The sequence below is a fragment of the Bos grunniens genome, chromosome 9 (assembly GCF_055505025.1).
Source record: "Bos grunniens cultivar Pamir isolate PY7600 chromosome 9, Bosgru_T2T1.0, whole genome shotgun sequence".
NCBI classification, from domain to species: domain Eukaryota; kingdom Metazoa; phylum Chordata; class Mammalia; order Artiodactyla; family Bovidae; genus Bos; species Bos grunniens.
The window spans coordinates 55,014,927-56,166,459 of NC_141173.1; the positions used below are offsets into that span (position 1 = coordinate 55,014,927).

Below are 1,151,533 nucleotides of genomic sequence, written 5' to 3' on the forward strand. Positions count from 1 at the left end.
CAACTTGGTTACACATGCAATCACTTTAAAAATACCTACACCTGAATCTCATACTTACTTGTTTTTAATTGTCCATGAAGTAAAATTTTAAAAATAGTTCCAGTTGGTTCACATGTGAAACCAATGTTCCTAAATGATTGGGTAACTTTCCATGGTTGCCATATGACTATATATATATGTATGAATGTGTGTGTGATCAGTTGTGCCCAACTCATGTGACCCCATGCTCATCAGGCTCCTCTGCCCAGGTTCGAACCTGAGTCTCCTGCATTGGCAGGCAGATTCCTGACCACTAGCACCACCTGGGAAGCCTGACATATAATTGATAATCTGTAATAAATTGGGAAATCATGGTTTCATGGCTCTGGTTGACTCTAGTCTTCACCTATGAATCAATTGGTTTCTGTGGATGGACACCTTGAGTTTTTTACTATTCAAATTACCACCTTTACAACACTTTATCTGAAGTTTCTACTTTGAAGTTACAGAGATGTGGAAATGGTTAATTTAGAGATAAAGCATTATCAGTTAAAAATATTTAAAAAGAATAAGTATTCCAGTACTGTGAATTTCTAAACTACATTCTTGTTTAGTATAAAAGCCTCCAGTTCAATTTATCATAAAGGATTTAGAAGTATGTAATAGAATTCATAGTTTCAAAAGTTTTAGTTGTATGTTATCCTTAACTAATCACTTTCTAGATTAGTTTTGTTATGGACTGGATTGTATCCTTGCCAAATTCACATACTGACATCTTAAAAACCCAGTACCTTAGAACATAACTCTATTTGGAGGTAGACCCTTTTTCTTAACTTAATTGGCTATGTGGAGTCTCATTTGCAGCTCCCGGGGTCTTTCTTGTATGAGTTCTTTTGTTGTGTCACACGGGCTCCAGAACGCGCAGGCTCAGTAGTTACTGCGCAGGTTTAGTTGCTCTGCATCTTGTGGGATCTTAGTTCCCCAGCTAGGGATGGAACTTGAGTTTTCTGCATTATAAAGTGATTTCTTTACCACTGGACATCAGGGAAGGTCCTGAAGTGAGGTTGCTAGGGTGGGCCCTGATCTAGCATGAGTGATCTTCTTATAAGAAGAGATAAGGACAGAGATGCACAAAAAGAAGACCAGGTGAGGGTACGGGGAGAAGATGATTAGCTACAAGCCAAGGAGAAAAACCTCAGAAAAAACCGACCTGCTGACACCTTGATCTCAGACTTCTAAGGGTAAGTATTTTGAGAACACACATTCTTGTTTAAGACATCTAGTCTGTGGTATTTTGTTATGGAAGCCCTAGGAAACTAAGAGTCCTTTTCAACATCCAGCTGATCAGCAGGACCACCTGTAGCTACAGGAAAAATTTAAAAATGATGTGCATACCAATTAACTTAGAGGGGGAAAAATGTAGGGTGAGTGAACATAGATTTTTTTTTTTCTTTTTTTTTTTTTAGTAAGGTCTCCATGTGATTTTTTTGGTCATTGAGGACAGGTTTATATTTAACTAAATTCTTTCAATAACAATCTGCTGCAAAGCTGCTTAGTAAGACTAACTTGAAACCTGATAAACAAGTCATAAATTTTTTACAATCTACCCAGGTTCTATTTGTTATTTTGACAAGTATGTTCCTTAAATTATTTAGTATTTGTTCCTTGTGAGATATAAAACAAAAGTAAATGGGTTTAAATTTTTGTTATCTGTTATTAAAATTCCTTCTTGTGTGGCTTATGCAGAAAGATGTTATTTATTCTATTGTAATATTTCCCTTAAGATTCAGATCTCAATATGTTCTTGTTTTCTCTATGTGATATCATAGCCCCATAGAAAATATAAATGCCAAGATTTTAAGCCATTTCATGAGTATTTTGAGGATTAATTATTAAATTACAGCTTCCAGAATTCTTTGGTTTTACTTCTTCAGAGAGAATATGCTTTATCACAGGTAAAGAAAGGGAAAAAAATTTCTGAAACTGGAAAGAATACAAATAAGAAAACTGCAGGAAATAACCATTGAAGAAACTGTTCAGAAATGCCACTTGAAATTTAGTTCTTTCCAGACTCTTTCCAAACAAGTTCTGTTGCTTACTAAGCTAAAAATAGTTACCACATAATAATTACCTGCACATGGGGATTTTCCAGGACCTGACCTCTATAATTTGGGATAAAAATCACCTGGAGACCTCTGGTTGCCTCTGATAATCAGTTCTGACACAAAGTCAGAATTTAAGATTAAAAAAGTAAATGCTAGAATACATGGTCTGTACTCAAATCCTAGCTTTTCTCTTTCTTGGCTTTGTAACCTTGGGTAATTTTTTTTTTTAATCTCTGTTTGACTTATTTTACCACAGAGACTTTTTGTATGTGTGTGTCCATTTATTTAAGGCAGTTGTTAACAATGTTAATTTATATCAGAAATCATCTATTACAATTATGTACAAATCCTTACATCCTTCTCTATCTTCCTTTATACTTCAGTAGTTGATGAATATTTTTCTTTTCTGTCTTATTTCTCTCTTCTCAGTGTCTTTCACACTGGTAATTTATGTTCCATTTGTTGCTATTCTGTATCAACCACACAGCAGTATGGTTCTATCTTAGTCTTCATGAGAAATTACTTCACTGGTAATATCTTGAAAAGAAGCTCTTGCTATTGTCAATCACACTTATCTTACTTGTCATCCCCAACATCACCTTACAAGGAAAAGATAACTCTGAGATGATTGGTTGTTAAGGTAAAAGAGGAAAATTGAAGATGGTAGTGTCAAAATATCTCAATAAATCAGAGCAAAAAGTCTCCACTTATTACAGAAACTTCCTCTTTACCAACTTTACCCGCTCAGGAAGTTCACCCTAATAAGCCTTTGGTTTTTTCCATTAGGTCATCACCTGATTCATCATCTTATGAAGCAGGGACACTAAAACCCTACCCTAGACCAACACCAATGTCAGCTGCTTAATTGCTGTAAATCATAATCTCTCTTAGTTTTTAGCTCCTTTGACTATCTTGTTATTCCTATTTGCTTCCGAACTTTAATATTCCTGACTTTCAATTATCCTTTTTAAAATCTGTAATATGCTTAACACTTGAGTATCTTACATGTGGAACATAATGTTATATAATCATTTGCTTTGCACACAGCTGTTGCAGTTACGTCTTTTATTTCTCAGTTGTTTGTGTACTCATGAGGAAGATACTGTATTTTTTTATATATCATTAAAAGTCTTTTAGGAATATTAAAACCATTAGTTGAAAGACACTAGAGAGCAGAGCATCCCTGTAGTGTTCATAAAACAACTGACCCTTGAATAATGTGGGGGTTAGGGGGCACCACTGTCCCTTCAGCAGAAAGTCCTCACATAACTTGACAGCCCTCCACATAAGCAGTTCCTCCATGAATGTGGTTTCAATTCTGTGGATTCAATCAACCACAGATCATGTAGTACTGTAACAGTACCTATTTAATGAAAAAAGTCTCTGTGTAAGTTGATCTGAACTGTTCAACCCCTGTTGTTCAAGGATCCATTCTAATTGAACAGGCAAAAAAACACATACTTTTACAATTAACAATTTTGGGAGGTTTCCACCTTAAATGATCAAAATCAACATTTGAAATAATGGAGCAATATGATATTGGGACATGTCATTTTGTACCACCTGATTTGATCCAGAATGAAGCATACAGCATCACCTACATAGTATTACTGGAAAGAAATGTATGAATTTCATCAAGGAGATAGGTGTAATTCTCAATTTACAGGAAATGTATGAGCTAGAGGAAATCATTAAATGATGCCACAAGGAAACATTCAACCAAGTGCAGAGTGTGTGACATTTTATAAAAATACTGACCTAAACTTAAAAAATCCAGTATCATGGGAGAAAATAAGGTAGGAGGATTGTCCTACACTAAGACTACAGACACATATTTAAAAGTAAGGCATAAATTTAGGCTACTTTATGATTTTGCAAGTAATAAGTATTTAAGAAGAATTGGAAAAATCTGATTATAATCTGGATGATATATTATATTAAGAAATTGTTAATTTTATTTGAAGTGTGTGTTATTATTACAATATACATAAATGTCCTTATTCTAAGGATCTGTCCTCTAAAGGATTTAGGAATAAAGCATCATGTTGTCTGTAACTTACTTTGTTTATGAAATATTATTTTTATTTTTGTGTTTATATATAAAATAAGGAGAGAATGCATATTTGAAATTGGAGAAATGTATAGTTTTGTGAAAAGGCAGTTGCAGCTGTAAAGATGGTACAGTTTTTTATTTCAATCAATCTTTATTCATTAAACACTTATAAGAGTCAGACAGATTCCAGCATTCAAAATATAGTCAGCTATTGTACACTGTTAGTGGTAATGTAAATTGGTGCACCACTGTGGGAAAACAGTATGATGGTTTGTTGAAAAACTAAAAACAGAATTCCAATATAACCCAGCAATTCCGTTTCTGGGTTTTCATCTGAAAGAAAAAAAAATAAAACCTAAAAACACTAAAATGAAAAGGTGCGTGCACCCAAATAGTCATAGCAGCATTATTTACAATTGCCAAGATATTGAATAAACCCTAAGTGTCCATCAACAAATGAATGGATAAAGAAAATGTGGTACATGCATACACAATGGAATATTACTCAGCCATAAAAAGGAGCAATATTTTGCCATTTACAGCAAGATATATGGACTTGGAGGGTATTGTGCTTATGGAGTAAGTCAGACAGAAAAAAACAAATAGAGTATGATTTCACTTGTACATGGAATGTGAAAAATACAGCAAACTCATGGATATAACAATAAAGAAGCAGACTCACAGATATAGAGAACACATTAGTGGTTATTACCAGTGAGGGGTATGCAGTACAGGAATGGAGACGTGGAAGGCCCAGACGACTGGTTGTGAGATAGGATCATGGAGGTATTGTCAATACGGGGAATCTAACCAAAATTTTCTAATAGCTGCAAGTGGAAAGCAATTTTTAAAATTGTATAAAAATATTTTTGAAAGTTTTTGCAATAAATTTTTTTAAGTTTGGTTAAATCCATGAAAACTGCATTAAAACAAATTACATCTCAGAGGAATAAAGAAAGTAATAAAATATACATCTATAAAATAATACAGATTTCAAAGGAATACAAGATTATTTACCTTTAAGATGCAAATTTAAGGAAATATTTCTATAGCAAGTAAGATTAATCTAAACACAGGAAAAATTAAAAGTCTTTCAAGGTCACTAGAAATTCTATTTAAATAATAAAGAATATTTGATAATTAAGCAACTCCTAGAAGTGCTTCCTGTTTAGATATTGTTTTAGGCAGCCAGTACACTCTATAGTTTTAGTACAGCATAAAATTTATGGTTTTGTTAAAGTGAAAAGAGGTGACATAAGAGCAGTAACTTGTAGTCAAAGGGATCTAGGCCATTTAACTTTTACTAGTGGCAATTCCTTTCATTTTTATAGTGCTTTAGTTTTTTTCAAAAGGGCTTTGCTCTGCATTGTCTCAATTTTTGTTTCACAATACTCCTGTGGGTTAAAGTTGTGAATATCATGATTCTCTATACTATGCAAAGGGTTTCCCAGATGGCGCTAGTGGTAAACAACCTGCCTGCCAATGCAGGAGATATAAGTTTGATCCCTGGCTCAGGAAGATTCCCTGAAGGAGGGCCTGGCAATCTACTCCAACATTCTTGCCTGGAGAATCCCATTGACAGAGGAGCCTGGCAGGTTACAGTGCATAGGGTCACAAAGAGTCAGACAAGACTGAAGCTACTTAGCACATAGGCACATACCAGCAAAAATCAAACAACTGAGAGATCTTTAGGTTGTGCCTTGCAGAAATACTAACTTCCTTTATGTAATGGGAATACTAAGAATAGTGACTATCACACGGTAGATAATCAATAGATTTATAAATAAATGAATCAATAGGAAAATGAATAAGTAAATTCTTGAACATTTGAGTTAGTTGGGGAAAAATGTAGGAACTCTGTTCCACAAATCTCTCCACTTGTCTGCCCTTAAGTAGTGGTTTATTTTCTATGTAGGTCAAGAGTGTTTTATGAATGAGTGAAATATTTCTGCTCTGGAAAGACAAGTGGCCATGTAATTGTTTTTATTTAATTGTACATAGAAGGAAAGATTCAAATTTAAGTAAAAATTTCCCAACAATGCTTTCAGACCATAGGCCAGTAGTCTAAAATAGTGCTGAAATATTTTAAAATTTAAATTGAGTAGTGACATTATCTAAAGACTAAAGAAGAAGTAAAAACTGGTAAGCTTCTGTTTATGCAAGAAATCCTTCCAGTGTAATCACCTTAGAAAATTTCTTATTTCATCAAAAGACACCTTTACATTTTAATGCAATGGTTATATTTATTTTTGAATGGGGCTCAGAATTAATTTTAATTCTTTGCTATTTAATGGCTCATTTCCCAGCTTGCTTATAAAAATATAGTTTTTAGGTAGGTGCAAATGCAAAAGTATTGTTATAGAATCTTTCATGAATCACATCACTAAATGAAAGACACATTGAAGGATTATTGCTGTGTTTTTTTAATGGTCTGTCCCATTAACAACCCACTAAAATTTTATGGCACCTTGAATTCTGTTATCCTCACAAATTTGTTTTCAAGAAATATAGCTACATTATTTTCAACTCAGTTATTCTGGTACCTCAGAAAAAACTAAGAAGTTCTCTTCTTCTTTTAATTTGCTTATATCCACAATATAAAGCAACTGTAAATTTATGAAAAGATTTTTAATTAAAGGAAGAAATGAAGCATATATAGTGGAAGGTTCATAAATGTCCTATATACCCCCAGCCTCACACATCATAGTCTCCATCATAATCAACATCACCCACCAGGGTGATACATATATTTGTCTACTTCAACACATTGTTATTACCCAAAACCCATAGGCTTTGGATTTTGGAAACATAGCCTAGTATTTGCCATTATGGTACCATGCAGAATAGTTTCACTGCCCTAAAAAATTCCTCTGTGCTCTACCTATTTATCATTCTCACTCCCCTAACCCACAGCAATAACTAAACTTTATGCTATCTTCATAGTTTTTATTTTTTCAGAATACCATATAGTTGGAATCATACAGTATGTACCCTTTTCAGACTGGTGTCTTTCAGACAATAATATGTATTGAAGATGCCTCCTTAGCAATCAATAATATTCAATTGTCTGGATGTATCACAGTTTGTCCATTCACCTATTGAAGGACATCTTGGTTGCTTCTAAGTTTTGGCAGTTGTAAGTAAAGCTGGAGTGAAGTCGCTCAGTCGTGTCTGACTCCTTGTGACCCCATGGACTACAAGGCTTCTCTGTCCATGGAATTTTCCAGGTAAGAGTACTGCAGTGGGTTGTCGTTTCCTTCTCCAGTGGATCTTCGCTACCCAGAGATCGAACCCGGGTCTCCCGCATTGTGGGCAGACGTTTCACCGTCTGAGCCACCAGGGAAGCCAAGTAAACGTGCTGTAATCATATATGTTCACATTTTTGTGTGGATGTAAGTATTCAGGCATGTGTATTGAGTTGCTCAGTTGTGTTCGACTCTTTGTGATCCCATAGACTGTAGCAGGTCAAGTACCTCTGTCCATGGGATTTTCCAGGCAAGAAGCTGGAGTTACTTGCCATTTCCCTCTCTAGGGGGTCTTCCCGATCCAGGGATCGAACCCATATCTACTGAATTGGCACGTGGATTCTTTACCACTGAGCCATCTAGGAAGCCCGTAATTTTTCAACTCATGGGTAAATACCAAGGAACAAATTACAAGATCGTATGATCAGAGTAAATTTAGTTTTGTAAGAAAGAGTCAAGCTGTCTTTCAAAGTGGCTGTATTGTTTTGCTTCCCTGGTGGCTCAGATGGTAAAGCTTCTGCCCGCGATGCGAGAGACCCGGGTTCGATTCCTGGGTCAGGAAGATCCCTTGGCGAAGGAAATGGCAATCCACTCCAGCATTCTTGCCTGGAAAATCCCATGGACGGAGGAGCCTGGTGGGCTGCCATCTCTTGGGTCGCACAAAGTCGGACACGACTGAAGCGACTTAGCAGCAGCAGCAGCAATGAATAGGTGTTCCTGTTACTTCACATCCTTGCTATTAATAGCATCTGGGGTTGTTTTGGCTATTGAACATTCTAATAAGCATGTGGTAGTAACTCATTGTTCTAATTTGCATTTCCCTGGTGATATGTGATGTGGAGCATCTTTTCCTATGCCTATTTGACATTTATCTTCTTTCATGAGGTATCTCCTAAGGTCTTTGGTCCATTTCTCAATTGGTTGGTTGTTTACTTATTAATGACTTTTAAGAGTTCGTTGTATATTTTGGATAAAAATACTTTCAAACACTACTTTCAAAACAATACTTTTCAAATGATTCTTCTGCAAGCATTTTCTTCCAGTCTCTGGTTTGTCTTTTTATCCCCTTGACAGTGTCTTTCCCAAAGCAGAAAATTTCATTTTTATAACATCCAGCTTATCAATTCTTCCTTTCATGGATTATGCCCTTGGTGTTCTATCTAGAAAGTCATCACAATACCCAAGATCATCTAGATTTTCTCCTATATTATCTTATAGGAATTTTACACTCTTGCAATTTATGTTTAGGTCTGTGATTCATTTTAAGTTAATTTGTGTGAAAGGGGTAGGGTCTGTATCTGGGTTCACTTTTTTACATATCAATATCCATTTCTCTAGCATCATTTATTAAAAACACTGTCTTTGGTCCATTGTACCGCCTTTCCTCCTTTATTGAAGATCAATTGACTGTATCTATGTGGATCTATTTCTGGACTCTCTATTCTATTCCTTTAATATATTTTCTGTTCTTTCTTCAACACAACTATGTCTTGATTATTGTAGCCTTATAGTAAGATTTAAAATTGGGGATTATAAATCCTCCAACTTTGCTCTTCAATATTCTGTTGGCTATTCTGAGTCTCTTGCCTGTCCATATGAATTTTAGAATCAGTTTGTTGTTATCTATGAAATAATATTAGGATTTTGATTGTGATTGCATTGAATATATAGAGCAAGTTGTAAAGAACTAACATATTGGCAATTTTGAGCCTTCCTATGCTTTGACATGAAATATCTCTGCATTTGTTTTGTCCTTTTTTGTATTTTGTTCATTGGAGTTTTCTAGCTTTCTTCTTATAGACTATGTACACATTTTAAATTCATATCTATTTCATTTTACTGAATAAAGTATAATCAGTATTGATTTTGAATTCACTTATTTATTTCTTATGCATAGAAAAGCAATTGACTTTTGTATATTAACCTTGTATCTTGCAACCTTGCTATAATCACTTAGTTTCAGGAATTTTTGTCAATTCTTTTCAGATTTTTTACATAGGTAACCATGTCATCTGTGAACAAAACCAGTTTTATTTCTTTTTAATTTGTATATCTTTCATATACTTTTCTTGTCCTGTTCATTAGCTAGCACTTCTGGTACAAGTTTACAAGCATTTGTGACAGGATTTTTTTTTTTTTTCCCCTGATGTTAGCAGGAAGGCTTTGAATTTCTCATTATTAAATATGATGCTAGCTGTAGGATTTTTGTTATTCTTTATTAATTTGATGAGGTTCCTATTTATTCCTAGTTTACTGAGTGTCTTTATGATGAATGGGTATTGGATTTTATCAAATGGGTTTTTTGCATTTATTAATGTGATTATTGATTTTTTCTCTTTTGTTTGTTGATGTGATGAATTACATTGATTGATTTTCAAATATTGAACTAGTCTTTTATACCTTGAATAAACCTCTTTTTGGCCATAGTATATAATTTTTTCACACTGTCAGATTTGATTTGCTGACATTTTGTTGATAACTTTTGCATCTATGTTAATGAAAGATAGCGGTCTGTAGTTTTCTTGTCATATTTTTATGTGCTTTGGTTTTAGGCCAATACTGGGCTCAGAGTTAGGAAGTATTCCATTTGCTTCTCTATTCTAAAAGAGACTATAAACAATTCATATAATTTCTTCCTTAAATATTTAGTAGAATTCACCAGTGAACACTTATGGCCTGCTGTTTTCTGTTGTATTCATTAATGATTCAATTTCTTTCATATATATAAGCCTATGCAGATTTTCTATTTCATTTTGTGTAATTTGGGGAAGACTGTATCTCTCAGGGACTTGATCTTTTTCATATACATTATCAAATTTGTGGGAACAAGGTTGTTAATCATATTTTTTAAATAAAATTTTAATGTTCAAGGGATCTGCTGTGATAATCTCATTTTATTTCTGATCTTAGCAATTTATGCCCTTTCTCTTTTTTTTTTTTTCCCTTAGTTAGCTTAGCTGGAGTCTTATTATTAGTTTTGCTAATCTTTTCAAAGAAACAGCTTTTGCATTCACTAATTTTCTCTATTGATTTCTGCTCTAATTCTTGTTTTTTTCTTTTGTTTACCTTGAATTTGTTCTTTATATATATATATATATATATTTTCCTAAGGTGGACACTTAGATGATTGATTTTAAGTCTGTTTTCTAATATACCCATTCAATGCTATAAATTCCCCTCAAAGTGCTTCCTTTTCTGCATCCCATAAATTTTAGGCTGTGCTTTCATTTCCATTGAGTTCAAAATATATTTTAACTTAAGATTTCTTCTTTGAGTATTATTTAGAATGTGTTTAATCTACAAATATTTTAGACTTTTCAGCTTTCTGTTATTGATTTCTAGTTTAATTCCATTGTTGTATATGAAAGCACATGTCATAAGAATTCTCATCAAACATTTGCTTGTTTGATGGTGCAGAATGTGGTGTATTTTGGGGAGTACTCTATTGCACTGTTGTTGGATGAAGTAGTTTATAGATATCTATTATATCCCATTGATTGATGCTATTATTGAGTCAACTATGTGCTTACTGCTTTTCTGTCAGCTGAATCTCTCAATTTCTGATAGAGGAGTGTTAAAATCCCCAGCTGCAATAGTGGATTCATTTCTTTCTTTTTGTGGTCTTTCCACTTATTGTTTCACACAGTGTATGCTGTGTTCAGCACACCACACATTGAGAATTGTCGTGTCTTCTATGAAGGTTGACTCCTTTATTATTATGTAATATCCTTCATTAGTCCTGATAACTTTCCTTGCTCCAAAGTTGACTCCTTTGGAAATTAATATAGCTGCTCATGTGTTCTTTGATTAGTATTAGCGTGGTATATCTCAATCTATTTACTTTTAATCTATATTACATTTAGACCATTAACATTTAACCTAATTGTGGATATAATTTGTATTGATATATACTATATTTGTTGCTGTTTTCTACTTGCTGGTCTTGTTCTTTGTTCCAATTTTCATATTCCAATCGTTTCCTGCATTTTGTGTTTTTAATTGAGCATTTTATATGATTCCATTCTATTTTTTTGCAGCATATCAGTTACATTTCACTTAAAATGTGTTTTAGTTACTGCTGTGGAGATTGCAATATACCTTTACAACTAATACAAGTAGACTTTCAAATAGCACTATATCACTTCATGGATAGTACCTTATTATTACAAAATAATTCTGATTCCTCCTTCTAACATGTTTATTTTGCTGTTATTAATTTTACTTGTCTGTAAGTATATATATATATGTGTGTGTGTGTGTGTGTGTGTGTATGTATATTTAAATACACATTACTCTTTTATTTTGAAGAAAGTATTCTGTTAGATCAAATAGAATAAGAAAAATAAATTTTTACCTTCACTTATTTCTTCTTTGATGCTCTTACTTCCTGCATCTTATCTATGTTGTTTTCCTCCTCTCTAAAAATCTTCAAGCATTTATTGCAAGACAGGTCTACTGGCAATACATTTTCTCAATTTTTATTTTCCTTAGGTTATCTTTCACTTTTGAAAGATAATTTTATAGGGTGCAGAATTCTAGTTTTTTCTCTCTCTGCACTTTAAACATTTCAGTACACTCATTTTTTTTTTTTTTTTGGCATGGATTCTGAGAAGTTACAAATATTTCTTAACTTTTTTCTTGCATATGTAAGGTTTTTTTTTTTTTTTTGGCTTCTTTCAGGACCTTTTCAGTATCTTTTATTTCCTTTAGTCTGAAAATGATATGCCCAAGTTTAATATTTTCGCATTTATCCAGCATGGTGTTCTCTTGGCTGCCTGGATTTGTAGTTTGGTGTCTGACATTAGTTTGGGAAACTTCTCAGTCTTTTGGATGGAGCTGTGTGCTTAGTCATTCAGTATTGTCTGACCCTTTGTGATCCCATGAGCTGTAACCCTCCAGGCTCCTCGTTTCATAGGATTTTCCCAGCAAAAATACTAGAGTGGGTTGCCGTTTCCTTCTCCAGGGGATCTTCCTGACCCAGGGATCAAACCCACATCTCCTGCATTGGCAGGTGGATTCTTTACCACTGAGCCGCCTGGGAATGCCAGGGGGCTTTACACTTTGTCGTAATTTTTTCTTGATATCTGTACATGAAGAATTGGGTAAAAGAAACCGCTGTAAATAGACCTTAGTAATGTGGCGGTATGCTGTGGGGGCAGACAGCGTTCTATAATCCTGTGTTTAGGTGTGCCTCTGCACTGTGAACTTCACAGGTACTTCTCAGTACCCCCTTTAAAATGGGCTGGAGTTGTGTGTTTTTGCTCTTTTTCATGGAAGCTGGAGGAGACTGGTATTTCTCATTTTCTTTTCTCCATGCAGGAGCCAAGAGCCAACTGGAGTTGGCTATTTCCCTTTCCCAGGTTCAGTTCAGTTCAGTTGCTCAGTCGTGTCCGACTCTTTGCGACCCCATGAATCGCAGCACGACAGGCCTCCCTGTCCATCACCAACTCCCGGAGTTCACTCAGACTCACGTCCATCGAGTCAGTGATGCCATCCGGGTTACTTAGGCTCTAAAAACATCCCACCTGGTTAGGCTCTAGTTAATGAGTTTCCACTGAGAGCAGATCTTATTAAGAATCATGGATTGCTCTACTGTATTTCAAAATGGCTGTTTTCTCTCTTCATGTGGAAAGCACAGGGTAGTTTTCTCTGGGATTCACTGTGAGAAACTAGTTAAGCTCCTGGGGTGAAGTTCACAAAATGTGGGGACCTCCCTGTGAGTTGTTCACCCTGAACATTTTACTTCTCAGGCTTTCCACCCTGAGCCTCCAACAATTCTTCAGCTAGAATTAAGATTTTCTTACCCCACACTATTTTCCATGGAGGTTTCAGCTCATGGTTTTCTGTTCTGGTAAGTTGTGATTTCCTTTTTTCTTTTTTAAAAAGTCTTTGTTTATCTGTTTGTCTTCACTGGGTCTTAGTTGTGGCACATGGCATCTTCAGTCTTCCATGCAGCATGCAGGCTCCTTAGTTGCCTGCAATACATAGGTAAGAAAGTTTCCCCAGAGTACTGAAGTGAGTATACCAATCAGTATCTATCTGAAGGAATGAGAACTAGAAATTGACTGTGGAGGGAAAATATATGTAAACAAAAATGGGACAACCTAAGGGGAAGGGATTATACAGACCTGACCCAATAAGAAGAAGAGAGAGGGAGTGGGGAATCTTTTGTTGTGCTAAAATTTTGGACTAAGGTAAAAACAAATCCACACATGCACATGTAATGTAGGTTTCAAACTAATAAAATAGAGAAAACTTAATCTCCACAGTTACTTATGATTTTTTTCACAATTCCCAGGGCAAACAGGCAGTTGTGAATACAGCTCACATCATATAAGAAATTAAACCATTGGGATGGGATTGGAGAGCATTGACCTCTAAACATAATCAGTATTTGTGATTTCAATTCAGTTATAACACTACATGGATCACTATAAAAATTTGTATAAAGCTGGGAAATCTATTCCCAGGAGTTTCATATATAGTTACTATAATAACTACCTTGAGCCTAAAGGATTAAAGTAATTCAAAGTATATTAATCCCTCCTGAGCCATGCAAAGCTTTGTTTGGTTTACCCCAGAATCACCAGAGCTTTCTTGAGCTTTCAGAATGTTCATTGGTAGTTGAATTTAGTTAGTTCCTCATCTTTTTTCTTTTGGGGGGCATCCAAGATTTTATAAAACATTGAAATTAAAAGATTACCATCATATTTACTATTTATTCTATAATTCTAAAATATTATTATTTTAAAAGCTTAGCAATTCTGTTAGAAATAATTCTCCTTCTCCCACTTCTATGTCTCCCCCAAACACGGTGTGTACCACCATAGCTTCAAAATAAAAGAAATGAAGCAAAACAGAAATAAATCTCTTAACAAGTATAATAATATGCAAAATAAATCATTTTATAAACATCAGAGCTGCATGTTCTTAACTCAGATGTAAATTTTTTTTAATGAAACCTGATAGTCTTGGTACAAAAGATTTGATTAGAGAGTAATTCAAAATGGAAAATATTGATAAAATGACTTTTAAAATACATGTCTCTACATCAAAAACAAGAATATATTTGGTTTAGTACTTGAAATTCTGTAATTTTTGCTTTTTGAGCCCATGGCTATGTTCTTACACATTAAACTTTCCAGAAAAATAAAAGATCACGCTTATTGGCAATTTCTAATTCCTCTTGAACTGTTGTGTTGTATGAAAACTATCATACATCTCTGCTCATACCCTGAAGAAAAAGAATATTATTGATATATCAAGCTGTTAGAAACCTTTAACTGTGGCCCTCAGGATATAAAGTTTTAATGAAATGTCAGAAAATGATATGTTAACAAAATATTTTAATAGGTGTTTTTTTGGGGGGGATATCTTTTTTTTTTTTTTTTAACTGTTTGGGTTTGATAAGGTCAACAGGTCAGAAGATAACTGCCATTGAATAGATAGTTTGTACTCTTAGATTCAAGAGAGGCAGAACACATCACATCATGAGGGGCTACACTAGGAATCACCTGTGGTCAACTGAAGGATGGACCATTAGCAAGAGCCTATATTGTGGTTTCCAAGGGAAAGCAGGCAAGACAGGGCAAGCAGGCTTAGAACTGGCTAAGTTTGAATAATTTTAGTGGCTTTAAAAAGTAGAGTCTGTCCATGGTTGCTTAGTACCTGGCCCTGGGTTAATTAAGGTAGGTGGATATTGGTCCAGGATATAGGAGTCCAATAGGCAAGGTAGTGGTGGGTATAGACTAAATAGGCTGCTCAAGAAAGTGGCTTGAGCAGACTCTTGCCAGGGATTCAATACTGGGTCAAACAGTATTATAAAAGTGAAAGTCACTCAGTAATGTCCAACTCTTTGTGACCCCATGGTCTATACAGTCCATGGAATTCTCTAGGCCAGAATACTGGAGTGGGTAGCCTTTCCCTTCTCCAGGGGATCTTCCCAACCCAGGGTTTGAGCCCAGGTCATCTGCATTGGAAGTGGATTCTTTACCAGGTGAGCCACAAAAAGTGTTACAATTGTTTCCTCGATGTCTTAACACTAGTTTGAACTTGATTTTTTGGGTATTTGAGTGGCCTGAATAGTAGGAGACACCTTAAAAGAGTAGGACATAGTTGGCCTAAACAGCATAGAAAACATTATGAGAGAAAAAGGAAGAAAAACAAATAGAAGTATAAGGGGTCCTTATAGGCTGCTCATAACTTTAGTTTCTCATTAGGTGACATTAGCCAAGAAAATATCTGAAATTTCTATGGTATCTGGTAGTATCTCTATGGTATTATAGTGTGATAAAAGTATTGAAGCTATGCCCCATAGAGTTAAAAAACATATTTTGAAACCAAACCCCAAAGAGTGAACAAAAACTGATGACTAATAGAAATCCTTGAGCTTGTCTTATAGTTTGTTAAAACCCCCTTCAGCTTGGCCTATCTTCACTGAGCAAGCTCACCTTAATTATTTTGTTGCAAATTGCATACCCTCCAAGCTTCACGTAACCTAAACAGTACGGTGTTTGTCACAGTTGTTTCCCAGGAACTTGAATCAACTGTGTCTAGTTCAAGCTTGAGCAGGCTGAGGCTGGCTGGGACCACCAACATTAAAACTGGACCTATGCAGATAATCATGGTGGTGTGATCACTGACCTAGAGCCAGACATCCTGGAATGTGAAGTTAAGTGGGCCTTAGAAAGCATCACTACGAACAAAGCTAGTAGAGGTGATGGAATTCCAGTTGACTATTTCAAATCCTGAAAGATGATTCTGTGAAAGTACTTCCCTCAATATGCCAGCAAATTTGGAAAACTCAGCAGTGGCCACAGGACTGGAAAAGGTCAGTTTTCATTCTAATCCCAAAGAAAGGCAATGTCAAAGAATGCTCAAACTACCACACAATTGCACTCATCTCACATGCGAGTAAAAAGTAATTTTCAAAATTCTCCAAGCTAGGCTTCAGCAATACGTGAACCGTTGAAATTCCTGATGTTCAATCTGGTTTTAGAAAAGGCAGAGGAACCAGAGACCAAATTCCCAACATCCGCTGGATCATCAAAAAAGCAAGAGAGTTCCAGAAAAATATCTATTTCTGCTTTATTGATTATGCCAAAGCCTTTGACTGTGTGGATCACAATAAACTGTGGAAAATTCTTAAGATGTGGGAATACCAGACCACCTGACCTGCCTCTTGAGAAATCTGTATGCACGTCAGGAAGCAACAGTTAGAACTGGATATGGAACAACAGACTGGTTCCAAATAGGAAAAGGAGTACGTCAAGGCTGTATATTGTCACCCTGCTTATTAAACTTATATGTAGAGTACATCATGAGAAACGCTGGACTGGAAGAAACACAAGCTGGAATCAAGATTGCTGGGAGAAATATCAATAAGCTCAGATATGCAGATGACACCACCCTTATGGCAGAAAGTGAAGAGGAACTCAAAAGCCTCTTGATGAAAGTGAAAGAGGAGAGTGAAAAAGTTGGCTTAAAGCTCAACATTCAGAAAACAAGGATCATGGTATCTGGTCCCATCACTTCATATGAAATAGATGGGGAAACAGTGTCAGACTTTATTCTTTGGGGCTCCAAAATCACTGCAGATGGTGACTGCAGCCATGAAATTAAAAGACACTTACTCCTTGGAAGGAAAGTTATGACTATCCTAGATAGCATATTCAAAAGCAGAGACATTACTTTGCCAAAAAAGGTACGTGTAGTCAAGGCTATGGTTTTTCCAGTGGTCATGTATGGATGTGAGAGTTGGACTGTGAAGAAGGCTGAACGTCGAAGAATTGATGCTTTTGAGCTGTGCTGTTGGAGAATACTCTTGAGAGTCCCTTGGACTGCAAGGAGATCCAACCAGTCCATTCTGAAGGAGATCAGCCCTGGGATTTCTTTGGAAGGAATGATGTTGAAGCTGAAACTCCAGTACTTTGGCCACCTCATGTGAAGAGTTGACTCATTGGAAAAGACTCTGATGCTGGGAGGGATTGGGGGCAGGAGGAGAAGGGGATGACAGAGGATGAGATGGCTGGATGGCATCACTGACTTGATGGACGTGAGCCTGAGTGAACTCCGGGAGTTGGTGATGGACAGGGAGGCTTGGCGTGCTGCGATTCATGGGGTTGCAAAGAGTCGGACATGACTGAGTGACTGAACTGAACTGAACTGATGCAGATTCCAATAAATAAACTTTTGACATTAGAGGGCTCCAAACTGTACCCTCAGATCATGCTAAACCCCACCATCTTAGAACACACATCCCATACAGAACCAGTGTAACTGAGACTTCACAGAATACTGATTACTTCACCTTTTGTCTGCCTCCAATTGTCTTTCCCCACGCCTAAGACCACCTACTTCTGTATCCCATAAATAGCTCAAGCCCCTCACCTTCAGGGAGAAAGATCTAAGACTGGCTTTCCCATCTCCTTGCTTAGCTGCCTTGTGAATAAACCCTTTCTTTGCTGCAGATCTTGGTGTCTCTGTTTTGTTTTGCTGCTGCTGCTGCTGCTAAGTGGCTTCAGTCGTGTCTGACTCTGTGCGACCCCATAGACAGCAGCCCACTAGGCTCCTCTGTCTCTGGGATTCTCCAGGCAAGAACACTGGAGTGGGTTGCCATTTCCTTCTCCAATGCATGAAAGTGAAAAGTGAAAGTGAAGTCACTCAGTCGGGTCTGACTCTTAGCGACCCCATGGACCACAGCCTACCAGGCTCCTCTGACCATGGGATTTTCCAGGCAAGAGTACTGGAGTGGGTTCTCCTTGGCTTGCTGCACATCAAGCAAATGAACCTGGTTCAGTAATAGTGTGCCTTAGGTATTTTTTGATGATATTTTGGTGTATCCCCGTATGAAAACAGTGACCGACTTTATTTTTTTGGTCTCCAAAATCACTGCAGATGGTGACTGCAGCCATGAAATTAAAAGACACTTGTTCCTTGGAAGAAGAGCTATGACCAAACTAGACAGAATATTAAAAAGCAGAGACATTATTTTACCAAAAAATGTCCATCTAGTCAAAGCTAGGGTTTTTCCAGTAGTCATGTATGGATGTGAGAGTTGGACTCTAGAGAAAGCTGAGTGCCGAAGAATTGATGCTTTTGATCTGTGGTGTTGGAGAATACTTGAACTGCAAGAAGATCCAACCAGTCCATCCTAAAGTAGATCAGTCCTGAGTGTTCATTGGAAGAACTGATGGTGAAGCTGAAACGCCAATACTTAGGAAACTTGATGCAAAGAACCGACTCATTTGAAAAGACCCTGATGCTGGGAAAGATTGAAGGCTGGAGGAGAAGGGGACGACAGAGGATGAGATGGTTGGATGGCATCACTGAGTCAATGGACATGAGTTTGAGTAAACTCTGGGAGTTGGTGATGGACAGGGAGGCCTTGCATGCTGCAGTCCATGGGGTTGCAAAGAGTCGGACACGACTGAGCGACTGAACTGAACTGGTGTATCCTTCAGGGCAAGGTGGCAGGCACAGCAGCTATGTTTGTTAAAGGGTATGAACTGATAGATCAGTCAAGTGTACTCCCTTAGGTAGGGGTACATGAGATGGCAAGGAATATACTAGAAACATGGATTAAATGGACAGAAAACCCCCCAAATATAATAGAAGCTCTAATAACAAACTGCCCCCTGGTAGCTCAAACCATAAAGAAACTTCTGGCAATGCAGGAGATCTGGGTTCAATCCCTGGGTCGGGAAAATCCCCTAGAGAAGAGCATGGCAATCCACTCCATTATTCCTGCCTGAAGAATTCCATGGACAGAGGAGCCTGGCAGGCTACAGTCTGTGGAATCATAAAGAGTCGGACAGGACCGAGCAACTAACATTTTAAATTTCTTTCTAGTAAAAAAGGAAGAATAGAAATAAATGTTCATGTCCAGTTTATCAGCCTCTTTGGAGAGGTAGCCTCTGGTAGCTAGAGGCTAGAGGTAGCCTCTAACCATCTCATCCAACCATCTCATCTGGGTATCTGTGTTACAGAGATTTAGACTCTGGGCAAGTCGTTGCAGGGAACAATGTCATCTCCAGTGGTAAACTCCTGAGCCTGGTGATATTGTTTAGGATGAGGGACTGAGGATCCTATTAAGAGGATATCCACCAAAGTTGAAGTATGTCTGGTGTTTTTGACTCTGACTTATAGGCAGTCCATAACATGTATGTTAATACATTTTTAGGTGTAATATTGTTTTACTTATTAAAAGACCAAAACATTTTTAATGTAGCAGGTAATTAGATTAGAAATTGACAAAGTTGTTGATAAACATTTCCCAAAGTGAGATTTAAAAGAAAATTTTAATGAATTGTAGACTGAATAAAAGTTTGGTTTTTGGTAGGAATTTTTTAGCCTTAGTCTTTGCCAGTTGGGGTGCCAAACGTAGACTTTTAAGAAATATAATATCATGTAGAAGATACAAAAATATTGTGAAGATACAAAAAATATTGATGAATTATTAATAAGACTTTGTTTAGAATCGTGTACCTAGATTTGCTCCCTTTAGGTACCCAAAGTGATAGAATGTATAGTTTGGGACTTCAGTGAGGTTTGCCATGTTGATGAGGGTGGGTTTAAATATCTTTATTCATGAAACTGTGATGCAAAAATTTCAGACAAAAATCAAATACATGATAGAAGGTGTGCTATGTGCTGTGCTTAGTTGCAGCCATTCTGACTCTTTGCAACCCCATGGACTGTAGCCCACCAGATAGAATGGTAGATAATTCATAATACTTAGAAAAACTTAAAGCAAAATAAAATATTACAGAGAGCCCTTAAGTTGGAAAAAGCTTGATGGATGTTAATATTTACCTATGGCAATCTATAAGAAGAACCAGGTAGATAGAAGATAGGTATCTTTTTATTTTTTATTGTTGTTGTGGTTTTGTTTTTATCTGATTAAAACTAAGCTTGTGCAGGGATGTAGCAGACAGAGTTCAGATACATAGAGTGAGAGACCAGCTTTATGTTCTAGATTGCTCAGATTTCCTGTATAGCTGCTCAGAACAAAAAGAGTTTGAATCACTAATGCATCAAAGGGAGGATGAAGAAAACTATTCAGAAAGCTACTGACACTCAGGCACACATCCAGCTTGCAAATGTGAGCTTGCAGACTATTCATTGAGTGCCTGCTGGACACTTACTTACCATATGCCTAGACCTACTTTTTTAAATGGAAGTATAGTTGAATTATAGTATTATGTTAATTTCAGGTGTACAATAAAATGATTCAGAAGTATATGCATATATATTTCAAACTATTATCCATTATAGGTTATTATGAGATATTGAATAGTTCCCTGTGCTATACATAAATCCTTATTGCTTATTTATTTTATGTATAGTAGTTTATATCTGTTAATTCCTAATTTATCCATCCTCCTTCTAATGGTTACTCCTTGGTAACCATTAGTTTGTTTTCTGTGTTAATGGATTTTCTGTTTTATACACAGATTCACTTGTATTAGTTTTTAGATTCCATGTGCAAGTGAAATCATATGGTATTTGTCTTTCTCTGACATACTGTGGTGTTGGAGAAGACTCTTGAGAGTCCCTTGGACTGCAAGGAGATCCAACCAGTCCATTCTGAAGGAAATCAGTCCTGGGTGTTCTTTGGAAGGAACGATGCTAAAACTGAAACTCCAGTACTTTGGCCACCTCATGCGAAGAGTTGACTCATTGGAAAAGACTCTGATGCTGGGAGGGATTGGGGGCAGGAGGAGAAGGGGACGACAGAGGATGAGATGGCTTGATGGCATCACTGACTCGATGAACGTGAGTTTGAGTGAACTCTGGGAGTTGGTGATGGACAGGGAGGCCTGGCGTGCTGCAATTCATGGGGTTGCAAAGAGTTGGACACAACTGAGCGACTGAACTGACATACTTGACCATGTATAATATTCTCTGGGTTCATCTATGTGCTGCAGATGGCAGTGTTTCATTTTTTATGTCTAAGTAATATTTGATTATGTTTATATATACCACATCTTAAGTTGGTCATCTGTTGATGGGCACTTGGGTTGTTTATATGGCTTAGCTATTATAAATAGCATTGCTATGATCATTGGAGGTGCATGAATCTTTTTGAATTAGAGTTTTAATCATTTCTGGATATATGCCCAGAAGTGGGATTGTTGGATCATCTGGTAGTACTATTTTTATTTTTTTAAGGAACCTCCATACTGTTTTCCATAGTTGCTACACCAAATTTCATTCTTACGAACAGTGTGGATTCCCTTTTCTCTCCAGTATTTATCTCTTGACTTTTTTGGTGATGGCCATTCTGATCAGTGTGAGGTGATACCTCATTGTGGTTATTATTTGTTTTTCTCTAGTAATTAGTGATGTGGAACATCTTTTGGCCATCTGCATGTCTTATTTTGGAGAAGAAAATGGCAACTCACTCCAGTATTCTTGCCTGGAGAATTCCATGGTCAGAGGAGCCTGATGGGCTACAGTCCTTGCCGTCACAAAGAATTGGAGTTGACTGAGTGACTAACACACACATTATGTCTTCTTTGGAGAAATGTCTAATTTGGGTCTTCCTCTCATTTTTGATTACATTGTTTGTGTTTTCAATATTGAGTTATATGAGTTGCCACATATTTTGGAAATTAACCCCATCTCAGTTGCATTATTTGTAAATATTTTCGATAATTCTATAGGTCTTTTCATTTTGTTGATGGTTTCTTTTGCTGTGCAAAAGCTTTTAAGTTTGATTAGATTCCTTTGTTTATTTTTGCTTCATTTTCTATTGCCTTGGGAGACTGATCTAAGAAAATATTGCTATAATTTGTGTCCAAGAATGTTTTGCCTGTGTTTTCTTCTGTGCGTTTTATGGTGTCATGTCTTATATTTATATCTATAAGTCATTTTGAGTTTATTTTTGTGTATGGTGTGAAGAAGTGCTCTAATTTCATTGGCTTATATATAGCTATCTGGGTTTGCTAACACCAGTTTTTTTTTTTTCTTTTTAATTATTATTATTTTTCTTATTTTATGAGTTCAGCTATTTTGCTTTTTTAAGAGACTGTTTTTCTACACTGTATATTCTTGCCTCCTTTGTCATAGATTAATTGATTATAGGTGTCTGGGTTTATTTCTGGGCTCTCTATTCTGTTTATTGACCTATATGTCCTGTGTCAATACCACACTATTTTGATGACTATAGCTTTGTAGTATTTGTCTGAAGTCTTAAAGGTTTATGCCTCAAGTTTTGTTCTTTTTCTTTGGAATTGCTTCAGCAATTCTGGATCTTTTGTGGTTTCATATAAATTTTAGTATAATTTGTTCTAGTTCTGTGAAAAATGTTATGGATATTTGATAGGGATTACATTAAATCCGTATATTACTTTGGGTAGTATGGCCATTTGAACAATATTAATTGTTTCAACTCAAGAGCATGGGCTATCTTTCTATTTCTTTGAGCCATCTTCAGTTTCATCAATGTTTTACAGTTTTCAACATATAGGTCTTTCACCTCCCTGGTTAAGTTTATTCCTAGGTATTTTTTAAATGCAATTTAAATGGACTTTTTTTTTTGCTTTATCTTTCTGATATTTCATTTCGTTTTCAGTGTAAAGAAATACAAAAATTTTTGTATATTTATCTTGTATTCTTTTACCTTGCTGGCTTCATTTGTTCAAATAGCTTTGGTGTGGAGACTAAAGGATTCTCTTTAGAGATTATCGTGTCATCTACAAGTAGTTTCGTCTCTTCCTTCTGATTTGGATACCTTTTATTTCTTTTTCTTGCTGCATTGCTCTGGCTAGGACTTCAAATAGTATATTGAATAGAAATGATGACAGTGAGCATACTCATCTTCTTCCTAGTGGAAAGGCTTTTGTCTTTTCACTGTTAAATATGATGCTACTTGCGGGCTAGTAATAAGTGGCTTTTATTATGTTGAAATAATTTTCCTTCTATACCCACTTTGCCTAGAGTTTTTAACCAATAATTGATGTTGAATTTTATAAAATGCTTTTTATGCAACCATTGAGATGATTATGTGATTTTTATCTTGTCTTTTGTTGTGATGTATCATAATGATTGAATTGCATATGTTGATCCAGTATGACAAACTTGGAATGAATCCAACTTGACCGTGGCATATGATCCTCCTTATGTATTTTTGAATTTGGCTTCCTAATATCTTGTTGAGGATTTTTGCATCTGTATTCATGAAAGCTATTGGTCTATAATTTTCCTTTTCAGACCCACTTTTAATAATGATCTTCCACTTGAACATATTATTATCACTTAGATCCCAAGATATTGAAAATAATGTTTTATCGTAAGCCTAAACTTACCTTGAAAATAGCTACTAGGCCTAATCCAGGCTCTCTCACTTAGAGATCCTGGGTTGCTTTCCTTCTTTTCTAGCTATTTATCATCTGTGCAAATGCAAAATACAAATCAGACCAGATAGACTTAAATGATGAAATATTATTCCTTAAAGGAAACCTGAAAACATTTACATTGACTTCTTTATTTTATAACTCAAGTTACAGGCCAACTCAACTCACTCTTGGAAGTATAGGACTCTGACTTAAGTCATACCACTTGACAGTGGGGACCAAGCAGAGATTAGAACTTAATTCTCTGGATCCTAATCTACCCTTTCTTTTCTTAATCCAAATTCTTTTAACCAGTCTCCCCGGGCTATAGTGGCTAGGTATCCACTGCATGATTCCGCTTGTGCATGCACTCCTGTAAAGAAAACAATATTTTGTTTCAGATCTGAAAAGCTGTTCAAATGAGATAAATAAAAGAGAGTTAGTGAATTTACCTAAATGCAGCTGAATATAATAGAAAATGAAAAACCAATTCATAATCACAGACGTGGTTTGTAAGTTACGAAAGAAATTACCCTGAGCCTTCACTGTACCTTCAGTGTGCCCATGGGAGAAGTATTGTACTATACTGACTGCTGTGCCGTGCTCACTTCAGTAGTGTCTGACTCTGTGATCCCGTGGACCATTGTATGCCAGGCCCCTCTGCGCATGGGACTTTTCCCAGAAAGAATACTAGAGCAGGTTGTTATGCCCTCCTCTGGAGATCTTCCAGACTCAGGGGTCAAACCCATGTGTATTGCAGGAGGATTCTTTACAGCTGAGCTGCCAAGGAACCCCACAATACTGACTGAACACATATTTTACAATGGGTACTATTCAGTCTATAAAACTAATCATTATCTTCACATACCAACAATTTGTCTCATCCCCCTAAATTAATTACAGGTGCAGATTAAGCTGTTAACCTTGTCAGGTCCCTGCTGCTGCTGCTGCTGCTGCTAAGTCGCTTCAGTCATGTCTGACTCTGTGCGACCCCATAGACGACAGCCCACCAGGCTCCCCCGATCCTGGGATTCTCCAGGCAAGAACACTGGAGTGGGTTGCCATTTCCTTCTCCAATGCAAGAAAGTGAAAAGTGAAAGTGAAGTCGCTTAGTCGTGTCCGACTCTTCGCGACCCCATGGATTGCAGCCCACCAGGCTCCTCCGTCCATGGGATTTTCTAGGCAAGAGTACTGGAGTGGGGTGCCATCGCCTCCATGTCAGGTCCCTGCAGAGCACAAATTTTGTGAACTACGTTTTTATGGAAGAATATCAAGATACAGATAAACTTAGATCTAGACTGAATTTTGTTTATTAATAAATGAGAAACATTCCAAGATCATCTCTGAGAGTGACAGATTCCATTAACCCTAAGAAGGAACTTATTTTCTCTAATTAACTCTTAAGCATGCATAAGCTTCCACTTGAACTGTAGTAACCCAATCTAAAGTCTTTAGTTCTTCTTAAGCATAAGCTTTGGGCATTAGGATCATTAATAAAATTTATCTTCCTTTTCACAAATACCAACAAATTAGAGTAAAATGAGAATAATAGTAATACTTCAATTTTCCAGTTTTTACTAAAAGCCTATATGTGAAGTAAAATTCTTATTATTCTTTGGGTAAGCCAGTCTCTGCATGTAGCCTGCCATCTGCTCACCCACTTAAATCTCGACTTTATTTAGGCAGAAATGCTTTTAAGCAAAGTCTACCTGAAAATATCTGAGTATATACATAGGCATAAAGTTTATGAATTCAGCATGCAGCCCAGGTGTGCACATTGTAAGAAGTTGTTCTTGAATTTCTTAAAATCTATTTTCCAACTGCTCCTTAAGTATTGTAGGTCTTATCATTCTTGGCCAGATGCTAATTTTCCAGATCAGTGGACCTGAGGTCAATACCGGAAATACAAGTAGACCTAGTCTTCAATTTATTTTTTATTATTTCTGATAGGATTTCTCTAAGAATGTCAAATATTACATTAAATGTTTCACTTTTTGTAGCAGTTAGCATGTGCTTAAGCCCTTTCCTATATTCAGAGCCTCTTTAAAACTTGCAAAACTGGTGAGAAGGAATACAGGTTAAAAAAGTTTTTAGCTCACTCTTTGTTTGAATTAAACATTAACATTGAAAGTTGAAGGCATAGTACCAACTTTATTTATATCAGATATTTAAAAAGTTGCTGATGAGTCAAATGAAAGAAAAATTGAAAGTTAATCTTCTCAAAGAAATTTAATGTGGAAAAGATATACATTTCAAAGTTTGTGTCTACTTCTACATATTGAACATTGGAAGGTATGATTTTTAATGAATATTTTTACTGAATATAACTTTTATTAAGATTAAAGTAGATAGCAGACAGCAAAGTTAGTAGGAAAACACATAAAATTTAGGAGCCCTGGCAGATTCATGAGTGCAGATGTGTATAATTTTCTAAAGAAAGATTTCACTCAAAGAAGAGCTTAAGTATGACCTTCAGAAAGCATCATATCCAGTTCCTCCATTTGAAAAGCCATAGGGACTCAGACTGAGGGAAACTACACCCTGAATGATGTGAAGATAAAGCAGACTTGATAGATTCATTGTTTTCAACATAAATACTCCATGGCTTTGAAATTGGGAATTCTTCTGAACTTTACTCATTCATTTGGTATCTAATTGAGATAAATTTAAGAACTATAAGTTTGTTTTTGTACATAATACCCTCTATGCTGCTGCTGCTGCTGCTAAGTCGCTTCAGTCATGTCCAACTCTGTGTGACCCCATATACGGCAGCCCACCAAGCTCCCCCATCCCTGGGATTCTCCAGGCAAGAACACTGGAGTGGGTTGCTATTTCCTTCTCCAATACCCTCTGTAAAACATGTTTAGAATGATTTTTATTTGGTCTCACTTGGTGAAGATGCACATGCATACAGATATACACAAATTTTAAAGAGAAGACAACTTTTTGTTATGCAGAAAATATAATAAATTCTTATACCCTACTTAATAGAATGTGGGCATCATCCTAAGTTTTTTTTAAATTGTCTAACTCATTAATGATTATGAAAATCAGTTTGGAGATATATAGTGAGTTCTTATCTTTCAAGAATCATACACATATGACATATATATTTAAAGTTTCCTTTTTATATATTTACATATGCTAGAATAATTACTTATATAAGAAGCCAGGGAAGGACCTGGGAGAATAAGAACCATGGACTACTAACTTTTAAAGTAACAAGTCATAGGCATTTACTTCAGTCTTACAAACAGTGACATTTCTGTTAGAGTTATGATGTATGTTTTAAAAAATGTTGAAAAGCATTCCTCTTCAATACCATTTGCAACTTCCAAGCTTTCCACAACATAGAAACATCAGCCCTGTCTTAGACTTGAATCATCAGCAGGCTTCACTCCTCATATTGTTCTTCCTGATTTGAAAATATCTCCTTGAGTCCCATTAGCTTTATCCTTTAGAGAAAGCCTTACTATGAAGCCATTTTACAGACATTTGGAGAAGGCAATGGCCACCCACTCCAGTACTCTTGCCTGGAAAATCCCATGGACAGAGGAGCCTGGTGGGCTGCAGTCCATGGGGTCGCTAAGAGTTGGACACGACTGAGTGACTTCACTTTCACTTTTCACTTTCTTGCATTGGAGAAGGAAATGGCAACCCACTCCAGTGTTCTTGCCTGGAGAATCCCAGGGACGGGGGAGCCTGGTGGGCTGCCGTCTATGGGGTCTCATAGAGTCAGGCACGACTGATGCGACTTAGCAGCAGCAGCAGCAGCCACTTAACTCAAGAATGACTATCATCAGAATGAATACAAATAACAAATGTTGGCAAGGATGTGGAGAAAGTGAACCCTTGTACACTACTGGTGGGAGTGTAAGTTGGTGCAGCCACTATGGAAAAGAGTGTGGATGTTTCTTGAAAAATTAAAAATAGAACTATCATATGACATAGCAATTCTACTCCTGAGAATATATCTAAAAAAAAAAAACAAAAACAAAAAACAAAAACCCAAAACACTAATTTGAAAAGGTACATGCTCCAATGTTCACAGTAGCATTATTTCCCATTGCCAAGACACAAAGCTACCTAAGTGTAGGTAGCTTTATCAACAGATAAATGGATAAAGCATCTGTGGCAGAGGAAGAAAAATATTGCATTATATCACTTATATGTAGAATCTAAAAATACAGCAAACTGGTGAATGTAACAAAAAAGAAACAGACTCAAGGCATAGAGAACAAACCACCAGTGGGAAGAGGGAAGGAAGGAGGAACAAGATAAAGGTAGGGGATTAATAATTAAAAACTATTATGTATAAAATAAGCTATAAGGATACATTATACAACATGAAATGTGAAGTGAAATGAAAGTCACTCAGTCATGTCCAACTGTCTAGTATTTTAAAATAACTATCAAGATCAAAGGGCTTTGCTGTTGGCTCAGACAGTAAAGAATCTGTCAGCAATGTGGGATACCCAGGTTCATTCGCTGGGTTGGGAAGATCCTTGGCAAAAGGAATAGCTACCCACTCCAGTATTCTTGTCTGGAGGGTTCCATGGACAGAGGAGCCTGGCAGGCTACAGTCCATGGGGCTGCAAAGAGGTGGACACAACTGAACAACTAACACACACACACAGAGGGATCAAACCCTGGTAAAGCAGATTTTTACCATCTGAACTGCAAGGGAAGTCCTTTTTTCACTTTCATCTATTCACACATCTCTTTGAAAAGTACTAGTAGGTCAGTAAATTCTGATTCACGTCTTGTATAAATCAAAGATTAGAGTTTGAAGATGATGTATTACATAAGATACCTGGTAGTGCTTAGGATTCAAAGGATTATTTTATATATATATATATATATATATATATATACATACATACATATATCTCCAGTTGCTAACAGAAGTAAAATGCTTAGAGTCAATTCAAGTTATGAACCTCTTCAAACTATCATAGACCCTGAGTTTATATATTTTGTGATTTCCTTTGGGTGGTTGATCTTTTCTAATGAAGTGAAGTCTACAATGAAACATCTACATTTTAAATCCAGACAAGAGTTTAAAGCACTATCTGACAATAAGCCAAGTGAAGATTTTATTCTTTTTGCATGACATATCATATAATCCACATACTTGACAATGTCTCCATCTATTACATTTATTAAAAAATGAATCATTTAATCATGAGTAAAAGTGACTGCTTACACTGCTATTATATTATCACTTCCTAATTTTATTATTTATAAGCCATTGACCACATTATCTTTTCAAGCATGAATTGTGTTCATTGACGTTCCTTTTCATTATTTCTCTTAATAAATTTGTGTACACATTAAAGCAAAATCTTTTGGAAAAAGTGAAATGTTTATATTTGAGAATGAATAGCAATGGCAATAATTTATTCCCAGATTTTATTTCCTTTTGCAATAATGTTTACCATTATTTATTGGAATTCATCTGTAAAATTACAATGAATACCAGAAAAAGAACCTTACAGATTTTTGGTATTGAAGTGTAAATAAACTGTTATATAAGGTTTAAGATGACAATGGAGAAACTTAAGGTCATCTAGAAATTACTTTCTGGAATTATCCAGAATGATTAGGTATGGTGTCACAACTTCATTGACATTATCCTCCTCTTTTCTTGGGTTAAAGAAGAGTTTCTCTGCAATGTGATATCCAATATTTATGGACTTAAAACATATACACGCACTCACACATCACTCAATAGACTTAATAACTTCCCAACTTCATGTTTCAAGATATTCCCAAATATACTGAATTCTTTTTAATTAACTGCATAATGATCATAGCCCTTTCAAATTCTAGATTTGAACTTCAAAGTAATTGTAGGCATAAACAAAATGATGAGAGTACTAGAAATATATACTGTTTCTTCAAATGGTGAAAGCTGGAATAGTTTAATTTGAAGAAAAAAAGTGCTGTGATATGAAGAACTGAACAACTGAAGCAGGGGAAAGGAATGCACCCATGGTGATGCCACTGGATGAAGAGACAGTTCTCATTTTAAGATTATGCTCATTTGCCAAACACAATAATGAGGCCTTAGAACCCTGAGCTTTCTGTGTACTCACCTGGAGGTCTGGCAATGTACATAACAAAGTGATATGGAGAAATGACTAATCCCATAATGTTTTGCTTTCCATACTATATTTGCCAATATGAATATTTTAGAGCCCACAACACCATTCTGTTGTTCCACAAGATAGTAGCTTAAAGTCTGGAGACAGAAACCAGAGGGCTGATAAATTATCTCAATGGTTACATCAAAATGACTCTTCACTTTACCCAAAATAGTCTAGGAATTTATTACTTTTAAAAATATCTTGATACTAACATAAAGATTACACTTTGATCTTATTTTGCCTCCCTCAAGTTGTGTGATGTATGATATTTTTAAAAAGTTGCTGATTCACTGAAGACTAAACAAGTGGAATGAATTATAGATAAGGTAGGTAATTTTTTAAACTAAAAGGCCCAAGACAAATAGTTCAGACATATTAAATGTACAGATTTTTTTAGGGTCTCTTAGACTTTCTTGTCTCCTTCTTTAACTCTCACATTAATGAAGCATATTTTTACTTTCTCTTCTAGTAAATAAATAAAATCTAAGAGTTAATTACATCCTGCTGATTGAAACAACAGACAGCTGAAAAATCCCCAACAACACGGAGATTAAACAACATACTTTTAAATAGTACATGGGTCAAAGAAATCTCAAGTTAAAATATATTTTGAAATCAAAGAAAATAAAAACATAAAATCAAAAATTCTGGAATTCAGCAAAAGTCAGGCTTAGAAGAAAATTTATAGCATTGAATGTGTGACCTAGCAAACTAACTGTATAAACTTCTACATTAGGAAACTAGAAAAACAAGATCAAATTAATCCAAGGTAAACAGAAGAAAATATCAATCAGAGCAGAAATCAATACAATTGAAAACAGGAAATCAATAGAGAAAATCAATGAAGCCAAAAAGCTGGTTCTTTAAAAAGAGCAACAAATTCAGTGAGCTAAGAAAAAAAGAGGACACAAATTACTATTAGAAATAAAAAGAGGGTTATCAGGGTAGATCCCATAAATATTAAAGGAAAACTGAACAATTCTATGCCCATGAATTTGATGAAATGGACTGATCCCTTGATTGACAATATGCCAAAATTTACACAAGAAGAAATGGACAATCTGAATAGGCTGATAACTAATAAAGAACTTGAATCAATAATTAATATTCAAAACAGCACCAGGCATACAGGGATTCACAACAATTCTACCAAACTTTTAACGAATATATTATATAATTCTCTATAATGTCTTCAAATAGAGAGAAGCAGAGAGAATACTTTCTAATTTTATGAGCCCAGTATTACCCTTTAGGATGGACTGGTTGGATCTCCTCGTAGTCCAAGGGACTCTCAAGAGTCTTGTCCAACACCACAGCTCAAAAGCATCAATTCTTCGGTGTTCAGCTTTCTTTATAGTTCAACTCCCACATCCATACATGACTCCTGGAAAAACCTTAGCGTTGACTAGACAGACCTTTGCTGGCAAAGTAATGTCTCTGCTTTTCAATATGCTATCTTAGTTGGTCATAACTTTTCTTCCAAGGAACAGGTGTCTTTCAATTTCATGGCTGTAGTCACTATCTGCAGTGATTTGGGAGCCCCCCAAAATAAAGTCAGCCACTATTTCCACTGTTTCCCCATCTATTTGCCATGAAGTGATGGCACCAGATGCCATGATCTTAATTTTATTAATGTTGAGTTTTAAGCCAACTTTTTCATTCTCCTCTTTCACCTTCATCAAGAGGCTATTTAGTTCTTGCTTTCTGTCATAAGGGTGGTGTCATCTGCATATCTGAGGTTATTGATGTTTCTCCCAGCAATCTTGATTCCTGCTTGTGCTTCTTCCAGCCTGGCATTTTGCATGATGTCCTCTGCATATAAGTTAAATAAGTAGGCTGACAGTATACAGCCTTGACGTACTCCTTTCCCTATTTGGAACCAATCTGTTATTCCATGTCCAGTTCTAACTTGCTTCCTGACCTGCATACAGATTTCTCAAGAGGTAGGTCAGGTGTTCTGGTAATTCCCATCCCAAGAATTTTCCAGAGTTTGTTGTGGTCCACACAGTCAAAGGCTTTGGCATAGTCAATAAAGTAGATGTTTTTCTGGAACTCTCTTGCTTTGTTGATAATCCAGCGGTTGTCGGCAATTTGATCTCTGGTTCCCCTGCCTTTTCTAAATCCAGCTTGAATATCTGGAAGTTCACGGTTCACATACTGTTGAAGCCTGGCTTGGAGAATTTTCAGCATTACTTTATTAGTGTGTGAGATGAGTGCAATTGTGCAGTAGCTTGAGCATTCTTTGGCATTGCCTTTCTTTGGGATTGGAATGAAAACTGACCTTTTCCAGTCCTGTGACTACTGCTGAGTTTTCCAAATTTTCTGGCATATTGAGTGCAGCACTTTCACAGAATCATCTTTTAGGACTTGAAATAGCTCAACTGGAATTCCATCACCTCCACTAGCTTTGTTCATAGTGATGATTCCTAAAGCCATACCATACATTATTTAAACAACATGCTACTAAGAAAATGTTAATTGTGATTAAAAAAAAAAATCCTCTTGTACTTACATTTCAATGTGTTATTTCTGATTTTTTAATGTTAAATCCTAAAATTGGGTTTAAAAAAAAACAAGAATTATTTGAGGATTTTGAATACATATTACAGTTCAGTCCATGAAAGCCTTACCATGTTGCATATTTAGCTGTACAACATTAGTATGAGACTGCCTGGTCACCATGCCAGTGGTTCACAACCTGGCAGCTCATTAGCATTGTCTGGGTGACTGTACAAAAGCAAAAAGTTGATAGTTTAACTCATGACCTGAAAATCAAGGGCTGGAATTAATTGGGAAGTGTTCCTTTCTCTTATTTTTTCTGAGTTTGTGTAGCTTTGGTATCATTTCTTCCTTCAGAGTTTGGTAAAATTCACTAGTGAAACTATCTGATCCTGGTGTTTTCTTAGTTGAAAGTTTTAACTAAAATTTTCAGTTTCTTAATACATATAGAACTGTTTAGATTTCTGATTATCCTTTCTTGAGATTTGATGATTTGTGTCTTTCAAGAAATTAGTCCATTTTACTGAAGTTGCTGAGTATATGGCATCACCTGTTTACAATATTTCCATGTTATGTTTTTGATATCTACAAGTCTGTACTGATACTCTATTAATTTCTAATATACATTTTAAAATTAATGTCATTTATATTTTTTCTTGATGAAAGTGAAAGTGAAGTAGCTCAGTCATGTCCAACTCTTTGCGACCCCATGGACTGTAGCCTACCAGGCTCCTCTGTCCATGGGATTTTCCAGGCAATATTACTGGAGTGGATTGCCATTTCCTTCTCCAGGGGATCTTCCCAACCCAGGGATCAAACCCGGGTCTCCCACATTGTAGACAGACGCTTACCATCTGAGCCACCAGGGAAGTCCTTTTTCTTGATAAGTCTGCTTAATTTCCTCTACTTGTTCCGTGGTTATTACTCTATTTCTGTGTGGTTTTTATTCTACTTTCTAGGCTAACAATTTATCAGTTGATTTATATCTTCTGTTTCCATGTTATTCTCTGATGAGTCTATTATTTTTATCATTTGTTTTTGTCTTTTTAAAAATGTCTAGTTGGTCTTTTATATTTAATTTTTCCTCTAAAGAACCTACTTGTTAATTCATTATTTCTAAATGTTTTCCTTATTCACAAATATATGATTTTACTTTCTTTTTCTCTCCGAGTTTCTCTCTTTATTAAGTCTACCCCAGACAGGGAAGGGAGACAAACCATGGTTACTGTGATGCCCTCTACCCTTGCCCCAGGACATAAGGAATCTCTTTTGTCTTTTCCCTACCTCTTCCCCGGCCCAATAAGTAAAAGCAGACAAGGAAATACAGGGTAACAGAGGTATGCTTTTCTTTGTTAATTATTTTGTTACCAAACCAAATTTGGTCAGTTCATCCAGTGGACAACAAAGCCAAATTACTGACATCAGGCTGTGGTGAAGGAAAGTATAGAGTTTATTGAAGGCACTCAGTGTCAGGACAGACAAGGTGAATGGGGCCAGTGTTGGTCAGTGTTCCATGCGAGCTTGAAAATTTTGTGTATTCTGTGGCTGTTGGGTGAAGTAATCTACAGATGTTTATATCCTGCTGATTGATGGTATTGTTGAGTTCAACTCTGTCCTTTCTGGATTTTTTTCCCTGCTGAATCTCTCCATTTTTCATAGAAGAGTGATAAAGTCCCAATTATAAAGTGGGTTCATTTATTTCTCCTTGGAGTTCTACCAGTCTTTGCTTCATAGAATTTGACACTCTTTTGTATACAAAAAGTGCATACACAATGAGAATGGTTATGTCTTCTAGGAGAACTGACCCCTTTATCATTGTGCAATGCCCCTCCTTATCCCTGATATTTTCTTATTCTGAAGGGTGCGTGATCCAGAATCCAATATATCTAGCTACCCTCACATTTTTAAAAAATCTGTTATACCTTTCTTCATCCTATTACCTTTAATCTACAAGTGTTCTTGATATTTAAAGTATAGGGAATACATAGTTGTGTCTTACTTTTTGATCCATTCTGGCATCTGTCTTTTGGGCTATTTATTATTGATATTCAAAGTGATTATTAATATATTAATTAATAATATATTTAACATATATTTGTGCTATTAATTACATAATATATTTGCAATGTACATTACAACTAATGCAAGTATACTTTAAAATAACCTGTACCACTTCAAAGTTAGTGCAAGTACCTTACAATAACAGATCAGATCAGATCAGTCGCTCAGTTGTGTCCAACTCTTTGCAACCCCACGAATCACAGCACGCCAGGCCTCCCTGTCCATCACCAACTCCTGGAGTTCACTCAGACTCATGTCCATCGAGTCGCTGATGCCATCCAGCCATCTCATCCTCTGTCGTCCCCTTCTCCTCTTGCCCCCAATCCCTCCCAGCATCAGAGTCTTTTCCAATGAGTCAACTCTTCACATGAGGTGGCCAAAGTACTGGAGTTTCAGCTTGAGCATCATTCCTTCCAAAGAAATCCCAGGGCTGATCTCCTTCAGGATGGACTGGTTGGATCTCCTTGCAGTCCAAGGGACTCTCAAGAGTCTTCTCCAACACCACAATTCAAAAGCATCAATTCTTCAGCGCTCAGCCTTCTTCACAGTCCAACTCTCACATCCATACATGACCACAGGAAAAACCATAGCCTTGACTAGACGAACTTTTGTTGGCAAAGTAATGTCTCTGCTTTTGAATATGCTATCTAGGTTGGTCATAATTTGCCTTCCAAGGAATAAGCGTCTTTTAATTTCATGGCTGCAGTCACCATCTGCACTGATTTTGGAGCCCAGAAAAATAAAGTCTGACACTGTTTCCACTGTTTCCCCATCTATTTCCCATGAAGTGATGGGACCAGATACCATGATCTTCGTTTTCTGAATGTTGAGCTTTAAGCCAACTTTTTCACTCTCCACTTTCACTTTCATCAAGAGGCTTTTTAGTTCCTCTTCACTTTCTGCCATAAGGGTGGTGTAAATGATCTTAATTCCTCCAATTTGCCCCTTGTACATTGATGTTCTTCATGTTTCTTATTCACATTAATTTTTGTTATTTTTATTTTGAATAAATTGTTATATGTTATGTGTACAATCTAGAAAAATTAAGATTTTTATTTTATCTTCACTTATTCCTTCTCTGTACCCACTCCAGTATTTGTGGGCTTCTCTGGTGTCTCAGACAGTAAAGAATCCACCTGCAATGTGGGAGGCCTGGGTTGGGAAGATCCCCTGGAGAAGGAAATGGCAACCCACTCCATTATTCTTGCCTGGAGAATCCCCATGGATGGAGGAGAATGGTGGACTACAGTCCATGGAGTCGCAAAGTGTTGGACACAACTGAGCGATTAAGTACAGCACAACATCCCTTCTCTGATACTCTTCTTTTATCTAGGTCCAAGTTTCATACCTATGTAATTTCCTCCTTACTAAAGAACTTCTTTCAACATCTCTTGCAAGGCAGTCTACTAGTAACAAATTCCCTTAATTTGTGGTTGTTTTTTTTTTTGGCAAACTTTATCTTTCATTTCTGCAAGATATTTTTGCAAGGCACAGAATTCTAAGGTGGTGGGGTATTTTTTGCTCTTTACAGCATTGGACCCTGCTTCTATCACCAGTCACATCCACAACTGGGTATCGTTTTTGCTTTGGCTCCATCCCTTCATTCTTTCTGGAGTTATTTCTCCACTGATCTCCAGTAGCATATTGGGCACCTACTGACCTGGGGAGTTCCTCTTTCAGTATCCTATCATTTTGCCTTTTCATACTGTTCATGGGGTTCTCAAGGCAAGAACACTGAAGTGGTTTGCCATTCCCTTCTCCAGTGGACCACATTCTGTCAGACCTGTCCACCATGACCCGACCATCTTGGGTGGCCCCATGGGCATGGCTTAGTTTCATTGAGTTAGACAAGGCTGTGGTCCTAGTGTGATTAGATTGACTAGTTTCCTGTAAATATGGTTTCAGTGTGCCTGCCTTCTGATGTCCTCTTGCAACACCTACGGTCTTACTTGGGTTTCTCTTACATTGGACGTGGGGTATCTCTTCAAAGCTGCTCCAGTAAAGCACAGCCACTGCTCCTTTCCTTGGTCAAGGGGTATCTCCTCACCGCTGCCCCTCCTGACCTGGAATGTAGAAGAGCTCTTCTAGGTCCTCCTGTATTGGAAGTGGTCAAACAGGAGATGGCAAGAGTGAACATCAACATTCTAGGAATCAGCGAACTAAAATGGACTGGAATGGGTGAATTTAACTCAGATGACCATTATATCTACTACTGTGGGCAGGAATCCCTTAGAAGAAGTGAAGTAGCCATCATGTCAACAAAAAAGTCCGAAATGCAGTACGTGGATGCAATCTCAAAAACGACAGAATGATTTCTGTTCGTTTCCAAAGCAAACCATTCAATATCACAGTAATCCAAGTCTATGCCCCAACCAGTAATGCTGAAGAAGCTGAAGTTTAATGGTTCTATGAAGACCTACAATACCTTTTAAACTAACACCCAAAAAGGATGTCCTTTTCAATATAGGGGCTGCTGCTAAGTAACTTCAGTCGTGACCAACTCTTTGCGACCCCATAGACGGCAGCCCACCAAGCTTCCCCGTCCCTGGGATTCTCCAGGCAAGAACACTGGAGTGGGTTGCCATTTCCTTCTCCAGTGCTTGAAAGTGAAAAGTGAAAGTGAAGTCACTCAGTCGTGTCTGACTCTAGCGACCCCATGGACTGCAACCTACCAGGCTTCTTCATCCATGGGATTTTCCAGGCAAAAGTACTGGAGTGGGGTGCCATTGCCTTCTCTGCATAATACAGGACTGGAATGCAAAAGTAGGAAGTCAAGAAACACCTGGATTAACAGGCAAATATGGCCTTGGAATACAGAAAGAAGCAGGGCAAAGACTAATAGAGTTTTGCCAAGACAATACACTGGTCATAGAAAACACCATCTTCCAACAACACAAGAAGAAGACTCTACACATGAACATCACCAGATGGTCAACACCAAATCAGATTGATTATAATCTTTGCAGCCAAAGATGGAGAAGATCTATATAGTCAACAAAAACAAGACCAGGAGCTGACTGTGGCTCAGATCATGAACTCCTTATTGCCAAACTGAGACTTAAATTGAAGAAAGTAGGGAAAACCACTAGACCATTCAGGTATGACCTAAATCAAATCCCTTATGATTATACAGTGGAAATGAGAAATAGATTTAAGGGACTAGATCTGATAGACAGAGTGCCTGATGTGCTATGGACAGAGGTTTGTGACATTGTACAGGAGACAGGGATCAAGACCATCCCCGTGGAAAAGAAATGCAAAAAAGCAAAATGGCTGTCTGGGGAGGCCTTACAAATAGCTGTGAAAAGAAGAGAAGTGAAAAGCAAAGGAGAAAGGGTAAGATATAAGCATCTGAATGCTGAGTTCCAAAGAATAGCAAGAAGAGATAAGAAAGCCTTCCTCAGTGACCAGTGCAAAGAAATAGAGGAAAACAACAGAATGGGAAAGACTAGAGATCTCTTTAAGAAAATTAGAGATACCAAGGGAACATTTCATGCAAAGATGGGCTCAATAGAGGACAGAAATGGTATGCACCTAACAGAAAGAGAAGATATTAAGAAGAGGTGGCAAGAAACACAGAAGAACTGTACAAAATGGAACTTCATGACCAAGATAATCACGATGATGTGATCACTCACCTAGAGCCAGATATCCTGGAATGTGAAGTCAAGTGGGCCTTAGAAAGCATCACTACGAACAAAGCTAGTTGAGGTGATGGAATTTCAGTTGAGCTATTTCATATCCTAAAAGATGATGCTGTGAAAGTGCTGCACTCAATATGCCAGCAAATTTGGAAGACTCAGCAGTGGCCACAGGACTGGAAAAGGTCAGTTTTCATTTCAATCCCAAAGAAAGGCAATGCCAAGGAATGTTCAAACTACCACAAAATTGCACTCATCTCACACGCTAGTAAAGTAACTCAAAATTCTCCAAGCCAGGCTTCAGCAATACGTGAACCATGAACTTCCAGATGTTCAAGCTGGTTTTAGAAAAGGCAGAGGAACCAGAGATCAAATTGCCAACATCTGCTGGATCATCGAAAAAGCAAGAGAGTTCCAGAAAATCATCTACTTCTGCTTTATTGGCTGTACCAAAGCCTTTGACTGTGTGGATCACAATAAACTGTGGAAAATTCTGAAAGAGACGGAAATGCCAGACCACCTGATCTGCTTCTTGAGAAATTTGTATGCATGTCAGGAAGCAACAGTTAGAACTGGACATGAAACAACAGACTGGTTCCAAATAGGAAAAGGAGTACGTAAAGGCTGTATATTGTCACCCTGCTTATTTAACTTCTATGCAGAGTACATCATGAGAAACGCTGGGCTGGAAGAAGCACAGGCTGGAATCAAGATTGCCGGGAGAAATATCAATAACCTCAGATATGCAGAGGACACCACCCTTATGGCAGAAAGTGAAGAGGAACTCAAAAGCCTCTTGATGAAAGTGAAAGTGGAGAGTGAAAAAGTTGGCTTCAAGCTCAACATTCAGAAAACGAAGATCATGGCATCCGGTCCCACCACTTCATGGGAAATAGATGGGGAAACAGTGGAAACAGTGTCAGACTTTATTTTTTTGGGCTCCAAAATCACTGCAGATGGTGACTGCAGCCATGAAATAAAGTAAGCCATGCTTACTCCTTGGAAGGAAAGTTATGACTAACCTAGATAGCATATTCAAAAGCAGAGACATTACTTTGCCAACAAAGGTCCGTCTAGTCAAGGCTATGGTTTCTCCTGTGGTCATGTATGGATGTGAGAGTTGGACTGTGAAGAAGGCTGAGCACTGAAGAATTGATGCTTTTGAACTGTGGGTTGGAGAAGACTCTTGAGAGTCCCTTGGACTGCAAGGAAATCCAACCAGTCCATTCTGAAGGAGATCAGCCCTGGGATTTCTTTGGAAGGAATGATGCTAAAGCTGAAACTCCAGTACTTTGGCCACCTCATGTGAAGAGTTGACTCTTTGGAAAAGACTCTGATGCTGGGAGGGATTGGGGGCAGGAGGAGAAGGGGACGACAGAGAATGAGATGGCTGGATGGCATCACTGACTCGATGGACATGAGTCTGAGTGAACTCCAGGAGTTGGTGATGGACAGGGAGGCCTGGCGTGCTGTGATTCATGGGGTCGCAAAGAGTCGGACACTACTGAGGGACTGGACTGAACTGAACTGAACCGGGGCATTTTTCCCCAACATTTTCAATATTTTCTCCATGGTAATCATCTTTGCATGTTTTCTAAGGAGAGGTGAGATATAATTATTTCTGTGGAAGTATCCATCTCTCAAGCTTCTTTCCTTTCAGGATTTTTTTCCTTTGTCCTTTATTTTTCTGTAATTTAAATATAACATGTTTAGGTGAAGTTTTTTGGCATTTACCTTGCTTTTGCTCTCAAAGCTTACTGAATGTGTGGTTTGGTGTTTGGGATAATTATCAGTCATTACTGTTTCAAATATTGTTTCTAATCCTTTCTCTCTTGTTTTTCTTTCTATTATTTCTATTGTTCATATGTCACATATTCTGTAGTTGTCCCACAGCTCTTGGATATTTTGTTTTTTATTCCCCTGAGGCTTTTTGCCATTTGCTTTTTGCAGTTTAGGAGATTACTAGTTAGATATCCTCAAGTTCAGAAATTCTTTCCTTAGCTGTGTCCTGTATGCCAATCAGCTCATCAAAGGTATTCTTTCTGTTACAGAGTTTTCGATTTTAAGCATTTCTTTCTGGGTTCTTCTTACAAGTTTCATCTCTAATCTTATATCACCCATGTGTTCATACATGCTGTCTACTTTTTCCATTGGATCCCTGAACCTACTTATCCTAGTTGTTTTAAATTCCTGATCTGATAATTCCAACATCATTGCCATTTTAAGGGTCTGGTTCTGATGCATTCTCTGTCTCATGCATGTTTTATCTTTTATCTATGTTTTTGTCTTTGAATATGTCTTGGTTTTGTTTTTGGTAGTTGGACAAGATATACTGGATAAAAGAAACTTCTGCAAGTAGGCTTGGAGTACTGTAGAGGTGAGTTGTGGAGGAGAGAAAGCTGTAGGTTAGTGCTATGGTTAGATCTGTTTTTCAGTCTGCCCATGCCTCTGGACTGTGACCTGCACGCAGTGCTTCTCATCCTCAGCCTCCCTTAGGAGGGACAGAATAGCTAAAGTGAACTGGCATTGGGTCTTTTTGTCTCTCCAAGGAGAAAATTAGAGCCAGCAGTGCTGCATATTTCTTTTTCCCCAGATTAATTAGGCTCTAATAATCCCCAGCAGTTTAGAATCTGGTTAACTAGTTTCCTCTGAGTGCAGGCCTTATTAAGAAAACAACATGCATTGGTGCATTTTAAAATGGCTCCTCTTCCTTTTTGCCTGCCTGAAGCCCAAGTGGAATTTTCTCTGGTATTCACTGTGAAGATGTGGTCAGGTTCCTGGAGGTAAATCTCACCAAATTGTGAAGGCTCCTCTCTGACTAGGTTTTTTGGAGGTTTTAACTCTCAAATTTGCCCACAGTGGGCTTCTAGAAATGCATCAATAATAGTTCAGGCTTTCCTATTTCAACTAGTTGTTTCGGAAGTTTCAGCTTATGGTTTTCTGCTCAGGTATGTTGTAATTCAGAGAAGGCAGTGGCAACCCACTCCAGCACTCTTGCCTGGAAAATCCTATGGATGAAGGAGCCTGGTGGGCTGCAGTCCATGGGGTTGTTAGGAGTCGGACACGACTGAGCGCTTCACTTTCACTTTTCACTTTCATGCATTGGAGAAGGAAATGGCAACCCACTCCAGTGTTCTTGCCTGGAGAATCCCAGGGACGGGGGAGCCTGGTGGGCTGCCATCTATGGGGTCGCACAGAGTCGGACACGACTGAAGCGACTTAGCTGCAACAGTAGCGTGTTGTAATTCTCTGTATTTACCTGTGAATAGCTCCAATTTGGGAACAATAATTTGTCCTTTGGTGCCACCACTACCCCTGAGGGATCTTAGAAGAGTTGTTGCTGTTTTTGGTTATTCAGTGTTTTTTTTTTTTTTTCTCCCCATTGTTAGGATGGAGTGCTAGCTTCTAAGCTTCTAACAGGCTGAACAAGAAACTGGAAGTCTTGTTCATAATTTCTGTTTCAGTGACCCCTTGCCAGTTACAGATTCAGCAATTTAGAAATTTAAGAACCATTTTTTTCCTTAGATTTCTGAAGTGTGTTTTCCCATGTATTTTTCCTTTTTTTGTACCAGAGCTATGTAAGCTTTTAAGTGGAACTATAGTTAATTTACAATATTAGTTTCAGGTGTGCAGCAAAGGTATTCAGTATTTTTACAGATTATACACCATTAAAAATTATTACAAGGTAATGACTACAATCCCCTGTGCTATACAATATATCCTTGTTTATTATTTGGTTTACACATAGTTTGAATCTCCTAATCCCATATTTCTAATTTACTCCTCCCAGATTTTCTATCACCTTGGTAATCATAAGTTTGTTTCCTGTATCTGTGAATCTCCATTTTGCATATACACTGATTTGATTATTTTTAGCTTCCATATGTAAGTGATATTCTACAGTGTTTGTTTTTCAGTGTCTGAGTTATTTTACTAAGCATAATATTCCTAAGGTCTATCCATGTTGCTGCAAATGCAGGAATTTCCAGGACCCTGTTTTAATAAACTGCCCTCCCCTGCCCTCCCTATCCACTCCAGTGTTCTTGCCTGGAGAATCCCAGGGACAGGGGAGCCTGGTGGGCTGCCACCTATGGGGTCCCACAGAGTCGGACACGACTGAAGCGACTTAGCAGCAGCAGCAGCAGCCCTCCCTAACCCTCTTCCTTGCTTTACTTTTTCTATAGCATTTGCCACATTTCAATATACTGTAGGATTTAACTACTCATTTTGTTTGTCATCTATCTTCCATGAGTTAAAAAACTCAAAAGTATCCTTAGCAGGTACTCTTGAACCATTCTTATGACCCTGCTTTAAACTGGTAGTCATTAACATTCACACACTCTCTAAAAGATATGCATTGTTTATTCCCCTTTTCCATTTTGTGTTATGGATGTCATATCTTATATCATCATACTTATCTCTTCATTATTTATTGTAGTTATACTTGCTTTTATACTATTTTGTCTTTTAATCTACCTTCCAGCTTATTTATCTCTAACCTTTACTATAGATTTTCCTTTTCAAGTGGAATTTTTCCTTTTCTATATATTCTATTTTCCATTTAGAGAAGACCCTACAGCATTTATCTTAGGGTAGGTATAATGTTGATAAATTCCTGTATATTTTGCTTGTCTAGAAGTTCTTTATCTCTTCTTATATACTAAACAATAATCTTGCTACCTAGAATATGCTAAGTGGAGGTTTTTCCCTTTCAGCACTATTCCCTTCTGGTGTGTACTTTCTGCAGAAATAACAGCTAATAGTCTTAATGGTAACTCCTTTTTATATGATTCTTTGTATTTCTCTAGGTGCCTTTGGAATTATCTCTTTAATTTCTGTTATTTTTAATTTTTATATTACTTTATGTGGATCTTTGGGAGGTTCACCTTATTATGATCTTCTGTGATTCCTATGAAAGTGAAAGTCACTCAGCCATGTCCCACTCTTTGCGACCCCATGGACTGTATAGTTCATGGAATTCTCCAGGCCAGAATACTGGAGTAGGTAGCCTTTCCCTTCTCCAGGGGATCTTCCCAACTCAGGGATAATATCCAGGTCTCCTGCATTGCAGGTGGAGTCTTTACCAACTGAGCTGTCAGGGAAGCCAATCTATTTCCTCCTTCAAGTGTGGGGCATTTCCAGCTATAATTTCTTCATATTTGATTTCACATTTTCCACTTTTTGATTCCTTGTTCTCTTGCACTTCTGTAGCACTTATAATGCAAATGTTGGAATGTTTCGTCCTAGCCATCTCTTAAGTTGCTTTCATTTTTTAAATCGCTTTTCTTTCTGTCATCCTGATTGGGTGATTCCATTATTCTATCATCTAGATGACATATGTGTTCTTCTACATCACTTAGTGTCCTTTTCATTTCTTCTAGTGTGTGTGCATTGTTGTTTAAATTTCAGTTATTGAATTATTAATTTTTGACTGGGTCTTTTCTATATTTTCTAGTTCATTGTTAAAATGTTAAGTATTTAGATTATTTTCCCTAAATTAATTAACAGTCTATTACCAATGTTTTTAATTCTTTATCATGTAAGTGTTTTGTTTAAATTAGGTTTCATTATTTTGTCAGGGGTTTTCTCTTGCTCTTTCAACTGGATGTAGTTCTTCTGCCTTAAGATTTTAACTTTCTCTTCCTCTATGAATTTAGGTAAAACATTTACCTATTGTGCTTTTGAAGGTGTACACTATTGTGGGAGTGTCCCAATGGAAACTGCATGTGCCCAAGGCTTTTGCTGGAATGGCTGGATGTGAAGTGGATGCCAGTCACATCTTTCCTCAGGTTGTGCTGGCAGTTGCCACCTTGGTAGCACACTGGGCTGGAGATGGAGGAGTTGGCACCATGATAGAGGTGGAACTTCCTCTCTTCTCAGTGGCCATCACTGCCCTGTGATGCTTAGAGTCTGATTCCAATTTGCTGGAGCAGAAGCCCTGAGGTTCAGGCTGCAGCTGACTTTGTTCTCTTCTCTGTGTGTTTTTCCTCTACCTGCACCATGTTCTTTGCCCCAGAGGAGGGGCATGATTAAATAAGTGGGGCTTGTGCATATGTAGAGGTCCAGTGCACTGCCTGTGTGGATATCTTCATCTCCACTCAGATGTCTCCACGGTTGAGTCTTGTCTCTGGTCTTGGCCACCCCAGACTGTCTGTGAAGTGGACTGAGTGGAGCCAGAGCATTTGCTTGGTCTGGGCTGGGGCACATGGTGAGATGCTCTTAGGACACCTGGCATTCACCAGAGCAGACTTTTCTCCACTCGGCCTTGGGGCCAAGTCGCCTTTGTCTCTCATGGTTCTTCACTGACCTCAGCCTCTCCTGCTTTCCCTCTGTGTTAAACTGCCCTGCAGGGGAGTATGAGGGCCATGTTTTTTCTCTGCAAGTATTCAGGGTGGGCTGTATCAGAGTTGCTACCATCAGAAATCTGGGCTGTTTCTGGGACACCACTTGAGTAAGTGCCAAGAATTGCTGTCACCACCCGACCTGGGCTTCTCCTGGGACTGGGACCCCTCTGTGGGCTGAGGTCAGCTTTTTTCCCTGGCTCTGTTCGATCCAGATCCAGTGATTTACTGTGATGTGGAGTGAATGGGGCTGGAGCATTCACTCATCTTGGGCTGGGGCATGCAGCAAGAGTGTCCTGGGAAGCCCTGTAGCTGCCTTGCCTTGGGGGCAGCTTGTGTGTGTGTGTATATGTGTGTGTGTATACTTCTCATGACCAGTGTTCTGTCTTTTTTGGCCTTTCTATTTGTTTTTGAGGTCCTCCAACCAGCCAACGGTGCTTGTCTCTTCCTCACAAGACCCCAGTACAGGGACTCCTAGCCCATGCCTTGATTAGCTCACTGCCCAGGATGGGTGCCACCCCTGCAAACTCCCTTTTCATCTAATCCCCTGCCAGTCTCACAGGTCAGAACTGGATCTCTTTTCCTCTCTTCCTAACCAATTAAATGTATATCTTATAGCCTTGGTTGTACAGGAGTCCTTCAGCTAGTTTCCAGTGAGAATATTTCCACGTGTATATGCATTTTTTACATTTTCATGAAGGGATGTGAGCTCCAGGTCCTCGTACTCTGCCATCTTGATGTCTTTCTCTCCACTTATTCTGTTCTGTTCCTAAGCATCTGTTTCATATTTTATTTTTCTGTCTTCCTGGTCTCTCTCTGTCTTTTGAAAATTTTTCATTTACTTTCCTTTTCTCAATATTCAGAAATACCTCCCAAATATCCTCTCAAAATAATGATTTTCTTCATGAAATTTTAATCCCATAGTTTGTTTTATGCCTTCAGTTATATGCTTTCTGACTTTAAAAATAATAGGTTATTTTTCTTCTCAGCTGTAATTTTTCTCACCTTTCCTCTTGTTTTGCACTATGTTCCTTTTCCCCTTCAGATTGTAAATCCTCTGGTGTCTAGCAATTATTTCCATTTTATACATTAAATCTCCTAAAGTATGTTCTTTATTTTTTATTGGTTATTTTTTTCACCCATTGCAGAATATTTACATAGCATCCATATTATTTTTTTATTTGTGTTTGAATGAATGCAAAATATTCAAGACTCATACTTTCCCCTTTACTCCATCTGAAAACTAAGTGAAGTTTTTCCCCTACATTTTTACATCTCTGTTTGACTGGGTACTTCTACTAGAATCTTTTTAAAAATTATTTTGTTTACTCAACCTCTGAAGAGGTATTGTTGAAATAAATTAGCATCAGACATGCAGAAAGATTAAGGGAGAGGAGAAAAGAGACAAGGAGTCTTAATAGATTAACACAACTGCAGAAGTGTGTTTTTTGAATGAATTTATTGAGCCTGCTTTCTCTTCCAAGAAAATAATATTGCTGTGCCCAATACCTTTCATGGGATATCTGTCAAAAGTTGGCAGAATACACATTTCTTATTTAGGTAGGGAATCATATTATTTTAGGGAAATTCATGTATCCTCTTTGAACCAACCACACAGTGATACAGTATGACAGAGTGATTTTTGCTGGATTTGCTGTATGTATGCTGAAATATCTAACTGCTATTGAGTATACATAAAATGATATGTATACCTAACCATCCTTCTAAGGCTGGCTTTTTTCTAAATTCCACAAATTTTGATAAATTATATTTTTGTTTTCATTGACTTCAAAATATAATTTAACTTCTTTTGAGTTTTTTTTTTTTTTCTTTGACCCAGGTATTATATAAAAGTGTTTTGTTTAATCTCCATGTATTGGGGATTTTTCTGCTGTTATTGATTTCTAGTTTAATTCTGTTTTTGAATGAGAGCAGATGTATCAAAGTAATTCTTTTAAATTTATGTTTTTATGTCCCAGAATAGGGTCTACCTTGGTCAGTGTTCCATGTGAGCTTAAAAATGACATGTATTCTACTCTTGCTGGATGAAGTAATCTATAGATGTCAATTCTATCCTGTTGATTGATGGTGTTGTTGAGTTCAAACCTGTACTTTCTGGTTTTCTGCCTGCTGGAACTCCCCATTTTTGATGGCAGTGATGAAGTCCCATATCTAAACGGGGTTCATTTCTCCTTGGAATTCTATTAGATTTTGCCTCGTAAATTTGACACTGTCCTGTTAGGTGCATAAGCGATGAGAATTGTTGTGTCTTATAGGAGAATTGACCCCTTTATCATAGAATATTCCCCTCTTTATTCTTGCCACTTTCTTACTCTGAATTGTGCTCTGTGCAAAGACTAATATAGCTACCCTCACATTTTTTTGAAAGCCTGTTACAAATTTCTTCATCCTTATACTTTGACTTTGAAACATGTAAAATATCATGTAAGAAACGAGTTGCCAGTCCAGGTTCAATGCACTATACTGGATGCTTGGGGCTAGTGCACTGGGACGACCCAGAGGGATGGTATGGGGAGGGAGGAGGGAGGAGGGTTCAGGATGGGGAACACATGTATACCTGTGGCAGATTCATTTCGATATTTGGCAAAACTAATACAATTATGTAAAGTTTAAAAATAAAATAAAATTAAAAAAAATTCTAAATGTAAAAAAACAAAAAATAATAAAAAATAAGGAACATATAGTTGTCTCTCATTTTTGATCCATTCTGACATCTCTCTTTTAATTAAAGCATTTAGACTATTGATATTCAAAGTGATTATTGATATAGTTGCGTTAATATCTACCATGTGTGTTAGTACTTTCTATCTCTTGCTTTTGATCTTTCTTCCTACTTTTATCTTCCACTCTTTCTGACTTTTGTGGTTTTAATTGAGCACATTATTATTCCATTTTCCCTGCTCTCATTATTTCAATTTTATTTATTTTTCCACTTTTTTACATGACCGTCCTAGAGTTTGCAATGTACACCTACATCTAGTCCAAGTATACTTTCAAATAACATTATACCCCTTCACTGGTGGAGGGAATACCTTACAATAACAAAATGATCCTCTATTTAGTCCCTTGTATCACTGTTATTTATATTGTTTATTCATATGTATTATTGCTTTTACTATTTTTAATAAACTGTTATGTGTTAGCATAGTCCATAAAAATTAAAAATTTTCTTTTACCTTCAGTTATCCATTTTGTGGTACTCCTTCTTTGTGTAGACCCAAGTTTTATACCTACCTAAATTTCTCCTTGCTAAAAGGACTTCTTTTAAGATCTCTTGCAAGGCAGTCAACTAATAACAAATTCCCTCAATTTTTGTTTGGGAAAGGCTTTACCTTTCACTTCTGAAAGATAATTTTGCAAGGTAACAGAATTCTGGTGTGGCGGGTTTTTTCCTCAGTAATTTCTGTATTTTACTCCACTATTGTCTTCTTTGCATGTTGTTCTAAAGAGAAATCAGTTATAATTGCTATAATTATCTCTATGATAATGGTAAGTACTTCCTTCCCAGCTATTTTCCTTTAGGGATTTTTTTCATTTTTCTGTTTTCTACAATTTGAAAATAATGTGTCTAGGTGAGGGTTTTTTTTCGCATTTATCTTGCTTGTTGTCTCCAAGCTTCCTGGATATGTGGTTTGGTGTTTGGAGTAATTATCAGTCATTATTGTTTCAAATATTGCTTGCACCCCTTTCTCTCTTGCTTTACCTTCTGGTATTCCTATCATATGTCACATCTTTGCAGTTTTCCCACAGCTCCCTGGTAGCTCAGATGGTAAAGAATCTGCCTGCAATGCAGGACACTGGGGTTTGATCCCTGGTTTGGGAAGATCCTCAGAAGGAGAAAATGGCTACCCATTCCAGTATTCTTGCCTGGAGAATCCCCATGGACAGAGGAGCCTGGAAGGTTACATTTCATGGGATCCCAAAGAGTTGGACATGACTGAGAAACTATCACTTAATCCATGCAGCTCTTGGATATTTTTTCTTTTTTTTCTCATAGTTTAATTGATGTTTGCCTTTTGCACTTTGGGAGATTACTATTTAGATATCCTCAAGCTCAGATATTCTTTCCCCAGCTGCATCCAGCCTACTAATAATTAGCTTGTCAAAGGTATTCTTCATTTCTCTTATAGTGCTTTCAATTGCTAGTGTTGTTGTTTTTTTTTTTTTTTTTGCGGGGAGAGTCTCGCTCAGAATTTTCATCTCTATTCTTATATCACCCATCTGCTTATGCATGCTATCTTCTTCAGTCATTAGAACTCTATGGTAGTTATCCTCAGTTCAGTTCAGTTCAGTTCAGTCGCTCAGTTGTGTCTGACTCTTTGCGACCCCATGGACTGCAGCACGCCAGGCCTCCCTGTCCATCACCAATTCCCGGAGATTACCCAAACTCATGTCCATTGAGTCAGCGATGCCATCCAACCATCTCATCCTCTGTCGTCCCCTTCTCCTCCTGCCTTCAGTCTTTCCCAGAATCAGGGTCCTTTCAAATGAGTCAGCTCTTTGCCTCAGGTGGCCAAAGTATTGGCATTTCAGCTTCAACATCAGTCCTTCCAATGAACATTCAGGACTGATTTCCTTTAGGATGGACTGGTTGGATCTCCTTGCAGTCCAAGGGACTCTCAAGACTCCAATACTACAGCTCAAAAGCATCAATTATTTGGCACTCAGCTTTCTTTAGAGTCCAACTCTCACATCCACACATGACTACTGGAAAAACCATAGCCTTGACTAGATAGACCTTTGATGGCAAAGTAATGTCTCTGCTTTTTAATATGCTGTCTAGGTTGGTCATAACTTTCCTTCCAAGGAGCAAGCGTCTTTTAACTTGATGGCTGAAATCACCATCTGCAGTGATTTTGGAGCCCCCCCAAAATAAAGTCTGACACTGTTTCCACTGTTTCCCCACCTATTTCCCATGAAGTGATGGGGCCAGATGCCATGATCCTCGTTTTCTGAATGTTGAGCTTTAAGCCAACTTTTTCACTCTCTTCTTTTACTTTCATCAAGAGTCTTTTTAGTTCTTCTTCACTTTCTGCCATAAGGGTGGTGTCATTGCATATCTGAGGTCATTGATATTTCTCTAAGCAATCCAGCAATAGTTATCCTAGCTGTTTTATATTCTTGGTCTGATAATTCCAGCATCCTTGCCATTTTGGGTACTGATGCATGGTACTGATCCATGCATCATGTCTGATGCATGTTTTGTCTTTAATCTTTGTTTTGCCTCTGAATATGTCTTGTTTTTGTTTGGTAGCTGAATACAATGTACTGGATAAAAGAAACATCTGTAAGTAGGCTTGGAATATAGTAGTGGTAAGTTATGGAGGGAGAGGAAGCTCTAAGACAGTGTTATATTTAGATCTCAGTATTTCAGTCTGCCTATGCCTTTGGACTGTGAGCTGCACAGTGCTTCTCATCCTCACCCTCTTTTAGGTGAGACAGAATACCTAAAGTGGGCATTGAGTATTTTCTTCTCTTCAAGTAAAAAGAAAAATACAGACAGCAGGTTTCATGTTTCTATTTTCCCAGGTCAATTAGACTCTTAATAAAACTTAGCAACTTAGACTCTGGTTAACTAGTTTCCCCTGAGGGCAGGCCTTGTTAAGAACACATGCTCTGGTGCATTTTAAAATGGCTTCAATTTCTATTTCCCTTCTGGAAGGCTGAGTGGGGTCTTTTCTGGTATTTACTGAGAACACTCACTCAAGATCCTGGAGTAATTCTGACCAAATTGTGGAAGCTCCTCTCTGACTGTGTTTCCTAGAGTATTTAATGCAAAAGGTTGTCCACAGTGGACTTCCAGTAATGCAACAATGTCAATTCAGGCTTTACTATTGCATGGCTAGTTCTTATGGAAGTTTCAGCTTGTGGTTTTCTACTCTGGTAAGTTCTGAAGTGAAGTGAAAGTTATTCAGTCGTGTCTGACTCTTTGTGACCCCAAGAATTCTCCAGGCCAGAATACTGGAGTGGGTAGCCTTTCCTTTCTCCAGGGAATCTTCCCAACCCAGGGATCAAACCCTGGTCTCCTACATTGCAGGAGGGTTCTTTACCAGCTGAGCCACCAGAGAATCCCTGGTAAGCTGTAATTCTCTGTATTTACTTGTTAATATCTGCAGTGTGAGAGCACATGCTTTCTCCAGTATTCCTGCTCCCAGCCCTCCTTTCAGAGATCTAAGTTTTGCTTTTACAGGTTGTTCATCATTTTGATTGTTGTTAGGATGGAGTGGCAGCTTCTAAGAGGCTGAAAAGCAAAGTGGATGTCCTGTTTTAACTTTTTCATAAGAATCCCTGCCTTAGTGAGCTCTTGCCAGTTAGAGATTCAGGATTTAGTCATCTTTTTTTCTTCGATTTTTGAAATGTGTTTTTTCCACTTAATCTTTTTTTTTAGTATCAAAGAATTTTTTTTTTCTGTTGAGGTACAGTTAATTTAAATATTATATTAGTTTCAGGTGTTTAGCATACTGATTTTTATATTTTTACAGATTACACTTCATTAAAAATTATTATAAGGTAATGACTATAATTCCCTGTGCTGTACAATATAACCTTGCTGATCATCTGTTGTATACATAGTACTTTGTATCTCTTAATTCCTCCATACCCCTAGTTTGTACTCCACCACTTCCCTTCCCTTTGGTAACACTAATTTTGTTTCTTATATATTTGAGTCTGTTTTTGTATATACACTCATCTGTATTACTTTTTAGGTTACACATATAAGTGATGTTCTACAGTATTTGTCTTTCTCTGTCTGGCTTATTTCACTAAGCATAATATTCCCTAGGTCTATCCATGTTGCTGCAAATGCAGAAATTTCCAGGCCCTTGTTTTAATAAATTGTCATCCCCTGCCCTCCCAACCTGCTTCCCTATTTTATTTTTCCTATAGTATTTGTCACATCTCAGTATGCTGTTGGACAAGGCAATGGCAACCCATTCCAGTACTCTTGCCTGAAAAATCCCATGGACGGAGGAGCCTGGTAGGCTACAGTCCATGGGGTCGCGAAGAGTCAGACACAACTGAGCGACTTCACTTCCAGTTTTCACTTTCATGCATTGGAGAAGGAAATGGCAACCACTCCAGTATTCTTGCCTGGAGAATCCCAGGGACAGAGGAGCCTGGTGGGCTGCCTTCTATCAGGTCGCACAGAGTCGGACATGACTAATGCGATTTAGCAGCAGCAGCAATGTGCTGTAGGATTTAACTATGCATTTTGTTTGTTATCTGTCTTTCCTGAGTTAAAAAGTAAACATGCTGAGCACGTATTTCTTTGGTTGAACCAGCCTGTGACCCTTTTTTAAAACTAGTAGTCATTTATGTTCAAACACATTCTAAAAGATCTGTTTTTTTTTTAAACTCCCATTCCTCACGGTTTGTGTTTTGGTTACACCTTCCTACTTATCCCTCAACTGTTTGTTGTAGTTATAGTTGATTTTTACATTACTTTGTCTTTTAATCTACCTACTGGCTTATTTAAGTGATCTTTAATCTTTATACAGATTTGCCTTTCCTAGTGGTATTTTTCATTTTTTATATATTTATATAAAATACATGTATAAATGTATATAAAGAATTTATACAAAATATTAAAATATATTTTATATATTTTGTACATTTCTTTTTTCTTTTCCATTTGGAGAGGATCCTACAATATTTCTCTGAGGGTATGTTTAATATTGATTAATTCTTTAGTTTTTTCTTGTCTGTGAGGTTCTTTATCTCTCCTCTATACTAAAAAATAATCTTTCTGGAAAGAGAATTCTAGGTGCAGGTTTTCCACTTTCAGCCTTCTGAGTATATCATGGTATTCCCTTCTTCTTCAGAAGTTTTACAGAAATATCAGGTGATAATCTTATGATAATTCCTTTGTATATTACTCTTTGTATTTCTCACTACTTTTAGAATTATATCTTTTTTTTCTTTCAATTTTGATACATCTTGATGTGAATTTTTTTGTGTGTGTGGAGGGAGGAGTTCATCTAAATCTCAGGTTGCCTTGACCTGCAGCAGCTGAAGCAGTGCTTAAGTTCTCATTCAGAGACTGAGGTAGGGTCTTGGCAGTGAGAGCTGAATCCTAGCCACTAGACCAGTGATCAGTGACAAGGCCCTAATCCTTTGGCTTTGCAGAAAAATTTCCCACCAAGATGGAAGGTAGTCAAACGAATAAAGTGTTCATTAGCAGGAAAAAAAGGAAAAAAAAGATGACAGTGCTTATGAATAGACACAAGGGTGGGCTCTGAGAGAGAGCTGCACCCTGTGTGGTAGCCTGAATCACTTTTATGGGGCATTTATTCCAGGTTTCCTTTGGCCAGTCATCTTGCTTTACCTGGTTCTGAATCTGTATTTGGTAAATCTCAGTGTCCTCCCATGTTTGAGCATGCATTCTTAGCCAAGATGGATTCTAGCAAAAAGGCCTATGGTATGTTGATATCATTTACTATGAGGTGACACTCCCTCCCTTTTGACCTCCAAGGAGCCTGTATGCACATGTGGCGGAGAGGAGCTACCCCACATCTGAGGTCAGGGGCAGAAGCCAGGAGGACCCCCATGCCTGAAGGGCGGCAACCAAGAGGAGTTACCCCACGTCCGATGTCAGGGGCAGCGGCTGAGAGTGCCAGGCTGCGACGGCGCAGGAATGGCTGAGAGGAGATACTCCGCATTTGAGGTTGGGGGGGGCAGCCGAGAGGAGCTACCCCACATCTGAGGTCGGGGGGGCAGCCGAGAGGAGCTACCCCGCATCCGAGGTCAGGGGCAATGGCCGGGAGGAGCAACCCCACATCCAAGGAGCCATGGCTGCGTGGGTGCAGGAGGGCCTAGAGGAGCTATCCCATGTTGAAGGTCTGGAAGGGTGATAGTGAGGAGATACCCCTCGTCCAAGGTGTAAGGAGCAGCAGCTGCGCTTTGCTGGAATAGACGTGAAGAGATACCCCATGCCCAAGGTAAGAGAAACCCAAGTAAGACGGTAGGTGTTGCAAGAGGGCATCAGAGGGCAGACACACTGAAACCATACTGACAGAAAACTAGTCAATCTAATCACACTAGGACCACAGCCTTGTCTAACTCAATGAAACTAAGCCATGCCCCTGGGGCAACCCAAGATGGTGGGTCATGGTGGAGAGATCTGACAGAATGTGGTCCACTGGAGAAGGGAATGGCAAACCACTTCAGTGTTCTTGCCTTGAGAACCCCATGAACAGTATGAAAAGGCAAAATGATAGGATACTGAAAGAGGAACTCCCCAGGTCAGTAGGTGCCCAATATGCTACTGGAGATCAGTGGAGAAATAACTCCAGAAAGAATGAAGGGATGGAGCCAAAGCAAAAACAATCCCCAGCTGTGGATGTGACTGGTGATAGAAGCAAGGTCCGATGCTGTAAAGAGCAATATTGCATAGGAACCTGGAATGTCAGGTCCATGAATCAAGGCAAATTGGAAGTGGTCAAACAAGAGATGGCAAGAGTGAATGTCAACATTCTAGGAATCAGAGAACTCAAATGGACTGGAATGGGTGCATTTAACTCAGATTACCATTTTATGTACTACTGCGGGCAGGAATCCCTTAGAAGAAATGGAGTAGCCATCATGGCCAACAAAAGAGTCCAAAATGCAGTACTTGGATGCAGTCTCAAAAATGACAGAATGATCTCTGTTTGTTTCCAAGGCAAACCATTCAATATCCCATTAATCCAAGTCTATGCCCCAAACATTAATGCTGAAGAAGCTGAAGTTGAATGGTTCTATGAAGACCTACAAAATCTTTTAGAACTAACAACCAAAAAAGATGTCCTTTTTATTATAGGGGACTGGAATGCAAAAGTAGGAAGTCAAGAAACACCTGGGGTAACAGGCAAATTTGGCCTTGGAATGAAGCAGGGCAAAGACTAATAGAGTTTTGCCAAGAAAATGCACTGATCATAACAAACACCCTCTTCCAACAACACAAGAGAAGACTCTACACATGGACATCACCAGATGGTCAACACTGAAATCAGATTGATTATATTCTTTGCAGCCAAAGATGGAGAAGCTCTATACAGTCAGCAAAAACAAGACCAGAAGCTGACTGTGGCTCAGATCATGAACTCCTTATTGCCAAATTTAGACTTCAGTTGAAGAAAGTAGGGAAAACCACTAGACCATACAGTTATGACCTAAATCAAATCCCTTATGATTATACAGTGGAAGTGAGAAATAGATTTAAGGACCTAGATATGATAGATAGGGTGCCTGATGAACTATGGACTGAGGTTCATGACATTGTACAGGAGACAGGGATCAAGACCATCCCCGTGGAAAAGAAATGCAAAAAAGCAAAATGGCTGTCTGGGGAGGCCTTACAAATAGCTGTGAAAAGAAGAGAAGTGAAAAGCAAAGGATATAAGCATCTGAATGCTGAGTTCCAAAGAATAGCAAGAAGAAATAAGAAAGCCTTCCTCAGTGATCAGTGCAAAGAAATAGAGGAAAACAATAGAATAGGAAAGACTAGAGATCTCTTCAAGAAAATTAGAGATACCAAGGGAACATTTCATGCAAAGATGGGCTCCATAAAGGACAGAAATGGTATGGACCTAACAGAAGCAGAAGATATTAAGAAGAGATGGCAAGAATACACAGAAGAACTGTACAAAAAAGATCTTCACGACCCAGATAATCACGATGGTGTGATCACTGACCTAGAGCCAGACATCCTGGAATGTGAAGTCAAGTGGGCCGTAGAAAGCATCACTATGAACAAAGCTAGTGGAGGTGATGGAATTCCAGTTGAGTTCTTTCAAATCCTGAAAGATGATGCTGTGAAAGTGTTGCACTCAATATGCCAGCAAATTTGGAACACTCAGCAGTGGCCACAGGACTGCAAAAGGTCAGTTTTCATTCCAATCCCAAAGAAAGGCAATGCCAAAGAATGCTCAAACTACCGCACAATTGCACTCATCTCACACGCTAGTAAGGTAATGCTCAAAATTCTCCAAGCCAGGCTTCAGCAATATGTGAACCATGAACTTCTGATGTTCAAGCTGGTTTTAGGAAAGGCAGAGGAACCAGAGATCAAATTGCCAACATCCGCTGGATCCTAGAAAAAGAAAGAGAGTTCCAGAAAAACATCTATTTCTGCTTTATTGACTATGCCAAAGCCTTTGACTGTGTGGATCACAATAAACTTTGGAAAATTCTGAAAGAGATGGGAATACCAGACCACCTGATCTGCCTCTTGAGAAATTTGTATGCAGGTCAGAAAGCAACAGTAGGAACTGGACATGGAACAGCAGACTGGTTCCAAATAGGAAAAGGAGTACGTCAAGGCTATATACTGACACCCTGCTTATTTAACTTATATGCAGAGTACATCATGAGAAATACTGGACTGGAAGAAACACAAGCTGGAATCAAGATTGCTGGGAGAAATATCAATCACCTCAGATATGCAGATGACACCACCCTAATGGCAGAAAGTGAAGAGGAACTCAAAAGCCTCTTGATGAAAGTGGAAATGGAGAGTGAAAAAGTTGGCTTCAAGCTTAACATTCAGAAAACGAAGATCATGACATCTGGTCCCATCACTTCATGGGAAATAGATGGGGAAACAGTGGAAACAGCGTCAGACTTTATGTTTTTGGGCTCCAAAATCACTGCAGATGGTGACTGCAGCCATGAAATTAAAAGATGCTTACTCCTTGGAAGGAAAGTTATGACTAACCTAGATAGCATATTCAAAAGCAGAGACATTACTTTGCCAACAAATGTTCGTCTAGTCAAGGGTATGGTTTTTCCTGTGGTCATGTATGGATGTGAGAGTTGGACTGTGAAAAAGGCTGGGTACTGAAGAATTGATGGTTTTGAACTGTGGTGTTGGAGAAGACTCTTGAGAGTCCCTTGGACTGCAAGGGGATCCAACCAGTCCATTCTGAAGGAGATCAGCCCTGGGATTTCTTTGGAAGGAATGATGCTAAAGCTGAAACTCCAGTACTTTGGCCACCTCACGCAAAGAATTGACTCATTGGAAAAGACTCTGCTGCTGGGAGGGATTGGGGGCAGGAGGAGAAGGGGACGACAGAGGATGAGATGGTTGGATGGCATCACTGACTCAATGGACGTGAGTCTGAGTGAACTCTGGGAGTTGGTGATGGACAGGGAGGCCTGGCAAGCTGCGATTCATGGGGTTTCACAGAGTCGGACACAACTGAGTGAACTGAACTGATACAGTTGAAAGGTTTTCTTGATTTTGAGAATGAAAAATATGTGGGTTCTGCGTTTTATCTGGGCAGGGCTCAACTCATCTCTCCTGCTATATTGGAGTATCTGTCCACAGCAGAGAATCAGCTGTTCACTCTGAGGTCCATCTAGCTCCTGATTCAATCTTATTTTGAACTTCTATGATTCCTTTACCAAGATATATTTCCTTCTTCAGGTGTGGAACATTTTCAACTATAATTTCTTCAAATACATTTCTGATCCCCTTCTTTCTCTCTTCCCTTCTGGAACACTTATTAAGTAAATGTTAGAATGGTTAATGTTATCCTAGCCATCTCTTAAGTTGCTTCATGTTTTTAATTGTTTTTTTTTTTTTTTTCCTGCTTCTGCTGATTGGGTGATTTCCATTATTGTATCTTCCAGATCACACATTGCATTCTTCTGTGTCACTTAGTGTGCTGTTCATTTGTTCTAGTGTATGTGTATTTTTGTTTTTAAAATTTCAGGTATTGAATTATTTATTTTTTATTGGGACTTTTTATATTTTCTAGTTCCTTGTTAAAACATTAAGTATTCTCTTCCTCTATGAATTTAGGTAAAAGAGTTACCTATTGTGCTCTTCAAGGTGTGCTTTAATGTGGGAGTGTCTCAGTGCAAACCACATATGCCCAATTCCTTTGATGGGATGGCTGGATTTGAGGTGATTGCCAGTCATGTCTTTCCTCAGGTTGTGCTGACAGTTGTCATATTGATTGGGCATTGGACTGGAGATGGAGGAGCTAGCACCATGATTGAGGTGGAACTTCCTCTCTACTCAGTGGCCATCACTGCCCTGTCATGCATAGCGTCTGACCCCAATTTGCTGGAGCAGAAACCCTGAAAACAGGCTGGAGATGGCTCTGTTCCCTTTATGTGTGGGTTTTCCCTCTCCTCACAACAGGTTCTTTGCCTTAGAGGGAAGGTGTGCTTAAGCAAATGGGGCCTGTGCACATACAGAGGTCCAGTGTGCTGCCTGTGTAGGCATCTTCAGCTTCACTGAGACATAGCCCATGGTTGAGTCTTGTCTCTGGTCCTGGACACCCCAGGCTGACTATGATGTGGACTGAGTGGAGCCAGATCATTTGCTTGGTCTGGGCTGGGGTACATGGTGAGGTGCTCAGGACACCTGGCATTCAGTAGAGCAGACCTTTTCCAGTCTACCTCAGGGCCAAGGCACCTTTGTCTCTCATAGCTCATCTGTGACCCCAGCCTCTGTGGCTCTCACTCTGTGTGAAACTGCCCTGTGGGGGAGTGTGAGACCCAGGTGATTTCTCTGCAAGTATCCAGGGTGGGCTGTGATAGAGCTTCTGCCATCAGAAATCTGGGCTGTTTCTGGGACAACACTTGAGTAAGTGCCAAGAATTGCTGTCACTGTTCTCCCTGGGCTGCCCCTGGGACTGGGTCCCTTCTGTGTCCCTAGGTCGACTCTTTTCCCTGCCCTGTTTGACCCAGGCCCAGTGATTTACTGTGATGTGGGGTGAGTGGGGTTGGACCATTCACTCATCTTGGGCTGGACCATGCAGCAAAAGGGTCCTGGGAAGCCTTGTTGCTGCTACACTTGACCTTTCTCTGCCTTGCCTTGGGGGCAGCTCGTGTCTGTGTGTTCTTCTGTGAACAGAGTTCAGTGTTTCTTAGATTTTCTGTCTGTTCCGGAGGCCCTGGGTGCTTCTCTCCTCCACATAGGACCCTTGGCTCACTCCCTTAGGGTGGGTTTTTATGAAGCCCTATGATCTCCTTTTACCTTTGTGTCTCCTCCAAGATGCACAATTCCTAACTAAGCATCTTTTCTTCATTTTCTAACTAATACTTCTGTATCTTTCTTACAGTCTTCACTGTACAGGAGTCCTTCTGCTAGATTCAAGAATTGTTCCACATATAGATGTATTTTGATATTTTCTTGAAGGGATGTGAGCTCCATGTCCTCCTAGTTGGCAATCTTGATCTCCTCCTCTCCACTTATTCTCTTCTTTTCTGAGGTATGTGTGTTTTAATCTTCCTGTTGCCTTCCTTGAGTCTCTCAGTTTCTTGAACAATTCATTTTCCTTTTTTTAATATTCAGAAATAGCCTCTCAAATATTTCATCAAAATGATTTATTTTTGAAATTTTAATTTCATTGTTTTGTTTGTTTCTAATAGCTTCAATTATATGGCTTCTGACTTTAACAAATAATGTCAGCTCATTTTTCATCTCAGATATAATTTTACCTCATCTTTTCTCTTTTTTGTTCTGTTTAATTTTCCTTCATATTTTAAACCACCTGGTACCCAACAACTGTTTCTATTTTATATAGTAAATCTTCTTTTATTTTATTTTTTAACTTTACAATATTGTATTGGTTTTACCATATATCAAAATGAATCTGCCACAGGTATACATGTGTTCCCCATCCTGAATCCTCCTCCCTCCTCACACCATCTCTCTGGGTTGTCCCAGTGCACCAGCCCCAAACATCCAGTATCATGCATCAAACCTGGACTGGCAACTCATTTCATATATGATATTATACATGTTTCAATGCCATTCTCCCAAATCATCCCACCCTCTCCCTCTCCCACAGAGTCCAAAAGACTGTTCTATACATCAGTGTCTCTTTTGATGTCTCGTATACAGGGTTATTGTTACCATCTTTCTAAATTCCATATATATGCATTAGTATACTGTATTGGTGTTTTTCTTTCTGGCTTCACTCTGTATAATAGGCTCCAGTTTCATCCACCTCATTAGAACTGATTCAAATGTATTCTTTTTAATGGCTGAGTAATACTCCATTGTGTATATGTACCACAGCTTTCTTATCCATTCATCTGCTGATGGACATCTATGTTGCTTCCATGTCCTGGCTATTATAAACAGTGATGCGATGAACATTGGGGTACACATGTCTCTTTCAATTCTGGTTTTCTCAGTGTGTATGCCCAGCAGTGGGATTTCTGGGTCATATGGCAGTTCTATTTCCAGTTTTTAAAGGAATCTCCACACTGTTCTCCAAAGTGGCTGTACTAGTTTGCATTCCCACCAACAGTGTAAGAGGGTTCCCTTTTCTCCACACCCTCTCCAGCATTTGTTGCTTGTAGACTTCTGGATCACAGCCATTCTGACTGGCATGAAATGGTACCTCATAGTGGTTTTGATTTGCATTTCTCTGATAATGAGTGATGTTGAACCAAAGAACTAAATAGACATTTCTCCAAAGAAGACATACAGATGGCTAACACCACAGTAAATCTTCTAAAGTGTGTTCCTTATTTATCTCTTATGGTTTTCTTCTTATATGTTACAGAATATTTACATTAACATCCATATTTTTTTTTCTATTTGTGTTTGAATGGATGTTCTCCACCTAAAAATAAGTGGATTTTCCCTTTCCTTTTTGTACCTCCCTTTGATTGGGCACTTCTATCAGAATATTTTTTTAAATTATTTTTAATACTAAACCTAGAAGAGATATTGTTGATGTGATTTAGCATCAAATATATCCAGAAAGATTAAAATAAAAGAGAAAGAGCTGAAACTAGAAGAAGTCTTAATAGGCTAATACCTGTAAGAATGTGCTTTTTGAATGAATTTATTGAGCATACTTTCTTTTCAAAGAAAATAATTTTTCTGTGCTCAATACCTTTCATGTGACATCTGAATGAAAAATTGGCAGAATACACCTTTCTCACTTAGGCAGAGAATCATTTTATTTTAAGGAAGTTCTTTTATCCTTGAGCCAGCCACACAGCAATAAGTTGTGTCAGAGATTGATTTTTGCTGGATTTGCTGTGTGTATGCTGAAATATGTAATTACTATTGGTTTCATAGTACAAGTAGCTTAAAGCAGTCATCTCTTTTATAGAAAGCTTTCATATCTTCTCTCATTTCTCTAAATTTAGGTACAGTTATTCTCCTATCCTTGAAAATGTTCTCCACATTGGAAATGACTCATGATTCTTCGGAAATCTACACAAACACTGATGTATCCAAGTGGTGAGTTTTTCCAAATTTACTCGAATACTATTTGCTGAAGATGCCAAATGGCATTTCTAAATCATTGAGCCCACTTAATCTCATATTGTGGTCCCTTGTAAACTTTGATAAGAGGATGTTGCAATTTACTGCATTTATTTCTTTTAAAAATGAAACTTTCTTTAGAATAGAGCTGTGATTTAATTATAGATGACTATAAAATCCATTTCCTTTGTAATATTCTAGCAGTTATAGTATTTGTTTGCTATCACGTGATATTTGGTTTAACATCCGACAGTGTAAAATAGTCAGGGTTCAGTTTCAGAGAAGGTAGACTCTTACATTGTAGAAAGCATCACATTTAACTGGGAACCATTTTTAAGTGTATACTTCAGTATGTTAAGTATAGTTACATCGTTGTGCAACAGATCTCTAGAGCTTTCTCTTCTTGAAAAAGTGAAATTCTGTACCCACTAGAGACTAATTCTCCCTTCCCCTCCCACTGCCCCTTCACAATTACTTTTCTATTTTGTTTTTATAATTTTGATCAATCAGATATACTTTCTATGAGTAGAATCATATAATGTTTGTTTTTTTGTGACTGACGTACCTTGCTCAGCATATTGACCTTGAGGTGTATCCATGTTTTAACATTGACAAGATTTCATTTTAAGACTATGTAATTTTCCACTATATGTATATGTTACATTTTATTTATTCATATGTTGATGGATATTTGGGTAGCTTTTACCTTTTGGCTCTTATGATTGATGCTGCAATGAATAGGAGAGTTCACATATCTCTTTGAGATACTGCTTTGATCTGTTAGATATACACCCAGAAGTAAAATTGCCAGATCATATGGCAGTTCTATTTTTAATTTTTTGAGGAACATCTGTATGATTTTGCATAAGGGCTACACCATTATATTTCCACCAACAATCCACAAGATTCCAATTCCTCTACATCCTTGTGAGTACTCATTTCCTATTCTTTTGATAGTGGCCAACCTAATAGATTCACAATGCTATTTCATTGTGATTTTGATTTGCATTTCTCTTATTATTAGTGATGTTGAGCACCTTTTCCTATTCTTGTTGGCCATTCATATATCTTCTTTCTAAAATTGTCTATGTGCATCATTTGTCCATTTTTTAAAACAAAATTATCTGGTTTGTTTTGTTTAGTGGGAGTTTCTTATATTTTGGATGAATAGGATATTTAGATATTTTAAGCACAGGAAGATATGTTGCAGTGTATTTAATGGCTTTAAAAGTCATTGGTTACGCTTAAGAAATGTATTTTAGGTTAAGATTTCAAAAGGACTTCAGTGAAGAACAGAGTCACAATGGGAAGTAATATTCTTTGACTAAGAAAATTAGAAAGCTGTCACTGCATATCCCAGCTCTAGAGTCATGCTGTGCCATATAACCAAATAAGGAGGCCACAGCAAGATGGGAAAATTTAGTCAAAAAGCCATTCTCAGAAAATCCTCATGATCAGGGAGGCACTGTTACAACTGCAGCTTCCAAAACACCTGTAAAAATCACTAGGAAATTGAATACCCTACACAACTCTTATAATTAATACTCACGGATCAAGCGACCACACTTTAATATTTTTGTTAGTGCTGCAAAAGAAAACCAGACACCCTGTGATGGTCTTTGCAAGTAGAAATGGGGGGAAAAAAAAAGCATAAGTAGGCTCTACATAACATTAATCATGCTAATGTCATGACAATGTATCTGATTGGCAGAGCCAAAATCTTATACAGAACTGTATTGCAAGAGTTTGTAGAAAAATGCAGAATTGTAGCCTCTGAAATATGAAACCATTCCATAAATATATTAAGATGGCTATTGGGCTCCAATCCATCATATCTACCTCTAATTAAAGTAATGGAATTTACTTCTCTTTGTTTTCCTCTTATTATGCTAAGAGTGAAAGAGGTTGGGTTTAGAAGTTTTCATTTATTAAAATCATCCTGGTATGATTTTCCTAAAATTCAAGTCTGATTATGTCATTCTTTTGCTTAGACCATGACATGTTAGTACAAAATATTAATTATTTATTATAATTATGTTCATTTGTTCTTTTTTGATACTTCAGAAAGATGTACTCACTTACTGGCTTGCATATTGGCTCTTTTGGCAGTGAAAGAAGGTTGACCTTTGTGACTATATTCTAAATTAGATTAGCATGTGTGTATGCCAACTGTAGGCAACTCTACTTTTATTTATGAGCCATGATAAAGTTAATCCCAGTCACAGGTGTTATTCTGGATAATGGATGAGAATAAACTGATAGAAATGAGAATTATTTGTAATATATAAGAAAGAAGAAATGAAAGTTAGAAGTCAGCTGGCTTCTAAGAATATTGAACTGTCCAATAAAATTAAAGCTGCTATATACATGAAGAGGTAGGATAGCTTTTTAATTGTCCAAAAATCAAATATGCAAAACCTGTTTTAGTCTGTATTTAATATGTAGACATTTGTTAGAAAAATGATCTTTTTCAGAAGGAAATATAATGGAATTTATATGTTTCTTATAAGTCAAAATGTTATACATTATTGAAAATGTCATTCCATCTTAATCCTAAAATTACTACTCTATTTTGTCCCAAGTAATTTACAATCAAATTTAAAGACAGAAATATTAATGGAATAAGTTTAGGAACCAAGTTTTCATTTTCAATAAAATGACAATTTCTAAGGAATTATAATCCTTGAATAGAACTGTTAGAGATAATTTCTTCTAAAATAGCTCATGATAGGAATATTGAGATTATTACATTTTGATTATAAAGCTGATATGGGATGCTATTATAGATTAAAATCTAAGAGAAAAAGTTTTCAAGAGGAATTTTGGTATGTTCCAATGTCCTTAGGAATTATAAAAATATATCCACAGAAGAAGCATATCACAATTTTTGTCTTACAGAACTATGGGATTTTCATCAACCCCCAGTTATCAGTGAAAGTTATTCATTCGCTGATTCAAATATATTTACTTAATGCCTACTGTGTTTCAGGCATATAGCTAAGAGGTCATAAAAAGGAATAGAGAAAAAAATCTTTCCAGTGATGCTTGTATTCTAGTACAGATAGACAATAAACAAAATAAATAAGCATGATAAAGTAATAAATCAGGTATTAACAAGTGCCATGGAGAAAAATGAAGCAACAAATAAGGAGATGAAAGTCTTATGAAATTGAAAACTGGATCAAGACCCAAAGTTGGTGAAATATAGCATTATTTATAGGAAGAGTACTCAAGGTAAAATCAGGGTTTTGTGCAAAATCTTTAGGTCAAAGCTTGCCCAGAATGTTTGAGGAATAGTAAAGGAGGTCACTGTGTTTGGAGGAAATAATGGGGAGATGTGATTGGAGAGAAAAGGAAAAATAAAATCAGTAGAGCCTCATAGGCTATCATAATGATTTGGTTATTCTTTTAAGTCATTGGACGGCTTAAAGAAAAAAAAGTAATTGGTCAAGGAGATTATAAGGAATAAATATGGAGCAGAGGGACAAATTTAGAGATGGCTAAAATAATCTAAGCAAGAAATTTTTATGGCTTGTGGATTATGGTACCAGAGCATGGAGGTGAAAAGAAGTAAAGGAATGATAAAAGCCATATTTTAAAAATATTCACTAGGGGAAAAGAATTAATGCACTTGATTTTAGCTAGAGGTGTAGATATTTTGTCTCTAGTAAAAAAAAGAGATGGAATGTATATTATTAAGTGATACAGAGACTTACTGATGTTCTATTTCTAGAATTTTTTTCTCAGTTTGTAGCAGACTCACCAACTATGAGGGAGTAAAGTGAACGTATCTGGCAAATACAGCATGATTGCCATGGAACTCTATAGACTGTGTACTTTACATTGATAGTAATGTGCATAAAGTGTAAACAGCATGATGGTATATAAATTTCTGGCCATATTTAGTTACTCATGTATAGGATCAGAGGAGACAGAGTTAGATTTAACTAGGGTTTTTAACTAGGCTTAGGATTTTGCTAAAATGAATACAAAATATAAAGGTGATGAGATTTAAAAATATATGGAAAGGAGTAATTTTATTGATGGGATATAGAATCAAAACTAAGGTTGAAAATGATGATGTAAGTACAGTGAGGCATGGTAGAATGGTAGTCAGATTCATAGACTATAGGTTCTAGTGGGTATGAAGGAATTAATGGAGTTGCAGTACTAAAGGGGTGAATTAAAGTAACTAGAGAGTGGTATGGAGAAGGCAATGGCACCCCACTCCAGTGCTCTTGCCTGAAAAATCCCATGGACAGAGGAGCCTGGAAGGCTGCAGTCCATGGGGTCGCTGAGGGTCAGACACGACTGAGCGACTTCACTTTCACTTTTCACTTTCATGCATTGGAGAAGGAAATGGCAACCCACTCCAGTGTTCTTGCCTGGAGAATCCCAGGGATGGGGGAGCCTGGTGGGCTGCTGTCTATGGGGTCGCACAGAGTCGGACACGACTGAAGCGACTTAGCGGCAGCAGCAGCAGCAGCAGAGAGTGGTATGCATGAAACTGAGATTAGGAAGAAGTTGTATTTGTTTATAATGACAGGATCCAGTGCCTGAATATAGAAGTGAAAGATTGATAAAGGGTGGAAGAAAAGTTCGTAGAAAGAGAATCAGAGAAACCTACAGAATAGGTAATAGAAGGATCGTATTTACAGATAATGAAATGACTAGAAATATAAGAAAAGTGTTGAAAGAAATGGCAGTATAGAGTAACTTAAATCTTCAAAGCATAGACATCATCTATGTGCCCAATGACTGCAATTTTTCAATTGCCTGTGATTCAAAGGTAAATGATTTTAGGGATAGAATTGGGAAAATGCCTGAAAGAATAAAGGAGAGAAAGAGAACTCCAAAAATGGCACTGGAAGTGTCAGGGAGAAAAGAATTGCCACTGAGGAGCCCTCTAGGTAAGCTGTCGTTCCACATACTTTTGTGAAGATGGGCATATCTATAGGGATTGGCTACCTCTACACTAATGACTTTGTTGAAAATAATTCTGTGCAATGTCTCCTCTGCCTGTGTGGTTAAAGGAATGGGCTGGGCAGGATTGTATACTGGTGAAATTTTAACATTCAGGATATAATTCACATTCTTCAAATTAACTCTATAAATTTTGAACCACCTGGTTATTATCTAAAATTAAACACGTGGAGAATTATATTAAAGGTCCCTCCTTAGAAATGGCTTTCCTCAGTGTGCTAAGACTATAATATAACTTAATTAGAGAGCTTTGCTACCATCAGCAACTTTGTGTGTTGGAAACCAGCTATTTTAAATTACAAATTTTCTCATTAGCCATTGAATAGTCCTAGAGATAAGAAAGCTTGCATTGCTACATATTTCTCCCAAGCTGTCTTTGGAGATGGGATTGTTGTTCTCTTGGGTGAATTTTAGACTTCAGCTCTGCTAATTACCAAGAAAGGGGAATATTACATATGAGCAATCAATTTTCATAGAAGAAATACATAAGTTAAAGGAGATTAGAGGTCATAAGAATGTCTGTTCATAAGTGCTTTATAATTTTTATACACTTTTAAAATCTTACATTTGTAGTAAGATGGTCTTTGCTATGCTTAGAGTAAGTTACCCTAACCATCTTTTTCTTAGTTATTTTTTATGTAGCAGGAGCAGAAAAATACTCTTTTTTGAGGGGTAACATAGCAAAAATAAGAATTCACCCCATCAAAAACAAATTGATGAAACTCCTCAGTTGCATTGCTTATGTAATTTTATTTTTCCACAAGAGAAAGGTCTTAGTATTTTTATCACCTTGTTAGTTGCTCAGTTGTGTCCAACTCTTTGCGATCCCATGAGTATAGCCTGCCCACCTCCTCTGTCCATGGAATTCTCCAGGCAAGAATACTAGAGTGGGTTCCCATTTCCTTTTGCAGGGGAATCTTCCCAACCCAGGAACTGAACCTAGGTCTCCCAAATTGCAGGCAGATTCTTTACCATCTGAGCCATAGGGAAGTCCATTTCATCACCTTAGTTACCATAATATTTTTTCTAAAGACTTGTATTTCATAATCAAGAAAGATGCTAAAGGTTTTTGAGGGCTTAGAATTTAAATTTCTGGAGCTACATTAAAATTACCTTTACAATCCCATATATTCATTTTGATGAGTAAATATATTTTCAAGTATGCCTCTTCAAGTATTCAGTTCAATTCATACCTCAGTTGTGTTCTGACTCTTTGCGACCCCATGAACGGCAGCATGCCAGGCCTCCCTGTCCATTACCAACTCCCAGAGCCTACCCAAACTCACATCTATTGAGTCAGTGATGCCATCCAACCATCTCATCCTCTGTCCCCTTCTCCTCCTGCCCTCAATCTTTCCCAGCATCAGAGTCTTTTCAAATGAGTCAGCTCTTTGCATCAAGTGGCCAAAGTATTGGCGTTTCAGCTTCAACATCAGTCCTTCCAATGAACACCCAGGACTTATCTCCTTTAGGATGGACTGGTTGGATCTCCTTGCAGTCCAAGGGACTCTCAAAAGTCTTCTCCAACACCACAGTTCAAAAGCATCAATTCTTCGGCGCTCAGCTTTCTTCACAGTCCAACTCTCACATCCATACATGACCACTGGAAAAACCATAGCCTTGACTAGATGGACCTTTGTTGACAAAGTAATGTCTCTGATTTTTAATATGCTGTCTAGGTTGGTCATAACTTTGCTTCCAAGGAGTAAGCGTCTTTTAATTTCATGGCTGCAGTCATCATCTGCAGTGATTTTGGAGCCCCCCAAAATAAAGTCAGCCACTGTTTCCACTCTTTCCCCATCTATTTGCCATGAAGTAATGGGACCCATGCCATGATCTTAGTTTTCTAAATGTTGAGCTTTTAAGCCAATTTTTTCACTCTCCTCTTTCACTTTCATCAAGAGGCTCTTTAGTTCTTCAAGTATTAATGTGTGCTAAAAAGTACAACAAAGTCTTGAAAATAACACTACAAATATATGCAACTTCTCATCAAAAGCAGCAATTAAGTGTCATGAAGGTCCATTTCATCCCTTTATTTGTTTAGAGGTAAAAATAAGAGGAGTAAAATGCACAGTCTGTAGCAGTTCAAACTCCAGATATTCAATTACCTGGTGGCAGCTGATCATTAGATTAGATACATCCTAGCACATCACAGAGGGGGAAAAGGTTCCTCTAGAGACAAAGGTGCTTTAAAGCAATTTCACTTCTCATTATGTTTCCTGTAAGATTTTATTTGTGTCTGATTTAAAATAGGATATAATCTAGAGAGAGAAAGAAATCAAAAGATTAACATCATCTTATTATCTTGTATGAAATGGGCCTGGGCTCAGGCTTGTATGATGAAAACTATAGAAATTCTCTTTTATTTAAAATGAGGGGATTGTCACTGAATAGAAAATATGAGCAGACATATTAGTTTCGTGTTCTGGCATAGCATAAGTTAATGTCTATGATTAAAATGTTTAGCTTTCTTGTTATACACCTAAATAACATTTTTTGTGTTTTTTTTCATTCCTGGATTGTGACCTTTGTAAAATTTTTATTAAGTGAAATATTAGGGCCTGCAATAAATATTAGTCAAATTTAATTGAATTATGAAAAAAAATGTATCTTTTACTTATTTCATCCTCAGCATTAGAAAGCAGTAAACTTGTAAAAGCATTTTTCACACACAAACTAATTCAGGTTGTGTCCTGTTGACTTAGTTTTAGACGTTGTAAATTTGAAAAACATATATTCTGACCTTTTATGTGCTAATTACTTTATGTGGAATTTATGTTGGAAAGTGTTAGGAAATAAGATTTAGGATACTCTTGCATGTGCTATTGATGTTTATAATTTTGAGTGGAAAGGGGTCTTACTACCCTGAAGCTGTTCAAAAACTAGAAAAAATAGACAAAATTTGTGGTACTCAAAAATATGCATCTTGATTCTTATTTTCCATTTTTCCCTTAACATAGTTGGTGGGAAAGTATTTTTCTCTTTCTCTTGAAAACAATCTCTGTCTTTGATTTTAAAGTTCTAAAAATAGCTTTTAGATAGTAAATTGTTCTGTAGTCATATAAATTAATAGAATCTTAATTAAGAAATTAGAAAAGACAATCCTTTATACTAATCAAGTTGTTTGAAATAGCAAGTTTTTCAGTGCATTGAAAATATCTTCAGAATGTCAGTGGCTGCCAGGGAAAGTGTTTATTTCTTACTCTGAGATCTGAGAACCCAGCTCCCCTGGGTTCATCTAGTTTAAGCTGTATATGAGGCTTCAGTTTAGTTTATACTTTTCTCATTTGTCTTCATCATGCTTCAACCAGCTACTACTCAGGGTATTTGCTCCTCATGGTAAATAGCAGAAGTACAAGAGATCAAAACAAATCCTGCAAGATTTGAAACCTCTGCTTTTATTATACTCATTAAAATTCCATTGGCCATGGAAACTCACATGGCCAAGCTTAACATCAATGAGGTGAGAAATTATCTCTCGCAGAGAGGTAGGTGAAGAGACAATGGCATAGAGGGAACAAAGAAGTGTTGGAAGACAGTGTAATCTACCACAGTGTCAAGTGTGATTAAATAGCAGTTCCTCTCCCATCCTCCAGAAAAACCATAGTAAACTGTCAATTAGCAGTGGGATGGCCATTATGGTCATTCAATTCTAATATTTCTCCCACTCAACTCCATCCCTCTCTAATAAACAAACTAACTGATTCATAGCTAGAGAATAGAGAGATGTTATGGGAAGGTGAACTGTAAAGAAAAGAAATCAATTAAATTTCTTGGGCTTCCCAGATGACTCGGATGGTAATACAGGAAACCTGGGTTTGATCCTTGGGTTGGAAAATGCCCTGGAGAAGACGAAAGGGAAGTGACTTCTTGCTCTGTATGACTGGCTGATATTTAAATAGAGGCAATATTGTGGGATCTGTCCTTGGTGCTGAACAGATTCTCCTGATGGCACTTTTCAGGTGCAACATTCAGAACATAAGCAATACTTTTCTCTCAGTCGATGGCTTCACTATTCCTTTCTGTTGTGTGTATGTGTAGTTCACTCCTCATAGTCTCTAGAGTCTTGGCACACTTTTTAAACATTTCTCTTTAGTAGGACTTAAAAGAGCTCTAGGCCCACTCTCCTATATTGCTTATTTCTGTTTCAAGGAAGCACTCATGCATATTTTGATATATCAGTGAAAAGTAGTCCAGTTATTCCCTAGAAGCACTCAGTTACCTGTTTCTTCCCTGGTTAAGCAGCTCTCTAAGCAACTTCTTTCACTTGCTTTCCATTTTTTCCCAAACTGAGAAGGACATACTCCAAAATTTTCATTAAAGGCCTTAGAAAATTTGCCTGTCTATAATTGGTGTGAAAGAAGTATTTTCACTCTCCCATCCTTTTCCACAAGATGAAGGGGGTGGGAATTATGGAGGGTAGCAATTTTCTTTCAAAAAGCCAAATGAAAAATAACTTATTTTTATTTTGTAGCATATTTTAATTGAAATATGGTTGGCATATAATATTATGTTAGTTTCAAGTGTACCACATAATGATTTGACATTTGCATATGAAATGATCACCACACTAAGTCTTGTAACCATCTGACCCATATAAAGTTACCAAGTTCCTTATGCTGTATATTATATCCTCATGACATTAATTACACAACCACAGGTTTACATCTCTTAATCCCCTTCACCTACTTCACTCATCCCCTACCCCCTCCCTTCTGGCAACCACTCATTTGCTCTCTATATTTATGAGTCTGTTTTCATTGTATTTTGTTTGGTTGGTTTTTGAGACTGCATGTAAAAGTGAGATCATGTGGTATTTGTCTTTCTCGTTTGACTTATTCAACTTTACATAGTTGCTCTAGGTCCATTCATGTTATTGCAAAAGGCAAGATTTCATTTTTGAAGGCTAATATTCCATTATATATATGCATATATATATATATATATATATATATATATATATATATATAAAATATCCTTTTTATGCATTCATCTATTAATAGACACTTAGGTTGCTTCTATATGTTGGCTATTGTAAATAATATGTCAATGTGTACATAGGGTGCACATATTTTTTTCAAATTAGTGTTTTTGCTTTGAGTAATTACACATGAGTAAAATTGTTGAATCAAAGGGCAATTTTATTTTTAATTTTTTGAGAAACCTCTCTACTATTTTCCATAATGGCTGCACCAATTTACAGTCCCACCTACAGCACACAAGGGTTTCTTTTCTCCACATCTCTCTTGTTGAATTTTTGATAGCCATTCTGAAAGATGTGAGTTGATATCTTATTATGGTTTTGTTTGCATTTCTCTGATGATTAGTTATGTTGAGCATTTTTTTCATGTGCCTTTTGGCCATTTGTATGTCTTCTTTGGAAAAAATGTCTATTCAGTTCCTATGCTTTTTTAAAAATGAGGCTGTTGGAGTTTTTGATGCTGTGCAAGTTCTATGTATATTTTGGATATTGACTTTTTATTAGGTTTATCAGAAATATCTTCATCCTTTTTATAGGTGGACTTTTCATTTATTGATAGCTTCCTTTCTTTGCAAAAGCTCTTTAATTTAATGTAATCTCATTTGTTTCTTTTTGCTTTTGTTTCCCTTGCCTGAAAAGATATAGCTGAAGAATTTAGAAAAGACCAGTGTCAAAGGGCGTACTGACTATGTTCTTTTCTGGGAGTTCTGTAGATTCAAATTTTATATTTAAATATTTAATCCATGTTGAATTAATTTTTATATGATATGAGAAAGTAGTCCAATTTGATTTTATTTCATGTAGCTGTCCAGTTTTCCCAATACCATTTATTAAAGAGGTTGTTTTTTCCCATGATTAACTCTTACCTCTTTTGTTGCAGTTTAATTGACTATATAAATGCATGGGTTTATTTCTGAACTCTCTATTCTGTTGATCTATGTGTTTTTTGTGCCAGTACCATGCTATTTTGATTATTGTATCTTTATTATATTAATAATATTAATTTTCCCACTCTAATTAACATATATATATTTGTTATCTTCAGTGTTCTTTGTCACTGTCTTATAGTTTCCAAATACAGGTGTTTTACCTCCTAAGTTAGAGTTTTTTCCCCTAGATATTTTATTATTTTTGATATGATTATAAATGAGATTGTTTTCTTAATTTTCTTTCCTGATAGTTTTTTGTTAATGTGCAGAAACCCAACAGATTTCTATATGTTGATATTGTATCCTGAAGTATTAGTGAATTTATTTCTTAGTTCTAATAGTTTTTGATGGTATTATATAGTATCATGTCATCTGCAAATATTGACAGTGTTACTTCTTCCTTTCAAATTTAGGTTTCTTTTATTCCTTTCCCCTGTTTTATTTCTGCAGCTAGAACTTTCAATACTATGTTGAACAAGTGGCACAAGTGCACATTCTTGTCTTGTTTCTAATCTTAGAAACAAAGCTTTTGACTTTTCAGTGTTGATTATGATATTGGCTGAGTCGGTCATGTTTAGCATTTATTATATTGAGGTATATTTCCTCCATACCCACTTTGTTGAGAATTAACATAAATATGTTGAATTTGTGCAAAGCTTTTCCTGCATCTGTTGAGATGGTATTATAATTTTTATTCTTCAATTTATTAATGAGATTTGGCATATTAGCTAATATGCAGATATTGAAATATCCCTGCATCACTGGGATAAGTCCCACTTGACCATGGTATATGATATTTTAATAAACTGTTGAATTATTTGCTAATATTTTATTGAGGATTTCCATCTATGTTCTCAGTGATACTGACCTTTAATTTTCTTTGTCTTTGGTTTTTGATATCAAGGTGATGTTGGCCTCATAATTTGATCTCAGAAGTGTTCCATCTTCTTCAACTTTTTGTAGAAGGATAAGTGTTAAATCTATGTTAAATGTTCAGTAGAATTCACTTATGAAGCTATCTGCCCCTAGACTTTTTAATTGTTGACGGCTTCTTTTTAAAATTACTGATTCAATTTTATTACTTGTAATTGGTCTGTTCATATTTTATATTTCTTCCTGATTTTTTTGTTGTCCAATATTTTGTCATATAATTGTTGGTAGTAATTGCTTATGATCCTTTGTATTTCTGTGGTGTCAGATCCTCTTCTAGTTCTGATTTTATGTTTAGGCTCCCTCTTTTTCCTGATGAGTCTGTCTAAGGATTTGCCAGTTTTGTTTATCTTTTCAAAGAATCAGCTCTTCCTTTTATTGATCTTTTGGTCTGTATTTTATTTATTTACTTTAAAATTTTTGGTCTGATCTTTATTTTTTTCTTTCCTTCTACAATCTTCAGATTTTTTCTTCTTCTAGTTTGGATCTAAGTTTGCTATTTATTTTAGATTTTTCTTATTTCCTGAGGTGGTCTTTTATCATTATAAACTATCCTCTTAGAATATATATCTGCATCTATAATAAATAAATCTGCATCTAATTATTTCTGTTTGTTTCTCCACCCAACATAGGTAAATTCTAGACTTTGTGGTTTTAATCCAAACAATGCAATAACATGAATGTTTTTGCAAAATCTAACCATGAATCTAACTTCCCTATACTATATTATGACCTTTAAGAGACTTAAAGATCCTGTGAAAGCTTAAAAATTCTTTCAGAAATTTAAGCAGTTCCATTTCTACTATAAAGCTTTTTGATTGAATATTTATTTTTTCTCTAGCCCCCTTTTAAATATGTTAATTGTTAGTAGGTAAATGGTTAAAAGCATTTATAAAAAAGAATGCAAAGATTATGAAATAAATAGTAAAATGTTTAATCTCACAATTTAAAAATGCAAATAAAGATAAAATAGACTTTTTGTCAAATAATATTAAATTTTTTTATATATCAGTTCAGTTCAGTTCAGCCACTCAGTCGTATCCAACTCTTTGTGACCCCATGAATCGCAGCACACCAGGCCTCCCTGTCCATCACCAACTTCCGGAGTTCACTCAAACTCATGTCCATTGAGTCGGTGATGCCATCCAGCCATCCGATCCTCTGTTGTCCCCTTTTCCTCCTGCCCCCAATCCCTCCCAGCATCAGAGTCCTTTCCAATGAGTCAACTCTTTGCATGAGGTGGCCAAAGTACTGGAGTTTCAGCTTTAGCATCATTCCTTCCAAAGGATACCCAGGGCTGATCTCCTTCAGAATGGACTGGTTGGATCTCCTTGCAGTCCAAGTGACTCTCAAGAGTCTTCACCAGCACCAGCAAAATAAATGGTCAGATATTATTGAGAGAAACTATTACACAATTGCTCCTTCCTTGTATAACTGACTCTTTTCTTTCTTATTTGCATGCCTAATGGCTAAAAACACTATGATTTCAATCTGGTGGTTTATATAGTATTTTTACCTCACCATGACACTTTGGCCTACATCAAACTTGAAAATTCTTATTAAGGCTATGAGAGAGTCAATTCCTAGGCAGGTTGATAAGTCCACAGACCCTAAGGAGGAAAAAGGGATCTGGGACTCTGGAGAAGATGTTGTCCGGAGTTTTCAAGAAGGAGAAAATGATAAATGTTTTTTCTTTAAGCCCAGAGCTGATGATTGCACAACAAAACAACTCATCACATGAAAAGATGCTCAACATCACTCGTTTTCAGAGAAATGCAAATTAAAACCACAACAAGGTATCATCTCACGCTGGTCAGAAGGCTGCTATCAAAAAGTCTACAAAGAATAAATGCTGGAGATGGTGCAGAGAAAAGGGCTAACCCTCTTACACTGTTGGTGGAAATGCAAAGTAGTATAGCTACTTTGGAGAACAATGTGGAGATTCCTTAAAAAACTGGAATCTTTTAAGAGATTCCATACCACCAGGAATCCAACTGCTAGGCATAAACATTGAGGAAACCAGAATTGAAAGAGACACGTGTACCCCAGTGTTCATTGCAGCACTGTTTATAATAGCTAGGACATGGAAGCAACCTAGATGTCCATCAGCAGATGAGTGGATAAGAAAGCTGTAGTGCATATACACAATGGAATATTGCTGCTAAGTCACTTCAGTCGTGTCCGACTCTGTGTGACCCCATAGACGGCAGCACACAAGGCTCCCCCGTCCCTGGGATTCTCCAGGCAAGAACACTGGAGTGGGTTGCCGTTTCCTTCTCCAATGCAGGAAAGTGAAAAGTGAGAGTGAAGTCGCTCAGTTGTGTCCGACTCTTAGCGACCCCATGGACTTCAGCCCACCAGGCTCCTCCGTCCATGGGATTTTCCAGGCAAGAGTACTGGAGTGGGTTGCCATTGCCTTCTCCCAATGGAATATTACTCAGTCATTAAAAAGTCATAAAAAAGAATTTGAATCAGTTCTAATGAGGTGGATGAAACTGGAGCCTATTATACAGATGAAGTAAGCCAGAAAGAAAAACACCAATACAGTATACTAATGCACTTATATGGAATTTAGAAAGATAGTAATGATAACCTTATATGAGAGACAGCAAAAGAGACACAGATGTATAGAACAGTCTTTCGGACTCTGTGGGAGAAGGCGAGGGTGGGATGATTTGAGAGAATAGCATTGAAACATGTATATTATCATATGTGAAATAGATCACCAGTCAAGGTTTGATGCATGAGACAGGGTGCTCAGGGCTGGTGTACTGGATGACCCTGAAGGATGAAATGGGGAGGGAGTGGGAGGGGGTTCAGGATGGGGAACACATGTACACCCACGGCTGATTCATGTCAATGTATGGCAAAAACCACTACAATATTGTAAAGTAATTAGCCTCCAATTAAAATAAATAAATAAATTAAAAAATAAAAAAATTCATCTTGCTCAAGGATATGTTTTTCCTTAAACTCTGTACCCATGATTATATAACAACAATATATCCTGTTGGAGGACTTGTTTCTCCTTCATGAGAACCTTCTGACTAATGCTGTCATGTTAAAATGTATATTTTGGGAGTGGGTTTGGTAAGACCTTTCTATTGTTAGTTCTAATCCCATTATCTTAAAATGTAAATTGTAGGAGTGGGTTTGGTAAGACCTTTACAATCTTGAACTTCCCTGGCGGCTCAGACAGTAAAGTGTCTGTCTACAATGCAGGAAACCTGGGTTTGAGCCCTGGGTTGGGAAGATCCTTTGGAGAAGGAAATAGCAATCCACTCCAGTACTATTGCCTGGAAAATCCCATGGACAGAGGAATTGGTAGGCTACAGTCTATGGGGTCACAAAGAGTCAGATATGACTGAGTGACTTCACTTTCACTTTACAATCTTGAGATATTCTTTTGATTTACTGTAATAACCAATTGAAAAAGTATATAGCTCCCCAGCTAAGACTAGCAAGGGGGGCACTCTCCATCCCCCTTCTGATGTCTATGTCAGAAGCTTTCTCCGTCCCTTTTTCACTTTAATAAAATTCTGCTACACAAAAGCTCTTGAGTGATCAAGCCTGGTCCCTGGTCCGAAAGCTAAATCTTCTTCAGAGATCATGAATCCAACCCCATTCACTGTAAGCTATCAGCTAGCCCAGCTACATCTACATGTATTTTATAAAAGGCAAAACAACAACCAATCAGCAAACCAACAACAATAACAATAAAAACAAAAAAAACTCCCTTTTCATTTGCAGTTTTTCCATTAACCATATGATACTCTTAAGTAACTGGACTCAGAAACGTGTTTATAGTTACTGAGAAAGAATAAGATCGTAGCTTGTGTATAGAAGGGTTTGGCATGAGGTGAAATAAGATAGACTTACCTGATATCTTACTGGAAAAAAATGTGGCCCTAGTCATAACTGTTGTAATGACTGTTGTGTCCCAAGTCATGACTGCTGGTAATGTAGGGGTCCACTCTTCCTTCTGGCTTCTTTTAATTTTCCCCTCAGATTTAGCTTGTCTTTCAGCCTCCCATTGATACTGCATTATTTTTCTAATAAATTCTTTTTTTTTTTAATGGCAGCCAGAGTCAGCTCTGTGCTTTCATAGGGATATTGCGCAAGATTTGCAGATGATCAAACTGAAACTCAGAAAATCATGTGATATTAGTCATACAGTTAAAAAAGTAGTAAAGTTAGAAAACTGGGATTCCAGTCTCAAACTGAAACCATATATCTCAGATTTGGACTTGAACCCATTGGCTGGGATTCAGACCCAGTCAAAACCCTGCTTGGGACTTAAACCCATATGGCTGGGGCTCAAACTCAGCCAAAACCCTGCTTGAGACTTGAACCAACGTGTCTGGGACTCAAATCCAGCCAAAATCCATAGTACCTGGTTTCAGGATCTAATGAAGATCAGGTTCTTGATGTCTCATCGTTGAAAGAGTTCAGTGAGAGACAAAGTAATAGGTAAGAAGTGGATTTATTCAGATACAGAGAGAAGCACACCCCACAGAGCCTGGGGCATCACAGAGGATGAACATGGCTGTGAAATGTGGCATGGTTAGTTTTTATAGGCTGGGCAAGTTCATATGTTAATGAGTGGGAGGATTATTCCAACTATATTTGGGAAGGGGGCAGAGATTTCCAGGATTTGGGCCACTGCTCACTCCTTGGTCTTTTAACAGTGCCTTGGAACTGTCATGGCACCTCTGGGTGTGTTATTTCATTTGCTGATTGAAGATCAAGGTCTAGTCTTGTCTGCCATCTTGGTCCCATTTGATTCTAATTGGTTTATATTGTGTCCTTTGGCTATGTCATGGAGTGGTGCGCTGGAGCCAGCAGTGGCCGCGCGGTGCTGGAGCGGCCGTGAGGAGACACCCTATGTCCAATGTTAGGAGCAACGGCTATGCTTCGCTGGAGTGGCCATGAGGAGATACACCAAGTCCAAGGTCAGAGAACCCAGTGAGATGGTAGGCGCTGGAGCAGTGGCTGCACAGTGCTGGAGCGGCTGTGGGGAAATACCCCACAGATCAGATCAGATCAGTCGTTCAGTCGTGTCTGACTCTTTGTGACCCCATGAATCGCAGCATGCCAGGCCTCCCTGTCCATCACCAACTCCCGGAGTTTACCCAAACTCATGCCCATCGAGTCAGTGATGCCATCCAGCCATCTCATCCTCTGTCGTCCCCTTGTCCTCCTGCCCCCAATCCCTCCCAGCATCAGAGTCTTTTCCAATGAGTCAACTCTTCGTATGAGGTGGCCAAAGTACTGGAGTTTCAGCTTCAGCACCATTCCTTCCAAAGAAATCCCAGGGCTGATCTTCAGAATGGACTGGTTGGATCTCCTTGCAGGACAAGGGACTCTCAGGAGTCTTCTCCAGCACCACAGTTCAAAAGCATCAATTCTTTGGCGCTCAGCCTTCTTCATAGTCCAACTCTCACATCCATACATGACCACAGGAAAAACCATAGTCTTAACTAGACGGACCTTTGTTGGCAAAGTAATGTCTCTGGTTTTCAATATGCTATCTAGGTTGATCATAACTTTCCTTCCAAGGAGTAAGCATCTTTTAATTTTATGGCTGCAGTCACCATCTGCAGTGATTTTGGAGCCCAGAAAAATAAAGTCTGACACTGTTTCCACTGTTTCCCCATCTATTTCCCATGAAGTGATGGGACCAGATACCATGATCTTAGTTTTCTGGATGTTGAGCTTTAAGCCAACTTTTTCACTCTCCACTGCCCTAGAAAAATGGAAGGAGGAGCGAATTCACGTTTAGAACCAAACTCCATTCCCGCAAAGATGCTCAGAGGGCTCAAACAATTCTATGCACCAGAACCCAGAGACCCCACAGAGACTGAGACAGAACTGTGTTTGAGCATCTCCTGTGGAGGTATGGGTCAGCAGTGGACTGCCAAAGTGACAGGAAGCAGTGCAGCTGACTTGGGTATGCGATAAGCTCTCTTGGGGCAGGTTGCCATTAACCCCACCATAGAGCTGCCAGAACTTACACCGGACTGGGAAATAGACTCTTGGAAGGCACGAAGAGAAACTTGTGTGCACCAGGATACTGGAGAAAGGAACAATGACCCCATAAGAGACTGACCCAGACTTGCCTGGGAGTGACCAGGAGTCACCAGCAGAGGTGTGGGTTGGTGGTGGCCTGATGCAGGGTTGGGGGCATTGAGTGTAGTGCCCCAACTACATGCATTGGATTTTTTTGAAGGAGGTCACCATTATCTTCATTACCTCCGCCATAGTTTGGCCCCAGGTAAATAGCAGGGAGGAATCAAAGCTCCACCTGTCAACAGAAAATTGGATTAAAGACTTACTGAGCACACTCCCCACCCCCACCCCATCAGAAAAAGGCCCAGTTTCACCCTCAGTCAGTCTCTCCAATCAGGAAGCTTCCATAAGCCTCTTACCCTTCTCCATCAGAGGGCAGACAGACTGAAAACCACAATCACAGAAAGCTAACCAATCTGATCACAAAGACCACAGCTTTGTCTAATTCAACAAAACTATGAGCCATGCCATGTATGGCCACCTAAGATGGATGGGCCGTGTTGGAGAGTTCTGACAAAATGTGGTCAACTGGAGGAGGGAATAGCAAACTACTTCGGTATTCTTGCCTTGAGAACCCCATGAACAGTATGAAAAGGCAAAAACATGAAACACTGAAAGATGAACTCCACAGGTCAGTAGGTGCCAAATATGCTACTGGAGATCAGTGGAGAAATAACTCCAGAAAGAATGAAGAGGCTGAGGCAAAGCAAAAACAACACGCAGTTTTGGATGTGACTGTTGATGGAAGCAAGGTCCAATGCTGTAAACAGCAATATTGCATAGGAACCTAGAATGTTAGGTCCATTAATCAAGGCAAATTGGAAGTGGTCAAAAAGGAGATGGCAAGAGTGAACATTGACATTTTAGGAATCAGCAAACTGAAATGGACTGGCATGGGTGAATTTAACTCAGATGACCATTATAGCTACTATTTTGGACAAGAATTCCTTAGAAGAAATGGAGTAGCCAATATAGTTGACAAAAGTCAAAAATGCAGTACTTGGGTGCAATCTCAACAAACAACAGAATGACCTCTGTTCGTTTTCAAAGCAAACCACTCAATATCACAGTAATTCATGTCTATGCCCTGAGCAGTAATGCTAAAGAAGCTGAAGTTGAACATTTCTATGAAGACTTACAGGATCTTCTAGAACTAACACCCCCAAAAAAAGACAGACTAACACCCAAAAAAAAAGGACGTTTTCATTATAGAGGACTGGAACGCAAAAGTAAGAAGTCAAGAAATACCTGGAGTAACAGGCAAATTTGGAATACAGAATAAAGCAGGGCAAAGCCTAATAGAGTTTTGCCAGGAAATGCACCAATCATAGCAAACACCCTCTTCAAAAAACACAAGAGAAGACTCTCTTCATATGGACATCACTAGATGGTCAAAACCAAAATCAGATTGATTATATTTTTTGCAGCCAAAAATGCAGAAGCTCTATACAGTCAGCAAAAACAAGACTGGGAGCTGACTGTGGCTCAGATCATGAACTCCTTATTGCCATTCAGACTTAAACAGAAGAAAGTATTGAAAACCACTAGACCATTCAGTTCAGTTCAGTTCAGTCAACTCAGTCATGTCCAACTCTGCAACCCCATGAATCGCAGCATGCCAGGCCTCCCTGTCAATCACCAACTCCCAGAGTTCACTCAAACTCACATCCATCGAGTCAGTGATGCCATCCAGCCATCTCATCCTGTGTCGTCCCCTTCTCCTCCTGCCCCCAATCCCTCCCAGCATCAGAGTCTTTTCCAATGAGTCAGCTCTTCACAAGAGGTGGCCAAAGTACTGGAGTCTCAGCTTTAGCATCATTCCTTCCAAAGAACACCCAGGGCTGATCTCCTTTAGAATGGACTGGTTAGATCTCCTTGCAGTCCAAGGGACTCTCAAGAGTCTTCTCCAACACCACAGTTCAAAAGCATAAATTCTTTGGCGCTCAGCCTTCTTCACAGTCCAACTCTCACATCCATACATGACCACAGGAAAAACCATACCCTTGACTAGACAGACCTTTGCTGGCAAAGTAATGTCTCTCATTTTCAATATGCTATCTAGGTTTCTGGTATGACCTAAATCAAAGCCCTTACGATTATACAGTGGAAGTGAGAAATAGATTCAAGGGATTAGATCTAATAGAGTGCCTGATGAACTATGGACAGAGGTTCATAACATTGCGTGGGAGACAGGAATCAAGACTATCCCCAAGAATAAGAAATGTAAAAAGCCAAAATGGCTGTCTGAGGAGGCCTTACAAATAGCTGTGAAAAGAAGATAAGTGAAAAGCAAAGGAGAAAAGGAAAGATATACCCATTTGAATGCAGAGTTCCAAAGAATAGCAAGGAGAGATAAGAAAGCCTTCCTCAGTGATCAATGCAAAGAAATAGAGGAGAACAATAGAAAGGGAAAGATTAGAGATCTCTTTAAGAAAATTAGAGGGAATTTTTCATTTAAAGATGGGCTCAATAAAGGACAGAAATGGTATGGACCTAACAGAAGCAGAAGATATTAAGAAAAGGTAGAGAGAATATACAGAACTATACAAAAAAGATCTTCACAACCCAGATGATCACGATGGTGTGATCACTCACCTAGAATCAGACATCCTGGAATGTGAAGTCAAGTGAGCCTTAGGAAGCATCACTACGAACAAAGCTAGTGGAGCTGACGGAATTCCACTTGAGGTATTTCAAATCCTAAAAGATGATGCTGTGAAAGTGCTGCACACAATATGCCAGCAAATTTGGAAAACTCAGCAGTGGCCACAGCACTGGAAAATGTCCGTTTTTATTCCAATTCCCAAAAAAGAAAATGCCAAAGAATGTTCAGACTACCACACAATTGCATGCATCTCACATGCTAGCAAAATAATACTCAAAATTCTCCAAGCCAGGCTCCAACAGTATGTGAACTGTGAATCTCCAAATGTTCAAATTGGTTTTAGTAAAGGCAGAGGAACCAGAGATCAAATTCCCAGCATCCACTTGATCATCAAAAAAGCAAGAGAGTTCCAGAAAAACATCTACTTTGTTGACTATGCCAAAGCCTTTGACTCTGTGGACCCCAAGAAACTGTGGAAAATTCTGAAAGAGATGGGAATACCAGACCACCTGACCTACCTCTTGAGAAATCTGTATGCAGGTCAGGTAGCAACATTTAGAACTGGATATGGAACAACAGACTGGGTCCAAATTTGGAAAGGAGTTCGTCAAGGCTGTGTATTATCACTCTGCTTATTTAACTTATATGCAGAGTACATCATGAGAAACTCTGGGCCAGATGATGCACAGGCTAGAATCAAGATTGCCGGGAGATATATCAGTAACCTCAGATATGCAGATGACACTACCTTTATGACAGAAAGGGAAGAATCACTAAAAAGCCTCTTGATAAAAGTGAAAGACGACAGCGAAAAAGTTGGTTTCCAGCTCAACATTCAGAAAACTAAGATCATGGCATCCAATCCCATCACTTCATGGCAAATAGATGGGGAAACACTGGAAATAGTGACAGACTTTATTTTCTTGTGCTCCCAAATCACTGCTGATGGTGACCACAGCCAGGAAATTAAAAGACACTTGCTGCTTGGAAGAAAAGTTATGACCAAACTAGGCAGCATTTTAAAAAGAAGAGACATTATTTTGCCAACCGAGGTTTGTCTAGTGAAGGCTATGATTTTTCCAGTAGTCATGTATGGATGTGAGAGTTGAACTATAAAGAAAGCTGAGCACTGAAGAATTGATGCTTTTGAACTGTGGTGTTGGAGAAGAATCTTGAGAGTCCCTTGGACTGCAAGGAGATCCAACCAGTCCATCCTAAAGGAGATCAGTCCTGGGTATTCATTGGAAGGACTGATGTTGATGCTGAAACTCCAATACTTTGTCCACCTGATGTGAAGAACTGACTCATTTGAGAAGACCCCGATGCTTGTAAGACTGAAGGTGGGAGGAGAAGGGGACAACAGGGGATGAGATGGTTGGATGGCATCACCGACTCAATGGACATGAGTTTGGGTGGACTCCTGGAGTTGGTGATGGACTGAGAGGCCTGGCATGCTGCAGTCCATGGGGTCGCAAAGAGTTGGACATGACTGAGCAATTAAACCGAACAGAACTGAGCTATGTCACTCTTTCAAAAGCTGTGCCCTGCTCCTTTCCACCCGTTACAAAGGCACTTTCTACTTTTGATAAAGATTGAATCCTCAACCATACAATAGAGTTGAACTCTTAGGTGAAGTATTTTCTGCTTCTAAGACTATATGATTTTCTCAATGTATATATACTTAATAGGCAAAACTCAGTTTAAATAAACTTATATGCAGAGTACATCATGAGAAACGCTGGACTGGAAGAAACACAAACTGGAATCAAGATTGCCGGGAGAAATATCAATAACCTCAGATATGCAGATGACACCACCCTTATGGCAGAAAGTGAAGAGGAACTCAAAAGCCTTTTGATGAAAGTGAAAGTAGAGAGTGAAAAAGTTGGCTTAAAGCTCAACATTCAGAAAACAAAGATCATGGCATCTGGTCCCACCACTTCATGGGAAATAGATGGGGAAACAGTGGAAACAGTGTCAGACTTTATTTTTTTGGGGCTCCAAAATCACTGCAGATGGTGACTGAAGCCATGAAATTAAAAGATGCTTACTCCTTGGAAGGAAAGTTATGACCAACCTAGATAGCATATTCCAAAGCAGAGACATTACTTTGCCAACAAAGGTGCGTCTAGTCAAGGCTATGGTTTTTCCTGTGGTCATGTATGGATGTGAGAGTTGGACTGTGAAGAAGGCTGAGCGCCGAAGAATTGATGCTTTTGAACTGTGGTGTTGGAGAAGACTCTTGAGAGTCCCTTGGACTGCAAGGAAATCCAACAAGTCCATTCTAAAGATCAGCCCTGGGATTTCTTTGAAAGGAATGATGCTCAAGCTGAAACTCCAGTACTTTGGCCACCTCATGCGAAGAGTTGACTCATTGGAAAAGACTCTGATGCTGGGAGGGATTGGGGGCAAGAGGAGAAGGGGACGACAGAGGATGAGATGGCTGGATGGCATCACTGACTCGATGGACGTGAGTCTGAGTGAACTCCGGGAGTTGGTGATGGACAGGGAGGCCTGGCGTGCTGCAATTCATGGGGTTGCAAAGAGTAGGACACGACTGAGTGACTGATCTGATCTGATGGTTATATAATAATCTTTAATTTTTCAGGTATTTATTTTAAATTAGTGATAAGCTCAACAAATTTTTAATATACGTCTATAAATCTCTGTTTCTATATTTATATGTAATACTTGTGTATTTTCCTGCAAAACATGTTTTAGTTACATTATTTAAAAACATTTTTTTCGGTTTGATTTTTTCTTTTCCAACCTAATCAAAACTTCATTTTCATACTTTGAGAAGTAGTTCATGTGTTATTTAATTGCATTGCAGAACATTATTCACCATCACATGATATAATCTATGGAGTGATTTTATGAGGCCAGCTCTCTGCTTGGTTGCCATATAATGAAAAATGCTTTTTTACTCTTGAATTTTCAAGTCACATCTTCTCTCTGCACAATAATTCCTGCATATATTAAAAAGAAACACTCACACCTACAAAGTAGCATAGGTTAGGGTGCTTTGAATGCATGATTGAATTGAAGATGCTGTGCTCTAAGTAATGTTCTGTATACATTGATATTAAGATTTGAGTTTTGGAGTAATTTGCAAACTCAGCGCAACTCAGTATCCTAGTATTGATTTTGCAAATGTTTCTGATAAAAACTGGTGGGATATATGAAGAATGCTTTCTTGGTAAAGTTCTATATACCTTCTTACATATAAAAAGAAAATAGTTTTAAAAGAAACAAGCAAATCATTTGAGGCAAAGTGATTTTTTTTGAGTTTCAGTTCAGTCACTCACTCGTGTCTGACTCTTTGCAATCCCATGGATTGCAACAGGCCAGGCCTACCTATCCATCACCAACTCTGAGAGCCTACTCAGACTCATGTCCATCGAGTCAGTGATGCCATCCATCTATGTCATCCTCTATCATCCCCTTCTCCTGCCTTCAATCTTTCCCAGCATGCGGGTCTTTTCCTAAGAGTCGGTTCTTTGCATCAGGTGGCCAAAGTATTGGAGTTTCAGCTTCAGCATCAATACTTCCAGTGAATATTCTGGACTGATTTCCTTTAGGAGGGACTGGTTGGATCTCCTTGCAGTCCAAGGGACTCTCAAGAGTCTTTTCCAACACCAGAGTTCAAAAGCATCAATTCTTCTGCACTCAGCTTTCTTTAGAGTCCAACTCTCCCGTCCATACATGACTGCTGGAAAAACCATAGCTTTGAATAGAAGGACCTTTGTTGGCAAAGTAGTCTCTGCTTTTTAATATGCTGTCTAGGTTGGCCATAGCTTTTCTTCCAAGGAGCAAGCGTCTTTTAATTTCATGGCTGCAGTCACCATCTGCAGTGATTTTGGAGCCCCCAAAATAAAGTCTCTCACTGTTTCCATTGTTTCCCCACCCTTTTTTTTTTTTTTTTTTTTGCCATTAAGTGATGGGACTGGATGCCATGATCTTAGTTTTCTGAATGTTGAGTTTTAAGCCAACATTTTCACTCTCCTCCTTCACTTTCATCAAGAGGCTCTTTAGTTCTTCTTCACTTTCTGCCATAAGGGTGGTGTCTTCTGTGTATCTGAGGTTATTTATATTTCCACAGCAGTCTTGATTCTAGCTTGTGCTTCTTCCAGTGTGGCATTTCGCATGATGTACTTTGCATATAAGTTAAATAAGCAGGGTGACAATATACAACCCTGACTGTATATATCCTCCTTTCCCAATTTAGAATCGACTGTTGTTCCATGTGCAGTTCTAACTGTTGCTTTCTGACCTGCATACAGATTTCTCAGGCAGGTCAGGTGGCCTGGTATTCGCATCTCTTGAAGAATTTTCCACAGTTTGTTGGGGTACACATAGTCAAAGGCTTTCACACAGTCAATAAAGCAGAAGTAGATGTTTTTCTAGAACTCTCTTGCTTTTTTGATGATCCAGCAGATGTTGGCAACTTGATGTCTGGTTCCTCTGCCTTTTCTAAATCCAGCTTGAACACCTGGAAGTTCACAGTTCATGTACTGTTGAAGCCGGGCTTGGAGAATTTAGAGCATTATTTGGTCAGTGTGTGAGATGAGTGGAACTGTGTGGTAGTCTGAACATTCTTTGGCATTGTCTTTCTTTGGGATTGGAATGAAAACTGACCTTTTCCAGTCCTGTGGCCACTGCTGAGTTTTCCAAATTTGCTGGCATATTGAGTGCAGTACTTTCACAGCATCATCTTTCAGGATTTGAAATAGCTCAACTGGAATTCCATCACCTCCACTAACTTTGTTCGTAGTGATGCTTTCTAAGGCCCACTTGACTTCACATTCCAGGATATCTGGCTCTAGGTTTGTGATCACACCATCGTGGTTATCTGTGTCATGAAGATCTTTTTTATATAATTTTTCTGTGTATTCTTGCCATGTCTTCTTAATATCTTCTGCTTCTGTTAGGTCCATACCATTTCTTTTATTGCACTCATCTTTGCATGAAAAATCCCCTTGGTATTTCTAATTTTCTTGAAGAGATCTCTAGTTTCCAATTTTGTTTTCCTCTATTTCTTTGCATTGATCACTGAGGAAGGCTCTCGTATATCTCCTTGCTATTCTTTGGAAAGCTGCATTCAAATAGGAATATCTTTTCTTTTCTCTTTTGCCTTTAGCTTCTCTTCTTTTCTCAGCTATTTGTAAGGTCTCCTCAGACAACCATTTCACCTTTTTGTACTTCTTTTTCTTGGGGATGGTCTTGATTACTGCCTGCTCTACGACATCATGAACCTCCATCCATAGTTCTTCAGGCACTCTGTCTATCAGATATAATCCCTTGAATCTACTTGTCACTTCCATTGTATGATCATAAGGGATTTGATTTAGGTCATACCTGAATGGTCTAGTGGTTTTCCCTACTTTCTTCAATTTAAGTCTGAATTTGACAATAAGGAGTTAATTTTCTAGTAGGAAATTATATAGTTCAGTAAACAACATATTTTGCAAAGCTCTTGAAAATGATAGTTTGGTTTAAGGATGTTGAAATGGTAATGTACATTGCCCTAAAAAAGCAATGGAATTCAAGGATTTCACATCCTAATGTGCTGAATTAATAAGTAGAAGGGTATAAAATTTGTTAGAGTATAAAATTTGTTATATTGCTTAAGGTTGAGTTTGACTGCACTATCATCCCATTGTTGGTAAGGTTTTACTTTTTTGCATTGGAATCACGGTACCAAATTATTATATCTTTTGTGTTAGATCAAATATCCTCATGTTTGAATATTCACAATTCAGTTTATATATTTGTGGAAGTAGAGATCACAGAGAAAGACAACTAAGTTCTGTCCATTGGCAGTCTGATGAATAAACACATGCACATACACATGTGTGCACATATCACAGACTCCAAATTCAAATAAAGACCTATACACGACTCCATTGTATTTCTTTTAAAAATCACATGAAACGAAGAAATAAAGCAGACAGTTGTATATACACACATATATATACATATATACTGATTATTAGTATATGTATATACTGATGATGGGACTAGATCTGATAGACAGAGTACCTGATGAACTATTGACGGAGGTTCGTGACATTGTACAGGAGACAGGAATTAAGACCATCCCTAGGAAAAATAAATGCCAAAAAAGCAAAATGGCTGTCTGAGGAGGCCTTACAAATAGCTGTGAAGAGAAGAGAAGTGAAAAGCAAAGGAGAAAAGGAAAGATATACCCATTTGAATGCAGAGTTCCTAAGAATAGCAAGGAGAGATAAGAAAGCCTTCCTTAGCGATCAATGTAAAGAAATAGAGGAGAACAATAGAAAGGGAAAGACTAGAGATCTCTTCAAGAAAATTAGAGATATCAAGGGAACATTTCATTTAAAGATGGGCTCAATAAAGGACAGAAATGGTATGGACCTAATAGAAGCAGAAGTTATTAAGAAAATGTGGCAAGAATACACAGAAAAACTATATTAAAAAGATCTTCATAACCCAGATAATCATGATGGTGTGATCACTCATACTCACCTAGAGCCAGACATCCTGGAATGTGAAGTCAAGTGGGCCTTAGGAAGCATCACTACAAACAAAGCTAGTAGAGGTGATGGAATTTCAGTTGAGCTCTTTCAAATCCTGAAAGATGATGCTGTGAAAGTGTTGCACTCAATATGCCAGCAAATTTGGAACACTCAGCAGTGGCCACAGGACTGGAAAGGTCAGTTTTCATTCCAATCCCAAAGAAAGGCAATGCCAAAGGATGTTCAAACTACTGCACAATTGCACTCATCTCACACGCTAGTAAAAGTAATGCTCTAAATTCTCCAAGCCCGGCTTCAACAGTACATGAACTGTGAACATCAAGACGTTCAAGCTGGTTTTAGAAAAGGCAGAGGAACCAGAGATCCTAAATTGCCAACATCTGTTGGATCATCAAAAAAGAAAGAGAGTTCCAGAAAAACATCTATTTCTGCTTTATTGACTATGCCAAAGCCTTTGACTGTGTGGCTTACAATAAACTGTGGAAAATTCCTCAAAAGATGGGAAAACCAGACCACGTGACCTGCCTCTTGAGAAACCTGTATGCAGGTCAGGAAACAACAGTTAGAACTGGACATGGAGCAACAGACTGGTTCCAAATAGGAAAAGCAGTATGTCAAGGCTGTATTTTGTCACCCTGCTTTTTTAACTTCTATGCAGAGTACATCATGAGTAAACACTGGGTGGAGGAAGCACAAGCTGGATCAAGATTGCTGGGAGAAATATCAGTAACCTCAGATATGCAGATGACACCACCCTTATGGCAGAAAGTGAGGAAGAGTTAAAAGCCTCTTGATGAAAGTAAAAGAGGAGAGTGAAAAAGTTGGCTTAAAGCTCAACACTCAGAAAATGAATATCATGGCATCTGGTCCCATCACTTCATGGCAAGTAGATTGGGAAACAGTGTCAGACTTTATTTTTGGGGGCTCCAAAATTACTGCAGATGGTGCTTGTAGCCATGAAATTAAAAGATGCTTACTCCTTGGAAGGAAAGATATGACCAAACTAGATAGCATATTAAAAGGCAGAGACAATACTTTGCTATCAAAGGTCTGTCTAGTCAAGGCTATTGTTTTTCCAGTAGTCATGTATGGATGTGAGAGTTGGACTGTGAAGAAGGCTGAGCGCCGAAGAATTGATGCTTTTGAACTGTGGTGTTGGAGAAGACTCTTGAGAGTCTCTTGGACTGTAAGGAGATCCAATCAGTCCATCTTAAAGGAAATCAGTCCTGGGTGTTCATTGGCAGGACTGATGTTGAAGCTGAAACTCCAATACTTTGGCTACCTAATGCAAAGAGCTGACTCATTTGAAAAGTGCCTGATGTTGGGAAAGATTGAGGGCAGGAGGAGAAGGGGACGACAGAGGATGAAACGGTTGGATGGCATCACCTACTCAATGGATATGGATTTAGGTGTACTCCGGCAGTTGGTGATGGTTAGGGAGGCCTGGCGTGCCCCGGTTCATGGGGTCATGAAGAGTTGGACACAGCTGAGCGACTGAACTGACTGATACTGATGAAATTAACACTTGAGATAAATAAGGACGTCCATCAAATATCAGACTTAATGCATCATTCAGAAACCAAAAGAGGAACTGAATGAAGAATGAGCTTTAAACAGACATTCCAGGTACCCAGTGATAAAATACCATATGCTAAATGTTGTGTTAAGTTTTCATAAGTAATGTCTGGTAGTTGCATTAAACTGATATTACCAGGTAGCCAGTGCTAAAATACCATATGTTAAATGATGTGTTAAATTTTCATAATTAGTGCCTAGTATTACTACGAACAAAGCTAGTGGAGTTGATGGAATTCCAGTGGAGCTATTTCAAATCCTGAAAGATGATGCTATGAAAGTGCTGTACTCAATATGCCAGCAAATTTGAAAAACTCAGCAGTGGCCACAGGACTGCAAAAGGTCAGTTTTCATTTCAATCCCAAAGAAAGGCAATGCCAAAGAATGCTCAAACTACCACACAATTGCACTCATCTCACACACTAGTAAAGTAATGCTTAAAATTCTCCAAGCCAGGCTTTAGCAATATGTGAACCATGAACTTCCAATGTTCAATCTGGTTTTAGAAAAGGCAGAGGAACCAGAAACCAAATTGCCAACATCTGCTGGAAAATCGAAAAAGCAAGAGAGTTCCAGAAAAACAGCTATTTCTGCTTTATTGATTATGCCAAAGCCTTTGACTGTGTGGATCACAATAAACTGTGGAAAATTCTGAAAGTGATGGGAATACCAGACCACCTGATCTGCCTCTTGAGAAATTTGTATGCAGGTCAGGAAGCAACAGTTAAAACTGGACATGGAACAACAGACTGGTTCCAAATAGGAAAAGGAGTACGTCAAGGCTGTATATTGTCACCCTGCTTATTTAACCTCTATGCAGAGTACATCATGAGAAATGCTGGACCGGAAGAAGCACAAGCTGCAATCAAGATTGCCGGGAGAAATATCAATCACCTCAGATATGCAGATGACACCACCCTTATGGCAGAAAGTGAAGAGGAACTAAAAAGCCTTTTGATGAAAGTGAAAGTGGAGAGTGAAAAAGTTGGCTTAAAGCTCAACATTCAGAAAACAAAGATCATGGCATCTGGTCCCATCACTTAATGGGAAATAGATGGGGAAACAGTGGAAACAGTGTCAGACTTTATTTTTGGGGGCTCCAAAATCACTGCAGATGGTGACTGAAGCCATGAAATTAAAAGACGCTTACTCCTTGGAAGAAAAGTTATGACCAACCTAGATTTCATATTCAAAAGCAGAGACATTACTTTGCCAACAAAGGTGCGTCTAGTCAAGGCTATGGTTTTTCCAGTGGTTATGTATGGATGTGAGAGTTGGACTGTGAAGAAGGCTGAGCGCCGAAGAATTGATGCTTTTGAACTGTGCTGTTGGAGAAAACTCTTGAGAGTCCTTTGGACTGCAAGGAGATCCAACCAGTCCATTCTGAAGGAGATCAGCCCTGGGATTTCTTTGGAAGGAATGATGCTGAAGCTGAAACTCCAGTACTTTGGCCACCTCATGCGAAGAGTTGACTTATTGGAAAAGACTTTGATGCTGGGAGGGATTGGGGGCAGGAGGAGAAGGGGACGACAGAGAATGAGATAGCTGGATGGCATCACTGACTTGATGGATGTGAGTCTGGGTGAACTCCAGGAGTTGGTGATGGACAGGGAGGCCTGGCGTGCTGTGATTCATGGGGTCTCAAAGAGTCGGACATGACTGAGCGACTGAACTAAACTGAGTTGCAGATTAGGGTGACTATGGGATCTAGAGTAATATAGATTGAAACTTGTTCTTCAACTGCAGACCACTAGCCATGTCATTGTTGAAAAGTCACGTAACTTGTATGAACCTCAGATTCCTCTTCTGGAAAATGTGATAAAGTAAGTGGATGATGTCTTAAATCCTTTTACTCCTAAATTGTAATAATTATTCTATACCTAGGTTGTGTACTGTTATCTCCTATCCCTAGAATACAATTTCTCATGTTCATTGTTGGATCTTATTGATTCTTAAGTAGGCATGTGCTTGGGCATGTTCATTACAACTGTATTCATTTTAAGGAATAATTGAAAAGAAATTAAATAGCCATAAAAGAGCTAAATTTTGTTTAAAACACTCTGGAATTTTATTCATATATTAAACTGAAAACTGTAAATAAAAATTTTAAAAGTTTATGGGTATTAAAAAGTAAGAGAAAGAATTGAATGTATATCCTAATTGCAACTGTACAAATAGTATCAATATAAAAAGAGATTAGAAGGAAAAGGAGCTAAATATTTAATTTTTTTTCTTTTCTAAAAATCTGTTTTTAATCAAAGAATAATTTTTTTTCAATATTGTGTTGGTTTCTGCCATATATCAACCTGAGTCAGCTAAAGGTATACATATGTCCCTCCCTGTTAAACCTCCCTCCCACCTCCAACCCATCCCACCCCTCTAGGTTGTCACAGAGCTTAATATTTTGAAGTACTAGAATTATAGGCCATTTTTACATTTATGTAGATATTCATGAATATGATTCAACATTGCTTTTGCAATAATGCTGGTGATGATAGTTTTAAAATATTATTCATATTTTAAGACCAAGCTTAAATGCCTCTGTCAGAATAAAAATGAATTTCCCTCCACTATTTATATTGCACAGTTTTATACCATTTATTAGTTTAAACTTCAATACATTATATATGTATTGAAGGATATTATATACGTATACACATATACACATTGTATATGTATATCCTTAATAGACTGTAAACTCTTTGAGGGAACAAATGTATTGTCAATCTCTATATTTCTCCATAATATATAACTCTGTGCCTTATCAACATTACATGCTCAGTAAGTTTGTTTAATTCAGTTAGACTGTACATCATAGAATAAAGCAGAGCTGAAATTAATCTACTCAATATATACGTTTATTGAGAGTCAGGTTCTTTCTGAACTGAGGATACCGCAGTAAAAATATAAATGAAATTTATGCAAAACTGTATAAAACACAGTGTTTCACTCGGTTATATTGGAAGGCTTTGTAGCTGTATAGGAGTAAAGAACAGAGAGATAGTACATAAGGTTTGAAGAGACAAGCAAGGTACACAGGTGTTTGAGCATACAGGCTTTTGTGGTACTTGGTAAGGAGTCTGGGTTCTTATTATAAGTAACATGGGAGGCCACTGGAAGATTTTGAGCAAGGAGGTGACAGGCACTTATGGGATTTTTTAAAAGTTAATTTGTTTGCTGCTTTGAGCTATGCTTAAAGGAGACATTTGGAAAAAGAAAAGACAGTTAAGGTTACGAAGAGTTTTAACTGAAGTTGGTGGCAAAAATTTTGATGGCAAGTATATCAGAGATGGTAGGATAAGTCAGGTCTCTTAAAATTTTAGGTTGTATACGTTGCTTATCTTGGTTACCCATATCCAGTTAAGGTATGTCATATCCAGTTAAGGTACTAAACTAGACTGTCAATTGTGTCTGTTTATTAAACTAATTTTGACAGTTACTAGATTTACGCTACATGCTTATATAAAAGAAATCTTAATATGTCCAGTTGGCTTGTTTCTTCCACTTTTTAATTTCTTTTCCAGGTAAGACATATATTTACCACTTTTAATTTTGTATTTACTAGTTCTTAGGGTAACCATATACATAGTACATTAATGGGTTCAGTTTGCAAAAGAGAACCTGAATCAAAGAAAATAATTCACTAAATAATTCAAAAAGAGAAGGCAGAGAGAAGTGAAATGAAATGAATAAACACTTATTTTCCATCTACAATAAGATAGTTATATATTTACCATCTCATTTAATCTCCACAGAAAACCTATGAGGTAGTAATTACTTTCCTCAGTTCATAGATGAAAAATAGTAGTTTGGCTGATATTTTCAATAATGATCAGCTATCATATTTTACACTCAGCTTAATTTTTCAGAGCTACTGCCATCAGAGCTACTTATTACAAATTCTTCACCAAAATTTGGAGTTATTTTTTAAAAAATTTTATAGCTTAAGATTCAGTCTTTTGCCCCTTTTACAAACAAAATTCATCTTCTTGGTGAGGATATAGGTAGTGATTCTTCGGGTTCCTATGAAAGTGTAGGGTGCAAATATTTCAGTATCCAAGCCCAAACTATTCCACATTACAGAAGTAAATCAGGAATGCAAATCATCACTTATGTTTTTATGCATGTTTGTGTGGTTTGTGTGTAAATGTGCATAGAAAAGTATATTCGATTATATCCTACATTACCTATTGAAATTTTAAACCTTAGTTTAGTTGATGATTTAGTTTATTTTAGTGGTTGCATTCTGAGTCACCATAAATGTAAAAATTGATATATGGAATTTGCTTCTCAGCTGTTTTGTTTGATTCATCATAAATTACACGTGATGGCTATTAGCAAACCTGTTTGTTAATAAAGTTTACGAACAGTGAATATTTGGAGGCTTTCAGATTAGATGTCCTCTTTGAATCCATAAGGATTGAATAACATGTAGGAGTTCATGTTCAGGTTTATTTATTCCAAAATGTATTTGGAAGTACACAGGTTAGAGAAAATCTATTTATTAAATATACCTTAATTCTCCATTTCCCAGCTGTATTGACTAGTTTTTTCTCTCAGGCTTTTTGTCATTGATTATTTCCTAAAACTTAGGTACTGTTAATATGTTTCTAATTTTCCAATTTTCCAACATCCACAGAATCAAATTAGAAGACCCATAAAAACTCTCTAAGCTATAATTGAACATTTGGAATTCATGAAATGAAATTTTGATGTCTCAATAAATCTAGTGTACATGCAGGCTGCCTTTTAATGATTTTTGAAGTGAATCTGTATAGTTCACATGATACAATATTGTTAATAGGGCAACAGAGTTTCCAGACAAACAGACTATCAAATCAAATATTATCTTGTGTTTGTCCTCTATGTAGAACGTTCATGTAGGAATAATAAAATACTATTCTCATTAAAATGTTATCAATTTACTTATAATCAAACAAATATTTCCTTCTTTAAAAGATTGAATGCCCCAGAAATATGTAAAATGACAATTTTTCAATAATATGTGGACTTTTAATTCCATTTTACGTGAAGGGTCTAATATATTTTTCCCTTGGAGTTGTTGATGAAAATGATATTTGTGTGATTATGTTTGAGGTAACAATTACTATAATATCTCACATGGGAAAACCTGGCCAGTGAGGCCCATAAATTACAAAGTTAAAGTCAGTCATGTCTGACTCTCTGCGACCCTTTGGACTATACAGTCCATGGACTTCTCCAGGTCAGAATACTGGAGTGGGTAGCCTTTCCCTTCTGGGGATCTTCCCAACACAGGGATCAAACCCATGTCTCCCACATTGCAGGTGGGTTCTTTACCAGCAAAACCACAAGGGAAGCCCATGAATTACAAAACCAGTCTTAATAAGATGCACCAAGAATTTTACTGACTAAAATCATTGGCTCAATGATCTTTTATACCTGCTAACAAAAATTCCATAATATTCCAAGGAAGTTTTTAATGGAAGACAAATAAAGCACTTCAGTTCAGTTCAGTTGCTCAGTCGTGTCCAACTCTCTGCAACCCCATTAATCGCAGCACGCCAGGCCTCCCTGTCCATCACCAACTCCCAGAGTTTACCCAAACTCATGCCCATCGAGTCAGTGATGCCATCCAGCCATCTCATCCTCTGTTGATCCCTTCTCCTCCTGCCCCCAATCCCTCCCAGCATCAGAGTCTTTTCCAATGAGTCAACTCTTCTCATGAGATGGCCAAAGAACTGGAGTTTCAGCTTTAGTATCATTGCTTCCAAAGAAATCCCAGGGCTGATCTCCTTCAGAATGGACTAGATGGATCTTCTTGCATTCCAAGGGACTCTCAAGAGTTTTCTCCAACACCACAGTTCAAAAGCATCAATTCTTTGGCACTCAGCTTTCTTCACAGTCCAACTCTCACATCCATACATGACCACAGGAAAAACCATAGCCTTGACTAGACGAACATTTGTTGGCAAAGTAATGTCTCTGCTTTTGAATATGCTATCTAGGTTGGTCATAACTTTTCTTCCAAGGAGTAAGCGTCTTTTAATTTCATGGCTTCAGTCACCATCTGCAGTGATTTTGGAGCCCCAAAACATAAAGTCTGACACTGTTTCCACTGTTTCCCCGTCTATTTCCCATGAAGTGATGGGACCAGATGCCATGATCTTCGTTTTCTGAATGTTGAGTTTTAAGCCAACTTTTTCACTCTCCACTTTCACTTTCATCAAAAGGCTTTTTAGTTCCTCTTCACTTTCTGCCATAAGGGTGGTGTCATCTGCATATCTGAGGTTATTGGTATTTCTCCTGGTAATCTTGATTCCAGCTTGTGCTTCTTAAGATAACCTATATCTTATTATTGTATATCTGAAACTTAATCTTTAGGTTGATTCAAGGATGAACTGCCATGGAATCACCAGGAGATGTGGTAGAAAAGCAGAATCTCAGGCCCCCATCCCAGACACACTGAATTAGAATTTTCATATTTATGAGTTCCCAAGTGATTCAAATGTATATTAAAGATGGAGAAACATTTTTTCTAATGCATTATTTCTCATTATCTTCCTACTAACTCTGAAAAATATATCCATTGGTTACCTTTGTCCAAAACATATTAAACATATGTCCCTTTTTGATATCTGCTTCACAGTGATTAGGAACAGAGCCTGTCATATTTTTGGTGTCGTGCAATGTCCTAGCTACCACGCACTTTGTTCCCTATAATGATTTTTGAGGCCCTTCTGAAAATTTTGCCTGGAAAAATGAAAAATACCCCTATCTGAATACTTTTTCTTCTTAGGGAAAAAGTACGTTATCACCTTTCAAGACTGAGCTCAGGTTCAACAATTATATTTGCTGAATGCTTCACTTGAGTGACAGAAATTAAATATAACACTAGAAATAGGTTGTCATTATCATCCCCATTTTTCAGGTCAGTAAACAGATTCAGTAATGTGACCACAGTCAGACAAAGAGTAAACAATGAACTGGAATTTCAACTCAGACCGAGAGAAGTTAATCTTTGTCATAATGTCATGATACACTAGAAATCCATGCTTAAAAATGGCCTTTATGGTTCTGAAAGCACAGGTCAGTTCAGTTCAATTGCTCAGTTGTGTCTGACTCTTTGCGACCCCATAGAGTATATGCCCAGTAGTGGGATTGCTGCATCATAGTAGAGTTATTTCTAGATTTTAAGGAACCTCCATAGTGTTCTGAATATTCATTAGAAGGACTGATGCTGAAGGTGAAGACCCAATACTTTGGTCATCTGATGTGAAGTGCAGGCTTATTAGAAAAGATGCTGATGCTGGGAAAGATTGAAGGCAGTAGTAGAAGGGGATGACAGAGGATGAGATAGTTGGATGGCATCATCGACTCAGTGGGTGTAAGTTTGAGCAAGCTCTGGGAAAGAGTGAAGGACAGGGAAACCTGGTGTTCTGAAGTCCATGGGGTCACAAAGAGTCAAACATGACTGAATGGCTGAACAAAACTGTTCTCCATAGTGGCTGTATCAATTTATATTCCCATCAACAATGCGGAAGGGTTTTCTTTTCTCCACATCCTCTCCAGCATTTATTTGTTTGTAAATATTTTGATGATGGCCATTCTGACTGATATGAGGTGATACCTCATTGTAGTTTTGATTTGCATTTCTCTAACAGAAGTGAAAAACAAAGGAGAAAATGAAAGATACATCCATCTGAATGCAGAGTTCCAAAGAAGAGCAAGGAGAGAAAAGAAAACATTCCTCAATGATCAGTGCAAAGAAATAGAGGAAAACAATAGAATGGGAAAGACTAGAGATCTCTTCAAGAAAATTAGAGATACCAAGGAAACATTTCATGCAAAGATGGGCTCGATAAAGGACAGAAATGATATGGACCTAACAGAAGCAGAAGATATTAAGAGGTGGCAAGAATACACAGAAGAACTGTACAAAAGAGATATTCATGACCCAGATGATCATGATGGTGTGATCAATCACCTAGAACCAGACATCCTGGAATGTGAAGTCAAGTGGGCCTTAGGACACATCACTATGAACAAAGCTAGTGTAGGTGATAGAATTCCAGTTGAGCTCTTTCAAATCCTGAAAGACGATACTGTGAAAGTGCTGCACTCAATATGCCAGCAAATTTGGAAAACTCAGCAGTGGCCACAGGACTGGAAAAGGTCAGTTTTCATTCCAATCCCAAAGAAAGGCAATGCCAAAGAATGCTCAAACTACTGCACAATTGCACGCATCTCACATGCTAGTAAAAGTAATGCTCTAAATTCTCCAAGCCCGGCTTCAACAGTACATGAACTGTGAACTTCCAGATGTTCAAGCTGGATTTACAAAAGGCAGAGGAACCAGAGATCAAATTGCCAACATTCACTGGATCATCGACAAAGCAAGAGAGTTCCATAGAAACATCTATTTCTGCTTTATTGACTATACCAAAGCCTTTGACTATGTGGATCACAACAAACTGTGGAAAATTCTGAAAGAGATGGGAATACCAGACCACCTGACCTGCCTCTTGAGATATCTATATGCAGTCAGGAAGCCACAGTTAGAACTGGATATGGAACAACAGACTGGTTTCAAACAGGAAAACGAATACATCAAGGCTGTATATTGCCACCCTGCTTATTTAACTTATATGCAGAGTAAGAGTACATCAGGAGAAATGCTGGGGTGGATGAAGCACAAGCAGGAATCAAGATTGCCAGGAGAAATATCTATAACCTCAGATATGCAGATGATACCACCCTTCTGGCAGAAAGCAAAGAAGAACCAAAGAGCCTCTTGATGAAAGTGAAAGAGGAGAGTGGAAAAGTTGGCTTAAAGCTCAACATTCAGAAAACAAAGATCATGGCATCTAGTTCCATCACTTCATGGGTAATAGTTTGGGAAATAGTGGCAGACTTTATTTTTTGGGCTCCAAAATCACTGCAGATGGTGACTGCAGCCATGAAGTTAAAAGACGCTTACTCCTTGGAAGGAAAGTTACCACCAACCTAGACAGCATATTAAAAAGAAGAGACATTACTTTGACAGCAAAGGTCCGTTTAGTCAAGGCTATGGTTTTTCCAGTAGTCATGTATGGATGGGAGAGTTGGACTGTAAAGAAAGCTGAGTGCCAAAGAATTGATGCTTTTGAACTGTGTTGTTGGAGAAGACTCTTGAGAGTTCCTTGGACTGCAAGGAGATCCAACCAGCCCATCCTAAAGATCAGTCCTGAGTGTTCATTGGAAGGACTGATGTTGAAGCTTAAACTCCAATAATTTTGCCACCTGATGCGAAGAGCTGACTCATTGGAAAAGACCCAGATAATGGGAAAGACTGAAGGCAAGAAGAGAAGGAGACAACAGAGGATGAGATGGTTGGAAGACATCACCAACTCAATGGACATCGGTTTGGGTGAACTCTGAGAGTTGGTGATGGACAGGGAGGGCTGGCATGCTGCAGTCCATGGGGTTGCAAAGAGTCGGACATGACTGAGCAACTGAGCTGAACTGAATAATGAGAAATGTTGAACATCTTTTCATGTGTTTATTGGTCATCTGTATGTCTTTTTTGGAGAAAAGTCTGTTTAGGTCTTCTCCTCCTTTTTTGATTGGGTTGTTTGTTCTGATACTAAGCTATATGAGCTGCTTATATATTTTGGAGATTAAACTTTTGTCTGTTGCTTCATTTACAATAACTGTGTCCCATTCTGAGGGTTGTCTTTTTATCTTATTGTATCTTATTTTTTTTCTTTCCTGTGCAAAGGCTTTTAAGTTTAATTACATCCCATTTGTTTAGTTTTATTTTTGTTTCCATTATTGTAGGAGGTGGGTCAGAGGGTAACTTGCTGTGATTTATGTCAGAGTCTATTAAATATGTTTTGCTCTAAGAGCTCTATAGTTTCTGGCCTTACATTTAAGTCTTTAATCCATTTTGAGTTCATTTTTGTGTATGGTGTTAGGAAATGTTATAATTTCATTCTTTTGAACATACATAGTTGTCCAGTTTTCCCAGTACCACATATTGACAATCTGTCTTTCTCCATTGTATATTCTTGCCTCTTTTGTCAAAGATAAGGTGCCCATAGGTGTATGGGTTTGTGTCTGGGCTTTCTATCTTGTTCCATTGTTCTATATTTCTTTTTTGTGCCAGCACCATATTGTCTTGATGACTGTAGATGGGTAGTATAGTCTAAAGTCAGGAAGGATGATTCCTCCAGTTCCATCTTTCTTTTTCAAGATTGCTTTGGCTGCTCAAGGTCTTTTGTATTTCCATAAAAATTGTAAAAATTTTGTTCTAGTTCTGTGAAAAATGCCACTGGTAATTTGATAGCCATAGCTATAGATTCTATGAACCTATAGATTGCTTTGGGTAGTATAGTCATTTTGACTATATTGATTCTTCCAGCCCAAGAACATGGGATATCGCTCCATCTGTTTGTGTCATCTTTGATTTCTTTCATCAGTGTCTTATAGCTTTCTGAATGCAGATCTTTTGTCTTTTTAAGTAGATTTATTCCTAAGTATTTTATTCTTTTTGTTGCAATGGTGAATGAGAATGTTTCCTTAATTTCTCTTCCTGTTTTTTTCATTGTTAGTGTATAGGAATACAAGAGGTTTCTGTGTATTAATTTTATATCCTGTGACTTTACTAAATTCATTGATTAGCTCTAATGATTTTCTGGTGACATTTTTAGGGTTTTCTGTGTATAGTATCATGTCATCTGTAAAACATGAGAGTTTTACTTCTTTTCCAATCTGGATTCCTTTTATTTCTTTTTCTTCTCTGATTGCTGTGCCTAGGAATTCCAAAAACTCATAGTGGGCACCCTTGTCTTTTTCCTGATCTTAGAGGAAATGCTTTCAGTTTTTCACCGTTGATAATGTTTGCTGTGGGTTTATCATAAATGGCCTTTATTATGTTGAATTAGGTTCCCATACAATTTCACTTTTCACTTTCATGCATTGGAGAAGGAAATGGCAACCCACTCCAGCGTTCTTGCCTGGAGAATCCCAGGGACGGGGGAGGCTGGTGGGCTGCCATCTATGAGGTTGCACAGACTTGGACACAACTGAAGTGACTTAGAAGCAGCAGCAGCATGCTGATTTTATGTAGAGTTTTTATCATAAATGGATGTTGAATTTTGTCAAAAGATTTCTCTGCTTCTACTTCCCAACATGTTGCTTTCAGACTCCTAGTTCCAGAACTGTAAAACAATAAATTTCTGTTTTAAGTAATTCAGTGTTTGATACTTTGTTACAGCAGCCTTAGGAAACCAATACAGCCCTTTTAACTACAGCCTAGAAAATCTGTTTCTATTTTTTCTAATAATGTGTTATTAAATGTAAACCCTACAATAAAGTGCAATTTATGAAAATTCTCTTAGAATTTAGTATCTAAGAAAAAAGGATAATTCCCTTTCTTAAAAATGAGAATTTTTAAAAGGTGGAAATGGTGAATCAGAGCAACAGTGTAAATTTTGTAATTAACATTTTTGCTTCTGAGTATGCTAATGTGTACGTTCTGTGAAATATTAAAGAGAAAAATATAAATTCATTCAGTGTATTGCTAGCACATCAAATTTCACTGCATAATAAACACTGTCAAAATACTTTTCATTTATCAAGTAAAACCCAGTGATTACAGAATCCATCATTTGAAAAACAGCATAAGCAAGAATAAGGAAATAAAGGAACCAGTCACGGAAGTCATTTTAAATTGTTGTCCTTCAAAACTGCATGTCCTTTTCAAAACATTGCTCTTGTTTCTGAGAAACTAATTACAAACAGTATCAAAGGACATCTAACTGCAAGTTCCACGCTTCCTACCAGAATGTTGCTGGTATAATTTGGGACATCAGATAGTGGGGAAGAAAATATTTGCTTGCACGAGTGGTATAGTTCTTTATTATAGCCAAAGATAAGAATGAAATTGTGTGCTTGGTCGTATCTGACTCTTTGCAACCCCATGGACTGTAGCCTGCCAGGCTCCTCTGTCCACTGGCTTTTTCAGGTAAGGATGTTGGAATGGGTTGCCATTTCTTCCTTCAGGGAATCTTCCTGACCTAGAGATTGAACCTGCATCTCCTAGATTGTCAGGTGGATTCTTTACCACTGAGCCACCTGGGAAGATCAATAACAAAATTACAGGATAAGTAATTTCTAATGAACGTGTTGCATGCAGTGTGCAAGGGGCCACATTACTTATACGATTATATACAAATACACCTCTTTGTTTTCTTTCACTCTTAAGCACATGCATCTTAAGATAATGAGGTAGATCAATATTGCCATATTTCTTTAAACAGTTAAGAGTCATAACTTTTGGTAATTAAAACAATTTAGTGATAACACCATTATATCAATTACTCAGAAATTATAGATAACAACTTTCTCATAACAAGAAAATTTCATATTAATAAATTATATAATCAAAAGTTAAATTATTTATGGAAACATTACAAAATAAAAGTGAATATGTCATCTTACATTTAAAATTATAATCTTAATATTCTGGGTTACATGTCAATATTTTGAACAGGTTTTACAAAAAACTTTAAAAGATAAATGTATTATTCATTCAGTTCCAAGTTCTGAAGGTAGATTTTATATTATCACACTTTATTGATATATGAAGTTCAATGTTACTTGTTTTAAACATTTCTTTTTAAAATTTATTTCAAAAATATGACTATATTTTTCTAAAATGGCATCTATTTTTAAGGCCCATGCAATCATTTCAAGTTTTTCTCTAAAATATCTGTAGACAGAATAAAGAACACAACAACAACTACAAAAATGCATATTACTGAAAACTAAGACCACCAGTTAACCATACATCTTATTGAAAATATTCCTCCACTCATATGTCAATGATGCCACATTAAAAGAATAAAACAAGAAAAAAACTACCTACTTCAGTTTACATAATTTAGCTCCCAGTCATGAAATGGCTATAACCTGTTAAAAATACATTCTCTCCTTTAAAAGTTGGAAAATCCTAAAGTTAGTCATATTCTAAAAGTCTTCCAATGATGATTAACTAAGGGAATATGTTTAGGGAACAGGAAAAACCAAAGACATTAAAAGAATAATATACGGGTGATTAAAATTTTTTCTAACAGTATGTGAACATCAGCACTTTTTCTGGCATCTGTCTTTTCTCTTTCAAATATTTTATACAAAATAATTCACAATGCAAACATGGGGGAAAGTGACATTATATGTTAAAAGTTAATCAGATCAGATCAGTTGCTCAGTCGTGTCTGACTCTTTGCAACCCCATGAATCACAGCATGCCAGGCCTCCCTGTCCATCACCAACTCCCGGAGTTCACTGAGACTCACGTCCATCGAGTCAGTGATGCCATCCAGCCATCTCATTCTCTGTCATCCCCTTCTCCTGCCCCCAATCCCTCCCAGCATCAGAGTCTTTTCCAATGAGTCAACTCTTAGCATGAGGTGGCCAAAGTACTGGAGTTTCAGCTTTAGCATCATTCCTTCCAAAGAAATCTCAGGGCTGATCTCCTTCAGAATGGACTGGTTGGATCTCCTTGCAGTCCAAGGGACTCTCAAGAGTCTTCTCCAACACCACAGTTCAAAAGCATAAATTCTTTGGCGCTCAGCCTTCTTCACAGTCCAACTCTCACATCCATACATGACCACAGGAAAAACCATAGCCTTGACTAGACAAACCTTTGTTGGCAAAGTAATGTCTCTGCTTTGGAATATGCTATATAGGTTGGTCATAACTTTCCTTCCAAGGAGTAAGCGTCTTTTAATTTCATGGCTGCAGTCACCATCTGTAGTGATTTTGGAGCCCCGAAAAATAGTCTGACACTGTTTCCACTGTTTCCCCATCTATTTCCCATGAAGTGGTGGGACCAGATGTCATGATCTTCGTTTTCTGAATGTTGAGCTTTAAGCCAACTTTTTCACTCTCCACTTTCACTTTCATCAAGAGGCTTTTGAGTTCCTCTTCACTTTCTGCCATGAGGGTGGTGTCATCTGCATATCTGAGGTTATTGATATTTCTCCCAGCAATCTTGATTCCAGTTTGTGTTTCTTCCAGTCCAGCGTTTCTCATGATGTACTCTGCATGTAAGTTAAATAAACAGGGTGACAATATACAGCCTTGATGAACTCTTTTTCCTATTTGGAACCAGTCTGTTGTTCCATGTCCAGTTTTAACTGTTGCTCCCTGACCTGCATACAAATTTCTCAAGAGGCAGATCAAGTGGTCTGGTATTCCCATCTCTTTCAGAATTGTCCACAGTTTATTGTGATCCACACAGTCAAAGGCTTTGGCATAGTCAATAAAGCAGAAATAGATGTTTTTTTCTGGAACTCTCTTGCTTTTTCTATGATCCAGTGGATGTTGGCAATTTGATCTCTGGTTCCTCTGCCTTTTCTAAAACCAACTTGAACATCAGGAAGTTCACGGTTCACATATTGCTGAAGCCTGGCTTGGAGAATTTTGAGCATTACTTTACTAGAAAAATATAATTAAAATTCAGAATTAAGTAGAAAAATTTATCTGCCTAGGAGAGAAAATTTATCTTATTTTTGAACAAAATTGTCTATATTTTAGGTATTCAACATGGTTGTTTCATATACACATGGTGAAATGGTTACTACAATCAAGATAATTAACATCTCCTTAGGAAGTTTCCATTTTGGTTGTGAGATGCATGCACCTGAAATCTACTCTTAGCATATTGAGACCATTGATAAAGATCGTTCTATTCTGTATTACTATGAGTTTAATTTTTTCTTCTTTTTTTTTAAGATTCCACATATTAGTGATATTATGCAGTATTTGCCTTCCTCTTTATGGCTTATTTCTCTTGCACAGTGTCCTTTGGGTTTATCAGTGTTGCAAGTGGCAGGATTTCATGGCAGAATATTATTTATGGAAGAATAATATTTTACTGTTTACATATGTGTACATATATATCACATTTAATTATCATATTTTCTTTATCCATTCATTGGCCAGTTGACACTTGAGTTGTTTCCATAATGTGGCTATGGAAGATAGACTGCAGTGAACGTGAGAGTGCTAATATCTTTTCAAGGTATGGTTTTATTTCATCTGGATAAATACAAAGAAGTAGAGTTGCTGAATCATATAGCAACCCTATTTTTAATTTATTGAGGAACTTACATATGTTTTTCATAGTGGCTATAAACTGTGGAAAATTCTTCAAGAGATGGGAATACCAGACCACCTGACCTGCCTCTTGAGAAACTTATATGCAGGTCAGGAAGCAAGAGTTAGAACTGGACATGGAACAACAGACTGTCTCCAAATAGGAAAAGGAGTACGTCAAGGCTGTATATTGTCACCATGCTTATTTAACTTATATGCAGAGTACATCATGAGAAACGCTGGGCTGGCAGAAGCACAAGCTGGAATCAAGATTTCCAGGAGAAATATCAATAATCTCAGATATGCAGATGACATCACCCTTATGGCAGAAAGGGAAGAGGAACTAAAGAGCCTCTTGATGAAAGTGAAAGTGGAGAGTGAAAAAGTTGGCTTAAAGCTCAACATTCAGAAAACGAAGATCATGGCATCTGGTCCCATCACTTCATGGGAAATAGATGGGGAAACAGTGGAAACAGTGTCAGACTTTATTTTTGGGGGCTCCAAAATCACTGCAGATGGTGACTGCAGCCATGAAATTAAAAGACGCTTACTCCTTGGAAGAAAAGTTATGACCAACCTAGATAGCATATTGAAAACCAGAGACATTACTTTGCCAACAAAGATTCGTCTAGTCAAGGCTATGGCTTTTCCAGTGATGTATGGATGTAAGAGTTGGACTGTGAGGACAGCTGAGCACTGAAAAATTGATGATTTTGAACTGTGGTGTTGGAGAAGACTCTTGAGAGTCCCTTGGTCAGCAAGGAGATCCAATCAGTTCATTCTAAAGGAGATCAGTCCTGGGTGTTCTTTGAAAGGAATAATGCTAAAGCTGAAACTCTAGTACTCTGGCCACCTCATGCAAAGAGTTGACTCATTGGAAAAGACTCTGATGCTGGGAGGGATTGGGGGCAGGAGGAGAAGGGGATGACAGAGGATGAGATGGCTGGATGGCATCACCGTACTCAATGCACATGAGTTTGGGTGAACTCCGGGAGTTGGTGATGGACAGGGAGGCCTGGCGTGCTGCGATTCATGGGGTCGCAAAGAGTCAGACACGACTGAGCAACTGAACTGAAGATTCCATTAAAATTTTACAGTGTTTTATTCTATTTCTGTGAAAATACCATTGGAATTTTGATAAGGATTGCATTGAATCTGTATATGGCTTTGGGAAATTGGTCATTTTAATAATATTAGTACAATCCATGAGCACAGAATATCTTTCCATTTATTTGTATCTTCTTCCATTTCTTTCATTAATGTTTTATAGCTTTCAGTACATAAGTAGTAGGTCTTTCACTTTTTGGTTAAATTTATTTCTAGGTATTTTATTATTTTTGATGCAATTATAAATGAGATTGTTTTCTTCATTTGTCTTTCTGATAGCATAGAAATACATCTAATTTTTGTGTATTGATTTTGTAACCTGCAACTTTATGGAATATACTTATTAGTACTAAAAGTCTATTGATGGAGTCTTTAGGGTTCTCTTTTTTTAACATTATGTCATCAGCAAGTTGTGACAGTTTCACTTCTTCCTTTCCAATTTGGATGCCTTTTTATTTGTTTTTCTTGCTTGTATCATCTGGCAAGAACTGTAAACAATATGAATACTAACATAGAATACCAGGTTGAATAAAAGTTGTAAGAGTGGGCATCCTTGTCTTCTTGTGATCTTAGAGTAAAATTTTTCAAGTTTTCAATATTGAATATGATGTTAGTTCTAGGCTTGTCACATATAGCCTTTCTTATGTTGAGGTACATTCCCTCTATGCCCACTTTATTGACGGTCTTTAATCATAGATGGATATTGAATTTTGTCAACTGCTTTCGTTTGCATCTATTGAGATGATTACATAATTTTTATCCTTTTAAAGTAATGTATCACATTGATTCATTTCCAGATGTTGAATGATCCTTGAATCCTTGGAATAAATCCCTCTTGATTGTGATATATAAACATTTTAATGTACTGTAAAATTCAACTTGCTGATACTTTGTTGAGGTTTTCTGTATCTATGTTCAATTGGTCTGTCATTTTCTTGTCTTCATATCTGGATCTGGTTTTGGTATCAGGTTCATACTGGCCTTGTAATGTGAGTTCAGAAGTTTTCTATGTTTTGGAAAAGTTTGAGAAGCACTGATGTTAATTTTTTAATTCTCAGTGGAGTTCACCAATGAAGTCATCTGGTCCTGGACTTTGGTTTGTTGGAGGTTTTGGATTGCTTATTCAATCTTATTAACAGTAATCTATCTGTTCAGATTTAGTATTTCTTCATAACTCAATCTGAAGGTTGTGTGTTTCTATGATCCATCCATTTATCCAAGTTGTCCAATTTTTTGGTGCTCAGTTATTCATAGCAGTTTTTTATAGTGGTTCTCCATATTTCTGTGGTATCAGTTGTGACATCTTCTCTTTTACTTCTAATTTTATGAGTACTCTTTCATTTTTTTCCTCATGAGTCTAGCTAAAGTTTGTCAAATTTATTTATCAGGAGCCAGGTCTTAGTTTCACTGATCTTTTCTAATACCTTAAGTTTCTATCTCATTTACTTCTGCTCTTATCTTTGTTATTTCCTTCCTTGTATTAGTTTTGAGTTTCATTTTTCCTTCTTTTTTCTCTCTCTTTTTTTTTTTTTTTTTGAGGTATAAAGTTTTTATTTTAGAATTTTCTGAGTTCCTGTGGTAGGCCTTTTTTTGCTATGAACTTCCCTCTTAGAATAGTTTTTGCTGCATCCCATAAATTTTGCTATATTATATCTCCATTTTCATTTGTCTTACTGTGTGTTTTTATATTTTCCTTTGATTACTCCTGTGACAAATTGATATTAAATAACATGCTGTTTAATCTCCACCTATTTATTACTTTTCAAGTTTTCCTCATGTAATTAATTTCTAGTTTCATACCATCGTGGTTGGAAATGATACTTGATATGATTTCAATCCACTTAAATTTGTTGACTTGTTTTGTGGCATAACACATGAACATAACAAGAACATAACGCATATGATCTATCTTGAAAAATGCTCCATGTGTGCTGGAGGAGAATGTGTATTTGGTTGCTCTGGGATGGAATGTTCTACAAATATGTGGTAAGTCCATCTGGTCTGATATGTCATTGCAGGTCAATATTTCCTTATTGACTTTCTATCTGAATGATCTATCCATCATTGTAAGTAGGATGTGAAATTCCACTACTATTATTTTATTGCTTTTTCTTCCTTCAGAATTGTTAATATTTGCTTTTTTAAATAGGTGCTCCTACTTTGGGTGTGTAAATATTTACAAATGTTATATCTTCTTGTTAGATTGACCCCTTCACCATTATGTAATGCTCTTGTTTGTCTCTTAATAAAGTCTTTGTTTCAAAGTCCATTCTGTTTGATATAAGTAGCACTAGTCTAGATTTCTTTTGGTTTATATTGACATGGAATATCTTTTTTGATTCTTTCAATTTCAGTCCAGGTGAGTCCTTAATTCTAAAGTGAGTCTCTTGTAGATAGCATATATATTGGTCATGTTTATTTTTGTTCTCTATTTTCATCCACGCAGCCACTCTGTTTCTTTTGATTGGAGAATTTTATCCATTTTCATTTAAAGCAATCACTAATAGGAATATACTTATTGCCATTTTATTAATTGTTTTCTGCCTCTTTTTTGTAGTTGGTCTTTTTTTCCTTTGTTTTTCTCTTGCTCTCTTCCTTTGTGTCTGATAACTTTACTAATGTGCTTGTATTACTTTTTCCTGTTTTTCTGTTTACTGTGAGACTTTCCCTTGTGATTACCATGAGGCTTACATATAACCATTTATATATGTGCCAGTATATTTTAAGTTAATAACAAATTAAATTTGATACCATTTAAAGCCCAGCATCATTACTGCCTCTGTGTTTTATATTCTTGATCCCATAATTTACATCTTTTATTAGCTCAGCTGGTAAAGAATCTGCCTGCCATGTGGGAGACTGTATTCTATTCCTGCATCGAGAAGATCCCCTAGAGAAGGGATAGGGTAACAGCGCCAGTATTCTTGGGCTTCTCTGTTGGCTCAGATGGTAAAGAATCCACCTGCAATGTGGGAGACCTGGATTTGATCCCGTGTTGGGAAGATCCCCTGCAGGAGGACATGGCAACCCTCTCCAGTATTTTTGCCTGGAGAATCCCCATGGACAGAGGAGCCTGGTGGGTTACAATCCATGGGTCACAAGAGTCAAACACGACTGAGCAACTAAGCACAGCACACATTTAACACATTATTGTAGCTATGGTTATTAAATATTTGCCTTTTAACTTTTATATCAGAGCTAAAAGCGATTTACAAAGCACCAACCTAGATAGCATATTCAAAAGCAGAGACATTACTTTGCCAACAAAGGTTCGTCCAGTCAAGGCTATGGTTTTCCCTGTGGTCATGTATGGATGTGAGAGTTGGACTGTGAAGAAGGCTGAGCGCCGAAGAATTGATGCTCTTGAACTGTGGTGTTGGAGAAGACTCTTGAGAGTCCCTTGGACTGCAAGGAGATCCAACCAGTCCATTCTAAAGGAGATCAGCCCTGGGATTTCTTTGGAAGGAATGATGCTAAAGCTGAAACTCCAGTACTTTGGCCACCTCATGCGAAGAGTTGACTCATTGGAAACGACTGATGCTGAGAGGGATTGGGGGCAAGAGGAGAAGGGGACAGTAGAGGATGAGATGGCTGGATGGCATCACTGACTCAATGGACGTGAGTCTCAGTGAACTCCGGGAGTTGGTGATGGACAGGGAGGCCTGGTGTGCTGCGATTCATGGGGTCACAAAGAGTCAGACACAACTGAGCGACTGATCTGATCTGATCTGATTAGAATATTCTGAATTTGTCTGTATTCTTAGCTTTATAGTGAATTTTATACTTTCATAGGCTTTCATATTGTTAGCCTTCTTTCATTTTAACTTGAAGAAGTCCTTTTAGCACTTTTTGTAAGGCAAGACTAGCAGTGATAAAGTCCCAAATCTTTCTCACTCTCTCTTTCTGGTTTGAGAAAATCTTTATCTCGCCATCATTTCTGAAGGACAATTTTTCTGGGTTAGGGTTAGTATCCTTGGTTGGAAGTTTTGTTACTGTTCTTTGAATATATCATTCAATTTTCTCCTGGTTTTCCAGGTTTTTGCTGAGAATCATGCCAATAGTTGCACTTGTATATGAGAATTTATTTTCTCTTACTGCTTTTAAAATTTTATCTTTGATTAGACCATTTTATTACAATGTGTTGTAGAAATCTTTTTGAGTTAAAACATTTTGGAAACATCTGAGCTCCATGAACTTGATTGTGTAAATATCCCCCTCAACTTATGAAGTTCTCCTTCATTATTTCCTTAAATACATTTTCTACCCCCTTTCCCCCCCTCTTCTTCTGGAACTTCAATAATACATAATTGTGTCTCTTAATGGTATCTCATAGTTCATATAGGCTTTTCTCTCATTCTGTGGGTTATCTTTTCATTTTGTTGATGCTTTCCTTGGTTGAAAAGAAGTTTTATTTTTAATTTGGTGTAGTTTTGCTTTGTTTATTTTTGGTTTTGTTGTCTTTGTTTTTTGTGCCAAATCCAGAGAAACCGTTGAGAAGACTGATGTCCAGAAGCTTACTATCTGAGATTTTTTTTAGGAGTTTTACAGTTTCAAATCTTTTTTTTTTTTTTTTTTTTCAAATCTTAAATATAAGACTTAGTACTAAATACATGTTAGTTTAATACATGTCAATTTTTGTCTGTATTAGTTGATTTCAGTTTCATTCTAGATATTCAGTTTTTCCAACATCATTTATTAGAAAAATTTCTCCTTTCCCTATCATATATTATTGGCTCCTTTCTTTATACATAAACATTATTAGACCTGGCTCTCTTTAACCAAAGAAAAAAATCTATACTAAATGTTAATACCTGGTTACGTTATAGAACTAGTACAGAAATCCCCAGGGTGTATATGAATGCAGATTTACTCATTAAGGAAAAGTACTTTACATTCTAAGATCTCATGGTGATTTTTTTTCTTTTTTTTTTGTAATTCACAAGTCCTCTGGTTTGGTATACTGTATAGTTATTTTATTTTTTTTATTTTTTTTTTTTTTCTCAGAAAATGCACAACATGTCTAAGGATTTAAGGGTTCTTTGCAACAATTCCATGCCCTATTCCTCCCACACTGGGTCCTCAAGCTGAAAGTACAAGTTCGGGAAATGGTACCCATAGAGTTTCTCCTCTCTTATTTTCATTTTTTTTTTTTTTTTATGTCTATCACAGGGCTACCATTAGGATTAAATAAGACAAAGTATGTGAAATTGCCCTGCATATCACCTGCTCAATATGGGATTTCAGTGGTGATTTTTTTTTTTTTTTTATTGCCGTACCTCATTTTACTGTGCTTTGCTTTAGTGAGCTTTATAGATACATGTTGTTTTTTTTTTTTTCCTTGTTAATTTTCTGTTTAGTTGATCTATCCATAAGTGTGAGTGGGGTATTAAAGTCTCTCACTATTATTGTGTTATTGTTAATTTCTCCTTTCATACTTGTTAGGATTTGTCTTACATACTGCGGTGCTCCCATGTTGGGTGGATATATATTTATAATTGTTATATCTTCTACTTGGATTGATCCTTTGATCATTATGTAGTGACCTTCTTTGTCTCTTTTCACAGCCTTTGTTTTAAAGTCTAATTTATCTGATACGAGTATTGTGACTCCTGCTTTCTTTTGGTCCCAATTTGCATGGAAAATCTTTTTCCAGCCCTTCACTTTCAGTCTGTATGTGTCCCCTGTTTTGAGGTGGGTCTCTTGTAGACAACATATGTAGGGGTCTTGTTTTTGTATCCATTCAGCCAGTCTTTGTCTTTTGGTTGGGGCATTCAACCCATTTACGTTTAAGGTAATTACTAATAAGTATGATCCCGTTGCCATTTACTTTATTGTTCTGGATTCGAGTTTATACACCATTTTTGTGTTTCCTGTCTAGAGAATATCCTTTAGTATTTGTTGGAGAGCTGGTTTGGTGGTGCAAAATTCTCTCAGCTTTTGCTTGTCTGAAAAGCTTTTGATTTCTCCTTCATACTTGAATGAAATCCTTGCTGGGTACAATAATCTGGGCTGTAGGTTATTTTCTTTCATCATTTTAAGTATGTCTTGCCATTCCCTCCTGGCTTGAAGAGTTTCTATTGAAAGATCAGCTGTTATCCTTATGGGAATTCCCTTGTGTGTTATTTGTTGTTTTTCCCTTGCTGCTTTTAATATTTGTTCTTTGTGTTTGATCTTTGTTAATTTGATTAATATGTGTCTTGGGGTGTTTCTCCTTGGGTTTATCCTGTTTGGGACTCTCTGGGTTTCTTGGACTTGGGTGATTATTTCCTTCCCCATTTTAGGGAAGTTTTCAACTATTATCTCCTCAAGTATTTTCTCATGGTCTTTCTTTTTGTCTTCTTCTTCTGGAACCCCTATGATTCGAATGTTGTAGCGTTTAATATTGTCCTGGAGGTCTCTGAGATTGTCCTCATTTCTTTTAATTCGTTTTTCTTTTATCCTCTCTGATTCATTTATTTCTACCATTCTATCTTCTAATTCACTAATCCTATCTTCTGCCTCTGTTATTCTACTATTTGTTGGCTCCAGAGTGTTTTTAATTTCATTTATTGCATTATTCATTATATATTGACTCTTTTTTATTTCTTCTAGGTCCTTGTTAAACTTTTCTTGCATCTTCTCAATCCTTGTCTCCAGGCTATTTATCTGTGATTCCATTTTAATTTCAAGATTTTGGATCAATTTCACTATCATTATTTGGAATTCTTTATCAGGTAGATTCCCTATCTCTTCCTCTTTTGTTTGGTTTGGTGGGCATTTATCCTGTTCCTTTATCTGCTGGGTATTCCTCTGTCTCTTCATCTTGTTTAAATTGCTGAGTTTGGGAGTCCTTTCTGTATTCTGGCAGTTTGTGGAGTTCTCTTTATTGTGGCGTTTCCTCGCTGTGTGTGTGTATGTAGAGGTGGCTTGTCAAGGTTTCCTGGTTAGGGAAGCTTGTGTCGGTGTTCTGGTGGGTGGAGCTGTATTTCTTCTCTTTGTTCAGTCGCGCTATGGGGAGGGAGGGAGGGATGCTGCAAACAAATGACACTGGCGTGCGCTCGCAGTGCCTCAGCCACACTGGGTCTGCCCCTGCTCACGGCGCGTGTAGCCTCCCTGCCCACACTGCTCAGGCTCTAGGTTGTTCCGCCGGGAACAATCCGAGGCTGGCCCTGGGTTGCATGCACCTCCCAGGTCCAAGCCGCTCAGGTTCAGGCACTCAGGTAGTCCTCAGAGGCACAGACTCAGTTGGGGCTGCGTTTTGTGCTCTTCCCAGGTCCGAGCAGCTCAGGTGATGAGGTGTTTGGCGAGCGCCAATGCTGCAACTTATCGCCTCCCCGCCACTTGGTTATCTGGGTGTAAAACCGGCGCACCTTCTCAGGCAGATGTTAACCGTCCAGACCCCCAATAAGTTTTAGTTAGCAAAGAAGCCAGTTTTATAGATAATGTCTCTCTGGGGCTGCGATTGCCCACTTCCGGCTCTGGCTGCCTGTCACCGGAGGGGGAAGGTTTGCAGCCGGCTACCTCTGTTTAGTCCTTTGTTCCGTGCGCGGGCTGGCGGTGTCTTAGGTTAGGGCTGGCTTTTCGCATGGTAGATATCCCACAGTCTGGTTTGCTAGCCCAAATTATTTCGCTCAGATAGTGCTCAAGGTATTCAGGCCAGATTCTTACTCTCAGCGATGCAGCCCGCGCTGCGCCTCCCTGCCCAACCCCCGCTTGCTAATGGCGGATGCAGGCGTCTGCGCTGCTTCTCCGCTGGAGGAGTTACCGTAGGGCTCGCAATCTGCGAGTTTTAATTGTTTATTTATTTTTTCTCCCTGTTATGTTGTCCTCTGTGCTTCCAAAGCTCGGCACGGATTCGGCAGTGAGAAAGTTTCCTGGTGTTTGGAAACTTCTCTCTTTTTAAGACTCCCTTCCCGGGACGGAACTCCGTCCCTCCCTCTTTTGTCTCTTTTATTGTCTTTAATATTTTTTCCTACCTCCTTTCGAGGAGTTGGGTTGCTTTTCTGGGTGCCTGATGTCCTCTGCCGGCATTCAGAAGTTGTTTTGTGGAATTTACTCGACGTTTAAATGCTCTTTTGATGAATTTGTGGGGGAGAAAGTGTTTTCCCCATCCTACTCCTCCGCCATCTTGGCGCCTTCCCCTGTATAGTTATTTTAATGTTTCAATTATCTTGTATAGTAGGGTCTAGAAATTATGGTCTTCTAATATCAATTTTCTTTTATATACTCCATGTAGTGATAAGCTAAAGAGGAGTTTTCCATTTATATGTACCCATTGGAAATATTCTTTTATTCCATTTGTTATAATTAAAAAAAAAAAACTTTTAATTGGCATAAACCTAGTGCTAAATGTCAGGAGTAAGTCAGCTGTGGGAACCAATCTCATCGGCACATTGCAATTAGGATTTCCCAGTAAGTCTGTTAGGATAACTTTCATATGGCTGCATGTCATTTTATGTGTTCTTCATTTTTAATTATACTATAAATAAGTTGCTTCCAATTATCTTTAAGCACTTGCTGAGAGAAAACACCGAGATTATTCATTTTTTAAAAATACTTTATTGAAAAAAATTTTTTGCTTGATATTTCATAGGAGTTTGATTACTGGTCTTTACCTGGATAATATATTATATTTGAAAGTCTTTCAGGGAGTTATGCTGTTATATCTTATTGCTGGTTTATCCAGGGTCCAGGAAAGATGAGTACAGTTGTTTGTAATTTTTGGTGCTTCAAACTTGACAAGTGCTTTCTTTACAATAGGAGATAATTTATCTACAATATTAATTGGAAAAAAAACCATAAAATTCATATTTAAAATATAATCTAAGTTATACTTTGTAATTTATTCAGACTTAAATTGAAGAAAGTAGGGAAAACCACTAGACCATTCAGGTATGACCTAAATCAAATCCCTTATGATTATACAGTGGAAGTGAGAAATAGATTTAAGGACCTAGATATGATAGACAGGGTGCCTGATAAACTATGGACTGAGGTTCGTGACATTGTACAGGAGACAGGGATCAAGACCATCCCCGTAGAAAAGAAATGCAAAAAAGCAAAATGGCTGTCTGGGGAGGCCTTACAAACAGCTGTGAAAAGAAGGGAAGCAAAAACCAAAGGAGAAAAGGAAAGATATGAGCATCTGAATGCAGAGTTCCAAAGAATAGCAAGAAGAGATAAGAAAGCCTTCCTCGGCGATCAATGCTAAGAAATAGAGGAAAACAATAGAATGGGAAAGACTAGAGATCTCTTCAAGAAAATTAGAGATACCAAGGGAACATTTCATGCAAAGATGGGCTCAATAAAGGACAGAAATGGAATGGACCTAACAGAAGCAGAAGATATTAAGAAGAGATGGCAAGAATACACAGAAGAACTGTACAAAAAGGATCTTCACGACCCAGATAATCACGATGGTGTGATCACTCACCTAGAGCCAGACATCCTGGAATGTGAAGTCAAGTGGGCCTTAGAAAGCATCACTATGAACAAAGCTAGTGGAAGTGATGGAATTCCAGTTGAGCTCTTTCAAATCCTGAAAGATGATGCTGTGAAAGTGCTGCACTCAATATGCCAGCAACTTTGGAAAACTCAGCAGTGGCCACAGGACTGGAAAAGGTCAGTTTTCATTTCAATCCCAAAGAAAGGCAATGCCAAAGAATGCTCAAACTACTGCACAATTGCACTCATCCCACACGCTAGTAAAGTAATGCTCAAAATTCTCCAAGCCAGGCTTCAGCAATATGTGAACCGTGAACTTCCCGATGTTCAAGCTGGTTTTAGAAAAGGCAGAGGAACCAGAGATCAAATTGCCAACATCTGCTGGATCATGGAAAAGCAAGAGAGTTCCAGAAAAACATCTATTTCTGCTTTATTGACTATGCCAAAGCCTTTGACTGTGTGGATCACAATGAACTGTGGAAAATTCTTCAAGAGATGGGAATACCAGACCACCTGATCTGCCTCTTGAGAAATCTGTATGCAGGTCAGGAAGCAACAGTTAGAACTGGACATGAAACAACAGACTGGTTCCAAATAGGAAAAGGAGTACATCAAGGCTGCATATTGTCACCCTGTTTATTTAACTTATATGCAGAGTACATCATGAGAAACACTGGACTGGAAGAAACACAAGCTGGAATCAAGATTGATGGGAGCAACATCAATCACCTCAGATATGCAGATGACACCACCCTTATGGCAGAAAGGGGAACTAAAAAGCCTCTTGATGAAAGTGAAAGTGGAGAGGGAAAAAGTTGGCTTAAAGCTCAACATTCAGAAAATGAAGATCATGGCATCTGGTCCCATCACTTCATGGGAAATAGATGGGGAAACAGTGGAAACAGTGTCAGACTTTATTTTTCTGGGCTCCAAAATCATTGCAGATGGTGACTGCAGCCATGAAATTAAAAGACGCTTACTCCTTGGAAGGAAAGTTATGACCAACCTAGATTTCATATTCAAAAGCAGGGATATTACTTTGCCAACAAAGGTTCATCTAGTCAAGGCTATGGTTTCCCTGTGGTCATGTATGGATGTGAGAGTTGGACTGTGAAGAAGGCTGAGCGCCAAAGAATTGATGATTTTGAACTGTGGTGTTGGAGAAGACTCTTGAGAGTCCCTTGGACTGCAAGGAGACCCAACCAGTCCATCGTAAAGGAGACCAGCCCTGAGTGTTCATTGGAAGGACTGATGCTGAGGCTGAAACTCCAGTACTTTGGCCACCTAATGTGAAGAACTAATTCATCTGAAAAAACCCTAGTGTTAGGAAAGACTGAAGGCGGGAGGAGAAGGGGATGACAGAGGATGAAATGGTTTGATGGCATCACTGACTCAATGAGCATGAGTTTGAGTAAACTCCAGGAGTTGGTGATGGACAGGGACGCCTGGCATGCTTCAGTCCACGGTGTTGCAAAGAGTTGGACGTGACTGAGCAACTGAACTGAACTGATACTTTGTAAAGATCTATGAGAGAGATAAGCTTATGCATTATTTTTATTCTTTTCTGCTTTTGTATCTTGAAAATTTTATATTACTATTAAAATTGCATTTTATATTTATACATGTTCTACATTATGTAGTATATGTACCGTGAAATATGCTTAGTAATTCTAGATAGTTTCTCCCTTAAAGTTGTGGGAAATAGTCTTAAATTTTAATTAACAGGTTTTACATGAAAGGTTATGTGTATGAGATAGCCTAAGATCACTGCATAAACCAGAACTGTTATAGGCTAGACAATAAAAATTGTCATCCTCTTGGTATTTAAATACACACCCCTACATTCAAGTGTAATGTTCAAAGTACAGAACAGACCCTGGCTGTTGGGCTGCTGCAGGATGTGAGAACAGCCCTGCCCTCTGATCTTCTATGAATTTCCATTTCTTTTTTTACTCAGGGGACACCTGGTGGAAGGTCCTAAGAAATGTTCCACTTGCCTAGAATAGCAGAAATGCTTTTTATTGGGTTGGCTAAAAAGTCCATTTGGATTTTTCGTAAGATAATATGGAAAAACCCGAACAGACTTTTTGACCAACCTAATATCTCATTCTTTCTTCCACTAGACAGGATAACATCTCCTAGGATCCTTCACCTTCATGTGAAGTAAAGAGCATGTTCCTTAGTTTGTTCAAGACAGGGAACAGAGCTAGATACTCTATGCATAAGAGTGGTTGACCTTTTGGCATTTTAAACCTATAAATGGCAAACAGCTGTAACTCATCATGAGCAGTTCTTCAGCAGAGTTGTGCAGATACTCCAGTGCTCAGGAAGAGCCTCTAACCATGACAAGAGATTTCTTGGGGCTTCTTGGGGGAAATGCCACCTAAGCCTAGTCTTAAAGATGAGCTGGATTGAATCAGGAAATGAAGTGAGAGTTAAGAGCATGGCAGGAGGTGGTAGTTAAGGCAAGTACAAAGTCACAAAGTTGAAAACATCAGTGGAATGGTATGGTTTGTGAACAAGATGTTCAGTAAGAAAGAGCATAGAAGGAAATGAAAGGAGCTTTATGTGAGTATAACTAGAAAGATACATAGGGTAGAGATCATGAAAGATTTTATAATAAGTTGGAGTTTATCTAAAAAGAAATTGGAAGCATTTGGAAGCAGGAAAACAAGCAATCACATTTATATTTTAGGAAGAGCATGCTGGTTGCAGTGCTAAAGCTGGATTGGAGGGAGAAAAGCTGGAGGCACAAGGACACTTCAGGAGGCTGTAGGAGCAATTGTAGTAAGAGATATCAAGTGATAGAAAGGTTTTTCTGGGTAAAATTTGTCTTCCTCAAGTGATTTGAAGACAGAACTGACGAACCTTGATATGTAGTGGTAGGTGAAGGTGAAGGAGCAAAGATGACTTTTAAATTTCAGGCCCAGGTAACCACATGGAAACTAAATATTGTCAGTCTGAATCATAGCTGTTTCCAAGGCCAAATAACAGAGAGAACACGGGTTTATTGGGGCATTCAAAATATGCTACTGTGTATGTGAGGACTATTGGCCAACCACTGTGTTTATCTCAATGCAAATCAGGTATCTCATAGAAGTGATCAAACCCCTGTGTTCACTCCCTAAAGACTTCTGTATGTAGCTGTTGAAATAATTCCTTGAAAGATCAAGGTCAGGTTACTTCTCCACATCTCAACAGAGTGTTCGATACACAGATAAGAGTAACTGAATGCAAGTGAAAAATAAGTATTTTTTTGTGTTTAACAACTTATCCAAGACTTCACAGTTTTTTCTTTCCCACTGAAAACCACAGAAGGCTTTCAAGACAGAGATTATGAAAAGAAAATATCTTATACTTGCCTCTGAAAATGGGGAAAAAAACATGAAAGACCAAAAAAGAGAATGCAGTAATTTTCAGTTGTGTTTCAAAGGGCTTTATTTGTTGTGTTTTGATTATATTTTGTCTTGTTTTACTTTGCTTTTTCACCTAAGCATCTTGATGTGCTGTCAGATCTCAAAATCACAAACACTAGTAAGACTCCATGGTTTAGTATTACAGTAAGGCAAACATCCCTTCAGCACACACATACACTCTCAACATATTTTTTAACCTTCCAGAAAGAAATAATTTCACCCATCCTATCTTCCCTGATAACTTTTTCTTACTTTTGACAACATAGGATATTCTTATGGGAGAGAAGATATTGTAGAGACTTTACAAAACTATTTATATATATTGGGAGCTATAAGAATATATGATACAATGATAATTGTACAGCAAAATAAAAGCCACAGCTAATTAGGCCCAATGAATTTCCAGTGATCTTCTTTTTCCTTAGAAAGTTCTTCTCAAGATAATCCAATTAAATAACACTATGAGAAACGCTGGGCTGGAAGAAACACAAGCTGAAATGAAGATTGCCGGGAGGAATATCAATAACCTCAGATATGCAGATGACACCACCCATATGGCAGAAAGTGAAGAGGAACTAAAAAGCCTCTTGATGAAAGTGAAAGAGGAGAGTGAAAAAGTTGGCTTAAAGCTCAACATTCAGAAAACGAAGATCATGGCATCTGGTCCCATCACTTCATGGGAAATAGATGGGGAAACAGTGGAAACAGTGTCAGACTTTATTTTTTTGCACTCCAAAATCACTGCAGATGGTGATTGCAGCCATGAAATTAAAGGACACTTATTCCTTGGAAGCAAAGTTATGACCAACCTAGACAGCATATTCCAAAGCAGAGACATTACTTTGCCAACAAAGGTCCATCTAGTCAAGGCTATGGTTTTTCCAGTGATCATGTATGGATGTGAGAGTTGGACTGTGGAGACAGCTGAGCACTGAAGAATTGATGCTTTGAACTGTGGTGTTTGGAGAAGACTCTTGAGAGTCCCTTGGACTGCAAGGAGATCCAATCAGTCCTAGGTGTTCATTGGAGGGACTAATGCTGAAGCTGAAACTCCAATACTTTGGCCACCTCACGTGAAGAGTTGACTCATTGGAAAAGACCCTTATGCTGGGAGGGATTGGGGGCAGGAGGAGAAGGGGATGACAGAGGATGAGATGGTTGGATGGCATCACCGACTCAATGGACATGAGTTTGAGTGAACTCTGGGAGTTGGTGATGGACAGGGAGGCCTGGCGTGCTGTGATTCATGGGGTTGCAAGGAGTCGGACACTACTGAATGCCTGAACTGAACTGATGAAGACTTTGCTGCAGCGTTTCAGATTACTTCTGAGGCAAAGAACAGCAGTTCATAAATGGTGCAGTCCAAGCACAGTTCTTGACCTCAATATATGGATCAACAGTGCACAAAAATCAGATCTGATTTTATCATGTTTCTGAGGGGTCTCTTTTCCTCTCTGTCTAAAACCCTCAATTATGATTCCTCTGATGGGTCAATCTGCTTTTGTGACTGATGCTGGATTCTAGTTTTAAATTGTGTTTGATTATATTCAGTAATTAGTATTTAATTTTTTTTTTTTTTTTAGTATAAGGGATATGCTATTTTTTAGGAATACTGCCTATAGCTATGTAACAGAACTCTTGTCTGCTGGCAAATGCTTTTCCTAGTTTATAAAGTAAAATCAGAATTCAAACACATTATATGATAATGCTATATAATAACTGATCAAAACCAGTAATCAATCATACAAACAAAATTGTACAACCTAATCAAATATTGTCTTCTTGCAAGATCTGTTTAGTCTTAACTTTTAGTGTAGTTCTTTTTCTTGGTACACTCATGTTAATCAAAGTTCATACTACTCAAAAGGAATTATCCAAAGAGACCATGTTAAGATGTCCCTTGAGGTCTTACCTTGAAAACTGTGTAGAATCAAAATGCTTCACTCAAACTTTTGATTCAGTATACTTTTTTCCTTAGAAAAAAAAGAAATCATTACATACTAGTAATTTTATCAGAGTGAAGTGAATTGATCACTGTAAGGATTTAAATTATCCTTATTTAAATTACTTTAATCATAATCATCATTTTAAGAAATTGTTTAGATGCTTGACTTTGTATAATTCATATTGATTCAAAAAATAAAATTAATAGCTCTAATATTATGGTATTGTGTTTTTAAGTTCAATTTCTATTTGTTCATTGCTTTATATAGGAAAGTGATTGAATTTTGTATATTAACTTTGTATCTTCCAACCTTTCTATAATCTCTTACTTAAACAAAAGCAGTTTTATTTTGTCTTCCAAGTTTGTACACCTTATTTTATTTTCTTATTGCATTAGCTAAACTGGCATTAAAATATTGAAGGAGATAGTGAAAGGGAAGATTTTTAGCTTTGTACTTAATCTTAGTGGTAAGGCTTACAGATGTTCACCTGTATGTATAAGGTTGGCTGTAGGTTTTTTGTAGATATTTTTAATCTAGTTGAAGTTCCAGTATATTCCAAATTAACAATTTTTAACATGAGTGAATTTTGGACTTTGTCAATGGCTTTTTGCATTCTATTGATATAATCATGAGATTTTTCTTTTTAAGCCTGTTGATGTGACAGATTATGTTAATTTCTGAGTGTTTAACAAACCTTGCATACCTGGAATAAATCTCATTTTGTTATGGTGTATAATTCTTTTTTACCTGTTGAACTTGATTTCCTAACGTTTTGTTAATTCTTACATCTGTGCTCATAAGTGTTACTTATCTATAGTGCTTTGGTAATGTCTTCCTCTGGTTTGGGTATTAGCATGACAGTGACCTTATAAAGGACTTCCTAGGTAGACAAAGAGTCTACCTGAAATGCAGGAGACGCAGTAGATGAGGGTTCGATCCTCGGGTCAGGAAGATCCCGTGAAGGAGGGCATGGCAAGCATTCCAGTATTCTTGACTGGAGAATCCCATGGACAGAGGGACCTGGTGGGCTACAGTCCACAGGGTCACAAAGAGTCGGACATGACTGAAGTGACTGAGCATGTACACAAGCTTTTACAAACAGAGTTTAGAAGTATTGCCTCTGCTTCTATCTTCCAAAAGAGACTGGAATTTATTTTTTATTTTTAACTGATGTGTAGTTAACTTACTATATCCTTATAATTTCAAGTAAATAGCAAAGTGATTCAGATATATATGTATATATGTATATTTCAGATTAGTTTACATTATAGTTATTATAGGATATTGAACATAATTTCCTGTGTTGTATAGTAAATCCTTGTTGACTATCTGTTTTATATATAATAGAGTTTATCTGTTAATCCTATACTCCTATTTATCTCTCCCCCACTTTCCCCTTTGCTAACCATAAGTTTTTATGTCCATGAGTCTGTTTCTCTTTTTGTAAATAAATTAATTTGTATTATTTTTTAGATTCCACATATAAGTAATATCATACATTTATCTTTCTCTGCCTTACTTCACTTAGTATGATATTCTCTAGGTCCAAATGGCAATATTTCATTTTTTTGTAGCTGAGTAATATTCCCTTGTGTGTGCATCTGTATGTCTGTTTACATACCACACATTTGTAAACCAATTGTCTGTTGATGGCCATTTGGGTAGCTTCCATGTTTTGGGTATTGTAAATATTGCTGCAGTGACTAATGGGGTTCTTCTATCTTTTTGAGTTATATTTTTTATGTTTTCTGAATATATATCCAAGAGTGGGATTGCTGGATTGTGTGATAGCTCTATATTTAGTTTTTTAAGGGACCTCCATAGTGGCTGCACCAATTTACACTCTTACTAACATGTTGGAGGTTTCCCTTTTCTCCTCACCCTCTCCAGGATTTATTGTTTGCATACTTTATGGTGATGGCTATTCTGGCTGGTGTGAGGTGATACTGCATTTTTATTTTATTTGCATTTCTCTAATAATTAGTCATGATGAGCATCATTTCATGTTCTTTTTGGCTGTCTGTCTTTGGAGAAATGTTTACTTAGGTCTTCTGCCCATTTTTTTATTTTATTTTTTTTTTTTTGACATTGAGTTGCATAAGTTGCTTGCATATTTTGGAAGTTACCCTTTGTCAGTTACATCATTCATAAATATTTTCTCCCAGTCTGTAGGTTCATTTGTTCATGGTTTCCTTCACAAAATCTTTTAAGCTTGATAAGGTCTCACTTATTTTTGCTTTAATTTCTTTTGCCTTGGGAGACTGACTAAAGATAATATTGTTACAATTTATGATTAAAAGGTGCTTACCCCTTGGAAGAAAAGTTATAACCAACCTAGATAGCATATTGAAAAGCAGAGACATTACTTTGCCAACAAAAGTTCGTCTAGTCAAGGCTATGGTTTTTCCAGTGGTCATGTATGGATGTGAGAGTTGGACTGTGAAGAAAGCTGAGCACTGAAGAATTAATGCTTTTGAACTGTGGTGTTGGAGAAGACTCTTGAGAGTCCCTTGGACTGCAAGGAGATCCAACCAGTCCATTCTGAAGGAGATCAGCCCTGGGATTTCTTTGGAAGGAATGATGCTAAAGCTGAGACTCCAGTACTTTGGCTACCTCATGAGAAGAGTTGACTCATTGGAAAAGACTCTGATGCTGGGAGGGATTGGGGGCATGAGGAGAAGGGGATGACAGAGGATGAGATGGCTGGATGGCATCACTGACTTGATAGACGTGAGTCTGAGTGAACTCCTGCGGGGAGCTGCCCGTGAGAACGGGGTCCTTTGTCCGAAGGACACAGCTCTGGGAGCTCCTCAGTCCTTGAGGGTTTGCTTGCAAACATAGCTCTCTGTCCCGCCACCCCAGAGATTAGGCGCTTATTTACTGCAGGCACCTGGAGTTCTGTGCAAACTTCTCACGCACAGAGAAATGTTATCTGGTGTAAGAAATAATAACAGGGAGCCATTCCCATGCTCTCAAGATTTCTTGTGACTGTTTGTAAGATGTATAGGCCAACCAAGAAAAAATGTCAACTGTCTTGTCTTTCTCACGCTTTTCTGTATAAATATAAGATGCTGAATAAAGTTGGTGTCAGACTGCATCCCTTCATGGAGACGTGTCTGAACCTCTCGACCCCATCTTTGTTGTAGTCTCTTGCTTTAGTTTCTTTCTCAGCCCCGCCATGCACGTTCTCGGGACCTGATCGACTTTGCCGGCTGGCACAAGCAGGTGGAGCCCGAACCAGGGACTCGAGAATTGGAGCACGACGACGGCCGCTGCCCGCCAAGATTGAGGTAAGTAAAGAGGAATTCCTAATTAATTAAAGTAAAGGGCAGGGAGGGTGATTGTCGAGAGTAATAAATCATGGGACAAGGCAATAGCCGCCAGTTATTTGTACATATGTTGAAAACTATGTTAAAAGGTAGGGGAATTCATGTAAATAAGTTACAGCTAGAAAAGTTTTTACTTTTTATAGAAGAAGTTTGTCCTTAGTTTCCAGAGAACTCCAGGAGTTGGTGATGGACAGGGAGGCCTGGCGTGCTGCGATTCATGGGGTCGCAAGGAGTCGGACACGACTGAGTGACTGAACTGAACGGAACTGACTGATGTCTGAGAATATTTTGTTCATGTTCTCTTTTAGGAGTTTTATGGTGTCATATCTTATATTTAGGTCTTTAAACTATTTGGGGTTTATTTTTGTATATGGCATGAGAGAGTATTCTAATTTCTTTGATTTACATAAGCCTGTCCAGCTTTCCCAGCATTACTTACTGAAAGTGTATCTTTTCTCCATGGTATATTCCTGCCTGACTGTCCATAGGTGTGTAGGTTTATTTGGGGGCTCTCTATCTGTTTCATTGATCCATATGTCTATTTTTGTGCCAATACCACACTCTTTTGATTAATGTAGCTTTGTAGTATTATTTGAAGTCTGGGAGGTTTATGCCTCCAGCTTTGTTATTTTTCCTCAGGATTGCTTGGCAATTCTGAATCCTGATCAAGGTCCATCCTGGTGAATATTCCATGTGAGATTGAGAAGAGTATATATTTGGATGATGTTGAATGAAGTAGTTATAGATATAAGTTATAGCCAGTTTATTAATGGTGTTGGTGAGTTCAGTGATAGCCTTCCTGACTTGCTCCCTGTAGGACATGTCCATTTCTGATCAATGAATGTTGAAAACTCCACATATAATTGTGGATTCATCTGTTTATCTTTCTAATTCTATTAGTTTTGCCTCACATAGTTTGATCTATTTTTGGTCAGGTGCATACATGTTAAGTATTGTAATATCTTCTTTAAAAATGGACCCCTTTATCTTTTTTTTATTTATTTATTTTAATTGGAGGCTAATTACTTTATAATATTGTATTGTTTTTCCCATGCTGCTGCTGCTGCTGCTGCTAAGTCGCTTCAGTCGTGTCCAACTCTGTGCGACCCCATAGACGGCAGCCCACCAGGCTCCCCCGTCCCTGGGATTCTCCAGGCAAGAACCCTGGAGTGGGTTGCCATGTCCTTCTCCAGTGCATGAAAGTGGGAAGTGAAAGTGAAGTCGCTCAGTCGTGTCCGACTCTTTGCGACCCCATGGACTGCAGCCCACTAGGCTCCTCCATCCTTGGGATTTTCCAGGCAAAAGTACTGGAGTAGGGTGCCATCGCCTTCTCCTATACGTCAACATGAATCCACCACGGGTGTACACGTGTTCCCCATCTGAACACCCCTCCCACCTCCCTCCCCGTACCATCCCTCTGGGTCATCCTAGTGCACCAGCCCCAAGCATCCTGTATCCTGCATCGAACCTGGACTGGCGATTTGTTTATTATATGATATTATACATGTTTCAATGCCATTCTCCCAAATCATCCCACCCTACCCTCTCCCACAGAGTCCAAAAGACTGTTCTATACATCTGTGTCTCTTTTGCTGTCTTGCATACAGGGTTATCGTTACCATCTTTCTAAATTTCATATATATGCGTTAGTATACTGTATTGGTGTTTTTCTTTCTGGCTTACTTCATTCTGTATAATAGGCTCCAGTTTCATCCACCTCATTAGAACTGATTCAAATGTATTATTTTTATCTTTAGGCAGTGCCCTCTATTCCTGCTACTGTCTGCTCTGTCCCAAATTATTATATCTAACACTACTTTTCTTGGATTAGTATTAGCAAAGTATTCTTTTCTACATACATTTACTTTAAATCTTTTTGTGTTTATGATTAGTTTTTTGCAGACATACTGTATTTGGGTTTTTTTTTTTTTTAATCCACTCATAAAATTTTTGTCTTTTGATAGATACATTTAGGTCATTGACATTCAAAGTGATTATTGATATAGTTAGATTAATATCTACCACATGTTATACTCATTGTGGCCTTTGTTCTTTTTTCCTAATTTTGTCTTCTCCTTTTTTCTACATTTTGTGATTTTAATTGAACATTTATAAAACTCCATTTCTCTCCTGTCTTAGCATATCAGTTATACTTTTTTTTTTTTTACTTTTTAAATGATTACACCAGATTTGCAATATACATTTATAGCCAACCTGAGTCTTCTTTCAAATAACACTATACCTCTCACAGGTAGTGTGAGTTCCTTATAAATAATCCTAACTCCTTCTTCCAGTCCCTTTTATCATTGCTATAATTTATTTCACTTATGTGTAAGCATGAATTAAAGTATGTGTATGTAGAAATCGAAACACATTATAATTATTCTTAACAAACTGCTATCTGGTCAATTAAAATGAGAAAAATAAAAGTTTTAATTTTATCTTTACTTATCCCTTCTTTAATGCTCTTTCTTACTTCATGTAGATCTGAGTTTTTGACCTATATTATTTTCCTTTGCTCTAAAGAAATAGCTTTGATATTTCTTGCAAGGTAGATCTACAGACACATTTCCTCATTTTGGAGGGTGGGGTGGGGGGAGCTGAGAAAGTCTTTATTTCTCCTTCACTTTTGAGGGATAATTTTAGTAGACATAAATTCTAGATTGGTAGAGTTTTTTTCCTCTCAATACTTTAAATATTTCACTCCATGCTCTTCTTGCTTGTGTACTTTCTTAGGAGAAATTGACTGAAATTCTTATATTTATGTCTCTATCAGTAAGATATTTTTAATCTCTGAGTTTTCCTATTTTTTCTTTATCTTTGATTTTCTGTAGTTTGGAAATGATAAGCTTAGGTGTAGCATTTTAGACATTTATCCTGGTTGGTATTCTTTCACCATCCTGGATCTATAGACATTAATTTGGGGAAATTTTCAGTCATTATTGTTTCAGCTATTCTTCTCTTACTTTTTCTTCTCTTTCCTTTTTATTCTTATTATGTATATGTTACACCTTTTGCCGTTATTCCACAGTCTTTGGATATTCTGTTTTTTTCCTCTATTTTTCAGTTTTTGGAGATTTTATTGGTATATCTTATAGTTCAGGGATCCATTTGCTATGGCTGGTCTACTAATAAATTCATTAAAGGTATTTTCATTTCTGTTAAATTGTTTTATTGCTAGCATTTTTTTTTTTGGATATTTCCTAGGATTTCCATCTCTCTGTTTTAATTTGCCATTTATTCTTGCCTGCTGTCTACTTTATCCATTAGTGCCCTTAGCATTTTAGACATAGGTGTTTTAAATTATGATCTTATTATTCCAACATCACTGCTATGTCTGGTTCTGATGTGTACTCTGCCTCCTCAAAGTTTTTTTTTTTTTTCCTTTTGATATGCTTTGCAATTCTTCTGTCATAGACAGGCATGATGTACTGAGTAAAATGACCTGTAAACAGGCCTTTTGTAATGTAGTGGTGAGGTGTAGGAAGATGGGAAATATTCTGTAGTCTAATGATTAGTTCTCAGTCTTATAGTGAGCCTGTGCCTCTGGACTATGAACTTAACAAGTGTTTCTCAGGCTTTTTCTTCCCTCCCAGTCTTAGGTGGAACAGGATGCTAGAGCTATCTGGAGTTGGGTATTACCTTTGTACATGTGTATGTGTGTGCGCACACACGTGCATGCACACACATGTGCTCAGTCAAGTCTGATTCTTTGTGAACCCCATGGACTATAGCCCACCAGGGTCTTCTGTCCATGGGATTTTCCAGGCAGCAATACTGGAGTGGTTGCCATTTCCTTTTCCAAGGGATCTTCTGGACCCAGGGATCAAACCTGCATCTCTTGCATCGGCAGGCAGATTCTTTACCACTGCACCACCTGGGAAGCCCCAGATATTACCTTTGTTGCTGTTCAGTCGCCCAGTCATGTTTAACTCTTTATGACCCAATGGACTGCAGCACGCCAGGCCTCCCTGTCTCTCACCATCTCCTGAAGTTTGCCAAAGTTCATGTCCATTGCATCAATGATGCCATCCAGCCATCTCATCCTCTGACACTGTCTTCTCCTTTTCACCTCAGTCTTTCCCTGCATCAGGGTCCAATGAGTTGTTTTTCCAATGAGTTGGCTGTTCACATCAGATGACCAAAATATTGGAGCATCAGCATCAGTCCTTCCAATGAGTTTTCAGGGTTGATTTTTGTAAAGATTGATTGCTTTGATCTCCTTGCTGTCCAAGGGACTTTCAGGAGTTTCCTGTAATACCACAGTTTGAAGGCATCAATTCTTTGGCACTCTACCTTCTTTACAGTCCAGATCTCACAGCCATACATGACCACTGGGAAGACCATAGGCTAACTATACAAACCTTTGTTGGCAGAGTAATGTCTATGCTTTTCCACACACTGTCCAGGTTTGTCACCATTTTCTTGCCAAGAAGCAATCGCCAATTTCATGGCTGAAGTCACCATCCACAGTGATTTTAGATTAGAGCCCAAGAAAAGGAAATCTGTCACTACTTCCACATTTCCCCTGCCATGAAGTAATGGGACCAGATGCCATGATCTTAGTGGTTTTTTTTTTTTTTTTTTAATATTTAGTTTTAAGCTGGCTCTTTCACTCTCTTCCACCCTCATCAAGAGGCTGTTTAGTTCCTCTTCACTTTCTGCCATTAGACTGGTATCATACATATCTGAGGTTGTTGATGATTCTCCCGCCTATCTTGATTCCAGTTTGTAATTCATCCAGCTCAGCATTTCACATGATGTGCTCAGAGTATAGGTTAAACAAACAGGATGAGAGCAGACAGCCCTCTCATACTCCATTCTCAATCCTGAACCAATCAGTTGTTCCATACAGGGTTCTAACTGTTGCTTCTTGACCAGCACATAGGTTTCTCAGGAGACAGGTAAGGTGATCTAATATTCCCATCTATTTAAGAATTTTCTGCAGTGTGTTATGATCCACACAGTCAAAGGCTTTAGTGTAGTCAATGAAACAGAGGTAGATATTTTTCTGGAAATACCTTGCTTTCTGTATGATCCAGCAAATGTTGGCAATTTGATTTCTTGTCCCTCTTCCTTTTCTAAACCCAGCTTGGGCATCTGGAAGTTCTTGGTTCACATAATGCTGAAGACTAGCATACAAGATTTTAAGCATGACGTGACTAGCATGGGAGATGAGTGCAGTTGTCCAATGGTTTGATCATTCTTTAGTGATACCCTTCTTGGGAATTGGGATGAGGATTGGTCTTTTTTGAGTCCTGTGGTCACTTCTGGGTCTTTCAGATTTACTGACATGTTAAGTGCAACACCTTGATGGCATCATCCTTTAGGGTTTTGAATACTCTACTGGAACTCCATTACAACCATTAGCTCTATTAACAGCAGTGCTTCCTAAGGCCCACTTGACTTCACACTCCAGAATGTCTGGCTCTGGGTGACTGACCACACCATCACAGTTATCTGGTTCATTAATATCTTTTTTGTACAGTTCTTCTATGTATTCTTTCCATCTATTCTTGATCTCTTCAGCATCTACTAGGTCTCTACTGTTTCTGTCCTTTATTGTGTCCATCTTTGGGCAAAATGTTCCTTTGATATCTCCAATTTTCCTGAAGAGATCTCTAGTCTTTCGCCTTCTGTTTTTTTCCTCTAGTTTTATGCATTGTTCATTGAAGAAGGCCTTCTTGTGTTTCCTTGCTATTCTTTGGAACTCTGCACTTAGTTGGATATACCTTTCCCTTTCTCCCTTGCTTGTGGCTTCTCTTCTTTCTTCAGCTATATGTAAAGCCTCAGATAACAACTTTGCCTTCTTGCTTTTCTTTTTCTTGGGGATGTTTTTATTCACTGCCTCCTGTACAATATTGTGGACCTCTGTCCATAGCTCTTCAGGCATACTGTTTATTAGATCTAGTCCCTTGAATCTATTTATTACCTCCCCTGCATATTCATAGGGGATTTAGGTTGTACCTGGCTGGTCTAGTGGTTGTCCCTGCTTTCTTTAGTTTAAGCCTGAATTTTGCTATGAGAAGCTGATGATCTGAGCCACAGTCAACTCCAGGTCTTGTTTTTGCTGACTCTGTACAGCTTCTTCATTTTTAACTACAAAGAATGCAATCAATTTGATTTTAGTATTGACCATTTGGTGATGTCCATGTGTAAAGTCATCTCTTGTGTTATTGAAAGAGGGTACTTGCTATGACCAGTGCATTCTCTTGGCAGAATTCAGTTAGCCTTTGCTCTGTTTCATTTTGTTCTCCAAGACCAAACTTGTCTGTTACTCCAGGTATCTCTTGACTTCCTACTTTGGCATTCCAATCGCCAATGATGAATAGAGCATCTTTTTTGGTGTTAGTTCTAGGTCTTCATAGAACTGATCAACTTCAGCTTCTTTGGCATTAGTGGTAGGGACATATATTTGAATTACTGTGACGTCGAATGGTTCACCTTGGAAATGAACCATGATCATTCTGTCATTTTTGAGGCTGCATCCAAGTACTGCATTTCAGACTCTTTTGTTGACTATGAGGGTTACTCCATTTCTTCTATGGGATTCTTGCCCACAGTAGTAGATATAATGGCAATCTGAATTAAATTCACCCATTCTTATCCATTTGAGTTCACTGATTGCTAAGATGTTGATGTTTATTGTTACCATCGCCTGCTTGACCATGTCCATTTTACCTTGATTCATGGACCTAATATTCCAGGTTCCTATGCAATACTGTTCTTTACATCATCAGATTCTACTTTCATCACCAGACACATACACAACTGAGCATCACTTCTGCTTTGGCCCAGCCATATCATTCTTTCTGGGGCTATTATTTCTGTTCTTCCCCAGTAGCATATTGAACACCTTCTGACCTGGGGGATTCATTTTTCAGTGTCGTATTTTTTTGTCCTTTTATACACTTCACGAGGTTCTCATGGCAAGTATACAAGGATGGTTTGCCATTTCCTCCTCCAGTGGATCACATTTTGTCAGAACCCTCTGCTATGATCCATCCTTCTTGGGTGGCTCTACATGACATGGCTCATAGCTTTATTGAGTTATGCAAGCCCCTTCACCACAACAAGGTAGTGATCTGTGAAGGGATTACCTCTACCTCAGGTTAATTTGCTTCTGATAAGACCCCAGCAGGTTAGGCTCTAGTTATCTCCTTTCCTCTGAGTGCAGGTCTTGTTAAGAAAAAGAGTATGCTGGTATGTTTCAAAATAGTCCTTTTTCCACTGCCTTTGCTGGAAACATGAGTAGATTTTTGTCCAATATTTTCCAGAAATCAGGTTGGGCTCCTGAAAATAAATCTCACTCAGAATTGTTGTGGTTCCACTTAAAGTGAGTTTACTGGGAACTTTTGGTTCTCAGAGTGGTCCTCACTGAGCCTTCAGCAATTTGTCAATTACAGCTCAGAGTTTCCTACCTGGCACTGTTTTCCACAGTGGTCTCAGCTCTGGTAAACTGTGATTCCCCAGATTTGTCTATCTCTTAAATTTGGAGGTTGCAGTGTGCCCTGGATCTTCCCTTTTCTAATGGATCCAAGAAAAGCTGTTGATTTTTTAATCTGTTCAGTTTTTCACCTATTGTTCAGATAGACTGGAAGCTTCCAAGCTTCTTATATGCAGAACTAGAAACTAGAAGTCTCCTGAACATTTATTTTAATGTTTGCTGGCCATTTGCAGTTCTACTTTTACAAATAGTTATTTATGAATAGAATACCTTTATTTTTCTTATTTATATGTAAGAGTTTTTGAGAATTCTGGGTATCAATGATTTTATAGCTACATTAAGAACATTTTCACCAATATGCTGTTAATTTTTGACCATTATTTTTACCATAGAAATGTGTTTAATTTTTTATGCTTTAAACTTTATCAGTATCTATATATATTTTCTGACTCTGGAACATTTCTCCTTTGAATTTTAATACATTTTTTAATTCATGCTCTACTTTTAGAAACATAAATAGAAAAAATATCTGTAATAAGTGTGATGGTTGGGTTATTTAAGTGCTTTTCTATTTAACTTTTGAAACTTTTCCTTCTCTGACATCCTTTTTGCCCAACTCTGTCCTGCCTGGAGAAAATTAGGACTTTTTTACAGAAGAAATCAAAGCACAATAGGACACTATTCACTTGAAACTCTGAGGAGCCTAGGATCAATGATCTGGCAACACACATATTAAAGTAACATTGGTGGTACTGCACCAGCAGAAAAAAACAATTGTGTCTTATTTCTCCAGAGGAACACTTTTGTTTCCTTTATTACAGAAGTAAAAACAAGTGAAAGGCTTGCTAGAATCTCTTAACGTAGTACAAGGAGCAATCAGAGGAGACTGCTCTGACCAAGATCAGTGTTTGCCACATGCAAATCTCTGATTAACAAATCTTTAGGTAGATTAGGCTCATCAAAGACTCTCTCTAGGACTGTTTCTAGATCTGAGAGTAGAACAAAGATTAATGGGCACGGCAAGTGCATATAAAGACAAAAGACCTAGAATTTACCTCACAATCAGCAGATACCAGCCAATGCCCAGCTCATGACTGGCATGAGGTCAGGGGCCTTGTCCTCACAAATGCAAAGCCCACCCCTGACTAGGATAAGTGGAGAAGTTACCTAAAAGTTTATCTGAAGGATGGTTTAATAGTATGATTGCTGCTGCTGCTGCTAAGTCACTTCAGTCATGTCTGACTCTGTGCGACCCCAGACACGGCAGCCCACCAGGCTCCCCCGTCCCTGGGATTCTCAAGGCAAGAACACTGGAGTGGGTTGCCATTGCCTTTTCCAATGCATGAAAGTGAAAAGTGAAAGTGAAGTCCTTCAGTCGTGTCCGACTCTTAGCGACCCCATGGACTGCAGCCTACCAGGCTCCTTCATCCATGGGATTTTCCAGACAAAAGTACTGGAGTGGGGTGCCATTGCCTTCTCTAAATAGTATGATTAGTTCAGGTTTTAAACTGGATAAGAGATACACTTAATTTTTAAAAAACCAATCAGTAGGTGGTTTCTAATGAAAGAGACCAGAGCAACCAATGAAAAATAAAGGGGATAGAAATATTACTTTCCTTGTATCTAAGTTATAGAAAGGTAGCTTGTAATCAGCTGAACTCATTATAAAGCTCAAATTATTAGAAGGTCATGAAACTGCATAAAGAAGTTTTGAGAAAAAGACCTTGGCCTGCTGAAGGCCAAAATCACCATGAGCTATGAGGGAGGAAAAAAAAAAAAATTCTGTGTATTCCTTTCCATACAGAATGCATTTATTTTAAAGGGAATTTTCTTTTACATTAATATTTCTCTGTAACTTCAGTCTTCCAATAACAAAAATGGATTCAATTTATGAGTAGAAAATATAAAACAGATATATTTTAACACATAGGATCTAAGTTGTATGCAACTATTTTGTATCTAGGTAAGAATCATTACAATTTGAAGTGATTCTGATATTGCTCTCATTTATCTATTTGTTTTGCTCTCATCCTTAAATTTCAAAAAAGTCAGTATTTAATTTTCATCACTGGACCATAAAAAACAGAATGACTGGAATCCAGAAAAAAAGCCTATGAGTAGATGACCTATAATCTTTGGTTCATCTTGCTAAGTCCCTTCAGTTGTGTCCGACTCTGTGTGACCCCATAGACGGCAGCCCACCAGGCTCCCCCGTCCCTGGGATTCTCAAGGCAAGAACACGGGAGGGGGTTGCCATTTCCTTCTCCGATGCATGAAAGTGAAAAGTGAAAGTGAAGTCCTTCAGTCGTGTCCGACTCTTAGCGACCCCATGGACTGCAGCCTACCAGGCTCCTCCACCCATGGGATTTTCCAGGCAAGAGTACTGGAGTGGGGTGCCATTGCCTTCTGCTTGATATACATCTTACAATTCCATAAAGAAAAAGTCGTGCCTGTGAAATTGGAAAAAGCATATTAAGTAATATGGGTCAAGAGTTTGTCATTAAATATTTATTGAATAATGCAAATAGTCTCATCAGTTGTTTTAGGGATATACTTCCGATCATTTTTGCAGCATATGTCATCATTCCTGACCATTTGAAGTGACTCACAGAGTGAGATTCTTTGATTTCTGCCAACACAAGCCTCATACTGGGACTCAAAGCACATAAGAGCAATAATGTGAGGGTTTAACTTACTCCAAATTGTTCCAAGATTATTTTTATGACTAGGAGTAATAGCTTCACCTTTTTATTCAATTTAATGGTAGTAATTTTATATCGTTTGCTTCATGCTAGGAAGTCCTAAAAAATAGCATTGTCTTGCAGTCCTGAATAGCTTGTTAGGACCCAAAGGGCAGTAGCTGAATTTACCAACATGGGCAATGATACAACCTCCACAGAGATTTATTGACTGAAATGATGATTTACCAGCCCTCTCATATAAACGATTCTCTCAACAGCTAGGACAGAAGTTTCAAAGGTCCATAGCTAACATTTTAAGCTGCCAAACTGTAACATAACATTTTGATTTTGTCAGACTTGTTCCTTTAATTGTACCTTTTACTATTAAAGTAATGGTAGTAAAAATGAAAAAAAAAATTAAAAATAAAAAGGCCCTATATAAATGAATAATCTTTTTTCAAATATGGTAGAATTGAAATAAACTCAAATTTCATGATCTATACTTGCTCAATTCAAATATTAGAACTAAATTTTCTGCCCTTAATTTGTTTCCATAACCTACTGTATTGTATTTATATGAGGAAATATTGGATTTTCTTCTTTAGCTGTTCTGAGGCTTGAATTCAGTAGATTGTTTTCATCTCAAGCTTATCTAATTTAGGCAGTATAGTGACAATAATTCTGAATTACTTCTCTAGGAAGGTAAAGTAGTATTCAATTTAAAAGTAATAAAAGGCAAACTATTTATATATTTAGGCATAAGTAGATACTTAAGTAGTCAATGAAGTATTATTCAGCATAACTAGTCTCAAGAAATTACAATTTTTGCACAATATGCATGCTAGTCACACACACATTTGATCAGCCATCAAAATGTTCATTTATTAACTAACTTACATTCTTTAAAAAAACCAATGCTAATGACTGTATATCAAAGTATAGTTCCCTACTCTTAAATGCAAAATTAACCACTTTATTTTAGATTTTGAAATTTTAGATTGGTTAATTATATTGTTTCCATTACCACTAAAAGATAATTAGCACTTTGTTTTCCCCACAAACTATCATTATTAAAAGTCAACATAACTTTATTATATACAGAGGGAATTTACAGACAGCTTTACATAGATTGGAACTTCCCAGGTGGCACAGTGGTAAAGAATCTGCCTGCCAATGCAGGAGACAAAAAAGAGTCAGATTTGATGCCCTGGAATAGGAAATGGCAACCCGTTCCAGGATTCTTGCCTGGAAAAATCCATGGACAAAGGAGACTGGTGCTACAGTCCATGGGGTCACAAAGAGTCGGACATGACTGAACGCACACATTTAACTTTATTATATTATTAAAAATGACAGAAAGTATAAACTAATGGATAACAGTTCTTTAAAAAGATACAATTTTAATTTTATTGTAATGTGATAAAGTTCTTTTGGTTTTGCTGTTTTTAAGAAGCTAAGAACAATGCTTTTATTGAGAGAATAGTTTTTGTTTTGAGAACTATTTTGATAAGCCTCTTATAGGGGAGGGAGGAAAGAAGACCCTGAGAAGCAAGGGAGGACATACATTAGCTTAAAGCAAGAAACAAAAGAGATGTAGGACTTCCCTTCACAAGAGAAAAATAGGGGTTTGGGGAAACTAAAGAGAAAGAAGAGAAAGCAATGAAGCAAGATGGTGAAAAGCTGGAACCCTGTGTAAGTTCCCATCTTTCAAAAACTTTATGTGAAGTTTTGAATATGCATATGTGCATGTAAATATAGCTTATTTGATAGGACTTGAGAAGGACCAAAGGTCTGGACAGCATAAGCCCTGTGGAGGAAAGCCATGCGACTAACTGATCCCTAAACTAAGCTAACTCTGTTTAGTTCTGTGCAGGATCTCCAAATCAGATGGAGCTAAAATCTCATTGACTTTACACACACATAAACACATACACAACAACAGAGAGAGAGGTGCAGGCAGGCAAACATACACAAAAGAGTCTTTCTTAAAATGCCTTTTTATATGTAGGATTCCTGCTTGAGAAAAAAAATCCTGCATTCTTATTGTCAGTTAGGGAAATAACATTACAAACTAGTAGAACCAAAGACCATGTAATAACTTATTGTTATATTTCATGTTTTTATCATGTCAACCAGGGCAAACAACTCGGAGAAGGCAATGGCACCCCACTCCAGTACTCTTGCTTGGAAAAAACCCCATGGATGGAGGAGCCTGGTAGGCCACAGTCCACGGGGTCGCTAAAAGTCGGACACAACTGAGCGACTTCACTTTCACTTTTTACTTTCATGCATTGGAGAAGGAAATGGCAACCCACTCCCATGTTCTTGCCTGGAGAATCCCAGGGACGGGGGAGCCTGGTGGGCTGATGTCTATGGGGTCACACAGAGTCGGACATGACTGAAGTGACTTAGCAGCAGTAGCAGTATGGCAAACAAATTTGAATATGCATATTATATATATATATATGTATATAGTATTGATTATATGTGTACAGTAAAAGTCAAAAATTTAGATAATCTATAAACTTTTCATTCTATAGATAGATTTTTTTGTTGAAGAAATTCCTAGACTGTTGTCTATTTCCAAAACTCTCCGGATCCTTTCTTGCAGATATGCGTACAAGTAATGCAAACTCTCTTTAATCTTTATATAAGCACATCATAGTTAGGAGCATGAATTTTTTGATCTCTATAAAATGTCATTCTATTGATCCTAAACCCAGGTAGAAATAATTTTGTATTTGGAGAACCCCCAAGATGTCCCTTTTACCTTAGCTATTTTCTATTGAGGCTAAGTTAAAAGAAAACATGAAAGATTTCTTTGATTTTTATTTTTTAGCAAGAATTCATAAGAAATGTGCAGAGGTCTTTTTAATTCCTTCACTCCTCTCAAATAAGTATTCCCAATACACTGAAAGGCAAAAATCATAAGTTCAAAATAAACAGCTTTTTATGATTAAAAAAAAAAAATCCAAAGCTACTTACTGAATTTTCTCAATTTTAAGTGCCTTGAAGTCTTGAAGAACTACATCTGACTGGAATCCATTCTCCATCTCCTATTTCTCCCAACCCTACCTTCAATTCTTTCCCTATTCACTACTCTGCAGACACTAAACATACATGAGTATATATTCAGCATGTAGGGCAGCCTTATATTACAGACAAAAGAAAAATATACATTAACTCAACGGGAAAAAAACCGCTTTGTACTTTCATGTATTCTTCTGTTCTTCCAATGGATGATAATTGCCTATCTGTACCAAGCACTGTGCTAAATATTGGAGACAAAATAAAGGAAAAGAAAGGAATAATCATAAATAAATGATACAATGGGAATGCACCAGAAGTGAGGAGAGCAAAGCATCTGAGTGTGTGGAGAGAATGAAGGAGCCACAGTAAGGGTTTCTTAGAGAAAATGACTTTTAAATCAGCTACATAAAGAGAAGAGTAGGAAGGGAAACAGAGGAAGATCAGAAGTCCAGAGAGAATATGGCCTATTCAACAAATTTTAAAGTTGTCAACATGATTGGAACATGAAACAAAGGGAGGCAGTGAAGAGTCAGGAGAAAGGCTGGAGAAGCAGTCAAGGGTCAGAACTGGCAGGTGTGATTTTCATCCTAATGGTGACTTAGAAAAAAAACACTCAGGACTTACATGAGAATCATTATAATAAAATATGCTTTAAAACTATGATGACTTCTTTGTGAAGAATAGGTGAGGGGAGGTAGTGCTGGGCAACAACAAAAGCAGAGCTGTTGCAGCAATTCAGATAAGAGCTGATGGTGGCTCCTCTGAGTTTGTGATTGAAGTGAGAGAAGGGAAAATGGCCATAGAATAGAGTGGGTAAGAAAGAGTGAGTTTCTGTATGGAGGTATCAGGGGAAAATGGGGTTAAGGAAAGCTGCCAGAAGTTTGGTGAGGATAACCATGATGTTGGTTTTATTCTTTGAAAGTAAACACAAAGGTGGTAATAAAGAAGGTTGTATGTGGGGGGAGGGGGTAAGGCAATAGGTTCAATTTTGGGTATGTGGATTAGAGAATCCAGCAAGATACTTGGGTAGAAATGTTGAAAAGGTAGTTGGACATTTGGAATAAGTTTTGGAAAATGGTAGGAGTAGGTCTGGAGAAGGCGATGGCACCCCACTCTTGTCTGGAAAATCCCATGGACAAAGGAGCCTGGTAGGCTGCAGACCATGGGGTCGAGAAGAGTCAGACACGACTGACCAACTTCACTGTTACTTTTCACTTTCATGCATTGGAGAAGGAAATAGCAACCCACTCCAGTGTTCTTGCCTGGAGAATCCCAGGAACGGGGGAGCCTGGTTGGCTGCCGTCTATGGTGTCACACAGAGTTGGACACGACTAAAGTGACTTAGCAGCAGCAGCAGGAGTAGGTCATTAGTACATGAGGGATAATTGAATATTTGACGGTAGACAAAACCACTTTGACAAATGTAGAAGAAAACCTAGTACAGAAACACTAACCTTCAAGGATATGTGCAGCAGTGGAAGAAAAGAATAGTGTGGTATGGTGTCACAGGGCCAAAGTAAGAGAGTGCTTTCTGAAGAAAAGAAGTTAAACAAGATTTAGTAATGAGAAGGTCACTAATGCCTAATAAAATGTTTGTAACTCTAATAAGGAAATGCTCATCAACAGAGATAGTGTGAGTTGAGAAACAGCAAGAATGAGAAAAGTAACATCATCAATAGTTAAGATTTATAAAAATAGACTCACCTCCTAAGAAGTATCAGCAATACCCAAAGCATCAGTAGGCAGAGAAAAGTATAAAATGAAGTGTTTACAGAGATCTTTCAATAACTGGCAAGTAACACAGTTAGGGAGGGCCTTTGAGTACCTAGTTTGCAGTGACATTTATGGTTGTTAGTGCTTTTGGTGGCCTTACTTTCTCCCATTTGTTTGCTTTCAGGGTCTAGACAGTTCGAAACTCAGAAAGAGATTGGGCATGATGAGTAAAATAGCATGGTGGAGTATTCCAAGGTTTATCTTAGAACTACCTGTTAGGAATTCATACTAGGACAACCTCCTACCTAAGTGAAGTGAAAAGCAATCGCAAATAAAATATGAGATGAGATGCAAATCTCAACTAGGCACAGAATTTCACATTGCAGAGGTTTTTTTTGGGGGTATCATATTCCACTAGCAGAGACAAAGGTCAGGAGGCTTGAATGTCAATAAAAATGTTATCAACGTATATCAGAGATGGATAAGAGGCATAAGTGCAGTTTAAAATTCTGATACTACATTCATCACAGAGAATGCCTCCATTTACAATAAGGGTCCCCCAGAAAAATAGGAAAGCATCCAAGGCCATTTTGGAGTAATTAAGTACAGCAGTATATCCCCTATGAATATTCACTTTAGTGGGTGTAGCAGCTGAATAAGGAGCTTTTTTTTTTTTTTTTAATATGTAGGGACTGTAGATAGAGGGGATCTTCTAAATATGCAATTATTCACACCATGCAACTTATATTAACTCATACCATAAAAGGCATTCCCATCTTTCTTTGTCTGACTGCTCCTGTTTGATCATTTTATATAGACCCCAACTTGAAGCTGACTCTTAATTCTTATCTAGTATTCCTGTATCCACAGGGTGAACTGTATTTAATTTTCTTTGGATAGTTTTTATTCTTTTGGTTGACAATTACTCTATATCATATTATACTACTTCAAATTTTTGGAGAAAAATTTAACTAGGGACACAGCAATCAAAGCTCTTGCTTTAATTTTTAAAAACATATAAGGAGTATTATTTTAGGAACAGCAAAATAGTTACAAAAATTTAAATCTGTTTCTCCTGGTGATATGAATTTTTCAACTTCAGCTGTCATAAACAGGATGTTCTGGAAGCTACCTTTTTGAGTTGTTATGTTTTTGAAATGGTTGCAGAGCTTTCAAAGCTTCCTCTAGGCAACTGTAAAACTCTGAAACACACGGTAAGATGATTTCGCCAGAAGGGAGAGGAATTTGTAACAGCTATTTTTAGCACTGGACCCTCAGCACCATGGACAGCACACTCAAGTGTACTAGGACAACCCAAGCTGGAAGGACCTTGGTTGGAATGCCACTAATAGCCCCTTCAGGACCTGACCCTTCTAGGAATGTGACATTCTTTAGCAAAAATGAAAAAGAAACAAAACTTGGTTTATCAACAGCACTATGTTATTACTAGCATCTCAGGTCTCATCTCCCTTCTTGCTTAGCTTTTATATGACAGTACCCATCAAAATCTGAGAAGAACTAATAGTCACAAATGCAAGTCAGATTTAGAGGATGAGATCTGTTCTGGGTCATTCCCACTGTGCCACCTCAGATGAGCTTTTCTGTACTCTACGTAAGTTCAAGGTCAGTGGTTTAGAAGATGATTGCAGAAGAACAAAGAAATACAGGAACATGGAAAATTTTTGCTAATACTTTAAGAAGTATTAAAGCTTTTGGATATGATAGAAAAGGGACTGGACTCAGGGTCAGTATGCTTAGTAACTAAGAGCATTCTCTTAGTGTAGTCTTTGTGTAGTCTTTAGAAAGTCATCTTATCTCCCAGAGTTGATTCCTTCATGAGTAAAAATAAAAGGTCTAGATTAAATGATGACAGTATTATATAGTTTTCAAAAGGATTTTTTCCATATATGCTATGATTCCATATGCACATAATTTTAGTGTATTGTTTGTAGTATATTTGTTAGATTCTATTCTCCCTCAAGTGAGAGATTGCAGAGAAGGAAAAAAATATTCATGTTAAGACAAAAACTGAGATGACAAGCAATTATACAACTGTAGCAATTAATTACACTAAAATTTAAAAGCTTGTACTCTGCATATTTTAAGCCATTAGACTGAAAAACAATCTGTCATCTATCTGCATCCACCCTATCATTTAAATATTGCAATATCTTTAGCATTTATCACATATTCTGAGACCCAAATTTTAATACCCCCCCCAAAAAAAAACCCACTAAGAAATCTTTAGCGTTCTTCAAGCAGAGGGAGACAGTAGTGTCTGGTATACTCACGGAGGGAAATGTGAGCATCCATTTAGGACTCATTTCTTTCCAGAGGTTCCTGGTTCAAACTGGTCCCTGAAAAGGGAAAAACAAAACAAAACAGTGAAGGAGTTGTGATTGTAAATGACCCTCAGGGTATAAAAGGAATGGGAATGGAAGAGATGTGTCTTTGGAATGAGATGTTCTAGACAAAATTTGGGACAAAGAGGCTTTTAAGGAGTGAAAACAGGCTTTGGTCAAGCCCCAAGCATTAGTGACTGTGATGTAGCAACAGCAAAGAAAGAGTTCCAGTTTCTATGCCTAAATTTTATGCTTTTGCACTTTTGTTCTCAACTCTAATAGCAAAGAAAAAACAGATGTGTTTCTTTAAACCCAGACTTACTGAATCAGATTAGTCATAAATGCCCTAACAAAATCTCTTCAAAAAATTGAAAATGTTATCAAAGATGTGGAGAAACTAGAGTTAATAGTGTTACTAGCAGCTACTCCAACAAAAATCTGAGAAATGTTAGGTATGAATTGAGAGGGGAAAACAAAAAGAAACTCAAGAAACAGAAATCTGGAGGAATTGTGATTGTGCTGGCTTCCCTACCTGGGTTTTTTACTTATGTGTGTGTGCTAAGTCACTTAAGTCATGTCTGACTCTGTGCAGCCCTATGGACTGTAGCCTGCCAGGCTCCTCTGTCCATGGGATTCTCCAGGCAAGAATACTGGAATGGGTTGCCATCCCCTCCTCCAGGGAACCTTCCCAATCCAGGGATCAAGCCCATGTCTCTTATGTCTCCTGCATTGGCAGGTGGGTTCTATACTGCCAGCACCACCTGAGAAGCCCTTTTCCTTATAAATTTTGCTTGTATTTTTGAGACTCTTAAAGAGAAGATTTTCATATAGAAAACGAATAAAAATCCAGTTTTGGGATAAATATATTCAAGTGAGAAGAGAGCAGAAACTATTCAAGCAAGCTGAATAAAGATACTAAAAATCTCAGGAATGTGAAAGAGGTTTGGTACTAGAGATGACCCTTGGGAGATGGTTAAGATTCTGTCAGGAAATTTGAAAGATGGACCATAGTGGTAAAATCAGGTAAGGCCATTTCATAAAGGGATGTTACCATGTTAAGGGGTGTAGACTTAATTTGAGGGTCATGAGGAGAAAGGTAAATGTTTTAAAAGAGTAATTAAATTTGAGATAACTGGTATCAGCATAGATGCTGAGTTGGAGTGGTGAAAAGCCAAAAGGAATGGGGAAGAGCCAGAAGGGAGGAACTAGAGAACTACTGCAATAATCCAGCCTAGAGATGGAGGAAGGAGACATAATATAGTAGTGATAGTAAAGGGCGGGGGTGGGGGAGGAAACTGGAGAGGTATATGAAAGGTTAACAATCAGACTTAGTAAAAGATTGAGTGTAGGGTTGTTAAACTACTGGGAGCAGCTTTCAACATAGGAGCTTGGAGAACCAACTGAATGACAATTTTATCAACTGGATTAGGAAATGCAAGAACTAAGTCATTTGCAATTTAGCCAGTCTGGGTAAGCCTGTGTGATATCCAGGTGGAAATTCTCCTCTTGTAAGTTTGGAACCCAGGAAATAACAAAAAATTGAAATTTACAATAGATCATCTATAGATATCTAATACTACAAATGCTCTACCATTGTACACCCATGTCGCCTTCCTCCAATTCCTTCGGCACTTGAAATTAATAAAAACCCTTTGAGATCAGGCTTTTTTTTGTTGTTGTTGTTGAATGTTTTTTTTGTTGTTGTTGTTGTTGAATTTTTTTTTTCTAATTTTATTTTATTTTTAATCTGTGCAATTATGCTGGAAAAGGGACTGTAGACAGACAGTCTGTCAAAACATCAGCTCAAACCTAAGAGGATGCATTGTATATTAAAAAAAGAAAACATGCAATCTCTCCATAGTTTGTTTTAGTAATCAAATGTGTTAATGTTATCTCAGGTCCCACTACATCTTATGGAAAATACTTACAGTTTTTCCAAAATCCTTAAACAGTTTTCTGTAAAATACATCCACTTTAAATTATATTAGGCATTTTTTTTTAATGCACACAATTGACATAATTTAAGGACCACCATGGATCCTTTCACACTTTCATTTAAAAAAACAAAATGTCTTCCATTAAGAAGATGTGAGTTCAACACAATAATTTGATATCCTATTCATTTGCTGTAAATAGTACCTTATTTGTATTTAACTTTGTATGTTGTACACCAAAATAACACGTACAAGACCCTCTTCTGATTTTGTAAAATCATAAATCCATTTTACACACATTGATAAAAAATTCAAACAAGGCTAACAGTGCTCATATGTACCTTAAATCATTTCTTAAAATAAATGCAAATTTATTTTACTTATTTTATCTAGTGGCTCAGATGGTAAAGTATCTTCCTACAATGCAGGAGACCTAGGTTCCATCCCTGGGTGGGGAAGATCCCCTGGAGAAGGGAATGGCAACCCACTCCAGTATTCTTGCCTGGAGTATTCCATGGACAGAGGAGCCTGACAGGCTCTAGCACGTAGGGTCGCAAAGAGTCGGACATGAATGAGCGACTTTCACTACTGACTTGGTTAATGAACATTAATGAAATAAAATTTAAATATCATTTAATCATCTTTTTTATCCCAGCTAAGAATCCTCAGAAGAAACCACCAAAATCCTTTGGTGAAATACTTAGGTTTAACTAATAATTTTTTTTTTTCTTTTTTTGAGTCTTCTCTTTTCCTTACTTGCTCCCCTCCAATATCCATCAGCAAAGTCAACAAAAACATATTCTAAATCCATCCCCTTTTCCCTCTAATCTCTAAATGTGCCCTAGTCCAGCTAACAATCATCTCTTACCTGGGACCTTGAATTGTTTCTCTTTCACTCTTGCCCACACCTTAAATAGATCCTCCCTTTAAAATAATCTTTTAAAATAGAATATGTCATTTATCTACTTAAAACCTTCAAAAGCACAAGTAAAATGAAAGCTAAACATGTTACACTATTTAGGTCCTATGTAATCCTGTGCCTGTCTGTCTCCAACCAAATTTAATCTATGTGCTCCAGCCATTTTGGGCTGATTCTGATTCTGCAAACACACCAGGGTCCTGGCACCGGCTCTTCTTTCTATTTCCAACACTGTTTCCTTCATATTTGCTTAGCTGGCCTTTTCTGTTCCAGATCTCCCCGTAGAAATAGAAAAGCCTTTTTATCACCTAGCTTAAGCAATGCCTCATGACTCTACCTCGTCAGAATATTTTAATTCTCTTCACAGCACTCGTATTTGATCACTCAGAGAGTTCTCTTGTTTGTTTGTTTATTGTCCATCTTCCAATATGTAATAGTAAAGTCCAGGAATATTCTGTGCATGGAAGAGATTATTACAGTGATGGAGAGCACAGGTATTGGCATCAAATAGCTGAGGTTTGAAGCTTTGATTGTAACTGCTATCCTCTGGAAAGTTCTTAACACTTTGCCTCAGTTCCTCACATGTAAGATAGGACTAACATTAGTGTACACTTCATAAAGCTCTTGTGAATATCAAATAAGCTAACCAGGTATTGGTGTATTTTAAGGATCTGAGAAAAGCCATCCACTGTTTACCTCTGGATGTCAACACCTGGAACAATACTCAGTACAAGTGGAAACTTAATAAATACTTTTTTTTTTTTTTTTAAAGAAGCAGAGGAAAGAAGAACAATGTACCTCTATTTATTAATATATTGAAGTGATTCATTCTCTTTTAGAAAAGATTTGTTATTTCCTTTTTTCAGTTCTAAGGTATAGGCATATACCCAAATGGGAATTTATTTTTCACTTTGTACTCCAACTCCTCATGGATGTAAATTACTTTGGAGCTTGAATGGTCTCTCTTATAAAATGGAACTAATAATCCCTGACCTTTAGCACGCCGTAGAAATGTAAGGCAAAAGAGAACTGAAAAACAGCAATAATGTACTGGCTGTTTGTTAATTTAGCTGCCTTCTCTGTGTAACCCCACAGCTGCAATACAAGGCAGTTTCAATTGTAAACTGGAAAGAATATAAATTACGGCTAATTGAAAGTGCCAGGGAGACCCGAAAGATGACAAAATGCAATTACCCAAATTGGATGTGGGCCAGGCCAGGACTGGTATGTCTGCTCTTAGAAATAATGTGAAGTTTTATGTGGTAAGAATAGCTTGTTAAAATATGGCTGGTAGAAACAGCTGGTACCTCAGTTTCCCCCAGGCTCCTCACAGCCCTATGTTTCCAGGACCAAGTGCCCCTGTTTATGGATGGGGGCACTATGGAAGTTTATGGATGCTTCTTTTTCACAAATGACCACATATTTGCATAGATCTGACTTTATATCACTTAAAACCCAACAGTGCTCCTGGTTTCCTGGTCTGGGATATCTGATGCCCTTTGGGGATAATTTATCTCAGAAACCTCAGGCTATTAATTTGGTTTCAGGTTGGAAACTGCTGCTTCCCCGTTCTTGAGGATAGAATAAAACATAATCTGGTCCTCCCCTTTAGACAACAAAACAGAATTTAATATAATATTTTTCTTTTATGTATCTTGGGCTTTAATTCCATGGCATATAAAGAATACTTGTAAGATTTTTTTTTTTTACAAATATTTTGTTTATTTTAATGACACTGGTACAGACAATGTCCATTTAAAACCCATATCCCAGGCCAAAAAGTACAAATAAAGTCAAAAAGAGCAGCTTTCTGTTGTATACACTTCTGCATGAATAACTTTAACCGCTAATGAAAATTAGATCTTTTCTAGGATCTTCTGACAAGATTTTTCATCTTAAAATGGTTTCTCTTCAGTGAAGCCATCTTTGGAGTTAGTCATTATTCTCAACATCTCTGTCATTTTGACTCCAACTGGATATTCCTCTTCTTTTGGTCCAGACCCTCAGATTTTAAAAGTAGCTTCAAATTAAGGAAAGGTCATTTTTCCACAATTCTGTTTTCCAAAAAAGTTCCATTCTCCAGGAATGAAGCAATCACATGCTAGAACTTCAGAGCCAATTGGAAAGTCATAAGGAACACGAGTATTAGTTGATCTTATTTATCACAAGCCTGCAAATGCACAGTCCTAGAAAAGGCGGCCTCTCTATGCACATATGTAATTTTAAAAAGGAAAGAGTGATATAAAGGGGGCTGAGGTTTGGTCACCAAAAATCAGCATAATTAAAGGAAACAGTAATGAATAATGGGCACTAGAATTCAAATTACCAGATGTTTTAAAGAGATAGGGTGGCAGTTTTCGATTCTGTTTTGAACACCACATTACAAAAGAACTATTAAAAAAAAAAAAAAAGGATTAAAGGGAAAGAAAAAAAATAAAAAGAGTATCTAAACCGTTGAACGACCCCCTGTTTATTCCTGATAAACTTCAATCACATCTTCCTCCGTTCCCAGTTCTTTTGGAGTGTGATTTATCGGCAATTCTCTGACCTTCAAAGAGAAACCTGAGTGAAATCATGGGAACTCCCTGTCTTTGACGGTATGATTGAGTTTCTTGAGATGCGTCGTCATTTTCATTTTGAAGTGAATCTCACTGCTATCCTGTTCGTTGACTTTAATATATTCTCCTTCCTCCTTATCCCCGAAGTCTTCGATCGAAGGTTTTGCTTCCTGGTAAGACATGATGAAGGTGGCTTCCCCCCGGGTCTCTGCACACCAGCGGCCTCAGGAAGGTAGAACCTTGCTCCGGGGTTTACAAATCCCTCTCTACGCGACAGCACAACACTGTGGCTAAAGGGACTTCCCCTACGCCTTCTACTTGTAAGATTTATCTATTAAATTTTTATTAGGTTTGCTTTTAATCTGAGATGTATATATATGCTGCTGCTGCTAAGTCGCTTCAGTCATGCCCGACTCTGTGCTACTCCATAGACGGCAGCCCACCAGGCTCCCCTGTCCCCGGGATTCTCCAGGCAAGAACACCCGAGTGGGTTGCCATTTCCTTCTCCAATGCATGAAAGTGAAAAGTGAAAGTGGAGTCGCCCAGTGTGTCTGACTCTTCGTGACCCCATGGAGTACAGCGTACCAGGCTCCTCCGTCCATGGGATTCTAAGTTCATTAATATATTTCAAGGTGTAAGAAAAGTAGGTTTCTTCCTAATACCTATCTGCCTTGTGGTAGTTTCATTATTCCCACTTAACACAAGGGTAAACCTGGAGCTAGGTTAAAAACCTTCCACACAATCCCTCAGCTCCTCCCTGACTAAAGTAGAGATTCCAGCTCAGGCCCAGGTGATCACAGAGCCTCTACTTTTCCGTCAACACCCTTCTGTTTTTGAAGAAACTAGATGCAAAAATGTAGAGAAGACAAATAAGCTGGATCCCCACTATCTATGACCTTAAAGAGTTTAAGACCTGGTCATGGAAAATGTAGTATAAACATACTTAAGTAGAGACATTCCCCCTACTGGTCCCAGCCTTTTCCTAGAGCCCAAGTTGTCTTTATTACTGCAATTCAGTCATATCTGACAGGGTCTGTGTCCTGGTTGAAAAAGGGAAAAAAGTGAAAGTGTTAGTTGCTCAGTCGTGTCCAGCTCACTGTGACTCCATGGAATTCTCCAGGCAAGCCATTCCCTTCTCCAGGGGATCTTCCCAACCCAAGGATCAAACCCCAGGTCTCCTGCATTATACACAGATTCTTTACCATCTGAGCCACCTGTGAGACCAAAGGACACCCATGGGCTTGAGGGGCCAAGTGGTCAGAAAAGTTATTACAAATGATAACCTCCAGGAGGCAGAGTTGATATCAGCGTCTCCTACTACAGACATAACCTCTTGCATCTCCATGTAAGAAGAATACATTCCATGCTGCTTGACATGTACCAAATATTACATGTTTGCTGAGGGACTGATTTAATCCTGCATTAAAAGCATCTTGCACTGACCCTGAAGCAAGGCCTCATTAACTGTTGTTAGTGTGATAGCTAAAAGTAGTCATACTGGGGCACCTAGGTTCCAATTTCTGCTTCACCTCTTATTAACTGGGCAACTTTAGACAAATCAATAATCTCTCTGTATCTCAGACTTCTTACCTATAAAATAGAGATCTAAGATTCCCCACTATAAGAGTTAAATGAATTGTTGTTCAATCACTAGGTCATGTCCAGCTTTTTGCGACCCCATGAACTACAGCAAGCCAGACTTCCCTGTCCTTCATTATCTCCCTGAGTTTGCTCAAACTCATGTCCACTGAGTCAGTGATTCCCATTTCCATCTCATCCTCTGTCACCCTCTTCTCCTCTTGCTCTCAATCTTTCCCAGCATCAGGGTCTTTTCCAGTGAGTTGACTCTTCGCATCATGTGGCCAAAGTATTGGAGCTTCAGCTTCAGCATCAGTCCTTCCAGTGAATATTCAGGACTGATTTCCCTTAGGATTGACTGTTTGATCTCCTTTATGTCCAAGGGACTCTCAAGAGTCTTCTCCAGCACCACAGTTTGAAAGCATCAATTCTTTGGTGCTCAGCCTTCTTTATGGTCCAGCTCTCCCATCCATACATGACTACTGGAAAAGCTTTGATTAGATGGACCTTTGTCGGCAAAGTGATATCTCTGCTTTTTAATACACTATATAGGTTTGTCATAGTTATTCTTCCACAGAGCAAGTGTCTTTTAATTTTGTGGCTGCGCAAAATGCATTAATATCTGTGCAATGCATAGAATTCTCCAATTTTGATTGAATGAGCTTAAATATTCCCTTATCATGGTCACAAACTTCTGTTCCTTGCTGGGGATTGAAATGTATTTAGTTTGCCCTGCCCAGTGTATAGAATGAAAACTGAATTCGAATGTATTCATAAGGGGCACACACTCTTCATTTTCACACAGCCCTTACTATTGTGTTTCTATACATTCTGCACTCTACAATTCTGTATCGTCTGTCACACCTCCAGTACTTTGTCCTAAGACAGTGGTAAAATGGTTAGGGAGGACAAAGACAAGGACTTTAATCCATTAGGATGCCACAGAGATTTGATTCAACACTTCTTAGATGCAATTGTTCAAACAACTGTAAATCCATGTCAAAATATATCATCTAGGCTATATCTTTATATACACAAATTAATTCTTTAATTCTTTCCTTACAATAGTCTTTGTGGAATATATCTTCCAATGCTATGTAACATTCACACAACAGTCAGAGGTTATATACCAAATGTTAATTGTGTTTTGTTTTTTTTTTTTTGCTGTAAAGAAATTTTCAACTTTTTATTTATAGAAAGGTATTCTTCTGTTTTGGAAACATGAAAATTTAAAAATACATAGCTTTTCATGTGAATAAATATTTTATTTTTATTACTAGTGGCTAAAAATATGTATCATGTGTCTCATTTTAATTAGACTCCTACTAAAGAACATTTTAATTTGTTCCAATTTCATTATTATTTTAAACAATATTAAAAACACATCTGTAAATAAAGCTTATGTCCATCTTAGGTCATATTCTTAGGATAAATTCATAAAATTTTATTGCTAGGGTAAATACTTTGCAGGTTTTTGTGGCTTTCCACACATACTATGAAATTTCCATGCAGAAAAATTTTACAAATTTATACTCTTTTTATACAAGAGTGTGTGAGACAGTTCATGATTAGGGCTTTCTCCCACAAAGATACTGGCTCTTTTTCCAGTTTGAAAACAGGGCATTTTAATGTAGCTTTAATTTGAATTTCTTTGAGTAATAGCAAGGTTGAGTATGTCTACAACTTTTCATTGGTTATTTGTAATTTTTCTGTTGTAAATTTCCCATCTATATCTTAATCTAATTTTTCATTTTAAATTGAATGTTCTTACTTTCTGATTAATCTACCAGAATAGATACTTAAAAAACAGTATTTTCTCTAAAAACCCTTTGCAAAGTGTTTCCTGGTAGGTTATTTACTTTGTAATCTTGCTAATTATTTTTCTTGCCTATAGAATAAAATCAGTAAAATGCTTTCTTTATATTTTCATCTGACTAGGTCATTTACAAAGTCTTCATCTTGATATTTAATGACTATTCATTTGTTCTCTTCTACATTTGTTCTTTTCTATTTTCTTAATTTGTACATGTAGATTTAAATCTATGGTCCTAAAAATTATTATGTGAAAATATATAGGATTTTTTAGGTTTTATTTTACTTGTACTGCTATAGGAAATAAAGCCCACTGGCCCAAACTCAAATAATGGACTTGGAGACACAAGGTACAGAGAGAAGCAAGGCTTTAATGATGGTCTTGCAAGATCAGGTGTCTGCGGGCAGGCACACCTAGGACAGTTACAGCAAATTTTTATTCCTGGTGCACAAATCCCTCCCCAGTTCCTCACTGGCTGAGTTCTATGGGGTTACAATCTTTCTGGAAGTCACCTAAGTCTCACAAGGTATTCTTTCTTCTCCCTTCCCATCCTAAGTCCACATTTCTAAACAAGGCCTTTAGTTTATCTCTTTCCAAACATCCTGTTAACTTGGGGGTCTCTCCAGGTGTAAGCTGTTAGGCAAATCTAGTTTGCCAGTAATTTTCCAAGACAAAACTAGCTAGCTCTGAGTGGAAAATAATTTGTTAATAATTTCCACCCGCGGCCAGCTCCTTTGCCTTGTAAATGAACCATTTCAAGTTCCATTTCTTACACTGCCTACATAAAAATGAACTCTACCTTTTGTGTATTCTGGAAGAGTACAGGACTAGCTTTGTGTAGCTGTGGGGGTTGACTTTTTTTTTTTTTCTGCCATCACTATTGATCTCCTTGGGGTTCTCTACATTTTGAATCTGCTTCCTAATTTATATTTTCCTAGAAAAACATTTCTTTGAAAAATTTAAATATATTTACATAATATTAAACATGTTTTTCTCAGTTTTTAAATCTTCTCTGCCATCTCTGAGTATCCTTTTTTCAAATTTAATGCATTGTAATTTTTACTTCTATTTTGCCAGAGATTTGTCAACATCATCTTTTTCTGAAAATCAGCTTTGGGATTCACTTATCAATTTTATATAGTTTTTCCAATCTTATTTATTCTTGATTATATAACACTAAGTCTTAATTTCCTATTTTTAAGATTAATTTACTGTTTTCTTTGTCATTTTATAGTATAATATAATAATAATAGTATAATAAAAGCTAAAATTTCCCAAAGTTATTTTATATGGATTATGTTTTTTTCTCTTTGTCTTTCCTGATTTTTCTTGTTTATTCAAGGTATTTAATAAATTTTTATCAGTCTCTGTCTCTATTGAATTTTTAAGTCGGATAGTTTTGCATTAATTTACCATTGGAGTTTCTTCTATGAAAATATTTTAAATGTTAAATTTTGTTTTAAAATGATTTAAAACAGTAAATTTTATCTCTTTCTCTTTTTTTCAATTGGTTTTGGGAGTTTTTATCAGACTTTCTAAGCTTGAATTTTTTATTTGTAATGAGACACAACTTCTTTCACATGGAGAAAGAAAGAAACATTTCTTTCTTTCTATTCTTGGGTTCCAGCTTTTTCAGGATCACAATTGTGTCCTTTCTACTACTGGGTTGATCAACAGAATTCTGAGAGTCAATGAATGTATTCTTTCTAGTTCACATAGTGTTTTTGACACTTAAAATTTAAAAGCTTGTGAAATGCCATTAATATTATAATGCCTTTCTGTAGCCTCACTTATAAACAACAACATACCTGTGAATAATAATATGGAACCACCTAATTTCCTCAAAATCCCGGTGGATTGTGCTTTCCCTGCACATGGTCTATTTTTCTACTTGGATGTATGTAAAGTTCTTTCTTTTATCTATCCATTTAAAAAATTATCCTCAGGTCTCTAATAGCAAGTGTTTCCATTAATTGAGTTTATATAGAAATTTGAATCTTTCTGTTAGGTAGTTAGAATAGGAAAAAGGAGTCCAGAATGGTGGTAGCTAAAAGACAAGGAAGGGAAAAGCTCACGAAAATAGAACAAAGGAAGATCCAAGGATCAGACTGAGGACCTCAGGTAGAACAAACAGCACTCCTGGCTAGCCCAATTTACACAGGGCAGGCCCAGGGGGAGAAAAACAAAAACATAAAAAAAGAGGAGCCAAAGGGCAGGGGCGCGCTCTCTCTCTCTGTCTCTCTCTCTCTCACTGTCTCACTCTCTTTCTCATTCTCTCTCTCTCTCCTCTTCACGTCTTTTGGGTCAGCATGCCCTCATGCCTCGCCCAGAGAATGTATTTTCCTTTATTTTCTAAATAAAACTGAGCTGTAACATGGAGCTATAGCACTGATCTGTGTGAGAGCTGTGACATGGTCTGTCCGAGGGCTGTAGCACTGGTCCATCACTTCAGATTTTTGTTGTAACGAGACAGAACCAAGGAAATTACACACTTCCCCAAAATCTATGGTGTGTGACTCAGATTTAAACTGGCTGAAACAACCTTGGTGCAGGACCTGCAAGGAGGAGACCAAGCGCACCAGAACCCAACTCAGTGAAATATCCTGCAGTGGAAGCAAAATGGGAAGAAAACTCAGTGCAGGGGAAGTGACAAGAAGCTCAGTGTGCTGGAAACTAGGACAGCAAATAACAAACTCAGCAGAAAGCTCATGTGGCTCAATCTCACACTCCAGAAGATCTCTGGTTAAGGTAGGAGGTCCTTGCTCCTATGGCTGGAAGAACATATGCCTAGCAAAATCTTAATTCCTTTACAATCTCTGTTTCTAATTTCCTCGAACCCCCCATGAACAGGCGAGTGGCAGTGGGTGCAATTGAAGGACTCTGGCAGGGCCTACTCCTTAGTACGTCCCCAAATCTCCACTATCTGCTGGGCCTCAGTAGCTGTTACCCAAGCCGGTGGGGGTTCTTCTGTCCTTAATCTTCTTTGTGCCAGGGATCAGGCCAATGAAAACTGTGAGCACAGGTCAGGTATTTAGCAGATTTTCCAGCAGGTTATGTAGTGGATTCCACTTATTGCAAAAATTCAGAGACACGGCGATAGGTAAGAGGTGGATTTGTTCGGATTCAAAGAGAAGCACACTTCGCAGGGTATGAGCCATTGCAGAGGGCAAGAGGTCATAGAATGTGGTGTGGCTAGGTTTTGTGAGCTGGGTGAATTCATATGCTAATGAGTGAGAGGATCATCCCAATCATTGGGGAACCACCCACTCCTTGGAACTGTCCTGCCACCTCTGGATGTGTCATTTAGCTTAGGGATTGGGAATCAAGGTTTAGTTGAATTTAGCTTGTCATCTTGGACCCAACTGATTTTAATTGGTTTATGTTAAGCCCTTGTGCTATGTCATTCTTTCAAAAGCCATGCTCTGCCACCTTCCCTCCTGCTTCATGTTCTTTTCCTGAGCCCCTATCTGGGACCACAATGTTGCCTCTACAATCTTCTGGAGGGACAACCAGAAAATAGCTGGCCCTTGGAAGGGAAATGCTGTATCATATTCAATCCCTCTAGATATTCAGGCCTCCATCTTCCATGTTTCCTACAACATGTGCAACATCAGCATCTCTCAGTGAACCCGCTAGGGCAGGAGACAGGTACACAATGCCCACTAGAAGTCCTTCTGTTGGCATCCCTTCAAAGGCAATTGGGCTTCCAGGGTTAATGTTTGCCACTTTAGGAGTTAGCCCTGCAGGCCATTTGGGCCCAAACCCTTAACACCCTTCTCCTAAAGTTACAAATATACCTCAGGATAAAATCTCCACTCTACTTTTATACAACATCTAGTCTGTTGCCTCTTACCAATTTGTTCTTAAGCTAATTACTAACTCCTACAACTCAGACCCTGCCCCCTTGCAGGCAACATTGCTCCATCCCATCTATTATTAAAATATTAAATGTCCCTAACAGGGCCAGATAATGCACTCCTTTGTCATTACTTCTGTTATTACCTAAAGTGGGTTTATGACAATGAAATGTTTACATCCTAAGCTGCTTTTATGGAGGACTAGGGAAGGAAATTAGTGACTTACAATTCCTTAGAGCAGTAAGAGGATAAGGCTGATAAGGCTTGTGACCTTTTCACCAGGTTCCCAGTCAGAGCACAGGCTTGGATTGCTTTACATCATGATATCTCTTCCCATCTGTAGTGAAAAAACTGGCAATGAGTTTAAATTACAACTCCTTAATCCTATCCAGCACTGGTCATGCTAAAGACTGAAGACACCCAAATCCAGCCCAGGGGTCCCAGGAGGTAGACCTGCCTCAACCTGCCTAGGGATCTGGTTGCTGGGAGATTGTCATGCCTCAACCTGCTCAGGTATCTGCCAGTCTGGGGGTGGGGGGTCCCAGGAGGTCAACCTTCCTTGACCTGCCTAGGAATCTGGTCCTCAAAAAGTCCTCACGCCTCAACCTGCTAAGGGATCCTTCAGTCCAGGAGTCCCAGGAGGTTGACATGTCTCGACCTGCCCAGGGACCCAATTCTTGGGAAGCTCACATACCTCAACCTGCCTGGGGATTCAATCTCAAGGAGGCTGTCATGCCTCAGCTTGCCTGGGGATCTTCACCCTGACCCAGGGATGCCTGGGTCTCAGGTTGCAACAGTTTGGGGTAGGATAAGTTTCAAAAAGACTCACCCCCTAAGGAAGTCCACCCATGGTAATAGAAGGAAGCCTATCACTTGTGGGACTGTGCCCAGTCTCAGCAATAACTCAGGAGCCCAAAAAGAACCCCACTGCTTTTCTGGAAAAGCTAAAAGAGGCCCTCCAAAAGTTTACCAATCTGGACTTAGAGTCTTATGAGGGACGGGTAATTTTAAAGGACAAATTCCTGTCCCAATATGCATCAGACATCAGGATAAAGTTACAACAGCTATAGCAGCAGGACTCTGTTGCCTCTATAGATGAGATGGTCCAGACAGCCACCAACACCTTTTATAACAGAGAATAAGAGAAGGGGGCCAAGGCCCAGGAAAGGGAGACAAGGAAAGAGATAAGGCATGCCCAGATACTGGCCGCCCTCCAGGGAAGCCCTATGGCAAACCCTGAGTCCTTGAAGGACAAGGCACCAGGCAAATGCCTAATCTGTAGACAGGCAGGGCACTGGGCCAAAGAGTGTCCAAACCCTGACAAGTCTCCTAAAATGGCTTGCTACAAATGCCATCAGTTGGGACATTAGGCAGCTTTCTGCCCTCAGGACCCAAGAACCTCAAGGTCAATTACCAAGCCTTCCCTCATGATGGTTCAACAGCACTGAAGTGGCCCACTCCAGCCAGCTCACCTGTCACAGATAACCATCATGGGGCTGGAGCTAAGGGTGCAACTGGATGTGGCAGGTAGGTCCGAGAATTTCTTGGTTGACACAGGGGCTACCTACTCTGTCCTGACCTCCTACTCCGGAGCCTTCTCCCAAACCTGTACCATTTTTGGTACTACAGGAAAAACAATTACAAAGAGATTCACTTGAGCACTTTGTTGCTGGGATGGACAAATATTTTCCCACCAGTTTCTAGTGGTCCCTGACTGTCCTCCTCCCTTATTGGGAAGAAATCTCTCCCTGCCTTCAAAACCTTGCAGCTATTGCAATCTTGATAGAAGATGCTTTAAAATTCTCTTTTGGGGGCAAAGTAACTATTTTTACCAGCCTCCAAATGAAACAACTACTAAATGGAAAAATCCATTTATGGCCTGATCAAAGAATCCTCAGATATCAAGTACTGCTGATGGAAAATCCAGGCCTCACAATATCCCCTTGTGAGAGTCTTAACCCAGCCACCCTCCTGCCTACCACTGAGGGCTCTCTCCCCTTTCAACCTTGCCTAGAAACCTTGGACCCCTGGACAAAACCCCAAGAGGGATTGTCAGAAGATTCTTTGACCAATCCTGAGGAAATCTGGTACACTGATGGAAGCACTTGGTCTTGGATGGAAAAAGAAAAGCCAGATATGCAATAGTCTCCAATCTGAGACCATAGAGACTAAACCTTTGTCACCAGGTACTTCAACCCAATTAGCTGAGCTCATAGCCCTGACTTGAGCTTTAAGAGCTGGGAAAAGGAAAAAAAAGTAGTCATTTATACTGACATATGCCTTTCTTGTGCTACATGCACATGCTGCTATTTGGAAAGAAAGAGGCCGCTTGACCACCCGAGGGTCCTCAATCAAATATGGTGATCAAATCCTTAGACTCTTGGAGGCAGTCCATCTGCCCACTGAGGTTTCAGTCTCCCACTGTAAAGGACATCAAAAAGGGAGCATGGAAGTGACAAAAGGGAACCAAGGAGCTGATCAGGCAGCTAAGAGAGCAGCATTACAGAACAATGACCTAATAGGAGTTGCCACCTTAGTTCCACAGGCTAATTTGCCAGAAACTCCTTCATATACTGAAGGTGAGGCCCTTAAGCTAAGAGTGAGGGCTTTCAAGAAGATCACATGGGGTGGTTCCAAAAGAAAGGACTCCTTTTTCTGCCTGGGAACCTCCAACGGAAGTTGGTTAACTCCTTACATGCCACCACTCATTTTGGGGAAAAGGCCCTCCAAAGATTACTAGAAAGGTCCTTCAGAGGAACAGGCCTCCAAATGACCATAAGGCAAGTGGTCTCCTCTTGTCCCACTTGCCAATTAAACAGCCCCCAATGAGCTCGAAGACCCCAGATGGCCCAGCCTGTCCAACGACGTGGGACCTACCCAGGACTGTAACACGCCAGACTTCCCTGTCCATCACTGACTCCCGGAGCTTGCTCAAATGCATGTGCATTGAGTGGGTGATGCCACCCAACCATCTTATCCTCTGTTGTCCCCTTCTCCTTCTGCCTTCAATCTTCCCTGAATCAGGGTCTTTTCTAATGAGTCAGTTCTTAACATAAGGTAGCCAAAGTATTAGAGTTTCAGCTTCAGCATCAGCTTCAGCATCAGTCCTACCAATGAATATTCAGGATTGATCTCCTTTAGAAATGACTGGTTTGATGTCCTTTCAGTCCAAGGGACTCTCAAGAGTCTTCTCCAACACCATAGTTCAAAAACATCAATTCTTCAGCACTCAGCTTTCTTTATAGTCCAACTCTCACATCCATACATGACTTTTGGAAAAACCATAGCTTTGATTAGATGGACCTTTGTCAGCATCGTAATATCTCCACTTTTTCATATGCTGTCTAGGTTGATCATAGCTTCTCTTTCAAGGAGCAATCATCTTTTAATTTCATAGCCTAGTCACCACCTGCAGTGATTTTGGAGACCAAGAAAATAAAGTCTCTCATTGTTTGCATTGTTTCCCCATCTATTTGCCATGAGGTGATGGGACCAGATGCCATAATCTTCATTTTTTGAATGTTGAATTTTATACCAGCCTTTTCACTCTCCTCCTTCACTTTCATCAAGAGGCTCTTTATTTCCTCTTCACTTTCTGCCTTAAGGGTGGTGTCATCTGCAAATCTGAGGTTATTGATATTTCTCCAGGCAATCTGGATTCTAGCTTGTACTTCATCCAGCCTGATATTTCACATAATGTATTCTGGATGTAAGTTAAATAAGTAGGGTAACAATATACAGCCATGATGCACTCCTTTCCCGATTTGGAACCAGTCTGTTGTTCCATGTCCAGTTCTAACTGCTGCTTCTTGACCTGCATACAGATTTCTCAGAAGGCAGGTAAGGTGGTTGGATAGTCCCATCTCTTGAAGAATTTTCCACAGTTGGTATCTACACAGTCAAAGGCCTTGTTGTAATTATTAAAGTAGAAGTAGATGTTTTTCTGGAATTATCTTGCTTTTTCTCTGATCCAATGCATGTTGGAAATTTGATTTCTTGTTCCTCTGCCTTTTCTAAATCCAGATTGAATATCTGGAAGTTCACAGTTCACGTACTGCTAGAGCCTGGGTTGGAGAATTTTGAGCATTACTTTATTAGCATGTGAAAAGAGTACAATTGTGTGGTAGTTTGAGCATTCTTTGGAAGTGCCTTTCTTTGGGATTGGAATGAAAACTGACCTTTTCCAGTCCTGTGGCCACTGCTGAGTTTTCCAAATTTGCTGGCATATTGAGTGCAGCACTTTCACAGCATCATCTTTTAGGATTTGACAGAGCTCAAGTGGAATTCCATCACCTCCACTAGCTCTGCTGGTAGTGATTCTTCCTAAGGCCACATGACTTCATATTCCAGGATATCTGGCTCTAGGCGGATAATCACACCATCGTGGTTATCTGGGTCATGAAGATCTTTTTTTGTACAGTTCCTCTGTGTATTCTTGCCACCTCCTCTTAATATCTTTTGCATCTGTTAGGTCCATACACTTTCTGTCCTTTATTGTACACATCTTTGCATGAAAGTTCCCTTGGTATCTCTAATTTTCTTGAAGAGATCTCTAGTCTTTCTCATTCCATTGTTTTCCTCTATTTCTTTGCATTGATCACTAAGGAAGGCTTTCTTTTCTCTCCTTGTATTCAAATGGGTATATTTTTCCTTTTCTCCTTTGCTTTAGCTTCTCTTCTTTTCTCAGCTATTTGTACAGCTTCCTCAAACAACCATTTTGCCTTTTGCATTGCTTTTTCTTGGGGATGGTCTTGATCACTGCCTTCTGTACAATGTCATGAACCTGTTTATAGTTGTTCAGGTACTCTGTCTATCAGATCTTTATCCCTTGAAACTGTTTGTCACTTCCACTGTATAACCATAAAGGATTTGCTTTAGGTAATACCTGAATGGTCTATTTGTTTTCCTTATTTTCTTCAATTTAAGTCAGAATTTGGCAATAAGGAGTTCATGATCTGAGCCATGGTCAGCTCCTGGTCTTGTTTTTCCTGACTGTATAGAGCTTCTGTATCTTTGGCTGTAAAGAATATAATGAATCTGATTTGGTTATTGACCACATGATGTCCATGTGTAGAGTCTTCTCTTGTGTTGTTGGAAGAGAGTGTTTGCTATGACCAGTGCATTCTCTCAGTAAAACTCTGTTTGCCCTTGACATTCTTCATTTTGTACTCCAAAGCAAAATTTGCCTGTTACTCCAGGTTCTCTCTTGACTTCCTACTTTAAATGTTGGCTATATTCAGTACATATACAAGATATCATTATAGTTTATTTATTTTATTTATAGTATTTTGTATTTCTTAATCCTCTGTGGCTACCTTGCCCTTCTACCTTCCCTCTCTCTACTGGTAATCACTAGTTTGCTCTCTATGGTACATGTACTTAGATTTTCTTACAGTCATTTGTTTGTTTAATTCTTTAGATTCCATATTAAAGTGATAATGTATAGTATATTGTCTTTCCCTTGTGACTTATTTCACTAGGCATAAATACCCTCCAGGTCCATCCATGTTGTAAAAGTTTACTCTTTTTTACGGCTGAGTGATATCCGATTATGTGTGTGAGTTATTACACACACATCAGAGCTTCTTTATTCATTCATCTGTTGAGGGACACTTAGGTTGCTTCCATATCTTAGCTCTTATAAATAAAGCAGCTGTGAACATTGATGTGCGTATATCTTTTTTTTATATTTTATTATTATTATTTACTTTACAATATTGTATTGGTTTTGCCATACATCAACATGCATTAGTGTTCTTTGACCATGTATTCAGCAGTAGAATTACTGGATGATATAGTAGTTCCATTTTTAGTTTTTTGAGGATTCTCCATACTGTTTTTCCATAGTAATTGCACCAATTTTCATTCCTACCAATAGTGTACTAGGATTTCCTTTTCTGTATATTCTTGCCAATATTTTTTATTTGTGGCCTTTTTGATTCCCATTCTGACAAGTGTGATATGATGTTATTATGGTTTTGATTTGCATTTTTGCAGTGATTAGCAAAAGCAATATTGAGCATCTTTCATGTGCCTGTAGATGATCTATCTTCTCTGGAAAAACATCTATTCAAATCTTCTGCCCATTTTATGACAGGGTTTTCTTTTTCTATTTAATTGTATGAACTATTTCTATATTTTGGGTAATAACTCCTTATTGAATATAGTGTTTGTCAATATTTCTCCCATTTGCTAGATTGTTTCTTCATTTTTTCAGTGGTTTCCTTTGCTATACAAAAGCTTTTAAATTTAATTAGGTCCCACTTGTTTATTTTTGCTTTTGTATCCTTTGCCTTAGGAGACAGAGTCAAAAAATATTGCTATGACTTTTGTCAAAGAGTGTTTTGCCTGTGTTTTCTTCTAGGAGTTTTATGGTTTGGGGGCTAATGTTGGCCTTTACTCCATTTTGAATTCACTTTTATACATGATATAATAAAATATTCTAATTTAATTATTTTACATGTAGCTGGCACCTGGTCCCATCCCTTCATGGCAAATAGATGGGGAAACAATGAAAACAGTGACAAAACTATTTTGGGAGGCTCCAAAATCACTGCAGATGGTGACTGTAGCTATGAAATCAAAAGATGCTTGCTCCTTGGAAGAAAAGTTATGACCAACATAGACAGCATATTAAAAAGCAGAGACATTACTTTGCCAACAAAGGTCTGTCTAGTCAAAGCTTTGGTTTTTCCAGTGGTCATGTATGGATGTGAGAGTTGGACTATAAGGAAAGCCGAGCACTGAAGAATGGATGCTTTTGAACTGTGTTGTTGGAGAAGACTCTTGAGAGTCCCGTGGACTGCAAGGAGCTCCAACCAGTCCATCCTAAAGGAAATCAGTCCTGAATATTCATTGGAAGGACTGATGCTGAACCTGAAACTCTAATACTTTGGCCACCTGATGCAAAGAACTGACTCATTGGAAAAGACCCTGATGCTGGGAAAGATTGAAAGTGGGAGGAGAAGGGGACAATAGAGGATGAGATGGTTGGATGGCATCACCAACTCAATAGACATGAGTTTGAGTAAGCTCTGGGAGTTGGTGATGGACAGGGAAGCCTGGCATGCTGCAGTCCATGGGGTCACAAAGAGTTGGACATGACTGAGCGACTGAACTGAACATTCTAGTTTTCCCAGCACCATTTATTGAAGAGACCATCTTTTCTTTATTGTCTATTCTTACCTCTGTTGTTGAAGATAAATTGATGATAAGAGTGTGGGTTTATATCTGAACTCTCTATTCTGCTCCAGTGATCTACGTGTCTGTTTTTTGTGCCAGTACCATTCTACTTTGATTAATGTAGCTTTGTAGCATACATACATACAACCCTGAAAACAGGGAGTGTGATACCTACAGCTTTGTTCTTCTTCTATTTTTTTTTTTTTTTTGTTAATTTGCTTTGGATATTCAGGGTTTTTGTGTGTTCCCATATAAATTTTAGGATTACTAAAATTAGTAGTTCTGTGAAAAATGTCATGGATGTTTTAACAGGAATTGCAATGAGTCTATAGATTGTTATGGGTAATATGGATACTTTAATAATATTAATTCTTCCATCTCATGATAACTGGATATCTTTCTAGCTCTTTGTCATCTTCACTTTCCCTCATCAGTGTTTTATAGTTTTCAGAGTATATATCTTTCACCTCCTTGGTTAATTTTATTCCTACATACTTTATTCTTTTTGATGTGATTTTTAGATGGAGCTGTTATCTTTGTCTTTCTGATATTTCAGTATTAATGTATAAGAAAATCAACATATTTCTACACATTAATCTTGTATCCATCAACTTTACTGAATTCATTAGTTTCAATAGTGTTTTGGTGGAAACTTTAGGGCTCTTTCTATATAATAACTTGACATCTGAAAATGGTGACAGTTTTATTCTTTCAGTTTGGATGCTTTTATATCCTTTCCTTATCTGATCACTGTGGGTCTGACTGCCAAGAAAGTGAAAGAAAGTGAAGTCGCTCAGTCGTGTCTGATTCTGCTACTCTATGAACTGTAGGCTGGCAGGCTCGTCTATTTGGGATTTTCTAGGCAAGAATACGGAGAAGGCAATGGCACCCCACTCCAGTACTCTTGCCTGGAAAATCCCATGGATGGAGGACCTGGTAGGCTGCAGTCCATGGGGTCACTAAGAGTCAGACACGACTGAGGGATTTCACTTTAACTTTTCACTTTCATGCATTGGAGAAGGAAATGGCAACCCACTCCAGTGTTCTTGCCTGGAGAACCCCAGGGATGGCCGTCTATGGGGTCGCACAGAGTCGGACACAACTGAAGCGACTTAGCAGTAGCAGTAGCAGGCAAGAATACTGGAGTAGGTTGCCTTTTCCTTCTCCAGGGTATCTTCCCAACCCAGGGAGTGAGCCTGGCTCTCCCGCATTGCAGGCTGACCCCTTACCATTTGAGCCGCCAGGCCAAGACTATATTAAATAGAAATAATGAGAGTAGGCATTTTTGCTTTTCCCCTCATTTTAGAGGAGAAACTTTCAGCTTTTCATCACTGAGTATGATGTTAATTATGGGTTTTTCATAAATTGTCTTTATTGGATTGTGATATGTTCTCTCTATACCAGCTTTGATGAGAACTTTTCTTGTCACAAATGAATGTTGAATTTTATCTGAAAACAGAGACATTACTTGCCAACAGAGGTCTGTCTAGTCAAGGCTATATAAGGTTTTTCCAGTAGTCATGTATGGATGTGAGAGTTGGACTGTGAAGAAAGCTGAGTGCTGAAGAATTGATGCTTTTGAACTGTGATGTTGGAGAAGACTCTTGAGAGTCCCTTGGACTGCAAGGAGATCCAATCAGTCCATTCTACAGGAGATAGGTCCTGGGTGTTCTTTGGAAGGAATGATGCTAAAGCTGAAACTCCAGTACTTTGGCCACCTCATGCGAAGAGTTGACTCATTGGAAAAGACTCTGATGCTGGGAGGGATTGGGGGCAGGAAGAGAAGGAGACGACAGAGGATGAGATGGCTAGATGGCATCACTGATTCGATGGACGTGAGTCTGAGTGAACTCCGGGTGTTGGTGATGGACAGGGAGGCCTGGTGTGCTGCGATTCATGGGGTCGCAAAGAGTCAGACATGACTGAGCGACTGAACTGAACTGAACTGAACTGATGGTTTATCTTTCCTTTTGTTTGTATAGTGATTGATTTGTGAATACTAAACCATCCTTGAATCCCTGGAATAGATCTTACTCAATAACGGTGTATGATCCTTTTTATATATTGTTGAATTCAATTGCTAATATTTTGGTGCATCTATATTTATCAGAGATATTGGCAGTAATTTTTTTTTTTTGGTAATGGTTTTGTCTGGTTTTGCTATCAGAGTAATGGTAGGTTCATAAGATGAACTGGTGAGTGTTTGTTCTGTTCTTTTCAATTTTTTGGAATAGTTTGAGAAGTATAGATATTATAAAAAATATTTTTTAATTGGAGGAAAATTGCTTTACAGTCTTGGGTTTGTTCTGCCATAGAACAACAAGAATAAACCATAATTATACTTATATCGCCTCCTTGAGCCTCCCCACATCTCACCTCTCTATGTCATCACAGAGCACCAGAGTGGGCTCCCCGTATTATATAGCAATTTCTCACCAGCTTTCTATTTTACACATGATAGTGTATGTATGTTGATGGTAATAGGACTTGTATATTTTTGGAATACTCCTGTTAATTTGTCTTGTCCTGGACTTTTATTTGCTGGGAGTTTTTAAATTACTAATTCAAGTGATTTATTTGTTTAGATTGTCTACTTCTTCCAGATTCATCTTGAAAGATTGTATATTTCTAAAAACTTATCTGTTTATTCTAGATTGTCTAATTTATTGAAATAAAACTCTTTGAAGTATTCTCTTATGATATTTTGTATCTCTGTGATATTAGTTGCTATTCTCCTCTTTCTTTTCTTATTTTATTTGGGTTCTCTTTTTCTTGATGCATCTCACTACAGGCTTATCAATTTTGTTTATCTTTTCAGAAAACAGCTCTTGCTTTCTTTGATCTTTTCTAGTTTTGATATGTATTTTAATTATTTCCTTACTGATATTTATTATTTTCTTTTACCTTTTGCTGACTTTGGGCATTGTTTGTTATTCTTTTCCTTCCTAATTCCTTTAGATAGTGGGTTAGGGTTGTTTGAGATTTTTGTTTTTTGTTTCTTGTTTCCTGAGGTAGTCCTGTATCACCGTGAACTTCCCTCTTAGAACTGCTTTTGCCTCATTACACAAATTTTAGAAGTTGTGTTTTCATTTTCATTTCTCTTGAGGTAAGTTCTAATTTCCTCTTTGATTTATCCATTGACCTATTTGTTTTTTAATAGCATGTTGTTTAATCTCCATGGTTTGTGTTTTTCCAATTTTTCTTCTTGTAATTGATTTCTAATTTCAACATTTGTATTTTTTTTTTAATTGCTTTCTACAATTTCTGTTCTCTTAAATTTACTGAAACATGTTTAGGGGCATGGAATGTGATCTATCCTGGAGATTGATATACCTGTGTACTTGAAAAGAATGAGTTTATGTTTCTTGTAGCCCAGTCATTCATCCCACTGTTTTTCAAACCAGCTAAGAGGACTTGTCTCCCCAGTGTTGAACCCTAGGCCTGGGGCCTCCAATAAGTGGTTTGGAATGCTCACTTCTATTAGAGGATCTCTGGGCCTGTGTAATCTCCCACTTCTTCTGTGCCTCTCCTAGGTCCTGACCCGCTTGTTTCTATTTCCTTAACAATTGACTCCATGTGGATCTTTCTTACATCCTTGGTTGTATAAGAGTGTGCTGTCTGCAGTTTATTTCAGTGAGAATTGTTCCACATGTAGATGTATTTTAGATGTATTCATGGGATAGGTGAGCTCTCTGTCCTTGTATTTTTTCATCTTTATTTCTTCCATCACTTTAACTTTTAATGCGTTTTGGACCGATCATTTTTAATTTTTTCTTGTTGTTGTTCAGTGGGTCACTCATGTCTCACTCTTTGCCACCCCATGAATGGAGCATGCCAGGCTTCCCTATCCTTCACTACGTCCAGAGTTTGCTCAAACTCTGTCCACTGAGTCGAGGATGCCCTCCAATCATCTCATCCTCTGTTGCCCCCTTCTCCTCTTGCTTTCAATCTTTCCCAGCAGCAGGGTCTTTTCCAATGAGTTGGTTCTTTGCATCAGGTGGCCAAAGTGTTGAACCTTCAGTTTCAGACCAATCCTTCCAATGAATATTCAGGGTTGATTTACTTTAGGATTGACAAATTTTATCTCCTTGCAGTCCAAGGGACTTTCCAAAGTCTTCTCCAGCACCACAGTTTGAAAGCATTAATTCTTTGGCTATCAGCCTTCTTTATGGTCCAACCTTTACATACATACATGACTACTGGAAAAACCATAACTTTGAATATATGGACCTCTGGCGGCAAAGTAATATCTCTGCTTTTTAATATGCTATCTAGGTTTATTACAGCTTTTCTTTCAAGGAGCAAGAGTCTTTTAATTTTGTGGCTGGAGTCACCGTCCACAGTGATTTTGGAACCCAAGAAAATGAAATCTGTCACTGTTTCCACTTTTTCCCCATCTACTTGCCATAAAGTGATGGGACTAGATGCTATGATCTTAGTTTTTTGAATGCTGAGTTTTAAGCCAGCTTTTTCACTTTCCTTTTTCATCTTTATCAGGAGGCTCTTTAGTTCATCTTCACTTTCTGCTATTAAAGTGGTATCTGTATATCTAAGGTTGCTGATATTTCTCCCAGCAATCTTGATTCCAGCTTGTGAGTCATCTAGCTCAGGATTTTTCAGGATGTACTATGCATATAAGTTAAATAAGCAAGGTGACAATATTCAGCCTTGATGTACTCCTTTCCCAATTTTGAGCCAGTGTGTTGTTCCATGTCTGGTTCTAACTGTTGCTTCTTGTCCTGCATACAGGTTTCTCAGGAAGCAGGTAAGGTGATCTGGTATTCCCATCTCTTTAAGAATTTTCCACAGTTTGTTGTGATCCACACAGTCAAAGGCTTTAGCATAGTCAGTGAAGCAGAAGTGGATGATTTTTTGGAATTCCTTTGCTTTCTCTGTGATCCAGTGGATGTTGGCAATTTTATCTCTGGTTCTTCTGGCTTCTAAATCCAGCTTGTACATCTAAAAGGTCTAGGTTCATGTAACATTAAAGCCTGTCTTGAAGGATTTTGAGCATAATCTTGCTAGCATGTGAAATAAATGTAGTTGTACGGTAATTTGAACATTCTTTGGCATTGCCTTTCTTTGGGATTGGAAAACTGACCTCTTCCAGTCCTGTGGCCACTGCTGACTTTTCCAAATTTTTTCATTTCTTCTTATCCCTTTACAAATAACTTTAGAAGGCTGTGCATTGTATTCTACTGAAATAATGTGGTTTTGTGTAGACAAGGAGACATGAACGTAAATTCTAATTGTGTTTCATTCATTGATTTGGGCAATTTTCTTAAATGCTTTTCTTTATTACTGATTATGAAAAAGTTATGTATCACACAAAATCTGTATAAGGATTTAAAGAACATGATATATAAATATAAAACATTTAGCAGAATGTTTGCCATATATATGTATGTATATATACATATATAATAAATAATTGTTAATTTCATTAAGTTACAGTATTTTGTTTTCAGATGGTCATTATTATTGAGGTTAAGAGTGATTGTAAGTTGTGTCTCTGGGAAGCAGGCTCTGAACTGGAGTTAGGAGTGTAAGATTTTTATCAAGGAGGACAAAAGCCTTCAGGCTGCAATCCAGATCTGCTTTCAAAGAAAAGAGAGAGTCTCAGACTGAGATAGTGATCTGCCAAATTTCTATCTGGCCAAGGGGGCTTTGGCTCAAAATAACCCACTATAGGAGACTCAGAATGGGCAAAAATGCCAAACCTAGTACCTCTTGCACATTCTTCATGCAGGAATCAGCAAAAAGTCCAGGAAGAATGTAGTGTTTGTTTACAGATTCAGGCATTGTAGTTAGACACTGCCAGCCAACTGCACTTTTTGCAGCCAGATAGCAAACTCTTGAAGAGGGATCCCAACAGTACCTCTCATGTTGCCCTGTAGGGGTGTGGAGCAAGATTGCCTGTGTGCATTCAAATCTGACCACCCACCCCCATCCCTTATTCATTGGTAGATTGTAAGGAAGGGGCCTAACCTCTTTATCTTTGGCTTCCTTATCTGTAAAATGAGAAAAATAACAGTAGCTACTATAGCAGTGTTGTGCAGGTTAAATTAAATAATGCACATAAAGTACTTAGAATAATATCTGAAACAGAGCAGAGACTCAAAATATTTACCATTATTATTGGCATATTCTTACATATTTTGCCTCTTCCTTGGTTATTTTCTTGCCTATATACCCTCTTCTTGCATCTTTTGTATACAGTCTTTTCTAAAAAAAAAAACATATTTTGCTGTGATCCTAAAACTGCTCTAAAAAATAGTCTTAAAAAAAAAAAAACACTTTATGGATCCTTATCATTGCTTACATGCTTTTTCTCACACTTATTCCCCACTCTTGTTCAGTGCAAATAATTGCATTTATTAATATTTCATTCAATAATCACATTTAGTATAGGTAAGATGAGAGTCTACATGAGAATTTTCATGCCAAAACCTTGCAGAGTCAATGAATTTGTTCCACAGTATGAACAAAATAAGCTTCTCTGAGGGCAACTCATAAGCACTCTGTGCTGTATCCTTCCCAGATAAAAGGAAGTTATTTTATATCCATCAAAGTGGAAATAAGGTTTAGGTTAGTGGACCAGAAAAATATTACCTGTTTTGACATAAATACAATGGAACAATTCCAAGGAAATCCAATTTTGAACAGCACTGCATTCAAGGATTAGAAAGTTTCAGAAGATTTGGGAGCTCTGAATGCTTTTTGTTGTTTGAGGTGCTCTCTTGAGATTAGAGGAGCATTAATATGACAAGCCAGCCTTATCCTTGTGCTCTTTCCATTTCCTAAAAAATGTAATCATTTATATTCAGTCTCACCCATGCCAAGAATCTGAAGGTTTTTAGATGCATCATCCTTTGAAGAAGATACTCTAGAGCAATCCCAAGGCCACCACTAGAATTTACATGGAAAAATAGAAACCATGCACTACTAAACTATGATTGTAGAGAGAAATTGGATTGTTTCGACCAACTTGACAGTCGTGATTTTTCTTTTTAAAATTTCATATATTTTTCATCATGTGATAATGACAGCATGACTCTTAGAGAAGATATTGAATCTGAGTCCTTTTGTCATCATACTCCAATTATCTTCCTTCAAACATTGTCCTTTCAGTCATTTATTTGTTCAGTAAATATATACTGAGCAACTACTCTGTGGTTGCTTTATTTCTAGGTACAGTGGTATAGAAGTGAAGAATTGAAAGAACATTCATTCTGCAGCTTAAAATTCTCCATTATCATTAGAATAGAATTCTTATATTGCCTACAAGGCCAAATCAGTACTTGAGCCGTTGCCTGTGTCTATGAGCTAAGTCATCTAAGATCCTCAAATCTTATGGTTTCTTCTCTTTTTTCAGATTGCATCTCAAAGGGTAACCTCACAGAGAATTCTCTGGCCTAACATAGCTTGCAGCTCCACTCTCCAGTTGCTATCACTTAATACTGTTAATATTTTTAATCGAAAATAATCATTATTGGAAATTATCTTATTTGTTTTTAACCATTGATTGATTTTTTTTCACAGTGTTCATGGCTTTCCTGGTTTTAGGACTCCATTTGACAGTCACCTACTATCCATTTATGCCTTGTCTCCAGGATCCCATGATCACTTTTTACTTAGTGCTGAGTACTCTCTGAGTTGCAATGTTTGGTTTAGACTGCTACCAGCACTGACATGCAGGCTATGTGAGGATGAGAACTACAGTTTCATATTCACAGTTGTAGGTCCTGGAGCAATGCACAATACACAGTGCTTTCTCAAAAAAAAAATTTATTCAGCAAATTAATGACAGTTTAAAACTTTGTGTAATATTTACCACTTAGTTACTATGTGCTATTTCAACTGTTTCACACAAAAAGGGGAAAAAGACATAAATAAGCTTAATTTCCCTTCTCCCTTTTCAAAAGTCTTGCATTCCTTCTATAAAATGGTTCAGTTCAGTTCAGTTTAGTCGCTCAGTCATGTCCGACTCTTTGCGACCCCATGAATCCCAGCACGCCAGGCCTCCCTGTCTATCACCAACTCCCGGAGTTCACTCAGACTCACGTCCATCGAGTCAGTGATGCCATCCAGCCATCTCATCCTCTGTCATCCCCTTCTCCTCTTGTCCCCAATCCCTCCCAGCATCAGAGTCTTTTCCAATGAGTCAACTCTTCGCATGAGGTGGCCAAAGTACTAGAGTTTCAGCTTTAGCATCATTCCTTCCAAAGAAATCCCAGGGCTGATCTCCTTCAGAATGGACTGGTCGGATCTCCTTGGAGTCCAAGGGACTCTCAAGAGTCTTCTCCAACACCACGGTTCAAAAGCATCAATTCTTTGGTGCTCAGCCTTCTTCACAGTCCAACTCTCACATCCATACATGACCACTGGAAAAACCACAGCCTTGAATAGACAGACCTTTGTTGGCAAAGTAATGTCTCTGCTTTTGAATATGCTATCTAGGTTGGCCAAACTTTCCTTCCAAGGAGTAAGCGTCTTTTAATTTCATGGCTGCGGTCACCATCTGCAGTGATTTTGGAGCCCCTAAAAATAAAGTCTGACACTGTTTCCACTGTTTCCCATCTATTTCCCATGAAGTAATGGGACCAAGATGCCATGATCTTCGTTTTCTGAATGTTGAGCTTTAAGTCAACTTTTTCACTCTCCTCTTTCACTTTCATCAAGAGGCTTTTTAGTTCCTCTTCACTTTCTGCCATAAGGGGGGTGTCATCTGCATATCTGAGGTTATTGATATTTCTCCCGGCAATCTTGATTCTAGCTTGTGCTTCTTCCAGCCCAGCGTTTCTCATGATGTACTCTGTGTATAAGTTAAATAAGCAGGGTGACAATATACAGCCTTGATGAACTCCTATTCCTATTTGGAACCAGTCTGTTGTTCCATGTCCAGTTCTAACTGTTCCTTCCTGATATGCATATAGGTTTCTCAAGAGGCAGGTCAGATGGCCTGGTGTTCCCATCTCTTTCAGAATTTTCCACAGTTTATTGTGATCCACACAGTCAAAGACTTTACATAGTCAATAAATCAGAAATAGATGTTTTTCTGGAACTCTCTTGCTTTTTCAATGATCCAGCAAATGTTGGCAATTTGATCTCTGGTTCCTCTGCCTTTTCTAAAACCAGTGTGAATATCTGGAAGTTCACGGTTCACGTATTGCTGAAGCCTGGCTTGGAGAAATGTTGAGCATTACTTTACTAGTTTGTGAGATGAGTGCAATTGTGAGGTAGTTTGAACATTCTTTGGCATTGCCTTTCTTTGGGATTGGAATGAAAACTGACCTTTTCCAGTCCTGTGGCCACTGTTGAGTTTTCCAAATTTGCTGGCATATTGAGTATAGCACTTTCACATCATCATGTTTCAGGATTTGAAAGAGCTCCACTGGAATTCCATCAGCTCCACTAGCTTTGTTTATAGGGATGCTTTCTAAGGCCCACTTGACTTCACATTCCAGGATGTCTGGCTCTAGGTGACTGATCACACCATCATGATTATCTTGGTCGTGAAGATCTTTTTTGTACAGTTCTTCTGTGTATTCCTGCGACCTCGTCTTAATGTCTTCTGCTTCTGTTAGGTCCATACCATTTCTGTACTTTATAGAGCCCATCTTTGCATAAAATGTTCCCTTGCTGCTGCTGCTGCTGCTGCTATGTCGCTTCAGTCGTGTCCGACTCTGTAGGACCCCATAGATGGCAGCCCACCAGGCTCCCCCATCCCAGGGATTCTCTAGGCAAGAACACTGGAGTGGGTTGCCATTTCCTTCTCCAATGCATGAAAATGGAAAGTGAAAGTGAAGTGGCTCAGTTGTGTCTGACTCCTAGAGACCCCATGGACTGCAGCCCACCAGGCTCTTCCATTCATGGGATTTTCCAGGCAAGAGTACTGGAGTGGGGTGCCATTGCCTTCTCTGAAGTGTTCCCTTATTATCTCTAATTTTCTTGAAGAGATCTCTAGTCTTTCCCATTCTGTTGTTTTCCTCTATTTCTTTGCATTGATCTCTGAGGAAGGCTTTCTTATCTCTTCTTGCTATTCTTTGGAACTCTGCATTCAGATGCTTATATCTTTTCTTTTCTCCTTTGCTTTTCGCTTCTCTTCTTTTCACAGCTATTTGTAAAGCATCCTCAGACAGCCATTTTGCTTTTTTGCATTTCTTTTCCATGGGGATGGTCTTGATCCCTGTCTCCTGTACAATGTCATGAACCTCATTCCATAGATCATCAGGCACTCTATCTATCAGATCTAGTCCCTTAAATCTATTTCTCACTTCCACTGTATAATCATAAGGGATTTGATTTAGGTCATACCTGAATGGTCTAGTGGTTTTCCCTACTTTCTTCAATTTAAGTCTGAATTTGGCAATAAGGAGTTCATGATCTGAGCCACAGTCAGCTCCCAGTTTGTTTTTGTTGACTGTATAGATCTTCTCCATCTTTGACTGCAAAGAATATAATCAATCTGATTTCGGTGTTGACCATCTGGTGATATCCATGTGTAGAGTCTTCTCTTGTGTTGTTGGAAGAGGGTGCTTGCTATGACCAGTGCATTCTCTTGGCAAAACTCTATTAGTCTTTGCCCTGCTTCATTCCATATTCCAAGGCCAAATTTTCCTGTTACTCCAGGTGTTTCTTGACTTTCTACTTTTGCATTCCAGTCCCCTATAATGAAAAGGACATCTTTTTTGGGTGTTAGTTCTAAAAGGTCTGTAGGTCTTCATAGAACCGTTCAACTTCAGCTTCTTCAGCGTTACTGGTCAGGGCATAGACTTGGATTACTGTGATATTGAATGGTTTGCCTTGGAAATGAACAGACGATCATTCATTCATCTGATAAAATGGTTAGAACCATTTATTTTTGCAGCCACTTGTGATTTGTGGTGTTGGAGAAGACTCTTGAGAGTCCCTTGGACTGCAAGGAGATCCAACCAGTCCATTCTGAAGGAAATCAGCCCTGGGATTTCTTTGGAAGGAATGATGCTCAAGCTGAAACTCCAGTACTTTGGCCACCTCATGCGAAGAGTTGACTCATTGGAAAAGACTCTGATACTGGGAGGGATTGGGAGCAAGAGGAGAAGGGGACGACAGAGGATGAGATGGCTGGATGGCATCACTGACTCAATGAACGTGAGTCTGAGTGAACTCTGGGAGTTGGTGATGGACAGGGAGGCCTGGTGTGCTGCAATTCATGGGGTCGCAAAGAGTCGGACACGACTGAGTGACTGATCTGATCTGATCTGTGATTTCTATGATATTGAATGTTCTCATTAGCAGTCTATTGAAAGGAAGCAGGAAGAACTAAGAAAGTTTGGGGGTATTTTCATTTGAACCTTATATTTTAGGTCACATCATTCTCTTAAATAGTTGTAAACAAAACTTCTGATACTTCATAGGAAGTACTCATTTACACGTATGAAAGAGAAGATGGGTAAAGTCTTATGTACTAATTTTTAAATTATTATTTGTTTGTTTGACTTATTGCTATAACTGTTTTAATATATAAATGTGTGTTCAGTTAGCAAAGAGTGAATTAAATTTCTTCCAACAATAACAACATTGCTGGAATTTCTTCAACGTTGGTTATACCTCTTCAATATAGTAACACCCAATTATTTATTACATTTTCAAAGAAATGGTATATGTTTGTTACTTATTTTTCCATAATAGATAGTTCTTCTTTTTTCAGATAGACTTATGAAGTAGATATTAGATTAGAAAAGCAGAATATTTGAAGACCTAGTTATATGCAGAGATGAAAACATACATCTATTTGATTATGGTTATTTTCATCAGAATTTTGTTTCAAATAGAATTTGAATTCTCAAATACTTACAAGAAAACAAAACAAAATTGATTGTCATTTAATGTAGCTACACCCTGTGCCAGTGGAGTAACTTCATCATATATCATTTGAATTAGACAGAAAAAAAGCACTATTACTTGACTCATTACCTTGACACTGTACAAAACTAATAATAATAGTCATTATTATCAGCCTTTATATTTAAATATCATTCTTCCATGTGTGGCTAATATATATATCAGTAAGAACATCAGAAATTATATTAAATCATTAAACTGAGCAAAGTACTAAGTAAACATGTTACATTTTCTAATAATAGTAGATCTATGATCATGTTTTTAAGCAATATTAAACTAATTCATCATATAAGGACAGCTTTGTTTCAGAATGTCACTTTATACAGCATATTCTTTATTTTAAAATATGATCAAGAGTATAATAATTTTTATGTTCCAGAAAGGATATGAATTGCCTTTTTTTTTTTTTTTAACTGAAGCAGTCCAGGTAATTTGAATAGAAATTAATGCAAGAGAGGAAAATCAGCACCATTCAGTGGAAATTTCCATGTACCACAGTCTGTGGTGGTCTTTTTAGCAATCTAAGGTAAAATGAGCAGTTTTTTTCCCCCCCAAATGTTCTTTTAGTATTAGCCTTTGATAACACATGAGAAGATGTATTTCCGTGACTGGCAGCCAGACTTGCCTTGTTATTCACAGTGGTTGCACCTTGCATAGATTTATACACTGAGGTTTTTACACACTGACGTTTAGCAGAGTGTTGACCGCATTCCTCCAGTGCATAAAGTGATGTGCAAACCACATGCCAATCGGTTATATTCAATGCCTCAACTTGGACATTGCTGCTTTTAAACAAAGATGACGTCAGGAGCATGCTGGAAAAAGGATGAAGTGTAGCCTAGAAGAGGAAAAAGGAAATACAGGATGGATAAGGCTGTAGAATGCTGAGATAAGCAAAAGTAAAACAGTAGTACAAAGGCTAGATTATAAGTCCTAAAACAAATTCAATCTCATTTTCTTATTCTATTTTCTATTTCCTGACACATTTATTGTCATACTCAATCCATAATGTTTTCTAGATATTTTATTTTCTCAATCTTTTTAAACTAGTATTAAGGATTAGTTCTAGGAAGAGCCTTTTTGGGTTCCTGACTTCACGTGAGCTAAGACTTTCCTTTAAGACTGCAAATAATGACCTCTGGCTTGTCATGTATTGACGATTTTATATTAGTCACAAATTGAGGAAATATTAAATTAGGGACAGGTGAGGGTATATGATAAATAGATAACAAATCCATTCTCCCCACATGTGAATGAAGCAAGTTGTCATGAGGGCAGGGAGGATGTAGACCTGGTGAGGGAATTTCCCTCCCACAGTATACTCTGTGAGATACATTTGTTTTATAAACCCTCCAAAGGTGGTAGATCACCTTGGAAGAAAACAAGCAATAGTAGCCACACTGTAACCATAATGCTTTCCCTATCTCACCTTGGTATACTGAAGACAGTCTCTCTCTCTCTATAAAACTTGGGCATTTGCCCTATGGTAATCTCAGTTCAGCTGATATGTCAACTTATGGTCTGGAAATGCAAGTATATCTGATGAGTGAAGCGTGGCCCTTTATTATAGTAGTGTGAAGAATGAAAATTGATTTTGGATTATGTGGTTTCTCCCTTCTACAATTTTATGCCCTAGATTTTAATGTAATTTTTGATAAGTAAGTATACTTAGGTCAGATCATGGAAGTAGTAAGTGATGAAGTCAGAATTTGCATCAATAGCTTGACTCCCAAATTTCCTGTTATCCTGTGTCTTCTCATTAGAAGGAAATACTTAATCTTTTGAGGACATGAACATCTTCAAGTAATAAGATTGCTCTTTATAGAGTAATGTGCTTTTTATTCATGAAAAGATGCCATGCAATGTAGAAGATTCACACATTTTAGGAATGAATATTTGATTCAAAATGAGACTTTCTCCTGAGAAGGCAAAATGGAGGCTTTATTTTTCTTCTTTCTGCAGGCCAAGAAAATTGTTTTAAATGGTGTTGTATTCAAAAAAGAAGAGGCAGATAAATAAGGTTGATTTTAAGGGACTAAACAGTATTATAAACTCAAGGTCAGCAACAACAGAACAACAAGAGCAATCATTGTGCTCTTTTGTGATTAGATTGTTTAATATACCTCCTCTTTCAGAGACCTGCATTTTAAAATAATCATCTTCTATTCAGTTAGCATGGTAATATTTTATTTTTCCACTTGTGTTACTGATATTTTAATATTTATTTTTTCTATTTTTCCTTTAGTAACTGTAACCTCAAAGGAATCATTTAAGTATGGATATATCTGGACAATACAATGTACATGATTTAGAAAATTTTAAATACCTTATTTAAGGCACATGTCACCATGATTTTCATATCAACCACATCCTCTTGTTAAGATAGTACTAATCCAGGTTTATGTGTCTGGGGAACTCAATATTCTGATTCTGTGGACATAATCTTAGATTCAAAATCTTAGATACTTTCTCATTCCCTGGTGGCTCAGAGGTTAAAGTGTCTGCCTAAAATATAGGAGACCTGGGTTTGATCCCTGGGTCAGGAAGATGCCCTGAAGGAAATGGCAACACACTCCAGTATTCTTGCCTGGAGAATCCCGTGGATGAAGGAGCCTGGTAGGCTGCAATCCATGGGGTCGCAAAGAGTCAGACACCACTGAGTGACTTCACTTTCACTTGAATTCCATAATGTAATTATTGAAACAATTAGGAGAACAGCACAATGAGCAAACTTTCAAAACATAAAATGCTATGAGTTTGTAAAGTCCACTATGTCATTGACTAAATTTCAGAAGCTATCAAATAAATTTAGACCAGATCATTTTGATCTAGATTGTTTCTCCCACAGAGAAATACAAGAGGTTTCTCTTCTGCCAGTGGGTAGCTTTTAAAAATATATAAAAATTCCCTTTTTGTAGATAGATCACCCCCTTCCCATCTTACAATCATTGAACTGTCACATTAGTGACAGCATGCACACTTTCTCTTGGAAACATAGCAAAAGTTATAACATTTTCCCCCAGCATAGTCTGATAATGACAGAGAAGTCAGGAAATTTGGAAACCTTGTAAGGATCAATGAGAAATGAACATGAAATTACTTTGCAAATTATAAATTTCTGTTTACATATAAATATCACCATTCTTCTTCTTTTCATTATCATTGCTACCACTACAACTATTATTACTACCACCACCACAGTTAATATTTGGATTTTATAAAGTCCAAAGTGATCTAAAATGTCCTTTTGTCCATGAAAGGATTAGTAGCATGGTTTGATAATAGGCCTTGTATATTAGAGATAAGTACCTGGATTCTGACCCTACGTTGAACATCTGTGAGAAAGTGAAAGTTAGTCACACAGAGGAAGTTCCACTGAGTTGTAATGAAACTCACATGTGATGAGATTTTGTGAGGCTATGCAAAGAACAATGACTAGAACAGGACAGCTTCCAGGAAATGTTCACTGAAAAATTACCAGATGAAACTTTTCTAAGGATGAAATATAGAGCAATCTTATTGAACACCCATGATATTCAGTAGAGAACTTACTGTATAGTAGTTAGCATTTAAAAGGATTAGCATTAAAGAATCCGCCTGCAATGCAGGAGACACAGGATACACAGGTTCGATCCCTGGGTTGGGAAGATCCCCTGGAGAAGAAAATGGCAACCCACTCCAATATCCTTGCCTGGAAAGCCCCATGGACAGAGAGGCTTGTCCAAAGCAGGCTACAGTCCAGGGAGTCACAAAGACTTAGTTGGACACAGCTAAGCACACAGGCAAGGCAGTTAGCATTTAAGCAACATAAGCCACATCCATCCCTGCTTAAGACCCTGTCTTATTCCTGTTTTTTCTGAAGTTGGATGTGGATAGGGACAAACTTTTCTAAAATTCAAGGGTGGGGGCCGTCACCCTTCTCTTATATGAGGAAAAAGAGAAGAGAATACCCTTACACACACACACACACACACACACACACACAAAGGGAAAGGAACACATTTTATAAAAGCAAAAGTTCTGAATCACTTTCATACTCACCTACAAAAGCTCCTACCCTTCAGCACCATAGTCTATTAATGTTCTCAACTGTGACCCCCATCAGTGCTTCTTTTTCTTGGAAGTAGAATATGGAGGACTTGAATTCAGCTAGAGAGATCAAAGTTTTCCATTAATAACCGTGACCCAAGCTCCACTGATGCCACATGGAAAAGGAAAGAAATGAACTGAGAGATAATGCAGAGGAATAAATAAAGATTGGAGAGAGTCAAAGAATAAAAAGAAGGAAAAGGGTGACATCATTCATATGACATGGGTATAATAGGAATACAAAAAGTATGCAATAATTTGAACATGTTGAGAGAAGTCTAATTTTGGTTTTGCTGAATCTAAGTGCTCGTATAGCACTGAGGTAGGGCTATGCAGCTGATCACAGTAAAAAGAGACATATGCTTAATATGAGCTGTTGGAATTAAATAGATTTTAAAGTGATCTGCTTGGAGGTGCCTTTAGATACCTTAGGAAGTAATTAGTGAAGAGGTCAACATAAAGGAAATAGAAAGTTTAGGATAAAATTTGAAGGCAAGTCTGACATTCAGATGCATAAAATGGATGAAGGGTCAGCAAAAACAGAAAGTGGTAAGAGAAAAGTGAGATTTCTAGGGTTCAGTGGGTTTTGTAGCTTGCTGGGTTATGTGATATTGTGATTTATAATAAGAAATATATATATTTGATTTTTTCACCCATTCCTGGCACAGAGCTCCAAAAACTCTTGGAATTTCCTAAGTGGTGATAGAGATAAAAGTATCTTTTGGTACATTAATGAGGTGACTTTTGGAATACACCTAAGGGTAGGGGTTGGTTGCCAGAAAAACTAACCAAGTGGTTAGAGGGTTGGACATTTCTATTCCACCTTCTGACCTGGAGACTGGCTGGGGGTTGGGGTGCTGCTGGAGACTGAATTTAATCATCAGTGGTCAATGATTTAATCAATATTGTCTATGTAATGCTAAGGCACTTTGGTCTTGTCCAGCTCTTTGCAACACTATGGACTGTAGCCTACCAGGCTCCTCTGTCCACGGGATTCTCTAGATAAGAATACTAGAGTGGGCTGCCTTGTTCTCCTCCAGAGGATCTTCCAGACCCAGGGATCAAACTCACATCTCTTATGTCTCCTGAACTGGCAAGCAGGTTCTTTAACACTAGCGTTACCTGGGAAGCCATCTTCCATAAAAACCCAAAAAAAGAGCGATTTTGGAGAACTTCCTGGTTGGTCAACACATGGAGATTCAGACAGTGGTGCCCTCAGGGTCTGAAGCTTCATGCCCTTTCCCTGTACCCTGCTCTAAGCATATCTCTCATCTGGCTATTGTGAGTTATCAGTTCAGTTCAGTTGCTCAGTCATGTCTTGACTCTTTGCAATTCCATGGACCACAGCACACCAGGCTTCCCTGTCCATCACCAACTCCCGGAGTTTACCCAAACTCATGTCCATTGAGTCGGTGACGCCATCCAGCCATCTCATCCTCTGTTGTCCCCTTCTCCTCCTGCCCCCAATCCCTCCCAGCATCAGGGTCTTTTCCAATGAGTCAACTCTTCACATGAGGTGGCCAAAGTACTGGAGTTTCAGCTTTAGCATCATTCCTTCCAATGAACACCCAGGACTGATCTCCTTTAGGATGGACTGGTTGGATCTTCTTGCAGTCCAAGGGACTCTCAAGAGTCTTCTCCAACAACATAGTTCAAAAGCATCAATTCTTTGGTGCTCAGTTTTCTTCACAGTCCAACTCTCATATCCATACATGACCATTGGAAAAACCATAGCCTTGACTAGATGGACCTTTGTTGGCAAAGTAATGTCTCTGCTTTTCAATATGCTATCTAGGTTGGTCATAACTTTCCTTCCAAGGAATAAGTGTCTTTTAATTTCATGGATGCAATCATCATCTGCAGTGATTTTGGAGCCCCCCAAAATAAAGTCATCCACTGTTTCCCCATCTATTTCTCATGAAGTGATGGGACCAGATGCCATGATCTTTATTGTGAGTTATATCCTTTCCTAATAAACTGATGACCTACTGAGTAAAATGTTTCTCTGAGCTCTTGAGTCACTCTAACAAATTAATCAAACACTAGGATGAGGTCCTGGAAATCTGGACCAGAAATAACAACCTGGATTTGCATTTGGCATCTGAAGTGAGATGGGAGGCAGTCTTATAGGACTGAGCCTTTACCCTGAGAATATGATGCTATTTCTGGGTAGAGAGTGTCAGAATTGAGTTGAGTAGCATGCCCTGCTTGTGTCAGAGAATTGTTGGTGGTGTGCGGAGACACTTCCATGTTGCAATTTGGGTGCAGAACTCTTAGAAATGCCATAACAAAATATTTAGGCTGGGTGGCTTAAACAGCAGAAATTTTTTTTCTCACTATTCTTGAAGCTGGAAGTCCAAGATCAAGATGTCAGTAGGTCTGGATTCATCTGAGGCTTCTCTCCTTGATTTAAAGGCAGGTGGCTGCCTTTTTACTGTGTCCCTTGGAGTCTTTTCTCTGTGCACAGGGATCTCTGGGGTTCCTTTGTGTTCTCATATCTTCTTCTTATAAGGACATTAGATTATATTAGGACCACCCTAGTAGCCTCATTTTAACAGAATCACCTTTTTAAAGGTACCTATGTCCAAGTACAGTCATATTTTGAGGTACTTGAAGTTTAGAGCTCAACTTATGAATTTCAAGGGGACATAATTTGATCCATAATGGCAGGAGACAAAGAAAAGCATTTAAAGCAAAGCATAATGAAGCATATCTACCACTAATTTTGGAGAGATCAAGGAGAAAGGGATTTTAAAACATAAGCTATGGAATTCATGAACAAAATGGTTTATTAGTGTGACAAAGATACCAGACTGAATGTGAAGGTTATAGATGTGAAGGGAAATGAAGACATGTATATGGTCATTTGAGAGTATTACCAGACTGAAAGGACATGTTTTTTTCTTTTTGAATACAAAGGTCAGAGTGCTCTGAGTGGAAGAAGCTGACATGCAAAGACAGATATGGCTGATGGAAAGGGCATTTTAAGGAAAAAGCTTAGGAAGTAAAGGGACTTAAATTGCAGGATTTTTTTAAAGTGTGGGAAGGAGAAATTGAATAAGTTCATGACAGCTGGTCAGTTTTCATTCCAATCCCAAAGAAAGGCAATGCCAAAGAATGTTCAAAATACCACACAATTGCACTTATTTCACATGCTAACAAGATAATGCTCAAAATCCTTCAAGCTAGGCTTCAACAGTGTGTGAACTGAGAACCTCCAGATGTACAAGCTGGATGTAGAAAAGGCAGAGGAACTGAGGTCAAATTGCCAACATTTGTTGGATCAAAGAGAAAGCAAGGGAATTCCAGAAAAATATGTACTTCTGCTTCATTGGCTATGAGAAAGCCTTTGACTGTATGGATCACAACAAATTGTGGAAAATTCTTAAACAGATGGAAATAACAGAGCACCTTACCTGCCTCCTGAGAAACCTGTATGCAGGACAAAAAAACAAGAGTTAGAACCAGACATGGAACAATGAACTAATTCAAAATTGGGAAAGAAGTATTTTAAGGTTGTATATGTCATCCTGCTTATTTAACTTCCATGCAGAGTAGGTCATGTGAAATGCTGGGCTGGATGAATCACAAGCTAGAATCAAGACTGCTGGGAGGAATATCAGCAACCTCAGATATGCAGATGATACCACTTTAATGACAGAAAGCGAAGAGGAACTAAAGAGCCTCTTGATGAAAGTGAAAGAGGAGAGTGAAGATGGCTTAAAACTCAACATTCAAAAACCTAAGATCGTGGCATCTGGTCCCATCAGTTCAGTTCAGCTCAGTTTAGTTGCTCAGTCATGTCTGACTCTTTGCAACCCCATGAATCACAGCATGCCAGACCTCCCTGTCCATCACCAACTCCAGGAGTCCACCCAAACCCATGTCCATTGAGTCAGTGATGCCATCCAACTCATCCGGTCCCGTCATTTCATGGCAAGTAGATGGGGACAAAGTGGAAGTGGTGACAGATTTCATTTTATTGGGTTCCAAAATCACTGTGGACAGTGACTGCAGCCACAAAATTCAGAGATGCTCCTTGGAAGAAAAGCTATGACAAACCTAGACAGCGTATTAAAGAGCAGAGGCATCATTTTGCCAACAAAGGTCCGTTTAGTCAAAGCTATGGTTTTTCCAGTAGTCACATATAGATGTGAGAGCTGGACCATAAAGAAGGCTGAATGCCAAAGAGTTGATACTTTCAAACTGTGGTGCTGGAGAAGACACTTGAGAGTCCCTTGTACAGCAAGGAGTTCATACTAGTCAGTCCTAAAGGAAATCAACCTTGAATATTCATTGGAAGGACTGATGCTTAAGCTCCAATACTTTTGCCACCTGATGCAAAGAGTGGACTCAATGGAAAAGACCCTGATGCTGGGAAAGATTGAGGGCAGGAGGAGGAGGGGGCAACAGAAGATGAAATGGTTAGATGGCATCACTGATTCAATGCACATGAATTTGAACAAACTCAAGGAGGTAATGAAGGACAGGGCAGCATGGCGTGCTGCAGTCCACTGGGTTGCAAAGATCTGGACATGACTTAAAAACTGAACAACAAAAAGTGGATCTCAGCATTCATAGTAAAGTAGGCTACTAGGTCATTTTCAAAAACTGAAAAGTGTTTGCTCTTCTGTGACAGGTTTCTTTCACTTATCAACTTGTACAAGGCATCTAAAATGGTCAAACACAGAAACCAGTAGAATGCTATAGTCAGTGCCTGGGGAGAGAGGGAAATGGAGTTTCAGCTTTTCGAGATAATTATGTTCTAGAAATCTGCTGTACAACAATGACCCATTAGTTACAACAGTGTATTATACACTTAAAAATTTGTAAAGAGGGTAGTTCTGGTGTTAAATATTCTTACACACAAAAATAAGCGGTGCACGTCCAGCTGTTTGTGTGTGTTTGTGTGCTCAGTCACGTCTGACTCTTTACAACCATGTGGACTATGCCCACCAGGCTGCTCTGTCCATGGGAGTTTCCAGGCAAGAATACTGGAGAATGTTGCCATTTCCTCCTTCCAGGGGATCTTCCTGACCCCAGGGATCAAACCCACATCTCTTGCATCTCCTGCATTGGCAGGCAGATTCTTTACCACTCACTACTCCACCTGGGAAACTTAGTGGTAAAGCAAATGAATGAGAAGAGGAGTAATGGGAGGAACAGAAAAGAAGTTAAAAGTAACACTGATGTGGAGACGGTCTAATAGGAGGGAATGAATGAGAGTTTGAAAACAGGAAAATGTATTCAGAGCCATGTTTGGTGGAATGCTGGAGAAATAATAAGGATATAATGTTCTTATGCATCAGAAGAAACAATGTTAATAACATTATGAATTTCACGGATTTGGTAAATAAAGGAAAGTAGATTAATTTTACTGAAAAGTTAGGGAAAGAGGAACTAATATCAAGCAGCTGACATTCATAGACGTAATCACCTGTTTGTTTGTTTTTTCCCGTCTCTCTAATGGCCCTGCTCATATAATAAACCATATTAGGAGCTAACGGGTTATTTTATACCAATACCTCATCTTTGCATGATCTGAGTGGTTTTCCGTATAAACTTTTGATGTAAATTTTAATAAGCTGAACACACATAGCCTTAGGAAAGTTAATTTATTTCTAAGAAATTCTTTAATAGCTATTACAAAAACTAAGAAAAAAACAGACCTTAAAAAAAAGATTAAGGCTGATTTATCTGCCTCAGAAAATGCAAGCTAACTGAAAATACAAAATGCCTTAATGCATGGAAATTGTTGTCATAAAAGTGAATTATCTCAGTGGCTATGCATTCAGAGAGTTGTAAATAATGCTATTCACTCATAACACATTTTAAACTGGAAAAAAATTATAGACATCTCCCACTAAGAGAGATAGCCTCTTTGTTACTATAATATAGACACGCTAAATGACAGAAAATCACAACACAGTAAGTCTAAAAGCTCACGAGGTCATGTCTACATTATGCTAGTAATAGGATATAGGTTAAAAATTTATATTGTACCCATGCTGCCTATTCTCATTCTATTATACAATAATGTAACTAAAACAGATAAATAGATTTTTATCTGCAGTTACCTGGAATTAGAAAAATTTGATACATAATCACACTCACAAAGAGATAAATTCAACAGAAACACACATTCACTTCCAGTGTGGTTCAGAAGCATAAAGAAAAAGTGTCAACCCCGTTTCCTCTCTCTCTGATCTGTTTTCCCTCAGAGACTACTTCCACTAGGCAGCTGAAAGAAAAACTAAATTTAACTAATCCAGTAATCTTAGCTCAAGTTAATCACGTTAAACCACTCTTTAAGTAATTCATCTCTTTGGAATACAAATATTTCTTTTCCGATTTTTATCTCTTCCCTTTTGAGAGATGGCAGCATGACTTATGCAATCTCGTGTCAAGACACTCAGGCCGGGACCCACATGGAGTCCTTTGTGTCCTCCAGGATCTTGCCTGGGAGGGCCTTGGACTGGTCATCTCTGTGGTCTGGTAAGGTGTGACCACGTTTCACCCTGTGTGTGCCAGGCACTGGGAACTACTGCTGGAGACTGGCTACAGATATTTGGGCTGGGTCTTCAAGTATATAGCTCCAATAGCTCCATCATGAACCTGCAGATTTTATAGATCATCTACTGTTCCTCTGATCACATCTGCCTCCCCTCACAGGGGATTCAGAGACTCCCAGAGCCTCAGACAAGTAAAGACCTACAGAAACATGTTTACCTCTTCAAGTCTATCAATCTCCCTACCTCTGGCCATTGCCACTGAGCCACGTTTACACCACATTGGACCCAGAGAATTTTCCCAGGGGTTTGTGGCCTCCATGACACAGTTCTCATGGAATGATGCCACTTACCACACTGTTTCCAAACTCTAGCCTACAAGTATGAATGTTTCTCAAACTCTTAACTTCAAGTTTTGGTGCTGAGTGGGAAGACAAGGTAGGTACTTTAACCCTGAAACTACTTCATCTTACCTACCTCAGGGAACTAAGACATACGACCTAATCATCATAGGCAGATGGAATGTCTTCTGTACCATATGAAAGGAAATCTGTAGCAGGAGTCTCAGATTTATTTCTTCGCGTACTAAAAAAATTAAGAAAACTGCTGCTGCTGCTAAGTTGCTTCAGTCTTGTCTGACTCTGTGCGACCCCATAGACGGCAGCCCACCAGGCTCCCCCATCCCTGGGATTCTCCAGGCAAGAACACTGGAGTGGGTTGCCATTTCCTTCTCCAAGAAAACTGGTGTTTGTCTAAAAAAGCTTAGATATCTAGATAATTGTTTTTCATCAAAATACTATTTAAACATCATAAACTGAGTACAGCTGTTACTTCATTCCCTTTGCATCCCTGCTGTATTGACTGTTAATCTTCACATACAAACTCAAAGGGTTACTTCTAACAGACTAGCAAGATAATCGTGAACTCATTACAGAAAAAGAAAAAAAAAAGGTGCCTTAAAACATTTCAAAATATTAGTTTCATTACACTGAATAATAAAATTGTAGAATTAGAGTGTTGATTTGAACTTGTAATCTGTTATTTACCAGTTTCTTTTGGACTTTTCACTAACTCCATTTGAATTAAGAAAATCAAGCAAGCAAGGTTCACATCTGTCATTTTCTATTGTCTATGCACTGCTTGGGCTAAATCTAGAATTGAGTCTCTATGTAATGAGTTGTTCTTGAGAACAAGATGGATGATACACTAACAGTACAATGAAAAAACAAAATGTTAATACTCAGTTTTTTAATGTGCAGAAAGATTCTGTTAACACCAGTGTATTAATTATCTACATTTATTTCATGCTGTTCTTACAGAAATCTAGTCTCCGTTAGTCTCTCATGTGTCTATATCTTCTTTATCCATCACCTTCACACTAAATTTGGCCTTTATAACCTATATTGGTCATGCATATTTTTCAGTCTTTCAGTATCATTTCTGTATTAATTATCAACAACTTTATCACTTTACCATATGTTATTTGTCAGAAGGTTATTAAGTCCACCCCACAGTTAAGTGGGGGAGAGAGTAAGCTCTGCCTCTTGACAGGAAGAATATCATGTAGTTTGTGGATACAGCACTTTCCTACAGGGAACAACTTTTTCCTCATAATAATGCACATGACTATTATAGTGCTGTCCTGAACCCAGAGGTTAGTGTGTGATCAAACCAAGCCAATGACTTTTATTCACCAGACAGTGGTGGTCAATTCCAGAGTTAACTACTGAAGATCTCTTACCCTTCAACCCAAGAGATATATTCACTTGTATCTGTCATAATCCCCTTATAGGTACACTCTGTGCTCTCCTGAATCTTTGTTTGTTCTCCAGATTTCTCTGCCTGAAATATATGTCTAAATAATTTGCCCATCTTATCACATCTTCTTAATCTTTGTGTATAAGATCCTAATACCTCTTTGAGTTCTAGCTCAGAGCCTGAAAAAAAGTGAAAGTGTTAAGTTGCTCAGTCATGTCTGACTCTTCGGGACCCCCATGGACTCAGCCAGGCTCCTCTGTCCATGGAATTCTCCAGCCAAGAATACAGGATTGGGTAGCCATTCTCTTCTCCAGGGGATCTTCCTGACCCAGGGTTCAAACCTGGGTCTCCTGCATTGCAAGCTGATTCTTTACAATCTGAGCCACAAGGGAAGCTCAAAACCTACCTCATGTTAAAGTTTTCTGTATTAAGAATATCTTGCCCAATTTTCCCATCCTCTTATAATCTCTTAGCATAGCTTTTAATGCAGCCATTTCCTTAGCAATCAGCTTCACACAGGTACAACCTGATAGCACCTTCCCTTAGCTGTAACAGTTATCTTTTACTTTCTGTCCCAAGCTTCTCTGACACAAGATATCTATGGGAACCAATCTGGCCACTTACTCATGTGCAACCGGGAAGTATTAGTGAGTTAATGTCCCAGTGGGCAACTATGGATCAGTGGAGAGAACATAGCTGTTATTAAGTTCTGATCTTTTTTTGTCCCTCAGACAGGTAGTTCTGGAACACAACCTTCATGGCTCTACAAATGGTCCAGGTAGACTTTAGCCAAGTTTTCTGCAGTGGTGACTAATTCAAGAATGTACTCTGGAGTTGGCTTTTCCTCCTTAACCATTTCGATCTGCCTTCTCTGCCACTCCTCTTGCCTGGGATTATTTCTGAAAATAAACTACCTGCCTATTTGTAACAGTTTCAGCCTCTGTTTCAAGAAGATACCTTGAGTACAACATTCTCCCTGACAACTGATGGAAAACAATCACGTCTTTCCTCTTTATCAGAGGAGGCCTTTTATGTTGCTCTTATTATGCCTTCTTGTACTCATCTGTGACTTCCCTGGTAGCTCAGACGGTAAAAGCATCTGCCTACAATAGAACCTGGGTTCTATCCCTGGGTTGGAAAGATCCCCTGGAGAAGGAAATGGCAACCCACTCCAGTACTCTTGCCTGGAAAATCCCATGGACGGAGGAGCCTGATAGGCTACAGTCCATGGGGTCACAAAGAGTCAGACACGACTGAGTGACTTCACTGTACTCATCTGTAAGATTCTTTAAATTGGAAACTATGTGCAATTCATCTTCATAGTCATGATGCTTACCCCAGGGTTTTCCACATCATAGGTTTTCAATCATTTCTTGAACAAAGACATAACTTTTAAATTCCTTAAAAGTAGATGACATAGCGGAATACATATGCATGTTGTCTGCAAAACCATCTAAGTATCTTCTTTGTGAAATGTGCACCATAAACATTTGGTCAATGATTCAAATCAAATTCAGATTATTTAAAATTAAACTCTGAAAGACTCTGGCAATCTCAGTTTTTAGAGGCATCTCTTCTGGAAGATTACAGCCATAGATTTATGGAGAACTTTCAGGAATTTTATGGACTTAAGAAGCTCAAAGCACCTTGCGTGTATCAACTGAAGCTGTGCCTATATGACATCAGGAAAAAATAAATTAGCAAATAATCAGATTAATATAAAAGTGAAAAATACTATGTTAAAATAGAAACCAGTCCCATATTTCCCCTTGACTTTATAATATTCTGCACTACTGAGGGAGACTTGCTCACAAGACGTCTACTTGTATTGGTTGGTCATGTCCCAGAACTACAAAGTTAACAGTTTTCATTTTAATGAGTCATAAGGCATAACTATTTTCCATGTTCCCATTTGACTTTCTTAAAACTTATTTCCCACACATAGCAACTAAAATATTTCCAAATGTACATCAAAACGTGCTATCACTCTGCTTAAAGCAAAGGATGTTAGAACAAACCCACCTCCTTACCTTGAACTATACAGGCCTGCGTTGCCTATCCCACTTCATACCATACTCAGTCTTGGTTACTGGGCTAGTCATAAGTCCTCTGTTCTCTAATATTCCTACTATTTCTCATTTGGGGGTCTCCACCTCCTATCCGTAGTGCTCTTCTATCCTTTTGCTTGTCTGAGTCTTTATCATCCTTCAGTTTTAGCTCAGTGTTACCTCCTTAAGATAATTCTTCCCTGACAACCACAACCAAAGAAACCAGACTTAACCACTTTCTTCACAGCACCTTTTACATGTTGATATTAAATTATATATTGATTTGTTTATTATCAGTTTTCCTTGTCTGTCTCTGCCCCCAAGGTCCATGAGAGCTGGGACCTTGTCTTTTGCATGCATTGTTATATCTCTAGTGATCTGCCCATAATAGGTGGTCTTCAATAAAGCTCTGTTGAATAAATGAATGAGAAGCAGTCTAGCATGGTAGAAAATCATGGGGCTTTGGAGACAGACTGGTTTTGAAAATCAGACTTACTGCCCACTGGCTATCTACCATGGGCAACTTACTTGACCTCACTGTGCCTCAATAAAATGCAAATGATAGAAGGACCAATCTCATAACATTTATAAAGATTAAATGCTTGGAATGCAGTCCAACATAATAAGCACTCAATAAGCATTAGCTATTATTGATAGCTTATGGTGAAGGATGTCGGATTCTTGATCTCCAAAGAAGATTTAGTTTCAGGACCAGGGACCAGGCTTGATCATTCAAGAGCTTTTGTGCAGCAGAGTTTTATCAAAGTAAGAAAAGGGACAGAGAAAGCTTCTGACATAGACATCAGAAGGGGGACTGAGAATGCCCCCACTCACTAGTCTTATCAAGGGCTTATATACTTTTATCAGACCCACTCCCACAACATACTTCTTAAGACAGCAAGATTAGTCAAAAAACCTTCTTGTTAAGGAGAAACATGTCCTTGAACAAGATACATTGTTATATTGACTAAAACAAAGCAATGTAGAAAATGTTTTTTTCTCCTTGAAAGCCCCAGCCCCAGACCCTTTTCTTCTCCTTGGGAGCCCTGGACTTCTTATCAACCTATCTAGGAATTGACTCTCTCATTATCAGGCAGGATGATTCTTTAAACTGGAAAAAGAACAACATAGTTGTATTTAATAAGATGAGAGCTGTCTGAATCTCCACCACTCATTTTAAAGTTAGGGACTCTAGTATTTGGAAAGGAGAGGGGAGGAGAAAAGAGTCATGGTATTCTTTGCTCTCTTATGCAGAAAGAGGAATTTTAATACTTCTCCCTCAATTTGGTCCCTGAAAAAACTAACCATGTTCATGTGGTCTTAGCAAAGGCTAAGTCTAGGAAGCAGTGATTAATCTTCATGGAACAAGGTATGGTAATGATGTGAAAGATTCTCAGAAAGAAAGGACAATTTTAAATACTATAATTGCCTAAGATTAACTCATAAAATGATTGGGTAGCTTTTCAAAAGAGATTTTTACAGATGAAAAAAACAATTTTAAACCAGAAGCAGTGGATAAGCTAAATTTAAAGTTGTTTTTTTTTTCCCCCCAGTCTTTCCAAATTTGGGTTAGACAGCAAGATGAAATTAGTACTAGAAATGACAGATTATATGGATCTGAGTTATAGTGCATACATTTTGAAATTCCAGACACACACATACATACTCATTTAGAATGAATGAATAGCTTTAAAAAAAAAATACTGTGAAGAAATTCACCAAGTTATGCCATGTCTGACATCAAGGGTGTGGCCCTCAAACTTGAGTGGACAAAAGAATCACATGGTGATATTACACAGGTATAGGTATGGAGTCTTTAAAGCCAAAGAGTCTGATTCAGTAGGATTGAGTGGGTCTGGAAAAAAATCTGCTGTTTAAAATCCTGTTGGATGACTAATTATGTGACAAGCTATATGAGGACTAAATTTAAATAAAATTCTGTCCTAAAGATTTGTCAAACCAATGGTTATAACAAATCAAAAATGAGCTTTCAGAGGGCCATTCTATAGGAGAGTTTAAGATGCCTAGATTTTAGACTATATGGAAAGATGGGAGTAAATAGTTGAAAATACATTGAAAACCTAATAAGCTACATTTGTTGTATTATTAATCAGAAAAGTTAAGATGTTTTAGAGAGTGCAGACTCTGTATAGTTAAAAAGTTTAGGGAAAAGCAATCTTATGAATAAGCCAACATTTCATATATTTTGTTCTTCCATTCCCCCTAATTAATTTATTTCTAAATAGCTTAAATTATATCTGAAGTCAAATAACAGGCTGTGCCAGCTGCTGACAAGAACCTTAATTTTATACCTATAAATGCACATAATCAAGGGGATATAAGGCTATAGGAGCCTTAAGTGACTTGAGCCAATTTGACTTTAAAAAAAAAAAATCTTCCATTCTGAGACTCCATCAGAAAGTTAAGTTCAGTTCCAAGCACAACAATCTATGTTTTAGAGCTCAGGATTGTACTTGCCCTTTGGGGAGGGTCTGTATTACCTGAGGATGGGGGTCTGGGGAGGATGAGGGGGCTTTGGTGGTCCTGATAGTGATCTGGGAGCTGGACGTACAAAAGTTTAAATACATTGAGGTATATACTTAGGATGTGTACTTTTTAAAATGACTATTAAAAATTTAGAACAGCTTTAGATTTACAGAAAGATTGTTAAGGTCATACAGAGATTTTTCACATACTTCACACCCGGTTTCCCCTGTTATTAACCTTTTACATTTGCCGTGGTTTATTCAGATTTTTCTTAGATTTTCCTTATTGCCCTTTTTCTGTTCCACGAGTCCATCCAGGATTCCACATTGTATTTAGATGTCCTGTCTCCTTAGCTGTAAAAAATTTTCAGAGTTTTCTTAGTTTTGATAACCTTGACAATTTTAAAGAATACAGGTCACGTATTTTGCAGAATGCCCATCAATTAGAATTTGTCTGATATGTTCTCCCAATTAGACTGGGTCATGGGTTTTGGGGAGGAAATGCCATCATCACATCATATCAAAAGTACATACCATCAGTATGATTTGTCACTAGATTTTGACCTTTATCACCTGCCTAAGACAGTGATTGTGGATTTCTCCTCTGTTAAGTCTTCTTTTTTTCTCTCCCTTTCTATACTGTGCTGTATGAAAGAAAGTTACTATGTACAGCCCACACTTAGTGAGTGGGAAGATATTCACTACCTATTTGAGGTTGAAATACCTGCTTAAATTATTTGGAATTCTTCTACACAGGAGATTTGTCCACGTTCCTCTGTTTATTCTATCATTTATTTATATCAGTAAGAACTCATAAGTGTTTATATCAGACTTTGAAATAAGCCCAGTGTTACTTTATGGATTGTGCTGCTCAAATTGGTCTAACTTTGGCCATTGGGAGCTTCCATTTTAGTTGGCTTTTTAGTTGGCATTTTAGTTGGCTTCCAGGTCTTTTGACAAACTCTCACATTATGTCTTATTTTGTTTCTGTTGCATTTGTTTATTTGTTTGTTTGTTTTGGTAGGCATTTCCTTTGTTTCTGGCACTACAAAATGCTCCAGTCTCATATATTTTCTGCCCTTGGCCTAGAATCAGACATCCTGTTAAGCAGCAGCTGGTTCTTTGTATGGGACAGTAGTAAAACCAAGGTCTGAGCAATGTGATTATGACTACTAGGATGTTGTTGATTGAAGGCTTCTTAGCTGACAGAGCAAGAAAATATATATGTGTGTATACTAACACCATGTATGTGCACATATCTATAAATGCTTCTGTATGTCAACACCAATATCTATTTTAAACTGAATAAAAATTAACACAGATGTCTCAAACTCAAATACATTACTCCATGGATTCTTCTAGTGTCTTCCCCTTGCTTATCTGTAATTTCCCACTCCAACAATGAGAAATCTGGTTCTCACTGTATGCCATTCATTAATTTAATTGTTCAATTCCAGTGCATAGTTGATCCTCCATATCCATGAATTCAAAATATTTCTCACACAAAAACATTGACAAAATTACTCCAGAAAGCTTCAAAAAAACTTGAAATTGCCATGTGCCAGCAAATATTTACATAGCATTTACATTGTATTTTACACTATTTCTGCTTTATTGACTATGCCAAAGCCTTTGACTGTGTGGATCACAATAAACTGTGGAAAATTCTTCAAGAGATGGGAATACCAGACCACCTGATCTGCCTCTTGAGAAATTTGTATGCAGGTCAGGAAGCAACAGTTAGAACTGGACATGGAACAACAGACTGGTTCCAAATAGGAAAAGGAGTTCATCAAGGCTGTATATTGTCACCCTGTTTATTTAACTTATATGCAGAGTACATCATGAGAAACGCTGGACTGGAAGAAACACAAGCTGGAATCAAGATTGCCGGGAGAAATATCAATAACCTCAGATATGCAGATGACACCACCCTTATGGCAGAAAGTGAAGAGGAACTAAAAAGCCTCTTGATGAAAGTGAAAGTGCTCAACATTCAGAAAATGAAAATCATGGCATCCGGTCCCACCACTTCATGGGAAATAGATGGGGAAACAGTGGAAACAATGTCAGACTTTATTTTTCTGGGCTCCAAAATCACTACAGATGGTGACTGCAGCCATGAAATTAAAAGACGCTTACCCCTTGGAAGGAAAGTTATGACCAACCTAGATTGCATATTCAAAAGCAGAGACATTACTTTGCCAACAAAGGTTCGTCTAGTCAAGGCTATGGTTTTTCCTGTGGTCATGTATGGATGTGAGAGTTGGACTATGAAGAAGGCTGAGCACTGAAGAATTGATGTTTTGAACTGTGGTGTTGGAGAAGACTCTTGAGAGTCCCTTGGACTGCAAGGAGATCCAACCAGTCCATTCTGAAGGAGATCAGCCCTGGGATTTCTTTGGAAGGAATGATGCTAAAGCTGAAACTCCAGTACTCTGGCCACCTCATGCGAAGAGTTGATTCATTGGAAAAGACCCTGATGCTGGGAGGGATTGGGGGCAGGAGGAGAAGGGGACGACAGAGGATGAGATGGCTGGATGGCATCACTGACTCGATGGACGTGAGTCTCGGTGAACTCCAAGAGTTGGTGATGGACAGGGAGGCCTGGCGTGCTGCGATTCATGAGATCGCAAAGAGTGGGACACGACTGAGCGACTGATCTGATCTGATCTTACACTATTTATTGGGTTGGCCAAAAAGTCTGTTAGAACAAACTTTTTGGCCAGTCTAGTACATTGAGTTACATTGTATTAGATTTTGCAAGTAATCTAGAGGTGATTTAAAGCATATGGGAAAATACACATAGGTTATATGCAAATGATATGCCATTTTATGTATGGAACTTCAGCACTCACAGATTTTGGTATCCGTAGTGGATCTTGGAATCAGTACCCCCATGGATACAGAGGGACTAAAAAGCATTATGAGGATAACCAGTTCTTCTATGAAACAATTTTATCAACTAGGGGACAGTGCTTATATGCAATTCCTTTTGCCTTAGTCATACAGATTCCCCCCATTTCCAGAATTATTTCAGTCAGAACCTATCACTCTATCCCCTTCAGTGAGGTTGTTTCATACATTTAGATCATTTTGGCCACACTCAGCATTCTATCCTGAGTGTGGATATTTAAAAGATTTTTTAATCTTTTAAATGATTTTTTTTTAATTGCACACATAAAGGTTTATTCTCTGCTGTTAAGTTCTGTGGGTTCTGACAAATACCTATTTTCACCTGTCCCCCATTATAGTATCATACTGAAAAGTTTTACCTTCTCAATATTCCCATTCCCTGTATATCAAAGATTCAACCTTCCCCTGCCTCCACTGAATCACCCCTCTCCAAGCCACTGATCTGCTTATTATCTCTATAGTTTTGCCCTTTCCAGAGTGTCATATAATGGGAGACATACACACACACATACACACATGCACACATATAGAAAGAAAGGAAATACATATGTAGAATTTTCAGACTGACTTTTCTTTAGCAATATGCATTTGTGATACATTCATGTGTTTGTGTGACAAGATCATTTCATTTTAAATTGCTGAATAAAATTCCATTTTATGGATGTAAAACATCTTTGTGTGTGTGTGTGTGTCTGTATATGTTAATCACACAGGCACACACGACTATAGCCCACCAGGCTCCTCTGTCTATGGGATTCTTCAGGCAAGAGTACTGGAGTGGGTTGCCACTTCCCACTCCCGGGGAATCTTCCCAACCCAGGGATCGAGCCCAGGTCTCCTGCATTGCAAGCACGTTATCTATCCTTTTACCTAGTGAAGGCCATCTCGGCTACTTCTAGTCTTTGGTAATTGGAATAAATCTGCTAAAAAATTTGTGTGGCTTTTTTTTTTTCCACAGACATGTCTTTAAGGCATTTGGGTGAAATCTAAGAACTTGATGGATAAATCATATGTTAAGATTATGTTCAGCTTTGTAAGAAACTGCCAAACTGTTTTCCAAAGTAGCTGTATCATTTGCATTCCCCCCAGTGATGAATAACTGTTCTTATTGTTTTATGTCCTCACTAGCTTTTATAAATGTCACTGTTTCTATTTTATTGATTTTAATGTGTGTATAGTGGTATCCCATTGTAATTTTAATTTCCATTTCCCTACGGCCACCTCATGAGAAGAGTTGACTCATTGGAAAAGACTGATGCTGGGAGGGATTGGGGGCAGGAGGAGAAAGGGACGACAGAGGATGAGATGGCTGGATGGCATCACTGACTCGATGGACATGAGTCTCAGTGAACTCCAGGAGTTGGTGATGGACAGGGAGGCCTGGCGTGCTGCGATTCATGGGGTCGCAAAGAGTTGGACACGACTGAGCGACTGATCTGATCTGATCTGAATGACATATTAAAAAGCAGAGACATTACTTTGCCCGGAAAGGTCCATGTGGTTTTTCCAGTAGTCAGGTATGGATGTGGGAGTTGGACTATAAGGAAAGCTGAGCACCGAAGAATTGATGCTTTTGAACTGTGGTATTGGAGAAGACTCTTGAGAATCCCTTGGACTGCAAGGAGATTCAACCAGTCCATCCTAAAGGAAATGAATCCTGAATATTCATTGCAAGGACTGCTGAAGCTCCAATACCTTGCCCACCTGATGCAAAGAGCAGACTCATTCGAAAAGACCCTGATGCCAGGCAAGATTGAAGGCAGGAGGAGAAAGGAATGACAGAGGATGAGATGGTTGGAAGGCATCACTGACTCAATGGACCTGAGTTTGAGCAAGCTCTGGGAGATGGTGAAGGACAGGGAAACCTGGTGTGCTACAAGCCATGGGGTTACAAAGAGTCAGACAGGACTGAATGACTGAACAATGACATATGATATTAAGCATATTTTCATATGCTTATTTGCTATCACTGTATCTTCTTTGATGAGATATTCAGCTCTGTGCCCATTATTTACTGATTTAACTTATTTTTGTGTTTTAACAGTTCTCTGTGTGTTTTGGATATGTCCTTTATCATATATGTGTTTTGCAAATGTTTTCTTGCAGCCTGTGTCTTCCCTATCATTTTCTTAACAGTACTTTTTTTCCAAAAAGGTTTTTAATTGTATTAAAAACCAAGTTACCAATTTTTTTTCTTTTAGAGGTTGTCTTTTGTGAGACTATAGCATGGAGAGGAAAGGCAGAAGGTGGGGGTAGATTGTGCATGGCGTACTCTCTAATCCTTAAGTGCCATAATGTTTGAGGCTCAATCCTGTAACTGGGTTTTATGCTAAAGGAAAGACAAAATGACTTGATTATATAAAATTACTTTGTTCCTGTGCAAGTCTTCAACAATTGTTACTAGGAGGTCAGATTGATAGACAACTCCTTGAAAACCATAGCACAGTTATCAGAAATGCAGGCAGGTGGGCATGGCTGACAGTTTAAAAACTAGATTCATTATACAGCTAATTCTAAGGTTGAAGTACTCTCCTTTGGGTTGGAATTCAGTTTTTGTTAATTAAAAACCCATTTATCTAAATTGTATTAGGTTTCCTTAAACATAAAACGTGAACACCTGCAAGTGATATTGACATTCTAAAACCCAGGCTGCAAAGGAATTGGTGTTATTTTTCATTGTCAAAAATGTCCTTGATCCAGATCTCTCTATGAAGAAAATAGTACATAACAGAGTAAAAAATAAAGCCCACCATTGATGTCTGAACATAGGGTACTTTTTAGAAGCAATGAAATATCACTGTATTAGTAATTCCTTCTCGTAAATTATTTTACAGTAGATATTTGGAAGCTGTAAAATACTGTGATAAATGAAATCTCCCAGAATACATGGGCTTGTATCCCAGCTCCAAAGCTAATGGGATAGTGATCTTGCACAAGTTATTTAATCTCAGTTTCTTAACCAATATGTAATCATAGTAGGCCCAATGTTAACTATGCTCACAAGGAAATACCCAGCTGGTTTAATCTAGCGCTGTTTTGGCCAGAAGTGAGGTTCTTCCTTCAGCCCTATTTCTATCAGGATGCTCAGATTTCTTACCATCTCTTTAAGGGCTCGGGGGTGGCTTATAAATGTCAGAATAGTGGAAGAGTAGGTTGGTGGGGAATTCATGACCCACTGCAGTTCCATCTCAGAGATCTCTCCAAACTATCCAGTCTTTTCTTTAGGTTTTAGATATTATATAATTTCTTCCTCTCATTTAGACTGTAGCTGATTTACAAGGCTGTATAAGTTTCAGGTGTATAGCAAAGTAATTCAGTTATACATATATATACATACATTCTCTTTCAGATTCTTTCCCCATACAGGGTTATAACAGAATATTGAAAAGAGTTCCTGGTACTATACAGTACATCCGTATTGATTATATATTTTATATATAGTAGTGTGTACATGTTAATCCCAAACTCCTAACTTTCCCTCCCCTCTACCACGTTTCTGTTTAGGGCACCATAAGTTTGTTTTTGAAGTCTGGGAGTCTGTTTCTATTTTGTAAATAAGTTCATTTGTATCATATTTTTAGATGCCACATATAAAAATAAAGTGATAGCATATGATATTTGTCTTTCTCTGACTTCACTTCGTATGATCATCTTGAAGTCCATCCATTTTGTTGCAAGTGACATTATTTCATTATTTTTTATCGCTGAGTAATATTCCATTGCATATATGTACCATATCTTCTTTATCCATTTTTTTGTTGCTGTTGGACATTTAAGTTGCTTCCATGTCTTGGCTATAGTAAGTAGTGCTGCAGTGAACACTGAGGTCCATGTATATTTTCAAATTATGGTTTTCTCCAGATACATGCCTAGTAGTAGAACTATTGGATCATATGGTAATTCTAGTTTTAGGTTTTTAAGGAACCTTCATACTGTTCTCTGTAGTACCATGCATCAGTTAACATTTCCACTAATAGAGTAAGAGAGTTCTCTTCTCCACACTCTCTCCAGCATTCATTGAAGATTTTTTGATGGTGGCCATTCTGATTGGTGTGAAAGGGTACCTCACTGTAGTTTTGATTTTTACTTCTCTAGTAATTAACAGTGTTGATCATCTTTGCATGTGCTTTTTGACCATCTGTATGTCTTTGTAGAAATATCTATTTAGATCTTCTGCCCATTTTTTGATTGAGTTTGTTTTTGATAATGAATTGCATGAGCTGTTTATATATTTTGGAGCTTAAGCCTTTGTAAGTTCTTTTATTTCCAAATATTTTCTCCCATTCTGTGGATTGTCTTTTTGTTTTGTTTATGGTTTCTTTTGCTGTGCAAGAGCTTTTAAGTTTAATTAGGTCTCATTTGTTTGTTTCTGTTTTTATTTTCATTTTTCTAGGAGGTGAATCCAAAAAGATATTGCTGTGATTTATGCCAAAGAGTGTTCTGCCTATGGTTTCCTCTAAGAGTTTTATAGTATCTGGTCTTACATTTATGTCTGTAATCCATTTTTAGTTTATTTTGTATATGGTTTTAGAGAACGTTCTAATTTCATTCTTCAACCTGTAGCTGTCCAGTTTTCCCAGCACCACTTATTGAAGAGATTGTCTTTTCTTCATTGTATATTCTTGCCTCTTTGCACAGAGTAATTGATCATAGGTGTTTGAATTAATTTCTGGGCTTTCTATCCTATCCATTCATCTGAATTTCTGTTTTTGTGCCAATAGTATACTATTTTGGCTACTGTAGCTTTGTAGTGTGAAGTCAGGGAGCCTGATTCCTCCAACTCCATTTTTCTTTTTCAGGATTGTTTTGTCTTTTGTGTTTCCATACAAATTTTAATAAAGCTTATCTCTGAAAGAAAATCATTTTCCCTCTTAGGTTGGCTCTTTCTTTCAGTATTTCTTTTTTCTTTAGTATAAAATGGATAGAAAGGAAACAGCCCCTGGATTAAAAATGTGAGAATAGAAGAGAGAGAATTAAAGAATTAACTGGATTAATTCATACTTCAGGATATAGTTCCTTGATACATGTAATACCAAGGTCCATTAATATAGAAACAGACTTAGGTTACTGTCCAAATCATAATCACCACTATTATGATGAATGACTTAGTTCAAGCTTCTGCAACAAAATACCAATGACCGAGTAGCTTATAAATAACAGAAATTTATTTCTATAGTTCTGAACTGGAAGTTGGAGATGAAAGTACCTCCATTGTTGGGTGAGGGCTCTCTTTTAGGTCACAGACTTGTCATGTGTCCTCATGTGGCAGAGTGTCAAAGAGCTCTCTGGAAACTCTTATGAAAACACCGTGTCCTTCAAGAGGCCTCCACCTGCATCACCCAAGCACTTGCTAAGAACCTCACTTCCTAATGCCCACATTTTGGGGCATTAGGTTTTCAACAGTTTGTGGGGTAGGGGGAACACAAACATGCAGACCTTTTAAATGATCCAGAAATTTCCCCTAATTTGGAGTTTAGGAAAGATTACAAATAAAAATTTCTGACTAGAGAGACAAGAAAAAAATCAAAGAGAAAGCCATTCTGACCACTTGAAATAGCAACAAATTATAATAGAGACTGAAAGGAAGAGTGAACCAAGGGATAAAGACAAGGAATCACAATTTTCCTGAATGCTTTCTTTGGCTGGCTCATATTTCATTCTCAATAGCAGCACTTGACCTCAGATCCAGGAAAGACAAAATCAGTCCTGCTCAGAAGCCTATATATTTTTGGCAAGGTCCAACAGAAATTGCTTAATGAACAACATGATTAGGTAACACACACCTCTCTTGCATCAATCGTGACTCTGGGTATTGGTCTGTTCAGAACATCAGGGCTCCAGAAGGGCCCAGGACAAGGGCTACTGCAGGAACCAGGCTAGCTGACTTCTAACTTATTTCCTTTTTTATTCAGCAGAAAACAAACTTAATAAATAGGCAGGGAACTCTCACATTTATTAACCAGAAAAATAATGTAGTTAAGATATTGATTCCAACCTAAGGATTTAATCAATTTGAGAAATCACTATTTTTTAAGCCATACTTAAGTTAGTTTTATATATTATATCCACAAGTTAGAGTTCAGTTCAGTTCAGTCACTCAGTCATGTCTGACTCTTTGCGACCCCATAAACCACAGCACTCCAGGCCTCCCTGTCCATCACCAACTCCTGGAGTCTACCCAAACCCATGTCCATCGAGTCGGTGATGCCATCCAACCATCTCATCCTCTGTCATCCCCTTCTCCTCCTGCCCTCAATCTTTCCCAGCATCAGGGTCTTTTCAAATGAGTCAGCTCTTCTCATCAGGTGGCCAAAGTATTGGAGTTTCAGTTTCAACATCAGTCCCTCCAATGAACAACCAGGACTGATTTCTTTTAGGATGGACTGGTTGGATCTCCTTGCAGTCCAAGGGACTCTCAAGAGTCTTCCCCAACACCACAGTTCAAAAGCATCAATACTTTGGCACTCAGCCTTCTTTATAGTCCAACTCCCACATCCATACATGACCACTGGAAAAACCATAGCCTTGATTAGACGGACTTTTGTTGGCAAAGTAATGTCTCTGCTTTTGAATATGCTATCTAGGTTGGTCATAACTTTCCTTCCAAGGAGTAAGCATCTTTTAATTTCATGGCTGCGGTCACCATCTGCAGTGATTTTGGAGCCCCCCAAAATAAAGTCAGACACTGTGTCCACTGTTTCCCCATCTATTTCCCATGAAGTGATGGGACTGGATGCCATGATCTTCATTTTCTGAATGTTGAGCCTTAAGCCAACTTTTTCACTCTTCTCTTTCACTTTCATCAAGAGGCTTTTGAGTTCCTCTTCACTTTCTGCCATAAGGGTGGTGTCATCTGCATATCTGAGGTTATTGATATTTCTCCTGGAAATCTTGATTCCAACTTGTGGTTCTTCCAGCCCAGTGTTTCTCATGATATACTATCCATAGAAGTTAAATAAACAGGGTGACAATATACAGCCTTGACGAACTCCTTTTCCTATTTGGAACCAGTCTGTTGTTCCATGTCCAGTTCTAACTGTTGATTCCTGACCTGCATACAGATTTCTCAAGAGGCAGGTCAGGTGGTCTGGTATTCCCATCTCTTTCAAAGTTTATTAAAATAAATCATCAAGTCCACTCCTTTCCTTTATTTCTTTGAACTTCTATGATATTTTCTGAAGCTACTCTGAGACTACAATAACATAATTTTTATTTGTTTTTCACTAAACATGCAGATTTTTCACTGAACCTTAGCTTGATTTTTAACATAATAGTCTATTTGCATATGTTCTGTGTCATGCTGCTGTTCTCTTTGCTATAATGTTAGCACTTCATTATGAAATCCTATATTTTAGGTTTTATAGCATACCAGTAAATATTCCCTGAAGCTAATACTAACCTCAATTATTTATATTTCCTTTTTATATATAGATATATAATTGTGTATGTGAGTCTGTATTTGTCTGTGTGTGTTTCCTAAGTTTGGAAATAGTAAAAAGTTCAGAAAGTGTTATATTTTGGTTTAGTTTTCATATCTTACTCTCAGTTTGAAATTTACTTCAGTTTTACAATGACTGAAGTTAATAAAACATCATTAACACTTGTTTTATCATTGCTACCAGTAGTTTGTGTTATGTATATCTGAAGATACATTTTCTACATCGAAAGCTTTCATGTTAAATCATCTCTACTATCTTCTGATTTCTGTGAGTTCTGAATAATGCAACTATTTCTGAGTGGATTTCTTGCAATCCAAATTGACCTTACTAGAACTATGCTCAGGGCTAACACCAGCATAGACTCAACCAGTTTTACTAAATTTAAGAACTCAAGGAGAACATCAAAGCACTGACATCATTTACTTTCCAAGACATAAAACATGTCTAGTTTCTCTTCTAAATTCAACTTTACTAACTTTGAAGAAAATATTCTAAAAAAGCAATTGTGACAATATGGATTGGTTGTCAAGAGACCCAAGTTCTACCTGGCAGTCTGACAGGTAGAAGTCTCTTAGATTTTTTGGTATTTGGTTCATAGTACAAGAGTTTTGATGAGATCATTTATAGGGTCTTCTTTTAAAATTCTGAGATTCTAAGAACTGAAATTTCAATGTCAAAAGACCCATGTCCATATCCCAAATCTACTCTCACAAACTATCAATTGGCTATTAACCGCCTTCAAGTTAGGCTTTTCATCTGTGAAGCAAAAGAGAGTATCTGATCTCCATAGGCTTTCCCTGGTTTAACATTTTCCCTGATATAAATCTAACATAGGTGACTAGATTCATGTGTTCAGTTCAGTTCAGTTCAGTTCAGTTGCTCAGTCGTGTCCGAATCTTTGTGACCCCATGAATCGCAGCATGCCAGCCCTCCCTGTCCATCACCATCTCCCGGAGTTCACTCAGACTGACATCCATCGAGTCAGTGGTGCCATCCAGCCATCTCATCCTGTGTTGTCCCCTCCTCCTCCTGCCCCCAATCCCTCCCAGCATCAGAGTCTTTTCCAGTGAGTCAACTCTTCGCATGAGGTGGCCAAAGTACTGGAGTATCAGCTTTAGCATCATTCCTTCCAAAGAAATCCCAGGGCTGATCTCCTTCAGAATGGACTGGTTGGATCTCCTTGCAGTCCAAGGGACTCTCAAGCGTCTTCTCCAACAGCACAGTTCAAAAGCATCAATTCTTCGGCACTCAGCTTTCTTCACAGTCCAACTCTCACATCCATATATGACCACTGGAAAAACCATAGCCTTGACTAGATGAACCTTTGTTGGCAAAGTAATGTCTCTGCTTTTGAATATGCTATCTAGGTTGGTCATAACTTTCCTTCCAAGGAGTAAGCGTCTTTTAATTTCATGGCTGCAGTCACCATCTTCAATGATTCATGTGTAGTAGCACCAAAATAAATAATAAAACTTCATGTTGAATACACACATTAAGTTCTGCTCCTTCCTAAAATCCCATTACATGACACCAAATAATGTTCATAAGGTAGAATGTTACAAAACAATGAAAATGGGCAACAAGATTTGGAAGCTGGAAAGCAGAGGCTTAAAGAAGAATTGATTGACTCAGTGTGCCCGAGAAAACTGAACCCAAAGTCAACAGTGGGAAAAGCAGAGGGACAACTGTATTTATATCATGGATGCTTCAAAGGGCTCCAGAATTTCATAGTTGACTCTGGAAATGGAGTGAAAATAGGGCTACACAAGGCTGACTGAAAATCCCTTTAAGGTACTGGTACAGACCTCCACATACCAGTTGGAGTTGTGAAAGTTGCTCAGTTGTGTCCAACTCTTTGTGACCGGGCCAGAATACTGGAGTGGGTAGCCTTTCCCTTCTCCAGGGGATCTTGCCAACCTAGGGATCGAACCTCAGTCTCCAGCATAGCAGGCAGATTCCTTACCAGCTAAGCCACAAGGGAAGCCCAAGAATACTGGAGTGGATAGCCTATCCCTTCTCCAGCAGATCTTCCTGACACAGGAATTGAACCAGGGTCTCCTGCATTGCAGGTGGATTCTTTGCCACCCGAGCTGCCACATACCTTCAGTTCAGTTCAGTTCAGTTCATTCAGTCGTATCCAACTCTTTGCAATCCCATGAATTGCAGCTCTCCAGGCCTCCATGTCCATCACTAATTTCCGGAGTTCACACAAACTCATGTCCATCGAGTCAATGATGCGATCCAGCCATCTCATCCTCTGTTGTCTCCTTCTCCTCCTGCCCCCAATCCCTCCCAGCATCAGAGTCTTTTCCAATGAATCAACTCTTCGCATGAGGTGGCCAAAGTACTGGAGTTTCAGCTTTAGCATCAGTCCTTCCAAAGAACACCCAGGACCTATCTCCTTTAGAATGGACTGGTTGGATCTCCTTGCAGTCCAAGGGACTCTCAAGAGTCTTCTCCAACACCACAGTTCAAAAGCATCAATTCTTCGGCACTCACCTTTCTTCACGGTCCAACTCTCACATTCATACATGACCACTGGAAAAACCATAGCCTTGACTAGACGGACCTTTTTTGACAAAGTAATGTCTCTGCTTTTGAATATGCTATCTAGGTTGGTCATAAATTTCCTTCCAAGGAGTAAGCGTCTTTTAATTTCATGGCTGCAGTCACCATCTGCAGTGAATTTGGAGCCCCCCAAAATAAAGTCTGACACTGTTTCCACTGTTTTCCCATCTATTTGCCATGAAGTGATGGGACCGGATGCCATGATCTTTGTTTTCTGAATGTTGAGCTTTAAGCCAACGTTTTCACTCTCCTCTTTCACTTTCATTAAGAGGCTCTTTAGTTCTTCTCACTTTCTGCCATAAGGGTGGTGTCATCTGCGTATCTGAGTTTATTGATATTTCTCCCAGCAATCTTGATTCCAGCTTGTGCTCCTTCCAGCCCAGCGTTTCTCATGATGTACTCTGCATATAAGTTAAATAAGCAGGGTGACAATATACAGCCTTGACGAACTCCTTTTCCTATTTGGAACCAGTCTGTTATTCCATGTCCAGTGCCACATACCTTACTACTCTGCAAACAGGCAGTGGCTCTTCCTCTATCCAGTGATTGAAGCTCAAGTTTTTGGATTGGGTCTAACTAATGGTTTCTGGGCTAGGGGGCAGCAGACCAAGATTAAAGTGGGGATCCATACAGAAAAGAGGGAGGAAGTGAAAGTGTATGTACTGATTGTTGAGTCCTTGAACTTTTTCACACTTGGCCCCTAGAATGCTAGCAGCCAGGCAGGTGATTGAAAGAGTCTTCTCCAATAAGCCTGGATCATAGGAAAAATCTAATGATACTGACAGGAAGTTTCTCAATAAATAGTTCAGATGAATATTTCACATTAAAATGGCACTCAATAAATCCTACCCAGATGTTCTGATCTGGTCTTTATCATTTACTCTGAAATATAAGTAGACAGCCAAAGGTAATCTAACATTTGAGGAATGCATTTAATATGAAAGAGATGGCTAAAACTGAACAAAAAACTGGGTGAAAACATATCTTGGAGGAAACAGAGGCTAGACAATGAAGGGGAGGAAAAAAAAACCTTCAAAATACTTTTTCATGCTCAACTTCTAAAAATATTAAATATTAAAAAAATAAAACCAATTTTAAATAAAACAAGTTAGCAAAGAATGAACAAAAAGATTTGGAAAGATGAGGAGGAAGAACAGGGATGGAAGAATGTGAAGGAGAAAGGAGAGGAAGAGGAGACCACTCTCTGGGTAATGGATGTAGTGAACTGAACCAAATTTCAATCAGCCAATGCCTAGAAAGAAAACTTTCTGTGCTAACTGAGCAGTTCATTTATTTTTTCTTCAACCTGAAGAAATCAAACAAACAATATAACAAAGAAGGTAAATTTTAGGTTCAAGGAATATTCACAGAAACTTCTAAAGTAAGAATTGATAATGAACTTTTATGTAAAGACTTGTTTTGCTCATGGTTATTTGGGTTCATGTCCTCAATTTGTTAATAGAATTCTGGCTACAGTGAAACGAACATGCTGAATTCTTTTTTTTTTTTTTTCTTTTTTTCATTGTCTGTTTTGGAACTGATCCAGCAGAAAGCCCCAAACAATCCTTTCATATACCTAGAGGTCTTCTAGGGGACCTGTAGGGATAATAATAAAGGCTAGAGTTATACCTATATTGGGAAAAACACTGGATTACCCCTTGTCTTTTCTAGAATTCTGTGATAAAGGGCATGTTGGATGTGTAAAGTGGAAGGATCATGGCAAATCTGTCTGATACAACAGTAGAGTCATCAGATGGAGAAACAGACCCACTCTGTGGTCTGGGACCCCATTGAGGAGCTTCTGGTTGTGCTCTGGAAAGGAAATACAGGTGTACACATATCCATGTGTTTGATCTTCTTCCCTGGAGCATTATCATCCAGCAGAAAGAAACCAGAGCCTGCTCAGTGTGTGACATCCTCAGGTCCAATTGCCCACTTTTCTCTCAGCTTTGCAGTACCCAGTTTCCTTATTTTAACACAGTGCTGTCCAGACTCAGGAGCTCCCACCTCAAGGAGGAACCTGTACTTTGTGAAGTAGATTTGAGAGCCCGTCAAGGAGGCAGAACGTAACTCTTCTGATAATATTTTGTGGAAAAGGAAATCAATATGCTTCCTGTGTTTGTTCCTCGGGTGCTGATTTTTGATGCATAGGCAGCAGGGTAGTTTTTCTTTCACCAGACACCAATTTTTAATTGATGGGGTTTTACCTTGTAACTTTTATGTATGGAAATACTATTTAATTGTATAGTCATCCCTAGTATCTCTTTTTTGTATCTCAGTATCTCAATATTGTTCCAATAATGTGTACCTACTTCACAGAGGTGGAAGAGATTGTCACACTTCAGTGGAAGATCGTTCATAAGCTGAAAGTGCCAGTTTGAGAAAGCTGACATTTGAGAAGCCATCCTGTGTTTCCATGGAAACGGCTTGCAGTTTTAAGAAAAACTCAGGTTTTAATCTCAAATGCAAGAAGCACAGAACTATACATTCAAAATGAAGAAGAGGAGTGCAAGAAATGCTAATCTGAAGGCACAAAGTGTTTTCTGCAAATTTTAAACTTTATACAGAAGTTATATTTGTTGTATGTATACAGTTTACCAACAGTGTGTCCAGATTTGATTTTGTCAGCAGTCCAGGCACATTGTAAGTGAAGCATTTTTAGTAAGAGACTCTCATCTTCATTTTTAGGGGGAATTTGGGAATGCCATTTAAGAGGAAAAGTATAATGAAGGGACAATTTTGTGATTATGTACAATGGGGTTATGGAACCTTGCATTGACTCATCTCTGTGGAAGCATAACGCTATTCTTAGGCACCAAATGACAAATTGGTTGTGTGTTAAACTTATAAGGATGGGCAAGAGTGTGAGAAGTGTGTTCAACAAATGAAGTATCAGAATAAGTAAGTAGAACTCTTTTGTAATATTTATAATGAAAAATGGAAGAGGAAATGGCAACCCACTCCAGTCTTGCCTAGAGAATCCTGTGGACAGAGGAGCCTGGTGGGCTGCTGTCCATAGGGTCGCACAGAGTTGGACACTACTGAAGTGACTTCACATAATGAAAAAGAAATGGGGAAAAAAGGAAAAAGCTTTGTGACAATTTCAAAAACATTCATGGGTATGTTTGCACATACAAAGAATAAGTTGGAAGGAAGTAAGAAACATTGCCAGCCAGGACAAAGAAAAGGTTTTTACAAAGTTTTGAAAAATCTTTTTGACATTTTCTCTATCTGCTAAAGATCAAAGCTAACTAGAGGATTACTGATTAGGTAATGAATCTTACAAAATGCTCTAACCAATTATTTTTCCTTAGTGAAACTCTTGGAGCAGAAAAGGATCGATTGATGAGAATTTCTTAAAAGCTTGGGTAAATGCTGCTATGTTATTTTAAATGAATCATGGTGGTCAGGAACAAGGAGAATGCAGACAAAACTCCTTATTTCCCAGAAGAAAAAAATAAACCTATCAGAAATGTGATAAGATCATCTTTACATTAAATAGCTACAAATAAATTGTAGCACGTAGGTGATGGATCTATTGCATAACAGCAAACATTTTAATGGAAATCTGCCTTTCTATAACTCAACAAATGGTGATATTTTGATACTTTCATTTTCATGATTTGCTGCTGTGCTCATGCTTCACCTACCCTCATGAACTTGTCTGTGTCGTGAAACAGCAATTCGTAAAACAAGGATCCACTAGGAAAGGGAACTTACATACCAGAAAGGAGGCCAGACTCTAAATTTAGCTGTAGAACATTGTCTTTTAGTAAAAGAGCCTTGAAGATGAATACACGGAGTACAGGGAGAAGAAAGTGATATGGCTGCTAGTTTCATAGTATACCTGATACCCGGAGAAATGATTTTGAAACTTTGTAGACAGAGATGTTATATAAGCTGTGGGTAGCAGTGAGCCTTGCAGATATCTTGGGGAGCATCATTCTGGGAAGGGGAAACGATAAGGGCAAAGGGAAGAGGAGGCATGTACCTGAGGCATGTACCTGCACAGAGTACTCCAGAGATAGCCAGAGGTCTGTGTAACTGGGGTGGAGGGAACAGGGGAAGAATGAAGGAAGAATGGTCAGGCCAGAAGCAAAGGGCTAGATCATGCAGGCTTACATGCCTATGTATATACTTTGGATTTTATTCCCAGTGCTGAAAGGAGTCACCAGATGGTTTTAAGAAGGAAGATATAGTAATATAATTGAACATATTATAAAGGGACATTCAGCTACAAAAGGGTGGATAAACTTTAAGTTTCTGAAAATAAAAACTACATGGGAATGTACAGCCAGGGAAGAAAAGGTGGTGGCTTGAACCAAAATGACTTAGGTAATAGAATGAGAAAGGTTCATATTGAGAACACTTTTTGAAGATAGAATTGACAGATTATCAGCAAAGGAATTGGTGTGGGGTGGGAAATAAAGAGAAGAATCAAGATTGATTCCAGGATTGTGGCAAGAGAAAGAGAGAGTATTCTGGTGTCACTTTCTGTAAATATTTACGGGATTCAAGAAATTTAGAGTTCAGCTTTTAAAAAGTTAAGTTCTAAAAGTTACCTGTTAGAAATCCAAACGCAGATTAGATATATGAGCTTAGAGTTCACATGATGGAGAAGGCAATGGCACCCCATTCCAGTACTCTTGCCTGGAATATCCCATGGATGGAGGAGCCTGGTAGGCTGCAGTCCATGGGGTCGCTAAGAGTCAGACACGACTGAGCAACTTCACTTTCACTTTTCACTTTCATGCATCGGAGAAGGAAATGGCAAACCACTCCAGTATTCTTGCCTGGAGAATCCCAGGGATGGGGGAGCCTGGTGGGCTGCCGTCTATGGGGTTGCACAGAGTCGGACATGACTGAAGCAACTTAGCAGCAGCAGCAGCAGCCGAGTTCACATGAAAAGTCAGGGCTATAGATATATTTTGGGAAATGACATGCATATCCATGAGACTTACTAAAGCCATAAAACTAGAAAAGACTGCCTAGGAAGGGAATATGAATAGAGAAGAGAAGATACGCAAGAACAAAGCCCAGAGCACTGACTTTTAGTCGTTAAGAAAGGCAGAAGGATATAGCAAGGTAGTGAAAAGGAGCAGTCAGTGTTTGAAAGAAAACCGAAGTGGAGGATGTCACCAAAACTAGAAGACGGTGCTCCAAGGACTAGAAGTAATCAACTGTGTCACTGCTGAGAATTTGAATAAGATGGAGACTGGGAATTACCTTTTCAATTGTCAATTTGGAGGTTATTAAGGACCCAAATAAGGGCACTTTATAGTTGACTGATAGGAAAGAAAGATGAATTGAATCAAAGGAGAATAGGGGAAGTAGATAAGAAAATATAAATAACTCTTCTGAAACATTTGGTCTATCAGGGAATGAGGGTCTGTAACTGGTGAGAGATGAATTCCATGGAAATTTTTGTTATCATTTTATGATGGGGATATTATACATGCTTCTATGAACATAAGAACTATCCAATAGAAAGGAAAAATGATGGCAAGGGAAAAATAATTACAGGAGCAGAGTCTTTGAAATGGAGAAAGGCAACTGAATCAAATGCACAGTTCAAAAGATGGTTTTAGGAGTATGGAAAGTTAATTCATTTTAACAGAAGAAAAAGTTGAATCATCGAGAAAAAAATGTAGGTAGATTGGAATACTTGATAATGGAGGTAGAAATTCTTTTCTGATGACCCCTATTTCCCCAGTGAGCTCCTGAAGGCACAGACAAGGAATTGGGGTTTTAAGTGTCAATTTGTGGCTCAGCTGGCAAAGAATCTGCCTGCAATGTGGGAAACATGGGTTGATTCCTGGGCTGGGAAGAGCCCCCGGAGAAGGGAAAGGCTACCCACTCCAGTATTCTGGCCTGGAGAATTCCATGGACTATATGGTCCATGAGGTTGCAAAGAGTTGGACATGACTAAGCAACTTTTGCTTTCACTAGGAGAAGGCAATGGCAACCCACTCCAGTACTCTCACCTGGAAAATCTCATGGACGGAGGAGCCTGGTAGGCTGCAGTCCATGGGGTCGCACAGAGTCGGACATGACCAAGCAACTTCACTTTCACTTTTCCTTTCATGCATTGGAGAAGGAAATGACAACCCACTCCAGTGTTCTTGCCTGGAGAATCCCAGGGACGGGGGAGCCTGGTAGGCTGCCATCTATGGGGTCGCACAGAGTCGGACATGAATGAAGTGACTTAGCAGCAGCAGCAGCAGCAGTTGCTTAATGCTGGGAAACATCATCATAATTTAGCAGCTTTAAACAATGAATATTTATCATCTTCCAATTTCTGTGGGTCAGGAGTTTAAGCATGGTTAATATGATTCTCTGAAAGGCTGCAATCAACGTGGCAGCCAAAACTATGTTCTGTTCTTATGACTTGACAGGGGAAGGATTCTTTTCCAAACTCCTGTTATTGTTGGCAGAATTCAGACTTTTTAAAGACCAATGGATTCAGAGCCTTCATTTCTTGCTGCCTGGTAACATGCCTGGCTTTGCCATATATTCCAAATGAAGCCAGCAAGGGGACTTCCCTGGTAGTTCAGTGATTAAGAGTTCACCTCCTAGTGCAGGGGGACACTGGTTTGGTACCTCATCCAGGAAGATTCTTCATGCTTAGTGGCCCATGTGCCACACCTCCTGAGCCTGAGATCTAGAGCCTGTGGTCTGCAACAAGCGAAGTCACTGCAATGAAAAGCCCACACGCTGCAACTAGAGAGTAGCCCCTGCTCCTTCCAACTGGAGAAAGCCCACGTGTAGCAACAAAGACTGAGCAAAGCCAAAAATATATAAATAAATAAAATCACAGAATGGGATAAAATTTTAACAAACAGAAAAACCAGCAAGGGAGAGAGTCTTCTAGAAAAACAGACCATACAATCTTATATATCATATTCCCAGATGTGATATTTAGTCACTATGTAGAATCAAGTCACAGGCCACATCCACACTCAGGGGGAACAGATTATAGCACAACTTGAGTACCGTGAGGTTAGGAAAACTTAAGTTGTCTTAGAGTCTGTCAACTACGAGAAAGAAGGGGAGCTTGAATAAGAAGAGTTAGTGCCATATGAATTGAGAAAGGCTAATGGGGTTTGGACTTACTATCAGAAGGGCTAACACAAACAGGAATATAGCACACAATGTTTTTCATAATGCTAGTATCTTACGGAGAGATAGATGATTAAATTGAAATGTAAACCCTTTTTGGATCTGGTTTAAAATAAGGTGGGGGTGATTAGAGCTTGGAAAGTCATGGTCATAGTGAAAGTAAGCCAAGCTCTGTCACCCTCCTCATAATTAAGTTGAGAGGGAGAATTAAAGGAGCTAGTGGAAGGTGTTCTTTCCAGCCACAGTTAGCTTACAGTATGTCATTATAGTACAAGTATGCAAGCTCTAGAGTTTTCTAGGTCTGGGTTTAAATCCTGGTCCTATCCCTCGTGAGCTTTGCAACCCTAATTAGGTTACTATCACTTACTTTAACTAATAACACATAATTCCAGGAGGTAAGTGCTACAATTACTTGCATTTTATAGATAAGGAAACTAAAAGTGGAACTAAAATTAGCTCCTTTACCCTACAAGAATGTTCTGAAGGTTTATGAAACAATAAAGTTAAAGCAAAACCATAGACACTCAGAAAATATTAGCCAGAAATATCATCCTCATCTAATCAAAAATATATTTAGGGAGTAATGCAATTTCAACTATTCTTATTTAGAGCTTGTAATTCATGAAAATATGTTGTGGACTATTCATAGTCCATAAAGTTCTAAGCATATTATAAAATGTAAAATATGAGAATTATTGTGGTGTTTAGATTTAAGAATTGAAAAGAGAATTTTATTTTTCTCCTACTTTTAATTCTTCTATTAATTTCTTTTTAAATTAATTTTATTGGATTATTGTTGCTTTAAAATGTTTTGTTAGTTTCTTCTGTACAGCAAAATGAATCCCCCACACATGTGCATACATATATCCCATCCCTCTTGGACTTTCTTCCCATTCAGGTCACCACTGTGCATTCAGATGAGTTCCCTGTGCTATACAGTATATTCTCCTTAGTTATCTATTTTATACATAGTATCAATACTGTATATGTATCAATACCAATCTCCCAGTTGTTCCCCCTTTCCCTTTTGGTATTCATACATTTGTTCTCTACATCTGTGTCTCTATTTGTGCTTTGCTAATAAGATCATCTATACCATTTTTTCGGAGAAGGCAATGGCACCCAACTCCAGTACTCTTGCCTGGAAAATCCCATGGACAGAGGAGCCTGGTGGCCTGCAGTCCATGGGGTCTCGAAGAGTCAGACACGACTGAGCGACTTCACTTTCAGGCATTGGAGAAGGAAATGGCAACCCACTCCAGTGTTCTTGCCTGGAGAATCCCAGGGACGGGGGAGCCTGGTGGGCTGCTGTCTCTGGGGTCGCACAGAGTTGGACACGACTGAGGCGACTTAGCAGCAGCAGTAGCAGCATACCATTTTTTTCTAGATTCCACAACTGTGTTAATATATGATACACATACACACACATGATATTTGTTTTTCTCTTTCTTCATTCTGTATGGCACTCTTTAAATCCATCCACATGTCTACTGATGACTCAGTTTTGTTCCTTTTAATGGCTGAATAATATTCCATTGTATATATGCACTAAAACGTCTTTATACATTCCTCTGTTGATGGACATTTAGGTTGCTTCCTTGTACAGCATTATTGTACATAGTGCTGCAATGAACATTGGGGTGCATGTATCTTTTTGAATTATGGTTTTCTCCAGGTATATGCCCAGTAGTGGAACTTCTGGGTCATATGATAGTTCTATTTTTAGTTTTTTAAGGACCCTCAATACTGTTGCCCATTCTGGATGTATCAATTTACATTCCCAAAAATAGTGCATTAGGGTTCCCCTTTCTCCACACCCTCTCCAGCATTTATTGTTTGTAGATTTTTTGATGTTGGCCATTCTGACTGGTATGAGGTAATACCTCACTGTAGTTTTTTTTTTTTTTTTTTGAATTATATTTTAATTTTAATTTTTTTTATTTTATTTTATTTTTAAACTTTACAATATTGTATTAGTTTTGCCAAATATCGAAATGAATCCACCACAGGTATACATGTGTTCCCCATCCTGAACCCTCCTCCCTCCTCCCTCCCCATACCATCCCTCTGGGTCATCCCAGTGCACCAGCCCCAACATCCAGTATCGTGCATCGAACCTGGACTGGCGACTTGTTTCATACATGATATTATACATGTTTCAGTGCCATTCTCCCAAATCATCCCACCCTCTCCCTCTCCCACAGAGTCTTATGGACTCCCACAGAGTCCATAAGACTGTTCTATACATCAGTGTCTCGTACACAGGGTTATTGTTACCATCTTTCTAAATTCCATATATATGCGTTAGTATACTGTATTGGTGTTTTTCTTTCTGGCTTACTTCACTCTGTATAATAGGCTCCAGTTTCATCCACCTCATTAGAACTGATTCAAATGTATTCTTTTTAATGGCTGAGTAACACTCCATTGTGTATATGTACCACCGCTTTCTTATCCATTCATCTGCTGATGGGCATCTAGGTTGCTTCCATGTCCTGGCTATTATAAACAGTGCTGTGATGAACATTGGGGTACACGTGTTTCTTTCCCTTCTGGTTTCCTCAGTGTGTATGCCCAGCAGTGGGATTGCTGGATCATAAGGCAGTTCTATTTCCAGTTTTTTAAGGAATCTCCACACTGTTCTCCATAGTGGCTATACTAGTTTGCATTCCCACCAACAGTGTAGGAGGGTTCCCTTTTCTCCACACCCTCTCCAGCATTTATTGCTTGTAGACTTTTGGATCACAGCCATTCTGACTGGCGTGAAATGGTACCTCATAGTGGTTTTGATTTGCATTTCTCTGATAATGAGTGATGTTGAACATCTTCTCATGTGTTTGTTAGCCATCTGTATGTCTCCTCTGGAGAAATGTCTATTTAGTTCTTTGGCCCATTTTTTTGATTGGGTCATTTATTTTTCTGGAGTTGCTTGTATATTTTTGAGATTAGTTGTTTGTCAGTTGCTTCATTTGCTATTATTTTCTCCCATTCTGAAGGCTGCCTTTTCACCTTGCTAATAGTTTCCTTAGTTGTGCAGAAGCTTTTAAGTTTAATTAAGTCCCATTTGTTTATTTTTGCTTTTATTTTCAATATTCTGGGAGGTGGGTCATAGAGGATCCTGCTGTGATGTATGTCGGAGAGTGTTTTGCCTATGTTCTCCTCTAGGAGTTTTATAGTTTCTGGTCTTACATTGAGATCTTTAATCCATTTTGAGTTTATTTTTGTGTATGGTGTTAGAAAGTGGTCTAGTTTCATTCTTTTACAAGTGGTTGACCAGTTTTCCCAGCACCACTTGTTAAAGAGATTGTCTTTAATCCATTGTATATTCTTGCCTCCTTTGTCAAAGATAAGGTGTCCATATGTGCGTGGATTTATCTCTGGGCTTTCTATTTTGTTTCATTGATCTATATTTCTGTTTTTGTGCCAGTACTATACTGTCTTGATAACTGTGGCTTTGTAGTAGAGCCTGAATTCAGGTAGGTTGATTCCTCCAGTTCCATTCTTCTTTCTCAAGATAGCTTTGGCTATTCGAGGTTTTTTGTATTTCCATACAAATTGTGAAATTATTTGTTCTAGCTCTAGAATACCGTTGGTAGCTTGATAGGGATTGCATTGAATCTATAAATTGCTTTGGGTAGTATACTCATTTTCACTATATTGATTCTTCCAATCCATGAACATGGTATATTTCTCCATCTATTAGTGTCCTCTTTGATTTCTTTCACCAGTGTTCTATAGTTTTCTATATATAGGTCTTTAGTTTCTTTAGGTAGATATATTCCTAAGTATTTTATTCTTTCCATTGCAATGGTGAATGGAATTGTTTCCTTAATTTCTCTTTCTGTTTTCTCATTATTAGTGTATAGGAATGCAAGGGATTTCTGTGTGTTGATTTTATATCCTGCAACTTTACTATAATCATTGATTAGTTCTAGTAATTTTCAGGTGGAGTCTTTAGGGTTTTCTATGTAGAGGACCATGTCATCTGCAAACAGTGAGAGTTTTACTTCTTTTCCAACTTGGATTCCTTTTATTTCTTTTTCTGCTCTGATTGCTGTGGCCAAAACTTCCAAAACTATGTTGAATAGTAATGGTGAAAGTGGGCACCCTTGTCTTGTTCCTGACTTTAGAGGAAATGCTTTTAATTTTTCACCATTGAGGATGATGTTTGCTGTGGGTTTTTCATATATAGCTTTTATTATGTTGAGGTATGTTCCTTCTATTCCTGCTTTCTGGAGAGTTTTTATCATAAATGGAAGTTGAATTTTGTCAAAGGCTTTCTCTGCATCTATTGAGATAATCATATGGTTTTTATTTTTCAATTTGTTAATATGGTGTATTGCATTGATTGATTTGCGGATATTGGAAGAATCCTTGCATCCCTGGGATAAAGCCCACTTGGTCATGGTGTATGATCTTTTTAATGTGTTGTTGGATTCTGATTGCTAGAATTTTGTTAAGGATTTTTGCATCTATGTTCATCAGTGATATTGGCCTGTAGTTTTCTTTTTTTGTGGGATCTTTGTCAGGTTTTGGTATTAGGGTGATGGTGGCCTCATAGAATGAGTTTGGAAGTTTACCTTCCTCTGCAATTTTCTGGAAGAGTTTGAGCAGGATAGGTGTTAGCTCTTTTCTAAATTTTTGGTAGAATTCAGCTGTGAAGCTGTCTGGACCTGGGCTTTTGTTTGCTGGAAGATTTTTTATTACAGTTTCAATTTCCGTGCTTGTGATGGGTCTGTTAAGATTTTCTGTTTCTTCCTGGTCAAGTTTTGGAAAGTTGTACTTTTCTAAGAATTTGTCCATTTCTTCCACGTTGTCCATTTTATTGGCATATAATTGTTGTAGTCTTTTATGATCCTTTGTATTTCTGTGTTGTCTGTTGTGATCTCTCCGTTTTCATTTCTAATTTTATGGATTTGATTTTTCTCCCTTTGTTTCTTGATGAGTCTGGCTAATGGTTTGTCAATTTTATTTATCCTTTCAAAGAACCAGCTTTTGGCTTTGTTGATTTTTGCTATGGTCTCTTTTGTTTCTTTTGCATTTATTTCTGCCCTAATTTTTAAGATTTCTTTCCTTCTACTAACCCTGGGGTTCTTCATTTCTTCCTTTTCTAGTTGCTTTAGGTGTAGAGTTCGGTTATTTATTTGACTTTTTTCTTGTTTCTTGAGGTATGCCTGTACTGCTGTGAACTTTCCCCTTAGGACTGCTTTTACAGTGTCCCACAGGTTTTGGTTTGTTGTGTTTTCATTTTCATTAGTTTCTATGCAAATTTTGATTTCTTTTTTGATTTCATCTGTGATTTGTTGGTTATTCAGCAGCATGTTGTTCAGCCTCCATATGTTGGAATTTTTAATAGTTTTTCTCCAGTAATTGAGCTCTAATCTTACTGCATTGTGGTCAGAAAAGATATTTGGAATGATTTCTATTTTTTTGAATTTACCAAGGCTAGATTTATGGCCCAGGATGTGATCTATCCTGGAGAAGGTTCCATGTGCGCTTGAGAAAAAGGTGAAATTCATTGTTTTGGGATGAAATGTCCTATAGATATTAATTAGGTCTAACTGGTCTATTGTATCGTTTAAAGTTTGTGTTTCCTTTTTAATTTTCTGTTTAGTTGATCTATCCATAGGTGTGAGTGGGGTATTAAAGTCTCCCAATATTATTGTGTTATTTTTAATTTCTCCTTTCATACTTGTTAGCATTTGTCTTGCATATTGTGGTGCTCCCGTGTTGGGTGCATATATATTTATAATTGTTATATCTTCTTCTTGGATTGATCCTTTGATCATTATGTAGTGACCATCTTTTTCTCTTTTCACAGCCTTTGTTTTAAAGTCTATTTTATCTGATATGAGTATTGCTACTCCTGCTTTCTTTTGGTCCCTATTTGCATGGAAAATCTTTTTCCAGCCCTTCACTTTCAGTCTGTATGTGTCCCCTGTTTTGAGGTGGGTCTCTTATAGACAACATATGTAGGAGTCTTGTTTTTGTATCCATTCAGCCAGTCTTTGTCTTTTGGTTGGGGCATTCAACCCATTTATGTTTAAGATAATTACTGATAAGTATGATCCCATTGCCATTTACTTTATTGTTTGGGGTTCGAATTTATACACTGTTTTTGTGTTTCCTGTCTAGAGAATATCCTTTAGTATTTGTTGGAGAGCTGGTTTGGTGGTGCTGAATTCTCTCAGCTTTTGCTTGTCTGAAAAGCTTTTGATTTCTCCTTCATATTTGAATGAGATCCTTGCTACAATAATCTGGGCTGTGGGTTATTTTCTTTCATCACTTTAAGTATGTCTTGCCATTCCCTCGTGGCTTGAAGAGTTTCTATTGAAAGATCAGTTGTTATCCTTATGGAAATTCCCTTGTGTTTTATTTGTTGTTTTTCCCTTGCTGCTTTTAATATTTGTTCTTTGTATTTGATCTTTGTTAATTTGATTAATATGTGTCTTGGGGTGTTTTGCCTTGGGTTTATCCTGTTTGGGACTCTCTGGGTTTCTTGGACTTGAGTGATTATTTCCTTCCCCATTTTAGGGAAGTTTTCAACTATTATCTCCTCAAGTATTTTCTCATGGTCTTTTTTTTTGTCTTCTTCTTCTTCTGGGACCCCTATGATTTGAATGTTGTAGCGTTTAATATTGTCCTGGAGGTCTCTGAGATTGTCCTCATTTCTTTTAATTCGTTTTTCTTTTATCCTCTCTGATTCATTCATTTCTACCATTCTATCTTCTAATTCACTAATCCTATCTTCTGCCTCTGTTATTCTACTATATGTTGCCTCCAGAGTGTTTTTAATTTCATTTATTGCATTATTCATTATATATTGACTCTTTTTTATTTCTTCTAGGTCCTTGTTAAACCTTTCTTGCATCTTCTCAATCCTTGTCTCCAAGCTATTTATCTGTGATTCCATTTTGATTTCAAGATTTTGGATCAATTTCACTATCATTATTTGGAATTCTTTATCAGGTAGATTCCCTATCTCTTCCTCTTTTGTTTGGTTTGGTGGGCATTTATCCTGTTCCTTTATCTGCTGGGTATTCCTCCGTCTCTTCATCTTGTTTAAATTGCTGAGTTTGGGGTGTCCTTTCTGTATTCTGGCAGTTTTCAGAGTTCTCTTTATTGTGGTGTTTTCTCTGTGTGTGTGGGTTTGTACAGGTGGCTTGTCAAGGTTTCCTGGTTAGGGAAGCTTGTGTCGGTGTTCTGGTGGGTGGAGCTGGAGTGCAATGAAGTGTCCAGTAATTAGTTATGAGATGTGTATGGTTTTGGGGTGACTTTGGGTAGCCTGTATCTTGGAGCTCAGGGCTGTGTTCCTTTGTTGTTGGAGAATTTGCTTGGTATGTCTTGCCCTGGAACTTGTTGGCCCTTGTGTGGTGCTTGGTTTCAGTGTAGGTATGGAGGCGTTTGATGAGCTCCTGTCAATTAATGTTCCTTGGAGTCAGGACTTCCCTGGAGTCAGGGTTTGGACTTAAGCCTCCTGCTTCCAGTTATCAGTCTTATTTTTACAGTAGTTTCAAAACTTCTCCTTCTATACAGCACCATTGATAAAACATCTACTTTAAAGATGAAAAGTTTCTCCACCGTGAGGGTCACCCAGAGAGGTTCACAGCATTACATGGAGAAGAGAAGTGGGAGGAGGGAGTTAGAGGTGACCCGAATGAGATGAGGTGGAATCGATAGAGGAGAGAGTGGGCTAGCCAGTAATCACTTCCTTATGTGCACTCCACAACTGGACTGCTCAGAGATGTTCATGGAGTTATACAGAGAAGAGAAGAAGGAGGAAGGAGACAGAGGTGGCCAGGAGGATAAAAGGGGGGAATGAAAAGGAGGGAGACAGATCTATCCAGTAATCAGTTCCCTAAGTGTTCTCCACCATCTGGAACACACAGAAATTCACAGAGGTGGGTAGAGTAGAGAGGGGTTAGGGAGGAGACACAGGCGACCTGGTGGAGAAAAAGGAGAGTCCAAAGGGAGAGAAAGCAGTCAAGCCAGTAATCTCGTTCCCTAGTGAAAAATGGGTACTGAAGATTGGGTTCTTAAAGATACAAAATTGGTAACAAATACATAAAAGCAGAAATTAAAAATCTAGAGTAGAGTTTGGAATTTCAAAAATACGATGTTAAAGAAAAGAAGAAGGAAAAGAAAGAGAGAAAAAATGAACAAACAAAAACAAACAAGGTGGAGAAAATTATAAAGAAAATACAGGTACAAAATTGATAACTAATACCAAAAAGCAAAAGTTAAAAATCTAGAGTAGAGTTTGGAATTTCAAAAATACAATGTTAAAAAAAAAGAAGAAGAATAAGAAAGAGAGGGAGAAAAAAAAAAAAAAAAACCAAAAACAAACAAAGTTGCAAAAATTATAAAGAAAATACAGGTACAAAATTGATAACAAATACCAAAAAACATAAATTAAAAATCTAGAGTAGAGTTTGGAATTTCAGATATACAATGTTAAAGAAAAAAAAAAAAAAGGTCAAAAAATTATAAAAAATGTATATATGAAGTTTGCTTTAAAAAAATAGGTGTTTGTTTTTTTTTTGCAAAGTAATAGGTTATAAAAGTGAAAATTAAAGGAATAATAGAAGACTTAAATTTTTTTAAAAAAATTAAAAGAAAAAAAAAGAAAGAATGATCGTAAAAATAGTAAAAATATATCTAGGACTTTCTCTGGTTTTGTTGTGAGTATTGTGGGTTCAGTTCATTTTTGGCTAGTTCCTTGGTCCGACTTATATTTCTCAAGATCTATAGGCCCCTTCCTATGTAGTCGGTACTAACCAACTAACTAAACTACAGGGTTTAAATCTATTGCCTGTAGCTTCCAAGGCGGTTCCCTCTGTTATAGCTTCTTCTGTTTGCTGGTCTCTTCAGTGTGTGGTTTCCGCCCTGACACAAAGGGGATGGTGGAAGACACTTTTATTTATTTATTTATTTTTGGCTCACTTGTTCAGTTGCGCTGTGGGGAGGGAGGGAGGGATGCTGCAAACAAATAACACTGGCGTGTCCTCACAGTGCCTCAGCCACACTGGGTCTGCCCCAGCTCACGGCGCATGTAGCCTCCCTGCCCACACTGCTTAGGCTCTAGGTTGCTCTGCCGGGAACCGTCCGTGCCCGGCCCTGGGCTGCCTGCATCTCCCAGGTCCAGGCCGCTCAGGTTCAGGCACTTGGGTAGTCCTCAGAGGCGCAGACTCGGTTGGGCCTGCGTTTTGTGCCCTTCCCAGGTCCGAACAGCTCAGGTGATGAGGTGTTTGGCGAGCACCAATGCTGCGACTTATCGCCTCCCCGCCACTGGGTTATCTAGGTGTACAACCGGCGCACCTTCTCAGGCAGATGTTGACTGTCCAGACCCCCAAGAAGTTTTAGTTAGCAAAGAAGCCTGCTTACAGTTTTATAGATAATGTCTCTCTGGGGCTGCGATTGCCCCCTTCCGGCTCTGGCTGCCTGTCACCAGAAGGGGATGGTCTGCAGCCGGCTATCTCTGTTCAGTCCTTTGTTCTGTGCGCGGGCCTGGCGGTGTCTTAGGTTAGGGCTGGCTTTTCGCGTGGTAGATATCCCACAGTCTGGTTTGCTAGCCCAAATTATTTCGCTCAGATAGCGCTCATGGTATTCAGGCCAGAACCTTACCCTAAGCGATGCAGCCCGCGCCGCACCTCCCTGCCCAGCCCCCGCTTGCCAATGGCGTGTGCAGGCGTCTGCGCTGCTTCTCCGCTGGGGGAGTTACCGTAGGACTCACAATCTGCGGGTTTTAATTGTTTATTTATTTTTCCTCCCTGTTATGTTGCCCTCTGTGCTTCCAAGGCTCGGCACAGATTCGGCAGTGAGAAGGTTTCCTGGTGTTTGGAAACTTCTCTCTTTTTAAGACTCCCTTCCTGGGACAGAACTCCATCCCTCCCTCTTTTGTCTCTTATATTATTTCCTACCTCCTTTCGAAGACTTGGGTTGCTTTTCTGGGTGCCTGATGTCCTCTGCCGGCATTCAGAAGTTGTTTTGTGGAATTTACTCGGCATTTAAATGTTCTTTTGATGAATTTGTGGGGGAGAAAGTGTTCTCCCCGTCCTACTCCTCCGCCATCTTAGCTCCTCCTCCTCACTGTAGTTTTTATTCACATTTCTCTAATAACTAGTGATGTTGAGTACCATTTCATGTGTTTGTTGACCATCTGTATGTCTTTGGAGAAATGTCTATTTAGGTCTTCCACTGTTTTTATTTTTTTGTTGTTTGTTTTTGATTGGGTTTGTTATCTTGATATTGAGCTACTTGTATATTTTGGATATTAATCCTTTGTCAGTTTCTTTGCAGATATTTTCTCCCATTCCAATGGTTGTCTTTTTGTGTTGTCTATGGTTTTATTTGCTGTGCAAGAGCTTTTAAGTTTAAGTAGGCCCCATTTGTTTTTATTTTCATTACACTAGGAGATGGGTCAAGAAAGATCTTGCTCAAATTTATGTCAAAGAGTGTTCTGCCTATATTTTCTTCTAAGAATTTTATAGTGTCTGGCCTTAAATTCAGGCTTAATCCTTGTGTTTGTGTGTGTGTGTTTAGCAGAGTTTTATTAAAGTATGAAAAGGGACAGAGAACGCTTCTGACATAGACATCAGAAGGAGGGCGGAGAGTGCCCCCAGGCTTAATCCATTTTGATTTTATTTTTGTGCATGGTGTTATGGAGTGTTAAAAAGGATATGTCATCCTGCTTTTTTTAAAATTGAAGCATAGTTGATTTACAATGTTGTATTAATTTCTGCTGTACATCAAAGTGATTTAGTTATACATACATACATAAATATGCATAAGTATTCTTTTTTATATTTTTTCAATTATGGTTTACATAGGATATTGAATATAGTCCCCTTGTTGTTTATCAACTCTATATGTAATAGTTTGTATCTGTTTACCCCAAACTCTCAATCCATCCCTCCTCTGCCTCCTTCTCCAGGAACCACAACTCTGTTCTATATGTCTGTGAGTCTGTTTCTGTTTTGTAGACAGATTCATTTGTATTATTTTTTTAGATTCCACATATGAATGATATCATATAATATTTGTCTTCCTCTTTCTGATTTCAGTTAGTTTGACAATCTCTTGGTCCATGCATGATGCTGTAAATGGCATTATTTTGTTCCTTTTATGACTAATATTTCATTGTATGTATGTACCACATCTTCTTTATCCATTCATCTGTCAGTTCAGTTCAGTTCAGTCGCTCAGTCGTTCATCTGTCAGTGGACAGTAATGTTGCTTCTATGTCTTGGCTATTGTGAATAGTGCCACTATGAACTCTATTTCATTTTTTTTTGAATTATAGTTTTGTCCAGATATATGTCCAGGAGTGGTATTGCTGGATCATATGGCAACTCTAGTTTTAGTTTTTTGAGGAACCTCCATACTGCTTTCCACAGTGCCTGTACCAACTTACATTCCCAGCATCAGTGTAGGAGGGTTCCCTTTTATGTATACTCTCTCCAGGATTTTTATTTGTAGACATTTTAATGATGGCCATTCTGACCAGTAGGAGGTAGTACCTCATTGTAGTTCTGATGGCGTCTACTCTGGATCCTGATAGTTCTGCCTATAAAAAAATCTGATCTGTAGAAATGTCATTTGCAACACTAAGCTTTTTTTTTTTTTAAAGAAAGGAAAAGAGGGAAACTAGGAAGAGAGGAAGGGAAAAGAAGGGGCAAAAGTATAAAGCAAGGAAGAAATAAAGAGAAAGAAAGTCAAATATAAAAAGATAAAATTTTTAAAGTTTGAAAATACATTTAAGTTTATTTCCAAAGTGCTTATTATTTTTTTAAAGTGTTAGTGTCACTAATGAATTGTTAGCTCACTTGAAGCTAGTTAGGTAAAATACGTTTCTCATATTCAGAGTAGAAAATATTTTATTTCCTAGAGCACAGTAATTATCATTAAGAAGGCAGGATGCTTCTAAATGGTGAATAAAAACACATTTTCTGGAGTTCTTGGAAATCTGTGCACAATAAAGAAGAATTATTTCAGCTTATGAATGCTTGGATTTATGCCTACAAAAGTTAAAAATTCAAAAAGACTGAAGTGTTGCAGGGTATCATTAAAGAAAATAGGTATTTTCTCAGCTATTGTAATAATATATGATGCCATAATGCTAAGAAACAAAAGAACACTGTCGATTAATGAGAGATATCTTAATTAGAGAAAAGTTTTGGGAGTTTCATTAATGATAAAGAGATGACTGAAATCAGTCTACATGGCATTATAATCATGTCTGCAGAAAAGCAGATATTGTTTAAATAAAATGAATATTTTATAAGGGCTATTTAGGAGAGAAAAACTTTAAGAAGCTATAGCACATAGGAAAAAAAAAACTATATCAATCGGTATTAGATTTTACTAGATTCTGTGAGCAAATAAATCTGAATCTCTCTCAAAACTGTCAGCTCTTATAAGACCATAAGACATCCTCAGAAATACTTACTTTTCTCCATAGAAATTAAAATTGTTGTAAAACACCCTACTACTACTCAGACATAAGGCATTTGAAAATATCACACTACTGAGTCTCAGTTTATTTTCCTTTGCTTGACTAAATTGCATTCATGGAGAGAACGCCTGCAAACCCATAAAAGCAGTTGTCATGAGTACTATCTGATTCCGTGGTTCAGCCACAGTAGGGGGAATCCTTGATTTTCATAAGAAACTGTACAAAATTGTATGTTTTGTTGTGCAGTTGCTCAGTCATGTCTGACTCTTTGTGACCCCAAAGACTGCAGTGCATTAGGCTTGCCTGTCCTTCACCATCTCCTGGAGCATGCTCAAGCTCCTGTCCTTTGAGTCAGTGATACCATCCAACCATTTCATCTTCTGTTATCCCCTTCTTCTTCCTTCTATATTTCCCAGCATCAGGGTCTTTTCCAATGAATCAGCTCTTCGCATCAGGTGGCCAAAGAACTGGGGCTTCAGCTTCAGCATCAGTCCTTCCAGTGAATATTCAGGATTGATTTCCTTTAGGATTGACTAGTTTAATCTCCTTGCAATCCAAGGGAGTCTCAAGAGTCTTCTCCAAAACTATAGTTCAAGCATCAGTTCTTTGGTGCTCAGCCTTCTTTATGACCCAACTCTCATATCCATACACGACTACTCGAAAAACATAGCTTTGACTACAGGGACCTCTGTCAGCAGGTAATGTCTCTGCTTTTGAATATGCTGTCTAGGTTTGTCACAGCTTTTCTTCTAAGGAGTAAGCATCTTTTAATTTCATGGCTGCGGTCACCACCCACGGTGATTTTGGAGCTTAAGAAAATAGAGTCTGTCATGGTTTCCATTGTTTCTCCATCTATATGCCATGAAGTGATGGGATGAGATGCCAAGATCTTAAGTTTTTTGAATGTTGAGTTTTAAGCCAGCTTTTTCAGTCTCCTCTTTCACCTTCAAAAAGAGGCTTTTTAGTTCCTCTTTACTTTCTGCCATTGAGAGTGGTGTCATCTGCATATCTGAGGATATTGTATGTACTCAGCAATAATAGTTCCATTCAGGCATTAGCAGCTCATAGATAGTAGACTTACAGTCTTATACAACTTTATAATTATTTTTCTCAAGCCACATTTCTGTTTTACCCATTGGTCTCTAGTAGTTTGTTCATCTTAATTAAACCAAAGTTCGATGATTTCAGGCCCCAAATTGTACCCCTTTATAAGGAAACCTGGGCTTCCCAGGTGGCACTAGTAAAGAACCCGCCTGCCAAGCCAGGAGACATAAGAGACAGGGATTCAATCTCTGGGCCCGGAAGATCCCCTGGAGAAGGAAATGGTAACCTACTTCCAGTGTTCCTGCCTGGAGAATCTCATGGATGGAGGAACCTGGAGGGCTACAGTCCATGGGATCACAAAAAGTCAGAAACAACTGAAGTGGCTTAGCACACAGGCATAAGGAAATCCATCCACAATGAATAAACTGTGTATTAGTTTGAATTCTCAGAACACATGGCAAAAATTTCAAGACCTATGTACCATTAAACTTGTTTTCCTGAAAAAAAAAAAAAAAAAGCATACTGTGGAATTCAGCTGATGTAAACTTGGGCAAGGTATTGCTTTCTACCTCAAAACTGGTGAAAATACTAGAATCTGTTTCATAATGTATGTAATGTACTTAAAATAGTGCTTGGCACATAGTGAGAACTCTGTTTGCCTGTATGTTGAGCCCTTAGACTTTAAGACTTCAGTGACTCCTCTGTGAATGCTTCTGTAACCCTTCAGAAGGGATTGAACTTTCTCTTCCTAATGCCTTCTTCATGCGTACATGTGTGCTAAGTCATTTTAGTCCTGTCCGACTCTTTGCTACCCTATGGACTGTAGCCAATCAGGCTCCTCTGTCCATAGGATTCTCCAGGGAAGAGTACTGAATGGGTTGCCATGTCCTCCTCCAGGGGATCTTCCCAAATCAGGGATCAAACCTGGGCCTCATATGTCTCCTGCACTGGCAGGTGGGTTCTTTACCACTAGTACCACCTGGGAAGCCCATGCCTTCTTCATATCAACCTCTATTTTGAGACTTATGTGACTATATGCAGTTATATTAATCAGGACTCTTTCTGTTCCATGAAATAAACCTAACTAAAATTAACTTGATAAAGAAGATTTACTGGCTAATGGAGTGGAGCCAAAAGGCAGGCATGGTTCAGGGTAGAATTTGAGGGTTCAAAACACACTATCAAGTCTTTATTTCTTTACCTGTTTCTTCTGTTTTCTTCAATGTGTTGCCTTTTTACTCAGACAGAAACTTTCCATGTCAGACAAAATGTATCTATGAAATGTTCCCCGCCTGTATTACTAGAGCTCAACTGAGCTTGGTTCACATGCCTAGCCCTGGAGCTATCACTTAGCAAAGGGAGGAAACTCATTTGCCAGTTGATATCATATGTCCAACTCCAAAATATAGAGATTAATAATCCTATGAGGAATATACAGAGTGGTTCTTCAAATATAAAGGACAGAATTTTTATCAGTGGGGTTGAGGGACACTAGGCAATCAGAGACAACTGATAACTTGTGAAGAAATGATTCTTTCCTTTTAAGTTTGTGAACTCCTTGGACATGGACATATCACATTAATTTCATTCCTCATCATATAAAAGTAAGCACTCTGTGTATGTTAAATGGAAATAGCGGGGTGTAATCTAAAGCAAAATAGAACAGTCAAAAGAGGCTTCATTGGGAAGATAATATTTGAGCAAAGATGTCAAGAAGGTGAGGAATCACCATGGTATATGTATCAAAGCCAGGAACTAAAGTAGGTTGCTTCTGACTTCATTCAGATTTCAGCAGTTGTTTCCTTAATGGCTTTTACTGTTCCAGGATCCATCCTAGATACCATTTGCATTTCATATCTATGTTGTCTTAGTCTTCCCTGGTCTATGACAGTTTCTCAGCCTTCCTTTGTTTCATGATCTTGACAGTTTTGTGGAGTTCTGGTTATTTTTCAGAATGCCCCTCAATTAGAGTGAAGTCTGTTATGGTTTCTCATGACTAGACTGGGGTTATATATTTGGAAAGAATAATACAGAGGGAGCATGCTTTTGGAAGTTGGAAGAAAACAGATCCTGTTTGGTGATGGGAACGATTCACTGGAGAGGGTAGACTTAATGATGTAGAAGTGAAAGGGGACGATTGCCAGAGGAATGTCTGAGCAAACAAGAGCAAATTTTAGAAGATTACTCATAGTTAAAAGCAGGGTTGACAGAGTTTCTGAGCACAGATGATACAAGTAAGACTGTGGTATTGGAAGATTGGCCTTATTTTCCTTTCATCAGGTATTAGTTTTCTATTGCTCTGTAACAAATTATCACAAATTTAGCAGTTTGAGACAACATATATTTTATTATCTCAGTTCCCATGAGTTAGGATACCTGGCATAGCTTAACCTGCTTCTCTGCCTAGGGTCTCACCTACTGTAATTTAGGTGTCAACTGGCACTGAAGACTCATGTAAAGTTCAGAGCCCTCTTCCCCACTCCTGTGGTCTTTGGGGAATTTAATTTCCTTGAAGCTCTAGACTCATGGTGGTTTGCTTCTTTAGGCCAGCAAGAGAATATCTCTGTCTTCTGTCTTTAACCTCTGGACTTTCTTTTAAAGGTTTCAAGTGATTAGGTAGGTCCACCAAGGATTATCTACTTTTCGATTAACTTAAAGTCAACTATTAGCAATCTCAAATTATCATCCTCAAAAGCTCTTCACCTTGGCCATTTAATAATTACAGGAATGATAACCCATTAACGTTGCCTTCTTCTTTTAGATGTAAATTATACATCTTACCCATATGCAAGGGAAGGTGATTCTATAAGGGCATGGCTCACTGGAATCATCTTCAATAGCTTCTACTTTCTTAGGTAAGCAAGAAGCAAGATCACACATTGTTTGGATGGAGGAGAAAGTAGTGGAGGTTTGAGGAATGGAAAAGAGGATGAAATGTATCTAAGAATGTGTGTACTCTGACTCTAAACAATCTATTCAAGATGTGCAGGGCTTCTCCAGCATGTAGTTTTCTAGTGTAACTACTTATCCAACCTAATCCTCATACTGTAGCCAGCTACTAAATATTCCAAAAGATATTTGCGGGGCTTTGTCACAAATAGTAAGAATTAATTTTACTGTCCCTAAGATTTAGTGATCTAGGAGGAATTATGATTAATGGGGAAATGAGGTTAATAGTCAACTCATGGTCTTCTAAATCTTAATACTGATTGATATGCATGTCAACATTTACTTTAAAAAATTTTGTGGTCCATGCTGTTTTAATAGCTGTGTTAAATTTAGCAAAATGTTTGGTGGAAGGAACACAGGGATTATGCAAATAACCAGATACTATGACTCTCTCAAGCATTATACTGTTAAAGTAAATGACAGATTAAAAGTCTATTTAACTAGGACACTTCTAGAATTTCTCCCACTAATATGTTAAATCAATACAATAGCCTTACTTTTATGGAAGGAGTGGAGTTTTTGTGTATTGCTTCTGTTTGCTTTATAGAACTTCCCTAAAATTGACTTTGTATAAAAAGCTCATTAAAAATAATAACATATGAAATAGAGCTACAGTTTTATTTTTAATATCTTAGTTAATGAATAAAATGAAATTACATATGTCAATATTATTTGGTTACAACAATCAAATATGGGATGAATTTACAATCTTCTTACAAGAAGCCCAAGAGGAATAGAAAAACAATAGGTAATGTTCAACACAAACCTTGTGTGAATACCATGTTTTGTATATGCAGAGCTTCATATGAATCTTTCTTCAGTTCAACAGACATCTAATTCACACCTACTCTATGTCAAGCACCGGGACTATAATGGTGGAAAAGATACTCACTAATTAAGGCCAGTTTTAAAAGCTCCAAGGGAATGCTGCATTTCATTAAACTTAGTGTTGAATCAATGACTGTATTTTTTTAACTTCTATTTTATTATGTTCTGTTTTCTGTATTATATATTCTTAAAAGAATTGAAACCAAAGATATTTTCTACCCTCAAGGTGCTTATGGTAAGAGATACACATGTATGAAACTTCTTTCCAAACAAAGTAGTAGAAGTTAAGACTAGAAGTGTACTCTGAGTGCCTAGCCTGGTGCATGTCAGAAAAAGGTTGGGTGTAGGGAAATAATACCACTAAAACTGAATGACAGAGTTTGTTCAGCTCTGTCTCTACTCAACTGTGCGACATTGGCAACTTCGGTACATATATTTTCTTAATTATGAAATGAAAGCCAACTAAGAATGTTGGATGAATTGCTGTTGTTGTTTAGTCACTCAGTCGTGTCCAGCTCTTTGCAGCAAACAAGGCTTTCCTGTCCTTCCCCATCTCCTGGAGTTTCCTCCAACTCATGTCCACTGAGTCAGTGATGCCATCCAACCATCTTGTCCTCTCAGCCCCTTCTCCTCCTGCCTTTAATCATTCCCAGCAGCAGGGTCTTTCCTAAAGAGTCGGCTCTTCACAGCAGGTGGTCAAAGTATTGGAGCTTCAGCATCAGTCCTTCCAATGAATATTAGGATTCATTTCTTTTAGGATTGACTGGTTTGATCTCCTTGTAGTCCAAGGGACTCTTAAGGGTCTTCTCCAACACCACAATTCAAAAGCATTAATTCTTTGGTGCTCAGACTTTCTTATGGTCGAACTCTCACATCCATACATGACTACAGGAAAAACCATAGCTTTGACTATACACATCTTTGTTGGCAAAGTTATCTCTCTGCTTTTTAATATGCTCTTCAATTTTTTCATAGCTTTTCTTCCAAGGAGCAAGCATCTTTTAATTTCATATCTGCAGTCATTGTCCACAGTGATTTTGGAATCCAGGAAAATAGAGTCTGTCACCATTCCCATTTTCTCCCCATCTATCTGCCATGAAGTGATAGGACCGGCTGCCATGATCTTAGTTTTTTAATGTTGTTTTAAGCCAGCTTTTTCATTCTTCTCTTTCACCTTCATCACAAGGCCCTTTAGTTCCTCTTCCCTTTCTGCCGTAAGGGTAGTGTTATCAGCATATCAGAGGTTATTAATATTTCTCACAGTAATCTTGCTTCCAGCTTGTGCTTCATCCAGCCTGGAATTTCGCATGATGTACTCTGCATATAAGTTAAATAAAGGTGACAATATACAGCCTTGGTGCACTCCTTTCCCAATTTTGAACCAGTCTGTTGTTCCATGTCCCTTTCTAATGGCTGCTTTGTGACCTGCATACAGATTTCTCAGGAGGCAGGTAAGGTAGTCTGGTATTCCCATCTCTTAAAGAATTTTCCACAGTTTGTTCTGATCCACACATTCAAAGGCTTTAGCATTGTCAATGAAGCAAATGTTTTTTCTGGAATTCTCTTGCTTTTTCAATGATCCAACAGACATTGGCAATTTGATCTCTGGTTCCCTCTGCCTTTTCTAAACCCAGCTTGAACATCTGGAAGTTCATAGTTCACATACTGTTGAAGCCTGGCTTGGAGAAGTTTGAGTATTACTTTGCTAGCATGTGAAATGAGTGTAACTGTGTAGTAGTCTGAACATTCTTTGGCATTGTCCTTCATTTGCGATTGGAATGAAAACTGACCTTTTCCAGTTCTGTAGCTACTGCTGCATTTTCCAAATTTGTTGGCATATTGAGTGCAGCACTTTCACAGCATCATCATGAAGGATTTGAAATAGATCATCTGGAATTCGACTACCTCCACTAGCTTTGTTTGTAGTGATGATTCCAAAAGCCCACTTGACTTCACATTCCAGGATGTCTGGCTCTAGGTGAGTGATCACTCCGTTGTGATTATCTGGGTCATGAAGATCTTTTCTGTATAGTTCTTCTGTGTACTTTTGCCACCTCTTCTTAGTATCTCCTGCTTCTGTTAGGTCCATACTCTTTCTGTCCTTTATTTTGCCCATCTTTGCATGCAATGTTCTCTTGGTATCTCTAATTTTCCTGAAGAGATCTCTAGTCTTTCCCATCCTATTGTTTCCCTCTATTTCTTTGCATTGTTCACTGAGGAAAGCTTTTTTATGTCTCCTTTCTATGCTTTGGAACTCTGCATTCAGATGGGTATATCTGTCCTTTTCTCCTTTGCCTCTCGCTTCTCTTTACTCAGCTATTTGTAAGGCCTCCTCACACAATCATTTTGCCTTTTTGCATTTCTTTTTCTTAGGGATGGTTTTGATCACTGCCTCCTGTACAATGTCATGAACGTCCGTCCACAGTTTTCAGGCATTCTATCAGGTCTAACCCCTTGAATCTATTTGTCACTTCTACTATACAATTTGTATAATTGTAAGGGATTTGATTAGGTCATACCTCAAGGTTCTAGTGGGGTTTTTTCCTACTTTCTTCAATTTACATCTGAATTTGGCAATAAGGAGTTTATTATCTGAGCCACAGTCAGTTCCCGGTCTTGTTTTTGCTGACTGTATAGAGCTTCTCCATCTTCAGCTGCAAAGAATATATTCAGTCTGATTTCTGTATTGGCCATCTTGTGATTTCCATGTGTAGAGTAGTCTCTTGTGCTGTTGGAAGAAGGTGTTTGGTATGGCCAAGTTTCTCCTGGCAAAATTATGTTAGCCTTTGTCCTGCCTCATTTTGTACTCTAAAGCCAAACTTGCCTGTTACTCCAGGTATTTCTTGACTTCCTACTTTTGCATTCCAGTCCCCTATAATGAAAAGGACTTCTTTTCTGGGTGTTAGTTCTAGAAGGTCTTATAGGTCTTCATTGAATTGGTCAACTTTAGCTTCTTAAGCATTAGTGGTTGAGACATACACTAGGATTACTGTGATATTGAATGGTTTCCCTTGAAAATGAACAGAGATCAGTCTGTCATTTTTGAGATTGCACCCAAGTACTTCATTTTGGACTCTTTTGTTGACTATGAGGGCTACTGCATTTCTTCTAAGGGATTCTTGCCCACAGTAGTAGATATAATGGTCATCTGAATTAAATGGACCATTCTGGTCCATTTCAGTTCACTGATTCCTAGAATGTTGATGTTCACTCTTGCCATCTCCTTTTTGACCACTTCCAATTTGCCTTGATTCATGGACCTAACTTTCTAGGTTCCTATGCAATATTGCTCCTTATATCCTCGGAGTTTACTTTCACCACCAGACACATCCACAACTGGGCATTATTTCCACTTTAAATCAGCCGCTTCATTCCTTCTGGAGTTATTTCTTCATCCTTCTCCAGTTACATATTGGGCACCTACCGACCTGGGGAATTAATCTTTTAGTGTCATATCTTTCAGTGTTGCTGGAATAACATGGACAGAACTTAACACAGTTGTTCATACACATTAGATATTTGTTAGAAATATTTATTTCCTTTCTTCCTTTGCTTTTCTTTTCCATTCTCATCCTCTTTCCAGTAGAAGTCAAGAGAGTCAATATCTCCATTCAAGATACCTGGAGTAACAGGCAAATTTGGCCTTTGAGTACAAAATGGAAGCATGGCAAAGGCTAACAGAATTTTGCTAAGAGAACGCACTGGTCATAGCACACATCCTCTTCCAACAAAACAACAGAAGACTCTACACATGGGCATCACCAGATGGTCAATACCAAAATGAGATTGATTATATTCTCTGCAGCCAATGATGGAGAAGCTCTATACAGTCAGCAAAAGCAAGACCAGGAGCTGACTGTGGCTCAGACCATGAACTTCTTACTGCCAAACTCTGACTTAAATTGAAGGAAGTAGGGAAAACCACTATTCAGGTATGACATCAAATCCCTTATGATTATATGGTAGAAGTGACAAATAGATTCAAGGGATTAGATCTGACAGACAGACAGCCTGAAGAACTATGGACGGAGGTTTGTGACCTTGTACACGAGGCACTGATCAAGATAATCCACAAGAAAAAGAAATGCAAAAAGGCAAAATGGTTGTCTGAGGAGGCCTTACAAATAGCTGAGAAAAGAACAGAAGCTAAGGCAAAGGCAAAGGAGAAAGGATAGATATACCCATTTGAATGCAGAGTTCCAAAGAAAAGTAAGGAGAGATAAGAAAGCCTTCCTCAGTGATCAATGCAAAGAAAAAGAGGGAAACAATAGAATAATTTGAAAGACTAGAGATCTTTTCAAGAAAATTAGAGATACTAAGGGAACATTTCATGCAAAGATGGGCACAATAAAGGACAGAAATGGTATGGACCTAACAGAAGCAGAAGATATTAAGAAGACCTGGCAAGAATACACAGAAGAACTATACAAAAAAGATCTTCATGACTCAGATAACCACGATGGTGTGATTACCCACCTAGAGCCAGATATCCTGGAATACCTAAGTGGGCCTTAGGAAGCATCACTGCGAACAAAGCTAGTGTAGGTGATGGAATTCCAGTTGAGCTATTTCAAATCCTAAAAGATGATGCTGTGAAAGTGCTGCACTCAATATGCCAGCAAGTTTGGAAAACTCAGCAGTGGCCACAGGACTGGAAAAGGCCAGTTTTCATTTCAATCCCAAAGAAAGGCAATGCCAAAGAATGTTCAGTCCTCCACACAATTGCACTCATTTCACATGCTAGCAAAGTAATACTCAAAATTCTCCAAGCCAGGCTTCAACAGTACATGAACTGTTAATTTCTAGATATTCAAGCTGGATTTAGAAAAGGCAGAGGAACTAGAGATCAAATTGCCAACATCCATTGGATATTCGAGAAAGCAAGAGAGTTCCAGAAAAACATCTACTTCTGCTTTATTGGCTATGCCAAGCCTTTGACTATATGAGTCAGAAGAAACTGTGGAAAATTCTTGAAGAGATGGGAATACAAGACCACCTGACCTGCCTCTTGAGAAATCTGTATGCAGGTTAGAAGCAACAGTTAGAACTGGACATGGAACAACAGACTGGTTCAAAATTGGGAAAGGAGTATGTCAAGGCTGTTTATTATCACACTGCTCATTTGACTTATATGCAGAGTACACCATGCAAAATGCTAGGCTGGATGAAGCATGACCTGGAGTCAAGATTGCTGGGAGAAATATCAATAACCTCTGATATGCAGATGACACCACCCTTATGGCAGAAAGAGAAGAAGAATTGAAGAGCCTGATTATGAAAGTGAAAGAGGAGAGTGAAAAAGTTGGCTAAAACTCAACATTCAAAAAACTAAGATTATGGCATCTAGTCCCATCACTTTATGGCAAACAGATGGGGAAACAATGGAAACAGTGACAGACTTTACTATATTGGGCTCCCAAATCATTGCAGATGGTGACTTCAGCCATAAAATTAAGACACGTGCTCCTTGGAAGAAAAACTATGACCAACCTAGACAGCATATTAAAAAGGAGAGACATTACTTTGCTAACAAAGGTCCATCTAGTCAAAGCTATAGTTTTTCCAGTAGTCATGTATGGATGTGAGAGTTGGACTGTAAAGACAGCTGAGTGCTGAAGAATTGATGCTTTTCAAATGTGGTGTTGTGAAGCCTCTTGAGAGTCCCTTCTACTACAAGGAAATCCAACCAGTCCATCCTAAAGGAAATCAGTCCTGAATATTCATTGGAAGGACTGATGCTGAAACTCCAATACTTTGGCCACCTGATGCAAAGAACTGACTCCTTGGAAAAGACCCTGAAACTGGGAAAGGTTAAAGGCAGGTGGAGGAGGGTATTACAGAGGATAAGATGGTTGGATGGCATCTCTGACTCAATAGACATGAGTTTTAGTAAGCTCTGGGAGCTGGTGAAGGACAGGGAAGCCTGGCATGCTGCAGTCCATGGGGTCGCGAAGAGTCGGACGACTGAGCAACTGAACTGAATTGAACTTCCAGTAGGAGTAAACTAAATGAGGAACAACAGAAAAGTTATCACTTAAAAACAAAAAACAAAGGCCCCCATTCTTCATGCGGTTATAACATAACAAGTTTTGTTTGGCTATCCCTCTGAAAGATAATATTATTGTAGCAGAAATTCTGAGGAAAAAAAAGAACTAGAAGATAAACTCTTTATATAGGCATGGAACAGTAATGGGACATCTTGTATACCTTGTGAAAAAGCTTGTGCTTTATTGTGTAGACAGGAAATTGGGAATCACTAAATAATTTGAAGCAAGAAAATGGCCTAGACTTTGACTTTGGAGGTTGATTTGAATTAGACGATACTGCAGCTTTATACACTAGTTGAGAGGATATAATAGGTCAGGTGAAAAATGATGAGGTCCTGGGTATGACAAGAAACAGTACACATGGAGAATAGCATAAACACTTATGAGATATCCACAGAAAAAAAGGAAGTAGTACTTAATGTTTGATGGGACTTAAGGCACAAGAGTGTGTGAGAAGGCAAAGAATGACCCCGGGTTTCTGGTGGTATGGCATGAATGACAGTGTGGTAAACTGAGAGAATGAGAAGGTAAGTTGAGAAATTCCACTATTAGTGGAAGTGGAATTGTTGGTTATGTGGTAAAGATGTGATTAACTTAATAAGAAATTGCCAAATGGTTATTAAAGTAGGTGAAATATTTTTTATTACTACCAGAAAATTATGAGAACTTTAGCATTGTCAGTCATGTCAATTTTAGCCATTGTGTCAGTGTGTAGTAATACCACATTTTGGGTTTTCTAAAATTTTAATATATCAGATAGTTTATCTGTTTTTGTGTATGTTGGTAGAGATGTATAGCTGTAGTTTTGGCAGATGTTGAGACTCAGTCACTATCCAGTTAGGATACAGAATAGTTCCCACTCCTAAAGCTTGGTGACCGCTAATTTAATCTGTTGGTAGATTTGTCTTTTCCAGAATATCATATAAATAGAATCATAAAATACATAATCCATGGAGGCTGACTTCTTCTACTTAATGCATTTGAGATTCATCCATGTGGTTGTATGTATCAGTGCATTGTTATTTATTATTGCCAAGCAGTACTATATGAATATACCAGTTTACTTTTCCTCTGACCCACTGAAAGACATTTGGGTTGTTCCTATTTTGAGTATAAAAATGACAGTAATGGCCAACATTTGTTGAACATTACCATGTTTCAGGACTGTTTAAGGCACTTTATTTGTACTAACATATTTAATATTCACAATGGTAATTGAAAGGAAAAGATTAGAGTAATAAAATATAGAGAAGACAAAATTTTAAAGTTGGTATAATTTTATAGAATTCTTCCCCCCATGGTAATTTTATTTCTTGATTATAATAGAAATGAAGACTTTTTCTTTTTCTCTTGATGCTGTTGATAACATTAACATAAGAATAATTTTAGTGCTGATTAGCAATCTTAGCCATCATCTAAACCAATCCTTTCATTATAAAGATATGGAAACTGGGCAGATCAGATTTTAGTAAACATTTTGGTTTATTTTTTGTTAAAGAATGATGAGCCATGGTTAATATACTACTGATTCAACAAGTGGAAATCTTTTTCTATATAAAATTCTGAGCTATATAATTTCACTTTCCCTTCTGGAACTAATGTATATTTGACTCAGTTCCTCTCATTTTGATTATGAGAAATATCCATTCTGTCATGGATATAGCTGATCAGACATAAGGAATAAGAAAATGTAAACTGCATCACTTAAAATATAATGCTTTATAAGTTAAAAACTTATGTTTAAGTTTTAACTTATAAGTTTAATAACTTAAAAACTTATCATAAAAGAAAGCTAGCACCAGTACACTCTCTGACAGAAAGTGAAGAAATATTTAATTAATGGATACTCAAAAATAAATTACATGAAGCACTGTTTGAGGCCCATCCACTCCTTGGGATGGATATAGATGGATGGAGACATAACTGCTATCAGTAAATGGTGCATGGCATGATACTGTAATCACATACTATAAAGATATTTGTAAAAAAGTCTTATGAAACTTGATCTTCATGCATTTTAGGGAAGGTGCTGATAAATACATCATATAGTAATAGTATCCTCTTTATGAGAATCCTCAGGAGAAATTCCTCTAATAGCAAAGCACCTATACTTTTCTCTTGAGAAATTAATTTCTGTCTTATACTAGAGACATTTTCACAATGTGTAGATAATTACATGTCCTTTTACCTACTGGCCACTTGAAAGCTTAAATTTGTGACCACCAGTATAGCAGTGTATTTACATTATTTAGTTTTCATTTAATGCTGGGTTCAATATTTTTATTCTTGCTCTCTTCTTGGGAATATATTGCTACATGTTATATATTCCAGCAAATCACTAATATCCTTTTGGAAACAAAGCAGGTAGGAAAGGCAGATGATTTGAGACTAAAGAAAGTTGAATGGCAGGTAGGTAGGCAGGGGCAGACAGGCAGCAAAAGGACAGAAAATAGGCTTCACAAGTGGTGGTGGTGCTGGTGGTGCTGTAGTCGCTCGGTCATGTCCAACTCTTTGCAACCTTGTGGACTGTGGCCCACCAGGCCCCTTTATCCATGGGATTCTCCAGGCAAGAATACTGGAGTGGGTTTCCATGCCCTCCTCCAGGGGATCTTCCTGACCCAAGGATCCAACCTGTGTCTCCGGCCTTAGCAGGGAGATTCTTTACTGCTGAGTCACCTGAGAAGTGGAGACTAGAATTACACTCAATTACCTGTTTTTTTTTTTTTCCCTACCTTCTTGCCAGGCATCAACAATGGATCCGTATCTAAATAGCAATAGAATAAAAGCATTCCAAGTCTCTCTCAGTGAATACTAATTCAAATCAGCTATTCAGAAGTCAAACTAGGAGGAATAATAGAGATGACTGGCTGAGAGATATGTACCTAACTCACTTTTTGATGCTTTAATTTTTGATAGGACCTAGGGAAAGCTAACACATAATCAGAGCCACAAGGACTCAGTTTCACTGACTTGTGTTTTGCTGTTATATACTTGGAATCTATTGTGTAATAATCATCACAATAACTAGTCTTATGGAATTCCCTTGAGTGTTATAAAATGTTGAGGACGTTTTTCATGATACAATTTTACCTTCTTTACATCAGAAGTCACAAATTAGTGACCAATGAACTGGTCCAACCAGAAAATATTTTTAAAATATTTTGCAGTATTTGCCAACAGGTATAATTAGAAAAATCCTCAAATACACAGACATACACCCTCATTTTAGGGACACAGAGCTACAGAGGGGGCAACACAGACAGGAGCTGTTAGCATCTACTCCTATTGGGTTACAATTGTCCACAGCTGCAGGTACTCCATGGGGTATAAATCTCATGCATTTACTTACATTACCTAGTAGTTTCCAGTAGGTTTCTGCAGTTTTGGTCCTAGGTATAATGCCTGTTTGAGAAATGTATTTTAAAATGTATTGACAAGGCAAAGTCTGTCTTCAGAGGGGAGGGGATGCTTCTTTTCTGGCAACAAGAGCCATATAACATCTTGCATTCACTGCTTAGAAGCTCTCTCACTACCAAATGTGTAGCCAACCATATACACTAGTATCATATACATATTCCTTTTAAAATTTCATCATTGATTATATATTAATTTTGTAACTATTTCTTAGAAAAAATATGTCAAATCCTTTCTGCAGAGTCAGTGTGCACATATTCTTATAAGAGGAAACATTAAATAAATTTTAGTTGAGGATGACTCAAGTAAAAAAAATGAAATGACAAAATACTATGTTAATGGAATATTTTATTTGCAAATTAAATTAAGCCTTAAGCTACAAACACATAATACTCATATGAAGAAAAATAAAATTTGAGTTCAACTACTGTTCATATAATGACTGTCACTACATATTGTTCTTACATGATATCTGAAAAACCAAGAACACAGTTTTCACGAATGTACTTTAAAAAAATATAACAACACAGCAAATTTTCAAGGAAGAATTTAGTAATCAGATTTGCAGTTGACTTTTACATGATGTCAGACTGGACTGCTCTATCATAATACTAATAGCTTAATAGTCTGTCATATGGATAATATGGGTGATTAAAAAACGTTATTATAGAATGGTGGTCAAGAAATATAAATTTAGTGTGTATAAACTGAAGAAGTATGGCAGCTACTCTTAAGTGACTCTGTTCGAACATAAATTTCTAAAATGTATTGCATGTATTACAACTGAATTTCCTTTAAAGTATTTTCTCTTTTGGATTTGATATTTTCAAGATCAGGATAAAGGTCACTTTAGATACTATCATCAAATTAACATGGTGATATATAGTGTTTTCAAAATGGCTTCTGTAAAACTGACTCAAAAAGACTTTTCTCCATGGACATAATCCCTTAATTAATACATTTAGTTTAAATGCTGTTAAGTAGCTGAAGACTGCCACTTTGTGTTGTTTATGATTGTTCAGATTTTTAACCTATTCTTTTAAAAAGTCAAAAACACAAAAGCATGATGACACAATCATAAACTATAAATGAACTGTATATAGAATTATTGCTACTGTGGTACATCATTAGTTTGTATAGTGAAATAATTATTTCAATGGGCTAGACTCTAAAAGGCATTTTAACTTCATGGTTACATTTATGGTTATATAAATTCAATATGTAAGCTACCTTAAATGAAGTTTAGAACAGACAATATAAAAAGTGCTACAAGTTTTGAGCTTATAAATTTTAGATCTGCAACTACTTGCCTATTAGGTCTTAAATTATTCTGCCTTTTGATTCATAAATAGTGATTATAACAACAGCAAAATCTAGTCACATTGAAAACCGTTCTTCCCTTCACTGATAGTTGGAATATAACAGCACTACCACTAAGTTCTTTGATTTGACTAAGGAGGAATTAAGTAAGCCAAAGTAGTACTTGAATTTTCCAGGATAGTAATCTTACATTAAACATACAGTAACATTTAGCCTTTATGTGGACATATAACAATCAGTATACAATTTAAAGTACATTAATATTTGTAAAAATGACTGAAATTTTGCTGGTAGTAAAAAAAAATATTGCTTCTACACTAGGGCACATAAGTGTCCACCCTTAATTCAAAATTTAGGTAAAAACTTTTAAGGACTGCTTCCACATGTAAGCACTGTAGAGTTTATAAGCAGTCATTATGTTTAAATTTCATAACTCTGGTCAGTTTCAAAAAAGGTTTGGTTATGGCTCAATCAGTAAAGAATCCACCTGCAATGTGGGAGACCTGGGTTGGGAAGTTCCCTTGAAGGAGGGCATGGCAACCCACTCCAGTATTCTTGCCTGGAGAATCCCTATGGACAGAGGAGCCTGGTGGGCTGCAGTCCATAGGGTTGTAAAGAGTCCAACATGACTGAGTGACTAAGTACAGCACAGCACAGGAACTTAGTAGGTTCTCTAGTGGTTTGTTACTTTGATGTTTTCAAGTGAAACTGAAATTGTTAGTCACTCAGGCTCCTCTGTCCCTGGAATTCTCCAGAAAAGAATATTGGAACGGGTTGCCATTTCCTTCTCCAGGGGATCCTCCCAACCCAGGGATGAAACCTGTATCTCCTGCATTACAGGCAGACTTTTTACCAACTGAGCTGGTTCAGGAAAGATCAATTTCCTAAAGGATGTCAGAGGAATACGATTATGCTCAAAGAATAAAAAATAGGAAATTTTTAAATTTGGGAAATGGTTTCTTATTTTTCTGTATATAACACAAATTCACAGATTTTAAAAGTATGTACAGTTAAAAGATGTGTTCTTTTTAAATGCTATATAGAGTGCAGACTGAATACTACTTTTTAACTGTTAATCAGAAAGTAAATATTTCATAAATAATTTTTTATATCTAAGATAAAATTTATTCTGTGCATGCTCTTATAAGATGAAAGTTAACTATTTTATATAACAAAATAGTCATTTTTAAATTGTACTCTTAAAACAAAAAAATTAATATAGAACTGAGATCAACATTAATAACAGTAGTTTTTTATAATATCAGTCCTTAAAAAGAGAGTAGTAAAAGAAAGATTTGGTTTCTATACAGTCAAAAACATTAGCCTGATTAAACCTTAAAATAATAATAATTCATTTTAATCCATGCATTATATATATTACACTACTTCTCCCTTTAAACGGTTCCTTTAGTTTATTGAATTAAATAAAAGCAAATAATTTTTGTGATTATACAATCTAAACTTGTTATGAGTTAAATGGTAACGAATACCTGAGGAAGATTTTGAAGCATTCTTCCCTAAGAATAACAAAATTATTAGAGATAATTCTTTCAAATAACTTTTTTTAAAAAAGAAAATAAACATATTCAAAGAATTATAAATTAGTAAACTATCTTTAGAGCTGATTCCAAACATTCTTCCCTTGAGAATTAACTTTCTGCAATGAAGACAGAATCTATTTTATCTTAATTTGAAATCTGACAGTGGCTGGTTGGGGTAGTGTGTGTTGGGAACCACAACAAAGCTCAGAGGTGAGTCTGTGATCCTAGATGATCTATAATGAGAGAAGGAGACAAATGGTGGTGTCCGTGCTGAGGATTTCTGACCTTGTTTTTTATACTTTCTCTTAACCTCAGAACTATTTCATAAAATTGTCTATTATGGGTTCAAGCATATAACATAAACAAAGACAAAAATTCCTGTGTGGTAGATATCTAACTAAACTTTAATAAAATATAGTAAGTAATAAAAATTATTAGGTATGACATATTTAGAGTTTATCCCTAATAAAACATATAGTGGCAAACTGACTATAATAAAAACAAAAAAAATCCACTGGTTATATCAGTATGAGTGTTCCTATGAATATGGTTATAATACAATAGTGAATTATTCTTGTAATCTCTTCTAGAAAGTGAATTTACTAATTACCATTGTACTAATTTCCCATGGTCTGAATATTCTGAGATATGGCAAATTCTCAAGTTATAAATCAATTTAACATTAATCATGCCTCTTTTCAAAGACATAATAGTTTGCTTTGAAAGCACTGCTTAAAAATAACTCAGTAGACAATGACATTTATGACAAATTCCACTATTTGTTTCTGAATGAATGTCCTTATATTCTGACTATATGTATTCTATATTGCTGACATTTAATAAATATCTAAAAAATATTCATGTAAGAGCATATAGATTAGTTTTTTTCTATAGTTCTAGTTACAAATATTAACTAAAATAACAGAGTGTCTTTTATTCTCTAGTTTTTAAAGAGATTCATTTTTTACAGATGATCAATTTGTCACACTATGACAACAGACCACAAGTCTTTATCCTGTTAGGTAACATAAAAGTATAATGTTTTTAGATGGGGATATTATTATATACAATAATTTAAAGTCTTTTAAATAAAACATTTCCATTATTAAATGTTACATCTAATAAAAAGTCAAACATAGGAATGAAATTTTATTTCCATAACCTTAAAATCTGAAATGCTAAGTAAATTTTCTCTATTAGTTTTGGTAAAAATAGCTTAAAAACTTAAAAGGTGGCAATTCAATGTTAGTATCAACTTTTTCTTAACAATTCATCTGTAATTAAATTTAAAATCATGAATAATAAAACAAGTTAAAGATTGACAAGATACCCTAAAAATAGTATTTTAGGCATTGTATTTCCAGAATAATTGTAAATTGGCTATGTTTTTTCAATAACTGAGAAGCAATTCTTAACTTTTATGAAAAGCCTTTATGAAAAGATTTTCCTTCTGAAGTCTGGAATTCATCACTACAAAGTAGAAACATCAGACATGCAAAATACCTAGCAAGCTCTAGGAAACCAGAAATCTGCATATGATGATATATATTGTGTTACAGAAAGCAGGCCTTCATCTCAGTAAGGCTTAAGGCATATTTTCTTCTGAAGAATTATTGGAACGTTTTCCAGAGTCTGAATGCTAATAGGACAAAGCTGATTAGATCATTAAAAAATGAACCATGTGTATTATCTTTTACATCTTTGTTCTTCAACAGACATATCAAATATATACACAGTTCTATTTCTTTGGGCGCAGAATACCAGTAGGATTAATTGTGTGCTAACTACTCTCTGAAATGCAAGCAATTGCCTATTGTGAAATAGAAACAGCTATCAAAGCAAGATTTCAATTCCAGTCACAGTTTCAGCAAATTTATGCCATAAGGAATATTATTTGCACAACTTTTCTCTCAGTGTAACACTGTGAAAGGTGGCAATGATATTACGATCCTTAACAATGTACAAATTATTTTTATTAGAGATAATGGTAACAGTACATATTGATTTTGACAGTTTTCTTCCCATAACCCAAAACAAAAGGAATGTATTGAAATTAGGTAATTTCTGTAATTATTAAACTTAAGTCAATCCATTAAGAAACAGGTTGTGTGCTAAGTTCCTGGTGACCCAATGCATAAATTGCTCTTTCCTTTCTGTATTTTTCAGACCACTTGCGAGTTAGCTCTAGATAAAGACTTGGTTTATGAGGCCGGTAATCCAGGTACACGATATTACTGGTTCTTTTGGGAACAGCACTTTCAATCTGAGTTCCTTCATGCCACTCATTAAAAGAGGTGATGGAAATTATACTGGGGTGGGCTTGGAGTGCAGCACTCAGAGCAGTCTCATAATATTTCCCGTTGATTCGGTTACGAGTGTTATGAGAGTTCCATGGTCGGATGCTGGTATCTATGTACCCTGGGCCCACACTTGGGATGAACATTAGGTCGAACTGATCACAAAAATATTTTATCTTAGCCCAGTTTTCATAGGATGAGCCATAAGTAAAGCCATTTGTGGCAAAGTATGTGTAAATTCCATCAAAACCACCTCGAAGAATTCTGTATCTATGCTTTTTATCTACTAGAAGTGCAATAAACAATGCATCATAAGGAGAGTTGCGAATGCTCTGAGACCCTGAGCTGGTTAAAAGATTGGCCCATTTTTGAGATGCTGTGATATAGGAATCATAGACATAAAACATTGGAAGAGCACTGCCGTTCTTAGTCTTGTACCTATAAAAGGCAGGATGATTTCCATACCTAGAATATAAACATATATGAAAATAAAATGAAAATTCATGCCTTATTTCCCATAGCCAGTTATTTATGTACTGAAAATGAAGGTAATCAGTACAGTTTAAGTGTATTGTTCACCTTCTTTGTGGAATTAGCTACGTAAGTGTAATCATTAAAAACACATTTTTAATTTTACACATTGGGAAATGAGATACTGGATACATTAAGACATTAACAAACAAGAAAGTACTTACTTATATTGAGGTTTAAAAATTATGACTAACACAATAAAAAATCCATTTTTCTACATGAAAATACTGCTTTTGTGTCTGTGTGTGTTCTAAATGATACATGTCCCAGCTGTTGCTGACATGTTTCTTTATAAGAGTATGGCATCTGTCACAGACTATTATCAGTAAACCCTTAAACAAAATGAAACTGTACTAATAAATTCTTTCCTTGTAAACATACTGAAACATAAATGAAAATATTAGATATGAATCTACCATATCTAATACCAATTCATATTTCATATTCTGAACATTTTTTTTTAAAGACAACTTTATATTCATAAAATTTACAGAATAATTTTGTAAATTATTTTTACAAACATGTTACAAACAATTTTGTAAGAATGTAAAATGTTAGATGACAAACATCATAGTCTAATATACACATAAGAGTAAAAACAGCAACTTATAATTATTCACAGAGAAATCAAATTATAAGAAAATTCAGAAAAGTTCCTCAAAATGCTTGTAATATTCATTACAAAAATAAATTGATATTAATGTCGTACTATGTCATTCAAATCTCTCAAATATAATTTAAATACACTTATAACAGCAATTATAGGAGAGAAGAAACTCACTTGTCTATAATGTACTTGACATTTTGGTACATGGTTTTATCATCTCGATTCTTATATGGTTCAATATGAAAAGTGACCTAAAACAAAAAATATTGATAGAGAAAAAATTATGATTAACAATGAAAATGAAATAATAAACTGACTTAATAAACTGACTTACCTTAACCTTATTGAAGTTGACTTATATAGCTGAGTAACAATGTGTTAATTATTGTTGTACAGTAAAGTGACTCAGTTATACACATATACATTCTTTTTTATATTCATATTCTTTTCCATGGTGTATCATGGGACATTGAATATAGTTCTTTGTGCTATGCAGTAGGAGCTTGTTTGTTTATCCATTCTCTATATAAAAGCTTACATATACTAACCCAACTTTCCATTCCATTCCTCCCCACCCTACAGCACCCAACAGTCTGCTCTCCATGTCTGTGATTCTGCTCCATAGATGGGCTCATTTGTGTCATGTTTTAGATTCCACATATAAGTGACAGCATGTGGTATTTGTCTCTTTCTTACTTCATGTTGTATGCTAATCTCTAGGTCTATCCAGGTTGCTGCAGATGGCATCATTTCATTCCTTTTTAATGGCTGAGTGGTATCCCATTGTGTATATGTACCACATCTTCTTTATCCATTCATCTATTGATAAGACATTTAGGTTGCTTCCATGTCTTGGCTATTGGGAACAGTGCTGCTATGAACACAGGGGTGCAAGTATCTTTTTGAATTATAGTTTTGTCTGGATATAAACCCAGGAGTAGAATTGCTAGATAATATAATTATAGTCAGTTTTCTGAGGAACCTCTGTAGTGTTTTCCACAGTGGCTGCACCAAGTTACATTCCCATCAAGAGTGTAGCAGGGTTCCTTTTCTCCACACCTTCTCCAGCATTTGCTATTTATAGACTTTTTGATGTTGGTCATTCTGACTTGTGTGAGGTGGCATCTCATTATAGTTTTCATTTATATTTCTCTAATAATTAGTAGGTTGAGCATCTTTTCATTCGGCTACGGCCATCTGTATTTCTTCTTTGGAGAAATGTCTAATTTAGGCCTTCTGCCCATTTTTGGATTGGGTTGCTTGTTTTTCTGTTACTGAATTGTATGAGCTGTTTATGTATTTTGGAAATTATACCCTTGTTGGTTGCATCATTTGCAAACACGTTCTTCCATTCTTTAGGTTTCCTTTGTTATGCAAAAGCTTATAATCTGATTAGGTCTCATTGTTTGTTTTCATTTCTATTGCCTTGAGAGACTGGCCCAAGAAAATACTGGTACAATTTACATCAGATAATGTTTTCCCTATGTTCTCTTCTAGGAGTTTTATGGTATCATGTCTTCAGTCTTTCAGCCATTTTGAGTTTATTTTTGTGTACGGTGTGAGGCTGTATTCTAACTTCATTGATTTTGCAGCTTTACAACTTTACCAGTAACACTTGCTGAAGAGATTTTTCTTTGAATTATCCTTAGTTTCCTTTATTAATGTTTTACAGTTTTCAGGGTATAAGTCTTTCTTGGCAAGGTAAGATGCATACTTACTGAACACAGAGGTTGCTAGAGAATTCTAACAAACAGTAATAATGTTTACTAAGTGCTTTCTCTTTTAAATAATGCTCTAAATATTTTATACTTTTTACCTTCAGTTAATTCTCACAAGTCTATAAGGTAGTTACTATTAGTATCTCCATATGAAGCAAAGATAAGGCAGTTCAATGAGTTGTCACCTAGCCAGCTGGAGGCAATATAAGCAATCTGAATTCAAAGGGCAAATGTTTGATCACTGTGCAGTGGTTCATCCTATATACTTATTCCTTTTAAAGAATAAGAATATATTCTATATTCAGATATATCTTTCTTTAAAAAAAGGCAAAACAAAGTATGATCTAGAAAAACCTGGATTCTTTTTTCATGCGTGAACATTAAGTTTACATTTAAATGCTGCTGCTGCTAAGTCGCTTCAGTGGTGTCTGACTCTGTGCGACCCCATAGACAGCAGCCCACCAGGCACCCCTGTCCCTGGGATTCTCCAGGCAAGAACACTGGAGTGGGTTGCCATTTCCTTCTCCAATGCATGAAAGTGAAAAGTGCAAGTGAAGTCGCTCAGTCGGGTCTGACCCTCAGTGACCCCATGGACTTCAGCCCACCAGGCTCCTCCATCCATGGGATTTTCCAGGCAAGCGTACTGGAGTGCGGTGCCATTGCCTTCTCCAACATTTAAATGCAATCAATAGCAAATGTCTTTAAATGACAGATTCTCCTATACAATTAAAATAGCATTTTACAAAATAATACACATTTAATATGTACTATTCAAATAATTTATAACAAAATTACTTAAAAATCAAAAACATACTATACTGAACAATAATTTTCAGAATACTCATTATTAAATACTCGTTATTGATGTGGTTTATACATCACTACCATGATGATAGAAAGCAGAAACCAAAAATACTTTTAAAGCACTGTGCACAGAAAATTCAATTTTTCTAACCAAAAAAAGGTTATATATAAATCAATAAAAACTAATTTTGGCTACCAAAACCATTCTGTAGGTCATTTATTACTAGCGGAATAGACTGTCATTTAAAGGAAAGATCATGTGTACTATCTACTTAAGATTTGCAAAACAACTATGAGAATTTTCATATTTATTACTAATTTTACTGACTTACCATTAAAAATCTTTATGGGAATCTGATAAACTTATTGATAATATTTTAATTTTAGAGTGGTTCCTATGAAGCATGTATGGAATTAGAGACTTATGTGCTACTGCAATATAAAATGTCTTTGTTTTCAATTACCTTAATTAAAGTGAAATGTATTTTGCATTAATCAGTGCTACTAGTTCTCACAGAATTAATTTTAAAGTCAGACAACATTCCGGAGAAGGCAATGGCACCCCACTCCAGTACGCCTAGAAAATCCCATGGACGGAGGAGCCTGGTAGGCTGCAGTCCATGGGGTCGCTGAGTCAGAAACGACTAAGTGACTTCACTTTCACTTTTCACTTTCATGCATTGGAGAAGGAAATGGCAACCCACTCCCGTGTTCTTGCCTGGAGAATCCCAGGGACGGCGGAGCCTGGTGGGCTGCCGTCTATGGGGTCACACAGAGTCAGACACAACTAAAGCGACAGCAGCAGCAGCAGACAACATTCAGTGTAACTCATTTCCTACTTTTAATAAAATTTCAGTAATATTATACAAAGAAAGGTTTTAGTAGTAACAAAATATATTCATTTCTGCAGTATACTCTAAGTACTGCTAGGGCAGACTTTGCAGTAGCTCTGATATTTGCTTTTTAACTTCAATTGAAAGAAAATTGACAAGGATATTTGTATTTTCATACTCTTACATAATGTAACCTTGGATAATCTCCCTTTAGATGCAACACTTTCTAAGGAAGTTTCATTTTATATATAAAGGATACCATATTTAAACAAATATCCTACATTAAAATGAATCTGCTTGTAAAGTTGCAAAGTATAAATGGCTTTCTTTCTATAAAATGCAGATCAATACATTTATAGTAATTCAAAAATCTATTATTGATATATAACACTCATATTATCCTTCATATTTCTAACTCATTAATGGTCATTATATTTCTTTATAGGTTTAATTAATAATGTGATGTATCACCATTTCACTATTCTGTTTGGAAAAAAATCTATTAGACTAATACTACCATTTTAAATATGACAGAATCCTATATATATAGATACACAATATATATATATATAAAATCAGATCTTTGTAATATCTTTAGAAGGGGAAGTAAGAGTCATATAGATGCTTCCTCATTTCATGCTTCCAATTTTAACCATGCACCCAAAGTGAACCTCTTAAGTTAAAACCTGATGATCCTGGAGAGTGGGATTAGAAACGTGATGGCATAAAATGTTCCTATTATTTATTCCCTTTTAAATCAACATATGAGATATTCATGCATGAGCAAAAGTGCCTCTGTGGTGTTTTAGGACCTAGTGTCTTACGCCAAGGAACCCAGGAGTTGTCTCACCCACTGTGAAGATGATAAGAGACAAACTTCTATTTGAGCTGGGAAACAGAGGAGTCAGCCAAACTGCCTAGACTTTTGTTCCTGTCAGGCAAAAACTGGGTCAGTGAAGACCCAGGCAGGTACTCACATATGAGACAGAACCTGCCGAAGTCTAATCCTCCCAAAGAGAGACTTCAGCACATAACTGGAGACCAAAAGTAAGTAAATAAGTAAACAGATAAATGCTAGTTTGGTGGCAGTAGACAAACTTTCTAAGCATCCAGTTCTGCCCAAGGAAACACTGAGAGGGGAAAAGAAAGCTGGTAAGTAAGTGCCTGGCTAAGTGCCTTTCCAGCTGGACTGGAAAGTGGCTGAAAAAATCCATTCTCTCCACCAGTACCTAGAGTACTAAGATATGAAAATTATAACTAGGGGAAGGGAGGATATTAGGAAAGATGCAAATAAGAACTTCACTTGGTGGGAAAGGGATTGTTCTTAGCAGAAGTCCACCTAGGAGCCACCGGGATTACCCTATTGGATCTGCAGGCACCCCCAATGTACCCAGTGCTAAACTCACACTTTACTGCCACTCTATGTTGGCTCCATGTATGGGTTCCCAGTGCCACTGCCAAGAGAAAGCTCCAGTAGAGTGAGGGCGTGCTCAGAATCTACGAACTGGAGGTATAGAAACTTTTTAAAAAGCAAAAGAGAGGGCAGAAGTGTTTAAAAATTCACTCAAAAGAGGAAACAAAGAAGACTAGAGCAGATACAAATTCACGAAAACAAAGTAAAAACTCTAATATCAACACTACAATAACATACCATCTGCTGAAGGCAACAAGAAAAGAGTGAAGGAGGTATCTACTAATTCATATGCAAAAACAAAAGTGCAAATCTAAAACACATAAGAAATATCAAGGAAACATTGCATCACAGAAAAATTATCTATTTCTAGTGGTCAAACTCAGAGGCACAGAATACTGCGAACTATCTGATAGAGTTGAAAACAGATGTTAATCAACAGGTTATAAGAAAACTCAAGACAATTCAATAAAATCATGAATAAAATATATGAATAAAACAATTCTTTATTAGAGAGACTGAAGTTTTCAAAAGAATCAAACAAAAATTCTAGAACTAGATAGCATGCAGTACAGAGAATATTTAGCAGGGCAGAGAACATGAAGATAGAATGACTGACTTGGAGGAAAATTTTGAAATCACATAAAGGAGAAGAGAGAACTGAAAGAGAAAAAAGAGAAAAGATCAAAGAAAGCCTACATGATCTACAGATATGTATCCATATATCCTGAAAAATGTCAGGATAAATGGGATTCCAGACACAGAAGGCAGGGTCAGGGAGTTAAAGAAATAATAGATGAGAACTTCAAAAATCTGAGGAAAGACTTGGATATACAAGTCCACAAAGCTAGTAGATTATTCTATTCAGCTCAGTCATGTCTGACTCTTTGCGACCCCATGAATAGCAGCACGCCAGGCCTCCCTGTCCATCACCAACTCCCGGAGTTCACTCAGACTCACGTCCATCGAGTCAGTGATGCCATCCAGCCATCTCATCCTCTGTTGTCCCCTTCTCCTCCTGCCCCCAATCCCTCCCAGCATCAGAGTCTTTTCCAATGAGTCAACTCTTCACATGAGGTGGCCGAAGTACTGGAGTTTCAGCTTTAGCATCATTCCTTCCAAAGAAATCCCAGGGCTGATCTCCTTCAGAATGGACTGGTTGGATCTCCTTGCAGTCCAAGGGACTCTCAAGAGTCTTCTCCAACACCACAGTTCAAAAGCATCAATTATTATCTCCACACAAAAAGACAGTCTCCAAGATATTAAAAGATAAGCAGTAAAAAAAAAAAAGCATGAACCCTACAGTGCACTGCCATTAGGCTATCAGAAGATTTATCTGTAGAAACTCTAGGCCTCAGGGCAGTGGAATGACATATTTGAAGAACTGAAAGATAAAAATGGCCAACCAAGAATACTTTATCGAGCAAAGTTATTCTTCAGCTAGAAAAGATAAGTAAAGGCCCTTCCAGAATAAACAAAATTTGAGGGAGTTCACCACCACTGAATCTGCCTTGCAAGAAATGCTGAAAGGAGTTCTTCAAGCTAAAAAATAACAAAAAATTACACAGTACTCTGGTAAAGATGAGAAATACACAATTAGACTTAAAAAATTGTAACTCTGTAGTAGGATGGTGTGTTAACATACTATTGTCTGGGAATGTATTAAAGGCCATAGGCATTAGTTTCTGTAGAAATCCCCCAGTCAATAATGTGTTAACTGATTCCCAGGTGGCTCCAGTGGTTAAGAACCCGCCTGCCAATGCTGGAGATGCAAGAGATACAAGTTCAATTCCTGGGTTGGGAAGATCCCTGGAGAAGGAAATGGCAACCCATTCCAGTATTCCTCCCTGGGAAATCCCATGAACAGAGTATTCTGGCAGCCTACAGTCCATGGGGTTAAGAGTTGGACTTAACTGAGATGCCACACAATCACTCAACTATAGTCTAAAGGTTAAATGAAAGTAGGAAAAATAACTACTATAAGTTGTTAATAAATATACAATAAAAGAGGTAAAACTTCTCTGGTGGCTCAGATGGTAAAGCGTCTGCCTACAATGTGGGAGACCTGGTTCAATGTGGTCCACTGGAGAGGGGAATGGCAAACCACTTCAGTATTCTTGCCTGGAGAACCCCATGAACAGTATGAAAATGCAAAATGATAGGATACTGAAAGAGGAACTTCCCAGGTTGGTAGGTGCCCAATATGCTACTGGAGATCAGTGGAGAAATAACTCCAGAAAGAATGATGGGATAGAGCCAAAGCAAAAACTATACCCAGCTGTGGATGTGACTGGTCATAGAAGCAAGGTCCAATGCTATAAAGAGCAATATTGCATAGGAACCTGGAATGTTAGGTCCACGAATCAAGGCAAATTGGAAGTGGTCAAACAGGAGATGGCAAGAGTGAATGTCGACATTCTAGGAATCAGCGAACTAAAATGGACTGAAATGGGTGAGTTTAACTCAGATGACCATTATATCTACTACTGCGGGCAGGAATCCCTTGGAAGAAGTAGAGTAGACATCATGGTCAACAAAAGAGTCCGAAATGCAGTACTTGGATGCAATCTCAAAAACAACAGAATGATCTCTGTTCAAAGGCAAACCATTCAATATCACAGTAATCCAAGTCTATGCCCCAACCAGTAAAGCTGAAGTTGAACGGTTCTATGAAGACCTACAAGACCCTTTAGAACTAACACCCAAAACAGATGTCCTTTTCATTATAGGGGACTGGAATGAAAAAGTAGGAGTCAAGAAACACCTGGAGTAACAGGCAAATTTGGCCTTGGAATATGGAATGAAGCAGAGCAAAGGCTTAATAGAATTTTGCCAAGAGAATGCACTGGTCATAGCAAACACCCTCTTCCAACAATGCAAGAGAAGACTCTACACATGGACATCACCAGATGGTCAACACTGAAATCAGACTGATTATATTCTTTGCAGCCAAAGATGGAAAAGCTCTATACAGTCAGCAAAAACAAGACCAGGAGCTGACTGTGGCTCAGATCATGAACTCCTTATTGCCAAAATCAGACTTAAATTAAAGACAGTAGGGAAAACCACTAGACCATTAAAGTATGACTTAAATCAAATCCCATATGACTATACAGTAGAAGTGAGAAATAGATTTAAGGGACTAGATCTGATAGGCAGAGTGCCTGATGAACTATGGATTGAGATTCGTCACACTGTACAGGAGACAGGGATCAAGGCCATCCCCATGGAAAAGAAATGCAAAAAAGCAAAATGGCGGTCTCAGGAGGACTTACAAATAGCTGTGAAAAGAAGGGAAGCAAAAAGCAAAGGAGAAAAGGAAAGATATAAGCATCTGAATGCAGAGTTCCAAAGAATAGCAAGAAGAGAGAAAGTCTTCCACAGTGATCACTACAAAAAATAGAGGAAAAAGACAGAATGGAAATGACTAGAGATCTCTTCAAGAAAATTAGAGATACCGAGGCAACATTTCATGCAAAGATGGACTCGATAAAGGACAGAAATGGTATGGACCTAACAGAAGCAGAAGATATTAAGAAGAGGTGGCAAGAATACACAGAAGAACTGTACAAAAAAGATCTTCATGACCCAGATAATCACGATGGTGTGATCACTGACCTAGAGCCAGACATCCTGGAATGTGAAGTCAAGTGGGCCTTAGAAAGCATCACTACGAACAAAGCTAGTAGAGGTGATGGAATTCCAGTTGAGCTATTCCAAATTCTGAAAGATGATGCTGTGAAAGTGCTGTACTCAATATGCCAGCAAATTTGGAAAACTCAGCAGTGGCCACAGGACTGGAAAAGGTCAGTTTTCATTCCAATCCCAAAGAAAGGCAATGCCAAAGAATGCTCAAACTACTGCACAATTGCACTCATCTCACATGCTAGTAAAGTAATGCTCAAAATTCTCCAAGCCAGGCTTCAGCAATATGTGAACTGTGAACTTCTAGATGTTCAAGCTGGTTTTAGAAAAGGCAGAAGAACCAGAGGTCAAATTGCCAACATCTGCTGGATCATCAAAAAAGCAAGAGAGTTCCAGGGAAACATCGACTTCTGCTTTATTGACTATGCCAAAGCCTTTGACTGTGTGGATCACAATAAACTGTGGAAAATTCTGAAAGAGATGGGAATACCAGACCACCTGACCTGCCTCTTGAGAAACCTATATGCAGGTCAGGAAGCAACAGTTAGAACTGGACAAGGCACAACAGACTGGTTCCAAATAGGAGAAGAAGTACGTCAAGGCTGTATATTTTCACCCTGCTTATTTAACTTATATGCAGAGTACATCATGAGAAACGCTGGGCTGGAAGAAGCACAAGCTGAAATCAAGACTGCCGGGAGAAATATGAATAACCTCAGGTATGCAGATGACACCATCCTTATGGCAGAAAGTGAAGAGGAACTAAAAAGCCTCCCGATGAAAGTGAAAGAGGAAAGTGAAAAAGTTGGCTTAAGGCTCAACATTCAGAAAACAAAGATCATGGCATCCAGTCCCATCACTTCATGGGAAATAGATGGGGAAACAGTGGAAACAGTGTCAGACTTTATTTTTTGGGGCTCCAAAATCACTGCAGATCGTGACTGCAGCCATGAAATTAAAAGACACTTACTCCTTGGAAGGAAAGTTATGACCAACCTAGATAGCATATTGAAAAGCAGAGACATTATTTTGCCAACAAAGGTCCGTCTAGTCAAGGCTGTGGTTTTTCCAGTGGTCATGTATGGATGTGAGAGTTGGACTGTGAAGAAAGCTGAGCGCCAAAGAATTGATGCTTTTGAACTGTGGTGTTGGAGAAGACTCTTGAGAGTCCCTTGGACTGCAAGGAGATCCAACCAGTCCATCCTAAAGGAGATCAGTCCTGGGTATTCATTAGAAGGACTGATGCTGAAGCTGAAATTCCAATAGTTTGGCCACCTCATGCGAAGAGTTGACTCATTGGAAAAGACTCTGATGCTGGGAGGGATTAGGGGCAGGAGGAGAAGGCGACAACAGAGGATGAGATGGCTGGATGGCATCAGTGACTCGATGGACATGAGTCTAAGTAAACTCCGGGAGTTGGTGATGGACAGGGAGGCCTGGCATGCTGCAATTCACGTGGTTGCAAAGAGTTGGACATGATGGAGCTACTCAACTAAACTGAAAACAGGTATATTGTAACATCAGTATACAAAAGGGAGGAGCAAAATATTGGATAACTTACAAGGTTATAGATAAGTTTCTATAAACCTAAAATGCACTGTTATATCTAAGAGATGTTTTATATAACCTCCCTTGATAACCACAAAGCAAAAATTTAGAGTATATCGACAAGAGGAGGATAAAAGAGCTTATCACCATGAAAAATAACCAATTTACAAATGTAGGCAGAAAGAGATAAGAGAAAAAGAAATAATGACAATACAAAACCAGAATGCAATCATTAAGACTATATATAATAATTACTCTGAATGTAAATATATTGAATTCACCAGTCAAAAGGTACATAGTGACTGGATGGATAAAGAAATACGACCAAACTGTGTGGTGTGTTATCAAGAGACTCAGTTAAGCTTTAAGGATGCACAGAGACTCAAAGTGGAGGGATGAAAAAGACACTACATGCAGGTGAAACTATAGTGGAATATCAATTTCAGAATGTAAATTAAACAGGACTGAAAAATGACCAAGTAGAAGTTGTTTATGGAAAAGTTTCCATGTGCTGTTACAATTGGGATGTTTTATTTTAAAATTATTTTTTGTGTTTCTTCTGGTTATTTTCCTTCATATCAACATATCTTTACAATTCATTGTACTTATGATTATTGTTAACTTTCTCATTTACAAAATTCAGATAATTTCAGTGATCAAATATTTTTGTTTCTTTACAGTTTTACTGTATAATATTATTGAAATAACTATATCTCTGTTCTGTTAGGAAAAATAAAATGGTTCTGCTTCAAGAGGGTGATGAAGGAGATTCTGACTTACCTCCCTCCACAGACAAACCAAATCTACAGCTTCCTCTAGAAAGAACCTGCTGGAGTGACCTCATCACATGTGGTAAATGAGAGGGAAATCAAACCAAAGCAGGTAGGAAAGGCTGAGACAGAATCTCGTCATAAACCCCATCCCCAGTAGTGATATACAATCCAGAGGGAACTCAAAACCCAGAGCTTCTCCCTGAGGAATAAACAGTTTGTATCCCACATCTGGCATACCAATTTCTAAGACCAGCACATGAAAGATGAGTCCCCAAGATATCGGCTTTGACTATCCAAAGGGATGTAGCTCTTAAAGGGCTTGTGTGCAGTCTCATTCAGTCCAGGGACCAGTGCAAAAGCATCCCTATTGAAAAGTCCCCAGATTTTATGTAAAAGAAACCCATTTTCTAATTTTAAAAGCAATGGTCTGAGAGGCAAAGGCCTGCTGGGATATTCTATGTGGAAAGAGGCAGGAGGTCTCTGTCCACCCTCTGCTTACTAAAGCCAGCAGGTGCCATCCTTGAGCTCCACCCGCCTCACTCCAGGTAGTGCGTGGCATTACTGGGGTCTCCCTCTGTCATGCTCCAGAGCACAGTATTTCCAAGAGAGGAGCTTCTACATGCCCTGTGACCTAGATTTTGCAGGTGCCATGAAGGAACACCTGTTGATCACCTGGATCTGGAGGCCAGGGGAGCTTACATTGTGGTCCTATAAGATTGAATATATTCATACTTTTTAAAACCTGCTGCCTGAGGGTCTGACTTTCAATCAGCCACAGTCAACAGAAGGCTTTCAGGTAGCACCTAAAGGATACTGGTCTTGGCATACCTTTAACTATTCAGTTCAGTTCGGTTCAGTCACTCAGTGACTCTTTGTGACCCCATGAATCGCAGCACACCAGGCCTCCATGTCCATCACCAACTCCCAGAGTCCACCCAAACTCATGTGCATCGAATCGGTGATGCCATCCAGCCATCTCATCCTCTGTCGTCTCCTTCTCCTCCTGCCCCCAATCCCTTCCAGCATAAGGGTCTTTTCCAATGAGTCAACTCTTTGCATGAGGTGGCCAAACTATTGGAGTTTCAGCCCCAGCATCAGTCCTTCCAGTGAACACCCAGGACTGATCTCCTTTAGGATGGACTGGTTGGATCTCCTTGCGGTCCAAGGGACTCATAAGAGTCTTCTCCAGCACCCCAGTTCAAAAGCATCAATTCTTCGGTGCTCAGCTTTTTTCACAGTCCAACTTTCACATCCATACATGACCACTGGAAAAATCATAGCCTTGACTAGATAGACCTTTGTTGGCAAAGTAATATCTCTACTTTTTAATATGCTATCTAGGTTGGTCATAACTTTTCTTCCAAGGAGTAAGCGTCTTTTAATTTCATGGCTGCAATCACCATCTGCAGTGATTTTGGAGCCCCAAAAAATAAAGTCTGACACTGTTTCCACTGTTTCCCCATCTATTTCCCATGAAGTGATGGGACCAGATGCCATGATCTTAGTTTTCTGCATGTTGAACTTTAAGCCAACTTTTTCGCTCTCCTCTTTCACTTTCATCAACTATTAGGAGCTATTAAAAACAAAATAGGCTGCTTAAACAACCACAAAGGTTTGAGACAGTTAGGGAAGTATTAAATGATACGATTCATCTTATATACAAGGTCAGTGCTTCAAGACAGAGAAAGGTGAGTGTGTTATTAAATGCACAGAAACTAATACAGAGAGTCAAGCAAAATGAAGAACTGTATTTGGAGGAATATGCTCCAAATGAAAGAACATTAAGATAAAACCTCAGAAAAATAAAACAAACTTTAAAGAGCCCGAGATAAGTAAGTAACCTGATAAGAGCTGAAAGTAATGGTAATAAAAATGCTAACCAAATTCAAGGGGAGAAGAAAGGTTGAACACAGTGAAAATGCAACAAAGAGAAAATATTAGAGGTCACAGCGCTGAAGAATATAATAGCTGTACTGATAAACACACTAGAGAGGTTCAACAGCAGACTAGAAGCAGAAAAAAAGGGCAAGAGGCTCTTACCCAATCTGAGCAGCACAAAGCATGACAAACAGAGAAGACAAATTAAGGGACTTCTGGGACACTTACCATGTGAATGCTTACTTGATGTTATCCTATAAAGAGTGGAAAGAGAGAAAGGCACAGAAAACTTATTGGGAGAGGGGGTAACTGAAAAAACCCCTAATCCAAGGAAGAAAATACATCCAGGTCAAAGAAGCCCAAGAATGCCAAATACAATGAGCCCAAAGAAAACCACACCAGGACATATTATAATTAAAAGGTCAAGAATCCACGCACATACAGTCAAGTAATCTATAACAAAGGAGCCAAAAACATACAATGGGTAAAGGACAGTCTTCAATAAACGGTATTATAAAATAGTGTTAGAAATACTGTGCTCTGGGTCATGACAGAGGGAGACCCCAGTGATGCCGCCCACTTCCTGGAGTGAGGTAGGTGTGGAGCGCAAGGATGGCACCTGCCCTGCTGGTTTTAGTACGTAGAGGGTGAACAGAGACCTCCTGGCTCTTTCCCCACAGAATATCCTAGCAGGCCTTTGCCTCTCAGACCAATGCTTTTAAAATTAGCAAATGGGTTTCTTTTATGTAAAATCTGGGTGCTTTTCAAAGGGCTGGACAGAATACACAAGAATGAAACTACATCACTCAAACACAACTAAGAAAACAAAAGACAAAAAAAATCAGAAGTGAAAGAGAATAAATTATAACTGACAGTACAGAAATACATGTGAAAAGAGACTACCAGGAATAATTATAAGCCAGAAAAATCAGATAACCTAGAAGAAGTGTACACTTTCCTAGAATCATTCCAAGACTGAACCAGGAAATGACCATAATATTTAAGGAGACTGAGTTCATGAACTGGAAGAGTTAATACTGTTAAAATGTCAGTACTGCCCCAAACTAATTACAGATTCAACACAAATTGCATCAGAATACAATGTCATTTTTCACAAAAATAGAAAAAATAATCCTCAGACTTGTATAGAACCACAAAAGACCCTGAATAGCCAATCTTGAGACAAAAGAACAAAGTCAAAAAGGGATTAATCTCCAAAATACACAAACAGCTCATGCAACTCAATATAAAAAAACCCAACTGAAATAATGGGTAGAAGATTTAAACAGATGTATCTCCAAGAAGGCATACAGATGGCCAAAACACACATGAAAAGATGTTCAACATTGCTAACTGAGAGAAATGCAAGCCAAAACTACAATGAAGTATCACATCACATTGCTTAGAATGGCCATCATCAAAAAATCTATACAAAATAAATTCTGGAGAGGGTGTAGGGGAAAAAGAACCCTCCTACACTATTGAGGGGAAAGTAAATTGGTACGGCCACTACAGAGCACAGTATGGAGGTTCCCTAAAAAATTAAAAACAGAGCTACCATATGACCCAGTAATCCCACTTTTAGACATATACTGTAGGAAAATCATCATTTGAAAAGACACATGCACCCCAATGTTCACTGCAGCTCTGCTAACAATAGTCAGGATATGCAAGCCACCTAAATGTCCATCAACAGAGGAATGGATAAAGATGTGGTGCATATTAATATATACAATGGTATATTACTCGACCATAAAAAACAAAACAAAGCAAAATAATGCCATTTGCAGCAACATGGATGGACCAAGAGATTGTCATACTGAGTGTAGTAAGTCAGACATATTAATAGACAAATATATGATGTCATTTATATGTGTAATCTGAAAAAAAAGTACAGGAGAACTTATTTACAAAACAGAATCACAGATGTAGAAAGCTAACATGGTTACATGGTATATGAGGGGGAGGGATAAATTGGGAGACTAAGAATCAGACACGACTGAGCGACTTCACTTTCACTTTTCACTTTCATGCACTGGAGAAGGAAATGGCAACCCACTCCAGTGTCCTTGCCTGGAGAATCCCAGGGACGGGGGAGCCTGGTGGGCTGCCATCTATGGGGTCGCACAGAGTCGGACATGGCTGAAATGACTTAGCAGCAGCAGCAGCAGCAGGATTGGCATACACAAACTACTATATATAAAACAGAAAGGTGGTAAGAACCTACTCTTGAGCACAGGGAACTCTCATTTAATACTCTGTAATGACCTATATGGGAAAAGAACCTAAAAAAAGAGTGGACATGTGTACACCTGAAACTAACACAGCAGTATAAATCAACTATACTCCAATGAAAATTTAAGAGTTATCAATGAAAAAATGAATAAATAAAATGTGTGCACACACACACCATGAAAATATATTCAGTCATGAGAAAAAAGGAAACGCTGTCATTTGTTTACAACGTGGATGAACATTAATATCATGATATGAGACAGACCCAACAATGAAAGACAAGTATTTTATGTATCTCTTATAGTGGAATCCAAAATAAAATGAACTTGAAAACTCAGAGAGGAATGGTGGTTACCAGAGGCTGGGAGGTGGGGGAATGAAATAGATGGTGTTTAAGAATATATTTGGGCTTCCCTGATAGCTCAGTTGGTAAAGAATTCACCTGCAATGCAGGAGACCCTGGTTCAATTCCTGGGTTGGGAAGATCTGCTGGAGAAGGGATAGGCTACCCACTCTAGTATTCTTGGGATTCCCTTGTGGCTCAGCTGGTATAAAGAATCTGCCTGCAATGCAGGAGACCTGGGTTCAATCCCTGGGTTGGGAAGATCCCCTGGAGAAGCGAAAGGCTACCCCACTCCAGTATTCTGGCCTAGAGAATTACCTGGACTGTACAGTACATGGGGTCACAAAGAGTCGGAGACAAATGAGCAACTTTCACTTTTCACTTTCACTAAGAATATATACTTGCAGCCAGTAGATAATTAAGTTATGGAGATCTAATCTAACCATAATTATAAACAACAAAACTGTATTACAGCAAACTTGCTAAGAAACTAGATCTTAACTGTTATCATGAGAAGAAATGATAATTGTGTGTCATGATAGAGAGGTATTAGCTATCAATGACAGTGATATTACAATAGAAATAAATGTTATAATTTTAAACTTACACAATTTTATGTCAATTATACCTCAGTAAAATTAAAAAAAAAAAAAAAGCAAAAATCTGATATGCTTTTCTGCTTCTCAAAGTCCTCTAAACCTGCTTCACTCCTGCACACCCTCCATCCCCCAATGCAGTTAGAACGAGGCAGATCTTCCTACTCTTACGTGCTGCCATCGTACTCCTCCTCCAATTACTTGTGTTTGTCTCTGACCACCAAGAGATTCCAAGGTCTCAAGTACAAGGAGAATACCTTTCTTAGTACTACCAGCATCTCCAACAGTACCTGCCACATAGCAGACCCTGAATGATTTCCATGAAACAGACAACCATCAAATTAAATTCTAGGTATGCCATTTACATACCCCATTTAGGTAACATTCATCAAGTTTTCACCATAAATTCACTTTATTATATAAAGAGCAATAAGGTAAAAAAAAAAAAAAAAACAAGGTCATAAACAGTAAAATGTTTTCCAAATGAAACTGAAAAATCTTTTAGAAAAGAACCATAGATGTAATACTCATAATTTTAAGTTTCACATGGTCAAAAATCTGCAGAAGCCTGAGTAGCAGACATTATGATGACTCTCGAGCAATAGGTCAAATAAATAATGGATGGTGATAAGTCAATAGTGTAAGAAATATGATTTATATATAAAGTAGAAAAAACTTGCTCTTTTAAAATATGATTTTATTTAAAAAAAAACTTGCTCTTTTAAAATAAATTTATTTAAATGCGAGAACATCACCAGTGGCTGAGTTAGTTCTTTCCCCTATAATTCTGATTTTCTTTTACCTAGTTGGATAATTTAATTCAGTCAGGTTTAAGGTAATGATGTTTTATAGTAATAACAACCCACAATCTGAGTGTCTTCAAAGACAAATATTTGTTTACTACACATAGGTCTATGCACTGGCTATGCTGGTTTTGTTCCAGACTATGGATCAAGTTCAGTTTTGCTCCATGTCTGTCATTCTGGGTCCCAGACAGAAGGAGCATGTGGGGCATGCTGCTCGCATGGAAGAGGAACACAACCATGGAAACACATACTACTACTGCTCAGACATGGTATACATGACTTTTTTAACATCTCATTAGTCAAAGCAAGCCATCAGGCCAAGCCCAACATCAATGGGATGAGAGGTATATTTGCTCTTCCCATAGAAAAGAAGGAAAACAGGAATAGTTGTTGAAAATCTATCAAAACTATCTATTGTGCTTCATCAAAAGATTATTTCACTGCTGCGTTATTAATGATACAGTGGTAAATACCCAGCTGTGAAATTTATAGTCTCTGCAAAACCAGACTACTCAATGACAGTTAAAACTGCTATAATACTTGTTCTAGTGAATATGCAGGCAAGTATATAAAAGAGCAGATCTCTAAATCTTTTTGAAAAATCATGATTTACATTTCAGTATTGAGCGACTTTCACTTTTACTCAATTACTCTTCCAAAAGAAATTAGTGTACATTTGCAAAATATAATGTAGAATAACATTTTTATTATTGTCAAACATTTTCATTTTTCTTATGACTTAAAAGGCACTCACTAAATGACTTCCAGTTGAAGTTAATAAATCAAAATTGCAATCACAACGTATTTAGAGATGAATATTAAAGCATTATGTAATCAAAACTACTGAGCTATGACAAAAGCTTAACTGTGAGGCTAATTCCTTAAAAACTCTCTATTCCTAAACAAACAAAGAATGAAAATAAAAACATTTTCATCTCAAAAAATAGAGTAAAACAAACTCAAGCAAAGAATGAGAAGCACATTAATCAAGAATGAAGTAGATGATATAATCATTAGAATATTTTAAAAGTAAAATCATTGATAAATTGAAGGGTCATTTTGGGGGGAAAAGGGTGAAGTAAATCTATACTAATCAAATTGGGGGAAAGGGCAGATTATTTCCTTAAAGATTAGCAGGCAAAAAGTGTTAATAATGAACCCATTTATTTTACATTTAAGGTTTCAGGTGTGAACAGTTATGTGAATTTAGATCCAAGTTTATCAGCACAGAACTCATAATACTATTATACAAATTCTTCTATTTGTATCATATTGCCTTAGAAGTTTCAGTTATTCTAGTAAATTATTATCATTAATTAAACATTAACTTTCCCTCCTATTTGGAAGCAAAGCTTTTCACTCTTTACAGAAACAAAATTTTACTACAAACAAAATTTTCATCAAATTATAAAAAATGTTGATGGTGAACATCAACACAACAGAAATCACACAAAAGTATAATAAATAAAACCATCTTATCACTTCATCCTGTCATTCTACAAATGAAGCAGATAAGCCAAAAAGATGAAGTAAGTAATTGAAGATTCCAGAGTACTCAGCTGGGACAAGAACTCCAGTCTCGTGATTCCTAGTCTATTTTTTGGTACTGGATAGAGTTCATCACCAGACACAAGGCCAAGAAATGTTTCTAAAATTTTTGCAAATTATTACCCTGACTGGTTCCACATTTTTCTGATCATGACATACACAATCTGAAGCACAGAGAAATTAAGTATGCTGGTGACCACACCTCTTGGCCACATTCTCCTTCTGCACAGAGGCTTTAAATAGAACTAGTCAGCTATCTCAGAGAAGGCGATGGCACCCTACTCCAGTACTCTTGCCAGCTATCTTCATGCATCAGAACATTTCACTTTACCTTTAAGAATGTCCTGAAAGTACTAAAATTGCCAGCTCTCTTGAATTGTGGCGGCTTCTTACTTCCCATCTCCCAGGATAACAGTAGAGCCTGGACAAAAAAAATGGCCTTTGGATCTGTTTTATGGAAAATAAATCATGTTTGTCCAGAATCGACGGACTTCCCTGTAGCTCAAATGGTAAAGAATCTGCCTGCAATGTTGGAGATCCAGGTTCAGTCCCTGAGTTGGGAAGATCCTCTGGAGAAGGGAATGGCAATCCACTCCAGTAATCTTGCCTGAAGAATCCCATGGACAGAGGAGCCTGGCAGACTACAGTCCACGGGATCGCAAAGAGTTGGACACGACTGAGCGACTAACACTACACCACTAACCATCCAGACTCAGACCTGATGTCCGTTTACTCACAGATTTCAAGCACCAATAAGAGCTCACTGAAAGAAACTGAGGACATGGCATATGACAGCTCTTGCCAGTCAGCTAATTTAAGAGATGCTTCCTTACCTTCAGGATTATAAAGTAGGAGCCTTCATTGACAGGAATAAAAAATTCTTGCCTATTTAGCTATTTCTCTTTCTCTAGAGTTCCACTTATATTCCCCAGTAGCTACCGAGTCTTTAAGCTGCAAAAAGAATATTAAGACTAATTTTCCACATTTTAATTTGGACATTAATATTTCAACTGGGATCCATATTATCTCTTAAAAGAACTTACTCAATTATTGTATTGTACTGTATTGGACAAATCAGCCTATGTTCCATTTAGCTATATAAACTGCAAGAAGTTTTTAAGAGTGAGAACAACCTCAGGGCACATAAGTCTCTGGTTAAAAGATATTCCAATTCATGTTTTCAGTAAGACTTGCAAACACACTGCATTGAAAAAGAATAAACTTGAACAAAGAACAATTTGAGAAGTAGAATTATTAGACGTGTAAATTAATGCCCAAGGACACAAAACAGCAGGGTAGATAATTCAAAACACTAAACCAGTATCATGAAGTTAAGATCATTAATAAACATTCCTTTTACACCTCACTCTCAATGATTCTTGAATTACGTTAGATTCTCATATAAAATGACTCTATTATTTTCACTGATCTCTGTGTGTATACTGATGCTAATGCCATACTCTTAATTTCTGTCATTTTAAAACACACTTTAGTATCTGGGAAGACAAGTTTTAAATGTTTAATAAATACTTTCCTAACATTTATAAACTTTGGAATAGCCTGCCAAATTCTTCATTTAAAATCTCACTGAAACTTTTATCTGGGATTGCATTTAATTTATAAATTATATTGAAAATGAAATACAAATGTTAGAGAGAATGGTTACTTTTGAATCTTTCCATAAAATTCATGTTTTCCCATTTATGTAAATCTTTCATTTCCTTCAATAAAATGCTAACAAATCTTTGTGCATCTACTGCTAATGTTATTCTCAATGTAGTTTTTCCCATATTTTCTCTTGTAATATATGAATCCTATTGACTTGCATATTTCTTTGGTTCTAGTTACCTTACTAGACTCATTAAATCTAGTATATTCACAGGTATTGTAAATATTTTCCATGTACAAAAATAAAAATTTTACTTAGAAAACATTTTTATACTTAGGTTAAACCACTTTGTTCAGACTTTCTATTATAATATTAAGTGACATTGACTATCGAGGGCATTCTTGACTGATTGTGGTTTACTGAGCATTAATGTTTATCCATTAAGTATGGTGTTTGATATAGGTTACTAAAGAATATCCTTTATCAAGTTAAAGAATGTTGGTTATTAATTCTATCAGTAAAGAGTTTTAATTCCCTCAAAAGTTTAATATCAAGATAATCATGTCTCCTTTAAATAATCAATAAAACTTGATTTACCTAACATGTGCCAGTAACTGTTTCCCATGTATTACCCTATGTAAGGTATTAATAGATTTTGTTACTTTTTCCATTGAGAAATGGGGAAACTGAAGCAAAGCTAGTAAGTGGTTGAACTAGGACTGAATGCAGGCGGTTTGGATTAAGATTTCATACTCCTGAATCCACTCATAGCTTCTTGTTAATAAACACTTCTAAGTTTTCTTTGGAAATTTTGCATATATTTTCATTAATGAGGTCACTCTATAAATTTCTTGTGCTATCCTTGTTTATTTTTTGAATCAGAATTGTGTTATCATTATAGATTAAATTTGCAAGTCTTCCTTGGTAACCAGTCTCCAACATGGCCACCGATGATCCCCAACTCCTGATATTTCAAAACCTGTGCATTTGCCTTGCACACTGTATGAGGACAGGTTTATCAGCAGAAAAACCAATAAAATAGGGCATACGTGACAATCACTTCCTCAATTAGATCACAAAACACTGCACCTTCTACATGGAACTCTCTCAAGCCACCATTATGGGAGAAGCCAGCAACCATAAGGAGACATAGGGAGTCTTGTGGAGAGGCTGTCCACAAACTATGTCTCATATACTGAAAAATTGTAAATCAACTACACTTTAATTTAAAAAAAAAAAAAAAAAGACTGAGTCTCATTTCCAACAGCTAAAAGAAACTAAGGTATATCAACTACCACATAAGAAAACTTGGAAATAGATCCTCTAGCTTCAGATAACTATACTACCAGCCAACAGCTTGATTACAACCTTCTAAGAAATCCTGAACCAGACTCACCAGGCTAAACCACTTCCGGATTTCTGATCTTTAAAAACTGCGAGATACAAAGTCTTTGTTATTTTAAACTGCCGAGTTTTGAGGTAATTTGTTATAAAGCAGTAGATAATGAGAAAACCTTCCACAGTATTTCACTACAACAAGCATCAACTGGTTCTGAAAGGTTGAACAGAACTGCTAGATAAGATCTGGTATTTGAGGAAGACGTACATTCAATAAAAGTTTTCCAGGATACAAGTCAATTTAGATTTTTTTAAACTTCTCTCTGCAAAAAAATAAACTTTGTGTTTTCCAAGAATACTATTCATTTTTTATATATTTTAAATATGGAAGTGTTGGTCACTTAGTCGTGTCCGACTCTTAAGACCCCAGGGACGTAGCCCACCAGGCTCCTTTGTCCATGGAATTGTCCAGGCAAGGACACTGGAATGGGTTGCTGTTTCCTTCTCCAGGTGATCTTCCCAACCCAGGGATCGAACCTGGGTCTCCTGCATTGCAGGCAGATTCTTTACCATCTGAGCCAGCAGGGGAGCCCATATTTTAAATGTGGCAATATACAATCTTAAATGCACTTCTATCTCTATAGGTCTAGTATTCCCTTTCAAGTTTTGATATTATGTTTTGTCTATTTTTCCTTTTTTTTCTAATCTTGCTAGTGGTTTATTTTATTCTTCCCCAGAGTGGAAAAATAATTTATCAAGGCTACCGATTTTGAAGGTCTTGTATTTATTTAATTAATGGCTTATGTCATCCTTATTAATCCCTCCTTGTAATTTTCATTTATTTCATCATCCATGTCCCACATTGGTATTGATAATCTTAGTGCTGTCTATTTTTATATCATCCTAAATTTTCACTTCTGATCTTTACTTTAAAAGAAGTGTTATTTTCAGTTATAATGTTATAATTAAAATTTTAGACAATTTTATACTAAAAAGTTGAAAAAAATGTTTGAGGGCTTCCTTGGTGGCTCAGACAGTAAAGAATCTGCCTGCAATGCAGAGACCCCAGTTCAATCCCTGCATCAGAAAGATCCCCTGGAGAAGGAAATGGCAACCCACTCCAGTATATTCTTGCCTGGGAAATCCCACAGACAGAGGAGCCTGGCAGGCTACAGTCCATGGGATCAAAGAGTCCAACACAACTTAGCAACTAAATGATTAATGAAATGTTTATTTTGGCATTACTTTTAATGTTCAGTTGAACTGAATATGGACAGAGAATGCAGCCTGTATGGTTATGTTTTTTTGTGAATTTATTAAGATTAATGTTGCTAACTACTACATAACCAATTTTTGAAAAGCATCCTTGGATTTTAAAAATAATTTCTATTCTCTTGCTATTCATTGTAAAAATTTCCTTTGTAGTGCTATTCAAAATCCTTTTAATCATTACTTCTATTTGCTTCCATGATTCATTAATTTCTGAAATAAATGAAATTTTCCCACAGTTGTAACACATCTTACTATATGGGTAGAATATACTTGATCTTATAACTGCCTTCAGACTTTCACCTGCATTTTTTAGGTACATGAGTGTATGAGTGTGTCTGTGTGTGTGTGTACATACATGTATGTATGTGCATACAAGGTTTAAATTAAAATCCAATTTTGACAGATTTTTAGACAGTAGTTTGTTTTCTATCTTAGAAATATTTAAACTCATATGGTTAACAAAATTTATTTTTAGTAAATCTTTGACATCCAAGACACTTAGATATGTAAATCTCACTAGATGGTTTAGTCACTCAGTCGTGTCCAACTCTTGTGACCCCATTGACTGTAGCCTGCCAGGCTCCTCTGTCCATCGGATTCTCTAGGCAAGAATATTGGGAGTGGGTTGTCATTTCATTAGCTTTATAAAAGAACACTGCAATTCTCTCTTTTCTGCCATAATGAAAATAGAACATATACAGAAAAATTTTAATAGAATGGAACATTAGCAAATTATACTCTAGATGAGGTTTGGAACTCAGAAATTTTTCATGAGAAAATATATTATTATAAAAGATTCTAAGTCATTATTTTCACATCAAGTTTTAATTAAAATGACTACTACAAAAATTGCAATTACTCTCCTCATATCCCAAAGAATAATCCATGAATATTTTATTATCAAATTGTCAATAATTTGATAATAAAATACCTTTAGAAGTTCTAGTTCTTGATAGCAATGTAGGGGGATTCATAACTTACCTCCTACCAGGGACACACCAAATCTACAACTATACAAGGAACAATTTTCTCTGAAAGAAATCCAAAAACTAGCTGAGTGACTCCTACATACTAGTGAAAAAAATAAAAAGACTGATACTGAAATGGGTAGGAGAGGCTGAGTCACAATCTAACTATAAACTCCACTCCTGGTATGGAGACCCACAAATAGGAGGAAAACACACAACTCTTGAGCTTCTTTTTGAGGAGCAAACAATTTGAACTCTATATCTGGTACCCCAGCTTTTCAGACCTGCACCTGAGCAACAAACACCTAAAACATTTCACTCTGATAGTTAACAAGGCTCGTGTCCATGATACACACGAGGCTATAGCGAACTCAGAAAAATTACATAGACAGTTCATGAGGATTCGCTATGCCAACACCCAAGGCCCAGCAAAAAGACAGACGATTAAAATTGCCTAGTCTTTCTGTAAAAGAGACTTAGACACTTATATTAAAGCTTCAGTTTAAGTGGCAGGCATCTAATTTAGGGCATACCTAGAAGCTTATTGAATACTCTCCAAAGACCAAAAAGGCTGGCAAGAGCCACGCTGGTGTCCTCTTCCATCTCACTCCAGGTCACCAGTATCTCCCAGAAAGAAACTTGTGCACATGTCTGGTGGCCTGGTTTTTGCTGCGGCAGCTAAGGAGGTACTACCTTGATCATCTGGCTCTGGCTGTCACAGTGGTTAGCATTTGTCAGCCCCGGAGGACTGAAACAAGTGGAGAAAGAGAACATAAGCAGCAACAACTCAGTGGACAAAGCAGAGAGGTAACAGACAGGCATCCAGTCTTTCTGTGAAAGAGGACTATTGTCCTATTTTCATAGATTTGGCCTGAGGGGAGGGCATCAAATTAAACACAAGTCTAGGGCCAGCTGCAATCTTGGGAACGAACTGGACATCAACTTCACAAAGACCCCGTGCCCAGCCCCAGGTCACTGGTAACCTCTGAGAAAGGAGCTTCTGCCCATATTTGGTGCACCAACTTTTGTGGTTGCTGTCCAGAAGAAATAACCCTTGATGCCTGGCTCTAGTGGCTGGTGGGTCTTGAGTTCATGGATCTATTTGGATGACACAAAGGAAGAAATGGTTCTTAACTATCATGCAGGACTCTGTACACAGAGAGCAGAGTGAAAGGTCCATCTCCCAGATGTCCATGGAAAGAGGTGTCTATGTATAACTTAAAAGCTGCTGCCCAAAGTCTGGCCTGAAAGTTTCAACCAAGATGAATTTAAGAAGACCCACACTAATATATAATACAAATAAATTGTCAAAAGTTAAAGGACAGACAGACTCTTTGAAGAAGCAAGAGAAAAACCTCTTATATAAAAGGGAACCCCTATAAGACTATTAGCATATTTTCTAGTTGAAAAAATATAGAAGGGCATGGTATTTTAAAGCTCTGAAAAAAATTAAACAGCCAAAAAAGAATACTCTGCATAACAAAGTTATCACTCAGAGTTGAAAGAGATTTAAAAAGTTGTCCAGAAAAATAAAACGTAAGAGTAATGACCAATAGTCCAGTCCTACAAGAAATGTTAAAGGGACTTTTGAAGATGAAACAAAAGGAAAAAATATAAACATATAAACCTCACTGGTAAAAATTAAAATATAGTAAAATTAGAAAAAGCTAATGTAAACAAGATTAATCACTTCTATAAAGTGCTAGCATGAAGGTTAAAAGACAAACAGTAAAAATAATTATAAGCACAGTAATTGTCAGTGAATAAGCAAGGTAAGATGATGTAAATGAAGACTTCAAAAATATAAAATATGAGTAAGTAAAAACATAGAGCTTTAGACTGTTACCAAAGTTAATTTGTTGTCAACTTAAAATAGACTATTATAAATATAAATTGTTTTATGTAGGCCTTATGGTAACTATAGAGCAAAACCTAGAGTAGGGACACAAAAGATAAAGAATATAGAATTTAAGAATGCCACGACAGAAAATCATCAAATCACAAGAGTAGCAAGAAAAGTAGAAAGAAAAAAAAAAAGAAATTATAAAACAGCTATAAAATTATTAACAAAATGGCAAGAACTCCATACCTATCAATAATAAAAAGTCATCTTTATCTTACCCACAAGATTCTCACAAATGTACAAACATGTGTGTACAAACACACACAGACTGAAAACAAAGGGATGGAAAAATATACCCCACACTCTTGGAAACCAAGAGAAAGCTGTAGTGGCAACACTTATAAGAGACAAAGTAGAACATAAAACAAAGACTATAATAAGAGACAGAGGAGAAAGAGGTCATTACATAGTGATAAAGGGATCAATATAATAAGAGGATAGAACATTTGTAAATATGTTAGCACCTAACATAGGAGCATCTAAATATAAATACAAATATTAACAGACCTAAAGAGTAAAACAGCCATACAATAATAACAGAGGACTTTAATACTCCACAGACATCACAAATAGATATATTTCTAGAAATACAACCTTCCAAGACTGAATCATTAAGAAACAGAAAAATTTGAACAGACTGGTAGGTAACTTGAAAGGAAATAATCAGTAATCAAAAATCTCCAACAAACAAAACCCAGCATCAGACAGCTTAACTGGTGAACTCTACCAAATATTCAAAGAAGAATTAATACTAATCCTATCAAATTCTTCCAAAAATTTGAAGAGAAGGGAATACCTCCAAACTCATTATATGGGACAAGCAATATGCTGATACTAAAAGCAGTCAGGACACCACAATAAAAGATAATTAAAAGCCAATAACCCTGATGAACAGAGATGCAAAAATTCTCAACAAATATTAATAAGCTGAATTCAACATACAACAAAAGTATCATACATTGTGATCAAGTGGGATTTATTTCCAGGATGCAAGGATGAATTGACACCCTCAAATCAATGTGATACACATTCACAAAATTAACCATATAATTCATATGAGCATCTCAAAAAAAGCAGAAAAAAAGCATTCAACAAAATTCAACACCCATTCATGATACAAACTCTCAACAAAGTGAGTATAGAGAAAAAGTACTTCAACAAAATAATGGCTGCATATCACAATACTGCAGCTAAAATCAGACTCAAGGGAGAAAAGCCGAACGTTTTTTTCTCCATGATCAGCAACAACTCGGGGATACCTACTCTCACCACTTTTATTCAATACAGCACTGGAATTCATAGCCAGAGCAATAATGTAACAACACAACAAATGAAAGGCATCAAATTCAGAAAAGAAGGAGAAAAATAGAAACTGTGTTGTCTCTATTTACAGACAACAGTACGTTGTCTCTATTTACAGACAACAACATGTGACATCCTGAAAACTCTTAAGACTTCATTGAAAAACTTTAAACGAACAAATTCAGTAAACTTGCAGGATATAAAAATCAATATACAAAAATCTCTTACATTTCACTAAGAATGAATGAAGAAAGATAAATTCATGAAACAATTCCACTTATCACTGCATCAGAAGGAATAAGCTACCTAGAAATAAGCTTAACAGAGGAGGTGAATGATCTGTACCCTGAAAACTATATGTCAATGACAGACATTAAAAAAACACAAGTAGATGTTAAGATATCCCACACTCGTGGATTGGAAGAGTTAATATTATTAAAATATCCATATTACCAAAAGCAATTTATAGATTCAATGAGATACTAAAGGCATTTTTCACAGAAATAGAACAAACAATTCTAAAATTTGTATGCAACCACAAAAGACCCTACTGCTACTGCTGCTGCTAAGTCACTTCAGTCGTGTTTGACTCTGTGCGACCCCAAAGACGGCAGCCCACCAGGCCCCGCCGTCCCTGGGATTCTCCAGGCAAGAACACTGGAGTGGGTTGCCATTTCCTCCTCCAATGCATGAATGTGAAAAGTGAAAGTGAAGTCGCTCAGTCGTGTCCAACTCCTAGCGACCCCATGGACTGCAGCCTACCAGGCTCCTCCATCCATGGGATTTTCCAGGCAAGAGTACTGGGGTGGGGTGCCATCTAAAGCCAAAGCAATCTTGAGAAAAAGGAATGATGTTGGAGGCACCATACTTCATTTCAAACTATATTACAGAACTATAGTAATCAGAATAGTTTGGTATTGTCATAAAAATACATAGATCAATGGAATAGAATGCAGAGCCCAGAAATAAATCCAGGCACCTGTGGTCAACTAATTTGCAACAAAGGAGCTAAGAATATACAATAGGGAAAGGACAGTCTCTTCAATAAATAGCATTGGAAAAACTGAACAGCCACATGCAAAAGAATGAAACAGAACCACCTTACACTATACACAAAAAATATCTAAAAATGGACTAAAGTCTTAAGCATAACATCTGAAAACATAAAATTTTTAGAAGAAAACAAAGGTGGTAAGCTCCCTGAAACTGGTGTTGGCTGTGACTTTTTTGGATTTGACACCAAAACCAAAAACAACAAAAGTGAAAATAAACAAATGACACTACATCAAACTACAGAGCTTCTGTACAGCAAAGGAAGCCACTAACAAATGAAAAGGTAATATAATAAATAGGAGAACATACCTGCAAACTGTGTATCTGAAAAAATGTTAATATCCAAAATATATAAATGAGTCCTATTAACATATTAGCAAAAAACAAACAAACGCTTTGAAAAACGTGCATCACTTCTGAATAGACATTCTCCCTAGAAACATATACAGAGAGCCAACAGGTACTTGAAAAGGTGCTCAACGTCACTAATCATCAGGGAAATGCCAATCAAAACCACACTGAGATAGTGCCTTATACCTGTATGAATAGCTATTATCAAACATTAAGAAATAAGAACTGTTAGTGACCATGAGAAGAAAAGGGAACACTTGTTCACTTTGGTGGGAATATAAATTGATGAAGCCACTATGAAAATAGTATGGAGCTTCTTGAAATAATTAAAAATAGAAATATGCTATCCTGCAATTCTCCTTCTGGGTACTTATCCAAAGGAAGCAAAAGCACTAACTTGAAAATACATCTGCATCATTATTTATAATACCCAGGAAATGGAAGTGCTTATGCTGGAAGCATCCATAATGATGAATAACAAAAAATGGTGTGTGTATACACACACATACACACAAATATTATATTATTCAGTCAAAAACAAACAAACAAACAAACCAGGAAATGTTGCCACTAGTGACAACATGAATTAACCCTGAGGGTGTTATGCTAAGTGAAATAAGTCTGTCAGAGAAAGACAAAAACCATATGATCTCGCTTATATACAGAATCAAAAACAAAACAGCAATCACACACACACACACACACACGTGCACACAAAACATAAAACAACCAACTCATAGATACAGAGAACAGGTTTGTGACTGCTTGAGACAGGGGGTGGGTAAAGTGTGTGAAGATAGTTAAAAGGCATAAACTTCCAGTTATAAAACAAGTAAGCTTCCAGGATGTAAAGTACAGCTTCATAACTATAGTTAATAATACTGCATGGTATATTTAAAACTTGCTAAAAGAATACAACTTAAAAATCCTCATCATAGCAAACAGACAAAAAAAAAAAAAAACAGCACTATGTGTGGGGATAAAAGTTAACTAGACTAATTGTGACAATTATTTCACAATATATACATATATCAAATCATTATGCTGAACACCTTAAACTAATCTAATATTATATCTCAATAAAATAAATTAAATACCTTCAGATTATATTTATGAGCTTTATCCAAAATAGTTGGCACCAAGTTATCAGTAGGTTCTCCATTCTCATCATTCAAATCAGGTGGGTACCAAGATAGGGCTAGTACACCTAATAGAAACGACCAAAAAGAAAATAAAAATAAACATAGGAACAGAAAAGACTACAGGTATTGTTAAAAGAAAAAAAAAAAGGCAGACAAGGACAGTATTAACATTAAAAAGAAACATATTCAAATAATGTTATTTTGTTACTTTACTTAGATATCACTTTTAGTTATTCGATTACTTGGTATACTCAATACTTTAACCTTTTTCTCAGGCATTAGTATCTTTTAATTAACAGATTTTAGTTTTTAAAATAAGTTTTAGATTTACTGAAAAGCTGTACAGAAAATAAGAGTTTCTGCATTCTCCTCTCCTACTCACCATCCTCCCATGCCATACAGTTTTTCCATTAATATTAATATCTTACATCAGTGTGGTAAATTTGTTACGACTGTGATGAACCAATGTAGATATATCATTTTTAACTAAAGTCCACAGGGTTTACATTAGGGTTCCCTCTTTGTATTGCACAGTTCTATGGCTTTTGACAAATGTATAGTGTCATGAACCCACTATTTATTACAGTATCACACAAGGATAGTTTTACTGCCTTCAAAACCCATTGCACTCCACTTAATAACTCCTCTTTCTTCTTTTCAATCCCCCAGAAAATAACTGATCTCTTTACTGTCTCTATATATTTTGTCTTTTTCAGAATGTTATATAGATAGAATCATAAAGTAATATTTTCAGACGGGCTTCTTATACTGTGAAATGTGCACTGAAGTTTCATTCATATCTTTTTATGACTTGACAGCTCATTCTTTTTATTGCTAAGTAACATTTCAGTCTATCAATATGCTGTAGTTTATCCATTTACCTGTTGAAGACATCTATGTTTCTTAAAAGTTTTGGCAATTATAACAATAAACCTGCTATAAACATATAAGTGCAAATTTTTGTGTGGATCAGTATCACTTAACAAAAGACTCAGTGATTTTAAAATTACAGTTTATCCCTATAATACCTACTTGCTTTTGAACTAATAAACTACAAAAGGAAAGTTTTAAAAACAATAAGCTTGCAAAGAAATTACTAACTAGAGGAAGAAATCTTTGAAATCAACTAATTCAAAGCCTCATTTAAAGCAAGAGGCCACTAAAAGTATGGTGAAAGTGAAAGTGTTAGTAGCTCAGTCACGTCTGAGTCTTTGCCACCACATGGAGTGTAGCCCACCAGGCTCCTCTGTCCATGGAATTTTCCAGCAAAAATACTGGAGTGCGTAGCCATCCCTTTTTCTAGGGGATGTTCAGGGATTGAACTCAGGTCTCCCACATTGTGGGTAGATTCTTTAGTTTGAGCCACCTCTAAATCATTTAACAGACTCTTTATGACAAGAAGAAAAATACAATGTTATCAAAAGACAAGCATGTGGAAATGAAAATAGAAAACAATAAAGGCAAAGTTAGAAACCAGCAGAGAACTAAATTTAAGACTTAAACCTTGTGTTACCTATGTCATGTAAAAACAGAAGGGCTTCCCCAGTGGCTCACTGATAAAGAATCTGCCTGCCAATGCATGAGGCATGGGTTCAATCCCTCAGTCAGGAATATCCCCTGGTGAAGTAAATGGTAACCCACTCCAGTATTCTTGCCTGGGAAATCCTGTGGACAAGGAGCCTGGCAGGCTATAGTTCATAGGGTCACAAAAAGAGGTGGATACAACTTACCAACCAACCAAACAAAGCAAATACAAGAAAACCAATACAAACAGAGCAGTTCCACCTACAGAAACAAAACAGAACTCGGAGGTTAAGTTAACAGAAAAAAAGGTATCTGTCCCCTATACAATTTTATTTTATGAAAAATATAAAAACAGCAACAAGAACACTGAGGCAGAAAAAAAATTATAATACATGGGGCTCCAAGGGAGCTTTTAGTTAGCCATGAAAGCAGTCATTAAAAAAAAAAAAAAAAACTGATGAGGAAACTCTGGAGACAACTGATCAAACATTTAAGATGCCAACGTTCCCAGCTTTATAAAAAGTACATCAATTTCTTGCAATGTGATTGTAAACTTCATATAAATTGATTGCAAAGTATCACCAATGAAAAGCAACAATACAAATTTTCTCAACATGGGACCTATCGAAAAACCCTGGAAAAAAAAAATGGAGAAAGAACATGAGAAAAGAATATAAAGTAGAAACATACAAAAGAAAGTTTATGCCACAGAGTTCAGAAAATTATGAACATGGCATGTTTCCATGAAATTAAAAGCAAAACAAGATTCCTATTTCTAATAGTAGATTAGGATACTCAGACCAAAATTCCCAACAAAAACAAATTATTAAATAAAAATGGGAACAAAAAACTTCCAAAAGTCAAAGAGCTGAAGACAGTAAAGAACTACCTACCTGTCTAGAATGAAGTGAAAATGTGAAGTCCGAGAGGTAACTGAGCAAGGAAGTCAGTCTGCCCTAAGCATAACTGGCAGAAGTAAACCAGCCCTCAAAGTCAGTAGATGAAATCCCAGGTGGACAATGCATGGGAAGTCCTCTAACCCCACAGAGAATGTAAAGTAGCTAGTATTTCCTACTGTATTGGCAAACACAGATATAGCATATTTTCATTATCACAGAAATTTCTATTGTACAGCATTGCTAATACACTGATTCTACAAACAACTTACCAACTGGTTCTTGTCCAGTGATTTTTCTTCCTCTTTATCCTTGCTGAAGATATACTCTAAGGCTTAGGAAAAATGTTCCTTGTTCTTCCTTATCCTATCATTGTGTTTCAGCTGTTTTACTGTATCAATTATCACTTCTACATGTTGAATTATATCCCCATATTGTGCTCCATAATCCAATTTATCTTTGTACAGTGTATTTTGGGCTGTGTTACTCATGAGCTTTGAATAAGTAATGGCCTGGGAACCAAGCCAATGATGGTCCTACTTCGGGAGGGGAACTGGTCCATTTAAAATGTTAATGAATCCTTCAGAGTAACCTGAAAGGTTTCTCTAAAATATGTCGACCAAGTATCATTTATACATAAAATCTATTAGAGCATATTTCTACCATTCCAATTGCTAAGTGAAAAAGGATACTCTTTAAGGTCCATTCTTGGAACATTAGTATATTAAATGCAGATCACTTCATATAATGATCACGTCCTCCCTCCACATCACTTATCACAAGACCTTCAATATAAGTGAAACCCAACAATAATATTTTTGTTAAGCTAAGTGATTCTAAACAGGGTAATACTTAAGAATACAGGTAGGAAACAGAGAGACCCAGAAAATTCAGTCCAATTTTGTCATCTGATAGATGTTTATCTTTAGGTAAGTTAGCCTACTTAAGTCTTCACATTTGTAAATGGGAATAAATTTAGTTCATAACCTAAAAGTCTGTTTTAAAAATCATACATGAGAGAATGCATTATGCAGAGTGGGACTTCTTCCAAAAAGTAATTTAAAAAATTTATAAAAAGAATTATTAAATAAAATATCTAAGACAGTAAAATGGTAAGTAAATTTGTTTTTGTTTACCTCAACAGAGCTTGTGATAGTTTCTCTTATATATGGGGAACACAGTGCTTCTTTCAAACATCTCAAACATTCTTTCAAACATCTCAAACATTCTTTCAAATTAAAGATTTCATAGAAAGAAAGGCAAAATGGAAATGCCATTTCCATACATAAACACTACTACACAGGATGACAATTTCAAAAAAAAAAAAAAATAAGACATTACAAAAGCAAGAAAAATAATGCACAAAGCATTCAATAGAGAAAGACTGGCTCAGATCTGAAACAGATGCTGATATCATTAAACAAGGAATTTAAAATTATTATTATGATTCAATGTTAAAAGATCTAATAGGAAAATAGTCAACATGTAAGGTCAGGTGGGAAATACTAGCAGAGATGAAAATTAAAAGAAGTAAATAGAAATGCTGGGGGAAAAAAAACAAAACAAGCAAAAAAATCACTAAAGGTAATAATAAAAAATGCCTTCAAAAGATTTATGAACGTCAGAGCTGAGGAAAGGGTCATGTAATTGGGCAAGTCACAAGAAATTACCAAAAAAATGATTGGGGCAAAAATACAAAACAAATGCATCCAATACCTCTGGGATAAATTTCAAAGCTCTAATATACATATTTTTAACCTTATGATTTGAGACTGGAGAAGGGAATGACAGACAAACCACTTCAGTATTCTTGCCTTGAGAATTCTGTGAACAGTGTGAAAAGGCAAAAAGATATGACAACAGAAGATAAGCCCCCGAAGTCCGTAGGTGTCCAATATGCTACTTCAGAAGAGCAGAGAAATAGCTCCAGAAGAATGAAGAGGCTGGGCTGAAGTGGAAAAGACGCTAAGTTGTGGATGAGTCTGGTGGTGAAAGCAGAGTCCGATGCTGTTAATAACAATATTGCATAGGAACCCAGATTGTGAGGTACATGAATCAAAGTAAATTGGATGTTGTTAAGCAGGAGATGGAAAGAGTGAACACTGACATCTTAGTAATCAGTGAACTAAAATGGACGTGAATGGGTGAATTTAATTCAGATGACCATTATATTTATTATTGTGGGCAAGAAACCCTTAGAAGAATAGAGTAGTCCTCAGAGTCAACAAGAGAGTCCGAAATGCAGTACTTGGGTGTAATCTCAAAAACAACAAAAAGATCTCAGTTCATTTCCAAGGCAAACCATACAACATCACAGTAATCCAAGTCTATGCCACAACCACTAATGCTGAAGAAGTTGAAGTCACATGTTTCTAAGAAGACCTACAAGACTGTCTAGAATTAACACCAAAAAAGATGTCCCTTTCATATTAGGGACTGGAATGCAAACGTAGGAAATCAAGAGATGCTTAGAGTAACAGGTAAGTTGGATTTGGAGTACAAAATGAAGGAGGGCAAAAGCTAACAAGAGTTTTGCTAAGAGAACACACTGGTCATGGCAAACACCCTCTTCCAACAACAGAATGATTCTACACGTGGACAGCACCGGATGGTCAACAATGAAATCAGACTGATTTTAATCTTTGCAGCCAAAGACAGAGAAGCTCTATACAGTCAGAAAAAAAAGACCTGGAGCTGACCGTAGCTCAGATTATGAGCTACAAATTGAAAAACTCAGACTTAAATTGAAGAAAGTACGGAAAACTACTAGGCTTTTCAGATATGATCTAAATCAAACCCCTTATGATTATACAGGATAAGTGACAAACAGAATCAAGGGATTAGATCTGAGAGACAGAGTGCCTGAAGAACTGTGGACAGAGGTTCATAACATTGTACAGGAAGCGGTGACCAAAACCATCCCCAAGAAAAAGAAAGGCAAAAAGGCAGAATGGTTGTCTGAGGAGGCCTTACAAAGAGCTGAGAAAAGAAGAGAAGGGAAAGGCAAAGAAGAAAGGTACATATATACACAAATGAATGCAGGGTTCCAGAGAATAGCAAGTAGAGATAAGAAAGCCTTCTTAAGTGAACAATGCAAAGAAATAGAGGAAACAGTAGAATGGGAAAGACTAGAGGCTTCTTCAAGAAAATCAGAGATACCAAGAGAACATTTCATGCAAACACAGGACTGATAAATGACAGAAATGGCAAGGACCTAACAGAAGCAGAAGAGACTAAGATGAAGTGGCAAGAATACACAGAACTCTACAAAAAAGCTCTTAATGACCTGGATAACCACGATGGTGTAATCACTCATATAAAGTCAGATCCTGGAATATGAATCATGTGGGCCTTAGAATATACTACTAGGACCATAGCTAGTGGAGGTGACGGAATTAAAGCTCAACTATTTCAAATCCTAAAAGAGAATGCTGTTAAAATGCTTTATTCAATATGCCAGCAAATATGGAAGACTCAGCAGTGGTCACAGGACTGGAAAAAGTCATTTTTCATTCTAATCCCAATTCTAATGCCAAAGAATGTTCAAACTACCAAACGACTGCCCTCATTTCACATGCTAGCAAGGTACTGCTCAAAATTCTTCAAGCTAGGCTTCAACAGTACATGAACCAAGAACGTCCAGATATAAAAGGTGGATTTAGAAAAGGCAGAGGAACCAGAGATCAAATGGTCAACACTTGCTGGATCATAGAATAAGCAAGCAATTAAAAAAAAAAATCTACTTCAGGTTCATTGACTACATTAAACACTTTAACTGTGTGGATCAGAACAAACTGTGGAAAATTCTTAAAAAGAGAGAGGAATACCAGAGCATTTTACCAGCCTCCTGAGAAACCTGTATTCAGGACAAGAAGCAACAGTAAGAACTGGACATGGAACAATGGACTGGTTTAAAATTGGGAGAGAAATACATCAAGGCTGAATACTGTCACCCTGCTTATTCAACTTATATCATGTGAAATGCTGGGCTGGATGACTGTAAAGTTGGAATCAAGATTGAGAGGAGAAATACCAATAACCTCAGATATGCAAATGATACCACTCTAATGGCAGAAAGTGAAGAGGAACCAAAGGGCCTCCTGATGAGGGGTAAAAAAAGAGAGTGAAAAAGCTGGCGTAAAACTCAACATTCAAAACACAAAGATCACTGCATCCTCCAGTCCCATCACTTCATGGCAAATAGATGGGGAAATTAATAGATTTTTGTCTTCTTGGGCTGCAAAATCATTGTGGATGGTGACGGCAGCCACGAAATTAAAAGATTCCTCCTCCTTGGAAGAAAACCTATGACAAACCTAGAGAGCATATTAAAAAAAAGCAGAGACATCACTTTGACAACAAAGGTCCGTATGGTCAAAGCTAATTTTTTTTTTTCCAGTAGTAATGTACAGATGCGAGAGTTGGACCATAAAGAAGGTTGAGCACCGAAGAATTAATGCTTTCAATATGGTGCTGGATAAGACTCTTGAGAGTCCCTCGGACACAAGGAAATCAAGCAGTCAATCCTAAATGAAATCTACGCTGAATATTCATTGGAAGAACTGATGCTGAAGCTCCAATACTTTGGCTACCTGATGCAAAGAGCTGTCGAACTGGGAAAGATTCTGATGCTGGGAAAGATTGAGGGCAAGAGGAAAAGGGGGAGACAAAAGATGAAATGCTTGGATGCCATTGTCAACTCAATGGACATGAGTTTGAGCAAGCTCTGGCAGATAGCGAAGGACAGGGAAGATGGCGTGCTCTAGTTCATGTGGTTGCAAAGAATCGACATGCTTTAGTGACTGAGTAACAACAACAAAGCAAATAGCAAGCACTAAATGTAATCATAAAAAGTTTAGTTAACCCAAAGGAATACAGAATAAGAGAAATAAAAAATGGAAGAAATATAAAGACTGAGAAGACAGTAGATTTCAATCAGCCCAACAACATAAATAAACCATATTATGAGAAAAGAAGTGAAAGGCAAAGGAGAAAAGGAAAGATATATCCACCTAAATGCAGAGTTTCAAAGAATTACAAGGAGAGATAAGAAAGCCTTTGTCAGTGATCAATGCAAAGAAAAAGAAGAAAACAATAGAGTGTGAAAGACTAGAGATCTCTTCAAGAAAATTAGAGATACCAAGGGAATACTTCATGCAAAGATGGGCAAAATAAAGGACAGAAATGGTATGGACCTAACAGAAGCAGAAGATAGTAAGATGAGGTGGCAAGAATACACAGAAGAACTATACAAAAAAGATCTTCATGACACAGATAATCATGATGGTGTGATCACTCACCTAGAGCCACAAAGCCTGGAGTGCGAAGTCAAGTGGGCCTTAGGAAGCAACACCACAAACAAAGTTAGTGGAGGTGATGGAATTACAGCTGAGTTATTTCAAACTATTGTACAATTGCATTCATCTTACATGCTAGCAAAGTAATGCTCAAAATTCTCCAAGAGAGGCTTCAATAGTATGTGAACTGAGAACTAGATTTAGAAACGGCAGAGGAAACAGAATAAATTCCCAATATCCATTGGATCATAGAAAAAGCAAGAGAATTTCAGAAAAACATCTACTTCTGCTTCATTGATTACAATAAAGCCTTTGACTGTATGGATCACAACAAACTGCGAAAAACTCTTAGAGAGATGGGAATACCAGACCACCTTCCTTGCTTCCTGAGAAATCTGTATGCAGGTCAAGAAGCAAGAGTGAGAATCAGACATAGAACAAAACACTGGTTCAAAACTGGGAAAGGAGTATGTCAAGGCTGTATACTGTCACCCTGCTTATTTAACTTATATGCAGAATACATCATGAGAAATACCAGATGGATAAAGTACAACCTGGAATCATGATTGCCAGAAGAAACAGCAATAACTCACATATGCAGATGACACCACCCTTATGGCAGAAACCGAAGAAGAACTAAAGAGCATCGTGATGAAGATGAAAGAGGAGAGTAAAAAAGCTGGCTTCTAATTCAACTTTCAGAAAGTGAAGATCATGGCATCTGGTCCCATCACTTCATAGCAAATAAATGGGGAAACAATAATAGACTTTATTTTCTTGGGCTCCAAAATCACTGCAGATGGTGACTGCAGCTATGAAATTAAAAGACACTTGCTCTTTGGAAGAAAAGCTATTACCAACCTAGACAGTGTATTAAAAGGCAGAGTCATTACTTTGGGAAAAAAGGTCATATAGTCAAAGCTATGGTTTTCCCAGTACTCATGCATGGATGTGAGAGTTGGACCATAAAGAAGGCTGAATGCCAAAGAATTGATGCTTTTGAACTGTGGTGTTGGAGAAGACTCTTGAGAGTCCTTTGGACTGAAAAGTGATCAAACCAGTCAGTCCTAAAGGAAATCAGTCCTGAACATTCATTGGAAGGTCTGATGCTGAAGATGAAGCTCCAATGCTTTGGCCACCTGATATGAAGAGCTGACTCATCAGAATAGACCCTGTTGTGGGGAAAAATTGAAGGCAGGAGGAGAAGGGGATGACAGAGGTCGAGATGGTTGGATGGCATCACCAACTTAATGAATATGAGTTAGAGCAGGCTCTGGGAGTTGGTGAAGTACAGGGAAGTCTGGCATGCTGCAGTCGATTGGGGTTGCAAAGAATCAGACATGACTGAGTGACTGAACAGAACTGAACCATATGCTGTGTCCAGGAAAGCCACTTTAAGTATAAAGACAAAGATAAGTTAAAAGCTAAAGAATGATAAAAGATACAGGAGACAAAAGTTAATCAAAGAGAGGAGCAGTTGTAATAACAATGTGAAATAATGGACTTCAAAACAAAGAATATTACCAGCATAAAGATGGATTATTTTATAACAGTATAGGTCTCAATTATCCCCAATGATATAACAGTCCTAAATGATTATGTACTTAAAAAAGACCTCAAAATATATGAAGCAAAATCTGACAAATCTGAAAGGAGGAATAGATGAATCCACAATTTTTTTCTGAAGACTTGAAAACTGCTTTATCAGTAATTGATAAAAGAAACAGAAAATAGAAAAGGATAAGAAGATCTGAACAATACCGTCAAGAACGTGAACTGACATTTATAAGATAGTCCATTCAACAGCAGCAGAACATACATTCTTTTACCAAGGAATCAATGAAACCAAAAGTTGGGTCACTGAATGAGTCAACAATAATAATCACACTCTACAAACACTGACCAGAAAAGAAGATCAGAAATGGATTATCAAAAGTAGATGTGTGAGGCTTTAAAAGCATTAGAAAGAAATAATACATACAATTCTATGTCCAAGAACTAAAAATTTCAATGAAATAGACCAGTTCTTTAAAAAATAGAAGTATATAAAGTCACTGTAGAATAAATAATATGAACAGTCCTGTGTCTATTAATGAAATTCATTTTGTAGTTAAAAAAAATAATGAACCTACCAGCCCAAAAGGATTTCACAGGTGAATTCTATCAAGTAAGAAAGAAAAAAAACCAGTTCTATGAAATCTCTTCCAGAATATGAAAGAAGGAAGACTTCCTAACTAATTTCATGAGGTCATAAACTAATCTAATAACAAAAGACAAAACACATCAAAAAAGGAAAACCACAGACCAATGTCTCCAATATTTCATATGAAAAAGGATGCAAAACACTTTAAAAAGATTGTAGGAGACAGGAAGAATAAAAGAAAAGCAGGCTTCAGCAAGGACCACAAAAGAAATTTATAATTATTGATAAACTGGATGCTATAAGGCATGAGACTCTTGGAACAAGTCCAGAGGGAACAGTTCATAATCTTGAAAACAAGATATGATCCTGAGGTCGGAAAACCGACCCCAGACTGTTTCTCAACTGGCGTCTCAGAGTCACATGTTTTACGTATCTGGTGGAAAATCTATAGATAAGAGTATTAGTCTTAGTTACTGATTTGTTATTGATGACTGTTTCCTAATTACTCAATGGTTAATGATTATTTTGTTCTTTGGCCCTGAAGGCCACATGAGTTATAGTTTAACTTCCCGCTTGTTATTTCATTCCCTGCTGAAAGTATAATCAAGCTGGCTTGGATTCAGTTTCAACACCTTCACCGTGGAACAGTGTTGGTCCCCTGATCCTCGCTTTTCTCTGAATTCTTGTGTCTCGTTTCTCATTCTCTCGCTGGTTCGCACTTTCAGAAACCCTGCTTGTTGAGCTGGTCTCGACAAAAGATGAGCAAATAGGATTTAGTAATATACAAATAGGATAACAAATCATCACCAAATAGGGTTTATTCTAGGAATAAAGAATGAGATTCAACATTTAAAAACTAATCCATATAAGTAACTATGTTAAAAGTAAAGATTAAACTGCCAAAGGATTAAAGAAAAAAAAAATTAAAGGGGAAACTGGAAAACACTTAAGAGATGAATAAAACAAAAATATGATATAACAAAACTTATGTGGCCAAAGTGATACTAAAGGGTAAACTAATAGCTGTAAATGCTTACATCTATAAAACAATGAAAATCTCAAACAAGTTAACTTTACAAACTTAAGGAACTAGAAAAAGATCAAAATAATTCAAAAGCTAGAAGAGGAAAAAGATAATAAAAGCTTAGATAACATATATATGAAACAGAAAATAGAAAAATAATGGAGAAAATCAATGAAACCAAACTTCGGTTTTCAGAAGAGGTCATAAAATTAACAAACCTTAGCTGGATGAACTAAAAGGAAAAGAGAGATGGTGGAAATTACTAAAATCAAAGACGACAGTGAGAGTATTACTACTGATTCTACAGGAGCAAAATGATTTTTATAAAGTACCAGGAACAATTTTATACCAGCAAATTTGATAGCCTAGATAAAATGGGCAAATTCCTAGAAGCTCAAAACCTACCCAGACTGAATTATGAAGAAATAAACAATTTGAATAGACATCACTATTCAGGAAATTGAATCAACAAACATCTCCTGACAAAGGAAGAAAAAGCCCTAAACGAGATGGCTTCACATGGGTGAATTCTACTAAATATTTAAAGAAGAAATGAAACAATCATTGTCAAACTGTTCCAAAAGCCAAAGAGGAGAAAACATTTTTGATCTCATTCTATGATATCTGTATTACCTTAATAGCAAAGCAAGACCAAAACACAAGAAAACTATAAACTACTATCCCTTATGAGCATTGATGCAACTCTTCAATAGAATGTTAGCGAGTTGAATTTGGCAGCACACTAAAAGGATTACACAACATGACTAGGTATGGTTTATCCCTGGAGTGCTAGGATGATGCAACACATGGAAACTGATCAATGCAATATGCTGCCTTAACAGAATGAAGGGAAAAATAAACGGTCATCTCAAATGATGCAAAAAAAGCAACCGGCAAAATTCAACACTTTTTCATGAAAACGCTCAAATGCTAGGCATAGAAAAAATAAAACAAAACTACCATAAGAGAAATTTTATATGAAATAGCCACATTGAACAGCATACTCAATACCAAAAGTCTAAAAGCTTTTCCTCAAAGATTAAGAACAAGGCAAGGAGGTCTACCTTCACCACTTCAATGTCACACAATACTAGAAGTTCTAGACAGCAATTAGGAAACAGAAAGAAGTAAAAGGCATTCATATTGGAAAGAAAGCAAAATTATCTCTGTTTACAGATGATATGATCTTATATGTAGAAAACTCTAAAGATTCCACTACACAAAACAAATATTAGAACAAGCGAATCACTGAAAGATGAACTCCCCAGGTCAGTAGGTGCCCAATGTGCTCCTGGAAATCAGTAGAGAAATAGCCCCAGGAAGAATGAAGAGATGGAGCCAAAGCAAAAACAACACCTAGTTGTGGATGTAACTGGTGGTGGAAGTAAAGTCTGATGCTGTAAAGAGCAATACTGCATAGGAACCCGGAAGGTTAGGCCCATGAATCAAGGTAACCTGGAAGTGGTCAAAAGGAGATGGCAAGAGTGAACATTGACATTTTAGGAATCAGCAAACTAAAATGGACTGGGATGGGTGAATTTAACCCAGACGACCATTATATCTACTACTGTGAGCAAGAATCCCTTAGAAGAAAGGGAGTAGCCAACATAGTCAACAAAAGAGTCTGAAATGCAGTACTTGGATTCAATCTCAAAAATGACAGAATGATCTCTGTTCGTTTCCAAGGCAAACCATTCAATATCACAGTAATCCATGTCTATGCCCCGACCAGTACCAATGAAAAAGCACAAGTTGAACAGGTCTATGAAGACCTATAAGACCTTCTAGAACTAATATCCAAAAAAGATGTCCTTTTCATTATAGGGGACTGGAATGCAAAAGCAGGAAGTCAAAAAATACCTGGAGTAACAGGCAAACTTGACCTTGAATACAGAATGAAGCAGGACAAAGGCTAATAGAGTTATGCCAAGAGAACGCACGGGTAATAGCAAACACCCTCGTCCAAAAACACAAGAGACGACTCTACACATGAACATCACTAGATGGTAAATACTGAAATCATATTGATTTACTCTTTGCAGTCAAAGATGGAGAAGCTCTTGTACAGTGAGAAAAAACAAGACCACAAGCTGACTGTGGCTCAGATCATGAACTCCTTATTGCCAAATTCAGACTAAATTGAGGAAGGTAGGGAAAACCACTAGACCATTCAGGTATGACCCAAATCAAATCCCTTATGACTATACAGTACAAGTGACAAATAGATGCAAGGGATTAGAGCTGACAGACAGTGCCTGAAGTACTATGGATGGATGTTTGTGACATTGTACAGGAGGCAGTGATCAAGACCATCTCGAAGAAAAAGAAATGCTAAAAGGCAAAATGGTTGTCTGAGGAGGCCTTACAAATAGCTATGAAAAGAAGAGAAGTGAAAGTCAAAGGAGCAAAGAAAAGATACACTCATTTGAATGCAGAGTTTCAAAGAATAGCAAGGAGAGATAAGAAAGCCTTTCTCAGTGATCAACACAAAAAAATAGAGGAAAACAATAGAATGGGAAAGACTAGATCAGTTCAATAAAATTAGAAATACCAAGGGAACATTTCATGCAAAGATGGGCACAATAAAGGACAGAAAAGGTGTGGACCTAACAGAAGCAGAAGCTATTAAGAGGTGGAGGCAAGAGTACACAGAAGAAATATACACAAAATATCTTCATGACCCAGATAACCATGATGTTATGATCACTCACCTAGAGCCACATTCCATCCTGGAATGCAAAGTCAAGTGGGCCTTAGGAAGCATTGCTACAATCAAAGCTATTGGAGGTGATGGAATTCCAGTTGAGCTATTTCCAATCCTAAAAGATGATGCTCTGAAAGTGCTGCACTCAGTATGTCTGCAAATTTGGAAAACTCAGCAGTGGCCACAGGACTGGAAAAGGTCAGTTTTCATTCCAATCCCAAAGAAAGTCAATGGCAAAGAATGCTCAAAAACCACACAATTGCACTCATCTCAAATGCTAGCAAAGCAATGCTCAAAATTCTCCATGCCAGGCTTCAATAGTATGTGGACCATGAACTTCCAGATGTTCAAGCTGTATTTAGAAAAAGCAGAGGAACCAGAGATCAAATTGACAACATCCACTGGATCATCGGAAAAGCAAGAGAGTTACAAAAAAACATCTACTTCTACTTTGTAGACTATGCCAAAGCCTTTGACTGTGTGGATCACAACAAACAGTGGAAAATTCTGAAAGAGATGGGAATACCAGACCACCTGACCTGCCTCCTGAGAAATCTGTACGCAGGTCAAGAAGCAACAGTTAGAACTGGACATGGAACAACAGATTGGTTTCAAATCGGAAAAAGGAGTATGTCAAGGCTGTATACTGTCACCCTGTTTATTTAATTCATATGCAGAGTATGTCGTGAAAAACCCTGGGCTGGATGAAGCACAACCTGGAATCAAGATTGCCAGGAGAAATATTAATAACCTTATATGCAGATGACACCACACTTATGTCAGAAAACAAAGAAGAACTAAAGAGCCTCTTGTGAAAGTGATAGAGAGTGAAAAAGTTGGCTTAAAACTCAATATTCAGAAAACTAAGACCATGGCATCCGGTCCCATCACTTCATGGCAAATAGATGAGGAAACAGTGGAAACAGTGTCAGACTTTATTGTTGGGGGCTCCCAAATCACTGCAGATGGTGATTGTAGCCATTAAATTAAAAAGATGCTTGCTCCTTGGAAGAAAAGTTATGATCAACCTAGAGAGCATATTAAAAAGCTAGACATAAACTTTGCCAACAAAGGTCTGTCTTGTCAAAGCTATATGGTTTTTCTGGTAGTCATATGGATGTGAGATTTGGACTATAAAGAAAGCTGAGTGCCGAAAAATTGATGCTTTTGAACTGTGGTGTTGCAGAAGACTCTTGAGAGTCCCTTGGACTGCAACGAGATCCAACCAGTCCATCAAAAAGGAAATCAGTCCTGAAAATTCATTGGAAGAACTGATGCTGAAGATGAAACTCCAGAACTTTTGCCCTCTGATGCAAAGAACTGACTCATTTGAAAAGACTCTGATGCTGGGAAAGATTGAAGGCAGGAGGAGAAGGGGACGACAGAGGATGAGATAGCTGGGTGGCATCACGGACTCGATGGACGTTGAGTTTGAGTGAACTCCAGGAGTTGGTGATGGACAGGGAACCCTGGCGTGCTGCAGTCCATGGGGTTGCAAAGAGTTGGACTGAGTGACTGAACTGAACTGAATTAATCAAAATTGCAGAATACAAAGTTAACACACAGGAATTAGTTTCATTTCTATACAAGCAATCTGAAAATTAAATTACAAAAACAATTCCAACATAACATGCAAAAGAAAAAAATACTTCAGATGTAACTTAACCAAGGAGGTGAAAGACCTGTGCAATGAAAGCTATGAAACATGGCCAGAAGAAATTAAAATACAAAAAATGCAAGCACATCCCATATTCATGGACTTAAAGAATTAATTTTGCTAAAATGCCACACCTATTCAAAGTGATGCATAGATTCAATGTGATCCCTACCAAACTCTCAATGACTTTTTACATAAACAGAAAAATGCATTTGAAATTCATATGGAAATGCATTTGAAATTCATATGGAATTTCATGTGATCCTAAAAGCCAAAATAGTCTTGAAAAAGAGCAAAATTAGAGGATTTATACTTCCTGACTTCAAAACTTATTACAAAGCAATATTAATCATCCTCATGTGGTACTGGGATAAACACAAACATGTAGACTAATGGAATAGAATAAAGACCAGAAATATACCCTAGCATATACATTCAAGTATTTTTGGACAAAAATGCCAACATCATTCAATGGGGCAAGGACAGTCTTTTTAATAAAAGCTGTTGGGAAAACTAGACTTTCACATGCAAAATAATTAAGGTGAACCCTAACACCATACACAAAAATTAACTCAAAATGGACCACAGATCTAAATTTAAGACCTAAAGCAATAAAACTCTTAGTAGAAAACAGAGTGTAAAAGTTTTATGACATTGTATTTGGTAATGACAATTTGGATGTGACAGCAAAAACACAGGCATCAGAAATATAAACAAACAGGACTTACTGAAATTTTTAAAAATGTGTACATCAAAAGATACTATCAAATGAGTAAAAATGCAGCTCACAGAATGGGAGAAAACACGTGTAAATCACATATCTGACAAGGGATTAAAACATCCAGGGTATAGAGAAAACTCTTAAAACTCAATAGTTACAAAAATAAACTACCAGACATAAAAGAAAAAAAGAGCAAAGGACTTAAATAAAAAATTGTCCAAAGAAAATATATAATGGCCAATGAGCACATGAACAGATATTCAACATCACTAGGGAACATATTAAATCATTAGGGAAAAACAAATCAAAAGTATAATGGGATACTACCTCACACCCATAAGGCAAGCTTTTAACAAATAACAAAACAACAACAACAACAAAACAGAAAACAATTGCTGGCAAGGACATGGTAAGATTGGAATCTTTGTGCATTGTTGGTAGGTATGTAAAAAAGTAGAGTTGCTGTGGAACATAGTAGGGTGGGTTCCTGAAACAATTAAAAATAGAATTAGTACCTAGTCTAGTAATTTCACTTCTGAGTATACAACTAAAAAACTGAAGGCAGGTTATTAAAGAGATATTTATGTCCTTACACTTATGTTCATAGTAGCATTATTCACATACCTAAAATGTGAGAGCAACTAAAGTGTCCATCCATAAACAGATGCATATATAAGCAAAATGTGGTATCTACATATAATTCAATGTCATTCAATCTTTAAAAAGAATGAAATTCTGCAATATGTTACAACATATGGATGAATGAATCCACTGGATGAATCCACTGAAATAAACCAGTCACAGACAGATAAATTCAGTATGAATTATTTAAATACTGTATGAATTATTTGTATCAAAAATAATAGAGAAAGTATAATGATTGCTGCCAAATGTGGGGTGGGGAGAATAGGGAATTATTATTTAATGGGTAAAGTTTCTATTATGAAGATGCATGGGGGTGATGATTTACAACATTATGTATGTATTAATATTTAATATCACTGAATTTCACATTTAAATATGCTTACAATGGTAAATTTTATGTTATATGTATTTTACCATAATAAAAAGAATTTGAAAATTAAAAAAAAATTACAGATCAATGGATACAGAAAAAAAGCATTTGATAAAACTCAACATGATAAAACGCTCACGACTAGTAATACACATGAACTTCCTTGACTTGACAAATGACATTTATAAAAACTCTACAGCTCATATAATACTTAAAGAAGAAAGACTTCTTTTCCTCTAAGATCAAAAACAAGTCAGGTATATCCTCTTCTCCTACCAGTTATATCCACATAACATCAGAAGTCCAAACCAGTGTGAAGAGAAAAAGAAACAGAAGTGTGCAGATTAGAAAGGAAGACATAAATATGTCTTTATTTTCATTTGATTGTCCATAAAAAAATCCATAAAAAATGCTCCTAGAATCAATAAGCTGAGTTTATTAAAATCACAAGACATAAGATATAGATATATAGTATTCCTATATACTTCTGATGGGCAAAAAATAAAAATTTAAGAAATAGTTTATTTACAATAACAAACCTCCCCAAAATACTTAAAACAAAAATATGTACAGGACCTGTATGTGGTTAATAATAAAAACCTAAAGTAAGTTAAAAAAAAATAAAGCCCTGTATAAATGGAAAGATACACCATGCTTATGCAATAGAATATTCAACTTGTTATTGTTCAGTAGTGGTATTATATTATTTTAAAAATGTCAACTTTACCCAAATTTATCTATATTCAAGGCAATCCCACTCTAAATTCCACCAGGATATTTTAAAGATATGGAATAGTTGATATAGATAAGCAAAGAAATTAAATAGCAAAAGAAACTTTCAGAGAACAAAAAGGAATAATATCACTTGCTTTCAGGAAGCGAAAGCAATCAAAACAGGATGGTATTGATGAAAGGAATAGACATATAAATTAATAGATTAGGAAAGAATCCTGAAATAAACCCAAACAAATAAGTATAGGCACTGGACATCTGATAAAAGTGAAAGAACACATAAATTGAGATGCTACCGTTTTCTTAATAAATAAAGTGAGAAACTTCCATACTACATTCTTATCATAAAGAGAGCCATGCCCATTTTCCAGAGATGAAAGCCCTAACAGTCAACACAAGAGACCAAAATGCAGTACTTGGGTGCAATCTCAAAAACGACACAATAATCTCTGTTTGTTTCCAAGGCAAACCACTGAATAGCAGAGTAACTCAAGTCTATGCACCAACCACTAATGCTGAAGAAGCTGAAGTTGAAATGTTCTATGAAGACCTACAGACCTTCCACAGCAAACACCAAAAAAGATGTTCTTTTCATCATGGGGGACTGAAATGCTAAAGTAAGAAGTCAAGAGATACCTGGAGTTAAGAGGCAAGTTTGGCCTTGGAGTACAAAATGAATCAGGGCAAAGGCTAATAGAGTATTGTCATGAGAACAAAGGGGTCATAGCAAACACCCTCTTCCAGCAACACAAGAGAAGACTCTACACATGAACATCACCAGATAGAAATAACGAAATCAGATTGATAACATTCTTTGCAGTCGAAGATGGAGAAGCTCTATACAGTTAGCAAAATCAAAACTAGGAGCTGACTGTGGCTCAGATCATGAATTCCTTATTGCCAAATTCAGACTAAATTGAAGAAAGTAGGGAAAACCACTAGGCCATTAGGTATAGGCTAAATCAAATTCGTGTCAATTATACTGTGGAAGTGATAAACAGATTCAAGGGATAAGAGCTGATACTGAGTCTGAAGAACTACAGATGGTGGTTCATGACACTGTACAGGAGGCAGTGACCAGGAGTATCCCCAAGAAAAAGAAATGCAAAAAGGCAAAATGGCTGTTTGAGGAGTCCTTACAAATAGCTGACCAGAGAAGCTAAAGGCAAAGGAGAAAAGGAGAGATATATGATCAGAATGCAGACTTTCAAAGAATAGCAAGGAGAGATAAGAAAGCCTTCCTTAGTAATCAATGCAGAGAAATAGATGAAAATAATAGAATGGGAAAGACTAGAGATATTTCAAGAAAATTAGAGATAGCAAAGGAATATTTCATGCAAAGATAGTCACAATAAAAGACAGAAACAGTAGGGACCAAATAGAAGCAGAAGACATTAAGAAGAGGTGGCAAGAATACACAGAAGAACTATACAAAAAACATCTGATGCAGATAACCACGATGGGTGTGATCATTTACCTAGAGCCAGACATCCTAGAGTACGAAGTCAAGTGGGCCATAGGAAACATCATAACAAACAATGCTAATGGGGGTGATGGAATTCCAGTTGAGTTATTCCAAATCCTAAAAGATGATGCTGTGAAAGGGCTACACTCAATATGCAAGCAAATATGGAAACTCAGCAGTGGCCACAGGACTGGAAAATGTCAATTTCATTCCAATCCCAAAGAAGGGCAATGCCAAAGAATTTTCAAACTATCACACAATTGCACACATTTGACATGCTAGCAAAGTAATGCTTAAAATGCTCCAAGCCAAGCTTCAACAGCACCTTAAATGAGAACTTCCAGATGTTTAAGCTGGATTTAGAAAAGGCAGAGGAACCAGAAATCAAATTGCCAACATCCACTGGATCATAGAAAAAGAGTGTTCCAGAAAAACATCTACTTCTGCTTCACTGACTACACTAAAGCCTTTGACTGTATGGATCACAACAAACTGTGGAAAATTCTTAAAAGAAATGGGAATACCAGACCACCTTACCTGCCCTCTGAGAAACCAGTATGCAGGTTAAGAAGCAACAGTTAGAACCAGACATGGAACAACAGAATGGTTCCAAATTGGGAAAGGAGTACATCAAGGCTGTATACAGTCACCCTGCTTATTTAACTTCTATGCAGAGTACATCATGCAAGATGTCAGGCTGGAAAGCACAAGCTGGAATAAAGATTGAAGGGAGAAATATCAATAACCTCAGATACGCAGATGACACCACCCTTATGGCAGAAAGTGAAGAGGAACTAAAGAGCCTCTTTATGATGGTGCAAGAGGATAGTGAAAAAGCTGGCTTAAAAGTCAACATTCAAAAAACTAAGATCATGGCAAACAGTCATATCACTTCATGGTAAACAGATGGGAAAACAATGGAAACAGTGACAGACTTTATTTTATTTTGCTTCAAAATCATGACAGATGGTGACTGCAGCCACGATATTAAAAATGTTTGTTCCTTGGATGGAAAGCTATGACAAACCTAAGTGTTAGTTGCTCAGTCGTGTCTGACTCTGTGCTACTCCATGGGCTATAGCCTGCCAGGCTCCTTTGCCCATGGGATTCTCCAGGCAAGAATACTGTAATGAGTTGCCATTCCCTTCTCCAGGGATCTTCCCAACCCAGGGATCGAACCTGGGTCTCTTACACTGGTAGGCAGATTCTTTACCATCTGAGCTACTAGGGAAGCCCATGACAAACCTAGACAGTGTATTAAAAGGCAGCGTCATTACTTTGTGACAAAAGTCCATATAGTCAAAGCTATGGTTTTCCCAGTACTCATGCCATGGATGTGAGAATTGGACCATAAAGAAGGCTGAATGCTGAAGATTTCATGCTTTTGAACTGTGGTGTTGGAGAAGACTCTTGTGAATCCCTTGGACTGAAAGAAAATCAAACCAGTCAATCCTAAAGGAAATCAACCCTGAATGTTCACTTGGAAGGACTGATGCTGAAGCTCCAATACTTTGGCCACCTGATGGGAAGAGCTAACTCATTAGAAAAGACACCGTTGCTGGAAAAGACTGGAAGAAGGGGACGACAGAGGACGAGATGGCAGGATGGCATCACTGACTCAATGGACATAAGTTTGAGCAAGCGCCAGCAGGCGGCGAAGGAAATGGATGCCTGGCATGCTTCAGTCCCTGGTGTCGCAGAGTCAGACATGAGTAAGCAACTGAACAACAACTCTGAACCTACAAAAGATAATATGCTTTCAAGAAAAAAATGGCAAGGCAATTGGAAAAACAAGGAAAATGCTGGCACACTCCCAAGAGGAAGCTATCAATAGAACTAAACTCAGGTATCTATAGCAATATGAAACTATCATCAACCTACATTTAAATATGAACTTTAAAAAATACAAACAGAGTTATTCTAAAAGGAAATTTTATGACATTATGTTAGATCCTAATGGGTTCATTCAAACTTCAAAAATCTAATTTGTCTTACTAAAGGAGAGGCCCCAGCAAGATGGTAGGAGGTGCAAAACTGCATTTAGAATCAAACCCCATACCTGCCAGAGATGCTTGGAGAGCTCAAACGAAACTTCATGCACAACAGGACCCAGGAGAAAGGAGCAGTGACCCCACAAGAGACTAATGCAGACCTGCCTATGAGTGTCCAGGAGTCTCCAGTGGAGGTGTGGGTCAGCAGTGGCATGCTTCAGGGTCGGGAACACTGAGTGCAGCAGTGTGTGCACGAGACCTTTGGAAGGAGGTCACCGTTATCTTCACCACCTCCACCACAGTTTGGTCTCAGGTCAAACAACAGGGACGGAACATAGCCAACAGAAAATTGTATTAAAGATTTACTGAACTTGTCCCCGCCCATCAGAACAAGACCCAGTTTCCCTCAAAGTCAGTCTCTTCAGGAAGCTTCCATAAGCCTCTTCTCCTTATCCTTCAGCGGGCAGACAGAAGGAAAACCACAATCACAGAAAACTAATCAAACTGATCACAAGGACCACAGCCTCGTCTAATTCAATGAAACTATGTTCCGTGTAGGGCCACACAAGACAAACAGGTCACGGTGGAGAGTTCTGACAAAACGTGGTCCACTGGACAAGGGAACTGCAAAACACTTCAGTATTCTTGCCTTGAGAATCCCGTGAACAGTATGAAATGGCAAAAGATAAGACACTGAAAGATGAACTCCCCAGGACAGTAGGTACCCAATATGCTACTTGAGAAGAGTGGAGAAATAACTCCACAAAGAATGAAGAGGTGGAGCCAAAGGGAAAACAATGCCTAGTTGTGGATGTGACTGGTGATGGAAGTAAAGTCCAATGCAGTAAAGAACATTATTACATAGGACCTGGAATGTTAGGCCCATGAACCAAGGTAAACTGGAAGTGGTCAAACAGGAGATGACAAGAGTGAATATCAACATCTTAGGAATCAGTGAACTAAAACAGACTGGAATGGGTGAATTTAATTCAGATAACCATTATATCTACTAATGTAGGCAAGAATTTCTTAGAAAAGATGGAGTAGCCCTCATAGTCAACAAAAGAGTCCTAAATGCATTACTCAGTTGCAATCTCAAAAACAATACAATGATATCTGTTCATTTCCAAGGCAACCATTCAATATCACAGTAATTCAGTCTATGCACCAACCACTAATGCTGAAGAAGCTAAGGTTGAACGGTTCTATGAAGACCTATAAGAGTTTCTAGAACTAACACCCAAAAAAGATGTCCTTTTCATTATAGGGGACTGGAATGCAAAAGTAGGAAGTCAAGAGATACCTGGAGTAAAAGGCAAATTTGGCCTTGTAATACAAAATGAAGCAAGGCAAAGGCTAATAGAGTTTTGCCAAGAGAACGCACTGGTCATAGCAAACACCCTCTTCCAACAACACAAGAGATAACTCTACACATGAACAGCACCAGATGGTCGATATCAAAATCAGATTGATTATATTCTTTGCAGCCGAAGATGGAGAAGCTCTTGTACAGTGAGAAAAAACAAGACCACAAGCTGACTGTGGTTCAGATCATGAACTCCTTATTGCCAAATTCAGACTTAAACTGAAGAAAGTAGGGAAAACCACTAGACCATTCAGGTATGACCTAAATCAAATCTCTTACGACTATACAGTACAAATGACAAATAGATTCAAGGGATTAGAACTGATAGAGTGCCTGAAGAACTATGGACAGAGGCTCGTGACATTGTACAGGAGGCAGTGTCAAGACCATCTCCAACAAAAAGAAATGTAAAAAGGTAAAATGGTTGTCTGAGGAGGGCTTATAAATAGCTATGAAAAGAAGAGAAGCAAAAGTCAAAAGAGCAAAGAAAAGATATACACATTTGAATGGAGAGTTTCAAAGAATAGCAAGGAGAGATAGGAAAGCGTTCCCTCGGTGATCAGTGCAAAGAAATAGAGAAAAACAATAGAATGGGAAAGACTAGATCTTCAAGAATCAGAGATACCAAGGGAACATTTTACACAAAGATGGGTACAATTAAGGACAGAAATGGTAGGGACCTAACAGAAGCAGAATATAATAATAAGAAGAGGTGGCAAGAATACACAGAAGAACTATACAAAAAAGATCTTCATGACCCAGATAACCATGATGGTGTGATAACTCACCTAGAGCCAGACATCCTGGAATGCAAAATCAAGTGGGCCTTGGGAAGCATCACCACGATCAAAGCTGGTGGAGGTGATGGAATTCAGTTGAGCTATTTCAAATATTTCAAATCCTAAAAGATGATGGTGTGAAAGTGCTGCACTCAATATGCCAGCAAATTTGGAAAACTCAGCAGTGGCCACAGGACTGGAAGAGGTCAGTTTTCATTCCAATCCCAAAGAAAGGCAATGCCAAACAATGTTCAAGCTACTGCACAATTGCACTCATCTCACAGGCTAGCAAAGCAATGCTCAAAATTATGAAATTAAAAGAAGCTTAAGAAACTATGACCAACCTAGATAGCATATTAAAAAACAGAGACATTACTTTGCTGACAAAGGTCCATATAGTCAAAGCTATGGTTTTTCCAGTAGTCATGTATGGATGTGAGAGTTGGACTACAGAGAAAGCTGAGCATGGAAGAATTGATGCTTTTGAACTGTGGTATTGGAGAAGACTCTTGAGAGTCTCTTGGATTGCAAGGAGATAAAACCAGTCAATCCTAAAGGAGATCAGTCCTGAATATTCATTGGAAGGACTGATGCTGAAGCTAAAACTCCAATACTTTGGCCAGCCAGATGCAAAGAACTGACTCATTGGAAAAGACCCTGATGCTGGGAAAGATTGAAGGCAGAAGGAGACAAGGACAACAAGAGATGAAATGGTTGGATGGCATCACTGACTCAATGGACATGAGTTTGAGCATGCTGTGGGAGTTGGTGAAGCCAGGCCTGCTGCAGTCCATGGGGTCACAAAGAGTTGGATATGCCTGTGTGACTGAACTGAACTGTCTTACTATAAGTTCTGTTTCTTCTACTTTTATGTACAAATTTTAAAAGCAGGAGTTTCAGAAATACAAAGTGTTGCCTTATAAAAACTGATAATTTTCAGCTTTGTTTCCATCTAGTGCTTTTCAAGTACCAATAAAGAAAACAAAAGGAAACCCAGGAGATGTGACTTACTCATCTTGAATCCAGCACAAGGCTGGGACATGGTAGAAACTTAATAAATAAACAGTGTTAAACGGATTGAAAGGGAAGATAATTTTAAAGATATAGAGTAAATTATGTTTTGCTGAAGTGTATTAGTTTTCTATTACTGCTGTAATGAATTAACACAAATTTAATGGCTTAAAACAATGAAAATTTATAACCTACAGTTTTATAGGTCAGAATTTGACATGGGTCTACTAGGCTAACATCAAGAGGGTTCAGTGGACTACATTCCTTTCTAGAGGTTTCAAGAAAGAGCTGTTTCCTTGCTGTCGTTAGCTTACAGAAGACACCACATTGTTTGGCTGTTGACTTTTCTAACCCCATTTTCAAAGACAGGCCCCACAAACTAAGTCCTTTTTAGATCACTCATCTCCAGCTTAGATCACTTATCTCTTATTTAGATCACTTATCTCTCTTTTCCCTCTTCTACTTTTAGGGATTCCAGTGATTATGTTAGTCCTATTTCAAGGTCAACTGATTAGCAACACTAATTATACATCTGTAACCTTAATTCCTTTTGACTTGTAAGACAACATATTCAAAGATTCCAGAGATTAGAATGTGTACATCTTGGGGTACATCATGTGTACATGAATACCCCTCTATGTTTTTTTGAGCATTTTATAGAAAATTAAAAAGTGGAAAGTACTTGCCTATGGTACTTTGAAGACTTGAAAAGGATATATATCTATCAGTGGCTACTTCTATCTGATACCTGATTATAATGGTTAGAGTTTAAATATTGCATTAATACTTCATTCTAATTTCATCATTCTCGGGGAAAAAAAAAAAGGTTAGACCACTAATATTTAAAACACATAACACTTTAATTGTAAAACAAATAATTAACGAGCTTGTACTGGGTGATACAAAAGTATAATTATTTCACACAGCAATTTCAATAAAAGGAAAAACAAGGCCATTTATATCAAAGGAAAAATATGAATTTTAAACAAGCACATTCATATAGCAATTTAAATAGCCTTCACTGACTATCTTCTTCAATTCAAAAAATGCCAGTGTCAGCAGGAAAAGTCCATGGACCAAAATAGTGTTCTATGTTCACAATTTTTATAACAAGTCCAGTTATTCTTTGTCTAATAATGATAAGTATAATAGGAAGTGATATCAGCAACATGGTGCCATTAAGATGGTCAGCGAATGAGACATCCTTATATTACTTTTGTGGTTATTTTGGGATCTAGTACCTTACTCCAAGGGACCTGTGAGGAATCTCTTCCAATAATATGGCAAGTAAGAAACAGACAAACAGGGCTACCAAACCAGTGTGTGCTCAGGCACACAGCCATGGCCAACTCTTTGCAACTCCATGGACTGAAGCCCACCAGACTCCTCTGTTCATGGGATTTTCCAGGCACGAATACTGGAGTGGGTTGCTATTTCCTCCTCCAGGGCATCTTCCCAACACAGGGATTGAACCCAAATCTCCTGCATTGCAGGCGGATTCTTTACTAGGCCAGTAAATCTGCCTAGACTTCCACTGGCTGCTATCAGGCAAAAACTGACAGAATGCTGTCCCTGGCAGGCAATTAAGCATGAAAGAAAACTTGCATAAGTCCAGCTTTCACCAAAGGATCTGAATTTGGTCAGATAGTATGAAGTATGAAAAACTTCCTGGTGCTGCAAACACTGAACAAGGCTGATTTATCCAGTGGAGGCAACTCCTCCCTCACGGGATAAAGAAAGCAGCTGGGCAGGATATGGCTGGAGAAATCCATTTCTCTTCACCTGGAGTACTAAGGTGGGAGCTTCACAACTCAGGAAAGAGGGGATGATGGCAAAGAGGAGGAAACGGACACCACTGGGCAGAAAGTCTACCCATGAGCCTACTGGAAATCACCCACTGATGTGGCTCACCGGGCCTACTGGCACCCTCAATGCACCTCAACGCTACAGCCCATACCTCCCCCCTCAATGTACCTCAACGCTACAGCCCACACCTCCTCCCACTTTGCCATGGGCTCCTTGTGCTTGCTCCTGTGTAAGCCTCCAGAAAAGCATTCTGGCAAACAGGAAGTCCACTAAGAAAACAAACCACCACAATCAACGCATGAGTGAGAAACCACAAAAACGTTGATCTACAGTGGCCACTTTCTGCATAACAAGAGGTTTCCAAAAGCCAGCCTGGGAAAATGTTAAAAGCTGAGTAGGCATTTATGCTTAAAAATTTTCCCCAAAGGGTAAGAAATATACTGGAGCAGATACAGCCTTACAGGGCAAAAAACCTCAAATATCAACATTATAAAGATACAATGGCATATGTGAAAGGCACAAGCAGAGTTAAGGAGGCATCAACTACTTCAAATGTGACAGCATCAACATATATCCACAAGAACAACAACAACAAAAATCAAGGAAATACAGCATCACAAAAAGAAAAGAGTATTGATATTTTCCAACAAGAAAGCTAGAACATGCCAAATATACAATCTAATAAATAATTCAAATTAGTTGTTCTAAAGGAACTCAACAAATTACAAGAAAACTTAGAAAGACATATCAATGAATTCAAGAATAAAAAGATGAACAAATGATTCTTTATTAAAGAGAAGAAAGTTATTAAAATTGTTATAAAGAACCAAATGAAATTCAGTGAATGACCTGAAGTATGCAGTGCAACAAGGCTGCCCATATGGAAGGAAAAAAAATGTAACTTAGAGGGTAGGAATTTTAAAATGATAGAAGAAAAGAGGGAATTTAAACTAAAAGAGAAGAAACTCTACGTGATCAATGGAAATCCATCAAAAAGACAAATATCAGAATAATCAGGATTCCAGACAGAGAAGGGGGAGGGCAGGGAGTTAAAGAAATGATAGGTGAAAATTTCCAAAATCTGAGGAAAAACTTGGACATGTAAGTTTACAAAGCTAATAGATCATCCTGCTATCTCAAAGCAAAAAGACACCCTCTAAGACTTTAAAGGAAGGCAGGGGGGAAAAAAAGAGAAAGCAATGGAAGCTACAATGGACTGCCATTAGGATTTCTCTGCAGACACCCTTCAGGCCAGGGGACAGTGGAAAGACATGTTTGAAGAGTTCAAAGATAAAAATGCCCAGCAAAGAAGGGTTTATCTAGCAAAGTTGTGCTTCCCTGGTGGCTCAGATGGTAAAGAATCTGCCTGCAATGCAGGAGACTTGGGTTTGATCTGTGGGTCAGAAAGATTCTTCTGGAGAAGGGAATGGCTACCTGCTCCCAGAGAATTCCTTGGACAGAGGAGCCTGGTGGGCTACATTCCACAGGGTCTCAAAGAGTCAAACACGACTGAATGACTAATTTCTCTGCAGAAACTCTTCAGGCCAAGGGGACAGTGGAATGACATATTTGAAGAGGTGAAAGATAAAAGTTCCCAACCATGAATGGTTTATCTAGCAAAGTTACCCTTCAGATACAAAGAAGTAAAGACTTCCAGACAAACAACATCTAAGGGAGTTCACCACCACTACATCAGCCTTGTACTTAATGCTAAAAGGAGTTCAAGCTAAAATGAAAACAAGCTAATCAGTCACATGAAAGCACACAAAACTGCACAGTACACTGGGAAAGAAGAGAAACGTGTGGTTAGATTTAGAAAACTAACTGTGTAGTAGGGTGGTGTGTTAACCACTCAACAAGAGTACAAAGTCTAAATGAAAGAGGAGGGAAAGTATACTATAAGTTATTCATAAAGATACAACAAAAAGAGGTAAACTGTGACATCAGTAATATAAAGGGAGGAGCAAAATGGTAGACACTTTATTGTTGCTCAGTCTCTAAGCTGTGTTTGTCTCTTTGTGATCCCACGGAATGCAGCATGTGAGGTTCCTCTGTCTTCCACCATCTCCTGGAGTTTGCTCAAATTCATGTCCATTGAGTTGGTAATACTATCTAACCATCTCATCCTCTGCACACTAAGGAAAACCTTTACAAGTTAAAAAGAAATTGCTATTAGCCTAAACTGGACTGTTTTATTTGTAAGATGTTATAACTAACCCTTTGGTAAAAATAAAACAAAAATCAAGAGCAGATCAATAAAAGACAAAAAAGGAGGAGAAAGAGCATACCATCATGGAAAATAACCTTTACAAATGCAGGCAGAAAAGATAATAATGGAAATACAAAACCAACACACAATAAGGTAGCATTAATAAATGCTTTTAATTTAATGCCATTAATAAGAGAAGCTAAAGGCAAAGGAGAAAAGGAAAGCTATACCCATTTGAATGCAGAGTTCCAAAGAATAGCAGGAGAGATAAGAAAGCCTTCCTCAGTGATCAATGCAAAGAAATAGAGGACAACAGAATGGGAAAGACTGGAGGTATCTTCAAGAAAATTAGAGATACCAAGAGAACATTTCATGCAAAGATAGGCACAATAAACAACAGAAATGGAATGGACCTAACAGAAGCAGAAGACATTAAGAGGTGGCAAGAATACACACAAGAACTATACAAAAAAAAACATCTTAATGACCCAGATAACCACGACCAGTGTGATCACTGACCTAGAGCCAGACATCCTGAAATATGAAGTCAAGTGGGCCACAGGAGAAACGACGAACAAAGCTAGTGGAGGTGATGGAATCTGAGTTGAGCTCTTTCAAATCCTAAAAGATGATGGTGTGAAAGTGCTGCACTCAATATGCCAGCAAATTTGGAAAACGCAGCAGTGGCCACAGGACTGGAAAAGGTCAGTTTTCATTCCAATCCCAAAGAAGGCAATGCCAAAGAATGTTCAAAGTACCACACAATTGTATCCATCTCACACGCTAGCAAAGTAATGCTTTAAATTCTCCAAGCTAGGCTTCAACAGTATGTGAACTGAGAACTTCCAGATGTTCAAGCTGTATTTAGAAAAGACAGAGGAACCAGAGATCAAACTGACAACATCTACTGGATCATTGAAAAAGCAAGAGAGTTCCATAAAAACATCTACTTCTGCTTTATTGACTACATCAAAGCCTTTGACTGTGTGGATCACAACAAACTGTGGAAAATTTTTAAAGAGATGGGAATACCAGACCACCTTAGCTGCCTCCTGAGCTATCTGTATGCAGGTCAAGAAGCAACAGTTAGAATTGGACACGGAACAACAGACTGGTTCCAAATCGGGTAAGGAGTACGTCAAGGCTGTACATTGCTACCCTGCTTATTTAACTTATATGCAGAGTACATCATGCAAAATGCCGGGCTGGATGAAGCACAAGCTGAAATCATGATTGCCAGGAGAAATATCAATAATCTCAGATACACAGATGACACCACCCATATGGCAGAAAGTGAAAAGAAACTAAAGAGCCTCTTGATGAAAATGAAAGAGGAGAGTGAAAAAGCTGACTTAAAACTCAACATCTTGTCTCATTTGCTTTTTCAGTGGGGTAGCACATCCCATATTTTAGAACAAGTAGGGGTGCCTTGCTTAAATAAAAATAGCATTTAATGTATAATTGTGTGAAAGGTTTATGGGTAAAGCTGTATTTCTGTCACATTGTGGCAGTATCTTCTGCTTTAATATTAAACAGCTTGTTATTTAAATACTGGATCAAAACGGCTGGCTTCAAATTGTAGTCATTAATAAACTAACTTATGTGCACCTGTGTACGAGAATCAAAGTTCTTTATAGTTTCTTTGCCTTGTTCCCCTTCTCAGGGTGACAACTGTCACGTGGTTACCAGGAGATGCAATTCTAGTTCTTAAAGTTGAATTAGCCCAGATTTCTGAGAGGTGGTATCTGAAAGAGAGATTATGCCGTCTCTCACTTAAAACATAACCATCTTTGAATACCAGCTAAGATGAAATCGCTGTACTGTAAGTAGTCAATAAATGAAGACTTATTTCAGGCTGAAAAAAAAAAAAACTCAAAAACTAAGATCATGGCATCAGATCCCATTACTTAATAGTAAATAGAGGAGGAAACAATGGAAACAGTGACAGACTTTATTTCGTGGGCTCCAAATTCACTGCAGATGGTGACAGCAGCCATGAAATTAAAAGACACTTGCTCCTTGGAAGAAAAGCTATGACCAATCTAGACAGCATACTGAAGAGACATTATTCGCTGACAAAAGTCCATCAAGTCAAAGCTATGTTTTTCCAGTAATCATGTATGGATGTGAGAGTTGGACCATAAAGAAAGCTGAGCGTTGAAGAAACTGTGCCGTCAGAGAAGACTCTTTGAGAGTCTCTTGGACTGCAAGGTGATCAAACCATTCAATCCTAAAGGAAATCAGTCCTGAATACTCATTGGAAGGACTAATGCTAAAGCTGAAGCTCCAATACTTTGGCCACTTGATGAGAAGAACTGACTCATTGGAAAGACCCTGATGCTGGAAAAAACGGAAGGCAGGAGGAGGAGGGGACAACATAGGATGAGATGGTAGGATGGCATCACTGACTTGATGGACATGAGTTTGAGCGTGCTCTAGGATTTTGTGATGGACAGGGAAGCCTGACATGCTGCAGTCCATGGGGTCGCAAAGAGTCGGACACAACTGAGTGAGTGAACTGAGTAAATCCTTAAGTATTAATAACTACTCTAAACAAAAGTGGATTGAATTCAGCAATCAAAAGGCACATGAGGGCCTGGAAGGATGAAAAACAATAGCCAACTCTATGGTTCCAACAAGAAAGCTTTAAGGATCCCCATAAACTCGAAGTGAAAGGATGAAAAGGCATTCCATTCAGGTGGGAACCAAAAGGAAGCCATGGCAGCTATACTTCTAACAATCAAAAGAGTTGGAAAATCTACAGATACATGAAAAATAAACAAGAAACTCCTGAGCAACCAATGGGTAAAAGAAGAAATCAAAATAGGAACCAAAGATTACCTTAAAACAAATGAAAATAAAATCCCTTTCTCCTAAACCTATCAATTCAGTTACTCAGTTATGTCCAACTCTTTGTAATCCCATGCACTCCAGCCCTCCCTGTTCATCACCAACCCCTGGAACCACCTCAAACTCATGTCCATTGTGTCGGGGATGCTATCCAACCATCTCACCCTCTGTCGTCCCCTTCTCCTCATGCTTTCAATCTTTCCAAGCATCAGAGTCTTTTCCAATGAGTCAGTTCTTCACATCAGGTGGCCAAAGTATTGGAGTTTCAGCTTCAGCATCAGTCCTTCCAATGAATATTCAGGACTAATTTCCTTTAGAATTGACTAGTTGGATCTCCTTGCAGTCCAAGGGTCTTCTCCAACAGCACAGTTCAAAATCATCAATTCTTCAGCGCTCAGCTTTCTTTATAGTCCAACTCTCACATCCATACATGACCACTGGAAAAGTCATAGCTTTGACTAGACGGACTTTTGTTGGCAAAATAATATCTCTGCTTTTTAATATACTGCCTAGGTTGGTCATAACTTTTCTTCCAAGAAGCAAGCATCTTTTAATTTCATGGCTGCAGTCACCATCTGCAGTGATTTTGGAGCTCCCAAATAAAGTCTCTCACTGTTTCCACTGTTTCGCTATCCATTTTCCAGGAAGTGATGGGACCAGATGCCATGATCTTAGTTTTCTGAATGTTGAGTTTTAAGCCAACTTTTTCACTCTCCTCTTTCACTTTGCTATGGGATGCTCCAAAAGCCATTCTGAAAGGGATATTTGTAGTCATAAAATGAAGATGTTAAGAAATGGGGAAACTTACAAAGAAACAATCTGGCTTTATACCTTGAGGAGCTAATACATGACAAGAGGATCAAGAACATCCTTTGGCGCTGGGAAAATTGGATAGCCATACACAGAAAAGAAAGTTGGGTCTATCCTATACTACTCACAAAAAGCACCTTGAAAGAGATCAAAGACTTAAAATATAAGACAGACCTGATATAAAACTCCCTGAAGTAAACACAGGAAAGAAGATCTTTGACACTGGTCTTCCCACTGATATTTTGCATATGACACCAAAAGCACAAATAACAAAAGAAAAAAATCTTAAAGTAGGACGATATCAATCTTAAAAGCTTCTACAGAGCAAAAGCAACAATAACACAATTAAAAGATACATACTGAATAGGAGATATTATTTTGCATATCATATAATAAATAAGGGGTTAATAGCCATCATTTACAAAAATTCATATAACTCAGTAACAAAAGGACTCCTGCCTGGAAATCTCATGGATGGAGGAGCCTGGTAGGCTGCAGTCCATGGGGTCGCGAAGAGTCGGACACAACTGAGCGACTTCACTTTCATTTTTCACTTTCATGCACTGGAGAAGGAAATGGCAACCCACTCCAGTGTTCTTGCCTGGAGAATTCCAGGGACAGCAGAGCCTGGTGGGCTGCTGTCTACGGGGTTGCACAGAGTTGGACAGAGTCGGACACAACTGAGGTGACTTAGCACCAGCAGCAGCAGCAACAGTAACAAAAACCAGGCCATCCAGCCATCTCATCCTCTGTTGTCCCCTTCTCCTCCTGCCCCCAATCCCTCCCAGCATCAGAGTCTTTTCCAATGAATCAACTCTTCACATGAGGTGGCCAAAGTACTGGAGTTTCAGCTTTAGCATCATTCCTTCCAAAGAAATCCCAGGGCTGATCTCCTTTAGAATGGACTGGTTGGATCTCCTTGCAGTCCAAGGGACTCCCAAGAGTCTTCTCCAACACCAGAGTTCAAAAACATCAATTCTTTGGTGCTCAGCTTTCTTCACAGTCCAACTCTCACAATCATACATGACCACAGGAAAAACCATAGCCCTGAATAGACGCACCTTTGTTGGCAAAGTAATGTCTCTGCTTTTCAATATGCTATCTAGGTTGGTCATAACTTTTCTTCCTAGAAGTAAGCGTCTTTTAATTTCATGGCTGCAGTCGCCATCTGCAGTGATTTTGGAGCCCAAAAAATAAAGTCTGACACTGTTTCCACTGTTTCCCCATGTATTTGCCATGAAGTGATGGGACCAGATGCCATGATCTTAGTTTTCTGAATGTTGAGTTTTAAGCCAACTTTTTCACTCTCCTCTTTGACCTTCATCAAGAGGCTTTTTAGTTCCTCTTCACTTTCTGCCATAAGGGTGGTGTCATCTGCATATCTGAGATTACTGATATTTCTCTCAGCAATCTTGATTCCAGCTTGTGCTTCTTCCAGTCCAGCATTTCTCATGATGTACTACTCTGCATATAAGTTAAATAAGCAGGGTGACAATATACAGCCTTGACGTACTCCTTTTCCTATTTGGAACCAGTCTATTGTTCCATGTCCAGTTCTAACTGTTGCTTCCTGACCTGCATACAAATTTCTCAAGAGGCAGATCAGGTGGTCTGGTATTCCCATCTCTTGAAGAATTTTCCACAGTTTATTGTGATCCACACAGTCAAAGGCTTGGGCATAGTCAATAAAGCAGAAATAGATGTTTTTCTGGAACCCTCTTGCTTTTTCGATGATCCAGCAGATGTTGGCAATTTGACCTCTGGTTCCTCTGCCTTTTCTAAAACCAGCTAGAACATCAGGAAGTTCACGGTTCACATATTGCTGAAGCCAGGCTTGGAGAATTTTGAGCATTACTTTACTAGCGTGTGAGATGAGTGCAATTGTGCGGCAGTTTGAGCATTCTTTGGCATTGCCTTTCTTTGGGATTGGAATGAAAACTGACCTTTTCCAGTCCTGTGGCCACTGCTGAGTTTTCCAAATTTGCTGGCATATTGAGTGCTGCACTTTCACAGCATCATCTTTCAGCATTTGAAATAGCTCAACTGGAATTTCATCACCTCTACTAGCTTTGTTCGTAGTTATGCTTCCTAAGGCCCACTTGACTTCACATTCCAGGATGTCTGGCTATAGGTCAGTGACCATCGTGATTATCTTGGTCATGAAGATCTTTTATGTACAGTTCTTCTGTGTATCTTCTATGTACATATCTTCTTAGTATCTTCTGCTTATGGTTAGGTCAATACCATTTCTGTCCTTTATCAAGCCCATCTTTGCATGAAATGTTCTCTTGGTATCTCTAATTTTCTTGAAGAGATCTCTAGTCTTTCCCATTCTGTGTTTTTCTCTATTTCTTTGCATTGATTGCTGAGGAAGGCTTTCTTATCTCTTCTTGCTATTCTTTGGATCTCTGCATTCAGATGCTTATATCTTTTCTTTTCTCCTTTGCTTTTCGCTTCTCTTCTTTTCACAGCTATTTGTAAGGCATCCTCAGACAGCCATTTTGCTTTTTTGCATTTCTTTCAATGGGGATGTTCTTGATCCCTGTCTCCTGTACAATGTCACGAACCCCCGTTCATAGTTCATCAGGCACTCTATCTATCAGATCTAGTCCCTTAAATCTATTTCTCACTTCCACTGTATAATCATAAGGGATTTGATTTAGCCCATACCTGAATGGTCTAGTGGTTTTCCCTACTTTCTTCAATTTCAGTCTGAATTTGGCAATTAGGAGTTCATGATCTGAGCCACAGTCAGCTCCTGGTCTTGTTTTTGTTGACTGTATAGAGCTTCTCCATCTTTGGCTGCAAAGAATATAATCAATCTGATTTTGGTGTTGACCATCTGGTGATATCCATGTGTAGAGTCTTCTCTTGTGTTGTTGGAAGAGGGTGTTTGCTATGACCAGTGCATTCTATTGGCAAAACTCTATTAGTCTTTGCCCTGCTTCATTCCGTATTCCAAGGCCAAAGTTGCCTGGTACTCCAGGTGTTTCTTGACTTCCTACTTTTGCATTCCAGTCTCCTATAGTGAAAAGGACATCTTTTTTCGGTGTTAGTTCTAAAAGGTCTTGTAGGTCTTCATAGAACTCTTCAATTTCAGCTTCTTCAGCGTTATTGGTTGGGGCATAGACTTGGATTACTGTGATATTGAATGTTTTGCCTTGGAAACGAACAGAGATCATTCTGTCGTTTTTGAGATTGCATCCAAGTACTGCATTTCAAACTCTTTTGTTGACCATGATGGCTACTCCATTTCTTCTGAGGGATTCCTGCCTGCAGTAGTAGATATAATGGTCATCTGAGTAAAATTCACCCATTCCAGTCCATTTTAGTTTGCTGATTCCTAGAATGTCGATGTTCATTCTTGCCATCTCTTGTTTGACCACTTCCAATTTGCCTTGATTCATGGACCTGACATTCCAGGTTCCTATGCAATATTGCTCTTTACAGCATTGGACCTTGCTTCTATCACCAGTCACGTCCACAACTGGGTATTGTTTTTGCTTTGGCTCCATCCCTTCATTCTTTCTGGAGTTATTTCTCCACTGATCTCCAGTAGCATACTGGGTACCTACTGACTTGGGGAGTTCCTCTTTCAGTATCCTATCATTTTGCCTTTTCATGGGGTTCTCAAGGCAAGAATACTGAAGTGGTTTGCCATTCCCTTCTCCAGTGGACCACATTCTGTCAGACCTCTCCACCGTGACCCGCCCGTTTTGGGTGGCCCCACAGGCATGGCTTAGTTTCAATGAGTTAGACAAGGCTGTGGTCCTAGTGTGATTAGATTGACTAGTTTTCTTTGAGTATGGTTTCAGTGTGTCTGCCCTCTGATGCCCTCTTGCAACACCTACCATCTTACTTGGGTTTCTCTTACCTTGGACATGGATACACACAAATAATTAATGATTCTATTTTTATTTAATAGTAAAACATTTACAACAACTACTCTATATGATACATAGTTTCCTTGAATGTAGGGAGAGCTGAATAGCAGACAAAAATTTGGGGGCTATAGAATATTTTACTTCATAATTGGGGCGATATCTACACAAATGTATAACATAAAGTGAGAGAATTCATTGTATCTTATGTCAATCATAATTTAATAAAATTCACAGAGTATTAAATTAGAAATCAATAAAAATAATACACCCAGAAATTTTAGTGTTAACATGTTATAACAACAGTTTAATCTAGAGTTTGTAAGTTTAAAATTATAAACTTATAACGCGAGACTAATTAATAATTTCTGACCCCATGGACTATAGTCCGCCAGGCTCCTCTGTCCATGGGATTTTCCTAGCAAGAATACTGGTGTGGGTTGCCATTTCCTTCTCAGGGTATCTTTCCAACCCAGGGATCAAACCCCTGTCTCCTGCATTGCAGGCAAAATGTTTGCCACTGAGCCAGCAGGTAAGGTCAATTAGTAATTAATGTTCTACAAAAATTTACTTATATATGCACATACATATCTAAAATACTTACCAATTGAAGCTGAGTACATTTGTTTCATGTGAGTTTCAATGACAGAAGGATCCCGAGAGCTGTAACTTCCCAACTCAGGATAAAACCTGGAGCCAATGTCATCAGGGGGGTTGTGCTTCCCTTTAGGATATTTCTTGGTTATCTGAGGGTCCCAGTGTGAGAGAACTGGATGGTTCCAATGTATATATTTACCATCAAATTGTGGATTTCCATACCAACTGTAATAAAATACATGTAAGTAATAATTCAGAGGTGGCGGTTCTTCTGGATGAGGTTCAGAGGCTACGGAAGCTTTCACAATGATTTCCTCAGATTTTAAGTTCTTGATGTTTGTTTCACTGCTGATTTTGTCACTCTTTTGGGAATCAAAAACTTTCGTCAAATGAGTTTGTTGCCGGATTTCTGGAAGAAGGTCAAGTCCAAAAGGATCTCCAAAAGCTGCTTTATTTGGTCTCAGCATTTTTAAACCCATCATCAGAGAGAAAATAAATAGAATAAAAAGTGACAAAATGAAGCAAGTCCTTCTTCGAAATTTTGCCATGATGTCATCCTTTAAACTCCAAAATGGTAAATGTTTAGCTGTAATGTATTGAAAAAACTATTAGTAAGTGGTATTAATAATATTTTCCAATATATTCAAAAGGAAAACTAAAATTCATAAAGTTTGTTACACTGAAAAATTTTAAAGAGTATTATGATGTTAATTATATAATCAAATATTAATAGCTATAGACAGAGTCTATACATAATTAGACTGAATAGCAGTATTTATTTGGAAATATCACAATTACATTTTTGTCAGATAAAGATTTTAAGCATGTTTTTTAAAAAGTAAATATACTCTTCATCCTTTAGACAGATTTTACATATACTGATATAGAAAAGAAACATTCCACTCAGAGACTAAAATTTTCTAAATATAAAATAAAAACTTCAGATATAAAAAGGAAATATTTAGGAATATATAAAAAGCCTAGTCATTCAACAAACTTATTATTTGACTGCCTCAATTATAATCACCTTTTTTTCCCCACCCCATTTCACCAACTCAAGTGTTATACTCAATTTTGATCTTGTCTCTCATCTCGCATTATGGAATAAATTACACACATCAGAATTTTATGTCCCATGTGTTCCTTAAACATTTTAAAAATGTTCCTCCTTTTGTCTCTCTATGGTTCAGTCTGAATATCTTCTTCTGAACTATCTTCAATTTCCTGACTCTTCAGTGGCAACTAATTTCAGTTATAAATTTAGTCTTAAAATTTTCATTTAATTCTTCTCAAAGATAGCAGTTTTCTGCTAAAATTTCCTATTCCTTGAATTTTGTAATACCATTTATTTAAAGTCTACCTCTAATAACCTGAATTTGAATCTTAGGATTCTGTTTCTACTGCCTGTTGGGTTTTTCCTCTTAATATCCAGACAGTAACTATTTTTTTATAGGCTAAATTATTATTTTTACTAAATGCTATACATAGAATATGAAAAGTTTCAGAGATAATGTGAGGCTCTACATGACATCTTCCTTCAAAGAAAGCTTATTTTTATTTCTTGAAGACTTTTAGGGTAGAGGAAGATTATCTTAGTATAATCACATTGGAAGGGCTGGTGCTGAAACTGAAGCTCCAATACTTTGGACACGTGATGCAAACAGCTAACTCATTCGAAAAGACTATGATGCTGGCAAAGACTGAGGTCAAGAGAAGGGGGCAACAGAGGATGAGACGGTTGGATGGCACCACTAACTCAAAGAGACATGAGTTTGAGCAAACTGAGGGAGATAGTGAAGAACAGGGAAGCCTAGTGTGCTATAGTTCATGGGGTCACAAAAAGTTGGACACAACTTAGTGACTGAACAACAGCAATCACAGATGGAAATCTTCAAAACTGGGTTTGCTGCTGCTGCTGCTGCTGCTAAGTCGCTTCAGTCGTGTCGGACTCCATGTGACCCCATAGACGGCAGCCCACCAGGCTCCTCTGTCCATGGGATTTTCCAGGCAAGAACACGGGTGTGGGTTGCCATTTCCTCCTTCAACGCATGAAAGTGAAAAGTGAAAGTGAAGTCGCTCAGTCGTGTCCAACTCTTAGCGACCCCATGGACTGCAGCCTACCAGGCTCCTCCGTCCATGGGATTTTTCAGGCAAGAGTACTGGAGTGGGGTGCCATTGCCTTCTCCAAAACTGGGTTTAAGCCCTTGCAAATATTTGGTGTATTTCTGATTCATCTTTACTCCATTATACTTACAGGTTCTGAAATCAGAGTCACAAGTATTTACCAAGATTCTTCCTCTAGGATGGGCTTTAGAAGGGCCCTGAATTCCAATTTTGGTCCCCAAAGAGCCATGAAACTACCGAAAGCTCTGTTCATTTTCTCAGCTGCCATTTTTGCCTTATATTCCCAGCTTCTCTGATGCTACTTTGAAGCAGAGGTTTTAAATAATGCCCCTATTTCCCACCTTAATCTCTCAAAGAATAATGTAAGTTGTAGGGTTCAGAATCATTCAAATATTCATATAATCCCACCTGAATTCGCTTATATCTTTAGTGTAATAAAAGACTCAAAATTCAGATGCAATAAATAAAAAACAATTAACTACATAAATTTTTAAATATATATATCAAAAAACACTACAAAATAAAGTGAACAGACAACTGACAATCTTAATGAAAATATTTGAAAGATCTTCTGTATCATTCAATATTAGAAAAATGTAAATTAAAACCACACAAATGTAACATTTCTTATCTATGAGGTTGGCAAAAAATAAAAAGCATGAAACTACATCCTGTTGGCAAGAACACTGAGAAAATAATCACTCTTATGCGTTGATAGTGAATGAAATCTGTACAACCTTTTTTGGAATCTGGCAGTATATAACAAAATTACACATCCATTTTCCTTTGATTCAAGAATCCTACTTCACAGAATTTACCTTGAAAATCCACAACCAATAGGTAAGTACATAAGTTAATATGCAGCATTGTTTGTAAAATACTGAGTATTCAGAAAAAATGAGGAAGAGCTCTGAGATGAAAGAAAGTGATTCTGTGGCTATACTGCTAAGTGAAAAAAGCAAAATGACAATAAGAAAAAATAGATTTTCCCAAGTGAGCAAAAGAAACAGAAAAACAAGAATCTAATAAGGTTGATTATCTATAGAGGGTAAAAAGAAACTGAAAAATATGGGGTGATTAAAACAGGGTAGAAGTGTGGATAATGGAAGTAACTGAGTATAACTTTTTATATAGGTTTGTCATTTTAAGTTATGTTACATTTCACATACTCAAAACAAACAAAATATATTAAAGGTTAAATTCCAGTTAATAAGTAAATTTTTTTATGCTATGATGAAGGTTAGCAATTCTTAAAATATTTAATGTGCATTGTAAAAATAAGCAATATAAGCCAGAAAATGGGGCTCAGGTTGTTTACTGACAAAAAAAAAAAAAAGAAAAAAGTGTTACAAACACAGAAAGTAGGAGGCTAAAATGAAACTTGTGTTGTCAGACTGCAATTGGCAGTATCAATATGGATGCATGGCTTTTAAAAGATAAACAAATTCATGTGTAGGGGTGGGTAAATGGGTGTGTACACATACAAATACATGCACATTATTTCCTAGTTCTGTCCACTGAGAGTCTAGAACCGAAGAAATCCTTGCAGCAATAAACCCATCTGATGCCAAGATTTTGAATTTTATATACCCTTCTCTACTTAATAGAACCAGGTTGATTTCAAGAATGTGGCTAAGAAAGTACAAGATGAGCTTGGAACAACTTGTAAAGGAAAATCAGCCTGAAATGAAAACCAGTATGGCCTGAAAATCAGGAATTATTCAAAAAACGTAGAGATATGTTCATAGGACACAGTAAAGAGGCAACTACTGACTAAATCTGGGATGCTTTCAACATCAAAATTATGAGTAAGAATAATAAATTACAGACATAAAATAAGACTTTATGAATCTATACTGATATTTTTAAAATGTGAAAATAAATGGAATAAAAAAGACATAATCAAATACCAATTCATAAATTTAGATGGAATAATGGAATCAGACTATCACCACTTGGCTACTACTGTATTAAGCAAGAATCATTAACGGATATTAATGAGGGGTTCAAAGAAATAGGGTTTATGAGAAACAGGATATCTACATATTGGCAGAGTATCCCTCCCCCCAAAAATATACCAAATTAACTACAAAGGGAGATATATACAGCCACTTAACAGTGCAGATGCAGAACCTAGCAGACATCACCTCACACAAGTGATCAAAATTAACTTTACCAGCTGATTTGAATAAATAGATTAACATGAGTCTATAGAGTGAATGCCCTAAGAAAAACATACAATCATTGCTGCAGTATTTCTGTCAACATTAATCTGGATCTAATTATGAAGAAACGGCAGACAATATATTAAGATACTCTCATACACATATAGGAGAAGGCAATGGCACCCCACTCCAGTGCTCTTGTTTGGAAAATACCATGGACAGAGGAGCCTGGAAGGCTGCAGTCCTTGGGGTCGCTGAGGGTCGGACACGACTGAGCGACTTCACTTTCACTTTTCACTTTTATGCATTGGAGAAGGAAATGACAACCCACTCCAGTGTTCTTGCCTGGAGAATCCCAGGGACGGAGGAGCCTGGTGGGCTGCCGTCTATAGGGTGGCACAGAGTTGGACACGACTGAAGTGACTTAGCAGTAGCAGTAGCAGCATACACACGTATGTATACATATATGCATATGTACACATATTACATACAATGTGTATGTAAAATTATATACAATGTAATATATGAGTGTGTGTGTCTGTGTCACAATAAAGCAAATGTTTACAGCAAAATATTACCATTTGGTGAATCTACAGGAAAAATATACAGAGATTTTCAAGTTGTTTATTTTTTGAAACTTTTAAGTCTAAAATCATTTAAGAACAGGTAAGAAAGGAAAACAGCTATCACCAGCAAACTGCAGGACTCCAGGGATTTAACATTCCTTTGTATGGAATGTGACAGTCTGACCTGCCTCTATGATTTGTTGTCCTAAAATTTCAAAGTTGACAAGACAAAAACAAATCCTTCCCTTTACTTAAAGAAACTGAGAATTACTGACAAGTCATTAAGTAGGAAAAAAAATATGGATTTAATAGGAGCTCAACTATATTAAGGAGACAGAGAGGAAAGAAGTACACTTAAACAAGCATAATGACTACCTGTGGGTAATCATTTACTTACTGATATTTTCTTATGTTGTCTTCTAAAGTTGGAACATAATATTTCGTAAGGAAGAAATATTTATATGGAATAGGTATTTTAATAGGCTCCTTCCTTTACCTATAAATCTATTTCTCTTTTCCTTTCATATTATTTCCAATAAGTCTAATCTACCTAAATAAAGACAGGTCTCCTGTGCTTAAAATTTGGACTCTGTGGTTCAAATTCTAGCTGGGCTTTTTTTAGCCATTTCACCTATATAAGTGACTTGAAAATTTCCCTTCCTTTCTCATCTTTACAATGAGTTATTACCTCACTCAAAGGATTTTTATGAGGATGAAATAAGTTAATATTAAAAAATCCTTGGAATCATTTCTGGCTTTGTTATTAAAGATAGGTGTCTGGCAAGCAATCAGTTAACACACAGTTTACTCTCTCTAAATACCTACTCTCCATATGGCTAATTTCTGGACTGCTACACTAATCCATCAAGACAAAGCTAAACTGTTGCCTCTTCTTGATACTTCTCCCAATGATTCCAAACTGAAAAATACTCACTTTCTCATATAGTCTATTATGACACTATTATCTACTTTTTAAATTGGCATTTATCTATTGCACCATGCTATTTAATGCATTATACATCCTACTAGATTGTTCCATAAGATCCAAAAATGGAGTCCTTATCTTTACACTATAGTAGAACCCAATATATCTTATATTTAGTCAATGACCATTAAATGTTCAACTTTAAAAATTTAATTTCTGGCCCTTTTGTTTTTGACATTGGTATCTATTGAGGCAGTATGTGTACAAACAGGTTCTGCAGACTATACATATAGTTGACATGCCCAGTCCATACTGAACATATTATATAGGAAGAATCATAGCTAAATAGATAGATCCAATAATTTTTAAAATCCATTTTATTAAAAATTATTGTGTCCAAATTAGCAAAACAATGAAACTTGAGATGCCTAACAGGGTCTAATGATCTTTAGTAGAAAAACTGTGGTGGGACTACTTAATTGGTTTCAACACAAAAAAGTTCCAGAAGTCACCTCAGAGGAAAAAAGTTCCAAGTTAATTACAGATGTATAGATTTCCAAAGGAGTAACCTACTCAATACTCAGGGTATTGGATAAGAGAAAAATCTAGTGTCTTCAAAGGGCACATGATAAAATAACACACAGAAGTAATACATTTGTTCTTTTGAAACTCTACGGCTTCTACTTTTGCTTCTTGTGATTTGGAGGTCTTTCAATCTTTGAAATGATGACTTTAACTTGTAGGTCTAGCGAGATATAAGAGATCCAGAATCAGTATGATACTATGATTTCAAAAAGGATTACCTCCCATCCTGCTATGCAGAAAGCCCCCAAAAACCTCATTTTTAAATTTTTATTATTATGTTATACAGACTTCTGATTGCTTTCTTTTTCTAGCTGTTTTCCTAACATTATTTTCTAAGAAACCACTGAAGAGAAATATAACTAATTCTAGTTTTTGACTGTGGTGTTGGAGAAGACTCTTGAGAGTTCCTTAGACTGCAAGGAGATCAAAGCAGTCAATTTTAAAGGAAATCAGCCCTGAATATTAATTGGAAGGACTGATGCTGAAGCTCCAATACTTTGGCGACCTGATGCAAAGAACGGACTCATTGGAAAAAACCCTGATGCTGGGACAGATTGAAGACAGGAGGAGAAGGGGACGACAGAGGATGAGATTGTTGAATGGTATCACCGACTCGATGGACATGAGCTTGAGCAAGCTCAGGGGATGGTGATGTACAGTGAAGCCTGGCGTGCTGCAGTCCATGGGGTCGCAAAGAGTCAGACACGAATGAGCAACTGAACTGAACTAAATTGCCAATAGAGCAGTTGCCAACTTTTTCCCAGTACCTGGGCTAACAAATCGGAGAAGGTGATGGCACCCCACTCCAGGACTCTTGCCTGAAAAATCCCATGGACGGAGGAGCCTGGTAGGCTGCAGTCCATAGGGTCACTAGGAGTCGGACACAACTGAGCAACTTCACTTTCACTTTTCACTTTCATGCATTGGAGAAGGATATGGCAACCCACTCCAGTGTTCTTGCCTGGAGAATCCCAGGGATGGCAGAGCCTGGTGGGCTGCCGTCTATGGGGTCGCATAGAGTCGGACACGACTGAAGCAACTTAGCAGCAGCAGCAACAGGGCTAACAAATGGCCAAGTAACCTGTGGTTAAGCAGTGAGCAAAGAGCAGAGAAATACAGTTCTAGAACTCAAGCTCCTCCTGTTATCACACCTTCCTACATTTTAGACAAAGCAAGCTTAGAGAATATACCACCATAAATTTTGTGACAGATGAAACCTGCTGACATGTGATTATGTTTTTGCTTAAAGTCGATTATCTGTTATTTCCTACTCATAAACTGTAGTCCAAATTAAATCTGAAGAAAGTTTATTTTCTTACATACTCAATACTCATCGTGTGACTGACAGCAACAGCTCTGGTAATGTTTTATGCATAGAACCTAGAAATCTGCAAGATTCCCTACACAACACTATTTTTTTAAGGTTTACATATAGTTCAATATGAATGGAGCAACATACTGTCATGAAAATGATGTGCAATCGTGTGACTTAATATTACCAATATCTAGATTTTATTTTGTATTTTTCTTTCAACTATTGTCTAAATTTGGTTGTTGTTGTTTAGTTGCTAAACATGTCTGACTCTTTGCGACTCCATGAATTGTATGTAGCCCACTCCTCTGTCCATGGGATTTCCCAAGCAAGAATCCTAGAGTGAGTTGCCATTCCCTTCTCCACGGGATCTTCCCAACCCAGGGATCAAACCAGGATCTCTTGCACTGCAGGTGGATTCTTTACCACTGAGACACCCAGGAAGCTCCTGTCTTAATACTTTAACATAACCAACTCATTCCAGGCTTACGTGCCTTTTTCTGAAGTCATATAATTAACATTATCTTCCCTTGTTTTATTTTTTTAAAGTACTTCCACATTTGTCCTTAACTCATATCTGCAGGGTCTCTAACTGTTGAAACAGAAACCAACAATCCTAACTGCCTAAATTTTCATTGGTTCCTCTGGAAAACAGGAAAAGATACTATTCCAGCAGAGTTGCATCCTTCAATTTAGCAAACGGTAACAGGCTAATATGACAGTCCCAAACGTGGAACAGGTGAATGGAAATCGCATCTATGCGTTGGCCTCTCCACCCTCGCTCTCCTCTCCCTACGCCTCGGCGTCCGGAGACCGGAGCCTGCCACTTTCCTGCAGCCCAAGCCAGGTAGGCCTCGACCTTCCCACTTGCCCCTGAGGCACAAGGCCGAGTTTGGGGACAAAAGGATAAGGCGCTGAAAGGCTTTTCATTTACTCCTAAAATTCCCAACTTCCTGGGGAGGGAAAAATACCGAGGCGACAAGAGGTTCCGCTGCAAAACAGTGGCGGAGACGAGGCCGACAGGCCCGGGATAAAGTAGAATAGAAGACAACAAAACTAACCCTAACAAAATTAGGTATAAGAGCAACGGAGTGGGGTTCCCGAGTTCCTGAGGCTCGCAGCGAGACGCAGCCCGCCGCGGCCGGCGCAGGGTGTTGGGGCGCAGGGTCAAAGGCCATCTGCAGGCGAGCAGATTGGCTGGCGGGTAAGAGCGCAGGCGCTGAGGGTGGCCCCAGTGCCGGCCACGACTGAGCCAGCTGGGCCCAGAAATCTCCAGCTACTCACCAGGGTCCGGGAATCCAGACACCAGAAGAGGATCAGCCAGCGGAGACGTTGAAGCTGAGAGCAGAGGTAGCCCGCTGCTGCCCGGCAGTGAGCCTGAGCAGCCCCGCCTCCCGAAGGGCGCGCGCACAGTGTACTGGAAGACCCTAGGGGCGGGGCCAGAGTGGGGTGGGGCTCGCTGAGTGGGCGGGGCTCTGGTTTTCCGGCACAGGTCCCTCTGGAGTGTAAGGGACGGAAAGGGGTGTAGATGCATGCAGGGAGAGATTTTTCAGAGTTGAGTTAAAGCTGGACTCCCCCCGCCCCCTTTCCCCAACTAGAGAAACCCATTCCTTAGAAACTGGTGTTCTAAGGTTCTGCTGGAAAGCTTTGAAAGTGAAAGTGAAAGCCGTTCAGTGGTGTCCGTCTCTTTGTGAATTCTCCAGGCCAGAATACTGGAGTGGGTAGCTTTTCCTTTCTCCAGGGGATCTTCCCAACCCAGGGATTGAACCCTGGGTTGCAGGCGGATTCTTTACCAGCTGAGCCTCAAGGGAAGCAGAGGTATCCAAAAGTTCCTTTTAACTGGATTACATTGGCAGTTTTCAAACATTGTAAATTAGAGAACATCTTGCCCTCCAAAAAATAGATATAGATCTCTCTCTCTATATATGAAACTTTACTTGGAAGCTAAAAGACAGAAATGACACTTATTATTTGCAAACAGATTGCGTAAAATCACGTATTGGAATACTTTTAGAAATAATTGAGAACAATGAGGCAGCTGTGAAGAAAAAGAACTTTTGAAATAGCGGTTACAGCTGAAGGTTTTCACCTTACATCAGAAACCAAGAGAATTCTCTCTTTTGTTTGGTTACCTAGTAGCAAGAAAATCCTCACTGACAGTCTAGAAGTTGCTGATAGAAACATTTTGTAAGAGTTCTTCTTTAAATCTCACTGGATTTTCTAAACAAATGTTAATTGTGAAATATATATATATATATGTGAATGTATCCCATATGTGCACATTTTAAAGGATAATAGTAAAAAAGAATACCCAGGTACTCACTACAGACCGGAAGATCCAGAAAAGTGCCAGCATTTTTGAAGACTTCTAAGAGGCCTCTTTAAAACTTTTTCCATCCCAGCCAGAAATAATTATTACTCTGAATTTTATATTACTCATTTACTTGCTCTTTTTGAAAATATTTATGTATGTAATTCCCTAAAAATATAGCTATCCTGGTATTGTATTTTGATCTAATAAGTTTACACTTATTTTTCCCTCTTTTTTTCACTGCACATTCAGTTTTTGAGGTTCATCTACACATAAATCCATTTCACATGAACTGGACTGTCACATCATTATTTGTAACACCCACACTATTGTTGATTACTATTGTAATCAACCTACACTGATTGTTATATTCAGATGGTGGTAGCATCTGATTGATCTTTTAATTTGTATTTTCTGTCTTGCTAATATGGTTGTGCATCTTTATATGTTTAGTGGCTATTTGGGTTTCTGTGAAATGCCTGTTCTCTATTTTGGCTCATTTTTTGGTTGACTTGTTTTTTAAAATTAATTTGCAGATAATCTTTCTATGTTTTTAAATTTTAATTACTCCTTTTTTGTCAGATGTATGTGTTACAAATAGTGTTTCTTAGTTTGCAGGTTGTCTTTTAATTTTTTATGGTGTCTTTTGATGACTAAATGCTATATATTTTATGGTACTGCTAGCTGAATTGAACAACTTTTTAGGTTATATTTTGTGCTCTCTACTTTCTTGTTTACAAGAGTCTTAACAATCAGAGTCTATAGCTACAGTCTTTTATTTTCTTCTAAATTTAATTGTGAAATATTTTAGACAAACACAGAAAAATACAGATAAAATAATGAACTCCCATGCACCCTATACAAACATTTTCCAAGTCCCGCTTCCATATGATTCTTCTCTAAAATTACCTTGGCTATTCTTGGCTCTTTGCTTTTTCATATAAAGATTAAGATGAATCACCCAAGACCCAAAAATTCTGCTTGAATTTAATTGGAATGGAATTGGCCGAGGCCTACTGAGGTCTATGTATATAACGACTGGATTGTGCCACCAGACTCCCAGAGTTCCTAGAAAGACTAGTGAGTATTAGTTCTGCCTGGTGTTTCCCATCCTTGTTCACATTTTGCCAAACAGATAAAAAGAATATTTTCACAAAGCTTTGAGGCAAACGGCCTTCTTGCGGTGAACATGATGGATCTGTGGCTCTGAATATCCCAGACTCTACAGGGTAAATCCTAGAGTTAAGGAGACTGATATTTTGGCACACACATTGATGGCACCCTAGACGAGAAGCTCTTCCGTAACTGATTAATTTCACTTCACCAAAGGACACCACTATATAAAAAATCTCAGGAAACTGGGGCTCCAACAGTTATGCTGGCAGAAGACCACAGTGTATGCCACTGTGGCTTGTGGATAGATTGGGAAACCATCCATTAGTAACATCCATCTATGAGGGAGGACGAGGTTTGCACAGTCTCCTTATCAGTACTCTTTGTAAGTAAACCCCTGTGAATCTTCCATGTACTACTGTTATTTCCCAGCTCTGCATCATGTAATTTTGTTTTATAATATAGTGCATGCCTTTATTTTCTCTTGAAGTAGTGGGGGAATTGGAAAATGGTGAGACATCAGTATCATTTTGGTCATGAGAGATACATTTTGTCTTCTTCCTTTTCTGATTGGCTAGTGAGTTTATACCACTTGATGCTTTAAACTCCCTATTCTATTCAATTACAGTTTCAAGAGGGCTATTAGAATTGTAGCAATAGAATTTTAATCCAAGCCTGGGTATCTCAGGAAGAAGTTGATACGTGCCTCAGGGCAGCTGGGTCAAGAGGTAAGTAGCAGGGCAGCGTTGATGGCACCAGCCTTTCTACTGTCATATGTGGAATCTCACTTCCTTATTTTTTGTACTGTATTATTTTACATAAACTATTAAATTTATGATTAACCATAACTAGCAAATAGGTATGTATTCATAAAATAGAGAATGTAGCCCTTAAGATCCACACTCTTTTACTTTCATTCTTCTAGTATTATTTGATATAGGAAATTTTACTTAATTTCTATTTCTGTCAATTTTTAAAAGTAATAAATGGATTACAATAATTTGCCCGAGAGAGAGAGAGAGAGATCAAAATGGTCAAATTAAAAATTGAAAGGAAGACTTCCCTGGTGGTTCAGTGGTTAAGAATCTGCCTGCCAATGTAGAGGATGCAGGTTCAATCCCTGGTCTGGGAAGATCCCACATGCTGTGGGGCCACTAATCCCATGTGCCACAACTACTGAAGCCCATGTGCCCTAGAGCCCATGCTCTACAACAAGAGAAGCCACCACAGGGAGAAGCCTACGCACTGCAACTAGAGATTAGTCCCCACTTGTCGCAACCAGAGAAAGACTGCACACAGCAATGAAGACCTAGCACAGCCAAACAGTCACTCCAGTCAGAACGGCTGCAATCCGAAAGTCTACAGGCAATAAATGCTGGAGAGGGTGTGGAGAAAAGGGAACCCTCTTACACTGTTGATGGGAATGCAAACTAGTACAGCCACTATGGAGAACAGTGTGGAGATTCCTTAAAAAAATAGAACTAGAACTTCCATATGACCCAGCAATCCCACTGCTGGGCATACACACCAAGGAAACCAGAATTGAAAGAGACACGTGTACCCCAATGTTCATTGCAGCACTGTTTATAATAGCCAGGACATGGAAGCAACCTAGATGTCCATCAGCAGATGAATGGATAAGAAAGCTGTGGTACATATACACAATGGATTATTACTCAACCATTAAAAAGAATACATTTGAATCAGTTCTAATGAGGTAGATGAAACTGGAGCCTATTATACAGAGTGAAGTAAGCCAGAAAGAAAACACCAGTACAGTATACTAACACATATATATGGAATTTAGAAAGATGGTAATGATAACCCTATATGCGAGACAGCAAAAGAGACACAGATGTATAGAACAGTGTTTTGGACTCTGAGGGAGAGGGCAAGGGTGGGATGATATGGGAGAATGGTACTGAAACATGTAAATGATCATATGTGAAACAAATCGCCAGTCCAGGTTTAATGCATGAGACAGGGTGCTTGGGGCTGGTGCACTGGGATGACCCAGAGGGATGGGATGGGGAGGGAGGTGGGAGGGGGGTTCAGGATGGGGAACACATGTACACCCATGGCGATTCATGTCAATGTATGGTAAAACCAATAAAATATTGTAAAGTAAAAAAATAAATAAAACTGAAAAAAAAATTGAATAGAAAAAAAAATTTTTAATGAAAGAAATTTGTGCCTTGAAATTCACTACTCCTCTGGAAAAGACTAGTGTCTCCTTGACTACATAGATTTTGCCATTTTATCTTTAAGTGTCCAGAGCCAACAGAATTGTTGCCATATAACAAGAATTCAACAAACAATTTTTGGGAGTGATAAAAGAGTGAACAATTAGGAGATCACTTAGTCATTATTGGGCTCCCCAGGTGGTGCTAGTTGTAAAGAATCCACCTACCAAGCAAGAGACATGGGTTCAAGACATGGGATTGGGAAGATCCCCTGGAGTAGGAAATGGCAACCTACTCCAGTATTCTTGCCTGGGAAATCCCATGGACAGAGGAGCCTGGCAGGCTATAGTCCATGGCCAAGAAAGAGTTAGACACGATGGAGCGCACACGTGCATACACACACACACGTCATTATTATTTAACCCTACTTCCCGATATGTACTATTTGTCTAGTCCCCAAACTGTCCTTATTATCTGTCTCCTGAAGACAGTTGTTGTTCTTCAGTATCTGCAGAGGATTGATTAGTTCCAGAACCACCCCCCCATACCAAAATCTTAGTATAAGCTCAAGAACCTTATATAAAATGGTGTATTTGCATATAACCCAGGAACAGCCTCCCTTATACTTTAAATCACACCTAGTTTGTTTATAATACCTAACTCAATGTAAAAGCTATGTAAATAGTTGTGAATACAATTTAAGTGCTCTGTAAATAGTTGCCAGAGTGTGGCATATTCAAGTTTTGTTTTCTGGAACTGTCAGTAATTTTAATTTTTTTAAATGTGGAACCTGTGGATAGAGAAGACCAGTTATATTTCAAGTCTGTTTTTCCCCTCCAGTCTTGGAAGTTTTATTAGAATCTCCTAGATTAAATCATGCCATTTTATTGCCATTTACTTGAGATGTCTTTTTGGTTCATTTTCACATCCTCTCCATTCCCACTGGACTTCTCTGGTGGCTCAGTGTTAAAGAATCCTTCGGTCAGTGCAGGAGATGCAAGAGACCCAAGTTCAACCCCTAGGACAGGAAGATCCTCTGGAGTAGGAAATGGCAACCCACTCCAGTATTACTACCTGGGAAATTCCATGGACAGAGGGGCCTGGTGGTATACAGTCCATGGGGTTGCAAAGAGTCAGATACAACTGAGCATGCATGCATGCCACTGCCATTAGTCACAGTTACTTTTTGCAGAGAATAGAAGCTGAATCTTTCAGCTAAACACAGATAGACTTTATATGAAAAGCTATACAGTACTGCATGAAGGTAAAGGCTAGTATCAGTACTTAGGCAATGGCAATGGACAGGAACCCAGAGGGGCTGGGCATTGGGAGCACAGCCTCATACCACAGTACAGCTTAAGGCACTGATAATTTCAGGATGTACTGAACCCTTAAAGTCGTTGATACCACAGTGAATAATTTCTCAATTCTGCCTGTATTATTTCTCTCATTTCTTCAAGATTTAAATTTTGGATGGGAATAATCTGCTTAGCTAAGCCTAGGTTATATGTGTGTATCTCCTTAGCTTCCCCACGTCATGGTATTAGAAGGTGGGGCCTTTGGGAAGTTATAAGGTCATGAGAGCAGAGCCCTCATGAATGGGATTAGAGCCCTTATTAAAGAGGCTTCAGAGAGATCCCTTGCCCCTTTCTGCCATGGGAGGATAAAATGATAATTTTACAACCCAGAAGAGAATCATCACCTGACCACACTGGCACCCTAATCTTGGATATCCAGCTACCTCCAGAACTATGAGAAATAAATTATATTTATATTCCATCTTGTCTACAGTATTTGGTTATAGCATCCCTGAGCAAATTAAGACACTAACTAAACACGTTAAATCCCTTGACAAAAGCACTTTTCATTCTCTGATTCAAGCACTATCCTGGGTCCTGGTAGCCCTGACTGATGGAGATAGAAGAGAGTTCCAGTGTCGTAACTTCCCATATAGAGGTGGCAGATTGTTCACCCCTGGGTATCAGGTGATGCTAGATGTGAATGCACCAATGCTGGGTATGGACCAGCTCTTCTGAGGGAGACCCTGTTCCTTTCACAGGAATGGTGGGAGCTGAGACAGATACATGCCTTTAGTTGAAAGCTGGGCCAGCCTGGAGATGGAGCACTTCCTGAGTGAAACTACTCTATAGGTTGATCCAGAACCTCTTGGTGTTTTGAGGGGAAGAAGTTTCACATATTGTAATAGTGTGTTAGCTTTATATCCTAATCAGCCAAACTCCCAATGTTACACCATGAAATCTAGGTTTTATAGAGTCATTTCCTAAGGCATTCATGTTTGGGTTTCTTCCTTTTTAGAATGCCTTAGGTTCCTTAACCAAATTGACCCAACTTGTCTTCTTCCACAACACCACCCTCTCCTTACATAAAACAGGAGCGGTTTATAAAGTCACTGAAAGGTGGGGTTGGCGGGGCTGGGAAGGCTTGCCATTTCGTAAGATAGATGAGCCCACTCATTCTCTATTTATACATGAGAGTCCGCAAATAATTCTTCTCAACAGTATCTGCTGCAAGGTGATTTTTCTATGCCTGCTTATTCTAAGAAGTACCTGGCAATTTCTGTTGTTAAAAGAGAAAAGGACACAACATGCATTTACTCTCTGATAAAACATTTTTCTGTTAGAGAGCTCAATTAAAAAGTAGGTCGGTGCCTTGTATAATACATCTTGTCTACCTCCCACTGTATTAAGCTCCATCTCTGCAGGTGCAGAGATGTCTGACTCACAGCAGTGTCTCCTACATCCAACATATAGTAAGTGCTTTTTGGAAGATGAATTGATTGGTTGGTTGGTTTGTTGCTCAGTTGTCTCCAACTCTTTGTAACCCATGGACTGTAGCCTGCCTGATTCCTCTGTCCATGGGATAATCCCAACAGAAATACTGGAGTGGGTTGCCATTTCCTTCTCCAGGGGGATCTTCCCAACCCAGGAATCAAATCCACATCTCCTGCAAGTCTCTTGCATTGCAGGCAGATTCTTTACTATTGAGCCACCAGGGAAGGCCAAGAAAGTCTACTACATCAAATGTGTTCTCACAAAATCATAGGTGGCCCTCTAACATATCACATTAGAATACATGTGAGAATCAAAGAATGAATCAGTTCAGTTAGGTTCAGTCGCTCAGTCGTGTCCAACTCTTTGCAACCTCATTACCCGCAGGAAAGAGCTGCTTTCTAGAATATACAAAACCACTCAGTTCAGTTCAGTTCAGTCACTCAGTTGTGTCTGACTCTTTGTGACCCCATGAATCGCAGCACACCAGGCCTGCCTATCCATCACCAACTCCCAGAATTCACTTAAACTCATGTCCATCGAGTCAGTGATGCCATCCAACCATCTCATCCTCTGTCGTCCCCTTCTCCTCCTGCCCTCAATCTTTCCCAGCATCAGGGTCTATTCCAATGAGTCAGCTCTTCTCATCAGGTGGCCGAAGTATTGGAGTTTCAGCTTCAACGTCAGTCCTTCCAATGAACACCCAGGACTGATCTCCTTTAGGATGGACTGGTTAGATCTCCTTGCAGTCCAAGGGACTCTCAAGAGTCTTCTCCAACCACAATATTTATATTACACTTAATATACATATATGTGTGTGTATGTGTGTGTGTGTAGCTCAGTTGGTAAAGAATCTCCCTGCGGTGTGTGTGTGTGTGTGTGTGTGTGTGTGTGTGTAGCTCAGTTGGTAAAGAATCTCCCTGGGGTGCAGAAGACCTGGGTTAGATCCCTGGGTCAGGAAGATCCCCTGGAGAAGGACATGGCAAACTCCAGTATCCTTGCCTGGAAAATCTCATGGACAGAGGAACCTGGCAGGCTACCGTCCATGAGATTGCAAAGAGTTGGGCACGACTGAGTGACTAACACATATGTATGTATACCTTTGTGTGTATGTACATTGTTGTTTAGTCACTAAGTCATGTCACACAAATATATACACAGAACCACAGGGATGAGGAAAGAGAAAAATAGAGAACAATATTGATGATAATAAAAAATAAGTATGTGTGCATATAGAACAATTTTCTGGAATACACATACCAAGCACTTTTTACGGAGAACGCAATGGCATCCCACTCCAGAACTCTTGCCTGGAAAATCCCATGGATGGAGGAGCCTGGTGGGCTGTAGTCCATGGGGTCAATAAGAGTGGGACATGACTGACTTCACTTTCACTTTTCACTTTCATGCATTGGAGAAGGAAATGGCAACGCACTCCAGTGCTCTTGTCTGGAGAATCCCAGGGACGGGGGAGCCTGGTGGGCTGCTCTCTATGGGGTCGCACAGCGTCAGACATGACTGAAGCGACTTAGCAGCAGCTGCACGTTTTAACAGTAGTTATTTCTGGGAATTGGAGTTTTAGTTTTTATGTGTACTCTTAAGAATGGTTTGCATTTTTACAATAAGCACACATTAATTTTGCACTTAAAAAGTAAAAGAATAGCAAAGTGATGAATGATGCTCAAGATACTTAATCAAAATCACCAGAGTTATCTCCTAATATAAACATCCAGGGAAAGAAATGGTCTCTGAATAAAATATATGTTTCTTGAATTATTCATGAAAATCAATTGGCAGATACTTTCCCACAGGTGCTTTATGCTATGAATTGAGGAAATTAATCTTTAAACTACTAATTGGCTGAATTGTTACATAACTAAATAGACCAGCCATTTTTAGCATAGAATAATCATATTGGTATCACTATAATAATAATTCTAATAACACTATTATGCCACAGTGATAGTAACAGTGTAAATAATAAACTGTTTATATCTTAACGGGGTATATGCTACCATTTTAAAGCATTTTTAAAAGCGTTCATTTTGTAAATTCTCAAAACCATTCTACAATATTAATAGGCAAAACAGATAATATTATCATCCCTTTTTGGAAGAAATAATATTCAGAAGACTTAGGAGTTGCCCAAGGTCCAAAAGTTCAAAATTATACAGAAACAAAATAAGTACTTAAATGTTCTGTTTAAGGAACTATGTACAATTTAAAAATAAGTATGACTTCTGTTCTAATGAAGTTAACACATAGAAATGGAGAGAAGACATGTATGTGGGTGGTCATACTCAAGGCTGAAAGCTGTGAAAATCACAAAAAGGGTACCTATGAAGCCTTATAAGAGTTTAGAGAAAAGTTGATTGCTTGAGTATGAAATTATTGGTCAAATAAGCAGAATTTGAACTAGGCTTTAAATAATAACTATGGTATGATTTTACCTATACAGGAGCCGAATTTGAGGTGCAGGACTTTGAGAACAGGATTGAACAACAGTGGCCCTCTTAGTATCAACGACAAGGACAAGCCTGAGAGAAGCAACAATCATTGTGCAATTAGAATTAATATCAGAAAACAAATGAAAGAAACAGATCCAAAATGAAGACAAGTTTTCAATTCTGGATACATAGAATAGTAGACTTCCCTGGTGGCTCAGAGGGTAAAGTGTCTGCCTACAATGTGGGAGGTCTGGGTTTGATCCCTGGGTTAGATCCCCTGGAGAAGGAAATGGCAACCCACTCCAGTACTCTTGCCTGGAAAATCCCATGAACGGAGAAGCCTGATAGGCTACAGTCCATGGGGTCACAAAGAGTCAGACACGACTAAGCGACTTCACTTTCACTTTTCAGTTTTAGCAGTATTCATTAGAAAAGACCCTGATGCTGGGAAAGACTGAAGGCAGGAGGAGAAGGGGACAACAGAGGATGAGATGGTCGGATGGCATCACCGACTACCAACTAGATGGACATGAGTTTAAGCAAGCTCCAGGAGTTGGTGATGGACAGGGAAGCCTGGCATGCTGCAGCTCATGGGGTCTCAAATAGTTGGACACCACTAAGTGAACTGAACTGAACTAGCAGTAGTCATAAGAAACATTTCCTTCGGATGGTTATTGCTTGTAATACTTTTCAGAAATTGCTTTTCTCAAGTTTTCCAGAGGCTTCCTTGCACTAAATACAATAAACACACATCAGTCTCTACCATAATTAAGGTCTTGGTTGTAATCAGCTCTATAGTTGGTTTCATCTATATTGAACAATTTCTTCCTTTGACTTCCTTGACTCTACACTCTGTGGTTTTACATAAACCAATCCATGCAAAGTGCTTACTGCACTCAATGCTCAGTGAACATACACACTCAAAATATATTAGCTTAGTCCTGATTCTTCCTGTTATTTTTTTGATGACTTACCTTCCCCATCTTCTTTGCAGGCTTCCATTTCTTGGTTGAAGAATCTGGAGCCTCTCTCTTTTCATGTGGTGTACTCACTGTTGGCAATCTTCATTTAGTTTCATGCTTTGAATAACCTTTCATGCCCTAAGGCTCACTAAGGCAAAGTTTCCAGTTTAAATTTTTCTCTTAAACTCCAGACCCATTCACTTTCTACTGATTATTTATGCTTATACTTAAAGAAACTCAAGTGCAACATGTTTAAGATTGAACTCAAATTTTTCCTTTCTAAACCTGCTGTTCTTCTGTTCCACTTCTCAGTAGAAGGCTGTAGTATAACAAAAATACATATTTGGTCTTTGTTCCCCATTCCTGACACCCAGCTCCTAAAATCCTTGAAATTTCCTGACTGATAAGGGTTATAGAAACAACTTTTATTCTAATGAGGTAACTGATGAAACCTCCATAAAATCCCCTCAACCACAGAGTTCAGAGAGTTACTGGGCTGGTGAACATGCCAAGGTGTTAAGAGGGTGGTACACCTGGAGAGGGCACGGAAGCTATGTGTCCCTTCCCATATGCCTTGCCTTATGCATTTCTTTCATTGGCTAAGCCTGAGTTTTATCCTCTATAATAAAGCAGTAATAGTGAGTACAGTGTGTTCCTGATCCTCATGAGTTATTCTAGGAAATTATTGAGACTAGAAAATGGAGGTTGTGCATACTGTGGAAACGCCGACTCTCTAGCTTAGTGAGACAGAAGTGAAGATAACATGGTAACTCAGTACTTGCAACTGGCATCTGAAGTGATGGAAAACTTGAGGACTGAGCCTTTAGGTCTGTGGAGTCTGCTGCTACCTCCAGGGTAGTCAGTATCAGAATTTAACTGAATTGTAGGACATCCAGTTGGTCAGAAGAAAACACACACACACAGATATCCTTATACATCCTATTACTCAAGATATAAATCATTGAATTTTCTCCCTCTAAAGCCCCAATTAATGAAATCACCATGACCTTCAAAATATATTTTAACATCCTTAGCTTTTCTCCATTTCTAATGTCATTGCTTCAATCAAAGATTTCATCATCTCTCATTTCATTCTAATTGTTATTTCCCCTGTCTTTGGCCTTTCAGTGTGAATGTAACCTTCACAGTGCAGTCAAAATGATATTTGTAACTTCAAATTTGATCAAATTATCCTTCTTTTTAATCCTCCAATGTTTCCTCTGTCCTTTTGAATAAAGTACAAATTCTTTAACATGACTTAAAGAGCACTTATGGATTTGGCTCCTGATTCCTTTTCCGGTGTGAAAACTCACTATTTCATACGCCTAAGAAGCATCCAGATATAATGAAGATCCCCTGGAGAAGGAAATGGCAATCCACTCCAGTACTCTTGCATGGAAAATTCCATGGACAGAGGAGCCTGGTAGGCTACAGTCCATGGGGTCACAAAGAGTCAGATACAACTGAGTGATTTCACTTTCTTTCTATTTTCTAGACATGCTTGTGTGCCATGATTTTTTTTTTTTTTTTACTGTTATACTCACTGTCTTCCTTACCTTCTCTCTTTTACATGGATAAAATATTACTCGAGCTTTAGCACTTAACTTAGATGTTACTTCCTTTAAGAAGCTTTTGCTGACACCCAAGTCAGGATTAGGTGCTCCCTTTGTTCTTTCATTCTATCCCAATATCATCTTGACTTGGTACTTCTCATGCCATCCCATAATGCTAACTTGTATGCTGCGTGCATGTCTCTTGATTCTGTGAAAATCTCCTCAGAGGACTGAACTTGTCATCTATCTTCACTAATATATATCCAGCAACAAGACTTGATACAAAGGAAGTATTCAATAAATACAATAATGAATAAAGGTATAAATGAACAGATGAATGAGCATACAGAGAGATAGATATGGAAAGGCAATGGATATGGAAAAATATGGAGTTTTGAACATGTTGCTTTGACTTAAAAGCATCATCATAATATCCAAAGCAGGAGTAAACACTCATCTGAATGGTGGAACCAGAGCCTATGGGAAAAGCAAAAGTAAGTAGATCTGGGTATATGTGGGTGGATGGGTGGGTGCGTGTGTGCACACGTGTGTCACGCGTGCTCAGTCATGTTGGGTTCTTTGTGACCCCGTGGACTATAGCTCACCAGGCTCCTCTGTCCATGTGATTTCCTAGGCAAGAATACTGGAATGGGTTGCCATTTCCTTCTCCAGGGGATCTTCATTATATCTGGATGCTTCTTAGGGATATGAAATAGTGAGTTTTCACACCGGAAAAGGAATCAGGAGCCAAATCCATAAGGGCTCTTTAAGTCATGTTAAAGAATTTGTACTTTATTCAAAAGGACAGAGGAAACATTGGAGTGATTGAACTGGAATCTCTTGAATCTCCTTCATTGGCAGGCAGAGTCTTTACCACTGAGCCACCTGGGAAGCCTAAGATCTGGGATTTATCCATAAAGTAGAGATGGGAAACTGGATGAAATTATATATAGGAAATATAGAAAAAAAGATGAGAGCTAAAAATGAAACAGAACCCACTAGTACATTAAAAAAATAATACACCACAACACATTTAGATTCATTTTCACAGTGGAATAATAGTTTGACATTAGGGAATTAATTAAAATAGTATGCCCTATCAATTAGTCAAATGAGATAAATATAAAAGTGTCTGTCTTACACTGTCAAAAATTTAAATGGACTTGAAGTAAAAAAAAAAAAAAGACAAAATGATAATCAAAATACTAATTTCAAATCCTATAAAAATCTCTGTACTCTAGGTTTCAAGGATTTGGGCTGAAGATGTGTGCTATAATTCATGCCTTACTCCCTACCACAGGTCAATAACCAGACTACTGACTCAACACAGTTAAGAACTCAAGAACTTAAGTTCCTGTGTTAAGGAACTCAAAACAGTTCCTTAACACAGGAAAGTACCCTAAGGGACAGTTTGTCATACTTCTCTAATCTGTCTGACTAATAGCAAGGAGTTTCAATAGAAAAGGGATGTGTAAAGTCCGAATACAAAGGTACATCCAAATTGCTTAGACCAGAGTCCATAAATGAAGGCCTATAGATAAAAAGGTACAAGTGCAGGCAAAACATACATGCATGCAACAAAGAGAAAGCCAGCAGGGAGGTTTTTGTTCGTTTGTTTCTTTTCAGTCTCTTTAAAATTTTTACCAGTGTGGCAAGTTCACAACAAAATGAAAGAGTAATCTATATTAAACACTTTTGTAATAGGTAGTTGATACTGTACTGGATGAAGTAATTTAAAAAATAAAATTCCCTAGACTTTGGTGGTCTGAAAGTATAGTTCTCGATTCTCTCTTTAGGCAGCTAAACAAATGAGTAGGTGAATAGGTAATAAAATCTTACACCCTGCCAATCTGTTAAACTGAAGTTCTAAGTGAATGATCAAATGGGGCCCACTGAAGAGAAAACTTGAGAATTCAACCAAATTCTTCTAGCAGAAAAGTCACTCATCTGCAAATTGTAAATGACATTCTGACAAGTACTTGAAGCTATCCTTTTCTTATGAATTCAACTGGCAGCCAGATACAAGAACCTGATACAGTCCATGGTGGACTCTCCCTTTGGCACAGAATGCAAAAAGGTGAAAAACAGACCTCTAGAAGAAAGGACATGATGACCACGAACATGATTAACATGCAAAATAGCCTGCATGTTTTTTTTTTTCCTTCGAAAAGATCAAATCTAAAAGAATAGACTTAAAAATATGTGGGGCCCATAAGAAAAAAAAATATGTTAATGAAATACATGAATAAACACAAATATGGAGGTTTACATCTTGTTTTCATGTGTGAAACGTTAATGTTTGAAGACACTGATGTGTAAAGAAGACAGCTAGTGGAAGCACAGGGAGCTCAGCTCAGTGCTCCATGATGACCTAAGGTTGGGATGAGGGGTGGGAGGGAGGTTCATGAGGCAGGGAGTATATGTACACATATAGCTGATTCACAATGCTGTACAGCAGAAAGTAACACAACATTGTAAAGTAATTATACTCCAATTAAAAATAAACAATAAAAAGGCATTCATTTATGCAGTTGGATCAACATATTCACTGCTTTTGCAATCAAAATCTGAAAGATTCCATTACCAACTTGATGAAACAAAAAATACAGGTTAGAAAATTAACAAGAAAATAAACGAATATTATTGAAAGTAGAGGAATAAAAGGAATCATAGAGCTACAGTAATTAAAATAGTGTGGCTTGGGGGAAAAACAAGTTAGATCAATGGAACTGAATAGAAAATCTAGAAATTTGTTCCTATATTTTTATTGGCATGTGAAAAAAATGTAGCATTTCTAATCATTGGGGAAAATATAGATTGCAAGATAAATGATATCAGGTCTACTGAATAACTAGTTTGGTGAAAAGAAAATACAGTTAAATTCTGACCTGAAGTAAAAAAAGACATATAACAAGATTAAATATTTACATGCAATTTAAGTATAAAGAAAAAATCATATACATATAAGAAAAATTAGATAATGCTTCCATAATTTAGGCATGAGACTCTAAATTTTTTACAAATAACTGAAAAGATACACTGGTCATAGCAAACACCCTCTTCCAACAACACAAGAAAAGACTTTACACATGGACATCACCAGATGCTCAATACTGAAATCAGGTTGAATATATTCCTTGCAGCCAACTATGGAGAAGCTCTCTACAGTCAGCAAAAACAAGAACAGGAGCTGACTGTGGCTCAGGTAATGAACTTCTTACTGTCAAATTCAAACTTAAATTGAAGAAATAAGGGAAAACCACTAGACCATTCAGGTATGACCTAAATGAAATCCCTTAGGATTATATAGTAGAAAGGACAAATAGATTTAAGGGATTCGATCTAATGCACAGAGTGCCTGAAGAACTGTATGCAGAGGGTCGTGACATTGTACAGGAGGCAGTGATCAAGACCATCCCCAAGAAAAAGAAATGCAAAAGGCAAAATGGTTTTCTGAGGAGGCCTTGCAAATAGTTGAGAAAGGAAGAGAAGCAAGAGGCAAAGGAGAAAAGAAAAGATATACCCAAGTGAATGCAGAGTTACAAAGAATAGCAAGGAGAAATAAGAAAGCCTTCTTCAGTGATCAATACAAAGAAATAGAGGAAACCAACAGAATGGGAAAGATTAGAGACCTCTTAAGAAAATTAGAGATACCAAGGGAACATTTCATGCAAAGATGGGCTCAATAAAGGACAGAAATGGTATGGATCTAACAGAAGCAGGAGATAGTAATAAGAGCTGGCAAGAATACACAGAAGAACTATACAAAAAAGATCTTCATAACTCAGATAACCATGATGGTGTGATCACTCCCCTAGAGCCAGACATCCTGGAATGTGAAGTCAAGTGGGCCTTAGGAAGCATCACTATGAACAAAGCTAGTGGAGGTGATGGAATTCCAGTTGAGCTATTTCAAGTCCTAAAAGACGATGCTGTGAAAGTCCCACACTCAGTATGCCAGCAAATTTGGAAAACTCAGCAGTGGCCACAGGACTGGAAAAGGTCAGTTTTCATTCCAATCCCAGAGAAAGGCAATGCCAAAGAATGCTCAAACTATTGCACAATTGCACTCATCTCACATGCTAGCAAAGCAATGCTCAAAATTCTCCAAGCCAGGCTTCAGCAGTACCTGAACCATGAACTTCCAGATGTTCAAGCTGGATTTAGAAAAGGCAGAGGAACCAGATACCAAATTGCTAACATCCTTTGTATCATTGAAAAACCAAGAGAGTTCCAGAAAAACATCTACTTCTGCTTTATTGACTATGTCAAAGCCTTTGACTGTGTGGATCACAACAAACTGTGGAAAATTCTTCAAGAAATGGGAATACAAGACCACCTTATCTACCTCCTAAGAAATCTGTATGTAGGTCAATAAACAACAGTTAGAACCAGACATGGGACAACAGACTGGTTCCCAATTGGTAACGGAGTACGTCAAGGCTATATATTGTCACCCTGCTTATTTAATTTATATGTATAGTACATCATGTGAAATTATGGGCTGGATGAAGTACAAACTGGAATCAAGATTGCCAGGAGAAATATCAATAACCTCAGATATGCAGATGACACCACCCTTATGGCAGAAAGTGAAGAACTAAAGAGCCTCTTGATAAAAATGAAATAAGAGAGTGAACAAGTTGGCTTAAAACTGAACATTCAAAAAACTAAGATCATAGCATCTGGTCCCATCACTGCATGGCAAATAGATGGGGGGAAAATGGAAACAGTGACAGACTTTATCTTTTTGGGCTCCAAAATCACTGCAGATAGTGACTGCAGCCATGAAATTAAAGACCCTTGCTCCTCGAAAAAAAGTTATGACCAACCTAGGCAGCATATTAAAAAGCAGAGACATCACTTTGCCAACAAAGGCCCGTCTATCAAAGTTATGGTTTTTCCAGTAGTCATGTATGGATGTGAGAATTGGATCATAAATAAAGCTGAGCAAACTGATGCTTTTGAACGTGGTGTTAGAGAAGACTCTTGAGAGTCCCTTGGACTTCAAGGAGATCAAATTAGTCATTCCTAAAGGAAGTCAGTCCTGAATATTCATTGGAAGGACTCATGCTGAAACTCCAACACTTTGGCCACCTGAGGCAAAGAACTGACTTGTTGGAAAATACTCTGATATGGGGAATGATTGAAAGCAGGTGGAGAAGGTGACAACAGAGGATGAAGTGGTTGGATGGCATCACTAATTCCACGGACACGAGTTTCAGCAAGCTCCAGGAGTTGGTAATGGACAGGCAAGCCTGCATGCTGCACTCCATGGGGTTGCAAAGAGTGGGACACCACTGACTGACTGAACTGAACTGAAAATATACACTAGAATTTTAAAAACTTGGTAAAAACCATGGTCAAATAGCAGTCAGAAACAGAAATCTAACTGAAAGGGCTAACATACATTTAAAAAGCCCAGGCCAGAACCGGACTCATGAGTCTGAAACTTTCAATGTCACAGTGTGTCCCAAGCTTATAAAGGCCTCATGCTTGATATGATATTTTTCTGTCACAGGCTTGAAATTCTTAATATTTTTTTCAACAAAGTCCTTGCACTTTCATTTTGCATCAGGTTCTGCACATTATGTACCCAGTTTCAATTAATCTTCACATACAGTCAACAAAATACAATTCAAACTCAAGAGTTCAAAAATTGTTTTCAGATTGAAAAAGATAAAATAACTTTATAGACTATTATATCCATAGTATAGATAAAGCAGCATTCACCTACATTTTTTTCAAACATTTGTGAACATTTTAAAGTATATGCCACTCTTTAAAATAATACCTTGGTCCAATTTTTCCTCCAGAATTAGACCTACAGAAGTTAACTGGACCCATATGTAAAAATAAGGATATTTATCATAGTACTGTTTATAATAGCAAAAACCATCAGCAAATCTAAATGTCCATAACATTATTGATTATATATGGAAAGATATATTTACATAATTGCATGTTATATTTTAATTGAAATATTAGATATATTGTATATATATGTAATGGAGAAGGCAATGGCACCCCCACTCTAGTGCTTTTGCCTAGAAAATCCCATGGACGGAGGAGCCTGGTAGGCTGCAGTCCATGAGGTCGCTAGAGTCGGACACGACTGAGCGACATCACTTTGACTTTTCACTTTCATGCATTGGAGAAGGAAATGGCAACCCACTCCAGTGTTCTTGCCTGGAGAATCCCAGGGACAGGAAGCCTGGTGGGCTGCCGTCTATGGGGTCGCACAGAGTCGGACACGACTGAAGCGACTTAGCAGCAGCATATACATATAAACACATCCATATCATATATAAAGATACAGAATAATATGGAAAGATAACCATGAGTCTTTGCTAAGTGAAAAACAGGCTATACAATAACAGAGTGAAATGCTACGGGTAGCTATAGAATATTTTTTACATATATGTTATTAAGTCAGAAAAGAAAATCAAAAAGATATTTTTCTCTGGATTACAGAAAATTTTAAATTTGTTGCTACATCTTTTATTTTTTTAACAATGAGCTCATCGCTCAGTCGCTCAGGCGTGTCAGACTCTTTGCGACCCCATGGACTGTAGCCTACGTCTCCTCCGTACATGAGATTTTCCAGGCAAGAGTGCTGGAGTGGGTTGCCATTTCCTTCTCCAGAGAATCTTCCCAACTCAGGGATCGAGACCAGGTCTCCCACATTGCAGGCAGAGGCTTTACCGTCTAAGCCACCAGGGACATTAATGAGCTCACAGTTCTATTAAAATCAAGAAAAAGCATTTTATTTTAAATTAATATGATTTAGGGCATTTAATTGTGCCTGGCATCACTAAACATTTAAATATATAATTGCAAAAATAATTCTAATTTGGTATAAAACAAGGAAAATGACATAGAACATTTTGAAAGAAAAAATAGGCAAAATTAAAAATTATAGTAAGTTTTAAACATTATAGTAAATTGTTTCAATCATGTGATGTATAAATTAAAAATTAGAAGGGTAAGCTCAACCTATACTGATTTCCTCATCTTGAAGTAAATAAATACACACTGCCTTAGTTTTGACATAGATAATTAAATTAAAGAAATATAGATTAAATTTTGTTTTTGCAAATCATAAAGGTAGAATTTATAAGGATTTTTAGAAGTATGAAAAATTGTACTGAGATCATGTACGGACATGATTTTTAGATAGAATATAAGGTTATATGTCTTGACCTGGAGTAAAGAATAGTATTTAATGTGAAAAATAATAATTGACTTAGATTCAAATTTAATTTAAAAGAGAAGAAATTATATCATACTTAATGAACTGCAGGAAAATTAGATATTTCATCTAGACAGAAAACTAGATGTGTAACTGAATCCAGATGATATATTACAGTCATTGAATTAATTCTCTATGTTGATTAAAGACATAATCTCCAACAAATTGCTTCCTGATAGTCCTTTAAGTTGCTTTGCTTGAAAGGAGTTTAAAATGGAGAAAAATAGAGACATCTAAAGTAAATTCTGGACCACCTGCAGTTTGACTCTTAGAAGTCTGATGAGTAAAGATATTTTAGTCAAGTGTTTGACGTAAAGTCGTTTTTCTATCACCATTTTTGATAGGAAAGGGGATTCTTACAGGTAATCCAGCATAATATGTCCATGAAACTGTAGCAGAATACCACTTTTATCTGTATAAAACTGTGTTTTGAGCTATTAAAACAATGTTAAAGAAAATTAATGGACATTTACTTTTCTTGCCAAATTCATTTACAGTTTATTAAATCATGCTTTCATTCTTTGAAAATATTTGAACCTGTACTGTCAAAGTGGTAGAATAAAAAATTTATATACAAATTCAAAAATTGAACCCATAGTGTCTGTATTCATTAAGTTGATAGTTGAATAAAAGAATTTAAGCTGTTTAAAAAGTTAATTGAAAAATTCATATGAGTTCTCAAAAGTAATACTAATTTAATGAATGCTAATTTGTAGAAACCAATATTTCTTTTAAATAAGGCTGACCCTGTACAGCAGCAACTAGCTTCAGTGACAAAATTTGGTGACCTTAAGCCAAAGAATGCTTGTGCTAACTTCAGATAATAGAGGATTAGATGAAAAACAACAGAAGTAGCTGATGGTTTTTTAGTCAGCATGGACCATCTGCATAAGGAGGACCAGCTGTGACCTTTTAGTGAAAGTGTTCATTCAGATATTCAGGCCCTGGTTCAGGATGACCAAATTCAAATTTATGAGGTAAAACCCAGGAATTACATCTTTGTAATCATCTTTACATCTTTACATCTGCATCTTTGCCAAAACCTTTCCAACACCTTCAAGAAGTCTCAAAACCAGTACTATAGGATGAGAAACAAGAATCTATAGTAGGGGAAAGGGAAAAGCACAGGGAGCTAAACACAGGTCACTAGCTGATTCTCTGAGAGCAGCTGACATCACACATCTCATACCTGTGATGCATAACTCCACAGATTCTTTGGAAATTGCATTAGAAAGATAGATATCAGGAGAGTTATTCAGACTTATTTAGATGTCTCAGAATAAGTTGAGAGAGGATGGTGAAGGAACCTGCTTTATCAGCAGTTTTGCAGACAAAATTTAGGAATGAAAATTAAGAAATGTACTCATCTTCTTACTTGCTATATGAATTTTGGTAAAATATGTTTTTATATCTATTTCAGTATCATGTATAAAGAATAAAAATGTTTACATTCTCCCAACTACAGATAAAATTTTTTATGAAAATTAAGTATTTTAAGAAGCTTTGGTTATGTTTACAGAACTGACTTAACTAGGCCCACTATTTATTAAATCAACTGTTTCCTTTCACTAAACTATATCCCACCCCCAATACTCGCCCCCTCTCTCTTTTTTTTCCCCCTATATACAAAGAAAATCCTGATAGACTTCCTTGTGGACTAATATTTTAACACAATACCTAGCATTGTCACCAAGCATCATGCTCATGCTTAGTCGTTCAGTCCTGTCTGACTCTTTTCGACTCCTTGGACTGTAGCCTGGAGGCTCCTCTGTCCGTGAGATTCTCCAGGCAAGAATACCGGAGGGGGTTGCCACTCCCTTCTCAAGGCGGGTCTTCCTGACTCAGGGATCAAATGCGGGTCTGCTGCATTGCAGACAGGTTCTTTATCATCTGAGTCACCAGGGAAGCCCCATCACTAAGTATATAATTTATTAATAAGAAACAGTTAATGTTATTGGTAAATTGCTAACATTTCATTTACATTTCACATTCATCTATTTTTCTTCATTCATTGACCAAATATTTTGAGTCTCTACTTGTACAGGATACTGCTAGGGCTAGTCTGGAACTGATGAACCAAATAGCACCATGAAGTTTAGAGGATAATGGCAGAAACAAATATCAGACAAGCGTGGAAACTAAGAACTTTTCTAAAAGCCAGAAATGCTACTAACAAAATGTACAGGGTGCTCTCAGAGAATATAACAGTAATCCATCAGAAAGTTCGGTCCTATATGAAGAGATACTGGTGCCTAAAGGATAGATTTACTACTATTTGTCCACAAGAGTGAAGGTGAAAGGGTTCTGAACACACAGAGCTATAAATTACACTTCCACAATCCAGAAGGCAGTCCAGTATGGCTGGAACTTAATGAATGAGAGAGAAAGAGTAACTGGAAAAGAAGTTGAAGCTGAAGGTATTAGTCAAAGAAAAGGCTCAGAAGGCTTAAGTGAAAACAATGAGGAGGACCCTGAAGGCTTTGAAACAGGGGGTGATTGTATCCTCTTTGCTCTCTATGCAGAAGAGATGGGGGAAGAGATAATAGTTAACTTGGGGAGCACCTTAGAGGCTATTTTATTCTAGGTAAATATAATGGTGACTTCATCCTGGGTCTTCTAACGGAATTAGAAATGTATTTAGGGATGGACTAGCTATGGACTTGGCTGGAAGGAGAGGGAAGGGATAAGAATGTGTTGTTTTTGTGGCACATTCTCATTTTTTAATATGACCAGTATGGCCCAGGAAATAGAGTTTGGATAATCCTAGAGAAATCCTGACCTTGACCCAGGTATAATGAAAATTTTGAAACAGAGCTTGTTTCCAGGAGTCAGGAAGAGTGCATTTTGGGAAATAGATTATAATGTTGAAAAGAAATCATAATAGATGGCAACTTTAAAGCTGTGGTGTCAGAGGAAGCCTACTGAGAGGACCAGGTTTAGAAATTCCACCCAGAAGGCAGAGAGGCAGACAGGCAGCAGCTGAATGTCCTCCTCAGACCAGGCAGCAGACCTTGAACAGGGCAAGATTACAGCCCCTCCCATTGTTTCAGGAGATAAGTAAACCCAGAGGGTTTAAAATACTGGGTAAGTAACCAAGAGAGGGATTTGAGGCCTCAGGGGAAAACACAGTGCCCAGTTGCTGTAACTCATATGTGAGAATGAAACAAAGGCAAATTTTTCAAAACTATAGCATGACAAGCGGCACAGGTGACGGTTACTGTCAGAAGCTTTGGCTAGAAGTCATTAGAATAGGCTTGTTCTGAAAACTGCAGTGTTGTGGGTGGGGGTTGGGAGACACCAGTTGTAGGGAAATGGGAAACAAGCTGATAGGGACCTATAGGTAAAAAAAATGTTTCATTTTAAATCACTGGGTGATGATAGTGTTATGCAAATTATTGGAGTAAATGCTACAGAAGCCCAAAATGTTGTAAAGATTTGTGCTGTGCATTTAAAGTAATGAGCATAAGCATCAGAATGAATTCTGTTAGCAATGCTTGATGAAGTCTTCCCAAATTCCAAGTATGATATCCATAAAAATATTAATATATTCATAACCCCCAAATCAAGACAACCAGTTTTATCTTTACAAATTACACTTTTCTTTGAACTTAAAAAGGAAGCATAAGTAATGAGTGATACTTTGCCTTTGGAAGGAAGCAGTCTCCAGAGAAACAGAACCAATAGGTTAGATAGACATAGATACATAGACTGATTGTAGGAAATGTCTCATGAGATTATAAAGGTCAAGAAAACTCACAATCAGCCATCTTACAAGGCCAGGATCCAGAAAAATAAGTGGTGTAATTCAGTCTAAATGTGAAGACCCAAGACTCAAGGGAAGTTGGTGATGTAAGTCCCACTCCAAGAGTAAGAGAAGATGAAATGAGATGCGCCAGCTCAAGCACTGAGGTAGAAAAGAAGGGGCAAATTCCTCACTACTCTTTTATGTCCTATTCGGGTCTTCTGTGTATTGGATGATGCCAACTATGGGGAGGTTTATCTACTCTACTGAGTTCACAGATTCAGATGCAAATCACATCTGGAAACAACCTCCCAAACACACCCAGAAATAAATCGGCATCTCATGATCCAGGCAGGTTGACACATATAATCAACTATCGCAACAGATAACTAATGTGTAAGCCTAAATGTCATTAGCCTTAGCTTCTGGGTCTCAGTGCCCAATGTCTGCACCAGCCACAACACTAAACTACTTTTCCTGTAACATGAAGGAAAGAGCTGCTTTTTAGAATATACAAAACCACTCAGTTCAATTCAGTTCAGTCACTCAGTTGTGTCCGACTTTGTGACCCCATGAATCGCAGCATACCAGGCCTCCCTGTCCATCACCAACTCCCGGAGTTTACTCAAACTCATGTCCATTGAGTCGGTGATGCCATCCAACGATCTCATCCTCTGTTGTCCCCTTCTCCTGTCCCCTGTCCCTCCCAGCACCAGGGTCTTTTCCAATGAGTCAACTCTTCCCATAAGGTGGCCAAAGTATTGGAGTTTCAGCTTTAGCATCAGTCCTTCCAATGAAAACCCAGGACTGATCTCCTTTAGAATGGACTTGTTGGATTTCCTTGCAGTCCAAGGGACTCTCAAGAGTCTTCTCCAACACCACAGTTCAAAAGCATCAATTCATTGGCGTTAACTTTTCTTCACAGTCCAACTCCCACATCCATACATGACCACTGGAAAAACCATAGCCTTGACTAGACGGACCTTTGTTGGCAAAGTAATGTCTCTGCTTTTGAATATGCTATCTAGGTTGGTCATAACTTTCCTTCCAAGGAGTAAGCGTCTTTTAATTTCATGGCTGCAGTCACCATCTGCAGTGATTTTGAAGCCAAAAAAAATAAAGTTTGACACTGTTTCAACTGTTTTCCCATCTATTTGCCATGAAGTGATGGGACCAGATGCCATGATCTTAGTTGTCTGAATGTTGGGCTTTAAGCCAACTTTTTCACTCTCCTCTTTCACTTTCATCAAGAGGCTTTTGTGTTCCTCTTTACTTTCTGCCATAAGGGTGGTCTCATCTGCATATCTGAGGTTATTGATATTTCTCCCAGCAATTTTGATTCCAGCTTGTGCTTCTTCCAGCCCAGCGTTTCTCATGATGTACTCTGCATATAAGTTAAATAAGCAGGGTGACAATATACAGCCTTGACGTACTCCTTTTCCTATTTGGAACCAGTCTGTTGTTCCATGTCCAGTTCTAACTGTTGCTTCCTGACCTGCATATACGTTTCTCAAGAGGTAGGTCAGGTGGTCTGGTATTCCCATCTCTTTCATAATTTTCCACAGTTTATTGTGATCCACACAATAAAAGGCTTTGGCATAGTCAATAAAGCAGAAGTAGATGTTTTTCTGGCACTCTCTTGCTTTTTCCATGATCTAGCAGATGGCAATTTGATCTCTGGTTCCTCTGCCTTTTCTAAAACCAGCCTGAACATCTGGAAGTTCACAGTTCACATACTGCTGAAGCCTGGCTTGGAGAATTTTGAGCATTACTTTACTAGCGTGTGAGATGAGTGCAATTGTGCGGTAGTTTGAGCATTCTTTGGCATTGCCTTTCTCTGGGATTGGAATGAAAACTGACCTTTTCCAGCCCTGTGGCCACTGCTGAGTTTTCCAAACTTACTGGCATATTGAGTGCAGCACTTTCACAGCATCATCTTTCAGCATTTGAAATAGCTCAACTGGAATTCCATCACCTCCACTAGCTTTGTTCGTAGTAATGCTTCCTAAGGCCCACTTGATTTCACATTCCAGGATGTCTGGCTCTAGGTGAGTGATCACGCCATCATAATTATCTGAGTCATGAAGATCTTTTTTGTATAATTCTTCTGTGTATTCTTGCCACCTCTTCTTAATATCTTCTGCTTCTGTTAGGTCCATACCATTTCTGTCCATTATCGAGCCCATCTTTGCATGAAATGTTCCCTTGGTATCTCTAATTTTTTTGAAGAGATCCCTAGTCTTTCCCATTCTGTTGTTTTCCTCTATTTTTTGCATTGATCACTGAAGAAGGCTTTCTTATCTCTCCTTGCTATTCTTTGGAACTCTGCATCCAGATGTGTATATCTTTTCTTTTCTCCTTTGCTTTTCACTTCTCTTCTTTTCACAGCTATTTGTAAGTCCTCCTGAGACAGCCATTTTGCTTTTTTGCATCTGTTTTCCATGGGATGGTCTTGATCCCTGTCTCCTATACAATGTCATGAACCTCTATCCATAGTTCATCAGGCACTCTGTCTATCAGATATAGACCCTTAAATCTATTTCTAACTTCCACTGTATAGTCATAAGGGATTTGATTTAGGTCATACCTGAATGGTCTAGTGGTTTTCCCTACTGTCTTCAATTTAAGTCTGAATTTGGCAATAAGGGGTTCATGATCTGAACCAATCAGCTCCTGGTCTTGTTTTTGCTGACTGGTTTCAGTGTTGACCATCTGGTGATGTCCATATGTAGAGTCTTCTCTTGCATTGTCAGAAGAGGGTGTTTGCTATGACCAGTTCTTTCTCTTAGCAAAACCCCATTAGCCTTTGCTGTGCTTCATTCTGTACTCCAAGGCCAAATTTGTCTGTCACTCCAGGTGTTTCTTGACTTCTCACTTTTGCATTCCAGTCCCCAAGAAGGTCTTGTATGTCTTCATAGAACCGTTCGACTTCAACTTCTTCGGCATTACTGGTCAGGGCATAGACTTGGATTACTGTGCTGTTGAATGGTTTGCCTTGGAAACAGAGATCATTCTGTCATTTTTGAGATTGCATCCAAGTACTGCATCTCAGACTCTTTTGTTGACTATAATGGCTAATCCATTTCTTCTAAGGGATTCTTGCCCACAGTAGTAGATATAATGGTCATCTGAGTTAAATTCACCCATTCCAGTCCATTTTAGTTTGCTGATTCCTAAAATTTCGACATTCACTCTTGCCATTTCCTGTTTGACCACTTCCAGTTTGCCTTGATTGATGGACCTAACATTCCAGGTTCCTATGCAATATTGCTCTTTATAGCATCAGACCTTGCTTCCATCACCAGTCGTTGTTTTTGCTTTGTTTCCATCTCTTCATTCTTTCTGGAGTTATTCTCTACTTATCTCCAGTAGCATATTGGGCACCTGCCTACCTGGGGTGTTCATCTTTCAGTGTCCTGTCTTTCTGCCTTTGCATACTGTTCATGGGGTTCTCAAGGCAAGAATACTGAAGTAGTTTGCCATTCCTTTCTCCAGTGGACCACATTTTGTCAGAAGTCAACACCAAGACCTGTCCAAATGATAAAAAAAAGATAAGGAAAAAACCTGCCAAAGATATATTGTATAAAGGCAAACAAAAGAAAGTGGATAATATTAAAATCAGCTATACTAGATTTTAAGGCAAATAAATCATCACAGAATCAGAAGAAATTGACTGTCATTTTATATTGGAAAATGATACATTCACCATGAAGATATTAGAGGCATAAACCTTTATATGAGAAATAACTACAAAATGTTTGAACTAAAAACTGTGCAATAAAGCTTTACAAGGAAAAATTGGAAAATTATAATGCAGCTTTGGAGATACATCTTCCAAGTTTTAAAGAACCATGTAGAAAACATGGTAAAAATATAAAGGCTACATAATACTTTCATTTATAATTTATTTAAATGACAGACCAAGTATGTTCTAAATAGGTGGTATGTATATTTCCTTCCCAAAGCTAATGGATCAGAGAAGTTACAACTGACACCACAGAAATAGGAAGGATGATAAGAGGCTATTACAAACAATTATATGCCAATAAAATGGACAACATAGAAGAAAGGGGAAAATTCTTAGAAAGGGTCAATCTTCTAAGACTGAACTAAGAAGTCATAGAAAATATGAACAAAGCAATCACAGATACTAAAACTGCAACTCTGATTAAAAAACCTCCAACAAATAAAACTAATGGATCATTTACTGGACAAATAACAGGCCACAAAACAGTTAAATTACAGAAAAGCTGAAATTGTGAATGTTATGATATTAGATCGTGATACCAAAATAGTCATTAATACCAAATGCTGAAAATTATTTGGAAATAATGCATGGCTCATTTACATGGATCAAGGGGGATTATTGATTGTTTACAAGATAATATCAATGAAAATATGTTACTAAATATTTGATAGAAGCTCTACGTCCATAAACTCTTTGGCTCAAAATCATAGGATGGGGATTATTGATTGTTTACAAGGCATTATCAATGAGAATATGTTACTAAATATTTGATAGAAGCTCTATGTCCATAAAGATGGGATGTACTAATAACTAATACTCAGTTACAACTCCCCGGTGACTCAGACAGTAAAGAATCTGCTTGCAGTGAAGGAGACCCAGGTTCAATCCCTCGGTCAGGAAGATCCCCTGGAGAAGAGAATGGCAACCCACTCCAGTATTCTTGCCTGAAGAATCCTCATGGACAGAGCAGCCTGGCTGGCTACAGTCCACAATACTTTCACTTCATAGTAGAAAAAATTAATACTCATTCTGCAGCCAAACTGTTATTTTAAAAATGCTTTAAATACAAAAAAATAAGAAAAGGAAGAAAATAAACCAAAAAACTGAATAAAAATATATCAATCATTCCTAATATATTTTAATTACTTAATGTATTATTTAATAATTTAGTATATTAAACAAGTCACCTACTTGTTTTAAAATCCAGGTTTCATTATTTAGTTATGGTTAGGCAAAAAGAAAAGGAGATGATTACCATGAAAAAGATAGCTTATTACTCTCAGTTCCCAAGAGGAGGCACATAGCATAATATACAGGGCCATGTCAGGAAGCACAGGGATGGTCTGAAAGCAGAGGTTACAGGAAAAAAAAACCTGGGCAAGAGCCTTTATTTCCATATCCGTGTGAAGGGATAGGCATGGCTGGGAAAGCAGGTTTAGGATTGGCTAGTTTGAATAATGTCAGAGGCCTTGGGGCTGTCTCAAACTGTCTCTAGCTCTGGGATGAGTAGGGAAAGAAGATAGTATCTCAATCTGGAATGATTAGGGAAGGGAGGTAATGGCCCTGAGAGAGAGAGGAGGGGGTGAAGTGTGAGAGCTCCGAGAGACTGGTTGGTTTGCATACAAAAGTGTGCTCCTGAGCTAATCACTTAACACCCCTAAGAACTGGCTTGCACATGCAAAGGGTAATCTCTCCAGAGTCAGCAAGACTCCAAGACATCAAAGCATTGGAACTCACAGAAAATAAAGAGGCATGATCAATACACTGCTGATCCCAACAGTTGGTCAAAAGCAGGCTTCCACAGACATGGCAGATGCCATGATGCACTACTGCATTTCTACTCAGAAACAAATGACTTACCCAGCTGATGGAAATGCTGCCAGCAGACACCTCGAACCTAAAGAGTATTCTCACCTGTATCACTTTCTCTAGGCTGACCTACATCTAATGACTAATCTGTGCTCTGCTGCTGCTGCTGCCACTGCCAAGTCGCTTCAGTTGTGTCTGACTTTGTGTGACCCCATAGATGGCAGTCCACCAGGCTTCCCCGTCCCTGGGATTCTCCAGGCAAGAACACTGGAGTGGGTTGCCATTTCCTTCCCCGATGCATGAAAGTGAAAGTGAAGTCGCTGGCACAGGGTTTTTTAACCTTCAGCTTCCCTGGTGGCTCAGATGGTAAAGAATCCACCTGCAATGCAGGAGACCTGGGTTCTATTCATAGATTGGGAAGAGCCCCTCAAGAGGGAAATGGCTACAAACTTCAGTACTCTTGCTTGGAGAATCCCATAGACAGTGGAGCCTGGTGGGCTTATAGTCCATGGGGTCACAAAGAGTAGGACATGACTGAGCAACTAATACACATGTATTATTGACATTTTGGACAGGACAATTCTTTATCGTGGAGTTCTGTTCTATGCATTGCAGGATGTTTAGCAGCATACCTGTTCTTTACCCATTAGTCACCAGTGGTACTCATCTTCAGTCACAGTGATCAAAAAATGTCCAGACACTGCTCAGTGTCCAGACGTGGGGGGCCAGGAGGGGATGAATTTTTTTTTTCTGGCTAAGAACTACTGAACTAAGAATATAAAAGCTCACCCACTCATCCTAATGACTCTAAATGAGTTTCATAGAAACTCTGTGAGTTTCATAGAAAGCTGACAACTCTGGTCAAGCTACTTATTCCTCAGGGGTTAATTCATCCATTTCCAAGCATTTGTGGGCATGTATATACAGACAGCTTTTAGATTCATGTTTCTAGCCCAGATTTCTTGCCTAAACAACAACTTTGTATATATGTAGAGAGAGAGAGTAATGGCAGCCCACTCCAGTACTCCTGCCTGGAGAATCCCATGGACGGAGGAGCCTGGTGGGCTGCAGTCCATGGGGTCGCCAGGAGTTGGACACGACTGAGCGACTTTACTTTCACTCTTCACTCTCATGCTTTGGAGAAGGAAATGGCAACCCACTCCAGTGTTCTTGCCTGGAGAATCCAAGGGACAGAGGAGCCTGGTGGGCTGCTGTCTATGGGGTCACACAGGGTCGGACACGATTGAAGTGACTTAGCAGCAGCAGCAGCAGAGAGAGAGCTATTGTGAATAAAGGGTTACCATCAGTTCTGAATATCAAGCCTCTTTCAGAAAAATCTTCAATTCTCATAGTTACTGTTTCCTTGGAAACAGTAGAGTTAAGATAAATGAGGAATATTTTGTCTGCCTCATTTGTTATCTGGGTTATACACATCTGCCTCGGGTTGCGGGGGGCAGTGGAGGAGACCTGAGTTAACAAAAAGCCTATGTGATGACTGTGATCTAAAACTTGGTGGGAATAGAGGCTGAGAAACCTCTATGTATCAAGGATGTACTCTTACACACCCTCCACATGTACCTTGGCTCTCATCTGTGGCAGCCATCCTGTCCATGTGGCTGAGGCTGCGAATGAAACCTCTTCTTTTGTATACCTGAGTAGCTGCTTAAATGAGATGAAAATGAGATAGAGATGCTGAACTTACTGCATGTTCTGCGTTATGCCCTTGTATAATGCCAAGTAAGCATACAGGGAAGCCACCAGGGCTTCCCTGGTGGCTCAGATGGTAAAGCTTCTGCCTGCAATGCAGGAGACCCAAGTTCGATTCCTGGATTGGGATGGTCCCCTGGAGAAGGAAATGGCAATCCACTCCAGCACTCTTGCCTGGAAAATCCCATGGACGGAGGAACCTGATAGGCTACAGTCCATGGGGTCGCAAAGAGTCGGACACGACTGAGTGAATTCACTTTCACTTTCACTTTCAAGCATACAGTACTATGTTAAATCCTCTCTGTGCCTCTTAAGTCTGCTTGCCAACTCATACCCACAACTACAACTGTGGTGCTAGAGAATGGTGTTAGAAATAGGTTTGGCTTTTGGATCCTTGAGTCAAAATATAGTGATGCAAGAAACAGAAGGGATTCTGCTGAGAATTTGATGCCAGGGTAGCTGCATTACATAGATTTCTCTCTTGGATTACTGGTAAACAAAAGTCAAAGAGAGGCAAAGTGGGACAGGTTGGGAGAGAGGCAGCTAAAGAATTAAGAAAAGGGTAAATTAGATATACTTATTATTAGGTGGCAGTTAGGACAAGGGATAAAAAAAGAAGAAATTTAAGGTGTTCTTTCAAAGGATTTACTAGCTCACTAACAATAGGTGTAAAGAGGAAAATCTGCTCCATATCAGGGCAGCTGCTTTCCTTAGTAAATTCCTTGAGATATGCTCCCTTTAACCCATCCTGGATGAATTTAAGTCCAGTGATGCTGTTAGGGAACAATAACAAAAGTTGTTGATTCAGGCTGCTAAATGTACCCTGTGACTAAGGCAGTAGAAATCATAGAGGATTAACATGAAGGCTAGGACATTTTGCCCTATCCCAGTGGAAATTCCAAAGCCATGTGCTTTGGTTAAAGCAGAATATCCTAGAGTTGGTAAAAACTTTTTGAAATAAGTGTAATAAGTACAGTAAGTATATAATGTACTATACATCTCCAGGGAGCAAGAGGACAACACTAAGAGGTCAAAAAAGGAAGCTAAGGAGAGATGGAGATGTTTTGATAGGAGGCGCCATGGTCCGAGTAAGACTCCTGAAAGAAACGTGATAAAGGAAGAGCTACCCAGTAGTGCCATTCCCTTTGCTTGAATCTATAAATGGAAAGGATATGATACATGAACAAAGGTCTCGCCCTTACTGGTCTGTAGCTGAATGTTGGAGACACCTGCCCATTGTCAGGTTTGGATCAGCTTAATGGCAGTCCTTATAATTCCCCTAAACATTTTTTTTAGCAAAGACTAAACTGTACCACCTTCTAGGAAGGCAACAGGAAGTCTTGGTCCTGATTAAAGAAGTCTTGGGATCTAGTGTCCATCTTCGTCTTGTCTGGCCTGTAAGAAAACCCAGAAATAAAACAACTCTGCCTAAAGTTTCTATGTTCCAGAGAGGGTAAAAATTATCAGGAAGTTAAGCAGGCCAGTGTTGATGGCATTTGGTCATAGACTCAGAATCTCCCCAGTATATGAATCACTGTGTGTATCCACACTACAGAGATTGCATTACATATACTTTACCATCTTCCTTTAAGGTAACTCACTTTCTGCAGGATTCAGTTACTGCCCTATCTATTGATTCATGAAGTTGATAATATACTTTACTTCTCAGAAAGGAAGTTGAGACAGGAGGAGGGGTAATTTAAAAACTATAGTCGAGATGAGACTAGCTGAGGATCCCTGAATAATTTGGCTAAGCCTCAGGGCCCAGCTCTGTCAGCCATTTTTTTAGAAATGATCTGGGCTAGGACTACCAGAGGCATTTCACAAACAGTGAAGAGCAAATTGCTATCCTTTCTGGGTCTTTATTAGTAAGAGATAGACACAAAGCCTCAAAGGGCTGTTTGAATTCTGGAGGACACATATGGCATATTTGGGAATCCTGTTGGCCCTGATCTACAAAGAGACTAGTGAAAGAAATGGGCTTGAATGTGGTCCAGAGCAGAGGGTAGCCCAAGTTGCCCATCTTGGATTTATAATCTTGACATAACAGCCAGGAATTTTAGATAAGGCCACTACTAAAACTCACATGGATGTGTCCCTGGCAAAAGCCTTAGAATGCTACTTGAAGGTGATTGCTAGATTTCCAGACCAATATACTCCCTGATATTGTGTCTAAAAAGAGCTCATGTGAGAGTCAGGTATTAGCACACCATTTGGTCTTGTAGAAACGGCCCTCATACCTGAGCAGCATCAGATGATACTGAGGTTTGCTACTACTACTACTACTAAGTCGTTTCAGTCGTGTCCAACTCTGTGCGACCCCGTGGACTGCAGCCTACCAGGCTTCTCCATCCATGGGATTCTCCAGGCAAGAACACTGGAGTGGGTTGCCATTTCCTTCTCCAATGCCTGAAAGTGGAAAGTGAAAGTGAAGTCGCTCAGTCGTGTCCGACTCTTAGGGACCCCATGGACTGCAGCCTACCAGGCTCCTCCATCCATGGGATTTTCCGGGCAACAGTACTGGAGTGGGGTCCCATTGCCTTCTCCCACTGAGGTTTGAGTTACCTCTAAAGTCATGGATTGTATTACAAAGAGATCTCAACAGGAAGGAGCTGCACAAGTTTCCTGATAAAATACAAATAGTGCATTTAGGAACATGTTAGAGAGATTAGCTCTAAGGGAGCCATAATATCTAAGAGTAAGTAGCATCTCTGCCTCTACAGTGGAGCTTCTGAAGATTTTACCCACTCTTAGTGTCATAGGGTCTGAAACCTACTGAGGCATAACACCTGCTGAATTCATTGGTGGGAGTTCTACTGAATGGTGGAACTTGGTATAGAAGGCCACTGCTACCTGAGAGTCATTTGTTAAAGTCCTAGATATAGGGTAAGTATACACAGTGGGCTGAATTGAGAGTAGCATATGTGACACAGCAGGAAAAACTGGGTTCTTGGCCTCAGGGAAATATTTGACTATAGAGATGCATACAGAGCCCAGGGCTGTATCGCATAAATGTGCAGGCAAATGGTTCCTGGATGAATACATACATAAGAGAAGCTTGGTGTGAAAGGGTGTATTTGTGGATAACCCTACAGAAGCACCTAGGAAGAACTGCATTTGTGGATGTGCACCAAGAGAACCTGTTTGTGGCACTGGAAAGCCAAGGCAGGTGCCCTGGTCTGCCCCTGGGGGAAAATATTTGGATATATGAGATGAGCTGGCACAGTAGTGCTCAAGCAGTGCCATAGTGGATGAAACAATGGCATATTTCAGTGTCATTCAGTGTCACTAGTATGGTGACAGACTGTCCTCAATGCTATCAAGAGGAAAAAAAAGAGTCTAAAAATGGCACTGGGAGAATTCCACGGGATCAAGGGCATCAATGACAAATTACATAGAACACTGCTCACGGTTCTTAGGGTATTTCATTGGGTCTTTTCTGGAATAGACAAGTGTTTGGGGTCCTATGTTCATATTTCATAGGGAATACATTCACCATAGCCTGTTTATCAAAACGGGACAAAAATCACAATGTATAATGGACATGGATTCCTATCAGTTACACAGGAGTGGCTTAATTGAAAATTAGAATTGGCAATTAAAACATTTGGATTTGAATGACAGTGTGTGCAAATGTTTGGAAGGATAAGAAAGTCTGGCTCAGTGAGTATGTGCTTCATTGGAATATGAAAACCCTTTAGGGAAGGTTTCTATGTGATAGGAGTAAATGGGTGGGAAATGAAGCTGTAGCACTAATCTTTATCTTTCACACCTCACAAAATTTTCCTTTCTTTTGAGTTATCTGATCTAGTGGTTTGGGCTTCCCAAGTGGTGTTAGTGGTACCGAACTTGCATGCTAATGTAGGAGATGTAAGAGACATAGGCTCTATCCCTGGGTCAGGAAGATCCCCTGGAGGAGGGCATGGCAATCCACTCCAGTATTCTTGCCTGGAGAATCCCATGGATAGGGGAGCCTGGCGGGCTACAGTCCACAGGGTCACACAGAGTCAGACATGGCCATGATCTAGTGGTGTAGACCAGGATTGCGTTTACTCTTCCAGTTGAATGGAGCATTACTCCTTAAGATACTGTATTCCTTTCAATTTAATTGTATTTATTCCTAAGGCAATCCTGATTAGATGGTCACTTTGCCTAATGTGAATAAGCTAAGACTCACCTTAAATGTAGCTTTATTGCCCAGTGGTAGAGACTGACCTGTTACCTTTTATCTCTGCGGACCTACCATCTACTTCCAGGAATGGGGAAAGAAGGACCTAATGAGGCTCTGTTGCTACCTGGAGGGAAGAAAAAGCCACTTGGGACATTCTGCCCAGCAACAACTCTGGGAAGGGGCTGTATTTTCACCCAGAAGGGCTCTCTACTGTGTTTGATGGCTATTGTGTTTAAAGAGCAATGCTGGGGTGTTTTAGAGCCCACACCAGCTATTGAAATGCTAAGGGCCACCTAAATTATAGTAGGGTACTGCGGGAATGCACACTCTTTATCATTTCCTTATTGCATGTGTGCCATGAATTTGAAAGGAGGAAGCATTTCATGCTGTACAGTTAGTGGATATGGAGCAGATAAAAGAACAACACTGTGTTCTCTTTACAGGGTAAATGAGTTGTACTCTACATTAATATGTGGGAACCAGTGTCAATAAAAACCTGTTCCTTCACAGATGAGAATGATTGGGCCTCCAGGCCAGAAGGAATCCTGAATTTATTGAGTGCTCTAGTGACCATCCCTGTCACTGAAAATATATAGTCTATGGGCAAGAGATGATTCTGCTGGGAAGGACTGGGAAGTTACACTGCAATACAAACAAATGTTTAGTGTGCTAAGTATTATTGTACTATCTTATCGACTGCCATTTGGTGTAATATTAACAAGTGGTTTGTGTGCTAAGCATTGCTTTAGTGTCTCATCTACTGCTATATGGCATAATAAAGTATTTTATAGGCTTACATACGGAAATTAAAGAAAATGAAATGGATACTAATGATGACCCCCAGGATGAAAAGATATTTTGAGAAACCAATTTAAAACCCCCAATTGACATTACCCCTTAGGAAACTGTCCTGACAAAATGGTAAGTTTGGCTTTAGAGAAATAAAACACACATATAAATGTCTCTAATAATTTTTGAAAGATGCAAGTACTAGTGAATGAGAGGGCAACATGCAACTGATTAAAGTGTCTAAAGATTTAGGAAGCACATTGCTCAAATTAACATATTTTAGGGAAATGTTACCTGCACTTTATTGGATAGCACAAATCTTGATGGTTATAGCTGTGCTAGCTTGCTTTTTCCTGCATGTAAAACATTAGATGTGTCAGTCAGAAAAAATATCACAGAACACTTAAGGAATATATTTTGTGAAAATATTGATTTGAGGTCATAGGGTTGAAGCTGAGAGAAAGAAATTAATGTCAGCTGATCTGAGGCAGCCTCTCAGAGAACAATCTCAGTTTTCCACAGCACTCTTTCCTTGGAAGGAGTGGAGCTGAGAAAAATGAGAAATGGTATTTCTGTTTGTTTTGTGAAGTCAGCTCTGGGGTGGGAGAACTACATGCTGATGAGCAGGTTTGGGATTGAAGAATGAAACGGTATAAAGAATTGATAGAAGATATAGCTTGTAGCTTCTATGTGACAAGGTGACCCCTATATACATTGGCTCTCATTAGTTGGACCCAAAAATCCTTGTGGTGAGATAAACAAAAATACCTATGCACATGTCATTGCTGAGAGAGAAGAAGATAAGCTGAAGACATTACAGCCCTGTGTTTTCCTGGCCTGTATCCTGTCATAAAGCTAAATAAACATGAAACCTATTGATATTTTCAGGAAAACATCCAGAGTCTTTAGTGAGATGTCCATTCATTATATAATCCTGCTTCATCCTTTCTTATAATTCTCATTCCTAATCTGTGTATACTTACTAACCATAGATAGATATTTCAAAATACTTGTATTTTTGAGAAATAATTTTCTCTTATCCCTGAATATTTGCCATATTTCTCCCTTTGCAATTACCCACTTGCTCTATGAACCTCACCCCACCCCTACTCATCTCAGTCTTGAAGGACATCTTTGTTATAAAAACAGTGACAAATATCCAGTCCATGTCCTCTGCTGTGCTTAGTCGCTCAGTCATGTCTGACTCTTTGCGACCCCATGGACTGTAGCCCACCAGGCTCCTCTGGCCATGGGGATTCTCCAGGCAAGAATACTGGAGTGGGTTGCCATGCCCTCCTCCAGGGGATCTTCCCAACCAAGGGATTGAACCCAGATCTCTCACATTGCAGGCAGCTTCTTTACCATCTGAGGCACTAGGGCAGCCCAAGAAGACTGGAGTGGGTAGTCTATCCCTTCCCCCGGGGATTTCCTGACCCAGGAATCTAACCAGGGTCTCCTGCATTGCAGATGAATTCTTTACCAACTGAGCTACGAGGTAAGCCCTATTCAGGCCATATCATGACATGAATGAATTACATCCCAGGACACTCTTTTTCTCTCTAATCTTATTATATGGTCATCATGTAATCTTCTAATTATTTTTTATTTTTCAAATCTTTGTCCTGAGCACCCTGATGCAATAAAGGAAGAACCCAGGCTCAGCTCAGTTCAGTTGCTCAGTCGTGTCCAACTCTGTGACCCCATGGACTGTAGCACACCAGACCTCCCCTGTCCATTGCCAGCTCCCAGAGTTTACTCAGACTCATGTCCATTGACTTGGTGATGCCATCCAGACATCTTTAGAATTCTGGTGACCTGGCTAGTATATCTGTGTCTATGTATTAATAGTAATATTCCAAGTTAACATAAGTGTTTCATGCTGCTGCTGCTGGTAAGTTGCTTTAGTCGTGTGCAACTCTGTGTGACCCCATATATGGCAGCCCACCAGGCTCCACCGTCCCTGGGATTCTCCAGGCAAGAACCCTGGAGTGGGTTACCATTTCCTTCTCCAATGCATGAAAGTGAAAAGTGAAAGAGCAGTCACTCAGTCGCGTCAGACTCTGCGTGACCCCATGGATTGCAGCCTACCAGGCTCCTCCATCCACGGGATTCTCCAGGCAAGAGTGCTTTAGTAATATTCCAACACCAGAGGACCTTATAAATATGAAAGAACTGAGATAGTCAAGTTTTTTTTTTTTTAATCCATTAACCTAAGGACTAGGCAAGTGACACCAAAGTATTACAACAAATGAGGCCACCTGTCTAAGGCAATCTCCCTCTAACTGCACTCGTCCAGCTTGTTTTTATTAATGTATCTTTCCATAGTCACAATAATATTTTCTCTAAAAACAAGATCAACAATATTTTATCTAATAAACCTAGGTCAAAGAGCTTTGTAAATTGGTATATATAACTTGATGTTAAAATACATAATTACTCAAGGGAATGAGAAAGGTAAGTCACCAGATGAGGAGAAAACATATGCCACAGACATCCGATAAAGGACCAAAGGTCCTTTGAAGGACATCTTGATTGCTTCCAAATTTTGGCAATTACTAATAAAGTGGCTATAAAATCCTTCCTTTTTTTGTGGTTATACACTTTCAACCCCTTTAGGTAAATACCAAGGAGCAGAATTGATGGGTTGTATGGTTTGAATATGTTTAGTTTCATGAAGGTCCAAAATATGCAACGATCTCTAAAACTCAAGAATGAAAAAACAAATGGCAATATTTAAAAAATGGGCTCAGAGATCAGGGGTCATTTGAGATACTATCTCCTGGGCTTGAAGTTCTAAAAATTCCTACCATATAAAATATAACTCTCAACAACAACAAAAAAACAAAAGGCCCAAGGACCTTAACAGACACCTCATCAAAGAAGATATACAGATGGCTAACAAGCATATGAAAAGATGATCCATGTCATATCATCAGAGAAATATAAATTAAAATAATGAGATACCACTACACATCGATTAGAATGGTGGTCAAAGTCCAGAACACTGATGACACTAAATTTTGCTGAGGACGTGGAGCAACAAGAATTCCCACACATTTTTGGGATTTCAAAGTGGTACAACCAATTTGAAAGATAGTTTTTTTTTTTTAATGAAACTGAACATATTCATGGGAAATAGATGGGGAAACAGTGGAAACAGTGTCAGACTTTATTTTGGGGGGCTCCAAAATCACTGCAGATGGTGATTGCAGCCATGAAATTAAAAGACGCTTACTCCTTGGAAGGAAAGTTATGAGCAACCTAGATAGCATATTCAAAAGCAGAGACATTACTTTGCCAACAAAGGTTTGTCTAGTCAAGGCTATGGTTTTTCCAGTGGTCATGTATGGATGTGAGAGTTGGACTGTGAAGAAGGCTGAGCACCAAAGAATTGATGCTTTTGAACTGTGGTGTTGGAGAAGACTCCTGAGAGTCCCTTGAACTGCAAGGAGATCCAACCAGTCCATTCTAAAAGAGATCAGCCCTGGGATTTCTTTGGAAGGACTGATGCTAAAGCTGAAACTCCAGTACTTTGGCCACCTCATGTGAAGAGTTGACTCATTGGAAAAGACTCTGATGCTGAGAGGGATTGGGGGCAGGAGGAGAAGGGGACACCAGAGGATGAGATGGCCGGATGGCATCACCGACTTGATGGATGTGAGTCTGAGTGAACTCCAGGAGTTGGTGATGGACAGGGAGGCCTGGTGTGCTGCGATTCATGGGGTCGCAAAGAGTCGGACACGACTGAGTGACTGAACTGAACTGAACTGAACATATTCAAACCATACCACCCATCAATCCTGCTCCTTGGTATTTAGCCAAAGGGGTTGAAAACGTATGACCACAAAAAAAGGAAGGATTTTTATAGCCACTTTATTAGTAATTGCCAAAATTTAGAGGCAACCAAGATATCCTTCAATGTGAAAGCGAAAGTGTTAGTCGCTCAGTGGTGTCCAGCTCTTTGTGATCACGTGGACTGTAACCCACCAGCCTCCTCTGTGCAGGGGTTCTCAGGCAAGAATACTGAAGTGAGTTGCCATTTCCTTCTCCAGGGTATCTTCCCAACCCAGGGATCAAACCCTGGTCTCCTGCATTGCAGGCAGATTCTTTACTGTTTGAGCCACCAGGGAAGCCCTATTCAATAGGTGAATGAATAAATGAATCATGATATACCCAGACAATAAAGCATCATTCAGAACTTAAAAAAAAACTGTGTTATCAGTCAAGAAAAGACATGGGTAAACCTTAAACATATATTATTAAGTGAAAGAAAGCCCATTTGAGAAAACTACATACTGCATGACTCCAACTATATGACAGTCTGAAAAAGGCAAAATCATGGAAATAAGCCAGGGCCTAGGGGGAGGGAAGGATGAAGAGGATGACAGAAAATTTTCAGAGTTGTGAAAATATATATGATACTAATGGGGAATACACATCATGTTTGTCTAAACTTATAGAATGTTCAACACCAAGAGCGAACTCTCAGGTAAACTATGAACTTTGGATAATTAGAACAGGTCAGTGTGGGGTCATCAATTATAACAAATGTACCACTTTTGTGGGGGATGTTGATAATGAAGGAATATATGCATAGGCGAAGGCAGGGGTATGTGGTAAAATTGTACCTTCCCCTCAATTATTCCGTGAGCCTACAGCTAAATATTCTTTACAAATAATCAAACACAAACTTTAATTACTGTTCTCACATGAAAGAGTTATAGTGTAGTTGTTAAATCTACAGACTGTGGAGTCACAAAGCCTAAGTGTGTATCTTAGATCCACCTTCATACCTGTGTGACCTGCACACTCGGATGTGTTTCAGTTTCCTCATGTGTAAATTGGGGATTAGAATGAGGCACCTTCATCACAGAATCGGTGTAGGAATTAAGTAAAATAATGCACATTAAATGTTAAAATGTGCCTGAATCATGGAATGCACCCAATAAATAGTAGCCGTAACATATTTTGAACTCTCTCTTAATATAGGCTTCAGGTTACTAAGGGCATAAAATGATCTTATAAAACAATGTTTTCATCAGGAAGTGAAGATTCAGTGCATGGGAAACTAGGAATTGTGCTTAGAAATGAAAACATTTTATGAATCATATGTACTAAGGAAATACTTCTGGTACTGGCTTCCATTAGGCTGATCAGTCAAGGTCACTGGTTCTTAATTAGTAGAATATTAGCTTTCCTTGCAAAGTAAGTTAAATGTGTAGTATGCTGTCAACCGAGCATTTTAAATATATCGTATTTACTGGGACACGCAAACAAGAATGTTGCTCTGTGTCAGACTAATGCTTTGTCTAATACTGTAAATGACTTTATTCAAATATCTATAAGACAATGAAGTACAAATCTAAAAAGAAACATAAAGAGGAAATGCTACTAAAAGAACAGCTAAGCAATAGTTAATATAATAATTACAAGAGTGTTGCTGGACTTCCCTTGTGGAGCATTGAATAGGAGTCTGCCTGCCAATGCAGGGGACACAGGTTTCATCCTTGGTTCAGGAAGATTCCATATGTGGAGCAACTAAGCCCATGTGCCACAACTACTGAATTCTGTGTGCCTAGAGCCTATGCTCCGCAACAAGAGAAGCAGCAAAATGCATCACAAGAGAGGCTCCTGCAACGCAATGAAGAGTAGCCTCTGCTCGCTGCGACTAGGGAGAGCCCACGCACAAAGCAATGAAGACCCAGTGCAGCCAAAAAAAAAAGAAAGAAAAAAATGTTGCCAAAGACTACTAGCAGTTGAAAGGAACAAGGAAGCTAAGAGCCACTTGCCTAAGTAATAGCAGTCACTTCTTTATAGATCTTCATTCACTGGACATCTCACTGTCTCTTTCTTGTCTACTTAGAATAATATTAAAATTGTTTCTACATCTCCAAAATGGCAATCCTCTAGTGTTTGCTTGCCAGTGTTATCAGAACAATATTTCCAAAGCCCGTTTGTCCATTTGGTCCCCCTTCTTCAAACTCTTCTGGCTTTTTCTGTTTCTTATAAAATAAAACGAAAAGTCAGTTCAGTTCAGTCGCTAAGTCATGTCCAACTCTTTGTGACCCCATGAATTGCAGCACGCCAGGCCTCCCTGTCCATCACCATCTTCTGGGGTTCACTCAGACTCACGTCCATCAAGTCGGTGATGCCATGCAGCCATCTCATCCTCTGTCGTCCCCTTCTCCTCCTGCCCCCAATCCCTCCCAGCATCAGAGTCTTTTCCAATGAGTCAACTCCGCATGAGGTGGCCAAAATACTGGAGTTTCAGCTTTAGCATCGTTCCTTCCAAAGAAATCCCAGGGCTGATCTCCTTCAGAATGGACTTGTTGGATCTCCTTGCAGTTCAAGGGACTCTCAAGAGTCTTCTCCAACACCACAGTTCAAAAGCATCGATTCTTTGGCGCTCAGCTTTCTTCATAGTCCAACTGTCACATCCATACATGACTACTGGAAAAACCATAGCCTTGACTAGATGGACCTTTGTTGGCAAAGTAATATCTCTGCTTTCAAATATGCTATCTAGGTTGGTCATAACTTTCCTTCCTAGGAGTAAGCGTCTTTTAATTTCATGGCTGCAATCACCATCTGTAGTGATTTTGGATCCCCCCAAAATAAAGTCTGACACTGTTTCCACTGTTTCCCCATCTATTTGCCATGAAGTGATGGGACCAGATGCCATGATCTTAGTTTTCTGAATGTTGAGCTTCAAGCCAACTTTTTCACTCTCCTCTTTCACTTTCATCAACAGGCGTTTTAGTTCCACTTCACTTTTTGCCATAAGGGTGTGGCTAGTGCCTAAACTTTCTTGGCTCTTGTAACCTGTCACATTGTAGTTATTTTCTTCAAAGCACCCTTCAGGTGAAATAAATATCCAACAGGAAAATTTATTAAATAGTTAATTCTGACAACTTAATAGTGGTAATCTCTATGGTATGGCGCAGATATTTCAGCGTTTCCTCCTGAAATTTAAAGTGTCCCATAGCACTCCTAGGAGTTTTCTGTGCTATGCTGGGGTGCATTGGAGTACAGTGTGGGTACTGTGATACAGTGACATAGTTTTTTCCTTCATCATTTAATTCTATTTGCTTAACTTAAAAACTGTCTCCCTCCTTCTGAGTCTCCATCCCACTCACGGAATCTATGCTTCCACATTCATTTCTCAGATATGCTGGAGAATTTAATATATATGCAGTTTTTCTCATTCTGATTCCCTCATACACATTACTTTTCCTGTCACTGTCTACATGAAGAATATCTACTTCATCATCAAGGTTCACCTCTAACACTACCTCTTTTTTTAATATTCATTGCCCAGGTAGAGTTGACTTCTATTGATGTTTACAATTCACATTATACAGACTTTCATCATAGCAGGTATAATAGTTTAACTCTTTCTTTACCGCTTTTACTTTCCTTTAGACTATAGGCCCTGTGATCAAGAGGTAGAACCACATCTAAAAGCTCAAGGCTGCATCCCCAGGATGACCTTAATTTTTCTTAAAGTGCCTGCCTGAGACAAGTCAAGGCTAGCAACATAATTTAACTGTTTCAGCCAACATCTGAAAATATGGCCCCTATGTCCCAGTTTCTGTGGAAAGTTAGGAGCCTAACTTTCAATAAATGTCAGTTAGCAAACCCAGGTAGTTTCACATGGGCTGATCTATTCTTAATTTTTCACTTACGTAGCTCTACTGTGTTTATGTTCAACCTCTTCCCTATTTCTCCATTCTTCCTGTAGGATACCCAGTCATTTCCACACAAAGAGAAGCTGAGTTCAGTTCCTTTTGTACTCTTTTCTCTATTTAAACAGTTATTACTCATTAAGATCTGTCATTACTTTTAAGTGAAAGTAGCTAGCTTTTTAAAACTTATGACACCATGAAGAATTTTTAAGAATCATTTATAATTAATGCATTTAGTATTTCAAGGATAACCTGCTAGAAAGATGATAAACTGCATTCTCTTTTCAGTAAGTACTGATCTTATTTAAAACATGAATTTTCATAACAAAATGCATATCCTAGACAAAAAGTTCATCTTTTCTTAAGCTGAAATTTTATAGCTTACCAAGCAAATCTTGTAAATGTGGGAGAGGTTTTGTTCAATATTCAGTTGATCTCTTGTATATTTTAAAACATTTATAGGTTGCATAAGTTATCAATGTATTAAATATATATGCCACAAATTAATTAGTAAGTATTAGTTTCTTAATGTGGTTAAAGACCCTGACTTTCCAAATACAAAATTAGATGCTTTTTAAGATATACATTTTGACAGTGTATTGCACAAAAAAGGAAATGTCTTGGCTATGTCCCTGTGTAGTGCTTGCCTCATATAGATATGGTCAAGAAATGAGACTATCTACATTTGCTTCCAGTGTTATATATATTCTACTAAGGAATAATATAACGGGCTTCCCAGGTGTCTTAGTTGTAAAGAATTTGCCTACAGTGTAGGAGAGGCAGGTTCAATCCCTGGGTCAACAGGTTCCCTTGGAGAAGGAAATGGCAACCCAGTCCAGTCTTCTTGCCTGGGAAAGCTTATGGACAGAGGAGCCTGGTGGGCTACAGTTCATGGGGTCACTAAGAGTGGGACATGACTTAGCAACTGAAGAACAACATCAACAGCAAGGTGTAATAGCTCCTTCTTTCTCCATAGGAATACTGACTTTTCTCAATGATCTACCCCCCACACACACACACCAATTTTACAAGTAATTCAACTGCCATTTAAACAGTTTTGGTTTTTTTTTGGTTAAGATTCTCAAGAGAGTCTTTGCTTCCTAAAGCTATAGACTTTTATAACTGACACTGAATGATAAACAATTCAGCACCTATTTAATAGCAATAGAGTACTTTCATTTTGTGTGCTTTGAAAAGATTCTTTTTTTCAGTAATGCTAAAAGCACCCTTGTGAAGGAGAGATATTTTCCAATATTATGTCTAATTGACAAATGGAAAAACTTTGGCCTAGAGGTTCAATTAAGGTCACAAAAGTCACTGTGGAATTCCCAAACTGATGACTTCAGGCCCTTGCTCTAAACATTCAATTGTACAGCATATAATTACATGTGTTTGGAGGGAAAAAGAGATAGGGGACAACACAGCTCTTTTACCCTTGTAAAAAACTGTTATATTTTCTATTCTAGTCTTTCTTTCCAGCAGTTCCATAGACACTAAGTGGAGGTGACTTGAATGTGGTGGCAGTCTTCTGTGTGCTAGTCAGTTACATATTTTTCAGTAGTATCTTGTCAGATCTAGTTAAAGGCTATGGAAAATGGCTATTTTTATCTCCATTTTACAAGAAAGAACTAAGTCATTCACATAAGGTCACACAGCTCTTAAATGTCAGATTTGGGTCACAAGTAGCCTGATCTTCAAAGTCATGAATCTCTTACCTGAAGACCCTTTTGTGAAAATACTCCCTTCTAAATATAAGAATTGAAAAGTGTAAAAAGTTTTCTGATATACTTAATTTTGAGAAACATTGCATATCATTACCTAAAATTACACAGCTATAGAGTATTACATATAGAATTATTTTTAAACAATAAATTTAATTAGGACACTTAATCTAACCCACATTATAGTTGACCAAGACAGCTGCAATGTTCCCCTCAGTTTCATTTAGATTTAGATAGGTTTCTAACTGAATGCATGTCCTTGACTTCCTTTCCCTTAGAATAGTGACTTTAGAAAACTTGGAATTGTAAACTTTCTCCCCTTTTAGAAATGTATATTAAATCTTCTCCCAGACTCTTGCCTGTTTTATAACACAGAGACTTCTTTCTCAAGGACCTAGGAGCCATTCCTTTGAAATGTAATCATCAAGGAAGACAGAACCCCTATCTCCCAGTCTCTATAAGAAGGGAGGAGCCTGACATCCATGAACACTAATTAGCAAGCACAAATAGCCTAATCAGCCCCCAACCACTAAATATTTGCAAACTTAACAATAATTCATAAAGCTAATCAATGAATATAGTGAAATTGCAGGATATAAAATTAATACACAGAAATCCCTTGCATTCCTATATATTAACAATGAAAAATCAGAAAGAGAAATTAAAGAAACAATTCCATTCACCATTGCAACAAAAAGAATAAAATACCTAGGAATTAACCTACCTAAAGAGACAAAAGACATGTATGCAGAAAACTATAAGACACTGATGAAAGAAATCAAAGATGACACAAACAGATATAGACATATACCATATTTTTGGATTGGAAGATTGAATATTGTGAAAATGACTACAATACCAAAAGCAATCTATAGATTCAGTGGAATCCCTATCAACAATGGTATTTTTCATAGAATTAGAACAAAAAATTCTTCTGTACAAATTTCACAATCTGTATGGAAACACAAAAGATCCTGACTAGCCAAAGCAATCTTAAGAGAGAAAAATGGGGCTGAAGGAATCAACCTTCCTGACTTCAGACCACGCTACAAAGCTACAGTTGCCTAGACAATATGGTACTGGCACACAAACAGAAATACAGACCAATGGGACAAGATAGAAAGGTACACCCATGTACCTATGGGTGCCTTATTTTGACAAAAGAGGCAAGAATATACAGTGGAGAAAAAACGGTATCTTTTAAAAGATGTTACATGGACAGCTACATGTAAGAGAATGAAATTCGAATATTTCCAAACACTATACACAAAAATGAACTCAAAATTGATTAAAGACTTAAATGTAAGGCAAGAAACTATAAAGCTCTTAAAGTAAAACATAGGTAATAAATTCTTTGACATAAATCACAGCAAGATCCACTCTGACTCACCTGCTAGAGTAATGGAAATAAAAACAAAAATAAACAAATGGGACCTAATTAACTTAACACCTTTTGCACAGCAAAAGAAACAACAAGATTGAAAGACAACCCTCAGAATGGGAGAAAGTAATTGTGGACAGAAACAACTGACAAAGGATTAGTCTCCAAAAATATAAAAGCAGCTCATACAGCTCAATTCAGAAAAACAAACAGCCCAATTAAAAAATGGGCAGAAGACTCAAACAGACATTTCTCTAAAGAAGACATACAGATGTACCAAAAAACACATGAAAAGATGCTCACCATCACTAATTATTAGAGAAATGTAAATAAAAATACAATGAAGCATCACCTCACACCATCAGAATGACCATCATAAAAAATCTCAAAGTAATAAATGCTGGAGAGGATGTGGAGCAAAGGGAACCTACCTATACTGTTGGTGGGACTGTAAACTGATACAGCCATTAACAGTATAGAAATTCCTAAAAAACAAAAAAAAAGAAATAAGTCATATGATCCAGCAATCCCACTACTGGGTATAATACCCTGAGGAAAAAATTCTAAATACACAATTCTAAAAGACACATGAGTCCAGTGTTCATTGCATCACTATTTACAATAGCCAGGACATGGAATCAACCTAAATGCCCATCAACAGAGGAATGCATAGAAAAGTCATGGTATATATAGACATATGCTACGGAATATTACTCAGCCATTAAAAGAACCAGAAAAATTTGAGTCAGTTTTCATGAGATAGATGAACCTGGAGCCTGTTATACAGAGTGAAGTAAGACAGAGAAAAGCAGAATCGTATATTAATGCATATGTATGAAATCTAGGAAAATGGTATTGATAAACCTATCTGCAGGGAAGGAATGGAGATGCAGGTGTAGAGAATGGACTCGTGGACACAGTGAGGGAAGGGGAGAGTGGGATGAATTGAGAAAGCAGCATCAACATATATACACTATCATGTGTAAAGTAGATAGCTGGTGGGAAGTTGCTATATAAAACAGGGAGCTGAGCCTGGTGCTCTGGGATGACCTAGAGGGGTGGAATTGGGGAAACAGAGGGAGGTTCAAGACAGAAGGGGTATATATGTATAATTATGGATAATTTGCATTGTTGTATGGCAGAAACCAGCACAACATTGTAAAGCAATTCTCTTTCAATTAAAATAAAATTTTTAAAAATCAATAAAAAGAATAACTCAATGTACTCAACATATCCTGTTCATTAATTCCCATCTAACAACCTTTGTTCTCCAATACTCCTACGAGCCCACTCAGAACTCAAAAACTCTCCAAGTCCTTTATTTCAAGGCAAAACTGGCTATCCAAACTTGTTATGTGCTTTCTGTCCTATTGCTGTCAATGTATCAGAATAAAATCAGTTTCTGTTTTAATTTCTTGTTTGGTGTCATTTTATTTTCTTTAATTGAATACTTCCAATTCTATGCAATTTTGAGAAATCTGTGTGTTAATGAAAGCTCATATTAAGTAACATAAAATCATAATTTGCTTTTTTATGCCTATTAAGCATTTGTAAACATCTATCTATTTCCATGAAAATGGAATTCAAAATGTTTGAATAAAATATTTCTTAAGAAAGATTGTTCATATTTCTCTAGTATTAATTTCAAACCCTGAGTAGATGATGATTTCCCAGTTTAGAGTTATTTAAAATTAAACTGAAATGTCTTAAAAATATACTTACAAAATATGTATTAAAGGAATGATCTTAAGGCCTTAACCTATATACCTTTTCTTTCTTTTTATTCTTTCTTTACCTTCCTTCCCCTGCTTCTCTTTCTTCCTTTTAAATAACTTTATCTTCTCTAGACTCTACTGCCAACAACAATTACATTTTGTGGTACTAGGGGTTAGGATTGCAACATATGGATTTTAGAGCCTATAACCCCCTCGATTCCCTAAACTCTTTCTGTCTAGCTGACTACCCTCTGCCTGGATTGCAGTTCTTGTTCTTGAAAAATGCTACCTCAAGGCTTTTGATGTTTCTCCTCTTGTTTGGAATGCTATTCTCCCACAGTCAGCTAACTTAACACTTTTATTTCATTCAGAAATGTCTTCTTTGACATCCGAAGTGAAGCAACCTTCACCTAAACACAAACTCTTTCATTACACATAATTTCGAGTTTTCTTCACAGCACTTATACTACCTGATTCCCTGTTGTATATGTGTTGGATTACTTATTTATCCACCTTGCTTCACTTCATCATCTTAGAATGTAAGATTCATGATGCTCTACTGGTCATGTTTACTGCTAGCATGCCTTGTATTTATTAGGTGCTATACTAATCAAAGTTCCCCAGAGAAACAGAATCAATAGGAGAGATAGAGTTAGAGTATATGTAGATTTATTATGAGGGATTGGCTTATACAGTTATGGAAGGCTGAGATTACATGGGCTGAGCAAACCCATAATCTACCATCTGCAAACTGGAGGCCCAGGAAAACTGGAGGTGTATCCCAGTCCAACTTGAAAATCTAAGAATAAAAAGCTAACAGTATAAGTCTCAGTCTGAGTCTGAAAGCACAGAAACCATGAATATTGACATCTGAGGGCATAAGAAAATGGTTGTCCCAATTCAATCAAAGACAAAAAATTCACCCATCCTTCTCTTTTTGTTCAACAGAGGCTCTCAACAAATTGGTGATGCCAAATCTCATTGGTGACACTGAACTTTCTTCCTTAGTCTACTTATTCAAATACTGATCTCTTCCAGAAATACCTTCACAGAAATACCCAGATATAACATTTTACCAGCTGTCTGGGCATCACTTAACCCAGTTGATGCATAAAATTAACTATCACAGGTAGTTGTATATTTTGCTGAAAGAATGGATTTCTTCTGAGTGTGCATGAAATTCTGAGTAGCGCTGAAGACTACTTAAGAATGTAGACACAGAAAGAAAGGGTGAGTCCTGGATAGAGTGGATCTAGAATGCTCATCTTAATAAGCTGAATTTTTCATCATTTGAAGATCCATGAAATAGACTGATCATGACTCCTTAAGATTTATGAAGCCCAAAGTTTTCTTGATGCTTTTGAACTGTGGTGTTGGAGAAGACTCTCGAGAGTCCCTTGGTTTGCAAGGAGATAAAACCAGTCAATCCTAAAGGAAATCAGTCCTGACTATTCATTGGAAGGACTGATGCTGAAGCTGAAACTCTAATACTTTGGCCACCTGATGTGAAGAACTGGCTCATTGGAAAAGACCATGATTCTGGGAAAGATTAAAGGTGGGAGGAGAAGGGGATGACAGAGGATAAGATGGTTGGATGGCATCACTGACTCAATGGACATGAGTTTGAGTAAACTCTGGGAGCTGGTGATGGACAGGGAGGCCTGGCATGCTGCAGTCCATGGGGTCGCAAAGAGTTGGACATAACTGAGCAACTGGACTGAACTGAACTGAAAGTTTTGTTTGGTGAGAACTCTCATTATTAAGACAGCTAGCTGTATATTCTCCTGACTCTAAAATCATTTTACTATCAGCAAAGCAGTCATCTCTGTTAATTTTAAAACTCTAGGTCAGATCACAAATAATTATATATATGTTTTAGCAAAGATTCAGAATATGTCTAAGAAAAGAGAGTTACATCATAAAATCTTTGGAAAATATACATTCGTATATTAGTTTTGCCCTATGATTGATTTGATCTTGAAAGTTGTAAAGTGCAGCTAAGTTTGGGAGCCAAGTTATTAATAAAGACTGACTTACTTTTGACAAAGAGTTGATTGATTGATTTAATTACTATTAAATCCAGAATTTTATGTAGTAATTTCATAAAATTTAGGATATGCAGTGACAGATTTAGAGAAGTCAAATTGTCCCTTAAGCAAAATACTTATCTTAGTTCAGCATATTTTCTGCCTACTCTGTCTATTAAGTGGATTTGAACACTCAGAGTCTCAAAAAACTATAGACTATGCTTAACATATTTAAATCATGAAATAAACTTTAAAGTGTGGTACATTCTAAAATATATTTCATGATTTAATAATATGAATCATAGTCTATTTGAACTGTGGTGTTGGAGAAGACTCTTGGGCATCCCTTGGACTGCAAGGAGATCAAACCAATCAGTCCTAAAGGAAATCAACCCTGAATATTTATTGGAAAGATTGATGCTGAAGCTGAAGCTCCAGTAATTTGGCCACCTGATGTGAAGGGCCACCTGATGTGAAGGGCCACCTTGATGCTGGGAAAGATTGAAGGCAGGAAGAGAGGGGGGCAACAGAGAATGAGATGGTTGGATAGCATCACTGACTCAATGGACATGAGTTTGAGCAAGCTCTAGGAGATGGTGAAGGACTGGAAAGAAGCCTGGCATGCTACAGTCCATGAGGTCTTAAAAAGTTGGACACAACTGACCAGCTGAACAACAAACAACAGATAAGTGGTATTTCTCTCAGTAAAAGAACATAATTGTTACTTGATAAGATTATTAATACACAGATTAAAAAATAGGATAAACAATATAACAGATGAAGGATAATGACATAATGACTTCTTTGTTAGGGCAGCTCTTTCTAAGTATGCTGAGGATGGAATGGACATGTTATACAGGAAATGAGATAACTGAGAGTATGAGATTTTTTTGAAGCATTTTATTTTTTTTTCATGTTGTAGAAATATATTTATTTATCTGATGAAATAGACATACAAATGCCTGTGATAAATTTATAACAACCTCATTCTTAAAATGAATTTGACAATCTTTATAAAAAGCCCACAAATACCCATACCCTTTACATAATAAGTGTTCTTCCAGGAATCTTAATGAAATAACCTAACTGTGGCAGATATTTGGAAGTAAACATATTAATCACAGTGCTATTTATAATAATAATAATAATAATAGCTAGTCTGTATTGAGTGTTTAATATGGGCAAGATCTTATTATAAAATATTCATATATTTGTGGTAAAGACAGTTAATGCTCATCAACTATTTCAAGTGCCTCCCAATGTTTTTTAGCATTCACACCACTTAAGTTGAAACCTCATGACTATTTTGGTCTGAATCAGTTCTAATGAGGTGGATGAAACTGGAGCCTATTATACAGAGTGAAGTAAGCCAGAAAGAAAAACACCAATACAGTGTCAGATCAGATCCGATCAGTCGCTCAGTCGTGTCCGACTCTTTGCGACCCCATGAATTGCAGCACGCCAGGCCTCCCTGTCCATCACCAACTCCCGGAGTTCACTCAAATTCACGTCCATCAAGTCAGTGATACCATCCAGCCATCTCATCCTCTGTTGTCCCCTTCTCCTCTTGCCCCCAATCCCTCCCAGCATCAGAGTCTTTTCCAATGAGTCAACTCTTCACATGAGGTGGCCAAAGTACTGGAGTTTCAGCTTTAGCATCATTCCTTCCAAAGAAATCCCAGGGCTGATCTCCTTCAGAATGGACTGGTTGGATCTCCTTGCAGTCCAAGGGACTCTCAAGAGTCTTCTCCAACACCACAGTTCAAAAGCATCAATTCTCCGGAGCTCAGCCTTCTTCACAGTCCAACTCTCACATCCATACATGACCACTGGAAAAACCATAGCCTTGACTAGACGGACCTTTGTTGGCAAAGTAATGTCTCTGCTTTTGAATATGCTACCTAGGTTGGTCATAACTTTCCTTCCAAGGAGTAAGTGCCTTTTAATTTCATGGCTGCAGTCACCATCTGTAGTGATTTTGAAGCCCAGAAAAATAAAGTCTGACACTGTTTCCACTGTTTCCCCATCTATTTCCCATGAAGTGATGGGACCAATACAGTATACTAACGCATATATATGGAATTTAGAAAGATGAAGCATTTTAGATATATGATATCAGAGAAAATTTATCTAAGAAGTATGATGCTACAAGTTGATTACAAATTATAAAAGATCCTCATTAAAAGCTATTTTTTAAAATTTTATTTTATTTTTAAACTTTACAATATTGTATTAGTTTTGCCAAATATTGAAATGAATCCGCCACAGGTATACCCGCGTTCCCCATCCTGAACCCTCCACCCTCCTCCCTCCCTTCCCCTCCCTCTGGGTCATCCCAGTGCACCAGCCCCAAGCATCCAGTACTGTGCATTGAACCTGGACTGGCAACTCGCTTCATACATGATATTATACATGTTTCAATGCTATCTTCCCAAATCTCCCCACCCTCTCCCTCTCCCACAGAGTCTGTAAGACTCATCTATACATCGGTGTCTCTTTTGCTGTCTCGTACACAGGGTTATTGTTTCCATCTTTCTAAATTCCATATATATGCATTAGTATACTGTATTGGTGTTTGTCCTTCTGGCTTACTTCACTCTGTATAATAGGCTCCAGTTTCATCCACCTCATTAGAACTGATTCAAATGTATTCTTTTTAATGGCTGAGTAATACTCCATTGTGTATATGTACCACAGCTTTCTTATCCATTCATCTGCTGATGGACATCTAGGTTGTTTCCATGTCCTGGCTATTATAAACAGTGCTGCGATGAACATTGGGGTACACGTGTCTCCTTCCCTTCTGGTTTCCTCAGTGTGTATGCCCAGCAGTGGGATTGCTGGATCATAAGGCAGTTCTATTTCCAGTTTTTTAAGGAATCTCCACACTGTTCTCCATAGTGGCTGTACTAGTTTGCATTCCCACCAACAGTGTAAGAGAGTTCCCTTTTCTCCACATCCTCTCCAGCATTTATTGCTTGTAGACTTTTGGATCGCAGCCATTCTGACTGGCGTGAAATGGTACCTCATAGTGGTTTTGATTTGCATTTCTCTGATAATGAGTGATGTTGAGCATCTTTTCATGTGTTTGTTAGCCATCTGTATGTCTTCTTTGGAGAAATGTCTATTTAGTTCTTTGGCCCATTTTTTGATTGGGTCATTTATTTTTCTAGAGTTGAGCTGTAGGAGTTGCTTGTATATTTTTGAGATTAGTTGTTTGTCAGTTGCTTCATTTGCTATTATTTTCTCCCATTCTGAAGGCTGCCTTTTCACCTTGCTAATAGTTTCCTTTGATGTGCAGAAGCTTTTAAGTTTAATTAGGTCCCATTTGTTTATTTTTGCTTTTATTTCCAATATTCTGGGAGGTGGGTCATAGAGGATCCTGCTGTGATGTATGTCAGAGAGTGTTTTGCCTATGTTCTCCTCTAGGAGTTTTATAGTTTCTGGTCTTACATTTAGATCTTTAATCCATTTTGAGTTTATTTTTGTGTATGGTGTTAGAAAGTGTTCTAGTTTCATTCTTTTACAAGTGGTTGACCAGTTTTCCCAGCACCACTTGTTAAATAGATTGTCTTTAATCCATTGTACATTCTTGCCTCCTTTGTCAAAGATAAGGTGTCCATAGGTGCGTGGATTTATCTCTGGGCTTTCTATGTTGTTCCATTGATCAATATTTCTGTCTTTGTGCCAGTACCATACTGTCTTGATAACTGTGGCTTTGTAACAGAGCCTGAAGTCAGGTAGGTTGATTCCTCCAGTTCCATTCTTCTTTCTCAAGATCGCTTTGGCTATTCGAGGTTTTTTGTATTTCCATACAAATTGTGAAATTATTTGTTCTAGCTCTGTGAAGAATACTGTTGGTAGCTTGATAGGGATTGCATTGAATCTATAAATTGCTTTGGGTAGTATACTCATTTTCACTATATTGATTCTTCCAATCCATGAACATGGTATATTTCTCCATCTATTAGTGTCCTCTTTGATTTCTTTCACCAGTGTTTTATAGTTTTCTATACATAGGTCTTTAGTTTCTTCAGGTAGATATATTCCTAAGTATTTTATCTTTCTGTTGCAATGGTGAATGGAATTGTTTCCTTAATTTCTCTTTCAGTTTTCTCATTATTAGTGTATAGGAATGCAAGGGATTTTTGTGTGTTGATTTTATATCCTGCAACTTTACTATAATCATTGATTAGTTCTAGTAATTTTCTGGTGGAGTCTTTAGGGTTTTCTATGTAAAGGATCATGTCATCTGCAAACAGTGAGAATTTTACTTCTTCTTTTCCAATTTGGATTCCTTTTATTTCTTTTTCTGCTCTGATTGCTGTGGCCAAAACTTCCAAAACTATGTTGAATAGTAATGGTGAAAGTGGGCACCCTTGTCTTCTTCCTGACTTTAGAGGAAATGCTTTCAATTTTTCACCATTGAGGATAATGTTTGTTGTAGGTTTGTCATATATAGCTTTTATTATGTTGAGGTATGTTCCTTCTATTCCTGCTTTCTGGAGAGTTCTTATCATAAATGGATGTTGAATTTTGTCAAAGGCTTTCTCTGCATCTATTGAGATAATCATATGGTTTTTGTTTTTCAATTTGTTAATGTGGTGTATAACATTGATTTGCGGATATTGAAGAATCCTTGCATCCCTGGGATAAAGCCCACTTGGTCATGGTGTATGATCTTTTTAATGTGTTGTTGGATTCTGATTGCTAGAATTTTGTTAAGGATTTTTGCATCTATGTTCATCAGTGATATTGGCCTGTAGTTTTCTTTTTTTTGTGGGATCTTTGTCAGGTTTTGGTATTAGGGTGATGGTGGCCTCAGAGAATGAGTTTGGAAGTTTACCTTCCTCTGCAATTTTCTGGAAGAGTTTGAGCAGGATAGGTGTTAGCTCTTCTCTAAATTTTTGGTAGAATTCAGCTGTGAAGCCGTCTGGACCTGGGCTTTTGTTTGCTGGAAGATTTTTGATTACAGTTTCAATTTCGTTGCTTGTGATGGGTCTGTTAAGATTTTCTATTTCTTCCTGGTCCAGTTTTGGAAAGTTGTACTTTTCTAAGAATTTGTCCATTTCTTCCACGTTGTCCATTTTATTGGCATATAATTGTTGATAGTAGTCTCTTATGATCCTTTGTATTTCTGTGTTGTCTGTTGTGATCTCTCCATTTTCATTTCTAATTTTATTGATTTGATTTTTCTCCCTTTGTTTCTTGATGAGTCTGGCTAATGGTTTGTCAATTTTATTTATCCTTTCAAAGAACCAGCTTTTGGCTTTGTTGATTTTTGCTATGGTCTCTTTTGTTTCTTTTGCATTTATTTCTGCCCTAATTTTTAAGATTTCTTTCCTTCTACTAACCCTGGGGTTCATTTCTTCCTTTTCTAGTTGCTTTAGGTGTAGAGTTAGGTTATTTATTTGACTTTTTTCTTGTTTCTTGAGGTATGCCTGTATTGCTATGAACTTTCCCCTTAGGACTGCTTTTAAAGTGTCCCACAGGTTTTGAGTTGTTGTGTTTTCATTTTCATTAGTTTCTATGTAAATTTTGATTTCTTTTTTGATTTCTTCTGTGATTTGTTGGTTATTCAGCAGGGTGTTGTTCATCCTCTATATGTTGGAATTTTTAATAGTTTTTCTCCTGTAATTGAGATCTAATCTTACTGCATTGTGGTCAGAAAAGATGCTTGGAATGATTTCTATTTTTTTGAATTTACCAAAGCTAGATTTATGGCCCAGGATGTGATCTATCCTGGAGAAGGTTCCATGTGCGCTTGAGAAAAAGGTGAAATTCACTGTTTTGGGATGAAATGTCCTATAGATATCAATTAGGTCTAACTGGTCTATTGTATCGTTTAACGTTTGTGTTTCCTTGTTAATTTTCTGTTTAGTTGATCTATACATAGGTGTGAGTGGGTATTAAAGTCTCCCACTATTATTGTGTTATTGTTAATTTCTCCTTTCATACTTGTTAGCATTTGTCTTACATATTGCGGCGCTCCTGTGTTGGGTGCATATATATTTATAATTGTTATATCTTCTTCTTGGATTGATCCTTTGATCATTATGTAGTGACCATCTTTTTCTCTTTTCACAGCCTTTGTTTTAAAGTCTATTTTATCTGATATAAGTATTGCTACTCCTGCTTTCTTTTGGTCCCTATTTGCATGAAAAATCTTTTTCCAGCCCTTCACTTTCAGTCTGTATGTGTCCCCAGTTTTGAGGTGGTCTCTTGTAGACAACATATGTAGGGGTCTTGTTTTTGTATCCATTCAGCCAGTCTTTGTCTTTTGGTTGGGGCATTCAACGCATTTACATTTAAGGTAATTACTGATAAGTATGATCCCATTGCCATTTACTTTATTGTTTTGGGTTCGAGTTTATACACTGTTTTTGTGTTTTCTGACTAGAGAAAATCCTTTAGTATTTGTTGGAGAGTTGGTTTGGTGGTGCTGAATTCTCTCAGCTTTTGCTTGTCTGAGAAGCTTTTGGTTTCTCCATATTTGAATGAGACCCTTGCTGGGTACAATAACCTGGGCTGTAGGTTATTTTCTTTCATCACTTTAAGTATGTCTTGCCATTCCCTCCGGGCTTGAAGAGTTTCTATTGAAAGATCAGTTGTTATCCTTATGGGAATTCCCTTGTGTGTTATTTGTTGTTTTTCCCTTGCTGCTTTTAATATTTGTTCTTTGTGTTTGATCTTTGTTAATTTGATTAATATGTGTCTTGTGGTGTTTCGCATTGGGTTTATCCTGTTTGGGACTCTCTGGGTTTCTTGGACTTGGGTGATTATTTCCTTCCCCATTTTAGGGAAGTTTTCAACTATTATCTCCTCAAGTATTTTCTCATGGTCTTTCTTTTTGTCTTCTTCTTCTGGGATCCCTATGATTCAAATGATGTAGCGTTTAATATCATCCTGGAGGTCTCTGAGATTGTCCTCATTTCTTTTAATTTGTTTTTCTTTTATCCTCTCTGATTCATTCATTTCTACCATTCTATCTTCTAATTCACTAATCCTATCTTCTGCCTCTGTTATTCTACTATTTGTTGCCTCCAGAGTGTTTTTAATTTCATTTATTGCATTATTCATTTTATATTGACTCTCTTTTATTTCTTCTAGGTCCTTGTTAAACCTTTCTTGCATCTTCTCAATCTTTGTCTCCAAGCTATTTATCTGTGATTCCATTTTGATTTCAAAATTTTGGATCAATTTCACTATCATTATTCGGAATTCTTTATCAGGTAGATTCCCTATCTCTTCCTCTTTTGTTTGGTTTGGTGGGCATTTATCCTGTTCCTTTATCTGCTGGGTATTCCTCTGTCTCTTCATCTTGTTTAAATTGCTGAGTTTGGGGTGTCCTTTCTGTATTCTGGCAGTTTGTGGAGTTCTATTTATCGTGGCGTTTCCTCGCTCTGTGTGGGTTTGTACAGGTGGCTTGTCAAGGTTTCTTGGTTAGGGAAGCTTGTGTCGGTGTTCTGGTGAGTGGAGCTGTATTTCTTCTCTCTGGAGTGCAATAAAATGTCCAGTAATGAGTTATGGGATGTCTATGGTTTTGGGGTGACTTTGGGCTGCCTGTATCTTGGAGCTCAGGGCTGTGTTCCTTGCTGCTGGAGAATTTGCTTGGTATGTCTTGCCCTGAAACTTGTTTCGCCCAGAGAGGTTTACAGCGTTATGTGGAGAAGAGAAGAGTGAGGAGAGAGTTAGAGGTGACCCAAATGAGATGAGGTGGAATCAATAGAGGAGAGAGTGGGCTATTCAGTAATCTCTTCCTTATGTGCACTCCACAACTGGACCGCTCAGAGTTGTTCAAAGAGTTATACAGAGAAGAGAAGAAGGAAGAAGGTGGTAGAGGTGGCCAGGAGGATAAATGGGGGGAATGAAAAGGAGGGAGACAGATCCAGCCAGTAATCAGTTCCCTAAGTGTTCCCCACCGTCTGGAACACACAGAAATTCACAGAGTTGGGTAGAGTAGAGAGGGGTTAAGGAGGAGACACAGGCGACCTAGTGGAGAAAAAGGAGAGTCCAAAGGGAGAGAGAGCAGTTAAGCCATTAATCTCGCTCCCTCGTGAAAAATGGGTACTGAAGATTGGGTTCTTAAGGTACAAAATTGGTAACAAATACATAAAAACAAAAATTTAAAATCTAGAGTAGAATTTGGAATTCCAAAAATATGATGTTAAAGAAAAGAAGAAGGAAAAGAAAGAGAGAAAAAATGAACAAACCAAAACAAACAAGGTCGCAAAAATTATAAAGAAAATATAGGTACAAAATTGATAACTAATACCAAAAAGCAAAAGTTAAAAATCTAGAGTAGAGTTTGGAATTTCGAAAATACAATGTTAAAAAAAAAAAAAAAGAAGAAGAAGAAAAAGAAAGAGAGAGAAAAAAAAAAACAAACAAGAACAAACAAGTCGCATAAAATATTAAAAAAAAGAATACAGGTACAAAATTGATAACAAATACCAAAAAGCATAAATTAAAAATCTAGAATAGCGTTTGGAATTTCAGATATACAATGTTATTTAAAAGAAGAAGAGAAAGAAACAGAGAAAAAGAAAAAGAAAAAAGAAAAAAGGGTCCCAGAAATTATATAAAAACAAAAACAAAAAAAAGCTATAGGTACAAAATTGATAACAAATACTAAAAAGCTAAAATTAGAAAACTAGAGTAGAGTTTGGAATTTCAAAAATACAATGTTAAAGAAAAGAAGGAAAAAGAAAAAAAAAGGTCAAAAATTATTTAAAAAATTATATATATATGAAGTTTGCTTTAAAAAAATAGGGTCTTTTTTTTTTTTTGCAAAGTAATCGGTTATAAAAGTGGAAATTAAAGGAATAATAGAGGACTTAAATTTTTTTTTTTTTTTTATGGGCTCACTTGTTCAGTCTCACTGAGGGGACGTAGGGAGGGATGCTGCAAACAAATAACACTGGCGTGTGCTCGCAGTGCCTCAGCCACACTGGGTCTGCCCCCTGTTCACAGCGCGTGTAGCCTCTCTGCCCACACTGCTCAGGCTCTAGGTTGCTCCGCCGTGAACCATCCGTGGCTAGCCCTGGGCTGCCTGTACTTTCCAGGTCCAAGCCGCTCAGGTTCAGGCACTCGGGTAGTCCTCAGAGGCGCAAACTCTCGGTTGGGCCTGCGTTTTGTGCCCTTCCCAGATCCGAGCAGCTCAGGTGATGAGGTGTTTTGCGCGCACAATTGCTGCGATTTATCGCCTCCCCGCCGCTCGGTTATCTAGTTGCGCACCGGCACACCTTCTCAGGCAGATGTTGACCGTCCAGACCCCCAAGAAGTTTTAGTTAGCAAAGAAGCCTGCTTACAGTTTCATAGATAATGTCTCTCTGGGGCTGCGACTGTCCCCTTCCGGCTCTGGCTGCCTATCTCCGGAGGGGGATGGTCTGCCGCCGGCTATCTCTGTTCAGTTCTTTGTTCCGTGCGCGGGCCTGGCGGTGTCATAGGTTAGGGCTGGCTTTTCGCGTGGTAGATATCCCACAGTCTGGTTTGCTAGCCCAAATTATTTCGCTCAGATAGTGCTCGGGGTATTCAGCCCAGATCCTTGCGATGCAGCCCGCACCGCGCCTCCCTGCCCAGCCCCCGCTTGCTAATGGCGTATGCAGGCGTCTGCGCTGCTTCTCCGCTGGGGGAGTTACCGTAGGGCTCGCAATGTGTGGGTTTTAATTATTTATTTTTCCTCCCTGTTATGTTGCCCTCTGTGCTTCCAAGGCTCGGCACAGATTCGGCAGTGAGAAGGTTTCCTGGTGTTTGGAAACTTCTCTCTTTTTAAGACTCCCTTCCCAGGACGGAACTCCGTCCCTCCCTCTTTTGTCCCTTTTTTTGTCTTTTATATTTTTCCCTACCTCCTTTTGAAGACTTGGGTTGTTTTTCTGGGTGCCTGATGTCCTCTGCCGGCATTCAGAAGTTGTTTTGTGGAATTTACTCGGCGTTTAAATGTTCTTTTGATGAATTTGTGGGGGAGAAAGTGTTCTCCCCGTCCTACTCCTCCGCCATCTTAGCTCCTCTCTAAAAACTATTTTTAAAGTATCTCATGTCTTAGTTATAATAAAGCTACTTTAGTATGGTCAGAAGACAAAGTTTTATTTTAAAATTGCCTATATATACCCACAAAAATGCTTTTTGGTTTCAAATAAAAGATAAAGTTGGACAAAAGTGTTTAGGATCAGTCAGAACAGATGCCTCACTGGTGGATAATTTTAGAGTTAGCTTCTCAATAAACAAGTTAGTGAGTAAAATAAGTAGTTTTAATGCTGTTGTGCCTTTGTTTCCAAAGTTGAGATTTTTCTGTTTACATAACTTCCAGAATGAGTCTCAAGATTCAGTGTTCTCATCATGTTTTCTTTTCAAAGAACTTTTTTCAGATAAAATTTAGAGATGGTATAATCTACCTATTTATAGTATACAACTTAATGGATTTTAGTATATTCACAGATCCTTGCAACCATAACCATAGTCAATTTTGAACAGTTTCATCATCTTAAAAAGGAAGCCTGACAGATTTTAATGTGTTTCAATGGTTTTAATTTGTCTTAATTGATGTTTATTAATAACTTATAGCTCAACAGTCAGAAAACGAAGACCCGGCATCCAGTCCCATCACTTCATGGCAAATAGATGGGGAAACAGTGGAAATAGTGGCTGACTTTATTTTTTGGGGTTCCAAAATCACTGCAGATGGTTATTGCAGCCATGAAATTAAAAGATGCTTACTCCTTGGAAGGAAAGTTATGACCAACCTAGATAGCCTATTAAAAAGCAGAGACATTACTTTGTCAACAAGGGTCCATCTAGTCAAGGCTACGGTTTTCCCAGTGGTCATGTATGGATGTGAGAGTTGGAGTATAAAGAAAGCTGAGTGCTGAAGAATTGATGCTTTTGAACTGTGGTGTTGGAGAAGACTCTTGAGAGTCCCTTGGACTGCAAGGAGATTCAACCAGTCCATCCTAAAGGAGATCAGTTCTGGGTGTTAATTGAAAGGACTGATTCTGAAGCTGAAACTCCACAACTTTGGCCACCTGATGTGAAGAGCTGACTCATTTGAAAAGACCCTGATGCTGGGAAAGATTAAGGGCAGGAGGAGAAGGGGACGAAAGAGGATGAGATGGTTAGATGGCATCACGGACTCAATGGACACGGGTTTGAGTAGTCTCCGGGAGATGGTGATGGGCAGGGAGGCCTGGTGTGCTGCAGTTCATGAGGTCGCAAAAAGTTGGAGACCACCAAGCGGCTGAACTGAACTGAATACCTTATTTAATAATTCACTAATATAATGATTTATTTAATAATTTTAATGTACAGAAAGGATATATGAGCCTTTCTCCTGCAACTGTCCTTAAAGACGGATGAAGGAGGAATCTTTGTGGCTTGATACATCCCCTATTCCAGTGACTTACTTCCTCCTCAGTCTGAGACAAAGTGGACTTATAATTCAGGCAAAAAAGAAAAGGACATAGCTAACTTTAGGTCATCAGTACAAGATGACAGTGTGATTGCCAATTAATGAGTCTGAATTCATGAGCAATTTGAGAATCAGTCTATTCACATTCATTCCAGAACACATTGTTCTTTACATCTATTGAAATATAAAATGTCTTACATCTTCTTTCCTGGAGGGGACTAAGTTGTGGTACAATTTCATATATCTTTATGCAAAAAAAATATTGTTATTCTCATTATAGTACACTGACATCCTTAGTGAAATTCAAATATTTTCTATCTCAAGAAATTATCAAAATTGTTGATATGTCAGGATCAGGAAAACATATGTCTTCCTTTATCTAACTGATATACAGATATGAATATATTTTACCTTTTCTTTCACAACTACATGAACACACACACACATAAGATACATATAAACAAAATACATACAAACATATATACAGAAAGTAGTGCAAGTTAATGTTTCATTTGGAATGTTTTTTCAGCTCTTTCCATAATCAAGATTATATTGAGGAATTATTTAAAGTAATTATTTTATGTGTATTAAAGTTACTAATAAAAGCTTAAATTTTTTATTGCTTTCTTCAGATAGTTTTGTAAACATAACACAAAAGTCCCCAAAACAGAAAAATATTATTTTGTCATCAAAGTAACATTTCTGTTCTACCTGTTACTTCTTCCTTTTCCAACTCCTTATCATCTCTTTTTCCAATAGAAAATTAATTATCTCTGGTGGCTCAGATGGCAAAAGGATCTGCCTACAATGCAGGAGACCTGGGTTGGATCCATGGGTCAGGAAGATTCCCGGAGAAGGGAATGGCTACTCACTCCAGTATTTTTGCCTGGAGAATTTCATGGACAGTTGATCCTGGAAGGTTACAGTTCATGGGGTTGCATAGTCAGACATGACTTAGTGACTAACACACAGTCCATGGACTTAGTTACTCTTCATATATATCATCTTTTAATGCCCTAATGATAAGTTTTTGAGAAAATGTCTCTCTTGGGATCTTATAGTGTATATTAGCATTTAATGTTTGAGAAGGCTTAGGGTGAAGATTTCCATTTAAAAGAATCTGTTAAATATTCTTGGCCATAGAACCCTTTGTTCAAATAACATTAATTAACATACTATAGAATACATTTTGGGAAGAGATTAAATGACTCTTTTCTTATTGATGACTTCTGTTTTATTTGGGGAATGAATAGACTTGGGAGTGCAACTTTTTCATACTTCGTGTTATATTTTTAAGCTAGATTTCTTAAAATTGAAACGATGCATAGAAATAAATCATAGGCATTTTAAAATAATCTGTTTAGGAGTTGTTCAATTGCTTCCAAAAGGGTTCTACTGGTTACAACATACCTGAGTATGTTTCTTTCCTTGAACATTTTTATGGAGTCATATTTTACATTTGCAATATAATAAGAATAAAGAGCATTTTACTTGATTTTCCTTTATTTTATGAAATGTTTAAGTTTAGAAAGCTGTCTGAAATGTTTGAAATAACCATATGTTCATATCATCTATTAATCCTAACACATATATTTTCATATATTTTTATTCAATTGGAAAACAATTGTAATATCTGTTTAAGTTTTAGTTAATTTGGCCTAACAAATATTTACACAGTCATCCCTTCAAATCTGTAGAATACAGATTGCAGGACTCCTGAAGATACCAAAATCCAAGGATGCTCAAGTTCCTTATACAAAATGGCATAGTATTTGCATATAACCTACACATATCCTCCCTTATACTTTAAATTATCTCTAGGTTACTTATATTATCTAATACATTACAAACACTATTAAATATTTGCTGGCACAAGGCAGATTCAACTTTTCCTTTTGAAACTTCCTGGATTTTTTCCCAAATATTTTTGGTCTGTGGTTGGTTAATTTCGAAGAGACCAGGCCCATGGATATGGAAGCCCAATTGTACTTAGTGTGCAACATTAAATTATGCTACTCCCTTTTTTGATTTCTGGTAAATTTTAAAGTCATTGTCAAGGTGAAGAATGATTCAGCTAATAATTCTATTGATGTTAGCAGTCTTTCTTTGGTTTCAAGGAGCAAAACCAATCTGAGCTATTTAAAGAAAAAACAGAAATTTCATAGGAAAATAAAGATACGTTTTTTAATGGTTCAGTAGAATATCTCTCACAATTCAGAGTTTTAGACAACCAAAACACAGGAAAGTTGTTGATAGTCAACCTCAAGATATTCACACTTGCCATTCTGAAAGCAAGTCAAAGCTTTAATGAGATTTTGTCTCAACGACTTGGTGGCTTGTAACTGATTTCAAATTTGAAATTCCCAGAACAGATACTCTGATCAGCCCAGCTCTAGAACAATGTGATACTAATATTGTAGATATAATGTGAATAACACATATTTGATCGTAACTTGTTGGGATTCCCATGAAGACTCCTGGCCCTAGACAAGTTAAAGGATCAGGTCTCAGGTCATCAGGAAAAGTTGAAAGAAGAGATGTGCCAACTATCGCAGTACCACCTTGTGGCTGGAGTCCCATCCTCATTGTTTCATTTCCCATCCCTGCACACTCTGCACTTACCATCAGAAGTTGGCCCCTGCTCAATCTTCAGATCAGATCTGCATTTCCCTCAAGAGAGGATATATTTATATATGGATGTGGATATATGTGTGTGTATGTGTATGTGTGTGTGTGTGTGTGTGTGTATGCTCAAGATGGTTATATCAGAGTTAGGAGCTGATTTTGAACTAGTTTAACTAGTTTTGTCTGAGATCTGATAATATTAGGGAGTCAATTTTTTCAAATGTGTATTGAATATATTTAAAAAAGTCTCTATAGAGAAAATACTCCATATACTTGGTATATGACAATTTGGTTATGTCCTCGGTATTATCTGACTGCTTAATCTTCCAAGGACAATGAGTTTTATGTTAAACCTATTACTACAACTCTGTTTCTAAAAAGAATAGACCCTAGACCAAAACCCATCTGCAGATGTATTTTGTTAGGTACACCTAACTTTTATTGTGGTAAAATACCACACAGAAACATACATTTCACTACTTAAATAATTTTAAATTATACTATTCACTGTATTAAGATACATTTACACTGTTGTGCAACCATCATCACTACCATCTCTATTTTTTTTTATTATCCCACATGGAAAGTCTAACCCATTAAGCAATAATTCCTGATTATACCCATCACAGCCCCTGAAGACCACCATTTACTTTTCTGTCTCTATGAATTTAACTACTCTAGATACCTCATGTAAGCAGAATCACTCCTTTTTAAGACTGAGTAATATTCCAGTGTAAATATGTGTGTGTGTGTGTGTGCGTGTGTGTGTGCGTGCTCAATTGCAGTTGTGTGCAATTCTCTGCAACTCCATGGACTGTAGCCCACACCAAGTTCTATGTCCATGGGATTTCCCAGGTAAGAATACTGGCACTGGTTGCCATTTCCTACTCTAGGAGATCTTCACAATTCAGGGATTGAACTCACATCTCTTGCTCTGGCAGGCAGGTTCTTTAGCACTGAGCCACCTGGAAAGCCTTTGTGTATGTGTGTGTGTGTGTATATATATACATATATATATATATATGTAAAACCTTTGTTATTTTCTATATTTTTTCATAAGAGCTGTCTGAGTGAATCTGAAGTTGTATTTAATTGTGACTTTGATATGCATTCTCACATAATGTTTTCAAACGTTTAAAAAAGTAGCCAATATTGAAAAGTCTAAAGATTTTACATGCAAACCTAGAATTTTAGCTTCTTTTGAAAAACTAGAGAGTGTGATAATAAACAATTCAATCTAGCAGCTATGAGCCAGAGCTGAGACGTGATAGCTATCTACCTTTGGATCGGGTATATACTTTCCTATACCAAATAGATCATTTTCCCCCAGGCCACCCTACATGATCCACTCACATTTTCATAGCTCCAATAAATAGTAAGTTTGCCTTCCTTGTCATCAAGTCATTCTAGACAATATACACTTTATCTGGATTTAGTCCATAAATATTCTGATGTTCAACTGTCATGGGGTTGAGAGGACAATAGTTGATTGTGGGCATAAAGATAGCTTTAGTAGCTTGAGTGAAATTACTCTATTTCAGCTGTTATGACCATATTAGGTCTATAAACATGGAGTTTGTGGCCAGCTTTTAATTCAGAATGTGTCCTAAATAGAAATTACCTCTACAAGTGTTGCTGCTTTGAGTGTTTTAGAAATCTAATTAAATTCAAGACAGATTTGGAAATTGCCTTAAGGTACTTATGCAAGCAGTATTTGTAAAAACAAGAAAAAGCAAATTGCTATTTTAATGGGAAAAACATTCAGCCATAACGATCATTTTTCTAATTTTTGACTGTAACAGGGCTTCTTTGACTGGGGTCTACTCACAGCTACTACAACCTATAGCCCGAATCAGCACCGTTACTCTTCTTATGGTATCTGTTTGAACCCATTGCAACATTTCCTTTTAATAAGGAACGAAGAAAGATCATGACTGCAGTAATATGATACATTCTGTTTCCCTACATGGCCAGGTTTTGAGCCCGAATTGAAGTAGAAGTTCATGGGGTTCTCAAGGCAAGAATACTGAAGTGGTGTGCCATTCCCTTCTCCAAACTCTGGAAAATTCTTAAAGAGATGATAATACCATACCATCTGATCTGCCTCTTGAGAAATCTGTATGCAGGTCAAGAAGCAACAGTTAGAACTGAACATGGAAAAGCAGACTGGTTCCAAATAGGGAAAGGAGTACGTCAAGGCTGTATATTATCACCCTGCTTATTTAACTTATACACAGAGTACATCATGAGAAATGCTGGGCTGGATGAAGCACAAGCTGGAATCAAGTTTGCCAGGAGAAATATCAATAACCTCAGATATGGAGATGACATCACCCTTATGATAGAAAGTAAAGAAGAACTAAAGAGCCTCTTGATGAAAGTGAAAGAGGAGAGTGAAAAAGTTGGCTTAAAACTCAACATTCAGAAAACTAAGATCATGGCATCTGGTCCCATCACTTCATGGCAAATAGATGGGGAAAAAATGGTAACAGTGACAAACTTTATTTTCTTGGGCTCCAAAATCACTGCAGATGGCGACTGCAGACATGAAATTAAAAGATGCTTGCTCCTTGTAAGAAAAGTCAGGACCAACCTGATGCTGCTGCTAAGTCACTTCAGTCCAACTCTGTGTGACCCCATAGACGCAGCCCACCAGGCTCCCCCACAGGACCAACCTAGACAGCATATCAAAAAGCAGAGACATTACTTTGCCAACACAAGTCCATCTAGTCAAAGCTATGGTTTTTCCAGTAGTCATGTATGGATGTGAGAGTTGGACTATAAAGAAAGCTGAGTGCCAAAAAATTGTTGATGCTTTTGAACTATGGTGTTGGAGAAGACTCTTGAGAGTCCCTTGGTGTACAAGGAGATCCAACCAGTCCATCCTAAAGGAAATCAGTCCTGAATATTCATTGGAAGGACTGATGCTGAAGCTGAAACTCCAATACTTTGGCTACCTGATGCGAAGAACTGACTCATTGGAAAAGACACTGATGCTGGGAAAGATTGAAGGCAGGAGGAGAAGGGGACGACATAGGATGAGAGATTTGAATGGCATCACTGACTCAATGGAGATGAGTTTGAATAAATTCCGGGAGTTGGTGATGGACAGGGAGGCCTGGTGTGCTGCAGTCCATGGGGTCGCAAAGACTTGGACACAACTGAGCGACTCATTTGAACTGAAGAAGAAGTTAAAGGAAGAAACATGTAGAACAATTTTAGGCAAAATCAGAATGGCATGGGAACAGGGAAACCAAGTATGGTTTAGAATTGAGAAGGAGAATGATAGTTTTGTTTTTCTGCATAGAACACAGCACGCAGCTGGAGGATTGAAAACTTTGGCAACATTCAGTGATAGCAAGCTTTGCATAAAAACTGTTGATTTCCAGATGGCACCAACAATATGGATGCTTCTCTGTGCAGTTTAGCAGGAAAAGGAATTGGACAAGCAGAATGAGCAGCAGAGGAACATTCTTGAGCAAAGGCTGTGCCCTGAATGTAACTGAAAGCCTGATGTATTAACACATTGTGTGAGAAAGCTACCTGGGAAGGGCCAGAAATAAATATGGACACTTTGAGGGGTTCTAGTTTTAAAAATGTAGATTCCTGGGAATTCTTATCATTATGATTCAGCTAAGACTAGAAACCCTGCAAATTTACCATATAGATTTGAATTATTGGCTTATTCACTTGTTTCAGTTAAAATGCCCTCTACTGCTTGTAACAGGCAAAACCATTTTTAAAATGGCTTGAAGTGTGAGAAGGATAGTCTTTTGGTTGGTAGCTCAGATGGTAAAGAATTTGCTTGCAATGAGGGAGACCTGGGTTTGATCTCTGGATTGGAAAGATCCCCTGGAGGAGGGCATGGTAACCCACTCCAGTATTCTTGCCTGGAGAATTCCATGAACAGAGGAGCCTGGCAGGGTACAGTTCAAGGGGTTCACAAAGAGTCGGACATAACTGAGAGACTAAACACAGCACAGAACAGTCTAGAGGAAGTGGTATTCAGGTGTGGTGGTTTACATTTCTGCAGTCTTCTTGGCTCTGCTCTTTACCAAAGGGTGGCTATTCTCAGGCTATATTAGGGAATTTTCAGCCATTATAGATGCCATATTCATATATCAGTCCAGAGAGAAAAATAAAGGGAACTATTCCCAGAATTTCTCGTAGACTTTGCTTGCAAATTATTGGCCAGAATTTGGTAAAAATGTCCAATTGTAAGAATATAGTGGTTAAGAAAATGAGATATCAATGATTAGCTTTGATTTATGAGAAAAATCTCCCAAGGTTAGGAATGGAGATCACTTTCCCCTTAGTGACATGAGGGTAGAGACTGAATTTAAACAGAAAAGGGAATTCAAAGGTGGGAGAGAAAAGATTAAATAGATTATGAGGACAATCAAGAGCATCTATCTTTGAAACATTCAAGTTGATGGCTGAAGCAGTGAAGACTCTGGTGTCCCATAGCAAACCTGTATTTGATCTCAAGGCAAGTTAGTCTAGTTTTCTGAACTATGAGCCACACCCAAAGGAAAGATGAAACCATAGAGACAATCTATAATTTCCTGAATGAACAAGTATACAGAGTTAGCTTCCACAAGAAAACTTACATTAACAATCTCATCTCCAGACCAGGGAGGAGCGATGCAAGAAACACTAGCAAGAATGAAAGAAGAAAGTAAAAGTTTTTCAAAGCTCAAAGGAGACTCATTAAAGCTGAAGATTAAGTTAAAAAATGTTTTTTATGATTCAATATTATGTTTTTCCTATGCCTTTCCCATTTCACCTCCCCCATTACTTCTATATGTTAATATTTTGGGGGATATATTTGTTTTTATAAGCTCTATTTCACTCACTCACTTACTCAGTCACGTCTGACTTTTTGTGACCCGATTTACTATGGCTCTTCAGGCTCCTCTGTTCATATAGAATACTGGAGTGGGTTGCCATTCCCTGTTAAGAAATATGCTGATGATATATATGCTAAAGTACATAAAAGGGAAAATGTATGAATGGGAGGAGAGTTGGTGAGGAAAAAAATAATTATATGACTTTGTTGGAACAGATTAACAATTTCTACAATTATGCCATGGAATACTACTCTAAATATTGGATTGGGTCAAGTGGAGAATCAAATAACTGTCACTACCTTCATCCTTTATTTTTTCACCTTAGTGCCAATCAACTAATCATTCATATATATATGAATCTAATATATAATAATCTATTTAAAATTAATAATAATTAGTGACTTAGCAGCAGCACTAATACTCAATTAAAACATATTATATATCACCTAGCTTTTCTTTGTATGATTTCCAGCATGTCAAATTCAATATAAATTCATATTTAATGATTTTCAATGTCATTTAGAGGGAACATCACTTTTATGAAATTTGCCTTATACATATGTACATGTGTTATACATTTATGCTGATTTTTATGTGTTCAGTTATTTAGAGAGTAGGTCTATATTCATTAATGAGATAACTAAAGAAGAGTAAGTGTATCTGTAATTTGAAACAATTGGTTTGCATATATGCAAATATCAATAGAACTGAGAACACATATAAGATGATTTTTTAAAAACTATCTTTTCCAGTTTGTTTCAACAAATATTTGGAATATCCACGGAGTAATGCAGTTTAAATAGTAAATGCTTTCAGAGGAAATAGATTTTGAGACCAGTATTGAAAGAACATGTTAGGTCAAGACTTAGGGTAAAAGAGTTGTAAAGAGGAGGCCTCCAAAGCTAGAAAATGTGTTGCAATTATATGAGGGCAAAGAAACAAGTGATGTTTACTGTCAGGAGTACTGCTAGAGTATGTGTTTGTTGCATCATAAAAATTGTGGCCCTTGAGATGATGAGAAAGGGTACATCAAAGAAACATTGCATTGAATGCCACAGAATCCTAGGGCCCAAAGTGGCCACTTACCTCATTTGCTTGACAATAACAGAGGCCTGGTGTGCTGCGATTCATGGTGTCACAAAGAGTCGGACACGACTGAGCGACTGAACTGAACTGAACAGTTGTTTGAGGGGATGCATAATACAATTTTAAATTAATTCTCCAACCAGTCAGTCCTAAAGGAAATCAGTCCTGAATATTCATTGGAAGAACTGATGCTGAAGCTGAAACTCCAATACTTTGGCCACATGATGGGAAGAACTGATTCATTGGAAAAGACCCTGATGCTGGGAAAGATTGAAGGCAGGAGGAGAAGGAAACAATAGATGATGAGGTGGTTGGATGGCATCACTGACTCGGACTGAGATGGCTCCAGGAGTTGGTGATGGACAGGGAGGCCTGGTGTGCTGCCGTCCCTGGTGTCACAAGGAGTCGGACACGACTGAGCGACTGAAGTGAACTGATAGAGAATCTGAAAAAAGTAATGTGTCTGTGCTAATTGATAATGCTTGGATAAAAGCACAGAACATAAATTTTACAGTTAACTCAAGATACTGTGGCTAATGCCTTAATTCTAAGGAGGCTTGATTGCACTCTATTGGAGTTCTTGAAAAACGCTTTCTGCAAATTATTCAAAATATATAATTTAGAAATTTCAATTTACTAGGCTTTATTGATTTCTAAGCTTCTTAATTTAAATCAGTGGCACATATTTTTATAGCTTTATATTAACCATATTTCTCATTAATTATTGACCCATGTAATTTCTTGCTAACACGTTAAACTCATTTGAAATCTTGAAGGTACATTCAACTAAATCTTCATTCTGACAAGCTGTAATTTCATCTGACAATGATATTTTAAAAGTTACCTGAAAATAAACTAATTACATTTTCCTCAAGAAAATTTAAATGATCATTAGTTTGTACACTTGATTTTTTTTTTTCTCATCATCCATAATTATTCTGTCAAGGTGGTAAATACACACCTACAATTCTTTCTGTGTATAATGAGTCACTAAATTGCAATAGTTGAATTTGTAATTTGAATTCCAAGTGACAAAACTCTTATTAGAAATATTTGCAGAACTTGCATGTTATGTAAAAGTTCTTTAAGTTTAAAATGTGCTTAGCCTGAAATATATGAGCATTATGAGATGTTTTACATAGAGATGCAAGTGGCCTATAAATGCCTTCACATCTTCCATGATAATGTGGTTGCTGCTATAAAAATGGGAAATCACACTGTAACAAATATATCCAATTTGTAGTTCTCTGCCTTTAACACTGGTAACATATTGAATGTGCATAAGGCTTCCTTGCTCATTTGATAAAAACATCACCATATCTAGGTCACAAACTGCTCAATTCAAATGTGTGTCCTAGTATTTTACAGTAAATTTGTTTCTCAGACCTCAGAGGCATAGAAAAGAGTAGAAAACTGCTGAGTTTTTTACTTCTAATCAATTTTACATATTAAAACCCATTAATTATTATTTTGACAGGAGGAAATTTTTTCCTGCTAAGAGATACTTAAGTGAGAAGAGTCAGTTCTTTATGACCTTGATGAAGAAAGGCCAGATACCTTGTTATGCGTGTCTGACAATGTTTTAAATTTAGGATACCCAAAACAAACTCAGAACCATTCCACTTAAATTAGCTCCCAGTTTAGAACTGGTATTTTTATTTTTGTTAGCAGTAGCATCAATGTCCAGTTATTTATATATTACAAAAAGAGGTGAAGTAGTTTGAACAAGGATGGTACCTGCAGAGCTGAAAAGAAATACTCTGAATTTGAAAATATACAAAGACACACATGCACACTTTAATTTCAGTAAAATTTGACTTGCTTAGTATAAATTTCTAAGAGTTTTAACCTACACGTACAACTCAGTCAATTCAGTCGCTCAATTGTGTCCAATTCTTTGCAACTCCACGGACTGCAGCACTCCAGGCTTTCCTGTCCATCACCAACTCCTGGAGTTTGTTGAAACTCATGTCCATCAAGTTGGTGATGCCTTCCAAATATCTCATCCTCTGTCATCCCCTTCTCCTGCCTTCAATAGTTCCCAACATCAGGGTATTTTCCAATGTGTCAGTTCTTCGCATCATGTGGCTGAAGTATTGGAGTTTCAGCTTCAGCATCAGTCCTTCCAATGAATAGTCAGGACTGATATCCTTTAGGGTTAACTGGTTGGATCTCCTTGCTATCCAAGGGACTCTCAAGAGTCTTCTCTAACACCACAGTTCAAAAGCATCAATTCTACAGTACAGCTTACTTTATGGTCCAACTCTCACATCCTTACACGACTGCTGGAAAAACCATACCTTTGACTAGACAGAACTTTTTTGGCAAAGTAATGTCTCTGCTTTTAAATGTACTGTCTCCCATCCAAGTACTAACCAGGCCCGACCCTGCTCAGCTTCCAAGATCAGACAAGATTGGGCGCATTCAGGGTGGTATGGCCATAGATATATTGTAAAGTAATTAGCCTCCAATTAAAAGAAATAAATTTATATTAAAAAAAGAAAAAGAGATATTGAAAAAATAAATAAAGAAATATACTGTCTAGGTTGGTCATAAGTTTTCTTCCAAGGAGCAAGCGTATCCTAATTTCATGGCTACAGTCACCATCTGCAGTGATTTTGGAGCCCAAGAAAATAGTCTGTCACTGTTTGCATTGTTTCCCCATCTATTTGCCATGAAGTGATAAGCCAGCTTTTTCACTCTCCTCTTTCACTTTCATGAGGAGTCTCTTTACTTCCTCTTTGCTTTCTGCCATTAGAGTGGAATAATATGCACATCTGAGGTTATTGATATCTCTCCTGGCAATCTTGATTTCAGCTTGTGCTTCATCCAGCCTGGCATTTCATGTGATGTACTCTACATATAAGCTAAATTAAGCAGGTTGACAACATACAGCCTTGATGTTCTTTTTTCCCAATGTGGAACTAGTCCACTGTTCTGAGTCTGATTCTAATTGTTGCTTCTTGAGCTGCATACAGGTTTCTCAGGAGGCAGGTAAGGTGGTCTGGCATTCCCAGGGACAATATACAGTCTTGATGTACTCCTTTGCCAATCTAGAAGTGAGAATAAGGAAAAATGGAAGCTGAAGCCATGATGAGAACTGCCTTCACAGTTTCCTAGCTATAGGAAACTTTTGGGGGAAGTGTGAAGTGCTGACTGATAAAGATACACAATGTGAGAGTTGTAAATTCAGTTTTATTTCAAGGCTTTCTGAGAACTACAGCCCAGGAGAAAGCCTCTTGGATAGCTGTGAGGAACTACTTTGAAGAGGTAGCAAGGACGGTCAGTAAACTATAATGATTTTGGTTAAGGAGTTATGTTTGATAAAGCACACAGAATGATAGAAGATTGCTGCTAGTCATGAAGAGTGGGTATCTCTATTAATCATCTTAGCACTTTCCTAGGTAGAAGAAGATGCAAGAAATTGGATTCATAAAGTTTTATCTTAAAAATGTCTATCTGAAGGCCTGTTGTGCCAGTTTTTCCCAGAACACAGAGTGCCTCATTTCTGATCTCCACTCTGAAGTCCTCTCAGGTTCAGACAGTACAATGGCTAATGAATAATCCTTGTAGAGGATGGAAAGTTGTCATTCTTATAGCATATGGAATAGAAATGTGGTATCAAAGGTTATGAATCAGTATCTCTCTGTCTCCATTTGCAATGGTTCTTCCTTGCTCAGCCAGGGAACTTCAAGGTATTAACTGTTTTGAATATAAAAGAGAAATGATTTACTGATTCTAACTGGTCAGTATTCCTCTTGGTATTATTTTTTTACTTCTCTCTGCTTATGGATTTTTTGTTTGCTTCACAAGGAATGTTAATGTTTTCTGACGAGATCTTTCGTTCTGTTCCCTTGGGAATTGTCAAAACTCTTTTTTTCTCCTTTTCTTTCCTTGCTGTGCTTAGTCACTCAGTTGTGTCTGACTTTTTGCGACCCCATGGGACTTTAGCCCTCCAGGCTCCTCTGTCTGTGGGGATACTCCAGTCAATAATACTGGAGTGGGTAGCCTATCCCTTCTCCAGGGGAATCTGCCCAACCCAGAAATCAAACTGGTGTCTCCTGCATTGCAGGAGGATTCTTTACCAGCTGAGCTACCAAGGAAACCCTTTAGTCTCTCAAGTCAAATTATATGCTTGACTGTCTCCTGCCTGGGACTTTCCAATGTGTTACTGATTTGTAAATCAAAAGACAGTAGTTAATCAGGAACACAACTTTAAATGAGATTTGAGTCTTAAGGAAATTATGTAGTTTTTTTTTTTTTTTTGGTCTTTGTTTTTTACTAACAATAAAAGGAATTTATTTTTCAATTTTATGCCTTGAAATATATCTGAGTTTTGTAAACTTTTAAAACATTTCTCATCAATGTGTGTTAGTTGCTCAGTCATGTCTGACCCTTTGCGACCCATAGACTGTCCATGGGATTTTCTCCTCTGTCCATGGGATTTTCTAGGCAAGAATACTGGAGTGGGGGGCCATTTCCTCCTCCAGGGAGTCTTCCCAACCCAGGGATCGAACCCAGGTCTCCTGGGTCTCCTGTATTGCAAGCAGATTCTTTACTGCTGAGCCATCGGGGAAGCCACAGATATTATACCTTAGTAAAGCTTTAAAAAATAGTTTAATTTAAAGATCTCTATGCCCCAGTCTTTTTAGCAGAGAGGTATGGCAACCATTTACTCCACCATCTCTCCTTACACTCTGGGGGATGGGGTGGTAGTCAATCTTTCATCAGTGGCAAGAAATATGGTGAGTAATAGAGAACATTTCTGATCAATAGGAAGATGCTTTGATATGTGTTTTTATATTAGTGCTTTGGGGAGGCCTATGCTTTAGTCTTGAACTTTGGAAATTCATTAAAAAAATTCTGAAAATTATATTTTACTCTCAACAAATTAAAATGTTTATCTTAGGGAAATGTTGAATAGTATATCATTGTAAATTCTAATATATTAACTTTATTTCATATATTTGAATATCCTTAAAACTAAGTATTATTATACTTGAGAAATAACAGAAATCTTAAAATTTTCCTGTCATTTGAGAAAAAAAAATGTATGCCATCTGTGATAGTCATGTAATTCAACACAATTTACACTGATTTTAAAATAATTCCACATTTAAGAATTATATCTGAATGTAAATGTAAATTAGTCATATTCAAACATTAAACCTGATATGATATAAATTAATTGTAGTAGGATAATTTCTGTGCTAATTCACTGAAAATGCTAATGCAAATTAGTTAAAAGGTATTTTCCTGATAAAGTAAAAATCCAAGATAGGGTAATCTCAAGGGTTGGTATGAGCATATTTTAAATATTCCCTCAAGAGTTGAGGTTTCTTCCAAACCCACTTGGCCAGCATTAACTTTACTTTGGCCAGTTTTCCAATGGTTACAAACTTTGTTGACATCTCCATGAAAAAGGTAGAGACTTTTTCCAAACATGTAAAATAATACTTCTCTTTACTCTGATTGGTCAGTTTAGAGAGTAGGCTGTCTGCCCAAACCTGGGCCAGATGCAATCACTGGAGATAGAATTGGATTTAATATCAAGATAACAAAGCATCAGTCTCATTAATTGTCTAATTTTTAGTAAGGCACATACAGGCCCTAGGTATGTATTCATAGCCTCATGTTTTCTTTTTTGAAAATTTTGCAAAATAAAATATTTTAATCCAAATTAGTTAAGACTGCTGCATCTGAACTTTGACTTTCTGTGTCACACTACCTTTATTTCTAATAGTGTTCAAGTTCTGAATATTTGGAGGATCCTGCTAAGGAGAATTCGACTGGGAGTTTGGGGCTTCCCTGGTGGGTCAGATGATAAAGAATCTGCCTGTAATGCAGGAGACTCAGGTCCAATTCCTGGGTGATGAAGACCCCTTGGAGAAGGAAATGGCTACCCACTCCAGTATTCTTGCCTGGAGAATTCCATGGAAAGAGGAGCCTGGTGGGCTACAGTCCATGGGGTCCCAAAGAGTTGTACATGACTGAGCAACTAATACTCACTTTTATGTAGATTAGGATTAGTGGCATTTATTCATGTGATTTATAGTCTGCTTTAAACTTAGTGGGTATAGTTAACACTTTGCTACCCTTCCAATTTACTGTCCCTTGTACTTAGGCTGAAGTGCAATATGAATATATTTTAAGATATCTGGCATGGGAAGGGCATGGATGATGGTGGGAAAAATTTTTTAATGTAGAAAATAAAAAATAATCTGTGAAATATTCTCTCAACACTAGAAGAGTAAAATTGTTAGCTCAGGATACAGCTCTCATCTATAACTTGTTAAAGTGGAAGATTATTCTTGTCTATAATATATTTTGTATTATAGAATAAATAAGTCTTAATAAATCATATTTTTTCCTTTTTGGTTGAAATTACACAAAACAGATGGAGAAGGAAATGGCAACCCACTCCAGTATTCTTGCTTAGAGAATCCTGTGGACAGAGGAGCTTGGTAGGCTGCTGTCCTTAGGGTCGCATAGAGTCGGACACAAATGAAGTGACTTTGCATGCATGCATGCATCAGAGAAGGAAATGGCAACCCACTCCAGTATTCTTGCCTGGAGAATCCCAGGTACAGAGGAGCCTGGTAGGCTGCCATCTATGGGGTCGCATGGAGTCGGACACGACTGAAGCGACTTAGCAGCAGCAGCACACAAACAGAATTTATCAGAATTTCTTAATTTGTAGGGCACATACCAGAAGCAAAACTAAAAACAGAAAGTGGTTATCAATAGTAAAATCAACATTTTTTTATTTTAACTTTTCATATTCTGAATGAAAGATTGAAGTATATTTTTATTCTCTCTATAGAAAACACTACAGAATTATTTCATACAAATGCTGATGAAGGGCTAAAGATTTTGAAAATGAAGAAATATGTAGAGATGAATCAAGCAGTTCATTAAAATTATATTTTTCTGCTTTAATTTTAGTCAGCTTTTAATTTTTAAAAACCTGTTAATTTTCTTATTTTTAATAAATATTTAATCATTCATATTTTTATATTTATAATCTGTATTGTTTTTCTTACAGACAGCTTACAAATTTAACAGTTTTTAGAACATACAATATCTTGATCCTTTTGACCAAAGGAATGCTATAGAAACAAATCTAGATTGAACTTTGGAGTAAAAAATAGGCTTGATTACTGGAAATGATTTGAGGTGTTCTAGGATAGTTAAGATAGAGGTTGGGTGGATCACCAAGATGTTCCAAATCAGGATAAATGATCCAATGTTGGTTAATATAAAAGTTAATTTGTAGTTCAAGAAAATATTGCTAAGTACTGAAAAGAATCTGTATACAGTTCTTTTTTCCTCCATATAAATATACTAGAAGTATGAATTTATAAATAAAGAGAAGTTAACTAAATATTTAGTCATCTAAATATTTTACTTTAGAAGGAATGAATATGAATATTAAGATAGTTGATAGAGGTATCTTTTCTGTATCAGTCTCATCTCAACATAAAATACATGGCCCACAGAAAAGAGGTTAGTTTTGATGTGCTTATTGACATAGATAAAAGAGTAGGTGTAGGACGATAACAAGGGCTACTGCAATAAAGTGGCTTCAACAGCAGATGAACTGGTACCACTCCTAGATCTAAGGGGACAAAGGGATGTAATTGGAACCCAGAGGGGGATCATAGGGTACCATCTGCTACCTAGAGAGCCTTTTGATTCAGGGAGTAGCCAGTTTGAACTCATTTAGAAAGGCGAAGCCAGGACAATAATACATTTACCTTACTTTTTTCTATTCCTTTAAATTATTGCTAGATTTCTCCACTGGCTAAACTCAAATGGAAGAGAAGTGTGGATATGATTTATATAAGTCAATCTCCTGGGTTAGAAGGTAGGATAGATAATAGATATGAAGGAGCAAAATGATACTAGATACTGAAGAATAAATTATGTCAGAGCAATGTCAATATAACTTAAATTTGTGTGTCCTAAAAAGCTATAATTCAAAAGAAACATGCACTGCTATATACATAGCAGGACTATTCACAACAGCCAAGACATAGAAATAACCTAAATTTCCATTGACAGACGAACTGATAAAGAAGATGTGAAATAATGTCACTGTAGCAACATTATCATACTAAGTGAGATAAGTCAGAAAGAGAAAGACAAATACCATACAATATCACTTATATGTGGAATATAAAATATGACACAGGTGAACTTATGTATGAAGCGGACTCACAGAGGTAGAGAAGAGACTTGTGGCTGCCAAGGGGGAGGGGTAAGGGAAGAGATGCATTGGGAGTGTGGTATTAGCAGAAGTAAACTATTATATAGAGAATGGGCCTCCTGGTGGCTCAGTAGGTAAAGAATCTGCCTGCAATGCAGGAGACTCCCTGCAATGCAGGAGACCTGAGTTCGATCATTGGGTTGGGAAGATCCCCTGGAGAAGGAAATGGCAACCCAATCCAGGATTCTTGCCTAGAAAATTCCATAGACAGAGGAGTCTGGTGGGCTACAATCCATGGGGTTGTAAGAGTCGGACACAACTAAACGACTAAAGCCACCGTATATAGAATGGACACTGTATAGCACAGGGAACTATATTCAATATTCTGTGAGAAACTAAAATGGAATATTAATATCAAAAAAGAATATTATATATGTATAAATGAATCACTTTGATGTACAGCAGTAATTAACATTGTAAATCAACTATAGGTCAATAAAATAAAGTTTAAAACATAAAACATATAAATTCTATTTTGTGGCCTATGAAATAGAATATCCACAGCTTATGTCAATAAACATATATATACTGTTACTGAAAGAATTATAAGTAAGGTCATTCATTCCTAAGAATTCGTATTATTACTCAGATTTCTCTCCTCTTCACAGTTTGTGACATAATTTTTTTTTCCCATTGATGCTTCCAATCTTATGAATATATCTGAAGAACCTACACAGTTCAATTCACAGTTGTACTCATAACAAAATAATAAATAGAAGAAAATTATTTTTGAAGAGAAAAAGACAGCTCTGTTATTTCTTATAGCCATTCCCTGCTCAGCTTTTAGAAGACACCATGAAAAGGTATACTGAAACTTCAATATATTAACTTATTATAAAGAATTTATAATAAAATTATTCTATTCATTGGTGTTACAAAACATAAAACTTTTCTGGGGAAATTATCATCTGTTTATTTGATTTTCTCAAAATGATAAGCTCACTTTTGATCCAAAGGTGAAATATCCTTCCTCCCAGAAAGAGAAATTTCCACTGAGATTAAAATCATTTTATCCAGTTATTAAGAGGTGGTAAATTGTATGATAATTGAGATTCAGTTTAACTCTAAGTTTTCTTATATATAACATATAATGTGTATATAATATATAACATATATACATAACATGTGCTGTGTGCTTAGTTGCTTAGTCATGTCCAACTCTTGAGAACCCATAGACTATAACCAGCCAGGCTCCTCCATCCATCGGGTTCTCCAAGCAAGAATACTGGAGTGTGTTGCCATTTCCTTCTCCAGGGGATCTTTCTGACCCAGTAATCAAACCTGGGTCTCCTGCATTGCAGGCAGATTCTCTACCGACTGAGCTATGAGGGAATATCTCATATATATCATAGTCATATATCTTTGAGATTAAGACGGACCACTTTCTGTGTTCCTTTATTCATATTCACTGGAAAACAAGCTTTCTCAAAAGAAATAAAGGTAATATTGCCATTGTGTTTACTATTACTGTATTGTTTTTGCATATAGCTTTTTCCTCCATATTATTTCAGTGGGGTTAAATTGTTTTAATGATATTTTCATCTTTAGGTTTGAAAAAACTCTAGCAAATAAAGTAAGCCAGTATCAAAATTTTCTTTCCCTAGCTTTGCCATGGAAGAAAAAAAAAAAGATATAAAAGCTAAATTCAGGTCCATGTAAGGAAAGATGCTTGAACTAACTATGGACTAACAAAAAGAAGCTCCTTAAAGAAAAAGAAAAGTTCTCTAACTTTGTGCTACAGTGGAGTCTGGGATCACATGGTCCCTTGTTTTTTGAGATTTCTAGCAGCTTTGCCATTGTTAAATTAAAGGAGACACTGCTCGTAATTCTTCCTGTTGTTTGTCATGTTAGTTGCTCAGTTGTGTCTGACTCTGTGACTGCATGGACTGCAGCCTGCCAGGCTCCTCTGTCCATGAAACTCTTCAGGCAAGAATATTGGAGTGGATAGCACTCAGTTTCTATTCTCCATTTCTTCATTCCTCTCTACTTTAACAAATATTTCCTGAGCACTGACCTAGGAATGGCTCTGGTGATATGATTATAAATAAGGTCTGAATGATGGTTTTCCTCAAAGAGTTTCTAAGTAAAATTAATAAATTATGAAAATTAAAATGTTCATTTTTATGTATTTTGTAGATGAGGAAACTGAGATCCAAGAAGTGAAATACATTGCTAAAAGTCACAAATCTAGGGTGTAATTTCAGCCATCCCAAATCTAAGATCTGTGCTCTTAATCATGTAGTGTATTGCCTCTCAGAGGAGAAACAGGAGTGATTCTGATGACAATCAAAATTTCAAATTATGATATAGATGGAGAATTTTTAGATTATTATAACTGAGAGTAACATATGAAATTAAGCCTGATGAATAATTAAAACTCTAATTTGCCTTCTGTGTCAATATCATTCAACTGGAAACTGCCATTGTATTTTTTAATTGTATTTTTTGTTACACCAAGCTTTTAGTCATCTTTAGAAATGTAGGTCTTCTTATTATTATCAACTGAATTTTGAGTAAAGTTGACTCCAATCTTTGAAGTACTCAGGCAGCTTGAGTAGCAACACAAATATAATCATCTGATAAATGATTTTCTGGAATCTATTTATAGAATCAGTTCAGAGCTGTGCACATTATAATTTTGAAATGTTTTCATTCCTGGAAAATGATAATTTTATTTTGGATATTTATACATGCAATATTTTGTGATTGGATAGTTCCCCTTGTAAATGTACTGCTTCCATCATGCCAATATTTATCACAAATAAACATGCCTATCATTTTGGCAGTTCTCATTATTCAATATTTCTTATGACTATTGCTATTGATTTCATTATGGAATAGAATTCTATTTTATATAATTTTTGGAATGTATTCAGAAAGTTGTTCAAAATGTAAATAAAATGCAAAAATCCCTTTGTTTCATTTACTTTAGCAATGTACATTCACTGAGACCTTTGTGTGTGTGTGTGTGTATTCCAGTATATGCTTTTGAGGTAATTAGAGCAAGAAAATTTTTTGCAGGCATAAGTAGAAGCTTGACTTTATTATTCACAAATTTCATTTTCAAAGCTTCCATATTGCCCTGTCTAGAGTCAATGATTGATCTCATATTCATTTTTGGCATCTAGCACTACAGCTATAAGATTGATTCTCCTTTTCTGCTTAAGAGGATTTCTTCTTTTCTGATTCATATTAGCTCTTCTCTCCTATTCTCCACCAATTAGTTTTTGTATCAGAAAGTTTCAGATATATAAATTACTTCTGGTATAATGAATTATTTACCACTATATTTTGGGTGGTAGCTTTGCACTTTAACTCAGAGCTCTTGGAAAGAGAAGTATTTTAATCTATAACAACAAATGTCTAAATGTGTTATGTTAGCTAATATAAAAAGTTTGGCACACAAATTTTGGCTACAGGTGTTTCTAGGATGAAAGTGAAAGTTGCTCAGTGTGTCCGACTCTTTGCGACCCCAACCCCATGGTCTATACAGTCCATGGAATTCTCCAGGCCAGAATACTGGAGTGGGTAGCCTTTCCTTTCTCCAGGGGATCTTCCCAACCAGGGATCGAACCCAAGTCTCCTGCATTGCAGGTGGATTCTTTCCCAGCTGAGCCACAAGGGAAGCCTATTTCTATGGTATCTTCTAATATAATTATTTATAGTTATATGACATTCATTATCCCTGAATGAGGATATCATACAATCAAGAGGTGAGAATTATGTCAAGCAAGATTAGAGCAAGGTTGAGGCAAGTGAGGTGCTTGACTTGGGCATAATATTTAAAGAGATACCAAAATACACAATAATAGTGATAAAATATTTTAATGTAATATTTATAAAATAATATCAATATAAGAATATCCATAATGAATAAAATATCTAAATTTCAAATAAGGATAGGATCAACATTACTGAAATTTTTCTTTTGCCTCAGGCTGCACATGGCACTGCTGCAATAAAAGAAGTTACAAGATAGAAGTTCAGAGTTCATAGCAATATAGACTGTCCTCAAGAAAGAAGAAAACTACCAAACAGACCGCCTAGTCTACCATCTAAAGGAGTTAGAAAAAGAAGAAAAAACAAAGCCAAAAGTCAGCAGAAGGAAGGAAATAATAAAGACCAGAAATAAATAAAATACAGAAAAAAACAATAGAAAATAGCAACAAAATCGAGAGCCAGTTTTTTAAAGGATATACAAAACTGATAAGTCTTTAGCCAGGCTCATTGAGATAAAAAGAAAGAGGACCCACATAAGCAAAATAACAAATGAAAGAGGAGAACTTACAACCAGTATCACAGATATATATATATATATATATATATATATATATATATATATACACACATATACATATCATACTAAAATACCATGATACCATGAACTCATACTAGAACAGTAATATGCCAACAAATTGTATAACCCAGAAGAAATGGATAAATTCCTAGAAACATGTAGCCTTTTAAGACTGAATCAGGAACAAGTAGGTAAACTGAACAGATGGATCCAAGTACTGAAATTGCATCAGTTATTAAAAAGAAAAAAAAAAACTCACATCAAAAAAAGTTCATGACCTGATGTCTTCAGATGGGAATTCTACCAAGCATAAAAAGAGATAATGTCTATCCTTTGCAAACTATTCAAAAAAAATAATAAAATAAAATAGGAAGTAATACTCTCAAATTCATTCTGTAAGGATGCCATTATCCCTGATATCAGAACTAGACAAATATGATACAAAAAGGAAAAACAACAGGCCAATATCTCTGACTAATATAGATGTAAAAATCTTCAAAAATTATTAGCAAATCATATTAAACAATATATTACGTGATTTTTTTAAAAAATCACAATCAAGTGGGATTTATCCCAGGGATGCAAGGATGGTTCAACATCTGCAAATCAATAAATGTGATACATTAACAAAAGGACAGATAAAAATCACAGGGTCATTTTAATAAACACAGAAAAATCACTTGAAAATGTCAAACATTCATTCACAATAAAAATTGTGATGAAAGTTGTTATAGAGGGAATATATCAAAACATAATAAAGGTCATATATGACACACCCACAGCTAACATCATACTCAATAGTGAAATGCTAAGAGATTTTCCTTTAAAATCAGGAACAAGACAATGATGTCTACTTTTGCTATTTCTATTTAAGATCAGTTCAGTTCAGTTCAGTAGCTCAGTCATGTCCGACTCTGCGACCCCATGAATCACAGCATGCCAGGCCTCCCTGTCCATCACCAACTCCCGGAGTTCACTCAGACTCACGTATTCATAGTTATAACTATAGCAATGAGACAAGCAAAAGAAATAAAAGTCATCCAAATTAGAAGGGAAGAAATAAGATTGCCTCTATTTTCATATGACATGAAATAGTATGTAGATATTATACATATTATACATTATACAAAAGTCATTCATTTGTGTCCAACTTTTTGCAACTCCGTGGACTATATAGTCCATGGAATTCTCTAGGCAAGAATACTGGAGTGGGTAGCCATTCCCTTCTCCAGGGGATCTTCACAATCCAGGGATCAAACCCAGGGTCTCCTGTATTGCAGGTGGATTATTTACCAGCTGAGAAACAAGGGAAGCCCAAGAATACTGGGGTGGGTAGCCTATCCTTTCTCCAGCAGATCTTCCTGACCCAGGAATTGTATTGGGGTCTCCTGCATTGCAGGAGGATTCTTTACCAACTGAGCTATCAGGGAAGCCTCCTCTCCTGGGTATATATCCAAAGAAAATAAAAACACTAATTCAAAAAGATACATGCAATCCAATGTTCATGGCAGCATTATTTACAATAGCTAAGACAGAATTAACCTAAGGTGCCCATCAACAGGCAAATGGAAAAAGATATGTTATATACATACATTGTATATACAATATATGGTGGAATATTACTCAGCCATAAAAGAGTGACATTTTGCCATTTGTAACAAAGTGAATGGACCTGGAGGGTATTATGTTTAGTGAAATAAGTCAGACAGAGAAAGACAAGTACTCTATGTGATCACTTAAACGTAGAGTCAAAAAATAAAACAAATGGATACATATAACAAAACTGAAACAGAGCCACAGATATAGAGAACAAACTAGTAGTTACCAAGGGGAAGTGGTATGAGGGAAAGGGTAGGATAAAAAGGAGATTAAGAGCTACAAACTGCTGCTGCTAAGTCACTTGAGTCATGTCTGACTCTGTGCAGCCCACCAGGCTCCCCCGTCCCTGGGATTATCAGGCAAGAACACTGGAGTGAGTTGCCATTTCCTTCTCCAATGCATGCAAGTGAAAAGTGAAAATGAAAAGTGAAAGTGAAGTCGCTCAGTCGTTTGACTCTTCGTGACTCCATGGACTGCAGCCTACCAGGCTCCTCCATCCATGGGATTTTCCAGGCAAGAGTACTGGAGTGGTGTGCCATTGCCTTCTCCGAAATATTGTATAGCACTACTACTACTGCTAAGTCACTTCAGTCGTGTCCGACTCTGTGCGACTCCATAGATGTCAGCCCACCAGGTTCCCCGTCCCTGGGGTTCTCCAGGCAAGAACACACAGGGAATATAGCAATTATTTCTTAATAACTTTATTTTTTTATTTTAATTGGAGGTTAATTACTTTACAATATTGTAGTCGTTTTTGCCATACATTGACATGAATCAGCCATGGGTGTACATGTGTTCCCCATCCTGACCCTCCCTCCCCATCCCATCCCTCAGGGTCATCCCAGTGCACCAGCCCTGAGCACCCTGTCTCATGCATCGAACCTGGACTGACGACCTATTTCACATATGATAATATACATCAGTTCATTTCAGTTCAGTCGCTCAGTTGTATCCGACTCTTTGCGACCCCATGAATCCTCCGCACGCCAGGCCTCCCTGTCCATTACCAACTCCTGGAGTTCGCGCCATCGAGTCAGTGATGCCATCCACCCATCTCATCCTCTGTCGTCCCCTCTCCTCCTGCCCCCAATCCCTCCCAGCATCAGAGTCTTTTCCAATGAGTCAATTTTTCACATGCAGTGGCCAAAGTACTGGAGTTTCAGCTTTAGCATCAGTCCCTCCAAAGAAATCCCAGGGCTGATCTCCTTCAGAATGGACTGGTTGGATCTCCTTGTAGTCCAAGGGACTCTCAAGAGTCTTCTCCAACACCACAGTTCAAAAGCATCAATTCTTCAGCACTCAGCTTTCCTCACAGTCCAACTCTCACATCCATACATGACCACTGGAAAAACCATAGCCTTGACTAGACAGACCTTTGTTGGCAAAGTAATGTCTCTGCTTTTGAATATGCTATCTAGGTTGGTCATAACTTTCCTTCCAAGGAGTAAGCATCTTTTAATTTCCTGGCTGCAGTCACCATCTGCAGTGATTTTGGAGCCCCCCAAAATACAGTTACTGTTTCCACTGTTTCCCCGTCTATTTCCCATGATAATATACAGTGTTTCAGTGCTATTCTCTCAAATCATCCCACCCTTGCCTTCTCCCACAGAGTCCAAAAGTCTGTTCTTTACATCTGTGTCTCTTTTGCTATCTCACATATAAGGTCATCGTTCCCATCTTTCTAAATTCTGTATATATGTGTTAATATACTGTATTGGTGCTTTTCCTTCTGACTTCACTCTGTATAATAGGCTCCAGTTTCATCCACCTCATTAGAACTGATTCAAATGCATTCCTTTTAATAGCTGAGTAATATTCCATTGTGTATATGTATCACAACTTTCTTATCCATTCATCTGCCAATGGACGTCTAGGTTGCTTCCACGTCCTGGCTATTGTAAACAGTGCTGTGATGAACATTGGGGTACATGTGTCTTTTTCAATTCTGGTTTCCTTGGTGTGTATGCCCAGCAATGGGTTTGCTGGGTTGTATGGCAGTTCTATTTCCAGTTTTTAAGGAATCTCCACACTGTTCTCCATAGTGGCTGTACTAGTTTGCATTCCCACCAACAATGTAAGAAGGTTCCCTTTTCTCCACACCCTCTCCAGCATTTATTGTTTGTAGACTTTTGGATAGCGGCTATTCTGACTGGCATGAGATGGTACCTCATTGTGGTTTTGATTTGCATTTCTCTGATAGTGAGTGATGCTAAGCATCTTTTCATGTGTTTGTTAGCCATCTGTATGTCTTCTTTGGAGAAACGTCTGTTTAGTTCTTTGGTCCATTTTTTGATTAGTTCCCTTATTTTTCTGGAATTGAGCTTCAGGAGTTGTTTGTATATTTTTGAGATTAGTTGTTTGTCAGTTGCTTCATTTGCTATTATTTTCTCCCATTCTGAAGGCTGTCTTTTCATCTTGCTTATAGTTTCCTTGTTGTGCAAAAGCTTTTAAGTTTAATTAGGTCCCATTTGTTTATTTTTGCTTTTATTTCCATATTTCTTAATAGCTTTAAATTCAGTATAATCTATAAAAATATTTAATCAGGTCACTACATAATGATCAAAGGATCAATCCAAGAAGAAGATATAACAATTATAAATATATATGCACCCAACACGGGAGCACCGCAGTATGTAAGACAAATGCTAACAAGTATGAAAGGAGAAATTAACAATAACACAATAATAGTGGGAGACTTTAATACCCCACTCACACCTATGGATAGATCAACTAAACAGAAAATTAACAAGGAAACACAAACTTTAAACGATACAATAGACCAGTTAGACCTAATTGATATCTATAGGATATTTCATCCCAAAACAATGAATTTCACCTTTTTCTCAAGCGCACATGGAACCTTCTCCAGGATAGATCACATCCTGGGCCATAAAGCTAGCCTTGGTAAATTCAGAAAAATAGAAATCATTCCAAGCATCTTTTCTGACCACAATGCAGTAAGATTAGATCTCAATTACAGGAGAAAAACTATTAAAAATTCCAATATATGGAGGCTGAACAACACGCTGCTGAATAACCAACAAATCACAGAAGAAATCAAAAAAGAAATCAAAATTTGCATAGAAATGAATGAAAATGAAAACACAACAACCCAAAACCTGTGGGACACCGTAAAAGCAGTCCTAAGGGGGAAGTTCATAGCAATACAGGCACACCTCAAGAAACAAGAAAAAAGTCAAATAAATAACCTAACTCTACACCTAAAGCAACTAGAAAAGGAAGAAATGAAGAACCCCAGGGTTAGTAGAAGGAAAGAAATCTTAAAAATTAGAGCAGAAATAAATGCAAAAGAAACAAAAGAGACCATAGCAAAAATCAACAAAGCCAAAAGCTGGTTCTTTGAAAGGATAAATAAAATTGACAAACCATTAGCCAGACTCATCAAGAAACAAAGGGAGAAAAATCAAATCAATAAAATTAGAAACGAAAATGGAGAGATCACAACAGACAACACAGAAATACAAAGGATCATAAGAGACTATTATCAACAATTATATGCCAATAAAATGGACAATGAGGAAGAAATGGACAAATTCTTAGAAAAGTACAACTTTCCAAAACTCGACCAGGAAGAAATAGAAAACCTTAACAGACCCATCACAAGCAACGAAATTGAAACTGTAATCAAAAACCTTCCAGCAAACAAAAGCCCAGGTCCAGACGGCTTCACAGCTGAATTCTACCAAAAATTTAGAGAAGAGCTAACACCTATCCTGCTCAAACTCTTTCAGAAAATTGCAGAGGAAGGTAAACTTCCAAACTCATTCTATGAGGCCACCATCACCCTAATACCAAAACCTGACAAAGATGCCACAAAAAAAGAAAACTACAGGCCAATATCACTGATGAACATAGATGCAAAAATCCTAAACAAAATTCTAGCAATCAGAATCCAACAACACATTAAAAAGATCATACACCATGACCAAGTGGGCTTTATCCCAGGGATGCAAGGATTCTTCAATATCCGCAAATCAATCAATGTAATACACCACATTAACAAATTGAAAAACAAAAACCATATGATTATCTCAATAGATGCAGAGAAAGCCTTTGACAAAATTCAACACCCATTTATGATAAAAACTCTCCAGAAAGCAGGAATAGAAGGAACATACCTCAACATAATAAAAGCTATATATGACAAACCCACAGCAAATATTATCCTCAATGGTGAAAAATTGAAAACATTTCCTCTAAAGTCAGGAACAAGACAAGGGTGCCCACTTTCACCATTACTATTCAACATAGTTTTGGAAGTTTTGGCCACAGCAATCAGAGCAGAAAAAGAAATAAAAGGAATCCAAATTGGAAAAGAAGAAGTAAAACTCTCACTGTTTGCAGATGACATGATCCTCTACATAGAAAACCCTAAAGACTCCACCAGAAAATTACTAGAACTAATCAATGATTATAGTAAAGTTGCAGGATATAAAATCAACACACAGAAATCCCTTGCATTCCTATACACTAATAATGAGAAAACAGAAAGAGAAATTAAGGAAACAATTCCATTCACCATTGCAACGAAAAGAATAAAATACTTAGGAATATATCTACCTAAAGAAACTAAAGACCTATATATAGAAAACTATAAAACACTGGTGAAAGAAATCAAAGAGGACACTAATAGATGGAGAAATATACCATGTTCATGGATTGGAAGAATCAATATAGTGAAAATGAGTATACTACCCAAAGCAATTTATAGATTCAATGCAATCCCTATCAAGCTACCAACAGTATTCTTCACAGAGCTAGAACAAATAATTTCACAATTTGTATGGAAATACAAAAAACCTCGAATAGCCAAAGCGATCTTGAGAAAGAAAAATGGAACTGGAGGAATCAACCTACCTGACTTCAGGCTCTACTACAAAGCCACAGTTATCAAGACAGTATGGTACTGGCACAAAGACAGAAATATAGATCAATGGAACAAAATAGAAAGCCCAGAGATAAATCCACGCACATATGGACAGCTTATCTTTGACAAAGGAGGCAAGAATATACAGTGGATTAAAGACAATCTCTTTAACAAGTGGTGCTGGGAAATCTGGTCAACCACTTGTAAAAGAATGAAACTAGAACACTTTCTAACACCATATACAAAAATAAACTCAAAATGGATTAAAGATCTCAACGTAAGACCAGAAACTATAAAACTCCTAGAGGAGAACATAGGCAAAACACTCTCTGACATACATCACAGCAGGATCCTCTATGACCCACCTCCCAGAATATTGGAAATAAAAGCAAAAATAAACAAATGGGACCTAATTAAACTTAAAAGCTTCTGCACATCAAAGGAAACTATTAGCAAGGTGAAAAGACAGCCTTCAGAATGGGAGAAAATAATAGCAAATGAAGCAACCGACAAACAACTAATCTCAAAAATATACAAGCAACTCCTACAGCTCAACCCCAGAAAAATAAATGACCCAATCAAAAAATGGGCCAAAGATCTAAATAGACATTTCTCCAAAGAAGACATACAGATGGCTAACAAACACATGAAAAGATGCTCAACATCACTCCTTATCAGAGAAATGCAAATCAAAACCACTATGAGGTACCATTTCACGCCAGTCAGAATGGCTGCGATCCAAAAGTCTACAAATAATAAATGCTGGAGAGGGTGTGGAGAAAAGGGAACCCTCTTACACTGTTGGTGGGAATGCAAACTAGTACAGCCACTATGGAGAACAGTGTGGAGATTCCTTAAAAAACTGGAAATAGAACTGCCTTATGATCCAGCAATCCCACTGCTTGGCATACACACTGAGGAAACCAGAAGGGAAAGAGACACGTGTACCCCAATGTTCATCGCAGCACTGTTTATAATAGCCAGGACATGGAAGCAACCTAGATGTCCATCAGCAGATGAATGGATAAGAAAGCTGTGGTACATATACACAATGGAGTATTACTCAGCCATTAAAAAGAATACATTTGAATCAGTTCTAATGAGGTGGATGAAACTGGAGCCTATTATACAGAGTGAAGTAAGCCAGAAGGAAAAACATAAATACAGTATACTAACGCATATATATGGAATTTAGAAAGATGGTAACGATAACCCTGTATACGAGACAGCAAAAGAGACACTGATGTATAGAACAGTCTTATGGACTCTGTGGGAGAGGGAGAGGGTGGGAAGATTTGGGAGAATGGCATTGAAACATGTGAAATGTCATGTATGAAACGAGATGCCAGTCCAGGTTCAGTGCACGATGCTGGATGCTTGGGGCTGGTGCGCTGGGACGGCCCAGGGGGATGGTATGGGGAGGGGGGAGGGAGGAGGGTTCAGGATGGGGAGCACGTGTATACCCGAAATTTTTTTTGATTTTAAAAATTAAAAAAAAAAATAAAAAATAAAGTTCAACAGGAATAAGAAACAAAAAATAAATAAATAAATTAAAAAAAAATATTTAATCAGTGTTGTATACCTGAAGCTAACATAATGTTGTAAATCAATTGTATTTTATTTTCAAAAATGAGCATTGTGGTTCAAATCTAAATGTTACATTAAGCATTTACTTAATCGTACCACACTGAAAAGGAACCAGCCAATTAAACTCCTACCAGTACTGTGTAGGAGGGTTATCAGAAGACAGTGCTTTTCTGGAAGGAGAAGGCTAATGGAAATGTGTGACAAGTGCGACAAGTACTGAAATGGGATGAAGGAAGCAAGTGTGAGAATCCTCTGGAAGATCCCAGAAGATAGGAACTGGATTCAGAGTAAAAAGAGAGGCTGGAGGTAGAAGATACAGGACAACTTCAGCTGTTTTCCAACTCAACAATGCTCATCATACTCCGTACAGGCACAGACCAAAAGTAGCCAGACATTTATTCTAAGACCTAAAACCCAGGGGCACTTTTCCAAAAAAGGTAATTCTAGTATACATGATTTTACTTCTAAATTTTGTTTTATGGGAGCCTAAAGTTTTATGAACACTTCTGCTCAGCAATACTGAGTTATACTCTAATTAAATCTGCTCATATAGACAGACCTTCTAGTAGTTAAGGCCTGGATTCTGAGGCCAGAGTGTCTGAAGTTCAATGGGGCTTATAAAAGTAATAGTACATTTAAAGTTCTAAAAAGTTCTCATTAAGTGCTCGATTTAATCAGTTGCTGATATTATTATAAATTTAGGGAAGATGTCTGAAGGAGATTAGCCTTATTTGTATAATCATAGAGGAAGCATAGTAGCTTTTTAGATCAGAGATCATCAGGCTTTTTCTGTAAAGAGTCACATAGAAAATATTTTTGGCTTTGTGGGCAATAAGGTCTTTGTTGTAATTACTCAACTCTGTTGATGGCTGAAAAGAAGCCGTAGGAAATACAGAAATAAAAGAGTGTGGTTTTTGTCTGAATATATCTTTATTAAAGAAACAGACAATGGGCCAGGCCAGATTTGGCTTTGGGTTGTAGTTTGATGATACCTATTGTAGAATGAAGGATTTGGTTTTAAAATATAAGAGTAAAACAAAGGATCACTAGACCAGGAGATGTGGAGGACATTGTGAAGAACTTCCTAGATACTCCTCCTTCAAGCAAGGATCTCTGGTCTCAGATGCTGGGAGGTTTGTGGTCACTGGACTTTAGCTGCCAGCCTCTCCTGTGATTGTCCCAATTGCAGAGTGTCTCACCTAGGGTCACATCCTTTTCTGGAGTGGTCCTCATCCCGTAACTGACAGATGTGATTGTCTCTATGTCTGACTATCTCCACCTATCTGGGGATATTCTAAATGAGTTCCAGAGCTGTTCCTTGGGCAGTGGAGACTGTCTTTTAAGCCTGCACTACAGATCAGCTTTTTTCTCTGTGCAACCTTGCTTTTTTTCCCTCTCTTCTGCTAGTGCTGATCCCCAAAGCACTCTTTAATGTGGTGTACTTTGTACACTAAACTCTATCTCATGGTTTGTTTTTCCCAGAAACTAGGGTATGATGAAAACAGTTATTTTGAAAGAAAGACCAAGATAAACCCACAGACAATTTGACATTGCAGGAAAAAGAGAGAATTAAGAAAATAGAAGGAAAAGTAAAAGAAATTATAAAATAAAGCAATGTACATAGATTTAAGAAGATACCACAGCCATAAAATTATGAGATCCAAAAATAAATTGAATAAACTTTATAAAGAACATGAAAGAATTGAACATAAAACATCTGAGGATATAGGGAAAGTCAGAGGGGACCTGTTCAAACAAGAATAATACTTTTTCAATGGCAGCTTTGAAAAAAGAGAAAACGGAGGGCACTAAATACTAAAGAAATATTAATGTACATAAAATGAGTTTCCAAACTACATTGTGGAAGACATTTAATTTTCAATAACAGCTTAACTTTCATTCTAAGCTTCATTTTGTGGAAAAACTTAATGGAGTATGAAATAGAAGATTTTTGTGGTTTCAGTTAGCATTTCCTGATTACTGATGAGATTGAGCCCCTTGTCATATGGTTATTGGCAATTTAGAAATCTTCTCTTGTAAATTGTCAGTTCAAGATTCCTACCATTTTTTTTCAGTGTATTTGTGTCACCTGTCTTTTTACTGATTTATATATAACATATATCTTGTATATAACTCCTCTGTTGATTGTGTGAATTAAAAATGGTTTATTTCATTCTGTGATTTACATTTTCATTATTTAGTAGCTTATTTTGATGAACAACCCAATTTATCAATCATTTTCTTAATTGTTAGTGCTTTTTTTGTGTGTAATATTTAAGAAATCTTGCCTTAGCTCTGAGTCTCAAAAATATCATTATATTTTCTTTTAGAAGCTTTATTGTCTCATCTAGAATTGATTTTTTATAGTCTCATCTAGAATTGATTTCATATATGGCTTAAAAGATTATATAGATATGTAAATGACCCAAAGCTGTTTATTTATGACTGTTTATTCTCCTATTGTTCTCTAGTGCCACTTTTGTAACAAGTGTTCACACACGTTAGTTTCTTTCTGGACTCTATTATGTGCAATTAGAATACTTACCTATAGAGTCTATATTATACTGCTTATGTTCCTTAAATTTCTGTATTTTCTCAAAGATTTTCTTGGCCTTTTGAGTAAGTCTGTAAATTTGCAGATATCTGCACACACATCTACACAAAACTACAAGAATTTTTACTGGTTTTTAAAAATCTATATAGGTCACTTTTAATTTATATAGGTCACTTAAAATATTATCATCTTTACAGTTTTAAGACTTCAATTTATAACTATGGTACATCCTTCCATTTATCAAATTTCTCTTGCTAACATTTTTGCATGTTTTTTTCTACAGAGATATTTGACTTGACACTAATGAAAATTTTACATTCTAATTTCTATTGTTACTATATTGAACTATATTTTATTTTTTATATTAAACATATAAAAAGTGACCTTGCTAAATCTGCAATTGTATTCTTTGTACTTTTATGTATTTCTCTGTAGAAAATTATGACATTTATAACTAATTTTAATATTTTTTTCTTTCTTTACTGTCCTTATACCTTTCCATCCTTATCTTATGCTCAAAGTGATCCTCAGAAGAATATTGAACAGAAGGAGCGATAAAGATCATCTTTATCTCATTCTTCATTTCAGAGTAAACTGTTCAATATTTCACCACTTCATCACCTATCAAGATGTTAGCTGATTTCTAATTTTTTTAATTCTCTCTCTAGACACTCTTTATTTGATTAAGAGTTTTTTTTTTAATTTCATAGTTTATTTTCAAATGGCTTCTTTGCATTCATTGAGATTATATTTTCCCAGTATTCTTTCCATTCTTTCTCTATATTGAAATGCACTAATTTTTAAGTAATAAATGCCCTTGATTATTTAAACTAAATCTTATGCATTTATGCTGTATTATCTTTGAATTTACTGGTGATTTACTTTGCTTTTTTTGTTTTTAAGAATTTTTCTACTATATCTAGGAAAGGGTTATGTTATTTTCATTTAATCTCATTTCCTCTTAGGATTTTGTATTTTGTGATGTTTGGGACTTGATTTCTATTCTGTTGCTCCTATAAATGAGGTAGCAACATTTGCAAAGACATAAGAAGTAACAGTGGTGAAGATTGAGGGGGTGGCTGACTTTAGGACAACATAGTAGGCCTGCTGATCTCTGAAGCCTCATATAAAATTGTGGTCATGACTCTGGAAGGTGAACAGTTAGAGTAATTGTGAGTCTTCTCCAGCCACTGTCAGATGCTCAGTTGCAGCATAATATAGATGGATTTGGATGTGATTGTACAAAAGAAAGAAAAACCATAGGTTGAGAACAGGAGGAAACAGTGTCCTGAGAGGAGGCTTTTGCAATAAAAAAGAGGTTACAAAATAGTCTGTTATAAAGGTAGATAATATGAAAATGTCATAAACACATGCTATACTTTTACCCATAGACACACAACATATAACAAATTAAAAGGAAAAAGAAAAATTAAATCCAACACAAAACCAAAAAGCAAAAGACCTACTTAGGAAAATCATGTTCTACATATGGAGAAAATTAAGGTGTTTCATCATTTCAAGCAGTTGGTGGCATGTTACAAATGGGACTTGCAATGATCTTGATGCTAAGAACATGCCTTTTAGAGTATCCCGGTGTCAGGATATTGGAATACTAACACATTATCTAGCTTTATAACAATCAATAGCTACATAATTTTACTAATATACTGTTGTTCATAGGTTTTCAGCTTTAAGGATTGAAACAGAAGACTTCATGATTTCGTATTTAGATGTACATATTATCTTTAAAGAAATTGATCATCAAAGTTCAAGGTGGAAGGGAGGATGAAAGGACTGAGTCAAGATAATAAAGATCTTTCATCAGTAAATAGAAATGTATTGTTGAGTGTTAAAAAGGTAATTGACAATGTAAATAGATTTATTGTCTGATGTAATATAGCTGGCCTGTACTGGATTGCTAGAGCTAATTGCTAAATTTTCAGGATTTCTTTAAGTCAGTTCTCTGATAACTTGAAATTAACCATGGTGGAAGTATTTGCAAAATAGTCTCATCATGTAAATCAGCAAAGGCTATAAATAGGGGCTTTCTTTTCTCCTTAGTGAAAACATTGTTAAAATTTTACCTGCACATCCCTGGTATAACCATGGGACAATTGTAAAGGTAGAGACACTTCACTTAGATTTTTTAAGTAAGATGAATGTCTCACTTTCAGCTCTTATGAGCAAGGAATTATATATTATTGAAATGGATAAAGCAGGAAATAAAGCCTTAAGCCTTTAGAAAACAGAAAAAGAAATAATTTTTAAAAGAAATTGATTCAGGAAAATGTAATTGGGATTAGGGAATATTGGGATGGGAGATGAATTTTTTGTGAAGACATTTTCTGCTTTTTATGATTGCTAACCATGTCACATTGGAATCTCTTTTAATAAGTCTAAATATGTTAACTATGTAATAAAATATAATAGACTTATGAATTAAACTTAAAGCTATTTTTCCTAGAGATGAAGCATTCCATGCCTCTGATTTTATTTTCCCATTACTACTGCTGGTCATCATTTAGACATAAAAATTGAGAAATGTATGTAATATGAAATATAACTGTAAATATTATCTACCCTCATTGTTACCTAAATCATTTAAATAGTCTTAGTGCTTTTAATTCACTCAATAGCCACTTATCAGGCATAAGCATGATGTTCCTGACATTCTTTGGGGGATTCTGATCTCTGTTTCCTGTGGAATTCTCATTTGTCTTCCTAAATGGGGAAGATGGCCTGTGGTTGAAGTGCAGCTTCCTTGAGGTAAGCAGAACAAAACACATACAGCAAAGGAATCACCACCTTTCTGCAGATATGTTTCTGTAGGTAGAGAAACAGATCTTGAAGTTCCAACTGAAATTCAGTTTAGAATGGTATGAGAACTGGATTGTATTTTCTTTCTGTCCAGCCTGAATTATTATTTTTATCGCTTCCTTCACAAATTACCTGGCCTTCCTCCTCCTCCCCATTTTAATTTTTATTGCTATGCAACTGTAAAAACTGATTTTTATAGGGCATGTTTCAGGAAGAAATTCATTTGCATGTTTTCTCATTTTCAGGTTGATTTCCATTCAAGTTTCAATATGAACTTGAGAACACAGCAGAATTTCAGAGATAAACTCTAGATGGATAAAGAAAAATAATTGGTTTAGATATGAGTCACAGCATGTCAAAATCATATAAAAGGGGAAAACATTTTTGGAGTATCCTTTACAGTTATAAAAATTGTAATGTGCAATAGATTTTCTTTATGAATGTATATGACTTAGAAGAAATGTTGGTACTTGAAAAAGCAATAATTGTATGGAATATTTTGAAGGGGACTTAAAACTTTACCTTTTGGGGAAAGAAAAAACCTCTGTTTTTAAATATACATTATTAAAAACTTCAAAATTACCTATTTGTTTCCCAAAAGAGAAATAAAAGTGTTTTAACTTACTTTTCAAATCTGTGTCACAAGAAAATAATTTCAAATCTGTGTTCACAGAAGACAGAAAACTGTCACATTCAGGAGAAAAATTAGGTTTTATATTTGGTTGTCAAAATAGATCAGTGGCAACTGTGAGGCAAGATTAAATTTTATCTTTCCTTGGTGTACAATAGTATAGCTAAAATTTACAGGCTACGACTATTGTGGAGGTATAACCTATTAAGTTTTAGAGTTTAAAATATGACTGTTTAAATGAACAAAAATATTAAAGATAGGAGTGTTTTTAATCATAATTTAATCACTTTCCTTCAATTTAGATGTAATAAAATTGACATAAACACAATTGCAATTAGTTCTGTACTTACTTCTGAACAGATTAGTTCTGTACTCTGGTATTATAGAAACAGAGGAGAGAAGCAGCTATCTCAAGCTAAGACGTTTTGAGGAAAAAAGTCTCAAATGTGCCAGCTGTGGTAGTAATCCAGGTAAAGAACAAAGGAAATATATACCATAGAGAAGAAAACATCCATTAATAGTTATTTAGAGGGGAGAGTCTGTACCACTTATGTAACATATTACAAAAATCCAAAAGACAACTGGCTTTGACAATAAAGCCATAATTTATCTCACTCAACAGAATGTTAAAAAATACACAGTGGCAGCCTTTTGTACTATGAATTAGTTTCTGGTTCTGTTCTTTAACCTGTTTTCATAGTCTGTTGTATGTTTTCTTAGTGTGTGTGTGTGTTTGTACTTTCTTTTTTAACTGACAAGATGGCTACTAATAGCAGCTGAAAATATATTTCTATGTTGAAGTCTAATAAGAACAGAAAAATACTTTTACAAAGTATTGCAATGAAAATGGGAGAAGGCAATGGCACCCCACTCCAGTACTCTTGCCTGGGAAATTCCATGGATGGAGGAGCCTGGTAGGCTACAGTCCATGGGGTCGCTAAGAGTCGGACACGACTGAGCAACTTCGCTTTCATTTTTCACTTTTATGCATTGGAGAAGGAAATGACAACCCACTCCAGTGTCCTTGCCTGGAGAATCCCAAGGACAGAGGAGCCTGGTGGGCTTCCGTCTATGGGGTCGCACAGAGTCGGACACAACTGATGCGACTTAGCAGCAGCAGCAATGTAAATCCTTCAGACTGATTGGACTGTCCAAACCAGGATGCATTATAGTTGCTAGGGGAATTTTATGAGTTAATTGGGTTTAGTTTTATATTCCTTGGTATTGGCAAGTGGTACTTTGGCCGCCTCATGTGAAGAGTTGACTCATTGGAAAAGACTCTGATGCTGGGAGGGATTGGGGGCAAGAGGAGAAGGGGACGACAGAGGATGAGATGGCTGGATGGCATTACTGACTCATTGGACGTGAGTCTCAGTGAACTCCAGGAGTTGGTGATGGACAGGGAAGCCTGGCGTGCTGCGATTCATGGGGTCACAAAGAGTCGGACATGACTGAGCGACTGATCTGATCTGATCTGGGATTATCATAACTGACCAAGACAAGTAAGTGTCCACTTGAATCTAGGAAGAGGATTAGCTTCCCATGGATTAGTGAAATGTAATGGAAAATATTGGATGCCTTGGTACTGCAGGTACTATAGGAAGTTTCTGCACTTACATATTGCTCTCCCCACCCCCCCTCTTCCCCACATTGTTTTGTTCTTATATCACTAATTATGAGATTTTATTTATTACTTAAATTTTCTTGTTTTCTATCTTTATGCAATGAAATCTATAATCCATAAAGTTTTTTTTAAATCAGTTTTATAATGAATAAATGGCTAGTAGATAGTCAATAAATATAACTTGACTAAATGAAAGAATAAATACAAGTGGAAGAGCCAAATAAAGGGTTGCTTTCATAACATGTGTGATTGGGTAGATTTGGTGACATCCAAAGACTGAGGACCTAAAAGAAGCAGAAGATATTAAGAAGATGTGACAAGAATACACAGAAGAACTATACAAAAAAGATCTTCATGACCCAGATAACCATGATGGTGTGATCACGCATCTAGAGCCCAACATCCTGGAATGCAAAGTCAAGTTGGCCTTAGGAAGCATCACTACGAACAAAGCTAGTGGAGGTGATGGAATTCCAGTTGAGCTATTTCAAATGCTGACAGATGATGCTGTGAAAGTGCTGCCCTCAATATGCCAGCAAATTTGGAAAACTCAGCAGTGGCCACAGGACTGGAAAAGGTCAGTTTTCATTCCAATCCCAAAGAAAGAAAATGCCAAAGAATGTTCAAACTACTGCACAATTGCACTCATCTCACACGCTAGTAAAGTAATGCTCAAAATTCTCCAAGTCAAGCTTCAGCAATATGTGAACTGTGAACTTCCTGATGTTCAAGCTGGTTTTAGCAAAGGCAGAGGAACCAGAGATCAAATTGCCTTTGACTTGGTGGATCACAACAAACTCTGGAAAATTCTTCAAGAGATGGGAATACCAGACCACCTGACCTGCTTCCTGAGAAATCTGTATGCAGGTCAGGAAGCAACAGTTAGAACTGGGCATGGAAGAACAGACTGTTTCCAATTGGGAAAGGAGTACATCAAGGCTATATATTGTCACCCTACTTATTTAACTTATATGCAGAGTACATCATGCAAAATGCTGACCTAGATGGAGCACAAACTGAAATCAAAATTGATGGGAGAAATATCAATAACTCAGATACATGATGACACCACCCTTATCACAGAAAGCAAAGAAGACCTAAAGAGCCTCTTGATGAAAGTGAAAGAGGAGAGTGAAAAAGTTGGCTTAAAACTCAATGTTCAGAAAACTAAAAGTGAGAGTGGGAAGAAGGTGTGAGAACAATCATATTTCCACATGTGAAAGAATGAAGTTGGATCACTTCCTCACACCATTAAAAAAATGAACTCAAAATGGACTGATGGCCTAAAGAGCTAAAACCGTGCATACATGTGTGTTAAGTTGTTTCCGTCGTGTCCAACTCTTTGTGACCCTATGGACTGTAGCCCCCCAGGCTCCTCTGTCCATGGGATTCTCCAGGCAAGAATACTGGAGTGGGTTGCCAAAACCATAAAACTCAAAATCCTCCACCAGCTATTCTAAGGTTCTATGAACTGATTCATCGAGACAAAAGGATTAACCTTGTTTTATTATTATTTTTTTTAATCTTTAATATGTCAATAGGATTTCCAGTATCACCAAACCATTTTAGACTTTTGTTCCTTCCCTCCCCACACACTGGACTTAATGAAAGAGTGCTTTCTATTTTTAACAATACATTGAGGTCACTGAGTAAAATTTTCCAGTTCCTATCTGTTTCAGCTAAGACCATAAAGAAGGTTCCACCATAACAACCCTCTGGAGTTAGGAAAACTACCATAGACCTAGAGCTTCGGTGGGTCATTAACTTCCAACTGGTCTTTATTTCTTGTGATGAAATGATGTGCCTTTACTTGCCTAATCCCTTCATGATGTGTATCAGTGTTATTCAATGTCTTCTAATTTAGCCATTTTTAATAAATATGTCTGTAAACATTGAAAAAAAGAAAACTAAACTAAGATCATGGCATCTGGTCCCATCACATCATGGCAAATAGATGGGGAAACAATGCAAACAGTGACAAATTTTATCTTTTGGGGGGGCTCCAAAATCATTGCAGATGATGACTGCAGCCATGAAATTAAAAGATGCTAGCTCCTTGAAAGAAAAGCTATGACCAACCTAGACAGCGTATTAAAAAGCAGAGATATTACTTTGTCAACAAGGTATGTCTAGTCAAAGGTATGGATTTTCCAGTAGTCATGTATGGATGTGAGTGGGCTCTAAAGAAAGCTGAGGACCGAAGAACTGATGCTTTTGAACTGTGGTGTTGGTGAAGACTCTTGAGAGTCCCTTCAACTGCAAGAAGATCCAACCAGTCCATCCTAAAGGAAATCAGTCCTGAATATTCATTGGAAGGACTGATGCTGAAGTTGAAACTCCAATACTTTGGCCACATGATGGGAAAACCAACTCATTGGAAATGACCTTGATGCTGGGAAAGATTGAAGGCGGGAGGAGAAGGGGACAACAGAGGATGAGATGGTTGGATGGCATCACCAACGTGATGGACATGAGTTTCAGTAGGCTCTGGGAGTTGATGATGGACAGGGAAGCTTGGCATGCTGTAGTCCATGGGGTCGCAAAAAGTCACACACGACTAAGTGAAAAAGATCTTCATGACCCAGATAATCACAGTGGTGTGATCACTCACCTTCATCCTGGGAGGTGAAGTCAAGTGGGCCTTAGGAAGCATCACTACAAATAAAGCTAGTGGAGGTGATGGAATTCCAGTTGAGCTATTTCAAATCCTGAAAGATGATGCTGTGAAAGTGCTGCCCTCAATATGCCAGCAAATTTGGAAAACTCAGCAGTGGCCACAGGACTGGAAAAGTTCAGTTTTCACTCCAATGCCAAAGAAAGGCAATGCCAAAGAATGCTCAAACTACTGCACAGTTGCACTCATCTCACATGCTAGTAAAGTAATGCTCAAAATTCTCCAAGCCAGGCTTCAACATTACATGAACCATGAACTTGCAGATGTTCAAGCTGGATTTAGAAAAGGCAGAGGAACCAGAGATCAAATTGTCAACATCTGCTGGATCATCAAAAAGCCAAGAGAGTTCCTAAAACACATCCATTTCTGCTTTATTGATTATGCCAAAGCTTTGTCTGTGTGGATCACAATAACCTGTGGAAAATTCTTAAAGAGGTGGGAATACCAGACCATCTGACCTGCCTCTTGAGAAAGCTGTATGCAGGTCAGGAAGCAACATTTGGAACAACAGACTGGTTCCAAATAGGAAAGGGAGTATGTCAAGGCTGTATATTGTCACCCTGCTTATTTAACTTCTATGCAGAGTACATCATGAGAAACGCTGTGCTGAAGGAAGCACAAGCTGGAATCAAGATTGCTGGGAGAAATATCAATAACCTCAAATATGCAGATGACACTACCCTTATGGCAGAAAGTGAAGAAGAATTAAAGAGCCTCTTGATGAATTGAACGAAGAGAGCGAAAAAGTTGACCTAAAGCTCAACGTTCAGAAAAGTAAGATTGTGGCATCCGGTCCCATCACTTCATGGGAAATAGATGGGGAAACAGTGGAAACAGTGACTGACTTTATTTTTCTGGGCTTGGAAAATCACTGCAGATGGTGATTGCAGCTATGAAATTAAAAGATGCTTACTCCTTGGAAGGAAAGTTATGACCTACCTAGACAGCATATTAAAAAGCAGAGACATTAGTTTGCCAGCAAAGGTCCGTCTAGTCAAGGCTATGGTTTTTCCAGTGGTCATGTATGGATGTGAGAGTTGGACTATAAAGAAATGAGTGCCAAAGAATTGATGCTTTTGAACTGTGGTGTTGAAGAAGACTATTGAGAGTCCCTTGGACTGCAAGGAGATCCAACCAGTCCATCCTAAAGGAGATCAGTCCTGGGTGTTCATTGGAAGGACTGATGTTGAAATGAAACTCCAATACTTTGGCCACCTGATGAGAAGAGCTGACTCTTTGGAAAAGTCCCTGATGCTTAGAAAGATTGAGGGCAGGAGAAGAAGGGGACAACAGAGGATAAGATGGTTGGATGGCATTACCGACTCAATGGACAGGGGTTTGGGTTGATTCCAGGAGTTGGTGATCAACAGGGGGGCCTGGTGTGCTGTGGTTCATGGGGTCACAAAGAGTCGGACATGACTGAACGACTCAACTGAACTGAACTGAACTGAAGTGAAAGACTTAGGAATTAGGTTAATACCATCAAGGATATATTTGCCAAGAGTTAACAACTGTTCCTGGGAAATTGAAATGATTAGACACCCTAGTATCAATACGTCTGGGAGAAATATGCCCAAAGAATCAATGGGCTACTTGGCTGCAGAATTTAAAAGAAAGACCAGGACTCTCTCCATATATTTGGTGAGACATAAACGTTTATGTTATGTGATTTTAAGAGGATAATGAGTTTTCCCCTGTTTATGTGAAGGAGACAGTTCTTTCTGTCTAACTTCCAGAGTGCAGACTTAAAGGCTTGTTATACATTTTGCTTTGTAGGTGAACTGTGAGCTTAAGATGAATGCTCTGAGAGTTCCATTGGTCTGCCTTGGTCCTTGCTTTAAGAATAACAGTTAAATGCAGTGTTTGAAGTTTCTACCCTCCCAAGATCAGATAACTAAGAAATATTCCAGGCAGAAGCCTCATTATAAAAATGAATAAAAGGAGTATCACAGGACATTAACAGTTATCAAGCAAATTTTCTTTTTCTGGAGAGGTCAGCACACCTGTCAAGACTCTAAGCTTCCCTTGCTTCAAAACTGACAAGGAACCACATGAAAAGTGGTTTTCTTTACTCTGTTTGCAGTCAAGCTGGTTGTAGTTGATTCCCTGGATTGGAAGCTACATTTCAGATTTGCAAATAATGATAGCATTTAATACTAGAGTTTGAGATATTGGGATTTATGAAATACTAATAGTGACACTGAAAGCCCAAAGGATGTATGGATTCCAATTATAAAACATCATCTGGAATTCTGTTGGAAAGCATAAGTGTTGAAAAGTACTCATATGTTTTTGAAAACTTATCCTTTTCTATCTTAAGCTTTTCTGAAAGTTACCTGATATGTCTTGTGTATGTTCTATAAAATCCTGTTAGATGTTGCACCTTTTTAAAATATATCAGATTTGGCCTTTCTCCAGATACATATTTTTTTCTTCCAGTTTTAAACTAGAGATTTTCACAGACAATATGAGATTTAGGAGAACAACTTGAAAATCTCAATGGAATTTTTCTCCTGAGAAACAGAGAGAAAAGGGATTGAAGAAGACTAGGCTATGATCATTGGGGGCATTTTCGTCTATATCTCTCTGCAGAGAAGCTGTTTTTTTAATTTTCTTTTTCTTTCCAATCCTTGCTGTTTAATTTAGCAGCCACTAGCTACAGGTGCGGAGAAGACAATGGCACCCCACTCCAGTACTCATACCTGGAAAATCCCATGGACGGAGGAGGCTGGTAGGCTGCAGTCCACAGGGTCACGAGGAGTCGGACACGACTGAGCGACTTCACTTTCACTTTTCACTTTCATACATTGGAGAAGGAAATGGCAGCCCACCCCAGTGTTCTTGCCTGGAGAATCCCAGGGACGGGGTGGGCCTTGTGGGCTGCCCTCTCTGGGGTCGCACAGGGTCGGACACGACTGAAGCGACTTAGCAGCAGCAGCAGCTACAGGTGACTACTGAGCACCAGCAGTGCAGCTAATTAAAATGGAAATGGGCTCTGAATATAAATTACACCTTGGGTTTTGAAGACTTAGTATAAAACAAATAATATATGAGTATTTTTGTTTACTAATCATTTGGTTTAATAAATTAAAAATTAATTAGTGTAATATATTTATTACTTACTGAATTAGACAAATATTGTAATATTTATTAAATCTGACTAAATCTTGAGATAATATTTTGCATTGATTGTGTTACAACAGAATATTAAAATGATTTCACAAGTTTTTTCCTGCCTATTTAATATGCCTAGTAGAATTTTTTAAATAAGATATGATTTACATTTGGGGCTCACATATAATTTCTATTAGACAATATTGTTCTATACTTTACTTCTTAATCTCTCTCATTTCAACTACAAATGCAAAATGAGAGAATACATTGTGTGAGAGTGTGTGTGTGAGTGAATGAGCGTGTGTGTTGGCATGGTTGGAATTATTAACAAGTTAGTAATCTTGTTTTTCCTCTCATCCTAAATGTCTGATCATCATGAAATACTTTTGCATTGTTATACACATAAAATGAATATTAAATAGGGGACATTAAGGAGCGGAGTAGCTATTTTATCTCTAAATAGAGAAAATGTTTTGTAGAAGAATAGAATCAATCTTGGAACATTTCCCCCTAACCTTTATACAGTGCTCTCTTAAGAAGAGAGAGCAATTTAAAGCATACATTGCAGATGTTACAAGTATTAGTTTAATGATAGCTTTCAAATATTGATACCATTATCACATAAAATCTTCTGAACTCCAAGATAATGTGGAAATTTCCATAAAATATATTTTATAGTGTTTAAGTTTTAGTAATGTGCTACTTGCTGAATTTTGCATGCAATTCTAAATTAGAAAATATAAAGACTGTCTTCATTTTTATAATAATAAATCTTTACATCATTCCTTCCAACAAAGGAATCATCTGAAATGCTTATCAAGGGCTTATTCGTGCCTACTACATTAAAAAGTTGAATTCTCACAACAAAATTATAAATTGCTTATTATACTTTTTTTTTCACAGACAAAGCAACAGATACATAGAGAGGTTGACTAACAGATACAAAGAGTCGAAGAGTAGATTGGGAATTCAGACCTGGAAGTGTAGTACTAAAGTCTCTACCTTATCATCATGATATATTGTCTCTCCTAGCAAAGACATTTTTATAATATTTCATATCTAAACTTTCTGACAATCTATTTTGACAAAGGATTTATTTTTATTATGTCTCAGAATAATAAAATCTCAGACTAATAAAATTATCAGAAACAGATAAAACATCAGATCAGATCAGTCGCTCAGTCGTGTCCAACTCTGTGCGACCCCATGAATCGCAGCACGCCAGGCCTCCCTGTCCATCACCAACTCCCGGAGTTCACTCAAACTCACGTCCATCGAGTCAGGGATGCCATACAGCCATCTCATCATCTGTCGTCCCCTTCTCCTCCTGCCCCCAATCCCTCCCAACATCAGAGTCTTTTCCAATGAGTCAACTCTTCACATGAGGTGGCCAAAGTACTGGAGTTTCAGCTTTAGCATCATTCCTTCCAAAGAAATCCCAGGGCTGATCTCCTTCAGAATGGACTGGTTGGATCTCCTTGCAGTCCAAGGGACTCTCAAGAGTCTTCTCCACTACCACAGTTCAAAAGCATCAATTCTCCGGAGCTCAGCCTTCTTCACAGTCCAACTCTCACATCCATACATGACCACTGGAAAAACCATAGCCTTGACTAGACGGACCTTTGTTGGCAAAGTAATGTCTCTGCTTTTGAATATGCTATCTAGGTTGGTCGTAAGTTTCCTTCCATGGAGTAAGCGTCTTTAATTTCATGGCTGCAGTCACCATCTGCAGTGATTTTGGAGCCCAGAAAAATAAAGTCTGACACTGTTTCCACTGTTTCCCCATCTATTTGCCATGAAGTGGTGGGACCGGATGCCATGATCTTCGTTTTCTGAATGTTGAACTTTAAGCCAACTTTTTCACTCTCCGCTTTCACTTTCATCAAGAGGCTTTTGAGTTCCTCTTCACTTTCTGCTATAAGGGTGATGTCATCTGCATATCGGAGGTTATTGATATTTCTCCCGGCCATCTTGATACCAGCTTGTGTTTCTTCCAGTCCAGCGTTTCTCATGATGTACTCTGCATATAAGTTAAATAAGCAGGGTGACAATATACAGCCTTGACAAACTCCTTTTCCTATTTGGAACCAGTCTGTAGTTCCATGTCCAGTTCTAACTGTTGCTTCCTGACCTGCATACAGATTTCTCAAGAGGTAGATCAGGTGTTCTGGTATTCCCATCTCTTTCAGAATTTTCCACAGTTTATTGTGATGCACACAGTCAAAGGCTTTGCCATAGTCAATAAAGCAGAAATAGATGTTTTTCTGGAACTCGCTTGCTTTTTCCATGATCCAGCGGATGTTGGCAATTTGATCTCTGGTTCCTCTGCCTTTTCTTTTTTTTTAAATTTTATTTTTAAACTTTACAATATTGTATTGGTTCTGCCATATATCAAAATGAATCTGCCACAGGCATACATGTGTTCCCCATCCTGAACTCTCCTCCCTCCTGCCTCCCCATACCATCCCTCTGGGTCGTCCCAGTGCACCAGCCCCAAGCATCCAGTATCGTGCATCGAACCTGGACTGGCGACTCATTTCATATATGATATTATACATATTTCAATGCCATTCTCCTCTGCCTTTTCTAAAACCAGCTTGAACATCAGGAAGTTCACGGTTCACATATTGCTCAAGCCTGGCTTGGAGAATTTTGAGCATTACTTTACTAGCATGTGAGATGAGTGCAACTGTGCAGTAGTTTGAGCATTCTTTGGCATTGCCTTTCTTTGGGATTGAATGAAAACTGACCTTTTGCAGTCTTGTGGCCACTGCTGAGTTTTCCAAATTTGCTGGCATATTGAGTGCTGCACTTTCACAGCATCATCTTTCAGGATTTGGAATAGCTCAACTGGAATTCTATCACCTACACTAGCTTTGTTCGTAGTGATGCTTTCTAAGGCCCACTTGACTTCACATTCCAGGATGTCTGGCTCTAGGTCAGTGATCACACCATCGTGATTATCTGGGTCGTGAAGATCTTTTTTGTACAGTTCTTCTGTGTATTCTGCCACCTCTTCTTAATATCTTCTGTTTCTTTTAGGTCCATACCATTTCTGTTCTTTATCGAGCTCATCTTTGCATGTAATGTTCCTTTGATATCTCTGATTTTCTTGAAGAGATCCCTAGTCTTTCCCATTCTGTTGTTTTCCTCTATTTCTTTGCATTGATCGCTGAAGAAGGCTTTCTTATCTCTTCTTGCTATTATATAGCTCATTATAAATAATGAGTTTAAACTTTATAAATACATTTTTTAACAAAGTAAAACAGGATAATATGTACTGAGCAACTGCTCTTGTGCCAGAGACAGTGATAAGAACTTTACATTATCTTGTTAAATCTCATGGGGGTCCCTATTTTAAGGATGAGGAAATTGACAGCTCCATAGGCTGAAAACATAAGCCCTGATTGTGCCTGAGGCCCAAATCCTGCTCTTTACTACACAGAACTGGAGACGAATTGCAAGATAAAACTTTGGATGCTTAGAGACCACCAAACAGACAGTGATTATGTGAAGTTAAAGTATAGCACTTGCTGCAAAATTTAACATGAAGTAAAGAAAGGACAAACCACTGGGTGTAACAATAGAGAATGAGGTAGGAAAAATGAGTGAAAATGTGCAAATAGAAGATAAGCTACTTAAAAAAAAAATAGGTTCTTTCATTTAATCACATAAGTGGGACAAAAAAAGAGTTCCAAGAGGTAATAGAGGGTAAAGATATAGGAATATAGGTAAATTTCTTATATACTATAGTATACATTCCTTTGAAGTTATTCATTATAGAGTATCTCTATGATAATTATATTTATGATCTTTATACTACTTTGAGATGTTCATATTTATTTTAACTAGATCACCCTCAGTGCAGTATTGAATAGAAACTGCTTTTGATTCTTTGAGATATGTGCTCTGGGGCACTAAGACAGATTTTTCAGAACAAACAGGAATTATTATGCTTTTGTTACTATTTGCTATTTTCCTATGGGTTTCACTTAAAGGCTAATTGAACCAAACTATCTGTAAGGTACTTATTCTAAAAAGAGATTCAGTCCAATTGGTAATTAGTGAGACAGGGATTTTGGTATTTAGTAGAGTAGGTAGTAAAGATATTTGTAGATTGTATATAGGTTATAAAACCACAAGATCAGATCTCTTCACTTCACTCTTTTTGCCTGTGGTCTTTAGGACATTGTAAGTGAACTAACTGCTCTCTGTAGCATTGGGCGTGAACTCAGATTGTCAAGCAGTGGGCACCAGGCACGTGCAGCTATGTATACTTGAAGGTTAATAATGTCAGAGAAAGAAAACAAATGTTACTTATGAGGACTTTGCTGGGTTTAGATGATATCCTCAAAACAGCTGTAAAATAGGTATTATTATTAATGCCTTTTCACATTTTGGAAACTGTATAAGGCATGGGGAAGTTAAATAACTTAAATATCACACAGAAAATAATTAATGGGATTGGGCTTCAAACTCAAGTCTTCATTTCAAAATTCAGTAGATGCAAATCAGCAGTTCCCCGAGGGAGTACAGTTTAGTTGAAGACCTGAACATTCTCATCCATATATTCTCCAGTCTTCTAGAAAACCCTTGTTTCAAGTTTATGGCCAATTCTGTACTTGACATGTAGTGGATTTAAAGCTACTGGTTTGAGGCCTCATTTTTAAAAACACCATTATCACACACACACACACAAACAAATAAGGTTCATTTTGACTTTGTCTCTGAATGACTAACTAATGAAATTATCAGATACATCGAAGATGAATAGCAGAGTGGCAGATATGGGCCACATAACCCAGTGTTTTCTACCATATTTTCTGAAAACACTGCCCTGCCTGTATACTTACAGCAACAGTATCAGGAGGAGAGCTTCTCCAACTCTGCTCGTATTTTTTCCAACAGAATTTTATGATAGCATCACACTCTTCCATTTTATCTTCCTGCTCACTCTATCCCTGGGGCTTGGGAAGGAGTGACAAATAAGTGGTGAATTTGAGAAGAGTGATCTGTGCTTGTTTTGGCACTGTTTTCCTTTCCTCTAAGGAAGCCAGTCAGCCTGCAGACAGAATTCTCCCTCTTATTCTCCCTAGAAGGCTGGCCCCCTGCATGAGCCAACCCTGCTGTGACTGGAGGTACATGATTATCCGTTTTTGGTCTCAGGTACCAGATGCATTTCAACCTCATATGAAGCTCTGTCTTCCAAACTAAACTTGTTCAGCAATAAAGGTGATGTTTCAGCCCTGTATTATGCTACTTTTTCTTTTTCTCTCTTGGTTCAAATTGAAAGGGTAATACAGGTGGTCTTTCTTTTATCTCTCAGAGCCCCCAACATTTGGTTTTATTTTCTGAGAAAACTAAGAAATGAAAGAGGCAGTGGAATTTATAGGCTTAGCACGTGGAGAGGTTTTGTTGTGCGTGACTTTGGACTTCCCTGTGGGAACAGCAAACTGAATTTGGCAGACTGTCGATACTGATCATAGGCTAGGTTTGATTTTACAGTTGTGAGGTTTAAGATGGACACTGACATTTAATCTTGGCAGCTGATTGTGCTTATATTGACTCTGTCCACAGCCCATGGCTATTTCTCTGGGGACCTCCACCTTCATAAAACAAGTAAAGGATTCCTCTTATTCCTTGGCAGCAAAAGTTGAGGGATATACAATCTGTCTAATCTAAAGATAGGGTAAGGCTGAGAGACCTGAACAAGATTTCCCACCTGGCTGTGCCTCAGGTTGCAGCCTGAGAGGCAACATAAGAACTGTTTACCTTAGCTTAGCTTAGTAAGACCCTTAGCTTACTAAAGCTAAAAGAAAGGGGAAATATTTTAGGATAAACGAAAGGGGTTTTTTAATAAGTTCCTTGGACAGGTTTATGAGTGAGGGATTTAAATGGCCAGAAGCTGTGTTCCTGTTCACTACACAGCAGTGAGGCTCTAGCTTTATTTTGTTAGTGTTAAGCTTAGCATGACTTTGTAACATCAAGAGCCCCAATTTGTTCTGCATTAAAGTCCAGGAGGAAAACTTTGGAAAGACCACTTTTGAATTCAACAGAATAGTTTGTGTGGTGGTACAAGAATCATCTGCTTCCTGGGGGAACATGACTGAGAAATTTTTAAAATTCAATATGGAGTTAAAGACAATGATCTACAGAGCACACAGCAGGCTCTTTAGCTTTCACAGTCCATAAAGACAGAGATTTCAGAAGCATCAGTAGTAGCTTCTACCTTCCATTCAGAAATCTGTTCAGTGTGATTTTGCAGTAAGATAAGGAGAAAGTTAGACCCAGGAGGCATACATCTTAGGTTAAACATTTCCTTAACAAGAGACAATCACAGATACTTCTGTGGGGTACATACTAAATATGCTTTTTGTTCCCACAAGGGATTTCAGAGCCTAATAAGAACAATCTACAATGCAGAATAACAATAATGATCCCATAGTTTATAGGAAGTGATTTGAATATACTGGACTGAACATGTATTTGTGTCTTATTTCTGCTGTCACAAATTACCAAACCTTTAGTGGCTTAAAGCAACACAAATTTATAATCTTATAGTTTTGGAGTTCACAAGTCTGAGTCTGGTGGGCTAAAATTGAGGTGTTGGTACACCTGCATTCCATATGGAAGCCCTAGGACAGAATCTGTGTCTTTGCCTTTTTCAGATTCTAGAAGCTGCCTGCATTTTCTGGCTCATGGACCCTTCCTTCATCTTCAGATTGTGCATCAGTCCAGTCTGTGCTTCCATCATCACTTCTCGTTCCTATTAGGAACCTCCTGATCATAAGGTTCAGAGGAACCTCTTGCTCATAAGGAAGTTTCTATTAGGAACCTTCCTCTCACAAGGACTCTTTGTGATTACTTTGGGTCTACTTGGATGATTAAGGATAATCTCCCCATCTCAAGACTTTTAATAAAATCTATAAAGTCCCTTTGCCATGTAAGTAATAAGCTTATAGGTCCAGAGATTAGGACCTAGTATGTGTTTATCTTTGGGATCTTTGTTTATCCTACCACAAGAACAAAAGTTTTCTCAAATAAAACTTTGTGACTAGTACGCCATGCTTTGTTTTGCTGCTTAGATGCTAAGCCATGTCCAACTCTCTGTGACTCCATGGACTGTAACTTGCTAGGCTCCTCTGTTCTTGGGATTTCCCAGGCAAGAATACTGGAATGGTTGCTATTTCCATGCTTACAATGCTACTATTGGAGGGGAGATAAATGTCTTTATGCATTTGGTGATTAGAGTATTAATTGCCATTTAATCTGATTGAAGGGACTCTGAGATATTAGTGAATGTAGCTGAACATTACTTGGAATGGAAATAGAGTTAGAAAATATTTTTCAGTTCTGACTAAAGACTAGTCTTGGATTTAATGTGCTATTCTGAGTCATTTCTGAAGTGTGGAGGTTAATAGAAAAATAAAGCTGAAATCCCAGGTGGCTCAGTGGTAAAGAACCTGACGGGCAATACAGGAGACATAAGAGATGTGGGTTCAATCCCTAGGTTGGGAAGATCCCCTGGAGGAGAGCATAGCAACTCATTCCAGTATTCTTGCCTGGAAAGTCCCTTGGGCAGAGGAACTTGGTGGGCTACAGTCCATGGGGTAGCAAAGAGTCAGACACCACTTACCAACTGAGCATTGCAGATAAACAGGAAATGTGGAGAGAGGAATTTCCCCAAGGAAACAGTGACCCATGGATGATGTAACATGGGTTCCTTCTCCTATGGGAAGGAGGGAATCTACACAAGAGGGCTATGTAGACAAAAAATGATGTAGAGTAAGGATTCATCCAATAGGTCAACAGAACTAAAAGCTGGGGGATATTAAGAAAATTTTCTTCCCCAGTTCTATTTCCTCCTTGTTAAGATAGTCCAGTTTTTATTACACATGGTCTTTCTCCTCCCATTGACTCAATCCTCCTCCTCTGGAATGGAACAGTGGGATGATTTACCTGGTTGGTATATTTTGGAAGAATAACTTAACTGGGAGTTTGGTTCAACTTCAGTCTTCTAAACTCTTTGGAAGCCCACTTGCTCACAGAGAGCTGTGGTCTTCATTTTGTCCTAGCCCGTTCTCTTCACATGTGAGAAACCTGTTTTTCTCCAACACTATTGTAATTTGGTAAATATGTCTTAATAATTCTAGGATTCAGTTAGCGTACCCATTTGTCTTATTTCTCAATTTATAAAACATCCAGTAGGAATGGAGGATGTTATTTATTTGGTCATCTTAGAGATCACAGAAACAATGAGTACAGAGATTTAGTTCAGCATTTCCATGTAGCATTTGTGTTTTAGCAAATAATTTTCTGAAATGTTGCTTTATATTCAATTTAAAAAATTGAGTTAAAAAAAGTTAAACAAGAGTTTATTTAACTATTTCATTCAACCTACAATAGGAATTCCCAAAGTCTTTGATATGGTAATATGTACTGTGATTCTCTGAAGCACAAGGAGATTTTGAAATGTATTTGTTTCTTGAATAGATCATTGTTTTGTTTTTCCATAGATTATTTTTGCTCCTTTGGTGTTTAAAAACTTAAATGCTATATTTGAAAACTTGACTATTGGGTTAAACAATGCTTTTGAAATGTATTTGACTTTATTTATATTTGAATGGAGTTTCTTCAATGACCTTGGAAGTCATACCATCTTTCAGTTCCATAACCCGAAGAATTTTTAACTATAGGTATACAGAATAACTAAAATAACTAATGAAGACTGTCATTATGAAAAAATACAGAGCTATATTTTCTACATTATTGAAAATAATAAAAAACAGTTTAAAAACTGTGTATTAAATTCATAAAATATGATGAAAACTTGGTTAATAAACTACCCAGTACATTTAATCTCACACGTCACAAAACTCCAAATGAGAAAATGCACACTACATTTAACCTCATAAGCTGAAAAACTTCAAATGACTTTCTGTGCTTTGGCAATGACACGAGAAAAAAATGCTTTGTTGTGCATTTGCTAACTGTGGGGTTTCTTTTTGTTTCATAATGAAGATAGTTGATGTCACCTTTTCTCCTTTGCTTTTTGGATTTCATAATGTATCAACTCAAGAAGTTAGAAAAGCAAATCTTGGATGAACTTAAAGAAGACAGTATCAATAAAATAAGATAACCATATAAATTAATATGACACAAAAAATATCAAAAAGAAAAGAGCATCAAATAGACAAGATTATCATAACAATACCTGATTGTTTGAGAGGTTGATGAACACATTTAATTCAATATTAATTAAGAGAAAAGAGAAGTGACAAAAAAAGTAGTAAAGATAATTTTAAAACATAATACTATATGAAAAATAGAACTAAAAATGACAAGTGATTACAATAACAACTTTGCATCTATAATTAAGCTTGAGAGATCAGAAGGAAAGATGTTTCCTTGAGAATGTCATTTTAAAATATTGTTTTAAAAGAAATTTTTAAATGCCAAAGGCATTCCTAGTTAAAATTTCCCTACCCTAAATTCCAAACAATTTTTAGTAGCAAGCTCATATCAAGAGAGATACACGTCCTAACATTTATAAGTTCTCTACACAATAAAAGCAGAAATTTCATGAACTCATTTACTGGATGTAATATAATTTTAAAACAAAAAAGAGATTAAACTGTGAAAGGAAAATTATAGAAAATATCACTCAATTTAAGTATAAAATCCCATAAGCACATTGACAAAAGAAATTAAAAAATATTTCAAAAAGAAAAAGATACATGACTAGATTTACTTGTAAGCAATAAAAAATCCATTAATATAAATCTCAACATTAAAGGAGAAAAATCATATAATCAATTTGGCCACAGTGATTTGATAGTTGCAAAGAGCAGTTGAGCTACTCAGATTTCACTTGGGACTGATGAAATCGAAAGCAAAACCTTTGTTAACTAGGATGTAAGGCTTAAGATCCTTAACTTATCAAAATAAATCAACTGCTACATATCCCCCACCATTCTTTATTTCTATTTCTATAGTTCTTAATGGAAGCAGCTGATATTCAAAGCAAATTATTTCATTTTTTAACATGGTAGCAATTCCTGTTAATGATATTTTATTTTTCAGCAATGTACTGGAGGTGGTCAGTTGAATAAATCAAGAGAAATAAATCCATGACTGAATAAAGCTCAAAAATTATATAATTAAAGAAGATATAAAAAAAAAATCTCAAAAAATTTGATAGATGAAAGATCCATACTTTTTTTTCTTTTGAAAGATCCATACTTAAAAACTGTATTCTATTTCTTAAATTGGGAATAAGTTGTAGAATATGAAGTTTTTTAAAAGGCAAAATTAATAATAGCAAAAAAATTATTATCTAGAAATAATTTTTATAAAACTATATAAAACTTTAGGTGGCAAAAGTCTATGTTTATGCACACAATATGATTAACCAGTTTTTTTTTTACTTTTCACTCAGTAATAAATGATATTCTTTATAGGTGCTTATATATGCAACCAAAATCCAAAAAAAAAAATCATTCTGATATCTGATATGATATATATAAAGTGCAGAACAGTGGTTATTTCTAGAGGAAAAGCACACAGGCTAGAGGTAGAGCTTAAGGTGACAATGTAAATTTTAAAGAACTTTTTAAACAGATATGGGTTTATTTTTAAGAAAACTTTTTAAAAGAGATATTTTGAAGAGCTCTATACTTCCTTCTGTCACCAGGAACAAAGGGTGGAAGACCTAAATAAACATTTCTGCAAAGAAGACATACAGATGGCCAAGAGGCACATAGGAAGATGCTCAACATCACTAATTATTAGAAAAATACAAGCTGTAACACATCACATTAGTCAGAATGGCCATCATTGAAAAAATCTACAAAAAATAGATACTGGAGAGGGTATAGAGAAAAGGGAACTCTCTTACCCTGTGAGTGAGAATGTAAATTCATACAACCATTTTGGAGAACAGTATAGAGTTTCCTTAAAAATGTAAAAGTAGAACTACTATATGATGCAGCAATCCCACCCTGGGAATATTAGGAGAAAATCATAATTCAAAAAGATCCATGCACCACAATGTTCATTGCATCACTATTTACAATAGCCAGGATATAGAAGCAACCTAAAAGCACATCAACAGAAGAATGAATAAAAAGATGTGGTACATAGACCCAATAGAGTATTATTCAGCCATAAAAAAAGAATGAAACTACTTGCAGCCATGGATGGATCTAAAGAGAAAAATAAAACTATTATACAGTAAAAAAATAAATAAATAAATAAAGACTGTTATACAGAGTGAAAGAAGTCAGAAAGAGAAAATTAAATATTGTATATTAATGCATATATGTGGAATCTAGAAAAAGAGTACAGATGAACCTATTTACAAAGTGGAAATACAGACACAGACATAGAGATCAAATATATGGACACCAAGATGGGTGGGGGGCGGCATGGGATAAACTGGGAGATTGGGATTGACATATATACACTACTATGTATAAAACAGATACCTGATGAAAACCTACTGCATAGCACAAGGGGGAGAAAAAAAGAAGGTGCAATCTGTTTGTAGGCCATATATTAAATTAACCTTAAAAAATACATTCCAATACACATTGTAGCTGTTTATTTGCTAAGTCATGTCAGACTCTTTTATGAGTCCATGGACTATAGCCCACCAGGCTCCTTTGACCATGGGATTTTCCAGGCAAGAATACTGGAGAGGGTTGCCATTTCCTTTTCCAGGGGATCTTCCTGACCCCAAACCCACATCTCCTGAAAGCATCTCCTGCTTTGCAGGCAAATTGTTTACTGCTGAGATACCAGGGAAGACTCTCCAATATACATTGTAGTAAGTCAGTTCAGTCATGTCCTACTCTTTGCAACCACATTGACTGTAGCCTGCCAGACTCCTCTGTTAATGGGATTTTCCAACCAAGAATACTGGAATAGATTGTCATGACCTTCACCAGTATACATTGTTCTGTGCTTAGTCACATAGTTGTATTGATTCTTTGAGATCCCATGCTCTGTAGCCCACCAGGCTCCTCTGTCATGGGGCTTCTCCAGGCAAGAATACTGGAGTGGTTTGCCATGACGTCCTCCAGGGGATTTCCCAACCCAGGGACTGAACCCAGGGTCTCACAAATTGCAGGTAATTCTTCACCATCTGAGTCACCAGGGAGTGTGCAGACATACTGTTTGATTTCCCCTCATATGAGAGACCTCCAACGTCAAATTCATAGAGTCAGAAAGTACACTGATTTTTGCCTGGGGCCTCAGGGTGGAGGTGGGGAAGGGAAATGGGGAGTTATTGTTTAACAGGGACAGAGTTTCAGTCAAGGAAGGTGAAGAATTTGGGAGAAGGAAGTTGGTGAGAGTTGCACAACAATATGGATGTACTTAGTGCCATGAACTGTAAAGTTAAATATGGTTAAAATATATGATTTATATTATGTGAATTTACCACAATAAAATATTTAAAAATTTTTTTCTAATATCTTCTGTAAAACATTAGTTTATCACATGAAGTATGCCACATAATGCTTTTCTTGGACTAATTTATTTCCCAGAAAATTAAGTGATTGAACTCTACAATCTCTTTAAGTTTTCTTTTTTAGCTAAGATTGATTGAACTGAAATTTGCAATTGTAAATCTTAAATTAGCTAACTTGTTTAATTTGTGGTCAATTCATTGACCTTGATGTTCCTAGAATAATATTTGGATCAATAGTGATGGCAAACTTTGATTTTGAAAGAGTCCTTTCTCTTATAAATAGGTTTTATAAAGTTTATTTTAAATATTTTACAATAAAGCCACATATAACAACCTCAAGTTAACCATTAATGGTTGATAACCGTTTACTGATACCTCAGTCCATGTTACTTACATGTGCCTCATTATGGGAGAAATGTACATTTCCTATGGGACATGATCTCAATTAAATTCTCACATGAACTGCATGAAATTTCTTCTCTTTTAACAGTTAAGGAATGATTAGCTTTATAAAGGGTAAGTAACTTTCTCAAATATGCTTGGGTGGATTTTTTTTTAAAGGGCTCATAAACTGTAGCAAGAAGTTAAACCCAGATTGTGCTGTGCTGGGCTTAGTCGCTCAGATATGTCTGACTCTCTGCAATCCCATTGAATGTAGTCCACCAGGCTCCTCTGTCTGTGGGGATTCTCCAAGCAAAAATACTAGAGTGGGTTGCCATGCCCTCTTCCAGGTGGTCTTCCCAACCCAGGGATTGAATCCACATCTCCCATATTGTAGTCAGGTTTTTTTACCGTCTGAGCCACCAGGGAATCCCAGATTATCTGACTCTAAATTCCGGGCTGGTTCCACTACATCTTACTAATCATGAAAATACACCAATGGTTGATAATGGTGTCTTAGGTTGGATGTTGACCTACTTTGGAGGGTCTCGTGAAGAACAAAGTATATTTCAACATATCCTGGGAAGTTGCCATAGTTTTTGTGTTTTTGCTTGTTTGTTTTACCTTTATCTCCTCCTCAGTGTCTTTGATCCATCACATGCTTCAGGAGAGATGATTCAGCAGTAAATTTCTGATGGACTGCTTGAGCTGATACCCTGACCCGTTAAGGTTGGAAGCACTGCTGCACACTGCAGTTATAAGTATTGCAATGCTCCCTCTCCCTGACATGATCTTCTTTTAGTTTGAATACAGTCCTAGATTTGCTCTATTTTTCACTTTTCCTTTCTTTCTCAGACATGTTGTATAACAGAGGTTCTTCTTGATGATGAATAGTAATAGAATACACATTTTGGTAACTGACTATTCCGAAAAATATGCCTAAAATTCAACTACTTGCTGTGATACTTTAAACATCTCAAAATTGTTAAGATTAGGAGGTCACTGTAGGTTCAATATTGTTTTTAAAAGGTTAATGTTCTGAAAAGTTTTGGTTTGGTTTTCGCTGTTAGTTTGATTTTTAGCATCAGAATCATCATAGGTTTGATTGCTATAACTTCCCATTTAAGATTATGGACTTGGCATTATCAAAATTAAGGTCTTATTTTCATAAGACTTTATATTAATGAAATCTTATATAAAACATTTCTCTCCAAATTTTATATACTAGACATTAAATATTAAGAAATTCTCAAAGCAAATAAAAATAATCAAGACCAAGAGTAAACCACTTTAAACTCTGCTATCTTCTCAATGTTTGGAGGATTTAGGAGGGGAGCGCAGCTACTCGTACACCCCTGACTGAAGACCAAAGGATTCCAGAAAAACATCCACCTCTGTCTCATCAACTATGCTAAAGCCTTTGACTGTGTGGACCATAAAAATCTGTGGAAAATTCTTAAAGAGATGGGAACACCAGACCATCTTACTATCTCCTGAGAAACCTGTATGTGGGTCAAGAAGCAACAGTTAGAACCCTATAGAGAATAACTGATTGGTTCAGGATTGAGAAAGAATTATGACAGGGCTGTCTGCTGTCACAATGTTTATTTAATCTGTACTCTGAGCACATCATGAGAAATCCTGGGCTGGATGAGTTATAAGATGGAATCAGGATAGGTGGGAGAAACATCAACAACCTCAGATACACAAATAATGCCACTCTAATGGCTGAAAGTGAAGAGGAACTAAAGAGCCTCTTGATAAGGGTGAAGGAGGAGAGTGAAAGAACCAGCTTAAAACTAAGATCATGGAATCTAGCTCCATTACTTCATAGCAAATAGAAGGGGGAAATGTGGAAGTAGTGACAGATTTCCTCTTCTTGGGCTCTAAAATCACTGTGAATGTTGACTGCAGCTGCAAAATCAGAAGACAATTGCTTCTTAGCAGGAAATTTATAACAAATTTGTGTGTTGAAAAGTGGAGACATTACTCTGCAGACAAAGGTCTGTAGAGTCAAGGCTAATGTCTTCCCAGTGATCATGTCCAATTGTGAGAGCTGTACCATAAAGAAGGCAGAGCACAAAGAATTGATGCCTTTGAACTGTGGTGTTGGAGAAGACTACTGAGAGTTATTTGGACAGCAATGAGATCAAGCCAGTTAGTCTTAAGGGAAATCAACCCTGAATACTCACTGGAAAGACTGATGCTAAAGCTGAAGCTCCAGATTTTGGCCACCTGATACGAACAGCCTACTCATTGGAAAAGTCCCTGATGCTGGGGAAGATTGTGGTCATAAGGAGAAGAGGGTATCAGAGAATAATGCTGGATGGCATCACCAGTGCTATGGACATGAACTTGGGCAAACTTTGGGAGATGTGAGGGACAGAGAGGACTGGCATGCTGCAGTCCACGGGGTCCCATAGAGTGGGACATGAATGTGCAATGGGACAACAACAATCTTCTCTATAATTTTAAAATATTGTCAGTCATGTTGATTGAAATATGCTTTGAGAGAAACAATGATATCACTATGCTCTTACCCTTTTTTAACTAGTCCTTCTTATTACACTTTATTTTTTTACAGAAGAAAGAGTAATATTGAATGTAAGCTCAGGTGGGTTATTTTCCTTTCTGACCTTTTTTAAAGCAAAATCACTGTTGTCCTAAAAAAGAGTAAAGAGAAACTGAAATTGAATTAATAAACTGTATTTACTTTAATTTTCCACATGGTAGACTGGGATAACATAAGCAAGAAATCATATTCAATGGAAGTAATGGGAATCTCTTATTGTGAACTTTCTATGTGAATAGCACTTTCTTTTAATCTCAAGTAATCTTCTTAGCAAACTCAGTCTTCACACTTCAGTATTACTGTCATTACCATTTTCCAGGAAATGATCAAACTGTTGCTTGCCCAAGGTCAGGTAGCTAGTAAATGTGCAGTGAAGATGTAGACCCAGCCATCTTGATCTATAGTGCCCATACTTGCAATTAAGCTAAAATGCCATGGTGGGTTTCAGAATTTGTTAACTTTACTTATCGTTTTGTACATATTATGAATCCTATTTTACAGTTGTAGGACATGTGAAACAATCATAAGTCACAGAGTCATGATACCTGCATGAAACTTAGATTAGAAGGTAATTAGGGAGATACTTGATCATTTGCTATTTTGATCTAAACATAAAAATAATTAATGCTATGATTTGGGTAACATCTAACAGTACAAATGAAATTATTATTAAATCAGCATGCGTGTGGTTTAGAGACAGAACTAATAGAGAAAACCATATTATTATTTGCATTCTTCTAATGGCACCCCACTCTGGTACTCTTGCCTGGAAAATCCCATGGATGGAGGAGCCTGGTAGGCTGCAGTCCATGGGGTCACTAAGAGTCAAGACACGCTGAGCAACTTCACTTTCACTTTTCACTTTCATGCATTGGAGAAGGAAATGGCAACCCACTCCCGTGTTCTTGCCTAGAGAATCCCAGGGACGGGGGAGCCTGGTTGGCTGCCGTCTATGGGGTCGCACAGAGTCGGACACGACTGAAGTGACTTAGCAGCAACCAGCATATGCCAGCAAAGTTGGAAAACTCAGCAGTGGCCACAGGACTAGAAAAGGTCAGTTTTCATTCCAATCCCAAAGAAAGGCAATGCCAAAGAATGCTCAAACTATCACACAATTGCACTCAGACATGACTGAAGCGACTTAGCAGCAGCAGCAGCATACGCTAGTAAAGTAATGCTCAAAATTCTCCAGGCCAGGCTTCAGCAATACGTGAACCGTGAACTTCCAGATGTTCAACCTGGTTTTAGAAAAGGCAGAGGAACCAGAGATCAAATTGACAACAACCGCTGGATCATCGAAAAAGCAAGAGAGTTCCAGGAAAACATCTATTTCTGCTTTATTGACTATGGCAAAGCCTTTGACTGTGTGCATCAAATAAACTGTGGAAAATTCTGAAAGAGATGGGAATACCAGACCACCTGACCTGCCTCTTGAGAAAGCTGTATGCAGGTCAGGAAGCAATAGTTAGAACTGGATATGGAACAACAGACTGGTTCCAAATAGAAAAAGGAGTATGTCAAGGCTGTATATTGTCACCCTGCTTATTTAACTTATATGCAGAGTACATCATGAGAAACGCTGGGCTGGAAGAAACACAAGCTGCAATCAAGATTGCCGGGAGAAATATCAATAACCTCCAATAGGCAGATGACGCCACCCTTATGGCAGAAAGTGAAGAGGAACTCAAAAGCCTCTTGATGAAAGTAAAAGAAGAGAGTGAAAAAGTTGGCTTAAAGCTCAACATTCAGAAAATGAAGATCATGGCATCTGGTCCCATCATTTCATGGGAAATAGACGGGGAAACAGTGGAAACAGTGTCAGACTTTTTTGGAGGGTTGGGGGCGGCTCCAAAATAACTTCAGATGTTGACTGCAGCCATGAAATTAAAAGATGCTTACTTCTTGGAAAGAAAGTTATGACCAACCTAGATAGCATATTAAAAAGCAGAGACATTAGTTTGCCAACAAAGGTCTGTCTAGTCAAGGCTATGGTTTTTCCAGTGGTCATATATGGATGTGAGAGTTGGTCTGTGAAGAAAGCTGAGCACCAAAGAATTGATGCTTTTGAACTGTGGTGTTAGAGAAAACTCCTGAGAGTCCCTTGGACTGCAAGGATATCCAACCAGTCCATTCTAAAGTAGATCAGTCCTGGGTATTCATTGGAAGGACTGATGTTAAAGCTGAAACTCCAATCTTTGGCCATCTTATGCAAAGAGTTGACTCATTGGAAAAGACTCTGATGCTGGGAGGGATTGGGAGCAAGAGGAAAAGGGGACGACAGAGGATGAGATGGCTGGATGGCATTACCAACTCAATGGACGTGAGTTTGAGTGAACTCCGGGAGTTGGTAATGGACAGGGAGGCCTGGCATGCTGCGATTCATGGGGTCGCAGAGCCGGACACGACTTAGCGACTGAACTGAACCAGCATATTTTTTCATATTTAATCTTATTAATATCTTTTATTTTATTAGTGTTATTAAAACATGGTTCCAAAAGCTGACGTTTTCACAAAAATTATCCTAGTTTTCAAAAAAACAATTTCTTTTTAGTACAGAAGGAAGATATAAGTGATCTGTTGTGATTTCTCCTCACCTGACAGCTGTGGGTTAACCTTCATTTCGGACCCAGAGAAATGGTAGATAAGAGTCAAAAATGTAGATATAATCACCCAGGCATTTAAAGGGTTAGGTTGTCTTATTATACACATAGCCCTTTTTTTTTTTTTTTTTAAAAAAAAAACAACTATGAAAGGGATGGTAATTTACATTTCAAAATGAAGGAAAATAGGGGTCATGGATCTTTTCAAAGGAAAGAAAAGCCTGGAACAGGAAGATGGCTATTTTTTACCTTCAAGTTTCTAAATTATTCTTTAAGGTGAGGAAGTTGAAAATCTTAGTTCTAGTTAGGGTGCTGACCAAGCAGGCTGGTGTCAGCTCAGATCCTGAGGTATTCAGGAGTGGAATGAGTGCAAAATAATGTGTATGGGGTAGAAACAGGAATGGAGTAAGGAGCTGGGCAGAACTGAATGAAGAGGTCTCAGCTCAATAGTGCATTTTGTCTATGTGGGATGTAGTGCTTTGAATTAACAAAAAAAATCACAGTACACAGGAAGCTATACTGGTAAATGGGGTGTGAAGAAATTAATGATTTCTAAGTAATCAAGTAAAAATAAATGCAAAATGGCAATATAAGTGTTAAAATGAAATTCCAGACTTTAGACAGATTTTTAAAAAGTATTCACTGAATTCTTGGGTTCATTCATCCATGTATCTATGCAAGTATATACCCATCCATCCATTTAACAAAAATTCTTTGTGAGTTGGTAGGATGCTGGGATTCTGCATGAATAAAATAATACAGTCCCTGTCATCACTAATTTTACATTCTTTGGAGGAATAAATTAAACAATTAACTTCATGTAACTAAATAGTTATAACTGAAATATATACTATAAATGCCACAGACAGGATGCTGTGACAATTAGCAGTGAAATAACCTGCAGTGTGGGAAATGAGTGAATAGCTCTTTGAGCAAGTGTCACTTAACCTGAAAGAGAAGGAGGAAGTGATCAGTAAACGGGACGCAGGAAGTGAGCTTCCATGTAAACTACCTGATTACTTGCAGAAGATAGAGGTCATTTTGACTGAACTAGCAACAGAGGGAGTTGAGTGACAGAAAATTATTTTGAAAGGATAAGCAGTAATCAATCATTCAGGGAATTTTAAGGACAATTTTTGCAGTTATTGAACTTTGTAAGCCAGAAAAATATTTTAGTTTGAAGACATATCCCCAATCTACATGAGAAAATATGGCATTGGTATGCAGGAAAATATTCAAAATGCCCAGCTATAATAAATAGTCTGGATAAATTAATGAATATCGAGATAGGAAAAAATCCTGAAAACTTTTAGATAGAAAAAGAGTTCCCCTCTGCTTAGTTTGGGGACAACCAAATTGGCTTAGAGCTTTCACCCAGCAACATTCAATGCAAGAAGATGAAGTAGTGAAAGGTTGTTGTTGAATCACGTGAATACACCAGGATTCTTGGCCCCCAGAGGAGAAGAATTCAATCCGGGGCCAGAGACGAGGCTTGATCGCTCAGAGCTTTTGTGTAATAAAGTTTTATTAAAGTATAAAGGATATAGAGAAAGCTTCTGAAATAGGCATCAGAAGGGGGCAGAAAGAGTACCTGCTTGCTAGTGTTAACAATGAAGTTATATACTCTCCAGTGAATCCAAAGAATGTCTGGAGGTTGTAAAGACCTCACCAGACCTACTCCCATAATTTACATTTTAAGATAAGAGAAGGTTTAATCCAGAGACTGTCCTTAGGCAAGATACATTATTGTTATATAATCCTAAGGAAGGTGGAGAAAGAAAAAGTTTGTCCTTTCTTCCTCCTTGAGAATTCCAGACCCCTCTCTCCTTGGGAACCCCTAGACTCCTTATCAACCTGCCTAGGAACTGACTTTCTCAGTAGTAATGTGCCAATAGTTTCAGATCATAGGAGGTATGAGCAAGGAATATTAATTCAACCTCAAAGTGACTCAAGGATAAAGATGAAGTGGACATTTACAAACACCAAGGTGGTTAAGGAATATAGAATCCATGAGCACCTCTTAAAAAAAAATACACTGGATAAGGAAATGTACTCAATTAAGTACCTCAGATAAGCAAACCAGAGAGCTGTAATTGTAAAGCCAAGTATCAAAAATAGTCAGCCCTTTCTAAGTGTCTACTGTATGGAAGGTATGTCCTAAGTGATTTTTCGGTGGTTCCTCATTTGTTCCTTACGCAGTCTCACAAGATAATTTATGCCATTACTTGCTTTCATGAATAGGGTAACTGAGACTGAGGGAGGTTAGGACATTTCCCCAAGGTCAGGACTGAGCCAGTGTGAGACACCATCAAGAGATGAAAGAGTGAGAAGAGAGTGGGATCCGATCTCAAATTAAACCATGAAATTGTATTTTGAATATGAAATTAATTTTTAAAAAATAACAACATTGAAACCTACAATGACCTTCCAAAATAGACAATTTTTGATATATTTAAAGTTTAACTGCAGGTAGTTGAATTTGAGAAGGTATATTTTTCTGAAAAGTCAGTTATAGAATTGATTACCTTGGCTCCATCCTTGTCAAATAATTGAGCATAGCTTTGCCTCTCTATAAAGACCTTTAGGTGACCTCTTCATATTGTCATCTGGTCCATGTTTCAATAAGCATAACTTGTCCTTTCAGGTTTAGGGATGATGAGATCTTCAATGTTACTAGCCTTAAAGGTTCTGCACTATCTCTTTTTGGTTTACTTGAACCTGTATATGCTTTGCAAATAGCCCTTTTATTCAACTCATCAAATTATCCAGTTTGTTTGTTCTATCTCTTTCCTACCCTAATCATTCCTGAACAATCCTCTAATAAAATACTTAATTATATTTTAGGAAAGATTATGCCACCATGTCAAATGATTATACCTTATTTTGCCAAGTACATACCAAGCACATTAATGCTTAATAGTGAGGTGCTTAATTAGTTAGGTACTTATGGACTGTCTGTGGAACATTGAGGTTTTTAATTAAGATGTTAAAATAATATGTGATTATATTTAGAGTTTATCATATTATTTCTGTGTTCCTGGATGAAAAATGATGACTCTTTCAAAAGGCATGTCGGAAAGCCCATTCTTAAAAAATTAGCATAATTAATCACTGTGACATCATTGCATAAAGTCTGATTTCCATAAAGATCTAAAGTAAAAATAGAGAGTCTTTAAGAAAGAGATGTTCTTTCTCACCCAATAATACTGAAAGATACTACAGCTGACCCTTGAACAATGTGGTGGTTAGGGATGCCAACTCTCAATGCAGTCAAAAATCCCAGTACAGCTTTACTGTTGGCCCTCCATATCAGCAACTCCTGCATCCATGGAGTCAACCAACCACAGAGTGAAGAACTATAGTACATGTTTAGTGAAGAAAATCTGTGTATAAGGGGACCTGTGTAGTTCAGACCTGTGTTGTTCAAGGTCGCCTGTTATAACAGTGATGCTTTTAGCAGATTTATCTTCACCTCTGATCCTGGAAGACCAACTATAACTCTGTGATGGACAACTCCTCATTGTGGAAAAACCAAGTGCTCCTCTACGCACTGAATGAATTTGACATGTTCATTTAGAGATAGTTTAGTCCCAAACTATTATTCTTTGATATGCTGAAAAATAGGATGTCAGAGTTTTCTAGTCCCTTAGATTATTATTCTTTCCCATCACTTTATGGACAGGATCCCAATGAGAATGTGTACTGCTCTAGAGTTGTTACAAATGGTAAGTTTGAAAATTTTGTACATTTGCATTGTAGGTAGCTGCTAAGCCACACTGAGAGATGGTTTCTTAAAGAGAAAGCCCCTTATTTCTAAAAGTTATGTTGACATAACTGTGTGGCATTCCTGACAAATGGAAACCAGGATGCCACTTTCAGCTCTGGCCCCAGAACCTCCAGTGTGATCCCATAGTCTCCCCCCCACCCGCCCCTTTTTTCCTTCACTTGGTGTCTATTAGCCAAATATAAAGAATGCAGTAAAGAACATACAAGACCTAGGGAATGGAGGAGTCACTCGATTAAAGGGTCCTCTGTCACTGAAGGGATACATGAAGGGAAGTCACTTAGGCCAATAAGTTATAGGTCATTTGGTTACTTTTGCTACTACCTAGGGGGTTGCTCAGAGTCGGACAGGACTGAGCAACTTCACTTTCACTTTTCACCTTCATGCATCGAAGAAGGAAATGGCAACCCACTCCAGTGTTCTTGCCTGGAGAATCCCAGGGACGGTGGAACCTGGTGGGCTGCCATCTATGGGGTCGCACAAAGTTGGACATGACTGAAGTGACTTAGCAGTAGCAGCAGCAGTGAGTAGAAAAGATGTAATCATTATATGATCATCTTTGTGATAGGAAGAATTTTTCTTAAATTTATCTATCTTAGTTATAAAGCTCACAAGTGTATGCATGAGAACCTGTTATTGGGAGTGGGAAATATTTAGTTTAATCTCAGTGGATTTCTTTTCAAGTTTAAATATCTTTATTGCCAATGTTTTAAAAATTTTTACCCGAGAATCTATGGTTAAGTATAAATTTATATATCAGATCAGATCAGATCAGTTGCTCAGTCGTGTCCAACTCTTTGCAACCCCATGAATTGCAGCACACCAGGCCTTCCTGTCCATCACCAACTCCCGGAGTTCACCCAGACCCGTGTCCATTGAGTCAGTGATGCCATCCAGCCATCTCATTCTCTGTCGTCCCCTTCTCCTCTTGCCCCCAATCCCTCCCAGAATCAGTCAAATAAAGAAAAAACATATATACTTTTATCATAAAGAAAAATTACTAACACTGTTGTTTTTTTGCATACATGGCAGACACTAAAAAGATGATATAACATCATTTAATTTTCATCTATCTCTCTCTCTCTCTAGTCACTGTTATCAAAAGCTGCATGTCAATTGACTATGTACCAAGGCCATGTTGGTTACACCTAGACTATGTTGGTATTTCCAGAACTTTTAATTCATGTTTAGTTTATTAGCTTCAATGAAGCCCCTTATATTTCTTTGATCAGTTGCATGAATAACTCTTAAACCAATCACTAACATGAAGAATAAGAAGTTATTGTAGTTATTGGAATGAAGTTACTGTAGTTATTGGAATGAGCTAAAAAATTGTTTCTAGGAGGCGTCTATACATAATTTCCCCTCATTCTCTCAAAATCTATTTGTTTAATTATATAGATATAAAAGCTGAGACTCAGAAGTAGTAAGCAACATGCCTAAACCACCAAGCTTATCAATGACAAAGTAAAAAACAAAATCTCCCAAGCCCTAGCTTTTAATTTAGTGTTCTTGTCTACTTCAAGATCTATCCACAGGGACAGCCTGTGACTTGATACTGTGCTGTTCTATGGTAGGTGCTTAATAAGTACTGATTAATTGTTATGATGAATGTTGTCAACCCTGATTTTTATGACATGCAGTTTAACATATTTTTCTGTTAAAATATGTCCAGTGAGAGCCATATCCTAGGGATACAAATTAATATGGGAGAAAAATGCTTCTCTCTGCAGTTGTAAATACCAAAATTTAATTTCTCTAAATTAAATTTTAGAGAAATTTAAAATTTAATTTCTCTAAGCCATATTTTTTATTGCTCACAGTTTCACATAACAGATTAGAAAGACAAGACCAGACAGACAACCTACACAGGAATTTGGGCCAAGACAGGATGAGATCTGCCCATGGGAAGTGATCTTTTGTGTAGATCTCTGCTTCATTATAGAAGTTTAAATCTGAGTCAAAACTAACTACTACCAGTAGCTGATGTTAGGGAAATGGCTGGGAAGATGACAATTCAAATCATCCTCTACCACTATTGGGTATTCGTATAGCATTTTTTTATTTTTATTTTTTTAATTAGAGAGGAATGAGGAAAGTTTCATGGAAGGAAAGAAACTATTACATAATTCCAGCTATGGCTGGGCATTTTCATATTGGTTGCTGTGGAATATTTTAGTAATTTAAGAAATTAGCATAAGCTACAGTCTTATAATGTAAGAAAAAATGATTAATCAGAATTTCTGAACAGTGACATTTCAAAAATTATTCAGTTAGGATGAAGGCCTCTTACTTGTCAATTCTTAGTTATCTTGCTCATGCATTTTGATGGATGTTTGAAGTTCTAATGGCTGCTGTGGTAATTATGAAACTCCATGAATTCTATTAGAGATTCTCTGGTTAAGGGCTGAGACCTGTTTTGTGCCATCAGAGGTGACACTGTGCAAGGGGAAAGTGGAATGCTGAATTATCAATAGTAAAGAAACCAGGCTGAAAATTCTGAGCATTCAGTTATGCCCTGGAAATGCCAAACCTTTGGATTATGGACCCTGTCCTGAAGTAAGTGTCACCACCAAAAACTAAGTTCCAAATCAAAATGAACTCTTCTCAGCAAAGAATAAAACCTAATCTCACAAAACCTGAAAGGCACCTGACGGAAGTCTGTGTGTTTTGAAGGTAAGACTGTATATAACCAGACACCCCAGTGCATGTTGTCTGCAATGTTGAACCTACACCCCAAAATGCAATGCCCCACCAGGAGGCTAGAAACAAAGGAATCAACCCTAAGAATACAATTTTCTGTATTCAGAACCACAAAGAAAAAGAGAAAAAGTGAGTACAGCCAAGAAAAAAAATAGATTGTATAGTGAGAACAAATTGTGCATTTTATACCCTACCTCTCATTAGGAATCATGGTGGCTGGGAGACAGAACAGCATCTTTAAGTTAGTACAAGAGAAGGAAACATGAAACAAGAATAATTCTACATCCATCCAAAAAAATGAATTAAAAATTTAAAAAAAATGGTGAAATAAAGACACTTTCAAACAAAAGTCTGCTGTTGCCTGTTTTGTTTTTGCTTTAAGCACCTTGTATTCTCTAAGGTCTTTAAGTATTTTAGGCTGTCGCTTTTCTTTTTTACAAATTTTTCTATTTTTATTTTCAATCTGCAAAACTTCTTTGCATTTAGATCAATTGAATTTATTTATCTATCTATCTATCTATCTATATTTAATAAATTTTAAGATGGCCTCCTCAGAAGCAGAGCCTGAGATGAGGATTCAGATGCAGATGGTTTATGTATCAGCACCAACTGGTACAGGAGTAGGAGAGTAGGCTGAGGAAGGGAAGGATTTTCCTAAAGAAATCTATATCACATGGACAATAATAATAAGGAATATCATTACCAAATAAGTTGAAGAAGGCAATCAAAATTGACAGGAGAGTTTTATTTTAAAGTAGAGATCTCTTAAATTCAGAGCATTCAAGACATGTAAATAATATTTTAGTCACACAAAGATGAAAATATCATTCTAGCTTTGAGAAATCATTGCCCCATCAAAATTCTTTAAAAAGGGAAACAAACAAATATTCATTTAAGAATAATCTTCACCAAATATAGTCAACATTCAAATTTTTTCATGCTAAAAATTTTTAACCAAGTTACTTCATCCTTGAATATGAAAAGAAATGTTTATATAAAACTTGCAATTACTTCCAGTATATAGTTTCAGAAATGTTCATTACTTAAATTTATAACTTGTACTTTAACAGTGATGCAGTGTCATTAGCCATTCAAAATTAAATGGGCTACTTTCATGTTTAATTATAATTAAATATAAAATTCAAATAAAATAAAATGGGATATATTCTCTAAAATGCTCAGAGTTTCTTAAACTTTTGTACCATTGACATCTTTGCATAGGTTAGGCAAATGAACCTTATACCAGATAAATCACTTAATGTATAGAATAGAATACATAGGATTACCAAGTAAAATCATGCTACTAAAATATCATTAAGTATTAGCACATAGTTGTTTTAGGGATGATCTAATGTGTCTAATCTGAAGAATCTAGAAAATATACCTTTTATTATGATGATTATTATCACATGTATCTCAACATACATGAAAGTATATGTTTTGATGTTTCCTATGTATGAATAATATTTTTTCTGGTTACATAAGTATTAAGCTCACTGTAAAATAAACTGGAAAAATACAGAAACATTTAAAGGGAACTAAATGATCAATAATCTCAATATGCAGAGCTGGGTCTTACCCATTTTTTACATATATAATTCCAGAATTTTTGTATATAATCATACTTAAAATTGGGATAATACTAGATGCATTCTTTATAAGTTTATTTTTTCTTAATAATATATTGTATAATACTCATCTCATTTAATGATCACTTGGTATTTTATCTTTGGATAATAAACTATAATTGATATGCTGCTGAATTTTTAGGTTTTCTAATTTTTCCATGAGAAACAGTCTGTAATGAATATCTTTAGAGATACTATATAATCACATTAAATCTTTTTAGCTTATTTTTTAATACAAATAAATTTCTTTTAAAAAACTATACAACATTTTTAATAATTGTCTGCTTTAAGGTTCTCACAACTGTTTAAATATCTATTTGTACATTTTAGTACTAGAATCATGTTACTTACCTTGTTGCTTATCTGTGATAAATGTTAATATTTGGGGAAAAAGAAGCCCTCATCATGTCTATTTCTAAATGCACTTCATTGCCTTGTTGAGTTACAGCTTAATAAACTATCTAAAACTAGTTTTTTAAAGTTTCACAGTGATTTTAGTTGGGATGGTCAACACATAAATGCATCAATTATTTTCATTTCACTTCTTGACATCTTAATTTACATTTGTCAGTAAAGTTTAATGTTAAAGTTTCTCATTATGTTAATTCATCAAAAGTTGACATTTATTGCTATCATCAAAGAGCCTCGTGTTAAGTTTTATCTGATTTATGTTGAAATATTGGAAAACTCTTGATTGAATTTTTAATAGTTTATTGGTTGATTCTTTCGGGTTTGTCATGTCATCTGTTAATATTAATGATGTTTCTTTCCAAGTCTTGGCTAACACACAAAGAACAATGTTAACTAAATCAAGAGATTCTGTTGCCCTATTCTTGGCTTAAATGGACACATATTACATTTCAGCTATCTTCATACTGCCTTTGATTTACTATAGGATTTTGACAGGTTTTCGTCATGTTAGCAGATTCTGTAATATTAAATAGCTTTGCATTTCTGGAGGAAATGCTACATTTGCTCAGTGTACTTATTATATTGCTGAATTCTACTTACTAATGTTTTACTGAATTACTTTTTAATCTTTGAGATTTGTCTGTACATTTTTTATTCATGTTCTTTTTGTCTTTAGTATCAGGTATGTTTTGGCTTCAGAAAAGTTTTTCAACATGGACTTGGGGGTTATTTATTTGTTAAGAAATTTTACACACATTAAAATGCATGAGAAATACAGTGGACCATGTGTTATGTTGAGACTCATCAAAAAGACAGATGTATAGGAATTGGAATAGGTCAGCGGTGGCAGGAGTAGGAACTAATTCAGGTTCAGTCCTGGGATTGAGATGGAGCGGAAATGGCAGTTTATGTGATTATCACGTACAGAGGCTTTAGATGAATAGAAGACAACAATAAAAAGTCAGAAAAGCGTGGAGAACTTCTACTGAATTATGTAACCTCAGAAGTGGATTGAAGAGTACCAGTTACTCAGAAAATTCTCAAAATGAGTAACAAATAAGAAGTTTTGACCACTTGGAACTAAAAAACAAGTGCATTTTACTGAAGTATGCAGGCATGCGTTCTAAGTTGTCTCAGTTGTGTCCAACATTTTGGGATCCTATGGAAGTATAACTGACATAAAAAAGCTGTATACAAGTTAGTAAGTTTGGGATAAGTATATACATGTAAAACTATCACTGATTTTATGCCACAAACTTATCCATTATCTCCAAGTTTCCAACAATCCTCTTTCCCTTCCACCCTCCCTCCCTTCCTTCCTCCTTTCATTATATATTGCAGTAAATTATATACATACTTATATTTTGTGGTAAGAATGTTTAACATAAGATTACCTCAGCAAATTTTCATGTATATAATACAATGTTATTTATTATAATATTTATTCATTTATTGATCTTGTGTAACTGAAGCTAATACATTCCCATCTCTCCATCCCCTCAGCCCTTAGCAAAGAGCATCATACTCTCCACTTCTAAGAGTTTGACATTCATTTTAGATTTCTCATGTAAGTGATAGCATATAGTATTTGTCCTTCTGTGTCTGGCTTATTTTACATTGCATAACGCTTTCCAGATTTGTCCATGTTGTTGCAAACTTTCTTGTTTTTTAAGGTTGAAAAATATCCCTTTGTGTGTATATACCACTTTTTCTTTTTCCATCATCCTTTGATGGACATTTGGGTTGCTACCATGCCTTGAGTACTATGAATAATGCGGCAATAGACGTGGGTGTGCAGTCTTGAAGTCTCTTCAAGATCCTGATTTCAATTCCTTTGCTTATGCGTATTTATATACTCAGAAGTAGGATTGCTGGATCATCTGATAGTTTTATTTTTAATTTTTTGAGGAACCAAAGATGATAAATGTTGGTGAGAACATGGAGAAAAAGGATCCCTCATACGCTGCTGGTGAGAATGTAAATTGGTGCAGCCACTATAGAGAACAGTGTTTGACCAGTAAGCTCTCTCTCTCTCCATCCTTTTTTCCTTTTCTCTCTCTCCCTCCCAACCCCTTCCTCTTTCTCTGGCTTTCTTTCTCTAATAGAGAAAATTATACTTACACAATTATTGTTAAGTACCCTTAAAATTGTCATATATATTTTATACGGTATTAATTATTATATGGAATAAACTTTTCTCTAAAAATTCCTTCCTGAACTTGGGCTTTTTGATACATATCTTAAAGACACGGCAAAGAGCTTTTGCAATGGCACCCCACTCCAATACTCTTGCCTGGAAAATCCCATGGAAGGGGGAGCCTGGTAGGCTGCAGTCCATGGAGTCACTAGGAGTTAGACACGACTGAGCGACTTCACTTTCACTTTTCACTTTCATGCATTGGAGAAGGAAATGGCAACCCACTCCCGTGTTCTTGCCTGGAGAATCCCAGGGACAGGGGAGCCTGGTGGGCTGCCGTCTATGGGGTCACACGGAGTCGGACACGACTGAAGCGACTTAGCAGCAGCAGCAGCAGCAGCAAAGAGCTTTTGAAAACACTAGATTCAATGACATTCTAAAGTTAAGCTTATTCTTTTATAATAGGTGATATTTTTATTCATAAAATATTTTCATCCAAGAAAGAACTGATGACACGTTGTAGCAAAAACCAAATATACTTTAAGAAAGTTTTAAGCACCATGCATTTCAAGCCTCTTTTTTCCTTCCAATTATTTGGTAATAATATTGACTTAGGATTTTCTACAATTTTTGAAAATTACTGTCTAAATTTATTTATTCATCAAAAGTGACAGGCATTCTTTAAACCTGGTGTAAGATATTTTAAGCTTTATGCTTTAAAAATTTCTTCATTTGGGAAAAAGACAAAACATATTTACAATTAGAAATGTATCTTTTCTTCTGCTATAATTTTTAAAGTCCAGTTATGAGGAAAATATGTTGCTTTAGCTATTTAAATGTAAGCTGGTTATACCTACCTGTCTGTTACACCTAGCAAACCAAGATGACCATCTTATAGAGCAATCTATTGTCACTTGCACTGTATGTCGTAAACTGTTTCATTTTCCTGGAGATTGCTGCCTCACTGTGGACAGATTAGGAATTACTAAAGTTTAATGAGGGACTTAGCAGCAGCAGCAGTGGCAGCTTTGGCAAACATGGTTCATCAAACTTTATATACAAATATTTCTCATGTAAAATATGAAGAAATATATACCCACTTTAAAAGAAAAATATGGTATCTTCTCTTGGGAGAGCTACTTCATTATAACTAGCAAATAGGCCTTTTCTGATTTACAATATCTTATGAATTTTGCTTCACAAGATGTCTCTAAGACATATCAAGATAGAATAATGGAAAGAAGCAATTTACATAATCATAATCTCTTCTCCAAAAATTTAGTACATTTAATCTCAACTACTGCAAATTCAGGATGTTGTCTACTGTGATCATGAACTTATCTTCATGTTCAATATTGTTTTTTATATTAAACCTTGATTGTTTCTAAGGTTGCTGTTATTGAACCTAAATAGTGAAGATGATGAATTAAATTACATTATCATGGCTTATTTCTTCAGAATGACTCCACAATAAAAGTTGACACTAGTAATGGAAACGGTGCTGGTAATTCAATCAATGACAATAAGGTCATTATCTATTTCCATTTTTACTTAAGTACTTCTGTACTTTCATTCATAGCATTGAAATAATTCTCTTCAAATTATAAAGGCAAATTGCAGTAGGCTAAATCACTTTCTTTTGAACAGTAAAACTATGTTATAGAATCATGGGTTTAAATACTATTCTCAACAACCCTTGTTACAGATATGAAAATTCTCCTCATTCTTATGTTCTTTTTACTATTCAATAGATTTATAGGTCACAGAGTTTTTATTTGAAATATTCACTTATTATCCAGAGATTCATTGTTTGGAAGGATAGTGATTTGGGAAATAATGAAGTAGCTCCTATGATTTTTATGGTTAAGTATTTTAAATATGCCTATATATAATATATTTGGAGAAGGAAATGGCAACCCACTGGTATTCTTGCCTGGAGAATCCCATGGACAGAGGAACCTGGTGGGCTACACCACCAGGTTAGCAAAGAGTCGGACATGACTGAACAACCTCACATATATATTAGTAAAATATCACTTAGTAGTGATTTCTTGAGTTTGTGATACTTTGTAAACAAAAAGAGAAATTCAATTTGATCTAGTTTTGACCCATGGCTGGAATAATTGTGTAAGCTGGGGATCAAGGGAGCGTTGAGTATTACGATATAAGACAAGCATGGAGAATGCTGGACTAAGCGTGCCTGGAGTTAGGGGCCTCATGATCAGGTGACTTTCTTGTCCCTTTTCGCTGCTACTTTCAATATATATATTTCATTCTACTTCAGCATGGAGCCTCTTGCTCTGTGGGGCAGAATATATCTCACTATGATCTCTTGAATTCAGCACTTAATTTTAGCCAAGAAAAGAAACGGTCACAAATTCAATTCTAAAAACCTTGGGGAAAGACTCTCAAGGTTAAGTTCTAACCTAGGCCATAACTCAGAGACCAGGTGACCCTGTGCTAATGTGGTTATGTCCACAGAACTCATCATGAATAGTGCCCAGAAGAAAAGAGTTGATGGGGAGCAAACTGATAGATATTTACCCTGCCAGAATTAGATATCACTATTCATTGAGAAAAGGGACATTAACTCTTTTAATTAAGTTTCTTACAGGCCAGTATCAGCAGGGATCCTTTCCTTGAACAGTTTTAGGTCTCTTAATAGGAATGTGCTAATTTTTTTGATTGTTCAAAGTCCAGAGCCTCTCCATAATATCTCTGAGTTCCTGGTAGCTTATGCACTCCTGCTTCTAGGGTTTTCTTATCCAAACACTCTTGTCAGTCTGCACAGAAAGCCCAGATTCTTCACTTTTGACAGGAAGGATGGGATCAGTTTGCACAAAGCTGTGTGTGTGGTGGAGGTGGTAGGGTGTGGGGACAGAGTTTTATAAAGATTTAAAGTTCAGGTGGAAGGAAAAATTCAAACTGCTGAGTACGAGCTCACTGTCCCTATGTCAGCACCTGTAACTATCTCCTCTCTCACCCCTCAATCAGTTCTGAGGAAACCCTCTTCTGTTCCCATGTGGAGCATTCTTCTATGTAACAAACCTCCCCCTAACCAACACTTAGCCTCTCATTTTCTACCAAAGCTCATTTATTTATTTTCTCAAAGCTCATTTCTTTTTCCAAAAGGGGTTTCTAATCACTAAAGTGTTCTTACCATCTCATTTCACTATAGCCATTTACTTTAACGGCTTCTAATGTGCTGTGTTAGTAATCTGTTCCAAGCTGAAATTTCCAATACATTTGACCAGAAAAAGAATATGCACATACACACATAACACATATGTTTATATGTAAATGCACATACTCACACACACACATAAAACATATTACATTTTAAAATATGTGTGTATATAAATATGTATGTGTGTATGTATTATATACATACATATGTCTAATATGGTCTACTATGAATAAGGATCTGAGAGCTTATATAGTTATAAAGGTAGTGGAGGTGAGTGTAATGGAGCTTTAGCAGATCATACTGTTAGTTATCAAGGAGTGAATCAATAATTTTACCAATAGCAATAATATATGGCACTTACATAACCACTGTTATTAGCTAGGCACTGTTCTGAGTGCTTCATGAACAACAATTATCCTAATTACTATGACCTCCTTTTAAGTGGTTATTTTTATTATTTCTCTTTCAGAGATGGGGAGATTGAAAACCAGAGAACTTAAATGATTTGTTCTAGTCACACAGTTCATAATTGGGATTTAAACCCAGGCAATCTGACTCTGACTCTGTTTTTAAAGAAACATTAGCATCAGTATAAGAAGATGTAGAACAGTGCTTATCACTGGCATCTTTAGGGAGAGGATAAGGACAGGTGACCCAGTAGGGCTGCTCACTCAAGTGCAGATGCCACCTGGGGAAACTGGACTGCATTTCTTAGGGTGGTGATCTTGGTGAAGAAGGTCACATGGCAGGAGCTGTGTTTGGGGAAGAAGCATGCTGGATAGATGAAAATGATGAAGGACTGAGCAGTGGAATATGTGCTTCCCCCACAGTCTTCAGTGCTTCATCAAAAGTATGAAAGACACATCCCTAGAACAGTAATTAGTAATTTGTGGAAAATATCAATATGGTTAACACAATGACCAGTGTGGGACCAAAAAACAGAACACACTTGAATTAGGTATAGGGACAAAGGAAACCTTGCTGAAATAAATTTAGGAACTCTCAGAAATTTTAGATGTTCAAATATATATGAAGCATAATTTGGAATATATATCATTAAGAAGGGCAATGTATTTGATGTATGTGTTAAAATTTGATAATGTGGATCTAGATGCCATGCCAGAATATCTTATGAAGCAGTTTGTACATCAAGTCTAGAAGGGACAAGTAAACACACAACTGAATTACTGTGGTGCCTAACTAGAAAGACTTCATGAAGGATCAGAAGAGCCCTTGAATTCATGCTGTTAGTGAAACTAATTGGAATGAGGGAGGAAGAATAGACAATGTATAGCTGGATCTCTTTCCATTTGGGAGGCTGGATTTGCCCTGAGTACTACTTAGCATTAGAAATGAAATCTTGATAAGTAAGGATCCAAAGTGTGAACCTAATCAGATCACTCTTTTTGGTCAGAGCTCTCCCTTTTATATACACCATGGCTTTTAAGAAACACACTGTTTTGCCTCTGCTTGGTGAGACTTGACATATGTGATTACCTGGAAGATCCCAGTAATAGCTTGTTACACAGCTTGTTACATAAATTGTGGCACAATTTATGAAGTATTATGGAATTCACAGGAAGAATATGTATTGACCAAAAGTCAAAGAAAACTTTATAAAAGAAAGGGTGTTTCACTTGAGTTTTTAAAAAAATGGATGTGATGTCAATAGACAGAGATGCGAGAGTTTTTCCATTAAAGGAAACAACCAGAAATAAAATGGCAATCCCACTCACATCAAAAAGAATAAAATACCTAGGAATAAATGTACCTAAGGAGGCAAAAGACCTGTACTTAAAAAATTATGAGGTGGTGATGAAACAAATCAAAGATGACATAAACAGATGGGGAGATAAACCATGTTCTTGGATTGGAAGAATCAATATTGTCAAAATGACTATACTACTCAAAGCAATCTACAGATTCAGTTCAATCTTTATCAAATTACCAATCACGTTTTTCACAGAATTAGCACAAAAAAAATTTTGTATGGAATCACAAAGGACCCTGAATAGCCAAAGCCATCTTGAGAAACAAAAACAGAGCTTTAGGAATCAGACTCTCAGATTTCAGATAATATAGTCATCAAAACAAAATGGTAATGTAAAAAAACAGAAATATAGACCAATGGAATAGGATAGAAAGTCCAGAGATACCCATGGACCTATGGTCACCTAATCCATGATAAAGGAGGCAAGAATATACAATGGAGAAAAGACAGTCTCTTCAATAAGTGGTGCTAGGAAAACTGGACAGCTGTATGTAAACAAATGAAATCAGAACACTCTCTAATACAATACACAAAAATAAACTAAAAATGGATTAAAGACTTAAGTGTAAGGCCAGAACTATAAAGCTTAGAGGAAAACATAGGCACTACACTTTTTAACATAAATCATGGCAAGATCCTCTTTGACCCACCTACTAGACTAATGGGAAAAATAAGTAAACAAATGGGACCTAATTAAACTTAAAAGCTTTTGCACAGCAAAGGAAACAATAAACAACATAAAAAGACCATACTCAATGGAAGAAAATAATTGTAAAAGAAGCAACTGATAAAACGCTAGTCTCCAAAATATACAAACAGCTCTTGCAGCTCAATATTAAAAAACAAAACAAAACAACCCAGTGAAAAAATAGACAGAAGACCTAAATAGATATCTCTCTAAAGAAGACATACAAATATCAGAAATCACATAAAAAGTTGCTTAATGTCACTAGTTATTAGAGAAATGCAATTTAAAACTACAATGAAGTATGACCTCATGCTGCTCAGAATGTGCGTGCATGCTGTCATTTCAGTCATGTCTGACTCTTCGTGACCCTATAGAGCATACACAGCCCACTAGGCTTTTCTGTCTATGGGATTCTCCAGGCAAGAATACTGGAGTGGGTTGCCATACCCTTCTCTAAGGTACCTTCCTGACCTGGGGATCAAATCCATGTCTCATGTCTCCTGCACTGGCAGGCTGTTTCTTTACTGTTGCTTAGAATGCTGCTACTGCTAAGTCGCTTCAGTCGTGTCTGACTCTGTGCGACCCCAGAGACAACAGCCCACCAGGCTCACCCATCCTTGGGGTTGCTTAGAATGGCCACCATCAAAAAGTCTACAAAAAGTAAATGCTAGGGAGGATATGGAGAAAAGGGAAACCTCCTCCACTATTGGTGGGAATGTAATCTGATGTAGCCATTATGGAGAATAGTATGGAGATTCCTTAAAAAAAAAAACAAAACCTAGAAATAAATCTACCATATAACCCAACAGTCCCACTACTGGGCATATATCCAAAGAAAACCATAATTTGAAGAGATTCATGCACCCCAATGTCACTGAAGCACTATTTACAATAGCCAAGACATAGAAGCATACTAACTGTCCATCAGCAAAAGAACAGATAAAGAAGTTGTACACACACATACATACAGACACATATATACACGATGGAATACTACTCAGACATAAAAAGAATGGAATAATGTCATTTGCCACAATATGAATGGACCTAGAGGTTATCATATTAAGTGAACTAAGTCAGACAGAGACAAATATCATGATATCACTTACATATGGAATCTGAAAAATGGTACAAATGAAGTTATTTACAAAACAGAATGAGAATTACAGATGTAGAAAACAAACATGGTTAACAAAGGCAAGGGGAGAGGGGTAATTTAGGACATTGGGATTAACATATGCACCTAACATATACACACTGCTACATATATATAATAGATCACTAATAAGGACCTACTGTATAGCAGGCAACTCTACTCAAATCTCTGTAATAACCTATATAGGAAGATCATCTAGAAAAGAATGGATATATGTGTTAATATATTCATTTTGCTGTATATCTGAAACTAACACAGCACTGCAAATCAACTATGCTCCAGTTAAAAAAAGAAGAAAGGAAAATGGGGGAGATATGGGAAACAGTGAAGTGTTAAATTTAGCTAGAACATGGGCTACAAGTTAGGAAGGATGTGATGACTGATCCAGAGGAAAAGATGTCCAGGTGACATTAAAGAGAATTTAAATAGTATCAGGATATTAAACAATGTTGATTTCTTACTAATTATGTATGAAGTAGTAACTAAATATTCTGAACTGGGGATGACTCTATTGCATTGAAATAGATTATTTCAAATTCAGCTTGCTCCTAAAGTGGTTTTTTAAGTGATGGAAATAACAGTTATAAAATATTTTAAGAACTTGTAGAATGGCTTAAGAATCAGCTGAGTAAGTGTATGTTTTAAATTTTCTTATTTGGTTGAATAAAAGACAGATTTTTTTTTCTATTAGAGCAGAAAGCTATGTGGCATCAAAAAGGCCACATATGGACACAGAAACCTGATGGGCTATAGTCCATGGAGTTGCAAAGAATCAGACATGACTCAGTACATAGCACACATAATATATATAAGCTAAATATAACAATATTTTTATAATAATCACATTTATCCTCTTTTAATTAACATTTTTACTTGGTAATTATTAAATCCTATATATTGTGATCATTAATTCTGTGTTTTGAAAATTATATATGTTTTCCTCTGGAGTTTATACTTTACAATTCATATTGCCAGCAATCCTACAATTTCTCTCAGAAGAACAAAGGAACTATTACATATTGACACATATAATAGCATAGATGTATCAGTCTGCTTATTAAATTTTGCTTATTAATTTTGGTATAATTTTTATTATCTCATACATATAGCATAAGATACCTAAGTAGTAAGATACCTAGTTTATTGTAACATAAATTATCTGAGTACCTATACTTGGAAATACATGAAGTATATAACTCAATGAATTTTTTCCAAAGAGAATACAGTTGTGTAACCACCACTCAGATCAAGATGTAGAAATTACTGAAACCCTAGTTCCTCCTTGTCCTTTCTCTTAGTCATTAGCCTTTCTTATCCCACAAGTATAACCATTATTCTTACTTTACTGTCATGGATTGTTTGTTTTTTTTTTTTCTTTTTGTTTTGAACTGTATATATATGGAGAATCAGATAGAATTTAACTTTTGTTTGATATCTCATTCAACACAAAACCCTGTAAGTTTCACCCGAGTTGTTGCATGTAGCACTAGTTCATTTTGTTTCTTTTTTGTTCTTTCTTTTTTCCTGTATGTTATGACACTGTTGGTGGGACAAACTGGGAGATTAGGAGTGACATATATACAGAACAATGTGTAAAACAGCTAGCTGATGGGAACCTTCTATATAGCACAGAGGCTCATCTCAGTATTCTATGATTACCTAGAGGGGTTGGATGGGAAGGGAGTGTGAGGAAGGTCCAAGGGGGAGAAGACATATGTATACATGAAGCTGATTCATTTCACTGTACAGCAGAAAATAACACTGCATAGCAATTAGACTCCAATAAAAAAGAAAACCAAAAGAATAATATATACTAATGTCTACTTAGTTATGATATTTTTGTCTTAAATAATGTTGCCAAATTTTTATTTTTATGCTTAAAGTTGCTAAGAGCAGTCTTGTTTGTGTCACTTCATGTATAGATGTACTCATTTGTGTTTAGTATATCAGGGAATGGAATTATTGCAACATAGGGTATGCATATATTCAGCCTTAGTTTAACTTGAATCTTTTTATCTACCCTGTCCAGGAGTCTATAGCAGATGCATCTGTCATCATTCTGGTAGAAAAAGAAAATGGCTCTTTTGCTGTTGCTCTGGCAACATCACTGGTACTGCTGTATTTAGTAATTACTTTAAGGACACTACAGAAATTTTGTATGTAAATATGGAAGTAGAGCCAGCAAAGTATAAGAATTCAATTAATGTTGTATATAAAGAAAGTAAGATATTTGGAAATTAACTCAGACTATGCAAACCCTCAAATCATCATAAAATTCTTCTTAAAAACTGAATCAAAAGGTAAAATGTTCTAGTGGAATGAGTGCTGCTCAGAGGGACTAGCTGGATTCCTAGATTTGCCACTTAGCGTCAAGAACTCCAGAGAGTCTGAGATTTTATCTTATTTGCATGATAACAATTTTGCCTGCCCAAGCAAGCTTCATGGATGCTGGTAGGAGTCAATGACAAAGGACAGTTTACTATTTACAATAATAGGATTGCCAGAGTATAGTCATTCCTAGGCATCCGTGGGGAACTGGTCCCAGGACCCCGTGGATACCAAAATCTGTGGATGCTCAAGTTCCTTATATAAGAGGGCATGTTTGCATATAGCCTATGCATACTCTCCCATTTATTTAAATAATCTTTAGATTAACTATAATACCTAATACAATGTAAATGTTATGTAAATAATCATCAGTGAGTGGCAAATTCAAGTTTGCTTTTTGGGGGCTTTCTGGAATTTTTTTCCAAATACTTTTGATTCATGGTTGGTTGAATCATCAGATGTGGAACCTGGGGATATGGAAGGCTGATTGTGTAAGCATATTTGGATTAATTTCTTCAAGCTTTGATCCCCAGAACGTGACATGAAGAGGGCAAGATGACACCTGCACTCACAGTTGGTGTCATTTCTCTGAGTTTAAGGAACCCGTCTTTCATAAACAGTAATAAACACATCTGTTCTCAGCTGCAAGGGGACACAATCTATCTTTTCTTTCACAGCTGTGAGAAAACCTGCTTTTTGCTTTAGAGGGAGACACTATATCTTCAAAGACTGTTACCTATACAAATGTCTTAGAAAAGATGATTTGGAAAAAGTATTATCCAGTGCTTTACTCACAAGATAGGCAAAAATTCAAGAGACATAGGGAGAATTATTTTCCAATAATAATGACTATTTTTACACCATCCCAGCTTCTGACAAATGTTCCCACACACACACACATTAGTCTGTCAGCTACTCTGATTCATCTTACTGGCAGGAATTGTGACAATGTGTTAAATTTATTTTCTATTCCTTTTACTTAAGGCTATAATCAATAGGCAGCTCAGTGGTAAAGAATCTGCCTGCCAGTGCAGGAACCGCAGTTTGATCCCTGGGTCGGGAAGATCCCCTGGAGAAGGAGACAGTAACCCACTCCACTCTTGCCAGGATAATCCCATGGAGAGAGAAGCCTGGCAGGCTACAGTGCATAGGGTCACAAAGAGTGACTGAGCTCACATGCAGAATCAATAGGATATCAAGCATCAGAATGAAGTCAGCTTATAGAAATTTTGTCCCCAGGATCCTTGAACCAATTCGCTATAAACCAAGCTGGCCTAGAGTGGCCATTAGGAGAAAGAAATAATCATTATGCTCAGAAATAGTCAAGGTAGAATCCCAAAGTTTCATATTAGATCTATATAACCCCCCATCCCTTCTGTCTTAATAACTACTCAGCTGGCATCCAAGACAAGATAATCTGTTTTTGTGAAAAATCACATTTAATGATCAACTACCTTCCTAATGGTTGTGGACCAAGAAGCGATAAGAAAGATAGAGTCAGAACTATACTGTGTCTACTTTGAGGAAGCTGTCCCAAAGCTCAACAATACTAGAGCCCTGTGATACTAGGGACCATGGAAGGTCCACCGAATTCCTTGATTATCATTCCATTGTTGAATGGAGTTTACAATAAAAGGACATATTTGTTGATTCTTCAGAAGGTTGTAAAAGTTGAAAACAACACAGATAGTTTTAAAGACCACAGTGGTATGGCCAGAGTCAATTGTTCCCATTGGAACAGGAGCAATGTAACTTAAGGAAATGTCAACAGTGGCTTGGGTATCACTTGATCTCCCTGTGGGCCAGGAGGTGGTCAAAGGTCCAATGCATGACATTTCCTAGAGTATGGGTGATGCAGCATGTTTAGCCAGACTCTCTCATCACTAGACAAATGGGTAAGTGTTGGCAGTATGCTGCTGCTACTGCTGCTAAGTCGCTTCAGTCGTGTCCGACTCTGTGCGACCCCACAGACAGCGGCCCACCAGGCTTCCCCGTCCCTGGGGTTCTCCAGGCAAGAACACTGGAGTGGGTTGCCATTTCCTTCTCCAAGGCATGAAGGTGAAAAGTGAAAGTGAAGTCGCTCAGTTGTGTCCAACTCTTAGCCTACCAGGCTCCTCTGTCCATGGGATTTTCCAGGCAAGAGTACTGGAGTGGGGTGCCATTGTTGGCAGTATAAAATTGCATAAAAGAAAGGAAGGATGAGTTAATGTGAGCTAGATAGGTTAGAGAATGCTACAAGTGAAAAATGAAGTTGCTGAGTCATGTCTGACTCTTTGCCACCCCATGGACTATAGCCTACCAGGCTTCTCCATCCATGGGATTTTCCAGGCAAATGAAAAGTATTGTGATCTGTGAGGAGAGTAGATTGTCTATAGGAAAGCTGCTGCCATAACACTGGCCTAACTTTTGTACCCATGGGTCAGGGAGAAAATAATAGTTGATTCAGATATGAATTTAGGGAAGATTGTGGAACATATATTTAATAAATATTAAATAAAATTTCTTTATAAAATTTATTTTAGGTATGACAGTAATTATTAGAGATTTAATATTTGCACCTCCTTCCATTAAATAATTTTGCTCTAGGAAGTGATTTGCTGTTTCCCAGCACCGACCACCACACCCTTACCTCTAAATGGGGACTTGTGATTAGTTTCAGTCAATGTAAGGTAATGGGTACTGATGTGTGTTATTTTCAGACCATCAAGAAATGTGTAAGAAGTGAGTATGCTTGTATGCATTTCTCATAATTTCTTTCCATATCTATTAGTCAAACTGAGTATCTCAAAGCCCAAGAAAAAGGCAGAGACACAAGATGGAAATCTGAGTCCCTGAAGGATCATATGAAAGGACAGTGTCATAAAGAAATAAGTACTACTGGCTTAAGTCAAATGAGATTTTGGAGTTTATCTTTACTGCATTTAGTTAATACATCACTATATTTGTCTCAACTTACCAGACAATTACATTTTAAACATAATATAATTAGAGCACAATATCTTTATTCTTCTTTAGAAAGAGAAGAAGCAAAATTTAACTTAACGTGACTCAATATACAGAATTTCTTTTAATATTCCATTCTCTGAAAATCAATATTCTAAAACAATAGAAATAACTTTTTAGAAATAAATTTATGTAGAGAAGTAAAAACTCCACAAACAAACCAAAACAATAATAAACCATATAGCCTAAGATCACCAAATACCAGCATGAGAATCTAAAGAATGGTGTGCTGGGACTTCTCTGGCTGTTCAGTGGTTAAGACTTTGCCTTCCAATGCAGGGTTGAGGGTTCAATTCCTCATCGGGCAGCTAAGATTCCACATGCCTCATGGCCAAAAAAACAAAGCATAAAACAGAAGCACATGGTCCACATCAAAAAAAAAACAAAAAAACAAAAAACAAAAAGATGGGGTGTTGAAACTGTATAGGTAGACAATTCAGGCGAACTTAGTAAAACATGTTTATTTCAAACTCTACTGCAAGATGATTTAGGAAGACTTCTCTTTTTATAGCTTCATTTTAGGCAGTGTCCAGCGTCTTTTAGCAGACCATTTAGCTGCTTCAGTAGATTTTACTGCTTCTTTCTAAATTTGTCAAGTTGTCCTTTGCCTATAGCTTCAACTAGAATGAATGGCAAGAAAATTGCCTCCAGTTGTGATTGCTCTGTTTCCTTATGACACCCCGAGTCCTCAGTGCTAAGGCTTTTCCCAAGTGCTGTATCAAAACTCAGATTCAAAGATTGCTCTGTTTTGTTGTTATTTGATGGTATATCACCCTTGAGCTCATCATTTCAGGCAGTTTATCCCTTCTTATATTGTCCTTATTTCCTATACTCTCAGTGCTTTATTTATATTACTAGCAAATAGAAGTGATTTCAAAATGCAGGAGTGCTTTATTTATTCCCTTTCTCTTTTTGCCACTTAACTAGTGATATGTACAACTTTTTAGTATCTGAAAAGACTTGAGTATCTTTACCTTAAACTGGCACATTAGATGGAGACTTGTAAATTTAAAATCTGCAATGTTTTCTTCAATGTGGGAATGTAATATGTGTTTAAGACTAGATTTATGTTTTCATTAGGTACTAAAAATTAAATACTTTACAAGTGAGTGCATAAGTGTGAAAAGAAGGCTAAAAAATATGTGACTCTTTATAGGCATCTTGTAAATACTAACCACTTAATGATTAAGAAAAACAATCTAGGCTTTGCTACACCAAATTAATCTTATGGGATCTAATAAAAAAAAAAAAACTGTTGAAAGACACTGTGATCTAATAAAAAACTGTTGAAAGACCCTGTATCTTTGCTACACATCTTCTTAAATTTTAAACACATGTAGGATTTTACATTTTATTGCTTTATCTGTGTGTATATTATGCCCCTTTTAACAATGATATTAAGAAACTTTTAAAAAAGACCTTTTAACAAACTTAACTAAATGGAGGTCCAAAGGGAAATGAAGATCAAAGAAAAGAAGAAAGTATTCTAACTAGGCTAACTTGAAAGTTACAAAGATGAGAGAATAAGTCATGTCTGGACACGACTGAAGCGACTTAGCAGCAGCAGTAGCAGGGCATCTACAAAGCTAAGCCAAACTCCAGCTTTTTATACCAGAAGCACCAGTCTAAGAATTAGCTCAGATTCAAGTACCCATTCTGCAGGATGGCAAGTTTGGGCAAATTATATTACTTCCTCAAGCCTCAGTTTCCTCACATGGAAAATAATGGGTTACACTAGGTCACTTTTTGAGTGTCTTTTATGTAGAAAACTGGTCACTATGTTTACTAACAGAAACTCATAACTTTCTTGGAAATGAATTCATGAGAATGCTCGATTAGAAATTCGCTAGTGTTTGTTTTCCTAGCTGTTATGCTAATATCCTTATGATTCCTGCCTCACCCAAACTACCTTCAAAATGTACCAATAAATCTCAGAATATTGAAAGTTATTATGAAAAGGAGTTTTTACTGAATTCTTTTCTATGAATATAGCTTATTTGAGTAAACTTATAAAAAACAGATTTGTTTGAATTGGCAGTGGAGGCAATGAGAAATAACTCTACATCTGGTTTAAGTGAAAACACCAAGATTCTTGTGTACACTGAAGGAAATCTCATTTAATTAGTTCTTCTCCGTCAAAAATAGAGGAACCTTTGAAGCATGACATTTATTTTCCATTGTGCTAACTTTGTAGCACAGTACTCCTTGAACAAAAAAAGTTCACTTTTTAAATACATTTCTTAGTTCTTTGGCCCATTTTTTGATTGGGTCGTTTATTTTTCTGGAGTTGAGCTGTAGGAGTTGCTTGTATATTTTTGAGATTAGTTGTTTGTCGGTTGCTTCATTTGCTATTATTTTCTCCCATTCTGAAGGCTGTCTTTTCACCTTGCTAATAGTTTCCTTTGATGTGCAGAAGCTTTTAAGGTTAATTAGGTCCCATTTGTTTATTTTTGCTTTTATTTCCAATATTCTGGGAGGTGGGTCATAGAGGATCCTGCTGTGATGTATGTCGGAGAGTGTTTTGCCTATGTTCTCCTCTAGGAGTTTTATAGTTTCTGGTCTTATGTTTAGATCTTTAATCCATTTTGAGTTTATTTTTGTGTGTGGTGTTAGAAAGTGGTCCAGTTTCATTCTTTTACAAGTGGTTGCCCAGATTTCCCAGCACCACTTGTTAAAGAGGTTGTCTTTAATCCATTGTATATTCTTGCCTCCTTTGTCAAAGATAAGGTGTCCATATGTGCGTGGATTTATCTCTGGGCTTTCTATTTTATTCCATTGATCAATATTTCTGTCTTTGTGCCAGTACCATACTGTCTTGATAACTGTGGCTTTGTAGTAGAGCCTGAAGTCAGGTAGGTTGATTCCTCCAGTTCCATTCTTCTTTCTCAAGATCGCTTTGGCTATTCGAGGTTTTTTGTATTTCCATACAAATTGTGAAATTATTTGTTCTAGCTCTGTGAAGAATACTGTTGGTAGCTAAATAGACATTTCTCCAAAGAAGACATACAGATGGCTAGCAAACACATGAAAAGATGCTCAACATCACTCATTATCAGAGAAATGCAAATCAAAACCACTATGAGGTACCATTTCACACCAGTCAGAATGGCTGCGATCCAAAAGTCTACAAATAATAAATGCTGGAGAGGGTGTGGAGAAAAGGGAACCCTCTTACACTGTTGGTGGGAATGCAACCTAGTGCAGCCACTATGGAGAACAGTGTGGAGATTCCTTAAAAAACTGGAAATAGAACTGCCTTATGATCCAGCAATCCCACTGCTGGGCATGCACACTGAGGAAACCAGAAGGGAGGGAGACACATGTACCCCAATGTTCATCGCAGCACTGTTTATAATAGCCAGGACATGGAAGCAACCTAGATGTCCATCAGCAGATGAATGGATAAGAAAGCTGTGGTACATATACACAATGGAGTATTACTCAGCCATTAAAAAGAATACATTTGAATCAGTTCTAATGAGGTGGATGAAACTGGAGCCTATTATACAGAGTGAAGTGAGCCAGAAGGAAAAACATAAATACAGTATACTAACGCATATATATGGAATTTAGAAAGATGGTAACAATAACTCTGTATACGAGACAGCAAAAGAGACACTGATGTATAGAACAGTCTTATGGACTCTGTGGGAGAGGGAGAGGGTGGGAAGATTTGGGAGAATGGCATTGAAACGTGTAAAATATCATGTAGGAAACGAGTTGCCAGTCCAGGTTCGATGCACGATGCTGGATGCTTGGGGCTGGTGCACTGGACGGCCCAGAGGGATGGTATGGGGAGGGAGGAGGGAGGAGGGTTCGGGATGGGGAACACATGTATACCTGTGGCGGATCCATTATGATATTTGGCAAAACTAATACAATTATGTAAAGTTTAAAAAAATAAAATAAAAAAAAATAAATAAATACATTTCTTAAAGTATGGATAAAATGCTTTTCAGACACCTTAGAAACTGTTTTTACCTACAAATTATACCAAATACAAATGATACCAGACTTATAAACAGGCTTTTCTTAAAGTACACCTTAAATAGAAACAAAGTAATTGTTTCCACATTCCTAGATATTTCATCAAAATTCTCTTTTACCTCAAATTTTTAAAAAAAGTTACTTTGATAAATTTTGAGTTTTGACCTTTATGAATATCTAGTCTATGAAGAAAGCTGAGTGCCAAAGAATTGATGCTTTTGAACTGTGGTATTGGAGAAGACTCTTGAGAGTCCCTTGGACTGCAAGGAGATCCAACCAGTCCATTCTGAAGGAGATCAGTCCTGGGTGTTCTTTGGAAGGACTGATGCTAAAGCTGAAACTCCAGTACTTTGGCCACCTCATGTGCGGTGTTGACTCATTGGAAAAGACTCTGATGCTGGGAGGGATTGGGGGCAGGAGGAGAAGGGGATGACAGAGGATGAGATGGCTGGATGGACGTGAGTTTGAGTAAACTCCAGGAGTTGGTGATGGACAGGGAGGCCTGGCGTGCTGCAATTCATGGGGTCGCAAAGAGTCGGACACGACTGAGCGACTGAACTGAACTGAACTGAGTCTATGTTTTCTTTTGTTAAACCATTTTAATAGTGCTGTTAGAATAATGAGAAGAATGATTTCTGTTAAGCATTGGGAGTAACCATGTGAAGCATTTATCTTTCTTGGAAATTAATAATACTCTGACTCCTTTTTTCCCATGATTTTTTTCACTGTGTATTCATTTTTTCCTCATCAAGTTATACTGATTTTCTCCTTTCCCCATGAATGATAGATTTCTCAATTTCTCTCTGAATTCTCCTCTTGATTATTAACTCCTTAGAAATTAGGTTCAAAATCTAATTCCTTGTGTCTAAAAGCAACTTGCTAGTAATATAAAGTCAAGATACTAAGACTTACTAAATTGTATACTCATTTATTCTCTTTAGTGTTTGCATCTCTTGAGAACTATAAATCACTATTTTATCATGCAGTTTGACTGTAAGACAAGACTAAAACACCTCTACTGCTTCACATACAGAGGAAAGATTCAGAACTCCCAGAATTTAAGGTGAAAGGGTGTTCTTTCAGTATCGCATTAATTGCGGGCCTCAAGAAGCATGATTTACAACTGCTGCTCTTCTGGCTTTTAAATTATGGGATACTGTAATTTTCACTTTGTCTCTCTCAACTTAGTTTGAGATTATTTAGTGAATCTTCTAATGTGTAGTGAATATATGAATTTTGACTTAACATTTTCCAATTAATAGACTTTAAGATGTGAGCACTGAAATTCAAAGATGAATTATGCATACTTATATTGAGACTAAAGCAGACATAACGTATATTCCCCAATGCACTGACAGCTTCATTGGTTATCTTGTACCTATGCATTTATGTTACTTAAATAGCATACTATTTATGCTATTTAAATATATATTTAATCGTCTTTTGAAATAGCAGTTTGCATCTAACAGATATTTAATTGTGTAAAATAGTTACTATGTTCTCTAAGGACCTGTGAGACAAGGGTTGGTTGCAATAGTGTCTCAAGTGCCTCTGATCATAATAATGTAGAGAAATTTGCAAAAAGAGTTAGCACTTGTGGTCTTTCTGGGCATGAAGAGAAAATGGTTTGGCAATTTTGATTCATTTTCCTGCAGATTAGAGTATTAAGAGCAAGGCAGATGGATGTAATTGAATTTTAAGGGGAAATGTTTTCCTTTATACACATATATACACCTAAATCTAATATCTAAATAAGCACCCATTCTCATATTGCCCTAATAATCTCTAATATATGTGTACTGATGTATAAACATATGTATATGCAGATATATGCATTTGTACATATATGTATATATGTACGCAATTCATATTGTCTATGTAATTGTATCACTTAGCTTTGTTCTAGTTGTAACTTGTAGACTACAGAAAACAAGCAGTTGGTGGCAGCATTTTTTTTCAGGTTCAGACATAGTTCTGAATTGTGCAAAATTTGTATCAGTTGATTCCCCTTTGCTGGTCTGCAGTGTTTTGTTTTCTTTTGGTATTTCCTTTTAAAATATCTGAGACTGACACTTTAAAATACTATCACAGGAGAAAGTAGATTATCACACTTGCTTCCAATGAGTCACAGAGAGAGATTTATGTTATTAAATCAAAACATAAAGACTAAGATTCTAATGACTGGATTTCAAACATTAGGAAGAAAGTAAAGGGTGAATTCACCAGCCTTCTCAAAACCTACAGTGCCTATAGTTGCTGAGTATCTCCATCTACTTATGAGTCTTACTCAAAGGAGAACAGAAGCATCAAGAAAGTCAATTAATGTTTAAAAATAGCCACACTCTAAAATATTTGGGGTAGAAGGTACCTTATATGTTATGAAATTAAAAAAAAAAGATGTGAATTTGATAGAATTACTTTAGCAAAACAATCCATATTTCCTCTCACTATCTGTTGTGTTCCTGAGTCTAACATTTGAAATCTGAGCATGAACAGGCAAAGTTTGTGATATGGAGAGCATTATCAGTCCACATAAACTTTACTAGGTTTACCTACCATACTTTAAAATGCAATCTCAGACTCAGAATTTCTAGATTCACTGCAGTTTTTTGATAATGTAGGCAATACATTCATCTCCTAAAGTCTGAAAAAAGCTTGATTATCATTAAGGTCATCTGTTTTAGACTCTATTCTAATGGTATTGCATGGTGAATAGCAGTGTCGTGTTATATGAAATGCTTTTGAATATTAAGATGTCTGAGTAACTCTAAGAGGGAACTGCCAAAATATACAAGAATTAGTTTCATTTACACACAGTAAATTCTCAGTGCAAATTATTAAGCATAGATTGCAATTTGGTATTAGGCCATGAATTAGTAATTACTTAACATTTTGGAAAATCACTGTATCTGGATTGCTGTGCTAAAAATACTATAATTGAACTAAATAAAAACAACTTTGTGCATGTGTGTGTGTTTATGTTTGTGTGTTGTGTGTATGTGTAAGTTGTATGTGTATGTGATAAGTTCTTAATTCCTTGGGAAACTTAAATTATTTTAAGAAAACACGTGGTATGTATTTGTTATTATTATACTAGGCTTACTACTTTCAGGGGGCCTAGAGAAGATACATTATTTTTTCCTATTTGTATTTTCCTATTTTAGGCAAGCACCTAAAATTTGCCTAGTAGTCATGTTAACAAATTAATCACCTTTCCCATTTGTATATTTGTCAAATTTCAAAAGTATCTTCTTACTTCCAGTAGAGAGGCAGTTTGTTTCAATTCAACCAGGGACCACATAATCCTTATTCCCCAAAAGGCACTTGGTTGCTTTCTGACCAAGAAAAAATAACATTTAAAATTTAAAAAATGAGTAAGTATCAAGTAACTAAGTCTCTTACATGTATCATTTTGCTTTTGACAAATAACTTCCCCTTGACTTCTGTGAAATAAGTGCTTCATGCCTAAAGCTATAAAATCAAAAGTGATGTTACTGACAAGCCTTTCTCCTTTCACAATCTAACCAAGCAAAGCTAAAACATAATAACAATTCCTGGATTTTGCTATCAAGTTGTAAAAGAAGAAAACAAGAAATGCCATGTATCTTTATCTCTGCCCCATGAATAAGATTTCTTTAAATCAGAATGTGAGAAGGAAAAACCTATAGAGACCCTACTTTTCATTTGCAGGTGATTATTTTCCTCACACACTTAATATTTTTATTTATTTTCTTGAGAACAGGTACAGCATTGGAGGCATTCATATTTCTTACCGCAATTAAAAAACAAACAAACAAAAAAAAACCCTATTTTCTCTTATTGACCAGGACAGTCTTCATCCATTTTATAAACTGGCAGGATCAGCCCTGCTCAGCTCAATTCTGGAGGGAGGCTCTCATTTGAACATTGCAGTAGGAACACAGAAAGGACATTTCCTTGTGTAACAGGGTGAAAGAGAATTAGTCACAGCAGGAAAGCAAGAGGGATTCAATGAAGATGCTGTGGTTCTCTTGAAGCATAATCTGAGGTGATAGCATGAACTAGGAAGCAGGTGCAATTCCTGCTACTGTCTACAATGCATGAATGCGATTGATGCAAATTTACTTTTTGTTCATAGTATCAGTTATTAAAGACACTGACTTAACTACATACACCATTGTTTCCTCTCATAAGCATTTAAAATAGTGCATTTTAAAAACTCTCACTTTTGAAACAGATTTTTAACATTACTAGATTAAGTCTACTTAACATTTAGATCGTGGACTCAATAATGTGATGGTTATTTTCTGTCTCCCTGGGAGATATATCCACATTTTTTCATACAATTTTTCGAGAATTTACTGAATCCATGCAGTATACGGACTTCAGGTTACAGACTGGTGTCTGAAATTACAAAATATGAACTTTAAGCATCAGGCAGTTAAGCTTAAGAAACTCTAATCTTGTGTAGAGTAGAAACAAAACATTTTAATAAGCCAGCGTTTTCAAAGTATGTTCTGCAGATAAATAGTTTTTCTGAATATTAAAATATTTTACACTGAACATATCTCTTGGGCTTCCCTTATGGCTCAGTAGGTAAAGAATTTGCCTGCAATGCAGGAGACACACCAGACATGGGGTAAATCCCTGGGTCAGAAAGATGCCCTGGAGAAGGAAATGGCGATCCACTCCAGTATTCTTGCCTGGGAAGTCCTATGGACAGAGGAGTCTGGGGGGCTACAGTCCATGAAGTTACAAAGAATTGCATGGGACTGAGCACATGGCACTATCTATATCCAAAATAAGCTTTTAAGAAATTCTGAGTTAAACAAAACTTAACAATTATATACAACTCTCTCTTGAACAGGGATTTCTCAAAGTTTTTAATACTCTAATCTATACTTTGATTCTCCAAGAAGGGACATAAACTGAGAGAGTTAGCAGAATATATTTGCACGTTGAACTTTTTTCTTTCATGGAGTGTTTCACTGGAATGATGTTTCCTCTGAATCTCAAGAATTTGGGAAACATTGCAATAATCTTTTCCAAATTATTCCACAAATAGTCACTTTAGAGATGTAACTATTTTGGACAGCTCTTTTAAGTTGAATCACATTGGTTCAAGCATATTAAGGCATCTTAAAGTTCTCATAAATGAGTTTCATTGATAATTCAAATTTTAACTGGCACTGACATGCAACTTGATCAGTAGGGTATTTCTCTTATAACTCTGATCACATTGTATTTAGGAACACAAGAACCTAAAATATATGAATGTGAGGCACTTTTGAATACATTCAATAAGTAAATCCATTTAATAAGTGAAATTGGAAATTGATTTCTTAAGAAACAGATCCAATATTATGTTTAGTCTTTTGAGTGGAAAATCCCCTTATTCAGAGGATTCAGAACCAAATTCCAATCACATTCTGATTCTGACACTGAACTTAATAAAAAGCTAACTATTAACATTATTTGTGTCATAATTAGAGTCAATTCTACTTGTTTGGTTTTACTGGAGTTTCATGAACACAGAAAGACATCTAAAAATGCATCACCACTAATTCTATTCAGCATCTAAAACATCAATTGTATATATATAATTGGATCAAGACAAGTGTGTTACACTATAAGCTGATTCAACAATAAATGGACTGAGCCAATTTTGCTTAAGTATATGAGCTTCTTACATGACTTTATTTTTCTGGGCTCCAAAATCACTGCAGATGGTGATTGCAGCCCATGAATTTAAAAGACGCTTACTCCTTGGAAGGAAAGTTATGGCCAACCTAGACAGCATATTGAAAAGCAGAGACATTACTTTGTCAACAAAGGTCCATCTAGTCAAGGCTATGGTTTTTCTAGCGGTCACGTATGGATGTGAGAGTTGGACTATAAAGAAAGCTGAGTGCCAAAGAATTGATGCTTTTGAACTGCGGTGTTGGAGAAGACTCTTGAGAGTTCGTTGGACTACAAGGAGATCCAACCAGTCCATCCTAAAAGAGATTAGTCCTGGGTGTTCATTGGAAGAAGTGATGTTGAAGCTGAAACTCTGATACTAAGGCCACCTGATGAGAAAAGCTGACTCATTTGAAAAGACCGTGGTGCTGGGAAAGATTGAGGGCAGGAGGAGAAGGGGACGACAGAGGATGAGATGGTTGGATGGTATCACTGATCCAATGAAAATGGGTTTGGTGGACTCTGGGAGTTGGTGATGGACAGGGAGGCCTGGCATGCTGCAGTTCATGGGGTCACAAAGAGTTGGACACAACTGAGTGACTGAACTGAACTGTACTGGACATGGAATAAGTTGTTCATGAAATAAGCAACTTAATTTATGACATTTAAATTCACCACTTCAATGACCTGATGATTGGAATGACAATTCTAAAGTATATAAACTATCTTCATTTAACAGCTAACCAGGAAAGCTTAAGCTGGAGAATATGTAAGTATTAAGAAATCTTTGAATACAACTTGCTCTTTCTCAGAGAAAGACAAATACCATATGATATCACTTAGATGTGGAATCTAAAATGCGAAACAAATGAACATATCCATGAAACAGAAACAGACTCACAGACATAGAGACAAACTCGTGGTTGCCAGGGGGTTGGAGGGTGGGAGAGGGATGGATTGGGAGTTTGAGATTAGTGGATGTAACAAAGAGAATGGATAAACAACAAGGTCCTACTGTATGGCACAGGGCACTGTATTCAATATCCTGTGATAAACCATAATTAAAAAGAATATGACAAAGAATGAAAATATATATATATATAATAATAATCACTTTTCTATACAGTAGAAATTAACACAATATTGTAAATCAAATATACTTCATTTTTTTTTAAGCTGCTTTTTCTCCATCCTGGTCTCTACTTCTGCCTCTGTCCCTGCTTTTATCTCTGCCACATCTGCTTCCACATCCATATCTACAGCTACATGTGTATCAGCATATAGTAGCCCTCTCTCTCAGTCAAGATCTTGGGAAATACAGTTATTTTCCTTTTAAAGAGTTTTGTCTTTTTGCAAATAACTCATTCATACTTATAAAACACATTTGTAAACAGAAATTATTTCTAAAGTTTAACTTAAAAATGTGATTTTAATATCTTTGTTTCCTTATTTCCCAAGAGATTATATTCCATCACAGATTAGGTACAAATATATTCTATCAGGATTCATAATTAGAAATGAAATTGCTCCAGAATAGTTTTGTCTGAGGTGAATCATCTTACCTTTAGTTATGTGCTTGAACGGATGTAGCCTAATTATCAACTCTCAGCTGAAAATGAGTACCCTAAGCTCCTGCTGCTATGGAGCTGCATTTTATTTGTTTTATTTTTTCTAATCAATGAGGCAAGTGTAGCATAAATCTGCGAGACATAAAACTGAGACTGGAGATTCAACACTTTCTATGGCTAAATTAAGCAGAATGTCATAAAAGCAAACACATTGCTGTCTGCAAAGTTAAGGGAGCAGAGTTTATTAAAAAACCCAATATTCTGGTCAAGGGAGAGTCACTGTATCATGCTAGTATAAAATTATACATTTCCAAGGAATTAGAATGCCATGAAAATGACAACTCTAAATATATAACAACAAAAGCTTCTCTTTGATTAATAAATTGAATTCTCTGGGTTTTAGAGTCATTATTAATAACTGCAATCATGATAAGAATAAATACAGAGGTGTTAATAGGCATTCTAATATATTGCAAGAAAAATTAAGGTTCAATATGCTTATTTACAAACCAATACTCTGAAAAACAGTTAACTCACTTAAGATTCATATTCCAGTATTTAAAGCTTTTCAGAATCTATGAGTTGGCTGGGAAAATATGCATGAATGTTCTCGGTTTCTACTCTCTTTCTTTAATTGGCTGATATGGGAAAGATAAATAAGGATTTATCTGCATTTGTTTGGATTGCTGTACATGGGGTTATGTCATATATTCTCTCAAAGCTTGAGGTTCTAAAATTCTAGATTTGTGAAACTGAATAAGAACTGTGCACTAAGTATTCAGAGAAAAAGGAGTATTGAGCCTAGAAATTGTGATATTTATTCATGTTTTTTCCCTCCTTGCAAGAGTCACCATGGAGTGCTTTGAGTGGGGACAACAGGAAGTCTGCCTAATCCAGCATTGTGGACTGAATTTTTCTTGTAAATGCACTTTATCTACACCAGATAACCACTTAATTTCAGTAATGCTCTGAATTGACTTAATTTGGATAACAAAAGCAAGTATTTAGACAATGGTGTAGAGTTTCAGTAATACCAGTTTAATGCTTTCATAGAGCAGAAATCAAACATTAATTTTAGCTGTCTCATTTAATATGTGCTTTTCTTTATTTTTGTATGAATTATTGTAGATCCTCTCTAATAAATTTTCTTTCAGCAAGTTATCGATTAGATTTGTAACCTTTCAGGAACTGGGCTCTTATTTTAACATAATATATCTCACCTGAGCTATTTATTAATGTCATCACTGATCATCTGTAAAGTCTTCCATGGAGAATTTACTTTTATGCTAGATGTGTTGATAATTTATAGGAAAGAAAATCTATAGTATAATTATGAAACAACATGGGTGACCTATTTTTTCTCTATTGATTCCAGCTAAATGTATCATTGGTTGGTTGGTTAAACTTCAAGGTGGCTCTGTATCTGTTTCCATTGAAAATATGATAAAGAATTACCAGCATGAAATAATAAGAGAAAAACACTTCTGAATATATTTTATCCTAGAGGTTGATTTAAGCTTTGGGGTGGAATGGGGATGCTCTAATTACCTCTGTCAAGCAGAGGTAAGCTAGACTTCTGAGGATAACTTTCTTAAAACATTCATTTAGTTTTATAAACTGAACACAATTCCTAATTAAAGAGAGTAATGTTAACATAATTAAAACATAGGTTAAAAGAAAGGTGGCCATGTGTATCCATTCTTTTAATTAAAATGTATAGTGCTAGGAAGTAGGAAAGTCTCAATCACTAGAGCCCTTCATTATTCTCTGAATATTTTTAGACTGGCAGAGCCTAAGATTGCAAGAACCATTTTAAGTCAAAACTCTTTTCTTAGTTTGGATTGTAAATAAACTGGAATGAACTGGAAGCATCATGCTGCTTCAATTCAAATTACATATTTATTTAGTACCTATAATGTGGAACAACAAATTGCTAGGTGGAAATGTGGAAAGTGAAAATGAAAGTTGCTCAGTCGTATCCAACTCTTTGCGACCCCATCGACTATACAGTCCATAGAATTCTCCAGGCCAGAATACTGGAGTTGGTAGCCTTTCCCTTCTCCAGGGGATCTTCCCAACCCAGGGATCAAACCCAGGTCTTCCACATTGCAGGCAGATTCTTTACCAGCTGAGACAAAAGGGAAGCCCAGGTGATAGGAAAAATTTTCTTAAATTGACCCTTTTTCCTGTTGGTGAAAATTATGTATATGGATCTTTATGCCATTTTATTTTGGCTATAAAAAATAGCAACTAAAAAATTAACAGAACTGAAGCATTGGTTATAGTTGGTAAATGAGACATTTAAATGAGAGCCATTTCAGAGAACCCTGGGGGGACAGATTGAGCTGGTGGCTAAACTAGGAATGATTCTTTCCCTCAGGGTGTTCTAATTAATTGACTGTGAACTAAAATAATGTGAACAGGAAATGGAAAATGAATGGTAGGGTGTATAGGAAATGAGTAGCTCTGAAATAGGAAGACACTGTCTAGAAACTCTATTAAAGGAATACAGAGCACTTAGTCTTCTGATTGGCTTACATAGCCCTTAGTACAGGAAGAATGAAAGCCTTAGGTATAAAAATGCCAGGATCCACTAAAGGCTAACAGTGTGTGACAACTAATGTAAAGGACCTAAAGAAACAAACAAAAGAAAAAGTGCACAGAAGAAAAGTATGACTTATAGAGTTTAAAGCCAACTGTCTTCCCAACAGTGTGATGGAGACTGTAGTAGATTCATAGGAGGAGGACTGAAACAGAGTAGCCTCAGATCACAGGACATTCTTCTCAATAAGAGGTGGGCAGAGGGAGGGGGTCATGGACCCCAGGGACTAGTAGAGAGGCCATGAAGAGACATGAGTGAGACATCTGAATATTCAGGGCAAAGCACCCTGCAGTGTAGGAATAAATTCAATAGACAGAATATTTTCTATTTAAGAAGATGAGGTAACAAACAAGATAGAAGTCAAGCCCTAAGAAAAGATTGAGAAATTGCTACTGGAAAGGGCTGATGCTCAGGTCAGATTTATTTATTTTTTTATTTTTTTATCAGGTCAGATTTAGAAATGAAAATATCTTCTCAGTTAAAGTACAAGCCATCTGATTGTTTTCCTGCTTCCTGTAATGAGCCTTCTGGATGTGAGCTGGTGAGGAAATCAGGTATTCTAGATTAAAAATTAGATCAACAAGAACTTGATAAGACTTCCAGATATACTGTAAATTCCCGACTTCCTTATTTTTGCGGGTCTCCATTTCTTCAGATTGAGGATATTCAAAATACTAAAACCAAAAAGATGGAGATGATTTGGTAGCTGGGAAGGACACTTATATGCTCTTCCCCAAAGTCAGTCCATGGAGGAGAGGTATATCCCAAAACTGCAAAGAAATAAATGTAAAATGGAAAGAGAAGTAGGCTGACTGCTTCAGAGTCAATATGATGAGAAAGAGGATTTTACAGGATACAAGCTTGCAACTCTCTGGTACTTAGTCTCAGACTGACATTAGTAGAAAATGTGCCCTGTGGTGGTCATTTGTCATTTACCACTGTTTCTCCAGATAGCCTGCCCATTTGAGGGGACTTCTAGGGCAGCTGAGGAGAAGGCAATGGCACCCCACTCCAGTACTCTTGCCTGGAAAATCCCATGGACGGAGGAGCCTGGTAGGCTGCAGACCATGGGGTTGCGAGGAGTCGGACACGACTGAGCGATTTCACTTTCACTTTTCCCTTTCATGCATTGGAGAAGGAAATGGCAACCCACTCCAGTGTTCTTGCCTGGAGAATCCCAGGGACGGGGAAGCCTGGTAGGCTGCAGTCCATGGGGTCACGAAGAGTCAGACACGACTGAGCGAATTCACTTTCACTTTTCACCTTCATGCATTGGAGAAGGAAATGACAACCCACTCTAGTGTTCTTGCCTGGAGAATCCCAGGGACAGGGGAGCCTGGTGGGCCACTGTCTATGGGGTCGCACAGAGTCGGACACGACTGAAGCTACTTAGCAGCAGCAGCAGCAGCAGCAGCAGCTAGGGCAGCTGAAAAGTAAGCCCCTGACTGACTCCCACAGCTGCTGGGAGCCAGAGCTTGGGCATAAGCTAAAATGCGTGATACTCCTATCGAGGGCTCTAAGTAAGGGACAAGTGATGCAAAGATGCATGACAGAGCTTAGAGTTCATTCTAGTGAGAGCAGCAGAAGTGGCATCTGGTGCAGTTGATGCTGGGAAGTGGTGTGTTCAGGTCTGGTACCTGCCACTGTGCAAATGTCAGCAGGGGCAGCAAGGCGACCTGCGCCATGTTCCTTTTGGATCCTAGTCCCTTTAGCTGTAGCTCTTGCTCTCTACACAACTTAAGCTCTTTCCAGTTTTCTGTTTCGGTTTTTATCCTTTGTGCTGATTCTGTGGAATAATGCAATCTTTCTAATAACTTCATTTCACCTAATATTAACTAGCATGGAGTTTCTTATTTGAAACTGTAAATCCTGACTGATAATTAGTTAATCCTGACCATTTTATCAAAGAAGTTATTTGGAGAAATGTCTATTTAGTTCTTTGGCCCATTTTTCGATTGGGTCATTTATTTTTCTGGAATTGAGCTGCAGGAGTTGCCAAAGAAGACATACAGATGGCTAACAAACACATGAAAAGATGCTCAACATCACTCATTATCAGAGAAATGCAAATCAAAACCACTATGAGGTACCATTTCACGCCAATCAGAATGGCTGCGATCCAAAAGTCTACAAGCAATAAATGCTGGAGAGGGTGTGGAGAAAAGGGAACCCTCTTACACTGTTGGTGGGAATGCAAACTAGTACAGCCACTATGGAGAACAGTGTGGAGATTCCTTAAAAAACTGGAAATAGAACTGCCATACAACCCAGCAATCCCACTGCTGGGCATACACACTGAGGAAACCAGAAGGAAAGAGACACGTGTATCCCAGTGTTCATCGCAGCACTGTTTATAATAGCCAGGACATGGAAGCAACCTAGATGTCCATCAGCAGATGAGTGGATAAGACAGCTGTGGTACCTATACACAATGGAGTATTAATCAGCCATTAAAAGAATACATTTGAATCAGTTCTAATTAGGTGGATGAACTGGAGCCTATTATACAGAGTGAAGTAAGCCAGAAAGAAAAAGACCAATACAGTATACTAACGCATATATATGGAATTTAGAAAGATGGTAGCAATAACCCTGTATACGAGACAGCAAAAGAGACACAGATGTATAGAACAGTCTTTTGGACTCTGTGGGAGAGGGAGGGGGGATGATTTGGGAGAATGGCATTAAAACATGTATAATATCATATAAGAAACGAATTGCCAGTCCAGGTTTGATGCAGGATACAGGAAGCTTGGGGCTGGTGCACTGGGATGACCCAGAGGGATGGTATGGGGAGGGAAGTGGGAGGGGAGTTCAGAATGGGGAACACATGTATACCCGTGGCTGATGCATGTTGATGTATGGCAAAACTAATACAATATTGTAAAGTATAAAAATAATAATAATAATAAAATTAAAATAAATAAAATTTTTAAAAAGTTGTTGTTTGTTGCCATAGTAGTGGAGGGAAGACTCACCTCAAGAAGAAAACTATAGAAGTGTTGAGTTATGTATTAGAAATTGGAGATGTCTCAATGTGGATATGGGTCTGGTGTGAGCTTCAGGCTTCAAATCCTATTTTCACCATTTAGTTGCCATTTGCAAATTAACCTCTTTAGACTTCTTTCTTTATGAGATAATAATACCTACCTTGCATAATCATTAAGAGGATTAATGGAATATAGGTACTGGAACACTGAAACTAGTTATTACTTAATATTTATTAAGGACTTCCCTGGTGGCTCAGATGGTAAAGCGTCTGTCTACGATATGGGAGACCTGGGTTTGATCCCTGGGTCGGGAAGATTCCCTGGAGAAGGAAATGGCAACCCACTCCAGTACTCTTGCCTGGAAAATCCTATGGAAGGAGGAGCTTGGTGCATGCTACTGTCCATGGGGTCGCAAAGAGTTGGGCACGACTGAGAGACTTCATTTTCACTAATATTAATAATTATTGTCCTTTATTATTTGAAACTGTTTCATATCTTGTTACTGAATTATAATCATGCCCATGATATGTATCAGCGCTGATTGTGGCACTGCAGATAGAGTGAACATGAGAACTCAAGACCTTCATGGAACTTACATCGTAATAAGAGCAGAGGATTTCCATACTTAGAGAAGATGAGTGGGGCAGACTCTGGAAGGTATCCGGGATGAGCAAGGAAGCATGGAACCTTCAAGGCCATTTCATATTTAGGGAATGCAAGGGTCCTGTGTGGCTTCTCCCTCATACAGGTTTTTGGGAGACACAGAAAACTATAATGAGGCAAAGAAACTTAGGAATCTGGCTGAAGATCACTGATGCATAAACATGTGGAAATCTTCCCCTCCCGCTGCTGAGAGGCCCCTGACACCACACAACTTCTTATCTTCCTTCAGAAATTCTGAGGTACATCCTCCTCAGACAGGGAACAGGTGAGGTAATTTTATGATTAAAGAGTAGAAAGAAAAGTGTGAAGAAAGATTAAAAGTCTCAAATTGGAAGCTGAATTCCATGGATTTGAGATGAACAGGAGCAAAGAGGAAGCAGTAGTACTATGAGTGTGGTGCTGGTGTATGCCCATACAGTACTGAGAATCTTACGCAACAAAGGCCCGTATTAGATGTGTAGAGTTGAATCAGTATAAATGTAATAGCAACCATTTGATGTAATTTGCAGTAATGTGCTTTTGGTCAGTAAAATTCGGAAAGAAGGGTTGGGGGTGTCTCCTGGTGATTCTTTCTGCTGCTTGACCCAATCTGGGAAGTTTTACTCAGGGTTTGAGAGAAGTAGCTCTCATGGGAAAACCTGGACATGCTCTGACCCTTGTTTTCTTCTTTAACCATCAATCCATCTTTGCCTGCCAAATAGACCAATAGACCATATTCAGGAAAGAGTTTTTGAGTTGTGTTTTTGTCCTGCCACATTTGAATTATTCTGAAATTACTTTTGGCTGAACAGATTATTTCTGTAGACCACCTGAAAGGCTACTCCAGGTTAAACACAAGGGCTGAGTCCTGAACAAGGTTGTGAAGTGAAGGGAGAGCCTGGTGAAGGAATATGAAATTCATTCTGTAAGAGTTCACTGAGTAAGGTGATACAAGCATGAGATTTGGGATTAGATAAATTTGTGTTCAAATATATTTCTAGCTACAGGATTGCATAAACTGCTTAGAGTCTCTACAAAATAAACACTCAGTTAGGATTAGGATCAAGTGGAATAACATATATGGAGTACACTGTAGCCGAAGAATTGATGCTTTTGAACTGTAGTTTGGAGAAGACTCTTGAGAGTCCCTTGGACTGCGAGGAGTCCAACCAGTAAGTCCTAAAGGAAATCAGTCCTGGATATTCATTGGAAGGATTGATGCTGAAGCTGAAACTCCAATACTTTGGCTACCTGATGCAAAGAACTGACTCATTGGAAAAGACCCCTATTCTAGGAAAGATTGAAAGCAGGAGGAGAAGGGAATAACAAAGGATGAGATTGTTGGACAGCATCACCAAATCAATGGACATGAATTTGAGCAAGCTCTGGGAGTTGGTGATGGCCAGGGAAGCTTGGCGTGCTACAGCCCATGGGGATGCGAAGAGTTGGACATGACTGAGCAAATCAACTGAACTGAATGGAGTATGCTGTAATATCTGGCATCCAGGTGTAGTATTTATTGAGATTGGAATGTGGATCTAGAAGTGAGGAAGAAGAATTCAGAACTACAGATAAATACTTGAAGAAATGATGGTTAAATCTATGAACTAACACAGGGATCAGCCAACAGCAATAGTTCATCTCTTGTTTTTATAAATAAAATTTTGTTGGAACACAGTGACCCCCATTCCTTTAAGTATTGTTAAGGCTCTAAAATGACAGAGTTGAGTAGTGGTGACAAAGTCCATATGGCTCAGAAAATCTATAATATTCATTATTTGACCCTTTACATAAAAGGTGTTTTTTACCTCTGGACTGGAGAATAGATTGACTGAATAAGAAAACATGAAGAGAACACTGAAGAGTCCTGAGCCTGTGCATAAGGATATTATGCGTTCATTTTGAAGACATCACTATTACTACCACATTTATAGGGAGAATATAAAAGAGTCAACAAAATAGTCTATTAAAAGGATAGTAGAGATAGTGTATTAAAAAGTAAAGACATCATCTTGCCAACAAAGGTTCGTATGGTCAAAGCTATGGTCTTTTCAGTAGTCATGTATGGATATGAGAGTTAGATCATAAAGAAGGCTGAGCACTGAATTGTGGTGCTTTAGAAGACTCTTGAGAGTCCCTTGGACAGCAAGAAAATCAAACCAGTCAATCCTAAAGGAAATCAACTCTAAATACTCAATGGAAGGACTGATGGTGAAGCTCTAATACTTTGGCCACCTTATGCAAACAGCTGATTCATTGGAAGAGACCTTGATGCTAGGAAGAGTTAAAGCAGGAGGAGAAGAGAGAGACAGTTGGATAGTATCACTGATTCAATGGATATGAACTTGGGCAAACTCCAGGAGATAAGGGACAGGGAGGCCTGGCATGCTGATTCCATAGGGTCACAAAGAGTTGGACATGATTTGTGACTGAACATCAACAACAACAAGAGATAGATGAAAATGTATCCTTTTATCAAGCCTTGTTCCTTTCATATCAAGGAAATACAAGTGGGGCAGGATGCTTTTAGCATTGGCCTTTCTAAGGAAGCTGAATGTTCTCTAGGTATAGGAAGAAATTCACGTAGGCAAAATTCCCGAGATTTCCTGAAACTGAGGCTATAGCTAAATCAGTAAAGGTTTTATTTGTCAAATATCTATTTTCTTAATAAAAATATATATAAAGGGATAGGTGATACATAGTTTAACACTGTGGTATGTATCTTAAGCATCATTTACAAAGTGAAATGACAAACATCATTTTGGGTGATAATGTTTTCAATCTACTTCTTTATTTTACCCAGTTTAAACTGGGATTCAGCTTAATCATATCTCCAACCTGGAAGACAGAAGCTTAAACTGTGAAATAAAATTTGCAAAATTTCAAGCCATTGAACTAACTGTTCTACACATGGATGATGGATGGTCCCTCAATGACTCTATATCTAATACTGTCCTTATAACATTCCAACTAAATTAATGTGTTTGTTCTCCAGGGGACACTTTTGATGTTGGCATTTTGCCTTCAGGAGCCCACAGATTTAATGCTTGTGAACCAACTTTAGATCTCATTGGCATATCCTGACTGAGAATGTTGTCCCTGAATAATGCTTATTTATTTGGACATCTGCTCCTACACAATAGTTACTATCATTTAAGAAAATTACCAGAGCATACTTAATAAAAATTATTTTAGAGTCTAAGTGCCACATAGGAAAGTCAGTTTAAAAAAACAAAATTGCTATATGTTTGGTGATTTTTTTACTCAGTTTGTTTCATTTCCATTTCATATTTAGTTTTTAACTGTTTTCATTTGAAAGACTTTTATTTGAAAGTCTATTGTATTTGAAAGGAAACAAGTTAATAATACTTTATACCTTTTATTGATATGGAAAATGTTGACATGACTTGAACAAGTGATTTTTTAAAATTTTCCTAAAATCTTTTGATCATAAAATCTTTAAATCATTTTCCCTAAATATTCAAGTATTATGCTTTTATATATGGGTTTCCTTGGTGGCTCAGTGATAAAGAACACACCTGCCCATACAGGAGACATAGGCTTGATCCCTGGGTTGAGAAGGTCCACTCACTCCAGTATTCTTGCCTGGGAAATCCAATGGACAGGGAAGCCTGATGGGCTATAGTCCATGGGGTCACAAGGAGTTGGACACGACTTAGTGACTGAACATACACACACCCATGCTTTTATCTATCCATTTGGATTTGTTCAACATGAATGTTTGTTTTGGTTTTTGACTACTTGCTTAAGACCACAGATGAAAGTGAAAAAATATTATGTGTCTCTGAGAGATTTATAAGAATAAGTAAATGAAGATTTTCCATGCAGTGCATTCTTGATTTTTTTTGAAGTCCACAGTAGATGAGTTTTCAGATGAAATTCTAGTTGAAGTTATAAAAGATATGAAAATAAAAAAACTCAATAAATCTTGTTTAAGTAGTCCAGGAAGAACATTCATCATGCCGTTCACACTCTCTAATCATCACATTCAGAATCCTTAAGCAATAATGTGAACTAACCATCTTTATTTGATTAAACAAAGATTACCTATTAACATGTCAAGACCAACTAAATGAAGTCACATTCTCCAAAATGACTCTGTCCTAGTAATGAGTTGTATGGATTCTAAACAAAATTGATTCTGTTACATTTATAGGGAGAATTGCTACCAATTTGAATACAAAGTGGAAACACTGGCCTCATTTCACATCTTAAACAGTGGGGAAAGCAGAATATATGAAAATATTTAAAAAACAAACAGATAGTTTCAAAAATTTATAAAGCCTCTAGTTTCATAGGACACTTGCTCAGTAGTCCTCCTGCTGTTCTTCCTTTATTTATTAAAAATGGCCACAACTCTTGAATATGAAGTGCCCGAACACATAGTTGGTAAGCTAAATACACCATTTTGTGTAGTAGCAACATGATAGGAATATATTTCAGACCTGATATAAGTAGTTTAGTTTATCCTATTTTTATTTGCCTATGTACACCAGCTTCTGAAGCTTAGATTTCTCTAAGGAGAGCATGAAGTGAAAAATTTAATTTAAAAGTATAAGCTGTGAGCAGTTGAGGTTTAATTCAGGAATTTATAGACTCACCACTGGCAATAAGCTCTGAAAAGTACATCTAATATAGTGCATTATGGCAGCATCATTCAATGTACTGTAGTTAAGGGCTTGTCAGCATTTCTATTTTAAACTCCTATTTTCTGGTGTTTATGATTTGACCATTAAGAATTGCTGGGGCTTGAAAAAACAGTTTGTGAAGATTGAGTTCGGCAGCAAATTGTATCATTTTTTTTGACCAGTAGAATGAACAGCAAAGTGGTATAAAAGAGTCAAATCAGGTCAACCAATTTAGGACTTCACCTTGTAAAAAGGAGAAGAAGGAGAAATCTCCAGCTTAGGTTCTGATGTGTATTGTAAACTAGGTGCTTCAAATATGTAGTCAGAAATGAGATAATTTAACAAGAAAATGACTTTGAGATTAAGAGGAAAACAAATTGAAAATGAAGAAAATCATTTTTTTTTCAGCCTTGTTATTATATATGACACACACTTAACAAGGTATCATTTAACAGGAGAATGCTATCATGTGAAATACAGTGTTAAGCTTTTGGAAAATGGGTTATACAAAAATGACATATTAATATCTGACATATCTAGGAATATCCTTTGTGGTGTTTGTATATAAGCTACCATCACAGTTTACATGCCCCCTGAGAGTGCTGACTCTGAACTTACGTAATTCCAGCATTAAACCAGAGAAAAACAGAGACAAAAACCTTTGTATGCCTTTACTTTCATGACTAGAGCAACAAGAGAGAAAAGTTATGTGGTGGGAGCAGAAGTGAGAGCCAACAACTAGATATCACAGTATAGAAAGAGAAAAGCAATCCCCCAGCAATGTAACTGTACAGTTCATGATTCCCATAATAGACTGTTCTTATCTGATTGTAGTCAGTTGGATTAACTTTCCCCCTTTTATGGAAAGTGCCAGGACATCAACTCCTTAAATATGCAGTGTATATTCAAAAACTGTCATTCTATGATCAAGCAGGACCCTATGGAGCCTTTCTGGAATAGATACCACCCCCATCTCTCCACTCGCCACTCCCACCCTCAGCTACCATATCCTTCGCCTGCCTCTTGTCTGTAGAAAAACTTTAGTCTCCCAGGCTTCTCCAAGCTTCAAAGAATAAATTTAATCAGAGAAATGAGAAAGGAAAACTGTCAAGTAAGACAAAAATAGTAATAAAATAGTAATAATACTTTAACCATTAAACTAAGTCAGGACCTTGAGATCCTCCTCAAAGACTGTAGATAATATTCCTAGCTGTATCTTTTGAGCTACTTTGCAGATACTAAAGCCCTAACTAGGTGGGAAAATTTAACTCTATGCTGCCCACAAGTAAGTAGACCCTAAGACCAGTTAAATTCAGAAGGCTGATGATTCTGACTCCCGATTATCTCACTACCAAGTAATCAGGAGAATGTCCATAGCTTGATCACAAACCCCACAATCCCCCTCCCTCACTGTGCCTTTAAAAAGCTGTCCCTGAAAGCCTTTGGGGGAGTTCAGGCCTTTTAAACAGTACCTACCTGGACTTGGGCACTCTGTAATAAGTGCTGTACTTTCCTTCACAAAACCCACTGTCAATAGATTGACTTTACTAAGCATGGGCAAGTGGACCCATGGTTTGGTAACAATTTCACTTCCCTTGGGGCTCAGATGGTAAGGAGTCTGCCTGCAATTTGGGAGACCTGTGTTTGATCCCTGGGTTGGGACGATCCCCTGGAGAAGGATATGGCAATCCATTCCAGTATTCTTGCCTGGGAAATCCCATGGATAGAGGAGCCTGGCAGGCTCCGGTCCATGGGGTCACAAAAAGTCAGACACAACTGAGCGATTTCACTTTCTTTCTTTTCACTTCATGTCATTAGTTAATTGATTCAGATTGAGCCTCAAGATTGAACTGAGTCAACTAGAATCACCTTCCCAAGGGCTTAGAATTAGGAAGAAAGCAGTCAGCATGGAGAAAAGAGAGGAATGAAGCAGACATACAGAAAGATCTAAAGCTAATAGAACAGAATCCTAATAGGTTCTTGGTTCTGGTTTGTTCCTGTGGTCCAGCTGCATATGTGCTCCTAAATTCTCTTGATGCTACAGTTACTATTAAATTAATCCTCTTCTTGTGTTAAACTTCTTAGCACCTATTATTAATACTTAAAATAGCATCCTAATGCACAAGTTAACAAAACCATATCAATATGGTAGCAGTTATTATTCCCATTCATACAATTGTAAGGCTTGATTCATTTCTCTGACTTCTCATATATTAAGCTTTTCTACTAGAGATCAAATTAATGAACCGTTCTTGATATTAAAATCTCACTCAAATAGACTCTAGATTTACTGAAGCCTATTTTTATTACAAAATTTCTCATTTTCCTCCTCTGATTTCTGATTCAGTTCAGTTCATTTCAGTCGCTCAGTCATGTCCGACTCTTTGTGACCCCATGAATCGCAGCACGCCAGGCCTCCCTGTCCATCACCATCTTCCGGAGTTCACTCAGACTCACGTCCATCGAGTCAGTGATGCCATCCAGCCATCTCATCCTCTGTCATCCCCTTCTCCTCCTGCCCTCAATCCCTCCCAGCATCAGAGTCTTTTCCAATGCGTCAACTCTTCGCATGAGGTGGCCAAAGTACTGGAGTTTCAGCTTTAGCATCATTCCTTCCAAAGAAATCCCAGGGCTGATCTCCTTCAGAATGGACTGGTTGGATCTCCTTGCAGTCCAAGGGACTCTCAAGAGTCTTCTCCAACACCACAGTTCAAAAGCATCAATTCTTTGGCGATCAGCCTTCTTCACAGTCCAACTGTCATATCCATACATGACCACTGGAAAAACCATAGCCTTGACTAGACAGACCTTTGTTGGCAAAGTAATGTCTCTGCTTTTGAATATGCTATCTAGGTTGGTCATAACTTTCCTTCCAAGGAGTAAGCATCTTTTAATTTCATGGCTGCAGTCAACATCTGCAGTGATTTTGGAGCCCCCCAAAAATAAAGTCTGACACTGTTTCCACTGTTCCATCTATTTCCCATGAAGTGATGGGACCAGATTCCATAATCTTAATTTTCTGAATGTTGAGCTTTAAGCCAACTTTTTCACTCTCCTCTTTCACTTTCATCAAGAGGCTTCTTAGTTCCTCTTCACTTTCTGCCATAAGGGTGGTGTCATCTGCATATCTGAGGTTATTGATATTTCTCCCGGCAATCTTGATTCCAGCTTGTGTTTCTTCCAGTCCAGCATTTCTCATGATGTACTCTGCATATAAGTTAAATAAGCAGGGTGACAATATACAGCCTTGACGAACTCCTTTTCCTATTTGGAACCGGTCTGTTGTTTCATGTCCAATTCTAACTGTTGCTTCCTGACCTGCATACAGCTTTCTCAAGAGGGAGGCCAGGTGGTCTGGTATTCCCATCTCTTTCATAATTTTCCACAGTTTATTGTGATCCACACAGTCAAAGGCTTTGGCATAGTCAATAAAGAAGAAATAGATGTTTTTCTGGAACTCTCTTGCTTTTCCCATGATCCAGTGGATGTTGGCAATTTGATTTCTGGTTCCTGATTACTATGTTATTTTTTCCTCTAAGATCTGAACCCTAGAGACTTATTATTTACCTAAGATATAAAAGCTCCAGATGATCCAAGTCCTTGGTTTTGGATTGTTTTCGTGATAAAAGACTAAAGTTAATACCAAAATAATAAACACTTCAAGTAAGATTAAATTATAAGGTATTTTTTTTTTCAAACTCAGGTGAACAATAGGTCTTATTTCTAAGAAAATGAGATCTAGTTACCTTTTTAGGGCCCCCTCTTTGGTAGTCCCTCAAAGCTCTAGTGTTTTTGAATGAGGTTGCAAAGTGACTACAATTCCACCCTTTTTACAACACATTATACCATCTCAAGAAAAACAGAGAATCTTTCCCAGTGGCTCCTCTCAAATGCATGAGATTTCTTTTAATACATTTCTCCTTACTAGATCAGGTGACCCTATGGGTGAAAGGGAATGAGATGGGCAAAGTTGGCATATACCAGTAAAGGCCCACTCTTCAGTTTTGTCAAGAGAATGCACTAGTCATAGCAAACATGGTTTTTCCAGGAGTCATGTATGGATGTGAGAATTGGACTATAAAGAAAGCTGAGCACTGAAGAACTGATGCTTTTGAACCATGGTGTTGGAGAAGATGCTTGAGAGTCTCTTGGACTGCAAGAAGATCCAACCAGTCAATCCTAAAGGAAATCAGTCCTAAATATTCATTGGAAGGACTGATGGTGTAGCTGAAACTCCAATACTTTTGCCACCTGATGCGAAGAACTGACTTATTGGAAAAGACCCTGATGCTGGGAAAGATTGAAAGTGGGAGGAGAAGGGGACAGCGAACCTTTCCTGATTTGGAACCAGTCTGTTGTTCCATGTACAGTTCTAACTGTTGCTTCTTGACCTTCATACAGATTTCTCAGGAGGCAGATCAGGTGGTCTGGTATTCTCATCTATAAGAACTTTCCACAGTTTGTTGTCATCCACATGGTCAAAGGCTTTGGTGTAGTCAGTGAAAGAATCATATAGTCAAAAACAGAAATAGACGTTTTTCTGAAACTGTGTCACTTTTTTTATGATCCAGTGGATGTTGGCAATTTGATCTCTGGTTTCTCTGCCTTTTCTAAATCCAGCTTGAACATCTGCAAGTTCATGGTTCACATACTATTGAAGCCTGGCTTGGAGAATTTTGAACATTGCTTTGCTAGAGTATGAGATGACTGCAATTGTGCAATAGTTTGAGCATTCTTTGGCATTGTCTTTCTTTGCGATTGGAATGAAAACTGACCTTTTCCAGTCCTGTGGCCACTGCTGAGTTTTCCAAATTTGCTGGCATCTTGAGTGCATCACTTTCATAGCATCATCTTTTAGGATATGAAATACCTCAATTGGAATTCCATTGCCTCCACTAGCTTTGTTTGTAGTGATGCTTCCTAAGGCCCAGTTAACTTCACATTCCAGGATGTCTGACTCTAGGTGAGTGATCACACCATCATGATTATCTGGGTCATGAAGATCTTTTTTGTATAGTTCTTCTGTGTATTCTTGCCACCTCTTCTTAATATCTTCTGCTTCTGTTAGGTCCATACCATTTCTGTCCTTTATTGTGCCCATCTTTGCATGAAATATTCCCTTGGTATCTCTAATTTTCTTGAAGAGATCTCTAGTCTTTCCCATTCTATTATTTTCCTCTATTTCTTTGCACTAATCATTGAGGAAGGCTTTCTTATCTCTCCTTGCTATTCTTTGGAAATCTGCATTGAAATGGGTATATCTTACCTTTTCTCTTGGCCTTTAGCTTGTCCTCTTTTCTCAGCGATTTGTAAGGCCTCCTCAGACAGCATTTTGCTTTTCTTTTTCTTGGGGATGGTCTTTATCACTGCCTCTTGTACAATGTCATGAACCTCCATCCATAGTTCTTCAGGCACTCTATCAGATCTAATCCTTTGAATCTATTTGTCACTTCCACAGTATAATTGTATGGAATTTGATTTAGGTCATATCTGAATGGTCTAGTGGTTTTCCCCACTTTCTTCAATTTAAGTCTGAATTTGGTAATAAGGAGCTCATGATCTGAGCCACAGTCAACTACCAGTCTTGTTTTTGTTGACTGTATAGAGCCTCACCATCTTTGGCTGCAAAGAATATAATCAATCTGATTTTGGTATAGACCATATGGTGATGTCCATGTGTAGAGTCTTCTCTTGTGTTTTTGGAAGAGGTGGTTTAATATGACCAGTGCATTCTCTTCACAAAATTCTGTTAGCAAAACTCTGTCCACTCTTAAAGTCAGAGAAAAGGAGAATCCCACCCAAAATGCCCTTCTGATAATGGGAGAGAGAGAACTTCTCAGATAATAACCATAATATGACTGGTGATATAAGGAGGGAAATGATACTGGGAAGACAATCAGAATATACCTGTAGTACCACATATCTGCCTCCTTTCCCAAAAGTGAGATTGTAGATTAGATGGTATGAAATCTCCATTTGTGTGAGAATAAGAATGAATGGGGCACAGAAGAAGAAAGATGCAGTGTATGGGAGCTCCAGTGGCAACACAGGTGCTATTTATACAGGCAGATAATGGTCAAGACAGTGCAGAACCCTATAATCAAGGCAGGAGGGGCACACAACTGGTAAAGCAGAACACAGCAGCAGCAATAAATCTGGAAGAAAGTGAGCATCCCAAATCTGGATCTGAGCTCAGATCATATCAGGGGTACCTCAGGGTATGAAAAAAAATTGCCAAAAGAGGAGAGACTCTGAAAAGCCTTTGTTAATATATAGACTATTATAATTTACTAATAGAGAAAAGCACTATTACATACTTAAGAATGCAAGTTAAATTATACCAGATGAGTGGTGTCTTTACTCAGCTCTTCATTGACTCATTTCCCAAGTTTTTATTGTGAAATAATTTACTGTTTACCTGTCTCATTAATAGGGACAGTGGGGATGCTGAGCAAACTCTTAAGAAATTAGTAACAGGAGTTATGCATGGAGAGCTGGCCAAAGTGTTCTAGAGAGAGGGAGTAATTTTGTACACATTATGACATAAAAAAGAAAAAAAAAAACAGGTCAATCATCTTCCTATTTCTCTTGCCAGGGACAGAAAAAAACAAAACAAAACTGTGCATTCAGAGCATTTTAGAAAATAAATAGATATGATCTTCCTGAGCTGGGTCTGAGAATTCATAAATATTCCACAAAGATCCTTAAGGCATCTGTGAACTACTCCTAAATGGTATCCAAAAAATGTATTTGCATAAAGGAATCTTTATCTAAACAAAAACTTTAACTCATTGATCATGTCTGCAAAGGGATTTATGACACAAAAAGAAGTTTACAATAATAGAAAACATCAAAAGAGCAGAGAATCTCTTATAGGTTTACCAGAGAAAAACAAGAGAGGATGATTAGAGATTCTAAAGAAGCCCTCTGTATCTAAAGGCCCTCCTGGAAGTTACTAGTGTGACTCACTAAGTGGTCTCCACTGTAGCTCCTTAGATGTTATCTCTTTCTTCATACTCTTTAAAAGCTTCAATTCTGCCCTTAGAACACAGCTTTCTGTAAACTGCCTGCAGGCTCCTCATCTAATTCCACAGATTGTATTATCTCTTTGGGGCTAGATTCTCCAGTGTTTTTTTGATAGAGAGAGAAAATTACCAACATCTTTTCTTGGTTGACTTTAATTGCCATTGTAGTTCATTTTGCTCGGTCATGAAATGGAGATGGCTCCAATGTGCTGCACCGATGAGTGACTTGTTTCCCATGCAAATCTCCCAGGAGCCCTGACCAGACCAGCTACCTCTCCCCGCTGAACTCCGTGCACTGTCCTCACAATACCTCCTATGATATCTATATCTCCTTGTTTGCCCTGCAGTGTAGTCTTGGCATTTCATTTTTTCTGTCCTCTGGAGACATGATGGACTCACATTTCAGTGGGAGCTGGGAATTTAAGAGTGAGGTCCTGATTCTCTTTCCATCTGGCAGTTTCCCATCAGACCAACTGATTCCAGTTTTCTTTTCTTCTGTACTATGTGTGACACAGAAAATTTAGCAACTCTGCTGTCTAAGCAGACATCCCAGTAGGGAGTAAGATTCTCTGCCCTTCCCTCTTGAAGAAAATTCCAGTATCTATGATCATTTTTTCTTCAAGTCATATTCCAATCTCTCTTTGAATAGAAAGGGACTATTCTTCTCCTGCTCCTCATCGCTTAAAAAGAAACTAGTCTTTGTCCACGAACAATGGTCCGCTCACAGGGATAGAGTGGAATTGGGTGGACCTCAATTCTGGCATCTCTCAGTAGGCCCAGTGGCAGTTGCTGGGTTCAATTGCTGGTGACTCCTTTAGAGTGTGGAAAGCTTTGCTACTTTCAGTCTACTCTTCAACCTACCTTGTCTTCTCCAGTTCTCACAGCTGGACCCACTGTTTATCTTACCTGCAGATTTGGCCTCAGTCAAATTTGCTAGACAATTCAGAAGGAGAAACAAAATAGCACCTTCAGGCATGATGGAGTGGAGCATTTAATAACTAAGTCTTTCTATCATTTTGAAAGTAGATATAAATCCTTACTGTAGACCCATGTGCCTTCATTTCTGAGATGCAGATGCTTCCTGCTTGTGATAAATAAGGCTCTAAAGCAGTGGAGAAATGAAATATGATGATGGCCATATAGTACCTTGTGACATATGGGCTACAAAATCCTTATGAGCTGAGAGTGAGGGGTAGTTGGGTAGGGAACATATTACTGTGCCAAAGGATGGGAGACAAGATAGAAAACATTGAGTCTCTACTTAGCTGGCACAGTGACTTGGATGAACCACAGATCCCACAGGTCCTGGTCTATTTTCCTACTTACCTGAGGAGATTGCAAGATTTCAGGAAGCAAGCATCCTATTCAGCAACTACTTTGAGTGTAACCACCAGGTTTGTAAAACTTATGCTACTGGGTTTTTGCTTTATCCTTTCAGATATTGAAACCTTGGCTTACTCTCCGTAGTCACTCCCTGAGAGGTGATGATTTGATGGGAAATTACAGACTGCAGTTTGTAAAATAGCTTCTAAAATAGCTGTCCAGTTAATCTGTACATGACCATATTTTAAATTCTAGTGGAAAACTACCATATAGTATCTGTTCTCTATGGTCTACTCCCCATTTATCATTTCTATTGTAAGATAAATCACTTTATCACTTGGTAAATAGCAGAACTTGCAACCCATACTCAAGGCTAAAAATGATGCAGGCTCACTTTTCCCACTGTCCCTCTGAAGCCAGAGCACAATCACCCAAACTTGGCTTGGCTACTCCAATGCACCTGTTCTGAACTTTGATGGAGAAAAGCAAGGTGGTGGTGAATGATGGTGATGGTGGTGGGTGGTGGGTGAAGTTAGTGGAAAAACTGAATCCCCAGGTCTAACAATTTCAGATTTTCCAATGGGCTTGAAATGTCTGGAGGCAATACTGGTGGGTGACCAGACATGCTCAGCATCACCCAGTCTTGAGGAGCAGTAACATCTTGTCCTCACCAGGTGAGGTACATTTTTGGTACATTTTTTTCAGTGGGCTTGGCCCCTGTTCAGTCTCCCTGGCTCCAGACCAATTTCTGAACCTGGTTCTCCAGCCTTCCAGGTGATTCTGAGAACTATCCAAAATCCTGTTCTGCTTAAATCAGTCAAAGACAATTTCTGACACTTGTAACTAAGAAGATAAATTGAAATTGTTCTCTACTTAGCTTAAGAGGAAAATCATATTCTGGCTGGTGGGTGAATTTATGCTATCAACTCATACAGTTGACTTCATCTTTCAGTGATTTTCATATTTGGAGCTCTATTCTTCTAGCCTGTTTTGTTGGGGAGAAACTAAACTCAAGAAATGAGAGGAATAGAAGAAATAAAATCAATATGGTGAGATTTATTAGCTGGATACTTCTTTTAAGGAAATATTTTTAAAATATGATTATACTTATGGAGATGAAGGATGTATTTTTTGTGGAGATAATCTCATAGGTATATGCACATGTCAAATGTACTCAAGTGGTATGTTTAATATGTGCAACCTATTATATGCCAATCATACATAAATAAAGCTGTTAATATTTTATAGCATGCAAATACTTATTTACTAGTATAATTAAAGACTCATGTTTCTACATTTTTGTACTATGTAAATCACCCAAATAAAATTCTTACAAGAGTCTGAAAAGCATACCAGATAATTGAAAGTTGTTAAGTGATAATTGTGACAACATTTTTAATTGCTCAAACATATCACTTGGAGTATTAAAGAGTCTTTTCGATGAAGCAATTTTTTCTGAGAAAGAAAAAAACAGACCTTGCCGGAAGGGGCTCTTCCTGGCACTTAGAGCTGGGCTGTGATGTTTTCTTATTTAACATTAACAATTTCACAAAGAAGGTCATCATATTACCATGCTGGATCATGGTAAACACATGATCAATGTGCAACACACACACACACACACACACAACTCATATACCATCCAAATCATAAAAATGATGGAAGATCTCTAAGTAATGGCGAATATGAATAACTTTTGCCTCTTTTCCAGTCACAGTAAAAGCCTATTTCTTTTCTTCTCCACTCCTTCCTGACAGTATCCATTCCAGATCAAAGCCCCATTACTACCTGAACCCTCTCCCAAAGCACCTTACATGAATCCCAATACTATACCAAGTCCTACTAACACGTTTTTACTGAAATACCCCACAGCTCCCATTGTGTTTTTTCTCTGTCATTGTGAAGAGTCAATGCATACAAATTTGTTCAATTACAGGTATGTTTCTTGTGGTCTTTGGTTCAAGGTCATTAGCAGTTCTAATGTAAATTGTGCTTAGTATTAAAGTACACATTAGCTCAAAAGCATTTATCATTAATGTTTACTTTCTAGGGACTTTTTTTTCTGCAAAGGTATTATTTCTAATGAATAATATTCTTCATAAAATTTTCTCAAAATTAGAAAACTTAATGTTATAAAAATAAGTAATCATTTTTTGTTGGTCCATTAGAAATTAAGATTTAAGAAATTCCCACATTTTTCAAAGGGTTTCTTGTAATAGGCACATTTATCTTGGCTGCCTTCTTGTTTCCCTATTAATTTCAGAACCATAAAAGGCAATTATGCTTGTCAAGAGCCACCTGCTATCCTGTTGCTTGAATGGCATATTGCTGTTTAGATTTAACTTTAAGTGTAATTTTCAAGTTGCAAAGAAAATCCAGACTATTTTTCTTTTCTATCTAGAACTTGCCAGATGAATCTTTAGGTCTAAAGAGAATATTATTTACAGAAAAGATAAGCTCTTATTTCTATCATAGGGAATCCAAGGAAAAGAACTCTGCCAGCCTAACAAAACTGAATTTGCTAAAGATAACAATGATGTTACTATCATTTTTAGATCCTTCTGGCCCAGAATGCAAAAATATAGCAATTATTTTCTTTGATAATCTTTAAAAACAAATATTCAGGTGGGAATATATATTTTCCATTGAAGGTAAATTTTAAGCTGAAGAACTGTGCTTTCATCAGTCATCTTGCCAGCAGCTATCAGCTTTGTATGAATCCTAATAAATTTTACAGGACTACAGAGTGGAAAGATTTTAACTGAAAGCAAGAAGATGGGGGTGTTGCTAGTCATCCCTCAAATAGAGTGACTTATGATGCTCAACAGGAAAAAGGACAGACCTTAGGTTATGGTTCAAAAGGAGTAAAGAGCATAATAAAGATCTGAATAATAATCCGAATTTATATTCAGGTGGCTGCCATTATTATATCAGAGTCATGAGGTCTACAGATTGATTTTCTTGGGGATGATTTTCACTCCTTTTGAACCATAACCTGAGGAATGAGTTAATAAAGGAGAAAAGATAAATAAAAATGCAAGCAATTTAATGTTTATTTTCCTTTCCACAGATATTCTTCAAGAATAGTGCCTACCACAAAGTAAAGGGTCAATAAATAGTTCTTGAATGATTAACAAATGTTAAAAAAATAAATGGTTTATCTGATTTATACTCTCATTTTTTTATATTAAATGACATTTACTGGTTAAGTATAAACAGGCATGTGATATTTAAGTAACATGTAAATACTACATTGAAAAATAAAGTTCCTAGGAACCCTTCTATCCTCCCAAAAAAAGAATAGAGAGAGAGCCTTAGAATGAAGTATATCAGTTTTGCCATCTGTAAGTCAATTGGTAACTACAATAGGACCAGGCTTCTCTGGTGTCTCAGAAGGTAAAGAATCTGCCTATATGCAGGAGACTCATGTTTGATCCTTGAGTTGGGAGGATGCCTTGGAGAAGAGAATAGCTACCCACTCCAGTATTCTTGCCTGGAGAATTTCATGGACAGAGGAACCTTGTGGACTACAGTCCATAATAGGACTAGAGGACTTTATTGTTAGCTCTGTGTTTCTCTTTATATCCTTGAAAAGGAATATATTATTTTAGGTATGTACTGATTTTTTTAAAAATACAAGTAATTTGTTTGTGTAAAAAGTCCCTTTAAATCTTTTAGATCTTTTCTTGAGAGTACTGCTACACTGGGTGATTGAATCAATTCTAGTGAGTCACTTTCATTTTATTTTTATCCATATCTTTTGAGAAAGAGACCTCTAGTCATCACCATAAAGACTGCTAGTAAAAAGAAAAAATGTATTTTGTATTGATGAAATCATCATGAAATTTATACGGAATAATATTTTGAGCAATTATAGTTAATCAACGTAATCAGGATCAGTTTGTGTAGTCTGCTTCTAGTAAGAGAAGCTAGTAGTAATTGATTTTAAAGACTCTTGACAGTAATACATAACCAATGATCTTATCTAATTTATTCTGAAACATCTATCATTTATTAATTTGGGGGTACAGATACATTTCACTCAGAGTTTCATCAAAAACAGGTTCATTTGTGGACTGTTCAAAGCCGCTTAGGATATTATTTCATTGTTCATTGTGTTCATGTTGCTTCAGTTAATCAAAAATAATGATTATGATAAATCATACTCAATTATTTTTAAACTACTACAGCTTAATCACAGACTTTTTTTGTCTGTCTTCTCTCTCTTGTACCTTTTAGATTGACCTACAACTTGACCACTTTCTCAATTTACTAGTCTTATCTCAAGATTAAAAAGGGCAAAAACAACAGCAAGGACAGCAAAAATTTTCTGTACTTGGTGAAAACTTAGGCACTCCATCTTTTCCAATATATTAGGCACCTGAATATATGTAATACTCTGAACAAATTTATACTATGAACAAAAATGTGTTGGTGTGCCAGACTGTTTTCCTCTTATACTTCTGATGCAGTTCTTCTGATGTATCAACATTTCTGTTAAATTTCTGTTATATTTCATAGCCTTACCATGAATAACAAAAATTAACTTTTTTTACCTCTTGCAAAATTCCTCAAATAAAAGTTTATGCATTATTTTTAAAGAATGACTAGCCTATTCATGTAGCTTATGGAAGACTGACATATCTTTTATTTATACTTTTTATGTTTCAGTGAGTAATTATTAAACTATTATAAAAGATATATGATCAAACTGTTACAATAAGAGAATCTATTCATATGTATCCAAAATGGCTAATTTCACTTACAAAAATGGAAAAAAAATCTAAAAAGAGTAACAATGCTGGGTAGCATACTAATTATATCAGTAATCATCATATTGATATTGATGTTTAGTTGCTTAGTTGTGTCCAACTCTTTGAGACCCCATGCATGGTAGCCCACCAGGCTTCTCTGTCCATGGGGATTCTCCAGGCAAGAATACTGGAGTGGGTTGCCATGCCCTCCTCCGGGGGATCTTCCCAACCCAGGGATCAAACCCAGGTCTCCCACATTGCAGGTGGATTCTTTACCATCTGAGCCACCAGGGAAGCCCAAAGAAAGTCACTCAGTCATGTCCAACTCTTTGTGATCTCATGGACTATACAGTCCACAGAATTCTCCAGGCCAGAATACTGGAGTGGGTAGCCATTCCCTTCTCCAGGGGATCTTCCCAACCTATGATTATCATGAAATTATCATGAAAATACAAATTTAATTCCTTAAAAAAAAAAACTATTATCAGGTATTTTATCAATGAATAGGCAGAAGTGGTCATCAGTTCAGTTCAGTTCAGTCGCTCAGTCATGTCTGACTGTTTGTGACCCCATGAATCGCAGCATGCCAGGCCTCCCTATCCATCACCAACTCCCGGAGTTTACCCAAACTCATGTACATCAACTTGGTGATGCCATCCAGCCATCTCATCCTCTGTCGTCCCTTTATCCTCCTGCCCCCAATCCCTCCCAGCATCAGGGTCTTTTCCAATGAGTCAACTCTTCACATGAGGTGGCCAAAGTATTGGAGTTTCGGCCTCAGCATCAGTCCTTCCAATGAACACCCAGGACTGGTCTAGACAATGTTAAATTTGGGGAAATAGAAGCCTGAGTCATTCTGTTTAGTTCAGCACTGGGGTTAAGCCTCGTTTGGGGTAGGGATGAACCCCAGCACAGTTTTTCTCTGGTACCTACATTTGAGAATCCTCAGGTCAGATGAAAAAAGCAGGATTTTCTAGGAAATCATTAAATGTCTTATGCGTCCATGTGTGCTCAGTTGTGTCCGACTCTGTAACCCCATGGATTGTAGCCTGCCAGGCTCATCTGTCCACGGGATTTTCCAGGCAAAAATACTGGAGTGGGTTGCCATGCCCTCCTCCAAGGGATCTTCCCAATTCAGAGATCAAACTTGTGTCTCCTGCATTGGCAGCCATGTATTCTTTACTACTGAGTCACCTTAAATGTCACAAAATACTTAAATTGTAAGATACATTTAAATGTTTCTTAAACTGTTTGGGAATAATTATGGTAATTGAATATTTGTTTTAAAACATAATTTTCTATAGAAGCCCACTTGAGTTCTGGACACCCCCTCAAACAGATAAATTTCACACACATCACAGAGCAAGAGGAATTTGTAATGTTTACCAGTTCTGAGAAACATTTCTTTAAAATTGGTCTTTGAAATTTAACATTACAACTAAACAAGAGTTTGGCCAGGTTTGCATTAAACCTGGCCAAACTACATTAATCATGACTGTAAATAATTATTGTCAATCATATGTCCTTCATAGAGTAATAAAAGGGCCAAGAGCACCTCCTTCCCTTGAAATGACATCTGATTAAAGACAAAACAGTTGGCATTTATTTATTTATTTCCATGCTGAGGCTAGAGAAGGAAGTCATCACTAACATTTGACAAGTAATAAATACAACTGTTTTGTTATAGAAATATAAGGTTATTTTAGTAAGGTTTTAGCTTATGAAGAAAAGACCAAATTTTATAAAAGCTTCAAGAAAATTGTGATTTTATATAAAGTATTGTAATATTATCTATAGTAGAGAATGTAATTAAGAAGAATACCACTTGGGTTAGATTCTAGACCACATTTTGACCTGGTGTATTTGCCTCATTTCTTGTTTGAAAACAAGTGATTCCTGTGCTTGGGCTAGAGAAGGAAGTCATTACTAACATTTGGCAAGTAATAAATAGAAGAGGTTGTGGGTGCCTGCTGTCAAATTAAGAGGGAACATTATAATGTATAGAATTTAATCACAGTAGGAAGGAAAGCAAGAAGGATAAGCCTGCGTATCCAAAATAGAGATGAGGGATAAAAAGGAGGGCAAAGAAATGTTAAGTACGATATATGGACTGGAAGTTTGGAATAGAATATTGGAAACAAGATCAAAATGCTTTTCTCATTGGACTAAAATTTGACCATTCCCTCAAGTTAGCAATCCTATATTACATAAAAAATTGGCTGAAACACATTTCTCTTACTATCACAATAGTACACATTCAAGATTTGATGAAGCACTTGGTTATTTCAAAAGATTATAAAACTCAAATACCTAACTTCACAGTAAAATATAGCTGCTATCAATGAAAAGCTATCCCCCTGGTGAATCAGTTTTATGTATTTGTTTAGAACCTAATCTCATGAATAGAAAGAGTTTTATCTGAAATTTCTTTTATTTGTGAGTTAGCAGTCTTTCTTGAGCAACTGTGGAAGCTTATGGCCAATATTTTCATGAAGTCTAGTGGCTAAAGTGATCTCCAAGGCACATGAATGTAGACTAGAGGCATTGCATTTAGAGTATAGTCTTGCTTTGCTTAGAGATGGTGCAAGGAGGAAGTTTGAATCTTGAAGCAGACTTAATTTTATTCTGGGCAGAAAGCTTGCAGACGTGTGTCTGGGAAATTAAGTACGCACTGATACTAATCAATGGCATTGTTATGATGTAAACTGTTTCCCCTCTAATTCATATGATGAAGCCCTAACCATCAATGTAACTGTATTCGGATACAGAACATTAAAAGGATAATTAAGGTAAAATAATGTCAGAAGGGCAGAGGTCTAATCCAATAGGGCTATGTTCTTATAAAAATAGGATTCAGTTCAGTTCAGTTCAGTCACTCAGTCGTGTCTGACTCTTTGCGACCCAATGAACTGCACCACGCCAGGCCTCCCTGTTCATCACCAATTCCTGGAGTCCACCCAAACCCATGTCCATTGAGTCGGTGATGCCATCCAACCATCTCATCCTCTGCCCTTCCCTTCTCCTTCTGCCCTCAATCTTTCCCAGCATCAGGGTATTTTCAAGTGAGTCAGCTCTTCACATCAGGTGGCCAAAGAATTGGAGTTTCAGCTTCAACATCAGTCCTTCCAATGAACACTCAGGATGGATCTCCTTTAGGATGGAGTAGTTTGATCTCCTTGAAGTCCAAGGGACTCTCAAGAGTCTTCTCCAACACCACAGTTCAAAAGCATCAATTCTTCTGAGCTCAGCTTTCTTTATAGTCCAACTCTCACATCTATACATGACCACTGGAAAAACAATAGCCTTGACTAGATGGACCTTTGTTGACAAAGTAATGTCTCTGCTTTTTAATATGCTATCTAGGTTGGTCATAACTTTCCTTCCAAGGAGTAAGTATCTTTTAATTTCATGGCTGCAATCACCATCTGCAGTGATTTTGGAGCCCAGAAAAATAAAGTCAGCCACTGTTTCCCTCTCCATTTGCCATGAAGTGATGGGACCGGATGCCATGGTCTTGGTTTTCTGAATGTTAAGCTTTAAGCCAACTTTTTCACTCTCCTTTTTCACTTTCATCAAGAGAATGCTCTTATTAAAAACATACCAGAAATGAGCTGTCTACAAGCCAGGAATAGATGTCTCACCAGAAACCAACCCTGATGGAACCTTAATTTTGGACCAGTAGCCTTCAGAACTGTGGAAAAATTAATTCTGTTTTTAAGCTACCTAGCCTTTTTTTTTTTTTAATGGCAACCCAAGTAGTCTAATACTGACAGTACTTCAGGAAACATAGAGTTAGAAATAACATTTGAGGTTATAGAGGGATTATAGAACAGTGGCCCATTTGAGGATGAAATTCTGGTACTTGGGCTTATTAGCACCATATTATAATTAGTAAAACCCATACTTGTTTGTTACTCTGCAATGCTCTTTATGCAAAGATATTGTTTCATTTAATCCCATTAATAATTATATGAGATACTCAATCTCAACGAACAAGGCTAAAGAAGTAAGGCAAAATAACTTGGTCAAGTTTTACTGGCAATAATTCAATGAATCTGATTTTAAATCAAGGTCTCCATAACCTGAATGATATACAACTCTAGAATCTTTGCTACATTGTTAACCAGTTATAATCTACAATCCTTTTAACACAGTGTCAGTAGTTTCCAAAACCAAGTGCCTTGAAGAAAAGGCACATCTGGAGAGTTTTTTAAAATTACAATTTCTAGATCTGACAGTTGTAGATTTTTAATTCAGTAGCTCTGGAATACAGTCCCAAAAGCAATTAGGATGTTTCCTAATTCTTTTTCAATTCCCTTATTTACCAAGTGATATCAAAATATCTTTTCTTTTTCACAATTTCTCTTTAGAACTGGGATATCTAATATGGTAGCTACTGGCAACATGTGATTATTGAGCTATTAAATGTGGCTTGTCTGAACTGAGACATAAAATAAATGTAAGATAAACATTTAATTGGATATACTGTAAAGACAGTACAAAAATAATGGAAATAATAAATTCTTGTTGTTTACCTTTTGAAATAATTTTTAGATGTATTACATTAACTGAAATATACTACTAATATTAATTTCATTTGCTTACTTTAATTTTTTCCTCTTAGAAACAGTGCTTTATGATTAAATATCAGTTCAAAGCTAAGTGTTTCTTTCAGGGAGACATTTATAAGAGGGAAGTACTCTGTGAAAAGATAAGGGAAATCACAATTAGTTGTGTTTTGCAATGCCTGTTTATGGCATGTAGGCCATATATATTCAACAGCAAAAACTAGGTGAAATTTTCTCTAGTGGTACTCTACTGTATACCCTAGTATTTCTTTTTTCATGCTTGGAATTAGTGTTTCTGATGAAAATGGCTTTAGGAAAGGCTTGAAAGAAACCATTAGTCTTAAAATCACAAATTTTTCTTTTATAACATTATCTTTTTTCTAACACTCAGTACTATTTACATAGATATTCAAAGCAAAGCAGATACAAATTTTTCTGATTCTGCTATTGCACGATAATTACATTATTTCTGACAGAGGTAAGCATTCATTGGAAAACACATATTTCTAAAGCACAGAATTTCATATAAATCTCTAAGGTCACAGATTTACTATAACACTGTACACTGACTGCAAAAAATTCTTAGTTTTATGATATTAAAGTCATATTATATTTTTCTTAGAACTATGGTTTAGAGAGTAATAAACCCCATTATTAATAGGACTCATATCCAGTTTCCAGATCTCTCATTTTTAGCTGGGGAACATATATTATATTTGTATTTTAGGTTCTTCTTTTGCAATGAAACATTCAGATTATGTTTTTTTTATGAATTAATAAAAATAGTGTGCCCATTTTGAAAGATATTCAGCAAAGAAAAAATGCTGGTAATAAAGCTTACTCTCTTCCTCCTCTTCTTTTTCCTTATCTTCCTCATGTGCCTGCTCTGCAAACATTTTATATTTGGTTCCAAACATATGCCTCACTGCTCGGGTCCAGCCCCAGCAGGATCCAGGGATACCCTCAGGATGAACAGCATCGGCGAGAGAGAAAGTAAAGGAGAGAGAAAGAGGCTGATATTCCTTGGTTTACACAGAAAGCCAATAAAGCCCCTGACACAGGACTTTGTTCACGGAGGCCTCAGGTGCCCTCTCGATGGGGTGAAAACACAGAGCGGTTTCTCGAGAGGGTCTTAGAAGCCCGAGCAGGAAAGTGAACTCAGAGAGCCTCTGCACTCCAGGGGATCAGCCTGAAAAAAGAGAGAGAGAGAAAGAAAGAAAAAAAGAATTACACGGGGAGACCAGGCTTAGGTGGAACAGGGTCTGCAGCTTTATTTTCAAAAAGATCTTTTATACTTTGAGTTACACATTTCCAGAAGTGAAAGATGTAGAGTCATGCAGAGTCAGCTCAACAATACATCTGTTTAACCCTTATCGAAACCAGGATGTTTTCTGCATACCTTTCCACTTACAAGGGTCTTGTCATTATCTTCTGGCTTGGAGGCCTGTTAACATTTTATGGCCCTTTTCTGATAAAAGTTGGTCAACCAGAAAACTTGTTTTTCCTTTAAAGTGTTTTTTCTTTATTTTTCCAATCAGTGTCACCCTCAGAAAGTACTAAATAAAGTTACTTTCTTATGGAGCAAAGGTGCAGTGGGTTACAACAAAAAAGAACTTATTAACTCAAAGGTCTTATGTTGCTAATGTCAAGGCTAGTACTTGTTTTTCTACATTCTAACTATATTAACTAATGCACTCCCAGGCACACAATGGGTAAGGGATAGGGAGACTTGGCAGCAAGCATTGGCTCAACAATGAAGCCCCTCGCCAGTATTATCTAATAATTTTTCACCCCTCAAAGGGCTCTATGCCCATCAGGACTTTTAGAATGCTTTAGGCTTCCCGTGCCTTTCATGTTTGGGAAGTTGTGAACAATCACGTGCATTAGTTGCAAAAGTATGGACAGACCTGCCAAGCAAGCTAGAATGCCAACAGAAGTTTGAATTGAAATACTCCTTTCATGCCCAGGAGACTTATTAACTAGAGCCCTAAGTTGATATTTTTCAGAGAAAGGTGGTCGGGGATAGACCCCTGTTGATGTCAGAAGAGTTGGTGAAAGGCATAATATAGTAAACAGTAGACAGACAGACTTTGGTTTCAGGGTAGATGCTCAAGCAGGTCCAGAGAGTCCCTTGAGTCCTGATCCGCCTTGCCTGTCAGGTCTGCTCCACATGACCTTGTCTGGGACCGTGCTGGCTCCCAGCACCTCACCTTCTAAAATAGTTGGGATGTTTCTATACGTAGATAACAAAATCTCTACTTCAAAGAGAATATCTGTTAGCAACGAGGTAGTAAAACACTCTAGACACAATTCAAATCAAATTAACAACTACTTATTTAACTCATGAATCCACAGGCTGTGCTTAAGGATGTATACCAGTTCCTTACTGCTGTTGCAATAGTTAACCACAAATTTAGTGGCATAAAACACACAGATTGTTATTTTATAGTTTTGGTGGTCAGAAGTCCATTACGGGTCTAACAGGGCTAAAATGAAAGTGCCAGCACACCTGTCTTCCTCCTGGAAGCTCTAGGGGACCATCTGTTTCCTTCCTCTTCCAAATTCTAGATCCCATCTGCATTCTTGAAATCATGGTCACTTCTTATATCTTCAAAGCTGTGTAGTATCCTGGAAACTATCTTTTTCTTTGCTTCCCCTGCCTTCCTGCCTATCTCTTCTAAGAGCCCTTGTGATTACATTCAGTTCAGTTCAGTCGCTCAGTCGTGTCTGACTCTTTGTGACCCCATGAATTGCAGCACGCCAGGCCTCCCTGTCCATCACCAACTCCCAGAGTTCACTCAGACTCACGTCCATTGAGTCAGTGATGCCATCCAGCCATCTATCCTCTGTCATCCCCTTCTCCTCCTGCCCCCAATCCCTCCCAGCATCAGAGTCTTTTCCAATGAGTCAACTCTTCGCATGAGGTGGCCAAAGTACTGGAGTTTCAGCTTTAGCATCATTCCTTCCAAAGAAATCCCAGGGCTGATCTCCTTCAGAATGGACTGGTTGGATCTCCTTGGAGTCCAAGGGATTCTCAAGAGTCTTCTCCAACACCACAGTTCAAAAGCATCAATTCTTCGGCGCTCAGCCTTCTTCACAGTCCAACTCTCACATCCATACATGACCACAGGAAAAACCATAGCCTTGATTTGACGGACCTTTGTTGGCAAAGTAATGTCTCTGCTTTTGAATATGCTTTCTAGGTTGGTCATAACTTTCCTTCCAAGGAGTAAGCGTCTTTTAATTTCATGGCTGCCGTCACCATCTGCAGTGATTTTGGAGCCCCAAAAAATAAAGTCTGATGCTGTTACCACTGTTTCCCCATCTATTTCCCATGAAGTGATGAGACTGGATGCTATGATCTTCGTTTTCTGAATGTTGAGCTTTAAGCCAACTTTTTCACTCTCCACTTTCACTTTCATCAAGAGGCTTTTTAGTTTCTCTTCACTTTCTGCAATAAGGGTGGTGTCACCTGCATATCCGAAGTTATTGATATTTCTCCTGGCAATCTAGATTCCAGCTTGTGCTTCTTCCAGCCCAGCGTTTCTCATGATGTACTCTGCATAGAAGTTAAATAAGCAGAGTGACAATATACAGCCTTGACATACTCCTTTTCCTATTTGGAACCAGTCTGTTGTTCCATGTCCAGTTCTAACTGTTGCTTCCTGACCTGCATACAGCTTTCTTAAGAGGCGGGTCAGGTGGTCTGGTATTCCCATTTCTTTCAGAATTTTCCACAGTTTATTGTGATCCACACAGTCAAAGGCTTTGCCATAGTCAATAAAGCAGATATAGATGTTTTTCTGGAACTCTCTTGATTTTTCCATGATCCACCAGATGTTGGCAATTTGATCTCTGGTTCCTCTGCCTTTGCTAAAACCAGCTTGAACATCAGGAAGTTCACGGTTCACATATTGCTGGAACCTGGCTTGGAGAATTTTGAGCATCACTTTAGTAGCATGTGAGATGAGTACAACTGTGCGGTAGTTTGAGCATTCTTTGGCATTGCCTTTCTTTGGGATTGGAATGAAAACTGACCTTTTCCAGTCCTGTGGCCACTGCTGAGTTTTCCAAATTTGCTGGCATATTGAGTGCAGCACTTTCACAGCATCATCTTTCAGGATTTGAAATAGCTCAGTTGGAATTCCATCACCTCCACTAGCTTTGTTCATAGTGATGCTTTCTCAGGCCCACTTGACTTCATATTCCAGGGTGTCTGGCTCTAGGTCAGTCAGAACATCATCATGATTATCTGGTTGGTGAAGATCTTTTTTGTACAGTTCTTCTGTGTATTCTTGTCACCTCTTCTTAATATCTTCTGCTTCTGTTAGGTCCATAGCATTTCTGTCCTTTGTTGAGCCCATCTTTGCATGAAATGTTCCGTTGGTATCTCTAATTTTCTTGAAGAGATCTCTAGTCTTTCCCATTCTGTTGTTTTCCTCTATTTCTTTGCATTGATCACTGAGGAAGGCTTTCTTATCTCTTCTTGCTATTCTTTGGAACTTTGCATTCAGATGCTTATATCTTTCCTTTTCTCCTTTGCTTTTCGCTTCGCTTCTTTTCACAGCTATTTGTAAGGCTTCCCCAGACAGCCATTTGCTTTTTTGCATTTCTTTTCCACGGGGATGTTCTTGATCCCTGTCTCCTGTACAATGTCACGAACCTCATTCCATAATTCATCAGGCACTCTGTCTATCAGATCTAGGCCCTTAAATCTATTTCTCACTTCCACTGTATAATCATAAGGGATTTGATTTAGGTCATACCTGAATGGTCTAGTGGTTTTCCCTACTTTCTTCAATTTAAGTCTGAATTTGTTATTAAGGAGTTCATGATCTGAGCCACAGTCAGCTCCCGGTCTTGTTTTTGTTGACTGTATAGAGCTTCTCCATCTTTGGCTACAAAGAACATAATCAATTTGATTTTGGTGTTGACCACATGTTGGTCTAATGTGATTACATTGGACCTACCCAGATAATCCAGAATAATCTCCCAGTTTTAAGATTCATAATCTAATCACATCTGAGCCATCTTTTGTGTCATGTAGGTGTCACTTACCTATCCCCAGCTTCTAGGAATTACAATCCTTGGGGGACCATTATTCTCCATACCTGCTGCGCACAGCTAACCCCCTCAGGGCTCTACACTGAAGGTCAGACAGCTCTGCTTTGGGGGCTTGTTTCTGGCTTTCCTCCAAGTATCTCACTTTATGAGTCTACCAAAAAGCTCATTCACAAAGATCAGCCTAGACGTGATCAAATGGCAATAGCCCAGTCAAACTGCCAATGACACAGACTCAAGAAGCCTGTGAACTGGGAACTTTAGTGCAATTAGTCTACCACAGTGGGTCCCCAATATTGAAGTTTAATGAGAAGATTATTTATTAATATATCTGACAATATTGAATCTGTATCTATTTCATTTATCTAGCTCAGGTAGTATAATTCCATTAAAATATTAAAAGGGACTTAAGTTTAGGTAGGCATATCTGATATATCTCAAGTTACCAAGGAGATTATACTTTCAGATTGTAACTTAAGTATACCTGGGCACTCCCTTCTCTTCAGTTTAGTCTCTCAGTTTTGTCCGACTCTTTGCGATCCATGGACTGCAGCATGCCAGGCCTCCCTGTCCATCACCAATTCTGGAGTTTACTCAAAAAAGTTAATTGAGTCAGTGATGCCATCAAACCATCTGATCCTCTGTCATACCCTTCTCTTCCTGCCTTCTATCTTTCCCAGCATCAGGGTATTTTAAAATGAGTCAGTTCTTCACGTCAGGTGGCCAAAGTATTGGAGTTTCAGCCTCAGCATCAGTCCTTCCAATGAATATTCAGGGCTGATTTCCTTTAGGATGGACTGGTTGGGTCTCCTTGCTGTCCAAGTGACTCTCAACAGTCTTTTCCAACACCACAGTTCAAAAGCATCAATTCTTCAGTGCTTAGCCTTCCTTATAGTCCAACTCTCTCATCCATACATGACTACAGGAAAAAATATAGCTTTGGACAGATGGAACTTTGTTGGCAATGTAATGTTTCTGTTTTTTAATATGCTGTCTAGGTTGATCATAACTTTTCTCTCCAGGAGCAAGCGTCTTTTAATTTCATGGCTGCAGTCACCATCTGCAATGAATTCGGAGCCCCCCAAAATAGTCAGTCAGTGTTTCTGTTGTTTCCCCATCTATTTGCCATGAAGCAATGGGATCAGATGCCATGATCTTAGTTTTTGGAATGTTGAGTTTTAAGCCAATTTTTTCACTCTCTTCTTTCACTTTCATCAAGAGGCTCTTTAATTCTTCTTCACTTTCTGCCATAAGGGTGGTGTCATCTGCATATCTGAGGTTATTGATATTTCTCCCAGGAATCTTGATTCCAGCTTATGCTTCATCTAGCCCAGCGTTCCTCATGATGTACTCTGCATATAAGTTAAATAAACAGGGTGACAATATACTGCCTTGACATACCCCTTTCCTGATTTGGAACCAATCCATTGTTCCATGTCCAGTTCTAACTGTTGCTTCCTTTCCTGCATACAGATTTCTCAGGAGGCAGGTCAGGTTGTAGGTATTCCCATCTCCTTAAGAATATTCCACAGTTCGTTGTGATTCACACAAAAGCTTTAGCATAGTAAATAAAGCAAAAATAGTTATTTTTCTGGAACTCTCTTGCTTTTTTGATGATCCAGTGGATGGTGGCAATTTGATCTCTGGTTCCTCTGCCTTTTCTAAAACCAGCTGGAATATCTGGAAGTTCATGGTTCATGTACTATTGAAGCCTAGCTTGGAGAATTTTGAGCATTACGTTACTACTATGTGAGATGAGTTGTGCCGTAGTTTGAGCATTCTTTGGCATTGCCTTCCTTTGGGATTGGAATGAAATCCAGTCCTGTAACCTCTGCTGAGTTTTCCAAATTTGCTGGCATAATAAGTGCAGCACTTTCACAGCATCATCTTTCAGGATTTGAAATAGCTCAACTGGAATTCCATCATCTTCACTAGCTTTGTTCATAGTGATGCTTCCTAAGACTCACTTGACTTCTGATTCTAGGATGTCTGGCTCTAGGCGAGTGATCACACCATTGTGCTTATCTGGGTCATGAAGATCTTTTCTCTATAGTTCTGTGTATTCTTGCCACCTCTTCTTAATATCTTCTGCTTCTTTAGGTCCATACCATTTTTGTCCTTTATTGTGCCCATGTTTACATGAAATATTCCCTTGGTATCTCTAATTTTCTTGAAGAGATCTCTAGTCTTTCCCATTCTATTGTTTTCCTATGTTTCTTTGCATCCCTCTTCAGACTATACTTTAATGATTCAAGTACCTTGCATTTCTTTGTTGGTAGTTACTTGGACCTTCAACACTTATTTGAAAAAAAATAAGTCTGTCTTGAAAGGTGACTGGTATCAGTAGTAGGGTATCTAAGCCTTACCAGTCACAAACTGTGTGCCTTTTACTAAGTTATGTTATTTAAATGTTAAGTGCTCAACGCATGTGTGTGAAAGTCGCTCAGTCATGGCTGACTCTTTGCGACCCCATGGACTGTCACCTGTCAGGCTCCTCTATCCATGGAATTCTCCAGGCAAGAATACTAGAATGGGTAGCTGTTGCCTTTTCCAGGGGATCTTCCCAACTCAGGGATCAAACCTAGGTCTTCTGAATTGCAAGAAGATTCTTTACTGTCCTAGCCACCAGGGAAGACCAAGTGCTCAATAACCATTCCCAATTATCAAGTATGGTATATGCAACGTGATCATCAGTGGTCCATTTTTCCTGAGCAGCAGAACACAGGAAATAAACTAAGAAGGAACTAGAGGATATACGTTAGTCAGTTCAGTTCAGTTCAGTTGCTCAATCGTGTCCGACTCTTTGCAACCCCATAATTTGCAGCGTGCCAGACCTCCCTGTCCATCACCAACTCCCGGAGCTTACCCAAACTCATGTCCATCCAGTCGGTGATGACCTCCAGCCATCCCATCCTCTGTTGTCCTCTTCTCCTCCTGCCCTCAGTCCCTCCCAGCATAAAGGTCTTTTCCAATGAGTCAACTCTTTGCATGATATGGCCAAAGTATTGGAGTTTCAGCTTCAGCATCAGTCCTTCCAATGAAGATCCAGGACTAATCTCCTTTAGGATGGACTGGTTGGGTCTCCTTGCAGTCCAAGGGACTCTCAAGAGTCTTCTCCAACATCACAGTTCAAAAGCATCAATTCTTTGGTGCTCAGCTTTCTTCACAGTCCAACTTTCACATCCATACATGACCACTGGAAAAACCATAGCTTTGAGTAGACGGACCTTTGTTGGCAAAGTAATGTCTCTGCTTTTTAATATGCTGTCTAGCTTGGTCGTAACTTTCCTTCTGAGGAGCAAGTGTCTTTTAATTTCATGGCTGCAATCAACATCTGCAGTGATTTTGGAGCTCAGAAAAATAAAGTCTACCACTGTTTCCACTGTTCCACCATTTATTTGCCATGAAGTGATGGGACCAGATGCCATGATCTTAGTTTTTGGAATGCTGAGCTTTAAGCCAACTTTTTCACTCTCCACTTTCACTTTCATCAAGAGGCTTTTTAGTTCCTCTTCACTTTTTGTCATAAGGGTGGTGTCATCTCAATATCTGAGGTTATTGATATTTCTCCTGGCAATCTAGATTCCAGCTTGTGCTTCTTCCAGCCCAGTGTTTCTCATGATGTACTCTGCATAGAAGTTAAATAAGCAGGGTGACAATATACAGCCTTGACGAACTCCTCTTCCTATTTGGAACCAGTCTGTTGTTTCATGTCCAGTTCTAACTGTTGCTTCCTGACCTGCATACAGCTTTCTTAAGAGGCAGGTCAGGTGGTCTGGTATTCCCATCTCTTTCAGAATTTTCCGTAGTTTATTGTGATCCACACAGTCAAAGGCTTTGCCATAGTCAATGGCTTTGCCATAGTCAATAAAGCAGAAGTAGATGTTTTTCTGGAACTCTCTTGATTTTTCCATGATCCACCAGATGTTGGCAATTTGATCTCTGGTTCCTCTACCTTTGCTAAAACCAGCTTGAACGTCAGGAAGTTCACGGTTCACATATTGCTGAAGCCTGGCTTGGAGAATTTTGAGCATCACTTTAGTAGCATGTGAGATGAGTGCAACTGTGCGGTAGTTTGAGCATTCTTTGGCATTGCCTTTCTTTGGGATTGGAATGAAAACTGACCTTTTCCAGTCCTGTGGCCACTGCTGAGTTTTCCAAATTTGCTGGCATATTGAGTGCAGCACTTTCACAGCATCATCTTTCAGGATTTGAAATAGCTCAGTTGGAATTCCATCACCTCCACTAGCTTTGTTCATAGTGATGCTTTCTCAGGCCCACTTGACTTCATATTCCAGGATGTCTGGCTCTAGGTCAGTCAGCACATCATCGTGATTATCTGAGTCATGAAGATCTTTTTTGTACAGTTCTTCTGTGTATTCTTGTCACCTCTTCTTAATATCTTCTGCTTCTGTTAGGTCCATAGCATTTCTGTCCTTTATTGAGCCAATCTTTGCATGAAATGTTCCGTTGGTATCTCTAATTTTCTTGAAGAGATCTCTAGTGTTTCCTGTTCTGTTGTTTTCCTCTATTTCTTTGCACTGATTGCTGAGGAAGGCTTTCTTATCTCTCCTTGGTATTGTTTGGAACTCTGCATTCAGATGCTTATATCTTTCCTTTTCTCCTTTGCTTTTTGCTGCTCTTTCACAGCTATTTGTAAGGCCTCCCCAGACAGCCATTTTGCTTTTTTGCATTTCTTTTCCATGGGAATGTCTCCTGTCCAATGTGATGAACCTCCATCCATAGTTCATCAGGCACTCTGTCTAATATAGGTTGGCATATACACACCTTGTGCAAAGATTATTTTGACTGTCAATTCTCACTACAATATTTTCACAGTTAAATAGAAATGTCATGCCATATATAACGCATTTTATGATGAACCCCATGAATTGTTGTTTTTCAAAGTTTTTTTTTGATGACTGAGGAACTCTGTGTCATTACAAAGATTTTTGCTTAAACCCAATTGCTAAAATTTCAGGGTGAATTTCTTCTGCTTTATTAAGGATACAGAACCAATTGAACACAAATATTAATTCAATCACTAATTGATTTGTGAACTAACCATTAGAAAACAGCATTTATTTAGTATTGAACATACTTTTATGAAGATATAGAATCACATATATCACATTTATCTAACACTGTTCCTAAAAAATCTGTTATGTCAAAAGTTTTAACATCTCTGCATTTGAGTAGCTCATTTAAGTAATATTTGTAAAATATGACTTTAGCTTAATTTACCTCTCAAAGAAAAGGAAGTTACACTGTGTCAGATTTCTACTCTCAAAACTATAATTTTAAAACACTTAAAGTGGATTACAATAAATGCAAAAGTGAGTTTCATTACAATGTAAAGCCTGCCCTCTAGTGGTACCAGTGGTTATAAATTGAGGGAAAACAATTTAATGAAAGATTTTAGTACTCAATGGCTTATCATCTATTTTCTTTCAGAAGTGGCATGCTAAAAATATAATTACTATAAACAAAATTCATCAGCTCCCTTGAAATTTACACTAGCAAAATAGCTCTCCTGCAGATGCCATTGATGATTTTTTTTTTTTTAAGTTCATTGATATTTTATTGGAGGCTGAAACTTTTCATTTTAATTAGATTAATTCTCCAGGTTTACTAAATTTTTTAAAATTTTATTTTATTTTTAAACTTTATGTAATTGTATTACTTTTGCCAAATATCAAAATGAATCCGCCACAGGTATACATGTATTCCCCATCCTGGACCCTCCTCCCTCCTCCCTCCCCATACCATCCCTCTGGGTCGTCCCAGATGATTTTTTAAAAACAAATGTATTTTAAATGATATGGAATATGTATTAAAAGTTAAAGCACAATTTGAGTTTCACTTCTGGTTTCACTTGTAACATTTCCCACTTTATTTGTCCTAGTTTAGTAATTACTGTGATGATTGACAGTGAATAAAAAGTCATTTTTAAAGGCACTTGTGACCTGCTGTTGGGTCAAATGGACTAAGAAACTTCTATTAATAAACTTGAGTCTATTTCACTGACTTATTTAGGCCTAAGTCATCAGATTATTTTTTTTAATTGCCTACATAATAATACATAGTAAGAAATGGCAACCCACTCCGCTATTCTTGCCTGGAAAATTCCATGGAGAGAGGAGCCTGGTGGCCTATAGTCCATGGGGTAGACAAGACTGAGCACACGTGTGCACACACATACTAGAAATCTAATGGATAGACAAAAATCTGGTTGAAAGATACTTGTTTATAAAAATAAAAGAACAAAGGATAAATGCTAACTTCAACATATTGGGCTCTTAACACTGCGTTAACTGCAGTGTGAGTGCTAAGTCACTTAGTCATGCCCAATTGTTTGTGACCCTTTGGACCGTAGCTGGCCAGGCTTTGTCCATGGGGTTTTTTTTTTTTCAGAAAAGAATACTGGAATGTGTTGCCATTTCCTCCTCCAGGGGATCTTTCCCACTAAGGGATCGAACTCTTGTCTAGGTGAATCCTTTACCCTCTGAGCCATCAGGGATGCCCAATTAACTGCAGAGGTGAGTCTAATTAAATGATAATTCTTGAACAATTTCAGAGGGCCCCTAGGGAAGAGGGGTTCTATTTCCTTGTTAATTCCATTATAGAGATTTTAAAAATAAAGTGGTAATTTGAGGCTCCAGAATATATTAAATATATTGATCTGCTACTCAAATTTGTTTCTGTTGTACTTTATGGGTTTAGTGTATTTGAAAGATTGCTTTAGTAGCTATTTTGCAAAATTTGTATGCTCCTTTCTCTTGTTGAAATACATATAAAATTATTATTATTTTTTTTTAGGACAGAACAATCATTTTTATGACTCTGTGCTTAGAAAAGTGCTCTGTTTAAAAAGAAAGAAAGAAAGAAAACCATATTCTGCTCAGAGTTACATGATCAACCTGGCAAACGATAAAGGCTTGGGATAGATATAAATGGGATTTCTAAAAGATTCTTAGAACAAAAGTGAAATAATTGTGTTTAGTGTGCAGGAAATATTATGTGCAATTTTTACCTGTTTCTTTTATGTTTTCTTCTAATCAAATTTAGAGACAAATAATGGATTTATTTAAAGAGCAAAATTAGGATGTCTCTAGTGGCACAGTGGAATGGAATCCTCCTGCCAAAGCAAGGGACACAGGTACCTGGTCCCTGAAGATTCCACATGCCACAAAGCTAAGCCTAACCACCGTAACTTCTGAGCCCTCCTGCTATAGGGCCTGTGTGCTGCAACTACTGAAGTCCGTGTACCTAGGACCTGTGCTCCGCAACAAGAGAAGCCACCACAATGTGAAACCGTGCACTGCAACGAAAAGTGGTCCCCACCTGCTGCAACTAGAGAAAGCTGGTGCAAAGCAACGAATACCCAGTGTAGCCAAAACCAAAATTTCAAAAAAAGAAGAGAGTAAAATTACATGCTTGTTATGGATACATATACCATGAAAGCATCACCATGATTGATGTACAGCATAGTTCCATCACCTCCTCCAAATTTTATTGTGCTGATTTGCACTCTGTCCTTCTCTCTGCCCCTGCCAGGCAACTGCTGATGTGCTATTTGTCATTATAGTTTAGTTTCCATTTTCAAGAATTCTGGGGTTTCTCTTGGTTAAATATCTAGTAGTGAAATAACTAGGTCATATGTTAGGTGCAGGTGGAAACCTCCAAAGATACCACCAGCAGAGATTTTCAATGGTTCCACATTTTTGCCAACCCATTGTATTATCACATCCTTTAATTTTAGACACACACATGCATAACCTTTGCCATTATCAACATCTCTCACCAAAATGGTGTGTGTATGTATATATATATGTATATATATATATATGTTTTTTTTTTAAACCAAGGATGAACCTACACTGACACAGCATAATCAAAGTCTATAATTTATTTTAGGGTTCACTTTTGGTATCATCAATGAATTTGGACAAAACTGTGGGGCTGGAGAAGACTCTTGAGAGTCCCTTGGACTGCAAGGAGATCAATCCAATCAATCCTAAAGAAAATCAGCCTTGAATATTCATTGGAAAGACTAATGCTGAAGCTGAAACTCCAATACTTTGGCCACCTGATATAAAGAGCCAACTCATTAAAAAAGATCCTGAAATTGGGAAAGACTGAAGGCAGGAGAATGGGATGACAGAGGATGAGATGGTTGGATGGCATCACTGACTCAATGGACATGAGTTTGAGCAAATTCCAGGAGATGGTGAAGGACAGGGAAGCCTGGCATGGTGCAGTCCATGGGGTCACAAATAGTAAGACGTGACTGAGTGACTAAACAATAACAACAACAAATGATAAGAGTACATTTAATTTTGTAAAACAAATTCCCAAACTGTATTCCAAAGTGAAGACACCTTTTTGCATTCCTACAAGCAGTGAATTAGAGTTCCTATTCCTCCACACTATTTTTGGCAAAAGATGTCCATTCTCTGGATTTTGGCCATTCTGCTAGGTGTGGCATGGCATCTCATTACTGTCCTCATTTGGATTTCCCTAATGTCATTTTATGGGGAATCATCATATGCCATATTTTCTTATGCTGTTTGCCCTGACTATATCTTCTTTGTTGAGGTGTCTGTTAAGGTCTTTAGCCCATTTTTAAATAGTACTATTTGTTTCTTGTTGCTGAGCTTGAAGTATTTTGTTTCTTTTCTTCGGTATATTTTTAGATAACTATTTATTAGATGTATCTTTTGATGAAACTTTCTCCCAGTCTATGGCTTGATATTTCCTGATATTGTGTTTTGCAGTAGAGAATTTTTAATTTTAATTTTGTCCAGTTTTACTAATAATCAATTATTTCTTCCATGGTCAGATTTTCAATGCTGTATCTAAGAAAGCATCACCATACCAAAAGTCACCTTGGTTTTTTTCAGTATTATCTTCTAGAAGTTTCACAGTTTTGCATTTTAAACATATCTATGATCCATTTTGAATGTTTTTAATATTTAAAAATTTTGAATTCTAAATTTTCAGAATCTATTCAGTTGGACCACATAATGTTATTCTTGGATCTGTCTCTAATTTTTCCCCTCTGGTTTTTCTGTTTCTTTTATATTTATTCCAAGCCTTTATTTTCCATTATTCTTCCTGCTTTCCTCTCCTTTTGTTCATACTCCATCACATTTTACTGTTGTGACCTATTGGCATAAATGTGTTTTACTTGGTATTTAAGTATTTTGGTGACCTATTAAAGTAATCATTTTTAAAATAAAAACTTAGAATGCTATTTATGATCATGTGAATGGCTGGAGATGAGCCACTTTCATTTATATTGGAACAATAGAGAGTGAGTAAAAGTAACTAGAAAAGAAGAAATTCATTAGAGAACATTTGTATAGCACATGGTAAACTAATGGCTATAAAATAGGAGCAATTATGAAAATTCTCTTTATTTCTATATATAATTAATAAATCTGATACTCCTGTGAGTAAAAGAAAATTTGTTCATTCCATTTGACAAAATGAGAATTTCCACTACTTTCTAAAGTATATATAAATAAAATTTGTTTTGTCATTAATTATTAGAGGAGATGAAGCACAAGCTGGAATCAAGATTGCTGGGAGAAATATCAATAACCTCAGATATGCAGATGACACCACCCTTATGGCAGAAAGTGAAGAAGAACTAAAGAGCCTCTTGATGAAAGTGAAAGAAAAGTGGAAAAGTTGGCTTAAAGCTCAACATTCAGAAAACTAAGATCATGGCATCTGGTCCCATCACTTCATGGCAAATGCATGGGTAAACAGTGGAAACAGTGTCAGACTTTATTTTTGGGGGGCTCCAAAATCACTGGAGATGGTGACTGCAGCCATGAAATTAAAAGACACTTGTTCCTTGGAAGAAAAGTTATGATTAACCTAGATAGCATATTAAAAAGCAGAGACATTACTTTGCCAACAAAGGTCCATCTAGTCAAGGCTATGGTTTTTCCAGTAGTCATGTATGGATGTGAGAGTTGGACTATAAAGAAAGGTGAGCACTGAAGAACTGATGCTTTTGAACTGTGGTGTTGGAGAAGACTCTTGAGAGTCCCTTGGACAGCAAGGAGATCCAACCAGTCCATCCTAAAGGAAATCATTCCTGAATATTCATTGGAAGGACCGATGCTGAAGCTGAAACTCCAATATTCTGGCCACCTTATACGAGGAACTAACTCATTTGAAAAGACCCTGATCTCACTATATCGCCTTGTGAGGTTCTTAACCCAGCCACCCTCCTGCATACCCCCGAGGGCTCTCTCCCTTTTCACTCTTGCCTAGAAACTTTGGACCACTGGGCAAAACCCCAAGAGGGACTCTCAGAATATCCTCTGACCAATCCTGAGGAAATCTGGTACACTGATGAAAGCAGATTTGTCTTGGATGGAAAAAGAGCTGGATATCCAGTAGTCTCCAATTTTGAGAACATAGAGGCTAAAAATTTGCCACCAGATACTTCAGCCCAACTAGCTAAGCCCATAGCCCTGACTTGAGCTTTAGAGCTGGGAAAAGGAAAAAGAGTAGCCATTTACATTGACTCCAAGTATGCCTTTCTACATGCACACACTACTATTTGGAAAGAAAGAGCCACTTGACCACCTGAGGGTCCCCAACCAAATACGGTGATCAAATCCTTAGGCTCTTGGAGACAGTTCATCTGCCCACTAAGGTTTCAGTCTCCCATTGTAAAGGACACCGGAAAGGGAGCATGGAACTGGCACGAGGGAACCAAGCAGTCGATCAGGCAGCTAAGAGAGCAGCATTACAGAATAATCACCTAACAGGGATTGCCACCTTAGTTCCACAGACTAATTTGCCAGAAACTCCTTCATATGATGAAGGTGAGACTCTTAAAGCTAAGAGTGAGGGCTTTCAAGAAGATCATATGGGGTGTTTCCACAAGGAGGGGGGCGGGGGGGACTCCTTAATCTGCCTGGGAACCTCAGTGGAAATTGTTTAACTCCTTACCTGCCACCACTCCTTTAGGGGAAAGAGGCCCTCTCCAAAGATGACTAAAAATGTCCTTCAGAGGAACAGGCCTCCAAAAAACTATAAGGCAAGTGATCTCTTCTTGTCCCATTTGCCAGTTAAACAGCTCCCAAGGAGCTTGAAGACCCCAGCTGGCCCAGCCTGTCCAACAACGTGGGACCAACCAGGGGAGGACTAGCAGATGGACTTCACCCAAATACCAGTTTCTCAAGGGTATAAATACCTATTAGTCATGATAGATACATTCACAGGATGGATTGAAGGCTTTCCCACCTGGACTGAGAAGGCTGAGTAGGTGGTAAAAAAAACTGCTCCATGAAATCATTCCAAGATTTGGTCTGCCCAGGTCATTACAAAGTGACAATGGGACACCATTTACTTCTAAGGTCATCCAAGGGTCTCTAAAGCATTGGGAATTACTATCTCCATTGTGCCTGGAGGCCTCAATCTTCAGAAAAAGTAGAAAAAGCCAATGAATTCTTAAAATCAGCGATAAAATACCCAGGAGACCTCCCTGGGATGGAAGGAGGCTTTACCAATAGCTCTCCTCTGTACCTGCATTGCCCCTAAGGAACAGGTTGGTCTTAGTCCTTATGAGATGCTATATGGGAGACCTTTTGTTTATGTCAATGACCTCTTCCTAGATCCAGAGGCTCAGACCCTCTGGTGTTATACCATGGCCATTGGGCAATTCCAAAAGGATATATGCTTGTGGGGTGTCCACCAGGACCCAAAAGATTCTAAAAAGTCACCACTACATACTCCAGGCACTCAAGTCCTAATTAAAGTAGGAAAGATGGGTCCCCAAAGGCTCAACTCCAGCCCACATGGAAGGGCCCCTACCCTGTAATACCTTCCACCTCAACAACAGTCAAGGTAGCAGGACACGAATCCTGGATTCACTACTTGCAAGTCAAGCTATGGAAGAAAACAGAAGAGGACACTCAATACACCTGTGAGTCCCAGGTGTATTGGGAGATCTCAGATACCTATTCAGAATTACAAATGATGCCATTCTAATAAACATCATCAAAATTAAGTTTTTTGGGGAAAAAATTTTCTCAGGATAGCTCTAAAGAGCCAACACAGCTTGGCAGGGGTTGTACTCCAGTTGACAGGAGATAGATCTCCTGATCCCTGAACAAGGAGGGACTTGAACCATCTTGAATGAGACGTGTTGTTTCTGGGTAAATACCTCCAGCTACGTTAAGGAAATGGTATGGACCTAACAGAAACAGAAGATATTAAGAAGATGTGGCAAGAATACACAGAAAACTCTATAAAAAGGATCTTCATGGCTCAGATAATCACGATGATCTTATCACTCACCTAGAGCCAGACATCCTGGAATGGGAAGTCAAGTGGGCCTTAGGAGGCATCACTACAAACAAAACTAGTGGAGGTGATGGAATTCCAGTTGAGCTATTTCAAATCTTAAAAGATAATGCTATGAAAATGTTTCACTCAATATGCCAGCAAATTTGGAAAACTCAGCAGTGGCCACAGGACTGGAAAAGGTCCGTTTTCATTCCAATCCCAAAGAAAGGCAATGTCAAAGAATGCTCAAATACTGCACAATTGAATGCATCTCACATGCTAGTTCAAAATACTCCAAGCCAGGCTTCAACAGTACATGAACTGTGAAATTCCAAATACTCAAGCTGAATTTAGAAAAGGAAGAGGAACCAGGGATCAAGTTGCCAACATCTGTTGGATCATCAAAAAAGCAAGAGAGTTCCAGAACAGCATCTATTTCTGCCCTATTGACTATGCCAAAGCCTTTGACTGTGTGAATCACAACAAACTGTGAAAAATTCTTGAAGAGATGGGAATACCAGACCACCTGACCTGCCTCTTGAGAAATCTGTATTGCAAGTCAGGAAGCAACAGTTAGAACTGGACATGGAACAACAGGAACGACAGACTTGTTTCAAATCAGGAAAGGAGTATGTTAACACTGTATATTGTCACTCTGCTTATTTAACTTCTATCAGAGTATATCATGTGAAATTCTGGGCTGGATGAAGCACAAGCTGCAATCAAGATTGTCGGGAGAAATATCAATAACCTCAGACATGCAGATGACACCACCCTTATGGCAGAAAGTGAAAAAGAACTAAAGAGCCTCTTGATGAAAGTGAAAGAGGAGAGTGAAAAGTTGTCTTAAAACACAACATTCAGAAAATGAAGATCATGGCATCTGGTCCCATCATTTCATGGCAAATAGAAGAGGAAACGATGGAAACAGTGACAGACTTTATTTTTGGGGCTCCAAAATCACTGCAGATGGTGAGTGAAGCTATTAAATTGAAAGACACTAGCTCCTTGACAGAAAAGTTATGACCAACCTAGACAGCATATTAAAAAGCAGAGACATTACTTTGCCAAAAAAGGTCTGTCTAGTGAAAGCTATGGTTTTTCTTGTAGTCATGTGTGGATGTGAGAGTTGGACTATAAAGAAAGCTGAGTGCCAAAGAACTGAAGCTTTTGAACTGTGGTGTTGGTGAAGACTCTTGAGAGTCCCTTGGACAGCAAGGAGATCCAACCAGTCCATCCTAAAGGAAATCAGTCCTGAATATTCACTGGAAGGACTGATGCTGAAGCTGAAATTCCAATGCGAAGATGCGAGGAACTGACTCATTTGAAAAGACCCTGATTCTGGTCAAGATTGAAGGTGGGAGGAGAAGGGGATGACAGAGGATGAGATGGTTACATGGCATCACCATACATGAGTTTTGGTAAACTCTGGGAGTTGGTGATGGACAGGGAGGCCTGGCATGCTGAAGCCCATGGGGTCGCGAAGGGTTGGACACAACTGAGTGGCTGAACTGAACTGAAGTGAAGTTAAAGAAAGTCTCACAGTCCACAAGAAAAACATTCAGATCCTACAGGATCTCAAAGAATGAGCTGGAGAGTTCTTGGGGTAGTTACAGTCTCTCTTTGGTTGATGTTTCTCCTCATGAGGGGGAATTTGGAGTTGGCTAATGCCCTTACTAATCCCTGTTATCACCACATTGACGCTGCTTCTGATTGCTCCATGTATTATCAACTGTCTAACCCATTTTGTCTCTGCTCAGGTCAACAAGCTACCACATGCAGTGCCAGTTCAACAAGAAATAATAAAACCATACCCAACCACAGAAAATATCATTCAGCCTTAGATGGACACCACTATAAGGACTCTGAGGCTTGAGACTAGCACTATGCGGAGGCCCAATGCCCCTCACCATCCCAGCTCAGCAGGATGTAGCCAGAGAGACCTTGAAACCCTTATTCCTGAAGAATTGGGCCTCCCATCTCTTGAGGGGGGAATGTTAGGCAGTTAGAATAGGAAAATGGAGTCCAAAATGGCGGTGACTAAAAGACAAAGAAGGGAAAAGCCCGTGAAAATAGAATAAAGGAAGGTCCGAGGACCAGAGTAAGGACCACAGGTAAAACAAACAACCCTCCTGGCCAGCCCAATTTACACAGGGCAGGCTCAGGGGGAGGAGAATAAACATATAAAAAGAGGAGCCAAAATTGAGCTGGGGGCTTCTCTTCTCTTGTGTCTTTTGGGACAGCCCTCTCTCATGCCTCCAGGATGTATTTTCCTTTGCTTGCCAATTAAACAGAGCTATACCAGAGGTCTGTCCATCACTTCAAATTTTTGCTGCATCAAGACAGAACCAAGGGAATTACTAACTCCCCTGACACTACTGATCCTTTGGTTGAGTTCTCAATAATCCTAGCCAAGGTTATGTCCTCTACTTGTGCACAAGAATTCATCGTATTTTACCAACTTAATTTCATCATTCCAGCAATTTTCTCCTCTTTGTTTAAAATTATATGTATATATATATATATATATATATACACATACACACCATTCTATTGGATTCTTCACATCAATCCTTATTTCTCCAATTCTAAAAGCAAGTTTCTCTTGATTCTAGTTCCTAAGGCAATGTCAGACTGTAGTCTTCATTTATTTGACCCTTTAGTTATGTTAAATACAATTGTTTACTTTACCTTTCTTGGAGCAATCTTTCACCTGGCTTGTAGAAAGACAAACTGTTTTTTTCTTTTTTTTCCTTTTCCTTAGCTCACAGGCCTCTAGTCTAGTTATAATACATTTAAATAGATGTCTTAAAATGAACAAGTTGTAAACCAAACTCCTTTTCACTTCTAAACTTGCTCTTCCCTCAATTTTTCCCATCTAAACTGTGGCAGATTTATTCACTGCGCCAGATTCATTTGTCCAATTATCTAAGTAAGACTTAATATTATCCTTGAAATAGAGACCATACACATAGAGAATAAACATACGAATACGGAAGAGAGCTGTGTGTGTGTTGGGGGGGATGGACTGGGAGATTGGGATTAACATATACACTGCTGCTGCTGCTGCTAAGTCACTTCAGTCATGTCCGACTCTGCAACCCCAGAGACGGCAGCCCACCAGGCTCTCCCATCCCTGGGATTCCATGTGTTAAACAGACAACTAATAAGAACAGATGGTATAGCACAGGAAATTCTACTCAATGCTCTGTTGTGACCTAAATAGGAAGGAAATCCAGGGAAAAGGGGATATAGGTATACATGTGGTTGATTCACTTTGCTGTACACCAGAAACTAGCACAACATTGTAAAGAAGCAACTATATCCCAATAAAAAAATAAAACAACAGGGACCTACTGTATAGCACAGTAACTATATTCATTAACTTATAATAATAATATACAATAGAAAAGAATAAGAAAAATATATATATATACACACACATGTATGTGTGTGTACATGTATAACTAAATAATTTTGCTATACACCAGAAAACATATACCACATAATTGCACTCATGTCACACGCTAGCAAAGTAATGCTCAAAATTCTCTAAGCCAGGTTTCAACAGTACGTGAACTGTGAACTTCCAGATGTTCAAGCTGCTAAAGCCTTTGACTAGGTAGGTCACAACAAAATGGAAACATTTTAAAGAGATGGGAACACCTGAACACCTGACCTGCCTCCTGAGAAATCATATGCAGGCCAGGAAGCAACAGTTAGAATTGGACATGGAACAACAGACTGGTTCCAAATCAGGAAAGGAGTACATCAAAGCTGTATATCGTCACACTGCTTTTTTAACTTATACGCAGAGTACCTCTAGAGAAATGCCAGGCTGGATGAAGCACAAGCTGGAATCAAGATTACCAGGAGAAATATCAATAATCTCAGCAAGGCAGAAGACACCACCCTTATGGCAGAAAGTGAAAAGAAACTAAAGAGCCTCTTGAGGAAAGTAAAAGAGGAGAAGGAAAAAGCTGGCTTAAAACTCAACATTAAGAAAACTAAGATCATGGCATTTGGTCCCATCAGTTCACAGCAAATAGACGAGGAAACAGTGGAAACAGTGACAGACTTAAATTTGGGGGGCTCCAAAATCACTGCAGATGGTGACTGTAGCCATGAAATTAGAAGACTCTTGCTCCTTGGCAGAAAAGTTATGACCAACCTCGATAGCATATTAAAAAGCAGAGACATAACTTTGCCAACAAATGTCCGTCTAGTCAAAACTATGGTTTTTCTTGTAGTCATGTATGGATGTGAGGGTTGGACTACAAAGAAAGCTGAGTGCTAAAGAATTGATGTTTTTGAACTGTGGTGTTGGAAAAAACTCTCGAGAGTCCTTTGGACAGCAAGGAGAACCAACCAGTCCATCCTAAAGAAAATCAGTCCTGAATATTCATTGGAAGGACTGATGCTGAAGCTGAAACTCCAATACTTTGGCCACTTGCTGCGAAGAACTAACTCATTTGAAAAGACCCTGATGCTGGGAAAGATTGAAGGCGAGAGGAGAAGGGGATGACAGAGGATGAGATGGTTGGATGGCATCACGAACTCAATGTACATGAGTTTGAGTAAACTCCAGGAGTTAGTGATGGTCAGGGAGGCCTGGCATGTTGCTTTCCATGGGGCCACAAAGAGTCAGAAACAACTGAGAGATTGAACTGAACTGAACTGATACACCAGAAACTAATAGAACATTTTTAATCAATTATACTTCAATAAATTGTAAAATAAATGAAATATTATCCTTGATTCTTCTTTCTCTCAAATGCTGTATTTAATCCCTCAACAAGTTCTGTTGCCTCCACCTTCAAACTATATGTAGAATGTGACTATAGTATCAATACCATCTCCCTAGAAAAAGACGCACATTCCCTAATCACTGCACAAATTTTCTAATTTTTGTACTTCCTCATCTGTTAAATGGATATGAGTTTGAGTAAACTCTGGGAGATAGTGAAGGACAGGGAAACCTAGAGTACTGCAGTCCATGAGGTTGCAAAGAGTTGGACATGATTTAGTGACTGAACAATATCAACATTCTCAGTACAGAAGTTGGCTACAAATCTCCATAGGATTGTATAAGATTATATTTCACTGACTTTCTAATTTGTACTCTAACTTGGCTTCCTAGTGGTCTACATGACCCTCCATGATCTGGTCACCCATTCCTCTCTGCTCACATTTCTTATTGCTTTTCTAGTCACTCATTTTGTCTGAGTCTTATAGGTCTCTTTGCTTCTTTCTTGATAACACTATGCAGGAAACTGACTAAGCAGTTGCTCCTTTGCTGTTCTCTTCATGTGGAAAACTCTTATCCCATTTTCAAAGATATAGCTCTCTTCCTTGACATTTTCAATGTTTGTTTAAATATCACTATCTAAGACTCTCTCTAGCCAATCTTTTAAAATTTGCAAACACCCTAGACTTCCAAAACTACCTATCCCTCTTCCTTTTAAAAAATTCATCACCAGCATTTAATACCTAGTCACATACTGAGTATTTTGGTTATTTGTTTTCTCATCTTCACCAAATTCAGGAACGTGAGATCCATAAGGAAATGTTTTCTTTCACCTTCTCTTTCTCTCCCTCCCACCTCCCCTTCCTTCTTTTTCTTCTTCAAATGAACTCATTTAATCTTCATATCTGCCTCCTGGAAGATACTCATCTTCTCCATTTTTTGGATAAGAAACTGAAGCACAGTGAGGTTAACTCAATTACTCCAGACCGCAGATCTTATAAGGTATGGAACTGAGATTCAAGCCTGAGAAGACTGCAACCAAAGTCCATGCTCTTAATTTTTACTTAATTCTGTTCACTGATGCAGTGACAGGACAAGTGTTCAGATATTTGTTGAGTGGATTAACCTGCATCATCTGGGTGGCATGTCCTGGGCTGTCTGCAGGTGTAAAGTGTTCTTATATTGTCTTCCTCTGTGATAATGTACAATTCCCCACTTGAACTCTACAAATAGGGGTGTCTCTACTCTAGTGAACTCTACAAAGTAGTGGTCATTAGAAAGAGAAAACCACTGAACTCTAGGCATTTCAGAAGTCTCTCACTGAATTCAGAAGATCTAGACCTATACGACAATACAGAAGCCATTAACATGTAGCCACTGAGGTCTTGAAATGTAGCTGATTTGACTTGAGGTATAGATAAATGTAAACAACACACTGGATTTCAAAACTTAGCATTAAAAATTAAATTATCTCATTAATGCATTCCAATGATAATATTGGGCATTCACTGGGTCAAATAAACATATATGATTAAAATTCAGTTTACCTATTTCTTTTACTTTTTTTACTTAAAAATTATATATGTTGCTCACATTATATTTCATTTGGACAATGACAATCTAGACAATAGCTGGGAGGCAAAAGCTGCCTGTATAGGCAGTGGTGTGATCTATCAATGCTTAGTCTGTCAGCAAAGATAATGACTGAGTTTTTACAGAAAGACAAAGGTGATTAGTTCATTCTTAATGACATTTTTAAGATAAGAATTCTTCCAGTTAACTTCTATCCTTTACTCAGATGTCCTAAAAAGCATTGCTTTGCTATTTATACTGTTGCTATCTAAGCAAATGAAGTTTAAGGAAACTGTTAATATATCATTGAAACAAATCTCTAGTAATATAGTGCACTTTGGTATTGCTGTTTCATCAAGCATAAAAACTGAATTGTGGTATCTGACTAAATTTTTGTAAAGTTGATATTTAAATTGTTAATGACTCATAGCTCAGTTGGTAAAGAGTCTGCCTGCAATGCAGGAGACCTCAGTTTGATCCCTGGGTTGAGAAGATCCCCTGGAGAAGGGAAAGGCTACCCACTCCAGTATTATGGCCTGGAGAATTCCATGGACTGTATAGTCCATGTGGTCGCAAAGAGTTGGAAGGACTGAGCAACTTTCACTTTCACTTTCTACAGAGAGGATACAGGGACCTGATATCTGGACTGTAAATAAACTAATTCTGGCCTGTATGTGTTTTCAGTGAAGTATATAGCGATTGCTTCACATAATCTCTCTTCAGCATCACAGAGGGAATACTGACATCACATTTACCAAAGTAGATTGAGAATTTCTGCCAGGCCAAGTTTAGTGTGTTTCTAGAAACATAGGATCTGGGACAAGAATTAATATCTAATTGATTTACAAAAAAACAAAAGAAACTTTTAGAAGCGGAGATTTTTCTTTTCTGAACTTTAATATATGTCTGTTGTCTGGCCAACACCTATGTTATATTATTTCAAATGAATTGCTTAGTTTCTATGTATAATGTGAGCAACATCAGATTTGTTTTCTGTGGCATCTTTAAAACTGTAGACTACATATTATTTCCTCACTGAAAAATCTCAAATGCCATTAGACTATCTAATGCGCAGAAGTGTTATACTGAGATTGTGACAATAGAGGACAGTAAAGCACTAGGCTTTGTAATTTTTCAAGAAGAAAGCATCTCGATAGTGGGAAGAAAAAAACCCAGCATTGCAAATGTCTATACCTTATTCAACTATAGTTATGCATCAAAATACTTTATTTTCATATAGAAGAGAAAATTAAAGAGTTTTTCAGGAATGGAAGAGTTGGCACAAAACCTGAAGATCACTTGTGAACTTTAAGCACATGGTTAACATTTAAACCTTCTGTTATTAGTGAAAATTTTTGCTGTTTTACAATAGAGACTTGGGGATATATGCATTTTTCAATTTATCTCCAATTTTTTTTTGTTACGACATTAAACACTAATAATAAAGAATCTGGTCGTCTCCCATCAATCCCTTTTAGAGAAATACAATGAAATATGTGTAGTTCATTTGTTGTACATATTTTATGAGCTTGAGTGTAATGAATTAAAAGGAGGAGCATATTCTGAGTTCATGAACAATTCTTTTTTCTAGTTCACAGATCTGCCTCTCAAAGTAAAATTTTAATTGCATTTTGTAACATCTTTTTGAAGGGTGAAGAGTGGATTTTAAAAACTATTAGCTTGTTATAGACTTTTTTCAATATAATTCATAGTAGCATAATATAGGCTTATTTACTTTTGCCAAGGTAAATGCTGGCAAAAAATATTGAATCCTGGCTAATTAGATTAGCTTTTAAAAATATGAGTCTATTTTCATCTCAAAAGCTTTAGACAGGTCAATGAAACAATCTTCAAAGTATAACAGTTGACAAAAAGATTTTTAGGTAAAAGCATAAAAATCTGTTCAACACATGGCAGAGCTAACTGCACGGGTAGTAAGTTTTTTTTTTTTTTTTAATTTGGAATTTTTATATGCTTTCCCAAGTTCAATAGTAATATAGTTTGGAATCACAAATGTTAGAGAATTTAAGTTCTCTATCTTTCTGCCAAATCTAATAGAGTAGTTATTTTAGTTAACTTTACTCAGATAGGTTATTTCATATTGGAATAGGAATTAGGGAATGACCTTACTCACAGATTCATAGTAAACTGTATGATACTTTTAAGTGTTTGCAATAACTAGCTGTGACGTTTTCATAACATCACAACTTACTTTTGCTTATATATATGAAGCATTAAGACCTTATTTCATTTAAACTCTTTGCTCTTAAATCATAGTCAACAGAAGAGACTATGTAGAAGCATGAGTGTACATTTATGTTAGAATGGAGATAAAGCAAAATTCAGTTGATTTCAGTATGAATGAATTTTTAACCAATTGACTGAATAATACATGATTCAGAGTATTTTATCAAATATCAGTTTGCCTCAGTATAGTAAAATACTGGGCCCCGTGACTACCTTACTCACATAACATAAATGTTGTTATGGTGTATATTTTTACTTTGTGCTCATTGTAAATTATTTCATGTTATCTACATTTAGTCCATTTGCTCTTGATCCTCTTACTTTTCATGAAGTCAGAAAATGATAAAACTAGAAATAAAACATTTAAATAATCACCCATTCTACTGACTTTATGTTAGAGATTTCAGGCATTTTCTGGGAAATAGAATATTGTATGCTTCTTGTGGCCCTCAATAGTGCAAGCCTCAGGTGTGCAAGACAGCATTAGTACCATTAAGATATATTTGAATCAGAGCCAGGTGAATTTGCATATCATGCAGCCCAATAATTAGCATGAAGTGATTGTTCACAAATTAGCATGACTTCATTTCAATCACTTGAAAAATATATATATACATATTTCATGACAGAACTATGATTTAAATAGGGCTTTACTGACACTAGAATACAAATCATTCAAGATCTCTAGATCAAAACCTGAGAGACAATTCAAAAAGTCATTTATTTTGAATTGAACTAGTCTTACAGTAGTAAATTAGGATCTAGAGCTTTTACACAGTAAATTTTGTATTCATTGCATTTTTTATTTTTGAGATTTCCTCTGTATGTCTGTGTATATATTTTAAATATTATAAAACAGACACATGAAGAGTAGCATATCATGATACAGAAAATAGTAGTATTTTTAAAAAATGAGTAAGAAGTTTAAATAAGGGATCTTAAATCTTTGTAGGCCAATTTTGCTATTTCTCCAGGCTACCTGAAGCTTAAGAATAAGGACATGTGAACAGGGAATGAGCTTATTCACCTGAAAATGCCAGCAAGGTGAATAGTTCAAGAAAACTATAATACAGCATTTTGATGTATTTGGAACCAAGATCAATAAAGAACTTTTTAAGTGTTTCACTAGAGGCATTAATGAGACTGTTATCATTGAGTAGTTTCTCTTGCTAAGTCCCAAAGTGCTAATAACATAATAATATAGAATGAAATCCTAATAGAACAATAATTTCAGTCAGCATCCCAGAATAGAAACTAATTTTATTATATGTGCTGTGGGGTCAATTGTGTAAATGTTCCCAAAAATCAAGCAGTTGTTTGCATTAGTGTTACTAGAATTCCAGGAGCCTTCAAAGGAAAGCAAATGCCAATTCATTAAAACAGCTCCAGCCATAATTCCACTTGACTGACCCCTTCACCTTTCTCAAAGCTTTGCTCAAACTTCATCCTTTCATTGAGGCCCATATGACAAATATATACTACTATGTCCCCTACACTTCCAGTCACATAACCCCTTATATTCTGATACTCATTTTCTTGCTCTACTATCCACCCCACACCCATATCACTCTAAGACTGAGCTTTTCAGAAAATGACTTCTCTTAACTGTTGAGTCTTTCAGCGTATTAACTATGGTACTAGAACATATTAATGAGATGACTGTTTTTACAGGCTAGTGAGAGAGTCTGCAAGGAGATCCAACCAGTCCATTCTGAAGGAGATCAGCCCTGGGATTTCTTTGGAAGGGATGATGCTAAGGCTGAAACTCCAGTACTTTGGCCACCTCATGTGAAGAGTTGACTCATTGGAAAAGACTGATGCTGGGAGGGAATGGGGGCAGAAGAAGGGGATGACAGAGGATGAGATGGCTGGATGGCATCACTGACTCGATGGATGTGAGTCTGAGTGAACTCCGGGAGTTGGTGATGAACAGAGAAGCCTGGCGTGCTGCGATTCATGGGGTCGCAGAGTCGGACATGACTGAGCAACTGAACTGAACTGAACTGAGAGAGTTTATTCTTAGGTGCATTGATATGGAGACCAAGGCCCTCAGGGAGGAGAAAGGGACATTTTTTTTCCCCTATATTCTTTTATCTTAGTCATCTAAGGCATTTTTATTTTCTTAAGCTCTGAGTTGTTATGGTAGGAATCTATTTCACCTAAGACTAACTTTCACTAAGCCCAAAGCTAATGATTACACCAGGGCTTCTCTGGTGGACCAGATGATAAAGAATCCGCCTGCCATGTAGGAGACCATGGTTCAATCGCTGGGTGGGGAAGATCCCCTGGAGAAGGGAATGGTGACACACTCTAGAGTTCCTGCCTATAGAATCCCATGGACAAAGGGCCCTGGCAGGCAAGGTCCATGGTGTCACAAAGAATCAGACACCACTGACCGACTAACACAAAATGATTACAGAACAAAACAACTCATCTTTCTCAAGGGTATGTTTTTCTTTAAGCTCTGTATTGATGATTATATAACAACAAGGTACCTTGCTCCAGGATATGTTTCTCCTTAATAGGAACTTTCTGACTAACACTGCTATCTTAAGATGTAAGTTGTGGGAGTGAATCTGGTAAGACCTTTTTATTTTCAGTAACGAATTGAAAAAGTACATAAGGCCTTGATAAGAAGAGCAAGTGGGGCACTCTCTGCCCTCTTCTGACATCTAATTTCAGAATCTTTTTCTATCCATTTTTAACTGTAATAAAACATTTATCGCATGAAGCTCTGAGAGTTACTGAAGCCGAATCTCTGGTCCAGAAGCAAAATTCTCTCCTTCAGAGATCAACAGTCCATCGCTGTTTATTGCAAGCTATCATTTCAATTCAGTGCAGTCGCTTAGTTGTGTCTGATTCTTTGGGACCCCATGGACTGCAGAACATCAGGCCTTCCTGTCCATCACCAACCCTTGGAGTTTACTCAGACTCATGTACATTGAGTCAGTGATGCCATCCAACCATCACATGCTCTGTCATCCCCTTCTCCTCCTGCCCTCTATCTTTCCCAGCATCAGGGTTATTCAAATGAGTCAGTTTTCACATCAGGTGGCCAAAGTATTGGAGTTTCAGCTTCAGCACTGGTCCTTCCAATGAATATTCAGGACTGATTTCCTTCAGGATGGACTGGTTGGATCTCCTTGCTGTCCAAGGGACTCTCAAGAGTCTTCTCCAACACCACAGTTCAAAAGCATCCATTCTTCGGCACTCAGCTTTCTTCACCGTCCAACTCTCACATCCATACATGACTACTGGAAAAACCATGGCTTTGACTAGATGGACCTTTGTTGGCAAAGTAATGTCTCTGATTTTTAATATGCTGTCTAGGTTGGTCATAACTTTTCTTCCAAGGAGTAAGTGTCTTTTAATTTCATGGCTGTAGTCACCATCTGCAGTGATTTTGGAGCCCAAAAAATAAAGTCTGATGCTGTTACCACTGTTTCCCCATCTATTTCCCATGAAGTGATGGGACCGGATGCCATGATCTTCATTTTCTGAATGTTGAGCTTTAAGTCAACTTTTTCACTCTCCTCTTTCACTTTCATCAAGAGGCTTTTTAGTTCCTCTTCACTTTCTGCCATAAGGGTGGTTTCATCTGCATATCTGAGGTTATTGACATTTCCCCTGGCCATCTTGATTCCAGCTTGTGCTTCAACCAGCCCAGCATTTCTCATGACGTACTCTGCATAAAAGTTAAATAAGCAGGGTGACAATACACAGCCTTGACATACTCCTTTCCTGATTTGGAGCCAGTCTGTTGTTCCATATCTAGTTCTAATTGTTGGTTCCTGATCTGCATACAGATTTCTCAGGAGGCAGGTCAGGTGGTCCAGTATTCCCATTTCTTTCAGAATTTTCCACAGTTTGTTGTAATCCACACAGTCAAAGGCTTTGGTGTAGTCAATAAGCAGAAGTAGATGTTTTTCTGGAACTCTCTTGCTTTTTCTATGATACAGAGGATGTTGGTAATTTGATCTCTGGTTCCCCTGCCTTTTCTAAATCTGCTTGAACATATGCAAGTTCATGGTTCACATACTGTTGAAGCCTGACTTGGAGAATTTTAAGTATTACTTTGCTAGCATGTGAGATGAGTGCAACTGTTGGTAGTTTGAGCATTCTTTGGCATTGCCTTTCTTTGGGATTAGAATAAAAACTGACCTTTTCCAGTCCTATAGCTACTTGTCAGCTGTCCAAATTTGCTGACATTGAGTTCAGCACCTTCACAGCATCATCTTTTAGGATTTGAAATAGCTCAACTGGAATTCCATCACCTCCACTGCTTTGTTGGTAGTGATTCTTCCTAAGGCCCACTTGACTTCACATTCCAGGATGTCTGGCTCTAGGTGAGTGATCACATTATTGTGATTATCTGCATCGTGAAGATCTTTTTTGTGCAGTTTTTCTGTGTATTCTTGCCACCTCTTCTCAATATCTTCTACTTCTTTTAGGTCCATACCATTTCTGTCCTTTATTCTGCTCATCTTTGCATGATAATGTCCCTGGGCATCTCCAATTTTCTTGAAGAGATTTCTAGTCTTTCCCATTCTATTGTTTTCCTATACTTCTTTGAATTGAACATTGAGGAATGCTTTCTTATCTTTCCTTGCTATTTAAGATACATGGGTCATGGTGGAAAGTTCTGACAAAATATGGTCAACTGGACAAGGGAATGGCAGACCACTTAAGTATTCTTGCCTTTAGAACCTCATGAACAGTATGAAAAGGCAAAAAGATAGGACACTGAAAGATGAACTCCCCAGGTCAGTAGGTACCCAAAATGTTACTGGAGATCAGTGGAGAAATAGATCCAGAAAGAATGAAGAGACGGAGCCAAAGCAAAAACAATTACACCCAGTTGTGGATGTATGGGTGATGGAAGCAAGGTCTGATGTTGTAAATAGCAATATTGCATAGGAACCTGGAATGTTAGGTCCATGAATCAAGGCAAATTGGAAGTGGTCAATTAGGAGCTGGCAAGAGTGAACATCAACATTCTAGGAATCAGCAAACTAAAATGGACTGGAATGGGTGAATTTAATTCAGGTGACAATTATATCTACTACTGTGGGCAAGAATGCCTTAGAAGTATGGAGTAGCCATCGTTGTCAACAAAAGAGTCCGAAATGCAGTATTTGGAATCAAGCTCAAAAATGACAGTGTTCTTTGTTTGTTTCCAAGACAAACCATTCAATGTCACAGTAATCCAAGTCTATGCCCTGACCAATAATGCTGAAGAAGCTGGAGTTGAATGATTCTATGAAGACCTACAAGACCTTCTAGAACTAATACCCAAAACAGATGTCCTTTTCATTATAGGGGACTGGGATGCAAAAGTAGAAAGTCAAGAAACAACTGGAGAAACAGGCAAATTTGGCCTTGGAGTACAGAATAAAGCAGGACAAAGGCTATTAGAGTTATGCCAAAAGAATGCACTGGTCATAGCAAACACCCTCTTCCAAAAACACAAGAGAAGACTCTACACATGGTCATCATCAGATGGTCAATACCAAAATCAGATTGGTCATCTACTTTGCAGCTGAAGATGGAGAAGCTCTATAGAGTCAGCAAAAATAAGACCAGGAACTGACTGTGGCTCAGATCATGAACTCCTTATTGCCAAATTCAGACTTAAATTGAAGAAAGAAGGGAAAACTACTGGATCATTCAGTTTTTATCTAAATCAAATCCCTTACGACTATACAGTGGAAGTAACAAATAGATTCAAGGGATTAGATCTGATAGACAGAGTGCCTGAAGAACTATGGATGAAGGTTTGTGACATTGTACAGCAGGCAGTGATCAAGACCATTCCCAAGAAAAAGAAATGCAAAAAGGCAAAATGGTTGTCTGAGGAGGGTTTACAAACAGCTTTGAAAAGAAGAGAAGTGAATGGCAAAGGGGAAAAGGAAAGATATACCCATTTGAAGCTATCACTAGGACCAAGATATCTCTAACAAGTTCTTCACCTAATTCAATCTTCTCCTACTGAAACTTTAACATGGTCTTCTAACACCATTAGTGACTTCCATGATTATAACATATCTAAGAAGCTAGTTTCATTTTAGATGCCACATTGAGAAACATTAATTGCAAAATGTATACTTATTAAAAAATTTCTAAATATAGGAAAAAACTTACTAGTAGAGAAAACACAACTTCCCTGTTTTGTGACCCAGAGTCATTTATTATAAACATCTTCTGTGTCCCCTTGTACTAGCTCTTTGGTTCCAGTTATCCTCTGATAGCTGATTTTATGTTGTGATTTTTTAACATAACATTATAGCACAAATACTTCCTAAACTGTCATGATGGTTTTCAACATTTTCATTTTTGATGGCAGCATATTTTTGCATGAAATAAAAATGCTCTACTTTTCTCCCCCATTTTCTTATTTTGGTTTGTAGTTTGCCTGGAGTGGTCTAGGTCTGCAATCATTTTTTGTTCTATTCCTAGGGTTATAACTATATTTCTGATAATTTTTGTAACTTCCAAGGGTCAGTCAAGAGAGAAAAAGTGTTTATGTTTATTCCTTGCCTTTTAGGCAAATCTATGTTTTAATTTCTTGCCAAAGTCTATAAAAGTGTCATTTATCTTATCCTCTTGCTGTAGATGTGTTTTTGAAATTTTTCAATATTTTTGACAGAAATTCAGATAAAGAATATTCTACTCTGTCCTCTTACTGTATTTTAAAGATAATAAATTACTTTTAGATATTCTAAAAATATTTTTATATTATTATTCATAATTGCTTTCTCTTTCTCTGTAGTGCAAATTAACATTGTCTCATGCCACGCTTGTTGAAATATATCCCATAATTGTTACAATCCCCAGTGATCTTTCAAACACCTTTCTATATACTACTGATTTACATGAAATCTTTCATTAATTTGTTATATGACTACAACTCAGTTTATTATTTAGGTATTATGTCTCAGGTTTTAGTATAAAACTATGAATGTGGCAGGGTTAAATATTTTATAAGATTCAAGACAGCCTGTTTAAAGACAGCAAACCTTCCTCAATCTCCTTGTAGTTTTGTAGGATAACTGGCCCTATATTTTTAGTGTAATTACAAATTTACAAAACTCATCATACTTTCCCTCAGAGTGCTGGTAACAAGAAACATGCAGATAAAACTATCCAGAAGATGCTTCCATAGAAATGCTTAACATGGCCCAGTTAAGAAGGATCCATTCCATTTGTATGTGACCTGTTTATTCAACAGTGTCATATTAACAGTGCAATTACATTGGCTTGGATGATTCATGGACAAATTAAAGCACTGAATAAACCATTACTGTAGTCATTACACTTCATTGTAAGTGAACATTTTCACAGCATTATATAAGTGTTATGCAACATAAAGTTAATAGGGAAATGGTATTAACCATGCTTGCGCTTTGTTACTATTTACGTATACAGGTTTCCATTGGTGTTTTGAGTGGTGAAATGAGTATAATGTATCATGGAAACCATTACTACAGAGTAATAATTTCTCATCCTGTGTTCAGGATTCACGCCCAATCCCCCAGTTCACTAATTTAGAATGAATTTAATTTCTGGCACTTTCCAACTCTAGTCTGTCCAGTCGTTTTAGAATAAACATTACAGTTCAGTTCAGTTGCTCAGTCGTGTCCGACTCTTTGCGACCCCATGGACTACAGCATGCCAAGCTTCCCTGTCCATCAACAACTCCTGGAGCTTGCTCAAACTCATGTCCATTGATTCAGTGATGTCATCCAGCCATCACATCATCTGTCATCCCCTTTTCCTCTTGCCTTCAATCTTTCCCAGCATCAGGGTCTTTTCCAAGGAGTCAATTCTTTGCATCAGGTGGCCAAAGTATTGGAGTTTCAGCTTCAGCATCAGTCCTTCCAATGAATATTCAAAACTGATTTCCTTTATGATGGACTGGTTGGATGTCTTTGCTGTCCAAGAGATTCTCAAGAGTTTTTTTCCAACACCACAGTTCAGAAGCATCAATTCTTTGGTGCTCAGCTTTCTTTATAGTCCAACTCTCACATCCATACATGACCACTGGAAAAATCAGAGCTTTGACTAGATGGACCTTTTCTGGCAAAGTAATGTCTCTGCTTTTTAATATGCTGTCTAGGTTGGTCATAGCTTTTCTTCCAAGGAGCAAGCATCTTTTAATTTCATGGCTGCAGTCACCATCTGCAGTGATTTTGGAGCCCAAGAAAATAAAGTCTGTCACTGTTTCCATTGTTTTCCCATCTATTTGCCATGAAGTGATGGAACTGGATGCCATGATCTTTGTCTTTTGAATGTTGAGTTTTAAGCCAGCTTTTTCCTTCTCCTCTTTCACTTTCATCAAGAGGCTCTTTAGTTCTTTGCTTTCTGCCATAGGGTGATATCATCTGCATATCTGAGGTTATTTATATTTCTCCCAGCAATCTTGATTCCAGCTTGTGCTTCATCCAGCCCAGCATTTTGCAAGATGAACTCTGCATATATGCCAGAGGTAAAGTTTTGATCAAATTTATGTTATTATCAGAATTGCTCTTAATTAACAGACAATGTATACCTATGGTATATATATGTCTACATGACAGACATCCTGCTTACTTCCTATTTAGTGTCCACTTACTGACCACTACAGCTCTGACATTCTTTGGTTATACCTTGAGTGACCTAGATTAAGGACTCTTGGTAGCAATAATATATTAGGCTGACAAGAACAGCATACAATGACATTTATTAGTTTTAAGATATTACACATTTCCAATTTTCTGAACCGTGGTTAAATATCTGTTATCCGTAATACTTTTACTAAAGCTATCTTAAGATGTATTAAAACTTTAATAAACATATATATATATTCAGAAAAATTACATATTTCTTTAGTTATCTAGGTAAGAAATTGCTGAAGATGCTAATATATAAAGAGCAATGGCCAACCACATAGAGAAGCTCTCATTTTAATCTACTAGTGCTTTTCATTAATTGATAGTATGTATTATTTTGTTTTTAGTTTCCTAAAATGAACATAAATTCTGATAGAAATCAGGATGCCTGGTCAATTAATATTCTTTTAGCATAAGAAGAAATATGCCATACTTTCTTGCTTTTTAAGACCAGAACATGAAGATTCAGGATAGCCAAGTTGAAGACTTGCTTTTTAATTTTTTAAAGCTGTTTTTCCTTACCAATAGCCCACTCCAGTATTTTTGTTTGGAGAATTCCATGGACAGAGGAGCCTGGTGGGCTACAGTCCATGGGGTTGCAAACAGCCAGACATGACTGAATGACTAACACATTCACTTTTCAAATATGTAGAGTTAAATCCAAGAATGGTTGGAAAGAGCATAAGGTTACTAGATAAATGCATTTGTGGTAAGATGTAGTGCTTTTTTTCAAATACTGATGTTTAATCTTTATATATGCAATTATAATTGTATTTAGTATATATCTATGTGATACAGTCAAAAATAAAATTTATGGGATGCAAAATTTCACATTTTTCTTTTTTTTGGTTTGATTTGGTTTTTAATCTCACAGAAGCAATCTGTAACTCCTTGAGAGACAGGCCAAGTGGCTGTGAGCTATATCAGATGGTAATTCTCAGAAAACTACTAGACAAAAGTGGCATTCATTTCCTCTCTCCTCCTCAAGAATTTAAAGTGTCAGTTTTTAAACACAAATATATAGCCATATCTTACTTTACTGTGTTTCACAGATACTGTGTTTTTTTGTTTGTTTGTTTGTTTTTAACAAATTGAAGTTTTGTAGCAACTCTGAGCTGATCAAGTCTGTTGGCATCATTTTTCCAACAGCATTTGCTCACTTCCTGTCTCTGTGTCACATTTTGGTAATTCCTGCAATACTTCAAACTTTCTCATTTTGTTATATTTATTATTACCTTAGACCAAAACACAATCTAGAGCCACGCCCTAACTCTCTTCAATTCTGTGAAGATAAGAGAGGTGAAGTAACTACAGAAGAAAATTCTGAAGCTCACAGAAACTCACTCATGATGTTTAAGGAAAGAAGGTGTCTCCAAAACATCAAAATGCAAGGTAAAGCAGCAAATGCTGGCATAGACTCTGCAGCAAGTTATCCAGAGATTCATGCAGGTATCTAACCCAAGAATATAATGGTATCACTGTTTCCATCATTTACTCATCTATTTGCCATGAAATGATGGGATGGGATGCCATGACCTTAGTTTTTTGAGTGTTGAGTTTTAGACCAGCTTTTTCACTCTCCTCTTTCACTTTCATCAAGAGGCTCTTTAGTTCCTCTTCTCCTTTTGTCATAAGGGTGGTGTCATCTGCATATCTGAGGTCACTGATATTTCTCCCAGCAATCTTGATTCCAGCTTGTGCTTCATACAGCCTAGCATTTCCCATGATGTACTCTGCTTATAAGTTAAGTAAGCAGGGTGACAATATACAGCCTTGACATACTCCTTTCCCAATTTGGAACCAGTCTGCAGATGCATGTCCCCTTCTAACTGTTGCTTCTTGGCCTGCATACAGGTTTCTAGGAGGCACGTAAGGTGGTCTGGTATTGCCATCTCTTTAAAAATTTTCCACAATTTGTTGTGATCCACACAGTCAAGGGCTTTATCATAGTCAATGAAGCAGAAATAGATGTTTTTCTGTAATACTTTTGCTTTTCCTATGATCCAACGGATGTTGGCAATTTGAGCTCTGGTTCCTCTGCTTTTTCTAAATTCAGCTTGAACATCTGGCAGTTCATAATTCATATACTGTTGAAGTCTACCTTGGAGAATTTTGAGCATTACTTTACTAGCATGTCAGAGGAGTACTATTTTGCGGTAGTTTGAACATTTTTGGAATTCCCCTTCTTTGGGACTGGAATGAAAACTGATTTTTTCCAGTCCTGTGGCCAGTGCTGAGCTTTCCAAATTTGCTGGCATATTGAGTGCAGCACTTTCATGGCATCATCTTTTAGGATTTGAAATACCTCAACTGGAATTCCAGCACCTACTAGCTTTGTTTGTAGTGATGCTTCCTAAGGCCCAGTATCTTGCACTCTGGGATTTCTGGCTCTAGGTGAGTGATCACACCATCGTGGTTATCTGGGTCATGAAGATCTTTTTTGTAGCATTCTTCTGAGTATTCTTGCCACTTCTTCTTAATATCTTCTGCTTCTGTTAGGTCCATACTGTTTCTGTCCTTTCTTGTGGCCATTCTTGCATGAACTTTTCCTGTGATACCACTAATTTTCTTGAAGATATCTCTAGTCTTTCCCATTCTATTGTTTTCCTCTATTTCTGTCCATTGTTCACTTAGGAAGTCTTTCTTATCTCTACTTGTTATTCTTTGGAACTCTGCATCAAATGGGTATATCTTTCCTTTTCTCCTTTGCCTTTCACTTTTTTTCTCAGCTCTTTGTAAGGCCTTATCAAACAACCATTTTGCCTTTTTGCATTTGTTTTTCTTGGGGATAGTTTTGATCACCACCTCCTGTATAATGTTACAAAGCTCCATCCATAGTTCTTCAGACACTGTATATGAGATCTAATCCTTATAGGCTATAGTTGCCACAGGTAGTAATTCCTTTGATATATCTGGGCGATATTAATGGAAAACTTCTTGGAAAGAATTCACCATTTTAGATGCTAGTAAAAACATTCCTGATTCATGGGAACTGGTCAAAATAAGAATATTAACAGGAGTTTGGAAAAAAGTGATTTCAACTCTCCTAGATGACTTTGAGGGGTTCTAGACTTCAATTGAGAAAGTAACTGAAGCTGTGGGAGAGATAGTAAAAGAGCTAGAAGTAGAATAGGAACCTGAAGATATTTCTGAATTGCTACAATCTCAAGTTTTACTTGAATATGAATGAAGATTTTCTTCTTATGAGTGAGAAAAAAAAAAAGTGGTTTCTTGAGATGACTCTGCTCCTGGTAAAGATGCTGTGATGATTGTTGAAATGACAAGAAATAATTTAGAATATTACATAAACCTAGTTGACAAGGCCATGGCAGGGGTTGAGTGGATGACTCCTTCTCTGAAATACATTCTATTGTGGGTAAAATGCTATCAAATAGCACTTCAAGCTACAGAGAAGTCCTTCATGAAAGGAAAAGGTGATCACTGTGGCAAACTTCATTGCTGTCTTATTTTAAGAAATTGCCACACCACTCCAACCTTCAGCAACCGCCATGATCATTCAGCAGCCATCAACACTGAGGCAAGACCTAGACCTTCCACCGACAAAAATACCACTACTTACTGAAGGCTCATGTGATGGTTAGCAATTTTTAGCAAGAAAGTATTTTCAAATTATGGTCTGTACATTTTTTTAGACACAATGCTGTTGCACACTTAACAGACCACAGTCTAGTGTACACATAACTTTTACGCACATAGGGAAACTTAAAAAATTGTGGGAAACTTAATGAAAAGGTTCATCACTATATTTGCTTTATTGTAGTGGTTGAGAGTTGGACCTGCAATCTCTCTGAGGTACACCTATAATGATCATTACATTTTAGATAATATCCTGGATTTATTCTTATTTTGAAGTAAATTGTACTTGTAATATGTTATCCATTCAGATAACTGTATAGCCCTGTTATAATGGCTGTTTTCAAAAGGACAATAGTTATCACATGTTGGCATGAATGTAAAATAAAGGGAACACTTATACATGGTTGATGGGAATAACACAGTATGCTGGTCCTTCAAAAAATTAAAAATTGAATTACAATGTAATAAAGTTGTCCAACTCTTGGATATATTTCGCTAAAGATAATGAAATCAGTATCTTGAAGAGAAGTCTGCATATCCATGCTCATTGCAGCATTATTCACAGTAGCTAAAACACAGAAACAACTTAAATGTCCTTCGATTGATGGATGGATAAAGAAACTGATACACATACATGATTGTGCATGCACGAGCACACACACACACACACACACACACACACACACACAGAGGAATATTCCTCAATCACAAAAAGAAGGGAATCCTGTCATCTGCAACAACGTGGGTAGGCCCAAAGGGCATTATATTAATTGAAATAAGCTAGACAGAGAAAAAACAAATGCTATATGGTACCATTTATATGTAGAATCTGAAAAAAGAAACAAATGATTTTATAGAAACAGATAATACAACGTTGGCTGCAAGGGCCTGGGGGGAGAGACCAAATATAACACACTTTAAGTTATAAAGTTAATTATTTCTGAAGATCTTATATTCATATCATGACTATAGTTAATAATACAGTATTATACAGCCTTTGGTTTTTCCAGTGGTCATGTATGGATGTGAGAGTTGGACTGTGAAGAAAGCTGAGCGCTGAAGAACTGATGCTTTTGAACTGTGGTGTTGGAGAAGACTCCTGAAAGTCCCTTGGACTGCAAGGACATCCAGCCAGTCCATTCTGAAGGAGATCAGCCCTGGGTGTTCTTTGGAAGGAATGATGTTAAGCTGAAACTCCAGTACTTTGGCTACCTCGTGCAAAGAGTTGACTCATTGGAAAAGACTCTGATGCTGGGAGGGATTGAGGCAGGAGGAGAAGGGGACGACAGAGGATGAGATGGCTGGATGGCATCACCGACTTGATGGACATGAGTTTGAGTGAACTCTGGGAGTTGGTGATGGAGAGGGAGGCCTGGCGTGCTGTGATTCATGGGGTTGCAAAGAGTCAGACACGACTGAGCGACTGAACTGAACTGAACTGAACTAATACAGCCTTGTCTAACTCACTGAAACTAAGCCATGCCGTGTGGGGCCAGCCAAGATGGCAGGGTCATGGTGGAGAGGACTGACAGAATGTGGTCCACTGGAGAAGGGAATGGCAAGCCACTTCAGTACTCTTGCCGTAAGAACCCCATGAACCAGGCAAACAAGGCAACAAGGTCTGAAAAGGCAAAAAGATAGGACACTGAAAGATGAACTCCCCAGGTTGGTAGGTGCCCAATATGCAACTGGAGATCAGTGGAGAAATAACTCCAGAAAGAATGAAGGGATGGAGTCAAAGTAAAAACAACACCCAGTTGTGGACGTGACTGATGACAGAAGCAACATCCAATGCTGTAAAGAGCAATATTGCATAGGAACCTGGAATGTTAAGTCCATGAATCAAGGCAAATTGGAAGTGGTCAAACAGGAGATGGCAAGAGTGAACATCAACATTCTAGGAATCAGTGAACTAAAATGGACTGGAATGCATGAATTTAATTCATAGATGACCATTATATCTACTACTCTAGGCAGAAATCCCTTAGAAGAAATGGAGTAGCCATCATAGTCAACAAAAGAGTCTGAAATGCAGTACTTGGATGCAATCTCCGTAACGACAGAATGATCTCTGTTCATTTCCAAGGCAAACCATTCAATATCACGGTAATCCAAGTCTATGCCCTGCCCGGTAGCACTGAAGAAGCTGAAGTTGAATGGTTCTATGAAGACCTACAAGACCTTTTAGAACTAACACCCAAATAGATGTCCTTTTCATTATAGAGGACTGGAATGCAAAAGTAGGAAGTCAAGAAACACCTGGAGTAACAGGCAAATTTGGTCTTGGAGTACGGAATGAAGCAGGGCGAAGGCTAATAGAGTTTTGCCAAGAGAATGCACTGGTCATAACAAACACCCTCTTCCAACAACACAAGAGAAGACTACACATGGACATTACTAGATGGCCAACACTGAAATCAGACTGATTATATTCTTTGGGCCAAAGATGGAGAAGCTCTATACAGTCAGCAAAATCAAGACCAGGAGCTGACTGTGGCTCAGATCATGAACTCCTTATTGCCAAATTTAGACTTAAATTGAAGAAAGTGGGGAAAATCATTAGACCATTCAGGTATGAACTAAATCAAATCACTTATGATTATACAGAGGAAGTGAGAAATAGATTTATGGGACTAGAACTGATAGACAGAGTGCCTGATGAACTATGGATGGAGGTTCATGATATTGTACAGGAGACAGGGAGCAAGACCATTTCCAAGAAAAAGAAATGCAAAAAAGCAAAATGGCTGTCTGAGGAGGTCTTACAAATAGCTGTGAAAAGAAGAGAAGTGAAAAGCAAAGGAGAAAATGAAAGATATACCCATTTGGATGCAGAGTTCTAGAGAATAGCTAGGAGAGATAAGAAAGCCTTTCTCCATGATCAATGCAAAGAAATAGAGGAAAACAATAGAATGGGAAAGACTAGAGATCTCCTCAAGAAAATTAGAGATACCAAGGGAATATTTCATGCAAATGTGGGCATAATAAAGGACAGAAATGATATGGACGTAATAGAAGCAGAAGATATTAAGAAAAGCTGGCAAGAATACACAGAACTGTACAAAAAAGATCTTCATAATCCAGATAATCATGTTGGTATGATCACTCACTGAAAGCCAGACACCCTGGAATGCAAAGTCAAGTAGGCCTTCAGTTCAGTTCAGTTCAGTCACTCAGTCGTGTCCAACCCTGTGACCCCATGAGTCACAGCACGCCAGGCCTCCCTGTCCATCACCACTCAGACTCACGTCCATTGAGTCAGTGATGCCATCCAGCCATCTCATCCTCTCATCCCCTTCTCCTCCTGCCCCCTCCTGCCTCCTCCCTCCTAGCATGAGTCTTTTACAGTGAGTCAACTCTTCACATGAGGTGGCCAAAGTACTGGAGTTTCAGCTTTAGCATCATTCCTTCCAAAGGAATCCCAGGGCTGATCTCCTTCAGAATAGACTGGCTGGTTGTCCTTGCAGTCCAAGGGACTTTCAGGAGTCTTCTCCAACACCACAGTTCAAAAGCATCAATTCTTCAGCGCTCAGCTTTCTTCACAGTCCAACTCTCACATCCATACATGACCACTGGAAAAACCATAGCCTTGACTAGACGGACCTTTGTTGGCAAAGTAATGTCTCTGCTTTTGAATATGCTATCTAGGCTGGTCATAACTTTTCTTCCAAGGAGTAAGCATCTTTTAATATCATGGTTGCAGTCACCATCTTAGGAAGCATCAATATGAACAAAGCTAGTGGAGGTGATGGAATTCCAGTTGAGCTATTTCAAAACCTAAAAGATGATGCTGTGAAAGTGCTGCACTCAATATGCCAGCAAATTTGGAAAACTCAGCAGTGGCCACAGGACTGGCCATTGGACTTTCATTCCAATCCCAAAGAAAGGCAATGCCAAAGAATGCTCAAACTACCACACAATTGCACTCATCTCAAATGCTAGCAAAGTAATTTTCAAAATTCTCCAAGCCAGGCTTCAGCAATACATGAACTGTGAACTTCCACATGTTCAAGCTGGCTTTAGAAAAGGCAGAGGAACCAGAGATCAAATTGCTAACATCCTTTGGATCATCGAAAAGGCAAGAGAGTTCCAGAAAAACATCTATTTCTGCTCTATTTACTATGCCAAAGCGTTTGACTGTGTGGATCACAATAAACAGGAAAATTCTGAAAGAGATGGGAATTCCAGACCACCTGACATGCCTCTTGAGAAACCTGTATGCAGGTCAGGAAGCAACAGTTAGAACTTACATGGAACAACAGGCTGTTTCCAAATAGGAAAAGGAGTACATCAATGCTGTATATTGTCACCCTGGTTATTTAACTTATATACAGAATACATCATGAGTAATGCTGGGCTGGATGAAGCACAAGCTGGAATCAAGATTCCCGGGAGAAATATCAACAACCTCAGACATGCGGATGAAACCATCCTTTTGGCAGAAAGTGAAGAAGAACTAAAGAGCCTCTTGATGAAAGTGAGAGGAGAGTGAAAAAGTTGGTTTAAAGCTCAACATTGAGAAAACTAAGATCATGGCATCCATCGCCATCACTTCATGGCAAATAGGTGGGGAAATGGTGGCTGACTTTATTTTTTTGGGATCCAAAATCACTGCAGATGGTGATTTCAGCCATGAAATTAAAAGACGCATACTCATTGGAAGGAAAGTTATGGCCAACCTAGATAGCATATTAAAAAGCAGAGACATTACTTTGTCAGCAAAGGTCCCTCTAGTCAAGGCTACGGTTTTCCAGTAGTCATGTGTGGTTGTGAGATTTGGACTATAAAGAAAGCTGAGCACCAAAGAACTGATGCTTTTGAACTGTGGTGTTGGAGAAGACTCTTGTGGGTTCCTTGGACTGAAAGGAGATCCAACCAGTCCATCCTAAAGGAGATCAGTCCTGGGTGTTTATTGGAAGGACTGATGTTGAAGCTGAAACTCCAATACTTTGGCCACCTGATGTGAAGAGCTGACTTATGTGGAAAGACCCTGATGCTGGGAAAGATGAGGGCAGAAAGAGAAGGGGATGACAGAGGATGAAATGGTTGGATGGCATCACTGACTCAATGGACATGAGTTTGGGTAAACTCCGGGAGTTGGTGATGGGCAGGGAGGCCTGGCATTCTGCGGTTCATGGGGTCATAAAGAGTTGGATACGACGAGCGACTGAACTGAACTGAACTGAAAAGTATTATATACTTGACATTTACTTAGAGTAGATGTTAAGCATTCTTCCTACAAAAGAAAAAGAATTAACTTTATGAGGGGTAATTGCACTAATTATCTTGATCTGGTAATCATCCCACTATGTATATACAGATATGAATTTGAGCAAACTCTGGGAGATATTGAAAAACAGGGAGTCCTGGTGTGCTGTAATCCACGAGGTCTCAAATTTGGACACGATCTAGTGTCGTCATCGTCTAAAGAATCCCTTTATGGGAATTCCCTGGTGATTCAGTAGTTAGAACTTCGCTCTTTCACTGCAGAGGGCCCTGGTTGGATCCCACTAACCATGGGGAGCAGCCAGGGGGAAAAAAAGAGAGAGAGAGGCAGTCTCTTTCACTTTAAGATTCCACTCTCTAGTGAGCCAGTGCTAGCCATAAAGGAAGTGGTTTGGAGAGTCGCCTGTGGAGAGGACATCCCCGGCATTCCTCAGATTCTCTTGTCCCCCAATTTTAGAAGCTTGGCTCTACTCGATGTCTTTTCCCTTATCAAGGGTTCACCCCATCATATAGCCTAATGGTTATAAATGGTGGACTCTTGAGTACCCCAACCCTTAGCAGCTTCCTGGTGCCCCCACCTCTCTGTGCCTCAGTTTCTTCATCTGTAAAAAGGGGGTGTTAATACCTACATTACCCACTCTATAGGGTTGCTGTGGGGATTAAGTAAAGTAAGAACAACACTGTATGTATATAAAATCATTATATTGTATACTTTAATATGTAAAATTATATTTGTAAGTTATTTCTCAATAAAGTTGGAAAATAGGTACATATATACAATAAATGCATACATATTTATTTACAATATAAGTATTTATTTAGAGATATATAATCATATAAATTTTGTGTATATATGTACTTTATTATATGTGCTTCTGTACATATATGATAGATGGGATATATGGTTATGTGTATTTATACCATATATACAAAATGTACATAAGCACACATAATGTACATAATATATTCTTCAGAAAAAGGATCGAGTTTTTCACAGGAAATTGGATAGGACCTACAGAAGCACAGGTTTCTGCCATGAATCCTTTCAGATGTGTTAAAGGTAGTAGCTATTTTGGGCTCCTTCTTAGGGGTAGTCAGAAAGAAGGAATGGTTGAAGTCTGGGGTGTCAGAAATGTCCTGAATCATACTTTGTTTTGGCTCTTTTTTCATTCAGAAATTCTTTCCTTGGAACTTTCCGTTAGTGTCTGCTTTGAAACAAGGATAGCTACACTCAGGGAGAAGTTGCTGTAATGTCTTTTGCTGAAGTTGGAACATGTTTGCGTTCACCTTCCGTTAACAAGATCCTCCTGTAGGCCCTACTGTATCAGCACCAAAGCATCAGGGTAACTTCATCATCTTGGTTTCACTTATACAGACCTGGGACACAGCACTTGCTTATGAATGAAGATATACATTTAGAAGGCCATTTTTCCTTTTATGTCAATGATTTGATGCTTTGTTTTACATATATTAAAAATATTTATACAGTCCTGATGAGCTTTTAAAAATAGATACAAATATAGGAAAATTCTGTGTTCTCCTAAATTAAGAAGCTATAGGGTTTATGTTACTTAACAAAATTCTGATATAAAATGTATTTTCTATAAAATAATAGCATTTCTTTACTTGACTGTTTTTAATAAAAACGAATAAGGCTTATAAAAGTCTTTCAAATTAGTGTAACAAATTCTTCTGACTTCTAGTTTTGAGATGCCAATTGTTTTATTTCTTTACTTCCCGTGATTATTCAAATCCTATTGAAATGAACAAGGGAATGCTAAAACATTTTTAAAAATTATTAATGTCCATTGTTTGTAAAGATGTGAGTATATGCTGCCTTGAAAAATGTTAGTGGATACGTAAATGTAAATTATGTCCACTAAAAAAAAAATTAAAAATATGTGTAAAAATTAAAGGATAATCAAAATATGGAAATATGTTTTTCCAAGATGTTTACTTATAATTACTTACAATAATTTAAAAAATTATATGCAGATGAGAATGCTCAGATTGGTCAAATAATCTATACCTTAAATGTGCATTAATTTGCTTTAACAATACACAAATGAAGATGATAATAAACGTCAGCCATTTAAATATTTTAAGTGTATGCATTCAGTTAAATAAGAACTTAAATGTATGTGCTGCATGTGCATGTGTGTTTCTATGTCTGAAGATACATGCCAGAATTAAGTTGTTTTAGCAGTTTGAGGGACAAATTATAGAGTAGGCTTATAAGAAATTTTAAACTTTCTAAACCTATTTTCAACAAATAAACCTATATTACTTTTATGAGAAGCTAATTGTTTCCATTTTAAAATATAGATATATAAATCATTTAGTATTAGTTATTATGCATTTACTCATTTAATTTATTCATATTTATTACAGATTTCCCTTGCCTGTTTGAGGCCTTACCACAGAAGGTCATAGGATCAAGAAGTGAGACAGTGATAAGGATAAATTCAAAGACTAAGGGTTAGGTGAGGTCATTGTGCAAGGGAGATTTGTAGAGATTAGTTGTGGTCATAAAGGGCAAAGATGGAGCTTATTGCTTTCCATAAATAGTTTTTAGAAGTTATTTTATTGATTTATTCTTTAGTCTTCTGTGAATTCTTTAGCCGTATCAGAAGTACTTAAATTCAGTGCTGAAATAGACTGAAGGCTTGGGTCATTCACAGGGTTGCAGGGTTCTGACCTACCAAGTAAGAGAGTGCAGAAGGGCAGAGAAGGTTCATTTTCTTGTTAGTTTCCCTGGAGTGCAGCTGCTCTGAAGTCTTTGGTTTCTAGATCTTTAGGATGAATTCCTTAATGGCTCTCTGGGTACCAAACAGCCCTCCCTAGTGTATATCAAACCAATTCTCTAATGGCTCTAATAAGGTATTTTTGTAACTACATAACACATGACAACTCAGGGCTATCCTTTCCACTAAATTTTTCTGGCAGGACAATTAAAAGGCCAGCTGACCTTGTCATCTGACATCTTATCATCTGGGATGGTGAAAAATGCAACTCTTAACAGGCAATCTGAATTTGAACATGATTCCATCACTTTCTTGTTCTGAAACCTTGAGCAGATCATCACTTTTTTGAGCCTTATGTGTCTTCTCGATAAAATGAAGATAACAATAGTATTACCTCAATGAAGTATTTTGGAGATTACAATGAGATAGTATATGTAGAAAACTTAGTACACATTCAATAAATGGTCAATGGCCTATGTTCTCTAAAAGGCTACAAAAATCAAAGTAAATATTTATTTAAACTTAAGTTTTCATATATTTTCAATAGTATAGTTTAATATCAAAACAATAATTGTATTCTTAAATTTATATAGTCTCTCTATGAAAATTCTCTTATGGCAGCTACTCTATGGGGTAATTTGTCCAAATAAATTTCAATGATCAATACCATGAAGGTGTGATTTTTAATGAACAATGATAGAACATCCTTAATTGTTTATTTTTTGTTTTCAATTGTATAACACTATTATACAGGTTATTATTTATACTGCATAAGAAAGTATAATTATCTTACATGAAGTCACTATATTACTATCAGGAAGTGTTTTAATTGTGTAATTAAACTAAATTTGCTAAAACATCTATAGTATATTAGACAGTCCTGCCATTAGAGAAATATTGCCTGAGAAATACAGTGGATTAATACATTAAGAAACTGACCTGTTGCCATTAAGATGTATTAGAAAAACACATCCAAATGAATCACACAGAATTATTCCAAATAAAAACTAAACAGACAATATCATCCTTCCTCAGTCCTAAATGTGCTTCATAGTGTTGGCCACAATTCTGTATTTTTTGTTCTTTATGACACTATATATTTGTTCTTTTTATTTTTACAATCCTTCTTTTTCACTCATTCTTTTTCCTTCTCCTCCCTTTGCAAATTGTGTTTTCCTCAATTCTAGCCCCTTGTAACTTTGTTCTTTTATTTCTACTTTCTTTCCTTGCGAGATGATTCTGTCTTTGAGATGCTATGTTTATGTTTCCCTAAGTATTCTCTCCTCTAACTTTGAATCCCAATTTCTATAACTTTCTTTACCATATATTAGTACTAGCTACCATGTTACCCCAAACTCATTGTCTGAATCCACATTTTTCACCCACTCCCACAAATTAGTCCCTATCTTCTGTGAAGGTCTCTAATTTTGCCAATGATATTTTCTAGTAAATTCTAGCCCATGCACTAGTAACTCCTTAGGAACCACTGAGGCTTAAGCTGTAAATAATGACACCTCTTACAGGAATTTACTCAGACTGTGCTCCTGCTCTTCCACTTGGCCATTTATTATCTCCTATCATCTCTCTTTTCCTTTATGTAAGTACTATATTGGTGGTGGTTTTCAGACTTACTTTAATTTGGTAAATGTTATAAATAATATACTTGATACATAATAAGGGCTCAAAAAATGTCAGATGCTTAGAATTTTATTGTAGCTCTTCTCTTGGGTACTAGTTCTCACTTCACCTCTTACTCACCTCTCCCAACTTCTGCATTTGCATATTTTATGTGTTCCCTACATCTAAAACTCTAGTCAGTGTTCAGTATTCCCACCAACTTTGCCTTGGTGTAATATAAGTTGCATTGTTTGGACTAGCAATAAAGAGATACCTTGACTGTTCCAAGTTCCTAATCTCGAAAACGTGTAGAACATTTTAACTTTGTCTAGTAAGTTACTGCTAAATATGTATTTACACTTAAGTTTATCATCTTTGCATAAAATTTGAAGGAATTATTTTTTAAAGATAGAAATTATGTCAACAGTATAATTGCTGTTGATGGACATAAACAGTACTGCATACTTTAGGAACAGAGTGTGAAATTGGAATTGCTGTGAGTGCATGTGTGATAAAGACGACATGGGCACTCTCACAACTTCTCAAGTGATGAGGCCCCAGTGGTTACTTCAGTTCAGTTCAGTTGCTCAGTCATGTCCAATTCTTTGCAATCCCATGGACTGCAGCATCCTGTCCATCACCAACTCTCAGAGTTTGCTCAAACTCATGTCCTCCCTGTCCATCACCAACTCTCAGAGTTTGCTCAAACTCATGTCCATTGAGTCAGTGATGCCATCCAATCATCTCATCCTCTGTCATTCCCTTCTCCTCCCGCCTTCAATTTTTCCCAGCATCAGGGTCTTTTCCAGAGAGTCAGTTCTTCACAGCAGGTGGCCAAAGTATTGGAGTTTCAGCTTCAACATCAAGCCCTCCAATGAATATTCAGGACTGATTCCCTTCAGGATGGACTGGTTGGATCTCCTGACAGTCCAAGGGACTCTCAAGAGTCTTCTCCAACACCACAGTTCAAAACCATCAATTCTTCAGTGCTCAGCTTTCTTTATAGTCCAACTCTCACATCCATACATGACCACTGGAAAAACCATAGCTTTGACTAGATGGATATTTGTTGGCAAAGTCTCTGCTTTTTAATATGCTGTCTAGGTTGGTCATAACTTTTCTTCCAAGGAGCAAGCGTCTTTCAATTTCATGATTGCAATCACTATATTCAGTGATTTTTGGAGCCCAAAGAAAAACAAAGTCTGTCACTGTTTCCATTGTTTCCTCATCTATTTGCCATGAAGTGATGGGGCTGGATGCCACGATCTTAGTTTTCTGAATGTTGAGCTTTAAGCCAACTTTCTCAGTCTCCTCTTTCACTTTCATCAAGAGGCTCTTTAATTCTTCTTCACTTTCTGCCATAAGGGTGGTTTCATTTGCATATCTGAGGTTATTGATATTTCTCCCAGCAATTTTGATTCCAGCTTGGGCTTCATCCAGCCCAGAGTGTCTCATGATGTACTCTGCATATAAGTTAAATAAGCAGGATGACAATATACAGCCTTGACGTACTCCTTTCCCGATTTGGAACCAGTCTGTTATTCCATGTCCAGTTCTAACTGTTGCTTCCTGACCTGGATATAGGTTTCTCAAGAGGCAGGTAAGGTGGTCAGGTATTCCCATCTCTTTCAGAATTTTCTACGGTTTGTTGTTGTCCACACAATCAAAGGCTTTGACATAGTCAATAAAGCGAAGTAGATATTTTTCTGGAACTCTCTTGCTTTTTTGATGATCCAGTGAATGTTGGCAATTTGATCTCTGGTTCCTGTGCCTTATCTAAATTCAGCTTAAACATCTGGAAGTTCACAGTTCACGTACTTTTGAAGTCTGGCTTGGAAGATTTTGAGCACTACTTTACTAGCATGTGAAATGAGTGCAATTGTGCTGTAGTTCAAGCATTCTTTGGCATTGCCTTTCTTTGGGGTTGTAATGAAAACGGACCTTTTCCAGTCCTGTGACCTCTGCTGAGTTTTCCAAATTTGCTGGCACATTGAGTGCAGCACTTTCACAGCATCATCTTTTAGGATTTGAAATAGCTCAACCGGAATTTCATCACCTCCACTAGCTTTGTTCGTAGTGATGCTTCCTAAGGCCCACTTGACTTCCCTTGGCAGGATGTCTGACTCTAGGTGAGTGATCATATCATAAAAGTGATTATCTGGGTTGTGAAGATCTTTTTTTGTATAGTTCTTCTGTGTATTCATGCCACCTCTTCTTAATATCTTCTGCCTCTTTTAGGTCCATACCATTTCTGTCCTTTATTGTGCCCATCTTTGCATGAAATATTCCCTTGGTATCTCTAATTTTCTTGAAGAGAACTCTAGTCTTTCCCATTCTATTGTTTTCCTCTATTCGTTGCACTGATCACTGAGGAGGGTTTTTTATCTCTCCTCACTTACTCCTTGGAAGGAAAGTTATGACCAATATAGATAGCATATTAAAAAGCAGAGACATTACTTTGTCAACAAAGGTCCATCTAGTCAAGGCTATGGTTTTTCCAGTGGTCATGTATCCATGTGAGATTTGGACTATAACAAAGCTGATCACCAAAGAACTGATGCTTTTGAACTGTGGTGTTGGAGAATACTCTTGAGAGTCCCTTGGACTGCAAAGAGATCCATCCAGTCCATCCTAAAGGAAATGAGTCCTGGATGTTCATTGGAAGGACTGATGTTGAAGCTGAAACTCCAATACTTTGGCCACCTGATGTGAAGAGCTGATTCATTTGAAAGGACCCCGATTCTGGGAAAGATTGAGGGCAGGAGGAGAAGGGAACAACAGAGGATGAGATGGTGGGATGGCATCACCGACTCAATGAACATTGTTTGGTGGACTTCAGGAGTTGGTGACGGACAGGGAGGCCTGGCATGCTGCCATTCATGGGGTCGCAAAGAGTCGGATATGACTGAGCAACTGAAGTGAACTGAACTGAACTTGCTATTCTTTGGAACTCTGCATTCAATTGGGTATATCTTTCCTTTTCTCCTTTGCCTTTTGCTTCTCTTCTATTCACTGCTATTTGTAAGTCTACTTTGGCTTTCTTTTATTGCCAACTGGGCTAATTCTACACTTGATGGGTAGAGTTAAAAGATTAATTATATGGGGAACATGGATGAATTACATAGAATTCTGCCCCAGGACTTATCACTGATTTTTAACAAAATACATTTTAGGTTGGATACCTTGTTGATCATATATATGTATTTATATTAAGTTGAAAAGAAATTGATATAAACTAGAAACATATTGGTTTTCACTTGTGGAAATGGTATATGGGATTATTTGTGGAAGTCAATTATATATTTCAGGGCCTAGTATTCACACACTTGTGCAGTCCCTTCCCATTATATTTCATTTAGCTCCTGACCTGCTTTATCTGAGAGAAGGCAGAAGAATTGAAGGTGTACCTGTCAAAGACTAAAGCCTTAAGAAGGCAGAGCAGGCTATATTTTGTGCTCTGGGTTACACTGGACAACATGTAAAAAGTCTGACTGCCATGAGGCTCCCTTACAACATACTGGGAGGAGGTCATTCTGCTCAACTGGAGAAACCATGAATAACCAAGAATAACCAAAGACCCTGGACAGCAGCCTCAGTTGAGTTCCCAGTTGGCAGCCTGTGCTAACTCTCCAGAAATGTGAGAGAGGCCATCAAAGAAGTGGATTATTCAGCTCCAGGAAAGCCACCCTGCTGATGCCATATGGAACACAGATGAGCTGTCATGCTCAAATTGCAGAATTGAGAGCAAATAAAGGTTGTTGTCTTAGTCACGAAGTTTTGAGGAAACCTGTCACACAGCCATATATTAACAGAAATATATTTTTCTACATATTGAGGTATTTAAATTTATTAAGCTATGACTGCTAGAATTAATGTGATTTCTTTTGAAATATATTTTAAAAGTGTATTTGTGAAGTTTTCAAGTAGTGAGGCAAATTATATTTTGTTATTATACCTTGCTGTGAGATTTATGCCTAATCACAATTCTAGATGTATGGAGCAATTTATAGTTGTATGAATAGGACACTGAAGTAAGAGCTTGCCTATTTAACTATTAGTTTGATATACAGCATAATTAACTAAATGGGAGCAATAAAATTACCTAGCCATGTAATAAGTTATTTTGTGTTCATGCACTGTGTCCAATTTTTTCTATGTTAACCTTTCACCTGCGTATTATCACTCACATTATGAACTTGTACCAACAGATGCTCATTTTATTTTATTTTTTAATTACCTAAGGGATCTGGTTGATTATTTATGCAACTATATTAATAAGATATAGCTTCAGACTACTCTTATCAAAAAAGAACAAAATAGCCACTCAAAAATTTAATATAACAAAGATTTATACTTTAAAATGAAGATGCTAAAATAATGAATCAATTATAGCAGTATTTAAAAGTTAATCATAAACTATATGCACATGAAGAATTGAAAATAAAGGAATAGGATGGGGCAGATAACCGTTTATAAGGTTTATACAACCTTGAAAGTAATCATTTTTGCACAGGATTGTGCAAGAGATGGTGTTATCAGCCAGTGTTCCATAAGGATCAATCTGTTATTTTTGAATGTGAATGTAGTGATGGGTAGATGACCAGATTATGTCAATGATCTGCTTCCTTTAGAATTCAAAGAACAGAGGTGATAAAAGTTTTCTGAAGAATATGTTGAACCAAAAATATTATTTTTCTGATCTTTAGTACATCCTTTTTCATTCATGTCTATTCATTAATAGTTAAGTAAAATGTAAGGAGCTGGGACAAAATTAAAATAAAGTAAGGCTGCCTTATTTTAATCTTTGTATACATACATACACATATATATATATTTCTACTCTGTATTCTAGAATAAGTGACTTTTTCTTCATTCAAATAGGCCAATAGGTTAGCACTTAGTAGGCTGCATCTTCTTCTCTTGAAAATGATCCAATTCTTTATGCAAAATAAATAACTGATTTAGTAATCCAGAAATTTTGTTTCAATATTTAGATGAGTGCACACTTATGTAAACAGATATATTTGTATAAACCACCTAACTTTTCCTTTAATTTGCTTTATTTTTACTTAAAGAATATTTCTGAAACATAAACAAGGCAGAGCTAGCTGGGGTAATAGTGTAAATCATGTAAATCAGATGTGTACATTCTCACTGTATTAATGTTCTTTCATTTTCCCCAAAGTTAAAAAGTATTTGCTTTATTATATATTTTGTCTCTTCCAATAATTTTTTAACTTACAGTCCTTAGTACTTTATTGGAAGAAACTAGAACTAATAATAGTTTTGATTCATAATATAATAACTTTCTAGTGATTATAATTAAGAAACTACCCTGATTCTTACTTGACATAGCTCTATAGAGATTTTGTTGATTGTGGCAAAAATAACCTTTTTTTTCAATTTCCTTAATTTCTTGTGGCTTCTATTTAGAGAATAAGACTCTTAAAAACTGCCACTAAGGCTCTATTATGGTTCTGCTGGGGGTTTAACTTATTAGATTTGGACCTAACCTTATCAAACGAGCTTCTAACTAATGATTATACTCTGAAGACCACTTTTACACTAATTGGCTTTCCCTGTTTAATTGTTTTACAAAATTGATAATTTAGTAGAAATATAATAAGCCTTTAATATTTTAGATAATTTGGCCCCTTTGTGGTCTTTAGAGGGTTCTCACTTAATAGAAAATTGGAATGCACATTGTGAAATTTAGGTCTTGCTTTCAGCATATGATTTGTAAAGGCTACAGTACAGTATAGAGAAGGTTTTATAATACTATGCTACTGTCACAGATGTTGAATAGTTATAAAGAATATTATACATTTTATTTTAAATTTTGAACTGTATAAAATGCTTATACAAAAGCATTTGGAGGGAATTTTAAGCAATAATGCAATTTTCAGATGGAATTTTTATAAATTCCTTTTTTTTCAATATGGCAAAAATCAATCTTTCTGTTTTACCTAGGTATATTTTAGTGTCATTTTTATCCAATTTTACTTAGTGTAACTATTAGAGAAACTGTTTTCTGATTTTCAGGATAATACATTCTACTGGGCCATATTAAAAGAAATACTTGAAGATTTTTGAGTTACCTTTAAGTATTTGTTGATACTATTCATTTCTGAGCCTAAGATGAACAGTTGCCCTAAAGGCTCTAATGCTTGTTGAAGAAGTTGTAATATCTGCTAGAAAAGTACTCACTGCTTGTTTTACAATGGTTTTTGTGTCCTTACCCACATTAGAACATGAGCTCTAGAAGGACAAAGCCCATAGTAGTTTAGCAGGAAATGCCCAGGGACTCTTAGAATGGGAAACTGAAAACAGATAAAGTCAACAATACAAAGTATGGTAAATATGCCATGATTATATTTCTCTTGAGAGTACAAAAGAAAGAGAACTTTTTATTAGGATAGAAAATAAAAACAAAGAACGATCATCATACCATTCTTATGAAAATTATGTTTTTTTCATGAAAAAAACTGTTTGCTAAATTGGTAATGGAATAAAAGAACTTAGGATGTTCATTCTTTTCTGTTTTCTTTGGTCTGGGAAAATATTTCAGGGGTAGGAGACGGGAGGTTGCTAGATTGACTTTTCTTATATATGCACATGAGGCTAAATTTTAATGACAAATTAAATAGCTCTTACAACCATACTTTTATTTTAAGCATCTATTAACAGTAAAACATACTGCAACCTTCTAAAACTATAGCCATACTTCAAAAAAACCAAATCAGTGATTAAATGCAATGACAGTTTTAAAAAGGAAATTGTTGTGCTATGTTCTTCTTAAGGTCAATTTTTGTTCCTTGTAGAGTTGTACTGTAATTTAGACACATGTTTTATTCATTTAGACACTAAATCTATCTACATGTGCTATTCTGAGCAACAAACTTGGTCTCCAAATACTTTAAAATAGCCCCAAGTTTCATAAAATTGCTACCTAGAGTTGTGAGGAACACATCCATAGATATGATTTAGATGTAGTTTAGAATACTGTACAGCATGATCCACGGGGTACATTCCCCCAGATACACCATCTAATCTCAGTACCCAGCAAATGCCATCAATAAAGTAGGAAGTGAAGTTAATTACAGGCTCCCATTCAGCATCCCTCTGCCACCGGTGGCCCATTATAATGAATCATTCTTCAAATTGAGAAGAGATTGACAGAAATTTTATAAACTTTTCACTCCCCATGTCTTCCCAGTGTAATAAGTGCTTGCTATACACTGGGAAAGTGATTAAATATCAATTTCATGGAAACCTGGGAATAACGTTTAAAAGACTAATGAGACACTGTTTTTACTGCTTAGATACTATGACTCCCCCATAGTCAGAAGAATGCCTGTCATTCTAATTAGTCTTCATTTGGCCAGGGTTTTTTTTTTTTTTCTCTCTCTCTTAAAGGTCCCTAATTAGGTTATTTAAGAACTTTAAAGTTAGTTCCTCAGTGAGAGGAATGTTCTTATAAGGTCAATATGATTACTTTGTTATAATTCTTTTGATTGTTTACCTCAAAAGCAAGCACAATTTTATTTGAAAAATATCATTTGCAATCAATCCATTTCCAACTGACCTTATTGCCAAAATGAAAACTTGTTTTCTTAAAAATTAGATTTTTTAAAATATCTGAAAATGGTTTCTAGTACCAAAATTATGATTATACATTTATATTTGATATGCATTAAAATGATTATTCCAATTACTCTGTCTACTTGAGTAAAAGGAGCACAAGGCATCTTCTGTAGTAGAACCAATTTCTATAAAAGTAAAAGCAGACATATTCTTTCTCCAACATTAAAATGAACTTGCAATAGAGGAAGAGTTAATATCAGGAGAATTTGAAGAACTATTTTTTTTCGAAGTAGGGTTATACTGTGATCATCCTGGAGAGAGGGATCAAAGAGTAATCTTTTCATATAAAATATTTCAATAAATCTTTTTCATTCACTCTGATGCTCAAGGAGCTAGAAAAAGTTTTACTTACAACTGCTTTCCAAACAATTCCCAAATATATATAGTATAATAAGTATCTGATTAGTTAACTTCAGAGGTAGAAGAAACCTTCTCTGATTGCCTCACAATTTTAGAACAGCATTTCCCTAATCCTTTTGGCTTTTCAATGGAGTTTGGAACAAAGAAGGAATTGACATTGGGGCCTCCCAGGTACTTCAGTGGTAAAGAATCCACTGCCGAGCAGGAGATATGGGTTCCTCCCCTGGACTGGAAAGATCCCCTGGAGAAGAAAATGGAAACCCACTCCAGTATTCTTGCCTGGGAAACCCCATGAACAGAGGAGCCTGGTGGGCTACAGTCCATGGGGTTGTAAAGAGTTCAATACGACTTAATGACTAAACCACCACCACCAGGAATTAACATTTATCTTTACAAAATTTCTTTTTATTAGGTATGAACCATCAACTGAATTTGTAAAAAATATATATATATATATTTTGCATTCAATTATGCGCTCTGAATATCAGCTGTGACCTCCAGGTTTGTACCAACCTGAACACATATAAGCATGCCAGCGGTGTCACTAACAAGTCTTGGATAAAATTTTTGAAAAGGATAGTGATAAGATTTCTCTTCAAAATGACACTGAGACATTCATACGGCAGGATTTTCATTCAATTATTAATCTACTTAAGAGTATTTTCAGGACATCCCTGGTGGGCCAGTGGTTAAGACCGTGCTGCCAATGTAGGGGGCATGGGTTTGATTCCAGTTGGGGAAATAAGACTCCACATGCCCAGAGGTGTGGTCAAATAATTTAAATAAATAATTGAATATGAGGAGGAAAGCTTTCAAAAAAAAAAATAACTATAAAAAGGGAGTATTTTCTTCTAGCTCCCATACTCCACTTTCTTCACATTTATTCTAAAAGGCTTTGAAAAATATTTAGCCAAAAAATCTAGATATGCTTGTGAATGGCTTCTTATAATATAATAACCCCATTAAAAGACAAATAAGAAGAAGAGGAGAAGGCAATGGCACCCCACTCCAGTACTCTTGCCTGGAAAATCCCATGGATGGAGGAGCCTGGTGGGCTACACTCCAGGGGTCGCTAAGAGTCAGACATGACTGAAGCGACTTAGCAACTTAGCAACTAGCAAAAGACAAATAAGACTGGACATTAGTGATTTTTTTTTTTTTTTAAGTCAGGACTTTTTTTTGTTTTTGTTTCCAGAATTCTGGCTTCTTTCCCATTCTTCATGTATACTCAACATAGACATAAGGCAACAGAATTATCTCTATTTTTCTCTGTATCCTTATATGAATCATTCAGGAAAAGGGACATTAATTCATTCAAAGGAATCTCTTGCAGTTACCTTAGAACTAAAAATTTCCCAAATGTTACTTCTTTTTGAAGTTAGTTTTATCCAAGACTTGTTTGTGCTCAGAAAATAAGTGAATCAAGTTTTCCTTTTTATACAATATAAAACTAAATACTCTTTGAAAGTAATATAATAAAGAACCCCCCCAAATAGTAAAGCTAAATTTAAAATATGCAGAATTCCACTTATTTCTACATATTTAAAATTTTCAGGTTTTCAGAGTTTTAATATTTCAAGTAGAGCTATAAATAATTGATATGTTAAGAATATATTAAGAAATAATTGATATAATAAGAATGATAGGAAAAGACCAGGTCTGTTTGAAAAATTAAATTATGCATATCCTAGACACAGTAAATAGACTGGATTATATATTAGGGATCTTGACAATTGTGCTCTGTATTATAGAACATCAATCCTGTTACAATTCTTACACCCTAATGAAGATATTACACTAGACATGATAATCTATTTTGGATTTTTCCCTCTTGGTTGCTGCTAATTACTGAAATATTATTCTCTGAATTGGACCATTTGGGGAAATGTACGCAAACCACACACATTTTTACCAACTCACACGATTTTGTGCAGCTGTTATTCTGTTTTAAATTTATTTCATGAGAATCATCAGTTTAAATAAGATGTTTCATAGCATAATATTATTTTTTACTATATCTTTGTTTTCGTATCATTTATGTGCTGTAATAATCTACTAAGCTATTCTGAATGTTGACACATAAGACTGGATTTCACCAACCAAATCTCTTCTTCCCTTGAGCAATTGGATATTACGATTATATAAAAGCTAGACAAATGTTTTACACACCTAAGATGGTCAGAACTATTGAAAGACCTTCTGTTTTCTCAGTCTGAGAAGCTAAAATATAGCATATTTTTCACAAACTTATTTCCCAGCTGTGCTTTATAATGATTCTGGTCCCTAAGTATGTGAGCATCATTTTAAACAAAAATCTTGAAAACTCATTTCCAGCCCTTAGTTTTAGTGAAATATCATGCTCTTTGTCTGAATTAAACTCAAAATGAATGTATGAAACACATTTTCAAAGATAATATGGCAAATCAAACAATAATGACCTAAGCATGATTATGGTACTTGGAAAAAATGATCTTGTTATCTCTCCTGTACCTATAATTTTAACCATCTTTTCTTTACAAAAGGAAACCATGTTATAAACTTTTCATAATATTAGGATTTTACAGATATACCTTACATATAGACACAATTAATTGAATCAAATTTGCTTAATCAGTTACTGCCTAAGGGAAGAATTGCATTCCTATTGTTTTGAATCTGCATTACTGATAATTTAGAGAGTTTAATAAAGGGGCTATGTCTCAGTAGTTCAAAACTTTACTTGCAAATAATGTACATTGACTTGATTGCTTTTCATGTTCATTATAGTGCTTGTTTGGAGATTTCTCAATAGAATATATGAATTTTTAATGCAGTATTTATAGACAAAAGGTCATTGGTTAGGAAAAAGTCAGAAAGAATTTGGTAAATGACCAGATATAAACTAATGGATGAAGAGGAATATTTAAATGGAAGATCAATTTCACAAAGCAATCAATTCCATATGCCCTATAAGGTTACACTAATTATATTCATTACTTCATAATTTCAAAGTATAGAAAAACAATTCAGACAAAATGACCAAGAAAATTAAAACGCTTAAAAGGGTAGAAATGTTTTTGCATACGTGAAAGTTATTCTTGTGTATATCCTCATCATTGGTTGTTCATTCCTTTCAGGGATGAAGTCACATGCTTTTCATTAAGTAATAGGTGAATTATATTTTTGTGAAAAATTTTAACATGTGATAAAAGAGAAGAGTAGGGAAACAAGGTGGTAGATATTTGGATGGTGGCTGAATATTGAATCCTTGCCTGCTCAGTGCTCCAAATGACATCTCCTTTTGTCTGTGTACTATTGGAAAACACAACAAAGATGTTCTAATTGCCTTAGCATTCTTAGGTTTACAAGCAAGTGCACAATATATTAGGAACAGATGTTCAGCCTAGCAGGAAGTCTCACTAAAGACCTGAAATCCTGATCCTTTCCAGAAAATGTATAGCATCTGGCATGTTTGAAATAGAACTGCTATCATTTATTCATCTATGGAATGATACTCCTGTGTGTTTAGATACTATGACTCACTTTTCTAGGGATGACTTAACTCAATTTTTCTCATGAGAAATAACTTAGGAAAACTGTCAGGAAAAATACATGAAATAAGAAAACAGCATCACGTGCTAAGACCATGGTTGGCAAGAGTATTCCCCCATTTTGATTTTGAGTTGACCACCCAAAATCAAATAATATCATTTTATCAGGATGCTATATTTTAGTTTGGACTTGTTCAACATATAGGCCATGTAACAACGTGAATTTCAAAGAATTGCTCTTTTACTGAGGAGAAGGCAATGGCACCCCGCTCCAGTACTCTTGCCTGGTAAATCCCATGGATGGAGGAGCCTGGTAGGCTGCAGTCCATGGGGCCGCTAAGAGTCAGACAGGACTGAACGACTTCACTTTCACTTTTCACTTTCATGCATTGGAGAAGGAACTGGCAACCCACTCCAGTGTTCTTGCCTGGAGAATCCCAGGGACGGGGGAGCCTGGTGGGCTGCCATCTATGAGGTCATACAGAGTCAGACAGGACTGAAGTGACTTAGCAGCAGCAGTAGCAGCTCTTTTACTGATGTTTATCTCTCCTAGATTCTCCTTCTTTATAGTCCACTAAAACTGCTTTTTCTTTTTAAAATGTCACTAAGTTACAATATTGGAGAAGGCAATGGCACCCCACTCCAATACTTTTGCCTGGAAAATCCCATGGACGGAGGAGCCTGGTGGGCTGCAGTCCTTGGGGTCTCTGAAGGTCAGACACGACTGAGCGACTTCACTTTCACTTTTCACTTTCATGCATTGGAGAAGGAAATGACAACCCACTCAGTGTTCTTGCCTGGAGAATCCCAGGGATGGGGGAGCCTGGTGGGCTGCTCTCTATGGGGTCACACAGAGTCGGACACGACTGAAGTGACTTAGCAGCAACTTACATATCCATAGAACTGTGTGTTTTATAATTCTGTTTTCTTTCTAAACCAACCTCAAATATTTAAAAATTTTCAAGACTCTGCTGCAACAGCCTGCTACTACTTATACTTTTTACCCCTTTGGCCTGTGATTCAGTTGTATAGGATTAGTCAATTATTTTATGTAACATATCAGCCAATATTAGGTAATTATTAAAGAAATCATAAGATTTTCTATTTTTAGAAGTAGCATCACCAGGATTTGTAAAAGTAAAATAGGAATGTTTTTTAAAAAGCACTCCCAATGTCTATGATAGCCACTTAAAATATTTTAGACATACAAATTATTCTTCTTTCAGATGTCCAGTATATTCAATTTGGGGAGAAAATGAATTAGGAGAGCAAGGTACACAGAAAGATGGAGACAAAGAATTATAGTGTCACAGTCAAGAGCTGGGAATCAATTCAGCAAAACTGATTGAAGGTGTTGAGATGTGATGGGTCTTTTTGTCAAATGAAAAAACAAAATAAAACCCTCTAACTCTAATGGAACAATGTCTACAGAATCAAAGAAATATAAAGGTAGCTCAAGGAAAGTAGAAATAAATAAATAGAATAAAAGTAAAAAGACAAGGACGAAAACAATTGACATGCGATGTGAATTAAATAACTTGATTAGAAATACCTCAGAAAGTAGAGGAACATCCATAGGAAAGTAGCAGTGAGAGTTAACTGAGAAGTCATCAGTGAGGAGGGGAGTAAAAAAGGATTAGAAAGTATCTACTGTCATCAAATAAAATACCCCAGCAGTTTTCAGAGCATTTCCAAGTTCAGATTTTCCTATAATGTTGCCAGTTACCAAACAAAAGTGTTTATCTGCTCTCTTTATGTTCACTTCCTAAGAAGTAGTAGAGCTATCTGAAGGATAGGACACATTCCAAACCACTTGCTTAGGATTAAGTGAATCTGTCAGTGAAAGAAGTTCTGGTTTAACCAAGATTAAAATTTATTTCCCCTCACATAGATGGCCACATTGGCATTCCAGCACTGATATGATCTGTACTAATAATATCAATTGGTATTTTTATCTACCTTTTTCTCTAATATACTCCATGCTTGGATTTTGAGTGGCTTTCAGTTCCAATCAACATGTCTGTAATTGCAACTAACAGGAAGAAAAGAAGTGAAAGGAATCAGATACAATTCTTCTTTTTTGAGGTGTCTCCTAGAAGTGGCATATATCATTTGTTTTCACAACCCACTGGCAGAAGCTTGATTGCTTACACACCCCATAGCTTCAATGAGGATTGGACATCATAGCATTATTCTCAAGGTATTCACATTCCTACCTAACAATAAGGAGATGTTACCAAAGAAAAAGAGACTAGCACTTGGAAGACAAATAGCAGCATCTACCACACATGCATTTCATAAATATTTGCCAATAATGAGCAAAAAAGAACTTAGGGAAAAACAAAATAGTCATCAGCTTTAAGAGTGCTATAGGAGATAATCACACATGGACTGAAATCTGTGAAAGTAAGATTATTAAGGATTATTGTATTAATTTTTCCATAAGTGCAAATTTAGAATATAAAAAGCATCTTCTTAAAAATTCTGAAGCACTGAAAATTGCCAATTTCCAATGAAAGTTATACTCTGTGTATGATTCATTTGGAACACTTTTATAAAACTAGTTTTAAGAAGGAGATTAGAAATTGGCACATCTCTGTCCCAATCTTAATTGGAATTTTCAAATATTTTTATGAGCAAATGAGATTGAATAAGCCATGATTTTTTTCTCAAGTACAATTTTGTCACGTTAAACACAGACAATATAGAAAGCTACTATAATCCATCAAAAAGATGAATAAACCATGGGGGCTGCAATATAATTTCGTGCCCTTTTCAGAAACCTCATTTCTGAATGCAGTCCAGATCCTGAATAGTTTTACAATGCTAGTGAGACTGGTTTATTTATGATACTTGTGATATTCTAGCTTAGTATTTGTTCATGAATTGTCTTCCTAATTTTTAAGGGAATAAATTCAGTTTGACTACTCTTATATGCAGTATTCCATCAGACAAAATCTTGAGTTTTGCAAATGCAAATAGTCTTAAGGGTAGTCATTCTCAGTAGTGAGACAAAAAGGCACACCTCTATTTGAACCATCTGAAGAGGGTATTTAAACTTCATATTTTCTCTCTCGATCCAGATTCCAACATATCTCCCACCAAGAGGTCTGTCTGTGTGTGCGCGCACATGCGTGTTGTCATCTATCCATCTATTGTCCTTCTATCATCTGCATTCATATCTTTTTCTTTCTGTCCCAAACTAGTTATCTGCTTCTATTTTCTCCGGTAATCTCTTGCTTGCATTTTCCTCAAATAAACCTCACTCTTACTCAACTTCACGCTTACTCAAGTAGAATATCATCACACCAGGCAATCAATGTACTCCTTATCATATCCTTACCCTCCGTCTCTCAGATAATCTAGTTTGGAAGACCAAAGTCACTGTCCCTTGGCCTAATGCTGCATCTGCCCCTTCATCTGATGAAGGGTTCTCATACTTGGGTACTAGGTTCTGTGTCTTCTGGTTCTCCATCACTTTCTATCTATAATTCACAGAACTGGGCTGCAGTGAGTTTAAAATGTATAGCAGAATGAGGTGAAAATTAATAGTGGGCAGATGGCAAGAGTCAGTTGGAAAAAGAGACAGAAAACTGAAGCCAAATTATCAGAGACAGAATACAGTGTTAAATTAATTTAAGGAAAAAGCTATATGAGGGAAGGGAGAGTTTATTATTTTTCTCTCATTATCTTTGTTTTTCTATCACTCTTTCTCACACACAATTTTTTTTAATTTAAAGTTCAGGAAAATTGCTAAGAAAAACAAAATAAAAACTCATCTATATGCTAACAAAAATTAACGTAGCAATGTTTTTCATATTTGGATCATATTTTTCTTCTTAAAAGCATTGCAGAGTTAAAGAACACTGTTTAACTAAAGTAGTCACAGTCCAGATTTTGTTACTGTTGTATATTCAGAGAAATTTATTCTTTTTAATGTATTCACTAAATATAACATATTATTTCATATATTTTATAGCTTTTAATCTTTTTGTATTCTATCTGAAGTTAAAAATTAAGAATTGCTACTTGCTACTAAGTTTGTAGAATTTTCTGGGCATAATGATGCCAAAGGACAATTTTCATCTTTTGAAATAAAAAAGAAAGGTTTACAATGTGAAGTGTAGAGAAGAGTGTGTGTTTAGTCATAGATACTGTACTGGTAGGCCTTCCCTAGTGGCTCAGCTGGTAAAGAATCTGCCTGCAATGCTGGACACCTGGGTTAGATCCTTGGGTTGGGAAGATCCCCTGGAGAATGGAACGGCTACCCACTCCAGTATTATGGGCCAGAGAATTCCATAGACTGTATAGTCCATTGGGTCGCAAAGAGTTGGACACAACTGAGTTGTACACTTTCACTGTACTGGTAAGGAACCCTGCCTGCCAATGCAGAAGATACAGAAGACATGGGTTCCATCCCTAGGTCAGGAAGATCCCCTGGAGTATGAAAGGACACTCCACTCCAGTATTCTTGCCTGGAAAATTCCATGGATGGAAGAGCCTGGCAGGCCACAGTCCATGAGGTTACAAAGAGTCGGACACATCTGAGTGCACATGCATGCACACAAATTGTACTGGAAGTTAAGACAGTGTGTTGTGGCACAAAACAGTGGTGTGTAACTTAGAAGGACAAGGATTCTGGGTAAGGCAGATGACTCTGTCAGGGGAACTCAGACGTAAGAGAATCCTCAGCATAGACAAACTTAAAAAAAGAACTTCAGATACCCTTTCCCAGTAGGTTCTACTTACCTTGTTCTATTCTGCGAACCTGAACTGAGGTTCTGATCCTAATCTCAATCTTTAAACCAGCTTCTAGTTTTCCTAATCTTTCCATTTGTCTGGATACTCTATCTTATCATGAAAATAATTTTGGTAGCTTAATTCTGGTGTCCTGTATCCTAAAAGCTCTACTGACAGCTCTCCATCTCTTTGTCACCATCAGTACCTGATAACTTGACCCATCTGCCTGATTATCTCCACAGTGGATTGTTTGACATACCTGATCCTGCCACTCTGATTAACCCTGCCATTGGGATCAGTTCAGCAGAAAGGGTCTCATCCCCTCCCATTGACATTGTGCTAGTGAGGCAGAAATAATGGATAATGTTTTAAATGTTGCTGACAAGGCAAAGGACATTGATAATGAGAGTAGAGAAGTTAACTTTCTGAAGAGCAAGAAAATTACTTGGAAGAAGGCTGATTCAGCCTTTGAGTCACTAATTAATTTTTGAAAAAGACAGAAGTGTCACAGAGCCCAGGAGGTCATACAACTGAACATTCTTCATTTTAGTTCAATAAGAAAGAGGTAAATGGAAACAAAAACTTGATATTAGAGACTTTTTCAGTAAAGTAAGCTCTGCTTATCTCCTGGAGCTAGTATTTAGTGAGCAGTAAGTTCAATATAAAAATAGCTAGTGCCATAGAACAAAAATTGGGATGTATTACTATGCCCCTTGGCCACAGTATGTCATGTTTACTAAGGTATGCAAGTTGATATAATATCTTTGAATTATATTTTCTCTCAAGAAAAGTTTTGGCATTAACACTGCATAAAGATTCAATCCCTTCAGTTATTTCTTATTATCCTTTTAGAATAACCCTTAAGGTTGATACAAAATATTTACCAGTGTTTAAGTCAAAGGCATTTTAATATACATTTTTCAAAAAATCTCCACAGAATGAATAATTATTTGCTTAAATTTTACATGTCAGTTATTACCATGGTTATTAGAAATGTATAATATATGCATTTTATTAACATGTATAGAATCAAATTTTCATTTATAAATTATTTTAAAATTTAATTATTGAATATTATCTAAAAGTTCCTGTTTTTATATTTTATTTTTATATATGTTACTCACATGTTACAAGGTTATTAAAATTATACTTTCAATTTTTTAGTTAAATGATTTAAGTATTCTTAACTCAGTCTTCAAAAGTTTCAGTAAGAATTTCATATTGTGACCAATAAAGTCTACTGTTTTCTTTTCTTATCTGATGGTTCATTGTTATTTGACAATAAACTTTTTGCTTTAGTTTTTAGTGAAAGTCGTTTTCAACCTGATTTTAGAATAGTAGCTAAAATATCATTAAAAACACAGACTGACATTTTTGTCATAGTTAATGCTTAAAAAGAAAGATAAGTTTATATTCAAATAGAGTTTATTAAACTGTTTTGGGGAAAAGAATGCAGAACAAAATAAGTAAATTGTAGTGGTCATTGTATTGGGAAAACTTGGTATTGATAAGTATAAAAATGAAGTTTTATTATTGTCCTTATAAAGTCACTGTTACTTTTTAAAATGGTAAATCCATATAATTGACTACTGTGGAAAAAAAACAAGGCCCAGTAAAAGTTTCAAGAGAAATATGCAATCTGCGTATATTTGAAATTTTTGTTAAAATTCATTGTTGTTTCTCTTCAGTCGCCAAGTCATGTCTGACTCTTCATGACCCCATGGACTGCAGCATGCCAGGCTTCACTGTTCCTCATATTCCACATAAATATGTTAAAATTCATATTCGTGTGGAATAAATACAAACAAAAACAAAGTTCAAGCAACAGAAAGCCAATATTGCTCACTCCTATTACCACACACAGGAGAAATTGCTGAAGGCAAGTCCTAGACCCAGGATATCTGATAGATACTGACTGGGGGTTGGCATGCCCTGAGAGAGACCTCACATTCCAAGCTGAATATATAAGTAAAACTGAGGCAGACATTTTTTTCAAGGCATTTTAGAAAGAAGAAAAGTTCTTAGACTTTTAGCAAATTTAAATAAGTCACTCGCTCAGTCATGTCTGACTCTTTGGGACCCCGTGGACTGTAGCCCACCAGACTCCTCCATCCATGGGATTCTCCAGGCAAGAATACTGGAGTGGGTTGCCATTTCCTTCTCCAGGGGATCTTTCCGACCCAGGGATCAAACCCAGGTCTCCCTCATCGCAGGCAGACACTTTAACCTCCGAGCCACCAGGGAAGCCCTAAATTTAAGATAAGTAAAATTAAAAATCACTGCAGATGGTGACTGCAGCCATGAAATTAAAAGATGCTTACTCCTTGGAAGAAAAGTTATGACCAACCTAGATAGCATATTGAAAAGCAGAGACATTACTTTGCCAACAAAGGTCCATCTAGTCAAGGCTATGGTTTTTCCTGTGGTCATGTATGGATGTGAGAGTTGGACTGTGAAGAAGGCTGAGTACGGAAGAATTGATGCTTTTGAACTGTGGTGTTGGAGAAGACTCTTGAGAGTCCCTTGGACTGCAAGGAGATCCAACCAGTCCATTCTGAAGGAGATCAGCCCTGGGATTTCTTTGGAAGGAATGATGCTCAAACTGAAACTCCAGTACTTTGGCCACCTCATGTGAAGAGTTGACTCATTGGAAAAGACTCTGATGCTGGGAGGGATTGGGGGCAGGAAGAGAAGGGGAAGACAGAGGATGAGATGGCTGGATGGCATCACTGACTCGATGGACGTGAGTCTGGGTGAACTCCGGGAGTTGGTGATGGACAGGGAGGCCTGGCGTGTTGCAATTCATGGGGTCGCAAAGAGTCGGGCACGACTGAGCGACTGAACTAAACTGAACTGAACTGAAATTAAAAAGGGAGGAGGACTGCCTTGTGTGCATACAGTTCAAAATTCACTATAGGAGTCAGACATTGGGGGCAGGAGGAGAAGGGGACAACAGAGGATGAGATGGTTGGATGGCATCACTGACTCAATGGACATGGGTTTGTGTGAACTCCGGGAGTTGGTGATGGACAGGCAGACCTGGCGTGCTGCGGTTCACGGGGTCGCAAAGAGTCGGACACGACTGAGTGACTGAACTGAACTGAACTGATAGGACTCAGAAGGTTAGAAAAATCCAGAAAAAGACAAATTCAGTTTGTACCTACATAGACAAGGTTCCAGGTAACAGCATTTGGTATGTATTGAATGCTGATTAATCTAGACCATCTATTAATGTCTGTATTATCTGATCAATTGCTCACTGCATTTCTATGAAGAGGTTGGTTTTCTCTGCTGCTGCTGCTGCTGCTAAGTCGCTTCAGTCGTGTCCAACTCTGTGGGACCCCATAGACGGCAGCCCACCAGGCTCCCCTGTCCCTGGGATTCTCCAGGCAAGAACACTGGAGTGGGTTGCCATTTCCTTCTCCAATGCATGAAAGTGAAAAGTGAAAGCGAAGTCGCTCAGTCCTGTCCGACTCTTAGCGACCCCATGGACTGCAGCCTACCAGGCTCCTCCATCCATGGGATTTTCCAGGCAAGAGTATTGGAGTGGGGTGCCATTGCCTTCTCCTGGTTTTCTCTACATCTTATAAATTAGGAAACTGAGAGTTTGAGATGGTAAATAACATACCCAAGGAGCTTAGTGATAATTCTTAACAGAGAAAGGACAAATCTCTATTCTTTTTTCTATTTCGAAGCTTCTGTTTTTAATTCATGTAATAAAGAACTTCAGCTATGCTGGACTGCCACCTCAGATTAGGGTTTCTGCACTTAGTGAAGAAGCATTAATGGACTGCATATATATTGTTGAATGTAAATATGCCCAAGTTAACTGAATTATAAAGTACAAATAATTATTATACAATAGAAGTTCAATTATTTTCAATTAGTGTTTTCATTGTCTTTATAAACTCTTAAATTAGAACAATCTTCTAGGTGTTGCTATGTATGGAATATCTTGCCTGAATCTAACTCAACATAAAAGTCAAGATCCTGATTCTAAAATAAGCAGACTTGGAAATACATGACTCTAACAAAATGTTACTTGAATAAGGACTATTTTTTTAAGCCTAAATTAAATTACCTGAACTTTATTTAGTCATGGAGTGACTTTCTATAGACTATTTTTCTGAAGATAATCTACTTTACTAGAGAATCAAAGTTGAGAATGATACTGAAAAGAAAAATAGTAATAGATGAAGCCTATAGGCAAGTCTAGAAAAGGCATGGAAATGCTATTTACCAAAGAGTTTGGAAGCTTAAGAAAAAACTGTATTATGAAAAGATAACAAAAGTATATAGTTGTTATAAAAAAATCCAGGCTCTCTTCACAATTGGGTAGCCTGGGGAAAAAGAATGAATGACTACCAGATTCCAAAGGCCATCTCTGATGATTAAAGTACAAGATGATTGGCAAAAATAAAAAGAAGATTCAAGACTGCAGGATGATTTTTTTTCCCCCTTGAGTTTACTTTGAAAATGAGGAAAATCTCTATTAGAACTAATCAAATCATATTTAAAGACTTGTGTTTCACTAGAGTAATATTTATATAAGAGTATTATCTTTTATTTAATACTTGTAAGCTTAAGCATTCCCTTTATAGATACGATTTTTATGTGTAAGATACAGTTATGCATAAAATTTATATTCATTATTCACTAAACATTTCAGATTTATAAATGCATTGATAATAACTGCATTTGCTTTTATAATGCCCTTATGCAATATGTAAGAGATGAACTAATCTAAGTGTTGCCCTGCTCTGGTCACTGCTACAATCACCACCACCAACACGTCCATAGTGTGATGACCTTGCCACTATTTACAGACTGCTCCTTCCTAACTACAATTACCAGCATATTTACTAGAGTTAAGATGGAGGCATCTATATAGTAAACACTGGAATTTAAACTGATTTTTAACAGAAATAGATGAGAAAGCCATTTTCTCAATTTAATGTATCTTCATTTATTTCACTATGATAATTAGGGTAAACTAACTGGAGAAGGCAATGGCACCCCACTCCAATACTCTTGCCTGGAAAATCCCATGGACAGAGGAGCCTGGTAGGCTGCAGACCACGGGGTCGTGAAGAGTCAGATACGAATGAGCGACTTCACTTCCACTTTTCCCTTTCATGCATTGGAGAAGGAAATGGCAACCCACTCCAGTGTTCTTGCCTGGAGAATCCCAGGGACGGGGAAGCCTGGTGGGCCGCCGTCTATGGGGTCGCACAGAGTTGGACACGACTGAAGCAACTTAGCAGCAGCAGCAGCAGCAACATTAGTAGGTAAATCAGTAAACAGCCACATAAATCCAAAATTTGCAATTATTAAACCTATGATAATGGATAATAACATATGACTTAGTGACTAAACAACAATATATTGACAAATAGTTTGTCTCAGGAATTCCTCATAGTCACCCTGAGAAGATTGTCATTCCTACTTTGTAGATGTGGAAATTGAGGCTTAGAGATATAAAATAATCTACCTAATTCATACAGCCAAAAGGTGGGGGAACCAGGATTGAAGGCTTGGCTGAGTTTAGCCTCCAGATTTTTGTGCAGGTATCACCTATGCCTATACATCATGAGAGCTTAGCACTGGCATTTGATGGAACAAATGGGAGTATGTAAGTTTAACAATTTGCATTTTAATTTTAATAATAATGTTTTAAAAGAGTTTCTTGATTTTCATTGAAATAAAATTATAAGCAGTGTCATGTGGTAGCTGAGGTTTCAAATTCTAGCGCTAAACTACCTGGATTCCAATCCTGGCTCAACAAGTTACCTTATTAATTGTATTGTTTAACCCCTGTGCCTTGGTTTCCTCATCTAAAAGTGGTGATTAAACAGTACCTATCTTACAGAGTTGTTATAAGGATTAAAGGAATAGTTCACATAAGTGGGGTAGACAGTCAAATATTTTCCTAAAAGGATTCAAAGTAAGGAATTTAAGGGTAGAATCACATGAATTTAAGCCTAGTACTTTAACTTTCTAGACTCAATGAATATTCAAATGTAAAGGACATGCAGTGAAATGATAAATAGAATGACAAAAAATAATGTTATATTTAGAAATTTACAAATAAAATTTTTAAAGAAACACACACTTATATTTAATGTAGTTTTTTTACAGAGAGTCAATTGTTTAGAGCTCTTTGTAATCTGAATCTATTCCTATCTGTATCATTATAAATTTTTTTATTTGAAATAGTTAGTGAATAGATATGCTTTGCTTGTATGGCCTCTATTATCTATCAAATTAAGGGCCTTAAGGCACAAAATTACAAAGTAAAAATGATTATTTGCAGACTAGCTTCTCCCTAGAATATAATCATTCACAACTATTCAGGTTTACTTCCTTTTCATAAAGGATCATTGCACATTTATAAAAGTGTTCTGATGATGCCTTATATTTAGAACAAAACTAGAATCAAGCTTTATGTAGTATAAAGCAGTTCTTGGCAATAATCTAGGACAATTTTCTTCCTGATATGGAGCATCAAATCACGCTTGGATTAGATTTAAATCCCTAGACTCTACTAATGATGAACCTATTTTCCTTTTGATAACTCACAAAACTTCTAAAAGGATCAAGAGTCCAGAATAAAATCTTTAACCTCATCACAGGGTACACTAGATGGATAAAGTACATGTTCCATGTTTAATTTTTTTTAATTAAAATAGGGATATCTAACTCAGTGTAATAATCACAGATTTTCCCTTGTGGTCCTAAAGTTAAACTCAAATTTCTTTTATACCTTACAAACAAATAATTATATTTTTCCTAGAAGTTCCTACTTATTTATACATTATTAAATATTGTTTAATACTACACTTCTTATTGTACCTTCATATTTTATAGGTTCTTGAGATCACTGAGCTTTTGTTATTGAAAAGTTTGAATAAGAAGCAGCAGCACATAATTAACTCAGTGATAAACTAATGTGGTGCTCAAAATACAGTTCAGAAGTTTGAGTCTAAACTCTTAATCAAAATTAGTTCAAGAATTTAAGGAGAAAAAGTCTCAAAGATGCCTCACTTACCTCTCATTTATGTTCAAGGGAAGATTACAGCCGTTTTTCATTGTGCAGAGCTTTACAGTTTCCAATTGCATCCATGCACATCCTCCTAATTTTTCAAAGGTAGGGAGACTAAGAGCCAGCAGTGACATACCTTGTATATAGGAGATGTGGGCTGCATCCTCCAGGCTGGCAGAATGATGTCACTGCAGGCTGGTGGGCTGCTAGCTGCTCAGGGATGGTCTTGCTCAGGCCCATGGATACAGGATGATGCTAGGCTGAAGCTACTCCTTCAAAGTAAAGATACAGGTGCCTTAGGTCATTAGAAAACAGAAGTGGAGGTCTGAAAGCAAAGTAGCAGTTAAGTTTAAGCCCAAATGCTTGATTCCTACCTAATGCAAGGAAGCACTGAAAGCATTCATAAGCGGCTGCTCTGGGATCCAAGTGCTACATTACCTGTCTCATAGCTCAACACTAACCAGCCTGGGGTCCACTTAAAGTGACGTCCAAACTTATTTTCTGCCCTCTGATCCCAACATGCTTCTATGCATTATTCTTTCTGTGGTCATTATTGGCTATTTTCATCCCCTAAGTACTCTGCTGTTTCCCGCTTATTGTCCTTGCTTACATGTCTTCTCTCTGGCAAGAATTCTATTTCCCCAGCCCTCTTGTTGTTTTCATGGTGTTAAAATCTGTATATGGAGAAATCGTACTTTCCTTTTCAAGAGGTTAATATTCCTTTGCCCTGAACAGCCACAATTCAGTGGCTATTTAGGTATACAATTACTATATTCCAAATCTTTGGTTAAAAACTACATCTTAAAGACATACTTCTCACACCCTTTATTATAGCCCACAATATATAGTAGCCCACAGCATATAGTAAATGCAGTATTTATGGAAAGAAGCTTTCTAGAAGCATGCAGTTTCAAGTTCAAATCCAGATACTGTCACATTCTAGCTACATGACCTTAAGTATTAAAACTTTGACTAAAACACACTTTCTCTTAAAATTGTGAATCAAAATACCTATCTTGCAAGGCTGTTGAAAACTGTGTAACAATGTTTGAAAAAAAAATAAAATTATTGAAAACAGAGTCTTTTCATTTATTCTCTATGTTTATTCTTTCCTTATTTTTTTGCAAATCAAATAATTATGCACACAATTAGCCTTGGCTTATCAAGGGTAATGTACCAACTGCTGTCTTGATCTATAAGAAATTGCTTGAAATAGCATTAACATCCTATAAACAGTAAGCCATTTTAGTTATCCTAATTAGAGTAAAAACATTGTCCATATCTTCCAAGAAGAAAACTAAAGCTGATTTTCCATCTGGAGCTATTTAATTTTTAAATTGATAGATTTCAGGTTGATTTTGATTTATCCATGATTTCTGTACCTACAACTCATATGTAAGTCGCAGAAATGTACTGAGAGTGGTTGGAAAGCTTGAATAAAATTTACATGAAAACTTTGCTCCAGTTTACCTAGTAAAGAACCTGACTGAAAACAAATCTTCAGGCACTCATTCTAAGGTGTGCCTGCGCTGGATAGTCTCTGCCCTTGGTTTTGCTTAGCAATATAATCAGAAGGTTATGGAATGTCTGGAATGTGCTTTCTAAGTCTACACAGCCTAAATAATGGTCACACTTACAGTTGTATGGCATTTAAATATATTGTTTCTCAAGGAGTATGGTTTCACTTTGGGGAATGTTCAATTATCACAATCGAACTTCATTACTATCTAAATATCACAATATACTGAAGCATCTTAGGGAGTTATTTTCAAGTACTCCTACACAACACACTGGTGAAAAAATAGTCAAAGAAGCTTGCATTTAATGTCTCTCCACCTCAATCCTTACCCTTATTAGGTCACAAGAGTAATGTCTAACAGCAATAGAGACTGGAAGACTGAAGCTTTCAAGACTAATGGAGAGACTTGATGGTAAATATTTTAAGTTTAAATTTGATGAAAGCCTTTTTAACTAAAGCTCCCATAAATATTGCTTTCCTATACCCAAGTTAATAGCCCAGATACATTTATTCATTCAAGATAAAATTAATGTAGTAACTGAATAATACTCATTAGTATCTATTTTAATTGTAATTTTAAAATAAGAATTTGTACAATCATACCACCTCCTCACCAATTTATGTTTGGGGCCATGAAATATGAATTCCTATATCATCATAATCAAGAGAAAAATGGAAAATGTGAAAAAGGAAAAGCAAAGGAGGGTGCTAACCTTATGCTACTGCTCTTTATTTGCTTCTCCACCTAAGGTTAGAAAAGTTATCCTATAATGAAGTGCTTTTCCCTTACTGGGGATGAGGAAGCCTCATCTAGCCAACATACATTAGTGTTTAATATATCACAGGAATTACGTATACAAACATGAACATGTGTCCCCGCTCTCACATTCTAGCGGGGAAGACAGATGTGTAAACACATTATTACAATTCAGCTGGTTTAAAAAGTCCAAGAGAAGTAGGAATCTAGTATGTCAGGGCACCATAATTCTTAAAATTAAGGCAAACTCAGCCTAGCATAAAACCTTGCAACTTGTAAACATGCAACTGTAATGGATAAATTTATGTAGTAACAGTTACATAGAAAATCAACAGGAAATTGCTGGGTCACATGGTAATTCTATTTTTAGTTTTTTGAGAAACCGATCTTCTGTTTTGCACAGTGACTGCACCGATTTATGTTTCCATCAACATTGTACTACTGCTGCTGCTGCTAAATAGCTTCAGTCATGTCTGACTCTGTGAGACCCCAAAGACAGCAGCCCACCAGGCTCCACCATCCCTGGGATTCTCCAGGCAAGAACACTGGAGTGGGTTGCCATTTCCTTCTCCAATGCATGAAAGTGAAAAGTGAAAGTGAAGTCGTTCAGTCGTGTCCGACTCTTAGCGACCCCATCGACTGCAACCTACCAGGCTCCTCTGTCCATGGGATTTTCCAGGCAAAAGTACTGGAGTGGGGTGCCATTGCCTTCTCCACAACATTGTACGAGGATTCTCTTTACTCCACATCCTAGCCAGTATTTGTTATTTGTGTTCTTTTTGGTAATAGCTATTATGACAGGTGTGATGTGTTGTCTTATTGTGGTTTGATTTGCATTTCCCTGATAATTAGCAAAGTTGAGCATCTTTTCACATGCCTGTTGACCATCCATTTTTCCTCTTTGGAAAAATGTCTATTCAGTTCCACCTATTTAAAATCAGGCTGTTTGCTTTTTTGATGTTGAATTGTATGCGTTATTTTATGAACCCCTTATTGGTCATATCATTTGCAATATTTTCTCCTGTTCAGTAGGTTATCTCTTCATTTTGTTGATGGTTTCCTTTGCTGTTCAAAAACTTTTAAGTTTAATTTGCTGCTGCTGCTGCTAAGTCACTTCAGTCGTGTCCGACTCTGTGCGACCCCATAGATGGCAGCCCACCAGGTCCTGCCATCCCTGGGATTCTCCAGGCAAGAACACTGGAGTGGGTTGCCATTTCCTCCTCCAATGCATGAAAGTGAAAAGTGAAAGTGAAGTCACTCAGTCGTGTCCGACTCTTAGTGACCTCATGGACTCCAGCCTACCAGGCTCCTCCGTCCATGGATTTTCTGGGCAAGAGTACTGGAGTGGGGTGCCATTGCCTTCTCCCTTTTTTTTTTTTTTTTGGCTTTTATTTCTTTTGCTTTAGGGACAGATTCAAAAATATAGTCCTATGATTTCTGTCAAAGAGTCTTCTGCCTGTTTTCCTCTAGGAGTGCTATGGTTCCCAATCTTACATTTAGGTCTTTAATTCATTTAGAGTGTATTTTTGTACATAGTATTAGAAAAACAATGTTCTAGCATATGATCCAGCAATCCCACTCATGAGTATATATCTGAAAATCACAAAACACTAATTTGAAAAGATACATTCACCTCAATATTCATAGCATTTTGTACAATGGTCAAAATATGGACGCAATCCTAATTACCTAGATGAATAGACAAAGAAGATGTGAGATATATACATAGATATACACACGTATACATATGCACACAAGGAATATTACTCAGTTATAAAAGGAATGGAATTTTGCCATTTGCAGCAACATGGAAGGACCTTGAGAGAATGATACTAAGTGAAATAAGTGAAATAGAGAAAGACAAATATCATATGATATCATGCTAATGGTAGAATGTGGAATCTAAAAAATACAACAGACTAGTGAATATAAAAAAAGCAGCAGACTCACAGATATAGAGAACAAAGTTGTGGCTACCTGTTGCGGGGGCAGAAGGGAGAGACAACATAGGGGTAGGCGGTACCAACTACTGTGTATAAAATACGGTATAAGGCCATATTGTGCAACATGGGGATATAGTCAATATTTTATAGTAACTATGAATGGAATATAACCTTTACAACTGTGAATCACTACATTGTACACCTATAACATATAATATTACATATCAAATATACTTCAATTTAAAAAATTTAAAAAGGAACAAAGTGAAGCAAATTTCTTTCTTAATAATTAAACTTAGCTTCAGTATTCTGCTTCTATGTAGATCCAACTATTTTACTTTTAGTTGCATAAATTTTACTTAGTTCAAATATAAAAGGAGATATTGAAATGTCTACTGTAAAATCTATGAATTTGATATTAAAAAATTAGAGTTTAATTGTTAGTTAATAAACTGACAGTTTTCTGCAAACCATTGTGTCAAATACTGAGTTTTAAAGGTCTGTAGAACAAAATGCCCCTGGCCTAAAAGAGCTCAATTAACATAAATTTCAATGTAATTTGTTATATTTACTCACCATAGGAAATCAAATGAATGTGAAAGCACAGCAGCTTATGAAATTTAGAAAACAGTTATTTGTTTTGGGGATATTCAAATATAGTGTATTTATGTATTTACTGACCTATTATAGACGTCTGGTAAAGAATCTGCCTGCAATGCAGGAGACCCTGGTTCAATTCCTGGGTCAGGAAGATTCACTGGAGAAGGGATAAGCTACCTACTCAAGTATTCTTGGGCTTCCCTGGTAGTTCAGCTGGTAAAGAATCCACCTGCAATGCGGGAGACCTGGGTTTGATCCCTTGGAGGAGGGAAAGGCTATCCACTCCATTATTCTGGCCTGGAGAATTTCATAGACTGTATAGTCCATGGGATCGCAAAGAATCAGACACGACTGAATGACTCTCACTTTCACTTTTCATAGACATCTGGGAATCTAACCAGATTTCTTAAGTTACTCGTTATGATGGTCCCCTGACTGTCTCCCTTGGAATTACCTATGATCTTACTGGAAACAAAGTATTCTCGCATCACTTTAGAAGATAATATTGTCTTCCTTGAGTATTTTTGTAATAAAAATACTTTAAAAATAAAGTCTCTATATGGAATTTTATTAGTATGTGATACTTCTTTTGAGTTTCCAGTTTATATTTCTGTTATACTCAACTTCTATTGGACTAAAGAGTCATTTGGTAGAATAGTTTCCTTCCTGTCAAAAGCAACATTTATGATTATATTAAATATTCATATGTCTTTCAAAGTGTGCCTAGGTGTTCCCTTGAATGTCTAATGTTAAACTAGTGATGTTTCTTTTGTGCGCATAAGTTATCTTATAAATTTTGTTAATGAATCTTCTAAAGAGAATAATCTTCTGTACTACTTAAAGTTTTAGATTTTGCCACCTGTTCATATGAAATGATGCCATTATACATAAACAAAATAATGTTTAAGATGAGTATATTCTGCACTCTTGAATGTATGTAAAATGTTGAGTGTCAGGAGAGGGAAGAGTTTATGAAATTACATCTAATGTCACACTTTTAAATTGCTCATTATAGAAAAATAATTGATGCATGAGTATATATTATTTCTAAACCCCAAAAATTTACAAAAAGAAAGAGAAAAAGGAGCAAAAGAGACATTTAATCTAGCAAAAGTCAGACAAGTCAAAAGCATTGAAAAGGGAATAATAATTGAATATGATAGTAGAAATAACACACAATAGTGTTGGTAGTTATAATAAAGATAATTATGTAAATTTCCCTACTAACAGAAAAAATTCTAAGAGTAAAAAGGCAATTTAATCTGAATGTTATACATAAAGAAGTTGAACACAGACCCAACATTATTTAAAATAAATATTTGTGCAAAAGTATATTGTATAAGTGTACATAAAATTAGTTCAGTTTGCCAATACTTATATGAGCCAAAATAAGTTTCTAAATTTCAAGATGAGAACAAAAATTGGACAAAGAGACTTTTATGCAATGACAGAAGTGACAATTCATGAAAATATATAATACTTCTGACCTTTTATCAAGCACCTTCTCATCAAGCACCATAACATTGAATTATATACAAAAGTGTCAAATACATGAACTAGACAAAACCACATTGAAATGGAGATCAATCACACTTTGTTTAGAATTTGACAATTGTATTAGCAACACTATACATTAGATTATAGAGAAAATATATAAATACTAGATAGTAAGATTTATTTTATGTACATGGTTAATGTGACAGAGAAAATGATGGAGAGATGGAGAGACAGAAACAATTATACTTACAAGATTTGTGTGTGTGTATATATATATATATATATATGTATGTATGTATACGAAGAGAGGGAGTACACACTGAATATTCTGAATTTGAGATATCATCAAGTAACTTCAAAGGTTAAATTTAAAAGAATTATAGGTAATTTCAAAATTTACAGTAGTGAGAACTAATAGAAAAGTAGGCTTTCAGGATCTACAGAATTTAAGGCAGATTTAACTTTAGAATTCAGGGCCACCTTTATCCAAATCTCTAAAAAGCAGAAAAGGATGAGTTATTATCTAGACTGCATATGTTCCTAAAACAAAACAGATACAGATTTCCTAAATTAAGTTTCCAGAATATTAACGATGTTAGAAGTCTGAGTTCAGTCAGTGAAACAAAATTCATGCTACGTAGCTTGTTAAAGAGTTATTAGTTTGGGGAGCTATTTACATACTGAAACTTTAAAAATTCAAATAGAATATGGTGAGGCAATTTACATGGAAGATCGGATGTTATCAGGGCTTGGGACCATGGAAAGGGCTGAGACAGGAGGTAGTGGGACCACAGAAGGGAAACTGCTAAGCAGAAATTGACAGTAGCCCCTTTACACTGCCGGTCAGGGAAAGAGGGGAAAACAACCTGGTCACCCACTTCTCACTCTCTAGTCTCCCACCATCATCTCATTGGCCAACTCTAATCTGCAACCATTTAGTGTGTGAGCCCAGGACACTTAGTATGCTGGGTTAGTCCCCTATGATTTGGAATAGGGTGGGAAGTACAGGGACTGTATTGTGTAAACAGACAAGTGACAAGCATACATTACCTCTTTATTGGAGAAGTTTAGAGGTTTACTTTCATTCTCTACTGCCTTCACAAAAAAATGGATAACACAAGTGTTTTTATTATTAAACAAAGTGACTGAAAACTTATCACTAAGCATTCTTATGGGAAAAGAAACCAAATTATTTTAGTTTGGAAGAAAACATTATATGTAAGAAGTCAGAATGGTGTGCTGTGCTGAACAAGCAAGATTTATGACATAATCTTAATACATTTATCCCCTGCCCTTGTAGACTTTATTGCACAGGGATAATCCTATCTTGAATGAGACCAAAGATATATTTCACACTTTGCTTCTCAGATGGTTAAATGAAAGTTCTATATCTACACTTAAATAAACAACCTCATGCCTCAATTCAGGAATTTAAATATCCAATTTCATGAAGTAATGAAAACTTCAAATTTGACCCAGAATGAATTCTTCTATCCTCTCCCAGCTCTGACCTTGTTCAGGCTAAGAAGTTGCCTGGGGCCTCCCTCTTCTGCTCATTCCCTTCCCCCAATTCACTTCAACCCCTACCAGCTAGTGATTTTTCACTGCTCCAAAAAATAGAAGGAAAGCAGTTGGAAGAAAACAGAGGATGAACCTGGTCAGTTCTGATTTAGCTGGGTTGCTTACTGTCTCTAAGCCTTACAGATCCTGAAATCTGTTTCTTTTCTTTTGTCAACTATTCAGTTTCCTCTACAAATCCATATCTCCTCCATTATTCTTGACCTGGACAAGTACTTTTTTACTCCCAAGTAACATATATGTGACTCTTTCTTCAACTTCTGGGCACAAAGATGACTTCAGATTCTTCCTGCTAGGGGCTTCTCTCTCTCAAGGACCTATGATGACCAGAAGCAGGCACTGTTTTTCAGGCACACACCTTATGTTCACAAGAGACCTGGAGTGCATGGAAACCCAAATCAGGAAAATGATTAAAAAAATTGCTAACTGTAGCATCAAGGAACTAAAGAACTAAGCTTGAGAATCAGGTAGCTGATCAGTTCTCTTAAGAGAACTCAAGAATGTCACCCAGGTTGCATAGTAAAAAAAAACATGGATTATAACTATTTCTCTATCCCTTGAGTCATCTGGTTCAAATTCATAATCCTTAGAAAGAGGTTATTTGTTAAATTTAGGTTTTATGCCTACCTTTTGTCTTTACCCAATTTCAGAGAATTAGGTAAAAGAATATTTCAGGAATCCTTCCATTTATATAAACATTTAAGTTTACTATCCAACAAAAACTGTACATAATGTGGACCTTTATATATGGTGGTGAAAGAGAAAGCCCCACTGTGTAAGCACTTATCAAGCTTCTGCTTAAATCCTGTCCCCTAATATCGAATTAGGAAAAGCAGATCAGTGGGCCAAACACAGATTTAAGGCATTGAGAAAGAGACCCCAACTCTTGCTTAGAGAAGCTGTGAAACACAAAGGAAAGGAGAAATGAATAATATGTGATCTTCTTTTGACATGCCAGTGATAGTTCACAAAAAAATTTGCTCCATGGCCCATATTCAGTCTTCCATTAGAAGTTTCCAAACACTTTTTAAATATTAAATACTATGTTGGAGATTTAATTATAAATATGGGAAAATGCTTACTCATAAGAACTATTTACTTTGAGGAGATAGGGGCCAAATTGAGTGACTGATATACTATATGTTATGTGCTATGGTAAGAACATGCACAGTGCTGCAATAACAGTGAGAATAACATTGAAGGAGTGAACCCAACTTTAGTAGAAGAGTAAACAAAAGTTACAGTCTCTGGAAAAGATAATATAAAGGTTTGAGTTAGAAGAAAATCAGGACCTATTATTATCCTACTGACATTTTTAGCCAATTTAAAAAGAACAAAAAAAATGGCATCAAAACTAACAATGAAAATGGAGAGCCATTATGATTTTCAGATGATGAAATTGTATTTGTAGAAAATCCAAGAAGACCTACCAATAAAATTAAAATTGACATTTGAACTGAAAACATTCATGAACACAAATTTATTATACAGAATTCAGTTGAGTTTTTATACTAGCAAGAATAATTTGGAGATTAACATTTTGAAGAAATACCATTTAAAATCATATCAGAGGAAATCAAACATCTAGGTATAAATCTGATGAAAGATGTGTAAGAATTCAACACTAAAACCTGCATACATTGATAACAACCTAATGATGCATTAAGAGATGAGAGAGAGAGACTGAATGAATAACTTGTCTAGGCATGAAAAAAAAGTCATAGTTGGTTATTTAAAAAAAGGTATGTCTGTTATCCAAGAGCTTTCTCTTGTCCAAAACACCTCTCACCTTTCTTTCCACTGTAGCCTCTCCATCATAGCCCTGGTTCAGACACTCATCAATTCTTCTATAAACTACTATATAGTTGCCTTTTAAGTTCAGATTTCACACATGTCAATACAATCCTATTTGAATATGCAACTGTTCTCAGTCAAAATGTGTTGATGGGTTTCTATTACTATTTTACCAAAATCTGAGCTCCTTAGCACAGCATGAGTTAACCTCAGCTCCGACCATGCATTGTCCTCCTATAGCTGGTGTTTTGTGTATTGTTTCTCTTCCCTTCTCTTTTCCTTCTTTTCCTTACAATCTCTTGATAACAGAAAATTCTTGCGAATCTTTGAAATCACATTTGAATTCTCCTTTCTGAATTTTCTTCCATCCTGCCTCTTAACCTATTATAGTAAACTCTTGTATTACTTTATTCTGTTCTTCAAATATGCTTTGCATTTTTTTTTTTACAGACTGATAATATTTCTTCACTGGATTGTGTCTATTTCTTCACTGCATTGTGAGCCACTTAAATGAAAATCCTAAGCCTCTACAGTGCCTGGTATTAGGGAGAGGATTAAAAATGTGAAAAATATTTTTATATAGAATACTTTAATTATTTAAGGCAGGGAAATAAAAGCACAAAATCTGACAATTTGTAAAGTTTATTCTAACTAAATCATAGATGAAAGTTTCTATTCCACAATCAGAAACTAGTATTTACTTTTAGCTGACTAAATGTTTTTTTTTTAATTCATATTATTTATCTTTTAAAGATAGAATTATGATTTGTATATTACAAACTATTCTCTCTGGCCCACATGGGATTTGACTTTAATGTTCTTTCAGATATTAGACCTATTACACAGAGATACCTTCTATTAAGATTTTGAACTACCATGTGGTTTCTGTCACAAAAAGGCTATAGAAATAAATCAAATATGAAATTATGATTTTATTTAAAAGAGCCATTGTGTATAAACTATTCCAAACTATGTCTAGACTAAAGCATATTCTAAAAAAAATCTTATTCCATTTTTTATACACAAATGATAACAAAATGAAAAGTCCATTAATATAAAGATAAAACAAATGTAAATATTTCTAAGCAATGCAAAACTTTCAAAATAAATTGATCTTATTTATTATTTAAGTTATAATATAAAAGAAAATAAGGTGAAACTTTACATTTGTAGTTAAAATGTTTATGCCTCAGGCTTCTGTAGCAATATACCTGCAGTTAATGGAAAACATTTTTAACTCAGGGATGTTAAGCACAATTTGTTTTTGTAGCTGAATTTAATTATAGAATTTTATTTTGAAAATGAGATAAATTATAGAACTTAATTCTTTCTTCATATGCACTACTTTTTTGAAGTACAAAGTGGAAGAAACTTTCTACTTGTAAACTATATCTGCCCATGTCTATAAAAATCTGTATATGGATTTTGGTGCTACGCTTTTAACCACTAATGCATTTACATTTTTATTACTTAAAATCTAACTTTGGAATACTTAATATTACAAATCTATATTTTTTATAATTTTATATTTACGTTTATGTCTTAGAATCTCGAAGGCATAGTATATACATCAAATTTAAGATTAGTAGATATTGGATCTGGGATGATATTTGATTAGGCTAAGAAATAAAGCATTCTGGCCAACACACACTTCCTATTAAAAAGATAATAAGGAAGGGGGGGGCAGGGATAGTTAAGGAGTTTGGAATTGACATGTACACCCTGCTGTGCTTGAAACGGATAACCACCAAGGTCCTACTGTATAGCACAGGGAACTCTGCTTAGTGTCATGTGGCAGCCTGGATGGGAGGGGAGCTTGGGGAGAATGGATGGATATATACGTATGGCTGAGTCCCTTTGCTGTCCACTTGAAACTATCACAACATTGCTAATTGGCTATTCTCCAATATAATATAAAATGTTTTCTAAAATTTAAAAAATACAAAAGGAATAATCACAAATGAAAATAACATCTACTTGTTAGCTCTATCTGACTTCTGTGGGAAAACCAATACTGAAATCAACTGAATTAGATGGGAGTTTGGCCTGAAACAGAGATTGAAGCAAGAAAATTAACCTATATCTGAATCTCAAAGTGAGAACTTTCGTCTTCATCTAAAGAAACCAGAAGTGACATGACAGAAATAGCCATTAGATTTTAGAATGCATCATACTTTGAAAATACTTAACAACAATGTTTTGAAAATAAAGAAGCTTCTGCTCTAAATAATGACCTAGTTGAGAAGATTACTGGTTGCTATTTGCCTGAAAACAACTTCAGTGAAAGCAGGATTTAGAGTCCTAATAAAAGCCTAAACTGGAAATAAATATTATAAAACATTTTATCACTTTTATTTATCTTTATTTACTAGGGACATTTTAATATACTGTCAAAGAAATTTTATCAAAAGAATGTAATTTATACATCTGGTCAAAGCTAAGTGGTTTTCCATAATTATCAGTTTTAGTTTTCCTCATTATCTTGTCATATTTCTACATCAGGGTGTTTTAGGCCTTTTGCTCTTACTAGTAGTCCATTTGGGCATAAAGTAATGTAAGTGTAAGAAGGAAAAAAAAACCTTTAAAACTATTTAATGATGATGACTATGACAGTGATTAGTGAAACTGAGTTGATAACCTAGTTGACAAATTGTGCCAGGAATTGTCCATCACAAACCTAAAGCTATAACTCAATATAAACTAAAATAAATTCTTGAAACATTTCATTTTAAATACAAAAATTATTATTAAATAATTAATTACTATGTATGAGCTAAGAAAAAGAAATAGAACCACATTATTTTTTATGTGGTAATGATGATGTGAAATCCCTTGAACAAAGCTCTCAAAACCCGACAATGCAAATACGGAAATATACAAAATGTACCTTCAACAAAAAACTAGGATAGCTTTTCTAGCAGGAACATCCATCTAACAAACAAGATTCTCACCTAAGTTGTTATGCTGCACTGGTTCACTAAGAAAGCAACAGAGGCAAGATTGGAACCAATCTACACCGCACTCATTTAAGAATGATTCTTACCCTATTTCTCATGTCATTGTTAGTAAGAAAACATTATTCTGAGAAAGCACTATAGTATATATGCAATCATCTGTACATGTGGAACATGTAATAAACTATAATTTAGTAACATATTGATATATAAATATCAACAGAAGGCTAGACAACTTTCTACCTCAATATTGGCTAAAATACAAATATAATGACTGACAGCCAAGTACATGTGGGAAAGTCTTCACATATAGACTTAACAAAGGAAATGAAAAAAATGGGTGTCGTTATTTGTAAGGCATTTATACAAAGTCTTAGTTACAAAAATAGATATGAGCAATGAGTAAAGAGAATTTGGGAAGTATTTTTGGAGACAGCTGTCTGAGATACGACTTTCTAAGGAGAAGGGGCTCTATACGCTTTTACTCAGGTTGACAGTGCAATGGGACCACTCAGATTTCTGAAATATGCTTCCTGAAGTTTTGAAACACAGAAGCCAAGTACCTGACTTCCAAAGAGATCTGGAGAATAAATGATGGACTAACTTACTCCAGTATTCTTGCCTGGAGAATCCTTATGGACAGGGGAGCCTGGTGGGCTACAGTCCACAGGGTCATAAAGAGTTGGACATGACTGAAGCAGTTTAACACACACACAACTTACTACTCTGAAAGTGGAGACAGCAGGTCTTTGGGGATCAATTTGAGACAGCCAGTGTATTGACTGAGGTTTGTAATCCTAGACTCAGCCTTTTGCAAGATAAGGGCTATATTAACATAAAGTCTTTGCTGTGTAGTAGGGTGTGTGGGGGAAAGGTCAAGCATGGTTCCTATCAGGTTCTACTTAATAGCACCACCGAGTGGAGGAGTGACAACAGCAAGAAGCTGAAGGTGAATACCAGATCCCTAGTGGTTAAAGGAAGAGTTCAAAGTCATGACCTCAAAAGGATTCATAGTCCCAGGTCAAAAGATCTGTAAGATAATATTCCCAGTAAATGACTCTCTAAAGATCCCACAAGAGAAAGAATCATCAGACACACACACGAGTGTAGTCAGCTTATCATGCAACAAATTCAAGTAAGGTCTTCCCTACTTTTAACTTCTACTCATCTTGCCTTATTCACTTGTAAGCTTGCCTTTCACATCCATCCTTGGTCTCAGTCAGAAACTGGTTAAAAAAAAAAAAGACAACTAGAAGTCAGGCTTGCCCTTTCTTAAGCATTCAGGTGAAAGTAGGCTCAAACTAATGAAAAGGAAATTAAAATGTTTTAATCAAATTTGCATTGAGTACATTTTGTACCAGACATCCAAACGTCTTAGTCAAGTTTGTGCTTGTAAGTGAAAGGGACCAAAGCATCATGTATTAATTAAGACTGGGCAGAAAAGCCTTTGCGGCTATAGAGTAATGATAATTGAATCATCCTCCAAGGCAGAGTCCTCAGCCTGCATCATATAAAAGCATGCTATCTATTTCATAAGTGTGTCATAAAAATTAAATATATGAATACTTGTAGGGAGCTTGGAAATAAGCTTGGCATACTGTATATCCTCAAAAATATTAGTTGTTTTTATCATGCAATAACCTGCTGAATTAATTTCATATAGAACAAATCTTCCTCCTGATAAAAATGATCAAATAGTAATTTTCATATTGCAAATGTTTATAAATATTGGCTTCTTGCACAATAGTGAAATGTGAAAACATGCAGAATTATTTACTATATATCTTAAAAAGTAGGTAGTACCCTAGAAACAGATTCAATTATTGCCTCAATAACAATACCTCAGATATCATCCTGAAAAACTTTAATTTTCATTTAAATTACAATATTATGGGTGGTTTTATCTCTGTTATTTAAGATATATTTCTATGTCTTCTGCTTGATTATAATATAGACTAGTCATTCCTTTAACTTTGAATATTATTATACCTAGCATTTTTGTTTTCCTTTATCTAAACTTCTAATGTTCTATAAAAATGGTTTCAGTAGATTTTGTTATTCTTTAAGCTATTAGATGCAGGTCATTGGATATAAAATACATATTCTGGTTAGATTTGCCTAAATCTTAATTTTTCTCAGTTGATTCACAGTGATATATTTTAAACTATTCTAATTTCTGTCATTATAGCACACTCAGTATGCGGTAGAGACTTAATATCATCAGACCCTTGAATACTGAAGAGACACAAATATAATTTTTCTTTGGATTCTGAGGTGAATATTTTAAGCTTCATTACCTATATTAGTTTAAATACTCACCTATCCAATTAGCAGAAAGACTCTTAACTTACCGAATTGGAAATGAGGAGCACCATTTGCACTTGATTTTAGAATGTATGCCAAAAATAATTAACTTCTGTAACAGAGAATGACTCTGAATTTATTGTCAGACATGACTATAGCATAGAAAAGTATTGCCAAAGGAAAAGAATTCTAATGTTTCAAGGACATAAAGTTTTGATTCAGCTCTCAAAAATAAAGTCAGGATATGCTTTAGATTTTGAGTTTACCACTGGCGATTTAATATGGTCTTAGACATTCCATAGTATGGAAGTCAAACAGAAAATTCAACCAGCGATCCTATCACCTTTCAGATGTGGGAGAAATCAGGGACATCAAAGTTTGAATGAGATGTAATGGTAGCTTTTTGTTTTCTTTTGAGGCACTTGATCTCTGGACCTATCTATTCTTCACTATTTCTATGTTACTCTTCACTGATATTCTTACTTTTGGGGGCTATCCATTGCCATATATCACTCAACTTCACATTTATTGCCTGCTCCTGAAATGAATTTTCTTCATTAATTTATGTGGTCATTAATTAAGGGGTAAGGAAACTTACCCCTTCATAGATCACAGCCTCGTCATGGTGAAGGGGTTTGCATAACTCCATGAAGCCAAGAGCCATGATGTACAGGGCCACTTGAGATAATGGTCATAGTGGAGAGTTGTGACAAAATGTGGTCCCCCAGAGGAGGGAGTGGCAAACCACTCCAGGATTCTCACTGCTAGAACCCCATGGAGAGTATGAAAAGGCAAAAAGATATGATACTGCAAGATGAGCCCCCAGGTCAGAAGATGTCCAGTGTGCTATTGGGAAAGAGAGGAAGGCAAATACAAATAGCTCCAGAAAGCATGAAGCAGCTGAGCCAAAGCAAAAACAATGTTCAATTTTTCTGCTGAGTCCTAGCAAACACCCTTTCCCAACAGCACAAGAGATGATGTGTCTAGTGGTGAAAGTAAAGTCCAATGGTGCAAAGAACACTATTGCATAGACTGTTAGGTCCATGAATCAAGGTGAATTGGATGTGGCCAAGTGGGAAATGGCAAGAGTAAGCATCATCTTAAGAATCAGTGAACTAAAATGGACAGGAGGGGAAAATTTAAGTCAAATGACCATTATATCTACTACTTCTCCCTTAGAAGAAGTAGAGTAGCCCTCACAGGCAAGAAGAGAGTCCAGAATGCAGTACTTGGGAGCAATCTGAAAAATGACAGATAATATGTTTGTTTCCAAGACAGACCATTCAACATCTCAGTAATCCAAGCCTATGCCACAAGCACTGATGCCAAAGAAGCTGAACTCACTGGTTCTATAAAGAGTTACAACACCTTCTAGAACTAACACAGAAAAAGACATTCTTTTCATCATAGGAGATTGGAAAGCAAAAGTAAGGAAGTCAAGAGACACCTGGAGTAAGAGGCAAGTTTGGTCTTGGAATACTAGATGAAGCTGGGCAAAGGCTAACAGCATTTTGTGGAGAGAATACATTGGTCACAGCAAACACCCTTTTCTCAAACACAAGAGATTACTCTAAACATGGAAAACACCAAATGGTTAATAATGAAATCAGATTGGTTATATTCTTTACAGTGGAGGATGGAGAAGCTCTATACAGTCAGTAAAAACAAGACCTGGAGCTGACTGTGGCTCAGATCATCAGCTCTTTACTGCAAAATTCAGGTGAAGAAAGTAGGGAAAGCCACTAGACCACTCAGGTATAACCTAAATCAAATCCCTTGTGATTCTACAGTGGAGGTGACTGTATAATCACACAAGGGTACAGATCTGGTAGAGAGAGAGCCTGGATAACTATGGACAGTGATTTGTAACATTGTATAGGAGGCAGTGACCAAAATCATCCCAAAGAAAAAGAAATACAAGAAGGCAAATGGTTATCTGAGGGGCCTTTACAAATGTCTAAGGAAAGAAGAGAAGTGAAAAGCAAGGGAGAAAGGGAAATATATACCCATATGAATGCAGAGTACCTGAGAATATCAAGAAGAGATAAGAAGGCCTTCCTCAATGAACAATGAAAAGAAGTAGAGGTAAACAATAGAATGGGAAAGACTAGAGATCTCTTCAAGAAAATTGGGGATACCAAGGGAACATGTAAGGATGTTCATGTAAGGATGGACATGATAAAGGACAGAAACAGTAAGGACCTAACAGAGGCAGAAGAGATTAAGAAGAGGTGGTAAGAATAAAAAGAACTGTATAATAAAGATATTAATGACTTGGATAATCATGATGGTGTGGTCACTCAACTAGAGCCAGACATCCTGGAGTGTCCAAGTGGGCCTTGGGAAGCATTACTAAAAACAAAGCAAGTGGAGGTGATGCAATTCCAGCTGAGCTATTTAAAATCCTAAAAGAAGATGTTAAGGTGCTACACTCAATATGCCAGCAAATTTGGAAAACTCAGTAGTGGCCACAGGACTGACTGGAAAGAGTCAGTTTTCATTCCATTCCCAAAGAAAGGCAATGCCAAGAATATTTAAGTTACTGGACAATTGCATTCATTTCCCATGCTAGTAGGCTTATGCTCAAAATCTTTCAAGCTAGGCTTCAGCAGTATGTAAGTTGAGAACTTCCAAATGTACAAGCTGGGTTTAGAAAAGGCAGAAGAACTGGAGATCAAATTGCCAACATTCATTGAATTTTAGAGAAAGCAAGGGAATTCCATAAAAAACATCTACTTCTGCTTTATTAACTACGCTAAAGCCTTTAACTGTGTGGATCACAACAAACTCTGGAAAATTCTTAAAGAGAAGGGAGTTATCAGACCACCTAACCTGCCTCCTAAGAAATCTGTATGTGGGTCAAGAAACAACAGTTAGAACTGGACATGGCACAGCTGACTAGTTTGAAATTGGGAAAGGAGTATAACAGGGCTGTATATTGTGCCCCTGTTTATTTAACTTATATACAGAGTACATCATGTGAAATTCTGGGCTGACTGAATCACAAGCTGGAATCAAGATTGCCCTGTCGACAATGTCAAATATGCAGATGATACCACTTGATGCAGAAAGAGAAGAGGAACTAAAGAGATTTAATGACAGTGAAAGGGAAGAATGAAAAAAGCTGGCTTAAAACTCAACATTCAAAAAACTAAGATCATGGTATCTGGTCCCATCACTTTTTGGCAAATAGAAGGGGAAAAAGTAGAAGCTGTGACAGATTTTATTTGCTTGGGTTCCAAAATCACTGTGAATGGTGACTGCCACCATGAAATTAAAAGACACTTGTTCCTTGGAAGGAAAGCTATGACAAACCTAGACAGCATGTTAAAAAACATAGATATCACATTGCTGACGTTTGACTGTCTGCACAGTCACAGCTATGTTCTTTCATATACAGATGTGAGTTTTGACCATAAAAAAAGGCTGAGCACCAAAGAATTGATGCTTTTGAATTGTGGTGTTAGAGAAGACTCTTGAGAATTCCTTGGACTGCAAGGAAATCCAACCAGTCCATCCTAAAGGAAATCAGTCCTGAATATTCATTGGAAGGACTGATGCTGAAACTGAAGCTCCAATACTTTGGCCACCTGAAGCAAAGTGGTGACTCATTGGGGAAAAACAAACAAAACAGATGCTGGGAAATAATGAAGGCAAAAGGAGAAGAGGGTGGTAGAAGATGAGATGATTAGATAGCTTCACTGATTCAATGGACATTAATTTGAGCAAACTCTGGGAGCTAGTGAAGGACAGGGAAGCCTGGCATGCTGCAGTGCATGATGTCACAAAGAGTCAGACACAACTTAGTTACCGAACAATAACAGCCAGGAAACTTATGGCTTCCCAGGTAACTCAGTAGTATAAACTTGCAATGCAGGAGACAGAAGATGAGAACTTGATCCCTGGGTTAGGAAGATCTCTTGAAGGAAGAAATGACAACACACTTCAGTATTCTTGCCTGGATGATCCCATCAACAGAGGAGCCTGGTGTGTTACAGTCCATGGTGTCACAAAGAGGTGGGCACGACTGCGTATGCACACAAGGAAACTTACTGAAATGTGCATATGCCTCCAAGAAACTCATAGAGTCTCTTGTAAAATGGTACCTATTTACCAGGGTACTAAACCAGGGGAAGAAATATTTCAAAAATATGCGATATACTCTCCTATGGAGAGGTAGAAACACTGAATATATGAGTTCTAGATCAAATGGGCATAGTTCACCTTCTAGGACATTCAAGATGGTTCTATTATCATTCAGGGTATCCAGGGTTCTCAAGCAGCTGCCACTCAGAACCTGAGTTGACCAACCCTTTGTCTATACTCTTCAGGTCAGATGTGGGTAGGATGGGTTCCATCTAAGGGATGTGAGAAACAACCTGTCCATGCCTATTGCCTGCCTCCAAGTGGTATCCTGGCAATCTACGGCCTTTCTTGACTTATACAATTATCATTCTAATTTCTGTCTTCACCTTCACACAGCATTCTTCTTTGTCTGTGTCCAAATTTCTCTTTTTAAAGGAAAAACAGTCGTATTGAATCCTAAGACTTTGGTATGACCCCACTTTAACAAAGTGTATCTGTAACATTCTTATTCCCAAATTCACATCCTGAGGCACTAGACATTGGGACTTGCACTTATGAATTTGGAGGGAGACATAATTCAGTCCATAACACATATAAAAAGATACTTGAAATACTAAACGCACAGACCTGGAATGACCTGAATGGATATGATGGATTGGCCTCAGCAAAGAGATCTTCAGGATTGAGAGAAAAGAGAACGCTGTGTGTAGGGCTTTTGGAAATCCTTAGAGTGGAAGGTCTGGCAGGCATTCAGAGAAGTGACCAGATTTCTTCAGAAGTGTCAGAGGTTAGGGTCAGATGAGGATAATCCAAATGAGAATGATACAGAGCCACAGAATCACAGAAGGAGAGTGTTGTGTCTGAGGGGAATGCTTCCTGAAGAAAGAAGTAATAAGTGCCAATGGTTGCAGCTGCCCTGAGGCTCTTAGCCAGGTTTGCATTCAGGATTCTCTTTGTATAATGAGAACATTCTCCTACAGAGAACAATAGCTTGCCCGACATCTTTAATGAGCTACTGTCAGAGTGGGGATTGGCAATTAGAGCTCACAAGTCAGAAATAAGCCAAATTCCTGGCTGTCTAGTCTATAGATACCACCTGTCTGTTTTCACTGGGAGAAAGAGTGAGAGAACACACATTTGTCTCTATAGGATTTTAACTTGGGAAATGTTTTGGATTGCTTATTCAATCTTTCTGTTATATTTTAGGGCCAAAAAGTTTTCTGGATCTATTTCACAGCAAATCAGGATCTACAAATTCCTGTGGTATGATCCTGCTACGAGACCAGTGTCTAGGGAAGTAGTGTGACACGTGAAAAGCCTGCCTGGCTGGATGTATCACAGCCTCCGATTCTCACCCCAAGTGTATAAACTTGAACAGCCATCAGGCCCTCTGAATTTCAATCTCTTAGTGTATAGAACTCATCTTACAGTAGAAAAATGCTTAAGATATAAGACCATCCTTGCTATAATCTCCTCTCCTTATATTTCCTAAATTAAGTCAACGTGGACTGAAAGGGTCTATGTAAAAGAGGCTCTATCCTAGGTATTCTCACACACATTATTTGTTTAATTTGGTTTAGTTGTAAGAGAGGATCTTCTACAATGTACATTCGTGGAGCACAATTTAAAATTGATAGACTGCTGTGCACTCTAATAAAAATATTTTTCTGAGTTATCCCATCACGAGTCATGAAAGCAGAATGCACAATAAGAACAGAGAGAAGCAAACCTTATTAATCCAGTATTCAGAGAGAGATAAGACCTGCATAACTTTTCCCCCACACTTGGCACTAGAAATCTACTACAGATACTGCAGATTTTTTTAAATAGCAACACTTGGAAGGATTGTCTACCTAGGTACTCGAAGCAAATGTCCAAAGAATCTGTGAAAGTTAATTGTAACTATACTCTTAAATGGGAAATATATACATAAGGAATTTAATGCATATTGATTTAAGATATACATGTGTTTATATATACTCATTGTATACGTGAATGTGTACATTTTTAATATATTTATGAAAATATAACATCTGTAAATGCTATGAAATAGGTTTTTATGTAAACATTTGTGACAGGACAATTAAGTTACTCAAATATTAATTTTTATTTTGGAAAGTCTAATTTACTTTAAGAAAAATATAATTCATAAGAATAATCTGTACTGAAACTTTAATATCTGGTCATTTCAAATAATTTATAACAAATAATTGCATTAACTTTTAAGCAGTATAAAACTGGGCTCCCTTGATAGCTCAGTTGGTAAAGAATCCTCCTGCAATGCAGGAGACCCCAGTTGGATTCCTGGGTGGGTCGGAAAGATCAGCTGGAGGAGGGATAGGCTACCCACTCCAGTATTCTTGGGCTTCCCTTGTGGCTCAGCTAGTAAAGAACCTGCCTGCAATGCGAGAGACCTGAGTTCAATCCTGGGTTGGGAAGATCTCCTGAAGAAGGAAAAGGCTACCCACCCCAGTATTCTTGTCTGGAGAATTCCATGGGCTGTATAGTTCATGGGGTCACAAAGAGTCAGATGGGACTCACTTTTCAAGAAGTATAATCTGATTTTTATCAGCTCTTGCCCTAAAAACAGAAAATGTTGGTATCACAGAGTGGAAGGAGAGTAGATGAACATGTTTGAAGAAACAAAGATAGAGGCATATTCCTAGAGCCTAGGAAGGGGACAAAAGCTCATGCGTCGTAACACAAGAGGCACTGAGTTCTGCTCCCTGGCAGTACCCAGGGGTATAGCCAACCTCAAGGGAAATGGCTTTATAAAGATACATGCAAAGTATTGGGTACTGGGGGTCGTAGCTACTACAAATATGTTTATGTCCTAGAAACAGGACAAGAACAACTAATTCCTCAATCACAGGGACTGTGAAGACTGTGATATTGAGTATCTAAATATAAATAGTGCATACTGAGGACTAACGGCTGAAATAGGAAGACTGAACTCAAGTCTGCTTAAATAAGAGGCAGGCAGATTTTGAAATGCTGGGGCAAGTTGATGGAAGCATACTGGAAGACATTAGCAGTAGGTGAGTTAATGTGATGAAGCCATCTAACAAAATTTTAATAAAATGTGCAAGGACATATACAGAGTTATTGTTATTTAGTCACTCAGTCATGTCTGACTGTTTTGCAACCCCATGGACTGTAGCCCACCAGGTTCCTCTGTCCATGGAATTCCCCAGGCAAGGATACTGGAGTGGGTAGCCATTTCCTTCTCCAGGGGATCTTCCTGACTCAGAGATCAAAACCGCATCTCCCGCACTGCGGGCAGATTCTTTACCACTGAATCACCAACAAGTAGAGAAACAAAAATTAAATAACAATCTTGTCTTTCCTTTATATTAGGAAAAAAGAGAATATGATCCAATATTAAGCATTTTACAAGCTCTTCTTTTTTATCTTTTTATATCTGTTCTTTAGAACAGATAAGACCCATTGCATTTGAAAAAATGAAATTCTGAAAACACCAGACTTTTGCAGATACCAGTTCTTCACAGAGTTTTGTTTTTTTTTTTTTTCCTTGGTGGGGGGAATTACACATGTAGGAATTGAAAACAGGTGCATATATAAAACAAAGGGAAAAAAACCTATTGGAAATGTAAAACACTACACATTTTGGCATCAATTTCTATGTAACACTTGGAAAGAATGTCAGTAAAAATTTAAGAGGCATTCTTTGAGTCTTGTATGCTGCTAAGTCGCTTCAGTCATGTCCGACTCAGTGCGACCCCATAGACGGCAGCCCACCAGGCTCCCCCGTCCTTGGGATTCTCCAGGCAAGAACACTGGAGTGGGTTGCCATTTCCTTCTCCAATGCATGAAAGTGAAAAGTGAAAGTGAAGTCACTCAGTCGTGCCCAGCTCTTAGCGACCCCATGGACTGCAGCCCACCAGGCTCCTCTGTCTATGGGATTTTCCAGGCAAGAGTACTATTAGGGTCCAATTCCTTTCAATTTATTACAGGAAAGTTAATGCTATTGTTCATAATTCCTTCACCAAATCTAGAAAAAAGAAACTTCGGTGCTCAAGCAGATAAACAGCCCAGCCAGGCAAAGGACTATTTTAAAAAGAGGCAGCCAGGTCTATAAAGATACAAGATATCCTCCTGAAGTCTCTGAGCAATTTGAAGCTCTGACACTTGTAGAAGTATAAATGCTACAAACTTATAAAACATCACCCGAGAGTCTACTTGAATTTCCTCCGAACTCATCAAGTTCTGTAAATCTTAAACATCAACTTCAATTTTTTGTTTCAGCCCATTGTTTGCCATCTTCAAGAGGGGCTGAAACAAAAAATTAAAACCAAAAGCCCAGCATCCAAGATCCACAAAATTAAAGGAGTCCAGAAGAAATTCAAGCAAACTCCCAAGCGATGTCCTGTGTCTATAGCATTTATACTTCTGCGGCAGTGTCCCGGAGTGTCCAAGTACACCGCATTAAAGCCTAAAACTGCACCAAGACTTTTGGGACACCCGCTATTTCACTATCTGCTTATTCCTGGACTAACAGGTTGGCTGGAATTATGAAAATATCCTTTAATACAAGTATTTAACAAAGAGAAAAATCATCAGAAAATGAGAAGCACCATTAGAGTTAAAAAGAAATGCAGCACAGACCCAATAGAAGTAGGTAACAACATACTTTCTCTGCTTATGATCCCAAACATGCTAATATGCTAATAAGTAGTGCTTGCAAAAAATCTGAATGACAAGTCTTGTATAGTATCTCTTTAATAAGCATTTACCACACTCAATTCTTAGTCATTTTAAAGTGGAAACTGTTTTAACATTATTTCAGTAGAACCATTTTTCCACTGGTAAGGATATCAGTAAAAACTTAGGGGACTTTTTTTAATAATTGTGTTCAGTTCAGTTCAGTTCAGTCGCTCAGATGTGTCCAACTCTTTGCCACCCCATGAATTGCAGCACACCAGGCCTCCCTGTCTATCACCAACTCCCAGAGTTCACTCAGACTCATGTCCATCAAGTCAGTGATGCCATCCAGCCATCTCATCCTCTGTTGTCCCCTTCTCCTCCTGCCCCCAATCCCTTCCATCATCAGAGTCTTTTCCAATGAGTCAACTCTTCGCATGAGGTGGCCAAAGTACTGGAGTTTTACTGCCTCCATAAAATGAATTTACGTTGGTCAACATTTTAATTATTTAAAAATAGAAAATATTTTTGTTATTATTTTAATACTCTCATTTTCATATTTTATCATTAAATAATATATAGCTATAATTTATCTTTGATTATGTATGTCTTTCAAAATAATTTGAGTGCCTTTTATATGTCAAGTATTTTCCTAGGTATTGATACATAGTGGGTAAAGTCCCTGTTCTTTTGAGACAAAAAAACAAAACCAAGTAAAGCAGAAGATAAGTAAGTACAAAACAAAATATGCAGTAGAGGGAGGGTGAAGGCTATTTTAGAATGGGTGTCTGAAAACACCCTGCTAAGGATGTAACAGTTAAGCTAAGAACTGTAGGGTGATAAATAATCAAAGGAACATGTGTGAAATGTGTATTCCAAGCAGATGAACTAATAGAAATGGACTTGGGGAAAAAAAAAAAAAAAAGACAAGAGTGTTTAAGGAATAGAATAGAATAGAGCCTGTGTCAGGGAACTGAGACCCAGAATGTTTGAAGGTAAATTCAAAGTGGCTGATTTATTATGGCTGTTTACCAGGATGCTGAGAGTTTAGCTAAGGGACTCCATGATATTGCTGCCTTAACACACACATTATGTGTCTAGGCAGCCTGCAGGGTCTTTGAACTGACACTAGTCCCCTGTTTAGAACTCATGCCTTAGATCATAGCCTGCAGAGTCACAAGTAAATTCCTGATATGACTTCCCCAATAACCTGTGAAAAGCAACCTTCTCAGCCATCCAGCGGAGAAGGCAATGGCAACGCACTCCAGTACTCTTGCCTGGAGAATCCCAGGGATGGGGGAGCCTGGTGGGCTGCCATCTATGGGGTCACACAGAGTCGGACACGACTGAAGTGACGCAGCAGCAGTAGCAGCAGCCATACAGAGCCTTCCTCCCATGTAAACCTTAGGAAAAAATCTTCGATCAAAGTTTATCAAAGACCCCACCACCTTGGACCTTAACAAAGGCATATGCCCCAGGTCCTGTCCTGGTCTCTCTACCTGGACCCTGCCTTGTCCTCCCGCTGTGGTCCCTGGAAGTGCTTTGTATCTCCTTCGGACCTGTAAGTAATAAATTTCTCTATTTCAGTTTAGTAATAAACTTCTGTTTCACTTTCCTTTGAGATCTGATCTTTTTGTTGAACTGTGGTTAACCATCCACACCCTGGGGATCTACTAAACAAATGTGAATTTAAGAAAGTCACCATAAATGGGGTTTTGGGGAGAGTCCTAGGGATGTCACTGGGACTGTAGGCTCCAATAAACAATGCTATTTAAACCTAAAGGCATAGAGTTATGCTATGTTACCTGATGAGTGTGGTTTTCAAGGTGAATATACAAGATCAAAGCCTAACCCAATGCTATACATTGGCAACTTTGATGATGATCTCTTCACTTCCTGTTTCAGTGTTAGGAAAACCTGAGAAATAAAGTGTTAACTGTGGAGAAAAACCTTGCAATCATTTGAATGTTTACCTGCATGCTTAGTTGCTTAGTCATGTTTGAATCTTTGTGACCCCATGGACTGTAGCCCTCCAGGCTCCTCTGTTCATGGGATTCTCCAGGCAAGAAGCCATTCCCTTCTCCAGGAGATCTTCCTGACCCAGCGACTGAATCTGGGTCTTCTGCATTCCAGATAGATTCTTTACCGTCTGAGCCACCAGTGTGTCTCCCAAAAATTCCAAAATTCCTGTTTAAACCCTATTCTCATTGTGATGGTGCTTTGAGATGAAGCCTTTCAGAGGTGATTAGGTCATGAGGGTGGAGTCGTCATAAATGAGACTGCTAAGTCACTTCAGTCGTGTCCGACTCTGTGCGACCCTAGAGATGGCAGCCTACCAGGCTCCTCTGTCCCTGGGATTCTCCAGGCAAGAACACTGGAGTGGGTTGCTATTTCCTTCTCCAATACATAAGAGTGAAAGTGAAAGTGAAGTTGCTCAGTCATGTCCAACTCTTTGAAATTCCATGGACTGCAGCCCACCAGGCTCCTCCATCCATGGGATTTTCCAAGCAAGAGTACTGGAGTGGGGTGCCATTCCCTTCTCCGTGAATGAGACTAGTGCTTTTATTAAAAGAGGCCAGAGATAGTTAACGAATTTGTGATGGACATGTACACACTGCTATATTTTAAATGGATAACCAACAGGCACCTACTGTATAGCACAGGAAACTCAGCTCAATGTCATATGGCAGCCTGGATGGCAGGAGAGTTTGGGGGAGAATGGATACATGTATATGTGTGGCTGAGCCACTTTGCTATTCACCTGAAACTATCACAACATTGTTAACTGGCTATACTCCAATATAAATAAAAAGTTAAAAACAAAATAGAGTCCAGAGAGCTACCTAGCCCTCTTTCTGTCATATGAAAATACAAGAAGTCAGCACTCTGCAACCAGGAAGAGGACTCTCACCAGAACCTGACTCATCTGACACCATGATCTCATGCTTCAGCTTCTAGAAAAGTGTTTGTCGCTCAGTCATATCTGTTTGTGACCCCATTGACTGTAGCCCACCAGACTCCTCTGTCCATGGGATTTTCCAGGCCAGAATACTGGAGTGCATTGCCATTTCCTTCTCCAGGGGATCTTCCCGAACCAGGGATTGAACCCAGGTCTCCAACATTACAGGTGGATTTTTTTTTTCAATGCCTAATTACCACTTATTGATTGGTATATTCCTTTTAAGCAAAAATGGGCTGAATAGTGGTACTGGTGTCACAATTCCTTTTATAGGACCTGCAGCACTTCAAGAAAACTGAGCAACTCAGGAAAAAAAAAAAATACCAGCCTGTGTGAATGAATCTGAGTAGATTTTTATTGCAAGAACACTTTTCAGCCTTACTATAAAAGAATTTTGATTAACATATGTAAAATAGAAGAAAACCTTGTCTTAGCTCAGGTTGCTATAACAAATTACCATAGATGGGATGGCTTAATCAACAAGCCTCTGAGGCTTCCCTGGTGGCTCAGATGGTAAATAATCCACCTGCAATGCAGGAGACCTGGGTTCGATCCCTGGGTTGGGAAGACCCCTGGAGAAGGGAAAGGAGAAAGGGAAATACTCCAGTATTCTGGCCAGGAGAATTTCATAGACTGTACAGTCCACAGGGTCACAAAGAGTCGGACACGACTGAGCGACTTTCACTTCACTATGTAAGACCTTCTATTAGAAGCAAAACAAAATGACACAGTCCCTATTCTGCAATAAATTATCTTCTACATGGGGATACGTGACATAGGCCATCAGAATATATAACTAACAATATGAGTCAATATCATTATAATTATTATCCACTTCATAATAATAACAAAGACGTTTATTGAGCACTTAAAATACTTAGACATGCTTCTAAGTGTTTCTAAGCACACACCCTGTCATCTAAGTTTCCAAGTGAATTCCAAGAGGTTCGTTGCTGTCATTATATCATTTTTACGAGCAAGTAAATAGAGAGAAAGACCAAGGAAATTGCAAAACCAACAATGATAAGTGTAATTATTAAGGAAGGAATTTGCAGTGGAGAGAGCCCTTTTAACTTGGAAGGTGGAAGAAAGTCTAATCTGGGGCTGAAGGTATAGGTAGGTTTCTGAAAGTGGGTAGGGGAGGGAAAGGAGAGAGGCACGAAAGAGGAGTACATTCTAACCTGAAGAAGTAGCTTGGGAAGATGTAAAAAAAAAAAAAAAAAACTCAAGGTGATTTCAGGGTTACTGAGTATACCTGAATAACTAGACAGAAGGGATCTTGGAGGGCAGTATGTTGAGAGACACTCGGTGTTCATCTTTGCAACTTATTTTATGAGGCTGTGTTGGAGAGTTAAAGAGTTAGGAAATTATTATGGTGGTTTAGATGTGGGTTGATAAGTACGGAATTAGTATGGAGATACCAGGTCTGGAAATGAGGCAGCAGATGTGAGGGAGCTTTGCAGGGAATAATCAATAGGCTTTCAAAACTAATTAGATGTGAGAGCTGTGCTGGGTCTGCTTGTGAAGGATTGAATTGCTTAAGGAGTGGCCACAGGATGGAGCTCGCCATTAACTAGCATGGAATTATTGCAGCCCAGGTCTTTTAGTGAGAGAGGTTGCAGACAAAACACAGGACAGAATTCCACAGAGGTCTATGAAAATAAGGTCCTTTAACAGCAATAAATAATAATAAAAATAAAACTTTAAATAAATAAAAATTTCTACATTTCTGCTCCCAAAACACATTTCCTGAAACAAACTGAGAGCTAGCATTTGAGTACAAATATATTTGCACTTGGACTAAGGATCATCAAACACAGATACAAATAAATTGATATTCTTTGATCTGGCAATTTTTATTTAAGAATTTATCATAAATATTAATAATAAGAACAACTCTGTATGTACATGGACATATATTTGATACATGTCCTTTTCAGTGCTACTTTAATGTAAAAACAAGATACAAATTGGGGTCTAAATTACTAATATTAGAAAACTGGTTAAATTATTTATAAAAATTATCATAATTAAAATCATGTTTTCAAGAATACTCAGGGGCACACCCCATATGTATGCTGCTGCTGCTGCTAAGTCGCTTCAGTCGTGTCCAACTCTGGGCGGCCCCATAGATGGCAGCCCACCAGGCTCTGCCATCCCTGGGATTCTCCAGGCAAGGATATCATGCAATGGAAAAAGAAGATTATTAAGCATTACATAAAGTATTATTCATGTTTAAAACATATTTTAAACATGCACATGTATTGATACATGAGTACATACTCAAGTAAGTATGCATACATCAGTAAGACTTGAAGGCTGTTTATAAACAGTTATTTAAATGGATTATTTCTGGGTTTGTAGATTATGGGCTAGTTTTTAGTTTTAGTTTCTTTTTAATTTTTTTTTTCTAAATTCTGTGCCTTAAGAAATCACTAAAATAAAATGTTTAAAAATACACTGTATTATGTATCAACAGTAAATTACCTCTATGAAAGAAGAAAGTGTTACTCACTGTCATGTCCAATTCTTTGCAACCCCATGAACTGTAGCCTATCAGGCTCCTCTGTCCATGGAATTCTCCAGGCAGGAATACTGGAGAGTGTTGCCATTCCCTTCTCCAGGGGACCTTCTTGACCCAAGGATCGAACCCAGGTCTTCTACACTGCATGCAGATTCTCTACCGACTGAGCCACCGGGGGAAGCCCAAATTACTTCTATACTTAAGCTTAAAAATTTGCTTACAAATATTGCTGAAGCCTGGTTCATTTTGTGTAATTGAAGCTTCCCACAGGAGTTCACAAATCCATGACCTGATAAATTTTAACTGTGGTACCACTACTCTGTCCACCTTGGGCTTCTGGAGTGATGTCAGGAAGACAGTTATGACCAGTGTTGCAGGAAGTTAACCTTAACTTGAAGTACCCACCACGGGACTGCTGCACTTGAATCTACCCAAGAAGGAAATTTTATAGCCATTTGTGGTAGTAAAGCAAGAGTAAATAAGCATCTGATACATACTCAGTTCAGCAATATAGTTAGCTTAAATACAGTAACTGTTTATGGCCTGCTTTTTGTTGTTATTGTTACTTTGGTGAAAGCAGTTTGGGGACCTAGGAGGTTAGAAAGATTAAAGTTACCAGATTGTGTTCTATGCCTTTCCATCGCAGATTGGATGAGATGCTAGAAATAAGAGTTATGACAAATAAGTCCCATTGATCTAGTATTACATTTCAACTTTAGTTTATATGTAAAGATTATAGTCTTAATGATACTGTATCTAGTTTCAATTTCCAATAGCTATTGTGTTTTTTTTGCATATTCACTATGCCAAGCTCTATTTATCTAGTCATTTAATTTTCTCCACATTAATTCCAGGCAACCATAGCAGATGCTTAGAATATTCTTGCTTTACTACCACAAATGGCTAGAAAAGCTCCTACTTGGGTAGATTCAAGTGCAGCATTCCAGGCAACTATAGTTAAAACTCAACATTTGAAAAACTAAGATCATGGCATCCAGTCAGATCACTTTATGGCAAATAGATGGGGAAACAATGGAAACAATGACAGATGTTATTTTCTTGGGCTCCAAAATCATTGCAGATGGTGACTGCACCCATGAAATTAAAAGATACTCCTTGGAAGAAAAGTTATGACAAACCTAGACAGCATATTAAAAAGCAGAGACATTACCTTGATGACAAAATTCTGTATAGTCAAAGCTATGGTTTTTTCAGTAGTCATGTATGGATGTGAGTGTTGGACCATAAAGAAGGATAAATGTCAGAGAATTGATGCTTTTGAACAGTGGAGTTAGAGAAGACTCTCTAGGGTCCTTTGGAGTGCAAGGTGATCAAACTAGTCAATCCTAAAGGAAAGCAATCCTGAATATTCATTGAAAGGACTGATGCTGAAGCTCCAATACTTTGGCCACCTTATGCAATGAGCTGACTCATTAGAAAAGATCCTGATGCTGGGAAAAATTGAAGGCAGGAGGAGAAGGTGATGACAGAGGATGAGATGGTTGGATGGCATCACCGACTCAATGGACATGAGTTTGAGCAATCTTCAGGAGACGGTGAAGGACAGGGATGCCTGGCATCCATGGGGTCACAGAAAGTTGGACATGACTGAGTGACTGAACAAAAACAAGGCAGGATTCCTTCTATACCCTCTGGACAGTCTTGCCCTAGCATTTTGTATTCATTCCATTTTACTTCTAATTTATAAATATCTCTTGAAATTATTTATTATGTCTTTTTCTATGGTCTTTATTGAAGGAACTCCCACAAGTTACACTGTTGCTGTACACTTAACTCCACTTGTAACCAATTACATCTTTTAATTCAAATGTTCTGGTGGATGGTCACTAAGGTGGTCCTGATGATCCCTGCCTTCTGGTGTTCACAATTTGTGTGGTTGTGACTTTACGATGGCAGTGAAAATTATGCATAATGTTATATTAAGGGACTATTCTAGGAATTATCTCTAAGATATTAATTCTAGGTGTCATAATTTCCTAAAAGTTAATCAGTTTTATTCTTACCACAAAAATTATCTATGCTGGAGTTTCTGGGTGGTACAGCAGAGGGTTTTAAGAGTTTGGAAAATCTCTCTCTTGTCTTTCTAGTATAAGGTAGAACCTCACTGTGGATGAGGTTCATCCCCCCAGACTGAGTACATCCCTCATGTGGTAACAGCTCAAGAAGAAAGGCCATGCATAGGACCCTTCACTCAGCCTATTCTCCTTGCATGTCCTTCAAGCCTACTGCCACAAACAATGTTTTCTATAGCACTTGGGTGTCACTGTCAACATTTTAAATAATAATAAGGATTGTATCAGATTATTTCTGTTCAATTTTGGGGGGCTTTAAAGAAATGACCAAGTGAGAAAGGCTATAGTCAGACAGTTGGATGCATGGTCTTTTCTTAACCAAATCAGAGTGCTCATGACCATCTTAAAGTAAGAATGGTTGGTGAAAGTCTATGACCTAGAAAAAAACTTCAAACCAGCCCTTTTTTTAGCAAGATGTGGGTGATTACTCACAGAAAAGGGCAGGATGAGGCACAAAGCAAGAACAATGCACTATCCCAAGGCCTCCAAGATGAGAAAATCCTACCTCTTCAGTTTCTGGCCTTGTGTTCATGGAAGACATCTAGACATCGTACGATTCTCAACTGATTGTCTTTGATTTTTGTGTTATTGAAAATTAAATCAGCATCCTCATCTTGAGGTTGGGAGTGCTTACACTTGTAGGACTCTGGTCTGGGCTCTAGTTTAGACCTTCCTCCAAATTGCTCAGAGTTCCTTTACCACACACAGGCTAGTCTTTCTGACTCCAAAACTTATTTTCCATTAAGTAGGTAACACAGGCATTGCTTTCAAGGTTCAAGTGAATTATAGGAGAAAAATATTATATTTTCTACAACACACTTTGCATAATAAATGATTTGAGCTGTGAGGAAAAAACAAAGCAAAACAAAACAAAAAAGACTGAGAAAGACAGGCATAAAGAGTGATGATAAGATATATAGAGGCGGACTTTGGACCTGGCTTGTAGGACCGTAAACAGTAAGTTTTTATTGTAATTTGAACAATGGGCAATATTTAGACATAAAGATTAGAGATGCGGCAAGGCAATAGAAGAGATTGGGAAAATATTCCATAGGTAGAGTTACACTTTATTAGGAGGCACAGATAAGAAAATTATAAATAATGTTCAGGGAAGAGGAGTATATATACCCTGAGGAGTAGGGTAGATGAAGAAGAGGAAATAAAGAGCAAGAATGGAATATGAGCTTTATTTTATAAATATTAGAGAGGTTTGAAGGCTTTTTAGAATCAAAATGATCTATCAAAGAACATTATTTGTTAATTTGGCTGCAAAAATTAAAGTTTAATGGAGATGAGAAAGTCTGTTTTGAGAGTAAAATATCCTCAAAGTTAATGAACAAATCTACTAGAGAAGCTACATTTAGGATAAAGAAGAATGAATGATTGGATAGGTATTCAATAGAATCAAAACTGCAAAGGATTTTAGGAGTTGGCAGATGGCATTGCTGAAGGGAAGGGATTCAACGTTTTGAGCCTATTGGAAGAGATGATGCTATAAATAGTTCAGGAGGTAGAGGAAGCCTTGAGTGCTTTGGAGATTTATACATAACTTTGGTTTTGGAAATGTTAATTCTAAAGGAATGATGACAATCAAAATTTCCAACTGTGTTTCATGAGAGAGCTTAAAATGAACACTAACATAATATTTGGGCCACACACACAAAAAGTAAGCTATTATGCAATGGCCAAAATGTCATTGTGTTAAATGAGTTACTGTATTTACAGCTTGTGGTGATATTCACAATGCAAATGTCCAGCTAACAGATCTTTTTAATAGAAAAAGAATAATACTCAAAAAATATTCAATAGTTTTCTAGAGCAGTTTTTCTTTTCTTTCAGTAGGGCATGGATGGTGACATTTTTTCACTTGAAGTAATGGGATTTACTGAGATGGATAAATAACTTCTTTTTTCATGCTAGAAGTCAGAAACAACACTGACAAATAGAGAAAGAATGAGTCTGAACAAACAACAAAGTATCATAGACTATATGTGGTAAGGGAAATGAAGGAATGCAGGGAAGGGAGGAAGTCCAACTCCCTGGGATGGGAGAAAGGTAGCAATGGAAGCATCCCTCACAGTGCACGAGGTATACAGAGAATATGGGAGAGAAAGGAGAAGAAGATCAAATAGAGATATTATAAGGTTCTATGAGACAAGGGTTGCAAACTCTAGAAATGACAGTACTGTCATTGGGACAATATTGAGGGAGCTGGCAGTCCTTGAAATGAGGATGGAGGCCCTTAGAGAAAATGATCAACTCAGGTCATGGTATCAACAAGGGTTAACCAATGTCAGAAGATGGAATATCAAGAGCAAGAGTACAGATAATAAATGGAACAAACAGGGTTGTAACCTCTTAGGCTTGTAAATTACCATGAACCCTCAGGAGAGGAGGAATAAATAATTTATTCTTTTCTTAAAGACATCTGTTATTCATTGTGTGTCTGTTTTTTAGTGATTTATTAAACTTGGTCATTCTCAGTTCAGTTCAGTTGCTCAGTCGTGTCCAGCTCTTTGTGACCCTGTGGTCTGCAGCACAACAGGCTTCCCTGTTCATCACCAACTCCCAGAGCTTGCTCAAACTCATGTCCATTGACTTGGTGATGCCATCCAACCATCTCATCCTCTGTTGTCCCCTTCTCCTCTGCTTCAATCTTTCCCAGCATCAGGGTCTTCTCCAGTGAGTCAGTTCTTCACCTAAGGCAGCCAAAGTATTGAAGCTTCAGCTTCAGCATCAGTACTTCCAATGAATATTCAGGACTGATTTCCTTTAGGATTAACTGGTTTGATCTGGCAGTCCAAGGGTCTCTCAAGAGTCTTCTCCAACACTACACTTCAAAAGCATTAGTTCTTTATGGTGCTCAGCCTTCTTTATGATCCAACTTTAGCATCCATACATGACTACTAGAAAAACCATAGCTTTGACTATACAGACCTGCTGCTGCTGCTGCTCCTACTGCTGCATCGCTCCAGTCGTGTCCAACTCTGTGTGACCCCATAGATGGCAGCCCACCAGGCTTCCTGTCGCTGGGATTCTCCAGGCAAGAACACTGGAGTGGGTTGCCATTTCCTTCTCCTATGTATAGTCAAATGTTTGGTCATTCTAAATAATAGGAAATAATATCTTTTTTAGTCATTCTCAGATAATGATTACAGGGTACTGTGTTGTCTAGTAACCACTGTATCCCTAGCACCTGGCAAAATCTTGGTGTACAGTACACACTAAATATTTTTGAATTGGTGAATGAGTGTGTCAATGAATGACTAAATTTACTTTCAAATTCATTGTGGAACAGAAATCATGTTAGAGAATTTCTTAGTCCAAATGGATCCTAATGAATATCTTATCTTCATAATAGAGTCAAAGTAGGAATTAAACCATCCCCTCAATTATCAATGCATCAGAAAGTGAGTGTCTGACAGTTACAGATGCAAGCAGTATAATTCTCTTCTGAAGTGTTTATGGGTGTGAAACACTGAAACTCACTGCAATGCTGTTTGTAACCATCTTTCAAAATATAGTAAATGATAAATGACTTTGAAATAAATGTTAATAAATGTACAGTTTTAAAACAAATATTAGAAACATAATTACTTCTATAATGGTCCTGAGGTATGTTTTCTATGATAAACAGGAAAATAGTTATCTCTGTTATCTGTAGCATCTGCTTGGAGAAGGCAATGGCACCCCACTCCAGTACTCTTGCCTGGAAAATCCCATGGACGGAGGAGCCTGGGAGGCTGCAATCCATTGGGTTGTGAAGAGTTGGACACGACTGAGTGACTTCACTTTCACTTTTCACTTTCATGCACTGGAGAAGGAAATGGCAACCCACTCCAGTGTTCTTGCCTGGAGAATCCCAGGGATGGGGGAGCCTGGTGGGCTGCCCTCTATGGGGTCACACAGAGTCAGACATGACTGAAGTGACTTAGCAGCAATACTCCTTCTAAAATATAACTAGATGAATAGATATTGGATAGTGATCAAACAGTTACAGCTCAGTGCATGGTTAAAATTAAACTGATTTAAGCTTCACATCAATCATTTTGTCTAGTTTAACCTATTTTTCTGAAACACTTTATTTTCTTTTTCTTAACTATATACCCAAAATACATTCCTTAATATTAATAGAAACAAATTTTTATTGAATATTCTATAAGGGCTCTTAATGCACTAGAGTTTTGGCTCTACATTTTGGTTCTTTTTACTTAAGCCAGCTGTATAAGGTTCCGTTTTTGTACATACAACTACTTTTAGCACAGTAGACTGCCAAAATCTACTGACTTTTTTTCATGCTGCCTACTCTATATTTATTATTCTTCTCAGAGTTTTCAAATTTAACAAATTCACAGATGCTTTCTCTGTCTAGGCTAATTTATGTAGATTTTTATAACAGTAAATATGTCTACTGACCCACTCAACACTTCCCTTCTCAGAGCTCTGGTAAACTCTCAGTGTTAAAGCATTTCTTCTTTCTCTCAGAAACTTGCCTTAGTATAATCATTTCACTACATGATGTTTGAAAACTGTTCTTAACCATGATAGCATGGAGGTTAATTGGATTAGATTATTGTTTGCACAGAATTTTATGATCTCAACACATCTATTTGTTTTTTATTAAGAAGACATTTTAACTCCCATATTTGAGAAAGAAATCAATATAATTTTAAGTTTTATGATCGGCAGTACTTTGAAAGACACCTCATTGATTTTAGAGACCAATTTGGACATATGTTTGAGAATGCTGGAAACTAATATCTCAGAAGTGAAATAATTTTATTGGACCATGGCCAACTAAGTTTCTAGAAAATTAAGTTATTATTCAACAAGAATAACTTTCCATTGATAAATTTCGTACTTTCTTCCACAAATTACCCTAGGCATTTAAATTTTAAGAAAAGTATAAACTATAAAAAGAAAATTTTTTAAAATTAAAAAAAATAAAATTATGTTAGCTGTTGGGTTCAGTTCAGTTCAGTTCAGTTCAGTCACTCAGTCATGTCTGACTCTTTGTGACCCCATGAATCGCAGCATGCCAGGTCTCCCTGTCCATCACCAACTCCTGGAGTTCACTCAGACTCACGTCCATCGAGTCAGTGATGGCATTCAGCCATCTCATCCTCTGTCGTCCCCTTCTCCTCCTGCCCCCAATCCCTCCTAGCATCAGACTCTTTTCCAATGAGTCAAGGTTGAAAATATAGAAATATGAATGTTTTCTAAGTTTATAAGTGGCTTGTATTAACATGATGATTTAATATCTTTGTTTGAATTTTTCCAGTTCTAAAATTATACCTTTTTATTGACATGATGCTTCAGGATGTTATTAGAGAAAGTAGAATTGAAATATAATATCACTATTTTTAATGTTACCAGATTTAAAAGGTTTTATTCTTGGGATCAATGAGTCACATGGTAAATTCCATTTAAGTTATTCATCATGATGATTTTTTTATATTGTAAGTTCCATGTGTGCATGAATGATGCTTCTTGATCTACGGCAAAATTAAACACTTATTAAATCTATTGTCAGTCTATAATTCAGCACAGTTAATTCCACTCAGGAATTACAGTTTATGATGATATATTGAGAGAATTAACCATGACATTTCTGGGGCAAAGTTTGTGTTGGTCAAACATGATCAATGTTGGGGGTCCAAATGATACTAAGGTTATTAATTTTCCAAGCTTTGATGATAATCTGTTTTGTTTATTGTCTCATCGACTTATATTACGATGTTCTGCCTGTTATAGCTGGCATAGTATTCAATAATAATTTTCTACAAAAGCCACTTTTCTAAAGATCTTGGTACTTTTACAAACCTAACTGAGAAGCCATTCTGGTATTTCATGAACCTTAATAGAAGTTCAACTAATATTATCTATCTTTATCTTTTAGCATCCAGAAATTGTACCTACAATACCAACCAGGAATAAAATCTCAGCATTCCAAAAGAGAGTAGACTGATAACAAATCTATAATTATAGAGATGCTACAGAATGAATTAGAAAAATATTTTGCCCATGATTCTTAAAATGCAAATTTTGACACTTTACAAACATATCAGGTATTTTAACTTATTTCCAAAGGCAATTAAAATGCCAACAACATGATATATTCTGTTTCCTTTTTAGATCACTGGAATCCAGTTTTCAATAATTGATAGATGCATCCTTTAATGTTTCACTATTGCAGATTGAAATCCTATTTTCTATACCTTAGATTATGAACCTGCTTTAGTCTTGAGGATAATATTATGCTTATGCTTATCTCTAGAAATGGCTTTCTTTCTTCCAAATGGCCACTGGATTCTCATTTATTATTTTGCAGCTTTAAAGTAATATTGTGCTTAAATTATGCAGAATCTACTGCAACAGTGGACAAGTTCTCTAAAGTTATTTTCTTTAGGGACTTTACTTCTCATAAATATTCTTTTAACAGCCATCAGACTAAAACTCAATCTAGAACACACAAACTGAAAACAGAAGAAATACAGTTAGTTAGTATTTAAATAGAAGATTAATGGAGGGGAAAGAAAGAATACGCCCCTGGCTAAATGAAACAGTGAAATTGTTTTAAGTTCATAGATAAATGACTCATATAAAATACTGCACATGTAGAAATAATTTTACAGGAGTTAACAAGTAATAATTTAATCATAACATGTCATACTTGGCAATGTGGAAAATATACTTGCTATAAAAATATTCAAAACTATCAACATAGTCATAATACTGAATAGAAGGATGATTTTATTTTGTAGAACTTATTGAAAATGAGATTATGAGAAATATACAGAGACTAGTTTCAGGAGCAACCAAGTAAAAAATTCATCTGGCTCATCTATGAGCTGGTAAAATCCAGAGTATCTGGTAAAAGAATGTGAGAGGTAGATCTAAGAAAAACTAAATAATTAGAATATTTAGTATTTCATTAAAATTGGGCATACTTAGATGCATACTAATGATAGTAATATGGCAAAATTAACTTCACAACCACAGAATTTTAACATGATTGTACAAAATATGCAAAGCTCTGAGTGGGATGATTTAATAACATAGACTGAAGTGTACTTTTTAAAATTTTGAAAACTAGTTATTGTAATTAAATAATAATAATTACCTCAAAATTCCAAAGCAGTTCACTGTTTACTTATAACACTGAAATAACTTAGAACAGGAACTGGTATACAACCAGATATGTGTTATATATATATTATATGATTATATATTATATTAATGCTATATATTATACTGTTGTACTATACATATTTATAAGTACTGTATATGTTAGTGTTGCTCTTGTTAATTTTCAAAGACTTTAAAATTTATATAAGTTTTAAATGGTAGCTGTAGGTGTGAAATCAATTGCTCTAACTAGTAAGAATTTAAAAAAACAATTCCTTCAATTTAAATTGAGAAGGTCTTTAAAAAGGGAATAATGATATTGGCTTTCCTTAATATACACACAGTGTCTGATCCATATATGGTTTCTACAGATATTCCCCAGTTGGAAATCTTAGTCCTGAGAAGTTTTAAGAGAAAGTTTTCTCATAATTGTCAGTGTTTCTGAGAAGGTTTTATTTTGACCTTACTCATGGAGTGTGGGTTATACTTAGTCTGATGTCTGTCACTCACAAAGGGTCCTGTGACTTTGGGCCAGAATTCTCCATTGCAGATGAGGATGACTTGTTCCCAATTCAAAGAACATCAGTGGATAGGCGGCTTTCCTTCTAATTTCATGGATGATGAGTCTTTCAGAATGTCCTTAACAATTGAGCTTCTTTAAAAATCGAGGAATTTCAGGATTCAGAGTCTTCTAGCTAAGGACCATTTGCTCTCACACAAAGAAATAGACTCTCCTTGACTGACACAGCTCTTTTCCTTCTATGAAAGGTGCTACAGAAACTAGAACAGCTTTAAGAACACAATCATTGGATGACTATGTACAGACTGGTGACGGTATTAATCATTAATTCTGTTAAATCTTTGGACTGTCCTTAATGTTTCGTGAAAAAAAAACAAAGTATGTCAGAATGCTGCTCGTTCCATATTAGGGACATCTGGACCCTAGCTAGAGATCTCTGTTGCAGATGAGGATGACTTGTTCCCAATTCAAAGAATCTAGAGATCTCTTGAAGAAAATTAGAGATACTAAGGGAACATTTCATGCAAAGATGGGCTCCATAAAGGACAGAAATGGTATGGACCTAACAGAAGCAGAAAATATTAAGAAGAGGTGGCAAGAATACACAGAAGAGCTGTACAAAAAAGATCTTCATGACCCAGATAATCTTGATGGTGTGATCACTCATCTAGAGCCAGACATCCTGGAATGTGAAGTCAAGTGGGCCTTAGAAAGCATCACTACGAACAAAGCTAGTGGAGGTGATGGAATTCCAGTGGAGCTATTTCAAATCCTGAAGGATGATGCTGTGAAAGTGATGCACTGAATATGCCAGCAAATTTGGAAAACTCAGCAGTGGCCACAGGACTGGAAAAGGTCAATTTTCATTCCAATCCCAAAGAAAGGCAATGCCAAAGAATGCTCAAACTACTGCACAATTGCACTCATCTCACATGCTAGTAAAGTAATGCTCAAAATTCTCCAAGCTAGGCTTCAGCAATACGTGAACCATGAACTTCCTGATGTTCAAACAGGTTTTAGAAAAGGCAGAGGAACCAGAGATCAAACTGCCAACATCCACTGGATCATGGAAAAAGCAAGAGAATTCCAGAAAAACATCTATTTCTGCTTTATTGACCATGCCAAAGCCTTTGACTGTGTGGATCACAAGAAACTGTGGAAAATTCTGAAAGAGATGGGAGTACCAGACTACCTGATCTGCCTCTTGAGAAATTTGTATGCAGGTCAGGAAGCAACAGTTAGAACTGGACATGGAACAACAGACTGGTTCCAAATAGGAAAAGGGAGTGCGTCAAGGCCGTATATTGTCACCCTGCTTATTTAACTTATATGCAGAGTACATCATGAGAAATGCTGGGCTGGAAGAAGCACAAGCTGGAATCAAGATTGCCAGGAGAAATATCAATAACCTCAGATATGTAGATGACACCACCCTTATGGCAGAAAGTGAAGAGGAACTAAAAAGCCTCTTGATGAAGGTGAAAGTGGAGAGTGAAAAAGTTGGCTTAAAGCTCAACATTCAGAAAACAAAGATCATGGCATCCGGTCCCATCACTTCATGGGAAACAGATGGGGAAACAGTGAAAAGAGTGTCAGACTTTATTTTTCTGGGCTCCAAAATCACTGCAGATGGTGAAGGCAGCCATGAAATTAAAAGATGCTTATTCCTTGGAAGGAAAGTTATGACCAACCTAGATAGCATATTGAAAAGCAGAGACATTACTTTGCCAACAAAGGTCCGTCTAGTCAAGGCTATGGTTTTTCCTGTGGTCATGTATGGATGTGAGAGTTGGACTGTGAAGAAAGCTGAGCACCGAAGAATTGATGCTTTTGAACTGTGGTGTTGGAGAAGGCTCTTGAGAGTCCCTTGGACTGCAGGGAGATCCAACCAGTCCATTCTGAAGAAGATCAGCCCTAGGTTTTCTTTGGAGGGAATGATGCTGAAGCTGAAACTCCAGTACTTTGGCCACCTCATGCGAAGAGTTGACTCATTGGAAAAGACTCTGATGCTGGGACGGATAGGGGGCAGGAGGAGAAGGGGACGACAGAGGATGAGATGGCTGGATGGCATCACTGACTCAATGGACATGAGTCTGAGTGAACTCTGGGAGTTGGTGATGGACAGGGAGGCCTGGTGTGCTGCGATTCATGGGGTCGCAAAGAGTCGGAGATGACTGAGCGACTGAAATGAACTGAACTGGACCCTAGCTTGAAAGCCTGAGATGAAACATTCAAAACCACTATGCCTTTTAAAAGCACAATATAAAGCTTGTTTTCCTGGGATACACTTATATGATGATGGTAGTTTAAGGAAAGGGAAGGAGGGAAGGCACAGAAAGAAAAAATGAGAAAATTATTTCTGGAAAAAAATACATTGTTATGAATAGACTATGCAGCTGAATAATCAGTTCATTATTTCAGTTTTGTTACAATTAGCATTAATTAAATTATTTCAATTCTAGAAAAAAAAAATAAAAGCACAATATATCATAAAGACTTCAGCTTTGGGGTTTTATTTCCTCTTAAAATGAAACTTACTTTCATCAAACCAATTATAAAAAATGTAAAATGTTGTAACTGATATTTATTACCAAAAATAATAATATTCTTTACTTTTAATGATTCTATTTGCAAATGAAATCAAAACCAGTATGCATTTAAAGTTTTATTACATTTGTAAAAGATCTATCCTGACTTCCTATGAATGTACTGTACTACCTAAAATGAAATGTAACCTATAATATATGTTTATATATACATCCATGCTACCATACTTCAGTCTTATCATCCTGGTTTCAACTGAACTTTGTTGTGTGGGGGTTGGGATGATACTAAGTGTTCCCCAGAGCTAGGCCTGAAGTGAAGTCATTTCCAAATAAATGAAAGTTATTCAGGTCCAAACAGCAGAGTATCTCTACTGGAAACATCATCCAGCTAATGATAAAGGATCTGGGAAAGACTAGGCTAAATGAATGGGTTAATAAGTGAGTCCCAAACCTGGTGTAAATTCTAAACTCACAGGAGCGAACTGGGGAGTACAAGGGCCCTTAAACTCAGTCCTTTAATCTTAAACTGAAACTGACAAGAGGGTTTGGAGGAAGGGTTATTAAATTTAGAAAATGAGTATATATATATAATGAAGTAGAGGACATCCCATTAACTTTGAATTTCAAGTAAGCAATGAGTGATTTTCTTTTCTTTTTTAGTACAAATTTGGTCCATGTAAAATTTGGGACATATATATAATAAAAAATTTATCTACCATCTTTCTGAAATTCAAAGTTAACTGCAACTCTTGTGTTTTATTTGGCAACCCCCAGGTGTTTTGGACTAAGGGAAAGAAAAACAAAAACAGTTTCTGACTACTTTTAGGACACAAACCTTCTTAGTCACTTAATACCATAGGATTCTCCTATACAACATGAATAATTAGATTAGGTTGATGACCATATAGTGAAGAAAAACAAGAACATTTACTACAGTGTCTGAGCATAGATTAAACTGAAAAGAACTATTCCAGACTTCTAACTAAAGTTTCTTATTGTCAACAACTTGAACTGTACCATTGCATAATACCTAGTACACTTCTGACTTTCTTCCTGTACCTCTTAGAACCCTGAGCACTTCCTTTTCAACAATCTGAGACTGAGGATCTTTGCACTAGTGGTAGTCCTTTTAATACATCTTTTCTTCAAGTTTTTAGCACAGCACTGTTGTGAAAGGTTTTCCATACTACTAAAAATAAACAAACAAAACCCTTGAGCTGAACTGTACATTTAATCAAAGTTTTCTCAAAACATAAATCTTGCATAATAATTAATCAGATTCTATCTCCATTAGCATTTTTTGATCCTTTTGGCATTACGTTTGTTGTTCCTCAAAGCTCTTTCTCTCTTTTTCTATGGTGAGAATGTTTTACTTAGATAGAGTGCCTGATGAACTATTGACTGAGGTTCCTGACATAGTACAGGAGACAGGGATCAAGACCATCCCCATGGAAAAGAAATGCAAAAAAGCAAAATGGCTATCTGGGGAGGCCTTACAAATAGCTGTGAAAAGAAGAGAAGAGAAAAGCAAAGGAGAAAAGGAAAGATATAAGCATCTGAATGCAGAGTTCCAAAGAATAGCAAGGAGAGATAAGAAAGCCTTCCTTAGTGATCAATGCAAAGAAATAGAGGAAAACAACAGAATGGGAAAGACTAGAGATCTCTTCAAGAAAATTAGAGATACCAAGGGAACATTTCATGCAAAGATGGGCTCAATAAAGGACAGAAATGGTATGGACCTAACAGAAGCAGAAAATATTAAGAGGTGGCAAGAATACACAGAAGAGCTGTACAAAAAAGATCTTCACAACCCAGATAATCACAATGGTGTGATCACTCATCTAGAGCCAGACATCCTGGAATGTGAAGTTAAGTGGGCCTCAGAAAGCATCACTACAAACAAAGCTAGTAGAGGTGATGGAATTCCAGTTGAGCTATTTCAAATCCTGAAAGATGATGCTGTGAAAGTGCTGCACTCAATATGCCAGCAAATTTGGAAAACTCAGCAGTGGCCACAGGACTGGAAAAGGTCAGTTTTCATTCCAATCCCAAAGAAAGGCAATGCCAAAGCATGCTCAAACTACCGCACAATTGCACTCATCTCACATGCTAGTAAAGTAATGCTCAAAATTCTCCAAGCCAGGCTTCAGCAATATGTGAACCGTGAAATTCCTGATGTTCAAGCTGGTTTTAGAAAAGGCAGAGGAACCAGAGACCAAATTGCCAACATCCACTGGATCATGGAAAAAGCAAGAGAGTTCCAGAAAAACATCGATTTCTGCTTTATTGACTATGCCATAGCCTTTGACTGTGTGGATCACAAGAAACTGGAAAATTCTGAAAGAGATGGGAATACCAACCAGACCACCTGACCTGCCTCTTGAGAAATCTGTATGCAGGTCAGGAAGTAACAGTTAGAACCGGACATGGGACATGATCCTCTACATAGAAAACCCTAAAGATTCCACCAGAAAATTACTAGAAATAATCAATGACTATAGTAAAGTTGCAGGATATAAAATCAACACACAGAAATCCCTTGCATTCCTATACACTAATAATGAGAAAACAGAAAGAGAAATTAAGGAAACAATTCCATTCACCATTGCAACGGAAAGAATAAAATACTTAGGAATATATCTACCTAAAGAAACTAAAGACCTATATATAGAAAACTATAAAACACTGGTGAAAGAAATCAAAGAGGACACTAATAGATGGAGAAATATACCATGTTCATGGATTGGAAGAATCAATATAGTGAAAATGAGTATACTACCCAAAGCAATTTATAGATTCAACGCAATCCCTATCAAGCTACCAACAGTATTCTTCACAGAGCTAGAACAAATAATTTCACAATTTGTATGGAAATACAAAAAACCTCCAAAGCGATCTTGAGAAAGAAGAATGGAACTGGAGGAATCAACCTACCTGACTTCAGGCTCTACTACAAAGCCACAGTTATCAAGACAGTATGGTACTGGCACAAAGACAGAAATATTGATCAATGGAATAAAATAGAAAGCCCAGAGATAAATCCACGCACATATGGACACCTTATCTTTGACAAAGGAGGCAAGAATATACAATGGATTAAAGACAACCTCTTTAACAAGTGGTGCTGGGAAATCTGGTCAACCACTTGTAAAAGAATGAAACTGGACCACTTTCTAACACCATACACAAAAATAAACTCAAAATGGATTAAAGATCTAAATGTAAGACCAGAAACTATAAAACTCCTAGAGGAGAACATAGGCAAAACACTCTCCAACATACATCACAGCAGGATCCTCTATGACCCACCTCCCAGAATATTGGAAATAAAAGCAAAAATAAACAAATGGGACCTAATTAACCTTAAAAGCTTCTGCACATCAAAGGAAACTATTAGCAAGGTGAAAAGACAGCCTTCAGAATGGGAGAAAATAATAGCAAATGAAGCAACCGACAAACAACTAATCTCAAAAATATACAAGCAACTCCTACAGCTCAACTCCAGAAAAATAAACGACCCAATCAAAAAATGGGCCAAAGAACTAAATAGACATTTCTCCAAAGAAGACATACAGATGGCTAACAAACACATGAAAAGATGCTCAACATCACTCATTATCAGAGAAATGCAAATCAAAACCACTATGAGGTACCATTTCACACCAGTCAGAATGGCTGCGATCCAAAAGTCTACAAATAATAAATGCTGGAGAAGGTGTGGAGAAAAGGGAACCCTCTTACACTGTTGGTGGGAATGCAAACTAGTACAGCCACTATGGAGAACAGTGTGGAGATTCCTTAAAAAACTGGAAATAGAACTGCCTTATAATCCAGCAATCCCACTGCTGGGCATACACACTGAGGAAACCAGAAGGGAAAGAGACACGTGTACCCCAATGTTCATCACAGCACTGTTTATAATAGCCAAGACATGGAAGCAACCTAGATGTCCATCAGCAGATGAATGGATAAGAAAGCAGTGGTACATATACACAATGGAGTATTACTCAGCCATTAAAAAGAATACATTTGAATCAGTTCTAATGAGGTGGATGAAACTGGAGCCTATTATACACAGTGAAGTAAGCCAGAAGGAAAAAATATAAATACAGTATACTAACGCATATATATGGAATTTAGAAAGATGGTAATAATAACCCGGTGTACGAGACAGCAAAAGAGACACTGATGTATAGAACAGTCTTATGGACTCTGTGGGAGAGGGAGAGGGTGGGAAGATTTGGGAGAACGGCATTGAAACATGTAAAATATCATGTAGGAAACGAGTTGCCAGTCCAGGTTCGATGCACGATGCTGGATGCTTGGGGCTGGTGCACTGGGACGGCCCAGAGGGATGGTATGGGGAGGGAGGAGGGAGGAGGGTTCGGGATGGGGAACACATGTATACCTGTGGCAGATTCATTTTGATATTTGGCAAAACTAATACAATTATGTAAAGTTTAAAAATAAAATAAAATTAGAAAAAAAAAAAAAAAGAACCGGACATGGAACAACAGACTGGTTCCAAATAGGAAAAGGAGTACGTCAAGGCTATATATTGTCACCCTGCTTATTTAACTTCTATGCAGAGTACATCATGAGAAACGCTGGGCTGGAAGAAACACAAGCTGCAATCAAGATTGCCGGGAGAAATATGAATCACCTCAGATATGCAGATGATACCACCCTTATGGCAGAAAGTGAAAAGGAACTAAAAACCTTCTTGATGAAGGTGAAAGTGGAGAGTGAAAAAGTTGGCTTAAAGCTCAACATTCAGAAAACAAAGATCATGGCATCTGGTCCCATCACTTCATGGGAAATAGATGGGGAAACAGTGAAAACAGTGTCAGACTTTATTTTTGGGGGCTCTAAAATCACTGCAGATGGTGACTGCAGCCATGAAATTAAAAGACGCTTACTCCTTGGAAGAAAAGTTATGACCAACCTAGATAGCATATTGAAAAGCAGAGACATTACTTTGCCAACAAATGTCCATCGAGTCAAGGTCATGTATGGATGTGAGAGTTGGACTGTGAAGAAAGCTGAGCGCCGAAGAATTGATGTTTTTGAACTGTGGTGTTAGAGAAGACTCTTGAGAGTCCCTTGGACTGCAAGGAGATCCAACCAGTCCTTTCTGAAGGAGATCAGCCTTGGGATTTGTTTGGAAGAAATGATGGTAAAGCTGAAGGTCCAATACTTTGGCCACCTCATGCGAAGAGTTGACTCATTGGAAAAGACTCTGATGCTGGGAGGGATTGGGGGCAGGAGGAGAAGGGAATGACAGAGGATGAGATGGCTGAATGGCATCACTGACTCGATGGACGTGAGTCTGAGTGAACTCTGGGAGTTGGTGATGGACAGGGAGGCCCGGGGTGCTACGAGTCATGGGGTTGCAAAGAGTCGGACACAACTGAGCCACTAAACTGAACTGAATTGAACAGGAGATGAATGATCTGGATGTCCATTTCTATGGGCGACAATTGAGGTGTGACTGTAACCCAACTTAGACACAAAGATACAGATAAAGACAACATTCTAGAAAGGGAGAGCAATTAGGTGGATCAAGCTTGTGTTCTGAATGGGCTTGAGGAACAGAGCTGTTCTGAAATTCAGTTGGCCAAACTATCACAGAAGAAATTCCTGTCTTATCAGCATCATTGAGTTACAGGTGTTCTTAGTTAAAGCAGTTTAACCTATAAATTTTATATTATTTTATATCAAGGTTTTATGAATTACCTTTGGTTTTCCTTGAATTATATTCCAAAGTTCTTGCTGTAATCTTCCCAGGTAAGAAGTATCAAGATAATCATATAGTTTAGTTGTTGAAGATGGAATCTCAAAGCAAATGTCCTGGATTAGAATTTGAGCTCTATAAAATAACTGGACTAGAACAAGTTATTTTACTTTGGAATGCCTCTCTTTTCCCATTTTTGAAATGGTCATATTTCTAATAACAACACCTGCTTTGTAGAATTGTTGAAAAAATTCAATGAACTGATATATAGAAAGCTAACATTACATTTTCTGAAACATAGTAAATCCTCAATAAGTCAATAATGATAATTATTATCAATTTTCTCAAGGAGTAGTATCTACTATCCGTTCTCAAGGAGTAGTATCTACCAACAATAATAGTAAAACAATAACTTACACACATTGCCTACTGACAATACATGGGATATTTTTCCAAGTATCTTGTGAATAGTAACATTTTTATTTTCTATTCATTCAACAGATATTTGAGTGACTGATTGGTGCAGGCTCTGTTATAGGTGCTACATATAGAAAACTGTGACAAAAACACTTGCTACAGTGATTTTTTTTTTCTACTGGACTAAACAGAACATTAAGCAATGGTTGAATTTTTAATGTATTAATGATATATAGAACAATAAAGCAGACTAAATGAAAGGTTTATTGGAATCCCTTTCATATAGGCTGGTCAAGAGAAGTTGTCTCCCAGACAGTGAAGTTTGTGGAGGGTTCTGATGGAAATGCAGAGTAAACAGTTGTGATATAGGGGAGGAATGCTCCTGGCCAAAAGAGCAGAATGTTCAGGTTCCTGAAGGAAGGTCTGCTCGGTTTGCTTGTGGAGCACCAAGGAGGCCATTGTGGCGTGGTTGGAAACGTAGGGGGAGGAAGCAAGGAAGGTTTAACCCATGGCCCTACCCACTCCTTGATTTCAGAGTTCTATCTTCATGAATTGTGAGGCAGCACATCTGATTTTTTCAGTTGCCTAGCGTGTGGCACTTTGCTACAACGGTCCTGAGTGACTAAACTCCTCTGGTCTGTCCGCTGTCTTAGCTCAAGTGGAGAAGGTAAACACGATTCTTAGTAATACAGAAGGTAAATTGTTTTTAACAACTGCATATAGATTTCTTTAGCAAAAATGTGGATAACAAGCCATAGCTTGAATAACATTATAAATAATCAGTTTTAACTATAGCAGATATGAGAGCTTAACTTTTTTCTTTTTAATATATAACATCTATTGAGTTTTTACTACATGTTGCATACCACGCTACATTCACTAACTAGTATTGCTTTGAAAATTCCAGAATTAGGCACCATTTATGTTTTTTTCATTTTTACATATGAGATGTTAAGTGACTTGTTTTGTCCATTTTGGTGGCAACCTTTGGACCCAGGCAATCTGACCCATCACTGCTGTGCATAACCAATGCTCTCTGCTTCATTCGGTCTCAGAAACTGTGTGAGGAGCTACATTTTTAGTGGACAATGAGATCCCCTTGGCTCTTAATTCCAGACTTCTAAAACTTGTTTTCTCTAGTCTTTTCTTTTTGTTACCTATCTTTAATTTCTTTGCCTGCAGTTTGCTTTGAGTTCCATCAGCTATTTTGAGGTCTGTTTAATACTGAATTAGCATTCCAACAATCTTTCTGCCAGTGCTAAATTGGCTCATTTTCCCTTCAACAGTTCAGTAGACTGACCATGCATTGCAGCCTGTGTGGTTTGTTAAATTGAATCATTTGTGCTGTTATTTATGTTTATTATCAACTGTTATTTACATGGCAAGCTGTAATCTTGATTTACAATGATAGCATTAATTGACTGCATCTGACTGCACCTTAAGTCTACATACTTGGCTTACAAATTTTCAGAATTTTGTTGTTTTGTTTAGCGTGGGAGGCTCATGAACATTTTGCAAGACTGCTCTGTCAGTGTTGTTCTCACTAACTGGCTGTATGTGGTGTAGAGCTTAACCTTACAGAAAGGTTTATAGTTCAGTGTTGTTCTCACTAATTGGCTGTATGTGGTGTAGAGCTTAACCTTACAGAAAGGTTTATAGTTTTTTGCCAAAACAAAATTCCCCGTTTTCCCTTCTTAGTGTTTACCTCTCCCGTTGCTTTCTAAATCACGAGGCCATGAGACCACTGGTTTCCACTCATGGCCAGATGAAGTCACCAGTCATTCACAAACATGAGTTTCCATGAACGTCTAACTCAAGCTAATGGAAAAGGCAGAGATCAATAGGATTACAATAGCTTTTCCATAAGCCCTCTGCATCTATTTTAATAACTGACATTAATACCTAGGTATCCACACCAGTGCTTGGCACCTAAGTTGTGTCAGAAACACCTGTAGGGTTTTTTTTAATTAATTAATTTTAATTGGAGGCTAATTACAATATGTAGTGGTTTTTGCCATACATTGACATGAACCAGCCATGGGTGTACATGTGTTCCCCATACCACACCCCCATCCCACTTCCTTCCCCATCCCATCCCTCAGGGTCATCCCAGTGCTCCAGCCCTGAGCATCCTGTTTCATGCATCGAACCTGGACTGGTGATCTATTTCACATATGGTAATATACATGATTCAATGCTATTCTCTCAAATCATCCCACCCTCCTCTTCTCCCAAAGAGTCCAAAAGTCAGTTCTTTACATTGGTGTCTCTTTTGCTGTCTTGCATATAGGGTCATCATTACCATCTTTCTAAATTCCATATATACGTGGAGTTTTTAAAAGAATATATGTGGCCAAGAACTTTATTCTGCTGTTGTAGGGCAATGGGGTGGGGATGGATGTTGGCAAATCTGCTTGTAAATTCTATCACTGATGAATCTAATGCAAAACTGAGAAGACTCCCTGTCCATAGTATGAAGGCAAATTGAGGAAGAGGATGTGAAAACACATTTTGAGAATCCTGGCCCATTCTGGAAAACTAGCTGAGCAGACTATTCATTTTACCTATAAACATAATACAGGTCAACTCATTTGTCTACTAGTATATCTGGTTTGAGCAGAAGATTAAATAATCATTTTTTAGAGTAAAAATAAACAAATTCCATTCTATCTAATGTTACAATGATTTCCATTTGATAAAATATGTCCTGTGCAATTTTACCTAGCTGATATGTGTTGTGCTTTGTACTGAGTACAATGAACCCTGATAGGTAAAAAATAGGAGAGATGTACCAAACCCATGGATTGAAAAACTCAGCAAGTTAACGATACCAAATCTCTCCAAACTGATATACATTGAACACAATTTCTGTAAAGATCAGACCATGGATTTTAGAAGACACTATATTGTAAGCTTAATTAAGGCATTGGTATTATTAGAGGGATAGATTTTTTTTTTTTCTGATTTATTTTTCTTTCTGCAACCAAGATGAGGATATCTTATTTCTCTGAACAGCTTTCTTTTGGCATTTGTAATCAGCTTGGTATTGTGAGTATGAAAATGTTTAACTATGAGGACCAATTATATTATATGGTAGCCTTTTCTTTCAGCATTTTAAATATTCAAGTGATTATTTCAATGTGACAATATTTTGCTACTTGACTATAATTATTGCTTTGTTTTTCACTGCTGATATACATTTGTTAACAAATTATAGGAATATACTTTTTAAAATTAAATTTTAAGATCAAATTTTACATTTGTTGGCCATATTAATTTGAAGTTGTGGTGAAAATGTGAAAAATTTTATTACATGAAAAGGCAAATTTGGTTTTATAAATTATCATTTGGGTAATGCTTGCAAATGTCTACTCTAACTAATAGGGCTTCCCTGGTGGCTCAGTGGTAAAGAATCTGCCTGCAGTGCAGGAGAAATGAGTTTGATCCCTGGGTTGGGAAGATCCCCTGGAGAAGGGAATAGCAACCCAATCCAGTATTCTTGCCTGAGAAATCCCGTGGACAAAGGAGACTGATGGGCTACAGTCAATGGGGTTGCAGAAGAGTCAAACATGACTTAGTGACTAAACAATAACTTTAATTAATAAAATTCTAGATTTACAAGATTCTAAAAGCTATTTTTCCATACCTTCTCTAAAGAGTTGCCACTTATCTTCAGTTCAATTCAGTTCAGTCGCTCAGTTGTGTCCAACTCTTTGCCACCCCATGAATCGCAGCACGCCAGGCCTCCCTGTCCATCACCAGCTCCCAGAGTTCACTCAGACTCACGTCCATTGAGTCAGTGATGCCATCCAGCCATCTCATCCTCTGTCGTCCCCTTCTCCTCCTGCCCCCAATCCTTCCCAGAATCAAAGTCTTTTCCAATGAGTCAACTCTTCGCATGAGGTGGCCAAAGTATTAGGTAAAAATAATCTGTAAATTCAACCAAATAATATCACTTCTCCATCCTGTATTCTCCACTTCATCTAACTGCTAGATGTTGGATTTTGTGTAAAAGAGCAGTCTTTAAGACTCTGCTTTTAAAACTGTGATAATATGGTCATCTTTCAAGCTAATTGCTTGAAAAACTTGCTCAAATGTAGATTCCCTGGACCCACCTCAAGCTTACTAAGTCCAAATCTCTGGGAATGGGCCCCCAGTTCATTGTTTTTGAAAGATCTTCACACAATTCTTATCTGTTCTAAATTTTGAGACTTACTCCACACAATATTCTTTCTTTAAACTCTATACAAAATATTTTCTACTCTGTAGACTCTATAGCACTTACTAATGAAATTATGCATCCTCAGATCAACTTGACAATTAATAGTTATTCTATTGCCGTTTGTTGAAACCGTGGCTCATTTGCCACCTCCGTGCACATTTGTCAAAAAAAAAAATACTAAGAACATGAGATGAATTGGACATGATTTTAACTACAAATGCCCATATTCTTTGATTATTCATTTGTATGAAATTCTATTTAGACCAACCTAGTTTTCAAAAATAAGAAAATATGAGAAGCATAAAATCTAGGAGAAAGCAGTGAATGAATTTAGATTGTTTTTCTTGATGTAAATCTTTCACAAAGCGCAAAAAGAGTTAATGCACACTAGTAAGAAAGTATATGTTCCTTTTCTATCTCACTGTACAGTTTCATTTCCCCTTATTATCTATAGCAGGTTTTGTGCAAATTTGTTATTATACAGATTCTCAAGGGAGGAAGTAGAATGCTTTGGTTTCTGTGGCTTCAGTGGCCACCTTCATACATTGTGACTTGTTTGTATGCATGTGAAAACCTGCTTAAACACAGGTTCAATACTGACACCTAGTTTTAAAGTTTAAAGGATGTAATAGCAACAAATTAGTGTAAAGGTGCAGAAGATTCATCATAGTTATACTCTGAAATGGGGTAGCTACATTTACAACTGGATTATTTTATTTTGCAACTGTATTAAATAATTATTTAATTAATAAATAACTTAATATTATAACTTAATAAATACATATGTGTGTGCTAATTCGCTTCACTCATGTCTGACTCTTTGAGACCCTGTGGACTGTAGCCTTCCATGCTCTTCTGTCCATGGGATTCTCCAGGCAAGAGTACTAGAGTGGCCCCCTGGACTACATGGACCAAATTCAGACTTAAATTGAAGAAAGTAGGGAAAACCACTCCACCATTCAGGCATGACCTAAATCCAATCCCTTATGATTATACAGTGGCAGTGACAAATAGATTCAAGGTCTTAGATCTGATAGACAGAGTGACTAAAGAACTATGGAGGAGGTTTGTGACACTGGACAGGAGGCAGTGATCAAAACCATCCTCAAGAAAAAGAAATGCAATAAGGCAAAATGGTTGTCGGAAGAGGATTTACAAATAGCTGAGGAAAGAAGAGAAGCTAAAGGCAAAGGAGAAAAGGAAAGATATATCCATTTGAATGCAGAGTTCCAAAGAAGAGCAAGGAGAGATAAGAAACCTTGCAAGTGAACAATGCAAAGTAAAAGAGGAAAACAAAAGAATGGGAAAAACTAGAGATCTCTTCAAGAAAATTAGAGATGCCAAGGGAACATTTCATGTAAAGATGGGCACAGTAAAGAAAAGAAATGGTATGGATCTAACAGAAGTAGAAGATATTAGAAAGAGGTGGTAAGAATACACAGAACTATACATAAAAGACCTTAATGACCCAGATAACCATGATGGTGTGATCACTCACCTAGAACCAGAAATCCTGGAATGCAAAGTCAAGTGGGCCTTAGGAAGCATCACTACTAACGAAGCTAGTGGAGATGATGGAATTCCACCAGAGCCATTTCATATCCTAAAAGATGATGCTGTGAAAGTGCTGCACTCAATATACCAGCAAATTTTAAAAACTCAACAGTGGCCGCAGTCGGATTGGAAAAGGTCGGTTTTCATTCCAATTCCAAAGAAAGGCAATGCCAAAGAATGTTCAAACTACCACACATTTGCACTCATCTCACACATTAGCAAAGTAATGCTCAAAATTCTCCAAGCTAGTCTTTAACAGTACATGAATGGAGAACTTCCAGATGTTCAAGCTCGGTTTAGAAAAGGCAGAGGAACCAGTGATCAAATTGCTAACATCCTTTGGATCATAGAAAAAGCAAAAGAATTCCAGAAAAACATCTACTTCTGCTTTATTGACCATGCCAAAGGCTTTGACTGTGTGGACCACAACCAACTGTGGAAATTCTTGAAGAGATGGGAATACCAGACCACCTGACCTGCCTCCTGATAAATCTGTAGCAAGTCAAGAAGCAACAGTTAGAACCAGACGTTGAACAATGGACTGGTTCAAAATTGGGAAAGGTGTACACCAAGGCTGTATTTTGTCATCCTGGTTATTTAACTTATTGCAGAGTACATCATAAGAAATGCCAGGCTGGATGAAGTACAAGCTGGAATTAAGATAGCCAGGAGAAATATCAATAACCTCAGATATGCAGATGACATCACTCTAATGAGAGAAAGCAAAGAGGAACTAAAGAGACTTCTGATGAAAGTGAAAAAGGACAGTGAAAAAACTGGCTTAAAGCTCAACATCCAAAAAACGAAGATCATGCCATCCAGTCCCATCACTTCATGGCAAATAGATAGGAAAACAATGGAAATAATGAAGAATTTATTTTGGGGGGATCCAAAATCACTGCAAATAGTAACTGCAGCCATGAAATTAAAAGATGCTTGCTTCTTGGAAGAAAAGCTATGGCCAACCTAGACAGCATATTAAAAAACAGAGACATTACTTTGCAGACAAATGTACATCAAGTCAAAGCTATGGTTTTTCCAGTAGTCATGTATGGGTGTGAGAGATGGACCATAAAGAAAGCTGAGTACTGAAGAATTGATGTTTTTGAACTGTGGTGTTGGAGAAGACTCTTCAGAGTCCCTTACACTGCCAGGAGATCAAACCAGTCAATCCTAAAGGTAGTCCTGGATATTCATTGCAAGGATTGTTGCTGAAGCTGAAGTTCCAATATTTGGTCACCTTATGCAAATAATTGACTTACCGGAGAAGTCCCTGATGCTAGGAAAGATTGAAGGCAGGAGGAGAAGTGGATGACAGAGGATGAGATGGTTGGATGGCACCACTGATTCAATGGACATGAGTTTGGGCAAGCTTTGGGAGTTGGTAATGGACAGAGAAGCCTGGTGTGCTACAGTTCATGGGGTAACAAAGAGCCAGAGATGACTGAGTAATTGAACTGAACTGAACTTCCCACCCCAGGCGTTCATATGTGCTATGAATTATCTGGAACGTCCTTGATTTCCCTAACTTTTCACCAAATTGCAGCTCATATTTCACTTCCTTGGACTCACACCTCAATTCTCTCATTTAAACTTATAAAACCATACTTATTTAAAATAGGTGGTTTTTCAAATTACTTTTGGCATTCATTATTTTCATGTATATATGTATTTATAACTTAATAAATACATATGTGTGTGCTAATTTGTTTCACTCATGTCTGACTCTTTGAGACCCTGTGGACTGTAGCCTGCCATGCTCCTCTGTCCATGGGATTCTCCAGGCAAGAGTACTGGAGTGGGTTACCATGCTCTCCTCCAGGGAATCTTCCCAATCCAGGGATCAAACCTTATGTCTTAAGTCTGCTGCATTGGCAGGCAGGTTCCACTCTTCCCAGGTGGTGCTAGTGGTAAAGAACCCTGTTGCCAAAGCCGGCAGCAGGAGAGAGATGGGGGTTTGGATACCTGGGTCGGGAATATCCCCTGGAGCAGGATATGGCAACCAACTCTGTTATTCTTGCCTGGAGAATCCCATGGACAGAGGAGCCTGGTGGGCTACAGCCCATAGGGCCTCAAAGAGTCAGATACCACTGAAGTGATTTAGTATGGCATAGCACCTGGGAAGCCCTAATAAGTACATATTTTTGTATAATTAAATATATTAATTTATAATTTTTGTCTTTCCTGCTAAAGTCTAAGTTTCATAAAACCTAGTCTGTATTTTTTCACATTGTATACCTACAATTTGTTGTAGATTCTAGAAATATAAAGTTTTAAATAATTATTGTTTGTTGGATAAATAGATGGATTAAATGAATAAACAACTAAGATAAACTTTACTTCCTTCTTTAACATCTCACAAATAGCATATGATGATACATCTATGACATGTGTTGCATGATATAAAGCCAAATAATATACAGCATTTAAGAATTCTGAATTTGTTCTAGCAAGTTAATGTAACCACATTGTAAATTGCTTAGAGCTATCCATTTACAAAATAAAGCTACAAATGTGAAAAACAAAATGATTCCAATTTTAGAAAAGAACATTTTGATTGAGAACATTAACATTTACAAAGACATTTATTTTCAATTTTTAACAAGAAGACTAAATGGCAATATGTACTTTTGCTTTGTGTATAAAGGTGTACATGGTTGATTCTACTTATGTACTACAGTGAGCATATTATACACACACTTAAAGAAAAAAAAATACGTTGAATCCAATTGCTCTCATTTCTCTATCTCAGCCCAGGATATGGTGTAATAGAGTCAGGATCTGTTTAGTGACACTGTGACTTCTGCTTTATATGTTATAAATTTTCATCCTGACATCCGTGTAAGGTGGTGCACCCTACTTGGTAAACAACGCTTGTCTAAGGACAAGATGATTAGAAGGATTTTTCAAGGTGGCAAGTTCAAGGTTGGCTTTCACAGGTATCTGATTCCAATTCACATACCTTGGTCCACTAAACCAGTCTGCCTATATATATATATATTTTTTATAAGGATCGCTGAAGCCATACACTTCAATCCTGAACTCAAGTTAAACATCTCGAGGAATTTTCCAGGCTTTACACTTTAGCCTTTGTGTGTTTTGAAGCTTAAATTATCGACCTTAGTTTTCTGTGTCAAAAAAGGCCAAGCAAGTACTTGTGAGATTTTACCTTTTTTTTTTTTTTTGTAGATAAAAAGAGACCAGGTGGCAAGGAGGTTTTTGGAGATTTTTCTTGTTAGCTCTCTGTTATTAAACAAGTCCTCTACTAAACAGAAAGTTTAGGAATTTGGAAAAATTTGGAAACTCAGTTATCTTGAAGGTGTGACATTAGAAAGCCAAGTTGAAGGTTAGAATATGTAAGGGCCTATTAATGATATTTGTCTTTATATCGCACAAGAATATAAACCACATTCTGGGTAACTTAGAAGTGTATTACCTTTTATGATCTTTCCTATTCTTTCCTTACTGGGTTTCTGCAGTTTATTATCAAGCAAAAAAAAAAAACAAAAAACACAACCAAACGAGCAAAAAAAAAAAAAAAACTGATCAATAGAAAATGAGGCTACCACCTAAAGACCTATGTCTATCAATTATAGGAGCGGTTGAAGAGCTTCATGTTATGTCTCTTCCTAATCTAATTCTATTTTAGTGAATTTTAATGTTTGGCCAAAAACAAAAACCTGAACTCTACTGTTATAGATTTGGTTATTTGCTCAGTTGTGTTCTACTGCTTGTGACTCCATGGACTGTAGTCTGCCAGGTTCCTCTGTCCACGGAATACTGGAGTAGGTTGCCATTCCCTTCTCCAGGGGATCTTTCCTGATACAGGGATTGGACTTGAATTTCCTGTACTGCAAGCAGATTCTTTATTGTCTGAGCCACCATGGTTTGGCAAAATGGTTATTTAACAGGGATTAGAAATGTTACTTGGCCAATAAGAGCATTCTATTGGTGTAAGTTTCATCCATAACCAAATGACCTGCCCATTAATAATGAAGCAGTTTTTCCTGCCACTGTAACAGCCAGTTTATTGATAGAGTTGGTTAAACAAGCATATAAGTACACATATATTTGGGTTATCTTAAAAACAGTTATATTTTTCTTTATTGAATCTAAAGTTTTGTTTTGGTTACCACAGATTGATCTTTGAATCACATATGCCCACTTCAAATATCTCCATAAACTAGATTTTTTGGCAGTAGGAAATGATAATATATTTTATCTACCACAAATTTTCCAATTACTAATGACTTGAAGGAGGGTTAGAGGATAAGCGATTAGAGGCCAGCTTAAGGAGTTGAGAAACTATTAAGTGGTCATTTTTTCCCCTTTTTTGTTTCAAATCTAACAAAAAAAATTGTGAAGGAAACAAACTTTAAACAAAAGGAAACAAAATTTAAAAATTTTACATGTCTCCAGAGTTGGTTTCTGGAAGCTTTCCTTAAATAAAGTGCTATAAAAGTGCAAATGCCTTCTTTAGCCTTTTATTAAGTTAATTGTTTTGGTGATGGTGGGAGAGAAAATCAAGATAGAGAGTATTTTGAAATGTATTTGCAAGTATGGGAGAGCTGCCAGTCTTATAATAAATGTTTTAAAACATTTTATCTGCTGGACTGAGACATTGGATAGAAAGTTAAACAATACTCATAGGCATCATGAGATCAATAAAACGTCCCAAGATTTGGCAAAATATGCTTATTTTTGCATTTCCTATATTGAATTAATGAATACTACTACCACTGCTCACATCTCTATCACCACTCTGGTTCCTACTATTATCAAGTTAATAACTAATTTTAGTATTACTTTAATCATAAACAAGTCGTGAGTCTAAATATTTTCCATACAAGTTATTTATTCCTCACACATATTATAAAGGTGGGCATTTTCATTAGATGTATATTTCAGATATTGTAACAGAGAATTAACTTTTCACCATATTTAGAGCTGAGGCTTTAACTAAAGTTTTCCTGACATTTAAATCTGAATTTTAATTGCTGGGTTGATTGATCTACTAAATTCCAAGGGGTCAGAGTAATAAAAGTGGGTGGCAGAATTCTGATAGCAGAGACCACTAATATGGAAACATGTTTCTTAAATCTTGCTGTAAGATCCAGTGGGGAACTTATTAGAAAGGTATAATCTCAAGCCCCACTCAAACTTCCTGAATCAAAATTTGCATTTTAATAAGATTCATGGATGAAAGTAAATGTTGAATCTATCTTTTTAAAGGTCTTTTTAACAGAATATTTTGAAAAATATAATTCAATTTTTCACTGAAATTACAGTTCCTGTATTTATGTGATTTTCTCAACAGAATAGGCTACTGTACATTTTATTTACTCACTGACTCTTTTATTTTGATTTATTTATTCAATAGTCCTTATTTGTACACCTATTTTGTGTAAGATGTTTAAACATTTTATAGGATACTGAGATGAACAAAAGTTTTAATTCCTTTAATAAAGGAGGTAAATGTGAAAAGTTATTTCAGGTGCCATTTAATAAATACTACTGGTAAAATAAAGTTTAGGCACAGGTAGTATTTTTGCACTCTGGGAATTTATCAAAGAAAACTTCATAAAGGAAGTATTTCTTATCAACCAATAAATGAAATCTGGGGAGAATATTTTCTTTGTGTATTTATTTCCTCTGGTAACATCTTCTAATCTCTATTCTTAATTTACACAGCCCAAATGAACAAGATTTACCATTTTATTGATTTTGAAATCCATTTTCAACTTCGGTGAAAATTCAAGTAACAGTTTATGTCTTCTTATGTGGTATCTCTCTTGCCCTTAGCTACTTCTTTTTAGATATAACTTAAATTTTTCTGAATTTAGAATTCTGGAATTTTTTCAGACTCCAAAAATCTAAACACTCTTAGGAGTCAAGAGTTGACTTTTTTATGTCATCTTTCCTTTGGCAAATAGCACAAAATTTAAATAGAGGAAGAGAAATTTTACGGAAAATGTAAAGTATTTAGTTCTTAGAACTTCACATACACTAGATAATCCAGATTAAGTAGCAACAGTTACCGCTTGGTGAATATGATGCTATTGGTAGGTTGGATTTTACATATTTATATAATTTCAGAGAATATGCTCACTGCCTATATAAATGTTCATAAGTCTCTTCTTTGAACATCCTATGAAACTATCAGGAAACAAATATTGTGACACAGGTATATTCTAGTGATAACTATGGATTTTAAGATCTCAGTGATTACACTGGCAATGAGTTTAGATGAACAAGAGTCCCATGCAGGAGACTGGATTTGATCTTTTTCTTCAAATGCATAGGATTTGTTATAGGAAAAGTGTACATTTTAAAGGAGGACACAAAGATGAAGAAGCATGAAAAAAAAAAAAAAGTTTAGAGAGAGAATATATAGAGACCAGTATTACTATGGCAAAGACCAGCCACACCACAACAGAATACTGAGGGAGACGTGATGTCAATATTTTAAAAGAAATTTTAGTAGAAAATTACTATGTATATTCATTAGTGTAGTATCATTTATGACTCTTTAAATATATTAATGTTTATTATGTAATAATTCTATTATGACTTCATATTTTTATCTAACATTTTTTCCAACATTTATCTATATTAACCCATTTAGGTAAAATTCATTTTCATGATTTGTAACTCTTTGATATATTATCCCCAATTAGAGGCTCTGGCTTTATTTACAATTGTTTTGCTATAATAAAGCTACAATAAACATTGTGTCATATGTGCCAAACTTTGTACCTTGGGAATATGAATTAGAAGACATGAACTTTATTAGATGTTTACCAAATTTAACACCTTCACTTGAAATTGCTCTAAGAAAACGTTTCAACATGTTGTAGTCTCACCAGCAATGTATATGTGTTTGTGTCTGTCCATACCTTTTCCATACTTAGTATCATTACTCTTTTTAATAAACCAGAACAAAGTCAGAGGGCTGGCATCAACTGACTGTAAGATATACTACAAAGGTCCAGTAATCAAGACACTGTGGTATTGTCAAAGATATTAGAAAAATAGATCAATGAAACAGGTCCCAAAAATAGACACCCCCCCTAACATACACTCAGCTAATCTTTGACAAAGGAGCAAAGGCAATACAATAGAACAAAGGCGGTCTTGTCAGCTAATGATAATGAAATAACTGGACAACACATGCAAGAAAAAAAAAATCTAGACAAAGAACCAATATTTTTTACAAAAATAAACCCAAAATGGACCTAAAGGTAAAACACAAAGCTATAAATCTTCTACAAGAAAATGTAGAAGTAGAAGACCTGGAGCACAGGAATGATTTAACAGACATAATACCAAAGTTGAGGTTTATGAAATAACTGAGAAGCAGGAGTTCATTAAAATTAAAAAAAAAACTTCTGCTCAGAAAGATAAGTGAGAAGATAAGTAACATGCCAAAAGATACAAGACCAGGAGCTAACTGTGGCTCAGATTATGAACATTTTATTGCCAAATTCAGACTTATATTGAAGAAAGTAGGGAAAACCATTAGACCATTCAGGTATTACCTAAATCAAATCCCATATGATTATACAGTAAAAGTGAGAAATAGATTTAAGGGACTAGATCTGATAGACAGAGTACCTGATGAGCTATGGACGGAGGTTTGTGACATTGTACAGGAGACAGGGAGCAAGACCATCCCCCAAAAAAAGAAATGCAAAAAAGCAAAATGGCTGTCTGAGGAGGCCTTATACATGGATGTGAAAAGAAGAGAAGTGAAAAGCAAGGGAGAAAGGGAAAGATATACCGATTTGAATGGAGATTTCCAAAGAATAGCAAGGAGAGATGAGAAAGCTTTCCTCAATGATCAGAGCAAAGAAATGGAGGAAAACAATTAATGGGAAAGACTAGAGATCATTTTAATAAAATTAGAGATACCAAGGGAACATTTCATGCAAAGATGGGCTCAATAAAGGACAGAAATGGTATGGACCTAACAGAAGCAGAAAATATTAAGAAGAGGTGGCAAGAATACACAGAAGAACTGTACAAAACATATCTTCATGACCCAGATAATCACGATGGTGTGATCACTCATTTAGAGCCAGACATCCTGGAATGAGAAGTCAAGTGGGCCTTAGGAAGTATCATTACGAAAAAAGGTAGTGGAGGTGATGGAATTCCAGTTGAGCTATTTCAAATCCTAAAACATGATGCTGTGAAAGTGCTGTACTCAACATGCCAGCACATTTGGAAAGCTCAGCAGTGGCCACAGGACTGGAAAAGTTCTTCCATTTTCATTCCAATCCCAAAGAAAGGCAATGTCAAAGATGCTCAAACTACTGCATGATTGCACTTATCTCACATGCTAGTAAAGAAATGCTCAAAATTCTCCAAGCCAGGCTTCAGCAATACAAGAACTGTGAAATTCCAGATGTTCAAGCTGCCTTTAGAAAAGGCAGAGGACCAGTGATCAAATGACCAATATCCGCTGGATCATCAAAAAAGTAAGAGAGTTCCAGAAAAACATCTATTTCTGCTTTATTGATTATGCTAAAGCCTTTGACTGTGTGGATCACAATAAACTGTGGAAAATTCTGAAAGAGATGGGAATACCAGACCACCTGACCTGCCTCTTGAGAAACCTATATGCAGGTCAGGAAGCAACCGTTAGAACCGGACACGGAAAAACAGACTGGTTCCAATAGGGAAAAGAGTACGTCAATGCTGTATATTGTCACACTGCTTATTGAACTTATATGCAGAGTACATCATGAGAAATGCTGGGCTGGAGGAAGCACAAGCTGGAATCAAGATTGCCAGGAGAAATATCAATAACCTCAGACATGCAGATGACACCACCATTATGGCAGAAAGCAAAGAGAAACTAAAGAGCCTCTTGATGAAAGTAAAAGAGGAGAGTGAAAAAGTTGGCTTAAAGCTCAAACATTCATAAAACTAAGATCATGGCATCCAGTCCCATACTTCATGGCAAATAGATGGGGAAACAGTGGAAATAGTGGCAGACTATTTTGTTGGCCTTCAAAATCACTGCAGATGGTGATTGCAGCCATGAAATTAAAAAATGCTTACACCTTGGAAGAAAAGTTTTGAACAACCTAGACAGTATATTAAAAAGCAGAGACATTACTTTGCCAACAAAGGTCCATCTAGTCAAGGCTATGGTTTTTCCAGTAGTCATGTATGGATGTGAGATTTGGACTATAAAGAAAACTGAACACTGAAGAATTGATGCTTTTGAACTGTGGTTTTGGAGAAGACTCTTGAGAGTCCCTTGGACTGCAAGGAGATCTAACCAGTCCATCCTAAAGGAAATCAGTCCTGAATATTCATTGGAAGGATTGATGTTGAAGCTGAAACTCCAATACTTTGGCCACCTATGAGAAGAACTGACTCATTTGAAAAGACCCAGATGCTGGGAAAGATTGAAGACAGGAAGAGAAGGGGATGACAGAGGATGAGATGGTCGGATGGTATCACCAACTCAATGGACATGAGTTTGAGTAAACTCTGGGAGTTGGTGATGGACAGGGAGGCCTGGCATGTTGCAATTCATAGGGTCGGACAAGAGTCGGACACGGCTAAGTGACTTAGTTGAACTGAAAAGATTATATTTGCAAGAGACATATAATAAAAGACTGCTATCCAAGTGTAAATTGTTTATTTAAACAACAAGAAAACAACCTGATTTTTAAAAGGGACCAAAAACCCTGAATAGGTACCTCGCCAAGGAAAATAAACAGCAAATAGCTTATGACAAGATTCTTGACATCATATGTCATGATGTCATGAGAGAATGACAAACTAAAATAAAAAAGAGAGTCAACTATATACCTAGTAGAATGGCAAAAATCCAGAACACTGATAACAGTAAATGCTGGCAAGGACTTAGAGGAATAGCAGCCTTTATCCATTGTCACTGAGACTGGTACAGTCAAGTTTGAAGATAGTTTGGTAGTTTTTTTATAAAACCAAACATACTCTTACCATAAAAACAGGCAATCTTGCATGTTGGCATTTACTCAGGTAAGTTGAAAACTATGCCCATGCAAAAAAGTCAGCACATATTTATTTGGATAAATAATAGGATATGATCATCTCTTTTATACTGCAGGCCCTCTTTCAGGCTTTGCACCATTTTGTTTTGTTATCGATAACCATTGGTTATCAAAGCAATCTGGTTCTTTGCCTTCTAGTTTCCCATATTTTGGATTTTGTTGATTATATCTCAATGGCATTAGCTAATATGTTTTTCTGTTCTTTGTATTTTCTATAAATAGGAAGTAGGATTTAGAGGTTTAGTTAGATTTATGTTCCACGTCTTTGTGCTTGTGTGTGTGTGTGTTTCTGATGTCTGCTGTTATTCATTTTGTTGTATTTGGCATAGCTACTAGATGTTTGGTGTTCTATTTTTTTTCCCTCAGAATGCACCTAATATCTAGATGTCTGTATTTATGACAATATCACTTGTGTATGATCCACTAACTGAATAGATCCACTAATTTCAGACCAAAAAGAAAGCCATTCTAATTAAATCATCATTACTTTGTCTATGAGATGGAACATTTCTCTAAAAAGAAGATTCCTTTGTCTAGTCATCTAGTATTCTGTTAATCAGGGAAAGAGATACTTTGAGAAAGATGGGGTAAGTCGTTAACTGTTTTTTCCTTTTATATATCAGCTCCTAATGAAAACTGTCCTTTAACTGTAGCCAGTTGATGGATGGTATTTCTTTCTTTTTTATTTTTTTTTCAGCCTTATGAATGTGTAGGCTTTAAACATATTTTGTCTCTTTCAATCTATTGCAGCTAATACTAATTATACTAATACTCCTAGTTATGATCTGTTGGTTCCTTACTACAAGTAATAATTATAATGAAATTAGTCACTAAATTCTGCTTCCCCCCGTTCACTCTCTTCCCCAACAACTGATTTGAAGTAATTCAGTTTAATTCATAGTTAATAATTATAAGATGATCAGCAGGCATATTCCATACCCTCTTCTTCCTAGAGTTTAATAATATTCTTATTTAGGTTAGCCTCAATTTTGAATCAACTTACCCCTAAATATTCTCTAATTTTCTTTCCTTCATTTCCCAGAAATCATACATTTGGAATATTTTAAAATATTATATTCTGAATATTCCATATGTTCAACTTCAAGTCATATTTATTGAACATATTATCTTAGTTTCACATTTAATGAAATGATTAAATGAATTTTTTAATTTAATATTTTACTTTCATTTTATTTTCAACTTCCAGAAGATTTTGAAATTAGTTGTATAATCTAGGGATTGATTATTTCTTTTAATTGTATCAAGGAAATAGAACTCAAAATCTGGTCAAAATAAGATTCACAGCAGATCGGAACTGAGCAGTTGTCTATCATTATGGAAGAATAAAATGCTGAACTTGAAGGTCTGATGGATTCTAAAAGGCATTTAGTACTCCTAAAACATTTTCCCAATTTCCAGACATATTTTTAAAACTCTGGTATAGATAAAATCTTGGATGAATTATCCACATAGTATTATTAATAATTTCATACATGTAATCAATGGAAAATATTTACAATTTTCTTATATCAAGTATCATATTAATAATTACAGAAGACCTTTAACTCCATATTTGCTTAAATATTTGTATACATGTGCATTTTATTTCAATATATACTTTACATAGAAAAGATTCATTTACTCATTTAACAAACAGCTATCAAACTCTTTTTTCATAAAATAGGTTTTAACTTAAACTGACCCAGAAGATTAAAACAAGAGGAAGAGTATATGAAAATACCTTTGAGTTTGAAACAAAATCTGTGTAAACTTCTGCATGGATTACAATTACTTCAAATGCTACAGAAAGTGGGAATTTCCATAGCCTTAGCCCCACTCTTTCTAATTTTGATAAACATAAGTAGTAATGCATATTGCCTTTAAAACAGATAAAAGAGACAACAAATGCATGAAATGGAAATAGTTTACCTGTTAGCTGCTTGGAACTGTAAGGAAAGATATTCTTACCCTCCCCTTTCATTAAGTATTTCATATTATCATTGTTGCTAGCCATGAGAATGAGTATAGCTTGGAACTTCATCTTTATGAACATTTTTAAACCATGTTCATCTATTCTGTCAGTTATGTGAGAAAAAGTATTTCATTATAGTGACGTATTTATTATCCACTTCTTAGGTACCATCAAATGACATAGGACTTGTGTTAAAACAGTAAGTCAGGTAAAATGCATGCCTTTTGGTACGTTATAGTCTAGTAAAAGAGACATGTAAATAGGCCTTTCTAATGCAGAAAGGAATGTGACAAGTGAACCTTTCTTATATAAGATTTGATTACAAAACAATCAAAAGGATGAGAAGTGAAATTCCAGGCACCTGGCTGGGCTTAAGTATTCCTATAATATGATTTGATTTTAAGGCATGGAATCTGCTCTTAAAACCCAAAATATAGGTCACCCTTACTTGGCAACTGTACATCTGTGAGTGTAATATCGTGTTGGCAAGGACGAAAATAAGATATATCACTCCACCTTTAACATTATTGTATTTCTGGCCAACAATTTAAAGAGATTATGGAGTTATTGATCTAGAAATCGTAATGCAAACATTACTCTGGGAATCACAAATTCATATACTAACTTTCAGAAAGCTTGTAAGTTGTATTAAATGTGTTTTAAATATTTTTCATATTTACAAGGAATTATGAATTAGATTTTTTTGAAATATGTAATGCTGTAATAGCAGAAAATCTTATTGTTGTTAATTAGATTTGCATCACAATACAGATACAATTTTAAAGAAACATTTTAAAACACTAATGTGGATTGTGATGTACATCAGTTTTACTAAGTTGCAAACACAATTATGAACTTTGCTTTTCTACTGGGGAAAACTTTCAACATCCATGCCTATATTTGCATATAATCATTTTTATGCTCAGTCAAATCTATTTAAAATTATGCTAAAAAAACCAAAAATCTTTTCTGAAGAGTAGAATAAAAGAGCATATAAACTGCATATTTTGAAAACTAAAGCTTTGAAAAAGAAACCAGTAAGAACAACAACAATAAAGAAGTGCCATAGAATTGTTCTGGGAAAACTCCAATAACTGTAAGTAGGTAAATTAGTTTATATCAATATATTTGTATCACATCAGAGCATCTGTCTAGTGCTTTTGTGAGCTTAAGTTCTACTGAAGACATTACAGTATAGGTAAGTAAACCTGTCCGATTTTATACGTACATAAAGACTGATGAAGTCATAAAATAACAAGCTTAGAAGGGATCTTACATTCAGTTCATTATCATTTTGGGGAGGTATTATAGTCTGTTTGCCATTTGATAGATATCACATTTGTGTGATACCTACACTTTCTACATTTTATTACATCAGAGTAAATTTTGATAGTAAGAGAAAAAGTAATCTTTAGAGGGTGAATATGGTAGCATTAATTTAAAGGTTTAGTAATAACACAGTAGAACATCTCATAGAGCAAGAATGTGATAAAATTTCATTGCTTCATAATGTAGTCATCAGTCCTTATATTTGAAATACAGATCTGAATGTTCAGAGATTTTAGAGAAGCTGTAGCTGTACTTCAGGATACAAGGTGGTGCTATTTCATTTTACAAACGAAACTTGCTGTTACCCAAAGCTAGCAAAGCTAGGATGAGGACATATCTTAACAAAGAGAGCAAGAATACAGAAGGAGCCAGTTCCTTACCTCTGCATGCCAGTTATGATTTTGTTTAATGGAAAAATAGATAAGGTATATCTCGATGTGCTGCACAATGTACATACAGAGGCAATAACAATAATCAACCAAGGATGAAATGTTCATTTTTTTAGTAGTTTATAGGGTTCTGCAGCCTGTAATGTTTTTCAGTGGCTGCAAAGTCTCTGGCCTTAAGGGAATATAAATGTGTATTTTATGAAAAATGAGTGAAAGCTAAGGTTTATTTCTAGTTTTTATTGACTTTCTATACTGACAACAAACTATTTTACTGGATTTGTAAATGAAATTCTAAGCTCATATTTTAGTTTTTAACCTACTGACCTAAACATTAATAAAGACCAAAGGTTCCACATTTTCTCTCTCAGTTCAGTTCAGTTCAGTTCCTCAGTCATGTCCAACTCTTTGCGACCCAATGAACCGCAGCACACCAGGCCTCCCTGTCCATCACCAACTTCTGAAGTCCACCCAAACCCATGTCCATTGTGTCAGTGATGCCATCCAACCATCTCATCCACTGTCATCCCCTTCTCCTCCAGCCCTCAATCTTTCCCAGCATCAGGGTCTTTTCAAATGAGTTAGCTCTCCGCATCAGGTGGCCAAAGTACTAGAGTTTCAGCTTCAACATCAGCCCTTCCAAAGAACACCCAGGACTGATCTCCTTTAGGATGGACTATTTGGATCTCCTTGCAGTCCAAGGGACTCTCAAGAGTCTTTTCCAACACCACAGTTCAAAAGCATCAATTCTTCAGCACTCATCTTTCTCTACAGTCCAACTCTCACATCCATACATGACTACTGAAAAAACCACAGCCTTAACTAGACGGACCTTTGTTGACAAAGTATTGTCTCTGCTTTTTAACATGCTGTCTAGGTTGGTCATAACATTCCTTCTAAGGAGTAAGCATCTTTTAATATCATGGCTACAATCACCATGTGCAGTGATTTTTTCCACTGTTTCTCCATCTATTTGCCATGAAGTGATGGGACCAGATGCCATGATCTTCGTTTTCTGAATGTTGAGCTTTAAGCCAACTTTTTCACTCTCCTCTTTCACCTTCATCAAGAGGCTCTTTAGTTCTTCTTCACTTTCTGCCATAAGGGTGGTGTCATCTGCATATCTGAGGTTATTGATATTTCTCCTGGCAATCTTGATTCCAGCTTGTGATTCCTCCAGCCCAGCGTTTCTCATGATGTACTCTGCATAGAAGTTAAATAAGCAGGGTGACAATATACAGCCTTGACGTACTCCTTTTCCTATTTGGAACCAGTCTGTTGTTCCATGTCCAGTTCTAACTGTTGCTTCCTGATCTGCACACAGGTTTCTCAAGAGGCAGGTCAGGTGGTCTGGTATTCCCATCTCTTTCAGAATTTTCCACAGTTTATTGTGATCCACACAGTCAAAGGCTTTGGCATAATCAATAAAGCAGATATAGATGTTTTTCTGGAACTCTCTTGCTTTTTTGATGATCTAGCAGATGTTGGCAATTTGATCTCTTGTTCCTCTGCCTTTTCTAATACCAGCTTGAACATTGGAAGTTCATGGTTCACATATTGCTGAAGCCTGGCTTGGAGAATTTTGAGCATTACCTTACTAGCGTGTGAGATGAGTGCAATTGTGCAGTAGTTTGAGCATTCTTTGGTATTGCCTTTCTTTGGGATTGGAATGAAAACTGACCTTTTCCAGTCCTGTGGCCACTGCTGAGTCTTCCAAATTTGCTGGCATATTGAGTGCAGCACTTTCACAGCATCATCTTTTATGATTTGAAATAGCTCAATGGGAATTCCATCACCTCCACCAGCTTTGTTCATAATGATGTTTCCTAAGCCCCACCTGACTTGATATTCCAGGATGTCCGGCTGTAGTGAGTGTGAGTGATCACACCTTCTTGATTATCTGGGTCATGAAGATATTTTTTGTACAGTTCTTCTGTGTATTCTTGCCACCTTTTCTTAATATCTTCTGTTTCTGTTAGGTTCATACCATTTCTTTCCTTTATTGAGCCCATATTTGTACGAAATGTGCCCTTGGTATCTCTAATTTTCTTGAAGAGATCTCTAGTCTTTCCCATTCTGTTGTTTTCCTCCATTTCTTTGCATTGATCAGTGAGTAAGGTTTTATCTCTCTTTGCTATTCTTTGGAACTCTGTATTCAAATGGGTATATATTTCGTTTTCTCCTTTGCTTTTTGCTTCTGTTTTTTCACATCTATTTGTAAAGCCTCCTCAGACAGCCATTTTCTTTTTCGCATTTTTTTTTTCCTGGGGATGGTCCTGATCCCTGTCTCCTGTACAATGTCATGAACCTCTGTCCATAGTTCATCAGGCACTCTGCCTATCAGATCTAGTCCCTTAAGTCTATTTCTCACCTTCACTATATAGTCATAAAGGATTTGATTTAGGTCATACGTGAGTGGTCTAGTGGTTTTCCCCACTTCCTTCAATTTAAGTCTGAATTTGGCAATATGGAGTTCATGATCTGAGCCACAGTCAGCTCTCGGTCTTGTTTTTGCTAACTGTATAGAGCGTCTCCATCTTTGGCTGCAAAGAATATAATCAATCTGATTTTGGTGTTGACCATCTGATGCTGTCCAAATGTAGAGTCTTCTCTTGTGTTGGGGAAAGCAGGTGTTTGCTATGACCAGTGCATTCTCTTGGCAGAACTCTGTTATCCTTTGCCCTGCTTCGTTCTGTATTCCAAGGCCAAATTTGCCTGTTACTCCAGGTGTTTCTTGACTTCCTACTTTTGTATTCCAGTCTCCTATAATGAAAAGGACATCTTTTTTGGGTGTGAGTTCTAGAAGGTCTTGTAGGTCTTCATAGAACCTTTCAACTTCAGCCTCTTCAGCGTTCCTGGTTGGGGCATAGGCTTGGATTACCATGATATTAAATGGTTTGCCTTGAAAACGAACAGAGATCATTCTGCTGTTTTTGAGATTGCATCCAAGTACTGCATTTCAGAATCTTTTGTTGACTATGATGGCTATTACGTTTCTTCTAAGGGATTCTTGCCCACAATAGTAGATATAATGGTCATCTGAGTTAAATTCACCCATTCCAGTCCATCTTAGTTTGCTGATTCCTAGAATGTCAATGTTCACTCTTGCCATATCCTGTTTGACTACTTCCAATTTGCCTTGTTTCATGGACCCAACATTCCAGGTTCCCATGGAATATTGCTATGCAGTATTGAATCTTGCTTCTATCACCAGTCCCATTCACAACTGGGTGTTGTTTTGCTTTGGCTCCATCACTTTATTCTTTCTGGAATTATTTCTCCACTGATCTCCAGTAGCATATTTGACACCTATTGACCTGGGGAGTTCATCTTTCAGTGTCCTATCTTTTTGCCTTTTCATACTGTTTATGGGGTTCTCAAGGCAAGAATACTGAAGTGGTTTGCCATTCCCTTCTCCAGTGGACCAAATTCTGTCAGACCTCTACACCATGACCCATCCATCTTGGGTGGCCCCACACAGCATGGCTTAGTTTCACTGAGTTAGACAAGGCTGTGGTCCTTGTGATCAGATTGGCTAGTTGTCTGTGATTGTGGTTTCAGTCTGTCTGCCCTCTGACGTCCTCTCTCAGTGCCTACCATCTTACTTAGGTTTCTCTTACCTTGGATGTTGGCTATCTCTTCATGGCCGCTCCAGCAAAGCGCAGCCATTGCTCCTGACCTTGGACGTGGGGTAGCTCCTCTCAGCCACTGGGCTCGTGCGCCGTCGCAGCCACCACGCTCGTGCGCCATTGCAGCAGGTCTATCTACTCACCTGCTGATCACCATTGTCAACTTACACTGGGAATTTAAGAACTACAAAAAGTGAGACTTAAAAAAAAATCACTCTATCTCTGGATTTATTATTACTTTGCATGAAGAGTATAAATGAAAATTTGGGGTCCTACTTCAATGTCAGATTTTCTGAGTGACAGTCAACTGAAGTATACATGTCTAACTTTTAATCTCATTTTAAATAAAAGATGTTTAATAGGAACATTTTCACAGTAGTTTTTGGGATATTAGTAATGTTTGTAAAATATGTTGAAAACGTATTTTTTTTAAACCACAGACATTTTTGTTTACTCAAAATTGGTATTGTAGAGAAATTTGGTTGTTTCATGAATGTTGATATCATTGGTAGATTTTTGCAAAAATTATGACATCAATCACAATTTTATCCATTTTTTTTTTCCTCCAGTCTATTTATCTTATTTAGGGGTTTTGGCTATTAAAAAGAAAAATCAAACCAAAACCTCTGTTGAGAACCTGTGAAATGTAATTGTATCCTTTACTGATTTTTTTCACTCACTCGTTTTACCCTGACATATCAGTTATTTAAATATCAGCATTCATGTTAATTTACTTTTCTATTTCTGCATTTTCTTTACTAAAAGCTGACTTGTACTTTCAAATAATAGGGAGGGAAGAACCACACTATTCACTTATTTTGGCATGTGAAAAAGAATAAATAGACTTATTTAAATAATGCTTTATACTCAGCTTTACTGACAGACTAAATAGTAGATTCACTTATCATTGATATTATATTACATGGTGTTATTTATTCTATGGAATACAGAAATATCATTAACATAAACTCGAAGTTTATGCTAGCAGAATTTAAGTCAGTGAGGACAAAGAAGGCAAGTTAGTTCATTTAGCAGCAAACACCCAATAACAAAAATACTTAATAGACAGTAATTAATAAGGCTTGACCTGCTGAAAGGAAGTCCCATAACTTCTGATATTTCCCTAAAATGTATTGTCTACACACTATGGTATTGACATTAGAGAATTATTCTTTTGAAAAACAAATCTTAGGTGGCATTATTATGTAATGATATAAATATGTCTTTCAAAAAATAGCTACACCACTTACTGTTGTATGGCCCTTCACAAATAAGCCTGTTTTGGAGTCAGTTCCTGATATATCTATAAAATGGGGGTAATGCTCACTTCACTCATGGTTAGATGGATGATTATGTTAGATAATTCATATACAGTATTTACCAATAATAAACACTCAGTAATAATTAGCTAATTATTAATGTTTGTTTTCCAGAAAATGTTATTTTTTAAAAATCTCTTCAACTATCCTCCAAATAATTATTAAACCTTACCAAGTTAATTCCTATCATGCATATATGAAATGGACCAAACGTTTAAAAATGAATTCACTGCTTCCAAAGAGTAGAGTTATGAGAAAATGGAGAGAGAGCAACAAAGTCATTTTATTAGAGTAGAAAATCCTAACCAATATTATCTCATCCAGGTGACCAGGTCAACATCAACAGTGATGTCATTTTGATAGTAAGAATCCTTAATGTGATAAGATGAAATGGGACCTTGCTACTGTATTCTTCCTCTCAAAACATATAACCACAGTCTAACCAGAAGATAAACATCAGGCAAGTGCTAATGGAAGGATAGTTAACAAAATTTTGAATGAGTACCTGTGAAAACTCTCAATATCCTTAAGAATAAGAAAAGCCTGAGAAAATGTCACACCTAAGAGGAGCCTTAAGGAGGCATGACAACTAATTAAATGGAAGTAAAAGTATATGAATCTGAGTCACACTCTAGTAAAATTTCTAACTTAAGAGATAACACTTGGCCATCATAACCAAAATACCCAGAAAATCAAAGAAGGCAATGGCAACTCACTCCAGTACTCTTGCCTGGAAAATCCCATGGGTGGAGGAGCCTGGTAGGCTGCAGTCCACGAGGTCTCAAAGAGTCAGACATGACTGATCAACTTCACTTTCACTTTTCACTTTCATACATTGGAGAAGGAAATGGCAACCCACTCCAGTGTTCTTGCCTCGAGAATCCCAGGGACAGAGGAGCCTAGTGGGCTGCCGTCTATGGGGTCGCACAGAGTTGGACACGACTGAAGCGACTTAGCAGCAGCAACATTCAGTCAGTTCAGTCACTCAGTTGTGTCCGACTCTTTGCGACCCCATGAATGGCAGCACACCAGGCCTCCCTGTCCATCACCAACTCCCGGAGTTCACTCAGACTCATGTCCATCGAGTCAGTGATGCCATCCAGCCATGTCATCCTCTGTTGTCCCCTTCTCCTCCTGCCCCCAATCCCTCCCAGCATCAGAGTCTTTTCCAAGCCACTCTTCGCATGAGGTGGCCAAAGTACTGGAGTTTCAGTTTTAGCATCATTCCTTCCAAAGAAATCCCAGGGCTGATCTCCTTCAGAATGGACTGGTTGGATCTCCTTGCAGTCCAAGGAACTCTCAAGAGCCTTCTCCAACACCACAGTTCAAAAGCATCAATTCTTCGATGCTCAGCCTTCTTCACAGTCCAACTCTCACATCCATACATGACCACAGGAAAAACCACAGCCTTGACTAGACGGACCTTTGTTGGCAAAGTAATGTCTCTGCTTTTGAATATGCTATCTAGGTTGGTCATAACTTTCCTTCCATGGAGTAAGCGTCTTTTAATTTCATGACTGCAGTCACCATCTGCAGTGATTTTGGAGCCCCCCAAAATAAAGTCTGACATTGTTTGCACTGTTTCCCCATCTATTTCCCGTAATGTCATTTCACATCCTCTCTACTCCATGTAGAAATGTGAATTAAATATGGGTAGATTGCAGATATAATACCTTATTTTATTAAAATGAGGTGGTGGTACATAAACTGTATTAGTAAACATCCAATATTCATTTGTATTAAACAGAAGAACAAACAGGAAAAACAAAAGAACTGATGTTCTTCAGATAAATGTTTCTTCATCATATTATTTGCAAAAGATCAAGAAAATGTTAGGGATTTATGAAACACACTAAGATGGAATCATTATTATTATTTTTTTTAATTACATGGTTCAGTTTTATATGGTATCAATTTACTCTGGCTATAAATGATGAGGTAATTATATGCAGGATAGAGCTTATTAACAGACCTATAAACATTGCTGCCTGAGACATCTGGGTAACTGATCCTCCTTCTTACTCCATTGCCCTGAGTTAAGGAATGTACTTACATCAGGCTGTGTAAACCTAGAAGGGGTGATGAATGGGATCCGGGCTAATGCTGTGTTCATGGGACTTACCCTTATTATTGCATTTTATATAATGTAAGTTCTAAGATTGATATGGAGCACTTGTCCCAAAGGAGATTGTCCCTAGTGCCTATCGACTAGCTTGAGTTGAGGTTTAGCTATACCAGCCTATATACACAGACAGGGCTAAGAGGGGGATAGGAAACACAGTGCCTCACAATCAGAAATTACTATTGACAAACCTTGTGAACATTTTGAGGTGTAGATTTTTGTCTTTCCATTGACTCTGTAACATGTTGATCTCGCCTTTGTGTACTCCCATTTTGCTTACTTTCTTTGGTATTCTATAGATGGGGAAACTCTGTATGACTGATCTAGCGATTTGTGGGCTTAGTCTTTCCATAATTTTATTCCTAATCTGGACGTAAGATAATAAAGTAGAAATGCAGTATAATTTTCATACTTTCTCCTTTTCTCATAAAGTTGTAAAAATTAAGTTATTATATATTATTGTTCTGATTTAAGGCATTTATTTCAGTTCCATAAGTGTAAGTATCCTTACTTTGTTTCCTCTTGTCAGCTTTATTGTTGATTTTATATTTTGGTTAATTTGTTGATTGGGTCTGACATTCAGGAATTTATTTTTCACAAAAGGATCATAGGTATTGTGTTACCTGAGTAATTTTATATTTGATAAAACGTCTCTCTTGCTTTTGATAAGTGAGTGGTATCTGGTCAGTGTCCAAGGAGTCTTGGGCTGCTTTTTTACTTCTCTCAAACTTTGTACACATAGATTTATTATCCTCTAGTATTGAATGCTATGAAGGGAAGTCTCAAATAAGCCTTAATTTTTTTTTCTTCTTCTTGTAAGTGTGTTTATTTATCTTCCAGGATGACTAAAACTCTTTCTTTATCCTGATTTTCAATAATATAATTTGGATATGACTCACTGAAAGCTGTACTAGATCAAGCTTTTCCTGGAAAATGGCACGCCACTTCGTCTGCAGATGCCGTCTTCATTCATTTCGGACACTTTTTTTTTTACTATTGCATTATTAAATAATTTCTTATTCTGTTTGTTGAGCTCTTTACTTCAGGGAGATAAGCTATCCTGATTTTGGATTATCTGCATTGTACAACCACTGCCTGCTTTCACTGTCATTATCTCTGGGTTATGTCTGCATCAAAATTTCCATTCATTTTTTCTCTCGGTTTATTGTTTCTCTGTTTCTGAATCTATTCATTCTTGCCTTCCTCTCTTTTATTTGGCACCTTACCTCCTATTCCTCTACTCCATAGTTTAAAAATATAATTGTCTTTTATTTCCAACATTTTGTCTTATAAAAAACTGATTTCATGTGTAGTTTATATATATATATACACACATATAATATATATATATATATTAACTTCTGCAGTACATTTGCCTATTTCCTATGTCATTTAATTATCTTTGGATGATATTTAGAGAATTTTGTGCAGGTTTTGTCTTTGTACTATATCTTTTGTTTAGCTTCTGCTTGACTTTCTTTGGAGACTACTTCTCTGAAATAACTTTTGTGGACTACATATATTCTAACCATGTTTCTTAACCACTGTGTCTTTAAGTAGGGGGACATGGGAAGTAAGAAGCAAGGACATGATTCCTAAATTTTCCCTTTTTCATGGCATCAGATCATTCCCTTCCCTTGTTTCATAACTGCATAATATATTTCTAGTTGTTAATTGTATGTTTATTTCACTGAGGAAGAGTAATACGTATTAGGCTTTTATAAACTGCCACGATCTTTACCAGAAGCACTAATGTAATTAATTTTTACTGTTTTTTTTAAAATTATTTTTTCTATTACTTCTAGACTGTAGGAGTTGATACTGTTGTTTGCTACTGTGGTATAAGTAATATTTAGAATAGTGTCTGAACTATCATAATAAATTATTGATATATATGTCAGTCAATGAATGATATATGAATGACATAAACTTGCAGATACAAGTCCCTATTTGGTGTTTCTTTAGTCCCTATTTTGGTTTATTTCTTTAGGGAATTATACTCATGCATGACATCAAGTATGCCTGGATTCTCTCTTTCAAACAACAATGTAGACAAAATTTGTAACCATTATCTGGCCTTCCAGTGGAAGTTAACAGCACCTTCTAGATGAATTCCATTTCCCACATTGGAAACAAAACAAAACAAAAAAAACAGCTGGAAATAATTTCTAGCTTTTGTAGCAATTGTTTATTCTAGAAATATAGATAAAGGTGAGTAAAGAGAAATATATTATAATAGTTTTATAACTTTGTGTTCTCAAACTTGTAAAAACAAAGAAAGTCCTTCATTATTTCAGCAAATGAATGAACCATTCATTCCTTATTCTAAATACAATGGTTCAGCAAATTAAAAAACTTACATAGTTTGCTTTAAAATGTTGATACTATTTGTTTTGTAGTATAAGTTTACATTCAAATATCAAATTCTAAACCAATTTAAAAATATTACTATTATAAATACTCGTAAGCATCAAAGAAAAATGAGGCAACTTGTAAAAAGAGTTTCCTTTGGACTGACAGAAAACATGAAACCTTTAGTTAATTTAGAAAGTGAAGTCTTTGAGAAAGAACCTATAATGAAACTTCAGCTTCAGTTATACATAGAGCTGCAATTCTGTGTGTCTGGAACACAAGCCCTGAACTTGGGTTTATGATTGCCATGTGCAATGTATTCCTTACACAGTATTTTTTTTCCTTTTTGCTCCAGTTTCATTTTATAGACTGTCGTATACTATATATGAACTCATTTTTACACTAAACCCTTTGGCAAACTCACCTAAGTATTTAAGGGATTGCCTGTCTATTTGAGAACTTGGCTTAGAAAACAATGGGGCAAATGGTAGGAAGACGGGAAAAATCTGCTTTCTAGATTAACAGCCAATGAGCAGTAAATAGACACACAAGTTAGACTGAACATCTAAAATAAGCTATGCTTAATTATAAACTATGTAAATCTCTAATTTGCAATGAACCAATTGGTTTTGTTGAGCTTTCAGGTCTGTGAGGCAAAAGGGTGCGGAGCATGTCAAGTGCTGGGGAAGGCCTATACCCTGGGACAGGACTTGCTTTTATTTTGGAAATCTTCACAGTGACATTACCCAAGACTTGCCATGCATTCTTGATCATTTTGCTGCTTTTGTGAATTTAACTTTTTCAAATAACATCATTTTGCCTCCAACGGTTTGCCAAATTGGGTTTAATTCTCTCTAAATTCCTTAGATTATACACGTGAATTTATGAAATAGCTACATTTCCATCATCTGGAAGCTAGCTTTCATGATAACATGATGTACGTGGTAAAAATATATCTTAAAATATGTAAAACTCAACTTATGGCACCCCTACAAATATATTTCTCCCACAGTCTTCATCTCAGCTGATGGCAATAGCTCTTTCTCTCGAATATCACATTCAATTCATCCAAAAATTCTGTTGACTCTACTTTAAAAATACAAACAGAATCTGTACACTTAATCATACCTTAATATCACTATTCTGGGCCATTGCATATCATCCTAGCTAGTCTCCCAAACTCTCACCCTTGCCCTTAGAGTCAATCCACAACACAGCACCTTCTTTTGTTGGAAAATATGTTACATTGTTTCACTCAAAAGGCCCTCTCACAAATAGAGTAACTGGTTCCTTTTAATTTTGTACTTTAATCATTGAAGGCTTTGCTCCAATAAGGAAATGTTTAGATATTTATCCTATGTATATACAAATTACCATACAAAACCCATACGCTGTGTTTAAAAGCACTAGCTCAAGCAGCGACTCCTAGCGACCCCATGGACTGCAGCCTACCAGGCTCCTCTGTCCATGAGATTTTCCAGGAAAGAGTACTGGAGTGGGTTGCCATTGAGTCGGACACGACTGAGTGACTTCACTTTCACTTTCCACTTTCATGCATTGAAGAAGGAAATGGCAACCCACTCCAGTGTTCTTGCCTGGAGAATCCCAGGGATGGGGGAGACTGGTGGGCTGCTGTCTATGGGATCGCACAGAGTCGGACATGACTGAAGCGACTTAGCAGCAGCAGCAGCTCAAGCAGCAGACCACTTCAAATACAAATTCAATTTTTACCATCGATTATCATCAACTATGATTTAAGAAATTTTATTAACATTTCCAAATATTAATTTTTGTTATATAAAGTATGATCAAAACAATACTATACCATTTTATATGGCTATAATAATTTATAGATTTGGCATATCAGAGTTTAATCAGAAAGAAAAAAAAACATTTAAAAATGTTGTCCTTCACATCCTGGAATGTGAAGTCAAGTGGGGCTTAGGAAGCATCACTAGGAAAAAAGCTAATGGAGGTGATGGAATTCCAGTTGAGCTATTTCAAATCCTGAAGATGATGCTGTGAAAGTGCTGCCCTCAATATGCCAGCAAATTTGGAAAACTCAGCAGTGGCCACAGGACTGGAAAAGGTCAGTTTTCATTCCAATCTCAAAGAAAGGCAATGCCAAAGAATGCTCAAACTATTGCACAATTGCACTCATCTCACACTCTAGTAAAGTGATGCTTAAAATTCTCTAAGCCAGGCTTCAGCAGTATGTGAACTGTGAACTTCCAAATGTTCAAGCTGGTTTTAGAAAAGGCAGAGGAACCAGAGATCAAATTGCCAACATCCGCTGGATGATGGAAAAAGCAAGAGAGTTCCAGAAAAACATCTATTTCTCTTTTATTGATTATGCCAAAGCCTTTGACTGTGTGGATCACAATAAACTGTGGAAAATTCTGAAAGAGATGAGCATACTGGACCACCTGACCTGCCTCTTGAGAAACCTGTATACAGGTCAGGAAGCAACAGTTAGAACTGGACATGGAACAACAGACTGGTTCCAAATAGAAAAAGGAGTACGTCAAGGCTGTATATTGTCACCCTGCTTATTTAACTTCTATGCAGAGTACATCATGAGAATTGCTGGATGGAGGAATCACAAGCTGGAACCAAGATTGCCAGGAAAAATATCAATAACCTCAGATATGCAGATGACACCACCCTTACGGCAGAAAGTGAGAAGAACTAAAGAGCCTCTTGATGAAAGTGAAAGAGGAGAGTGAAAAAGTTGGCTTAAAGCTCAGCATTCCAAAAACTTAAGATCATGGCACCCGGTCCCATCACTTCATGGCAAATAGATGGGGAAACAGTGGAAACAGTGGCTGACTTTAATTTCCTGGGCTCCAAAATCACTGTAGATGGTGACTGCAGTCATGAAATTAAAAGACGCTTACTCCTTGGAAGGAAAGTTATAACCAACCTAGACAGCATGTTAAAAAGCAGAGACATTACTGTGTCAACAAAGGTCCATCTAGTCAAGGCTATGGTTTTTCCTGTGGCCATGTATGGATGTGAGAGTTGGACTATAAAGAAAGCTGAGCGCCGAAGAATTGATGCTTTAGAACTGTGGTATTGGAGAAGACTCTTGAGAGTCCCTTGGGCTGCAAGGAGATCGAACCAGTCCATCCTAAAGGAGATAAGTCCTGAATGTTCATTGGAAAGACTGATGTTGAAGCTGAAACTCCAATACTTTGGCCACCTGATGTGAAGAGCTGACTCATTTGAAAAGACCCTGATGCTGGGAAAGATTGAGGACTGGAGGAGAAGGGGATGACGGAGGATGAGATGGCTGGATGGCATCACCGACTCAATGGACATGGGTTTGGGTGAACTCTGGGAGTTGGTGATAGACACGGAGGCCCAGCGTCCTGCGATTCATGGGGTTGCAAAGAGTCAGACACTACTGAACAACCAAACTGAAATATATCTAGTGGGTCACTGATATGGGTCTATGCTTTTTATTACTTGTGTACCTTATATTATACATAAATGTAAATAATCTTTATATATATAATAACCTTTATATATACATATGTACCTATGTGTGTATGTACATGCATATACATGTGTGTGTGTGTGTGTAATAAACCTTTGGAATGAAAAAAGAATACATTTATCTGCCAATCAATGGAGGGTATGGGAAAACAAATTTTGAAAAAAAATGTAGAGTAAGGGACTTCCCTGGTGGGTCAGCCATAAAGAATCTGTCTGCCAATGCAGTAGACACAAGTTTGATCCCTGGGTTGGGAAGGTCCCAGGGAGAAAGAAATGGCGACCCACTTTAGTATTCTTGCCTGGGAAACCCCATGGACAGAGGAGTTTGGTGGGCTACAGACAATGGGGTCTCAAAAGAGTTGGACACAACTTAGTAACTAAACAACAGCATTTGAGGTAATTTACTGATTTACAAATATGAAGAAGCTACTGAGATGTCTGAGTTGTAAAAATGAAAACAAAATAAATAAAGCAGCCTAAGGCCAGTTGCAGAAATGAAGAGCAAAGCTGCTCATTCTTGTGGATGCAAGGACACCACTCATTCTGATGACTTTCATTTGGGATCAATGAGGATAATAAATCCTACAGAATCTTGAATTGATATCCATTCTGTTGACTAGTATACATCTTCATATGCTAATGAAAATGAACTTGGGGTATAAAAATGTATCTTGCATTTTTTTGCTAATTATGAATCACATTGTATCATGATGATGTTTCATTTCCATTAAATAAGTTGAAAATTCAAGTACTGAATTTGAATTGTTAAAAACGTCTAGTTTGGAATTAAGCTCGCCCTTGTAATACTACAATGACTTAGCTTTGCATGTACCTCAGAGCATAAACACCAGTGAACCAGAACTTTTTATTGTATTCAAGAGTCATACACACCTCCCTAAGACAATTCTGAGGGGGTAGAAAAGTGCTGTTGCCTAGAAACTCAGTGTCAGTGAAATTAGGAACCAAATGCTTGTATGTCTATAAAGAAATTTTTGCATTGACATATTTTCTGCCTTTATGGTGATAAGATCAGATGGATTTCAAATGTTTTAGATTAGTTTGGATAACTCAGTAGAAACGTCCAGCTATTTTAATTAGCAACATTAGTTTAAAGCTTACAGAAGGAAAAAAAAATATAAAGCTAATGCCCTACGCTAGAAATAAAATTTAAAAAAGGAAATAAATATTTACTTAATGCAGAGTCAAAGCTCTAGCAGTGAGATTGGATCCTTTGTTATTAAAGATGAAGCTTTTTAAAAGTAAGGCTAAACAAAGTATATGAAATTTGGTCAAATTTTATTTTTTTTACCGTGAAGTTAATTTTCTTTGAGATTACAATAGGTGTAATTACAATAGAGGTCTTGTCTATGTTTACATCCTAAAGGATTAGAAATATGGCTCTACATCTTCCTACACTAGTTGATTTGAAAGTCCTATGTTTTTGTCAAACAGCTTGCAAATGAACTTTGCAATCTTGTAAAGTGGAAGCAATAATAAGTGGAAATAATTATCACTGTTCACTTATTTTCAGTGAATACGCCCACATTTGTCTCCTTCAGGGTTACACAGAAACAACATTGACAAGTATATAACTCTTTCTTTTAACCTAAACTGAAAGGCACTATTATTGCTGACCTTTCCTTTATTTTTCTTTCTTGAAAATTATGAAAACAGCACTCAAATTTCTCAGTACATTTAGTATTGCCTAAATAAGAATAAATCACTCTATGAAGTGTGAGGAAATTTCCAAAACACTGATCAGTTCATAGCCTTTAGGTAAACTGTATCCCTTTTTAATTTCTTTCTAAACCTGTTTCCTCTAGAATACGTAAGGTAAAGTGAAATTGCTTGTTACAAAGTACCACTAATTATATGCCACCATAACTGTATATGTTTTACTGTATTCCTTAGATTTAAATGGTCTCTAATATGTTCAAGGTTAATATTTGATGAAAACTTGTTAATATTTAAATAGTTTGCCTAATGTAGTAGTTTCTATTAAAAATGGGAGTATATCATGTGATTATCTTTGAGTGAACAAAAAGAAAATCTCAAATGATTTTTTTTCTTTTGGTCAACTGTATTTTGCTATGTCCAGGACTTTAGATTTTTCAGGAGTTCACAAATATGATGTGAATTTGAATACATTTACAATCTTTACCTTTTCCTGTCGAGTGTGATTTTTATTATATTGTGATTATGTCTTAGAGAGTTCAATTTATTCTCAGACTGTGTTTTTTTAATAGTAGGAAACTACTTGTTCTGAGTTTACCAATAAAATATAAGACAATTTATACTTTGATTTATATGAATTACAATTATTTGATTATTAAAGCAGTAGTGTGTCAATAACTCATTGGAATACTCCATGATTTTTTAGAGAAGAGTTATGATTTTAACAGGAAAATGCAAGGGAAATTTGAATTCTTTTCTATTAAAAAGGTAGAGCATTGTGACTTAGAGTGATTAAGAATCCTTCTAAGAGAGAGAACTTCATCTACAGAGCAAGGAGTGTAGTCATATGGTCCATAAGGATAATCTGAGCATAAGAAAGCCTGAATTTCCTTGGATTCTGATTTATTTACTTTGATGTTCTTTTAAATCATGTTTCATATTTTGCTATTAAAATAAGTTGGCTTTTTTTTTTAAACTATCAAAATGCAATTTTGTTGTTGTTGTGTTTTTTCATGCCTTACTTCATACATAGCCTGGGGAGGGAATAGATGACACTTACCTTATAAATTTTTCTTTATCTTTTTATTTTCCTTTTGGAGTACTTAATGTTTTCTGAAGAAAAAAAAAAATAATAATCAAAGGGATATCCCTTGCCTCTTTGTAGCTAGTTAGGGCCTGAAATCTGAGGGTAGACATCTCCCTTGACTTTCATAGCAGATCCGTTTTCTAGTATCTCCTTAAAATAGGGGTGTTCTTATAAAAGGTAGTGATGCATCAATAATATATTTACATTTTCTATTTCTCAAGAATTTTGACTCAAAAATCGATATCAGTGTCTTAAATATACATAAAGAGCTTAACCAAAAGACCTGCTATTCTGAATAGCAATTTTCAAATTGCTTTTTTGTACATTATTCCATTTGTTTCTAAAAGTTATATAAAGTCTCGCGAATGTAGATTAGAAAAGATGTAGTTTACAGAGGAAGAAACTGAAAATTCAGATAACATTTTTTTTAAATAAATGGAGTACTATTAGAAATATGTTGTTTTCATTTTGGATTGAAGACACTGCACCACATACCTTGCTGCTGCTGCTGCTGCTGCTGCTGCTGCTGCTAAGTCGCTTCAGTCATGTCCGACTCTGTGTGACCCCATAGACGGCAGCCACTAGGCTCTGCCATCCCTGGGATTCTCCAGGCAAGAACACTGGAGTGGGTTGCCACTTCCCTCTCCAATGCATGAAAGTGAAAAGTGAAAGGGAAGTCGTTCAGTCGTGTCCGACTCTTAGCGACCCCATGGACTGCAGCCTACCAGGCTCCTCCATCCATGAGATTTTCCAGGCAAGAGTACTGGAGTGGGGTGCCATTGCTCTCTCCAACCACATACTTTACTAGGCCATAATTCTCAGAAATCCCAATGAAGCCGACACTGCTTGCCAATAATGGGAATTCTCTCTCCCTAGAATAATTTGGTCACCTGTGGAAACGTTCCTTTAGAACTCCACTGCTGAAATTCTCTCTCCTTTTCCCCCTGGATTCTTTCATCATGGAGAGTTTTGTCTCCGATTTTAGGAATTAAGAATTATTTCTATACATGCTTCCCCTAGACCTTGATGTCCAAGACCAGGATTGATTTATCTCTTGTCTTCCACAACATTTAACAAACTGATTTTCATATGGTATTACTTAATATATATTTGCTCATTTAATAAAATATGTCACTATGATTTTGAACATCTCTAAGAAAGGAAACTAATGGGAGATTTTGGATGAAACAAATATAGCAAAGCATAAAAGAACCATCGAAAATCTAGTAATAAATGCTTTACTAAGTTGCCTAACAATCTATGCAAATATATGAGTATCTAAACAGAAAAGATGTTTGTAAGAATATAAGGTAAACAGTTATAATAAGAACCAATGGAAAAGTCTTTATCTAAAGACCTTAAATCCTTATTAAAAGCCAGTTGAAAAATTCACATTTGACTTGTGCAATGGGTGATGTGAGATGGGATATTTTATGGAAGTTGAGTGACTTTATTTGGACTATAGAATTTACAGAAAATAAAATATTCCCATGATGTGTTTATTCCATTAACAAAATGGAATGAGTGGAAAAATGGCTCTACATGACATGCTGAGAACTCTTAAGGAAAAACAACATGCTAGAACTGGTATGAAATCCTCCTAATTTGTGTACTTTTAGTAATGGGAATTTGGAGTGAAAAAGCATATTGTTGCATTTATTCATGGCTTGTAAGTCATTTTTTTTTAATTTAGTACCATTAGAAATATGAACTTTCTTGACTCCTAAAATAATAAACAGGCAATCTTCCATCCTTGAGGATATTTGTCTACAGCAAGAAGATAAAGGGGCTGATAGTACTGCCTCTGCCATAGTCATACATATTCCTAAGATTTCCTAATCATAACCTTATGGTCTATACAGATTACATATGTGAAAATGTTTCTGAATGTTTCACTTGTACCCTGGATGACTGCATGATTGAGTTACAGCATTACGTAGTAATCTTGTCTCATTTGAATCAAGTCAATCAGAGAAATTATCCATGCCCTAAGCAAAGGCAAACCTACCTCTCAAAGTCTGAAATTATTTAAACTTTTGCACATAGATATTGCACAGTACTAATTCAAAATTTCTTCTAGTCTTTCAGATAGATCCCTTTGTTCCAATGATGCTTAATTGTTAGTATATTTGTTTGGGAAATTTTCAGTGAAATCTGGAGATTTAAAAATACTTAGTGTAGTTAGAAAACATACTATCTTTTTATGAAAACTTTACAATATGTTGTAGCTCAAGAATGTTAAACTTTACTATTTATTTGATGTCACTCAAGAGTTCATATATTTATTATCATCAGAGAGATTAAAAGCCCTTAGGTACCTTTTTGCAAAGATGTATCTCTCTCTCTCACTCTGAAGTTCAGAGGTTTTTAAAGCACTTCATTATTCACATGACATTATTACAACAGTTCTTAAACATTCCAAAAAAGGATATTGATAACATTGAGAGGCATCTGGTCATAAGCAGATGTCTTTTAGGCAACTTATTTGCGTGTTGAGAATCCTTAGGGAAGGCCAACATGTGATTCACATCTAAAGGCTTTCCTAAATATCTGGTAGAAATTGACATAAAGATTACCATTTATATGAAACAAGTGTTTACTATTTTAAACATTATAGTTGACATGCTATTTAAAAAGCATGGTAGAACAAAAGCGTTTAAAAACCTGTTAGTGTTTTAAAACTATTTGGCATTAAAGCAAGACAGTCTTTTTAGTGGTTTGGTTTTCATTCATGTCAGTTATTTCAAAAGATGTCTAATCTGAAAAAAAAAAAAGATGTCTAATCTGTAGTTTATATAGTTTATACATAATTTAAGTTAAATCATTTGAATTAATTTCCAATCACACTGAAAGCAGTTTACATTGACTTAAATATATACTAGTGATACATAGTTATTCATACACATATAATTATGATTTTAAGTGTTTGATATGGTTCCTTTATCTGATAAATTATTTAATTCCTTAATGTTCAAATTGATAAGTATGAAACATGAAATTTTAAATAAGGCATTAAATCATAGATTTTTGAACTTTTTAAGGGGATTATTAGTACAAAAGAAAGTAACATAGAGATCCTTTTAATACATCAGACTGCTTAAACAAATACCAGTCTTTGCTGGAATATCAGCAAGGATAGGGAACTCACTACCTCACAAGTCATTCTACTTCATTACTGTACACCTTTAACATTAGAAAGGTAATCCTTATGTCAAATTAAATTGCAAAGATATTTTTATGCAGAGGTTACTTGGCTATAAATATTATAGTCGCATTACTTCTTCTTGATATTGTTAAGTGCTAGGCACCAGGTCAAACAATTATGGGCCCTTGAGGATTACCTTACTGCATTACCTAAAATTCTAATGTGCATGTGATATCTCCCAAAGTGGAAAATGGCATGTGGCATTTATTAGAATTTGTCTGACCCCAAGTTACTGTTAGTAGATATTCTTCCCCAAAATAGCAGTTGGGATAATACTGGAAAAGAGAGTTACTCAGTTCCTGGAGCCCCCTGCTCCTTTCCTTTTGCTTCCTCTAAGATTGGAGAATGCATTTGGGCCAGAACTGGTATGTCTGGAGTGGGTGGCTTTGTAGGCTATCAGTAAGCATCAGTCTTAATTGGCAGATGCCCATTCTTATGAGCTGTTTTAATAAGACACTACAATGCCTGAAAGTGAAAGTGTTAGTTGCTCAGTCGGGACTGACTCTGCAGCCTCATGACTGTAGCCCACTAGGCTCCTATGTCCATGGAATGCTCCAGCCAAGAATACTGAAGTGGATTGCCATTCCTTTCTCCAGGGGATCTTCCTGACCCAGGGGTCAAACTTAGGTCTCCTGCACTACAGGCAGATTCTTTACCATCTGAGCCCCCAGGGAAGCCCCTGGTTCTTAAATATTTTCAGTATTTTGTATAAATATCCTTAGTGTCTTAATGCAAATATTGAAGACAGAAGTAAAGGAAGGACTCTAAAAGAGATATTTAGAGAAGAAAAAACAAATTCCAAATGGTTTTATTCTTTTGCCATATTCAGAAACAAACTAGCCAACTCTTTTTCGGTTTAATAAGAATATATTCTGTTTGAGAAGATCTTACTGGTGGTAGATGTTATTGAATTAAGACAAAAATGTAAATTATATAATGAAAACATTGCCATGCATTTTTTAATTTTAAATTTTATGTGGAATTTCTAGGAAGAAAATATGAAATGAACTAGATAGATTTTGCTCAATATTATAAAATCCTCACAATGATTTTATTTAAGGTATTTACTTGCTAAGAGTGATATTTTAACAGATTTTATGATAAAATGCTTATTTCATTTAAAAATATAAACTCAATACTATCAAGATCATTATTATTCATCAAAGTTAGACAGAAATGTACTGACCCTGAAAAGGATTATTTTGTGAATGTGCATTTGTAATTATTTGGTTTAAAAAGTTCATTCCAGTAAGCAAAGTAGGGAGTTAATGGCTCCCATTTGTAAATAGGTGACATAGCTTATTGTAATGCTCAATTATCTCTGGTCCATGAATTGTTCAATTATGCAAGCACTCATCTGCCCTAATAAATACTCATTAAGGTGTGCATCTATGCCAAAAATACAAATTTTCTGTATTTTTACTACATATAAACACAGTAAGCTCCAGAGAAATGGCTGAACAGCACCAATAAAACCTCTGGAACCTAGATATAATTTGAAAAATTAGATGTCCATTAAAGAACAATAAAATGGGTTTGTTTAGAAAAATGTATAAAATTATCTTGTTATGTACATTTCCTGATTGGGAGGGTAATAATGAAACCTCACATTAGCATCCAAGCCCTATTTTTTTTTTATAAAGGAGAAGTGGTCAGGGTGAAAGAAATAAGAATATCACTCAAGTCATAAGTTAGAATAATAAATAGCACACAGGCTCTCCCTGTAAGTTCTTCAAACTCTGAAAAAAGGAGAGTTCATGCATCTCATTTAAACTTCAAAGCAACTTTCTCCTTTTTATGTTTAAACCAAAGCTTTCAAGAATGGAGGCCAGGTTTCCTTTACAATTTAAAATTCAAAGAGCACCACTTTGAAATTTAATAGAGCAGTGTTTGCTAAAGTAAACATTTTAGTCACAGTGACGGCAGATGCCTCGGTGCATCCGCAGCCTTTTCTGCAAGTATTAAAGCAGTGCTTCCAACCTTTGGAATGTCTCTTTCCCAACAGCCATTCAAAAAAAAGATACAGATTTCACGGAGGGCAGCATTCTCCTTCTCCAAACAAAAAGCACCTTTAGTGTTAAAGCAGTGCTGAGACTTAGAAACTTCCAATGACGCTTTCTAGAGCTCTGCTTTAGAATAATCTAATAGGAACACTGAAAATGAGGATTCTGGATTCCTGTTAAAGGTTTTTACTACCACTCACCACCCCAGTCCCCAACCACATGGGCCTGGCGAAAAAAGGCCCCAGGAAGGGAGAGAGAGAAGTGGGTTAGACAAGCATTTATGGTGATCAACACGTGGTGTGAGAAGCCTTTGTATTATAATAAAATGGGTTACTAACACTGCTGGGTGCAAGGCGCTGTTTCTTTTACAATGCATACCAAATCCAATTACTGAGAAAGAAGAGTGGAAATTCTCTTCTTATTGAGAGCTAAACCAGCTTACTAAACCATGTAATTTTTTCCAGTAAGCCTAGAACATAAACATGTATATGCATTAAAAGACTTTTCTCCATGCATTGACTACAACATGTTATCAAACATCTTTTTTTATTCCTGGTGACTATTTACTTCTTGTTGTTTTAAAATTTCTAATTAATTAATGGTAAAATAACTTGGAAATCCAGTTAATAAATGCATTAGAAAGATGTTGTCGTTCTACTTTCAATTAGTTTATTTTTCAGGATCTTTATCCATGTACTACATAATCCAAATGAATTTGCTAAGTTATAAAACTTAATAGATTTTTCCAAACCATAATTAGAATTAATTTCTCATATTTCAATTATATCAAACTAAAACATATTCTGATAATGTCCTATAAAATACTGTATTTAGAAATACATATTTAGTATAACACCCATATTTTTAATGACAGTCTATAAATAGGAATAGGAAAAACCTCTTTTGGATTTAAATTCATGTTAATAAGACAAATAAATAGGATTTTCATAATTTTTCATGTTAGTTGCATAACCCTAACTTCTCAGTTACAAATACACATTGATCTGCAGAAATGTTAACTCCTTTCAATCCATGGTATGTTTAAATACATTGTATATAATGACATACGAACTTTTCTTCAAATGGAATTCAACTGAAAGAGAGAGAGAGGAAAAAAAGGAGCCATATTTCTAAACATGCAAGAGGCAAATCCAAACGCATTCTTCTGTTTGTTGTGCTATCAGTTGAATATGTTTCTTCCCCTGGCACAGTAATTGTAGCATTGCAGTTTTCTGGCAACAAATGGCTGCTGGGGGTCACCAAATGTCTCCGATTTGCTACAGCGTTTAATCTTCTACAAAAGCTGTTTACTGCTTCATATACACTGAACGCCAGGAACATTATCCTTTAAATCATGCCTAGCTGCTAATTAATGGATGTATAAATGTCTAACGGCCAAGTCTTTAAAGCGCAGCCATGAATGAGTATAGCAGACATTCTGCACATAACTAAAATAGACTTCTGATGAACCATAAACTCTGATTTTTCTACGTAGCTATTGTCATGCTGTGTATCTAACCAGATTGAAGTGTATTTGAGAAATTTGCTTTAAAGCCATCTGAAACTGAAAATATATTAGTAGTGCCAGAAGGGTTCAGCCGTGCATTATTATTAGGTTACAGGGCTACATTTCTGTCTCTTCTGTGTTTCTCTTGGATATCTACATTTTGGAAGCAAAACAAAGCCTCAAGATTCTGAATTGAATGCCCAGATTTGACATCAGTAATTTTAAGACTTTTGTCACCCTAAGTTCTTGAACTTTCTTTTCTAAAAGAAATAGAAATTGCTTTCAAAATATTTCTTTTATATCTTTTTTTCTTGATTATGTTCAGTCATCATTGGCTATAACACAATAATTTAACGGAATTACCTAGGTAATTTTTATTGTATGCACTACGTGCCAGGCACCATAATAAGCACTTTTACAAGCATTGTTTTGTGTTGTCCTAAGAACTATGCTTCCTACTATAATGGAGGTTTTAAATAATCTTGAGAATCCAGATGCGTGTCAGTGGGTTAGGAATTTAGAAATTTGCTCTGGGTTTCCCAGCTTGCTAAAGCAATCAGAACTGTGCACAAACAGCATTAGCTGACACCAGGTCCTCTTGCCATGAGTTTCTATACAATAAGTCACTCTTCCATCAGCCTTGACTTTACATATATGTTAATAGTTTACCAAGATTTTACATTATAACCAGAAAAACTTCTAGAATGTAAAGAGAAAATCACTATGGGCTAACAAAGCAAGGGACAAAACATGATTAAGCTGCCAATAAAGAATGGCAGAAGAAACAAATTGAAGAGGATGACTCCAGCTTTCCAAAGTAGTGCCAAAAATCTTGATTACCCTCCTACTTTAGGGATTATCTTCAAATTCAGACAGTGGTAGAAAGGTAAATTAATGTAACAGACAAAATCTAGAATCCACTCTCTACCTACTGAAGCATGAAGGGAGAACAGACTCTGATATCATTAAACAGAGACTAAAATTCCACTTCTAACATTTCTTAATTTTTTTCCCCTAGGAAAGTTCATTTGCTTCTGAGAGCCTTGGTTCCCTTATCCTTCAAACAAAGGTTCTACAATTATTGTGGAAATTACATAAGCATGTATCTACCAAGTAAATGAATGAATAATTCAGAATCAAAAACTCTGATTTCAGGTCTAGCTCTGCCATGGATTACTGATGTGATTTCAAGCAAGTTACTTAAGCACTCTTTCTCCAACTGCAGGAAGGTTAATGCTCATTTTATATACTTTGCTGTAAGGATTCAGTGACATAATATTTGCAAAATATTTCATAAATTATAAAGATCTTTAACAATTATCATTACTTGTTTATTGATCTTACCCCCAAAGCCATCCCAAGTGTCTTCCTTTTAAGTTACAAGGCATCCCACAGCTACCTTTCCACAAAATTCCCTATTTTCTAAAATTGTATATCTTCCATTCTGATAATAACCCTCAGTCCTTTAATATAATGACTGTAACTTGACCATCCAAGGAATTTTTTTCTCTACCTGAAAAGTATTTTTATTAGGCAAAATTCAGCCAGAGGTGCAAAATAAAGTAAAAATAAAATGAAGATGGCTGAGGAAAGGTGATTGCAATGAAAACAAGTCTGCTCTGTGAAATGACCCAATTCACAAGCATGGCTAGGTCAGTGGGAGAGGAACGAGACAGTCACCCTGTTATTGTGCATCAAACTAAGAAAGGACATCTGAGAAATGGTAGTGAGGAAGATCCCACGTGTGAAGCTGGCATAGTGGCAGCACTTCTAGAGGTGAACCATGTATGAAATGGGGTGTGTGTGTGTGTGTGTGTGTGTGGTGAGTTTTTACTAGCTTGGGATAGGATTAGATGGAAAGCTTACAATGGGTTGTTTTATGTGAAATTAATACTTATTAAATTTGAGCAAGAATTTTGAAACTTTTGGAAAAACATATCACACATGACAGCAAACAAGTTTACACTCATAAAATAGGAACCTTAGGATCCTGGGATGGTAACTTAGATACCATCTAGTACAAGGCTCACCCAGGTAAGGAGAGGTAAGCTTCCATGACAGATGTACTGAAAATCCTCCAGAATAGGGAATTTGTTATTTCATGGCATATTTATTCCAATGTAAAAATCAAACTGAAATTTATTCTGAGCTAAATTTTGCCTTCTCAGAGCATGACTTTGATCCCAGTTCCTTGGATCTCTTTTCCATGATACTGTTTGGCACATTTGAAAACAGATACCACTCCCCATTTACTCTTCTCTCCTTTCCAAGCAGGCCTTTCAACAATGTATCAAGTGATCATTCCCAAACTGTTTGCATATTTTCTTACTGATGCTCTAGGCTAGTCCTGGTTTAGTAATATCCCTGTCTGGTGGCACAGTATGAACATATTTAATATTTGAACCCTTCAGTGAAGCTTACAGAGAGACCCTCTGAACCAGTGACTGGGGCACCAGATTTTATGAATGCAGCCTGAAATGATTTTAGCTTCATTACCAGTCAAATAACATCCTTGAGTCATACTGCTTTTGTCATCAGGTAAAATCTTATTATTTTTCATATGAACTATTAAAATTTGGTCACCTAAATATGTTACTCTATTTGTTCATACAATTTGTATTCCAGTGATTCCAGCCAACTGAGATAAACTTGAATCCTGTTCTGTCATCTGTTGAATACATTCTGTCATCTGCCAGTCTGATAAAATGCCTTATTTAAATGTAACAAAGAACATCTTGTTGGTGTTTTTGACATGTGTTTTCTCTGGTGCATAGTGTTCCCCTTTAGAAATCATATCCACAGAGAAGTAGAATGTGTTCAGTTAGATGCAGTAAATAGCTATTAAACATCTGCTTTAGACTAGAACTGAAATGAAAATGCTGCCATCAAGGATTGTCAATATAGTTGGTTAGTCAGAAATGCAAACAAAGACTTTAAAATGTAGCAAATTTAAAGATAAAACAATATATCAATATAAAATCCTACCGAGGCAGGGAGCAAAGAACAGCTGATAAAGTTGAACTAAGTATTCTCAGAGCTGGTTCTGGAAAAATGAATAAGCAACTCATGTAGACAAAAAGAAAAGAAAGTAATTTCCAGGCCGAAAGAGCCAACTAGGGTAAAAATATCATGGCATAATACATTATGCAAACTTTTTCAAATTACTATCCATAGATCACCTGGACTGTATTGCATAGTCATATATATAGGGAAACTACCAATTCCTGGATTTTACCCCAAATATCTAAACCAGTATCTCTGGATAGTGACAGAGAATCACTTGCATCAAGCTTCCCTGGTGATTATTATGCAGATAAAGATTTGACTGATGTTTCAAACTGGAGTGCTAGAGAAGACTCTTGACTTAGAGTCCCTTGGACAGCAAGATCAAACCAGTCAACCCTAAAGGGAATCAGTCCTGAATATTCACTGGAAGGACTGATACTGAAGCTCAAATACTTTGGCCACCTAATGCAAAGAGTCAACTCATTGCAAAAGACCTTGATGCTGGGAAAGATTGAAGACAGAAGGAGAAAGGGGAGATGATGAAGGACAAGGAAGCCTGACATGCTGCAGTCCATGGGGTCACAAAGAGTTGGAAACAACTTAGCTACTGAACAACAGGATTTGAAAACAAAGATTTGAAACCTTTGCATCATGGTAGAAGGAAGTGTCCAGAGTCATTGGAGCATAGGATTCATGGTGCTGGAAAGAGATGCAGTGGTAAATAAACATACTGTCTGAACAAGAACTCTCATGTGCCATTCTGAGGAGTTTGGGAAGGGAAACTTCTGAACATGTTCTGAAGGCAGTGAAGTGATCAGATTCATGTTTAGGAAAATAAATATTTTCACAGTGTGAAAGATGTAATGGATGAGACAGTATGTAAAGATGAGGAGATCTTTCAAGGTGCTAGATGGGACAAAAGTTTAACTTAGATCAGGGACCAAGAAACTGATGGGAAAGACTGAAAAAATGATTGATGAATATCAATGTGTTTCATATTCAAGTATTAGAGAACCTGGGAACCAAATATGTGGAAATAGGAGAGTAGAGAGGAATCAATAATAATTTGGAAGCTTCTAGAAATGTGATGCAGACAGCTATCAATATTTTTTATACAAAAATTAGAAGATTTTACCTTCTACACTGTGGTATAGAAGGTAAAAATTAGTTCAACTTTTGACGTGTTTAGTGCTAAATACTTGAGTTTTATTTATAGAAAGCTATCTGCCAAACAACTGGTGATATGAATCTGAAGATTAGGAGATGTCTCAGAATTGGAGAACTTGATTTGAAACCCATCATCAGATGATTTGTGACTCAATGAAACTAGAATCAAGGAGGTTGCCTGGCAATAGTAAGAAAGGTGAGGAAGAAGAGGACAGTGGTTGGTACGTGGTTGATGCCACTGTTGAGACACAGGGCCAAAACAAAGGCACTGGGGCAAAAGCCTAAGAAGTAACCCAGAGGCAAAAGAAGAAACATAAGTAACCATGGTAAGGAAAGCTCAGGGTGGAAAGAGTTTAAAAAAGAATTGTCAGGAGGGTCAATTACAGATAAAATGATTTTAACACTGGTTGTGCTCTTAACTAATTTTTACATGATAAAAGAATCTTACGATGAAATGATATTTAAGGTGAGAAGTCACTTATCTTAAAAAAAAAGTTTTCTGATATTTAGCTGATCATTTAATTCACAATCATAGTTTTCAAAAACTAATCTTTAAGAGATTTTAAAATTTTATTTCAGGAGTGAATCAGTAGCATCATTACTTCATAAATGTATCATCAATAGTAGGATAATTTATGTTCTCACAATTAGGTGAGGTCTTATGGTCTCTGCTCAATAAAGTAGAGCATAGCAAACCACTGTTTCTCAACTTTTAAGAAACATTTCATTTGCTTTTCAGTCCACTAAAATATATAAGAGAGCTGAAAAGATGTTACTTTTCATTATAAACCAAGGTAACTGTAGGACAGTTTACAAACATCCCCATTCTTTCTTCCAGCACCTGGTAGGATGGTGCCATCTCCTTCCCTTTGAAGTTAGATATGGTTATATAACAGGCTTTGGCAGATAAATATTAATGAAGGAATGGATTTCACTTCTAGACAGAAGTCTTTGTCAGTGTGCAACCCACCATATACAGTTCTTTACCACAGTACCCAACAAAGTTCTAGATGCCTAATATATCATCAGACTGAAGAATTGAGATGAGTCCCTGGCAAGCCATGATGGACATGTGGGGGGAGGGGGTTGAGTTTTTCATTACCTCAACATGACCTAATGCATCCTAATACACAAATTGTTACGTGCTGAGTACTCTGGTGAGAGTTCTATCTTGCTTACCATCAGCAGTCCCTATTCTGAATAGTTCTCACTGCATAATTCCAGAGATCAGACATGGTGAAAAGTAGACAGTTTCGTAAAGATAGTAGGGTCACCCTTAAAAATTTTTCCTTGTGGATCACAGAAAAGTGGAGCATAATTCTTATTAGTGAGGATCTTTTAGATCAGTTGCAAAGTGAAATCAGAGAAGTGATTATTTCTGCAATTAGTTAACACATGTTAGGTTAACCAAAAAGATTCAATCCAAACAGTAGTGAAACTTTTCTTATATCTCAGAATTTCTCTGGCATCAGAACAGACCTGAAGACAAGGCTGGACACATAATTGGCCATGTATTCTGCAGTGAAAATCCTCTGGTATGTTTCTCATTGTGAATTATGACATCTTCCTTATACGTGCCAGACAGTGTCTTATTTCAAGATTATATATCCAAAGAAAGTCCAGAGTCACATGTCAGTCACTCTGTAAAAAACATGCTTTGAGGTTTTTTCTCTTTTTTTTTCTAGTTTGATGATATGTGTGCACTGACTAACCCATCTTGGACTAATTCATTTCTCTTAATCAGGTATAAAGTTGCAAGAAGAATAAGTTTTCCAAAAGGAAAAGTTATCTCACAGAAGAGACCTAAGTTCTTCACTGTTTTAAGAAGTAGTCTGTGGGTTCTTTTCTAGAAGGAAGGGAGTACAGCATTTGTTTCCATGCTTGTTTCCTGTTCATTATATCTGCTGTACTGTAATTTTAGTACACTGACTTTTCTCAACTCTATTTTCTGTATGATTGCTTATTTCTCAGACTTTTCCCAATTTGAAATAAAAGATGTGTCCAGTAAGATGGAAAGTACTTGGTCCAATAACCCAAAGTTTTGGTTAGAAAAAAAAAAATATATATATATGTACCTGTGCATATATATACATATGTAAATGCATACTGTACATATATTGCATATATACTGTATATAAGGGATATTAAAAAGAATACATATGTTCATTTTTAATGAAATAATAAGGCTGGCAAATAACCACGTGCAATTTACCTCACAACTATCAATATCTATTAAGCAACGTAGGGAAGGAAATGGAAAATTTAGTATTATAAGTATAAATATTAGTTTGGACAGATTGATCATCTGTGTATTTATTTTTTCTTTCTCTCTTGCCTGTCTTTTCTAACTAAGTTGTCTATCTAACTAATAAATCAGTTACCATGCACCTCTTGCAACATCAATTATTGTATTTGTGGAACTTTCCTTAATGCTTTACAAAAAAAATTCTGAGTGACAAAAATGGTATATTTGATAAACTTATAAGGTTTTCATTTTTTATATTTTTCTAAAGATTTCAGATAACAATAATTTTGTTCTAATTCAACTATATATTATTTCCCTAATGAATTCATGTGGATAAATTTTCTTTAAAAAGGGAAACCTCAAATGTAGAATATTTATAGAAATGCCAGGACACTTTTCTGATGAGTGACTGAGCTTTGACAAAACAAGGTTTCCTGTACAATCCTAGAAGTGTGAACAGTTTGAAACTTGATATGTCTTTTAACAGATTCATAATATGATATATAAATATTTACCAAAATAATATTTTCAATGATAGCATCATTAGATATAAAAACCTCAAACTGTGAATTGAAGTATAATTAATATATATACTGTGAAAAAGTGTGTATGCTCTAGAAATGATTATTAATTCTGTTCACACGGTGATTGATGGTTACCTGAACTCACAGTGAAAACATACTGTGTACATTTTGTATTCTACTTCTGTGGAATTGATAGAGAATATTTTTTATTAATACTTGTTTATAATAATTTAACTCAGCAGAAGTTATTCAACAAGAAACTGATCAAAGTCTCCCTCCTCCTTGTTCTCTGAAGCACATGTACTTGAAGTCTGAAAACAGGTGAGAGAATATTCATGGATACTCAGTTTCCACACCAAAGAAATAAAGTCCAGCTATTTTTCAAGTACACACAAAGGACTGCATGTTAATAGACCTGGCAGAGAAACAAATCTTCAGATAAAGATGACTTTAATTTGCTGAACTTACTGAATTTGCTAATATTTCACAGTATAAAACCTTGATGAAGTTTAGCTAAAGATTTCTATTTTCACTGGAACTTCTCATAGTAAGAAAAGATCATTAAAATTGTTTCAGATTTTGTAAATCTTAACTGCTCTCTCAAATAGAGCTCCAATTAATTTGCTCATATTTAATTTTTTGTTATTTGACAAATTACAATGTATTTTTAAAATTTCTCTATCATTAATATTAGCAGACTTCATGAATCTTATAAACTTTATAGTATCTGTAAGATAAAGCTACAAAGGAATATCATGGCCTTTAAAAATCAATTTGCTTCTATGTTCTGGGGATAGTTACTTTATGTAATTAAATCACAGAAAATTTATTGTTAAAGGAAAGCCAATTTGTTGTTTGTTTGTAATCTGAGTCATACTTGTTGTCTTTTTATGTAATCAGATCAGTTCAGTTCACTCACTCAGTCATGTCCGACTCTTTGTGACCCCATGAGCTGCAGCATGCAAGGCCTTCCTGTCCATCACCAACTCCCGGAGCCTACCCAAACTCATGTCAATTGAGTCGTTGATGCCATCCAACCATCCCGTCCTCTGTCATCCCCTTTCCCTCCTGCCCTTAATCATTCTTAGCATCAGGGTCTTATTAAATGAGTCAAATCTTCACATCAGGTGGCCAAAGTATTGGAATTTCAGCATCAACATCAGCCTTCCAATGAATATCCAGGACTGATCTCCTTTAGGATGGACTGGTTGGATCTCCTTGCAGCCCAAGGGACTCTCAAGAGTCTTCTCCAACACCACAGTTCAAAAGCATCAATTCTTGGGTGCTCAGCTTTCCTTGTAGTCCAACTCTAACATCCATACATGAATACTGGAAAACCATAGCCTTGACTAGATGGACCTTTGTTGGCAAAGTAATGTCTCTGCTTTTTAATATGCTGTCTAGGTTGGTCATAACTTTCCTTCCAAGGAGTAAGCGTCTTTTAATTTCATGGCTGCAATCACCATTGCTAGTGATTTTGGAGCCCAAAAATATAAAGTCTCTCACTGTTTTCACTGGTTCCCCATCTATTTACCATGAAGTGATAGGACCGGACACCATGATCTTAGTTTTCTGAATGTTGAGCTTTAAGCCAACTTTTTCACTCTCCTCTTTATTTTCATCAAGAGAATCTTTAGTTCTTCTTCACTTTCTGACATAAGGGTAGTGTCATCTGCATATCTGAAGTTATTGATATTTCTCCCAGCAATCTTGATTCCAGCTTGTGCTTCCTCCAGCCCAGCGTTTCTCATGATGTACTCTGCATATAAGTTAAATAAGCAGGGTGACAATATACAGCCTTGACATACTCCTTTTCCTAGTTGGAACCAGTCTGTTGTTCCCTGTCCAGTTCTAACTGTTGCTTCCTGACCTGTATACAGGTTTCTCAAGAGGCAGGTCAGGTGGTCTGGTATTCCCATCTCTTTCAGAATTTTCCACAGTTTCTTGTGATCCACACAGCCAAAGGCTTTGGCATAGTCAATAAAGCAGAAATAGATGTTTTTCTGGAACTCCCTTGCTTTTTTGATGATCCAGTGGATGTTAGCAATTTGAACTCTGGTTCCTCTGCCTATTCAAAAACCAGCTTGAACATGGGGAAGTTCACAGTTCACGTATTGCTAAAGCCTGGCTTGGAGAATTTTGAGCATTACTTTACTAGTATGTGAGATGAGTGCAATTGTGTGGTAGTTTGAGCATTGCCTTTCTTTGGGATTGGAATGAAAACTGACCATTTCGAGTCCTGTGGCCACTGCTGAGTTTTCCAAATTTGCTGGCATATTGAGTGCAGCACTTTCACAGCATCATCTTTCAGGATTTGAAATAGCTCAACTGGAATTCCATCGCCTCCACTAGCTTTTTTCCTAGTGATGTTTTCTAAGGCCCACTTGACTTCACATTCCAGGATGTCTGGCTCTAGGTGAGTGACCACACCATCATGATTAACTGGGTCGTGAAGAATTTTTTGTACAGTTCTTTTGTGTATTCTTGCCACCTCTTCTTAAATCTTCTACTTCCATTTCTATCCTTTATTGAGCTCATCTTTTAATGAAATGTTCCCTTGGTATCTCTAATTTTCTTGAAGATATTTCTAGTCTTTCACATTCTATTGTTTTCCTCTATTTCTTTGCACTGATCACTGAGAAAGGCTTTCTTATCTCTCCTTGCTATTCTTTGGAACTCTGCATTCAGATGCTTATATCTTTCCTTTTCTCCTTTGCTTTTCACTTCTTTTCTTTTCACAGCTATATGTAAGGCCTCCTCAGATAGCCATTTTGCTTTTTTGCATTTCTTTTTCCTGGGGATGGTCTTGATCCCTATAAGGATTACTCATTTATTTTTTTCTTTTCAATTTGAAACATCTTACTGTGAACAAGAATCTTATCCAGGGGAACTTCCTGACCCAGGGATCCAACCACCTCTCTTTATGTCTCCTGAACTGGCAGGTGTGTTCTTTACCACTAGCACTGCCTGGGAAGCCCCCTTATTGTGTCTAACTTCTGTGTATTTGGTATATCTGGATTTCTTCACACAAGAACACATTTTCACCAAAACTTAAAGGCTGATTTTTAAGGGTAAGTTTGGTTAATAAAAGGAAAAACTTATTTAGGAATTGAATATTGCTACTTATTGCTCTCACAATGGGATATGCCTTAAGAAAGATCAAACTTCAGAATACTTCATGTTTCTTAGAGAGGTTATGCTATTTCCTCTTTATAAAGAGGGAAGTTTATTATATAGTTACTTGTTGTTACTGTATATATTAATGTGGACAAATCATATTTTACTTAGTTATCATCATTCCTAAAGGATGAGAGAATGTTTTCTACTGTGATGGATAGGATTGTGGATGATGAATGGGCAGAAGGAATAAAACCGAAGGATTGGTTTGAAACCGACATCATGTAGTAGATCAACTAAACAAAGCTATCAGGGTATCAACAAAAACAAATTCAGCATCAATTTATATCACTTAAGTAAGTTTAGTTCTTTGCCAGAGCATAATATAGGAAGAAAATCAAGTTTTTTAATAAATAATTGAGCATTAGTCAAAATAAGGTTGAACTTTCGGAAGTCTTAGTAACAGTAAGTTCTACAACAGCAGAAAAGATTGTAACAACTGATGCTCCAAGAGTGGGATGACATGTAAAATACTAATGATGACGTTCACTACTTGAATTTCTTTTGTGTGCCAAGCACCAGTGGGGACTTTACATGCTGTCTCTAACCTTCTTAACAACTTTGAAATGACAATTAACTCTATATTACAGACGCTGCTGCTGCTGCTGCTAAGTTGCTTCAGTAGTGTCCGACTCTGTGTGACCCCATAGATGGCAGCCCACCAGGCTCCCCCGTCCCTGGGGTTCTCCAGGCAAGAACACTGGAGTAGGTTGCCATTGCCTTCTCCATTTACAGATGAGGGACATAAACTTAAAGATAAATAAGTGACTATGTGGCAGAGCTGTAATGATTATTAGCATTTAGGTCTATCTGACTCCAGATGAGAGCAAACTGGAGAATTACAGACACCTGCCTAGGCTGAAAACAGCAGCAGTTTGTGCACAGCAAGGAAATCGACCATTTCTTTTCTCCTACTGATATGGATTAAATGATGCCCTCCTCCCACAAATTCCTATGTTGAAGGAACGTGATATTTGCAAATTAGGTATTTCCAAATGTGATATTTGAAAAATGAGATCTTTGGGGTAGAATTAGCATTAGATGAGGTCATGAGGGTAGGGGTCTCATGGTAAGATCATTGCTCTTATAAGAAGAGACACTAGATGACATGTTCTTTTTTTCCCTACCACATGAGAACATGGCAAGATAGTGGCCACCTACAAGCCAGGAAGTGAAACATTTTAGAAACTGATCATGCTGGAATTTTGAATTCCTTGGACATCTAGCCACCAGAACTGTAAGAAATTAACTTTGTTATGAAGCCACCTAGTCTATGATATTTTATTAAAGAAGCATAAGCAGACTAAGACAATTTTTTTGCACAAATTTTCACTGCGATATAACAACCAACCACAAATTTAGCAGTATAAAAACAATACAAATTTTCTATCTCATAGTTACAGTGGGTCAAATGTTTGCCTGTGTCCTGGTCTCAAGGTCCTACCAGGTTGAAACTAAGGTGTTGGTCAAGGTTACCAGCTCATCTGAGGCTCAGGATATTTTCCAAGTTTATACAGGTTGTAGGCAGAATTCACTACAAAAAAAGCTAGTGGAAGTGATGGAATTCCAGTTGAGCTATTTCAAATCCTGAAAGATGATGCTGTGAATGTATTGCACTCAATATACCAGCAAATTTGGAAAACTCAGCAGTGGCCACAGGACTGGAAAAGGTATGTTTTCATTCCAATGCTAAAGAAAGGCAAACCAAAGAAGATTCAAACTACTGCACAATTGTACTCATCTCACATGCTAGTAAAGTAATGCTCAAAATTCTCCAAGCCAGGCTTCAATAGTATGTGAACCGTGAACTTCCAGATGTTCAAGCTGGTTTTTGAAAAGGCAGAGAAACCAGAGATCAAATTGCCAACATCTGTTGGGTCATCAAAAAAGCTACAGAATTCCTGAAAAACATCTTCTTCTTCTTTATTGACTATGCCAAAGCCTTTGACTGTGTGGATCACAACAAACTGTGGAAAATTCTGAAAGAGATGGGAATACCAGACCACCTGACCTGCCTCTCGAGAAATCTGCATGCAGGTCAGGAAAAAACACTTAGAACTCAACATGGAACAACAGACTGGTTCCAAATCGGGAAAGGAGTACACCAAAGTTGTATATTGTCACCCTGCTTATTTAACTTATATGCAGAGTACATCATGAGAAACGCTGGGCTGGATGAAGCACAAGCTGGAATCAAGATTGCTGGGAGAAGTATCAATAACTTCAGATATGCAGATGACATCACCCTTATGGCAGAAAGTGAAGAAGAACTAAAGATTCTCTTGATGAAAGTGAAAAAGGAGAGTGAAAATGTTGGCTTAAAACTCAACATCCAAAAAATGAAGATCATGGAATCTTGTCCCATCATGTCATGGCAAATAGATGGGGAAGCAATGGAAACAGTGACAGACTGCATATTTTGGGCTCCAAAATCACTGCAGATGGTGACTGCAGCCATGAAATTAAAAGACACTTGTTTCTTGGAAGGAACGTTATGACGAACCTAGACAGCACATTAAAAAGCAGAGACGTTATTTTGCCAACCAAGGCCCATCTAGTCAAGGCTATGGTTTTTCCAGTATTCATGTATGGATGTGAGAGTTGGACTATGAAGAAAACTGAGTGCTGAAGAATTGATGCTTTTGAACTGTGGTGTTGGAGAAGACTCTTGAGAGTCCCTTGGACTGCAAGGAGATCCAACCAGTCCATCCTAAAGGAGATGTCCTGGGTGTTCATTGGAGAGACTGATGCTGAAGCTGAAATTCCAATACTTTGGCTAGGTGATGAGAAGAACTGACTCCTTGGAAAAGACCCTGATGCTGGGAAAGATTGAAGGAGGAGGAGGGGATGACAGAGGATGAGATCTGATGGATGGCATCACTAACTCAATGGACATGGGTTTGAGTAAACTCTAGGAGTTGGTGATGTCTGATGGATGGCATCACTAACTCAATGGACATGGGTTTGAGTAAACTCTAGGAGTTGGTGATGCACAGGGAGGCCTAGTGTGCTGCAGTCCATGGGGTTGCAAAGAGTCAGAGGTGACTGAGGGACTGAACTGAACTGAACTGAGGCGGAATTCAATTCTTCCTTTAGTAGTTCTGAGGTCCCTATTTTGTTCCTGAGCCTCAACTTGGAGTCACTTTGGCTACTAGCTGCTGCCATCAGGTGCTAAAAGTCAGCAGGAAAATCTCCAGGCAGCTTCAACATCAGAATCACAGGAGTAACTATCGTATTTCCTTTTTGCCTTATAATGCAACCTAATTATTGAAGTGACAATACAATCTTATTCACAAGCCCCGTTTACACTCAAGGAATGCATACATGTGCCTGCTCACTTGCTAACTTGTTTTAGCCTCTTTGTGACCCCATGGACTGTAGCCAGCCAGGCTCCTCTCCATGGGCTTGTCCAGGCAAGAATACTGGAGTGGGTTGCATTTCCTTTTCCAGGGGATCTTCCCAACCCAGGGATTGAACCTGTCTCCTGTGTTGGCAGGTGGATTTTTTACCACTGAGCTATCATGGAAATAGTCAAGGAGAGGGGATTATAAAGGGAATGTTTACACTGCAGCCAGAATGTTTGGGATGATTTTGGAATTCTGCTTGTCACCCTGATTAAGCTGGTCCTGGTAAAGAATATTCCCAAAGACTAACAGAACCATTTCCTTCCCATCCCATGTGTTCTTTCTTAATATGACTTCCCTTCTTAGAACTGAAGTCTATTCCTCCTGGTTTGGAATCCAGTGAGAACTGAGGGCCCCAACAGCAGCCCTGGCTGAGCTCCTTCCTAAAAGCCAGCACCAATGCCAACCACATGAACGAAGTCATTTTGGACCTTCCAGTTATCCCATTGCCCTAATCAACATGACGTGACACAAAAGAGTGGAGGGCCAACCCATAGAATCATTTAAGAAAAGAAATAGTTTCATTTTAAGCCAGTTGTTGATGTTATTTTCCTATGTGGCTGGTGTAACCAAAACATAAGCCAAAGTAGGGAGGAAGAGATTGGGTTTAAAGGTGAGATAGCGTCTAACAGGGCAAGAAAGTAGGAATAAATATATATGAATGACGAGGGTGCTCATATAATTTTACTGTGCAAAGTGGGACTCTTTTGAGAGAAGAAAAAAGCAGAATGAATATTCTATCAAGAAGAACAACAGTAAGATGGCTCATGTTAAATAAATGGAAAAGGGCAGGATCAGGGAGACTGGTTTCATTATCTTACGGTAAAAAGGAAGTTGATAAACAATTACATTACAGCAAGCTACAGTGTATACATACTGAAAAAGAAGTATAAGGAGCATAAGATTATTTCACAGGGATTTGAGGGTTATCTAAAAGCTGGTTAAAAAGTTTACTAGAATATTCCAATGCACTGCTGCTGCTAAGTCGCTTCAGTCGTGTCCGACTCTGTGCGACCCCAGAGATGGCAGTCCATGAGGCTCCCATCCTGGGATTCTCCAGGCAAGAACACTGGAGTGGGTTGCCATTTCCTTCTCCAATGCATGAAAGTGAAAAGTGAAAGTGAAGTCGCTCAGTGGTGTCCGACTCTTAGCGACCCCATGGACTGCAGCCCACCAGGCTCCTCTGCCCATGGGATTTTCCAGGCAAGAGTACTGGAGTGGGTTGCCAGTGCCTTCTCCAATGCACTAACTGTCCTTAAAACACTGGCTGTTAGAGAATTTGGTAGCTCTGCTAAGGCTGCCTAAGAGGAGTTATAACTAGAAACATAGAAAAAACTATTCCTTTCTCCTGTACAATAGAGTAACTCAGAATGGACATCAGGGGACCACTTATAGCAAAGCTTCAGTGTGTTCCTTTTTCACTAATGGTTAAGCACAGAACAGAACTTACTTTATGACACTTTTTTTTTTTTTAATATACAGCTATTTTTAACTTGTGTAAAATAAGATTATACATGAGAGTTAAAAGTAATGCCCTTGGTTTGACCACAGTGAAAGTAAATTATATGTATGAATTGGTATGTGTACTAAAGATTTGAGAGTTAATAGGTAAAAATGGAGACTAAGTCTTTTCTAAAAATTTTAAATTATTTTGATAAGGTTTATTAGGGATGTTCTTAAATAATGCTGTATACTAGCCTCAATCTTTCTGCTCTCAACCAGGCTTCATAAACTTCATTATTTTTATAGTTTCAGACTATTTAATTATCAGAAAGATTATTGATCCAGTTGTCAGTTGTTCAGCTTGATTATATTAGTCTGGTTTCAAAGGATATAAGTGACAGGTTATAGAGTGTCGAAGTTTAAAGAATGAGGCTCCAGAATCAGATCTTTTACACTCAGTGTTAGCTTTAAAGGCACTTAGACTATAGACATGCAAAATCTATTGTGAGCAAGCTCAATGTCCAAATTCACCCAAAAAGCTAAAGTCTGGCAACAAAGTTCACTGACTTTCTTGATTCCTCTGAATTTTAAAATCAGTGTATTTCAATAATGCCTGCCAAGACTATTATGAACCTTGACACCGATGGGAAAATTCCACTTTGAAATCTTAAATTCCACTTCCAACATTCTATCACCTCTTGACCTTCCAGGATGGTCAATCCCATAACTCTTAACACTTGCACTTTGACCTCATTAAAACATCCAGTCCCCTAACTCTGGTTTTACTTGCTACATAACCTGGGCCTTATTTATTTTTTTCTACTGAACTGAGCTTTTTTGATACAGTTATCTTAGATTCATTTTTCTCCACATTTACTTCCTTTTTCCAAATCTTCAGTCAGTCCTCCACATTGCATCAACTCTACCATCTTCATTGGCAAACTTTACAACAGGCTTGATGGTAAAAATAGTAAAACATAGCCCCTCTGTCATGTAAACTCTGCTCTCAAAGCTCCCTCAAACTGAACCATAATGAGCAAATCTTTCACATATTAAATCCTCTTTCCAATTTTTCAATGTCTACTTCAAAAATTTACTTTTATTCTTAAGCACCCCTGATTTATCATAGGAACTGGCTCAGGAGTAAGTATTTTTTCAGTTCTATATACACACACATTCTTTTAAGCATTTTTGAAGTTGAGGCAAAAATCATATGATGCCCACCTCCCCTTTGGAATGGCTCCTTCTGCTTCCAGGAGTAAAACCTAAATCTTTATAAGGATCAGCAGTAGACATCTGGCCTAAACTAGGTCAACCCAATTCTAACTTCTGGGAATTTTCAATTAGGATAGCAATTCAATTCATGTAGGTGTTTAAAAATGCAACAAGTACATCCAGAAACTATATTCTTTATGTAGACTAAAGAATATGAAGAGTCAACTCATTGGAAAAGACCCTGATGCTTGGAAAGATTGTGGGCAGGAGGAGAAGGGAGCAACACAGTATGAGATGATTGGATGGCATCATTGACTCAATGGATATGACTTTGAGCAAACCCTGGGAGACAGTGAAGGACAGAGAAGCCTGATGTACTCAGTCGATGGGGTCGCAGAGAATTGGACATGTCTTAACCACTGAACAACAACAACAAGAATAGAAAAAAGCTGATTTGCAATCTAGAATGTATAGAAAAGCAAGAAGATAATAAGTCAAAAAGTAACTTTGTGTTCAGTATTTTTCCATTTTTTGGTCCTATGCTTGATGAAGCTAGCTTGATTTCTCTGGTAACTCAGACAGTAAAGAACCTCCCTGCAATGTAGAAGATCAGGGTTCGATCCCTGGGTTGGGAAGATCCTCTGGAGAAGGGAACGGCAACTGACTCCAGTATTCTTGCCTGGATAATTCCATGGATAGAGTAGCCTGGCAGGCTACAGTCCATGGGATTGCAAAATGTCGGACATAACTGAGCAACTAACCCTTTCACATTTTCACTTGATGAGCCTATATTGGACTTCTGTAAATGGACTCCTGGCTTGTTTTCTTAGAAATATTCCCCTTTATTTGTCTAAGTTAGCTAAAAATTATTTCAATAATTTATAAATGAAATACTGTTTTTTACTTGCTTCATGTATTTTTTTATTTTTTCAGCTTTGTTGATATACAATTGACAAATGAAATTGTAAGATATTCAAAGTACATAACACAATGATTTGGTACATGTATGCATTATAAAAGGATTTTTGCCATTGAGTAAATAAATATTCTTAAACAGGACACATGTGCCTCTCTGAAAAACAAATTTGAATATGTGCCATTTAGAGGGCATTGGCAAGTTCTGTCATAAATGTTTAGGTCATTTTCACTTTTACTAATGATGTTTCTCCTATATCCAATATTTAAGTGGATGCATGGGTCACTTAATGGGAATATTTTAATTTTTATGAAATCACCCTCCAAAATTCAAGCATTTGAGAGTATCTTTCTTCATAACATATCAACAATGAAAAAAGTTCATTTTTAATTATTTGCCAGTACCATGGGATAAAATAGTATCTCCTTGTCACTGAATTTATTATATGAGCAAAAAAAATTGAAAGTCACTCAGTCTGTCCAACTCTTTGCAACCCCACGGAATTCTCTGGGCCAGAATACTGGCATGGGTAGCCTTTTGCTTCTCCAGGGGATCTTCCCAACCCAGGGGTTGAACTCAGGTCTCCTGCATTTCAGGCAGATTCTTTATCAGCTGAGCCATAAGGGAAGCCCAAGAATACTGGAGTGGGTAGCCTATCCCTTCTCCTGTGATCTTTCCTACCCAGGAACTAAACCGGTTTATCCCTCATTGCAGGCAAATACTTTATCAACTGACCTATCAGTTCAGTCGCTCAGTCCTGTTCGCTTCTTTGCGACCCCATGGAATGCAGCATGACAGGCCTCCCTGTCCATCACCAACTCCTGGAGTTTACTGAAACTTATGTCCATTGAGTTGGTGATGTCATCCAACCATCTCATCTTCTGTCGTCCCCTTCTACTCCCGCCTTTAATCTTCCCCAGCATCAGGGTCTTTTCAAATGAATCAGCTTTTCATATCAGGTGGCCAAATTATGGGAGTTTCAGCTTCAACATCACTCCTTTCAATGAATATTCAGGACTGATTTCCTTTAGGATGGATTCGTTGGATCTCCTTGCAGTCCAAGGGACTCTCAAGAGTCTTCTCTAATACCACAATTCAAAAGCATCAATTCTTTGGCACTCAGCTTTCTTTATAGTCCAACTCTCACATCTGTACATGACCAGGGGAAAAGGTATAGCCTTGACTGGACTGACCTTTGTTGTCAAAGTAATGTCTCTGCTTTTTAATATGCTGTCTAGGTTGGTTATAACCTTTCTTCCAAGGAGCAAGTGTCTTTTAATTTCATGTCTGCAGTCACAATCTGCAATGATTTTGGAGCCCCCAAAATTAAAGTCTGCCACTCTTTCCACTGTTCCCCCATCTATTTGCTATGAAGTGATGGGACCAGATGCGATGATCATCATTTTCTAAATGTTGAGCTTTAAACCAACTTTTTCACTCTCCACTTTCACTTTCATCAAGAGGCTCTTTAGTTCCTCTTCACTTTCTGCCATAAGGGTAGAGTCATCTGTGTATCTGAGGTTATTGCTATTTCTCCTGGCAATCTTGATTCCAGCTTGTGCTTCCTCCAGCCCAGCGTATCTCATGATGTGCTTTGCATATAAGTTAAATAAGCAGGGTGACAATATACAGCCTTGACATACTCCTTTTCTTATTCGGAACCAGCCTGTTGTTTCATGTCCAGTTCTAACTGTTGCTTCCTGACAGGCATACAGATTTCTCAAGAGGCAGGTCAGGTGGTCTGGTATTCCCATCTCTTTCAGAATTTCCCATAGTTTCTTGTGATCCACACAGTCAAAGGCTTTGGCATAGTCAATAAAGCAAAAATAGATACTTTTCTGGAACTCTCTTGCTTTTTCCATGATCCAGCAGATGTTGGCAATTTGATCTCTGGTTCCTCTACCTTTTCAAAAACTAGCTTGAACATCTGGAAGTTCATGGTTCCTATATTGCTGAAGCCTGGCTTGGAGAATTTTGAGCATTATTTTGCTAGTGTGTGAGATGAGTGCAATTGTGCAGTAGTTTGAGCATTCTTTGGCATTGCCTTTCTTTGGGATTGGAATGAAAACTGACCTTTTCCAGTCCTGTGGCCACTGCTGAGTTTTCCAAATTTGCTGGCATATTGAGTGCAGCACTTTCACAGCATCATCTTTCAGAATTTGAAATAGTTCAACTGGAATTCCATCACCTCCACTAGCTTTGTTCGTAGTAATGCTTTCTAAGGCCCACTTGACTTCAAATTTCAGGATGTCTGGCTCTCGGTGAGTGATCACATCATCATGATTATATGGGTCGTGAAGATCTGTTTTGTACAGTTCTGTGTATTCTTTGCCACCTCTTCTTAATATCTTCTGCTTCTGTTAGGTCCATACCATATTTGTGCTTTATTGAGCCCATCTTTGCATTAAATGTTCCCTTTGTACCTCTAATTTTCTTGAAGAGATCTCTAGTCTTTCCCATTCTATTGTTTTCCTCTATTTATTTGCACTGAAGACTGAGGAAGGCTTTCTTATCTCTCCTTGTTATTCTTTGGAACCCTGCACCAAATGGGTATATCTTTCCTTTCCTCCTTTGCTTTTTGCCTGTCTTCTTTTCACAGCTATTTGTAAGGTCTCCTCAGAAAGCCATTTTGCTTTTTTACATTTCTTTTTCTTGGGGATGGTCTTGATTCCTGTTTCCTCTACAATGTCACGAACCTCCATCCATAGTTCATCAGGCACTTTGTGTATTAGATTTAGTCCCTTAAATCTATTTCTCACTTCCACTGTATAATCATAAGGGATTTGATTCTGGTCATACCTGAATGGTCTAGTGGTTTTCCCTACTTTCTTCAATTTAAGTCTGAATTTGGCAATATGGAGTTCATGATCTAAGCCACAGTCAGCCCCTGGTCTTGTTTTTGCTGACTGTAAAGAGCTTCTCCATCTTTGGCTGCAAAGAATATAGTCAGTCTGATTTTGGTGTTGACCACCTGGTGCTGTCCATGTGTAGAGTCTTGTCTTTTGTTGTTGGAAATGGGTGTTTGCTATGACCAGGGCGTTCTCTTGGCAAAACTCTATTAGCCTTTGCCCTGCTTCATTCTGTACTCCACGGCCAAATTTGCCTGTTACTCCAGGTGTTTCTTGACTTCCTACTTTTGCATTCCAGTCCCCTGTAATGAAAAGGACATCTTTTTGGATGTTAGTTCTAAAAGATCTTGCAGGTCCTCACAGGACCATTCAACTTCAGCTTCCTCAGCATTACTGGTCAGGGCATAGATTTGGATTACCATGATATTGAATGGTTTGCCTTGAAAATGAACAGAGATCATTCTGTTGTTTTTAAGATTGCATCCAAATACTGCATTTTGGACTCTTTTGTTGACTGTGATGGCTACTCCATTTCTTCTAAGGGATTCTTGCCCATAGTAGTAGATATAATGGCCATGTGAGTTAAATTCACCCATTCCAGTCCATTTTATTCTGCCGATTCCTAAAATGTCAATGTTCACTCTTGCCATCTCCTGTTTGACCACTTCCAATTTGCCTTGATTCATGGATCTAACATTCCAGGTTCATATGTAATATTGCTGTTTACAGCATTGGACCTTGCTTCCATTACCAGTCATATCCTCAACTGAGTGTTGCTTTTGCTTTTGTTCCATCTCTTCATTCTTTCTGGAGTTATTTCTCCACTGATCTCCAGTCACATATCGGGCACCTACTGATCTGGGGAATTCATCTTTCAGTGTCCTATCTTTTTGTCTTTTCATACTGTTCATGTGGTTCTCAAGGCAAGAAAACTGAAGTGGTTTGCCCTTCCGTTCTCCAGTGGGCCACGTTCTGTCAGTAATCTCCACCATGTTGTGGAGACACCACACTGTCTGTTGTGGGTGGCCTTACACGTCATGGCTCATAGTTTCATTTAGTTAGAAAAGGCTGTGGTCCATGTGATTAGATTGGTTAGTTTTCCGTGATTGTGGTTTTCAGTCTGCCCTCTGATGAAGAAGAATAAGAGGCTTATGGAGGCTTCCTGATGGGAGAGACTGACTAAAGGGAAAACCAGGTCTTGTTCTGATGGGTGGAGCTGTGTTCCCTCCCTGCTATTTACCTGGGGCCAAACTATCAGGGAGGTAATGAAAATAATGGTGACCTCCTTCAAATGGTCCCATGCATGTACTGCTCTACTCAGTGCTCCCAACCCTGCGGCAGGCCACCACTGACCCACACCTCAGGGGATCCATTTATTATATAGCTATATGTTATTTATTGTTTGCAATGCAATTATATCTATTCATATATGTGAATATAATGACAAAGATGCCATTTTATCTATTATTTTTCTTTAACCAGTATTTCAGTTCAATTCAGTTGCTCAGACATGTCCAACTCTTTGTGACCCCATGAACCACAGCACACCAGGCCTCTCTGCCCATCACCAACTCCCATAGTCCACCCAAACCCATGTATATTGAGTCTGTGATGCCATCCAACCATCTCATCCTCTGTCGGCCCCTTCTCTTCCTGCCCTCATCTTTCCCAGCATCAGGGTCTTTCAAATGAGTCAGCTCTCTGCATCAGGTAGCCAACGTATTGGAGTTTCAGCTTCAACATCAGTCCTTCCAATGAACACCCAGGACTGATCTCCTTTAGGATGGGCTGGTTGGATCTCCTTGCAGTCCAAGGGACTCTCAAGAGTCTTCTCCAACACCATCATATAAAAGCATCAATTCTTCAGTGCTCAGCTTTCTTTATAGTCCAACTCTCACATCCATACATGATCACTGGAAAAATCATAGCCTTGACTAGACAGACCTTTGTTGACAAAGTAATGTCTCTGCTTTTTAATATGTTGTCTAGGTTGGTCATAATCCTTCTAAGGAATAAGTGTCTTTTAATTTCATGGCTGCAATCACCATTTGCAGTGATTTTGGAGCTCAGAAAAATAAAGTCAGCCGCTGTTTCCCCATCTGTTTGCCATGAAGCGATGGGACCAGATGCCATGGTCTTAATTTTCTGAATGTTGAGCTTTAAGCCAACTGTTTCACTTTCCTCTTTCACTTTCATCAAGAGGCTCTTTAGTTCCTCTTCACTTTCTGACATAAGGGTGGTATCATCTGCATGTCTGAGGTTATTGCTATTTTTCCTGGCAATCTTGATTCCAGCTTGTGCTTCCTCCATTTCCTACATTTCTCATGATGTACTCTGCATATAATTTAAATAAGCAGGGTGACAATATACATCCTTGATGTACTCCTTTTCCTATTTGGAACCAGTCTGTTGTTCCATGTCCAATTCTAACTGTTGCTTCCTGACCTGCATACAGGTTTCTCAAGAGGCAGGTCAGGTGGTCTGGTATTCCTATCTCTTTTAGAATTTTCCAGTTTATTGTGATCCACACAGTCAAAGGCTTTGGCATAGTCATTTAAGCAGAAAAAGATGTTTTTCTGGAACTCTCTTGCTTTTTCAATGATCCAGCAGAGGCTGGCAATTTGATCTCTTGTTTCTCTGCCTTTTCTAATACTGTACAAAAAAGATCTTCATGACCCAGATAATCAGGATCTAGGTGTGATCACTCACCTAGAGCCAGACATCCTGGAATGTGAAGTCAAGTGGGGCTTAGGAAGCATAACTATGAACAATGCTCGTGGAGGTGATGAAATTCCAGTTGAGCTATTTCAAATCCTGGAAGATAATGCTGTTAAAGTGCTATACTCAATATGCCAGCAAATTTGGAAAACTCAGCAGTGGCCACAGTACTGGAAAAGGTCAGTTTTCATTCCTATCCCAAAGAAAGGCAATGCCAAAGAATTCTCAAACTATGGAATAACTGCACTCATCTCACACGCTAGTAAAGTAGTGCTCAAAATTCTCCAAGCCAGGCTTTAGTACTGTGTGAACTGCAAACTTTCAGATGTTCAAGCTGGTTTTAGAAAAGGCAGAGGAACAAGAGAATAAATTGCCTATAAATTTAAGTGGTTAAGTTTACAGTATATCATTTTTTATTTTATAATGTCTTACAACTAAATATTGTTTATGATATGAGTAAAATGTTTTCTATTTTAATTTTTAAATAAAAGTTTTTATGGCTTTGATATTTTGCTTTTATACTTGGTAGAATTTTTCCTTTTTAAGATAATAATAAAGCAATTTGATTTTTTCTTATAGTTATTAGATTATCTCCCATTTAGATATATGAATAACATATTTGTGGCATTTTAAATAAAATAGTGTGATTAAAAGATAAATTTTAACAATGTATTTTCCAATTATCTCAGAACCATTATTAAATTGGATTGACTTTTCCTCACTGATTTGAAATGCCATTGCTATCGTAGATTAAATAATTGTATATGCTGGAACTTGTTTTTGATCTCATTTTGTTCCCTTCTGGTCCTAACTAAATATCTCATTGTCTTAGTTATTATAGAATTGTGAGCCTCAATATCTCATAATACACACTCATTTATTTTTTGACTTTTTTCAAAATTCTCTTGATCTGTATTGAGCATCCTATCTTAAAAAAAAAAGCAACAAAACTCTTGGTAGTGTTTTAATTAGGACAGTATTATATTTGTTTATTTTTGAGATTTATGCTTTTTGGCATACACACATTCTCATCATCTCATTAAATTATTAGAGAGAAACCATTTTTATTCCTAATAACATATTCTCACTTAAAGTTTACTCTGTGGGATTTTATTATAGGTATACTATCTTTTTCTCTCTAACTCTTCTCAGGTGGCTCAGAGTTATATAAGCCATCTGCCAATGCAGGAGATGTAAGAGACAAGGGTTTGATCTCCAGGTTGGGAACATTCTTTGGAGTAGAAAACAGCATCCCACTCCAGTATCCTTGTGGCGAAAATTTCAACAGGCAGAGGATTTTGGTGGGCTACAGTAAATGGGGTCACAAAGAGTCAGATATGACCGAGCAACTGAGAATACCTATACCTTTTTTCTGACTTCGGGAATCTACAGATTTTGTTTGCTATCCATATAAAAATTGTCTCCTTTCTAATTGGCTTTTCTTCCCTCATTTTACATTCATTATTGATACATTTAATTTAGTGTCATCCATTGATATTTTGTATAGATGTGCTTCCAAAGTGTTTTTATGTTTGTTTTTTTTGCCAAGAAATCAGGTATATTATTGGTCCTAATATATTAGGACAGATAACTTTTTCTTAAGGCATTTCCCTTAGCTTGCTACTGCTACTGCTAAGTCACTTCAGTTGTGTCCAACTCTGTACGACCCCAGAGACGGCAGCCCACCAGGCTCCCCCGTCCCTGGGATTCTCCAGGCAAGAACACCGGAGTGGGTTGCCATTTCCTTCTCCAATGCATGAAAGTGAAAAGTGAAAGGGAAGTCGCTCAGTCGTGTCCGACTCTTAGCGACCCCATGGACTGCAGCCTACCAGGCTCCTCTGTCCATGGGATTTTCCAGGCAAGAGTACTGGAGTGGGATGCCATTGCCTTCTCCGTCCCTTAGCTTAGGTATTATCAAATCTAAACTCTGATGTTCAGGAGATAAAATGAATTCTCAAGGAAATCGTTCCCCATGCCCCAGTCTCCTGGAAATTACACAGAGACACAAGAATACTTAGGTTCCTAAAGATAGGCAGTATCTTTCTACTGAAACTGTGAACTTTTCAGGGTGTAGCTTTGTGTCAGAAGTCTTAATTCAATTCCCATACCACTGTATACAAAGGCTGTACTCTTTGCTTCCCTATGGGAACTATGTCTTTTCAATCCCCAAATTGCTGAGACAAGCACCCTCTCACACCCCAAGCAGCTATTATTATTGTCTTTTGACACATGAAGATTTCTCTTTCTTTTTTGTGAATTCAGCTATGCTTTATGTTGTGCTAGCAAGAGGGATTTAGAGTATCATGAACTGTCATTTCTAGAATTCAAAGCTTTTTTTGTTTTTGCATTTTAAAACTTTTTGAAGTCAAAACATATATAATACATGACATAAATTATCTCCTGAGTGAATCAACTATCTAAATTTTTTTTCCATCTGAAATCTAGATATCTCATTGCTTCTATTCAATTATGAACTTTCTGATTTTGTGGTACAATGTTATTTATAAGATGATAAAAAACTAGATTTTCTAGTGAAGAAATATTTGATGTGACTTTATTTCTTTGAGTTTTAATTAAAGCAATCTTTTAGTCACCACAAAAGAGTTTAGAGATAGAAAATGCTGCATCATAGATATTTTATGCAATTGATGGATAAACCATGCTTTATGGACTAGACATTTGCTAAAATACTTTTAAAAAATCTAGTGATACTCACTATTAAAATATCCCCAAAGATTTGCTTTCTTCAACAATATTTCTAGTCAGTTAGCAGGAATTTTTCACTCTTTACATTACCAAATTCAAAAGCAAAATGATAGAAACTTTAATCCACTTCTTAATCTATCAAAACTTCCCCAGGAGGGGGACAAAAAAAGCCTTTTGAAGCAAGCTATAATAATTTTCACTCAATCCTACAATAGGAATAGAGGAATAGAACGCAAATTAGACATAAAAATCCCTTTTAACTTTTGAGCACAATTTTAAAGTGAAAGTTTTCATCTGAATTTGAAATTTGCCAAGGTCTGTGGCTGAGTTTCAGATACCCACTTCCCTTCTTGGCAGCAGATAAGTTGGAAATCAGGAGTCTGCACATTCGAGATATTTCTCGGCTCAGAGTGTCAAAAAGACAAGATGGCATATGGTGAAGTAAAAGGGATTTCTCACATTCAGGAACACATTTCAACTTCCAAAACATAAAAATAAATAAGTGCTTTTTCAAATTCATAAAAGAAATAATGAGAATTTTGCCCAAATATTATAGACATATCAAAGTTAAGCAGCAAGATGTTTGAGTCTGTCACTTCCTGCAAGCTTTCCACTAAATGGATAAGTTCAAATTTCAGGATTGTTATATTAACTTTGGCATAAAATCGCTTCCTTCTTTGGCAAAGATGATAGTATTCCCCCTCAAGGAAAAATTACAGTCTAATTAAAGTATACAATTTGATGTTTTTATACCAACGTTTTCCTGGGGAGTTTTTTCAATACTCCACTGCTAATTTTATGTTCAGTGGATCAGAGTGTGAGGGGACTGACTTGGTGGAGACAATCAAAATTATTTATTCTGTTTATTTGCCTTGTTTGTTCAGTTTTTTATCCTGACAGATTGTTATAAAGCCAGAAGTTGAGTCTTACTACTCTAGTTCTTTTATTTATTGGTTTTGTGATCATATTGATAAATGTTATCACTTCAAGTGTTGCAGAATAAATACCAGTTACAAATTAAGTCAGTCAACACTGTTACCCCTTTCTGATCAACTATTTATTAGTAGAAGCAGTAAAAAATATTTACTAAAGAGCAGAAAATTGAGCACACTTATCAATTTCCACTATTTACGTTATTATTATGTATTATCAATTATTTCAATAGTGTACTTAACCAGTACTTTCATCTTAATTGGAGAATAACTTCTTTGACAACAGTGCTGGGCTGATCTAGGGAGATTAGGCAGAGAAATCCTGCAACTAACAAGAAAGTTTTACGAAGTTGCCCACATGAGTTGTTCATTATTTAGATTTATACATGGGATATCTTTGTGTGACAGCTTCTTTAGAACACAAGTGCAAGTCTAAACATATTTGGAAAATGACATAAAGTAATCAAAGAAAGTAGCATATTGTAAAAACTCATTTTACAAAGCAGTTTTCCAAACTGTCAGATTATAGAAAGCATTTGTACGTGGGTAGAATAGGATTTTTTTCCCAGATTTATTTTAAGGTAATAAGAAATAAACTGTAAACTTTTAAATGTCTCACTTTTCTAAGCTATAAAATACGGCATTTGAGTCCCAAGGTGGCACCTACCATTAAGACACTAATATTCTAGATTCTGAAATGTACATGGGTTTTATTAAAGACAAAATCTATTCTTCACCATCTTCGAATTTGTGTATAAGGGGGGGGGGAAAGGGTAAAATAAATGTGCAGGTCTGGATAATGAAGCTCTATTAACTTAATATATGGGGGCTTCACCTTTTTACCCAGAAGAATTATTTATCATTGATATCATGAGCTAAACTTTATACCTGAATTCTGAAAGTGTAGTATTAATGTAACATGGTTGCTGACACAAGTTATAAAATTTTAAGATTAATATGATATATACATTAGATAATTTTTTTGTAGGACCCATTCGAAGTCATTATTTCCCTCGGTTTCAGACAGATAAAATATGTCTAACTATATGTGAGATCATAAGCTAGAAACAGAGAAAATCAAATCTTCATTAGTATATGTATCATTCAGTTCTGTTCAGTCACTCAGTCGTGTCTGACTCTTTGCGACCCCATGAATCGCAGCACGCCAGGCCTCCCTGTCGTCACCAGCTCCCAGAGTTCACCCAAACTCACGTGCATCGAGTCAGTGATGCCATCCAGCCATCTCATCCTCTGTCGTCCCCTTCTCCTCCTGCCCCCAATCCCTTCCAGCATCAGAGTCTTTTCCAATGAGTCAACTATTCACATAAGGTGGCCAAAATATTGGAGTTTCAGCCTCAGCTCAGTCCTTCCAATGAACACCCAGGACTGGTCTCCTTTAGGATGGACTGACATGTATCGTTAAGAATTATCAAATATCTAGCACTATTCTCCAAGCTTGCTGTGCCCCTTTTATATTGATTTTTATGCCTAACTTTAAAGTTTTCACACATAACAGACCAGAAAAATAAGATGTTTTACTTTTATATTCAGGTTACATGTTATTAACAGACTCTTCCTCATAAAAGCCCACTCTTTCCTTGTTAATAGCTAGCAAAATAGACTGAAGTGTTTGAAAAGTCATCCACTTCTGAATACTTAACTAATCTCAGTTTTGAAATAACTTACCATTGTTTAAAATGTACTTAACACAGTGTCAGGTGTTGAGGGTAAGGGTTTTATCACTTATATTTTCACTTGCTTCACTATACTGATGACATTTCCTGGCATATCATTGTTGTTGCTTAGTCTCTCAGTCATGTCCCACTCTTTCGCGACCCCATGGACTGTAGCCCTCCAGGCTTTCTGTCCACGGGATTTCCCAGGCAAAAATACTAGAGTGGGTTGCCATTTCCTTCTCCAGGGGATTGAACTTGTGTCTCCTGCATGGCAGGCAGATTTTTTACCACTGAGTCACCAGGGAAGCCGTGACATATCATTGGTACTTCAAATATTAATTGAATTGTTGTTGTGCAGTTGCTAAGGCATGTCGGACTCTTTGCAACCCCATGAACTGCAGCATGCCAGGCTTCCCTGTCCTTCACCATTTCCCTAAGTCTGCTCAAAGTCATGTCCACTGAGTCAGTGATGCCATCCAACCATCTCTTCCTCTCTTGCTCCCTTCTCCTTTGCCTTCAATCTTTCCCAGCATCATGGTCTTTTCCAATAAGTCGGTTCTCCACACATTAATTGAATTAATATAGTTTTTATGGAGAAGGCAATGGCACCCCACTCCAGTACTTTTGCCTGGAAAATACCATGGATGGAGGAGCCTGGTAGGCTGCAATCCATGGGGTCGCTAGAGTCAGACACGACTGAGCAAATTCACTTTCGTTTTTCACTTTCATGCATTGGAGAAGGAAATGGCAACCCACTCCAGTGTTCTTGCCTGGAGAATACCAGGGACAGGAAGCCTTGTGGACTGCCGTCTACGGGGTCGCACAGAGTTGGACACGACTGAAGTGACACAGCAGCAGCAGCAGCAGCAGCAGCAGCAGCAGCAGCAGCAGCAAATAACTACTCAAAGTTTGATTCAGTTAATTCTGTCAGTGTCTGAAGGAACACTTTCAATTTTGTGTTAACCAACATTTGGTAACATACCTCTCTACCCCAAAACATGCATACAATTCATATCTATCTACAAGTCTATCATTATTTCTACAAGGCTAATGACTGTGTGGATCACAATAAACTGGAAAATTCTGAAAGAGATGGGAATACCAGACCATCTGATCTGCCTCTTGAGAAGTTTGTATGCAGGTCAGGAAGCAACAGTTAGAACTGGACATGGAACAACAGACTGGTTCCAAATAGGAAAAGGAGTATGTCAAGGCTGTATATTGTCACCCTGCTTATTTAACTTATATGCAAAGTACATCATGAGAAACACTGGGCTGGAAGAAGCACAAACTGGAATCAAAATTGCTGGGAGAAATATCAATAACCTCAGATATGCAGATGACACCACCCTTATGGCAGAAAGTGAAGAGGAACTAAAAAGCTTCTTGATGAAGGTGAAAGAGGAGAGTGAAAAAGTTGGCTTAAAGCTCAACATTCAGAAAATAAAGATCATGGCATCTGGTCCCATCACTTCATGGCAAATAGATGGGGAAACAGTGGAAACAGTGTCAGACTTTATTTTTCTGGGCTCCAAAATCACTGCAGATGGTGACTGCAGCCAGGAAATTAAAAGACGCTTATTCCTTGGAAGAAAAGTTATGACCAACCTAGATAGCATATTCAATAGCAGAGACGTTACTTTGCCAACAAAGTTCCGTCTAGTCAAAGCTATGGTTTTTCCAGTGGTCATGTATGGATGTGAGAGTTGGACTATGAAGAAGGCTGAGCACCGAAGAATTGATGCTTTTGAACTGTGGTGTTGGAGAAGACTCTTGAGAGTCCCTTGGACTACAAGGAGATTCAACCAGTCCATTCTGAACGAGATCAGTCTGGTGATTTCTTTGGAAGGAATGATGCTAAAGCTGAAACTCCAGTACTTTGGCCACTTCATGCAAAGAGTTGACTCATTGGAAAAGACTCTGATGCTGGGAGGGATTGGGGGCAGGAGGAGAAGGGGACAACAGAGGATGAGATGGCTGGATGGCATCACTGACTCGATGGACGTGAGTCTGAGTGAACTGTGGGAGTTAGTGATGGACAGGGAGGCCTGGCGTGCTGTGATTCATGGGGTCGCAAAGAGTCGGACATGACTGAGTGACTGAACTGAACTGAATAGAACTAAAGTGAAGGAATGATGTAAGATTAGGGCATTTTCATTTCAAGTCTAATACTTTGTGTAAGTGGGGACTTAGGTAGCCAAAGAATTGCTGAAATCTGCAAGAGAAGAAAAACAGAAATGTTACAAAGACAAACACAGATAAGAAAGATAGTGGATAATAGTAAACAATAATACAAAATAGATTTGAAGAAGCTATTGTAGCCATAACTGACACAGACATTGGATTTTCACCTTTGTCCCAAACCATTGATGACCTTTTACACATTTTCTGACAATGTGCTCTGTGAACTAGCACAACAAAAGGAAACTGTGTTTTCATATGTGTCTGGGAGTAGAGAATGCAGAAGCATACAAATAATACACCATAATTAAGTCTGGGTGGTGAGATAATGGATTATGGTTTTAAATGAATTATCTCATTCAATTCTCACAAGAACTCTTTGAATTGGCTTCTATTATTAGGATGTAAGTATCTTGCCCTAGGTCCCAAAGCTAGTCTGAACGTCTAAGTTATTTTAAATTTATGAAACATTCATTCCTTTTATTTTCAGATTAAAATATTCTCTCACTTCTCCTCCCTCCTCTATGTCTCTCTTTGTCTATATTGATTTATCCATTCATTCATCCATATATACCTCTTTTTTTCTTTAATATTTTATTGATATTTGCTTTACACTATTGTGTTGGTTTCTGCCATTCATCAACATGAATCAGCCACAGGTATACATATGTCCCCTCCCTCTTGAACCTCCCTTATCTTAAGTGAGTAATTATTGTGCCTGCTAAGTCGCTTCAGTCAAGTCCAGCTCCCTGTGAGCCTATGGACTGTAGCCCACCAGTCTCCTTTGTCTATGGGATTCTCCAGGCAAGAATAATGGAGTGGTTTGCCATGCCCTCCTCCAGGGGATCTTCCTGCCCCAGGGATGTGCAAAAGATGTGCAAAAATCAAGTTATAGTTACTCTAAATCTAAGCACTAGAGGTTCATTTATCTAAAATGTTATTTGTTTATAGTGGATTCTTTGATTGATATCCACTATTCATTTGCCCTTAGATGATTAGCCTAAGGCAATCATGGTAGCCTAAATCCATCATCTTTACTAGCCATTGATTCCCAGTTGGATAGAATTTAAACTATTTAGGCCAAAGAGAGACCAAGGGGAAAAACATTCTCCAAGATTTTGGTTAAAAATGAACAAGTATTTCTTACTCCTACTGCAGAAAAACAAAGAAAGATCCTTCCCTCATATTGCTAAAAACTAACATTGGATGAAGTCAGCACTTATCTGGCAAAGGAAATATACAAGCGATTGAGATATAAATATAGATTGAATGATAGAGATGAGACAAAGAAGTAACTTAATAGAGATGAGAGAGACAGAAAGAGAAATAGATTAGAACTTAATTTAAAAGCCACTCAGTAAAGGTTTTAACATAATAAATGATGATTAGGGTAATCCATTGGGTTAGGACACAGAATGTGTAGTGAGAGGGCATGGGTCCCTGTGGAAGAAATATTTAACTGAGAAGAAATCCATTACAAATTTTAGACTTTAAGACAGAGTTTTAAACTAAAAGTGTTTGAATGACTATTTGGTTAAACTGGTATATTATTAACGACAAGTCCCTCACTACTCAGTGCTTTTGAGACTCAGTAAAGCAATGTTAGTACTGGTTGCTTCAATAAAATAAAATGAATAAATATCCCATATTATACATAACTGAGTTGTGACTATTCACATCTTACATTCCAAATGTAAACCATTATTCATGTGTCTAATGATATGTATCTCATTTATTTATCAGTTGATTTCCATACATACAAAATTACTATTGGTTGCAGAATAAATTTATATTAAAGGATCACCAACAGTGAAATCTTACGGCAATGATTATTTAGTAATGCATTTACAATGGGTAAACTACTACTAAATTTAATGGTCGAATACTTTTTAATCAAAGGAAGAAGTAGTATAAGTCATTTACCTCATACCACAATCTTCGGAAAAAAAAAAAAGATCTAGATGGGCTTTTGATTAATTTAATCACGGTTTCATTCTTCAACAGAATATCAAGCAAAAAAACGAAGTTTAGCATGCCATAAAAAGATCAATGGATCCTGCCTATTGCCTGATCTGACATATTTCCTTTATAAATTCTTTGGTTTTTTACATAGCAAAGTTTCAGAATTCTTTTCCTTTGGGTTAATTTTTCTTTTTTTTTTTTCTTATTTTCTTATCACATCCTCTTATAAATTTTTTCCTTCTTCCTAGGCTGATTAGATGCCATTCATCTATGCCTCTGAAGCGTCCAGCGCATTCTGTTATGACGGCTGGCATCACGCTGCACAGTACTACTGTGGTTTTCCAACTTTCCCACTGACATGGAAGCTGTTTGATGACAGAATCCGGTTAAACTCTTCATCCCTAACACTCCCCACAGGGCCGAGCATGAAGCATATGGGACAAACTCAATAAATATTTGTTGAGTGACTGTAAATAAAGTTAGAGAGACACCAGTAAACGCCCTGTGTATCAAAATCAAGTAAGAGAACTAAAGCCATAATTTTAATTTTATCTCCACATATTTTGCTATCCTTAAAAAAGCTTCAAATTTATCACCTAAATCAACTTCTTAAATAGAATAAATACCATACTTAAACAGTTATAGAGTGCCAAATAAATTCCTAAAGTTCATATTAAAATTATATTTCAAAATTTTGTCAGTGCATGAAAATGTTAAAGCAGATCTGATTCTCTCATTCCATATTTTTTAAAATGTAAGAGACATCACTGTCTAATTAAAGAACTATTGTATATTGCATATATTGAGAAATCAATAAATATTTACTTAGACAAACAAAAAATACTTTGTAGCTACCGGACAGAAGGAAGAGTTAAAGAATCAAACTATGGACAGTAACCTAAAAGTTGAAATGCATACATCATTTCTTAGACATTGCCATTCAACTCAAATTACCTCTGAGCCTGTACTCAAAATAAATATTTTTGGGAAAGGACATTTGACTAGTAGTTCTGCAGTTAGGAGAAATGTGGTACTGTGATTGGCAAATCAAAATCAATTGGCTTGTTGTGTACATTTGGTGGAGAGGAGGGATAATTTCCCTAAAGTTCACAGATCAGAGCCAAAACAAAGTAAAATCCAAAACCAGAGTACACCTACTATAGTCATTTAAATTCTCAAAGTTTATATATTTTGTCTTATTTTTTTAAATCTCACAGTAAAAGAAGAAAGCAATTGGTATAAATAGAGTTAACTGTTGGATTGACATTTCAAAGGCAGATTATAGACTGAAGACTTTCACTTATTTTTCAACTAAAATTAGCTAATCTCCAGGAAAGTTACGTTTCTCTTGTAAGTCTAGTGGAAGAATCCAAAAACGGAAGCATTATCGTCTATTTCAACAAACAGAATCTGCTACTATAGAAGACTGGTTACAGAGATGTTTGGAAGGTTGCAAACAAAAAGTAATTATTGAGATACCAAAGTATTAATCACTACAGGAAGGGAACAGTACTCATTTAGTTGGAGAAACAAAGGGGACATTAGAATCCAGATTCTTGGAGGAGGATGGTCTCCCAGACACAAATTGGAGGCAGGTTCTACCCGGCTGTAGAGCTGACTGACGCTGGTTCTGGGAGTATCTGATAAAGCAGGGGACTGGAAGGAATGGCTGCAGGGCTAAAGGGACATTACTGTGCTAGGAGGGCCAATAAACAAAGACACAAGGGAAGATCTGTTGTGTTTTCCTACTATATGTCCCCTCTTATTTGTCTCTCTTGATAAAACAAAATTGAAGTCCCAGCTTATTTAAAAAAAAAAAAAAAGAGGGGAAGAGTGAAAGACGAGGGTTTCATAGCCAGTACATGTGACATAACATGTTATGAAACTGATTTTTTTTTCTTACTTAATAAGTAAAGGACATACTTTATTGGCATATTAATTTGATATTGTCAACTACACATTAATTTGTATAATATGGTTACTGTACATAGAATGCCAGTAATGTTTACATACATTTAATTTTTATTTTGGCTAAAAAGTTATTTAGAGTAGTCTCAATTTTTGATTTGGTAACAGTTTCATAATAAATTTGTGTTTTATTAAATTCTAGTAAATAAAGCATTATAGACTTGTGGCCTTTTTAAAAATCTTCCATTAAGTCAGGGGATAATATCTGTAGGCCTGCCATGCCAGATATGGCCCATTAGTCAAAGGAAAAAAATAGACAAAAGACCATGGAGTGGATCAGCCCAAATTCATCGTGACCACAAAGAAACAACAAACAGCAAATATCCTATTAGTGACGTGCCTAGAGCTTAATCACTGAGAGTGAAGGATGGCATCTTAATGAATATGTATAAAGGTTGTTCTTAAATTCACGTATTTCAAATTAATGGCAATCAGTCAATTACACACATGATATTGACTTGTTTCACATATTGCCTTTGAGAAAGCTGCTGCTGCTGCTGCTGCTGCTAAGTTGCTCAGTCGTGTCCGACTCTGTGCAACCCCAGAGATGGCAGACCACCTGTCTCCACCATCCCTGGGATTCTCCGGGCAAGAATACTTGAGTGGGTTGCCATTTTGAGAAAGCTAGAATCATACAAATGAAAATGAAGCATATTTATGAAAGATTTGGAGTAGAATACTAATGTAAATCATAGCAAATAATTTATCTTTCTGATAAATGGATCCACGAGTTTTAATCAAAAAACCAACTCTAAAATAGGCACAAATAATGACTAAGCAGATATGGAGGTGTACAAACAGCAAAAGCAAAAATCCTGAGCTCAATAAAATGGAAAGGCATTGGACACAAAATCTTGTCTTTTGACCCCCGTATAAAATAGATTTTATAAAATAAGGTGACACATTCTGAAATCAGTTGTAAAAAATGACTCCCCAAAATACAAGGAACAATGGTAATATTGCTAGAAAAACAAAGATATACAAAGTTATACAACCTAAATGCAAAACTAACAAATAACCAAATTTTTTAAAAAATGAGCAAAGTCCCTAAACAACTATTTATTTTTCAGAAGAAGACATACCAATACCCAACAGGTCAGGTGCTCCACAGCACCAACCGTCAGACAGATGCAAATCAAAACCACAGAGAGGTATCAATTCGTATTTGTTAGGAAGTCTATTCTAAAAAAGAAAAGAGATAAACACGATGGTAAAAATGTTTAGAAAAGTGAAACTTTGCACACTATTGGTGGAAACATAAGTATAAACATTATGGAAAACTCATAGGGAACTCTGGAGAAGGAAATGGCAACCCACTCCAGTATTCTTGCCTGGAGAATCCCAGGGACAGGGGAGCCTGATGGGCTGCCTTCTATGGGGTCACACAGAGTTGGACGTGACTGAAGTGACTTAGCAGCAGCAGCAGCAGCAGCAGCAGCAGCATAGGGAACTCACCTGAGTTCTAATGAAACTCAGATGAAAACTCATCTGATATGAAAACTCAGATGAAACTCATCTGATAAAAACATTATGGAAAACAGTATGGAAACTCCTAGGGAAGCTAAAAATAAAACTTCCATATGATCTAGAGGTCCCACTTCAGGGTAAATCCAAGGGAAATAAAATCACTATCTCAAAGAGACATCTGTATTCCCATAATTATTGCAGCACTATTCTGAATAACAAAGCTATGCAAACAAACTAAGTATCCATTGACAGACGAACTGGGAAAGAAAACGTGATGTATACACACATACAGTCTCTCTCTCTCTCACTCTCACACACATAAACACACATTCACACAGACAATGGAAAACTACTCAGCTTTAAAAAAAAATAAATAAACGTTGCCATTTCAGACAACATGAATGAAACAACTTCAAAATACATTTTATTTGGTTAAAACTATAGTGTTTTAAATATAGTCATGTAGTGATTGTAAAATCTTTTAAAAATCTTTAAAGTCTTCAATAAAAGGTAAAATTAACATTCTAGAGATCACCATAGTTACCTCATGTCTGCTTTGAGGTATTATCAATTAATGATGTCTTTGTTACTATAAAGCAAAATTTAGCAGTTAAGGTTTAGCAGGGATATACTTTATGAATTCTGATTTTTTAACTCAATTCAGCGAAGTAGATATTTAAATTTGTCCACCACTCAAGGAAAATCTTTGGGGTGTTTTGATTATGAGACGCAAAGTAAGTGGTTAATATTTAAAAGATGACATATACTATTGTTTCCTCAAGTGGTATATAATTTTTCATTGTGGGAATTTTTTACAGTTGTTTTAATGTGTTGTCTTTCAGAGGGAGAGACGGAGGTTTCTTTGGTCTTGGATTGTTTGCTTTTAATGGGCCATAGAGATATCTTTTAAATAATATTATTTAGTATTTTAACTAAATTAATATTATCTTTTTGGTTGGGTTTCCACATAAAATTGGCTTAAAACTCAACATTAAAAAACTAAGATCATGGCATTCAGTCCCATCACTTCATGGCAAATAGAAGAAGAAAAAATGGTGGTTGCAGCCATGAAAATAAAAAAAAAAAGATGCTTTCCCCTTGTAAGTATATCAGTGACAAAGCTAGACACTGTACTAAAAAAGCAGAGACATTACTTTGCCAACAAATGTCCACGTAGTCAAAGTTATGGTTTTGGCAATAGTCATGTATAGATGTGAGAGTTGGACCATAAAGAAGGCTGAGTGCCCAAGAACTGATGCGTTCAAATTGTGGTGCTGGAGAAGACTCCTGAGAGTCCCTTTGACTGCAAGGAGATCAAACCAGTCAATTCTAAAGGAAATTAACCCTGAATATTCATTGGAAGGATTTGATACTGAAGCTGAAGTTCCAAAACCTGATCATCTGATGCAAAAAACTGATTCATTAGAAGAGACCCTGATTCTCAGAAAAATTGAGGGCAGGAGGAGAAGGGGGCAGCAGAGTATGAGATGACAGCATCACTGACTCAATGGACATGAATTTGAGGAAACTCCAGGAGATAATGGAGGACAGAGGAGCCTGGCATGCTGCAGTCCATTGGGCTACAAAAAGTCGGAAATGACTTAGTAACTCAACAATAGCAACTACTACATTTTGTGACAATTATGAATTTGGAAACGATTTCAGCTCATGATATAGTACAATGTTTTCTAATCCTCACCTCACTGTCCCCTGCAAGTATTGACTCTAAGTAGACAGCAGCCCACACAATGGTTCTGGAGACAGAAAGCTGGAAATCATCTAATCATATTTCCATTTATTGGCAGTATTTTAAGGAGCTGTATTTTATTCAGAAGCTCATTTACAGTATGCCAACTCGAATCTGGTCCATGACTCTGCCTTTTGTCCCTAGGTACCTAATGACCACATTCCATCCACTAGATTTGCCTTTGACACCCTTCATTCATGGTTCCCGACTGATGATCTCTGTTCTACCTTGATGTCCCCTGTTTCCTTACTTGAAAATCTCATTTTTTCTTAAACTTTTGTTAAGTACTTATACTTTTATTATTTTATCTGACATTTATATTTGGTATTTTGAATGGTAGGAATTGGTGACATGCATTCCTATCAGCTTGGTCCACGATATGAAAAAAGATACTGTATATTGAAGGCATATATGAAATACTAGTAGCTGTTGTTAATAAAATGGAAATTTTCAAAGATAAAAAGAATGTCCTATTTATTTCAAAGGCCCAGAACAAGCAGCACTTTGACTGCTAATATTTTAGGGTACTAAAAGATAGTTTGTTGTTCTAGAGAACAGAAAAATGAAATTAACTGGTCTATACTAATTTGCTATTTAGAAAACAGTTCTATAATTCCTTTTAAAACCAATGAACAATGTACAATGTTCAATGTACACATTTTTTGCATGCCAGAATTTATCAGGAGTTGTCTAAGAGTTTTGGGTATGTAAAAATACAGATATGTGGATCTCATGAAGTTTAAATCATATCAAGGAAACAGACTCAAGCACACTAGCTATACTACCAGCTATAAGATGACAGAAACTGAAGTACAAAGCTGAAATTATCAATCAGATTGGGTAGTGGTCAAAAATTCTTTGGGAATAAACAAGATTTGCCAATTGAAATTTCTAAGCCTTTTTGTGACCCTAGGATTTTTGTGTCTCTTGGATTTTTGTGTCTCTTTAGCCTTCCTTTTCAGAGCTTCCCAGGTGGCACTAGTGGTAAAGAATCTGCCTGCCAATGCAGGAGATACAGGAGATGCAGGTTTGATTCCTAGATTGGGAAGATCCCCTGGAAAAGGAAATGACAACCTATTCCACTATTCTTTCCTGGAAACTCTCATGTACAGAAGTACCTGGTGGGTTACAGTCCATGGGGTCACAAAGAGTGTAACACAACTGAACACATACACATAGCTTTCCCTTTCATAGTAATCACAAAAAATAAGGAAAATGTAAGCATATGGTATAATTCCTTAGAAATTAATGGTTATGGAAAGTTGACTGGTAGGAATACAAACACTTAATCAGAATAGCTAATGTTTTATTGAGTGTTTACTATATGACAGGCAGCTCTCTAGAAATCATATTTTTGAACTACTAGTGCATTTTAAATAAACAATCTATTTTCTGTATTATGCAATGGAATAAATGCAATTGCATCTGTCCTTTTTATCAATATAGATATATCTTTCCATTTTCTTATAAATATGATTACCAAAGTATTTAACTAAAGAAATTTTCATTGAATTTTAATAGATAAAAAGGCCCTCAAAATACAGTGGAGATACATGTTAACTTTCTCTTAACTTACAGGGATGCTAAAAGCAATTAAGAATTTAAAACATGAAATAGAAAGACTGTCTATTTTATATTGATGGAAATAAAGATATGGAAATTTTGAATCCAAATAAAATCTCAACCTCATTTGAACTCAACCTTTGAAACAAAAAGTAGGCTATGTGTATATTAAGTTTCACAGATTTTGGCTAACAACCATGAAATAGTCTTGTGGTACCCTAACACAGTGAACACAACTGGCATGTATTTAGAGCTCTGATACAATAAATTAAACATTCTGCTTGGGTTCAAGAAAAGTACATGCTTGTTAAACTTACTGCCATGAAAGATTTTTATTTTTTTGTTTTGTTTTATTTTGATTTTTAACTGAACTTAAATATTTTCATTAAGTGAGCTGGTTATTTGTAATTATACTTGGAAAATGAATCACTGTGAGGATTAAATATTTCTCTTCATTTGTTAAGAAAAGCAACCACAATGATCATCTAGAAAGAAATTCACCTGAGATTCAGGAAAAACTGAATATCAGAGCTAAAATGAAACTTACATTCATTGACCAATGATCTTTTCATTCATCTATAATATTGTGAGTTCAACTATATAAACTGCAAAATATTATCTTTAAAGATTGATTCTTATTACTTCCATAGTGCGCTAATGGGAAAATAGTAGCATTTAGGAAGAACAGAGGCAATAGATTCACCCTGACTATGATGGTTTTGTTTGCTTAGTCCCCTATTAGCTAGAAATGCATGTTTAAGACAGTCAGTCAATTGGAGAAAAGGATCCAGTGAAACATGAAAATCTTGAAATAAAAGGGGTATTATGTAGCCTTATCTTTACTGAAAATCCTACTATAAACAATTGAATTTCACTTACAAATTGTTAGTTTTATTCTTCTTCCTTAGAAGGTCTGTATCCTTTAATATTTCCAGAATAAACAGCAAAATTAATACAAGTTTTATATCTAGTTGTCAGTAGATGCAAAGAAATGACTGAATGATATATATGACAAATACTTAAGTTCAAATAATAGCCTTTGACACAATTTGGGTCATATGAACATGTGATGGTCCTTTCTCTTTTTCCACTATCAATATCTACCCATCCTTTCAAGCCATCCCTCCTTAATTTATCATGACCACAATGAGAAAATCATGGTTTTTCTCAAGTCAAGGAAATTTGAAAAATCATGAAGCCCAGCATTCTAATTTTATGGCAGAGTAGAGAGTGTACTCGTGGCTTACTAGTGAAGAATCCACCTGCCAATTCAGGAGATACCAATTTGATTCCTGTATAGGGAAGATTCCCTGGAGAAGAAAATGGCAACCCACTCCAATATTCTTGCCTGGGAAATTCCGTGGAGAGAGGAGTCTGGTGAGCTACAGCTAAGGGATCAGACATGACTTAGTAACTAAATAACAACAAGAATGGATTAATATCTATCTTCCTACCTCATGGGGCAGTTTTTATTTTTTTCCCAATCAAAGGATATAAAGTCACTTTCATTAGCTCACTTTTATGTTTTTTTCTCCTCAAAATTCTACAGCAATATCTTGCTGCTGAGGACAAGAGTTCTGGAAGGGTGGAGTCATTTAGAAAATCTAAATGTACAAAAGGTGCAGTCTATCTTTCTTTTGTCTCATAATGGCATGAGCTACTATTTCTGGTGGGATTTGTTATGCTTGTGACTGACATCTAGTGACCCTTGTCAATTGGAAAGAAGCTGGAACTGCTTATAACCTTGATTTTGATAACTTTAGGACCCTTGCAGATGGGCCATAGATTTATTTCAAACACAATTCCTTATTTAGTTCCTACAAGACAATGATACAATGCTGCTACTACTAAGTCGCTTCAGTCGTGTCCGACTCTGTGCGACCCCACAGACGGCAGTCCACCAGGCTCCACCGTCCCTGGGGTTCTCCAGGCAAGAACACTGGAGTGGGTTGCCATTTCCTTCTCCAATGCACGAAAGTGAAAAGTGAAAGTGAAGTCACGCAGTGGTGTCCGACTCCTCGAGACCCCATGGACTGCAGCCTACCAGGCTCCTCCGTCCACGGGACTCTCCAGGCCACTGACTTATTTCCTGAAAGATGGAAGCTGTTTGCTAGTAAAGACTGCGTATAAGATTAGTTATAAAAAATCGAAATTAGTACACCTTTAAGACTTTCAGAAGTTTCTAATTCTGTGGAGATTCTACTTGCCAAGTAGCATCACACAATACTGTGAGCTATACTTTGAAAACCCAAGTTTTCAAGGAAAAAAAAAAAAAAACTTTTAAAGTGCATAATTAGTATAGTTTTGAATAAGGTACGATTTTTAGTTGCTACTCATTTCACTATGAATCTCTGTATTGGCAGCCTGAGCTCATTATTAATTTTAAAAAAACATTTTGTCAAATAGGGAAACACAGTTATGATAGTAAAAATACAGTGATTAAAGTTAAAATGATACCATTTTGTATATGGATTGTGCACAAGAATATCACTGTAAAATTCTAAATGAGAAATGAACATAACATGCAACTGCATACTGGAAGGCTACATCATTACCAAAAGGGTGTTGCAACATTAAGAAATGGTATGACATAATTAATAATATGAGATGGCCAAATGTCCCCAGTACTCTTTATGAACCTGAGATGTGTTGTGTCAGATGGAAGTGCAGCAGTAAAGGCTTGTGAAAATTTCAATCCAGCAAGAGTTCCCAAGTGATAGTAAGCCCTATAAACTGGGTCAAGCAAACCTACACCTGGAAGCAAACTTACTTTCAGGTAAAAGAAGAAGATTGAACTGGTCAGAATACCCCATCTGGAGCATATGCTGACAGGCGAACCTCATTATCTCTGCCCAGTAACGAAAACAAACACATTACTTTCAAGGAGCATATATATACTAGCAGGATAAGCAGAAAATAAATATCAAAAATAAGTAAAATGTGTTCCTTGCTGGAAGGTACTTAGATAAACATTAAAAAAAAAAAATAAGAAGCTGAGAGAAAGAGCATGGGGTGCCAAGGGTAGGGATGGCTAAAGAATGCAGTATTATATTGGGAGGTCGTGCTAGGCTTCACAGAAAAAATGACAAAGAGCTTAAATGACATGAGGGAGGGAACAGTGTAGAAGGTATTTAGGAGATAAGTGTTCCAGATAAGGAAACAGAGCATGATGGAAACATTCTTCTAACATTCATTCTAAAAGAAATTTACAAATTCTGTGTGACTGATGTAGGGTGAGTCAGATTGAGAGATATAAGCAACATGGTCAGAGAAAAGAGTCAATTAAATTGGACTGTAAAGACTTATTCTAAGGAAAATGTTGCACTATCACAGGGTGTTAAGCAGAGGAGTGACATCTAGTTTACATTTCAAATGGCTTTTCTGGCCACTGTGCTGAGTATAGATTGTGGTAAGCAGGGCATGGGCGTAAAGAGAAAAATCCACCATGAGATAGTTACAATATTCCAGGTGAAATACGATGGTGACTGAAACTAGAGTGGGGTTAATAGATGTGGTGGGAAATGGTTGGATTGAATGTATATTTTGAAGATAGAGCTGGCAGGATTGCTTCACAGACTAAATGTATGGTATAAGAGAAAAAAAACATTAAAATGTTAATTAAAAATTATTATTGTCATTTGTTATTAACTGAGATGTAAAAATTAGTAAGTGCCACAGCATTTCAGGGAAAATCAGGAGTTCTGTTTGAGGTATTTTAAATTTTTGAAGGTCTATTAGACATCCAAGTAGAGCTGTTAAATAGCCTGTGGAGTGTATAAATAGACCAGAGTTTGGATAGAACTCTGGGCTGTAGATATACAATTTGAGGTTTTCAGCTTATTGATGGTATTTTAAAGATGCGGGACCTAGTGAGATCACTAAGAGAACAAGACTGAGCCCTGAAGTACTCTAGCATTAAGAGAGACCTATACTAGGCGAGTTAGGGACCTGCTTCTTGATTTAGGCAATATGGCATCAAAGAAAAAAAAGGTAGAAGTTGATTTCTAAAACTTGGCACATGTTTTGCTAAACTAGCAGCAGTTCATTAATATTAAGGATATACCTAACTACTGTCTTCTAGCCCCCTTTAATGATGTCATTGATTGCAGTTTCCATTCCTCTTTCTGTGTCTTCAGCAGTGAATAAGGAAGAGTAGCAGAAGCAGTTTTATAGAGAAACATAACACTTTTATTCTTCAGTGTTAGTAAAAGTTTGATGGAATCCAAGGAATGTGTTGGAAAGGGTAAGGACAGAGATTCTAGAAGAGTGGTAAGACATAAAATGTTTAAAAACAACTGGTTTAGGTCTATCAGCAAGAATAAACATCCATTAATTTGCCCATTAAAATAATTTTAGGCATGAATCAAATAATAGCAAAGTATTCACTTTGGTTTTGATAGAAAATAATTGCATTTTTTATACCTTTTTCGTTGACATGAAAAGTAAACACAATTTCCCCTAATTTAGCACAAACAGTCTTCATGAGGCTTTCATGGAGTCCTTGAAACATTTAAAAACTGTTTAATAAAAATCTAATTCATCTTGCCTAATGCCATTCAATAAAACTGTCATTTGGTAAGGCCATCATTAATTACTCAATTGGCAGAAATAATTATTTTTAGATTTTCTCTTTCTGGCAGCTCAGCAAAAAGAAAGCAAAAATTGCCTCTGCAGAAGAAGCAACTGGAGGTTTCTTTGTAGTCAGCATTTAAAGGTGACTTCTGATCTGTTGGTAAGACACACTCCTCTGGAAAATGAGCATATGGCACTTTCTCCTCACCCTTTGCTTACTTTACAATTCATTCATAGAAAAATTAGAGGCTTCACTACAGCCTAATTTCATCCTGGATGTGTGTTCTTATTTACTTATTTATTTTGTTAAAGAACTACATCAAAAATGACACTAGTGCAATGGGATTTTTACTTTTCCCTTACAGAGCAAAGATGTTGCTGATTATACAGATCTGAAAATGAAAACTCTGAGATAATAAATTTAAAGGATCCAGGACTTTAGAAGGGAAGTACACAAGTTGTAAATTGAAATGCCTTAGAATATGCTTCAGGATGTGCACGTCTTAAACTTTTGCGTGGGACTGAGTTTCAATTTATAGCTAATTTTCTCTTCTTTTTACCATCAATACTTGACTTGGATAGCATATACTTGCAAATAAAAGCTATAAAGTCACTGGAACACTGTGGTGTGTCCCCAGTCCAGATGAACTGTCTCCTGATCAACCCACCTTGGTACTTTCACTTACAGAGCTCTAGAAACAAAGACTTAAACAAAAATGCTGGCACCCACATTTTCTGTAGTATGTGAGCAGTCTATACAATTAATTTGTGAAACACTGTGTTTCTTTCAATGACATTTAAAAACAATTCCCTTAATTCATGTCATAGACCACATTATATCAAATAATGCGAAGTGAGTTTAATATTCACAGCTGCTATGACATCAAACTTGTAAAATAATGAACAAATAATGCAAATGTTCACATCAAAGAGAGGGAATAGTTTAAATAGGGAAAAAAAAAAAGAAGTGGGAGAATTGAGCCATTTCCTGGACCTATACAGTATCAGATTACCAAAAAACAACCTCTGATGAAGCAGTGAGCATAATATTCATATTTTGAATAGCAATATCATTTCAGAATAAAATATTATCTAAAGTGTTAAATTAATTTTTCAGGGTTTGTAGATTAAAAAAAACAGATTTTTAAGATAAAAATTATTAATGTAATAATTTTATACTATTAAGGAAACATAACAAATATAATTTGATAAAATATGGCACAGTGAAACTGCATTACTGAAGTCCTGAAATTAACATCTGGTAACATGGATACACACATAGAGAACTAGGAAACACATGCAAAATCCACCAATAGCAGCCAAGCAAGGAAAGGGCTTCAAATCCATGCCCCAAACTCCAGAAACATAAACATCACAGAAAATTTCACACTATTCTGGAAGGCCTTGTTATTGTTTAGTCGCAAAGTCATGTCTAATCCTTACAGCTGGCCAGACTTCTCTGTCCAGGGGATTTACCAGGCAAGGATACTGGAGTGGGTTACTATTTCCTTCTCCAGGGAATCTTAATGACTGAGGGATTGAACTCATGTCTCCTCCATTACAGACAGATTATTTACCACTGAGCCAGCTGGGAAGCCCTCTGGAGTACCAAACTCTGTCATCCAAATCCAAAATAGTAGAGGAGAACAGGATGAATCAAAATAAACAAAAAAGAATTGCATAAATTATCATCGATGAATCATGGTTTAGGGAGAGTGAATATGTAGATAGACTGCAGAGGGATTGAAAGAGGAGGTACAAAGAGAAAGGGAATGAAAAAAAAGGGAGAGGGAAGAGGGGGAAAGAAGAGGGAAGGAAGAAGGGAGAGGGAGAGAGAGATAGGGAGAGAATATAAATACAGAAGTCCTTTAACATATGATAGAATCTGAAAATCCTAGTAGAGGTAGAAAAAAACCACCATGACTTCAAAATTTCAATGGATCTGTGGCAAAAATCAGAGATGATACAGAACTTGAACATTGCTCTGCTGCTGCTGCTGCTAAGTCGCTTCAGTCGTGTCCAACTCTGTGTGACCCCAGAGAGTGCAGCCCACCAGGCTCCCCCGTACCTGGGATTCTCCAGGCAAGAACACTGGAGTGGGTTGCCATTTCCTTCCTTCTCCAATGCATGAAAGTGAAAAGTGAAAGTGAAGTCGCTTAGTCGTGTCTGACTCCTAGCGACCCCATGGACTGCAGTCTACCAGGCTCCCCTGTAGAGCCATTGTCTTCTCCGAAGATTGCTCTACCCCTTGGAAATAGGACACGGTCATCTACTAACCAAGTGTAATCTTAATAGAGGTAGTTTTTTTTTTTTTTTTTTTAATCCACCTACCCAGAACCAGTAAATATTTTAAGTTTTCTAACACACATTGTTCCCAGCCCTAGTTATATCCATAAGTGCATGAAAACTATGAAAATATATTATGAAAGAAATGAAGCAGAGAAGGAAGGGAGGAAGAAGGGAAGGAGAGAGGGTGGAAGGAAATCCAGTAAAAGACAAAGACTCATGTTTGATTATAAACTTTCTGAGAGTACCTTCTACCTTAGAATAATTTAACAAAGACCTTGTTCAGTAGAATAAGTATTCAAAGGCACTTAAAGAAAACAGAGAATGAGATTCTTGAGCTATGGAAACAAACAGAGGAACAAATCGAAACCATCAGTTAGACAAATAAAAGAATTGGAAAAAAAAACATGGTAAGAAAAGTTGAGGATGAAACACAAATAACTGGCACAGAAGAAAGCCATGAGATTAGTATATTGAATGCAGAGGGAAATAAAAAAGGCAAAGACAGTAAAGCAGTTAGGAAGATAGAAAACACAGGAACAATATTTCGCATTGTAAGTATAAGTGCTGTTGCTACTCTTGAGTATTCAACAAATAGAACAGTAAAAATATATTCACAGAGACAGTAGTAAAAATCTTTCTATGAGATGAAAAACTAATTTTGATATTATCAAATCACGCATGTTCTACAAAAAACTGACACAAAGTAGTACACGTGTTCTAGTTTAACTATTGAGTTTCAAGAATAATTGCAGAAATTTTCATGCACACAGCAAAATAATAAGAGAATAAAAGAGGGGGAAATCAAGTTTGCCTTAGACTTTCAAAAGTGAGATTTAATATCAGAAAGCTAAGCCATATCTATAAAATCCCAAGGAGAAAATATCCAAAAATATAGTCAATTTGTAATCCAAGTTCATAGATAATTTATATTTATAAAGGCAGTAGACAATTATTATGTGGCACAAATGAGCATAGGGGAATCCCTTATAGTCCTCTTGAAAAACTACTTGGTGCCCCTACATGCAGCAAACCAGATGATGAGCCAAAGTTTAGAAATCAGGAATGTAGACATGGAAAAACAGATTAAGATATAGCAATGATCCCTCACTCAGCTCAAACAACTGAAGGGTTTAATCCTACAGAAACGAATGCAAGTCTTATAAACATGATTAAAAAACAAAAACAGAGCATCTTAAAGCAGACAGTGATGGAAGGAAAGAGAAAAACAGCGTGCAAGTGCTGATTTCTGATCCTTTGTAGTGGGGATTCATTTTGGTAACATAAAATTGAAACTTGGAGTGAAAAACAAACAGCTCCAGCTCTAAATTGTCTATCACAATCACTTCTTTTTAAACTTAAAGGAATATTTTAGGCAGTGTAGTCCTTTTTTGTTTTTTAAAGAACGGAACATGTATCTCAAACTTCAGTTTCTTTCCAATTCCTTTTTATCCTAGCAATTCAGAAAATATTAAATGTAACATTTTTAATGAAATACACAGATATGACCTCATTGTAAGAAAGCAAAATTTCTTGATTTATTAAATTATTTAATATGTCAGTACGCATGCTTAAAAAAATGGATGATGCTCTGTTTCATTTACTTTCTTGATGATATGACAGATTTAAAAATTGTTTATATAGATTGTATTGATTAACTAAAAATGAGCACTGTGATTTTATATAAGTACTATAAAATCATTACTCAAAATGAAAAGAGATCTAAATAATATTTATGTCTGTGTAACATGCCTCTGGGGCTTCACTGGTGGCTCAGTGGTAATGAATCTGCCTGCCAATGAAGGAAATGGAAGGGAAGATTCTCTGGAGAAGGAAATGGGTACCTACTCCAGTATTCTTGTCTGGGAAATTCCATGGACAGAGGAGCCATGCTGGCTACAGTCCATGAGGCCACAAAGAGCTGGACAGGACTTAGCAATTAAACAACAGCAACATGCCTCCAGGTGGTAAAACTTGTAGACATTGGTCTGGATAAAAGAGATAGAGGACTTTTTTTTTTCCACAGAAATTTTGGGTTCATATATCATGGGGATGTGTTCTTTTACCTTAGTCTTACCTGGTGAAAATGCCTAGTGTTTTTTCCAGGTAGGGCAAAAGTAGTCCATTTCTGTTTTTGGAAGCCATAACCAGGACCCTTTTGACCCTGTCAAGATTTCCAGAATCTTTGTATCTTACTTCCTGAAAGTCTTCTATATATATTATTTATTATACATATTTAGTATCTACAGGGTAGATCAGTAGGAAGGGTCACTCTGATTTATCACTTGGCTTTCTCTAACTAGTACCAGTACTGAAGGGAGTCACTAATAATCTGATAGAAATCAAGAGGACAGGGAATGAAAGCAATATTCATCTTTAAAATATACATATATGGTAAAATACTGATTTTGAGACGGAAAACCTGCAAAGCAGGGGAAATATTCAAATCTCTCTCCTCCTAATGGAAAAATTCACTGCCTGACAGTGAGCTGTTGTATCTTGTCAGCTACAGCAGTGACCTTTAGACTTGATGCTGACATCAATACACCACAACAAGCTCTCTGTTAGAAAGCAAACACAGACCCATCTGCACTTCAAGAATCTTCAGTGAATATTGCATGAAGTCATTTACCCCATGATCCTTATCTTTTGAATGTCTAGAAACTGTACTTCTAAAAACTTTATAGTAACTACTCTCTAAATATATTTACTTAAACTTTGCTTTTTGTTTTGGTTAGAAGAGTGATTTTTGAAGAGGGCTTTTAAGAGAACTGCCTTCCTAGAGCTCTGTAACAACCTCGAGGGGTAGGACAGGGTGGGTAGTGGGATGGAGGTTCAAGAGGGCAGGAACATTTGTATACCTATGGCTGATAGATGTTGATGTTTCGCAGAAACCAACACAATGCTTTAAAGCAATTATCCTTCAATTATAAATAAATAAAATTTAAAAAAGAGAACTGCCTTCCTGGAATCTTATTGGATATTTTCTAAATGCCTGAATTATTGTCTAGAGAGACACTTTAAAGTAACATTCTCCAAAATAAGTGAACAAAAAGGGTAGCAGAATTCCTGCTTGTGTGTTATTGGCATCTTTGAAATTCTATTCCCATCTTTCATTCCTTAAACAAAATTATCATTTTGGGGAGCAAGTTAGTGTGTGTGCTGGCTGGGCTGGGGGTATGAGGAAAACCAACTATAATAACAATTCAATCGTAGAACATCTAAGCCTCCCTGCCTTAATTCTTCCTTCCTTCCTTCCCTCCTTCCTCTATCCTTCCCTTCTCTTTAGTATATTTTTTTTTCTAATTTGCTTTATAAACATTATTGATCACTGTGCCCAGATGTGCTAAAAGCTGGGAATAAAAAGAGAATCAGCATTGTCCATGCTCTTGTTTATCTTTTCCTATTCTGGCTAAGTTTTGCTGAAAGTCAAAGACTATAAGGCTTGGAGTCTGTGATTCTATTTTTGAGGTAAAGGAACATCTTTCACAAAGGACTGAAAGATACAGATGAAATATATATATTTCTGATATTAGCCTTCAGCATCTTTGACTAATATTAGCTATTTCCATCCTTTGAGCACCTACAATATGTTTTGAACATATTGCACTTATTCTCTCCTCTAAACTTTCAACCATGCTCTTCTCCTCCTCTAGAATGTACTTTTATATCTTTCTGGATAGAAAAATTCTTCATTTTCTTCAATGTGTATCTCAATCAGGAAAACATCTTTCAACTCAGTAGGTCACATTAAATTTTTCCTCAATAGACAGAACATTTATAGATAGTTGACACAATTTAGACGCAAACCTATACTGCATTCTCTGTATGTTCGTTTTAATTCCCCTGGTTATACTGCAATCACTAGGAGAGAAGACCTTCGTGTTGTTATAATACTGAAGAGAAGGTAATTCATAGAAGAATTTTGAGAATCACTTATTCATTGAAATATTTGCTAAATATTTAATATTCTAAACACATATATAAAGAGGTGTTGGAAGTTTTCACATTTAGAAAGAAAAACAGGACATTCTGTTAAATTCGAATTTCAGATAAAGAATGTATTTTTTTTTTGCGCATATAAGCATGTCCCAAATATTTCATGAAGCACACTTACACTACAGGAAATTATTTGCTGTTTATCTGAAATTCAAATTTAGCCGTGCAACCTGCATTTTGTCTGGAAAACTTTGTTGGAAGGAAACATTTTTCAAACTTGTGTTAGATGTTTCTGTCAGTAGATTAGAAGCATAGTACATAGATCCAGTCATAGTATTTAAAAGACAAACACACAGTCGTGTTTATTTTTTGGAGGGAGGGACTTTTTTTCTTTGGTAACCTGTGTGCATGCCCTCTTGTGTATGTATATGTGTGCACAAACCTGCAAAATGAGCACTAGGGGCACACATGCCTGTGAGCACAGGGAGAGGAAGGGCACTATTTTCAGGTTGTGTGGCACATAGATGGCAACGGGAAGCAATGACTCACTCACAGAGGCACATGAAGGCAACCCAGATATAATCAGATGCTAAAACAGTATTCCTTGAAAACGTTATGGTCCATTGTTGTAGAAAAGACACATAAGCCTTCCATAAGCTACATTGCATTTTTTTTTAAATCTCTTTCAGATTTACTTCAGTGTATTTTCTTTCCTTTAATTATTATTTGACTATTCTGCCAAATCATGGCTAAAAATGCGGGCAATTTTTTTTTTTTTATTGCATTTGGACTTTGTCAAAAGTGTTGGGTTCAGGGAAATATTTTCTGCCAAGTTCCTCTATGTTCACGCCAAGTAATTTTCAATTGGTTTATAAATCCATGTGTATTTTAAATGAAATGAATACATACACTTTAGATTCCTTTACCCTTAACTCACCCAGATGGTTCAGAAGACATCCAATAAACCTTTGATTCCTGTTATAAGAAATAGATTGCTTAAAGGTTTTGGAAGTCAAGAAGCAAGTCACCTCTTTTCCAAAGAGTAAGTGGACCCAAATGTTCTAACTTCATGTGCATGATGATAGTGAGAGCTGCACTCTCTAGAGGCTGGAATGAAGTTTTGGACTGAAATTCACTGAGGTAGATTCAGTGCTTAGCTAAATGTTCAAACCTAATAATGCTACACATTTAGTATCTACATGTCTTGGATCATACTAACTTCATTAACCTAAGTGGTGTGTACATCCTACTATGAGCCTCAAGTGCTTATTGTCAACATATGAAGATATTGAAAATGGTATTACATTCTGGTTTAATACTGGTTTATTTTAGCATGTGAATCATTTTTATAATGTATTAGAAGTCAGTGATGCAGATGTAACAGGAAAACAGAAGGAACTACTTAACCCTACTGTGCACACCTGAGCCATTTTTGCAGAGCATTCCATATATAGAGTAAGATGAAAGATATGCAATAATAAAACACTTTATTTTTATTAATCATATTCTAGATGTGAAGCATTTTAGGAAAACTCAATTGTACACAGCATATAACAATTTTCTGTACTTGAATGTACATCAAATTTTAACTGCTGTTAATTACTCAGTGGAAACTCATTCTCAAAGTAATCCACCCTTTTCTCCCAGAGCTGGGTCAACTATCTGGGGGTGAGGCAACTTATAGTGCCAAGGGCTTTGTGGGAAATGCTATTTTTTCTTTTGCATCTAGCATCTGGGAAGAAGGCCAATATCTGCTGTTTGGTCTTCCATCCACAGTTCTCTACTAAGATATTGCTTATTCAGGTCTCCACATTCATTCTGTTCTTGTGAGTTCTATGTTATGTCTACTACCCTGAAGGACATGGAAATCCTGATCCTTCCATGACACTCTAGGGCATAGAAATTTTTCATTCCTGCCCTCCATCCTGAGTTCTTTCTCAATTAATCAGGACATTTGTGTGCTAATATTTCTCTTAAATTTCTTCTTGTTTCTCCCTAGATTGAGAAATATGTATGTGTGTGTGTGTGTGCGGGTGCGTGTGTGTGTATGTGTTTGTGTGTGTGTGTGTGTGTGATGATCTCTGCCAGGAAAATAAAATCTAGCTCTCTCTTGATGTTTTATGAGATGCTTTGTCTAAGTCAGCAGATCTCTGCATCTCTGAAGACTAAGATTTTTGTAAATCAAAGCCAGGAAAAGCACAAACCACCAACTCAACTCAATATCTGAATTAGTCTGAGGGTTGCACAGTAGAGAGAAACAAAGTGTTATTCTGAGAAGCAAAAAATCTCAACAGTGTTAACCTTCTCTTTCAGAAAGAATTCATCCCCACTATTTAGTAATATTTAAAAACTATATAGAGAATATGTTATCAGTAAAATGGTACAGCAACTATGGACTTAAAAATCTATAAACCCAAGATCATAGAAAAAAGGTTTGAATGAATCTTATTCTAAAACATAAAAAATAAATAAATAAAAATATTACCATAAAATAGAGTCACTTTCAAATTAGCCAAAGACCTAATGCATCCTAGGAAGGGGAGGCTGCTCTGGGAATGGGTGTGGTGGGAAGGGTTCAGTTTGTCATGCTCAAACTTATACTCCCTAGAATGACTTTTGATTATTCAAGAAGGAAAGTAGATTATCCTAATACCTACTACTAGGTGACGCTAGTGGAAAAAACACCCTCCGCAGGGGATGAGCTAGTTAGACAGCATCAGCTAATCAATAGACATGAATGTGAGTAAACTCTGGAAGATAGTGAAGGACAGGGAAGCCTGGTGTGCTGTAATTCATTGGATTGCAAAGAGTTGGATAGGACTAGCAACTGGACAACAAGTGATGGAGAATCCTCCTGCCAATGCAGGAGAAACAAGAGATGTGTGTTCAATCCCTGGGTCAGGAAGATCCCTTGGAGAAGGAAATGGCTACCCACTTCAGTATTCTTGCCTGGAAAATTCCATGGACAGAGGAACCTAGCGGGCTACAGTCCATGGTGTCGCAAAGAGTCGGATAAAAATGAGTGACTGCGCACACAATGCCTACTACATAGATTGCTAATAAACTGGAGAATTAAAGAGAATACATTGGAATACATTCAGGATTCAGAAAATTAAGAAAGTATCTGTTCAAAATATGTGAATTTAATGGGCTTTATAATTTGGGGCTCTTTCATTTAGTAGAGATTTAGGACGGTTCATTTTTACAATCCAAATTGCATCCGTAGGTACAAACTGAAATATCTTCAGGATCTAGGCAAGTAACTTAAATATGAAGAGGACCAAATTTTAATCCTATAGGAGTTCATGGGAGCTGGAAATGTACTTCCTGTTCTGTGAAAAGACTAATCATTTATGGCAAACAAAACAAATCTGCAGACAACATTAGTGAGTTTCAGGTCACTGCCAAAGCAACCCTGCACCTTACAAAAGACCTGAAAGAATTTGCAAGTGAATTATGAAATAATTAGATTTCTTTGTAAATTATAATATCTAGATATGAAATTTCAAGAAGGTAAATTCCAAACCTCTTAATTTCATTATTATTGAAATAAAATTTGTGCTCTATCTCCCAATTTTGAGAATCTGCAGCTCTTTCCTTACAGTTCTCCATCCGTCGTTTCAAAAGTCAATAGCACTAGATAGTTATAAAGAAGCAAATTATAATCTTTTTAAAATGTGATTCTCATTGTATGAAACTGGTGATGATATTAAGTTTGGAAAACCAATTGGAACAAAGTGGGGAAAATGTTTAAAATTACTTTAAAAGATGGTAGGATACTGAAACACTGACCATAGCTGCCTTCCCATGGTTTTCTGACAAATTTGGAATTATAGGTTTCACAGTCACCTTCCTGCCACAGGTTTGTCTTTGCTATTCCTATTGTGTATCATTAGAAATGAGTTTTAAAATTACCAATCTTATTTCTATGAATTGTTACATTTTCCACCTTGTACTTTAGTATGTTTTTTCATCTGAGCTACTCAACTATATCTGTCCTTATTTGCACTTTACATATGAGGAAACTGAGGTTCTAAAAAGTTAACTGATTTCCTTAATTTAGGCATCTGATCAAGAGGAAAAAGAAAACACAAATCTGAGTTTTTTATACTTTGGACTCTGAGTCTTTTCAAACATGCCCTGTGACACTAATGGGAATGTACTTGTATTATGCTGTCTTTCTTCTAAATATTTTTCACCTATTTTATTTTATTGGTGTTTCCCAGATGTCTGCAAAGGAGATATGCTTTGTCTCATCTTACGTGTATCGGAAAGAGAAATTTGGGAGATTTAAGTTACTAGAAATCAAGCAGTGAATTAGGCCAGACTCGACAGAAATGGTTTCCTGGCTCCTGTCTGGAAGTTTCCTTATCTGTCCTAGCCTGAGCTTGCAAGAAAGCAGGAGCTCTTCATTTAGCTTGATATAATTATTCTGAGTTCTTTCACCCATGGACTAAATGGCTCTGTAGTTTACATGCTCTTTTACTTACAGTTGATGGTTTTAATTATAGCTTTCATCACTTTCTTTGACTTTTAACCACCTGTCATTCCTTTGTAAGATTCTTTCTTTCCTATTGGCCATTGGTGGCAATGTTGCAGACACTTTAACTCAGGCCTGTGCTTTTGTTCCGTTTATGCTAATGATAAATCCTACACTTCTAACGTTATAGTTAGGGTGGAATTCAGTGGAGTTAATCATATTCCCTGCATAATGCAATTCTGAACTCCCTGAGATGAAAATAGCATTAGAATTTTCTATAATTTTATGTTTGCTCTCTCATTACTTCTGAGGTTTAAACAGATTTAGTTTAGATGACCTGAAGTTCAAGGTTTTCCTAAGTGAACTGAATGAATTATCTCTGCTTTCCACTTAGCAATGATGTTTATAAACTGACAATGAAATGGGATGACAGTCTCCTAAGGGTAGGAAGCGAGGCAAGATGCTTGTCAGCACCATTACACATTCCTTGATTTGTTTTGTATTTTTTTCCTTGGTTCTTTGTTCATGAAAGTCAAATCACAAAATAATCCTATAGGATCTTGAGGTCAACCAGGATTGTATTAGCTGTTCTCACATTTCAAGACTTTGATAGAAAACATAAAAAGAAGGAAATACAATTATTTTTAAAGCAAAAATAGTCTTTTTCTTATGTACTACCTATGTGTTCATGTGGAATTGGAAATGTTGATTTTTGTGGGCCCATGGTGTTATAGAACAAAGACATCAGAATCAGCCATAGATTTGTCTAGTGGACCTTGACGAGGACCTTGTCTCTTACCTTGACAAACTACCTAATCTCTCAGGTTCATTGGAGAGACTGGGATGTTAATACCTATCTTACAAGTGCTATGAAGATCAAATGTGATCATGTACATTGCAGTCCCTCAAAAAAATCAGTGATTAGTCCTAGTAAGATATGCATTTACACATTGGCAGTGGTTAAACTAATTTCACCAAAATTTATGAAGCTCCAAAATATTCAAGAAGGGAAGTATTCTTGTGGGCTTTCCTGATGCCTCAGATGATAAAGAATTTGTCTGCAATGCAGGAGACCTGGGTTTAATCCCTGGGTCAAGAAGATCCCCTGGAGAAGGGAATGGCTATCCACTCATTTTCTTGCCAACATTTACAAAGACCCAGAATATTCAGAAAGGAAAGTACTCATAAAGTGTCTAAATTATCTCACATCTTTCTCACTCCTGGCCACATCAGCCTGACAATAGAGCAAAGCTGTAGTAATAAAAGACCCCACTATCGGAGTATCTGAAACCTGAACTATTTACATATTTCCATTCTGGTTCCCTTAGGTCAGCAGAGTTTTGCATAGCCTTCCCAAAGGTCACAATTTACATTTTCTTCTATCACAGCCATGTCTTATCTGCCACTTCTGGGTGACATTTCATCACCACCACTAGAGCCTCTGTCAGTCCTGAGGTTGATTTCCAGACTCTCAAACAATCAGGCCATCCAAGTGAATTTCTCTTATGTTTCTAATATTGTACGGATTTTATGTAGATAGACACTGAACTCAAATAGTAGGATATATTCTCCCATATCCCACACCAACCCCAAAAATTATGTTATAGTCCAGAAAATACAACTGAATATTTTTCTTATTTTCTTAAACTGACATAAAGTGACAAAGTTCTTTCATTTTGCCTACTTTTATTACAGTTCTTTTTCTCTGTAGGATCCCAGAGATAAATCCAAAAAACAGCCTGATGTGCATCATTACTACAATAAACATTCTTCTTTGTGCTAGCCCTCATCTACTGTTCATACTTGTAAACCCTAACTCTACTTGTCCTCTGGCTAACTTCTTTATTTGTTAATAATGTCTTCAAAATTGGTCAGTCCTCAGTCTCTGTCAAAACACAATGATCTCATAAACAGAAAAATGCCAAGTGACCTCCTTCACAATCTGTGTCCTTCTCTCCCAGCACATTTTTAGATTTGGATAAATTATCTGAGATGGGAAGTATGGTGTTCTCTACATTATTAAGGCCATTAAGATATGTGAGGATGCCAGTCTTTTGTCATATGAATGTGGCCAAAGCTTGTCAGAAGTACGCAGGTTAATGTAGACTTACATTATTGACTAAAGTGATAAGCACCCACTATGGCAGAACTATTATTACTAGTTCCAGTCATGTTTTTGCAATTCTATTCTTAACGTTAGTTGTATGTTTTACTCATCTGGTCTTGAATTACAAATGAATCACATTTCCCAGACTACTAAATTCTTATTCAAAATATTTATTATCTGTCATCATAAGAGATGGCAGATTAAGCTAATTTTAAATGTGCCCTTCTTTTACGTAGGCTGAAAGTATTTTCTAACTTCTGAGTCTCAACTGAGGAGGTTATTATATTTGGCTGTTCATGCTACTCACTCTAACTATAGCTGCGGAGTTTTAAGAGTTGAGTCAGATCTACGTGCAGTGTAAGGGATTTTGCAGGGAACCATCACTTATTAGAGAAGATGAAAGGGTTTCTGAGGAGGCAAAAGCATTTTCTTCCTAAGTAGAATTGAATCGCTGGTCTAGTCAGGAGAATCTTTTTGCATTAAAGTAGCTTTGTTACTTTCTAATCACCCATGAATTACTGAACATCTACGAAAGATTTAAAATGTGGGTTCTTTACTATCTTCTGGTGTGCTAATGTTGAAATTAAAGATAGACTTAGATAAGAGATCTTATTTTCTTTTTAAATAAATGTGCCTTTTCCATTAGATTATTGTCTCTATGGTTGTCTCACTGAGCTGTAAATTATTCCCATTACTTTATCATGTGCTTTGTTTCTGTCGTCCTGGTAACAAAGTATAATTGCCTTTTTAATATTTATGTATTTTATTCAAATGATTCTTTTTAACTAAAGGGAAAATGAACTCTAACAGTTGAAGGGCATGCCAATTCTAATCTCTGTAAAGCTTCCTTTTCTTTCCTTTGTTTTTTGACCTTTTTCTTGTATTAGTTCTATAATATGAACTTCAGTACAGACACTAACATAATTTTTGAAATATCTATACAAAATTGTACATTCAACAGTAAAACTACATGCATTTATATACTAAATGCAAACATGATAAATCAGATGTTCCAAATTATATTAATTATCATTGCTAGTAAGTTAGTCATTCTCATTAAGGCATACAAATTATTTGAAGAAAGTTCATTCTGACCCCTTATTATTATCTAATACCCTGCTGCAATACTCAAATACTGATCACATTGTTTATAATAGATAGCTCATTTCAGACTGGTTGCTTTAAAGCGGTTTGTCAGTCATTTAAGCTGGATTAAAAAAATATATATCAGCTTGCACATATTTAAAACTAATTACATTAAGACATCACATTTTCTTTAATAACTTTTAATTTCAATATTTAAATATAATTTGGGGAATTACATGTAAATATGCTGAGAATAGTATAGTTAAGTGGTGATATGGCACATTTTTATCTCATTCTACTGCTGTCATAATTTGAAAAAAGAAAAAAAAATTGCAGGAAATATAATGCTTAATTTGGAGATAAACAGATTGTGGAAACAGACTTTAGTTTTCAAGAAGAAGGAAACTATTACATGAGCTAGAGAAATAAAAAACTTTCTAAAATTTTATAAAACAGTATAATCCTTATCTTTGACTGCAAAGCTCAGTGCATATCAATCAATTTATAAACGTTTTGGAGTCAAAGTATATTTTTAAAACTACAAATTAATGTGAAAAGAGAAAAGAGAAAAGACAGAGAAAAGACAAAATTAAAAGTATATCCCGTTAAAGAGAAAACTAAATGATAATAGCATTAGATTGTTACAAGTTTGAAAATGGCCAATTCTTATGGTTTACACATCAATTTTAGGGAGAATATTGCAAGAGTTACTATTGTCTTTAATTGTAATCTACTGCATTGTATAGAAAGCTTGCAAACGTTGTTCAACACATCACAAAATTTACGCAATGAAATTGTTTGGCAGTTATTATCAAGGTGGTTTCATGAGATTAAATTACAATTTCTTCAAATTATATCTTCTCACTTTTTATCTTCAGGTTATTTGTAAGTGAATGGGATCTTTGATAGCTTTGAACTAATAATGTGAATTACAAAATCTGCTTCAGTTCACATGTAATGCAGTGCTACTTTAATGATAAGGCTGATTTTTTTTCCAGTAAATTATTTTTTAGTTTTAAGTTCACAGAAAAGTCGAGAAGATACGGAGATTTCTTATATAGCCCATGCCCACATATTTGCATAGCCCCCCTCATTGTCAACATCACCCACCTGAGTAGTCCATTTGCTACAATTGATGAATCACACTGACACATTAACATCACCCACAGTCTATGGTTTACATTAGGGTTCACTCTTGGTGTTATACATTCTTTGGGGTTGGACATAGTATAATGACATGTAATCACCATTATAGAATCATACAGAGTGTTCTCACTGCTTAAAATTCCCTGGGCTTTGCCTACTCATCCGTTTCCCCTAGTCTCTGGCAACCACTGATCTTTCTACTATCTTCACAGTTTTGTCTTTTCCAGAATGTCATATAATTGGAATGGTATAGCATGTAGCCTTTTCAGATTGACTTCGCTCATTTAGTTATATGCATGTAAGTTTCATCCATGTCTTTTCATGAATTGATTAATTCATTTCTTTTCAGTGTTGGAGAATATTCTATTGACTGGATATAACACAGTTAATTATTAATTTACTACTGAATGGCATCTTGCATACTTTAATGCTTTGTCAATCATGAATAAAGCTGCTACAAGCTATTCATGATAGCTTAAATACGGATTCAACCCAAGTTTCCATTAGTAAATGAATGAATCAACATATGTGGTATACACATACAATGGAATATTATTTAGCCTTAAAAGGAATGAAATTCTGACACATGCTAAAATATGGATGAACCTTAAGGACGTCATGCCAAATAAAATAAACCAGTCAGAAAAGACATACTTTGTATGAATCCATTTACATGAAGTATCTAAAAAATGTGGAGTGTGAAAGTCGCTCAGTCATGTCTGACTCTTTGTGACCCCACGGACTGTGCACAGTCCATGGAATTCTCCAGGCCAGAATACTGGAGTGGGTAGCCATTCCCTTCTCCAGGAGATTTTCCCAACCCAGGGATTGAACCCAGGTCTCCCATATTGCAGGCAGATTCTTTACCAGCTGAGCCACCAGGGGAGAATCTAGAGTAATCAAACTCAGACCTATATACGTAGAAGCAGAAGGGTGATTTCCATGAAAAAGAGGGAGGAGGAATGATGAGTTATTAAATGGGTACAAATTTTCAGTTTGGAAGAAAAAATTCTAGTGATTGATGGTAGTGCTCATTACACTGGTGTGAATGTATTCATGCCAATGAACTCTTGAATGTGAAAATAATTAACATGGTAAATATTATGTCATGCATGTTTTACCATAATAAAATATTTTAAACCTGTTAAATAACAAACCTGCTACAGATATCTATGTACATGTTTTTATATTGATATACATTTTTAGTTCCTCTATGTAAACACCAAGGAGTGAAATTGCTGGACTCTATTCTAAGAGTATATTCAGTTTTATAAGACACAATCATTTCCATTCATACCACAACATGTAAGAATTCATGTTGCTCCTACATCCTTGTTAGTATTTCATGTTGTCAATATTATGGATTTTGGGTGCACAATTGTACTCATCTCACATGCTAGTAAAGTAATGCTCAAAATTCTCCAAGCCAGGCTTCAGCAATACATGAACTTTGAACTTCCAGATGTTCAAGCTGGTTTTAAAAAAGGCAGAGAAACCAGAGAACAAATTGCCAATATCCGCTGGATCATCAAAAAAGCAAGAGAGTTCCAGAAAAACATCTATTTCTGCTTTATTGACCATGCCAAAGCCTTTGGATCACAATAAACTGTGGAAAATTCTGAAAGAGATGGGAATACCAGACCACCTGACATGCCTCTTGAGAAACCTGTATACAGGTCAGGAAGTAACAGTTAGAACTGGACATGGAACAACAGACTGGTTCCAAATAGGAAAAGGGTATGTCAAGGCTGTATATTGTCACCCTGCTTATTTAACTTATATGCAGAGTACATCATGAGAAACGCTGGGCTGGAGGAAGCACAAGCTGGAATCAAGATTGCCAGGAGAAATATCACTAACCTCAGATATGCAGATGACACTACCCTTATGGCAGAAAGAGAAGAAGAACTAAAGAGCCTCTTGATGAAAGTGAAAGAGGAGAGTGAAAAAGTTGGCTTAAAGTTCAACATTCAGAAAACTAAGATCACGGCATCCTGTCCCATCACTTCATGGCAAATAGATGGGGAAACAGTGGAAACGGTGGCAGACTTTAGTTTTCTGAGCTCCAAAATCACTGCAGATGGTGATTGCAGCCATGAAATTGAAAGACACTTACTCCTTGGAAGGAAAGTTATAACCAACCTAGACAGCATGTTAAAAAGCAGAGACATTACTTTGCCAACAAAGGTCCGTCTAGTCAAGGCTATGGTTTTCCCTGTGGTCATGTATGGATGTGAGAGTTGGACTATAAAGAAAGCTGAGCACTGAAGAATTGATGCTTTTGAACTGTGGTGTTGGAGAAGACTCTTGAGAGTCCCTTGGACTGAAAGGAGATCCAACCAGTCCATCCTAAAGGAGATCAGTCCTGGGTGTTCATTGGCAGAACTGATGATGTTGAAGTTGAAACTCCAATACTTTGGCCACCTGATGTGAAGAGCTGACTCATTTGAAAAGACCCTGATGCTGGGAAAGACTGAGGGCAGGACGAGGAGGGGACGACAGAGGATGAAATGGTTGGATGGCATCACTGACCCAATGGACATGGGTTTGAGTAGACTCCGGGAGTTGGTGATGGACAGGGAGGCCTGGCGTGCTACGGTTCATGGGGTCGCAAAGAGTCAGACACAACTGAGCAACTGGTGAACTGAACTGAATAAGCATATAGTGGTATTTTGCTGCTTTAATATGCATTTTCTTAATGACATATAACGTGACAATTTTTATATAGACTTATTTTCAATGTCTTCTATATCTTCTTTGGTGAAGAGTATTTAAAGTCTTTGGTCTTTTATTTATTTTTTAAAATGGGTAATTTGTGATCCTGTTGAGTTTTCATAGTTCTTTGTATATTTTGGATAACTCCTGTTTATCAAAGATACCTTTGGCAGTATTTTCTCCAAGTCTGTGGCTTATCATTTTCATTCTCTTGATATTGTCTTATGCAGAACAGAAAGTTCTTTTTTTAATGAATTCCTGCATATTAATTCTTTTTTTTTTTTTTTTTTTTGTGGATTGTGTTTTTGGCCTTCCATGTAAAAGGTAATCACCAAATCCAAGATCATCTAGATTTGCTCCTGTGTTATCTTTAAGAAGTTATATAATTTTATATTTTGGGTTTTATTATCCATCTTGAATTACTTTTTTGTGAAGGATGTAAGGTTTATGCCTAGATTTATTTATTCATATTTTGCATGTGGAAGCCCAATTATTCCTGCACCATTTGTTGATCCTCTTCTCCATTGCACTGCTTGTGCTCTTTTGTAGACTGTAACTTATTAGAATAATTTTCTGACATATTCAGGTGGCAGAGGTAATGCAATGAGTCTATCAAATTTGAGCACTTAGGGAAGACCATATAATCAACTTTTAATCAAAGTAATGTGAGCACAAGTCTGTTTGTGATTCTGTGATGTCTTCTGTTTGTCATCTCTCACAATTTTGCATTTCTTCTCTATCTCAATTCATGTATCTATCTAGCAAAAAAATGATTAAATAGATAATCTGGGTCCCTGGTTAACATTTAGAGGAGGACTGCCTAGGACCACTTTCTGACCTGTCCTCAGATGTGGTAAAAAAAAAAAAAAAAAGATAATTAAACTTCTATTGTGTTAAACCACAGAAATTATCAAACATGGTAGCTAGTATTACTAATCCTGAAAAGTACAGTGCAATGTCATAAAACAAAAATTTCTCTAAAGCTCCAGGAAAAAATAATTGTTTTAGAAATCACTCCATTGGACTAAAAATGGTTTAAAAATTATGGTATTTAACAATAACAGTTTATTTTTCTCGTACAAAATTCAATAATAATGATGTTTTAATGGCATTAAGAATATGCATATATAATCTAAGTATCACTAAGAACATCTAGCACTGATTAGAGTTTCTGGCCATTTTCTTGTTTTTGATACATAATCTTCAACATTATCATTATGACAGCTTCTTCAGACTCTAACTACCTTTAAAAAATATTGTTTTGGTAATCAAAGCAAGAATAAAATAGCATAGGTTTTTTGCCCAGTTAGAATATATTTCACTTCAATCACTTAAACTTCTTTGTAATGTTCATGTAGATGGACAAATCATTGTGGAAATACATACATGTAGGAGTGATTAAACACAGAGAACATAGTTTTCATGTTAAGTATATCTTCATAGGGAACTGGAATGCAAAAGTAGGAAGTCAAGAGACACCTGGATTAACAGGCAAATTTGGCCTTGGAGAACAAAATGAAGCAGGGCAAAGACTAACAGTTTTGCAAAGAGAATACAATGGTCATACCAAATGTTCTCTTCCAACAACATAAGAGACAGCTCTACACATGGACATCATCAGATGGTCAATACCAAAATCAGATTGATTCTATGCTTTGCAACCAAATATGGAAAAACTCTACAGTCAGAAAAAAAAAAAAAACACAAGACCAGGAGCTGACTGTGGCTCAAATCATGAGCCCCTTATTGTGAAATTCAGACTTAAATTGAAGAAAGTAGGGAAAACCACCAGACAATTCAGGTATGACCTAAATCAAATCCCTTATGAATATACAATGCAAGTGACAAATAGATTCAAGGGATTAGATCTGGTAGACAGAGTGTCTGAAGAGCTATGGACAGAAGTTGGTTACATTGTACAGGAGGTGGTGATAAAAAACCATCCCCAAGAAAAAAAAATGCAAACAGACAAAATGGTTGCCTGAGGAGGCCTTACAAATAGTTCAGAAAAGAAGAAAAGTGAAAGGTGAAGGAGAAAAGGAAAATATATCCATCTGGCTGCAGAGTTCTAAAGAGTGGCAAGGAGACATAAGAAAGCCTTCTTAGGTGAACAATGCAAAGAAATAGAGGAAACATTAGAATGGGAAGGACTAGAGATTTCTTCAAGAAAATTAGAGATACCAAGGGAACATTTCATGCAAAGATGTGCACAATAAAGGACATAAATGGTAAGGATCTAGCAGAAGATATTAAGAGGTGGCAAGAATACATATTAAAAATATACAAAAGAGGTCTTAATGATCTGGACAACCAAGATGGTGTGGTCACACACCAAGAACCAGATATAAAAAGGTGAAGTCAACTGGGCCTTAGGAAGAATGACTAAGAACAAAGCTAATGGAAGTCATGGAAATACAGCTAGGCTAGTTCAAATCCTAAAAGACGATATTGTTAAAGTGTTGCACTTAATACACAATGCAAATTTGGAATACTCAGCAGTGGCCACAGAGCTAGAAAAGGTCAGTTTTCATTCCAATCCCAAAGAAAGGCAATGCCACAAAATATTTAAACTAACACACAACTGCACTCATTTCACATACTAGCAAGGCAATGCTCACAATTCTTCAAGCTAGACTTCAACAATTAAACTGAGAACTTCCAGATGTACAAAATGGATTTAGAAAAGGCAGAGGAACAATAGACCAAATTACCAATATTTGTTAGATATTAGAAAAAGCAAGATAATTCCAGATATACATCTACTTCTGCTTCATTGACTATTATAAAGCCTTTGACTATGTGGATCACAACATACTGTGGAAAATTCTTAGAGAAATGGAAATACCAGACCACCCTGCTTGCCTCCTGAGAAACTTGTATGCAGGTCAATAAGTAATAGAACGAGACATAGAACAATGAACTGGTTCAAAATTGGGAAAGGAGTATATCAGGGCTGTATATGGTCACCCTGCTTACCTAACTTAAATGCAGAATACATTATGTGAACTTCTGGGCTGGATGAATCACAAGCTGGAATCAAGATTGCTGGGAGAAATTTCAATAACCTCAGATATGCAGATGAGAAATAAAGAGCCTTTTGATGAAAGTGAAAGAGGAGAGTGAAAAATTTGGCTTAAAACTCAACATTTATAAAAAGATCATGGCATCTGATCCCATCACTTCATGGCAAATGGATGGGTAAATAATGAAAACAGTGACAGACTTTCTTACCTTAGGCTCCAAAATCACTGCAGATGGTGGCTGCAGCCATGAAATTAAAAGACACCCGCTCCTTGTAAGAAAAGCTATGACCAACCTGCTGCTGCTGCTAAGTCACTTCAGTCGTGTCCGACTCTGTGCGACTCCATAGACAGCAACCCACAAGGCTCCCCCGTCCCTGGGATTCTCCAGGCAAGAACACTGGAGTGGGTTGCCATTTCCTTCTCCAAATGACCAACCTAGACAGCTATTAAAAAGCAGAGACATCACTTTGCCGATAAGATTCCATTAGTCAAATGGTTTTTCCATTAGTCATGTATAGATGTGAGAGTTGGACCATTAAAGAAGGCTGAATGCTGAAGAATTGATGCTTTTGAACTTTGATGCTGGAGAAGCCTCTCAAGAGTCCTTGGATAGCAGAGATCAAACCAGTCCATCATACAAGAAATCAACCCTGAATATTCATTGGAAGGACTGATGCTGAAGTTCCAATACTTTGGCCACCTGATGCAAATCACTGACTCATTAGAAAAGACTCTGACCCTGGGAAAGATTGGGAGCAGGGGAAGCAGGTGACAGAGGTTGAGATGGTTGGATAGCATCATTAACTCAATGAACATGGGTTTGAACAAACTCCAGGAGACAGTGAAGGACAGGGAAACCCGGAGTGCTGCAGTCCATGGGTTTGCAAAGAGACAGACAGGACTGAGTGACTGAACAACAGCATATCTTCACTGATGTTCTTCCTCATTGAACTATCAATAATCATAAGAGTAATGTTGAAATGTATAACTGTAACAGTGGACATGCACCTTTCTTTTTGTAGTTTTGTGTTTGCCACACCTAACATGTTTCATACATGTTTAGATTTTAGATCTTCTTGGACAATTGATTTTTTGTAGTTCTATAATGTTCCTCTTTATGTCTGAATTATTTTTCTTCTGAAGTCTGCATTGTCTGAAGTTAATATAACTTCTCCAGCTTTTTTAAGTGTTTGCATATATATTTTTATATTCCCTTACTTTTAATCTGCATCTTTATATTTAAAATGGCATTTTTGTATACAATACAGACATTTTTTTGTAAGCCATTCTGACAATGTCTGTATTTGAATTAGTTTATTTAGATCTTTCATACTTTAAGTGATTATACACTTGGATTAGTATCTATTATGCTTGTAACAATTTTCTGTCTGTTATATTTTTTTCCGTCTGTCTCTTCTAGTTTTGAGATTTTCATATTCAGATTGTCTCCTCTCCTAGTATATCAGTTATAATTTTCAAAATTTTTAGTGGTTGTACAACAGTTTCCAACATGTATTTTAATTAATCCAATCAATGTTAATGTTCAAATAACACTTTACCATTGTACATGTAGCCTGAAATTATAATAAAGCATCCCCAATTCCTACTTCCTCTCTTTTGAGATATTATTGTTCATTTCACATAGATATTATGGTTACTGAATACATGAATACATTGTTATTATTACTTAAGTTACATTTATATCATTATACAATAAGTAAACTATTTTAATTTACTTATTCATCTCTCATGTTGTTTATCAAATCCTAGTTTCTGACCTATATTATTTTTGTTCTCCTTGAATATTATATTTTAATAGTTCTTTTGAGCAGTTCTCAGTCATTTAATTCCTCAGATTTTGTTCATCTGAGAGTCTTGACTTCTACTTCACTTTTAAGGATAGTTTCCTAGAATAAAGAAGTTCAGGGTGTGGTTTTCTTTAGGCTTCTTAAATATTTCACTTCACTCTCTTCTTACTTATATTCTGTTGCTATGTCTAACTTAATTTTTCTTTGTTCCTCTACAGGTATAGTGTTTTTCCCCTGTCTGGTTTCTTTCAAGATTTTCTCTTTGTCTTTGGCTTTCTGAAGTTTGAATATGACACATTTAGCCTATTTAGTTTTATCTGAGGCCCCTGCATAGATTTCTGTCATTAATTTGAAGATTTATGAGACATTTTAACTTCAAACCTTCCTTCTGCTTCATTCTTTCCTCTCTTATTGGTACAATTATATGTATGACGCACCATTTAAAATTGCTTCACAGTCCTTAGGTGCTTTTCTCAGTTTCCTTCATAATTTTCTTTCTCTTTACATTTCAGTTTAGGAAGTTTTTATTGGCATATCTACAAGTTCAGTAATTCTTTCCTCAAGCATAGCCAGTCTACTGATGAGTCCGTCAAAGGAATTCTTTATTTTCATTACAGTGTTTTTGGTTTAGCATTTCCTTTTGATTCTTTCTTAGAGCTTACATCTCTTTGCTTACATTAACCATCTGTTCTTGCATGTTGTCTATTTTTTTTTGCATGAAATCCCTTAACATGTTTGTCATAGTTATTTTAATTTCCCTATCTGTTAATTCCAATATAAGTATCATACATGAGTCTGGATTTGATGTTTTCTTTCTCTTCAGACTGTTCCTCTTGTCTTTCGGCATGCTTTGTAAATTTCATTGAAAGATACATCACATTGGGTACTAAGTTTTATGTTAATCTTTTTGGGAATTGGGCTATGTCTATTTTCTGTAATTGTAGGTTACAAAGGCTTCACATTCTTCTAGTGATCTTGGTTTGTCTTCTGCTTAAATAGAGTATAAGTCTTGTCACTCTTTCTGTTGTATCAATTTTTATTACACTAGAGTTATGTTATATTACTAAGATTTGGGGGACTGTTGTTGGCAAAGTAATGTCTCTGCTTTTGAATATACTGTCTAGATTGGTCATAACTTTCCTTCCAAGGAGTAAGCGTCTTTTAATTTCATGGCTGCAATCACCATCTACAGTGATTTTGGAGCCCCCCAAAATAAAGTCTGACACTGTTTCCACTGTTTCCCCATCTATTTCACATGAAGTGATGGGACGGGATGCCATGATCTTCGTTTTCTGAATGTTGAGCTTTAAGCCAACTTTTTGACTCTCCACTTTCACTTTCATCAAGAGGCTTTTGTGTTCCTCTTCACTTTGTGCCATAAGGGTGGTGTCATCTGCATATCTGAGGTTATTGATATTTCTCCCGGCAATCTTGATTCCAGCTTGTACTTCTTCCAGCCCAGCGTTTCTCATGATGTACTCTGCATATAAGTTCAACAAGCAGAGTGACAATATACAGTCTTGACGTACTCCTTTTCCTATTTGGAACCAGTCTGTTGTTCCATGTCCAGTTCTAACTGTTGCTTCCTGACCAGTATACAGGTTTCTCAAGAGGCAGGTCAGGTGGTCTGGTATTCTCATCTCTTTCAGAATTTTCCACAGTTTATTGTGATCTACACAGTCAAAGGCTTTGGCATAGTCAATAAAGCAGAAATAGATGTTTTTCTGAAACTCTCTTGCTTTATTGATGATCCAGCAGATGTTGGCAATTTGATCTAAGTATCCAGTAATTCACCAAAATCATTATTTAAGTTTTCCTCTAAGTTTATGGCACTTGCTGCTTCAATCTAGGAGGGCAGATCTTACTTGTGACTCTATGTATTCACCTGTCAAGATTTTCAGGTGATAGTTTTCCCAAAGACCTCAGCTGCCTCCAGAAGTTTATTTTCAGTTTATTCAGCCTTCTGCTGTTATTGCTGTAATAACAGGTATGAGGGTTTCCAGATTCTTTATATGTTGAGACTAACTGAAATTTGTGAGATATATTTTTTAAGTAATTTATCAACTTTTCAAGGGCAAGACATTTTCCTTCTAAGTGAACACACTTGCCTTCCCTTTTTTTTTTAACTCCTTTATTTCTTGCTTCCTTTCTTCCAACCCTTCCCCACCACCCTAAACTTCACAGTTTGCAAAGTTGTAAGACTGAGGATATACAATTTTTGTAGCAGCACTATATGAGACAGTTTTGATTTCTTTGACCCAACACTTGTTTTTAAATTACATGACAACATTTTAAAAGATGAGATTTTACATAAAGGAAATATTTGCTTATTTCCTTAAATATTCAAAGAACTAGCAATGTTGAGTTCACATTGCTCATGGAAACTATGTTAGGCTCAGTTGCAGATACCTCCTTTAAATATCCAGGTATGTGCTACTGTATTTGTGCTTAGCCACTCAGTTGTGTCTGACTCTGTGCGACCCCATGGGCTGTAACCTGCCAGGCTCCTTTGTGCATGGGGATTCCCCAGGCAAGAATACTGGAGTGAGTTGCCATGCCCTCCTCCAGGGGATCTTCCCAACCCAGGGATCAAACCCCAGTCTCCCACATTGCAGACAGGATTCTTTACAGTCTGAGCCATCTGATATTGTATTTACCATGTCAAAAAAAGTACATCCTTAATTTATGTAAAGTATCTCTCAGACACGCATTTTGGTGTGCCACTGAAATGTAATTCTGACCTTGACTACCTGGAAATAGGTGGCATTTCACAGTTAATGGTCCAGTTTCCAAAGAGACTGCCCTTACTTCAGACACCAGCCACAAACTCTGGATTCCTAGGTCACCTATGCTCTTACCAACAGGTTACAAATTTAGGATTTCTCACTAGTTTCCCAGGTTCAACAATTTGTTAGAATGACTCACAGAACTCTGAAAAATACTATAGTTGTGATGGTCATTTACTTTTAAAGAATGCAAACAACAGCCATTCAAAGGATGAAACCCAAAAAGAAAGCTCTGGGAGGGTCCCAAAGGAGATGCTTCCATGTCTTCAGAACATGTCACTTTCACATCTACCAGGAAGCTCACCTGACCTTTGGTGACCAGAGGTTTGATTGGGATTTTATTATGCAGTCATATTTTATTGAATCTTTGGCCATGTGGTTGAATTCAATCTCCAGGACCCCTCCTTCCCCAGAGGATGAAGCCCCAATCACATTGATCTAATTGCATCGGTCTTTCAGGGTTAGTGTATTCTCATTATAAGTCATCTTATTAACAAAGAAGATTTAGGAGTCAATCGTAAGTCACTTTATTAGCAAAAACTCACGTCTAGCTGTAGAGTTCCACATAACAAAGACACTCCTATCACTCAGGAAGTTTCAGGGGTATAGAAGTTGTCTCCCAGGAATCAGGGACAAAGACCAGCCACTTTGTTCATTATACTACAGCTATCCTTATTCAGAGGCAAAGTTCTAGAAACATGTAAAACTGTAAACAAAAAATTCAGTAACTGAGAAAAGATAGAGTTTAATCTGTTGATCAAGAGGACTAGAGGCTACTGTATGAATACTGATAATTAGCAGGAGCTAACCATTTCAGTTGGAGTTGCAAATTTTAGAAGCTTCATTAAATTTTATATTCAAGCTAATAACTTCACTCATATTACTAAAAATTATAGTAGCTAACATTTACAGATATTTTTTAGAGTCCACACCTTTTCATTATCTGAGTCTTTGCCCAGAAAGAAGAACCTTTCATATTCTTGTTGGGCTCTGCTACTTTGCAGGGTATAAGTGCTCCTCTTTCTGGTCTCCCAACTCAATTTACCTGAGATTTCTGTTTATCATTTTTTTATACAATACACAGTTATATTTCAAAACATATCCATAACAATAAGTCATAAATAATGTAGTCTGCAAAAATTTGAAATATTTTATTTAATAATTATTAATGTATACGCCTTACTACACAAAGATGATCCCCTCCATTGGACAGCTCTTATCAATTTATTATTATGAAAGGAATCGCAATTATTAAGTAGGTACTGCAAAAGAAGTACACAAAGAATAGTATAGAAATACAAAGGATAAATTGTTTCACTGCCTCAAGAATCAAGTAATATTTGAGTTTTTAAATACAAACATGAAAATGAATCTGAAACAATAACTTAAGGAAATTTTTTTAAAAATGAGGAGACATAAGAAAAGAAGTTTTGTTTGGCCAGAACATGGTTAAAGATGAGACTAGATATAGGCAGACGCTTGACCATAAACTATCTTTCATTTCATGCTCCGATGGTGGAAGTTTCAAGGGTATAGAAGTTACCTCCCAGGAACCAGGGACGAAGACCAGACACTTTATTATACTACAGCTATGGACTTTCTGAACTCCATAGAGAACTTTGAAGGATTTTATGTAGGCTTGTGTCATGATTAGATATATTTTAAAAGTTATTCTTTTGATAGTGTGAGGGAGAATTTTATCACTTGTAAAGTGATGTTATTAAATATTTTATGAAGGATAAATGATACATAGAAGTGTGCACAATAGAACTAACATATGAGCCAGCAATCCCACTCTTGGGAATATATACAGAAATAACTTGAAAAGATATAGGCAATCCAGTGTTCACTGTGGCACTATTTACAATAGCCAAGTCATGGAAGCCTTGAGAAACCTATATGCAGGTCAGGAAGCAACAGTTCGAACTGGACATGGAACAACAGACTGGTTCCAAATAGGAAAAGGAGTATGTCAAGGCTGTATATTGTCACCCTGCTTATTTAATTTCTATGCAGAGTACATCATGACAAACGCTAGGCTGGAAGAAGCACAAGCTGGAATCAAGACTGCCGGGAGAAATATCAATAACCTCAGATATGCAGATGACACCATCCTAATGGCACAAAGTGAAGAGGAACTAAAAAGCCTAAAGCTCAACATTCAGAAAACGAAGATCATGGCATCTGGTCCCATCACTTCATGGGAAATAGATGGGGAAACAGTGGAAACAGTTTCAGACTTTATTTTTTGGGCGGCTCCAAAATCACTGCAGATGGTGATTGCAGCCATGAAATTAAAAGACGCTTACTCCATGGAAGGAAAGTTATGACCAACCTAGATAGCATATTGCAAAGCAGAGACATTACTTTGCCAACAAAGGTCCGTCTAGTCAAGGGTATGGTTTTTCCTGTGGTCATGTATGGATGTGAGAGTTGGACTGTGAAGAAAGCTGAGCGCCAAAGAATTGATGCTTTAGAACTGTGGTGTTGGAGAAGATTCTTGAGAGTCCCTTGGACTGCAAGGAGATCCAACCAGTCCATTCTGAAGGAGATCAGTCCTGGGATTTCTTTGGAAGGAATGATGCTAAAGCTGAAAGTCCAGTACTTTGGCCACCTCATGCGAAGAGTTGACTCATTGGAAAATACTCTGATGCTGGGAGGGATTGGGGGCAGGAGGAGAAGGGGACGACAGAGGATGAGATGGCTGGATAACATCACCTACTCGATGGACGTGAGTTTGAGTAAACTCCAGGAGTTGGTGATGGACAGGGAGGCCTGGTGTGCTGGAATTCATGGGGTTGCAGAGTCAGACATGACTGAGCTACTGAACTGAACTGAACTGACTGAAGGCATGGAAGCAAGCTAAACATCTATCAAAAGATGAAGGGATAAGGAAGATGTGGTATATATATACACAATGAAATGATACTCAGCTATAAAAAAGAATCAAATAATGCCATTTGCAGCAACATGGGTGTGCTTAGACATTATCATCCTAAATGAAGTAAATCAAGAGAGATAGACAAATATATAATATCTTTTAAATATGGAATCTAAAAAAAAAGAGATACAAATGAGCCTATATACAAAGCTGAAACAGATCCATAAATATAAAAAGCAAACTCATGGTTACCAACGGGAAAATGAGTGAGGGAAGAGTTCAGGATTAATGTATACACAGTATTATATATAAAATAAATAAGGACATACTGTATATCACAAGGAATTGTACTCAATATTTTGTAAAAATAATGGAAAAGAATCTGAAAAAATTGATATATATGTATGTATAACTTTATCACTTTACAACTGAAACATCACTTCAATTAAAAAGAAGGACACACTTTGTAATTGTGCAGCTTTATCAATTTTCACCAAGAAGTCATACATATAACCAGAATACAGATCAATACAGAGAACACTGAACATTGTCAGTCCCACAGAAAGACACTTGTAACTTCTCCCAGCTACTTACACTCCTCCTCCAAGAGAAACAGTATCAGACTTCTGACACTTTATTTGTTCACAATGCTGTACAATATTGCACTCTTTAAAAATTTTATAATGTAGTTTACTTAATAAACCTATGGCTCTTATAAATAATGATACTATAAACAGTCCTGTACATGTCTTATGGTGTTCATTTGCATATATTTCTGTGGAGTATACAGACTGGGTTGTAGAATTCTGGGCAAGAGCATGTATGTTTGTTTAGGTTTAGTGTATACTACCAAACAAATTTCTAAAACACATTGAATTTGAGACTCTGTTAGTATTTAGGTGATAGGTTTAATAGCAAGTATAAATACAGCTTAGACTCCTAAGAGAGCAATGTAGGAGGAGTATACATGTATTAGTTATCAGCATCAAGGTGGTAGATAAAGCCATAAAGAGGGAATGTGATTACTGGGCAGATAAAATAAAGGCTAAGAAGAGAAAGAAAAAAGGAGAAAACCTAGGAAAAGCTTAATTTACTAAGTGGATGAAGAGAGAGAAGCACAAACTCTAGAAATGGAAAGTCACAGTTAAAAGAAAATGATCAAAACCCTGATAATAGGCTAATTCAGAAATAATAGTTAAATACACATTTATGAAAAAAAAGAAAAGAAAAAAAAAGGATTGAAATGTTTTTATTTGAATTGAATCCCTATGAGGTCATTGGTAAACTCATAAAGACTTTGCCAGTGGAGGTAGGGATCATAGAACAGATGATTACATCAAACTAGAGAGGATTCCAGGTGAAGAAGCAGAAGATTACATTTAGATTGCATTTCCTTAGTGGAAGAGTGGGTACATGAAAGAGAGACCTCTAAGGGAGATTGTGAAAATTGCTTGGAAAAATACATTTGCTGTCTCTGAGACAAGTTTAGCTATGATTTCTGTTAGTTTATTTTTTCTATTTGTGGAATAACAGTCTACCTTATTTTTTATACTAACTCTGGCCATTGACCTTATAGAATGAATTGTACTGTAGCAAAATTAGTTTATTATAGAAAGGCAAACTAAACAAAAGGGAAAAGGAGGGGGAGGTGCTTAATTAACAACATCCACAAGTTTCTATAAGATTATCCCCAAGTCATGCCAGGACTGCTGCTAATGTTGCACACTGGTCCTGCCATAGCAGCACTGTTCAATAGAGCTTGAAATTAGCGAGAAACACAGGGACTCTTTGACAGCCAGTGTGATCATGGCCGCCAATTCTGTGCAAATAGTGGCAGCTATTTTGCTCACAGGAGAAATAAGGTTAGGGGAAATATTAAAGAAATGTGAATACCACTGCTTTGTAGTAATTGGCTCTTGGCAATTCATGCTGGCCTGTTTCTGAAAACTACAAATTGAAAGCTTTAATGCCACTTTTCAGAAAACATCTCATCTCTTAAATAATGAAAAGAGACCAAATGTCTATTAAAAGTAACCAACGGGCTTTTAGTTTCAGTTATTGTGTGGTTGTATATAAGGTGTTTAGTACAAGTTTTTCTTCTAAAATAAGACTAAAGTCATTGCCAGTCCAGGTTCGATGCACGATACTGGATGCTTGGGGCTAGTGCACTGGGACGACACAGAGGGATGGTATGGGGAGGGAGGAGGGAGGAGGGTTCAGGATGGGGAACACATGTATACCTGTGGCGGATTCATTTTGATATTTGGCAAAACTAATACAATTATGTAAAGTTTAAAAATAAAATAAAATTAAATGTTAAAAAAAAGACTAAAGTCATTGCTTTCTATACATTTTTAGTTTAATGGTTAATTTACATGTATGCAAATATATGTGTATGTGATTTTAAAGATTTTCATATTGTAACTATGAGTATTTTTCTTCATTTGTATATGTGCCTTAAATACAGCCTTTACCTTCCATGTTTATTTATTTATTTATTCTGTGATAATAGCACGTAAGTTATTGGGTAAACTTGTCTCCTTGAATTTATTTTTGTATTGTAAGAGCATATATTTGTCTGCAAACAAATTATACACAAGTCCTATGACTGAATAAAGTGTATATATACAGGATTAGCTCTGTGAATCAAAGCAGAGATCTTTTGCTCATAGCCAAAGAATTAGCATCTGTGCAATTAAGGAGAACCTGAACATTAAGAATATAGGTGGTAAATTGAAAATTAAAGCAGTAAGTACAATCATAACTAATCTCATTATCATATTAAAATAGTTATAACAAAGGCTCTGAATTTAACATGCAATTGATATATTTTAGTGCCGCTGCTGCTACTGCTAAGTCGCTTCAGTCATGTCTGACTCTGTGCAACCCCATGGACTGCAGCCTACCAGGCTTCTCCGTCCATGGGATTCTCCAGGCAAGAACACTGGAGTGGGTTGACCTTTCCTTCTTCAATGCATGAAAGTGGAAAGTGAAAGTGAAGTCGCTCAGTCGTGTCTGACTCTTAGCGACCCCATGGACTGCAGCCTACCAGGCTCCTCCATCCATGGGATTTTCCGGGCAACAGTACTGGAGTGGGGTGCCATTGCCTTCTCCCATTTTAGTGCTACTCATAATGATATAATCCATTGAGAAAACAATATTGTTTGGCAAAATATTTTTAAAAGTTGTGAATACTCTAAACACTTTGACTTCATCTATTCCTGAGAATTTATCATATAAAATAACTAAAAGGTCTTAATGTATCCTTATGCTGGCACAGTCAATGTAGCATTATCTATTGTATCAAAATGCTTAATAACACTTGAAAGAATCCTAAAACATAGTGGTTTAGTCTCCTCCAGCTGCCATAACAAAATGTCACAGACTGTGAGGCTTAAACAACAGAAAAGTAATTTCCCACAGCTTTGGAGGTTGAGACATCCAAGATCAAGGTGTCAGCTAATTTGGGTCCTGATGAGAACTGTCTTCAGTGTTTGTGATTGGCTGCATTGGTTGTGTTTTTCTGTGTTTGGCTGTGTTTCTCTCTCTGTGCCCCGACTAGTAATACTGAAGAAGCTGAAGTTGAATGGTTCTGTGAAGACCTACAAGACCTTCTAGGACTAACACCCAAAAAGATGTTCTGTTCATTATAGGGGACTGGAACGCAAAAATAGGAAGTCACAGGCAAAATTGGAGTAACAGGCAAATTTAGCCTTGGAGTACAGAATGAAGCAGGGCAAAAGCTAATAAAGTTTTGACTTGAGAACGCACTGCTCAGAGCAAACACCCTCTTGCAACAACACAAGAGACGACTCTACACATGGACATCACCGGATGGCCAAAACTGAAGTCAGATAGATCACATTCTTTGCAGCTGATGTTGGAAAAGCTCTATACAGTCAGCAAAAACAAGACGTGGAGCTGACTATGGCTCAGATCATGAACTCCTTATTGTCAAATTCAGACTAAAATTGAAGAAAGTAGTTAAAACCACTAGACCATTCAAGTATGATCTAAATCAAATTCCTTATGATTATACAGTGGGAGTAAGAAGTAGATTTAAGGGACTAGATCTGATAGACAGAGTGCCTGATGAACTATGGACAGAGGTTTGTGACATTGTACAGGAGACATGTACAAGACGATCCACAAGAAAAGGAAATGCTAAAAAGCAAAAATGGCTGTCTGAGGAGGCCTTACAAATAGCTGTGAAAATAAGAGAAGCAAAAAGCAAAGGACAAAAGGAAAGATATACCCATTTGAATGCAGAATTCCAAGAATAGCAAGGAGAGATAAGAAAGCCTTTCTCAGTGATCAATGCAAAGAAATAGAGGAAAACAACAGAATGGGAAAGACTAGAGATCTCTTCAAGAAAATTAGAGATACCAAGGGAAAATTTCAGGCAAAGATGGGCTCAATAAAGGACAGAAATGGTATGGACCTAACAGAAGCAGAAGATATTAAGAGGTGGCAAGAATACACAGAAGAACAGTACAAAAAAGATCTTCACGACCCAGATAATCATGATGGTGTGATCTCTCACCTAGAGCCAGACATCCTGGAATGTGAAGTCAAGTGGGCCTGAGGAAGTATCAGTACGAACAGAGATAGTGGAAGTGATGGAATTCCAGTTGAGCTATTTCAAATCCTGAAAGATGATGCTGTGAAAGTGCCGTGGTCAATATGCCAGCAAATTTGGAAATCTCACCAGTGGCCACAGGACTGGAAAAGGTCAGTTTTCATTCCAATGCCAAAGAAAGGCAATGCCAAAGAATGCTCAAACTACTGCAAAATTGTACTCATCTCACACACTAGCAAAGTGATGCTCAAAATTCTCCAAGTCAGGCTTCAGTGATACATGAACCATGAATTCCAGATGTTCAAGCTGGGTTTAGAAAAGGTAGAGGAACAAGAGATCAAATTGCCAACATCTGCTGGATCATCGAAAAAGCAAGAGAGTTCCAGAAAAACATCTATTTCTGCTTTATTGACTATGCCAAAGCTGTTGGCTGTGTGGATCACAATAAACTGTGGAAAATGCTGAAAGAGATGGGAATACCAGACCACCTGACCTGCATCTTGAGAAACCTGTATGCAGGTCAGGAAGCAACAGTTAGAACTGGACATGGAACAACAGACTGGTTCCAGATAGGAAAATAAATTAAAACTTATTTAACTTATAAGTTAAATAAGCATTGTTACCCTGCTTATTTAACTTATATGCAATTTACATCGTGAGAAACGCTGGACTGGATGAAGCACAAGCTGAAATCAAGATTGCCGGGAGAAATGACAATAACCTCAGATATGCAGATGACACAAGCCTTATGGCAGAAAGTGAAGAACTAAAGAGCCTCTTGATGAAAGTGAAAGAGGAGAGTGAAAAACTTTGGTTAAAGCTTAACATTCAGAAAACTAAGATCATGGAATACAGTCCCATCACTTCATGGCAAATAGATGGGGATGCAATGGAAACAGTGAGAGACTTAATTTTTTTTTTGGAGGGGGGGCTCCAAAATCACTGCAGATAGTGACTGCAGACATGAAAATAAAAGACTCTTACTCCTTAGAAGGAAAGTTATGACCAACCTAGACAGCATGTTAAAAAGCAGAGACATTACTTTACCAACAAAGGTCCATCTAGTCAAAGCTATGATTTTTCCAGTAGTCATATATGGCTGTGACAGTTGGACTATAAAGAAAGCTAAGTGCTGAAGAATTGATGCTTTTGAACTGTGGTGTTGGAGAAGACTCTTGAGAGTCCTTTGGAGTGCAAGGAGATCCAACCAGTCCATCATAAAGGAGATCAGTCCTGACTGTTCTTGGAAGGACTGATGTTAAAGCTGAAACTCCAATACTTTGGCTACCTGAAGTGAAGAGCTAACTCATTTGAAAAGATCCTGAATCTGGGAAAGATTGAAGGCAGGAAGAATAGGTGATGACAGAGGATTAGATGTTTGGTTGGCCTCACCGAATCAATGGAGATGCGTTTGAGTAGTCTCTGGGATTTGGTGATGGACAGGGAGGCCTGGTGTGCTGTGGTCCATAAGTTCCCAGATTTGGATATTGCTGAGAGACTGTGCTGAACTGAACTGTGTTCTCATTGTGTCCCCTTGTGGCAGAGAGAGTGTTCATGACACTCAGTACCAGGAAACAAACAACCCAATCAAAAAGTGGGCAAAAGACCTAGACAAACATTTCTCCAAAGTAGGTATACAAATGGCTAATAAACACATGACAAGATTCTAAAGTCCACTCACTATTAGAGAAATACAAATCAAAACTACAACGAGGTATCATCTCACATCTGTCAGAATGGCCATCATCAAAAAGTCTTCAAACAATAAATGCTGGAGATGGTATGGAGAAAAGGGAACACTTTTACACTGTCGGAAATGCTGGAAATGCAGGCTGGTACAGCCACTATGGAGAACAGTGTGGAGATTCCTTAAAAAACTTGGCCTAGAACTGCCATCAGTTCAGTTCAGTTCAGTCGCTCAGTCGTGTCCGACTCTTTGAGACCCCATGAATCGCAGCACGCCAGGCCTCCCTGTCCATCACCAACTCCCGTACCACCCAGCAATCTGTCTACTGGGCATACATACAGAGGAAACCAGAATTTAAAGAGATACATGTACCCCAATGTTCATTGTAACATTATTTACAATAGCCAGAACATGAAAGCAACCTCGATGTCTATTGATAGATTAATGGAAAAGGAGGCTGTGGTACATATACACCATGAGATATTAATCAGCTATAAAAAGGAATCCATTTGAATCTGTTCTAATGAGATAGCTGAACCTGGAACCTATCATACAGAATTAAGTGAGTCAGAAAGAAAAAGGCAAATACTGTATATTAATGCATACATACGGAATTTAGAAAGATGGTACCGGCGAGCCTACATGCAGGGCTGCAAAGGAGACATAAAGAACAGACTTTGGGATTCAGTGGGAGGAGTCGAGGGTGGGATGATTTGAGAGAATATCATTGAAGCATGTACATTACCATATGGAAAACAGATGAGCAGTGTAAGTTCCATGCAAGAGGCAGTGCACCCAAAGCCAGTCCTCTGGGACAACCCAGAGGGATAGGGTGAGGAAGGAGGAGGGAAGGGGTTCCACATGGGGAAGACACATGTATACCTGTGGCCAATTAATGTTGATGTTTGGCAAAAACCATCACATTATTGAAATGTGATTATCCTCCAGTAAACACTAATTAATTGAAAAAAATAAAAAAAATATTGTACCTTAAAAAAAGAGAGAGAGAGAGAGAGAGAAACAAACTCTCTGGTGCTACTTCTCATGAAAACATTAGGCTGATAAAGTCAGAATCATCACTTACAACCTCATTTAACATTAAGTACTTCCTTAGAGTCCCCATCTCCAAATACAGCCACAATGGGGGTTATGGCTTCAATATTTAAATTTGGCAACAAACATTCTTTGCATAGAAGATTCATGACTTCGTTAAAGTAATGTTTAGAAAGATTGGATAGATAAGTGGGAAAATGTTTAGAAGATATGTTAAAAGAAAAGACAATGATTTTGTATAGTATGATGTGAAATATATTCCAATAATATTGATTTGAAAGAAGCTTGAAAAATAGTCAAAATAAATATGAACTATTGAAGTGCTTTATTTAGAATTAATTAAAAGCATAGTCAGTCTGACATGACAGAATTATCATTTCAAGTAAATCAGAAATAGATTTTTTCCATGAGGAAATATATATGAAGCCCTATCACACACCATACACAATCAATTTCATAAAGTTAAAAGATTTGGTATCAAAGGCAATATAAACACTGTTAAAACAAAATATTGAAAATTATCTTCATAGCTTCAGGGAGGGAAAGGATTCTTCTTTTTTTTTTTTTTTTAACTGAAAACATTTTGCTTAACTTTAAGTACATGATTTTAAGTAACCTTTTCTGACAATAGTTAGCAAGTAGAACTAATTTCCCCCAAGAATCCTGATAATTTGTGATATATCTGTATCATAAGCATGTAGAAGGAACATTCCATTCTCAATATGGGACATATTTGCACTAGTCAAACAAATCAATTAAATATGTACAAAGAAAATGGGGTGAATTAGAACACAGCAGGCTCTTATGTTTTTAAAATTAGTTGATTAATTAGTAGGTTGAGGAAAGAATTTCTTAAGCAAAACATATAAAGTAGAAAGTATAAAAGAAAAATACATTTTAGTACATTGAGCATAAGACTATAACTACTGTTCATAATTCTTTTCTCAATGGATTAAAAAGTCACACTTGGAACCTGGCAAGTCATATTTGGAACATAGTTGGAAAAAGATATTTTCTATTGCCATACCATTGACAATGGATTTTCATTTAGAAAGTATAAAGTATTCCTCTAAGGCGAAACAAAGAAAAGAAGCAATTTAATGGAAATAGGAGTTCAATTCAGTTCAGTTGCTCAGTCGTGTCTGACTCTTTGCGACCCCATAGATTGCAGCATGCCAGGCCTCTCTGTCCATCGCCAGCTCCTGGACTTTACTCAAACTCATGTCCATTGAATCAGTGATGCCATCCAACAATCTCATCCTCTGTCATCCCCTTCTCCTCCTGCCTTCCATGTTTCCCAGCATCAGAGTCTTTTCAAATAAGTCAGTTCTTTGCATCAGGTGGTCAAAATAGTGGAGTTTCAGCTTCAGCATTAGTCATTCTAATGAATATTCAGGACTGATTTCCTTTAGGATGGACTGGAAATAGGAGTGGCCAGTAGGAATAAGCATGTATTTACCCTCATTAGTTATTATGAAATACAAATAAAAACCACAATAATTTATATTTTCACCCTGCCAGATTAGCAAGAATAAAGAAGTCTGAGAGCATTATCTATTAATTAGATATGAAGCAACCAAATTTCATGAACAATTATCTATTACTTTAAAAATGATGTAGCACATTTGAAATGCTCAGATCCTAAATTTAGTAATCCATTACTTAGTAAGTCTTATAGAAATTCTCTTGCATATGTGTTCCTGAAGACTTTGACAAGCTTGTGGACAGCAGCACTCTAAGAGTAGAATAATATAAAAATGCCTATTGGGTCTTCCCGGAGAAGGCAATGGCAAGCCACTCCAGTACTCTTGCCTAGAAAATCCCATGGATGGAGGAGCCTGGTGGGCTGCATTCCATTGGGTCGCTACGAGTTGGTCATGACTGAGCAACTTCACTTTGACTTTCATGCAATGGAGAAGGAAATGGCAACCCACTCCAGTGTTCTTGCCTGGAGAATCCCAGGGACGGCAGAGCCTGGTGGGCTGCCATCTACGGGGTCGCACAGAGTCGGACACGACTGAAGCGACTTAGCAGCAGTAGCAGCAGCATAGGGTCTTCCTAGATTGGGTTAATTATTCTACCTAACATCTAAACACCACTACTTGGGTTGTTATCAACTTATCAGAATGTTCTTTCTGTTGGGAAAAAATATGTATTTCAATGTTCTATACTTGTTTTTACAATTGTCTTTCTATAGGACATGCGTGACAGCTTGTAAGTAATAAATTGAAAGGGGGAAAAGAAAACTAGAATGTATTTCCTATCATCCCACTTAAGAAACTTGATTCTATTTGATTTGATAATAATTTACTTAAAAAACTCCCCATATTATTAATTCTGCAATAATTTAGGTTTAAATAAAGCCCCAACTTTTAAACAATTATTGACAAATTTTCAGTGTAATATTTTAGGTGACTACTGGATTTTATTGGGGCAGACTGAATTAAAACTGTTCTCCCAATATTTTGATAAGTTTAGCATTTGCCCAAATTGTTAGTTTCTTGACAAAGTAATACAACTAAGAGTTGCATTTGAGTATTTGCTTTGAAGTTCCAAATGGTCTCAGCTAGCAGGTATGAGACATATGCAGTTAAGTTTGAAAGATAACTAGCAGCATACCCTGGCTCTCTTTTCCCAAATCCTTCTAGTAACAAAGTAACTAACTGTCCCTTTACAAGTAACTAACTGACCCTTTACAAGTAACTTTTAAGAATGCCATACATGGTACTTTGTGATAAAACGAAGTGCACTAGAACCCAAGTTACAAGAGACAGTGAATGCCTTCTGGTCTTGGGCTGTGTTCATTGTATTGCCCCGTGGTTCTCAGGCCAAGTAGTGAATTGGCTGCAGAGACCCTGCCACAGACAGAATCAGAAGACCGAGCTGATCAAAGTTAGTGAAAACATATCAAAAATTGCTATTTTATTTGTTATTGCTAAATCAATATAGATTTTACAGTCTAATATATATGATTATACATTCTTTTCATTTTTAATAATAATATTTTGAAAATAATTTTTGAATTGAAGTATTTCATAGGTATATTTAAATAATATGTGCATTTTCCCATCAGTATATATTTTAAAAATTACACATTTTAATTATTTCAGCACCTTTTTACTCTCCACAATGGACAATACTCAAATGGTGACTCCAATTATATATCATATTCACTATCCCATTTGTCTAATTTACATAATTATAAGACATATTTCACAGGAATTATATGCCAGGTATATTTAACCTTCACATTGACCCCATCAAGGAGACCATATTCGTATTTAACAGATTAGCAAAATGATGCCTGAGTTCAGTTCAGTTCAGTCGCGCAGATGTGTCCAACTCTTCATGACCCATGAATTGCAGCATGCCAGACCTCCCTGTCCATCACCAACTCCCAGAGTTCACCCAACTCATGTCCATCGAGTCAGTGATGCCATCTAGCCATCTCACCCTTTGTCATCCCCTTCTCCTCCTGCCCCCAATCCCTCCCAGCATCAGAGTCTTTTCCAGTGAGTCAACTCTTTGCATGAGGTGGCCAACGTATTGGAGTTTCAGCTTTAGCATCAGTCCTTCCAAAGAACACCCAGGACTGATCTCCTTTATGATGGACTGGTTGGATCGCCTTGCAGTCCAAGGGACTCTCAAGAGTCTTCTCCAACACCACAGTTCAAAAGCATCAATTCTTCAATGCTAAGCTTTCTTCACAGTCCAACTCTAATATCCATACATGACCACTGGAAAAACCATATCCTTGACTAGATGGACTTTTGTTGGCAAAGTAATATCTCTGCTTTTGAATATGCTATCTAGGCTGGTCATAACTTTCCTTCCAAAGAACAAGCATCTTTTAATTTCATGGCTACAATCACCATCTGCAGTGATTTTGGAGCCCCCCAAAATAAAGTCTGACACTGTTTCCACTGTTTCCCCATCTATTTCCCATGAAGTGATGGGACCAGATGCCGTGATCTTCGTTTTCTGAATGTTGAGCTTTAAGCCAACTTTTTCACTCTCCACTTACACTTTCATCAAGAGGCTTTTTATTTCCTCTTCACTTTGTGCCATTAGGATGGTGTCATCTGCATATCTGAGGTTATTGATATTTCTCTTGGCAATCTTGATTCCAGCTTGTGCTTCTTCCAGCCCAGCATTTCTCATGATATACTCTTCATATAACCTAAATAAGCAGGGTGACAATATACAGCCTTGACATACTCCTTTTCCTATTTGGAACCAGTCTGTTGTTCCATGTCCAGTTCTAACTGTTGCTTCCTGACCAGTATACAGGTTTCTCAAGAGGCAGGTCAGGTAGTCTGGTATTCTCATCTCTTTCAGCATTTTCCACAGTTTATTGTGATCCACACAGTCAAAGGCTTTGGCACAGTCAAGAAAGCAGAAATAGATGCTTTTCTGGGACTCTCTTGCTTTTTCCATGATCCAGCAGATGTTGGTAATTTGATCTCTGGTTCTTCTGCCTTTTCCAAAACCAGCTTGAACATCTGGAAGTTCACAGTTCACATATTGCTGAAGCCTGGCTTGAAGAATTTTGAGCATTACTTTACTAGCGTGTGAGATGAGTGCAATTGTGTGGTAGTTTGAGCGTTCTTTGGCATTGCCTTTCTTCAGGATTGGAATGAAAACTGACCATTTCCAGTCCTGTGGCCACTGCTGAGTTTTCCAAATTTGCTGGCATACTGAGTGCAGCACTTTCACAGCATCATCTTTCAGGATTTGAAATAGCTCAACTGGAATTCCATCACCTCCACTAGCTTTGTTCGTAGTGATGCTTTCTAAGGCCCACTTGACTTCACATTCCAGGATGTCTGGCTCTAGGTGAGTGATCACACCATCGTGATTATCTGGGTTGTGAAGTTCTTTTTTGTACAGTTCTTCTGTGTATTCTTGCCATCTCGTCTTAATATCCTCTGCTTCTGTTAGGTCCATACCATTTCTGTCCTTTATCAAGCCCATCTTTACATGAAGTGTTCCCTTGGTAGCTCTAATTTTCTTGAAGAGATCTGTAGTCTTTCCCATCCTGTTGTTTTCCTCTATTTCTTTGCATTGATTGCTGAGGAAGGCTCTCTTATCTCTCCTTGGTATTCTTTGGAACTCTGCATTCAGATGCTTATATCTTTCCTTTTCTCCTTTGCTTTTCACTTCTCTTCTTTTCACAGCTATTTGTAAGGCCTCCCCAGACAGCCATTTTGCTCTTTTGCATTTCTTTTCCATGGGGGTGGTCTTGATCCCTGTATCCTATACAATGTCACGAACTTCTGTCCATAGTTCATCAGGCACTCTATCTATTAGATCTAGTCCCTTAAAACTATTTCTCACTTCCACTGTATAATCATAAGGAATTTGATTTAGACCATACTGAATGGTCTAGTGGTTTTCCCTACTTTCTTCAATTTTAGTCTGAATTTGGTAATAAGGAGTTCATGATCTGAGCCACAGTCAGCTCCTGGTCTTGTTTTTGTTGACTGTATAGAGCTTCTCCATCTTTGGCTGCAAAGAATATAATCAATCTGATTTTGGTGTTGACCATCTGGTGATGTCCATGTGTAGAGTCTTCTCTTGTGTTGTTGGAAGAGGGTGTTTTCTATGACCAGTGCATTCTCTTGGCAAAACTCTATTAGCCTTTGCCCTGCTTCATTCTACCAGAGAAGGGAAAGGCAAACCACTTCAGTATTCTTGCCTTGAGAACCCCATGAACAGTATGAAAAGGCAAAATGATAGGATACTGAAAGAGGAATTCCCCAGGTCTGTAGGTGCCCAGTATGCTACCGGAGATCAGTGGAGAAATAACTCCAGAAAGAATGAAGGGATGGAGCCAAAGCAAAAACAATATCCAGTTGTGGATATGACTGGTGATAGAAGCAAATTCCGATGCTGTAAAGAGCAATATTGCATAGGAACCTGGAATGTTAGATCCCTGAATCGAGGCAAATTATAAGTATTCAAACAGGAGACGGCAAGAGTGAACATCAACTTTCTAGGAATCAGTGAACTGAAATGAACTGGAATGGGTGAATTTAACACAGATGACCATTATATCTACTACTGTGGACAGGAATCCCTTAGAAGAAATGGAGTAGCCATCATGGTCAACAAAAGAGTCCGTAATGCAGTACTTGGATGCAATCTCAAAAACGACAGAATGATCTGTATTCATTCCCAAGGCAAAACATTTAATGTCAGAGTAATCCAAGTCTATGCCCCAACCAATAACACTGAAGAAGCTGAAGTTGAACGATTCTATGAAGACCTCCAAGATCTTTTGGAACTAACACCCAAAAAAGATGTCCTTTTTATTATAGGGGACTGGAGTGCTAAAGTAGGAAGTCAAGAAACACCTGGGGTAATAGGCAAATTTGGCCTTGGAATATGGAAAATGATGCCTAGAGAGGTTTAATAATAATTCTGCCAAGCAGTAAGTTAGAATCTGATTTTGAGAAGTTCATATCTCGTGCTTTCAACCTCTGCTCTCACTCATGAATTTCTCTGAGCAGTCATGAGTTCTCTAAGTGCCAGGAAATCTCAGAACATGTAAAATAAAAGTATATGGCAAAAAACGTGAATGAATTTAGGCATGAGTTTTGCAATACAAAATGCACAGGTTTCTTCAATGTTGTTGAGATCATGGGACCCAGGGTAAAATATATATCTATGTATGAATTCCTGAACCAGAACCAGAGTGTATTCCTGGTTCTCTTATGTTTTAGAGAAATGTCTATATAGGGGGAAGAGTGAAGTGGGTGTGTATAATAAATATATGGTTATAATAAATATAAAACCAACAAAATGTATCTGGTTAGAGAGTACTTGAAATTAACCATGCAAATAATGAAACACATTATAGCTCTGTTCCTTGAAAATGTAAAAAGTAGGTGTTTTTCTCTTACGGGAGAAGACAAAAGGAAAACTACACCATCATCTTACAAATACAGCTAAGATCCCATATCAGACTGTGACTCCCATCACAGGTTTTTGTGAGGCAATAGTACTGTTCAAAATAATCTAGAATTGATTTTAAAGTATCTCTGTCTACTTGTCAAAAGAAGAAAAGATGTTATTTTAGAATACAAAATGCTTGATAAAGCATAACATGAAGGAAACAAAATGAAGTGACTAATTCTCAGCACTAATTCTTCTTTTTTTTTTTTTTTTTAAAGCATGAGTTTAATATTATATTCCTCTTCTGGAGCTTAGATGTGATGAAAGCATGATGGCAAAGGACAAAGAATCCCTAAATAATGAGGGAATAACCTAAGCAGCTCTAGAGACCAAGTTGCTTCCAAATTGTCACTGAAAGGCTTAGGTGCCACTTCCTACTTCAGGCCATTTTGATTTTGAGATTAGTCCTTCTTCTTGTACTCCCCACAGCTCCACTGGCTCAAGAAACATCACTCCATCTCCTACCAATCCAAAGCAAGGTAAGTGATGTCTTTTTCCTGAGGCCTGGCCCCACTGGGAACCAGTGGGACACTGCTTGATCTATCAGGTTGTTCTGGTTGTCATTAGCTAACATAGACTATGGACCAAGTCACATCAAGGCCAGCAACATTTTTTCCCCTAAGAATGCTACATATTCCCACCTAAGTAATCGGTTTCTGGAATGAAAATAGTTTCAAGAAATAACTACAAAATACTTGACTTTTCTTCACAGGCAAAACATTCTTTGACATAAATTGTACCAATGCTTTCTTAGGTTAGTTTTGCAAGGCAAGAGAAATAAAAACAAAAAGATCTAATCAAACTCACAAGCTTTTGCACAGCAAAGAAAACCATAAACAAAATGAAAACACAACGTATAGAATGGGAGAAAATATTTGCAAACAATGAGACTGACCAAGGCTTAAAATTGTATAGGGCTTAAAAATTATATATTTCCAAAGTATATAAGCAGTTCATGCAACTTAACAACAACAACAACCCCCCCTCCCCAATAACTCAATTGAAAAACTAGCAGAAGACCGAAATAGACATTTTTCCAAATAAGAACTACAGATGGCCAATAGCCACATGAAAAGATGCTCAACACTGCTAATGGTTAGAGAAATACAAATCAAAAGTAAAATGAGGTACCACCTCACCCCCGTCAGAATGGCCATCATTAAAAAGTCTACAGATAAATCCTGGAGAGGGTATGGAGAAAAGGGAATCCTCCTACACTGTTTGTGGGAGTGTAAGTTGGTGCAGCCACCGTGGAAAACAGTACGGAAGGTCCTCAGAAATCTAAAAATAGAATTATCATATGATCCAGCAAGCCACTCCTGAGCATATATTCAGATAAAACTATTAATTATAAAAGATACATGCACTGCTATGTTCACAGCAGCACGATTCACAATAGCTAAGACATGAGAACATCCTAAATGTCCATCCACAGATGAGTGGATTAAAGACGTGGTTTATATACAATATTGGAGAAGGCCATGGCACCCCACTCCAGTACTCTTGCCTGGAAAATCCCATGGACGGAGGAGCCTGGTGGGCTGCAGTCCATGGGGTCGCTAAGAGTCGGACACGACTGAGCGACTTCCCTTTCACGTTTCACTCTCATGCATTGGAGAAGGAAATGGCAACCCACTCCAGTGTTCTTGCCTGGAGAATCCCAGGGACGGCGGAGCCTGGTGGGCTGCCGTCTGTGGGGTCGCACAGAGTCGGACACGACTGAAGTGACTTAGCAGCAGCAGCATATACAATATAATATCACTCAGCCATAAAAAGAACAAAATAATGCCAGCAACATGGATGGACCTAGAGATTATCATAGCAAATTAAATAAGTTAGAGAAAGACAAATATCACATGGCATCACTTACATGTGGGATGTAAAGCATAATACAAATGAACCAAACTATGAAACCGAAACAGAATCACAGACATAAGGAACAGACTGGTGGTTACCACAAGGGAAGGGCTTCGGGGAGGGGTGAATGGGGATGAGAGGTTGGGGTTAGCGGCTGTAAGCTTTTTTGCATAGAAAGGGTAAACAGCAGGCCCTACTGGACAGTGCAGAGAAATATATTCACTATCCTATGATAAACCATAGTGGACAAGAATGTAAAAACAATGTGTGTATATATATGTGTGTGTGTGTGTATAACTCAATCACTTTACTATATAGCAGAAATTAACACAACATTGTAAGTCAATTTACTTCAATATAAATATCAATAAAAAAGCCAGAAAGAAAAACACCAATACAGTATACTAACACATATATATGGAATTTAGAAAGATGGTAACAATAACCCTGTGTACGAGACAGCAAAAGAGACACTGATGTATAGAACAGTCTTATGGACTCTGTTGGAGAGGGAGAGGGTGGGAAGATTTGGGAGAATGGCATTGAAACATGTATAATATCATGTATGAAACAAGTTGCCAGTCCAGGTTTGATGCACGATACTGGATGCTTGGGGCTGGTGCACTGTGACGACCCAGAGGGATGGTATGGGGAGGAAGGAGGGAGGAGGGTTCAGGATGGGGAACACATGTATACCTGTGGCGGATTCATTTCGATATTTGGCAAAACTAATACAATATTGTAAAGTTAAAAAAAAATAAAACAAAAAAATAAAAAATAAAAATGAATAAAAAAAAATTTTGATCTCAACTTGAAAACCATTACTTTTATTGAAAATCACCACAAGCTTAAAAAATTCACAAGAATGTCTTTCTATTTTATTATTTTATTTATTTGGTTTCCATTTCCATGGAAACAGAATAGAAATTGAAGCTAGAGGCCAGAAACAGATTGGATTTTTTTTTTTTTTTTTACTTTGTTAGCTATCTGCTAGAGGTGATAGACATTGCCAGTATGTTATAGGTTTAAAAATAATAATAATACAAGCAAAGAATAGAAGGAAAAAAAAAAGACTTCCACAATTCAATGGGCTAGAGCTTTTCACTGTCAAAACCTAAGGAAGATTCTTCAATAAATGATAATGTACAAAAATATACTCCTTTTTAGTAAATGTCATTGAATATTTTGAATATGTTTCCACAGTAAAAACATAATATATGAAACAGATTTTTAAGTTAATTTCTGTAACTGTCAATAACCAGAAAATCCATTTAATTTGGTTGAAATCAAATATGTAGAAATTCAAGAAAATATAGAAAACAACAAAGAAGATAAAATAGATAATCTCAGAGTTCTCTTTGAGTCTCCGTGATACCTAACCCCAGCACAAACACACAATCTTCATCATCTTCCCTCATTGGGAACTTACCTTCTAAGATTGAAGCCACTGTTCCAATGTAAGATATTCTTGATAGTGCTAGAAATCTTGTAGCTACCTAACAAAAGGAAGTAGAGCATGTCACTCACACCTGCATAGGATAATAAGCTTCTGGAAATATCTAATAAAGCTGTATATTCCTGTGTTCATCAACCATCCATTATACCACTGAAAAGGCACCAGGACTCATGCTTACTACTAAATAATAAACACTGAGTCTACTGGTTTGAGAAAATATTTGGTTAACCAGTGGAAGTATAAAAAGAGCTTAAAGGGCTAGGCGTATTTTTAAAATGTTTATTTAAGAAACTATGTCTTCCAATTAGGTAAGATTTAAATATATCACAAGTCTGCCTCTAGGAGTCCTCAATGAGGAGACTAGGAAAAAAACTTACGTGACAATGTATTTTAACTAAAACCTTTGCAAATTGATGTATCACAGTATTTGGAATGAGTGGAGAATAATTTGGAAATAATTGCTTGTAAACATTTTAAATTTCCTTCTGTCATTCAGTGATTAGTTTCTCAGCGCCTTTCCCTGGTCAACTATATCTAAAACCTACACATAATTATACATTTCTATTAAATCAAATAAAGCATTCTCTTTTCCTCATGAGTATGAATTTTTATCCATCACATTATTTGGAGGTTACTCAGCTAAACATATTTAATCACTGGTGGAATAATTATTTTTAAGTCAAAAAATGATGGCATTTTCCTAATTTTCTATTTTTTCATAATTTTCTTTTCTCTTTTGACCCAAAGGTATTACATGTCTGTTTATTTATGCAATTATTTAACATTTTTATTCTGCAGCTGCTATGTCTTTTCAGTATTTAATTTCATTTCTGTGTTTGTCTTGAGGTGTGAGGTTCTAAAGACAGAGATTGTGCCAAAATAATTCTTTCTCATAGCCCTCAGCAGGGGGTCATGTGAATTTATATCCTGAAGCTACAGTATTTATTATTATACATCACTGTAAGAGGATATCAAATTTTCTAATCTCTTTTAGTCTTATGTCTTCATCTTTCTCTTCCTGGATTAGAAAATCTCATTTATTTTTAACTAGCTTTTAAAAATTTTAGAGCCACACAGTGGGAGTAGAGAGTTACAATAACTAGATTTCAGGAAATTAAGATCAATTGTATATATTGATGTAACAAGGAGACTATTAATCCTAGTATATTTTTAATTGTTAATTAATTCAATGCAAAAAATTCTTTATACTTCAGTATGTATATATACTGGAGACGGGAACAGCAACCCACCCCAGTAGTCTTGCCTGGAGAATTCCAGGGATAGAGGAGCCTTGCAGATACAGTCTAAGGGGTTGGAAACAGTAGGACACGACAGAGTGACTCTCTCTCTCTCTCACACACACACACACACAAGTATATAATTGACTGCAATCACCTATATAATTAAGGGGTTGAGTGTGCAAGCTAGCACTTGATTACTTCTTCACTATTGAATCCTAAAATGAGACTAAACTACAGATTGAGTTTCAACTCATAAACCTTGCCTATATATTTCAATCCAAAAATCAGAGTTCATCAGAATTTAGCCTTAGGCATGACCTCACCCGGGGAAGGCAATGGCACTCCACTCCAGTACTTTTGCTTGGAAAATCCCATGGACGGAGGAGCCTGGTAGGCTGCAGTCCATGGGGTCGCTACAGTCGGACACAACTGAGCGACTTCACTTTCACTTTTCACTTTCATGCATTGGAGAAGGAAATGGCAACCCACTCCAGTGTTCTTGCCTGGAGAATCCCAGGGACAAGGGAGCCTGGTGGGTTGCCATCTGTGGGGTCGCACAGAGTCGGACACGACTGCAGCGACTTAGCAGCAGCAGCATGACCTCACCTGTTACCTACAAAGTTATGCTTTCATGGTTTCTGTATACATACTAGGAAAATCCAATCAAGAATGACTTCTGAAGTGTTCCAGTGGTTTTACACAAAGTGGAATTAGACATGATGCACATATCACTGCTAACTACATATTTAACTATAATTTATTTATTTTAAACATATGGTTTAGAAACTCTACAAATAGCTTATATTGTGTATGTATGTGTGTCATATTCACTTGAATGTATTTTACTATCCAAATCATCTCACTATCAAACACAATATTTTTTCTTATTTAAAATTGCTGATACAAACTGCATTAGCCATCTTAGTCCTTTCAGGTTACATTCCAGGAATTTTGCTAGAGATACATAAATGATGCTCTGGCATGCTATTATAATCCACATGAATCAATTTAACCTTATTTTTTTAAACTTCAGAAAACATCCTTATGAGGATGTTTAGTTCTTTTTAAAGCAGAAGGTTCTGTAGGTACTGAACTCATATATTTTGATATGACAAACTGGAAAAAATGTTATGAAATTAATGAACCATGGAAATGTATTTAAGGGGACAGTTCAGCCTGAAAATCGCTAGCATTTTTCCAGGTACTCTATTCCCAGATGCTCATCCCTTAAAACACGAAATCTTTGTCTTATCATGATGAATCCCTATAAGGCATGTATACCTTATGCTGTTGCTGCTACAGTGTCTGACTCTTTGTGACCCAATGGACAGCAGCCAGCCAGGGTCCTCTGTCCATGGGATTTCTCAGGCAAGAATACTGGAGTGGGTTGCCGTCTCCTTCTCCAGGGTATCTTCCTGACCCAAAGATCGAATCCATATTTCCTTATATTGTGTATGTATTTAATACTGAGCCACCTGGGAAGCCCCATGTACACCTTATATTTTGCTTTAACAAATGGTGCATATTCTCCATCAAAGGAGATAGTGGAGAAAGTGAGAAAGAGAAAATGAGGAGATAACTTCTCTAGCTCTTATGACCCTTAGATATTTCATGCAAATCTAACTCCTTGTTTTCCTCTGGTTCTTATTATCATAGTGGCTTTGAGGCAAGAGATAGATGGGCCCCAGGCTGAGCAGCTAGAGTTTGTCCCCTGTGAACAGCTACTCCAAAATACAGAAGCAAGAGAGGAGCTGAGTCCTGCCTAGATTAAGAGATAAAAGACCACACATTGCTCATTCTCTAAGTCAAGGAGAACTTTTTGACTACACATGTGCAGAAAGGCTTCTTGAAGGTAAAAAAGGGAGTGATGTCAAACTACTCATAGACCTTTTTGCTAGAATCCATCTTGGCTAAGACATGTCCATGCACACAGAGGATAATCTTGACATAAACCAAATAGGAACTTGGAACCAAGCAAAGCAAGATGATTGGCCAGAGGAAACTCAGAAGAAACGCCCCAATATAAGTGATTCAAACTTCCAGGAGGGAGCCACTCTCTCTGAGCTCGCCTTTGTGTGCCTATTTACATACATTTTCCTTCTAATAAACAGTTTAGTTGTTTTAGGACTTCCGTTTCTTTGCTGAAATTCATCTTCTGCAAAGTCATACAGGTTCGATCCTTATCACTGACCACTGGTCTAGTGTAAGCTAGGATTCAGTGTTCTCACTACCACCATCTGACTTCAATCTCTGGCCAAGAACCAAAATCCTGCTTCAAGCCACTGCAGGCCAAGGGCACCTGTGATCAGTTTTACCCTTATTCAGTCAAATTAAATTGACTAAATTTACTAAAATCATTTATATGTTCAGTCTTGGAAGCAGGATTGTGATTCATGTACAAATTCTAATTGAAAATTACAGTACTATGCACCAAGAAAACCTAGATTAACATAGTATAAAACTATGTATATGGACCATTATTTCACTCATTCCACAAATACTTCTTGATAAACTATGTGCCCCAAACTCTTCCAGTTAGTGAACTCGACTGACTAGGTTGCTACCTTCAATATGCTTACATTCTAGTGGAAGAGACAGACAATAAACTAACACAGAGCATAAGATTTCAAGCTAGAGTAGCGAGTGCCACTGAAGCAATTACCTACATATTGACTGAAAGTTCTAGAGAGATAGACTGAGGTCCTAAAGTAAATAACCTATCATGCTCATTGAAATTAAGTAGACATTAAAATATGCTTTTGAGAATATTACTCAGCTATAAAAAGAATAAGATATTGCCATTTGCATCAACATGGATGGACCTAGAGGATATCATACTAAGTGAAGAGAGAGAAAGACGAATATGATACACTCATATATGGAATCTAAAAAAAAAAAGAACACATTTATGGTTACCAAAGGGGAAAAGGAATGGGATAAATTAGGAGTTCCAAATTAACAGTCACATACTACTACATATAAAACAGATAAGCAACAAGGATTTACCGTACAGCACGGGGAACAGCATTCAATATAGGTAATAACCTATAATGGAAAATACTCTGAAAATATATACATATATAACTGAATCACTTTGCTGTATACTTGAAACTAACACAATATTATAAATAAACTATACTTCAATTTAACATAATTGACTGGGGAAATTTTGCAGAAACTAATGCCTGTGGCTGGTACTTTATTATGTGAGTGAATGTTGAAATGTCTCCAGTCAATAATGTCCAGGTAACAAAAGGAACATTAATACAACTCTGGTAAGCTGTTAAAGAAAACAAAAAAAGGAGGGGGCGGGCGGTAAAAATAGCAGTGTGCAAATGTTTACTGTATAAATGCTTCATGAAAAAATAGCTTTCAAAATTTTATGCCATGAAGGCAAGTATCCAAACATATAAACAGGTTAGTGGTTTTAGAAGAAAAAAAAAGTTGTGTTGGGATATTAAAATCTTATTTTTCATTTCTCTATTGTATACCTATTCCACATCACTAACATCACCTAATAAAATAACATTACATAAATGATTTTAAAAAATGGAATTGAAAGAGAAAATGAAACAAGGAAAAATATTTAGGAAGACTAAGAATGACTAAGAAGGTACCTCTTCAACAGAGGTACTGAACACCAGAGAGTAGGCTAGATACCAGTAATACAAAAAACAAGTACAAGTCTACTGTCAAATAACTTACCTTCCAGCTAGAGGGGCAAACAAACAAGCCAAAGCTGGTTTTCCTTGTGATAAGGGATAGGTTTACTGGAAACCCAGTTTGTTCTGGAAGCACAGAGGAGTGGTCAAAAAGCTATGCAAGGGATTAAGCAGTATGTCAAAAAGGTTAATGTGCATCAGAATCACCTGGGTACCTTGCTAAAGGCTCATCCTGATTCAGCACACATGGGTGTGTGCACTGAATGCGGTTCTAGCAAACTCGTGGGTGATACCATTATGACATCTGTGAGCAGCATTAAGGTAAAGAGAAGCAATTCTAGGGAATAAAATACTTCTGATGAGATTTGAAGAACTAATCAAATTAACCAAATTAGAAAAAAAGAGTCAATTATGTCTTTCACCATCCCCATTTCTGATTTTAAAGATTTTTAAAAATTTATAAACTAGTAAAATCTGGGCATAACGAAATTAACTCTCTTCATAGGAGAAACAGCTAGATGTCAACAAATATGTGATCAACGAGGTTAGGATCAAGATACCTAGAAATAGACCAGTAATGGCAGGCAATTCTAATTTGATAGATGAGAATCTGATTGACTTCATTTTTACATTCTTGAAGAAGCATAGTGTGAAAAGAAAAAAAAAAAAATTATACTCTGGTAAAGTACTTCTCAGGCTTTCCAGGTGGCTCAGGGATAAGAATCCATCTGCCGAGCAGGAGACATGGTTCAATCCCTTGGTCAGGAAGATCTCTTGAAGAAGGAAATGGCAACCCACTCCAGTATTTTTGCCTGGAGAATTCCATGGACAGAGACGCCTGGCAGGCTATAGTCTATGGCATTGCAAAGAGCTGGACGTAACTTAGTGACCAGATAGCAGCAAAGTACTTCTCAGTTTCATCGATTACTATAATCTGGGGGCACTTTTAAATAATAACAATACCCCAACCTCACCTTGGAACATTTGAGTTTGACTCTATGGTTGGGCCCAGTCATGAATATTTTTAAATACTATTCAGATTACTCAAATGAACAGGGCTGAGCAACACTGATTAGAAGTGAAAATAATAAGGAATCAGAGGTTGGTGGTACTGAATAAAAACACTAATCTGGATTAGGAAGGGTTCAAAACATGATGTTGTGTAAATCACATTCTCAGTTCTGTGAAAGAAAAACTGCACTTCAGTTCAGTGGCTCAGTCGTGTCCAACTCTTTGTGACCCCATGGACTGCAGCACACCAGGCCTCCCTGTCCATCACCAACTCCCAGAGTTTACTCAAACTCATGTCCATTGAGTTGGTGATGTCATCCAATCATCTCATCCTCTCCTCCTGCCTTCAATCTTTCCCAGCATCAGGGTCTTTTCAAATGAGTCAGTTCTTTGCATCAAGGGGCCAAAGTATTGGAGTTTCAGTTTCAGCATCAGTCCTTCTGAAAATTCAGGGCTGATTTCCTTTAGGATGGACTGGTTGGATCTCCTTGCAGTCCAAGGGACTCTCAAGAGTCTTCTCCAACACCACAGTTCAAAAGCATCAATTCTTCGGCGCTCAGCTTTCTTTATAGTCCAACTCTCACATCCATACATGACTACTGGAAAAACCATAGCTTTAACTAGATGGACCTTTGTTGGCAAAATAATGTCTGTGCTTTTTAATATGCTATCTAGGTTGGTCATAAATTTTCTTCACTTGGGTGGATTAAATATACAAGGAAGACTTTATCAAAAGTATTGCAGTAGAGAAAGGGATTAAATTCAATGATGCTGAAACAAAACATAAGAGTGGTTTTAAGCACTGGGATGAACTATTGAAAAAGTACTAAAAGACATTAGGGAGGAGGTTGGAAATGTGATTAGGTCACCTGTGTTTGCTAAATGGGACATGTTAGTTAGGTTTCTACACTTCCACAAAGGCTAGAGGTAAGGGTCCCATGTTTACTGATGATTATATTTCATAGAAATGGCTTCCAGGTTCTTGAAAAGGATATTTCTAGGTTGCAGATGGTTTACCTCTCAACTGAGCTGAGGATTTTGCTACAGTTTCAAGTATTCTAAAATAAATGTTACAAGAAAAGGAAAGTCAGGGACTTATTGCCAGGAAGAAGACTGTCAAAAGCTCAGTCAAGCTGATGTGCTGCAGCCATTCCCCTTCCATGGTCACTACACTTTGGGTTGAAATTTGGCTTCTTGTGGACCCCTGCTTAGTGGGTCCATTCTAGAATTCCATGTGTGTGTGTTAGTCGCTCAGTCATGTCTGACTCTTTGTGACTCCAGGGACTGTAGCTCACCAGGCTTCTCCGTCCATGGAATTCTCCAGGCAAGAATACTGGAGTGGATTGCCATTCCCTTCTCCAGAGGAACTTCCCAACCCAGGGATTGAACCCTAGTCTTCTGCACTGTAGGCAGATTCTAGAATTCCATAGGGCAGTGTTATTTTTTCAACGTGAATTGTAAACTCCTGAACATAATAGTCTGAACTGATTGTCTAAAATCCTGAAGTTCATAGGTTTATCACTGTCCAGCATTCTACTTATCAATGTTTTCAGCCTTTCCTTTTGAGAAAGTCTTATTACTAAACTTTCTAAGATATAAGAACAACAAAATACCACTAAAGCACAGCTTACTAATCAACATGTTATGAACTAGCATTGAGTTAAATAATCAACATAACAACACATCAATGCATCATTCATCACGGTAAAAGAATAGACTTTCAGTAGTCAACATCAGCTAGTTTTTTTATACATGCATTATAAGACGTAATTCAGTTAACAATGAAAAAAGCTATATGAGATTAGTCAAAGTCATTAGTATATATTTATTTAATACATGAGGCAAATGAGACATGCATGTGTTAAAATTACCCAAGTTGCAAGGACTAAGTAAAAATTGCTCATCTTAAACACTAATATTCTATACTGTTTGCTTATTTTGTTTCAAGGGGTCATTCTATGCTTCCATCTGCTTCCGCTTCAGGCATCCTTAGAAGCATTCCTTTCTGTCCTACAGAATGAGAGAAGCATGAAACTCCAGTCTGACTTCCAAACTGCTGTTTTGTTCTTCCCTGTTATTCACATCATGTTCCCAAGGCACAGTCCATCCTTATTTATTTATTTGTTTTGCCTCATAATGTTACTGTTGATTCTTGCCTACATTTTTTCTGACTACCCCTCTCTTTTAGTCTATTTCTTCTATTTGTAGAATTAATTTATCATTTTCATTTATTTTGAGGCCTGGATTTCTACACATAATGTACTTCTCAGATATGTGGTAGGCTACTTCTCTCCTGGTTGAACTGGAAGTAAGACAAGGCTACTAATTGCAAACATAGGTCACTCCCTGAATACCGACTTTGAATTCCCACAAGAGTCGCCTCTTTCATACACAGCATGGAATTTTTCTGTCTTCGCATTGTTATGTACATATCATCAATAAAGTTTACCTTTCAAAAGGATTTGAGCAACCAACTGGCTGTTTTTTCTCAGATTCTTATTTTCACACTTCCCATTATAAAATGGGTTTTTGACTGGACTAGGAGAGATTTTGATTGCAAGAGGTGAATAGGTTTTTTCAGTGCCTTTTCTGCCTTGCTTCCTGAAATTCTGGCCCATGGACTCTTGGGAAGAGAAGTGGTTTAGCTATTGGAACTGAAGACATTTAAACAAACATGCTGTAATGCTTTGACCTTCTGGTCCTTGCTTTGAAGTGGGTATTACGTACAAAGGACTGTATTTACCATTTCTCTAAGAGTAAGTTCTTCTTCCTGTTGACATTAAGATAGGATGCAGTGGCTATACTTCAAGAGAATCATGTTCCCAATTGCAAAGCCTTAGGGAAACAAAAATTGAGAGATTCTTTTGTAGTTGTCAGTGGGATGGATTGATAGGAAAACTGCTCAAATCAAAATCTAGAGGAATTTGCTGCTGCTGCTAAGTCACTTCAGTCATGTCTGACTCTGTGCGACCCCATAGACAGCAGCCCACCAGGCTCCTCCATCCATCCTGGATTTTCCAGGCAAGAGTACTGGAGTGGGGTGTCATTGCCTTCTCTGCTAGAAGAATTTAGGATATTGTAAAAAAGATATAGAGATAAATAATTATAGATATATATTAGATATTCATTAAAGCAAATGAATCAAGTCATCTAGAAATCCATATGGCATTCTCTATTTATAAGTTAAAATATGCTACTATTTTTACCAAGTTATATGACTGACCTGCCCTCAGCAAACATGACATTTGAGTTCCTAGAAGTGAGGATGAGCTGATTCTTACCCAGAGCCTCTTTTAACCCATATAAAGCTCTAAGCAGACTACTGGTTTGGGCTATTGTCACTAAGGCTAATGTTGGTAGGAAAGTATATGTAAAGTTAAAAGAGAAATAAAACTGTTAATTAATGAGAATTATACCCTTAGTAGAAATTAAAATGAAAAGCTGCCCTTTATTGTTAAAACCAGTAATTAGGGCAATAGAAAACAAAAAGAAGTAAAAGTTGTCTTCCCCGAATACCCAGTGCAGCTGCTCTGTAAGTTAACTGTTATTAAGGCATTGTTTAGGTTTCCACTGAGAAGAAAGCAGGATTACCATCAGCGGATGACACACAGTGATCTTTGTTTGGCTTCTTCATAAAACATGGAAGCTTTGTTTGTTCAACTCTACTGCATATTTACAATGGTAAGTATATATACCCTTTTTCCAACATTAAACATAATATAGTCTGGCCTTTAAAATCAGATATACCTGGGGTTTTAGTGCTGGCTTTCCTTAATTATTACTAGGCATCATGTGTATTACATGTGCTAAAAGCATTAGAGTATTTTAGATGATAAGCCATTCCTGTGACACGTGGCAGATAAACCCTTAAATTATGAGAAAGGGGAATATTTACCAAGAGTAGAATTACTGAGCTAGTGACAAGAGAGTCATGAGAAGGAAGGCTGTGGTTTTGAGAGTGATGGTAGGGATGGTACCTATGAAATCAGTGGAAACCACTTGATCCAAATCAGATTGGATACTGAATCCTGGTCTCAAAGTAACTCATCACACCTGAGTTTAAATATGAACAAGTTGATTTCATTCATGGATAGTCCATGGGCTCTACATGGATACATAGCATTCAACAGATTTACACCCATAGGTGTCACTGTGTTCACATAGCATCAATGTGACAAGGTTATTGAGAAAATATTTAGCAGAATAAATGAAATAATGTGTTATTTTATTTTCCTCACAGCTAATACTTCTGGATGGAAGAACAATGAAGATAAATTTAATTTCAACCTGGAAATAACTGGAAGAAGCAGAAAACTCTAAGACCCTGGACCAAGGGGGATTAAAATCAGAGACAGCCGAGAGGATCATAGTGGCCATGTGAACTGCTTTAGGGAAGAGCAGAAGCCTGGGATTGCCGGAGGGCCCGACAGCTGGTGATTGGGAGAACACAGCAGGAGAGCCACATAGACGTTCAAAGGAGCCCCTTCCCAAAGTCCCTGGCTTCAGTTACAAATTGGGCTAAAGGCTCAGCTGAGTGAATCTACATGATTCTATGCTTGTGTTTGTGCGTGAGAGAGTGTGTCAGCAACATAAGCAGGAAAGTAGGCTGCTTATTGAGTTGTTTCATTTTGCTTTCTTGTTACACTTTAAAAAATAACCATAAGCTTTCCACAGAATTGAAGGGCTTGAAAATGATTCATCAACAAACAAGTAGAAGACTTAAAACATTAAGGTTCAAGATGTCATGAGCTTTACTCTGTTAGGACATAGATTAGAGAGACTGAGTGGGTTAAGAATGTTAGTCTGAGGCACTTTAGACTGGATTCTACTGAAGTTGTCTATGTATACCTAACTTACATCAGGAGGAAGATGATTTCCAGGGCATGAAGCTGGGGATAGGGTAGGAGATAGGGAAAGAGAATAGAGTATAACTATATCTATCATTATATGAATTTGTTTTTTGGTTAATGTGGATATGGAATGTAGAAAGAGAAAACAACACCAACTTCACTTTTAGCAAGTTTTTCACTGTAGCTCAAAACAAAATGCAGAGAAAAATACAATTATACTTAATAGACTGTTAAAAATTGGAAAGGTGAAATATGATTTAAAAAAAAGGCAATATTATTGAGTCATGTGGATTAAATTCAATGCAATTTACCTTTTCTCTTTGGTTTCCCTTATGCCTTCAGCACCAAAGAAATGCATAATAATGAGTCTAAGTTAGTAGTTTATTATACAAAAAGTGATATACAGTGTTTTATGAAAACAAAGCTTTTGTGACAAGAATCACAGTACTATCAGAAGACACTAGTAGACTCACCTGTATTTCTTCATCTATAACATGATGATGATGTAGACTTTATACAGTTAGCATGAGAGTTAACCCCGTGCAGCACAATGTACCATAGCCAGGATATGAAAGAAACCTAATATCAATCAGCAGAGGAATGGATAAAGATGTGGTACATATAAATGATGGAATATTACTCAGTCATAAAAAGGAACCAGATAGAGTCATTTGCAGCAATGGATGGACCTAGAATTTGTCATATTGAGTGATCTAAGTCAGACAGAGAAAGACAAGTATCCGGTGATATCACTTATATATGGAAATGCACAATTGCACTCATCTCACATGCTAGTAAAGTAATGCATAAAATTCTCCAAGCCAAGCTTCAGCAATACGTGAACCGTGAACTTCCAGATGTTTAAGTTGGTTTTAGAAAAGGCAGAGGAACCAGAGATCAAATTGCCAACATCTGCTGGATCATGGAAAAAGGAAGAGAGTTCCAGAAAAACATCTATTTCTGCTTTATTGACTATGCTAAAGCCTTTGACTGTGTGGATGACAATAAACTGGAAAATTCTGAAAGAGATGGGAATACCAGACCACCTGACATGCCTCTTGAGAAACCTGTATGCAGGAGAGGAAGCAACAGTTATAACTGGACATGGAACAACAACTTTCCAAATAGGAAAAGGAGTACGTCAAGGCTGTATATTGTCACTCTGCTTATTTAACTTATATGCAGAGTGCATCATGAGAAATGTTGGGCTGGAGGAAGCACAAGCTGGAATCAAGATTGCCAAGAAAATTATCAATAACCTGAGATATGCAGATGACACCACCCTTACTGCAGAAAGTGAAGAAGAACTAAAAAGCCTCTTGATAAAAGTGAAAGAGGAGAGTGAAAAAGTTGGCTTACAGCTCAACATTCAGAAAACTAAGATCTTGGCATCCAGTCCTATCACTTCATGGCAAATAGATGGGGAAACAGTGGAAACAGTGTCAGACTTTATTTTCTTGGGCTCCAAAATCACTGCAGATGGTGATTGCAGCCATGAAATTAAAAGACGCTTACTCCTTGGAAGGAAAGTTATGACCAACCTAGACAGCATATTAAAAAGCAGAGACATTACTTGCCAACAAAGGTCCATCTATGCAAGGCTATGGTTTTTCCAGTGGTCATGTATGGATGTGAGAGTTGGACTGTAAAGAAAGTAGAGCGCCGAAAAATTTATGCTTTTGAACTGTGGTGTTGGAGAAGACTCTTGAGAGTCCCTTGGACTGCAAGGAAATCCAACCAGTCCATCCTAAAGGAGATCAGTCCTGAGTGTTCATTGGAAGGGCTGATATTGAAGCTGAAACTCCAATACTTTGGCCACCTGATGCGAAGAGCTGACTCATTGGAAAATACCCTGATTCTGGGAAAGATTGAGAGCAGGAGGAGAAGGGGATGACAGAGGATGAGATGGTTGGATGGCATCACTGACTTGATAAACATGGGTTTGGGTGGACTCCGGGAGTTGGTGATGGACAGGGAGGCCTGGCGTGCTGCGATTCATGGGGTCACCAAGAGTCGGACTCGACTGAGCGACTGAACTGAACTGAACAAAATGAACTCAGTTACAAAAAAGAAGAGTTACAGATGTACAAAACAAGCTTATGGTTACCAGGGGATAAGAGGAGGGATACACTGAGAGACTGGGATTGACAAATACACATTAGTATATATAAAATATATAACTAATAAGAATCTGTTGTACAGTACAGGGGACTCTACTCAGTATTCTGTAATGGCCTATATGGGAAAGAACCTTTAAAAAAAGAGTGGGTATACATATATGTATAACTGATTCATTTTGCTGTGCACCTGAAACTAACACAACATTGTAATCAACTATACTCCAATATATTAAGAAACAGAGTTAGCATGAGAATTCAACGAGAATGTATATGTATATGTATTTATACACATATAATTTTTAACAGTTTCTGCCTGACCCATATTAAGAACATGCTGCTGCTACTGCTGCTAAGTCACTTCAGTCATGTCCGACTCTGTGTGACCCCATAGACGGCAGCCCACCAGGCCCCTCCCCGTCCCTGGGATTCTCCAGGCAAGAACACTGGAGTGAAATGCCATTTCCTTCTCCAACGCATGAAAGTGAAAAGTGAAAGGGAAGTCGCTCAGTCGTGTCTGACCATTAGTGACCACATGGACTGCACCCTACCAGGCTCCTCCATCCATGGGATTTTCCAGGCAAGAGTACTGGAGTGGGGTGCCATTGCCTTCTCTGATTAAGAACATAGAAGAAGCAAATATTCTGCTGCACTATAAGTCTATGAGTCTGCTTAACTATAAGTCTGTAAGTCTTTGCACAAAAATAGCAAAGAATCAACTATCATTAGTAAAAAGCAAACTACAATCTTATTTATAGTCTCCTCTTTTGATTACAATGCTAGACACTCTAGATATACTGGGGAATTACTATCAAAGTGAAAGTGTTAGTCACTAAGTCATGTTTGACTCTTGCAACTCCATGGACTATAGCCCACCAGGTGCCTCTGTCCATGGAATTCTTCAAGCAAGAATATTGGAATTTGTAGCCATTCCCATCTACAGGGAATCTTTCTGATCCAGGGGAGGGGAGAACTCGGGTCTCCAGCACTGCAGGTAGATTCTTTAATATCTGAGTCACCATAATGGAGAATTACTATAAGCATCTATAAACCATATATAGCAAAACAATTTTAATTCTTTAATTTTGTCAGTATTTACATGTTTTTTTTGTTATCACTTATGATTTTAAATGATTCTGGGTAATATCTATAGTATTTTATAATAAATAAAACTGATAGAATTAAAATCTGTAGTAGAATATGTTGTCAAAATGAAATAAATTATTTTATGCTTAACAGTAAATATTTAACCAACTATTAAAAGTTATCCTTCTTTTATTGATGCATAAATAACTTGAGCATTACATGACTGTTTATTAGTCTATTTTATTTTTATTTTAGTGCTAAAAATGGAAAAGTTAACAATTTTGAGAAATTAACATGTTAATGGAAGCTTCATTTACCAGACAGTATAGGATAACAGGTATGAAATTAGCCCTCCTACCAAAAGAAAAAATTTTAAAAAGCCAGACAAATAAATAAGGCAATTGTCTTCAGGCATTTAATAATAGGAAACTTGAGACTGAAATTTCCAAAAAAGGAAAACTCACAACTGAGGCAGACAATCTTTGTACCTTAGCACAATTTCCAATTGTTTTTGCAGAGAATATGACCCCAAGAGAAACACCATGATCCCTCTGACCTGAAAGCAGAGCCTAGAGCTTTGAGTATCTGAAGCAGCCGAAATAAAAGATTTGTGAGTTTAGGGTACCAGTCAGAGGGAGCTGAGGCTTGGATTGTGAAGAATTTATCTTTGAGTTAACTAAAAAGTAGGCTACACATGTAGTGAGAGAGACTCATCCCTAGCCATCATAGAAATGCAAATCAAAACTCACATATGTCAAAATAGTTATCACCAAAAAGTTAACAAGTAACGAATGTTGGCAAGAATGTGGACGAAAGGGACAGTTGGTGGGATGTAACTTGGCGCTGCCACTATGAAAATAGTATGGAGGTTCCAAAACCGAAAAAGAGAACTACTTTGTGATTCAGCAATTTTCCTCCTGGGTACATATCCCAAGAAAACGAAAATACTAATTCAAAAAGATATATGCACCACAATGTTCAGATAAGCATTATCTACAATAGCCAAAATATGGAGATAATCTAAGTGTTCATCAATAAATGAATGGATAAAGAAGGTGTAGTATATTTCTTGGAATATTACTTGGAATATTACTTGGCCATAAAATGAGAATGAAATTCTGCCATTTGCAACAATCTGGATGGACCTTTAAGGTATTATGCTTAGTGAAATGTCAAATAGAAAAAGACAAATATTCTATGCTATAATATATATGTGGAATCTAAAAAAAAAAGTAAAATAAACAAACTTATTTTGTTTGAACAGACACAGACTTACAGATACATAGAACAAATTAATGGTTACCAGTGGGAAGAGGATATGAGAGAGGGGCAAGATATGGGTAGGAGGTTAACAGATACAAACTACTATTTATAAAATAAACAACCAAAAGGATATATTGTACAGCAAAGGGGAATATTGCCATTTTTTGTAATAATTTTAAATGGGGTATAAGCTATACAACTATTGTGAACCATTATGTTATACAGCTGAAACTAATGTATTATAAATCACTATACTTTAATAGAAAAGAAAATAAAAAATAAATGTAAGATCTAAAACATAGAGAAAAATGAAAAACTTTACAAACTTAAGGTTTGCCCAGATTTATAGATAATAGTCAAAACACAAGGACCATAAAAGAAAAATTGATAAGCTAGATTTCATGACTACATCTTCCTTTTTTTTAAAAATTTTATTTTTAACCTTTACAATATTGTATTAGTTTTGCCAAATATCGAAATGAATCCACCACAGGTATACCTGTGTTCCCCATCCTGAATAAATCTTCTATTTAAAAAAAAAATAAGTCTCCTAAAATTGAAAGGTAAAACATAAGCTTGGAAAAATATTTCCAATATGCTTGTTTGACAAGACTGCACATTTAAAATATTTTTAGAAATTTTATAGTTCCATAGAAACGGGAAAGACTAGAGATCTCTTCAAGAAAATTAGAGATACCAAGGGAACACTTCATGCAAAGATGGGCTCAATAAAGGACAGAAATGGTATGGACCTAACAGAAGCAGAAGATATTAAGAAGAGGTGGCAAGAATATAGAGAAGAACTATACAAAAAAGATATTCATGACCCAGATAACCACGATAGTGTGATCACTCACCTAGAGCCAGACTCCTGGAATGTGAAGTCAAGTGGGCCTTAGGAAGCATCACTACAAACAAAGCTAGTGGAGGTGATGGAATTCCAGTTGAGCTCTTTCAAATCCTGAAAGATGATGCTGTGAAAGTGCTGCACTCAATATGCCAGCAAATTTGGAAAACCCATCAGTGGCCACAGACTGGAAAAGGTCAGCTTCCATTCCAATCACAAAGAAAGGCAATGCCAAAGAATGCTCAAACAACCACACAAATGCACTCATCTCACACACTAGGAAAGTAGTGCTTAAAATTCCTCAAGCCAAGCTTCAACAGTACGTGAACTGTAAACTTCCAGATGTTCAAGCTGGTTTTAGAAAAGGCAGAGGAACCAGAGATAAAATTGCTAACATCTGCTGGATCACTGAAAAAGCAAGATAATTCCAGAAAAACATCTACTTCTGCATTATTGAATATGCCAAGGCCTTTGACTGTGTGGATCACAACAAACTATGGAAAATTCTTCAAGAGATGGGAATACCAGACCACCTGACCTGCCTCTCGAGAAATCTGTATGCAGGTCAAGAAGCAATGGTTAGAACTGGACATGGAACAACAGACTGGTTCCAAATCAGAAAGGAATAGGTCAAGGCTGTGTATTGTCACCCTGCTTATTTAACTTACATGCAGAGTACATCATGAGAAATGCTGGACTGGATGAAGCATGAGCTGGAATCAAGATTGCCGGGAGAATTATCAATAACCTCAGATATGCAGATGACAGCATCCTTATGGCAGAAAGTGAATAAGAACTTGAGTCCCTTAACAAAAGTGAAAGATGAGAGTGAAAATGTTGGCTTAAAACTCAACATTCAGATAATGAAGATCATGGCATCTGGTCCAGTCATTTTTTGACAAATAGATGGGGAAACAATGGAAACAGTGAGAGACTTTATTTTATTTTTTGGGGGGGGAGCTCCAAAATCACTGCCGATGGTGACTCCAGTCAGGAAATTAAAAGACACTTGCTCCTTGGAAGAAAAGCTATGACTAACCTAGACAGCATATTAAAAAGTAGAGACATCACTTTGCCAACAAAAATCTGTCTAATCAAAGTTATTGTTTTTCCAGTAGTCATGTATGGATGTGAGAGTTGGACTATAAAGAAAGTTGAGCAGTGAAGGATTGATGCTTTTGAACTGTACTGTTGGAGAAGACTCTTGAGAGTCCCTTGGACTGCAAGGAAGTCTAACCAGATCATCCGAAGGGAAATCAGTCCTGAATATTCTTTGAAAGGACTGATGTTGAAGCTGAAGCTCCTATACTTTGGCCACCTGATGCAAAGAACCGATCAGTGGAAAAGACCTTGATGCTGGGAAAGATTGCAGGCAGGAGAGAAAGGGGACAAAAGAAGATGAGATAGTTGAATGGCATCACTGACTGATTGACATGAGTTTGAGAAGGTCTGGGAGCTGGTGATGGACATGGAAGCCTGGTGTGCTGCAGTCCATGAGGTTGCAAAGAGTCAGACATGACTGAACATCTGAACTGAAATGAACGATAGTTCCATAATTCAAAGAAAAACTATCCAAATATGAAAAATAGATATAATACTTGAATAATATCTTCCCGAAGTAAGATATGATAATCACATGAAAAGTTTAGCATTAGTGATATACATATTTAAAACAAAGAGTAACATGAAATAGCAGGTCATACACAATTGAATGGCCAGAGTTAAACAGATTGACAATGCCAATTGTTTCTGAGATCTAGGAAATCTGAAATTCACATATATGACTCATGGAGGTACAAAAATATTAGACTACTTTGGAAAACAGTTTGACCATTTTTTATAAAATTCAGCATCCACCTATATTCACTCAGCAATTTTGTGTAAGAGAATAAAAATATATACATGTCTACAAAGATATTCATGTTTTAGCAGCTTTATTCATAATAATCAAAAGAGGAAAGCAATACAAATATCCATCATTAAATGATAATATATTGTGGTATATTCCATAGAATGAAATACTACTCATCAATAAAAAATAACAAAATAATGTTACAAGCAACACCATTTAAAGAAAATGAAAAAGAGCTGAACAAAATATTAGCTTTCAGAAAGTACAGTACACACAGTATGATTATATTAACATGAAATTTATAAGTGTCAAAAAATCTAAAATAGAAAATAATCTAAAATAACAGAATCAGATCAGTATTATCTAACTGGGTCAGGGGATGGGAAGTGTTAAATGCAAGAGGTGAATAATAAAACTTTTTAGGCTGAGAGAAGCCTTGTATCTTTGGTAGGGAAGTGGCCGTATGGTTGCATAAATTTGTCAAAAACTCATTAAATTTTGTGCATGACTACATTTTCTTACTCGTAAATAAAGCTTGCTTGTAAATCAAGAAACATACTATTGTTTACATTTGTGTCATACACATCCTACATCACGTTCCTCTTCCTCCCACCACACACACTTTTGGTTTTCTTCTAACATGCATGCTATATATGCTTTGCGTGTGAGCACAGTTGTGTTCGACTTTTTGCAACCTCATGTATTGTAGCCCAACAGGTTACTCTGTCCATGGAATTTTCCAGGTGAGAATACTGGAGCAGATTGCCATTTCCTTCTCCAGGAGATCTGCCTAACTCAGGGATCGAACCCATGGCTCTTGCATTTACTGCATTGGCAGGCAAAATGTTTACCACTGCAACACTTGGGATCCCATCCATATGTTTTAAATTTACATTTTATTCTCATTCCAGAAAACCAACATTCATTTAACTTTATTATTATTATTAAGGACCTGCTTGGAATTTGGCTATCTTCCAACTGTTCTACTCTTGGCAATGTGTCAAGCAGGGAAAGATCTCTTCCCTACATTTATCAGTTCTCTGTACAATAAACAAACAAAAGACATGATATAAATGTCAGGCAATGATGAATTATGAGCAAAAAAGAAACTCAGGTTACAGAAATAGAGTGATGGGTGTGCAATTTTTGACAGTGTATTTAGGAAAGCACTCTCTGAAGAGGTGATATCAGCTCAGACCTGATCATGAGAGGCACAGCAAGGTGATATCAGGGCAAGAGTGTTTCAGGCAAAGGTAAAGGCTTGTATTAAAGTTGTCACACTGCCAAGACTTTCAGAGGATATGATGTTACAAGTATGTTAAATAACACTCATATCAGCTTTCAGGGTAGGTTGATGATGCTGAAATAATTTCAATTCATTTCATTATTAAAATCTTAAGTGTGAGAATGCATCGATACTAGCATCAATCTTCTAATTCATATAATTCCCAACTTTGAAGATCTTATTGATTTTTCATGTCATTACATTTGGGCTAAGTCAATGTCATATTCACGAGACTTTTAGAACATCCTAGCAAAGATATAAAATGCCCTTGAAATTTTGGCTTTTAGAAGAATGTCTTATAGAAAATGTATGATTTTTCCTCTCTGCTCTGTATAAGAGCCTGGATATCTTGTTCTTCAAAGAGTTTTACAGTATTGTTTTTCCTGGTTGCATCTTCAGTTTAGTTCAGTCACTCATCATGTCCAACCCTTTGCGACCCCATGAACTGCAGCATGCCAGGCTTCCATGTCCATCACCAACTCCCAGAGCTTGCTCAAAGAGAATCGGTGTCCATTGAGTTGGTGATGCCATTCAATCATTTCATCCTCTGTCATCCCCTTCTCCTCCTGCCTTCAATCTTTCCCAGCATCAGGGTCTTTCCAAGGAGTGGAGTCAGTTCTTCATATCAGGTGGCCAAAGTATTGGAGTTTCAGCTTCAACATCATTCCTTCCAATGAATATTCAGGACTGATTTCCTTTAGGATTGACAGGTTTGAACTCCTTGCCATCCAAGGGACTCTCTAGAGTCTTCTCTGACACCACAGTTCAAAAGCATCAATTCTTCGGTGCTCAGCTTTCTTTGTGGTCCAATTCTCACATCCATAAGTGACTAAGATGTATGTATCCATATATGACTTAAGATGACTAAGATGAACAAGGTTGTGTCTTAAGTCTATTAAAAACACTGAGTAAGATCCTCATATATGTCAGTTTTATACTAGGCACTTTACTTATAATAAGCCTTAATGCTTATGTGTGCATATATAGACACACACATACATATACATATACCTGTACACATATATATAAATATCCACACATTCATACATTTTGTATAAAATATTCAATATTTAATAAAATATACAATACTTAAACATTGTATAAAATATTTGTATGCAATATTCATCTACATTTAAATATGTATACACACATATCAATTTTATATGTGTACATAAATTTTCCATTTGCATACATACTATATAAACATTTGCTATATATCAAATATGTGTCTATACCTGTACATCAAATTTGGTATTTGTCAAATTTATGTGAGTATATACATATACACATGTATATATTGCAGACATATATCTATTATATACACATACCATATATATTTTTTAAACAGGAAAATGGACACTGAGAAATGTTAAATAATTTGCCTAAGACCAAGAAAGATTTTGTTCCCAAGTTCTACCTTCAAACTTTAGATTCGTTGTAAGCCAAGAACATAAATTCCCTTTGCATTCACTGAGGACTTACAATAAAAGTAGGTAAAACATAGTGTTTGAATAGTGAAACCACCACTTACGTCAGATCTACCCTTTACATGGTAAGTTATAAAGTATTAATACAATGCCAAGAGTCTGGAGGGAGAAGGCAATGGCACCCCACTCTGGTACTCTCGCCTGGAAAATCCTGTGGACAGAAAAGCCTGGTGGGCTGTAGTCCATGGGGTAGCTAAGAGTCAGACATGACTGAGCGACTTCCCTTTCACTTTTCACTTTCATGCATTGGAGAAGGAAATGGCAACAACTCCAGTGTTCTTGCCTGGAGAATCCCAGGGACGGGGGAGCCTGGTGGGCTGCCATCTATGGGGTCGCACAGAGTCGGACATGACTGAAGTGACTTAGCAGCAGCAGCAGCAGCAAGGGTCTGGAGGAGATTTTGAAGAGGTTATGTTTTATATAATGTTATTTGTTTTATATGCATGTACAATTCCTCCTTTGGCATGGAGGAATATAATTATAGGAATGGGAATATCAAATGAGAACTTTAGGCATCATTTTAGAAACACTCAAGCTAGAAGTTGCTGTGAATTGTGGTTGGCAAAACTCAAACTCTGTAAAATTCAATCTGATAAATCTTGTAAACATAGGCTGACATGAAAACAATTTGCTTTATCTGTGCTTCTGATAATTATATCAGAAATACATAAATAATTCTTACATAATTGAACTCCTAAAAGTAAGTCAGAGTATTATGCATTTCAGTGAACCATTATATAGAGCTAAAATATTTTGGAGTAAGAAATACAATGTTTTGAAAACTTAACAAAGCTAGGATTCCCTGGTGGCTCAGTTGATAAACAGTCTGCCTGCTACGCAGGAGACCTGGATTCAATCCCTGTGTCAGGAAGATCCCCTGGAGAAGGAAATGGCAACCCAGTCCAGAATTTTTGCCTGGAGAATTCCATGGACAGAGGAGCCTGGTGGGTTATAGTCCATGGGGTCAAAAAGAGTCGGGCCAGACTGAGTGACTAACACTTTCATTTTCAATAAAGGAAGTATCTCTCAACTTACCTTAATTAAAGCTAGTATATTACTCAATGGTTTCTCACGTTGCCCAGTGGTAAAGAATCCATCTGCCAATGCAGGAGGTGCATGAGGACACAAGTTCAATCCCTGAATTGGGAAGATCCCTTGGAGAAGGAAATGGGAACTCGCTCCAGTATTCTTGCGGGGAAAATTCCATGGACAGAAGAGCCTGGCAGGCTACAGACCATAGGGTTACAAAGAGAAAAACATGATTAAGCGACTGAGCACACACACACATTATTCAGAGATATTTAATTTCCAATGGTGAGAATGAAGGGGATTTTGGAAGACTGTGAGTTTGTGCAGCATAAAGATAAGATTCAACTAGAAATATAATATTAGTAAAATAAAGAGTATTGATATATATTGGGTAATAAGTATAGGCTGGGACATGTTTTAAGTTCTTTATATCAATTAAGTGACATGAGACTCCTGATTGACGATTTCCATAGTTGTGGAACCTAAATTCAGAGCGGTCAGGTGACTTACTCAAATTCATACTAATGGTAGAACTGACTTCACAGCTTGGTTTTTCAACCAATGTGCTACAGATCACGACTCAAAAATTTGTGTATAGTATAAAATGAAGTTTGTTTTTTCTGAGAAATGCTGTACATAATATCAAACTCCCAAATTATTAATAATAAAGACAATAGAAGCATTGTGATAAGCCATTAAAATAATTTTGCTGAATATTGTACAAAATTGATACATTTGGTAATATTTTTAAAGTAACAATTTGTATAACTTACCACAACAAACCTTGGATTCTTTCCAGGAACATTCACTAGAGGGGGAAAAAAAGCAGGGATGTGAGGGATCACATAAGCCCCAAGCTACAGAGAAAAATGGGGTGGAAAGAAATCACTGAGGGTCACACGGAGTAACTGTGTTCCAAATTTCCAAAGATCTCGTATGACCTAGGCTATGATATCTGACCCAAGAATATCTGTGAACTTGCCTGCTGTCTACACAGGTTTGTAATCACGTACCATAAAGTTTCACTTACTTAAAAAACAAAAACAAGCAATGTATTGTGTTCAGGCCTGACTGCACCAATAGCTGGCTGGAGACCTGGGATATTATTTAATCTATATGGACTTGAGTTTCATTATTTATATCAATACCTGCTTTATTAGTATTATTGAGTTGTTTGATTAACAGATAACATGTTGTCACTAACACTTCAAAATTTTGTGTTGCTTACAGGATGATGAAGAAAGATTTAAAAAAAATGCTGATGTGTTTCTTCAATTTTGAATGCAGGCAGACAGGAACAAAAGGCTTGTAGAATTAGCCTTGTGACGGATGTCTATTTGTTTTTACAAAATCTAAAAACAAACCAAAACATGTGTGCAATCAGAGAGTCTAAAAAAAAGAAAATGATGGCTTACACACAAGCATGCCTTGGAAAGAATAGAGTCATTTTAGGTGTATATAGTATGACTGAGAACATCTTTTGACAAATAAAGCAATAAGCAAAGTTACTTTCAAAGCTTTTGTAGAAATTATGAAAAACCTCTATGCCATAAATTAAAGACATTAATTAAAAAGGGAGTGTTATTTACACTGCTAAAAGTACTTAGTTTATAATTTTCTTTTTTTCTTAGTTATAATTTAAAGTATTAATTCATGTGTTCTATTAGTACTTATTTCCTTTATCTCAAAGTATCTCTACTTAACTGCATCTTTTTTCCTGAAACAATGTTTCAGATATTTGAAACGATTATAGAAAAAATGCTGAAAAATTATGGGAAAATTATACTTAGCAATTATATAAATTTCAAAATTATTTCCTTTTTATGTATGAGTAATCACGATACCCTATATCTTTTGACAATGTCTCTTCTTATGTCATCTACTGAGTTACCTTGTCACAACTTTCATGCTTATTTTAATACTTGTGTAACTTATTCTTCCCCTTTGTATTCTTCTCAGTTACCATTTAAGGTGCTATATTAGAAATGATACGTTAGTCCAGGTAATCAAAGCTCTTCATATTTTTAATACAACTAATTTTGGATTTACCAGAAAAGTTATCAGAATTATTTATAATCAGATCAGATCAGATCAGATCAGTCGCTCAGTCGTGTTCGACTCTTTGCAACCCCATGAACTGCAGCACGCCAGGCCTCCCTGTCCATTACCAACTCCCGGAGTTCACTCAGACTCATGTCCATTGAGTCAGTGATGCCATCCAGCCATCTCATCCTCTGTCATCCCCTTCTCCTCCTGCCCCCAATCCCTCCCAGCATCAGAGTCTTTTCCAATGAGTCAACTCTTTGCATGAGGTGGCCAAAGTACTGGAGTTTCAGCTTTAGCATCATTCCTTCCAAAGAAATCCCAGGGCTGATCTCCTTCAGAATGGACTGGTTGGATCTCCTTGCAGTCCAAGGGACTCTCAAGAGTCTTCTCCAACACCACAGTTCAAAAGCATCAATTCTTCGGCGCTCAGTCTTCTTCACAGTCCAACTCTCACATCCATACATGACCACAGGAAAAACCATAGCCTTGACTAGACGAACCTTTGTTGGCAAAGTAATATCTCTGCTTTTGAATATGCTATCTAGGTTGGTCATAACTTTCCTTCCAAGGAGTAAGGGTCTTTTAATTTAATGGCTGCAGTCAACATCTGTAGTGATTTTGGAGCCCAGAAAAATAAAGTCTGACACTGTTTCCACTGTTTCCCCATCTATTTACCATGAAGTGATGGGACCAGATGCCATGATCTTTGTAGACTTCTAATTTCATAGGTGTATTAGCTTTTCACATCACAGGAACACAGTGATATCTACTAAGTCAAATAAATTTTTGGAACAGATTATGGTTTTGGGGCAAAAGTATGGATTTATTGCATTTATTATTTTTATTATATATGTAAATTAGGTGCACTGTGAAATTATTGTAGTATAGTGTTCAACAATCATCACAGGTAGTATATCTGCTAGGGTGGCTTATATTTAGCCACCCTAAATAATCGATGATTGTGAAAGCTGGACGTGCTTGACACACTGTTCTGTTTTCCACTTGGACGAAAGACTTTGAAAGTGATGAAAAGGAAAATACTTTAATAATGGAGACAGGACTACTCTCTCCTTATGAGTGGGGGTAAAACATTTGTTTCAAATCCACAGGTGTCTCCTTCACATATGGCTATTTCTTTTCTTTTTACTTTTTTTTTTTTAATTTACTTCTACAAGGTTTGATTGAAATAGCATAATTCTATGTGACGTTTTCCCCTGATATATCTTGAATAACTTTGCTTAAGTGTGAAATATTTAAAAAAATGTCATATATGAAACGAATTGCCAGTCCAGGTTCGATACACGATACTGGATGCTTGGGACTGGTGCACTGGGATGACCCAAAGGGATGGTATGGGGAGGGAGGAGGGAGGAGGGTTCAGGATGGGGAACACATGTATACCTGTGGTGGATTCATTTTGAGATATGGCAAAACCAATACAATATTGTAAAGTTAAAAAAAAAAAAAAAAAAAAAAAACAGTGGGGGGGGGAATGTCAATTGATTTGCAAGTTTTTGTTTGCTTATTTGTCTACTGCAATAGGTAGTTGTGTGTTTTCTATTATGAACTATGAAACTCCATGTTTGAGCCTGGCTCTCTTCTTGTTTCTTTAATCACATTTTGTTGTGTGAGTATCTTGTTGTTTCTGTCAGTGACACACACTTCTTAAAAGTAGAGGTCATTGTCACATTAAATCAAATAGGAAAAACTTTTTTTCTAATATGCTGGTGATTAAAACGATTACAGAACATTTTTCAAGTTTGTACATTCCTGTATTCAACAAGAATGCAACATATTTCTGGTTATACTAAGCAGGAAATGCTATACAAACTTCCAACACAATATTTTCTTTCAAGGGAAACACATTAGCTCCTCAGGCCCAGGGAGAATGCTTGATAGGAGGAAACAGAAAATAATAATAATAAAGGAAAGTGTGGCTATATAAATTTAGGTAACAACTTCCAGGCACCATTCACACTAACATATAAAGAGTATATACCAGACCATAGTCACTCAAATAATAAATTGGGAAGGTTATAAAACCTTTTATTACACAGAACAAAGTATATGTAGTTAAAAAGCACTTTGCAAAAGCTATTTTGAAGACAGCCTTAGAAGAACTTATCTACATTAAAAAATAAGCAAGATTTTGATTTTTTCAGCATATGCACAATTTTGTACAATAACAGTGAGGTAAAGAACTAACTAGAACAATGACAATAGCGTCAGGAATAGTGTATGTTTGAAGCAGCAAACGTTTGTAATTTAAAGATTGAATTCTGAATGAATTCAAACCAATTCTAAAGACTGATTTGCAAATGAGTCTGGAGCGAGGAAATACTTGGTGTGATGTGGTCAATATAGGTGAAACATGGGGACTGGATTTATAGATTTAGAATAAAGAAGAGGACACTCCTACATGTGTGAAGTAGTATTCTGGTCACACCTGACCTTCTTATGCCACCAACGATAATATATAACAATGACATCACACTCTCCTCATGGTCAATATGGACAAGGATACTCTTTACCTGTAAGTTTCCTCAACACAGAGCTCCTCCAAGAAACTACTAGCCGATCAGCATTGCCTGTGAGTGGAAACCAATTAGTCATCTCTGACCTACTTATTCAGTAATGAGGATGGATTTGAATAAATCACAATAAAACACATTTGTAGTTATTCCTGTATTTTTGTGATGAGTTGAAGGCTCCTGTGAATGTGCTTCCCTCAGCTTCCTGTGATATAAGGTGCTGAGAGTTCTTATGTGCTTGATGAGGGTAGAGAAGGTGGCCTAGGGGACTAATGAGGGGCTTCTCAGGGTAATGACCTTGACAGAGAGGGAAAGTGATGGGAGAACTGATACAAAAGGAGAATTATATTGATTTTGAGATCCAACAGTGCTGATCTCAGCAGGACCCAGACAGCAAGATAGAAACTGGCCAGTGTTCCCTACGAGTAACTTCTTGAACTTTAAGAAAATAATTTTTAGTTGTTTAATTTTCTATTAGTTCAAACATATGCTATATGCATCTTATTATATAGATATCTTTTTAAAAACAAATTTTAATATCCCAAATGGCATATTTAGTTGCTAAGACATAACTTCAGTATAGGAACAGAAGAAAAGTTCATGTGCAAAAATAAGAGAAGCACTTGCATGTTGAAAGGTGACAGAATACGAATATTAGCAAATAAAATGCAGATTTTGGGTTAACAATATATTATTATCATTTTCAGCTAGGATAATAATATAATGACTTTGTTTCTTCCTGGTGAAATTTTACAAATTTGAAAAAAGTAGTTTCTTAAAGATTCTATAAATAAAAGGGTTACAGTTAATTATATGAAATATCAGAAATGAAACATATATGTGTGTATATATATATGTATGTATGTATATCATATATATATATATATGAATAGTTTTAAAATCAGGTCTAGAAAATCACTTTATACTCCAGATATCAAGAATAAAATAGTTATGGACTGTAGCATGTGTTCTGGAGAAGGCAATGGCACCCCACTCCAGTACTCTTGCCTGGAAAATCCCATGGATGGCGGAGCCTGGTAGGCTGCAGTCCATGGGGTCGCTAAGAGTCGGACACGACTGAGTGACTTCACTTTCACTTTTCCCTTTTATGCATTGGAGAAGGAAATGGCGGCCCACTCCAGTGTTCTTGCCTAGAGAATCCCAGGGACGGAGCAGACTGGTGGGCTTCCGTCTATGGGGTCGCACAGAGTCGGACACGACTGAAGCAACTTAGCAGTAGCATGTGAGAAACTAGCTCACTGCTAATTCTGAATACATATAGAACAAGGAAATTGATTTTGAAATTTAAAAATTTATTCAACATGAATCTAATAAACATTGGGTAAAATATCCTGAAATATCTTTTTTTTGATGGACTTTAAGATATGATTTAGGCTTTTCCATACCTAAATACATGGGGGGAAAATCTATAGATGATATAAATTTTTGCTTGATTTTAAAAATTTTAAAATACATTTCCTTACAGATATTTGTTGGATTCCCTGTTTTACATTCATCTTTTCAAAATTACATACATGTATAAATCTATTGACAATGGCTAATGATTATGGTAAAAATTCTCACACTCATGCTTACTTTCCTAAATATAGGTTTCTGTAAATTTTGTCCCAAACATGTCCTGTCTAGATGTTAAATCATTGCTTAGCTGCATTTGATACAGAAGACAATGTTTGAAATTAATTTGTGAATATACTATTTTTTTCTCACAAACTGTGGTATTATATAAAAGTTGATATTAATTTTTAATGTATGCTTGTGTTAAGGTCACTACTAACCATTTGATGTAACAAGCATACATCACTAGTTTTTGTTACATCAAATGGTTATTAGTGATCTTTTGTAAGATTTTCAAATAATTGATATAGCCTCTTAGTTGAACAATTCTTGCCTTCAACTACTGTTATTTTTTTCAAGAGCAACAAAGCAATAATATACAGTTATTTGTAAACAAACCTAAACAATGTAACTCCTTTGTGAAATGCAAAAGGTAATAAAGCAAGTCTTTATTTCATAAAGGTAGGGGACAAGGCATAAAAAGTATATGTAATTTGTTTGTAGCTCATAAAGAGGTGTTGGTAGAGTCAAGAAGTCAGATTATCTGCTTCTTTAAGCATAAAACCGTGCTTTTCAACAAGCAAACTTCACATGGAATAAATAGGAGTAACAGAATTTCCTGTTTAAATACTGTGATTTGGGATAAAAAATGCCCCACAGTAAAGTGTAATTAAATCTTCAAATTCTTTAATGTAGTTTAGTTTGAGAATTTAAGATGAATTTAACTTTTAAGATTAAAAAATGGACATCTGAATTCACTTCATTATCACTTTGATGTGCAAAAATTATGGAGGAACTCACTTCCAGGAAGACTTCAAGACACTCTTGTTTTTGAAATAATGATTCTCACTCCTACTCTTCCTTCAGATGAGGCTGTTTTGACAGCCTGAGTGGGTGGAGTGGAAAAATAATGTTTCATGTAGCCATGTAATACTTCAGGTAAAGAAAGGACTTATGAAAAATATCCTGTTCGAGAGAAAAGCAGATAGACACAAAGGAACTGCCATTTTTCAGAAATCATATTTTTCAAATCACCTTTGTTCTCCTACCTATCCTCCTTTCTTGAAGCAATGTCTGAGTTTTTCTTTGCCAACAGCTAAACTAAAGTGAGAGAAAGTGGAGTGATCAGCTTCTCAGGAGGTCTTGAACTTGAGCCAGTTTGTCTGCATGACTATGCATGAGAGATGGCAGAGATATGACAGCACTGCTGTCAGAAAGGCAGTGTTTGGTGTCATGATCTCAGTCTGGTCACATTCCTTTTCCTTTGGAGTGGGTTAGGATAACTAAATACGACTTGAGAGGCAGGGGTGGGATAAGTTTTAAATGCACACACCCAGATTTTTTTGAATGTTGTGACTAGTTTAGTTCCTTTAAAAACAATAAAGTCTGTGCTAACTCATATAAAATCACTTTGAAGACCTTTGGGTGGAGTCTCACTAATATATAAGAGAAAGATTAAGAAGGATAAAATTTGTATTTACAAAGGTGAATTTTTATCTTTATGAAAAAGTGGTACTTTTATAACATAATAATTTATTTCCCTGTTTCACTTTCACACTCATAAATGATGGGCCTTTTCCTTTATAAAAGATGAAAGAAATCTAAAACATTTATTTTCTTAAAGAAGATATATGCTCTTACAGTCCCTGTTTTACAGATGAGGAAAATAAAGGTCAGAGGGGTTAAGTGTCTTCCCAGGGTCACACAGCTAATAAATACTGGAGTCAGATTTCAAACCCAGGCTGTCTCCCTCCAAAGTCTACACAATTAAGCAATTCACTGTACAAGTTAAATACTTGAGAGTTCTGGGAGAGACATGAAACTAAAAGGAAACTGATTCACAGACAGACAAATAGACGTCTTTACATGGTTAACGTTCATGGGTCTAAGAGGAAAAGAGTGAACTTGAAAAGTTATAGTCAAAGAAAAACCATTACAGTTTATAGTTTTCGAGCCAGGGAATCCCCAGGTCATGGCTAGTTCAAGGGTAACCATGAACACGGTTGTTGTAGAGAATGGTGTTGGAAATTAAGTCTGAGGTTGCTTGATGAATCTCTCATGTGAATATTGAATTTCCACTGAAACAAATACTGGATTTGAATTTGGTCCAAAATGAGGGGGAGTAGGACAGGGTTAACCATATGGTTTGGCCCAAAACAGAGGCAATAGTCTACAGAAATGAACTTATAAAAATTTGGAAGTGACTAAGGGAGATTTATTTTACAGCAAGTGAACTGCAGCCATCAGAAATAGCCTTAAATTTAAATAGAAAGACATGATAGGAAAATTAATTTAACACATGCAGTTAATCTATAAATGAACCAGGACAGCGACATAAACCTGAACAGATACTTCTTTGGGGAGAAGACTTATAAAAATTGATATATAAATTAAGACAAGACAGAAATTTCCCCTCCTATTAAACTCATCCCCTATCACAGGTCCTTAGTGATGTAGCATTACAGAAATGATGGAATAATACTAACTAGATACAAACTATGCTAATGACAAGCTCACAGGCCCATCCTTAAATTAATACTATTTTCCACAGCTCTCCACCTCTATAATCAAGATACACTTATGGAGCTGATTGAAATAAACAGTCACGCTCTGAAATGTGTCCCCAAATTATCATAAATGGCAAATGTAACAACAAAGTAGTAAAGACATCGCCTTGTTCAAGAACTCTGTGGTGTTTATAGATGAATCTCTGAAATGCAAGAGATATCCTGAGTTCCAATGAGGTTCTCTTTTTAATATTATATTTTGAAAATGAGAAAATGCACATGAATTTTTTTAATCTGCTCCAGGGAACTCTCATAGCTTTTACTGTCTGCGTTTTTAATGGTACTCCCTGACTGCTCACACTGCTGGAAAGCCTGGCATTGGGGACAGAAAAGCAACGTACCGTGGTCAAGAGTAACTATCATAGCAGTTTCACTCCAAGCAGGCTCTTTGCCCAAAGTCCTAATTCAAGTGTTGCTAAAGAGCTCTCCAGAGGTTGTAAAGAAAGGCAATTGCAAATGTGGAGCCCACAAAATCACTTTTATTTGCTTTGAAGTATACTTATGGAAGGTCTTTCATTCTCCTGTTCTTTCTTGTTAGGTCCCTAGTCTGCAAAGTGGGCAAGGCAGCACCCTGCTGTATTTGACGACGAGGCCAATTGCAAGAATGATAGACCAATTTATTACTTTTCTGAGATATATTCACCAAGTACAAGAAACCACACTATACTCCAAAAAATATCTTGTTTTCACATCTAACAGATGGATTATAATTTATAGTAATAATTGATTCATGATAAATGTATAATATTGCATTGGTGTTCTAGATGGAAGTGCTTGCACAGTGAAAGTAATGTCAATTTTGTTCATACATTTATTTGCATCTACTTTAATGTTTACTTTTTTAGAAGTACTTGCATTTAAGCTTTTTTCTTTTAATTGACTTTATTTTTTAATGAATTTTTATTGGAATAGAGTTGATTTACAATATAGTGTTAGTTTCTACTACACAGCAAAGTGAATCAGTTAGATTCTTTTCCCATATAGGTCATTATAGAGTACTGAATAGAGTTCCCTGCGCTTATACAGTAGGTTCTTATTAATTGTCTATTTTATGTATAGTAGTATGTATATATCAATCCCAAACTGGGAGATTGGGATAAGCCTTTTTGGTTTTAAATCATAACATCATTTATTTGCAAAAATAATATAATTAAAGGGATTCAAAGGGATTTGAGACAAATATTCCTATATTCCCATCATTATTCTCCATAATACATTTTACTTCTTAATGACACTGGCATGCCTACTATTCAGCATTAAGTGTAGTAGTATTCTATATGGACTTTACATTTAACCAGGCTTTTCCTCCCAGTTTCTTATCACCCCACATTATAGATATCCACTGATGCCAGTATCAATGATTAAGTAAATCATTCCTTTTCTGTTGCTTTAATATATTGCTTTGTTGTATATTAAATCTCCTTATATATTTAGATTTATTAGTGGACTTTCATTTTTGTTTTGCTTACTGGTTTGACTTTTTATTTTTAACACTGGTGACATCATGATAGCTCTTAAGATCTTTTTGTTCTTTACATTTACTACAAAATGTTTCTGACACAAAAATAGAATACAGTAAAGCCCATGAATGCTTTGCCATCTTTGTTTTATAGTTTTCATATTATTCTTTGCAGAGTTTTCTTTCATCCTATTGTCTAGTTGATTAATCATATTTTCTCTATTGCATTTTTAACTCATTTTCAAGTTATTGACTCTATATTATTCTAATGATAACACAGTGTTTATAATTTCATTTATACACTTGATAATAATACACCAAAAATGGCAAACAGTAGATTAGAAAGGACCAGCAAAGACAGAAAACAGCAACAGCAATAGTAACAACAATCACAGCAAAAGAACAATGGGACCATAGCTTCTGGAATTCCTAGAAAGTAAAAAATAAATGGCCAATGTCTATTCTACTGTTATTTAGAATTTCTGTCATTCACATTTTAAAACAATCAAACTGGACACAAGATTCACTTCAGTTTCAAAAACTCTTATTTAATATATTTTTACCATACTGTAAATTACACTTATAATCAATTTATATTTAACTATATAAGATGTCCCATCACTGATAACATTTTTCCCTCTTCCCTCATGTTGAAAATAGAGCATATTTTTTTCTAAACATGTTGTTGAAATGTCTTTTAATCTTGCATTATATATATGCACATAACTTCCCTTTGCTTAACAGTATAATATTCTTGGGCCCCAGTCTTCTTGCTCAAGAATGTATAGATTAATTACAGTGCTTTATGGTTTTCAGCATTGCAGATTTAACGTCCCATGTTAGACTGCTTTTCTTTTTCTTGCCTTGTCTTTAAGTCAGGATGTGTGTGAGATTCCCTTTATCACTTCAAAAGTTTCAAGGCACATAGATAGGCTTTTTGTCTTTTTGCTAATCCTGAGTGAAAACTTTCAACTATCATCAGATCAGCAAATATTTCCCCTCTAGAAGTTTGTCTCCAGTTTTCTTTTTCTTCTTTTAAGTTGTAAAATATTTTTATGAGCCATCTCCTCAATTTCTCCTCCAAGACTTTTAATTCTCTCTTATCCCTGGAATTTTGCTCACTGTCATAAGTTTTTGATCTTCTAGACCGTTGTTTCAGTTCTCAAGAGTGTGCATCTTCTCATTAAGCTTTTTGATAAGAACCCCCTATCATTTTAAAGTTAATATTATAGTGATCTACTTGAAAACTTTATTACTGCTGTTTTTGGTAAAGTTTTACATTCTCCCTAAAACACTCATGTTTCTCAAGTGATGCTGACTCTGCTAGTGCAGGAACCATACTTGGGACCACTGCTTTAGGTAAAGGAATCCTTGATTCCTTTTGAAAATTTAAATCTTTCAGAAAGCAATGATGCATTTAATACATTCAGTTGTTCACATTTTATTTGGTACTCTTGTTTTTGCCTTTTCTAAGGAAAAAGAAGTGACATTATTTTTCTACTCTGCTTCCTTCTAAAGATTTTAAACAGGAAATGCACACTGGTGGGTTTTTCCATTAGTTATAGGGTGGATGACCAGTACTGAAGAGCTGAAGCAGTGTGATTCCCTGCCAAAGATGCGCCATAAAGCAATGTCACCCTTACTTCATGATGGTCTGTGATGAGTGATCTGTAGAATGGATAAAAGCAAACTAGCTGCTGTGTGACATTTGCTTTTATTACTGTAAATGATATCATGTGTTTGCATTTACTTTAAAGTTGATCAAATGTAACAGGAGACAGTGTTGACAGATGCTGAAAAGTGTTAACCTTTCCTTTCATCTTTTTTGCTTATGTGTATCATGTACCATAGGCTTCTCAGATAGTTTTATTAGCTGATATATGAAATGTTGTACAAAATACTCGCACAAAGAATTTCACTCTTAGAAAGAATTATCTGTAATTCTATAAATGATACAGTCAAACTGTATGGTTCATGTATGGTAAACCAGATTCTTTAACTAAATAAAATCGGCCTATATAAAAGTACATTATTAAAAAATTAGTTTCGAATGTAAGTCCAGGCATGCAGGTAACTGATTTATACTAGATGTGATTTTCAATAAATTTAAGTCAATTGATTTATGTGAATTGAAATGCAGTTATTTCTTAAAATTTGACACTAAAATTTCAAAGGTTATATTATTTTTCTTATGTATTTACTAATCTAAATGGACATAATACAGAACAATTGTTTATAGGCTTCTCTTCAAGCAGATGGAAGGATTCTGATTTATCCTATGAAGTTAGTGTAGCATCCCTTGGAAAATTATAAAGACACTCTGTCTATAATACTGTACATATATATCATATTATAAACCTTATTTTGTACTGAAAAAATTGGAAAACATTTTTCAGCTGTAAATTGATGGATTTTAATTTTCATCATTGTTGCCTTGAAATTCCACTTTTAAATCAGAAATACATGATAGAAAAAGTTGACTACTTGACCTTTTTAGCAAGACAAAATCAAAGAAAGCTTTTAATTGTCCTGAGAATATTTTATATTTTCATTGCTTTTTCACTTCTTTAGTGTCAGGTGAAGCTGCTCAGTCTGCCTTGGGATCATTGTTAAAGAAGAGAAGCTATTCTCCAACAGAAGTTGAGGAGAATCACATGAAGAAACAAAGAGAAAATGGGGCAGATAGTACAGGAGATATATATATATATATATATATATATATACACACACACACACATATATAGCAACAATAAAATCAGAAATAAAAAAATGAAAGACAAAATAGCCACAACAGAAATACAAAGAATCATAAGAGGTTACTATGAGTAATTATATGCTAATAAAATGGACAATCTAGAAGAAATGGGCTAATTCCTAGAAATGTATAACCTCCCAAGACTGAACTATGAAGAAACAGAAAATATGAACAGACCACTTACCAGCCATGAAATTGAACCCATAATAAAAGCATTTCCAACAAACAAAAGTCCGGGACCAGATGGTTTTTCAGTTGAATTCTACCAAACATTTCAAGAAAATTTAACAGTTGTCTTTCTCAAAACTATTCTAAAAAATTAGAGGAAGGAATGCTTCTCAACTTACTCTGTAAGACCAGCATTACCCTATATTAAACAAAAGCAATACTAGAAGAAAAAGCACATCTAGACAAATATCACTGATGAAACTAGAAGCAAAAATCCTCAGCAAAATATTAGTAAACAGAATTCAAAAACACAGTATTACATCATATACATGTTTAAGTTGGATTTTCAAAGATGCAAATTTTCGCAAAGATGGCACAATATCTCCAATTCAATCAACAGGATACACCACATTAACAAATTGAGAATAAAAACTATATGATTGTCTCAACAAATGAAGAAAAAGCTTTTGAAACAATTCAGGTTCCATTTATGATAAAAACTCAACAAAGTGGATATAGAGGGAACATACCTCAGTATAACCACATACGGAAGGCCACAGCTAATGTCATACTCAAGGGTGAAAAGCTGAAAGTACTTCCTCTAGGACAAAGGACAAGACAAGGATGCTCACTGTGGCCACTTTTATTCAACATAGTATTAGAAGTCTAGCCATAGTAATCACATAAGAAAAAGAAGTAAAAGGAACCAAATTGTAAAGGAAAAATAAAAAATCTCACTGTTTGCAGATAATACGATGTGATATTTCAAAATGATATTAGCAAAATTAGCAAAAATTGTAAAAAAATCCTGCCCAAATCCTACTAGAACTTTTCAATGAATTTGATAAAGTTGCAGGTTACAAAACTAACATACAGAATCTGTTGTATTTCTATACACTAACAAAGAAACTATCATAAAAATTATTAAAACAGTAAGAAAATAATCCCACTCAGAATTGCATCAAAAACAATAAAATACTTAGGAATAAAATAAGTCTAACCAAGGAGATAAAAGACTGGTACTAGGAAAATTATAAGACAGTAATAAAAGTAATGAAGATGACACAGAAATGGAAAGATATACAGTGTTCATGGACTGGAAAAATTTAAATGGTTAAAATGACCATACTACCCAAGGCAATCTACAGATTCAAACAAATTCCTATCAAAATACCAGTGGCGTATTTCATAGAACTAGAACAAATAATTCAAAAATTTGTATGGAAACATAAAAGACCCCAACTAGCCAAATCAATCTTGAGAAAGAACAGATCTAGTGGTATCACACTCCCTGATGCCAAACTATACTACAAATCTAGTACTAGAACACATGAAAATGACACATAAATGAATGGAACAGAATAGAGAGCCCAGAAATGAACCTACGTTTATATGGGCAATTAATCTATGATAAAGAAGGAAAGAACACACAGTTGAAGAAAGATAAGCTCTTTAGTAAGTGATGTTGGGAAAACTAGATAGCAACATGCAAAAGAATCAAACTGAGCTACTCTTTCATACTGTACACAAAAATAAATTCAAAATGGGTTAAAGAATTAAGTGTAAGACATGAAACCATAAAACTTTTGAAAGCAAACTTAGGCAATACGGCCTTTAACATTGGTGTTAACAATACTTTTTTAGGATATGTCTCCTAAAGCAAGAGAAACAAAAGGGAAAATAAAAAAGCAGGAATATACCAAACTGAAAACCTTTTGCACAGTTAAGGAAACTATCAACAAAATGAAAAGACCACCTATTAAATGGAAGGAAGTATTTGCAAGCAGTATATGATGATAAATGATATCAAAATTATATTCATAACATATGCAATTTAATATCAAAAATAAACATCTTAAATTTTAAAATGGGGAGGCTTCTGTGATAATGATGTAAATTAAAAATTTAGTGGCTCACAACATCATAGAGAAACAATGTACTTACCAAATTAAAAATATTCATGGAACATGCCTGTAAATTACTTGGCTGTGGCATACATGAGACTCATAAATGCATGAAAACCGAGTCAATATTATAAGAATTAAAATAAAATTCACAATTATTAAAAGCTATACATTTCCTCTCCAAATAGAAGAAGAAATTCTTTAATTTGGCAACATGCACTTTTTTGTCCCTTTGCCTTTCACAAGTTAAATTTTACAGTTCTGGTAGCTAGACAAGCAAGTTATTTTGACAACAAATTTTTCTGCAACAGGATTTCTCTGTATGAAGAAAAAATATCTAAAATAAACAAGATAGCTGAAGGAAGAAAGAGGGGTAAGAAAGTTCTATACAAGATCTCTTCTGGAGTTCTGAATTTTTAAATTCTCATTCGGGACACAGGTGTAATATCTTAGACCAGACAGTGAGAAACTGGGTTTTGTGTGAGCACAGCCAAAAAGAGAGTTAAAAGCCAGTCCTGGAGAAGTCAGAGGCAGCTCAGTTTATTTCTTGAACCTAAGATGGATCAATGCTGGTCTCCCAAACTTGAATTTAATAACTGGAAGTGCAGTCATACATTTACATTCACATTGTAGTCATATACCAAAAAAAGAAGCCTGTCTTTCCCAAGCTTTATTTTTCTGATGTAAGGGCAAAACTTCTTAGATAATCATAGCTAGAAAACCACTTTCTTTTTATCTTAGACTTTGGGAGAATGGTGGACACACTGAATCATATAATTTCTAAAGCACACAACTTACAAAAATGAATGGAGAGCAGGAGAGTGTGACAGATTTTATAAATCAACTTTAGGGGAGAAATCATTTCACAACCTACAGAATTTGAGTAGTAACTTTGTTTTGTGGGTGTCATAAACATAGTTCTAATACCTTTCTATTTTCTTATTACAAGTGTTGATGAATAGGTTTTTGGTTGTCTTGTCAATAGATTAGATGAGTAATAAGCTGAATGTAGCTGTCAGCCAAGTTCTTATTATGTGTAATATTATTGACTTTTCAATTTTCTAACCACAGAGAATTTGACTCATAAGACATACAGGAGGGTAAAAGACTGAAGATATTAGGATGTCTACGTATAACCATATTTAGTATATATGAAAACAAAGAATGCAAAAAGTTTAAAATAATTTGAAATTAAAAAAAAAAAATTTGAGGCATAGATTCTATTTTTTCACCTAGTCTTTTATTTATGTGAAAGTACTTTATATGTAGAATTTCAGATGTGAAAGGAAACCTCAGATCAAATTGTCATATCTCTATGACATATAGGGAAAGAAAACTCACAGGAAAAGTATTTATTTCATATAAGATTACATATCTCTTGGTCTTCCCTGATGGTTCAGTGGTAAAGAATCTGCCTGCAGCACAGGAGACACAGATTTGATCCCTGGTTTTGGGAAGATCTCCTGGAGGAGGAAATGGCAACCTACCCCAGTGTTCTTGCTGGGAAAATCCCAGGGACAGAGGAGCCTGGAGGGTCTACGGTCCATAAGGTAACAAAGAGGTGGAGGTGACTGAGTGACTGAATGCGCATGCGCACATGCGCATGCAGGCACACGCACCGCCCCCGCCCCCACCCCCACCACTCCCCGCAACACACACACATTTCTTAGCAATGACAATTCTAGAATCTCGTTCTTTTGGATCCCTAGCTGCTATTCTTTTTCATATCATTTAACGTTTATTTCTGTAATTACTTTTAGTAACAGGGTTGAGGGAAAGCAGATCTATTGTTTATAATGGCAGTCCATGAAAAGAAGTAAAAAAAAAAAAATTCTTATACACTAGGAGAAGAGGGCAACAAAGGATGAGATGGTTAGATGGCATCACCTACTCAACGGACATGAATGTGAGCAAACTCTGGGAGATGGTGAAGGACAGGGAAGTCTGGCATACTGCCTCCCATGGGCTCACAAAGAGCCAGACATGACTCAGCGACTGAACAATAGCAGCAGTCCTTAACCAGACCACTTCTTTTCTTTTTCTGCTATTTAACATCTAGATAACCAAAGCTAGAAAATAGATTCCTTTTCATGTTAGAGTTTTGGAAGAATGATGAACTGCATCATGTAATTTTAAAATCACATTTCACATAAAAACGATTGGATAAGTAGGCAGTTTAACAAGTTTTATAAATCATGTTTTGGGGAAAAACAATTTAAAGATGTAATTATATGATAGAAAACTATTAATTCAATTAAAAGATAAAGAGAAATAGTAACTTTCCTTTAACTGATCCTTGTATTACTGTACCCACATGACTTCATAGCCATAATCTTATACTAATGACATACCAAAAGGCATCTATTAATACATATTTTTTATATTTTACTCTAAATTCCTCATAATATGATGTTTATTCAACAGTTTTCTTCTAATACCTTGCTCCCTTTTCTAGTACAATTGGTCTTTTTTTCTTTATCAAGATATTTTCATTACTAGTTCCCACTTAGCCTTCTAGAAAGCTTTCTGGTTTTTCATGGCTCTAAGTGACTAAGATGTGCCTTAACACTGAATTCTAAGTGGTACACAGATGGTTCAGGGTTGGCAAAATTTTCATTCAGTAACAAAGATCCCCAGGATTTGGGGGATTTAACACAACAAAACTTTTTCACCCATGATTCATTTCCAAAGCCTGTTGGAGGACAGACTTCATGTGTAATCACTCAAGAGGGAAGCTGACCAAGGCAAGACTGAGGCTGAGAGGCCTCATCTCAACACAAGCTTTCACAATCACTGAGACAGGAGAAAGGAATGTGATGAATTGAGTGAAGGTTTTTAAAGTTTCCTTGTAGAAGTGACACATGCATTTTGAATCTCATTTCAGTGCCAAGATGAAAACAATAGCTGTCTCTAACTTCAAAAAGGGATCTGCTGGGAAATGCAAACTTACTCTTTGCCTAGAGAGAGAAAACCAGAACATTTATGATAGCAGATTGTGTTCTATGTACTCAAACCTTAAATTCTATTATCATATTTTGTAGTAGGCAGGATTCTGAGGAGACTTCACAGTTGTCATCCTCTGAAATATAGTATCTCCTGTAAATATATTACAAAACTATCTCTAAGTATGATATTACTCTCATGATCAGGCTGCCTTAGATGGCAAAGCTGAAGGGATTTTGTAATTAAAGTTCCAAACAAGTTGATTTTGAGTCAACCAAAAAGAATATTATGTCAGATAGGCCTGTCTTAATCAAGTTATAACTGTTAAAAAAAAGTGTGTGGACATTCCTGCAGAAACAAACTCTTTTTTTCCAGCTTTGAAGAAGTAATCTGGCATGTTGTGAGAAGGTCTGAGAGGATTTTGGAGAGGGCCACATGGCAAGGAGCCAAGAAAGGTCTCTAGCTAACAGGTAGCCTAAACTGTAGCCTAGGAAGACACTGAGCTGAGAATCAGACTAGATATGCCTAGGCTCTGGGAACACAGAACCTGTGAGTAAGGAAATGCATGTTGTCTTAAGCATTTGTGAAAATTTGTGGTTATACAGTAATAAAAATAATAAAAATTTTCATTCTCATTAAGAATCATCTATTTCATATATTTTTTAAATTTAATAGATTATATATTTGAGTGTAGTTTTAGTATTGATTGCTAATTCCTTCATTTCCCAAACAATATTGTGTGTCTATTATGAGCCAGCAATAGTGGTATTGGTAATAGCCCAGTAAATACATCAAAGTTTTAAAGTTTCTAAATAGAGACTATAAATAAATGCACAATTAATAAAAAAAGACTTGCTTTTTATAAGTCAGTCTTTCATGAAGTAGACAGTGATTCATTCAATCATTCCACTAATAGTTCTGAGTGTCTACAGTGTTCCAGAACATGGGAAGAAGTTAGGTTTTATAAAATAGGTGACACATGGCATAGTTTTTAAAAAAGACTTGTGTCTGCCCTGTATTAAATAAAAAGATGAAAAGAACATGTCTTGACATGTATACAAACAGTGCAAGCCCTTTATGAGATGAAGGGCAAAGTAAATTCTCTTTATCCTGAGGATGGAAAATGCCAAAATCTAAGCAGCAAAAGGAGTACTGGTGTTGGAGGAGGGGGCTCCTTTAAATCTCAATCCATGAGTGACTTTGATATTATTCTACCTGGATCTGAGAACAGCAGAGGTTAAGAAAATTTTAAAAAATGTCTCTGTAGGATTTGGTCATTATTCATTCTTCAGAGGATTTTAAACATAAGATCTCACTTAGGATGGCCCAGGCCCACAGACCCCAAGGTGGTTTAAAATTCCCCAGTGAATTTCATTCCTGAGCCTCTAAGACTCAGAGCAATGCAGATAAAGAGCGGCTGAACAGAAAATATCAGAGGACTGTATAAATCTTACCTTAATTTTCTTGGAATTGTTTCTGGCTTTATCATAAGTTTTTAAGAATGTTGTATGGAAGTCAGTGACAGGAATAAGGACAAGAACTAACCACCCCTTTCTGTTTTCCAGCTTCAGTCAATCAAGAGAACGCATGCTGTCAACAGCCTTCACCTCAGATATCTAGTCAAGCAGGCTCAGCCAGAGATTGATTCACAGTTGAACTACGTTTTCACATGATTAACCGACTCATTCACACCTGAGCCACATTTTAAGGGTGGAATGGGGAAGCTTTCACTTTTGCAGCCCATGCTCTATCAGTCTTGTGAACAGAGGCCTCCTGATGACACTGCTCTCAATCTTGTGCTGTTTACTAACAGAAATTAACTTTCTAGGGGAAAAAGAGGTTAACTGCTAATTTTGTTATTTAGCATTTAATTTTGTAACATGAATTTCATCTTTAAATATCAACTCCAAATTCAATTTTTGATTTGCAACACCTGAAAATTAAATCTATACTCTCAAATTGAACAAAATCAGTTTCAAATCTGCAACTGAGGAAGTGATCTGAAATAAATTGAATCTAGGACCCCTCTTTCTCACTGACAGTTTTGGCATTTTTGTAGGGAGTGTGCAATATGTGGCATTCCATAGTAGGAAGGTAAAATGGATAATTATCCCTTCTAATCTGTTAAAATATCAACCTCATAGAAAAATCATCCTAAGAATGCATATAAAATTTTAAATTTGATTAATTTTTCTCATCATTACTCAAAGTTTTAAAAGCTGGAAATCAAGTTTTTCATTTAGACTTTTCACAATGCTTTTGAGCTAAATTAAAATTGACTAAATCAAAGATATTATACTTATATTAAAATTGCACCCATATTTTAAGAGTCAGCTGAAGAATTTGCTGCACCTCATAATCATTTCCTTTAGTTTTATTGTAGTTAAAAATGCAATAGATGCCATATAATTTCTGGTAATAAATAGTATGAATTGAACGTCATTTGTGGGTATAATATTGTTCTTTTTTTAGTTTTTTAAGAAATCCTAATCCCTAGATCATAGTTTGAAAAGTGCAGTCATTAAGTATGCCAACATAGGCTTTAGTTTCATTACAAAAGGAAGAATAGATAATCCCCCCCAAAGGAGTGCCATTTAATCCCCAGTGACTGTACAAATCATGATCTTTTTGTTTCTGTCTCTGTCTCTCTCTCTCTCTCTCTCTCACACACACACACACACACACAAATGCCTACTTGGCTATTAGACCTTGTATCTTGCCAGCTTTTGTGCTAGCACTTCTGCAAAAGTAACCAATTCCATCATTTTGACCAAATATATTTTCTTCTTGAGAAGTGAATCTCAGTATTAGAAGAACTTTTGACTTTCCCCTATACCTCTAAAATATGAAAAGATCACAGCTAACAGCGAAAGAATGAGTAGTATAGGGAGGCACTGTGATGTTCAGTGATTTTCCAAATGCATTCTTCAGTATGTGGCTGCTGCTGCTGCTGCTAAGTCCCTTCAGTCGTGTCTGACTCTGTGCGACCCCATAGACGGCAGCCCACCAGGCTCCCCCGTTCCTGGGATTCTCCAGGCAAGAACACTGGAGTGGGTTGCCATTTCCTTCTCCAATGCATGAAAGTGAAGAGTGAAAGTGAAGTCGCTCAGTCGTGTCCGACTCCCAGCGACCCCACGGACTGCAGCCTACCAGGCTCCTCCGTCCATGAGATTTTCCAGGCAGGAGTACTGGAGTGGGGTGCCATTGCCTTCTCCACAGTATGTGGCTAGTGTTCTCCATTATGACAAAAGTTACATGATTGAGAGAGTGACTGGACTTTGAATGCAATTTAGTGACAGGGAAATGGCACTAAGATGCTTTAGTGGGTATCATTTAACATACTTTACATTGAACTGTCATCATGTTGGAGAATATTTTGGCCAGTAATTAATATGATTCAATGCAAAACTCTGTTCAGTTCAGTTCAGTTCATTTCAGTTGTTCAGTAGTGTCCAACTCTTTGCGACCCCATGAACCGCAGCACACCAGGCCTCCTTGTCCATCACCAACTCCCAGAGTTTACCCAAACTCATGTCCATTAAGTCAGTGATGCCATCCAACCATCTCATCTTCTGTCATCCCCTTGTCCTCCTCCCTTCAATCTTTCCCAACATCAGGGTCTTTTCATATGAGTCAGCTCTTCGCATCAGGTGGCCAAAGTATTGGAGTTTCAGCTTTAACGTCAGTCCTTCCAATGAACACCCAGGACCAATTTCCCTTAGGATGTACTGGTTGGATCTCTTTGCAGTTCAAGGGACTCTCAAGAGTCTTCTCCAACATCACAGTTCAAAAGTATTAATTCTTCTGCACTCAGCTCTCTTTATAGTCCAACTCTCACATCCATACATGACCACTGAAAAAACCATAGCCTTGACTAGACGGACCTTTGTTGGCAAAGTAATGTCTCTGCTTTTTAACATGCTGTCTAGGTTGGTCATAACTTTCCTTCAAAGGAGTAAGTGTCTTTTAATTTCATGGCTGCAGTCACCATCTGCAGTGATTTTGGAGCCCCCCAAAATAATGCAAAACTAGTCAGGTTGTAATGGAATGTATTTGAGTTCTCATTTATATTATCTTTGCTTCTAATTTGTTGCAGATTCCTTATATAAATTTTTTCTTACTCTAATAATATCAATGAATGTTAGAGATCTTATCCCTCTGTTTATATCAAGGAAAGTGAATCTTAAGATTAGGTATATTCATATTCATTAATTTATTCATGCATACATAAATAAATTCATCAACTTTTTGATACACATACCCAACTATGTGCAGGTCATTGTCCCCAGTGCTAAAAAATCCTAACAGAATTCTAAATCTAGAAAGCTGCAGTCCCAGGATTGTGAACAGAGAACCATTATCTAAAGCTTGTGATTTCAAAACAACTTAATATATTATAAAAAAGAGGTTAAGTTGAAGTTCCAGTTTAGAATTAGTGTTGAAACTGAAGTAGTTTTGGGGACCTAAGAAGAATCTCCCACCAGGCTCCTCTGTTCATGGGATTCTCCAGGAAAGAATACTGGAGTGAGCTGCCATTCCCTTCTTCAGGGGAACTTCCCAATCCAGGGATTGAGCCTGGATCTTCTGAATTGCAGGCAGATTCTTTAGCATCAGAGCTACCAAGAAAGTCCAAGAAGAATCTCAGTAGCCAACATAAAACTTGGATGAACTAACTTGAAGCTGTTATGTACTGACCAGCAGAGTACAGTGATTCCTTCCCTGCTGTTGAATTTTTTTATATTGTTAGAGTTTGTGGTGTTTGGGTAGAGTTAAGCTCAAAGTAAAGTTGCTTCAACAAAAGCCAAATGTAGAGGATTTCTTGCCTCTTTTGACACACCGTTATTCCCAAACCATCCATGTCATTACTGGGATATAGCAATCAACCTCGGAGAAGCAATGGCACCCCACTCCAGTACTCTTGCCTGGAAAATCCCATGGACGGAGGAGCCTGGTAGGCTATAGTCCGTGGGGTCATGAAGAGTCAGACACAACTGAGTGACTTCACTTTCACTTTTCACTTTCATGCATTGGAGAAGGAAATGGCAACCCACTCCAGTGTTCTTGCCTGGAGAATCCCAGGGATGGGGGAGCCTGGTGGGCTGCCATCTATGGGGTCGCACAGAGTCGAACATGACTGAAGCGACGCAGCAGCAGCAATCAACCTGACAAATTCACTGAAAGGCAGGAATTCTTTGGACAGAGTAGAGTTTCCTTTGAATTCACTTCTCTGATACTATGTAAATTGAGTGCTCCAATGTGGAATTACTATCCTACTGGGAAATTCACTAAGGTTTTTAAATTAAAATCAAATAAATCTTGCATTAAAAAAGGCAATTTCTGTGAATATGATAGCTAAATTAACTCTTATTTCCCAGGTTGAGGAGTTCTAACAACTGCAATGCTGTAATAATGCCTTTGACAGATAAACAATACATGAAATGAAGCAAGTCGTATTTTTTAAGTATCATAATAACTAATGCTTTAATATAGCACAGATTTTAAAGCATCATAAAAGATATGATGTGATAATATATTTTACTAAATAGTTTAGCAGTGGGAGTAAAACTCAATTAAGGCCAGACTCATTAACACTTAATTTCATTTGGGCCTTTATTGCTTGTAATTGTACAGTTTCTTAACTTTATTCCTCACTCTCACTCTTAATTCTAGTAAGCCTTACATCTATCATGGAAGACAATACTTCTCTGTGAAGCACCCATGGATGAATTTTTCACATGTGAAAAGACACGCAATTTCTTTTATTGCTGACACCCCCCTGATTTAAGAGAGCATGAGCTGGTAGGGAATCAGATCCTTGTAATTGCGAAGATGCTTCCAAGTGATCTGAGACAATAGAAGGAAAATGCAATTTTGACACATAGTAGTTTCATGTACATGGCATAAATAGCACCTGCAATTTGGAATAGGCAGGCAATACTGGATTTAAGCCAAATTTAGGATTTTTAGACATGTGTAAGTAGTCTGACATTCCTTTGGAACTAGTAATTTCAAAGTTGGAAATTGTACTAGAAAATTAAATATTATGACAGTTATGTTGGTTTTCTCAGGAGAATACATGTTTTAGTCTATTATTTCAGTACTTTTATGAAGAAATATTAGTACTCCAGTATTCCTTATATAAGTAAAAAAATATTTCAGAATTTTATTAAAATTATTATTGCTAAGTCACTTCAGTCGTGTCTGACTCTGTACAACCCCACAGACGGCAGCCCATCAGGCTCCCACATCCCCGGGATTCTCCAGGCAAGAACACTGGAGTGGGTTGCCATTTCCTTCTCCAATGCAGGAAAGTGAAAAGTGAAAGTGAAGTCACTTAGTCATGTCTGGCTCTTAGCAACCCCATGAACTGTAGCCTACCAGGCTCCTCCATCCATGGGATTCTCCAGGCAAGAGTACTGGAGTGGGGTGCCATTACTGTTATACATTTAGGCATAAAGAATGGGCTTCCCAGGTGGCACTAGTGGTAAACAACCCACCTGCTTGGAAAATCCCAGGGACAGAAGAGCCTGGCGGCCTATGGTCCATAGGGTTGCAAAGAGTCAGACATGAGTGAAGTGACTTAGCACACATTGCGTGAGAAAAGTACAGAGCTTAACATTATGAAAACCTATGTAACAACTGCCAAAAATCTAATACACATTAAAATATTACCATGAAAATCTCAAAATTATTTATAAATAGTTGCTACAGATAAAATTGAGGAGATGATGCTCAGTTTGCACTATTTTCAATCTCATTCTTCCCCTTTCTTCACAAAAGCAACAATTATCTTGAGATTGGTTGCGTCTGTGCTGCAATATTTTAGTAGTGTTACTTATAGCCATAAGTAATATATTGGAGTTTTGTATGTGTATGTTGTGATTATCAAGGACTCTCTGGATAGCAGAAGGCCTCTTTTGAAGTCTTTTATGATACTGTGTCATGATATGCTTATCAATAAATTCTGTAGCTTGCTTCTTCATGATGGTGTTAAGATCTACCAGTTTTGATATGCAAAGATCAAAATAGCAGATACATCACTATATACATATTCTTCTACTTGCTTGCCTTTGCAAATAAAATTTTTTGTGAAAACCATTTCATATAAATGTAAATCAAACTTATTGTTAGTTTTTGCTTTATTATTTTTTCTATTTCCTCCCATCTTCTCCTTTGAAATAGATGTTTTATTCTCACTTTTGTTTGATTTCTTAGAATAAAAAGACATAGAAACTCTGTTATTTTAATGGTTACTCTTAGATTTTTTAAAAATAAACACAAATTTATTGAATAAGTGTCCTTTATAAGCACATAACAGACTGCTCTTAATTTCCTCTTATTTTTCAAGTTATTACTGTCAATTTCATTATTCTTGTTTAAAATCCCTTAAAATTAGTGGTAGATAATTTTTGGCAGTAAATACTAATTAAGATATTCCAAAACATTTAACTGTGTATTTACTTATTATTGTTTATTCCATATATATCTTTTTTTGAGTGTGGAGTTTTATTTTTTAATTGAAGTTTAATTGTTTTATAGAATTTTGTTGTTTACTGTCAAATATCAACAATAATCATGCATAGGTACATCCATGTCCCCTCCCTCCCAAATCTCCCTTGCATCTCCCTCTCCATCCCACACTTCTAGATCATCATAGAGCCCCTGTTTGAGTTTCCTGAGTCATAGAGCAAATTCCCATTGCCTATATATTTTGCACATGGTATTATAAGTTTCCATGTTACTCTCTCCATACATCTCACTGTCTCTGTCCTCCCCCTCCCCCTATAAGTCTGTTCTCTATGTCTGTTTCTCCACTGCTGCTCTTCAAATACATTAATCAGTACCATATTTCTAGATTCCATATATATGTGTTAGTGTATAATATTTATATTTCTCTTTCTGACTTACTTCACTCTGTATAATAGGCTCTAGGTTCATCCACCTCATCAGAATTGACTCAAATGTGTTCCTTTTTATGGCTGAGTAATATTCCATTGTATATATGTAATGTAGTTTCTTTATCCATTTATCTGTCAATGGACATCTAGGTTGCTTCAACATTCTAACTATTGTAAATAGTGCTGCAATTATATTTTTCTTTTTATTGAACTTGTTTTCCTTGTCGAAGTATTCTTTGTTCCTTTTTTTAAGTGAAAGTGCATGAAATGTAAACTTTCTGTTTTTATGCTGGAAAATAATTCATTCAACCTTCAGATGTGAATGGTATTTATTCAATTTAGTATTAACATTGTTAATCTTGTATGGATTCCTAGATTGACAACTAACTTCTCTAAATAATTTGAGGATATTATTACTTTGTATTGTTGTTGTTCAGTCACCCAGTCATGTCTGACTCCATGAACTGCAGCATACCAGGCCTCCCTGTCCCTCACCACTTCTTGAAGTTTGCCAAAGTTCATGTCCATTGCATTGATGATGCCATCAAGCCATTTCATCCTCTGACACCCTCTTCTCCTTTTGCCCTGAATCTTTCCCAACATCAGGGACTTTTCCAATGAGTCAGCTATTTTCTCATCAGGTAACTAAAATACTGGAACTTCAGCATCAATCCTTCCAATGAACATTCAGGGTTGATTTGCCTTAAAATTAACTGGTTTGATCTCCTTGTCCAAGGGACTCTCAGGAATCTTCTCCAGCACCACAGTTCAAAGGCATCAATTCTTTGGCCTTTGCCTTCTTTATGGTCCAGTTCTCACATCCACTTGGAAGACCACAGCCTTGACTATATGGACCTTTGTCGGCAGAGTAATGTCTCTGCTTTTCAACACACTGTCTAGGTTTTTCATAGCTTTTCTGCCAAGAAGAAATCGCCTTCTGATGTCATGGCTGTAGTCACTGTCTGCAGTGATTTTAGAGCCCAAGAAGAGGAAATCAGTCACTACTTCCACATTTTCCTCTTTTCTATTTGCCAGGAAGTAAAGGGGCTGGATGCCATGATCTTAGTTTTTATGTAATATTTAGTTTTAAGCTGGCTCTTTTACTCTCCTCCTCCACCCTCATCAAGAGGCTCTTTAATTTGTCTTTGCTTTCTGCCATTAGAATGGTATCATCCACATACCCGAGGTTGTTGATATTTCTCCCATCTATCTTGATTCCAGCTTGTAACTCATCCAGTCTGGCATTCCTCATGATGCTTTCAGCATATAGGTTAAATAAACAGGGTGACAACAGACAACCCTGTTGTACTCCTTTCTCAGTACTGAACCAATCAGTTTTTCCATACAGAGTTCTAACTCTTGCTTCTTGACCCACAAACAGGTTTCTCAGGAGACAGGTAAGATGTCCTGGTATTCCCATCTCTTGAAGAGCTTTCCACAGTTTATTATGATCTACACAGTAAAAGGCTTTAGTGTAGTCAACGAAAGAGAGATTTTTTGTGTGTGAATTTCCTTGCTTTCTCTGTGATCTAGTGAATGTTGGCAATATGATCTCTGTTTCATCTGTCCTTTCTAAACCCAGCTTGACGTCTGAAAGTTCTTGGTTTGTGTAATGCTGAAACCTAGCATGTAAGACTTTAAGCATGACCTTACTAGAATGGGAGATGAGTGAATTGTCTGATGGTTTGAACATTCATTAATACTACCCTTCTTGGGGGACTGGGATGAGGATCTTTTCCAATTGATATTTTCCAGTCCTGAAAAAGACTGTAAAAAAGACTGGGTCTTTCAGTTTTGCTGACATATTGAGTGCAAGGCTTTAATAGCATCATCCTTTTGAGTTTTGAATAGCTCTACTGGAATTCCATCTCATCCACTAGCTTTATTGACAGCAGTGCTTCCTAAGGCCCACTTGACCTCACACTCCAGAATATCTGACCCTGGATGACTAACCACACCATTGTAGTTATCTGGTTCATTAAGATCTTTTTTGTATAGTTTTTCTGTGTAGTCTTTCCATTACTTTGTATACTAATTTCAAATGTTTTGCTGAGACCTCTGCAATTAAAGTTGATTACCAATTCTTTGAAAATAATCTTTTTTTTTTAATCTTATTTTTCCTTCTGGTACTTCTCCAAGACTTTTTCCTCGTCTCTTACATTCTACATTTGGAAGCCCTGCATTTTCACTATAACACAAACGGATATAGGCTTATTATTTATATATGTTGTTTGGTTTTCTGTATGCTATTTCATTTCTGAGGACTCATATTTCTTTTTATTTATAAATTCTGGATTTTAAAATTCATGATAGCTTTGAAAATATCCTCTCACCTTTTAACTCTGTTTTCTATCTGGAACTCTTATTATGCATTGAAACTTCTTAATTTTTCTTCAATGTCTCTTAACAGCTTATTTATATTTTCTAAGATCTTATTTATCTGTGCTGTATTTTTAATATTTAACTCTATAACTTCCCAATACATAACTCTTTCTTCAGTTGTTCCTGTTCCACCCACAGAAACACCTTTAAAAAAATACAGTGCCTTTAATTTTCATCTTATAAATTGTGTTTGTTCATCCTATAGTTTTCAAAATGAACTTTTTTTTGTACAAATTACAATATTTTCATATTTCTTTGAACATTTTCAAAGTGCTAAAATTACCCTTAAAATTTCTTTGAACATTTTCAAAGTGCTAAAATTACCCTGAGTGGTTCTATTCTTTGTTGTTCTTAAAGTATGAGTTTTTTCTTTAGATTTCTTTGATTATTCTCTTTCTCTTTTTCTCATAGTTGTTCTGTTCTGGACACTTTTGCTTCTTTTTATTTCAACCCAAGTCACTTGTTTGCTCTGGAAATTCTTTATTGCTTTAAACCACAGAGGGGCTCTGACAGGGCTTCTCCATGTTCATCATGAGCTTTCTGAATGTCATCCATCTTGTATCAGTTTTCAGATCAGTTTGGGTTGCCTTTTTGTATATCTAACAGATAACATGATTTTAGACTTCTATTTAATGTAATAGTTTGGAGTCTCAGCTTTCTCTGGATGTTTCTCTTCTTTCTTGCCATAAAAAAGAGTAGGAAAAGCATTCTTAAATTGGTTCCACAACCAGGCAAGTGTGAGAATTCATGTAACTTTCCAGGTTTTGTTAACTTATATGATTGATTCTGTTTGTTTATAACCTGATGAAATTTCCAGCCTTGAATTCTTTCTATATCATTTATAGGTATTGGTTTCTCTTCCTTTTAAAACCTACTGTATATCTGAATTATTTTGGCATTGCAAGAGAGACTGCTTTTATTAACTTGGTGGACTATAGTGACTGAAGTCTCTGTGAAACCTAAACTCCTTACTGGAAATGTATGTGCTCAGTGGTCTAACTATAATAACTCAGTTTTATTCTTAATTCAAAATACTTCCTCAAAAGTTTACCCTGATTTTTTAAAGTAAAATTTATACATTTTGTGTAGACATCATTAACAAAATAGTCATGAGGCAATGAAAAATAACATGAAGAAATTTGTACTGTGGTATGAAGTTATGATGATATTAGAAAATATCAATAACACCTGGTGTTTGTTTATTCAATATCATTTTTCAAGGATATTCACAGACAAACATTTTAAAAACTTGATATCAAAACAACATTGTGAGATATATAGGCAAGAATAAAGTCAGGGATTTGACATTTAAATATGTGTGCATCTTCATAATGTTAGCACATTCAGGGCTGGTATTCGAGTCCTTTCCAACATATGATTCAAGATTTAATATTTTAATAAATTTTTTAATGCTGCTTAAGTAAAATATCTGATTTTAAAAACTGAAATTCACAATTTTAATATTATCTACAAATATAATACTGATCACTCTCAGGAGATAAACTGCACATTTATGCAGTAAAAATAAAATTTTTATATCATAGCCACACCTAATTTATGTTCAGGCTCATTTTACAGATTGTACTGCAGATAATCATGTCTCTTATTGTCATCCTAATTAACTGCTTGCTTATCTGGCAGTTCCTTCTGTTAGTTTGCACCCTTTGCATTGTCAACTTTCAGGTGTAATTGTTCACACTTTTTTTTTGGCTTAAAGCTCACCGGATAAGAGGAAAGAAGATTCAGTTCAATTCAGTTCAGTACATTTCAGTTCAATCGCTCAGTCGTGTCCAACTCTTTGCAACCCCATGAATCATAGCATGCCAGGCCTCCCTGTCCATCACCAGCTCCCGGAGGTCACTCAAACTCACGTCCATCGAGTCAGTGATGCCATCCAGCCATCTCATCCTCTGTCATCCCTTTCTCCTCCTGCCCCCAATCCCTCCCAGCATCAGAGTCTTTTCCAATGAGTCAACTCTTCACATGAGGTGGAAAGAAGATTAGCCTTCTGTTTTGTATCAGTTGGAAAATAAAGTTGATTCTCAGGGAATATTGGTGACTATAGAGTTACTTATTGAAACTAGGAAGTTTCCAATTCCATGTTTTGACATTTAAAATGTTTGAAAGGGATTGGAGATTAAGTATAAATATAAGTAAACAACACATTCAAGTTTTTCATTATTTTAAATAAATAAATTGGTCTTATCACCATTTTGTCACAGATCACAGTAATTAACTGGAATATAATCATCCACTCTCACAAGCTAGAATACAAAATAAAGTTTTTTTAATTGCAATCTGAGTAGCAATATTTACCAGAATGGTAACAATGATATCAAACAGTTTGGCTTTGATATGTTAATTATTCATCATATTACATCATTATTACTTTCGCTTTCAAAATCTACTTGATCTAACTTGGTATATCTACTTATAATGCAGATTCGTACACATCACCTCAAAATTATCACAGAGAATTTGCAGAGGTTTGGCCCTGAAATATTTCTCATTTGAGATTCATTGTTCTACTGAATTCAGAGTCAAAAATATTAGATTCAATTAATTTTTATTACATTGCCCTCCAAAATTCAATATTTAAATTGTTCTGGCCCTTCTGTGCCAATTAGGTTTGTTTGTTTTTTTTTTTCAAATCGAGCAATTTGAAATAAACTAAAATATTAAAAAAAAAACATAATAATTGCATTACCCTAGTGTCTTTAGTACAAAGAAATAATGTCCATTCATACAAGTATCATAGTGACAGCAGGTGTGCATTTTTAGGATATAGCATGCATTGTGTCTGTTTGTATATTGCCTCATATAATTTTCAACAACTCTGTAAATAAGAAATTATTACCTCAATTTATATTTGATGACACTAAGCCTTAGAAATGGAATAAATATTTGATTCTTGGAGAAAAACTCCAAGGTTTTTCTCTTCACTGCTGAGCTTTATTACACATTATACATGTTCCCAGGTACTGACTGGAAAGAACAGTTGTCTAAATCCATCTTGAGTATTAGAGTCATCCAGGGTAAGTTTGCTGCCCTCAGATAACATGTATCAGTTATAAGATGAAGGAAGATTTATTCATATAAAAATTACCTCAAAAATCTAATAAACAATGAAACTGAACAAATAACTTGAATGTTATTTCATCTAGTTAATCATTAAATGTGGGCATGGGCTTATATTTTGAAATATTAATTTACTGACGATTTCTATCATTCCTAAATTGTTTTATTTAAAATAATGAAAAGTATTTCGGTCATTTTATAAATTCTGGATCCCCAAGAAAATTAGAAGGTCAATGGGATGAAAATACTAATTAGAAATGTAATATATATTGTAATTCTAAACTCTCATAATTGTACATAAAGTTTTGTTAATTATAGAAGTTCCCTCCTATGCTTAGTGAAGTTGATTAGAATCACTTGTAAACATGAGAATGCTCATACAATCTAATGAAAGTAAGTAGGGTATTTTAATTATTCACACCTGTAAACATTTGAGACCAACATTCTAGGGATTCTTTTTTCATGTGTAGAAACATCAAACTTGTGTTGAGTTTGATATTTCAAACTCTTTGACACTTCAAACTCAAAAGTCTTCCAAGCTTTTTTCTTTATGAAACGTAAAAATAAGTATTTCCCAATAATTCTGTGAAAAACATTTTCCTATTTGATTTCTTTTTCTCTGTCACTTATCCATCCCTTCCACTTGCCATTTTGCCATTAATGTTATCTTTTAACAACTATGTTTTGATTTTTTAAGCCACTAATAATATACCATTTGCTATAGAAGAATCTGCAATATTTTGACACAGCATATGCAATCATTCAGAAATTGTGTTCAAACTTAATTTTAAATCTCTTTGATAGCCATTTACATTCACTGTGCTACAAATCCAATTCTAGATCCCTCCAGACGGGGTCCATACACCAGCATCCCTGGCACACAGAGAGCTTGATAAACATTCAGAAAATCAGCACTGCTCAGAATCTCCCACACTTCAGCATCTCCCCAGGTGATTTCCTTGAAAAGTTCTAGAAGACAAAAAGTCTCAAAATGTTACGGAGGGTGTTCTTTCCACTTGAAGGGAAGGGCTCTCTTAGGGATCACTTTAAGGAAAAGAAACTCATTTGAACTAGCTAAGAACTTATTGAAAAGATACAGAATCTTCATAAGATCCAATGCCAAAATTACAGCTGCATCTGACTGACTTGAACTACCTGTCTGCTTTTGAGCCCTAGAAGCTCAGGCTGATTGGTTTCCCAGTTACTACTCTTGGCATTTTTTTCCTTCTTCTTCTGCAATCTAAATTTTCTTTTGTTTTCAAAAAAATAGCCTTTCAATGTATAGATATATGCTTCTCCTCATTCCCTATTCTTCAAATATAACTTCTCTGACTCTTAGGAAATTTCCTAATTCTTAGGAAAAAGAATCAATTAGATCCATTTGAGGGCCAATATCCATCCCTGTCTAATCAATTACAGCAGGGTGCTAGGAGGGGTCATGGTCACTTCAAATTAACATGAGGGGAAAATCCAGAATGCTATAAAGAACTGAAGGTAATAATTAATTCACTCAGAAGGTAGTGTGACCTGGACACAGTTCCATCTGCCAGTGCTCAGCCCCAAACTATTGCAGCATTTTTAAAACATCATCATTTTCCCCCAAACATCACCAGGCCCACAGGTGGAGCATCTCTATCAAGGGAAGCCAGCTTCAGTCTCCAGGTTCAGGGATATTATATTGGGCTGACCACATAAGATAGTAATAGAAATGCAGTTCAGTTCAGTTCAGTCACTCAGTTGAATGGACTCTTTGTGACCCCATGGACTGCAGAACACCAGGCTTTCCTGTCCATTATCAACTTCCAGAGCTTACTCAAACTCATGTCCATAGAGTCAGTGATGCCATCCAACCATCTCATCCTCTGTTGTCCCCTTCTCCTCCTGCCTTTAACCTTTCCCTGCATCAAGGTCTTTTCAAATGAGTCAGTTCTTCGCATCAGGTGGCCAAAGTATTGGAGTTTCAGCTTCAGCATCTGTCCTTCCAATGAATATTCAGGACTGATTTCCTTTAAGATGGACTGGTTGGATCTCTTTGCAGTCCAAGGGACTCTCAAGAGGCTTCTCCAACACCACAGTTCAAAAGCATCTATTCTTCAGTGCTCAGCTTTCTTTATAGTCCAACTCTCACATCCATACATGACTACTGGAAAAGCCATAGCTCTGGCTGTTGGCAAAGTAATGTCTCTGCTTTCTAATATGCTGTCTAGGTAGGTCATAACTCTTCTTACAAGGAGCAAGTGTCTTTTAATTTCATGGCTGCAGTCACGATCTGCAGTGATTCTGGAGCCAAAAAAATGAAGTCTATCACTGTTTCCACTGTTTCCCCATCTATTTTCCAGTGATGGGACCAGATGCTATGATCTTAGTTTTCTGAATGTTGAGCTTTAAGCCAACTTTTTCACTCTCCTCTTTCACTTTCATCAGAAGGCTCTTTAGTTCTTCTTCTCTTTCTGTCATAAAGGTGGTTCCATCTGCATATCTGAGGCTATTGATATTTCTCCTGGCAATCTTGATTCCAGCTAGTGCTTCATCCAGACCAGCATTTTGCATAATGTACTCTGCATATAAGTTAAATAAACAGGGTGACAGTATACAGCCTTGATGTACTCCTTTCCCAATTTGGAACCAGTCTGTCGTTTCATGTCTGGTTCTTACTGTTGCTTCTTGACCTGCATACAGATTTGTCAGGAGGCAGGTTAGGTGGTCTGGTATTCTTATTTCTTGAGAATTTTCCATATTTTGTTGTGATCCACATGGTTAAAGGGTTTGGCATAGTCAATAAAGTAGAAATAGATGTTTTAATGAAACTCTTATGGTTTTTCGATGATCCAATGGATGTTGACAATTTGTCTCTGATTCCTCTGCCTTTTCTAAATCCAGGATGAACATCTGGAATTTAACGGTTCACCTACTGTTGAAGCCTGGCTTGGAGAGTACTTCATTGGCATGTGAGATCAGTGCAATTGTGTGGTAGTTTGAGGATTCTTTGGCATTGCCTTTCTTTGGGATTGGAATGAAAGTTGACCTTTTCCAGTCCTGTGGCCACTTCTGAATTTTCCAAATAAGACTCCAAAAATAAGGCCACATGCATCATCAGTTTGAATGTCTACACAAAATAAGTACTGAGAATCTGGTGAAGGTCACCCCATTGCTCTGAATACATGCGCCAACATTATTAATCAACAACAAAGAACATTCTCTAGGTCACAGTCCTGGGGGTTGAGAGGGATCAAACCTGTTTGTAGATTCCTCTGGAGCTGTTCAAAGATGGACGAATCAGATTTGCTGTGTTAACTCTTTGCTCATAATGACATTATCAATAAGACCTTTTCATATACATGTATTACTCTCTAAAAATATTTTTTCGCTCCATAAAAGTTACTATCATCTGATATTACTTGTGTTTCTTAATGGTCTTCTCCCAGCTAAAGGTCTAAAGGGGTAGGGGTTTGTTTCTCTCTCTCTCTTTCCCTCTCTTATTTTTTGGGTCCCTAGAACTCTAAAAGTACATAAAATGAAAGTGTTAGTCACTCAGTGTGTTGGACACTTTGTGACCCCATGGACTGTAGCCCGCCAGGATCCTCTGTCTTTTGGACTTCCTAGCTCATGTAAAGAGTTGACTCATTGGAAAAGACTCTGATGCTGGGAGGGATTTGGGGGCAGGAAGAGAAGGGGACGACAGAGGATGAGATGGCTGGATGGCATCACCAACTCAATGGACATAAGTTTGAGTGAACTCTGGGAGTTGGTGATGGACAGGGAGGCCTGGTGTGCTGTGATTCATGGGGTTGCAAAGAGTTGGACACGATTGAGTGATTGAACTGAACTGAACTGAAGGCAAGAATATCGGAGTAGATAGCCATTCCCTCTCCAGGGGATCTTCCTGACCGAGGGATTGAACTCAGATCTTCTGCATTGCAGGAAGATTGTTTACCATCTGAGGTACCAGGAAAACCCAGAAGTACACAGATGCTCAATAAACATTTGTTGAATAAGTTAATGAACATAGCATTTTTATACCCTTCAAACTGTTTTGTCTTTTCTCTATTAGATATAATTGATAAAAGTGTAATACTGATATATTGAAAGCATACAGTGTCATTTGAATCACATGTACATTGTGAAAAGATTCCCCTCATCAAGTTAATTAGCACATTCATGACCTCATATATCCTTTTTTTTTAAGTTATACAATACAGTGTCATCAACTAAACTCACTATGTTATACATTAGATCCTCACACTTATTCTTCTTAAAACTGAAAATCTGTACCGTTTTTACTAACCTTTTCTTATTTCCCCCAGCTCCCGGCCCCTGGCAACCACTTTCCTTTGTGACTTCATTCTTTCTGGCTTTGCTGGTGGCTCAGAGGGTAAAGCATCTGCCTACAATGCAGGAGACCCGGATTTGATTCCTGGGTTGGGAAGATCCCCTGGAGAAGGAAATGGCAACCCACTCCCGTACTCTTGCCTGGAAAATCCCATGGACAAAGGAGCCTGGTAGGCTAGAGTCCATGGGGTCGCAGAGAGTCGGACACGACTGAGCTACTTCACTTCACTTCATGAATTCAGCACAGTTTTTTGTTTGTTTTTAGGATTTCACATTTAAGTGATACTTTGCAGTATTTGTCTTTCTGTCTGGCTTATTTCACTTAGTGTAATACTCTCCTTTTCATCCATGTTGCCATAATTGACAGGATTTTTTTCTAAGTCTCAATAATGTTCTGTGTGTGTGTATCACATTTTCTTTTTCATCTGTTGATAGGTTGTTTTCATACTTTGACTACTGTGAATAATGCTGTTATAATATGAATGTGGGTGTACAGGTATCTCTTCAAGATAATGGTTTCCTTTTCTTTGGTTATATACCCAGAAGTGGGATTGCTCAATAATATGGTGATTCTATTATTAATATCTCAAAGAACCTCCTTACAGTTTTTCCATAGTGGCTGTGCCAGTTTCCATTCACGCTGACAGTGCATGAATGTTCCCCTTTCTTCATCTCCTCACCAATGTTTGTTATCTCTTATCTTTTTAATGAGGATCCTTTAAAAGGTGTGAGGTTTGTGGTTTCAATTTGCATACCCCTGTTTGTTGGTTAGTAATGCTGATGCCCTTTTTATGGGCTTGCTGATCATTTGTAAGTCATCTTTTGAAAAATGTCTATTAAGATCCTTTGGCTATTTTTAATTTGGGTTGCTTCTTTGCTATTGAGTTCTAGCATTTATGTTTCTGAAGTTATTCTCATAAAATATATAATTTTAAAATACTTTCTCTCATTCAGTAAGCTTTTTTTTTTTAAACTCTGTTGGCTTTTTCCCTTGCTGTGCTAAAGTTTTCAGTTAAATGTAATCCTACTTTTTAATTTTCATTTTTCTTGTTTATGCTTATGGGGTCATATCCAAGGAATTGTTTTCAAGGCAATATAAAGAAGCTTTTCCCTTGTTTTCTTCTAGTCATTTTATAGTTTCAGGTCTTATGTTTAAGTCTTCAATCCATTTGAGTTGATTTTTGTATATGGTAGAAAGTGGGGTACACTTTCACTTTTTTGTATGTAGATACCCAGCGGTACCAACATCACTTACTAAAGAGAATATCCTTTCCCCATTGTGTCACTCTGGTCAAATTTAAGTTCACTGTATATATGTGGGACTTAATTCTGATGTCTCTGTTCTGGTATATATGTCTGTCCTTATGCCAGTACCATACTATTTTAATCACTTTAGTTTTGAAATATGTTTTGAAATGAGAACATGTGATGCTTCCAGTTTTGCTCTTCTTCTCAAAAAAGTATTGGCTGTTCTAGGTCTTTTGTGGTTCCATATGAATTTAAGGATATTTAAAATATTTCTATGAAGCATTTATTTTGGATTTTGATGGGGATAGCATTGAATCTGTAGATTACTTTAGGTAGTATAGACACTTTAGCAAAATTAATTCTTCAAATCCAAGAACAAAAAATGCCTTGTGATTAGCTTTCAATACCATCAGAAACTTCCACTAAAAGTCATGACCAATCCTTAAAAGTATATTAAATTTCATACTGTTACTGTATTTAGAATATATCTATATCCACACACTCAGTAGAATTAAAAAAATGCCATATTCTTTATTCTTTTAATGAGCTAAAATAAAAATCTAACCCTAAATCTGAGTTCATTCCTTAAAGTCCAATTATTTGTCAATATTAGTTTTATTCTCCCAATCTAAAGCAAAGTAACTGAAATTTCACTAGACTTGGACAGTACCACATAAGCTTTCAGGCTAGAAACATGTCTGTCTGTGTTCAAATCATGTAAGAAGAGGTGGCAAGAATACACAGAAAACTTTTGATAGTTTGCTGCTAATTTCCATATGTTTCTTCTTTCTTATTCCAAAGATGATATTCAGGGTCTAGTCCATAAAATTTTTGCAGGAATAAAACTATCTCTCTTTTGCTTGCTTTGTAAATGAATAAAATCCTCTCTCAAAATATAAGTAAAGATAGCATCCTAATTGTTAAAGTCAAGATGAGATCAAATTTTAGAAATTAAATCAGTAGGCTGCAAAAGGTGATCCTTTCAAGTTCAGAAGATATAATAGAATATCTTTTTACATTTGTTTGCATTTCAGTCTTTAATTTCTATTTTTGTGTGTATTGTATAATTTTCATGCAACTCATAATACTCAGTGCTATAGTCCATGGGGTCTTAAAGAGTTGGATATGACTGAGTGACTGAACTGAACTGAACTGAACCACTTACTTGTGTGATCTTGAGCAAACAATATAGCATTTCTTTGCCTTAGCTCCTCTGGTTCTAAAATAGGATCAATGCTAATCTAATACAATATGCTTGTGACCATTAGGTGTTTTCATACGTACAATGCATAGTAAATGTCGGTGTCTGTGGGGTTTTTTTGTCAGTCCAGAGGTTACTAACAAGAAAACAATTTCTCAGCTTGTATGGCTATTCATAATTTGGCAACTTGCTACCACTGCATTGATTTTCATGCATGGGTATCACTGTAAACCCGAGGACCTGATTATTTTGTTTCCCTTAATGAATCATCAATTCTTGCAAGCTCTGTGTGTTGCTGCCACTAAATGATATACAGATCTTAGCTATTCTGAATTCTTCAACTTCTGTCTCCTTCCTCAATTTGGGAAAAGGCTTCCTTTCTCTCACCTTGCTCCCCAAAGCATTTCTCTTTCTCCCACCCAGACACATGTCTTCACTTTTGCTGAGTCTCCAAGTTTTGAAAGGCTTCTGACACTCTGCAATTCCTCCTACAAAACATCCTGAGGCACGGCATTTCAAAGGACCTGCTTAGAATATCACTGCTTTGAACAGGAATGAAGGGGAAATACAGAGAAAAAGACAAATTGATATCTCAAAAATGATTCTGCCATGTTGAGATGCTCAGTTTATGCTTTCCCTATTTTTAGTGTAATTTTAGCAATCAGTAGCTGAGTTGCAGCCATATTTTAATATAATTCACCTCATACTATTATGAGATAATTTCCTACATTCAATTATTTTAGTGTTAAAAATAAACTAAGCATAGCGAAAGAGGATCTTTAAGGTCATTAATGAACTAATGGGTAAGATTATACTATAGAGATATAAGAACATAAAGTACACAGGAGTAAGAGTTACAGAGTCAGACAGATGTAGAATTGAATGCCGGTTCTGTCACTTACTAGCCACTTACTAACTTCTGATCTTTGGAAAATGAATTTCCTTACTTCTAAAATGGGATAAGGCAAATCGATATAGACTGCAGATTAGTGACCACAAGGGTTTATGGGTAGGAGGAGAAATTGACCCCAAACTTTAGGGGGTGAAGAAAATATTCTATAATTGATTGGGGTGATTTAACAAAACTCTTAAACCAGATGCCTAAAAAGAGTAAATGTTACTAGATGCAAGTTTAATTTTAAAGAAATGGAATAATGATATATTTTTTAGGGAAGTATCTGACTCTGAGTGATCACTTAGTATTAATTTGTGCGATTACTACTTAGGATTCTCATAAGAAATTATATTCATCTTAGATATTTTTAAGTTTTGTTAAAACACGCCAAGTATATCAGTATAGGAAATTAGGAGAGAATAACATTCTCTCTCAAATTTATGCATATGGAGAACTGAATAGAATAACATGTATTGAGAGTGGATCAAAGCTGGAAGTGAAAAACGAGAAACAGAACAGTTAGATCATTCTGTGCTTTCTCTCTTCAGCTATATGAATGATTTGTAGTTTATCACTGGATGTCTGGTAAATGGGTCTTTCTGCCACCATACAATGGTTTCTTTTGATTGTCTGAGATAAGTTGCCTTCTAGCTTAGGGCAAGAAATCCAGAGCTTCCTTTTAAAATGATTACAAAAGAAAAAAAGATGAGATACTAATATTGCACTAAGTTACTTATTCAGAACTTAACTGAAGTGTATAAGTGTTATGGAATATATCTTCAATACTTGTATTATTCTAGGGATTTTGATAACTTTCTCTAAAATTAGTGTGTTTATCTGGGGATTTGTTCAGTTTAACAGAGACTTTAAAGAATTTACAACCCCTTTCAGTAAGAATTCACATCACTTTTTAGATAGCTCGAGACCTTTTGCTGGCTAATAACCAATTACATAGTTGGTTTATGAGTAGGGAAATAAGCAAGCCAGACACTTTTGGGCTCATCCAAACAGTTCCTGAACTGGGCATCAGCTATCTGTTTATTCATAATTATTTGGAATCTCTAGTTCTCTTGGAAATAGTTGAACAGGAGCAAATAAATACTTAAATAGAGGTGTGCTTAATTATCACTCTCTTTGAATTTCAGCTCTGTTAAATCATACATCATACATCTATGACCTTAGATATATGTCTATATCATCTTGGACAAGCTACTTAACAATTCTGAACTTCAATTTCCTCTCTGCAATATTGGAGGAATTACTGTACCTTGTTTTAGTGTTGTGAGGATTAAATCTTATATATCAAGTACAGTGTTCAACAAGATGCCTAAGAGTTAAGAACTCAGTCAGTGTTAGAGAATTTTTTTTTTATTTAAATAATTTGACAAGGTGAGGGAAAGCAGATCTAGCTTCCAAATTTTGAAGGAAAGTAAACTTGATACATGAATACTACTTTCCAAATAACATTTGTTTTCTCCTTCTCTTCCTAAATACTTCTTTTCCTTTTCATCTCACTGGGGTGAGAAGTTTGTGTCATTAAAATGAGTGGCTTTGTGGGGAGAAAATATACTCAGGGCAGCAATAAGTAACATTTATGGAACTCTTATTCACACCAGCCCTCTTTAAGCAATTTTTGTGTACTTAATAAATTAATCCTCACAACTTTAAGAATCTAAGTACTGCCATTATGTCCCTTTCAAAGATGAGGAGACTGAGGCTTTACATAAGTGGGTATTTTGTTCAGATTACACAAGCATAATATGACTCAAAGAGTCTCTGTTTTTAGAAATGGCTTCTGGAAATAGAAATTCAAAATTAAGTGTATATGTATAGTTATCCCAAGCTTCTTGGGGATATTATTAAAAATAACATCCCAAGCTTCCTTCCTCTGCTGTTTTTCTTTTTCTATTTGTGAAATTCTTATTATATTCCATAGACAGATAGTTCCCATATATTACCTCATCTGATAGGCATGGATAAATTATATCAGAACTATCCCATTCACAGATAAGAAAACTGAAATATGCCCAGGCTTATTAAGAGACGGTATCAGGAGGAACTTCCTTGGTGGTTCAGTGGCTAGTACTCTGCACTCCCAAAGCTGGAGGCCCAGGTTCAATCCCTGATCAGGGAACTGAATCCCACATATTGCAGCTAAGATCCTATGTGCTGTGATGAAGACCCAGTGCAGCCAAATTAAAAAAAAATAATAATAAAAAGAAAAACAATTATTTTTATAAAAAGATAGTATCAGAATTCCTACAACATCTCCCTGCTTGCTGATGTTACCTGGTGCATAAGTGAAGGATGAGATTGAAATGCTGTTCACTGTTCTTACATGACATGACATTGGGGTACAATGGAGAAAACATTGCCAAATTCATTAATTCATGGGGAACAAAAGAGCATAGTAAGATGCTGGTTAAACTGGTGGTGGTGGTTTAGTCGATAACTTGTGTCCAACTCTTGAGACCCCATAGACTATAGACTGAAATTAAAAGATGCTTGCTCCTTGGAAGAAAAGCTATGCCAACCCTGCTACTGCTCCTAAGTCACTTCAGTCGTGTCCAACTCTGTGCAACCCCATAGATGGCAGCCTACCAGGCTCCCCCGTCCCTGGGATTCTCCAGGCAAGAACACTGGAGTGGGTTGCCATTTCCTTCTCCAATGCATGAAAGTGAAAAGTGAAAGTGAAGTCTCTCAGTCGTGTCTGACTCTTCGCGACCCCATGGACTGCAGCCTACCAGGCTCCTCCACCAATGGGATTTTTCAGGCAAGAGTACTGGAGTGGGATGCCATTGCGTTCTCCGCTGCCATCCTAGACAGTGTATTACAAAGCAGACATACATTACTTTGCCGACAAAGGTCTGTATAGTTGAAGCTATGGTTTTTCCAGTAGTCATGTACCGTGTGTGAGAGCTGGACAATAAAAAAGGCTGAACACTGAAGAACTGATGCTTTCAAACTGTGGTGCTGGAGAAGACTCCTGAGAGTTCCTTGGACAGCAAGGAGATCAAACCAGTAAATCCTAAAGGAAATTAACCCTGAATATTCATTGGAAGTACTGATGCTGAAGCTGAATCTCTAATACTCTGGCCACCTGATGCAAATTGCCAACTCATTGGAAAAGACCCTGATGCTGGGAAAGATTGGGGGCAGGAGAAGTGGGTGACACAAGTTGAGATGGTTGGATGGTATCACGGACTCAATGGACATGAATTTGAACAAACTCCGGGAGATGAAGGACAGAAAAGCCTGGCATGATGCAGTCCATGGGGTCGCAAAGAGTCGGACATGACCAAGCAATTGAATAACACAATAGCTCCCCTGTCCACGGGATTTCCCAGACAAGAATACTGTAATGGGTTGCCATTCGCTTTTCCATGGGATCTTAATCCAGGGATTGAACCCACATCTCTGGCATTGCAAGTGAATTCTTTATCCCTGAGCCACCACAGAAGCCCGGTTAAATTGGTAGCTACTATAATTATTATTATAATTCTTATGCTTACTAATTTCTAGGCCTGAAAACAATTACTTTTCCATCAAAATGCACCACTAGAGAAGCAGATTTAAGTGCCTAGTTTCATGTCTCTGCACAATGTCACCTGTTTCTATCTCTGACTTTACCTTCCTTTTCTATTAGATTGGATTCAAATATTGCTACAGGGAGATAGATTCTCAGTGGCTTATTATCTTCCCTTTCTCCAATGCCCTTAAGGGTGCTGTGGAACAAGCCCTGCCACCTCCTCATCACCTCCACAGGCCATCTGTGATTAGGAACTACAGCACATTCACATGCAACCTGCAGCACACACATCCGCACACAAACACACACTTGTGCATGCATTTGCTATTCTTTTTTTTTTTTTTCAACTGGGCAAGATAACATAAAGAAACTTTACTTCTAAAAATGACTGCAGATTTCACTTTTATCATATAAAATGAAAGAAGAGATGTCTGATAAAACGTCTCCCTGTTTCCTTGGATTTTCTGTCATTTTCACCTTGACCTAAATTCTATAATCCTTTACCACTTGACTCATCCCTGTTGATATACTGTCTAGTAGATAATTCCCTCAAAAGTGTCAAAAATATCTAGTGCTTAGTGTTTTATTTCCTTGTTCTTGTCAAGAAAAACAAAGGTCACTCTTACTTACCACCAGATCTTGTAACTCACATTTTATAGTCTGAAGCTTTATCAAATTTAGATTTCATTTTAGAGTTTTTACTACTGAGCTTAATAATTGCATTTAACATACTTAAAAGGTATTCCTTGTTTGTAAATGTCACATAATATCAATAGGCTTTCTGTTATAAAATATTAAAAAAGAAATAATTAAATCCTCATATTTCTTACCCAATTCACTTTCCTAGGCTTGTCATTATAGTCTTCTAAATTTCTTATTTTAATCCTTTAAAAACAATTTAATTGTATTTGACAATCAAATATGCTTGCACCACTTTAAATTTATTTGCAAAATTTAGATAAAATCTATTAATTGTATATTAAGAAACATATACACTCTTCATAAAAACTCATTAATTAATATTGTCTCAAGTTTCACCTTTTTATTTTCTTTTTGGGTAGTTACCTTACTTGTGGTCATTGCAGTTTTCTGGCTAAATGTGTTTCATATGACGCGAGAATCTGTGATATAACTTTTTCCTGCCCCTTGGCCCAGTTATCCACAGGTCAGGTTTTCACTTAGAAAAAATTTTACTCTTCTTTAGCAATTCTTGTTCTGCTCTATCCTTGAGATGGATGTGGAAACTATTTCACACATGTTTATTCTTCATGGAATCTCCCAGACCTTATGTGAACCCCATAAAAACTTTAAATGGTTGGCAATTATAATTTTTATTACTAAAAATATCAGTGAAATTGTTGTGACTCTAGAATCCTAAAGCAGTTTATCCTTTACTGTATGTGTGTGTGTGTGTGTGTGTGTGTGAATGTGTGTGTGTTCAGTTGCTAAATCAGGTCCAACTCTTTACAACATCATAGACTGCAGTATGCCAGGCTTCCCTGTCCTTCACTATCTCCCAGAGTTTGCTCAAATTCATATTCATTGAGTCCTTTACTAGAGAGTTACTAGTTAGTGTAATGTTTCTGATAAAAATATTTTTAAAATTGTCCATATGTTAATATGAGCAGACTATAAAATGGCAGTGCCTTTTCCTTATGTCTCTTAATTTGAGGCACTTAAAGCAACTAAATGACAGGGTCGTTGAAATAGCTTATTGTTATTGCAATCTAACCCCAGAACTTATTTGGTTAGAAAATTTTGTTTCTATTTTGGGGAGTGTTTCATAGCAAATGCTCAATAAATCTCAGTTGTAATTTTTATCATGGCAGAAGGAATATGGCAAAATTCCATGATGGTGGGCAACATATGGAACTTCCAAACATTTTTTTGTGCTAACCAGATTATGGTTAGTATCTTTATCTACCAACAGAAAGGCAATGATTCATAATAAAGAATCAATCTTCACCTTACATAAGTGGAATTGTTGAATAGGTAATCTGGATAATCACTTCCCTCTCTTTTCATCAGAGGTAGAAGCTGATCTGAGTACTGTGTTAGACTCATTGGTCAAGTTCTCCCCAAATCATATCACCTTACCACATATATGTTCTAGAACTTTTGAAAAAGTGTCTAGCAAGATAGTGAGTTGGTATAAATCAGTAGAGACAAGAAGTGTGTCAGCAAGAAGTTATACAGGTGTTTTCTATTTTGAACATATGTGTAGGGGTTTTACACTGTCAGTGTTTTCACTGAAGATTAGGTTAGAGAGACTGCAATTTATACCAGGAATTGTACATGTTATTGGAAAGATGTAAGATGCTTCATACACTTTGTGAAACTTGGCCAGACACATTTTATCTCAGGATGCTAGAAATGATTATGATTTTCTGAATTTGCCTTTTGTGTAAAATGCAAAATGAAGTTCATTTCCCTGCTATCTACAAGATACTGATAGATACAATTTGCCTTTCTAAACTGGGTATAAATTAACAAGCGCTCTCTTTTTAAGATGTATTACTTATTTAATATAGGCTCTTAAGTTGTATGACTTAGTGATTTTCTGTGGTGGGCAAAGCAAAGGGTCAGCAAACATCTATGCCTCTACTCACAAGCAAACGTGTAAAGGTAAAATGCAAATAATTAGTCTTAAATTGATGTATTTCTTAGCCTGAATGTAAACAAAAGTAATATTCTTCCATCAACATTTTTATCAAGATATATATAATGTGAAGCAGAATTTAAAATTTAACAAACCTAACATATTTTAATAATTCTCTATGAATTTCTTAATAAAATAAAAAAAAAACAATTTACTGAACATAGAACTCCAAAATTCTCCATTCCTATTAGTTACACAAATTTTGAAGGCAGTATTAAATAAAATACATAATGTCAAGAAAATAGTCTGATATTCAGTTTTGCCAAGAGCTATAAATTAATGCTACAGAAAGATAGGCTTCTTTTTTTCCCCCTTAGGTAAGAAAAGTAGGCCAGTGAGAAGATGTGAAAAACACGAACAAGGAAAACAAAACTTGAATATCTGACATATTTGGGACAAGGTATTCTTGATGGATCACTGTCTTGGCTTGCTTGCTGACCCACATAGTACCTAATATCAATCAGAGATAAAGTCATCTGACTACAAGCCCACTTACAAGCACTTCTCGAAGCTCTCTGGCAATGGTTAGGAAAGCTTTGATTTATTCACTCAGCATTATAGTCTATTCTATCATTCTTTCCCTGTTCAAATCATGTATTTGGTGTTTCCACAAATACGAATTTAAATTGCAAATAGGGACTTGAAAGTACTGGCCTGGATATAGGTATATATTCTACATAGATCCAATCTACTGGCAAAAATTACAGTTTTCACAGGAATTCAGCATAAATATACCATAAATATAGATCTACATTAAGACATTCTGATACAAGACAGATCTTTATTCACCTGATGCCAGCTAAACCTGTGAGATAATGAAACTGCTCACCCAACAGAGCATTTCAACATATTTGACCATTTAGTTTTAGCCAAATAATTGGAAAAATGTTTATATTCATGTGGGAAATTTGATATCATTTGAATATATTCTATATTATAGTCAATTCTGAACATTGTCAAGGCTGTGTGGTACAAAAAGGTTCAGATAAAAATTTTAAAATATAAATGAATTACTAGATGTTTCATCTGCATAAATCTAAGAATGCTTATATTTATAAGTATTTGGTCAATAGTTCTATTTTTAAATTTTCATGTAGCTATTTAATGTTAACTACTGAAACTGTAATCAAACATTCTATGCTAGGCTCTTTAAAAAGAGAAAATGGATTAAATAATAGTTATTTAGAACTATTTTCATAAAATACTTTTTATTTTAAATTACTTTGTATATTATTTGAAATGTTATAAATTAAGAGTAAGTATTTACCTTTAAATTATATCTTCCTGTAGACAAGTTTTTGTGTATTCATATTACTAGTAAAGATAATCCTGAAGGATGAACCTTTGGTTCCATGTATCATAGTTCCCCTTTAACTTCAATGTGAAAGGCCAACACTGCATCGAAAAGATAAACTTGTACTATGATTTTATTTGTGATTCTATTTTCTAAATTGTGTTAGATACAACATAAAACCTCTTACACAAAACATCAAAAGAACTTTAACAATTAAACTTTTAATGAAATAAAGCATTCCCAGAATGAAAACGGGTTGCATTTCCAACAAACTGTCTGTATTTATTTTATCTACAAGAAACATTTGCATCTCTAGATTAAGTAGTTTTGCTAATCAGTTTACATCTCCAAGAAGGCTGCTGTTCCTTAAATATTTATATAGCTTTAATGTTCATCATGCTGGTTTTATTAATTTTAATCCCAAAGCCTATTCTACCTATTACCACTTAATGACTACATCGCTTTTCCTTCTGATCGCCTTTGTTCTTTGTAAAGTATCAAAGAGGGGGGCAGGGACATCAGACTGAAATAAAACAGCTAAATAAAATGATACTCTGATTCACCATGAAGGACTTTTCTTCTTTGACTCACCTGTCTGTTTCAAACAAACTTTCCTGTTTGGGGTTTGTTTTATTTTTCTTAATCCAGAGTCATATGCTTTCTTTTTATCCTAAGAAAACATTTTAAAAAAGCCTTCTGTTTGATGGAGTTGATTTTAGACTTTATGTAGCTTGATAAAAGCATATCAAAGTCCTTGAATCATCCTATATCTTCTGACTGATCAGCAAAAGAAAACATTTAAGCCTTTTAGGAGCTTAGTAAGATCATTCAGCCAAAAAAATGTAAGATATCCTGGTAAAACTTACCTAATATTTTATTTTATAAAATATGTTTGTCAAAGAGATTTTTTCAAGTTTTAAGTTATTTTTTCTTTATTTCTAATATCTATCAAGGATGTGGACTATTTTAGAACACAAAATTAGACTTGTGAAATGTAACAAATAACACACAGTTATGATTAGAAGTATATTTCATTTTAGAACATCTAACTACATATGGAATAGTATCTCTAAATATAATTAATGTGTTTATCTGTTTAAACTTTTGCCGAAATGGTCACAAAGAAAAGTTTTTACTATATTAATCCATGTGTATATATACTGATGGGATAAAACTCTTTACTATTATATTTTATAAACTGGCTCATTTAATATATTTATATATATTTTAGTGATGTTTCATATACTTATATAAATATAACAATTTTATCTTTCTTTTTCTTTATATTTTAATCTATGATGTGTGATATGTGGCATATATATGACAATTTATATAAAATTTATATTTAAGTACTACTTTAAAATATTTCTTTTATTTCTTATTTAACTATGGCAGTGGAGGAACAGTCTGACATGGAAAAAGTTGCAAACAGATCAATTTGTACTTTACTTTTTTAAATCTTGATTTATTATTCAACTTAGCTGTGCTGTTAGGATTCACTGGGTGACATAGTTACCAGAGTTGTGAGACGTTTGTTTGCTTTCAAACTGATTTATACTCATTGTTCCTTCTATTATTTTAGTTCCTTATAATTGTAGCTATCTTTGTTTTGGGTGGTGGTTCTATTTAGCAGGCAACCAACTCAAAACTGGATGAAAAAACAAATTTATAAATTATATATAAGAAATCTGCCTTAGGTTTAGTATTTAGTCCTAAAACTTCTAGAATATGTATTTAAGTATTTACATTGTCTTTCAGAAATGGGGGGAAAAAAAAACACTGCACACTAATATGTACTATGTTTCTAACATAAACCTTTTAAATAGCTTTTAAATATAAACCTTACATAAATATTTGTATCAGTGCCTGACACATAGTAGATGCTAAAAAATATGATGCACATATAAATAAATCAATAACTAAATTCCCTAGTATAAGTTTTCAATTTATCTTGACCAACTAACCACTAAGACAAATTTCAAAGTTTTAATATGGATAGATATGTTGCTAATATTTTCTCTTTCTAGTTATCTTGCTAGGATTTCTGTATTGTATTTTTTTTGTACTTAAGTTGTACACCAACCTCAGCCTGTTCAGCTTTCTAGTGTCACAGGGCATTCAGGACCCTTTCTAGTCTTTCCCAAATGAACTTTCTAACCCTTTCTTCCACCATTCCCTGGCCTAGGGCATGAACTCTCCTCTTTCTTACGAGAATAATCAACCAGTGCTTCCTCAAACATATCTAATTTACTTTAAACTTTACATCTTTGTTACCACTGAAGCCATTATGCTCTGGCTTACACAAATCATAAGCGTTCTTTAAGCCCCAAAGCTAATCCTTCCACTCCCAGGAAGCCAACCACTGTTTTCTCTTACTTTTCTCTGAATTCCTGCACGATGCTATGATGCAACCATTCCTTTGTTTGGAGTTGTGATACATGTTTCTCTTTTTCTCTCTAGAGACACAAACCCTGTATTATTGCAGAAACACTACTTCAGTATTTGTATATAAATGTTCAGTACATTTTAGTGAGTCAAGCCAACTGGCTCTGCTGAGTAATTAACTCATAATCCCTCACATCTCTACTTACTGAAGCAGAGTGAGGGACTATCATGTAGAAATTGCATAGACACTACAAAGATTTGATCGTGTCATCTGAAGCAGAGCAATCTTTCCCCACTGCGTCAATCATTTCCAGCCCCAATTCCATGCCAAAGAAGAATCCTGAATTTTCTTTTTGTGTCTTCAGAATTCAGGTGGCTGAACTCTACCTGGTCCCAATTAACCTAACGAATGAATATACATCATTATACCAGCACCAAGCCGCAGCCTGCTAGGTTAGTGTAAGATTTTTTTTAAACACATACAAAACAAAATGAAATGCAATTTGCTTTCTCTTTTCAGTTTTACTTTTTTTTTTTTAAAGGCAGATATCACCAATGCAAGTGCTATTCTAGTCTGCATTTTGGAACCAAAAAAATCAAGATTACATTATAAAAATTTTAAAGCACTTCTTATTTTGAAAACTGACAGTCTTAATTTCTTTACAAGGATTTCAAGAGATCAATCATCTATTTTTATATTCTGGAATTCTGCTGTACACAGAGGACCTCATTGCTTGAACTTTCCTTCCCTTTATACATAGACATTTTTATAAAATATTCATAAGAAATTGTTGACTATAGAACTATGGCAATTCTCTTGAGTGATCCTGGGAGTTTTTCAGTCAATGAGCTCCATGCGGCTCTGGCAGCATGAGCCACGCTTCATAAATCAGACTAAAACCATTTTATGCTGCTTTTAAAATTACTGCTATCAACGAAACCCATGAGCCTGAATTACTTAATCTATGCAGATGTTGTTAACTGCATTAATTATTTAATTCTGACAATAAAACAGCAGTTATATTTGCCTTATACGGACGATTCATGCTGCTAATTCCTGAAAGGACATTTAACCACATGACCACTAGGTGGGAGTAGACAACTTTTTAAGCTTCATAAAGCAAGGGATGAAAATGGCAGCTGCTAAACTTAGATGTAAGGTAATTCTAGGTTACAGTACTGCATTTCTAACCAAAGCTCATGAAATACCTTTTGTTAACTAGTGCAGGTTACATTAAAATTGAATTACTCTCCTGGAGAACCGAATTGATTCAAAGGAAGTTCCTTCTTTATTGCCAGCGGAGTCATCTTTATGATTTCATAAGAAATAAATTATATAGAAACTTTTCCTATATTTCTATTGATATAAAAACCAATTTTACATACCAGTTAGCCACTAGCTTGATGAATTAAGTGGTCCCATTTGAAATAGGATTGTAGTTTTTAATAATCATATTAACTAGAAATTAACAAAAAGGAAATGCATGGATTATTATCCTCTTTAAACCTCTGGTTAATTGATTACTTCTTACACATGTGTTGAATATTAAGCTTCCCCAATCAGACATGTGCATAAAGCAAAATGATTTTTTTTTTTTTTTCACCAGGACATAGTGAGCCATGGCAGGTCAATGAAATTATAATTGGTTCTAATTAGCACTCTTCAAGCTGTTAATTTTTTTTTAACCTGCATCTAAATCACACAAAAAGAAAGGTAAAAACTGTCTTAGGAAATCACAAAAGTGCCCCAAATACTTGGATCTTTCAATTTGAGTGACATCTCCAAAGCTTAGATTATTTTTTTCTTTTTTTGGTATGTCTTTTTGGTGATTTCTGGGGGGGGGAGGGGGGGAGTTCATTAAATTGCAACATTTTTTCCAAGAAAAAGCACATAAGGATGTCATTGTAACAGTCATGCTCTTTTTGTTTTTGTTATTATTTATAGCTACACAGAGAGTGAGGTCATTAACTGGAGGCAAATGTCACATTTTTTATATAAGCTTTCAGCTTTTTTACTTTGCTTTGTTTCAAGGAATATTGGAAATCTGATTCTAGTTCTAGTTGCCACACAAGGTAAACATGAATGAAACTGATTGTGTTCTTTGTGCAATGCAACTTGACATAAAAAATTCAGATATCTACTCCTCTTACACATGTCAAATATAAAAAAAAAATACGCACGGTCAGAATGTCTAATAAAAATGAAATCTCTGTGAGTTTTTTCTATGTACTAAGGTTCACCTCTATTTTTAAATGTGAATGCTTCAATGTCAAAACTTTGCAAAATTTCTGAATAGATATGTGAATTCGAGCTGTTCTCTCAGGTTTATTTTCTCTGTAATGCCAATATACTTTTTAGAAATCACTTTTGAATCATCATTTATTTTTATATAATGTGTTTTACTTCATTTCCCATTGCTTCATACAGATTTCATCACAAAATTAGTTTCTAATAATGTCTTCTTTGATTAAGAAATTATTCATAAATTTAATTTTGCTCAATGTTTCTTCCATTTGATTCTTCAACCACAAATTTCCTATTTTAATTTTACATCACAGTTATCATTTTAATAAATTTACACTAAATCTGCAAAATAATTGTATTTGCAACAAATGTTAAATTTTATCATAATGTTATTCTTTTTTCTAAGATTAAGTATCACACATTTAAACTATAGGAAAATGCTTATATAATATATAAAAATCTGCTTTTATGGCAATTGTAGAAACAAATAATATTTGTAGTAACTATTAAATGTGTCTGTTATCCCCTTAACTAACAATAATGTGTTTGTCAAATGATGAGCAAGACAATGTAGTCTTTGTAGTATAAGATACAATATGAGACTTTAGAAAAGTGTTCTAATCAGATTTCTCTGATATTTCACCTAAGAAAGTTGAATTATGTGACATTTTTTAACAGTAAAATTAACACTATGTTTCTTCAATATGTTTTTAAAGTAAACATTTTCAATCATACACATGATATAAAAATACATATATCAGGTTAGACTATCAAATATGATTTCATTTTGGCTTTAAAACCTGATAAATTTATTTCAGAAAAACAAATGTAACATCATAAGACAAGCTAAAAAGAACATATCAGTTCCAAAGCAGATCTGATTTAATTTTCTTGTTTAAATGATCTTGATGATATAATGGCTTGAGAAAATGTTAACCTACAACTAATAAACCTGAATAGAATAACTAGAAAGTGAAAGATTGTTATTAAATGATAATTTTTTTCCTCTTAGCCTTTTCTTATTTTACAAAAATTAAAGCAATTATATTTTCTTGTGAAGTTCTATTTGTGTAAATTTCCAATTTTGACATTTAAATTAACAATTTAAATTAATAAGCTATTTGAGTATTAGTAAGAATTGGATTTGTTTACAATTTCCTAATTATTTTGTTGAAAGAAATTTTGTCAAAAGTCTACATAATTAATTGGTCAGGAGAAATGATATTTTAGATTACTATTTATTATCTTGTGTAAGATCTTTCTTGGTATTAAAATCTTTGATAATAGCATGTTTTTGGCATATATGTAGCATTCTATATTTTCCAGTTGATTTTTATTATTGTTCCTTAGTTGCATATATTAATGAGACAAATAAATATATTTTAACATGGCTGAATTTAACAGAATATATATTTTAATTTCTATATAGATTTTTTGCATTTATATAAAAATTGAGATGTCTTAATAGAAACCCTCTATCCATGTGTTCTAATTCATAGCTCTGTAGTCAATCATAAATACAGCAGAAAACACCAAATTGACCCTGCTGGGGACAATGGAGCCAGGTTACACAGAATTTGGCTCCAGTTTTTGTTATTTTCAAAAATGTCCAGTTAGAAAAACATACTAATCCTGGAGACAGCAAGCCATCTTCAGTTTAAAGATCTAGGGTGAAAGTGCAGCCAAGTAATACATGTATGTAGAAAAGGAAAAAAGAAACTAGAAATGAGAGCTAACTGAATTTTTGCTTTACATTATTTACAAAATTTATTTACACTTTGTTTTCTTGAAATAAAAATTTGTTATTGCCCGGGAACAGATCAAATACTTAAGCCACAGGCGGGAGATTCGGCTCCACCCTTTACCTGCTGTGAAACCATCTGCAATCTCCTTAATCTTCTGAATACCTCAGTTTCTCCATTTATCAAGTGACAAGAGAACACCACCTGCCCTCTATGCCACTTTTTATTTTAATTACAGGAATGTTAGAATTAATGAAATCTGTTTTGCAAAAACACACTGAGCTCTGAGAAAGTGGAGAAGGTAATGTCTTGAGGAAGTATAACATGACAATAGCAAAGAAAATGCCTTTGAACAAAGATACTACAGATACTTGTAATAGGTTATCAGAACTAACAGTATGTGTTCAAAGAAAGCAGTATTTTAGAGTATTCAGCTTTTCTGCACACAAACCTGGAGCTCTGGGTTTGCCAGTTAATGCTGTCTGAGGATTATACAAATTCAATAACTAAATAGCTTAATTGCTATAAATATTTTTGGCTAAAGCTTAAAATGAATCTATTTATTTTCATTTAAATTGTTAGCAAAATTGTAGGTCATGAAGTGGTAGAATAAACATGGTCTTTTGCATTTGCTATTGGTGGTGGTGGTAGCAGATGTGATATTCTATTTGTCACTTGTGTTTAATGATAATTAAAATGTATAAATTTAGAAACTTGAATATAGCTAAAAGTTGACCTACAAGGATTCTTACTGGGCATTTTGAAAATTAGTAAATTTATTCAAAATTAGATCTTTCAAAATGGAGTATATGAACAAAAATGTAGCGCAGCAATAGCTATTGAAATTGACAACTTCAATTAATGAAAACATCAAATATATATAGCCTGAAAGAATATCACATTGGGAAAAGATGCACACATTGGTCTTACCAGCCATTTCATTTTACCTAGCTTAGATATAATCTCAAATTCTCTTCTGTTAAACACACAATAAATAGTAAAAGAGATTGTCTCTAATCTCCAAAATGGAATATGCATATAATGTTAAATAGCTTAAATTTTTAAATAAATGCATATTATGTAGTATATTATATTCTATAGTCACAATAAAAATATCTCACAGAAAAATCTTATTCAGATTACGGAGTTAAGTGTGAATCAAAGTATGGAACATATTATAAAAATCAAAGAGGACCAAGGTGGAATAAAGCTGTGGCTTCGGCATTGGCATAAAATGTAGAGCAAACCTCTCTAAATAAGCTTATTTGATTTGGGAATTTTCCATGCTTGCTTAACATAAACTACATTTTAATTCCAGAATAATCAGCCAGAGGGAATGGTTTTATAGTTAACACATACGGTTTGAAATCCTTGGACTTCCTGCGACTACAGGTTCAAATCCCAGTAGTGCTCCATTCTACAGTGGTGGCTGAGTTAAGTACCACGCACGTGTATATACATGTGTGAGGGGATTTTTACAGATGAAACGTCCTAAACGAGAGCATTGCTTGCACTGTGTGAAGATCCCAATGCAGTTTTCCTAAGAACCGAGTGTGTGGCTCATGAATGACTGCAGCTTCTGGGAATCTTGCCAAAAACCTAGGGCAACCGAGAGTGTGGCTTTGCTCTAAAGGAGATTAAACTCCCTATTTAAAAGCTCCCTATACTCCACCATTGTGAGGGTTACACTCATTATTTTTTCCATGTTAGATGGTGAGTTAATACACATGCCTAAAATGCAATATCTTAATTCTCCTCTGCCTCCCTGTCTGACCGAGTTGGTAGACTTGCCACACACAGTATTCAAGGTTACTGATTTTCAACAGCACTAACAAAATGCTATTACAGGGGAAATATCGTATGCACTGGATGGATAACCACAAAAAAGGTGAAAAGTGACCCACAGCAGTTAGCTCAGTAAGAATATAAAAATAAATATGTTTTAAAAGCTAAGGCAATGAGGTCAAATTCCCTGTGAATCACACACTTCTATGTTTTCTAACTATAATCTGTGGTCCCTAAATATCACTATTTGTTGTACGATTAGGTAGAAAATATGAAGGAATCAACACAGTGCCTTTTTAAAGTTTATTTCCTACTGTGCTTTGGTCAATATAGTTTTATTTATATTTTGTGAGGAATTAGATAAACAAAATACTTCTGATAAACTTATCTCCTATTTAGTATTGGTCAATATAGTCCATATTTATTTAGGAGATGTTTGTTTTAAAGGAACATCTAAAATTTCTGAAATTAATCAGTCATAAAGAATGTAAGTTGGGGCATGAGGAAGAAAAAAACATGTTTTTACTACTGTTGCTTTCCATTAAGAAAACATCTTCATTCTTTAAATTTTTCACTATTATAATTTAATCATAATGTAATATTATATATGTTTAACATGGAATAAAAAAATGATACAGGTTTCCATTATCTTTTCTACTTTTTTAAAATTCACTAAATCATTCCTAATTAAAATAATCCAATAACATCTCAATTTTTAGAATCCATGTGATTGACTGATAAAACATATTTAAATGCTCTCTGAAAAATATAAGATACCTTGAAACTATATGGTATTACTATTTTCTAATCTTAGGATTTGTGTTAAAATTAGCAGTTTTTGAAAGGACTAAAGAAAGGAACACAAAAAATATTAAATATACAAGTATTACAAATATATCATTAAATTGTAAAACTAATTATGGTAAATATAATTAGATTAAGTTTAGCATTGGAGGTCTTACTAAGAATTATTGATGCAATTGGTTTTCCAGCATGCTCAAGGTTTTTTTTTTTCATTCTTGGACATAGAATTTAAGGTGTTTTATTTTATCATTAAAAACAAACAATAAAAACTTTAGTTTGCTGTAGGTTAATAGCTCAGAGTGTGATAGATAGGTTGTCAATTTCTGTTTTGCCCTTTCATTCATATATAAAAGGTTGAGGATATAATTATTCACAGATGGCATGATTATCTACATAGAAAGAAACAAAAACATACAAATAAGCCATGGTTTCCAACACAAGATTTTACTGTTTGCTCTATTAAAAATCTTAATATAAAACTAACTTGAATTTCTATACATCAGCAGCAACAATCAAAAAATCTTGTTAGACAACGTAATTTTTAAAGGATGCCAGTTGTAGTATATCAGAAATAAAGTAGTTAAAGAATATTAACGTGCTATCTATGAAGAAAGTAAAAGTGTTTCACCAGAAGATATTAAAAAAGACTAACAAATTGAGGCATATATCAGTAATAAGTTCACAGATGAGAAGATACTGGAGTGGGTAGCCTATCCTTCTCCAGCAGATTTTCCTGACCCAGGAATCAAACGGGGGTTTCCTGTGTTGCAGGTGGATTCTTTACCAATGGATCTATCAGGGAAGCTGATATGTAAATGTCAATACTCTTCAAAATGATTTATAAATTTGATACATTTTACATCAAAATCCCTACAGTTTATCTTCTTGTACAGATGACTCTAAAGTGTGTATGCTTGAGAAAATGACAAAAATTTCCAAGATATACCTGTGAATAACAAGGAAATAGAATTCTTCATGAGATACCAGAAATTATTATAGATCTATAATAAATGAGACAGTGGTACTGGTGTATGAACTAAGAAAACATGAAGAAGTAGAATAGAAAAGCCAGAAACAATCCACAAATACATGGATTTTTGATTTACCACAAAGCTGGCTTTGGTTGTTCATGAATTGATAAACTTATAAATAAATGATGCTAGTATGTTAGGCTATATTCACTTTTATGGATATAAGTAAAGCTGAAGCTTTATTTTATACTATACACAAAAAATCATTTGCAGGTGGATTAAAAAATTAATGTAAAAGGAAAACAAACTTTTAGAAGACAATATATTTAAATACTTGAACAATTAAATTTTTAGAAGACAATATAATTGAATATTTTGAGGGCTCAGTAGAAACTAACTTATTAAGAATCAAATAGCAAAAGTAAAATAGAGATTAATTTTAAAATGCTAATATTTAAAATTTCTATTATTCAAAATATCAAATAGAAAATAAAATGACAAGATAGAAACAGAATATTTGCAACATATATACCTAGGCCCCCCCAAGTTATGATGAATAAAGAGAATGACTGTTTAAAAGATAGTCAAAAGTCCTGAATAATCATATGAAAAATTGACCCATGGACATACAGATATTCTAAAACTATCTAAAAATCAGAGAAATGCAATTTAAAACTAATGAAATATAATTTTCCACTCAGGACTTTTGTAGAACATTTTTTAAAGTTTTGACAATAGGAAATAAAAATGAAGCTATGGAAAAACTTGAATGTTATACTGGTGGTGAGTTTCAGTTAGTAACACTAATTTAGAAAAACATATTGTCATGATCTCATAAAACTGAGGATAAGTATATCAATGACATAGCAAATACTTTCTTTAGCATTCACCCTGGAGAAAGATGTGTACCTGGAGACACACAGCAGAATGTCCATGGCAGCACTATTCGTCCAAAAATAGGAGATAAATCAATTGTCCATCAGCAGTAGCACCCATAAATAAATGATGGTATAGAAAGGAATTCTATACATCAGTAAAAATGAATAAATGACAGCTCAGGAATAAATGAATCTCAGGAATAAAACATAAGGCATTAAAAATAAATTGCAAAGGAATATACAGATTTGATTCAATTTATATAAATTTACAAAATAAGAAAAACAAAAATAAGTTATTAAGGGCAAAATATCACTTTAGTAGAATAATAAATAAAAGCAAGAAAATGATAAACATGAAATTCAGGAAATAATTTACCCTCTTTAAAAAATGGGATGAGAAAAAGTCATGTAAGGTATTTCAAAGAAGTGAAAATATGTATTTTATTTCTTATATAGCTTGACTAATAATGGATATTAAGCTATATGATTAAATATATTTCATATAGTGTATATAGAAATATATGAATGCTAATAATCTTTTGCATCTTTTATTACTTAACAAATGTCCTTCATGTTTCATGATAAAAAGAAAAATTATATTAAATAGTCATAAAATTATTTTTCACTAAAGACATTTTAATTAGGCTGTCACAACACTAATAAAACTAGATCATTTGCACTTGCACAGCATTTTAACTAAATTCTGTACTTGGGAAACATTCTAAATACATTCTAGGCTTCTTTTCCTGACATTTGAACTGAAACTGGGACAATGGATTTTCTTGATACATAAGAGGAAGTGATTGTGATATATTCATGGTATTCAAAGTTCAGACTTTCTTAAACACAGTATTCACTACCTCATACAATATTCTTTCACCAGGACTAACAAACAAACTTGCTTCAGCACTAAGCTTAAAAAAATGTATTTCCTGAATAAATGTCTTAAATTAATGGTTTGGACCTGGGAAACTCTTTGGACATTGTTTAACTTAGCTCTGAAACTTTCATTTCTAGATTTAAGGCCTCACTGACCTTATGAAATGTCAAATTTTGGCCACCAAATAAAAATTTTATAGTAAGTTTTTTTTCATATTTATCCTATATTTTAAATTATTTTCCAGCACTTATTTTCCATTTATTTCCTGAAATTAGCGTACCTTCGGAGAAGGCAATGGCACCCCACTCCAGTGTTCTTGCCTGGAGAATCCCAGAGATGGCGGAGCCTGGTGGGCCGCTGTCTATGGGGTCGCCCGGAGTCGGACACGACTGAAGTGACTTAGCAGCAGCAGTAGCAGTATACCTTACTTTTGTTCCCTACTGCATATATGCATTCCTTAGCTGTTGTATATTCTTATCTGAAGGAATCAGTGTATAAATAATTCTCTTAAAATTTTTCAAAGTTTTTAAATCTTATGACTACCTTTTATTACTTAAAATTCAGAATTTGAACTTTTGAGGATGTTCTCCTGCACAAATGATATTGAAAAAAATCATGCCAGTTTCAATACTGAATAATCCAGAATATAGGCAAAATTTTTAAGCCATTTATAAACATTATATGATAAAAAAAACTTTGTAGAAACATATTATATATATTTGCTTTACTTTAAGAGACAAATATCAAGAAGTCATATTTGAAATACAAGGAATACTAACATAATGTATACAGCATGTCCACTATGGAAAATAAGAGAAAATAAAAATACTTAGCACCCCTTTTGTTCCTTCTTTTAATTGCTAAGTCACATCTCACTTTTGTGACCCATGGACTGTAACCCTCAAGGCTCCTCTGGCCATTGAATTTCCCAGGCAAGAATAATAGAGTGGGTTGCCATTTCCTTCTCCATGGTATCTTCCTGACCTAGGGATCAAACTCATGTCTCCTGCATTAGCAGGCAGATTCTGTACCACTGAGCCACAAAGTGTATCCTTAAAACAGTTTACATAAGAACAAAAACTATATCCATCGTTATCTGAAAAAAGACTTGAGACCTGCCTTTAAAACTGGGTTAAATTTTTGACTGGAGCCTCAAATCACCTTTCTGAAAACAAAGCAAATTTCTCCTAAATATTTTTGAAACTGACTCAGTGGCTTAAGACACACAAGTGCATCAACAATTTTTACACCTGAAAGCACAACCAGCTTCACAATGTTTGGCAACAGGTAGAGGGTGAATTTCAACATGAGTCTTTCCTTTCTTCAGTGGTCATCAGGAAAGTGTACCCACTCTTCCTGCCTCAGTTACAAAAGGAGTTATCTACAAAGGACTTCAATATCCATTATTTTGGTAAAGAAAGTGAGCAACTAACTTTATGTATAGTTAAGTACTATGCTTCCCATACCATATCATCACCTTTTCACCAATAATATGACAAATCAAAGCTACACAATAGCTCAGACATACCAGGAATGAACCTTAATTTACAGTCTCCCAGGCATTTTTACAATGTTTTGACATTTTTTATTTTTTTGCACGTTTTGCAGTATTTTCAATTATACAGTCTTCCCCCCCATTATTTCTTTTCTCCTTATTTTTCTTTATTTTCCTTTTTATCCTTAACATCTTTTATTGGTCATAATCACTATTATAATACATTGTGTTTACAATTATCACGTTCCACACTAAATCAAAAGCTATTTCAAACATATTTACCTTTAATAATGAGTGATATTAACAAGGGATTAGTATGTTCTAGTTACCTTTTCCAGGTTTAGAGATTTTCTTAATTGATTCCAGTCACACAATTTTCATCCCAATTATTTGCAAAATAAATATAACAGATTCAAGACTGACCTCCATCAAATGGCTGGGAAAATTTTAGAAGTATGCACAGTGCCCCTAATCTGAAATTTTCTAGACCAATGACCTCAAGCTTCATCTACTTATCTCTGGAGTCATTATATCAATCAATGATACTTGATTAAAGAATGTGTGTATATATGTGTGTGTATGTATACACACACACATATTCTTGGGGTGCTGTTCTTTTTTTTCAGTACATTATTTACTTATTAAAAATGTATATATCCTAGATACTTTTAACTTTCAAGAATGTATGAATGTAGAAAAATTCTGACTTCATTTAGCTTGCATTTTATCAGAGGGAAAATTAATTATTTTAATGTGCTAAACACTTGGCATTTTACCTGCAAAAACACATTCAAATCTTAAATCTTATCTGTGAGTTTGTATTATATCCTCATTTATTTAGCCAATAAGTATTTCTTGCCATTTATATATCATACACAGTTGCTGCCCTTATTTTATTTAGAGTGTAGTGGAAGAGGTACATATTAAACAGAAATCATAAAAAGAAATATTGAATGTTTGTGGGATTTATCTTAGGAAGGTTTTCTTGAAAATTGAAATGAAAACTGATTAAATAATAGAAGTTAAATAGAGGCTATGCTGAGCTTTGCAGACAGAGGGCACAGAGTGTGTGAAAGCTCTATTCTGCAAATATTATTTCCAGAACAAAGAATACCACTTCATAGTTGGTATGTATTTTATCATTTTTTTCAAAATGAAGGAGTATGGGATAATCAAGTCTTGTTTAGTTAACAAATGATGCAGAGTATAGATGGGTTGGAAGCATATTTATTGTTACAAGAAAATATTTGGTTTGGGCACATGTGAACAACCCAAGCATTTGTTTCAGTTAAAAACATTTGTTTCAGAAGAAAATTTGGCTTTCACAGTTGTATGCAAGTTTCCAAATTGGTTTCCAATTGTAGTGAAGTAAGCATTTGGTTGGTGGCAGTTAGGATAGCCAAATGCTTCTGCACATGTTTATAGAGACCTGGGGACTCTTCTGAGGCCCAAGGCCTTTTATTTTGTTTTTATTGGTTTTCTGATTAATGATTTGTCACATAGTTGTGCAATTAGATTCATCCAAACTTTTACTTAAAGGAAAAAAAGTTTTACAAAAGCTCTTCAGAAGTTAAGAAGGCCTCCCCCATCTTAGAACTTTTATTCTTTCCTTAGATTATAAAACTTTTAGGAAACAGAAGGCATGGCACAGACAATAATTATGCTCTATTATTTTTGTATTTATTTATGTATTTATTTACCCATGAAAGTGTTTTTTTTAAAGATACTCTAAAATTTTAAATTTAAATTGGCTCAGAGAGTAAAGCACCTGCCTGCAGTGTGGGAGACCTGGGTTCGATCCCTGGGTTGGAAAGATCCCCTGGAGAAGGAAATGGCACCCCACTCCAGTGCTCTTGCCTGGAAAATTCCATGGACTGAGGAGCCTGGTAGGCTACAGTCCATGGGGTCGCAAAGAGTCGGACACGATGAGCAACTTCACTAAAATTTTAAACATTTTTGAAGATTTTTTTGAAGATTACCTTAGAGATAAGAATCAATCATGATAAAACTGGAGTTATTTGTTGAGATTAATTGCAAAATACCCGGTGTTTCTCCTACTGTTTACTGATAAGATATTCAAGTTTTCAGTTTACTTAAGAGAAACCTAGAGTAAAATTTTGAGACACTGTGGAAAGCTGCAGCTTTGTCTTCCAAATCTCGTCTCAATTGTTCCGTAGCATATAAATGCTCAGTTAGTTGCTTCATTCTTCAGTTCTCCAGGCTGCCTCTGGCAAGGTCTGACCATGAAATTAGGTGATTACCAAAATGATGTGAAAAGAAGAAATAAAACTTCCACCTGATCAACTTTTTAGAAAATTTCTTGTCCTGGAGTTTCTGCTTCTTTTTTCCCTTACCCACAAGTTGAAGTATGGATGTAACACCAATCCGGTACCACTGTGAAGCCAAAAACATTGCCATACATGGGTGGGTCACAGTAGAGTGGATGGTTTCATTGATAGAGAATTTATTTCTTTTAGCAAAGCTATTATATTCTACTGTCTCTTTATTATAATAGCTCAACACTTATATGAGCTATTATAATGAATAGCTATTCAACCAGATTATCAAAGTGATATTTTTACAATGATGAAAGTGTTTCTTATACTGATATTGAAAATTATTAGTTAAGTTTCAAAAATAACTAATATTATTAGAAGGATGAACATGTTGCTTTTGTCAGTCCCTACTATTTAGGTAACTAAACCTCAGGGCTACATATATATCAACATGGACTTTTACTCAGGATCCCAACTGAATGTATGTTTTTAATTTTTTAACTTTAACTAAATGAAAATAAAATTGCCAAAGATGATGAATATATAGAAACCATATTGGCCAGAATAGTAAAATACTATATAAGAAATTTAATCAAAGAAACTTATTAAGACAAAATAGAGATATCAAATTTTGTCTTAAACAGAACCTGGAAATTAATAGATCATATATTCATATACCTTCCATAAGCAAGAAGCATAGAATGAAAATAAAAATACACCCAAAATGCAATCTTTCATGTAGGAAATACCATATTATGTGGAATATCAACAAACAAGCAAGCCAGTTCAACCCAGTTATAAAGAAGCAATATATTTTGAAAGCTAAATAAAGATTAAAAAAATTTAAATACTTGAAAAAAATATTTTTGAAACAAATTCTTTATCCTAGGCTATATCGAAAAGTAGTCATGGCACATTTAATTTTTTCACATATATAAGGAAAAGAGACAACATTAATTTTATAAATCAATAAAAAATTTACAAAATTTAGATTATATACTGTCCATATTAATGAATATGCCTACAATGATGGGTGATAGATGCTAGAACTTAGTGTTTTATTTTGTAAAGTGTGAATACTTTTATTTAACTCCATGGTGATATTAACAATAATAATACCAGTCCAATTTTTTTCACTTTAATATTTGTTTTTACATTATCATATTATTTGATCCTGATGAGTAGACACTGTTCCTGTCAGGCAAGTATATGCTCCTTGGTTCTATGTCGTCACAACAAAGATTTGCAGTGACAGACGCGAAAGCCCTCTGCGCATCACAGCTCTCGGGTCTTGGACAGACCGTGTTGTAGCTCTCAGGTCTTGGACAGACCGTGTTGTAGCTCTCAGGTCTCAAACAGACCGCGTTATAGCTCTTAGACAGATCAGTGTTACAGCTTCGTGTTACAGCTCTATCTTATTTAGAAAATAGCAGGAAAATCCATCCTTGAGGTGTGAGGGCATGCCGACCCAAAGATCCAAAGAGAAGAGACTGGGGGAGTGTGCCAGCGCATGGGGGAGAGAGAGACCCCCAGCCCTTTGGCTCCTTTTTTTATATGTCTTTTCCTCTCCCTGGGCCTGCCCTATGTAAATTGGGCTAGCCAGGAGTGTAGTTTGTTCTACCCGAGGTCCTCACTCCGGTCCTCAGACCTTCCTTTGTTCTATTTTCGCAGGCTTTTCCCTTCCTTATCTTTTAGCCACTGCCATTCTGGACTCCTATTTCCTATTTTAACTACCTAACAGTCCTATTCATAATTGTTCACCAAATGAACATGTTTGCAGCAATATTTTTTAAACATTCAAAACAATCTTGTGATTTCTGCTTCTAGGACAAAATGGCTTAAATTCACTTTTCTTTGTTTATCCCCTCTAAATGTGAATTAATACCCTGGACATAAATACACAAACGAAAGAACTCTGTTAGTTGAAAGGTAGCTGCTAGAGTAGCTAGAGATATCAAGATTTGTATAACGCTCAAGTAGTTTCTTGGGCCTTTGCTTTGTTACCGCTCATATGTTCTGGGTAAGTACTGGGAAAAAAACAAAAAAACAAAAAACTCCTATCCTAAGCTGATAGTTGCCTAAGTGTTAGTCACACAGTGTCTGACTCTTTATGACCCATTGTCTGTAGCCCACCAGACTCCTCTGTCCATGGGATTTTCCAAGCAAGAATACTGGAGTGGGTTGCCATTTCCTTTTCCAGGGGGATCTTCCTGACCCAGGGATTGAACTCACGTCTCCCATATTGCAGGCGGATTCTTTACTGTCTGAGCCACCAGGAAAGCCCAAACTGTTAACAATTACAGAAAAAGAAAAAAGAAGAAGTACATAATACAGTACAACACATGCAAAACTCCAACAATTAACCACATGGGAAACCAGGTCTTTTTGGCCAAGAAACCAGAAGAAGAGAAGACCAGCAGAGACCTAGCTGGAAGACCAATATCTAGGGGCCACAGCAACCAGATCTGCCTATCCTCCCTGACCCTACATCCATGATGGGGGCAGCAACAGGATGTGTATCAGCCTTTTGCAGGAAGGGGGACCCCTTCCAGGGTCTGAAAGTGGCTCTTGTCTAACACTCGGAAATGAATTGTCCAAGGAGACACATGTGCTAACAAAGCAAGAGATTTTATTGGGAAGGGGCACCCAGGTGGAGAGCAGTAGGGTAAGGGAACCCTACTCTGCAGTCCTACAGGACTGCTCTGCCACATGGCTTGTGGTCTCGGGTTTTATGGTGATGGGATTAGTTCTCAGGTTGTCTTTAACCAATCATTCTGACTCAGAGTCCTTCCTGTGGCACAGGCATCACTCAGCCAAGATGAATGCCAGCGAGAAGGATTCTGGGAGGGGATCAGACATGTGGTGTCTCCTTTTGACCTTCCCCAAACTCTTCCAGTTGGTAGTGGCTTATTAGTTTTCATGTTCCTTACCAGGATCTCCTGTCGTAAAACAACTCATACACATGGTTACTAGGGTGCCTAGCCAGGATGGGCTGTTTCAGTCAGTGTGGTTCCCCTAACAGGCCCACACCCTTCCTAGGGCCCTACTCAGTAATGTATGAGGCAGGCCCACTCAACACATGTCCCACATCCATTGGCAATAGGTAGACTCCTCCACTTGTATGAGCAGTGTCAATAGGTCTAGTGTCTCTCTGTCTTCTGCCCAGAAATGGAGAGGCACATTCCTGACCCTCAAATCCAGTGGCAGAAAGACATCTAATCCAGTTGAAGAAGGCACATTGGGTAGATATTTCCCTCTTCCCATGCAACTCTCAGAGATTTCAACGGAAGTCCAATGGCACTAGATGAAAGATTCTACATTGTAGGGGTTCAGGGTACTCCATCTAAGGGACCTGGGGATATTTTAGACCTGTGCTGGCAACATTAGCAGGGAACCAGCAATTAGTCACAGCCCAAGCAGAACAATAAGAGGAAAACATCAGAACAGCATTGTTAGGGCTCAGAAAACAAAATTGCCATTAGAATTACAGCCTACAAAAATAAGCAAGAACATACATGTTAAACCTAAACAAGGTGGCTGACTGATAAAAGAGAGCATTTTAAAAGAATCAAGAATCACCTAACATAAGATCTAAAATGTTTCAGTTCAGTTCAGTAGCTCAGTTGTGTCTGACTCTTTGCGACCCTGTGAATCACAGCACGCCAGGCCTCCCTGTCCATCACCAACTCTCGGAGTTCACTCAAACTCACGTCCATCAAGTCGGTGATGCCATCCAGCCGCTTCATCATCTGTCGTCCCCTTCTCCGCCTGCCCCCAATCCCTCCCAGCATCAGAGACTTTTCCAGTGAGTCAACTCTTCGCATGCAGTGGCCAAAGTACTGGAGTTTCAGCTTTAGCATCATTCCTTCCAAAGAACACCCAGGGTTGATCTCCTTTAGAATGGACTGGTTGGAACTCCTTGCAGTCCAAGGGACTCTCAAGAGTCTTCTCCAACACCACAGTTCTAAAGCATCAATTCTTTGGCGCTCAGCTTTCTTCACAGTCCAACTCTCACATCCATACCTGACTACTGGAAAAACCATAGCCTTGACTAGACAGACCTTTGTTGGCAAAGTAATGTCTCTGCTTTTTAATATGCTATTTAGGTTTAGGAGACAGTAAAAAAGGTCACTCACTATATCAAGGGCCAGGAAAATCACAACTTGAACAAAAGACAACCAACTGATACCAACTCAGAGGTTAAGCAGATACTGAAGTTATCTGACAAAGATATCAAAATACCCATCATAAGCATGTTTTTTTTTTAATTTTATTTTATTTTTAAAATTTACAATATTGTATTAGTTTTGCCAAATATTGAAATGAATCCGCCACAGGTATACCCACGTTCCCCATCCTGAACCCTCCTCCCTCCTCCCTCCCCATACCCTCCCTCTGGGTCGTCCCAGTGCACCAGCCCCAAGCATCCAGTACCATGCATCGAACATGGACTGGCGACTCATTTCATACATGATATTATACATGTTTCAATGCTATTCTCCCAAATCTCTCCACCCTCTCCCTCTCCCACAGAGTCCATAAGACTGATCTATACATCGGTGTCTCTTTTGCTGTCTCGTACACAGGGTTATTGTTACCATCTTTCTAAATTCCATATATATGTGTTAGTATACTGTATTGGTGTTTTTCTTTCTGGCTTACTTCACTCTGTATAATAGGTTCCAGTTTTATCCATCTCATCAGAACTGATTCAAATGTATTCTTTTTAATGGCTGAGTAATACTCCATTGTGTATATGTACCACAGCTTTCTTATCCATTCATCTGCTGATGGGCATCTAGGTTGCTTCCATGTCCTGGCTATTATAAACAGTGCTGCGATGAACACTGGGGTACACGTGTCTCTTTCCCTTCTGGTTTCCTCAGTGTGTATGCCCAGGAGTGGGATTGCTGGATCATAAGGCAGTTCTATTTCCAGTTTTTTAAGGAATCTCCACACTGTTCTCCATAGTGGCTTGTTTTAACAATTATAAGTTATCTTTTAAATAAATGGAAATACAGTATAGGAATGGAAACAATAAGTAAGAACAACATGGAAATTATAGAAGTGAAAAATTAAAAAAAAAAAGAAACATAAAAAACTTGCTAGATGAACTTGATAATAGAGTAGAGATGACAGAAAATTGAATCAGTAAATTTGAGAAGAGATCAATGGGAATTTACTCAATCTTAACTATAACATTTAGACTGATAAAACAAACAAGCAGAAAACAAACAAACAAACTTGAACATAGTCTTAGGGACATGTGGAAAAAATCAAAATACTAAACATTTGCAGTACTGGAATACCAAGGTAAAGGAGAAAGAATATAGGTCTAAAAATACTCCAAGAAGTAATCACTGAAATTTCCTAAATTTGGTGAAAAACATAAATTTACAGATTCATGATGATGAGTGAAACCTATACAGGAAAAAACTAAAGACATCCATGGCAATCTCAGATATGCAGATGACATCATCCTTATGGGAGGAAGTGAAGAGGAACTAGAGAGTTTCTTGATGAAAGTGAAAGCAGAGAGTGAAAAAGCTGGCTTAAAACTCAACATTCAAAAACCAAAGATCATGGCATCTGGTCCCATCACTTCATGGAAAATAGATGGGGAAACAATGGAAACAATGAGAGACTTTATTTTCTTGGGCTCCAAAATCACTGCAGAAGGTCACTGCAGCCATAAAATTAAAGACATTTGCTCCTCAGAAGAAAAGCTATGACCAACCTAAACAGCTTATTAAAAATCAGAGACATTACTTTGATGGCAAAGGTCCATCTAGTCAAAGCTATGGCTTTTTTAGTAGTCATGTATGTATGTGAGAGCTGGACCATAAAGAAGGCTGAGCTCTGAAGAGTTGATGTTTTTGAATTTTGGTGTTGGAGAAGACTCTTGAGAGTCCATTCAACTGCAAGATCAAATCATTTCATCCTAAAGGAAATCAGTCCTGAATATTCATTGGAAGGACAGATGCTCAAGCTGAAGTTCCAATACTTTGGACACCTGATGCAAAGAGCCAACTCATTAGAAAAGACCCTGATGCTGGGAAAGATTGAAGGCAGGAGGAGAAGGGGTCAACAAAGTATGAGATGGTTTGATGATATCACCAACTCAATGGACATGAGTTTGAGCAAGCTCTGCAAGATGGTGAAGGACAGGGAAGCCTGGAGAGCTGTAGTCCATGGGGTCAGAAAGAGTCAGACACTACTGAGCAACTTAACAATAACAAAGACATTCACTTTATGACTCACGATAATTAAACTGAAAACCAAAGATAAAGGGAAATGTGTTAAAACCAGTCAGAGAAAAATGATGCATTATATCTAGGGGAACACCAGCTCAAGTGAAATTGGGTTTCCCATTTGAAATGACAAAAGCCAGAAAAAAATAGGCACAATAATTTTTAAATTCTAAAGGAAAAGAATTGCCACCTTCAAGTTCTGTATTTGGCAAAGCTATTCTTCAGTAATAAAAGGGAAATAAAGTCATTCTCAGACAAAGGGACAGATGTTTTGTTTATTTTAAACTCATTTTAAAGAATGACTTGTCTTTTCCAATAGAAATAAAATGAAAAGATTTTGAATTTGAAAAGTTAAAAAAAAAACAGAATAGGCAAAAATAGGGGGAAAATAATAGGGTTTTTTTTTTTCTCCTCATAGTTTTTAAATCATAGTAGATGTTTGAAGCAAAAATTATTTGGTGGTCAATGTTTATAGAGAAAATAATTATGACAATCAAATTGTGAAAATGGGGAGGAATAGACATAAATAGAACAAAGGTTTCAATATTTCACTTGAAGTGGCAAATTTCAATCATGGTTGTAATAATTATGTATGTATAGTGTCCTATAGGGAACGACCACTAAATCTATACAAACTGATATTTTTAAAAACATACAAAAGATGGAATTCTACAAAATGTTCACGAACTTGAAAGAAAGGGAAGAAAAGAAAAACTGAGTAATGAGAAATAGAGGAAATGATAAAGAAAATCACAGATGTATACACTACAACACCAAAAACTACACTAAATATAAATAATCTAAGAAGACTAATTAAAAGAGATTCACAGAATACATTTTTTTTAACTATGTTTAACTTTTTTTTTTAAATTTTATTTTATTTTTAAACTTTACATAATTGTATTAGTTTTGCCAAATATCAAAATGAATCCGCCACAGGTATGCATGTGTTCCCCATCCTGAACCCTCCTCCCTCCTCCCTCCCCATACCATCCCTCTGGGTCGTCCCAGTGCACTAGCCCGAAGCATCCAGTATCGTGCATCGAACCTGGACTTCATGATCCATCTATATACTATCTGTAAGAAATTCACTTCAAATATGTCATTAAGTAGGCTAAAACTAAAAGAATACAAAAAGATATATCATGTCAACATTAATTTAAAAACAAGTGACTATTTTAATTTCAGAAAAAGCAGACCTCAGAGCAAAGAAAATTATTAGAGATAAAGACATTACATAATAATAAAAGGAATAACATTCTTTAATTTTATGGACTAAATTGTGCTACACCAAAATTCTTATCTTTTAGCCTTTCCCTCAATATGACTGTGTTAGATGGGGCCTTTAAGAGATAATTAAGTTTAAATGAGAGCATAAGGCTGGGACCCTAATCCAATATTACAAGTGTACTATAAGAAGAGGAAGAGATAGTAGAAATGCAGTGCACAGAGGAAAGTCCAGGTGAGGACACAGCAAGAAGATTGCTACCTGCAAGCCAAGCAGAAAAGCCTCAGGAGAAATCAAACCTGCTACCACCTTGGTCTTGGACTCTAGTCTGTTTGAGAACATTTTTTTGTTGTTTAAAGCATCCAGTCTGTTGTATTTCATTATGGCAATCCTAGCAAACAAATATAGTTGTTAAGTGATCATTAACATGTATACATCACAAAAGAGACCTTCAACACACATGGGAAAAAAAAATTGATGGAATTAAATGGTATAATATAGAAATTCACAGTTATAGCTGAGAACTTCAACACCCTACTTTCAGTAGTTTATAGAATCAACAGAAAGTTAGCAAAGATATAGAAGTACTGAACAGTCAACCAATGGAATCAAATTATAACATATAGAATTCTTCCCTCAACAAAAACAGAATACCCACAAATGCCTATGGAATATATGGAATACTCATCAAAACAGATTGTATCTGGGTCATAAAGCAGTTTTCAAAAAATTAAAATAAACTTAAATCATGTAGAGTATGTTCTCTAAACATAATGGAATTACATTAGAAACTAATCACAGAAAAATGAAAACTTAAAATACTTAGTAATTAAACAACACATTTCTAAATAATTCTTGAATGAAAGAGAAAGCCTTGAAATGAAATACATGGAATTAAATGAAAATAATACAGTGTACCAAAACATGTGAGATGCACCTAATACAGTGTAAAGAATGAAATTTATAGTATTGAAAGCTTCTATCAGAAAGGTTACAAGTCAATAATCTAAGTTTCTATTTTAAGAAATAAAAAAAAAGAGAGCAAAATAAAGCTAAATCAAGTAGAAGGAAAAAAAAATACTTGTTGAATAAGAGCAGAAAATAATGAAATCAAATTAGGAAAACAGTAAAGATCAAGAAAATAAAAGCTTATTATTCAAAATACCAATAAAATTGATTAACCCCTAGCAAGAATTGACAAAGCTTAAAAGAAAAAAGAAAAATACATATTACCAATATCAGAAATAAAACAGGAGACATATTTATAGATTCTTCAGTTATTCAAAGGATAATAAAAGGATCCTATAAACAACTTTAGAGCCACAAATTCAACAACTTAGAAGAAATGAGTTGATTTCACAAAAAGCAAAATATCAAAACTGAAGCACATGAAATTGACACCAGTCTTATAATCATTTAAAGAAATTGAATTTCTAATTAAATTTGTCAGTAGAAATAAATATCTAGCCCCACATAACATCACTTTTGAATTTTAAAATACACCTAAATAAGGATTAACACCAATTATACACAATTTGTTTCAGAAAGCAGAAGACAAAAGAACACTTCCCAATTCATTACATATAAAAAGAAAAAAAAAAAAGAAGAAAGAAAACAGACCAAAATTTCTCATCCTCTCATGAACTTAGATCCCAAAATTCTTATCAAAATATTAGCAAATCAAGCACAACAAAGAATAAAAAAAGAATTCTACACCATGAAAACTATACTACAGTGAGATTTTTTCACATACGCCAAATCTGGTTCGCCATTTGGGAATTAATCAATGTAATCCATCATATCAACAGGCTAATGTAAAGAACCATATAACTATATTAATTGATACAGAAGAACATCAGATAAAATTTAACATTTAACCATGACAAACTCACAACAAATTAGGAAAATAAAGAAATCTCATTTTGTTGAAAAGCATCCACAAAACAGTTATAGCTAACATTACACTTAATATGGGAATGACAGTACTTCTCCCTAAGATTATGAAGGAAGTGTGTCAGCTCTTAAATTTATTCAAAATAGTATGAAAGTTCTAGACACAGTATTAAGTGAGAGAGAGAAAAATAGAAAAAAAAAAGCAAACAGATTGGAAAGGAGGAAATAAAACTGATTCTATTTGCACACAACATGGGTGTCTATGTAGAAACCTAAAGGAATCTATTAAAAGACAAAAAAGAAAAGAAAAGCCCTAAAACAAATCTTGAGCTCACCAAGGTTTCAGAATGCAAGTTCAGTGTGGAAAAACCATTTTCATTTCTACATACTAAAACTGAACATGCAGAAACTAAGTTAAATACAATATGAAGTGAAGTGAAGTGAAGTGAATTCACTCAGTCGTGTCTGACTCTTTGTGACCCTGTGGACTGTAGCCTACCAGGGTCCTCAGTCCATGGAATTTTTCAAGCAAGAGTACTGGAGTGGTTGCCATTTCCTTCTCCAGGGGATCCTCCTGACCCAGGGATTGAACCCAGGTCTCCCGCATTGCAGGCAGACACTTTACAGTCTGAGCCACCAGGGAAGCCCAAATACAAGTTTTATTATAAAATAAAATATGTAAATTTTAACCTCATAGGGTCAGTATCGGAGAAGGCAATGGCACCCCACTCCAGTACTCTTGCCTGGAAAACCCCATAGATGGAGGAGCCTGGTAGGCTGCAGTCCATGAGGTCACTGAGAGTCGGACACGACTGAGCAACTTCACTTTCATGCGTTGGAGAAGGAAATGGCAACCCACTCCAGTGTTCTTGCCTGGAGAATCCCAGGGATGGCGGAGCCTGGTGGGCTGCCATGAGCCTGGTGGGCTGCCATCTATAGGGTCGCACAGAGTTGGACACGACTGAAGTGACTTAGCAGCAGTAGCAGCAGGGTCAGTATTCAGAAAATTACAATATGTTGATGAAAGGAATCAAAGCCCTAAGTAAGTGGGGTGACATACTTGCATTCATGGACTGAAAAGACAACATAATTAAGATGTCAATTTTTTCCAAATTGACATATATATAATTAATGCAATTCTTATCAAGGTTTCTGTAAGATTTTTTGTATCACAAATAAGCTTATAAGGAAACACAGTAGCCATAAAAAGGCTAAAAATATCTTGACCAAAGTTGGGAGACATCACTACCTTATTACACAGTTATAATAATCAAGAGTTAGAAGAGAAATAGAAGAGAGTTAGAAGAGAGAGAGACATATTGATAAGATGGACAAAACAAAGAACCCAGAAATCAGATCAGATCAGTCACTCAGTTGTGTCCGACTCTTTGCGACCCCATGAATCGCAGCACGCCAGGCCTCCCTGTCCATCACTATCCCGGAGTTCACTCAGACTCACGTCCATTGAGTCAGTGATGCCATCCAACCATCTCATCCTCCGTCGTCCCCTTCTCCTCTTGCCCCCAATCCCTCCCAGCATCAGAGTCTTTTCCAATGAGCCAACTCTTTGCATGAGGTGGCCAAAGTACTGGAGTTTCAGCTTTACCATCATTCCTTCCAAAGAAATCCCAGGGCTGATCTCCTTCAGAATGGACTGGTTGGATCTCCTTGCAGTCCAAGGGACTCTCAAGAGTCTTCTCCAACACCACAGTTCAAAAGCATCAATTCTTCGGTGCTCAGCCTTCTTTACAGTCCAACTCTCACATCCATACATGACCACAGGAAAAACCATAGCCTTGACTAGACGAACCTTTGTTGGCAGAGTAATGTCTCTGCTTTTGAATATGCTAAGATCCTCAAAAATACATTCAACTGAGTTTTTAACAGTTTCAAAAGCAATTACTGGTGGAAAGATAGCATTTTCAACAAATAGTTCTAGAATACTAGGCATACATAGTCACAAATATGAGCCTTAAAATAATGCATGTATATATGAACTTATATATATAGCACCTAAAATTGTAAAAGTTTTGAACACTACTACACTGTTGGTGGGAATATAATTTGGTACAGCCACTATAGAGAACAGTATGGAGGCTCCTTAAAAAAAAAACTAAAACCAGAACTAGCACATGATCCTGCAATCCCACTTCTGGGCATATATCCAGAGAAATCATAATTTTAAGATACTTGAAGCCCAGTGCTCATTGCAGCACTATTTCCAATAGCCACGACATGGAAGCAACCTAAAAGTCCATCTACAGAATGGATAAAGAAGATTGTGTGTGTGTGTGTATGTGTGTGTGTGTGTGAAAAGGTGAAAGTGTTAGGCACTCAGTAGTGTTCAGCTCTTTGTGACCCCAAGAACCATAACCTACCAGGCTCCTCTGTCCATGGAATTCTCCAGGAAAGAATATAGAGTGGGTTAGCCATTCCCTTCTCCAGGGGATCTTCCTGACCCAGGGATTAAACTGAGGTTTCCTGCATTACTGGAGAAGGCAATGGCACCCCACTCCAGTACTCCTGCCTGGAAAATCCCATGGATGGAGGAGCCTGGAAGGCTGCATTCCATGGGGTCGCTGAGGGTCGGACACGACTGAGCTACTTCACTTTCACTTTTCACTTTCATGCATTGGAGAAGGAAATGGCAATCCACTCCAGTGTTCTTGCCTGGAGAATCCCATGGACAGGGGAGCCTGGTGGGCTGCGTCTATGGGGTCGCACAGAGTCGGACACGACTGACGCGACTTAGCAGCAGCAGCAGCAGCCCCTGCATTACAGGCAGATTCATTACTGTCTGAGCCACTAGGGAAGCCCATATATATGTATATGAATATTACTTAGCCATTAAAAAATGAAATAATGTCATTTGCAACAACATGGATGCACCTAAAAATTATCACAAATAATAAGTAAGCAAGAGAGAAATAAATACTGAAAATACGGTTTATATGTGGGGCAAAAAAGACACCAATGATCTTATTTACAAAACAGAAAGAGACACTCAGACATAGAATGCAAAGTTATGGTTACCTTAGCGGAAATGGGGATGGGTAAGGGATAAATAAATGAGGTTGGGATTAACATACATACTGCTATGTATAAAACTGGTAACTGACAAAGACCTACTGTATAGCACAGGGAACTATATTCAATATTTTGTAATAACCTATAAAGGAAGATTTCTAAAGAAGAACATAGGCCACAAATGACCTAGCCACAAGTTATCTGTCCCATCCCATTTCCATGGATAAAGTCCTCTCAACAAGAAACTTGCTTCTTAACCTGAAAAAAAACAGGTGCAGTCCAGTTTTGGTTCCTTGCCATCCTGCAGAAACATACAAACTGATAAAAATCTCCCATGGGAAGGAGGGGACACCTCATCCTCTTGATACTACAATGCCTACCTTTTACACCCCTGGAAGTTTAATCCCTTATGAAGTTCAATTCTGGGGTGGCCCTGTGTGGCCCTACATGCCCGTCCCCCTGTGAAGGAAGTTATAAAGAAAGTCAGTTCGGTTCACCTCAGTTCAGTCACTCAGTCGTGTCTAACTCTTTGGGACCCCATGGACTGCAACACTCCAGGCTTCCCTGTCCATCACCAACTCCCAGAGCTTACTTAAACTCATGTCCACTATGCTGGTGATGCCATCGAACCATCTCCTCCTCTGTCATCCCCTTCTCATGCCTTCAATCTGTCCCAACATCAGGGTCTTTTCCAGTGAGTCAGTTCTTCTCATCAGGTGGCCAAAGTATTGGAGTTTCAGCTTCACCATCAGTTCTTGCAATGAATATTCAGGACTGATTTCCTTTAGGATGGACTGGTTGATCTCCTTGCAGTCCAAGGGACTCTCAAGGGTCTTCTCCAACACCACAGTTCAAAAGCATCAATTTTGCAGCACTCAGCTTTCTTTTAGTCCAACTCTCACATGCATACATGACCACTGGAAAAACCATAGCCTTGACTAGATAGACCTTTGTTGGAAAAGTAATGTCTCTGCATTTCAATATGCTGTCTAGGTTGGTCATAACTTTCCTTACAAGGAGTACACATCTTTTAATTTCATGGCTGCTGTCACCATATGCAATGATTTTGGAGCCTCAAAAAATAAAGTCTGACACTGATTCCATTGTTTCTCCATCTATTTGCCATGAAATGATGGGGCCTGATGCCAAGATCTTAGTTTTCTGAATGTTGAGCCTTAAGCCAACTTTTTCACTCTCCTCTTTCACTTTCATCAAGAGGCTCTTTAGTTCTCCTTCACTTTCTGCCATAAGGGTGGTGTCATCTGCATATCTGAGGTTATTGATATTTCTCCTGGCAATCTTGATTCCAGCTTGTGCTTCTTCCAGCCCAGCATTTCTCATGATGTACTCTGCATATAAGTTCAATAAGCAGGGTGACAATATACAGCCTTGACGTACTCCTTTCCCGATTTGGAACCAGTCTGTTGTTCCATGTCCAGTTCTAACTGTTGCTTCCTGACCTGCATACAGATTTCTCAGGAGACAGGTAAGGTAGTCTGGTGTTCCCATCTCTTGAAGAATTTTCCAGAGTTTGTTGTGATCCACACAGTCAATGGCTTTGGCATAGTCAATAAAGCACTTTGGTAGCACTTGCCGTATTTGTTATTCTGTACTTGTGTGCATGCATGCTAAGTCGCTTCAGTCGAGTCTGAGTCTTTACAACCCTATGGACTGCGGCCCTCCAGGCTACTCTGTCCACGGGATTCTCCAGGCAAGAATACTGGAGTGGTTTGACATGCCTTCCTCTAGGGGATCTTTCTGACCCAGCAATGGAACTCACATCTTTTGTGTCTCCTGCATTGGCAAGCAGGTTCTTTACCACTAGTGCCACCTGGAAAACCCCATTCTGTACTTAATGATCTATAATGATTTGTTTATTGCTTTGTTTCCCCATAGACCATGTTACTACAAACCTAAGTACTATGTATTTTAGACACAATCTTTCTAAATCTTGGTTTAGTGTTTATATAGTTCAATGTTTATATTAGTTTCCTGTGTCTGCTGTCACAAGATGCCACAGACTGGATTGCTTGAAATGAGATAAATCTATTCTCTCAGTTTTGGAGGCTAGAAGTCCAAAATCTAGAAGGGCCATCTCCCTCTGTGGCCTCTTGGGAAAACAGGTCCTTTGCCTCTTCTAGCTTCTGGTGGCTATCCCAATATTCTTGGGTGCATAAATGCATCAGTCCAGTCTCTGCATCTGCAATCATATTGCCTACTCATTGTCTGTCCCTCTAATCTCCCTCTACCTAACTTACATAGGAATACTAGAAATCAGATTTAAGACACACCATAATAAACCATTGGAGAAGGCAGTGGCACCCCACTCCAGTACTCTTGCCTGGAAAATCTCATGGACGGAGGAGCCTGGTAGGCTGCAGTCCATGGGGTCGCGAAGAGTCGGACACGACTGAGAGACTTCAGTTTCACATTTCACTTTCATGCATTGGAGAAGGAAATGGCAACCCACTCCAGTGTTCTTGCCTGGAGAATCCCAGGGATGGGGGAGCCGGTTAGGCTGTTGTCTATGGGGTCACACAGAGTCAGACACGACTGAAGCAACTTAGCAATAATAAACCATTTGACTTCCTCGTCTTCAGATCCATAACTTAATTCCATCTTCAAAGATCTTTTTTTATAATTAAGGTACCATTCACAGGTTCCAAGAATCAGGACATGGACATACTTTTGGGAGACCATCATTCAACTCACTATAGTGCTTAATCTTAAATGTGCGGTGGTAGCACATTTTTGAGAGACAGTCCAAGTTTTTTCAAAGTGTCAAAATTTTAGTTGTATTATATTTTATTTTGAAAAATGTTAAGGATGAAGACAAGAGTCACCCTTAGTTGTTTGCCACCTGGGTTTCTTGAAAGAATAGATCAAAATATGATAGTAAGTTTCCTTTACAGCAAGACACAGTATAAGAAAGTGCCCAAGATAACACCCACAGGATCAGAGAGACCATTTATGAGGCTACTGCAGTGATTATCACAGCTGACCAGAGGTAATGTTAGCTTGTACCACAGCATAGCAGTGGAAGTGCCGAGAATATGTTGAGTTCTACAAAAGAACTCAAAAAGTATGTCAACACAATTTCTTAGTGGATAAGAAGTGGGTGTAAAAGAAGAGAGTATTGTAATAGCAGAAAAGCAATGTCTTCCTCCCTAAATACTTTATTCTGTGCAAGAACAATTTTTCTTTTCTCCACCACTGTATTTCCAATATTTCTAAAGCAGTTAATAATCAGAATAAATGAGTGTATCAATGGATAATTTGACCAATTCAGCAAAATTAACAGATGTGGAAGTATGAAGTATATCAAATGAGTGTCAACCTACATATTCTGTAACTGTGCTACAAAGAAAAATATTGGTCATAATTATAACAGTAGTAAAGCATCAAGGGCTTTAATACAATATATTGTCAGAAAATTTAACTTATAGGGTAACGTGATGATAGGGACATATAATGTGAATACATACAACAGGCATATCAATGAACAACAATTATAAAAAATAAAATTTTTGAGAATGAAAGTTCTTCAGAATCACTGTGATTTAACATACCTTACTTAATTAATTAAAACTCATAATAGAGTTTGGTATGCTGACCAGGATTGAGCAACTAATTCAACATTTTCATTTTAAATTAGAAAATGTATACATCTTTGAAGCAACATTATATGGTAAATTTTGTATTCTTTTCCATATGTAGATTGGTAAGTTACAAAATTAATTTCAGTTATTATCACACTTGATGAGAAAAAAAAAATGCTAGTCTCTTACTATAGGTAGGGTGAAGTTTAGTATTTTGTGTCAACTTGGCTAGGCTATAGTCCCGAGGCTGATTAGCTATCTTCAGATATTAATCTAGTATTTCTATAAAAGTATTTTGTACATGCAGCTAACATCTACAATAAATTGACTTTAAGTAAGGTCCATCCAGTCAAAGCTATGGTTTTTCAGGAGTCATGTATGTATGTGAGAGTTGGAACATAAAACTGAGTGCTGAAGAATCTATGCTTTTGAACTGTGGTGTTGGAGAAGACTCTTGAGAGTGCCTTGGACTGCCAGATCAAACCAGTCAGTCCTAAAGGAAACAAATCCTGAATATTCATTGGAAGGAATGATGCTGAAGCTGAAACTCCAATACTTTGGCCACCTGATGCGAAGAGTCGATTTCTTAGAAAAGACCCTGATGCTGGGAAAGATTGAAGTCATGAGGAGAAGGGGACAACAGAGGAAGAGATGGTTGGATGGCATCACTGGCTCAGTGGACATGAGTTTGAGCAAGCTTTGGGAGTTTGTGATGGACAGGGAAGTCTGGTGTGCTACAGTCCATGGGGTCACAAAGAGTCAGACAGGACTGAAGGACTGAACTTAACTGAAAGGGAAATACCCTCAATACTTTGAGTGGGCCTCATCAAATCAGTTGATAAGACGTAAAGCACAATCTGAGGTTTCCTGAAGAAGAAATTATGCCTCAAGATAACAGCAGTAACTCTAACCTGAGTTTTTGATCTGTCATTCTATTTTATGGATTCACCAGTCCCCATAATCTTGTGAACCAATTCCTCAAAATAAATTTATATCTAGCTATGTATGTAGGTCATATATATCAATATAGTTATACCTGTATGTCTATTTACATATCTCCTGTTCTGTTTCTGTATTTTTTTTAAAAACATTGTTTTCTATCCATGGTGATTATGAAAGAAAAAAATGTTAGGGATATTTGCCAGGAGACTACAGTGAGAGAGAAATCACAGGATAGTTAAATCTGAACTTCTGACAAAAGAGAAAAGTCAAAGAAAATCATTAACATATACTTGGTGAAAGGGTGCCAAGTTCAAGCTCTAAAATCAGACAGCCTCTGTCCAAATTCAGGTCCTGCCAATTATAGGGGCTCTTGGACAAGCTACTGACTTCTTATAATTCCAGCTTCCCATGTGCATAATGACATTATTAATGATTTCTACCTCATTGAGTGTTATGAAGATTTAATGAGGTCCTGAATATAAAATGTTAGCACAATGTCTTAACTATAGTGAACACATAATAAAGTTAGTGATAATTATTAGTTCTCAGTTTTAAAATAGGGAATTATGCCAATTGTAGGTACAAAGAGAAATAAAAGGATAACAATCTGGTTAAGGATATCTTATTGACCTTAAAGAGGAAAATATATGCCAGAAATTTGCATAAATTTCCTATTTCTAATCAATAAAAATATTCTAATAGAGGGGAAAAAAAAACTCTTTTGAAGTAAATAAAAGCATTCTGCAAATGAGAAAAACTTCAAAATCCAAATCGTCTGGCAAGTCAAGTGCAAAATAGAAACTGAAGAAGCAAAAATGAATTTAAGAAGTGCTCTATAAAGAATTCTGAGAAAAGAGAAAAGGTCAAATAGAGTATCACAGGAACCTTTGCTTTCAGTTTACTTTGTGTTACAAGTACTTTTTTTTTTTGCGGCATGTAACAACCTTGCCACTAAAATAACACTAAAGCTCTGGTTCACTCTCTGACACATTGTTTCACTATTACGACACAATTTGCTATTCTTTTCTGGCAGTTACTGGTAACATATCATGAGTATAAGTAGAATACAGGCAGTCAAGAAGACCCCAACGGTATGTGTGTGTGATGGTCTGGTTTGGATGGAACAAAAATGTATTGCCTGAGTCAGTTTCCCATGACCGGCACAGCTCCCTATTAACAGAATCCTTGGGGAAGAAGAGATAAAGCATCTCTTCTGACCCTGCTCCCCCTTTCCTACAAATGTCACATGAAGCTACTGTCACAACCACTGGAGTGGAAATACAGTAAAGTAATATTTAGATTGGGTACGCTAATGACTTTCTAAGATTATAGCTGTCTTCAAGGAATTCAGTTCAGTTCAGTTGCCTAGTCCTGTCTGACTCTTAGCAACCCCATGGACTGCAGCACACCAGGCTTCCGTGTCCAACACCAACTCCTGGAGCTTACTCAAACTCATGTCCATAAAGTTGGTGATGCCACCCAACCATCTCATCTTCTGTTGTCCCCCTCTCATGCCTTCAATCTTTCCCAGCATCAGGGTCTTTTTCAATGAGTCAGTTCTTCGCATCAGGTGGCTAAAGAGTTTCAGCTTCAGCATCAGTCCTTCCAATGAATATTTAGGACTGATTTCCTTTAGGATTGACTGGTTTGATCTCCTTTCTGTCCCAGGAATTATGGCTTCAGTATTTTATATTTTCATTTAAGGTTTACAAAAAGTTTTCTATGAATAACATGAATGAAAATTAAATGCTTTCTTTTACTTTTCTTTTAAACTGCTTCAAGTTTTCTGCTCTACACATAAACTTCCCAGTGCAATTATCTAAAAATCAAGTCTATATTTTTATATTTATTTTTATAATTAAATATAACAAATTGTTTTATCATCATGGAGTCTATATTGACTTCTGCTAATAAGAACAGTCATAGAATGAATATATAAATTAACTTCAAATCAAACTGTAGTTGGAGTTTTTTGTTTGTTTTAAAGATTGCTCATGTCAACCCCCAAAATACTTCAATTCTGGCAGGTTTTACTAAAGAAAAAATAATGTTAACTACAATTAGCGATTTGACATACATAAAAGGAATATTATGCTAAGGCTGTCTGAGTCCATTAAGAAAAAAAAATATTTTGTCGGCACGTTTACAAAGTGTTAAGAGGATCTGCCATGATGTAGAGAAAACCTTGATTAACGACTTAAAACACTAGAGATAATTTCAACCTGCTCTGGCTTCAAGATCCCTACCAAGTTGCTGCCTATTCCCGCTCCGCACATTCTGTCTCCTCACCATACTTGGTTCCAAGCACCATAACAGATGTTACCGTGACCTCCCCCTGCAAATATATATTTTCCTCATGACCCTAGTAGCTCTTTTGTGAATTATTTGAAAGCAAAGTAATAGCTAATAAGAGAATTCTGGTCACTTTAAGGACAATACGAGTATAGGATAGTGGCTATCACTTGCATGTCAACACAATCTCAAATCTTTATTCTAGGGAGGTAGAGGGCCTTACAGAAAGCCACCATACAAAATAAAATAATATTCCACTAAACTAACGTGACTAGTTCACTAAAGTAATCCTGGATATGAACAGCACTGTTTAAATCTTCAAATTTGCAATACAAGCAGCAGAAGGTTGTTTTCCCATCATACCAAACACACATGTTCTCCAAGGCCAGAAACATCCCAGTTATTTTTTTTTTTCTGAAGTCTAAAGTGTTTTCTAAGTTCTAAAGTCATCTTCTAAAGAGAAGATGGTAGAATAAATGGCTTTTGGTATAAACTAATTCATGAATATTTGCATTTCTAAAAAACAATGTGGGGATCTGTCCTTTCATCTTAAAGACAGTCTATATTCTTTAGAATTTCCTTGATTAATTCTCTGTTAATGAGAGAATTAATTCTCATTAATTAATACTATTAATTCTATTAATACTATTCATCTATTGCCATGACTGTGCTGGATAACAAACAAGCCCAAAATTTCAAAGACTTTTGAGAAGTAGCACTTGTTTTTTTCTTACACAAGTGTGCGAGTTAGCATGGATAGTTCTATTTAACACAGCAGGTCTATTTCAGCACAGCTTCAATACAGTGTTTCAATACAGTGTTTCTCCTTCTGGGAGAAGCAAGTAGGAGGCAAGCTTCTATCATAGTGAATGGCAGGAACACAAGTAGACAAGAAAAATCTTGCAAATACACTGAGCCTTCTTCTAATATCCCTCTGTCTAATAAGGTAGGAATGTATATTTTACCTACAATGTATAATAGAAAAAATGGAGAGTGCTCAAAGAATAGTGGGAAAAAAATGCGATTTATTTGCATTTGTCTTCAAGTTGCATTCAGCTATTTTGATCTATTTAAAATCCTAAAAGATGATGCTGTTAAAGTGCTGAACTTAGTATAACAGCAAATATGGAAAACTTAGCAGTGGCCGCAGGACTGAAAAAGGTCTTTCATTGCAATCCCAAAGAAGGGCAATGCCAAAGAATGTTCAAGCTACTATATAATTGTGCTCATTTCACATGCTATTAAGGTTATGCTCAAAATCATTCAAATTAGGCTTCAGTAGTACATGAACTGAGAACTTCCAGATGTACAAGTTGGGTTTCAAAAAGGCAGACAAATGAGAGAGCAAATTGCCAACATTTGTTGAATCATGGAGAAAGCAAGGGAGTCTCAAAAGCATCTAAGTCTGCTTCATTGACTATGCTAAAGCTTTTCACTGTGTGCATCACAACAAACTTGTGGAAAATTCTTAAAGTGATGGGAGTACCAGATCACTTTACCTGTCTCCTGAGAAACCTGTATGTGGGTCAAGAAGAAACAGTTAGAACAGGACATAGAACAACTGACTGGTTCCAAATAGGGAAAGGAATACGGCAAGGCTGTATATTGTCACCTTGTTTACTTAACTTGTATGCAGAGTATAAGTACAACAAGCAAAATGCCAGGCTAGATGAATCACAAGCTGGAATCAAGTTTGCCGGGGGAAATATCAACAACTTCAGAAATGCAGATGATACCACTCTAATGACAGAAAATGAGAGATAACTACAGAGCCTCCTGATAAGGGTAAAAGAGGAGAGTGGAAAAACTGCCTTGCAACTCAATATTTAAAAAACTAAGATCATGGCATCTGGTCCCATTACTTCACAGCAAATAGAAGGGGAAAAAGTGGAAACGGTGACAGATCTTATTTTCTTGGGCTCCAAAATCACTGCCAACAGTCACTGCAGCCACGAAATTAAAAGGTGCTTGCTCCTTGGAAGGAAAGCTACGACAAACCTAGACAGTGTATTAAAAAGCAGAGACATAACTTTGCCAGCAAAGTCCCATGTATTCAAAGCTATGGTTTTTCCAGTAGTCACGTAGGGATGTGGGAGCTGGACCATACAGAAATCTGAAAGCAGATGAATTGATGTTTTTGAATCGTGGTGCTGGAGAATACTCATGAGAGTGCATTGGATTTTTAAGGAGATCAAACCAGTCAATTCTAAAGTAAATCAGCCCTGAATATTTATAGGAAGGACTGTTGCTGAAGCGGAAGCTCCAATACTATGGTTACCTGATGCAAAGAGCCAACTCATTGGAAAAGACCCTCTTACTGTGAAAGATGGAAGGCAAAAGAAAAAGGTGACAGAGGATGAGATGGTTAGGTAACATTAAAGACTCATTGGACATGAATATAAGCAAACTCCAGGAGATAACAGAGAACAGAGGAGTCTGGTGTGCTACAGTCTATGGAGTTGCAAAGAGTAAGATGCAACTTAGCTACTGAACAACAACAATTATAATATCGGCAAATGGCTAAATCTTTCAACAAATAATTTATCCTAGGTTTTACATATAATATGCTGCTGCTGCTAAGTTGCTTATAATCACTACATAAAAATATTTTCATTTTAGAGGAAATAATGAAACTCAAGTATGACAACAGTAACTTTTAATCAAAGTAGTGTTCTGCTTTGATGAAGAACTGTAATTTTTACATCAAGAGGTCTAAACACTTCCTTAAGCTCTCAGGCAACAATATACAGTATACATTTTTATCTATGTTTATATAAACATACACTAAATAAACATTACAGACTAAAGTAGAAAGACTCCTAAATTATCAATAATTTGTTTGATATTTTGCTAAAAGCAAAAATATTACATATCAGAATTGTGGGATAATATGGTATTGTTTAGTGATAATGTCATAATTGCTTATCACTTTGAAGAAAGTGGCTCACTAGCTGTGGAATCATATGTGTGCCAAAAATAATTTATTCTGAAATGTCTAAACATGGTATGCTAGGATAAACTGTTAATAGATTTATTAAAACTAATATATTATTTAATATTAGTCAGAACAATTCAAGGTGGAGAAATGAAAGCTAAATCCAAACTTTTAAGGAGTGCAATATGGCCAAGAAATTTGACCTGAGAAGAGCATTAAATTGCATAGGACTAAATATAAAAATAGTGCTTGGGAATTCCCTGGTATCTCCGTGGTAAAGAAGCAGCTTGCCAATGGAGGAGACATAGGTTGGATTCCTGATACAGGAAGATCCCACATGCCGTGGAGCAACTAAGCCTGTACACCATAACTATTGAGCCTGTGATTTAGAACCCCAGAGCAACAACTATTGAGCCCACATGCTGCAATTACTGAAAGCTGTGCATGCTAGAGCCTGTGATATGCAACAAGAGAAGCCACCATAATGAGAAGCCTAAGCCCTGCAGCTGGAGAGTAGCTGCTGGTCTCTACAACTAGAGAAAAGCCCAGGCAGCAAAGAAGACCCAGCACAACCAAAAATAAATAAATAAAATTATTTTTAAAAATAGTGGCTCACGAATGATGAAAAGAAAATATTTGAGATGTTACATCAAAGTTATTGTTAGTATTATTATCTAAATCCTCTCAAAGTCTCATGTCATAAATACCATTTTTTTTTTTGGCTTCTTATACCCTGTTTTAATGTTTGTGTGTCTTCTTTTTTTTTTTTTTTTTTGAGAGTGCATTACTCTATACCAGTAAGCAATTCTCAGATGCCAGGAGGGTGTTAAAAAATTCAACTGAATTTTGATGCCTTTCTACATGGAGATAGCATGGGACACCACAGATTAAGAGTGCCGTCCTACATGTGTATTCCTATGGCTGACTTATGTTGATGTATGGCAGAAACCAACACAACATTGTAAAGCAAACATCCTCTGATTAAAAATAATAGATTATGAAAATAGTAATGCAAAACAATTAAAAAAAAAAAAAGAATGCAGTCCTAGAAGATCATCTCCCTCCCATTTTCACAAACCACTGGGAAGTGAAGTCAACCTGTATTCTGGATTGCCCTGTATTCTGGCACTAATTTAGCAGTTTCCACAATCCCCTCCTTGGGTTCAATGAATTTTCTAGAGTAGTTCACAGAACTCAGGAAACTACCAATTTATTATAAGTTAGAACAGGCAGAATGCTAGATATAATCAGAGAGAGGGAGGCATGGACCAGGTGGCAGAAAACCATACATCTTGTAAACAATAGGGGTCCCTGGGAAGACAAAGAAGAATACGAACCTCTAGGCTGACAGGGTGGAGAAGGAAATGGCAACTCACTCCAGTACTCTTGCCTGGAGAATTCCAGGCATGGGGAAGCCTGGTAGGCTGCCATGTATAGGGTCATACAGAGTTGGACACGACTGAAGCAAATTAGCAGCAGCAGCAGCAGCAGACACAGCAGCAGCAGCAGGCTGACAGGGAGTCAAACATTTTGTGACAGGGGTCCTAGAGGCAGACAAAGAAAGGCAGGAATATCTCAAATGTAACATTTTGTTCATCATCTCCTCATTACAATTAAATTAGCTTTGCCAGATAAGAAGTACCCATGATATACCAATGGCGTCACAATTCTGATCAAGAATAAGTAGGGACAAAATCCCTGTTCACCTTGGCAAGAAGGATCCAGGATGAAAAAAAAAAAAAATCAACCCAAACTCCTTCCTTCTCATCGTTTCTACACTCCCTAATAATCAGCCTGCCAAAGAATCTCTGGGCAGCTATTTGCCTAAGTCTGTCCACTCTCCCCTTGAAAGTGTACTATCACTTAATAAACCCTCACTTTGCTTTCTTGACCTCCATGTCTCCTCTCTGAATTCTTTCTGCCATGAAACAAGAAGCTGCTCTCTGATAACAAAAGGATTCAACTCAGGAACAACCCGATGAAGACATGCATATAGCAAGGTATACAGGAAGGGGAATAGAGCCTTCAAGCCCTTTCTAGGTGCACAGTTCTCCCCAAATATCCATGTATTTACCAAACTGAAAGCCCTCTGAACTCTTTTAGGGGTTTTATGGAGGCTCCATTATGCAGGCATGATTGATTAAATCATTGGTTGCTTGTGTTTGAGCTAAATCCCCAGCCTCTCTCCCCTCTCCAGAGGTCAGGGGGTGGGGTTGAAAGTTTCAGCTCTCTAATAACAAGATTTGTTCTCATGGCAAACCAGTCTCCATCCTTAGGTGAGATTGAAAGTCATTAATTAACATAACAAAATGCTTTGGTTACTTTCATCATTTAGGAACTTATAAGGGTTTAAAACCCTCTCACCAAAAGTGAGGCTAGAGACCCAATATGCATTTCATATTATAAATTATAACACATATTCTACATCTATTTATACTTATAGTTTATCATTAATTCCTTATTACTGAAGAGATACATGCTTATCTTAGAAATTTTTATCCTATTTTTTTGGGAATGAGTTATGGATCTGAGATAGATTTTTTTAAAAATGCAGAAACAAAATAAAAAAGTAATTTTGAGAGTAACTTAAACTACTGTACAATTGCACTCATTTCACATGTTAGCAAGGTCATGCTTAAAATGCTCAAAGCTAGGCTTTGACAGTAAGTAAACTGAGAACTTCCAGAGGTACAAGCTGGATTCAGAAACTATAAAACTCCTAGAAGAGAACATAGGCAAAACACTCTCTGACATAAATCACAGCAGGATCCTCTATGACCCACCTCCCAGAATATTGGAAATAAAAGCAAAAATAAACAAATGGGACCTAATTAAAATTAAAAGCTTCTGCACAACAAAGGAAACTATAAGCAAGGTGAAAAGAAAGCCTTCAGAATGGGAGACAATAATAGCAAATGAAGCAACTCACAAAGAACTAATCTTAAAAATATACAAGCAACTCCTGCAGCTCAATTCCAGAAAAATAAACGACCCAATCAAAAAATGGGCCAAAGAACTAAACAGACATTTCTCCAAAGAAGACATACAGATGGCTAACAAACACATGAAAAGATGCTCAACATCACTCATTATCAGAGAAATGCAAATCAAAACCACAATGAGGTACCATTTCACGCCAGTCAGAATGGCTGCTATCCAAAAGTCTACAAGCAATAAATGCTGAGGAGGGTGTGGAGAAAAGGGAACCCTCTTACACTGTTGGTGGGAATGCAAACTAGTACAGCCACTATGGAGAACAGTGTGGAGATTCCTTAAAAAACTGGAAATAGAACTGCCTTATGACCCAGCAACCCCACTGCTGGGCATACACACTGAGGAAACCAGAATTGAAAGAGACACGTGTACCCCAATGTTCATCGCAGCACTGTTTATAATAGCCAGGACACGGAAGCAACAGCACTGTTTATAATAGCCAGGACACGGAAGCAACCTAGTGTCCATCAGCAGATGAATGGATAAGAAAGCTGTGGTACATATACACAATGGAGTATTACTCAGCCATTAAAAAGAATTCATTTGAATCAGTTCTAATGAGGTGGATGAAACTGGAGCTGATTATACAGAGTGAAGTAAGCCAGAAAGAAAAGCACCAATACAGTATACTAACGCATATATATGGAATTTAGAAAGATGGTAACAAAAACCCTGTATGCGAGACAGCAAAAGAGATACAGATGTACAGAACAGTCTTTTGGACTCTGTGGGAGAGGGAGAGGGTGGGATGATTTGGGAGAATGGCACTGAAACATGTATAATATCATATATGATATCACCAGTCCAGGTTCAATGCATGATACAGGATGCTTGGGGCTGGTGCACTGGGATGACCCAGAGGGATGGTACAGGGAGGGAGGTGGGAGGGGAGTTCAGGATGGGGAACACGTGTACACCCGTGGCAGATTCATGTTGATATATGGCAAAACCAATACAATATTGTAAAGTAATTAGCCTCCAATTAAAATAAATAAATTTATATTTTAAAAAAATAGGTAGAATAAAAGATAAAATATATATTTATATTCCTTTACAATTAAAAATATTCATTAGCAAAAAAAAAAAAAAAAACAGAAAAGGCAGAGGAACAGGGATCAAATTGCCAACATCTGCTGGATCATAGAGAAGTAAGAGAATTCCAGAAAAAAATCATCTACTTCTGCTTCATTGATGATGCTAAAGCCTGTGAGTGTATGGATCACAACAAACTGGAAAATTCTTAAAGAGATGGGAATACCAGACCACCTTCCCTGCCTCCTGAGAAATCTATGCGCAGGTCAAGAAGCAACAGTTAGAACCAGACAGGGAACAATGGACTGGTTCCAAATTGGCAAAGGAGTAGGTCAAGGTTTTATATTGTTACCCTTCTGATTTAACTTATATGTAGAGTACATCATGGGAAATGCTGGGCTGGATGAAGCACAAGCTGGAATCAAGATTGCTGGGAAAAATATTAACAATCTCATAATGCAGATGACACCACCCTTATGGCAGAAAGCAAAGAGGAAGTAAAGAGCTTCTTAATGAAGGTGAAAGAAGAGAGTCAAAAAGTTAGCTTAAAACTCAACATTCAGAAAACAGAGATCATGGCATCCGGTCCCATCACTTCATGGCAAATAGATGGGGAAATAATGGAAACAGTGACAGACTTTATTTCTTGGGCTCCAAAACCACTGCTGATGGTGACTGTGGCCATGAAATTAAAAGACACTTGCTCCTTTGAAGAAAAGCTATGACCAACCTAGACAGCATATTAAAAAGCAGAGACACTACTTTGCTAACAAAGGTCGATATAGTCAAAGCTTTGTTTATTCCAGCAGTCATGTATGGATGTGAGAGTTGGACCATAAAAAGCCTGAGCATGGAAGAACTGATGCTTTAAACTGTGGTGTCAGAGAAGATTCTTGAGAGTCCCTTGGACTGCATGGAGATCAAACAAGCCAATTCTAAAGGAAATCAACCCTGAATATTCATTGGAAAGACTGATGCTGGAGCTGAAGCTGCAATACTTTGGCCACCTGATGAGAAGAGCTGACACTGGAAAAGATCCTGATGCTGAGAAAGATTGCAGGCAGAAGGAGTAGGGGACAAGAGAAGATGAGATGACTGGATGGCATCACCAACTCGATGGACGTGAGTTTCAGCAAGCTCTGGGAAATGGTGAAGGACAGGGAAGCCTGATGTGCTGCGGTCCATGGGGTTACAAAGAGTTGGACACAACTGAGCAGCTGAACAACAGCAACAAATTTCTCCTTACAACAGAGTACTACAAGAAAGAAAATTTATTGATATTGAAAATGAATAGATTTTAAGTGTGAAATAAAGTTCACATTTTTATCGCAAGATAAAAATGTGAACATAAAAACAGATCTTCTCTGCCTTTGGCCTCCCCTCTCCCCACTATATGCCTTGTGTACCTGCATTATGTTTTGAGCAAACCTTCCCCATCTCAAAAAACTTATGTAAGAGTCCTTGGTCCTTGCCTTCTAATGGTCAGAGCAGTTCACAGAGCTTTCTGAGATGTTCTTCCTGAGTTATAATCCTCAAATTTGGCCCAAGTAAATTTTTAAATTTCTTAGATTGATAATTTTTCATCAATGTAAGGAAGTGAAGACTTAGAGGTGTGTGAGGGCAGCATAAAGAGAGCAGACATGTAAAGAAAGGCTAGAGAATGAGAGCAGTAAGGCTTGGTGGCTGTTGCTGCTGCTGCTGCTGCTGCTAAGTCGCTTCAGTCGTGTCCGACTCTGTGCAACCCCATAGATGGCAGCCCACTAGGCTCCTCTGTCCCTGGGATTCTCCAAGCAAGAATACTGGAGTGGGTTGCCATTTCCTTCTGCAATGCATGAAAGTGAAAAGTGAAAGTGAAGTCGCTCAGTTGTGCCCGACTCTTAGCGACCCCATGGACTGCAGCCCACCAGGCTCCTTCGTCCATGGGATTTTCCAGGCAAGAGTCCTGGAGTGGGTTGCCATTGTCTGTTAGGATAGAAGAATCAAAGGGAGGAAGCAATGCTGCTGGTGCCCAAAAATAACAGGACACCTGTGGGAGGGATCAGCAAGGTGAAATGTGGTCCTGCAACAAGTACACTGCAAAAAGAAATAGAAGAAAGAGAAGCATTCTTACTTGACTTACTTCCCAGTCGTCAAACATCTGCTGGTTTTTCCAGTTGGTTATACCTAACTAGGAGGAGTTCCTTGTGCTATATAGGAGGTTCTCATTAACTATTTATTTTATACATAGTATCAACAGTATATATGTCAATCCAATCACCCAATTCATCTCATCCATTCTACTCAAAGCTCTGTGGTGACCTAAATAGGAAGGAACTCCAAAAATGAGGGGAGGTATGGATATACATAGATTATTCACTTTGCTGTACAGTAGAAACTAACTCAGCATTGTAAAGCAAGTACACTCCAATAAAAATTTAAAACAATAACAAAATACATAAAATGAATGTATTAAAAAGAAAAAAAAAATAATTGGAAGCCAGCTAGCAAGAAGGCCCTAGTGCTGCAGTGGACAGGGATCAAATACAGAGAGCAAATATCAGGGTGGAGAAGGATGAGGAATGGATTTAGAGAGGGGAGAATACAGCATATGCCTTCCTGTGCAAGAGTGATTACTGGAATAGAGAGATAATAAAGAATAAGGTCAGTGGTGAAAATACAGGGGCACACAGCCCTGCAAAGCAAATTGACAGTGACCAGCCTGCAAGAGCAAAGTGTAAAGCAATGAAAATGTAAGTATTGATTCTCTATCAAGAAAACATATATGACATCCTGGGACCGTATCAGAGGAAGAGAGGAAAGCAAGTTGTGGTAACTTAACTGTGAGGACTCATTTACAGAGAATAAATCTGCCATCTAGGAGGTAAAACCTGGGGAACATAATCTTTAAAAATATAAATTGTGCATGCTAAGTCACTTCATTCATGTCCAACTCTCTGCGACTGTATGGACTTGAGCCCATTAGGCTCCTCTGTCTATGGGATTCTCCAGGAAAGAATACTGGAGTCGGTTTTCATGCCCTCCTCCAGGGGATCTTCCCCGCAAAATATAAAGAAAGCCTACCTTAATTTATGAGAGATGCTGTAGCTGAAAATACTATCTACTAAAAAAAAAGTGCAACCTGAAATTTAAGAATTCCATTTAATTCAGTCTAGTTTCTGAAAACTTAAGCTTGGAAGAGAGCTTCTTAGATGATTTTGAGGGACAGTTCCAAAAAGGTAAGGGAGGAACTAGGATAGATAGAAGTTTTTACAACATAAAACAGGCAGCTGCAACATCACAAGATTCAGTTCAGTCAGTTCAGTCACTCAGTCATGTCTGACTCTTTGTGACCCAATGGACTTCAGCACACCAGGCTTCCCTGTCCATCACCAACTCTCAGAGCTTACTCAAACTCATGTCTATCACATCAGTCAAGCCATCCAACCATCTCATCCTCTGTCATCCCCTTCTCCTCCTGCCTTCAATCTTTCCCAGCATCAGGGTTTTTTTCCAATGAGTCAGTTCTTCACATCAGGTGGCCAAAGTATTGGAGTTTCAGCTTCAGCAGCAGTTCTTCCAATGAATATTCAGGACTGATTTCCTTTAGGATGGACTGGTTAGATTTCCTTGCAGTCCAAGGGACTTTTAAGAGTCATCTATAACACCACAGTTCAACGGCATCAATTTTTTGGTGCTCAGCTTTCTTTATAGTCCAACTATCAAATCCATACATGACTACTGGAAAACACTATAGCTTTGACTAGATGGACCTTTGTTCATAAAGTAAGGTCTCTGCTTTTTAATATGCTGTTAAGGTTGGTCATAGCTTTTCTTCCAAGGAGCAAGTGTCTTTTTTTCATGGCTGCAGTCACCATCTGCAGTGATTTTAGAGCCGAAAAAATAAAGTCTGCCACTGTTTCCATTGTTTCCCCATTATTTGCCATGAAGTGATGGGACCAGATGCCATGATCTTAGTTTTCTGAATGTTGAGTTTTAAGCCAACTGTTCCACTCTCCTCTTTCACTTTCATCAAGAGACTCTTTAGCTCTTCTTCACTTTCTGCCATAAGGATGGTATCATCTGTGCATCTGAGGTTATTGATATTTCTCCCAGAAATCTTGATTCCAGGTTGGGCTTCATCCAGCATGACATTTCACATGATGTACTCTGCATATAAGTTAAATTAGCAGGGTGACCATATACAGCCTTAATGTACTCCTTTCCCAATTCAGTCTGTTGTTCTATGTGAAAAGATTACTGTAGATTAAAAAATAAGTTATTAAAAAGCATCTCAAGTTAAAGGATTCAGCACTTTTCCATCTTCTGGAAGATGCAAAAGTGTTTTTGTTGTTTACTCACAAATTTATGTCTGACCTTTTCCAACACTGTGGACTCTAGACCACAAAGCTCCTCTGTCCATGGGATTTCCCAGGCAAGAATACTGCAGTAGGATGCCATTTCCTTCTCCAAGGGATCTTCCTGACCCAGGGATCCAACCCATGTCTCCTGCATTGGCAGGCAGATTCTTAGCCTCTGAGCCACTAGCGAAGCCCTCCTTTATTATGCACATTATACCTAGGACCAGTATCTCGCTCTTCTTCATCCTCATCCCTTCAGGGTACTCAGTTGGGGGCAGTTGCAGTGACTGATGTCTTGATGGTCTGAACATCCTTTGTTTACTTATATGGCAGTAATTCACGATACTGATATTCCTAAAGGTTCACAGAATATTTTTCTAAAAACAAATAGTTTCTTAGTGCCTTCTATCTTATCTAATATCTCTTTCATCACTACAGGTTAAATGTTTCTATCATAAGCATTTTATCAAAGCATTTATGAAGAATTATTTTATATATGAATATCAAATATAGATTTTAGTTAAAACATATTATATTATGGATTTTGTATAACAAGTTAATCTACACACTACAGGTTTTCTTTTCACATTTATAGCACAGTATATAGTCTTGAGTCAATTTTTCATCTTGTTCAGGAATTTGAGATTGGAGCTTCCTTTTTTCATCTCTTGGAACTTTGGAGCATTAGAGACAAAATAACATATATAAACTTAAAAATATTCTGAATTACTCTTTACTCTGGAGTTGAGCATCCCTTGGACTGCAAGGAGATCGAACTGGTCCATTCTGAAGGAGATCAGCCCTGGGATTTCTTTGGAAGGAATGATGCTAAAGCTGAAACTCCAGTACTCTGGCCACCTCATGTGAAGAGTTGACTCATTGGAAAAGACTCTGATGCTGGGAGGGATTGGGGGCAGGAGGAGAAGGGGACGACAGAAGATGAGATGGCTGGATGGCATCACTGACTCGATGGACATGGGTCTGGGTGAACTCCGGGAGTTGGTGATAGACAGGGAGGCCTGGCGTGCTGCGATTCATGGGGTCACAAAGAGTCGGACACAACTGAGCGACTGAGCTGAACTGAACTGGAGTTGTATTTATTAACACACATTATTTTTTAGATGTGAATATCTATTGGTTAAATTGAAGAAGGTAAAAACTATCCTGCTAGTTTTCTTGAATAATTTGAAATAGTATTCTGAGTTGAGAAGAAGCAGTGAATTTTTTTTTTTTTTAGTTAAAGTAATAGTAGCTTGAAATCCCTTAAGCCTTTATATTATCTCATTGAGGTTCTTAAAACTATGTCCTGAAGGCCAAGTCCTGCCCACTGTCTGTTTTTGTAATTAAAGTTTCATTGGAATACAACATGTTAACTCATTTATATATTATTTATGGTGTTGCAGTGCACCCTGTAGACCTGCTAGGCCTGTACTTGCCCAGTTTCAACTCTGAAGAAAGAGCTCAAAGTCAGCAACAGAGATATCAAAAGTTTAATGGGTAAGGGGAGCCTGAAGCAAGGTCCTGAAGCAAGTTTAATGGATATGGGGAGCCTGAAGCAAGGTCCAGGGAAGCGGAGATTCCCCTTTATAGGGGAACTGATGTCAGGTTGGCTCATTGGTTACCAGGGAAAATAGCAGAGAGGTATGAGAGGTATGACCCTCAAAGGCCCATTGATAAGAACTGTCACTTGCTTGGGGCCACAGAAAGTCTGTGGGAAGGTCAGTCATGTGAGTAGAGTGTCTGTGAAGTAGGCACTGGTTGAGCAGGGGATGTGCAGGGAGCAAGAGAACAGCCATCTTCCAGGGGACTGACAATACACGTGGCTTAGAGAAAAACAGCCAAATTACATTGTTATAACAGGGAATTTATGGCCCACAGTTTAAAATATTTACTGACACAGGAAAAAGTTTGCCCACCTCTGGCATGTAGTGATATCCCCCACTGATATTAAGAAAGTGATACATTTTTGCCTAGCATATTTCTGATGTAGAAATAATAACATGTAATTCTAAGGAAGTAGCTGCTTGTTTGCAATTCTTTCACTGACAGATGGAATTAGTACACAAAAACCTTTGGGAAAATAAAATCCTACTTATAAAACTATGTTAGGTCAGCACATAATAGGCACACAATGAATTTCTATTGCACTGAATGCAACTAACTATACATTGAAGAGTTGCTCTATAAATATATTTTTTGTATGAATGACATATTAAATTAATTAATTAATGTAGCTATAAAATCTTCCTTCATCCAATAAAGTCCTTTCGTATTAGGTCCAGATTTTTGGAGAATAAAATACATGTAGCATTCTACTTTATAAAAGCTTCTCTAATTCTATGATTTAATATTAATAGGTCTAAATATCTCTATAAAAATATATAACAATAATCCCTGAGGTATCACAAAGACCATCTTAGAAGTGAGATTGTTTCGGGCAAAGGTTGAGAACCACACCTTTTTGTAGCTTCCCTTTTCTAGCAGTATTTTAGAAATTATTGAACTCACTAGACCAAATATAGAAATACACAATAAAATTTGAAGACAAAAATAAACAGGGGTTATCTACTAGAAAATATACAGAACCTTGAAAGCATGCAAGCAGACAGTATGGGATTGATGGAGGAAACCACAAGCTAAAATATGTGCAGAAACGGCTACTTGAGAGGGTGATGTAACTCTAGTGTGATCCATGGAGATGGAGGTCTTAAAGGCAGGAGTGTGCCAAGAGGTCAGTATCAAGGTTTCTAGGGATGGAGATCCTACATACAAAGGAAAGGCATGACAAAAAAAATACAGAAATAACTTATAATAAAAGTATTCAATAGAGAAAACTGAGCAAGAAAAAACGGAATACAGGGGTAATATACTTAATGCCACTAGGGAGCTGCACCAAGGTGCACACAGGAATAACACTGAGCAGGACACTGCAGGACTCTCCTGGGTGCCAAAGCCTTCCCATGTCCCTCATTTCTTCTTTGTAGGGAAAGGGTTTCAGCATCCTAGACCTTCTCTGATTTTCAAAGGGCAGACTCATACAGTTGGTGACTGGAACAAGAGAGCTACAGGACACCTAGTTCTTCCTGAAGGAATATACAGAAGAATCTGATACACATCTTTAAATTCTTCTACAGGAACTCAAGCCCCACCCAGGTGGAGGACAGTGAGTGCAAGCTGAGCCCAAGCATGGGGACCGGAAGCTGGTTAGAATCAGATCTAGTGATTCAGATTCCTGGAGTACCACACTGTTACCTCACCATCAACCAATCAGAAGAGAAGCACACATTCTGCAGCCCTTATCTCAAATTTTTCTTTAAAAATTCTTCCCTGAATCCATCAGGGGATCAGGCTTTTGAGCATGATCCACTCACTATCCTTGTTTGGCCTTGCAATAAACATTGTTTTGCTCCCAAATCCAAGGTTTTCATTTGTTCAGCCTCACTGTGCATGAGACACACAGAACTTGAGTTTTACAACAACAATTCCAAAAGATATTATGAAAAATAAATTTTTGGTCATTCAAAAGAAACAAAACATAAAAGATAATCATAGGCGGCTAAAGATGATAATTGTGATATAAGATACTAACTAAAGATTAGGAGCTGTTGCTGCTATCCAGACACTAAATTGACTCCAACTCTTTATGACCCCGTGGACTGTAGCCCACCTCTTTCTATGGGATTTTCCAAGCAAGAATACTGGAGTGGGTTTCCATTTCTTTCTTAAGGGGATCTTCCCAACTCTAGGATCAAATCCAAATCTCCCTGTCTCATGCATTGGCAGGTGGGTTCTATACCAATGAGCCACAGGGAAGCCCAGAAATTAGGAGAGGAAATAGTAAAGTTTGATTAAAGTAGAATATAGATCTAGTGTTCCTTCCACCTTTTAAGTTCAGTGCAGTTGCTCAGTCATGTCCGAATCTTTGCGACCCCATGAATTGCAGCATGCCAGGCCTCCCTGTCCATCACTAACTCCCGGAGTCCACCCAAACCCATGTCCATCGAGTTGGTGATGCCATCCAACCATCTCATCCTCTGTCATCCCCTTCTCCTCCTGCCCTCAATCTTTCCCAGCATCAGGGTCTTTTCAAATGAGTCAGCTCTTCTCATCAGGTGGCCAAAGTATTGGAGTTTCAGCTTCAACATCAGTCCCTCCAATGAACACCCAGGACTGATCTCCTTTTGGATGGACTGGTTGTATCTCCTTGCAGTGCAAGGGACTCTCAAGAGTCTTCTCCAACACCACAGTTCAAAAGCATCAATTCTTCAGCGTTCAGCCTTCTTTATAGTCCAACTCTCACATGCATACATGACCACTGGAAAAACCATAGCCTTGACTAGATGGACTTTTGTTGGCAAAGTAATGTTTCTACTTTTTAATATGCTGTCTAGGTTGGTCCACCTTTTAAAAGAAATTCCAAAAAGAGTGACTAGAATAGATGAAAAAAATCTTCAAAGAATTCATACTAAGCTTACAAAGTTAGGGGTTAAAAAATGTAAATTTGAAGTGTCCAATGAGGACTGATCCACTAAGATAACTGAATAGCAATAAAAGTAAAATAAAAACAACTGTTACTATCCAAAAGTATTAAGGCAAAAGTATTAATAGAGAGGGAAAAATTGAAATTGTCTGCTAATCAGTAAAACTCAGATTTATCTCAGATTTCTCATTGGCAAGCAAACTACTTCTGTTAGTACAAGTTACAATATCTACTACTGTTAATAATAATAACAATGAAATGGGTGATATTTTTAAATCTCTAAGGAAATCAACATTACAGCTACGATTCTATAGCCAGTGCCAATTTATTATAAAAGGGCACTATAGGGACCTTACTGGTGGTCTAGTAGCTAAGACTCTGGGCTCCCAACACAGGGGTCTGGGTTTGAACGCTGGTCATAGATATAGATCCCATGTGCTTCAACTAAAACATCCTATACACTACAACTGAAACCCAGAGTAGCCAAATAAATAAATAAATTATTTTTTTCTTAAAAAAGGTGATATAAGTATACCTTTAAACAAACTATAGACAATCCACCTTCTCAGATCTTCTATGAAAAAATTATTATATAATTTATCCCACTAAAAGGACCATGTAATTCAGGAGAAAATGGGAAACTAAGCAAGCTGTTTGTACAGCAAAAGCAGAAGTTCCCACACATTAAGTCTAAATATTAATAAAAGCTACATATACATTTATTAAAGAAAATACATAATGGTGTGGAATAAAATCCCTAATAATGACAACTTAAAATTGGTAAGGGAAGAAATATCAGGAGAAAACTGAAAATATGAATAGTTATCAAGCATTTTTAATGTTCACTCACTCTTCTCTTCAAATGTTAACTATCTGCAATGTTAACTCTCTGCAATGACAAACACTGCAGAGAGTTATCCCTTATTGTCCTAATACGCTATCCCTTATTGTCCTAAGATAGCATATTTTGTCATCCTATATCCCATTGCTCTGCTTTTAAAATCTATATCTGAAATAAATATCACTGCCAGGAATTCAATATTTACTCATCAAGTAGTCTATTATTTGTCTCAATTGAAAAGTATATCAACTCCATGAGATCTGAGATTTCGTTTTGTTCACTGTTACACAATGAGCACTGAGAGTGATAGTAAATATAATGTAGGTACTCAATTGACACGTCTTTTATCAGTGAATAAATGACTGAGTAATTTTACATTCATACAATAAATAAAAAGAATGTTATAGCTCTAAAATAATCAATATGGACTAATTTAAAAGTGATATTAAGTGAGAAAATCAAGGAACACTAGTTTATTCAGTTTATTTTATTAACTTAAACAAGCCATTAGAATGAAAACAGACCAGAAAATGAAGCTTTAGATTGGGAGACTGAGAAAGATAATATCAAAATTATAAGTATACTAAACAAAAAGAAGAAATTTGACCACATTGGGTTTACTCAAAAGTTCAGGTTCCATATTGCAAAGTGGCTGTACCATTTTGCATTCTATTAGCAGTGTATGAGAATTCTATTTGCTAGTGTCCTACTAACTTTAATATTGAAAAAATTTAAAAATTTTTAATAAAGGTGGGGTATAATAAAGGTATATTTGTATATCTCTAATGAATATTGCTGGGAGAAATATCGATAACCTCAGGTATTCAGATAACACCACCCTTATGGCAGAAAGTAAAGAGGAACTAAAAAGCCTCTTGATGAAAGTGAGAGAGGAGAGTGAAAAAGTTGGCTTAAAGCTCAACATTCAGAAAACGAAGATCATGGCATCTGATCCCATCACTTCCTGGGAAATAGATGGGGAAACAGTGGAAACAGTGTCAGACTTTATTTTGGGGGGCTCCAAAATCACTGCAGATGGTGACTGCAGCCATGAAATTAAAAGATGCTTACTCCTTGGAAGGAAAGTTATGACCAACCTAGATTGCACATTCAAAAGCAGAGACATTACTTTGCCAATAAATGCCCATCTAGTCAAGGCTATGGTTTTTCCAGTGATCATGTATGGATTTGAGAGTTGGACTGTGAAGAAAGCTGAGCACTGAGGAATTGATGCTTTTGAACTGTGGTGTTGGAGAAGACTCTTGAGAGTCCCTTGGACTGCAAGGAGATCCAAACAGTCCATTCTAAAGGAGATCAGCCCTGGGATTTCTTTGGAAGGAATGATGGTAAAACTGAAACTCCAGTACTTTGGCCACCTCATGCGAAGAGTTGACTCATTGGAAAAGACTCTTATGCTGGGAGGGATTGGGGGCAGGAGGAGTAGGGGACGACAGAGGATGAGATGGCTGGATGGCATCACCGACTCGATGGATGTGAGTCTGAGTGAACTCCGGGAGTTGGTGATAGACAGGGAGGCCTGGCGTACTGTGATTCATGGGGTCACAAAGAGTTGGACACGACTGAGCGACAGAACTGAACTGAACCAACAACTGATGTGCACCATCCTTTCATATGATCTCCTATGGTAAAGACTGATTAAATATTTTGCCTATTTTTATTGGATTGTTCATTTTCTTATTATTGAGCTCTGAGAGTTCTCTCTTTATATATTTTGGATGTTAAAATTTTTTCAGACATGTGTTTTATAAATACTGCCTTCCAGTAACTTTGTATTCTCTTAACATTCTTTTTAGAAGTTTAGATGAGCAGAAGTTTAACTTGAAGAAGTGAAATAAATTATTTTTAAACATAAAAAAATAACATTTAAAAATATATTATATGTAACAACACCTGTACTATTAATTGAGGAAAGGAGGAAGGCATAAGACAATTATCCCAATAGGCCAGAAAACATGTATTCAATAAATTAAGTTCAATAGGTTTTAAAAAGAAATAGAAAGTTTAATTAAACAATATTATAATTAACTATAAAGAGGACAAACTTTCTTACATAGAGAAAGTGTTCACAAAAATAAATAGTAAAGATAATGTATGATGTCTAAATATTAGAAATACTTTTATCAGAAATAGACAAGATTCTGGCTCTCACACTCATACTAACATTGTAAGAGAGGTTGAAGCCAATGTAATGATAAAGAAAGAAATAAATGAAATGTTTGTTGAGAGGAAGAAATATAAGTCATTATTTCTAGACTATATGGTTGTACACCTAACATCCAGGTTTAAATCAAACAAGAATCATAAAAAATTAAGTGTCCTCATAATACAGGATAACATTTACTGATTATACTAAAGATGTCAAGTAGTATTAGAGATTCTTTTCATGTATTACCTCATTTAATTGTAATTTTTAATTTTGATAACTTTTCAAAATAAATGCTATTATTTTCTTCACTTTTAAATGAGGAAAACTGAGACACAAAAAATTAAAATTAATTTCTTCATTGTCATAGAGCTTCTGCTGCTGCTGCTGCTAAGTCACTTCAGTCGTGTCTGACTGTGTGACCCCATAGACGGCAGCCCACCAGGCTCCCCCGTCCCTGAGATTCTCCAGCTAATAAGTGACAAAACAAGGCTTCACTGTGGCTCTGAAGCCCATTGATTGAACCTCTAAGTTTTACTGTCTCTCCTAGTTCAGTCATGGACAGTTAGGAATATATTAAGTTCAATACCAATTGCAACTGTAAACCACAAAATGTGTGTGTGTGTAGGTGTGTGCTTGGTTGCTTGGTTATGTCCAACTCCTTGTGACTCCATGGACTGCAGTCCATCAGGCTCCTCTGTCCACAGGATTTTTCAGGCAAGAATACTGGAGTGGGTTGCCATTTCCTATCGCAGGGGATCTTCCTAACCCAGGAATTGAACCCACATCACTTGTTTCTCCTGCATTGGCAGGCAGATTCCTTACCAATGAGTCACCTAGGAAGCCTCAAAATACAAAGTACTTAGGAATAAATCTCAGAAGAATCCATAACATATCAGAAGAAAATACTGAAACTTTGTATAAGCACACTAATAAAGATATGAATAAATTATATATCATATAACCTGATATAAAGACAGGGAGAGGCAACAGTGTAAAGATGCTAGACACTCTGAACTAATTCATAAATCTAATCTAATCTCTCTAGAATTCTAATAAAATTATTTTAAAATTTGTTGAACAAATTTTCAACTTCATCAAGCAAAGTTAACATGAAAGAATAGTGAAGATAAAATTGGAAAAACAGAACAAGAAATAGACTTTAGCATATAAAGTACCAAATTACAAGTAGTAATAAAATAGTAATGTAATCAATAATAAATTATTAGATTAATAGAGCAGCATTTTACAAATTATTCATGTGTATTTGGAAATTATTACATATAAAAATGACTCTCAATTTGTAAGAAATCAATATCATCTACATAATGAATCTCAAAATAAAAGGACTTCAACTTAAAAATGATAATAATGACTATAAAATTATAAATATATCTAGGTGTACTGTTCTAGTTTCAAAAGAGAATGTAGGAGAATATCTTTTAAACCTTGAGAAAGGAAGCCATATTTTAAAAAGACACACACACACACACACAAAAAGAAGGAAAATGCTAGTAAACCTTTTACTATAACCAAAGCATCATTATTAAAGTCAACATATGAGTAGTTTAGAGGAAGAAAACATTCGGTGCATACACATTAGAGGATTAATAGTTAAGATTAATAATTTTAACAAATCAACAACATAAATTGAGAATGGAAAGACAGAAAAGGCAAAAATACAAAAAGTTGATCAATATCATTGTTATCAGAAAAATCCATATTAAATATGCAAAATGCATTTTCCATTCATCATTTTGCCAAATTAAAAAGTTTAATAAGGTGCTACAAACTTTTGCTGTCTAGAACAAAGAAGTGTCTGAGATTTTACCTACTTTCAAAGCTAAAATTTTAGCTTGCCATAATTTCATAGATGTTGGCAGAATACACAAACTCTTGGTTCAGAAACTGCTTTTATTATTCCTGGCTCAGGATGCAGAATAAGTTTCATGTTCACACTAGTTCTTCTTACACTGAAGACCCATAGGGAAAAGGCAGACACTGTTTTTAATAGATCAAACCAGGTGGAAGATGGAGATCCAGCAGCCAGTGAGTCTAAGGAAACTGCAATGGTTCGGGAGAATAATACCCTGACATTTTCCTTCTGGAGAAAGGCTTCACTAGCAGTTATGAAAAACAAAAGATAACTAATGACTCCCTAACATTTTTCCTACACACAGGGAATTGTCTTTTAACTTCTGTTAGCTTATTAATATGAGTCAACAGCAATGTTCTCAAGAAATATTAGAGGCAGAACAGGAAACTTGATTAAGCCCCTAAGGCGGTACACAAAATCTCACATTTCAGACTCTAGTCTCTTATTAAATATGTTCTTAAGCTTAGTGGAAGAGTAGCAGGAAACTCTCGCAATTAAGGAGCCCTGAGGACAATGTACTGTCCTGGAGAAGGGAAACACAAGTGGTATAGTACTAAGGGAGAAGCAGAACATCTTAGGTTGAAGATGCTATACAAAAAGACAGAATTAGACGCCTACCCTGGGATGATATGTAAACTCCATTCCAACCCAAGATCTGTAGACTCAAGGAAGAGTTTGGCTGCCATGAGAAGGAGGCACAAAAATGCTAAAGAAAGCTTTGCCCCTGAGGCCCAGGATCTGCAACAATGCCAGGAAAACTGAAAATTATCCTGTCCCTAACACTAGACACATGTTTAGTAAAACATAGCAATCTACAGCTGGGGTGGGGGGTGGGGGCAAGAATGTGGAAGAAGATCACTGCTTCAGGTCTACACGCATTACAGTAGCAGAGGGTGAGATACTAAGGATGAGTTAGCATTCTGCCTCTGACAGAATTTGAAGTTTGTGATGCTTGTGTGCTAAATCACTTCAGTCATGTCTGACTCCTTGCGACCCCATGGACTTTAGCCTGCCAGGCTCCTCTGTACATGGGATTCTCCAGGCAAGAATACTGGAGTGGGTTGACATGTCCTCCTTCAGGGGATCTTCCCAACCCAGGGATCAAACCTACCTCTCTTGTGTCTCCTGCATTAGCAGCTGAGATCTTTACGACTAGCACTAACGGGGAAGCCCGAAGTTTGTGGTGTCTTGAGGTCATTATATAATAACAAAACTCAAACCTGCTCAAATGTGGACTGAATTTAATCTCCACATCAAAAGCCTGAGAAAGAAAAATGCATAACTCTGTTTACTATAGTTTCCAATGTTCTCCAACTCTTTGTGATCCCAAGGACTATGCAGTCCATGGAATTCTCCAGGCCAGAATACTGGAGTGGGTAGACTTTCCACTCTCCAGGGGATTTTCCCAACCCAGAGATCGAACCCAGGTCTCCCGCATTGTAAGTGGATTTTTTACCAGCTGAGTCACAAGGAAAGCCCAAGAATACTGGAGTGAATAGCCTATCCCTTCTCCAGCAGCTCTTCCCTACCCAGAAAACCAACCAGGGTCTCCTGCATCACAGGCAGATTCTTTACCAACTGAGTTATGAGGGAAGGGAAGCCCATAAAATACTCATCCTTCTATAAATATATATATATATATATATATATATATATATATATATATACAAATCACTAAAAGATGAAATTAAGAAGAAGAAACAAATTGTCAGGAAAAAACATGGTTCACAGAACCAGGCATAGAGATTGTTAGAACTATAAGGACTTTTTAAAAACTATGACTAATGTTTCAAGTGAGCTACTTCAAAAAAGTACAACATGAAAATACATATGAAGAACTTTGCTAGAAAAATGAAAGAAAGAAAAAGAGTCACATGACAATGGTACCAGTAATATAGCAAATTCAAGTTAAACCATGTAAATAGTGTTAAGTGCCCCAAATATAAGTTATAGATTGTTAGACTGGATAATAGAGCAAGAAATTTATGGGCCAAATATGAAGTCATAAGGAAAAGATACAGTAATCTGAAATAAATAAAAATAAAATACAGTAAATTAAAGATTATGGGATCAGATAGAGCAATGCTGATAGGCAAATATACAGGATTCAGTATTTATATTAGAAAAGAAGCAAAATCTCAAACCAATACCCTACATTTCCCTTTTAAACAAAGCAGTAGAAATAGAGAAATTAAAATCAATTAGAATTATTAAAATAATACACACAGGATTAGAAATGAATGAAATGAAAACAGAAAAAAAATACTGCAACAATCAAGGATATCAAATAAATGTTTTTGGAAAGATCAATAAATCCATAAAACTCTGGTAACACTGACAAGAAAAAAAGAGAGAGAATACAGATGAATGATATTAAAAATAAAAATGATAACTGACTTTTATGCATGAAAGCCATGAAAATAATAAATGAATACTTTAAACAACTCTATGTAAGCCAATTTACAAACATATACTTATGTGAAATACAACCAACATTCATCAACATGAAATTTATAGACTGAATATCTTTGTTTATTAAATAAAAACTGAATTTATTGTTCACCTCCTAAAAATCTTTCTGTATGTTTATGCTTAATAATTTTATAAACATTTAAGGAAGAAATAATACCAACTCTATATAATCTATTCTAAAAAAGAGACATGAAAGAGATATTTCTCACTTATCATTTGAGGCCAATCAGATCAGATCAGATCAGTCACTCAGTCGTGTCCGACTCTTTGCGACCCCATGAACCACAGCAGGCCAGGCCTCTCTGTCCATCACTAACTCCCGCAGTTCACTCAGACTCACGTCCATCGAGTCAGTGATGCCATCCAGCCATCTCGTCCTCTGTGGTCCCCTTCTCCTCTTGCCCCCAATCCCTCCCAGCATCAGAGTCTTTTCCAATGAGTCAACTCTTCACATGAGGTGGCCAAAGTACTGGAGTTTCAGCTTGAGCATCATTCCTTCCAAAGAAATCCCAGGGCTGATCTCCTTTAGAATGGACTGTTTGGATCTCCTTGCAGTCCAAGGGACTCTCAAGAGTCTTCTCCAACACCACAGTTCAAAAGCATCAATTCTTCGGTGCTCAGCCTTCTTAACAGTCCAACTCTCACATCCATACATGACCACAGGAAAAACCATAGCCTTGACTAGATGGACCTTTGTTGGCAAAGTAATGTCTCCTACCTACTACAAACAGAAAAAGATAATGCAACTAAAGAAAATCACAGGGTAATATATTTTTTGAATATGTACATAAAATTTTTCAAAAAATCTTAGCAAACTGAATCTAGCAATATACAAAGGAAAGATACATGATAAACAAATATGGGATATCACAGTAATGTCAAGCTGTCTCAATATTCAAAAATAAATCAATAAAATCCACCATATTAACCAAAAAAAGAGGGGAAATGTGTGATTGATGTAATTGAGTCAAAAAAAAGAATTTGACAAAATCATACATCCACTCTTAACAACAAAAAAACAGTCTAATATCACACTTAATGGTAAAAAATTGAAATCTTCTCAGTTTAGGAATGAGGCAAGGTTATCTATTCAACCAGTGCATTAAAGCAACACATTTTAAAAAGGTAGAGATTGAAAGGAATAAATAGATAACTGTCCCTATGCATATAGGACATGGTTGTTTACATAGACAATCCCAAGTATTCTGAAAAAAAAAAAAAAAAAAGATCCTAAAACTAAAAATGAGCTTGCAAATATCACCATATAAAAACCAATAATATTTCTAAGACCAATGTACCACAGTGTTTATTGCAGGATTACTTACAATGGCTGCAGTGGCCATAAAACTGGAGTTCAGTTTTCATTCCAATCCCAAAGAAAGGCAATGTCAAAGAATGCTCAAACTACCAACAGTTGCACTCATCTCAAATGCTAGCAAAGTAATGTTCAAAATTTTCTAAGCCAGGCTTCAACAGTTTATGAACCGTGAACTTCCAGATGTTCAGGCTGGATTTAGAGAGGCAGAGGAACCAGAGATCAAATTGCCAACATCTGCTGGATCATAGAAAAAACACAAAAGTTCCAGAAAAACACCTACTTCTGCTTTACTGACTATGCCAATACCTTTAACCGTGTTCAGTTCAGTTCAGTTGCTCAGTCCTGTCCAACTCTTTGCGACCCCATGAACCACAGCACGCCAGGCCTCCCTATCCATCACCAACTACCACGGTTTACCCAAACTCATATCCATTGAGTTGGTGATGCCATCCAACCATCTCATCCTCTGTTGTCCCCTTCTCTTCCTGCTCTCAATCTTTCACAGCATCAAGATCTTTTCAAATGAGTCAGCTCTTTGCATCAGGTGGCCAAAGTATTTGGAGTTTCAGCTTCAGTATCAGTCCTTCCAATGAACACCCAGACTGATCTCCTTTAGGAATGACTAGCTGGATCTCCTTGCAGTGCAAGGGACTCTCAAGAGTCTTTTCCAAAACCACAGTTCAAAAGCATCAATTCTTCTGTGCTCAGCTTTCTTTGCAGTCCAACTGTTACATCCATACATGACTACTGGAAAAAACATAGCCTTGACTAGATGCACCTTTGTTGACAAAGTAATGTCTCTGCTTTTTAATATGCTGTTTAGGTTGGTCGTAACTTTCCTTCCAAGGAGTAAGATCTTTTAATTTCAAGGCTGCAATCACCATCTGCAGTGATTTTGGAGGCCCCTACAAAAAAATTCAGCCACTGTTTCTACTGTTTCCCCATCTATTTCCCATGAAGTGATGGGACTGGATCCATGATCTTAGTTTTCTGAATGTTGAGCTTTAAGCCAACTTTTTCACTCTCCTCTTTCACTTTCATCAAGAGGCTCTTTAGTTCTTCACTTTCTGCCATAAGGGTGGTATCATATGCATATATGAGGTTATTGATATTTCTCCTGGCAATCTTGATTTTAGCTTGTGCTTCATCCAGTCCAGCATTTCTCATGATGTACTATGCATACAAATAAAATAAGCAGGGTGACAATATACAGCTTTGACGTACTCCTTTTCCTACTTGGAACCAGTCTGTTGTTCCATGTTCAGTTCTAACCGTTGCTTCCTGACCTGCATACAGGTTTCTCAAGAGGCAGGTCAGGTGGTCTGGTATACCCATCTCTTTCGGAATTTTCCACAGTTTATTGTGATCCACACAGTCAAAGGCTTTGGCATAGTCAATAAAGCAGAAATAGAACTATCTTGCTTCACCGATGATCCAGTGGATGTTGGCAATTTGATCTCTGGTTCCTCTGTCTTTTCTAAAACCAGCTTGAACATCTGAAAGTCCATGGTTCATGTATTGCTGAAGCCTGGCTTGGAGAATTTTGAGCATTACTTTACTAGCGTGTGAGATGAGTGCAATTGTGTGGTAGTTTGAGCATTCTTTGGCATTGCCTTTCTTTGGGATTGGAATAAAAACTGACCTTTTCCAGTCCTGTGGCCACTGCTGAGTTTTCTAAATTTGCTAGCATATTGAGTGTAGCACTTTCAAAGCATTATCTTTTAGGATTTGGAAGAGCTCAACTGGAATTCCATAACTTCCACTAGCTTTGTTCATAGTGATGCTTCTTTGGCCCACTTGATTTCACATTCCAGGGTGTCTGGCTCTAGGGTGAGTGATCTAGGTGAGTGACCAGTGATTATCTGGGTCATGAAGATCTTTTTTGTACAGTTCTTCTGTATATCATTGCCACCTCTTCTTAATATCTTCTGCTTCTGTTAGGTCCATACCATTTCTGTCCTTTATTGAGCTCATCTTTGCATGAGACATTACTTTGCCAACAAAGGTCCATCTAGTCAAGGCTACGGTTTTTCCAGTAGTCATGTATTGATGTGAGAGTTGGACTGTGAAGAAAGCTGAGTGCCAAAGAATTGATGCTTTTGAACTGTGGTGTTGGAGAAGACTCTTGAGAGTCCCTTGGACTGCAAGGAGATCCAACCAGTCCATTCTAAAGGAGATCAGCCCTGGGGTTTCGTTGGAAGGAATGATGGTAAAACTGACACTCCAGTACTTTGGCCACCTCATGCGAAGAGTTGACTCATTGGAAAAGACTCTGATGCTGGGAGGGATTGGCGGCAAGAGGAGAAGGGGACGACAGAGGATGAGATGGCTGGATGGCATCACTGACTTGATGGACACGAGTCTGAGTGAACTGTGGGAGTTGGTGATGGACAGGGAGGCCTGGCGTGCTGTAGTTCATGGGGTCGCAAAGAGTCAGACACAACTGAGCAACTGAAATGAACTGAACTTGCATGAAATATTCCCTTGGTATCTCTAATTTTCTTGAAAAGATCTCTAGTCTTTGACTGTGTGGACCACAACAAATTGTGGAAAATTCTTCAAGAGATGGGAATACCTGACCACCTGACCTGCCTCCTGGGAAATCTGTATGAAGGTCAAGAAGCAACAGTTAGAATTGGACATGGAACAAATCAGGAAAGGAGTACGTCAAGGCTGTAGATTGTCACCCTGCTTAGTTAACATATATGCAGAGTACATCATGCAAAATGCCAGGTTGGATGGATGAAGCTCAAGATGAAATCAAGATTTCTGGGAGACTCAGCTATGCGGATGACACCACGCATATGGCTGGTGGTCCCAAATCAGGAAAGGAGTACATCAAGGCTGTAGATTGTCACCCTGCTTAGTTAACATATATGCAGAGTACATCATATGAAATGCCAGGCTGGATGGATGAAGCTCAAGCTGGAATCAAGATTGCTGGGAGACTCAGCTATGCAGATGACACCACCCATATGGCAGAAAGTGAAGAACAACTAAAGAGCCTCTTGATGAAAGTCAAAGAGGAGAGTGTAAAAGTTGGCATAAAACTCAACATTCAGAAAACTAAGACCATGGCATCCAGTCCCATCATATCATGGCAAATAGATGGGGAAACAGAGGAAACAGTGGCTGACTTTATTTTTGAGGGCTCCAAAATCAGTGCAGATGGTGATTGCAGCCATGAAGTTAAAAGGCGCTTGCTTCTTGGAAGAAAAGCTATGATCAACCTAAACAGCATATTAAAAGCAGAGACATTACTTTGCCAACAAAAATCTGTCTAGTCAAAGCTGTTGTTTTTCCAGTAGTCATGTAATGGATATGAGAGTTGGACTATAAAGAAAGCTGAGTGCCAAAGAATTGATGCTTTTGAACTGTGATGTTGGAGGAGACTCTTGAGAGTCACTTGGACTGCAAGGAGATCCAACCGTCCATCCTAAAGGAGATGAGTCCTGAATAATCATTGGAAGGACGGATGCTGAACCTGAAATTCCAATACTTTTGCCTCCTTATGCGAAGAACTGACTCATTGGAAAAGAACCTGATGCTGGGAAAGATTGAAGGTAGAAGAAGAAAGGGACGACAGAGGACAAAATGGTTGGATGGCATCACTGACATGATGGACATGAGTTTGAGTAAGCTCTGGGATTTGGTGATGGCCAGGGAAGCCTGGTGTGCTGCAGTCCATGGGGCTGCAAAGATTCGGACATGACTGTGTGACTAAAATGAACTGAGCTGAACTTATAATGGCTAGGACATGGAAACAACCTAGATACCATCAACAGATGAATGGATAAAGCAGCTTTGGCACATATTATATATAAAATGGAACACATTTGTGTCAATTCTAATGAGGTGGATGAACCTAGTGTCTATTATTCATAGTGCAGTAACTCAGAAAGAGAAAAACAAATATTGTTATTTAATACCTATATATGGAATCTAGAAAGATAATATTGATGAACTTATTTGCTGGGCAGCAATGGAGATGTAGACATAGAGAACAGACTTATGGACATAATGGGAAGGAGAGGTTGGGATGAAATCAGAAAGTAGCATGGAAACATATACATTACCATATATAAAATAGATAGCCAGTGGGAATTTGCTGTATGATGCAGCACGCTTCAACTTGGTGCTCTGTGACAACCTAGAGGGGTGGGAGGTGGGAGGGAGGTTTCAGAGGAAGTGGTCATATGTATACCTATGGCCAATTCATGTTGATGTATAGCAGAAACCAACACAATATCATAGGAAGGACAAATGAGTTAGCCTAATTTTAAAAAATTGAAAAAGAACAATGCTCCACCTAACTAGCTTTAGGTGATAGGTAATTCACTGTACCTGACTTTATGGCTTAGTATTTAGTTATAACAATCAAGACAATATAGTTATAAGAGAATTTACATACCTGTTGATTAGAATAAATGATCTAGAGAAAGATTCACAGAATTATGGTCAATTGCTGTGACAAAGGAGCAAAAGCAAGTCAATGGAAATAGGGTAGATTTTTCTTAAAAAATGGTATACAAACAATTAAATATTCATATGCAAAACAAACATGAACCTTGATCTATACTTCATGGTGCATCCAGATTAAATTACTCTGCATAAATTATACCTTCAAAACACCTGACAAAAAGTGTATAAGAACTGTACAATATTCTTCATTTTTGCAATAATATATTATGTACAGATGAATAAGTGTAAACACATGGAATAGTCTAGAAATATACTTAATAAATATATGATTTTAAGCATATTGTGATTGGCAGTGGTGCTCAAAGTTTTCTATAAATATTTAACAATATTAATTCAGTGCCTGTTGTGCGCTAGCACTGTTCTATAGCTTTGCACATATTCACTCATTTAATTTTTGAAGAAACTATAAAAGGTGGATACTATAATTAACTTCATATTGAAAACAAATTAAGGAACAAAGAAAAAAATATAACTGACAAGGAGACATTTATTGCACGTGGTAGATCGGTCATTCAAACCCAGGCAGTCTTGATCTAGGTTACATGCCCCTAGCTGTGAAGCCAGAAATGCATTTCTTCACAGCAGAAATGCATTTCTGCTACAGCTGCATTTCTGCTGTGGTTCACTTCCACTCTGAGCTTGCACAAAAGTGAAATTGTAAATACTCTATGAAGTCAAAAAATAACCTGATAAATGGATGGAAAAAGATAAGTCACAATGTCTCAAAATCTCTGCATGGGCTTTTAAAATAAGTTATCAAAGATATATCATTAAAAAACTTGGGCAGGAACCATACACAAGCTCTTATCAGGTCTACTGCTGAGCAGTTTGGGGGCAAAAAAATAAAATGTACTGCAGCAGAACTATTGATATTTCATTTCTTTTCAAATGCCTCAATTTTGTATTGGAAGCTTCTTACAACAAACAAACAAAACACAGTAATTATGATCTGTCTTAGAACATAAGAAAGTTTTACTTAGAAGAGCATACATTCGTATATAGGCAGCTGAACAAGTTACAGCTCTCTGCATATTACCACCACAGCTTGTATATCCATGAATTAGTAGATTTGTGTGGAACATCTTGTTAAGCTCCTAGGACCCTTCACTGCAATAAATAGGCAAATATTTCCAATCTAGACATCTATTTCTGACATTAAAGTGAGGAGGGGAAAATTTTAATGACTTAATCTTTATGATTGGAGAAGGAAATGGCAACCCACTCCAGTACTCTTGCCTGGAAAATCCCATGGACAGAGGAGCCTCTTAGGCTGCAATCCATGGGGTCACAAAGAGTAGAACACTACTGAGTGACTTCACTTTCACTTATGATACTGGTCAACGTCCTCAGCTAAATACCAATAGGAATGTATCTATTCAAAGTTGGCTTATTGTGTGACACAATGATAGAGCCCTCACGCTGAAGGAAATGGAAATACCATAAGGGACTTCTAGGATTTTGGTTTGTGTTAGGTGACTTACCCGATGGCTCAGCAGTAAAGAATCCACCTGCAATGCAGGAGAAGTCAGAGTTTTGGTTTGGTCCCTGGCTTGGGAAGATCCCCTGCAAGAGGAAATGGCAACTCATTTGAATATTCTTGCCTGAAAAATCCCATGAACAGAGGAGCCTTGCAGACTACAGTCCATGTATCACAAAGAATGGGACACGACTGAGGACCCACACATTTAGGTAGTTTATGTGTGGAGTCAAGAAGGAAAAGAGACTTTGTTTCGGTTTTTATCTGGTCAGGAAGAAGCAGCAGTGTGTATGTATTAACGTGTGTATACACACACACACATCTCTTTCACAGAATGATAGGATGCTAGGATAGGTAGATGGCTGGTATATTTGTGGTTCTGACAATGTTCTGTTTCTGTTTTGCTGAAATGATTGCAGAGTGGTCTTATTTTATCTCAATCAATCACAGTCACAGAGTGGCCTGGTCTTGATGTTGCGTTCTGTGAAATGGTTTATGTTCATTAGCTGTGAGCACAAGGACTAAGTCAGCAAAATGAAGCCAGGAGAGCTGATAGTTCCAGGACCGCTTCCAGCTGTCAGGAGCTGCTTTTTCCTCTACCAATACCAGACAAACAATTAAGAAGGAGGATAAACTCATTATTAGAACTCCATACATTTTATTCTAAAGCTTACTAAAATTAGTAATAAACAACACATTTAATCCAATAAACAATAGGTGTATCAATAATGATTTCCAATTCCCCACTCTTTAAGGAACTGCTAAAGTTAGTAACAAGAAGTGACAAAGTAATGTTTTGTGTTCAGATTCTGTTTTTCTTCTCTTCTTTGCTAATCCCTTTTGATAATTCTTTTTTGCCTATGCACATATATGGTTTCTTACCCTGGAATCATTTTATTATTAACATCTGTGGGAATTTCTCAAGATTTGTTGTTTCAATTGCTCAAAGTTCAATATTAGTAAGAAACTTTGGTTTTCTACAGAGATTTACAGCCTCTTATGGTACCTTTAAAATATCTGCACAAATATTTTTTCCAGGAATACCCCTGCATATTATTTCCACTATAATTGTGTTCTAAGTAATGTGGGTGAAGTAAAATCGCTTCCTCTTGCTTTTTCTTTTATTTGCCTGCCCCCACCCCCTGCCACTGCAATGGCAGTGGAAATCATCAAATTCTGTTCTCCGCACAAATAATTATCCCCTGGTTTTGCCCTAATGTGAAATTATGCCTCATGTGGGAAGAAAATAAACACTTTTATTTCCTGTCTCCTGGATTAATCTTCTCTTTGTAATTCTGTAATTTAAGTTTTTCCACATATCCACTGAATATGAATATCCCTATCAGAGATCTCACTTTTAGTAGCATTTTTGGTAATTTATTATTTTAGTCATTATTTTTCAAAGGGTAGCATACAATATATACTTTAAAAATTCCTGATTTGGGTTCCTCTTCCATCCTTTTCACCAAATAGGGATTTCATAATAAACTCTGCAACCAGTAAATACTGAAATATGTAGTTACATTGTTGATATGGATGTGTGTGTATGTGTATGAATGTACATACACTATATGTATGTGTATACACACACACACATATACATGTAAACATAGAGTTTACTCTGCATAATTATTTTGTAGATTAGTTGTTTGGTCTTGTTTCTTAATTATTCTTTAAGGAATTTATTGGGCTCTAATTATTCTATATTATCATCATAGCTTATATATTATAGCTGAAAAATCAAATGATATCTAGAACCTGAATTATCACTAGAGGAAGGAGCTGTACTTGATTTCTTTGAAAATGGGGGGTTGATTGGCACATATCAAAATGCAAACAGTCCCACAGAGAATAGGCTGCCACTAGGAAAGCTGGCAATTTTGGCAATAGCTATCTAGGAGGTGTATGTGTGTGTGACTGTGTGAAAGAGAAGGGACTTGATTGAACAATGATCCTACAGCACATTTTCTGGATTCAAATCCTCCTGTTTATTACTTTGTAGTGTCTTTTCTCAAGGAGATCTGTGTTCAAAGTACCTCAAGTCACCTGCCATGTCTCTGAAATATTATCTCATATTTCAGTGCTTGTGTTCCAATAGCATTCTACTAAATCTGTGGTATTCTTCTGACTGCTGATACTATTTCTTCTTGCTTTTTCATTACTGTAGTATTTCCAGTACATGAAATTATAACACCACAGGAATAAAAAAGATATACAGATCATAAAATAGATATCAAATAAGACCAGTCAGGCTACTGACATGTTGCAGAAAATAAACATAAGTCTTTCAAGGTCAATAGATCCCCTGGTGCCCATTGGTAACAGAATCGGTACTAGAGTGTTTGTCCAATTGAGTATGAGGGTTTATATCCATGCTTCTTATCCCAACTGGATTGCTGCTAATCAAACATTACTCTAAATTTTTACAGCTATCTATATTAACATTTTAATCAGAATAGTATACTTTTCAGAGCTCTCTTTTTTCCCTTTTGGGAGGTGATAAAATCCTTTTTTAAAGAAATGAGAAATAATAGCTACTGCAACAAGTTGGACATTTATAATAATCTCTTTGGAGTAAATACTAACTTGTTTGCATTTTGTACTAGTATAATAATTAAAAATATTTAACAAGACAATTTTATCATATTTCCTTTTGTAGATATAACATGAGGTTCAAAATCACAAGCTACAGAAATATTTAATTTACTAATATTTTGACTTAAATCATGGACAACTAGTCCCACAGCATCTATAAAATTCATATAATTATATTTATTAATGATCAGCCTAGTTATAAACTGCTACTTACATATTTTTATACTTGTGTTTATGATAGCTATACTAAGTAAACAACTCCACATATAAACATTCACTAATTCTAGCAAAGTAATTTAAAATGGATAAATAGAATGAATAATTCCTCATAAGTAGAACCTGCTACATTTCTAGTAGCTTTTCAGTATTTTCATTTTATGAATCAATTTAATTACTTCATTACAGTATTTTATTTTGTCTAGTTTACTTAATTTCAATCATAAAGAAATGTTCACCATTCTATTATGTACAATAAATAATTTAGCTATTGAATTAGATCAGTGTACCCTCATTTTCCATGTTGGTGTTTGCAGTATCTAGGTATTCAGTCTGTGAGAGAAATTGTCCATCTGTTGTCCCAATCCATCTGTTATTTGACCTAGGTATTATGATTGTTTAAAAACTTTTCTACAAATACATAATAATTTATTATTTTGGCTTGACACTTTAAAATTCCCAACAAGTCTATTCCCAAGATTAATTCTTACCTATTTTAATTTAAAGTGCTTTTCTAATGATAATATGATATTCAAGTCAGTTTACAATTAAGTGAATGTTATCTCAAGAAGTGTAATCACATTTATAATACTGTTACTTCACTTCACTGCATGACATGGTACAGAATTATTTGGTCCTTGGATATGTGCACACTTTTTTGAATAACTTTTATAATACCAATCATTTCTTTTATACAAATCTCTTTTTTCTTGATTTTTTCTATCGTCATGGGCTTATGCTTCTATGTAGAATTACTAACCCTTGGATTAAGCCATTTAAAGATGAATCTGTCATTTCTAAGGGTGAAAAAATGTGACATTTGAATTTTTTAAAAGGAGCAGGTCAAATGTAGGCCAAGGAAGAAGCCCATAAAAATCTATTCTACAGCTTTACTTTAAAACATTCATCTGATAATAAAATGAATAATTTCTCATTAAATCCAAGCCATTTAACATATTATTATTATGTTTGAAAATGACTGTATTTTTCCTTTTTTTTTGTACCTGTAAATTTTTGCCTCTCTTATTTAATGTTATTTTTAGCAATTAAAAACTTCCTGAATTTATTTACACAGTTTATATGAAATAACTATTATTTTTCTGTGGTATTTTGTCTCTGAGCATCACATTTATTATTTTGTCTTCCCGTCACAATCCTACTCTCTATTTCTTACCTCATTTCTCCTAGCTCAGCTTTCCCTATCCCATACAATGAAATATTCCAGTTATATCACCTGTAAATTTAATAAAGTGCCTGTTCTCACCACAACATGGTTTTAGAACAGTTTTCAGAAGTCTCAGCACATAATGTATTTTAGTATTGGGATAACTCTCTTATTAAATAATTATACTTCTGCTGCTGCTGCTGCTAAGTCGCTTCAGTCGTGTCCGACTCTGTGCGACCCCATAGACGGCAGCCCACCAGGCTCCCCCGTCCCTGGGATTCTCCAGGCAAGAACACTGGAGTGGGTTGCCATTTCCTTCTCCAATGCATGAAAGTGAAAAGTGAAAGTGAAGTTGCTCTGTCGTGCCCGACTCTTAGCAACCCCATGGACTGCAGCCTTCCAGGCTCCTCCGTCCATGGGATTTTCCAGGCAAGAGTACTGGAGTGGGGTGCCATTGCCTTCTCTGAAATAGTTATACTAGGTAATGCTAAAACACACATTCTATCTAAAATTCCCCTCATTAGAAATGTCATCCAAGTACAGAGATGGATTTATCATGAATCAAATAAAGCTTAAGCTTTGGAGTCTCTAATGCACAAAGTGCCTTTCCAAGGCCTTGAGAACAGCCCCAAATTTACTAATAAATATCTCTCTTTTTTAAAAACCCCAAATTTTCTAGACTTCAGGTACTATAAACTCTAGATCTCTCCTTGCCAAAAAAGTATAGTGGATGATTAGACCTCCATGCAGTTTCTAATATGTAGCTCCATACCTCAACCTTCTAAAGTCATCCAATTTGATAATATTCCTTTATATTCTTGAAATACAAAACTTGAAATCTCAGATCTTAGACCTGGAGATCTGCTTTGGGCTCAACTGTATGTAAAGAGATTTTTATTTTGTTTGCCAATTAGAATACCTGATCTGAATCCTAGCATGATTCTTAAAACTATATGGGTAGAGTAATGATAAAGTAAATAACAGTAATATCAAATAATGAAAAATAATATATCAACACAAATATATATGCATGAAAAATTTATCATCAGACAAGATACATGAAGCAAAATAAGATAACTCAAAAAAATTTAATTAAAGGAAAAGTACAATTAAAAAACAGCTTTATAAATTGTAAGGTCAAATTGAATAAATGGACAAATGAAAACTTAAAGAATACTTGTAAATACAAATTTACAAATAACTTTAGATTTTCCCTAGTTTAAAAGTGAAGATTTGTAAGTTTGTATTTCTCAAACAACTTTGTAGTAATAATTGAGATCAGGATCTACTACAATCATTCATCTGAGAAAATCAAGTTTCCATCAATTTTTTCAAGTAAAAACATGTAAAAATTAAATGACTAACAATAAAGGACTTAACATAAAGGATCGAGAAAAGGCCAATGCTCATTCTAAAAGAAATGCCATAAAAATCAGGTCTGATTTTAGGTTGTCAGCCTAAACTGCTAGGTCTCATTAAGATTTTCCTGAACAGAGGATAGAGCTTGCTACTTCAAGGTTTTCTCTCTCTGGGGGAGCCTGAAAGACAGGTGACAGAAAATCAGATCAAACAATAAAAATGTCAGAGGTGCCTGATTCTGCTGCTCTCAAGCTGTGCACATAGTAGGCACTCAACAGGCTTTTGAATGATGAATTGTCCTTCTTGAGTTAAACATTTAAAGAGCAAGGCTAGAATCAAAATACTGGAGTGGGTAGACATTCCTTTCTCCAGGAGAACTTCCAGACCCAGGAATTGAACACATGTCTCCTGCATTGCAGGTGATTCTTTACCATCTGATCCACCAGAGCAGTTCAAATATTATTGATAGCAAGATTTAAATGTCTAGATTGAAAGGGCTTACTGATTGACTGGGGAAAAGAAGCTTAAATGCTCCCATGAATATATAACATTATGAAATTTTAGAACTCTAGAGACTAAAAAATCACTCCCACTGAACTAAAAGGTCACAAACAAAAACTCAAGAAATTACAATAGCATTGGATTTTTAACAATATCAGAATTAGAAGGTAGAGAACAGTTGAGAAATACCTTGAAAACTCAAAGGATCTTTTTAACCTAAAATTTTATGTTCAGATAAATTAAGATTCAGATAGGCAGTAGACCAAAGACTCTTTTAGAGAAACAATATCTTGAAACTGTATCTTCTATATAATCTTTCTAAGAAAGATGAAGGATAACTTGGTCAGAAAAGGGGAGAAAAGAAAGGAAAGAAACTGTTATCCAGCAAAGAAAAAAAGATGAAAAGAATCCTCAGGGTAATGACACAGGGAGACTTTAGGATTACAACCAAGCCTGGAGAAAAGCAAACCCTGTCAGGGACAGAATGTTGGAGAGTGGCTGGAAGACAAATGGAAATTTACATTTTCAAGCAAGCTGGAGAACAAGATTATAATCACATATGAAAAAAACTAAACAAGCAAATGATAAAGAGGAAATAATATTCTAGTACACCACATGCCTCCAATTGAATAATATTTTCAGTCATTATTAATAATTGAAAAATTCTGCCTATTAATCTATATTAATAACCTGACAAAATTAAAAAAATCAATACTGGTGTATGAGAGGAGGTTGAAAGTGGATTTTCCCATTTCATCTTAGGAAATTTATAGATCTTGAAGTAACATTACATGTAAATCCAACAATATGGTTTATTGTTACTCAGTATCTAAGTTGTGTCCAGTTCTTTGCAAACTCATGGATTACAGCACACCAGGCTTCCCTGTCCTTCACAATCTCCTGGACTTTGCTCAAACTCATGTCCATTGAGTTAGTGATGCCATCCAACCATCTCACCCTCTGTTTCCCCCTTCTCCTCCTGCCCTCAATCTTTTCCAGCATCAGGGTTTTTCCAGTGAGTCATCTCTTCACATCAGGTGGCCAAAGGATTGGAATTTCAGCTTCAGCATCAGTCCTTCCATGAATATTCAAGGTTGATTTCCTTTAAAATTGATTTGTTTGATCCCCTTGCCATCCAAGGGATTCTCAAGAGTCTTCTCCAGCACCACAGTTCAAAAGTATCAATTCTTTGGCACTCAACCTTCTTTATTTCATATCTCCTTTCCTGGTGGCTCAGATGGTAAAGAATCTGCCTAAAATGCATGAGACCCACATTCAATTCCTGGATTGGGAAGATCCCCTGGAGAAAAAAGTGGCAACTCACTTCAGCATTCTTGCCTAAAGAATTCCATGGACAGGGGACACTGGTGGGCTATAGTGCATGGGGTCATTAAGCGTTGACGACTTTCAGTCACTCACATTTGTACTTAACTACTGGAAAAAACATAGCTTTGACTGTATGGGCCTTCAACAATAAAGCGATATCTCTGCTTTTTAATATGCTGTCTAGGTGTGTCATAGCTTTCCTTCCAAGCATCTTTAAATTTCATGACTGCAGTCACCATCTGCAGTGATTTGGGAGCCCAATAAAATTAATTCTGCCTCTGTTTTCACTTTTCCTCCATATATTTGTCATAAAGTGATGGAGCCATGGGCCATGGTTACCAGTATACAGACAGAGTGGATAGGTTAGAAAATCAAGAAATAGTACAAAAAATATATTTTAAGTAAAATAGCATTAACTCATTGCTTCAGTAAATAAAAAAACCAAAACTATGGAAAAACTGATGCATAAGAAAGATGGTTTTCATTATAATATAAACCTCATAAAACAACTTGCTTTTTCTAACAAGTATTAGGTATAAGAGTGAGAATAAAACTAATTTTTAAGAGCAAATGACAAAATAATAATAAATAAGATAAATATAAAAAGTAGTGGAGTGAGTGAGACTACTTCTATGACTATGACTATTCTTATTTTTCTGGTCCTAATGTTGTTCCCTGTGATTGCTTTTTTTCTTTTTTATGGACTCCCATATTTTTCTTTCATATTTTTTCTATCTTTTTTTGTCCCTTTAATTATCCTTGTATTAGTTTTTCTACTCTTCTAATATAAGTATTTATAAAAATAAAAAGTGTCAAAACTTGGAATATGTTTCATTACCTGTATCTTCCCTAAAATATTTTAATATTTTGTACGCACTTCTTTTATTTACATTAGTTCAATGATCCTCAAGGAATTCAAAGTATAATATGAGAAAAGTTTATTAAAATTACCAAGGGAATGTTTTCAAATTATACCCACCTTTATGTTTCCATTTGGACAAGAATCCCTAGAGTTGGTTATATGTTGGTTAGCATCTATAGATAATTCTAACAGTGTTTTAGAGTTTGTCTCAACATGGACTTTTTAAAGTCTCATCCTTTGATTAAATTAAACTATATGCTCAAATTATGAAATACTCTTAGCAGCATGATTGAGGATTCTTTGGACAGCGAGGCTAAAATTTTCCTCAGTCAGTAACCCAATAATGGAAACTATACGTTCTTCTCTATTATTGAAACACATAATTTATATCTCAACTTGGGCTTTGAATAATTTAGTTCACAGAAAGTCATTTCAGTAGCTAGCTTTATGTGCAAAGACAGCTGATTTATTCCATATTAACATAACAGTACATTTCAAATAAAAATACTTGATAATTTAAAAAATACAGGCCCAAATTCAAATGACGTATGAATAGAACAAAATATTATACTAAATCATAATGTAAACACTTATTTTCAATAAAAGATATAATCTGGAAGAAACAATAAGTTCAAACTGTTCTTTTACTGTTCTCCATCATGTTATATATTTTCAAAACTCCATTTTCTGCACATAAGGATTATTGTGTGAAACATTCTTATCGTCATTTATCATCTGCCAAATTCACATACATATATTAGGACCCTCCTCTGCATGAGGCCTTCTTGGTTCCCCAGATGGATTTAGTTTCTCCTCATCCTTTGTAATCATAGATCATTTTAAGCTTCTTATCAAAAGTATAACAAATATTTATAGGCTTAAAAGCTATATCAGTATAATAATGCTCTGGAGGCTAGACACCTCTTTGTGCTTTTTTGTGTCTCTGGAATTTGGAAAATTAATATCTTTTTACTTTTTATGGAAACACTTTTTAGTAAATGGAATTACTCAAATAGTATTGTGAGTCCTCATATACACATGATTCATAATCACTGATATATATAAACATATACAAAATTTCAGTGTGTATCTCAAAAGACAGTGCCTCTTTTACTTAACACTGCCTAAAATGTCGTTGTCACACTTATATAAGGTTTAGTTTATAATAATTCCCAAATACCACTAAAAATAAAATATCATGCTCAAATGTCTCATTCTAAATGTACAGATAAGAGTGATCTGCTTGAGCTAGGTCATACCACCTTGTAAGAACCTGTTATAGTTTCAATAATTTTGTGAGCTTAATGTTAAAAACAAGCATTATTAAAAATTAAATTATATATTTGCACAATTAAAGAAACTATATTTAAATCATATTTAAAATGAAAGTAAGAAATACTAAAAGTTTCAGTGCCATATTTTCACATATACATTATTAGAATATGTATTAAATAATCCTTTGGTCAATATAGTTGTTCATATTTCAGCTGAAAATGCAAATGATGTCAAACTCGATAATTGACAGCATTTCCTAATGTGATAGAAAATATTTGGTTGGAAGAGTTATCTTCCTGACTACTTAAAGCAGTTCTCTTTTGGACTGTAAATAGATGGGAGGGATAAGCTACACAAATGAAAATAATTAATGATAATATTATCAGTCAATACAAAGACATCCTCCAGAATCACTAGAATAATAAATTATTAAATAAAAAAAATTTACAGCACCTGCCATATCAAAGCTAATGGTTCAGATCTTTAAAAGGAAATAGCAGCCTTAGGTGCTAGTATTTATACTGTACCTTGAGGATTCAGTTTTTCCTTTAGAAAGCATTGATTCTCTAGAAATGCTTTGATTGAAGGAAAGAAGACTTTAACCTTTGTAAGTAAAAGGCCTTACGTGGCTGCCCTAATGTTCCAAGTCCTCAGTTTATCTTTATTTCTAGCAGTATGATTCTAAATCAAGATTAAAAAGCAACTCAACATGAGGTAAAATAAAAAGGTCATTTAATCACCCTGTTAGCTTCAAATGATTATTGATTCTTAGAGGTGATGTCTAATTCTGCCAGAAAATCCATTTCTGTAATGATTACTGCCTCAGTTTTATCTATGATACTGGAGGTTATTAAAAGTAGGAATCTCAAGGGAAGTGTACAACTTTAGGCCATTAATATTATATTTAATATTATTTTTTATCAGAACAGAATTTCTAGCTCTACCCTGTATCAATAGTCACATAGGAATATGTGCTCCACTGCAAGTCTAATTATTATATACATTCCTTTGGGAAACAGAAGCACATTGAAATATCTGATAGGTAAATATCAAACGGTGTAGGGCATGTTGAACTACTCATCATTTCTTGTTAACACATATACAACACTCAAGTATCGTGCCTAGAAAGCTGACATTACTCTATTGTCTTTTTTTTTCCACCCAAACTATTTTATAGTCATGCTTAGAATGCTATTAGAATCACAGATTTGAACATATAGTATACAGGAATTCCTGAATACAGTTCAAACTATAAGCATAGACAATATAGGCATCTTGAACACAGATAACTAAAGCTCAGATGACCCTTTATGTAAGGTTCATTAAAGGTAATGTGCCAATTAATCAGAAAGTTGCTGCTTTGAACATGTCTCTCCGCTTGTAGGTGTTAGTGAAAAAAAGAGTAAGAGAGTAGGAAATCTATGGATCATAATCTAAAAATCTCAAGTACAAATTTATTAAACTTCTGCTGAACTGCAGCCCAAGATAGAGCTAGTGAGCAACAGAAATCTCATGCAATGGAAATGAGGAAAAGAGAGATATATGAGAATAAAATTTACACATTTGATAGAAAGCATATATAGATAATAGGGTAAATAGAGTGATTCAAAATGATTACCATATTTATGAAATAAGCAACTGAATCTTACCTCAATAAGATGAAATATAATACAAGGGATAATTCACAGGGAAAATTATGAGCATAGTTTTGAAGAAAATAAATATGAATTTGAAGTTTTATTTATGATATCATTGAAAATATGATTCTAATGTTCATAAAATAAATATAGCTTGGGATTAGAAATCTGTGAATATGTTTACTTGTTATCATAGTAATTAACAGGCTGATGAGGAGGTAAATAATAAAATAACAGGTAAAAGGGTAGCATAGAAGTTATTCTGGCTCCTTTTGAATCATCTTTAAAATACAAGATATTACATTTTGTTTCAATCAGAGCTTAATCACATTAAGTGTACTAAATAAGGGGTCCTTCAATTACGATTATAGAAAAACAGATACAAACTATAAAATAAAATGAAAAAAACAAATTCTAACATAATCTTACCAAATGTAGATTTTTTAACCCTAATTTGCAGACTACAAAATATTCAGAGGAAACTGTATGCAAATGATGCTGTAGAATGTTGCTGTTCAGTATTTGTTCACTGAATCTGCATAGCCCTATTACATGGAGGTTACACTCTAGTCAGAAGAGACAGATAATAACAAAAGTAAATAAGTAAGATATTAGGTAGTGTTACAATTTTAAATAGAGTGAACAGGTACAGCCTCACCAAGAACAAAATGTTTGAGATGGAAATATTTTGTCTGCATTATAATGACATAAACTTTAATTTGTATAAAATTGCTGTCCAGATAGATCATATTTATACAAATCATTAATCAATGAAATCATACTGAATGACAGGCTATCTATATTTGAACTTCAAAAATTCAGTTTTTAGTCCTCTCCTGCAATTATAGAAAAAATACATTCTAAAATATTATATGTACATTTAGATATATAGGTATACAAATATATTTATATTCATAATGTGAGAGTTATTTTAATTTTCACTGCTGTTTTTTCTGAACACAGATTGAAATGATCAGTAAAATTGGTTAAATCCTAGCAATATTAACAAAAAATAAAAATAAAAGAGAAGATACAAATTACCAGTATTATAGATGAAATAAGAGATATCTCTATAGATCTGGCTGATGAAAACAAGATGATACTAAAAACAACTGTACATATATTAATTTGCAAACTTAGATCAAATGAACCCATTCCTCAAAAACCCAAACTATTACAACTCACACAATATGAAATAGAGAATTGAATAGCCTTATAGCTATGAATTCAGGAAACTGAATTCATAATTTAAATCTTCCCCAAAGAAATTGTCAATCCCAGGTGATTTCATTGACAAATTGCACCATATTTTAAGGGCTTCCCAGGTGGCTCAGTGGTGAAGAGTCTGACTGCCAATGAAGGAGAAGCGGGTTTGATCCATAACTCTGGAAGATTCCCTACAGGAGGAAAAGGCAACCCATTACTGTATTTTTGCCCGGGAAACCACAGGGACAGAGGAGTCTGGCAGGCTACACCCCATGGGGTCACAAAGAGGCAGACATGACAGAGCAACTAAGAATGCTTGCAGCATATTTTAAAATAACAACATTAACTCTATGTAATATCTTACATAAAATATACAAAAATTAACACAAATAGATCATAAACTTGAAGATAAAGTGTAAAATAATTACGTTTTAAAGAGCGACATAGTAGAAAATCTTTGGGATATAGAACTACATAAAGTATATTAGATTTCACTGAAAAAATAGTCTACAAAATGAGAAATAGTAAAGTGGACTTTATAAAATTAAAAACATTTGTTCTGTGAAGGATGCTATTAAAGGGAGGAAAAGATAATTATATTCTTGAAGAAAATATTTTTAAGCCATAATCTGGAAAAGCACTTGTATCTAGAATACTTAAAGGACTTTCAAAACACAACCATAAAAACAAAACAAAGAAAAATATCACATAATTTGAAAATAGAAAGACCTCAACAAATCTTTCGCTAAAGAGGATATATAGATGACAATAAGCACATGAAAAGAATATCTTAAAAAAAAAAAGCGATAACACTAAATTCTGGTAATGGTAATACCACTTTGGAAAACAGTGCAGAAATTTCTAAAAATTGAACATCTAATTGCCATGAATTCCAGCTACTGTCCTGTGCATTTATCTGATAAAAATGAAAAGCTGGGTTGATACAATATCTTGTAGCTAAATGCATAGGGAAGTTTTATTTAAAATAGCCTAAACTTGAAAAACATTTATGAGATAAATGGTGAAACTAATGGTAGTACCTTCACACCATGCAATAGTACTCAGCAATAAAAAGGATTAAAGTACTGATACTCATAAGAACCTAGAAGAATCTCCTAAGAATTAATAATACTTTGAATGAAAACAAAACAATCTGAAAACGTTACATACTATATTATTCTATTTATAAAACTGTCTTCAAGTGATAAAATAATAGAAATGAAGAATGGTTAGAGGTTCTAGGAGTTTGGATGGGATTGGGGTGTGAGGAAAGTGAGTAAAATCATAAAAGGGTAACATGAGGGATCATTTTTTCATGTGTGCATCTCTACAGGTTAGTTCTTAAAAGTGATTTATCTGGTATAGAAGTCCATTTGAAAATTAATATAATTGTACAACAAGTTTATAAAATTGTAAGAGTAAATTTTTCTACATTCTCTACATTACTGGTATACAAACTGAGATAAAAATATTTTATGTATATGAGAATATTTCTAAGCTGTGTTCAGGCAAGGATGGCATAAGGAAATCAATTTAGAATCCTCAAATTGCGCATTGCATCTCCAAAATTGATGCACTGTCTTAGGAGCTCATAAGGACAGTACATTTAAATCCCTGGGTGAATGTAAGACAGATTGTAAACTTCAAGAAATCTGAAATCAATCCCCAAGTCATACACCAATGGAAAAGTGTGACCTAGCACATCGTCTGAAAGATCAATGGTTGATCATTAATATATTCTGACATAGGAGTGAATACTAGGACATTAAACTTAAAAATAAAAATAAGGAAAATAAATTGATCATGGACATCAAGAAGCTGTACACCATGGGAGAAATGGATCTCACAGAATCAGAGCAGTGAATTCACTGAGCCAAATATACAAATGAACAAAAAGAGCAATAACAATAAACCCTGAGGAATAAGAAATAAGAATCCAGAATTGCTATAACATTATATAAAGTATTTAGTTTTCACCAAAATATTATGTGACATGCCAAAGGAAGCAACATGTTACCCATACTCAAGAAAAAGAGACAACAGAATATGCCTTTAAGAAGTTCCCCAATGTTCAACTTAGCAGACGCAGATTTCAAAGCAGTTATTATATGTGATCATAGAACCATAGGAAACCATTTTCAAACACTTTAAGGAAAGTCTCACCAAATAGACAATTTCAAATAAAGATGGAGAAACTATTTAAAAAGAAATGGAAATTCTGGATTTAAAAAGTAAAATAAATGAAATGAAAACTTCATCCCACAACTCAACAGGAGATGTGAGCTGAAAGGAAAGAATTCAATGATATTGAAGATCAATCAATACAATTTATACAATCTGGAGAAGAGAGAATGGAAAAAATTCAACAGAGCCTAAGAGAAACATCATGAATCACGAAGTCACTCAGTCGTGTCTGATTCTTTGAGACCCCATGGACTGTAGCCCATCAGGCTCCTCCGTCCATGGGATTTTCCAGGCAAGAGTGCTGGAGTGGATTGCCATTTCCTTCTCCAGGGGATCTTCCCGACCCAAGAATCAAACCCAGGTCTCCCGCATTGCAGGCAGATGCTTTACCGTCTGAGCCATCAGGGAAGCCTAATGAGAGAAACATGGAACACCATTAATGTATCAATGCATACTTAATGTTAATAACAGAAGGAGAGGAGAGAGAGGATGGGGGAGAAAAAATATGTCAATAAGCGATTGAAAACCTCCCAAATTCTTTCTCTTCATAATAGTAATCTATATCCAAGAAGCTCAAAAAACTCCTAGTAGGATAAAAGGGTCTGATATACAGAAATATCATAATTAAATTATTGAAAGTCAATGAAAAAGCAATTACCTTGGAAGAAATTTTAAAAATCTAAAAAAAGGAGTCACAATAAGATTAAAATTTATTTCTCATAATTTCTCCTCAGGAAAAAAGTGGAGACCAGAAGGGAGTGGATGACTTCAAAGTGCTCAAAGGGAGGAAAAAAAAAAAAATGTTATCCAAGTATTCTCTATGCAGCAAAATTCTCCTTCAAAACTGAAGAGTAAATAAGGACATTCCTAGATGAACTAAACCTGAGATATTTTGTGAGCAGATTTGTCTTACAAGAAATACAAAATTTTTCAGGCTGAAAGGAAGTGATCCCAAGCAAAAGAACACAGGAAGAGGTAATTATGGGTATGATTGAAAAAGGCAGTATAATAACATATTTCTTCTCACTTCTCTTATGGAAATGTAAAATCACATAGTTACTTTATAAAATAGTTTGGCAGTTTCTCAAAATGTTAAAAATAGAGTTACCATATGACCCAACAATCCCAATCCTTGATAATTACCCAAGAGAAATGAAAACAAATGTATACATAAAAATCTATACATAAATATTTAAGCTAGCATTATTCATAATAGTCAAAGAGTGGAAAGAACTCAAATGTTTATTGAAAAATGAATGGACAATGTACTATAAATTATTAAACAATATTATTAAAAATAAAGTATTAATAAGTACTACATGAATGATCCTCTAAAACATTATAAGTGAAAAATGCCAGACACAAAAGATTATATATTATTTCATTTATATAAAATATCTAGAGTAGGCAGCTATATGGAAACAGAGAGTAGATTAATGTATGCCTAGGGCTATTGGGAAGGGATAAGAAGTGATTTCTCATTGATAGTAGGTTCACTTTTTGGGTACTGAAATTGTTTTAAAATTAGACAGTGTTATTGGTTCCATAACTCTGTGTGTATGTGTGTATAAATATATTAAGAAGTATTGAATTTTCAAAATTCATTTAATTAAAAAATTGAAACCTGAATTTTTTGATATGACTATTATACTTAAATGAAGTTGTTTTTAAAAAGTTAAAATTTTAAAATCCAGTTTAAAAAGTAAAGAGGAAATAATTCAAGGACTAAATGTTTATGCAAGAAAAGTTAAGATATGTATGGTGAGCTGATTTTTAGATTTAGCAATGTAACCTCTATCTTCGTAGTAAAATTTCAGAATGAAATGCGTCTGTGCTAAATCTTTTTTGCTTTGATTTTTCATTTATCACACCTGCTTCTAGAAGTATATATACCCTTTGAATCTGGAGGCTTACATTATTAAACACTGGGAAATTTTCATTACTCATTTAACAATATCTTCCATTCTGTAGTCTGTGATCGTTCTCAGTTGAAAGTTGTCTTCCCTGTGTCATTGCTCCAAATGTCTGATGTATTTACTCTTAGTGCTTTTGTGTTACTGAGTTTTATTTGCACTTATATATAGATTTCAAGATATTTGTTTCAGTTTTCTTTCTTAAGGGCTCTCATCTTATTTACTAAAATTTTTACTTCTAAAAATGAAATATCTTCTTATATTTTTTCTGTGTATACCAATCAAAACTTTCTAAACACAATTCCATTCTGAGCTTAATTTTTCTATTTTTTTCTGGGACCACTTTAATTTTGTTTTGCTGTTTGGGTTCATTTTTTCTTTTCTTTTTTTATATTTTCCTTAAACATTTCATTAACTATGACTATGCACTCATATTTAACAGGGAGACTCTAAAAAATCTGACTGGTTTATATCTGCCAATTTTTAACTTCCAGTCCTAGGATTAGCAGATGCAAACTAATATTGATGGATAAATAACAAAGTCCTATTATATAGCATAGGGAACAGTATTTAATATCTTGAGATAAACCATAATGAAAAAAAAAACACGAAAAGAATATATGTATATGTGTAACAAGTCATTTTGCTCTATAGCAGAAATTAAGCACAACATTGTAAATCAACTAAGCCTCAATAAAATTAAAAAAAAAAAAAAAATCTGGGGAAAGCACCTGAAGTGTCTGCTAGAGGAGTTCTAGCTTGGGTTAATAGGCAATAGAGATTCATCACAGTGGTTCCCAAATCTGGCTGTATTTCAGAAACACCAGATGAACTTTATAAAGAAAAATTAATGACTTGCTCTGACTCAAGAATTTGAATTAAATTAATTAAATGAGTTAAATTAAATTAATTTCATATGAATTAAATTAAATATAAATTAAATCAGAACCTACTCACGTAGAACTTTGGCATCAGTGGTTGTTTTAAAAAGCTCTTCCCTTGGAATCAAAGGATTAACCGGATTACAGACTTCTGGACAAGGATGTGGCAGGATAGATAAACCTGTCCATGAAACAAGGATTTGAGGATGCCAGTGTCTAGTGACACTAGTGATTACAGCAAGAAAAGTTCCAGAGTCTCCCTTATTTCCTGACTTAAAGGAGCTTAGACTCACAGAAGGAGAAGAAATCAATCCCTGAGCCTTTGGAGTCGGAGCACAGATTCCAAGACCCTAGACTACCAGAGAACTAACTCTAGAGAGTATCAAATAGTGAGAATGCACACAAAGAAAACCACTTGAACACAAGACTCAGCGTCACCCAATCACCAGTAGCACCCTGTGAAGGACACCTTATCTAAACAACAAACAAAAGAAAAATACAAACCCAATCATCAGCAGACAGAATTACCAACTCACTCAGCCTTGCCCATCAGAGGAAAAACAAACAAACAAAAACTCGGCACAAATCTCACCCTATACGAAGCTTACACAAACCATTGGACCAGCCTTAGGAGGGAAGAAACCAAAAAGAAGAAATAATTCAACCTTGAAGCCTTGGAAAAGGATATCTCAAACACAATAAGTTGATCAAAAAAATAATAAAAAGGCAGAGAAATACTACACAAATGAAGGAACAAACTAGAAACACAGAAGTCCAGATGAATGAAGAGGAAATAGGCACACTACCTGAAAAAGAATTCAGAGTAAAAATAGTAAAGATGATCAAAAACCTTGAAAACAAAATGGAGAAAATGGAAGAATCAATTAATGAAGACCTAGAAGAATTAAAGAATAAACATACAGAGACAACACAACTGTTGAAATTAAAAATAGTCTGGAAGGAATCAATAGCAGAGTGTCTGAAACACAAGAACAAATCAGTGAGCTGGAAGATAAAAGGGTGAAATAACTTCTGAAGAGCAGAATAAAGTAAAAAGAATGAAAAGAACTGAGGATAGTCTCAGAGACCTCTGGGACAATATCAAACTCACCAACATTCAAATTATAGGGGTTGCAGACGAAGAAGAGGAAAAGAAAGGGTATGAGAAAATTTTTGAAGAGATTATAGTTGAAAATTTCCCCAACATGAAAAAGGAAATAGTCAATCAAGTCCAAGAGGCACAGAGAGTCCCATACAGGATAAACCCAAGGAGAAACACTCCTAGACACATACTAATCAAACTAATAAAGACTAAACACAAAGAAAGAATATTAAAAGCAGCAAGGGAGAAGCAACAAGCAACATAAAAGGGAAACCCCATACTCTTAACAGCTGATCTTTCAGCAGAAACTCTGCAGGCCAGAAGGGAATGGAAGGATATATTTAAAGTATTGAAAGGGAAAAATCTACAACCAAAATTATAGTACCTGGCAAGGATCTCTTTAAAAACTGATGGAGAAATAGAAAGCTTTTCAGCAAGCAAAAGTTAAGAAAATTCAGTACCACCAAACCAGCTTTACAACAAACGTTAAAGGGACTTATATAGTCAAGAAATACAAGAGAAGAAAAAAAACTTACAAAATCAACCCCAAACATAAGAAAAATGGCAATAGGAATATATATCAATAATTATTTTAAATGTAAATTGATTAAATGCTCCAATCAAAAGACACAGACTGGCTGAATGGATACAAAAACAAGACCCACATATCTGCTGTCTAATAAACTCACTTGAGACCTCAAGACACATACAGACTGAAAGTGAGAGGATGGAAAAATATATTCCATGCAAATGGGAAGCAAAAGAAAGCTGGAGTAGCAACCTCATATCAGAGAAAATAGACCTTAAAATAAAGAAGATCACAAGAGATAAGGAAGGACAGTACATAATGATCATGGGATCAATCCAGGAGGAAGACATAACAATTGTAAATATCTGTGCACCTGACATAGGAGCACCTCAATACAAAAAACAAACACTAACAGACATAAAAGGAGAGACTGACAGTAACACAATAATAGGAGACTTTAACACCTCACTCACACCAGTGGACAGATCATCAAAACAGAAAGTTAATAAGGAAACACAAGTCTTAAATGATAGAGTAGATGAGATGGATCTCATGGATATCTTCAGGACATTCCAGCCAAATGCAGAATACACCTTATTCCCAAGTGCACATGGAACATTCTCCAGGATAGACCACATCTTTGGTCACAAATAAAACTTCAGTAAATTTAAGAAAATTGAAATCATATCAAGCATCTTCTCTGACCACAATGCTATGAGACTAGATATCAATTACAAGGAAAAAAAAAACTGTAAGAGACAAACACATGGAGATTAAACAACATGTTTCTAAATAACATTGATGAAGACATCAAATGGGAAATCAAAAAATTCTGGAAACAAATGACAATGAAAACACTACAACTCAAAACCTATGGGATGCATTGAAAGCAGTTCTAAGAGGGAAGCTTATAGCAATACAATTCTACCTCAAGAAACAAGAAAACCATTGAATAGCCAACCTAACTTTACACCTAAAGCAACTGGAAAAAGAAGAACAACAACAAAACACCAAACTTAGTAGAAGGAAAGAAGTAATAAAGATCCAAGTGTAAATAAATGAAAAAGAAATGAAAGAAAGAATAGTAAAAATTAATAAAATGAAAAGCTGGTTCTTTGAGAAGATAAACAAAATTGGCTAAAAGCTTTTAGCCAGACTCATCAAGAAAAAAAGAAGAATCAAAACAACAAAATTAGAAATGAAAAAGGAGCAGTTACAACAAACAATGAAGTAATACAAAGGATTATAAGATACTATTATGAATAACTATATGGCAAAACCACTGGATAACCTGTAGGAAATGGACAGATTCTAAGAAAAGTTCAATCTTCCAAGACCAAACCAGGAAGAAGTAGAAATTATGAACAGCACAATTCATTTCAGTTCATTCGCTCAGTTGTGTCCTACTCTTTGTGACCCCATGGACTGCAGCACCCCAGGCTTTCCTGTCCATCACCAACTCCTGGAGCTTACTCAAATGCATGTTCATTGAGTCGGTGATGCCATCCAACCATCTCATGAACTGTTGTCCCCTTTTTTACCTGCCTTCAATCTTTCCCAGCATTAGGGCTTTTCCAGTGAGTCAGTTCTTCACATCAGGTGGCCAAAGTATTGGAGTTTCAGCTTCAGCATCACTCCTTCCAATGAATATTCAGGACTGATTTCCTTCAGGATGGACTGCTTGGATCTCCTACAAGCATTGAAATTGAAGCTGTGATAAAAAAAAAAAAAAATCTCCCCCAAACAAAAGCCCAGAACCAGATGGCTTTGCAGATAATTCTATCAAACATTTAGAAAAGAGCTAATGCCTATCCTTCTAAAACTCTTTCAAAAATTGCAGAGGCAAGAACACCTCCAAACTTATTCTATGAGACCACAATCACTCTGATACCAAAACTAGATAAAGACAACACAAATAAAGAAAACTACAGGTTAATATCATTGATGAACATAGATGCAAAAATCCTCAACAAAATTTTTGCAAACAGAACTCAGCAACTCATCAAAAAGCTCATATACCATGACAAACTTAGGTTTATTCCAGGAATGCAAGGATTCTTTAATATAAGCAAATCAATCAATGTGATAAATTATATTAACAAATTAAAAGATAAAAACCATATGATCATCTCAAAGATGCAGAAAAAGCCTCTGACAAAATTCAGTACCCATTTACAATTAAAATTCTTTAAAAAATGGGCATAGAGTTGATCCTAAGATGGCGGAGGAATAGGACCGGGAGATCACTTTCTCCCCCACAAATTCATCAAAAGAACATTTAAACGCTGAGTAAAATCCACAAAACAACTTCTGAATGCCGGCAGAGGACACCAGGCATCCAGAAAAGCAGCCCATTGTCTTCGAAAGGAGGTAGGAAAAATATAAAAGACAAAAAAAGAGACAAAAGAGGTAGGGACGGAGCTCTGTCCCGGGAAGAGGTTTCCAAACACCAGGAAACACTCTCACTTCGGAGTCTGTGCCGAGCCTTGGAAGTACAGAGGGCAACATAATACGGAGGAAAAATAAGTAAAGAATTAAAACCCACAGATTACAAGCCCAACGGTAACTCCCCCAGTGGAGAAGCAGCGCAGAGGCCTGCACCTGCCACTAGCAAGCGGGTGCTGGGCAGGGAGGCGTGGGCTGCATTGCTTAGACTAAGGATTGGGCCTGAATGCCCCCTAGGCTAATCAGGGCGAACTAATTTGGGCTAGCAAACCAGACTGTAGGATAGCTATCATGTGAAAAGCCCTAAGACACCACCAGTCTCATGCACAGAACAAAGGGCAGAACAAAACTAGCTAGCTGCAGACCATCCCCCTCCGGTGACAGTCAGCCAGAGCCGGAAGAGGGCAATCGCAGCCCCAGAGAGACATTATCTACCAAACTGCAAGCAGGCTTCTTTGCTTACTAAGACTTCTTGAGGTTCTGGACAGTCATCCGCCTGAGAAGGTGTGCCAGTTGTACACCCAGAAAACCGAACGGCAGGGACAGGAGAGGCGATAAGTCGCAGTGACCACACTCACCAAACACCTCATCACCCGAGCTGCTCAGAGCTGGTAAGGGCACAAAACCCAGGCCCAACAGAGTCTGCGCCTCTGAGGAGTACCCGAGTGCCTTAACCTGAGCGGCTTAGACCTGGGAGGTGCATGCAGCCCAGGGCCAGCATCAGACGGTTTCCGGAGGAGCAACCTAGAGCCTGAGCTGTGTGGGCAGGGAGGGCACATGCACCGTGAGCAGGGGCAGGCCCAGTGTGGCTGAGACACTAGGAGCACACCAGTGTTATTTGTTTGCAGCTTCCCTCCCTCCCCACAGCCCGACTGAACAAGTAAGCCTAAAAAAGTGTCCACCACCGCCGCCTTGTGTCAGGGCGGAAATCAGACACTGGAGACCAGCATACAGAAGTTAAAACGGAGAGAACCGCCTTGGAGGTGAAAGGTGCAATAGATTATAACCCTGTAGTTAGTATTGACTACATAGGAAGGGGCCTATAGATCTTGAGAAATATAAGCTGGACCAAGAAACTATCCGAAAATGAACTGACCCCACACTGCCTACAACACCACCAGAGAAAGTCTTACATATATTTTTACTATTTTTATGATCATTCTTTTCTTTTCTTTCTTTTCTTTTTTTAACTTTTTAAATTTTTAAGTCCTCTATTACTCCTTAAATTTTCATTTTTATAACCTACTATTACTTTTCAAAAAAAAGACTTTTTTAAAGCAAACTTCATATATATATATTTAATAACTTTTGTGATTTTTTTTTCTTCTTCTTTTCTTTAATATTGTATTTTTGAAAATCTAACTGCTACTCTAGAATTTTAATCTTTGCTTTTTGGTATTTGTTATCAATTTTGTACCTTTAAGAACCCAATCTTCAGTACCTATTTTTACTTGGGAGTGAGATTACTGGCTTGACTGCTCTCTCCCCCTTTGGACTGTCCTTTCTCTCCACTAGGTCGCCTCTGTCTCCTCCCTCCCGCTTCTCTTCTCTACCCAACTCTCTGAATCTCTGTGTACTCCAGACGGTGGAGGACACTTAGGGAACTGATTACTGGCTGGATCTGTCTCTCTCCTTTTCATTCCCTCCTTTTATCCTCCTGGCCACCTCTGTCTCCTTCCTCCCTCTTCTCTTCTCTGTATAACTCCATGAACATCTCTGAGCAGTCCAGACTGTGGAGCCCACATAAGGAAGTGATTACTGGCTAGCTTGCTCTCTCCTCTTTTGATTCCACCTCATCTCATTCGGGTCACCTCTAACTCCCTCGTCCCTCTTTTTTTCTCCATGTAACTCTGTGAACCTCTCTGGGTGTCGCTCACTGTGGAGAAACTTTTCATCTTTAACCTAGATCTTTTACCAATGGTGCTGTATAGATGGAGAAGTCTTGAGACTACTGTAAAAATAAGACTGAAAACCAGAAGCTGGAGGCTTAAGTCCAAATCCTGACAACATCATAGAACACCTGACTCCAGGGAACATTAAGCCATAGGAACTCATCAAACGCCTCCATACCTACACTGAAACCAAGTACCACACAAAGGCCAAGAAGTTCCAGAGCAAGACATACCACGCAAATTCTCCAGCAACAAAGGAACACAGCCCTGAGCTTCAATATACAGGCTGCCCAAAGTTACTCCAAATCCATTGACATCTGATAACTCATTATTAGACACTTCATTGCACTCCAAAGAGAAGAAATACAGCTCCACCCACCAGAACACCGACACAAGCTTCCCTAACCAAGAAACCTTGACAAGCTACCGATACAACCCCACCCACAGCGAGGAAGCTCCATAATAAAAAGAACTCCACAAACTGCCAGATTACAGAAAGGCCACCCCAAACTCAGCAATATAAACAAGATGAAGAGACAGAGGAATACTCAGCAGATAAAGGAACAGGATAAATGCCCACCAAACCAAACAAAAGAGGAAGAGATAGGGAATCTACCTGATAAAGAATTCCGAATAATGAAAATGACCCAAAATCTTGAAATAAAAATGGGATCACAGATAAATAGCCTGGAGGCAAGGATTGAGAAAATGCAAGAAAGGTGTAACAAGGACCTAGAAGAAATAAAAAAGAATCAATATATAATGAATAATGCAATAAATGAGATCAAAAACACTCTGGAGGCAACAAATAGTAGACTAATAGAGGCAGAAGATAGGATTAGTGAAATAGAATGGTAGAAATAAATGAATCAGAGAGGAAAAAAGAAAAATGAATTAAAAGAAATGAAGACAATCTCAGAGACCTCCAGGACAATATTAAACACCACAACATTCGAATTATAGGAGTCCCAGAAGAAGAAGACAAAAAGAAAGACCATGAGAAAATACTTGAGGAGATAATAGTTGAAAACTTCCCTAAAATGGGGAAGGAAATAATCACCCACTGAGACAGAGAGTCTCAGACAGGATAAACCCAAGGCGAAACACCCCAAGACACATATTAATCAAATTAACAAAGATCAAACACAAAGAACAAATATTAAAAGCAGCAAGGGAAAAACAACAAATAACACACAAGGGGATTCCCATAAGGATAACAGCTGATCTTTCAATAGAAACTCTTCAGGCCAGGAGGGAATGGCAAGACATGCATAAAGTGATGAAAGAAAATAACCTACAGCCCAGATTACTGTATCCAGCAAGGATCTCATTCAAATATGAAGGAGAAATCAAAAGCTTTACAGAAAAGCAAAAGCTGAGAGAATTCAGCACCACTAAACCAGCTCTCCAACAAATGCTAAAGGATATTCTCTAGACAGGAGACACAAAAAGGATATATAAACTCAAACCCAAAACAATAAAGTAAATGGCAACTGGATCATACTTATCAATAATTACCTTAAATGTAAATGGGTTGAATGCCCCAACCAAAAGACAAAGACTGGCTGAATGGATGCAAAAACAAGACCCCTACATATGTTGTCTACAAGAGACCCACCTCAAAACAGGGGACACATACAGACTGAAAGTGAAGGGCTGGAAAAGATATTCCAAGCAAATAGAGATCAAAAGAAAGTAGGAGTAGCAATACTCATATCAGATAAAATAGACTTTAAAACAAAGGCTGTATAAAGAGACAAAGAAGGACACTACATAATGATCAAAGGATCAATCCAAGAAGAAGATATAACAATTATAAATATATATGAACCCAACATAGGAGCACCAAAATATGTAAGACAAATGCTAACAAGTATGAAAGGGGAAATGAACAATAACACAATAATAGTGGGGGACTAATACCCCACTCACACCTATGGATAGATCAACTAAACAGAAAGTTAACAAAGAAACACAAACTTTAAATGATACATTAGACCAGTTAGACCTAATTGATATCTATAGGACATTTCACCCCAAAACAATGAATTTCATGTTTTTCTCAAGCCCACATGGAACCTTCTCCAGGATAGATCACATCCTGGGCCATATATCTAGCCCTGGTAAATTCAAAAAAATTGAAATAATTCCAAGCATCTTTTCTGACCACAATGCAGTAAGATTAGATCTCAATTACAGGAGAAAAAATAATAAAAATGTCAATATATGGAGGATGAACAACATGCTGCTGAATAATCAACAAATCACAGAAGAAATAAAAAAAGAAATCAAAATATGCATAGAAATGAATGAAAATCAAAACACAACAACCCAAAACCTATGGGATACTGTAACAGCAGTGCTAAGGGGAAAGTTCATAGCAATACAGGCATACCTCAAGAAACAAGAAAAAAGTCAAATAAACAATCTAACTCTACACCTAAAGCCACAAGAAAAGGAAGAAATGAAGAACCCCAGGGTTAGTAGAAGGAAAGAAATCTTAAAAATTAGGGCAGAAATAAATGCAAAAGAAACAAAAAAGACCATAGCAAAAATCAACAAAGCCAAAAGCTGGTTCTTTGAAAGGATAAATAAAATTGACAAACCATTAGCCAGACTCATCAAGAAACAAAGGGAGAAAAATCAAATCAATAAAATTAGAAGTGAAAATGGAGAGATCACAATAGACAACACAGAAATACAAAGGATCATAAGAGACTACTATCAGCAATTATATGCCAATAAAATGGACAACGTGGAAGAAATGGACAAATTCTTAGAAAAGTACAACTTTCCAAAACTGGAACAGGAAGAAATAGAAAATCTTAACAGACCTATCACAAGCCCAGAAATTGAAACTGTAATCAGAAATCTCCAGCAAATAAAAATCCAGGTCCAGATGGCTTCACAGCTGAATTCTACCAAAAATTTAGAGAAGAGCTGACACCTATCCAACTCAAACTCTTCCAGAAAATTTCAGAGGAAGGTAAACTTCCAAACTCATTCTACGAGGCCATCATCACCCTAATACCAAAACCTGACAAAGATGCCACAAAAAAAGAAAACTACAGGCTAATATCACTGATGAACACAGATGCAAAAATCCTTAACGAAATTCTAGCAATCAGAATCCAACAACACATTAAAAAGATCATACACCATGACGAAGTGGGCTTTATCTCAGGAATGCAAGGATTCTTCAATATCTGCAAACCAATCAATGTAATACACCACATTAACAAATTGAAAGATAAAAGTCATATGATTATCTCAATAGATGCAGAGAAAGCCTTTGATAAAGGCTTTCCATAACATTTATGATAAAAACTCTCCAGAAAGCAGGAATAGAAGGAACATACCTCAACATAATAAAAGCTATATATGACAAACCCACAGCAAACATTATCCTCAATGGTGAAAAATTGAAAGCATTTCCCCTAAAGTCAGGAACAAGACAAGAGTGCCCACTCGCACCACTACTATCCAACATAGTTTTGGAAGTTTTGGCCACAGCAATCAGAGCAGAAAAACAAATAAAAGGACTCCAAATTGGAAAAGAAGAAGTAAAACTCTCACTGTTTGCAGATGACATGATCCTCTACATAGAAAACCCTAAAGACTCCACCAGAAAACTACTAGAGCTAATCAATGAATATAGTAAAGTTGCAGGATATAAAATCAACACACAGAAGTCCCTTGCATTCCTATACACTAATAATGAGAAAATGGAAAGAGAAATTAAGCAAACAATTCCGTTCACCATTGCAATGAAAAGAATAAAATACTTAGGAATATATCTACCTAAAGAAACTAAAGACCTATATATAGAAAACTATAAAACACTGGTGAAAGAAATCAAAGAGGACACTAATAGATGGAGAAATATACCATGTTCATGGATTGGAAGAATCAATATAGTGAAAATGAGTATACTACCCAAAGCAATCTATAGATTCAATGCAATCCTTATCAAGCTACCAACGGTATTTTTCACAGAGCTAGAACAAATAATTTCACAATTTTTATGGAGATACAAAAAACCGCAAATAGCCAAAGCAATCTTGAGAAAGAAGAATGGAACTGGAGGAATAAACTTGCCTGACTTCAGGCTCTACTACAAAGCCACAGCCATCAAGACAGTATGGTACTGGCACAAAGACAGAAATATAGATTAATGGAACAAAATAGAAAGCCCAGAGATAAACCCACGCACCTATGGACACCTTATCTTTGACAAAGGAGGCAAGAATATACAATGTATTAAAAACAATCTCTTTAACAAGTGGTGCTGGGAAAACTGGTAAACCACTTGTAAAAGAATGAAACTAGAACACTTTCTAACACCATACACAAAAGTAAACTCAAAATGGATTAAAGATCTAAACGTAAGACCAGAAACTATAAAACTCCTAGAGGAGAACATAGGCAAAACACTCTCCGAAATACATCACAGCAGGATCCTCTATGACCCACCTCCCAGAATATTGGAAATAAAAGCAAAAATTAAAAAAAAAAGGGATTTAATTAAAATTAAAAGTTCTGCACAACAAAAGAAACTGTAAGCAATGTGAAAAGACAACCTTCAGAATGGGAGAAAATAATAGCAAATGAAGCAACTGACAAACAACTAATCTCAAAAATATACAAGCAACTCCTACAGCTCAACTCCAGAAAAATCAATGACCCAATCAAAAAATGGGCCAAAGAACTAAATAGACATTTCTCCAAAGAAGACATACAGATGGCTAATAAACACATGAAAAGATGCTCAACATCCTCATTATCAGATAAATGCAAATCAAAAACACAAGGAGATACCATTTCACACCATTCAGAATGGCTACAATCCAAAAGTCTACAAGCAATAAATGCTGGAGAGGGTGTGGAGAAAAAGGAACCCTCTTACACTGTTGGTGGGAATGCAAACTAGTACAGCCACTATGGAGAACAGTGTGGAGATTCCTTAAAAAACTGGAAATAGAACTGCCATACGACCTAGCAATCCCACTGCTGGGCATACACACCGAGGAAACCAGAATTGAAAGAGACACATGTACCCCAGTGTTCATCACAGCACTGTTTATAATAGCCAGGACATGGAACCAACCTAGATGTCCATCAGCAGATGAATGGATAAGACAGCTGTGGTACATATACGCAATGGAGTATTACTCAGCCATTAAAAAGAATACATTTGAATCAGTTCTAATGAGGTAGATGAAACTGGAGCTGATTATACAGAGTGAAGTAAGCCAGAAAGAAAAACACCAATATAGTATACTAATGCATATGTATGGAATTCAGAAAGATGGTAACAACAACCCTGTATGTGAGACAGCAAAAGAGACACAGATATATACAACAGTCTTATGGACTCTGTGGGAGAGGGAGGGGTGATGATTTGGGAGAATGGCATTAAAACATGTATAATATAAGAAACAAATAGCCAGTCCAGGTTTGATGCAGGATACAGGAAGCTTGGGGCTGGTGCACTGGGATGACCCAGAAGGATGGTATGGGGAGGGAGGTGGGAGGGGGGGTTCCGGATGGAGAACACATGTACACCTGTGGTGGATGCATGTTGATGTATGGCAAAACCAATACAATATTATAAAGTAAAAAAAAAAAAAAAATGGGCATAGGAGGAACCTACTTCCACATAGTAAAGGCCATATATGATAAGCCTACAGCAACCAGTATTCTCAGTGGTGAAAAACTGAAAGCACTCACCCTAAGATCAGGAACAAGACAAAGGTCCACTTTCATCACTATTATTCAACATAGTTCTGGAAGTCCCAGGTATAGCCATCAGAGAAGAAAAAGAAATAAAATGAATCCAGATTGGAAAGGAAGAATAAAGCTGTCACTGTTTGCATATAATATGATACTCTACATAGAAAACCCTAAACATAGTATCAGAAAATTACTAGAGCTAATCAGTGAATTTAGCAAAGTTCCAGGATACAAGATCAATAAGCAGAAATCACTTGCATTTCTATATACCAACAATGAAAAATCAGAAAGAGAAATTAAGGAATAAATCCCATTCACCACTGCAATAAAAATAATTAAATATCTAGGAGTAAACTTACCTAAGGAGACAAAAGAACTGTACACAGAAAATTATAACACTGATGAAAGAATACAAAGATGGCATAAGAAGATGGAGAGATACTCCATGTTCCTGGGTAGGAAGAATCAAAATTGTGAAAATGACTATAGTACCAAATGCAATCTACAGATTTAATGTGATCCCTCTCAAATTACCAATGACATCCTCCACAGAACTAGAACAAAAATTTCACAATACATATGGAAACAAAAAAGAGCCCGAATAGCCAAAGCAATCTTGAGAAAGAAAAATAGAGCTGGAGGAATCAACCTTTTTGACTTCAGATTATACTACAAAGCTACAGTCATCAAGACAGTATGGTACTGGCACAAAAACAAAAATACAGACCAATGGAACATGATAGAAAGCCCAGAAATAAACCCATGCACCTATGGGTACCTTGTTTTTGACAAAGGAGGCAAGAATATACAATGGGGCAAAGACAGCCTCATCAATAAATAGTTCTGGGGGAAATGGACAGCTACATGTAAAAGAATGAAATTAGAACACTTCCTAACACCAAACACAAAGATATACTCAAAATGCATTAAAGACCTAAATGTAAGACCAGAAACTATAAACCTCTTAGAGGAAAATTTAGGCAGAACACTTGATGACATAAATCAAAGCAAGATCCTCTATGACCCACCTCCTAGAGTAATGGAAATAAAAACAAAAGTAAACAAGTGGTACCTGATTAAATTTAAAAGCTTTTGTACAGCAAAGGAAACTATAAGCAAGGTAAAAAAACAATCCTCAGAATGGAGGAAAATAATAGCAAATGAAACAACTGACAAAGGATTAATTTTCAAAATATACAAGCAACTCATACAACTCAATGCCAGGAAAACAAACAACCCAATCAAAAAGCTGGAAAAAGACCTAAACAGACATTTCTCCAAAGAAGACATACAGATGACTAACACACACATGAAAAGATGCTCAACATCGCTCATTATTAGAGAAATGCAAATCAAAACTACAATGAGATATCACCTCACACCAGTCAGAATGGCCATCATCAAAAAGTCTACAAACAAATGCTGGAGAAAAGGGAATGCTCTTGCACTGTTGCTGGGAGTGTAAATTGATACAGCCACTATGGTAGATGGTATGGAGATTCCTTAAAAAAGTAGGAACAAAACTACCATATGACCCAGAAATCCCACTCCTAGGCATATATCCTGAGGAAACCAAAATTGAAAAAGACGTATGTATCCCATTACTCGTTGCAGCACTATTTACAATAGCTAGTACATATAAGCAACCTAGATGTCCATCAACAGATGAATGGATAAGGAAGTTGTGGTACATATATACAATGGACTATTACTCAGCCATAAAAGGAATGATTTTGAGTCAGTTCTGATGAGGAGGATGAACCTAGAACCTATTTTACAGAGTGAAGTGAGTCAGAAAGAGAAAGATAAGTACCATATTCTAACGTATATATACAGAATCTAGAAAAATGGTACTGAAGAATTTATTTACAGGGCAGCAATGGAGAAACAGACATAGAGAATAGAGTTATGGACATGGGAAGAGGGGAGTAGAGGGTGAGATATATGGAAAGAGTAACATGGAAATTTACATTACCATGTGTAAAATAGATAGTCAATGGAATTTGCTGTATGGCTCAAGAAATTGAAACAGGGGCTTTGTATCAATCTAGAGGAATGGGATGGGGCAGGAGATGGGAGGGAGGTTCAAAAGGGTGGGGACATTTGCATACTTATGGCTAATTCATGTTAAGGTTTGACAAAAAACAACACAATTTTGTGAAGGAATTATCCTTCAGTAAAAAAATTAATAAAAAAAAATCTGACTGGGCATGCTGAATCCAGTTTCCCCTCTCTAATGGTAGACTTTAAGTTAACTCTTTAGTTAATTGACTTTTAATCTGGAAACTTTCAGTTCAGTTCAGTTCAGTCACTCAGTCTTGTCCGACTCTTTGCGACCCCATGAATCACAGCACGCCAGGCCTCCCTGTCCATCACTGACTCCCAGAGTTCACTCAGACTCACGTCCATCAAGTCAGTGATGCCATCCAGCCATCTCATCCTCCCCTTCTCCTCCTGCCCCCAATTCCTCCCAGCATCAGAGTCCTTTCCAATAAGTCAATTATTCGCATGAGGTGGCCAAAGTACTGGAGTTTCAGCTTTAGCATCATTCCTTCCAAAGAAATCCCAGGGCTGATCTCCTTCAGAATGGACTGGTTGGATCTCCTTGCACTCCAAAGGACTCTCAAGAGTCTTCTCCAACACCACAGTTCAAAAGCATCAATTCTTCAGCACTCAGCTTTCTTCACAGTCCAACTGTCACATCCATACATGACCACTGGAAAAACCATAGCCTTGACTAGACGGACCTTTGTTGGCAAAGTAATGTCTCTGCTTTTCAATATGCTATCTAGGTTGGTCATAACTTTCCTTCCAAGGAGTAAGCGTCTTTTAATTTCATGGCTGCAGTCACCATCTGCAGTGATTTTGGAGCCCAAAAAATTAAAGTCTGACACTGTTTCCCCATCTATTTCCCATGAAGTGATGGGACCAGATGCCATGATCTTCGTTTTCTGAACATTGAGCTTTAAGCCAACTGTTTCACTCTCCACTTTCGCTTTCATCAAGAGGCTTTTGACTTCCTCTTCACTTTCTGCTGTAAGGGTGATGTCATCTGCATATCTGAGGTTATTGATATTTCTTCCTGCAATCTTGATTCCAGCTTGTGCTTCTTCCAGCCCAGAGTTTCTCATGATGTACTCTGCATATAAGTTAAATAAACAGGGTGACAATATACAGCCTTGACATACTCCTTTTTCTATTTGGAACCAGTCTGTTGTTCCATGTCCAGTTCTAACTGTTGCTTCCTGACCTGCATACAGGTTTCTCAAGAGGCAGGTCAGCTGGTCTGGTATTCCCATCTCTTTCAGAATTTTCCACAGTTTATTGTGATCCACATAGTCAAAGGCTTTGGCATAGTCAATAAAGCAGAAATAGATGTTTTTCTGGAACTCTCTTGCTTTTTACATGGTCCAGTGGATGTTGGCAATTTGATCTCTGGTTCCTCTGCTTTTTCTAAAACCAGCTTGAACATCCAGAAGTTCACCATTCATGTATTGCTGAAGCCTGGCTTGGAGAATTTTGAGCATTACTTTACTAGCATGTGAGATGAGTGCAAATTGTGTGGTAGTTTGAGCGTTCTTTGGCATTGCCTTTCTTTGGGATTGGAATGAAAACTGACCTTTTCCAGTCCTGTGGCCACTGCTGAGTTTTCCCAATTTGCTGGCATATTGAGTGCAGCACTTTCACAGCATCATCTTTCAGGGTTTGAAATAGCTCAACTGGAATTCCATCACCTCCACTAGCTTTGTTCGTAGTGATGCTTTCTAAGGCCCACTTAACTTCACATTCCAGGATGTCTGGCTCTAGGTCAGTGATCACACCATCGTGATTATCTTGGTCATGAAGATCTTTTTTGTACAGTTCTTCTGTGTATTCCTGCCACCTCTTCTTAATATCTACTGCTTCTGTTAGGTCCATACCATTTCTGCCCTTTATCGAGCCCATCTTTGCATGAAATGTTCCCTTGGTATCTCTAATTTTCTTGAAGAGATCTCTAGTCTTTCCCATTCTGTTGTTTTCCTCTATTTCTTTGCATTGATCACTGAGGAAGGCTTTCTTATCTCTTCTTGCTATTCTTTGGAACTCTGCATTCAGATGCTTATATCTTTCCTTTTCTCCTTTGCTTTTCGTGTGTCTTCTTTCCACAGCTATTTGTAAGGCCTCCTCAGCAAGCCATTTTGCTTTTTTGCATTTCTATGCCAAAATATGATAATCATTTATTTTTTTGGTGTCACTTAATCTAGCTAACAGAGAAGGCAATGGCGCCCCACTCCAGTACTCTTGCCTGGAAAACCCCATGGATGGAGGAGCCTGGAAGGCTGCAGTCCATGGGGTCGCTGAGGGTCGGACACGACTGAGTGACTTCACTTTCACTTTTCACTTTCATGCATTGGAGAAGGAAATGGCAACCCATTCCAGTGTTCTTGCCTGGAAAATCCCAGGGACAGGGAAGTCTGGTGGGCTGCCGTCTATGGGATCGCACAGAGACGGACACGACTGAAGTGACTTAGCAAAAAAAAAATCTAGCTAATGTTGCTAGGGAGAACTTTCTGGCTAGAATTTTCCTGTTTTGAAGGTGGTGAGCCTTTATGTTTGTTTTTTTTTTTTTTTAATCCATATCCCAGACATTTATTGATTTGCCTTCTGTCACTAATTCTAGAATTAAAAAAAAAAAAAAAAGAATCATACAGTATGTGCTTTCATTTTTTTTAATAATCTGTCTTTCACTTCACTTTCATAATTATTTTGAGATCCATTCATGTTATAGCATATGTAAATAACACTTTTTATTGCTGTATCAATAGTTCATTTAATTTTATTTATCTGATACACAAGCTGACCACCATTTGCTTACCCCTTTACCTGTTGATTGGCAGTTGGTTTCTGTCTAGTCTTGCTATTACAAATAAAGCTGCTATGAATATTAGTACAAGTCTTTGAATGAGGATATGTTACATTCTTTCTCTGGTAAATACCGAGGAGTGGAATGGCTGGGTCATATGTTAGGTGTATGTTTTCCATAGTGGTTGTATAATTTTACATTTTCACTATCAGTGTATAAAACTTCCAGTTCCTCTACATGCCTTCCAACACTTTGTGTAGTCAGCATTTTAGATTGCGTCACTCCAGCAGACATAGTTATATCTCATTGTGGTGTAATTTGCATTTTCTTAATGGCTAATGCTGTTTAGGATCTTTTCATATACATATTTATCCTCTGTATGTCTCAAATGGTGAAATGTCTGCTCAAATAATTTGCTTTTTTTAAAAATTGTGCTATTTTTTAATGTATTCTGGATTTGAGTCATTTATCAAATATATATTTTAAAATATTGTTCTCCCAGTACATAGCCTGTCTTTGCATTCTCTAAAGAGTGTTTTTTTGATGAGCAATAGTTTTTCATTTTGACAAATTCCTATTTACCAATTTGTTCTTTTGTAAATTTTGCTTTTAGTGTTTTATCTAAAGAATCTGATATTCTACACATTTGTAACATTTTTTGTCTGTATTTATGTCAAAAATTGTGAGGGGCCTAAGATTTTACCCTGCTTTGAATTAACGAGTTAGTCAGCACAGTCTTATACATGTTGGCAGAAGACAAGATAACACTGGTTCAGAAATTATATATATATAGTTCATGTGTTCATGGCACAGCACATAGGAAGAGCTTCAACTCCTTTTGCCATCTTAGCCCTAGATAGGCAAGGTAGAGGTGAGCTCAGGAGGATGGTAGACACAAATGCAATAGTAGATTTGTGTATCTGAGAAGCGTCAAGCGCGGAAATTATAACATTTTAAAGGAATCTCTGCTTATTTTCCCACCATTTTCTATAGCCTGGAAACTCTCTCAAGGCAAAAAACATAGCAATCATTGGGTCCAATTTACAATCCTGCATTTCAAGGATAAGTGTCTTTCATTATCTCTAGTTTGATGTCTTAGAAATTGTGATTTAATATATTTGGTTGATTTTAAAATTTATTTTCTGGTATTCCATCTTGACCAAAAGTGTAGAGGAATCTTAAAGATTGTCATTATTCAAACTGAGACCAGACAACTTGTGTGTATGTGTGTTGCTGTGTGTGAATTGTGGTAACAGGCCTCTCAATTTGCTTAGGAATAAAGGATTCCCTGCGGAGAAGGCAATGGCACCCCACTCCAGTACTTTTGCCTGAAAAGTCCCGTGGACAGAGGAGCCTGGTAGGCTGCACTCCGTGGGGTCGCTGGGAGTCGGACACCCCTGAGCAACTTCACTTTCACTCTTCACTTTCATGCATTGGAGAAGGAAATGGCAACCCACTCCAGTGTTCTTGCCTTGAGACTCCCAGGGATGGGGGAGCCTGGTGGGCTACTGTCTCTGGGGTCCCACAGAGTCGGACACAACTGAAGGACTTAGCAGCAGCAGCAGCAGCAAAGGATTCCCTGAGATGTATAATTTTAGTTCAAAACCAAGATAGTCACAGGCCAACAGGAAAACTTGGTCATTTCAGTTTGTGTGTGATTCAGCTACTTTTGGTGAGTTCCATTAAAATGAATATTGCACATATACTGTACTGGAATTCCTAAGAATCTTGTTGATATGATTCGTTGTGCATTTAGCTTATTTAATTCAGTCAGATTTAACAAATATAGAATAAGTAAGAATGGTAAATTTAATTCTTTCATGTCTTCTCCTCACAGCCCTGATATTTAAATGAATTCTTGTAAATTGTAATAAAATCTTCTTTGGCCTTTCTGATTCATATAGACTCTTTTTAAATGACAGTGAAACAAGATTTTCTGTGTCATAAATTTAGTCAAATAAATTATTTTTAACCATGCTGATCAAAAAACCTAAGCCTTTAGCCTAAATTTAATCATTTACTTAAGAATTTTATTTCATGTTGGAAAGCATAATTTTATGATGAAAGGACGTAAATGCCTTTTATATTTTTAAAGTTTTGTTCTAGGGAAGTAAATCTTATGTGACTAAGAGATGTGTTAGATCAAATTTAAAATGATCGTTGCAGAATATTTCATAATTTATAGAGAATCCTGAAACACCATTTCCTAATTTTAAGGTAGATTTCACAGTTCATGTCAGATCCCATTGCACTTTACATTTCCAGTATATTTTACAAAAATTACTATTGACCCTACAGAGGGAGAGAAAGGAATCTTAACTAATAAACTGGATGCATATGGTCCATTAATGCTAACCAATACCATGGTATGTGATTAAGTAGGATAATTATCCAGTACCAGATTCAAAGCTGGCAGATCATTTCACATTGTCAGAGGAATCATTGTTAGTCTTACCTCCTATTAATCTCTGCTTAGCTCAGTTTTAAGCTGTTGATCCATTGCAGTGATGAGACATTTCATACTTTATTAAAAGCTCCACTAACACACCTAGACATTTAATCTCCCCTGTTTTAGTAGAAATTCAGTCCTTAAATATTAATTAGTACTGCAAACACTGAAATTCTACCAAAAAAAAAAAAAAAAAAACAACCCTCACAAAAACTGCTTGCCATTATGTATTGTCATGTTCTTTTTCATTTATAACACAATCAATTCTGGCTGCTCTGTTTAAAAGGAAGGTATAACTTTGTCTCATTTTCAAAGTTTCCTCAGTATTATTACGATGAAAAGAAACTTATCTACACAACTCACCAGATCCATAAAATATTACTGAATATTTTTAAAAGGAAGGGTATATATTTTGACCATTAAACATTCCTACAATATTTCCATTCCATTTAGTAAATCTTATAATGAAGAAAGAAGTCTGAAAACTTGAGGAGGAAAGAGAGGGCACATCAAGAAAAGACATAGAACGGAATATGATAGACTATACCACTCAATGTAGTAAAGATCAATCAAGTTAAACAAACCAATAATTTATGCAATATTCTTTTTCTACATTATAGTTAATGACTTGCTAAGAGAAAGAGGCAGTGAGAGCTAGAATGTTGTGCATGTACCTAACTCAGCACAGTTTATCTTGTTTATCTAGGGAACCAGCAACTGCACCTGTATCCACTTGTTTGACACACAGGTGTTACAGTCTGTATTTACAAGATTGTCTGCAAGCCTGAAGACCCTTTGTTGTGAAGGCTGTAAGCCATTGTGATTATACACACATAAAATCAAAAGAAAACCGTTCCCTAATCCTCTTCACTTCCATCTGTTTGGTTGCTAGTTCTCAGGTGTAATTTAGACAGGCAGATGTGCAATCTGGGAATCCATCCAAATTCACTTTATTTACTTCCTTTTTAAGGAAAGAGGAACATTCAATATTGTCTTCAGAAAACAATTCTGTTTCTACTGGTGTTCTCTCCAATCTGTGGTTATATTTTATTCTATGATCATAATGTGGAAAAAGTGTAGGTCCTGGGACTTTGACACTGGTCTTCTGTTTCTCTTGCCTCTTCTGTTACATCAGACAATGCTGTTTCTAGGCAGAAGGCTCCTGCACTTCCTCCAGGGAGACTTCTTCAATAATGACTGTTGGTCTCTGGTTGGTGGCAAAGGGCTAGGGGAAAGCTACATAAAATTCCCTATAATATGTCTCTTAAGCTAACCAAACTGTGAAGACAGCCAAATTCATTGTATAATTGACATAATAGTAAGGTTAGGGATCTTTTAGTAACCAAACACAACTGGACATCCGGAATACTTAGGAAGGAATAGTCAACCATAAAAGTCTCATTAAGGGGGAAGATAGAGCCATGGGAGACAAATTAACTCTTCAGCTACTTGTGACCTATAGTATTCGTCAAAATGGGGTAGGTTGTGTTATGGTAACTAAATTAACCCTGAGATCCTGGCTACTTAAAAAAAAAAAGTTTCAGGCTAGACTAATGTTTGTGTCCTTACTATGAATTGGCCATAATGGTCATATGACCTCATTTAACAGCAAGTTGGAGCAAAAGTGTAATTTTCATGGAAGAAGAGGTAAACCATATATGCACAGATGTCTATAGACTTCACTACATTGACCACATTGATGACTATTTATCTTTAAGTTGACTGATTCCTTAAGTTCTCTATTGTTTCCCATCAGGCATGGGTTCTATAAAGCAAAACAACAAAAAATTCCATATTGCCTTTATTTCTCAATATGTACCTCTCTTGAAATTATATATATATATTTCCCAATTACTAGAAAATTCAGTGAACATCATAGCCATTTTACCTCCACCAAAGGAGGGAAAAACATTTAGGTGTATAGAATAGTGGACAAACATTATCTCAGTTATGAGATATTTAATTTTATTTTCAAAAGTCATTTCCATCACTGACTTAGTGATGCTTCACTTACTGAAAATGATGGCAGGACCATGTTTGGAGAGGTCAATTGGATGCAAGAAAATGTGGTGGCAGATGGTGACATAGTGTGTGGGAGAGAGGGTGGTGTGAGTGGGAATACACAAATAGAAATAACAAGATTAACTATAGGTGACAGCTGCTGATGAGGGAGCTGACAGATTTTTTCTTCTGGTGTCCAAGACTTTCACCACATTTGTTTTAGGATTATAAAATGTGAAACCAGCTTTGGCACTTTTGTTCTGTTTTGGCATTACCTAGAGTCCTTGCAGTACCTACAGTCGTCATTATAATAAGTCAAGAATGGATCCTTTGAAGTAACCAACAGTACCTGAGAACTACTAACATCCAAGTGCTCCTGTCTCTTTGCTCTCATCCTACTGAATAATTATTAAACAAAAATGACACCATCAACAGGAAGAGAGGAAAAATCAAGAGTTTTATGTTGCATTTCATTGTGTTAAATCTAATATTATAGATACCATGAAGGAACTTGCAATGAGTCAAAACTGACACCATTTAGTAGCAACAATATTGACATACTATTAACAACAATATTGATATAATATTGACAACAACATTGGCATACTATTCATAAGTCATACTAGAATATTGCCTGGCACATAGTGTTGTGTGCTGAGTCACTCAGTCATGTCTGACTCTTTGTGACCCCATGGACTGTAGCCAGCCAGGCTCTTCTGTCCATGGGTTTCTCCAGGCAAGAATATTGGAGTGGGTTGCCATGCCCTCCTCCAGGGGATCTTCCCAACCCAGAGATCAAACCCAGGTCTCCTGAATTGCAGGCAGATTCTTTACCATCTGAGCCACTCCAGTATTTCTGAAATATACATTAAAAAAAAATCATCAGTATTATTTTTTTCTTAGATCATAAGCAACTATTTTCTTATCAGGTCAAATTCAAAGGAATTTTTCATAAGTTTACTGTTTATGGTGCTGTTATGGGCTTCCCTGGTGGCTCAGATGGTAAAGTATCTGCCTGCAATGCAGGAGACCCAGGTTCAATCCCTATGTAGGGAAGATCCCTGGAGAAGTGAATGGCTACCCACTCCAGTATTCTTGCCTGGAGAATTTCATGGACAGAGGAGCCTGGTGGGCTATTGTCCATGAGATCACGAAGAGTCAGACAGGATTAAGTGACTAACACTTTCACTTTCATGGTGAAGTTCTAAAAACTTCACAAGAAAACTTGGGTACATAAGATTATATAAGTTTAAAAAGGCTTTGTTTGCAAATATTTTTCTCCCACTCTAAGGGTTATCTTTTCATTTTGTATATGGTTTCCTTTGCTGTGTAAAAATATTTTAAGTGTAATTAGGTCACATTTGTCCAATAGTTAGAATGGACATCAGTACAGTGGGTGAATGCACAGTCACTCAGGTATGTCTGATTCTTTGCAACCCCATGGACCTCAGCCAACCAGGCTCCTTGTCCATTGAATTTTCCAGGCAAGAACACTGGAGTGGGTTGCCATTTCCTTCTCCAGGGGATCTTCTTGACACAGGGATTGAATCTTTGTCTCCTGCCTAGGTAGGTGGATTCTTTACAACTGAGCCACCTGGGAAGACATATGTCTCAATTTCAACAATATTTTTCTTAGAAACCCAAACTAATACTTTTATAATCATGGTACTTCAAAGTTATTACAATCTCTTTTACGGTTTTCTGTTTCTTACAGATAACCTCTTTTAGATTATTATGCTTTACATATTGTAAATCTGGCAGGGTACCACTGAATACACTATAGCAACAAAGATAAGTCTTTTTCCTAACTAATGAGAAATTAAATTTGCATTCATTAGACAGAACAAACTTACACTTGAGATTTTAAAAATTAACCATATTTTAGATAAGTAGTTTTTAACTAAATACAGAGAAGAAGCAGGAGTCATTTATACAGCTTTTCTACAGTCTCAAATTTAAGTCACCCTGTTTTACAATTACATACAAATGCTCAAACTACGGCACAGTTGCACTCATATCACATGCTGGCAAAGTAATGCTCAAAATTCTCCAAGCCAGGCTTCAACAGTACATGAACCATGAACTTCCAGATGTTCAAGCTGCATTTAGAAAAGGCAGAGGGACCAGAGATCAAATGGCCAACATCTATTGGCTCATTAAAAAAGCAAAAGAGTTCCAGAAAAACATCTACTTCTACTTTATTGACTACACCAAAGTTTTTGATTGTGTGGATCACAATAAACTGTGGAAAATTCTTAAGGAGAAGGGAATATCAATTACCTGACCTGCCTCCTGAGAAATCTGTATGCAGGTCAAGAAGCAAGAGTATACTTATGGCTGATTCCGGTTGAGGTTTGACAGAAAACAGCAAAATTCTGTAAAGCAAGTATCCTTCAATAAAAAAACTAAATTAATTTTTTAAAAAAGAAAAAAAATAAGCAACAGTTAGAACTGGACATGGAAGAACAGACTGGTTCCAAATCAGGAAAGGAGTATATCAAGGCTGTATACTGTCACCCTGTTTATTTAACTTACATGCAGAATACATCATGAGAAATGTTGGACTGGATGAAGCACTAGCTGGAATCAAGACTGCTGGGAGAAATATCAATAACCTCAGATATGCAGATGACACCACCCTTATGGCAGAAAGGGAAGAACTAAAGAGCCTATTGGTGAAAGTGAAAGAGGAGAGTGAAAAATTTGGCATAAAACTTAAAACTGAGATAATGGCATCTGTTTCCAACACTTCACAACAAATAGATGGGGAAACAAAGGAAACAGTGATAGACTTTATTTTGGGGGACTCCAAAATTACTTCAAATGGTGACTGCAGCCATGAAATTAAAAGATGCTTACCTCTTGGAAGAAAAGTTATGACTAACCTAGGCAGTTTATTAAAAAGTAGAGACATTACTTTTCCAACAAAGCTGTTTAGTCAAAGCTGTGGTTTTTCCAGTGGTCATATATGGATGTGAGGATGTGAGAGTTGGACTGTGAAGAAAGCTGAGTGCCGAAGAATTGATGCTTTTGAACTGTGGTGTTGGAGAAGACTTTTGAGAGTCCCTTGGACTACAAGGAGATCCAACCAGTCCATCCTAAAGGAAATCAGTCCTGAATACGTATTGGAAGGACTGATGCTGAAGCTGAAACTCCAATACTTTGGCCACCTGATGCAAAGAGCTGACTCATTTGAAAAAAAACACTGATGCTGGGAAAGATTGAGGGCAGGAGGAGAAGGGGATGACAGAGGATGTGATGGTTGGATGGCATCACCAACTCAATGGACATGAGTTTGAGTAAACTCTGGGAGCTGGTGATGGACAGGGAGGACTGGCATGCTGCGGTCCATGGGGTCACAGAGTAGGACACATGACTGATTGACTGAACTGAACTGATCGTATATTTTATACTTGCAGCTACTGTTTAATGAAATAATTACTGAAAGTGTCTATATAGCATCTATATCTCACTACATTGTAGGTTCTGTTTATTTATGTCTACTCTGTCCTTATCATCTAGCACATTTTTTCATCTATCAAGTCTCAGTTTCCACATGTGAATAATAGTGTATAAGAGCATATACTTTATTGGGAAATAGCATGAAGTTGTAGTTAGCATTGATTTTAGAATCAAATAGTCTGTATATTAGCTATGCAATTATTAATAATAATTATGTGAATCTGAAAGAGATGGGAATACCAGACCACCTGATCTGCCTCTTGAGAAATATATATGCAGGTCAGGAAGCAACAGTTAGAACTGGATATGGAACAACAGACTGGTTCCAAATAGGAAAAGGAGTACGTCAAGGCTGTATATTGTCACCCTGTTTATTTAACCTATATGCAGAGTACATCATGAGAAAGGCTGGACTGGAAGAAACACAAGCTGGAATCAAGATTGCTGGGAGAAATATCAATAACCTCAGATATGCAGATGACACCACCCTTATGGCAGAAAGTGAAGAGGAATTAAAAAGCCTCTTGATGAAAATGAAAGTGGAGAGTGAAAAAGCTGGCTTAAAGCTCAACATTCAGAAAACGAAGATCATGGCATCTGGTCCCATCACTTCATGGGAAATAGATGGGGAAATAGTGTCAGACTTTAATTTTTGGGGCTCCAAAATCACTGCAGATGGTAACTGCAGCCATGAAATTAAAAGACGCATACTCCTTGGAAAGAAAGTTATGACCAACCTAGATAGCATATTCAAAAGCAGAGACATTACTTTGCCAACAAAGTTTCATCTAGTCAAGGCTATGGTTTTTCCTGTGGTCATGTATGGATGTGAGAGTTGGACTGTGAAGAAGCCTGAGCACCGAAGAATTGATGCTTTTGAACTGTGGTGTTGGAGAAGACTCTTGAGAGTCCCTTGGACTGCAAGGAGATCCAACCAGTCTATTCTGAAGGAGATCAGCCCTGGAATTTCTTTGGAAGGAATGATGCTAAAGCTGAAACTCCGGTACTTTGGCCACCTCATGCGAAGAGTTGACTCATTGGAAAAGACTCTGATGCTGGGAGGGATTGGGGGCAAGAGGAGAAGGGGATGACAGAGGATGAGATGGCTGGATGGCATCACTAACTCGATGGACGTGAGTCTCAGTGAACTGTGGGAGTTGGTGATGGACAGGGAGGCCTGGCGTGCTGCGATTCATGGGGTCGCAAAGAGTGGGACATGACTGAGCGACTGATCTGATCTGATCTGATGTGAATCTAAAAAATTCAACCTCGAATAGCCAAAGCTATCTTGAGAAAGAAGAATGGAACTGGAGGAATCAACCTACCTGACTTCAGGCTCTATTACAAAGCCACAGTTATCAAGACAGTATGGTACTGGCACAAAGACAGAAATATAGATCAATGCAACAAAATAGAAAGCCCAGAGATAAATCCATGCACATATGGACACCTTATATTTGACAAAGGAGGCAAGAATATACAATGGATTAAAGACAATCTCTTTAACAAGTGGTGCTGGGAAATCTGGTCAACCACTTGTAAAAGAATGAAATTAGAACACTTTCTAACACCATACACAAAAATAAACTCAAAATGGATTAAAGATCTAAACGTAAGACCAGAAACTATAAAACTCCTAGAGGAGAACATAGGCAAAACACTCTCTGACATACATCACAGCAGGATCCTCTATGACCCACCTCCCAGAATATTGGAAATAAGACCAAAAATAAACAAATGGGACCTAATTAACCTTAAAAGCTTCTGCACATCAAAGGAAACTATTAGCAAGGTGAAAAGACAGCCTTCAGAATGGGAGAAAATAATAGCAAATGAAGCAACTGACAAACAACTAATCTCAAAAATATACAAGCAATTCCTACAGCTCAACTCCAGAAAAATAAATGACCCAATCAAAAAATGGGTCAAAGAACTAAATAGACATTTCTCCAAAGAAGACATACAGATGGCTAACAAACACATGAAAAGATGCTCAACATCACTCATTATCAGATAAACGCAAATCAAAACCACTATGAGGTACCATTTCACACCAGTCAAAATGGCTGTGATCCAAAAGTCTACAAGTAATAAATGCTGGGGAGGGTGTGGAGAAAAGGGAACCCTCTTACACTGTTGGTGGAAATGCAAACTAGTACAGCCACTATGGAGAACAGTGTGGAGATTCCTTAAAAAACTGGAAATAGAACTGCCTTATGATCCAGCAATCCCACTGCTGGGCATACACACTGAGGAAACCAGAAGGGAAAGAGACACGTGTACCCCAATGTTCATTGCAGCACTGTTTATAATAGCCAGGACATGGAAGCAACCTAGATGTCCATCAGCAGATGAATGGATAAGACAGCTGTGGTACATATACACAATGGAGTATTACTCAGCCATTAACAAGAATACATTTGAATCAGTCCTAATGAAGTGGATGAAACTGGAGCCTATTATACAGAGTGAAGTAAGCCAGAAGGAAAAACACCAATACAGTATACTAATGCATATATATGGAATTTAGAAAGATGGTAACAATAACCTTGTGTATGAGACAGCAAAAGTGACGCTGATGTATGGAACAGTCTTATGGACTCTGTGGGAGAGGGAGAGGGTGGGAAGATTTGGGAGAATGGCATTGAAACATGTAAAATATCATGTATGAAACGAGTCACCAGTCCAGGTTCGATGCACGATACTGGATGCTTGGGGCTAGAGCACTGGGACGACCCAGAGGGATGATATGGGGAGGGAGGAGGGAGGAGGGTTCAGGATGGGGAACACATGTATACCTGTGGTGGATTCATTTTGATATTTGGCAAAACTAATACAATTATATAAAGTTTAAAAATAAAACAAAATTAAAATAAATAAATAAATAAAATAAAAAATTCCCTAGAATATCCAGTAAAATGCTAATTTTAGATATTGTATTTTTCCTTTCCACAATTTTAATTAGTGTTTTGTTTGGCTTTTTTCACTAGATCATATATCTCATAGAGATCTTAATTTGTCTGTCCCAATGTCTGGGATATTTTAGACTTGTTCATTAATTTCCTTTTATGATGGGTATGGATCATGTTCCCTTGTTTTTCTTTTTGATATATATGTCTTCTAGAAATTTTATAACATATCCTGAAAACTAAATGATACCCTGAGTGGATTATGGCTGGATCCTGTTATATTTCTCTGTGGAATATTAAGATTTCCCTTGCTTGTTTACCTTAGCAGCCCTTTACCTTGGCTGAAATGAAATTCCAAACTCTATCTTGTATGTAGGGTGCAGCCACTGACCTCAGTATCCAACTGTTTATAGTTGGCCTGCTTGGAGTCTGTCCCATGCATTCATAGAAAAGAGATCAGCTAAAGAGATGGGAAAAGGTAACATGTAGAATTTGGGGCCACTTCTCTCCGTTTTTTACCTTTGTACAATTTCACTCCTCACATTCCATTTGCTGTGATACCCCTGATGTGCGTGCTCAGTTGCTTCAGTCATGTGCAACTCTTTGCAACCCTATGGACTGTAGCCCACCAGGCTTCTCTGTTGATGAGACTCACCAGGCTAGAATTCTGGCGTGGGTTGCCATGCCCTCCTCTAGGGGATCTTCCGGACCTAGAGATTGACCCCCCCGTGTCTTGCATTTCAGGTAGATTCTTCACCACTGAGCCACCAGGGAAGGTACAGTACCCCTCATATATGTTCCCTAATTTCCAAAGTCAAAAGCACCAATTCTAAGTTTTAGCTGCTTGTCATGAGTGCTGGCTGTAGACTTTCATTAGGCAAAAACCAATTGAGAAACTCAGAGCTATTCCCTTCTTCCCAATGTTGATTCTTTTCCAGATTCTGCTGGTTTTAAGTCACACTTTAGTACCTTTGGGTATTTTGTTACATATACTTCTTTAGAATTTCTAATTTTTTAGAGCTTATAATTTACAGAAGATTACTCTGTCACCAACTCAATGGACATGAGTTTGAGTAAACTCCGGGAGTTAGTGAAGGACAGGGAAGCCTGGCATGCTGCAGTCCATGGGGTTGCCAGGAGCCGGACGTGACTGAGTGACTGAACTGAACTCAAATGAACTCTGTCATTACCAAAAGTCAAAAGCTCTTTCTAAACTGTGAAAATAGTTTTCACACATTTGTTTAAAAAAATACTTGAGTAATTATAACACTTCAACAGATGTGGCAATTATTGATTGAGGTGATACATGACAATAATTCAGCAAGGCTGGTATGTGCAGTATTCAATCTGTAGCAATAGCAATTACATTAATTACACAGTCAGTTGCTAAGTTGTGTCTTATTCTTTGTGACCCCATGGACTTTGGCCAGCAAGACTCTGTTCATGGATTTCTCCAAGCCAGAATACTGGAGTGGGTAGCCATTCTCTTCTCCAGGGGATCTTCCCTACCCAGGGATCAAACCCATGTCTCCTGCATTGCAAGCAGATTCTTTACCATCTGAGCCACCAGAGAAGATCGATAATGACATAACTGAGTATTAAATGAAAACGTATAGCATTTTCAAATAGTAAAATATTATATTCTCAGGATAAATTTGATGACTATTTGGACAATATGGACAACATTACATTGATAATTATAATAGTCTAGATAGCTAATTTCTTCTGAGAATCAAAGTCATTTAGATATGTTTCAATTACTGTGCTGTATTGCATCCTTAAAGCATTTTGATTAATCAAAGATTTTTGTACATCAATCATCATAGTAGATATTTAAACTAAATCCTTTGATGCAGTTGGGTAACAGCTCTCATATTTATTCTCTTATAGTAACAGAACTGAAAATTAGATTTTAAGTAAAAGTTTATCAAAACCACATAGAAAATATTTAGGCTAGGTAGTTGGAGTTCCGAATAAGCATTGTAAGCTTCTCATTCTCTACATCACTTTCTCTGTTTCTTCTCTTTAATAGCAATTTAAGATGCTAGGAAGCAATATTCTTTTTTTTTTTTTCTGCACTCAAGAGATGATGTTGATGATTTTGTATGTTATATTTACAAAACATTTTCTATTTACAATGTAACTTAGTTCTCCTAATGCCTTTGTCAAGAAGACTTTCCACCTGTGTGTTTGTTCATTGTACTAATGGGGATTATCATCCCCATCCCTTTGCATTTTCTTCTGTCACTGGGAATAATGACACATAAGAATGCTAGAATTTGCATTTGATGGCACACTTAAATATGAAATAATTACTAGCTTTACAGTCATCCTGGCTCCAGTTACTGAATTTACCTTGAGAAAAATATAGAGCAGTTTTAGACAGTAATCATTTGACAAGAAATTAGCTATGATGATTTTTACACACCTGTCTTAGAATTAAGAAGTTAAAAAAAAGGAAAGAAAGGAAATTGCATCTCTTCCATAGCAATTTTCTGGGGTGCTCTCTTGTTTTCAATTCATCTGGGGTATTTTATTTTTTGATTGCTTTGAAGATGTTCTTTCTCTATATAAACTATAGTCTTGTTAAATAATAGAAACATTTTAATTATAACAATGGGGCAAATGTTTGAACATATGTATATATGTATAAATATAATATATATGATATATCATTTTATATCACACATAAAATGCACATATATAGATATACTACATTCGTATTTCTCTTCATTTTATAATAGTCATACAATCTTTATTCAAGATTCTAGCTTGGCAATCTCTAAGAATGCGATTGTGGGGTGGTGTTATCATGGAACCACAGAAAGAGTATCAGAATTTAAGAGTGCCTGGATACAGAGTTTCACCTGTGTGTATGAGTTTCTATGTACACATGTGAAAGTTACAGGTATACCTAGAGTGAAAAGCAAATTCCATCTTATAGTAGCTATGTGAACATAAGTTAATTGTATGTAAAATTAGGATATTAATAATTACCACACAGGATCAAAGATAATACATCTAATTTCCTATTTCAACAGCTGTGATATATATACAGATAGTCAATATATTCATTTTCTTTACTCTCAACTCAGTTCAGTTTCCACCTTTGCTTAAAAGCTTTCCCTAACAGTCTTTCTCCTCAATGCTGAATTTTTCCTTAATACCCATGTTTTGTGATTCTTTCTTAGCAGCTGCTACCTAATATTTCCAGTTGCACACTGTTATTCATCTTGTATTCCTCAAAATGAGATTGTAAAACATTTAAGATACTGTTGAAGACAGTAGTGGTTCATTACACCTTTCAATATACCAACTAATCATCCATGAGTCTAATGTACAGGAAGTAATTCATTTTTAACAGTAGTGATCAAAGAAAAAGAACCATAGAATTGTAGAGATTTAAAATTTAGAGTAATCATAGAAATCATCTAGACCATTCTTCTTTCTCAAGATGGCTGGTTTTCAAACAGTTTCTGTAAAGGGTCAGACACTAGCTATTTAAAGCTTCTCAGGCCAGACTCTCTAAGTCTGCCACTAAAGCATGAAAGCAGGCATGCTGCTGCTGCTGCTGCTAAGTCACTTCAGTAGTGTCTGATTCTGTGCGACCCCATAGACGGCAGCCCACCAGGCTCCCCCGTCCCTGGGATTCTCCAGGCAAGAACACTGGAGTGGGTTGCCATTTCCTTCTGCAATGCATGAAAGTGAAGAGTGAAAGTGAAGTCGCTCAGTCGTGTCCGACTCTTAGCGACCCAATGGACTACAGCCTACCAGGCTCCTCCATCCATGGGATTTTCCAGGCAAGAGTACTGGAGTGGGTTGCCATCGCCTTCTCCAGAAAGCAGGCATAGACAGTACATAAATAAATGGATTCAGCTGTATTCTAATAAAATATGATTTATTAAAATAGGCAACCATAGCATGTTGATCCTTAATTTATAGATTATTTGATCCACAGTGACACATTTCAGAAAGATATTTTTCCAAAGATGAAAGCAGTCAAAATGGCAGAGTGAGAGTTAGAATATCTTTAGCCATAATTGAGCTCTCATTCTAGAAATCCAACAGCCAAAGGAGCTAGTAGAGTAAATATGCAATAATATTTCAGAATATAAATAACATAAAATTAAACTTACTATAAAGAGGTTTTAAATTTTTATTTGGAAATACCTTGTTGTAACTGTGTAGGACTAGAAACACCCATATAGTCTCATTTGTTATATCAATTGCATTAGAAATATAGTAAGTTAATCTAATCACTCATATTTTCCACTCATTTTACTATAGTCATTTGAAAAATAACTAATCCATTGTGTAGCTTATTTAATGTCACCAACTTCTTAACAGTAAAACATCAATTTGAGATTTAAAGGTTAAAAAGTAGCTCAGAACAGAAGGTAACACAAGAGTAGGCTTTCTATGTCCTTGTAAAATGGGAAAAAACACAGGTGTCCAATTTCAGCAGCTTTTGAATAAGTGGAATCCATAAAAATAAGATTGTTTGCATTTACAGGAAAAAACTATGAAAATAGTCTATTCATATTGAAATAGACTCCTGATTAAGATGTCTGTGACAGCTTTAAAACTCATTCTGTAATGATTTAAGTAGCCTCATGCTGCAAAAGGATTGGCTTTCCAAATCTGCAGAGTTGTTGTATTAACTCTACTATTAAGTGAAATATTTGAAAACTTTTAGAATATCCTTTAAGGTCAGTTTCATGATACACAGATTTATTTTGCCTGTATCTTACGTGAAGATATTTGAATAGTCTCTTATGAAAAATACCTGACTATAAGCAGGCATATAATAGATTTCTTAGAAATTTTAAAGTCCTGTCATATTTCAAGGTAAGTCTATTATTATTAGCTTATCACCATGATTTTACATAATGTATCCTAATAAACAAGACAAAAATAAGTACAAAATATCATAAAGAAAATATAAATGATGATAAATCCCATGTCTTATTAACTTAAGTTGTGGATATTTTCTTAAAAACTGGTATCCACATGCATTCATTTTTGGCCACATATAATAGAAGTCTACATTAAGAGTAGTGTATTAGGAGTGAAGATAATGTTCTCTAATAGTTGAAACCTCTTTCCCTTGCTGGGTATGATTTTTGGTGTCATATTTATCTTTTTATTATTTCTCCAACTGCAAGCTAGGATGAATGGCATTGAAATATGTATAATATCATGTATGAAATGAGTCACCAGTCCAGGTTCGATGCACAATACTGGGTGCTTGGGGCTGGTGCACTGGGACGACCCAGAGGGATGGTATGGGGAAGGAGGAGGGAGGAGGGTTCAGGATGGGGAACACATGTATACCTGTGGCGGATTCATTTTGATATTTGGCAAAACTAATACAATATTGTAAAGTTTAAAAATAAAATAAAATTAAAAAATAAATAAAAATAAAAGAGCAATATTGCATAGGAACCTGGAATGTCAGGTCCATGAATAAAGGCAAATTGGAAGTGGTCAAACAAGAGATGGCAAGAGTGAGTGTCGACATTCTAGGAATCAGAGAACTGAAATGGACTGGAATGGGTGAATTTAACTCAGATGACCATTATATTTACTACTGCAGGCAGGAATCCCTCAGAAGAAATGGAGTAGCCATCATGGTCAACAAAAGAGTTTGAAATGCAGTACTTGGATGCAATTGCAAAAATGACAGAATGATCTCTGTCCGTTTCCAAGGCAAACCATCCAATATCACAGTAATCCAAGTCTATGCCCTAACCAGTAACGTTGAAGAAGCTGAAGTTGAACAGTTCTATGAAGACCTACAAGACCTTTTAGAACTAACACCCTTTTCATTATAGGGGACTGGAATGCAAAAGTAGGAAGTCAAGAAACACCTGAAGTAACAGGCAAATTTGGCCTTGGAATACAGAATGAAGCAGGGCAAAGAATAATAGAATTTTGCCAAGAAAATGCACTGGTCATAACAAACACCCTCTTCCAAGAACACAAGAGAAGACTCTATACATGGACATCACCAGATGGTCAACACTGAAATCAGATTGATTATATTCTTTGCAGCCAAAGATGAAGAAGCTCTATACAGTCAGCAAAAACAAGACCAGGAGCTGACTGTGGCCCAGACCATGAACTCCTTATGCCAAATTCAGACTTAAATTGAAGAAAGTAGGGAAAACCACTAGACCATTCAGGTATGACCTAAATCAAATCCCTTATGATTATGGAGTGGAAGTGAGAAATAGATTTAAGAGCCTAGATCTAATAGATAGAATTCATGATGAACTATGGAATGAGGTTCATGACATTGTACAGGAGACAGGGATCAAGACCATCCCCATGGAAAAGAAATGCAAAAAAGCAAAATGGCTGTCTGGGGAGGCCTTGCAAATAGCCGTGAAAAGAAGAGAGGCAAAAAGCAAAGGAGAAAAGGAAAGATATAAGCATCTGAATGCAGAGTTCCAAAGAATAGCAAGAGATAAGAAAGCCTTCTTCAGTGATCAATGCAAAGAAATAGAGGAAAACAACAGAATGGGAAAGACTAGAGATCTCTTCAAGAAAATCAGAGATACCAAAGGAACATTTCATGCAAAGATGGGCTCAATAAAGGACAGAAATGGTATGGACCTAACAGAAGCAGAAGATATTAAGAAGAGATGGCAAGAATACACAGAAGAACTGTACAAAAAAGATCTTCATGACCCAGATAATCACGATGGTGTGATCACTCACCTAGAGCCAGACATCCTGGAATGTGAAGTCAAGTGGGCCTTAGAAAGCATCACTATGAACAAAGTTGGTGGAGGTGATGGAATTCCAGTTGAGCTATTCCAAATCCTGAAAGATGATGCTGTGAAAGTGCTGCACTCAATATGCCAGCAAATTTGGAAGACTCAGCAGTGGCCACAGGACTGGAAAAGGTCAGTTTTCATTCTATTCCCAAAGAAAGGCAATGCCAAAGAATACTCAAACTACTGCACAATTGCACTCACCTCACATGCTAGTAAAGTAATACTCAAAATTCTCCAAGCCAGGCTTCAGCAATATGTGAACCGTGAACTTCCTGATGTTCAAGCTGGTGTTAGAAAAGGCAGAGGAACCAGAGATCAAGTTGCCAACATCCTCTGGATCATGGATAAAGCAAGAGAATTCCAGAAAAACATATATTTCTGCTTTATTGACTATGCCAAAGCCTTTGACTGTGTGGATCACAATAAACTGTGGAAAATTCTGAAAGAGATGGGAATACCAGACCACCTGATCTGCCTCTTGAGAAATTTGTATGCAAGTCAGGAAGCAACAGTTAGAACTGGACATGGACCAACAGACTAAGGAGTTCGTCAAGGCTGTACATTGTCACCCTGCTTATTTAACTTATATGCAGAATACATCATGAGAAACACTGGACTGGAAGAAACACAAGCTGGAATCAAGATTGCCGGGAGAAATATCAATAACCTCATATGAAGATGACACCACTCTTATGGCAGAAAGTGAAGAGGAACTAAAAAGCCTCTTGATAAAAGTGAAAGAGAAGAGTGAAAAAGTTGGCTTAAAGATCAACATTCAGAAAACGAAGATCATGGCATCTGGTCCCATCAGTTCTTGGGAAATAGATGGGGAAACAGTGGAAACTGTCAGACTTTATTTTTCTGGGCTCCAAAATCTCTGCAGATGGTGACTGCAGCCATGAAATTAAAAGACACTTACTCCTTGGAAAGAAAGTTATGACCAACCTAGATAGCATATTCAAAAGCAGAGACATTACTCTGCCAACAAAGGTTCGTCTAGCCAAGGCTATGGTTTTTCCTGTGGTCATGTATGGATGTGAGAGTTGGACTTTGAAGAAGGCTGAGCACCGAATAATTGATGCTTTTGAACTGTGGTGTTGGAGAAGACTCTTGAGAGTCCCTAGGACTGCAAGGAGATCCAACCAGTCCATTCTGAAGGAGATCAGCCCTGGGATTTCTTTGGAAGGAATGATGCTAAAGCTGAAACTCCAGTACTTCGGCCACCTCATACAAAGAGTTCACTCATTGGAAAAGACTCTGATGCTGGGAGGAATTGGGGGCAAGAGGAGAATGGGACGACAGAGGATGAGATGGCTGGATGGTATCACTGACTCCATGGACGTGAGTCTCAGTGAACTCCGGGAGTTGGTGATGGACAGGGAGGCCTGGCGTAGTGTGATTCATGGGGTCACAAAGAGTCAGACATGACTGAGCGACTGATCTGATCTGATCTGATTTTTAAAGAGAAGCTTTAGTGTGATAGTAATATATCATGTCAATAAATGGCTTAGCATGGGACTTGACACATTATACAAGTATAACAAACATTAAATGTCATAGTTTTGAGTTCTAGGAATCACTCTGCAGAAGAACATAGAGAAACTAGAGCCCATAACGTATGATAGAAAGAGGAACTGTGTTCCATTCCCCCTTAAAATTAGTTCATTTATTTATATAGTAAATGTGTACCACTCCTTTCGTTAGATATTTGTAATGCATTAATGAATAAAACAAACAAAAATTTCTACCCACATATGGCAAACATAATAAGGAAGTGAATGTATAGTTTTTCTAAGGAGACAAATATACATACATGAATATGTACTTATATTAGTGTGTATATATATATATATATATATACATATATATACACACACAAGTGTGCCGTATATATGAAAATGTAAAATAAAATGGAGTCAATTGAGCATGGAGATGGTACCATATATGTGGTAGGATGAGCAAAAAGAAAATTAGGCTAGAACTGACTTATTGAGAGAATAACATTTGTGCAACAATTTGCAGAATGTGAGAATTACCAATTCAGATATTTTGGGAAAAGGCAGAGTACATCATGAGAAATGCAGGACTGGATGAAGCACAAGCTGGAATCAAGATTTCCGGGAGAAATAGAAATAACCTCAGATATGAAGATGAGTCCACACTTATTGCAGAAAGTAAAGAAGAACTAAACAGCCTCTTAATGAAAGTGAAAGAGGAGAGTGAAAAAGTTGGTTTAAAATTCAACATTCAGAAAACTAAGATCATGGCATCTGGTCCCAACACTTCATGGCAAAAAGATGGGGAAACACTGGAAACAGTGAGAGACTATTTTTGGGGGGCTCCAAAATCACTGCAGATGGTGACTGCAGCCATGAAATTAAAAGATGCTTGCTCCTTGGAAGAAAAGCTATGACCAACCTACACAGCATGTTAAAAAGCAGAGACATTACTTTGCCAACAAAGGTCCATCTAATCAAAGCTTTGGTTTTCCCAGTAGTCATGTACAGATATGAGAGTTGGACTATAAAAAAGGCTGAGTGCCAAAGAACTGATGCTTTTGAACTGTGGTGTTGGAGAAGCCTCTTGAGAGTCCCTTGAACTGCAAGGAGATCAACCAGTCCATCCTAAAGGAAATCAGTCCTGACTATTCATTGGAAGGACTGATGCTGAAGCTGAAACTCCAATAGTTTGGCCACCTGATGCAAAGAGCTGACTCATTTGAAAAGACCCTGATGCTGAGAAAGTTTGAAGGCAGGAGGAAAAGGGGACTACAGAGGATGAGATGATTGGATGGCATCACGGACTCAATGGACATGAGTTTGAGTAAGCTCTGGGAGTTGGTGATGGACAGGGAAGCCTGGCATGCTGCAGTCCATAGGGTCACAAAGAGTGAGACACGACTGAGGGACTGAACTGATACTAGACAGAACACAGGGACTCTACAATGGGAGCATGATTTACATGTTAGAGAATCAGCAGGGAAGCCAACACAGTTGTAGATGAGTGATTGGAAGAGGAATTAAGGAATGAGGTCAAAAGATAATGAGAATCAGCATCTCACAGGCCTAAATGTCCTTACGTGACTTGGTATTTAGTTAGTGAGATGTGGAGCAGGCTAAGTGTGGAACAGTATGATAAGATCAGGTTGTGGTTTAAAAGATCATCCCTACTGCTGTGTTGATAAGTGCTTGTAAGAGAACAAGGGAAGAATCAGGGAGATCAACTCAGAAGCAACCGCAGTGAGATAGGCCAGAGATGATGATGCCTCAGACTAGGTGAAAAGTAGCCAAATTCCATATTAATTTTGACTTTCTGATGGAATAAAGTAGGCAAATGGAGAAAGGAAGGAATCTTATTTAACTTCAAGTTTTTTTCTTTTTTTTTGACATGAACAACAGGGAGAATGGATTTATCTAAAACAAGATACAGAACGCTGCCAGTGGAGAATGTTTTTAAGAGGGTCAGTAAGAATTATCTTTAACTCATGCTGACTTGAGATACATAATAGACTTGCAATAGAGTTTTCAAGCAGCCAATGGATATAGGAGTCTGTAGGTTTTTTAAAAGATCTTGATTAAAAATAAATATGTAGGGATCCTTGACCCATAGATAATATTTAAAACCTTGGAAATCACCAGAGAAGACCAAAGGCTGAGCATCAGGACTCACTACCAATAGACTGAGAGATCAGGCAAACAAAGACCATTGAGAAGAAGCATCCCATATGATCTGAGGAAAATCAAGATGTGGTAGCGTCCCAGAAGCCAAATAAAAAAAGTATATCAAGGTCAAATGCCAACAAATGCCAAGCAAATAAAGACAGAATATTGACCATTGAAGCAAGCTACATGCCAGCCATTCATGATCTGAAAAGGACCTGCTGAGGTGGTTATAATTAAGAGTAAATATTAGGGACAAATATGAGACAATAGGGAGAGAAATTAAAGGCTGCAAATGCAGACAATGTATTTAAAGAGGTTTTTGAAAATAAAAGAAGAGAAATTTGAAGCTGGTGGAGGAAATGGGATCAAGAGCACACTTTTTATTAAAGATTGTTTTGATGTGGACCATTTTAAAGCCTTTATTGAATTTGTGACAATATCGCTTCTGTTGTGTTTTGTTGTGTTTTGTTTTGGCTGTGAGGCACACGGGATCAATCCTGCACCCCTTGCGTTAAGAGCACACTTTTAACAGGCGAGATCGAGCATCGTATTTTCATGATGATGCAATGAGACAGTGTATTGTGTTGAAAGGCATACCCCATTCACGCCCATCCTGAACCTGTGAATGTGACATTATTAGTCAAATAGGGTCTTGCAAATGTAATCAAGTTAAGATGGATCCTAATTCAACACCTACCATCCTTAAAAGAAGAGGAACATTTCTAAACAGATATAAAAGGGGGAGAAGACTATATGAAGATGGAGACAAAAGCGAAGTGATGTATCTGCAAGCCAAGAATGCCAAGGATTGCTGGAAACCACCTGAGCTAGAAAAGAGAAGGAAAGATTCCTCCCCTAATGCCTTCAAAGAGAGCATCGTCATGCTGTTACCTTGATTTCAGGAAACTTCTAGCCTCCAGAATTGTGGTGGAATAAATTTCTGGTCTTTTAAGAGAACTGGTTTGTGATATTTAGTTACGATAGCTTTCAGAAACTAATTCAGACAGCAAATAAGTTGATAAATGGAAAATCAGCTATGGAGAGAAAAGAAAAGAGCACATCTGGAGCATAAGGCAAGAAGACAGCATATTTTGGTGAGTAGTGTGCATTCGCATTTGCTCCATCATGTCAGACCCTTTGCAACCCACATACACTGCAGCCCACCAGGCTCCTCTGTCCATGGGATTTTCTCAGCAAAAATACTGGAGTGGGTATCACTACCTTCTCCAGGGAATCTTCCAGACCCAATTGAACCTGAACCTCTGTGTCTCCTGCATTGGCAGGTGGATTCTTTACCCGCCGTGAATCCCTCTGGTGAGTCGATGTGGTGGTATTTTAAATCATTATCAGGCTTGCAAGCCTACACTGTAGACCTTAAAATATACTTTAAAGTCACTGATCTAGATTAGCCTCCGTGTTTTAAGATGAAAAACTGAATAGTGGCATCTGCCTGGTATTTATCACCCAGCTATAACCATGTCTTTTCTCATTTTTATTTTGAATGCTTTTCATCTTAATATCTACCAATAAAAATCATATTTATACTTCTAAATTCAGATAAAGTATGAACTTTCAAACTGCCCCTCAGGTGTATGCTATGCTATGCTAAGTCACTTCAGTCGTGTCTGACTCTGTGCCGACCCCATAGGCGGCAGCCCACCAGGCTCCCCTTTCCCTGGGATTCTCCAGGCAAGAACACTGGAGTGGGTTGCCATTTCCTTCTCCAATGCATGAAAGTGAAAAGTGAAAGTGAAGTCACTCAGTCATGTCCGACTCTTAGTGAACCCATGGACTGCAGCCTACCGGGCTCCTCTGTCTATGGGACTCTCCAGGCAAAAGCACTGGAGGCCCCTCAGGTGTAAATATATATAAATAATATTTTCTCTTCTCATGTTTTTTTGTTTAGAGAACATTTTTCATCATTTTCCTTGTTACATGCAATTCAACTAATTTTCATGTTATTTGAGATTAGGAACAATATCTTAAATATCCTAAATTTCCAAGAATGCTCAACAAAATACTTTGCATATAGGTTAAAATAGACTTTTGGTCAGGGCAAACTCAGAAGTCACCTAGACAAAAATCCCTTTTATCAATTTCTCCGAACTTTATCCCTGTGCTCTTAGGACTTCTCTGATAGCTCCGTTGATAAAGAATCCACCTGCAATGCAGAAGATTCTGGTTCGATTCCTGGGCCAGGAATATTCATTGGAAAAAGGATAGGCTACCCACTCCAGTATTCTTGGATTCCCTTGTGGTTAAACTGGTAAAGAATTCATCTGCAATGTGGGAGGTCTAGGTTCCATCCCTGGGTTGGGAAGATCACCTGGAGAAGGGAGAGGCTACCCACTACAGTGTTCTGGCCTGGAGAATTCCATGGACGGTATAGTCCATGAGGTCACAAAGAGTTGAACATAACTGAGTGACTATGCTCTTAAATGAATTGACATGTATTTTGACTTGGTCTAATGTGTAGGGATATTTTCACTATGTAGTATTGCCTTCAGCATTTTTCAAATTATTCTTTGATAGGGTGAAAATATATAGTGTTTACCAAAAGTGTTTTTGAAATCATATTTGAGTAAAATAAAATAGTCTACAATTGATCTGAAAATGAAACATTCCAACTTTGACTCTTTTCCTTGGTCTTCTCTTCCATTTGGCTTCCTAAGTTTTCATCATTTATCTCTGCTCATTATCCCCTGCATCTCTTGAGTAGTAGGAAAGAAAACAAGTCTGGAGAAAATTTAAAATCTGTCCTTTGCTTTTTCCCTGAAACTTTTGGCCAGAAATTAGTCAAAGATGTGAATATTAATGACTTCAGTAAGATCAGGGGTTATTTGAGAATTTCACTCATCTGGATTCTGCCATTTCCCATTTCCAAGGGTAACTGAGTTTTTATCTAAAATGGTTCCAGTGGATGAGGGAATTAATATTTCGAGGTGATATCTAAACTCCAAAATCAACTACTTTATAGATAAAATGGCCATATTGGATCTTGTGAAGATTAAATTTGACACAATTGACCAGATATGTTATGAATTCAAATCAAACTGGTTACTAAAGTAATCAAAAATAATTATTGAAAAATTTCAATAGAGAATTGTCAAATAAAACAATCAAAAATTATATATTTTTCATGCTTTTGAAAGCAATAAAATATTGTTTTAAAAATTCATCTTGCATTTTAATACAAATATTTTATGCTTGTATATCTTCAAATTACAAATAATTTCTACAAACATTCAGTTAACCCAAGTTTAATAAGTTTAATGTAATGAGTTAATCCAATGTGTATATAAGTTTCAACAACAAAACACTTAAATTTAAAACAAATTTGTGTAAATTGAAGTTAATTTTTGGTACTTTCTATTGTTTCGAATAGGAAATCTGAATTTGTCATATTCAATATAAATTGTTGATCATTAGATGATCTGACTTTTATGGTATTGTCTTTCCAATCTAATTAATGTGATACTATAAGGTTGCTTTTAAAATGCTTTTAGAGACATTTTCGCATTTGATCTTCATAATACTGACATTGTGAAGTGATTAGGCCTTATTTTGTTATCATAGTCCTCATCTTAGAGATGAGAAATCTTTGGCTCATTTAGTAAGCTGTAAAGGCAAGGCACAAACCTGAGTTGTGTACCTCAAACATTATGCTCTTTCTGCTACCCATATCTTTCTTGTCGTTGTTCAAGTGAACATTCTTAGACTTGGGTTCTATTTCTGGTTCTGTCAAAAATTAAGAGAATGACGAAGAAAATTTTAATAAAGTGTTTTAGCTTAGAACACAGTTCAATGATGTATAGAGAGATCAATATCTTTTCCTATGCTAAAGTTGAATGTTCTATGTATTTTCACATTTAAAGTCGTGTGTAAGTGCGTATGTATCAAACTCTTGAGATATTATTGCAACTCAAGGTTGAATAAAACTAACATAGTTCTTTATGGATTTTCAAATTTTTAGTGTATTAATCAGTATTCTGAATTTCAAGCACCAGTTAAATTTTGCAATATTTATATAATTGTGTATAAATGTGGTTCTTTTATGTCAAGAAAGCCTATTGGTATTTAGTAGAACAAGCATTTCCTGATATATTTTGGGATAAATGTATAGAATATATTTTTATTTTTTAATATCTAATAATAAATGTATGGGCTTCCCAGGTGGCACTAATGGTAAAGAGTCCCACCCCTCCCAACTCCCCCACCCACACACCAACCACATTAACGCAGGAAACTTAAGAGACACAGGTTCAACCCTCTTCCCTTGGATCAGGAAGATCCTCTGAATGAGGGCATGGCAATCCACTCCAGTATTCTTGCCTGGAGAATCCCCATGACAGAGGTCACAAAGAGGTGAACATGACCGAAACAACTAAGCATGCACACAATGAATTTGTAAATCTTTTTCTGGAATTGTCATTATTTTTATTGCCTCGTTCAGCAAGGGGAAGAAGATATCAAACTGCTAAAGGTTAGTGCTAATATTTTTTTTATTATTGCTAATTTTTACTTAGTATATATTTTACCTTCTCTTTCTTTCTCCTTCTGTCTCTCCATATGTGTGTGTATTATTATTAGATTATTTTATATATTTTTATATATATATATATATAGTTTCTTTAAATTGACTTTTCTATTTTCACAGATTTCAGTTTTATTTTCAAAACTTTCACTCTACCTTTTCCAGGCTATGGTTCTGATGTCAGTTCAATTCTCAAAGATTTGACAGTGCTATTCACATATGTCTTATATATATATATACACACACATACATACCATGTCAGTGACCAGTCTGAGACTTGGACAGTGACTTACTCAATAGTATGTTCTTTAAGTCCATCACATGTTATTCAGGGTCAGAGTCACAGATGTTTACTTTGGAGGTGAGCTTAGGCATTCCTATACAACTCTATGGGCCCAAACACTTCTCTCTAATATTTGTTTGAAATTTCCTTTCTTTCTACTTGCCTTCATTTCCTGGCTTCTAGTCAGATTTCTGAGATATTGAGATATGTTTATCATCCTTAGAGTTTTAGATGTCAGCAGCTGCTTCTGTCTACCTAGCTGCCACCATTGTGGTGGCATTGTCTGGGAGTGAAAGGAAATCAATAAAAAGCAATAATAATCACAATATCTCTATCACTTTATCTAACACATAGCATCTCTCCTTCATCTTCTTTGGTCCAGAAGGAGAGGCCCAAGGTCTCTATGAGATCTTTCTCAGTCGTTAGTTGGTATATACACTGTATTTCAACCTGCCCCTGAGTTCAAGCAGGCAATAGTAGGGGAGAGGTAAAATCTGTACCAGTTTGGTGGAACTTTGAATTCTGGTCTCTTTTAAATCTATCTATTTATATTCTTGAGTGCCCCTTGGACTGCTTTAGGACAGTTCCTAAAGGAAATCAGTCCTGAATATTCTTTGGATGGACTGATGCTGAAGCTGAAACTCCAACACTTTGGCCACCTGAAGCAAAGAACTGACTCATTGGAAAAGACCCTGATGCTAGGAAAGACTGAGGCCAAGAAGAGAAGGGGGAAACAGAGGATGATATAGTTGGATGGCATCACTGACTCAATGAGATAACTGAGCAAACTCAGGGAGATACTGAAGGACAGGGAAGCCTGGGGTGCTACAGTTCATGTGGTTGCAAAAGTGTTGGACATGACTTAGGGACTGAACAACAACTTTCCTGAAATTAGAAACATTAATCCTCCATTACTATTAATTTAGTACCAGGAAAGTTTCCCTCCTTATGATTTTGTTTAGAAAATGATGTTGAATTTGCAACTGTTAAAAATACAGTTCTTTAAAAGATCAGCTAAAAACTTCATACAACTAACAAATCAATATGTGCTATTAGTGACTAATCTACAAATTGTAGTAAATCTAGCTTTGGGACATATCTAATAACTAATAACAAATTAACCTTTTGACTTCTCAGTCAATAAAGACAAAATTGGTGGTTCCTTTGTAAATACAAATTGAATTTCCTAATACTTTAAAGAAACACTGTCCAGAAGAAAAGGAAAATGCAGTAAAGGGGAATTTAAACATGATTAACCAGACCTTCAAATAACCCAATTGTTCTTCCCTCTTTTTTATACTTGGGATATGTGGTGAATAGTAAATTAATAATTGAGTCTTAAAATTTATTTGAAAATCAATACTTTTCAGGCCCAATCTTTACATCCATAGGGACAGAAACCAATATTCTATATTCCCTCTATAATTCCATCTCTATCCATATGCAGTGAGAATTGATGCTTAACATGATGAGCCTGAGACATTGCAGATCCTGAATTACAGATTCAATTGTCCTCAGTCTCATGAACTTGCTAAGGTGGGTGAAAGATGCATTTGAGAAAGACTGTAAAATAATAAGAATTGATCTAAAATGATTGGGGTGTTAGTTTTTTGTTTTCATGGACTTTTATTGGCCACTATTAGCCAAAAGTTTTTAAACATTACTGATAATCAAGATTTGTCTTATAGTCTTTTGGTTTAAAATATGACCTGAATATTAAGGAATACATTTAAAATAAAAGAGTTAAAGTTCATATTTATGATAGTAAGAAATTTCTCTGTGGAAGCTTTCTATGTCTATCAAGGAGTTCAATAGCTATCTTCTTTGTTTTTAATTTAATTAGACTGAACAGTGTAGCAACTATGGATTTCTCAAAATAATAATGTCTAGAGAAATAAATGTTATTATTTTTCATTATTACCATTTACTAAATAAATATTACTATTTTATTTTTCATTTTTCTTATGTCAATAGTTGACATTCTGATTTGTAAGTATAAAGATTATTGTAAATTATAATTGTTAATTGATTAGAATTAGAATTTAAAAAAAAGAATTAGTATTTCATTGACATTACCTAATACTTTCCTGGTGGCTCAGTTGGTAAAGTGTCTGCCTACAATGTGGGAACCTGGGTTCAATCCCTGGGTGGGGAAGATCCCCTGGAGAAGGAAATGGCAACCCACTCCAGTATCCTTGCCTGGAAAATCCCATGGACAGAGGAGCCTGGTTGGCTACTGTCCACGAGGTCTCAAAGAGTCAGACACGACTGAGCAACTTCACTCACTCAATACATATTTAGTTATGAAATCATATTCCTGTCCTATCTTTGTGGATACATACAAAGAATATCTCTGAAATTTGTCTATTTACAAGATGATATATTTTATTCCTGAAAGGGAGGAAACATACATTATGCAATATGTAAATTGTAACATAGCTTTTAAATATCAAATTCATAATTAGATATCCTGCTCAGCCAGACTTCATTAATCCTTAATCTTTTAACATACTGTGTGCTTCTTGAACATAATTTGTGACACAAACTATTTCTCAGGGTAAGCCATACAGACATTTGTTGAAATAAAAACAAAATGATATATGATTCATTTGAGAACATTTAAAAACAGAACAAAGCACATTGTTTTAACCTCTGATTCTCCTTTTTATTTTGTCAAACTTTTGTTTATTTTGCAGAGCATACAGGAGGCAGACAGTTATAAAATGCTCAACTGTATCCTTAAGTTAAAAATGGTGAAGCCACTTTTAACCATGGGAGGTTTCCACTAAACTGAGAATCAAAATATGCCATGTTTGAAAGAGAAAAATTAACAGTAAGATTTTCCTCAAGTAAGAGACTGATTTGTCTAATAGAAAATGCCTGTATCAGAATCATGTTAAACTTGATCTAATTCTTCATTATATATTAAGCATTCAAATTATTTCTTCCCTACTGATATTATTTTTTTTCAATAACAGTAAAGTTGGAAAGAATTTTTAAAGATATGTAGAAGAAATAAAGTAGAGTTGTGATAGAAAATTGCAGTCTCTCTATTTGAAATAGCATTGCCTCAGGTAAAATTTCCGGGAAAAAATCTCATATACAATGAATGTGATATAAAGAAAAGTATTTACCAATAAGATGTAATTCCCTAGGGCAGGGCTATGTAGCACCTCTAAAAAACAGACAGAGGTTATCTAATGACTTGATATTATGTGAGGCTCTGGGTAATTATAGGAAATTCTAAAGATCATACCAGAAAGAAGTATGGAACTGAATCTAATTGCCCATCATCTGATTTGGAGTATTTGTTTCTTTGCACTGTATCTGATTTCTCTGAATTAGCAGTTTTATTTTTCTCAATTTATCAAAATTTCTAAATATTCTGCTAATTTAATGCCCCTGCTGAGAGTCTAGATTTGGTTCTAGTTTTTGTTTATATGTTTGTTTTTAGTTTTTATGCCACATCTTTTAATTTATTAATGTAATCACTCACTCAGTGCCTATTTAGATAGTTGATGCTTTTTACCAGACACCATTACAGGCATTTGGGGGAATGTAAATGAACAAACTAGTAACAGACTGTTGCCCACATGTTAGAAGAAATAAACAGTATGGAAAAAGGAAATAAGATAAAGTAAGGCAATGGGAAATTGCTAGGTCATATGAAAGGGGAGAGATCTCATGCTAACTGAAGTCAGAATAGACCTTATTGGAAAGGGATATTTGAGCCCAGATTTAAAGAACTTAAAGGAGTTAAGCCTAAAGATATCTTAAGGAAGATATCTTTTTACACTGCTAGTAAAAATATTTTCTGGTCAGCATGTGCCTAACATGTTCCAGGAACAGTAAAATAGTCAATTAGATGGGGAGAAAATAATATAAGTAGCCATCAGAGACTTAATGGGATACCAGAATATGAAGCAGTTCGTAGGCTACTGCTGCTGCTAAGTTGCTTCAGTCATGTCCGGCTCTGTGCTACCCCATAGACGGCAGCCCACCAGGCTCCCCTGTCCCTGGGATTCTCCAGGCAAGAACGTTGGAGTGGGTTGCCATTTCCTTCTCCAATGCATGAAAGTGAAAACTGAAAGTGAAGTCGCTCAGTCGTGTCCAACTCTTAGTGACCCCATGGACTGAAGCCCACGAGGCTCCTCTGTCCATGGGATTTTCCAGGCAAGAGTACTGGAGTGGGGTGCCATAGGCTTCTCTGTGTAGGCTACTAAAGACTTTCAATTATAGTTTGAGCATGGTAGGGAATCCCTGGCTTTTTTTGAATAGAGGAATAACATGATTTAACTTGAGTTAAGAAAGGGAGATGCAGGTACAAAGATTAAGAAATATAGTGGAATAGGAATTTCGAGAAATAAGAAAAACTGAGGCATGCAGTTCTGATTCTATGTCTCTGCCTTTGTTAACAATCTTCGTGGGTCAGGCAATAGCAGCTTAAAGCTGAAGAAAGGGCAAGAGTTTGGAGAGAGACACCATATGGGGCACAGATTTTCAGGATAGAAATTTGAGAGTGGAACTCTAACACTGAGTAAAAGCTTCTGGCAATTCACAACTGCCCCCAAATTCCGGCAACCTATGCACAGCTTAGAAAACAATAAAGTCTGTGGTATACTTCATTTATTAACAATTATACAATTGCAAAACCCAAACTCAGCTCAAATATTGATTTGATTAATTTAGACCCTCCACACATAAACCAATTTATTGGACAAGTTGGCTCATTACTAAATTTAAATACTATTTTCTTCAGATACTTCTGTTCTATGAAAGATTTCAGGCATTTAATTAAAAATTATAGAACACATAAAACTCAAAAGAAAATTATCTCATTAAGAAAGACAAAACAATCATTAGAGTCAGAGAAAACACAAATGCTATAAATTTCAGAATATGTAAAATAACTATTATAAATATGAAAAAAAAAGATCTAGGGGAAACATTATACAACATTCACACACAAATGGAAATTTTAGGAAAGAAATAGAGAACATAAGAATCAAATGGAAGTGCTAGCAAAAATTGATAAATAGAAGAAAGGGATGGACAAATTTACAATTATATTTGAAGGCTTAAGTATTTTTTACTTAGTAATCACTAGAAAGTTTAAGGAAAATTAACCCTAAATCACATTGTCAATCATTTAATCTAACTGACAATTAAAGAACTTATTATCCTAGAGTAATAAAATGCAAGTTTTTTTTCCCCAAGTGTACATAGATTATTCACAAAGAAAGAATCATATTTGGGGCCACAAAGGAAACCTCAATGCCTTTAAAAGAATAAAAAAAAGAAGTTTTTATAGTTTTTATAGTTTCTTAAGTTTTTATAAGTTTCTTAATAACAAGAATAACAAAAATATATCAAAAATGCAATAATATTTAAAAATTAAATAGCACTTCTAAATAACTGATGGGGATAGATAAAGATTAGTTACTTATAAATATTTTGAATTGAATAACAATCAAAACATACCAAATATTTAAAGAGAGCTAAAGCAGTTAACAGAAAAATGTATAGCATTAACAGCTTATATTAGAAAAGAAATAAGGTCTCAAGACAATGATCTAGTATTTCTTTCAGGAAACTACAAAAAGAAGATGAAACTGAACTGAAATTAAATAGAAATATGGAAGTAACTCAGATAAAATCAGAAAGCAATGAAACTATGAAATAAAACAAAGCATTAAGAACACTAAAAGCTCACTAATTATAAAGGTAAATATAAAAACACAAAAATTTGGCCAGACTGTGAAAAAATAGAGAATATCAAATTACAAATACCTGAAGGAGACATCCTTAAAGATCCTGCTGATATTAAAAACTTGTTAAAAGAATACTGTGAATGTTTTAATAATAAATTCCACCACTTAGAAATTCCTTGAAAAACTAAACTACCAAAATTTAATCACGAAATTGCTAACCTAAATTGCTCAATCCATTGAATAAACTGAATTTATAGTTAAACCCTTCTAATACATAAACTTTAGTCACTGATGCTTTCAAGAAGATCCTATACTTCTCAACCAATTTTACTAAGCATTTATTATAGTGAAGCAGAAGGAATGAATAAGAGAGGGAAAGAAAGGTAATAGAATCATATAAAGTGGTGGTTCAATATTCATCATGAACATAAACACAAAATTCTCAACAATATATTAGAAAATGAAATTCACCTATAAACATAAAAATAATGAATCATACTCATGTCCTGGTAATGCAAGTTTTGTTCAACTTTGAAAATTGAAACAATCTAATTCACCTTATCTATAGAATATATATATATATATGTGTGTGTGTGTGTGTGTGTATATATATAATCACTCACTCATTTGAAATAGGAGAATGTTTTTTCACTTGTTAAAGAGACTGTATCCAAAAAACTCCACAAAACTCTACAGCTAACATAATACTTAATGGAGAAATTCTGATTGCTTTCTCATTGACTTCTAAGAGGCAGATATGTTAGCATTTACCCCTGTTATAAAAATATTACTGGAAGGAACACTCCTACACTGTTGGTGGGGATGTAAATTAGTACAACCACTTCCCAGGTGGCACAGAGGTAAAGAAGCTGCCTGCCAGTGCAGGAGACACAAAAGACATGTGTTCAATCCCTAGGTCTAGAAGATGCCTTGGAGAAGAAAATGGCAACCTACTCCAGTACTCTTGCCTGAAAAAGTCCATGGACATAGGAGTCTGGCAGGATATAGTCCATGGGGTCTCAAAGAGTTGGACACCACTGAGCATACACTCACACACTCTATGGAGAACAGTATGGAGCTTCCTCAAAAAACCAAAAGTAGAATTACCACATGATTCTGGAATCACACTACTGGGCATATATCCAGAGAAAATCATAATTTGAAATGATACCAGTACCCCAATATTCATTACAGCACAATTTACAATAGTAAACACATAGAAAAAACCTAAATGTCCAGTAACTGATGAATGGATAAAGAAGACAGGGTATAGATAGCTAGATATAAAGGTACAGATAACTAGATATCAGTTAAGTTCAGTTCAGTCACTCAGTCGTGTCTGACTCTTTACAACCCCATGAAACACAGCACGCCAGGCCTCCCTGTCCATCACCTACTCTCGGAGTCCACCCAAACCCATGTCCATTGAGTCGGTGACGCCATCAACCATCTCATCCTCTGTCGTCCCCTTCTCCTCCTGTCCTCAGTCTTTCCCAGCATCAGGGTCTTTTCAACTGAGTCAGCTCTTCACATCAGGTGGCCAAAGTATTGGAGTTTCAGCTTCAACATCAGTCCTTCCAATGAACACCCAGGACTTATCTACTTTAGGATGGACTGGTTGGATCTCCTTGCAGTCCAAGGGACTCTCAAGAGTCTTCTCCAACACCACAATTCAAAAGCATCAATTCTTCTGTGCTCAGCTTTGTTTATAATCCAACTCTCACATCCATACACGACCACTGGAAAAACCATAGCCTTGACTAGACAGATGTTTGTTAACAAAGTAATGTCTCTGCTTTTTAATATGCTATCTAGGTTGGTCATAACTTTCCTTCCAAGAAGTCTTTTAATTTCATGACTGCAGTTACCATTTGAAGTGATTTTGGATCACCCAAAACTAAAGTCAGCCACTGTTTCCACTGTTCCCCATCTATTTGCCATAAGTTATGGGACCAGATGCCATGATCTTAGTTTTCTGAATGTTGAGCTTTAAGCCAACTTTTTCACTCTCCTCTTTCACTGTCGTCAAGAGGCTCTTTAGTTCTTCTTCACTTTCTGCCATAAGGGTGGTGTCATCTGCATATCTGAGATTATTGATATTTCTCCTGGCAATCTTGATTTCAGCTTGTGCTTCCTCTGGCCCAGTATTTCTCATGATGTACTCTGCATATAAGTTAAATAAGTAGGGTGAAAATATACAGCCTTGACATGCTCCTTTTCCTATTTGGAACCAGTCTGTTCTGAGTCCAGTTCTAACTGTTGCTTCCTGACCTGCACACAGGTTTCTCAAGAGGCAGGTTAGGTGGTCTGGTATTCCCATCTCTTTCAGAATTTTCCACAGTTTATTGTGATCCACACAGTCCAAGGCTTTGGCATAGTCATAAACATAGATAAACACACACACACACACACATATATGTATATATGTATATATATATGGACTTCCCAGGTGGCACTAATGGTAAAGCAGCTGCCTGTTATGCAGAAGACATAAGAGACATAGGTGTGATCCCTGGGTCAGGAAGATGCCCTGTAGTAGGAAATGGCAGGCAACTCACTCCAGTATTCTTGTCTGAAAAATTCCATGGGCAGAGGTACCTGGCAGGCTACAGTCCATAGGGCCATGAAGGGTTGGACACAACTGAACAATTAAACACAGCACAGTATATATATCACATTGTGTGCACACATACACACAATGGAATACTACTCAGCCATGAAAAATAAGCTAATGCCATTTGCAGCAACATGGGTTGACTGAGAGAATATCATACAAAGTGAAGTAAGCCAGAGAAAGACAAATATACGATACTGCTAATTTGTGAAATTAAAAAAAAAGGATACAAATGAACTCATATACAAAACAGAAGTAGATCCATAGACATGTAAAGCAAACTTATAGTTACCAAAGGAGAAATTAGGGGAAGGAAACATTAGGAGTTTATCCTAAAACAGGGACCTATTGTATAACACAGAGAACTATACTCAATATTTTGTAATAACTTATAAGGGAAAATAATCTGATAAGGAAAAAAAATATATGTGTATATATATATATATATGAAGTTGACATGATAATATTGAAAAATGAACTCAATTCCCATATAAGAGCAATATAAAATTAAAATTTCATTGCTATTGCTATTGCTAAGTCACTTCAGTCGTGTCCCACTCTGTGTGACCCCATAGACGGCAGCCCACCAGGCTCCTCTGTCCCTGGGATTCTCCAGGCAAGAACACTGGAGTGGGTTGCCATTTCCTTCTCCAATACATGAAAGTGAAAAGTGAAAGTGAAGTTGCTCAGTTGTGTCCGACCCTCAGTGACCCCATGGACTGCAGCCTTCCAGGCTCCTCCATCCATGGGATTTTCCAGGAGTAGGGTGGACTGGAGTAGGGTGCCATCGCCTTCACAATAGCACCAAGCCATGAAGACTTTTAGTATAACCTAAGAAAATATATGCAAGGGTTTTGTCCTAAAGACTATTAAACATCAATGGGTAAAAAATGGATTAAATGGATATATATACAATATTCATAAATCAGAAGATATGATTTTGTTGCTGTGTCAGTTTTTCCCAGATTATTCTATAGATTCAACACATTGTCATTACAAATTCCAGCAAGTATTTTATGGATATCATCAAACTGATTTTAAAATATGCATGAAAAGCAAATTTACTAGATTAATTAAAATGACTTTTAAAAGCAAAATAAGTCTGTGTGCTTACACTATCTGATATTGAGGCTTAATATAAAGCTACATTAATTATTGCATTGTAGAATTCTTTAAAGAGTAAGCACAGATCAGTAGAGCAGGGTAGAGAATAAAGAAGTATAGATAGACACACACACCAATTTTACTTGATTTCAACACAGATATCAAGTCACTTTAATGGAGAGCTGATAAAATATCAAACAAATGTCACTGACCAATTGGACATCCATTCACATCCAAGAAAAAAGAGATCATCTCAACATATAATTTATAATATTTTATACCACATAAAAAATTAATTTAAAATGGATAGACTTACTGTGCTGGAGAAGGCAATGGCACCCCACTCCAGTACTCTTGCCTGGAAAATCCCATGGACAGAGGAGCCTGGTGGGCTGCAGTCCATGGGGTCACTAAGAGTTGGACATGACTGAGTGACTTCACTTTCACTTTTCCCTTTTCATGCATTGGAGAAGGAAATGGCAACCCACTCCAGTGTTCTTGCCTGGAGAATCCCAGGGACGAGGGAGCCTTGTAGGCTGCAGTCCATGGAGTTGCTAAGAGTAGGACACGACTGAGCGACTTCACTTTCACTTTTCACTTTCATGCATTGGAGAAGGAAATGGCAACCCACTCCAGTGTTCTTGTCTGGAGAATCCCAGGGATGGGGGAGCCTAGTGAGCTGCCGTCTATGGGGTCGCACAGAGTCAGACACGACTGAAGCGACTTAGCAGCAGACCTAATGTGCAACCTAAAACCGTAAGACTTATGGAAGAAATGATGCAAACATTGTGACATTATGTTAGACAAAAAATGCATAGAAACACCACACAAATCATAAATTGTAAAAGAAAATTTGATAAAATGGACTTCATAAAAATTAAAATCTTCAGCTCTACACAAGGTACTGTAAAGAAAATGAAGAGATAAGGCACAGATTGGGAGAAAATGTTTGTAAAATACATACCTAATAAAGAACTGGAATCCAAAATATAAAACTATCAAAACTCAATAAAGAGGAAACAAAAAATCCAAATTGAAAAATAAACAAAAATATTTAAGCCTACATTAATTTTTACCAAACATCATGAATGGCACCTAAACACATGAAATGATGCTCAACACTACTTTATTAATTTGTTGATAATATGATAAAATTACATGCTTATTAGAATGGGTAAATTAAAGCAATAACTAGAAGGGAAAAACCATAGCAATAACAATATCACATGCTTGAAAGAATGTAGAAGGATGGAGAGAAGGGAAGGAGGGAAGAAGGAAGGAAGGAGAAAAGGAAAAGGGAGAAAATTAAGTCAATGTGTGAGCCTGTAAATTGGAGGAAATGCCAGCTGTACAGAAGTTTAATAAAGAAAAAGTAAGAATGAAAGTGGATATTTTCATCTTGATCCACAGGGAATTAAGTGCATAAATCTCTACATTTACCTCTGTAGTCTGACCCTGGGAAGTAGAAATAATTGAGAAAGTGCCCACAGAATCCCATTATTAGAGAGTGAAATTACATAGAAAAACCTAATCTTGAAATCCTCATGCAGGTGAAGTCTCCTTGAAGACAAGCTCAGAGACTACAGGGAGCTGACAAATGAAATTGTGTGTGAGGTCATAAGTCTCCTAGAGACTCTTGTGTATGCTCATTTTATTGGAACAGCAACATGAGTGTCCATTTCCTGGCAACAAGAAGTGCCTGAAGAATTTATCTATCATCTAAAAAGAGTGTGAAAAATACCCTGTAATATCCTTTAAAAATATGTTCATTTGCTGAGAATGAAAATTGAGGACAGCTGCTTATAATTGGTTTGAGATTCATTCTCTAACATGAGAAAGGAAAGCTTCAGATGTTTCACTAGGTTACAGAAAAAATAAAAATGAAGCATCCTTGATCATGTGGCAGAAAATAAAACACTGTGCAAAACAATTTTTTTCATGGCATTGGCTTTTTGGAATATGATTAATTCATAAAGGTAACAGTACTTTTTAAACGTAAAATGGGAAAGGTGCCAAGACATTTTGTTGCAACCTTAATGCATCTTATATTTTAAAAAAGTTAATATTATTGTAAAGCTCTAAATGCTTTACATATGTCTACTTGATGAATTATCTATAATGATTCAGCTTCTATTACTATTCCTATTTTTCAGAAGAGGCAGTAGAAGCAGAGGAGAGTAAATCCAATACACTTGAGCTATAAAAAATGCTCTCACAATTGCCCTGTAGAGCCCTGTTAAACTCTGGGGGGAACCTGTCTTTGGCATGACCTTGTCTCTATCTCTGCTTCCTCAAATGTGTCCTTCTGGTAGTATTAGGGGTGACCTGCTTGGGCTTATTTGTTTCAGCAAAAGTCCATGCTCAGACTTTTTCTGACATTCATTTTTCTCCTTTATCAAAATACATTCATTAGTGTTCATTCCTTTAGGACCTTGCTAAATAATTCCCGCTCACAGCCTAATGGAACAATGTACTATCTTCCCAGCTAATAGAGTTGCATTTCAAAAGAACCATTTGGAGATATTAAATTATATTAACTTGTAAAAAAATTTATATTGATGAAGAGATTTTTAGGTATCACTCAGGCCTCTTTCCTGATTTCTGAAGTCACTTAGAAAGTCACTCTATCCTCTAATGTACTTAGCCATAGCACCCAAGTCATCATGGTGAAAGTTGGACTTTTTAACCTCTGGGACCCCTAGAGTTGCTCTAAATTGGCTTGTTAAACTTTAAAATGTCCATGGTGATCATTATTATCAATTTCAGAAGAATTGTTCTCTTTCAAAGCATTGATCAAGATGTTTGTTTGTATTTAATAGTAGAAACTGGTAAAATCTGAAACTGACTGGAACTTACTTCTCTGAGCAAGTGCTAAAATGATACTGCCAAGATGTGCGTTTATGATGCACTCAACTGTGCAATCAGGTGGCATAGCCATGAGAAACTGTACAAAATTCCAGGATATTTTTCTGGCTACAAATTTTTCAGAAATCTTTGGCTATTTTTGGGCAGACCAGGTTAAGAGCTACATACACACTGTGTGTGTGCCCAATCATGTTCGACTTTGTAACTTCATGGACTGTAGCCCACCAGGCTCCTCTCTTCAGGCAAGAATACTGGATGGGTTGCCATTTCCTTCTCCAGAGGATCTTACCAACTCAGGGATCTAACCCACATCTCTTGTGTCTCCTGCATTGGCAGGCGGATTCTTTACCGTTGAGCCATCTGGGAAGCCGAATGAATATTCACTAGGTACCCTCGAAGCAGAATGTTTACTTGTCATATTTCAAAAGTTTAAATTTTTATTAAAATTTAATAAAATTTTATTTTATTTATCTCAGAGACTCCCCAACAGTATATTTGAAAGTAGATATTCCCCAATACAGTTGGCCCTCCAAATAGGCAAGCTCAGCATCTGTGGATTCAGTGAAAATACTATACTTTTCTATTTTACATAAGTGACGAGCATGCTTGGATTTTGGTATATGCAGGTCCTAGAAACAATTCTCCTCTGGATACCAATGGGAGATTTATGTTGACCTTGGAAAATTTTAGTTTACACAATATATTTGAATTCACAAGATATCCACTGATAAAAAGATTAAATTCTAATCTGTTATTCTGCATTGAAAATATTTTCATATACAAAATATTCTTATAAAATAGCATTGTATCTCAGGGAAATTGTGAAGTCAGTAAGATTTGCTTTTTGATTTTTATATCTTAAAAAAAAAACCCATTTTTGTTATTTCCTGAACACCAACCTAAGCTGAGTTTGAACATATGCCACATACATGAGGTTTTCCCTGTTGCTTTCCTCTTTAATCTCATGTTTCTGTTTTCTTCCACATGGGTATGTGTCTCTTTCTCACATATATATATGTACACGTGTATATAAACACACACACAATTAAATTATCTCCAAAGGCTCACTACCACCCTCCCTCATCCCCCACACTTCCACCAATTATTAGCTCTTCCTGATGGCACATTGGACATATAAGAGATGAACTTCTATTTCCTCTTTTCAGGACAGCCACTCTTAATAAACAATATATACACAAAGAGAGAAAGCTAGAGGTATTTCCTAGAAGGAGATAAGCAAGTTCAGGTCTCTAATGAGTGCTGGTATGATGATCTGGTATTACCGCATTTCTTATCTCCCCTAAATTTGTTTTGGCATCTGCAACAATGAATCATAAGGTCACAAGATTGATTTGAGATTGAAATGACTAAAGTATATTTGCTTTTATACACAAAGTAGGAGGACAGGGCCTAAACATACTGCACACTCAATATCTGCTGGTTTGACTCTCAGTGAAGGAAGCAGGATATAGACAGTTACTGACTGGTATTGGGCCTGAGGAAGGAGAAGCAAAACAGTAAGAAGGAAAGTGGGAGAACTGAGTCTCCATGGGAAAGGTCCTGATATCTGAACATCAATGCTGGATATTAGAAGGCAGAGAGCACAATTGAGCACAAGAGGTTTGAGAAGCTGGTCAGGGTAGAGTTGGAGCATATAGAGGTCTGTATATTGAGCTATAGTGTTTTGTGGGAAGATGGATAAAGGATGGAGAAGAGAAGATGCCAGATTAACAGTCATGGGTAAATGAGATGAAGAGGCAGTGACTTGAAAATTGGTGAGATGGTATGTATTGGTGGTGTAAGAAACAGATATATAAAGAAGAAATAGTTTTATAATCTAGGGAAGTTGCAGGAAAAAGAGGTAAGCATTGGCCATAAAACAATCTCAGTGTCCAACTGTGGTGGCTGCTACCCTTTCTCTTTTGTTCTTTATGAAATCTCTTTCAAAAAGTAGTTTGATTTTTCTCTGTTGGAAAAAGTCAAACTCTTTAATGAAAGATTAATGTATCATGATACATAAAATTCCTGAGGTTGATACTGTGTTCAATGGTTTGTCTATTTAAACAGGAGCCATTTGACTATTGAGATAAAAATTGATTTTTTATATGGCTAAGAAATTAGTTATCTAAAAGACTGTTCTATACATCTGTGTCTCTTTTGCTGTCTTGCATACAGGGTTATCGTTACCATCTTTGTAAATTCCATATATATGCGTTAGTATACTGTATTGGTGTTTTTCTTTCTGGCTTACTTCACTCTGTTGCACTGGGATGACCCAGAGGGATGGTATGGGGAGGGAGGTGGGAGGGGGGTTCAGGATGGGGAACATGTGTACGCCCGTGGAGGATTCATGTTGACGTGTAGCAGAACCAATACAATATTATAAAGTAATTAGCCTCCAATTAAATAAATTTAAATTAAAAAAAAAGAAATTAGCTACCTAGTTGCAAATTTGGGGTTCATATGGGAGCACAGAAGAGGCTATACAAATTTTAAGTAACAGTGATTTTTATCTGAAGATTCATGTATATAATCCTTCTAAGTATCTTTTGGGTTAGCAACTACACTGGGGTTTCTTTTTGGATGTAGAATATTTTATTAAGAGATGTATCTGTATTAAAATTTAAGTTGAAACAGATACCCTGTTGTGTATGTCATAGAAGCCTCATTTTCTGTCCATAAGCAATTTAGAGTTATCATGTGTCGTTTAATGGCTGAGGACTTTCCAAAATAGGCTTAGAGGAATCTGTGATAGATAATTGCTGACTTTTAAAAGCTCAGAAAAAGGTGTTATGGTTTATTTGGAGATATCATATAGTTTACTAAAGGCTCCTGGGCTTGTTGACATCCCTGACACTTTTTGAATGAGGCCTTTTTTATTCTCCCTTCATTTGTTTAGATCTTTACCTAATTGATTTTCTGTGCTAATACACTAAAGGTCTGAAGAAGGCAGTGCCTCAGGTGTGACAGATGAAATAAGGTGCTTTTAGTCATTGCTTTTATCTTCCATGTCTAATGTGTTGGTTACAGCTGTGCAGTTTAACAGCAAAATCAATACATCATTTGCCGCAAATACCTGAAAGAACTTGGAATCTCTTCAGTATTTTAACTATTAGATTTCTTCTGGAATTTTATTTATGTATTACTTATTGACTCATTTATATGTTTGCTGATACTGAATGCTACAAGGTGAGGGATCTTTTTTTTTTTTTTTTCCCTTTCTCTTGCCTTCTCAAACCTTGTCTTTTATACTAGCTAGTCAAGTTACTTATCTTTGGGCTTTGGAACATCTGCCAATCTAAATGAATCCTGTAAAGTGTAAAATAAATGTTTAAAAAATCTTATCCATTTGTCTAAATCATCATTGAGCTTAAACATTTAGCATATGTTCTACTGAAAATGGAACCACTTTGTATTGTGCACGGAAGGCAGTCTGTATGGGGGCATTTGGGTAATTTCTCATGTAAATGGATGTTTTTATTGCCAGTTTTCTATTTTACATTGGCAATGACATGGTGTCAGTCTGAAACAGAAATAAGAAAAATGCACCTAATTCAAACATTTTCCCTTTTCAATATTCATCTCATATATATATATATATGTAAAATCTCCTTTATTATTCTCCAACTGTTTCGTGCATATTAGTTTTACCTTGAGTGTAAGATTCCAAAGTGCAGGAAATGTGATTTGTATTTCTTGCTTACCCATTCAGACAGCACATGCCTGGGATACGGAATGAGGGCAGATTACACAGAGTTGAAAAACCATGCAGAATTTATCAAGTTTCTTTTCTCATAGTAGGTTCTTAGAAAAAAGTTGCTGAGTTTTATATTCTTAATTTTCTCTAGTATGTTGTTTATAATAAACCTAGCATTAAATCTTATCATCTTAAATGTTAACATCTAGAAGATTAGGGATTTAGAAGGCCCATTGCCCTTTTTTTAAAATAAGTGAGGACAAATGGCAAAAACAACAACAACAACAACTGTATTTATGAATTTATTTTAAACCTAATTTATAGGAAATGTCATAATACAGGATGTATGCTAGCTCTTCCTTGGTCTACATCAGCCTGTACACAAAGACCATGTTCATTCATAGCAACGACCCAGAACTAAAATAAGCCCTTGATTAAAATTAATTGAGTTTATATTACTTTTTATAATGCTTTTTAATTTACTTGATTATAATTTTAAAACTGTAATAATTTACAAATAGGCAATTTCTCTCAGTTGACCAGAAAATTCAACTGCACAGGATTCCTAATTTTCAATCTTTCCTACTCTATTATTTAAAAATATTTTTTACAAGTTTCATAATTAGTATATATAACTATCAAAATGATTAAAACTATTTACTCTTAGAATTTATTATTTCTCTTGGATCTCTATAAAATATGATAATATTTGAATAGATGGCAAATATAAATTCATGTAGTTTTATATAAAGATGTTTATATATATTAGCACATTTATGTTAGTGATTACTTCTGTTTTCATGTGAAATGTCATTACTAGTAACTCAAACAATTTTTCTAAGGTGGAGCAGATTTCTTTTTCTGAACATTCTGAACTAGCTGTCAAGACAGGTTCATCTTTATTTGCAATTGTTCAAACCTATGTTTTTATTACTCTGACCTAAGCAAAGTAATGGAATGAAGTTGAAGCACACAAAGGCTCTATCTATACAATAAAACAGATTCCCCATTAAAACTGTAGAATTGTTTTTTCTAAATTTTATGTTTGATTACTTATTACTGAATAGTTGATTTGGTTCAGTCAATTAAGTGGCTTAAAGAAGTAATCGAAAAAAAAAAAACAAAAGAAGTAATCGTATGCCTGTTATCTTTATGACTATATGTGTGTGATAATGGTGTTTGACCAGAGAATGAAACCAGATTCCACAAGAATCTGGTTGAAGGTGATTGTTGAACTAAAACAGTACCTCAGAATATGTAGTATGACCTAATCTTAAAGTAGAAAGCAGACTCAAAGTCCTATGTATTTTAGCCAAATATATCCATCTAGAGGCAGTATAAGCCTGTTAGTGAGATGTCATTTTGTTGTTGTTTAGTTGCTAAGTCTTGTCTGACTCTGCAATCCCATGGAATGTAGTCCATCAGGCTCCCTTATATTAGAAGGCTTTAGACAAGACACCACCACTTATTTCTGGGCAGGAATAGATCTTCCCTTAAGGAGAAAGATTTCTTTACATTGCTTAAATGTAATTATGTTGGTGTGAATCAAACAGCCTCAGGCTGTGTCTGCATTTGCATTCCAATAGCATAATATTTTCATTGCTGTGTTCAAGCTGCTTTAATCTGCTGCATTGTTTAAACTGGAGAAGTGGCCAAATTTATGGTAAATTGATGCTTTGGCAATCTTGCCTGAGATTGACTCATCAATCTGAAAAATAAGGCCAGGAAAAGTATTGACTTGATGTGGTTGTTAGTCAAGAAAGTGCCAATAATCTCATGAGAATTAAAAGTAAAAATATATAAAACCTTAATTCTTTAGGGACAAAAAGGCTTAACAAGACATCCATTTTCTATCTCCCTCTACTGGGAAAGACTTACCTAAATAAGATATATACGTCTTGTGTATCATCTTTCAGAATTATGACTAGTATTTATATAGCAGCTACTATGTAATTTGTAATCTTCAAGCACATTAGAAGATATAAAGATGAATTAGACTTTGGTCGTTGTACATCAGGAATTTATAATTTATTGGTAGAGATAGCCTTGGACACAAATATGGAGAATATAAGCAATGTAAAAAGCAGAGAAGGGACCGAATGGAACACTAGACTGAAACATAGTTTGCTCAATTCTGGAATTCCTAAGAAGCAACTATACTCAATTTCTTTCAATTAACACATTTAGTGTGTTGGCCTCAAAATGGTCACACCGCCATTTCTTATTTTCCTGGATGTACCCATGTTTATGATAATTCTATTTGTAAGCTTCTTTCTGATCAAATTATATTCATCGCTTACTAATATTTTCATAGCAGTCCATAACATACATGAAATCATGAATAATTTAGAAATCACGGCCTCCTGGTTTTTATGATTCCCATTAATCATCAGCAGTAAATGAAGGAAAAGTGAATTTTCAGTCATATTTTAATGTGGAATATCTGTTTCTGAAATCTATCTTTACTAACATCTAGCAAAGTATAGGGAGAAGGCAATGACAACCCACTCCAGTACTCTTGCCTGGAAAATCCCATGGACGGAGGACCCTGGTAGGCTGCAGTCCATGGGGTCACTAAGAGTCAGGGACGACTGAGTGGCTTCACTTTCACTTTTCACTTTCATGCATTGGAGAAGGAAATGACAACCCACTCCAGTGTTCTTTCCTGGAGAATCCCAAGGACGGGGGAGCCTGGTGGGCTGCCGTCTATGGGGTCGCACAGAGTCGGACACGACTGAAGCGACTTAGCAGCAGCAGCAGCAGCAAAGTATAGAGCTACAGAGACATTTTTGGTATTTCTTTTCTGATATATATTATCAGATGATATAATCAGTGCAGAGAATACACTGAGCACAGGGTACAGTAGCATGTTCTAAAACATTTAGAACATGTTTTAATGTTTGGGTTGGACATAAGACCTAGAGTTTAGTGTCAAATCAAATTGATTTTTTCCAAGTATTTATTTTTAGCTGAGATACAATTGACATAAAAATTACATTAGTTTCAGGTATACAACATAACAATTTAATATTTGTATATGTTCTGAAATGATCACCACAATAAGTGCGGTTAACAACATCACCATCAGGTAGAAGATGTAGCAAGAAAATCAAGTGTTCTTAATAGGGCAGTTTAAGGATATATATATATATATATATATATATACACACACACACATATATATATGAATTCCAGATACCTTTTATATCTTTCCAGGCAATAGCAGGTCTGGCTTGAGATATAATAAGAACATAGATTCTTCCCCTACACCTATAACTCTAATAAAAACAACAGAACTCACTGATTCCAGAATGGCATAAAATATACATAAAACATTTGAAGGTAGGACAGGTGATTGCTTTGTTACTTTGCTCATTTATTATTAAAAAAAATGTATTGATTGCCTACTAGGTGTCAGCTATTATACAAGGAAATTAGGAGAATAAAAATGTGTCTTAGTTTCAGTAAACTTTCTTTGAAAGAAGTAGTAAAAGATAGGTAAAAGAGATACAGAGAAGCCAATCAGACGAGTGTTTTCTCTTTGTGGAGGTCCTTTGCCATCTCTGTCCAAATCCAAACACAGAAGGGTATATGGTATCATGCTTCAAGACTCTCCTATGCCTGACTTCACTAACTAGGACCCTATTTCTTTGAAACTATTGCACTTTAGGTTATTTCAGCAAATTTACTAAAGACAAGTGGAAAACACAGGTTATAGCAAAACTTCTCTAGTTCTATGGCAATAAATTAGACTTAAATACATATATACTGATTTCATATTACCATCTATCCCTCACTCTAGATACAAATATAAAAAGCCTGTTTTTTGCATTCTTAAAGTATTTTGTTGTTGTTTAGCTGCTGTCACGTCTGACTCTTTTGTGACACCAGGACTGTAGCCCACCAGGCTCCTCTGTCTATGGGATTTCCCAGGTAAGAACACTGGGGTGGCCTGCCATTTCCTTCTCCAGAGGAATCTTTCTAACCCAGGGGCTGAACCCACATTTCCTGCATTGGCAGGCAGATTCTTTACTGCTGAGTCACCGGGAAGCCCATATAATACATATAGATTATACATTTGTGTTGTCAATTATGGTGTTTTTAAAATTTTGTTTCAATTATGAAAATACTGTTTTACAATTATTATATGGAGTGAATTCAAGAGATACTAATGACTCCTCAAACATTATTAATTTTATAGGGATTTTAATGAATCCGTTTAGCAATTAAAATACTTGTAATAGCAGTAATAATAAAATGGGCTTCCCTTTTGGCTCTGTGGTAAAGAATCAGCCTGCCAATGCAGGATACACAGGTTCAGTTCCTGAGTTGGGAAGATACCCTGGAAAAGAAAATGGCAATCCACTCTAGTATTCTTGCCTGGGAAATACCATGGACAGAGGAATCTGGCAGGCTACAGTCCATGGAGTTGCAAAAGAGTAAGATACAACTTAGTGACTAAAAAGGAACTTTAAAATATAGACCTTGAAAACATGTAACTTAAGGATATATTTACCCAATAGATGATACGTAAAGAGCCAGCTGATAGAACTGCTATAATCTTTAGGTATAACTTAGGAAAGGACATGAATCCAGTTCTCTAGTCTTCAGGCTTTATAAATAGTCATAAATTGGATGGTTTTTAGACTATCAAACAGTGAGCTCTGTCATTCAAACATCACTCTACTTTGCCAAAGTACAGAAGGGAGAAACATCTTATTTTTCATTTTAACTTTTCTCTGGCTATAGCCCCTTAGGTGGGCTTTGTGGATTCCCAAAGTGTCCTGTTGAGATGTCGTGTCAAGTAATATTATATAAATGGTGAAGAAAAAAACAAGATTTTCTTTAATTTTTCCAAGAAGGATTGGGAGAGAGGGCAGAATAAGCAAGGAAAAGTCTTATAACACAAGAGCTTAGCAAAACTAATGAATTTGTCCCAGAGAAATCCATTCTCTAGTTTGTTTATACCTTTTTCCATGATATTCTCAATTGCATGTTTCAGATACTATTCAGCATATTCTCCCTGGGCCCCGAGAGTAAAGAAACATGGTGAATGCATGGCAGGGGCTAGGAAAAACTGGGCACTTGTCTTTCCAATTATTTCCTTGTCATTCCTTTCCTCTATAGGATTACTCAGTTTCTATGAACATTGCACTGTTTTCAGGAATTTTGTTGTACCATTATTTGGAAGGTCTCAATGAAATGGAAAGAATCATAATAGGAGGCCCTTTTGCTTTAGTAGGATATTGTTGCAGCAAATGTTTACTGGTGAGCTAAAATTTGCACTGTTGCAGACCACTCAAGTAAAGGGTCCCAGCAATACAAGTACGAATGGATACAGACATCTGAATGTTATCAAGGCACAAAGTCATGCTATAAACGGCTCTTTTGTCTAGTGTTTCTATATATTTCTGCTTACATTGGATGTAACTCTAAATTGCCTTTTTCATAATGGTGAAGTCAGTTGATCTATAAAACTCAAGGCATTAGTATTTCAGTAAGAACCACTATGGGAAGCAATGGGGTCTACTTTAATTTACAAAGGCAGCATTAATGCAGTCCTTTGTAATGTGAAAAGTTAAAGAAAATGAAAACCAACACTGTTTGGTTCTTTTTTATATGCAAGCTGTCAAATCAGATAAAACGCTTGAATACCTGTTATTATGAAAGGAGAAGACTGACGAGGGAGGGAGTGAGGTTGAAACTCTGTAAGGAATTAAGAAAAAACTGATTAGGGTTCATGTGGAAATCATTTTCAACGTGAGTTGTGGTCCTTTTCCTTACATTTTCTGTGTTCCATACTGTTTTGTTCTTTATCCATTTCACCTGCAGAAGTTAAAGTCCCTCCCTCATTGTTAGAATTGATGAAAATCTATAGTTTGTCAAATGTTAGGTACACACATCAAATAGCAAGTCTTAAAGAGTGATGAATGGTGAATTTTGCAGTTAGGTGTTTGGCAGGCAAGGGGAACGCTTTGTATTCTAGTAATGCTCCCAGTGACTTTTCTTCTGATTTAATCTGAATGTTTTTGACCTCTGCAATTTCAATTTAAACAAGATATGGTCATTCCATAATATTTGCCTGTTGCTGATGCCAAAAATAATTGTACTAGCTAATGTTAAAACAAACAAAGTATAGAATTTCTAAGATAGAGTGTGTCAGGTATTATTTAAATTAACAGTTTGAGAATGATTAATGGTAGAAATGACATGGCCATATTTAACTTAAGAAATTCCAAGCTGCCCTGCAGCTGCTTAGAGACCATAGTTTTTTCTACATCTTTCCTTGAAGTAGATGGAAATACTGTTTTACTAATTCAAAGCGTGCTCAGGAGAAAACCCTCATGAGTTAATATTGCCCATCAAGGGTCATATTAGGCTCTTTGGACACTCTATGCAATCTAACATAAAAATAAAAGTTCCAGGGTACTAAAATTGTCTAGAGTCTTTAATGTTAATACTACTTTTCCACAAACCTCTGCATAAAGCATGGTATATTTTATATATCTGGGATATGTAGCTTGTTATGTTGATGTCATCAACTTAAAAAAATTTTTTTTCAGCTGAATTGTGATTTGGTAAATTTTATCACGAGGCAATGCTGTGTTTGCTTTTCAAAACATTTTAGGCATTATGTCACATAACAACTGGAAATAGTTGTGATGCTGTTTTTGTTCAGTAGCCCAGTCATGTCTGATTCTTTGAGACCCTGGCATGCTACATGGACTGCAGCATGACAGGACTCCCTGTCCCTCACCATCTCCAGAAGTTTACCAAAGTTCATGTTTATTGCATCAGTGAAGCCATCCAGCCATCTCATCCTCTGACATCCTCTTCTACTTCTGCCTTCAATCTTTCCCAGAATCAGGGACTTTTCCAATAAGTCAGCTGTTCACATCAGATGACCAGTGGAGTTTCAGCATCCATCCTTCCAATGAGTACTCAGGGTTGATTTCCTTTAAGATGGACTGGTTTGATCTCCATGCTGTCCAGGTACTGTCAGGAGTCTTCTCTAACACCATAGTTTGAAAGCATCAATTCTTTGGTGCTCTGCCTTCTTTATAGTCCAGATCTCACAATTGTTCATGACCACTGGGAAGATCGTAGCCTTTACTGTACAGACTTTTGTAGGCAGAGTGATGTCTCTGTTTTTCAACACACTGTCTAGGTTTGTCATAGTTTTCATGACAAGAAGCAATTGTCTTCTGATTTAATGGCTACAGTTACCATCTTCAGTGCTTTTAGAGCCCAAGAAGAGTAAATCTGTCACTGCTGCTGCTGCTGCTGCGGCGGCTAAGTCGCTTCAGTCATGTCTAACTCTGTGCGACCCCATAGACGTCTGGCAGCCCACCAGGCTCCCCAGTCCCTGGGATTCTCCAGGCAAGAACACTGGAGTGGGTTGCCATTTCTTTCTCCAGTGCATGAAAGTGAAAAGTGAAAGTGAAGTCACTCAGGCGTGTCCGACTCTCAGGGACCCCATGGACTGCAGCCTACCAGGCTCCTCCATCCATGGGATTTTCCAGGCAAGAGTACTGGAGTGGGGTGCCATTGCCTTCCCTTCTACTTGACATTAAGTAATGGGGCCAGATGCCATGATCTTTAATATTTTTTTATAACTATTTTTGTATAACTATTCTTTAATAGTTTTTTAATATTTAGTTTTAAGCCAGCTCTTTCACTCTCCAGAATACTAAAATTGCCTAGAGTCTTTAAGGGTAATACCACTTCCCCACAAACCTCTGCATAAAACATAGTATAGTTTATATATCAGGGATATGTGGCTTATTATGTTGACATTATCAACTTTTTTTTCAGCTAAATTGTTATTTGGTAAATTTTATCAAGATGCAATGTTGTGTGTGTGTTTCAGAACATCATTTTAGGCATTATGTCACATAACAACTGGAAATAGTTTCATACCTCAATTCAAAGGAGGTATCATTTCAGCAATGGGTAAAGTGCATCCTATGCTTATATTCCCTAGAGCATTTTCTGATTCATTATGATGTAGTGCTATAGAAGCATAACTTAGGTCATTATCTCTAGTGCTTTCCAGGATAGAGAAGCACATTATATTAAATTAGTAGTGGACAGATGAAAGATTTTTCTACATTGCACAGCCATGGATTTGTGATATTACTGGTAAGTTCCAATTCACTTATGGGTTATTGCAGATTGTTTGCAAATCGTCACATTCTGACTCCTAATGGAACACGTGAAACATTGAGATCCTTTTCCATGAGAATATTGAGGCTCTGTGTTAAGCAGAATACCTTCATAGAAAATAAAATTTATGTATGTGTGTGTGTGTAGCTAAATCATTCATCTCCTGTTCTCCTGTCAATCGAATAGCTTGTTTTATTTAAAACTAATCACTATGACCTATGATTCTTGTTCAATCCAGAACATATATGACCTCCACATATTCATCTTACAAAAGGAATACTTATACCCATAATATACAGTGATTATCATCATCATCACCACTAAAAGACTTATCTTCCTAATAAAAATGTTTAGAAATATGGACAAAAAATGTGAAATGAGTATTTGTAGATACTGAATAAGAGAAATCACAGAACTGTGATCCTTGAAAAAAGAGAAACAAATGAGGTATACATTTGCGTCACATTTTCTCCTGGGGAAATTTCCAGATCACAGCAAATGAAGAGAGACCTTGCAATGCAATAAGAGAACCCATAAATCTGTAAAGATTTACTAAAAATCTTTGATAATAGCAATCAATAACAACCAGCACACAAATAGGGTAGAGAGTAAGAATACTGATCACAGATAATTTTTTGGAGAAACAATAAGCATCTGAACATAGAGACCTGGCAGTGATTTGAATTTTCACCAGCCAGGATAGAAAAATATCTTTGAATACATGAAGCTTTCAGTAGAGACCTCAGAAGGTTTGTGTCTCAGCATTAGGACTAAAATTGTACAAAGGTCAAGGGCTATACACAATATTATGTGAACCAAAACAAACAAACAAAAAAAACCTTGAAATTTTAAAAATAAATTGCAAGTAACTTTTTAACTATGAGTAGACCAAAGCCCAACATTCTTTAAACTAATACAAAAATTCAGTATTCAATATTATAAAATTATTACATATGGAAAAAAAGGGAAACAGAGCAGGAAGAAATTTAACAAGCTTAGATCTGAGAATAACAAAGAGAAAATTATGTTAAAGAAGTTACTGTGAATAAGTTTAATATGATCAATGATTTACTGGAAAAGATAAGAATGATAAGAAAGACATGAAAATAAGAAATATAAAAATATAAAATATGGAAAAGTTAGTAGATAGGATTAATTTAAACTAGAGACTGAAGAATAAGATATCAGTGAAACTGAAGTTTCAATAATACAAAATATACAGAAATATAGCTAAGAAAAAAATAAATATCATTGTTTAAGGTAATAAATAGTTTAGCACATAAGAATTGGGATGTTAGAATAAAGATACTGGAAAAAAATGTGAAGAAATAAATAACAAAACTTCCAAATTTAAAGTAAACTATAATTTATATGTCTCAAAATTCAACATAACACAAAGATTAACAGAAAATAAACAATTCCAATAAACATAATTAAGTTATTTAAACAGTGGTAAAAATAAAAATATCTCAAGAAAAAAACAATACCTATAGACATTCAGTTCAGTTCAGTTCAGTTCAGTTCAGTCGCTCAGTAGTGTCTGACTCTTTGTGACCCCATGAATCGCAGCACACCAGGCCTCCCTATCCATCACCAACTCCCAGAGTTCAGCCAGACTCACGTCCATTGAGTCAGTGATGCCATCCAGCCATCTCATCTTCTGTCGTCCCCTTCTCCTCCTGCTCCCAATCCCTCCCAGCATCAGAGTCTTTTCCAATGAGTCAACTCTTCGCATGAGGTGGCCAGAGTACTGGAGTTTCAGCTTTAGCATCATTCCTTCCAAAGAAATCACACAAGTGGTGCTGGGAAAACTGGTTAACCACTTGTAAAAGAATGAAACTAGAACACTTTCTAACACCATACACAAAAATAAACTCAAAATGGATTAAAGATCTCAACGTAAGACCAGAAACTATAAAACTCCTAGAGGAGAACATAGGCAAAACACTCTCCGACATACATCACAGCAGGATCCTCTATGACCCACCTCCCAGAATATTGGAAATAAAAGCAAAAATAAACAAATGGGACCTAATTAAACTTAAAAGCTTCTGCACAACAAAGGAAAGTATTAGCAAGGTGAAAAGACAGCCTTCAGAATGGGAGAAAATAATAGTAAATGAAGCAACTGACAAACAACTAATCTCAAAAATATACAAGCAACTCCTACAGCTCAACTCCAGAAAAGTAAATGACCCAATCAAAAAATAGGCCAAAGAACTAAATAGACATTTCTCCAAAGAAGACATACAGATGGCTAACAAACACATGAAAAGATGCTCAGCATCACTCATTATCAGAGAAATGCAAATCAAAACCACTATGAGGTACCATTTCACGCCAGTCAGAATGGCTGTGATCCAAAAGTCTAGAAGCAATAAATGCTGGAGAGGGTGTGGAGAAAAGGGAACCCTCTTACACTGTTGGTGGGAATGCAAACTAGTACAGCCACTATGGAGAACAGTGTGGAGATTCCTTAAAAAACTGGAAATAGAACTGCCTTATGATCCAGCAATCCCACTGCTGGGCATACACACTGAGGAAACCAGAAGGGAAAGAGACACGTGTACCCAATGTTCATCGCAGCACTGTTTTTAATAGCCAGGACATGGAAGCAACCTAGATGCCCATCAGCAGATGAATGGATAAGAAAGCAGTGGTACATATACACAATGGAGTATTACTCAGCCATTAAAAAGAATACATTTGAATCAGTTCTAATGAGGTGGATGAAACTGGAACCTATTATACAGAGTGAAGTAAGCCAGAAAGAAAAACACCAATACAGTATTCTAACGCATATATATGGAATTTAGAAAGATGGTAACAATAACCCTGTATACGAGACAGCAAAAGAGACACTGATATATAGATCAGTCTTGTGGACTCTGTGGGAGAGGGAGAGGGTGGGGAGATTTGGGAGAATGGCATTGAAACATGTGTAATATCATGTATGAGACGAGTCGCCAGTCCAGGTTTGATGCATGATGCTGGATGCTTGGGGCTGGTGTGCTGGGATGGCCCAGAGGGAGGGTATGGGGAGGGAGGAGGGAGGAGGGTTCAGGATGGGGAGCACGAGCATACCTGTGGTGGATTCATTTCAATATTGGGCAAAACTAATACAATATTTTAAAGTTTAAAAATAAAATAAAATTAAAAAAAAAGAAAAAGAAATCCCAGGGCTGATCTCCTTCAGAATGGACTGGTTGGATCTCTTTGCAGTCCAAGGGACTCTCAAGAGTCTTCTCCAACACCACAGTTCTAAAGCATCAATTCTTTGGCGCTCAGCTTTCTTCACAGTCTAAAACTCACATCCATACATGACTACTGGAAAAACCATAGCCTTGACTAGACGGACCTTTGTTGGCAAAGTAATGTCTCTGCTTTTGAATATGCTATCTAGGTTGGTCATAACTTTCCTTCCAAGGAGTAAGCGTCTTTTAATTTCATGGCTGCAGTCACCATCTGTAGTGATTTTGGAGCCCCAAAAAATAAAGTCTGACACTAATTCCACTGTTTCCCCATCTATTTCCCATGAAGTGATGGGACCAGATGCCATGATCTTTGTTTTCTGAATGTTGAGCTTTAAGCCAACTTTTTCATTCTCCTCTTTCACCTTCATCAAGAGGCTTTTTAGTTCCTCTTCACTTTTTGCCATAAGGTTGGTGTCATCTACATATCTGAGGTTATTGATATTTCTCCCAGCAATATCACAAACATCTTATCAAATATTATGTCAGCCAGAAAACAGAGAAATAGCATCCTTGGAGTACTAATTAAAACAAAACCAAAACCTCTCAGCTTGGATTTCTATATTCAGAGGAAATAACTTTTAGAAATTAAAGAAAAATAAAGATTTTGTAGGGAAAAAGCAAACTTTATGTATCACATGTTGTTTTAAATTGAATTAAATAATAAGAGGAATCATTAAGACAAATGATAATGACATAACTTAAAAACTGCATTAATACAAAGGAAGATAAAACACCAGAAATAACAAATATGCAGGAGATGTTAAAATTTCTATTACTTTCTGGTTTCTTAAAAGGTTACTTTACTATTGCAGATTTTACAACATATGTAGAAGCTAAGGTATATAGTAATAAAAGAAAGATGGAAAGAAATGGAAACACACTCTCATAAAAATTTACATATAATGTGAAAGGATGCAATATCTTTTTATGGTGGAATGTGATAAATTGAAAGTGCACATCAATACCCCAGAATTAACAACAGGGGAGGGGGGGAAGAAGTATAGCTAGTAAGCCAGTACAGAATGAAGATTAATTTAAATACTAAATATTATTAGTCAAAAAGAAATTAGTAATATGGATACTAACCCTATCTAGAAGCACGCTGGCTGAGACGGAACACGCAGAAGCGTGGCTGAGAGGAGCTACCCCTTGCCCAAGGTCATGGTCAGCGACTGAGAGTGCCAGGCTGCATCAGCACAGGAGTGGCTGAGAGGAGCTACCCCACGTTCGAGGTCAGGGGCGGCAGCTGAGAGGAGCTAACCCACATCCGAGGTCAGGGCAGCGGCCAGGAGGAGCTAACCCACGTCCAAGGTAAGAGAAACCCAAGTAAGACAGTAAGTATTCCAAGAGGGCATCAGAGGGCAGACACACTGAAACCATAATCACAGAAAACTAGCTAATCTGATCACATGGACCACAGCCTTCTCTAACTCAATGAAACTAAGCCATGCCCTGTGGGCCCACCCAAGATGAGAGGGTTATAGTGGATAAGTCTGACAGAATGTGGTCCATTAGAGAAGGGAATGGTGAACCACTTCAGTTTTCTTGACTTGAGAACCCCATGAACAGTATGAAAAGGCAAAATGATAGGATACTGAAAGGAGAACTCCCCGGGTTGGTAGGTGCCCAATATGCTACTGGAGATCAGTAGAGAAATAACTCCAGAAAGATTGAAGGGATGGAGCCAAAGCAAAAATAATATCCGGTTGTGGATGTGACTGGTGATAGAAGCAAGGTCCGATGCTGTAAAGAGCAATATTGTATAGGAACCTGGAATGTCAGGTCCACGAACCAAGGCACATTGGAAGTGGTCAAACAGGAGATGGCAAGAGTGAACGTCAACATTCTAGGAATTAGTGAACTAAAATGGACTGGAATGGGTGAATTTAACTCAGATGACCATTATATCTACTACTGTGGGCAGGAACCCCTTAGAAGAAACGGAGTAGCCATCACGGTCAACAAAAGAGTCTGAAATGCAGTACTTGGATGCAATCTCAAAAACAACAGAAAGATCCTTGTTCATTTCCAAGGCAAACCAATCAATATCACAGTAATCCAAGCCTATGCCCTAACCAGTAACGCTGAAGAGGCTGAGGTTGAACCTACGAAGACCTATAAGACCTTTTAGAACTACAACCTACAAGAAGAAGACCTACAAGTCCTTTTAGAACTAATACCCAAAACCTATGTCCTTTTCATCATAGGGGACGGGAATGCAAAAGTAGGAAGTCAAGAAACACCTGCAGTAACAGGCAAATTTGTCCTTGAAGTATGGAATGAAGCAGGGCAAAGACTAAGAGAGTTTTGCCAAGAGAATGCACTGGTCATAGGAAACACCCTCTTCCAACAACACAAGAGAAGACTCTACACATGGACAAAACCAGATGGTCAATCTCAAAATCAGATTGATTATACTCTTTGCAGCCAAAGATGGAGAAGCTCTATATAGTCAGCAAAAACAAGACCAGGAGCTGACTGTGGCTCAGATCATGAACTCCTTATTGCTATTTTCAGACTTAAATTGAAGAAAGGGTGGAAAACCACTAGACCATTCAGGTATGACCTAAATCAAATCCCTTATGATTGTACAGTGGAAGTGAGAAATAGATTTAAGAGACTAGATCTGATAGAGTGCCTGATGAAATATGGACAGAGGTTCATGACATTGTACAAGAGATAGGGATCAAGACCATATCCATGGAAAAGAAATACAAAAAAGCAAAATGGCTGTCTGGGGAGGCCTTACAATAGCTGTGAAAAGAGGAGAAGTGAAAAGCAAAGGAGAAAAGGAAAGATATAAGCATCTGAATGCACAGTTCCAAAGAATAGCAAGAAGAGATAAGAAAGCCTTCTTCAGTGATCAATGCAAAGAAATAGAGGAAAACAGAATGGGAAAGACTAGGGATCTCTTCAAGAAAATTAGAGATACCAAGGGAACATTTCATGCAAAGATGGGCTCAATAAAGGACAGAAGTAGTATGGACCTAACAGAAGCAGAAGATATTAAGAAGAGGTGGCAAGAATACACAGAAGAACTGTACAAAAAAGATCTTCATGACCCAGATAATCACGATGGTGTGATCACTCACCTAGAGCCAGACATCCTGGAATGTGAAGTCAAGTGGGCCTTAGAAAGCATCACTACGAACAAAGCTAGTGGAGGTGATGGAATTGCAGTTGAGCTGTTTCAAATCCTGAAAGATGATGCTGTGAAAGTGCTGCACTCAATATGCTAGCAAATTTGGAAATCGCAGCAGTGGCCACAGGACTGGAAAAGATCAGTTTTCATTCCAATCCCAAAGAAAGGCAATGCCAAAGAATGCTCAAAGTACCGCACAATTGCACTCATCTCACATGCTAGTAAAGTAATGCTCAAAATTCTCCAAGCCAGGCTTCAGCAATATGTGAACCGTGAACTTCCAGATGCTCAAGCTGGTTTTAGAAAAGGCAGAGGAACCAGAGATCAAATTGCCAACATCCTCTGGATCATTGAAAAAGCAAGAGAATTCCAGAAAAACAGCTATTTCTGCTTTGTTTACTATGCCGAAGCCTTTGACTGTGTGGATCACAATAAACTGTGGAAAATTCTGAAAGAAATGGGAATACCAGACCAGCTGACCTGCCTCTTGAGAAACCTATATGCAGGTCAGGAAGCAAGAGTTAGAACTGGACATGGAACAACAGACTGTTCCAAATAGGAAAAGGAGTACGTCAAGGCTGTACATTGTCACCCTGCTTATTTAACTTATATGCAGAGTACATCATGAGAAATGCTTGGCTGGAAGAAGCACAAGCTGCAATCAAGATTGCCAGGAGAAATATCCATAACCTCAGATATGCAGATGAAACCACCCTTATGGCAAATAGTGAAGAGGAACTAAAAAACCTATTGATGAAAGTGAAAGTGGAGAGTGAAAAAGTTGGCTTAAAGCTCAACATTCAGAAAACGAAGATCATGGCATCTGGTCCCATCACTTCATAGGAAATAGTGGGGAAACAGTGGAAATAGTGTCAGATTTTATTTTTTGGGGCTCCAAAATCACTGCAGATGGTGACTGCAGCCATGAAATTAAAAGACACTTACTCCTTGGAAGAAAAGTTATGACCAACCTAGTTAGCATATTGAAAAGCAGAGATATTTACTTTGCCAACAAATGTCTGTCTAGTCAAGGCTATGGTTTTTCCAGTGGTCACGTATGGATGTGAGAATTGGACTGTGAAGAAAGCTGAGCGCGGAAGAATTGATGCTTTTGAACTGTGGTGTTGGAAAAGACTCTTGAGAGTCCCTTGGACTGCAAGGAGATCCAACGAGTCCATTCTAAAGGAGATCAGTCCTGGATGTTCATTGGAGGGACTGATGCTGAAGCTGAAACTTCAATACTTTGGCCACCTCATGCAAAGACTCATTGGAAAAGACTGTGATGTTGGTAGGGATTGGGGGCAGGAGGAGAAGGGGATGACAGAGGATGAGACTGCGGATGGCATCACCGACTCAATGGACATGAGTTTGAGTGAACTCCAGGATTTGGTGATGGACCGGGAGGCCTGGCATGCTGTGATTCATGGGTTCGCAAACAGTTGGACACGACTGAGCATCTGAACTGTACTGAACTGAACTGAAAGACAAAAAATGAATAGAAAAAATGAAATTTCAAGAAAAAATCATATAGCAAATTACTGTACTTAAAGTCCCCGTCACTGATAACAACAATAAATATAAATTATCTAAACATTACAATAAATAGGTAATTTCCCCTCCAGGGGATCATCTGAACCCGGAGATAAAACTCACATCTACTGCATACAGGCAGATTCTTTACCGCTGAGCCACCATGGAAGCCAATAATAAATAGGCAGAGATAATAAAATTGGGAAAAAAAATGCAAGGGACAAATACATGTTCTCTCTATATTTATTCAATTTAAATATAAATACATAGAAAAGATAAAGCAATGGAAATATATAGTGAGTAAAGTGAAGTCTCTCAGTCGTGTCCGACTGTTCACGACCCCATGGACTACAGCCCACCAGGCTCCTCTGTCCATGGGATTTTCCAGGCAAGAGTACTGGAGTTGGGTGCCATTGCCTTCTCCAGGAAATATATAGTAGTGACTGTATTAATGTGAGAGCAATTAGATTTAAGAATAATACATAGCATCGGGTATAAATAAGGAAAATTCATCATGATAAAGGGAAAAACTAAGCAATATAACATTATAGAAAAATACAATAAGTATTCATCTAATAGAAGAGTTTCAAAGCTAATAAAAAAATAAGAGGTGAAAAACTTCATAATTATAATTGTAATTATAGATGGAGTTTTCACTGTATCAATTAATTGGGAATTAGGAGATATTTAGAAGATATAATGTTATCAACCAAACTGACCTAGTTAACACCTAGAGCAACCCAACAAATAACTATAACATATGCATTCTTTTCATAGGCATATTCACCAATAATGACCATTCACTGGTTTATAATAGAATTCTCTATAAATATTAAAACATAATATGTAACATCACATCACAATGAAATAAAATCAAAGATTAATAAGAAAATATCCAAATTTCCAAGTATTTGGAAATTAAACAACATGAGCCTGAACAATAAAAATCATAAAATACATTGAAAAATATTCAAAATGGTCAAAAAGGAAAGAAAAATAGAAAACATTTTTAGCTGTAATACAAGTCTGAGGAGTAAAATTAGTACATTTAAAAACACTTATAGTAGAGAAGAGAAAATATCTCAAATCAATGATCTAACCGTTCAACTACAGATGATAGAAATAGAAGAGCAAATCAAGCTCAAGGAGAAGTAAGCAAACAACAATTACAAAAGTAGAAATCTCAATTGACAACTTACAAACACTAAATAAGAATAATTAGACCAAAATTAATTTCTTAGAAAATGTAAATAAATCTCTATTAGCTTGACAAAAAGGATTAACAAAATAAAAATTTAAAACAAAACAGGAAATAAATAAGATAAAAATATATGGATTGATTAAAAAAGAGAAAATACTAATTCCCAATGTCAGAAATTAAAAAGGGATCATCACTACAGAATGAAAGATCATCACTATCAACACTCAGACATAAATAAATGTTGTAAACAATTTTACACCAATGGAATTGATGTATCTGAAGTGTTAGTGAAATACACAAATTCCTTGTAAATATACATTTTAAAAACTGACCTAGAAACTCGGAAAGTCTCTGTATCAATTGAAAGATATTAAATAATTAATTAAAAACTTTCCCAAACTGGTAAAAAGTAATAAGTTTGTTCTGGAATTTATATGAAAAAAAAAAAAAAGGTAAAAAAAAGTTGGTGAATTTGTACCTATTGATTTCAAGAATGTTTATAGAGCTTGCAGTGATCAGGATTAGGATAGGGAAATATTGACACAAGAAAGAAGATGTAGATCAATGGAGTAGAAAAAAGAATCCGTAATCATAACCACACATGTATAGTCAATTAGTTTTTGACAAGGAAATGAAGAAATTAAGTATGAAAGGATAGTCTTTTGAACAAATGGTGCAGAAGCAACTAAATTATATCCAAATGGGGGAAGCCAAACTTTACTGCTATCTCACTTCATAGCAACAGTTAATTTGAGATGTACTTAAAAGCTAAAATAACTGCTACAAAAAACACAGGAGAATGTATTTGCAAACTTTGATCAGGTAAGGACTTGTAAGATAGAACACAAAACAGACAAACCATTAAAAAAAAAAAAAAGATAAACTGTACTTCATCAAAAATAACACCATCTGCTTTAAAATTAGACCATTAAAAATGAAAAGACAGACACAGACTGATGGAATACATTTACAATGCATATATTTGGCAATTGACTTGTATTTAGAATGTGTACATACATTCAATAATATGAAATCCAATAAAAAATGGACCAAATAAGAAATTTAATAAAAAATGTTCAAAATAGTTGAACAGAAACTTCATGAAAGGAGAGATGTGTGGTCAATAAGCACAAGATGAATTTAAAAATATGCTAAGTTATGAAGGAAATACAAATTAAAGCTATAGTGAGATATAACATTGAAGTTCAGTTCAGTTCAGTCGCTCAGTATGACTAAAAGTTTTTCTCTATTTTCAAACTATTTATTGATAATGCAGTATCAATAAATAGTTTGAAAATAGAGCCAAACCAAACTCTCATATACTTCTTTTGGGAAGGTAAAATGTACTCAAAAACAATTTAGCAGTTTCTTCAATATTTAGATATACACTGATTATATACTGCCTAGCTGTTTGCCAAGAAAATTAAACTGTATATCCAAGCAGAAATTTAATCAGAAGTGACACGGCAGCTTTATTTTGATAACCCCCATATTAGAATCCACTCAAATGCTCATCAACAGCTGAAATGATGTATACAATGAAATGCAATACAGATGGAGAAGTTCTATACTGTCAGCAAAAAAAGACTGAGAGCTGACTGCAGCTGAGATTACGAGCTCCTTATTACAAAATTCAGACTTAAATTCAAGAAAGTAAGGAAAATCACTAGATCATTCAGGTATGACCTAAATCAAAACCCTTATGATTATACAGTGGAAGTGACAAATAGAGTCAAAGGATTAGATTTGATAGAGTGCCTGAAGAACTACAGTCTTCCATAGCATTATACAAGAGGTGGTGACGAAACCATCTCTAAGAAAAAGAAATCCAACAAGGCAAAATGGTTGTCTGAAGAAGATTTACAAACACATAAGCAAAGAAGTGAAAGGCAAAGGAGAAAGGGAAAGATATGACCATCTGAATGCAGAATCCCAACGAAGAGCAAAGAGAGAGAAAGCCTTCTAAAGTGAATAATGCAAAGAAATAAAGGAAAACAATAGAATGGGAAAGACAAGACTCTTCAAGGAAATTAGAAATACTAAGGGAAAATTTGATGCAAAGATGGGTACAATAAAACACAGAAAAAGTATAGACCTAACAGAAGCAGAAGATATTAAGAAGAAATGGCAAGAATACATAGAACTGTACCAAAAATGTCTTAATGACCAAGATAACCATGATGGTGTGGTTACTCACCAGGAGACAGACAGCCTGCCTCCTTCGAAACCTGTATGCAGGTTAAGAAGCAACAGTTAGAACCAAACATGGAATAATGGACTTGTTCCAAATTGGGAAAGGGGTACATCAAGGCTGTATATTGTCACCCTGCTTATTTAAATTATAGGCAGAGTACATCATGTAAAGTGCTGGGTGGGATAAATCAAAAGCTCAAATCAAGATTGCTAGTAGAAATATCAATAACCCCAGATATGCAGATGATCCCACCCTTGTGACAGAAAGTGAAGAAGAACTAAAGATCCTCTTGATGAAGGTGAAAGCAGAGAGTGAAAAAGCTGGCTTAAAACTCAACACTCAGAAAACTAAGATCATGGCATTTGGTCCCATCACTTCATGGCAAATAGATGGGGAAACAATGGAATCAACGACAGACTTTATTTCCTTGGCCTCCAAAATCACTGCAGATGGTGACTACAGCCATGAAATTAAAAGATGCTTGCTCCTTGAAAGAAAAGCTATGACAAATCTAGACAGCATATTAAAGACAGAGACATCACTTTGCTGAAAAACGTCTTTATAGTCAAAGCTATGATTTCTCCCGCAGTCATGTACAGATGTGAGAGTTGGACCATAAATAAGGCTGAGCACTGAAGAATTGACGCTTTCAAACAGTGGTACTGGAAAGATACCTAACTTCCTTGGACAGCAAGGAGATTAAACCTGTCAATCCTAAAGGATATCAACTTGAAATTCATTGGAAGGACTGATGCCAAAGCGGAAGCTCCAATCCTTTGGCCACCTGATTCAAAGAACCAACTCATTGGAAAACACCCTGATACTGGGAAGGATTGACAACAGGAGAAGAAGCAGGCAACAGAGGAGGAGATGGTTGGATGGAATCGACCATTGGACAGGAATTTGAACAAACTTTGGAAAATAGTGAAAGACAGGGAGGTCTGGCTTACTGCAGTCCAGGGGATTGCAAGAGTCAGACACGACTGAGCGACTGTACAACAACAACTCAATGATGCATTTGAAACATACTACTAATAGTGATAATAGGAGTGAATCTCAAAAACATTCTTAGTGAAAGAAGTCAGTCATGCACGAGTACATTTCAGATAACTATTTTTACAAAACTCTAAAGAAAGATGTCCTTTTCTTTATAGGGGACTGAACGCAAAAATAGGAAGTCAAGAGATACCTGGAGTACCAGGCAAATTTGGCCTTGGAGTACAAAATGAAGTAGGGAAAATACTAACAGAGTTTTGCCAAGAGAATGCACTGGTCATAGCAAACACCCTCTTTCAACAACACAAGAGAAGACTCCACACTTGCACATCACCAGATGGTCAAAATAATCAGATTGATTATATTCTTTGCAGTCAAAGATGGAGAAGCTCTATACAGTCAGCAAAAAGAGACTGGGAGTTGATTGTGGCTCAGATCATGAACTCCTTATTGCAAAATCCAGACTTAAATTGAAGTAGGTAGGGAAAACCACTAGACCATTCAGGTATGACCTAAATCAAATCCCTTATGATTTTACAGTGGAAGTAACATACAGATTCAAGGGATTAGATCTAAAGACAGAGTTCCTGAGGACTATGGACAGAGGTTTGTAACATTGTACAGAAGGTGGTGATTAAGACCATCCCCCAAAAAAGAAATGCAAAAAGGCTAAATGGTTGTCTGAGGAGGCCTTACAAATAGCTGAGAAAAGACAAGAAGTGAAAAACAAAGGAGCAAAGGAAAGCTATACCCACTTGAGAGCAGAGTTCCAAAGAATAGCAAGGAGAGACAAGAGAGCCTTCCTCAGTGATCAGTGCAAAGAAATAGAGGAAAACAACAGAGTGGGAAACCTAGAGATCTTTTCAAGAAAATGAGAGATACCAAGGGAACATTTCATGCAAAGATGGGCTCGATAAAGGACAGAAATGGTATGCACCTAACAGAAGCAGAAGATATTAAGAAGAGGTGGCAAAATACACAGAAGAACTATGCAAAAAAGATTTTCATGGCTCAGATGATCATGATGGTGTGATCACTAACCTAGAGTCAGATATCCTGGAATGTCAAGTCAAGTGAGCCTTAGAAAGCATCACTACAAACAAAGCTAGTGGAGGTGATGGAATTACAGTTGAGCTATTTCTAATCTTAAAACATGATGCTGTGAAAGTGCTGCACTCAATATACCAGCAAATTTGGAAAACGCAGCAGTGGCCACAGGACTGGAAAAGGTCAGTTTTCATTCCAATCCCAAAGAAAGACAATGTCTACGAATGTTCAAACTACCACGCAATGGCACTCATCTCACATGGTATCAAAGAAATGCTCAAAATTCTCCAAGCCAGGCTTCAACAGTACATAAACCATGAACTTCCAAATGTTCAAGCTGGATTTAGAAAAGGCAGAGTAACCAGAGATCAAATTGCCAACATCTGTTGGATCATTTAAAAAGCAAGAGAAACATCTACTTCTGCTTTATTGACTATGTCAAAGCCTTTGACCATGAGGATCACAACAAATTGTGGAAAATTCTTCAAGAGATGGAAATACCAGAGTACCTGACCTGCCTCCTGAGAAATCTGTATGCAGGTGAAGAAGCAACAGTTAGAATGAGACATGGAATAACTGACCGGTTCCAAATTGGGAATGGAGTATGTTGAGGCTGTATATTGTCACTGCTTATTTATGTGCAGAGTACATCATGCGAAATACTGGGCTGGATGAAGCACAAATTCTAATCAAGATTTCTGGGAATATCAATAACCTCAGATGCACAGATGACACCACCCTTATGGCAGAAAGCAAAGAAGAACTAAAGAGCCTCTTGATGAAAGTGAAAGAGAGTGAAAAAGTTGGCTTAAAACTCAACATTCAAAAAAACTAAGATCATGGCATCTGGTCCCATCACTTCATGGCAAATAGATAGGGAAATAGTGGAAACAGTGAGAGATTATTTTTGGGGGCTCCAAAATCACTGCAGATGGTGACTGTAGCCATGATTAAAAGACATTTGCTCCTTGGAAGAAAAGTTATGACCAACCTAGACAGCATATTAAAAAGCAGAGACATTACTTTGCCGGCAAAGGTCCATCTAGTCAAAGCTATGGTTTTTCCAGTGGTCATGTATGGATGTGAGAGTTGGACTGTGAAGAAAGCTGAGCACCAAAGAATTGATGCTTTTGAACTGTGGTATTGGAGAAGACTCTTGAGAGTCCCTTGGACTGCAAGTAGATCCAACCAGTCCATCGTAAAGGATATCAGTCCTGAATAATCATTGGAAGGACTGATGCTAAAGCTGAAACTCCAATACTTTGGCCACTTGATATGAAGAACTGACTCATTTAAAAAGACCCTGATGCTGGGGAAGATTGAGGGCAGGAGGAGAAGGGGAATGACAGAGGATGGGATGGCTGGATAGCACCACCAACTCAATGAACATGAGTTTGAGTAAGCTCTGGGCGTTGCTGATGGACAGGGAGGCCTGGCGTGCTATGATTCATGGGGTCTCAAAGAGCCGGACATGACTGAGCAACTGAACTGAAATGATTGCATTTAAGAAGCACTCAATAATGTTTGTTGAATGAATAAGTGAATTCATAAGGGTGAACGGCTATTAGAAGGGAATATACTGCAATGAAAATGAAATTAATTTAATATTCAAACTATATATTTGTTGGTAACTTATTATACTTAATACTTTAATAACTATTACTTCATAATTTTGGCTAGAATTATTCCTGTAACAGTTGAATTCTAGAATCATCAAGGAATACATGGAGTATTTTTCAAAGAAGAATATGTAAATTTAATTATAGCAGGCCAGTTATGAGGAAGTCATTTTAACTATATAAAACTTCCCAGTTTCAACCTATTCACATTGTATTTAAGTGCTTTAGGGGAAAAACCACTTTGACCTGAGTTCAGAGCTAAACTTAAAATAAAAATTGTTCTTTATTAATTACAATATGATAAGGGGAAAAGTTAGAGAAGCATGTATGTGTGATTTAATAATATAGTCACTCAACTATATAATGAATAAAAGGAGGTTACTAAAGTATCTTGATAAAAGAAAGGGAGGGCATTTTATAGGAATATTGCTTTTGAACATGGTAAGCCATGTTCTGTTCCAGGCCCCTGGCTTCACTGGGTTCCTGTGTTCTATTGTACCTTCTTGAAAATTTTGTTTCTTTTGGATGCTCTGGATCTGTCAGGATAGATAACATTGTATGAGCAGGACATCCTGCATTCTAAATGGGCCACCCAGAGTGCTCTGAGAACTTTTACCACACACCACTCACTCTGCTCATGGTCATCCAGATGCCCCTGCAAGCCCTGGGGCTCACAGATGGGGTTGTTCTGAGACCTTATGTTTGGGATGGTTCTAGGAGTATAGCTTAGAGAGAAGACTACTGTTGTCCTGTTCAGGACTTCTTTCCAAGGATGACACAAAATTGGGCCTTAGGAATGTTGCTGACACACTGATTGGGTAATTTAAATTATTTATGTAAACAAGCACCTTGTTTATGAGTATTGCTTTATCTCTTTTCTTCCAGCCTGACAGAAGAAAGATAAAATGTAAACTAAGAAAAGGGTAAGGTGATAATATCTGAAAAAAGATCTAACAGCAGTGAAATAGGAAGTGAATGTGAAAGTGTTAGTTGCTCAGTCCTGTCTGACTCTTTGTGACATGGACTGTATGTAGCCTGTCAGCCTCCTCTGTCCATAGAATTCTCCTGGCAAAAATACTGGAGTGGGAAGCCATTCCTTCTCTAGGAGATCTTCCCAACCCAGGGATAGAACCCAGGTCTCTCCACATTCTAGGCAGATTCTTTACCTTCTGAGCCACCAGGGAAGTCCAGTGAAATAGGAACATGTCCTATTATAAACATGTTATGCTACATATGTAATTCCACTGCTGCTGTTCCTGCTAAGTCGCTTCAGTCGTGTCCGACTCTGTGAGACCCCATAGACGGCAGCCCACCAGGCTCCCCCATCCCTGGGATTCTCCAGGCAAGAACACTGGAGTGGGTTGCCATTTCCTTCTCCAATGCGTGAAAGTGAAAAGTGAAAGTGAAGTCGCTCAGTTGTCCCCAACTCCTAGCGACCCCATGGACTGCAGCTTACCAGGCTCCTCCGCCCATGGGACCCTCCAGGCAAGAGCACTGGAGTGGGTTGCCATTGCCCTCTCTGTAATTCCACTAAGGTGTAGTTATTTGATGAGGCAACATGTCATTCCTAAATTATTCCAGTGTTTTTAAATACTATATTTCATATATACATATATATATATATAAATATTTGTAATCCAAATGGAGGTTATAATTTGAATTTTTATATTAATGTGTTAAATTTTTATAAAGAGAATAAGGCAAATTCAAAGGTATGTAGACATTTTTGAAATACAACCAGGCATGTAAGAAGGAGGGCTTTTGGTGTGCTACTAGTGCAACATCACAGTAGTCAAAATTGATAATAAATTCTTGAAAATAAGCCAATTAGGACTTTTCAATTTTGAATACTTCAATATAAAATAGCATTTGCAAAATAATATATACGACAGAGTCAAAAAGCATTTACCTTATTTGAAAAGAGGATCCAATCTTTGAAATATTTTCTTAAAATCTTCTATAAAAGAGGTACTAACCAATATTTACAATTTAGACTATGTGCTACATATATATATATATATATATATATATATATATATATATATGTTCTATCTATCTGTATTTTGGAATTGCTTTAGATCCATATCTATCCATTATTTTAGAGCTGTTTTTACATTTTGGAAGTATAATAGTATAATATTCATCCCTGGGCATTCTGAGTAAAACAGGTTTAGATAAAATGTTGCCTTGGCTGTCATCCAGGCCTAGATCAGATCGAGTTCTAATTCATGTTTTCTTATTTGTTAACATTATCAGTGATGGGTGTACAGTTGAATAGTTTGCGGAGTTCACCTTTCTGAATTGAATATAATTGTTTTAACTCAAAATTAAAATATGTAAGATATAGTAAGTTTGGGGACCTTGGCTTTAGTATTATTTTGCTACTGATAAAATGTGTCATTTATCTAGAGAATATGAATATCTAGTTCTATTTGGCCATAGGAACAGTTACCATGGGGACATATTTAATTGGGTAGGTAGATTCTGTATCCCATTAAGAAAGTTGATCTATTTATCAAAATATATATTGAATTTAAAACACATTTTAAAAAGTTGTTTTTCTTAGTGTATCTCTCTTGTCTAGGAGATAACAATTTCTGAGACATTCCAGAAAAAATACAATCTAATGTTAAGCCTTGTGGGATGAAGTATATGTGAAAAATGTGTTGGGAAAACTTAAATTTCAAGTTAAAAAATAAAGAAAATTCACAAATTATATAGAGCAGTCTTTCCATGGAATAACTCCTATTTTTAGATATGAAATTATTATAAACATATCAAACCTTATTAAAGCGATTTTTTTAAGGATAGAATAATACAACATGCTCTCAAGCTTTGAAGAGTTAAGTTTTTATTAGCAAATTCTGCTGAAACTGTTTTCAAGATGAAGGATACTGAGACTGCAGTTGATGATTTAAATTGGCAATTCCATGTTGACATTTGCCTACTAGCTAAATTCCACACCAAAATAACTCCCTGTCATATTTGCAATAAATAATAGAATTCTTAAGGAAAAGATTGATTAAATTAGGCCCCTTTTCCTCTAACCACAAACATTGCTTCTATGTACTTTGTACATTTTTAATTTTTATTACAATTTTATGCTTTTTATATGGAGCTTCTGTATAGGCAAAGTTAGCTTCTGGGATCTCTCCTGGTTATCTCATTTGCCTCTCTCACTGAAATCATGCATGAAACATGCCCCAAAACACCCCCACTGAGACATATGAATTACCTGTCTACTTGTGGCTTGGAAAACTCAGAGGCAATTGTGCAATGAAGCTAGACTCATGGTTTTGCCAAAAGCAAAAATTGGACAAATAGTGGAAATCTAGTAGCTTGTTATATAAAAATTCCTATTTGAGTATGAATTTCATTAAACTAAATGAAACAATGTTTCTGTTTCTATAATGCTAACACTCATGCATTTAACACAGATAAATATTTCATTAATGCTTTTTCTTTTTCAAGTTTATACGTCTGATAGGAAAACATTTCTTCAGAAGAAGGTGAGCATTCTTGCTCCAATCAGTCAGGCAATGAAGATAAAATCACTGCTGCAAACCCAACTGATCGCCTACAAAGCATGTTTATTATACAGACATATTCGATAAATACACAGATGGTTTTTAAACTCTCCTTACTGCTTCTGAAATATCATTCCTTTTGATAGTTTCCTACTAATTTCCATATGTTCTCTTCTTTCTTATTCCAAAGATGATCTTCGGGGTCTAGTCAACAAAACCTTTAGAGGGAATAAAACTCCTATTTCTCTTTTGCTTGTTTTGTAAAGGAATAAAATCCTTTTCTCAAAATATAAGTAAAGATAGCATCCTAATTGTTAAAGTCAAAATGGGATGAAATTTTTAGAAACTAAATCAGTAGGCTGCAAAAGATTATCCTTTCAAGTTCAGATGTAACAGAACATATTTTCACATTTGTTTGCATTTCAGTTTTAATTTCTAATTTTGTGTACATTGTTTAATATTCATGCAACCCATAATACTAGTGTGCAATTCATACTGTTATCTTAGAAGGACATATAGATGCAATAATATATCAAAGTGATTAAGGGTGTGCCTCTGGAAGCTGAATACTTCAGTCCTAATTCTCCTTTCATTCAATTTCAGTTCAGTTGCTCAGTCGTGTCCGACTCTTTGTGAAAATAAAGCACTGTGGTAAAATTACTTCTCTGTACCTTATCTTTAAAGTAACGATAAAAATAGTACCTGCCTCCTGGGTTATGTGGTAAATAAACAAGTTAATATTTATAATGTGCAGCTGACCTTTGAACAATATGGGTTTGAACTCTACTCAACTACTTGTATGTGGATTTTTTTCAATAAACACATAGTGTAATACTATGCTAGTGGTGCATGCTGGTTGAATATAGGGATACAAAATCACAGAAACAGAGGACCAACTGTAAATTTATACCTGGATTTTCCACTGCATGGGGAGTTAGCAACCCTAACACTGCTTATTGTTCAAGGGTCAGTTCTACATAGAATACTATATGGCCAAAAATAATAATAATAATAACACTGTATGGCAATGCTAACCTCTTCTTTGAAACTATTTTAATAATTTAAAAATAAACACAGATATATTGAGAATGTATACATCCGGAAACATGTTAAGGTAGTACATGATCAAACTTTTATTTTATTTTTTTTAAATTTTATTTTATTTTTAAACTTTACATAATTGTATTTGTTTTGCCAAATATCAAAATGAATCCACCACAGGTATACATGTGTTCCCCATCCTGAGCCCTCCTCCTCCTCCCTCCCCATACCATCCCTCTGGGTCGTCCCAGTGCTCTAGCCCCAAGCATCCAGTATCGTGCATCGAACCTGAACTGGCATCTCATTTCATATATGATATTTTACATGTTTCAATACCATTCTCCCAAATCTTCCCACCCTCTCCCTCTCCCACAGAGTCCATAAGACTGTTCTATACATCAGTGTCTCTTTTGCTGTCTCGTACACAGGGTTATTGTTACCATCTTTCTAAATTTCATATATATGCGTTAGTATACTGTATTGGTGTTTTTCCTTCTGGCTTACTTCACTCTGTATAATAGGCTCCAGTTTCATCCACCTCATTAGAACTGATTCAAATGTATTCTTTTTAATGGCTGAGTAATACTCCATTGTGTATATGTACCACAGCTGTCTTATCCATTCATCTGCTGATGGACATCTAGGTTGCTTCCATGTCCTGGCTATTATAAACAGTGCTGCGATGAACATTGGGGTACACGTGTCTCTTTCCCTTCTGGTTTCCTCAGTGTGTATGCCCAGCAGTGGGATTGCTGGATCATAAGGCAGTTCTATTTCCAGTTTTTTAAGGAATCTCCACACTGTTCTCCATAGTGGCTGTACTAGTTTGCATTCCCACCAACAGTGTAAGAGGGTTCCCTTTTCTCTACACGCTCTCCAGCATTTATTATTTGTAGACTTTTGGATCGCAGCCATTTTGACTGGTGTGAAATGGTACCTCATAGTGGTTTTGATTTGCATTTCTCTGATAATGAGTGATGCTGAGCATCTTTTCATGTGTTTGTTAGCCATCTGTATGTCTTCTTTGGAGAAATGTCTATTTAGTTCTTTGGCCCATTTTTTGATTGGGTCATTTATTTTTCTGGAGTTGAGCTGTAGGAGTTGCTTGTATATTTTTAAGATTAGTTGTTTGTCAGTTGCTTCATTTGCTATTATTTTCTCCCATTCTGAAGGCTGTCTTTTCACCTTGCTAATAGTTTCCTTTGTTGTGCAGAAGCTTTTAAGTTTAATTAGGTCCCATTTGTTTATTTTTGCTTTTATTTCCAATATTCTGGGAGGTGGGTCATAGAGGATCCTGCTGTGATGTATGTCGGAGAGTGTTTTGCCTATGTTCTCCTCTAGGAGTTTTATAGTTTCTGGTCTTACGTTGAGATCTTTAATCCATTTTGAGTTTATTTTTGTGTATGGTGTTAGAAAGTGTTCTAATTTCATTCTTTTACAAGTGGTTGACCAGCTTTCCTAGCACCACTTGTTAAAGAGATTGTCTTTAATCCATTGTATATTCTTGCCTCCTTTGTCAAAGATAAGGTGTCCATATGTGCGTGGATTTATCTCTGGGCTTTCTATTTTGTTCCATTGATCTATATTTCTGTCTTTGTGCCAGTACCATACTGTCTTGATAACTGTGGCTTTGTAGTAGAGCCTGAAGTCAGGTAGGTTGATTCCTCCAGTTCCATTCTTCTTTCTCAAGATCGCTTTGGCTATTCGAGGTTTTTTGTATTTCCATACAAATTGTGAAATTATTTGTTCTAGCTCTGTGAAGAATACTGTTGGTAGCTTGATAGGGATTGCATTGAATCTATAGATTGCTTTGGGTAGTATACTCATTTTCACTATATTGATTCTTCCAATCCATGAACATGGTATATTTCTCCATCTATTAGTGTCCTCTTTGATTTCTTTCACCAGTGTTTTATAGTTTTCTATATATAGGTCTTTAGTTTCTTTAGGTAGATATATTCCTAAGTATTTTATTCTTTCCGTTGCAATGGTGAATGGAATTGTTTCCTTAATTTCTCTTTCTGTTTTCTCATTATTAGTGTATAGGAATGCAAGGGATTTCTGTGTGTTAATTTTATATCCTGCAACTTTACTATAGTCATTGATTAGCTCTAGTAATTTTCTGGTGGAGTCTTTAGGGTTTTCTATGTAGAGGATCATGTAATCTGCAAATAGTGAGAGTTTTACTTCTTCTTTTCCAATTTGAATTCCTTTTATTTGTTTTTCTGCTCTGATTGCTGTGGCCAAAACTTCCAAAACTATGTTAAATAGTAATGGTGAAAGTGGGCACCCTTGTCTTGTTCCTGACTTTAGAGGAAATGCTTTCAATTTTTCACCATTGAGGATAATGTTTGCTGTGGGTTTGTCATATATAGCTTTTATTATGTTGAGGTATGTTCCTTCTATTCCTGCTTTCTGGAGAGTTTTTATCATAAATGGGTGTTGAATTTTGTCAAAGGCTTTCTCTGCATCTATTGAGATAATCATATGGTTTTTATTTTTCAATTTGTTAATGTGGTGTATTACATTGATTGATTTGTGGATATTGAAGAATCCTTGCGTCCATGGGATAAAGCCCATTTGGTCATGGTATATGATCTTTTTAATGTGTTGTTGGATTCTGATGGCTAGAATTTTGTTAAGGATTTTTGCATCTATGTTCATCAGTGATATTGGCCTGTAGTTTTCTTTTTTTGTGGGATCTTTGTCAGGTTTTGGTATTAGGGTGATGGTGGCCTCATAGAATGAGTTTGGAAGTTTACCTTCCTCTGCAATTTTCTGGAAGAGTTTGAGCAGGATAGGTGTTAGCTCTTCTCTAAATTTTTGGTAGAATTCAGCTGTGAAGCCGTCTGGACCTGGGCTTTTGTTTGCTGGAAGATTTTTTATTACAGTTTCAATTTCCGTGCTTGTGATGGGTCTGTTAAGATTTTCTGTTTCTTCCTGGTCGAGTTTTAGAAAGTTGTACTTTTCTAAGAATTTGTCCATTTCTTCCTCGTTGTCCATTTTATTGGCATATAATTGTTGATAGTAGTCTCTTATGATCCTTTGAATTTCTGTGTTGTCTGTTGTGATCTCTCCATTTTCATTTCTAATTTTATTGATTTGATTTTTCTCTCTTTGTTTCTTGATGAGTCTGGCTAATGGTTTGTCAATTTTATTTATCCTTTTGGCTTTGTTGATTTTTGCTATGGTCTCTTTTGTTTCTTTTGCATTTATTTCTGCTCTAATCAAACTTTTAAAATCTTTTAAATATATGCATTTTTAATTTAGGGATACATGGACACCATGATAGTAAGTTTTAAAAGTAGTCATCCTTTTTATGATGAGTGGAGATAAAACTTAAAACGTAAGGTATAAAAAGGTCCCTTGATGAAAATATTCTCCTTGCTGAAGCTGTCATAACATAAAGCATTTCAACTCCTGAGAAGGACAGAGAACTGTTTCTGATTCTTCCAGTATTTCTTTGTATGAACTTAGACAATATTAGTTCTATGTTCTGAAAACCACCTTTCTCATCTAATGAATTTCAATAGTAATATTATTTCACAGGGTTGTTGTAAAGATTAAGGGATGCATTACATGTAGGGTACTGAGTGTACTGCTTGCCACACAATCAATGTTATAAAAAGTCAGGTTACTTCCTTTTTCCTCCTGCTACACTGCTTTCAATTCCCGTATTGCTCAGATAATAGGAATGTTTTTGGTGTAAATCATGTTGGGATATTTTTTTTGATCTATCTATTAAAGTCAATTCATCTAAAGCAGCTTGATGCCATAGAATGAGTATGTTGATGAGGTTATAGAGTAGAATCAAGAAAGAAATGTAGATGCTTCTTGTAGGTATGCTTAGACATGTCACCAAAGTCCTACCCTTGTGGGGGACCTCCACAGGCTAAGCTAGGGCTCACTCAGTCCTATTCACAATTCATGTGGTATTGTCTGTGAGACTGCTAGGCTGACATGCTCCCTCAGCTCAACTGAGACACCAACGATTTAATGAAAGAGGCCATTTAGGATGATTTCCAGCTTCTAAGTGTGAACAAGGAAGAAGGAAACTATCTTCTCATTCCTAGGCACTGAAAATTTGGTCATTTGAAGCATTAAATGTGGGCCATTCCTGTATATTTGATTGCTTTAGACATCTCCAGACCAGGGTCAGGTACTAGTCATTTTACTAAAGTAAAACTCCTTGCTTTGTGGAAACAATCAAGCTCTCCGGAGAGAAAATAGACCCCGAACATAGGCACCGAGAATGTTTCTCTCAGAGCTTTCACTTTCTTCGGTGTGTGAAGATAAAGACAGAAAACACCAGTTGGTTTCTCTTGAGCATCATCTTATACCAAGATCTGAGCCTTCTTAGAACATGGAGTGTTAGAATATAATTACTTTCTTCCTATGTGAGAGCATGCTTATTCGCTTCAATCATATTTGACTCTGCAACCCTATGGCCATAACCTGCCAGGCTCCTCTGTCCATGGGATTCTCCAGGGAAGGATACTGAAGTAGGTTGCCATGCCCTCCTCCAGGGGATCTTCCTGACCCAGGGATCCAACCCACATCTCCTGTGGCTCCTGCATTGCAGGCAGATTCTTTACTTCTGAGCCACCAGGGAAGCCCCCCTTTCTTCTTAGCTATGTGTAATCAACATTAATCTCAGGGCTATTCAGTAATCTGGAGTAATAGCTATCATTTATATATTTCATGTATACATATATATATAGGTATAAATAGATTTCATATGGATATCTATGAATAGTATAGAGATACACCTCATATACATCCATATATGTACATGCACACACATAGAGATTCACATATACATATGAACTTTAACATGAAATTTATGTCAATAAATTTATGTCAAGAGCAATATAAGGGGCAGCAGACACACAAAAGGATTAGGAAATACCAAGGGATGCTGAAAACAACTTCCTTCTTAAAATATTTTTTCAGAGGCTGGATAAATATTGTTGAGTAGGAAAATATGGAGCTCACTTCCCCCTACAGAGACATCAAAAATATATCTTCCTGTGAAAGAATTCACATGTAAAACTAACTGGAAACTGGCAGAAAAATTCCCACATAACCAAAGCTACAAGAAAGATTTCCATGTGACTGGGTTAGACAGAAAAAAGGCATAAAGTTGGGACCTCGAACCCTTGGAGGGATCTAAAAGGAAAAGAAGGTTTTAAAGAGCAGACCCTTGCCCTGGGGAATGAGTGGGTCCAGCCACAGAGTGGGTTTCCCAGTCCCACGGTCCTACTCAGAGGAGATAAAATACCTTGGCTGCTGGGAGAACTGCTGGGACAGATAGAAAGGATGGAGAACCCTAGACTCTACCAGCAAAGAATGTGTGTGTGCTGGCTTGCCAATAAACAGGGTGTAGAGGGCTTTGCACTGGCAGCTGTTGCCTCACTGCACTTCCAAACCCCCTGGGGAACAAACCCCAGCTGGATCACTCCACACCACAACTTGATGCAAGGTCTGGACTACTGGGCCCTGAGAAGACTCAGTCTAGCTATGCAGAAATGGCTTGGGGTGTAGTCTGGGTGTAACAGTGTCAAGAATCAGCTTGCCTTGATTATGGATCATTCTCCACTTCATCCTCACTCCTAGCCAAGTGAACACTCTGTTATCACTTGCTGCACACCATAGCTTGGCATGAAGTCCTGGCCAACTAGGCCCTGGGAGAAGATTCAGTCTAACTTCTCAGGGATATCCTGGGGAGTCTGGGTGCTGTCCAGGTGGGGCAGTGATGGCCACTGTCAACATGTACTCCAGAGGCACCACAGAAAACATGGTGATCTGCACAGCCAGGTCTATTTTCCAGCTTAGCAGGTGTCCAGCCCAGCCCACTTCATGCTGCAGTTTAGTGCAGGGTCTGGGGCAGACAGTTCCTGAGAGAAGATTCTATCTGAGGACACAGAAATGGACTGGGATGCAATCTGGGTGGGGCATCAGAGGACACTGTCAGCACTTGCATGGGAGGCACTGAAGACTTGGTGCTGGGAATGGGGCAGACAGGTCCTGGAACAGGACTGCCTGAACAGAGGCAGCCCACATCTCCATTGACAATACGGTCACCTCTGTTCAAGGACCCAAAATACCTCAACCACAAGTCTCAGCCTGGCGAGTACCACAACCATGCCTGTTCTGTACCATAACCTTGAACTAGGATGGTACAGTGGGGGAAGAGAAATGACCTTGAGCTGCAGGTTGCACACTGGTGCTCTGTGAGTGCAGCGACATCATTCGCTTTGACGTGGGGCTTCTGCTCCAAAAACTAGGGAGCAGACCCCACCCCTGACAAGGCAGAGAGAAGCACAGAGCAGAGATGACGTCCTGTCCCACACCAACTACAGCTCCTGCTGCTGATGCTGCTGCAAAATCACGTCACTCGTGTCTGACTCTGTGCGGCCCCATAGACAGCAGCCCAGCAGGCTTCTCTGTTCCTGGGATTCTCCAGGCAAGAATACTGAGTGGATTGCCATTTCCTTCTCCAATGCATGAAAGTGAAAAGTGAAAGTGAAGTTGCTCAGTCGTGTCCAACTCTTAGTGACCCCATGGACTGTAGCCTACCAGGCTCATCGTCCATGGGACATTAGCCAGCACACACTGAGGAAAGAGATGGTTGGAATTCATACCAAAACCAGCCCTTGCATTAAAGACACTGAATGAACACAATCTACATAGGGAAACTCCTACATAAAAACAAACTTTCCAGACATAATAGGTAACTATCTCTCCAAAATTCATTGAGACACAGAGAGTTAAATAAAATAAAAGGGCAGAGAAACAATTTCCAATTAAAAGAGCAAGAAAAATCCCATGAAAGAGTAAATAATGAAATAGACCTCACTAGATTAACAGATTCTGAGTTCAAATCAGTTCAGTTCAGTCGCTCAGTCGTGTCTGACTCTTTGCGACTCCATGGACCTCAGGACACCAAGCCTCCCTGTCCATCACCAACTCCTGGAGCTCACTCAAACTCATGTCCATTGAGTTGGTGATGCCATCCATCCAACCATCTCATCCTCTGTCATCCCCTTCTCCTCCAGCTTTCAATCTTTCCCAGGATCAGGGTCTTTTCAAATGAGTCAGCTCTTCGCATCAGATGGCCAAAGTATTAGAGTTACAGCTTCAGCCTCAGTCCTTCCAATGAATATTTAGGACTGTTTTCTTTTAGGATGGACTGGTAGAATCTCCTTGAAGTCCAAGGGTCTCTCAAGAGTCTGCTCCAATACCACAGTTCAAATATAACAATTCTTTGGCACGCAGCTTTCTTTATAGTCCAACTTTGGCATCCATATGTGACTACTGGAAAAACCATAGCTTTGACTAGATGGACCTTTACTGGTAATGTCTCTGATTTTTAATATGCTGTCTAGGTTGCCCATAACTTTCCTTCCAAGGAGTGAGCATCTTTTAATTTCATGGTTACATTTACCATCTGCAGTGACTTTGGAGCCCCCAAAAATAAAGTCAGCCACTGTTTCTACTGTTTCCCCATCTATTTGTCATGAAGTGATAGGACCAGATGCCATGATCTTAGTTTTCTGAATGTTGACCTTTAAGCCAAATTTTCACTCTTCTCTTTGTTTCATCAAGACGCTCTTTAGCTCTTCTTCACTTTCTGCCATAAGGATGGTGTCATGTGCATATCTGAGGTTATTGATATTTCTCCCAGCTATCTTGATTCTGCCTTGTGCTTCATCCAGCTCAGTGTTTCTCATGATGTACTCTGCTGATCCTGCTGCTCAGTTGCTCAGTCATGTCTGACTCTGTGCGACCCCATAGATGGCAGCCCACCAGGCTCCCTGGTCCCTGGGATTCTCCAGGCAAGAACACTGGAGTGGGTTGCCATTTCATTCTTCAATGTATGAAAGTGAAAAGTGAAAGCGAGGTCGCTTAGTCATGTCCAACTCTTAGCGACCTCATGAACTGCAGCCTACCAGGCTCCTCCATCCACGGGATTTTTTTCAGGCAAGAGTACTGGAGTGGGGTGCCATTGCCTTCTCCAGATGTACTCTGCATATAAGTTAAATAAGCAGGGTGACAATATACAGCCTGATGTACTCCTTTCCCTATTTGGAACCAGTCTGTTGTTCCATGTCCAGTTCTAATTGTTGCTTCCTGACCTGCATACATATCTCAGGAGGAAGGTCAGCTGCTCTGTATTCCCATCTCTTGAAGAATTTTCCAGAGTTTGTTGTGGTCCACACAGTCAAAGGCTTTGGCATAGTCAATAAAGAAGAAATAGATAAATAGATGTTTTTCTGGAACTTTCTTGTTTTTTTTGATGATCCAGTGGGTGTTAGCACTTTGATCTCTGGTTCCTCTGCCTTTTCTAAAACCAGCTTGAACATCTGGATGTTCACAGTTCACATATTGTTGAAGCCTGGCTTGGAGAATTTTGAGCATTATTGTACTGCCATGTGGGATGAGTGCAATTTTGTGGTAGTTTGAGAATTCTTTGGCATTGCCTTTCTTTGGGATTGGAATGAAAACTGACCTTTTCCAGTCCTGTGGCCACTGATGAGTTTTCCAAACTTGCTGGGATATTGAGTGCAGCACTTACACAGCACCATCTTTTATGATTTGAAATAGCTCAAATGGGATTCCATCACCTCCACTAGCTTTGTTTGTAGTAATGCTTCCTAAGGTCCACCTGACTTCACAGTCCAGGATGTCTGGCTCTAGGTGAGTGATCATACCATCATGATTGTCTGGGTCATGAAGATATCTTTTGTACAGTTCTTCTGTGTATTCTTGCCACCTCTTCTTAATATCTTCTGCTTCTGTTAGGTCCATATAATTTCTGCCCTTTATTGAGCCCATCTTTGCATGAAATGTTCCCTTGATATCTCTAATTTTCTTGAAGAGATCTCTAGTCTTTCCCATTCTATTGTTTTCCTCTATTTCTTTGCATTGATCACTTAGGATGGCTTTCTTATCTCTCCTTGCTAATCTTGGAACTCTGCTTTCAAATGGGTATATCTTTCCTTTATTCTTTGCTTTTCACTTCTCTTCTTTTCTCAGCTACTTGTAAAGCTTCCTCAGACAGCCATTTTGCTGTTTTGAATTTCTTTTTCTCGGGATAGTCTTGATCCCTGTCTCTTGTACAGGGAGAATGTCATGAACCTCTGTCTATAGTTCATCAGGTACTCTGTCTATCAGATCTAGTCAGTTAAATTTATTTGTCACTTCCACTGTAATTGTAGGGGATTTTATGTAGGTCATACCTGAATTGCCTACTTTCTTCAATTTAAGTCTGAATTTGGCAATAAGGTATTCATGATCTGAGCCACAGTCAGTTCCTGGTCTTGTTTTTGCTGACTGTATAGAGCTTCTTCATCTTTGCTTGCAAAGGATATAATAAATCTGATTTTGGTGTGACCATCTGGTGATGTCCATGTGCAGTCTTCTCTTGTGTTGTTGGAAGAGGGTGTTTGCTATGACCAGTGTGTTCTCTTGGCAAAACTCTATTAGCCTTTCCCTGCTTCATTCTTTACTCCTAGGCCAAATTTGCCTGTTACTCTACGTGTTTCTTGATTTCCTACTTTTGCATTCCAGTCTCCTATATGAAAAGGACATCTTTTTTGGGTGTTAGTTCTAGAAGGTCTTGTAGTTCTTCATAGAATTGTTCAGCTTCTTCAGCATTACTGGTTGGGGCATAGACTTGGATTACCGTGATATTGAATGGTTTGCCTTGGAAACGAAAAGAGATCATTCTGTCGTTTTTGAGATTGCTTCCAATTGCATTGCATTTTGGACTCTTTTGTTGACTATAATGGCTATTCCATTTCTTCTAAGGGATTCTTGCCCACAGTAGTAGATACAATGGTTATCTGAGTTAAATTCACCCATTCCAGTCCATTTTAGTTTGCTGATTCCTAAAATGTTGACATTCACTCTTGCCATCTCCTGTTTGATCACTTCCAATTTGCCTTGATTCATGGACCTAACATTCTAGGTTCCTATACAATATTGCTCTTTATAGCATTGGACATTGCTTCTATAACCAGTCACATCCACAACTGGGTGTTGTTTTTGCTTTGGCTCCATCTCTTCATTCTTTCTGGAGTTATTTGTCCACTGATCTCCAATAGCATACTGGGGACCTATCGACTTGAGGAGTTCATCTTTCAGTGTCCTATCTTTTTGCCTTTTCATACTGTTCATGTGGTTCTCAAGGCAAGAATACTGAAGTGTTTTGCTATCGCCTTCTCCAATGGACCACATTTAGTCAGAACTCTCCACCATGACTCGTCTGTCTTGGGTGGCTCTACATGGCATGGCTCATAATTTTATTTCATTCAAATAGGTGGTAATAAAAATGCTAAATACATTAAGAAAGATTATAAATAGAAACGCAGATCATTGAAACAAGAGACTAGAAACCATTAACATGAACCAATGAAAAATAGATAATTTGATGTCTGAATTAAAAAGTTACCAAGAAGCAATGAATAGTTGACTGAATGACACAGAAGAATGAATAAGTAATTTGGAAGATAGAAGAATGGAAATCACCTAACCAGAACAGCAGACAGAAAGACAAATGAAAAATAAATAAAGGCAACATGCAAGATCTATGAAATAATATAAAACATGAAAATTTACATATTATAGGGGTCTCAGAAGGAGAAGAGAGATAGAAAATGCAAATACAACCTTACAAAATCTATGGGACTCAGCAAAGCTACAGTAATGGTATTGTCACAAAAGCAGACATGTACATCAATGGAACAGAATACAGAGACAATAAATACATGCACACAACTACATACAATCTACGACAGAAGAGGCAATAACATACAATGGAGAAAAGATACTGTATTTAACAGGTTTCTGGGAAATCTGACAGCTATATGTACAAACAATGAAATAAGAATACTCTCTCATACATGAACTAAAATAAATTCAAAATGGATCTACATGTAAGTCATGATACCATAAAATACTAGAAGTGAACATAGGCAGAACAACCTTTGACATCATGAATTATTCCAATGCTTTCTTAGATCAGTTTCCCAAGGCAAAAAGAAATAAAATCAAAAGTAAAAAAATGGGACCTCATTAAACTTAAAAGCTTTTGCACATTAAAGGAAACCATCAACAATATGAAAAGACAGACAGAATTGGAGAAAATATTTGCAAAGAATGGGATTGACAAGGGGTTAATATTCAAAAAATGCAAATAGCTCATGTAACCCAATATCAAGCAAACAAATAACAACCCAATCCAAAAATGGACAGAAGACCTAAAGGGACATTTTTCAAAATAAGCCATACAGATGGCTAATAAACACATGAAAAGAAGCTCCACATTACTAATTATCAGAGAAATGGAAATCAAAACCACAATGAGATATCACCTCAGACCTGTCAGAATGGCAATTATTGAAAATCTAAAAATAAACACCAGAGCGGGTGTGGGAAAAAAGGGAACCCTCTAACACTATTGGTGAGAGTGTAAATTGGTATAGTCACTATGGAGAACCATATGCAGGGTCTTCAAAATACTAAAAACAGAATTAAAGAAAGTGAAAGTGAAGTCGCTCAGTCATGTCCGACTCTTTGCGACCCCATGGAATGTAGCCTACCAGCTCCTCCATCTATGGGGTTTCCAGGCAAGAATACTGGAGGGGGTTGCCATTTCCTTCTCCAGGAGATCTTCCCTGACCCAGGGATTGAACCTAGGTCTCCTGCATTGTAGGCAGACGCTTTACCATCTGAGCCACCAGGGAAGTCCAAATGATCCAGCAATTCCACTCCTAGATATAAATATATATCTTTATATATGAAGAAGCATAGAAACTACTGCACATAAAATAGATAAGTCAACAAGGATTTACTATATAGCACAGGGAATTATGCCCAATATTTTCTAATAACCTTTAAAGTAATATAATGTGTTTCAAAAACCTAAAAAATCAACATATTGTACATCTGAAACACAATATTTTAAATCAACTATACTTTAATAAAAATAGGTATTTTTCTATACTCAGCTTTCAATCTGACAGAGAATTCAAAAGCATAAAATTATTCATTCTTATGAGATATTTATTTTGGCAAAGTGACTGATGCAGCAGTTCAACAACTGATGGGTTCTAATTTGGGCATGTTGAGTTGGAGACACCTATGTATATCTAAGTGGCAAAATGTGCAGTCAACAGCTGGATCTGTGGATTTCAGTTCATGGGAACATTTGCAATAGTCACTAGCACACAGGTCAAGAGTGAAGTGTTAAGTCAGAGTGGGATCACTAAATGAGTGAGTGTGAAGTGAGCAAAGGCATACCAACATTTAAAGGGTTTTGTGAATAAAAATAAATCTAAAGAGAATTATGAGCTATCACAGAAACAAAGAGGAGAGTTTTTTAGTAAGCAGGGAGTAAATACCTGGATCAAGATCACCAGAGAAAATGTGAATGTACAAAGTATGTTGAAAAAGTATTCAGTACTAAGGGATAATCGTTAACTTGGTGAGACAGAGTTTCAAAAAAGTTACATTGATAGAAGCTATAAATTAATGAGCTAGAGTAAGAGAAATAGAAATGTAGATAAGAGACCAAAGTGCACAAAGGCTGTTTAATATGTTTGAGGACTTGGGAGTTTTATTAAGAATTATCTCACTATCAAACAAAGCTTTATAGAAATATGCTTAAATAATACAATATTATCACTATCTTTAATTCTAACTCTCAATATTTCCTTCATATTCAAACTTAATCCTCAGTTTCTTATCAAGGCATTAGATAGTTTAGATGAGAAACGTTATCCAGTAGTTTTAGGTAATGTGATTAGGAATATTGAGTAAAATAAAGTATTGCTATTGTAAAGAAAGGTTTCCCTGGTGGTTCAGATGGTAAAGAATGTCTGCAGTGCAGGAGACTCATGTTTGATCCCTGGGTTGGGAAGATTCCCTGGGGAAGGAAATGGCAACCCACTCTAGTATTCTTGCCTGGAAAATCCCATAGGCAAAGGAGCCTGGCAGGCTACAGTCCATGAGCTTGCAAAGAGTCATACATGACTGAGCGACTATCACTCACTCAATGTAAAGAAAAAGGCTAGTAGTCACATGCTGCTGCTGCTGCTGCTAAGTCGCTTCAGTCGTGTCCGATTCTGTGCGACCCCACAGACGGCAGCCCACCAGGCTCATCTGTCCCTGGGATTCTCCAGGCAAGAACACTGGAGTGGGTTACTACCACCTGATAAATGGGTAAGGATGTAACTGATGCTCAAGATAAGTGCTGAGCTGATTCTTGGAGGACTGTGTTTTCAAAACCAAGCTATCCTATTTAATGAGGGCTGAGATTGTGTGTAGATGTAGTGAGGAGTATCATGATTTTGAGATGAACCAAGAATTGTCTCTATTTAAAAACTCTTTTCAAATCAACCTGTGAGTGAGGTATAGTTTACAATTTAAAGATTCAATGTCCTTTAGGAAGGACTTATTTAAACAGATGTTTAAATACATGTGTCTTTAACTGTGTGTGCATGCACACTCAGTCATGTCTGACTCTTTGCAACCCCATTGACTGTATCCCACAAGGATCCTCTGTCCATGGGATTTCCCAGGCAAGAATACTGGAGTGGGTTGCCATTTCCTTCTCCAGGGCATCTTCCCAATCCAGGGATCGAACACTTGTCTCTTGAATCTCCTGCATTGGCAGGCAGGTTCTTTACCAGCTGAGCCACCGAGGAAACCCAAAGAGTAGTATATTGACTCTCATTATTGGTCATTTAAAGTTCAAGTTAAATTGGTTCTTTCTCATTGTCAGGAAACTGAGAACATGGAAGGGGGCTAGCAGGCTTCACACGTTCATGCCTGGGATAGTGGACAGAAAGGGACACTGAGAATTCAGGGTTGAGAGAAAGACGTGTGGTAGTCTACCTGTGCTAAGGATGGAAGTACTTGCTTGTACTCATTCCAACATTTTAAGCCAGGGCTAAATCACTCCAACTTAAAACATGCTGTAATTGAATGTACATTAGTAGCAAAGAGGTGTGTCCCTTAACATTATCTTTCTGGATTAGATAACTGCTGAGCAAAGTTTTAAGAGAATCACATTGACATAGTGAAAAAAGAAACAATACAACAAGTGGCAGACTTGTAACACCATTTTAAGCATCTGTTGATTTAAAAAACATGCACACACTCATTCAATTGTTAGAAATCCCTTAAGGTGTTACAAGCCATCATCTGTGGTCATGAGTAGATGAATCTGCAAGAGATGGAGACTGCTGTTCTCATAGATTGAGCTTCACATACAGTCAGGATTTTTCCCTCATTTTTCCTTCCTTACATATTTTTATATTATTTATGTCATTACTTCATTTTCTTTCATGATACTCTCAATATGTGCTGGCTTATCACATACTGCTAGACAGGTAATCTGCAAGTTTTTATATCTCTAAAATGGTTAAGGTTTCACAGACTCAAGGAGAAAGGGCCATTACTCCTTTGCTTGCATGACTATATACTTGTCATCACATTCAGATCTCCAGATCATCAAATAGATGGTGAATGATCCTTCCAGGGACCCTAGGATTTGGCTGGTTTTCTGAACACTGCTTTGGTCAGTCAATAACTTACTGACAATTTCATTCATTAAGACTTAAGCTTTTTAAAAACCACTCTAATGTGTATACTATGTCCATTCCTTAATCTTGGCCTCAATCAATAACAGAGACCTATACATTACGTCCTGTTCAAAACACCAATAAATTTGGCTAAAAATAGGCCCTGTTCTATAACATTTAGTTTTAACATTTAGATCCCACAGCATTGAGGAAACTCTCTTTTTGGAAATTAGGAAAGTTTCAAGGAGTGCTTTCATCCCAAATTCATAGGTTTCCTAACGCCTCAATTCAGTCATTTATCAGATATTTATTAGTAGTTAAGCATATGCTTAAATTACTTTACTACACAGAAAATAAACCCCCTAAAAGCAATCATAGTTCTTACTTGTTTATACTCACTACACTGTCTACGTCAGTCATTTACAAATTTTGAATTTAATTGATAACAGATGGCAGGATTTTCAGAATTCACTCTTTTCTAGAATGATTTTTAACATAATATCACCAAAAGTTATCTCCCTTTATTATGAATAATTCACATAGGTTTTATTATTTGGAATATGGTTAAAAAGAGAACCTATTTCAGAACCAATATATACTTAAAGCAAAGCCTGCATTTATAATCACAGGCCCTCTAAATATCTAGTATGTAAAAAGGGAACTAGTTCAATACTTCAGTGTTTTACATGAGACTTTACTATGTGTAATGATGGGAAAATTCCAATTTCAAATGCACTTTTCATGGAAAATCAGTGTGGATTTAGCACAGAGCAAAGCCTCTATGAAGGAATTCATGATGCAACTTTAGAAATTCACCAGCAGTAAATCACTGGAACTGGATGAGTGCTTCATGATGAGGTGTGGAGGAAATATAGTGTGAAATAGCAGAGATATTGACAAGGATATACCTTAAAAGCAATAAGCACTTGATGATTGGAAAGTTTCCCATACTCAAAAAAGAGCCTAGAAATCTCAGTGAAATCTGAGCTTCAAATAAGAAATGCAGTAAATGATATAGCAAATAGATGGTTCCTTTCAAATAATATAATTGTAACACACATCATGAGTAATTGTTTTAAGTTTTAAAACTGAAATTTCTAGCCTTTTCCCAATTAAAGAACTCATATTACATTTTCCCACAAGAATGTCATGATTTAAAGCTTTTTAATCTCTTTACTAATATATTCAATTACTGTTAAGTTTGTTGGTTTGCATTATTCCAAGATATCACCAATGAGATATTTTAATCAGCACTAGAAAACCACTGTTTACACAGCAAAAAGCAAAATATAGATAATTAAAAACATTAAAAAGATACTACAGCATTTAAATATATTTCTTTCATATTTCTTGAAATCTTGTAGTAACTTCTGTGTACTCATTTCTATCAACATTTCAGTCCCTTAAGTAACTGAAGTTCTCTTATTGAAAACAATTTACTAAGACACATTTTTTTTAAGATTTTGTCATCTTTTGAACTATTTAATAATCTTTCCAATGAAGAAAAAAATGGAATCATAGCATCATTTTTTTCAAACTGTTTTTGAAAACTGATTAAAAAAATCTTTCTTTTTTCCCTAATGAACATTTGAAGTGGATTCCTGCCTGACTGTGCAGTTGAAGACACAAGCAGACACAGAACTGCCTCAATTGGCCTGATCAGTAGTCCTTTCATGAGACCCAGGTTGCTGAGCCACTTAGAACTCAAGACCTCTTCTGATTAACTTGTTGTAGAGGTACCACTCTACAGAGACCTGGGTTTGATCCCTAGGTTGGGAAGATCCCTTAGAGAAGGAAATGGCTATCCACTCCAGTATTCTTGCCTGGAGAATTCCACAGTCAAAAGAGACTTACAGGCTACAGTCCATGGGGTCACAGAGTGAGACATGACTGAGTGTAGGCATGTATGCATCAGAGGTACCACTACCACAAAGAATGTATTATACTACAAGCTTTCCATATTATCATATGATATCAATATGTGTATCAGAGCAACTCTAAGACAAAAAAAGAAGTTATCGTCCTCATTTTACTTTCAAAGAAACTGGGATTCAATGAAGTTATCTGAATTTATTGTTTTAAACCATATGATCAGTAAAAAGGTTAAAAAGAGAGAGAGAAAAAAAAAAAAAAAAGACCTTCAGATTCCTCATTAATTTCATGTCTATAGCACTGAGTTGACTCTGTGTGCTCTTCTGCTTCATTGGTGCAAATTTTCATGCCAGCTGACTGGGTTAAAGATGTGGTCTAAGGCTATGAAACAATTGTGGTTTTTCCCTGTGAAGCTGTAACTGATGTGCTTGGTGGCTGCACTTCTGTCCTGACCTCATTACTACCATTTTCAACAAGGTACATTGATGAAATCTAGTGAAATTAATTTTTTTTCCTGTTGAGATAGATAGAAGGGAAAAAAAGATCAAAAATGTGAGTATATGTTTAAAAAAATTTTAGGATAAATTTAGTATATCAGAGCTGGAGCAGTATCAGATTCCCATATTGTGTCTGAATTTACCAGCTCCTAAAAGTGTGAAAAAGGCTTAGAAACTTCATAGATACCTCAATGCCCATGATCCACCCACTTTAGGGTGTGATTTGAAAAGCAAATGGTGTGTTGATGGCATTAAAAAAGGTATAAAAGACATTTTAATGACAGTGTAATCAAAGATTATACACCAGCTGTCACAACCAAGGCAACCATAGTAATTGGGGGTGACCAGAAGGCTTTCCAAAATAAGCTTCTTTTAAAGATTCATTTAAAACTGTCACCAAGGGACTGTTGACATTTTAATTTTTTTCTTTAGATTGGGAGTCATTTTATTTCATCTTTTCTTTGCAGAACAGTACAGCTCAATGTATGATCAATCTGCTTTATAGTAACTGATCGGATACAGAAGCAAAGAAAAGGAAAATATATGTGTATAATGAACATTTTTATTAAATGTAGGCTATTTTGAAGGCAAACCTTGAAATAATTACTATCTAAGTTTGTCTTAAATGGCAAATAGAGATAGTTTGTACATGCATAATATCTATACCATTAAATTGGCTAGTAACATTTCTTGATATTCTGGACCAATAATTTTATGAAAAAAAGCAATTACTCACATTAACATCATTGCTATGGTTACTTGATAATGATGTTCTTTTATTTTAAGAGTTTTGTATAATTAATGATATAACTATACCTCATATACCAATGGATTATCATTATGCTTTCAGCATTTATGTTTTGATTCTTTCCTATTAACCTCACTGAAATTACACTACAATAATATTTCTTACATTAGTAAAGTACTTAGTATTTTATAAAATGTTTCCTACATATTTTGCATTTGTTTCTTAGAATAGTCCAATAAAGCAGAGGTAGACATTAACAGCCAGATTTTATATGTGGAAAGTGAGAATGAGAAAAGTTGATTACTCTTTTGGATTACCATTTTGAAACTTAACTTTGGACATTTTTGCCAATGCTGGAGACTGTCAGTTTGTTTGCTTTAAGCCAATTTAATAGGTAAACAGTGGCATCTCATTGTGTTTTTGCATTTCTCTAATAACTAAGGAAGCTGAGTTTCTTTTTAGCTGCATATTTGCATCAGTGCATCTTTTTGGTGAAATGTTTGTTCAGATCTTTTGCTCAGCTTTTTTTTTTTTGGTTGCTTTACTCTTTTTGAGTTCTTTATATAATCTGCATACAAATTCTAAGATAAATGATTTATAAATATTTTCTCCCAGCCTGAAGCTTATCTTTTGATTTTTATAGTATCTTTCAAACAGAAGTTTTTAATTTAATGAAAACCAAAGTGTCATTTTATGCATAATACTTTTTAGTATTGCATCTGATAAGTCTTTCTCTAACCCAGGTTTACAAAGATTTTCTCCCATGCTTTTACTCTCTTTAAAATTTCATGTGTTATCCTGAGTCTGTGGTTCATTTGAGTTAATTTATGTATAATTATGTGAGATGTGGTTTGAGGGTTTTTTTCAGTTTACAGTATCCAATTATTTCAGCACCATTTTTTGAAAAATATTTTCCTTTTCTTTTGAATCACCTGGCACTTCTGTCAAAAATTAAACCAGCACATATTTACCAGATTTATGCCTAAATCAATTTGCCTGCCTGCCTGCCTTCCTCTCTGGTAAATCTAATATTTGAATCTGAACCCAACACTGTCTTATGATAAAGCCACTAAGAAATTGATAAAGGTCATAGTTACAGATTGATTTAATCTGAAAGACTGAGGCTGATTTTCAGAGAAAAGGAGGAATGAGATAAATAAGAGAAGCAGAACAGAATGAGAGACAGAGTGCTAGTCTGGGAGGCACCGGGTTCTGTGCTGCTCAGCTACAGTTTGATTTGAAGGTCCATAACTGACATAGAAGAGAATACGACCAAAACGCTGAGCCACTTACATTGCACTCTTTGATCTTACAGAAATGTCACATGTTGCTGGACTACTTCATCATACATTTCAGAAAGTAATGACATCTATGGAACTGGGAAGTAACAGTTTGAATATGCTTTCAGAACAGGAAGCTCTCATTTACTTTCAAGTTAGGATTAGGAAATAATAACTGCTGATATTTCACCTTAAGACTATGAAGCTTTCTTAGCTATGGAGGGCTCAGTAACATAGCAGGTAACAACCACCTCTTCTCTGGAACCATACCACACACAGAAGAGAGTTCTGAAGAGCAAATATTGAGAACCCAGTATAATTGCTAAGTAAGTATAGAAATTCCTCAACGTCATTTATAGGCGAGCATTCATAATTGTAGATACTGTAAGTACTTCATGATCATTTAACTGCATTATAAATCACAACTTCCCCTTGTTGCTGCTGCTGCTGCTGCTAAATCACTTCAGTCATGTCCGACTCTGTGCGACCCTATAGATGGCAGCCCACCAACTTCCCATTAGGGAAAGTTTAATTCAAACACACTTGTTTAAAAGTTTAATTGAGCAATGATAAGTTTTAATAATAATTTTGAATCATTCCCAGGTTATATTACACCTCCCATGCAGACCTTAATTCAGAAAGACTGCAACCAGATCCTAGATTTTTTTGTATCTTAAATTGAGTGGGACCCAGAGTAGATAATTACTCAAGGAAGACAAGCCCCACAAAATTCCTTTGTTGAGTCCTTATTTACAATGTATGTCTTTTATAATAAACTTATTATCATTATTAGATGCCATTTACACTATAACTTTGTAAAATTCCTTGAAGCACATTTTAGGTGCCCAATGGCTAAGATCAGGGAATTTTTTTTTTTTAAAGGAAAGAAAAGTATATTACAATTATTTAACTTCTTGGTGGCCACTGGAAGTGATATAACTGTGGTTAAGTCAGACACTGTCTTTCATCTCATGCAACACAATAGGAAGAACGTAGAACACTGGATAAAAATTTTTCTTGTCAGTAAAAAAGTAAACCTATATCTAATAAAAACTGAGGATCTAAGTAGCAGTTTACAGGAAATACAGTAGGGAGAGGAGTATGCCAAATGACAACATAAGGATGAAATTGGTCATATCCAGAATATGGAAAATTATATGGTCCAAAAATCTATTTACTTTTCTACAAAAAGAAAAAGGATGAAAAAATAAAGGAATATAAACCTGTAAAAGGTTTAAACTGATGTATCAGACATACCAACCAATTCAATGTGTACTGATTTGAAGAAGAGAACCATAAAAATAAATGTTTGAGGCAACTGAGAAAATAGCAAATGTTTTATTAATTAATACTAGGAGATTATTGTTAATTTTGTAAGGCACAATTATGGTATCAAAGTTGAATTTCCCCAAATCCTCAATATTAGAAATGCACGTTGAAGTATTTACAGGTAAAATGATTTAAGTTTTCTTAACAGTACTCTAGGAACAAAAATGAAAAATAATAGGAAGACAGTAGATGAACCATGCATATACAAATGATGCTGCTCATTATAGTATTCTACCTTTGTGTATTTTTGAATAAAGTGAAAAGCTGGCTTAAAGCTCAACATTCAGAAAACTAAGAATATGGCATCTGGTTGCATCATTTCATGGCAAATAGATGGAGAAACAGTGGAAACAGTGACAGACTTTATTTTCTTGGGTTCCAAAATCACTGCAGATGGTGACTGAAGCCATGATATAAAAAGACGCTTACTCCCTGGAAAAAAAGTTATGACCAAACTAGACAGCATGTTAAAAAGCAGAGACATTACATTGCCAATAAAGGTCCGTCTAGTAAAGGCTATGGTTTTTCCAGTAGTCATGTACGGATGTGAGAGTTGGACTGTAAAGAAAGCTGAGTGCTGAAGAATTGATGCTTTTGAACTGTGGTGTTGGAAAAGACTCTTGAGAGTCCCTTGGACTGCAAGGAAATCCAACCAGTCCATCCTAAAGGAGATTAGTCCTGAGTGTTCATTGGAAGGACTGATGCTGAAGCTGAAACTCCAATACTTTGGCCACCTGATGCAAAAAACTGACTCACTGGGAAAGACCCTGATGCTGGGAAAGATTGAAGGCAAGAGGAGAAGGGGACGACAGAGGATGAGATGGTTGGATGGCATTGCTTACTCAGTGGACATGAGTTTGTGTAAACTCGGGGAGTTGGTGATAGACAGGGAGACCTGGCGTGCTGCAGTTAATAGGGTCACAAAGAGTCAGACACAACTGAGCGACTGAACTGATAATAAAAATTAAAAAAAAAAAAAAGAAGTAATTCTTCAGAAGATCATATAATGAGACAGGAAAAAGTTGGGACTAAGCATATAACAAAATAGATAGCAAGCAGCATATATGGTATAAATACACTGATGTAAAAGTTAACTTTATAAAATATTTTCCTTAACAATTAAATATGTGAATGTGAAACAATATCTATCAAAATCTTAAATGTTAACTCTTATCTGATAGATTTTCTTTGTATTTTTGTATATTTTAGAACATTTAACAGTTAATTTGTATAAATTCTATGATTAAGACAGAAGTTATTTGCAATTATTAGTCAATCATTCATTTTTACATCTCTTAATCTTTGAGTCGGAGAAGGCAATGGCACCCCATTCCAGTACTCTAGCCTGGAAAATCCCATGGATGGAGGAGCCTGGTAGGCTGCAGTCCATGGGGTTGCTGGGAGTCAGACACAACTGAGTGACTTCACTTTCACTTTTCACTTTCATGCACTGGAGAAGGAAGTGGCAACCCACTCCAGTGTTTTTGCCTGGAGAATCCCAGGGACGGGGGAGCCTGGTGGGCTGCCATCTATGGGGTCGCACCGGGTCGGACACAACTGAAGCGACTTAGCGGCAGCAGTCTCTGGGTAAGCATGTGGTTCTTTGACTCATGGTCTTCAAAATAGTCTCACTGCTATTTTCAGACACCTAGGATAACATTCACAGCTTTAAGTGTTCATACCAACATAATTTGTTCCAATTTCTATTATAACATTCTTATTCCTCACAGTGTGGTATGTGTTCATTTCTGGCCCCATTAATTAAACTGAGGACATTAAAACATTTGGATGTTTATGAATCCTGGAATTTGAATATGACATTTTGTATTTATATTGCTGCTGTTTTATGTTAGGATTGGGGATATACCACTCTCCTAAACTTGAAGATCCCTAAACTGGGTGTACAAGAATGATGGACAAGAACACATCTTTGCTACATTTTTTAGTTCTTCTATATCAGAATGCCAAATAAAATTTTTTCAGCTGTCTCAGTTTTGATTGAGGGCCATTGAGCTTAAAATAAAGGGTGTAAAGAGATCAGACCATTCTAAAAGTTGCTGGGTCCTTTGTGAGAATTTACTAAGAGGGTACTGGGAAATTATACCTCATCCTTCAGCTTACCTAAAGTCATATGATGGGGTGACTGGTAGAGGAAAGTCAGGAAAGAGGATTACTTTGCAAGAAGCTGCCTGAATGTTGTTCATTCCTGTTCCTCCTTTCTCCTTACCATGTACAGAGTGGAGGTGCTTTTGAAAAGGAGAGATCAGCCCCCTCCTCTGGATGAATATTGGCTGAGATACAGAAAACTTTGAGCCCCAGTGCTAATAAACTAAAGAGCAGAATATGAGAAGAATGGGACCTGTGTCTCCTGCAGTTTGTTGGGGCTGGATTGGTGCTTGACCTTCAACAAGAAACACCTCCAGAAAATAACATGGTTGAGTTCCGTAAAGTCAGACCAGCCCAAGAGCAATGCAAGAGCCGCTGGTTGAAATACCCCTGACAGTAAGCAATGGTAGATGTTTCCTGCAAATGGGATTGGACACAGGGAAGAAAACTGTTATTGATTCATCTTTGGCTAGTGTAGTGGGTTGAACAGTCCCCTCTCTTCTAAATGTAAAATGTGATCTTATTTGGAAATAAAGTCCTTACTGAGGTAATTATTTAAAAGGAGGTCATACTGAAATAGTAGTTGTTCTTTAGTTGCTAAATAGCATCCTACTGTTTGTGACCCCATGGTCTATGGCCCATCGGGTTCCTCTGTCCATGGGATTTCCCAGGCAAGAATACTGGAGTGGTTCATCACATCCTTCTCCAGGGATCTTCCTGACCCAGGGATGGAACCCATGTCTCCTGCTTGGCAGGTGGATTCTTTACCACTGAACCACTAGGGGAGCCCCAGACCAAAAAAGGGTGGGCTGTAAATCCAATGCCTAGTGTTCTTCTAAGAATAGGAGAGGACACGCAGAGACTCATACAGCAAAGAAGTTCACTTGAAGGTGAAAGCAGAGATTAGAATTCTGTTTCCACACTGAAGAAAACCCAGAGATACCAGAACCTGGAAGAGACATGGGACACCAAGGATGTCCAGAGACCATCAAAAGCTAAAAGAGGCTTGGGATGGTTTCTTCCTCAGAAACTCCAGAAGGAATCAACCTACCGACATCCTGATTTCATACTCTGGCCTCCTGAACCATCGAAGAATGACTTTTGTTATTTTAAGATACCCAGATTACGGGAATTTGTTATAGCAGCCCTGGTTCAGCTAGAGTAAATAAAATATATCATCCAGACCAGAACTATTTTGAGTCAAGGCTTTACAACAGTATAAGCATCCCTCAAGCCTGGCCCCTGGTTATCTCTCTGACCTCATCTTCCAACTGCTCTCCTTTTATTAACTTCATTACTCAGCTATACTGCTCTCCTTATGCTCCATGAATGTACAAAAAGCTCCCCACTCTCTGTCCTTTGCGCTCAGTACTTCCCAGTCAGAGAGGCTTATTGTCCAGATAATTGGACGGCTCCCTCCATCACTTCTGGAAGGCTTTTGACAAGTATATCTTACCAAGGAGCCTTTTCTGAATATCCTCTGTTAAACAACAAAACCACTAAATGCCCTTCTTTGCTGCATTTTCTTTTCCTCCACCATCTTCCATACATTGTTTTCAAAACCACTCATCATATCATCTTTATTGTTTATTTCTATCACCATCCATTATTACCAATAGAATGTAAGTTTCATATGTTCTTTCATATGCTAGGGGCTCAATAAATATAGTATGAATGAATTATTGTCAAGCAACACCTCTGATAAAAATTCTTTTAAAATAAAAATGCAAAAGATATGCCAATGAATTCAATAATCTAGATGAACTTTATTAATTTATGAAAAGTTAAATTTAAAAAATTGGACTAAGAAGAAAAATAGTTCAAATGAAAACACTATTAAATAGACAGAGTAGTAAACTCTCCACTCCAACATTTTAAGAACTAGATTCCTTATATTATACATGACACTCAAAAAATAAAAAAATAGAGGAAATGCAGCTCAATTGATTTGGTATATAATATATAAAATTACAAATGCATATAGGTTTACTTAGTTGCAAATTATAGGAGGAAAATATAAGATATCCTTAGAGAAAACTATACTGTCATTTACTCCCTCAATAATTAAAGATAAAGCTAACAAAAAAAACCAGAAAAAAGAAGTGTAGATTGGCACCATACAATTCATAGCTTATTCTGGTGGCTACATAAAATCATTGTACCCAAGAATTACAGAATACATCTTCTCTACTAGTATACTTGGAACATTATAAACTGACCATGCATTAGATAAATAAGTCATAGCAATTTAAAGGAAAAGGTAAAATTCACCTTCTTAGACACAAAAAATTAGAAATCATTCACAAGAAAATCTAACTTACAGTGAGGTAATAAAGTTGTGTATTTAAAGCACACTTTTTAAAAGCACTCTGGAGAAGCAGACTTGCAGGCCTGGTACATAAAGTTTTGGGTTCTGTGGTGACTCGAAGGAGAAGGGTAATCTGGGACAAGATCAGATCAGACTCTACCTGACTAGAGACGCTGCCATGGGCCATTGATCCAACTAAATATTGACTTTGTAGTCACTTTACTATTCCTGACCTGGTTTCCATCCCCTCCTTCAATTTTCCTCTTCCCCTCCTGAGCTGGCCAGATACTCCCAAAACGTTATTTCTTCCTCTGTATTGCAGGCAAAACAGACACCAGGATTTGCAACCAAGTGGTCTTTTGGGAAAGGAATCACAGAGAAATTAGCACATAGTCTTAAGACGTCTGAACGCACAACTAGAGTGTTCACTTTTACCACTGTAACTCACAGAAAATCCCCTGAAAGCAGTGCGAATGCAGAGTGTAATCATGGTATATTTTGTGATGTCCAAGTGTAAAAACCAGTCAATCTACTTATCACCGTTGCAATTCTCAAACTTGGGGTAATTCTCAAGCTTCCATAATGCTCTCCTCTCTTCAATTTTTTTTTTTTCATGTCTCTGTAAAGCGTGGAAAAAAACCCTAATTTTCTAAAGCTTTTTCCTTATAAAGCAAACATCATGGATGACCATCAGGAGTATTTACCATACATCTTATACTGGTTAGAACTCTGCCACTGCTGCTGCTGCTGCTAAGTCGTGTCAGTCCTGTCCGACTCTGTGCGACCCCATAGATGGCAGCTCACCAGGCTCCCCCGTCCCTGGGATTCTCCAGGCAAGAGCACCGGAGTGGGTTGCCATTTCCTTCTCCAATGCATGAAAGTGAAAAGTGAAAGTGAAGTCGCTCAGTCATTTCCTCCATCCATGGGATTTTCCAGGCAAGAGTACTGGAGTGGGGTGCCATTGCCTTCTCTGAACTCTAAGACACCTAATAATTTTGAAAATACTTCAGTAACTATCTAGAACTATCTTAGGAATCTCATTGTTTTTCTGATATCTGTAATAAACTTCAAGGTCCTCTTGCAATTACTATTGTTAAAATCTACATGAAATGAACAAGAGTTCAGTACAGTTCAGTTGCTCCGTTGTGTCCGACTCTTTGCAAACCCATGGCCTGCAGCATGCCAGGCCTACTTGTCCATCATGAACTCCCAGAGTTTACTCAAACTCATGTCCATTGAGTCGGTAATGCCATCCAAGCATCTGATCCTCTGTCATCCCCTTTTCCTCCTGCCTTCAATCTTTCCCAGCATCAGGGAAAGATTTTCAAATAAGGGAAACTTTTCAAATAAGTCAGTTCTTCACATCAGGTGGCCAAAGTATTGGAGTTTCAGCTTCAGCATCAGTCCTTTCAATGAATATTCAGGACTGATTTCCTTTAGAATGTACGTGTTGGATCTCCTTGCAGTTGAAGGGACTCTCAAGAGTCTTCTCCAACACCACAGTTCAAAAGCATCAGTGGCGCTCAGCTTTTGAACTGTGGTGTTGGAGAAGACTCTTGAGAGTCCTTTGGACTGCAAAGAGATCCAACCAGTCCATTCTGAAGGAGATCAGCCCTGCGATTACTTTGGAAGGAATGATGCTAAAGCTGAAAGTCCAGTACTTTGGCCACCTCATGCGAAAAGTTGACTCACTGGAAAAGACTCTGATGCTGGGAAGGATTGGGGGCAGGAGGAGAAGGGGATGCCAGAGGATGAGATGGCTGGATGGCATCACTGACTCGATGGACGTGAGTCTGAGTGAACTCCGGGTTGGTGATGGACAGGGAGGTGGACAGGGAGGCCTGGCATGCTGCGATTCATGGGGTCACAAACAGTCAAACACGACTGAGTGACTGAACTGAACTGACAGCTTTCTTCACAGTCCAGCTCTCACATCCATACATGACCACAGGAAAAACCATAGCCCTGACTAGATGGACCTTTGTTGGCAAAGTAATGTCTCTGCTTTTTAATATGCTATCTAGTTTGGTCAAAACTTTTCTTCCAAGGAGTAAGTGTCTTTTAATTTCATGGCAGCAGTCACCATTTGCAGTGATTTTGGAGCCCAAAAAATAAAGTCTGACACTGTTTCCACTGTTTCCCCATATATTTGCCATGAAGTGACAGGACAGGATGTCATGATCTTTGTTTTCTGAATGTTGACTTTTAAGCCAACTTTTTCATTCTCCTCTTTCACTTTCCTCAAGAGGCTCTTTAGTTCTTCTTTGCTTTCTGCCATAAGGGTGGTGTCATCTGCATATCTGAGCTTATGGATATTTCTCCCAGCAATCTTGATTCTAGCTTGTGCTTCATCCAGCCTAGCATTTCTCATGATGTACTCTGCATATAAGCTAAATAATAGGGTTACAATATACAGCCTTGATGTATTCCTTTTCCTATCTGGAACTACTCTGTTGTTCAATGTCCAGTTCTAACAGTTGCTTCCTGACTTGCATACAGATTTCTCAAAAGGCATGTCAGGTGCTCTGGTATTCCTATCTCTTTATGAATTTTTCACAGTTTGTTGTGGTCCACACAGTCAAAGGCTTTGGCGTATTTGATAAAGCAGAAGTAGTATTTTTCTGGAACTCTCTTGCTTTTTCGATGATCCAGCGGATGTTGGCAATTTGATCTCTGGTTCCTCTGCCTTTTCTAAATCCAGCTTGAACATTGGAAGTACAGGGTTCACAGACTGTTGAAGCCTAGCTTGGAGAATTTTGAGCATTACTTTACTAGCTTGTTAGATGAGTGCAATTGTGCAGTAATTTGGGCATTCTTTGGCATTGCCTTTCTTTGGGATTGGAATGAAATACAGAAAAGTTTCATAGGTCATTATATATTCTATTGGAGTATTCTTAAATTGTCCTGTCAAATCCCAGGATAGTAGAATGAACCTCAAATTTTAAAAATTTTAACTATGCTCAGTTAAACCACTGTATAAACCCACAACATGAAAATGTGTTGCACAGCTAGAGGATATTCTGATGAAACTGAATACTCAAGGACAATAGTTGCATATAACTTATTCTTACAAAGATAATATTGCATCAATAGCATCCCTGGTATTTGTAAAATACCAAACTGTCAAAATTAAAAGGACATTTTTCTTCCAAGTTCTTGTAAATGCAAACTTCATATTGCTTAATTGTAAAGCTGTTACTTCAGCAATTGAAAGTTGTCATGAAATAATCTCTAAATAATTCTTTAAATAAAAACAGATAAAATATATAAACTTTGGTCAGAGTGTCCAGCCCAACCAAGTATAATAAACTTGTAAAATACTTCCAACATTCTAAATTCATCCTCTTTCTATACATTTATGTATATATTATGCTTTCAGAACAATCTTGTAAAACAAATAACAGGATGAAATTTCTGACTAAACATTATTTATAATGATATCTATTTAATATATATATAAATATATATATATATACTGATATATATAAATTTACTGAAAAAACACAACTCATATAGACATTTAATTAATGGTTATATATCTTTCCAAAAGAACTAATTAATTACTCCTACCAAAGTTTTAAGAATCAGATCAGATCAGATCAGTCACTCAGTCGTGTCTGACTCTTTGCGACCCCATGAATCGCAACACGCCAGGTCTCCCTGTCCATCACCAACTCCCAGAGTTCACTGAGACTCACGTCCATCAAGTCAGTGATGCCATCCAGCCATCTCATCCTCTGTTGTCCCCTTCTCCTCTTGCCCCCAATCCTACCCAGCATCAGAGTCTTTTCCAATGAGTCAACTCTTCACATGAGGTGGCCAAAGTTTTAAGAATACATTTTAGCTTTTGGAAATTTTTCTAGGAAATGGAAAAGTCCAATCTAATTCCTTTTACAAGGTAAATAAGCTCATTTAAATTATCTATGCTACACAAGAAAAATATTAATAAGGGAAATTAGAAACCCATCTTACAGAGTAGCACTTTGCAAAAGCCCTCAGTATGTTCAAAAATACATCCAATATTACATTATTATATACAATTAAATTTACATATGTTAAGAATTTCTGTAGCTAGTCACATAAGCAAGTAAATAGGTCAAGGCAACTATGGAATGACTACTTTGTAATTGCTCACCGTATGTGGCAGAAGAATTGGTTTGTTTTGGCTTGCTACAGTGTTTTCTCTGTTATTAAAACTTGCTGAGCTCCTGCCCTACATCTTAAACTGTGACACAAACCCACTGTGTTCTTAGCATCATGAGCCCTGTCACATCACTGTGTGGGGCTTGGGAGCAAGGGGGACCAGCACAGACACGCTGATGCTCATACTGCCTGCTCTGCCTTCAGAAAGCTCTTTGCCACTGACTCAAATGTATCTTGTCTTCTGCCATCATCTCTCAATCAGCAACAGGCAAACAGGGTAAAACTTTGAGATTCTTCAAAATTTTGACAATTATATAAATTCAAATTGTATAATAAGCATATATAAATGTATATGGGCACATATACACACAATCATTTCAATACTTAGTAAAAACATTTATAATATTCAAGAACTATGCATGATTTAATATTTTAGCAAGAAACTTCCTAAATATAATTTTCTTATCTACAACAGCCATATAATGTGCACCATTTGTAATTATGCACCATTTAAAGCATTCTGATTAAAATCAGAAACAAGTCAAACATGCTTGCTATCAGTATTTCTAGTTAACATTACAGAAAATAAGAAAGTAATAATAATGGAATGTGTAAAGACTGAGAAGAAGCAACTGGCCTTATTTAAGGTGATAAGATTGTTGAAATATATATCTAAGACAATTACCAGGGGAAAAATAGGTGCACAATTATTTACATATTAGCTGTGAGGTCAATATATAGAAATCATATCTAATTGAGTATCCAAGCAAAAATAGAGAAAGTATTTAAAAATGAAAGATAATGTCTTCAACATTAGCAACAATAGAGGTTACATCATAAATAACTCAGTATATATAGATCATTACAGGGAAAATGAGAAGTATTTAAAGTCACAAAACTTTTAAATGAATGAAAACTTACATCATCATCTTAGATAAAAAGGAGTGATGATAAAAAATGATCAATTTTTCTGTAATATTAAAATTAACTGAATATTTACCAAAATTCATATTTTCAATGGATTTTTGTCATATGATTGTAGGAAAATATAAAAAAATATGCTCAAGCAACCTTGAAGAAGTGTGAAAATTTGGAGGCTTTCTTAAAAAATATTAACACTGATTATAGAAATATAATGATTTCAGCACAGGGTTTGAAAGCCTTTTCATCAATAGACAAAAGAAGAGAACATGATGAACCCCTATATAAGATGATGATGTTATGGATAGGATACTTTCAATCAAAAGGTCAAGAATGGATCACCCAATAATTTTTTTCTAGCATACTCGGATACACACACAAAAAGGAAGTAAATCCTTAACTCATGCTACATACAAAAATAGATTCTAAATTTTATAAATTATTTCAGTTCTAGGATTTTTAGGCCAAAATATGACAAATAAATATGTAAATTATTTAGAAGAAAAAAAAGCAAGACTACATGATATAAGGATTTCTTGGAGCCCACAAGATCATTAAAAAATGAAAGTAGGAACTTCCAGTATTCAGTTTCATGTAAGGTGCTTAGAAATTGCCTCTGAGTCCTAACAACTAGTAGAAAGCTGAAAAAACCTAAAAATCCAAAAACTCTTTTTGGATTTCTAAGAAAAGGGAAGACACAGGGCAATTTGCTGCCCCAAGACTGGAGTGTCAGGCAAATACAGGGAAGTCCTGGCTTACCTGAGCAGAGACCTGCTAGCAGAAACCACGTCAGGAACCAGTGAAGGGAGGAAATCCAGAACTGTTAATTGAAGAATCACTGGAGACCCAGTGTGGACAACTCTGAGAGTTAAAAAAATCTTGGGAGATCTACTCATACGGGCCCCCTACAATATTGTGAGATTTACTTCCAGAATCTCCATAAACTTTCCACAGTAAAAACTGGAGAAAAATCCTCTCTGGCTTCTGGCAGTGGGAATGGGAATGAAACTATTTTGAAATAAACCAGAGCACTCTGTTCTTCTTAATAAGGTCTGCCCTCAGGAGAAACTAGTTAACCAAAGCCTGATTGACCTGGTGAAGGAAAATTAGCCAACTCCAGCCCACTCTAACCATCCTGTCCTAATTAAAGGGAGAGAAAAAAAAACTGAGAAACACTTATAAAGTTCACAGTCCAGAGGCACTAAAACACTAAGATCTAATCATATGACTGTAGATTGCTTACCCTCTCCACACATCACCAGTATATTTCTTTTCCTTAATTGATCTAACAGATAACAGCTTGTTCAAAATAAAGCAACAATGTATTCAATGATACACTCAATGTATTTAACCATACCTGGGTATGGTTAAATAAAACCAAAGTGAGTGATGGCACATGCTGCAAGGCACAGGGGGAAGCAATTAGCATTATTTTTTAATTATAAAGTACTCATACTACCTGTCCAATATTATGGTGTTATTGGAAAGTTTACTGAAATTAGTTGTAAATGTATATTGCAAACTCTAGGGTGACCAAGGGAAGTAAAAGAAAAGTATAACTGATACGGTTAAGGAAGAGAAATGAAATATAATGAAATAAAAAAAAAAAAAGATATATAAAATGTTCATGTGGGACTTTCCTGGTGGTCCAGTGCCTAAAACTTCAAGCCCCCAATGCAGGGGGCCTGGGTTCAATTTCTGGTCTGAGAACTAGAGCACACATGCCCTAATGAAGATCAAAGATCCCACATGCTACAACCAAGACCAGACACAGTCAAATACACAAACATTTTTAAATGGTCAAGTAACATCACCAGAAGCAAAAAATGAGTGAATGACAAAAATAGAAGTAAAGAACAAAGCCAATGACAGCAACAAGTATATTAGATATTAATACATTATATCAATAATAATTTTGAACACTTATGGTCTAAATGCCTCAATTGTAGAGTGCATCAAAATATATGACCCAATTGTATGTTGTCTACAAGAAATCCATCTTAAATATAAAAACTCATAGATAAAAATCGAAGGTACAGAGGAAAATACACCATTTTAACACTAATCAAAAGAAAGCTAGAGTAGCTATATTAATTTTAGAAAGATCAGACTTAAAAGTAGGAAAGTCATCAGAGATGATAAAGTGCATTACATAATGATAAAGAAGTTAATTCTCTAAGAAGACATACAGTTCTTAATGTGTATATTAACACCAGAGCATCAAACCATGTGAGGCAAAAACAGAACTGCAGAGAGAAACAGATGAACATACTCTCATAGTTGAAGACTTCAACACCCTCCTATCAGAAATGGAGCAATCCAGCAGGCAGAAAATCAATAAAGACATAGTTGAACTCTATACCACCATTAATCAATGGATATAAATTGCATCTAGAGACTATTATCCAACAGTCTCAAAAAACATGTTATTCTCAAGCTCATGCGTGGTACTCACCAAAGCAGACCACATTCTAAAACCTAAAACTCACCTTAATACTTTTCAAAGAACAGAGATTATACTTTGTCTGCTCTCACACACAGTGGAATTAAGTTAAATAAAAAACAGAAAGATAACTGCAAAATCTCAGAGAACATTGAGATTAGAAAAAATACTTCTAAATAACACGAGTCAAAGAAGAAATTGCAAGAAAAATTATTTGAACTAAATGAAATTGAAAACAAACATAACATCAAAATTTGTGAGATATAGCAAAAGCAGTAGCTAAATGGAAATTTATGGCATTGAATGTATATATAGTAATTGAATGTATATACAGTATATATAGTATATATATTGAATGTATATATATATATGTATATATACATAGGTCTATACACATGTGTGTATATATATATATAAGCCTAGATTCCTTCTAGGCCCTGTCAGCTAGGAAATATATATGAATGTATACTCATCCGTATATATTATATACCTATATATGTATGTGGATATATATATACATATACATGCACACATGCATACATACATATATGCACATATATGTATATATTTATATATATATATATGCATATATATATTTCTGTATATAATCATCAACCTCTGCTAAAGTAATTTCTACACAAGTGTTACTTTTGACTAGGAAACATAAACTTGGACAGATTTCCTAAAACCACAACTCGAGTTATAAGGCCTTTTTAAATTTAAAGACAAGTACACAGATAGATCACTTCAGCCTCTCCAAACTGATCAATATCAAAAATACTTTTACCTAATATATTTGATAACACTGGGCACCTTCTAAGCAATTTATACAAAAGTCAAATGACTGACTTTTTCACTGAACCTGAAGACATACCATGAATGAAACAATAATTCTTCCCTGATCAATATAATTACAAAGATGGGAACTACTGGCATTCCTCTACTCATAAATATAACAACTTGTTTAGGAAAAAGAAGAAAATAAAATACACTATTTTGGCTTATGTTGGAGAAAGAAACTCTTAACTTATAGTTTTAGCTTATCAATATTTTTAGCTAACATAATAATTATACAAATTTTATATAAAAATAATAAGCATTGTACTTCACATTAATACATATTTTGGTGGATGAAGTGATGAAGTCTATCTGTAACTGACTCATTATTTAATTTTGAATCAGTTTCTAAAATGTGTTGAACATCTACCTAATGAAAAACAAGGATAATACTCCTGATGAAAATGAATGTGTACAAAGATTTTTTAATGTCTAAATTCAGGCACTAAGTAAATACAAAATGTCACTGTTAAACGATATACGGAGAATATTTAGAAAGTTCAAAGACAGATTTAACTTTATTAAAAAAAACATTAGTATACTATGTCACCAATTATTACTTAGTCCCACCTCTCTACCAAGTGTATTTTTGAAAGATTGGAAGCTGTAGCTAGTTATTAACTTGACTACTGCTCACCACAGTCTTTGACACCTCCAATTTATAATCTTACATGCTGAAATAATAGGCATTACCTGCAAGCACATACCATGAAGAACTAATGAAAATACAGCATCTTTGAACTGGTGAGTCCATGCTTAAGCAGATCTCATGTTTTCTTAACAACAGAACAAGCAAAATCAAACTATACAGCATATACATTATTCCATATCAATTTGTATACTCAGTTATTCGGGGGCTAGAAAATAAAATTTACTTGGTAGTAGCAATGCCCTTGTATTCTAAACCAAGTCAATGGTAGATATGTAGTAACTTAACAAATGTATACATGTATGAAAAGGAATCTTAAATACTGGTAGAAAATTGTACAAATCTATTTGCTCTCTGTTTAAATGGTTACTGTGTGGTAGCTATGAAAGATAAGATCATTAAAACAGTAATTAGAAGCCGTTCAGTATATGCATATCATCTGTTTAAGTCAGGAAGAGTATCCCATGCTGTGTAGAGCAGGGCATAGGTATAATTTGTTTAGCCTTTCCCTCAAACAGCCCGCCGGCACCTACCACACGCAGGTTTTAGTTTAGATGCGCTAATTGTCTGATCCCTTACATTGAAATTCATGGTCTTGTTTAAAGAGATGATGGTAAATCATTATTTAAAGGCTATCAAAGTGATGGTAATTGTGTAAAATAATCATTAGAGCCCATGTTTTGACAAGCATATCCTTTTCATCATTATTAACGTCTATTTACTTCCTTGGGTTTATTTTTCTTTGTTAGTAGATATGTTAATTTTATTCAAGGTGGAAACTAAATCCTCAGTCCAAGGTTTTTCCAAAATTCAAATTCAGTACTATTGAAGCGCCTTTTGTAGCTTCACTGTGATAAATTTGCAGAATGTGAACAGAATATTAAAGTAGGCCTTTTAAAGTCTGTGGCTCTTAATTTTAAATTGGGATCAGTTGTCCTAGTTTTTAAAAATTGATGGTATGATTTTATTCTACACAGGCAATGGTTTAAGAGGCAAAATAATTTCTAATATAATATATTAAAAGCAGTATCAATAAGATATATAAGAAAAGTAACCAAGTTATCAAAATCAAGAACACACAAGAAATTGTGTGTGTAGACTGCAAAAGAAGTAACTATTGTAGTTTTTGTTATCAGGGTACTGTATTTATTAAGACCTTAATTTTTATTTTAAAAAATTAACAAAAAACTCCAGGAAAGTCCTACAAATTCTGTGCTTGCTCAGCTTCAATATCAAAGAAATAACCTCAAGTCAGTAACATAGATATCAGTGGTTTACTGGATAGGGGACTATTAAGACTGAAGCAAGATCCTAGAGTAACACTGAACCTTGTAGGGCTACTTTCAACAAAACTTATTGACAGTTTTCACTCCCAGGGGGAATGGGAGATTTCCAATTATAGGGAGATTCGATATCAGATAGGCTTATTGGTCTACCTGGTGTAGACCAATTGGTATACCTAGGTAGGCTTATATTGTCACCCTGCTTATTTAACTTACATGCAGAGTACATCATGAGAAACGCTGGGCTGGAAGAACCACAAGCTGGAATCAAGATTGTCGGAGAAATATCAGTAACCTCAGATATGCAGATAACACCACCCTTATGGCAGAAAGTGAAGAGGAACTAAAAAGCCTCTTGATGAAAGTGAAAGTGGTGAGTGAAAAAGTTGGCTTAAAGCTGAAAGGTTGTTGTTGAATCACATGAATACACCGGGATTCTTGGCCCCCGGAGGAGAAGAATTCAATCCGGGGCCAGAGACAAGGCTTGATCCCTCGGAGCTTTTGTGTAATACAGTTTTATTAAAGTATAAAGGAGATAGAGAAAGCTTCTGACATAGGCATCAGAAGGGGGTAGAAAGAGTACCCGCCTGCTAGTGTTAACAATGAGGTTATATAATCCAAAGAATGTCTGGAGGTTGTAAAGTCCTCATCAGACCTACTCCCATAATTTACATTTTAAGATAACACTGTCCTCAGGCAAGATACATCCTTGTAAAGACCACATCTACTCCCATAATTAACATTTTAAGATAACAGAAGGTAGAATCCAAAGACTGTCCTTAGGCAGGATACATTATTGTTATATAATCCTAAGGAATGTGGAGAAAGAAAAAAAGTTTGTCCTTCCTCCTTGAGAATTCCAGACACCTCTCTCCTTGGGGACCCCTAGACTCCTTATCAACCTGCCTAGGAAATGACTCTCTCAAAGCTCAACATTCAGAAAACAAAGATCATGGCATCTGGTCCCATCACTTCATGGGAAACAGATGGGGAAACAGTGGAAACAGTGTCAGACTTTATTTTGGGGGGCTCCAAAATCACTGCAGATGGTGACTGCAGCCATGAAAGTAAAAGACGCTTACTCCTTGGAAGGAAAGTTATGACCAACCTAGATAGCATATTCAAAAGCAGAGATATTACTTTGCCAACAAAGGTCCGTCTAGTCAAGGCTATGGTTTTTCCAGTAGTCATGTATGGATGTGAGAGTTGGACTGTGAAGAAAGCTGAGTGCCTAAGAATTGATGCTTTTGAACTGTGGTGTTGGAGAAGACTCTTGAGAGTCCCTTGGACTGCAAGGAGATCCAACCAGTCCATCGTAAAGGAGATCAGTCCTGGGTGTTTATTGAAAAGACTGATGCTGAGGCTGAAACTCCAGTACTTTGGCCACCTCATGCAAAGAGTTGACTCATTGGAAAAGACCCTGATGCTGGGAGGGATTGGGGGCAGAAGGAGAAGGGGACGACAGAGGATAAGATGGCTGGATGGCATTACCGACTCGATGGACGTGAGTTTGAGTGAACTCTGGGAGTTGGTGATGGACAGGGAGGCCTAGCTGCTGCGATTCATGGGGTCGCAAAGAGGCGGAAAGGACTGAGAGACTGAACTGAACTGAACTGAGGCTTATTGGTTACAAGGGAAACCAGCAGAGGGGCATGACTCTCACCACCCTCTTTGATAAACTATCATTAGCTGAGGCCTGGGGCAAGTAGATAGGAAAGCCAGTCAAGTGAGTAGGCTGTAGGTGAAGCAGGCTCTGGTCTGGCAGGGGATGTCATCATAGAGAGAGAGAACAGTCCTCTTGAATGGCTGTTGTGTTGTTCAGTAGCTAAGTCATGCCTAACTCTTTGTGATCCCATGGACTGCAGCACATCAGTCTCCTCTATCCTCCACTGTCACTCAGAGTTTGCTTGGATTCATGTCCATTGAGTCAGTGATGCTATCTATCTTATCCTCTGCCACCCTCTTCTCTTGTGACCTGACCATACACCTATTGTGTCAGACAGGTTTGCAAATAAACCAGCAGTAAAGCCTACACATTAACCAACACTGTATATACTTAAAAATGATATAGAAATGGGAAAACACATTATTAACAGAATTCTTAAGCAAGCATATGGGAGAGAAAAAATAACAATCTAAAATCTAGTGTGATCAATTTCACATTCCTATCTAATATTCAATATTCATTAGAGTAGAAGCGTGGAGGTTCAGGGAAAAGGAAAATGAAGAAGGGACTTGGAGGGACCTTTCTAAGGAATTTCAGGATAAAAATTTCCACGTGACTTAAAGTGAACTAAGTTAAGATGCATCATTTCATCCTCCAAAGCACTGGACCAAGTCATGCAGTTTGTATTTCCATAAATGTGCCCATTCACATGTTGGAACTGATGTAAATAGTATATACAGAGAAATCCACTTACTGTGTGTCCTAAGGAGAGTTCAGACCAAATTTCTTTCAGGCTAAGGAGTTGATTTTAATTCTTTGATACTATTTACCTCTGAATAAATTATGTTATTGGTAAAAATTCAAGCAATCTGTAATCAGAGGCAAAGGTACTGCATCACTTGTTTATAAGCATAGAGGTAATATCTATAAAAGAATCAGTTTCTTTATTAGCAGAGTAGGGACAGTCAGAGTAATTTTCTCATCATTTGGTGAGGCCCAAATGAAAACTTAGTGTGTAAAAGTGTTTGTCAAACTTTGTTATCAATGTTAATCTTTTCATTGACATATTTAATAACACAAATTTGAAACCTTGGGGTTAGGCTATACCAAAAGTGATCTCCATTTTAAAGAGGCCAAGAAAAAGTTACCAGGCTTTCCAGAGATGAATTTCACTTCAGTATAATGGTGGGAAAGTGTGTTAGTCACTCAGTCATGTCCAACTCTTTGTGACCCTAGGGACTGTAGCCTGCCAGGCTCCTCTGTCCATGGAATTCTCCAAGCAAGAACACTGATGTGGGTAGCCATTCCCTTCTTCAGTGGATCTTCCTGACTCAGGGATTGAACCTAGGTCTCCTGCATTGCAGACAGATTCTTTAACATCTGAGTCACCAGATCTATCCTAAAAAACAGCTTGGCTTCTCTGTCCGTGGGATTTCCCAGGCAAGAATCCTGGAGTGGGTTGCCAATTCTGGTGGGGGATAGCATTAAATCAGTATGTGTTATCATTAAAGAGGAAAGGGTTAGGGCTGTTTTTTTTTTCCTAGTTCTCAAAATATTCCTAAAGATAAGTACTTTTTCACCAAAAATATAAAGCTCTCAAATGTGCAACAAAAGTGAGGGCTGTCAATATAGTAGCAATTCTGACATCTGGTTTTAGTTTCTACAATTTCTACATTATATACCACATCCCTCACCCCCTGCCAAAGCAGGAGTCCATAGTCAGCTAGTGGCATATTTCCCATGCATAGTCTCTCTCTGTTAATAATTCCCTGTCTCCAGCTAAATCAAAGTCCTTATATGCTGCTCATATGTAAAGGAATACTTTTTATAAATACCAATCATGTACTGAAAACATTTAAACTACAATATCTTATTTTGATCAAATTTGTTCAGATCTTATGTTTCTCATTACCAGAAAAATCAGTTATTTTTCCTCCCAATGAAGTTTGGAATTTGTCTTTTACTCTTAACCAAAAATCAATAATAATAATAAAAAAGATGTCTCTATAATCTGCCAGAAGAGTCTTCTGCTAGCAAGTAATAACTTAATTTCTGTATAGCTCAGGGTGGTTGCAAAGGGAGTGTGAGAAGTTCATTATTATCCAGAAGTAAAAAAGGGAGCAAGCGAAGAAGAAAGCAACATCTTTCCTACTGGGATTTCTCTTGGACTACATGATTTGCATGAAGGGCACCACATCAAACACAGTGGGTGCCCTTTCTCAAATATTAATGTGAAGCTTGTTTTAAGTTCTCTCTTGACTTTGTGCCACCTCATATCAAAGGAACTTAAAAGTAGGACTTGGGGGTGGGGGAGAACTTTTCCAACTGTTTTAACACTTAGTGGAATTCTTTCTGCATTTGATCAGTGTGCATCAAATTCATAATAATTTGACATACATGCACATTTTTCTAGATGCTTATTTTCATGGTTATCAGGCTTTTTATGTTTTGTTTCTGTGTGGATTGTTTAAATATTCCAAATGGAAAGGATTTAAGAGATTGATAAGTAAATGGCACGCAGAAGCAATAAATGCAGACACTGACAGTTACTTGAATTTATTGTGGAGGGAGGATTGCTAGGCACTCTTTATTTTAAATGAAAATTCTCAGCTATCTGAGTAGGTGCTTTTAATCTCCTTCCTTCTGGCATGATTAAAACAAATCAGATTTGGGAACTAGTATGGAGATGAGTCTGCCTGGGTGCAGATGTGCATAAAATAGGGTATGGGTCATGGAATGAGATTGTTAAATTGATCCACTGTGAGTAAATCTAGATTTGTCTCTGTCTATGTGGGTCAAATAGCAATTTGATCTTGCTATTGCTCATTAAATAATTTAGTGCTGCAGCAGGATAGTTCACATTCAGACATGTTTTTGGTTAATAATTTTAAGAATTAAAATTTGAAATATTAATAGCTTGATTTAAATGTAAGTATATTTCTTAAAATACCAGATTGATATGAGATTCAAATTTGGAAAATACCACTTAAAATTTTAAATTGAAGTAAGAGATTCATTAGTTAAGGAAGACCATTGTTTTAAAAACATAAATTCACTGATTATTATCAATCAATATATCGCCTGTATGTTCTTCATTGCTCTCCAGCATGTTATCTGTCCTATTTTTTTCTGCTTTCTTCACCTTCCTCCAAAGTTAGATAAGCTGAAAAAAATAATCAGTGCTCTAAATAGACTTATTTCTTTAATATGCACCCTATTGCTAGAACAAATAAAATACAAATGTTAAACAAAGCTGGTTTCAGTTTTCATTCATAATAATCAATAAACATAGCATACCCATTCTGGGGATTCTGAAGGTAACCTCTAGGAAAAAAGATTTTCACTTCATTCATTACTCTAGAGGACTTTGTAGAGAATATTTTATGTTGTGAATTGAATGCTTGTTTTCCCCTCCCCAATTCATATGTTGAAAGCCTATCCCTATCTTCCTGTGATGGTATTAGGAGGGAGGGTCTTAGGAGGTGACTAAGGTGACTTGGGGGTGGGGGAGATCATGTGGGTGAATGAGATCAGAGCTCTTATAAGTCACAAAAGAGCTTGCTTTCTCCCTCTGCTCTTTGCCTTGTAAGGATATAATAAGCGGTATCATTAAACAGGCTGCAAGAGGGGCTTCATCAGAACTCAACTGTGCTGCACCTTAATGTTGGACTTCCAGCCTCCACAGCTGTAAGAAATAGATTTCCTTTGTTTGTGAGACATCCAACTTTTAGTATTTCTGTTATGTGCTGTGTGCTCAGATGCTCAGTCATGTCTGACTCTTTGAGACCCCATGGACTACAGACCGCCAGACTCTTCTGTCCATGAGATTTCCTAGGCTAGAGAGAATACTGGTGTGGGGTCCCATTTCCTCCTCCAGGGGATCTTCTTGACCCAAAGATTGAACCTGAATCACTTACATTTCCTGCATTAGCAGGCAGATTCTTTACCACTAGCACTACCTTGGAAATTAATACTTCTATAACAGCAGTCCCAAATAAACTAAGATGTCTTATTTGAAGTGGATGCTTTAAAAATGAAACTGTGTGCTATGGACTGAATTATGTTCCTCCAAAATCTAATGCTGAAGACCTAAACCCCATAGGTGAGGTTTTGTATATCAGAGTTTGGGGAGGTAACTAGATTTAGATGGGGATTTCATGATTGGATTAGTGCCTCTGTAAGAACAAACACCAAAGAGCTTTTTCTCTCTCTTCAACCTGTAAGCACACACAGAGAAGGTGGCCTTCTAGAAGTCAGAAAGATATTTCTCACCAGAAATCCAACTATGCAGGCACTCTGATCTCAGACTTCCAGCCTCTAGGACTATGAGGAAAACATTTTTGTTGTTTTAACCACCTAGCTCATGGTATTTAGTTATGGCAGCCCAAGCTGATTAATGTACTGTTTGACTACATATGTACCCACAAGTGATAAAACTATATTGTTTAGTAAACTGTGTTAGGTGTTTTTGACATTTAATATTTGAGATGAGTTACATAAATAAATTATGAATTTAAAAATATTATGCTCTCGTGACTCATAATAATGTAGTGATTCAATGAAGTGCCATATTGCTTTCTTCATAATTTACTTCCCTGTGTTTATACGTGCTCAAATACATAATTCATTATACCTGCGGTGCTAGAAACAAATATGTAGACTCTGAAAATAATGTATGTGTTTCTGTTTCCATATTTAATATATTGATTTTTGTTAAACTTTGTCATTGTAATAGGTAGTATATATAAAGTGATAGATAATACAGTATAGTGCAATGGGTTTTTTACCAAGCAAAGTAAGACATGTAACAATATGCTAAATTATTAAGTATAATTTAAAACCTATGAACATACTCATACTGCCAAACTTAAAGATTTTTACATCACCAATCTCTTGCAACTAGCTAAGTGCTTCTGTGCTATCTAATTCCTCAGCCTTTCCCAACACCCGCCAAGAAAAACACCATGTTAGATTTTGTCTTCATTATTAAAAAAAAAAGATATTACCACAGAAGTTATTTCATCTGAAACAATACACTGTCCTTTTTTGCTTGTTTCTAAGCTTTATAAAAATATTACAATACTCGCTCTAAGCATCCACAGAAAACATCCACATTCTAACCCCTGAAACATGTGACTACTTTATGTTACATGGAAAAAGAAGAGTTTGAAGATATGAATAGTTGAATGATTTTGAGATGGGGAGGTTATCCTGGGTTGGCCAGCTAATCCAATGCAATCACAAGGGTCATCAAAATGAAAAAGCCAGGTAAAAGAGGGAGACAGAGAAGATGTGATGGTAGCACCAGAAGTTGGGGTGATAAAAAACTGACATGGGAAATGGAAGAGGAGTATGAGCCAAGGGACGTAGCAGCCTAAAATCTAGAAAGGGGAAGACAATGTCTTCCCTCTTAGAACCTCTATAAGAAATTCAGGCCTGTTGAATGATTTTAGCCCAGTGAGAAGCATTTATACATCTTATATACTTATGATCTCCAGAATTGTAATATAATTAATTTGTGCTGTTTCAAGCCATTAGTGATATGGTAATTTACTACAAAAGCAATAAGAAATTAAAATGGAACTTGATTGTGTTTTTCAAACAATGTTATGCATCCAAGGTATATCCATGGCTTTAGAGTTGAACAATTTCAATGTATGAATATGCTACAATCTATTCTTTCATTTTCCTGTCAATGTATATTTGTAATCTTTTCAAAAGCAAAGTGTTGGGGTTTTGTTTGTTTGTTTTTGCCATTAAGTAGAACACTGTTAAGAATACTAAGAATGCCTTGAGAGCTTGATTGGAAATTCTTGTAGGGGAGGGCAGCTACTTGTATATCTTTGACCAAAGAACAGTATTTTCCTTTATCAAGGAATGTCATCCTCTTTGTGCAGGCATGCAGTTACAGGAAGGATATACACAGAGCTGGGAGGAAGGAAGGGAACACCTTCCTAGCCAGTCAAATCAGCCAAATAACCCTGATAATCAATGGCATGATAGATGTCGCAGTCAGATCTACCTCACATCTGAGAATGGCTTTATCTGATGGCTGGTGTTAATTTTTTAAAGTTTAACTAGATTATACAGCTGGCATTAGAATTTCCAGATTTTTAGTTTCATAGTAAACAGAAAATTGGTATTTTAACTAGCTGTATCAGTTTTTCTTCTCTCATCAGCTCTCATTGATCCATAAATTCCCTGTTACATGCTATGAACTTTGTAGTGTTCTAGAAGGTGAAAAGAAAGTGAATTGGAGAAAGAGTCAAAAGGTAGTGGTAAATTTTTTTCAGAAGTTAGGAGGTTTCAGACATGATGAGCAAAACAAACTACTAACCATATAAAAGAAAAAAAAATAATCCAGATATTCTGTAGTGAAATAACAAAGTGTTAAAATCACCAAGAGATTCTGAAAGGCAGATTTTCAGATAAATGAGATTTTCTTGAAAATAATTAAACTTTAAACACATAGCAACTTTTAACAGCAAAAATGAAAGCCAATGGTCAGTGGAATTATAAGTTCTAAGTTTTTAGAGAGGATAATCATCAATCTAGAATTAAATACCCAAATAAATGACCTTTCGTAGTTCAAAAGCTATATATAAATATTTGAGAAAACAAAAACTTGAGAGGGTGTAAAATCAATATGTATTTACTAAAGGAAATTCTAAAGATGTACTAAAATAAAATAAAATCACTTCAAAAATGTGAATATACAAAAAGGAATGATGAGCAATTATGTTGATGAATAAGAACAGAAATCTAAAGCAACACTGATTTATAAGCCAATAATAATGGTTTGTAATTTAAAAACAAAATAAACCTATTGGAATGGTTTGACAGGTGAGATAGGAAAACAGTTCAGTTCAGTTCAGTCGCTCAGTCATGTCTGACTCTTTGCGACCCCATGAATCGCAGCACACCAGGCCTCTCTGTCCATCACCAACTCCCGGAGTTCACTCAGACTCACGTCCATAGAGTCATTGATGCCATCCAGCCATCTCATCCTCTGTCGTCCCCTTCTCCACCTGCCCCCAATCCCTCCCAGCATCAGAGTCTTTTCCAATGAGTCAACTCTTCGCATGAGGTGGCCGAAGTACTGGAGTTTCAGCTTTAGCATCATTCCTTCCAAAGAAATATTTACTTGGAGTTAAATCTTTTTAAGGCATAATTTTGGGAGCCAAGAAGATATAATCAATAGCTTTGACTTTGTTTAATTAAGTCTGAATTTAAAACTTTAAATCCACTAAATAATAGAGAACATATTTTCCAAACCTATAGAGTGAAAGTGGTCTGAAATTTCAAAGAAAAACCACCAGACTGTTTTCCAAAGTGGCTGAAGCAACATATGAAGGTTACAATTTCTTCACATTCTAGTCAATACTCATTATCATTGTCTTTTTTATTATATTTATCCTAATGGGTATGAAGTAGTGTTTCATTGTGGTTTTGATTTGCATTTCCCTCATGACTAAAGATGCTGAGCATTTTTTATTTATTTATTTTTTTATATTACTTCTCTCTTTTATTTATTTATTTTTTTAAAATTTTATTTTATTTTTAAACTTTACAATATTGTATTAGTTTTGCCAAACATCGAAATGAATCGCCACAGGTATACCCGTGCTCCCCATCCTGAACCCTCCTCCCTCCTCCCTCCCCATACCCTCCCTCTGGGTCGTCCCAGTGCACCAGCCCCAAGCATCCAGTATCGTGCATTTTTTAAAGTACTATTGCATTTGTTTATTTTCTCTGAGAAATGTCTATTCTCACCTTTACCAGTATACTTATAAACTGGACTGTCTTTTAATATTGGAATAATAATCTGTTTTTATACTTATTGTAAGTGCTATTTATGTATTTAAGATCCAAACTTTTATCAGATCCATGAATTTCAATTCTTTTTTCTTATTTGGGGGAAGAAATGACAATATATGTCAACACAGAAATTTTTACATGAATGTTTATAGTGGTATTATTGAGATCACTCCAAAATTGAAAACAACTAAATGTCCATCAACTATGAATGGATAAATAAATTTGTTCTAGTCATACAATGAAATATATTTCAACAATAAAAAGGGATAAAGTACTGATACATGGTATAACATGAATAAAACTTTAAAACATTATATAAAGACAGACAAATCACTTATTATATGATGACATAATTACATTTACATGGAATGTACAGAATATAGAAATATATAGAACATAAAGTATATCAGAAGTTGCAGAGAGATGAAGTTGAATGTTGGCAGCCTGGGCAGTGATGCTTAAAGGGTATGATACTTCCATCTATAGTTTTGAAAATATTCTAAAATTGATCATGGCAATAGTTGCAGTTATTTGAATACACAAAATACCTTTGAATTATACACTTTAAATGGGTGAATTGTATCATATGTAAATTATATCTCAATAGAGCTGCTAGCAAAAACAAAAAATTAATAAAGTAGATGAATATGAGGATAAAATATCATGATAAGAAGAGATATAATGTATTATAAAAGGATATCTTCATTGAAATAAATCTTACTTTACAACAGGTATAAATTACATATTATACAAATATAGTATTGAAATATTGGTTAAATATTTGCTATAGAGAAGCTTCCCTAGTGGTTCAGTTGGTAAAGAATCTGCTTGCAATGCAAAGACCCAGGTTAAATACCTGGATTGGGAACAGTACCTAGAGAATGGAATGATAATCCACTCCAGTATTCTTGCTTGGAGAATTCCATGGAGAGAGGAGCCTGGCTGGTTACAGTCCATTAAGTCCCAAAGAGTTGGAAATGACTGAGTGACTAACACTTGCACTTTTTTTCATTTACTATAAAGCTATAATCCAATTAATAAGATTGCATCTAAGCTTAAAGCATTGAAATTAAGTAAAGAAAAGGATACATCAGGGAAAAAAAGAGGAATAAAAATAAATATATTTATATCTTTATCAATATCAGATCAGTTCAATTCAGTCACTCATTTGTGTCCGACTCTTTGGGACCCCATGGACTGCAGAACACCAGGCTTCCCTGTCCATCACCAACTCCAGGAGCTTGCTCAAACTCATATGTCTATTGAGTCAGTGATGCCATCCAACCATCTCATTCTCTCTTGCCCCCCTTCTCCTCTACCTTCTTTATCAATATCAGATAAAATATATCAAATAAAGGTGGTAACTAATAATAAAACAGCTCATAAGGAAAATGTAACAATCTAACTTGTTTGCTACAAAAAGCAAATATATTCATATACAAATATTATATATTATATTTATTTATACCACAGAAACCCTTATACATGGTGATGCTATGCATATAAATACAGTCTTCCAATTGTGTTAAGAATTGGAGGATCCCATGGATGGAGGAGACTGGTGGAGTATAATCCATGGGGTCACAAAGAGTCAGACACCATTGAGCATCTGATCATGTGAATAATATAGAATCTATCCACAAAAATAGAAAATTAAAGAAAGGTAAGTATCATTCAAGATTAGCCATAAAGGATAAGGGAATCAGGAAAAACACAAATAAAAATATTAGAAATTTTAAAAAATTAGAATATTTTATATCAGTGATGACTCATATAAATAATGTAAAAAATAATATTTTTATTAAATGGGCAATATCCTAAAATAATATTGTTACTGAGTCCAAGCTTGTATTGTTCCCTGTGACATACAATAAATGCAGAGAGGTGGTGTCAGGGCGAGGAATAGCAATTTTATTGAGAAGGCAGCAGACCTAGAAGATGGCAGTTCTTTAGTCGCTAAGTTCTGACTCTTTATGACCCCATGGTCTGTGTGCCAGGTTCCTCTGTCAATGAGATTTCCCAGGCAAGAATTCTGGAATAGGTTGCCATTTCCTTCTCCAGGGGATCTTCCCAACCCAGGGATAGAAACTTTGTCTCCTGCTGCTAAGCAGCAGATTCTATACCACTGAGCCATTAGGGAAGCCAGAAGTTGACAGACTACTGTCCCAAAGAACCATCTTGCCTAAGTTAGAATTCAGGCTTCTTTTACTCTAAAATGGGAAAGGGTGTGGATGGCCATTGCAAATTTCATATTGACAGCCCCATAGGGGTAGGAGGGTGAGAGCAGGAGGAGTGGGAGAATCAACATAGGTCTCGTCAAGATTTTCTAATAAACTTCCAACAAGACGAATGTTATTTTCTGTCCTACAACTTGTTATCTGTATATGAATTAAAAATACTATGCCTTTAAAGGTCCAGTCTAGGAGCAGAGCCTTTAGAATGTATATTTCAGGCTATAGGCAACATTCCTTTACAAAGCTGTAGATCTAGCATTGATAAGCACAGACAACAAAGCACAAGGTTTAGAGCTAAAGCAATAGATATGGAGCCGTGTTTGTTCTCTGTTATAATATAATTTCAGAAAATAAAGATGGTTAATAGATGAATAGATAAAAAAATACATGTATTTAATAATAGAAATCCAAAGCTATTTCATATTTCCACAAAAATGTTTCAAATCAAATAACTTGCAAACAATTTTACAAAGTTTATAAATCATGATACTAAAATCAGACAAGAACATAAAAATTACATTACAAGTAAATCAAAATTGTAAGTACAAATGTTTGAAATAAAAATTTAGCAAATTAAGATAGGAATGTATTAAAAACATAATATTGACACACTATGACAAATTTAGGTTTATCTTTGGATAGCAGAAATAATTCAAAACTAGAACATTATCTAATGTAATTCAGCATAATAACAGACATGTCTTTATAGAAGAAAAATGATAGGATAATTTCAATATATTAAAAAAACAATAAAATATAATGCCATTTCATGATTTTAAAGTCTCTTGTAAATAAAAATACAAGAGAATATCGAAACATTTTCTTTCACATCAGAAATAAAAATAGCATGCCCACTAATATTTCTTCAACTCATTATTTTCTAAAGTCCCCAGCTATTGAAATTGAAACATAAAATAAATGAATAGAATTATAAATACTAGAAATAAACGTTATAATATAGAAACAATATGGTTTTCTAAGAAATACTGTAAATCAATTTTAAAATTATGAGAAATATTAAAATTTATCAATATGGTAATAAAATATCAATATATTAATATAATTACATTTACAAATACCAACAAAGATATGAGAAATGCAGTTTCATAAAGATTAATATCATTTTGTGCAATATAAAATATGAGTTTCTACTGTTAAGTATAACAATCTGTATGCAAGTCTTTTTTAATATTATGAATGAAAAGTATTAAAGAGATATAATGAATAGAAGTAAATAATGAATTATTTATGGAGATTTAGTAAGAAGAAAAATAATAATATAGGAGAAAGGGGAAATTTCTAGAGCTAAATCCTTGAATAATAAAGATAAAGAAGGGTCCAGATATTAACCTTACGTGAGACCAGAGATCATCCATCCATGCTGCTGCTAAGTCACCTCAGTCATGTCCGACTCTGTGCGACCCCATAGACGGAAGCCCACCAGGCTCCCCCATCCCTGGGATTCTCCAGGAAAGAACACTGGAGTGGGTTGCCATTTCCTTCTCCAATGCATGAAAGTGAAAAGTGAAAGTGAAGTCACTCAGTCATGTCTGACTCTTAGCGACCCCATGGACTGCAGCCCACCAAGCTCCTCGGTCCATGGGATTTTCCAGGCAAGAGTACTGGAGTGGGGTGCCATTGCCTTCTCTGAATCCATCCATAGTAACAAGTAAAAGTCAGTTTAGGACAGCATGCAGGTAGATGGTAGACGGGGTCTTAGGTACATTGTTTTAGTTGTTTAAGTAAAAGGGGAAGCAAAATCCAAGATAAAGCTATGAGGGAAGTTTGAGAAAAAGTATGAAATAATTATACAAACAATGGGAGAATGAATGGGATATAAAAATATAGTGTAACTAACAGACAGTTAGTAACTATAGAAATAAATGAGATCAACACCTAGCAGCAGGTCTTTCCCTTTTTCCCTTGAACACATCCTGATTCATGGTTTTAGGCAGAGAGTCATCAAGAGGTTGGATTGAGCCAAGATGCGATATTGCCAAGGGTGTATGGAGAGAGGAAAGAAGCAACAGCTAATTGACAACTTAAACAATGATGGACCATGAGAAGAGATGTATAATACAGGTGGAGGTCGACAGACAGGTAGCATTAGGATGGTGTGGTGACATGAGTTTTACGGAGAAGAGAGCATTACTAATTCAGAAGTGTGGCAATGAGGAACAAAGGAAGCTACCACCCAGGCTGGAATGGAAGGTACCATTCCAGGCTAGTGGAATGGGAGGTGAGAAAGTAAAAATATCCATTGCTTAAGAGGATTGGAGGTGGTCAGTGTGCTCAGCCTGATGGTAAAGGAATGATCAGAGCAAATAAAAAAAATATTTAGAAAACTTAGAAAAATGACTATTTCCAAAAGTACAGGGTGACTCAGATGGTAAAGAATCTTCCATCCCTGGGTCAGGAAGATACCCTGAAAAAGGGACTGGCTACCCACTCCAGTATTCTTGCCCAGAGAATTCCATGGACATTGGAGCCTGGTGAGCTACAGTCCACGGGGTTGCAAAGAGTCTGACATGACTGAGCAACTAACAACAAAAGTACAGGAGGAGTATTTCAGAAGTTGTAAAAGGGTACAAAATTGATTAGAACTGAGGATATAAAGGCTTAAAGGAATGACATTCCAGGAGATGGCTGTGCTAAAGGTCCTGGGTGCCTTGTGTGTTGAGTACAAAAATAAATAAAAGCTAGTTGGGTTCCATTGCCTTAAAACTTAGGTGAACACTTTTGGGGAAAAAAAAAAAAATCTGTAATCCAAAGATCATTGTTACTTCTCTTGCCAATCAGCCTTGAATTGTAAAAGTTGGTTTTAAGTACATATTTTATCCAGAATTTTAGACATTCTTTATTGGGAGAGTTTCTTAGAACAATCTCAAGAATCCTAACTATGTATTCATTTCAAAATGATTCAACACTTTTGGATGCTTCATTTCTGCCAGACCATTTGCTATTTGCTCCATCTGATTTTCACGAACCAAACCACCATCTGAGGGCTACGGTATTACCCAGCCAGTATTGGGTTGCTTCTGACTGAGTTTGCCCACTCACCTATCCTGTAACCAAAAGGTGGATTCTGTTACAAGTATTCTGAAAATATACAGTAACAATAGCATCTCTTAGTTGTAAATGTTGGGGTTTTTTTGTTGTTGTTTGGTTTGATAAGCCAGGAATGAAAGAAAGATTATTAAATCTGAGAGAATAACCTAAGATACAGGGAGGCTTAATATTACTTTTTGAAAAATGATTTGGTCAGAAAGCATTCCGATAAAATTTTAGTGTTTCTTTTGGCGTGTGCACTGCAGACTTGAGAAGAAAAGCTTTGGCCTTAGTGTGTGTATGCATGGGGGTGTGTATCAGTGTGCAAGATATATGTATTCATTTAGAATTTTTTTCCAGAAAGGATTTTCCTCATTTATCAGGATAAAAACAACAGCTTACTCTTAGGAGTTTGATCCAAGAGTTAAGTGTCATTTTATATTAAAGAAAAAAAAAAAAAGTCAGTATTATTTTGAACCTCGTGCTGAGAGGTAAGTGATCCTTGTTGGCTTACTTCATCCTCTACCAAAAAACAAAACAAAGCAACAACAACAACAGAAAACCCACTTATAACTGTAGAAGCCTGCACTTATGGCTGTCTTATTTACCATATCTAAGATGTCTCTATAAGTCTCTCTTCTAGAATTTCTAAGAAAGTTGGGTTTTAATATAGCTTATTTCAGAGAAGACAATGGCACCCCACTCCAGTACTCTTGCCTGGGAAATCCCATGGACGGAGGAGCCTGGTAGGCTGCAGTCCATGGATCCTGAAGAGTCGGACACAACTGAGTGACTTCACTTTCACTTTTCACTTTCATGCATTGGAGAAGGAATGGCAACCCACTCCAGTGTTCTTGCCTGGAGAATCCCAGGGATGGGGGAGCCTGGTGGGCTGCTGTCTATGGGGTCGCACAGAGCTGGACACAACTGACACGACTTAGCAGCAGCAGCAGCAGCATAGCCTTTTTAGCCAGAAATTGGTTACATGAAGGCGCTTAACTTTTCTTTCCTAGATGCATAACAAGTAAAGTTTAATTTCCTATCATCTAGATTTATATATTCTCAGGGAAAACAATTATTGAGAAAGGATGCCCATTAAACTGTTAGTAGTCATTACCTCTGGACAAATAGATGATCAAAGAAGAGTGGAACCCTCATATTGGTTTTATACTCTTTGAAAAATATAGACTCAAGCATGTACTTTAATATTACAAACTGAAAACCTCCCAGAGGGAGGCTATGGGGAGGGAGGAGGGAGGAGGGTTCAGGATGGGGAACACAGGTATACCTGTGGCAGATTCATTTCGATATTTGGCAAAACTAATACAATATTGTAAAGTTTAAAAATAAAATAAAATTAAAATAAATAAATAAATTTAATTTAAAAAATTCACACTAAGTGTTACATGTTAGAAGCAGATTATGATACTTGAAGACAAAAACATAAAAATAAATGTGGAGAAAATCACACTTGAACTCAGTTGAATCGTTTAGTGAAATACAAGTATGGAAACGAAAGACTAGTCAACAATCTTGCTGCCCCCAGGGAAACCAGGAAATTGATGTCAGTTCCCTTCTGGGCCTTTAATCAGAAGTGATTCCAGCAGATACCAAAGAAGCCATGGTGTTGATCTAAAATGATTACCAAAAAAGAAGTTCACGTTTTGATCTCCATTCATCTTAGAGTGCAAAGCAGGGATAGATACTCATCCAAAGTTAGTACAGTGAGTAAATGCTCTTTCTTTGTATTTCCTATTTTATTTATCTTTCTTGTTATGTTATTTAGAACTAGGTAGAAACAAAGATAAACGGATCAATGACACTCCTGTAATGACCGATAATAACCCATCTATCTTCAGTCTACATGTTTCCCACATTTTAACTAAACCTTAACATAAAATCACCTTCTTTATGAACTTTATGTGCTCTTACACATAAACCACTACACTATGGGCTAATGGGCCTCATAGCCATTTGGAAAAGAAATTTGATTTGCAATAGCAGAAGTTTCACATATAAAGCAATGGATGCTTTTAGTTTAGAAAAAAGGCAATGACAGGTTGTGGGCAATCTGAAATGATTCAATTCAGGCAACTTTTTTAAATCTATTTTTTATGTGGAACATCAAAATGCTTTTGCTTTGACTCATCCTGGCTGCTACAACAGTTTGTTTTAAAATTTCTGAAGTAAATGTCATTGTAATGATAGAGGCCATGTCTTAAACTTGAATATCATCTAATATTTGTAATGTTTGGATTTGAGTCATATCTGGGAAATTATAAACACTAATTGAAAAAAATTCACATACTCCCTGTGTTCAAATATCTTTAATAAGTTATCTTTCATTATTATGAAACTATATATTTTTAAAAGCTTGAGTGTTATTATGTTGACTCAATTTCTGTACAATTGAATATTTTCCAAGTTATAATAATCCAATAAAATCACATAGAAGAGAACAGCAAGCAAAACATACCTAACTATCCACATTTAGAAATATTCTTTCTATAATGCTTTTGTTGGTCTAATGCTTTTGTTGGTCTAATCAGTGACATCTTAAAAAAATAAGTAAATTTTAGAAATACATTTTATAACACATTTTACGAATACATTTGCCTCAGTGGTTGATAGAATAATAAACTTCAACTTGCTTTGATTGTTCAATCTTTGTTTCTTAGTACTTTAGAAAAGTACTCTATGATTAGTAAGAAATGAAAAATTAATTGGGACAGTGAGGCAAAAAAAATGTGCCAATAAAATAAAATCAGTAAATGATATAACTTGGATATATGTTTATTAAACATATGGCAAAGAAGATCATACATAAAAATAAATATGTACTGATTTTCTTTTCTAATTTACATGTTTCCCAAAATCTCTTTAAAATTGATTTAGGAAAATAGTAACTCTGATTAAGTGTAAATGTGTAAAAATAATTATTTATTTTCCTAGAATACTTCTTCCAGAATTACATGGTATTAATTGTACATATTCCTTCACATTGTATAAAATCCCTGTATGTAATTATATAAAATTCTGAATTTCTATCCATTCAGTTATTCACCTATGCATATCATGAAGAATGACATCGGTTTCATCAGAAAACCTAGAATTTTGTCTACTCACTTAGCTCTTCTCAGATTTATGATTTTCTTTCTTTGGCAGCTATTGATTGAAATGTCCTGCTAATATCTTTCTGGTCCTTGTGAAGGGTTTTTTTGGATTTTCTTGAATGACATTCATTTAAACCACCTAGTAGTATATCCCCCTTAACTCATATTTTAAATATGTATCTATCTCTATCATCTAGATTTATTTACAGATACTATTCTGATCCAGATATTGGGTTTTCCAATCATATCGTTCTTTCCATGATTTGGAAGATATATATAGAATAGCATGAGGTAGCTGCAAGTTTTTTGCTTTTCCTAACTCTGTTGGTGAGTATTATCGTGGATGCCACTCACTTTTTGTAGAAGCTATAGCAGAATTTTAATAGGATTATGAAAGAATACACGGGCATCCATTTCGATGGAGTGAATTGTTAGCTTAGTCTATATGTTAGCTTCCAGATTTCCTGACTCAGTGTGGCCAGACTAGAAGCTCATGATGAGACAGATCTGTAGAGTCTTTATATATATACATACATATGTACTAGGTCCTTAGTATTGATCCTGCTCCATAATCCACCTAAAAATTCAATAAATATCAGTCACCTAAATTAAATTGCTTTCTGTCATCTGCAACTTTATCACAACAATATACCTTTCTGCCCAGTTAGGACTCATAAAATGGACAGGAAGGACTAAATAACTCCCTCTACTGTTGAGTATGTTGGAAATGTATGCATACCTTGCTGAGTGTGGAAATCATTACCATTTCAGTACTTCCCTGAATTGCTCTACATGACAACCTTGTTGTTGTTTAGTCACTAAGTTGGGTCCAACTCTTTGTGACCCCATGAACTGTAACCAGCCAGGCTATTCTGTCCATGGGGATTCTTCAAGCAAGATTATTGGAGTGGGTGGCCATGCCCTCTTCCAGGGGATCTTCCTAAGCCAGGGATCAAACCCACATTTCCTGCATTGAAAGCAGATTCTTTATCACGGAAGCCCTGCATGAAGATCTGCAGAACCTCAATTTCTTGGTTCTCTCATCCTTGACTATTTTCTTCCTTCTGAAAAGGGCTTCTCTGAAGCTTCTTTATTGGCCAATATGTGTGTATGTGTGTGTGTGTGTGTGTGTGTGTGTGTGTATGGAACCAGAGAGCAACAACTGGGCAACTTGCGTTAGTTTCAAAAGTTTGAAACTGATCTAGGGCACACAGAGATATGCTTTTTAATTAAACCCATACATGCTGTGCTGCTGTGCTTAGTTGCTGAATTGTGTCTGACTCTTTGTGACCTCATGGACTGCGGCCTGCCAGGCTCCTCTGTCCATGGGGATTCTGCAGGCAAGAATACTGGAGTGGGTAGCCATGCCCTCCTCCAGGACATCTTCCCAACCTAGGGATTGAAACCAGGTCTTCTGTGTTACAGGCAGATTCTTCACCATCTGAGCCACCAGGGAAGCCCATGAATACTGGTGTGGGTAGCCTATCCCTTCTCCAGGGGAACTTCCTGACACAGGAATCGATCTGGAGTCTCCTTCAATGAAGGTGGATTCTTTATCAGCTGAACTACCCAGGAAGCCCCAAACACACACATACATGACTGAAAACACAAGAGTGCATAGGCTATTCAAACAGATAATTACAATTTTGGAGTTTATTAAATGTTCTTCAAGTTTGTGAGCTACTCTTGTGAGTTCTCATTTTGATAAGGACAAATCTTAAAAAATGTGTTGATATGTTCAATAAATATCAGTTGAACACTAAATACTTGCCAGGGTATAATCCCTGTCAAGAGTCCTGTCGGAGAGTCACTGAGTTAGTCTAATGACGAAAATAGTGTGATTAAATCTGTGCTTTAAAAAGACCTCTGGATCCAGTGTGGAGAACTGATTGAAACTAACAAATGCTGGAGATGAGAAGATTGGTTAAGAAGGTTATTGAAGCAACACAGTATAGGAATGATTGGGACCTGAAATAAGACAGTGGTCAGGGCAAAGATGTGAAATAGATGGATTCCCTCAGTAATAAAGAGGCGGGAGCAGTAGGACTTTAAGGGTGATTAGATGCATGGTTGAAGTAAAGAGGTTGAAGAAGGGAAGAAAACCAACTATTACATCTAAGTTAATTCCTAAGCTACTGATTGTGTGAGGGGTATCATATATACTGTGCTAAGAAACAGGAATAGAAATAAATTTTGAGTAATTTTTAGAGTTAGAAAATTGTGCCACTGATTTTTTTTAATATTTGTCATAAAAACTTCAAATATTGAAAGCAGATAGAGCAGTACCACAGTACTATGTATTCTCATAAATAGAACAGTATAATTTACTGACATAGACTTATGCAATTTCAGCAAGATTTGTCACATTTCTTTTATTTATCTCTTTTTATTTGTTTTTTATCTTGAACCTCTTTTAAAGCAAGTGGCAAGCATATCTTTTTTAGGTCATACTTTAGTAAACAGTATGCACTTCTAAAACTAAGGGCATTTATTTTTATATAACCACAATATCATTTCCATACTTAGTAAAATTGACAATAATTCTTTAATTCATCTACTGTGCAGAGAACTATGACATATATATGGTTAACTGTATTGTTAAATTTTTATTGAAGTAGGTTTAACATAAAAATGCACAAATCTGAATTGTACAGTTTAGTGATTTATCTTAAACTCATCTCTATAACCACCACCTAGATCAGGAAATAACACAGTTATCACATTAGATCTCCATTCTCGCATCTGTAAATTAGTCCTTGCTCTCTTTTACTTATATATGACCATAACTTTGATTTCTAAAACTATTGACTGTTATTTTATATAAATGGAATAACATGTTAGGCATTATTTTAGACTTCTTTCATCTGGTCTAATGTTTATGATATTATTCCATATTGTTTGTGCGTAGTTACAGTCTATTCATTTTTATTACTGCATGCTATCCAATTATGTAATACACAATTATTTATTTATCCAACATACTGATGATAGTCATTTGATTTGTTTCTAACAGAGATACTTCTATGAATATTATTGTTGATGTCTTTTATTGTAGATACAAATGCATTTCTCTTCTTTATGTACTTAGGAGTACACACATGGTCATAGAAATATATTTAAGCTTAGTTTGAAATTTAAAAGTTTTCCAAAAGAGTCGTAACAGTTTTTCACTCTTATTTGTAATTTGTTAGAGTCCCAGTTGCTTCACTTCCTTTGAAATATTTGGACTTGTTTGCATTTGTTTTTACCCATTATGATTGTTGCTTAGTGCTGTTTAATAGTGTCTTAATTTTAATTTTCTCATACATAATTAAGAATTCACCTCTCTGCCCAGATGCATTGGTTGGATTGCTTAAAGTTCCTATCTAAATCTGTTAATAATTTATAATATAGGTTTGCCAATTTCTTATTGATGAAAGTTCACTTTTATGTTTATAATCTCTTTCTCAGTTACATGTGTTGCTAAATGTTTTTCCCTTTTCACTCTGTTAAAGATTATAAAAAAATAATGATATATTATCATTTAGAAAGTTTTTTTAGTTTTCTTTGCACAGTTATATCCATGAAATAGATGGCATTAATATTAGGATAGAGTTTGACACAGTTATCAAGATTCTTATTTTTCATGTGATCAGATAACAAACTCAACAGCATTTATTCAATGATTATCCTATCACCAATAATTATTTTTTTTACTAATTTTTACATAATAATATCTATGAAAGTCTGAGCATGTCTATTTTATCTATAGATTGAGTTTCAGTTCCTAGAATGATGAGTGATATATATAAATGCTATAAGCTCATTATTTTTTTCTGTGGAAACCAACCTTAATCTTAATGAAAAAAGACACAAAACATTTATACTGCACTTCCCTTCTCCAGTGTCACAAATACCCTAGCTATATTTACCACAATTTTATGCTAAAACTCTTCATTATAAATTTGGAGGTCAGGTAAGATATACTTATTTGTACCTGAAGTATATCTGTTAAAGAGTCCATAAGGTCAAAAATGGAGTATTACTCAGCCATTAAAAAGAATACATTTGAATCAGTTCTAATGAGGTGGATGAAACTGGAGCCTATTATACAGAGTGAAGTAAGCCAGAAGGAAAAACATAAATACAGTATACTAACGCATATATATGGAATTTAGAAAGATGGTAACAATAACCTGGTGTACGAGACAGCAAAAGAGACACTGACGTATAGAACAGTCTTATGGACTCTGTGGGAGAGGGAGAGGGTGGGAAGATTTGGGAGAGTGACATTGAAACATGTAGAATATCATGTAAGAAACGAGTTGCCAGTCCAGGTTCGATGCTCGATACTGGATGCTTGGGGCTGGTGCACTGGGACGACCCAGAGGGATGGTGTGGGGAGGGAGGAGGGAGGAGGGTTCAGGATGGGGAACACATGTATGCCTGTGGTGGATTCATTTTGATATTTAGCAAAACTAATACAATTATGTAAAGTTTAAAAATAAAATAAAATTAAAAAAAAAAAGAAAAAAAAAAAAAGCATACTAACAGCCAAAAAAAAAAAAAAAATGGAGAATAAAATATTCTGACCAAGAGGAACATGGTTTCTATATATTGTTGTTTGTTTGTTTTCTTTTTGGTATAGATGGACTCATAAGATACTACAGAAGAATCTTAGACTTAATAAAGACAAAGGATACAGTTCAACAGTTAAAGAAATACAGTTAAGCAATGGAAATAATGAGACTTCCAGATGTACTTTCTTTGGATACACTTCATCTTTTCACTTGTTACTTAAATATTTCCTTTCTTATTTAAATTGCCTTAATCTTTTTGCTACTACTTATCATCTTCATTTATTAAAACTATTATACATAAAGATGAAAAAAACAACTGCACAAAATGCAGAGTTCAGGTAGCAAATAAGAACTTGACTGATGTTGCTTATTGGATATTATCGGACTTTACTACTATAAATTCTATTCTGTTTTTAACTTACGAAAGTACCAAGATTTACATCTTTTGTCTTACAAATATTGATTGCATACTTGTTTGGTACCATAATGGTTTTCTGACATTTTAAATTTATAGATATAACATCCACATTTTAGGCAATCAAATATGTCATCCATACTGATTTTTGGAAGTATATGGAATTGTATGTTTGAATGTAAAGGGATGCTCTTGTACACAAATGTGAATATGAACATTATTTCCTTTTTCCTGACTTTGTGTATAGAGATCTTCAAATCATACTCCAGTCGCTTTAGGTGCTATGTTGACATAACTTCTAAGGCAGACAGGTCTGAGTTATAATCATGTTAAGGGCAATCCAACAAAGGTTTCAGGAAAGTGGAGATTGGACATTTATTGAATAGCTGTATGTGCCAGATATCAGATATTTTCACACACAGTCTCCCCTACCATCAATCATTACACCCTATTTGTTCTTCCTACTAAATATATCTTGATCTACCCTTTTTTCTTCATAACACTACCTGGCTTTGAATGATTTCAGGTACAAATCATCACTCCTTCTTGGGATACTATTATTTTCTAACTACTCTTCCTGCCAAAAAGCTTTATTTCAAGACCCCACTGTTAGTAATTCTCTTCCCAAATTACAGATTTAACCATGTTTTCATGTGTCTCTCAAAATCATAAGTCACTTGCCTATGGAACAAATGACATAGATTATTCTTGACCTACTCACAGTCCTCATTTTCCATAATGTTTACTAATTCTACTTTTCCTTCTCTCTTTTCCATCTCAAATGTACCTAGTGGTCTAATTAATTACAACTTCTGGTTTATAAGTTCCATTTATTCTGTTTCCTAGTTCATCTTTCTCTGACATTTCTGCCACTTGCCCTTCACAATTTTCTCAAACATTCAAGTTGTGAGTTACACTCTTCTCAGTATTCTCGTAGCACCTAGTCAATTCTAATCACTGCCCTACAAAGATCTTTGAATCTCTATCTAAGCAAATTTAGCCTTTAAAAAGAAAAATACAAATTCCATAGTTTTCCAAATTTCTCTGAAAGATGAATCAGATTATTTCATCAAAAGATTTTTCCATGAGATCCATGGAAATATTAAGCTATTCATTCTATTTTTTTTATCTCTATAATCATATACAGGATTCTCAATTACTATAGACTTAACTTTCCTCAAGGGATTCCCAGTGCTAGTGGTAAAGAATTCACCTGCCAATTCAGGAGCCATGAGAGACATGGTTTTGATTCCTGAATCAGGAACATCCTCTGAAGTGGGAAATGACAACCCACTCCAGTATTCTTGCCTGGAAAATTCCATGGACAGAGGACCTTGTCAGGCTACAGTCAGTCCATGGGGTTGCAAAGGAGTAGGACACGACTGAGCCCACATACATTACCTGTAAATACAAGTGCTCTTTGCCCATCTTCTTCTTCTATAACTTTCCTCATTAAAAAATTATTAAATTGGAATAATATCTTGAAATATTAATCTCTGTTTCTCTCCTTCTATACAACCCTCCATCAGTTCAGTCAAATTCATTTAGTCAGGTAAGACTAAGATTGATCAGTTTTTCTTAAATTAATAATATATCTTGTCTATCTGACAGAAGTTTGAAATCATGGCACAAGAATCTTTAAAGCAAATATTTTATTTTGTAACAGTGAGGTTTATGAAGTAGAGAATATGTTTATAACCTAAAGCCAAGTCATGAAAAATTTAGGTTTACAATTTAGAAGAAAAGGTGAATGAGGTACAGATGTGTGCTGCTGCTGCTAAGTCGATTCAGTCGTGTCCGACTCTGTGTGACCCCATAGATGGCAGTCCACGAGGCTCCCATCCCTGGGATTCTCCAGGCAAGAACACTGGAGTGGGTTGCCATTTCCTCCTCCAATGCATGAAAGTGAAAAGTGAAATTGAAGTTGCTCAGTCGTGTCTGACTCTTAGCGACCTCATGGACTGCAGCCTACCAGGCTCCTCCGTCCTTGGGATTTTCCAGGCAAGAGTACTGGAGTGGGGTGCCACTGTGTGAATCTCCAAAAACTGCCACCATCCACTCTGTTACATAGGGACAAATTACAATGGAAAGATAATAGAAGGTTCTTGAAGCTTGATAATCAGACATTAAGGAACAAGTGCTCAGTTACAAAATTATTTATTTTGAACAGAAGCAAGATCCTTAAGATTTCCTTCTAGAGTCTTACAAAATTCTCACCCAATAAGTAATGGCAGTGTGTGTTCTCTTTATTTCCATAATATTTTTAGGACCAAATCAGGATGGTGAACATGCTTTATGAACTGCAACATATAAGGGAATTTTTCACATGATCTTGAAATCTTAAAGATCAAGAGATGATGAGTTAATTTCAAATCATTTTTATACCCCAAACTCATTTCATTAATTTATCAAAATATTTCATAAAATATTTATTTATCAGATCAGATCAGATCAGTTGCTCAGTCGTGTCCGACTCTTTGCGACCCCATGAATAGCAGCACGCCAGGCTTCCCTGTCCAGCACCAACTCCCGGAGTTCACTCAGACTCATGTCCATCGAGTCAGTGATGCCATCCAGCCATCTCATCCTCTGTCGTCCCCTTCTCCTCTTGCCCTCAATCCCTCCCAGCCTCAGAGTCTTTTCCAATGAGTCAACTCTTCGCATGAGGTGACCAAAGTACTGGAGTTTCAGCTTTAGCATCATTCCCTCCAAAGAAATCCCAGGGATGATCTCCTTCAGAATGGACTGGTTGGATCTCCTTGCAGTCCAAGGGACTCTCAAGAGTCTTCTCCAACACCACAGTTCAAAAGCATCAATTCTTCGGTGCTCAGCCTTCTTCACAGTCCAGTATTTAATAAGGCTTGAGCAAAACAAGAGGGAAATATGAGGAGTTTCACCTTTGTATCATCTCAAATACTTAGGCAAGTGGATTGGGCAATGAAAGAGTTACACACTGATTAAACACTTCTCTATATATAGTCTTGTGGTTTCAGCAGATCATATGTCCTCACTATGCTATGCTATGCTAAGTCACTTCAGTCGTGTCCAACTTTGTGTGACCCCATAGACGGCAGCCCACCAGGCTCCCCCGTCCCTGGGATTCTCCAGGCAAGAACACTGGAGTGGGGTGCCATTTCCTTCTCCAATGCATGAAAGTGAAAAGTGAAAGTGAAGTCACTCAATTGTGTCCGACTCTTCACGACCCCATGGACCGCAGCCTACCAGGCTCCTCCATCCATGGGATTTTCCAGGCAAGAGTACTGGAGAGGGGTGCCATTGCCTTCTCCAGGTCCTCACTAGTTGTTATATATTCTATATTTCTGGCAGTTATTTCTTTTTTGTTGTTGGTACTTTGTAAAATCATCTTAGAAATGTCCATACATCTTCCTTTCTCACTGTTTACCTTGCTGTGCCTTTCCAAGGCAATTCTCTCTCAATCTAGATTCTGAAGTAGATACCTAAAAAGCAAAGATGACAAAACATTTCCTTGGCTCAAGCTAAATCTAAACATAAATGACATAGAAATTTGACTATTATCAAATAAATAGATCCATTGAGATAACCAAACAATGTCAGAACAAAGAAAATCAAATTTCCTAGACTGAAAAAAGAAAATGGATACTTGCCATATGCTCACTTCTCCTTCCACTGTGTGTGTCAAACTAATTGCCAGTGACAGTGCAATGTGTACTCATCTCAGTAGCCCTGCATATGACTTAAAGATGCTTGTACACTCAGACATTTTAGTTCCAGAAATAAAAATAGAAATGTATTTTTATGTGGATGTATATTCCATTTTAATAAGTGACAAAGTTTGTTTTGGTTTTGAAATGATGGTTGTCAAATAGAAAACTGTCATTTAAGAAACTGAGAAATCTTTCTTGCAACTCTATGCATAATTCCTAGCTAGATCCAGAGTCAAGGAACAGAAAAAGAAGAGATGGAGGAGGGTAGTGCCCTTTTCCCCACTATATCACTTCTTATTCACGGCTTTTCTTTTTCAGTCCCCAGTCATTTTCTCCCAGGTTGGGCACCAAAGAAGAGTGTGCCTGACTGTGGGAGAAGGGGATGTAGTAAGTTTCAAAAATAAAATAATACCTATTTAATATCATTTTCTGGCAAAGGTAAAGATAATGAATTAAAAAACCTAATGATAAAATTGTTAAATTACTATTTTTCTTGAATAATTTGAATAAGATAACTTATTTACTAAGCAGATGATTAAATACTTAAATTCTGGGCATCCGAGGCATAAGTAAAGTTAACTTTTCAATTGTGTAATTGTTGATGCATTTATTTTTGATTTTCAGTCTTGGGTATCCCTGTGTTTTCAGTATTTATATTAAAAAAAAAAAAAAAACTTGCACTGGAATACTTGAAAATTCTCAAATACACACGAATGATTACTTTCTCCAGGATGTGTCCATTCAAGATAATTTAAGAATGATTCCATCTTTATGGTCTTATTTCCAACAGACCTTCACATCTTTCCTGTGATTCATGATCAATAACTAAATTCTCCTGACAGACTCCAAGTTTCCCCTCTTCTATGTCTTTGAGCTTGCCTTTCCCTGAGGAATCTTTGCCTGGCCTCACAACTGAAGGTATTAGGGAGCCTTACTCATCTGTCCTCTTTTCTACTATCATTTTCATATTGTGGGCCTTTGTCAGCTCTTGCTTGGACTTATTTACTGATTCTGACTCCAGCTTGGTACTATGCAGGATGATCACATATGCTATTGCATAGGTATTTTATCAGAAGAGCAAATTTTACCTGTTGCTCCTTTGATTAAAATTCTCTACCAACTACAGAAAAATTACAGACTTCTTATAAAACAAAGTCTCCATCAGTTCAGTTCAGTCCCTCAGTTGTGTCTCATTCTTTGCGACCCCATGGATTGAAGTCTCTGCAATTTGGGCCAAATCATGTGTACAGTTTCATGTCCCCGATGTCCTGACAGTAAGTCTCTTACTGTGTTAATCCTTAGTCACTTGTAAATTTACTTTACATATCTTTCTGTAGCTTCTCTCTCCTCTCTGCCTAGTGCCCACCTCCTCTGCAACTAGAAAATGTACTATTAAACTTTCAAAGCACAAATTTGCCATAGGCAAAATTCTATGATGGTCATCAATAATTCTTCCCTGAGTACACATACCTTATATAATCCATGGAACTTGTGAGTATGATGGATTTCATTCCCAGATCAAGTTTTGTGATAAAGCACAGCTGGCTTTAAGAAAGCAAGATTATCTTCAGTGGGTAGGATCTAATCAGGTAAAGCCTTAAAAAAAGACTAGCCTCTTTCTGCAAAGAGATTAAAAACATGAGAAGGACTCAACCTGAGGGAGATTCTCCTGAGCTGACATTGAACTTGGTGAGGGGCAAATGGCACAGAATATGAGAGATCTCTAAAAGCTCAGAGTAGTACCTGAGTGACAGCTGGCAATGGAATGGGAAGTCAGTTCCACAACTGCAAAGAACTGAATTTTGCCAAACCACATGAGCTTAGAAAGAGACTCACATTCCAGATGCAAACACAACCTGGCTCATATCTGTATGTTCGTATTGTAAGACCCTGAACAGAGAATCAGTTCAATTGTGATAACTTTTGTTCCGGAGACACTGTGAAATAATAAATGGATGGTAAAACCACTAAATTTGTGATACTTTTTAATACAACAATATTAAGTAAATACACATTTCAATATAATTTCTGAAAGGATCTTATCTCCATCTGAAGACTGAGCTAAATGCCCATTCTTTGCTTTCCTTCCAATTGTCTTTTCAATATCATAGTTAGATAGAACTCTTCTTCACACACTCAAAGAAAAACTGTAACTCCAGCTTAGAATTTTTGCATAGGGCATAAAGATTTGTAATTAGGTTACACCTAATGCAATCAAGATATGCAGATGACACCACCCTTATGGCAGCAAGTGAAGAGGAACTAAAAAGCCTCCTGATGAAAGTGAGAGTGGAGAGTGAAAAAGTTGGCTTGAAATTCAACATTCAGAAAACGAAGATCATGGCATCCGGGAGTTGGTGATGGACAGGGAGGCCTGGTGTACTGTGATTCATGGGGTCGCAAAGAGTCGGACATGACTGAGCGACTGAACTGAACTGAACTGAACTGAATGCAATCAAGAAACAAACTATGATGGATATTCTATATGCATATAAATATAGATGCCTGCAGAAAAGAAATTATTTTCCAGATTTTTTAATGTAAATATTTACTACTGATAACAATGAGAATACTAGAACCCAAATCCTGGTTTCCAATACTGCTCTCCAATAAAAGGAATAATGGCTCCTTAGAGAAATGGATAATTCAAGGACAGGCAATATATAAGAGGATCTTGAAGCATCTTGTATGACCCAAATTAAGAAACTAAAAAATAAGAAACAAAAAAGGAAATAAATAAAATAAACAACAATAAATATAAATCAAAGGTATATAAAAGCCTACTCAAAGAATTTGCACTGGCCTAAACTGGAACATTCGAAAAAGCAATAAATTCCAGAAAAAACATCTATTTCTGCTTTATTGACTATGCCAAAGCCTTTGACTGTGTGGATCACAGTAAACTGTGGAAAATTCTGAAAGAGATGGGAATACCAGAGCACCAGACCTGCCTCTTGAGAAACCTATATGCAGGTCAGGAAGCAACAGTTCGAACTGGACATGGAACAACAGACTGGTTCCAGATAGGAAAAGGAGTTCGTCAAGGCTGTATACTGTCACCCTGCCTATTTAACTTATACGCAGAGTATATCATGAGAAATGCTGGGCTGGAAGAAGCACAAGCTGGAATCAAGATTGCTGGAGAAATATCAGTAACCTCAGATATGCAGATGACACCACCTTTATGGCAGAAAGCGAAGAGGAAATAAAAAGCCTCTTGATGAAAGTGAAAGAGGAGAGTGAAAAAGTTGACTTAAAGCTCAACATTCAGAAAACTAAGATCGTGGAATCTGGTCCGATCACTTCATGGAAAATAGACGGGGAAACAGTGGAAACAGTGTCAGACTTTAATTTTTGGGCTCCAAAATCACTGCAGATGGTGATTGCAGCCATGAAATTAAGAGATGATTAGTCTTTGGAAGGAAAGTTATGACCAATATAGATAGCATATTAAAAATTAGAGACATTACTTTGCCAACAAAGGTCCGTCTAGTCAAGGCTATGGTTTTTCCAGTGGTCATGTATGGATGTGAGATTTGGACTGTGAAGAAGGCTGAGTGTTGAAGAATTGATGCTTTTGAACTGTGGTGTTGGAGAAGACTCTTGAGAGTCCCTTGGACTGCAAGGAGAACCAACCAGTCCATCCTAAAGGACATCAGTCCTGGGTGTTCATTGGAAGAACTGATGCTGAGGCTGAAACTCCAGTACTTTGGCCACCTCATGTAAAGAGTTGACTCATTGGAAAAGACCCTGATGCTGGGAGGGATTGGGGGCAGGAGGAGAAGGGACGACAGAGGATGAAATTGCTGGATGGCATCACCGACTCAATGGACATGAGTTTGGGTGAACTCCAGGAGTTGGTGATGGACAGGGAGGCCCAACGTGCTGTGATTCATGGGGTCACAAAGAGTCGGACATGACTGAGTGACTTAACTGAACTAAACTGAAATCTGGCTCAACAAAATATCATAATTACAAAATCACATCATAAACTTTCTAATTTACCAGTATGCCCCATATAAGGTCAAATAATCTATGCTGAAGAAATTTCTGCCTCACCTTTTGATACACTAAGTCTTGCTCAAGAATCTAAAATTCTGGAGTCTGTGTTATGTAGCATAACAGTGAAAGCATAACCCCAAACTTAGAACTACAAAAGCAAAGAAATATTTTAAATCTGGTTAATTCTAAGAACTTCTAGTGCCACTTAGTTAACAAGGTGTTGAGTAAAAGGAGTTGGACTTCCTTTGACTATACTCTGAATTAAATTTTCCTAAAACTAACCACAAAATATTTGTTTACATTGGTGAAGATTTTGTTCAATAGCTCAGAGTTCTATTTCCATTGAACACTGGCTACCTTTGAACATGGACTACTGGCTTTGCACTTAGCTTTCCTGACTTTTGCTATGCCATTTTTGGTAGCTTCAATCTGGATGATCTTTTTTTTTTTTTTTTTACCAATTTCTAATTTCCATAAAATTTTAAACTTTATCTTCAGAAATTGACTTTCTTGCTGCCCAATGATGACCATAAAGTACATTTAATAAATGAGGATAAGAAATATATGAAATTACCAAATACTTGTGTTTGATAACAGAATGGGTAGTGTCACTATTAACAGACACTACAGGAAGATCCATATTTGATGGAGTAAACAAGAGTAACACTGGAATCAGGTCTAAAAGGATGCTAAATCACTAAATATAGAAACTAGAAACACAGGTCTTGAAATTATCTTCAAGCAATCCAAGTTCCTCCAATAAGAGTTACAAATCCATTCTTATCTTCTAAAGATACTAATAAGTAAATGAATACATAAAATAAAAAAAGGAGTAACGAACAATTTATGTATTTTCCACAATCCATATTTATTTTCTAATCCTATAATTTTCTTAAGGTATTAATATATTGACCTCTTTTATTTTTTTTCCAGTGAAAGTTTTTCTTAGATGAGGGCTTGAAAACTGGATGTCTTTAAAATTTACTGTGGTTCCAATTACTTCATAAAAAAACTCTTCATTGCTATCTAGTTAATGAAACTGAGTTTTGAAACAAGTAAATATAGGTCATTAAATGTGCATGTGTGCCTGCGTGTGTGCACACACGCACTCAGTTGCTCAGTCATATCTGACTCTTTTGAGACTCCATAGACTACAGTCTGCCAGACTCCTCTGTTCATGCAATTTTTCCAGGCACATATAATAGAATGGGTTGCCATTTCCGACTTCAGGGGATCTTCCTGACACTGCATCTCTTGTGTTTCCTGCATTGGCAGGCAGATTCTTTACCAATGCATCACTTGGAAATCCCATTGGCCATTAAATATAAACCATTAATAGGCTAATATCTCTGTACATTCTACATAAAGGAGAATTTAACAAGCAACTCTATGTGGAGGCTATTGACTTCTAGGGGAGGAAAAATGTTCCTCAGAAGTTGTTAGTGTGATTAAATATAAACCTTAGTGCTGTGTTAGCAGAAGGAATAATGATCAGAATAAAGCATCTTATCATGAAGGTAAATTAAATAATATAGCAAATATGATAATGAACTCAGTGAAAGAGCTTTCTATGTTTTAATTTTATATTCAGGATTTTTATTCCTAAAAAATTTAGGAGTTTGGGATTAACATTTATGCCTACTATTTATAAAATAGACAATCAGCAAGGACCTAATGTATAGCACACAGAACTTTACTCAATATTCTGTAATATCTATATGGGAAAAGAACATGAAAAAGAATGGATATTTGCGTATGTAAAACTGAATCACTTTGCTGTACACCTTAAACTAACACATTGTAAATCAACTATACTCCAATATAAAATAAAATTTTTAAATGACATGTAGAAAATTTCTATTTTACAAATTGTAATTATCAGAAATGTCCAATATTGCTTACTTCTTGGCTGGATGATTTTCCTAATGACTAATATGCTTACCTCCTAGACTCATACCAATATTAAACATCTTCTTTCTACTGAGCTATCTTCCAGCTACTTATAATGAAATCTCTTGGTTTCATCTGCATTTTACATTCACTGACTCTTATATTCTTAATATTTCCCTAATGGTCTGAATTTCTTATTTCACTGGTCACTCATTTTATGTTTCTTTAACACTCTTAACAAGGAAACGATCTTTTGCTTGTGTTGAGACTTTCTTTGAATGTCTCTCTGTCAATAAGCTTTACCAAATTTCATATTGATCTGTTTTCATCTCACCATCTTTTTTCAAATCTCTTTTCATTCTTGAGACTTTTTATACAACATGCTTTAATATAGCTTCTGTCTTTCTAACAAGTACCTCCCAAGAAGAGTCATAGAGATGGTAACATAATGACTAAGGAGAGAAGGATAAACTTCTCTGAGGCCATATGAGATTGCTTTGAGTTTTAAATATATAAACAAGGAGGATAATCTCATTGTAAGTAGGTTACAGGAGTCATAAACTTTTGTGTTTCATTGGCACTAATTAACAAATAGTGGAAAACTATAGTGCCAAACAGTGAATAGTGAGTAGCCATGCCCAACACATTCCCAAAGGTCATAAAAATCATTATCATTATACACTCACTATTTATTAGCGTACTTTGGGAAATCTCCTCTAGGATTCCTTAATAACCAGCATCATGCCCTCTATTATATGAATCTATTTGATAACATGGGGAAGGCAATGGGACCCCACTCCAGTTCTCTTGCCTGGAAAATCCCATGGATGGAGGAGCCTGGTACACTGAACAGTATTAGAACAACTAGAAGGTTGAGACTTAAGACAGGTATGCATTTAATAAGGATTTCAGAATATGTCAGATTCAAAATTGGTGTACATGAGAATATGGAAGGAGTTGAACCTACACAGCAGGATAGTAAGATTGGGTGGCATGCTGGGCTCAAAGGGATGAGTTTTGTGGAGTTCCAGATGGAAGTTATTAATATAATTGTGGTACCCAGAAGTATCAACATCTCATATTTCAAATTATGTCACAATTTTCAAAACTGGCATAATGGAATAAATTCTTCTTTACTGATACCTATGGAGTTTCCACATTGCTTTCTAACACAGAATATCTCCACTAGATTATAAGAACTATCCTTAAATTTATTAATTTTTATTGTAAATCAAATTTTAAGATGTGTTGAACATAGAAAAATTATTTATAACATTTATTTATATATTGCCAATGGCCTCCAATTTTTTACAGTGGCTACAAAAGATGAGAAAAATAAAGACAAGTAGAAATGAATTAAAAAAAAACAGGAAAAAATGAACAAGAGAGCATGTAAATGTGAGACAGTGGTCCTGTAATTACCCAATGAGAAAATTATTATAAAAGTAGAGCAAAGTTAAAAGAATATTAAAAAATCTGAGAAGTATCCAAGAGTAGACAAACACAGGAGAAGACTTTTATCTCAAACAACTTAAAATGGTAAGAATAAGAATTGAATTTTCCTTTATCCAGGACACTGACAAACCCCCAGAGCTATGGCTACAGAAATTACAAGCTGGAAATTTCAGCGCTCAGTGTTATAAGTGTTGGAGATAAAAGTTGAGGGGTAGAAAAGCAAGTGGTAATATAAAAGGAAAATGCAGTAGTGTAACATGCACACTAAGGATGAGAACCAGTATGTTACAAGAGAAGAAAATTTTAAGTCAAGAAGCCTGATTACATAAGTGTAAAAATTCTCAACAAAATATTAGCAGACTAAATTTAAAAACACCATGAAAGGATCACATATCAGAAATGAATGAGAGTTCTTACTGAGATGCAAGGATGGTCCCACATATGCAAACCAACAAATGTGATAAACTACAACAGTATGAAAAATAAAATCACATCATCATCAAAATAGATGCATAAAAAGCATTTGATAAAATTCAACATTCTTTCATGATACAAACTCTAATATACCTCAACATAATAAAGACCGGCCTACAGCTAGATTCATATTTAGACATTAGAAGTGGAAAACATTTTCTCTAAGTTCAGGACAAGGATGCCCACTGGAGGAGTGTTATTCAACATAGCACCAGAAGTCCTAACTGGAGTTAGGACTAACTAGGCAATAAAAAGAAATATAAAGCATCCAAGTAGAAAAACAAAGGCAAAACTGCCTTTACTTGCAGATGGCATGATTCTGTATATAGAAAACGATAGTCTACTAAAAAAACTATTGGAATTAATAAATTTAATATGGTGCTCAAAGCCACAGAGAAATCAGAAATTTTGAGTATCTCTAACAGCAAAGAAATCAAAGAGAAGGTAAACCCTACTTATGTTTATTTATTGGCAAGAAGAGGAGTCATGGTAAATAAACATATACCATTTTAATTCAAATTCAACATTTACACTAAGTAAATTACCATAGGTAAAATAGTGATGATATCTAGAAATCATCAGATAAATGAAAATGAAATGTTAAAGATGATTAATGCAAAAGAGAAAAAATGGAGAAAATATTAGAGATAATAAAATAGCAAATTTTCAGAGTAAACACAAAAATATCAACAATTGAACTAAATGCAAATTGATGCTCCCAAGAAATAGGCAGGACTGTCATATTGGATAAAAAAGAAAAACCACCTATCTGCTGCACCAGACACATTTTAAATACACAGCACAAAGAGAAAAATAGTAAGAAACAGGAAAAAAGATGCTATATAGAAAATAGCCATAAGGTAGCTTAAGTTGTTCCAAAAATGTCAGGAAAAATAAAATCAAGAATTACTGTAAGAGTAACTTTATAATGGTAATGAATCAGTATAACACGGCAATATAACAATTCTAAACTAATAAATTCTGTAACTAATAAACAGAGCATCAATATACGTGAAGCAAAAAACTGAAACAATTATGTGATTTTTTATGATTTCTTCTTATTTGTCCCAACAATCCCACATTTAGGTACATATAAAATTAAAGCTCTGGGAGTTGGTGATGGACAGGGAAGCCTGACATGCTGCAGTCAATGGGGTCGCAAAGATTTGGATACGACTGAGTGACTGGACTGAACTGCACTGAAAAGAAATAAAATATATGTCCACATAAGGAGCTGCATGATGACATTTATATAACCTTTATAATATTCTCAAACTGGAGTCAACCCAATTGTTCATGAGCTTAAGAATATAACAAATCGTTTTTTCTTAAGCTTAAGAACAAATTGTTTTTTCCTCTATGATGAAATACTACTCAGTAATATAAAATAAGTGACTACTAATAAATACAAGTCAGACACAAAAGATTATATAGAGTAGGATTTATAATGTAAAACTATCTGATAGGAAGTAGATTAATGATTGTAAGGAGCTGGGACTCAGGAGAGGAAATTACAGAGGGACACAAGAAGAATTTTGGAGAAATGTTCTGTCATAATCATGATTACTGTGCCAGAATTTACACAAGTGTGTACATTTGTTAACTTAAATGTGGTAAATTTTGCTGTTTATAAATAGCATATCAATTTTAAACTGGGAAAGAATTGAGACCAAGGTAAAATTATATTAAGAAAGTGATAGGAAGACAAAAGTAGGATTAGTATGCTATTATATAGTTGTTACTCTACCATTCATCTTGCTTAAAATTCTAATCTGTAGCAAAAGATAGTGTGATCTAGTACAAATTTATAATATCTGTATGATAAAAATTAATATAAACCTACAAATCAAGTAGAGAAGTTTTCATAATTAATCAATGGAGACAAAAATTTTGATGATATGGTAGAGGTTTGTAACAGTGTACAAGCAGCAGTGACCAAACTCATCCCAAAGAAAAATAAATGGAAGAAGGCAAAGGGGTTGTCTGAGGACACTTTACAAATAGCTGAAGAAAGAAGAGAAGGGAAAAGCAAGGGAGAAAGGAAAAGACACACTCAACTGAATAATGGACGGGTTCCAAATGGGGATCAGATCAGTCGCTCAGTCGTGTTCGACTCTTTGCGACCCCATGAATCACAGCACGCCGGGCCTCCCTGTCCATCACCAACTCCCGGAGTTCACTCAGACTTACATCCATCGAGTCAGTGATGCCATCCAGCCATCTCATCCTCTGTCGTCCCCTTCTCCTCTTGCCCCCAATCCCTCCCAGCATCAGAGTCTTTTCCAATGAGTCAACTCTTTGCATGAAGTGGCCAAAGTACTGGAGTTTCAGCTTTAGCATCATTCCTTCCAAAGAAATCCCAGGGCTGGTCTCCTTCAGAATGGACTGGTTGGATCTCCTTGCAGTCCAAGGGACTCTCAAGAGTCTTCTCCAACACCACAGTTCATAAAGGCTGTATATTGTCACCCTGCTTATTTAACTTTTATGCAGAGTACATCATGCAAAATGCCAGACTGGATGAAGAACAAGCTGAAATCAAGATTGCTGGAAGAAGAAATATCAATAACCTCAGATGACACCACCCTTATGGCAGAAAGTGAAGAAGAATTAAACAGCCTCTTGATGAAAGCAAAAGAGGAGAGTGAAAAAGCTGGCTTAAAACTCAACAGTCAAAAAACTATGATCATGGCATTTGGTCCCATCACTTCATGGCAACTATATGGGAAACGATGGAAACAGTGACAGACTTTATTTTCTTGGCCTCCAAAATCACTGCAGATGGTGATTGCAGACATGAAATTAAAAGATGCTTGCTCCCTGGAAGAAAAACTATAACCAACCTAGACAGCATATATAAAAGAGACATTACTTTGCCAACAAAAGTCCATCTAGTCAAAGCTATGCTTTCTCAAGTAATCTTGTATGGATGTGAGAGTTGGACCATAAAGAAAGCTGAGCATGGAAGAATTGATGCTTTTGAACTGTGGTGTTGGAGAAGACTTTTGAGAGTCCTTTGGACTTCAAGGATATGAAACCAGTCAATCCTAAAGACACGTGCCCTTGGAAGGAAAGCTATTACAAACTTAGACACTGTATTAAAAAACAGAGATATTGCTTTTCCAACAAAGGTCTGTGTAGTCAAAATGATTGTTTTTCCAGTAGTCATGTATGGATGTGAGAATTGGGCCATAAAGAAGGCTGAGTGCTGAATAATTGATGCTTTTCAATTGCAGTGTTGAAGAAGAGTCTTGAGAGTCCCTTGGCTAACAGGGAGATCAAACCAGTCTTCTTAAAAGAACTCAATGCTGCATACTCATTGGAAGGGTTGATGCTGACACTCCAATACTTTGGATACCTGATGGGAAGTGTGGACTCATTGGAAATGTCTGATTCTGAGCACAATGAAGGCAAAAGGAGAAGAGGGTGGCAGAGGATGGAGAGTTAGATAGCACCACTGACTCAATGGCTAAGTATTTGAGCAAACTTTGGGAGATAGTGAAGGACAGGAAAGGTTGGCATTCTACAGTCCATGGGGACACAAAGACTTGAACACAACTTAGTGACTGAACAAGAACAATAAAATATTTTTTCCAAAACTTTTCTGTTCTTTCCCAAGGGAAGAATATATACCTCTGTCCTATCACTTCAGAGTCAAGCTTGACTCTGAACCTTAAAATGTTCCTCTCAAATAAGGCACAAACAGTCTTCTTGATGATACAGGAAGTATCTATATTGATTCCAGTGACTTGCTCTGCCAGATGACAAATAAGAAATAATGTAAGTGTTGCTTCTGAATATAAACTCTCACTTCAACTACTGGTTCATCTCAACATTCTCTTCTCCCTCTCAATGTACAGGAAGGATCCAGTTAGGTTCTTCTTGATCAGGCAGGGTCTCAGTGTTATAGCAATATTGAGCCAAAGCACATCAATGATGGAAATGTAATGTGAGTATTTCTTCTTAAAGGAAGCTAAGATGTTGGGGTATTTGTTTACAAAGTATAACTAAGTCTATCCAAAATTATGCTAGTTATAAGAACCAAATGCTTTTATTTATATTTCCTCTGTTGTTAAATTTGTAGGTCTGAGAAATAATTTTCTATTCCAAAATGAAATCTGAATAAAAATGCATGAGATAAAAGGTTTTAAGAGGGGCATTTAAAAATATCTTTTTGACAAAATGGTATTTGTTTAATAAGATGTTATATACTGAATGTTGTGGACCCCCCAAAATTCATATAATGAAATCCTAACACCCATTGTGATGGGTATCCAGTAGGTAATTCGATCCTGAGAATGAAGCTCTCATGAACAGGACTCCTACCTTTATAAGGACAGACACAGTATTTGCTTCCTTTCTCTGTACTTCTCACCACATGAGGATAAAATGAGAAGATGGCCAATTGCAAACCAGAAAAAGGGCTCTCATCAGGCACAGCACCTGGGGGCACCTTGACCGTAAACTTTCTGGCCTTCAGCACTGTGGGAAATAAATGTTTGATGTTTAGGCCACCCTGTCTGTGGTTATTTTTATAGTAGCCTGAACTAAGACAAAGATTTTAACAAACTTAAAAAACAAAAGGAAACAAAACAGATGCTCCCTGAATCAAAGACCATGAGTTCTAAGTACAGTTTTGACTAAACCAGGTTAAACGCAAACCATAAGTGCCAAGCATACGCGATAACCTATTTTAGGATCTTGGTATCAGGAAAATGATAAACAGAAAACACGGTAGATTTTAAATATGTTAGCTTAAAAGGGTTTCCTGTCTATTTTAGTTTATGGGTAAAATACACTTCTCTGATATGGACTAATCAAGGCAAGAAGGGTCAGTATTACTACTACTACTAAGTCGCTTCAGTTGTGTCCGACTCTGTGCGACCCCACAGACGGCAGCCCACCAGGCTCCCCCGTCCCTGGGATTCTCCAGGCAAGAACACTGGAGTGGGTTGCCATTTCCTTCTCCAATGCATGAAAGTGAAAAGTGAAAGTGAAGTCGCTCAGTCGTGTCCGACTCTAGCGACCCCATGGACTGCAGCCTACCAGGCTCCTCTGGCCATGGGATTTTCCAGGCAAGAGTACTGGAGTGGGTTAGTAGCTCTTGAATGACAACTTGAGAATCCACACCATCCCCCACTTCATCCAGCATACTTTCTACAGACTCATATGACTTCTTTGGTCAGTAAAGATTTAAAAACTTCTTTAATATCATGCAATGGACTGGTTAAAGATACTAACATCATAGAAAATACTTAGATTTTAAATGTTGAAAAATGAATACATCAAAAAATATTTAATACTTATCTTGTGTAGTATATGGAATAATGTTCTCTCCTCCACCCAAAGATGTCCACTTCCTAATTCCCAGAACCAATAAACAGATTGACTTACATGACAAAAAGGACTTTGCTGATGTGATTAAGGCAAAGATTTTGAGATCCTGAGAGCATCTTGAATTATGTGGGTGGCCCCAATGTAAACACAAGAATCCTTATAAATGTCAAAAGAAAGGAGAGTCAGAATCAGACAATATGTGATGATGGAAGATGAAGACACAATGACACAACTTCAGGCTTTAAAGATGAAGGAAGGAATGGAGGTGAGTTCTAGACAATGAGAATGACAAAAACAAAATAGAAACAGGCTCTTTCCTAAGTCTTCCAGAAGGAACACAGTCATGTGAACATTTTTATTTTAGACTATATATTTCATATTTCTAACTAGATGAAATGTAAAATAATAAATTTGTATTAAGATACTATTTGTGGTAATTTGTTACAACAAAAATAAGATATTAATACAACATGTGTTCAATATTGATATAAAAAACTATTGGATAATTTTGTGAATTTCAAAGACTTTAAGAAATAGGCACTGATAATATTGTCAATGTGATTTAATATAATATTGAAAGGAAGAAACTGAGTATCATAATTTAAGTGAGTTTGTTATCACCTAGAATAAAATAAAATTATAGTTTAGAATAACATAATACACAGAACATGATCTGGAAGAAATATGACAATATCGTGGAACACATTAAGGCTCCTCTGGTGGCTCAGCAATAAAGAATCCACCTGCAAAGCAGGAAACATGGGTTCTGTCACTGGGTCAGGGAGATACCCTGGAGAAGGAAATGGAAATGCACTCCAGTAATCTTGCCCGGGAAATCCATGGACAGGACCTTGGCAGACTACAGTCCATGGGGTCACAAAAAGTCAGACACAGCTTAGCGACTAAATAACAACAGAAAAGTGCTTGCTATGGAAATTTAGGTGCTTGTAAATAAGCCAAGATTAAAACAGTCTATATAGGATCTTAGATAGTAATAAAACAAAATGATGTATGATTACATATGAAATTGTCCTACAGCTTTTATTGAAATATCACTTCACAGATTGCATGTTAATACAGTTTGGCCTAATAAACATAGAAAATATAAAGAACATGCCTTTTTTGAAGTTACTGATCCCAGCTTTAACTTCGTAGTTGAGCAGCCTTGAGAACATTTCTGAATCTCACTGCATCTCAATATTCTCAAAAATAAATTGTGAAAAATTATGCTCTCCTTATATGGAAGAGGTATGAAAAATATGTAAAACACCTGACATGGTGTTTGACACATAACAGAGCTTAGTGAATGTCAGGTTTCTTTCTTCTCTGTGCCCCTCACCCTGCACTAAAAATGCCAGCATACCTAGTTTTTATAATGTTACCGTGTCATATTTGGCACATATTCTACATAATACCTTTGAAAATTCCTGTGAAAATTGTTTATTGTAAGGTCTAATCCCAGTTTCTATAAATACAAATAATTTCAACTCACAGTTCTTTAAGGATAGCAGAGTTCCATTAAAATAAATTCTTATTCAAGGGTATATACTTGCTATAAGCTATTTTTTAGCTGGAATTTACATAGTGATATAACAACTAACTTGAGGAGGGAAATATTAATGAGGAAGATAATTTTGGGTCTATGTCCTTCTTAGATGCAATAATTAAATAATGTATAACAGGAAAAATCTTCTGGAAATGCTATGAATGATTGAAGTGTAATTATTCTAATTAAGAAATTATAATTGTTCATTAGGAGAAAATTCCACAAAAGCTATTCTCTCTCAGCATTTCAAATGTTGATATTATGGTAATTATTTTTATATTAAAACTAGTATGATAAGGATGAAAATTTAATTTTTGGTGTTTGACTCTTGACAGCTTTCAAGACTCATGCTTTCCTCCTCACCTTTACTCCACATCTGAGCAAGCCTTAAAGAAATTAGCAGTATATCTTAGCCAAAATAAATATGTTGGGTCTGTTTCACTCCAGACCCAACCCGAGCCCTTCTCTTTGGAAATTCTTTTTGTTGTTTTCTAGATAAGCAATAACTTTCTTATTCATACCAATTGATGCCTATGTGTTGTTTGTCCTGACCATCCCTAGTGTGGGGGCTGTTCAGAGCACCTTGATAAAACAAGACAACCAATATGCCATCTGGGAAAATGATCTGTAATTTCTTCATCCTCTTTCAATTCAGTTCAGTCACTCAATCGTGTCCAACTCTTTGTGACCCCATGGACTGCAGCACTCCAGGCTTCCCTATCCATCACCAACTCCTGGAGCTTGCTTAAACTCATCTCCATCAAGTTGGTGATGCCATCCAGCCATCTTATCTATTTAGCCATTTATTTTTTTCTCTTGCCCACTCCCCCAAATAGTAAGAGTAGCTTCTATATTAACCATCACGTTGGCCAATTTAAAAGTAAATTTGAGAATACACACACACACACACACATGCATATCTGTATTCATGCCAATGAGGAACTACACGTGTAATTACTAAAAAAAAGAACAACAACAAAAAACACAAAAATTGTGATTCCTTTACACATGTTATGTGACTTCACAGACTATTCTCTTCATTTGTCTACTCAGGGAAGAGACAAGTTCCAATGTATACAAAGCACAAAGAGCTAAACCCTGTTTTCAGTTGTTTCTATCTTGAAAGGCAAATCCATGAACATGTTTGTGAATTGAACTAAAACTGTCCCTGAGGTTTAGGCAGAGACATATAGGAGCCAGATTGTACCTGTCAAAAGTCACTATTGAAAAAGCACTGGTGTGGGAGAATGCATTAATGTCCTTAATTGTTAATGTTTGCTTTGTGACCTTCCCATCAGCAGATCTGTGTGCCTCTCCTTACTGATCTATTCATTCATCTCTCTAATGGCTCTGCCTCTATAGCTGCTGTTAGTACCAGTTATTCATCACGGCAAGCAGAACATGTTCTACTCCTGACATGGCCTTCATTTCAGCTGAATGTGGGTTGGAAAAGTTACACATCCAGGCAAATTTCTCATTTTTTATTTTTTATGGGGTTTAATACTGCAAATTTGAAATTCAGAAACATAGATGTCTTCCTCCTTTGGAATTTGAGGGAAAATATATTATCTGAGCTAAAATATAAAGTGAGATGGAAGATAAACTTACTTTAAGTGACAGATTATTATATGTTGAAATATATTACTTTATACCTTAAATCAATATTTGCCATACTTTGATAGTATCAGAAATTAAATCAAAGATAGATAATATATTAAAAGGACAGTTTTATTCTTAGGGAAATATAATCAAAGACAGTCCTCTTACACCATTCATGTGGTTCTTTCCATTTATTGTACACATTTTAACTTTCTTAGAATGAATTATCTTTGCAGTATTCACATTTTATTGTTGTGTGTATTTTCATTTTATTTCTCATGCATATAGATTTATTATATAAACACTTTTATTCCATTTCTTAATGATTTTTCTATGATTGCTGTTTTGAACAAGCCCATGCTGGTTTCTCTGAGATGCCTCAAAACATGTATATTTACCTCACTAAAACACACATGCAACAATTGATTTTTTTTTAAATCTATTTTAAAATATGTTAAAAATACTGGGCAAAAATATATTAAAAGAATAAAATTTTGAAAAATAACTACAATGTTGTTCAAACTGTAAAAAGAGATAATTTCTATGTTTTAATGTAAAACTGTGTGTTTACAGATTCTTTATCTTTCCAGATTTAAATTTTTTGTGTATATTTTAATGTCCTGACTAGTACCCATAGTTTGTAAGAATGATTAAGAAGTAGATGCTTCTGTTACATTCCTGAAATTTAATTATTTATTGGTACAGTATATGCCCTACCACAGCTAAGTCTGATTGGATTTGAGGTATACTGAGAACCCTGTCCCACTGAATAATGAGAATTTAGGTAGGTTGTCTATCTGGATGGGTCAGAGACATAGTTTAAAATAGTGCATTGCAGTCTTTCAGGGACTCTAGTATGTTAGTGAATCATGGGAGCAGAATGTTCTAGGCATTAAGTGACTGACTTGAGAATTCAGTGGATGGTATTTCATTCATTTTGTGTCATTAAGTTGTTTAGAACAAAACCTTTATTCCACTAGATTTCTATAAAGATGTTTTATAACATTGGTTTTAGCTTCTTATGTGAAAGAAAGAAAGGGTGTTCTCTTGTAGCAGAATGTCAAGAGTTAAGGAAGACTGGAATCTGGGAGAACACAAGTTTAGAGTTTGTCTTATACCTATTGGAAATCTGACCAAATCTAGACCATGATTAAGAAGGTGGTGACTCTGACTGCTCTAGTCCTGAGTGAGTGAGCCCATGGACTGATGACATCATTTCACCAGCACATGTAACTGCCTCTCTCTCAAAACTATCTGTTTGTTTTTAAGTGATTAAAGCCAAAAGTAAGTAGAGAAGAAAGAGCACATCCAAAGAAGTACAGAGGATGGTGGGCAGATCAAAATATAGTTCATTAAATGTTCCAGGCCAGAATACTTGAGTGGGTAGCTGTTCCCTTCTCTAGTTACTAAATGTTAGCACTTTTATTACCATATTACTACTTTAAAGGTTTAGTGCTTTTAAAATGGTAATATCTTATAATTTACTACAAAATGAATTTTACTTGATGCTCTGATCATTATAAATATAAAAGATTCAATTGCAATGCTATTCACTGAGATGATGAACAATTTTAATAAATAAAATTGCCAAAAATATGATCCCATTGTTTATGGTTTATAAGTAAGTATTTACTTCCATACCTAAGCCCAAAGTTAGATGTCTATTATATAAAAAACAGTTTTGCTGGTCTAGAACAATCTCTGAAACATGTCATTCCATAAATGAGACCTATGTCAAGACTGTGAATGAATTCCCAATTATTAAGAATCCATTTCCTAAAAAAGAATCCATTTCCTAAAATATCTAAATATTTAAAGTTAATAGGGAATCAAATTTAAAAGTATGAGATTGTGTATTCATGTTGAAATTCAATCTAAGATTATTTATTTAATACTTTGGAAAATAAGTTGAATGAATGACATAAATTATGAAATTATGCTGGTAAAGACTCTCAAAACATAATGTATATAAAATTTTTTAAAAATATGACTCTATTGACAGGAATTATAATTCCAAATTTGGAAATTTATATTAGAAAAAACCCACACACATTGACTGTAAAATTTCTTATAGAAACAAAATTCAATTGAAAGTGCAGAATAATGGTTAAAGCTTAGACTTTGGACTGACAATGAACACTGGTTATACGTTTTACTAATTGGGTGACCTTGGCCAGTTATTTAGCTTCATGCTTCAGTTTCCCCAATCTAAAATAGGAATAATGATAACTACAAAAATAATAACTAACTCTCTCATAGTCTTTTTGAGGATTACATGAATCAATTATAAAATACTTAGAACTGTGAGTGATTAATATATAATAAACACCATTGTATTTTGCTATTGTTATTACTGAGCTGTTTAACCATAAAGGTAACAACAAAAACTAGCAAGTAATGTTGAGAAAACCTATTTTTCTCTAGTTTTTGTTTTTCAATATTTCACATAGAAACCAAAGTTAGTAAGAAATTAAATGACTTTCTCAAAGACTCCCTGGTTGTAACAAGAAGCAGGAACTCCATTTATGTTATATGCTAAATGGTCTGAGAAAGGTCTATCTAGTCAATGTTATGGTTTTTCCAGTAGTCATGTATAGATATGAGAGTTGGAGTATAAAGAAAGTTGAGCACTGAAGAATTGAACAGTGGTGTTGGAGAAGACTCTTGAGAGTCCCTTCGACTGGAAGGAGATCAAACCAGTCAATCCTAAAGGAAATTAGTCCTGAATATTCATTGGAAGGACTGATGCTGAAGCTGAAACTCCAATATTTTGGCCACCTCATGCGAAGAACTTACTCCTTGGAAAAGACCCTGATGCTGGGAAAGATTGAAGGCAGGAGGAAAAGGGGACGGCAGAGAATGAAGCATCACTGACTCAATGGACATGAGTTTGAGTAAGCTCCAGGAGTTGGTGATGGACAGGGAAGCCTAACATGCTGCAGTCCATGTCAAAAGAGTTGGACATGACTGAGTGACTGAACTGAATTGAATGGTCCCTACTCGAAAAATCAGTAGTATCCCAGATAACAAACAGCTGGTTGTCAGAGGGGAGGAAGGTTGAGAAATGAGTGAGATGGGTGAGGAAAGTTAAGATGAACAAACTTTCAGTAACAAAACAAATGTGTCACAGTAATGAAATGTACAATCTGGGGAGTATAATTATTATATACATTATATATACTTTTTTACAGTGTTAGATGGTAACTAGACTTTTCCTGGTGATTGTTTTACTATATATAGAAATATCAAATTACCCTATGTGGTATACTAGAAACTAACACAGTTTTGTAAGTCAACTATACCTTAAAAAACAAACAAATAAAAAAACATAGAAAAAGAGATCAGTTCTGTGGTGTCTAGATGTGGGGAGTCAAGGGAGGGGGAATTTCATGTAGCTGATCAAAAGGTACAAACATCTAACTATAAGATAAATAAGAACTAGGGATATAACGTACAACATGATTGACATAACTAACACTGCCCTATATAATGTATAGGCTACCCAGGTGGCACAGTGGTAAAGAATTCGCCCGCCAATCAGAAGATGGAAAAGATGTGGCTTCAATCTCTGGGTTGGGAAGATCCCCTGGAAGAGGAAATGGCAACCCACTCCAGTGTTCTTGTCTAGAAAATTCCATGGACAGAGGAGCCTGGTAGGTTACAATGGGGTCAAAAAGAACCGGACATGACTGAGCGCACACACACACAATATGTAATGTATGAAAGTTCTTATGAGAGTTAATCCTAAGGGTTCTTATACAAGGAAAATTATTATCTATTTCTTTAATTTTGTATCTATATGAGACGATGGATATTCACTAGACTTATTATAATAATCATTTCATGATTTATGTAAGTCAAATAATTATACCATACACCTTAAACTTAAAGTGATGTATGTCAATTATATCCCAATAAAATTGGAAGAAGACATTAGCTCTCAGAAAATTCAATGTGTATCATAAATTTGTTGATGTACTTTGTATTTCCTAAGTGGTAAGCTTCTTGATCACAAATATTATATCTCATTATCTTTATAACTCCAGCACCTAGCACAGTTTAAACTCACATAATAGGTATCCAATAGAAGTTTCAAAATTGAACTTAGGTGACACTTGGAACTTCAAGGATGAATAAAAATTAAGCTGGCAAATAAGTCAGTAAAAGATTCCAGGAAGAAGAAAGAAAATTTGAAAAATGCAAATGTGTGAGAAAATATGGTATTAGCTAATGCTATAATATGATTCGGAAATGGATTCCATTCTAGGAATTTGCCTAATGTATTATCTTATCCTCATATAAGGCAACATAGTTACACTAAAAAAAATGTGTAGTTTGTAAGCCTGGGCTAATGAAATTCAGAGACCATGACTTCCCTTTAATGATCTCCAATATGCTGATTCCTCCTGTCATCCATGTGGCAAAATGAGCCTGATCAAGAGACTAGAACAGAAAGAAAACATAAAAGACAAAAACAAAATCCCAGAGAATACAAGTAAAAAAGAGCTATAAATTATCAAAATATCTATCCATCTTGAGCTTAAATATCTCCCCTGAGATCTAAATTTTTAATTGTGACCTGAACAGCATCATTCCACAGATACACAAGCATTTTGTTCATCCTCAAATCTTTTCCCCTACCTGCATTAATGCCTTCAATTAATGACATGCTTATTTATTACATTCACAAATAATTATTAATCAGCTAGATTGTATCTTTTAATGTATTAAAAATTTAGTATATTCCAGTGAACAAAATACACATAGTTTCTACATTTGAGGGAATATTCCATCTGTGTAGCCGATAATCCCTCTTGCATGCACACTCAGTCACTTCAGAGGTGTCTCTTTGCAACCCCATGGACTGTAGCCTGCCAGGCCTCTTCTTTTCCTTGCATTTTCCATAGCCTGTCAATTATTTGGTCACCAGACCTTTTAGTCTATTTCCTTATTACTGGGCTGACCAAAAAGCTAATTTTAGTTTTCCTGTGACCTCTCATGGAAAAACTTGAAGGAGCATTTTGGCCAACTGAATACAACGTCTCTCAAGTCTATCTCTTCTCTATTTCTATAATTAATTAAACTTGGATTCTTAGACTACTTGCACTAGAATTTTAATAGCTTCTTAAGAATAATTTCCCTGCCTTGTACTTAATATGTATCTTCCAAAATATTTTTTTCTTTTTTTTTCTATATACTATTACTTTTTTACAACTAATTATTTTAATTGGAGGATAATTGCTTTACAATAGTGATGGTTTTTGCCACATATCAACATGAATCAGCCACAAGTATACATGTGTCTCCCCTATCATGAACCCCCTTGCCACCTCCCTCCCCACCGTGTCCCTCTGGGTTGTCCCAGAGCACCAGCTTTGGGTGCTCTGTCTCATGTATTGAACTTGGACTGGTGATCTATTTCATATATGGTAATATACATGGTTCAGTGCTATTCTCTCAAATCATACCACCCTCACCTTCTCCGACTGAGTCCAAAAATCTGTTCTTTACATCTATGTCTCCTTTGTTGCCCTGCATGTAGGACTGTGAGTACCGTCTTTCTAAATTCCTTACATATGCATTAATATACAGTATTTGACTTTCTCTTTCAAACTTATTTCACTCAGTATAATAGGCTCCAGGTTCATCCACCTCATTAGAACTCACTGAAATGCATTACTTTTTATAGCTGAGTTATATTCCATTTTAGAATATATACCACAAATTCTTTATCCATTTGTTTGACAATGGATATCTAGGTTGTTTCCAAGTCAAGCTGTATTAAATAGTGCTGCAATGAAAATTGGGGTACATGTGTCTCGTTCAATTCTGGTTTCCTCAGGGTGTCTGCCCACCAGTGGGATTTCTGGGTTGTATGACAGTTTTATTCCCAGTTTTTTAAGGAATCTCCACACTGTTCCCCATGCTGCCTGTATCAGTTTGCATTCCCACCAACAGTGTACAACGATTTCCTTTTCTCCACACTTTTTCCCAATATTTATTGTTTTTAGACTTTTTGATGATGGCCATTCTGACTGGTGTGAGATAATACTTCATTGCAGTTTTGATTTGCAATTCTCTTATAATGAGTGAAGTTGAGCATCTTTTCATGTGTTTATTAGCCATCTGTATGGCTTCTTTGGAGAAATGCCTGTATAGGTATTTTGCCTAATTTTTTATTAGGTTTTTTATTTTTCTGGTTTTGAGCTGCATGTGCTGCTTGTATAGTGTGGAGATCAATTCTTTGTCAGTTGTTTCATTTGATTTTATTTTCTCCCATTCCAAGGGCTGTCTTTTCACCTTGCTTATAGTTTTCTTTGTGGTGCAAAAGCTTTAAAGTTTAATTAGGTTCTGTTTGTTTATTTTCATTTCTATTTCCATTACTCTGGGAGGTGCGTCATAGAAGATCTTGCTCTAATTTATGTCATCAAGTGTTCTGCCTATGTTTTCCTCTAGGAGTTTTATAGTTTCTGGTCTTAAATTTAGGTCTTTAATCCATTTTAAGTTTATTTCTGTGTATGGTATTAGAAAATGTTCTAGTTTTATTCTTTTACATGTATTTGACCAGTTTTCCCAGCATCACTTGTTGAAGAGACTGTCTTTTCTCCATTGCATATTTTTGCCTCCTTTCTCAAAGATACGGTATTCAGTGAGTGTGGAATTGTCTCTGGACTTTCTATTTTGTTCCAATGATCTATACTTATGGCTTTGTGCCAGTACCATACTGTCTTGATGACTGTAGCTTTGTAGTATAGTCTGAAGTCAGGAAGATTGCTTCCTCCAACTCCATTCTTCCTTCTTAAGATTGCTGTGACTATTCAGGGTCTTATGTGCTTCCATACAAAACTGTAAAATTATTTATGCTAGTTCTTTGAAAAATAATATTGGTAGTTTGATAGGGATTGCATTGAGTCTGTAGATTGCTTTGGGTAGTATACTCATTTTCACTATGTTGATTTTTCCAATCCAAGAATATTGTATATTTCTTCCTCTATTTGTGTCATCTTTGATTTCTTTCATTAGTGTTTTATAGCTTTCTGTATACAGGTCTTTTGTTTCTTTAGGTAAATTTATTACTAAGTATTCTATTCTTTTCATGGCAATGGTGAATGGGAATGCTTCCTTAATTTCTCTTCCCGAGTTTTCATTTTTAGTAAATAGGAATGCAAGGGATTTCTGTATTAATATTCTGTATTAATTTCATATCCTGAAACTTTCCCATATTCACTGATTACCTCTAGTAATTTTGTGCTGGCATCTTTAGAGTTTTCTATGTAGAGGATCATATCTGCAAACAGTGAGAGTTTTACTTCTTCTTTTCCTTTTTATTTTTTTAAATTTAATATTCTTTGATTGCCTGTGGGTTTGTCATACATGGCTTTTATTATGTTAAGGTCTGTTCTTTTATGCCTATTTTCTGGAGAGTTTTTATCATAAATCAGTGTTGAACTTTTTCAAAGGCTTTCTTTGTATCTATTGAAATAATCATATGATTTTTATCTTTCAATTTGTTAATATGGTATATCACATTGATAGATTTGTGAATATTGAAGAATCCTTGCTTCCCTGGAATAAAGTCCACTTGATCATGATGTATAATCTTTTAAATATGTTATTGGATTCTGCTTACTAGAATTTTCTTGAGGATTTTTTTCATCTATGTTCACCAGTGATATTGGCCTGTAATTTTCTTATTTTGTGGCATCTTTGTCTGGTTTTCATACAGGGTGATGGTGGCCTCATAGAATGAGTTTGGGAGTTGATCTTCCTCTGCAATTTTCTGGAAGATCTTGAGTAGGATAGGTATTAACTCTTCTCTAAATTTTTGGTAGAATTCACCTGTCAAATCATCTGGAGCTGGGCTTTTGTTTTGGGGGAGATTTTTGATACACTTATGATTTCCATGCTTGTGATTGGTCTGTTCAAATTTTCTATCTCTTCCTGGTACAGTTTTAGAAGATTATACTTTTCTAAGAATGTGTCCATTTCTTCCAAGTTGTCCATTTTAACAGCATATAGTTGCTCATAGTAGTCTCTTGCAGTCGCTTGTATTTCTGTGTTGTCTGTTGTAGTTTCTCCATTTTCATTTCTAATATTATTGATTTGAATCTTTACCTTTTTATTTGTTGTTGTTGAGTCTGACTAACTGTTTGTCTATTTTGTTTATCTTTTCAGAGAACCAACTAAAGAGGTTTATAAAAATGCAACCATAACAATAAAGTAAATGGTAATGGGATCATACTTATCAATAATTACATTAAACATAAATGGGTCAAATGCTCCCATCAAAAGACAAAGACTGGATGAATGGATATAAAAACAAGATCCCTATAAATGCTGTCTACAAGAGACCCACCTCAAGCCTAGGGACACATACATACTGAAAACGGAGGGCTGGAAAAAGATATTTCATGCAAATGGAGACCAAAAGAAAGTAAGAATAGTAATACTCATATCAGATAAAATAGATTTTTAAAGACTGTTATAAGAGACAAAGAAGGACACTATATAATGATCAAGGATCAATCCAAGAAGAAGATATAACAATTATTATATATACACCCAACATAGGAGCAACTCAATATATAAGACAAATGCTAACAACTATTAAAGGGGAAATTGATAGTAACACAATAATAGTGGGGGACTTGAATACCCTACTCACATCAATAGACAAATAGATCATCCAGACTGAAAAACAAGGAAACACAAACTTTAAATAATACATTGGACCAGTTAGACCTAATTGATATCTATAGGACCTATTGATATCTACACCCAGAAGCAATGGATTATATCTTTTCCTCAAGTGCACAAAGAACATTCTCCAGGATGGATCACATCTAGCCTTGGTAATTTTTTTTAAAAATTGAAATTATCTTAAGCATCTTTTCTGATTACAATGTTGTAAGATTAGATATCAACCACAGGGTGGGGGGAAAAAAAAACTATTAAAGACACAAACATACAGAGGCTAAACCACGCATTTCTGAATAACCAATATATCACTGAAGAAATAAAAAAGGAAATCAAAATATGCATAGAAACAAATGATAATGAAAACACGACAACCCGAAACCTATGGGATTCAGCAAAAGCAGGGCTTAGATGGAAGTTCATAACAATATAAACCTATCTCAAGAAACTAGAGAAACATCAAATAAATAACTTTACTCCTAAAGCATCTTTAAAAAGAAGAACAACAACACCCCAAAAGTTAGTAGAAGGAAAGAAATCATAAAATCAGAGAATAAATAATTGAAAAAGAAATTAAAGAAACTATAGCAAAGCTCAATAAAACTAAAAGCAAGTTCTTTGAAAAGATAAACAAAATATTTTTTCTTATAAATAGATTTAATCATTACTATCCCACTTAAAAATCTTTCAGTCTTTCCACATTTGCTCCGGAGGAAGTTGGCTACAAAAAAACCCCTCTTTTTTTCCCTTTATTTAATCCAACACAACACCTATTTTTCAAATTTTCTTGCTAACTTTATATGAATCGTGGGAAAATGACCCCAAGTTGAGATTCTGAGACTGATGTTGATTATCTAAGCTAATCATGATGATCTCTTTTTCCAGGGCCACTAATTGTTTTAGGGATTAAGCATGGTCCAGTTTTGGACAATGAGAAACAATAAATGTCCTCTGAGGGAATTCTTTGAATTTCTCTTTTCTCCAATAAAACATATATGGAAATGTCAGGCTAGTGTATGTTTCTTGGTTCTTATCTCGTCACAACAATGATCTGGGGCGATGGACATTAAAGCCCTCCGTGCGTCACAGCTCTCAGGTCTTGAACAAAACATGTCATATCTCTTAGACAAATCAGTGTTACAGCTCTATTTTATTTAGAAGATAGCAGGAGAATCCATCCTCGAAGAACAGAAGAGAATGGAGAAGCGTGCTAGCGCGCGTGGGGGGTGGGGGGAGAGAGAAAGAGTGTAACACGCAAGAGAGAGAGAAAGCACTTTGGCTCCTCCTTTTATTTATCACCCCCCCCCCCCCCCCCGGGCCCGCCCTATGCAAATTGGGCTCAGCCGGGAGTGCTGTTCTACCTGAAGTCCTGACTCCAGCCCTCGGACATTTCTTTGACCTTCCTTTGTTCTATTTTCGCAGACTTTTCCCTTCCTTGTCTTTTAGCCACCGCCATTTTGGACTCCTTTTCCCTATTCTAACTACCTAACAGAAAGAAATGACACCACTTGATGTAGCCTCCAGAAGACCTGCACCTATTATGCTGCCAGTGTGAGAATTAAATCAGCATGAACTGTAATGATATTTAACTCACCTTTCTAAGTTACTATCCTTGGGGCCACCTTGACTCTGGACATTAAACAAATCTCTTTCTTTTTAAAGTCCACTGAGTGAAGAAGTCTTTTACATACATCTTTATGCAAGCCAGATAAAACCTTCTATGATCTGCCCTTGTTTTTCAACCTTAGCTCTTGTACCCCCAACACTTGGAATTACACTTTTAGCTACATTGGGTTGAAACATCAAGTGTTAGTTGCTCAGTCATGTCCAACTTTTTGTGAGCCATGGACTTCAGCCTGCCAGGCTCCTCCATCCATGGGATTTTCCAGGCAAGAATACTGAAGTGGGTTGCTATACCCTTCACCAGAAAATCTTCCTGACCCAGGGATTGAACCCTGGTCTTATGTATTTCAGGCAGACTCTACTATCTGAGCCACCAGCGAAGTCAAGGGGTTCAGACAAATCATCTGGAAACTTGTTAGAAGTGTCCTAGAAGTTTCCTAGAAACCTAGAAAGCAGACTCTGATTTAGTAGATTTCAGATAGGGTTTGGGATTCTGCCTTCTAGGTTATACAATGCTGCTGCTGCTAAGTCACTTCAGTCGTGTCTGACTCTGTGCGACCCCATAGATAGAAGCCCACCAGGCTGCCCTGTCCCTGGGATTCTCCAGGCAAGAACACTGGAGTGGGTTGCCATTTCCTTTTCCAATGCAGGAAAATGAAAAGTGAAAGTGAAGTCGCTCAGTCATGTCCAACTCTGTGTGACCCCATGGACCACAGCCCACCAGGCTCCTCTGTCCATGTGATTTCCCAGGCAAGAGTACTGGAGTGGGGTGCCATTGCCTTCTCCGAGGTTAACAATGCTACTGCTGCTGCTAAGTTGCTTCAGTCGTGTCTGACTCTGTGCAACCCCATAGACGGCAGCCCATCAGGGTCCCCCGTCCCTGGGATTCTCCAGGCAAAAACACTGGAGTGGGTTACCATTTCCTTCTCCAATGTATGAAAGTGAAAAGTGAAAGTGAAGTCACTCAGTCGTGTCCGACTCTTTGCGACCCCATGGACTGCAGCTTACCAGGCTCCTCTGGCCATGGGATTTTCCAGGCAAGAGTACTGGAGTGGGGTGCCATCGCCTTCTCCTTCTTCAAGGTTAACAATGCTACTGGTCCATAAATCACACTTTGGTTAAGAAGGAACTAGATTACCTATGAGGAGGCTTTTTAAATAATTAAGGCAGAGAAATGACAAATTCAGAACTGAAGCTATGTGTATTATGATTGTTTTTTTTCTGTCTTGTAAATCTTTTCTTTGTAAAATGCCAGTTCCTTTTGAAGACAGTTAAATTCTCTAGTAAAATAAAAAGAATGGACCACACATTTTTAACGCAGAGAATCAAAGGTTATCTAGCTATACACACACACACACACACACACACACACAAATATACTCAAAATGGTTTGACTTCATCCTTATTGTCATGTTTCCTTGTTTGCTCTGTGTGTTTCCTCTAGATTAATGCCAACAATAATCTAAACCAGAGATTTGAATGTGGTATTTTTCCTAAATTGGTTCATTAATTTAAAAAATCTATGCCATTTAGGAAGAACTCTTTAAGAAGGAGCTCCAGATAAAGTTTAAGGCAATGTTAATTACAAAGAACTAGCTTCCTGCAGTTAAGGAAAGCAAATTATCTGGGGTAATTGAAAATAAATACCTACTGTTATTAGCATAAAACTTTGTTTTCTAAATTACTGTTAAAAATTGTCTGGCTTTTATCATTTTTCTCTATTTATTGGTTTCCAAGCTGCTCTTTTTCTTTGGAGCTGAAAAAGTTGGAAATACTGATAATTAGCTTCTAAAGGATTCTGACATTTGAAACATTTAAACCATAGGAAAGATTTTTCCATCTTCTCTTATGCACTTTTCTCTTATGTGAGAAAATGTAATTACTGATATCAAGAAGATTACATATGACAACCATTACTCAAATCAAGACATTCGTAAGTACTGCAGTGTAAATATTTAATAATTTATACCTAGAATAACTATGAAATCACAAATTACTTCAACTTTAGTTAGAATGTTAGTGCTTTTTAATGAAGACTACAGTCCCTAAAGTACCCCAATGAATATATTTACAATGACCACTTTTTGAGAATAAGATTTATGATTTTCTTACATTTAGTTGGCTGTAGTTTATTTTTCATAAAGATTCAATTTAAAATTAATCACACGAATATAATCTTAGTTATAAAGGAAAACTTTTATAGGCTCTTTTCCCCATTCCATTCAAACTGAGTCAAAGAATCACATACTTAAAAAAACAATCACAGGAAAAGTTTTTTCATACTTAAATTCCTCCTTACCTCTGCTCACATTACAATAAATTAGCCTGGGACAAGTCTCTTTGTAAAATTCTCTTTTTACTGGGGGACATCCAGAGGTCCATTACTTATAATCATCTGTGAAAATTAATATTATACTATTTTTTTTTCAAATATGGCAAGATTGTTTAAAATCATTAGCTGTAATGGACTACAAGATATGTTACTCTTGCTAGAAGAATTATTAATCTCTTCAATGATTTTAAAGAATCAGATTAACAAAGAGAATAATATCAATAATAATAATAATCAAAGGAACAGTTACTGTGTACCAAACTATCTTATCCTACTCTTCACAACCAGTTTAGTATTGTTGTTTTCATCCACACTAGTCTGCTGCAGAGTAAAATAAATTTACTTGGATAAATGATTTTCCTAAAATTCTTTTTTTTTCTAGAAACATTCTGAGGTCCAACATTCATAGTCATGAATTTGAATAGTATGTTACCTTGGAACATGAAGATCTATTACTTTTGTGTTGTCAGTTATGATGTTTAATTATTGTTTAATTATGAAAATATTATCTCACAATTATGCTATGAAATGGATTCAAGATATATTAATTACTCCTTCAAAGATTATTAACTTTATAGGAATTTAAATGAATCTACTTAGCAATTAAAATAATTATAGTAGCAGTAATAATAAAATAATGATAATAATAGACACATTTACTCTGTGCTAAACTAACAAGTTTGCTTTCATTATCAAGTCATGCTTCGATGCTTTTCTCCATGGTCCTACTACACAGATATTCCCCTCCTCTATAAGACAGGGTGTCTCATGAAATCTCAATTTTATTTCATCATGGTAAAATCTTTACTTCGTCTCTCAGGTTCAGGTTTCTTGTTTCTCCTTCTCCCTGGTATAGACAGAAAATTGGGCTCCACTGTGATTTTTAGAGCATTTTTGTAAGAATGCTTATTTATTTCCTTGTATTTTAAATGTGCCCAAAGGCTCCATGCTCTATATCTGTAAATTTAAATGTAGGTCTAGTTGTTTAGAAATAAATGAGAAAATAAATAAAATATGTAGGATGGATGCAAGCAGATATACAGCAGAGCACAACACATTTTGATTGTTGACTAGAAAACATGGGAAATTTTGTCATCTTCAATTTACCTTGCTTCATTCTGACCAAAACTTTGACACAAATAATGATGTGTAGAATGGAGATGTGGTTTGTGAAACAGTTGAGATTTTGTATATGTGTATGTGTGTTTTCCCCTGAAGCAGAATATAAGCGCAAATGCCATTCAGTTGGAACACTGCCTACAGCTTGAACACAAAAGGTCCTGGCCTCATTGAAACAGTTATTTATGGTGAGGCAATGTCTGCAAATAGCTTCCATTAGGAATAAATGCCTAGTGCATGAGATGGAGAAAAGGCACCTTCACACAAAAATGTAATATACAGATTAGGTGCCTATTCTTGAAATTATTGAGTTTAGCAAAGGAAAGCTGTATTTTCTCTCAGCCCTGAGAACTGCAAAATGTATTTTCCTATCTCCAAAAATCATCCCTGAGTAGAAGAGATACACCTTTAGAAGTAGAAAGATGCTAATACTGATTGGATATATTTCGAATTTTTCTTGACAGGGCATTTTCCCTCTAAATCCTTTTATATTCTAAGGCATGTCTTGGCAGTATATGCATATTTGTACATGTGCAAATAATACTGATATACAAATGTTAGAACTCGCTGAACTAAAATAGATGGGGTAATTAATTTTACTAAATCTGCCAAGATGTTAATACAGATATCAAGTTTCAAACTGAAGCGTACATTCTTCTTATACAATGCCATCAGCTCTTAGAATGTGGTAGTGGTTTAAGCTTTAAGTAAGAAGTTGAGGAGGAGAGGGTTTTAGGGTAACTATGTTCCAGGAACAGTTTGGGAGCTGTTACATGCATTTCTAATTAAATATTTTAACATGTACACATTAAGAATTAAAGTTGTACTTTAATCTTTTAACTTTAAAGCTCATATAAGGCAAATGTCATGCTCAAAAGGATCTCACTCATGAAAATTTGTGTTTTGATATTAGTTCTGTGGAGGAAAAAAAGCTTTAAGGATAGACACATAGATGAGAAAAATATATAGTTCAATTGTTAGAGTTTTGTGGCACACCTATTTTTCCAAGGCCTGGCACTAGGTGAAGGAGAATTTACAAATGCAATTTTTAAATCAATAAATCCACTGAAGTATTAGAACTCAAACTGCTTATGCTTTATCCAGACCAGAAAGATAACATGTCCATAGTACTATGACAATCAGAGGAGGTTTGTATGTTTATGCTTACTTCTTTCCTGGATTGTTCTCTTTATCTATCAACTCATTTACTAGAACTAACTTCCATCATGTAGAATAAATTCAGCCTTTTGAACCACAGCAATGATGGTGACTCCTTGGAAGGAAACTTATGAACAACCTAGATAGCATATTCAAAAGCAGAGGCATTACTTTGCCAACAAAGGTCCATCTAGTCAAGGCTATGGTTTTTCCAGTGGTCATGTATGGATGTGAGAGTTGGACTGTGAAGAAGGCTGAGCGCCGAAGAATTGATGCTTTTGAACTGTGGTGTTGGAGAAGACTCTTGAGAGTCCCTTGGACTGCAAGGAGATCCAACCAGTCCATCCTAAAGGAGATCAGTCTTGGGTGTTCATTGGAAGGACTGATGCTAAAGCTGAAACTCCAATACTTTGGCCACCTAATGCGAAGAGTTGACTCATTGGAAAAGACCCTGATGCTGGGAGGGATTGGAGGAAGGAGAAGGGGACGACACAGGATGAAATTGCTGGATGGCATCACCGACTCAATGGACATGAGTTTGGATGAACTCCAGGAGTTGGTGATGGACAGGGAGGCCTGACGTGCTGCAGTTCATGGGGTCACAAAGAGTTGGACACAACTGAGCGACTGAACTGAACTGAATGGAAAATTGTTTCTTTCTTGGATCATTGTAACAATAGTCATTCCAACACATTATGCTCACTTGTCTAATTACCCCAAACTCTATAAAGACAACAAGGGTATAAACTTAGAGGCAGTATTCACCACAATTTTCTTATACAATGGAAGAGCAGATGATCAATAGATATTTGCTAAATTAATATGCATATGTAATTGCATACACTATTTCTCACTATAATTTTTTTTGCTTCCTGTGTGCATAGGCTAATTGATCAAATATGTTTGTAATATTCTTGAAGAGGAAGAATATGTTCTACATTTCTCTGTATCTTTTATGTACTTGCCCAGTGATTTTCACATAATTGGTTCTCGATATATATTTTTTTTCTTTTTTTTTCTATCACGGAGCTCTGTAGAGTGAATTTAAGTAGATATATTGCTAAATTGAGCTTCCCTTGTGGCTTAGATGGTGAGGACTCTGCCAGCAATGTGGGAGACCTGGGTTCGATCTCTGGGTCTGGAAGATCCACTGGAAAAGGGAATGGCAACCCACTCCAGTATTCTTGCCTGGAGAATTCCGTGGACAGAGGAGCCTGGAAAGCTACAGTCTTTGGGGTTCCAAAGAGCGATGTGCACCTGAGCAACTAACACACACACACACACACACACACATTGCTAAATTAGAAAACTAATAAGTAAACAAAAAAGCACAAACATGTGCTTACATATGCCCACATTGTCAATTAGCAATGTTTCCTGTGGGATTTCACTTTGCATATCATCCATCAGAATATATTTTAAACATAATTAGCTGACTGAGTTTTTGAAATTTAGTTACCAAGGTAGATAAGAAAAAACTAATTTCTATGTTAATGCATTTACTTTTAGTATTTATCAATGACTTTTTTTTTTTTCTTCTATAATTGTGTAAGGAGAGATGCTTTAGATTCTGGAAAAAAACTAATGAAACTGTCCTCACACTAATAGGCACAATATTTGGCTCTTGATATCCAGTGACTCAAAGCATGATTCTCTATGGTTCCCTTCTTATCTTTTATACGGACAACGGTTGGTTCTTCCAGTTTTGTGCATAACACATAGATAGTACCGTGAAATGGAGATCAAGACACTGGTTCAAGTCCCTTCAGTTGATGATCTAAGTTACCTAGAGGAAGTTGTTATATTTCTCTGTAACCAGCCCAACAGTACACAAGAAAGCCTTTTACATTTCCACTGTTTAGTGAGGCACTAGCTTGAGTCTTTTCTACGTTTTGTCTCTTATTTCTCAATAATTGAGAATGAAGCACCAGCAAAGAGTGATAGATACATTTCCAAATGCAGAATAAAATTGATTGATGGAGTTATAAGCAACTGTTCATATACTATATAGTATGTAATCAACTATAACCTGCTGGAGGAGCATTAATAACTTGACATTAGAATAGGGGTCCATTTTATTAAAACATAATGTCTAGGTTTATTATTACTACTTTTACTTTTATTCATTTTTGTTTTTTCCCATCCTATTGATATACTTCTTAAGAGTTTGAGTATTTTGAGATTTCTTATTTTGCAGTGAACAATTTCAGGTACTTTGCTCAGCACATTAACAGTCTGTCTACTCTGAGTATGGATCAGAAAAATGCCTCTAACTTTTGAGACACTTGTAGTATACCTATATTACATACTATTGCCAACTTTGAGTTAAATGTGTAGTTTTTATATATGCCAAGTGAAAGGCAAATACCAAATGAAATAGTTTCTCTTTCAGAAAAAAAATACAGTATTTTGAGAGGTGCAAGAGAAAGGAATCATTCAAAAAAAAAAAAAGCCATTGTCCTGCTGGGAATAGTAAACTTTCACCAGTAATAAAATTCAAGTTTTAAGAATCAGCCAGCAACTCCCCATCACCCTGTGTCTTGGCTGAAATCTGTAGCTGCCAGAAATAAACAGAAGGAACTCCTCTTCAGGACATTGACATTTAATTCTATTTGAGGCTGGTTAAAGGTCACTCAATTTCTTTGCTTGCATTTTGCTTTCATTATCTTGCAAGCTACTTTGGTGAATTAATTCATTTAATACTGTGAAGATGAAAATTGATTTGTATCAGACTATCTCACTTTATAGACAAGTTGCTAATTTCAGAAACATCTCATTCCTATATGTAATGAGGAAAGGGGGATGAAAAAGATTCATAAGAACGAGAAGATCAAGGAAATTGGATATTATACTAAAGGCATTAATTTCCTGAGTTTCTTTTTAAAAAATGACCACATTTTAATTTTGTTATAATAGTAAATGGGAGAAGGAAATGATAGCTATAAAAAAACTGTTATCAAAAACCAAGGGAAACAAATAAAAGTATAAACATTACTAGAAACATCATACTGAGACCCAAATAAAAATATCCGGAGAGATCTAAAGTATGTATTCAAGCTGAGAGCAGCTATAACAAACACAGGGAAGACAAAATTATCTCTACAAAACCTTATAGTTACAAATGCAAACAAAAGAGGAGTGTAAAATTGATAAGAGAATAGAATGAGCATGATTAGATCAATTCTATTAAAAGCTATGAAAGACAATAAATGATTCAATAGAAGTAATCTGCATCCAGGTTTATTCAGTAATCCACTGGAGGACTTTGTCAAAATCTTTTGACAAGCTAATTAAAAGCAGACAGTTATGCAGCATTTGGTGTTTACCTTTGTAAAATGAATCAACTCATCTTCAAGCTTCTATATTCATATTTCCATTGCCCTGTCATAGTGACCTTTATGGTACAATACTATGAATAAACTGCATATTCATGAAGACAGCCTCAAAGTCACAGTGAAAATAAAATGTCCCCCAGGAAAATATCTTAACCAGGAGTAAACTCAATGAAATAAATATTCACTGAACATCGGATATGTCCTGGACATTGCACAGAATGAAAGTGTCACACAAAAAAGTCAAAGTCCGTGCCCTTGAGGAAGTCATGATATATCAAATATTTTTTAAAAAGATGTAGTCTAAAATTTTCATGGTTAGCTTGCTTTTTAAGTGTTTTTTTCAAAGTAAAATGGGACGTATTTTCCTCAGGATAATTATGTTCCTTTTACAATACTGAATGCCTCATAGTAATGTGTTAACATGCAACAAATCCCAAGAAGATTACTAAAATAAGGAAAAGATAGGAAAAAGGTTGATTTTGTTTTGTTGCTGATTTTAATACGTATTTTGGAATGATTTTGCAGTGGTTCCACAGGATAAGCTTCTGCCTTGAGGCCAATATAGTTTATATTTTCCCTAGTGTCTAATAAATAAGTAGAAACTGGAGTGAACTATTCTTTACACTAACAACGTCCTTCAGGGTCATTTTTGCTTTAAAAAACTCCTTCTATCTAAAAATTCAAAGGAGGCCAACTTTTCTTCTGGTAATCCATCTCAGACTCAGGCTCACAACTAGGCCAGGAAGCTTGGCCAGGCCAGCTGTTTCTCCACACTTCTGGTTTTGAAAAATCATATTGCAGGGTTTTGTGGCTTTGAAAAAATTTATTGAGTGGGCATGTTTTGAACAAAATGGGGAATCAGAATCTGACTAATGTGCTCAGAAGCATTTCTTTAAGCAGATATGTCTGTGTCTGCTGTCTCTCAGTCATGTCCAATCTGGAAAGTCCCTTAAACAGATTTAGGAGCATCAAAAACAACTTAGTTTTTTTAAAATTTTTGAGTATTTTAAATCAATGCAAAAGCTTAAGGTAAAGTGATACTTCTGCATTTTTGGCACTGATTTTCACTGTAGATTTTTAAATGAAGCCAAAGTAACATTCCTACCACATTTTATTAGTATCATTTTTGTTTGTTTGTTTTTATTATAATACACTAGAAATGAGCACTCACTATGGGCCTGTCCCAATACTAAGCACTTCACAAATATTACCCCATTTGGAGCTCCCTAATAGCCATATGAGGCATATACAGCTACCATTTCCATTTAGCAGACTAGAGGATTAAGTCATCAGTGGTGAAGCAACATTTTCAGTATAACTTAATCACATAGCAGAGCAGAGATTCTAAATCTGGATGCAGATTCTTAGCTTTTAAATAGACACATTGAAGCTTCTAAGTGTAAGTTGTAATATTGAGATAACTTTTGTTTTAATTTATATTTATTTCAATCAAAATAATATATGTACATAGATATACAAACATTAATAATCAATAGCAGTCTTCTGATCTAATTCCTACTGCCTCAAAACAATTATTTTTAATTTTCTTTCTTTGTAATTTGTTTATATAATTCTAAAAATAAAACAAAGTATGTTCATACTATTCTTTCTTGATTTTTAAGTGCATTATACTTTTTACCAGCTACAAAGAGATTAGAATCACCATAGACACACATTCATGCATCTACACCTGCCTTCTTACCAATGGTATTTCATCTTTATCTTAAATCTTTTTCTTAAATCAATATTCAGAATGGCATTATGCTATCTAAACTTGGGCCTGGCTAAATAATCACAGAAGTTACATTTTAATTCCTGCACAGCTTTTCATTTTCCATGAAGTTGTTAATTGCCTCATTTCATTCACTTAGATTTCTAGGTATCTACCATTAGTTCATTCCCAAGTATACTGACTAACTATAAATTTTCTTTCAGCACAGTAAAATGCATAGTTAATCTGTCAAGTGCTTTCATTTCCTGTATCAGCTAACCATACTTTCTTGGAGTCCTCTGACTCCCTGCATTGATCTGAACAGAATGGTCCCGGTTCTGGAGAGTCCTAGGAAATTCTTTCATTATGATTCTGAAAAGCTGTCTCCTACTTGTCTAGTTTGGCCATTGTTCCTTAAAAGGATTTTCAATGAATTCTCCAGTTTTCAAATCCACCCTCAAAAGCAACCCACACTCACAAGCATCTGGTATCACCAAATCCCCAGCCTTTCTAGAAATAATGTAAACCAATGATGATAGCCTTTATTCTGCCTCCTCTCTCACATACGTGTGTGAGAGAGTGTTAGTCACTCAGTTGTGTCTGACTCTTTTGACCACATCACCTATAGTTTGCCAGGTGCCTCTGTCTCTGGATTTCTCCAGGAAAGAACACTGGAGTGTGTTGCCATTCCTTTCTCTGGGGGATCTTCCCAAACCAGGGATCAAACCTGGGTCTCCTGTTACTGCAAGCAGATTTTTTTTTTTTAACCGACTGAGCCACCACCTATTCCAGTTCTCATGAGCATAAGTCTGCAGCTGTCTCTCTTCTTCTACTAAATATTTATTTATTTATTTCAGGGAGGTTGAAATCAGATGACCCTGGTGGATCTCTGAGTTAAGAAGACAGAGATGGGCCTGAGGAGTCCAAAGAGAAGTGGCATATATATACTACTGCTGCTACTGCTGCTAAGTCACTTCAGTCGTGTCCGACTCTGTGCGACCCCATAGACGGCAGCCTACCAGGCTCCCCCGTCCCTGGGATTCTCCAGGCAAGAACACTGGAGTGGGTTGCCATTTCCTTCTCCAAGGCATGAAAGTGAAAAGTGAAAGTGAAGTCGTTCAGTCATGTCCGACTCTTTGCGACCCCATGGACTGCAGCCTACCAGGCTCCTCCATCCATGGGATTTTCCAGGCAAGAGTACTGGAATGGAGTGTCATTGCCTTCTACTACTATGCATAAAACAGATAACTTATGAAAACCTAATGTATAGCACAGGAAACTCTGCTCAATGCTTTGTGTATATGTATAGCTGATTCACTTTTCTATACAGCACAAACTAATGCAACATATTAAAGCAAATATACTCCAAGATAATTTTTTAAGAAAAGGATCAGAATTCACAGAAAAGAAGAATGGAGAAAGCTATATAAAAATGTGTGATTAATATGAAAATCAGTCATGTTTTGATACATTATGAACAATAAAACAAAAATTGAAAATAAAATGATAATATTGATATACATATAATTGTATCATAGTTTCAAAACATGATAAGTTAAATCTCACGGTGGCTCAGAGGTTAAAGCATCTGCCTCCAGTGTGGGAGACCTGGGTTCGATCCCTGGGTTGGGAAGATCACCTGGAGAAGGAGATGGCAACCCACTCCAGTATTCTTGCCTGGAGAATCCCATGGATGGAGGAGCCTGGTAGGCTACAGTCCACGGTGCTGCAAAGAGTCAGACATGACTGAGCGACTTAACTATCAAAACTTCAAATACAGGTATATTTGAAAAAAGACATAAAACCTGCTGGATTAAAAAAGTCCTAAATAAATGGAGAGCTTTACATAAACAGATGTGATGTGATGCCTCCCATATTGATTTATATATTAAATGTATAACCTAAATTAAAACTCCAAGAAGCTTTTATGTTTTGTGTTTGTTTTGGAGGAAATTGGCAAGCTGATTCTAAAATTCATACAGAGAAACAAAGAATATAGAGTGCCAAAACATCTTCCAAAAAGAACACAGAGATGAAAGGCTAATAACAACTGATTTCAAGTCTTATTATGAAGATAAGGTAACAAAAACTTCATGGAATTGACAAAAGTATAAACATATAAGTTGGTGGAACAGAATAGAGAGTCTAGGAATATACCCTTACACATATAAACAACAGATTTTTGAAATATCTGCAAAGATAATTACAGAACAGAGGATATTTTTACCATGACATTGATAAACAGATATATATATATATATATATATATATATATATATATATGTATGAAAGATTAATTTTATCCCTACCTTACAGGTGATACATAATTTACTCATAATTCTTTTATCTACTGCATGGATAACAGATCTAAAGTAAAATGTAAAATTAAAAGATTATGAAAAATAACATAAAAGGCTTAGGTTAAACACGTCCATTGAGTCAGTGATGCCATCCAGCCATCTCATCCTCTGTCATCCCCTTCTCCTCCTGCCCCCAATCCCTCCCAGCATCAGAGTCTATACCAATGAGTCAACTCTTTGCATGAGGTGGCCAAAGTACTGGAGTTTCAGCTTTAGCATCATTCCCTCCAAAGAAATCCCAGGGCTGATCTCCTTCAGAATGGACTGGTTGGATATCCTTGCAGTCCAAGGGACTCTCAAGAGTCTTCTCCAACATCACAGTTCAAAAGAATCAATTCTTCGGCACTCAGACTTCTTCACAGTCCAACTCTCACATCCATACATGACCACAGGAAAAACCATAGCCTTGACTAGACGAACCTTTTTTGGTAAAGGAATGTCTCTGCTTTTGAATCTGCTATCTAGGTTGGTCATAACTTTCCTTCCAAGGAGTAAGTGTCTTTTAATTTCATGGCTGCAGTCAGCATCTGCAGTGATTTTGGAGCCCCCAAAAAATAAAGTCTGACACTGTTTCCACTGTTTCCCCATCTATTTCCCATGAAGTGATGGGACCAGTTGCCATGATCTTCATTTTGTTGAGCTTTAAGTTGAGCTTTAAGCCAACTTTTTCACTCTCCACTTTCACTTTCATCAAGAGGCTTTTTAGTTCCTCTTCACTTTCTGCCATAAGGGTGGTGTCATCTGCATATCTGAGGTTATTGATATTTCTCCTGGCAATCTTGATCCCAGCTTGTGCTTCTTCCAGCCCAGCATTTCTCATGATGTACTCTGCATATAAGTTAAATAAGCAGGTGACAATATACAGCCTTGACATACTCCTTTTCCTATTTGGAACCAGTTTCTTGTTCCATGTCCAGTCTAACTGTTGCTTCCTGACCTGCATACAGATTTCTCAAGAGGCAGGTCAGGTGGTCTGGTATTCCCATCTCTTTCAGAATTTTCCACAGTTTATTGTGATCCACACAGTCAAAGGCTTTGGCATAGTCAATAAAGCAGAAATAGATGTTTTTCTGGAACTCTCTTGCTTTTTTCATGATCCAGCGGATGTTGGAAATTTGATCTCTGGTTCCTCTGCCTTTTCTAAAACCAGCTTGAACATCTGGAAGTTCACGGTTCACATATTGCTGAAGCCTGGCTTGGAGAATTTTGAGCATTACTTTACTAGCATGTGAGATGAGTGCAATCGTGCGGTAGTCTGAGCATCCTTTGGCATTGCCTTTCTTTGGGATTGGAATGAAAACTGACCTTTTCCAGTCCTGTGGCCACTGCTTAGTTTCCCCAATTTGCTGGCATATTGAGTGCAGCACTTTCACAGCAGCATCTTTCAGGATTTGAAAGAGCTCAACTGCAATTCCATCACCTCCACTAGCTTTGTTCGTAGTGATGCTTTCTAAGGCCCACTTGACTACACATTCCAGGATTATGGCTCTAGGTCAGTGACCACACTATCATGATAATCTGGGTCGTGAAGATCTTTTTGTACAGTTCTGTGTACTCTTGCCCCCTCTTCTTGATATCTTCTGCTTCTGTTAGGTCCATACCATTTCTGTCCTTTATTGAGCACATTTTTGCATGAAATCTTCCCTTGGTATCTCTGATTTTCTTGAAGAGATCCCTAGTCTTTCCCATTCTGTTGTTTTCCTCTATTTTTTTGCATTGGTCACTGAGGAAGGCTTTCTTATCTCTTCTTGCTATTCGTTGGAACTCTGCATTCAGATGTTTATATCTTTCTTTTTCTCCTTTGCTTTTTGCTTCTCTTCTTTTCACAGCTATTTGTAAGGCCTCCCCAGACAGCCATTTTGCTTTTTTGCATTTCTTTTCCATGGGGAAGGTCTTGATCCCTGTTCTTGTACAATGTCATGAACCTCATTCCATAGTTCACCAGGCACTCTATCTATCAGATCTAGGTCCTTAGATCTATTTCTCACTTCCACTGTATAATCATAAGCAATTTGATTTAGGTCATACCTGAATGGTGTAGTGGTTTTCCCTACTTTCTTCAATTTAAGTGTGAATTTGGTAATAAGGAATTCATGATCTGAGCCACAGTCAGTTCCTGGTCTTTTTTTTTGTTGACTATATAGAGCTTCTCCATCTTTGGCTGCAAAGAATATAATCAATCTGATTTCGGTTTTGACCATCTGGTGATGTCCATGTGTAGAGTCTTCTCTTGTGTTGTTGGAAGAGGGTGTTTGCTATGACCAGTGCATTTTCTTGGCAAAACTCTATTAGTCTTTGCCCCGCTTCATTCCATATTCCAAGGCCAAATTTGCCTGTTACTCCAGGTGTTAGTTGCCTTCCTACTTTTGCATTCCAGTCCCCTATAATGAAAAGGACATCTTTTTTGGGTGTTAGTTCTAAAAGGTCTTTTAGGTCTTCATAGAACTGTTCAACTTCAGCTTCTTCATTGTTACTGGTTGGATTACTGTGATATTGAATGTTTTTCCTTGGAAACGAATAGAGATCATCCTGTCGTTTTTGAGATTACATCCAAATACTACATTTCAGACTCTTTTGTTGACCATGATGGCTACTCCATTTCTTCTGAGGGATTCCTGCCCACAGAAGTAGATATAATTGTCATCTGAGTTAAATTCACCCATTCCAGTCCAATTTAGTTCGCTGATTCCTAGAATGTCAACATTCACTCTTGCCATCTCTTGTTTGACCACTTCCAATTTGCCTTGATTCAATGACCTGACATTCCTGGTTCCTATGCAATATTGCTCTTTACAGCATCGGACCTTACTTCTATCACCAGTCACATCCACAACTGGGTATTGTTTTTGTTTTGGCTCCATCCCTTCATTCTTTCTGGAGTTATTTCTCCACTGATCTCCAGTAGCATATTGGGCACCTACCCACCTGCGGAGTTCCTCTTTCAGTATCCTATCATTTTGCCTTTTCATACTGTTCATGGGGTTCTCAAGGCAAGAATACTGAAGTGGTGCCATTCCCTTCTCCAGTGGACCACAGTCTGTCAGATCTCTCCACAATGACCTGCTTGTCTTGGGTTGCCCCACAGGCATGGTTTATTTTTATTGAGTTAGACAAGGCTGTGGTCCTAGTGTGATTAGATTGACTAGTTTTCTGTGAGTATGGTTTCAGTGTGTCTGCCCTCTGATGTCCTCTTGCAACACCTACCATCTTACTTGGGTTTCTCTTTCCTTGGGCTGTGGTATCTCTTCACGGCTGCTCCAGCAAAGTGCAGCTGCTGTTCCTTACCTTGGAAGAGGGGTATCTCCTCACCGCCACCCTTCCTGATCTTCAGCGTGGGATAGCTTCTCTAGGCCCTCCTGCGCCCACGAAGCCACCGCTCCTTGGAGGTGGGATTGCTCCTCCCGGCTGCCGCCACTGGCCTCGGGCATGGGGTAGCTCCTCCCGGCCGCCCCCCTTACCTCGGATGTGGAGTAGGTCCTCTCGGCTGCCGCCCCTGATCTTGGACTTGGGTAGCTCTTCTCTGCCTTTCCTGCGCCGTTGCAGCCTGGCACTCTCGGCCCCTGCCCCTGACCTCGGACGTGGGGTAACTCCTCTTGGCTGCTGCCCTTCAGTCATGGGGTCCTCCCGGCTTCTGCCCCTGACTTTGGACGTGGGGTAGCTCCTCTCCGTCGCGCTTAGTGCGTGGGGCGTAGCCACTGCCATTGTTAAAGTACTGCACTCACTATGTCAGCAAATTTGGAAAGCTCGTCAGTGGCCACAAGACTGGAAATGTCAGTTTTCATTCCAACCCCAATGAAAGGGCAATGCCTAAGAATGCTCAAACTACCAAATGATTTCCCTCATTTCACATGCTAGTAAGGTTATGCTCAAAATCCTTCAACTTAGGTTTCAGCAGTAGGTACAAGCTGGATTTAGAAAAGGCAGAGGAATTAGAAATCAAATTGCCAATATCTATTGGGTCATAAAAAAGCAAGGGAATTAAAAAAAAAAACTACTTCTGCTTCATTGACTATGCTAAAGCCTTTGACTGTAAGCATCATAACAAATTGTGGAAAATTCTTAAAGAGATGGGAATACCAGACCACCTTACCCACCTCCTGAGTAACCTGCATAAAGGTCAAGAAGCAATAGTTAGAACTGGACATGGAACAATAGGACTGGTTCCCAATTGGGAAAGGAATATTTCAAGGCTCTATATTGTCATCCTGCTTATTTAGCTTTTAAGCAGAGTGAAAGTGAAAGGCGCTCAGTCGTGTCCGACTCTTTGCGACCCCATGGACTACATAATCCATTGAATTCTCCAGGCCAGAATACTGCAGTGGGTAGTTTTCCCTTCTCCAGGTGATCTTCTCAACCCAGGAATCGAACCAGGGTCTCCTGCATTGCAGGCGGATTCTTTACCAACTGAGCTATAAGGGAAATCTTACATCATGTAAAATGCCAAGCTGGATGACTCACAAGCTGGAATCAAATTGCCAAGAAAAATATCAACAGCCTCAGATAATGCTGGTGATAATCACTCTAATGGCAGAGAGTGAATAGGAACTGAAATGCCTCCTGAGTAGGGTAAAAGAGGAGCATTGAAAAGCTAGCTTAAAACTCAACATTCAGAAAACTAAAATTATGACATCTGGTACCATCAGTTCACAGCAAATAGAAGGGGGAAAATTGGTAGCAATGACAGATTTTATTTTCTTGGGTTCCAAAATCATTGTGGATGGCGACTGCACCCATGAAATTAGAAAACACTTGCTCCTTGGAAGGAAAGCTATGACAAACCTAGAAAGCATAATAAAAAGCTTTGAGACATCACTTTGCTGACAAAGGTCTAAGGCAAAGCTATGCATAGTCAAAGCTATGGTTTTTCCAGTAGTCATGTATGGATGGAGAGTTTGACCATAAAGAAGACTGACCACTGAAGAATTGATACTTTTGAGTTGTGATGCTGGAGAAGACTCCTGGACAGCAAGGAGATCAAACCAGTCAGTTCTAAAGGGAATCAACCCTAAATATTATTTGGAGGGACTAATGCTGAAGCAGAAGTTCCAATACTTTAGCCACCTGATGCAAAGAGTCGACTCAAAGGAAAAGACACCCATGCTGGGAAAGACTGAAGGCAGAAGAAGTGGAGCAGCAGAGGATGAGAGAATTAGATAGTGTCATCAACTCAATGGACATGAATCTGAGCAAACTCTGAGAGATGGTGAAAGAATAGGGGAGCCTGGTATGTTGCAGTCCATGTGGTCTCAAAGAGTTGGACATGACTTAGCAAGTGAACAACAACAAAATATATATAATTCAATATTATAATTCAATAATGATATAAAAAGCAATCCAATTTTTAAAGACTTGGGAAATTTTTGAGTCATAGCTTCACCAAGAAAGACATATGGAAGACAAATATACACAGAAAATGCTACTTGACATCATTTGTTGTTGTTGTTTAATGGCTAAGTTGTTTTCCAACTCTCTTGTGACCCCATGGACTTTAGCCACCAGTCTCCTCTGTCCATGGGATTTCTCAGGTAAGAATACTGGAGTGGGTTGCCATTTCCTTCTCCAGGGGATCTTCCTGACCCAGGGATTGAACCCATGTTTCCTGCACTGGCAAGTGGATTCTTTATTGCTAAGCCAACAGGGAAGCCCAGTTGACATAATTTGTCAAGCTAGTTATGAATTTTAGTCATAATTAGTCAAGAAAATGCAACTAAAATCATAATTAGATACCACTATACACCTATTCAGAGAAGGCAATGGCACCCCACTCCAGTACTCTTGCCTGGAAAATCCCATGGATGGAGGAGCCTGGTAGGCTGCAGTCCATGGGGTCGCTAAGAGTCAGACACAACTGAGTACCTTCACTTTCACTTTTCACCTTCATGAATTGGAGAAGGAAATGACAACCCACTCCAGTGTTCTTGCCTGGAGAATCCTAGGGATGGGGTAGCCTGGTAGGCTGCCGTCTATGGAGTTGCACAGAGTCAGACACAACTGAAGTGACTTAACAGCAGTAGCATATACCTATTAAAATGGGTAAAATATAAAAGTCTGATTATTCTTTGTCTTGTCAAGGATGGGAAACAACTTGAGCTCTCATACTACCGAAGAGAATGAATTTAGTCCCACCACTTTAGAAAACAATTTTGGATTTTCTTAAATTGTCATACATTCATCAACTAGATAAACCAGTCATTCTATTCCTAGGAACATATTCAAGAAAAATGAAAGCACATGTCCATATGAAAACTCACTCATCAATGTTCATAGCTGTTTAATTTAGAAAAATCCAAATTCGAAAGCAATTGAAATATCGAGCAAATAGTCAATGGATGAATACATTGGAATACTACTTTATTAAAGGACTTAACTACTGATACAGCAACAACATGGGTGAATCTCTTATGCTGAGTGAAAAAAACAATGTAAATTTTAATTTATATAGATTTATAGAAAATGGAAAACTAACCTAGGGAATGAGCAGATCAGTAGTTGCCTGATGGGTGGTAGTTACGGTAAGAGAGAGATGAAAATGAGTAGGATTACAAAGCCATACAGGGACTCTTCTGGATGATGGGTAAATTTATTATCTAGATTGTGATGATGAATCTTAATTTTGTACAAATGTTGAAAAAGTTTTAAATTTTACGAATAGTATAACCAGGTCAATGAAAAGTAAGAAAAATATATTTGCTCTATTGTTTATTTTTTCTTTATAGGGTTATGAGTTTCAAAATTCCACTTTTTAAAGTTTTACTTGAGGGAGTGGGGAAAGCTAAGCTGAGATAAACACATATATTCAGTCATAATTAACCAGAGGCATCATTTATGTTTAGTTTATAGTTTATTTCATTTTAAACTGAGACTCTATTATATAACAATCCCAAATAAAATTGTATTCCAAAAGAAAGTTTTTAAATGAGAAAGCAGTTAATTTCCTCTGTATCAGCAAGGACTAGAATACTATAGCCTGTCTCTTGGTGAGAAATTCCATACAGGACAATAGGAAAAATATGAAAATTTTCTTGCTGATACCCCACAAATTATTTTCTCTGCACCTTTAAAACTTGTGAATGTGGTAGGATTTGGGATTATGAAAGACCATGGGAAACTGCAGAACATTATACAAAAGAAAGGTGACCTTACCACTCAGCCAGCTGAAAGGATATGAATCTGAACTAGGTTGTTATGGTTAGATTCAGGGATAACAAGCTATATAACCAATAGTAGATGTATTCCTGCAAAAGAGGCTCAGATTTTTGTGTCCCTAGAACATATTTGACAGGAAGAGAAAGGGGTCTTGGTTGTCATTGGGCCTAACTCCTCGAGGTGTATAAGACAATCTTGAAACCCTGTGAGCTGAGGACATCTGTCCATGGTACCCAGTCACCAAGAAATTACCATGTTCTGGTCAGAAGGTCAATGTCTACTGACTCCTTGCTTGAATCTCATTCCAATACACCCCATATTCCCTAAGTCCCTGTTATCTAGGGAACAGAACTTAATGATTAAAAGTCCCAACTTTCCAGCCAAATTGTCTGAGTTTGCAACTTGCCTCCACTACTTACTGGCCGTAACCGTTAGATATTAAAACTGTAATGTCACATCTGTTTTTTTCAGGAATATGTTAGGATTGCACTTTGAAAGTTGGTGTGATCCGGTGATGTGCTTTAACCAACACCCCCCACCCCCCGCCAAATGTGAAAAGAACATGTATCACTTCTGGGAGAAAGCTTTAGAATCAGTGCGATTTGTCATGTCTGTTTCCTCTTGTCAAAGTAAGGGGGAGAGCTGGTTCTGAACAAGGACTTGGTCAGCATGGGTTCCTAAGCAACAGAATGTGAACCCCTGGAAACTTATTAACTTGTAGTTTCAGAAAGAAACTTTGTTAAGCCTCTAAAATTTGACTTTGTTTATTGCAGAATGACCTAGTATATCCTAATCAATAATATATATGACCCTAGACAAGTTGCTTACCTCTTACTCCTCAGTTTCCTTGTACAGTCATAATGGTATTTATTCTGAGTGCTATTATGCATATTAAATGATAAAATGCATGTAAAGTTCTAAGAATATCCCAAGCACATAATAATTTTTATTAGTAATACATTGTTAGTAGTAGTATCTCATCTGAAAAGTTGAAAAACTCAGCGATTCCCAATTATATTAAGATACTATTTAAAGAATATTAACTACAATCCTGATAACATAATGATAACATTACATAAAACATAAAAAATAATCATCAGAACAACACTGTAAAACTTTATGAGCATTAGAAGCATTATTCAGATATATAGTTTCCATATATGAGTACTGAGAAATACTTGTATAGCTTTGTATTTGGCAATAAATGTCCTATTTTGATTTCAGCATGTTTTACTTTTCAAGTTTTTATTAGGAGGATTTAATTGAATCAAAATATATGAAAGTAACTTATTCTGCTCAGCATGATTAGAGTAGATTTCTGTCTCGCCTAGGTTTATTGAACTGCTATAACAAATTGACCCAAATCTGCATCATAGATTATTTTTCCCTTACAGGTCAACAATGCATCTCCCTCTCTTGATAGTTATTTATTGACCATGGAAACAAGGACTTTGCCACTTTGAACAATATGTGCCCAAGGTCACCTTGCTACTTGTCTCCATTCCAGCATTTTGAAGTGAAAAAAGGACTGTAAACAAGTCTACATAGGAGGTTTTTATGGGGCAGGTCTGGGAGTCAAATACATCATTCTGCTCATAGTCTTCTGAATGCAGTTGAGTTGCAGGGTCACACAAAACAGAAGATCTAGAAAAGTATCTTAGCCGTGCACTCAGGCAAAGTAGCTTTGTGTGATGTTTATAGCAATATCTACCTCAGTATTTTAGACTCTGAAATCTGTGATTAAAGGATCTATCCACTCAAGGTAGCTCCTAACAGAATAATTACGATATATTTATTTCAAAAATTTTAACTTATGAACCTCCTTTCACTTTCTTTTTTTTCCCTTTCACTTTCATTCATTCTCATTTTGCTCCCCACAACAACCCTCCAAGGAATAACACAGATGTTATTATTCTTTACTTAAAATGGAGAGAATTGAAACAAGGGTTAAGAGTACCTGAGTCAAATGAAGCGGAACTACTTAACAGAGAAATTAACTGGATGTAGTTAAAAGGGTGTGAAGCTATTCTTGATTCTCAAACCTCCAGAGAGGGCTCAGGCGAGAGGTAGATTGAATAAGTCTTTACTCTTAGGGACATTGCTTTATGTATATCCTCACTTCAAGTTACACTTAAACTATTTTTTTATAATTTTTTTCCAAAATAAAAAATGTGGTTGCATAAGATTGATGTGTTACACACATAAAATTGGGCTTCCCGGGTGGCACTATGTGGTAAAGAACCTGCCTGCCAATGAAGGAGACATAAGAGATGCAGGTTTGATTTCTAGGTCAGGAAGATCTCTTGGAGAAGGAAATAGCAACCCACTCCAATATTATTGCCTGGATAATCTCACGGACAGAGGAGCCTGGCAGGCTACAGTCCGCAGGGTTGCACAGTCTGATGCAACTGAAGTGACTTAGGACAGATGCACACACAAAATTACTGTACTTTTTAGAAATCCATACTGTGTGTAGTTACTCAGTCATGGCCAATTCTTTGCACCCCATGGACTGCAGCCTGCCAGGCTCCTCTGTTCGTAAGGATTCTCCAAGCAAAAACAATGGAGTAGGTTTCTATGCTCTCCTCCAGGGGAATCTTCCCAATGCAAGCATCAAACCCTGGTCTCCCACATTGATGGCAAATTCTTTACCATGTACCACCAGGGTAGTTCATGATTACTGGAGTGGGTAGCCTATCCCTTCTCCAGGGCATCTTCCTGAAACAGGAATTGAACTGGGGTCTCCTGTATTGCAGGCAGATTCTTTACCAGCTGAGCTACCAGGGAAGAAATCATGCACATGTATAATCTGACACAAATTCTTTTATTGCCTTATCTTTTCCAAAAGTTGATTCATTCTAAGTGGTTGAAAATAGGAAAGGAATTATGATTTAATGAGCAGGTGTGCATGTGTGAAGTGTTCTGCATATATTACCTCATTTAAAGAAAATTTCAAGACAATAGTATAATCTAAATTTTATACATGTAAATCTTGAACCTAGAGAAATTAACGTTTCTGGTGAGTCAGGAATAAAATTCTGGAAGATCGCATTGTTTCTGAAATAATGGTGATAGAAAGCAATGGGGATTTTCCTGGAGAGTGTGAAGGCAATTTTCCATAATAATTGTCACATAAAAGGCCAAAGAATGTTTACATAGACCTACACTAGGTACAGTTGTCAATGTTGACTTTAGCAAAACTAAATATTGATGGTTAAAACATTAAAGGAGTCTTGTTGTATTGGTAGCTTCAGAAGTCAAATAAGAAATACTGATTTGAATATAACACCATTGCTAAAAACAAGCTGTGAGAGAGTGGAGAAGTTAATTCTTGAGTAAATTATATTTTGAAGCAATTATATTCTGAAGCTCCTTTTAAGTGCAACTGGGTCACTCTAGAGCCAAGTAACTCATATATCCCAAGTACACATGCTGAGACCCTGGCAGAGGAATGAATAATGATGCTTCAGAGAATAGGTGGACAGCTTGTGGATGCAGAATCACAAAGAGTAGATCTACAAGTACTCTCTAATTCCTTATCCTTTATCTGCATATGTTTTGAACAAACCATCTGTAAGAAAAAAACAACTAATCTGTGTCATTATCATTCCAGTCACCTTGTGATTCCAGATGAGAATCTATGGCCGGAATTTTATGTTAGTCTTTGTCATGTACTGGCTGTGTGGTGCTACTCAAGCCACCCTCTTTGAGTTTCAGTTTTCTCATCTTGTCAAATTGAGAGAATAATAACTACCTTGCAAGTCACAACAACTGGAGACTTAGAAAAATAACAAAAATGATTTCTAGCACATAGTAAATTCTCACGAAATACTTATAGTTGCTATTTTATCATTAGGGTGATAAGGATGATGACAGTGATAATGGTAACTGATTTCCAAAGCTCAACTGACTTAACATATAGAATATCTTAACTGTTTTTTTTTGTGTTTTAAGCATAATAAGTCTAAAATTAACTGAATGTACTGAAACTTTTATTTTGGGGAAAACATTTTCAAACATACCATTTCATTTGATCCCCAAGTTTATTGTCTCCCATTTAGGAATGAAAGGGCTTCCCAAGAACCCTCCTACCAGTGCAGGAAGCATAAGCAGGCAGTAAAGAATCTCCTTACAGTGCAGAAGACCCACGTTTGATCACTGGGTCAGGAAGATCCCCTAGAGAAGGAAATGGCAACCCACTCCAGTATTCTTGCCTGGAGAATTCCATGGATAGAGGAGCCTGACAGGCTACAGTCCATGGAGTTAAAAAGAGTTGGACATGACTGAGCAACTAACAAATAGTCTAATACTGATGTCTCATAGCCAATAGGATTTCCTGGTGGTTCAGATGGTTAAGAATCTGCCTGCAGTATGAGAGACCTGGGTTCAATCTCTAGGTTGGGAAGACCCTGTGGAGAGGGGAATGGCAACCCACGCCAGTATTCTTTCCTGGAGAATTCCATGGACAGGAGCCTGGCGAGCTCCTGGCAGGCTACAGTCCTGTAGTTGGAGAGTTGGACACTACTGAGTGACTAACAAGGAGTCTAATACTGATGTCTCATAGCTAATGGGTTTCCCTGCTGGCTCAGATGGTAAAAAATCTGCCTGCAGTATGGGAGACCTGGGTTTGATCCCTGGGTCAGGAAGATCCTGTGGAGAGGGGAGGCAACCCACTCCAGTATTCTTGCCTGGAGAATTCCATGAACAGAGGAACTGGTGGGCTCTATAGTCGATGGGGTCACAAAGAGCCAAACACGACTAACATTTTCACTTTCTTATAACCAACACTGTGATTCTGTTCCTATGTTATTTTCCTTTCATCTCAGCATTTCCTCAAGAAACATTTTTAGTACTTAGTACAAATATATCATTTAGAATAAACCTGAACCACCAAACTTAATTATATAATTTTATTAAACAATATGTCACTATTTTTTGTTTATCTAAAGCCAAGTATTACATACATATTGCACGAGAAAATCATTATAAATGATGTTGCCAAACAGATTCAGTGCTGAAGTAAATTTATTTTCACCTAGGATAGATTGAATAAACAAACTGATGAGGCCTTTGCATCTTGGGGCCAGAAAGAAATGGGAACAACTTTCGATGATGTGATTGCTCTCAGAGCAGAATATAATCCAAGGGAAAAATGGAAAAGTGAACATTTAAAAATTGAACAGGGTAAATGTTTATTTAGATCTTCTGCCCATTTCTAAAATTTATTTATTTTTAATTGAAGAATAATTGCTTTACAGTACTATGTTGGTTTCTGCCAACATCAATATGAATCAGCCATAGGTATACGTGTGTCCTCTCCTTCTTGAACTTCCCTCCCACCTCCCTCCCCATCCCACAACTTTAGGATGTTACAAAGCCCCAGTTTCAGTTCCCTGAGTCATACAGCAAATTCCCATTGGCTATCCATTCTACTTATGGTAATGTATGATTCCATGTTTTGATCGGGTTATTTGTTTTGTTTTGTTTTGGTATTGAGCTACATGAGCTGTGTATTTTCGAGATGAATTCCTTGTTGATTGCATCATTTACAAATATTTTTTCCCATTCTGTGTGTTGCCTTTTTGTTTTATTTATGGTTTCCTCCAGCACATGAAAAGATGATCAATAATAATTATTAAAGAAATGTAAATAAAAACTACAGTGAGGTATCACCTCATACCTGTCAGAATGGCCATTGAAAAATCTACAAACAATAAATTCTGGAGAGGGTGTGGAGAAAAGGGAATCTTCCTACACTGTTGATGAGAATGTAAATTGATACAGCCACTATGGAGAACAGTATGAAGGTTCCTTCAAAACCAAAAATAGAGTTACCATATGATTTAGCAATCCCACGACTGGGTATATATCTGCAGAAAAATATAATTCAAAAATATACATACACCCCTGTGTTCAGAGCAACACTATATACAATAACCAAAACATGTAAGCAACCTAAATATGCATCAACAGATGAATGGAAAAAGAAGATGAAAAAAGAAGATTATTCAGTCATAAAATAATAAAAAAAAGAAGATAATTCAGTCATAAAATAATAAAAATGCCATTTGCATAAATATGTTAGATTATCATACCAAGTGAAGTCAGTCAGAAGAAGACAAATATCATATGACATCACATATATAGGTAGAATCTAAAAAAAAATGATACAAAGAACTTATTTATACTAGTTTGCATATACCCTACGGAAACCAAAATTGAAAAAGACAAATGTATCCCAATGTTCATTGTAGCTCTATTTACAATAGCTAGGACAAGGATGCAACCTGGATGTCGATTGACAGATGAATGGATAAAGAACCTGTGAAATATATATATATAATGGAATATTACTCAGCCATAAAAAGGAACACATTTGAGTCAGTCCTAATGAGGTGCATGAACCTAGAGTCTATCATACAGAGTGAAGTAAGCCAGAAAGAGAAAAGCAAATATTGTATACTGATGCATATATATAGAATCTAGAAAGATTACTAGAAAGGTACTGCTGAACCTATTTGTTGAGCAGCAGTGGAGACTTAGATATTGGGAAAAGACTTATGGACATGGCTGGGGGTGGGGGAGGAAGAAGAGGGTGGGATATATAGAGAGAGTAACATGGAAACATATATTATCATATGTCATATGTTTAAAGAAAAAGATTTTATTCACAAAACAGAAACAGACTCACAGATATAGAAAACAAACTTACGGTTAGCAAAGGGAGAGGAATAAATTTTGAGGTTGGGATTAACATATACATATACACACACTATATGTAAAAGAATCAACATGTACCTACTGTATAGCACAGTGAAAAATATTGTCAGTATTCTATAATAATCTATATGGAAAAAGAATCTGAAAAAGAAGAGATATAAGTGTGTGTATAACTAAATCACTTTGCTCTCATCTAAAACTCACACCACATTGTAAATCAAATATATCCCAATATAAAAAATCATATACAGGTATAATCAATGCTCTAATGTAGGTTCAAAGCAGTACTTTAAAAAGCTGCATGTCCATTGTGCTGACATGGATCAGTAATAGGAACAAACTAACAAGAGAGGAAATTTTAATTTGTTAAGAATTAAACAAATTAGGAATAAAGGAATTCAAAATTGTTTGTTGTTTGGTTAGTTGGGCAATTGATTATCTAAAAATACAACTAGACAGGATTTTCATATTACCCATTCTAGAGATCAGCAAACACCCTTTAAACATAGAATAATGGATGGAGTTATATGAGACTCTCCAAAAGACAATTGCACAGGGCAGCCTGGCCCAAATACTTTAAAGAACATGTAGTTATAGAACAAGGTAAACGATCAGTGATAAAGGCAGTCCAGAGCCATCATATTTTTCACCACCTGTGGGGGTCTCTTCTGGGGTGAGGCACAAACAGAGAGGCAGTGTTCTGGAGCATTAAACCCTAGACCTTCTCAACACTTTGGAGACAAGTAGGAGAAATAATGCTAATATTTGGAAGTTGACTGCTAAGGGTTAATCTGGATATTATGGCTAAAATCAGTGATATGAAGTTTGGGAAAGGATTCATTCTGAAAAAAGTGAGGTAGAAATTACCATGGGGTAACAAGAATGTGCTTTAAACTCAAGCTCTGTTATTTGTGGAGTAGGCATGGAATTCAGAAACTGTTATTATGCTTTTGGCATTGAATGGAAAGGGCAAAAATTGAATGTGTCATTTTTCTGTGAATCTGATTGCTTGAAGTTGTAAAAGTCTAAGACAGAGAATGGGAATACCACCAAAAAGGCAAAGCACATATGATTAGATAAATAGATAAGTGGATCTAATTTAGGAAGAACTATAATTTTTTCATATTAGCCTGAAGCCATACTTCTTTTTCCCGCTAGGAATTGCATTATTCTGTTTCTTAGCTTTAGTCCAAACAGAAGAATCATTCCTAGAATTTGAATTCATTTTTATAATTACATTTTGCATAAACTATTTAATTTGCTTCAAACAGTAATCCTATGAGGTATTATTATTACTTTAAACTTCTTAGCAAATAAAGAATTTGAGGTTTAAATAGGTGAAGTGACAGTCAGGAAGTGATGGCACCAGAAACAGGTTTTACATCCCAGGTGCTTCCAATGTCACTTCCCTTTTTTTTTCTCTTTCACTTTAAGTTTTTTTTTTTTTTTTGGCTTTATACCTATTACAAAATAACATATGTTAATGCAAAGTAAAATGAAAAAGTCCATTTTAGCCAAAAAGAAGAAAATTGAAACTCTGCCTAATTTCATCTTTCATAGATAATTATAACTAAGATTTTGATGAAGTTCCAACATTTTACCTGTGACTATGAATATGTGTGTGGGCATATGTGTAGGTTTAGGAGTACAACATTGTCATCATAAATGCATAAGTATTTGGAAACTTACTTTTTAATATAATTTATTTATTTTAATTGGAGGTTAATTACTTTACAATATGGTATTGGTTTTGCCATACATCAACATGAATCTGCCACAGGTATACACGTGTTCCCCATCCCGAACCTCCCTCCCTCCTCCCTCCCTGCCCAGTGCACCAGCCCCAAGCAACCAGTTACTTTCTTTAAACAATGAATTTAAAACATTTTCCATATAACCATATATATTCGTTTCAAATATTTTTATTAAAAATGATATCTTCTCGATAAAATCTCAAATAATGCAGAAGGGTGTGTATAATAAAGACCCAAAATCCCTTGAATCTTCTATCAGAAGTAAACAGTTAACATTTAAACAGATAACTTCTGATTTTCAATGTGAATGTGTATATACAATGAATAAAGAATGAAAAGGGAAAACACACACACACACCCATGAACTTTAGTAATGAATGGAGTTACATGAAGTAAAGTCTTGGTTTTAAAGACAATTTCCATGGAGTCAAACATTGTAAAATATGAATGATTATAAAACTGGCCTCAAGGATTTTGTTACAATAATCCAATATGTTCTTGCATGTAAAACCCTTAAAAGACTACCTTTGCATTGTCATCAAAATGGGTGTCCAACCAACATTAACTGCTAATAAAAAGGAGTGAATTTGAGTCTGTTTTAATGAGGTAGATGAACCTAGAGACTGTTATAGAGAGTGAAGTAAGCCTGAGAGAGAAAAATAAATATCATATACTAATGCATCAGTTCTGGGTGTTCATTGGAAGGACTGATGCTGAAGCTGATACTCCAATACTTTGGCCACCTCATACAAAGAGTTGACTCATTGGAAAAGACCCTGATGCTGGGAGGGATCGGGGGCAGGAGGAGAAGGGGATGACACAGGATGAGGTGGCTGGATGGCATCACCGACTCGATGGATATGAGTTTGAGTGAACTCCGGGATTTGGTGATGGACAGGCAGGCCTGACATGCTGCAATTCATGGGGTCGCAAAGAGTCGGACATAGCTGAGCGACTGAACTGAACTGAACTGAATGCATACATATGGAGTCTAGAAAGATGACACTGATGAAATTATATGCATGGCAGCAATGGAGACACAGACACAGAGAACAGACTTGTGGATGCGGAGAGGGGAGTGGGGAGGAAGGAGAGGGTGGGATTTATGGAGAGAGTAACATGGAAACTTACATTACCATATGTAAACTAGATAGCCAATGGGAATTTGCTGTATGACTCAGTAAACTCAAACTGGGGCTCTGTAACAACCTAGAGGGGTAGGAAAGGGAAGGAGGGAAATGGGAAGAAGATTCAAGATGGAGGAGACATATGTATACTTATGGCTGATTCATGTTGATGTTTGGCAGAAACAAACACAATACTGTAAAGCAATTATCCTTCAATTAAAAAATAAATAAATTTAAAATTAAAAAATAAAAAATTAATTGCTATTATTACTATTATTGTTGTTTTAATGTCTATCATGACTATAATTGTCATTTTTAAACAAAACTAATTGCTATCATTTAAGTGTTTACTTTTTTGTCTTTAATATTTCCATGTATACCTGATACATTTCCACAGAGGACTGTGCTTATGTTCCTTGGGAAAAATAAACACCAACAATTAAGTCTTTTATAAGTAACAGTTATCTTCAAGAGCTAGAAAGATTCATTGTAGTAAAAATACAACAGGCTGGGGTGATCAATCAGGACTACTTCTGTTGTTTAAGATCCTCATGAGAGCAGCTCAGGTCAGTAGTGATTAGTTTTAAGTTGTCTAGATTGAATTTCTGTGAGGTTGTGGGAACCTCTGAATGTGGCTTTTCAACATCTCAATCTCCAACCAGGTAACGGTGAAACTCTGTGATAATTACCTTTTACAGTAGCCTTTTATAATACCTTTAGCAACCCATGTTGCCTGGCACTAAAATTGAGGTTCTGAATATAATTTCCTACTATGCCCTGGAAAGCTTACTTACTTTCCTACAGTGTATAAAAAGAAATAACCAGGCATCACACATGCACAGTTAGATAACAGTAATGAAATGATGATCAGGCTGCAGATATATAACTATGAGAGCTATTTCTATTCTACAAGATGGGAGGAAGTAACTCAGTTTTGGGTTGGATCTATCACAACACTAGTTTGTGTCCTCTTTGCTTTTTTAATACTCTCCCAATTTATTTCTTTGAATAAATTCCAAAAGGGGAATTGCTGAAAGACATTGGCACCTATCCAAAATCCAAAACAAACAAACAACAAAATTGATGTCATTGTCCTTAAAGTTTCTCAAAGAATAATAAATCCATATGGTTTAGAGAAGAGACCTTGTAGTTTAAGCTAAGAAGAGAAACACACAGGATACAATGAAGTCTGGAGAAACTGAAAGCAGTAGGCATTCAGAGATACGTTTTTATTTCCTTCTCCATTGGTTAGCCCTTGATGACAGTCTTATTGTATTCTGAACTCACCTTAAGATGCCTCTGAAAGATATTCCCCTGGGGCAACTAGAGGCAGAGTTCCAGGTTCCAGACATCACCCCAAATATGTATGGCCGCTATACAGCAGATCGCTTCCCAGGTAGCGCTGGTGGTAAAGAAGTTACCTGACAATGCAGGAGATGTAATGGATACAGGTTTGATCCCTGGGTCAGGAAGATTCCCTGAAGAAGGAAATGGCAACCCCATGCCAATATTCTTACCTAGAGAATCCAAGCCCATGGACATAGGACCATGTTGGGTGACAGTCTATAGAGCTAGACATGACTGAAGTGACTTAACACACACACAGACCTAGAGCAAATGATGTGGCTTGGAGGAATTATGAATGATGGTGTGGGAAATGAAGGTAAGTGGCTTTGTTTGCATTTATTATCTACTCAATCTATGTTCTCTGTGGCAAAATTTTAATTAGTTAAAGGCTTAAAGAAAGGGATATTTTTGGTTAATTGATTTAATTTTGTATTTAATAATGTACTCTATTGTCATCCTGCTTATTTAACTTATATGCAGAGTACATCATGAGAAACACTGGGCTGGAAAAAGCACAAGCTGGAATCAAGATTGCTGGGAGAAATATTAATAACCTCAGATAGGCAGATGACACCACCCTTATGGCAGAAAGTGAAGAACTAAAGAGCCTCTTGATGAAAGTGAAAGAGGAGAGTGAAAAAGTTGGCTTAAAGCTCAACATTCAGAAAACTAAGATCATGGCATCCAGTCCCACCACTTCATGGCAAATAGATGGGGAAACAGTGGAAACTGTGGCTGACTTTATATTTTGGGGCTCCAAAATCACTGCATATGGTGATTGCAGCCATGAAATAAAAAGATGCTTACTCATTGGAAGGAAAGTATGACCAACCTAGACAGCACATTAAAAAGCAGAGATATTACTTTGTCAACCCAGGTCTGTCTAGTCAAGGCTATGGTTTTTCCAGTAGTCATGTATGGATGTGAGAGTTGGACTATAAAGAAAGCTGAGCACAGAATTAATGCTCTTGAACTGTGTTGTTGGAGAAGACTCTTGAGAGTCCCTTGGATAGCAAGGAGATCCAACCAGTCCATCCTAAAGGAGATCAGTCCTGGGTGTTCTTTGGAAGGATTGATGTTGAAGCTGAAACTCCAATACTTTGGCCACCTGATGTGAAGAGCTGACTCATTTGAAAAGACCCTGATGCTGGGAAAGATTGATAGTGGGAGGAAAAGGGGATGACAGAGGGTGAGATGGTCGGATGGCATCACCGATTCAATGGACATGAGTTTGGGTAAACTCCGGGAGTTGGTGATGGACACAGAGGCCTGGCGTGCTGCGGTTCATGGAGTCAGAGAGTCAGACACAACTGAGCAACTGAACTGAACTGAACTGAACTGAATGTACTCTAAATCTGTAGTTAAATTTTCTCCACCTATGTATTTTTTGTTGTTGTTGTTGGTTTGTCTGTTAAAGATTATTAGGGGGAATCTCTTGAATGCTAAAATTCAAAAGGCTGGGTAAAAGTTTATACATTAGTTATGTGTTGAGATCACTCTTAAACTATTGTATGGAAAAATTAGACAAACTTGTATTCCTCTGAAAAGTTTACAGGAGAAGTCATTGCATTTCTGCTTGGATAGAGCATGGTACTCGGCTCCTCCTACTCCTTCTCCTCACCTCCTACTCTCCAGTGGCACACAGTTCCACCTCAGGGAGGTTTCTCTAATCCAAAACCATCCTAAATGACACTCACTGTCAATGTCTTGGTCCAGGCTTTGTCCACTCCTCCCCTAAACCTTCTCACAAATCTCCAGACCTGCCACCATAGCACCACTCTTGACTCTAATCCGCCTTCTCTGATTCCTACTAGAATGATCTAACAAAAAACACAAGACAGTTATGACTTTATGGCAAGAAAATAATTTTCTTAAATCCTTTCTGAAATGTTGTCTGAGGAGCAAAATGTCCAGTTTTACTGTCTCTGAAGAAAATCTTAAAGAAATTTAACCTGCAGTAACTGACATTTCTACTCCCTAGAAGACAACCGAAGGGCATGCATTTATCATAAAGTAACAATCAAGACTGTACCTTAAATCTTGCTATATTGTTTAGTGCAGCTTGCAATTATGAAAATTGCACCCTGTTGTCTTTTATTGATTATTTTTGGCTTAGACCCATATATTCATGCATTTTAAAATTTGCATATCAAAGCAAATTCTTCTGTGATAATAAATGTAATACAATGTCCTAAATTTGTCACTTCAAGTATGTTTTGTCATTTGGGGTAATGCTGTTAGTTTATATGATTTAGTGAGATGATTCACATGATTTAGTGAGAACTGTATGCTTTCAGTGTAAAAATAGGATAAAGGGAATTGACCTCTCGAATTTTTCTCTAGGGGACTGGTTGTTGCAATAAGAACCCAGAGGCTCCCCACTTGAAAGAAAGCACCCTACCCTTTATCCCCTCTGCTTTCTACTTTTAGAGATACAAAAGAAACTGTAGGGAGGTTCAGAAAAACTGTGTTTTTTGATTGAATTAAGCCTGCTGTAGTAAACCTTATTTCTGAGAGTTCAAAGGAGTCTGTCTGTAGCTCCCCCAAATTGCTGCCCTTCTAACCAGAAGATGTATTTATATTCTGGAATCAAATAAATAGCTCTTGTGCCAATTATTCAAGTTATTTTGCTACATAGTCTTCTTCTCTCCCTCAAAAAATGTGCAGTCTATGTAGGCAATGAGATTAAGGAAAGTTAAACTATTGTTGTTTTTTTCCCAAATATCAAAACTTTCTATGATATTTAAAAAATATAGTATAATTTAGAATCTTATACTATTAGAGGTCTCCATTCGTGATTTCCATTTTATACACATGTGCACAGGCCTACGGGTCCCAGGCTCTATCTAGTGTCTGAATTCAGCCCTGCCGCAGCCTCAGCCAGCCTGGATAACACAGAGGAAAGGACATGACTGGCCCCAGAGCTCAGGGTACTCAGTATGAGCACTGCATTTGCTCTGTCAGCTCTTGTGTAGTGATTTTACTGTTTTGCCTGCATTAATAGAGTTGTTTTCTGTTGCTCTTTTACCACAACTTAACTAACTCTTTTATGATGAGATAATCATTTTTCTCTACGTCTTCGACTTTAAATTCCGTTAAAAAAATTCCCTTGAGGGCTTCTGTCTTCCACACCAAATAATTATACATTTCTGTTTCTCCAAGTAATGCCAGGAACTATGTAGTTAAGGTAGATACAACATTATGTTATAATCATAACTCCAAGTTGAAACAGGGTAGTTTAAGAGATAAATAGAGCTGTAACCTGAAACGTGCTATTATTTCCCTTAGGTGGGAGGTGCTAGAGAGACATGAAGAAGGTATATGTGCTCCCTGTTAACTCCAGGCTGTACCAAGATCTGTCTACACAGTATCACCTATCATGTGTTAGTTTATCCTCAGATATTTTTGATCACTAATATATATTTCTTATAGTAATACAGCCGATATTGTGTATGGATAAGAGAATACTATTGCTTTATACAGTCATAAATTCATACCAATGATAAACATAGGCTTCAGAACTTTCCTATTGGTTTCTTAGGTGCCCTTCTTTTGACAGACACAAACATGTTTGTTTCTTGCGGGGATTTTCAATGCTACTCTACTGATAGAATAGCCAGATGGTGAAGAGTTCCTATGAAACTGATTCTGTGAATCTCATCACCATCCTTGTACTTATTTTCATATTAAAAGAACTTACTTGCAAAATACCTCTGAGAGCATCAAAACTTCAAGGTCAAAGCTGGCAAACTCTAAGTTTCTCTTTAACATGAAAACTTATGTTCCACCCCTTATAAATAAATCTTACATGAAAGATATGTATAAGTATGGCAAACTAAATGCAAGCAATGGATAACAACCGAATAGAATGATGTAATACTCTCAAGTTGGGGCTTCCCAGGTGGTTGGTGGTGCTAGTGGTAAAAAATCTACCTGCCAATGCAGGAGATGCTGAGACACCAGTTCAATTCCTGGATTTGGAAGATCCCTTGGTGGAAGAAATGGCAGCCCACTCAAGTATTCTTGCCTGGAGAATCCCATAGACAGAGGAGCCTGGGGGGCTGCAGTCTATAGGGTCATAGAGTTGAACATGACTGAGCGTGCACACAATATTCTCAAGCTAGGTTAGAGTATTAGAAGTATAGGTTCAGATCAAATCAGATCAGATCAGTCACTCAGTCGTGTCTGACTCTTTGCAACCCCATGAATCCCAGCACAGCAGGCCTCCCTGTCCATCACCAACTCTCGGAGTTCACTCAGACTCACGTCCATCGAGTCGGTGATGCCATCCAGCCATCTCATCCTCTGTCGTCCCCTTCTCCTCTTGCCCCCAATCCCTCCCAGCATCAGAGTCTTTTCCAGTGAGTCAACTGTTCGCATGAGGTGGCCAAAGTACTGGAGTTTCAGCTTTAGCATCATTCCTTCCAAAGAAATCCCAGGGCTGATCTCCTTCAGAATGGACTGGTTGGATCTCCTTGCAGTCCAAGGGACTCTCAAGAGTCTTCTCCAACACCACAGTTCAAAAGCATCAATTCTTCGGCACTCAGCCTTCTTCACAGTCCAACTCTCACATCCATACATGACCACAGGAAAAACCATAGCCTTGATTAGATGGACTTTGTTGGCAAAGTAATGTCTCTGCTTTTGAATATGCTATCTAGGTTGATCATAACTTTCCTTCCAAGAAGTAAGCGTCTTTTAATTTCATGGCTGCAGTCACCATCTGCAGTGATTTTGGAGCCCAGAAAAATAAAGTCTGACACTGTTTCCACTGTTTCCCCATCTATTTCCCATGAAGTGATGGGACCAGATGCCATGATCTTCGTTTTTTGAATGTTGAGCTTTAAGCCAACTTTTTCACTCTCCTCTTTCACTTTCATCAAGAGGCTTTTTAGTTCCTCTTCACTTTCTGCCATAAGGGTGGTGTCATCTGCATATCTGAGGTTAGTGATATTTCTCATGGCAATCTTGATTCCAGCTTGTGTTTCTTCCAGTCCAGTGTTTCTCATGATGTACTCTGCATAGAAGTTAAATAAACAGGGTGACAATATACTGCCTTGACGTACTCCTTTTCCTATTTGGAACTAGTCTGTTGTTCCATGTCCAGTTCTAACTGTTGCTTCCTGACCTGCATACAAATTTCTCAAGAGGCAGATTAGGTGGTCTGGTATTCCCATCTCTTTCAGAATTTTCCACAGTTTATTGTGATCCACACAGTCAGAGGCTTTGGCATAGTCAATAAAGCAGAAATAGATGTTTTTCTGGAACTCTCATGCTTTTTCCATGATCCAGGGGATGTTGGAAATTTGATCTCTGGTTCCTCTGCCTTTTCTAAAACCAGCTTGAACATCAGGAAGTTCACGGTTCACATATTGCTAAAGCCTGGCTTGGAGAATTTTGAGCATTACTTTACTAGCGTGTGAGATGAGTACAATTGTTCGGTAGTTTAAGCATTCTTTGGCATTGCCTTCTTTGAGATTGGAATGAAAACTGACCTTTTCCAGGAAGTATAGGTTAGAGTATACAAAATTAGAAGCATAAAGACCTATGATGTTCAACAAACAATAAATGGAGTAGCTGAGGCAGGGATTCTGGGCAAGAATCCTGCACAACCTTGGTTAAGTTACTCTTTGTGTCTTAGTGGCCTGATGATAAGAAACATGCATAATTCCTGGTGCTGTGTTAAGGATTAATTAAATCAGTTAACGTGTGTTACAAAGAACAATAGCTGGCCTTTGGAAACATACTATTAAAATTAACTATCATTACTTGACAGCTTTCAGGCTTCTCAGCTGGCTCTAGTGCTAAAGAACCTACCTGCAAATGTAGGAGACATAAGAGATAGGGTCTGGAAGATCCCCTGGAAAAGGGCATAGCAACCCAATCCAGTATTCTTGCCTAGAGTATCCCCATGGGTGAGGAGATTAGCAGGCTATAGTCCATGGGGTCACAAAGAGTTGGACATGATTGAAGCAACTGAGCATGAGTGTACTGGATAGCTTTCAGGCTTTATGCTTACAATTTAATCTTTCCTTTCTTAAAGGTAATATAATAACTTATCTTCCACTATGTGAATACCAGACCACCTGAACTGCCTCTTGAGAAACCTATATGCAGGTCAAGAAGCAACAGTTAGAACTGGACATGGAACAATAGACTGGTTCCAAATAGGAAAAGGAGTATGTTAAGGCTGTAAATTGTCACCCTGCCTATTTAACTTATATGCAGAGTATATCATGAGAAACGCTGGGCTGGAAGAAGCACAAACTGGAATCAAGATTGCTGGGAGAAATATCAATAACCTCAGATATGCAGATGACACCACCCTTATGGGAGACAGTGAAGAAGAACTAAAGAGCCTCTTGATGAAAGTGAAAGAGGAGAGTGAAAAAATTGGCTTAAAGCTCAACATTCAGAAAACGTAGATCATGGCATCCAGTCCCATCACTTCATGGGAAATAGATGGGGAAACAGTGGAAACAGTGTCAGACTTTATTTTTTTGGGCTCCAAAATCACCACAGATGGTGACTGCAGCCATGAAATTAAAAGACATTTACTCCTTGGAAGGGAAGTTATGACCAACCTACATAGCTTATTAAAAAGCAGAGACATTACTTTGTCAACAAAGGTCTGTCTAGTCAAGGCCATGATTTTTCCAATGGTGATGTGTGGATGTGAGTGTTGGACTGTGAAGAAAGCTGAGCGCCAAAGAATTGATGCTTTTGAACTGTGGTGTTGGAGAAGACTCTTGAGAGTCCCTTGGACTGCAAGGAGATCCAACCAGTCCATTCTAAAGGAGATCAGTCCTGGGTGTTCATTGGAAGGACTGACGCTGAGGCTGGAGCTCCAATACTTTGGCTACCTCATGCAAAGAGTTGACTCATTGGAAAAGACTCTGATGCTGGGAGGGATTGGGGGCAGGAGGAGAAAGGAACAACAGAGGATGAGATGGCTGGATAGCATCACCAACTCAATGGACATGAGTTTGAGTAAACTCCGGGAACTGGTGGTGGACAGGGATGCCTGGCGTCCTGTGATTCATGGGGTCAGCAAAGAGTCAGACACGACTGAGCCACTGAGCTGAACTGATCTTCCAGTATCTCTCCACCATCCCCTTCAAAAAAACGTTAGTTTTGTCAAATGCTTTTTCTTCATCTATTGAGATAATCATATGATTTTTGTCTTTCATGCCATTAGTGTCATGTTTCACATTTACTGATTTAAATCATAATTGTATCCTAGGGATAAATCATACTTGATGATGGTTTATAATCCTTTTGTGTGTGCTAAGTTACTTCAGTTGTGTCTGACTGTTTGTGACCCTATGGACCATTGCCTGCCAGGCTCCTCTGTTCATGAGATTCTCCAGGCAAGAATAATAGAGTAGGTTACCATGACCTCCTCCAGGGGAGGATTAGGATAGTGATGCTGGGGCTCTCAGGAGTGCCTGCAGGTCCAGTGGCAGGCAGTGGTGATAGTTGGAGTCTGTCATATGTACAACCTGGGTTGGGGCAGGTTGCAAATACACATATTTTGGTGGGGGCCAGGACCAGCAGCAAAAGCCAAGGCTAACTGCAGCCACTCAGGCAACTGCAGGGGTTCTGGGGTCAGTATGCACTTCCATGGTTTTGGGAACTTGCCAGAGACATGAGCACAACAGGGAAGGCTGCTGAGGGAAGTCGGGTAGTAGGATGCAGATACACAGTCAGAGGGTCTAGTAGCAAGTAAGGCCAGCAGAGCAGGCCATCTAGAAGAGACAGGTCCAGAGTTGGGCTCATAAGCAGCTGTGGGGGCCCTAGCTATCAGCATTCTACTGCACTCTTGCCATTGCAGGGTCTTCCTACGGGTGAGTTCATGAGAGTGGAGGCTAGTGAAATGATCTAGACTAGAAATGTGTAGGTGCAGAGCTGGTGGACATACCTGTAGGTGAGACTAATTGTACAGGCCAATGAGAGGAAATGGGGCCTGATCTGAGTGTACATTTCATATTCACTGTAACTCACCAGAGGCATCTACATAGGGACCCAGTCACAGGCGTCAGAACTGCAGTGTGCATGTACACAGGGTCTACCCCCAAGGCTCACACAGCCATAAGGATCAGTCACCCAGATCTAGGCTACTGTCTTGCACTCATGCAGACACAAAGGCACAGACTGGAGGCATGTGCAGATCCTTGTTCTGGCAGGGTAGGAGGGAGAGAGAGCAGGTAAGGACTCAGGCAGATAGCACCTGCAAACTGTATCTGTGGGGCAGAAAAAAATGGTCAGCTTTGTAGGGGTCTGTGGTAGTTGTGCTGACCACTGGGATCTTCAGTAGTAAAAACTTCTGGGGTCCTCTGTAGAATAGGTCACTGGGAACCCTGGTCACTCCCATTGTGTGGCTAATACCCATAGCCCTTGTTCTTTTTTGTTCCTGGCCATCTCAGCTCTTCAGTCTCTGGATGGGGTGAAACTAAAGCAAGATTCTTCATGTAGTGCCCCAAATAGCTGGGGAAGCTGGTCACTCATTTCCTTCTCTCCTTCCCAGTTGCGGGTAACTCTTTCTAGGTGAGGTTTGCCCTCTTAGATGTGAGCTGTGCCTGCCTGTGAGGTGGGATAATGCAGGCAAAAGAAAGCTGTTCTCCTTTCCCTTTTGTGTGGTTCTTCTCAGGTGTTTTTGTTCTACTGTGTTTCCTGAAGTTTCATACCCCATGGACTCCTGAGCACTCTAAGAGCTGCTTTTGTTTATGGATAGCTGTCTAGTTGTTGATCTTTGAGGGGCAAGTGGACTGGCAAGAGGTTTCACACTCTGCCATTTTGGTAATGTCACTCATCCAGATTTAATTTTTAAGTATTAGTATTAATGGAAAGAGCATATCTATGATTATTGAATGTTATTATGAGCTATAATTTCTCATACCACTCTGAGCAGAGATATGCTTTCTACCTATAAAAAGAAATGTTGAATGAATCATGACATTCTCATGGAATTTATAAAAAAACTCAAAGGTAAACTAAAAAAATACTAAAATTTTAGAAAATTGGAATGAAAGTAGATCAAAGTTTTTAAATGCTATAAATAGTAATTATGTGATAAAATAGACCAAAGTACTCTGTAATAATTAGAAAGTTATAGGGAGAAGTATAGTTTAAGTTTAATCATAAAGAATAAAAGAATACATTTCTGATTATAAGTAACTAAAAATACAACTCAAATCCACAAACAATATAGGAACTAAAATGTTTAAAGACGAGCATGGCTTCAGGTGAGGCTTGCTTTTGAACATTGTCATCAAAGTCTAATGTATGGCCAAGTGTATAGCACCATTATTTCACCTTATAAAGGAATTTGCATGAGAGAAAAATTGGTTAATGGTAGACAATTCTCCATGCACCTCACATATTGCACATCTTAAGAGAAAGACACTGTCTTACTTCCAAAGTATCTTGTCAAGGATGGTTATACAGTGAACAACCTTGAAAGATACAAATGAATGTCTCTCTCCTGGGCAGAGAGAAGGTTGTCCTCAGCACTCTCTCTCTCTCACATTCCAGTTCCAATCCACCAGAAAATGTTAGCTCTGTGTTAAAAACATATCCAGAATCTACTGCTTTCTCTATGTTTCTAGGTTGACACTAGGCTTCAACATCTTTTGCCTGGGTTGCTACCGTTTTCCTGCTTCTACCTTACCCATTCACCCCTCTACAGTTTATTTGCAACACAGAATGAAATCGGTACTTTAAATGATGTATAATTTATATCTTTCACTCAAAATTCTCCCATGGCTCACTGTTTCAATAAGGTCAGAAGTCTTTAGAGAGGCCCACCAAATCCAACATGAGTCACACCCTCCCATCCTCATTACTTCTCTGATCTGACTCCTTATTATCCTCCTCTCCATTCATTCTGTTCCACCCACTCTGCTTCCCATGCTAATCCTAAAGTACCTAGACCAGCATGACTGTCATACTTGATCTTTTCAACCTCTGCATTTTCTGCTTCTTCTTCTTGAAAGTGTTCTTCCTCTAGCTATGCCATGGCTAACTTCCTTACCTTTCTGAAAGTATTTGTTCACTTTTCAACTCCTGACCATCTGTAAATTTACAACCTTCCTTCACTCTCACCCTAGCCCTTATCATTTCACATTTCTTTTTTTTTTTAATTTCCACATTACTAATCACCTTCTAACTTGCTGTAAAATTTGCTATATAGACAATCTTTATTGGGACTTCCCTGATGGCTCAGGCAGTAAAGAGTCTGCCTGCAATACAGGAAATCCAGGTTCAATCCCTGGATCAGGAAGATCCCCTGGAGAAGGAAATGGCCACCCACTCCAGTATTGTTGTCTGGAGAAACCCATGGACAGAGGAACCTGATGGGCTCCAGTCCAAGGGGTCACAAAGAGTCAGACATGACTGAGTGACTAAACACACACATTCTTTTGGTATAATTAGAAGTCAACAGGATATATTTTCATCTATGTTTTCAATGATGTTTCCAAGCACATTGCGCAGTGCATGCATGCATGCTAAGCCACTTAAGTAGTGTCAGACTGTGATCCAATGGATTGGGACCCACCAGACTCCTCTGTCCATGGGATTCTCTATGCAAGAATACTGGAATGAGTTTTCATGCCGTCCTCCAGGGGATCTTCCCAACCCAGGGAAAAAACTCATGTCTCCTGCATTGGCAGGTGGATTCTTCACTGCTAGTGCCACCTGGGAAGCCCACATAGAGCAGTACTACCCACATTATCCATGCTCAATAACTAATAGCTTAATAAAGGATGAAATGTCCCTCCTCAAAGTTTCTGTGGAAGTAGATAAAACATACTTATATTCATACATAATTCATAGTCATAATGTTGTTGTTCCTATGTTTTTCTTGACAGAAGCAATTTTAACAATATCCCACAGTTTTCCACTAGGATAAAACCCCTCGTGGTGTGATGAAGGTTTTGAATATATTGGTAGTCATGACTTAGGCTTATTTAGGTTCTCAGATAAAAGTTAATCTTAGTCCTAAAAATTGTTGGGACTGATTAACAATGCTTTCTTACTGAAGACAGAAAATATGGGACCCCTCTGGAATTTACAGTAAATGTACATTCACTGTTTGCTGCTCATTTTCTTGCTTCTCTTAGAAAAATATTTTGCAACTTTCAGGTTACAGCTTTCTATTTTTCTCTTAAGCAACCTTGTCTCAATTTTAATGATGTGATTATATCATAATGCTCTATTTGCTTCTACTACAAAAATTCTGGCACAAATTTGGGCAATTGCAAAAAGTGCAATTATTTAGATTGGAAGGAAACACAAAAGTGATTTAACTAAGGCAGTAAACATCAGGGAAAATATAGAAACATGATGAGTTCTTCATTGTCCTATTTTGTTCTGCTAATAGGTGAATTACATAGCAGCAAATAAATAAAATTTAAAGTTATTATATGACAAAATAAGTTATATTAATAAATTTTAGGACAAATATATTATAAGCAAGTCATACTATTCATGCCTTAATCAAAAAACCTTAAACCGAGGAGTCAAAAAAAAAATGTAAGCACATTCTTAAAAAGAAAACAACTATTAAATTTATAAAACAAAATGAGGTTAGAAAGTAATTATAAAATACACATTTTTGTTTTTGCTTTAGTTTGCAGCAGTGTACAATCCTATCAGACATATGTGAGCTTTCTTGGCTCAGAGTTAATCCTCAATAAATATCAGCTCCTTTCATTAACTTGCTTCTATGCAATCTTGCCAATACTTGGTATTAAATTTTTTTTAAAATCCAATGTGAAAGCAAAATAAGGTATTTTATTGTTTTAACATGCATTTTTTGTTATTAAACCCTTTTTCCATAGGTTTATTGGCCATTAGTATTTCTTATGTTCCTTGCATGGGTTTCCCTTTTATTTTTCTAATAGAGTGTTAATCTTTTGCTTATTGATTTCTTGAAAGTTTTATAGATTAGAATATAAAGTCTTTGATTTACATATATGGCAAACATTTGACATTTGCTTATGATGTCTTTTTTTTTTCACTTCAGGATAATTAAATTTTTTATAGTCAAGACATCAATCTTTCCTTTGATGAAATACTTTGTAAGAACTTCCTCAGCTTGAGTTCAGGCATATATTTTCCTATACTTTTTAAAAGTTACTCTCATTTGTCATATTTACTGTATCTGAAATTTATTTTAGAATATGGCACAAGGCAAAAATAACTTTTATCTAAATAGATAACCAATCTGCATGAGTTTAATGATATTTATCTTGTAAAACTAAAGCTAAGCTACAATTTTCATCATTTGGACTTATTGCCAAATAACAATTCTTAATTCTTTAATGTATAAAACAAAGATGTGTAAAATAAAAAAATTTATTTTAGTATTCAATTATGAAATGCTTTTGTTTAAGTTCTGAGTGAAGAAATTTAAAATGAAAATGCGTACATTAAATGCATTCCATGGATGTATTAGCTTTAGACTATTGCTATTCTAGAAATTGATAATATAAATGATACTTTATAAAAATAACCTTCTAGAAAACAATAAAATTAAGTGGGGGAAAGAATAGATAGATCAATGGGACATTATATAGAACCTCAAAATACACAAAATACTCAAAATATGACAATATATAGTCAGTTAATCTTTGACAAAGGGGCAAAGATTTTCCAACAGAGAAAGGATAGTTTTGTTTCATTTTTTAACAAACAGGGCTAGAACAATTGAACACCCTTGTGCAAAAACAAACAAACAATATATATACACATATACATGTACATATAACTAAGTGAAAAAAAGCCGATCTGAAAACCTTATACACTGCATGATCCTAATTATATGGCATTCTGGTCAGTAGTTTCCAGGAGTTGGTTGGGATAAAATAATGGATGAATAGGCAGAGTACAGTGCTGTGAAAATGCTCTGTATGATACTATGATGGATATATGTCTTTATACATTTGTCCGAACCTATAGAAAGTGCAGTACCAAGAGTAAACCCTAATGTAAACTATGGTCTTGGGTGATTATGATTTTTTCCATATAGATTCATCAATTGCAACAAATATACCACTCTAGTGGGGGAATGTTGATAATGGGAGAAGCTATGCATTGTTGAGGCAGTGTGTAACGGGAACTCTCTGTATGTTTCTCTCAATTTTGATGTTAAACAAAAGCTGCTCTAAAAAAAGTCTATATATAAGAGGAAAAAACAAATTTAGACACAGATCTCATACCTTTCAAAAAATTAACTCAAAATGGACCATAGATAAAAATGTTAAAGACAAAAACTATAAAACTCCTAGAAAATAACATCAGATAAAATGAGATGATGTTGGGTTTTGCAAGGAATTTTTAAACACCAAAGAGACGATCTACTAAAGAAACAAATGGTGAATTGAACTTCATTCAAGCAAAAAAACCAAAACAAAATGAACTTCTATTCTGCACAGACACTGTCAAAAGAATGAGAAGAAAAGCTAAATACTGGAACAAATGGTTTCAAAAGAAATATCTGATTAAGAACTGCTATTCAAAATATACAAAGAACTCTTAAAACTCAATAAAGTGAACAACCCAATTAAAGACCTAAAGAGATACTTTTCCAAAGAAGACATACAGATAGCCATGAGGCACAGGAAAGATGCCCAAAATTAGCAGTAACTATTGACCATGCATTGTCTAAGACATGTTGTTGTTTAGTTGCTAAGTCTCATCCATCTCTTTTGTAACCCCATGGACTACAGCCTGCCAGACTCCTCTGGCTGGAGTAGATTGCCATTTCCTTCTTTAGCAGATCTCCCCAAACCAGGGATCGAAGCCATGCCTCATGCATTGGCAGGTAGATTTTTTTTTTTATCACTAAGCCACCTGGGAAGCCCTGACTAATAGATTGCTTTGAATAAAATGTTTATGCAATTTAAATCATAGATGTTCTTTTTCATTATATAAATTTCAGGTGTACAGTTATAGTTTTACATTTGCTTGAAATACAAATTCACTACCAACAGGTCTAGTCGCTATCCATCATCATAGAGTTGATCCCCTTCTAAATATAATTTCTCTTAACTGTAGTAATAATAGAATAGATTACAAATATTAAATGGGAAAGAATGAAAATAACGAAAGTTTTATATATGTAACAAATAATGAAAAATAAACATGAACAATAAAAGGATTTCAGTACAGAGGAACATAAATTTACTTATATACAACCATCAGAATCTACATTAAATTATACTGTTTGAGACTTTAAGCCTAGTCTATCATTCTGATCATACTGAGTAGCAAGAAAAGAAAAAGAAAAAGAGCAGCAAAATGAGGGAATAGAAAAAAATCTTTTGTCTTTCAGAAAAGTTGAACAATAATAGATCCATAGATTTTCTTGATTTTGGCCCATTGAGAAAAACAATTTTTAAATGTTTTCCAATTTCCAGAAAGTATTTGCAACATTTGTACATTTGGTTTCCAATTGTATGTATTCCTACTGAACTAGTTACATTCTAATCAGTCTACAATAGCTGTGCATCTTTCTTTCTATGCTATGCTGCTGCTGCTGCTAAGTCATGTCAGTTGTGTCCGACTCTGTGCCACCCATAGATGGCAGCCCACCAGTCTCCTCTGTCCCTGGGATTCTCCAGGCACGAATACTGGAGCGGGTGGCCATTTCCTTCTCCATTCCATGCTATAGCAGCTGTAATTCAAGAAAACATCTACTTCCAGCAGAATTTTTAAAGTTGATTGGGACATAAGGAACATATATTTCAATCCTAGCAGTTTACACATGAAAGAACTGAGTATCTGAGAGTTTGAATTAGTTTTCCATGGTCATGTATCTAGTTAGAAGCTGACTTGGTTACCTAAACAAATTGCTGAAATTGAAACAGAGTTTTTTATGCACAGCCTGAAGAAAATGTAACATTTAGACCAGTGAGGAAAAATTTAGAATATTCTAAGTCTGCCACGTGCTTTAAAATTTCATCTCCTTTACTTTTTGACAAATCTTTAAAATATTTTATAATTTGGTTTACAAATTGACATTGGGTAAAGAGAAACAGGGAGGCCTGGCGTGCTGTGATTCATGGGGTCACAAGGAGTCGGACATGACTGAGCGACTGATCTGATCTGATCTGAAAGAGAAACATTTAAGATGTTCTTTTAACGCCTTATGGAAAGGACCATCATTATTTCACAGTAGTGCTAAAAGAGAGTCCATAAAACAAATGGGCACCAGAAGCCTTTCTACTACTTCTACTGAAATTATAGGATCAGGTTTAAGCATTCTTATTTGAATCAATTGTTATCTTTTTCAGGGGGTTCATTTTAAAATACTTTCCTGTGTTTCTTTTTTTTTTCCCCTCAGACTTGAATATAAGCTAAATATACCACACAAAGTCCTTATGGCATAAACACATGTATGACATTTAGAACTAGAAACATTTTATTATATTGAACTGGTTTTGTCCACCAAAGTTTACTTTTATTCTCTTCTATTTGATGAAAAGTCACCTAAGTTCATAAACTGATAATGGATTCCCCAAAGTTATAAATATGATGGCAAATATCCCAATTAAAGTGAAAAATTAGATTTGCATGTATGATTGCAGACCTAGCTTAAGAAAAACACTGGCTGACTCTGAAATGATCCCCAAAGCTAGCCTATCAGCATAAGATTCAGAAATATTGCTTTCTTCTGTCCACAAAGATAAGGTGCTTTTATTGTTATAAAAATGGGCTCTGATATGACTGAAAAAGAGTTATAAATGTTGTAACTTAGCCCTCAAATGCTGTTTATCTCAAATAATTTTTGAAGCAATTACATTACAGTGTATGAAAAGCACTTAACCACAGTGCTTAACAACCTGATAACCAACCAAAAGTATTCCACTTTTATTTCCTCTCTTTCAGTACTAAAAATCCTCTGTTAACCTCTACTCTTTGAAATTCTGCTACTTTTACTTGACAACTCTTCTCAGAAATTTCTAGTCCTCCTGGTGGAGTGAATCACATCTTTACTTTTGACATGTCACTTTCACTTCTTCTATAGTATTTGCCTTTCCTTGAATATTACTTTTAGTTATATCTGTGTCCCTTTCAAGAGGACTTGCTCCTGGAGTGCTGTATGTTATGTGAATTCAGTCTTGTATACAGAGGAATTTATTGTTCAGTAAACATTCAGGAGTTAAAATAATTAAATATTACAGAAGAATTAACCCTACTGAGATGAGTGTTATGTCATGTCTACATAATGCTGTATATCTGATTAGTTAGAATCAGGTTTCATTTATTTCCTCAATACATAGCTAGAAAATATGCCCTTGTATTGAAAAAACATTTAATCTTTGACAAAAAAGTTTAATACTTTGTATATGTTTACATTTAATTTAGCCTTCAAGTTTTCAAAGCATATTGCTCAATCTGTCTACTTTGTATAAAATTTTATTTATATCTACATTCAGTTTTTTCAAAGCATTAATTTCAATACCATAACCAATATTTTTCTAATAAATTAAAATTCAGCTGTCAACCAATTATGGTGGAACTTTCACTGTAACTCATATATAAAGCTTCTGAGAGCCAAGGACAATTGCTAAGACTCTAAATGGGGACATTTATCCTTGGAGTCACATACAATAATGACTAAGCATTATATTGTATAGGAGACAGGGATCAAGACCATCCTCATGGAAAAGAAATGCAAAAAAGCAAAATGGCTGTCCAAGGAGGCCTTACAAATAGCTGTGAAAAGAAGAGAAGCAAAAAGCAAAGGAGAAAAGGAAAGATATAAGCATCTGAATGCAGAGTTCCAAAGAATAGCAAGAAGAGATAAGAAAGCCTTCCTCAGCAATCAATGGAAAGAGAGGAAAACAACAGAATGGGAAAGATGAGAGATCTCTTCAAGAAAATTCGAGATACCAAGGGAACATTTCATGCAAAGATGGGCTCAATAAAGGACAGAAATGGTATGGACCTAACAGAGGCAGAAGATATTAAGAAGAGTGGCAAAATACACAGAAGAACTGTACAAAAAAGATCTTCATGACCAAGATAATCATGATGGTGTGATCACTCACCTAGAGCCAGACATCCTGGAATGTGAAGTTAAGTGGGCCTTAGAAAGCATCACTACGAACAAAGCTAGTGGAGGTGATGGAATTCCAGTTGAGCTATTTCAAATCCTGAAAGATGATACTGTGAAAGTGCTGCGCTCAATATGCCAGCAAATTTGCAAACCTCAGCAGTGGCCACAGGACTGGAAAAGGTCAATTTTCATTCCAAAACCAAAGAATGCTCAAACTACCACACAATTGCACTCATCTCACATGCTAGCAAAATAATGCTCAAATTTCTCCAGCCAGGTTTCAGCAATATGTGAACCGTGAACTTCCTGATGTTCAAGCTGGTTTTAGAAAAGGCAGAGGAACCAGAGATCAAATTGCCAACATCAGCTGGATCATGGAAAAAGCAAGAGAGTTCCAGACGAACATCTATTTCTGCTTTATTGACTATGCCAAAGCCTTTGACTGTGTGGATCACAATAAACTGTGGAAAATTCTGAAAGAAATGGGAATACCAGACCACCTGACCTGCCTCTTCAGAAATTTGTATGCAGGTCAGGAAGCAACAGTTAGAACTGGACATGGAACAACAGACTAGTTCCAAAAAGGAAAAGGAGTACGTTAAGGCTGTATATTGACACCCTGCTTATTTAACTTATATGCAGAGTACATCATGAGAAACGTTGGGCTGGAAGAAGCACAAGCTGGAATCAAGATTGCCGGGAGAAATATCAATAACCACAGATATGTAGATGACACCACCCTTATGGCAGAAAGTGAAGAGGAACTAAAAAGCCTCTTGATGAAAGAGAAAGAGGAGAGTGAAAAAGTTGGCTTAAAGCTCAAGATTCAGAAAATGAAGATCATGGCATCTGGACCCATCACTTCATGGGAAATAGAGGGGGAAACAGTGGAAACAGTGTCAGACTTTATTATTTTGGGCTCCAAAATCACTGCAGATGGTGACTGCAGCCATGAAATTAAAAGACGCTTACTCATTGAAAGGAAAGTTATGACCAACCTAGATAGCATATTGAAAAGCAGAGACATTACTTTGCCAACAAAGTCCATCTAATCAAGGCTATGGTTTTTCCTGTGGTCATGTATGGATGTGAGAGTTGGACTGTGAAGAAAGCTGAGCGTCGAAGAATTGATGCTTTTGAACTGTGGTGTTGGAGAAGACTCTTGAGAGTCCCTTGGACTGCGAGGAGATCCAACCAGTCCATTCTAAAGGAGATCAGCCCTGGGTGTTCTTTGGAAGGAGTGATGCTAAAGCTGAAACTCCAGTACTTTGGCCACCTCATGAGAAGAGTTGACTCATTGGAAAAGACTCTGATGCTGGGAGGGATGGGGGCAGGAGGAGAAGGGTATGAGGGCAGATGAGATGGCTCAATGGCATCACCGACTTGATGGATGTGAGTTTGAGTAATCTCCGGGAGTTGGTGATGGACAGGGAGGCCTGCTATGCTGCGATTCATGGGGTCGCAAAGAGTTGGACACAACTGAGCGACTGAACTGAACTGAAGCTTTATATTTCAGTACTTATAAGAAAAAAAACTATGTGCTTTATATTAGAAAGCAAATTCTTCAAGTTTCACTAGTATCTTAACTTGTCTCTTCAATCTTAATACATCTGAAGTAACAGTGAGAAAGAAAAGACATGTTTTATTTGACTTTAATCTTAGGTCATTGACAGCCAAAAATGTAATTAACATCCAAAACTGAAAGGAAGAAAATAGAAGCTTTAATGTCCTTAATGTCAAAATAGTTGGCTTACTATATAGGAAATATGAGGAAGCATTAGACCAGATCTCAGTATCTATTTACTTTAATGTATAATTTAGCATTTGTTTGCTTAGATGAAAGATAACTTCCTTCAATTATATCAGATTCTGTACTTCCCTACATGTTACATGCCTTGTTACTGCTCGAGTTTATGAAAGTTTAATATCATGCCTGAGGTATTTCTCAAGAAAGCAAATAATCATCATTTGTAATAAGTCTATTATAGACTGGAAACTTATCTACTCAGTGAGTTAAATTTCATTTCAGTTCATTTTTCAGTTCAATTGCTCTGTGGTGTCCGACTGTCTGAGACCCCATGAATTGCAGCACGCCAGGCCTCCCTGTCTATCACCAACTCCTGGAGTTCACCCAAACTCATGTCCATCGAGTTGGTGATGCCATCCAGCCATCTCATCCTCTGTCGTCCCCTTCTCCTCTTGCCCCCAATCCCTCCCAGCATCAGAGTCTTTTCCAATGAGTCAACCCTTCGCATGAGGTGGCCAAAGTACTGGAGTTTCAGCTTTAGCATCATTCCTTCCAAAGACATCCCAGGGCTGATCTCCTTCAGAATGGACTGGTTGGATCTCCTTGCAGTCCAAGGGACTCTCAAGAGTCTTCTCCAACACCACAGTTCAAAAGCATCAATTCTTTGGCACTCAGCTTTCTTCACAGTCCAACTCTCACATCCATACATGACCACTGGAAAAACCATAGCCTTAACTAGACGGACCTTTGTTGGCAAAGTAATGTCTCTGCTTTTGAATATGCTATCTAGGTTGCTCATAACTTTTCTTTCAAGGAGTAAGCGTCTTTTAATTTCATGGCTGCAGTCACCATCTGCAGTGATTTTGGAGCCCAAAATAATAAAGTCTGACATTGTTTCCACTGTTTCCCCATCTATTTCCCATGAAGTGATGGGTCCAGATGCCATGATCTTCATTTTCTGAATGTTGAGCTTTAAGCCAACTTTTTCACTCTCCTCTGTCTCTTTCATCAAGAGGCTTTTCAGTTCCTCTTCACTTTCTGCCATAAGGGTGGTGTCATCTGCATATCTGTGGTTATTGATATTTCTCCCGGCAATCTTGATTCCAGCTTGTGCTTCTTCCAGCCCAGCATTTCTCATGATGTACTTTGCATAGAAGTTAAATAAGCAGGGTGACAATATACAGCCTTGATGTACTCTTTTTCCTATTTGAATCCAGTCTGTTGTTCCATGTCCAGGTAAATTTAGATGTTTTAAAATAAAAATACTCCAGTAGAACAGATCATCCTGTTTATGAATTTGTCTTTTATCCTCATCTTTTGAACACAGAACTTATTTCTCTGCAATCAGCAATATATTTAAACATTTTCACAGGATCAGTTAGATATGAACCAATATAGGTATCACTAAACAACATTAAGTAATAAATTCTATTGTATAATTCTATAAAAAGGTTTAGTTTGGGGGGTTTTCACAGCAATAAGAAAGGAGGAATACAGTGTTTCTGCATAATTTATTATTTATCCATTTAAAATTATATCACCTTATAGATTGTTCTTCAAAAGGCATAAATGAGTCCTAGTGTCTATTATATAATTAAAATTTATTTGCTCAACTTCTTGACCTTCCAAAGCTATGTTACCCTGCTATATCTCAGAAAAGCCAAAAGTACAGCACTGACCAGAATTATCTACAAAAAGGGGCACTATTTCAGTAATGAATAGATTTTGTAGGGTATATTAACAACCAGGTACAAATACTAAAACATAAGAATTTCTTAATAAGAATTTTCAAAACACTATAAAGTTAGGGATAGAAAAAATTAACTGACTTTGCATACTTGTCACTTCTTTTAACTTTTTAATCCTTTTTTTTTGTTCTCTGCACCATAGACATCTCATTCTAATATTTCCCTCACTTCTGACTAATTTTGTTTAAATTATTTGAGAATTTTTAAGATATTGAACATGCATATATGCATGAGCATATATATAGATGGTAAAGTCATGGCTCAGACAGTAAAGAATCTGCCTGCAATGCAGGAGACCTGGGCTTGATCCCTGGGTTGGGAAGATTAGTATATGTATATACAACACTTCTCGGAGAAGGCAATGTCACCCCATTCCAGTACTCTTGCCTGGAAAATCCCGTGGACGGAGGAGCCTAGTAGGCTGCAGTCCATGGGGTCGCTAGGAGTTGGACACGACTGAGCGACTTCACTTTCACTTTTCACTTTCATGCATTGGAGAAAGAAATGGCAACCCACTCCAGTGTTCTTGCCTGGAGAATCCCAGGGACAGGGGAGCCTGGTGGGCTGCCGTCTCTGGGGTCGCACAGAATTGGACACAACTGAAGCAACTTAGCAGCATACAACACTTCTAATATTAAATTCTTGCTGTTTCTTAGTCACTGAGTCACATCTGACTGTGCAATCCCCTCAACTGTACACTACCAGGCTCCTCTGTCCATAGGATTTCCCAGGCAAGAATACTGGAGTGGGGTGCCGTTCCTTCTCCAGGGTATCTTCCCTACCCAGGGATGGAACTCACTTCTCCTGAATTGGCAGGAGGATTCTTTACAACTGAGCCACCAGGGAAGCCTATTAAATCTTTATGTACATACATATAAAAATTCTAATTTTGTCACTTTTCACATGGTTATTTATATACAAAGAATGACTTAAGAGTTAGAAAGCTAGTAAATTATATTATACACCTTTAAAATGTGAAAAACACAGCTAATATTTTAAATGCATTTCTCAATGAGTACTTGAAATTAAAGAAAATCACTTTTTTACAATGTCACACTGGTTTGATCAAATGCACACAACATTTAGAAGCAGAAACTGCTAAGCTTATTGATTAAAGTCTTTAAGTGTTATAAGAAACCCCAATTTAATTTCAAAGTGTTTATACAGTTACTATATATTGACAATCATTAGGTATGGGATGTTATTTTCTAGTAATTCTGCATAGGCACCAATACAAATTTTATATATATATATATATAATGTGTATGTGTATATATATATATATATATAGCACAAGTAAATTTTTGTACTTAATTTCTAATATATAACATAAAATCTATATATTGTTTCATTTTTATATTTGTATAGCATAGATATGAAGCACTATATTAATTACTGAATCTCATTATCTTCGATTTTTAGATTACCAGCAATTATTAATTTATTTTTCTGTATTTTCCAAATGTTACCTAGTTATGTATCCATGACTTGTATAATCAGAATAGAATTTTTTTCTCTAAGGAGAAAAAAGTTTTTTTTTCTCTGTAAAGACTGCCCTCTCATTCAGCGTCTTGCTAAAAAGCCTTGAATGGCATTACGGGAGCGGCATGTCCCTGCCTTCAGTCGACCACTCCAACACATGTTTCACTGTCATTCTTGGCTTGAGTCCAGGTTGTATATTTGAGGTGACTTTATGTTGGTGTGCACAAAAGCCCAGCTTCTAATTAGTTTAGAAGAAAATTACCATATAAATAATATTCTGGACAAAAGGAAGAGAACTACAAACACACAGACTCTCTAGATTATCAAGGGTGTATTGCTTTCTTTTAACTCAAAGTATTATTACCTTTGGAAAAGGAAATGGCAACCCACTCCACTATTCTTACCTGGAGAATTTCATGGACACAGGAGCCTCACAGGCCATGGGGTGGCAAAGAGTCGAACCCAATTGAGTGACTAACACATATATTACCTTGTAAGAATGACATCATTGACTACATTTTTTAATATGAAGCTCAATTTTTCAATCTGTAAACAAAATAATAAAAAGCCCAACTTTGCATTGTTATGAAGTTTTGCTAACACTACATATGATATTTGTGGAATTACTCTTCTAAGTAATCTGCAACAAGAATATCTGGATTGTATTTGGCCCCTAGTCATGCAAATATAAATGTAAACCTTGTTAGAAACAACCCAAAACAAACTTCTTCATAATTCTCTTCACCAAAATAGAAAAAATTGCCAAGTTTGTGAATCACCTAATTTGACTAAAAATTATTTAAATGTTCCTTAGCTATTTTGAGACATTCATACCATACAAACAGTCAATTTTTTTCAATTCCTCTTATTTGTATTCTTATCTCTCATGTAAGTGCACTTACTCAGTCTTTGTACTATACATCCTGTTTTAAGTAAAATATCTGGTGTTACCAGTTGCCTACAACCACATCTGCAAAGATGTGGTTTCTGCAAACTAAAAGAACAAACTGACACAACAGAAATCCATAGCTATAGGTGGATGGAAGGTCATTCATCTGTAGTGCACACCTCTTACGGTAATTCAACAAAGGTTACACAGGTTGAATAATATGTGCAAGGTAAAATTAAATAAAACTAGAAGTCTAACTTTATGATATTGAAATCTTTAGTTTATCCTTTGATTATATTGCTAAATGAAGAAAAACAGTCAAAAATGTGGTATAAAATCATTTTTATACAATTTCATCAATAGATATCAAATGTCACAACTTTAGTAACAGAATTATGATTATTTATTAAAAATAATATGCCATTCTCTAGGGGGGTTAAGATATTGCCTATTGTTTTTAGAATTTTCCTACCAATGAGATAAGATTTAGTGTTAACTTCTAAGTATGACCTTTTAAAATTTTACCTTAGCCTATCTTAGCCATGTAGGAATCTCTCTGTTTTAGAGCACTGGTTAAGACATCCTAGATTGCAATCAGGATAGTTTCATTTTAATTATGATGACCAAAATTATATCAATTAATTACAATCTTGTTCTAATTATAAGAAGTTTTATTTTAAAGAGGATTTCAGTGCCTAAAAGGAAATTAACCTTTTTTTCATTTATGTATAAATGACATAGTCTTCCTAAGCTATATTATATAAAAATTTCAAATATTTATTTCTGTCATACATTTTCAAGAAATAAGTATTTAATCAAATGACATTTATTATTCTAATTTTATGTGTAAGTGATTCAAATGTGTAAATTAAACTCAATGTCTTATTTATTCTGAAGGAGATCAGCCCTGGGATTTCTTTGGAAGGAATGATGCTAAAGCTGAAACTCCAGTACTTTGGCCATCTCATGAGAAGGTTGACTCACTGGAAAAGACTCTGATGCTGGGAGGGATTGGGGGCAAGAGGAGAAGGGGACGACAGAGGATGAGATGGCTGGATGGCATCACTGACTCGATGGACGTGAGTCTGAGTGAATTCCGGGAGTTGGTGATGGATAGGGAGGCCTGGCGTGCTGCGATTCATGGGGTCACTCAGACATGACTGAGCGACTGATCTTATCTGATAAGATAGAACTATTTCTCATTTTTGATAAAAAATTTATAGTACAAAAGTAATTTAAAGTATAAGAACCAAAGTCTAATGTCTGAATATACATTTTTAAGAAATGAAGGAATGTTCTTTTCTCTAGCAATCTGCAGAAACATAAACATCCCAGTCAGATCCCATTTGCATCAAATTCCATTTGATTGAATTATAATTTGTAATAAATAAAATTGATACATTTTAACTGAACAATGTGATGATTTCAACAAATGCATATCCCCATGTACTATCACCACAATCAATATACAGAATATTTCTATCACCACAAGATATCATCTCATGTAACTTTGATGTCAATTATTTCCTCACTTCTCCTAAACTCTGCCCCAAACAACAGTGAACAACATAACCATTTTCTGACAACATATATTAGTTGAACCTCATCTAGAGTTTCATATAGATATGTATTTGGTTTTGTTGTTTGGCTTGTTTTGTTATGCTTTTGGCCACGGGATTTAAAAAATTTATTTTTTATGTATTTTTATGTCTATATTTTTGTGTATTATGAAGGCACTTTTAGTAGGAATCTTTTTAGAATTATCAACCATTTGTTTCCCAAAAAATGTGAATAGTATTCCATTTTATGGTCTTAAAATAATTTATTCACCTTTTTTAGAACTTTTTTCCCACTTTTGATTATTGTGAATTAAATTATTGTGAATATGACCTGTATACAGTTCTTTGTGTGGAATCACATTTTCATTTCCTTGGGATAACTACCTAAGACTGAAATTGTTGTTAAATACAAACATTATATAACCTAATGTTTTTTAAGTATTAAATAGTTTTCAAAAGTGTATTTAACATTTTCTACTAGTACTAGCAAGATATGAGTGTTCCAGTTGCTCATCATTCTCACCAACACTTCATGGTGCTCATCTTTCTACTTGTAGCCATTTTAGAGGGTCTTTAGTGGATCTTTTGTGGTTCTGAACTGCAGTTTATTGATAACTAGACCTTTAAGTATGTTTGTTTTCATTTATATATAGGGTGTGTGCATCAATATGTGTCATTCATTGTGTCCATTTCTATCTACTGCCCATTTTAATACATTTTATTATCTAATTGTAAAAGTATTTTTTAAAAATATCGTCAAGATTACAAATATTTGCTGTTATACATTCTGGACTGTAGTACTTTGTACTCTGTATATTTGCTTTAACTTTTTCAAGTTCAATTTATTGTTTATTCTATAGCAATTATTATTTTGTGGCTTGTCAGAGAAATATCTGCCTATATCAAGCTCACAAAGATCTTTCTTCTGCATTTATCTTTATATTTCATATTTTGAACTTTTACCTTTGCTATAAAAATAACCATAGTAATGTTTCTCTATGCTGAGAAGTAAAGGGTGAATTCTTTACTTTCAGCTTTCAAGTGTAGATTTGGTTGGACTAGTACCATTTGTTGAAAGAAAAAAGTATCTTTCTCTTTGAATTTACTCTTGAATTTCACTGAAAACTAACTATCCTCTAAAGGCCTATTTATACAATGTCCTTTCTATTTCATTGGTACATATGTCTATCTTAACATGTATTTCACATAATCTTGATTTCAGGGCTTTAAAGTAACACTTAAAAAATAAATCTTAATGTTTTCTTAATTTTCCAAAAAAGTTGGTTACTATAAATTCTTTGGATATTCAAGTATGTTATAAAATCATCTCTATTTCTGGGGAAAACTTCTGAGGATGTGATTAGAATTATGTTGAATCTACAGGTAACTTTGGAGAGAATCAATTGGTAAACAAACTGATTCTTCAAGCTCATGAATATTTTATTTTCAGAATATATATATTGTTCATATTTAAATTTGTTCTTACAATTCATATTTGTTGATGCTCTTGTAAACTGTACTCTTTTAACATTAATTTTCAATTATTTATTGCTAACAATTGATGTCTTGTATTCTTGCAAAACAGGATCATTCCCACATAAACACAGCCATTAAGACCACAAAACCTTTGAGATCACAGTGGATTACTATTTCTCCTAAATTCATACAGTAAGATAAATAAGAAAAATGAAAAGTAGAGCTATTTCCAACTAAAAGAAAAAGATAAATCTCCTGAAAGGAAAATAAAGTGGATCTCTCCAGTCTATCAGATCCTAAGATCAAAAAAGACAAAATAAAAATGCTGAAGGAATTAAGAAAGAACATAGAAGTGTGGATCATTGTAACAAGGACCTAAAAGTAATAAACAGGAATCAATCAAAATTAGACAACTCAATTGCCAAGACGAAAATGACCTAAAGGCAACAAATAGCAAATTAGATAATATGGAGGAATGAGTAAGTGACCTGGAAGATGGAGACAGAGCACCAAAAATCATCAATCAGAAGAACAGAAAAAATAAAAATGAAAAAATGATAGGAATAAATACTGTAAAAATATTATAAACAATTATATGCCAATAAATTTGACAACCTAAAATAAATGATAAAGCTCCTAGAACCATATAGCTCATCAAAACTAAGTCAAGAAGAAACAGATAATTTGAATATACTGATCACTAGAAGTGAAATAGAATTTGCAATTAAAAAAAGATTCCATACATACAAATCTAGGACTAAATGGGTTCACTGAGAAATTCTGTCAAACATACAAAGAAGAATTTACACCATCCTTCTCAAACTGTTCCAAAATATTTAAGAGGAGGGAATATTCCAAAGTCATTCTAGGAAGTCCCATCATCCTAATATACCAAAACCAACAAAGACTCTACACAACAATGAAAATTACATGCCAGTATCTTTGATTAAGTCCTCAAAAATATTAACAAGGCAAATCCAATCACACATTAGAAAAGATCATACACCATGATCAAGCTGGATTCATTCCAGGATCACAAAGATGTTTCAACACATACAAAGTCAGTGTGAAAGACCCCTACATATGCTGTCTAAAAGAGACTCATCTCAGACATAGGGACATACCCTGAAAATGAGTGGCTACAAGTAGATAGTCCATACAAACAGAAATTAAAAGAAAGCAGGAGTAGGAATACTCATATCAGATAAAATAGACTTTAAAATGAAGACCATTACAAAAGACAAGGAACATTACAAGGAAGGACACTACATAATGATCAAGGGATCAATCCCAGAAGAAGATATAACAACTGTAAATATCTATGCACCCAACATAGGAGGACCTCAATACATAATGCAAATGCTAGTAACTATTGAAGGGGAAATTGACAGTAACACAGTAATATTGGGGGACTTTAGTACTCCACTTATACCAATGGAAAAATCATCCAGACATAAAATTAATAAGGAAATACAAGCTTTAAATGATACATTGGACCAGTTGGACCTAAATTATATTTACAAAGCATGTCATCCAAAAACTGTAGATTTCACTATTTTCTCAAGTACACATGGAACATTCTCCAGGACAGATCACACTTGGGTCACAAATCAAGCCTTGGTAAATTAAAAAAAGAAAAATGAAATCATTTCAAACATCATTCCTGACCACAAAGCTATAAGATTAGAGACCAACTATAGAGGGAAAAAAATTATAAAGGACACAAACACATGAAAGTTAAACTCTATGCTTCTGAATAACCAACAGATCACTAAAGAAATCAGAAAGGAAATAAAAATATACCTAAAAACAAATGACAATGAAAACATGACAACTCAAAACCTATGGCATGCAGTAAAAGCAGTGCTAAGAGGGAAGTTTATAACAATACAAGGCTAACTCAAAAAAAAAAAAAAAAAAAAACAAGAAAAAACATTGAACAAACAACCTAACTTTACACCTAAAGCAACTAGAAAAGGAAGAACAAGAACAGCCCAAAGTTAGTAGAAGGAAAGAAATCACAAAGATCAGAACAGAAATAAGTGAAAAAGAAATGAAGGAGACAATAGCAAAGATCAATAATACTGAAAGCTAGGTCTTTAAGAAGACAAACAAAATTGACAGACCATTAGCCATTAGACAGACTCATCAAGAGAAAATAAAAAAGAAGACACAAATCGATAAAATTAGAAAAGAAAAAGAAGTTACAACAGAAAACATAGAAATACAAATGCTCATAAGAGACTACTATCGGCAACAATATGCCAATAAAGTGGACAATCTCAAAAAATGAACAAGTTTTTATAAAAGTATAACCCTCCAAAACTGAACCAGGGAGATATAGAAAATATGAACAGACAAATCACAAGTACAAAAATTAAAACTGTAATTTAAAAAAAAATCATACAATAAACAAAAGCCAAAGGCCAGGTCGTTTCACAGATGAATTCTATCAAAAGTTTAGAGAAGAGCTAACACCTATCCTCCTCAAAATCCTCCATAAAATTGTAGAGGAAGCAAAACTCCCAAACTCATTCTACAAGGCTATCATCACCTTGATACCAAAACCAGACAAAGACGTCACAAAAAAAAAAAAAAAAAAAAGAAGAAGAAGAAAGAAAGAAAGAAAATTACAGGCCAATATCATTCAATATCATTGATGAACATAGATGTAAAGATCCTCAACAAAATTCCAGTAAATAGAATTCAACTACACATTAAAAAGACATATGATCAAGTAGGCTTTTTATCAAGGATGCAAGGATTCTTCAATACACACAAATCAATGTGATACACCATAGTAATAAGCTGATTGATACAAATCATATGATCATCTCAATAGATGCAGAGAAAACTTTTGACAAAATTCAACACCCACTTATGACAAAGCTCTCCAGAAAGTAGGCATAGAAGAAACATACCTCAACATAATAAAGGCTATATATGACAAACCCACAGCAAACATTATTCTCAATGGTGAAAACCTGAAAGCATTTCTTCTAAGATCAGGAACAAGACAATGTGTCCACTCTCACCACTATTAATTAACATACTTTTGGAAATCCTAGCCACAGGGATTAGAGAAGAAAAAGAAATAAAATAAATTCTGATTGGAAAAGAAGAAGTAAAACTCTCACTACAGATGACATGATACTATATATATAAAACCCTAAGGATACCACCAGAAAATCACTAGAGCTAATCAATGAATATAATAAAGTCACAGGATGTAAAATTAATACACAGAAATCCTCAGCATTCCTATACACTACCAATGAAAAATGAAAATGAGAAATTAAGGAAACAATCCCATTCACCATTGCAACAAAGATAATAAAATATCTAAGGAGACAAAAGACCTTTATGCAGAAAACTATAAAACACTGATGAAAGAAATCAAAGATGACACAAACAAATGGAAAGACATACCATGTTCCTGGATTGGAAGAATCAATATTGTGAAAATAACTATACTACACAAAAGTGAAAAGTGAAGTGAAAGTGAAGTCGCTCAGTCGTGTCCGACTCTTAATGATCCCATGGACTGCAGCCTACCAGGCTATACAAAGTAATCAGTAAATTCAATACAATCCCTATCAATCTACCAATGATATTTTTCACAGAACTAGAACAAATAATTTCACAATTTGTATGGAAACACAAAAGACCCCAAATACGCAAGCTATCTTGAGAAAAAAAATGGAGCTGAAGGAATCAGATGCCCTAATTTGAGACTATACCACAAAGCTATAGTTATCAAGACAGTATGATACTGGCACCAAAACAAAAATACAGACAAATGGAAAAAGAATGCTGAGAGATAAACCCATACACCTGTGGGCACCTTATCTTTGACAAAGGAGACAAGAACATACAATGGAAAAGATGGTCTCTTCAATAACCAGTGCTGGGAAACCTGGAAAGCTACTTGTAAAAGATGACATTAAAAAAATTCCTAACACTATTCACAAAAATAAACTCAAAATGGATTAAAGATGTAAATTAGACCAGAAACTATAAAGCTCTTATTGGAAAACATACACAGAACACTCTTTGACCTAAAGCACAGCAAGATCTTTTATGACCCATCTCCTAGAATAATGGAGAATAAACAAATGGGACCTAATTAAACATAAAAGCTTTTGCACAGTGAAGGAGTCCATTAAAAACATGAAAAGACAACTCTCAGAATGGGAGAAAATAATAGCAAATGAAACAAGTAACAAAGGATAATCTCCAAAATATACAAGAAGCTCATGTAGCTCAATACCAGAAAAATAACCCAATCAAAAAGTGGACTGAAGACCTAAACAGACATTTCTCCAAAGGAGACACACAGATGGTAAATAAGCACAAGATGTTCAAAATTGCTCATCAAAACTAAAATAAGGTATCACCTCACACCAGTCAGAATGGCCATCAAAAATTCTACAAACAATAAATACTGGAAAAGGTGTGGAGAAAAGGGAACCCACTTGCACTCTTGGTGGAAATGTAAATTGATATAGTCACTATGGAGAACAATATGGAGATGCCTTAAAAAACTAGGAATAAAAACACCATATGACCCAACAACCCCACTACTGGGCATATGTCCTGAGGATCCCACAACTGGACATACACCCTGAGGAAATCATAATTGGAAAAGACACATGTACATCAATGTTCATCACAGCACTATTTATAATAGCTAGGAAACAGAAACTAGATAGCATTAACAGATGAATGGATAAAGAAACTGTGGTACATATACACAATGAAATACTACTCAGCTATAAAAAGGACCACATTTGAGCCAGTTCTAATAAGGGGGAAGAACCTAGAGCCTATTGTACAGTGTGAAGCTAGTCATAAAGAGAAAAATAAAATCTAGAAAGATGGCACTGATGAATCTATTTGCAGGGAAGCAAAGGAGAGACAGGTATAAAGAAGGGACTTGTGGGGACAGTAGGATAATGAGAGGGTGTTACGAATTGAGAGAGTAGTATTGAAACTACACATTACCATATGTAAAATAGCCAGTGGGGATTTGCTTTATGATGCATGGAGTTCAAATCCAATCTTCTGTGATAACTTAGAGGGGTAAGCTTGGGTGGGAGTTGGGAAGGAGGTTCAAAAAGGAGGGGACATATGTATACCTATGACTGATTCATACTGATGTATGGCAGAAACCAAGACAATATTGTAAAATATTCTCCAATTAAAAATAAACAACTTTTTTAAATAAAAAAATCAATGTAATTCACCACATCAACAAAATAAAAGGTAAAATCTACATGATCATCACAATAGATGCAGAAAAGAGGACTTGACAAAATTTGAAATTAATTCATGGTAAAAATTCTTGCCAAAGTGTATATAGAGTTAATATATCTCACCATAATAAAAGCCATTTATGACAAACCCACAACCAATAACACTAAATTGTAAAAGGCTGAAAGCCTTCCCAATAAAATCTGGAACAAGAAAAGAATGTCCACTCCTGCCCCTTCTAATTAACATATCATTGGGAGTCTTGGGCACAGCAAACAGACAAAAAAATAAAAAGTATACAAATGAGAAGAGATAAAAATATGATTATGTGCATATGACAAGATATTCTATATAGAAAATCCTAAAGACTCCACACAAAAAGTACTAGAACTGATCAATTCAGCAAGGTAGCAGGATAAATATTAAATACAGAAATATGTTGCATTTCTTTACATAAATAAAACATCAGAAAGAGAAAGCTTAAAAAAAAAAAAAAAAACTTGTTTAAAATTGCATCAAAAAATACTTTGGAATAAACCTAACCAAAGAAGTGAAAGACATACTCTGAAAACTATAAAAATATTCAAGAAAGGAAACTGAAGGTGATTCACAAAATGGAATAATATTCCATGATCTTGGATTGGAAGGATTAATATAGTTAAAATAGCCATACTACCGACAGCAATCTACAGATTTAATGTGGTCCTTATTAAATTACCCATGACATATTTTATAAAACTAGAACAAATAACCCTAGAATTCATGTGGAAGCACAAAAGATCCAGAATTGCCAGTGCAATCCTGAGGCAAAAGAACAAAGCTGGAGACATAACCCTTCTAAACCTCAGACATTACTACAAAACCACAGTGATCAAAACAGCATGGTATTGGCACAGAAGCAGACATGTAGATCAATTGAACAGAATACAGCTCAGAAATATAAACACATACTTTTTGTCAATTAATTTTAAATGAAGGATACAAGACTATACAATAGAGAAAAGACAGTTTCTTCATCATTTGGTACAGGGAAAGCAGCATGTAAATCAATGAAGTTAGAACAGTCCCCTACACCATAAACAAAAGTAGACTCAAAACGGTTTAAAGACTTAAATATAAGACAAGATACCATGAAAATCCTAGAAGAGAACATAGGCAACACATTATCTGACACAAACCTTGCCATGTTTCTTAGGTCAGTCTCCTAATGCAAAGAAATAAAAGCAAAAATAAACAATCAAACTTACAAGGTTTTGAACAGCAAAGGAAACCACAAACAAAATTTAAAAATTAACCTAAGAACTGGGAGAAAATATGTGCAAAAGATGCAAAAATAAGGGCTTAATTTCCAAAATATATAAGCAGCTCATAAAACTTTAACAAAACCAAGCAACTCAATCAATATATGGGCAGAATATCTTAACAGATATTTCTCTATTTCTAATATCTCTATCTCTGTTCCTAAGGAAGCCATAGGATGATCAAGAAGCACATGAAAGATGCTTCACACTGCTAATTATTCAGTTCAGTTCAGTTTAGTTCAATCATTCAGTCATGTCCAGCTCTTTGTGATGCCATGGACTACAGCAGGCCACGCTTCCCTGTCCATCAACCAACTCCTGGAGCTTACTCAAACTCATGTCCATTTAGTCGGTGATGCCATTCAACCATCTTATCCTCTGTCGTCCCCTTCTCCTCCCACCTTCAATCTTTCCCAGCATCAGGCTCTTTTCCAGTGAGTCAGCTCTTCGCATGAGGTAGCCAAAGTATTGGAGTTTCAGCTTCAGCATCAGTCCTTCCAATGAACAGTCAGGACTGATTTCATTTAGGATGGACTGGTTGGATCTCCTTGCTGTCCAAGGGACTCTCAAGTGTCTTCTCCAAACCACAGTTCAAAAACATCAATTCTTCAGCGCTCAGCTTTCTTTATAGTCCAACTCTCACATCTATACGTGACTACTGGAAAAACCATAGTTTTGACTAGATGGACCTTTGTTGGCAAAGTAATGTCTCTGCTTTTTAATATGCTGTCTAAGTTGGTCATAACTTTTCTTCCAAGGATCAAGTGTCTTTTAATTTCATGGCTGCAGTCACCATCTGCAGTGATCTTGGACACTCAAAAAATAAAGTCTGTCACTGTTTCCACTGTTTCACAATAGTTGCCATGAAGTTATTAGAGAAATGCAAATCAAAACTACAATGATGTATCACCTCAAACCTGTCAGAATGGACATCATAAAAAAGTCTACTAATAAATGCTGGAAAGGAAAAGAAACCCTCCTACACTGTTGGTTAGAATATATACTGGTTCAGCCATTATGGAGACACTATGGAGATTCCTTAAAAGAAAAACAAAATTAGAGTTAACATAAGATCCAGCATGTCTGCAAAGGAAAAAAAGCTCTACACTTAAAAGATACATGCATCCCAATATTCATGGCAGCACTATTTACAACAGCCAAAACATGGAAGCAACTTAAATGTCCATCAACAAATAAGTGGCTAAAGAATATGTGAAATATTATACACAACGAAATATTACTCAACCACGAAAAGAATGATATGTCAATTGCAGCAACATGGATAGACCTAGAGATTATCACACTGAATGAAATAAGTCAGAGAAAGACAAATGTCCCATGATATCATCTATATGTGGAATATAAAAAACTAGTTTGAATGTACTTATTTACAAAACAGAAAGAGACTCACAGACATAGAAAGTAGACTTATGGCTACCGAAGGGAAGGGAGCAGAATGGATAAATTAGGCATCTGGTATTAATAGATGCACATCAGTATATATAAAAAAGGATAAGCAAGGGATTACTGTATAGCATAGGGATCATTATGCTAAATACTTGAAATTAATACAATATTGTAAATCAACTGTACTTCAAAAAATGAGGTATATTTTAATCTTATTTTTTTCATTTTTCTTAACATTTTCCTTTTTTTATTCATTGTGTTCAAATTTTCTTTAATTATTCCAACATGTTTAAAATCAGTGCTTTGAAATCTTTCTTATTTTCAAGTTTGTTTATATTCATTGGCCATCCTCCATGTTATGAGTGATATTTATTTTCTTTCTCTCTTCCTCTCTCACGTGACTCATACTTCTGATTGGACGCCAGAAACTGTGATTGCTACACAGTTGAGTGTCCTTCATACTTTGCCTACCTACTCACTATCTTGGGTTTGGAATGAACTCAAGTTTACCTCCATCTTCTTCCCACCACAAACAACACTGAAATGAGCTCTTGAATATATTTTCCTCATGAATCACTGTGAAAATTTATCAGGAAAATGTCCCCAGGAATGTTATTTCTGGGTTCCAAGTAATTTTATCCTCAATTCATATCAGTAGTATTAAATTGGTCTCTGGAAAGACTTCCTCAATAACCATCTTCTAGCAATGCCAGAGATTTATTCTCCCCCCAAAATTATATTTTTATCATCTGACTCTGTAATTTTTGTCATTCTTATAGATGTGTAATGATATCTTATACATGTAATTTGCATTTCTGTGATTGCTGATGATTTTGACATCTGTTTCTTTCTGAGCATTATCACTTATTGGATGACATCTGTAAATACCCTTTCTATATTATTTGTTCATTTCTCCCTTTGATTTATAGGTGTATATAGGATCATTCTGCAGGTGTTAGGCCATATTTAGAAGAGAAATTTAAGCATCCACAAACTGGCTAAAATTTATTAGTATACTCATGATTTTTGAAAGCTTGGTTATGTATTCAATTTGGGCAAAATGACTTGAGGATAGGAACAATAAAAATACATAGGGTAGCAATGATAAATACTAAGTTTAATTTTAAAGAAGAAAAAAACAGGCATAAATATGAACAGAACACCTTTTACTTGTTTAGAATTAGTCTTATGCCCACTTCATTATATGTGCTGTGCTGTGTTTAGTAGTTCAGTCATATCTGACTCTGCCAAAACATGATATTTAGCTTTAAATTAGATGGAACTCTATGATAATTTGAGATAAAAGTGATTATTCCAAGAAAATAGGGGATAAAAACCAAGGAATTTTATAGTCTAAAAAAAAAAACAGAATAAATTCATAGGAAATTGATTTTTAAAAGTAGTAGATATGAGGTCTGTACTTTTTGTAAAGGCTTTAAAGTCTAAGCTCCTTGATAGCAAGCCCTATTTTACTTAACACTCTTCAGATGTTGCAGTTTTTATTTTCGTCCATCCTTTCTTCTTTAAATAAATTAACACTTAAAACAGTTGTCTTTAACATTTTTAAAAGTACTGTTTACAAGAACTAACTTATTCTAAGATTTATGCCATCCAGCCATCTCATCCTCTGTCGTCCCTGTCTCCTCCTGCCCTCAAACCCTCTCAGCATCAGAGTCTTTTCCGATGAGTCAACTCTTCGCATGAGGTGACCAAAGTACTGGAGTTTCAGCTTTAGCATCATTCCTTCCAAAGTAATCCCAGGGCTGATCTCCTTCAGAATGGACTGGTTGGATCTCCTTGCAGTCCAAGGGACTCTCAAGAGTCTTCTCCAACACCACAGTTCAAAAGCATCAATTCTTCAGCCCTCAGCCTTCTTCACAGTCCAACTCTCACATCCATACATGACCACTGGAAAAACCACAGCCTTAACTAGACGGACTTTTGTTCGCAAAGTAATGTCTATGCTTTTCAATATGCTATCTAAGTTGGTCATAACTTTCCTTCCAAGGAGTAAGCGTCTTTAAATTTCATGGTTACAGTCACCATCTGCAGTCATTTGGAAGCCCCCAAAAATAAAGTCTGACACTGTTTCCACTGTTTCCCCTGTTTCCCCATCGATTTCCCATAAAATGATGGGACCAGATGCCATGATCTTCGTTTTCTGAATGTTGAGCTTTAAGCCAACTTTTTCACTCTCCTCTTTCACTTTCATCAAGAGGCTTTTTAGTTCCTCTTCACTTTCTTCCATAAGGGTGGTGTCATCTGCATATCTGAAGTTATTGATATTTCTCCCAGCAATCTTGATTACAGTTTTTGCTTCTTCCAGCCCAGCATTTCTCATGATGTACTCTGCATATAAGTTAAATAAGCAGGGTGATAATATACAGCCTTGACGTACTCCCTTTCCTATTTGGAACCAGTCTGTTGTTCCATGTCCAGTTCTAACTGTTGCTTCCTGACCTGCATACAGATTTCTCAAGAGGCAGGCCAGGCGGTCTGGTATTCCCATCTCTTTCAGAATTTCCCAAGTTTATTGTGATCCACACAGTCAAAGACTTTGGCATAGTCAATAAAGCAGAAATAGATGTTTTCTGGAACTCTCTTGCTTTTTCCATGATCCAGCGGATGTTGGCAATTTGATCTCTGGTTCCTCTGCCTTTTCTAAAACCAGTTTGAACATCAGGAAGTTCACGGTTCATGTATTGCTGAACCCCGGCTTTGAGAATTTTGAGCATTACTTTACTAGCATGTGAGATGAGTGCAATTGTGTAGTAGTTTGAGCATTCTTTCGCATTGCCTTTCTTTGGGATTGGAATGAAAACTGACCTTTTCCAGTCCTGTGGCCACTGCTGAGTTTTCCAAATTTGCTGGCATATTGAGTACAGCACTTTCACAGCAGCATTTTTCAGGATTTGAAATAGCTCAACTGGAATTCCATCACCTCCACTAGCTTTGTTGGTAGTGATGTGTTCTAAGGCCCACTTGACTTCACAGGATGACTTCCAGGATGTCTGACTCTAGGTGAGTGATCACACCATCATGATTATCTGAGTCGTGGAGATCTTTTTTGTACAGTTCTTTTGTGTAGTCTGGCCACCTCTTCTTAGTATCTTCTGCTTCTGTTAGGTCTGTAACATTTCTGTCCTTTATCGAGCCCAACTTTGCATGAAATGTTCCCTTGGTATCTCTAATTTTCTTGAAGAGATCTCTAGTCTTTCCCATTCTGTTGTTTTCCTCTATTTCTTTGCTTTGATTGCTGAGGAAGGCTTTCTTTTTTCTTCTTGCTATTCTTTGGAACTCTGCATTCAGATGCTTATATCTTTCCTTTTCTCCTTTGCTTTTTGCTTCTCTTCTTTTTACAGCTATTTGTAAGGCCTCCCCAGACAGCCATTTTGTTTTTTTGCATTTCTTTACCATGGGCATGGTCTTGATTCCTGTCTCCTATACAACGTCATGAACCTCAGTCCATAGCTCATCAGGTACTCTATCTATCAGATCTAGTCCTTTAAATCGATTTCTTACTTCCACTGTATAATCATAAGGGATTTGACTTAGGTCATACCTGAATGGTCTAGTGGTTTTCCCTGCTTTCTTCAATTTTAGTCTGAATTTGGTAATAAGGAGTTCATGATCTGAGCCACAGTCAGCTCCTGGTCTTGTTTTTGTTGACTGTATAGAGCTTCTCCATCTTTGGCTGCAAAGAATATAATCAATCTGATTTCGATGTTGACCATCTGGTGATGTCCATGTGTAGAGTCTTCTCTTGTGCTGTTGGAAGAGGGTGTTTGCTATGACCAGTCCATTTCCTTGGCAAAACTGTATTAGTCTTTGTCCTGCTTCATTCCATATTCCAAGGTCAAATTTGCCTGTTACTCCAGGTGTTTCTTGACGTCCTACTTTTGCGATCCACTCCCCTATAATGAAAAGGACATCTTTTTTGGGTGTTAGTTCTAAAAGGTCTTGTAGGTGTTCATAGCACTGTTCAACCTCAGTTTCTTCAGTGTTACTGGTTGGGGCATAGACTTGGATTACTGTAATATCGAATGGTTTGCCTTGGAAACGAACAGAGATCATTCTGTCGTTTTTAGATTGCATCCAAGTACTGCATTTCAGACTCTTTTGTTGATCATGATGGGTACCCCATTTCTTCTGAGGGATTCCTGCCCACATAGTAGATATAATGGTCATCTGAGTTAAATTCACCCATTCCAGTCCATTTGAGTTCACTGATTCCTAGAATGTTGACGTTTACTCTTGCCATCTCCTGTTTGACCACTTCCAATTTGCCTTGATTCATGGACCTGACATTCCAGGTTCCTATGCAGTATTGCTCTTAACAGCTCGGACCTTGCTTCTATCTCCAGTCACATCCACAGCTGGGTATTGTTTTTGCTTTGTCTCCATCTCTTCATTCTTTATGGAGTTATTAATTGGGCACCTACTGACCTGGGGAGTTTCTCTTTCAGTATCCTATCATTTTGCCTTTTCATACTATTCATGGGGTTCTCAAGGCAAGAATACTGAAGTGGTTTGCCATTCCCTTCTCCAGTGGACCACATTCTGTCAGATCTATCCACCATGACCCGCCCATCTTGGGTTGCCCTACAGGCATGGCTTAGTTTCATTAAGTTAGACAAGACTGTGGTCCTAGTGTGATTAGATTGACTAGTTTTCTGTGAGTATGGTTTCAGTGTGTCTGCCCTCTGATGCCCTCTTGCAACACCTACCATCTTACTTGGGTTTGTCTTACCTTGGGTGTGTGGTATCTCTTCACGGCTGCTCCAGCAAAGCCCAGCCACTGCTCCTTGCCCTGGACTAGGGTTATCTCCTCACCACCACCCTTCCTGACCTTCAAGTGGGATAGCTCCTCTAGGCCCTTTTGCGCCTGTGCAACCACCGCTCCTTGGACGTGGGGTTGGTCCTCCCGGCCACCGCCCCCGTCTCCGGCATGGGGTTGCTCCTCCCAGCCGCAGCCCCTGACCTCGGATGCAGGGTAGCTCCTCTCGGCCAACGTCCCTAACCTCGGACTCGGGGTAGCTCTTCTCCGCCGTTCCTGCGCTGTCAGAGCCTGATACTCTCAGCTGCTGCCTCTGACCTCGGACATGGGGTAACTCCTCTTGGCCACTGTCCTTCGGGCATGGGGTCCTCTGGCTGCTGCCCCTGACCTCGGACGTGGGGTAGCTCCTCTCGCCTGCGCTTAGTGCGCAGTTCGCAGCTGCCCGCGCTTAGCGCGCCGGTCACAGTCCTTGAAACCACTTAAAATCACAGTAGAACAATCACTGTCTCCATCATCTCCTAAGTTCAGTATCTAAACCCTCGAAAACACTTGCTAACTATTTTTGTTTTTTAAAAATAGACAGTCATACCTGGGACTTCCCTGGAGATTCAGTAGTTAAGACTCTCAGCTACTACTGCAGGGAGTTTGCGTTTAATCTGTGGTTGGGGAACTAAGGTCCCTCATGCTGCGTGGCGTCACAAAAATAAATAAAAATAAACAAACAGCCATAGTTTCTTGTCTAATAAGGGGAGTCTTTCAAGAGATTTCATTGTATTACTGTTGCCTTTCTTTACCAAAATATATAATTTTCAAACTGCTAGATTATTCCAAATTAAAAAATTTCCAAATACATTTACTTTCTCAAATATATTCAACATCCAAGAGTTTGCACTAACATTACTTCATTTGCTGAGAAAAAAATAACCTTGCAATGTTTTATGCAGAGATATTTTTGTAGATGAAGATATTGAGTCTTTACAAAATATATTTTCTTGAAATTTGTTTGCCCTGTACATACTGGGAAAAAAAGAAAAAAACTTAAACTCTGAATTTAAATTTCACTATAAATTTCATTGTCATAGTGTATTCTATATCTTTCTTTTTTATCTTTATCTTTTGTGACATCCTACAACACAACTCTGACTTAACTCTGACAAACTCCTGCAATGATCCTCTCAATAGTTTATTCTTCACCATTATGCTTTGGCTTATGAAAATTTTGTTACTCCCCCTTTTTTCTGTTCCAGCATCAATTTCTTTCCTTCTCTTCCAGATGTGGACTGAGTTTCCAAGAACAAGAGCTATTTGTAAACTTTCGCTTTGTGTAAGTTGGTAATAAATAACTTATAGATATCTTATTAGTTAATCTAATACATAACCTATATACATTTGCCAATGCTCACCCTTTTCTGGGATTACAGTAACATTTCAGCAATTCCTTTCATAAAGACTAGTTTTTGTTTGTTTACTAAGTACTAGTAACTTTATTATGGCATAAAGGTGTGTTTTTATACATTAACTCAATTTTAATATAAAAACACTTTATATACAACTGTAAAGAAACTGATGCACAGATAGTTCCAACATAAAAACTTATTTTTTAAATGTTCATTGAGTTGCCTGACACATAAATTGGAAAATACTTTCTCTGTAGAAAATGGTAAAAATGATATTTTCCCCAGGCTAGCCCAATAAGCCCATTTAAACCATACAGTAGTTAAATTATATATTTATAAATATGGTTTGAATTTTGGGATCCAGGAGAAACTTTAGCTTCATTTATTGAGACAGTCATGTTATCTTAAGTCATGTAAAGTGAAGTTCCCATTCATTTTCCCCCTTATTCTCTGAGTATTTCTTCCTAAAAAACAGGTTCACTGTCCTACTTGATAAACCAACCCATTCTTATCCCAACTTAAAACGTTTGGTTGTGACTTAAGTATGCCCCCAGCAAAACCAGAATTTTATAAAATGTGATACGGAGGCAGGAGTTGTTGGTCACCAACTACTTAACTCCCTCTGCTTTTATAGGAAATCATGAGGAGGTCAAGTGATAAAAGTGACAAGTGGATCAGAGAATAAAAGCCAAGAGAATGTGAGAACAGAGACATCCAGCCAGGGTTCAAATACAGAACTGAAATCTAAATAGAAAAAGAATGCTGCCTCAAGAATCAAGGAGTTAAGTTGGTTTTTAAGAAACCCTTACTGAAGAGGAGACTGAGTAAGAAGCAGTTGGCTATAAAGACAGTCAGAGAAACCAGCTTCTAGAAAGATTTCAATAGTTAAAAATAATTAAATGAAAGTAATACAGGCCATGTGTTTGAATTCCTCCTATCATAGTTTATTTCCTGAGGTTCCCACTACAGAATTTCTAGGAATTAAGACAAAAAGACAATGCTACTCTTAAGCTCCTATACAAATTTTCCCAGAGAAATAATACTTGAGGCCTCAGAATGATACCTAGCGAGGGACTATATTAGGTTCTTCAGTTCCCTCAAAGCAACAACTTAAAAATAACCATAATTTGTTCTTAAAAAGAAGTCTCTAGGTAGCTTCAACTTTTCAGTGGAGTAACAGTCTAATAGAGATTCTATACTATGGCTATAGCAGCTAGGCTTTGAGAAAATAAATTGAATCATTGTACCTAAAATCCCCAGTTTGCCCGTTGGAAGTTAAACTCCAGAAACAGTAATGAATCATTAAGTTTTCACCATTAAAAAAGGAAAAAAAAAAAAGCTTTATCATTCACCTTCATTTGTTCTTCTCTTTGTTTTCAATACATATGTTTCCTTCTCACATGTAGAAAATATTTTTAGTGGTTTTTTGGCTCATCACCAGTGCAACTCTCTGCCCCCTATTTCCCTAGTTCCTTCTTGGTAAATAATGTTAATCTTCCAATGGAAGGTGGAGTATATTATCACCAAGTACCATTTATCCAGCCTCCTTACTTATGAAGAGAGTTATGGGGCCATGTTATACACTTGAAATTCCTTAAAGATATTTGCTTTCTAGTAAAATACTTATATTTACACATCTACATTATTTTTAAAATCTGTGAAGAATTCACTGAAGCATGAAATCACCTTGTATTGAGAAGCCAAAAATGTATCAAACTGCACATAAAAATGGCTAATCCAAATGCTATCTCCTATCAAATATATCAATAACCTCAGATATGCAGATGACACCACCCTTATGGCAGAAAGTGAAGAGGAACTAAAAAGCCTCTTGATGAAAGTGAAAGTGGAGAGTAAAAAGTTGGCTTAAAGCTCAACATTCAGAAAACGAAGATCATGGCATCTGGTCCCATCACCTCATGGGAAATCGATGGGTAAACAGTGGAAACAGTGTCAGACTTTATTTTTCTGGGCTCCAAAATCACTACAGATGGTGACTGCAGCCATGAAATTAAAAGATGCTTACTCCTTGGAAGGAAAGTTATGAGCAACCTAGATAGCATATTCAAAAGCAGAGACATTACTTTGCCAATAAAGGTTCGTCTAGTCAAGGTTATGGTTTTTCCTGTGGTCATATATGGATGTGAGAGTTGGACTGTGAAGAAGGCTGAGTGCCGAAGAATTGATGCTTTTGAACTGTGGTGTTGGAGAAGATTCTTGAGAGTGCCTTGGACTGCAAAGAGATCCAACCAGTCCATTCTGAAGGAGATCAGCCCTGGGATTTCCTTGGAAGGAATTATGCTAAAGCTGAAAACTCCAGTACTTTGGCCACCTGATGCGAAGAGTTGACTCATTGGAAAAGACTCTGATACTGGGAGGGATTGGGGGCAAGAGGAGAAGGGGACAACAAAGCCATCCAGATGGCTGGATGGCATCACTGACTCCATGGACGTGAGTTCAGTGAACTCCGGGAGTTGGTGATGGACAGGGAGGCCTGGTGTGCTGTGATTCATGGGGTTGCAAAGAGTCGGACACGACTGAGCGACTGATCTGATCTGATCTGATCAAATGTATCACGATTCTCCAAATATAGAGCATATGCCGGCATAAACTATGTTAATCACAGTTAAGTGTGAAACCTTGCTTCAAAACATTGCTCACTATTAATTCTCAGAAGATACATCATAAAACCATAGGAGTATTGGTAGACAAGTGGCTGAGGAATACCAGTTAGAGAACAAAGCTTTGAGTGCTCAAAGTGCTTTTCTAGAAACTGTTGCATTCCCCATGGTATTTAGGAAGGGCACTAGGAAGAGTGAGTGTGAGTGATAGTTGCTCAGTAATACCCAACTCTTTGCAACCCCATGGACTCTAGAGTACCAGGCTTCTCTGTCCAAGGAATTCTCCAGGCAAGAATACTTGAATGGGTTGCCATTTCCTTCTCCAAGGAAGAATAGTTTTTGATTAATCTACTGGTAATCTAGTATTTCGGCTTCTTCCAAGGCAACTGTGTCACTTAGGATATGTACTGATACAAATTTATTTAGTTCATATTATATGATTAGTCCTAGATAAATTAATCTGCCTGTAATTTGTACTTTGCATTTTTCAGCATCTATCAAGCATTTTACATTTATAACTTGAAGCTTTTTCTTTTGTGTTGAAAAGTTCATGTTTTGATAATCATGTGATACTAAGCAGAAAAGATGTAGATTCCAAACTTTCTTACTTCTCCTTGTGGCCAGAATGGAAGAAAGTACTGAAATTATCTTCTCATAATAGATAACTGTGAAAAATATACAAAACCACTTCTCATATATTGGAAAATAAGCAGTGCCAAAGAGACAGAATTATTTAGGGGATTTAGCACCTGGAATTTGTTAAGATTATTGGAGAGAAGGAAGCTACTCATCCTCCAAAAGGACTTCATACATCTAAGTAGGAGTAATCCTGAGTCTGAGTAAGTACCTAGGAGTATAAAGCATAGGATAAGTATCCATAAGACCTATCAAAGAACAAATTCAATGGAAAAATAGAGTAATTTAAGATGAAAAGTTATTTAAATTCAAACAGAGAAGATATTCAAGATCCAATTAGCCATATCAGAGAGAATTAACTGAACAACTAAGATAGGTAGTAGAGATATTAGCAGGATCCCACCTTGTAGTAAGGCTTAACTAGTCAAGGTAAAGGTTAGACTAGCCTACCCTAAGAACATTTTAAAGTATTAAACTAATCCCCAAGTAGTTTAACTGCCTCCCAAAGCAAAACTCACTCCACTTTAAAGGGATGCCACACTTAGGAGCATCAGATTAAAAAATGCTTATTTCCACAAATGGATCAACTTATTGACCAGAGACATTTCAATATTCACTTCCATAGCAAATTGTGGGCCACAGGCATTAGTTTTTGCAAAAATTCCCTGGTCAGTAAAGTGTTATCAAGGTGCTCAGTGAACCAAACATAATATAAGTTTAGTAAAATAATACAGTAGTACACCATTATGAGATCATGTCAAAACAAACAAAAATAAAAAGGATAGTATAGAAAGATTGTAGCAGAGTGGAGATGAGTAGAGAGGAGATTGGAGTAGGTGAATGAAAAGGTATAAATGAAATAAGAGAAAAGAGTGACACTAATAAAAGCATATTATTAACCCAACCCTCTCCAAATGAGGTTAAAAATATATATCTAGATGATATCGATTGTCCAAGGCCTATAAAACCTAAGCAAAGCATGTAGTTAACAGTATTTAATTGGGTTAATGTAAAACAGTGTGTCACTTCCATTGCATATTTACTTATTTTTAATTTGCCTGAATAATCTGTACAGTCACTTCGGTTTGTCCTGGTTTCATTGTGCCTTACTAGCTAACACAGTCTTTCAGTTCAGTCCAGTCGCTTAGTTGTGTTCGACTCTTTGCGACCCCATGAACTGCAGCACGCCAGGCCTCCCTGTGCACCAACAACTCCCGAAGTTCACTCAAACTCATGTCCATCGAGTTGGTGATGCCATCCAGCCATCTCATCCTGTGTCGTCCCCTTCTCCTCCTGCCCCTAATCCCTGTCAGCATCAGAGTCTTTTCCAATGAGTCAACTCTTCACATGAGGTGGCCAAAGTACTGGAGTTTCAGCTTTAGCATCAGTCCTTCCAAAGAACACCCAGGACTGATCTCCTTCAGAATGGACTGGTTGGGTCTTCTTGCAGTCCAAGGGACTCGCAAGAGTCTTCTCCAACACCACAGTTCAAAAGCATCAATTCTTTGACGCTCAGCCTTCTTCACATTTCAACTCTCACATCCATACATGACCACTGGAAAAACCATAGCCTTGACTAGATGGACCTTTGTAGACAAAGTAATGTCTCTGCTTTTGAATATACTATCTAGGTTGGTCATAACTTTCCTTCCAATGAGTAAGTGCCTTTTAATTTCATGGCTGCAATCACCATCTGCAGTGATTTTGGAGTCACAAAAAAATAAAATCTGACACTGTTTCCACTGTTTCCCCATCTTTTCCCATGAAGTGATGGGACCAGATGCCATGATCTTCGTTTTCTGAATGTTGAGCTTTGAG

General features: G+C 36.9%; 1 protein-coding gene, 2 long non-coding RNA genes, 1 other non-coding gene and 1 pseudogene across 23 annotated transcripts; 1 reads left to right on the plus strand and 4 right to left on the minus strand.

The window, feature by feature from the left end:
• Positions 1-415: 415 nt before the first annotated feature.
• LOC147365980 (uncharacterized) lies at positions 416-100,451 on the plus strand. Of its 4 annotated transcripts, none has more exons than XR_015133107.1 (3): positions 416-1,220; positions 60,536-60,629; positions 96,887-100,451. It is a non-coding gene; the product is annotated as an uncharacterized LOC147365980 (long non-coding RNA). The 4 variants fall into 4 exon arrangements; XR_015133106.1 differs by lacking the exon at positions 96,887-100,451 and adding an exon at positions 77,302-79,774; XR_015133105.1 differs by lacking the exons at positions 60,536-60,629; positions 96,887-100,451 and adding an exon at positions 24,623-25,054.
• Positions 100,452-146,099: 45,648 nt separating this feature from the next.
• Positions 146,100-146,586, minus strand: LOC147365981 (small ubiquitin-related modifier 1 pseudogene; annotated as a pseudogene).
• Positions 146,587-241,007: 94,421 nt separating this feature from the next.
• MANEA (mannosidase endo-alpha) lies at positions 241,008-792,684 on the minus strand. 16 transcript variants are annotated; one of them, XM_086317686.1, is made up of 10 exons: positions 792,466-792,612; positions 764,025-764,138; positions 751,307-751,373; positions 655,308-655,360; positions 572,660-572,795; positions 308,053-308,631; positions 271,523-271,632; positions 260,961-261,050; positions 242,666-242,742; positions 241,008-241,818 (listed from the first exon to the last, which is right to left on the minus strand). In XM_086317686.1, the coding sequence occupies exons 6-10, from the start codon at positions 308,591-308,593 to the stop codon at positions 241,149-241,151; spliced, it is 1,488 nt and encodes a 495-aa protein (XP_086173812.1). In that variant the 5' UTR covers positions 308,594-308,631; positions 572,660-572,795; positions 655,308-655,360; positions 751,307-751,373; positions 764,025-764,138; positions 792,466-792,612; the 3' UTR covers positions 241,008-241,148. The 16 variants fall into 16 exon arrangements, with proteins under 16 accessions (XP_086173812.1, XP_086173811.1, XP_086173815.1 ...); XM_086317685.1 differs by lacking the exon at positions 764,025-764,138 and having other exon boundaries at positions 792,466-792,617; XM_086317689.1 differs by lacking the exon at positions 655,308-655,360.
• A 90,057-nt stretch (positions 792,685-882,741) lies between these two features.
• On the minus strand, positions 882,742-1,019,066 carry LOC147365983 (uncharacterized). Of its 2 annotated transcripts, none has more exons than XR_015133112.1 (4): positions 1,018,634-1,019,066; positions 904,918-905,066; positions 884,630-884,711; positions 882,742-882,816 (listed from the first exon to the last, which is right to left on the minus strand). It is a non-coding gene; the product is annotated as an uncharacterized LOC147365983 (long non-coding RNA). The 2 variants fall into 2 exon arrangements; XR_015133114.1 differs by lacking the exon at positions 882,742-882,816 and adding an exon at positions 883,076-883,131.
• TRNAC-ACA (transfer RNA cysteine (anticodon ACA)) lies at positions 999,757-999,829 on the minus strand. Its single transcript has one exon. It is a non-coding gene; the product is annotated as a tRNA-Cys (tRNA).
• Positions 1,019,067-1,151,533: the final 132,467 nt, after the last annotated feature.

What these genes read in the sequence shown, in the direction of transcription:
- MANEA (XM_086317688.1), bottom strand. Translation starts at nt 308,593, where the DNA reads ATGGCAAAATTTCGAAGAAGGACTTGCTTCATTTTGTCACTTTTTATT. An exon ending in CTCATAAATATAATCTGAAG is followed by an intron (nt 261,051 to 271,522) that starts GTATTTAATTTA and finishes TTTTTTGTCCAG; the next exon opens with GCTCTACTGTTATCCTGGGA. An exon ending in CTTTCAGGACATTCTTAAAG is followed by an intron (nt 242,743 to 260,960) that starts GTAAAGTGAAAT and finishes TTTTTGTTTTAG; the next exon opens with GTCACTTTTCATATTGAACC.